General features: G+C 40.9%; 9 protein-coding genes across 9 annotated transcripts; 6 read left to right on the forward strand and 3 right to left on the reverse strand.

Moving 5' to 3' along the window:
• Positions 1-212,610: 212,610 nt before the first annotated feature.
• KATNBL1 (katanin regulatory subunit B1 like 1) lies at positions 212,611-234,325 on the forward strand. The gene is made up of 10 exons (XM_063117721.1): positions 212,611-212,755; positions 222,301-222,428; positions 224,801-224,841; positions 225,702-225,984; positions 228,346-228,464; positions 228,885-228,935; positions 229,019-229,108; positions 230,604-230,693; positions 231,349-231,442; positions 233,732-234,325. Exons 2-10 carry the CDS (start codon positions 222,315-222,317, stop codon positions 233,762-233,764), a joined length of 915 nt encoding a protein of 304 aa, XP_062973791.1. The 5' UTR covers positions 212,611-212,755; positions 222,301-222,314; the 3' UTR covers positions 233,765-234,325.
• A 10,571-nt stretch (positions 234,326-244,896) lies between these two features.
• Positions 244,897-263,909, forward strand: EMC7 (ER membrane protein complex subunit 7). The gene is made up of 5 exons (XM_063117722.1): positions 244,897-245,199; positions 250,661-250,780; positions 253,212-253,350; positions 260,684-260,764; positions 263,481-263,909. Exons 1-5 carry the CDS (start codon positions 244,958-244,960, stop codon positions 263,631-263,633), a joined length of 735 nt encoding a protein of 244 aa, XP_062973792.1. The 5' UTR covers positions 244,897-244,957; the 3' UTR covers positions 263,634-263,909.
• Positions 263,910-282,622: 18,713 nt separating this feature from the next.
• On the forward strand, positions 282,623-287,838 carry LOC134393783 (fibrinogen-like protein 1-like protein). Its single transcript, XM_063118880.1, has 2 exons — positions 282,623-282,801; positions 287,123-287,838. The coding sequence occupies exons 1-2, from the start codon at positions 282,654-282,656 to the stop codon at positions 287,818-287,820; spliced, it is 846 nt and encodes a 281-aa protein (XP_062974950.1). The 5' UTR covers positions 282,623-282,653; the 3' UTR covers positions 287,821-287,838.
• A 6,492-nt stretch (positions 287,839-294,330) lies between these two features.
• Positions 294,331-295,917, reverse strand: CHRM5 (cholinergic receptor muscarinic 5). Its single transcript, XM_063118881.1, has one exon. The coding sequence runs from the start codon at positions 295,915-295,917 to the stop codon at positions 294,331-294,333; it is 1,587 nt and encodes a 528-aa protein (XP_062974951.1).
• A 9,923-nt stretch (positions 295,918-305,840) lies between these two features.
• AVEN (apoptosis and caspase activation inhibitor) lies at positions 305,841-445,472 on the forward strand. The gene is made up of 6 exons (XM_063117734.1): positions 305,841-306,133; positions 343,318-343,483; positions 425,221-425,291; positions 430,010-430,105; positions 432,557-432,914; positions 444,229-445,472. The coding sequence occupies exons 1-6, from the start codon at positions 305,894-305,896 to the stop codon at positions 444,336-444,338; spliced, it is 1,041 nt and encodes a 346-aa protein (XP_062973804.1). The 5' UTR covers positions 305,841-305,893; the 3' UTR covers positions 444,339-445,472.
• A 15-nt stretch (positions 445,473-445,487) lies between these two features.
• Positions 445,488-847,138, reverse strand: RYR3 (ryanodine receptor 3). Its single transcript, XM_063117743.1, has 104 exons — positions 846,851-847,138; positions 789,990-790,109; positions 770,477-770,584; positions 742,234-742,308; positions 740,870-740,948; positions 737,781-737,893; positions 736,482-736,581; positions 725,955-726,048; positions 724,777-724,851; positions 724,141-724,297; positions 719,360-719,524; positions 717,811-717,932; positions 713,505-713,673; positions 711,107-711,242; positions 708,626-708,721; positions 704,836-704,954; positions 703,259-703,392; positions 702,109-702,350; positions 698,336-698,528; positions 690,569-690,785; positions 690,248-690,352; positions 687,492-687,595; positions 684,882-684,965; positions 683,418-683,577; positions 681,764-681,911; positions 680,608-680,813; positions 679,368-679,542; positions 677,295-677,503; positions 676,775-676,953; positions 676,179-676,215; positions 675,589-675,749; positions 672,139-672,304; positions 666,935-667,021; positions 665,327-665,553; positions 663,631-664,432; positions 662,599-662,799; positions 660,861-660,963; positions 658,494-658,631; positions 639,350-639,623; positions 638,297-638,411; positions 632,454-632,583; positions 629,494-629,597; positions 626,637-626,772; positions 622,821-623,001; positions 620,525-620,633; positions 619,108-619,228; positions 617,668-617,837; positions 613,820-614,040; positions 612,022-612,112; positions 605,724-605,864; positions 604,375-604,538; positions 603,787-603,865; positions 602,807-602,896; positions 601,300-601,446; positions 584,381-584,443; positions 581,546-581,621; positions 581,278-581,401; positions 579,632-579,747; positions 577,286-577,353; positions 575,176-575,297; positions 571,501-571,550; positions 569,481-569,541; positions 567,994-568,232; positions 566,397-566,478; positions 563,508-563,638; positions 560,868-561,188; positions 559,084-559,324; positions 556,351-556,438; positions 555,901-555,993; positions 546,134-546,148; positions 536,309-536,479; positions 530,760-530,819; positions 527,947-528,078; positions 525,430-525,542; positions 517,324-517,420; positions 514,188-514,294; positions 513,385-513,436; positions 511,117-511,182; positions 510,029-510,128; positions 508,351-508,430; positions 507,767-507,843; positions 504,206-504,279; positions 503,949-503,966; positions 503,400-503,480; positions 502,838-502,926; positions 501,624-501,752; positions 500,217-500,321; positions 498,753-498,834; positions 497,141-498,465; positions 495,414-495,472; positions 492,810-492,981; positions 492,456-492,542; positions 490,856-491,053; positions 489,544-489,674; positions 478,239-478,281; positions 473,420-473,547; positions 470,877-470,937; positions 468,976-469,122; positions 465,806-465,940; positions 463,872-464,028; positions 462,871-462,935; positions 462,653-462,753; positions 456,940-456,991; positions 445,488-445,735 (listed from the first exon to the last, which is right to left on the reverse strand). Exons 1-104 carry the CDS (start codon positions 846,899-846,901, stop codon positions 445,640-445,642), a joined length of 14,610 nt encoding a protein of 4,869 aa, XP_062973813.1. The 5' UTR covers positions 846,902-847,138; the 3' UTR covers positions 445,488-445,639.
• A 56,069-nt stretch (positions 847,139-903,207) lies between these two features.
• LOC134393438 (formin-1-like) lies at positions 903,208-923,817 on the forward strand. The gene is made up of 2 exons (XM_063118465.1): positions 903,208-903,286; positions 921,888-923,817. Exon 2 carries the CDS (start codon positions 922,012-922,014, stop codon positions 923,815-923,817), a length of 1,806 nt encoding a protein of 601 aa, XP_062974535.1. The 5' UTR covers positions 903,208-903,286; positions 921,888-922,011.
• Positions 923,818-961,840: 38,023 nt separating this feature from the next.
• On the forward strand, positions 961,841-1,107,763 carry FMN1 (formin 1). Its single transcript, XM_063117745.1, has 17 exons — positions 961,841-963,494; positions 964,136-964,253; positions 990,200-990,261; positions 1,018,757-1,019,475; positions 1,023,394-1,023,544; positions 1,029,609-1,029,696; positions 1,039,713-1,039,774; positions 1,044,515-1,044,603; positions 1,046,560-1,046,689; positions 1,048,255-1,048,401; positions 1,055,059-1,055,118; positions 1,058,194-1,058,314; positions 1,072,207-1,072,299; positions 1,095,194-1,095,245; positions 1,097,844-1,097,993; positions 1,106,028-1,106,112; positions 1,107,404-1,107,763. The coding sequence occupies exons 1-17, from the start codon at positions 961,923-961,925 to the stop codon at positions 1,107,446-1,107,448; spliced, it is 3,744 nt and encodes a 1,247-aa protein (XP_062973815.1). The 5' UTR covers positions 961,841-961,922; the 3' UTR covers positions 1,107,449-1,107,763.
• A 35,896-nt stretch (positions 1,107,764-1,143,659) lies between these two features.
• Positions 1,143,660-1,144,724, reverse strand: GREM1 (gremlin 1, DAN family BMP antagonist). Its single transcript, XM_063118882.1, has one exon. It carries the CDS (start codon positions 1,144,716-1,144,718, stop codon positions 1,144,131-1,144,133), a length of 588 nt encoding a protein of 195 aa, XP_062974952.1. The 5' UTR covers positions 1,144,719-1,144,724; the 3' UTR covers positions 1,143,660-1,144,130.
• Between the last annotated feature and the right edge of the window lie 8,709 nt (positions 1,144,725-1,153,433).

A 1,153,433-nucleotide genomic window follows, 5' to 3' on the forward strand; every position in this document is an offset into this window, starting at 1 on the left:
GGTTATATTCCCTAATAATTTAGACTTTAAAGAGAAATTGCCCACGTATTTTCAGATGTGTGGGTGGGTGGTTTAGGTGGGTGCTTGCAACTGGGAGAGCTAGGAAAATACTTTCAAAAAAGAAAATTAAAGTCTAATTTCTAAGATTCTATGTTAGCTAACTTATTCTATAGTGTGTAGAATGATCACTACTATGCATTGTCCTAAGTAGATATAGGTATATTATTTCCTCCCTCACTCTCTTCGCCTCTCTTTCAGGCAGCAAGCATCAGTGTCAAACTGGATGTAAGGTGAGAGATCCATGATTATATCTGCTGATGTCTTTTCTTTTGATTAAAAACAGCTGTCTGTGTTGGGGAGGGGGTCAGTTTGGATCTAGGCTGTGAAATATAGCATTTGGTTTGGGCTCCTCTGCTGGCAAAGTTGCACCAGCAGTGAGGATATGCCGATATAATGTTACCCCAACATCTGCTAGTGTAGAGTCCCCAGAGGTGGAGTAGAGTCCAAAATACACTGGCACAGAACCAACCTAAAAGTGTTCCAGCCAGTGTAGTCAGAGCATAAGACTGCACTATCAGAGTTTCTGCATGCTAGGTCACCAGTATTCATCATCATCATCATCATCATCATCATCATCATCATCATCATTTATTTTTTACCCACCTCTCCCTCTGGATCAAGGTGGGGAACAACATAAAATTCAAAAATGTCATAAAATACATAAAACTGATTAAAACTAATACATTGTTAAAATAACAGCCAGACTTCTTAACATTTGACTGGGTAGGCTAGCTGGAAGAGATCAGTCTTTATAGCTTTTTTTATATATTCAGAAAGACTGTTGAGTTGGCGAATCTCTACCAGCAAGCCATTCCACAATTTGGGAGTGGCAGAAGAAAAGGTCCTCTGGGTAAGAGTTGTTAATCTAAATTTGGCTGGCTGAAGTAAGTTCTTCCCAGAAGACCTGAGTGTGCGGGGTGGATTGTACAGGAGAAGGCAATCCCACAGGTAACCTGGACCCAAACCATGTAGGACTTTAAAGGTAATAACCAACACTTTATACTTCACCCAGAAACTAATTGGCAGCCAGTGAAGGGATTTTAAAACTGGTGTAATATGGTCACCAACCTGGCTTCCATATTTTGAACTAGTTGAAGTTTCCGGACTAGGCACAAAGGTAGCCCTATGTAGAATGCATTGCAGAAGTTGAGCCTCGAAGTTACCAGCGTGTGCATTATTTATTTATTTATTTATTTATTTATTTATTTAAAACATTTATATCCCACCCTATATCATTAAGATCTCAGAGCGGCATACAGATAAAAACATACAGTATAAAACAATAAATATGCACAGTTAAAAACAAATTAAACCATGATCCAAGTTAAAACAATATATAATTTAAAAGCAGTAAAAGCAGTTAAAACAGTTAAAACAATGTGCCAGTGAGTTAACCATCAAAGGCTTTGTTAAAAAGCCATGTTTTTACTTGGCATTGAAATGAAATCAATGTTGGCGCCAATTGGGCCTCCAAGGGGAGGGCATTCCACAGTCAGGGTGCCACAACAGAGAAAGCCCTTTCCCTTGTCCCATCATAGCATATATGTTGCATTGGTAGGATGCAGAGAATAAGGAGAGGGACTCTCTCAAGTATCGAGGTCCCAAGCCGTTTAGGGCTTTAGACGTCATTACCAACACCTTGAATTCCGACTGGAAGCGTATAGGCAGCCAGTGAAGTTCCTTTAAGACTGGTGTTATGTGGTCTCTATAAGATGTACCCTCTATAAGATGTACCCGATGTCTAGCTGCTGCATTTTGCACTAGCTGCAACTTCTGTGTCGTCTTCAAGGGCAGCCCCACATAGAGTGCATTGCAGTAGTCTAATCAGGAAGTTACCAGTGCATGTACTACTGAGGCTTGGTTGTCCCTGTCCAGGAAAGGCCGTAGCTGGCGGATCAGCCAAAGCTGACCCCAAGTACTCTGTGCCACAGAGTTAACCTGGGCATCCAGTGACAATGATGGATCTAGGAGTACTCCCAAGCTACGTACCTGCTCCTTCAGAGGGAGTGCCACCTCATCCAGAACAGGTCGCTTACCCAATTCCCAGACTTGGGAACCACCAATCCACAGAGCTTCTGTCTTATCAGGATTCAGCTTCAGTTTATTGTCCCTCATCCAGCCCATTACAGCCTCCAGGCACTGGTCCAGCACCTTCACAGCCCCAGCTGACTCCGACGACAAGAAGCAGTACAGCTATCATCTTTAGGTTTTCTAACTCTAGGAAGGGGCACAGCTGGCATATCAGCCGAAGCTGATAGTAGGCACTCCTGGCCATTGCATCTATCTGAGCTGTCATTTGGAGCAATAGATACAGGAGCACCCCCAAGCTGCGAATTCAGTCTTTCAGGGGGAGTGTAACCCCATCCAGAATTGGTTGACGTATCTCCAAACCCAGGTTGGGGCCTTTGACAGTAAGCACCTTCGTCTTGTCTGGATTCAGCTTCAGTTTGTTTTTCCTCATACAGCCCATTACCGCCTCCAAGCTTTCATTCAGAGGAGACACACTATCCTTAGCTGATGCTGTTGTTGAAGGCACAGAGAAGTATATTTGGGTGTTATCAGCATACTGATAGCACCCCACCCCATGCCTCCAGATGATCTCTCCCAATGTTAAACAGCATTGGAGATAGGATGGTGCCTTGTGGTACACCATATAACAGCTCCTTCTTTGAGGAGCAGCTATCCCCAAGCATCACCATCTGGAACCTTCCTGAGAGATAGGACTGGAATCACTGAAGCACAGTGCCCCCAATTCCTGAACCCCCCCAGGTGTTCCAGAAGGATACCATGGTCAATGGTATCTAAAGCCACTAAGAGGTCCCGAAGTACCAACAGGGACACACTCCCCCTGTCAATACTCAAGCATAGATCATCCAGTAAGGTGACCATAGCTGCCTCAACTCCATATCCTGCCCTGAAGCCAGTTTGAAATGGGTCTAGAAAATCTGTATCATCCAAGACTGCTTGTTCAAAAATGGAAGATTGGACACTGGTCTGTACTTTTTAAGGTCCAGGAAGGGCTTTTTTAAAGAAGCGGGTGTACCACCGCTTCTTTTAAACATGGTGGAAAACTCCCCTCCCTGAGAGATGCATTAATAATATATTGTAGTTGTAATCTAACTGCATCTTCTCCCTGGACAACCGGCCAAGAAGGACAGGGATTGAGAGGGTAAGTCATCGTCCTCACTCTTCCAAGCAGTTTGTGCACATCCTCAGTACTCACCAAGTGAAATTGATCCAATGTAATCCTACTCACAGAGTTGCTGGACACGCCATTGTCAGCTTTTGCTATAATGACGACGTCTAAGTCGGCTCTTATCTGAGAGATTTTATCTGTGAAATGATCGTTAAAGGCATCACAGCAAACTACTGAACGCTCTAAAATTGGGTTCGGGGGGAAGGTGCCTGAATTAGACCCCTCACCACCTTGAACAGTTCTGCTGGACACAAATTTGCAGACACAATGCATGCAGAAAAGAAAGCTTTCTTCGCTGCACGTATTGCCACCCCATAGGAACGAAGTTGTTCTATGTCATTTCTTGTCGTATAGAAGTCATGTTTTCCGCCATCAGTGCTCCAGTCATCCTTCCTGCTTCAACTCCTTGAGATTTTCTGTATGCCCGGTTAGACATTTCATGGACATATTCATTTCATGGAAGTCACTGAATCAATGCCAGTGACAGTGACCCTTTTAAACAAATTATATCCCAAAAATGCTGCCTAGGAGTGAAATACGGCTCCTCAACATTATGATTTTGACTGAAGCAGGATCAAAGTTTTTTTTTTACACACTTATAAAGTATCTATAAATACACACCATAAATATGGCAACATTTCCTTTTCTGTGACCTCAATCCATAGTTCCCAGGGAACCCTCACTGATTTCCATAAGGAACATACCAGGAAGAGTGTGGAAAAATATTTTCAGTGGTGTTATGAAAAACAGATGGTACTTTTTAAAGTAAAGAATGCATAAAACATAATTTCAACATTAAAACCTTGGCATTCATGCAATCCGGAATTTGTTATGACAGAAAGCATGCCATACAAAAAAAATCAAACAGCACACATATAATTGAAAACATTTTAAGTATTGAGATATTGGCCATAGGAAATGAATTCTAGAATGTATACCTCACACTAGGCCATGAACAATAAATAGATTATTCTCTACACTTAATGACTGAACAGGGATTTTAGCACAAGTCCCCTGTGCCTTCAATACTCAGTCTACTAGAACAAAACTAGCTCTCTTTATTTCCATTACGTTTTTAAACTATATTTTGCTCATGTAGTATGTTACGATTGGGCATTCTTGCTTTGCAGGCCTATGGGTAATATCCAATGCTGCCTGTGGTTCCACTGAGTAAGTTGTGCCAGTGGGACCTGCTACTGGTGTAACAGGAACCTAGGGCTTCCCAAGGGAAACCACAGAAACTGCTGAAATGCTCTTTTCATAATGGAACAGGGTTAACAGAGCCCATCTCTGCTGACCTATAGTGTGAAGGGAATATTGCAAGTTTGTCTGCAAGTTGCTGGAAAGCAGCAGTGTTGCAACTACTTAGTTCATGGGAATTTTAACCATAGTTAGTATTAGGATGTCTACATGGCGTCTTGTGATTTCTCCCTTTTGCACCTCCCCTTCCTCCCTGCCCTCTCCATTACTGGGAGCACATGTGTTTGCTTCCTTGCACCTGCCGGTGTAACGGAACACAAAGGGCTAATCTACACCAAGCAGGATATAGCACCATGAAAGTGGTATGAAAGCAGTATATAAAAAGCAGGAGTCACACTACTGCTTTATAGCAGTATTGAAGTGCACTGACAACTGTTGGGGCCCATTGACACATACCATAGACTGCTTTCATTGTGCTATATCCTGCTTGGTGTGGCTCCTGCCTCTTATATACTGCTTTCATACCGCTTTCATAGTGCTATATCCTGCTTGGTGTAGATTAGGCCAAAGTGGACTGAACAAACTCTTTTTGAAACTCTAAACTGTATCTGCATTTGCAATTTTATTTGTGAGTAAAGTTAGTTTACCTTTTCTTCACTAAAGAAGCACATGGTCTCCTTTTATTCTAAGATAGCCTTGTGTGCATGAGGGACTGGTAAACAGTCATTCTGTTTTGACTTTTCAGTGTCACCAGCAAATTTTAGGAGGAGACATTATTACAGGAATTTCTTCAGATATTTTTTATAACCCTTCAAAGAAGGCCTTAAAATAAAAATAGGTGGAAACACATTGGAATTTTTACAAATAAAATTCTAGCCTTTTGAGATGTTTCTCTTCTGTTTGTGTGTTTCTGGGGAGCCTGGCCAGCCCAATTGTCCCACTCTGAGGGATCCTTTGTGGGAGTGAGGCATTGACCATGAGGTAGCCTGGCAAATTTCCTGTGCTGCCCCAGGACAGGCGGTCTCCTGGGCACTTCCCTGCCTACGCCTCCCTCACAAGAAGGACCCCTCATAGATAGGTATTGAGAGGAAGGTGGGTTGAAGCTGCTGGCAGGTAAGAAGAGGGGAATGGAAAGGGGGGAGTGACAGCAGTACTTGCACTCCTCTTCCTAACCCTAGCAGCAAGAGGTATTGTGCCAACCATGCCTCCGGATGTGTTGGACCACAATTCCCATCATCCCACCTTGGGCTCTTTGTGAGCAAGTGTGGTGTAAATCAAATAAATAAAAGGCTCAGGTAGCATGGCCCATGCTAGTGAATGGGAGTTATAGTTCAACACATCTGGAGGCCAACAAGTTGGGGAAAGATGAGATTTATGTATTCCTCTTATTTAGCCCCATAAAAATGGAATGATGCTGTAAGATGTGCAGCAAAAAAAAAAAAAAAAGCCTCATGTGAGTGTTGCACTTTGTAATGCCCTGCATCATGAAGCTGTATATGACAAGTCACATAAATTAATTAAAAAGGGGGCATCTTGTTCAAATTCATGTATATCAACTTTAATTTTCCTATTTCATACATCCTCCAAGTTGACTTGATCTGGAAAAAGTTGTCCAGAGACCGAGGAAGTAGGGAACGGTGTCATTCCTCTTTTTTGCTTCGTTATATAATTGAAGTCTAAAGTCGTCGATTTCATGTTACCATCTCAGGATTGCTCCAAGTGTAAACCAGACTGAACATATAATTCCTGGTAAATCTCAAGAGAAATTCAGCATGTCCTGCTCTTCTCTCAATTCCAAATCCGAAATGTATTGTGTGGTATCTAAATGTATCATGGAGACATTCTTTTTAGTTTATGCATCAAGGGTTTTATTCAATAATGCAGAGTCAGATACTCTGATTCAGAGTTTTGTGGGCATTTTGAGGTCATCTATATGAAAAAGACCATCTGCCTAACCAAGCTTCTATGAACAACTGTTGCCCCCCCCCCGCCCCCAGTGGATTTCTATTCCTCAACTGTTACTTTGCTTGTGGAGTTGCAGCAGCTTATCTTTATTTAATGGGGAAAATGTCTGTTATCTGTCTCTGCGCTGTTCCCAGAAGCAAATTCAGAAATGCATGGTGGAAACAACACCTTCTCGTAACATCATGTTAATGAGTTAAGAAGTGTGGCTGGGTTATCTTATAGATTTTTTATGATTATGTGCTTTTAAAAAGGCATTCACATTGTAGTATAATAGAAGCAACTCCAATTTGCAGATTGTTTATGTGTCCCAGAGCATTCATAACTTGACTGCATTTAGCCAGGGTGAAGTGTTTAATTGCAGTCTGTCTGTTTTGTTAAAAAAAAACACCCGCCTGCCAACAGACTTTTGGCAGAGAAAAATATGGACTTCACTAAGGAAAATGGAGTTGTTCAGCAGCCGAGATAAGAGTATTCCTAGGGTTCTCTGACATGATCCACTCTCACACTTTGGACCACACCTATTAATTCTTCTTGGTCTGTAGAATGTTCACAATTGCATGCAAAACTTACCCTCTTCTGCTGTTGCTAAGAGCCTATGCAATTTCTATCCATGAACCCCGCGATTACATCATACCAATAGCTAGGCCAGAGAGAAAGTTGGACCAGTTGCTTTGTCTCTGTTCCCCCACCCCCAAAAGAAAACAGTAGCATTAGTGGTACTTAGGCCTGCCAAAGTGTATATTCATCAAATGCCAATGTCCAAATTTTATTCTCCTCTGGAGAAGAACACAAGATAATTGTTAGACGTGATTTGTAAACTAGGATTGGGCTTCATTTTACATGAGGCATGAGCCATAATGGAGAACTCACTGGTGCTGTGCTGATAGAGGTGTCCAAAATTATGCATGGTGTAGAGAACGTGGAAAGGGAGACATTTTTCTCCCTCTCTCAAAATATTAGAATCCAAAGGGGTCATCCCATGAAGCTGACTGGTGGGAGATTCAGGACAGATAAAAGGAAGTACTTCTTCCCACAGCGCATAGTTAAAGTATGGAATTCACTACCACAAGTTGTAGTGATGGCCACCAATTTGGATGGCTTTAAAGGGGGGTTGGATAAATTCCTGGAGGTGAAGGCTATCAATGGCTCCTAGTCTTGATGGTTGTGTGCTATCTCCAGTATTCGAGGCAGAAGCCTGTGTGCACCAGGTGCTGGGGAACATGGGGGGGAGGGTGTTATTGCACCATGTCCTGCTTTGTTGGTCCCTGGTCAACAGCTGGTTGGCCACTGTGTGAACAGAGTGCTAGACTAGATGGACCCTTGGTCTGATCCAGCATGTCAGTTCTTATGTTCTTATGAATGAGAAATAGCATTGCCCAGATCAAACTTGCAGCCGAGTCATACAGTTGCATACCAGCAGGTAACCATAGTCCGAACTAGTGCAGTACTTACACAGGATAATAATCAGGCTGCATGGCTTCAAGATGTTAGCAAGCTTTTAGAATGAATCATTATGAGAATCTCCACTTTTGCTCAAAACAAAGAACACACTTCTAGTCCTTACGGTTTCAAAGAAAAGGCTTTTATTTTACCAAAAAAAAAAAAAATTAAAAAAAATCTAATGACATCTCTCAGGAGCTAGATGATGGGATGCAACAGACTTCCAAGGTTGTGACAATATAATTTAGGAACACTCCCTTATTGTGCTTGGCAGTGGAGGCTGGTGGCTCCTATTTCATTGGGGCAGTGAATCTGCTCTGGGTTTCAATCACTGCCAGTCAGAACTCTAAAGGAGCTCTCCAAAGTGCTGAATCCTATCCCCAAAATGGGTTCAATGGCTTGGATAGATTTACCACCACACTGACATCGGAGCTACCAGCTTGCACTGGTGCTAGGGGAGATAAGAATTACAGGAGAAGCCCTGACTGAAAGTAAAATTAGCTAGTATCTCTTATCGTGTCCCTTTCCTTTTCACATCCATGTGTCTATCTTTGATACCAATCATTCTGACATCTTGGGATCACCAGGGGAGTCTTCTTCAGTACCCTAAGCAGCTTCTTGTTCCTCTACTATGACTACTTCTATGACCTTATCTCTGCTCCAATGACTATGTTACAATGTTAATCAATATGTGTTGTGTTTTCTTCTGTTCCATCATTATTAAAAAATGATGGAACAGATTAAAAAAATCAAAATTAGTTGAACTTTTAGACTTCATTTGCAAAATAAGTAAATTCATTTATTTCCCCTTTACAAAATTAGTCAGCCCTTCCCTGTGCCCCGGCTGTTCCTGTGCCCACTCCCACCACCATTTTTTGCAAATTATTATTATTATTATTATTATTATTATTATTATTATTATTATTATTATGCTTCTTTCAAAATACTGGAACTCAAGGCAGCTTTACAAAATTAAAACATATACAATTAAAACATAGAAATATACACAAATTAAAAATATAATTAAACTGTCAATAGTATTAAAACATTTAAACGATTAAAAGGGAAATGTCGAATAAAAATTCCAGCACATTAACCAAGGTCCAGACTATTCCCAAAAGCCTGCCAGAACAGATTTTCTTTTCTTCTTCTTCTTCTTCTTCTTCTTGCCTGCTTCTGAAAGTATAGCAATGAAGGAGCCAGTCTGATGAAAAGATCTGGAGATCTTAAAAGCTTGCACATTTGTGGTGACCTTTGAGACAGCCTAATAAAGGTATTATCCTACTATAGACTTTGAAATGTTTCTTATAGTCACCACAGTTACCTTTGCTTTTTGTGCAACCTGGAGAAGATTCTGTGTTTACAAAACAAATTACATTCATCACTGGAAATGCAGAATCCAAGCCACAGATGTGAAATTCATTTCTCATGCGCTGCAACGTTACAGTTGCAAGTTTTTTCACATCAATCATCGCAACAGCACAAACATTATTTCTACTAACGTAGTCTTAATATCACAAATGTGGCTTGGTGCATAGCAAAAATAGCTAAAAAAAGAGGCAGTATTCATTTTCTTTATATCGTTACTAAAATGTTTGAGATGTTCTACACCAAGCAATCTGAAACTCTGTTTTTAATATCCCTTTTCTATTTCTAGTTTATGGCTGTAATCCAGCAGTTGCATGCTTTCTTGGGTGTTTTGTCTGCCAGTGATAAGTTTAAAGTATTTGACATGTGACAGTGCCTCATAATCAGCTTGTACTGTGTGGTTGTGTTTATCAGTGTAGTGCTCAATTGGTAGGAAATTGTTTGTGGCAAGATCATCCCTCCTTCCTTCTTCATCTGTTGCTTTTCTTAATGCTTGTCTTATAATAACCCTCCCTGATGAACACACTGTGTGAAGTAGCCCTGCAGATAACTTCTGGAAGCTGCAATTGGCAGTTCTGGAAAACCCTGATAAGGACCAAAACAGCAGCCATAGCAGGATGACAACCACAAAACACATGAGCTAAACACATACATGTGTATATTTTTGTTAAGGAAGAAGGAGCAAAGAAAAGTTGCAGACTCTTCCTGGTTACATGTAAATAAAGATAAACATGCATTTTTCTTACCCTATTTTCAGTTATGGCGTACAATTTTCAGATTTCTGCTTCAGTACAAGGTATCAGCTCCAGTGCTGGCTCCAAGTTTTTGAAGGTTCATGGCCAAGACATCTTCCATAGGTCCCCTCCCTCAGTGAGATGATTTTCACACCACCATTATCACCAAGTGCTATTACTTTTCATCCCATTTCTCTGTTTGGTTGACAAGCAGAGAGCCAGGGAGCAAGTAGGTCATGGGTAAGGATATCAGAGAAGTCAGCAGCAGAATGAAATGAGTTTGAATCCGACCCATGAATTCTGCAGTGAACCAGCTTTCCCGAGTCACATAGATTCCTCAGACTTGAATACTAGGGTGTTGTTGTTGTTGTTGTTTTACTTTCCAGAATTTTAGGCAAATTTAGTCATAGAAAAAATGTGTAACTTTTTAAAGAAAACATTACCAGCTGAAAATGTGCATGTCCCCCATAGTCTAAAGCATGAAAATGTGCATTTTGGTGGTATGTGGCAGTTTTGTGGGGGGATTTGTGCATTTGCAGAAGTGTGAATTTGGCAAATGTGAATTTGCACTTATTTGGGAAATTGGAAGAAAAAAAATGATTCCATCAATGAGCGGATGATGGAATGAAAGACACCTGGGAATCTGCAAAATGCAGATGGAACGGATTTTACAAAACCTGTACATCTCGAGCTGTGGCATCTACTGCTCTGTCACTACCATTATCGGTGCCAAAGTGAGATGTTGAGAGAAGAGGAGCCACAAGTCTGGGGGGCTCTTATCAGTGGGCCCCTGCTGGAGTGTGGGCCCACTGGTAAGAGACAGGTATCCAAGCATGCCTACCCTTGATGCCAGACCTGGCTAACTCCGTGAATAACAATTGTCCTCCTGTCCCGCAGTCAAGCACCCAAGTCCATGTGCTGGCAAAATCCAGCTTCCCTCAGCAGGGGGAGGGTGGCTCACTTAAGGACTGTAGGTGAGAGATCATAGCTCAGTGGTAGGACAGATGTTTTGCATGAAGAAGATCCCAGGTTCTATCCCTGGCATTTACAGGTGTTGTTGGTTTTTAAAAGGATCATGTATCAGGTGCCAGTCCAAGCGCTCAATACTGGACTCAATGGACAAATAGTCTAGTTATATGACATCCTGTTCCTAAGTACCTGGATCAGAGAGCCAGCCAACAGTCTAAGATTGTGGTGTCTGCCTTCAGTTCATGCGTTGGAGCTTTCTATCAGGCAGTGACACAGCATTTGTTCTCCAGGAACACCTGATTCCAAGGAAGCCAGGAGGATTCTGGTCTGTGGTGCTGGTATTCCAGACTGAATCACCTGGACTTCCCTGTCCAACCAGTGGTGCAGGGAATAGGGAATTCGTCCCACATGCTATTATGCAGGATTCCTGGTTTGGTTCCTTAACACAATGATGGTTCCAAACACCTATGTGATCCTGAAGCATCTTCCTAAATCAAGATGCTTATAAATAGGTGTATCTTTCTTTTTTAATAATACAGTTTAAACAGGGGTGCATCTTGGGCTGGATTTGGGGCACAATGTTCAGGGGGGCAGCCTATCCCCCCCCCCAAGACCACCCAAAAAGCTGCAGGTGCAGAAGCACACTCTATTGTGGTCAAGAACCTGCTATGATGGAAGTGAGTTTAAAATCCAAAATTGCAGATGCTCAGAATATTTTTATTTTTATGAGGCTTGGCAGTTTTGTTATGATTGCCCTAACATACGAGGAACGTGGAAGCAATTTCAAAGCATAGAATGTCGTGTGTGTGTGTGTGAGAGAGAGAGAGAGACAGAGAGAGAGATGTTGTGTGCTTCAAAACTGAAGTAACACAGATGGGCATCTAAAGCCCCCACCCCCATAAGATCACTAAGTCCAGGGTCTAAAATTACCTATCTGCATCACTGAGTTTTTTTAAAAGAACAAAACACATATCTCAAGCTCTGTTTTGGGACCAAGGCAGAGTGCCATTCTTTTTCTTTTCTGCTGAGCAAAAGCAGATGGGTTTTGCTTAGCCCCCATTACTGAGGTGTGGAGATGTAAGCCTCTGATTCATACATCCGTGTCTTGTGAAAAGTAGACTGTGACTGACCAAGCCTCATCTTATCAGAATTCCTTTGCTGCTGAGGTAAGGCAGCGCCGTCTGGACTACTATGTTCCTGGAAGGTTCCTGTTCTTTGGATCCGGTTCACCAGCATCCTTTCTCTAAAGTGACAGGCCAGGCAGACACGGGCAGAGGCTGTGAAACCAAGAGTGTGGCTGGAATCGTATCTGCAGTGGAATGGTTCCACAAATCAGCGCTAGAAAGCTCTCTGCAGTAACGTTACACACAGCCCCAAACTACTGAACCTCTTCCTAGAGGCCTTAGTAATGGAAGCATTAAAAAAAACCACTGGAGTAGCTTCCAGTTTATAAACAACATAGCATCAGATAGCTGCTTCAAAAGCTACTAGTCATATATGCTAGAACGGAAAGTACCAAAACACTGCATGACTCAAAGGCCAGACAGTGCGAAACATTCTTACTTCACTCTAGGGATATCCTCAAATATTCCTCTGTCTTATTCTCCATTGTAACCAAACCAAAGAATGAGAATGAACTTTACGGTGTGTACGACTGGAAAAGCAACATATAGAACTCACCATCTGTTTATAGGCAGAACTTTCCACTAAAGCTGTGCTGTTTACTCAGGGCTTTTTTTTTTTTTTTAATAAATGGTCATTTTGGGAAATGTCAAAGTATTGGGGGAACATAAAGAATTTAGGATGCAAAGGGTCAAACTATGTGTTATACTGCAACCATGTATAACGTTAACCTGATGGCTCCTTCTTCATCGCAAAGCTCCTTTAAAGACACAGAGCAGGCGATTCACCCTTCTCTTACCAGCTGCTTTTATCCCTGTCAGTGGTCTGTGTCTCTTTACCTTTCGAAAATTGGTCTGGAACCTTATGTAGGGGAGTATCTTGCTTGAAAGACGGGAAATCATTGGCAGGGAAAGAGCAGGCATTCAAGTTGGATTGGGTGCTTCCAAATAAGGCTTTTATTGTGCCGTTGCCCTGTCTCATTCACAGAATTTTACAGCGGGTCTAGACAATGCCATCTTCATTTTGTAATTCTCTTGGATTTTCCCACCATTTCTTCTGTCTCATTTCTTAAGAGAAAAGAATGTGTTAAGGAGGAAAAGATGGGATAGCTGCACAATGCCTTTTGTTTGTTAACACTAGGAGTCCTCTGTCTGGAAGCACCTATAGAAATCAGAAGGCTACAGGCGGATAAGATTATAAAATTATGCACAGTGTATAGATGGCAGATAGAAAAATATTGTTTTCCCCTGTCCATACTAGAACTTGGGATCATCCAATTCAGACCATTTCGCACACAGTAAACATGTGTTAAAAACAAACAATAAATACATGAATCTTAAAACATGATACTAAATGTTAAAAAGTCTAAAACTGAGGTAATAAAATATTTTAAAAGACAAAAGTACCTATCGCCTTTTGATAAAATAAGTGTTTATGCTCCTATTAAGGTCCTACATGATTTAAAAGCTGTTACATGGCTCGTTTAATAGACATTTTTCCTTTTCCATGTCCGTTAAACTAGCCACCTTAACCACAAAAAGGACAATCCTCTGAATCAGAAATTGGTTAGATTCTCATAAGAAGAAATTCAGCTTTCCCTCAACCACCCCGTTTCTCATACACCCAAGAAATGGAGACAAATAATGTTCCCTACAACTGAAATATAACCAGCATTCCAGTAAATAGTTGGCCAGATCTTCCACTTCAGATGCAGCACATATACAAAGTCTGTGTTCTACTGGAATACCCCAGAATCTTCCTAGTTGCATCTTTGTGTCCATTTGCTTGAATCATAGATGGGTAAAGGCCATACGTTGACCCTTTTTCATTAGAAGAAGAGATATTTTTCTTCCTGAAATTGGGTTTTAGCCCTTGCTAACCAACCATTTCTTAGACCTTGCGTTTGACAGGGCAGGGATCATCCAGTGGCACTGATTGGCAGAAGATTTAGAACAGGCAAAGGCAAATACTTCTTAATGCCATAGTCAGTATATAAAATTCACTGCCACAAGCTGCAGATCGTTTCAAAAGGAGATTAAACAACATCCTGGATTATAGATCTGTCAATAGTTGATGATCATGGCTAAGTGGAACCTCGTGATCAGAGGCATTATTCCACTGAATGCCCATTGCTGCCAGACAAACAGAGACAATGGGCTATTTTCTTCACACCCTTATTGTGGGATCACCACATATGGTTGGGCCCAATGGGAATGAGGATGCTGGACTAGATGGGTCTTTGGTGTGATCCAAAGGCCCATCAAATCTACCCCTGTGTTCAAAGGCAGCCTTCCTCAATCTATGCCCTCCAAATATATTGGATTATGAATCTAATGGCCATGCTTGTTGCAGGTAATATCTGGACAACACCAGGTTGGCGAAGCCTGTTCGAAAGCAACCCCTCCAAAAGGTCCGATGTAACAAAAAAAGAACCATTGGATAAATGTTACATAGGGCAGTAGTGTTGTATGCTGTCTGGCTCTTAGTGCTGTAAAACAAACAACAGAGAGAAATCCTGCATTTGAGATAAGGTAGTTGGCCATTATGTGTCTGCCATCTCCCCATTCATGCATATGCCATAAAAGGGGGGGGGGGAGAAGGAATTAGTAGTAGTAGTACATTTCTAACCCACTTTTCCCCTCTTTTGCAAAGAACCCAAGGCAGCTACAGGGCTGTTGTCCTCCTTTCCATTTTTCCCTCACAACAGGCCCCTGAGATAGGTTAGGCTGTGAGTCAGTGAGTGGCCCAAAGCCACCCAGTAAGCTTCATGGCCAAGTGGGGACTAGAACCGGGATCTCATGAGTCACAGTCCAATATTCTAACCACTATACCACACTGGCATGTGCATGATCAGATGGTTGGATGGATGCCCCACATCACATGTTATATCATAAGTAAGAACTTAGGCAAAGATTTAGTGGACAGGGATTAGTAAGTATACTGTTTTTCATGTCATTAATGCTACATTTGTTATGACTCATTGCTAAATGTTATGTGCTCTGAAACCTTGAGGAATAGAGCAGGCTAGAAGTCTAGCTGTAACCCTATACTTTTCTACTCAGAAATACTATTGAGTTTAATGCAACTTTATCCAAATTAAGTGAATATAAGATATCACTTACCTGGGAGTAAGCCCTATTGAACTCAACAGTACTTCTGAGTATAAATGTATAAAACTGTGCCATTAGTCTTACTTGGAAGAATCCCCCATTGAAGTATCCATTGCCACCCATGTGCCAATGCAATGGGAAACTAGTGCTTCCTAAAGCAACCAGAAATGAGCCAAAACACTAGTTTCAACGAAGGTAGCAGAAGGAAGCTCCGTTGACCTGTCCCATTCCAGAAAAGAGTGCTTGGGTTCATTTCTGGGGTTGTAGCTTCCTGTTGTGCAGGTGGTGGCTCTCACTGGTGCAACATAACCAAAAGAGGCACATGGGCTACACTGGATACTGTCGCCAGTTTCACAACCTACAGCTGTAAATTCCAAAGGGGATTTTGAAGGCAGAATTTGGTTTCTGTGTTAAGAGAAGAGCTCCTTTGTTCCTATGAATGAACACACTTGCTAGCTGCTAATATTAATGCTAGTCAAGACTGGACAATTCCAGTTTTGGGCTGTTTGACTCCTTCTTCTACAGTCTAGATGCAGGTATGGGAAGCATCAATGCAGAATGTACACTTCCAAGAGTTGGTTCCAAGAGCTGGTTATTGGAAGCCAACTTATATAAAAATCAAAACCAAAAATGTTCATGTGAGCTACCTACTCACATGGGTAACTTGAGATGTGTAAGATCACCTGTTCCCAGCAAGATCACAAGTTGCCATTTCACAATTCACAACAGGTAAAAGAAAGCTCACATGAACTGGTTGCTCACAGAACACACTGCTAGTGCAAGTTGACCACTCATAAGAGCAATGCTTTTGTGGACATTATGGCTTTTTTGTATTCTGTCCCTAGAGGAAAGATTTTCACAGCCATCTGTTTTGCATACACTCAGCTGGCTTTTCCATTGATGTGAACATGGAAGCCCTTGTGAACAAGGAGGAAGAAGGTCAGGGTAATTATGGCAACTGCTGTGGATACAGTACTTGGAATAAGACACAGGTCCAGCTCCTGCTGAAGTTAATGGAAGAAAACCTTTTGATTACCATGGAATTTGAATGTAAAACTGTTTTTTTCCCCCATCTCCTATTGCTAGTAGCAGAAGAAAACAAACAAAATAACTACTAGTATATTTGCCAAACTGCCAGAGAATCAGCATGGCAGCACAAAAACTTGTATAAACTAACAGCTAGCAATAAAACCGCTTGATGAGAGCAATGATCACAGAGAGTATGTGTGTTCATTGGCATTACAAACTTTCCTTTACAATGAATCTAGCAATTAAACCATGGCCACTGCTCTTTTCCCCACCTGTCACTCTGAGTCACTCTGGGGTCCCGCCCCCATTATTTTCCTCCACTGGAGGCTGGGCTATTTTGGCAGGATTTTCTATGAAATATGTGTCCCAACCTATGAACGGCTGTGTTTTGCAATCTTTGTTGCAGCTCTTTTGTCTTGCTGTGGTCTGGTACAATTTGTTCTGAGCAGAAGCAAGAGAGACAGGTTAAAATTGAAGCACATATAATAGTAATTTGTTGATTTGGCATTCTATTGGTGATTCTATGGTTATCATTAAAACTACTAGTCGTAACACTTGGAAAAATTAAGGTATATAAGTTGCTACAAGTCAGTGTAAAAGAAATACCTGTCAGGAAAGTGGGTCATTAATACCAGATATCCAAGCATATTCTTAATTTAATCACATTTTGCCCATAATGTAGAACTGGGGCAAAAATCCACCTGGGCCTGCACGGGTAGTGGCCCCCATGGGCCCAGGCTTGGTGGATTTTCACCCCAACGCAAGGGCATAGGTCAAGGAAGAACTGTTCCCTATTAACAGGGCCTTTAAGGCCCCCATTGGCGGGGGGAATGCAATTTCCCCAAGGCTGGGGAAATAATGTATTTTTACCCTCCACTCTAATGGCTAGCCTTGGGGAAATTGCAGTCTGTCCATCCACCCCACCTCCCACACTAGTAGTGGCTTTTAAGGTCCTCTTAAACTTTGGATTAAGAGAGCCTTTAATGCCACAACTGGTGGGTGGATGGGAGGCAAAGCGCATTTTCTGGGCTTCCAGAAGGTGCACAATTCCCCAGGCATGCCTCCCCACACACACCAATTGGGGGCTTCAAGGCCCCAGAAAGTGCCCGTTGCTGAGCGCTCGTCAAAGCCAGCCCTCGGAACAGTGTCAGCCAAGCCGTGCTCAGTGAACTATTCAGGCCAACACCCTGGGAGTTCTCTAGTCCCTACCATAATGACATTAAATCTAGTAATCATATTTGTGCAATCTAGAAATAGCTAAATTTACCTAAAAGTGCAATCCCATACATGTCAACTCAGAAGTACATCCCACTCAATTCAATAGAACTTACACCCAGGTAAGTGTGCATAGGACTGCAACTTCAATGTTGCATATAGATAAAATGACTGAATAGAAAAATATTGGTGCACATATGGACATTCTATGCATGGCTGGCATGGTTGGGCACTTGCCAATGGCTCATTCCCTATTAGGGGCCCGCTGATAAGAGGCCCTGAACTTGCTTCTCCTCTTCAACATTCCAACCTGCTTGTTCACCTGCCTCTTGCACTGACTCGGACAATGGCAGTGGTGAGAAGGGGAAGCAGTAGGTGCCACTGCCAATTTGCTCACTGATTCTCTGCCTATCAAGCAAATGGTAGCAATGGTGAGACAGAATGGTGGTGAGAAGGTAGACTCACTGAGGAAGAGGGCCCATTGATGGCTTCTTGCCCAAGGGCCATGTGTTTAAAAATAAATGGTGAGTTACATCTGGTTGAAAGATGGCCCCAGCTTGTATATTTTATGTGGAGTGGAGGACTGAAGCAATAATCTTCCATGTGAACTGGGGCCTACAAATGTAAATGCAGCATGCAGCATGAGAAGGCCTTGTTCATCCAGCCCATCATCCATGAAAGAAAGGGCAGGCACATCATGTAAGATCAGCTCAAGTAGGTATATACTATTTGTATAACCATCATTCTATTTGTATACCCATCACTCACAGCCAGTATAGTCATTGGAGCTGCAGTCCAACACATCTGGAGGGCACCAGTTTGGGAAAGGCTGACCCATGACTATGTGTGTAACCTAGACACTGGGGCCATGTGTGAAGTGGAGCTCCATTGAAGCTTCTCCACTGGAACTATAGGGGTTTATTCATGTTACGCTTGAATGTATGGCCGGCCACTTCTTGTTCTGCACCAGGAGATGGGAAATGAGATTGACCTTCATTCTCAACCCAGAGTTTATTGACAGCTTAGGAGACAGGTGAGAAGGAGGAGGCTCCATTATGAAATTGAGGGTTTTACTTTGTGAGAAGAAGGGGGGAACTAAGCCAGCATTTGTGGATCACCCTGCCCCTCGTATTACACAGAAAGAAGGGTGTGCGTGATTGCCTTCTTCCTGCCCACACATTTGGCTGCTCTTGGGTGTTAATAGCATCTGAAACAGCTGCCACTGCTAAGGCAGCTGCCAAGTGTGGCACTTGAGATGGACATGAGTCAGACCCATGCACAGATAGGATTCCTCTTGTGCGTGTTCACGCGCCATGTGCCTGCTTTGCTTTTATCTCACCTCTCCCGTGCCTTACTGCACAAGTGCACACTTGAATGGTTCCTGCCTCATGTAGAGATAGTCACCTTCACAGTATGATTTGAATGTCTAGCCCTGCAGTTTCAAGACATACTTTAATGTATTGTCACTTACATTTGCTAGTTGATTCATAACATAGTTCTCTGACTGATGCATAACATTTTTAAAACAGGTTTTCATAGACATAAAATGCATATAATGCAATGAAAGTACAATCCACAGATTGTACAAGCACAGATACTGGGCAGATCATATATTAAGGGTGACTGTCATTAAAACATTTGTGCTTATGGTAGTCAGGAAGAAGAAGAAAAGTCCATCCCCTTCTCCTTCCCCTTTTATACTTATTTGATCATCTGCCCTTATTCTCCAGTCTCAAATGGATAAATAGATCTCCAAAGTAATCATGTGAGCCCCTGTCCATATTGGGACCAGCATGCATGAATAGGGCATTTGTTTTTCCTAAATTTGCTCCACACACCACACAGGTTCTAAAAACCGAAAGAAGCCTCATTGGTGCCAATGGAGATCCCCCTATGTGCGCATGGGGCAGGGGAGAAATTTCAGGAAACAGGTGGCTGGGGGCGGGGCACGAACTTCCTTCCTTATATGCAATTTGCCACTCCTCTGTCTCTGCCGCCTGATGCGGGTGTATGAGCCCACATAATGGTATGGCGAGCTCTATGTTAGCTTTAGATGTCATCACTCTCTGTCAAAGGTTCCCTACTGATATGGGATTATCTTTCACAGTCGTGTTTTATAAAGCTATCTAGAACATGAAACAAATCCTTGAACAATAATAGTTATTGTAATGTTAGTAAGTAGTCTTAGGTTCTTCCAATGACTATATATCCCTGTGATTCAAAAGACCAAGATGACAATGGTCTCCCAAAATGCCGTGACACAGAAAAATACTTCACATGTGGAACATCTGCACAGATCATACAGTTGTTGTACTATTATTATTTTTTAAAGGTCAGGCTATAAAAAAACACTGCTAAGACTGGGAAGTGATTTCTGAAGATTTTGCTAAACCTTTTTTGCCTTGGACTACATCACAATTGGTATTAGGAAACAATGACAAATATACAAATAATTAGAAGAATCTGGGCGTTCAGTCTGACTGAACTGCGATTAATACATCCCTTGATGCTATCTACTCTTCAGAAAAATAACAAGGTTCCTGGAAACACTCCTGTAAGTCTTAATATTAACAGTAAATATCGAAAAGGTATGCCACAGTTTTTCCTACTGAGGGTCAGGCTTTTCTGGAAAGCTGAGCCAGCACCAATTAGGGATTTGCTAACAAGTTCAGTTTCCATTAAATTAAATGTGGAGCTCTGCTGTGGAACAATGAATGTATGACCGTATTGATCAACATTCTATTTTTATTCAAGTTGATGGAAGAAAGCATCTTTTTTAACATAACATTCTGGTTCTGGAAAAAAATGGGCTGAAAAAGGTTTCCCACTCCTGATTTAGGGTATGGGGGCATTTTGTCCCTGGTATTGTTAAGAACATAAGAAGAGCCATGCTGGATCAGACCAAGGATCCATCTAGTCCAGCATTCTGTTCACACCACGGCCAACAAGCTGCCAATGGAAAACCCACAAGCAGGACACAAGTGCAACAGCCCCTTCCTGCCCAAGTCCCCCAGCAACTGGTGTACATAGGCGTATTGCCTCTGATACTGGAGGTAGCATAAAGCCATCAGGACTAGTAGCAAACCCCACCACCACCACCTCAGAGGCTCTTTTGTAGCCTCCAACTGCCCCAATTTCACTTGGGGTGCTTTGAGGCTAGACCGCCTTGCTTCGGAATAGAATCTGAAGTGATGTTCAGCTCCCCTGAGGAGGATCAGCCTTTGTGGGTTCTTGGGTTCCTGCCACACAGCTGCATGGCAGGCACCCAGGAAGCCAGGTGCATGGCTGACTGGGAGTTCATTTATACACCTCTCTGTCTTTCCTTACCCAGCAAAAGCATCCCTTGCCATAGCTGCCAGTTGAACATCCGGCACAGCGGTGCAGTCAGGGCAGGACTTTGGTGCAGGTGTCCACCCCCACTTCCCTACCACCCCAGTCAGAATGAACAGCAGGGTCCCCAAATGCAGCAGGGCTAGCTTGCCACATTAGAAAGTAAGTGAATTAATACTCATTACCATCTAAAGAGTGGGGACCCAAAAGACCATTAAGTCCAGAGTCTAGAATTACCCCCCTGCGCCACTGCCTCAGGAGCAAAACCAGGTCCAGGAGCACACTTAAATTGTACACCTGATCCTTCAATGTGAGTGCAACCCCATCCAGAACAAGGTGATTCCCTAACTCTGGACCAGAAGCAATTCTGTCTTGTCTGCATTAAGACACTTTTGCCTTTTAAAGAAAGATGAAAAGTTATTCAGCATAGTTTGCTTCTGCAAATTGGTGCCTAGTCACATTTTATTCCAGAAGTTGTTGTTGTTGTTGCTGTGTTTGTGGTGGTTGTTCTAACTGCTTAAATAACAACCCAGGAAATGATCTTGAGCTCGCAATGATATAATTGTACAGGTTTTTCTGACACCTCTTTTTGGAAGGCCAGTTTTTATATCACTGTCTTAATAAAGATCATACTTCGAGCATGATTCAGCCACAACTAAGCACTTTGAGGACCCATCAATTTTAGTGTGAGAGAGAAGAATTTCCTTAACTGTCATTTAAAATTGCTGAGACTTCAAAGTGCCTAACTTTGGCTGGATTATGTTCTTAGTACTGGCCACTAGGATGTACGCCTCTAATATTAAGAAGATTGCCCTTTTATGGCCACCATTTTATGCAACATAAATGTATGAAAAATTCAGAGCCCCGATCTTCTGTAAAAATGCCGGCTCACATCTAGGAGTGGGCAGTGGTGGAACGTAGCCGGACCACTCACTGAACCCTCCAGGGGCTTGCGCAATAGAGTGAGCAGAGACAAGGGGCAGCGACAGTTTGTCAGGCACCTGGTAGGTCCATCCATCCCTGAATGGAACTGTAATATTTGCTGCAAACTAGTTGATTGATGTGCCCCCCTTTTGTTTTGGTTTTTAACATTTGTGTTCGATGTGTGTTTTGTTTGCTTGTTTTTTGCTTTTTTGATATCTCTAACGCCACTTAGAGAAATTCCTCCAAAAATCAAGTGATTAAAACCCGAGAAAATGTAATACCTTGTAATGCAATAAGGGTGTTTGCTGAAAGAGGAAAAGCTCTTAAATGTGCGAGAACACGATAAATGTATGCAGTAACTATGTTTCTGGGTTTGTGCCATTTCTATAGTTCAAGCCCTGCTTGGCCTCTTTCCACTTCAACAGATGCTCGCAAACTCCCCTCTGGCAGCAGGGAATTGATGGATTTTTGCCACTTGTCCCATATTAGTTTGGGTGCTTACACTGTGAGCTGGCCCAACATTGAAACATATGAAGCCTTCATCTTTGCATCTTGGCAGCACTGACAAGAGTAAATTGTTGATTGTTCCTCAAATACGTTAATTTGGCATGGAAATTTGATTTGAATTTCCCAAGACATTTCCTATTTTAATTTGTTTCCAAGCTGTCCCACATTCCACGTGTTTTTCTTCAAACTCATGCAGTTCCAAAACTATGCTTCACTTTTAATTTAACGTTGCCATTCAAGCTATAGGCACACACTCGTGCCATTACAACCACCATGCATTAGGGACCAAAATCAGTGTGGAAAGGGATATTGCCCCAGAGACCCCTGGAAGGAAGAAGATGGCAGCCATAACAGGGATAAATCAAAGCCACAGGCTTATTGAATGCAAAGGAGTTTGCTGTCGCCCCCATTCATTCCACCACAATGCAGGTGGTGTTTCCCCCTTCTTTCAGGTCAGAGATTATATCTACCCTTTCTCTGGGTGATCTCACCCTGACTCGATCTTTAGGGGACAGCCCTTCATTCCTTCCAGGTCAGTGGAAATTGATGGCTCCGATGTTGGTGGGGCTCTGAATCCATTCCAGGTTTCAATCAGAACCAGACAGAACTCTAAAGAGGCTGTCCAGGGTACTGGAGCTATTTGGGCCCCTGTAAAAATCCACATTAGAGTCTTTCTCCTTTGTAAGCATGCACAGAGGGTTCCCTGTAAGTCTTAACCAGCCACTAAGTCCAGAGTCTAAAATTGCTCACGTGCACCATTGGTCCAGGAGCAAAACTGTGTCCAGGAGCGCACCTAAGCTGCACTCCTGAGCCTTCAGTGGGGTGCAACCCAATCCAGAACATGTTGCACACCTGACCCTGGATCAGTGATCCTACTGTCTACTGACCAAGAACACTACTCAACGGGGGGGATCCCCCTGGGGATCCCTCACCTGTAAACGCCGAGGGTTATACTTTCTGTGCTTAAGAAATGTGCTCAGATATTTGTCTCTTGCAGTGAGAATACAGTAATTCCCCCATCAATTGTAATGCGTCTCAAGGCCCATCAGAGTTCTGAAGTTATGGAATAAACATTGCATCTGCTTCATTCTATTCTAGCTGGCAACAACCAGCTATAAATGGTGTCCCTTAGAGTACAGTAGAAACAGCTGTCTGCTGATCTCAAATATGCTAGTGCTCAAGACAAAGGACATGTTAACATTGTATACATTTTTTTTGAAAAATGGAAAGGCAGTTCTTAAAACTATTTAATCTGTGTTTCCCCCACTCCCCCACCCCCAATTCCTTAAAAAAAGGGGGGAGAAGCAGATCCCCAGTGCATCTTTCTGTTACCACAACAGCTTCAATCCTGGACATGTCACTGAGAAGGTGTTAGTTGCTTTGGCACATCAACTGCATCTAAAAGTTGATGGGGACATTCTTCCCTGTTTCTGCTTTTAGACTTCTCCATAGCTTTTGATACTGTAATGGACCATGAGAACTTGTTACAGCTTCTGAGAAATTTAGTTGAATGTAGGGATGTCACAGAAATCCAGAAGGGATTCAAATGAGTTCGGATTTCTATTAATTGGACCTCCGGATTCCACAGGGTACTGGCTTTTTCTGAGTCCTGTGGGTTCCGCAGACTGTTTATTTCTTTGGGGCATGATATGCACTAATTTGCATTCGTGCAAATGTGCATTAGCACTAATGTGCACATGTGCTAATTCACATTAATGTGCATTTGCACTGATGCGAGTGAACTCTAATGCAAATTGGGCATGTAATAATAATAATAATAATAATAATAATAATAATAATAATAATAAAATCCAATTCTGTCAATGAGCAGTTGACGGAATGAAAGACAACTGCCAATTCGTGAAACCTGGAAGGAACTAATTTAACAAAATCTATACATCCCTAGATTATAAACACTCAGTGTAACATAATTTTAGTTCCCTGCCTCCATCTAGGAATGAACAGATCTGTTGATCTCACTCTTACCAAGGTTGTTGGTATTTAAGGTCAATCTTGTTCTGTCCCATTTTCCCATTTCCATATGAGTTGGCTATTTATTTACATTGTAGAAATCCATATGGAAATTATGCACATTTTTCATAATGCATTAATGTACACAGTTTTGTGTGCATTTTTAAACATACCCATTAAATGTATATGATAAGTGAGTAAAACATATGCAGAAGGTGTGAATTGGGTAAACCCATTAAAAAGAAAAAACCTGATACAGCTAATTTTTCACACATCCCTTTCCACATGCATGTGAAAAGCCCGTAGATGAGAATTTCTGGACTTGGCATTGGCTCTTGCTCTGAGCAAACTCCCTGTGCTGATTTTATACAGCAGTGAAGTGTTAATGCAACATGGTTATAGATCCCAGGAAGCCCCTGCTATTGTTTTAAATGCTTTTGTCAGGCAAGGGCATGAGTCCTAGGCAGAAGGCCTGCAGCACATCTTCATTCAGTCCTTTGTACCTCAGCCTGCCTCCAAGTGGTGTAACATACAGCAAGTCCTAGTGAGTTGATTCTATTCACATCTCTCTTCAGTTGTTCACAATCTTCATAACAGTTCCCAGAAGCCATCTGTTGAATTACTTCCTCCAGCTATGTGAACTGGGACTTTATGAGCTTCTTCAGACCGTGGGGTGGGGGTCACATTTCCCTCCCGTCACTTTGCCTCATGCTACTGTCCCAAAATAGGGACAAGCAGCTTCCTCTTCCTTCACACGCTGAAGAAAGAGGAAGTAAACAAAGACCACGTGGCCCATTAAAGGGGGTGTTTTTATTGCACTGCTCTCCTTGAACACAGCAGGAAATGGTAGCACATTTCACTCCAGGAGGAAAAATTGAATTTTCCGGGTTCTCTTTTTTTAACGGGAAAATGAACAGAAAGAGCAGGAGGCATGTGCAAGGCAGAAGGCACTGTGAAAAGTGTTGTCGACCGAATCAGCTCCCTGTGCGTAGCCACGCGTACAGACAATAGAAACACTCCAGGTGGTTTGAAAGAAAACTTTACTTAGCAGATCAGTGACCTGTAGCCTGAGTTCTGCTAACAAAAAGGACCTGTGAAAATCCATGAGTGCCCAGTAACGAGCATGCTATAAAATGCCTGTCTGATGATCCTCCATATCCAGTGATCATAATGGATTCAGGCTATCCAATGCCACTGCAGGAATCACCCATGTACTTTAACCAGCAAGATACAAATTTCTCCATCTTTTCTCCACACTTAATGATACTTTTCAGGCTATCAATAGCTTCAGTCAAGATGGCTATATATTACCTCCAGTATCAGGGGCAGTATTTCAGCCACTGGAAACACAAGCAGGAGGCTGTTATTGTACTCAGATCCTATTTCTATTCCTCCCATGGTCATCTGGTTGGCCACTGTAGGAACTCAGTGCTGGACTTGATAATCCTTTGGTACAATCCAGTAGAGCTCCTCTTCCATTCTTATGTCTTTCTTGCATTAGACATTTGATGTCATTAATATTAATGAGTCTTAAAATGCTGAATTTTAGCTGGATGATCTATTTATTTAGTCTGAATTGCTCTTAGAAGATAAAAGACATCGTAAACTACCAGCCTTGCAATGAGTCACTGCATAAGGAAAACTTTGGTCCAGGATACCATATGATAACTGAAATGACAGCAATCTTGTACAAGAACAGCTGTTCAAGCGGATCCTCTGATTTCATCTGTTTTGATCATTGTCTGTATTGTAATTGTTACTTTTTCTAAGTGAAATCATGCAATTTCAGTTAGGCTTATTGTTTACCTGATGCATTTTCCTTTTTGAATTTTGAAACAGACCGCTAGTTTTATCTAAAGTCATAAAAACAAAATCCAAATTCTCCTCAGCTTTCATGCTAGTTTTGTTATCTTTGATGCAATTCTGAGAAGTGAATCGTATTAAAATGTTCTAGAGATAATAAGCAGCCATCGTTTTCTTTCCATGAATAACAACTGTTGGCTAACGGCTCCCCTCAGAGGTAGCATAGAAAGTATGCACTCATCTAAAATTTGTGTTTTCCTATGTGCTTTGTACTAAGAAAATACTGTGACTTGTCTGAAGCTGTAGAAAGATCATACATCCCACTTTGCAAATCTTAATATACATGTGACTGTTGCTAAAGCATAACCCCAGTTCTTTGTGGAAACTTTTATTGGAGTTCAGAAAAGAAAGTCCAGAATCAGGGCTTAGTTTTCATTTTTCACAATACAAATATGGACTGATGTGTCATTGGGGGAGAGTGGGAGTTTGGAGGTCCCACCAAAATGGCAGGTGATCAATATTTATAAGAGTGGATGTCCAAATGTGTGTGTGTGTGTTGGTGGGAAGAGAGAAGAATCCAAACAGGAATGGCAATTGGAGACAGGGCTGTTTCAAGGCCACTGGAAGTGAAGGACCTTTTCTAAAAGAAGAAGGAAATATATGTAAGCACATGTTTTAATTAAATATTTTTAGCTAATTGGGCAGTTTAATCGTAAGCCACCAAGGGGATACTTCTAGATTAGGCAGGGTGGAAATAAAACAAACAAACAAGCTCTATGAAACCAAAATAAAGCTTAAAACAAAGCCTTAAATTCAACAAGGGGTTAATTGAACTAACAGATTCAATAAGAATATCATTGTTTGTGTTTATAGAGACTGAAATGCAAGATATATTACACTTTGAAAGGTTCCATATATGCCTCTTTTGTCCTTCTCTTCCTGAACAAATTGTGCTCCCCTACCCAATCCATCAAGGGAGATCTTATCTGGTGTGAAGGCATGGGATGCTGCAACCTTGATGAAGCTAAGCAGGTCTAGGCCTGGTCAGTTTCTGGAAAGGTGACTACATTGATTCCTGCACTGAGTAGGGGGTTGGACTCCATGGCCTTGTAGGCCTCTTCCAACTCTATGATTCTATGATCTCTGTGCACAGAAATAGGTTTTCCTGCATATATCCCTTTAGTTCATCAGAATCTGAATGGCGTACTGCATGCATGCATGCATAGATGCCATGCTAGATGTGTGCACTTTGAAACTTTGGATTGGAAAGTGTGTGTCCAGTGCTCAGTACACTGTGCTGAATCTGACAGTGCAGCTTTTATCAACTGTTTGGGAATGTTCTCCACTCCACCTTATACAGATAGGAAAGTATATCACCTTTCTCTGTATGAGAAGCCACTGCACATGATTATTTCTAATGCATAAATAGTCGTGTGTAAAAGGGTTTGTTGCATGCAACTATCACTGACTTGGAGCTCCTGCATTGAGCAAGAGATCAGCAAATGTTTTTTGTTTTTGTTGTACGGCTCAATTGGCCAGTTTTTCTTGAAGTTTTATAAGCTATTCAAGAACACTTTCAGGCCATCTTCTAAACATTTGAGTTTCCTTTTGCGATTATTCAAAGACAAAATGAGTGCAGAGGAATGTATTGTTTTGATTAGATCTTATTATAAGTTTCTGAATGCATAGCCTCTTAAGCGATACCATGGGAGAAAGAAGACATTCACAGTTTGGAGATATATTTTCTAGCACTGTGTAAAATTTTTCAATCTTTTTATTTTTGACTATTCGTTCAGTGTAGGCCTGAAAAGAAATTGCACCCCAAAATTGTGGGGAAGTTGTTGAGTGAATTGTTGTTGTTGTCGTCATCAATGAAGCAAAACCAAAAATGCCTCTCTCAGCTTGGCAGCAGCCCCAAAGGAGGGCTTCTTCACACAGCATGAAGTTAAACTATCAAATTCACGAACACAAGATGTAGTGATGGCCATTAGGCAGACGGCTTAAAAAGCGGGTTGGACTAGATGGACCCTTGGTCTGATCCAGCATGGCTCTTCTTACGTTCCACACTTTCGTGATCACCCCTCACGGGTCACATGCGACTGATCTGTGCCACAATTAGAGGAATGCCGTTGCGGGAGTATGTGTGCCCTGTTATGGCGGTTCCATGTGTGTATCAGTAGAAGTGGGCGGGGCTAGGCAGATGGCTATGGAGCACAGGATTTTTTTTAATGGATGCACAGAAGCGCAGACATGCAGCAACACATGGGGGGATAGCAAATCCATCTGTGCTCCTGTGCAGAGATAGAGTTGTATTTTTTAAAAAAACAGCAACACATGGTGTTAAAACACGCTGGTACCCATGCACACGCCCCTCACAGCTCATTGGCTTTTTGCCGAGCCTGGAACTCATGGTGAACAACAATGACCTCACAAAGGGGGGGGGGCACATCGCAAACGTTCTTCCCAATGGAAGTGAGAGTGCCAGAAAAAACATGACAAAAGCAGTCAGGGATATAACGGTTAAAGTGAGAAGTGGAGCAAGTGAACATCATACAGCCCGTTAGTGATGACTGCAGTGCAATCCTGTAATAAACAGATGGTGTAGTCTCCCCCTAAGTCCTCTAGGAGGCTTTCCAAGGGGCAGGGAATGGTAAAAGAAAGAACACCCCCTCCAACCACCCCCTTTCAGGAAGGTAAGCACTGAAACCATGCATCCAGAAAAATTTCTCTGAAATTCTCAAACATCCCAACAAAAGAGGCAGAAAACCGGCTGCTTCTTTCGCAGGGCAACAAAAAGGTTACAAAAGGACAAGTAGGGTTTTGGCATCACACTAATATTTTCATTTGTAGACCTATGAATTTACATTTGCTAAACATATACTGTCAAGTTATTTAGATATACTGATCTAAACCTATTGGTAAAGGTTAAACAATATAGCTTATCAATAAGTGAATCACTAAAACCATAGAGCAGAATTCAAAGAATATCAATGTACTCTGGAGACTCCTGGATGGGCCACTTCTGGAATTTTGTCTGACACTGAACATTCCATTGTGGAATCCCAACACTTGACTTGGTGCCTTTCCAAGTAGAAGCTTTTCCAAATGATGCTTGATATCTACAACCTCTATAGCGGCTGTGCTGATCCATGCATTACTATAGTCTGTGTTCTCCAGCAAGATCGGTATGGAAGCCAAACACAATTATAATACAAAGCCAGCAATGGTAGCTCCAAATCCCTGTACTCATTGGTACTTTTACCTTACCTCCTACTTTCTCCTATCATCAGCAGGGAAAGCAGCCATCTCCGAAATGTCCCTAGAAAACACACTTAATTTTCAGTCACCTCTCTCTAAATCCGGTACGTGGCCTCACATCTTACTCATTAATCTCCAATGGGCCACATCCTTGATCATAGAATCATAGAATAGCAGAGTTGGAAGGGGCCTACAACGCCATCGAGTCCAACCCCCTGCTCAATGCAGGAATCCACCCTAAAGCATCCCTGACAGGTGGTTGTCCAGCTGCCTCTTGAAGGCCTCTAGTGTGGGATGAGCCAAACCAGTGCCAGCTCCAGGTTTTTGGGAGCCCTTGGGCAAGGCACCTTCAAAGGACTCCGTCCCTCAGTGAGTCTACCCTCATCACCATTGTCACTAGCTCCTATTACTCCTCCTGCTGTTTCTCATCATCATCACTACTATCTGCTTGCTTGACAGATGGAGAGAGCCAGCGAGAAATTAGACAGAGGCATCTAATGCTCCTTCTTTTCATCACCACTGTTGTCTGGACCAGAGTGAAAGGCAGGTGAACAAGCAGGTTACAATGGTGAGGAGGAGGAGGAGCAAGTCCAGGGGGCTCTTATCATTGGGCCCTTGCAGAGTGTGGGCCCTCAGCAGGTGCCCAACCATACTAGCCCTGAGCCCAACATTCATAAACAAGTGAACAAGCAGAAGAATGTTAAAGACAGGTGGTGCTGAACCAGAGATGTATGCAGAAAGTTCCATGCTTGCAGCAAATATATCTCACCGTATTTCCCGGTGCTTGCTTTTTGTAGCTTGTTGAGACAGTATTGTAATTGGTGTCCCTACCCTAGAATAAAGTTTTGTGACAATTTATGTATTCCTTGGATTCTATGAGAGCTGTAGCATAACAGAGTGACTCCATTTGTTCATTTCTTTCTGTAAAATAGAACTTGGCTTTGGGATGATTGCTGGAGAAACTCCAGATATCATCCTCTTGAGTAATTTATGTAGTGCTAGCTAATATTCAGCAGCACGTAACAGATACAAAAAAATGCTTCCCAGAGAGTTCCAAAGAAAGCCATATTAAGTGAAATGTTCACAATGCAATCCACTTACTTTAAAGTTGGGTTAGAATTGGTTCCCCCGCCCTTTAGTATCACTGAGAATCAGTGCATATAAAATGGCCACCCTGTAGAGCCCACTCTAAATATCTCACCATGTGGCCTTCATATGCCAAGCTCTTCCTTGCCATGTAGAATGGATTTTCTCCACAGTGCTATGAACATGCTAAGGACACCACATGATTAAATCTTGAGCTTCGACAGACAGAAAAAGGCAATTTACCAGTGAAATATAGCAGATGGTTCCCCTCACAACCATTTCCCCCTCACTACAACCCTGTGAGATAGGTTAGGCTGAAAAACATTAACTGACCAAAGGGTCAACTCATAAGTTTCAAGGCTGAGTGGGGATTTGAACCCTGGTCTCCCTGCTCTTAGTCCAACATACCCTTCTCCAACATAGTGCCTTCCAGAAGTTTTCAACTTCAATTCCCATGGCTAAGAATGCAGAGAATTGTAGTTCAAAGTATCTGGAAGGAATCAGGCTAAAGAAGGCTGCTCTACCTGCTGCCATAGACACAACTTATATTTTTTTGTGTAATGCATACATCCTCTGCCTGATCCAACAGGGTGTGTACAGACTAGCTGTGTGATTGCATGTGTAGAACCTTAAAAACATTGGGTTGTTGTGACGTTCGCAATGGCACTGGACCCTTCTGGATCCCACCTGCTGCCACGACCTGTGAGGTCCACCCTCCACTGGGTTTACTTCTGGATCAATTTACTTCTTTATTGACTTGAAAGGACCCAGCTCAGGTGCACACGTCAGGGCTCAAGATGCCAACTCTGACTCTTTGGTGCGCCTACTTCTGCTTAGGCCCCACAGCAGCACAGATCAGCGCCTTTTGACCCAACTTTCTCCCTTCCGCTGCCACCATAAGATCACCTGTACCCTTCCCCAGGTACTCCAGTGTCCACACCAGGATAAAGTAAACGTTGTTTATTTAACAAGATGATTTTGCAGGTTCAAAGCTTATTGGTTTCTCTTAGTTACTAGCGTACGGTTTCAGAGCACAAAGCGTAATGGTTTCATAGGTTAATGCACTTTAATGTTACACAATATTTTACTTCTAGTACTCCTGCCTACTCCACCCCACTCTAAACTACTCTGTTCTCATTCCCACACTTTAATCCACCAAAACAACAAACACGCAGACGCTTCCTACCTCTAACCCAAAGCATTCAATACCTTTTCCCCTCAGAAGCAGCCTATTTATTCTCTACAGCCTTCCAAGACCTCCCCTTCTCACACAGCCAATCCAGGCACTCTACACAAACATCCAATCAGCACTCACCTTCCATCCAGCACTCATTAACCCTTTTATGACCCATACTCACCAATCTGCAACAAACACACAGTGAGTACTACCTTTTAACTCTGCAAACCTTAATTCTTTTAACCTCTGCTAACTCTAAACAACACAGGTATAAGCAGTAAAACATCACAGTTGTATCCAATGCTAATCGAAGTTAAGTCCCATTCATGTCAATGGGTCTACACTAAGTAGGGCTAACAACCCTCAATTCCCAACAATGGGCTGTTTGGAAGTTGAAGCAAGGGACTGGATTGTTCTCCTCCCAATTCCCTGAAGAACAGTTGATCACTAGGATTGAATCTCCCGGTCCCCCAAAAGGTTAACACGATACTTCACACACTGTTAGATCAGACACAACTGTAACACACATTTTCCAAAAAGTGTTCCGTAAATCATTAGCAATGTTTTGGCTATGGGACAAGCATAGGTCAAGATTTTCCAAATGGACAGCAGTGAGCAGAATGGAAACCTGTTGCTTTCCCAGTCAAATTACACATTACTGCACAGAAATGATCATCTGTACATCTTCAAGGAATGGGGAGGGGGTGGAGAAAGAGAGAATGTTTCCGACTATAAACAAGAGCAATCTCCCAATGTTGTCTGGCAGGCCTTGCAATCTGTTCACGCTGCTGAATCAAAACATATGCTCAGCTAGCATGCTGCAAAGATGAGCATCTCATTGTCACCAGGGGCTTCAAAATTCACTCTGAGCTAAGATGGTGCTTAAACATATCACCGTATGCTGCACAAGGCCTGCATGAAAACAAGGGCATTCAACAGCTGGAGTATGTTGCCATGCTTTGTCACAGTCACTCTGTATTACACTCGCTCTGACAGGAAGTACATATCAGGCAGGATCTACACTTATAATTTAAAACGTTAAGGAAGGGTTATGATTACTTACTGGGTCACATGACGCTACTTCTTTAACGTTTTATCTTCATTGTATTTCCCTTCCTTCTTTCATTGTATTTTTTCTTTTCTTACATTTTAAAAGTGTTGCACAACATCCTATGTGCCCCCTTACTTCGTTATTGTTTTGTCTCACTGATATTTCAAACATCGATGTTCAGCCAATCGCTTTCCTGGGGGCGTGCATACTTCTTTTCGGCGCCGAAAACAACAGCTTCCGGCATTTCTCCTCGTGTTAATAGGGGTGGGAGGGCGAAGGCAGGAGTACAGGAAGTGGGCGGATCACTGGAACAAATGACAAAAAGAAACTCCTTGTTAGAGCAACACAAGACACAGTGTGTCCTGCTCTAATGATTAACTAACATCAAAGCGAAAGGTAAGTAACGCTTTAATCCCTGAGTGTGCCCCGTGACATTTAAAAACGACCCTAATTATAATGTTTTCAGTAGTAGGAAAAAATGTTATAAGCACTAATGTAGATTGGCTCAGTCTGCTGAAATGTTCAGCTCCATCCCTTTTTTGCTGTGTGTTTCTTTTAAAACATTGCTTTAAAAATCAACAACACTGTTATTTGCCTAACAAGTTTCACTTGATAAAGGCTGCCAATGGACACAGCTGATGTATGAAAGATTTTGTTTCCCAAAACAAGACTTTTGTGTCTTCTGTCAGTGTCAGTTCCAGATTTTGAGGGCCTTTGAGCAAAGCACCCTCAATGCCCCCCTCTGCAATTCTACTGCTTCTCCTTCTTACTCGCCACCAGACCAAGAAGCAGGTGAACAAACAGGTTGTGATCGTGAAGAGCAACTCTTACCAATTAGCTGAGTTCACACCCTTACCATTCATTTTATTTATTTATTACATTTCTATACCACCCAATAGCTGGAGCTCTCTGGGCGGTTCATGCAGATTACTTAGTTTTTGATCCATTGTGACTAGTTTATTTTTATTTATTTATGGACAAATTCTAAGAGGATGAACGTTTCCAACCTTTATTAACGCTCTGAAGTATGTTGAGAATGTCACCTGGAAAGAGATTCCGCATACGCTTGATTTTTGAGTCCCTGAATTCAATCTACTGTTTTGCATGAAGGTAATCACTTTTTAAACCACACAGATTTGGGTTCCTCAAGTAAAGGTGAGTAAATCCCAGAAACTTCCAGGAGCATCTCAGCACCTTGCAACACCAATCCTGAACACTCTGTGAAGCTTTTGCTCAAAACTGCTTTCATATATTGCCAAGGTCAATTTGGATATATATTTGGGGATAATTGAATTATGTCCCGTGGTAGGATTTCCATAGGCTTCTGACTGGGCATTGTTGGAAGACCCTCTCACATTCTTAAGAAAACTGAATTTTGAGTTTTAATTGACCCCAGATCTATCTCTAGCTGAGAGCTCAAAGTTGTTTTTAAATGGATATTATCTTTGTATATTGTCTGTTTTTATGGTTTTATGATTTTAAATTTTTGTATATCAATTTTTAATGTTTAATGTTTTAATCTTTTGTAAACAGCACAGAAAGCTTCAGCTACGGGGTGGTATAAATGCAATAAATAAATAAAAAAATAGGCCAAGCATATATGCTGTTGTAGTTTATATTGTAGTTTTAAACTTTTATGTTGTATTTCATGATCCATATTTTATTGTCTTGTATTTTATTATTCTAATTTTTGTGACCCTACCCAGAAAGTTTTGGCTGTTGGGCAGTATAAAAATGTAATAAATAAAATAATAAGGTGTAGCAGTGCTGTACTGTTGCTATACTCTGCTACAGAATCAGAGTTAGTTCAATAATTAGAGTTCCGTTATAAAGCATTTCAAGGGATAAGTAAATAATGAAAGGGTTACTTTAGAAAACTGATCATTGATGGTTGAGGAGAGCCATGTTGACATCAGCGAGGGTGCTACACAAAGAGAAGAAAGATGACAAGGGCAGGAAACTGATGAGGTAGCCAGAGTAACCAAGCGATGATTCAGGCAGGAGTATATGTCCACAATCTGTATGCTAAAAAAGGCCCTGCCCAAGCACCGCATGTTTTAATTTTATATAATTTGGTCCAGACCTCCCCAAGATGATGCCTTCCAGATGTTTTGGATGGCAACTCCCATCAGCCCCACCAACATAGCCAATAGTCAGGGATGATGGGAGTTATAGTTGAAAACATCTGGAGAACACCATGTTGGGAGAGACTGACTACATCCAAGGGCCTGTTTGACTTCAGCTCAGCATTATTGTCCAAGAGAAGTTTTTCCCCACTTGATACTGCTGAGCATATGAATTGATCTCCTTCTCCTAACTGCAGCCTGCTTTGCGACTTGGCAAGCCTCAGTATGTAGGGGAGCACAGCTGGCAACCTTTGTGCCATTGTGAACAACTTACTGAATGACACCTGTCAGTGATTCAAGGATGGCAGTGGAGGCTGGTGGCTCCGATGGCAGTGTGCCTTGGATAGCTCTTTTAGAGTTCTTCTGACCAGTTCTGAATGAAACCCGGAACACATTCACAGCCTCACTGACATTGGAACCACCAGCCTCTACTGAAAGATGGTATTAATCTAAGAAAGAGAATTGTCTGTAAACTCCCAAATTAGATGTAGCTATATGTATATCTAATCTTTATATAACTAACGCGTTTACTGAGGAAGCAGCACCCTCTGAAATGTATCCTTTATCACATGTGGTATTATAAAAGTTACTAATGATTGAACCATATCTAATAACGACTAGTACTTATTTGTTTCATTAAAACCTATCTGAGAGATTGTATAACTCTCTGCACAGAGAAATCTTTCCCACATCCCTAATACTAATGAAATGACAAGCATAGCTTATATTACAAGGTTTGAAGGAGGCCAGGCTGTTCACTTTCCCTCAGGGTTGATAATGTTTGAAGATGTGCACGTTTCAGCATAGCATCCTGTGGAGCAATGAGTGTTATTTGTTAAACAAGGTTTCTCACAGCTGCCGCTCACGTAAACAACTCAGAATTGTCTATCAGAGGAACTAGAAGATAGCATTCTGAGCTCATCGAAATCTGTATTGCAGCACCTAATTTTGTAAACATTATATGAGTAAAGACTGATTAAATATTGGGATTGGGGTTTGCTTGCAAACGTTCATAGAGGGGTACTTAGTCTGAGTCCTGTGGCAACTTAAAGAGGTTTTCTACATAAGGCATTTATTGTATGCTCACCATTCCTTACTCATGGCTGTTTACAGGTTCTTTAGACAACGTCGTGACCCTCCAGTTTTGCTTCTATTTTTAAAAGCATATTCCCAAGGTTTTTTAGATTGGAAAAATGAGGAATTATTTCTGAAAGTGAAAGAAAATATATTTTCCTATTTGTGTAATTGAATTATTCTGCTATAGCACAGTGTCACCTATAGGTAATGTAGTGGGAAAACAAGAAAGGAAAATCTCTTTTTGTAGAGCTGGGATCTGCAATGAAACTGAAAGTAGATGCAATAGATTAACAAGGGCCGCAACTACACCAAGCAGGATAAAACATTTTGAAAATGTTTTAAAAACTGTATAAGGAGTGTGTCCTGGGCCCCAACAGTTGTCAGAACTGTTATAAACCTTTTTAAAGCAGAAGTGTAGATCCTGCCTTTGCATAGAAAAGCTCATGGAATAAGCCTTCATAGACTAAAGCCTCCCTGTTAGTTCAAAGCAATTACTTGCATATGTTTCAAGTGCATCAACTCATAATTATCAAAGGATCTTCACGTATTTTTGCTTTCATCAAATCAGTTTGATCCAATATAAAATCAATCTGATAGTTCCCAAGGATATGAAGTATAAGCCAAAGTATTAGTTGAATGTTGTGCAGGAGATGTTCAGTCCAGGAAAACCTGAACCACACATAATCATTTGATTTAGTGCTGTGTACAGCCCCACCCACCCTGACTTGCCTTGGAGGCTGTTTTGGAGCCTCTGAAATGGCCCCAATTCAGCTTGGGGCTGTCCAGGACAGGGACACCTTGCTTCAGAACTGAATCTGCAGTGAGGCTCACCCCCTCAAACAGGTCAGTCCTTGCGGGTTCCTGGGTGCCTGCTGCATGGGAGGCACCCAGGGAAGCTAGGTGCAAGGCTAACCAGGAGTCCATTAGATTTCCCCCTCCCTGCTCACCTGGAGCTGCTGCCCATGGGACTTACCTAGGGTGACCATATGAAAAGGAGGACAGGGCTCCTGTATCTTTAACGGTTGTATTGAAAAGGAAATTTCAGCAGGTATCATTGATATATATGGGGAACCTGGTGAATTTTCCTCTTCATCACAACAGTTAAAGTTGCAGGTGCCCTGCCCTCTTTTAAATCTGGTCACTAGTATAGCTCCTGCAGCTTTAACTGCTGTGATGAAGAGGGAATTTCACCAGGTTCCGCATATATACAAATGATACCTGCTGAAATTCCCTTTTCTATGCAACTGTTAAAGATACAGGAGCCCTGTCCTCCTTTTCATATGGTCACCCTAACTTACCTTTACCATCCATCCTCCCCCATTACAACTGCAATTGAAAAGTAAGACATGTGCTCTCTTATTTTCACAGATCTATGGTTGCAAAGCACGGAAATGGCCCTTTACGACTGATGTAGTTTGTGACTGTAGATCTATGAAACTTCAGAGCCCCTATTTTACAATTAAAACTCAGCTCTAATGGATGAAGATGGATGGCAACGGTAAGTCTTGCAGGTGGTGGGAGTGGCAGCTCCAGGTGGGGGTGAGCAGGGAGGGGGGAGCCCAATAGACTCATGGTCAGCCTCGCGCTGGCTTTCCCATGTGGGTGGAAAAGCGAGATGAGCGGCCCACTACTGCCCCGAATCAGCCCAAGGCCTTTGGACCCAATCTGACCTGATACCGCCTCATATTCAGCCTGAGGCAGATTCAAGAGTTCAACCTGAGGTGGTGCACAGACCTAATTTGACTGGTGTCTTGTTCCTTGTATACTTCTTTTGCATATTATAAGATCAGCCTTGGGAAATAGAGAAACAGGCACCCAGACACACCAATCCATCCAGACAATCTGTGATGTGTGAAAGTATAATTTGAAATCTGGATATGAGATTTTCAACTGATTGCCATTTTGTTCATTGGGGCAACTTCAGTTGAGGATTATTATATAAAAGAGAACTACCTTTGTTTGTGTGCATATGTGTGTTTCAGTGCAGTGGTGGGCAGAAGTTAGACTAGTCTACTGGAAGGCAACCAGCCAATTTCAGTTGGACCATATTGAGTACTGGTTGCTAACTATTTCAGGACATTTATGGACTAAATGGACCTGAGACTGATCCAGCAAGGCCCTTCTTGGGTTGGATTCAAAGGTGCCTTGCAAGGGACATGGATCTAGCAGAGCTTCCATGAACGGAAGTGTAGAAGAAGCCATCAAACTCTCCCACCCCCTGCACTGCAGTCCCAGAGCACCGCCCCGAAGCTCCACAATAGACTGTGGACTGTGGGAATGCTGTGGATGTCATATATCTTGACTTCAGCAAAGCTTTTGACAAAGTACCACATGACATTCTGATTAACAAACTAGCTAAAAGTGGGCTAGATGGAACAATTATTAGGTGGATCCACAGTTGGCTACAGAATCGGACTCAAAGAGTACTTATCAATGGAACCTTCTCAAACTGGGGAGAGGCAACAAGTGGGGTACCGCAGGGCTCAGTCCTGGGCCCAGTGCTCTTCAACATTTTTATTAATGATTTGGACAAGGAGGTGCAGGGAACGCTGATCAAATTTGCAGATGACACAAAATTGGGTGGGATAGCTAATACCCTGGAAGACAGAAACAAACTTCAAAGTGATCTTGATAGGCTGGAGTGCTGGGCTGAAAACAACAGAATGAAATTTAATAGGGATAAATGCCAAGTTCTACATTTAGGGAATAGAAACCAAATGCACAGTTACAAGATGGGGGACACTTGGCTCAGCAATATTACAAACGAGAAAGATCTTGGAATTGTTGTAGATCACAAGCTGAATATGAGCCAACAGTGCGATATGGCTGCAAGAAAGACAAATGCTATTTTGGGCTGCATTAATAGAAGTATAGCTTCCAAATCACGTGAGGTACTGGTTCCTCTCTATTCGGCCCTGGTTAGGCCTCATCTAGAGTATTGCGTCCAGTTCTGGGCTCCACAATTCAAGAAGGACGCAGACAAGCTGGAGCGTGTTCAGAAGAGGGCAACGAGGATGATCAGAGGTCTAGAAACAAAGCCCTATGAAGAGATACTGAAAGAACTGGGCATGTTTAGCCTGGAGAAGAGAAGATTGAGGGGAGACATGATAGCACTCTTCAAATACTTAAAAGGTTGTCACACAGAGGAGGGCCAGGATCTCTTCTCGATCCTCCCAGAGTGCAGGACACGGAATAACGGGCTCAAGTTAAAGGAAGCCAGATTCCGGCTGGACATCAGGAAAAACTTCCTGACTGTTAGAGCAGTGCGACGGTGGAATCAGCTACCTAGGGAGGTTGTGGGCTCTCCCACACTAGAGGCCTTCAAGAGGCAGCTGGACAACCATCTGTCAGGGATGCTTTAGGGTGGATTCCTGCATTGAGCAGGGGGTTGGACTCGATGGCCTTGTAGGCCCCTTCCAACTCTGCTATTCTATGATTCTATGATTCTATGAATATTTGACAGGGAGGAGTGGGAGACAAGGCTCAATAGTTACACACTCCATGAGCAGAACTACACTCACAGAACCCTGGCTCTGATGCTTTGTGCTTTTAAACATGAGTTCATATAGAAGATTACTTAACAAAAATTAGTTATGCCTTAGCACTAACAGATCCTAATATCCCCACATGCTTTCTAAATTTAAAATACATTGGTGGGCTATGGGCATTGAAGTATTTTTTTTAATCGAGTGGAGAGACTATGCAAGATGAAAGTAACCCTACCGCAGTTGAAGAGCTGTCCATTAAAAAGCAATCGTTATTTATTTTCTGGATGACATTCATTTTTATTAATGATGCTAGTGTTTGATAGCTAACTGAGAAGGACTAAATATTAATACCATATTTTCTGGATCATATATCCCACCCATTAGTGACTTTTCTTAGATGGAAATGGCTCTGGTAGATAGTCAATACTGATAAAAGTAAAATGATCAGAATGACTAAATGGAATTAAGATTTGCTCAAGCTGCATGGCTGAAAAAATAAGTCCCAGGATGCTTGCTTAAAGAAACTCAATCTTTTAGGTGAACGGTCCATGTGTTCTAGTGATTGGTCCCACGGGCACAACAGATGAAGCAGCAATATTGGATACTGCCCAATATAAGGATTTCTATAAGATTTTGCTATTTTCCATTTTTGGTCATTGCTCTTAGGAGACATGCCCTAGTTATGATTTTATCTATCATTTCTTTTATGAGGAAATATCACAGAGAGAGAGAGAGAGAGAGCGCAATCATCAGTCATTTATGTCAATAAAATACCAGCATTAAAAACAATTAAAATCAATGACACACATCACAAAACAAGAAGCACTATATACAGCTATTGTCACAGAGGTCTATGGTTCAAATGCCCAGTGGAAGGAAACCTTTTTATGGCATTTCTAATGGGGCCAACAGGACAAATCTCATCACTCTTCTTTGAGAGGGAATGTTATAATTGATGAACCTAGGAAGCTGCCTTATATAGACTGAGACTTTTGGTAGGGTGACCCTATGAAAAGGAGGACAGGGCTCCTGTATCTTTAACAGTTGTATTGAAAAGGGAATTTCTGCAGGTATCATTTGTATATATGGAGAACCTGGTGAAATTCTGTCTTTATCACAACAGTTAAAGTTGCAGGAGCTATACTAGAGTGACCAGATTTAAAAGAGTGCAAGGCACCTGCAGCTTTAACTGTTGTGATGAAGAGGAAATTTCCCCAGGTTCCCCACATATACAAATGACCCCTGCTGAAATTTCCTTTTCAATACAACTGTTAAAGATACAGGAGCCCTGTCCTCCTTTCCATATGGTCATCCTACTTTTGGTCCATTTAGTACGGTACTGTCTGACTGGCAGTGGTTCTCCAGGGCTTCAGAAAGGGGTCATCCCTAGCCACACATGGAGATGCTTAGGACTGGAGCTGAGATCTTTTGCATGCAAGGCATGTGCTCTATCACCAAAAAGAAAAAGAAAAAACCTTCGCTCTAAATTATCTTTAACTTGTTCTAGAGTCACCTCAACAAAAATGGATTCCAACTCCAGAATGCCTACATTGGCAGAGTGCACACAAGACATGGAAAGAGCCTACAATTCTGATTTAGGAACCACAACTTTCTGGCCATTTTGAAGGTATCCTAAAAATATATTGTGTCGGAAACCTAGAACTTTCAGTGGTACTTTTGATACATATCCAGGTGAATAGATATGAATGTTAGCATTTTGACATACAAAGATTCTGAAGAGTGGATGCAAAATATAATAAGGATGGGTGTTTGCATCATTACTTCCATCACAAGTGAAGGCAAGATTATTTAACTGCAGATGAAAAAGTTCTGGCTTCCATTTGTGCTAGTGGTTGGTCCCACTGGTAGAACAAGTAGAATAAGGCTGCAGTACTATGTCCACCTACCTAAGAATAAGCCCCATTGGTCTTGCTTCTGTAGACATGTATAGGATTGCTCTGTACGTGTATTTCTCTTGCGAACCTTTGCACTTTATGAAACATAGCCAAAGGAAGCACATTCTGCTGATACAAAAAGCTGTCTTCCTTTGTCTTGAGGCAACAACTGTCCCAGAAGTTGGCAAACAAAATTCTCACTGCAGCTTTCATCCAAGTCTCCATATGCCTCCCTACAGATCTGCACAATGAAATGTGATTGTTCCTCTCTGGTAGCTGCATTTTAGATGGTCTTTCCATACTCAGCATTTCATGGCCTAAACACTTGCATTTTGTGAATTTTTTTTTTTTAAAAAAACTGGACAAAAGAAATCCAGATGGGGAATCCCAACAGGCACTAAAGGCAGCATGATTACTGAATGTAAGTTGTGTCTCGCTGTATGAAAAAATTGACATTACACAGCAGAAACCTCCCTTTTGAGTTTACAAGCTTTGCCTTTCAAAGGAATAAGAAGGGAATTACACAATTCCTGTTAAGTCCCAGTTTTGCATCAAAACTGACATGAAAGACAGTGAGCTATGGCCACAGAGGAATAGTTCCCTAATGCCTTAAGCATTAGGAACAGGAAATAGAAAGGGGGGAAAACACCACCAAAATGGTTTCTGTAGCAGTATTCCACTAAAAGTGCTGTCAAAAAGTGAGACAGAGGAGAGAAACAGCTGCAGCACTCGCATCTGCTTCATTTGTAATTTCATCAGTAATTGGGTTGCTGTTCTTTTCTTTCTCTTTCCCTTTCTCTCTCTCTGTCTTCCTTACAATGAAAAAATGTGTAATGTGATCACCACCAGCGGTCATGAACATGTTCATGTTTTGTACGGGAATTTATTTTACTGGTGATTCATAATCAGGGCAACATGTAAATAAAACCACAGCTGGTTGCTAGAGGGGAGGAAAATACACACAACAGTAACCACAATCCCCAGAAATTACAACAATAAGGAGCCCTAACATTTAAATATTCAACTACACAGAGTTCATGTCTCAGCTGGATCTAATGAGGCCCAGCAAACTGAGACTGAATCCCAACAAGACAGAGACTCTGGGTGGGTGTTCTCAGGTGCAAGAATTGAGGAATTTGCCTCTAGAAGGGGTTGCACTCCCTCATAAAGAATGGGGACCTAGTTTGGGGGTACTCCTGGATTCGTCATTATCATTATAAGCCCTAGTGATAAGGAGCACCAACTTCCAGCTTCACTGTAGTCCATGTACGGTTAACCTCACATTTAGATTACTCGAATGCACTTTATGTGGGGCTATCCTTGTGCTTGGTCCAGAGACTGCAGCTGGTGAGGGATCCCGATTGTGTATTGGTTAAAGCAACTGCACTGGTTGCCTATTAGCTACCAAGCCAGGTTCAATGTTTTGTTGCTGGCTTATAAACCTAATAACTAGGGACCAGATGACCTGGTGGATCACCTTCCCTGATATAGACCTGTGTGATCACTATGATAAGTGGAGGAGGCCTTGGTTGTTGTACTGTGACCTGCAACTTGCCATCTTGGCAGCATCCCAGAAACCATAGTAGAACTCACTTTGTGGAATGTCTTAGTATGCAGGAGATGCCAAATGAAGCATGCTTCAGGCACCAATTAAAGACCACCTATCTTTTCACCCAGGCCTTCCTTGAATGGTTGTGCTGCTAAGTCTGTAGGTTGACAGTACTCTGATTTTAACTGCTTCACTTGAGGATGTTCCACCATCCTCAGAGATAGCTGTACATACATAGAAACGTATGTAAATCACTACCCAAATTCTACTTTACTGTATGAGGGTTTACATCTAGGGTATTTCGTTGATCTCTGTTAAAAAGATTGGTAATAGTCTGACTTAATGGAAGCAAAGAATCATGTTGATATGACCTTGATTTTATACTCCAGAATGTTCTATGTTGCATGTTGTGCTAGAATCCCTAACTTCAGGCCTATTGGCAAATCTGAATTTGATGTTGTGGAATGTACACGAGCCTAGTGTGGAGACAGTCCAGCTGTTATGGCTTTGGAAAGCCCAGCAAGCTCAGTCAATGGGGCTCAAACCCACAACAATGATATTAATGATGTTACCATATTGCAATCTAGTCCTCTGTCCTTCCTTGATATAACATGTTGCAAAGCTTCATTGAACTTTTCATTATCTCTTCTTCATTCAAGCGGGAAATCTTTTTCCTTTAAAATCTCAGTGGGATACATAAGCTCACTAAGAAGGGGGGAGGATATAACATACTGAGAAATAAGCCTGAGGCATTCTGATTAAGATAAATTCAATGGACGGCCCATTCTACAATTTATTTTGCAGATTTGCTGGTGATGAGTAGTTCACAGACAAGTAGACACATGCCAGAAAAACACCTGATTATTTTGCATTGTCAGTATGGCCAGAAATAAACAGTCTTGTTCGGAGACTCAGCCATAAGAATGTGAAGTATTTTCTAATGCAGAAGCTTAACAGAAACCTTGATTCTCATTTTGCAACATCGTTAGAATTTAGAGGAAGGGCTACAACACATAATCCCTTTTTCGTCCGTATGATCTTCCCTCTGATACACTCGAAAAAGGAATGTCGTGAATAAATCAGCATCTCTATAAATACAGCCAGAGCTCTGGGCCAGTAATTGCTGCAATCAACCATTTTTCAGCTGCTTCAATTATGGGAATTGTTCCCAAAACAATGTTGGACTTTCTGTAGGGAGCTCAATTTATATAAACTCCAGAATAATATCTCAGACATTAACATTTAAGGAAATAGATTATAATTAAGAAATGTAACCACATCATCACCAGAATTTATCACAGTTGGTTCACTGTATTTAAGCCAGGAAGGAGGAGAGAGGGAATTCTGCAATTTTGTGTCTTAGGTGCCAAAAATAGCTTGACCAGCCTTGAGTATGATGTATCTTGACTTGCAGGGGCATGGGGACAGTCACTGCTCTGCCTCAGGCAACAGAGAGTCTTGGGCCAGTGACTCTGATTGGGGGGGTATCTATAAACAAGTACAAGCCGGCCAGCTAAGACCTGTGAGAAGGATGTGTCATGGTTGATGATGAGCACTGATGATATGCTTGAATAGTTGGTTGATATGCTTGAATTGTTGGTGACAACACGAGGTGTTCTGTTGTTTTCTCTTCTGGGTCTGTAGTAGATTGTTCCTGGCTACTTTGATTATAAAACTGACCACGAGAAGTGGCTTTAGACACAGGCAAAATCTGGTAGACTGGAAATTCTATTTTCAGCCATTGCATTATTTAAAAATGCCGATGGGGTTTGTTTGTTTTCATACAAGTTCCCTCAAGTTTTATTCTAAATCAGAAATTTGGTTGTGATCTGAAATCATGGTTTTGGCTTCTGCAGTCATAATAGATGGTTGGAATCTCGTCACCCTGGTACATTTTTTAAATTTCTTTTGAAGGTCTGATCTGCTATGGGTTTTGTTTTTAAATATCCCCCTAGTGGTTTGTTTTTTTCCCCATCCACATCATCCGGAGTGCCTTCCCTTAGATTTAGTTCAGTTGGCAGCATGTAGTAGATGATTCTGGTTTTCCCACCCAAGTGGTACTTTCTATGCCAGATATTCATCCAAAATTGCACATGTACACTGAAAATGCATGTTTGGCTTGTTGAAACACTCCTAGGGAGGTCTATGAGTGAAAGGATATGAGGCATCAGGATCTGGCGCCAGGAAAACACTATCAGAGGAAAACATTTCTATTACTCTATTATTCTATCAGAGTCTCCAGGTATCTGTGTCAGATGTGAAAGGGGGGATGGGGAAAGAGGAATCAGCCATGTTGGATTTCAGGATATTAGGGAATTCAAGGTAGGGCTGATAACAGATGCCACAGGCATGAAACCAAGGCATTGGCTGTGAATCAAAGTGGAAAGTCGATAAAGAAAGAGAAGATTTAATATTTGGCCTTTGAAGGATGATTCTTTAGCGGTCTGATTTCTTAGCCCTCCAGAGATGATTAATAGGTGAAAATGCTGACTGCTAACAGAAGAGCCAATGTGATTACCCTTGAATGACAGATGGCAAGAGCTTCTCCAGGGACAAAATGCATTCCCAAGGTTTTATTGCACCCGTCAGAATCTAAGCTTCCATTTTAATGACAGTAATTCATGACTCTGAGTCGGAGGACTGCCCTATGCATGCATTTAGTCCAACCCATGAAGGGGACGTCAAGATTGTATCCATTCATTCCGGCCCGTTTTGTTGCATTTGCCACACCTTCAGCTGTCATGTTTGCCTAGAGAAGGGCTAGGCAACCTTGGGGGGGCCTCTCTGGGCATATTTGGCAATTTGAGAAACTGTCATTGGTACCAACACAAAATGACTACCATGGGAGTTGTGGCTAATGTAGTAGTAATTTATTAATGCTTAGGCCATAGGCCATTCGCATACAGAATAGATACACTATGAAGAAACAACAATATAAAAATATTACATATAATCACAAACAGATCATACATAATAAAAGAATAAAATTCAATACAATTAAAAGCATAATTTGAATATAAAATTTGTAGTTAAATAGGAGCATCTCCAGCACAGTCAACTGCAATCTCAGTGATAAATCTTGCCCGAATTTTCATTGCTGCCAGGGCAAAAAGAGATACTTTGTGTGTTACCCTAGAGTCAGTATCAGACAGGAGATAGAAAATCTTTTCTGAAGTGGTATTGAAGTGTAGTTGATACAGAATAGATTCCAAAAATTTGGTTCTTGGTTCAGAGTATAAAGAACAGAAGAGCAAATAATGAGGCAGATCGTCAATTTCTGGGGCCCCACAAATACACAGACGGAGGGCCAAAGGGGTGCGCTGATATCTGCCATCCATCACAGCTGTAGGCGTAATTTGAAAACGGAGGGCTGTAAATGCTTGCCTAAGCTTTGGGGATGTAAGCTTTACCAGGTAAACAGACCTTTGGTGGTCAAATTTATAAAGCCTATACCATTTTGAAAATTTGGAATTGTTAATAGCTTGTCTGTCCAGCCGAGCACCATAGTTAAAAATATATTCCCGAAGTTTCTCCCTCGAGTTCAAGACAGAAAAGTTGTCAAGAGCAGGATACAATTCAAGCAACTTGTAATATCTTGAACTCCAGCTTTTGCAGTTTGATAGCTGTTCAAAACATAGCTTGGAAAATCCTAACTGAGGAATCCGGTACAATTCTCCAATAGTTAAATAAAATAAAATGAATGTGAGATCTAATAGAGGGGAGATCTACTTCTGTCCGGACCAATGCTGCAGGAGTGCCTGGAGGAAGTCTTAACAGTTTTTTAAGAAATGTGTTCTGAAGTGCCTCCAGTTTAACCATTTGAGAGTCATCCCAGCCCCAGACAGCAGCACCATACAGGATCTGGACAATGACTTTACTTTGAAATACTTTCAGAGCTGGAACAACCAAGTGTCCTCCTGTAGTGTAATAAAATCTAAGGATTGCTCCAATAGATCTCAAAGCCACTGCTCTAGTAGCTTCTATATGTGGTTTCCAGGAGAGGTTCTCTGCAAAGTGAATGCCAAGGTACTTAAATTCCTGGCATTGTTCAATCTGATGACCATTGATAGACCATTGGAAATGAGAATGTCTTTTCCCAAACACCATCACCTTTGTCTTAGTATAATTAATGCTGTTGTGGCTAATGGCAAAGGGCAAGTAACCCGCCCCAAAGACTGAGGACAAATCAGAGGTGTGTGTGTGGGGGGGAGTCTGAGCCTCAATACACTAAAGAATTCCTTTGAACCCACACTTTTCACTGCCAACAGAAACCAGACGGCAAACTCTTTCTTTCCCCCGTCCCTCTGCCAGCCAATTCAGTACCCCCATCTCTTTTTCCCTCATTCTCTGATAGGGGTCCCTTCTTTCCCCCCTTCTTTTTCTTGATGGCTAAGCGCACTGTAGAGGAAAGCATTAGCCTGCAGCCACCCACCATCACCATTTCCTAAGAAATTAATTTGTTAATTTAAAAAAGTGGGAGTGGCAGGGTACCTTGTGGATGTCAAGAAAGGTGTCTGGGGGCACACCCCTGGCCTTGAGGTTACATCTATAGAGGCAAAAATGTGTAGGCCCCACCATGTAATTTTTTTAGTTTCCTTTTGCTGGCATCTCCAACATGGTGCCTGTAGGTGTCACTGCACCCATAAGACCATGTTGAAATGACCACGAAGGTCTTGCTGCCTCTTACTTTTTCTCTCCTATGCAAGTGAAAGGAGAAGTTCCTCCATCAACTTGCATTAGCAAAAGGGAAGTAGGGAAGCTGCACTGCCTCCCCCCCCAAAAAAAAGACTAGGGGATCAGCAAGCTCGGCTTCGTCCATTTTCTTCCGCTGCCCCTTACACCTGGAACGCTCTTCCAGAACATTTGAGAACTACAAGTTCAATCGCAGCTTTTAAAGCTCAGCTAAAAACTTTTCTTTTTCCTAAAGCTTTTAAAACTTGATTTTGTTCTGACTTTATACTACTAGTTTTACCCTACCCTGTGCCTGTTTGGTGCATTCTCTTCCCCTCCTTATTGTTTTATTATGATTTTATTAGAATGTAAGCCTATGCGGCAGGGTCTTGCTATTTACTGTTTTACTCTGTACAGCACCATGTACATTGATGGTGCTATATAAATAAATCATCATCATCATCATCATCATCATCATCATCATCATCCACCCAAAGGACCCTTGCGGCAACTGGACCCTTGGCAGAGTGGATGGTGGGCTTCCCCCTCCAGCTATTCCCCCCTCCAGATTCCCCTCCTCAACCCCAAATGTATATATTTCCAGAGAGATAGTGTTAGTCTGTAGAAGCAAAAACAACAGAGTCACAACACCTCAAAGACTAACAATTTTGCTGTGGTATAAGCTTTTGTGGAGTAGGGCCCTCTCCATCAGATGCATGAAGTATAATCCTCAGCCCACATCCATAGATGGGTGTGATGGGTGTAAAGCAGTGGTGAGGTATCTCTGACCCATCAGGCCTCCTCACAAGCCCACCAAGGCCCAGGAATGCTTCCCCTTGCTCCCTAAAGCCCCACCATGGAAGGTGGTTCCAGCAGGAGGCACTGCCTCAATGTTCCTGGTGTGCCTTAAAGTGGCCATTTCTGAACACTTCTCTTACCACCTCCTCTTCCCCGTTGTCACCTGCCTTGGAAACGAAGCCAAAAAAAAAAAAAAGTACACAAGGTACAAGGAACCGACAAGCATGCAATTAATCAATATATATTTAATTAAAAGAAGTAAGTCTGCAATAGTTTAAAGACAAGTCTGTAAACCAATAAGGCACAATCAATAGTACATACCAAATTACAGAGGAAGCCAAGAGTTCCAAAGTATATACATCCTAAGAAACATATCAACTTCATTTCAAGCATATCAGCCAATGGAACCCTGGCATATTACTGGCCTGGTTCAGATGACACTCTGGGCTTTGTGATTAGCTTAACCATGTTCAGCTGTGGTTAACACAAAACACATCTGGAATGCTTGCAGACATTTTGCAGACCCTTTTGTGGTTAAGTTTTCCTTAGTGAGCCTAACCACAATTGTGGTTAACAGGGCAGATGGTTAGAGAAAACATGTGTCAGTTGACACCGTAAACCATGGTTAAGCATTCTGTTAAGCATTTTGTGGTTAAGTAGCATGGTTTAGCGTGTTGTCTGAACAGGGTCACTAATTCAACAAAGGAACTGCATAGACCACACTTCTTAATTTTATAGGTAACACACTTTGAAAACAGATAACACAAGTAAGGGGGGAATCCACTTCCTATATAGTATAAATTCCCAGCGGTGTACTGGTCAATTGAATGAGGCCAGATGGCCAAATCTGCTATAGATTGTGAGCTGATTAATTCATCTTTGAAATTCTCACTTCTCCAAATTTTGCAAATTCAGAGCAAATCCTGCAAAATGGCTTACTTTTTTCCGGAGATGGAGAGAAAAAGAAAAACCCCAGACATTTTCTCAGAAAAATGTCTTCTGAGAAATGTCAGCTTAGCTAATTTTAACAGGGGAAAATATCTAAATGTAGGGATGGTCCCAGGTAAATAGGAATATTTGGAAGGTATGAAGCCTCTGCTTGTAGTACTATTCTTACAATGGCCTCCTGCGCCATGTAAGTAGGACAGAGCTCACTTATTAGTACATAGAAAGGGTAACTCTGGTTACAATGGGTCGTTTTCGCAAAACTGCATTGGGCTTAGCAGCTTGTGGCTGTCGCAACAGCCAGAAGGGGTTGGTGGTGGCCCTGCCTTCCACTCTGTGCCCTCCTTGCTATGGGATAAATAGCACTGTGTGTAATGTTCTTACACCACATAGGAGTGTTGCTGCCACAGCAGTAGCTATTACAGTCTTGGTGCAGGGGATGGAGCCAGCTCTTTGCACCGGAGCAAAGGGACAAAAGTTCCCCTTGTGCCAGCCCAGCCCTGGCTGCTTAGCGTCAGATCTCATGTTCTGCTGCCTCTGCCCAGCAGGGCATTAGACTGGCCTCTTCATCATCACTGAGGCAGCCGATGTCACAGACAAACATTTGATGCATTTTCATTAGATAAATACCCTAAAGTTAATTTGGTATCCATCTGACACAGAAACGTCTTTGAGCGGAAAGTTCTCATGGAAAAGATGGTTTAGCTATTTTTACAAGACGGTGACTGGTACGTCATTTCAGGGTGTGTTTTGCCACTTAGATGCTTGCCCTTGCTGAGGCTTGGGATGGAGCCACCCTGTTTATCACAACACATCTTTCCAGGGTTTAGCAGAGCTTCCCCAACCTTAAAATGAAACCATAGCCATCCCTGAAGCTTCCAAAACCCAGAATAACTCTGCAATAATAAGACACTTTTCACAAGTGCTTCTCCTTGGGGTTGTAATGTATAGCTTTCTAGATGTTCTGGCCTATAACTTTCAGTGTAATAATAATATCTGGAAGGACACAAGCTGCCCACCTGTGCTTTAATCCCTCTTCTTCTGTTAGGTGGCATGACCTTGTCAGGCCATGAAAGAATTCCAGGATAGTCATTGTCTGGATTGCCCTGTGGTGGGACGTAAACATATCAGCCAAATCCTGCTGAGTCAGACCAACCCGTTTTCATTCCAACAGCTGCCTATCATATACCTCTGGGAAGCTCACAAGGAGGGCATCGGGGCAACACCGCTGCCCTATGGTTCAAATTTGGATAAGTTGATTAATATGTGTGGATGCACTTTTTGAAATACTACAGTTTAGAAATACTATACCATAACAGGAAGACCAGTGTGACCAGTGTGCCTGCTCAGTCCACTGTCTAGGTGCTATCTGTGGATGGGCAACTTCAAGGCCCCCGCTGTTCTCCCTCTTTACGGTTCTTTATCTTTAAACCGGACTTGATCTGGTCAGCCCTTCAGACAGAACGGTTTCAAATGGAGTACTGTCCTCTGTAAAACAGCACACAGGTCTACCCCATGGTGCCTACATCCTTCCCTTTATATGCAAGCTAAGCCAAGGACACACTGTCCCTTGATAGAAGTGATCATTGATGTGGTGGAACTTAGTTTAGTAACCTCATGTGAACTTCATAGTGGTATTTCTCTGCCAGCTTTATTTAACTAGATTCCTTCACCTGTACATTATCTCTACACTGGAGCCATGAATTACTACATGGCTGAAGTAAGCCCCACTCTGTCTGCCTCATGAGTCTTTGGCATGTTAGTAAGGGGGAAATGAGGACATGCAATCAGAACCAAGACGTCTATTATAGCCTGTCTGTCCAAGTTAGGTGTGATATTGTTTATGAAGCAGCATGAGGATTCGCGTGTTCTGGCTTCTCCTTACCCTGTCTGGGCCTACGAAATTTGATCTAAATAACAGTAGACAAAAAATAGCCACACTTTGCATACCGTAAAGTGTGGCAAGGGGTGGGTGGGGAGATTAGTCACACTGTTTGCTATTTGTCAAGTATTTCCAAGTTTGAAGTGTGCTGAATAGCTGTTGTATTCCCACACACTAAATAATAACAAAAACTGAAATGTGAGGTGAACCACAGAAATGTAAATCACACTGAACTATTACGAAGGATTACATTCACAGCTGTAGGACCAATACTTCCTGAACCAGCCTGGTATTGCTTCAGACACAAAATATATTAAAAATTATTCTTTTCTGGGCAACCGGGAAAGCTAAGGTCAGAACGTCTGGTTAAGGAGTTCTTGTTAAGATTTTGTCCTAACATGGACATGAAAGGTAGAAGACTTCCTTAAGAGGCCAATAACAATTATTTTTTATAGTTATTTTTGTCTGCTCAGCTTCATTCTTAGAAATGGTTCAGAAGGTAGAGTTGATGAGTTCTGCAGGTACGCCTGCAGGCTGCCTGCACATGCCAGCCTGAACAGCAAATATAAATATTTTTCCTTTGCACATGAGCATTCCAAAACTTCCTTAACCACAACAACACGCATACACAGACGGAACGCATGAACCAGTCATTTTGTGACATGGTCAGCAGCAACTGGCCCAATCATGATTGCTGGAAAATGTGCTACTGCAATAATGATCACAAACAGCTTGTATGTTACATTTGTTCATCCACATATAGGAGGGGATAGCTGAGACAGCTTATGTGAAGAAAACTCTAATGTGGAACTTGGCCAAAGCCCGTTTTTATTGCATGTCATTGTACTGCCTCATAAAAGTAGAAGCAAGACTTCCTTTCAAAGGATATATGCATATCCATCAGGGCTGTGCTTCATCTTGGTCCCAAAGCCTGAATCTGAGGGCATGGTTAAACGAGGCGGGGTGGAGGGGTATGATCTCGTGATTTTATGATCGCGAGATCGTCCCCCTTGTCTACACATGGTGCGCAACATCCTAGGAGGAAAAGGACGTCACGCCCGGCATTTTGGATTTTTTTTTTTTATCAGAAAAGAGTGCGGGAGCGCTCCTACGAAACAGTAAGGTTTTTATTTATTTTTAAAAGACCCTGCTTCCTCCTCCCACCTGCAATGGGCACAGAACTCCTGAGGAGCTCTGTGCCTTGGGCCTGGGGCCTCATGGTTACTCGCGAGGACCCAGGGCAAAACTGTGATGGCGGGCCACACATCCCGCGTTCTTGGGATCATCCTGAGACCGCAGGAAAAATTGGAATGAAAGGGTTGGGCGTTATCCCAGGGCAAGGGAGGGATCCTCCCTTCCTGCTCCTGGGATGCCCTGTGCGTCATGTGGACACACAGGGACAATCCCAGGATGATCCCTGGGATATCACCCCATCTAGCCATGCCCTGAGTCGGTGGGTGGATTCAGCCTGCCCCAGCCTGAATCTGGTGTGAGACCAGATTGGGCAGCCTTGGCCTGAAGCCGCCTCGGACTGATTTGGCCCAATGGCCAGTCGCCGTCCCCACCCACTTGCTGGTCTGTGGGACTTACCTGAGGCCTCCACATGCGCCTCCGAGTCATCTGGCTTCCTCTCTAGACTGCCATAGATTTAGTGTTGTAAACTACAACAGCCAGAAATAGCCATTTCCTACCTGGACTGGGACCTCAAGAAGGCCAGATTGTGTATTTCTCCCCTACAAAACAATGAAAAAACAGAGAAGATACAGGGTGCTGCATTCTCACACTTTTTAATTCTCACCATGATGCTTGGAAGTCCCTCCCTTGTACAGATCATTGTGGGACTTGATCTTGTGAATGAATTGAAGACAAACGTCAACTGCCATCAAACCATTCTAGGTGCCATTGTGATGATGGTGCCTAGAAATCAATAGACTCTAAAATCCAGATTTGGGGGATAGTTTGATTTCCCCCCCAACATTTTCTATTAAAGCTTGTTTAATGGATATAATTAAAATGAATCTGTTCATGAAATTTGCTATAGGCTAATTTAAAGCTTTTCTTGAAATGGTAAGTCGTCAAACTAGGGTTTTCCCCCCCCCCAGTCCACAAATTATGCTGCTTGAGAGCGAACTCTGGAGAAGGTACTCAGTAATTCAACACGCAATGAATGTAGTTCTTTGTCATTCATTGCTGCAGTAAAAACATCTGGCAAGCTACACAGTACCTCCGGCAAACTGCTAGGCTGTATGGGCTAATCTCCTCCAGTGCTTCTTCAGTTGCTCAGTGTTTGTAAAAGAGCATAATGCCCTGTCTCACAATTTTCATTAGTTTTAACTCCAGCACTATCAACATTGGGGCTTTTGCTATTCCAAGGCTTAACGCATTAGCAGCCAAACATGGCAAACTATTTTTTAAGCGAAACGCCTAGGGACATCAAACAGAGTTTTGCCCAGTTTAGGACTCTGATCGAAATGATATTGGCTGAACTTTCAAAGAAGAAATGTTGAAGTGGATCTGCAAAAAAATGTATGTGCCAGATCCACTCACACCTGCACACAGCCACAAATGGCTATTCATCAGCACTGCTGACTGAATGCACAGCAGATGAATTTTATGTGTTCCTTTGCATGCAGAAGTAGATTTTTGCAGACACAGGAGCTGTGGCTACTTTCTCCCTGAGATTTTTTTTTAAAAAAGAATGTGTCGTGCTTATTGATGGTGCACCAGGGAACTGTCTAACAGCACAATGCTACACACACTTACCTGGGACTATGTCTTATTGGATTTAATGGAGTAGACCTGTACTGGTTTGCAGTGCACTCCTGTCATTTAGGTATATGGCCCTGCCACATTCAACAACCCTCATCCTAAGGAAGCTCATTGGTCAGCCCTAATATTGTGGGTAGAAGCACCTTGAGATGCATCTGCAGGTCAACTGAGCTTGTAACATTGCTGCCAGTCCCACTGAAAATGATAGATACACACAGACTGGATTATCCAACTTCGCAGGTCTATGCAGAAAAATTAGAAACACAAATATTTATTTATTTATTTATTTATTTAATATACCGCCCCATAGCTGAAGCTCTCTGGGCGGTTTACAAAAGTTAAAAACAATTAACATTAAAAAGTATACAAAATTTTAAACCATCAGAAATATAAAAATGACAGTATAAAACAACAGCATCCATTTAAACAACAATAGTTCTGGGGTCCATTAAAAACAAACAAACTTAGCATATGTTGTTAAATGCTGTTAAATGCCTGGGTGAAGAGAAAAGTCTTGACCTGGTGCCGAAAAGATAACAATGTTGGCGCCAGGCGAGCCCCATCAGAGAGATCATTCCATAATTGGGGGGCCACCACTGAAAAGGCACTCTCAATTGTTGCCATCCTCCGAGTTTCCCTCAGGCACTCAGAGGAGGATCTTAGATGTTGAGCGCAGTGTACGGGTAGGTTCATGTCGGGAGAGGCGTTCTGTCAGGTATTGTGGTCCCAAGCCACAATACCTTTGTTAAATATAATTCAAAATATTTTTGGTTTAACTATTTTTCTTTTCTTGAACTCACAGTCTGTGGAGTGACTCATGCATATGTTACAGTGAATGGTGGCTCTAATTGTGTTGTTCAATTTACAGAAGACATCTTCGATCCAATGGAAATTTCCATCAATGGAAGGGTTCAGGCACTTTTTGGCAGTTCCCAGTTCCCTGAGCAAACCCCTGTACCATTTTTCACACTGCTTCAGATTTGGGGGGCATAGGGAGAAGGGGGATTTGGTGAAAATCGCCTCCTGCCCCTTCCATAGAAGCTACTGCTGGGTCAAAGAAGCTTTCCATGAAAGGATACAATCCACAACCCCTTGAATTCTTTTGTGCATTAAATGTGCATTAAAGAGCATGTCCAAAACCTGAAGTTGGCATCCACATGTGTATATATTCCTCCACCTTTGGTGTATATAGCAAGCAGTAAATGTTGACAATCACATTTCAATGACATTTAATGTCAGTTTTACCAATGGAGAGAGTAGACATACATCTAAGACTTCTCATTGATAAGATCCTCAAAATCTCTGAACAAAGATAAATAAGGATCTGTATAAAAACATAGGCAATGTTTAAACTTATTCAAGAGATGCTTTGCTGGTGGATGGGCTTTTATAGTATCTTCAGAATAACTCAAGCTAAATTGGGAAAGGGCCAGCACAGGAATGCTGACTTAGGCCGTAGCTAGACCTAAGGTTTATCCCAGGATCATCCTGGGTTCATCCCTGCCTGAGCGCTGGATGCCCTGTGTGGCACCTAGATGAACAGGTTTGACCCCAGGACAATCCTGGGATAAACCTTAGGTCTAGCTACGGCCTTAATCAAGCCAGACACCAGACCTATTATGCACTGCCTAGTGACATGCTATACTGTTCCCAGCATGCTCCAGGAGTGACAGCTCAAGGGGCAGCCCAACTTTGCTGGACCCTAATCACACTTCCTGGTCAGAGGTAGGGAGGGGCGAACACATGCAAGGATTCTCCTAACGTCATCTCGCTGCTCTTCTTGGGCCCAATTCATGTTCACATTTGTGATTGCTGCTTACTTTGCACTATTGAGATATTTGCGCAAATCAAGCAGTAATCCAACAGAAGATCTGCAAGCTAACACATTCCCCAGTTCTTTTTTTCTCACATTCTGCATCACTACCCATATAGTCTCTCTCTCACCCTGACCCACCACCCATAGAATGTTCGTTCTCTCTCTCTCTCTCTCTCTCTCTCTCTCTCTCTCTCTCTCTCTCTCTCTCTCTCTCTCTCTCTCACACACACACACACACACACACACACACACACACACACACACACACACCCCATAAGAACGTCTCTGAGCCCCATGTGTGGCTCAGAAGCATTCATGGGAAATGAAGATAGAAGTAGCTAAAGGCCCCTGGGTATCAGGTTACCTACCTCTGCTCTACAGTATAAAGAAAAGATTAGCCTCAGCTACATGCTATGCAATTAATGTAATGTGTAGTTTGGCCCTAACATTTTTTTCAAGCCAAAGTAATGTTACAAATAGCCTGGTTAAATTGTAGCTCATTTGGGAGAGTTCAAATTCCTGTCTAAACCATTCGTATATAGTGCTAGGAGAAGAGAGCCCACCTTTTAAGTTTTTTCCTTGATCTTGGCAAATGTTTCAAGGGAGGCCTTTGATTGTGCAGTAAATTAACAGGGCAGTCTTTCCAGCATTACGCTCTCTGATTTAGAAAAGCATTTTTGTCCATGTTCCATGCTGAAGGTTAATGCCTGAGGTGTGGTACTCATGGAAATAGCTGCAAATTTGGCTCTAAGACAGGAAAACTAGCAGCCTGGACCTATGTGGAGTCAGGGGAACCAGAGAGCATTGATTGCAATGGGTGTATGCATGCCTGAAGCCACACAGGAGAGCGCTGTAAAAGAACCGTCAATCTGAATTACTGCAGGTGGTCAGGAGGCAATGAGAGCAAGGAACTAACGTGCAGAATGCAGCCCATCAGAGAAATGACAGATATAACTCAAGCTTTCATGGAGTTTTATTAGATAATAAAAGGTAGCTTAAGTTTCTGAGCACTAAGTGCCAAGCTACACATTACCACACATTCGCATGTAACTTTATTTGAATAGCCCCTTCTCCATAGGGAAAGGGTGCTATAAAATGGAGAAACTGCAGAGGGAGATGCAAACAAATTCTCACCTGAAACCTCTTTCCACTAAGCAGCCTTCATCCCCATCATGGTTCTAGATCTATGTTTTTTTCCTCCTAAATACGGACTGGAACCCCACCGAAAGAAAGCAACTCGGTGCAGGAAATACAAGGGGGAAATCAGCCTGCAGAGGGATGGTTGGGGTCAGCGCCCTCTCCCTGCACCTTCTGCACTGCAGAGAGCCTCTCCTAAGGGCACTTCTCCAAGGTTACATATCTGAGAGGTATCCACTCGCAAGTCGAGGCATTATAACACCTGTTCAAATGTTGATAACGTTAAGTCCTCAATCCATTGCATTATGGGAGGTGAGCATTTGTTCTTCCAACGTGATAATATAAGTCTTTTAGCTGTCATAAGGGCTCTGAAAATCCACTTGCGAGGACATGCACATTAGGAGGACATGCACATTGTTCCATATTAAAGATTGTTTCAGTACAAAGTTTATCCTTATTATAACCTCCTCTCAAAAGGGGGAAAGTACTGGGCATTGCCAAAACATATGAATTAAAGAAGCATTGGGTGCATTACATCTCCAACACTTATCTCCAGTATTCAAGGCAGTAACCCTGCGTGCACCAGTTGCTGGGGAAGGTGGGAGGGTGCTGTTGCACCATGTTCTGGCTTGTTTCCATGGCCTACAGCTGGTTGGCCACTGTGTGAACAGAGTGCTGGACTAGATGGCCCCTTCTCCTTTGCCTTTGACCCCACCCACCACAGGAATCCATATCTGGAGAGCTTCTCTGAAATTCTTGCGGAATTCATTCAAGTTAAAGGCACAGCAGTTGTTCTTTCACATAGCACAAAGGGAGAAATATCTTCAGGAGGGTGGAGCAAACTAACCACCTAAATCATTGAATAACATAGTTGTCACTGTCTGTACTTTCTGCACTTCATTTCCCTTGGAACTCACTGTTTATTTCCCCCACTACCATAATCAATCATGTGTGTTGCTCAGGATAACACTTCATGCATCTGATGAAGTAAACTCTAATCCATAAAAGCTTATGCCATAATATTTTGCTGTAATCTTTAGTGTGCCGCAAGGCTCTTTGTGTTTTCCTAAATAGCATGTCTTGGAAGCTTAACTCAGGGGCTATTATTATTATTATTATTATTATTATTATTATTATTATTATTATTATTTATATAGCACCATCATATTATATGATGGTCATCATATTAAAGAAAACACAAGAAAATCTTCACTGGACCTTCATACATTACAAAAATGAGAATCAGAATCCATTCACTGGCTGCTTCCCTGCAAGCAAATGAGAGAAAGGAACATCAGAAATAACCCTTGTCATCCAAGAGAGAGGGCCAATTTATGCATTTAAAAAACTGTGTTTGTCTGATGGGTGGGGTCTTCGAGCATATAAGAATGCATTACTTAAGCATCACTTATGGCGGAATTGGGAATTAGACATGGTAATTGAAACGGTATGTTGAATCCATTTTATAATGTTATTTCCCCATCCACTAGACAAATTATTGTTTCTGGCAACTCAAATGCTGCTTTTTCTCACACCATTCATGTTTCATTGTTAATGCTCAAGGCAGTTCTACAGGCTGGCTCAGCATGCCTGGAAGTCCTTCCACTGAGGACCTGCATCTTCTTATTTAAAATATGAATGCAATACTTCATAAAATAGATGGACAAACACTTCTGTACAATCTACTCTGTCTCTTATAGTTTCTTAATTAAATTTTCGTCTGCCATCCATAGAAAACAAGGCTGACAATTAAAAAAAAAATCAAGATGTAAAAGCTGACCCGAGGCACCTTTAAGTGCTAACATCCCATCAGCCTCACAGTTGACTTTCCCTCGATGGCATCCAAATTGCATAAGCCCAGCCTTGGCTTTGGCTAATCTACACCAAGCAGGATATAGCACTACGAAAGCACTATGAAAGAGGTATATAAAAGGCAGGAGCCAAACTACTGCTTTGTAGTGGTACTGAAGTGCACTGACAACTGTTGGGGCCCATTGACCCATACCATATACCACTTTCATAGTGCTATATCCTGCTTGATGTGGCTCCTGCCTTTTATTTACCGCTTTCATAGCACTTTCATAGTGCAATATCCTGCTTGGTGTAGATTAGGCCTTTGTATCCAATATAGTTCCTGTTGGAGTAGACCCATTGAAATGAATGGGACTTAACTTAGACTAATAACAAACAACCCATTGGATGTAACCCATAATAATATCACAAGAGACAGTAAATAAACATTCATATGAATGAGTGTACAGCACACTGGATATAAATTATAGATTGAGCTGATATTTCTCCCAAATCTTTTTGGTATGCCAATCATGCTTTTGTGCAAGCTGTAGGAGAAACATTCCTGTACTCTAAATGCTATGCGGCACCAAGTCAAGACTGAACAAAGAGCCAGTTTAGAAGCTCTCTGCTCTGGCGGGTGAACTGCCTGGAGGCTTCCTCATTTCCCCCCCTCCACAGGTGATTCTGTGAACCTACTCTCCTCCTGTGTCTTCTACCCCCTTGCTGGCAACACCATGAAGGACTTGTAACTTAGCAAAGGTCTGCCACATTCTCTGAGAGCTGATGGAAACTAGGCTTCAGGCTACCTTTTTGGCAGGTCTGTTGGAGAAACACATTTGGAAGCCTGGCTAAAAGAACATTTCTACAGTTAAAAAAACAACAACCCAAAACCATTTACATTACATATTTTCACAATCTCCCCCTGTAATTGTATTGCCATTTAAAGCAGAACCCAGCAAATTAGGATTTGCGAGTTTATTATGTAAGCAACACCCAAGGACAATTTCAAGGGCTTTGAAGCTGACACCAATTTTTTCCATTTATTTTTTTAAAAAAAACCACTTACCAAGGCACTAGATCGGGGCCCCACAATTGCACGAACATCTCCAAGGAGTTTTTCCCGAGGATGGCAAAAATGCTGCCCCCACCCCACCCCAATGGGCACAGAGCCCCCACACACAGCTCCATGCCCCTTTGAAGAGCACCATTTGAAGAGTGGGTCGTCCCAGGACCATGGAAAAAAATTGGGATAATTGCAGTCCCAGTATCCCGGGACAACTGAGAGGTCATCCTTGATTGACTCTGGGATCCCCTGTGTATCATTTGGATGCAGAGGGACAACCTTGAGCTGACCCTGGGATAAATAGCAGGTATAGTTTACGCCTAAATGAGCTATCCACCTTGGCGAGCGCCTTTAGAGTACTGACTGGTTCTGAATGAAACCTACAGCGGATTCAGCATCCCACTGAGCCATCAGCCTCCACTGCATTACATCCATAGCTGGCCTTCATACAGCTGGAGAAATGCATACATCGCTGAAAGGAGAGAAGGAGAATAAAAAGCAGGCTGAATGACTTCAGGTGTTCCTCCCCCTGTTCTGTTTTGCAGTGCCTCATGCAATTAAAGGAGATTTTACTATTGAAGGATGTATTGCCATATAATAGCAGACTACTAAAAACATTTCTGTTGTAACAAGTACTAGGTTGGCTAGTTTCATTTCGCTATTAGGAAGGCAGAGTACCGTTGCAATACTCCGAAGCTTGCTGTGAAGGAAATATGTCCCATTCCTTTGCAAATGTGGGGCTATGACTCATTACTTTTGTCCACAACCAGCAAAGCTCTAACCATGGTTAACAGTGCAATCCTATGAATGCCTACTCCCATTGATTTCCATAGGACATATTCTCATGGACATCCATATAGGATTGTAGGCTGGTCAAGGAATCCTGTGGTGGGCAGATCGGACAGTTCACAATGTTGCTTCTGCTCTTTGCTGAGCCCTGCCGGCTTGCTGTAGCCAAGGTGGGGTGGGGGGAAGCTGGCCTTTTCACTGTCTCTCCCCTTTAAAAAAGCATTTCCCCTCCCATTGACATCAACAGGGAAGGAAATTAACTAAGCCAGCTCCAGGGATGGCATAGTTTCTGGGCTGTTTCAGGGACATAGGGAGAAATGTGAGTACTTTGGACCCTGTAGATCCAAGGCCTCCCTGAGTCTGCCCTAACATGACCCGTTTCCATACCCCCACCTAGGGATGTGCAAATCAGCAAAACCTGAGTTTGCTGAAGTTCTCCGAATGCCATCTCAAAGCTCATTCTGACTCGAGTCCATATCCAATTGCAAGCTTTGCTTTTTTTTCCGCATGAAAAGCCGTGCATATTTTCGTGAGTATTTTTTTTTAAAATGCATGCCCCAGTTGTGTGCATCTTTGAAATGTATGCATGGTTCTCTCTTTGAGTAAAGCTGATTTATGTGTATTTTTCAAATGTACGCCTTTTTTTTTCATGAACATTTCTCAAATACAGAATCACTGGATCACACATTCCAGTCTGAAACCATTGCAACCTCAGAGAATCATGGGCAAGGACTGGTGTGAACTTTGCACCAATCTGTTTTTAAGAATAAAAATAAAACATATTCTCAGTTCAAAAGGAGATGAGTAATAGAGCCTATTTTGCCTCTCTCCCACCGGAAATAGCAAAGTGGTTTGCATACAAGTGTTTTGTGTGAAGTGCGTTCCTGAGGGAGTTGCCGTGTGAGCTTTGGCTTTGGAAGCTCTCCGGGAGTAAGCTCATAGGAGAAGGAATTGTTTAGGAGTTGATAGACTTAACAGAAAGGAGACCCAATTCAAAAAACACAACTCCTTGGAATATTTTCCTTTTCCTGATTTGGATGACGAAGTTTGAACCACCGAAGAAAACCAGAATGTAATATCGTCACACATGATTCTGGAAGCTCTCTTAGATGTCTGTCAAGGCTATATTTTTGTTTATTATGGTTTAGTTCCCTACAGTTTTAAGAATTAATTAAATGTTTATCCCATGTTCTCCACAAAGTGTCTACTGTATGATTTTGAATTCATTACTAGCTCTCTGTCCAGTGTATCCCAATCCTAGCATTGTTGTGTGTTTGGGCTTTTCTACATGAGTCATTTATCGGCCACAGTTTCCTCCTCTCAAAGGATCTGTGCTGTGAGGGATTTCATTGGCTGATTGCTGACGGAGCCATGAGATGCTTTTGCTTTCCAACGTAAAGTGTGTGCATTTGTTGTGTTCATATTCCAAAGAGTTCAGACCAATGTGCAGAAGCTTCTCAGGTGGTCTGCCATCCGGGCCTGGTTTAGGCACAAAGCAATTTTGCTCTACAAGAACCACCGGCATCTCCGCAGGCATGCTGCAGCCATGATTCTCTGGACTGAAGCCAATGTTTGTCCTTCTTTGGTACAAAGAAATAGAATCTAGGAATATTAATATCCAGATATTAGAAATGGATTACTTTGGCCTGTGTTCTCTTTTTAACATCAGAGTGAGAAATTCCTGCATGAGACAAGTCCTGATTAATTGCAGAATGCCTTACTCACATTCTCCCTCAGGTCTGTAGGTCTGCAATAAATTATCCATAATTTGAAGTCCAGATGTGAGCTTATCATCCTTTTTAAAAATAATCTCTTAGCCCAGTAGACTCCAATTCTTTGTATATGACAAGGTAAATTTGGAATATGTTTATTAAGATAACACTTTCAAAACTTTTTAAAAATGATGCCCATTCTGACTCAGATATTTTTAAATATTTACTCTGTTTATGATTTGCTAGGTAGGAGTTTTCTACATGAGGCATTTATCATGCACTCATCGTTCCTTGCTAATGGCTGTTTATGAGCTCTTCAGATGACCTTGTGACCTTTCAGTTTCACTTCTGTGTCTAATCAGTACTTTCAGCTAATTTTTCTTTTGAGCAAGGAAAATGCAACATTTAATTGTGAAAGCTAAAGAATGTGTGATTTCCTCATGTGTATTTGTGCTATCCTGCTATACCACAGTGCCACCTAGAGGTTATGTAGTGGAAAAGCAGGGGAGGAAATGTGCTCACGTGGTGCTCGGATCTCACTTCTGCAATGAAACCAAAAATAGATGCAGCAGATTAATGGCTAATTGACAGTTTTGTGTAGGAAAGCTCATAATCTAAGTTGCGCCCATCAACCCAGAGTATGATCACAGCAAGAACATTTGCAGCAAAGTCACCTCCCATTTTTACTGATCCAGCTATCCATGTATGTGCCCATATTTCTTTCTTACAATAGATAGGGATGAAGGCACTGAAATAGGACCACATTTTAAAGCCAAATTTCTCCCCTTTGTGCTAAAAGCCTTTTAAACAAACAAACAAACAAAGAGAACAAACTCAAGCAATTGGTAGTAAGTGACTGTGCATATTCAGCCTCTTCCCCGCCATATTTTGGACTTTGAAAATAACTGAAGACAGATGCTTTGTTTTGTAACATTGAGGGGCAGGCTGCTGAAGTATAGTTCACATTCATATTTCTGTGACATATTTGTTATATTCATTAGGATGAAGACTCTCCACTGAAGGGAGAGAAAAGAAGGGGAACTTAACTGAAAAAATGCATTCTGCTAGTGAAGTTAATCATAATGAGAGCTTAGGCTATTGGGCGGTATAGAAATGTGATGAATAAATAAATAAATAAATAAATAAATAACGTTCTATCATTGACAGTAAACCAGCTAAGTATGATTCCATTCATGTAAGCACACACAGGGCCTTGCTAGACCTACCTGCAAATCCTTGTGGGAGGAGGAGCCAGCCCGCGCTAAAAGTAGCGCAGGCCATTGCCCCTGTTTACACGTAAGACGTGACGGGCTGCAGGAAGTATCCGTCGCGTCTGCCATTTTTTTTAGTTTAAAGGGGACATGTGTGCAGGAGCACACCAACGATAAAGGTAGGCTTTTTTTAAAAAACAAAAACCTTCCCCACTCCCCCCTGCCCCTGATTTCTCTCCCCCCCCCCCCTGTGATCTCTCATAATTCTAGAATCCGGGGGTCATCCCATGAAGCTAAGTGGAGGGAGATTCAGGAAGGACAAAAGGAAGTACTTCTTCATACAGCACATGGTTAAACTATGGAATTTGCCACTACAAGATGTGGCAATGGCAATGAACTTAGATGACGTTTCAAGGGTTTGGACAAATTTAAGGAGGAGAAGGCTCTCCACCATGGAGGCTATATATTACTTCCAGGATCAGAGGCAACATGCCTCTGATTACCAATTGATGGAGATCAACAGTGGGAGAAGGCAACTGTCTTCATATCTTTCATGTGGACTTCCTGTAAGCATCTGGTTGGCTACTGTGGGGAAAAGGGTGTTGGATGAGAAAGACCTTTTATCTCATCCAGCAATGCTGCTTTTATGGTTTTCTGTAGTTTTTAGACAGTTCAAGAAGCTCAGATGTAAACGAAGACAGCTGCTATGCGGGGAGGCGGAGGTCTGTATTCAAAGGTGCTCAAAAGTCTGCTCTCACAGATGTGCAGTTTTCAAACTTCAAGACACTTGCAGTGAAAAGAAACGTTTTGTCCTCCTGCAATTTTAGCCTACAAACAGGGTCAAGAAGAAGGCAATAGCTACCAAAGGACTACTGGCTGCTGCTAGTTCATTCACTCAGAACTATGGGGAATATGCTTACATTTTTGTGGAATGTAAGCATACCCTTCCATTTGCTTTGTTCACTTAAGTAAAGAGTTTGTCTAATAAAAAAATCAAACTGATTCTTTCTTTATTCCCATGTTGAGCATCTCAAGGGGGAAGTAAGCCTCCACAGCTCCAATGTCCATTCCTGATCCCAGTCACAGATGAGATCCACAGCCACCCACGTTTGAACACACAAATTGTTCCTGAAGATTATCAGAACTATAATTCCAGTATAGAACTAAGGAGCCCATGGATACCAAATGCATGAAGGGGCTGTCCAGAACATGCAGGCTAGTTCCGCCACCTAGATGCCAGTACACACACTGCCCTGGTTGCAGCGATCTGAAGCAGGCCTATGCAGATATGATAGTAAGTGCATTGAGTTCCCCATTTAGGGGCAGGAACCATGGGGAGGCTGATGGCAAGCACGTATCATCCATGAGGAGGGGGAGATCCATTCATATGCATCACAACTGAATGTACAACAATGTATGCCTGTTTCAGCTCTGAATATATGGACATTGTAACAACAAATGAAGGAATACAGCACATTTATGATTTAGGGTTTTTGTTTTTGTTTCTTTTCGTTTCCTTTTTGTCTCCTGTTTTCTTTTTAACTTTTCTTTTTTTTAAAAAAAGAAAAAAATTATCATCCATGACGCATGGCCAGCCCAGGCCACATATTGGTGTCTGGGAGCAGGGCTAGCCCACATGTTCTGAGTTCATGTTCCTGGTATGCACAGTTATCCAATGCCTGAACACAGATAAGGTGGAGACAGAGCCCATGGCTAGACCAGGCCTATATCCCGGGATCATCCCAGGATCATCCCTGTGCATCCAATTGACACACAGGAGATCCCGGGAGCAGGCAGGGATGACCCCTCCATTTGCCTGGGATAATCCTTAGGTCTAGCTAATGCCAGAATATATGCCTAAGTGTGGTTTTCTGCATACATTTATTGCATCCTGAGGCATGTTTTCAGGGCAAAGTATGTATATATGTATAAACAAATTACACTACATTTTAGACTGTGTGGCTATTTTCACTTTTAGACCAAACTAAGACTGAGAGTGACTTTTTCACTGTTTAGGTGTTTATGAGCCAGTGGAGGCTGGTGGCTTCAGTGTCAGTGGGGCAGTAAATCTGTTCCAAGTTTCAGTCAGAACCAGTCAAAAGCACCTTGGATAACTCCTTTAGACTTCTTATATGAGCAGCCTTGTATAAATCCATGGACTTCCCCAGCCTGCTGCCTAGCATCCATGTAACCCAAGATGCCAGAGACTGTGGGCCTTGCTAGACCTACCTGCAAATCTGTGCAGGAGGAGGGGCCAGCCTATGCTAGAAGTAGCACGGACTGTCACTCCTTTCCACACATCACACGCGACGGGCTGCACGGAAGCCCTGTCGCGTCTGCCATTTTAGTTTAGTTTTTAAAGGGGACGGATGCGCAGGAGTGCACCAGCGATTAAGGTAAGGGTTGGTGTTTTTTTAAAAAAGGGTTCCGCACTCCCCCTGGCTCTGATTCCCCCCCTGGCTCTGATTTCTGTCCCCCCGGCTCCAATCTCTTCCCCCCATCTCTCTCCCAGTTCCGATCTCCCCACCCCAGCTGTGATTACTCCCCTCCCGATCCCCCCCCCCCAGCTCCGATGGGCCCAGTGCTCCTATGGAGCTCTGTGCCCCGTGCGCGGCTTCTCCTGGCTACAATGCACAAATCTACAAAGAGGACTTTGGTCTATAAAAGCTTAGGCCACAATGTGTTTGTTTGTTTCTTACAGTAGGAAGAAAAAAAATGGATGGTAATACCAGTGAATAGAGAAAACAGAAAAGCAAAGTACATGGCAGGTCCCAGGAAACAGTTTTTTCCTGGGTTGCTGTTCTTTTTAAATAACCTTATCTCACAGGCACTTAATTTATTAATGCCTGTCACTATATAAGGACAACAGTGACAGAAATGAATAAATTAAGTTGTCCTGAAAAGGAGATTTAACTCAAAACATTTTGGGCTACAGCATTTCCCCACCCCTTCTATAATAAACAGTTTCCTAGCATCTGCTGAGGTTTTCTCACTTCTTGATTCTTCTTTAGATTCTTTGTCACTATAACATTTCATATAACACGGTTTTGGATTATACTCATATAATGGCTCCTCCTTTTTTGAGATAAAAGAATATTGTGTTCATTTCAAAAAGATATTAAAAAAACCACAGAGACACAATAATAATTTTATATGAGCAGTTTATAGTTTATTGTTCTGTTCCACTTTGCTTACCAAAAGCAACTGAACTTTAGAAACCTAAACAGCCCACAATTCAGAGCTTAAGCTAGTAAATCTGTCAAATTTGTTTCCAGACTCTTGCAGTCATGGAGCCCTCACATTCCTAAAAACATTTAGTAAGAACTTTAAGATGTTTGAGTGAATAGGTTAGCTGGACAATTACTGGCAACCTGTGTGTCCCTACAAATGCTTCTTAGACACTAATCTCTTATTAAACCAGTTCTGCTGTTTAGTTCCTTTGATTTCAATGATGCTATGCCTGTTTCGTTTATCTGAATTAAATTTCCCAGAATGTTCAGCCAAACTGTCATGTTTATGACTTGTTTTTAGCTAATGGACAAGGTTATGTATTCATATATCAGAGCTCTTGAAAATGGTTTAGGAAATCACAGAGTGGTTACAACTGGAAGAAAGGATCACCTTTTCCCTTTCTTTTTTGCTCATCCCTGCTCTGTTATTTCTACAAGCTGTTATCATTTATTTTACTGGCATAAACAATTTGTGTTTCTTCCCCCTCTCTATTTTATTATTACTCTTAGCACTATGAAGCCAAAGCCACTCAAAATGTTCTCTCTCTCTCTTTCTCTCTCTCTCTCTCGGTCAATAAAGTTAAATACTGAATGTAGAAAGTTTTTCTTTGCTTTAAATGATGCAAGGCTCATCTCAATTTTTTCTTTTCTCTGAGACACCCTGGAGTGTTATTATTATTCTGAACTGTTCCCTAACTGGATCCACAAGATTCAAAGGGGTGGCCAGAATCAATCAATATACTGAAGGCCATAATGTGAGAATAGTCCATTTCTTCTATTTCCCGGTTTCCTTTCTGTTATACATACCGGGAAGCAGATACACAGCTCCATTTCAGTGTATATCTGGAAGAAGAGAAACCAGAGGCACATGCAGTGGCATTCTTCCATGGCATTTTACATGCCTTTCCTGAGTATAATTCCCTAAGAATGTCTTCTACACTCATCCTTTGGAATAGTGTTCTTGTACATTCTAACAGGCCCTATACAGGCAGACGTTCCATTAAATTTGCCCCACCTCAGAATAAGCGGCATGAGAATCAGTCCTGATTCAATGCAGGAAGAACACAACTTGATGGTGTAGTCCAATGTATGTTTGTTCAGCAGTAAATCCCATGGTGTTCAATGCGATGCTTGTCTACTTGGGGGTAAGTCTCAGTGTGTTCGATGACACTCCCAGAAAAGAGTGCATAGGATTTCTGCTTGAGTATGTGGATTTCTAAAAATGCAAGTAGTCATCCTGGGAATATTCAGATTGCAGCAGGCAGTGAGGGGAGTTTTGTCCTTTGCTCTCCTCCTGCAATTCTGATAACGTAAGATGATGATGTTGATGATGATGATGATGATGATTTCCCTTTTAATGTGAATTTAACAAAACAGAACAGATAACATAAGATCATAACAGCAGCCATGCTGAGTCAGATCATGGGTCCATCTAGTTCAGCTTTCTGTTCACACAGTGGCCAAACAGCTGATGACTAGCAACAGCATCCACCCATGTTCCCCAGCAACTGGTGTATATAGGCTTACTGCCTCTGCTACTGGAGGTAACACATAGCTATCAGGACTAGTAGCCATTGATAGCCTTCTACTCCCGGAATGTATCCAACCCACTTTTAAATACATCCAAATTGGTGGCCATCACTGCATCTTGTGGTAGTGAATTCAATAATTCAACTATTCATTGTGTGAAGAAGTATTTCCTTTTATCTGTCCTGAATCTCCCACAAATCAGCTTCGTGAGATGACCCTGATTCTAATATTTTGAGAAAAGGAGGAAAATGTCTCCCTATCCACATTCACCACACCATGCATAATTTTGTACACCCCTATCATGTCTCCTCTTAGCCTCCTTTAAAGAAGTGATAAGAACCACTCCTCTACAGCTACTATTTGCCTTTGGGAGAAAATCTCACCGTGGGTCTGCTATTTTAATTTGCATTAAAGGGAGAGAGAGAGAGATGCATTTACTTCTTTTAAAATCTATTTTAAAGTGTTTATTCTGTTTTTATTTTATTTTATCTTGTACACCACTCTGAAATTTTCAATGGGGAGCGGTATATAAATATTGTAAATAAATAAATAAATAAATAAGTATACAAATTTAACATCCTGTCTAGTTTACCCTGAATGTATCCACTTCTTCATCAATGTACTTATACTGACATTCATGCTACCATACATAGGGTTGAATTGAACTTCCTTATTGTGTCCGTAGAACAGACACAGCTGGCAGAACAGGACTTCCACATACTCTCCTCCCTCAGGAGCTACCCACACCCACTCCGTTGCTGTATTCAGGACCAGCTCCAAGCTTTTGTGTGCCCTTGGGCAACCAACTGGGCCATACTCCTAGTGGTTCCATGCGGACCTATGCCTCGATTGGAATCCACCAGAAAAAGAGCCAGCGTTGTGTTGCTTCCAATGCCTCCTGAAAAAATGTTATTTCAGGAAGCCTTTCTTGAGTGACCAGCTGTGGTTTTATCAGAATTTGGTTTCATCAGAACTCTGTCTCTTTTTTAAAATAGCAATTATTTTAATGTGGTGTTTTTATGCTCTCATTCTTTCTTCTGTTCACCGTTCCAAAATTTTGGGTGTGGAGCAGTATATAAATATTGTCAATAAAATAAATAAATAAATAAGTGGCAGTGGGCTCCTTGGAAATGAAGCACTTCGCTTATTGTTACACAAGGCCTACTTCTACTCCTCCATGTTCTTCTTCTTCTTCTTCCCCTGGCTCTTCTTTTTTTTCCCCTTCTTGTGACAATTTTTCTCTCACACACCCCAGCACTAGCTCTCTTTCCCTCTCTTCCCTCATAAATATAAAAAATCAGAGAGACATGCCTTAATTTACAATTTTTATACCTTTTAATAAACAAAAACCAAAAACCCAAGCCTATGCGGCAGGGTCTTGCTATTTACTGTTTTACTCTGTACAGCACCATGTACATTGATGGTGCTATATAAATAAATAATAATAATAATAATAAAAAAATCTCTGTTTGGACAGCAGGTGCACCCCACAAATACAGGAGTATGTGTGCTTTCGAAATTGAGTCTTACAGAGCAAATTCTATTTAGTTAGTTTTGAAAAGTGCAACGCATATGCATGAAGTCAATGAAGAGCAAGATTATTGCACGCCATTGGGCACTGGATTTGGCTAGGCAGGAGGTCTGAAGTCTCAGCATCCGCTCAAAATAGCTTAAAACTGTTTTAATACAACAGTAAAAAAAATCATCCTACCAACACCCCCAAAACCAGCAGAACAAAAAGACTGAGAATGAAAACTGCTACTGAAACCAATTTTATCCAGACAGCTTCCAGCAAGTGAAAGCAATTCATTAAAAGAGCTTAAAACACATATACCCCAAATGCCTGCCTAAAAAGGAAAGTTACATTGCAGAAGGCCAAGGGTCTGACTCAGTATCCGGCAGCTTCCTATGTTCCTGTCTTTACTGTGCGCCAAATTCTGCATACATCTGACTTGCAAAATATAGCTCTTCCTATATACATTGAAACTGCTGAATCTTTGAGCTGGAGGAAGTGGTGCTTGTGGAATCAATTTCATCACTTCCTCTAGCCTCCTAGCAACCCATGAAGATCTGCCATTGAGTTATTTACTCAGTTTAGTCAGTGTGTGGATTTCTGTTCATCTATAACCTGGCTTCCATCATCTGATGAAAAGAAAGCCAAAAGCAGGATGAAATAAAGGAACCACAAAGGAGCCAAGCACCTGCTGCGAGCAGCTGAGAGCTTTCAATTTGAATTAAATTTCCTGGAACCTGGAGAGCTCCATATCCACAAGACAGGATTGAAGGCCCCCTGGTAGCTCAAACCCATGCTAAAAAGAATCTTACAAGAAATGAGCAAGATAAGTTGAGATGGGCTCTAATGACCATGTAAATGTATATGAAATCTCCTCTTGGATAACCATAAGCTTTTTCCAGTCTGGTTTTTAAGGAGTTTCATGGGAAAATATACATTTGCTGTGGCATGTTTTACACTAATCAAAACCATATCACATAACAAACTGCAGCCCAAATATGTCACAACAACAAAAAGTAATTCCGTAAATAACATCATGCTTGAAGTATAGGAAAATATTGTATGAACAAATCTCAATGTGAGTGTACAGTGAATAGATTGTTTGTGGCTTTGGCAATTATTTATTTTGAATTTTGGGGGATCATTCCTCCACTCAGTGAGCGCTTGTGTGGTAATGTACAGTAAAAATATACATAAAAATACAAAAACTTAAAACATATTTTAAAACTCCGGATCAATGATAAAAACAGAGTAGCATTAACTAGTGAAAGCTCAGGAGAACAACATTGTCTTCACCCAGCAATCTCAAGGACACTTGAGGGAAGGTGGCTACCCTCACTAGCACTGTGCCAAATGTTTCTATCTATTTTTGACCATTCATTGGGGTGAAAAGAAATTGCATCCACAAATTTTGGGAAGGGTTGCACATTTTGGAGAAATTTCTCAGTGTGCAGAGTTTCAGTGCTTACCTCACTGGAGGTGGCCAGGAGGTTGGTGGTGTGTCTGCTTTTCCTTTTACAATTTCCCCCCATTCTGTCCTTGCAGCCTCTCTGGCTGCTTGTGCCTCTTCAAAAACATATGAACATAAAAAGAGCCATGGTGGATCAGACCAAAGGTCCATCTAGTCCAGCACTCTGTTCACACAGTGGCCATCAACCACGGACCCACAAGCAGGACACGGTGCAACAGCATGCTCCCACCCATGTTCCCCAGCAACTGACATATATAGTCTCCTTCTGATACTGGAGCTTATTGCCTCTTATACTGGAGGACTTAACCCCCTAGGGGACTTAACCAGATTTCCTTCCTTGGGGATTTCCAGTGCTGTGACCTGCTGAGTGCTTGCAGGCTGAGTGAGGAGCTCTTGTCCTTGTTATTAAAAGAACTTTGGACAACACAACAACAAAACCCAAACTGTCTTGCTTAGCGACTCTGTCACTATTCTGTTTTATTGTTATGGTATTGTGATATATTTTTTATTTAACATTTTATTTATATTATTATTTTCTTCTTTTTAAATTGCTGTGTTGCATTTCAATGTGAACAGTTTAGAAATTTTAATATATTAAGAGAGTAATGCTATTGTCCCTGGGAGAAAGTCCCCCCTCCCCCTCTGCTTTCTGATCCCCCTTCCCTTCCCTGATGTCAGAAAAGTGACCTTGGATGACCTTGTGAAGGCCCAAAGGGAGGTTTTCTGGGGTGCAGGGGGAAGGGAGGAGAGAGGAGAGGACCAGATCCACTGGATCATGTAGCCTCTGGCCCCAGCCCCACCCGGCAGCATGACCTCTTTAGACAGGCTCAGCACCCAATCTAGAAGAGGGAGAATTTAAAAAAAGGAGGACAGAGAGGTGAAAATGACCTCTGTCACTTCTCCTGTCCTGCCAGCAGCTGCCCAGCAGGGCACAAGATACACAGCAGCCTCCGAGGTTGGAGGCTTCCATTTAGAAGGCTAGGATCCCATAGGTTTGTACCCTAAGCAGTATGAAAGTATTATAAATAAAGATGAAATCCTATCCACCATTAATCCCATCCACTGAAATTTAGGTGTTCAGGTGAAATATGCTATCACAATAATTAATGGAAGAAAAAAATGCTCCCCTTTTTAAATAAGTATATTTTTGAAAAGTTTAACCAACAATCAAACAGGGTGTCACTTGGAAACAATGTATCAGCAAGGAGTATCAGCAAGGGCGCATTTGGACTCATAAACAGCTGCATGGGATAAACACTTCCTTATTTTGTGCAAACAGGAAATCACTGTTTTGTGCATCTAAGAAGATGAATAGAAAATGTAAACATAACTTTACTACTATATAAAGTACTGCTATTGAGTGAAAACAATTCAGATGTGGTGGTACAGTCCTCTCATGGGATTGTTTCATCTCAATGTACACATAGGTAAAGGTTGTTTGCAACTCCTCTTATGTTAAAATCTCTGTACCTGTGTATACCAAGATATGACGAGGAAAGCTTTTATTTGGCATATTGGCTTTCCATGTACAGTATGCTTTTAATATGTGGGCCTTTTCAAAGCAGCAATCCCTCAGGCCATTGGAATTTCCTGCCTCTTCTGCTTCTACTATTACTATTACTTTTACTGTTATTTTATTTTGCATCAACAGCATTCTCTCCAAGGAACACATCATGGTTGTGATATTCACAGTATTCAGAACACTGATAATGCAAAATAAAGTAAAGTACGAGATTATGAGGGTGATGATGACGATGAATATTTTCCGAATACATGTTTTTCATTACCATTTCAGCAACATGAAGGCAAACAAGGCATCTAAAGAAATAAACCTTTGGTTTACATATTTGGTGAAGTGCAGTATAAGATAGTCTTTTGAATCTGAATATATAGTGTGGACCTATCTTGCAAAATGAAGAACAGAATTAACCCTAACTCAAATGCCAGATGCATTACAGCAACCGATCAGATTCAAGAAACATTAAGGTTGTTTGCCCATCTAGTCTACACTGTACTTTGTCATTACTTTTTCTTTCTGCACTTGAAGCCTCCCGAGCCCTGAGCTGACTATTTGAATATAGAAGAGGTTTTGTGGGTTTTCCCAAGTAAAAAAAAATAAAAATGTATGCAACCATATGGCTGATCTCTTCAGTATGTTTTATAACACTCCCCCTCTCCCTTTGGTCACAGGTAAAGAGGATTTCTGTCCTACCAACATAATTTCTCCACTATAGCCAGTTGTGCAAACGTGTCATTGGCAAGCAAAACCAATGGAATGGAACAGGAGGTTAAACACACACACACACACACACACACACACACACACACACACACACACTTTTTTTCTCTTTTTAGCACTGTGAATTTATGGCTAACCCTTGAGAAATCACTTATATGTTGCTCACAGTTTATATACTATATATTTGGCTGATAGTGCTATAGTCATTTCCACCTTCATTTCTGTTCAAAACAAACAGAAACAAATCCCTTAATTTCAAATAGTGTACATTTCAAGTCTTTAGATATAGTTGGATGGACCAGAGCATGAAGTAAAACCAAGGATGCAAAATAAAGGAAGGAAAGGGTTCCATTATTGGCACCCTGTGAGTCAATAAAAACACAGGAAGGGATCAAGGGCCTCATCTAATCCAGCATTCTGTTCCCACGGTTGCTGTTCAACTATTGGACAGCCTTCATTGATAATTTGGTGGAATACGCCCTGCACATTTTCCTCCTTTATGTCTGCAAGTAAAAGAGGCAGAGACTTCTTCTTCTTCTTCTTCTTCTTCTTCTTCTTCTTCTTCTTCTTCTTCTTCTTCTTCTTCTTCTTCTTCTTCTTCTTCTATGAAAGCTGAAATTTCAGGGAGGGTCCTGGAACAGTGGCAACACCAAGATCTATTTTGCATTTAACTGTCCTAACATGTCTGGTGAGGTGAGGCAGCAGATAATCTGTAGTCACTGAGCAGTGACCAAGTAGGGGTGCGTGTGTCCCTACATTTTTACTAGCTGATATTGAGAAGCAGCCTCTGATGGAATTTCTATGCAACATGTAAAGATTTATTTGCCTTCTTGGAGCATTTAGAAAACCTACACTTTCCTACACAAAATGGTTGTATAAATCACACACACACACACACACACACACACACACAGTGAGAAACAATAAGTAGCATAGCTCCAAACGTTCTTCCATAAAGGACTGAGTGTGGAGTGTTTAATGATCCCAGAATCTTCACTCTGCACTATGGCAACATTGGTCTATTTATGGGTGCAATTAGTAGTATAAATTTACTGGAGGGGGAGTGAGCACACAGTAGTATTTCTTTATGGGTCTAGGCCCTGTACAAAAATATTTCCTTTAGATTTTATTTGAATAATGCTTTCTTCAGGTGAGCTCTGGCAAGCACCATTAAAATTGTAAATCTGGGAACCTAGGCTATATAGAAAAGGGAAGGAAATTACCTCAGTTTGGCATGAGGTACAATGTTACTTTCTTTAAATAAAATTTATCCTCTGTCCTTACTAACCCCATACAGGCTAATTTAACATTTCATTGTATTCTCTCACTTACCCTTACCCTTTTGCCAGACACACATGGCTGCTTATGTTTTAGTAGCTACTAGAGTTACAAAGAACCTATGTATCCAGTCCATACATTATTTCTTATTTCCTTTAAAATATTTGGTTGGCTGGCACCTTTTCGTTCAGTTATGAATACATTTTAACTGAAGGTCACAAAATTATGATGAATATTGAATTGTGCATGCATAATCTTGTGCAGTTAGGAATATTTGTCACCAAATTATTCCACTATCAAATATATTGCTTTTTATATCAACATTCCCTCAGCGCCTCCAGCAACCACCACCACTAAGTGTGGTGTTACCAACTGTTCAATGAGGACTTTGATGACTGCAACATAATTATTCAGGAATTTATTGCCATTACTTATATAAACCTCACTTTTTAAACAAAGTAACACAATGTCCTGTTTAAGGAAGAGAGCAGAAGACAGTAATGAAAATGATAGAATTAAGATACATTAAGTTGTGTAATTTGTTATCTTGTTGTATAGTGTAAATCACTTGAAGAAATTATAAATATTATAAATAAGTAAATTACTGTTAGGAGTAATATGGCCAAGATTACATTTCCCCCCCCCCCCAGTCTGTTTAGAGTCACCTTAGAGCTAGTGTGGTGTAGTGGTTAGAGTGTTGAACTAAGACTGAGGAGACCCCATTCAGCCATGAAGTTCACTGAATGACTTTGGGCCAGTTACTTACCAGCCCAACTCACAGGGTTGTTGTAAGGATAAAATGAAGAGGAGGAGGATCATGTATGCCACCTTGGGCTCCTTGGAGGAAAGGCGAGATATAAATGTAATAAATAAACAAACCATAGAATAGTGTTATTTGGCCTCAAATTCTGTACCAAGTGTGTGGGGGTGGGAAGCTGATCTTAGGGTCCATCCACCACCACTCCCTTTATTACATATAGTAGATAGTGGCTGGAGATGTTATAGTACTTATTTGGAGCCGCAATCACCCTGGTTCTCCCTAGGAGATAAACCCCGTAAGAAATTTGTCTATTCATTTATTCTATCCATGATGAACAAGCAAGGATGGAGTGCATGACTGGTGTCCAAGTCATGAGGCGATGAAGGAAAGAAAACTTCCCTTATCACACCAGAGCTGAAATTTTGAAAAAAGATGAATTTCAGCAAATAACAAACTTGATTCAATAGCCATAGTCATTGGGATTCTCTACACAAGGCTAAAATGCTGCACCCTTACCAGGGCTGCTGTTTCCGGATTCCTTGAGAGATTAAGACCTATTCCTTTACACATGTTTTTTCCCCAGGGGTTTTCTTTCTTGGCAAGCTCTATAGGTTTCATTTATACAGCCACTAGATGGTGCTGTGGTATAACCTTGATATAGCAGGATTCTGGAAGTTCACCAGCTATTGGAGCACTTCAAAGAGTGGTAAAAAAAAAATTCTTATCATACTTTCTTCATTTAGAACAAAGCCACGCTTTCTGGAGCCTCTGGAAAGTGCACAATGTCCACCGCTGCAGTAATGGCGCCATTTAGGGCTTTGTAGGTTAATAGCAGCACTCTGAATTGGGCCCAGAAATGGACGGGTATCCAATGAAGATAATGAAGAATTGGCATGATATGATCACAACAACTTCATGCTGTTGATAATCTCACTATATTATTTTGGACCAGCTGAAGTTTCCAAACCGTTTTCAAAAACAGCCCCATATTGGGCATTGGAAATTGCAGTACTCCTTCCTACCCCGCCAATGGCATCCCTGCCCCACCCTAAGACTCTCCCCACACCCATTGGTACCTTATTGTTAATGATTAACAATGGGCATAGGGGGAGGAGAACAGTTTTCCTGGTTGTTGCCAGTAGAGTATCAGGGAAAAGCACTTCTCCTCCTCGCCCCACCCCCCACACCCATCAAGGCCAGAAAGGGCCTCTTAACGCAAATGTTGAGGCCCTTTCAGGCACTGATGGGTCCGGTGTGGCAGGAAATAATTCTTTCCAGGCCTCTGGAATCTGCGCACTTTCTGGAGGCCCAGAAAATGTGCTTTCCCACGTCTCTCTGCCCTCTTCCCCCTTCTCCTCCCCCTCCACATCCATCGAGGCCTGAAAGGGCCTCTTAAACGCAAGTGTTAAGAGGCCCTTTCAGGCTCAGATGAGCACATGGGAAGGGAGGGAACATGCATGTCCAAGGCCTCCAGAAAGTGTGCAATTTCCTGGCACACTAATGGTGTGCCGTGGGAATTGTGCACTTTCTGGAGGCCTCAGAAGCATGCAATGCTGAGCACTTGTCTGGCCAGCTCGGCCAGAGGAGGGCCGGCCAGACAGCACTTGGTGAGCATGTGAGGTGAGCTCCGAGGGAGCTCACCATTCACTACACTCATCTGGGCAGAGGAAGTACCCCCTAACAGCACCTCCATCTTATGTGGATTGAATCTAAGTTTATCGGCCTTCATCCAGTCCATTGCTACACTCAGGCACTGATTCAGAACACCCACTGCCTTACCTGGGTTTGATGAAAAGGAGAGACAGAGTTGGGTGTCACCCACAGATCGGTGACATCTCAGTCTGTATCTTCAGATAACCTCCTCTGGCAGTTGGCACCTCCCACTTTCTCAAGAAGACTCACCCTGACATCCCCTCCCCACATGGCCTCGCCTCTTCCCCCCCCACACACACCACAGGTTGTTTGTTCAGTTTTTCCCTTCTGCTAAGGTTTAGTCACTGCCAGCAAGAGCCTTAAGCTATACTATGCTGGTATTATTATTATTTTTGTATTTTGGGGGCCTCCCCTTTGCCTTTGGCCCCACCCATTACCAGAATGCAGCCTCCAGGGCTTCCCCAAAATTGAATTTGGCCTTTGGGCTGAAAGGGGTTCCCCACCTCTGATCTAGAGGTTATAAATGCATTGAAACTGGCTTCGATGATTCAGCGCATGTATAGCTAGCAGTTGCTGTATACCTAGCAGGATGGAGAGTCATATGCAGACATTTGTGCTGTGCACAAAGTCTGTACACACGGTCAAGCAGCCGTGCACAGATAAACGGCAGTGCTGCTGATTGGCTATTTGGGACAGGAAGCTTGGAGTTGGCTCCCCTATTCCCCTCTATGCCAAATAGCTGGCCTAGGTTCATCCATCCCCAGCTGCTGCCGGCACACACGGTTGGACTGAGGCCAACGGCAACAACTGCACCCATTTCCTCTTGATCTTTGCCATGCCTAATGTCCTTAACAGTCCCAATCATTAAAGCCTCTGACAGGTTTTGTCAAAGCGGTTTCCCCCTCTCAGTCCCTGAGAGCGAAAGTAATCTCGAGCACCGTTCCAGATTGATCTAACCATAAAACAGTGATAAGTCCCAGATGTGATCTCTGTTTACTTTGTAGTGCGTCCTATTTGCCCCTCTGATGTGTTTGTTGTGCGGCCCATGCGCACGTGGACATGTTTTCATTTCCAATTCAGAGTAAATTGGCCTGACTTCTGGTCTCTGGCCCAGCGGCACGCTTCCTCTCAGCAACTGAAAGGTCCGTCTGGAAAACAAAACAACATTCTCCCGGGCAGGGTGTTTATACACTCCACATCAAAGGCATTTCAAAGGCATGCTCACCTGATGAAAGCATTAACTGTTTTAAGTTTACCTACTTGTCATGGAAGCAGCCAGCTCATTTGCTATGCCCAACCCAAGGAAGAAAATGTTACGCACAAGCAACTTTGTTTTTTTGTTTTTTTCAAAATACCCACGGTTCATCGACTTTCCTTCAGCGTTCCTCAAGGCTAGAATACAAAGGCAGCAGTGATAGAAATTCGTAGAGCCCAACGATGGCAAAATGAAAGCAAACGGCTGGGGTGGGGGGAATTCTGCCAAATATTTGGGGGAGAGAGAAATTAGATAAATGTAACCAAGGTATGTTAGATCGGCTGCAAGCTGAATATATAAACAACATTTTGGATGATATGAAAGCACTGACTGGCGGTTGATTGATTTCACCTTAATGTGGTGCTCTGGGCAGACTGGTGAAAAGCATTCCAACTAAATCTAATTTTACTTTATTCCTGAAAATAACATAACGTCCAGACCTTGCCTTTCATTATTATTTTTCTGATGGAAGATGTAGCTCAGAAGCTCCCCTTTAATCAGGAAAAGGTTTACAATCCAGCAGTCTCGTTGCCTGTCCTTTGGGGAAGATGATTTGTCATATATCAATGTCACTATTTTAAAGATAATGTTTGGATAGTTCTCCCAGATCCACAGATCCACAGAATGCAGAAGAATGGAATAAATTCTGGTGAGACTGAGCACATTTGTATGTGAGTGTCTCATGTTACTGTCATAATACTATCTAGAAGTAGGCATGTGCTCCGCTCCGATTAGAAGCGCAGAAGCAGGAGCGAATTGGCCTGCTCCGCCTTGCCCAGAGGCAGAGTAGAAGCGGACCACGGACCCCTAGAAGCAAGGCGAAGAGAAGTGCCCATTTTCGGAGCGCTTCTCTTTCCGCGGAGCGCTCCGATCGCCATCTTGAAAACATTTCGCCCATAGATAACTGGGTTGCTTTTGAAGCTATCGTTCTGAAAATTCTTGTGCTTAGACAGTCGTGGATGGGGGTCATTTTGAGACTACTCTCACCTCTCCACGTCGTGTGGGTCGCGTGCTATATTTTTTTAAAAATCGGGTAAACAAACATTACAAACAGGGACAGTGCGGGTCAAACGGCGGTTTTCGCCCATAGGATTGCATTGCAGAAAAGAATCGGGGATAACTGGGTTGTTTTTTAAGCTATCGTTCTGAAAATTCTTGTGCTCAGAGAGTCGTGGATGGGGGTCATTTTGAGACTACTCTCAGCTCTTTGTGTGGTGCGGGTCGCGCGCTAGAATTTTTTAAAAAGTAGGGTAAAGGAAGGAAAAAGATTACCTTTTCGTTTGCTATGGGGCAGAGTCAACTCCCGGTCATGATCACATGATCCCAAAGTTGGAGGAGGGGATAGGCAAAACGGGTAACTTGGGATTCTGGGAAATTTCTCTTTCTTAATCTGAACGGACTTTTCCCAGTGTTTTTTAAAACAGTAGCCCCACCAAATGCACAAACACAACCTGAAATCATATACTAAGCCAAGAATAAGAGATAGAAACACAGCACTGCTACCCACCCTAACTTTGGGGAACAACTGAAAAGATGTGGTGCAAGGGGATGAGCTCCCCTAGGGCATCTCATTGTGGACGTGCCCCCACTCTCTCCTGTACTTGGAAGGCCATCAGAGCCTTCCAAAGAGAGTAACCCAGTGGAGCAATACCTATCATGAGTTGAAGTGACAGTTCTACTTCTCTTAGTGGTGGAGCGATGCCTATCATGAGTTGAAGTGAGCGTTTTACTTCTTAGTGGTGGAGCAATGCCTTTCATGAGTTGAACTGACAGCGTTGCTTCTTAAAAGACTGGTCACTACTAGGACCAGTCAAATTGGCAGCTGCTTCCCCCTCCCCCGGGCACGTCCCCCTATTACTGGTAAAAGACAGATATAACCTTTTTTAAAAAGTTCTTCTTGTTGTTTATTCAGCAACACTGCTGCTTTTAATTCCACCCCTCCTTCGTTTATTTATTTATTTATTTATTTATTCCATTTTATATGCATTACTGGCTTATCCTTGGCTCACTTCCTTATGCCCCCAGAAATGTCTGCTGCCTGCCTGCCTGCCTTCCCTCTTTCCTCCCCTGCCCGCCTTGCAGGGATGTTGTGTGTGTCTGGCTTTGACTCAGGGGAGAAGTCCTTCCTGTGCTCACTTGGAGTTTTGGAAGTTCCAAATCCATTTTTCAAGTGTGGAAGAAAATTCATACTCCCCAATTCATGGCATGTTGGGATTTCCTTTGAAATGGCCCCATTGAGAGGTCTGCAGGTTTAAGCCCCGCCAAAAAACAGGGGATGATGGGACTGCCTTGAGTCTCGGCGTGCGGCGTATGTATCCCTGGATAAGCTGTCATGGTGGTGAGTTTGAGGGGTTTTTTAACGTGCAAATTGACGGAGCTATTGGAAAGGGGTGTGAATGGGTGTTGGATTTTCATAAATTCCCCCAAAATCAGGGGATGATGGGACGGCCTTGAGTCTTGGCGTGCATATGTATCCCTGGATAAGCTTTCATGGTGGCGAGTTTGAGGTTCCTAACGTGCAAATTGACGGAGCTATCGAAAGGGGTGTGAATGGGGTGCCCGATTTTCAAAAATTCCCCAAAAATCAGGGGATGATGGGATTTCCTTGAAACTTGGCATCCATGTGGACACGTGGATAAGCTATCATGGTGCCGAGTTTGAGGTTTCTAACATGCAAATTGACGGAGCTATCGAAAGGGGTGTGACTTAGGGTTATGGGTGGTGCGTTAGAGGTTAGAGCCCCGCCAAAAATCAGGGGATGATGGGACTGCCTTGAGTCTGGGCGTCCATGTGGACACATGGATAAGCTGTCATGGTGGCGAGTTTGAGGTTTCTAACATGCAAATTGACGGAGCTATGGAAAGGGGTCTGAATGGGGTGCCCGATTTTCATAAATTCCCCAAAAATCAGGGGATGATGGGATTCGCTTGAAACTTGGCGTGCGTGTGTATACCCCCATGAGGTGTCATGGTGCCAAACGTGAGGTTTCTAACTTGAACAGAAAAAAAGTTGTTTACTTTTTTAGCTTTCAATGCAACCCTATGGGGGGGAAAAACGGAGCTCCGATCCGGATCCAGAGCTCCGAGCGGAGTGGAGCAGAAATGGGCGGAGCGGGGGCGGGGCGAAGTGGCCCGATCCGAAAATCGCGGATCTGGAAGTGAAGCGGAGCGGGGGGTCCATGCACACCCCTATCTAGAAGCACAAGAGGCACATCTTTTATAAAGTACAAGATACCCATGTAAAGTGCAATAATAGATTGGACACTTTGCCATCGCCCATTTGTGCCATACACGTGAGCAAAGAGCCCAGTACAAATAGAAGAGCAAGTCATATATGCCATCGGGGGTGGGGTGGGGGGAGTGCAAGGTGGGTTTATTTGTTTTTTTAAAAACAACAACTCAGTTTCATTCGAGCACTTGTGCGCTCATTTTCCTTTTAAAAAAAAAAGGCGGGCGCCACATCCTCTTCCTCCTGGGACATCACGCGCCGCGTGTAGACAAAGGGGACGATCTCACGACCATAAAATTGCAAGATCATCCCCCTCAACCCCCCTCATCTAGCCATGCTCTCAGTTTCACTTTCTTTCTTTCTTTCTTTTCTTTTTTTATTTTATTTTATTTATTTAATTTCTATACCGCCCAATAGCCGAAGCTCTCTGGGCGGTTCACAAAAATTAAAACCATGAAGAGCATAATAAAACAACCAACAATTTAAAAACACAAATACAAAATACAATATAAAAAGCACGACCAGGATAAAACCACACAGCAAAAATTGATATAGGTTAAAATATGAAGTTAAAACAGCAGAGTTTAAATTTAAGTTAAATTAGGTGTTAAAATACTCTTCATATTTCTCCTAACCGATAAAGCAGCCATAGCAACACTTAGCAAAATTTAACTTAAAATTTAAGTTAAATTAGGTGTTAAAACAATCAAACATTTGATTGTTTTAAATCTCAAGTCATTGCCATCCTCTTCATGAAGAAAAATGCACATTTGGATTAGTTCATATATAAACAAAATTCTCACTAATCCATTGGTGGATTGAGGTAAAGGGCAAAAGATTTTGCCATCCTTGGCCACTTTTCACATTGGATTCCAATATACCACATTTTAAAAATTTGAATGTGGGAGAAAGAGGCTATACATACATCTGCTAGCTGCCATGTCTGCTCAAAGGGCATACAAGATTAGCAGAGGTGGACAGGAGGACCTTGATTTCGTACCAAAATGGTCTCTTTCCTGCTGTCGTGTACAACCAAACAGAGCAAGGTGAAGGAGGAACATTCAAGAATTTCATTTCGGTTCACAAATCATGGAAACATGTCCCTTTCACAATCCTGAATGCAAATATAAGCAGGATCAGTTCTTGCTTGCTTGCTTGCTTGCTTGCCTTCCTTCCTTCCTTCCTTCCTTCCTTCCTTCCTTCCTTCCTTCCTTCTTTCCTTTTTTTGGGGTGCAGGGGGGGACAAATGTTCAGAAATTCCTGAGTTATTGATCATGTTCAAATGCACTTTGAAATGCACTTTAAAAAAAAAAAAAAACTTCATTTCCATGCTTTGGTTAATGTGCACTTTTGAAAAATATGCACAGAAATTTGCACTTTTCCCATTTGAGCAAACTGAAAAACAAGTTGAAAACAAAAACAGGAGTGAGCCAAAACAACCATAGAAGTGAGTTTCAGAGAACTGAGGCAAGCCCAGAAATCACTGGTTCTTCCATACTTATTTCAGACAAGGAAGCAGGAGAAAGGATGGAGCAAGAGGGGGCGGGGCAGGTAATGCATTTGCTAAGTGTTGCTATGGCTGCTTTATCGGTTAGGAGAAATATGAAGAGTTTCTGTCAGGCCCGCTCCCCAAGAGGAATCCTCATGAGGGGATGATTCAGAGCCCCCTGAACTGGATGCTTCCCCCCAGGAAGAGGCCACTTCAGGGGACCTGGGTTTGAACAAGAAGATGCTAAGACCTTGGGTCCACGTCCTCAAGAGGTGGAGAGCTCCACTTCTGATTCGGACATGGGTGTGAAGCTACTGCCTAGCCCCAGGGATGTCACTGTCCAAAGCAACTGTTAAAGATTGCAGCCAAGCAAAGAATTCACTGCTTTCAAAAGAGAACTTCTTGTGAGTCAAGGGCATGTCGTGAGCAAGACTCTCATCATGAGTAGGGTACTTCCAGAGTACCTCTAATGCTCTGCAGCTGAGGCCTAGAAGGGGCTCAGGCTTGAAACCTTCCATTTCAGGCAGAGATTTGCTAGAAGAAAAGGATACAACAAAATATAGCCTCACTCAGTTCTCAAGTCAGCTCTGCCATCGCTTCGGCCTTAGCTAGACCTAAGGTTTATCCCGGGATCGTCCCGGGGTCATCCCTCTTCATGTAAATGACACACAGGGGATCCCGGGAGCAGGCAGGTACAACCCCGGGACGATCCTGGGATAAACCTTAGGTCTAGCTAAGGCCTTCCTGGTATATAAAATGTTTTTCCACCTCTGAAGTGGACATGGCAGACTTTGAAACCAGTTGACAATATGACAAGATTGAGTTCTTAGGAGTGTTGATCCTCAGAACAACAAATCACAATATTACAATGCCAAGGGGGGCAGATATGCCAGCACAAATATTTAGCAGCTTGGTGCCAGCGATCAATGCCAGATGCTTTTCCATACCTACATTTCCTATGACTCTCCATAAACAGGATTTTCAAATATGACCTTCCCCATCCTAGCCATAGCCAGGGTACAGAGTGGAAATGGAAACAAACCTGGGAGTTCTTCCCATGGTACATAAACAGCTTGATTCTTAAAATAAAATTATAGTTATTTAATCTTAACTTAAATATTGCATTTTGTTTTGAGAAATTAATGCCCTATGCAATAAACTTTATGCAGATACCTCAGCATGCGTCATTAGAAAACTATGATCATTTTTGAAAGATGAAGCTCCCAGATGCTATTGTTATTAAAAGTGGGGAAAGGATTGCATACGGGGGGGGGGGGAAACCTTTAAAAAAAATATTCAGTAATGCTAAATCAACAGTTACACCCTGAAGTTAAATATATTGCCTGAAAAGAATTTTTATTGCTTTTAGTGGAGCTTGCTTCCATGTGATGAGCTTAGGATTGAAGACAAGGCATTGCTTATAACATCTTCCATCCTCATGAAGTCTGTTGACAAGACCAATTCGATTATTAGTATTAATCTTACAGCATCAACAGGAACTGCCATTAGTTATTGAGGTTTGGTTTAAACTGGTGTTTTATTCTACTCATCTTAAAGAGATGATAATCATCTTATGAGAAAAATGCAGACTCATCTCTTCCTGGGGCCTGCCTTCACGGTGCTGAGTTGACCTCACTCTGCCACCAAACCTGCATTATTGCTGCTATGAGGTGGCGGTGAGTTATCTAGATGAAGTGAGGCAGCGCGGGGCTTCTGGTGGCCATTCAGCTCACCGGGTCTGCCCCCTCCCCCAGGTTCTGTTGACCAATGGGAGGTTGTCTTCTGCCTGGAATACCTCCTGGTGCAGCGCCAGAGCAAAGACAGATGGCAGAAGAGCCATGCTGACCTCACTTTGGCAGGAAAAGTCAGGTTAAGACTCCAACTTTTCCACTGTGCATCACCAACTCTTTGCCCTGCAGTGACAATGAATCGGTGGCTGCATCACATAACCAATGCAGCACTGATTCGGAGCCACTTTGGGGCAAAGATGACATTTAAAGCTCCATCCGATGAGCGATTTACTGCACGCTCATTACTGGGCACTCACGGACTGCTCACATGACGTCATCTGCCTCTCGCGCGTCTTCCACCCCTTCTGGCCTTCATTGCGCCGCAACCCCCCCCCAGAAAAAGTCTGGTTGCTGCTCTCTCCTACCGGACTGAATGGGCCTATTACTTCCTGTTTTCAGGAAGCGACGGTCGGAGCGACGACAGAGAAGTGACGGGAGCTGCGCGTTTTGACCTAGATGTGATGGGGCTTTTAGACAGCCTCCTGCTATTGATATTCTAAGCTCTATGTTGAATTTCATTGCCTATAGAAATACTTCCATTTTAAACTGGACCTATCAGTTTCAAATAAAGTCTAGTAGAAGGGGGGTGTTGTACCTCAAATATACCATGCAGGGGGATTAGCATCCACTGAGGCTGGATCTACACACATAACAAAAAACAACGTTTTTTGAGTCATTAAACGTATTGTTTTATTACGATTTTATATGTTCCCAGGCACATGTATTTATTAAAACGTTTCTTACCGTTGTGTTGTCCGTAGATATGCGCTGATCTGGGCCACACAATGTATTTTTAATAGGTTTTTTCCTCAAATCCCCTGTCTGCAGTTTGTTCCTCCCGCTTCCTGTTTTCTTCCATTGCCCCTCCTCAGAGAGGGAGGGAGGGAGGGACGGAGGGAGCCTCCAGCAGGGTTAGGGGATTTACTGTAAAGCAAATCCCATTGATTTCAACTGTTTACATCAAATGCTGGCTTCCCTTTGAGGAAAGCCCATTGAACAGAGAGAGTCTTACTTTGGAGTAAACACATATCGAACAATGCCCATACACATGCACGGAGCCTCCAGCAAGGTCAGGGGATTTACTGTAAAGCAAATCCCATTGATTTCAACTGTTTACATCACATGCAGATCATGGAAAGGGGAAGGGAAGTTGTGGCTGCAAAGAGGAACCCAAGGCAAGAAAGTTAAAATGGCTGCTACTTTGGGCGGGAAACACAGGAAACACGCCCGAGGAAGGTGATTGGCTAAGGGAAAGCATTTGAAAATAATGGAATGTTTCTTAACAACACAATCGGCCACATTACAGAAAATACAGCTACTTATACAGGTAAGATCAGAAAATATAACGACAGGAACAGTAAGTGATAAAACGATAAAAACCAAGCGTCATGTGGCAGGATAAGACGGAAAACGCAATTAAAAACGTTTATAAGAGGTTTATTCACTTATGTGTAGATCCACTCTGAGAGTGTTTAAAATTAAATTATGGGGAGTCTAGAAATTTAAAAAGTAAACGTTTGCACACAATCCTTCTCCAGTGCTAAAGAGTAGAATTGCAATGCCATGTTGGCTCCATGTTTGGGGAGTGTGTTAAGTAAGATGTCTTCAGAGGAACCTCTCCCGGAGTGCCCCTCCTCCTTGTCACTGCCGTTGCTCCTGCACATTTGCATGCTCCCAATCCATACCACTGCAGAGAAGGGGAGAGCAAGGCGAGTAGAAGCTGCTACTCCATCTTTTTACTCCTGTCACTGATCACTCTACTGGAGAGGAAAGGTAAACAGGTAACAATAGCAAGAAGCAAGGAAGTCAGCTAATTCTGTAAGTTGACTGTGGGTCCCCTGCTGAAGTGTGAGCCTCTACAGATGCCTGACAATGCCGACTCCTGATGCCGGCCCTGGTGCGACATTAGCCCTGTTCAAATAACACCCCGGCATTCACTGAATATGTGAAGCAGGATTATGCCCACTCCCAACCTTTGCATGTTCAACCAGAGTTCTGAACATGTAGGAAGCTTTTGTTCAGTTCACATTTTGATTTTAAAACTTAACAAATTGCACTTCCTGAATCAATATCCAGACCGGAATGTAGTTAACCTTCAATATTGGCACCCCTCAAAATTTTGCAATGCAGTTCTCCAAACAAACAATGTGAACAAAAATAAATATATTAGGTAAAAGTGTGCACAAAAAGATGTATTTTGTAAAATGACCTACAAAAAAGAAAGCCTCATATAAAGAAAACTGCTTGCAAAGAATACACATATTAGGCAAAAAGGCATACATACATTCGTATGTTAGGAGAAACGTGCATAAAGATGCATATGAATTTTTATGCAGTTGTTTTTTGAAGTCTCCAAGATGTGGAAATGAGATGGAATAATCTTAAATTTGAGAAATTGAGAGAAGCCAAATTGACAAATTGTCCATCTTGAGAACTACAAACTCAATCACAGCTTTTAAAACTCAGCTAAAAACTTTTCTTTTCCCTATAGCTTTTAAATATTGAGTTTGTTCTGACTCTATACTGTTAGCTTCACCCCACCCGGTGCCTATTTACACTTCCCTGTGCCTGTTTGCATTCTCTTTCCCTCCTCATTGTTTACTACAACTTTATTAGATTGTAAGCCTATGCGGCAGGGTCTTGCTTTTTACTGTGTTATCTCTGTACAGCACCATGTACATTGATGGTGCTATATAAATAAATAATAATAATAATAATCCCTGTATATATTGCTATACAACAGTAAGCACATATATATCCTCTGCATGTGGGATCAAGGGCCTTGTCTTCTGCAGAGTTCTCAATTGTATATGTGCAGAACTGGCTATTATTATTATTATTATTATTATTATTATTATTATTATTATTATTATTATTATTACATTTCTATACCACTCTGTGGGCAGTTTACAATTATTTTAAAAAATACAGCATAATAAAAATAGTCTAAATTTTTTAACATAGAAAAATTAAAACAATGTAAACAGCTAAAAACAAATAAACAATGTAGGCTGTTGTCATACCTTTCTCTGAATGGGTGGAGGACAATCCTGATTCCAGACACAAACACACAATGCATTCAGTAAATATTTATTTATTTAAATATTTATTTATTTAAATATTTATTTATATATCCTGCTTTTTCCCTCTTTAAGGAAACCAAGGCAGATGACATAATTATCCTCCTCTCCGTTTTATCCTCCCAACAACAACCCTGTGAGGTAGGTTGGGCTGAGAGTCTGTGACTGGCCCAAAGCCACCCAGTGAGCTTCCATGGTCAAGTGTGGTCTAGAACCCACAGCTCCCGATTCCCAGTCCAACACTCTAACCACTACACCACATTGGCTCTCCATGTGTGAAAAAAGCTACCCTGAACATATAACGTGCCAAGAATATGCTGAACTCTGGGCAGAGACCTTAGCTACACTCAATTCTCCATCCTTGCTCCATCTTGTTTCAGCGAGTCCTGGGGCATGTCTAGACGAGGCAATATCCCGGGGATCGCCCCAGGATCATCCCTGTGTGTTCGCCTTAAGCACAGGAGATCCCGGGGGCAGGGAGGGATGATCCCTCCCTTTCCCTGGGATAGCCGGGACAGCTTTAATCCCAGCTTTTCCATCGGTCTCGGGATCATTCAGAGACTGCGGGACATGGCATGGGGCACAGAGCTCTTCAGGAGCTCCATGCCCAACGGAAGTGGGGGGAGCGTGAGGCTTTTCGTTTGTTTGTTTTTAAAATTACCTTTCCGAAGGAGCGCTCCAGTGCTCATCTTCAATTTAAAAAGAAAATGGTGGCCACGACGCCACATGTACACTGAGGGGGAGGATGTCACGAACATCATATCGTGAGATCCTCCCCCCTCTGTCGGTAGGTCTAGCCATGCCCCTGGTTATTCTGCTTTAGCTTCTCTGGCCATCGACAGTAAAACCTCACACTCTCTCAAACTAAAAAGGGGCCCTATTAAAAATGCAGCTGGAGATAAGAATTCTACAACTTCCTCTTCTTTCATACTTAAGACTGTAAAATACCACTGCCAGTTTAGAAGTGCTGACTGACACAGTGAAGTTATTCATTAAATACAATTCTGTTGACATTAACAACAGTGCTGGCCTGTCAACTGTTTCCAAATAAGGCAGGAAGAAATAGTTCTTATAGCTATTTAATGAAGAGGGTAAGAACTTTGATGTAGGGACGTTCTTTTCCTGTGTTTGCACATTGCCTAACTCAATGTTGCCTAGTCTTGCTTGGAACCTTGTAGCTTGAGTCACACTACACATGATCAAGGGATATCGCCATGCATATTTTGGGAGGCCATCATGATGAAGGGAAAGAGTCGGGAAACCCTCACAGCCTATCTTTATAAAAACTATATCGTAGTGTTTAGCTGAAGACTACTTTGCTTCTTATGTTTTAAAATTTTATATATTTGTTTTTAATGTTTACTCTTTTTTACTTTTGTAACCGCCCAGAGAGCTTCGGCTATGGGGTGGTATATAAATGCAATAAATATTGGCACAACTTTGCAGAGAACTGTTTGAGAGCAATTGTGAGTCCTAGATGTACATAGCTGGAAAGAACCAAAGCTGTCGCACCACCCACTGATATAAGAGGCTGGTGACTCTGATGTCAATGGGACAGTTATTCCCCTTCAAGTTTTAGTCAGAACCAGTCAAAACTATGCTTCACACCTTGAATAGCTCCTTTAGAGTTCTGACGGGTTCTCACTGAAACCCCAGTGACATTGGAACCACCAGCCTCCACTGAAGGCTATATCCCAAATCTACACATTTACTCAGAAGTAAATCCCATTGGGTTCAGTGGTACTTACTCTCACTTAAGTGTGGATAGGATTGCAGACTTAAACAACAAAGGTACAAAGACAAAAGAGAATTATGCACATGCATGTTTGGTGTCAAACACTGCTAACATAATTGTCAGGGCATAGTTGTGGAAGAAGTAGATTCAAACACAGGAGCGCTATAAAAATAATGCAAGAATACACTATGGAAAGAAGTAACTTCATGATGAATCTTGCTACTGGATGTACACAAAGATGACACTTGAAAGGGTAAGTTCAGAATTGGCCTCAAGAGAAACGCCTTAACAAAAACACCTCAAAACACCTTTAAAAAGATATTGTGGAGCTGGAAAAAATGCAGAAAATGGCAACTAAAATGATCAAGGGGCTGGAGCATCTCACCTAGCAGGGAAGGTTACAACATCTGGGATTGTTTAGCTTGGAAAAAAAGAAGCTAAAGGGAAACATGATAGAGGTGTACAAAATTGTACGTGGTGAGGAGAAGGTGGATAGGGAGACATTTTTCTCCCTCTCACATAATACTAGATCCCAGGGGTCATCCCATGAAGCTGATTGGTAGGAGATTCAGGAGAATTAAAAGGAAGTACTTCTTCACTCAGCAAATAGTTAAACTATAGAGTTTGCTGCCACAAGATGAAGTGATGGCCACCAATTTGGATGGCTTTAAAGGGGGGTTGGATAAATTCCTGGAGCAGAAGGCTATCAATGGCTATTAGTCCTGATGGCTATGTGCTATCTCCAGTATCAGAGGCAGTATGTCTATATACACCAGTTGCTGGAGAACATGGGTGGGAGGGTGCTCTTGCACTATGTCCTTGTGGAACCCTGGTCGACAGCTGGTTGGCCACTGTGTGAAGAGACTGCTGAACTAGATGGACCCTTGGTCTGATCCAGCATGGCTCTTCTTATGTTCTTATGGAATATTCATGAAGCTACAGAAAGATATAAACCCCTTGAATGAGTTATTCCTCTAGTAAAATGGCTACATAACATCAACAGCCATTACACTTATTTCTGTTTTTCTCGTGGTCTACCATTGTACGTTCTGCTTTATTCTGTAATTGTTATTTTTGCATTTATCACCTTTGCTCTTCTATACCTTGCCAGTTTCTCATAGTGTCATCGTCATCTCAACATCTGCTATTTCACAACATCTGCTATGGATATTTAGTCCGCTTTTGTTGAAAGCTATTCATAATTCTCTCCCACCCACCCCTTTTTTTTTAATGGTATATCTGATGGGGGGAAATCATGACATTCCTATGTATGTAATGTTTGTTTGTTTTCTTTTTCATGATTTATTTTCTATTCTGTTTTGTTAAATTCACAATAAAATAAAAAATAAAATAACAACATCTGCTATGCTTACCCTACCCTGTACCTGTTTGCATTCTCTTCCCCTCCTTATTGTTTTACTATGATTTTATTAGATTGTAAGCTTATGCGGCAGGGTCTTGCTATTTACTGTTTTACTCTGTACAGCACCATGTACACTGATGGTGCTATATAAATAAATAATAATAATAATATCTCCTGCCCCATATCAGACTCTCAGTACTCCTCCTGTTCCATTATGATCATAAACAGCCTGATTCCAGTGAAGTCCGTGAGACCCACTTCCTGGATGTTTGCTTGGAATCTCTCAGCCTAATCAGCTCAGATTACTTTGTTGTCTATTTCTTTTACATCAAATTACAGAGGCTACCTCAGGTCACTGCCTAGTTACAGGGGCTGCTACCCTTTCCCCCATCTGGGTGCAAGACAGTATATGTTCAAGCCAGCACTTCTCAATGAATGGGAGCACACAAGGCCCAGGTTTCTGCAAAGGAGCTCAGAAAGACTGGCCTTCTTTAGGTCCAAATCTTCAGTAAACATCTCACCGTCCTTCTAAAAGTTTGGATTCTGCAAGAAATTTGGAATAACAGGAAAGAGAAATATACAGCCATTCAGGGCTTGAAATGGCAAATGTGTCATGTGGGTAAGAAAAGTATGTCTGGGAGTATCATATAGCTGCTAGCATGGATACAGAGGAGCTTTGTACGGTCAACTGTGGCATCTTGAGTAAGGCCAAAACACAGAGTTATAGCTTGAACAGAACTGGTTAAGTCTGACGGAGCAGAGAGTTTCAGTCAGCACAACAAGAGGCCCTTCTGCCCCCACCACCACCCACATCCCCCACCATGGATTTGTGATTCCAAAATCGCAACGCAGCTTTTTCTGTACAAAAATAGAATCCCAGACTCTTCCCCCCTCCTCCTTGACCTTGTCTCTCACTTCAGACTGAATATTTTGTGCAGTCAAGAAGCTCTTCATGACTCCAGTTCATGCAGTGGTCAAATCCATTTTCGCACGGAAAGCCATGGTCATTTGTTACACGCGCCGGTGTTGAGAAGTTCCATAGAAAGCATGAAAGAGATTCCTTTAGATGACGCCCCCTTTGTAATATATGTATTGTTGACAAATAAATGAGCAGAGTATAGAGTAGGGGAGGGGAAAGTCTTTCAGCTCAAGTGCCAAACTCAGTTTCAAAGAAACACTTGGGAGCTGCATTCTGGTAGTAGGCAGGATTAAAGGCAAAGGGGGTGGAGCCAAAAATTTTAAAAGGGAATGTATTTAAGTTTAGAGCTCTTACTGCGAGTAACTAAGCCATAGGAGAGGCATTTCAATCTATTAGAATGGGAGGATTATGGAGATATACACAAGAGAGAATGGTTTATTGGTAATTTTGAATTTTGCATTAGATATAGATATAGATATTATTTAAGAGATTCAGAGAAGGACTGTCTTGTTGATTGAGGTATATAATATGTATTGTATTCAGGATTATTATACTAGCAGAACAACAACTTAAAACAATAATAATAATAATGATAATGATAAAATAATAATAATATTTTTTTTAAATGTACAACAGCCAAGAGTAATTGGTGATTGGAAGAAAGGGGGCATGGCTAGGGGAAGGGGGTGTGGCCCTCTGGGAAACCCTGGAGGGTCAGATTTGGCCCCTGCGGCTGAGGTTCCCTACCCCTGGTATAGTGGAAGCAAAACCTATAAGCAGAAAGAAAGCTATAATTCATGCATCAAATTCCCAAGGAAAGCCCCAAGTGCCATATGAAATGTAAAAACTTCCAATCTTATTATCTGAGTATGCCTCTATGGATGTTGCAGTCCAACACATCTGGAAGGTACCAGGTTGGGGAAGGGCTGTTCTAAAAGAGAGTGTGAGAGAGAAGTAGGTGGCCCTAAGTTGTTCATCATCAGTTTCTCGCAACCCCACAGTCACCTCTGCATATCCTATTCCCCATCCTGTCCACATGGTTTATCTGCTTTAGGAGAAATATAATTTCACTTCCACCTTCTGCCTCCTTGGGGAGGATGTGGCTCACAATTTCCCTGTTTTTGGGTACTTGGTTGAAAACCTAACCTTAATGTGTGTGTGTGTGTGTGTGTGTGTGTGTGTGTGTGTGTGTGTGTAAACTGTAGTTTTTTTGTTTATAGAATTTCATGGATTTGTTTAGCAGAGGAATTCAACTGCAGATATTATTAAGTTGGCAACCAAGACACTCGCAGCCTGGACATTACACCATGTCAACATCTAATATAAATTCAAAGTAAGGGTTATGAGCTTAAACTCATATTCGAATTAAAAGGTCCCAGAAATTATGCTCTCTCTGATAATAATATGGCAAGGCTGAAGTCCTTTCCCCACTTCCTTGGGAGTATGCCCCATTGTACTCAGTAGGACTTACTTCTGAGTATACACACTATAAATATAAGTCCATTATAATTAATGGATTATTGTGTTTTTTAAAAGCATTTAGTAGTGACATGTACACCAATAAAATAAAATATTGATTATTAATTGATAAAGTAGTAAGACACAATCCTTTATGATTTATCATTCCATTTTACCTCCAAGTGAAGATCGTCTACACCTGTGCTTCCAATATCACTGCTTTCCAAAACTGCTAGCTTCCTTGAGCCTCTTTTTCATTTTTGCTGCAATCCTTCACCTAGGGAAGAACCACGCTACAGGTGGTTTCGGTTAGCGCGGTGCCAGGGCGGCTCGAGCCCTGGCTGAGGCCGGGATCCCCTGTGTGTCATTTGGACGCACAGGGACGAGCACGGGCCTTGCACCGCGCTAACCTGTGGTCTAGCAAGGCCCCTAGTTACCGGGGACTGAGCCTCATTGAACTCAATAGGACTTGCTTCTGATTCTGAGTAGGCATATATGGGTTTGCTTGGTTAATCTCATACCACAATCTCACACACACACTTGCCCACAAGCCGCTGTTTGGTAGTGGGATGCCTGAACCTGCTCAAAAACAGGTATGTGAGGAGAGTTCACCTCATGTGCCAGCCCACCAAATAACTCTTGGGTGGGGTAGGAGGGCTGAATCTGCTGGGAAACAGGCTGCGCTGGGCAAAGAATGCTGTTTCACGTTCTCATCCAGATTCTCAGCAATGTGAAACTGGGGGTCCATTTGTCACTTTTGAGGTTCAGGTGGAGAACTCTTGGGTAGATCTGAGAAACGTTCAGAGAGATCTTGAAGCTCAGTCATGCTTTCTGCCAGCATGTTTGCTTTTCCAAACTGCAGCTTGGCACATTCAGAGGCGCACTGTGGAGGGAAAATATGGCTGCCTCTTCAAAGAAAAAGAAAAGAAGCCAGTCCAACCGTCTTTTTCCTGGTGCCCTACTACTTCTGATCAAAAGATAGGCTGACAGTTTTTGAACTGGTTAGTTTGCATTTGCCTTAATTTCCCTTCTCCCAGGGGCTGCAAAATTCTTCAGACATTTGTAGTTACATTTCTCTTTTTAACTAATCAACACAATGGCTTGTCTTTACTTTTTAACTCTTCCCTGTCCCCTTCAACAACCAGGAAGTGTGGAGGGAAGAGACTGGTGGGAAGAGAAAGACTGGATGAAACTCTGTTAGTTCCCATGGCAACAAATGACTGGCTGTTGACATTTTTCTCAACTATTATTTGCTCCACCCTAAAAGTTTCCTTGTGCATCTTATGTGCCCATAGAGATGTAACAGACACGTGTTTTGTGGGAGGGGGGAGTTGCCTTTTTCTTTAAACTGTTTTTCTCCCTAAAAGGTTTACTAATTGTCCTGAAATGTTCAGGGTATGTACAATGAATTCCTCTCCCTGGCACCTGACAGTTTCAGAAATATTGGTCACACTGTTTCAATTTTATAAAGGTTAGAATGACCCACCCACCCCCAATTATCATTTTACATGGTATAATGCTCTCTTTTTAAAAAACTGATGGGCCTAAAAAAGGAAACACTAGTATGTCTCCTTTAATAAAGACGAAGATGAGAAAAGAGCTACTAGAAAAATATGGGCTAAAAGTCACTGACAAACTTGGGCTCCTGACACTGGTTAAGAAAGTGGAAGGGTGGAGGATCACACCTACAATCACTACCACATGTTCAACCAATGGTCAGAACAAAGCCTGTGTGTGTACAACTAGTATGCTCAAAGTCACATGGTCGGAGATTCCAAAACGTGCGTACAAAGCCTATGCATATGCAAGCTGTGTGCAAAACATTGATTTAGGCTTATTGGTGCAGTTCTGATCCCTCCTGCAAACATTCATTTTTTGCATGGTTTGGTTGTGTGAAAAGGACTTTAGAAAATTTGCTTTTTCAAAGGATACACCATAGTAGAATTCTGGTTCCAGCAGTACAAAGAATTACTTGACTGAAAGTCCTGGTATTTTAATAACTTCTCTTGCTAAACTGAAAGCAGCATTCACTCTCTTTAGCTGCATGACAACTTGGTAGAAATTATTATCAGGCTCAGCAGTAGCTAGGCCTTGTTAATGCTAGTTTCCAAAGAGAAATTTTTAACATGAAAAATAAAAGCTCAAACCAAAAGGAAACCAATACATGGTCTGTCCAACAAATGATTGGCATCACAGTCTATTGTGGTTGTGTATGTTTTATTGGTGATTAATTATGAACATATATTGCTATAAAGGACATTGTATGATAGAGAATGCCTTTCATTCTACTGCATATTTCATGTCAGTTTTGCTGCCTATTTACACTTAGGTCTTGCAGAAGCCTTTAGACAGGCTGCTTCAAAAAGCAGCCAAAAACCTGCTCTGAGAAATGTTAGAAAATTTATTAGCTGTTTTTCCTCCTGTCTCTGGTGCCTCTGCCAGTGGAAGCAAAATCCAGACATTTGCAGCTCAGCACCAGGAATGACAGGCTAATCTCATCAGTGGTGTCAAGATACAAGCCAGACATTTGACATACTGAGCCATGGTTGCCAGGTCCAATTCACTTTATTATGACACGTGAGGCCCACCAGATGTTGTTGGACTCCAATGCCCATCAGTCCCAGATAGCATAGCCAATGATGAGACTAGGATTATGGGAGTTGTAGTCCAACAACATCTGGAGATCCGCAGTTCCCCCAACACTGTTTTAGACTCTAGACCAGTTTTTCCCCACCTGGTGCCCTCCAGATGTTTTGGACTACAAGGTGCTCAGCTCAGGAACAGTTATGTCCACTCATAGTTTTTTCTTTTCTTTTCACAATTACCAAAGACTGTGAATAGTATAGGATGAACTGATTTGCATAGTATAGATATAAGACGCACAGTATGAGATGCACTGATAGGCAACTTTGAAAATGTCTAACAGGTGAGGTTGAAAACATCACTATCAAAATTGGCCTAAACTAGCCTGAAAATGTCCACCTCTATAGAAACATTCTTTTAAAAAAAAAGAAAAAAAAAGAAAACTTTGTTGGCAGACAGGGATGATCCCTCTCTTTCCCTGGGATAACCGGAACAGCTTTAATCCTGTGTTTTCCCATGGTCTTGGGATCGTGCTGAGACCACGGGATGTGTGCGCACGAGGCGCTGGGAACTGGGCACAGAGCTCCTCAGGCGCTCCATGCCCATCAGGGTTGGGGAGGGGAGCAGGAGCGGGGGTGGTGGGTTCCAGCTCTCCTTTCTTTTAAAAAAATGGCCACCACGATGGGCGTGATGCCTGGGATGTCACGCGGCCGCTTGTGCACTGAGGGGGAGGATCTTGCGATCAGACAATCGCGAGATCCTCCCCCTCCCTCCCGGAATGCCGGGAGGTCTAGACATGGCCCAAGTCAGTCTTCTCTACTATCGTGAGATGAGATGTATTGCATTTCTATTTAAGTTATAGCAATTATTTCTAAATTTGCATCAATATATAGAAAGTAGCACATGCAAATCTTATGCAAATTGGTATTCTCTTTTGTCTACTATTTTGGCGATGTATTTCCTCATTTTTGGCCTTGTGTATGTGACCACCCTGTTCTCCATTCCAGTCCACTACCATTCCATGCATCATAACTCCTTCTGTGTTCCTGACCTGTTTAAGCAAAAAACTAATCGAACAAAAACAAACCTGCTTTCAAACCCTGAATATATATCTCACACACACACTGAGCACAAGCAATTTCACATTTTAAACTCACTTAAGTCATAGCACCATCATGAGTACAGAAATAAAATGGAGTTTGCTCCTCCTGCCCTAAGGCTAAATACATTTACTTGAGCATAACCCAACTGTTGTTGTATAAAAGGAGGATATATTTTTGAAGCAAAAATATATTTAATCATACTATTTAATAGTAGTATTTATATTATTAATAGTATTAATAATCAGTGCCACCAGATTAATCTGTAATTCCTGTTATGCAACTTCTTTTATTAGGGGGTGTTTTTTAAGCCACAACATGCTGGCAAAACAATGTAAAAGCCACATGATAAAAATTCTGTTTTGGTTTTGTTACTAATGTCAAACTCATACTTTCCCAAGAGCAATGCAGCCAAGAGAACACAGAAAGCAATAGGAATGCACAGTAGTAACTCATGCCAAGCCAAAGCATCAGAAGCGCCATAGGACTGAAAATGCATTCAACTTTTATATGGGAGAGAATTTAACTAAAACCTAACCTCATATCAATGATCTCAGTACATTATAAGGAATGTAATATCTGCCTAATGGGATCAGACAAGGATAATCTCTTTGCATTCTATTTAAGAATTTGGATCAAAGTGTAGTTAGGGTTATGGAAGGATTGTCAATGGCAGAAGTCAAAGCAGACTATTTGTCCAGAGGTCATATATGGTGTGGACAGCTGAAGAGCAATCAGTCATTCTCTCCTTCGCCTACCAGCTGTTTTAGCCATCTTCCTAGAGGGTAGAAGTGACTAAGGCCTTAGCTAAACCTAAGGTTTATCCCAGTATCGTTCCAGGGTCATCCCTGCCTGCTCCCGGGATATCCTGTGTGTCATTTACATGAACAGGGATGACCCCGGGATGATCCCAGGATAAACCTTAGGCCTAGCTAAGGCCTAAGAATCCTCCGGAATAAGCATCTAGAAGAGGACCAAATTCAAGGCATTTTGACTGCCTTGGATCTACACATGACACACAATCCAGTGACAGTGAAGTGGTAGGATCGGTTGTATCATGTTAGATTGCAAGTGAGGGGTTACATTTCGGATGCTGCCCTTTTTTAAACAACAACAACAACAACAACAACAACAACAACAACACTTCTATGCAAGTACTAGAAACTGGCCAGGAAGAAAAGGCCTGGACTAGAATTTTTTCTTCCAGATGTGCTACTTTTCTGCTTGAAATCTGCACACAAACATCTACACGCATAGCCTTTCCTCCTGCAGACATCCATATGTCACACTCTGATCCAGAGCTAAACAGAATTAGCAGCAGCTCTCAGTATAGGATGCAGCAAAGACTCAAAGAGGCAAAGGATTCTTTGTAGGTTAAAACAAATCCTTTACTGACACTTGAATAATTTATAGCAGCACATACAAATATACTCACAGACGATTATTATACAGCAGCATACAGAAGAAGAAGCATCAAGATGGGGTAATGAAAAACATACAAAACACTTTGTAGGGTAGATCTGTACAATGATGAAATCACTAATTGATTAATTGCAAAAACACTTCCATCCAATAATTCAATAATTGTTCAGCTGAGACCTTGACATTTGAAGAATATATTTTCTGCTGACTTCTCCTTTTCTTCAGGTCTCCAGGTATTTGTAAAAACAGTGGAAAAAGAAAAACTAGATCCAATCCAGGATCCAACAATCCAGAGGTGTTATCAGAAATAACAAACACACAAGACACAACCCAAGCTAAATCCTAATATCTCCTCCAAAACACAGCTGCAGCACACAGAACTACGTCCTCTCTCCACTAAGACCAACCCCACAAAGAGACAGAATGGAAAAGGGTCTCAGGGTGGATCTGCCTTAGTCCCCCCTCCAACATTGGGATTGGAGGATGCTTCACATGAGGTGATCATTTCTCATCACGATTGGGAGTTGAATCTGCCTGTCATCGCTTAAAAAACCTCTTACCCCTCCCGCTTTTAACATTCTAAACAAATTAATAGCAAGCAAACCACACAATGAAAGAGTCTGAACATCTCCACAAATGACCCCCAACCACCACTCTCTAAGCACAGCGAGTTTCAGGGATGTAGGTTTCAAAACAAAAAAGTCATCCGCTAATCTTTTCTGCATTGCAATCCTATGAGAAAAATATCCAAAATGGCGGTGGAGCACTTCGCAAAAAGAGGATCGATTTGCTTGTGGCTGCTTCTCTTCGCCATGCTTCTCTAGCCACCCGATCCGCTTCTCCTCCGCCCGTAATGGAGGCAAAGCACCCTGATACGCTTCTGCTTCTGGGCTGATTACATGATGCTGTCAACCTCCAGTGCCTATCTTGTAATTTTCCAAGGATTTCTATGGCTTAATTCGAAACAGAAATAAGCTAGTAACAAAAAGATCCATTTTAGCATGAAAAGGGGAAATTGTGCTATAAGAAGAGGCAGACCACAGTGCCATCTTGTGGCTGTATAAATGAAATATATAGAACTCATGGTTATAGGGGGAAAGGGGGGGAAGGGAAGTGTGTGAAAAGGATTCATGTTGTAATCGTGGAATGAAAATGGAAACAGAAAGCCGTGATAATGTTGTGGGATTTTCCATGGTGTAAAAATGCTCTTAGCTCTGAATAAAGCTGCAAAGCATTGAACTTTTCACTTCTGAAGGATATATTGTAACTCTTTGCTGTGGGATGCTCATGGTACACTGGCAATGAGAAAAATAGATATTGGCAGGCAGGAAAAGAAACCTAGAATAATTTCTTTCTGGAATCTATCACATCATGGGGAGGAGGGGATCTTTCAAAATTATACATTTGGAAAATGACACATAGTGTGGTTGATTAAACTGAAATCTCTTAAAGTATGTGTGTTTTATTTCGTTTTTCAAGGAATTTTTTGAAAGAGGTAATTTTGTTCATGTCAAAGTTTTGCACATCTACCCTTGGGAGAAGCTGAAAAATTGTATTTATTACTGAATTGGTAAGAGAGAGAGAGAGAGAGAGAGAGAGAGAGAGAGAGAGAGAGAGAGAGAGAGAGGCCAGAATCATGAGTCATCCAGCATAACTGATTCCTTCCAAAACTGCCATTTAGCCAAATAACTTTTTTTGGCCTATTTATACTTGGAGGCACCAGCTTTCAGAGAAATCAGAATACTATACAAAAATGTATAGCTGGCCACACTCTGCATTGCAACCTTTAACCTCAAATCAGCTGGAAAAATATAATGTTTGCCCGTTTTCTCCAATGTAACGTCAAGGATAAATTTGGTTTCTATCTTAGTGCCTCTCAAACATATTCACAGCAGGTAACAAATGCAGGAATGTTAAAAACCCATTACCTGCTTAACTAGCATTACACTGACTACCACCACCCATTCTGAATGGAGATGTCTTCTTGAAACACTTCCCCCAAATATCTGGTCATTAATGAGCCTCTAGAGTGAATTAACTTCTCTTGTAGACATCCTGGTCATAAAGTCAAGAGGACACTTTAGTCTAGGGTAGGGATGTACAGATTTTCTTCAATCCAGGCCATCTGTGTTTTGCAGATTGACAGGCATCCTTCATTTCATTGCCTGGTCAGTGATGGAATCAGATATTTTTTAACCAAAATTTCATTCTACTTGCGCTAATTTGCATTTGCACTACTTGCAAAAACACACTCATGCACGTTAATTAATGCAAATTAATACTACTTTGCATTACCTAATGCGCATTGGAGCATTTGCAGAATTGCCCATTAGCACCAATTAGCTTTGGGTATTACAAAGGGCATTTAAATCATTGCTTTGTTTATGAATTCTCCAGAACATTGTTGTCGTTTAGACATTTCGTACAATATCCTCATATAATATTATTCACAGAATTCTGTTTTACTGGTCTGTGATAATTCTGACAATCTTATTTGAAAACATGGTTTATTTGGATCAATCTATCTAAGGTAATATTAGACTAAAAGGTTTGCTTTTCTTATTGTTCAATGAATGAGTTCAAACTATCTAAGTATAACCTAGTGGTCACCTGGAATATTTATGCTAGATGATCATTTTATGAGTGATCCACAAGTCACTTCTAGAACACCAATCAATTCATTACTATTTTGTTGAAATATTACTTATATTGGACCTTTTTTGGTATTGCACCCTCTGCAAAATTCAGGCTAAAAGCAACAACCCTCTTTGGTAGCTTGTATTTAAGGTAAGCCTGAAGTATGGAATACCCACATTTTGATGTTCTTGGCAATCACAAGAGCACTGCTTGTTTGGGATATGCATTGTTCTCTGATAAATAAAGGTAATTATTTCAGTGTGTTTTATAAAGGTGTAGTGTGTTCCTTTGAGCATCCACTTTCAAGGATATATTGTCCTTGGAATTTCCCCCTATTTTTGCTGCAAAACCAGTTTAAAGAAAACACAGGGGGAAAACGAAGTCTTCTCATTTTGATAACCAATGGGCAGTTGGCTAAGCACACAGCAATGATGTAGCTGCTTCAGTTTTTGGCAGCCATCTCCCTTTCAAAGACTTTATAGATTCATGCTGAGCGGTTATAGTCTATACCGGGTAGTTCTAATGGTACACTGCCTCATGTCCACTGGACACCTTCTGTTTTCTCATGGTCTATCTGTACAAATTCTTCAAGATTTAAGTTTTGAAAAAATGAACTGATTAAAAGCTATGGACTCTGCCACAGCCTATAAGCATCTGGTAAAACTGGGTAAAAGATTGTATACTTCACTGTTCTACCAAGAAAGACAACCTGTAGTTTAGACAGCTTCCTAAAATGATAGAAAACATAATTGTTTGTTCTCTATGTTTGTCTCTATGTCTGAAGAAGTAGAGCAGCATCAAGCAGATTTTGATATACAGGTACAGGCCACAATCCAACACAGAGTGAAGCATGCTTATGGCTGTTAAATCAACGTGCTTAACTCTGGGTTGCAGAATGCAGTTTACTTTTATTCTTTTTTGTTCATTTACTCAAGTAGGCTGGATTTGGGTTAGGTCCATGTTGGATCAATCAGCTGCTGTCTGGATTCTAGTATTGTGAGAGGGGGAGAAAAATGTCTCCCTATCCACATTTTCCACACCATGTATAATTGTGTACACCTCTATCATGTCTCCCCTTACCCCCTTTTTTCCAAGTTAAACAATCCCAGATGTTGTAACTTTCCCCCACAGTGGAGATGCTCCAGCCCTTTGATCACTTTAGATGCCTTTTACTGTCCTTTTTCCAGCTCTAAAATATCTGTTTTTTAGGTATGGTAACCAGAATTGTACATAGTATTCTAAGTGTGGTTGCACCATAGAATTGTATAAAGCCACACATTGGGTTGACATTTTCATCGAGCACCATCCCCACCCCACCCCACCCCACCCCAAGATCTCTTTCTTGGCTGGTCACTGCTAGCTCAGATTCCATCATGTTATACTTGAACTTGGGATTATTATTTGCCCCCGTATACAGCATTTTACATTTGCTTACATTGAACCACATTTGCCATATTGATGATCAATTTGAAGAGATCCTTTTGGAGCTCCTCACAATCCCTTTTTATTTTTGCCACCCTAAATAATTTGGTGTTAGCAAATTTGGCCACTTCACTGCTCATTCCTAATTCCAGAGCATTTATGAACAAGTTGAAAAGCATTGGTCCCAAAACAGAAACATGTGGGACCCCACTATTTACTTCCCTCCATTGGGAGAAATTATCATTTATTCATTCTCTCTGCTTTCTGTTGCTTAACCAGTTACTGATCCATAAGAGGGCCTTTCCTCTTCTTCCATGACTGCTATGTTTGCTCAGAAGTCTTCCATGATGGACTTTTTGTCAAAGAGGCCAGGTTATCTGAAGGATCATCTCCTCCCATATGTACCTCCCCAGACCATAAAATCCTTCTTTGGGAACTCCTCCAAAGGTAGTGACATGGGTAGCTACCAAGAAGAGTGCCTTTTCTGCTGTGGCACCCCAGTTGTAGAATGAGCTTCCCAGAGAGGCTCACCTGGTGCCTACATTTCGCTCTTTCTGGTGCCATGTGAATATGTTTTTATTTTCCTAGGCATTTTAAGATTTTTTTTTAACTCTGTTGTTTTAAATTTGTTATTGTATTTTAAATCCCTGCATTGCTGCTAGGCTTCATTCTGGTTTGTACTTCCATTTTATACTTTAGTTTTACACTTTCAATTCTCACGATGTATTTTATGCTTTATTTTGTGATTTTAATTCCTGCAAACTGCCCAGATAGCTTCAGCTATTGGGCGGTTCAGAAATGTAATAAAGAAATTAATAAATAATAAAGAAAGGTTCCATCTGTGGCCTTTGAGCTGCAATGGCTGGTTTACACATGCTACTAATTATGCCAGGCTGCAGTTATCAGGAGTCCCTTGCTCAAGGAGCCTTGGTTTTGGTTCTCAGCATTATAAGTACATGTACATGTTATAATGGATGTTGTGTCCTAGTTCTCTGTCACGTATTGTTTGGGATACGGCAAGTTTCCATCATTGTGGGTGATAAAAGAATTCAGGCTGGTACTAAAGTCCACAAATGGGTAGGCAGACAGATGGAAGTGTTTCAGTTAAAAGCTTCAGATGGGTGAACCAAGTAAAGGATCCGGAGGTCACTGAAAAAAGCAATCACACTGTTACTGCATTTAAAAACAGCTGTATGTTTGTGTAGTTCTCTGGAAAGGTGACAGCTGATGGCAGAAATGCCTGCATTATTATTGTCTATATGAGCTTCTAACAAAGAGGCACCCTTTTCTAACCACTAAGGGGATATATTTATTTACAACTGGAATGATAATGACATGTGTGGTTGATCTACACTGAAATTTAGTTACGCCTCTAACCTTAAAAAAGGGCAATCCTGCCACCAAATCTGTTATTACCAGTGCTGTTTCTTTTTCCTGCAACACATAGCTGACTGCCAGCTTGCCAACTCAGCAAAGCTGCAACAAGCACCTGTTTGACAAAGAAGAAGAGCATAGGAAAAGTCCTGCTGATTCAGGACAAGGGCTCATCATCTCATTGGCCATCCCGTTTCCCACAGAGTCTGGCTGGGTGCTTCCAGGCAGTGAAGGATGGTGTCTCCGACATCAGTGGGGTGGTAAATCCACGCCGGGTTTCAGTCAGAACCAGTCAGAACTCTAAAGGAGCTCTCCAAGGTGCAAAACACTGAGCCATTATTATTATTATTATTATTATTATTATTATTATTTATATAGCACCATTAATGTACATGGTGCTGTACAGAGCCATCTGATTTGCTTCACATCTTGGAGAGCTCCTTTAGAGTTCTGACTGGTTGTGACTGAAACCTGGAGCAGATTCACCACCCCATCGATGTCCGAATCATCATTCTCCACTGCTTCCAGGAAGACAACAGGTGGTGCATAAAGGCAACAGTCCTCCCTTATTTTTCGTCCTCCATCAATTGATATTCAGAGGTACACTGAAAAAGGAGGTAAGTTAGCTATCATGGTGAATAGTCATTGATAGACCTATCCTCTGTGCATTTTGTCTATTTCCCCTTTAAAACAGGAAGCAATTTGAGCTGCCAAAGCAATTTGTCCCCCTCTGGACCCTCCATAGCCCAGATGTCATCAATGGGCATGGCCATAATGCTCTGGCTATTGGGCGGTATAGAAATGTAAGAAATAAATAAAATAAATAAATAATCACCGACATCTTCATTCCACCCCCAGCCATTTTGACCATGCTGAGAGTTCCGTGACTCTCTCAACATGAAGAAAGGGACACAACCAGCACTGAGACATGGCCTGCTGCTCCTCCAAGTGCCACCTGAGTTCTGAGTTCCATGAAAAGACTTAGCTGATGCTGGGAAGAGTGGCCACTGCTCTCAGATTGGATCTCAGATTGGAGAGAACAGGGATTCTTTGAGGCCAGCCCTCCCCCCTGCAGGAACCCAAGGAGGCCCCATGAACCAAACTGGGAACCTCCATGAGCCAGATCAGGCCTGTGAACTAAGCCAATAGACATCAGGACAACTTGTTGCATCAAATTCTATACATTAACTTCACATTGTGTAAAAAAATAGTCATGAGTGGCATGTGTAAATGAGCCATCACAAATCTGTAATACCCTACTAAAAACAGTGATGGGGCCAATTCTCATAATTGGGGGTGGGGCAGTGAACCCAGAAATCCCCCCAAAACAGGCTCAGCTCATAACAGACTTTACTTGGTGCCACCCTTTTGTACCCTTCCAATTTAAGGATGGCTTTGGAGTGACCATATGGGAGTTCAGACCTCAGTATCAAGGAATCCACTGGCACCAGTAAGAGCCAATAGGAAATAAAAGCTAAGATCTGCAGGCTTCTTTGTGGCAAGGGAGGCCCTCATTTCTTCCTATGAGAATACAAATACCCTATTTCTTCGATTCTAAGACGCACTTTTTTCCCATATAAACATCTCTAAAAATGGGGTGCATCTTAAAATCGCAGGTGTGTCTTAGGTTTTTTTTTTCTGTTGATGGTGCTGAAATTAGTGTGCGTCTTACAATCGATGGCATCTTACAATTGAAGAAATACGGTAATAATGTTGGCATTTCTGCCATCAGTTGTCACCTTTCCAGAGAACTATAGAAACATACAACCTAGAAGCATCCATTGCCATAACTACTGATTATTCTACCCTCTCCCTGCAAATAAATTCGGGAACAAGGAAAATGGTAACAGCAGAGAATTGGCAGGGAGCTCCCTCGGTGTTGTCTTTTCTGGGTATTCTTGAAGGATTCTCTGAAAGCCTATGAGTTTTCTCCAAGTGTTCTCCAAGGAAGTTCAAAAAGATCAAGCTAATTGCAAATTCACCCACAGGAGTTTTACCTGTCACTAACTAAGGGAGCAACCCTAAACTCCTCTCAAGGCCTACTGAGGGGCTGCGAGTCCAGTCTGTCAGTGGGGGGGGGGGGTGTCCACTGGAGAGTCCCCAGCCCAGTGGCTCCCTGGTACGCCTGCAGAAAATGCCACAGGCATAGATGTACTGGGGAGGATGACACGAGTGGTGCAGCCCCAAAACAGAGCATTCTGTTGGAGCATGTGCCTAGATATGTGCTTGGATTCACAGCATCCAAAGACCCTTCCTTCTGACAGGCCCATAAATCAGTCTGAAAGCTACACCAGTCATGGAGATGGCATAGTTAATTTCCTTCTCATTCTGGTCAACAGCAGGGGGGAAATGGAACAAAAGTGTGAAAAGAAAAAGACATCCCATACCTTCCACTCTGGCAGGGCTATGGATGCATTGGATACTCTACTGCGGACCTCCCCACCTCCAAGAAGGCAGGATTGCTCTGCCCATCACTTCTTTATTTATTTTTATTGTTAACTGTCTTTATTGTTGTAATGCTCTTGATGTCGGCCTCCTTCTCCCTGTCTTTCTCCTGCAATTTCTTATGTGTAAGACCTTTATAGAACTCTCCCCCTTCGTTAAGGTATGGGTGAAGCATTAAGAGTTCACTCCCATTAGTGGAGCAATCAGGTTCCCTGTATCAAGGGATATACTTTAAAAATATGTCATGTGAAATAGACCTAAGGAGCAGAGGAAGAGCCAGCAAAGACAACTAGCACCTTCCACCTTGCAAGAATTTGCTCTGATCTGGTCCACAAACGATCAAGCAAATCAAAAGAAAACAGCTGGACGTATCATCAGGGTTTCCCTCCCCATCGCCACCAAATGTTCCTCTAGGCAAAGCTAGTACAAGAAGATCTATTATCAAACCACCATGACCATACGGCAGACAGTCAACAGTTCATAATGTAGATGTCGGGTTTGATTACCCCTGTTCTTTTAATTTTCAAGAGAGGTGCTTTCAATGATGCTGGTTTTGGTACAAAGAGAGCCACAGAGGAAACCTAACAAAAATCTCTTCTTGCAGCAGAGTTAACTGGAGATGATCACAGGGTACTGATCTGACTTTAAGAAATAAGGAAAACCACATATATACCATGAGCCAACTCAGAATCAAAATTAGAAGGAAGGACCTGCACATGTGTAATCCACTGCATTTTAGACTGCCTCAAATGGAAAACTTCCCCCAGCTTCACAAGGGTACAAATAAACAAGTCTATACCATGGCAGCACTTCCTAGGATAGGGGGACCGAATGCAGAAGCAAGGATGCTACTGGGTGTTTGCTGTAAGGAGCGTATTACACTACATTTGCAACACCTGCTCTGATTTCCAGTTTGTTCCCTGTCACAGTTGAAACTGATGGTGATTACCTTGAAAGCCCTAAGAGCCCAGGATACTTAATGGGGTGTCTTCTGCCATACCAACCTACCCACTTGGGAATCTGCTGGGGAAGCTCTCCCTTATGTCCTGCTAGGAGCCAAGATGCTCCAGGTTAAAACATGGCGAGAGCAGAACACCCCTGTGGCCTTGCCTAGAGTACGGAAGTATCTACCTCAGGAGGTCCATTTGGTTCCCTCATTTGGTTTCAGCGCTGGGCTAAAATTTTACTATTTGGACATACTTTTTACTTTCCAGGCTGTGGTTTCATTTTCATGCTAAATTTCTTTGGTTGTTTTATTATTATTATTATTATTATTATTATTATTATTATTATTATTGGTTTATCTTCTGTACCTGTCTCTGTTTTGAATACTCTTTATTTTATCATTGCTGATGGTTTGATTGAAACTGTGGGATAGTACTGTGTTGTTGTTTTAATTGTTGTAAGCTACCCTGAGTGTTTAAAATGCAATGGACTATAAATATTTCTAATGAATAATTAATAAATATGTTGATACATATCAAACGTCTCTGCATGGAGAAGGAGCACCCCCATTCCATCACAAAGGTAAGGTAAGGTGGGGGTGCTTTCAGAAGAGGTTTTGATTTTGCAATTGCAAGCACTCTGCCTCATTCACAGGACTGATGGGCTTCCTATGCAGAGTGGGAGGAACACGGGGCAATCTCCGCCTCCATGCTCCTCCCGCTCTGCATTTTTGCTAGACAGGCTTTTTCACCCATCTAGCTGGGCCTTTGCAAAGTGGGAAGGAAGACGTCTGGGGAGGCTGAAGGATTCCTTGTAATCCGGACTCCCCAGCCCCCTCATCTCCCCACCCACAGAACCACCCCTTTTCCCTCCTCTCCGGGGTTGCCTTTGCAACCTTGGAGAGGCAGCTGGTGCACTTCTTTCTGCATCAACTGCAAGGGAGAGGGGGTGCAGACTTTGGGGCCCAAGGTCAGAATGCTATGTCCAACCACGCAGCCAGGAATCTGAACTATCCTATTGCCCCCACCTCAAGATGTTATCTAGGGGCCATAGGGTTGCTCTCCCCAACATGAAGCCTAGCAACAAAAATAACAGCTATGTCTATGTAGTAGAATTTGTGATCATGTTTAATGGTAGATTACAAACATATTATTAACCTTAAATATCTCTGATATTTGCAGAGGCTGGTTGATTTTATTTAACAGTTTCCCCTCTCCCTTGGGCCCCCATAACCATGTCCACAAGTGAATTTCATCTCCCATGTATCATTCATCTGTGACTGAAGCTTAGGCAACTGATGCTGAGTCAACAACTCATTCCTTATTTGCTTGATATGTGTACATGTCATGCTGAACTACAGCAGTTCATTGTAGGCTGTATCCCAACTGGATGAGGAATTGTTTTCTGAGTTTTTGAGCTGTGTAATCAGTTATCCCATATACCAAAGTACAGTATAATTGGTGCACTGAATTCTCACTCTATTCTCCATACTTACTACTTCATTATCTTCCTTGAGACATGATATATATATATATATATATATATATATATATATATATATATATATATAACACTACCTCTCTCTTGTTCTGTTTAAATAGGGAACAGAAAAAATGGGGGAGGGGGATATTAGTGCTATATTATAGTTGGCATGGGGAACCACATTAATGTTTTTTAAATGGCTGTTATTCTTTGTATAAATACAAGATTCAAGATGATACTATATAAATATCAGGACCTACTAAAAGAATGGTACTTACCAATAAATATCAGGATCTACCAAAAGAATTGTCCTGCTGTTTGTCCCCAGGTATCATGCCTGCGTTAGCACCTTCTATTGTCTCTGCTACCTGTGTCTGGCAGTCTAGTGACTTATCTATTAGCATGGCTCAGTGGTAGAGCATCTGCTTTGCATACAAAAGGTCCCAGGTTTGATCCCGGGCATCTCCAGGTAGGAAAATGCTGGAGATCTCCCTGAAACCCTGTGGAGAGCTGCTGCCAGTCAGTGTCGACAGTACTGGGCTAGATGGACCAAGGGTCTGACTCAGTATAAGGCATCTTCCTATGTTCTTATTCTTCTCTGACCCCATTGTTGGTAGAAAATATTTGTGAATCATTGACCTGAGACTTCCATGACCATCATTATATGCACTAGGGTTACAACAAAATACATTATTTCTGGATCATTACAAAATTATGAAACTCACAATCTGGAAATGAGTAAATCAATGGAACAGAGTGAAATGAAACACTCTATTGCCAACTGAATTTATAAAAGAATCTGAGCACATCTTCAGCTGAATGCATGGAGGTTGGGGAGCACACACCTTTGCTCCATGCATACCCTGAATATGTAAAGAATCAATTTCTTTTGTCCAATTATTTTTTTCTAGCAGCCTCCCATGGCACTAGGACAAAAAAATAAATAAAAAAAATAGCAGATCATTGTTACACCCCAAAGAGAAAACCAAATATTACCAACACATTAGAATTCTGGAAGAAGCTCACATCAATATGGTATGTTGCTTCAGGGTGCAGAATTAGAGATAATATGGGTTCTTTTCTCTCTTTATATATTACGTTGTGAGATCAATATGCAACCTCAGGCATGTTAATAGCTTCCCCAAATAAGTCATCTAAAGAATGAAAGCCACTGGAATTAATGCAGATGAAATACTCATAAGCACACATGACTCCATCAATGCTCCAGGGACACGGAGTGGCTAAAACCTTAACTGCTGTTTCCAATCTGTTGCTCAACCATTTGAACAGATTAAAATGTGTTGCAGCTGTGTTTCTCCTGTGAGACTCTACGATAATTTCTGCTACCATGAGTCACACAGTCATACTCCATGAGTAGTATTACTATAATAAATGCCTGGAGCCTTTGGGGAAAAGATGCCAAGACTAATCAAACAATAACATGAAAAAGCTTATCTTTCCAATTTTGAACAAGGGCGCCGCAAATGTTTATTAATATCCACAGCCTGCCAAGTACCAGATAATACAACAGTGGAATTAGTGCTAAGGAATTTTAAGGATTGGTTGAAACACAATGGCCATGCCAGTGTTCTTGGTTGCCCTCTGAAGGATACTGATTCGTTCCCTGTGCACTGGAATCCTGACAGGGGCTCTAACCTGCCTCCTGCCAGCAACACTGTAAGCTGGCACTGTCTCTCCATCTGTTGTTAGGCCTTGGATCTCAAGTCTTTATCTTAACGCCTCACTAACGTTACATTTACGTCAAACATAGGTGACATGCAGACTCTGAGAAAGGCAGACAACATGACAGCAGATCGTAGGCAAACACACAGAGAAGCAGGGACTTATGGCCACCTTTTTCCATCTCTCCACTATTTCCTTTCTCTGTCCATCCACTATCTCTGCTTACCTTATCTCTTTTAGCGATTAATAATCCCTAATCTACAGTAGGTCAATACCTTTATTAGGAACCCCCCAAACAGTGACATTGTCCTAGCAGGCCTGGCCCAAGATATTTTGCTGCCTAAGGCAAAATTCTAGATGGTGCCCCCACATTTCATGTTCTGAAGCTAACTGGAGCGGCGGTTGTATCTTACTTCAGCACTGGCAATGGGACAGCATCTTCCATTGCATCTGAGGGCAACAGGTGAGCTTAGGTGGTGCACAGGCCATAATGGAACACACAGCTTTGACCTCCAACAACTCACCAGCATTTTCTGCCCCTTGGGATCTGCTCCCTGAGGTTGCAGCCTCACTCTGCCTAATGGTAGGGCCAGCACAGTATCCTAATCAAGTTATTGCCATAGTGTAAGTTTGGGGAGGGGTTCCCCTGTGGACCAGCATATACTTTTTAATTGACTTTAGGGATTGAAAAGTGGGAGGAGCAGGTATAATTAGCAGGTATGTCTTTTTATTAAGCTTTGAAGCTTACATAGACTGAACTTTGAGAGAACTACAATGCTCTGCTCCTTTTCTCTCCCTCTCCTATTGAAGGTGAATGTCTATCAAGCCAAAACTTTGTCCCAGCATTTGAGCAAAACAGCTTTTTTGCAAAAGCATAACAATTGGACTAGAGTGACTTGGTTTCTGACTCAAACTTGCCATTTTTTAATGTTAGAGCCTTATGTAACAAAGTAAATTAGAGTTTCAGGGGAAAGGGGGTCTAGCAAGCACTGGCCTCTAATGATCATGTGAGTCATCAGTCACCTCATAAAACACTGAGTTTTCTAGAGGTTTGGTCAGCCCCTACCCCATATGAAATATTTGAAGCAAACTAATTGTGCAATGTATTCTTTTGTAATTGTTGGCACAATTACTCTACATCCATCTGACAACTGAACATTGCCAGTATTCACAATAGGTAGTGTGCTCAAACTCTAAACAACCAGCTGTCTCTGGAAGAGAGAATCTGGTAGCTAGGGAGGTCCATGGTTGGGGTGTGGTGTTGCTAAAATAAGATGATGCAGAGAGGTGATTTTAGGACATTAGAATAACAAGGCATTTCTACACACACACACAGAGAGAGAGAGAGAGAGAGAGAGAGAGAGAGAGAGAGAGAGAGAGAGAGAGAGAGAGAATAACAAAGCATTGGTTAGTTAATTGTGAATGTTAGAGTTACGTTCCTAAGGTAAGGGTTTCCTTTGGATGCAAGCAGTTCAGTTACGCCATACCCTACAACTAGCCCTGAGATCTCTAACAACCAGTTGAAATAACAGACAATAACATATCCTGACCTAGCTGTTTGGGGGGGGTCCAAAAATTGATGCTGGTCAGCCATATTTGTGGTCCCCTCAATCCCTCCTCCCAACCCCAAGTCCTCTGGCATGCATAGAGGGCTCAAGACAAAGGGAAAGAGAGGACAAAGTCTTAGCTGATACCAAGATTTTGCGTATTCAAAGCATGGCATGGAGTGCATTCTTCTTCTTTTTAACTCCATTATTTTCTCACCATGCTTTGAAAAAAGGCATCCAGGGGCACCAAGGACTTTCACTGCTTCCAGGTGCCTACAAATCCCAACATGCCAGAGGACTTAGAAGGCACTAAGCAACACCCCCCTCCCCCGACAGTATGAAGAGAACTTGGGGGAGGGGAGAAGTCCTTTATGTCATCTGGAGTTGTGTAGGCGGTTGCAAAGAAACCATTCGTAGTTGCCAAACAGTGATTGGGCAGGATGGGCATATGTTCTCTTTTTTACAGAGGACAGCCCTCTATTTGAAGAGCTGCCAGAGGAATGTCCTCTATTTTGAAGATGCCCTCTTTGAAGTCCTTTTCTATCCAGGTCTGGTATAAAGATAAAGAACCATCAGATGGAAGAAATTGAGGGTCAACAGCACCTGGACAACCAGCAGAGGTCCACCTGGCCACAGTCTTCAATACTATGAGCCTTGCCAGACCTACCTGGTAATCCGGTGGGGAGTAGGGGTGACGCCGTGCTGCAGCTAGCGTGGGCCATCGCCCCTAGCTAGACATAACACGTGACGGGGTAAGGGAAAGCCCCGTCGTGTCAGCCTTTTTTAAAAAATTAAAGGGCCATGTGCGCAGGAGCACACCAAGAAGGTAAGGCTTTTTTTAAAAAAATAAAGGGTTCCCCGCTCCCCCTGTCCTGATTTCCCCCCAATGTCTGATGCCCCCCGCTCACCAGTCTGCTCCCTCCACTCACCCACTCGATTGCCTGTCTGCTCACCCCCCACTCACTCATCCACTCGCCCCCCCCGCTCACCCCCCCCCCCGGTCGCTCATCCACTCGCCCCCCGTTTGCCCGCTTGCTCACCCCCTTGCTTGCCTGCTCGCTTGCCCATTCACTCGCCCCCCTGCTTGCCCCCCCAGGCCCCCATCTCTCCCCCCCCCCGTGATTCCCTCGCCCCCGGCCTGATGGGCACAGCGCTCCATAGGTGATCTGTGGAACTTTAATAATGATCAGAGAATAAGTGACAAAGCACACATTTTTTTGCCATTGCAAGGTGGGGGGAATTGAAAATAGTCTTTCCCTTGCCAGTGATCACCACCCCACCATCACATTTGCAAGTACATGAAACCGTTGGGCGCGGTCATCCAGAGTTTTGGAGTGTGCTGTCATCAGTACGCTGATGACACGCAGCTCTACTGCGCCTTTTCATCCTCATCAGGTGTGGCTGTGGATGTGCTGAACTGGTGCTTGGCTGCGACAATGGACTGGATGAGGGCTAATAAACTGAAACTCAATCCAGACAAGACTGAGATGCTGCTGGTGGGTGGTTCCTCTGATTGGATGGGGGTGTTCAACCGGTTCTGGATGGGGTTGCACTCCCCCTGAAGGAGCAGGTTCGTAGCTTGGGGGTTCTCCTAGAACCATCTTTGTCACTTGAGGCTCAGGTGGCCTCGGTGGCACGGAGTGCTTCCTTTTAACTTCGGTTGGTGGCCCAGCTATGCCCCTATCTGGACAGGGATAACCTAGCTTCAGTTGTCCATACTTTGGTAACTTCCAAATTAGATTACTGTAATGCCCTCTACATGGGGCAGCCTTTGAAGATGGTCTGGAAGCTGCAGCTTATGCAAAATGCAGCGGCCAGATTGATAGCTGGAACAGGGAGGTTTGAGCATATAACACCAATTCTGGCCCGCTTGCATTGGCTGCCTATATGTTTCCGAGCCCAATTCAAGGTGCTGGTCTTAACCTATAAAGCCCTACATGGCTTGGGACCACAATACCACAATACCTGATGGAATGCCTCTCCCGACATGAACCTACCCATACACTGCGCTCAACATCTAAGGTCCTCCTCCGAATGCCTACTCCGAGGGAAGCTCGGAGGATGGCAACAAGGGAGAGGGCCTTCTCAGTGGTTGCCCCCCGACTGTGGAATGATCTTCCCGATGAGGCTCGCCTGGCACCAACATTGTTATCTTTTCAGCACCAGGTCAAGACTTTTCTCTTCTCCCAGGCATTTTAACAGCATTTAACAAAGTTAAGTTTGTTTTTAATGGACCCCAGAATTGTTGTTTTTAAATGGATACTGTTGTTTTTATACTGTTTTTATGTTTTTTAAATTTTTGTATACTTTTAATGTTTACTATTTTTAATTGTTGTGAACCGCCCAGAGAGCTTCAGTTGTGGGGCGGTATGTTTTATTTATTTTATATGTAATAAAATAAATAAAATAAATACATCATATTGTAAGTCTCTATGCCTCATTCCCAGTGGCTGCTGGGAATGGAAAGCAGGAATGTGGAGATTCAAACATGAGGTGGGAAAGTCATGTAGTAAGTACTTTTAAATATTATGCCCAGAATTGGAAATCTTACTAAGAGAAGGCAATTTTCAAGAATACCCTTGTGTTGAATGCATGTAGCAATATTCAGGAGTTTTAGGTCCTTCCACCAGTAAGCCATTTGCCCCATGTTACTGATGTGTGATCTCTCTTAAAATGCTTCTTTATATTTTAACATGTTAACGATATTTTAAAAAACACCATTTAGGATTATAGTCACCATGGTAATGAACTAGCAATTAATGGCACATATTCATAACCATGGAAACAGGGGAGAATCTGATGGAAACAGTGCCTGACATTATAATCCCAAATGTATCACCTAACTGTACCTTCAGATCCCCTTAGACGACGTCTGCATGACTCCAAATTTATCACCACCTACCACAGACTGCTTCTATCGCACTTTTCATATCAGGGTATCACAAAATAAGCAAACTATCAGATTAAAAACAAAGTTAAAAGTGCAAGGCTCTGGCTCCATAGCCATAGCCATCAAATGTTTAAAGCCAACTTCAGCTTACAACTACAATTCTTGTTTAAAATACATTGATGGGGAAGGGGGATTCTGAAGTATACATTTGGTAGATCTGGGTATACATTGGATTTGTGGGAGCTGTCAAAAACCTTTCCTCAGAAATCTTCAAGCACAGCCAAAAATATGAAGTGCCAGCCACATTCAGTTCTTGGGTAAATAAACTCAGGGGTATGAACTTTTCTCAGGAGCATGAATATAGGGGTCCAAAAAGGTGTGTCTCCTTCAAAAGAGAACTTGTTCTTAATGCCTCCCAGTCTTTTCTTCCCTCCTTGCCCTTCCTGGAAAAGAGGTGAGGAGGCAGCTTGATCACATGTTGCACTAATGTGCATAAGCAAGCCCCAATTCATTGTGAGTCAGTGCCCATTTGTGCCAAGGTTTCATTCCTATGCTAGAACCAGAATGTTCTGTCTCTAGGAGGTGTCTCTTAGCCAGCTGGCCTGAAACTTGTAGACCATGACGGGATCTTAATGATTTGAGAAAAGGTGTCGATCTGGCCTTGGTCTCAGTCCTGACACAATGGAGGGGTGCCTGGCTGTTATCTCCACCCTCCCCCTCTGATGGCCTCAGCAATGGCCACTGGTGGTTCCAGCAATATTCTCATTATATGCCCACACTCATGCCTTTGCATCTCTCTGACCATCTCTACCTGTGAAGAATCTGGCATTTTCTCTGAGCTGTGGCTTTCTAAAGACACAGACCATAAGCCCCAAACGCTCTATTTACTTAGCAAAATACTGTAGAGAACTATGGGGCCTACTTCCAATAATGTCTGAAGGATTAGGATATTGGTCGGGAGGCCAATTAAGCATTGCCAAAGAAGAGGAATTGCATCACTCCAAAAGAGGACACCAATTCCCATATGTAAATATGTAGGTATCACTGCAAATTTAGAAATAATAACTATAATTTAAATAGAAATACAATACATGTCACCCTAGTGGGGAAGACCATGACCAGGTGACTTGTGCGCATCCTCAGTGCATCCTCAGTCTGCTGTCCAAGTGTTGTTAATGGGCAACTTCAACTCCCCTGCCGCTCTTCCTTCTTATTGTCCTTTATCTTTAAACCAGACTTGGGCCTTAGCTAGACGGGGCGAAATCCCGGGGTGATCCTCAGGATCTTGCCCTATCCTTTGGGCCCGTTTTTTCCGTGGTTCTGGGCTGATCCCGAGACAGCGGAATGTGTGGCCGGGCGTTGCAGTTTGTCCCGGTTCCCCACAGTTACTTGCGAGGAGCCATGAACTGCACATGGGGCGCAGAGCTCCTCAGGATCGCTGCACCCATCGGGAGTGAGGTGGGGGGAGCAGGGATTTTTTTAAAAAAAAAACACCTTACCTTTTGCGCACGAGCGCTCGTGCGCATCTTCTCCTTTAAGGGAAAAAAAACAAAATGGCTGGCATGACGCCTCTCCCTCTGAGGTCATCGCGTGCCATGTGTGAACAGAGGGGGAGATCTCATGATAAAAATATCGCGAGATCTTCACCCCTCCATCCTGCTAGACAGGTAGGTCTAGTTAAGGCCCTGGACTGGACAGCCGTTCAAATAGAGGGCGTATTCAAATAGAGGACTGTCCTCTGCCAACTCTCCAAAATGGAGGACTCTCCACCATATAATAGATCAGTATACTGTGGAGGCAGACACTTATCCCAATAAGCTCCTGGTGGCCCGAGCAGCAGCCAGTCTTGGCTAAGTGAAGGTGTTGCAAACCTACCGTGCCTCCATTTCCATTTCCAGAAAGCCAATGTGTGCTCCTGGGACCATTCTGTTTGTTTTTCAACATTTCAAGCCCTGCTTCACAGACCTAGAAGCAAAGAATAAACTGGCCACAACAGCTGGTTTCCCTTTTGCATGTGTGCAACCGAGCAAAAATGATGAGGACAGGAGGTGGGAATCAAGCCTCTTCCCTTCATCCGTACTTTGCTTCCAAAAAGCCTTGTCTTTTACATAATTGATCAGGTTTATTTGAATTAGTGTGTTTGCACAGCTTTGGCAAGCAAATATATATATATATATATATATATGCTCGTCTCAGCCTGGAAGGAACCGTTTATTTTGAGAATTCAACAGCCGCAGAGCCCCTTGAGATGCACTACATCCTATAGCGATGGTATGCGCTCTGCTAAGCTTTAAACCATATACTGTGCTGGAAGCTCCCTCAGAGGAAACGGCAATGTAAACCACCTTACAGAATCTTTTCCTACCAGGACTGAAGAGCCAGTGTCCACAGGCACGGCCCCAGTGATTCCTGTAATTGGAAAAATTGCTACTGCTTGAAAGGATCAACGACAGGAAAAGAAATGAAATGAGTGGGTAATCCAAACACATGCCTGAAATTCCTTCATTAATAATGTAATTGGCACCAATGTTCCTGACAATGTACCTCTGTTCGTTACCTGCAGTGTTGCAGTTGGGATGGGGCTGGCCTACTTAAAACAACATTTCACCTTACCATAAAGCCCTGGAAATTCAATGCATGCTAATCATAACATGGGGTTGTAATTCCATATTTATTTTTCTGGTGATTTTGCACGCATGGAGAAGAAATCAACAATAACCAGGCTTGCATTAAGTCTGATTTTTAATGAACTTTGTGGAAAGAGGGAGTGCATGCTCAGCCCTGGGAAAGCCACCATGGGTTCAGGGACTGCCTCAAACATGCACAAGCAACAGGATGGGGAAAAGGTGGCTCTCTTGTTGCTGCTACTCTGGCAGGTCCTAATATTGGCTTCTCTTCCTCCTCCCTTGCTCATCCTCTACTTCTATATTGGAAGCCGTTAGCCCCACTGCCTTTCACAAACGTATCTGCAGGTCAGATGAAAGTTAGGCTTTAGCTAGATCTAAGGATTATCCCAGGCAAACGGAGGGGTCGTCCTTGCCTGCTCCCGAGATCCCCTGTGTGTCATTTGGATGCACAGGGATGATCCCGGGATATAGGCCTGGTCTAGCTAAGGCCTATGTTAGGGTCTCGGGTATGTTTGAGAGAAAAGGATGAGAGATGTCCGTATTTATTTATTTTCCCAAAACAGCCCTTCACAGTTTGATGTGAATTTATTTATTTATTTAGAGGGGGATTGCCTCACTTTTCCCCCTTCAAAAAAAGGAGTCACTCAATACAAAACACACAAAATGTTTTTTTTTTAAATTCTTAAAACACATCAACAAGGCAAAAGCAGCAGGAAACACACACACATACACAAATCAAAACATCAGTCAATAAATAGAATCAACGGCAGAGTCAACTGCTTGTTTAAAAATCATACTAACAAAATACAACTAAAGAGATGCCATTGTGGTGGCATTCTTCAAGCATGACCTGGCTACATCAGCTTTTTCATTTATTGTTTATGTTGCCTTATTTGAACCCCAGGCTCAAGAGTCAAAACCAGCCAACCAATCTCACCATCTGCCTTTAGCCTTTACATAGGGTGACCATATGAAAAGGAGGACAGGGCTCCTGTATCTTTAACAATTGGATAGAAAAGGGAATTTCAGCAGGTGTCATTTGTATATATGGAGAACCTGGTGAAATTCCCTCTTCATCACCACAGTTCAAGCTGCAGGAGCTAAACTAGAGTGACCAGATTTAAAAGAGGGCAGGGCACCTGCAGCTTTAACTGTGGTGATGAAGAGGAAATTTCACCAGGTTCTCCATATATACAAATGACACCTACTGAAATTCCCTTTTCAATACAACTGTTAAAGATACAGGAACTATGTCCTCGTTTTCAAATGGTCACCCTACTTTACAAGAAAATTTCCTATGGGCTTTTCCTATCCTTCTTCTGTGGGTTTTCTAGGGTTATGAGAGGGTTGTTTCACCACCACAAAAATCCCACCAGCCAGATTCCCACAACACAACAACCCAAGGTCAGGGGTTGAATATTTAGGATGGCACCAGTGGGCAATGCAGCCCACTGTGGCTTAAATTAACCATGCCGACATGGGATGGCATGTGAACAGCCCAAATTACTCACACTGCCTTCTTCAATAACAGAGGAATTTATTAAAAACACTGAAGAATTTGAAGTGTACATCCATTAATTGGGGAAATTTATTTGGTACAGTGTTCATCAAGCAAAATACACAAAGCACCAAACATATTTGAGGTGAATGGGGACATCTCTCAGTGGCTAAACCGAGGATTACACTGATTGAGTGAGGCTGCGGACATGTGTGGATAATCCAGCTGGACTGCACTGGGTTTTTGATGTGGAGGCAATGACGTCGGGGGTTAAGTCAATTGGAGTCCCTAACACTACTGGGAAAGGAAGGGTTTGGGGAGAGCTTAGAAGAGTGGGGAGGAGAAAAAGATTTTGAGGGGCTTTGTCCTAACATGGAGTGGTGAATCAGGCTAATCCCAATGCATGGCGAGAGTAGCAAAAGCAGCAGAGAGGAAAGAGGTTACCTAGGCTGAAACACACACCCTCTCATTTCCAGCACCTTGGGCAATATCCAGTACTGCCCATACGTTAGCAAGACCCACCGCCACCACAATAGGAAGCTAGCGCTTCGTAAGGCAACTGGAAAGAGCAAAAACTCTCATTTCCAGAATGGGTCAGGTCTGCGGAGTTCATGTCACCCCTATGAACTGGATGTTTTAGTCCCTTGGGGCAGAGTCCTCACTTGGAGGAAGAGCCAGAAGAAAAAGGAGGTTACTTGTTCTGCTAAGAAGCTGAATACTATAGAAGTGGTTAATAATTATGGGCTCTTATTACATTGTGTAAGGTAAATTGAACTGACATTTGTGCATAGCTGAATTGCAAGGGGAGGGGTTCATTTTTGTATCTCTGGTATTTGTTGTATTTGTATTGTTATTGCAGGGCTAAGACCTTGAAAACTGCCATTTATAAGCTGCCATTTGTGGTTGTCCTGTGGTACTTAAAGTACCTACAAAAAGACTACTGAAGTGTCAAGCTTCTTGTGGAACCAGAGAACCAGTGGGACTGGCTAACTGCACAGTTGCAAACAAGAATTCAATATTTCTGTTAGGACTCAAAAAGCCTATTTGTTGCATTGGTATGTGTTAGGCAATTGCTGTATGCTAGGATTTCTTACCTTACATGTTTGTTCAGTTATATTGTAACAAAGACCCTGTTCAGACAACACACTAAGCCATGGTTGTTAAGTATTTTGAGCTAAACATTATGGCTTAGAGTGTAATGTGAACCATTACTCTGACCTTAGTTAGACCTACCTGTTATTTCGCAACGGAGGGGTGAAGATCTCATGATGTTTTTTATCGCGAGATCCCCCCTCTGTTTACACACGGCACACAACGACCTCAGAGGGAGAGGTGTTGCACCCACCATTTTTTTATTTTTAAAGAGGCAGCAGCGCATGAGTGCTCATGCACAGAAGGTAGGCGCACAGAAGAGCTCTGCACCCCATGCACAGGTCCCAGCTCCTTGCGAGGAACCGCGAGCAGCTGAGACAAACCACAGCGCCCGGCCACTCAGCTCAGCCTAAGACCGCAGAAAAACTGGGCCTAAAGGGTAGGGCGAGATCCCAGGGCAAGGGAGAGATCATATTATGAGAGAGGGAGAAAAATGCCTCCCTATCCACATTTTCCACACCATGCATAATTTTGTACACCTCTCTCATGTCTCCCCTCAGCTTCCTCTCCTCCAAGCTAAATGAACATTTCTACTCATTTCTGGAGTTGCTTTTGGAAGCGCTAGTTCGTGTTGTGCTAGTGGTAAGTCCCACAGGCACTGTGTGAATACAATGCTGGACTAGATGGGCCTTGGTCTGATCCAGCATGGCATTTCTTATGAATTCTCTACCGTATTATGCCCTATTTTTTCTTAGGGAACCATCCCTGCTCTCACTCCATCCTCAGACTTTTGTACCAGTGCCCTCCCTCTGTTGTCGTACCCTTACCTCTTGTGCAGTGTTGTAGATACACACTGCCACATTCAGGTGAGGGTGTGGATCATGTGACTCCACTGGGCTTACCAATGGACAAAGCAGATTACTTCTGGCTTGCCAACTGCTAATGCATTTCAATTCTTACCACTTGCAAAAAAAAATCATTGAAGAGTGCAGTCACAGAGAACGGCATTTCCAGATTGTAATATGTAGCACAATATTAAGAAGATTCAATGACTAGAATACTAACTATTGTGTCCCATCTGTTTTTCCTTTTATCCTCTTCCTGTTTTCACAATAAGCTGGGGGAGTTGTTTCTAGTTTTCTGGTAACCTGCAGTGAATGCAATGTATCAGAATCTACATCAACATGAAGCTAATCACACAATGAAAAACAATGGGGTTTTTAATTTAAAAAACCCTTTGATGCCTTTAAGCAGTGTAAAAAGCATCAACTTTCATACTGGGAAACCTCCTTTTCTCTGCAAAGGTCATGAGAGCAGAACTTTCGTATAAGGACTGTCCCAGGCCATCGATCATATCTGTTGTTTTCCGCTGTAGAAATGACTGTCAAATGGTCAGGATGCTGCCAGATTCTTACTCAGTTTATCAGTCACGGAAGGTCACTGTGTCAAGTCTTTCAAAATAAGTTTGTTCTGAGCAGCCAAGTCACAGATTTGAGGAGGTTATCTCTGTTTAATAAGAATATTTTGCCTTGTTTATAACAGATTTTATTTTTTTATTTTTTTAAAAGGGTTGCATCACATGGTAAAACTGTTTCTGGCCTGCATCACTACATACAGCTGGTGGGGGAAATCACATTACTAAAATCTCTGTGCCCATAGACCCTGTTCAGACATGCTAAGCCACGGTGGTGTTTTGAGTTAAATATTATGGATTAGCATGTTGTGTGAACCATGACTTAGCGTGTTGTGCGAACCATTCCTAACCATGGTGACTACATAACCACAGTTTAAACACGCTCACTGACCATTTGCTGCAAAAGAGTTAGCGGCCTAACCGTGGCTTAACATGTTGTCTGAATTGGACCATAGAAAACTAGATAACAGAGTGAGGGATTTTTGCTTGACCTTTTTTCCTGATCTGCTAGTTTTCTGTGTGTAAGAATTTTTTCCCCTTCATGGGGGAGCACTCAATTTTGTATTCCCACTCCAGGAATCTGAAGCGGCATGGCCCAGGAACAGTTTGACCACACAAAATTTTGTTTGTTAAGAGAGCTCTGGGTGTCCACAATATTTCTTTCCCACATTGAAGGATATGTAAAGACTACTGGCCACATGGCCTTTCCTAATGGTACATTTACATGGCAGGTAAGTGGCAATTGCATAATGGATAAGCCATAACATGAGGAAGAACTGGGTGTGTAGAAAATGTTGCGTATACCTGGGATACCATGGAGCAAATGCAGAAGCTGCAGCAACTATGATGGTATTGATATATGTAAAGGGGATTTCATCATAACCGACCCCAAAGGGAAGATGTTGCACATTATTAAAAAATTAAGTATACTACGTTCAGGGCTAGCCAAACTGGAAAGTCTGTTACTGTAAAATGTGATGATGGCCTTCTGCTCTCATAGTTGTTTCTCTTACACAAGTGTTTTTCTACCAGAAAATGACTTTCAAATATACAGTTTGTATAGAGCCAGGCAGGCACCTTCAGCTCTTGTCAATATCCTTGTCAGTTTCATCCTCTCCACATTACTTCATTTAGCCCAGCAGGGCCATATTCAGTTCTTGCCAAACAGCTTGGTAATTACACACACACACACCACTTCCATCATACTCAGGCAAGTGTGCAATGGAAGCGAGCCACTCCCAAGTGCCAGTTCCGCACTTCAAACCCTGAGGATCAGGTTGCTAAGTGGGCAGCCTGCTCTCCTTTTCCCAAACTGGCAGTGGGTGATTTGGACACAGACAAAGAGGTTGCTTGCTCTCTTTCTCCATATTCAGATTACTAGTTTCTGTTTGGCACTGTGAGGAAGAGAGCCACTTTGCCACCACACAGTACACAAGTCGTGTGCATGCGTGTCTGTGCATGCATGTGCATAAGAGAGAGAGAGAGGCTACGGGGGGGGGGGTTGACTATGAGCATCTCTACATTAAGGGGCTGTTGTGCTTCCCCTCTCCCTCCCAGCAGAGGAAGTCTTGTTTTCCTAAGTTAACTTGTACTGTACTGTTTCCTTGCAGCCCCCAGGAAAGCCAGAACTTATTTCTGAGTAGATGTAAGATTGTGCTTTAAGTCTGCAACCCCTGGCACACCTAATTGAGAGTAAGCCCCAATGAACACAATGGCACATTCTTCTGAGTAGGCATAGGCCCTTTCTACACCTATGGGTGTAAAGGGAGGGAGAGGGAGTGATCCACCACTCTGCCGCTAAGATCATCTTCTTGGCTCGCCGCTCTGACCATGTTACTCCACTTCTGAAATCTCTTCATTGGCTTCCAATTCACTTCAGAATCCAATATAAACTTCTCCTGTTGACCTACAAAGCTTTTCACGGTCTAGCTCCTTCCTATCTCTCCTCTCTCATCTCACACTATTGCCCCACTCGTGCTCTTCGCTCCTCTGATGCCATGTTTCTCACCTGCCCAAGAGTCTTTACTTCCCTTGCTCGGCTTCGTCCATTTTCTTCTGCTGCCCCTTACGCCTGGAACGCTCTTCCAGAACATCTGAGATCCACAAGTTCAATCGCAGCTTTTAAAGCTCAGCTAAAAACTTTTCTTTTTCCTAAAGCTTTTAAAACTTGATGCTTTTTGGACTTTATACTGTTAGTTTTACCCTACCCTGTGCCTGTTTACCCTACCCAGTGCCTGTTTGCATTCTCTCCCCTCCTTATCGCTTTATTATGATTTTAATAGAATGTAAGCCTATGCGGCAGGGTCTTGCTATTTACTGTTTTACTCTGTACAGCACCATGTACATAGATGATGCTATATAAATAAATAAATAAATAAATAATAATAATAATAATAATAATAATAATACCGGACTTACCTGCTTCCGGGATTGTCGCCCTAAATTCACATGGGTTGCACGATGTCACGGGCATTGCAGCTGTCACAGCAGCCTTATTTTTTAAAACAGAGAAAAAGCTGGAGCTCACTTGCACTCCAGCAAAAATTAAGGTAAAAAACTACAACCAACCCCACCCCCCACCCCACCCCCGAGGACCCTGGGCTCCCCCCCATCCCAACTCCTTCCCTCTGATGACCCCTGCTACTCGTGGGAAAGAGGGAAGAAGCCAGGACAGGCGCCCACACCACTCGCGGTCCTCAGCATCATCCTGGGTCCACTGGTAAAACCAGGATAACTCAGGTCTCAGTTATCCTGGGGGAATGGAGGGATCATCCCTCCCTGCTCCTGGGATCCCCTGTGCATCATTTGGATGCACAGGGATGATCCCAGGATGATCCCTGGGGGGAAAGGCAGATGTAGAAATGGCCCAAGGATGCACAGGGATGATCCCTCGAAAAACAGATGGTGTAGAAAGGGCCATTGGATCACATTGTTAGTCTATAACCCTTAGCATACTTACTTGGGAGTAAGCCCCGATGAACTTAAAGGAATGCTCTGGGAGGGGTGGGGTGGGATCAGATCTTTGTTGCAGAGAGGCATTTTTCCCTCTTCTCCCTCAATTGCAGACACAGGAAAGTCCTTCTTCAGCAAGTTCATAGCGCAACCCCAGCTTCACACACTGCCGATTTCACACTGTTAGGGTTTATTCCAGCTTTTCGCTTATGTATTTTAAAACAAAATAAGACAGGAGACGTCCTGAATGATGGCAACATTATTAAAAGGGCACACAAACTTCTGTGAGTGGCCAGTCACGAGCGTGCTTTATTTTGCTCATGTGAAGAACCCAATATGTATGAGCCAGTGAGCTACTGGTATGTCTGTGTGCATTTCTAGTCCTTGTGTTTTGGGCTTTCAATTCGTAGGGTAGAGTGGGGTCCTTACTTATTTTTAAAAATCAATTTATGGGCTGTGGGGATTTTCATACTTTTCAAAACCAATTTTTGTAGTAGCTATCCTTGTATATTTTTCAAAAATTAAGAGCGGTAATAAATAAATAACAACACAACCACTCACACACAGCTGCTCTACATGACAGTACTACGGTGTCAGAAAGACATATGGGATACAGGAAAGGAGTGGGGAAAGGAGGAGGGAAATGAACAGGCCAAGAATTGAGAAAGCAAACTACAGTTTGTTTGGTTGTCTGCCAGACAACCCTGGGTAGGACAACAAAGCATGGGTTAGCACTATGTGTGAAACAGGTCTGTGTCTAACTAGCAGTTTTTGGGTTTTTTAAGCTCAGTAACAACATGAAAGCATATTTCAAAGTGGAAAATATGGTCATTTGAACTGCCCCACAGAGAATAATCTGTAAGGAAAAGGAAGTTTATACATATGTGTTTATTACAATCATTGTTACTGCAGTAACAACATTTGACACTGAAAAATAAGTTATTTCCCCCGGATAATTATGTCCGTCATTGGGCAAGTTTCCTGGAAATGTTGTGAATGAGCAATTTCCCAAATATTAGTTTTTGTTAATGAATTCCTGCTTTTGAATAATGCTGTTAAAGATCTTGCATCTTCAGAAGAGTGAAAACTGAAATGAGATACCCTCTGTCACTTTTCTGTTTATAAGGGAAGTAATTATGGTTAGCATCTGAAATCATGTGGGTTTGGGCATTGTGTTTGGAATGAGTATTACTGTGAGTAGTACTTACAGCCACAAGGTTATATAATACTAGCAAAGTGCAGTTTGTTGAAGATATTTATTTACGCATTCACTTTTAAGCATTTATATCCCTGCCTTATCTCTGGTGAGTTCTAGGTGACTTACAACCAAATCAGTCATTTAACAATTAAAAACATCCTATCTTACAACATAACATAAACACAAAAACAGCAGCAGAAGAAAATAATGCAAGAGAAATCAAAATATTTATAAAACATTCAAAAAAATCGAAACCAATTAAAACAGCAAATTAAAATTACAAAGTGAATGCCTGAAAAGGAAAGTCATCAACAGCTTCTGGAAGATTGTTGATGAGGAGGTGAGACAGGATTTCCTTGGAAGTGAATTCCAGAGCCTAGATACCCAAGAACAAAAGTTCAGACATTCCAAGGACAATTATTCCAGAAGGATTTTACTGTGAATAGAAGCCACAAAAAGGGGGTGGAAACTAGATCTGTCTTAAAACGGCTTGCCTGATGTGTGAAATGGAAGCTCCCCCACCCCAAGGATCAGTTCAATACTTCAAGCCCTGGGGATCACTTTGCTAAGGGGGTGATCTGCTCCCCTTTTCCTGAGCTCTCAGTGGATAATTTGCTCATGTTTGACACTGACAGCTGTCACCCACTGACAGCTCAGGAAAAGGGGAGCAGATCATCCACTTAGCAGCCTGATCTTTAGGATTTGAAGTGCTGAACTCACACTTGGGGTGTCCCACTTCCATTGCACGCTTGGCTATGTGCAGTGGAAGCAGTGGGTGGGTGTGGAATTGACACAGTGGCCAAACAGCTGTTTAACAAAACAGAATATGGCTCTGCTGGGCTAAATGAAGTAATGTGGCGAGGATGAAACTGGCAAGGATATTGACAAGAGGCAAGCATGCCTGCCTGGCTAAGAGCTTCACCCCACCTACCTGTTTCCCTCGAATTATCCCCTACAGCACTAAGGGCCTTGCTAGACCTACCTGATAATCCGGTGGGGAGTCGGGGCGAGGCTGCGCTGCAGCTAGCACAGGCCGTCGCCCCTAGCTAGACGTAACACGCAACGGGGTAAGGGAAAGCCTCATTGCGTGCTCCAGTTTTTTCCATCTTAAAGGGCCATGTGCGCAGGAGCGCACCAACAGAAAAGTAAGTAGTTTTTTTAAAAAAAAATAAAGGGTTCCCCGCTCCCCCTGGCCCTGATTCCCCCCCAATGTCTGATGCCCCCCCTGCCTGCTTGCTTGCCCGTCCTCGCCCCGCTCGCCATGCCCTGTCCCCATCCGCCATGCCCGTCCCCATTCTTCTTCCCCCCCCGCCATGCCCTGTCACCGTCCGCCATGCCCATCCCCGTTCTCCTTCCCCCCCTCCACCATGCCCTGTCCCCGTCCGCCATGCCCATCCCCGTTCTTCTTCCCCCCCTCTGCCATGCCCTGTCCCCGTCCGCCATGCCCATCCCCATTCTTCTCCCCCCATCTCTCCTACCGAGTCCGCTCTTTCCCCCGGCCCCCAGCTTCCCCCCCCCATGATTCTCCCCCCCTGGCCCAATGGGCACAGCACTCCTATGGAATGCTGTGCCCTGTGCGTGGCTTCTCCTGGCTACTCATGAGTAAGCGTGCAGCCGGGAAAAGCCATGGAAGTCGCTAGACTTTCTGCAGCCCCGGCCTCAGCCCGGAGCTGTGGAAAAGCTGGGCCATAAGTGGATCCGCTTATCCTGGGTCAAGGGAGGACTTAGCCTGGCCTGATCCCGGGATCCCCTGTGCATCATCTGGATGCACAGCAGGGAGACCAGGCCTCACACCGGGCTAAGTCCTCATATAGCAATGGCCTAAGCTGTCGCCATTGTTGTTGTTGTTGCTACCGGGCGGCTAGATCCTTTGCATAACAACAAATGGGTTTAAGGGGGGAAATGTAAAAAATCATTAAAAAATCAACGGATGACCCAATCTGATTCAAATTTGGTATGCTTAAAGTTCTCCTTAATATCTATTACTGTGCCAATTTTGATGTCTTTATCTTTAAAGCTTACACAGATGTAAGCATTTGTTTAATTTTTCTTCAAATCCTGCTCCTGCGCCCCAGTGGCTGCCGGAAAGCAACAAATGATATGCTCGAAAACTAGTAGCAAAATATTGCAATTCTTTTGGTTAAGAAGAGCAGTTAAAGCAGGATGCATGGGAGTACTTCACAATAAAAGCAGATGATAAGCTGGAAAACTTCAGAGTCCTTTGCACACAATTCACAGTGATTGCACAGTATAACACTGGTGTGATAAAGCTCTAAATAGCAGACACACCTGGACTTGTGATGCTGCACAGTTGCGCAAAAGCTGCATTTAGGAAAGAAAAGAAATATTTGCACACATTTGAAGACAGCAAAACAAAACCCTAAATTGCACAAATTTCTCCCGGGGGCGGGGAGATGTGCAAATTTTTCCTGGAGTCCAGAAAAACAATGATTTCGTCTGCCCCTGCTTACCAGATCAGACATGCTAAGGAAAACTTGAATGGAATGGATTTCCCAATGATGAACATCCCTACTGAAATCCTTAAGGATGGAGTAGTGCAAAGTGCTAGGTCTGGAGCCCCTCTTGATATGATTCTATAACAGTTGGTGCTTTTATTTATTCCACTTTATTTTTTAGGCTACCTTTAAGGGTAAAACCCTTTCTAGGTGATGAGAACTTTCCCAATTTATTATATTTAAATCTTGCCTTTCTTCCATCAAGGCATTTTTCATAGGGTTCCAAGACAGTCTCCCATCCAGGCATTGACCACACCCAGACCTGTGTAGTGTCAACAAAACTGCTGGATCACGTACCTTGAGACCACGGAAGCCAGATAAGGCTTTTAATGTGCAACTTCCCTGCCTCATTCATATAATTTTCGGGGGGGGGGGGGCAATCATCATCATCATCATCATTGTCATCATCATCACCCACTTGTAATTCTCCTCTGTTCTTCCATTTCTTTTTCTTACTATGGAAAACCTTTTAAGAAACAAAATATGGAACAACTGAAGAATGCCTTCCAATTATTAGGACACTGAACACAGCATGTCTGTTTTATGGAATAATAGACTTACATTACAGTATAGAAAATCAATAACGACCAATTTCTAGTTGCTTGTAGAGGAAAGGAAAGATGTTACCCCATAACCATATGGTCTGTGTATCTGTAGTTACTGTATTATACTTGAAGTTTTATAATAAATTATGTTTATCTGCAATTACAGTATTATGGCAAGAATGAGTACAGATGTTCAGTAATTTTGACACTTGCCAACATTTTCTATAAGAATAACAAAGTATATATACAGAATAATCTTTTAATGACTCATACTCCTGGAACGTGTTGTGTTCTCCAGTGGTTCAGCAAGAAAAGTATGTCAAACAATGCATTTTTAGATCATAGTCAGGAAATGCAGAACTGAAAACTATCATTATATTGGGGCTGCAAAACCTTGGAAATTAGGTTTGGGGAGGGAGAACTAGCTAGCCAGACTTGCTTTGTCGGTTGACAGTTGGACCAAATCACTGAAGCAAGGAGGGATTCTGCATAGTTCATTCAATCCTCGAATGAGCAAACATATACACTGAAAAAATGGGTATGCTTATGTGTGCTTTCCAAATACACTGAGAAGAGTTAGTGTGGGCCTTCTGCAATTTCTACATGCAGTTTAGAGCTCCATCAGACAAGCGTTCTATTGCACACTCATTGCTGGGCACATACAGAATTTTGCCGGTCCCTCTCATGTCGTCGTCTGCCTCCCGTGTGCCTCCCGCCCCTTCTAGCCTTCTTCACACGACAAAAAAACCACCCCAGTAAGTCCAACTTATTTTTTGAGGCGGAACTTGCTGCTATCTCCTGCTGTGTGCTGGAGAAGCAGCACAATCAAAATGGCACTGCACATTGTTTACTTCCTCTTTTGAAAGAGGAAGTAATGAGGGACAAATGTGCTGGCGTAGAAGCGACAGTAAGGAAACGTGATTTCCCCCATGTGATGACACTCTTAAAGATCACATGAGGGGGGGTGAGCAAGAATGAGCACACCAGCCCCACCCCATTCCATAGCCATTCTTGCTGCCCTCCAGTTCTAAAATGCATGGAGAGCCTCCACAGTGAGAAAAGGCTCTCCACTGCAGAAGTTCCCCCTCAAGACATGGTGGCTGATGGTAATGGCAACAGAGGGGGACAGAGCTGGCGTGCCCATCTTCTCTCTGCTTCCTTGCATGTTTTTTTAGATGTGAAACCTAAACTGAACACGAATCAACAGTCTTCCTAGCCGTTCCCTATTTGTTTTAGGGATACCTAAATAATAACCAGCCTCAGACACATAGTGCAGAACACATGAAACACTGTTTTTTGCTGCAGGTGTTGGGCACATTCTGGACATTAAGTAGATTTTGGGAGGCCTTGTGCCAAACAGAAGACAGCCCTCCATTTGAAGGGCTGCTAGAGGACCGCCCTCTATTTTAAAGCCACCTCTATGGAAGGGCTATCCAGGCCAAGACCAGCTGAAGGATAAAGAAGCCTGAGAAGGAGAAGCAGTAGGAAGTGGCCCAACCACAGCAGGCTGAGATAGGCACACAGAGCACTTCATCACAGTCATGTCTGTTTAAATCCCAGTAATTATTTCAAAATGTGTGTGCACGTATGTATGTATGTATGTATGTATCTATCTATCTATCTATCTATCTATCTGTCTATCTTATATTAATATATGCAAAATGTATGCAAATTTGTGTCCTTCCCCACTCTTTTTTGGTAATGCATTTCTTCTTTTTGACCAATGTGGAGGTAGTCACCTTAAGTTGATTCCTGTCCTTTCATGCTCCTGAGCATTCAGAAACAATGACTCCTCCACTTGAGCATTCAGTATCCTTACCTGTGGGGTATTCTCAAGGCCAAACCAGGCACCCGGCAGACTGAGAACTTGAGCTTTTGCCAAACATCTAATAACTTTGAAAAGTGGCAGAGGGAGGCACAATTTGAATAGGAGAAGTGTTAGGGGCAGAAGTGTTTAATGCTTCCTTGCATGCCACTTTTCTCATGCATTCCCCTCCTCCAGCCATTTTTCTTCCAAATACATAGTTGAGAACCTTTGGGGGGGAATCTACCATATTAGGCAGGAGAGAGGCAGTAAATGGGGGAAGGTTAAGGCCTCTCCTCCATCCAGTATCTCCTCCTCCTAATTGTGGCATAAGGAAAGACCCAAATCACCAGACCAGAGTGTTCTACCGAATATCTAGTTTGTTCCTCAGGGTGCTCTCTTGCCCAACAGTGACTAGCAATTCTAACTTCTTAGGGCTTAATTACATGAGGCTTTTATTGCATGCTCATGATTGCTCACTCATGGAAATTTACTGGCCCTTTACATGACATCGTTAACCTCCAGGGTGTCTTCTGTCCTGCTTTTGTCCTGCTTTCAAAAAGATTGGGGGGAAACCCAATAAGAAGACTTCAAAGTGCAGTTCTTTCGAGTGAAATTCTGGAGTTGCACTATATCCACAGCACCATCTAGTCGCTGTAAAATTAAACACATAGGAAAGTATTCCTTGAATCAAAGTACATATCTGCCCATGTAAAGGAGCTGATCTTATTGCCGCAAAGAATCTGGAAGCAGAAGCCCTGGTAAGGTTGCAATATTTGCACCTCAAGTGGTAAAATCCTTAGACATAGTTACCATGCACCAGGTTCACACAATCCATCAAACTTCTTTCTTAAATATAGCTAACAAGAAAAGGCTGCAAATGTCCAGCTTACTGAAGAAACAAAAATGGAATGCTCATGGACTAAGCAAGCCACATTAAAAAATGTCAGTATTTCTATGTGATAGCACCAGTTCACATATGTTAATAGTAGCCATGCGGAACCCTCTCTACATGACAGTATTTTCAACAGCAGCCACGCCATTATCATAATGAATGATATGGCCCTAATAGTGTAAGACCATGCCTGCCTACTCAGAAGTCCCCTTGAGTCCAATGGGGCTCACTTCCATAGACATGCATAGGACTTACACTCAGGTAAATGTGTATAGGATTGTATTTTAGTGTACTTAGATGGGATTCACAAATGTAGATTGTGTGTGTGTGTGTGCGTGTGTGCGTGCGTGCACGTGTGTGTAGCACCATATACACCATTAATTCACATGGAATTTACAGAGTACAAAAGGGAGGTCTCTGCCCTGAGGAGTTTACAATCTAAAATTCAACATGGGGAAACAACAGAAGAAGAGGAGGCAGAGATAAATAGGGAAATAATTAGGGATGTGCTCCGCTCCGATTAGGAGCGTAGAAGCAGTAGCGGATTGGCCTGCTCCGCCTTACCCAGAGGCGGAGTAGGAGCGGACCGCGGACCCCCTAGAAGCAAGGCGAAGAGAAGCGCCCATTTTTCGGAGCTCCGAGTTCAGGCGGAGCGCTCCGGTCGCCATCTTGAAAACATTTCGCCATAGGATTGCATTGCGGCAAATAATCACGCATAACTACGTTGTTTTTGAAGCTATCATTCTGGAAATTCTTGTGCACAGAGAGTCGTGGATGGGGGTCATTTTGAGACCACTCTCAACTTTCTGCGTTGTCTGGGTCGCGGGCTATATTTTTGTGAAAATCGGGTCAACCGCGCGGCTCAAACTGCGTTTTCGGCTTTTCGCCCATAGGATTGCATTGAGGGAAAGAATCGGGAATAACTGGGGGGGGGGTTTAAGCTCTCGTTCTGGAAATTCTTGTGCACAGAGAGTCGTGGATGGGGGTCATTTTGAGACCACTCTCAACTTTCTGCATCGTACGGGTCGCGGGCTATATTTTTGTGAAAATCGGGTCAACCGCGCGGCTCAAACGGCGTTTTCGGCTTTTCGCCCATAGGATTGCATTGAGGGAAAGAATCGGGGATAACTGGGGGGGGGGGGTTAAGCTATCGTTCTGAAAATTCTTGTGCACAGAGAGTCGTGGATGGGGGTCATTTTGAGACCACTCTCAACTTTCTGCATCGTACGGGTCGCGGGCTAGACGTTTTTAAAAAATCGGCGGGAAAAATACCTTTTTCAAAGGGCTGAGGGGCAGAGTCAGCTCCCGGTCATGATGATCCCAAAGTTGGAGGAGGGCATAGGCAAAACAGGTAACTTGGGATTCTGGGAAACTTCTCTTTCTTCATCTGAACGGGCTTTTCCCCGTGTTTTTTAACACAGTAGCCCCACCAAATGCACAAACACAACCTGAAATCATATACTAAGCCAAGAATAAGAGATAGAAACACAGCACTGCTCCCCACCCTAACCTTGGGGAACAACTGAATCGATGTGGTGCAAGGGGATGAGCTCCCCTAGGGCATCTCATCGTGGACGTGCCCCCACTCTCTCCTGCACTGGAAGGCCATTAGAGCCTTCCAAAGAGAGTAAAACGGTGGAGCAATGCCTATCATGAGTTGAAGTGAATGGTCACTTTTCAGTGGTGGAGCAATGCCTGTTCTGAGTCGAAGTGAGCGTTTTACTTCTTCTCAGAGCTGTGGCTGTCAGTGTCTTGAACTGGCAGCTACTTCCACCTCCCCCGGGCACGTCCCCCTATTGCTGGTAAAAGACAGATATAGCCTTTTAAAAAAAGTTCTTCTTGTTGTTTATTGAGCAACACTGCTGCTTTTAATTCCACCCCTCCTTTGTTTATTGATTGATTTATTCCATTTTATATGCATTACTGGCTTATCCTTGGCTCACTTCCTTATGCCCCCAGAAATGCCAGCTGCATGCCTGCCTGCCTTCCCTCCCTCCTCCCCTGCCCACCTCACAGGGATGTTGTGTGTGGGGTGCCCGATTTTCAAAAATTCGCCAAAAATCAGGGGATGATGGGATTGCTTTGAAACTTGGCATGCGTGTGTATATCCCCATGAGGTGTCATGGTGCCAAACATGAGGTTTCTAACTTGAACAGAAAAAAAGTTGTATAATTTTTTAGCTTTCAATGCAAGCCTATGGGGGGGGGGAAACGGAGCTCCGGATCCGGATCCGGAGCTCCGGGCGGAGCGGAGCGGAAGTGGGCGGAGCGGGGGCGGGGCGGAGCGGCCCGATCCGGAAAATGGCGGATCTGCAAGTGAAGCGGAGCGGGGGGTCTGTGCACACCCCTAGAAATAATATGTAGTTGCTTCAGTTCTTAGGCTTAGTTAGAACATATGAAGTAGGGTGTTGTGCCAAAAGGTATTTTGTTTGAAAGTAACACATTCAATGGAGCCACACAGACATTATTGAAAAATCTTCACGTCCTCTGGCAGATGCTTCTTCACAGAACATGTTTTGTTTAGTTTGGCTCCACTGTGCTCAGCCAACTTTGCCTATAAAACTGTTTAATCCTATTGGCTGTGGTGGTGACCTGGGTGATTTTGTTTATGAGTGGCTGTGACATCAATTTATCAGATGCAGCATCATGATCTTTTCAACAAACCTGCATAGTTTGCTGCTGCCAATCATATCAAATGGCAGAGTAGTAAGTGTGGTGAGAGCCAGTGTGGTATAGCGGCTAAAGTATTGGTCTGGGAATCCGGTGATATGAGTTTCAATCCCCATACAACCATGGAAACCTACTGGGTGACTTTGGGACAGTCACAAACTCTCAGCCCAACCCACCTCACAGGATTGTTGTGAGGATAAAATGGAGAGGAGAAGGATTATGTACACTGCCTTGGGTTCCTTAGAGGACAAAAGGCGGGATATAAATGCAATAAATAACATCAATAAATAATAAAATAAATAAATAAGTGAGGCTGAGCACAGTGAGGGCAAAGCACAAAAATGGGAATAAAGGGCAGAGATGTATTTGCCATAAATGCCAAAAAGTGCCAAAAAGAAGAGGCATTTTTCAGCATTCACAAAAACATAAGAGGAAAGTGTTTCCAGCTCAGCCCTGTGAGGCCTGCCTCTGTGGAAATGAAAGCTGATAAAGTTGCAACAGGCAGACGACTACTTAAAAACATTTCCCTGCTAAAATTGCTAACTGTATTCCTGAATTATAATACAAGAACAGGAAATCTCGTGAAAGGCTATGATTATGTGAAGGTTTTATGAAAACAAAAATATCTTCCTCTTTTACTCTTGTGGCTTATTATGATGTCATTAGAAACTCTCAGCGTGTTGTGGGTGTATATATAGCTCTTTAGTTTGAGACCTGTCATTTATTTTGTAAGTTAACATCTAGATTTTTTTTTAAACACACACACACATTGTAACCTGGTAGTTGTGAAATACCACAACTTCTAGCATGGTACTTATTGTAGCAACCACTGCAACTGCTTTTTGTATCTAAGAAAAAGAACACCAAAGCAAATAGTTTTTCAGAGTGGATCACTAAACTCAGTTCTCAAAAGAAAGCTGTCAAGCAAAGCCCAGCAATGCAGTACTGATGATTTGAATACACTGTGCTACCAACCTCACTGTGCTATTGTGGTTATTTTAATATTTTTCTAGAGTTGTCTCAGATTGCAACCAAATGCCTCTTACGCCACAGGGGGTTGGACTCAAAGGCCTTGTAGGCCCCTTCCACTCTACTATTCTATGATTCTATAAACACTTTCCTGTATCTATAAATGACTTCCATTAAGCCCAGGGTGCATAGGATGACCATATGTAAAGGAGGACAGGGGCCCTGTATCTTTAACAGTTGTATCAAAAAGGGAATTTCAGCAGGTGCCATTTGTATGCATGCAGCACCTGGTGAAATTCCCTCTTCATTACAACAGTTAAAGCTGCAGGAGCTATAGTAGAGTGACCAGATACAAAAGAGGGCAGGGGCTCCTGCAGCTTTAACTGTTGTGATGAAGAGGGAATTTCACCAGGTGCTGCATGCATACAAATGACACCTGCTGAAATTCCCTTTTCAATACAACTGTTAAAGATACAGGGGCCCTGTCCTCCTTTCCATATGGTCACCCTAAGGGTGCAGAACCTCTTTCCATTTGGAGGAGGCTCTTGGGGGCCACATTCCAGTGGTAGGTGGAGCTAAAGGCAAAAGGAGTGAGGGCAAAATGTCAAATATGCCAGCATATATTCGCTTAAAGCATTTAGGAGAAGGGCTGCAACCTTTTAGAATGAGGGGGGAAACTGCTCAAAATCCAGGAAGCAACCAACTAAAAGGTGGTCAGGTGATAGAGGGCGGGCCTGGGGTAGGGCACATGGCTTTCTGAGAATTCTGGAAGGTTGGACTGGGACACCCAGAGGGCTAAATTCACCTCTCCGGGCCTGAAGTTTTGCACTCCTGACTTAAGCTATTATCAGTGCAATCCTATATATATATATCTACTCTGGGCTCCTGTATCTTCAACAGCCCTGCCCCCTTTTGTATCTGGTCACTCTAGTATAGCTCCTGCAGCTTTAACTGTTGTAATGAAGAGGGAATTTCACCAGGTGCCGCATGCATGCAAATGACACCTGCTGAAATTCCCTTTTCTAGACAACTGTTAAAGATACAGGAGCCCTGTCCTCCTTTCTATAAGAAACATTGATTTAAGGATGTTAAAATCTTTGGCCAAATACTTGTGCTCAGCACTGAGGCCTTTAGAGGACACTCAAAATGACATATGTCAGGTGTGAGAGCCAAGTGTGAGATGACATCAGCACCACTGAGGAGTACAATGATCATTCATTTAATCAATTTCACATGTTTGTGCTTGGTTAGTCTGGGATGCTGTGAAAACATAATGTTTTTGGTCTGTTATTCAGCTCTTTTCTTTTCTTTTTAAAGACATTTAAAATTTCCTGCTTCATGGATTTTCCTTGAAGTGTGTCTCTGAAAATATATATATTAATTTACATTTTTCTGGAATGTAAAAAAACCCATTATTTTTTAAAACTTTTCCATGCATATACAGTTCTTCCCAGCACTTCTATGGAACATTACTTAAAATGGATGAAGTCACATATTGGACAGGGTGTGGGGGGGAGAGTTTAGGTTCCTGAACGTAGCCAAGTCAACACGTTCAAAATTAGAAATGTTTTGCTTTCCACGGCATGCTGGACCATGGAAACATCCCCACCAGTGGTGGTCAGTGGGTTGACATCCATATCATTATGGGGCACTACTAGCCATTCTCCAGCCCTGTGCCTGCAGGGTGCTGCACAAGCCGCCCCCTGCCTTGGCTCCCTCCAGTGTGTCACCTAACTCTCAGTTGCCATTCAACAGGAGTGGCCATTTCATTGCCCCTGCTCCTTTATCTAATTAGCCACTGCTAGTTCCCACCAGTAAAGGGCTCCCTATGGAAAATATACACTAAAAAAAACCCATCTAAGCTTAAATAAACAAGAATTTGAAATATCTTTCATTTAAACTGTGTGTTGATGCCACCTACTGGCTTATAGCAATACACTTTTTTGTCTCTATTCCAATTGTACCTTTTCAAGAGATCCTTTTTTACCTGGCTGAGATGCAGTTTCAAAAATATTTGGAAAAGGAGTGGTAACAAGGTTATCAAAAAAATTAAAAAATGAGTCTTTCATAGCCAATACCGTCATGGCTCAGGATAACTTAGGTACTTCTGTATCAGGAGAGTAGTAGTGCGACATCAAAGACCTGAAAAGTGAGGGGAACCAAAGGCACTGGAGGTACTATATAGCAATAGTGCAGCCATTGATGGACCTGTCCGCCACAAATTTGTCAAATCCTCTTTGAAGCCGTATTACGTATTGGCCATCATCATATATGGCCGGGTATAAATCAGTTCTGTGTTGTGTGATGACAGGCAACTTGCCTTTGCCATCATGCCAGACCCAGAGGTTGCAATAGGAGACACAAGCGCCTTAAAAGAATGCATGCTTCAGAAGCAAGGTGCCGTCTCTTCAACTTATTGCTGGCCTCCTCTAGGGAAACGGGAATATCTAGAACAGCTTTCCTCAATGTGGCGCCCTCCAGGCATTTTGAACTACAACTCCCATCACCCCCTTATTATTTGTCATGTTGGCTAAGGATGATGAGAGTTGTAGTTCAAACCACATGAGGTGCACCACATTGGGGTAGGCTGACCTAGAAGATGCACCTTCCTATAAGAGTATTTCAGTAGACTTTAGACTGGTGGTAGAACAATGCCCCAGGTTGCTGTTCTTTGAACGTGGTGGAGGAAAGATGGGATACACAATAAATAATCTTAAAAGCTCATTTACATGGAAGTAAGTCTCTTACAGATGGGCCCTTAATTGCCTATAAAATTATTTAGGAAATCACAATGAAGAAATTTGCAGCAGTTTTGAAGAATGTGAGCCTAAGTAAACTAAGAAGTGGTAGACCTCCACAAGCTAAGAAATGGGAGACTACCTTGACATCAATGGTATCTTGCTCAAGGAGAATGATATGGAACTTGCTGCCATGTATTTAATATTTGAGAGGAAGAAATGATGGGAGTTGTAGGGCTTTGTTCTGTCTAAACATACATAGGATTGTTACCTAAACTTGAACTGGGCAGTCCTTGAATCAGAGGACACCTCCTAATAAAAGACTGTGGAAGAGCACAGTTAAAGACTGATCTATTCCAGCAGGCCTATCCAGTGGAATTTTAGGATGTTTTTAGGATGTTTTAATAATGTATACAATGTTTTTAATTCAGATTTATGTATTTTATACTTATTGTTGTTCTCTACCACGATCCAAATGGAGATACAGGTAAGAAATTATTATTATTATTATTATTATTATTATTATTATTATTATTATTATTATTATTACATGCAGAAGGTTCCAGGATCAATTCCTGGCATCTTCAGTTTGGGCAGGGGGAAAACTGTCTGAAACCCTGGGGAACCACTGCCAGTGCAAGTCAGCGCCAACAAGACTAGGATATATGGACCCATCGTCTCACTCAGTATAAGGCAGCTCCCTATGTTCCTAGCCCTCTATAAAAAACAGCCACATGGACATCCTAAAATCTGAATTCATCATTCAAAGATTGCAGCATAAAAGAAAGACTTGTTGGAGTAAAACAGTGGTGTTTTACTCAGAGTAAGACTTTGGAGCAGATGTCCAGGGCTCCATCAGCAGAATGTTGATCCCCCAGACACAAGAATGCTGGCATACACATTTTGAAGTGAAGGAATACATATCACCATCTACAGAGCCCCACCTCCACCCCACAAGTCCAACTGAAATCAGTGAAGTAATACTACGCATTACCTTCTAAAAAGGAGTTCGTAAGACCCTTAATTGAGAGGAGCAGCTGTAAGACCCTTAAATAGGGGTGGTCAGCTTGGGCCACTCCAGATATTTTGGCCTACAACTTTCATCAGACCTATCCAGCCTTAGCCAGTGGTGAGGGATGACAGGAGTCAGTAGGCCAAAACATCTGGAAGGCCACAAGTTGCCCACCTAAGTACATGACTGATCACAGATCAAACTCCATAGACAGAGCTTTCATAACACCTCAAACATAGCGCTTTTTTATGGTGGCAGTTTGCATGCAGTGGAGAGAGAAGGCCTTTTCCCCTGGTCTCTCCGCACATTGGTTAAATGCTAGAGGGAGGATCAGACCACAACTCCTGGGCCCACCCTGACATCTCTGTGCTACCTGCCCTTGTCCCCAACATTTATTTATTTTATTTATTTATTTATTTATTACATTTTTATACCACCCAATAGCCGAAGCTCTCTGGGCGGTTCACAAAAATTAAAACCATCATAAAACAACCAACAAGTTAAAAACACAAATACAAAATACAATATAAAAAGCACAACCAGGATAAAACCACGCAGCAAAATTGATATAAGGTTAAAATACAGAGTTAAAACAGTATAATTTAAATTTAAGTTAAAATTAAGTGTTAAAATACTGAGTGAATAAAAAGGTCTTCAGCTGGCGACGAAAGGAGTACAGTGTATGCGCCAGGCGGACCTCTCTGGGGAGCTCATTCCACAACCGGGGTGCCACAGCGGAGAAAGCCCTCCTCCTAGTAGCCACCTGCCTCACTTCCTTTGGCAGGGGCTCACGGAGAAGGGCCCCTGTGGATGATCTTAAGGTCCGGGCAGGTACATATGGGAGGAGGCATTCCTTCAAATAACCTGTCCCCAAACCGTTTAGGGCTTTAAATGTCAATACCAGCACTTTGAATCAGGCCCGGACCTGGACTGGCAGCCAATGAAGTTGTAAAAGGACTGGCGTAATGTGATATCGCCAGCCAGTCCCTGTTAGTAAACATCTGCACGTCCTGTGGGATGTCTTCAAAGAAGGCCCAGGAAGATCCCCCTGGTTTCACAAAAATTAGGGCTGTGGGATAGTGGGACCTTTTGGAAGTGTGGGTGAAACTCAACTAGCTTCAAAAAGAAAGCAAAGAGAACAGAGAGAGAGAGGATCGCCAAGCTTCCTAGACTGTCCTCTAACCTGTGCTGACCTTCCTTCTATTGCTAGACTGGTATTCTTAAGGTTGATGGCCTCACTTCTTACTTCTTCATGCTCTTGCCTTTCAGAGAGAAGACATCTCTTTGGGTCTGTCTCCATTCTAGGTTGGGGATTCTCTTATCCAACATGTATTTCCTGCAATAAAATGCAAGCTTTCTTATTCCTTTGACCCGAAGTCTCCAGGGAAAAGCGTGCTCCTTCAGCCAGGATTTCACACAGCTCTACCTTGTCAGGTTCTTGCTGTTCTGCTAACAGCAGTAACATCTGGAGGACTGCAGGGTCCTCACTCCTGGCCTTGAGACATCTGGTGATGACGCATCAAGTTGTATTATTGGTGATAACAGTTGACTGTAGAGGTGGTGAGATCCTAGAACTACCATAATCCTGATGCTATAAGGTCAATTAGGAATGTGCATGAAAATGCATTTAAAAATCGAATGCCATTAGGTTTTGCTTTTCCTCTAAACATCCATTTGTGTCTACTTTCACTGAGTGCAATATATGGATGTGTGAAATCAGCCCTTTAAAAAGTAGTTTGGGAATCTGATTTAAGAACTCTTTAAAGTAAAAAGTGCTGCAAGTTTCCTGAGAGATTATTTTAATTTTCAGACTATTTCCATTTTATGAAGAGGAAAGACAAAATATCAAAATCCACGAATGCCAGAGACTCATGCCTTTGTTCATGTTGAATTTCTTGTATAAATATTGAATGGGGATTATTCTGCCAATTGTCATGGCTTCCAACCAAAGGGAAGGCTTTAGTGAAATGGATGCGATAAATGACATCCATTGACTTTAGTCACTTCCTTCCACAAGATACCCAAAGGGAGCTGGAGAGCCCTGTGTTTTTCCCCTAGATTCCTTATTTTATTTTTCTTTGGCTTTGATTGGCAAGGGAAAAAAATAGTTTAGAATGAATTTTACTACCGAGGGAAAAAAATGCATGAAGATTACATTGGAGATGTCGTTCATACCTCTAATAACATGTTATTCATTTACAAAAAAATATTTATTCAGCTGCTCTCTTCACAAAGCCACCACAGAGACACGTGCATGTGATAGCAAGGAAAACACTACTGGCCGGGACACGTGACAAGACAAGACAGGGAGTGAAATGTCAATGCTTGTTGGTTCTGGAAGAAATATCTAGCATATTTTCAGAAGATACAGAACTTGGTTTACTCCAGTCTTCTCCAACCGGTTGCCCTTCAGATGCTTTGGACTACAACTCCCATCCTACTTGACCATTGGCCATGATGGCTGGGGATGATGAGAGCTGCAATCCAAAACATCTAGAAAATGCCTGGTTGGGGGAAGCTGGTCTACTCCATTGTTTGTTTTCCAGGGAGGCAGTGCCCATGTGGTAAAGCATTACAAGACATATTTAAATATCATTTAGTTTGCTGTAGTCATTGGGCTTATGCAGATAATCACCTGAAGGCATGTCCATATGACATTTGTAATTTTTTGTAGAAGAGTTTTGAAGGTCCAAAGAATTGTAATGTATCTGCAGCTGCAGGTGGACAACTTGGAGATATCCATGCTGCTGTTCCAAAAGCTAGAAATTTCATGGGAGTTAAAACTGATCACAATCAAGGTAAAGAGAAACTAAACCTCTGGACGGTGAGGCCTGTTTGTACGAAACTGAAGAGGGGCTTTGCCACATCATGGTTTGAAACTCATTCATTCCATCTTCCTACTATGTTCCCCCATGTCAAGTTGGTCATTTCCCCCATATAAATAAAAGTCCTTCATTGATTATATTGTATACGTGCTTTTTAAAATTGTCTCTCTTATGCTTTCACCCTTCCCACATCATTCAAAAGTGACTTATGATAAACTAAGTCTTTTTTTTTTGCATCCATTGTGAAATGTCCTTAAAAAGAGTAACCTAGCATGTATGCATTATTACAAGTGCTGATGAAGAGCAGAGTGCATACATAATGCATAATTCATTTAAATAATAGTTCACTATCAAGTGAAATTAAGATAATGCATTGGGCTTGTATTTGCAGTTTGTTTTTCTGGTTTGCAGTGCTTATCTACAAGGATCTCTCTCACACTGACTGCAACATCAAGGACTATATTCAAGTGTGAATCAGCCTTTAAACAGTGTAAAACAGGGATGGGGACCCTCCAGTACAGGGGGCCTAATCCAGCCCATGGAGGATTCCCATCTGGTTTTCAGAGCCTCCTTGATTCCCTCTAGGGCCATTGCTACACCAGTTCCGAAAATCTGGGCTGGTCACGGCTGAGTACCTGTGCATTCAAATGACACACAGGGACTCCCAGGAGGAAGGAGGGATGAGAACAGGGTTTCCCAGGGATAAGTACTCCCTGGGAAAACCCGATTCTTCCCACAGTCTCGGGATTGTCCCGAGACCGCAAGAGGTATGGCCGCCCATCCCAGCTTCTTCACTCCTCCCCGTGAGTAGCGGGAAGGAACCAGGCCAAGAGGAATCGGGGGGGGGGGGAGTGGGGTCAGGCCTTTTAAACAAAAACAAAAAAAACCCTTACGTTTAGTTGGAGCGCTCATCTTCTTTTAAAAAAATTCCTCCTGAGATGTTGCACCCGCATGTGGACTAAGGGGAGGTTCTCAAGATCAGGATATCGTGAGATCCTCTCCGCTCCCTCCCTCTACAACAATATGGTGTAGAAAGGACCTAGGTGGAATCAACCTGGAGGAACCCCCACTGTTATTGCCAATCTCAGACCAGAAATAACAGCGTGACAAAATGGTAGTGAAAGGCAGAGCCAGTCATAAAATGGTGGCAGACGGAAGTCCTGTTTGGCATTAACAGCTGGCAATTATTCATATAATTTCATACTGATACATAATCCCTCTTTAGAAATGGCAAAATTCTTTGCCATAGCTATTACCTTATAGCAGGGAGTACCATAGTTCATCTTTCCTCAACAGAAGTACAGATATTGTCTTTTTCTTTTTTATTGTTTTCCTTCTCACTCTCCCACCTCCATACCTCTCAAAGTATTCTTAACCATCTCCTGTCATTTTGTCCACCTTCACCTTACATACTTAACTTGTACCCTATCTCCATCTGTCAGTTCCTTTCATCCCTCTGTCCTTCCTCCTAAGATAGATTTCCTCTCTTATCCCCTTCCTCGTTGTTGTTGTTGTTGTTGTTGTTGTTGTTGTTGTTGTTGTTGTTATTGCCCTCTAACCACTTCCCACTGCCTTACATAATACATACTTTGGTTTAGATGCCATTACATTGGAAGGGGGGGGGGGAAGCATGATTTAAATGAAGAGGGGAAATGTCTTGCAAAATGAAGGCATTTAAGCTCAAAACTAAAAGAGATTTATTTATTTTTAGAAAAACTGTACAGCCAAAATATAATTAGGTTCATGCAAGCCTGAAAAAAAAGGTTCTTAACTTGTCCTTGTACATTCTATACGAGGACAATTTATGTAATAATTGTTATTTTAATTTTTAAATCAGTTACAAAATATCAACTTTCTGCTAAGATTCTTTTGGTCGATATTATAAACTAAAAAAAGCCCCTCCAGATGTTTTGAATCCATCTTTCAGCTTCCACAGAGTGCTATTTAATCTAGATTTGTCCCTTAAGATGATTTTCTTATGGAGTACTTGTAGATGAAACAGCACTCTATGGAAGCTGGAGGGAAGGTGGATACTTTACTTAGGTCTATGCAGAGACCAGCTGTGAATGTGGAGTAGCAGTTAGCCCATTTTTTAACTTGTAGGATGAAGGATTTGTGCGAGGAGTATGCCCAGTGTAAAATATCAGCTGCAAAGTAGTGAATGTAAAATACTACAGTAGCATGACAACTTCTATTGTTAAGACTGGAAATGGCCTTTACAGCTTAATGAATCTTGTGGGAATAGAAGTAAATAAACACTACATGGGCACAGCACAAGTAGGACCAGCTGCATGGGACAAAACCAGAAATTACATCACTTTCCAGTGTGGAACTCGAAGACATCATAGAGGTATGGATTGGAACATGCAACAAAACTGAATATTAAAACTCTGCTTTTATTACAGGAAAGGAGACAGAAACATGTCTTGTTCCATTATAGTTTATTTGACAATCCTTTGGCCCATAGGAGGCATGAATCTGAACTAATACTCGTGTGATGGACAACTTGATGATAGCCTCACAGCTCAGATTACTATACCAAATGCCTCACCACCAGAGAAGAAGTCTGTGAGATGGCTCAAAGTCACCATTCAACCTTATGGGGTTCAATGTCTCCAGGACTGAGGGCAATAATGAATTCCTAGTAATGAGCAGTAGATCCCAAAACACTACACATACAAGATTACGTCTGCCATTTCAAGGGCCAAATACTAACACTTTTCCATTGTGAATGTGTTATCATAAGAACATAAGAGGGGCCATGCTGGACCAAGGGTCCACCAAGTCCAGCATTCTGTTCACACAGCGGCCAACCAGCTGCCCACAGGAAACCCACAAGCAGGACATGAGTGCAACAGCACCCCCTTGCCCCTGTTCCCCAATAGCTGGTGTACATAGACACACGGCCTCTGATACTGGAAGTAGCACATTGCCATCAGGACTACTAGCTATCAGCCTTATCGTCCATGAATTTTCATCATCTTTTTCGGCGCTCTTTACTATTACTGTCCCCATATTGCAGTGCCTGTGGGAATGCTGATATTGCAAGACAATAGCTTGCCTAATGCTTAGTAAATTCCTGGCTATGGTGACACTGAGGCCTAAGGTCTTCTAAGGTCACACCCTTAGACAGTTTGCTAAAGCAGTTTTGTTATATTATTTTAGCAGTAACATGCAAATGTAGCCCTGAGAAAGGGACAGGGCTGGCTCCAGAACCCAGAGGGCCCTCAGCCTAGTACTACCAACCAGCCCTCGTCTGCCCCAAACCATCCCACTGCTAAAGCCTCCTACCTGCTGCCACCAAAGCCCAAGCCACCACCACCCTACTCACCAGATGCTGCCCCCAGCCAGCCAACATCCCTTCCATTGTTGATTTTTTACAACATGGCAGTGGTGGTGGTGGTAGTGGCGGCGGCAGCCCGGCACCTCACTGGCAGAGTGCTGTGGGACCCAACCAGCCAAGTCTGCGGACCTAATGGAGCAAATTTTAAAACTAGTGTTGTTTTTTAAAGTTACATTTTGTGTAGCAGCTATCTGAACCAATCAGGTGCTGTCTTGGGGTGAGGGGAGACATTTTATTTATTTATTTATTATATTTTTTATACCGCCCAATAGCCGAAGCTCTCTGTAAAGACTGCTGTGTGCCCTCATTGGCCATGTCTCCCTCCCAAAGGCAGTGTCTAATTGGCTCAGGTTACTGCTACTCAAAGACTAGGTTCAGATAGAATGCCATGGCTTGGCGTGGGTTATTTCACTCATAGCAAACTGCAGCACCCATGGGTGCACATTAAATATACAAGCCTTGCTCAGGGGTTGTCATGTTGTGCAAACCCGATGAGTGATAGTTATGTGAGGGTTAAGCAAGGGAGTTGCATATTCAAAATGGTGGCCACATTGGAATATTGGAATTCGCTCATAAAGTGGAATCATGTGTCCTAGGGGCTGTCTAATCCCTTGGAAAGTCCCGGGGTGGGTGTGCAGTGGCATGGCAGCACTTATATGATGCCACTGCAATCATGCACCCACTCTGGAGCTTTCTGCCAAAGCTGCAGAGAGAAAAAGTCGGGGAGTTACCCTGACTTTTTTCTCCGGACTGAGGGGAGGATGTGCAAGATGGCATCAAGACAGCCCCAAAGCCTCGCTCCAGAATCTTTGCAGAGGTTTGGCCTGGTGGAAGGTGACCTGCAATTGGTTACCTTCTACCAGGAAGAGGATGGGGGTGGCTCTGGTCCCCGGATGGCTGCCCAAACCCCACGGTCCCTCCTCACCATCGGGATTACCCAATGCCACCCCAGGGGAGGGAAAGCGTGGGGGTTTTGAGGGAGTGCTGTAAAGACACACACCCCATTCTCATTCCACTTATGTCATGCTAAGGTTGTCATGTGGGAGTTCTCCTGTTGGGCCAGCATGTCATCCGAACAGGCCCAAAACATAATTTTAAAAAATGAATTAGAATGCAGTGCCTGAGGACCTGCAGTCTCGGCTCCAATCAATCAATCAATCAATCAAGTTTATTACGGTAAAATAACCAGCATAAGTCTCGACTCCAGTGCTTCCTTTTCCTTCCAGGTGGGCAAGAGAGGAGGAGGAGGAGGGGAGGAGGAGGATAGCAGCCCTGGCTGCAGTAGGCTCAGGGGCAAAGATCGGCAATTCTGAACTTCTGGGCCTTCACCTTCTGCCCGCCTATGCTGACCCCTGATGCCAGGTCTGGAAAGGGACATTTGTTTACTGCAATGAGAGTTCAGTACAACCAGAGCTCACAACTAATCGTGCATGGAATTCTCATTTTTCCAAAGCCACATTTGACACTAGCCTTTTCAGCTGACTGTGTAGTAATGGCAGGCATGTATTTCTATATTCCAGCATCTATTAAAAGCATGGACATGTTTGGAAATACAGCAGCAAATGATGCTATGGAGCAAATGAAGTATTCATATTGCCCTTCATGTTCTGAAGAACTCAAAACCACATCATACCAACCAAGCCTTGCTGGTATTTACAGATAAACAGTTACGCTTTCTAATTCTGATTTTGACCATTTAGACACACACACACACACACACACACACACACACACACACACACCAGCAACTCTTCTATAAAATTGAGCAAGGGCTTGTCTTTTTAAACACTTCTTCATCCTTATTTGTGCCAAAAAATGCCTGAGGTCTGCCTATCTGAATGTTTGCAAATTCAGTGAGTTTATTTGTTGGGGAGAGACTGAGAGAATTAGGAATGACTCCAGGACCACCAGAACTCCTTAGCATGAATCAAGTGAGTTAGTTTTTATTTTGTGTGGCTTACTTGGAAATTGAAGAAGCCTTCCCATGAACAAACATGGCTCATCTCACATTAATGTTCTTCTTTATTTGAAAGAATTACATACTAACGAACTTAAAAGTCTGGTGCACAGGCAAAACATTTCCAATCAGCAAACCATGATTAGTAGATTACAAATGTGCTGTGTTGTAGTGCTTGCAGACTCAGAGTGTCATCACATGGGGAAAATCACATTTCCTTAGGCCTAATCTACACCTGCCATTTATCCTGGGGTCAGCTCGAAGTCATCCCAGTGCATCCAAATGACACATAAGCCATAGCTAGACCAGGCCTATATCCCGGGATCATCCCTGTGCATCCAAATGACACACAGGGGATCCAGGGAGCAGGCAGGGATGACCCCTCCATTTGCCTGGGATAATCCTTAGGTCTAGCTAAGGCCTTAGTCAACTGGGGATGACTAAGTCTGGAATGGGCTCCTGGGTTCTCCCTTCTCCCCGTGAGCAGTGGAGCTCTTCAAACAAGCACAGAGCTGTGAGGGGGGGCTCAGTGCCCATCAAGGGTGAGGGGGAGCATTTTTGCCATCCCTGGGATGGCTCTCGGCATGTTGGGGCACCGAATTTTTCCTTTTTTAAAAAAAAGCTTACCAAGGTGCTGGATCAGGGCCCTGCAATTGCACAATTCTGCGAACGTCTCTTAGGGGGGAAAAAGCCATGCCAGGAATGTCCCTCTTGTCTTCCAGGACAATGCACTGGTGTTTAGATGAAGGGAGAAGATCCTGGAAGCAGGTAAGCCAGGGATCCTCCCCCCCCCCATCCCGGAAGGCCTCTTAGGTGTAGATGAGTCCATGTTGTCACTTCACCTGCACATTTGTCCCTCATTACTTCCTCTTTTGAAAGAGGAAGTAAACAACATGCATGTGGCCCATTCAGTGAGCCGTTTTAATCGGGTTGCTTCTCCTGCACACAGCAGGGGATAGCGGCAAGTTCTATCTCAAAAAATAAGTTGGACTTACTGGTTGCTTTTTTGTCATGCAAAAAAGGCTAGAAGGGGCAGGAGGTGAGCAGGAGGCAGACAACATCATGAGAGGGACTTGCAAAAATCCGTGAGTGCACAGTAACTAGCGTGCAATAAAACGCTCGTCTGATGGAGCTCTCACTCTGCTTTCTTCCTTTGCACTACTGCATGAATTCCCTGCCCAATTCTTTCCACAGTTCCCTTTAACCATGACAGAGCATTAAGTCTCACAGTGCTAACCATGTAGCATTGACAGAAGTGTACTCAAATTTCATATTTTGCGGTAAAATTCACATTCAAAATTTGAAGTCATATTCAAAAACTAAGTGGTGAAATTGGACATTTTGGTAAGTTTTGAATTTTTGTTTAAAAAATGTTATCAGCTCTGTTATTTTATAATATATAAAATATGTTAAAATTTCACTTTATTTTGAGCTGCAAAGATCCTTACCAAAGAACTACAGAATAACACAACGCTTTTAGAGCTTTATCTCACCAGCTTTATACTGTGCAATCACTATGAATTGCGTGCAAAGGACTCCGAAGTTTTCCAGCTATAATCTGCTTTTATTGTGAAGTACTCTGAAGTTTTCCAGTTTATAATCTGCTTTGACTGTGAAGTACTCCCATGGATCCTGTTTTAATTGTGCTATAAAGGGAAAAGAATCGAGGTATTTTGCTAGTAGTTTTTGAGCGAAACATTTGTTGTTTTCCGAGTGGCCACTGGGGACGCAGGAGCAGGATTTGATATGTTTAAACAAAATTAAACAAACGCTTACATCTGCGTAAGCTTTAAAGATAAAGACATCAAAATTGGCACAGTAATAGATATTAAGGAGAGCTTTAAGCATACCAAATTTGAATCGGATTGGGTCATCCGTTGATTTTTTTACATTTCCCCCCTTAAATCCTTTGCAAAGGATATTCAGAGCGCTGCCGCCCGGAGTGTGATTTAGCAACAACAACAACACCAGTTTAGCAGTGTAGGGGATAATTCGAGGGAAACAGGTATGTGGGATGAAGCTACTAGGATGCAAGTAATTTTAGCATCTCATTTGGATTACAGCTGGAGTCAATTCAAACATTCCAGAGGGCAAATGGTATCGCAGTTCATATGATTGTCCAAGTTCAGATTTCTAAACTGGCCTTTTTCCTGGTATGTAAAATTTCCACTATCAAGGAGATTTTGACAATGGGATACTTTCAAATGTGATACCCTGCAATCATTTCAAAGGTGACATACATAAGGGATTATATCTTCCTGCATATTAGATTTAGCCCTTAAAGAGGAATCAGATGTCTTATTCACATTCCATCTATGTCATGATAAGGTTGTCATGTGGGAGCTCTCTTTCCACTGATGGAATTATGAAATGATCTTTGCAGAAGACTCTATCATTTCAACTGGAGCATTTTTAACAAGAATCTCAAGAATTGACCTCGTTGGGCATCTTGTTTCAGGACTGGAGAACAGAACTGTGGGTCAGTTCAGAGAATGGCAAGAAATGTTTTGTGCACACAGTGGGTATCCCTGCTGATCCTGTGTGCTGTAATCCCCATCCACCCCAAAAAAGCTAATCCTGGTGGTCAGGGAACCCTTCTAAATACTGTGGGATGTGATATAGCTGACTGCTGATAGAAAGGATCATTGGCAGAAATTGGCTCCTACTGCACAAGCAGAAATGTCTTTCTGCTTATACAACGCACCTCAGGCTCCAACCCAGTAAACCTAGTAGGGAGGGACATATCAGAAAATGCTTAGCTGCTTAAGCATATTGAAAGAGCTGGTGCTGATAGCAAAGGAATGGGTGGAGGAGGGCCTGAAGAGATTCTGACCTGAAGGGCAAGTTGCTCTGCCAGATGTAGCCACTGTTTTCCCATCTTGCAGGCAGAAGAAAGCAGCACAATTGTAAGGCATCTTGACCTCCGAAACAGTTCATGGCAAAGCATGGAAATCCCTGCTGTAGGCCTACAACTGTAAAACCTCTTGGACAAACAATGAACACAGGTCAGTGTAGCTTGGTCTGCACTAGTGTATTTTGGAGCTGAGAGCTAGATTTATGATGGTCACAGGAACTGGGCGCGCTGTGACTCATAACTATCCTAAAACAGAAATAAAATATTTAATTTGGCACAGATTAGAAAAAGAATGTTCAAATGATATGTTGTGTCCTGTATTCTTACAACATTTAGCAATCATCTCATTCCTTTTTCTTAATCCTTTTCTTTGAAAAGATTTTCAATCATACAGAATTCCAGAAGTATGAAATAGAGACTGGAAAATAATTAGAGATTTGAAAACAATAACCCCTTGAATTAGCAACCTACTTATCTATATTTTGGGGAAACATAGAACATAAGAAGAGCCATGCTGAAACAGACCAAGAGCCCATCTACTGCAGCACTCTTTTCACACAGTGGCCAACCAGCTGTTGACCAAGGACCCACAAGCAGGACATGGTGCAACATCACCATCCCACCCATATTTCCCAGCAACTAGTGTATTTAGGCGTACTGCCTCTGATTCTGGAGGTTGCACATAGCCATCAGGATTCGTAGCCATTGATAGCCTTCTCCTCCAGGAATTTATACAACCCCCTGTTGGCCATCACTACATCTTGTGGTAGTGAATTCCATAGTTTAATTATATGCTGTGTGAAGGACTTCCTTTTATTTGTCCTGAATCTCCAACCAATCAGCTTTATGGGATGACCCTGGATTCTAGTATTATGAGAGAGGGAGAAAAATATCACCCTGTCCACCATGCATAATTTTGTACACCTCTATCACATCTCCCCTTACCCTCCTTTTCTCCAAGCTAAACAATCCCAGCTGTTGTAACCTTCCTTCATAAGAGAGATGTTCCAGCCCCTTAATAATTTTAGCTGCCCTTTTTCCAACTCTACAATACCTTTTCCTGAAATAAAAAAAATAGGCTGCAATTCTATGTACACACACAAAGAAGTAAGTCCTATTTAATTCAAAGGGACTTCTGGGTACATATGTACAAGATTGTACAGTTAAGGCAGTATCCTAGTCAACAGTAGCACTAATGTAAATTACATTGTGCTAGCATAAGCTTTCTCTAGTAGCAAGCCAACAATGCTTACTGGCTCAACAGGTTTTCCATGAAAACCTATCATGCCAGCAAATGCTATTGGCATTGCACTAGAGGTAGCTTATGCTAGCACAATGTAATTTGCAATGTAATTTCACTAGCATAATGTAATTTATGTTAGCCCTAGTGCCAAAGAGGACACTGTCCTTAAACCTTAGGAAATGAATCGTACTTTTAAATAAAGCTCTTTTTGAAGCATTTAAAACTCATCTGGACATCTCTCTGGATAAAATTATATGCAAATACTTCCCAGATTACTTTAAAAGGTAAGTTTATTAGGCACTGGTTAGGCCTCATCTTAAGTATTGTGTCCAGTTTTGGGCACCACACTTCAAGAAGGATGCAGACAAGCTGGAGGGGGTTCAGAGGAGGGCAACCAGGATGATCAGGGGTCTGGAAGCAAAGCCCTATGAAGAGAGACTGAAAGAACTGGGAATGTTTAGCCTGGAGAAGAGAAGACTGAGGGGAGACATGATAGCACTCTTCAAATACTTGAAAGGTTGTCACACAGAGGAGGGCCAAGATCTCTTCCCGATCATCTCAGAGGGCAGTGCAAGGACTAATGGGCTCAAGTTACAGGAAGCCAGACTGGGGCTGATCATCAGGAAAAACTTCCTGACTGTAAGAGCAGTATGACAATTTATTTATTATTTATTTATTTAAAACATTTATATCCCGCCCTATATCATTAAGATCTCAGAGCGGCGTACAGATAAAAGCATACAGTATAAAACAATAAATATGCACAGTTAAAAACAAATTAAACCATGATCCAAGTTAAAACAATATATAATTTAAAAGCAGTAAAAGCAGTTAAAACAGTTAAAACAATGTGCCAGTGAGTTTAACCATCAAAGGCTTTGTTAAAAAGCCATGTTTTTACTTGGCGTCGAAATGAAATCAATGTTGGCGCCAATCGAGCGTCCAGGGATTTGGAACCAATTACCTAGGGAGGTTGTGGTCTCTCCCACACTAGAAGCATTCAAGAGACAACCACCTATCAGGTATGCTTTAAGCATTGAGCAGGGGGTTGGACTCGATGGCCTTATTGGCCCCTTCCAACTCTACTCTTCTATGATTCTGATTCTATGATTACTTGAGTTTAAAAGAGTAATTGCTAAGCAGGTTTTTAAAACACTGGAGTTTGTTTGTAAACGACTAGTATTTAAATTTCCAGGATAACATGCAGCCGTATGTATTAGGGCGCTGTGCTAAAGCTGGCCAAAGATTGGCTCTGAGGCCATTAGATGCTGACTGAGATGGAGGCCACCAGTAAGATGGCACTTGCGCCACTAAAAACCTTATGGCACACTTGCGGAAAGCTCCACCATAGTACATGTTCCAGTAGTGGTCAATGGTGGAATGAAAACAGGGTGACTCAGGGGGTGTCAGACCTGCAAGGTCAACCCCCTCAAAAAAACACCCTTTCATTCTCCCAACACATATGCCAGAAGGAGCTGCTATAACCTCATATTAACCAAAATGGGAGGAGGGGAAAATGGACAAATATGGTAAGAAATAGACCTCCCCCTTCCCACCCTGGCTGTAGCATGCTGGTAGGGCTTAGGAAGTGGTTGTAACTCCACCATGGAATCTCCCTGGTACCACCACCATAGGATTCTTCTGTCTTTTTACTTTTTATATAGACACAGATCCTTATTTATTTATTTATTTATTTATTACATTTTAATACTGCCCAATAGCTGAAGCTCTCTGGGCGGTTCACAAAAATTAAAACCATCATAAAACAACCAACAGGTTAAAAGCACAAATACAAAATACAGTATAAAAAGCACAACCAGGCTAAAACCACGCAGCAGAAATTGATATAAGATTAAAATACAGAGTTAGAACAGTAAAATTTAAATTTAAGTTAAAATTAAGTGTTAAAATACTGAGAGAATAAAAAGGTCTTCAGCTGGTGACGAAAGGAGTACAGTGTAGGCGCCAGGCGGACCTCTCTGGGGAGCTCATTCCACAACCAGGGTGCCACAGCGGAGAAAGCCCTCCTCCTAGTAGCCACCTGGCTCACTTCCTTTGGCAGGGGCTCACAGAGAAGGGCCCCTGTAGATGATCTTAAGGTCCAGGCAGGTACATATGGGAGGAGGCGTTCCTTCAAATAACCTGTCCCCAAACTGTTTAGGGCTTTAAATGTCAATACCAGCACTTTGAATCGGGCCCAGATCTGGACTGGCAGCCAATGAAGTTGTAAAAGGACTGGCGTAATGTGATCTCGCCGACCAGTCCCTGTTAGTAAACGGGCTGCCCTGTTTTGTACCAGTTGAAGCTTCCGGACCGTTTTCAAAGGCAGTTCCACGTATAACGCATTGCAGTAATCCAAACGAGAGCATGGATAACTGTAGCTAGGCTATCTCTGTCCAGATAAGGGCGTAGTTGGTATATCAACCTAAGCTGATAAAAGGTGCTCTTTGCCACTGAGTTCACCTGTGCCTCAAGTGACAGTTCTGGATCCAAGAGCACCCCCAAACTACGGACCCAATCCTTTAGGGAGAGTGCAACCCCGTCCAGGACAGGGCAAACAGCTCCTTGCCGGACAGATGAACCACCCGCTAACGGTACCTCCGTCTTGTCTGGATTGAGTCTCAGTTTGTTAGCCCTCATCCAGTCCATTACCGTGCCCAGGCACTGGTTCAGAACAGTCACTGCCTCACTTGGGTTTGATGAAAAGGAAAGGTAGAGCTGGGTATCATCCGCATATTGATGACACCTCAGTCCATATCTCCGGATAACCTCCCCCAGCGGCTTCATGTATATATTAAACAGCATAGGGGATAAGATAGAATCCTTATGGATTCTGTTGTTTATAATAAAATTGTAATTTTCAAATAAAAACTTGGAAAACATAAAAGCGTAATGATCATATCATACAAAAAATCAAGGCACACCTCTATCACATGTACTCCATGATTGTCCATGTTGGAATTGCCATGAACAAAATCCTGTTCTGCTGACCTACCACTGGGAAGATTCAACACATGAAGGCGCATACTAGCTCTGCCCCTTCCACCATTGCGTTCTTCGCCTTCTTCTCATGGAGAATGACTTTCTGAAGAGGAAATCCTCCTGTATCAGTGGAGGATTGATTGAGAACGATGGGAAATTATTGTGTGGGTCAAAGATAGGCAATTTATTTTATTTTATTTATTATTGCATTTATATCCCACTTTTTTTCCTCCAAAGAACCCAAAGTGGCATACTTAATCCTCCTCCTCTCCATTCTATCCCCACAACAACCCTGTGAGGTAGGTTGGGCTGAGAGTCTGTGACTGGCCCAAAGTCACCCAGAGAGTTTCATGGCTGAGTCGGGTCTAGAACCTGGATCTTCCAACTCCCCATCCAACACTTAAGCCACTACACTACAGTGGCTCACTTATGGAACATAGTGTACAACTCCCATCATCTTTCACCATTGGCTATGCAGCATCTTAAACGCAGTTTATGTGGTCCAGGAGATGGATCATTGACCCATATATGCATCTGCTCTGCAATTTTAGAAGGGTCTAGGCAAGAGCAAAATTGGATTGTTCTAACATAGTTCCCAAGAGTAAAGTTCTACAAACCATCATGTCTGTTGTTTTTAATCTGGATAGTGGTCCTGCGGGGACCACGTCCCATAGAAATACCAACTGCACCATGGTATACAGCTATAGCAATACCTAGCCACAGCCCTTTGCACTGTTTATTTCTTATCGATTTCTTTCCTGCCCCATCTACAATGTGACCCAAAATCCTAAACAGAATTCCACGAAACACAAGAACTGATCTTTCGAAATTCAAAATCTCATTGGAAGCCTTGGAGACAAATAACATTTTCATAAATAATGTTTCAAACTAATTGCAGCAAGAGCATATTTATGAGTTTGGATCAGACAGTGTGGAATACAGCACATATGTACGCCAGCAAAACACAGTATTTCATGTGGTTTCTGGAGGATATCACGGAAATGGTGCAACATGTTATCTGCAGTATGCAAACTTATTTGTGTGCTTATAGGACAAATATGTTAGAGAAAGATTTTCCAGATGTACCAGGGCTTGCTCAAGGCTTCACTGCACAAATGCTTGTACCAGTATCTACCAATTGATCGATCAATCAATCAATCAATCAATTTCTTTCTTTCTCTCTTTTTGCAGATCCTTTCCTTTGGCTTTGGGCTTTTCCTCAGCACTTCTTGTCTATCCAAAGTATGTAGACAGTAAGCGTAAATCACTCATTTTGTTTATGTGGCAACAAGTTCAGAGTTCTGGCTGGGGGGGGAAATGTTCTTGGCCTAAGACAACTCAGGCCTGCAGATGCCTCCATCTGTTTTAAATATGCCACAAATTGTAGTATGGAAACCATTGCCCTCAAACAGTCGCCAATGTGCTATATTAAAAAAAATGCAAGGCTGATTCAATTGTGAGCTATTTTTCATGCTTGTATGTAGATTAGCTTCAAAGTCAATCAGTCCCTTTAAGGAAAACATTTCATATTTGTTTGAATACATCCTATAGATCAAAAAACATCTGTATAATAGAGACTAAATAATGATAGTGGTGGTGACCAAATAAAATAAATATTTTATAACGCATATTTGTGGATCAGGGGAGTATAATAGGCCAACAAAGATGCAGACTTATATTGCTTGAAAGTACTTGGCTGAGTTTTTGTTTTTGTTTTTTTGTAAGCCAAGCCTAATCACTTTTCCAGTTAATTCAACTACTTTTATGGATTGTGTGTATTTGCTTTTCGTGTTCTCCTTAGTGGGTAGCATAAACCATAACATTTCCTTTCATCTTTTGGACCATTTAAATATTTGACAGGTCTAGTGTAAATTCCTGCATTAACAGAATCATTACCATACTAGACTTTGACGCTTACACCCTTCATTATCACTTTTCCTGCCTTATTATTTCATATAGCAGGAGTGGGGGTTATTTTTGACCTTTTCCATCCTACCTTGTAATTTTTGACTCAGAGATTTCTTTCAACTGCACAACATCCATGGAGGATGAATCATCACCAGAAGTTTTTGCTGGCTCCATGCAAAAGTGGCACGTTGTATATTTTCCCAATTCGAATAATTAATAGGCCTCCGAGCCCATCTAATGTGCTCACTCTAGTGGGGGTGGGGCCTGAGAAGCCATTGGATCCAGCAGATCCACCACCTCTCCCCACTCCTCCTCACCCACTGTCCCACCCCAAGGACACCCACTTCCTCTTTTCCCAAGATTGGAGTCCTGACCTTTGCAGAGGGAGCAGCCAAGAGCTTTCCTTGGTGACAGGGAGGAGCTTGTGGAGGTCCACAGCCAGATCGCCTCCTCCAAGTCTGGGGCTCTGTCTGCAACCTTGCGGGGGAAGATCTAGTGCATCTGATGGCCTCTCAGACACTCTCACAGGATCGCTCTCTTAAGTATTAAACACTTAATAGGTGTCCCAAGAATTGCTAATATTTGAGGTACATTACGCTACTATTTAATGTTAAAGAAATCTGTACTTAATTTTAGCAGTTGACTCCAATTGCACCCTGGCAATGTATTAAAAGCAGAGATGCTGTTGCATGGTCTATTCACACTAATTTGTTTTCAGTTATAGGTTGCTGGAGTCAACGACTGGTGCTTCACTTCCACGTTGGGCTGTGGAAAAGCCGCTTCCACTTTAATTCAGAACTTACTTCCATGCCACGTTCCATGCAATATCTGATTCCACCGGCTGGCTGAGTAGTGAATCTGCAGCTGGGACCATTCCAGAATCCCACTTGAAACTTTCTAGAGCTGAAAGGAATGTTTGCAACCATTCAAAACATTCTCATGAGTAGAGGAGATTTATTATTATTATTATTATTATTATTATTATTATTATTATTATTATTATTACTATTATTATTATTATTATTATTATTATTATTATTATTATATAGCATCATTAAATTGTTCCAACTGCTTTATATACATTAACTCAAAAGAGCAGAGCCTTTTCTATTGTGCCCCCCCACCCCAGGTTATGGAACTCCCTCCCTAGAGAGGTTCTGTTGGGAAGCAGGGCATAAATGTTTAAAAATAAATAAATGATCATTACAGCAGCCATGTGGTTGTATAAATGCTGGGTTAAAATTAGATTGATACATAATGGCAAAGAGAATTTCAGGAGCTGAACAACTATTTCCATGTGAATTCAAGAAACATTCAAGAATTTCTAACTAGAAATTGCTCGATACAGCAGCAGGTTTGGTTTCAATGCTTGTGTTGCTGGTAGGAAACAGGATTAGTCTGCTAACTCTATCTAGTTTTAAACTATGTGTTAGGATATCATCCATATGTAGAGATGTCCCTGGATTATAAAACACTTCACTCACAATATATTGTTTGGCAGTAATGTGCCACTGTCTGTTCCCAGCCTACCTTCCCTATCCTCAACCACAACGCATAGGGTTGGCAACAAATGCCTGCAAAACTCTTTCCTTGTACACTCATCATGGGATAACAGCACAGCACTAACTTTCCATGAGCAGAAAATAATAGATGGTTATGACTTATTCCCATCTCTCATTGCTACAGTATAAATATGTGGAATGTTTGGAAATTGAGGCCAAGATTATAAAAAAAAAATGAGGGGAAATGATCAGGATTAAATCACAAGAGTTTTAAATCATACCTGAGCAGACTTCCACTCATGCAATAGGACTTCCCTTTGCTCTCCTTCCCCATGCAGCCCCCCCCCCATCTCCTCCAGAGGATCACCCAACTCTACAGAACAGATTTGGGGGCATGTAGGGGGGGAATTCCATGGGGGAGGGGAAATCTGTTCCACCAGCAGTTTCCACAAGCCTTTGTGTTTAACTCCATATTAACACTCAAAGCTCCATCACACAGGGGGTTAACACACTCCCTACATTCGCTTCTCCACCTGTGTTTTCGTTCCTCAGTTACTTCCTCTTTTCAAAAGAGGAAGTACACAGCAAGCACGAGGCCCATTAAGTCCGCTGCTCTAATGGCGCTGCTTCTCCTGCACACAGCAGGAGAGAGCAACAATTCCAAGTTTAAAAAAACATCGGACTTAATGAGGGATTTTTTTTTGTCGCACAAGGAAGGCCAGAAGGGGCAGACGACGTCATGTGAAGGACCTGAGCAAACTCCATGAGTGCCCAGTAATGAGTGTGCAATTAAATGCTCATCGGATGGAGCTTTCAGTATTCTAGTTACAGTTGTGCACGTATCGTGGACACGATCCGGCCACCATTAAGCAGTTTTAGTTCCTATTGATTTCAACAGGAAAATTAAGCATGTACTTAAAATTAAACATGTACTTCAACCCTCCACTTGCGAGGTGCTTGAAAATTATTATTGTTGTTGTTGTTGTTGTTGTTGTTGTAGTCCCAGGCAGTTAGAAAAAAGGGAGTTTACTAAGGCTTTCATGGGCTAGAACACAGAGTTGGTGAATTGTATTCAGTTTGGTGGACTACATGTTGTATGAGCTTACCCAACGTACTCACCAGCTTTTCTTTTGGAAATAAGTACATGTTTTTAGTTTGATGAAAATGGCAAATAGTCTGATTCATTTTGCTTCAGTTTGGCAAAGTCATTTGGCTCTGATAATATCACCTGAAAACTATCTGAGGCTAGGGAGGCTCAGGTTGCACTTATAAGGAGCTATAGTTTATCATCACTTCATTTGTAATAAAACGAGTTACCTTCAAAGCACTAGTGAAGTTTTTGTGAGCAAAATGAAAGTATGGCTGCAACCCTACACACTCTTATCTGAGAGGAAGCCCCCTGAACTCAATAGGGCTTGCTTCTGAGAAGACAGGTATAGCATTGCACTGTCAGTTAATTAAAATGTTTTGTCCCATTTTCTCTGAGCAAGTGCAGCTTATGCAAAGGTATTGAGCGCCATCAGACAAGCATTTTATAGCACGCCTGCTACTGGGCGCTCACAGATTTTTGCATCTCATGACGCCATCCGCCTCCTGCTGGTTTCCCGCTCCTTCTGACTTTTGGGTGGTGGTGGTGGTAGTAAAATAGTCCAAACAAAATGTGACTTTTCTGAGTTATAACAAAATTGGTCGCTTTTCTTGCTGTGTGCAGAGAAGTTTCACTATAAAATGTCCACTAGAAGGTGCTGTCCCACTACACTGACTGGGCCATGTGGTTGCAGCTTGTTTCCCCTTTCCCTCCTGAATGATTCTTCTTATCCCTATAATGGAAGAGCGGCAGGAAGCAAGAACGACAGTAAGGAAACGCGACTCCACCCCCCTGGTCTGATGACCCCCATTGGTTTCTACCCTAACGCATCTCACTTTATCAATAGCAAACTAGAATGCACGTAGCTTCTTGAAAGACTGAGAGCTTTATCACACCAGCGTTATACTGTGCAATCACTATGAATTGCATGCAAAGGACTCAGAAGTTTTCCACCTTATAATCTGCTTCGATTGTGAAGTACTCCCATGCATCCTGCCTTAATTGTGCTATAAAGCCAAAAGTTTCGCCATATTTAGCCCCTACTTTTTGAGCGTATCTTCCGAGCCACCACTGGGGCATAGGAGCAGGATTTTAAAGAAATGCTTACATCTGCGTAAGCTTTAAAGATAAAGACACCAAAACTGGCATATTAGGGAGAGCTTTAAGCATACCAAATTTGAATTGAATTGGGTCATCTGTTGATTTTTTATGATTTTTTTTACATTTCCCCCCTTAAACTCACTTCCTGATATGCAAAGGATCGCTGTTGCCCGGTAGCAAAAACAACAACAACCGCAAAAGCTTAGCACTACAGGGATAATCTGAGGGAAGCAGGTACATGGGATGAAGCTCTGACAAAATCCCAAATCTTAAGCCCGGCTCATATGTTTGCTTTACTGCATCAGGCTTCATGTGAGGGAGGACTGGGGAGAGGTTGTGCCAATGACGTGTGCCTGGGCCATTGCCTCAAGTACCAACAATCAGCCTTGAGGTGTGTTGGGAAGTAGAAACCGCAGCACTGTTCCTCCATCACAGCCTGCCACTGGCATGAATGTCGGAATCAAACCTAAATCACCAAACCTGCCAGGCACCCCACGTTGAATTTCCCCATCCCGTTACGCCTAGGTGAATGTGAATAACAGTTGACATCACCAGGGGCTAGCAGAATATACAATATAATTCCGTAACCTGCTTATGCTCTACTTAACTTTTCTCATCGGTTATGAAAAGAGTAATGATTAAACACATAAGCCCCTTTCATGCAGTCATCATGCAAAGGACACTTCCCAAGTAAAAACAGCAACAAGCAGAGCACACCGCTGGCCTTGCAAGCAACATCCATGCATTGAGGATAGACATCTGCAAAAGAGGTGTGTGTGTGTGTGTGTGTGTGTGTGTGTGTGTGTGTGTGTGTGTGTGTGTGTACCTAAAGCTTCCATGGGATTGGGAACCTTGTGCAATTGTGGTCCCCAATCCCATAGAAGCCTCCGCACAGAGGGTTCTATGTGTGTTGGCTTCCCTTTTGCAGACATCCACATTTAATGCATGGATGTTGGGGGCAGGACAATCCCACTGTCCCTTTGCATGATCAATGCATGAAAGCACCAACAGGCATGCAGAGCAGAGTTATTATGTAAACAACATGGCCACATTCAGGGACCAAATGGACCTTTGATCTGATTCAGCAAAGCCTTTCTTATGTGCTTCTGAACCCTCCATAGCTATATTAGGGGAGGGGCTGCAGCTCAATGGTAGAGCACATGCTTCACATGCAAAAGATTGCAGGTTCAGTCTCTGGCTTGTCCAGGCAGAGGTAGGACAGGATCCTGCCTGAAACACTGGGAGAGCCACTGCCAGTCAGTGTTGCACTACTGGGCTAGATGGACTAAGGGTCAGGCTCAGTATAAGGCAGCTTCCTATGTCCTAGGGCACATCTAGATGGGGTGAAATCCCGGGGAACATCCCTGTGCATCCACATGATGCACAGGGCATCCTGGGAGCAGGGATGGACGATCCCTCCCTTTCCCTGGGATATCGCCCTACCCTTTAGTTCTGATTTTTCCTGTGGTCTCAGGGTCATCTCGGTGGGACATGTGGCCCACCATCATAGTTTTGTCTCGGCGCCTCGTGAGAAACAGCAAGGACCTGGGACCTGGGCACAGGTCTCACTTTTTTATGATTGTGAGATCATCCCCCTCAGTCCACATGTGGCACATGATGTCCCAGGAGGAAGAGGACGTCACGGCTGCCTTTTTTTTTTAAGACACAGGAGCGCACCAGCGCAAAGGTTAGTCTTTTCTTTAAAAAAGCCCCGACCCACCCCCACCCTGATGGGCACGGAGCACAGAGTTCCATGCCCATCGGGGGTGGGGGGGAAGTCGGGTCGGGGCTTTTTTAAAAAAAAGACTAACCTTTGCGCTGGTGCACTTCAGCCCCTGCATCTTTAAAATAAATGGGTGTCGCAACGTCCTCTTCCTCCTGTGACATCGTGTGCCACATGTGGACGGAGGGGGATGATCTCGCGATCATAAAATCGTGAGATCATCCCCCTCAACCCCTCTTGCCTAGCCATGCCCCTAGAGTACTTAGTGAAATGATTCAAGCTAAATTCACAAACTTCTGGCAGTTCCTTCTCCCTATGTAATTTTCCCATCTTTAGAAAGAATTTTAAAAAACAGTGTCGGAACATTTAAACATGTCCTCCCCCAGCTGCATTGTGAAGTGATATAGTCCAGGAAAAGAGTATCATAGTTCAGGGGTAGGGGACAGGGAGGGGCAGTAGCTCAGTGGCAGAGCGCATGCTTAGCATGCAAAAGGTCCCAGGTTTCATCCCTGGCATCTCCAGGCAGGGCTGGGAAAAATCCTTCCTGAAACCCTGAAGAGCTAAGCTAACCAGTGTGTATAGGCCAGTGGTCTTCAACTGGTGGGTGGGTCACAACCCAAAAGTGGGTCGCAAGATCAGTCCAGATTGGTCACAGCAAAGCTGTTGCTGCCATGTTGGGCATGAAGAAAATTGTGAAAGTGGGTCCCATGCTGCAGGTTGGGAGTCCGAGGTGGGTCTCGGGTCTGGACCAGTTGAAAACTACTGGTGTAGGCAATACCAGTCTCAATGGATCAGTGCTCTGACTTGATATAATGCAGCTTCCTATGACCCACATTATTTTTCTTTACCTTCCTTAACCTTCAGTATCAGAGGCAGTATGCCAATGTTCACCAATTGCTGGGGAACATGGGTGGGAGGTTGCAGTTGCCTATGGATCTTTCATCAACAGCTGGTTGGCCACCGTGTGAAAAAAAAATGCTAGACTTGATGGATCCTTGGTCTGATCCGGCATGGCTCTCCTTATGGTCTTATGAATTCCATCTTTCTGAAATAAATTAGCTTGTGTTGTGATTGTCAGGATCCTACGGCATCTGGCATGCTGCTTGAACTATGTAATGTTAAATAGGTTTCAATAGACTCTTTCAGTATTTACAATGCTTCCTGGGGCACAGATAGGAGAAATTAGGGCTCTGGATAGCAGGAATCTCGCTTTGCCTCACAAGCACACACCACAGGTTGTTCTGTTTTTTTCCTCACAGACTCATTGTACTTTTTTAACACCCATATTGTCTCCCTTCACTCTATCTCCTCCACTTCCATTAAACATGCCAGATGGCAATGTTTGATTCTTACCCTTTTTTTAAAAAAAATGTATGTACCAGACACAACTGTCAGAGTTCGTGACTAAAAAACATTTGGCAAGTTAATAAAAGGCTCATGGCGACAGAAGTATTACAGTAACTTCTTGGATGCAATTTCATGAAAAAGTGCTATTTTCATTAGCAAAATATTTCCTTAAGACCATGAGGTTGGACCATTTGTCAAAATCTTTATTTCACTGGAGTGGTATTCTTGTGAATTCATAATTGCTTTCCTCTCTCACTCTGCTGTAATGTTGCTCCCGTCTGTCTCTCTCTCTCTCTCTCTCTCTCTCTCTCTCTCTCTCTCTCTCTCTCTCTCTCTCTCTCTCTCTCTCTGCATCAAGACGGGAATTCTTAAGTCTGTGATCAAAAGGATTGTTTGTAAAGTCAACTGGTAACTGGCAGGCCAACTTTTCATGATCACACAAATCCTACTAATACATCTGTTCCTTTTTCTCAACATCTCTTTCAAGAAGTTACCAAAAGGGCAAAATTACAAAATTTGCTTAAGTACTTCAAATCTCAGTAATGTCACAAAAGTCATAATAGAATCAAGACCTACTACTTTCTCCATCTCCTCCACCCACAGCACCCCAAAAATAATTGGTGGTTTTACAAAGAAGAGGACATTGTGGTGTAGTGGCTAAGGTGTTGGACTGGAAGTCGGGAGATCCAGGTTCCAGTCCCCACTCGGCCATGGAAACCCACTGGGTGACTTTGGGCCAGTCACAGACTCTCAGCCAAGCCTATCTCACAGGGTTATTTTTGTTGTTGTCAGGATAAAATGGAGAGGAGGAGGATTATGTATGCCACCTTGGGTTCCTTGGAGGAAAAAAGGCAAGATATAAATGTAATAAATAAATAAATTATAGTCACCACCCTTAATTGGATCCATATCCATATTTGGAACACGGGGTCAGCATCAGCAGCTGCAGCAGCCAGGCAAGGCCTATCACTGATACCAAACCTGTCAGAGTTTCTCTTACAGGTTTTTCCAGATGCGTCATTGCTGGAAATCTTAATGGCTGTTAACCCAGCCACCTGGTGCTACTTGGAGTGCTGCTCCCTACCACCAGGTTAGCCTGCCAGGGCCTGCTGATGAAGGAAGCAGCCTACCAAAGAGCATTTGGCCAAGGCCACACACACCTGGAGCCAGACCTATTGAAACCTGAATGAAGACTCTTCCTTGCACCTTTCCTCACTGGATTTGAGACAAGATTCACACCTGCAGTAAGCTGTTCATGTAAGGCAGCTTGCTATGCAATTTTAGTCATTTTTCACCATACCGGTACAAATCATACACACACAAATGTTATTGGCGGTGTGGTAAGTTGCATAGAGAAGTACTTAGCACAAACAGCTCAATGCATGGAGCAGACTCTGCCTGGTAGCATTTCAAGTGTCAATCACATCATGGTTTATGTACATGTGAATTGTGTCAATACCGTAGTTATTCGGATTTCTGAGTCTACTTTTTTTAGTTGCATTGAAATATATTGGATTAACCTAACCCTGTTCCTTAGCAGCTCTTAAATCAGTAAACACAGTAGCTAAGCAATTGTCCATTGTGTAACTCTTTGAATGGCCGTGGATCATCTGATGATCATTGCACACTGATCAGAGCTGAGTGCAGTTATTATTAACACATGGTTTCTGCTTTGGAAGAGACCTTTTGCCCAAAGCCTGTAGAAGGAAAGCATGAGATATTACCTGAGATTAAGGGACACAAGTTTATTTAAGGGTCTGCAGTGAGCAGCAACTTACTAGGCATATCTAACTTCACCCACCTGTACGGGCATGCTGCATACTTAAAGAGAGAGTGGAGATTTCTCACTGTCTATCTTGGTTGGGTGACTTCAGGCACCAAATCAATCCTGTGACTTTCTTCACCTGCTCATACTAAAGATATACTGAGGAGGCACCTGACTGCTTCATCTCACTGTAGCCATACAGCCTTAGGCCCTTTCTACACCTAAGGGCATAGAGGAATGCAGGGGAGACAATCCTGGGATTTCCAGCTTCCGGGATCATTGCCCTGCATCCAGACAGCCGCATGATGTCCCGGAAGTGAAGAGGGACATTGCGCCCATCGCGGCCACCATTTTTTTTTTTAAAGTAACAGTAAGTTACTTTAAACAGTAAGTTTTTTTAAAAAAAAAGCCCCGACCTTGCTGTCCCTGGACTGCCCCCAGCCTGGCTCCTTCCCTCTGCTGACCCCTGCTACTTGCGGGGAGAAGGGAAAAAGCTGGGGTGTGCACCCACACCACCCACAGTCCTCGGGATTGTCACGGGACCTCTGGAAGAATCAGGTTTTCCCAGGGACAACCCTGGGGGAAAAGGGCAGTGTAGCCTTCCCCTTTAATATGATGAATTCATCAAGACCAAAGGTAGCACCCTTCCTATATATCACTTCAAGCTGGATGGCAGTGAGAGGTAGGTTAGATAAGTAACCCTTCACTGTTACAATGTCTCAGAAGGCTCACCAGAGCAGCCCATCTTAAAATTAGAGGTGTGCAGCAGATTCAGCCAAATCCATAATCCAGTACAAAACTGGACTAAAGCAGAAGAATTCAGGAGATGTCCAAATCAAAAAGGGGACTGCCAAAGCAGACCAAATTGAATCTGAAGCCTCCCAAAGCTTTGTTAGCGATCTGGAGGGACACAAAGACACAGGCCCTGTTCAGATGACACACTAAGCTACCATTGATCGCTCAAAAATGCGACCCATGGTGGATTAGCATGTCATGTGGCAGGGGAAACCCCTCTCCATGGTGAGTCACTTACCCATGCCCATTCACTATCTTCTGCAAGATGGCTAGCGGGCATCCATGGTAGTCCTTATGTTGTCTGGCAGGAACGCTAGTCTATGGTCATTTTCATCAAAAAACAAATTTAAAAATGGCAGCTACCATAGAGTCTCCTGGCAAGAGTGACCGTCACTTCCGGTGAAGCTCTTGCTGCCGCAGACATTTTCTATGGTCTGTGGCCATTTTTCCCATTTCCTGAGCAGAGCAGCTGCCAGCCGTCTGTTCAGGGCACAGAGGACGCTGGGTTGCATGTTTAAACATGCAGAGATAAGCAATCTAACCACGGAGGGGGTGGTTAGGGGAACCATATAGCACAGCATGGTTCCTATTTGTGTGATGCCCTTCCCTTGCTGTGGTCAGTATCCCACTCAGTGCCACACCGTTCCCCTGCCCGCTCACCCTCTGAACAGGGCCACAGTGCATCTGCAAAAATTGATGCATTTCTCCCCATATGAGAAAAATGCCACGGTAGAGAGAGGGGGGAGTGTTGTTTTGTTACTGACATCTCTAGCTTCTAATCACAGGGAATAGTTTAACCAGGGATCTCCAATCACAGCACTTTGGGGGAGGATGTTTGTATTTTATTATCATGCAATGGCTCTGATCCACTCGTAGCTTTGCATTTTTTTCAGTATGAAGAAAATTACCTTATCCTGAGTCAAACTATTGTTCCATGTAGCCCAGTATTGCCAACACTGACTGGCAGCAGCTCTGTAAAGTTTACATGCAGGAGATTTTCCTGCCCTATCTGGGGATGCTTGGGATTGAACAGGGGACCTTGTGCACGCAAAGCAGGTGCTTTACCACTGAGCTATGCCCCCTCCCACAGTCGCATTGATTGCTATGAGCAATGTACTTAACTTTCTCCCTGGAATTTAAAAGTGCTTAAGTTTACCTGGATCATGCCCATTTTGTTTTATGGAAACTGAGTCAGTCATTGAATCCATCCTGAATTCTGGATGCTGAAAGCCCATAACATCCATCACCACCCTCAGGAAAAAAATCATGCCAGTCCTTCGAGATTACTACCAGAAGTGAGAAGAGGGAATAAGCCCAATGCTATTTTACATTTGCCTCTTAGATTATCATTGGTTGTCCCTTCTATTTCCTGGGAGACATGATGATCCTTCTCATGGGCATTTGCTGCTATATAAAATAGACTACAATACACACACACATCCATCCTGTGGGCTTTCTAATGTATAAACATCTATTAAACATGATTCCCTTCCAAGCACTCCGGAGAGTGTGTGTTTTCCTCTTCTCCTTTTTCTTCTGAGAACCGAATGAACAGAAGCTGTACTTCACATGAATTCTCCAGCCTCTGCTGTCTGGCTTGTATTAACGTTTCCATTACCAATGCTTTACAAGCTTTTTTCATAACAATGCCGTCTGCATCTGGAGGGAGGAGACTGGAGATTGTTTTTTTTTCCATGGGTGGCTTTAACCAGCTATGCAGCTACCAACCATCATGATGTGCTATCCTGGAAACAGCTTTTACTTCCAGCGCCAGCACAGAAGAATCATTAGGGATTTTCATGGGGGAAATTCCAGCTGGCGGCATGTTTGTGCTAGCAAATCTATGGCAAGCTTGCATGTTATTTATTCATCTGCTTCTGTGTTTATACTATAGAATGTTGATATATATATTATATATTGGGTGGGAGGAGCTACAGAAAGGATAATTTTGGTCCTTCTGCTAACCTTTGAAAGCTGAGTCAAGTAAAATCCAGCCCAAATCAATTAAATTTTGTCTTTAGGCTATATCGAACAATTAAAACAAATATACATATGCCTTGTTTTGCATCGCTTTCCAAATTGTACATTTCCAAATAATGTTTAGCAGTAAAGAGGTAACCAGAGATAGAGAAGAGTGCAGAGATTTAGAAAGGGTGAATAGAAGGCCCAGGGACGAGACAGTTCCAAGTGCCTGACCAATGAAAGCCCCACCCAGTTTTCTCCGCTTTCTGAACTTCAATTTGACATTGCACAGATCTTTCCAAGCTATTTTCTACACCCACCATGAGGGTTAGAAACTTGCTTTTCATAAAATGAAGCCAAGATTGTGAAGATACCAGCCTCTCTTCCAGCTTGCCAGCTCACATGATGAATCCGTGGTCAACCATCTGTCAGGGATGCTTTGAGGTAGATTCCTGCATTGAGCAGGGGGTTGGACTTGATGGCCTTATAGCCCCCTTCCAATTCTACTATTCTATGATATGCAAGTTGCATGTGGCCTCCATGCACTCTGACGTCACTGCCAAATGTCAATTATTACCTCCATGGACATGTGCACTAACTGGTACTTTGCTACCACTAAGCGTATCTGATTTTCCTGCCCTCTCTTTTCTAATACTTGTGAAGCCAAGAATCAGTCCACTCCTAAATTGTTCATCTAGTACTTTCAGCAAACATATTTCAGCAATGTGCTTTTGAAAGTATAGTTCTCCATGTGGTGGGGGAGAGGATTTCATTCAGGTATTTTCTACTTCAGATGTAAAAAAAGAAAAGAAAAGTCCAATCCCCGAGTTGTGAGTTTATAGTAGCAAATTTTGCAATGTGATTGACTAGTTGACCCTATATTTTAGATTTTTTTCAGCTAATGAAATCTGTGCACATTTCAACACATGGGAGTGATCAAAACAGCCTTGTTCATGTCAACTCTGACTTACATTAGCCACCGGCCATGTGCAGAATGTGGCTTTTTGAATTTCAGTGGAAACAATTATTTTTTTTTTCACATGGCAACTTTGCCGGGCAGGGAAGGTGATGAAAAGTGGATAGTTGGAGCACCAAGTAGAGAAAGTGGTGGCCCGTAGGTTGCTGGTCAGCTTGGCTAAAGACCATAGTGGTTTCAGAATGTGAAACCAGAAGCTTTACCAACAGAGGTGGAAAGGAACACATGGATCAAAGAGAGCAGGGGACTAGGAGTAAGGCAAGTACAGGGCTTTAAAGAGCTGAGGGAATGGAGGAAGGCCAGAAATGGAAATGTCAGTGGATATCAGTCACAGAATCATAGAATAGTAGAGTTGGAAGGGGCCTATAAGGCCATCGAGTCCAACCCCCTGCTCAATGCAGGAATCCATCCTAAAGCATCCCTAACAGATGGTTGTCCAGCTGTCTCTTGAAGGCCTCTAGTGTGGGAGAGCTCCAGACTCATTCTTCCATCTAAGAAGCTGAACTGGGAAGATGAGTCTTCTGTGTGTGGAGGGGGAGCAGTGGATCCTCATGATCACTTTGCCATTGAGTAGGCAGGGGTGTCAAATCTCAGGCCTGTGGGCCAAAGTCAGACTACTTGGGGTCCCAACCTGACTCTCCAAGGTTTCTCAAGCGGCCACACTCCCTTCCTCTGACCCCATCCCCCCTTCTGTGACTGCTGATCGTTTAGTGGCTTCCCAGCTTTCATGTGGTTTTCTCCCCGATAGTAAAAGGCTGGAATGCCTCCCCAAAGGCTTAGTTCCTGGCAGTAAGAGCTTTCCGCTAAAATATGCTGGCATTTTTGGTCCTGTCCCCTTTTGCCTTCAGCCCCAAGCAGTCCTGGGATGCAGCACTGGGAGCGTCTTCAAAATTGAATTTGGTCCTGCGGATGAAAGAGGTTAAAGACTCAATATGGGCAAAGCTCTAACTGGGGGCCACCATATGCTGAAGTAGTTGTGTGATCTTTTCAGTTAGAAGAAATAAATGGCCAAATGATCTAAATGGCCAAACGGGTACAGAAAGAGGAAATGCAAGCGTGCCCTTAGTAAATCCCAAGGCAGCATGGATTAAGCTTAAACCTTTAGCTGCAGACAGATGGCAAGATTAATTGCACGTGTTTCAACCACCTGAGACAGGAGGCGACTGTATATACTCCATAAACGGCTACTTCACATTTTTAACAAGCTGTTAAATTGCTACTGACCAGAGACCAGAAGAAGGCTCCGCAGGCTGCCAGCTTTGCAAAATAACTTCTGCTAGAATAATCAGACTGCAGACGATTCATTGAAAAGAGTTGTTTTCAGGTTCAAAAATATAACCCCAAATAAGGGCAGGACAGGTTAAACAGAGCATTTGTTGCACCAGACAAAAGATGATAAATTGGCTGGTGACTGCCTTGAAGGAAATTCTTGATGGTTTTGTACTTTCCTCTAAATGAAAGGACATCTGCTTGCAAAAGGACAAGTCCTTCTTGATCCTTCTAATAAGTGCGTTGAGAAGGCCTCGTGTCTGATATAATCACATCACCAGTGCTAATTTTAGTTTTATTTTCAAACCTTTGGTGTGTTTTGCTTACTAGGTCATATCATAGTTTTATAAATACATTTTCTAAAAATAAACCACTACAATTTCACCTCTCCTGTTCAAATATTGGCCCAGTTCGCACACAACAACGACGTGTGTGTGTTTCCCCTGGGGGAAGTAATCCAAGTGGTAGTCCAGTGCGTATGATCCAAAATATCCTGGGTCTTTACAAATCACCAGCCTATCAATTGCAACTGGAGTTGCATGGCTTGAGGGCCACAGAAACATCCAAATGAATGTCATTACTGTGCCATATAACAGCACCCTTGGAGTCTGAAACTTCTGCTCTTCTTTTTGTGGGTGTTACCAAGAAAGTGCTAAAATTCAGAATATTCCTTAAAAGGTAAATCCTGTCAAACAGGCTATTCTAGAGGGGCAGAGGTGGGTTTGTGCAACTCTCCACTTCCAATGTGACCTAGAAGTAGGGGGAAAAGAAATTCATGAGGCCTGAATGCAGAACTGCTAAATCTCTGTAAGGGTCATGCAAATTGACCCAACCCCTAATGTCCCCATGTGTACCAGACTGGGCTCCCTCAGTCCCTGATCTTGTCACGTTGTGCAGCAAGGTCATGCAGGACAGTCTTCTTGCATCTACTTGGGTCCACATGAATGCAAGTAGAACTCTCTGGGAGTTTGGAGGCCCTACTTTATCAGCACCCTGGATTATGTGGAGAATTCTACTCACATTCTAGCAAAAGCTAGCAGGACGCCCCTTCAGACCTTACTGGCTCAATACAACAATATTATTGGGGGCAGGATGTGTGACCCCAGCTCCTTACAGAGATTTAATCCTTATGCTTTCAGGTGAATGCCTGAACAGGGCTAGTCTCTCACCACTATTTATGGAATGTGTGAAACAGCCCTGAAAAACAGTTCCTAGGAATCATAGCCTGTACTGAGAAAGAGGTTTTGTAATGAAGTTGTTTCCATATTCACCGCTGTACCGGATATTTTGATGTACCGACATTTAGGATTATTAAAACATATTGCGGTTCATCCTTAAGAAAGCAATATTGCTTTCTTAAGAACAGCTGTCTCAAACCAAATCTGGGTTTGAGTTGTTCCATGAAGTATTCCCGGAATATTTTAGAAAGAGATGTACACAGCTTCGTTCTGTCTGTTTTCGCAAGAGACTTAAATTGGAGAGATCAAAATTCGTAATGGAAAATATCAGGCTTGATTCTGTCCACCTCATTGTTTTGATGGACTTGAGTTATGCACCTGTTGTACGCGAAGAGTTCAAGTAGCGCCATGAGAATTATTTGGATCAAAAAAATCTCTCTCATTTTAAGGGAATGTTGTTCAACTCCTTGTATTCTACTGAACATGTTATTCCATGTCCTAAACTGATATTTTGTCTCCTGTTCTGGTACTTTCAGAAACTGTTTTGCATTGCTGTTTTAGAATATATATATATATATATATATATATATATATATATATATACAACTAAGAAAAAATATACACATTGAAGGAATTATGCCCCCTTCAAAAAATGGTATTTATAGTCCATAAGATCTCCTGGATTCTGATGGAACTACATGTTATTTTATTAGATAAGAGCTGTCTCGGTCCAGTTCAGACATGGTTTATTGGACCAAGAACATGTCCATGTAATGCAAAACATCTGGAGTTAAGTTTACCATGACCAGATACTTTCTTTAGAATAATTTGCTTTGGGTGTTCTTTTTTCTTTATTTTTTTCTTTACCATATTTTAAAAAAATATGTCTAAGCAGTTTACAAGAAAATTTAAATTCATTAAATTCACACCTTTTTCCCCCTGGTTTGCCTCCGTGTTTTTTACCTCTGTTTCATAAATGCTGCAAGCAGTCCTTCCTTTCACAATTGTAACTATACTGGTGAATTCTCTTTTTACTTGTTTGCTCTCCTGCTGCTATTGCACCCACCCCATCCCTTCTTCTTCCCCCTCCAGTTCATTGGTTCTTGTCGTTGATGGACATTGTGATCCACATTGCAGCCTCCCCCCCCTCACTCATTGGAGCACCTATGGAAATTAACCAAAATGCTTATAGCTCCCTGATTTTTAAAAATAAAGAGATGAAACTTGTCGCAATGGTATTTCAGGAGTGCTTGAGCCATGCTAAGTTTGAATCAGATTGGTTCATCCCTTAATTTTCTAGGAATTTTTTAATATTTCCCCCTTAAACCATTTCCCTGATACTCCGCCAATGCGAAATTCCACCTGTTTGCATTTGTGGAGGATCTATTTTCCTTTACTTTGATGATGCGAAGCTTTGCATTTCCAGTTCACGGAATAGAAATCTGCTGGTTCCCTTACTCAAGAGTAAATCCTACTGATTTCAACTGCATTTACATCCAAGTCATACTAAAATCCAATGCATGCTTACTTTTGAGTAAACCCCATTGAACAGAGAGAGAGAGATTTCTGAGAAGACCTCAGAAGTAAATATAGGGTTGCAGAACACTTCTTTCCAGTTTGCTGTTTTAGAATTTTAAAAAAAGCTTCTGAGTGATCACACTAATAAAAGTCAGTTCTATATGTGTTTACTCAGAAGTAAGTATCTCTCTGTGGAGTTTCACATTGGTGGAGTATCAGGGAAATGGTTTGGGGGGAATTAAATCTTTCCTTTAAAATCAAGGGATGAACCAATCTGTTTAAACCTGGCATGCCTAAAGCTCTACTTAAAGCTCTCAAAGTCCCAAGTTTCATCTCTTTATCTTTAAAAATGAGGGAACTGCAGGCAAGGAGGGTGGGGTTGGTGCAGTAAAAAGTCCATTCATTCGAATGTTCAACATGGAGGGCAGGAGGAGAACTGCTCCGCCTTCCCCTTTCATCAGCAAGACTCCATTCAAAGCACACACACCCAACAAACAAAAAAGTGAAGGGACAGCACTACATGGAGGCTTAAGGGCACATTAAAGTCACTTGGGGAAAATAATCCAGACTTTCCCGCACTAAAACAATAGGCAAATCAGAGGAAAAGAGCTGAAATGGGTGCAGGACAGGGACGTCATGTGAGTCCCATGCCGCAAAACCAGATATGGCAAGAGTGCGTTAAACTGCCGGTGTGATTGAGCTAACTATGATTAAAGACACAATTAAAATACATAATGGGCTTGTTCAGACAAGACGCTAATCCATGGTTAGGCTGCTAAACCTTTTGCAGCAAATGGTTAATGAGCATATTTATTTATTTACAATATTTATAAACTGCTCCATATCTAAAATAGTTTAAACTGTGGTTATGTAGCCACCATGGTTAGGAATGGTTCACATGACACACTGAACCATGGTAACCACACAACACGGTGGTGTGGTTAAGCATTTTGTTTAGCTTAAAATGCTTAACCGCCGTGGCTTAGCATGTCATCTGAACCAGGTCAATAATTGCTAAAACATGGATATAAAACATTAATAAAAACATTAAAACCAACACAACACCATAATTACAAACAAAATGGGCAGCACACTCACTCAGGGAAGACCTGGGTAAAGAAATGGGTCTTTAATTGTCACCAAAAGCATGCTACAGTTGGTGCCTTCCAAATACCAGGTTAAAGTTAAATTAAGTTAGCCTTAGTTATGCATGGACTATTTATGTCCTGTCTTTTCTAATTTAATGTACTCTACTTGAGATTGCCTTTGAAGATGATTCAGAAAGTTCAGCAGATGCAGAACGTGGCCACTCATGTCCTCCTTGGGTCTAGACCAAGGGTGTTGAATCTCTTTCAGCTTGAAGGCTGAATTCCTTTTCAGGGAAGCTCTAGGTGACGGTGGAAACAAAAGCGGTGGGTATATTTTAACTTACTCTTAACTTAAACCAGACTATTTTAAGGCTAGAGCAATTAGTTCCAGTAACTAAACCTTAAGCAAGGCATTTCAACATTTTAGAAATTGGGAAAAAGCTGAAGAACCAGGACATCCACCAAACCATCGGTGATTGGGAGAAAGTGGTGGGTGAGATTCTGCACCCCTGGGATAGCCAATCGGATCACATCACACCAATTCTATAACAGCTGCACTGGTTGCCAATGCATTTCTGGGCCTAATTCAAAGTACTGGTGTTAACCTTTAAAACCTAATTAGTTTGGGTTGAGGTTATTTGAAGAACTGCTTGTGCCAGGAGATCCCAACACAGTGCCCATGGGTACCATGGCGCCCACAGGGACCTCCAATGGGGCCCATTAAGTTTTCCACTCCCTGCCCACTTTAAAAAAAATTAAGTAAATAAAAGTCTTGGAAACTGTTGGGGTGCTGTTTTTTCTCTCTCACATGTCTAGCCTTGCTCTTTCTCTTCTCCCTACCATTTTGCCTTGCTATTTCCCCCTCCCTGCCGCTCTCTAGCCTCACTACATCTCTCCCCGCCCAACCCTTCTTTAGCTCACTTTTGACTAGCCAGGCATCCACAGCAGCCATTATGTGACTAGCCACATCCTCTGTGGGAACCATTTTGTGGTGTTGCCTACAGCAGTTTCTCAAATTCCCAAATGTGCCCATGGGTCCAAAAAGGTTGGGGACCCTAGCCTACAGCCTTATGAACCTGCCCATGTATTAAAAAAATTGTCAGAGGCCCTACTTGCTGACGCACCATTAAGATTTGTAGTGTTGGCGGGCATTAGAGTTCTCTTGGCTATTTTAAACTGTTGTGTACTTTTATAGTTGTATGCTTTTCTATGGATGTATTTGTCATGGCCTTCGGCCAGCACAATAAACTGATGATTGATAGGGACTTCTCAGTGGTGGCCCCTACTCTGTGGAATGCCTTCCCAAGGGAAATATGGCTAGCTCCAGCTGCTATCAGCACTTCACAGAGAGAAGGAGGTCAATAAACAGCCTCCACATAGAAACGTAACTATCTTACAGCAAGCCCGAGCAGCAAATAGAACCTTACACTCATTCCATCATGCCCACACAAAGATGGAACAAACCAGAGCTACCCTCATTGGGATACACCTGGCAGAATCAGAAGAGAAACTGGACTGCTCCCTTACAGGCCCCTTTAGGATACATTCAATATACCACCTTTGGGAGAGGATCTGTGTGCCTCTTTAAATGGATGCAAAAGTATTGCTTAATTAAATGATAAATTAAAATGAAATATTTAGAGTAACTATTTACAGTAATAAAAAGGCCCTTATGGGTATTGACGCGTACCCAACTTAAATCTATGCACATTAGTCCTAGATATCCGTGCCAATAGGAGCATTCTTTCTGATGCCAATAGCAGTTGGCAAGCAGCGATCCGGATTGGGACTGTGACAGAAGGTAAAGGGTTAAAGATCACCCTCCCTGCTGCAGTCCCAATCCATGCCACCCCTGCTACTCATTTTTTTAAAAAAAACGTTCATGCAATTGCATGAATAAGTTCATATCAGGGCTAGATCTACACAAGCGTTTTTTTAAACAATATTGAAGTGCACTGATAACTTTTGGGGCACATTATATATTTCATATATTACTTTCCTAGCATTACTTCCTGTTTTTTATTCCATATTATCCAGTTGTCCTTGTGTGTGCTATGAAGTATACTGTAAATGTGCAAGAGGAATATAGCATCACCATAACACAAAATATCGAACTGGTTTTGATGCTATATTGAGCAAAGAGAGCCAATTTGGTGTAGTGGTTAGAGTGTTGGATTGGGAGTCGGATTTCTGGGTTTTAGTCCCCACCAGGCCATGGAAGCTCACTGGGTGATTTTGACCCAGTCACAGACTCTCAGCCCAACCTACCTCACAAGGTGGCTGTTGTGAGGATGGAATGGAGAGGAGATGGATTACGTACATATGCTACCTTGGGTTCATTAGAGGAAAAAAGGCAGGATATAAATGCAATAAATAAATAAAGTTATATAATAGGATGTAAATTTGTGACAATGGACCTATGAAGGGTAAAGATTGATTATCATTTGGTATAGAATTACCCCTACACCCACTGGTCAGAATTCTCCCTGATTTTCATAGGTCTGGTACATCCACAGTGGTTTACAATCCTCTCAAAATAGTCTAATAATACTTTGCACAGGGAATAAGGTCTTTATTTGGATAAATTCCCTTGCAGCTTCCAGCATCATGGAAGATCTCCAGCAAAAGCTGTGCACAGCCCCAACTATGCCAAAAATCACTCTGCAGTAATTTGGTATTGACTATCTCTATGGAATTTTCATAACTTCCCCTGCTTACCAGGGAAGCCAGGAATATCCCACAAGACTACAAAATATATCTATATCCAAAAGGTGTGTTAGTAAAGCTGGATTTTCCAGACCTCCTGGTGAAAATACTGCGGAACTGGTAGATTGAACTGGATACCTTGAATACACATATTACCTCATTCTTCAAAGCAGTCTGTGATTTTAAAACCCCTGCAGAATCTCTGATGGTTTTCTTTAGTCCTATAAAAGAATAGCAGGAGCTTTATTTCTCCTACCATTAGTCCATTGCTACAGAAATCATAATCTTCCTAGCAACTCGGTGTTGTAGTTTGAAATGTAGTATCTCAGGAACACTTGCACTAGTGGAGGAATGTTGTGCAGATTGTACGCAGCAAGAAACGACTGCATATTCCAGAATCAGGGAGGGAAACAGCTGGAAATGACCATGTTACTTATAAACTGTAGGAAGTGGCAGTAGCAGAGAAAAATTAAACCCTCGCTGTAACTCGACATCCTGCACTTCAGCAGAGGTTTCTGATAAGTTCTGATAGGTTTCCTCCCCTCCTTTAATATCCCCTATTACCTGGTACGCCAGGTCTACTGCAACAGAGCAGGTTGTTCAAGTTGACAGGTAGCTCATCGGTTTATCCTGTTTTGAACAGGGCAACACTGTCCCCAAGGGTCAGATTAATTAATTATATTTCTATTCCACCCAATAGCCAAAGGTTTATAGTCTGGAGTGCTGTTAGAGCCAGCAGAGGACTGTTCCCCATTTTGAAGGTGTCCTGTATTTGAATGGCTGTCCAGACCAAGTATGGATTAAAGTTAAAAAGGGGGAAAAAGCACCAGAAGGAAGAGCTGGGCCTTGAAGTTGTCCATCAGCAGCACCTGGACAGCAGACTGAGCAAGGCACACTGGTCACCTTGGCCAGATCTACACTAAGCAGGGTAAAACACTTTGAAAACATTTTGACAACTGTATACAGGGTGTGTCCTGGGCCCCAACAGTTGTCAATACCGTTATAAAACATTTCAAAGCAGTAGTGTAGATCCAGCCCTAGTCACAATCTTCCATATTATGCTAAGATGTACTGTATTCTTTAGCTAAATTATAAGAATTATTTCTAAATCTGCATCTATACCTATGGAATTTTAAGCAAATCACTGTCCTCCTTTGTCTTCTTTTTTGGTGATGCATGTCCTCTTTTTTGTCAATTCAAATGGAGCCACCCTAGTTAAGAGATCAGCAATTGTTGGTTAGGTTTTTTTTTAAGATCCACAGTTGGGCAATACCTTTATTAGGATCAACCAAAATTTCACAAAACTGTGCAAGGTTTCAAGTTCTCAGGCTTGGTGGTACAAAAGCAGAGGGTGGGAGAAGAAATTTGGCCCGATGTTGTGGCCCTGAGATAGACCCAGTCTCAAAATGGAAATGTACAGTCTGTTTTAATTAGTCAGTGGTAGGTGTTCCCTTACCATGGCACACCCCCTACCCCTACTGTACAGGCAATCTCCTGGGGCACTCCGCCTAGAGCCACGTGGCTGAAATGCCGGGCTCTGAGGAAAGACCACCACCTGGCACTGAGGAGGTCCTTCCTCAGAGCCAGGCATTTCAGCCAGCTGGCTCCCTGAAGAGCTCTGCCAGCTACTTCCTTGGCCAGACGGTGGTTGCCCTGGAGAGCCCCGCTAGCCACTCCATCTCTCACTGCAGCAAGTGCCATGGCAGGAGAGCAACTGGCAAGGTTCTCCAGGGTACACGCTGGAGGCTATGGTGGTGGGCCCTCCTGGTGGGGCAGAGGGGATTGGCACAATTCACTGTTCCTCCCACTCTGCCACCCAAGATGGGGGATTCACCCCGCTTCATGAGAGGTCTGGCCCTGGGACTCACTCCCAGGTAACTGCGTATAAGATTACAGCCTAAATCCTGTTCTATTTCTTTTGTTATTATGGCTTGATTAGAAATTAAATATAATGGAATAAATTAGATCATTAATCACATATATTGGAAATTAAAGCATGCCCTGGAGAAGAAACAAGTGAACAGCTAAAGCAAAAGGGTAATTGCTCTTCCTCGTGTTTATAACCCTCCTAAAGAATCATTTGGAATGGCAGTATTAAAGCAATGCACTGAAAGTAATCCACAGAAACAAGGAAATTAAAATTAATGCTGTAACTGCATCCTTTCTGCACTCTGCTAAATTAAACAGTATTCTTAGACCACCCAGAGCAAAATGGATCCTGAAAATCATAGGCTAACTGAAATATGTTATGAACCAAATTTATAATATGATCCTTATTATTTTGGTTACAGGTTTAATTTATATCAAGAACATAGCTTTCCCCTACCTTTATTAGATGTTATTAATAATGTCTAAAGAAACCTCTTTTTAAAAAGAACCTACCAGGGAAATTCAATGACTTTTGAATATTGTTAATGAGTAGGCTTTATTAATTAACAGACTTGTAGCTATCCACTTGGCTGGTATTCTAGTTTCAGGATGAAAAGCACAAACCTATGAAGAATAAACAAGTCTAGAATGCCATCAACTACTAGAGCTTCTCTACATTAAGCAAAAATTCTGCAGCCTTACCAGGGCTTTGTCTTCCAGCATCTTCACGGGATTACAATTGGCACAATACAGACACTCTTCCCCCCACCCAAATCTGCCGCCTTTGTTTGTACCAGTTCCTTCCCATGTGTTTCATTTATACCACCAGCAGAGTTAGAGTTATTACCGCATTTTCAGTGACTTCTTTTAAAAAATGGCAGAATCCCTCTTAAAAACGACGGGAGAAGCATCAAAGGTTGGCAACATCGTGAAAAGGACCCGTGAAGGAGGCTCTCTACATAGCTGCCTTAAAGCATATGTTAATATAGTGACCCCAGTCCAATAAGAGGGAAAGTGTTCAGAAAAGGAGACTGTCCATGCATGTCTCCAGGCTGAAAATCTGATCCAGGAGCATCTGGCCATCTATTCAACAAGAGAAAGGTGCTGGATTCAATTCCTCCCCTCTCTGTCTTCCCCACAAGCAGATGATCACTACTGAACACAAATTGATGACAGCAACGGGATGCAGGCTGTCAAGAGTCAACCCAAAGGAAAGTGATGCACAGACTCCTGTTTTTGTCCAGGTTTCCTCCAATTGGTTCAGGGCAAATATTTGTAAAACATTACCATCTATCTTTCATAACATTGTATTAGGGCTGGAGGATGTCTTTAATTTCTGAATGACACATCTGCATGGCTTATAATCAGTGTGTCTTATTTCAGATATCTCAGCAGAATTCGTTCTAATTTTGTAACATTGACCACAATTGTTTGTACCCTCTTCCCTGAAATAAGCATCAAAACATCTTAAAATATTTACTCTCTAAGAACTGCTGCGGGATGTTTCATTTGTACTATGTTTTACCATACTTCTATTTTCTAATCCAATGAACAACAACCCAGCTCCCTTTTACTTATTGCATAACACTGTTCATACACAAAATCCATTGTATTAAAAACAGTCAAGTAGCTGGTGGTTTCCTTTTAAATACTATTTTTCTTTCCTAAACGTGATTATAATAAAACCAAAGTATTTCAGTGATTTCTAACACCCATAGAAATAAGATCGTTACATGTTGTTTTCTGTTACTGAATAGAGGCATGTTCCAGTGGCAGGGCCAAGGAAATGCCACAGTAACCACTGAAGGCAAACCAGAAACTTTGCTCTCACATCGGGCAAAGAGCAAGATGTGTATTTGAAAATAATATTTTAAATAACAACATATGGTATTATTTTGAAATACCATGCACAGGTTCTGATAGAGTTGACAATCCAGTCTGTTTTGATTCCTCTTCATCTCTATGATGATGCTTTCTGCTAGATTCCATCTTAATGTTGAATTGCTGATTCTATATTTTCACTTGCAGGAGGAAGCTCAGAGCACTTGCATGAAGATAGTTCCTTCTGCAAAATTTACACAAACACTGAAGCTATTTTCTTCCTGATGAATGAGAGTCACATATACAACAAAAATGTAGAACAGACTAAAGTGCTGCAACGGTCAGACCTGAGGCCTAGCTCGCCACAGGCTGCTACAGAGTCTGGGGCTGATGCAGTGTCAGTGTGATGCCCTCTTGTTACAGCACAGGATCATTAAAGTCAGTCATCAGGCTTCTCTATATTAAGCAAAAATCCCACACTCTTACCGGCTTTCTTCTTGTGGAGTCTTTCCAGTATTACAGTGGGCACAATACATGTGCCTCCTCCCCCACCTTTTGGAGGGAGTGGTTTCCTTTGTGGGGAAGTTCCATATGTTCCATTTATACAGCCAGCAGATGGCGATGTAACATTACAACAATATCCCACTATCCCATTTATTACTGCATTTTCAGCAAGTTAAATCATGGCAGAAAAAAGCTAAAAAAACTGTGGGAGAGGCACCGAAGGATGATGACATCATGAAAAGGACCTGCAAACTTCAGTGAGTAACCAGTCTTGGTTACACTACATAAGCTCTGTGTGAAGAAGCCTTGAGTCCTTTAAGGATTTTAATTCCTACAGAGTGATGAAAGGCACAGGTCAGTAGTTGCAGGATCAGCATTATCTGGGGCTGAGTTTCTTGTAGAAGTGGGTAAGTCCTTTTGTGCCAGTTCATCCTTGTGTTTTTCTGGTCGCTCCTGCCTGAGCAGGGTTGTCTGGCTTATGCCATAACCAATAGTCCACCTCCCCCAGGCTGGAGCTATGGAATGGTTCCTGAAGGCAGGTGCGATGGCACCGACCTTATACAGAAGGCCTTGCCTAGCACACCCTTCTCAAGCCAAGCACTACCACTTGAACAACCTGAGGATAGGGTAAAACACAACCTTTTCCTCTTATGAGAGGGTAAAGGCTAGAATGTGGAAAGGTTTTACTGTGTATTGTATGTAATAAGCTGATATATATATATATATTGTTTATGAGAGTAACTGTAGAGCAGGTGATAAAGCCAAGCAGACACGTGGTTTGAGGTAACAAAACAAAATAAAATGTTTATTTTTGTTTAACAGATCTTAGTTACTTTAAATGCAAGTTAACCTGCTTAATCTATTAATTCTAATAAAAACAGTAATCTTAAGTCTCTTAAAATCTTATCTCCCTTCGCTCTCCACACTACTAAACACTCCAAACTAAACAAACCCTAACTCCCTCAACCTATTTATACTCCTCCCTCCCCCTCTCTCATCGCATCACTAGCCACACCCACTCAGTCAAACATTCCGCACTCACTAGAAATACAAACTCAGACATACCTACGGGACAGAAAGGTGGTATCACCACAGCAGGTCTGGCTGACAGGCTACTATGCTGTGTAGTAAACTGGGATTAATTCTCTGTTGGAGGCTTTTCTTCCCCCAGCTGACAGGCTCTCAAAGGCTTCTCCTCCTGCCCCTCACATCTGCTCATCTACTTCAGTGGGGGAGGGGGGAAGGCAGTGACCATAGAGTCTGCTGACAAGAGTGACTGCTACTTCCAGCAACACTCTTGCCACTGTGGACTTTCTCTATGGTTTTGGTCACTATGCGATGAATAAGTAGCCACTGCCGGTTTGCACCGCCAAAGACACTGGGATGCATGGTTAAACCATGTGAAGGATTGCCAAGTTGACTACGGAAGGGGTTAGGTACAGGAACCACCCAGCATCATGTGGTTCCCAGTCGTATGATGGGCTCGCTTGCAGTGGTTTTCAACCTGCTTCCTCTCTGTAGGTCCCGTACCTACCTACCTACCCACCTTCCTCATGCACGTGAACAGAGCTGTAGACTGGCTGGAGGGATAGGGCAAAGCATTGCTCAGATTACCAGGCTAGACTAGAGGGAAGGGCTTTATAAGGTTTGGTGCCTTTCCATTGGTTTGGGTGGTCAACTGACAGTCCTGAGGCTAACAATGTAACCTAGACATTGTAATGCATGTAGGAACTGAAGTGATTGTATTGGGGGGGGGGGGGGGGAATGGTTGTATGGAAGGAAATTAGTTCTGGGTGAGACCAGCAGAGAAAGGAAGCTAAGGAGCAGTTTAGTATGGAGTTGGGTAGGAGCCCACCACTAAGTCAAGTTTCTTCCTTATAATTCAGTCTCTGTGGTTCATTTTATAATCTTGCAAATACTACAGATGTCACCCATGCCCCATGGAGGCTAGCTTGACTGCCTGGTTAAAGTCCTGGAGCGCTGGGGGCACAGGAGTTAAGGCACCAAAGGCTTTCAGCTATTTGGCCCCAGTTCAAGACCCACTCAACTGCCTTGAGCCCAAGTGCCAGGGTGTGCAATAAATGAAATAACTTTAAAAATTAGACATTTTATAAGTTATGTTTATAAAGGCAAAAGATTATAAAAGCATGGATCAGCCAAGAGCAGAGGTAAAGCCAGTCACCTGTATTTTGAAGCCTAATATATCCTGGAATCTTCATAATAAAAAGAAAGTTAACTATAGACATTTGTAAATTCCACATTCAGAATGCACTTTTTCTCCTGCCAAAAGTAACTTAATGTCAAGATTTCAGTTCAGGAAGTTATTAGTCAGGTTTGAAATAAAACTGGCAGTCCCTAATCCTTCCTGGTGTGCGCCACTGAGAATGCCAGCGACTCTACTACCCTCTAATGTTTACTGACAACACCTTGAAGTCCTAATTCAACAATAGCCAGAACACACAAAATACGGTGAAATTGGCAACACTAATAGAACTTTCTGTATGCAGTGAGAAGTAAATATTCTGTCTGACTGTATTATTTTAAACACAATGCAGGGGAATCAAGCAGCTTTGTAAGTTGTTTTCTTCTAGGATGGAACTTGGCTGAAAAGCTCCCAAGTACCTGTCTGTTTTTCTGTTTCTGCTTAGCTGAGTTTCCTTAAAATTATGAAGAGGGATAGAAATATTTCCATTTCTGGTACCAGTTGGTAGGAATGGCTGTTGAGATACCCTCCATGTGCCTGTAGATGGATTTCCCTGCTATGACCTGCTATGACCACAGCATAGCTGTTACTTATTTCCCCATCCCCGCAGGTATGGTGTCCTCAGTTTATCTTCAGACCTGAGCCTACATCCTATCCCTCCGTGAGATGGAAGCCACACATGCCTGACCATCATTGCTTTCAGGAACCAACTGCTGATGACAGCCATGCTAGTCTCCAGCTTGGCCATTTCACCAGGTCACACAGAAGAAGGATCTATGAATCCCTTTGTCCAGCAAAATGGCAATTATAAGCTGTTGGTTCCTAAAAGCCATAGCCCTAAAGTGCATAAATGCCAAAATTTAGCTGCTTGGATACCTATTTCAGATAATACCCTGAAAAATTATCATAGGGTTCATCTACACCAAACAGGATATTCCACTATGAAAGTGGTATGAAAGCGGTATATAAAAGGCAGGAGCCACACTACTTTTATAGCGGTATTGAAGTGCACTGACAACTGTTGGGGCACATTGATGACATACTATATACTGCTTTCATACCAGTATATCCTGCTTGGTATGACTCCTGCCTTTTATATACCGCTTCCATACCGCTTTCATAGTGGAATATCCTGCTTGGTGTAGATGAGCCCATATTATGAGCCCATATGGGCCAAATTAACCACTTTTAATCAAATTGGTAATTAAAATGAGAAAATATAACAGCAATAGAACTGTATTTTAGTATGCTTCTGCCTTACTGAAAATATTGCACTGCCATCCAAAAGCCATTTGTACTTTTAAACTGTTATTTTGTGGCTGCACTAATAGTAGATTCAGCATAATGTTATATGTATTGTTGAAAGCCTTTGGACATGGGAATCCAATCTCCTGGAGACAACAGTTTTGCTACAGACATCTAGTGCGACCATAGCAAGGCCACAGAGCTTTTGGTCTGCCATTCTGGTGGCACAACAGTAATATTTTCAGGCTTCGGAAAATATTGGAAGAACTAAAATGTACAAAGGGCTTTAACTAGGGCTGCTGTGAATTTTCGAAGGCATCAGTTTTTATACTAGAATTTTGGGACGGTGTAAAAGCCGGAACGGAACGGAACAGGCCGGAACGGCCCCATTATATTAAAAAACCATACCAAAAACAGTGGCATGTATTAGCAACACGTGGGAACAATATTTTAGGACTAAAACCATGCCAATATTATATCACTATTAACCCCAGAACTCCCAAAACAATGTCCGGAACAGAATGGGATGGCCAGAACGGCCACTACTGAACGAGCGATATCAACCAAACTCACCAGTAATGCATAACTCCATGGCAGGGATGCAATAAGCCACAAAACGTGCAAAGAAACTGCGTTCCGATAACCGTTCCGCGCACAGCGCATATTGCGCAAAACGGGCAGGGACAGCAGCTTCCAAGTGAAGTATGTTAATCAAACTCACCAGACACACATTACTAGGTGAGCCTGATGTAATAAGCTCCAAAAATTGCCCCGAAACCACGTTCAGATACCCGTTCCAGGCAAAAACGCGTATTGCACAAGTAGGAGCAGCTAAAATTCTGTTATATGAGATGCTGCAAACTCATTTTGCCTATTATGGAAGATAGACATGTCTTTAAGCTCCATTCATAACATCACAGGGACCCTGTTCAGACAACACACACTAAGCCATGGTGGTTAAACATTTTGAGCTAAACATTATAGCTTAGCATGTCACTTAAACCATGACTTAGCATGTTGTTTGAACCATTCCTAACCATGGTGTCTACATAATCATGATTTAAACACGCTCACTAACCATTTGCTGCAAAAAAGTTGGCGGCCTAACCATGGCTTAGCAAGTTGTCTGAACAGGCCCAGTCTTTCATTCTTACTAGTACAATAACGTCACCCAAGCAATCAGCAGTGTGTGCTGAATGAGTGGGGGGAAACCTAACGCTTTCCCCTTCTTAGGGCCTTGCTAGACCCGGCTGGATAAGCCGGCCTGGAGGCGGGGCAACAGCGCGCTGACGTTAGCGCGCGCCGCCCCGGCTTCCACACGCGGGACGCGCAGGGACATCGGGATCCCTGCAGCGTCTGCCATTTTTTTTTTTAAGTTTAAAGGGGCCACGTGCAGCCCGAAGTCTCCGGACCAGGTAAGTCCGTTTTTTAAAAAAACTAAGCCCCCACTCCCTGTCCCCGGCCTTGCCCTGGCAGCGGCGCTTGCCTGCATGTTTGGGCGGCGCCTGGTGCTTGCCCGGGCGATGCCGCCCCCCCATGCCAGGCCTTGCCCTGGCAGCGCCGCTTGCCTGCATGCTTGGGCGGCATCGCCAGGCGCTTGTCCTGGCGATGCCACCCCCCCATGCCAGGCCTCGCCCGCTTGCTCGGGCGGCAGTGCCAGGTGCTCTCTCTCTCACCCGCCCTCCCCCCTTGCCATCCCCGATGCCTGCTCTCCCCCCACCCTCCTGCCAGGTCCAGCCTTCCCCCTGCCCCTCTCTTCCCCCCCCCCCGGGCCGATGGGCACAGCGCTCATATGAGCGCTGTGCCAAGTCCGTGGCTTTTTGCGGCTACTCGGGAGTAAGCGAGTAGCCGCAAAAAGCCACGGAAATCTCTAGACGTTCTGCAGCCCCGGCCTCAGGCCGGAGCTGCGGAAAAGGCGCGCCATAAGCGACTTTCCTTATGGCGCGTTAGAGGAGGCTTCAGTGCAGCCTGGGGCCGGATTCCCCTGTGCGTCATGTGGACGCACAGCAGGGAAACCGGCTCTCAAGGCGCGCTAAGGCCTCGTCTAGCAAGGCCCTTAGACCACTTTGTTGCAATCAGGTGATGTGACATATGAGGAACACATTACTGGCACCCTTTTTATAGAATGTACTCCCAAAAGAAGCCCGCCTGGCACCTACATTGGTACCATTTCTCCCAGGCATTTTAGAGACTGAGTTTTTAGATTTTGTGTCTGGTTATATACCCTGTACTGTTGTATTTTATTGTTTCTACTATTTATATGTATATTTTCTTTTAACTGTTCTAAACCATGCAAAGAACAGTTGTTATCAGGTGAATTAAAAATATAATAAATAAAATAATACAATTGCTACCTGTGACAGTAGGTGTTCTACCTCTGGATCCAGACATGAATGCATATTCACATCAAATAACCACAGGTAATACCACCTGCATGTTGTCCCCTTTTGCTGACAGGTCTGAGCCTGGTCTGAGCCTTTTGTCATGGATGACAGTTGCCAGTTGTTGCCTAACATGAGCAGAGCATGTCATAGGTAGCCTGCTCTGTTTTTATTTCTAAAATGAAACTAGCACAAAATTAAAGAAGGCAGTAGTTGATAAGAGTAATAGCAACCAACCAGTTGCTATTAAAATGAAACTAGTACATTATTTTTTGTTAAAGAGCCCACTACAAAACACAAATGGAGTCACTGCTCATTTCCCCAACCATTAATTCTAGTGCTAATCAGAATCAGCTATTTCAATCAGCTGTGGCACACGCAAACGGATCTTGGCAACAGCTGGAGGAAGGCAAGTTATATAACCAGGTTGCTTTTCCAAGCACTTACCAATTGCAAATCTAATTTGTCTCAATCACAGCCATGCAAAACAAGTTCCCTGAGAAAGCAGCCCTCAGAGATCGTCCCAGGGACCACAGAATCCTTGGAGTCCCTCTTCCAAAGCCGTAGACTATGGCCTCAGGAGTGGGTTTCTGAGTTCCGATCTCTCTCCCTCACAGCTGCCGCAGAAAGAACAGCACCGGCTGCTTTCCAAAGCTGCAAATGTGACCTCAGAGGGAGGGGAAAGGGGGCATTTCAGTGGGCAAGGAGGGAAGGGGAGAGACTGGGATACAAGAAATCCTATAGCCTCTCCAGCCCCAACCTAGCCTCCGGCAGGGCATCCTACCTAGACATTCTTCCTGTGCTGCCGGCAGTAGGCAGGAGATTGGAAATTTCCTTCTAAGTGGACTTCTAAAATAGTAAAGGCATAATATAACAGGGATGTAAACATTATTGTCTGGAACCTCCACCCAGGCAACTCCTAAAGCCAACAAATTCTAGGTAGTGGCAAGGGATATGTTTTAGTATGGGAACAGAGAGTAGCACTGCATATCTGCCTCTACTGTTTGGTCAACTAAGGGGCAATTTGATACCAGAAGACTATAAACAATTTTATATGCAAAACGAGATTGCTGTTTAGTCTACATAGCAGCTCAAATCTTAAGACTATTTTGCCACAGTATTTACAATGGCATCATACAATGCATTAATAAAGGAGTGGATAAAGACTGCCAGAAATAAAGAGACCAGGGACACAGGTTGTTACTGAACAGAACACGGTGCTTGACTGTAGCTATGAAAGGTTATTCTCTCTCTCTCTCTCTCTCTCTCTCTCTCTCTCTCTCTCTCTCTCTCTCTCTCTCTCACACACACACACACACACACACACACACACACACACACACACACACACACAGACCCTATTTACCTTCAATGTTATAATATTATAATTATTCAATATTATATTATAACATTCAATTACTTTTGCAGATGTCACATATGTGCAAATCAAGTGGGACTCGTTTGTCAGAAGAGAGTTAAACATATTCGAACTGCAGAGATGACACTTGCTGAAAATCTCCAATGACACTGGCTGCGGGATTCCTTTAGTATTGGTTCCCTCAGACAAATCCACTTGATTCCCAACTCCTGATGGCTACAGAAGTCAATGCATACCGAGAAAAAGCTATTGGCTTGAATCTATTCTTTGTCACTACCTCTAGTTAGCGCCTCTCAAAGGATAAAGTACAGCTCACCTATCCTGGGTTCTCATTGCACTGTAGGAAGAGGATGGGCTGCACAGTGTCAGGAGAATACTCCAGTTTTGCCCCCACCACAAAAATACATAAGAGTCATGCTGGATCAGACCAGGGGTCCATCTAGTACAACATTTTGTCAAGCTGCCCATGGGAAACTCACAAGCAGGAAATGAGTACAACAGCACCCCGCCCACTTACGTTCCCCAGCAACTGGTGTACAGACGCATACTGCCTCTGATATTGAAAGCACCATCTAGCCATCAGGACTAGTAGCCATTGATAGCTTTCTCCGCCCAAAATTTGTCCAATCCCCTTTTAAAGCTTTCCAAATTGATGACCATCACTGTGTCTTACGGTAGCAAATGTCATCGTTTAACTATGTGTTGTGTGAAGAAGCACTTCCTTTTATCTGTCCTGAATCTCCGACCAATCAGCAATCATGGGATGACCCCAGTTTTAGTATCATGAGAGAGGGAGAAAAATGTCTTCCTATCCACTTTCTCCACACCATGCATAATTTTGTTCACCTTTGTCATGTCAATCCCAGCTGTTGTAGCCTTTCTCATAGGAGAAATACCTTTAATACCGTGATAATTTTAATACCTTGATGATTTTAGTTATCCTTTGCTACACTTCTGTACTCCAGGCTTTTTTTCCAAGCAGGGACGCCCCCTAAAATTTAAAGGAGCAAAATTAAGAGCACAGCATTAAAATTCTGTACTTCTTTCAGGACTGATCCGTAATAGTGAAATAGGTTCCGTGGCAGAATTAGCCAAACCTTGCAGTTTCTTCTTAACTCATTATCTTCAGATAAATCTTTGCATTTTTCCCCTATTTAAAACAATTGATGGAGAAACATTCCAGTGCCCTTCCCTCAATAGATAGTTTAGCCAAATGTCATTACAAGTTTCAACATCTCTCCACTACCCACCACTGTTTTTGCCTTAAGCCAGTAGGGAGCTAACCAGCCATTAAGTTTAGCATTTAAGAAGTGCTTTGCATCTATAACACCAAGAGCCTGTGAGAAACACAGCTCCTGTCTAATTAACACATTATAAAACTAACTCCAACCAAAAGTTGTTGAAAGAATAGTGAGTTAATCCATTCCTTTGATTGTTTGCCAATGCCTTTTCTCTTAATTTACAATGAACTGATCTGCATCCCAGGAATAAACTTCAAAAATGTGCAGCCATTTATGACATTCTCCATTTTAAAAATTACCCTTTTCCAGTCCGGGAACAAACAACCGAAACTAAAGACTTGTCTTGGCATGATGAGGATTTCAGTCCTCCATCTACTTCCCAAAGGTTACGCACGCAGAGCTTTTCCAACCATGCGGGTCAGTGTTGAATAAGCATGGAACCCTTGTGCCTTTCACCTCGAGCTAAGGTCTTCCAACAACAGGAGAAGGATGTGTGGAGGAACAACTGTGCTGAGTCTCCAACTAAAATACATAAGAACCCACAAAAAGCATCACTTGGATTACTACACCTCAGAGCTACAACAATCTTCCATGGAGGTCCATCCAACTGCTCACCTATATCTCAAGCTAGCATGTCAAAATAGGATCAAGCACAGGTAAAGTAAGAACTGGTACTGCAATAACATCGCTAATATCCCCTTTTTAGAAAAGGTGCTTGAGTGTGTGGTGGCTGGGAAGCTTCAGGAGTTCATGGAGGAAACAGATTATCTGGATCCATTTCCGTCTGGTTTCAGGCCAGGGCACAGCACTGAAACAGCCTTGGTTGCTCTGACCAATGACCTACTCTGGGTGAAAGATGGGCAGGGGTGCTACCCTGTTGATCTTCCTGGATCTCTCAGTGGCTTTTGATACTATTGATCATGGTATCTTATTGGACTGGCTCTGCAAGATGGGAGTAGGAGGCACTGTGTTTGGTTCCGCTCCTACTTGCAAGGCCAATTCCAGAGAGTGGTATTGGGGGATTTCGGTTCCACCCCATGGCTATTAAGCTGTATTTATTTATTTATTTATTTATTTATTACATTTCTATACCACCCAATAGCCAAAACTCCCTGGGCGGTTCACAAAAATTAAAACCATAATAAAACAACCAACAGGTTAAAAACACAAATACAAAATACAGTATAAAAAGCACAACCAGGATAAAACCACATAGCAAAATTGATATAAGATTAAAATACAGAGTTAGAACAGTAAAATTTAAATTTAAGTTAAAATTAAATGTTAAAATACTGAGAGAATAAAAAGGTCTTCAGCTGGCGATGAAAAGAGTACAGTGCAGGCGCCAGATGGACCTCTCTGGGGAGCTCGTGCCACAGCAGAAAAAGCCCTCAGAGCATTTTTTTTCTATCCCCCATGCTGTTCAACATCTATATGAAGCCGTTAGGTGAGGTCATTAGGGGGTTGGGTGCCATCAGTATGCTGATGATACTCAGCTCTACTTCTCCTTGTCATCAGAGTCAGCTGGGGTGGTGAAGGTGCTGGACTAGTGCCTGGAGGATGTAATGGACTGAATGAGGGCTAATAAACTGAAGTGGAAGACGGATGCTCTGTGGATTGATGGCTAATCAGTTTAATAGAATGAGGGCTAATAAACTGATAAGATGGAAGCTCCGTGGATTGGTGGTTCCCGAGTCCAGGAATTGGGTAAACAACCTGTTCTGGATGGCGTTGCACTCCCTCTGAAGGAGCAGGTACATACCTTGGGAGTACTCCTAGATCCATCCTTGTCACTGGAGGTCCAGGTGGACACAACAAAATTAATGAGATAGAATGTATTTTCCTTTGTATGTGTTTTTGGAGAAATGTCAAAATCATATTTCTGTAAAGCTTTCCTGAAGGTTAAATTGCATTCACATATATGTCTGTGGGAGAAAATTCAGTTGCCCTACTCTGGACGCCATAGGCCAGATCTACACCAAACAGGATATAGCACTATGAAAGTGGAATATGGTATGTGTCAATGGGCCCCAACAGTTGTCAGTGCACTTCAATACCACCACAAAGTAGTAGTGTGGCTGCATCATATACTACAGATTAGAATAGGAAAAGGCATGGGGATGGATCCAGATTTAGACATGTACAACTAAGCTGATATGTGCGACAGAGCCTTCCCCCCATGGCAGCCCTTCCAGTTCCCCCCAAAATGCTACAGAGGGTGAGGGGAACACTGCTGAATGGAGTAGGCTGTGGTGTGGGATGAATCTGTTCACAAAAGGTCCCCCCACCCAGTTTTCAGGGATCCCCTCCTTTCTCATCAGCTCGTCCTATTCAGCAGTCCAGTTGCTCACACCTAAAATCTGCATCAAGATTACTGAAATTGTGTACCCTGTTCTTATTTTCAGTCCTTCTTCACTCATGCATTATTGGTGCAATCCTATGCACACTTACTTGAGAATAATATCCTATTAACATAGTGAGACTTACTTCTGTGAAAACATGCATAGGATTGTTCTACATATGCAGCTTTGAACTTGCATTACACCACCTTATCTTTTGATATCTTGACCATGCCTTGACCCTCAGCTTGATGCAAAACTTTGACCTGATTTGCTGACTTGACCATGATTTTGGCTTTAATTATAAACTAATTAGGATTCTATTTTGGGCCTTTCAGTTTATCATGCACCCTGAGTTTTTACTTTAACCTTGGCTGCAGCCATGTATGACTGACAGAATGGTCAAATATTTCCCTCAACTATAGTTTCTGGAATAAGGTAATTGGACACCTAGAAGTATAAATTTAATAATCCAATATTTATCCAACATGTTTGTTGAATGGAATGTGTGGGGAGGGTGGGACCAGCTGCTGTTTGCCCTAAACTAATCTCTAAGAGTGTGTGGAAATATGGGAAACAATTGCAAATGGTTAATTCACATAACTTGAAATAAAATGAGAATGATTATAAATTTAGAATTATGTCTTCTATAGGGCAATCCTATATAAAACCTATGGTCCTGTCATGCCAAGGGCTAGTAGCATCAGTGTAATGTAGTGAAGGACTTCATACGTTGGCAGCACATGTCATAGGGTTGGATCTCCCACTAGGGATGCATGCGCCACTGACACTCTATGTTGGCCATGTGTTTGGTGGTAATTTGAAGGAGCTATAAGCATGTACAGATAGAGGCAACCCTTTCATCTTTAGCTGCAGGAATGCCATATTTAGTGGTCAAGGAGATTCTGGTTGATTTGAGCTATTAGAAAGAGACAGTGAAATTACTTCATTAAATGCGCAATCCTAGGCATGTTTAGACGGAAATCAATCCTACAATTCTCAGCATTTCCTGGCAAGCAATGCTGGCCAGGGAATTCTGGGAGATATAGGACTTCTTTCTGTCTAAACGTGCCTAGAATTGCGCCCTGACCTACCAGAAAATGAAGGTTCTGTATAACTTTGGCCAGACAAATATCAAGGGCTCCTCTTTTCACAGAAAAGCATGTGGATTCCAAAAGCATGTTTTCCATAGTAAACGATAAATGCAGAAGAAGCAATCATAAAGAATTATATTGAAATAACCGTCAAAAGCCATGGACATGATAAAGAAAAGGCCTATTTATTCTTATTTTTATTTACTATAGTCACTGACCTGTTAAAATATAATACATCAAAAATCAAGTCAAAGTCTAGGCCTAGGCACTGAGTGGGATAAAAGTTGTTATTGTTATTATTATTTAATAAATTTCTATACCTTCCCATAGCCAAAGCTCTCTGGGTGGTTTAGAAAACATTAAAACATTAAACATTAAAAGTCGATATACAAAATTTAAAACCATAAAAACAGACAGCTTACAAAGACAACATCCATTTAAAAGCAGCTTTGAGCTCTCAGCCAGATCTAAAGATAGATCTGGGGTTGATTAAAAACTCAACATATGCTGTTAAATGCCTGGGAGAAGAGAAAGGTCTTCACCTGGTGTCGAAAAGATAACAACGTTGGTGCCAGCTAGGCCTCATCAGGGAGATCATTCCATAATTGGGAGGGGGGACGACCACGGTGTAAGCCCTCTAACTTGTTGCTGTTCTCTGAGCTTCTCTCAGAGTAGGTACCCAGAGGAGGACCTCAGATGTTGAGCATAGTGTAACAGGCAGGTTCATGTCAAGAGAGGAATAGCTGTATGGTGAATTAGAATCAGGGCTGCATGACCCACGTAATTTGCTGGCTGGTGGGAGCTGGGGCAGGGGTGGGGGAGGAGATATACTGTAAAAAGCTGCAATTGTGAAAACTTGACAGTAAAAATTCATTGACTACTCCACCCAGGATTGCATAAATGTTAAAATGAAAAGAAGCAAGAAGACGTACTTTTAAAAGAATTCTTTCTTGTTACCATTTTAGCAGTCCAGCGTGATTCATTTCTCAAATGAAGACGATAGCTCTTCAAAAGCAGGGGGTGGGTGGAAGGGGGAAGTATTTGAAGTATTTTGATTTAAAAAAAATAAATTAGAATTACAAAATTATACCTCTGTTACAAACATTTTAAAAAAATCCTACAGCTTGCTATTAGCAACCATACAACTTATTTCTTCTGCTCAAAACTGAAAAACTAAATGACAGGATCTGTTTTATTTCAGGGTTTTTCAAGTGACAGCTACTGAAACCCAAGATAACCACCATAATTATTTATCCCACAGAAATGTCTAAAATAGAATATTTTGCTCAATACGTGATTTATTTTATGTTTTTGTTTTTGGAGGGGCTGTTTGTTTTAGGTAAGAGAGATCCACATATCCTATAACCCTCAAAATAATTATCCTAAAGGCTTAGGATACAAAGGCCATTTCTACACCTGCCTTTTTTCCAGGGATCGTTCTGGGATCATCCCTGTGCATGCAAATGACACACAGGGTTCCCAGGAGTAGGCAGGGACGATCCTTCCATTTTCCTGGGATAATCCTTAGATGTAGAAAGAGCCTAAGTATCCATCTTTAATCTGGCATAAAGTAAGTGCTAAATGACTTCTGTTTTCCTTATACCGTGATACTTTTGTTTTTTATTTAGAAACCTTATTTACCCCTTCTCAACTATGGAAAGCTATGAACACTGTATTTCAGAAAATAAGTATTTTTTAATACCCAGAATACTCCCTGTCAATCCCATGAGCAAAATGAAGATGCCACGATATTCCTTAGATATCCTTGAACAGATTTTTGCTACTTGCCTTTACATAGGAAGGTTAAACAATGGCAAAGGGTTGCATGTTTGTTTATCTGAATTGCCTCTGGCTGGTATAAATGCCAGTTTAAATTAGGGTGACCATATGAAAAGGAGTATCTTTAGCAGTTGTATTGAAAGGGGGATTTCGGCAGGTGTCATTTGTATATATGGAGAACCTGGTGAAATTTCCTCTTCCTCACAACAGTTAAAGCTGCAGGTACCCTGCCCTCTTTTAAATCTGGTCACTCTAGTATAGCTCCTGCACCTTTAACTGTTGTGATGAAGAGGGAATTTCACCAGTTTCTTCATATATATAAATGACACCTGCTGAAATTCCCTTTTCTATGCAACAGTTAAAGATACAGGAGCTCTGTCCTCCTTTCCATATGGTCAGCCTAGTTTAAATAATCAAGAATAAATGCAAAAATTATGCTGTAAAGTTTTTTGTAAGTAGGAAACACTAGTCACACACTTAATATGAAGCAAAGTATCATAAGAAAAGTTTTTAAAAGGCAGTAAAGCTGATCCACTTTTCTATAGGTTTTCCCTATGGGTTTTGCAGTGACATCTGTTAGATTGTTAACAGCTGTTTTTGCTCCCTTATAGTATATTGAGTCGGGGTGTCTATGGCACGATAGGCTTATTATGATATGATGTATAAAACAGAAGGCAACACTTGAACTCGGTGATGCTTTCTAGAGTATTAGCAAGGGTATAATTGGAAACTGAAATGGAAAAAGAATGGAGAAAGTCGCAAGAGATTTAAGGCATTTTGACCAGACACATCTTGTTTAGAAAATAATTGACATCATAATACATTTCAGGTGATATGATGTCAAGCTTTTTTAAAAAAAGAAAGAAGGAAAGAATGTATGACTAGCAAATAGAGCAGGGTGAGAAACTTCAGGCCCAGGGGCCAAATCTGGCTGTCATGGGGTGGCCACATGGCCCCCAGGGGTTCTCTAGATTGCTCAACCCCATTCCCCTGCCCCCTTTCCCCCAGCCACTAATGTTTGGATGGTTACCTGGCTTTTGCCCAGTTCCCTGCCCCCATTCTAAAAGGTTGAAATGCCTCTCCTCCTAAGGCTTAGTTACTGGCAGTGAAAACGTTAAGCTACAATATGCTGGTATGTTTTAATTTTTTGGTTCTGCTTTTGCCTGTTTTATATATATGTAAGCTGCTCTGGGAGCCTTTCTGACTGGAAAGTGACTAGAAATTGTATAAATGAATAATAAACACATAAACAAAGAAAATTAACCTCCTATTTACATACAGTATATGGGCTTGAACCAACCAAAGTTAGGCACATTAAATAGGTTCTATAAGTTTCAAAAGAAAATAGTTCAGCTATAATCCTGAGCACCATTCCCAAAGAGTAGATCGCATGCTTGCACAAAAGTAAGTCTCGCCATGTCCAATGGATCATGCTCCCTGGTAAAATAGCCAAGGTCTACCAATTAAAGGTGCATAACTTTGGCTAATCATCAATATATTAATAAGGATTCGTATATGGCCACTGTGTGAACAGAGTGCTGGACTAGATGGACCCTTGGTCTGATCCAGCAGGGCACTTCTTAGGTTCTTAAGGAACTCAGGGTTTCTATGCTGACATATTCTTAAGGCAATGAATAATAGCGGACACCTAATATTAAAGTTTCTTTTAAAAGTGTACACCGTGTAGATTTTCTGATAAAAAAATAAAAGTTTTTTAAAAATAAGTTAAATGGTTGCCAAAACCATATGAAAATATCCACAGTGCGGCAGTTATTTAGCACCTGCTCAAGCGTCATTGCCATGGAATTCTGAAGAAACACATGAAGCCCAAAGTGCTGAAGAGCCAACCTACAACAAACATGTAAATAGAGCTGTGCTGGATCAGAACAAAGGCCTGTCTCAACCTTCCCCAACCAGATGTTTTGGACTACAATTCCCAGCATCCCTGGCCACTGTCTAAAACACTTGGGGGGTACCAAGTTGGGGAAGGCTGGCCTATCTAGCCTAGCATTCTATTCCTACAGTGACCAGCCAGATGCCCATGGGATTGGGAAGCTCCCAAGCAGCACATGACCACAAGAGCACCCAGCTGCTCATGTAGCCCAGCAAATGCCATTGGGAGGCATACAGTCTCTGATACTGGAGGGAACATATAGCCATCATGACAAAAAGCACACGTGGGCTTTAGTCTTCTTCTGTTTATGTTCTGGGGGCACACAGGGAGCCCAAAGCCCTGAAGAGCTGGAGCTCCACGAATGCCTAGATACCTTAGCCTCCTCTTTGCCAATGTTCTGTAGTTCCCTAAGTGCATTACTTTCCAATGAATCCTGGACTTCTAGTATTCCAGGCTCCCTTAACTATATCTTGAAGATCAGTTATTTTAGGACCTGATTCTGTCAAGCTGTCTGCTTCAATCAGATCCCCAAAAGTAGCTTCCTGTTAGCCTCAACTTTGACACTAAGCAAAAGAAAGAGTGGTTTTCATGCTGTTTTGCCACCCTTTCAACATTTTTATGGTCTTATCCTATTCCGGGTACTCTGTCTTCAATAAGTAGAAAATATGTTATGCATGGAGTTCGTCCAGATTTTTTGTGAAGGAAGAATTGTGCATCTGAACAAATTTAATATGCTGCTTTCGGTCTACAAAGAGAGAGAAAATACTTCTGAGGAATGCAGAAAGTATGCTTCTTGCAAAAATTTATTTTGCATCTTTAAGTAATATAATATGTATTGTTATTTGGCCTGCCATATCTGCTGTTTTTCCAGTCCCATATTTAATAATTACAACAAAATGTGGAACTAGATATCCATTCTGATATGTGTTTGCAATACATCTTGATAGTGAATTTGGTTCGCCTCGTCAATGTGTAGTAAACTGCGAACTGTTCATAAATATCCAGGTTAAACGGTAACAACCCTCCCTACTTTCATGATACTTTTCGTAATCTGTTGTAGAAATCATCACTGTTTTGAATTTGTTCAATCCTGACTGTAGAAGAGCAAGTTTCTGTGTTTGTTCTTTGCCAGTTCATACAATAGCAATCTGGCTGATCTCTTGAGAGGTCATGTTTCCTCTTTTCCAGAGGACTGTCCTCTATTTTGAAGTTCTCCTCTATTTGAAGGGCTTCTGGTCCAAGTCTGGTTTCAAGATAAAGAACCACCAGAAGGAAGAGCTGGGCCTTGAAGCTGCCCATCAGCAGGACCTGGACAGGGGACTGAGCACAGGTCACCTCTCCACCATCTTTCACACTATGGTGAAATGTACTGTATTTTTATTTAAATTGCAATGATTATTTCAAAAATGGCATCTATACATTTAAATTAGCATATGCAACTGTTACGCATCTAGGTGTCCTCTGTTGTCTTCTTTTTTGGCGATTCACAAGTACACACCTTACCCATTACATGTGACAGCACACCATACCCACATATCCATATTGGGATAGCACACCTGAATTATGCCACAATTCAGATTTGCCATCTGCACGGGGATGTGCAGGGAAAGTGGAAGTGGAGATGGCACACCAGATAGTGGGAGGAGAGCAGGCATCTTTGCACCCCAATTCCACACAATGGTTGCAGTTTATACAGTTGCATTTTTTTACTGTTGCCCACTTCTAAAGTTTTTTTTAAAAAATAATTTTTATTTTAATATAACCAACAAGTGATCAGTCCCCTAACAATTGATGACTAAACAACTGTTATATAAAATTAATTAATTCAATTTTAGGGGGGAAATGATACAAAGAAGGAAAGTAAAGAAGAAAAATAAAAGGACAAAATAATAATAATAATAATAACAACAACAACAACTTCTAAAGTATGCTGCCAGGCAGCTTCCATTGTTTGGGGGTTTAGGTAGCTAAAACAGTAACATTAAGGCCTGAGAGACTTGGCTGCTACAGTGCAATGAAGATTAGTACACTAAATATTCTGTTTTAGTTGTGCATTTATTTAGTGTTGGCCTTATTGTCTCAGCAAGGTACATTCATAGGTTATAATATAGATCAGTATCTAAATACCTGAGAGCAAAATTCTCTACTTCTGAATCCAATGTTCAATTAAAAAAATCATTTTAAAACCAAAAACTAGGGCACAATAAATATGTCATAAAATTCTACTTGATCTAATTAAGTGCGATAAACTAAAGAGTCATGAAGAAGAATACTCTCTACAAATAATGGCTCTAGCTAGCAAAAACATTTGTCTGAGTTTTGGATCACATAATAAAAACTAATAATACAGTTGGCCATAACATAATTCCTCTATGAATGGATTGATTCCTAGCCTTGTATTCAAATCAGTCAATCAGTAGATGGCAGTTTAATTTTGTCTAATCTGGATAAAAAATAAAACACTAATTAAAATTTATTTTAAGGAGCCAGATTATTAATTTTTTTTTAGGTTTTCCTATGATATGAGCTAGTGAACACTATGACTGGAATAATGTCAGCAATTTGCTTCATTTGGTTTTAATTTTTGTGAACCGCCAAGGGAGCTTCAGCTATTGGGCGGTATAAAAATGCAATAAGTAAATCAAGAAATTTTAATCTTAGAGATTTTTTTAAAAATCAAAGATTAAAAGGGTCCCTTTTTTGGTATATGTGGATGAAATATGGCATTTGAAACAACCTATGGGGAAATAAAACTTGCTATGCCTTAATATTACCCCCATTCTACTGCAGCTGCCAGGCACTTTTGGGTCTCCCCACCCCCTTCATGTTTGTCCCTTGTCTCCGCTCATCTCTGTTGTTAGCTGTCAGATATACATGTGGGGTTACAGAGCAGTTAGGGAGATTGGGAAAGGTACAAGAATTTCAAAGCAAAGCAGTTAGGGGGATTAATAAAGGTACACACATTTCAAAGCAGAACAGGGAGTGATGAGGATCAGTAAAAATATGAAAATTTCAAGGCAAAACAATAAAATGGAGGGGAAAATTACACACATTTCATAGCAGTGGACTTTCAAATGTCCGGACTTGGGCACAAGTCATGTGCGGGAATGACTGACGGAACGTTTTTTTGATGTGAAACAACTTTTTACTTTCATGAGCTTGAAAACCCAGATCACGAATGTGTGTTCCTATTACTTTTTCCTAAATGGTAGCTGTTTCTTTGGGTGTTAGATATCCTCCACTGCTGACTTTGGTTTTATTATTTGGCTGTATTAATTTGTTTTAGATTGTATGGTATGTTTCATTGTTCTTGCATTTTATGGTTTTGTCTCTACTTTGTGAGCTTCTCAGAAAGCTTCAGCTAGTGGGCAGTATAGAAATATAGTTAATAATTAAATAAATAATTTGACAGGTCAAAATGTTTTATAAATGGCATAGAGTTTTATTGCCCTTTCCACCCGTCCCATCAACAATTTATAGTATAAAATCATTTTTAAATTACCTCTATCAGGGGGATTGTTTGCTTTCCAGATTGGCTCAGTTTACACTAGTTAGCTGAATACCATTTTGAAAGTAAATAAAGATCTCCACAGAATATCCAGCAATAAAATAGAAATATCAGGCTCTTTCACTGAGAAGGCTTCTAGTAAGCAATGTAAAGGTATTAACGCAATGTCAACTTTCTTACTTTTTTAAAAAACATTTTCGAGGTAAACAGCTCTAAATCCTGGGAAGTGAACGTCTGGTCAGTATATGAATATGTGAGCAAAACAATAATAATTTAAAAAATGAAATAGGGGCAGAAAAAAGTGTAAACAAAGACTGGTGGTGGTGACTATTTGTAGTGATTTGTTAGTAAATGAAGCCATCTTGTGGAAGAAAGCAGAATAGCAAAGCAAGTTAAAATGTGTGCATATGTATTTATTTGTGTTAGAGTCAAAAGTCAACAAACGAATCAGTTCCAAATTGGTTCATATTTGGCACTAAAAGAAAAAAAAAGAAGGGGGAGGGAAGAGGAAAGAAACTTTAAATTATATCACACCATATAACCTCTGTGCCTTAATTGAAATTGTTTGGGTAATTTCACATTCCCAGTGACAACCATAGATTACTTTAATTGAGGCCCACTGAGTTGTGTACATTCAATAACTGCTACAGAGCAAAATGTCACAATGATGACCAGGAGGTGGACCGGAAATGATTCCCCCCTCCCCCCCCCCCGGCTAATTGTATACTGCCTCTGATACTGGAAGTAGTACATAGTCATCAGGACTAGTAGCCATCAATAGCCTTATCCTCCATGAATTTGTCCAATCCCCTTTAAAACTATCCAAACCAGTGGCCATCACTACATCTTCAGGAAGTGAATTCCATAGTTCAGCTATGCAGTGTGTGAAGAAGTGTTAAGGAAAGAGGTTGGAGTATTTTTCCACTAACATCGCACCACAGGTTGATTTTTTTTATGAATACAACAAATTTAGCATTACCAGATTTGCTTGCCCTAACTTATACCAGTCCAATACATACGTAACTATAACATATGCCTATTAATGTAAGTGTATGTGTTTGAATTGTTAAATGTAGGCAGCAGCATTAAGAATGACCAAATGTCTGGTTTTGCCCAGAGAGGTCCGGAAATCCTGCCCCCACCAACTGGGGTCCTGGGGGAGTTTTTAAACTCCTCCTCCCCAAACGTCCAGGAAAGTCCTGCTCCTGCCACCCCTTCCCATTGCCCATCTGGGACTTTTCTTGGCCAGTACAATGTTGCTGGACAAGAAAAGCCCCAAATCGCCACGCGGGGAGGGGCTGAAGGCCGCATTTCTGCACTTCCAGAAATGTGGTCGCCAGCCCCTCCCATTGCCCATCTGGGCCAATAAAAGGCCCAGATTGCCACGCAGGAAAGGGCTTGGACAGCACTTTCCCATACTTCTGGAAATGCGTCCTCCAGCTCCTCCCGCGCAGGCCCAGCCATAGCCCACCATCCCCAGCCTCATGGCGGCCACCGCACCTTCTCTTTTGCCATGGTGCCACTGCTACCACCCTGTCTACCTCTGCCGCCCCCACAGCAGCCCCTGCTGCCTCCCCTGGTCCAGCAGCAACAGCAGCAGACCCAGTACATCCAGTACCGCGCTGCTCCTGCAGCAGCAGCAGCAGCTGCTGGGCCACGAGCAGCAGCTGTCGCCCCAGCATTATAATAATCATTGGAAAAATATATGCCTTCTACATATATCGGGTAAGGGAAACATGTGCTCTTTAATTTCAACAAGTTAGTTGCTAAGAAGAAAACCTATTTAAGAAATTAACAGGAAAGTAGACGTTCTACATGCATTCAGCCCCAGCCCTTAGGGTTACCAGTGGTTTTTTTGGGGTGGGTGGGAGGTCCTTTCTTGTTCTGCTCTTGTGTCTTTTAAGATGAAGAAATCTAGCAAAAGACGTTGGAGAAATGTAACCAGCAAGGTTTATGTACCCATATGTAGTGGTCGTGTCTTGTCGTGTTACAGTTTTGGAACAAGATATTTTCAGAAATGGCAAACATTACACACCAAACTATATATGTCACATCAGCATTGGCTTGATTGATAGTATGGGAGGAACCAAATGCAAAAGTGACATTTAAGAAATTAATTGTTTTTGCTAGTAGTGGCAGCCCTCCGGGTGACAGCTAAAAGTTGGAAAACCGCAGAATTTCTCATGCTGAAATCTTGGTACATAAAACTGTGGTAAATAGCCATGGCAGAAAAATTGATGTACCAACTGAAATTAGGGGAGGGCAAAGGCAAATTATCTGATTTTCACAATATGGCATGTTTTTATTTGATATACAAACCAGGGACATATGCCTCTGTATTTGTCAAAGCCTGTCCACAAATTATGGAAAAGAGACTAAATATAATTTGTTCTTATGAAGTATAAAGAAAACTTCCATGCAGCTAATGGATTCCAACTGTATTTTTCTATTGAAAATTAAGGGTTGTGGGGTGAATGCAGGCCATTTTTCTGTCTAAACATGCATAGGATTGTGCCCTTAGTTGTCAGACAAGTTCTTCAGTCCTGGTGCAGAGAGGTGTAATTTTATATTTGATCTCCAGTATGTAGCACGCTGCAATCTGTTGGAGTAAACAGTCTGTGTGAGAAATATAATATATGAACTAGCAGCAAATTATTCTTGGTCACAGCGACTTCTGTAATTTTTCAATGTTACAGAATGTATGTTTTAGAATAATAGCACAGTGGCTATGTTTATTCCAGGGTTAGGGAATGTGTGGCCCTCCAGAGTTGCAGTCCAACAGCATCTTGAGGACCACATTTTCCCCACCCTAGAACTAATCAGATAGGTCATTTTTAAAGCTTGCTTGCTCAGTAACAGTAGACGGGGCAAAGATGCCCTGTTATAACATCCTTCTATAACCATACAAACAAACAAACAAACAAACAAACAAACAAACAAACCTGACTAGTCCTCCAAGTGCTCCTTTTTCCTTTCCTTATCTCTTATTCTAGTTATAGCTTCGTAACTACAATCCAATAATTGTTTTCTCAAAAATTATTATTTATTAACATTCTTCAGATGAAATGGGAAGGATAAAGGTATTCTTCTGCAAGACCCTTGTATAAGATACACAAGAAGTGAGAAGTGAGCAACATATGCTTTTCTAATCCTTTATTTGTCCCTTGGCTGAGCTACGTAACTTAAATGCATTTGCAAAGATTCTTCCCGAGACCTATTACTGAGAAAATTGTTTCAGACATTTTGCTGTTTTCAGCTAAGCACTGCACAAAGAGACCTGCTTTATTTCAGGGAGACAGCATCTATTTAACATATGATGGAAAAGGTGCTGTGGGGGGGAATCTGTTTCATATCCAAACATATAAGACTCTAATGGTTTGCAAATTATCTTGCTTTATTTTTATAAGGAGTCTCTTCTCCTAATTGTCTGTATGGGAATTAACTGTGTACTATTTCCTTTAGAACTTTTCTACACAAGGCATTACTCATGGATCATGTTGTTGTTGTTGTTGTTGTTGTTATTTGGTCACTGACTCATTAGAAACAACAACACTCATTGCTAAAACCATAAAAACACAATCATTAATTCATTATATAACAAGCTAAAAACAGTAATTAAAACATACACATATTAATATATATATATATATATGTGTGTGTGTGTGTGTGTGTGTGTGTGTGTGTGTGTGTGTAGTTAAAACACATGATACAAAAGATTTTTTAAAAATAGAATAGGAGTTACAATTAGGATGTAATAAATAATAATAATAATAAAAATAATAATAATAATAATAATAATAATAATAATAATAATAATAATAATAATAGAACCCCTATAAAATTCCATGAATAAGGCAGGGCAATTGCACAATAAAAGCCTCATCTAGAAGAACCCCAATACTACAACTACCTGGAAAAAGTATGTTTGCTGTATCCGCAGATGCATTAGCACTACCTTGTGGGTGGTTAAATAGATCAAAAGCATTGAAAAGGACAAGTGCACTCCATATAAATTTGAAAGCAAATTTTATTGTCATGGCTTCCTTCAGATCAATTGTGGTGTCTGAAAATTCTTTATTAGCAGCTCTTACTGTTCCCTAAAATGCTATGCTTTATGTAACAACCTTTTTTTTTTAAGTATGTGTATTATCGTTGCTGTTGTTCTTGTCAGAGCCATGACAGTTGACCAGATCTGCAACTTGTTATAAATTGTGGTGCAAGTTTGACACTGTTATGGATAAGATCTAATCTTGTGCTCAGCAGAGTTTTGCTGGTGATGGAGGAAGAGGGCTAGGGGTCAATGTTCTCAGATCCCACCCCACCACCACCACCCTCTTGTCTTTCCAGACCTTAGCACCACTTCCCATGATGATCTGGAAAGTTCACTTGGAAGCTACAAAGTTGGTTTCTACCTGCTGCAACAATACCACATAGGAGTAACCAAAGTTTTTAAACTAAAGCCCACCAAGGAAAGATTTCATATGACCAAAGATCTGAGACAGGCACACCTTATTCTCCCATCCTTTCCCAATTGCTGTTCAAAATCCCCACTTCTCTTCCTACCATAGTCTGTAATACCCCTCCAAACAAGCAAGAAATTGTGGTTTATTCCCTTTCTTTGCACCCTTAGATCATGCTACTGCTGGCATACCTATGATACATTTCTTAGAAAGAGATGAAGCCACAAATGCATCTATTCTATACTAAATATTTATCAAAAATGTATCTTTTCCAGCTATTAGTTATAGCCATCAACTAATCCTTTGTCATATCGAAGTCCTGCCTCGTGCACAAAATTTTATGGTAATTGTCTTTCCATGTTTTCCCACCACCTCCATCTTTTTGCTTACTACAGAAAACCTATTAAGGAGAGAAAGATGAAAAAGTTGCACTATGATTTTTGGTTGGTAGTAGTAGGAGCCCTCCATCAGGATACACTCAAGATGTCTATACTCACTGAATACTGGCAGATGGTATTCTTTGAAGGATAGGGTACATGAAAGTGCTTGGTCTCTACTACAAATACAAGCAAATACTCATAGAATCCAAATTAATCATCCTGTAAAGAGTTTATTAATAAAACTATCCAGCGTAAAATCTGGCATTTTTCTGTAAGTAAATATCACTTATTTAATAACTTCAAATAGTTCCGCAAAAGCTTCCTCCTATCTTCATTTAACAATATAGATGTTTAAAATTCTGTTTTATTAATTTGCAAAATTTACCAGCTTAATTAAATGGGCAGGAGGCAACCTTTCCATCCTCCCACCACCAATACTTCCCTATGGCCTCTCTACAAAGGCAGATAACTACTTTCACAAGCAAAGGGGTATGAAAAACAACAGACACGGTAAGGGATCAATTATTTCCTAAACATTAGCCATTTCATAACAAACTTTAAAAGTGAAACTGGATAGATTTTATAGAATGATGTCCATCAAAAATATAGCTTTATCAATTAATACTTTGTCCTTGTTCCATCTGTAAATAGCAGTAGACACCTGTCCATTGGGAACTGGAGCAGTACTCCAATTTATTCCACAAAGATCATTATACATATGACAGATGGTTAACATTCTGTTTCCGTTAATCTGGGCTAGAGTTCAATTGGCAATTTAGAGGTGAATGACTCTATCCTATTAGAAGTCTCTTGAGCCATCTTGTCTCCAACTGGCAAGCTAAAGATTATCAGATAAGCATGGTGGCTGTTACCATCCCCTTGGGAAACTAATTTATGCCACATTTCAAAGTACAGTTTGATCTAAACAGGAGCTCATTTGCATAGCTGCCAAGACATTTCATTTACTGGATCCCTTATCTCAGAAAGAATAGGAAAGGAAGTTGCGATGGAATGCTAGAAAACCAGTTGGCCTAGTAGTGCCTTGTGCAGATAATTAATGAAGGAAAATTGGCAAAGGCAAAATAAAAGGGGAAATGGGAAATGCAAACATTTGTGGTGGGGGAGCAATCTGGTAAGACAAAAAAAAAGTTTATTATGACCATATTATGAGATCTAAACATTGGAATTTTACATATATAATCTCATAGCAAAGTAAGAGATCAGAATAGTTTCATTGTTTCACATTGTCATAGAAGAGCATTTTACTTCCTGGTAAAATGTTCACGTTCTCCTTAATATTTTCCCTAATCAGGATGATACACACACACTCAGCACCAGCCGTACTGCACGTTTCTGTCTCTCTGGGCAACTTGAGTGGTGTGTCTGGCATGCTGTTATATGGGAGGAATTGTTACTTGTTTAGGCAAGTGAATAACTGCAAAGTTGTTGTATTAAAATCTTTATATTTTAGTCCATATCAGATTGAAGAAATGTGATGAATGAGTAGCATAGGAATCAGCAACCAAGCAGAGGGAGAGACACCAGCTTGGAGACCAAAGTGGTATGAGAAGTAAAATGCAACATCTGATGGAAACACGCAGAATTTGCATGTTGGAAACAGGAGGTCTACTTAGGCTTAAGTAGGGGTAAACCAAGCAAATTAAGAAATTTAGATGAATGGCTACTGCTGCAATTGGAACAAAGCAGGGGCCGATCTACACAAAGCAGGATATAACACTTTTAAAACAGTATGAAAACGGTATATGTAATGTGTCCTGGGCCTGAACAGTTGTCATAACTCTTATAAACCGTTATAAGTAGTAGTGTAGATCCTGCCCTAGAAGCTGGAATGAATCATCAGGATCCAGGATTAGTGAGAGGCAAGGAACACAGGGTGAAGCAATTAAACTAAACTCAGGAAACTGACACTGTTCAGTGATGTGGGCAAGGAATGTCACTGCCCTTGAGAGTTTACATACAAACCAAAGACCAACTGGAGTAAGGATAAGAAGTTAACAATCTGTATTAGAGCAAAACTGTATGTCACAATGGACCTCTAGGCACTGGTTTGGCTAGGCAGCACCATTCCTTTGATAGTTTTGCAGCCACTGAAGCCAGCCTCAATCTAGTCTTGTGATGCTTACCATTTTAAGATTCATATCATCCTTGTGGAGCCCTATACTATGGGGGTGAACAATCTGAAAGCCCATTAGTACACAGGTGCTAGAAAATATCCTCAAGGAAAATAGGCATAGACTGAACACAGAATTTGGGTGAAATTGATTTGTTAAATTACATGCAACCCAATGTCCCAGGATGGAATCTGCCCTTGTTATCATCAGTGTCTAGTCCATCATGACAATGATCAAGGGGTGACAGCAGTGTAGTACCAGTTTGTATATTTTGAGGTAGGTTTGGAGCATTCTAGGCAGCACACAGTGCTACTCTCTAGCTCCTAGACATTCTGGTCTAGTCAAAGAGCAGCTCAGCCCAGTAGCAATCATGTTGAGTTAAGTCAGGCAGTGCAGTTAGTCTTTGGATATTCCATGGAACTATGAGAAAGGTTCCAAAGTAAACACTAGAAAGCTGTGACTTTATCAATCCCAACACATTATTAATGGGCCTTTGGGACCCGTTCCAGAATGCCTCCTTGTAATTCCTAGGAAAGCTTCCTTCCTCCAGGCTGGAACACTGAGGAAAGGCCTACTAGGTCCAGTGGCTGGACAAGTCCTGACAGGAAGGGGATGTGAGACAATATAGAAGCGGGATTGACCAGTCAATGAAAATATCAGGGCATTTATTTTTAAATTTTTATACAACCATGAATCATTATGGTATTGTATTAAAGTGGCAATTTCTCTAGTTTCTTGTCAAAATATATTATTCCATTTTGCCTTATTTTCAGTCTGATCCAAAAACCAGGAAAATTGGAGAATTCAACTCTAAGATGTTGCAATTTGATTATAGTTCCCTAGAGTAAATTCATTTAAGTACTATTAATTGGTCTTCATTTCAGGCTGTTCATTATTTTAAAAATGTTGCTTCATCTTCATCATGATTATGTAAACCAGTGATTTCCCCTATTTTTCAGGCAAGAGCCACTTTGGCTCCAGGCTCACCACTGAGGCCACGAGGGCCTTTTCCAGGCTGGGGGGGCACTCTCCTCTCCCCTCTCCTAGTCAAGTGATAGTGTTGTGCATAGGATTCAGCTGGAGGGCTTTTGAGGCCTCCTCATTACCCAAGCAAGACCTCTCCAGTCAGCCACCAAGTCACCAGACACACAAATTCTCACAGGCTCACTTGGTCCTTCAATGAGGATTGGTCTTTTACTCATTATTGAGTGTTCTGCTGCAAAATCTCCCAGTGCAGTTCTCATTGCTCTCTCACCCACACATTTGATTTCTTCTCCACTTACAACACCTGCACAGTGTGCCACTGCAGCTGGCCAGTCATATTGCTCTTTCCCTGTTGGGCTCCTACCTCACCACAACTAATTGGCTGATTGCTCCTGTGTACTTCATTCCGCCTTCCTCCTCTTCCTTACTTCTGAGGAGCAGCAGGTCTCCAGACTCCCCAAACCTCTTCTGGTAACCTCGATCACAGCAGCTGGCCCATTGCTAAAGCAAACAACAAGGCAAAACTAGAGAATCATCAGCTACTGCTAAGAGAGAAAGTGAATGAGAGAGAGAAGAGGAGAGCTATACTTGAAGTAACTGGGAGACACCATCAGTATCTGGACCTTGCAGTGAAGAACACTGTGAAGAGTTAATGAATTTGCCACTTCTGATAAACTGTTGTGAAAAGAGCAGAAATAAATATTTTCTCCACGGTCTCCTATGTTAAATCTTTAAGTCCTTCAACAAATATTAAAATCTGAATTTGCAGAAGCTGGGTCCATTACAGCTCTTGACTTTGAAATTTTCTGTGTATTCTAATTTCAATTCTTCCATAATCAGAAGGCAGAATAAAGAACAGGATATACAAAGCATAGGTGACATTAGCATTATTGTCAAATGAATGAAAGATTAGACATGCAAAAAATAGGTAAAAATATTTTACTGTAAAATCTCTGTAAAATTCAGGGTGCAATATATGAGTTATATCCAAGCCACCATCTTGACAGCAGAACGACGGCAGCACAAGGCCTCAGGCTCCCGCATTGGCTCTCCTTCCTGGCATCTGCACGGTAAGGAGCACCAATGCGGAATTGTCGCTGGCACCAAGCCAAGCACTGGGGATGGGGGAAGAAAGGGGCAGCCGGCTCTCCTCCCTCTGGCTGACCCATTCCTCTCCCCCTCTTCATTTTTTAAAAAATTAATCTGTAGATCCAAACCTTCACATCTACACATTTTTTAAAAAATGGAATGGGGAGAGGAACAGGGCAGCCAGAGGGAGGTCAGAAGGAGGAGAGCGGTTTCGAGCACAGCTTGTCCCTCTCTTCCTCCCCCTCCGGCTGCCCCATTCCTTTCCCCCCACTCCTGTGTGTGTGTGTGTTTTACTGTAAGTTCGTATCTACAGATGGGGGGGAAATAAAAAAAATGTGAGGGGGAAGCAACGGGGCAGCTGGAGGGGGAGGAAGAGAAGGACGCGCAGCACCTGAACCAGCCCTCCTCCAGCTGATGGTGACCAAACAGAGGGTGCCATCGGCTGTGGCACTCCTCTGGTTTAAAGAAGTCCGGGTGCCTGACTTTTTTTAAGTGGAGTTTAGGGTATTTGCCCCTGGATGGCTTTGGGATGGCAGCTGCATCATGCCCTGCACCCCAGGGCAAACCCTTCATTAAGACAAGCCCCAAGTGATCCCTGCTGCAACACTACTTCATTAGCACCACTAAATTACTACAGCCCTAAGGGCGCAATTCTATCGGGATGGCCATGAGCCTCCAAAGTTGGAGGATTATGGCAGTCCAATGCAGAGCGGGAGGAGCAACACAGCGATCATTGCCTCCGTGCTCCTCCCACTCTGCATTTTGGCTAAACAGGATTTTTCACCTATCTAGCTTGGGGCTCTACATAGCAGGAGGAAGGAAGCTAGGGAAGCCTGGGAGTACAGCATATGCTGGCTTCCCCAGGCTCCTCCCCTCCCTGCCCACCATCACGCTCCCTTTCCCTCCTCTCCATGGTCGCTTTTGCGACCTCAGAGAGGCAACCAGTCCAGTTCTCTCCATGCTAGCTGTGTGGGAGAGGGGGAGGGACAGAGGCAGGGAGCTTGGATTCCTGGCTTCAAGATCGGAGTGCTGTCTCTGACCTTAGATCCAGGAATCTGAACTATCCTATGCCCCGCCCCTCCGCCCCCCACCCGCGAGGATGGGAAAGCCTCGTGATGCTTTTCTGTAGCTGAGTCCTCTCCCTGAACCATGAACTCAGGAGCCTCTTCTTCTGCAGATGAGGGGTCAGGATAGTTTGAGGATGAGGATTTAGGGGGCAGTATCCAAAGGTAGTCCCACCCAGACTAGGCTGATTCACTTCAATGAGTCTATTCTGTGTAGGAGTACCAATGGATAATGCCCAGGGTCCTGGACCATGACACCAAAGCAAAAACACACAATGCTCTTGCCCTATTGACACATACATGTTGATGAAAAGCTCGCTACTATACTTTTAGCATCTGATTACTAAAGCATATTAGGAGAAAAGTGTGTTAATTATACTAGCAATCCTGACTAAACAAACCAGTTCTACTCTACTACCCTGAAAACTAAATGCAAGGTCATGTAAACCTTTCTGCTAAAATAAAAACTTGCAAATCCTTGATTTATCTGCTAATTCTGAAGAATCATAGTACATAAAACTAGCAAACTGTACTTTAATGTTTTAATTGCTGCAAGTTTTCAAATTTTTGAATGTTAGAAATATAATAAAAAAATAAACACACAGTATTATTCTTTGCTTGCAGGCCAGATACATGGTTTCATTGCTACATTTTAAATAACCAAGCACAATATTTCATTCTGCTGCTGGGTCAGTTTATTTTTGCACCTGATGATGACTTCTAGTGATAAAGAGCAGCATATAAGATCAGATGAAATGTGAGGAGCCTCCTTGAATGGCAATATGTATATATGTGTGTCTGTGTTTGAACCAAGATAGAAGCAAAATCATAAAGTCATTGTTGAAGAGAACTTAGTAGTCAACTAGTCCAAGACTTAGAGACGTTGTCTAAAGGTGCAATCCTATGCATGTTTAGGGAGTTGTAGGACTTTTTTCCTGTCGAAACATGCATAGGATTGCACCTTAAGCCAGTGTTTCTCATACTGTGAATTGGAACCCACCAGTGGGTCTCAGCCCTTTCAGATGGGTCTCACTGCTGCAGATTGCTCAGTGCCTCTTCACTTGACTGCCCTATGCCATGGTGGCACCATACAAAGGGAGAAAAATGACAGGGGAATAGTTTGAAAGGCATGTGGTGGGAGGAGAAAAACCATATAAAATAAAGAGTTTTCTCCACTTAGAGCAGGGGTCCCTACCTTTTTGTGCCAGTGGGCATGTTTGGAATTTTGATAGAATAACATGGCCAGTCTCACAAAGTGGAATGGCTGCCATGGGGGGGGGGGGCAGCTTGCTCATGCAAAATAATAATAATGCCATGGTGGGCATGGCTGGTCACAAAATATTCCTATTCCAGAAGGGAAATTACTTGGACTAATAGCAAAGTAACTAGACCAAACACCTAAGTACAAAGCAAAGGTGGTGGTGTGGGGAGTCTGAGCTTCACAATACAAAACTAGTCCTTTGAACTCAAATAAGGGGGAGCACTTTGCTTGGCAGTATGGCAATCTCCCAGTTAAAAATAATTTAAAATAATCATAAGAAATAAAATTAAAATCAGGAGTGGCAAGGCGCCTGGTGGGCACCAAGAGAGGCATTCATAGGCACATTAGTTCCCATTGGCACCATGTTGGAAACCCAGGTAGCATGTTGGAAACCTCTGGATCAGCAAATTCTTTCCAAAATAGGGAGACTGAGCCCCCATCTTGACAGCGGCACTTTCGCGCTACGAGGCACCTTGCTCCCGCACATGCATTTGCATGGGAAGGAACACAAGTGTGAACTTCCCTGCTCTGCAAAAGTAAAAAAAAAAAAAACGGTAGCGGGGGAGAGAGGAAAGGGGGCGTTCCTCCCCCCTTTTTAATTTTATTGTCTGTATTTGCGCACTGTATCTTTACATACAAAAGAATGTAAAAAGAGTCCCGCTGAATCAGACCAAAGACCTATCTAGTCCAGTATTCTGTTCACACAGTGCCAACCAGCTGCCTGTGGAATCTTAACAGTGCTGAGTGAAACTTTCCTGTAGTTTCTAAGATCTTGGAAATGCCTCTTGTAATAATATACTATTTTTTCTTGCTTTCATATCTGGATGGCTATTTCCAGAAGGTGGTGGTGATGGGCAAATTTTTTCTTGACTCCACAGCGTTTATGCTTTCAGGTCCTACAGGGTTCCATCTTACACACACACACACACCACCACCACCATGCTGTTTAACATCTATATGAAACATAACTACAGTTGAGTCCCAAGCTCTACAAATTCCATAAAGGCAAACCATCTACAGGGCTCTGTACTAGTTTTAAATACCTGGATGATGTGTTGTTCATTCAGAAGAACCATAAATGAGCCTAGTTTTTGGGATGCTAAGTCACCAAATTGCTTCTGATCACAGCTGCTTAATCATCACTTCATGACACTGCCTAGTCACTTGTTAATATATATGTTACCTTACAAAATAGCATGTGTAAAATGCAACATCACAAGCCTGACACACACTTAGAACACAGCATCTGACATCTATAAATCATCATGATGTTTCTTGATTGATTAGAAGTACCCTCAAAAATGTCAGCGTGAGATATTTCCAAGTAAACATGCGCAGAATAAAGGTGTTTCATCAGGAAGGGATTGGTTTGTGCCTATGATAAACAGATTTCACTAAAACCAAGGGGATAAAAATAGGGAGATGTGCAGTACAGAAAAATATGAGACTCATGCAACTCCATAGGAGCTATTGAGAATACCTGGTGAGGTCAGGATAAAAGGTTTAACAAAAACTACCAATAAAACTAAAGTTGCTGCATCTGCTTTATAAAGTTTAATGGGTCTGTAATGCCTGGGCCCTGTTTAGACTTTGGGGGGGGAAAGCAGTATGCCTGGCAAATTCAGAGCAAAAGAGGACAGCAAATATTTAAACGCTGCGGTGTTATGAGACTGAAGGCAAGGTTGGGGAGGAACAAGCTATACTGGCAAAGTGAGGGGACTGATTGACAAGGACTTTGATTATGGAGCAGTCTGGCCTCGGGGTCGTCATACACGCTGAGGCGCCGTTTTTAATTCTCTCGACAGCCAAGCCGCTCACTTCAGGCTCCCACAGTTCGACACAGCGAAGCACCTGCTGATTAGAAAGTCGAGGAGGATCCAGAGGCGGCACTCGCCTTCAGCTAACAGAGAGGCCACTACTCTGAGGTACTGTAGGGACCCTGGAAGGAGGTGGTGTGAAGGGGAGCTGTATCCGTGTCTTAGAGAGGCCTCGGTGGCGCCGAGAGCGCCTCAGGGGCAAGACCTAAGCTGCCGTGTGTACACGCATGTGACTGGAGGGAGAGAGCGAGTGTGTGAGGAGTAGGAGAAGGGGGCGGAGGGAGACGGGGAAGAGAGAAGCCTCTGTGCCTCCCTCACAGTCCCGCCTGTCCGGATTCCCCAGTCCCAGCATGCAGCGCGGCGTAGTTTGAATGGCGCTGGCTCCGCGGAGTGGGCCCCGGCGCTAGGGCTCCACCGCCGCCCAATCCGGCGGCTTCCATTTGAGGCCTGGCCAGCACCAGTAGCACCAGCGGCGCTGGACCATGAGCAGCAGCAGGTGAGCGGCCGCCGGGTCTTCTTCAGTACTTCCTTCGCCAGCGGCCAGGCCGCTCCGTTCACACGTTTTACCTTTCTGTCTGCGGACAGGCCGGGGGCAGATTCTAGAGAGGTTGGTAGTCGGCTGGGGTCAGGGAGAAAGTGCCCCCCTATCAATCCCACTGTTTGTCCTTTTGGGGAGGGGGCGTCCCTGGTTGGGGAGGCCCCGCGAATCCTGCTCCTGTTGGGAGGAATGTTCATGGGTGGGGATGAAGTTGGCTAGTCTCTACCTGCCTGTGAACCACCTACTATCTGGTGCTTGTTGAGAAGGCTACACCTGTGTAGTGAAAGAAGAGATTCCCCCCTCCCTCCTTCCCTCCGTGGGTATTATCTCTTTAAAAATGCACCTTAAAAATGGTGGCACGCCTTATTTCAAACCACCAACGCCGTTCTTTCGACTCCCTAGTTCGGGAGAAGGACGTGGGATAGCTGCTTACACTTTTCTTTCGTGTTCCCTGCGCTTGTTCATTTACAAAAGCAACCGGACTTTGAATGTACAAAATGTTTAAGGCTATAACCTTACGCATATGTAGCAGGGAGTAAACCCTATTCGGTTGGGTGGGGGTTACTTCCGAGTAAACACGCTTATGATTGCATTAGTAAACCATTTTTTACATCGTATGGAACCCTAAACCAGAGTTCCTCTGCAGTTCAGAATTGTGTTATGGTAATATCCCTTCTAAATCTTGTGTGTGTGTTTAATAAAAACAACAACAATAAAACGAAAGCATATGTATCGTAAAACGTAGGTCTGGGTGCCTTATGTGGGAGGGGTGTCTAAATACTATGGTGGGACACTTTTGGGGTCCTAATATCTTTGGTGGTATTATGGCTGGAGGAAGAAAACCTTGACTAACGGGACTTTTTGAAGAAATATCTATATAGTTTAAGGGATGTCCCCATTTAAACAGAAAGGTAGCATCGCTGAGGCAGTGCACAAGATAAAGAATAGCTACTATTAGTGTTGTATTGTGCAAAATAGTAGTAATTATGACTGGTCCTTGTGGGTTTGTCTCATCTTTAGTAGGGAGGAGGTGTGTAGCACAAGAGGGAAGAGTGTAGTATGTTGGAAATAAAAAGTTGAAAATGCAAGTGGGTTGGGAACAATGGAGTCAGACATGTAGGGACCATAATATCTGAAGGGCCCTCATAAACCTGCCAATTAGTCACAGTCATCATGATTTGGTCTTGCTCTGTGTTCTGATTCCAAGGGAAGTGTGGTAAGAGACAGAGCCTTCTCTGTGACAGCATCCTGGTCATGGAATAGTTATCGTTTCTGTGTGGACAGTAGAGGCACTTTTATTTCACCAGACTTTTAATGGGTTTTAACTGTTGCTTTTATTTATTTAGATTTATATTGATTTTATTGTATCAGGGTCATTTTTATTGTTGTGAACTACCTTGGGAGCCCTGATGGGAGCCGAAAAGCAGTATATAAACTTTTCTATATATAAATGATTGTCCCCTAAGACTTTGGGCAATATCCAACAGGGCGCTGCACTCTTGCTTATTGTGTTCTGTGAACTCCTCTGACTTGTCCTGTTTCATAAATAAGTGTTTCTACTCATTTCACGTTGCTTTTAGAACCGCTAACTCCCCATTCCACTAGCAGTAGCTCTTGCTGGTGCACAGACACAATAGGATACTTCCCCTTATTAGCAATCTTGATTGAATATAAGGTGCCGTATTATTCTGCCACAGGTTCTTTGAAGATGGGACAGTGAATAAATAGCTAAGGGTGCTCCTTAAAACCACTTTCTATTAGAAGACTTGAATCTGTTTCATCACAATATATGTGTATGAGAGTGTGCATATATAAGACCATTGGACCCTTTAATATTGCTGCCCAGTCACTGAAGTCATCTTATAGAAGCCCTTTTGCTAGTGCCACATGCTCTTGATGTTTGCTTTATGGTTGCTCAGAACAGGGCTTTTAGTGTAGTAGCAGATTTTTCTTTCCATGGATGTAATGTGTGCCCCAATGAAATTGGCTTTTCAAAACTACTTCATTTATTCAAGCTGTCTCAGAGTTATGATTTTATCTAGGTATACTGCGAGCCACTGTATTGCACTGAGTTTATATTTTATTGTGTTTTAACCAATGTTTATTTAGTACACTGCTTAAGTGTTCTTAGGATGTTAGGTGGTTTATAAATGCTGAAACACACGCACAAGCTTCAAGACTAGATAAGAAAAAAGTTTTTCTACTGCAATTTTCAGAAACTGCAAGTAATGAACACTGCTTGCTTTGAGATGGTTTAGAGAGCCACCTGAACTACCTTATCATGCAAAGCCAGCTGTTGTTGTTTTTTCTGACATCCAGAATTTGCCTGCTTTACTGATTATCTTGACCTTCCTTCCTGTGTGGTTCTCCTACACATTATCTACCAAGGGGAGGGTGAATGGGGCTTCAGATGTGTGATACTGTTAGGAAAAAGAGATTTCATGGACATAGATTGCAAAAAATGGCTGAGGGTATAACTTAATTGCACCTTACACTGCATTTTCATAGTAATTCCCTGAAACCTTTCTTCTCAAGGTTGTTTATTTTGTTCCTTTTGTAACTCTTTGAAGATAACCTTGTCTGATCAATTTCTTTAAATGATTTGACTTTGCACATTGTACGTAGGCAGTCCTGTGGATAAGATCATACATCATCTTGTAACTAGAAACTCCACTTGTAGTGGCAAGTAAAGGGCTGTAACTATGATATTTTAGCTTTTTAAAATTGCCATATGCTTTGTTTCACATATTTAGCCTATGCGGCAGGGTCTTGCTATTTACTGTGTAATCTGTACAGCACCATGTACATTGATGGTGCTATATAAATAAATAATAATAATAATAATAATAATAATAATATTTAGCACATAAATGGCTCTCTTTGCACATATCACTAAGCCATAATTTAGCTGCTCCCTCCCTTCTCCTCCAGTTTGTTTGCAAGGAGGAGGTTGGAAGCATCTATTTCCAGTATCAACTAACTGTGATTTGTTATGTCCGAACCCAGACAAACTATAGTTAGTATTAACTGTGGATTACTGAAACATGCTAGAATCATTCATCATACTTTGAAGTTCACTTGTTCAATAAGCCATAGTTAACACTAACCAGAGTTTCTAGTTTGGACATGACAACAAGCAAGAATCCAGGTTTAGTTGAAAATGAAAGTAAATGCTTCCAGCCTAGTCCTTGTAACCATGCTGGGAATAGGTGTACTGAACTGCTGCATCGTATTACTTGTGAAACAGGCACCAACTTTATGCTATCCACAGCAATATGTTGGGGTAAAAATGAATGTGTTGTTTAAGAAAATCATAACTATTAAGACAGACCTATCGTTGTGTGCAAGGAAGGGAGTAAAGCATGCTTGTGAATAGTCACTTGTCTAAATTGCCTAATGGCAGGTAAGAACTTTCTCTAGTCTAGGTCTTGAAACAGGAAAAAGTATATAGACTGAATTACAGAGGTCATATTTGTCTTATTTTAAATTGTTAATATGTTGCAGTGGGGTGGAAATGTTTCCAAAGAAAATTTTCTGGTGCTTAATTTTTCTGTAGAAAACGTTCCATTTTATAAGTTCATTAATGACACTGAATGGATACCAATTGCAAATACAATATTAGGCAAGCTTGGCAGTTTCAAAGTTGTAGATGAGTGGCTGTCAGCATATCACAGTTCTTTGGGTTGCTAAAATTTATTAGTGTGTCAACAGTACTTTTCGGTTTTTCTTACATTTAAACAATGTAATGGAAGTACATGCTATTAATTAAAAAATTACAAGTATTCCAGTCTTTTAAAACTTACGTATTATAACATTTAAATTGCATTAAGAATTTCCCCCTCAAATATTTCTGGTCACATACTTTTGTACTGAGAATTTTTTTGGTTTATTTAAATACAAGTAAAATAAAAATGCTAAATTAAATTACACTAGAGCACCAGAATTTTTTCAGATGGAAACTGAATCTTTTCACTTGCAAATTACCTTATGCAGTGCAAAATGTTCCGCAAAACCCACATCACTAGTTACAAGCTACTAGAATAATGTTGTGGGCAGGTTCCTATGGGCTTGTAATTGTATGGTCTCTGTTTACCCTTGAGAAGACCACAAGGCCTGTTTGCTGTAATAAAAATTCCTACTTTGCCTCAGTCTTCTCCCAAAAGCGGGTCTATGACCCCCCTGGAAAAAGTGAAGCAGAAGTTGAGGGGGCAGGATTACAGTTTGAGATTGATAAACAAATGGTCAAAGAACACCTAATTTCCTTGAATGAGTTCAAATCTCCAGGGCCCGATGAACTGCATCCTAGAGTAATGAAGGAGCTAGTGGAAGAACTCTCAGAACCTTTGTCTATTATCTTTGCAAAATCATGGAAGACGGGTGAGGTGCCGGACGACTGGAGGAGGGCTAACGTTGTCCCTATCTTCAAAAAGGGCAAAAAGGAGGAACCTGGGAACTACAGACCAGTCAGTCTGACATCCATCCCTGGGAAAATTTCTGGAGCAGATTATAAAGAAGTCAGTCTGTAAACACCTTGAAATCAATGCGGTGATCACTAGAAGCCAACATGGATTTATCAAGAACAAGTCCTGTCAGACTAATTTGATCTCATTTTTTGATAAGGTAACCCCCCTTGTGGACTGTAGGAATGCTGTGGATGTCATATATTTTGACTTCAGCAAAGCTTTTGACAAAGTACATGACATTCTGATTAACAAACTAGCTAAAAGTGGGCTAGATGGAACAACTATTAGGTGGATTCACAGTTGGCTACAGAATCGGACTCAAAGAGTACTTATCAATGGAACCTTCTCAAACTGGGGAGAGGCAACGAGTGGGGTACCGCAGGGCTCAGTCCTGGGCCCAGTGCTCTTCAACATTTTTATTAATGATTTGGACGAGGAGATGCAGGGAACGCTTATCAAATTTGCAGATGACACAAAATTGGGTGGGATAGCTAATACCCTGGAAGACAGAAACAAACTTAAAAGTGATCTTGATAGGCTGGAGTGCTGGGCTGAAAACAACAGGATGAAATTTAATAGGGATAAATGCCAAGTTCTACATTTAGGAAATAGAAACCAAATGCACAGTTACAAGATGGGGGATACTTGGCTCAGCAATACTACAAACAAGAAGGATCTTGGAATTGTTGTAGATTGCAAGCTGAATATGAGCCAACAGTGCGATATGGCTGCAAGAAAGGCCAATGCTATTTTGGGCTGCATTAATAGAAGTATAGCTTCCAAATCACGTGAGGTACTGGTTCCTCTCTATTCGGCCCTGGTTAGGCCTCATCTAGAGTGTTGCGTCCAATTCTGGGCTCCACAATTCAAGAAGGACGCAGACATGCTGGAGCGTGTTCAGAGGAGGGCAACCAGGATGATCAGGGGTCTGGAAACAAAGCCCTATGAAGAGAAACTGAAAGAACTGGGCATGTTTAGCCTGGAGAAGAGAAGATTGAGGGGAGACATGATAGCACTCTTCAAATACTTAAAAGGTTGTCACACAGAGGAGGGCCAGGATCTCTTCTCGATCCTCCCAGAGTGCAGGACACGGAATAACGGGCTCAAGTTAAAGGAAGCCAGATTCCGGCTGGACATCAGGAAAAACTTCCTGACTGTTAGAGCAGTACGACAATGGAATCAGTTACCTAGCGAGGTTGTGGGCTGTCCCACACTAGAGGCATTCAAGAGGCAGCTGGACTACCATCTGTCAGGGATGCTTTAGGGTGGATTCCTGCATTGAGCAGGGGGTTGGATTCGATGGCCTTGTAGGACCCTTCCAACTCTGCTATTCTATGATTCTATGATAATAGATAAAAGAATATTATTGAAGTAACGTAGTGGGCTTCATGATCACTGTAGTGGAAGTGGTTAGTAGAAAGCATTGGCCCAGTGCAAATGTTAAGTGTTCCATCACCTAACCCTGGTGCCTTTTGATTTCCTCTCTTCCTTTCATTTTGGAGCTACCTATGGTTTCAAACCACAGTTAGAAACCATATTTAAAGAAGGGGTTGCAAACTACTGTTTCATGCAAACTATGGCTATATGTGGAATGCTCACCATTGTTAGCTCTGAAAGTGAAAGTTGGGAGGATCCACACAAGGAGGGGGAGCATGTGACCCTGCAGATCCTTCCCAATTGCTTAACTGTTATTAAAAGACTTAGTAGTCTATCATGACAGTTATGATTTTCAATATACATGACAAACTGGGATTGTTCCTCTAGTAACTGCAATCCGTAAGCCACTTATGTATGTTACTTAAGTGCAGCTTTTCACAGAGTGGTTTCAGAATTCCATCCCAGAGAACTAATTTAAGTTATTCAGATGTTACAAGGATGATTGGTTCTGCAATAGATTACTCATCTAATAACTGATTTCAGCTCAGCTAAGTAGCTTGGCTAGACAACTTTTAATCTGCTAATTAAGATGACTAGAATTTTTATTATGGAAATGACACATACTCAGAGATGAGAAGCTCTGAGTCTACCTTTGGCAGCAATCCTTTACACACCTATCTGGGTATAAGTCTAATTGAATTCATTGGGATTTACTTCTTAGTAAATATGTATAGGATTAAACTGTTAATGCATCTTTGTAAGATTTTCAGGCCATCGGCTCTTCAACTGAAAAAATGCCAATCACTCCATGACTCCGCTTGGATGACACAATAATCAGCAGTGGGTTATATATTCAACAGTTGGTTATTGTGTCGTCTGTCAGGACTTTTTCACAACGCGGTTGGTTATTCGGCCGAAATAACCAGCACAATTAACCAAAACTGTGCAGAGTTAATTATTTGAACAACCATTGGTTATCATGTCATGTGTCAGGCACCATTGACTGTTTTGTCACACACAGTTGTTTATTTTTAGTGACTACATAGTCCTGTGGTAAGAGTGACCATAGTTGCTGCACTTCAGTCCGGCTGGCAGAACTCACAATGGCTGATGAGATACCATTGGAAGGACTGAGGATAGGGAAGAAGGGGGATGTGTCAATCAAATGCACCATTGACTAATAGTCAACTCAGTGCTGGCTTTAATCCCCAACACAGTTGATTATAATCATGTTGTGTGGGGAGTACTCCCTTGATAATCAACTGTGGAGTTGATTATTAACCTGCCATTGACTATTTTGTTGTCCGAACACAGCTCATGTGTTTGACCACAATTTCCCCAAAATGTAGGCTTGATTCTCATTTCCACTGTAGAAGTGATACATTTACTACAATGCAACATTTTGGCCTTATGACACATTTTGCATTAACCTTTGAATACCTGCACCTCAGCCATATCCTGAGAATCACTATTGGTGATGAAAATGGACATTTTACTGGATTACAGAGGTATAACAAAGCACTCTTTATTGTAAAAATGATGGGGTAAATAATATCACCTCACGGGCACTTCCACATCAGAAGTTGTCATGAAAGCTGGTATGCAGGCTTAACGTTTAAACTGATTATTTGATTTCTTTAGCATGGAAACGAATGTAAATGCCCTGCGATGCAATAGCCTGATAAGCCCAAGCTACTATCTTTATAATTTTGCTTGTATTTAAATTTGCAATGTAACTATCACGCTTAGAATATATACATTGGAAGAATAAAATCACATTGCACTGTATGCTCTTGGGGTGCAGTTTGTTGAGCACCAGTTTCCAGTGTTCTAGATGACTGGGATCAGATTAGCATGTTTGACATATTTTGTAAACAAAACTAAAAAGTACACCATGTTTAATTTCAAGTGCTGTATAAATATGTCAAATGAGTTCCAATAGCCAAAAGTACTTGAACTGAAATATCTGATAATGAAAAATTATTGTTAAAATGCACTTGAGGCTTAAATGCTAATCCAAAGCTTTAAGTGGAAATTATTTTCTGGTAGTATTTTACAATATTTTTAAGACTAGACAATTCAGTAGCATACATTGGATTGGATTCAACGGTTGTGCAAAGGGAAATTGCTTGTGCAACTTGTTTATCCCTTCCCTGTGTCACTGAAAAGCCTTTCCAGGGGGTCAGAGAGCCTTCCTGAATGTGCTGTAGGAGTTGCTGGAGGTGGGGGTGGGGGGGAGGAATTGCCACAAATCAGGTGAATGACCTTCTCACAAGGTGCTTCTGCACTATAAGCTCAGTAATTCTTATTGCTGTATTAGGTCAATTTGATTGTACGTGCCTTAAACGTAGGTAAAAGCCCACCTTTCCTTCAAGGTTTTATGCCCAGACCATCATCAACATTGGGGCTCATACATAATCACACATACACAACAATAAATCAAAGTGCTATAAGCACTACATACCATTGCTTAAAAGGAAAGAGATTGATAGTACTGTATCTACAAATGCGTACAGAAAAGGCCAACTAAATGAAGGAAATTCTTCATAAAGAAATGTATTTTGAAACGTTTCTGGGCACGTTGTTTTAAGTTTTGCCCCAAGTATCTGGAATTCTTTTCTTTTTTTAAGCCAATCACGTTTCAGAGCTAGCTGCTTAGCCCCCAATCTGAGCAATAAGAGTTCAGTGAGAGGGAGAACTGCAGCTGGATGTGCAGCCAGGTGTGTAGTTGCCCTGGAGTGGTAAATCGAGGTTTCAAGTCCAGCTATGCACCAAGCTAAGTGTAGTGCTGTATGGGAGAAATACTTGTTGAAAGGGCCAATATGGGCTGTCCCCCACTCACCTTATATGCATCAAAAAAGGTAATGGTTTGTAACAGAATTTTTGTACAGGGCTTTGCACATGTGCAGTCCTCATCAGTATGGGGGTTTAGTCTTTGTAAACAAGCACATACTCTCTCTCTCTCTCTCTCTCTCTCTCTCAAGTGCCTCAAGTGCACTTTAACAACAATTTTTCATTATCAGATTTCAGTTCAAGTACTTTTGGCTATGGGAGCTCATTTGACATATTTATACAGCGCTTGAAATTAAACATGGTCTATCAAGTGGTATCTACATGGAGCCAAAACTTTTCAGCATCACCTATGTGCCCACATTCAGAAGTGCATAGGCCAAAATAGTAACAGTCAATTTCCTCAGTAAAATCCTGGTAATCAGCTATGCAAATTTTACATTGGACTCTATGCTGTTCATATATAGGCCATTGCATTTGATTCTGTGAAGATATGCTGGAATGTCCAAGACAACCAGGAATGGCCCTCCCATGCATGTGAGCTAAATCAGGGAGAGGTATTGTATAATCCAGCCCCCAGAGTATCCTTGTTGGATAGAAAGATGGGATAAGATTTTTAAACACATGTCATTCTAAGCAAATGTAGACATCTTTATTGGACTGTATCACAGATGGGAAATATTTTTTCACAGATATAATATTCTCAAGGCATGAAATTGAAAACTTCTTACACTGACAGAATTTTGTAGATATCCATGTGTAGTATATGCCCTCTATATTGTGTCTATGCTAATAAATGTTTTTTGTTAAAATTATTTATTGACAGATAATGTTAAGAATATAAATTAACCTTTTCTTTGTCTTGAAAATCAGGGATTTCGGTGATTATGGCATCTGAAGCCAAAAATGTTAGAAAACGAAACCTATTGTATATTGAGGGTCGTACTGTTGATCTCCCTAGAAAAAGGAGCTCTCGTTCCATTAATGAGAACATGAAGGAGGTAAGCTTTTTCAATTGCTTTTAGATGTTTATTTAAAAGTTTATCTTCAATGTTGCAACATTTGTTCTTAAAACAAACATTCTAAAATTGTAAGAACATGACACAAAACATGTAATGTTAAATAATTGATTCTACCAGTAAAGGGGGGATGTTTGGTGGTCTTTATATATCATGGTTTATAAAGAATGCTATTCTTGTGATTCACCAGCTGAAGTTTCTGTACTGATTGAGATGACAAGATTATAATGACTACACTGAGATAGATTGGCCATCTAGGTAGGCAAACATACCAAGATGAGGGTCTGTGACTCAGTGGTAGCGCCATGTACATTGATGGTGCTATATAAATAAATAAATAATAATAATAATAATAATAATAATAATAATAATAGCGCTTATGCTTTAATCCCTGGCTTTTCCAGGTAGCGTTAAGAAAGAATCCTGCCTGAAACCATGGGGAGCTGCTGCCAGTCAGTGTTGACAATACTGGGCCGGATGGACCAGTGCTCTTACTTAGTATAAGGAAGCTTCCTATGTTCCTAGAAGGTCAATTTGTTGGACTTTAGTAATAATTCAAAATTTTATGAAGGATGTTGTGGCTCAGTGGTAGAGCACATTCTTTGCATGCTGAAGGTCCCAGGTTCAATCTCTGGCATCTCAAAGTAGGGCAGGAAAGACTCCTAGGACTAGGTGGACCAATCATCTGGATGCCGTATAAGGCAACTTCCACATCCCTATGTACAGAAAATGGCAGCTGATTTATTTTTGTAAATCTTCCTGGATGCTACTGCGTCCTGTTAATAGGATATCTGGGATTTGTTTTATTCCAACAGTGAAGAGAAGGGAAACTATAGAACAGTTTAAAACATCCTCCAATGTTTGTAGTTGCCATAACATAAAACCTCTAATCTACTTCATACCTATCCCAGCACTGGGGAGAAATATTCTCACTAATCTGAACCTTCCATTAAGTCATACAATGTGAGTTGCTTCAATTCATGAAGCATGATTGTGTTCTATGCATTCAATTAAGAAGAAAGTTTTTCATTTTGGGGATTGGAATGTGAAGAGCTCAAAGGAGAGCCTAAATAAATGAAATACACCAAACCCAAAAGACCAGAGATGGAAGAAGGCAACTCTTGGACCTTTGGGTAATAGATTCAAAATGTTTGACAGCAGCAATGCTATTCAAAAATGAGAAATTGGCTTTCCCCAACATCGTACATTCACTATCCACAAAGATTACAAATGTAAATTGGCACATTTAATACCAAAGGTGGCAACAGAAATAATGTTTGTATTGATACCTGGGCATTTTTATTTTTATTTTAAAAAAAGGTTACCTGTGCATTAAGTTGTCATATGAGGAATCCAGATGGTAAGTCTGTACGCCGCCCTGAGATCTTAATGATATAGGGTGGGATACAAATGTTTTAAATAAATAAATGGCTTGGGACCTCGATACTAGAGAGAGCGCCTCTCCTTATATATGCCTGCCCGAGACCTTAGATCTGTTGGAGGAGCCCTTCTCCACATTCCACCAATGCAACATATACGCTATGATGGGACAAGGGAGAGGGCTTTCTCTGTGGTGGCACTCCGACTGTGGAATGCCCTCCCCTTGGAGGCCCGATTGGCGCCAACATTGATTGCATTTCGACGCCAAGTAAAAACATGGCTTTTTAACAAAGCCTTTGATGGTTAAACTCACTGGCACATTGTTTTAACTGCATCTATTGCCTTTAAATTATATATTGTTTTAACTTGGATTATGGTTTAATTTGTTTTTAACTGTGTGTATTTATTGTTTTATACTGTATGTTTTTATCTGTACGCCGCCCTGAGATCTTAGTGATATAGGGCAGGATATAAATATTTTAAATAAATAAATAAGTCAAACTATCAGATAGTAAAATATTCAAGTGCTGAGCTTGTAGATACATTAGTATCTAATGTAACAGTATATAGTAGCTAATTTGAAAAAAATAATCAACCACATGACTGGCATAGTTATCCAAGACACTGGCAATCTCCATGTTAAGAGAATTAGGTTTAAGTTCCCCTACCCTTTCATTAGTCAAGAAGAATGACATTATAGCACAAGTTTAAGTACAAAGTTTTCTCATATCTCTGATGTCATAATCCTACCTCTGCCATGGATGTCACAATATCTTGTCCATCAGCAAGATGGTCAGAGCAGGCCTTGGTGGTTTGCCATTCTACAGTAAAAACAGATTTTCTCCAGGTACCAATTGTTTACAGCAATTGAAACAAGGTGAAAATACATTTTTAAAACCCAGAAAATTAAGGAGTTACTACTCATTTTGGGGTGTGTTTTCATTCTCAGTAACATTTATGCTGTTTATTTCTAGGGTAAGAAATCTGCAAAACATTTGGCTTCTTCCATAAGCAGGTAAGGGGCGCTTTTGCTCATCTTGAGGAAAGAATTGTATAATATATTTACAGTTCTCGGTCTAGGAGAGAGATCCGTTTTCCTCTTTGTCTTAAATTATCAGAGAAGGCTATTGAAAGAAAGTATCTTTTGGTGTTATTTCTCAGAACTAAGTTTTAACAGCATCACTGGTATGCTAGCAAATGAGATGATACATTGTTTCTTCTCCACCCCACCCTCTGGTTCCCATCTCTACTCAGGATAATGAATGATGCATTAAAGATAGTTGCCTCAATGTTTCACAGAGGCCTGGTAAACTTCTGATCTACTATGTTGAATACAGTCCACCGGACATCTGTGAGGTGCTTGACAAACACCACCCTGCTCGCTTGTTTTTGTTGCTTGCCTCAAAAAAAGAGAAACTTTAAGTATGCACACACCCCACTGGCCACTATATGTGAGCTATATCCAGTTTAGTAGGTCATAAGTTTGAGCAACATGCCTTGCAGATGTTCATTGAGTAAGGGTGGTTGTGCTATCAGAATACTGTACTCATGATTTATTGTGCATCAGTTTCCATTTCCCCTCTACTAGAAAATGTACTGGGAAAGGTTGGCTATGTATGGGTGAAATCCAGAAAACAGTATCCCAAATGGGTTCAATTCTTGCCAGTCCTAAGGAAGTGATTGATGGAAGTGTTTCTCATGTAAGTCTAAGAGCAGACTTGAATTATGCCAGGGCAGTCTTTATTATGTAAAAGGATTCTAAAGGAAATGCCAGATGATGTTCTGGAAAAGAAATCTTATTGCAAAAAGTTGTAAAATACTATGTATATATGCACTATACATGATATATGCTAAGATACTGTCTTGTTATTGCAGAACAACAGTTGGACAAACTGTGACCAGCCCCCATCCTCTGTACAAAGTAGTATATTGCAGAAGAAAAGTTCACTATTATTCTCCAAAGCCTTGTTTCAGAAAGAAACAGCTCCCTAAAGTCAGGGGCCGTGACATGGCAAATAAGGAAAATGAACTGGCATGTGCAGGTAATCTGCCAGCAAAATTGCCTGCTGATGGACGTACATTCTTACTGAATTCCAATGATTCTAGCCGTTCTCAAACAGAGAGTCCTTCATCAAAATATAGTGGTTTTTTTTCAGAGGTAAGTTAAACTGGAATACTTCGTTTAAAAGCAACTGATGAAACGGAATGTCAAACCTGCTAGCAAGCTCCCTAGCAAACTCGGGTCTTACTGTGTTCCTGTAAACATTGCCTGCCTTTCTCAGATTTATGCTCTCTTAGGCAAAGCACTGGATGTCTGGAGTCCTGTCTTATCCAAAGAGACTGCTACACATCCATTTTAAACGAGCTGTGGTTTCCTGTATTTCTTTCTTTTTTTTCTTTTTTTTTTTGACTCCCCATAACTTCAGAAATAATAGAATATTTCATTCTTACATGACAAGAAATAAGGGCATGAGAGCTAGCCCTTGAATCAATTTTACCTGGCTGTTGGCAGCCCTATCACGCTTTAATAATGGATGTGGTTGTAAACCTTGGTCAGTTTCAGTTGTAAGAAAAAGAAGTGAAACTATGTATATTTCATGTAAATTCTATTGTATTGGCATCTCATGCACTTTTCTGGAAAGGACTACTACCTCACTCATCAGTTTCATTCATTAATTTATTTATATGCCACTTTTCCACAAGAGTATATCCATAGCAACTTGCAACATATCAAATTAATACTAAAAGGAATAAATATAACTGCTCAAAACAAAACATGATGTAAATAGTTTCAAATGTTAATACATAACAATATTGATACGACTAAAGGTACCATGCAATAAAACAATACAAATAAAACTAAATCTAATCCAGCATCCTCAAGCCGTACATAAAAATAAACTATGTACAAGACCAAATAGATCTCCATTCCATTTGAAACAGGCAGCATTGATATCTCTACAATTAACTTACATACACTGGCTAGCAGCTAGACCTCGTACTCATGGCAGCCTTCCTCCCAGCTCACACCTGGTTCTCCTCTCGCAGGCCTTAGCTAGACATAAGGATTATCCCAGGCAAATGGAGGGGTTGTTCCTGCCTGCTCCCGGGATCCCCTGAGTGTCATTTGGATGCACAGGGATGATCCTGGGATATAGGCCTGGCCTAGCTATGGCCTCAGACTCTTGCCAACTCTCACCTGAGGATGAATGTGAGGTCTCCTTCAAACCCCTCACATGCTCAGCCCCTTGGTGTTATTCATTCCTCTTCTAATACAGTCTTCAAGGAAGCAGCTTCTGATCAGGCCACTGGGACAGAAGTGTGGGACAAGACAAGTGAAAATGCTCAAGTCCTTGATTATTTATTTTATTGCATTTTTATACCACCCAATAGCTGAAGCTCTCTGGGTGGTAAAAAAATCTCTCTTCACGGTCTTTGTCTCTTTGTGGGGGAAGCACATTTGTTCCTCAGCCCCTCTAATTGGTGGCTTCATACCACTTGAGTGCACATGCTGAGCATCTGTTTTAATAATATTTTTTTCTGCAATTGTTACGGTTTTATTGTATTTCAGTGCATCATTTAATCAATTTTAATTGTTTCTGTAAGCTTCCCTGAGTGTCATTTTTTTTTTTTTTTGGTAGAATGGTAGGGTACAAAATAAATAAATACTCCATTCCTGCGTTATATTTATAACGTGTTTTTCTTCAAAATACGTAATGTGGTAGTACCAATTCTTATTAAGTGTGGGTTTTCAGAATTTCTACCAATTCTTAACAGGTACATAATTTAATGATTAGGGTCCTTATCCCACCTCCAGCACCCATATTTAATATTTTACCACCCCAGGAGATACCTGCTTTTATTCTAAGTGAATTATAATTTTCCTGTTACTGTTATCTCATAATGAAAATTCTTAATCTACTCATAGGAGAGGAGAGGAAGCCTGATTATCTATGAGGGAGGTCAAATTGTTTCATCTTCTGGAGAATAGTTGCCTCCCAGGATACAGACATTTGACCATCACTGGTCCTAGTGGCCTGGACATCTCCCCTAGCCTTCTGCTATAACTAAAAATTGTCTGTAGATGGAAGCACAAGAACCACAGCCCTCCTCTGGGTTTTTCTCAGCTAGAGAAACAATCAGCATGCTGCAATTGCACCCTGTCTTCCCTATCTCTGTAGAAAGGCAAAATGTGCATGTTGCTGTTGCTCTAGTGGAGAAATGCAGCAGTATACTATGGTCGCTCTCTCTTTCTCTCTGTGCAGAGGAAGTAAATGGTGCAAGATTGGGCAATGGACTTTTTGTATTATTTGTAGGGATAGTGCATCAAACTTGGACCTAGGGCACACTTTATAGAAATGTTTACTACCGATCATAACAGCTTAGATTCTGTAACCTTTCAAATGATCAAGTAACCTGTAAAGCGCTGTATATGGGAGCATTAATGAGACCCAACAGAATAGGAAAAGTATAGAATGACACTTAGTTCTTAATGTTTACATCTTTCCCATGTCTCTAGGTTTCTGAAGATCATGATACAATGGCACAAGTTCTCTTCAGTAGAAATCTCCGGCTGAATGTAGCTTTAACCTTCTGGAGAAGAAGAAGTATAAGTGAGCTCGTAGCTTATTTAGTGAGGTAAATATGGAAAAGGTTATGGGCACAATCCAGTCCACCAATGGCACAGCATTTGCATGTGAAGGATTCCCTCTCCCACCACACAGGGGATGGGGCGGATGTAGGAGGCATGTACAGACCTTCTATTCACCTTAATGATCCCAGTCCTGCTTTCACAAGTGCTCAAAGCCAAGGTTTGACGGGACAGCAGGACTCTATAGCATGTAGTAATCCTCCACAAGTTCTGTGTCTGTGGTGGTCTGAACTGTGCCCTAAGGGTGCTGTGATGTTTGTGTCCTATTTTTAAAGAAGCAATTTGTAGTCTACTATACTTAAATTTAAATGATTGTGCTTGCTCCTGAAATACTGAGCTTAAGTCTCAAGTATAGGAGAATTATGCAAGGCAGTGTCTGATGGTGTGTTTTTCTTTGATGTTTATAGGATACAAGATCTGGGTGTAGTGGTAGACTGCCTTCCTGTCCTTACCAGCAGGTAAAAAATTCTAAGGGAGTGAGTTTATAGCATTTAGATCCCAAAAGTATATGTTTATGCTTACTGACAGTACCTTGTTTCAGCTTACAGGAAGAAAAAACATATATTTCCGTCGGCTGCTGTGTAGACCTTCTCCCATTAGTAAAATTAATGCTCAAAAGCAAATTTGAAGAGTAAGTCTTAAAATGCAATTCTTTTGTGAATATTTAGATGATGATAAAATAAATCTTAATCTTTCCCCACTGGCTGTTGCAATTTATTAAACCTGATGCATTCTTAGAATTACATTGCTTGGGACTGCTGACGCTCTCTCTCGCTCTCTCTCTCTCTCGCTCGCTCTCTTGCTCTCAACCTTCCTCATCTTGATTGCATACTTTCTGCTAGTAACATGCAAAAAATAGTCATGTTGGATGTATCTACCCCAATTCAAAGCGTAGCTTGACCAAGCCATCTAAATAAATTCAGGACACAATCCTATGAGATCCGCCGTGGGTACTTCTAATCCTCCGAACACGGAGGCTTAAGAGTACGGGTGTGCTCTTCTCTGTTATGGATCCCCAGATCCGAAGCGGAGCATGCTGATCCGGACCTCCAAAGCCCGGTTCCGGAGTGAATCAGGGGAAGTCCAGATCGGCCTGAAGTAGTTCAGACCGTTCCGAAGCTTTGGAGCCAGGTAAGTGGGGAGGGGAGCTTACCTGGCTCCCCCGTTCGCCACCCCTGTAGGCCGTGCAGTGACAATGGCAGAGCCAGGTAAGGGGGTGGGGGGCTTGCTTGGCTCCATCATGGTCTGGGGAGGGGCCTTGTTCAGCCCCCATTTTGTCCCTCCTTCCCCCCCTTACCTGGCTCTGCCATCTGCTGCGGAGGCAAGTAAGTTGGGAAGGGGGGCAAAATGGGGGCCGAATATTGATCTGGACCTCCAGATCTTGTTCCGGAGTGGATCGGGGGAGGTTCGGATCAACCCGAACCGGTTCGGGCCCAATCCGGAAGGTCTGGATAGGGATCTGAAGCGGTTCGGCGAGGCCATGCACAGCCCTGTTTAAGAGTATCCAATGCAGAGTAGGAGGCACATTGCTCTTCCTGCTCTGCAGTTTAGCTAGATGGGGGTTATCCCCCCTCCCCATTTAGTGGAGGCTTCAGAGAGGGGTGGGTTGGAGGCTGGTGATAGCTTGTATCCCTGCATCCCCAGTCTCCTCCCCTCCCGACAATTGGCACACCTCTTTTCACCCATCTACAAGCTCAGAGAGGCAGCTGGCACAGTTCTCCTGGGACTGAGGTCAGAGCACTGTCTCCAGACTAGGATCCAGGGATCTGAAATACCCTATGTCCCTTTCTAGCAGCCATAGGGTTGCTCTCTCAGTTGCTTAATCAAATTCACATAAAAAGATACACAGAAAACTAAACCTTGGTTTGCTAGGCAAAGTGATCTGGAAGAAAATTAATTAATTAATTTATTTTAAGGAAACCCCCCGCCCATTTGCCTTCAAGAGAAAATTTCTTTGACACTGTAGTAAATGTAGTGGAAAAGTTCCTTCAGTACCAGCTCTCCCCATGCCACTTTTCTCCTGTTTCTCTGAAACAATTTCTTACCGATGAATTGTCTGAGCAGATTCTTCTTGGGTTTGAAATCCCGTTCAGCATCTTTTGTAGCAGTAAAACATTTTGTTTCAGATATGTAATCGTTGGTTTAAATTGGCTCCAGGCTGTGATTAAAAGATGGTGGTCAGAGCTCTCTTCCCATACAGAAAAGATAGAAGATGGGTAAGTGTTGCACTTTGTGACTCTCAAGATCTAGAGACTGCCTGAAACATTTTTTGCATCTTTTCTAATAATTAGAAATCAAAGATGCCCCTCTTATTCAAGGTAAGAACTAGTTTTTCTGGGTGAACTGCTTGAAGCAGCTCTGAAATCAATCAAGTTAAATAATATAATTTTAAAGAAAACATTCTATGCAAACTGTTTTCATTTTTTTTAACTGTTCGCAATACACCCAGAGAACATTAGTTATTGGGCAGATTAGAAATGTAATAAATGATAAATACATAATTGGCACACTTTTTCTTGAGAAAATATTAAATTTATGTAGGGAATCTAATATTTTAATACACCATTAAAAACACAAAGGGTTTCCAGGATCATGAAGCAGCAAATACTACAAAGTAACAATAAAGTTGAGACCTGCTCTAGTTCCAACCAGTTCACCATTTATGTCTGTTGTGGCCTCCTCAAAGTACAGCTGAAGTTTTTTCACTGTTTCTGTCAAGAAAATAAATAATTTATATCTAGATTTGCTAACTGTTTTTTCTAATGCCTGTTTGACCCTTATATAATTTGTGTCTGAAAAATTTGCTAAAACAGCTATTGCAGTACACTTCTAAGTGCGATATAATTCCATACCCGTACCTTTCTTTCATAGTAATATTCAGATTTTAAAGGAACAATTATGTGGATTGTGGAAACAAGAAAATCATCTTACATTGGTTCCAGGATATACGGGTAACATAGCAAAGGTAATAATACTTATAAATCTAACTTCATGCTATTAAATTTTGATAAAGAGTTAAATTATAGTGAATTGTCTGATTTCTTGGTGGTGTACTTGGAAATCTGAATTGGGTTTCCATATATCAATTAATTATTTTGCCCTGTGCTTTGATATGGCTATGGGCCTACAGATGTTGCATTAGCCTACCTTCTTATCTATCAACTTCTCCACCCTCCTCCTCTTTTGCCATCAAGTGACTAAAGGAAGTTGGGTTGAATGAGTCTGGCTTATTGCTCTATTGTATATCTGCTCTTCAGTCTCTGCTTCATATTCATTTCTCACTTCTTGGTTGTTTTGCCAGATCATCAGCCTGACCTTTGTTTTCCTTACTGTGCCTTCCTTAGTCAAAAGGGGGGGGGGGGGGAATCCTCAGAAGGAACAGATGAAAATTTGAAATAGAGGGGTAGGAGTAGTATTGTTGCTTAAATTAGGTGGTAGATAAGAAGGCATAATCCTAATAATACTTCACATTTATAGAGCAACTTAGCATTCAAAGGGATTCACATTATCTTGTTGCAAACCTTGCAATAACCCTGTAAGAAAGATTAGTAGTATTATCCCTATATTGTCGATAGGGGGCTGAGAGTCTGAGTGTGTGGCAGAGAGAGAATGGCATACTTAAGCAAGCTAGTTGAGTTCATGGCAGAGGTGAGATTCAAACCAGAGACTGCCTGATTCCTCTTAGGCCCTATGCTCCCATGGAGGGGCATGCATGGTTGAGGAGGGGAGAATCCTGTCCGTACCCAGATGTGAGTGGATCTCCTATTTGTATCATCCTCTTCCTGAAATGGCTATGAGCAAGAGGGTGTGAGGAATGCAGGAACAAAATATACTCTCTCTCAATCACTCTGACTCAAGGCCTTAATGCTGTTCTAGAAAGGCTAATAGGCATGTGCAGAAGAGGAGGAAATTCCCCTGCATGCATGCTTAGCATAGCATCTGTTGCTGGAAGAAGAAGAGGAAGGTGTGTGTGTATATAGGGGAACTATGCCTAGAGGTCCAACATTTCAACATTAAGCAACAATTCCAGTGTAACACTTCAAATGCTTGATGTAATTATTTTGTAGGTACCTACTAGGGGTGTGCAAAGTGGGTTTTCTCTGCCTTGAAATTCAATCTGGAGCTCTGTAGAGGTGATTCTTTGCCTCGATTTTGGAGCCCCTCCCCCTCTCTCCACCTCGTTGGATTACCCGTCGAAGAACCGTTCAGTATTCGGGTAACCGGTATTAACAAAAATGCTTACATCTGTGTAATTTTTATAGATAAAGAGATGAAACATGGCAAGGTGATAGCTCTTAAGGAGGGCTTTAGCCATGCCAAGTTTGAATCAGATCGGTTCATGCTTTAATTTTTTAGGATTTTTTTTTTTAAAAAAATTCCTCACTCCAGTCTTCTCCAACCTGGTGCCCTCCAGATCTATTGGACGGAGCCCCCACCACCACCACTGAAATAAAGACCCTGCTTGTGCCTGACTCAAATATATAAGCTTTCTCACTTACCAGCCAGCCTAGCAGCACTTTCACACTGTGGAAATGTGGATGATTGACTTCTATGAGTCCAAGCAGAAAAACACTCCCTCTCTCCCTCCCCTCCCCCCAGCCAGAATCAGCAGCTAGTGTTTCCCACTTCCCTGAACACTGCGGTCAGGAACACTGCTGTGGCTATTCCTAATTGGTTAGCCACAGAAGTCAATATCAGAGCTACCCCTCACCTTCTTACAAATATGGAGATATTCACTGTACACACACACACACACACACACACACACACACACACACACACACACACCAGGGTAATTCCAGAGATTTTAGAAGCTCTGATTGGGCACGTCTCTGCTTTGATATTAATCGATGGGTTTGGAAATGGCCAATCTCTGCTCTGGAAGATCAAATGCTCCACAGATGTTCGTGGTTACCAGGTAATTCTGGAACGGAGTGCACACCCCTAGTACCTACAGTGGGGCGGGAACTGTCTTATCTGTTTCGATTTCTAGGAAGGAATATTTATGAGTAAGATAAGAGATTCATATAGGAGGGAGTTCACTAAATCATCCTATAAATGTGAATGAACAATCTTGAAAAATGGTCTTCCTGTCTCGAAGCAAATGCTACTTGGAAGATCTGCTTAAGATGGCTGCAGAATGATTGCATCATTTCAAATAAGCAGTGATAGCCTCCCCTTGGATTTCTAGTCCTGCTGTGTGCTATGAATTGCTCTTTGAATTAATGTCTTCTTTCCTTACTGCTTTTTTTAGGATGTGGATGCTTATTTATTACAGCTGCACTGACGTTCCTGGAGGACAACGTATGTATGTGCGCATGTGAACACACATTAGTGTGTATTGGCTAAGAAAACCTTTCAAGTAAAGCTGAACTATAATTTCCAAAAGGACTTCTCTTCTGAAAACTGACTTTGGCAGAAGAGGACTAGACCGTTGGACTCTTTAATGCAACCACTAAAAATCCATCTGCTTCACATTGAAGTGGAAAAAAATCTAATAGGAGCAGCTTTTACTTCAATGAGGTGAAAGAGCACTATGAAAACTGTATGTATGCCTTTGCTGCATTTCGGGAGTTGTTCAATTATCTGGTGAAGTCGTGAAAGTGTTTCTACTACATAATTGTATAAAACGGCAAAACTTAATTGTGAAGACAGAATTGCAGAACTAGCTACTAGAAACCACGGGAGACCAGTCGCCATAAATATTTTTTAAACTTTGTTTTTCGTATGAACTGTAAAAATGTGTATATTTTCAAGATATGTTAAAAATTTGCAGTTTTGCTATATTGAAATTCTGAAATGTGTGTCTGCTATATTAATCAAGATATTAAAGACTATTTTTGTTGCACTACTGAGAAATTGTATATAGCAAGAGGCCTTAACTGCTAGTATTGCAAATAGCCAATATATCAAGATACCATATAGCCAATATATTAAGATACCATATAGACAGATGGAAACTCTTTATTAAAAAATAAATCAGGGTTTTTACACGAATTGTGTACAAATCATTTTGAAACATTTTGCACACTTAAATATATTTAAGTGGATATTTCCACTGACTGACTACTTAAATAACTGTATGACCTAATCGTACTAAAATTTAGGCATGGAGGAAAGTTAACTGCAAATATCAGAACAGTGAATCTGTACACCTAGCATTTTTAATACTTAAATTTTCTAATATATTCTGTATTGTTTAAATTACACACATTTGAGTTAACATACTAAATGTTAATACTGTTTTAATTACTTTCAGATGAATACCTGAGTGTCTTACCCCACTCAGAATCCTTTCTGCTGTACTTCAAATATTTATAACTCTTGCTCCTAGAAATGTTTACAGGCAGGGTAGGCCTGTGCTTTTCAGATTTAACAACGCATTTGCTACCTCCTCTAACAAATGTTGCTGCAGCTCTTGCAAATGTAGTTGCCATATGGCCATATTCCTAACTTAACATTTAAACTTAACTGGAACATGAATGCAATACATCCAGTGCAAAAGTTTACAGCTGTACTTTGTTTAACTGATTTGTGATATTTTAGTTCAACCTGCTGTGACTTACCAGCTATATTAAAAAGAAAAACAGAGCTTGATGGGTTTGTGGGATGGCACCTGTGTTTTATGTAACTAGTAAATATGTTTGTCCAAATAAAATTCTATGAAGTGCCAGCTGTGCACAAAAACAAACTAAAATGTATTTTTGCAGCCTATCAACCAAGTTGATCATTCAGTATAATTTTGATACTTAAATATGGCTTGGGATTATTCTTCAGCTGCTTCTGTGTACAACTGCAGCCTGTTAGAACGGATTTTTTTCATGTGTGTTTTTGTGTGTGTTTAATACAAGCCTGTTCAAAAGCAAGAGAGCAATATCTCTATATAGGCTTATTGTGAAGGCACTTTCCCCAAGTTTAACCAAGCTTCTGTGAATTAAGGAATTTGCAAAACCAAAACTAAGGCTAGTGTTTTTTTCTTTTTGATTTACAACACGTTGTAGCTGTGCTAAGACTGTGCAGAGTTGATGCAGGTTGCACCTAGGTCTTGTTGCTTCTGTTTAGTTCTTTAAAATTACTCTACTCTTCAGCTGAAAAAGGCTCTCAGAGCGGCTTTTGGACCAGGTATATATTAATATTTGGCAGTGTTCTAGGATAATAGGGAGCAAGGAGAAGCTTGTTAAACTCTCCTGAATTGCTCAATTCTACAAGAGTGCCTCAGCAGTCTGATCAAACCAACTTCAACCTGCCAGCAACACCATAGACCACAGTGAAGTACTAATATATACATTGTTGTTGTTACTATCATCATCATTTATATACCGCCCCATAGCCGAAGCTCTCTGGGTGGTTTACAAAAGTTAAGCTTGTTAGGCATATTCTATCCTATTCTAGTCATGGGCAGAAGACTGCCAAGAATTTAAGTGACAGTGCACAAAACCAGGGCTTTACTAGATTCTGGTTTTAGGTACTTACAGAGGGTTTTGCCTATGCAGTGGTACAGGTAATATTTTGTGGGTTACACACAGTGCATCTGGCTCCTACTCCTGTGCATATCTTGCACATAAATCCAGTTGAACATAAGTGTGAAGTATATAGTTAATGCCATCCATTTCAATGGAATGTAGGTGTGCCTGTCTCTAGCTGGCAGTTTATCTGATGGTGCCCCAGGAAAGCTCATAAGTAGGGTGAGATGTTAGTTTAGACTAGAACATCAACATCTAGACTTGAATGTATATAAGCAGAAAATTCATTTTTAGCTATTTTAGGTCAATCTATGTCTATTAGCTATCTCTGTACATTCACCTGTTCTGTAGAGCACCAGATAGTGCCAGTCACACTAGCCTTTAGCAACTGATTATCCATAGACTACTTGTGTCACAAAGTACGTTGTCCAGGAGCAAAGTAGGCTCCTGTTTTTTCTAACATAACACACAACTCTTCTATATATGTACATATAATTTTGAAATTATATGTACAGGTGCCCTTTCTGCAGCTTTTCAAGTTTTACAATTTCATTTCTTTAAGTATGGTGACCAGAACTGTACACCATCCAAGTGTGGTCACACCCAAGATTCGTATCAAAGCAGTACGACATTGACAGTTTTATTCTCAACTAGGTGATATACACAGGGTTGCTTCCCCTCCCCCCCAAGAGATGTCTGTGAGGTAATCATAAAATAGTACACTTTTAATCAAATTATATTTCTTTTTTCCTCTCTCACCCTCACAACAACACTGCAAGGTAAGCTGATACTAAGCCTGTGAGGTAACTTTAAACAAATTAAATTTGTTTCTTCTCTCTCTCTCTTCCCTGGCATGCCTTTCACCGCAATGCCTGACTTGCCCAATGGGAGTCCTGCCACTGAGACTCACGGGAAATGAAGTCTGGCCAAGCCCGTCCACTCTGCGCTGTGCAATCGGTGCCTGGAAATAGGTTGTGAGGGAGTCAGCTGGCTGACTGACTGATGATTAGCTTGGTTGTTGCCATTGGCAACAGGCCCGAAGGTGCGCCCTCCTGCTTCCGATGGAGCCTAGCGACCATGGCAGCTGGCCCCAGGCACTCTCCCTTTAAACCCAGGAGGACAAGTCAGTACCAGATCATGGCCACCAAAGTCCAATAAGCCTTCCTTCCCACCCAAGGCATGCTGAGAGTTATAGGCATAAGTCTAAGTCCCTGAACAATGTTAATTGTTGAACACCATCTGAGGTATGGTGAGAGACAACTAGAGAGTGGGCCTTCTTAGTTGTGGCAACCTGCTTATGGATTTCTTTTTCCCAGGCAGGCTGGCCTAGTGACTGCATTAATAGCTTTCCAGAGCCATATGATAATTTTATTTTTCCCCAAGGCCTTTTAACTGGATGAGATTTTTTATGCTGCGTTTTCCCCTATCATAACTAAACCCCAACATTCCAAGACAGATACAGGAATTACTGAATAAAGTTTTTGATTTTTATGTAAAAGCCTGACTATACCATTGACTATACCAGCTATTTCAGGAAAAATGTAGTTCAAATATCTTCTCAGCCATAAACTTTTTAGATAGCTTTAGGCAAGCCACCTGTCTCTTTGTTTCAGTCCTAAATCTATACTATGTTAATAATAATAATAATGGCTTAATGTACAGGGGCTATTGGCAGGATAATACATGTAAGTTGCTTTGAGCCCTTAGGAAAAGTATTGTATAAAAACTAAATACTAAGTTACCTTAATGTGTATATGTTTGGGGGCTTATTCCAATGTCATTTAGGTTTATTTTAATCCTTCTGTCACCTTTTCTTTCCTGTGCAGCAGCAAGGAAGGTTTGTGTAACATACTTCATCCATTTGACTTTCCTTAAGGCTTAATAACTATGCACATTCTTTCCACCCATAAGGTGCTACTCTACTTGAAAACATTTTGGGGCTGTTTTCCAAACCACTGAGTCCGCATTGTCCCAATTTAAAACGGAGGCATTTCTTTAAAATTGGCATAACTACACTTTACAAGGTAAAGCTTTAAATGTCCTATTATCTCAAGTAGATGGCTCCAACATAAAATTGTCTCAATGATGACATGCTGTACAAATCTTGAAGCCTGTACTTTATTTATGTAAGCAATAACACTTATAGCCAATATACAGCCATTTTATGTGTACCTCACATGTAGACCTTATAAATTAATAATACAGATATACATGGACTCAGTTTTGAACCTGAAAAATTATATGCAGCAGAGAGTAATTTTAATAATTTTCAGGTGTTCAAGTTAATTCACTCCTAAAAAGAGGATGAGTTAACAAAAATTCATGTGGAATGCCAGCATACACTTTGCGATGGAAAGCTGTGTTATGTAGCCTGCAATTAAAGTGCATACTTAAAAGCAAAAAGAGAAGATGTAATTACCAAAACGCCAGAGTTACAGAGTCACACGTGTAAGCCATACTAAATAATAAAGCAATATCCTAAACCAGCCTTCCCCAACCTAATACCCTTCAGTGGTGTTACAGTACAATTCCCAGCATCCCCCAGTCAGCTGCTGCTGAGAATTGTAATCCAACACATCTGGAGGGCACCAGGTTAGGGAAGACTATTCTAAACCCTATTATTATGAGGGACCCATCCTACTGTGCTGACTAACTTCTACCCTGGGATCTCTTTTATATCCCGTTCGACATTATGAACAATTTACTATACTTCTGCTCAGAGAACAGTGGTTAGATTAAAATTATGCTAATTGAAACCCATCATATATTAGCATGGGGACCTATGATGTGTTGTACTTCTCAGCTGTTTTGTAATTTGGGGGTCAAGTTGAAACATTGGGGGTAAGTTAAATGCAACAAAGTTTTTTTCATAATAGTAGGCTGACCATATGAAAAGGAGGACAGTGCATAATTCTTTTACTTACTTGGTTAAATAATAGAGCAATATCAAGTGCAATTGAGATAATGCATTGGGTTTGTGTTGTATTTGCAGTTTGTTTTTCTAGTTTGCAGTGTTTTTCTATAAGGATCACTCTCACTGACTGCAACATCAGGTTCTTTCACATGGCCCTGAACACTCTCAAGAACAGTTTACAATGAAAAGGACAATGATAAAAAGCTGTAAAAAGCTCTAAAAGCATAGTAATATTTAAGTAACAATACAACCAAATTCCTAACATTGTTATCTGTACAAATGCCCATTAAAATCTTTCTGCAAAAGGGAGTCCTTAAAAGGTCCTCTAAAGCCACCTCAAGTAGAGTGAAGCCAGGAGCCTTTGTGGGGCGAATTCCACAGAAAAACACTGAAGCTCTACTGGCATAGTTAAATAGCAGCAGGCTACAATTTATGCTATTAGATTGCTTTATTTAAGCAGACCAGAGCAATTCCTTATTCTGAAATTAAGAGGTCAGGACAGACTGATAGGAGTTTGATTTATAAGAAAATTGATGGTCAATAGCATTGTTAAAACAACACACCTGTCTGGTCTTTATTAGGACTTTCATTCTAGAAACCTATGGGCAGAGACATTAAAAACAAAGCCAAAATGGAATATACCTTTTGACCCAAAACCAATTAATTCTGATACAGAATTATCTGTAGAGCGTTATGCCAAGGGACTATAATGCAATATATGCAATAAAAATGCTAAATCGTTTCTTCTATTGTAAGCGATAGAATAGATGCACAAAATACCTTACAACCTCACACGCTATCAGGTCCCACACTATTGCTGAAACAATATATTTAGTCATCTTGCATGCCAGTTCAACAGAAACAGAAATGTAGCTAAGTTTATCTTAGTGGCCAAACAAAATGCTTGAAATAGAACCATTAGAAGACATTGCTTGTAGGGCCAGAGAATCAAAACAATGGCTTCACTTGCATCATTGGTTCCAGCCCTTATTTTTTCCCCAATCACCCAAAGTTTCTGTTTTGAGGTTGAAGCTATTTTGTGCCCCAATCTTGCAGGAGTTAATGAGAAGAGCCCAAACATCTGTCATAGGGCAATGGCTAATGGCCACTGACTCCAGTGTTTATTTTGAACTGAATGAGGCCAATTTCTCAGGATATGTACTTACCTGTTATAATTTCATAAGCAAACTAATTACTGGTTTAAAAATTAAAAGCCACCAGTCAGATGCAAGTTTTTGATTACAGTGTGTAGAGCATGTTGAATTATGTGCTAAACCCTCAGAAAGCAGGATTTGCCACTGAAGCAGCATGCATTTACCTAGCAGGAAATCCGTCTAAGTTTCCAGCTGCTGTGTCTAATTTTTGTAATGTACAAACACACGAGACAAACATACTCTTAGGCAAAGGGAGTGCATTTCTGAAGTGACTATAGCCATCAGCTTATTCTGCAGCTATAATAATTATTTGAGTGTTCATTGCCATTTTTTTTTAAATCAGGCCCAAATCTCCACATCAGCTTCCTTCTTAGAATGTTACAGTTCCACGCTACATTACTATGATTTTTTTTTAACATCCTGTGCCTTCTCTTCTTTGGGCTTAGTTGCCCTACAGATCTCTAATTGAAGCTGACTTTCCTTAAGCCTCCAGAGCTCTAATGATGTTTGGAACTATTTCTAGTGCGGATGTGGAGACACAAAAAGGGATTCCCTAGCCACAGCAGCAGTGGCACCAGAGGTTCCAATAAACTCTGTTGTTCCACTCTGAGAATTTAGAGGCAGTCAAAGAGCCAATGGAAATCTGGCAAAACATGTGGGAGAGACACTCAAGAGACAGTTTTCTAACTTGCAATTTGGCAGATGCATCTCTGTAAAACAGGCTTTAATATTCTGTAGTGCAGGGGTGCAGAAATTCTTGAGTCCCAGTACTGGCGAAAAGGCAGGATATTAGTTAATTGTTGGGGGAAAGGTGGTGGGAATATCAAAAGAACTTCAAAGGGCAGGATTGAAACCCCAAGTGGGCTAGATTTGGCCATCGGGCCTGAGATTCTACACCCCTGCTATAGTGGACCTCACTAAATATTTTGCAAGGTCATGGTTAACAACAGGTAAGGAATTTGTTTTGGATGCAAAAACATTACAGCACATCAAGTACAAATTTTGAGAGTTTCTAATGATGCATACTCTTGGAGCTCCATACGTGCATGTTTAAAAGGACAGTAAATTACCTTGTCATTAGCATAGTCATTACGTGATTGAACCACACACAGCCTTTGTTTGTATGAAAATATTTTTTCTTTATTTTCTTCATTTTCTTTAAACTCCTTCTATGCCACTTGATATCCTGAGATCTCTAAGACTTTTACATCACAAATACACATAATGTAATATAAAAACCAAGGACAAACAACTTAAAATAATGAATTCATTAAAATGTTACGAGAACAGGACAGAGCAGTGCAATTACTTTTCAGGAAAAGTTTGAGTAAACAGATATGACTTTAAGAGACATTTAAAGTTCACCACCACCTCCCCCTCTTGAACAGCATGTGGGAGAGTGTTCTAGAGGGTGGGTTTCATCGCTGAGAATGCTTACATACTATTTTGTCTGCATTTCCCTGTGGCAAGGAAATGTGTGCAATTTTTTAGAAAATGATATGGTTTTCCGCAGATGTGCACATCCACAACAGTGAGAAATGGAAGGATACAGGCTATCCTTGCCTGCACCCCTGTATGTTTGCCAAGTGGTACAGGGGTACAGGAGTAACCAGCCATTATCCTTTGGTTTCATGCTGTTGCGCACATGTACATCTGAAGAAAAATCAAGAAAACAACTAAATAAATATTTGTGCACATTCCCCATACCAGGGAAGTGCAAAAAAAGAAAAGAAATCCCTGTCCTGTTTTTGCACAAAATGGCCTGAGGGGAAAAAAATAAAAGAGCTTCCCCCATGATCAAGATCACGATCAGAGATGGGAAAGGGGGATCAGTAACGGTGAAGGCAGTGTGTGACAGCCCTCCAAGGTGCCAGACTGTAACTATCAAGGGGAAAAGAGCACAGGCGGCAGCTTGGCCGCAATCATGAATGGTGATCGTGGCCTTGCTTGGCAAGAGGGGCAGGTTTTTTCTGCTGTTCTTGCAGAGAAGATCGCTGCTGCCCTTTATCCACAATGGGTTGGCATGTCAGTGTTTGCATGATACACCAAGACATAGTGTCTAAAACAACTTCTACTGAAGATTGTTGGTTATCAGGTTAAGTTGTCCTGATAACAACAGTCCGGGTTTGCATGACATGCTAACTCATTGTGGGCAGTCACCCTGACTGGTCAGCATCTTATGTGAACCCAGTCAGAGTGTCAGTGAGGTAGCAACTAACGTGTTTGGAGAGAAGCAGCTCCATCTGTCTGTCTCAACATAAAGCATCCCAAAACAAACCACAAATGAATGGGACGTGGAGGAGAGTGAGAGAAAAAGAAGTCAGTGTGTGTGAGAGAAAGACAGAAAGAATCAAACGAAACATTTTTGTAATCAGCTTGGTTTATTTGCTCCAGAGTAAGCACACAGAGCCTCAATTTCGATCTGGACCACAGTACTCCAGGAAGGGAGGAGGTAAATGTCCTCACCCATCAATTTTTGTCCTGAGATTCCTTTGTGGGGTTAATAAGAGAGAGCTCCGGCTATTGGGCGGTATAGAAATGCAATAAACAAATAAATAGAGGGGGAAATCTCCATTGGAGTCAAAGGAGGCGTGTGTGTTTTTACACCCCCTTCCATCGGGGATGGAACTTTTAGTCCAAAAACATTATTTTTAAATTTATTAGTAATCTCAACACTAGAAAGCTAGAACTGGAAAAGCAGGATATCTCTCAACTTATTTCAGTTTTCAAAATGTTGTTAGTGATTTTTTTAGATCTTTGTACTCCTGTTGTCCTTTGCTATTTGTTTTACTTTGGTTTTCTTCTGTATCTCTTTAAAAAGTTTTAACATTATGTTTTATTATGTTCTTGTATTTTATGGTTTTAACCTCTTTGTGAACCACCCAAAGAGCTTCAGCAATTGAGTGAAATATAAATGTAATAAATAAATATTCCAAGGATATATTAAACTTAGCAAATAGTGATCAAATCACTTCTGTACCTGTAATAATTTGGCTTTAGTGGATACATATGGCAGTTTTATAACAGAAGTTCAGTGCATTCTAGGTGGAAATTTTTTTCTTTCCTTTGGGGGCAGAATTACAATGGACAGAACGATCTCTTAGGCAGTCAGTATTCCTTATCTCATATACTGGACTTTCCCTTACTAGTGCTCTCTTCTTTGGACTACAGTGTAATAATAGAGAGTATTAAGGACACAATCCCATGCATGTATGGCTTTTTTCTGTCCAAATGTGCATAAGTTGAATTTAGAAAGGGTGTTCATAAAAGTATGGATTAGTTCATTTGAGTTAGAGAGAACTGGGCTAGAGAACTGAGAGTGTTGCAAATTTGTTTCAGTTTATAAAATAATTTGTCTGTGGAACATATAAATTTGGGAAGTGGGGGAGGTAAGAATTAAAATGCTGTAGTCCACTGTTGGAAAAGAGCCCAGCAATGAACTAGAAAAACCTACAGCAGTTGCCATGCTTAGTTGCTAAAGAAATGTTGCAAACTGTCTAAGAGAAGCCATTTTTAAGATAACCAAAATCAAGTGAATGTTCTCTCAAAGAACAGTGAGTACAGTAGATGCTTGCCAAGAAAATGTATTTCCATGTATTTTCTTTTCAGCTAGAAATTTCCTGTTAGATGGTGCCTACGTATGCTGCACCAGAGAAGATGATGTATAAATACCTAGCTACTTCCCTTGCGAGGTAGGCACATGCTTTTCAGCAATTAGCTCCAGTGCCTCTTTATTCTGCAGAATAAACATTGTTTGACCCATACTTCATCTCCTTTCCTCCTTGTGTGCTGAATTGGAATTGGTACACCAGGGAATGAGCTATTTTTGCAACAACACCACAGGCATAAAGGATAGGGCAGGTTATACATTCAATTAATTACATGACTAAAAGTCTCAAATTAATCTGTTTAGATTTGTGTGATGTTGATTAATTGATCCAACAGTACAACCCCCTATTCAGTGGGCCTTCACTTAGTGGCAATGCACAGGATTTGCAAGCAAAAGGTCTTACATCCACTCTGCCCATCTTCAGATAGTATTTAGAAAAACTAATCTGAAACTCAGAGCGACCAGTGTCAGCATAAACCAGTGGTGGGTAACTTGCTGCAGCCTTAAGGCAAGTATGCAGCTGTAAGCCTAATTTAAAAAGCCCTCTGCATGCAATCAGCTCAGACCTCTAATGAGACATTTGTTCTGTTCTCTGACATGTTGCTGCATGGAAAGGAAGAGGAAGGGAGAGAGAGAGGAAGGGGTGTCTTATACCATCAAGCCTGATGAAAAGTTCTGTAGAACTCGAAAGGTTGCAGATCATAAAATTTTTGAACAGTTAAAAGTGCCAATACAATACACTACAGCCTTGTAGTATATTCCACTATTCCCATAGTAGGTTGGAGGTGAGGCTGGGCCTGGTTCCAGCAAAAAAATAAAATAAATCCCTAATATAAAACAGCTCTCACAAATTTTAGTCTAATAACATTGCTCCCTCAGAGTTCCTCAGAGCACCAATCTGGCACGTGCAGAAAACTCGTGCTCTACATGTAGATATAAAATACTTTAAACTTTTAAAACTTTTTTAAAAACACATTTTTCACAATGCCTTTACTCTTAACCAAAAAAAATTGGAAGGAGGTGAGTCACAGCTACTGCCGAATCACAGCTCCACTAAAATCCTGGCTTCTTCCATTGTTTTCTGTGGACAGCTCCCACTTCCGCTGAGAAACGGCTTTAAAAATGGCGGTACTAAGAACCCGGAAGTGAGGACCTAGCGATTGTGAACGCAGAGCCCGGAAACCTTCGCTTCCTTGATTGTCATGTGACCGCGGGCTCCTCTGGAGCGCCGAGTTTCGCGTCCTGCCGCTTGGCGCATGCGCCGTTGGAGGAGAGCGGCCCTTTCTTCTCCTTTGCCCCATTCCCCGCCGCCTCTTTCCCGGTACCTCACGCAACAGCTATGATGGCGGCCTGGCCCGGCGGCTTCCCTGGGACGATACTCCTGCTGTTGGCATCCCTGTTCTCCACCACCTCCTGGGCTTCGGACGTGACCGGGGGCGGCAGTGGCGGCGGGGAAACAGCCGGCGCCGGCGAGCGGTTCAAGATCGAAGGTCGCGCGGTGGTGCCGGGGGTGAAGCCCCAAGACTGGATTGCGGGGGGCCGAGTGCTCGTGGACGGGGAGGAGCATGTCGGCTTCCTCAAGTGAGTACCGGCCGAGGAGGCCCGTCGCCTACCGTCTTGCGCCGCTCTCCGGACCCCGCGTCGTGCACCGGCGGGGATGTCGGTGCGTGAGTGGGTGGCTGGGCAGGCCCTCGGCGTCCCCGGTTGCTCCCTGCGCGACGGATGTCAGCAGCGGAGCTTGCAGCCCTGCTCTGTGAGGGGAGGAACTAATACCGGTAGTTACTTATTTGCGCTTTTAGCCCGCCTTTCGTTCAGAGAGGTCAAGGCGGCTTTAAACCACGCGTTTGCACAGTAATAGCATCCCCTATGGACAAAGTCATGCCAGAGGCAGTGATCCAATAGTTCTGATTTCCTCTGCTTTAAAAATGTTCGTACCGAGAGAGTCGCCTTTTGAAACTTGACAAAGGCCAGGTGAGACTGTCTGCACCAGCCTTCCACAAACTGAAGCCCTCCAGATGTTTTGAACTACAACTCCCACCATCTCTAGCCAGAGCTACTAAGCCATGCTAGCTGGGTGTTATATATCTGGCACATCTGGAGGGCTCCAGGTTGGGGAAGGCTGATCCAAAGCAAATCTTTGGTTATGTTTGTTGTCACATTCAAAACTTAAAATGCAATAAATGTTGCCCATTTTTTGTGTAGATTCCAAACAACTTTTCCCGAGGGAGTGCATTTAAACAACAATATTGGAGATCCATTAAAAATGTGGATTCTGTTCATTGCTTTCACTAGGATATGCATTCAGATGTGCATCCACATTGTTAAACTGCTTGCTATCTTGTGCAATAATATGCACTAACTACTGATGGTATTTTTCCTTGCTGGCAAATCCAATACAATTAAACAGAAGATGGTTGAACATAATTATGTATATCAGCAGAACTTTATCAGTGTCAGAAATTGAATCTACTAGATTATTGTAGTATCCCTTTACAATATATTGCTGCAGAGACGCAATTCTTTTACCAGGTAACCGGTAATTGCTTTTTGGAAGACTTTCTGGAATGTAGTTGTACTAGTGTTTCTGGCAGCTAGTGTCTATTACATCAGTGATGACCAATCTTCCAACTCTCCTCTATTGTGCCTAGTGTTCGCATGCCCCAAAAAACTGTGATAGTGAGCAGAAACACATAGGTACACACATTGAGACTAGTTTATGAGTCTACTGCTCTTAGCAGCTTAAGTGCTCTCTGTTGCATATGTTTGAATATGCATTTTAAAAACAAAGTCCCCTAACAATTGATGTCTAAACAACTGTTATATAGAATTAATTAATACAATTTTAGGGGGGGAATAATACAAAGAAGGAAAGAAAAGAAGAAGAAAAAAAAGGGAGGACATGATCTTCATTTGTTGTTATAATGTCCATATGCTCAAAGCTGAAGTGGGCATATATTGTTGTAGATCCAGTTGTGATGTATGTTGAATAAATCTCCACCATATAGCATAAAAGGATAGTGGTTCTGTTTTTCCTTGGATTAGAAGCAAGTCATGAGTTATTTTTTTCTGATATTGCCACTGACCATATATTTCTGTACCATACCGATAAGTTCAAATTGTCCATTTTTTCCATTGCTGTGTAATTGTCTGGTGAGTGGCAGTTAATAAAAATAATAAATCTTTACATTTCAAATTTACATAAGATCCTTTTTATACTGATAGTAAAAATAATTCTGGATCATATACAATCTTTTCTCTAGTAATAGCATCAATTCTTTATGTACTAACATCCAGAATCGCTGTGTATGTGGATGTCCACCATAAATGAAAATATGTGTCTTTTACCTCGCAGCCTCTCCAATATAGGGGACTACATGTTGAAGTAATATGCGCTAGCTGTATTGCCGTCCGGTACCACCGGTATTTTCAGAGAAGTTTCTTGAATAGAAGCTGTTACTGATTTAAATGGTCTGTTATTCCATAATTTATTCCAGCTAGTGTCATCTCATTCTCTTAATGACACTGGATGACCCGTTCTAGTAGCATCATGGATAATATTTAAAACCCGTCGTATTGGGTCTGATATATATATAACCAGTCTGATCCACCTTAATTAGGTCCCCCAACACCAAATTCAGTCGTTGAACTAAAATAGATGAAAAGATTTTTTTGATCCTGATTAAGTAGTGTAATTGGAAGATAGGACCCCACCGTTGTATTGTCTCTTCCAGGTTTTGGTATTACTATTATCCTGGACATTTTCCAGGTGTCTGGGGGATTCTCGCCCTTTCAATTCTTAGAAAAAAGTTGAGCAAGTCTAGGAATCAATATATCTTTCAATTTTTTATAAAAAGAGCTTCCAAATCCATCTGGACTGGGAGCTTTATTGTGTTTCAGGTGTTTAATGGCTTGTTCAACCTGCCCCACAAATATATCTCCATTCAACATTTTTTGTTGGTTTTCATTAGCTAGGGTAATGCCACTTGTTTTCAAATATTTTTCTATAAAATCTACCCCTGGAGAAGTAGTATGATAAAGCTGCATGTAAAAATCTGCAAACAAAGAATTAATTTGTGATTGATCAAACGTTAAGATGCCGTCATTCCTATTTACTGAATGTTTTATGGATTTTGTTTGTTCTTTGTAAGCAATCTAGCCAACATTTTAGAATGTTTGTTACCAGAAAGGTAGTATTGTTGTTTTAAGTAGAAGAGGGATTTATCTATACTTTCCAATTCTTTTCTTTTGGCTTCTAGATCCCTGAGTACTTTTACAGACCCATTATGTTTATGCTTTAATTCCAGGGCTGCTATGTCATTTGATAAATCTCGTTTAAACAGGTCTATACATTTCTTTAATTTTGCACTTTCAGTAATACAGGCCTCTCGAATTGTAGCCTTCATGGCATCCCAGATTATTTTAGGAGCCATGCCTGGTATGTCATTTAACTCAAAATATTCTTCAATGACCTTCTTAATAGTTAAAGTAGGAAGTTGTTTGGTTAGGAGGTTAGAATCCAAGCGCCATATTGGGTGATCTGGCCTTTTTGTTTGTTTGGCTTTGTTCAGATATGCTTGCAGAAGAATTATCTCTCCTCCCCCGCCCCCCCCCCCCCCCGCAACCTATTTAACATACACATATATAAATATACATTGTTCATACATCAATTAATATGAGTTGCAGGGGGTCAATATTTTTTTAAAAAATCTTTTTTTTCGACAATGAGGAGGGTAGATTCTTATACTGATATCTATGTCACTTATTAGGTTTTTAATTGATCTAATATTGTTGCAGAATTGGCCCCAAGACATCTCGAGCCACAGAAGGGCGGGAACAGACACATCCTGTACGCAAGCTGTGGACTTTTTTTCTCCACAGTCATCAAGTTAGGCTCGGAAGGGAGGGGAGCAGCAGGAGAGGTGGCAGGGAGTAATTTTAAGTACATATTATTTTGTGCTGTTTACTTCATTTATATGTTAATTGCTACAAGAGTCAAGCTATTTATGTTCTATGTTGTAATGTCAAAGAGTTTTGGGCTTAACATTCAATCAAGTTATGAATATGACTGACTTATGGTTAATTACTCTTAACGTTTGGGGGTTGGGGATGTGGTTAAAAGGTGTAGGGTCTCTGACCACCTTCAGGCTCGAAAGCCCTCCATCATTTTTTTGCAAGAAACATTTAAGGCAGGAGAACTAGAGAAAAGGCTTTTACCTCATTGATATTTTGGTCCCCATTATGCAGTGATAGTGACCAGTCATGCCAGAAGAATTGCCATTGTTATAGCAACGCATGTGGACTTTAGCATAGATAAGATAAAAAAGGGACCCAGTGGGATGGTATTTATTCCTGGTGGGAAAATTATAAGGCCAACCTATTACACTAGCTTCAATATATGCACCTGCACCAATATTCTTTTTTGGTTAAGGTCTTTAAGAAACTAGCTCAGTTTGCAATTGGGGATCTAGTCATAGCGGACAATTTAAATGCTGTATGCAATTTAAACTTGGATAGAAAGCCTGGTTCCAAATTAGACAAATGTCAGGGAGGGAAGACCCTGGCTCCATTGTTGAAACGTTTTCATTTGTTTGATTCCTGGAGACATTTGAATCCGGGACTTAGGGACTTCTCTTATTTTCCCCCAAGGTTTCACACTTTCTCCAGGTTAGATTATATTCTGGTCCTTCTGTCATGGATCCCTAACCTCATTTCATCCAATATTCTCCCTAAAATATTGTCAGACCATGCTGCAATTAAAAACAAAGATATGTTTAGTTCAAGAGAGAAGATGAGTGCAGAACAGCTATCCTTCCTACACCAATTACTCCCTTCTGACTCATATATGGTCTGGATATTATCTTAGACTTAGAGCCTTTGAATAGAACCTTGAAACACTATGTTGTGGTAGAGTATGCTGGGAAAAGGTGATTAGGGTAAGTCAATCATGGTGAAAGCTGATTGTTTAAGAACATAAGAAGAGCCCTGTTGGATAAGACCAAAGGCTTGTCTAGTCCAGCATTCTGTTCTCACAGTGACCAACCAGATGCTTATGGGAAGCCCATTAGCAGTACATGAATGCAATAGTACCTTCCTGCTCATGTTTCCCAGCAACTGGTGTAAAGAGGCATATTGCCTATGATATTGGTGGTAATACATAGCCATCATGGCTAGTAGTCATGGGTAGTCTTATTCTCCATCTGCTTGTCTAGCTCCCTTTGAAATCATCCAAACTGATCATCACAATATCTTTTGGTAGCAAATTCTATAGGTTAGTGTGCGTTATGTGAAGAAGTACTTCCTTTTTCATTTTGAGTCTCCCATCATTTAACTTCGTTGGATGACTCCAGGTTATATATATGAGAGAGAGAGAGAGACTTCCCCCTATCTACTTTCTCCACACCATGCATCATTTTATATGTCTCTATCATGTTCCCTTTTACACACCATTTTTTTCTAAGCTAAAAAGCTTTGTACTTTGTGACTTTTTCTCAGAGTGGAGTTGTTCCAGCCCCTTGGTCATTTTGGTTACTCTTTTGTGTGCACTTTTCCCAGCTCTGCAATGTTCTTTTTGAGATGTAGTAACCTGAATTCTACACAGTATTCCAAGTGTGGGTGCACCGCAGATTTATGTAATGCAGGGGTGGGAAACAGAATTGCTCCCAGGGGGCATATTGCTGAGTCACCTGCTGGCTTCACCAGCCATTCCACATCCCATTCAGAGTGGCAAGTGGGAAGCAAAGGGTGGTTCTTCCAAGTGCCTTTCTCTTTGCGGGGTTGTCTGGGGTGGGGTGTGTGCCTGCTTGTGCACATCCTGCCCCCAGTTGAGTTGTAACCAGGTTGAATGCCTGCGTAGTACCTAGTTAAGCACTGCATTCTCTTACAAGACAGATACTGATGTTCTAATAATAGGCTGCTAGACGGCCCTTTGTTCTGATCCAGCAGTGCTTTCTATGTTATGATATTTAAAATGTCCATGGAATGCTTTAAAATATTGTATCTCTTCTCTGGTGGAGATAATCTATGATAACTTTCGTTATTTCAGGACAGATGGAAGCTTTGTGGTTCATGATATTCCTTCTGGATCATATGTAGTTGAAGTTATATCTCCAGCTTATAAATTTGAACCAGTGCGAGTGGACATCACTTCAAAAGGGAAAATGAGGTGAGTTTTTGAAAATCACATATTGAACCAAATTAATGTATTATGTAAGATAATGGTAGCAATAAAACAGGGCTGGTTGTTCTGTATTGGTAAGTCTTTAAATGTTAGCTTTGCACTAGTGGAATTGTTTTTTTGATGCTATATGTCCCTTTTAGTCGCTTTCCTCTGCAAGAAACAGAAACATAATTTCTCAATACATATGTGTATGTGTGCATTTGCACACACATAATCAACAAGCTTTGGGGCAGGGAGTAGCTTCTAAATAAACACTTTGTTCATTTTGATGATTGGAAAGGCTTGACCACTCATTGATCTTCCTTTATCTGGACTTCTGTCTATCCCAATTTGAAATTAATCAGATTCTGCCTTTAAAAAGTTGGCTTGTTACAGATGATTTGAAAAATGCAGCTTCAATTAAGAAATATTTATTTACTATAGGTACCACTGCAGATAATTTTTCCAAAAATCGTATGCCCTGCCGGACTGCTGTCAACTGGACATGAGGAGTGATGAAAGCAATTTCGCCTCCTGTTTCTCCTCCAAATTAAAAAAAAAAACCCAGCTAGATGGACCTCTGAGCCCATCTATCTCACTTAGCAATGGTGTGCAGGGATGGGCAATGGAGAAGCCATATGGTTCTGCGAATCCAGCCCTCTCCTCTCTCTTAGTCGCCCACTGGAATGCCCCCTTTTCGACCTCTCCGAGTTCACTGTTGTGACCTCGGAAAGCAGTCACAGTGGTTCTTTCCATGGTGGGTGCAAGTGGGCAGGAGGAGGGATCCGATGTCAGATTTCCCCTCTCGAGGTTATAGCAGTATGTATGACCTTGGGAGGGGGAATCTGAAATATACTATGGCCCCTCAAATGCTCCCCACATAGAATTGTCCCCTAACAATGTATTTTGAAAATCCCTTTCAAAATTACTTGGAAGTACGTGGAAGGGGGATATGTTGTTAAATATACTGAACTAATATATCTGAAAACAGAACTGCTGCCAGCCATGAAGTGAAATTTACCTAAAAGTTAACTTTTAAAAAATGCGTATAGTAATAAATATGAATGACGTTTCTATTACCATATGTTTTATCTGGTATTGATAAACCTATTGAAAAGAAAATTTGACTCATTTTGTCTTCTGTCTCTTATCAAATTGTTTAATTGAAAGCCATTTGGCAAAGCTGAGCTAAATCTCTGTTTGGTGCTCATGGCTTATAGAATGTATTTCAACTGACAACATAGTATGTTAAATTTTGTTTATTGTATTTTTAGTCCACCTAATAAAAGTTCTTTGGGTGGATTGCAAAACGAGAAGAATAACAACATAATACAAAATCAACGTAAAAGTTAAAAGCAGTTGTTAAATCTAAAATATTAAATCTAAATTATGTGGGTTTATATGAGTATCTGGAGAGTGAGTTTAAGGGATTTCTAATCCTTTAATCTTGGACATATTGGTGCAAGTTATTTACAGTGAATCACTTCTACTTTGATACATTTGTACTAAAATATTTCAAATTTAGCTTATGTAATACATGATTTTCAAAATCACTGATTTAATATTTTACAAAAAATGTTTTTAGGCTGCTGTTGTCTTTGGGCTAATACCCAATGCTGTTGCTGTCCAAGGGTGAAATGCAGTATTGCAGGCAAAATAAACCATTCTCAAGCCTATCTTGGAAAATAAAGTTGCACTATATAACCTAGTGTATGGGGATATTGGTATACAATATCCCCATACATTGGAATCTTGAATGAGCAGTGGCTAGGCCTACAATCCTACGAGCCATTATGGTATTTTAATCCTATTGAATTCAAATAAATTTAGGCTGAAAACCTAAACTCTCTTTCCTGGGTGTAAATTGTATTGAACATAATAGACTTACATCTGAGTAGACATCTATGGGATTGCACTGTTAAGCAACTTAGTGCACAATCCTGTAGGGTTGCATCTTTGTTAGATGGATACCCCCCTAGCTCAGAGGTATCCAAAGTCCTGCTGATATCACTGAAAGAGGTATGCCACACTACTAACAGCAGGGTGGGAGGAGTGATGGGGTGATTTTCATGTCTGTCCTCCTGTTGTTCCTTTTTCCTCTAAACAAGCCTCTAAGCCCATCTAGAGTTGGCACCCTGTGGGGCTGGAACTGGAGTGGCCATAGGATTTTTCATGATCTTCCTTCCCTCACCACCCCCTTTCTGATCTCTATGAAGTTGTTTTGACGCTAACTTTGCAGTTTTCCCCACAACGACGGTGAGCAGGAGGAGGGATCAGATTTTGGAGTTCCCCTTCTGAGGTTGTAGTAATGTCTATGGCCTAGAGAGGGGGACTCTGAAGAATCCTGTCATCTCTGGGACCCTTAGAAAACTGTATAATTTGTTGGGGTTTATGGATATACTGTATAGAAAAAATGCTTTTAAATCCCTTCCTTCAGAGCAAGATTTGTGAATTACATCAAAACATCAGAAGTGGTCAGACTACCATACCCTCTTCAAATGAAATCTTCTGGACCTCCTTCTTATTTCATAAAGAGAGAGTCTTGGGGATGGACAGACTTCTTAATGAACCCCATGGTATGTATGAAAATGTATATAAATCAACTAGTTTGCCACAAATTATGTATTTAATCTCAGCTTTGAAAGCTAATTCATGCCCCTGCTTGTACGAGTTGAAAGTAAACATTCAAAAGAGTGTTTATTAATTGTTATTTCTAGAGGGAGATAATGCATGAAGTAGACATGATAAAACAAGGCTTATTTTCAGGCAGGTATCTAAGAAATCTACAAGAGGCGTCTCTTGAGAGGTGAATGGTTACATCATTTTAACAGGGCTTTCTTGTAGTACACTCAACTGGGAGAAACCAGAATAGTTATGAAGCAATGTAGACAGAGTGCAATTCTATGCATGTCTACCCAGAAGTAAATCTCACTGAATTCAGTGGAATTTACTCACAGGTAAATGCACTTGGGATTGCAGCCTTTTTTTTTTTTTTTTTAATTTTTATTCATTTTCAACACTATATAAACATAGATAAACATTACCAAAATATAACTGAAACAAAACACAATAAGAAAAAAAAACATCAAATATCTGCTGCATACATATTGAATGATTGTTGAGTACAAATATCAAAAACTATTACATATACCTTATCATACTACAACATCTTCGTTCTTAACATAAAAGTGCACCCCCCACCTCGGGATCATTCTTGAGTCCAAAATCTAATCGTTTCTTCTGCTGGTGGTTTCCCACTTCCCTTAGTAAACACAAACACTAGGAACTGTTTCCAAATTCCTTCGAACTCATTTATTTTAGTTACGCCTTTTCTCCACTTAATATTACATGTCAGTTTATCATTAATGGCTATATCCCATACTTCTTTGTACCATTCCTCAATAGAATATTCCCCTTGGACCTTCCAGTTCCTAGCTACCATCAGTCGTGCTGCAACCAACAAATTCGATATCAGCTCTATAGTTCCTTTTCCACACTTTATATCTTCAAATAGTGACAGCAATGCTATTTTTGGTGTTTGTTCTATTTTCATTCCCACTATTTCTTCAATTTCTGAGAACACCATCTTCCATAATCTTTGTACATATTTGCATTGCCACCACATATGTAAATACGTTCCTTTTTCCCCACAACCTCTCCAACAATTTGCTGAATGTTGATCACTTATCTTATTCAATCTAACCGGGGTTAGGTACCACCTCCATAGGATTTTAAAATAATTCTCCTTTATTCTTACTGATAAACTTCTCAACACTCTTTGTTTCCATAGTCCCTCCCAGCTCTGTCGCCCTATTTGTATCTTCAAATCTGATTCCCAAACCATTTTCTCTGTATTCTCTCTAAACTCCTTCTCTAACAATATTTTATATATTTCACTCATTAATCCTTTTGAAACTATACTCCCTCCTTTCCCTTCCTCCTTACTTACTACTAATTCTTCAAACCTCGTCATCTTTCTGCACATTCTATTATCTTTAATCCACTTTTTATTCCATTGCTCTAATTGACCATATTCTAACCAAGATAGCTTCTTCTCCTTTAACAAATTTTCCATATCCTCTCTTGTTTTAATATCTCTTACCCAATCCTTTAATCTTATTTTATTTTTCTCTTTTAATATTTTACATAATCTACCCTTTAGATCCTCTGGGAAATTCTTTAACATTATTATCGGTGCTAAGGGAGAGTTGCTCGGAAGCAGCTTCCCTTTAAATTTACTCCAAATTTCCCATTGAGTCCTCAGGAGTGGATTATCTATACTTCCAACCCACTTTCTTCCTCCGTCTTTAAAAAAAACATTCTCCAAATTCATCTCTACCTTATTTATGGTTTTTTCTTCCATCCAATATAAATCTCCTACTCCCATAATTGCTTCTACAACATGTCTTAATCTATTTGCTACGTAGTATAATTTTATGTTTGGGAGACCCATTCCCCCCTTTTTTTGGCTTAGGTACCAATTATTTTTATTCACTCTTGCTCTCTTTTCTCCATTACAATATTTATTAATAATATTTTGCCAACTTTTTATCTCGGTTTCTGATATTTTTATAGGTAACATTCTAAATACAAAATTAATTTTAGCTAATATCTTCATTTTTATTAAGGCTATTCTTCCGAACCAAGATAAATTTAATCTTTTATATTTCTCCAATTTCTCTAATACCTCTTTCTTTAACCTCGTTAAATTTTCCTTTTCAAGATTCTCTACATTTTTTGTAATTTTAATTCCCAAATATTTAATCTCATTCTTAACTTTCAATTCCATTCCCTTAAATTCCCAATCCTTTTCTTCCTTCTTGGTATAGTTAAACAACATCATCTCTGATTTAGACCAATTTATTTTTAACCCTGTAATTTCCTCAAATTCCCTCAACTGATATTTAATTCTTTCTAATTTTCTTAATGGATTCTTAATGGTCAATAAAGTGTCATCCGCAAACATGTTTAACTTTGTTTCCCTTACCTCTCCAATTCCTTCTAACTCTTCATCCTCCCTTAGTGCCTTCGCCAAAACTTCCATAACCATTACAAACAGGACCGGCGAGAGCGGACATCCTTGTCTTGTTCCTCTGGCTAGTCGTATCTTTTCAGTAAGTCCGTCATTTACCACCACTACCGCCGTATTTTGGGAATATAGCTGTTCTATTACATTTTTAAATTTATTTCCAAATCCCAATTTATCTATAATACTCTTTAGTGCCTGCCAGCTCACACAATCAAAAGCTTTAAAAATATCTAATGCCATAATACCTGCCTTAATATTTGCTTTTTTTATTACATTTATTACATTTAAAACTCTACCCACTAAATTATGCATATGCCTTCCTACCACAAACCCACATTGATCTGCTCCTATATATTCTGCCAAAAATTTATTTAGCCGTTTGGCCATAATAGATGTAAAAATTTTAGCATCCTGATTTATTAAAGAAATAGGTCTATAAGAATCGGGATTAGTCAAATCTTTATCTGGTTTTGGGATCAGAATTATCACTGAATGTTCCCATGATTCAGGTATCTTCTCTCCTGATAATATCCTATTATAAAGTTCCATTAATTTTGGAACTAAACAGTCTTTGAAGACCTTATAATATTCTGGACCCAAACCATCTGCTCCCGGTGATTTACCCACTTTTAACTTATCAATAACCTCTTCAACTTCTCTTTGAGTTATTACTGACTCCATTAACTCCTTATATTCTAATTTTATTCCCTTCTTTATAAACCTTCCAATATACTCCTCCACCTTTTCTTGTTGAATTTCTTTACCCTTATACAATTCCTGATAGAATTCCTGAAAATTTTTTATTTTAGCTTTCATTGCATGACAATAATTCCCTCGGCTATCTTTCAACGTTTCTATCCCATTCCTCCCTTTTTCTTTTTGTGTGAGCTTGGCAAGCAACCTCGAGTTCTTATCACTGTTTTCAAAATATTCCCTTTTCATATACATTAAATTCTTTTGAATCTCTTCTATATTTAAATTTTCTAATTGTTTCTTCTTAGCTTGTATTTCCACTAATTTATATTTATCTTTAACTCGCCAATATCTTTCCTCCAAGTTTTTAATTTCTATCTCTAACTTTTCCTGTTCTGCACGTTGTTGTCTTTTTAAACTACATGTTTCTCTAATACAGATTCCTCTTGCTACAGCCTTCATGGTGTCCCAAATGACTGACCCAGCTGTTCCTCCTTTTTCATTAATTTCCCATGACTCCGACAGTTCCTTCCGAATTTTATCTACTATTTTATTATATTTCAATATCTTTGTATTCAGCTTCCATCTATATGCCTCTTTATAATCTTTCTTAACTGTAAATTCTAGACTTAACAAGGCATGATCAGTTACTTTTATTACCCCCATTTCCATTTTACAAATCCTCGTTGCAAAATCTTTTGAAACAAATATATAATCTATCCTGGAGTATGTATGATGAACTGGGGAAAAGTATGAAAATCCAGGCCTATTCCCGTTAAGTAAACGCCACGAATCTAAATAATCATTTTCTTTTACTAATTTATTCAATATAGTCATATTGTTCCTCTTTTCAACATTAGTGGGATTTGACCTGTCCCGTTTATTATCCATAACCATATTAAAATCCCCAGCTAATGTAGCATACCCCTCCTTAAATTCTTCTATTTCTTTAAACAACTTTATAAAAAACTCTCTATGCCTCTCATTTGGGGCATAAACATTAATCAAAGTATAGACCTTTCCCTCAATTTTACCTTTTAACATAAGATATCTGCCCTTATCATCCTTTTTTACTTCTTCTAATATAAACCCACTTTTTTTTGAAATCAAAGTGGCCACTCCATTTTTTTTCGATGTCCCTAATGACTTTTCATAATAGGCTAACCACTTTAATTTTATCATATTCGAATTCTCGGAGCCTTGGTGTGTCTCTTGGACCATTATAATATCTGATCCCTCTTTATTAAACATTTGTTCTATTCTCTTCCTTTTCACGACTGCCCCCAAACCTTTAACATTGAGTGTTGATACCTTTATCTTTTTATCCATAATCACCCTTTTGAAATCTCTTCCGATCCCTTGTGCTCAGCAATTCAAACTTGCTTACATAAAAAAACAAACTCCATACATAAAACCCCCACCCTCCTACCCCAATCCCTCCTCTCCTACCTTCCCCCCCTCCCCACCCCCCCGCTCTAATCCCCCCCCATATCCCCGTGAGTCTAGTACTCCAGCCATCTACTTTAAAGGGGGGGGGGAGGCAGTGCTGCGCCTGGCCGGCAGGTTTCTATATTAGCATTTCTATTTGCAATTATCTCCAAACATAATTAACAATTCTCTTACTCTCCAGATGTCCCAGCCTCATTCCCTCCCCCACCCACTCCAGCCCCATTTGCTTCCCCATCCAGACCCAGCCTCTTCAGCAATTCTTTACCTTGATCCAATGAGGTTACTCTGTGTTCCCTCCTCCCATATGTAAATCTTAAGAAAACCGGGTAACCCCATGCGTATGGAATTTTGTTCTGCATTAACATTCCAGTTATTGGTTTAATACTCCGTCTCCAATTTAATGTATGTTGAGAAAGATCATTATAAATTTGCACTGCTTTGCCTTTATATTGTAACTGGGTCAAAGATCTCAATTCTTTCATGATTTGCTCTTTTTTATAATAGTTACCAAATTTCACCAAAATATCTCTAGTCCCTTTGTAGTTTTGCCCCCCCACGCGGTGGACTCGGTCCAGATCCGATCCATCTATTGGTATGTCAGGCATCAGCTCTTTGAACCAGTTCAGAATGATTTCTCTAAGATCTTCTCCTTGTATCTGCTTCAGCTGCTTTATTCGAATCGAAGATCTACGAGATTGGTCTTCCAAGGCGATCAGACGTAATTCCCATTCCTTAAATTGAATATTTGTTGATTTTTCAAAGGCCTCTTGCTTCTTCTGGTCCAATTCCGCTTTTGCCTCTATCTCTTTGATCTTATCCGAGTTTTCTGCGGTCTTATCCGAAAGAACACGCATTTGCTGTCTAAATTCATTCATTTGCAGATCCATTTTTTTAAAAATGATGATATTATTCTCTACAATAACTGCCTTAATTTCTGCTAGGGAGGGAAAGTTGCTGTCCATTGCTTTTCCCCCTTCAGCCATATTCTTTTCTTTATTTGGTACTGTATCCAAAGAAACTGGGTCTATAACTTCGTCTTCCTGGTCTGTTCCAGGGGCTGTATCTTCCAGGTGGGAGAGGTGGGTTAAATTATGATTTGAAGGTTTCTTTTTTTGTCTATTCAACTTTTCCCACTTCTTAATCTTTTTTTTAATGTTGGACATAGGACCCTTCTGAGTAGGGCATAAATCTTAGAGCCCCCACTTCCTTAGCAACTTTTACTGGCTTCTCTTCTATGTGCCAAACACACCACCTTCTTCCCGAGGGGGAGGAAATATATTCAGTTCACAACAGCATTCACTAGAGGGGATCAGATCCAATCATTCACAGTTTCTCAAAATCCCACATCTCCCTCACAGAATGCTGTTTCTTCCCCTTCACCCCCCCCCTTCTCGGCACACCGCAAACAGCTTCCACTTTCCACTTTACAAAGATTACAGCAAACAACTTCAAAGCCAGTATTTCAATCTTTCCAACTTAAGATAAAGGATGAGAAGTGAGGATCGCTGTAAATCAGATCAACGTCTAACAAGCATAAGTTCTTTCTTTTCAAACTGCGACATCAATCATGTTACTTTCGGTTTCGCCTCTGCAGTTTATAAAGACATTCCGTCAAGCTCACCTCATCCCATCGGCTCTTCTCAACACTTTCCAGCTCCGATAGCTTTTATAATCATTTCCTGTCGTTTGCTCAAAGATTTATGCCCATTAAAAAAATAGATAATTGCTTTTTCCGGCAACGCCGCTCAGAGCCTCAGAAGAAACCTGCCACCGCCATGGCTGCCAAGCTCCGCCCCCTGGGATTGCAGCCTTAAGATGACATCCTTCCTGCCAGTTAGTTTGTTTGCAAAATTAGCAGACGTTATAATTTTATGGTAGAAAGTAAAATTGTAAATAGGTATTGTAATAGGTATCCTGCACTTGACATTTTAGTTAGTATTGGGAGGGAAAACATACGGGGAAAATATGGTAGCACGTGCTTGAGGTGAAGGTGCATGGAAGTATTGTATGGGATTTCTTCAAGGAAGGTTGATATTGACATACTCAAGTGTATAGTCATTGAGCCCCAACCTGAATTAGGTTTATCATTTTTCTCCTCTTTGGTGAGATTTCTGAGTGAGGGGCTGCTTTGGAGCTGCAGACAGACCTCCCATCCATTGGCTTTATTGACTCCTGCCCTGCTTTTATCCCAGACATGCCCTCTGGAGCAGTGGAACACATCTGCTTTGGACACAGTCCAGATTGTTGATGTCCTCCTTAAAATTTGGTACGCTGAACAGGAGGGGAGTTGTCTGCTTTGCTTTCATATCATCCACAATTTCAGTGGTTATCTGTGAGACATGTTGATTGTAGTTTAAACCTAGGCTTGCAACTTACGTTGGTCTTTGCCTTTCCTATTAGTCATAACGGTCCATAGTATTGGGATGCTCCTAGATCTATAGCTGTGCCTTGAACATTCCTAGTCTCCATTATTTGTTACAGAGGGATATATGGTTGTAGTTGTCATCAAATGATGTGCTGATCACTGGAAAGTTCCAGGCATATGTAAATAAGTTACAGTATGCTGAATTAGTACCAGTGACTTCAGTTTTGGCTGTTCATAGAACTACCACAGTAGTTTTGAAGTGTTGTCAATACTCTGCAAGAACTGTCACTCTTTTTTTTTTTGCTATCAGTTGAAGTCCTAACAAATTCTGAGAAATAAATAAATAATATCTTTTGAATTTTTACTGTTTAAGGTTATGATGATGATCCTTCCATTGCTGATATTTGTACTACTGCCTAAAGTTGTCAATACAAGTGATCCTGATATGAGACGGGTGAGTAAGCTTTGCAATAGTTAATACTGCAAATATTATATTTGACTAAACTAAACCAAATACATAACGCACACACAGGCCAAAAAGTGCCTGAGAAATAGACATTATTGTTTAAATTACTGCTTAGGTAGAAATACAGTTGTGAGCCAGAAAATATGAGCCCTCAGTAATTTCTTATAATTTAGAACTTGCTACAAGAAATTCAAAATCAAAGAGATATTGTATAGAATAAACCATGTGCAGTATATTTTTGTTAATGTATTTAATGTTTTATATCCAGTCAGGTATAAGGTGGAAAATGCTATGGTGAAAGAACAGAAATGTGGGCTTGAAGGGGATGGAGAAAGTGGTAATATGGTGAGATCAGAGAGATGCAAGCCAAATGTGATAGGAGTGAATGAACCTGTTGTGCCTGAAAGTTTGTGTGTGTTGGATAGTGTCCTTCCTTTCAGCAAGGCATTCAGCAACTTCCTGCTTCCACCCTCAGAAGGGACTTTGATCTGCTTTAAATGGTGCTATATAAATAAATAATAATAATAAACTCACAGGCCCATCTAGGAAGCAGTTGTGTGGGGAAATTCTTAACTGCCCTCTCTTGCCGTGACTGAGAAGTGATAGGGAGCTGTGCTTGGCAGGCAGATGACATTTCCAGCTGGGTTTTGGGAGCAGCAGCAGTTGTTGCAACACCTTGGATGTCAGCCAAAAGCACCCACTCTTTTCTTATTAGTAGAGGTAACAACTGCTTAAAGATTCCTTGCTGATGATGGTAGGAATAAGTGTGATCCCTGTGGGGTATGGGAGCTCTGGTGAGAAATGGTAATCCAGCAGAGCTACTGAGGACAAATAATTAGTATGACTTTGTGTTGAATGGTGAGTATAGGCACTTCTTTTCTATCATTTGATTTCTTGGGCTCTTCTGATGCCAGGTCAAGCGCCGTGCTATTGATCATGGTGGCAAAATATGTGTGAGTCATTCGTATGCCATGAAAACATTGTAACTCATCTTGGGTTATAGAAACACAGGATACCACTCTCTTCCCATATTGTTTAAATGTCCCCCAAGACTTCCTGCCACTTTTTATTGTCCTTTTCCCTACCATAATTAAAACAAGAATTCACGTTCTAGTCGCATTGTGCTGTGACAAATCCATGGTAGGAAATTTAAAGTATGATACTTATTAAATTATCCTAATTTATTGTCCTTTCACCATGCGTTATGCCGAATAGCGGAAGGCTAGAACAAAATGGAGATTCAAGGTGTTTACTAAATCTTTCTGTTTAGCAGTGTTTACTGTTTGTCTTTGGCTGCTGCTTTTGGAGGTTCCATTGGTATTTCCTTTTTCCCCGAATGACCACTGTCTTCAGTAGTTCTTTACAGGTTTCAGTTTATTTTCAAGTTATTCCTATTGCGCCAGTCTAGATCCTGAGATGGCTAATGATTCTGGTTTACCTCTGGTTGCACTCCCCTACACACTTATCGGGGGAAAGGCCCCATTGAAAACAGTGGGACTTCTGAGTAAGCTTGCATAAAATAGCACTGTAAATGTAGAGGCTACAAAGTGGAAGCCTTTGATATACTAAAATGGACTACATCCATTTGTTGCTGTGAACCAATATGTCGGCTGCTCTCTTGGCAATAAATTGATTGTCTAATGGATGGGTAGGCAACATTTGGCAATTTGAGAAGCTGTCCTGAACACCACCACAAAATGGCTGCCATGTGAGGCATGGCAAGTAACCTTCCCAAAAAACTGTTGAGGGCTGAGCATCAATACCACTAAACAATTCCTTTTAATTCAGTTTTCAGTGCCTATTTCATAGTAATCCCAATTCCATAGTAATCCCAATGTGTTAACATTGTTTTTGAGTGGGAGTGGTATGGCACTTTGGTGGTGCCAAGAAAGGTATCCAGGAATGCTTTGGTGCCCACCAGCTCCACAATGCCTACCTCTGGTGGGAAACTGCCTTGGTACACATCCTCTGAAGGACAGGTTGGAATAGAATTAAAATTTTCTGGTCCATTCTGAAAGGTTAGAATATATATATTCTACCCTGTATTTACTCTGTACAGCACCATGTACATTGATGGTGCTATATAAATAAATAAAATAATAATAATAATAATAATAATAATAATAATAATAATAATAATAATAATAATATAGATCTACAACATTAAGGCATAAGCCACAGTCAAATCAGCTTTCTCATACAGAAAAGGTAATTTGCAAGATACTATTTAAATAAGAGACCATTGTTTGAAAGAAATGATTTTGCCAGAAAATTGACTCTTTGGAAACCTATATTAGCATATTAGTTCAGTATGGTTAGTTCAGTAAAAAGCCATTCATAAAAGTTTATTTGAGCAATGATAGTTTAAGCGTTTTCGGATTTGAAACCAGGAGAGATTTCAACAATAAATGAGCTGATAAAACTTCTAGACAGTAAACTTTTGCCCTGTAAGGCTACTTTAGACATGGTTATTTAAGCTTTTTGCTTTTTTAGAACTTTCTTTTCATATTTATATATAATGTAACCATTTTCTTTTTAAGTTGTAGTCTAGGCTGTGGCTGTATAAAGGAGTCTGTAGTGGGGTGTATGCTAGAGAGCAGTTGCAACATAACTACTGAGAGAACATTAACCCACTGGATAGACATTTATGTATGATTTGGAAATTATTATACTTACACATTCTTCTTTTTTTATATATGTTTAGGAAATGGAGCAATCAATGAATATGTTGAATTCTAACCATGAGCTACCTGATGTGTCAGAATTCATGACAAGACTGTTCTCTTCAAAATCTTCTAGCAAGTCCAGTGGTGGTAGCAGTAAAACAGGGAAAAGTGGTGCAGGAAAAAGGAGGTAGTTCTATCTTCCCCTGGAACCACAATTTGCACAGCTCTGTTACGTGGTCTCATCTGCACGATCTGTGGAAGAACAGAAAGCCACTACTGTAATCTTAATCCAGTATGAAATTGGATATGATACAAGTGTTGTGTGTGGTGTAGCTTTTTAATCTATTTAAATATCTCGTTCTTTAAACACGTGGGGACATTTATGTTCTGTATCTTTGTAAAGTCAGTACTGATGATGAGTTAACGCCTTCGTAGAGAATGAATTAAAGAATTTAAATTATGGGAAATATATTGATGATTCTTTAATATCACTGTAAAGTATTGGATTTCAACAATTGACCCAGTTGCATGATTGCCCAAATAGCCATGGGTAATTCATGAATGCAAGCAAGCGTGCTGACTGATACCTGCTCGCCTGCTTCTGTCTTCTGAAATATTCGAGGAATTCTCCATTACTGGATTGTTGTCATTACTGGATTGTTGTCATGATGTTGGAACCCAGTACTCTGGGTTGTTAACAACCCAGGATTTGAATCCATTTGTTGGGTTAAAACTCTGAGTTGTTTAATCCTAAACAACCCATAGTGCTGGGTTCACATGTCACAACAACATTACAAGAATAGCATGTTCTTGGGTTGTGTCAGAAAGCAAATATAAAGCAGAAGCTACAAGCATATGAGAGTTAGCTCCTTCACTCCAGCACGGCCATGGCTATCTATGGGTTGTTTAATCCATAATTAGCCATGCAAACTCAGTCAGTGTCCTTGACTGCATTGTAAATGCGCAATATCTATCCTCTTAGTGTGCATTACTCAGAATTACTGACAGAAGTTCTGTCTGCAAGCTCTTTGGATTTATTTGAGTGGTAGACCTTAGGCTCCAGCATAAGTTTAGGTTGGTAGTCAAATTGTACTAGTTCCTAAATACACATGACAGTTTTTTATTAATTAGTTGGATTTTGTTTTACTATTGTCATTTTTCTAGTGAAAGCCATATGGAGTGCCCTCAAATTCCTATATTGATTTCTGTTTTCTTAAAAACTACAAGTTCTCTTGGCTACCCTCTGTCGCAAGAATATGTGAACAAATGCTTTGTTAATACAATCCTACAGTGATATAGCTTAAAATAATAAAAAAGATTAATGGCCAGTCCTGTGGTTGAGTCACAAAAGATTAGGACTTGTACTACTGCAAGGCAAGTTAATATCTTACTTTTTCAGTAAGTAAGATTGTCAGATGTTCAAACATAGAATACGCCACCAACTATAGCAACTGTGCACCAATTAATAGCAATATTATAAATGCAGAACTCTTTTATTTAATTTTTTATGAATCACATTAAAGAAAGTTTTAAGCACTACTGTACAAAAACAAGTCTTCATATAGAGGACAAGAGAAAAAGCTTTAAAGCTTTAACTCATTCTCCTCCACACAGTAGCCAGTAAAGCTGGCAGGCAAAGGCAACTGATCTCTAATCTACCACATTTTTATAGTCTAGGTTAGAGATTAAGAAGGATACATGAAGGACAAGAATGCCAGCTTTTCCTCTAGGCGAGAGGTTACATTCTACCCTTAGGTCTACTGCAAATTGCAATGCCAGTGCGGCACATATCCAGTAAGTATGGCCATCCATAGCTTCAGTTTGCAAGCATCCATGGCCACACTGGTCAGGAGCCACAGTCACTATAAGTCTAATGTCAATATGTACATCTTCTGTGTGATTCAGATGCTGGTGTCTGTAAACTTCTATGCCTGTTCAGTCACAATTGAAGGCTCTTTCATGCTTACTACAACAGCTAAATAAAGCAACAAGTTGAAGGTCTTGCTCTCTGGCCTGCAATAGGCAAATGGGGAAGGAATATTTAAAACATGTTTAGCTAGTAAACCGCTATATTTTGTCCATTAACCTGATGCGGAGGTGTCAGTTCGAGGATGTAAGAAGGCAGATAGTATAATAGTCAATGGTATTGAAGGGCCCAGAATTTTTTTCCACCAGCTATTCAAAACCTATTTGATTGATTTCATTTATATCCCACCTTTTTTCCTCCAAGGAACTCCATTTCTATCCTCACAACAACTCCGGGAGATAGGTTGGGCTGAGACTGACTGGCCCAAAGTCACCCAGTGAGTTTCCATGGCAGAGTGGGGACTAGAACCCGGATCTCCTGACTCCCAGTCCAGCACTCTAGCCACTACACCACATTATTGCCTGGAATCACATGATCTAGTACTATGCCAAAGCTGGAGTGGTGATGTCATCAGCATGTATATCAGCCTCAAAGCCTTTCCTCCCCAAATATCAAGCTAATCCCATGGTTTGGTCGTGGGATGGTTAAATGTTATGCCATATCTAGAGCAATTGGACCCTAAACTGATGAGTACAGAATTTACAATTCAGTCCAAAATGGATAATGAGATTTTAAGAGTTGTTTTGAGATCATTTCTACCCAGAGCTTAATTCTGTGTCTGGAATATTTTTATAGCGGTCTTCTGAGACTATGCAATTAGTGTTAGCTTTATGGAATTAATTGAACAACTACATCAACTGGAGTGTTCTTATAAGAGTCAGACTGAAAAAACCCTCACACATTCATAACAGTGAGGGAAAAGTTTAATCTCTACAATATAAAATAGAAAGCTCTGTTTTATACAAATCAAGTATATTACAAAAAGGTGAACAAGGCTCACTGCCTTTTATTATGATGGTCAGCACAGAAGTAAGCCATTCATCAAAGAAAAAACCGTGATTAAAACAATTGAAGATTATTACCTGCTACCTGTATATTTAGAATTCGTATAGATACTATATGTCTCAACTATGTTTCCTTGCTGTCGGATAAATGTAACGCATTCCTACATTGCCAGCATCTGATTTCAAAAATAATGATGCCTGGGCAGGCCACAGTGGACTTCACCAAGAACAGCTTTGCAGGATCTTTGCTCTAGTGGCTGGTGTTGGCAAATATGGTAGACTGGGGCCCGATCTACACTACTGCTTTAAAGCGCTTTATAACAGTTTTATAGTGCTTTAAAGCAGTTAAAGCGCTTTATAACTGTTATAAAGCGCTTTAAAGCAGTAGTGTAGATCCGGCCTGAGTCTTTGCTTGTATTTTATGGTGGGTGAAGGAAATGGGTGTGAGAGCAATCCTCACAGCTGCTTCTGCCATTGTCATGTTGCTCTGCCTTCAGCTACTTTCTGTGTCTTAACCTCAACGCAGCCTGTGGGAGGCAGTTATGGAGGAAGCATGCACATGTGCTCTGCAATCTCCTGCAGCAACATGTGATATACTGAGCTAGTTATCGGCTCCTTATTAAATCTGCATGGCTTTCAAAGGAAAACGTTAGTACAGATTACTGTTTTCAGAAACTTCTAGTGAACAACATTCCAAACTCATGAACCTGATGCTGCTAACAGTGACATAGATAGGTTCTATTTAGAACTCAGGAGTGACCTAGCACTTGCCCGATGTATGTTTATAAAATGAAAGAATTTGAAAGACGGATCCACTCTAGAATTATCAAATGGATAGAGAAGAGGGGAGGAAGCATTGCAAAGCAGATCACATTGTGCCACAACATTTATTTATTTATTACTTACAGCATTTATGTACCACTCCACATCAAAACATATTCCAGAGCAGTGAACAACAAAAGATAAAAAGAATAAAGCATATTTTAAAACATATAAAGAATAAAGCAATATATTAAAAGTTTTAAAAAACAATATGAATAGAAGGATGCAGACAAGCTGCAGGAGGTTTGGAGGAGGGCAACAAGGATGATCAAGGGTCTGGAAACAAAGCCCTGTGAGGAGAGACTGAAAGAACTGGGCATGTTTAGCCTGGAGAAGAGAAGGCTGAGGGAGATACGATAGCACTCTTCAAATATTTATTTATTTATTTATTTAATTACATTTATATACCGCCCCACAGCCGAAGCTCTCTGGGCGGTTTACAACATTAAAAATAGTAAACATTAAAGGTTGAAAGGTTGTCACACACAGGAGGACTAGGATCTCTTCTCGATCATCCCAGAATGCAGGACACACAATAATGGACTCAAGTTACAGAAAGCCAAATTCTGGCTGGACATCAGGAAGATGCAGTATGACAATGGAACTAATGACCTAGGGTGGTAGTGGGCTGTTCCACACTAGAGGCATTCAAGAGGCAGCTGGACAACCATCTGTCAGGTATAGATTCCTGCACTGAGCGGGAGTTTGGGCTTGATGGCCTTATAGGCCCGTTCCAATTATATACTATTCTATGAATAAAAAAACATGACTGGACAATCGAGGAAGGCTACTTGAAATAAAGATGTCTTCAACAGGTGCCAAAAACAACACAATGTTGGTGCCTGTCTTATCTCCAGTGGCAGGGTGTTCCACAGAAAGAGAGCCACCACACTGAAGGTTGTACTCGGAGTGGACATCAGTCGGGCCATAGGTCCAAGTGGAACCACCAGGAGCATCCCATCTAACAACCTCAGAGACTGCATATAGCATACAATGTACAAAGGTGGAATCCGTTTTATTGACTATGTTATTAGGGCTGTGTACGGACCCCCCAATCCACAACTTCCGGATCGGGTCCGCTCCACCTTCATGCCCAGTTGGAAGGAAATCCGAGCCTCCCCTGATTTGGGGGGAATTTTTGAAAATCTGACGCCCCATTTTCAGAAATGGGATTTACTCTGACATTTTTACAGATACAAATGTGGACGTGGGCACCCTCACAGATGCCATCTAGGTCCACATTCATGGCAAGTTTCAAGTAAATCCCATCATCCCCTGATTTTTGGCAGGTTTTTCCCCTTTTAACTTACCCCAATTCAAGTCCCATGTTAGAACTCTGTCAATTTTCACGTTACAAACCTCAAAATTGGCACCATAAGAGCTTATCCATGTATCCACCTTCATGCCCAGTTCGAAGTCAATCCGAGCCTCCACTGATTTTTGGGGAATATATGAAAAATCCCCCACCAAGGACAGTATGCCCATAAGGAAACCATACCTGCCCATAGGGATCCATTGCAAAGTGCTTGCCCATAGCAATCAATAGCACAGATGATTTGGGGGAATCAAGATTTTTTTTTCTAAATAAAGATCTTCATCTCAGGTGAAACACTTCCAAAAATGCACACACACACGCACAAACACACCCACCCACACACCTTTTATCACATGGAAGGATACCCTCTCTGAGTCAAAGCAAGACACACACAAACCATCCCTGTGAGCTGGGCACAGAGGAGGACAGGCAGCACTGGGAGCAAGCATGCCAGAGGCTTGTGGGGTTGAACCACAAAGCCCATCATCTAGTACATCTCCCAGGCACCAGGCGGGCAGAGAGGCAGGCAGAGATGCCATAGATCTATGGGGAAGTCAGTCCCAGCAGATGCCCCACCACAACAGCACCCAGGCGGAGGAGGGAAGGCAGGCATGCAGCAGACATTTCTGGGGGCACAAGGAAGTGAGCCAAGGATTGTTTCAAAGCCAGTAATGCGAACTGTCCCTGTGAGGCAGGAACAGCACAGAGAGATACCTTTTCTTTTGTATCCCATAACTAGGGGACTAGGAGGATAAGAGTAAAGCTTTGTGATCCTTGCTTCAGTGTTGATTGACTGCACTGTGATCACAGCCTTTAATAACATTAATAATAGCAGTACTAATATTAATAGTAATAACAACAACAACAACAACAACAACAACCACCACAACAATAAGGAGTTGAACCACAATGAAAGCCTGCCTGACTTCACTGAAGAGGGAAAGCCAGGAGAGCTTGGGCTATGGGGTGTATAATAAATGTAATAAATAAATAAATAAATAAACACAGGAGGGGTGGAATTAAAAGCAGCAGTGTTGCTGAATAAACAACAACAACAAGAATTTTTTTTTAAAAAAGGCTATGTCTGTCTTTTACCAGTAAGAGGAAAGTGGACGTGCCCGGGGGGAGGGGAAACTATGCCAATTTGACTGGCCCTGTCTAAGTACCAGTCTTTCAGAAGCTACCTTACACTTCAACTCATGACAGGCATAGTAGCTTCTTCCACTGGTTAATCTTTGGACGGGTCTGATGACCCTCCAAGGGCAGGAGTGTGCACTGGGCACATCCACATGCCCTAGGGGACCTCATCCCCTTGCACCACATCTATTCAGTTGTTCACCAAGGTTAGGGTGGGTAGCAGTGCTGTGTTTCCTATCTGTTATTTATTTGCTTAGTATATGATTTCAGATTGTGTTTGTGCGTTTGGTGGGGCTACTGTTTCAAAAAACCCTGGGAAAAGTCTATTCAGAGACTAAGAAAGAAAAGTTTCCCAGTATCCCAAGTTACTAAGTATCCCATTTTGCTTATCCCCCCCCCCCTCCAACTTTGGGATTGGAGGATGCTTCATCAGGTGATCATGATTGGGAGTTGAATCTGTCTCTCAGCGTTTCAAAAAAAGGTACCCCCTCCCGCTTTTTTTACCATATTTTTTTAAAAAATTATAGCAAGCAAACCGCAGCACGCAAAGTGCTGAAAATAGGCACAAATGTCCCCCACCCACCACCCTCTAAGCACAGCAAGTTTCAAGGAGGTAGCTTGAAAAACAAAAGCTATCCGCTAATCTTTTCCGCAATGCAATCCTATAGGGAAAAATATCCAAAATTGCAGGCGGAGTGCTTCGCGAAAAGAGGAGCGCTTCACTTGTGGTCGCTTCTCTTTGCTGTGCTCTGCTAGTCCCCCGATCCACTTCTCCTCCGCCTGTAACAGAGGCAGAGCACCCCGCTTCGCTATTGCTTCTCCGACCCAAAGAGAAGTGGATCACAGCCCTATATATTATTATTGTTATAATACAATCAGTGTACATAGCAATAGTAAGAAGGTGATGTTTATAATAGAGAACAATATGTTCTCTGGACATTTTGTTCCAACCATAGCAGGCATTCCCTTTTTAAACTCAATCTATAAACAGGGTAGAAACAGTTACCACAATAGCATTAATGTAAGATGGGTTGCATTAAGCTGTCTTACTAGAGTTCTTGTTTTCATCTCCTAGGTAACATTCTTCCTTATCAACAGTCCTTGGTAATAATTAATTGGCTCTTAGGGGGAAAAAAACTTTGGCTAATAGCATATACAAACAATCTGGGCCGGGTAAGTTGCTTGAAACTAGACATAGCATCATTTATTTTCTAATTTACTGCATTGTAACAGTGGTCTGGATCCAAAATGCCATGTACTATGTTCTGAACATACATGGGAAATCTTCAGCTTCCCCTTTCAGTGACCATCTCTTATAATTTGCAAAAAGTCCTCCAAAGTTCATACCCTCCAGGGCAGCACTCCATGAGGTGCAAGGATTGCTGCCAGAAGAAAAATTAATCTCTTGGACACATGGAAGAACTTTGCATGCATGTATGGACCTCTTTCAGTCCCAGCCAGGGGAATTTATTGTATTCTTTTCTGTTTTTCAATTAAAACATACAGGTCAAAGTTTGATTGATTAATTGTGTCATCAATGGGCATAGTGCTTTTACAATCTGAAATCTGGAAACAAGAAATGGAGGCAGGGGTAAACAGGTACTTGGGCTTAGTTGCAGCATGGCATGGTGACATTCCACTGTCCGGTAGAATGATTTATGCTTGTCCGTTTCATGAGAACGATATTTTTTCTGGATGAGTTTTAACAATTGAATTGCAAAATTTTACCACAAGATAATATGTGGTTGAAATACAACCACTATGTTTGTTTCTAATGGTTGAACACTGCATAGTTCTTTCTCAGTCTTACTACATGGTATGCATTATATGTATATAAAAAAGGAAGTATGACTGCAAAATAAAACTTGTGAATGTACCTTGTATCAACTGACTCTCAGTATCAGTTCATTGTTAAACAGTTAGCTAAAGTAAGGATGAAGAACTACCAGCCAAATCAGCCTCTGGCTCAACTCTTAAGGCTGCTATTAATTTTGGCACCACTTGTGCACTTTGACTTACCAAGACCCATCTCTGTAGGCTGAATGAAGTGTGTGAGTTGGTGAAAAGTGTGGATTACTGGTGCTCCGGGGAAAATAAGAGTCCTGTAGTAGCATATAGACACTCTGCACCCATCTGTACATATACATGCCCACTGGGAATAACACTTCATGCATCTGATAAAGTGGACTCTAGTCCATGAAAGGTTATGCCATGATGCATTTATTAGACTTCAAGGTGCTGCAGCAGATTTACACAGCTCACATCCTACCAAGATAGGAGGTTTGTGACGTTTCCCAGCCGGTTTAAACCTTAGAAAGGCCTGCATAACCCTTTCAGTTATATCTTTCATATCTTTCAGTTATGACTGTATGATGAATTTGCCAGCATTGAATCTGTTTTAGCTATCAGTAACATACATTTTTCACTGTAGGGTAAAAATTTTTTAAAACCAATATTGGTTACATCAAAACATAGGCTCAGAGCAACTGGCGCTAATGGAATACTCAACATCACTTTCAAGAACTAGAAACTTTGTTTCCCACTGTTCATGTCCCAGTACATCTCTCTTTTGGAAATATTTGTATCTGTCAATAATACATGAAATCTGCCTCCATCCAACTTTTTAAAGGTATGCTTACATCTATATATATAAAACGCTTCGGTATGTTTCCGTACAGGCTTCAGCTGATACAGGTTGCTAAGCAACAATATTACAATAACAATGTGCAACATCAGCTGATATAGGTTGCTAAGCCCCTCACCCGACTCCTATGGGCTTTCCAAGGTAATCCTACCCCCCTTTCTGCCTCTTTGCTTCCCCCCCCCCCCCCGCTGTGAGCCCAGGCCCCAGCCTAATCTCATGTGAGCTGGGGAGGCAGCCCAGGAACCCCGGGGAGTGGGGGACACCTGCTCCCCCTCCCCCCGACCTCCCTGGCCTCCAGGTCTGCCAGACGGCGCTGTATGGGTGGCCTCCAAGCAGTCTGCGCCCCCGCGATGATATTTAATTAATAAACTTTAAGATATGCTACAATGGTGTACAGCTAGTAACTTATAAAAAGTTCTCAAGGCTTTTAGATTTATTGTTTCCTTTTTTCTGTTTTTTTGGTAAGACTTGCAAAAACTAACTGTTCGTCCACCTTAAACTGACGTTTTGTCTATGTAAGTTTCTAGAGAACTGTACAAATCTTAGCATTTGTGCAGTACGCTGGTGTCCACTGAGGGTTGCTGGAAGGGAATAGGGTGAAGGAGCAAAAGAGAGCAAATTTACAAGAAATGGAAGAGGGCAGAGCAAAGGTTCTGGAACTCCCAGCTAAGGGAGATCACCGCTTTCTCTACTGTCCTTCCATGGGCAGGCAAAGACATTTTTATTCAGGTAGGCCTTTGCCATATAGGCTGATCTCTTGCTGAAGGGGATTATTTTAATTAGTTGGTGCTGCTTTATCTCCAGATTCTTGTGTTTGTAAATTATTTGTTTTTACACTATTTTCACTTCAAATCTTGTTTTAATTTGGTTTTTAAATGTTAGCCACCTTGAATGCCATTCTTTGGTAGAAAGGTGTGATATTTTACTGTTTGTCGCCAATGTTACGATGTAAGTATTTGCAATGTTTCACTGTTTATTGCTGTTTAAGATGTAAGTGCTGAGGACATCGGATGGTAAGTGATTGATGCTGTTTAGAGGGGAGCGAATGAGTAGAATGTGTGAGATGAATGCTGATTGGCTGGTGGTACAAGGGTTTGTATTGACAGTTAGCAGTTAGAGGGAGGAGTTAGGGTAGGAAGCAGTATTTGTGTGTGGAAAGTTAGAGTTTGGGTTTCGTCTGTGTAGGGTCTAGAGCAAGTGTAGGAATGTGTTTTATTATTTTGAGGGAGAAAGAGAGGAGAGAGTGTAGTCTAGGGGGTAGAGTAGGAAGGGTTGCATTTGAAACTGTACTGAAACAAACAAGTATTGAACTTGATGAAACCATATGCTTTGTACACTGCATAACCTTGCTTATTGTTTAATCAAAGTTGGTTGTAAGAGTGAATTGTGCCTTCAATTTTAATTCAGAAAATAAGTGTGCCTCAGCTCTCAGGATTTGGGAAACACTGGATAGTAAAATTGCATGGTTAGTTTTGCATGAGTGCACATACATATACTTCGTAGTTATCATCTCTCCTATTTCCTATCTTCAGGAGTGAGTGTCATTGTTGATGTAGCCAAAACAGCATTGTCCTTGCACAAGAGGAAGGTATCTGCATAGTTCAGGGAAAGCCCATGATTTGCAGAAGTATGGGGGGGGGGGAATAGGGGGAAACTCTTGGGGAGTACCCCCAAAAACCAGGCCAAGGAAGACTGAGTGTGCATATTGACTAGGGGGTGGGAAGGGAATACTGAGGCGGTGGGTGGGGGGAGGGAATTGGAATGTAATGCCCTGAACAGGAGCACTCCATGTTGCAACAGTTTGTGGCTGGTCCCACTTGTTTAGTTTGTTAAAATGAGAGATCTTTGAGAGACAAGTCATTTAACTGGTTAGAGACTGAGATTAAGAATTGCTCATAAACTGATGATTAAAATAGAACTCTACTCTCCCTCATCCTTCTAGCCAGAACTTCTGACGTAGGGTTTCCCCCCTTTCCATTCAGTAGGAGACCTATTTATCAAAATGCGAACAGGCTGGGGTTACAGGTCCCGCCTTCCCATGCAATCCATACGGCAGCTGCTCTTAGAACTGCATATTTGTAGCAATTATCTTGTCCTGCCAGCTTCTCTTGCAGCCGTTCCAGGCAGATCTATACTTACTAGGCTAGCTGTGACATGTCTAGCCTTTTTGCTTGGCACAAAGTACCCATAACCCTGGAGGAGCAGCACTCCGGTTTTGTGCCAAAGAAATGAACCACAGGGTCTCACTAGTACAAGGTGAACCTCTTTAATGGAACAGTGGCTGCTCTGAGGCTTCTTTCTGCTTATGACTAACATAACATAGCATTCACTGACAGCCAGCTGAACATGCGAGGTGGTCCCATGCGATCACCTTGTGAGTAAGTGGGGCTGTGTGGGTGATGGATATGCAGCTGCCACCTTTTCTGTTGTAGCAGCAGCATTTTTAGAGCTGGTACTTTTGCAGGAATTAAGGCAGCCACACATATTCCAGCCATGTGGAAGCATCAGTTGACACAACTGGTGCCTCCATTGAGCCTGGTCCAGCTGAAAAATTCATGGTGCACACACACACACACACACACACATGGCAGTCATATAGGTTAGGGATGGGGAACCTCATTCAGCCCAAGAGCTAATTCTGTTTTGGAGAACTTCTCGGGGGCTGCATTCCAGTGGTGGCTGGAACCAATGGGAAAGAAGGCAGGACCAAAGGCAAAAGGGGTGGGGCCAAAAATACAAAACATGCCAGCATATTGCAGCGTAAAAAAGCACTTACTGGCAGTAACTAAGCCTTCAGAGATGTGTTTCAAACCTTTTAGAATGAGGAACAAACTGCACAAAAGCTAGGAAATCACCAAAAAATAGATCCTTAGGGGCAAGGGGCACAACCAGACCTCTCCAAAATTGGAGCCTCTTGAGGATACTGTTCATTAAAAAAAAGAGAGAGAGAGAGAGAGACTGTGTTGGCTCTTCTTCGCATGGATTTACATGTAATATGTAGATTGCCTCTCATTCTCCTGCACCAGCACCTAATTTAGAATAAGATTCTATCATTGGCTTTGCAACAACAGAGAAGAAATAATACCCATCCTAAGATCTCCTCTGATAAAAATTAAATGTTTTGATATAAACTGACTAATTGCATATATTTAAATAGGACTATTCTAACCACACCCATTTTAGTTGGTTTGATGGTTGGGTTGCCCATGGCTTTATTTGTGTGTGACCTGGACATTTGTACATTATCTACCAGGGAATGTATTTTGAAGTCTATAATTATCTGTGTTGATTATTTGAAATAGTGAGTTGAAGGTTTAGTTCAATTGCAGTATTGGCTACTCATACTTCCTCGTACTTTGTGTTTCAAATACACACACACACACACACAGGGAGGAGAATCAATACATTTGGCAGTCCATTTAAGAATGTCAGGTGGCCTCATATTGACATGTGACTTTGCAACTTGTTAAAAAGAGAGCAGTGAAAAGCTACGGGAGCCAAGACAATGTCCTTCGACTTCCTTTTACGGGTAAATGTAACACTTCTCCCTCCTGTAGCCCTCATTAAAAATGAAAAGCAGCCAAAAGTTCTGCGTTTAGGAACCTGCTGCTAAAAAGGACAGCTTCATAGGCAGCCTGCAAATCATCTTTCCTACTGAGTCACATCTCACAAATATTTCTTTTCTGTGATGAACCACCCGTATCATAACCTTTGGAACTCATTTGGTGGCCCCACTACTACACCGATGCAATAAATCATTTTTGAGCCAGAACGCAGACATTTGCTTCCTTTCAGCTAAAATTTGGCCTTGCCCTGCCACTCTCCGATAAGACAAAATGATTGTTTGGAAAACAATTGCTTACAGGATTTCAACATTCTTTCCCCCCTTCTTTAAATGGGTTCATGCTGCTTGTGCCCTGTTGTATATTTAATGATTTTCTTCCAGTTTATGTCTGTACATCTTGAGTAATTTTTATATCAAGATAGGAGTTCATATAAGCTATCTAGGAATAGACATATTTCTACAATAATGGGGTACTTTTCTTGCAATATTAAAGTAGTATATCCAGCGCTGATGTAGGAAATTATTCCTCTTGCTCTTGCTACAGCTGGTGTACTTGTAAATCACAACCTATTTGCTCCTTTTATTCATACAAGAACAGAGCCAGAAGCTTAAAAACAAGCTGTTTTCCTGTGTGGTCCTTGAGCTCTTTAGCATCAGGAAACTGATGCTAAGCAACTGAAATATATCTTACAAAGTCTGGCAACTGTCAGACTTGACAGAGAAAGCCTGTGGTGATTATGTACCTGTGACCACCCTAGAGCTCTAGTAAATCCTTTGTAGACCTTCTTAGGGGGATACATCATGACTCACACCTAGTTCATGCACTGACCTATAAGATGGATCACCAACAGCAACACCATTTTATTTTATTTTTGCTCTATTTCAAGTGTGGTCTACACATCCAGTTGAATGAGGTAGTACAATGGACAGTACCACTTCATACTGCAGGCTGGGGATCATAGTTCTAATGGTCCACTTGGGTTAAAGAAAATCTTTGCAAGGAGAAATCTATCTTAGCAGATACAGGTCAGGCCAAGAGTCTTGCTCCCTGAGGATGTACTAATGTTTTCCTTGCTTTGAGTTTTTCTACACGGGGAAACATTCCCAGATGTCAACCTCCATTTGTCGTTTGAAGTGGTACAGCCCTCTCTACTACCTCAGGATTCTAAAAAATTCTCTCGAACATGTAGCCTAAACCTCAATTTTCTTAAGAGGAAACATCTTGAAAGATAGAGGGGGGGAGAGAGAGAGAGAGGAAAGGCATTTTTTAAACAAATCAAATGTAGGTCCCTTATTGTTTGGTGTTAAAAGTGGGATTGTAATGGTTGAAAGATATTAGACAAGAGGACAATTTGTGGTCTTCACAATAGACAAGATTAATAATCTCTATCAACAGGGAATTAAACCTGCTCATGAAGTTCAGGGAAGCAACGACTAGAACAGGAATTGTGGTGATATTAGGGCCAGTTCAGAAAGTCAGCAAACCCTACATGATTACCCCAGTAATATGTGAGGCCAGACAGCAGGGATTGTGTGGAAGTACTGATTGAATGTATACTTAAGTGCCTCGACATAGGCCTCTACACCCAGCTACCAGCTGGGTTTGAGGGATCTCACTGAGCCTTTAATCAGACAACAGAAGTATATGAATGCTATGCAGCCCCGCAAGAGTTTCTGGTACAGTGAAATGATTGCTCCTCTGGGAATTCGGGAAAGAACTGCAGCTGCCTCTTCTATTCAATCCTTAAACACAACTTCTGTTTTTCCAGCTAGAAAGAAGAAAGAAGGAAAGAAATGGTGAAGAACTGTGACATTAGAAGAAGGATTCGTGTAAATATAAATCTAAACTGAGAAAGGGGGAGGCATAAAGAAAGATGTCTTGCAAAGAACTAGTGTTCGCTAGTTTGGATTCACTATTGGCTGATTATAGGAAGTATTTCATGTAGGAATGTATGAAATTGTTTGAATCACTGGTGCATCTCAGAGCCAGACTAGACGGCCTAATCTACACCAAGCAGGATATTGCACTATGAAAGCGGTATGTAAAAGGCAGGAGCCACATCAAGAAGGATATGCTGGTATGAAAGTGGTATATGGAACGTGTCAATGGGCCCCAACAGTTATCAGTGCACTTCAATACCTCTATAAAGCAGTAGTGTGGCTCCTGCCTTTTATATACCGCTTTCATACCGCTTTCATAGTGCAATATCTTGCTTGGTGTAGATTAGGCTGACATGATGTGGCAGCCATTTGTGTTTATTTCTATGGCTGCACCATTCACATAAAGCAATGGGCATAGGGCCTATTTTTTACATAAGAAAAGAATGAGTGTGAGACAAGCTAAACACTCCACTGCCATATATATCACTGTACTCTTGCTGCTTAAACCATTTTCTCCTAGGCCAGCCCTGATACCAGAAGTGAACCAGGCTGATGAGAAGAGAGCTTGAAGCAACAGAATGCAGGGGGGCAGATGAGGAGGCAGAGTTTTGCTTCCCTCACCTCCAAGCTCCTTTTCATGTAAAGAATAGACCCAGCTCTTGCCTTATACATAAATGGGGCAGGCATGTAAATAAATTCATGTGGCCACCCCATCTAATTTGGCTCTCAGATGCTCACTGAGAAGATAATATTTTCCATTCTTTTCTACCCTGTCTTTACAGATGTGGTACTATAAAGTAATTGTATTAGTTTAGGAAGAGAATTGTATAAGTAAGATTTACTTCCCTGTACCAAAAACATTTTTTTCATGTTTAGAAACTGTGTGTGTTCAATTGGGGGGTGGGGCATTTGTTTGTCTGAGGCATTAATACAGTAATTCTTGATTTGTGTTTGTATTTTAGAAGGAATGCAGAAATCTAACATGCAGCCTAATCTTATGCATTTTTATGTAAAAGTAAGCCTGCTTTAAAGTGATATTAGTTGTGCCTGTGATGCTGCTCCTCCATGGCACTGTGAGCAAGCAGTATTTAGAACAGAGCTCACCCATTCACACATGTGAATTGTGTATGACCAGCTCTCCGATAAGAACATAAAAATGCTTTATTTATTTATTTATTTTATTTATTTAATTACATTTATATACCGCCCCACAGCCGAAGCTCTCTGGGCGGTTTACAACCCAGAGGGTGGATTCCTGCACTGGAATCCTTTAGGGTGGATTCCTGCACTGAGGAATGCTTCAGGGTGGATTCCTGCACAGACTCGATGGCCTTATAGGCCCCTTCCAACTCTACTATTCTATGATTCTACGATTCTATAAAAAGAGCCATACTGGGACAAACTAAAAGTGTGGCTAACCTATCTAGTTTAGCATTCCACTTTCCAGATGCCTCTGGGGTAGGGTGGCGGTGGCCATGTCTCCTATTTCACGGAAGACTATTTGAAGGCTTGTCAGAGGACAGTCCTTTTTTTGAAGGTATCCTCTGTTTGAAGAGCTGTCCAGTCCAAGCCCGGTATAAAAATAAATAAATAAGGGTGAGCATTAGGGACCCTAAAGTTGTCCATCAACAGTTAGACGATGGACAGGATACTTAATTAGCAGGCACATGGGTCACCTGGTCATAGTCTTGCCCACTATGGCGATATTGTATTTCTATTTAAATTACAGTAATTATTTCCAAAATTTGCATCTATATATAAATTTGCCTATGCAAATTTTATGCAAATCCCTGTCTTCTCTTGATTTCTATTTTGGTGATGTATTTCTTATTCTTTTTTGGCAATCAAAAGTAGTCACCCTACTCTGGGAAGCCCACAAACCAGGACCTGAGGGCAATACTCTTTCCTGTTATGGTTCTGCAGTGATCCAAAGTACTGATGACTCACAAATACATTTTTGTGCATGGCAAGGATGTGAGAGAAATTTTAAAAATGGATTTATCCAAATTTGCACCTCCCAGACCCAAATGCAGACCAGAATGTAATTTGAAATTTGAAATTCACACATTTCCGAGCTTGCAATGCATTCTGCAAAACAAAAAATGCATTTGACATGTATACATTTGAAAAATGTTCAAAGAAAAGTGCATGCATTTCGTTGTTCTTTAGCACCTGGGGTGCTTTCAGATAAGGATTCTGTTGTGCAAGCACCCTGCTTCATTCACAGAATTGTATTGGGGGGGAGGGGAGTGTTTCAGACATTATCCTCCATTTGTAGCCCTCCTGTGTTTTCCCGCCTCTTCTTCCATCTTTTTTCTCACCACCCAAAAAAAAATTAAGGGGGGGGGGAATGACAGAATATCTGCACAATACTAGAAGCCTTCCATCTGGAAGCACCCCAGTTAAAAACTATATATTCCACCAAACATTTGAACTTGAAGTTTTCATGTAGTAAAGCCTTATTTTAGTTGCTTTTACCTGCCACACTTGCCTCTGTTTTATCTATTTTATTGTTTTTTACTGTAAACAATATTGTTGTGAATGCATTAATGTGTTTGCTATTAGCCTCTCTGGGCAACATGAAATGCATTGAAAGAGTGAGAGAGAAATGTTCTAACCAATCAATAATAAATTGTCATAAAACATTAACAGAACAATTCAGTCTGTTTTCTACATGTGTAAATATGTATGAAGGGCAGGAAGTGACATCAAGGAGGAGGAGCAGGGCCAGAGGTTCCAGGGGGTGGCAACAGACCACAGCAGGTAACCAGTCAACAGTGCCAACCCCTGACTGCAGCCCTTGTAACTTTTCCTCCCATATCGATCCTGCTAGCCATTTTGGACAAGCAGTGATCAGAGCAGGTCTCATCCATCTGAAAATGGGAATTGAGGGCTACCAGCGTTATGCCCTCTTCCCTCCCGCCTGTAGACTCATGAAGCAGAAAAAATGTCAACAGTGATCACTTTCTTACGATGAATGGAACTTTGGCCTTTCAGGAAGCTAATTTGTGGATACAACATGTTGGAGTAAAGTCCACCACCCCATAGACAGACTAGAATTGTAAAGACTTGTGAAGACTGTGGCCACCTGTGTTTGAGATCGAGATCTCGGGCTGAGCTGTTCACCTGGACTTCAGCAGTAGGCAAAGTACATGTCCAAAGAATGATCCCATAGATCAATGTGCAGCTGCCAGTTATCAGTTTGAACGGGAAAGGTAAGCTTTCCTCTCTCATTATGTTGTCTTTATTTCTTATTCTTTTTCAGTTGCCTAATTCAACACTTCTTTCTAAATTTAATGAAGTACTTTTTAAAAATGTCATATACAGTAAAGAAGCCAGTTCATAGGTTCATTGTGAAGATTAAACATTGTGGGGAGGAAAAATGTTTGACTCCCTCTTTCAGCTCTTTATAAATCCAGGAGCCAGTTACTGATCCATTCTTAGCACTGCAATCCTGTATACACTTCCCTAGGAGGAAGCTCCATCACACCCAGTGGGTAGACTATAGGATTGTGGTATATGCTTCTTAAAATTAGGGAGAATTTGGATATTGGGTCAAATTTAGGGTGACTGTATAGAAAGGAGGATAGGGCTCCGGTTTCTTTAACAGTTGTATAGAAAGGGAATTTCAGCAGATGTCATTCGTATGCATGCAGCCCCTGATGAAATCCCCTCTTCATCACAAGTTAAAGCTGCAGGAGCCCTGCCCTCTTTTGTATCTGGTCAAGAGGGCAGGGCTCCTGCAGCTTTAACTGTTGTGATGAAGAGGGAATTTCATACAAATGACATCTGCTGAAATTCCCTTTTCTATACAACTGTTATACTGGAGATACTGGAGCCCTGACCTCCTTTCCATATGGTCGCCCTATAATACAGCTCAAGCTTAGACATGTCTACTCAAAAGTAGCTCCAATTGAGTTCAATGGTATTTACTGCATATAGGACAGCAAGTCACTGCATATAGGTCAGCAATCTTAGTAGTGGAACAACATGAGCTCATTTTGGGGTGACTGCTTATGCTTTACATGAAAAGAAAACTACCACCGTTAGCTGAGTTTTGCTTTCGGAAATATATTAATTAAGAGTAATGGCTGCATATGGGAAACCCTAACCCTTCCCAGTCTGATAGGAAATTGTATACCACTACTCAGTATTAAGTAAGTAGTTGAAAAGGAGATGGAATCAAGATACAGTAGGCTGACACTACAAGCGTACTCCAGTATAAGATACAGACCTGTTTACACTGATATAATGTTGTTGTTGTTGTTTTGCTGATTTAAAACAGGCATGTTTTAAAGCTTATGACATCTAAGAGTTTTTCTGAAGTTTTTTTCACTTGAAAGCTTGTACATAATGAGCAATAGAACATGAATCATGATGGGGCACTACTCTGCAAAGGACTGAAATAGATGCTTGAAATCACTGGCAATTATTTGGACTTTTGTGCTATGGGACAACTGCTGTCAGTGCAGACAGCTTACTTGGAGATGTGTTTTTTTTATTAATGGTTGCATTCTTCCTTTCTGTGCTACAGTTTCATTTCAGATGTGGTCCAGGGAATTCATAGCACATCAGTTTTGATATAGGTGAGATGTATTTTTAAAACTGAAAGCTTGACATGACATTATTTTCTGTCAGCTCTTATCATGCACACAAATGTGGTATATCACATTGGTTGATAAAATAATAACAAGATAAAATGTCTTCTATGTGACAGAAAAGTTCTACATGTCAAAGAAGTATTTTGTCACAATTAATGTACTGTGACATACTAAAAAAAACCACCCCAAAACCCACTTGATTTGCAAAAGAGAAAAGCAAAGCCATTTTTTGACTGATCCTGACTGCTGAAACCAGGTGTTTCAATTTCTCTTCAAGAATTTCTCTCTGTGGGCAATCAATCTTTTAATGCTAAATGCCACTCTCTCTTAGGTTTCCAGCATCCATCTGAGTGAAGGACTTATTCCAGAAAGAGAATGAATTTGAAAAATTCAGTGGGTTACATTCTACTGCTACTCTTTCAATGTGAACTATGGACAAGTGCAGAAAAGGTCTTCAAGCTTGCTAATTCTCACCTGCTTCCACCAGGAGGCTGTACAAGACTAATCAACATTAATGCAGAAGGTACTAAAAGTGTGACATCTTGTTCTCCTTTGGGTGGGGTATAGTTTAGGCAAAGGCAACCAAAATGATGAAGGGATTGGAGCATGTTTCATACATGAAAACACTAAAGTATTTGCGGCTTTTTAGTTCAGAAAAAGTGATGGCTATATTGGGTGGGGACAAAATTATGCATGGTGCAGGGAAAACTGAAAAAAAGCTTTTATCTTTCTCCCATAATACTAGAATGTGAATTTGAATGATTTGCTGTAAATTCAGGGTAATAGAAAGTCTTTCTTCAAGAAGTGGTTATAGCCATTCACTGAGTTGGCTTTAAAGGGGGAGTAGACAAATCCGTGGAGAACCGTTATATCCATGGCTATTATTTAGCTAAATGGAATCTTCATATACAAGATTGAAACAGAACACTACTTGTTGGTGTATGGGAGGGAGGCAGGGATATTCCCATTATGATCTGCGTTACACCTCCTGTGTTAGATGGGCCTGATCCAGCAGGTATCTTCACATATATGGGTATGGGGACAGGGAGGAAATATAGAATAATTTATCGACTTCACACTATGAGTATTTCATAGACTTCACACTATGAGTATTTTCAAATAGTGGTGCAGCACTAGTGTTAATGATGTTGTGTGGGTGCAAGCTAACACTGGCGCAAGGTCATTAATGTGTGCTAGTGCAAATGGGAAAAGTGGGGATTTGCTACCAAAATTTGGTGGTGCTGCCAAATTTTCAACAGCAAATCACTGTTTTTTCTCTTTGCTCAAGTAAGTGTGAATGACATTGTGTTAGCATTGATTTATGCTAGTGCAACATGATTCATGCTAGTGCTGTGCTACCATTGGAAACTACCCTATAGTTTTATTATGCTTCTAATCATTGAAGCAAGAGGTTTCCTGAACAGTATTTTGTAGTCCAAACATAAAATGATGATTAATTAACAATAAATATGCTAGTTTTCATTTTCAATTTGATGTTTATTATAAGGGGCTGGAACCAGACTAAGCAGTTGTTACAGAAGACCCATTGTAAATCATAGGACTTAAGTTAGTCATGATTTAATTAGGTCCCTTTGAAAATAATGGATCTACTCTATCTATGATTAAGTCTGGATCCAACCATAGATCTCTATGTATTTTGTAAAATTAGGTAAGTCACAGCTCCTTCCCCCCGCCCCACCCCACCCAATCATGGTGTTCAGTTATCTGGAATCTAAGGCTAAGGCAAATTCTCCATTATGATATTGTTACAAATAATGCGGTTGTATCCAGATCGAGTAATTCTTAGAATAGAACCACTAAAATCTATGGAGGTTAAGTTATTAATGACTAACTTGATCCTCATAGATTTCAATGGGTCTACTCTAAGTATGAGTAAGTCTGAATCCAACCTATTGTTGGGCTTTAGGAATTAATAATGAAATTGCTGACATTCTTTCTAAGAGGAAAGAGGAGTCCAGTCCAGTTCAAGGTACTTACCCTTGAAGGATAAAGGCAGTGCCAGACTATTATGGACTGCTTCATTTTTGAGGTTATTAGGAGTTTGACCTGAACTGAGAGACAAATAATTCTTGTTGGAGAGGAAATTCCTACTGTAAAAGACCCTTTTGGCTAAAAGGACTATCCATTATTTCTTTGTTAAGAGAGATGGATGAAGAGAAGTTTTTGTGCCATATACTCTGAATCCCTGATAATAGGTGTAGTGATCTCTTTCCCACTCCACTTACAGGGATGAAAAATTAGCTTGGAGCAACCATAACCTAATCATCCTCATGAGAGAGAGAGAGAGAAAGAGACTCAGGCCGTGTCTTAACAGCGTCACTTCTGCGCCCCGAGGCCTCAAACTCCCGCATTGGCACTCCTTCCCGTTATCTGCATGGGAGGGAGTGCAAGTGTGGGTTTTGTGTGACGGAGCTGCGGACATCCCCCAAGCCCGTGCATGCCGCGGGACATTGCATGGGTGCTCGGGGGGGGCAGCCTTTTTTGGTTCTTTTTTTAAGTCTGTAAATGCAAAGCTTCACATTTACAGATAAACAAAAAGAAAAAAAACAACAGTGGGGGGAGGAATGGGGTGCTCCGGCTCTGCACATCCACCTCAGTTTTATTTATTAATTATTTTAAACGATGGTCCGCAGAGGCGCAGAAGTGGTCCAGCAGCCATTTGATGTCCTGGGCCGCTCCTTCCCCAGTTCCCCTCTCCCTCAGTTATATTGTATTTTATATTATGGTTTTATACTGTTGTTTTATACTTTGAATGTTTTAAATTTTTGTGAACCGCCCAGAGAGCTCCAGCTATTGGGCGGTATAGAAATGTAATTAATAAATAAATAATAATAAATTTAATTTTTTTAACTTTAATTTTTTAGTTTATTTTTTTTTTTTAAGTGATGGTCTGCAGAGGCAGTCCAGCGACCATTCAGCTCGCTAGCCTGCCTCTCCCCTTGTCCCAGCTGGGCGACCAATCAGTGTGAGGCATTGGCCGGGACATGGCTCTGGCTCAATGCCGGGTGCGCATCTGCACCTTGCTTACAGGAAAAAGTCGTGGTAAGTAGCCAACCTTTTTAAAGCAAATCTTCGGGGTTTGCCTCTGGATGGCTTCGCAATGGTGGCTGCATCATATAGATGACCTGCCGCCACTGCAGATCCACCCCAGGGCAAACCTCTCATCAAGATGTACCCAGAGTCTTGTTTCATCTGTGTGTATAATAGATAAACTTAGACGCCATATGGTGCACACCATAACTGATCTTGAAGGGGCTTTCAACATTTTGTTGATGGAGGAATTTCATTGAATATATAACTGCATTCGTTTGACTAACGTATCTGTGAAGTACTGTTCACTTCAAGGCCGCTTTCTGTCCATATCAAAGCTATCATTAATTTCAGAATGCATCCATATCTAACCTGGTAGTATTAGGTAGACTTTAAACTACATAATATACCAATATGTAGGCAATGTGTTGCACATGATGCAGGACACCAAAACAATATAAATGACCACCAGTAGCACATTCAGTTTATAAATTTATAGATTTACACATTTTAAAATTTATAAATATTATATAAAAAATAAACAAATTTTAAAATGTGAAACATTTTGGTATAAAACGCTAACTTCAGTAACAAATAAGAGTATGCCACAATAGGACTGATTGGCTGGGTTCACACAACATGCTAACCAATCTAATGTAGGTTGTTGTTGAACCGTGAGTTATTGTGTTGTCTGAACACAGCACTTTTTCCTCAGTGTGGTTTATTTTTTCTTGATCAAGCCACCTTGAGAACCCATGGCTTGTTGTTGGGTCGTTCAGAGTGGTTAATAAGCCACATTGCATGGTTAACAAGCAACCTGGCAGAAAATGCACTGCATTCAGACAACACGGTGACCCATGGTGAGTTAGCGTGTTGTGTGAACTCAGTCATTGTGAGGTATACCAGAGGAGTGCCAATTTTGAAATTCCTATGTGTGACTGACAGATTTGTATGGGAAGCCTCAAAGATCCTTGATCGTCATAACATGAAGGCTAATGTTCTTTGTACTGCCCCATTAATATTGAAACAACATATTGTGAAGTCCCGGCTGTATGGCAACAAATGCTGGACATAGGAATGCTATATGTGTGTGGACAGTAAGAGAGTACAGTTAAGGGTACAGCTGTTTATAAAATTGAGTGTTTGGAATGCAATTCCTTTTACATTGGTGAAACTGGAAGACCTCTCCTAAAAAGATATGAGCATTTAGCTGAGAGTCAGCATAATAAAACATGTGCTAGACCTTTCTCTCTTTATATGAGGGGAAAACATAGTGGCAGAGCAACTTTAGTGAAGATCTCTTTGCTAGCAGTCGCATGGAGCCTCTAAAGGAGAAAGATTAAGGAGGTAATGTTTACAGATCAGCTAAAACCCAATATCAATGTAAAGGATGAGATGAAACAAGCCATGATGTTTATTAATGTGGCTTGATTGTCTGCTGTTGAATACACGCACTGACTGTTGAATAGAGGTGCTGATTGTTAATCTTTGTTCCCTCCCTGAGGTTTGGCCTGTTCCTGATTTGTTCTGGCTCAGCTTATCAGTGGTATTATAACAAACTCTTATTTGTGACTGAAGCTGCTTTTTTATACTGAAACGTTTATCTATATCACACAGAGTTTTAAATTGTTAAATCTATACATTTATATACTGGATGTGCTACTGGTGTTTATCTGTTTTCTTTTGGACTACATAATATTTCCGTTTCAATTCCTGGTGAAATAATACATTTCTTATATTTGAAGGTAAGCGTCCATTTGTATGCCAAACTTAAAACTCTTTTCTGTATGCAGAATATCCAAGGGATTGCAGTGAGATATTTAAGCAGCCTAAAGAAAACTCCGAAGATGGTCTTTATGTCATTCAGCCAATGAAGGAGCCTATTGGTGTGTACTGTAATATGCAAGATGGTGGCTGGACAGTAATTCAGCACATTACTGCCAACAGTACTGTAGACTTTGACAGGACCTGGCAGGACTACAAATATGGTTTTGGCTCAATTAATGAAAACCACTGGTTAGGGAATGAATATATGCACCAGTTAACTAGCTCTTCAAGACCATATACGCTTGGGATTAAACTTGTAGACCTGAATGCTCAAATCAAATGGGGAGAGTATGAGCCATTCCATATTGAAGACGAAGCATCTCAATACAGGATCAGGCTTGGTTTGTATAAAGGTAATGCTGTTGATGCCCTGTGTCAGGATACAGAAGCATATCTCCATGACAACCAGAAGTTCACCACAAAAGACAGAGATAATGATAACTATTTTCAAAACTGTGCCAAACTCGAGTACAATGGCATTCCTGGTGGTGGCTGGTGGTACGATGCTTGTGCTGGAGCAAATTTAAATCGCAGGAATGTTATCTATTGGCAACAGGACTGCAACAAAATACATATGTGCAAATATGCCTGGATGATGATCAAGCCGGCTGACCACTGCCAGGACTGCTCGAAGGCTTGTCCGTCTCAGAAAGACGAATTGTAAACAACACTACAAAATAAAATCCAGACAGAGAGTCACTCTTTCTTTAACTTGCATGTAAAAGAAACATCTTTTCCTTGGTTGTACATTCTTGCATATATGAATAAAATTAGGCCCAATACAAAAATAAGACTAAAACACAAGTTATGTATAATGAACACCCTAAGATTTATTGTTTCGATTCCAGTGGTAAACCCTGAGTGATGAGCTGACAGTGAGAAAATCCTAGATGATATTAATAGCCCTCCCTTGGTCTAGGAGAAGTGAGTAGAAAGCATGTTTATTAAATTCACAGTCTGTAGAATACTCCGAAGATTGTCAGGGGGTGGTGAACATGAAGAAACAACAGAGAAGAATCAGCGAGAAGAGAGAAATATTGAGGGAAGATAAACCTTTAAGAAACACAGTTGAATAAGTAAGAAATGAAAAGAGGGCATTACATGGGCTTAAAATGAAGGGGGATGCATTAGGGAACTAGAAAAACCACATGAAACTTGTAGCTGTGTCCCCTACCCTTTCCCAAAGTGTGAAAACACAATATTTTCCTACTTTTCTTTCAAACTCAAAAGCTCATATTAACAGTGATTTTGTAGCTGCTGCCATCTTCTAAGGAAGAAAAAAATGAAGTGCAATAAATTGAAAGTCACAAAGCTCCATGAACCCTTAGAAACAGTTTATTGTGGTATGAACTTCCTTAGATGCAAGAAGCGATGAAGTAGGCTCTTACCTGTAAAGGCTCACAGCACAACAAACCAATTAGTTTTAAGAGGCCACAACATTTTCTTATTAGTTTCTCCCCCTCCCGCCACAAAGTAGCATAGCTGCTTGTCTAAACAAAAATCGTGTTACTTCTCAGTAAAATTGCAACATTGGATGATTATGTGAATCATCTTCAAGTGAAATATTGCATAAAGATAGAAAAATGGTTACCAATAATTGATTTCTAAGAACTGTTAATTTCCAAAATAACCTTGAATGATTTCTAAAAACAGTTCCACTTCCTGAGCATTGAAGCACAATGGCTGTGCTAATATGCATATCTGAGAGATTCCATCCAACAGAGGGCAGTGATGTATGTGAATGTCAACAAGAATGTTGTGTTGCACACAGTTACTTCATTTTTTGTTTCATCTGAAAACTCAACAAGCTTAGTATTTGAGTTAAAATGTATTTTCTTGGATCTCATTATCACCTATATCTTCTGTGGTATAAGGCTAGACTTCTGCCTATCAACACTTTATAAAAAGCATTCCAGAATATAGAAGCACGCAAATACTGATCTTCAGCTGTGCCTGCATTTATGTAGCTGAATGGCACCACCCACACACAAAAGAGAGCCAGCAATGGAGAACTTAGGAGAATGCTGTGGTGTGTGTGTATATGTACACACACACACACACACACTCACACTCTAGGGCTGTGCGCTCCACTCCAAAAATCCGAAGATTTGACAAAGCTTCAAGTTTTTGGAGTGGAGAGGGGATGGCTTCAAAAACGTTGGATACCCGCAGAGGGGAGAGGAGCCCTGTTGAAGCTCTGCTCCGTTTTTCATTGTAGTCTATGGAAAGTAACAATATGCTTACATCTCTGTCAATTTTAAAGACAAAGAGATGAAACTTGGCACCATGATAGCTCTTAAGGAGGGTTTTAGCCATGCCAAGTTTGAATCAGATCTGTTCCTGCCTTGATTTTTAGGATTTTTTTTAAAAAAAGTTGGAATAACCACTCCATTGTAGTCTATGGAAATTAACAAAAATGCTTACATTTCTATACTTTTAAAAGATAAAGAGATGAAAAAGGCTCTTTCCCCTGAACTGTACCTCTCATGGTGGTGGTACATGAACCAGGACTTCTGATGACCTGAGTGGATGAACAGTCTCATATCAGAGGACATGGTCTAAGATAGTCTGTTGGTCAAGGCAACCATATCACCTATCTGTGATGCACTTGGAACTCCCTGCCTCTGGAGGTCAGGCAAGCACCAACTTAGTATTCCTTCCAGCACCTCCTGAAAACATCATCTTTCCAGGAAGCCTTTCCCTTAACGACCAGCTGCAGTTTATTTTGCACTTTCTTTTAAAAATATTTTTAATGTGTTTTTATTCTGCTTTATTCTATTTTAGCTGTTCACTGCTCCAAAAGTTTGAATGGGGAGTGGTATATAAATATTGTAAATAAATAAATATTTGCATTTTCCTTCAAATTCCTCTCCATTTTGGAAACTCTGACATATGATGATGTGTCATCACAGGATGTTGCACAATCCATGTCCCCTTGAAGAATTAATCTGTTTTTCCTGTATTTCCTGTATAAGTTAGCACTGCACTTAGTATATACTTCTAGCATGAGTCTCTTATTATTTATGTATTTATTATGATTGCATTTATATCCTGCCTTTTTTTCCACCAAGGAACGCAAGGCAGCATACATTATCCTCCTCTCCATTTTATCCTCACAACAACAACCCTGTGAGGTAGGCTGGGCTGAGAGTCTGTGACTGGCCCAAAGTCACCCAGAGGGTTTCCATGTCTGAGTGGGGACTAGAACCCTGATCTCCGGACTCCTAGTCCGACACTGTAACCATTACACCACACTGGCTCTCCAGTCTTTTTGCTTTGCTTCAGAGATAAACACCACTGCTATGGGAAGTAACCAGTTAATTCAGCTATCTCGGATCTACACTATTGCTTTAAAGCGCTTTATAACAGTTTTATAGCACTTTAAAGCAGTTAAAGTGCTTTATAACTGTTATAAAGCGCTTTAAAGCAGTAGTGTAGATCCGGCCTTAGATATTTCCTTCAAACATTGCGAGAGCACAGCAAAATCGAAGAAGCAGCTGTCATGCAACTCTAGCAACATATGGATTGGGCATTAAAGAATCGTTTAGAAAGCTTTGTCACTGCTCTCCCTGTTCCTTCAAAACTAAAAATAAAAGAAGCAATTTCTACATTGCTATTGGATAGCTCTGAGTCCATTTCCGCCACCAGTGCCAATTCTGCAAACATGATTTACAAGGAAGCAATCAACACACTGCATTTTTAATACAGTTCCAGATATTTACAAAGTATCCCAGAGTTTGGCAGTGTAATGTTTCAGTTTTTAGCAGCATAGGTTGAGCATATACTTAACAGTTACACTTAACTGATACTTTGGCATCCATCACTAGTCTTAAATATCTACTCAACGAACAAACCATAAACATTTATAAAACATTCCTGTTGAACAGAAACTCGTGACAAAAATAACTTCCCATTTAACTTCAGTAGTAGAAGGCAAAGCTTTTCTTTAGCAATAACATTGCAGCTAGCAGAAAACTTTTACAGTCTTACACATTTTTGCCATTATTACATAGCTTGTGTCATAGAAGTGCATGTCATTTGACTGAAACACACATATACACATATGTATGTTTGTTCAAATTAAAAAATAAGCCAGTATAACCCAACGCGTATACTATGCACAGAAAATGCTCTGATGGTGGACTGAAGAAAGTAACCAGAGGTCTCCAACTTTCCTTCAACAATTATATGCGGAAACATCAAAAACAATTATCAAAATACAAAATACTTAGAGTCAGTCATGTTGAATCCAGAATACACTTTTTCACATTATTATACAGCTACTTTAAATTATATCAAGTCCTCCTGCAAAAAAAATATGGGGAACTTTTGTAAATAACTCATATAATAGTGAACTTATTCACCAATGTTGCTTAATAGTTGTGTTTTTTCTTTCCCACTCTACCTATTAAAGTACATAGGGCCTTATTGGAAGCAATGATAAATATGTAATAATTCTCATAAAATTCACTGTGCCATCTCTAAACTGTGGAATATTACATTTCACAACCGAACTGTTACCATGCTAAGCTATAGATGAGGATGATGTGGTACAGGTATGTACCCTTACACCAAAACTTTGCACTTGTACCTTCTTTAATTCTAAATCAGGATATACATTTTTGTAAAAAACTCCATTTCAAAACTGGATCTGCAAACCATGAATGTCTATTGCATTGTCAGCTATAAAACTACAAAGAGCCATATGTAATCACTTGAAACTTTGAATCTTTACACTTCTATAGCCAGTAATGAAAACCTTTCTCCACGAGGTTTGCTGCGCTGTGTCTAATTAGTATTAGTTCGTATCCCAGAGCCCATGTGCATTCAAATAAATGTATGGATATCCTGCATGAATCACCTTCTCTGTTCAGTTTAGTGGAGGGAGCATATCCATATGAACATCCCATTGCATACATAGAGCTGACCACTCCAATGAAGTGGATGGATAAGCCCTTGTTGGTTGGGAATTCTGTGTGTGCATTGGATCGCCCACCGCTGTCAAGGAATGATTGGATCAGGGCACTGGAATAGAAATTCTAAGCCTTTTAAGATTTTAAATTTTGAGCTTTCTGTACCATTGAATAAATAGCACTTTGTTTCCATAGAGTTGGATCCAAATGCTGGCAGAAAAGAGTGGGTGGAAGGCAGTTTTCCTCCCCACTGGCAGCCCTCTGTAAATACTCTCCCAAGAGTTCAAGGACCCTGCTGAATGGGATAGGCTGTGGCACAGGGGATTGAGAGTCATAAAAGATCAGGCAGAGGTACCTTCCATGAATGAGAAGTCTACTCATGGAAGGTGCCTCTGCCCAACTGAAGTTATCCTAACGTAAGTTCCTACTTTAAATATGATGAAGTCTGGGGAGTTTCTACATTTTGACTTTCCTGTTGCTGATGTTCGCTTTCTCCCAGATCAGTTAATTTTGATAGCTGATATTAATTGTAATTTTCAGACCAGTTACTCTATAATTATTTCAGTTACTGACTTTATTTCATCAGATCCTTATCTTTAATAAAACAGTGATGTGTTGTAAGTACACATACCTAAAATAGCCATTATATGAAATATAGCTTCTTCTTATCCAGGAAGAAGGGACATATACTCAGCAACTTCCAGCTGACACCTGATTGTCTTCCTACTTGTGCTATGGGTTTAGACACTCTATTATTGCCACCAAAAATCCAAAGGATAGAGAGGCAGATGGTTTTACTCCTCTCTCTTTTTCAAACTGTTGTACTCCTTTCTGTTTCACTGATTCATGAAGGAATGGACTCAAATGAGTAATTGTTTGCACAACAGGGCCTGTTACATCTTTAGGCAATATCAATTCTATTTTAATATGGTTTTTGTAATCTGATTAGCAACTTTGTGAATTAATCTGAACGGATTTATTTCCCCCAAAAACGTGATTTAAGATCAGAGTGTAAAGTCCCAGATCTAAAACCAGTTACTTATGGATAAACGTAATATAATACATTGCAATAAACCTTACTCATCAAAGTTTCAGTTTATAACCAAAGGTTTCAATTCTGAACCCATTTACTTGAAATTCTTCAGAAGTCAAAGGGATCTGTAAGTTGCTTAGGCTGCAATCATATACTCACTTACCTGAGAGTTAACCCCATTGAACCCAATGGGACTTACTTCTGAGTATAGGATTTCAGTGTTAACGTGCTATAAAATACTAGACAGAAGGTAAGTTAGTGTGTAGGAGATAATATGAAACCTACGCATAGATTGCCATGCGTGAAGCAGCTCTTATTTCCAATAAAAATGTGTTTAAGATTGGGTGCTAAGATAGTTATTTGGGATGTTAATAAACAAAAAGTTGTTATTTTACTTTTTTCCTTAGAAGCCATGCATTGGATTGCAGGCAAGAGAAAGGTAGTGCATAAAATCAATTATGTTTTCCTCATTCAGACTAATACACAGGCTTTTTATAATAAAACACTTTCAGAGCCACTTAAAAATGAACAAATAACATTCAAAAGCCAAGTAACCACTACCCTTGTTTTCAGGTAATGTTAATTTCTCTGACCATTTTGGTGCTGTCATTGGCTTATTCATTTTCAAAGGACATCATACAGTCTGTTCCCTAGAAGCCATCTCTCAACCTCCCTAGGTATTCATAACTCAGATGGTATTCATAACCTCGCAACTAACTCCAAGAACACATTTGTCCATAAAGAACCAATTATTATTGTCCACTGATACTTGCCTTCCATTCGTTTCCATCCAGTTAAGAGACAATTTTGCATGAGAAGGGATGCAAGCCTCATTCTAATAGAGACCTACAACTAAACTTAACAAAAAAAAAAAATATGTGGGAAGGCATATGCTATTTTCCAAGCAGGTGGACTTGATGAATTTATGGGTCTATTCCATCACCAATCATTAAGGTCTTTTAACGTGCCGCTATTTGGCAGAAGCATGGAAAAAAACTTTCTGTGATATCAACATTAACAATGCCTTGTTGAGTAGTCACAATTGCAGAAATGTTCACTGTTGTGGCTGCTTCCTTCATAGCCGTAAGTATATATTTATCATCACACAAATTGTGCTTCTTTTGTCTCCAGACATGCTAAGCAACAAGTTTACAAAGAAAGACTTGCAGCCAATGTAATTTACAGTGCTTGGCCAAGGTTAATTATTTTTCAAACACTTTAATTTAAATTAAGGCAGCTTTGTATTACCCTGCCAGTATAATTTTTCTTCCATCTTTTTCTTCTTCCACTGACAAAAGAGCAACAACCTAAAGGTTTTTCTGAAGGTTTTGTTACAGAGAGCATAACAGATGGGGTTAACAGTACTATTCACATAGCACAACCAATAGCCAAGGTGCCACAATTTTGGAGGGATGCAATCTGAGCAGAACGTGGAGACCAAAACCATTATATTGTAGGGGGTCCAAGTGATGATGAAAGCTAGAAGAATGGCACTTAAAGTCTGGGCTGCTTTACGCTCCTTTATAAGAACCATCCTTTTCCTTTTAGTAATTTGATTATTTATATTTGGATCCATGTTTTTGATAGAAGTGTCCTTGGATAAAGTGGCTGAGCAAGGAGTTATCTTTACTTTTCGGCAGCCGTTGTTGGTTTCTGGAGCACCATCAGCTTTAACGACCAAGCGGAACTTATATGCCACACATTTATTACTTTTTTGAACATGGCCTTTGTTTGGCGTTAGAAAGTATTTCTGGGTCTCATAGTCGTTTTCTCTAGGATGGTCTTTGATAAAGGCTTCCTTTTTCTCCTCTTTATGCTCATCATCCTTCCCCTTTACTGGAGTCTCATAAGCTACTTGAAAGACAGGGTCAGAGGCACGTTTATCCTCCTCTTCTGATGATGCATAGCTGCTGCAGGTGGTTAACTGGTCTGCCTTAGACCAGTCTTGACAAGTATTTTGGATCTGGGATGCTTTTGCTGTAGCAGAAGTACTTCGGCTAGATGAAGACCACGAAGCCTGACATCTCTCCCGTTTGGCTAAATTTTGTTGCTTGCAACTAAAGCAGGACTTCAGCAGAGCTTTCTGAGGCTTTATCATTTCAAACTCAGCCACAGAACTGGAGCCTTGAAGTTCAGCCAGGTCCTTGGTGCGTTTTTCAGTCTCTTTATAAATACGGCAATACAAAATAGTCATCACCGAAACTGGGATATAGAAAGCAGCAATTGCGGTACCAAAGGTGATAATGGGTTGGTACAAAAATTGTATCTGGCATTCTCCAGGTGGGACAGTTCGTTCCCCTACAAAGTACTGCCAGCATAAGATTACAGGTGCCCACAGAATAAAAGAAATCAGCCAAGCTAGACCAATCATAATGCCAGCCCTTTTGGGTGTGCGTTTAGCCCTGTAGGTTAATGGCCGAGTAATAGAAAAATATCGGTCAAAGCTGATAACTAGCAAATTCATTACTGAGGCATTGCTAGCTACATAGTCCAGGGCTAGCCACAAGTCACATGCCAGACTTCCAAGAGACCAGTGTCCTATTAGTATGTAATATGTATAAAGATTCATAGAAAATATTCCAATGATTAGGTCTGCACACGCAAGACTGAGTAAATAGTAATTGTTCACTGTTTTTAGCTGGCTGTTGACTTTGAAGGATATCATTACAAGAACGTTCCCCACTATGGTTATTAGGCTTAAAATGGCTGTTACAGTAGCAATAGTAATTACTTCCCAAAGGTTATGGACTTCTAAAGGTTTATGGTTAGCAGTTGTACCATTAATGGTTGAATTGCTCTGTAACTTTTCTTCCATTCTTTTTCTTGGCGTATTAATATCAGCCTCTTTTAAGTTGCTCTAGCTTCTTCATCTGTACTTTGAAGACACCTTTTAATGACAAAGAAAGAGAAAGAAAGCTCATAAAATAATAATGAGCTCTTGCCAAATGCATTCAGCATACAAAAATTGTTAGACTATTGAACAGTTTCAATTATTAATTATCCTGAAGTTCAAAGATGTTTAAATATCATTAAATAAGTGTTCAGTTTACAGATATGAAACAAGCATGGCAATATCTTTCATCTACTCAATGTCTATTGCCAGAGTAGTATGTAGGCTTAAGACTTATATAGAACTCTTCATCAGGCAAGAGGCTGATTATTACTTGTACAATTAGTTTAAGAGTATCATGAGACCAGCAATTTATTGCACACTAATTACTGGGCACTCACAGATTTTCGCAGGTCCTATTTCTGACACCGTCTGTCTACTGGCCTTCTTTTCATCACAAGTCTGATTTATTTTTAGAAGTGAAACTTGCCATGAACTCCTGCTGTGTGCAGGAAAAGTGTCAAAATAAAAATGCTCATTGAATGAGCCACGTGGTCGTTTACTTCCTCTTTATTCTCCATGAAGAAAGAGGAAGTATTGTGCGACAGAAGCAGGAGTGGGGGAAAGCGATGGTAGGGAACCGTGATTTTTCCCCGTCTGATGATGCTCCGGGATGAATAATTAAGTATATACTGTATTATTTTCTCAAACTAACGTGATAATAACTGTATGTATCGGCTGGGTAAGTAAGAGCTGAACTAGACTTGGAACTAATTGTGTCATTAAAAACCACATCAGGGTAAAAAAAAAAATAGCAGTAATGGGTGGGGCAACGTTCATCAGGACCGCATCAAGATTTAAGCTTTCCCTTTCTGGCTGCAATCCTAATAAAAGTTGTTTCCCTTGTGTGGATCAGCCTTAGCAAACAAAAATGCTCTCGTTGGTATCAATAGAAACTATAGGGGGATATTCATTAGGATTACAGCTGGGAAAGGAAAGGTTAAACCACCCCTTCCTGTATGCTCCCCTTTTGGAGGAAATTAATCTACAAGTTTATCAGATTAGATTTCTTACATTTATATCCTGCCTTCCCTCCAAGGAGTGTAAGGCAGCATACACAATTCTCCTCTTCTCCATGTTATCCTCAAAACAAACCTGTGAGGTAAGTTGGGCCGAGTGCCAGTGACTTGACCAAAGTCACCCAGTGAACTTCATGGCAGAGTGGGGACTAGAACCGGATCTCCTTTGTCCTTACAAAGCACTCCTAACCACCACAGCCATTTTACATAAAGGGTGCAAAGCTTGCTCAACTCCAGATTTTGTCCAAAGATAAACAAACCTTTGGGGGGCATTTATGCAGGGCTGGTGCCATATTTGAGGGGGCCCTGGGCACAGTGGCTCCTTTGTTGGCAGGCTCTGCTTGACTAACCTGTCAGTGGCATGCAGCAACACTACTTCAAGCAGCTCAAGACATATCATTGTCTAATGGCCATTTTAATTTCCCACAATGCCCCAAATTCAAAGCAATATAGGGGAATTGTGGGAACCCCATCTACCTTGTGCTGCACAGGCCTCCAAGCAAGGGGAAAATATTGAAAAGGCGGTGGGGTGGGGAGGGGAATCAGGTGCTGGCAGTTGGCTCTGATTGGGAGCTGGCAGCCTTGGCAGCTGCCCAAGGCTTCTGGGTGCTGATGCTAGCCCAGCATTTGTGATTATTCATAGTGTGCAGCTATCAAGATGTTTTAAAATAGACTAAGAAGCTCAAGAATACATTAAAAGATGCACCGGAGTGTTGTGAGGCACTCAGATATGTAAAGGTCTGCAAACGGATGCAGGTATGGCTTAGATATTGTCCTGTCTTCATTACACTGCACTGTACATCAGAGTTAGCATGCTTCAAAAATGGCCTTATGGTTATATTGCAAACATAGCTGTGTTTTAGGGGCAGAGGTGGATTTTTATGAGTTGAGTGGGATTTCTGGAGAAAAAGCATTTAAGTGGATATGAAATCTTAAAAAGCAGAAGTAGAAACTGGGATGAGTAAACTAGTGGGACCAGAAGAGAACCTTGGGATTAGAGAAGAGTTGGGGGGGGGGGGGCAGAGGGAATTTGCAGTGGTGGGACAGACAAAAGAAGGTAGTGGGATAGTGGGGGGGGCGGAATGGAATGCTGTAATTTTCTAAAGAAGGATAAATTTGAAAGTATAAAAATGCAGTAAGACAAGAGTATTGGGATGTAATGGTTTGTGTCTTGGTAAAGAGAATCATGAAGTAGGTGCTATTCAGCAGCAGTAGTGCTCTTCTTTCAGGACCAGTTTTACAGCACAATTCTATACGTGTCTGCTTAGAAGTAAGTCCTTTTAAGTTCAATGGGGCTTACTCTCAGGTAAGTGGGTGTAGGATTGCACCCTTAATCATTTTGATATGTTGCCAGGTACCAAATATAGAAAATGTATTTCTTATTCTCTGTCTCTGTCTCTCTCTCACACACACACATACACACAAAATGGATGAAACCCAGCCCACTGCTCTCCTTTTATTTATTTATTTATTATTGCATTTATATCCTGCCTTTTTTCCTCCAAGGAGCCGAAGGCGGCGTACATAATCCTTCTCCTCCCCCTCCTCTCCATTTTATCCTCACAACAACAACCCTGTGAGGTGGGTTGGGCTGAGTGTGTGTGACCAGCCCAAAGTCACCCAGTGGGGTTCCATGGCTGAGTGGGGACTAGAACCTGGATCTTCTGACTCCTAGTCCAACACTTTAGCCACTACACCACACTGGCTCTCCCACACTTTCTTCCCATTGCAACTGGAATTCCTTGTCTGCTTTGCCGTTTCTCATCTCCCTATAACACAAAATCCCTTTCTTCAATTTTCTTCTTGTTGTTCTTCAGAAATACATATTTGAAAGTGCAACAACTTCTTTCTGCTGCAGACCTATACAGTGTTGTCATAAGTGGTCTAAAATCTCCTAATGGTAAGGCCAACCTAGGCCATCTCCCAGCATTAAAAAACAAAGTTGTAGAAAATAGTCCTAGCTGGAGAGGCACAGCAATGGGCTCAAAGGGCTGGAGGAGTGACTATTAATCGTGTTTGGCAGTTCAAATTTTAAATTGTCTTCTAGTTGCATCAATTCCAAATAATGATGGTACATGTGGATGGAGTTTGCCTTAGATTAGTAATTTCTGCTGATAGGTTTGTTGCAAATACAACAAAGATGTACAGCAAAATGTTAAATATCACTACAGCTTTTAAATTCTACAACATGATTTCCAATTAGCAATACACATGATCAAACTATTACAAAAAAAGCATATGCAAAGTCTCAGGATAACTATATGTAGTTTGGATTTGTATTGGGGATTAGTGCACTCTGTATAGTGCACTCTGTATCCTGGTTGTGCTTTTTATATTGTATTTTGTATTTGTATTTTTAACTTGTTGGTTGTTTTATGATGGTTTTAATTTTTGTGAACCGCCCAGAGAGCTTCGGCTATTGGGCGGTATAAAAATGTAATAAATAAATAAATAAATAATATTCAATTGAGCAGGCTATTTGTGACTAAATAGTCAATTTTTGCTCAAACAATATGGGATTCACTGATACCTGATATAAAATGTCTTAGGAAGGGCAGGATTGGTGGGGGGTGGGTGGGTGGGTGGGCCGGGCGGGGAGACAGATTCCTTGAAGTTGGGATATGCAAGACCATTTATGTTGACAGACATTGTGTATATAGTGTAATGCTTCGACTTATTCTAGGAAGCAGTGTGTTCTTTTGTTATGGATCATCTTCCCAGAGGATGCTTTATAAAAATATTAGGACATTTGCAAATGCGAAGCTTCAAATAGATTTCCTCACCCCTTAAATTGGTTTCTAATGCAAATCTTACATCTTATTGGCCATAATACATATTCAATTTTAACATGGCTTTCTCACCACACTAATTCTGAAGCAGATGTTAACATCTTTTATGCATGGAATGAATAGCGTAAGCGGCTTAGAGGATGTTTTTTAGAATCATGTGTGAAATGGTCCTTGGAAATAATATTGGGTCCACCCTTAGTTGAGTTTTTAATGTGTCATAAGAACTTCATATAGGGAACAAAGGCAATGATTACATTAATTTTACTTGACAAAATTTAAAGTGATGAACAATAAATGGAAAAGAATACAATAATGAATTAAATAAAATTAGCAGTAAATGGGTAACAAAATTAAAATAGTAAAAGAGTAACAAAAGTAACATGAGAATAATAATAATGTCCCAAAGATACAATTAATATAACAATGATTATTCAGCAATGACTAAGATCTTGATCCTTTGATCTGCTATGCAGGAGCCACAGAGCCCAGGATTGTACTCAAAGCTCTCAACTGCAGATCAAGGAGGCACTTGATCCCTTTGTATTACTGCAGAGCTTGGCTCAAGATTTTGTGGGTCCTCAGGTACCAGAGTACCCATGGAGTCCACTTTCCATTGTCCATCTAGTATCTGCAGCAGTGACACCCGCTGTGCCGCCTCCTTGCTGTTGCTTGCCATTCCATGGTGGGGTCTGGGCCCTGAGTGTGTGAGTAGGCACATGAGTGACAGGCAGTGGGGTGACTGCTGCAGAATCTGGGCTGGGTGAGGTGGTACACAGGAAGCTGCTTTATACTGAGTCAGACCAGGGCTCCATCTAGCCCATTATTGTCGACACTGACAGGCAGCAATGGCTCTCCAGGGTTTCAGGCAGGTTTTTTTCCAGCCCTGCCTGGAGATGCCGGAGATTGAACCTGGGACCTTCTGCATGCATGCAGATGCTCTATCCACTGAGCTCCAGCCCCTTCCTCCAGTGTCCTCCAGTGTTCAAAAATGTTGCTGTTGTCATGCCACATTCCCTTGTTCCTTACTGTCTTGAACACATGCTGTGTTTACGCATGCACAAGGTTTAACAAAGATGGTGGCAGTGTGTCCACTCAATGGTAGGTCCTCTACCAGTATGTGGGCCGCGGCAGGTGTCTAACTGTGGCATCTCCTGGTGTTGGGCTATGGTGTCAGTGCAGGGGAGACACCTCTATAAGGTGCATGAGCACTATGTAAGCTGCAAGGGGGCTTGGGGGACAGCATAAAATATTTCTCCTTTGATTTTACAGGCAAGTAGGGCAGATCTGTCTGATCACTTCGCCATGTACCCAGCTACTAATTAACATGTGGCATGGTGTGCTAAATACAGTAGCTGGATCTGTCGTGACACATTATTCACCATTGGTGGGTTTTTTAAACAATTTATCAGAAAAGTCATCACCAAATAGAAAAAATGTTCTAAAAATCTACATGCATCTTCAATGGTTACAGGAGGTCGTAACACAATGAACTATATACAGTATAATCCTAACTATATTACTCAGACGTAAGTCCCAATGTGTTGAGAGTAACTTATTCCAAAGTTAGTTAAGTAAACCATCCAGAGAGCTTCGGCTATGGGTGGTATAGAAATATAATAAATGAAATAAAATGAGAGTAGGGCTGTGTGCAAAGAATCAAGCCTTACTTTCTAAAGTGCCAGATAAACATACTTTCAGAAAGATGAAAACACCTTGTGTTCTTACTAGGGGTGCGCTCTGCTCTGTTACGGATCCCCGAATCCGAAGCGGAGCAGGCCGATCCTGACCTCCAAGATGCATAATACCAAAAGCCAGTCAAGTTATTTATGGACTCTAGTCCACGAAAGTTTATTATACCATAATAAATTTGTGAGTCTTCAAAATGCCACAAGACACTTTGTGAGTTTTGAACATAAAAGAGTAAGAGGTCCTTCTGCTTCTTCACATCTGTTCACCTTACTCTAGCAAGTGCAAGCCCCTCCTCTCAAGGAGAACTATGCACTCACCAGAACCTGGCCTTGTGGATCATGCAACCAGCAAGTGTTCTCCTGAAAGATGCTTTCAGAGCCTAAGAGATCCAGACACACTCAAAGAAGCCAAGCCAAGCCATGCTAAATGCTCACATATTATCTTGCTGCCTAGTCCAAACATTGCTACTCACATCCCTTTTTGGCAGTAAAACTACTTCTGTCCCCCTATTCCAGATAAGGGGCTTGGGCCAGCTTGGAAGACACAACAGGTGAGGAAGGCCTCTGTCACTCTATTGAATATGTCAGCAGCCATTGTACCTGCTCTCCCCCGTGCCAGGAGCTTCACTGCCTACAATGGCAAAATGCATTGTTTGGCTGCTCGGTACTTCTCTCTGCCCAGACAGGCACCTGCTTTCAATGGTGTTGTTAAGCAATTTTGGATGCTTGGACGTAATGGTCTTATAGCCTTCTTTATATCTTAAAATGTACCACTTTACTTCAGATGGCAGTCAGCTGGACAGCCATCTGTCAGGTATGAGCAGGGGGACAGACTTGATGGCCTTGTAGGCCCCTTCCAACTCTACTATGATTCTATACCTTTCACATTGCACAGCAGCTACATTCCTGATGCTTGAGCGATGATGATGATGATAATGGCAAACCTGTTAACTTTTTAAAAGATTCTGCGCATGTGCAGTTTCACATTTTTAACCTACTTATGGTGCAATCTCCTGCAAGTCCCAGCATGCTCCAGCCAGCCATACTGGCTAGGGATTCTGGGAGTTCTGGGATTTTTTTTGTCTAAATATGCAGAAGATTGTGCCTTTAACTCATCATGTCACAAAAATGTGACTACAAGAATAAAATAGGATTTCTTTTTTCGAGGTGGCTCCCCTTACTCTGCCCCGTTGGATTACCCATTGGAGAACCGCCCATTTTCAGATAACTGCTCCAGTTAATGGAGATTAATCAAATGCTTAACAGTTCCCTCATTTTTAAAGATAAAAAGATGAAACTTGACACAGTGATAGCTCTTAAGGAGGGCTTTAGCCATGCCAAGTTTGAATCAGATCCGTTCATGCTTTGATTTTTAGGAATTTTTAAATTTCCCCCCTCCCAAACATTATCCTCCTTAAACACACACAGAGACGTTAATCAACCCCTGCACTTTTATGGAGGGAGCTTTTACTCTTTACTTTGCTGATGCAGAGCTCCACTGCTGGTGGTGGAAGTTTCTACTCCAGCCTTCTCCAACCTCGTGCCCTCCAGATCTATTGGACAGAGCCCCCCCACACACACACACACCCCTGCACTGGGAGCCCAGCCAGCCAACAGGAGTAATAGTTTAACTGAAATAAAGAGCCTGCCTGTGCCTGACTCAGGTGTAGAAGCTTTCTTACTCACAATTCCAGCCAGCCCAGCAGCACTTTCACACTGTGGAAATGTGGATGATTGACTTCTACAAGTCTGAGCAGAAACACGCTCCCTCCCCCCCCCCCAGTCAGAATCAGCAGCTGGTTAGTGTTTCCCACTCCCCTGAATTTATTTATTTATTTATTTATTACATTTCTATATCGCCCAATAGCCGGAGCTCTCTGGGCGGTTCACAAAGACTGAAGACTGCAATTGGAGGAGAACACGGTCACAGACAACGCTGTGGCAATTCCTAATTGGTTAGCCACAAATGTCAATATCAAAGCTACCCCTTACCCCACTCAGCGTCTTCCAAATATGGAGATATTTAATAGACACACACACACACACACACACTCACACACACACCATTGACACCTGAAAAACAGTTGGATAATTTCAGAGACTTTAGAAGCTCCGATTGGGCATGTCTTTGTTCTGATATTAATCGATGGGTTTGGAAGCGGCCAATCTCTACTCTGGAAGATCAAATGCTCCACAGATGTTCACGGTTACCAGATAATTATGGGGCAGAGTGGACACCCCTAACTTATATTTTGCAAATTCTGTAGGTCCTGAAAGCCACTGAACATCCAGTCCTCCATTTTCTTTTCTTTTAAAAATGAATATATTTCTGCATATCTGGAATATCTTGTATGCAGAAATCACTATCTTGTCTATGAGTGCATCCATTTTGCTACCAAATAGCCTATAGGACCACCAAGTTCACTATTGATCAATACATATAGGGAAATCCCACCATCCAATCACAGAACACATCTGCCTCCATGGACTGAATCAGAAAAATCACAGATCCACCACTTGTGAGTGCCAGCACAGTGCAAAAACAGGGATCTGAAGCAGGGATCCTGATGATTTTTACCGAGTAAATCCCCCCGAACACTAGCATATTACAGAGCACATCTACCTCCACAGATTGTACCAGAAAAATCCAGTATCTGCCACTTGTGGGCATAGCCAGAGTGCAAAATGTGGATCTGAGGAAAGGATCATCAGGGATCCTCATGTTTTTTACATATGCCTCCACAGCTTGAACCATGAAAATCACAGTTTCACTACTTCAAGGCACAAGCACAATGCAAAAACATGGATCTGAGGCAGGGATCCTCTTAATTTCATGCAGAGCAAATCTCCTAAACCACTATCAAATCACTAATCACACAGCACAATGGCCTCCATGGACTGAAGGTGATTCGCCACTCATGAGTGCCGCCACAGTGCAAAAATGTTGATTCAAGACAGGGATCATGATTTTTACAGGAAAAATCCCCCAAACCACAATCCAAGCACAAAGCACACTTCTCTGCAGAGCGAACCACAAAATTCACAGTTCTGCCAATTATTGGTGATGCCATGGTGCAGAAACATGAATTTGAGGCACGGATCCTTGATTTTTACAGGGATATTCCCCCAAACCGCAATCTAATCACAGAGCACATATGCCTCCATGGCCTAAACCATGAAAATCATGGATTTACCACTTGTGGGTGCAGCTATGGTGCAAAAACATGGATCCTTTCCATCTGTTTGTCAGATGTTTGAGGTACTTTTCATGTAAAAATCATGAGGATCCCTGCTTCGAATTCACATTTCTGCACATGGAGTAGAAGACCCATAGTTTTTCTGTTTCAACCTGTGGAGGCAGATGTGCTCTGCGTAAGGCTAGAGTTTTGGGGGATTTGCTCTGTGAAAATCATGAGGGTTCCTAAGGATCCCTGCCTTAGATCCATGTTTTTGTGTTATGGTGGTGCTCACGAGTGGTGGATCTGTAATTTCTCAGATTCAGTCTGTGGAGGCAGATGTGCTCTGTGATTGGATGATGATGATGATTTACCGTATTACATTTATATAACACCCCATAGCCAAAGCTCTCTGAGTGGTTTACAAAAAGTTAAAAACAATGAACATTAAAAACAAATACACAAAATTTAAAACCATAAAAAGCATAAAATACAAACAAAAACAGACAATACATTAAAAACAACTATTCTGGGGTCAGTTAAAAAACTCAGCATATGCTATTAAATGCTTGGGAGAAGAGAATTGGATGGTGGTTTTGTGGGTGCCCTTATTAAAAATCATGAAATCATGAGGATCCCTCTTTGATTTTATGGATCCTTATTTTACCTTCTCTATAGAGCAACCAGACCTCAGTAACGGTTATTGTTTAGGAGTCATTTATGGCTGCCTTCTCAAGAGCTCAATCTAGTTATATTGATGTTTTATTTTTAAGTGTGTGTTGTGTAGGATGAAGTGACTATTTTAACTGCTTTGTGAAATACTTTGGTATGGGTTATTTCACGTGAAGGGGCTTGCAACCATGGAAATAAGGCTGGTTTCAATGGGATGCATGTTTAGGTCTGGGGACTAGCGCGCGACGCTATTCTTAAGAATTCACGCAATATAATTACTCCTAGAAACAACAGCCGAGCGCTGAGGTTACGCCAGCTCTACAGCGCCTGCATTTCCTTGTGCGTTTGCATTCGTTCTGGCCGCTTTGTATTTGGGTAGGTAACGCGTTGGGAGTGACTGGCGAGGCTCCCAGCGTCTCCCTCGTTAGGCCTAAGCCTGGCGCCCTCTCAAGTTTCAGTTCTTTGCGGCGAAGCAGCCCGTTTTCCGGCGGAGGCGGAGACCCGCGCCGGCCTAGGGAAATCCGGGCGAGAGAAGCGTGGCGAGTGGAGCGCCTGCAATGCAGCCTGAACGTGGCGGCAAGCCCCGAAGGGAAGGCGGCCGGCAAAGTCGGAGGCGGCCGAGCGGTAGAGAAAAGCAAGCGGAAGGCCCCGGAGGCCGTCGCGAAGACGGCCACAACCGAGGAAGCGGGAGCCGCGGCAGAGGCGGGGGAGCGGGAAGAGGCGGGGCGCGCGGCGGGCGAGACGCTCGTGGCAGAGGAGCCGCTGCGCCTTCCTCCGCTTCTCAGTGTTATGAGTCGGTAAGGATGAAGAAACGTTTTCCCCACCCCTCCAAGCTCCTCACGGAGCGAAGCCGAGGCGGAGCTAAAGTATATCCGGCTTCACCTTACGCCTCCTCAACTGGGAATGCTCCGTGGCTAGTGGCACACCTGAGGCTATGACACAGGGCTAAAGCATTTTTCATTTGACGCCCTGCTGAGGCAGTTACATCCCATTAACTGCCAGAGCCTTATACATTCTTGTAAATAAGCCTCACGGCGTTTAATGAGTTTCTATCTTTTGGAGGTTGCATCAAAAGTATTATCTTGAAGTGATATCTTTAATAGATGTATTACAGCATAGGCTTTCGTGGACTAGGGTCCACTGTCAGATGTATAAAGCAAACCATGGTAGCTGAGAAAGACGAGAATTGCAGTGCAAAGGGATGATAGGAGTTGCAGTGTAACATACCTGGAGAGCACCAGGTTGTCGCACGTTTGTGTAATCCTTAATTCTTAGATCATATATCTATAACCATAGGAAACACATATATTGTTAAAAAAAAGTGGGGTTAAGGGCTATGAAATGAAAGGATAACAGTGGGGCTGTTACATTTCTACCCATTTTCGTTTGATGACGAAAACTAAGGCTGCAATCCTAAACTCACCAGGGAGTAAGTTCCATTGAACACTGTAGGACTTACTTTTGAGTATACATGTAGACTCCTTTGTTTCATGTACATTCAAGTAGATAGAACTGTACAAGAAGTGAGTCCTAGTTTTGGATAATTAGATAAGTAACGCTGGCTGTTGTGAGCAGAAATTCTGGCATCTGTCCCTATTTGAATATGATGCTGTGGTGGGGCTTCACATGACTTTGTTTAAATTGGGATGTCAGTTCCTATATGTGCAGCATTAGCACACTAGTGTGTATCAGGCCCATGAATTCCTGGTGTACTAATACTGCACACCCAGCAACTGATGACCCATTTTAAATATGATGCCCACAGCAAACATCTCTGCATAAATAAGTTTGTTTTACACATCAGGTGTCATGTTTCAATTGGGCATCAGGCCGAGGAAAGAGGCTTTTCACAAAAGGATTTAAAGGCAAATTGTCTTTCCTTTGCTTCCTTGCTTGTTCACAGACTGTACAGGTGTACTTGTGGAATCTTGTTATCTGGTACCTCAGCTTGCTAAAGTGACAGTGGTCCTAAAGACACTGTAATATTGAGGGCTATATGAGTCCTATATGATAGAGACTCAATATGAGTTCTCTGAGTTTGCATGGTAGCTGGAAGATAAACACGTATGAATGCAATCTTCCCAAATGTACCCCATATAATAGCATTAGCTCAAAGTGACAGCACAGTGTGCATGCATTTTCCTTAACAGGATACAGTCTTGACAGCATGAACGTGTGTTACAGTGCAACCACTGACCACGTGTGACACATTAGTAAATATGAATGTGAAAGCAGTACACACACATACGCACACTTACAAATAGCAAACTGATAATAGTAATTGTAATAATAAACAGATTGGATTTTTTTCCTGATTTCACAGCCTTTAGTTCTGGCAATTGGCCAAGAAAATACAAGTCAGTGGCCCTGTTCAGACAACATGCTAAACCATGCTGCTTAACCACAAAATGGTTAATGGAATGCATTAAGGTTACTGCATTAAAATTCTGGCTAGATAGCAAACTGTTGCATGTTTTTGAGATTAGCTGGTTAACAGTTGCCTTGCTGAACACACTAAAGTCTATTTTGTGCAGGATTCTGTTAGGAGAGCCTCTGGGAGTTCACAAACGCATCATGATGGCCTTCCTTTGTTCTGTATTCTCCCTGTGAACATGGTGGTTCTATTCAACCATCTTGGGTAGTTGTTAATATATCTATTGACCTTTAATAGATCTATTGTCCTTTAATGTATCTAATCATAAAAGAACATAGGAAATATAGACTTTCCTTCAACCTATGAAGAATGATTGCATCAGAATTTGAGCATTACAGAGCAGCCACAGACTTCCCCTGAGTGGCTACTCTCATTTAAAAGAGAAGCTATGTTGTTATATTCAAGTGACATTAACTAATAGGGTACCTAAGCATAGGTTACAATAGGGGGATATTGAAGGGTGATGATAGTTGTCTTGAATTAAATAATGTATGCCTTGTTTGGAAAGCTACCATAAATATTGTATCTAAATTAAATAGATTAAAATATATTACACATATTTTTGAATTTTAAATAATTTTTATAACTCTTGTAAAGATTCAAAATAATTTATTTTATTTGTGTTTAACTTGTCGGAGAGTGATGTTATTTATAATATGGGTGTTTTGTTTCTTTTCCTTTGGGATTGTGGTAGTCTTTGGTTATAAACAGTATAATTATAACATAAATTAAGTAGGATTATCAACTATAATTTATTTTAGGGGGTATCCTTTATTCCAGAATATCACAATCATGTCCTTTTCCATACACTGATCTCAAGAATCCTTGATCTGTCAGTAAAACTGTCAAGCTAAGACTTTTACATACAGTTATATATGTCAATGCCACCAAACCATTTTGGTTGAGATTACTTGCATATTTTAAAATGATCAATCCATGAAAAGTTTCAAGGGGTCCTTAAATTATTGTTAAATCTTAGAGAGCCATAGTTGCAAAAAATAGGTCCTTGTCCCAAGAAGACTACAATCCAAATTTAGATTGGGGATAGAGAGACAATTGGAGGAGTTGGCAAGGAATTGGGGAGAGGCAAGGGTAAATTTTATTTTTAAAAAAGATACTGTGGTTTATGCTTGTCTAGAATTATACCATCTAACTTGGAAACCCTGTTCTTTACCTCTATAGTGTAGGAATAGGCTGCAGTTGCTCAGTGGTAACTGAGTGGTAAATCTTTATTGGCAGTTATATTCCATGTTTGAACTCAGCCACGAATAAAGCCCTGGTTTCAAGCCTCATTATGTGACATACTTGGAGCCACCACAAACTGTGTTGAATAAAAAGGGAGAACCAATGTATGCAAGATCTCTATTGTGTTTAAAATATGAATAATACAGAACTGGGCTGGAGTCTATAAGATTATAAGAACTCTTGGTATCACAGTGGGGAAACCAAGTAGAAAGAACAAAAAAGGAAATACAAGTTAAATGGTCAGTGCATCACTTAAAAGATAAATAATTTGTTTCCACGTATAAATATGAAAAAAATGGCCTTTTACTTGACTTTGCTCCAGTTCTGAAAGTTCAAAGTACATTATCTTAGTAACCTTACAATAGTATTTTAAGGTAGGCCACTATTATCTCCATATTGCACATAAGGAAGAGGGTGGCTTGTCTAAGAATATCCAAGAAGTTCCTGGTCAAGGTGGGATCAGGGCACTTACTGCCCACTGCACACAGCCTGTTCACTTAGAGAGCAGTCCTAAGCAAGAACTGCACCAGCTACCTTAGAGAGCAATCCTAAGAGAGAACTCTACCAGCTTCCTCTCCATAAGTGGAGATGAAGAAAAGGAGGCAGTCCTGGGGTGGGGGAGGGAGTGGAGGGGATAAGGGAAGCTGCCTAATGCAGTTTCCTATGCTTGTCCTAGCCTCCTTTCCTCCAAAGCACTGTGGCTAGATTAGCGAAATCACCTATTTAGCAAAAATTCAGGGCGCCCAGAGCACGGAAGCAAGGATTGCCTCCATGCTCAGGGCTCAGGATACTATCAACATAGGTTTGCACCCTTAACTACATTACTGTAAGTTGTCTATTAACAGTTTATAAAAGTCACAGTAACATTTCTCAGATCTGACTAGGGCATACTGGGCCATGTAAAATCCCTTATGCCAAAATATACTTCAGTCAGTTAAAAAAAAAACAGATTTGACAAGAGGAGTTTGCATATCCTACAAGGAAGTTTCTTTCATAATGACCCAGTTCAGATGATACGCTAAACCATGCGTGGTTCAGCATTTTGAGGTAAATATTATGGCTTAGCGTGTTTTGTGAACCATGACTTAGCATGTGGTATGAACCATTCCTAACCATGGTGGCTACATAACCATGGTTTAAACACTCTCACTAACCATTTACTGCAAAAGGGTTAGCTGCCTAACCAATTTAGTGATTCACCATTTGTTAAGAGCATAATGCATACATTTCCAGTGTGTGCACCACATCTTTACTTAAAGGCTCCCTTAGAACTATGTTGGCTGCTACCAAAAAGCAGCTCCAGTACTGGTCCTGTTGTGTTGGGAAAATACCACCACCAGGCCTGGGTCTGTGCCAGGTCATCTTACTGTTAAAAATTGCCCTTTTTGTTGTTTCAAGATTTCAGCATCTTCCCATGTCCTGGAGGACATTTTAGAACTAGTGGTTTTGTGGCTGGAACCACAGACCACACTAAGATCTCCTAGACAGAGCTCTCCTAGAAGATGCTCTCTAGTATCGGAAAGCCCTGTGGTCCCATCAGCTCCCTCTCTACCAATTCTCAGAGCTCCTCCTGTTGCTGTCAGGAGGTGCAGAGAAGCACAGCTTTTTAAACAGCCCTCAGGTAAGAGTAATAGGGAAAAATAGTGGGAGGAGGGGAGTGTGTGTAATGTAATTAAAAGTTTGAATGAAAAAGAAATGCCAACATCACTTAATTGGGAAAATGAAATTAAAGTGCTGGATTGTGGTGGAAAATGTTTAATTGCAAACTCTAAGGGGATATAGAGGAAATTAAGGTGCCTTATTGAGGGGAATTGTGGTGGGACATATTTTAATTATAAACATTATTAAGAGGGTTAATTATGCTTTCATGCCAGATTTGGCACTGGCCACACACCCTTTTGGTTCTGGCCACACCCATTTTCTGTACCTAGAAACACTCTGTGCCATTATCTAGGTGAAAGCAAGTAATGCTCTAAAATCTTTAGAGGATGATTTGCTCCAAGACAGGAAGGACCTTTGATCCTTCACCAAAGACTATTGAGCAAAGAGCAGTCATGGGATAAGAGAAGAGGCCCTCTTATGGATTGGTAACTAGTTAAAAAACAAAACAGTAAGTAGGAATAAATGGACAGTTCTTGCAGCGAAGGGATGTAAACAATAGGGTCCCACAGGACTCTGTATTGTGACCCATGTTTCTGAACTCATTGATAAATGGATCAGTAATTAGGAGGGAGCGAAGAGTTGGTCACGTTTGCTGACGACACAAAATGAAAAAAGGATTGAGAAATGCTCCGAAAGAATCTCTTCAAATTGGGTGAATGGCCACTAAAATGGCAAATGCAGTTTAATGTAAGCAAGTGTAATGTGATGCACATTGGGGCAAAACCATCCCAACTTTATGAATACATTGATTTGATCTGAGCTGATGGTGACTCACCATGAAAGAGATCTTTGGGTTGTGTCATAGCTCAATGAAAATGTTGACCCACTGCTGTGAAACAGCAGATACCGTGTTGGGAATAATTAGAAATGGAGTTGAAAATAAAATTGCCAATATCATACTACCCTTATACAAATCTATAATGTGACTATCACACTTGGAATACAGTGTACAGTTCTGGTCAAAACTCAAAAAGGATATGGTAGAGTTGGGAACGGTGCAGAAAAGGGCAACCACAGTGATCAAGGCGTTTGAGCAAGTCCCCTAGGAAAAAAGGTTATAACATGTGGGAGTCCTTAGCTTAGAAAAAAGGGCAAGTATGGGGGACATGATGTAGATGTACAGAATAAGCATGGTATTAAGAAAGTGGATAGGGAGATTTTTTTTCTTCCTCTCTCAGAATAGAAGGACCCAGGGACATAAAATAATGCTCATTTACTTCCATATGCCAGTTGCTGAGGAATATGTCCTGTTGTGGGCTTGCCACAAGCAGCTCACCCGCCACTATGTGAACAGAATACTGGAACTAGATAGGCCTTTGATCTATCCAGCATGGCTCTTATGGGATTGCTCTCATTTACACCTCTGGCCCACTTTGCAGGGTCTTTAGTAGATGCTTATTATTGGTTCTTCTGCCTATGAAAGGAATCTCAGGTGCCCCAAGAAAGGTTTATTATCCACCTGATTGACTAGGTCCTTACCCCTTTCCTTCCCGGGGAAAGGGCCATAGCTCAGTGGCAGAGCATGATTTCCATGCAGGAGGTCCCAAATTTAATCCCTGGCATCCCCAGGAAGGGTTTGAAAAAAAACCTGAAAAGCCACTGCCAGTTTAGTGGTGATAATACTGGGCTAGAAGGACCAGTGGTCCGATTCAGTGTAAGGCAAGTGCTTATGGACAGGAGCCAATGGAGGATTTCCATATTTGACCAGCTCCTCCAACCTTGGTGTGTGTGTGACCCCTACCACTGGTGGCCGCAATATAGTGCTTCCGGGAAAGTCCTGAAAAGAGCCTCTTCCAGAAATGACTGATTCCATTTGCTTTGGGGCTTGTCCTCAGAAGCTCTACATCATGGCTGCCAGTGCTACAAGCCACATGTGCACTGGGATTGGTGGGGGCTGGCCATGTGCGCTTGGACCCCATCCTGCCCAGTGTTCTTACGTTCTTCATCCTCGTTTTATCTTCAGAGATAAAAAGAATGAGTTTTCTCAATGCAAGTATTTTGAGTAATCAATTATATTTATTTAGAATAATCTGAACACAAACTCAGCAAACTTGTTGGTGTCTTTGGGAAATAAGAGCAAGTTTCTAACACATTGAGGAGAAAGCTATTGTGCTTGATATTTTAATCTCTTGTCCATGTTGGCATTCTGTCTCTAGTATTATGCTGCTCATGTATTATATGTCTGCAATAATGAGATAGCTTGGCTAAATCTATGAAGATTGTGTCAAATTAAATTAATGCCACATTTCTCTTATTGTGATTGGCTGGCCACATTGTCATGCAGATGAAAGATTAAATATAAAAACAATTGTCTTGTTGACAAAAGGCAGGGTATAAATATAATTACTGACAAACAGAAATGAATGAATGTTTCAGCATAATGTCATACAGTTTTATGAAAAAAATCTGCTCGTTAGAAAGGCATGCATTTGCTTTCTTGGCCAATTAGAATGCAGAAATTAATAATTTGTTGTGGCAGTAAGCCATTTATATTAGTTTGCCATGAAATGTAAAAGCTAAATCACAAAATTAAATGTTTTTGATGGCTTAGAGGAGAAAATGAACAACTCCAAATCACTGCATGCAATACGTATCTATATTCATTCTGGATTCATTGAAAACCATCGAACTGGGTAAAAACAAACAAACATTGTTAGTAGTATTCTCTGAAGAGTGAAGATATTGTAGGTTGGGGTAGGCAGCCCTTTTGGCCTGTGAGCACATTTGGCAATTTGAGAAATGGTTGTGGGCACCACTACGAAATGGCTGCCATGGGAGGTGTAATTAGTCACAACCAACAAGTAGCTGGCTAAATGACTGTCTACAAGGCAGAGGTGGCATCTGAGCCGCATCACACTAAATTACTCCTTTGAGCCCACAGTTTTGAGCACAAACAAAACTGTTTCACAGAAGGCAAATTCTGGGGGTGTTTGGATGATCATTAGGGAGAAGAAGCCATCATGGTGACCACCATTTGTATAATTCCCGGCAATGCAGCACAAGTTGACATGTCATCCAAACCCAGGGTGTGGCACAGTAGGGATGGCTCATACCAATGCTACAAACCCTACCTCTAGTCGTGGGGTGTAGGATGGGTACAAAGCCAGCCCTGTCATGCCAGGTTCAGACGACACACCAACCTGCACTGCATCATGGAGAATTATGCAAATGGCAGTTGCAGGGGTGGGAGGAGAAGCCACAATGGCTTCTTCTCCCTAATGATCATCCAAACACCCCCAGAATTTGCCTTCTGTGAAACAATTTTGTTTGTGCTCAAAACTGTGGGCTCAAAGGAGTAACCCAGTCTCTTTTTCTTTCCCCCTCCTCTGCCAGCCAATTCATTCTCCCGCCCCCCAGTCTCTTTCTCTTTCACTGAAGATCGTAACCTGAATCATGGGTTATTGTGTTGTGTGAACTTAACTATGCTAAAATCCCAAGATTTATTAACCATGAACAACCCATGATGAGAACCTGTGGTTTGTTTTGGGGTTATGAACTGTGGATTATTCATGTTTAACAAACTATGGTTTGTTAGTGTGGCTTGGTTCAATGACAACCCACACTCAACCCATACTCAACCTTGAGTATGGATTTGGGTTGTTGTGTTGTATGAATCCAGCCTCTGTCTGTCTGTCTGTCTGTCTGTCTGTCTGTCACTCTCACTCTCACTCTCACTCACACATACACATACACACACTTTAGTTTTAATTCCCTAATAATGTCTCTGAGGTCCATCATATAGCCCAGAGGCATTCATGGGATAAGAAGTTGGCAGTAGATGGAGGCATCTTGACAGGGTACATTGGTGTCTACAAGCACTTTGTTGCCCACCCTTTTTGTCAAGTGCAATGACGAGAGGAAGGGCTGGTTTACTGGCCAGTTTTCATGTTGTAAAAGAGCCACAAAACCTGAAACAGCTTATCTGTGTGGTGAAATGAAAGATACAGCACGCTAATTGCATTAATGTCATACTATTTTCATGTTGGTTTTAATATTTAAAGTTGTCTCTGAGCCTCCTTGAGGACATGGTATGTTTGAAACAGAGGACATAAAAAATAATAAGGTGAAAAATGGGTGTAGATTAATTTGCATCTTTTCCTTCAAAATTCTTTAACTCTCCTCCCTCTGAATTGTCATCCGTGCTGAAATTGGAACACCTTTTAGAAGTCCTGTCCAGCCTCCCTATTTAAGCTCACTTCAGTCTTTCTGATATTTAAATTACGAATGTATATATCCTTTTCTTTAAAGTATTACTTCCAACTCTAGGTCTTTAGAAATGGGGAAGAAGGGTGAGAATTAAAAGAAAAGCGCTACGAACAAATATGAGGTTACTATCCTAGCCACAAAGAAGATAAGAAAAAGAGAATGGTGTTCTTTATGAATTTGGATAGAAATATATCAGTCAGTATAGAGATCATAATGCGGATCAAGGCTCTAACAACATAGATTCAATCTGAAGTAATTGTTCACAGATTTACTTGCAATCTGTAGGATTACTTTTTATTACAATAAAACAAAAGTGTCCCGTGTTGCAGTAGTTTTCAACCTTTTCAGACCCGGGATGCATCTTTTAGCTCAAACATACATGGGGGGTGCTTCTTAATTTGTTTTACTATATATTTATTTGGTAATTGTGCCACAGGCTGTGACACAGTAGGGAGTCGCACCCTTTGAAGACCAATATCCTAATGTGTATTGAAATCCTTTTTGATGGACCTCTGTAGCATGAGCTAGTGTTGTTCTGAATACTGCTGCTGATGTATGTGAGCAGAAGGAAATTTAGTCTAACGAGGAGAAGCTGAGCTTCAATTTAAGAGCAACAGAACTCTGCCAGCTCAGGGAGTAACTTCATTCTCTCCTTTAGCAGCAGGAGACATTTGCCTTACTGCTGGGCGAGGTGGGCATAAGTGTGCAGAAGCAAGGTTTTTTTATGTGTATTCTTAGCTGGTTGAGGAATTGCGTGCAAATGGTTCTTTTGCTTGATATAGCAGGCATGTAACCCCCCTCCCCTTTCTTTACAAGCCACAATTCTATTGATCAGCCATTCAGGAAGGAGAGAAGGGAGCTAGATTCAGCCACCTCCATGGCTCTTTTCTCTCTTCCAAACAGCTGCTTGGGGTTTTGGCTCCAGCTGCTCTGCTCATGTTGTTTCGTTGGAACCTAGTGCCCTCTCACTTCCATGGTGTGTGTTTTGTGTTCTGCTGGCTCTTCAACAAGTCATGCTATTGGTAGAAATGGAAATAAAAGCAGTGGGACGGGAAGCTATTTATTAGGCAGTTGTGCTGTGTAAATTTCTGGTACAGGCTGGATCAAGATAAATGTTGGTGCTTAAAGGCTTACAAAACTTTTAAAAGCTACATTGCTGTTTTTTTAATCATGTGTTTGTGTATTTCAGATTTCTCTTACACCATATAAAGAAAGAAGTGTGATTTTTGAACAGCAGTTATTTATATGTAACTTTGTTCCCCCCCCCCTTTTTTGGGACCACACATTAGGGACTTGCCTCGCTCCCTGAACACACTATCTAAACAGTCTGTAGTAGGCTGTGTTCGAACGACACAATAGTCAATCCTGTGTTAATAGTCCACTCCATGGATGACTTTTAGCATGTCGCGTCCATCACGACATGGTAATAGTCAACTGTGGAGTAGACTGTTAACACAAGGTTTATTGCTGTTGTCCCCCCCCCCCTTTGCCCTCCCCACTGAATGACAGCACTGGTTCCTGCTTTCCATAGCGGGATGCCATGGAGAAAGTAGAGCTGCCTGTCCCTTCAGCACAAAGAATGTTCTTTGTGATGAAGGTGTGGGCGGGTGTCCTGCGTCTTTCTCAGCGTCCCACGTTGGAAATCGGGAACCAGCACCACTGCCATTCAGAGGGGGAGGGGGGAGGAAGACACAGGAAAGCCGCTGCCCAGCGTCCTCCTCCGCCATGCGTGCTTGGAGAAGGACGCTGTCAGAAGAACAGGAGATCCCTCCACCATGCACTCTTTACCCATTTGTGGATATGGAACAAATGGAGAAGGATGCTGTCAGAAGAGGGACAGCGTCCTGCATTGCATACTCCATACCCACAAATGGTGAACAGAGGGCATGGTGGAGGCAGATGCTCTCCTGACATGCTGTGCATCTTAGGACTGCATGAAGGAGAGAGTCTGGATCATGGGGCAGGGATGGCAAGGGATATGCATGACCCTGGGAACACATGTAGTCCCAGGGGCGGCAGGTGCACATCACTCGAAGCGTGTGGGGAGCGCTGATTACTGCGCCCCACCAAGGGACAGCATAATTGGTGGCTCCCCAAGTGCTTCCTGGGGCAGGATTATTTCACATGCTTATAGAGCCCCACTGGGCAAGAGCAGCAGGGGGTTCTGCCGCTCTTGCCTCGTGACTTTGTAGGCATGTAAAGTAGTCAACGAAGTCCAACGCACAATGCAATAATCAATGGTTGTGCAGTTAGTAAACTCTGCACACTGCTGATTATTTGTTACTTAGGGGAAATAACTAACCGTGGCGTGGGAAAAGCTTGAGAGATGACACAATAGTCAACGGTTGACTATTTGAGCAACGGGGGACTATTTAATCAACTGTTGACTATTGTGTCATCTGAACCCAGTAGTAGTCTCTTGGCTGTAGCCAAGTAAATGACAGCTAAAAGATGAGCAAGTGTGTTGCTCTATCCATCATCTCACTTCTAATTACCTGTCCGCTCTGATGGCAGGGGCACCAGGAAGGCAGAAACAGACAGCCTAAAGTTCAAAATTACACGTAAGTGCAGCAGACCTATATATTTAAACCCGAATCATTGTGTATATTCTGAGAATCCTGACTTTTACAGCAAAAGTGCAACCCAGGTGAGGTTTGTAAGAATCCTCTCTACAACAAGGCTTGCCTCCATGCATTCTGTCTTTTACCATGCACTTTTCTCTTCTGCTGAGTTGAAATAAGATTGTAGGTGTGAGTGGGGAGAGTACTTGTTGGGAGGTAAGTATCACCCATGGGGAACATTCAGCCTCCCTCAGCTGTGCACCCCTTTTGTTCTAAAAAATATTTGCTGCCATCCTCAATTTTATACATGATTGAGGCAGGCAAAATTTTTAACAAATGAGCCATTGCTACTGTCTTAAGTGTAACTTGAGCCTGAAAGCTCAATCCATGCTGAGCATGCACTTAACGTGCACTTTAAAAAAAATGTGTACATAGTTCTGGTGGCCCTGACTAGGATCAGGACTGCAGGGCGAGGAGAGGGGGGGTTTAATGAAAATCGCCTCCTCGAAGCTGCTATTTAAATCGGCAGGGAAGCCTCTGTAGATTAAATTAATTCCATTGGCCCTTATTGACACTTGTCCTGAACCAGTAGCTGCAATGCTAATGCAGCAGAGTGTTAGATGAGCTGCTGCTTCCTCCCCCAAGCTAACACAGTGGTGGTGAGAGGAAGGCACTTGGGTCTTGCTGCCAGAGTCCCCAGCTTGAGACACTGTAATGTCTTAGCTTAATGGCAAGACAAACCACAGCCCTGGACTGAGCACTTTATTTTTCTGAATCAGTGATGCTTGCCTGTTGGCCATTTGATCAGAAGGCACTCTTTTAGGGTGCTAAGGTTGTGGGAAGATCCAGGCCATGTGAGTGACATCCTTCTAATGGTGGCAATGCTCAAGCTTCTGGGAGGGTTGCTGCAGATGTGAGCAGCAGCAGACAATGCAACTCCAGCTTTCCTGCCCAGCATCCACCCCTCCTTTAATCTTCCCTCTTCCCTCACCATCTGCTATAGCAAACACACAGCACTACACCACATTTAAAAGATAATTTTAAGGAGAAGGAACATCTCTGATAGTACTGATTTAGACATTATAGTGCACAAATTCCTCCATAACCCCTGCACATTTTTTAAATGTACTGTTGCATATATATTGTTAGCTAGCAATCATTACATTTTGTTCCATACTACAATGTGAGGAAAAAATATCAGCAAAGTCTTCTTGTAAACGTGTTTCATTCAATCATCCTTGCAATTAGCTACTTGCCTAGGACAAATTGTTATTGCTTCCAAGTGAGCCTCTGAATGACAGGCGGCTGTAGTGACAGAGCTGTTGGAAATAGTGAGCTTCAGCCAAAAATTAAAGTTGGGTGTTGGGAGAGTACTGTGTGCAGCTACAATAGCACCATTTCTGTGTGAGTATGCCTTACTTCTTTCAGTAGGGCTGCTTGGCTGCACCCTGGAGGTTCTCTGTTTACCATTCAATTTTCTACACCATTGGGAGTTAAGGCAGCCACAGCTTCTTCCTCCTGTTTTTCACAAACACACACACACACCGGTCCTTTTAGCCTCCCCACTCCCCTGGTTTCCATAGAGAGCAGGATTCCAGGTGTGTGATGTAGGAAGTGCATACATGGTGTGGTGTGGTGTGGTGGAGAAGAGACAAAATATGGGGAAATGGGCAGTCCATTTGCTTTCTGTGTGGCAAACTAGGAGTTGTGCGTGTTACAGCAGGAAGTGAGCAGACAAACGGACTAGAGGAAAAACAATGGTCAAAGGCACATCTTGCATGTCTCCTAATTCATCTGGAGACTTCAAGGTGAAGGGATGCTTAGGCTGAAGTCTGGCAAACCAATTTAGTAATGGCTACAACAGTGTCTGCTTCTACCTGGCCCCTATCTACATATGTGATAGTGTTGTATTACTACCAATGCCCCTCTTGCCCTTGACAAGCACATGGGCAGTTTGTTTTAAGAACAATAGGCAAGTCTGGAGTAATGATATACTTTTCTGTTGATGTCTATTTTGGGATTCATTTTAGGCCTGCTGTGTAAATTCCATTTTTACTTGTTTTAGTGTATTTTGCACTCTGCATATTCTTGCATAGATTTCAGTATTGAAATGTAGGCAAGAATAAGCATGCACAGGCATGGTTATAAGCCCCTTTTCAGGGAAATAAAGTTGTGATTTTCTTTTCTCATATTAATCACAACTACATTTGTCTTCCTTTTGAGGTGGAGGAAAATGAGTTCCACATTTTCCTTATTTTCCTTATTCTTATTGGCCATCTTCATGAGAGCATATGAAGTCCCAAATTGGAGCTTTACTATACTGTTTGTTTAAAAGGTGTAAAATTGACATAAATTAGTATCTAATCTTAACCGCTCTGCCTCTGAGACACCCAAATTATACTGATTATTAAATTCTGTGCTACTTCCCATCACACCACACTGGCTATTAACACTTGCATCAAAAACCGAACTAAGGTAAGCCTAGATAGTCTGAGTCACATATGTACTACAGTTCCAAGCAATAGTCATCAGTACTAAAATCTATAAAAAACATAACACTAGATCTTCACTCAGCTCTTCCTGCAAATGTGCAGATTACATAAGCATCTAATCAAATACTATAAATATAGACATTTCTGCTAGTGTTTTCAGCTGAAAATGTAATGCACAAGACAAATTGTTACATCTATTCTGACTTTGCTCTCAAATTGCAACTCTTTGGCATTAAGTAGAAAGGTGGGTTTACTTGATAAATGTCTCTTTCAGTCATTCATTTTAGGTTCTGTTCTTCCTGTTTAGATCCTCCCAGAATATGTTGAGGAATGGCTCTCCAGTGGCTAAGCATATAGTCTTACAAAACTTGGAGTAAGGAAGTTCCAAGGCAGGAATCAAGGACAATTTGAATGTAGCAATAAATGAAACAACTTTTTCATAGAGTAGAACAGATCCCAAACCTCCAATAAGTATAATAAAACCTGGAACAAACTTTTGGAGTTATTTAAATAATAAACTGAAGCATTATATCACAATAAGCAGTATTGATTTGCTGTCCTGCTTGAGCTATATATACACTCCTCTCCTTTTCTTCCCCACCCCATTTGTTAATCTTTTTAATCTAGAGTTTCAAATTATTTTCACTGTGTTGTTGTTTAATGTTTTTAATTGCTTTATTAATGTGTTTATGGCTTTAAGGCTTTATTTTGGATGTATTGTATACCACCTCAGTGGCTTTTGGGCAGAAACAATGATATAGAAATATTAATAATAAAATGCAGTAATAAATAAATAAATAAAGGTTAATATCTTCTGTCTCTTGATTGGAGCCTAAATCTTCAAGCCTACCTTATAATTGCCTAACCATGCTTGGCTCCAGTAAAAACTGTATAGACTTTCATGAGTGATGCAATCTTTAAAAGCTTTCCATGGGATTGGAAAGCCAAGGTAATTAATCAGTTCCACAACAGTAATTATTCGTAATTGTATGATTAAGGGGTGTTTTTATCTATCTTCGTTAAAATATCCAACAAAGTGGTGGCAGTGATACCTGGAATTTGGTGTCAACTTTCACATGGGAGGAACCCTTTTCCACTTTGAAGTTTGTGGTGTAATCTATAGTCTTCAACATTTTCAGACTTAGGCCCCAGCTTTAGTTCAAAATGCTTTGGGGTACCCACTTAATTTATACTAAGGATTTGTATGGCAGTAGTGCTGCAGTTGTAACCCATCTTGGATCATTCTGCCACATAGTATTGGGTCTTGACCCACCAATTGAAAAACAGTGGTGTATTTGATTATCAGTGGTGAAGATCTCTCATAATACTGAAACTCAGGATCATCCCATGAAAGAGATTAGTGAGAGATTCAGGACAGTTAGAATGAAGTACTTCTTCATACAGCACATAGTTAAGTCATGAAATTCACTACCACATGATGTAGTGATGGCCATCAATTTGGATGGCTTTAAAAAGTAGGTTAGACCAATTTCTGGAGGAGTAGGCTATCAATGGCTACTAGTCCTGATGGCTAAGTGCAGCCTCCAATATAACTATGTACACTAGTTGCTCAGAACATGTGTGAAAGGGTGCTGTTCCATTCATGTCCTCTTTGTGGGTTACTTGTGGGCAGCTGGTTGGCCACTGTGAGCAGAATGCTTGACTAGATGAACCCTTAGTCTGATCCAGCATGGCTGTTCTTAAGGTGGAAAATGTAGGGGAGTAGTATATGTGTTTTAAACTGACTTTAGTAATTTCCACTTTCTGATGGCTTTAAAGTGATAGTGATGGAATGTATGAATGGGAATAGTTAACCCCCCTTGACCCATCCCCCCAGTCTGTTACCGTCCCTCGGTTCAATATCGTGTTGTTCAGAGATGCTGTATGTACAATTGGATAGTCTAAAGTGCTTTGTAAGTCTTCTGGGTTAGAAGAGAGAAAGAGCTCTGAAGTTGCTTAGCAACCTCTAAACATGCGTCAGAACCAGAAAGCAAGAAGGCCATGTTGTTGTCCCTTATTTTATTTTTTTTTGCTTTCTGAAAAAGCAAAATGATGGTACTACTGCAATTTATTGCTATGGAGGCAAATGTCAATAAGAGTCTTGCTTGGTCTCGTTAATTTTGTTTAAGGCTGCAAACCTATGCACTCGTTCACTGAAATAAGTCCCATTGAACTTGGGAAGACTTCTTCCAAATAATTTCTCTGGGCTGTAATGTCAAAGTGTTTAATGTATCGGTTTGGAATATTTATACTCCAGCTTGTAAGGGAAATTCTCAAGCAAGTTTACTATATGTTTAAAATACAACAAAATATACAGTCACAATATTAGTCTGTCACAGGGCAAGGCTTTCTTATCCAGGCTGCTCTTGATGTCACCCAGAGGTTCTGGCTCCTGGTGGCAGGTGCAAGTGAGACTGTGGTGGAGATGGATACAAAGCTGCTTACAAGCTTCCCCCAATTCTCAGATGTTCCAACACAATATTTTGGTTTGCTATGCTTATTTGTATTTGAAAAATCTACAAGAATTCTAGCTCAAGCAAAAATCCAGCGATTGGTAAAGAAATTTGAAGAAGAAAACATTTTTGAAATGTGCCAAGATCTATAGATTTGTGGTAGTGGTTAAACAAAGATGTTTGGTATTTGTTTGTCATTTATGTATTAGATTTGTTAGTTGCTTTATAAAATACAATTCTTTAAGTAATGTACAAGATCTCCAGCTACATTGATCATATTCTTTTGAAGCCACTAGAAAGGCTTGATTGCATTTAGGTGTGGAGATGCATATAAAATGATTCACTGGTATCAAAACCTAGTCTGAATAGTCAGGCTTTTTCTTTTGACAGCAAGGAGTTTCAACCTTGAACAAATTATTATTTCATGATGACGATACTGGTTCTGTTTTTCTCCTTCTTGCGCTTTTGGGGTAGGGTTGCCATTTTATCTATACTTGTATCAACAGTTGATGTTTCTTTTTCTGTTGTTAATGCAAACCCTAATAAAGGAATTGTGAATATGAAATCTTCATACTTGGGGGATAGGGTGGTTATGAAAGGCTTTACTTCAAGATTATCTCTCCCACACTAGAGGCCTTCAAGAGGCAGCTGGACAACCATCTGTCAGGGATGCTTTAGGGTGGATTCCTGCATTGAGCAGGGGGTTGGACTCAATGGCCTTCCAACTCTGCTATTCTGTGATTCTATGATTCTACTGTATACTTTTCTATCTGCATGTCTGCCTTCAAAGAAACTCCAAATTATTTATTATTTATTTATTTAAAATATTTATATCCCGCCCTATATCACTAAGATCTCAGGGCAGCATACAGATAAAAACATAGAGTATAAAACAATAAATATACACAGTTAAAAACAAATTAAACCATGATCCAAGTTAAAACAATATATAATTTAAAAGCAATAAAAGCAGTTAAAACAATGTGCCAGTGAATTTAACCATCAAAGGTTTTGTTAAAAATCCATGTTTTTACTTGGCGTCGAAATGAAATCAATATTGGTGCCAATCGGGCCTCCAAGGGGAGGCATTCCACAGTCGGGGTGCCACAACAGAGAAATTAGAGCCTTTTTATAAGTTATCTTTTGTAGGTAGGAATTAATTCCTGAGAACAGACTACTCATGAGCAATGGCATTTATGAATGGGGTAAAGATGTTCCAATGTGTGGCTTTCACTATCAAAATACATGCAAGCAAACATCTGATCAGGGCTGGCCCTGCTGTGCAGCAGGTGGCACCATGGAGTGTGTGTGGAATAGTTGAAGTCAGGACTTGATGTCTCAATGGTGCAGCAAATGTCTGAGGATTATTTGGATTCTGCTTCAGGCAGTACAAATTGTGTGCTGGTACTGCAATTCATTCTTTCTAGACAACCATTTGATTTGATTTTGCTGGCAAAATCAAGTCTTACATGCAAATGACATACATGAAAATGTGCTGGCTTGTTTGTGTTGTGTTGTTGGGACTTTGTTCCTGAGAACAAAAGGACTAGTATGAAGCAAACCTTGTGTGTGTGTGTGTTGGAATGGACTGAAGCAGGTATAGCCATGTGAACCAATGCACTGGAGGAACATTGTTAGCAGTTCCAGCTGGCTGTGAATGAAACAGTCAAAATGAGGTAACCACATGAACTTTAGCTGTTTTTATTAAAAAGAAAAAAGTAGTGTTGCCAAATTTCATAATTAGTTGACTTGTTGGACAAAACTCCTCCGTTTGTAATGCTGCCCTTTGTAGCAAACCTAGATCGATGTATTACAAATACATCGAAGCCTGGAATTGCTTGTGAGCTTTAGATCATATGAAGTCTGCATCTAACACATTTCTGTGCATACGTTTGAATGAGCTAGTGTGTCCATCTCTGCTTCCCTCATTGTTGTCGCTGCCATAGCAGCTCTGGTTCTGTAGGTCCATCTTTTTTCTCTGCCATATACTGGTGGTTGGTGGGTAAACACAGGTAGGTCCCGCAAAGACAACCAATCACTGAGGGGTATGTAACATGGTGACACATGCCATCATGCTGTACTACATGATTTCATACTACAGCTCCCAATATGAACTTTGATATTGCGTATGCACAAGGACACGTATACATAGAACAAGATTTCAGATTAAAAGAGAACTCTTGTCCAAGCTCACCTGTATTTGTTACTTTCTGAAGAAATAACGAATTCACTCTTGGTAAGTTCGCCCATCAGTAATAAAAACCATTTGTTTCTTTAGTGGCCATACGTTTTTACTTTTAGGTCACACAATGAAGATATGTGAAGCCAGTGTGGTGTAGTGGTTAGACTGTTGGACTGCAATTCGGGAGACCTGGGTTCTAGTTCCCAGCTCACTGGGTGAATTTGGGCCAGTCACAGACTCTCAGAGGAAGATAATTATGTACACCGCATTGGTTGCTTGGAGGAAAAAAGACCAGATATAAATGCTAATAATAATGCTAATAATAATAATGGGATCTGTGATCCAGCTAGCATCAAACCATTTCTCTTTAATTATCAAAGTGCTTTACTTAAAGATGAACCTTGATCATTTGCAAGTTTTTCTTTTCCCTTTTGTGACAAATTACTTTGCAAGTGAATAGCTGCAAGAACTGTAAGTATTAACAATTAGTCTGTAATAGCCTATATTTTAAAAGAATGCAAGGAATGATTAAAAGAATAATTAAGCCCTCTCTTTGGGATTGGGGATTTTTAACATATGCAAGCTCTATTATCCATTCTTGGTAGAACATAGATAGGATGACCAAGGATACAGCTGCAATTCAGTGAACCATCCCAGAATCTGGCTTCCTAGAAGTGCAAGCAAAGACTACTGAAGGCCAAGCCAAATTCATGCTTTTATTATTTGTATGGTGGCAAAAAATGTGATAATTTATTTTCACATGGGTGCAGAGCATATTTGTGCTGCATGTTTTTTCCCCTGGCATTGGTAACATTTCAGTTTTCAGATAGAGGCTGTGCTACACAAACAGCTTCCCATATAAAAATGATAGCAAGATTACAAAGTGAAGGTCTTCCAGTCTTGGAAGCTAAATAGCATCCTGTTCAGCCATTTCTCCAGGAGTTAACTAAATACTGGTGTGGTGTGTAGTGAGGTCCGAAAAAAGGAGAAACGAGTTCTCAGGATTCAGATATTTTATTTCACAAAGCCCGACATGTTTTGGCCAGTATTTTATTCAAAGGCCTTCCTCAGGGGGCTGTATCATTAATAATAATACATTAAAATGCTATTAAAATATTTTCGTTGTTCAAGTTAATTGGGCCCATGTTATCCCTACTGTATTTTAATGTATTATTATTTAAGTTACAGCCCCCTAGGGAAGGCTTTTGAATAAAATAAAGGCCAAAATGCATCGGGCTTCGTGAAATAAAATATCTGAATCCTGAGAACTCGTTTCTCCTTTTTTCGGACCTGGCTTGAATGCTCTCCTCCTTTTGTTTGTGGTTGTAGTGAGACCATGGCCCACCCTTATGTCTACACATTAAACGGGACTTGTAAAAAGTAGTGCCAATGCATGCACAACTATAGGCCTTCTAGATGATCAGGACCGTACAATCAGGACTTCCAAATACAATTGTACATATGTTGGTGTCCCTTTTTAAATGTTTGACTTGGCACATGGATGCTGGGGTGTGGCCACTGGTGCACTCTGACATTGGGTGGGGGAGGGCAAGTAAGGCACAGTTATGCTCTCTTCCACAAATGTTTCATGCATGTGTAGAGGAGGGCTGGTGATTGTGTTAACAACGTAGGCCAATTTCCCCCCTTCAACTGACCCTAAACGCCCATTATACATAAGCAGACAAGGTGGCAAGTTCTTAAATGCTTCTTGAAAACACACCTATTCATATAGGCTTTTCTTGACCTTTGACTCTGTTACGAACCTGCTGTTACTGCTTTAATACTGTAGTGTTTTGAAATGTTTTTAAAGTTTTAATTATTTGTTATTTTATCTGGGCTGTTACATTGTTATGTTGTATACTTATGTAAACTGCTTGGGGATTTTAATATACCAAGCAGTTTAGAAGTTTTTTAATAATTAAATAATGATGCCCTGTTACCATGGACCTTTCTACACCTAAGGATTATCCCAGGAAAATGGAGGGATCGTCCCTGCCTGCTCCCAGGATCCCCTGTGTGTCATTTGGGTGCACAGGGATGATCGCGGGACAATCCTGGGATAAATGGCTGGTGTAGACATGCCCCATGTGTCTGCCAGAAACAAACAACTCTCCATCCCCCCACATATAAATAAAACTTTTGAATGAGCATAATTTGCATGATTTAATTGTAAAATGTAGAAGGAGAACTTCCCCCATCTGATTCCACAGCATTGTTGCCAGCGGTGGGTTTCATTCTGCAACAGTCTTTCTCTTAGCTCTTATAAGCAAACTTATAAGAGGACAAAAAAGGCCTTCTTTTTCTATTTTTGTCACTTATAAGTTGAGTGCTAATGGCCTTATGTCCAGCATTGAAGATTTTTTGGGGGTGTAGTTTTATCATCTTCCATAAATTTTATTTTATTTTATTATTTATTACATTTCTATACCGCCCAATAGCCGGAGCTCTCTGGGCGGTTCACAAATGTAGATGGCATAGATTAAAAAGCAGTATGCCCAGTTCCTGGCTTTTTAGCTCCCCCCCCACCCGCCCCCAATTTAACATATTTTTTACCTTTGGTAGATCTGTCTAAAAGTCACAAATGGAGCAGCTAAATGAAGAGAATTATTCCTCAATGCATGTCTATATTTTTTTCTCCCAGATGCTTGTGCTGAATGAGAAGTGTAATATTACTGGTAGTATTTGGATGATTGAGGGGAAGTAGTAAATTATTGTAGTTACTGAAAAGCAGAATCTAGAGGACAGATATGTGAACGTTCTGTATGAAAGCAATATAAAGAAGATAAATAATGTATTATACCTTCCTCAGATTTGTTTTCGTCCCCACTGTCCAATGTTATAATTTTGACAATCTCTGTGGACTTACGTAATTTCAGCAGTAATGCTGTTTAAAACAGTTGTGTGTTAGCAACAGAAAGGCAGAAACAAATATTTTACAGCTAGTGAAAAGTCATGCTGTTTTGCCTCCAGACTATAATAGCCATCTTCAGGAAAATTCTGAAGAGAACAAAGTACAAATGCATGAAGAGTTCTAACACCTACTTTAACTTGTCTGTGATATTTAATAAAATTGCGGTTGAATTATTTTTACAAATGCTTACTTTCTAATGAATAGTTAATGGTTAATTGGAAGTAGAATGAGCTTATCTCTATGATGTGAAACAGGGAAAGCAGGAAGATAATAGAGGATGATTTAATTAATTTCAGTGAGACAGCAAACTAGATTGTTTGAGTTCTCATCTCACTGGTCTGCATGATCAAAATAACCCATGGGTTATTGGAGGGTTGTTTCCCCTGCAACAATCATGCTGCCTGGGTTCGGATGACACAACAAGCCACATCTAGGCAGAATTCTATAGTTTCAGCCAGAGAACTGATGCAGACTCCCCTCCTATAGGACAGCAATTGGCAAACTGTGGCTTCTCCCGGACAGGTATAGCTTGGCCACAGTGGTACACATGCTAGACTGGATTACTGCAACACGCTCTTTGTGAACCACCCAGAGAGCTCCGGCTATTGGGCGGTATAGAAATGTAATAAATAAATAAATGAATAAATATGTGGGACTGCTCCGGAGCTAATGCAAAATGCAGTGGCTTGATTGTTGTCAGGAGCTGCCCCTTTTCAACATGTAACTCATTTGCTGAGTGAACTCCACTGGCTGCTTATTCGCTATCAGTCCAGGTTAAAGGTTTTGGTACAAAGCAGTAAATATCTAGGAACCAGGATACCTGAGAGAGGGCCTTCTTCCTTACCAACATGCTTGGTCACTGAGGTCATTAGGGGACATGCTCCTGGTGGTTCCACATAGACCTATGGCCCAGTCAGAATCCAGCTGAAGAAGACCCTTTCGGCACCTCCTGAAAACAGAAAGCCTTTCTTAACTAACCTGCCATGGCTTTTATTGATATTCTATTTTTAAAAGAATAATTTTAATATTGAGTTTTATTCCTTTTATCTTTGCACTATTTTATCTCTTGTTCACCATTCCAAAATCTGCTTAGATATGGAGAGACATAAATGCTGAAAATTGTTGTTGTTGTTGTTGTTGTTGTTATCGTTATCCCATGTAGACATTAGCCACAATGGGTAGAGGTGAAGGCCCACAGTGGCAGTTGGTCGAAAGCCTACAAGTTATGGGGACAAAACAGAGAAGGGAGCTAATATTCTTCCATTTGAGATCCCATCCAGCATAAACAGTAGCGATGATGATGATGATGATGGTGATGATGATGATGGAGAAAGTGGAATTCCTATTCAGAGTATCTATGTACCCATTAATAGAATTCTGCACTTTTGCATACTCAGAATTCTATAGTTTCAGCCAGGGAACTGATGCAGACTCACTTCCTATAGGAAGTGGCAAATTGTGGCTCTTCAGATGTTTTAACCTATGGCTCAGTTCATATGCTCAAATTGAGCCACAGTGGCTTAAATAAGACACTGTGGCTTGTGGGCACCCATGGGCACCCATTCCATCCGATCTGTGCTTGTAGATTCTTGTGTCATCCGAACCAGGTGAGCATGGGTTGTTCGTATGGTTAACAAACCACCCACAGCCCTAAGACAGTCCATGGATTGTGAGTGGCTTGTTAACCACTCCAACCTATGCAGTGGGTTGTGGGTTAGGTTATGGAATAGGTGCCCTCAACCCACAGTGGCTTAATTATTTAAGCCACTGTGGATCAATTTGATCATGTGACTTGGATCTACAATTCCCATTATCCCTGACCATTGGCTGTGCTAGCTGGAACTGATGGGAGTTGCAGGCAGTCTCTGTGGAGGAACAGTTTTAGAGAATTGGCTCCAGTTGAGAGAGAACACTGGGATGTCAAAAGAAATGGCTATCCTGTAACTGAATATCAGAGACTGAAACAATGGCCTTGTTTTGTTAATGGAGTACTCTGCAATTGAGTGGAAACTTGTAAGGGAGAAGGGAAGATATTTATTGGTGGACGGAAGTAATTAGTTTGTAAATAGTTAACGATATATTATTCTCTATACTCTGATATTTTTGTTAGCCTGTATTTTCTTCAGGAATATTTCTTTAGCCCCTTAAGCTCTCTCAGTATAGTGGCCAAGGTGATTTTGAAAAGAGGGATGGTATTGTGATTTTGGTTGCCCTGTTATCTGTGAATGGGTCTATCACTATGATCTTCCTAAAGTGTCAACTAGTGGATAGCTGAGGACTCTAGAAAATAATCTTTATGGTTCTCAGTGCTTGTGCATGGTTTCCAGAACAGGCAATTCATCTACAGAGGTGGAATAGAGAGGAATCAAACCAAAGGTCTATCAAGTCCAGCATTCTGTTCACACAGTGGCAATCAGTGGCTACTAGTTGTGATGGTGATGTATTACTTCCAGTATTGGAGGCAGTATGCTTCTGCATGCCAGTTGCCGAGGAGCACAAGCAGGAGGGTGCTATTGCATTCATCTCCTTTTCTGAGCTTCCTATATTTTTGTTGGCCACTGTGTGATCAGAATGGTGTGGACTAGATAAACCTCTGGTCTGATCCAGCACCACTCTTCCTACATTCTTATAGATGGTCAGTGTAAAACAGCATGTCTGTTATTTTCAAGTATAGCAATGGCTTGAGACCAGCGCCTTGCAAGTGAAGTGTATCAGAAAAGAAGGCAGTTTGTTTTTTGAATATTGGCAGAGAGAGCATTCTGAGTTTAGCAGGACTGAGGCTATGCAACGTACTTTTCGGGAATCCAATGCAAGGATCAGGAGATTTGCTGCCTGCTATAAGAATGCCTATTCTTCCAAGATGCTCTGCTTATATATTTGTAAATATATTTGCAAATAAAGGAAAAATCACAAAGATACCATATATCTCCAGTGTTTTCATTAGCAAAAGAAATTAAACCCAGCAGCTTTGCCCCTGAAGCAGGTAACAGTATCCCACTCTTCTTCCAAGGAATGCAGCAGTGTACAAAGACATTTGAACATTTTATCTACATAATTTGCAAGGTTTGTTAGAGTGAGAAATAGTGACTGGCCCAAAGTCACTCAGTCATCTTTGTGATTCAGAACTGGATTTGAACAGAGGTCTCCCTGATCTAAATTGAATGCTTTGTCCATTAACCTACATTACCATTTGGTTTTCAGGGTCAGCTGGCTCTGCCTGTTCTTCCCCTGATTTTGCCCTGTTGAGCTGCAAGGCCTGAAGGGGCGTTATACTCATGTTCACTTGGACACAAAAAGAACACCTATTCAGACCGTGAGAACTTGAGGACTTGATTTGGGGAAGTTGGGGGCTGAGAGGGCAGGGACTAGCATGCACAGGAATGTAGGGATGGGGAGGTATGTGTGGCCCCATCCCTACCCAATTTAAGACCTCATGTGTTGAGGCAAATGCATGAATAGAGCTAACCTTTTTCTGATATTTCACAGTACAGCGTATGCTCCCTGTCCCTTTCCTCCCTGTATCCCAGCATGTCCACATTAGTGCAATAAATTTCCCATTCAAGAAATTTATGCAATGTTATGCAAATGGACCAGTACATTGCTTATTTGCCTTTGATAGGTAATTCGCCACTATTATTTCAATACGCAGAAAACCGTGTTTGGATTTTAATCCTTTGGTAAGTATGGTTGTGGGTAGACCCATCTGGTTGCTAGGGCAACCCTGGAATTTTCATTCAAAAGCTAGCAGCTTGGAGTGGGCGGAAAACCAGTAGAACTTGTCAGTTGCAAATGGCTCATTGGGGACAAAATACAAAGATCTTGGTGCTAGTGCTGGAAATCTACTCTAATGTGATTTTAAGGATAGGTCACTATTAAAATGGTAAGTGGTTTGGTTACAGTAGATTTTGAGTTTCCAATAATTAGTCTAAACTATAGCTTTAATTGACGTTTGTGGAAAGTTAGTACATTGATTTTTTCACTAGTGTTGCTAACAAAGCAACCCTATGCATCTACAGAGAAGTAAGTCTCATTCAGTTCAGTGCAACTGAATAAAGTAAAATAAGTAACTTCTGTTTATTGCTGTGCCTAAACATAGTCGCCAAGCTGTTTTTTCAATGATCACTCACAGAATAGGAGGAAATTCAACAAAGGAGCTAAAGTGTACTAGTGGGAATCGAATAGTATTGAGATGATGGTGGCATTGTAAGCGGAGTGCAATAGTTCCCTAATCAAGCTTCCTTTGCTGTGAACATTGGCAGAACAATACAGAAGTGTGTACATACCTGTTGGTCTGTTTGTCTCTCAGTTTGGCCTTTGCTAGACCTACCTGAAAATCCGGGACTGACGAGGGGAGAGCCCACGATGCAACTATCGCAGGCTCTCGCCGTAGTCTACACCTCAGGCGCGACGAGGTCAAGAAAATACCCAGTGCATCCGCCATTTTTGTTTCTTTTGAATAGGGCTGGATGTGCACGAATGTTCATGCGCGGAGGTGAGTTTTTTTTTTTAAAAAAAAGGTTTCCCTGCTCCCCCCTCCCTGCCCTTGATCTCCCCACCCTGCGTGGCTCCCGGCTACACGCGAGTAGCTGTTTCAAAGAGCTACATGCTTGTGGTCTCGGGTTCAGCCCGAGACCGTGAGAAAAACCGGGCCAAAAGCAGTGCCCACTATCCCAGGGCATGGGAGGGTTGATCCCTGCCTGAGCCCGGGATCCCCTGTGCGTCATCCTGGGTATCAGCCCAGGATAACCATTCGTCTAGCTAAGGCCTTTGTCTCAAACAGCAGTAGTTTAATTCAGTCCTCAAATGCCTCACTTCTGTACTGCACCATTCCTAACATAGGCCTTAGCTAGACCTAAGGATTATCCCAGGCAAATGGAGGGGTCATCCCTGCCTGCTCCCAGGATCCCCTGTGTGTCATTTGGATGCACAGGAATGATTCCAGGGCAATCCCTGGATATAGGCCTGGTCTAGCCATGGCCATAGTTTGCTTCCCTCCTGAATTAGTAGTATAAACAGTACAGACGTGTAAAACGCTTTACTTGTAGAGTAATCCCCTTTTTTCTGTGATTGTGAGAGAGCAAACTGGAAGTGCGCTAAAGGGAAAATGCTCAAACATAAGGTCTGCACCCTTCAATCCTGGTGGATCATGTCCTGGAGTTCAACTTTTTGTGAGTGAAGTATAGAGCTATCATAAATTTCCTTCGCTAAAGAAATGAATTGCTTTGATTTAGCCTTTTGGACAATTGGGCTAAACTTTATAGCTGTTCATGTCTTTTAGATTGTAAGCCTGTGGGCAGGGACTGTCAAGAAATACTTTTGTAAGCCGCCGTGAGAGCCTTTTTTGGCTGAATGGCAGCATAAAAATGCTTAAATAAAAATAAATAAATAAATAAATAAATCTTATTTAGTGATGAGGAACATGAACTGAACAAGAAGTGTCTAGTTCTAGTCTTATTTATACATTCATTAGGAGATTTAGACAAGCCACTGTTTTTTAGCTTCAGCCTTAGACTACTACAATGTGAGGATGCTATTGGCAATGGTGGTACAAGCATTATAGAGACAATTACTGAACTTTCCAAAAGTGCTAATTAAATGTTGAGTGATGTGTTAAAGACTGTGATTGCTAGTGGGATGAATTAAAAAGGTATGCATCCAGAAGCAGCATGTCATTGTTTTTATGTACGAGTAGCTTCAAAATATTTCTTGTTTTTTTTTTGTTTTCTGATATTTGGTAACATTAAAGATGTTGTTCAATTTGCTTCAAATTTAGAATGCTGGAATTAAAGGGTGGGATAACTGAGAAAGTACAATAATGTAGTGATAAATTTGAAGTGCAGGCACTCATCATGACTGTCCCCATTACCACGCCCACAAGGAGAGACCAAAAATTCCAGCAATTGCAACTGACAAGTTCTGCTGGTTTTCCGCCCACTCTAAGCTGCTAGCTTTTGAATGAACATTCCAGGGTTGACCTAGAAACCAGATGGTTCTACCCACAAATCCATTCTTATAATCTCCACCAGGAGCAAGTCTTTTGAAAAGCTAATGGGTCTTAATTGCCCAATTCAAGACCAAGCCACCCCCACAATACTTTGCATCACAACCTACCCCCAAATAAGCTCAGAAAGAACGGGATTCTGAGGGACATCAGCATTTCTCCAAATAATAAAAGAGCCTGCACTGTGTCCCTCCCCCGCCCCCTACATTCTCCTTTCATCTGCAGTTAATTTTTTAATTTTTTTCTTTATTTCTGCCAAATACAGCAGCCTGAAACTGCACAATTATGGTAAAACAACACACTATACTTTCCCCTAAGATCATATTAAACAAGCCCCAAGGAAGGGAGGCCATTTGTAGGAAGCTGGAGGGAGCCCATGGACTGAGACTGTTGCTGCCCTTTGGCTTGGGAAAGGTTTACAGGGGAGGAGGAGCAAAGGTTTGTTTTGCTCATTTCAAAGGGTGGGCAAATGATCAATCATTTTAACTAATTTATTTTGTGAAGGTGGCCAGGTCCCCTCCTTTGCTCCAAGGTATTATTATTATTATTATTATTATTATTTATTTATATAGCACCATCAATGTACATGGTGCTGTACAGAGTAAAACAGTAAATAGCAAGACCCTGCCGCATAGGCTTACAATCTAATAAAATCATAGTAAAACAATAAGGAGGGGAAGAGAATGCAAACAGGTACAGGGTAGGGTAAGCAGGCACAGGGTAGGGAAAAACTAACAGTAGAAAGTAACAGTAGAAGTCTGCACAACATCAAGTTTTAAAAGCTTTAGGAAAAAGAAAAGTTTTTAGTTGAGCTTTAAAAGCTGTGGTTGAACTTGTAGTTCTCAAATGTTCTGGAAGAGCGTTCCAGGCGTAAGGGGCAGCAGACGAAAATGGACGAAGCCGAGCAAGGGAAGTAGAGGCCCTTGGGCAGGCGAGAAACATGGCATCAGAGGAGCGAAGAGCACGAGCGGGGCAATAGTGTGAGATGAGAGAGGAGAGATAGGAAGGAGCTAGACCGTGAAAAGCTTTGAAGGTTAACAGGAGAAGTTTATATTGGATTCTGAAGTGAATTGGAAGCCAATGAAGAGATTTCAGAAGCGGAGTAACATGGTCGGAGCGGCGAGCCAAGAAGATGATCTTTGCGGCAGAGTGGTGAACAGAAACCAACAGACTGATGTGAGAAGAAGGAAGGCCAGAGAGAAGAAGGTTGCAGTAGTCCAACCGTGAAATAACCAGTGCATGAACAAGCGTCTTGGCAGAAGAGACAGACAAAAATGATCGAATCCTGGCAATATTATACAGGAAAAATCAACAAGATTTAGCTACTGCCTCAATATGAGGAATAAAGGAGAGCGAGGAGTCGAAGATAAAGCCAAGGCTACGAGCTTCCTTGACCGGAGTAAGCGTAACATCATTGACAGTAAGAGAGAATGAGAGATGAGGAGAAGGTTTAGGAGGAAAAACAAGCAATTCAGTCTTTGCCATGTTAAGCTTCAAGCGACGATGAAGCAGCCAAGCTGAGATATCTGAAAGACATGCCGAGATACGATCGTGAACATCAGGAGAAAGTTCCGGAGATGACAGATATAGTTGTGTATCATCGGCGTACAGATGATATTGGAGGCCATGAGATTGAATAAGCTTGCCCAAGGGCAACATGTATAAGGAAAACAACAACGGGCCAAGCACCGAGCCTTGCGGAACCCCTACTGAAAGGGGAAAGGAGGAAGACGAGCTGCCATTAGCCAACACGCTGAAAGAGCGACCCGCTAGATAGGAGGCAAACCAGTTATAGACAGAGCCACAAAATCCAAGGTCATGAAGGGAATCTAAGAGAAGATCATGATCAACCGTGTCAAAGGCTGCAGTTAGATCAAGGAGAATAAGAACGGAATAATGGCCTTTAGACTTGGCAGTAAGGAGATCATTGGTGATCTTAGTAAGGGCTGTTTCGGTGGAATGCAGAGGACGAAATCCAGATTGAAATGGATCCAAAGCAGAGTTACTAGAAAGAAAGTCAAGACAGCGAGAGTAGACCGCACGCTCCAGGATCTTTGAAACAAACGGCAACAAAGAGACAGGTCGGTAGTTAGATAGAGATAGCCTATCAAGAGTAGGTTTCTTGAGAATGGGAGAGACTGTAGCATGTTTAAAAGCAGAAGGAAATGAACCAGAGGACAGAGAAAGATTAATAATATGTAGCAAGGAAGGGAGGATAGCAGGAATAAGATTAATAAAGACGCGAGAAGGAATCGGATCACGAGAACAAGTGGAAGGCTTCGAAGAGCGCAGTATTGTAGACAGTTCATCCGCAGAGACCGAAGAAAACGCAGAGAAATTTGCAGGAGGAGCTGACAGATGAGGAACAGGAACTGGAAGAGGAGCAGAGCTGGCCAGATCAGAGCGGATAGTTTGGATTTTAGCATTGAAAAAAGAGGCAAAGTTATTAGCAGACAGAGAGGCGGGGAGAGATGGCGGATTAGGCTTCAGAAGAGAATTGAAGGACGCAAAGAGCCGCTGAGGATGCCTAGCATTTGATTGGATCAGCGTTGAGTAGTACTGCTGTTTGGCCAGTGAGATGGCAGAAGAGAAAGAGGAGAGTACAAATTTGTAATGGACAAAGTCTGCCCGGTCCCTGGTCTTACGCCAAAGGCGTTCAGCTGCCCGGGAACAAGAGCGAAGGTAGCGGAGGGAAGAGGTGAGCCACGGTTGGGGTTGAGAAGGGCGAGCTATCCGAGTTGTAGATGGAGCAAGATTATCAAGAGTTGAAGATAAGGAGGAATTAAAGAAGGAGACAGCTGAGTCCAAGGAGACAGCCGAACAGACAGAAGGAAGGGAGGAGGCTAGAGACTGGGAAAAAGCCTCATAATTGATAGATTGCAAGTCACGACAAGAGCGAGAAGCGGGACGTGAAGGAGGAGGATTATGAGTAATATTGAAAGAAACTAGGTGATGATCTGACAGCGGAAAGTGAGCAGTAGAAAAGTCCAACACAGAGCAATTCCGAGTGAGAACAAGATCCAGACAGTGTCCAAGGGAATGTGTGGGTGCATCAGACCAAAGCTTAAGATCATAAGAGGAAGATAATGAGCGAAATCGTAGAGCTGCAGCATCTTGAGGGTCATCCACATGAATGTTGAAATCACCCAGGATAAGAGTAGGACAGTTGTCAGAGAGGAAAAAGGACAGCCACGAATCAAAATCAGAGATAAATTTTGAGGACGAGCCTGGGGGGCGGTACAGAACTTCAACCCGCAGTCGCAGTGGAGCGAAGAGCCTCACCACATGTACCTCAAAGGAGGAGAAGCAATGTGAAGGTGGAATGGAAAGAGGCTGGAACTGGCACAAACTAGATAATAAAAGACCCACACCACCACCCCGACCCTCTGGGCGACTAGTGTGAGAGAAAGAGAGTCCTCCAAGAGAGAGGGCAGCAGAGATGGCAGTATCATGGGCAAAATGCTTACATCTGCATAGTTTTAAAGATAAAAAGATCAAGCTTGGCACAGTGATAGTTCTTAAGGAGGGCTTTAGCCATGCTAAGTTTAAATCAGATCAGTTCATCCTTTGATTTTTTAGGAATTTTTTACTTACCCCCCACAAACCCTTTTCGTGATAGTGTGAAAGTCCACCTGTTTGCAATTGTGAAGGATCTGGAGTGCGAAGTTGTGCATCTCCAGTTCATAAAATAGAGATCTGCTGTTCTCTTACTCAAGAGTAAATCCCATTGATTTCAACTGAATTTATATCCAAGTCATACTAAAATCCCATACATGCTTACCTTTGAATAAACCCCATTAAACCCCATTTTGTCAAATGCAATTGAATGCAAATCTGGTAGGCTGAAATGGTGTAATGATGCAATTTATTTATTATTAAATTTATTTATTTATTTGTTAAATTCATATACTGCCCTATAGCCGAAGCTCTCTGGGCAGTTTACAAAAGTTAAAAACAGTGAACATTAAAAAGTATACAAAATTTAAAACCATCAAAATATAAAACAGTATCCATTTAAACAACAACAGTGTACTTAAGTGGTTAGGGAATGCTTTCCCTAGGATCCTTATAAACCAAGTTGGAGGACTGAAAGTACAATGGGACTGATTCAGAGAACTACAGGGAAGGAGGAGCGAATGTGCACTGCAGCTCGGTACCAGGCGCACTGGTGCCTTGCTCCATTTCTAAAAAAAACCCCAAGTCTTTAACTGTGAAGCTTCGCAGTTCTAGGGAGGTGCGGGGGTGAACCACCACTACCCCTGTCCCGGTGCATTTTCCTCATTTCTTTTAAGGTAAAAATGTAGGGTTAAATGGGACCTCTCTCCCTCCCCCTTCATGGTTGAGCGGAGAACTGCCTTACCCTCTTCTTTTGTTAGCGAGACAGCCCTTAGACGCGCACTCCCCCAACAAAGAATGGGATAGTCGGGTAGAACGCAATGACAGCAATACACGGGAGGGAGGAGCGCATTTATTTCACATGGAGGGGGAAAAACCTGATTTTCTCTGCTCCAAAAAGAAACGAAATATGGAGGGGAAGAGGCTAAATGAGTGCAGGACAGGGACGACATCATGCAAGTACCGGGCTGCAAAATCTCATACCAGGCATAGCGAGTGTGTGACAAATCGCTGGTGTGATGGAGCTCGTAATGTAATAGGGGGGGGGAAATTTTTTTTTTCAAACCATAGGAAACAGAGTTGAACTCTTGATTAATTGCATGGCAGTAATTTTGTGTTGATATCTGTCTTTGAAGTTCCTTTGTTCAAGAATGGCCACTTTAACAAGACAGGCTGTCCTGGGAGGTTGAAATGTTCCCCTACTTTTTTTTTTAATATGTCAGTTCCCTCTGACCAGTTAATCCTTGACTGACAACACAATTCAGGTGAAGCTAAAGTGATCCATAATGGCTCTTGTTTAAGTGGGGTTGAGGAAGAATTTTAAGGAGTGGGAAAGCAAGTTGTAGAGAATGGGGGACTATTCTAGGGAAAGAGCAGCATATGGGAAGGTCTGAAAGCTGAGAAGGAAGCAGACAAGTAGATACTGTTATTCATTCAGAAAACTTGTAATGATGATGTTTCTTCCCGGTTACCATAAACTAAGGCTGCAATCTTAAACACAGTTGCTATGAAGTAAACCTCGTTGAGCACAGTGGAACTCACCTCTGAGTAAGCCTGAATATGATTATGCTGAATGCTTAGCTAAGTACGTTTTATAAACAAAGTGGAAAAATCTTAGCAGCTTTACTTTTTATTGCCTGGCTAAAATACTTTAAATTCTCCATATTTAAAACTGTAACTCCTTTCCTTGCAATTAACATCAAAAGGATTTTAGGACCATCATTTCTGTTCTTGACTATCTGTGTTTCAGTTTTAATTGCATGCGTTTATAATTGCTGTTAAACTGCTTTGAGGGGGGGACTTCATGCTGAAAAGCAGACTCGGAATATTAACATAAAGACAATTCTAAACTGAGCATTAGAAGTATACATGGATGTATTTGTATGAGAGCATTTTAAGTGTCATAATTCCAACTCATTTTATATGTAACTGAAAGTTTATTTTTGTAAGCATGTATCTAGTTCTAAAATATTTTTAGTCTGGTCTCCAGGTCTTGGAGTGCCCTTGGGCAAGATGCCCTGGGGTTTTGTGGGGAGGGGCTCCCTGAGCAGTCCCACTGCTCCGTTGTTGTTAAGGAGAGAATTTGGGATGGGGTGGGTGGGGAGCTGCACCTCCTTTTCCTGTCTCTGCCCATTAGTGAACTGGTGAAGACAAGATGATTCACAAAAATTAAAATTCTAAAATCCAACTTGATAAAACATAATATGAAACCTTTAGAAGTTTAAAACAGAATAAAACCAGAGTAAAAACCACAAGCAGAGAAAGATCTAAAACACAAGAACACACATTTAAAGATAAAACTGAAGGACTAAAAAACCTGAGAAAATAAAAAGGTCTTTATCTGGCAAGGCAATGACCACAATGTAAGCCCCAGACAAGCCTCTCTGCCGAGGGCATTCCGCTACTGGGATTTGACCACCAAAAAGTCCCTCCTTTTAGTATCCACATGCCTCATTTCATTTGGCAGGACACCTGAAGAATGGCTTTTGAGGCAGGCAGGTGTATACGGGAAGAGCCGATCCTTCAGGTAACTTGTCCCCAAGCAATTTAGGGCTTAAAAAGCTAATATCAGCACTTTGAATTGGGCTCAGAAAAAGAATAGAAGCCAGTGCAGATCATGGAAGACTGATGTAATAGGATCATACCAACCAGTCCTGTTAACAATCTTCTTGTCCTGTTTTGGACCTGCTGTAGTTTCTGGATCATTTTCAAAGGCAGCCCCATATATAACTCATTGCAGTAATCCAAATGAGAGGTTATCAGAGCAAAGATAACTCTAGCCAGGCTTTCTCTAGCTAGATAGGGTCGTAGTTGGTGTATCAGTCTAAGCTGATAAAAGGAGTCTAAACTGGGCTGATTTCTGATGCCAGTCCGGAATATTCTACATACAACCCATTCCTCTTTGGGCCCTATATGCATTAAAATAAATCATAAGCTGTTGCTGTTTTAAATACACGCTGTTTTATATAACTGGCGTCTCCAATGTGGTACCTGTGAGCACCAATCTGCTTTGTGCCTGTTACTGTCAGGTATAGCCCTTGTACCTAGTGGTTAGATTTATTAGGTAATACTTTGTGAATGTCAGATGTAGCTGGTTCACTCCTTTTCTTCGGCCTTGAAGTAGCTGGTTCTCTGGGAACTTCAGAGTGTTTTGGAAAAGGTGGGGGACACTCTTCGAAGTGGGTTGTAACATCATGCTCTCTTGGCACGTAGGCATGGTTTACAGGTCAGAGGACCTGTCTGTCAAGTGACTTTGAATAGGCCTTAAAGGCTGGTGCAAAACTGAAAAAGCTTTGCTAGGTTTCATCTCTCAATGCAACACTTGACCTCCCTCCTGCTTTGGATTCCATCTCCGCTTGGGACTTTAAAAGCAATCTGCCAATGGACGCTTTGCTAATTAGACTTTGGATAGCTAAGAACTGTGCCATGAAAAGTAGTGAGGCTTTTCATAGACTTGGACTTGCATATGCTGTAGATTCTGTGTTTGTGCCCAGACTCAGGTGGCAAGGAGTTCCCAGTCCTTAGCAGAAGGATGGGACTCCTGAGCCTGAAGCTTAACCTTTCCTGAAGTCATGGTAACGGTGTCAGTTCAGTAGTGGCAGGCTGAGAGTGACAAGTGTGTGACGGATCTTTCTGGCCAGCTCTGGTGGCTCAGAGCAACCTTCCCTGGGACTTTGTTTTAGGAGATTGGCCATGTCATTTTGAGGAGCCAGCGTATGCGGCGTATGCCCATCAGCCATTTTATGAATGGGCAAGCCCTGCCTTCATGGCAGCCATTTTGTGAGAATACCCATGACACTCTCAAAATTCCAAATGTGCTCACTGTCTCAAAAAGGCTGGATACTGTAGGAATGGCCTGCACTTGTGAAACCTAGTCCAGTCTTGCCAGGAAATAGCTGTCAGTTCATCCACCAACCAGCACCACACCAGTCTGCCACCTATCTGCATTTCCTTCTTTTCCTTATCTATGGTCTGTTCTTATAGGAAATGAAGAGCTGAAAGAAATATCTAAGTGCATATCTGCTTCCAGGCTAAGATTATAGGTAGCTATCTCGAGCATTTTCATCAGTTTTCCTGTTTACTATGTTTGTGATGGGGAAAGGGAGAAAGAAATGCATTCCCAAATTAAAGAGAATAAAGAAATTTAAGCTGCAAATTTATACCCACTTACCTGGAAGTAAGCCCCATTGAATTCAATGGTTCTTACTTCAGATTAGACATGTAGAGCTGTTAGGGTATCGGGCATATAGAGGCATGAGGCAGAATAATTGACTTATTGCCTATTCCATCCCAGCGAATTACCAACCACTTTTACAAGCTTATTCTCCCACTTCTCTTTTGCATGTATTTGTAAATAGATGGTTTTCCCCAGACATCATTATATATAACATTTCTCTTCAGTAGACTAGCCTTGTAATTTGCTTCTCTCCTGCTTGCCTGGAGCAGATAGCTATTGTTCCATGCAGCAATCACCTAACTGGCAACTTCACAGGCCTGTGGTAGCAATGTACGTGGCACATCTCCTTTTTCTCTCTTCTAGTCTGAAAGACCTGCTGGCATACTTAGCCAGTGATTAGTTCTGCTTTCCTTCCTATTTTTTTCTCCAGTACAGGCTTTTAAAAAAACAATCTTCACCATACAGCAAATAAATATCCTCAATAAAGTATGGCTTAATAAATATTTATAGTTAAAAGATTGATTTACAGCATGATCTGCTGGTCAGTACATGCTCTACAGCCCAGCGCTGGCACAAGCTGTCCCACCACCTGAGCCTCTCTGGAGCACCTGCTGGAGGTGGGCCCTCCTGTTGGGGACAGGAGTGGCGCAATTTACCACTCCTGCCACTGCCTCATGGGGGTGTGGTGTGTGTGCTGGACCGGCTACAGCCAATTTGTGGAGTCTGCTTTGAATTGCTCCATATGAACGGTAATGTGGCCCACTTAACACTGGCCCATATAGCAATACAAGTTTTCAATGTGTTGCCACACAGATAAATGTTATCTACGTTGCTGCAGATGTTTTTTGATGGGGCATATATTTGGGATGCAAAGCCATGTATTCTGCTGAGCCATGGCCCATCTTTATGACAACATAGAGAAAAATGCACAATCCATTTGGCTGTGATATATGAATGACTTGGTAAGGAGTGCCAGCAGCCATAAGAGTTGTAGTAGTGACATGTGAACTGCCCAGAGAGCTTCGGCTATGGGGCGGTATACAAATGCAATAAATAAATAAAATGTAAGTGTTCCGAGTGAGATTTAGTCATAACATTCAGGAAAGGAAAGGAACCTCTCGTGCAAGCAGAGTCATTACTGACTCTTGGAGGGTCAGCTTTCGCTGACGTTTTCTTGGCAGGCCTTATAGCAGGGTGGTTTGCCGTTGCCTTCCCTGGCCATTATTACTTTTCCCCCAGCTAACTGGGTACTCATTTTACTGACCTCCGGAGGATGGAAGGCTGAGTCGACCCGAGCCGGCTGCCTGAAACCAGCTTCCGCTGGGATCAAACTCAGGCCGTGAGGGGAGTTTCAGCTGCAGAAACTGCTGCTTTACCACTCTGCGCCACACAAGGCTCTCATAACACTCAAGACCAGTCCTATCTGTTACGTATGTTCAATATATATATATATATATATATATATATATATATATACACACACACACACACACACACACACACACACACAGAGAGAGAGAGAGAGAGAGAGACTTGCTGCTTTCAGTCACAGGCAGTAGTATAAGGAGAACAACTAACTTAATGTAACTTACATACAGATTGGAACAATTTTCCAGCCTTTCTTTATTTTTGTTACTGTGGTAACTACCTTGCTTTAACTCTTGATTGTAGTTCCCTTACATCTGAAAGGAAAGAGAAACCCGAAGTCTAAGGGGATTTGATAAACTCTGTTTACTGTTTCAATTTTTTTGAACCCGTCACAGCCAGTTCCAAGTCTGAAGAGAGGATAAATATGAATCCCCAAGACCAGCAGTTTATAATGACACCAGGCCACTCTTGCTATAATATTTTGTGTCACAGACCAACATAGTAATGCATTTGAGTGTCCAGGCTGGTAATCTAGGCATGCTTTCTAAATAAAATGTTATGTTAGGACATCGATTGATTCAAGGCAGGTATTTAGTCTTTCAGTAAGTCCAAATTATAAGAAGAGAAACTAATTTAATGCTCTTATTCAATCATCTTGCTGATACATGCTATAGGCTGTTGCTGATCTTGAATTACGAGAAGAGGGAAAAGAACAAGGAAGTTATTCAAGAAGAAAGGTAATTTCCAACTGGCATCGTTATGAAGACACTGAGAAAGAAATCCAGAATGACAGTGAATCTCAGCGTGGGACAGACTTCAGTGTTCTGCTTAGCTCAGCAGGTAAGAAAGAGAAATCACAAACAATTTTATATGTTACATGTTTGTCTCATAATAATGGCATTTGGAATGTCTCACTGTTGCTTCTGATAATGGAATACTCCTTGGAAGGTTACATTTATGTCTAACTAATGAAAAGCTCATGAAATTTCATAGGCACAAAGTGGTGCTTTTAGGAAGAAAGATAGGAACATAGGAAACAGCCTTATACTCAAGTTAGATTACTGGTGCATTTAGCTCAGTGTTCTGACTGTCAGCAGCTCTTGAGTATTTGGGAGAGAAGTCCTCCCCAGCCCTATTTGGAGAGGCTGAACCTGGGGCCTTTATTTCAAACAAGTGTTCTAGCATTGAGCTAGAGCACCTCTCCAATTATGTAAAATTATCTTCAGCTTCATTAGTATAAAATTGTCTAGTTATTTCTCTTTCTGTTTTCTCCCTACCAAGGAAACTGTGTGTTTCACCTAAGGATGGAGATGGTTTTTTGAGTATCAGCTGGATCTTGCATTTTCAAAAATGGAGTGATAAACCAATTCATTTTTTCCAACAACCATTGGAGTGGTGGGGCAGGTCCAAACTGAAATCATCTCAGAAACTGGTAGAGACTAATTTGAATGTCTGATGCCTCCTCCCATTTTCCAACTTAAGACTGCCACTAAATGCACATTGCATGGCTTGAAAGTCCAATGCTGGCCTCAGGAGTGGCAGAGCTGAGTGGTTGCCCTGGGCACTAAGCTAAGCTTATTGGCCCAGTGTTGTAGATTGATAAGTCTTAAGTTTAACTGAGAGTGTAAGTGAAGATGAAGAGTCAAATAAAGGCATACCAAAATGATATGTATGTATTTAAAAGTTCTTTATGAACATTTGGAAAGGGAACAAGAACAATTCTTGGGGAAAAACCCTTAGCGACCTTGATATGTTACAGTGAAACAATTTCTTGTATCATGTGAATGATTTTGTTCGACATGAACTTCATGTGCAGTTTTGCGCATGACAGGTAATTAAAAAACCTGAAAAAATCATTTTAGCATATTATGCCTTTACTTCCTCCCTTAAAACAATATAATTGTAGTACCGGCTACAAAATAGGAAGTTTTGCAGGTATGGGAAACTTGTCCCATGCCTATGCTTTGCAGCCATTGTACAAATGGCACTTGCAACCCTGAGCCAGTGTGGTGTAGTGGCTAAGGTGTTGGGAGATCCGGGTTCTAGTCCCCACTCGGCCATGGACACCCACTGGTTGACTTTCGGCTAGTCACAGACTCTCAGCCCAACCTACCTTACAAGGTTGTTGTTGTGAGGATAACATGGAGAGGAGGAGGATTATGTATGCTGCCTTGGGTTCCTTGGAGGAAAAAAGGTGGGATATAAATGTAATAAATAAATAAATAAATAATAAACTCAGGTGATAATAGTATGCTTCCACTACGTTTATCTATTTTTTTATGTTGCTATATTGGGCAAGTGTAGATGTAATGATGTAATGCTTCTCTATAGCTGATGTAATGCTTCTCTATGGTTAAGAGATCAAGAGTGAGCTACAGAAGCAAGTCCTTCTCATTAGGCTAGAAGAAAGATTTTCAAATTTGTACTTTCATTGGGGTGCTTGAAGTTATTTGAGGTGAATCATGCAAGTGTTTAGTATTTGCTGTTTTGGAAGCCTCTATGGACAAAGAATGCAGAGCAGAAGTATAATAAATAGTATTGTGTGGAAGAGAGTGAGGATTGATTCAACAACAACAACACAATTATTTCTTACCCACCTCTCCCTTTGGATTGAGGTGGGGAACAACATTAGTACAACAATACAATATAAATCAAATACATAAAATTAATTAAAAGAGCATAGAAAACCAACACAATATAAAAAAAACCAATGAAGACATCTTAAAATTCTTAGTTTAAAATTCATCTGGGTAGGCCTGCCAGAAAAGGCTAGTCGTTATAGCTGTGTTAAACTCGGGGAGAGAGTTACGTTGACGAATCTCCTCTGGCAGGCCATTCCACAGTCTGGGAGTGGCAGAAGAAAAAGTCCTCTGGGTAACAGTTGTCAACCTAGTTTTTGCTGACTGGAGTAAGTTCTCCCCAGAGGACCTGAGTGTGTGGGGCGGATTGTACGGGAAAAGGTGATCCTGCAGGTAACCAGGACCCAAACCAAGTAGGGCTTCAAGGTAATGACCGACACTTTGTACTTCGCCCGGAAACTAATTGGCAGCCAGTGGAGTGATTTTAATGTTGGGGTAATATGCTCATCCCTAGATGTACCAGTGACCAACCTGCCTGCCATATTTTGACCTAATTGAAGTTTCCAAACTAGGAACAATGGTATTTAGATTATGTTTTACATATTCTTAACTGATTTGTGCTAATTCTTGGGGCTTGACCCAATGTCATACGAATGGAAGTTCGCTCGTGCAATGGGACTTCCCTTTCCTCTCCTCCCCCTGCAGCTGTATACTACCCCAAATCTGCCCCAGTGGGTCATCCCACCCTCCAGAGCACATTTTCGGTTGCAGTGAGGAGGAGAAATACATTCCATCAGCCACGTTCCTTCTGCTGGTGACTTTCCTTCTGTTATTCTTGGTGGACTGTGGATAAGTTCAGATAGTTTATAAGCCTAGAAACAAGCCATGTTCCTGCGTGCATACTCATTCCTTCCCTCATCAGCCAGGATTCAGGGAATTTACTGTATTTTCTTAAAGCACAGATCCCAGTAACTTCCAAACAAGGAAACTGTGATTTAGAAACATACCTGGCTTGGAGGGAGCCTTAAAAAATAGGAAGCTGCCTTATACTGAGTCAGACTATTGGTTTGTCTAGCTCAATATTGTCAACACTTACAACACTTACCTCCAGTGGCCCTTGAGGGTTTCAAGCAGGATTCTTTCCTTGCCCTGCCTGGAGAAACCAGGGATCGAACCTGGGACCTTCTGCATAAAAAACACATGCTCGATCACACTGAACTATGGACCTGTAAAACTAGAGCTTCCCAGTTTGGATGTCATGTAAAACTAGTCTGAGAAACAAAGAAACATATGATTGCAGCATGCTGGTCATGTGCTGGATGAATTTCCCTAATTACCTTAGTTGGTGTGACTTTCTGTGTCATCCAAACAGATGGCATGGCTTTTTGAAGGATCAGCAACCCTCAAATAACCCTGGCCTGTTGTTGGATAATACAACTTGTACCTTGATTCAACTGGTGGTTGCTGATGGTGAATTCTTGTCATTCTCTATTTTGTGAGCTAAATATGATTTGCCAGCTAAAGCTAAATGGCAATACTTGCAATTGCATCATTTGTTAGTCTCTAGGTTTGCCATGCTGCTTTTACAGCTTCAGCGTCTTTCTTGTTATTGGAAACACTTATTGAGGCCAAGCAGGCAAATCAACCTATGACCCATGTCTATAAAAACTTATTATTGGTGAATAAATGTGGTATACAGGTCTTAAGCAGGAATGGAATAGGTAACTGTATTGTCCCATTTTGCCTAATTGATTGATCGCTGCTTTGGCTTCTATATCTAATATGTCTATGGATTTCACTTTGCATCTTGTTCAGCAAAAATGTTTGTTTCATATCTATTGGAAAGTGCAACATCTCTTTAATAAGGGTTTGTCTGAGTTGGTAATTGTTGGAGACGTAACACAGCAAATGCCTCTTTTGAACATATGTTTTAGCAATGCCCAGTAGTTGCTTGTTTTGGGGAGGACGTCATTATATAGATAATTTTGTATTGGAACATTCCTTGATATTAACTGATGTACATGCTCTGTTAAATTATCTATCTGCTTCCTGGAAGTTAACACATGGTAAATGAAAATGGATTCTCTGCATCTTTCTAACAGCTAAAAGACTGTCAGAAAGGATAAACACTCACCTCCTATAATGCAGTGAATTGAAGATATTACAATACTTTCAACATTTGACTGGGTGATGAATAGATGCCACCAGCTAATGATGCTTATTTGGATATTTATTGAAGTTTATGTGTAGTTCTTAGAAACCTGTCTATCTATCTATCTATCAATCATATGAAAGCATTGAAATTGATATATTCAAATTATGTAGCCATATATTTTCTTTCTTTTCCTTTGTCAACTTATTTTTATTGCTTTTTTTAAAAAAAAGGATTCCTAACAAGTGTGTGTATGTTCCATGATTATTCTTCATACAAATACAATCAGTTTTCAGGATTCTACCTGCTAGGGGGAATTCTCACTTCTCAGCATTCAGGCAGTTAAAAACAAAGCCAGGTTGATATGCCAGCCAAGCTGAAAATGAATTTTTTTTTTATCATTTAACAGGTTGTTAGAGATATGTGTTTAAACCTGAATCTAATTTGTACTATTTTTTCTTTTTTAAAATAAAGCATAGTAATGCTAAGATGTATTTCATACCTAATTTTGCCGCTGCTACAAAATCTTTGAAAGATGTCAGAATTTTAACTTGGATTATACTGACTCTATAGATGTAATTAAAACTTAATGAAAATATGAAACGTCAACATTTACTGCTTAATTCATTGAGGATTTGATATTAAAATTCCCTCTAGATTTACAGAGGTGTTAATGTTTATTAAAAATGGCTGCTTAAGAGATTACTTTTTAGGACTTGTAACATTTCCATTCAGGAAATTGAAGCAGAAAAAGTGCTATGGTTTTGTTTGTTTTTAGCAGTCATGAGTTAATTTTTTTTAATAGCATGTGGTTACTTGCATAGTATCATCAGTCTATTTTCAGTCATGTGCATAAGGCCATGTATTCTGCTAAACCATTCACTATAACCCCCTTTACTTGATTTTGATTACTTTTGACTAATTTCAAGATGGTAGCCTTTATGTTCTAAGAAAGGTACAGCTGCTTTCATTACAGGGAAAGACGGGAGTGTTTCCCTGTGTTATAGGCGATCAGTGAAAAGAGCATTCCACCATGTTAAGGCCGAAATTAGGGGTGGGTCATTCTGACATTCATAAAATGGAAAATGTTTCACCAATCTTTCTGAAATGGAGACCTGCCAGAAAGAAATGCTGGTTTTACATACCTGCGCATTTCAAGAAGATTGGTGAAATATTGAGGGCAGGATGGCAGTTCAAAGTACCAAAGTGGGAAAAGTCCCTCTGCTTCAAACTGACACAGATCTGCTTCCGGGTGGCGACGATTTTTTTGCTCCCTAAAAGCTCCGAATTGGGACCCTTACCCTTTAAACCAGTGGTGGGATCTTGTCCCCTGTCCTTCTAGTTGGTGGAATGGCTTTTCTTTTTTCAAAATTCGCTTCTGTTGATTTTTAATTAATATATTTCTTTGCCCCATTAAAGTGAATGGAAGGCCCGATAGAGCAGGAGCATGCTTAGTAGCGTCACTCTCTCCCCTCCCTTCTGTCTCAGATAGATTGGAATGTTGGAAATAAGATGGCCGCCTGGCTCATCTAGGAGCCATTTCCTTCTGCAGTTGAGCCAAGGCCCTCCCTGGCCCCTCTCCTTCCCCACAGTGCTGTGGAGGCCAGGGAGGGAGAGAGAAACAATCTGCCTTGCTTGGAGGGAGGCCCTTCCCTGGCCTCCAAGGAAAAAGAAAACCTGGCTGGCTCAGGTAGGGGTTTGATAGAGGGATTGACTTTGTTGTGTGTCTGTGATTGTGAAGAGGGAGGTATGTGTGTGTGTGTGTGTATTTGAGTTTGAAGTGTTGGTGCATCCTTCTTAATTCAAAGTAAAGAATATATGGCAAACTTTCCTTTGGGGTGGCAGTTCCTCACCAAAGCATTTTATAAAGTTTAAACTTTATGGAAAGAAATATTGAGTTGAGACTAGGAATGAGAGGAGGTTAACCCTGGCCTTTTAAAGGATGTTGATAAATAAACTTATACATTGTTCGTGAGTTGTGTCTGGGTCACACCTTGAACAGGCAAACTCATGGAAGATAAAGCTATCAGTAGTTACTAGTTATGATAGCCATAAATTATCTCCAGTATCAGAGGTGGTATGCCTCTCAATACCAGTTTCTGCGGTACACAAATGTGGTGCTATTGTGCTCATGTCCTGCTTGTGGGTTTGCATTCACTCTGATTTAGTATGGCTCTTCTTATGTTCTTATGAGACCTGGTTTTGAGCATTGCACTTAGTCATGACTGGTCACTTCAGCGAGACTTCTGTTTTAGTACAATGCTGAAGGACTTGCTTTAGTTTTCTGTATATTGTCCGCCTTGCAATACTATTTAATATTCTTTTCTAATTTATTTACATGTTGTTGTGGTGCTATTACTAATCTAATGTTTGTACTATTGAAATTCAGTGAAGTTTCATTTTAACGTATTAAATCTTTCATTTATGGCAAACATGAAATTTACCATCCGCTGAAATTTAATTACTTGTATAATCACATTTTCTTTCAATGTTTTGTATGCCTTATGACTCAAATATGAGATGTTGTTACATTTGAATGCTATGGTTCTTCAGTTCAGAATAATAATTAACTCAGTTCACAATACCACAAAATGGTGATTGAAATCAGAGAAGCAGCTTGAAAACAACACCTTTGTAGATAACATGGCCTCTCCATCCCTAGCCCTACCTAAGCTATGTCTGGTTCCTTTACCTTTGCCTTGCTATCTGATCCTAAAGATATACCTGGCAGTGATGCTCTAGTGACATCCTGAGAGGAGATCTTTATTGTTGTGCTGTACGTTAGTCCCAGTCCATATCATAATACATTAAGGCTTCCTTGAAAGACAAATTCTTTACAAATAGGCTTGTCTTTCAAGGAAGCATTGAGTGTATTCTGTTCTAGGACAAACACTAAGAGCATTAGCCTTCCCCACCCAGAAGTGATCCTTATAATCCATAACAGATCCCACCCCAGGAGGTATTCATGCAGTCAGTGTGCTAGGCCATTATGAGGAATGGAAACTGTGTACACATCCCATGTCCTGCAGGACTGCAGTTTGAGATTGATAAACAAATGGTCAAAGAACACCTAATTTCCTTGAATGAGATTAAATCTCCAGGGCCCAATGAACTGTATCCTAGAGTAATGAAGGAGCTAGCGGAAGAACCCTCAGAACCTTTGTCTATTATCTTTGCAAAATCATGGAAGACGGGTGAAGTGCCGGATGACTGGAGGAGGGCTAACGTTGTCCCTATCTTCAAAAAGGGCAAAAAGGAGGAACCTGGGAACTACAGACCAGTCAGTCTGACATCCATCCCTGGGAAAATTCTGGAGCAGATTATAAAGACGTCAATCTGTAAACACCTTGATTTCAATGCAGTGATTACTAGAAGCCAACATGGATTTGTCAGGAACAAATCCTGTCATACTAATTTGATCTCATTTTTTGATTGGGTAACCCCCTTGTGGACTGTGGGAATGCTGTGGACGTCATATATCTTGACTTCAGCAAAGCTTTCGACAAAGTGCCCCATGATATTCTGATTAACAAACTAGCTAAAAGTGGGCTAGATGGAACAACTATTAGGTGGATTCACAGTTGGCTACAGAATCGGACTCAAAGAGTACTTATCAGTGGAACCTTCTCAAACTGGGGAGAGGCAACGAGTGGGGTACCGCAGGGCTCAGGGTTCTTCAACATTTTTATTAATGATTTGGACGAGGAGGTGCAGGGAACGCTTATCAAATTTGCAGATGACACAAAATTGGGTGGGATAGCTAATACCCTGGAAGACAGAAACAAACTTCAAAATGATCTTGATAGACTGGAGTGCTGGGCTGAAAACAACAGGATGAAATTTAATAGGGATAAATGCCAAGTTCTACATTTAGGAAATAGAAACCAAATGCACAGTTACAAGATGGGGGATACTTGGCTCAGCAATACTACAAACGAGAAAGATCTTGGAATTGTTATAGATCGCAAGCCAAATATGAGCCAACAGTGCGATATGGCTGCAAGAAAGGCCAATGCTATTTTGGGCTGCATTAATAGAAGTATAGCTTCCAAATCACGTGAGGTACTGGTTCCTCTCTATTCGGCCCTGGTTAGGCCTCATCTAGAGTATTGCGTCCAATTCTGGGCTCCACAATTCAAGAAGGACGCAGACAAGCTGGAACGTGTTCAGAAGAGGGCAACCAGGATGATCAGGGGTCTGGAAACAAAGCCCTCTGAAGAGAGACTGAAAGAACTGGGCATGTTTAGACTGGAGAAGAGAAGATTGAGGGGAGACATGATAGCACTTTTCAAATACTTAAAAGGTTGTCACACAGAGGAGGGCCAGGATCTCTTCTCGATCCTCCCAGAGTGCAGGACACGGAATAACGGGCTCAAGTTAAAGGAAGCCAGATTCCAGCTGGACATCAGGAAAAACTTCCTGACTGTTAGAGCAGTACGACAATGGAATCAGTTGCCTGGTGAGGTTGTGGGCTCTCCCACACTAGAGGCATTCAAGAGGCATCTGGACAACCATCTGTCAGGGATGCTTTAGGGTGGATTCTTGCATTGAGCAGGAGGTTGGACTTGATGGCCTTGTAGGCCCCTTCCAACTCTATTCTATGATTCTATGATCTAGCTTGCCCCACTCCATTCTATCAAGAAAGACAGAACTGCTCTGATTATTGGAGGCACAATTGTGGCTCTAATAAATCAGTAGAATAAGGATTCCATGGAAATCGCGGATGGGTGGGTCATTCTAACTTTAATAAAATTGAAAAGATTTCATCAATCTTCCTGAAATATGCACATAACAGAAAAAAAGTCTTGTTTTACATAGCCTGAAAGTATCTGGAAGATTGGTTAAAGATTGAGTAAGAAAGGGTAATGAACAGGGGGGAAAAACCCTTAGTCATGCAAAAATATTCCTGAAAACATGTGTTGGCAACCTTCGGTGCTCATTATTTGTGGACAAAAACTAGGCTATATAGGGAAATTATATATGTTTTCCTGTTCCCTTTCTATTGTAGTTGGTGGAATGGAATTTCTTTTCTTTTTTTAATTCTATTTATTTTAAAAAACATTTTTTATTTGCTAATGAAACTCTATGGAGGTTCAAATGCGGCACCCAGAGTGTTCAGGGTGGTGGTGGAGAAGGGAATAACTGCTGTGTGGAGGGAAAGCAGGAGCAGCAGCAGCGAGTTTCTAGGTCCTCTGTGTGTGTGTGTGTGTACATGGACAAGCAATCCCTTCAGTATGACCAGACACCACCACTTCTGTTTACTGGTCTATGCTCCCACCCGTTCCCCTTCTTCCTTTGCACCCCCCTTCCAACCTGATTTGCTTGATTTTTAGCTTTTGCTTAACTCTGAACTTTTATTAGCAGATTTTGATTTGTTTTGAGAGCTTTTTGGGCCCTCCTTTTTGGGAGAAGAAGAGTCCTTTTTTCTCTTTTTGAACTATGAGACTATTTTGGGCTATATTTCCACAAGGCAAGGAGAGTCATAGCTCAGTGGTAGAGCATCTACTTTGTATGCAGGTTCGATCCCTGGCATCTCCAGGTAGGGCTGGAAAAACTCCTGCCTGAAACCCTGGAGAGCTGCTGCCAGTCAGTGTTGACTATACTGGGCGAGATAGACCAATGGTCTGACTCAGCATAAGGCAGCTTCCTATGTTCTTAGTTTAGTGTAGTTTTCGCCCTCTATTTTATTTTGCTCACTAGTGAAGCCTGGGCTTCACAATACTTTTCATTTTTTAAAAAATATCTTCACTCTCTACCTGGATTAATTTTTCCTGCCTGGACTTTGCTGAATTCTACACCCCATATTCTAGGAGAGGTCTCTTTCAAACTTCCTCTGGGTCCATGAAAGTCTGGTCTAAGCCTATGCGGCAGGGTCTTGCTATTTACTGTTTTACTCTGTACAGCACCATGTACATTGATGGTGCTATATAAATAAATAATAATAATAATTTTAATTATTATCATTCTCATTGATAATTATGGCTTGGGATGTTTTTGTGTATGTGTGTAAAAGAAGGGGGTTGCAAAGGTTCCTGCTGGCTTCCAAGGGATATAGTCACCGTTATCATTATTACATTCAAAGGAATGCCTATACTTTCTCCTGAGCGGTCCAGTCTATACCTTACTCCTTACAAGATATGCATAATCTGGAATTTTGTACTGTGCTGTTTTTGAGTAGGCCTGCTTTGATGGATGCTTTGCGATTGATTTTTGGATACTTTCAGAACTTGTTCTTATGTTCCAAAAGTTGCTTTTCTATGTGACTCTGAGAGTATCATAACTTATTTTAATTATTAGCATTGTTGTTGTTGAGTCGTGATTAGTCATGATGTTATGCAGTGTCATAAACTGAGCTTTGCTTACAATTTAAACTCCATGCACCCACGCTTTTCCTGGGCCTTTCAGTCCCAAATCCAGATTGGGAGGGAGGAGTGCCTGAGACCAGCAAAGATATAGACATTCTATTCAGTCTTTTCAAATGGTTTCTATTGAACTGTTAGAAATACTGGCTTAGCTTTGCTAGGTTATCATAAGATTAGTTGATTATGCAAAGCAACTAATTAGGTTTCTCAGTTTTAACTTCTGACCCAATAATTACAGCAGAAATATAGATTAGTTTCCATTGTTGACAGTTTTGTAATATAATTTTAATTTCTGTGTTTTCCATTTTATTATGGATTTTCAAGTGTTAATTTAGCTTCTTCCCTTCACAGCCCTATTTTTGGGTTTGTTTGTTTTTTAAAAACCAAACAGACAAAGTACTGATCAGTGGAGGTGAAATTCAGGTCTCTTGTTGAGCCTTCTGGGAATGAATCTTAAAACTACTAAAATCTCTGTTCAAGTGGAAGAAACGAAAGAAGTGGAAATAATTCTATAACTTGACTGGACTATAAGACTTTCTCTGTGTTTGAAAAGTTGCCCTTGGTCACTTATTGATCTATCTCTCTTAAGTATCCAAAAATAGATTTTTCACTTCAGTCTACAGCTTATTTAAGCTTGTGTTGGCTTGCTATAATCAAAGGCATGTACTGTCTTATTTTAACTGGATTTTGATTTTTACAAATTCTTACTGTTTTTGATGGAAACAACTTTTTTCTTAATCTTAATAGGTAATAAATGGAATATTAAATTATGTACTGTTTTGGGTCCAATGAATATAAACGTTTTATTTCACCTTGACTGCCTAGTCACCACTTCAAATCTTTAGTTATGTTAAGTCTGAATAAGAAAACTATCACCTTCTGGCATAATACTGAAAAATATATTTTAGAAAAATACAAAGGATTTTCTCACGTCTTTTGTGGGTGATTGAGGATCTAAGCTGGATGTTCATAATAGCTGTCATGTGGCTCTGCGCAATACAGTCAAAATCAACAATGAGAAGTAGGAAGGGATAGAAGAGGAATAAAAGGAACACAGTAACATCAAGGTTGGCAATTTCCTGGGGGTGGGGCAGTGGTAGTTTTGGCCGGAGTGTTTTTTAAATCAGATTTGTCCTGGTATTTTCTGGAAAAATTAGGAGAACTAAATTGTTAATATACTAAATAAAATTCTGGAATTATAGGTTGCCGTTTGGTAATAGTTTTGAAGTAGTATAGTCTGCTTACTTTAAATTAAACAAAAAAGTGCCACAAACTGAACCTGTGTGAAGCTTTATGTTCATTTCTGTCTAGCTGTGGGAGTACAAATGAACTCAGTGAGGAGTAACTTTCTGTCCAAGATTTTTATTTTCAACATGTGCAGAAGGAGAAGACCACTGGGCCCTCTTTTTGAGCTTTTGGAGATAGTTTAATATAAATGCAGGCAAAGTGAGAGTGGAAAGGCAGATAGATTGTATGAGGAAATATTTTGTCAAATTTGAGACTAGAACCACAAATTACTCCTAATAAAAGTGAATACTAAAGATAACCCTATAGATAAAACAGAGGTGCTTGCTGTCAAGGGCTCTGACCTAGGTTTGGAGGTGTGTCAGCCAGTTCTGGATGGGTTACACTCCCCCTGAAAGACTGTGTTCGCAGTTTGGGGGTGCTCCTGGATCCGTCGCTCCAAATGACAGCCCAGATAGATGCAACAGCCAGGAGTGCCTACTATCAGCTTCGGCTGATACGCCAGCTGCGCCCCTTCTTAGAGTCAGAAGACCTAAAGACAGTAGTGCACTCGCTGGTAACCTCAAGGCTTGACTTCTGCAATGTGCTCTACATAGGGCTACCATTGTACCTAGTTCGGAAACTTCAATTAGTTCAAAATATGGCAGCCAGGTTGGTCACCAGTACATCTAGGGGTGAGCATATTACCCCAACATTAAAATCACTCCACTGGCTGCCAATTAGTTTCCGGGCAAAGTACAAAGTGTTGGTCATTACCTTTAAAGCCCTAAATGGTTTGGTTCCAGGTTACCTGCAGGATCGCCTTCTCCCATATAGTCCGCCCCGCATACTCAGGTCCTCTGGGGTGAACTTACTTCAGTCAGCTAAAACTAGGCTGACATCAGTTTCCCAGAGGACCTTTTCTTCTGTCGCCCCCAGATTGTGGAATGGCCTGCTGGAGGAGATTCGTAAAATTAACTCTCTTAATTTTAAGGCAGCTTTAAAGACTAGCCTTTTCTGGCAGGCTTATCCAGATCAATGTAAAATCACGAATTTTTAAGATGTATTGATTCCTGTTCTAATGTTGTTCCCTGCCTTGATCCGAAGGGAGAGGCGGGTAAGAAATAAATAAATTATTATTATTATTACATATTTCAAAGAATGTTAATATCTCACTTATATCATGTTATCTGAACAAAGCCCATTTTCTGCAGGGGTGCTTGTTATCCATGCAGTGTGGTTTATTTTTCTTCAGAGCCCATGTTGTTGGGTTGTTCGGGGTGGTTAACAAGTCACATTGCATGATTAATGAGAAACCCTGCAGAAAATGCTCTGCGTTCAGACAATAACCTGATCTTTGAAAAAAGCACTGTTTACAGGCAACAGGATAACCTACGCTGCAGAAAATATGCTGCATTCAGAGAACATGATATTCCACTGTTCAACAACAACCCACACTAGGTGGGTTAGCATATAGTGTGAGCACAGCCACTGGCTGCATTCAGACAACATGATAACCAATGGTGGGGTAATAATCAACTCAACAGTTGTTTATCTAGGGGGTACTCCCCACACAACAAGATAATAATCAACCGTGTTGTGGATTAGGATCAGTGTTGAGTTGACTGTTAGGCTGAAAATTTATCCAGCCTGCTGGACTAGAGTGGCAGCCACCACTTTGACCACTCTTGCCTTGCGACTCTGTGGCTGACAAAATAACCTGACAAAATAACCAATGGTGGCTGAGGAAATAATCAGCGGTGCCCTCCACACAACATGACAACCAATGCTGAGTACAGTTTTATTCAAAGAGATACAGATTTATATTTTGGCCACTACATTTCAATTCTCAACATACGCTGCTGCATACCAAGTTTATTTATTTATTTATTTAGAATATTTATATACCGCTCCTCATTGAAAAAATTTCGGAGCGGTGTACAAGGTAAAATGAAAATAAAAACAGAATAAAACAGTTAAAACAAAATTTAAAAAGAAGCAAAACAACAACAACACAGTAATCCAAGGCTGCATGTTAAAGAAAGGCTTCTTGGAATAAAGATGTTTTCAGGAGGCGCCGAAAGGAGTACAAGGTTGGAGCCTGTCTGACCTCCAGAGGCAGGGAATTCCACAGGAGGGACTCCACCACGCTGAAGGCTCTTCCCCTGGTGGATTCCAATCGAATGATGGATCTAGGTGGAACCACCAGGAGCAGGCCCTCGGATGACCTCAGTGACCGGGCAGGTTGGTAAGGGAGAAGGCGCTCTCTCAGGTATCCTGGTCCCAAGTTGTTTAGGGCTTTGTACACAAGTACAAGAACCTTAAACCTGGCCCGGTAGCGAATAGGCAGCCAGTACAGTTCCCTCAGCAGAGGAGTTACATGCTGGAAAGGGGCAGCTCCAGACAACAGCCGAGCTGCAGCATTCTGCACTAGCTCCAGCTTCCGGAGCAGCTTCAAGGGCAGCCCCACATAGAGCGCATTGTAGTAATCCAATCTTGAGGTTACCAATGCCTGTACCACCTTGGTCAAGCTATCCCTGTCCAGGAGAGGCCGTAGTTGGCAAACCAACCGAAGATGGTAAAAGGCACTCCAAGCCGTGGCGGCTACTTGAGCCTCCAACGACAGAAACGGGTCTAAGAGTACCCCCAAACTACGAACCTGTTCTTTCAGAGGCAGAGCAACCCCATCCAGAACAGGCAATGAGCCTGTCTCCCGGACTCGGGAACCACTCACCCACAGGGCTTCCGTCTTGCCAGGATTTAGTCTCAGTTTATTGGCCCTCATCCAGCCCATTACTGAGTCTAGGCACTAGTCCAGGACTTGCACAGCCTCACCTGATTCAGTTGTCACAGGGAGATAGAGCTGCGTGTCATCAGCGTATTGATGGCATTTAGCTCCAAATCCCCTAAAGTTAATAAACACTAAAGGTTGTTGCATAAAGAAGAATCACAAGAAAATCAAAAGTCTGTTTATAATAAGATCAGATACCTATCTTTTATTCTGGGGATATTCTGAGAGTAAATTCTATCGTGAAGAGCTAATACAAGATGGACCATGATACTCGCAGTTAACCTAATCTCAATTTGATCAGAGCAATGCTGCAGAGTTAATGTACAGATGAGGGGAAAAGGTTTTCCACAATTCTCAAAAGTGTTAGAAGCTTTCTCTTTAATTTCAGGAATATATCTTGACATTTCCATTTTGTACTTAATGAATTGTGAAACACATGAAGAAAAGACCTTTTATGTATTATATACTTCAAAAATATTTTGCAAGTTTAAAATTAACCTAATTTGTGTTTTTTAACATGTTTGTGCATTTTCAGTGTTCTAATTAGATTAGATCATTGGAATTTTAGAATAACAGCTTCTCATAGAAATGGCAAGTTCTATGTGTATGTTTTAAAGAGACTTCTACTTATTGTGACTATAAATAAAATAAGAATAGCATTTTGAAAATTAGATCATTCATCGTGGCAGCCAGTAATGCTGTATAAACATCCAAACTGGTAATAATTGTGTACATTAGACCTGCTCGGAGCTAGAGAAATATTGACCGAGTTCACACAGTCTCTGCTGCCCACTGTGGCTTTTTTAAGCCACGGTGAGTTGCAGCATGTGCTACTGTGTCCCTGGTGTTTTTTTTAATATTCAAGCCGTGGTTTGTCATGTCGTTCAGATCTGTGGCCGTGGTTTATGTGAGGATTAAACGACCTTCGCATAACCCATGGTTTGTGGCTGAATATTAAAAATGGCTAACTGCATGCACTGCAGCCCACTGTAGCTTAAACAAGCCATAGTGGGCAGCATGAACATGCAAACTGAATCATTGATTTTGCTGTATATTTTTATCTGGACCTGAGAAGTAGAACTATGCATGTGAACCCATGTAGTGACACCTTATCCTATTAAATATGCTCAACATATAGGTGAGTAACATTTATTATGAATATAAGGTTTGTATTCTTGGGTCAGATCAAAGATCCATGTCGATCAACACTATCACTGATGGACAGCCAGTCAGCCAGATGCTGTTGGGAAAAGAATAGGGCCTGATAAACTGGTATTTGGTGGTATGCTACCTCTGAACACAGAGGCTGCATTAATAGATCGATCCTCCGTGGATTTGCCTAATCTCCTTTTTTGTATTATTTGTAAAAGTCCATCTAAGACAGTGGGTATCTAAGACAGTGGCTATCTCACAACTTCTGGCAACAAATTCCATAAATGTAATTATACAGTGTTGTATGTTTCTTGGCTTGCAATAATGGCATTTGTTTTGATAACAATGCCTAAGGAGATAAACTCCTCAAATGTTTAACAACCTTTGTGAATTTTATATAATCTGTCTTGCATAGCAAATAGAAGAGTTTGACTGGGTTGAGATGATTGCAGCAGGGAAACCTTTGGATCCAACCCTTTGTTTCTGGAAATTTCTGGACACGCATAGCCCAGCTGTATCCAACATAGGGAATTCATTCTATGAGTATAGATCCTTATATAACCAAAACTGCATCATCAGTGCCCAAGAGGGTGCTGTCAGCAGAGAATGTTTTCCACAAGTACAACACACACACACACACACACACACACACACACACACACACACACACACACACCCCCCTTCAGAAAAATAATCCTGGAGAAGCAGCTCCGTAAGTGGGCATGGGATGCTGACTGACTGTTGAGGTTTTCAGGGACGGGGAATGGAATATCCTGGAATAAGGAATAGCTGACTGGCTGGAATCCTGAGCCAGGAGCAGTCAACAATGCAGCTTTTGTTGCAGGTCTCACTTGTGCATTTTTATTTGAAAGGAAGTCTGAATTTGTTAGTGGAACTTAATGTGCATAGGATTGCAGCCTTTGCCTTCAATTAAATGATCTTGTGTAAATCCTCCCAAGTAGATAAATGGATGATAGATAGAACAGAAATGGTTGCAGCATATACTTTGATAGTGCAATTGAACAGCATGGCCAGATGCTTTGGATTATGCTTTTAGATTGTATAAACATTCTACTTCATTACAAGCTAATATGGCTTAATTGTTATAGTTTGTGGGGAATATTTGAATTTCAAAATAGGAAACATGGCTTAAATCATTGAATTAAATCAGTGCATCCTGACAAGCCATAATAAATTTGACCTCCTTGGGGGAAATGGATGTACTCTAAAACATTCTCTCACTCAGGACTCATCTACACTAAGCAGGATATTCCACTATGAAAGTGGTATGAAAGTGGTATATAAAAGGCAGGAGCCACACTACTGATTTATAGCAGTATTGAAGTGCAGTGACAATTGTGACACATACCATATATTGCTTTCATACCACTTTCATAGTGTTATATCCTGCTTGGTGTAGATGTGTCATGGCCCCCAACAGTTGTCAGTGCACTTCGTAAACTAGAAAGCAGTAGTGTAGATCCTGCAGTGCACTTCAATACTGCTGCAAAGCACTTCAATACTGCTGCCTTTTTATATGCCACGTTCAGAGTGGAATATCCTGCTTTGTGTACAGTAGATGAGCCCTCACTCACTATTTTTCAACCTGTCTGTTTCGGAAAGAAAAAAAATGATCATAAGGAGTCATTGTCACACTAGTAGCACCAACCCTCTGGAATACTTTCCCATGTGTGCTCGGAGGTGGCTTTCCCAGACATATAATTGCACTGTTCTGTGTTACAGTTTCTGTAATGTTTTTAATTTATTATTTTATACTCTTTTTATATATTTTTATATTTTTATGTAAACCTCTTAGATATTTTATGATATCAAGTGTAGGGATGTTGTGGGAATCTGAGAGGACGGTGGAATCTGACAAACTCTTCCCCACTCATTGAGCTACTGCCACTTACCGGACGCATTTGCACAAGCCGGTAATGTTGCATAAATGGCCCCTTTATGGCTGCTATTTACACAGCGTTACATTTCTTGACCCATCATTTTTACACAAAATAGCAGCTTGCTAAGGGGATGGACGGGCCCACTGCACTCATTGGGCCATCCAGCAGCTCGTGTAGCAGCTCATTAAGTCCATCCCTAATCAAATTGTATATTAGTAGTTTAAATAAATAAATATTAGTAGAAAATAAGAACTGCAAAATGGCTAAGATGATTACCATGGTCGGATGAAGGAAAACTTTGTGATATCAAAATAACTCAGAAATTAATCAGGCCCCTTTAAATATATACCAAGATATCAAAATCTTATTAAAATGCAGAAATTGGCAACAATGTAGGCTGGATTTCCATCTGTTCAACATTTCCTTTCTAAAAGTTTCCAACATTACATAATTTTTTTTCTTTATCGAACAAGCTGTCCCTTTTAATACATTTTTGAAGTGCTAAAAACAGGAAATGTCAGAATTTATTTTTCCAAGCACACAGAAATAAAATAAAGCTGGTACTTTAAAGTTCTGTGATTTCAAAGCATTCATATCTTTACTATTTTATTTTAATAGATCAGGCTGTTGTCTTTCTCTAAATGACATAAGCTGTTGGGTAAAAATACTAGGAAGTGAATTTTAAAACTTGCAATGAGCAATACTTGTACAGCAAGATATATGCTTACAGTTATTGATTAGTGCTTGTGTCTAGCATGAATATATTTTAACTTTCTGAATATTATAGGACAGGAGATATAGCAGGAATGATAAACGTAATTGTCCCGTTCACACAACAAACCATCCATTTTTTGACACTCAAACAACCCTTACTGCCTGGGTTTGGATTCCATGACATGGCAACTCCCCACTGGGGGCAGATAATCAAAATAGCACACCCCACAACCCACGTGGGCTGCAGACATGGGCTGCAGGGATTGTGTGAACCTGTTCTTTGTCATGTGGGATTAATGAATTGAAGGAAATGATCCTGCCTCTGGCACTTTAGTGTTTGTATTGAGAATGTTGAGGACATAATCCTATTATTTTGAAGTACATTTCAGTTAGTCATAGTTACATCCGTGCATTGTAGGTGGTCAGAAGGCACAGCAGGACAGCTAATATGTCAGCTAATTTATTTTTTTATTTAAGAGCTGTCTCATGATCGTAAGCACTCAGCATTAGCAAAAGTAGGGTCAACTCAGTGGTCTGAAATATAAGCAGAGCCTTTTCTGGAGCTAGAGGATAGTGGTGGTGAGGTCTGTCATTCTTTCCAACTTATTTCATAAGAACAGAAGAAGTGCCATGCTGGATCAGACCAAAGGTCAATCTAGTCCAACACTCTGTTCACATAATGGCCAACCAGCTGTCGACAAGGGACCCACAAGCAGGACACAGTGCAACAGAACTCTCCTACCCATGTTCCCCAACAACTGGTATATATAGGCTTACTTGTTCTGATACTGGAGGTAGTACATAGTCATCATGACCAGTAGCCATTGATATCCTTTTTCTCCAGGGATTTTTCCCAACCCCCTTTTAAAGCCATCCAAATTGGTGGCCATCATACATCTTGTGGCAGCGAATTCCATAGTTTAACTCTGCACTGCATGAAGTACTTTCTTTTACCTGTCCTGAATCTCCCACCTATTCCTTTAGAATTAGTATGTTTCTAGACTTCAAGCTCCTGTCTCCTCTTTTGTTAAGATTGTACTGTTAACTTCAAGTTGTGCAATTTCTGCCAATTCAGTTTTATCAGCATGTTAGAGTAAAACCAATAAAAGATCTGCTTATGACCTCTACGTGACTCACAATATTTGCTACACAGATATTATTTTGAATAATTCCTAATTACTTTGTTTAGTTGTTCTTGCACCTATATTGATTACTCCTGTTTTAGTTCCAGGAAACCTTAACAATTAATTATAACATGTTCAGTTGAAAAACATAGGTGCCCTTCAGACACAGAAGCTGCCATGTGGGAGCTGATTCTGCGAGAAAGAGGTGTTCTGTTAGCCTCACCCATGTGGTTTCATCATGAAGGTGCTGCTCGCCAACTACTTGGGATCCCCGCATAGAAAAACAGCTCCCACACAGCTGTTTTGGCTTTTACATCTGAAGGGTACTACATTTGTCAGTGAAAGCACATATGCCTCCCTTTTAGTCAAGACCTTGAGAATAAAGAATAGCTGTATCAGTTTCCCAATCTGAATTGTCTACAGCAGTTCTAGAAATACCACACTTTTCATGAGCTACAGTGTTGAGTGTACATTGCTAAGGGAAGGTCATCTGATTCACCTCCCAGTAAAGGTTGAAAATGAGTCAGTCAAATAAACCAGCCTCCTCTCTCTCCCGCTTGCCTTCTTTCTGAGAGAGCCTTCAGAAACTCTTGTTATGTACAATACAGTAACTTCTACCATCATTTTGCAATGAAATTGACTGTCTCCACTGCACCATTCTTAGAACAAACTTCAGAAAGGTCCTGCATTCTGCACTTCTTACTAAGAAAAAATGTCTCTTGGGAGGACACATATTTACTATATTCCTCGTTTGTTATATCTCCTTTACTTAGTCTCTCTCTTTTATACACATTAATTGTTTGATAAAACGACATCTTAGTAGTGCACCTAGCTTAGTGCCATCTTTCGTAAAGAAATAGGTGAGGGTGAGATTCATTCAAACTCCCGTTTCTAAGCACAGTGTTAAGCCTGCTGGTAATCCTACTTCTTTTAATGATTGCTGAGCTTCAAGCACATCCATGTCGCACAGTATGAACACAATGTGTTCCTAAAATGTCCATTCAGTTTTTGCTAACCAATATCAATACAAGTGTGAAGTACAGCTTCGTATCACTGTGGTTCCCACCTATACACCTGATGGATGGCCTCAACTACAGATAGACCTATGTAGTGTGCATAGCTGACATTATAAGAATATAACATAACGTAAGAGCATATCCTGCTTGTTGGTCCTTGGCCGATGGTTGGTTGCCCACTGTGTGAACAGAGTGCTGGACTAGATAGACCCTTGGTCTGATCCAGCATGGCACTTCTTATGTTCTTTTGAAGAGTCATGCTCGTTCAGACCAAGGGTCCATCTGGTCTAGCACTCTGTTCATACAGTGGCCAACCAGCTGTCAACCAGGGACCCACAAACAGGACACAGTGCAAAAGCACCATCCTACCCATGTTCCCCAGCAATTGGTGTATATAGGTTTACTATATACAATTGGCAAAGGAATGTACTGAAGATTCTGCAGGATCTGCCCAACAGCAAAGAGAAAGATGTCCCAAGTTTTGTAAATAAATATGAAAGAATCTCAATATGTTTGAGCCTCACTTTTTCCACAAGGGCACATTTTTTTATGCAAAGGCAGACCTGCTGTTTGGGGCATGTAAACAACAAAGAGCCAATTGCTGATGTAACAAACTGTGGATCACACACAACACCCTGCACATATATTGGGAAAATTCCACCACCACCCATGCAAAAACAAAACAATCACAATAACAGCTAGTTAAAAACAATTAACTAAAATTACTAAAAACAGCACTATCAACTTGGGGGAACAGGCAACATTATAGATGCCTCCTTAAAGGATTTCTTTTTTTAAAAAAAATTACAAATGTTTTGAGAGTTACGATGGAAAGGATCCAGACAGGCCTCCAGTCAGAGGGAATTCATAATAAGGCCATGCTGGAACAGATCAAGGGTCCATCTAACCTATCATGTTCACACAGTGGCCCAGCAGCTGCCCATAGGAAACTTAGAAACAGTACATGAGTGCAACATGAGTTCCCCAACAACTGGTGTACATAGGCATACTGCCTCTGATACTGAAAGTAGTATATGATCGTCTTATCCTTCATGAATTTGTCCAATCCCCTTTTAAAACCATCCAAAATTGGCGGCCATCACATTATGGTGTAGTGATGACCACCATAATTCCAGAGCCCTTTACTAAGAAGGCACTGTTTCCATCATTATCAGTCATATCTCAGATGGTGGTGGGATCCAGAGTCTCACCTTGCCTAAAGATCTTAATGGATGAACAAAATTGTATGGGAGCAGCTCTCCTTTAGATTCCTTGACCCCAAACCATGTAAGGCTTTGTAGGTGATAACCAGCAGTTTGAATTGAGCTTAGAAACACACCAGGAGTCTATCCAGATCAAATAATTGTTGATTCACAGCCTCCAAATAGCAGGCTACGATCTTCTCCAGACTATACATATCCAAATACTTCAACCTTATCAGGTTTGATCTCCAGGTCCCTCACCATCCTTGTTGCCCTCCTCTAGACACACTAGTTGATCGATTATCCTTTTTAACCTGTGGTGCCTAGAAATGGACACAGAACTGTAGGTGAGTGGTAGTAGTATTACTTCTCATGATCTGACACAGTATACTTCTGTTGACGCAGTCTAAAACTGCATTAGTCTTTTTAACTGCCACTTGCACTGCTCACCCATGTTTGCTTCTGGCCTATTAAAACTCCTAAATGCCTTTCACATGTACTGCTGCCAAACTAGGCGTTACCCAGCCTGCGTTTGTGCATCTGATTTCTCCAGCCTTAATACAGAAGTTGACCTTTATCTCTATTGAAATTCATTTTGTTATTTTTTACCTAGCTCTTCATCTTCTCAAGATTATCTTGAATCCTGTTTCTGTCTTCTAAGGTATTAGCTACCCCTCCTGGTCCAATGTCATTTGCAGATTTGATATGCATTCCCTCTGTTCTTTCATCCAAGTCATTTAATAAGGATGGTGAATAATGCTGGGCCCAGGACACAACTCAGTGCACTACTTCTGTCCAGGTTGATGACCCATTCATTTACACTTTTGGGGTATAGTCTATCAGCTAGCTTTGAATCCACACAACAGTAGCATCACCTTGCCCATATTTTACGAGCTTGTCAATAAGAATATAGTGGGGGACCTTGTTGAATGTTATGTCGACAGCGCTTCTCTGATCTACCAAGCTAGTTACTTTATCGGAATAGGAGATAACGCTAATTGACATAACTTGTTCTTGAGAATCTGTGCTGGTGCTTTGCAGTCACAGTATTTTCTCCCTAAATGCTCATAGTCCTATGCCTGGGAGTAGGATTAGTTAAACTAGTCTTATTCCCAGGCATAGGACTGTGAGCATTTAGGGGGAATAAGACTAGTTAAACTAGTTAAGCATTTTCGTATTGTTTAACAGTATGAACATATTCAGGTTTGTTTATTTATTTATTTATTTAAAACATTTATATCCCGCCCTATATCATTAAGATCTCAGGGTGGCATATGCTAGAAGTGTTTGCATAAGACCATTCTAGGGTTTGTGGCTTCAAGTCCTCACCACTTCCATGTCTACTAAAGCTAAATTCAAATGGCTTAGCCTTGTGTACATCAAGAAGGGAATTTTATTATTGTTTTATAAATCAGGAATCCCCAAACCTTTATGGTTGGTAGGCATATTTGGAATAAATTCTTTAGTTTTTTAAAATGGCTGCCATCGTGGGCATGGCCAGTTCACAAAACACTCATTTCCCAGAATACAAATTGGTGGGACTAAAAGAAAAGTAACTTACCCTGGAATCTAAGTACAAGACAGAGGTGGAGTCTAAGCCCCCAAACCACCCTTTTGGTCCCAAATAAAGAAGGTGCTGGTATGGCAGCCTTTTATTTTGCATCATACTGCCTCTTAATTGTTTTTTTTTAAAAAAAAAATATCTGAAGAAATAAAACAAAAATCAGGAGAGGCAAGGAGCCTGGCGGGTGCAAAGAGACATGTTTGTGAACACATTGGTGCCTATAGGCACTATATTGGAGACTCCAGGAATAAATGGCATGCAGCAGAAAGCACAAATCTGAAAAAATGTTCAGAATGGTTTTTGAAGTTGAGCTGAACAGTTTGTTGTGACCTGCTGCTACCAAAGTAACTGTGCCAGAGCAAGTACTAAACTAAAGCTTTCTGTACGTCTCTTCCATTGCGACTTTGTTCATATTGCCTATTTCTTTTCCCACCCACATTCTTCTCTCATTCATACCAGACTTCACATTAATTATCTGTTCCGTTTCCTCACTCTTTCATTTTGCCAACCTCCTCTTTATCTTTGTAACTTTTGAACATCACCGTGCTTTTTCATCATTTATGTCTGAATGTGAAGAGATAGGAAAAGTGAACAGCAGAGACTTCAGATGAGAGAACAATCAACAAAGGAAATTTAGCCATCAGTGTGATGTAAAATTAGCCAGTCTAAATATAACTTGATAACATTCACCTGTAAAAGTATAATTTGCATAGTTTAGCTTGACAGATTTATGTAAGTCATATTACAAGCCTCTGATATGGGCCAGCATGCTAAACTAGGAAAACGTCAGTACTTGCCTCAAGAGTTTATAGCTAAAGAAAAGGACAGAGACCATTCATTGAGGACTCTCAATAGAAAAGTCTGTTTTGATCTCTTTTATGGAACTTTGTTACTTGACAAGTGACTTAAGATGCTTGTCATACATAGGTCTTTGGGTATGATTTTCAGCGAGGCATCACCATGCTGGTTGGCTATAAAGCTTCATCACACCAGCGTTATACTGTGCAATCACTGCAAATTGCGTGCAAAGGACTCCAAAGTTTTCCAGTTTATAATCTGCTTTGACTGTGAAGCACTCCCATGCATCCTGCTTTAATTGTGCTTCTTAGCCAAAAGAACCAACATATTTTACTACCCCTTTAGGAGCGAACCTTTTGTTCTCTGAGCGGCCACTGGGGGTGGAGGAGGATGATTTGATAAGTTTAAAGTACAATTTAAACAAATGCTTACATCTCCATAAGTTTTAAAGATAAAGACATCAAAATTGGCACAGTAATAGTAAGGAGGGCTTTAAGCATACCAAATTTGAATCGGATTGGGTCATCTGTTGATTTTTAATGATTTTTTACATTTCTCCCCTTAAACCCTTTTCCTGGTATGCAAAGGATCTTAGCAACGCCCAGGGTGTGATTTAGCTAACAACAACAACAGCTTTATGCTATGGGGATAATTCGAGGGAAGCAGGTACGTGGGATGAAGTTCATAAACAAGCTCAGGTTACTCTATGATATAGGTAAGATGTACTACTGGACATTGGTGTGTAGGTGAGGTTACTTCTTGAGCATTCAGGGGTGTTGGGGACAGAGGGCTTATACAGGAGTTATAGAATTTTATTTATTTAAAATAAACGGGAATCGACTTTGGCCTGTCCTTCCTTGAAGGCAGAAAGTTTCTGCATCTTAGAGTCTGAGATGGAGCAAAATTATGCTGAAAAAGCTTGGTCAAGATATGAACAATAGATAGCCCTATAAGAAGTATAAGGTTTCTTATTCCATGCAGCTGGCAGCTCTATGAGCTTCGGGCATTTCCCAGTCCCTGATAAGGCTGGATGTACTCGAAAATGATCCCTGATATATACCAAAACAACGAGAATCAGTTTTGCAGTCCTGCAACTTGTAACTTTACTAATAGAGAACTGAATTTTTAGTGGGGCAAGTGGGGAGAAGGAAAAAAGCTAATCAAAAGGCAGGGAAATTTGAAGGTGTTCAGAGATCAAAATGCAACTGCATTGCATCTCAGTATTGTGGGACTCACTATTTCCCCTTAATTTTACTGTTTGTTTAGCTCCAATTTAGCTAGCATACTTTTGCTTGTTCTGGGGCCTTTTGGATCCCAGTTTGCCTTTTTGCCTTTTCTTTGAGAGAAGAATTGATTTCTTGGTTTTTCTTTGCCCCTAGATGCTTGGCTCATCTTTTTTTAATACATTCAGCTTTTGCAGAGTTTTAAAAATATAAAATATTTTATTTTATTTTTGTTCCCTTGTAAGTGTCAAAGTTCACAACTTTATTTTTAAAAGTTTTTTCTTTTATATTTGCCTGAATAATTTCCTTGTCTGGATTTTCCTAAATTTTATATGCTAGATCCTGGATCAATCTTCCTCAACTTTCATCTGAGCCCACATGTGACCATTTCCTCTAATTAGGATAGGTAGACATAATTTTCCTTTCCACCAGTCCCCCAGCTGCTTTTCTTTAATGGTTCATTTGGCATGACACAACAACCCAGTTGCTCCCACTCCAAGTGTGAGCTGCTAAAAACCCAGGTGTGCTCCCTCTGGCTTTTTTGCGGAAAGAGAAGCTAGAGTTTCTAGTCCACCTGTCACAGCAAACAAACAACCTAGGATGGATCAGGCTACATGCTGTGATGGGCCAAAATTTAGGCTAATCTGCTATATAGAGCAGGGAACTAAGTAAGCTTCAACTAATTTGGACTGGTGGAATTTTTGGTAGCTGTTTGATTATTTTAGTTAATTATTGTTGTGTAAATTGCTGCTACCTTTCTATCCCTATTTTACTGCCTTGTTCCTTAGATTAATTTTCTATTACTTTTGTATTTATAGTTTATTATATAGTCGTACATTTTCCACTTGATCATTATATCTATCTACTTTTTCATTTATAATCTGTTTCATATTTCATTACTGAGTCTGTATGTTTTTATCATTTGACACTGAATAAATGTTTCAAGATTATTTTCTAACTCTAATCCTGTCTGGTTACTACCACTAGCAGCTGAGCAGCTACACTTTACTGCATAACTTCTCAATTGTGAATAATTTCTATTAATTCCAAGCAAGGTACAATTGAAGTATTGACATAGCCCTACTCACTTTAATGAAAACCAAGAATGGTAAGACATTCTATCAAATATTGGTCTTCCTTTTGGGGCAAAAAAATAAAGCTTGAGTAATTTCTATAGAAGTGATTAATAAAACACATCTGTACTCATTGGTTTCATTTGTTTACTTTAAATTGGCTGATCTTTAGAAATGTGTTAATATTCCTGGGGCTGCTGACTGATTATTACTTTGGTAAGTTGATCACTGGCTCATAGCCCAGAATGATTGTTTGATGTTTCACTAATGGGAGCTAATGACAAGATAGTTGGGAATTTATCTTGAGTGTTTTGTATGAGCTGCAGATCAGAACACTTTGAGAACGAGAAACCCCTCCAAATGTGGGTAGGTGGGGAAAGATAGCCCCCCCAAAAACACCTGTATAATTTTAAATATGATAGTGAGTGAATAGCCCAGCTCACATGATCATATTTCCCCCGTCATGCCTGCTAGTCATGTGTGAAAGGGAGTAGCATAATTACCCTTGCCAGCACAGCTTCCCATGTCATGCAAACCCAGTGAGGGTGGCTTGTTGCTGTGATTAACAAGCCACACAAAAACCATAAGATGTTTTAGGGTTCTGGGGTAGCTTGTTAACCGTGGCAACAAGCCACCCATGCTGGGTTCCAATGAAGGTAATTATGCAAATCCCCCTCCCCCGCACACGCGCCAGGTGAAATAAGCTACCATGATTTATTTCCCCTGCCATATTTGTATGAACCAGATCACTACCCTGTGCCTGCTTACCCTACCCTGTGCCTGTTTGCATTCTCTTCCCCTCCTTATTGTTTCATTATGATTTTATTAGAATGTAAGCCTATGCGGCAGAGTCTTGCTATTTACTGTTTTACTCTGTACAGCACCATGTACATTGATGGTGCTATATAAATAAATAATAATAATAATAATAACTGTGTATTTCAGGCTGGAGATAGCTAAAATCAGGAGTGTAGCCTTGTGTGGCTGTCTATGTTGACCTCTGACAATCTGCTTTAGGAGTGCTTGTTTGCCTCCATTTATACTCTACACACTAGAGGCATTCAAGAGGCATCTGGACAACCATCTGTCAGGTATGCTTTAGGGTGGATTCCTGCATTGAGCAGGGGGTTGGACTTGATGGCCTTGTAGGCTCCTTCCAACTCTGTTATTCTATGATTCTATATTTGTAAATAATGGAAATATGACAAAGGCATTATACCTAAACCCTTTACCACTTGCCCTGGAACCACTCAAGTAAGTGGGTAGCACATAAAAATATTCATTGTAAAAGATTCATTGTTGTGTTTAATTTTATGTTTCAGTTTCTTCATTTGTTTTTCATGCTTTTAATAATACAGCGACCATTTACAAGATTTTGGTACTGCTTGTTCCTAAACTTGTGCACTTTAAGTCTTTTAATATACCATTTCCCTTCTGCTGCAGTGATTATAAAAGCTGTGTGCGTCAAATGTCAATTTTCCCTAAGGACAGAAAAGTGCAATCTGACTTAAGAAAAGTGGTTAGAAACCAGAGCCATATCAAGAACTAGGAATTTAGGTACAGCACTTTGGAAGCCATTGCCTTAATTTCAAACAAATCCTATATGTTTATGGAAACATTTATGGTATTTTGAAATAATACAAATCCAAATTAAGTGGGTGAAATAAGACATTTAAAATATAACAAAAAAACCAACCTTATAACTGTCTGCTACATTATTTTTTAGGGTGTGGGTTGACATCTGCTGAATATCCAAATATATCCATGAATAGTTAATGCGACTTCACCTCATCATGTGCCATGCCTTGCAGAGGGCTATAGTCCACGAAAGTATATGCCAAAATAAATAGGCTTTAAATTGCCAGAAGACTCTTTAGGAGCCTTGCGCACATGGCCCCTACCACTCCTGGAAAGTTGTGTCCTTCTAGAAACAAGCATTTCCACTGTTTTGGGGATGCAGCATCCGGAAATGCTGCATCGTGGCCGCAAGTGGTAGTGTCTACATATAGATCGTGGCCAGCAGGGCTGGCTGCGTATGCAAGGCCCCTATTGGATAATGCCCATTGAGACAGTCAGGAAAAAGCCAAACCGACCAAACAAACAAAATTATGAAGAACTGCAACAGGCAAGAGGGGCTTTGGTGCAAACATACCTTCTTATTTATACAGATTATAATTGATATCTGACAACAGGAGGAACTTTCTTACTGTTACTGTGATACCAACCCCTGTTCTACAACAGTAGTGAGTGGGAAAACATTGAACCATGAGGGGAAACCCTGTCTGTTCTTCTATACAAAGCAGAACAAGGAGATTGTGCTGGAGAGGAATATGATCACACGATTAAGTTTTATTTTTAAAATAATTAAATCTTCCTTAAACAGCAGGGCGAGTCACATTAAGGTTGATAATTCTCCACACCTTATCAGAATTGGGAAAACAATTCTATATCATTCATTCAAACTATACAATAATGGGGGAGGGCAGAAATTTTATCTTACTATCAGTGATATCATGGGCACTGTTCAACAGTTGCCAATGCTTATGATATTGAACAAAAATGTATATAACTTTGTCACAGGCTGTGCTTTTGAGTGGGGAAAAGCAGGGACCACTCTGAAAAAAAGGCTTGCCAGTGATTAAAATTCAGCCCTAAATATAAATGAGTACATAATTCACAAAATGTATATTATGTATCTGCACCTTTGATAATGTTGCATCTGCAAGATCCCAAAGTTAGTCTCTCTCTCTGCTTACTCTTTATCTCAGTGTAATTAGAATAAGTACATTTTATTCTAGAATGATATATGTGGCACACGAATTTTGATCACATTAACTCTTTTTAAATATATACACAGCTGGTAGAATAAATTATAGAACAGGATAAATACTTGAAATGTACTTCTGGAAATACAGTTGATGCTGCAACTCAATGATTTATAGTGAAAAAACATATCAATGCAATAGTAGCAGGATACAAGGCAACTTGAATATATTGATCGCTTTGGGTATGCAGCTGTACACAAAAGAACAAATAGTATGCAGCACAATGATATGCAGCTGTAGGTGACTTAACTTGCATTTTTCAGCACCAGTTAACTCTTTCACTTGACCTATGTCAGATATGCAAATCTTGCTCCTGTATATAGTTCATCACCAGTCCAGATCGTTAGTCCACTTTGGTTTTGAAGTTGTGAAAAGCGAAGACTTGTGGAAAAGATACATCTCCTGAGCTGATTCGATCAGGAAAAGGGGGAGAGGAATCAGTTCATTAAAACAAATACTTGTGGGAATCCACCTTTGAAGACACAGCCAAAATGTTTAACCGATCAGACAAATGTGGTAAATATTAAGAGCTCTGGTGAAAGACTGATGCTGGGGGAGTTCTCACATCATGCAAAGCCACCCTGTGAATAAGCCACCATGGTAGTGGTTTGCTGAACAACCCAAGGCATACCTGGGAGACCTCCCACCTTTTCCAGCACGTGTCCCAGGTGCATTTGCAGCAGAACTCCTTGTTCCTTGGGCCTTATGTCAGCACCTTTTGTGCAGTGGATCTGCTGGGATTGCTAGCTACTGAAGAAAACTCCCCCTCCCCCACATAATATTGCCAAATGGAATTAATTTTCAGAGCTTCAAATCCCTACCCCCCCCTAGGGTATTTTGCTGTTATGCAAGGGCACCTCTCAGATATTTAGACCAGCATACTGATATCCCTCTCTTGTCAATCCCCTTGACAATTTCATCCTGTATTTCAGGGCTTATCTTGCTAGCAAGCATCATTTTTGTTAAAGGCTACTTCTCATTACATGGAAATAAGAACACCTGCCTGTAAAGTGACTTCTCTCCTCCAGCTGCCACATGCTACTGACAAGCTCCCTCTCCCCCCACTGCTTCAGATCACAACAACAACAACAACAACAACAACAACAATAATAATAATAAATTAATAATTCTGAGCCATTATGAATGTGGCGAGATCACACAGTATGGCATAGTCTTGTGTGTGTGTGTGTGTGTGTGTGCTGCTTTTGCCATGCAGCACTGTAGCTGCTTGGGACATGCCACATTGTTAGGTTTGGACGTCATGACAAGCCACTTGAGAACAAGCTACCTTCAACAACCCTGCTACAAGCCATGGGTCATCAGGGTGGCTTGTTGGCAAAAAACAACCCAGGCTGAATTGTCCGTCCTGCGTTTGCACATCGCAGTATGTGACACTGACACTAACAAGGCTCCCATGCCACCTTGGCTTATCCTATCACGCAAACCCAGTCTCTGGCTTTAATAAATTTTGCATTTAGCCATCAGTGCTCCAAGGATCAGTTAAATCCCTTGGTTAAAATATTCCTGTGCTTAAGGGACTCGTTGTTTTTCTCCATTCTTTTTGTTTTTTAATTGTTGACAGATTGTCATGCCATTCTTGCAACAATTTTCATCTTGAAATATTTTAGTGCAAATGTAATTTGCAATACTATTTATTAGTAATCAACAGCAGATGTATTTACTGATTTTAATGCAAACATAAGTTCTCTTTGAAATTTTCATGGCAACTATTTGATAAAGCAGATTTTTTTATGACAAGCGCTTCATTTTAAATTGAAAAAATTGGAAAAAATATGGACAAAATGGCAAATTTATCATCAGGATTAGGCAAAAGAATGCAAAAACAACTGATCCATCTATTTCCTTTCTTTGTATTAGCCTCTGACTGACTCTGCTATAAGTTTTAGGTAGGAATCAAATTATTCAAAATGAATGCAACTTTTTATTGAACTGTAGTGGTAGTTTCTCTATCAGATGAGATTTTACAGAGTTATACATGAGGGATACCTTAATCTTAGTGCCCTGTATAAAGATATCTGATGTAAAGAAAATGTATGTGCTCAAATGGAGTAATACAATGGAGCAAAATTACAGAACTGTAATCCTTCATCTGCGTACTTTGGGTGAAGCTCAGGGGGCTGAATGGACCCTAGGCTACATTTCAATGGGAATAAACTTTCTGTTCAAAGAAGAAACCGTTCTTAGTTTGAAAAAGAAGCTATGTGAAATTAAGGGCTTCTTTAGATTAAAGGGAAATCATGTTTGCTTACCGATGCTTTGCTTCATGTTTCTCTTGCACAATTATAATGGGCTGAATTATATGGGAGGAGAGGGGTGACAACATGGGCCTTAATTGAAACTTGGTTGAATGGGACAACTCCTGCTAACGGGTGTTTTGTACCACAGCTTCAGCTGCACATGGTAGGAAATCCTGAAATATTTCACAAGACTTGGGATATCCAAAGTCTTTTTTAAAAAACGGAATAACAGGGGAAAGCGGTTGGAGACATGCAGAGGGTTTACAACATTGTCAAAATGACCCACAAACTTCCATGAGTGGCCAGTCACAAACGTGTTATAAATCACTTGTTCAGAGAAGCCCTCAGAATGCAGCTCTGCCCTTGGTTAGGTGTGCATGACATATTGTAAGGTTTTATTTTAAGTTCATGTCCAGTTACATTCCAGTTTATGTACAATCTAATGGACCATAGCAACAGAAGGTATGCCTTTTGTCATTTCTCTCTAAAACTGCTAATATTGATGCTTCTCAGGGTCATCACAGCCCCACCTCCAATGATAGGGCCTAACTTGCCCTACTCTGTGTATTGTAGGTGGGGAAAACTATTGTCAAACTTTTTGGGCTTATAGGCATGGGTGCTGTTAGAAAATGGCTGCCATGGGGGTTGCCCAGTCACAATGTCTGCAAAATACCCATTTCACAAACCTCCTCTTTGTTTCTCCCCATCCCTGATCAGTCACACCACAGGCCTCCCTAACCCCTCCCGTTGCTATCTGCAGTTTGCCCAGTCTTGCCATTTGCTCCTCCCAACATTGGGTTGTCTCCCACTACTGCCCAGCTCCAGTCTCCCTATTTCTTCCTCTTATGCCATTAGATGTCCTCCAGCCCAGTCTCCCTCCTTCCTTCTCCCATCCTGTTGGTGTTAATCTGTGGTGATGCTTGTCAGCTGGGATTAAATTGTTTGGATTAGCACTGGTTACCCACTGGGGTGTTTCGGACTCATTTGGTGTAGGTTCTGAGGTTAAAAAGGACCAAATTTACAGCACTGTCAGCTCTCCCATGGTCACCCCCATACCAAGCTATGGTAACAGGTCCATCCATCTCTTCTTTCCTTCTTTTCCAAGCAACTGGGAGCACTTCAAACAGAAGCTCTGGCCTCCAGACACCCACCATCTTCTTAGGAATGTCTCTGGGTTCACATGGGGCTCAGAGCAGTTGTGAGTAATAAAGGCCAACTGAAATGACTGTTAACATTTTTAAATTAAAATACATCATTTTAAAACTAAAATACACCATTTTAAAATACACCATTTTAAAATTAAATACACCAAACTATCAGCAGTCCACTGTGGACACAGGGGAAGTGTCGATGAACACCAATGTTGCCTACTTTTAATCTATTATATACATTGCAACATTGATGATAGAAATGCATTGACTTTCATTTCATCGCATGGCCTTCTTAAAGGCAAAAATACCATTTTGGATGGGGGCAGTTCTTCATTTTATTTACGGGTACTCTTCCGTCTAAAGGTAAACACAGCATGGAACTGCTTTCCTACTAGTAGGAATGGGTCCTTATGACTTCCCTATTTCTCCTGCACTTTGGAGAGAAAAAAAGTATATTTCTTCTGAATATACTTTTTCAAGTAAACTCTCCCATTGAGAAGAAGCTATGCCAGCTATGCCACCTTATATAGCAAGGATGATAGATGGTTTGTGGAAGGTCTAATTTTAGGATCCCTTTGGCTAAACTCTGGAGTTAAAATTTCTCCTGTTTTACATTTGCTGGGGCCACTGTTTTTTTAAATTTCTTAAATATGTCCCCTCCTTGTTGTTTACAGTATTTTTCTTTCCTTCTCCCCTTTTTTGCACCATCCTATTTCTTAAATTCTTCCACATGCCCCATATCTTTCATTTTTAAAATCATTTTCGCTGCACCAACATTATAGATATTAAAGAATTTGAATAGAAATGTTAAGTATAATAATGATAGCAGTCAGTATTCAAATGTCTTGCAACATAAATGCATTGGTGACACCACTGTATCTCTACCTATAAAATGGAAAGTATGTGTGTTTCACGTATGTCCTGAAATGTTTACCCACTTCCACATATGGTACTGCCTTAATGCTGTTCACCCAGACAGGTCTTCGTGTACATGGATCAGAAAAAATCTAAAAACATGAATTTGGGGTTTTTAAAGTATTTTTAAAGAATTTAATAAAAAACCCTAAGTTTATGCCTACAATTCCCAGCATGCCTTGGGTGGGAGGCTAGACTTATTGGCCTTTGGCGACCATTGTGATTCCTAAGCTCAGTCTCAAGCAGTCAACCCAATTCCACATAAAAGGAAACAACCCACATAAATGGGCTGTATCCATTTGCGGTGCCTCCTCCCACCTGTCATGTGTGGTTTTAAAATCATAATAACTAGATACAACAGCATGTCTTTGAGAGGCCGAATTCTGGACATGCTCAAAAGCACCCCATCCTGATATTGGTTTTCTTAGAAACTGAGGGAAGCATATGTGCAGCCTTCACCCTTAAGAGGGAGGGAGGAAAGGGAAGCACTCTGTGCATGCCCAGGAACAGGCTTGACAAAGGGGGCAAGTGCCCGGCCTGGTCCCGGCCCTTCAGTAGAGGCTCCTGATGGAGCACTTTTTGGGTGAAAAGTGTGCGCTGAGGCAGTCCCAGTGAGAGTTGTGCATGTGTCAAGGAGCAGCATCAGCCACAAGAGGAGGAAAGCACGTCTCAGAGTACATGGGCACCTGAGGGCCACCAAAGGTATGGTGGGACGTGTAGTACTGGCATCACTATCTCTCAGTCCTAACTCTGGCCTGACTAACTGACTTTCCCCAACTGCCACTAACTCCGCCCACTATTCCATTCTAGCCTTAGCTGTCAGTCATTCCTCCATTCACTCTTCTGCTTCAATAGCCTTGGCTGGGAGGGAAGATTTATCAGGCTGTGGCAGCTATCATCTGGAAGTGGCTTGCCATCCTGGGCCTGAAGGGGGAGTGCCTGGGTTGGCTGCCTCAGTTACTAGGTCTCATGTGGGGGGGCAGAAGGGAAGGCAAAAAGCATGCTGGGAGTTGTAGTTTTTGTTTTCTGTGGGGACAAGGAAAATCATGAGGGCAACTTCAAGATGGTCCTGGCCAGGCGTTGAGGGAGAGAGAAAAAGAAACGAATTTAATTTATTTTAAAGTTACCTCACAGGCCTAGGACAGGCCTACCTTGCAGGGTTGTCATGAGGGTTAGAGAGGAGGGAAAACGAATTTAATTTGTTTAAAGGTTAACTCACAGGCCTAGCACTGGCCTGCTACTTTAAGATGGTGGATCCGCTTCCCTACTATACGTTATTCAGATATCAAGGCAATGCTGGGTATATTTTGAAAATATATTTTTAGGTTTGCATCTTTTTTAGCTGGTAGAAAGGGTGTTGTGTGTCCTGATTGTTTTTGAAGTTCAGACGGTTGCTCCGGCAAAGGCATGATGAGAGGTGTAGGCTTTTCAGGTAAAAAAAAAAAAAAAGTGGTTTACCACGAAGCTCTAATTTAAAATACAGTTCTTATTAACACAATTTCCCATTTATTCTAACAAAACAATTTACTAACTCAACCAAACTAAAAAAAACCAACCAACCTAAAGATGAATAAGTTGCATAGAAATTTATTATATATCAAATAAATGTTATAAACATTATTCACCGACCTGAGCAACACTGGGCATGCCTGTTTGCATTCTCTTCCCCTCCTTATTGTTTTACTATGATTTTATTAGATTGTAAGCCTATGCGGCAGAGTCTTGCTATTTACTGTTTTACTCTGTACAGCACCATGTACTTTGATGGTGCTATATAAATAAATAAATAAATAAATAATAATAATAATAATAATAATAATAATAATAATAATAATCAGCTAGTAGTGGATAAACTACAAAGTGTTTCATCACGGAACATGGGATTAGAAGCATCAGAAAAATCTTTTTATATTTATATGGTAATGTATAAGAGAACACATCTGTTATGTTATTAGACTGAAAAAATGAGAGCAAAATCCTCTGGACCCTATTCCTGATCCTATCACTCGCTGAGCTAATGATCTTGAGCTAATGATCAGCTATTGCTGAGGTAATGATCAGCTAACTATTCTGTGTTTCTTCTGGATTAGCTTTTAAAATAAATAAAATAAATAAACCACAGTACCTTTTGATGATAGTGAAAAACCCCTTCAGTGAAAGATACTATTGAAATGCTTTTAGTTTAGACTTTATTGCAGTTATTTTGTTAAAACAGGGATGGGGAATGTTGTTGGACTGCAACTCCCATGATCTCTCGCTGTTGGCTCTGCTGGCTAGCGCTGATGGGAGTTGCAGTCCATCATCTGGAGAATCACACATTTCCAACCACTGTGTTTAATATTTCTATTCTTATTAAACAGTATCTTTAAAATTGGCTATTTAAATTGAGTTGGTTGTTACATACTCTGCCTTAATATTATTATTGAAAGACTTGTCTTCATTTTGTCTTTGCCAGAGGTCACAGCTTCATTGAACATAGCATGAAACAGGTAGTCTGCACTGTCAATGCTGAAAACCTCTGAGAATTGCTGTAGGCACCATTCAGAGTTGAATATTTATGATTCTATTTGTACTTATTAAAACGTTTCATCTAACTGTAGACTGATTTCTTAAAAAGGGTTAATCCTGCACTTGATAGATGTGGATTTGCTTGCTTGTATTCTGTCTTCTCTTATCTCCCCACCCCACCCCATCTTATTCATTGCACCTGAGATGAAAGGCCGTTGCTTTATCAGATCTGTGCTGTGCTGTGTTACTATAGCGTAAACAAGCCCTTAGTGATGAGCAGAAACTTTTATTTTTGAGTCCTTGAGCAATTACCTTCAGCAGCTGAGTATCCTAATCTATATTTAAGGGGTAAAGCCCCTTTTAAAGAAATCCCCTTGTCATATATATGTTGTTTTGTTTTTAAAACTGTTGAGAATATTTCTTTTTTGTTTTCTTTTAGAATAAGAAGTGTAAACTGGGACAAGATTTCTGACATGAGTAGAGTGTGGGTGTGGGTGTGTTTTTCAGGTTACTTGGATCTATGTATAGATGATCTGTATTTTCAAAGATTTAGTTCCAGAGTAGTCAGTCATTTTAACACTTTAACTTTTTAATATTTGATACTGCAAGCGGTTGACCTTTTCACCTTTTGCGAGTAGCAGCCTTTTGGAAAAGAGTCGGCTTATACATTTAGGTTTCTGGTGTATGTGGTGAACAGGGTGTTGTGTTTAAGTCTCCTGGAAATATTTCCACAGCAAATTGCTGCCCGTAGTTGAGCATACGACACTTTTACCATTGTGTTCGAAGCCCCAAACTGGAAAATTGTAGTCTCACATTCACATTAGCTAGGGTGACCATATGAAAAGGAGGACGGGTCTCCTGTATCTTTAACAGTTGCATAGAAAAGGGAATTTCAGCAGGTGTCATTTGTATATATGGAAAACCTGGTGAAATTCCCTCTTCATCGCAACAGTTAAAGCTGCAGGAGCTATACTAGAGTGACCAGGTTTAAAAGAGGGCAGGGCACGTGCAGCTTTAACTGGTGTGATGAAGAGGAAATTTTCCCAGGTTCCCCATATATACAAATAACACCTGCTGAAATTTCCCTTTCAGTACAAGTGTTAAAGATACAGGAGCTCTGTCCTCCTTTTCTTATGGTCACCCTACGCCAAGGCGCCCTGAGCAACAGAGAATGCTATTTGTAGCTGAAGAGAACCCTAAAATAAACAGCACTTGAAAGTAGAGTAGAGAAGCAAAAACATTGTGCCTTTCCAACCCTTATGCATGCTAGACATCTTAGAAGAGGAATAAAACCACCTTGTACCATATTAGTTGGATGATGGCAAAGGGGTTTGCAAAAAAAAAAAAAAAAAAAGTCAGAAATTCATATTGGAATAACAGTTGTTGACAGAAGGAATTTCATATCTATAGAGAAAATGCTAACTAGAATATAAAGAGTATATGAAGATTACTTGGTCTCAACATTCTCGTAGGGTTCCCAGTCCCTGATACAAAGGGTGATTTCTCCCCCTCCCCACCTTTGGCTATCACGCTTCTTCATGACTACTAAAAACTCCATAATTCTTTGAGTCTGTACTTGGTAAAGAAGAGGAACAAGCAGTTGAGATATGTGAAGAAAAGCGGTCTGAATAAATTGCAATATTATGAAAATACAAATGAGAGAAGAAAGCTAAGCATGACCATGCAACACACACACATACACACACACACACACACACACACACACACACAGAGCGCACACACTGACACATATATTTTGGGTTTTCTTTAAAAATTGAGAGAGAATAATTTTATCATTATTGTTACTTAGTGTATATCAAAATAGTGATCAAGTGTTTCACTTAAGTGATTTTTTGTAGGGTATTTAAGTATTTAAGAGCATTATCGGTCCAAATACCTCTTTACAAGAACCTTAGTACACTACCAGTATTTGGTATCTTGTCCAAGCATTACTGTGTTCTGCATTTGAACTATGAGGAGATATGCAGTGTTCATATTAGGTGCCACATTATAACCGTTTTAACAATGCACTTTGGCTCTCCATTATTTTCATTTTATTGTCTAATTTGGATTAAAATGTCTATAGTCAGCCCTCATTTGTAATGCTGCTGAACACTTATCTTCAACTTGCATTTTAATGGTATGTTAAGCATTCATTGCTTAACACTATGCTTTTACATCAGTTACTATAGTTTCACAGCTAACTATAATTGACACTTTAGGTCGCTTTCCCCTGTGAATTTTAAGCATGGGTTTTACTTTAATAACAATACACCTTTAAAAGGTGGTGCTGATATATTAAATTATTTGTTTTAATAGCTTGCATATACTAAAGTACAGTAAATATTACTTTGTAAATAGTAACTGTGGTATGGCTTTATATATGTGGGTATCATTTCTACATTTCCCAGCTTTAAATAAACAGCAGTTGAGCAATTTGAATCTTGGCAAACAATTCTAGACAAAGCTAGTGAGAGCAGTTTAATAAGGTAATTTTGAAAACACACACATATAAAATCATTTATTTGTACAGTGCAGGAAATGGAGCCAGAAAAATTATCTTAAAGGTTTCAAATGTACCCTCAGTCTGAATTCACTCAGATTATAACCACAAAATCAGAGCATTATTATTATAAGAAAGCTAAAATGTTTTATTTAAAATAAAAACTTACCTAGCAGATGACTGAAGACCATTTGTGGATGCTGTGTCTCCAAATACTGAAACACAGTCCCCAGGTAGGAAGCTTTCGGTATTAGAAATGCATTCTGCACACTAGCTTTGCAATTTATTTTTCTCTACTGTGTCTGTCTCATTTGGTGCTGCTGCTTCATTTTGTTGCTGCTTGCTTCCAGTTTACTCCCAGTTATTCCAGATCTTTGGCTTTGCTTTCTAAATGGTACTTTGGATTATTCTTCTCTTAATAGGCTACAAAAAGAGCTTTCATTGGACTTTGCATGTTCTCATATGAAAGAGGCAGATATATCAATTCTAGTTAACTCAAATGTTCAGTATTTATCAAATATTAATTGAAAGCTTCAGCACTCGGTAAATCCCATCTGCTTTTGTCACATGAATTCCAATACTGAAAACTTCATTCTGTTCCCAAAAATCCAGTATATTGAAGATATAATTTGTGTTGAAAGGTAGGAAGGGCAGGGTCACTGGACTCCAGGCTCTGCCTTAACTTTTCACCTGCACAGCCTGCTTTTGGAAGGGATGTTGAACAGTCTGCTCTGCTTCTGTCAAACACAGATGTGAAATGCTGCTTACGAACAGGGGAGAAACTCCCAAAGGGTGTAGTGTGTGTTGTGTCATATCTCAAGACAGGGAGTACGCATGGCATCAATGAGTTTCTTATATGAGCTATTCAGGTCAGGCACTGAACTGATAGAATGACGTTTTTCATACATAATCCACTGATTACTTCTGATGGACAGCAATGCTTATTGGTAGGAAGGAAACTCAAATACTTCTACAAGGTTTGATATGGTCTTCCTGTTTGAATGGTTTGTCACCCTGGAAAACCACCTATTAGTGAAAAGGGCAAACACTGATGTTTATGTATTAAGTGTTGGAAACTCTCCCCCCAACCCTACTCCCACGATTAGAACATTTTTGTAGCTATCTGGTATTAAGCATATCTGAAAAGTGTATCCACTTAAAATTTGCAAGTTGATTTTTTAAAAAAAATAAAATGAAATAGTTTGTTTATTTCAGAATATGTACTTCAATCCAAATCTTTCCCACCACCTTTAAAAAAAAAGACACTTTGCCATATTTACTTGAAAGTAAATTCCACTTATTTCTGTAATGTATAAGACTGCACTGTAAATAAAGATGTCCATTCAAATGTCCATATTCTCCCTTTCCCCCTCATTTAAAACATAATTTCTGATTTTAGAATACTTGTTGGATTGCATTTTTAAAGAGACATTCTTATTTTAATGCAGTGTGGATAATGTTTTTAGGTTAACATGTGTGGTTTAATTTAAATAGGAAATAGGATATTTGCACATTATTATTATTATTATTTATTTATATAGGGATAATATACTTCAAAGTTAGATTTAAACACCCTGTTACCAGATTACTTACATCTCTACACTATTTGTCCTATTAAGATATCTGAATTTTAAAAAATAATTTTATGAGAGTTGATTTCATTGTGGCAGTATCCAATGCGATACTACCACTAATACAAATTATGTTGTGCTAGTACAAGCAACTTCTAGCACAAATTGCATTTGTTGATGTGACCTTATACTAGCATAATGGAATTTATATTACCAGTAGTGCCACATTAGGTACTATCCACTATCACACACACACACTGTGAATGGGAAATACTGGCTTGGAACATAACGCTCCAGTGGGAGTATCCCCTCAGCAGAGTTCCTCTCACAGAGTAGGTTCAGACAACATGATTACCAATGGTGGCTTAAATAGTTGACAAATGGTTATTTAACCCATTGTAGGTTACCATGATGTGTGGCGGGAGTTTTTTAACCAACGATTGGTTATTTGGCCCAAATAACCAATGTTGTACAGAGTTGGCTATATCATAGAATCATACAATAGTAGAGTTCGAAGGGGCCTATAAGGCCATCAATTCCAACCCCCAGCTCAATGCAGGAATCCACCATAAAGCATACCTGACAGATGGTTGTCCAGCTGCCTCTTGAATGCCTCTAGTGTGGGAGAGCCCACAACCTCCCTAGGGCTCTCCCACACCATTGGTTATCGTGTCATGTGGAGGGCACGGTTGGTTATTTCCTCGGCCACCGTTGGTTATTTCATCAGCCACTGTTGCAAGGCAAGGATGGTCAAAGTGGCAGCTGCCGCTCTGGTCCAACTTCCAGGATAGATTTTCAGCAGCAATGGCTGATGGGATACTAGAGGGAGGACTGAAGCAGGGAGAGAGGGCAGGGGATGAGTGAGTCAACTCAGCGTGTACCAATAGTCAACTCAGTACTGATCCTAATCCACAATGCAGTTGATTATTATCATGTCATGTGGGGAGTACCCTCTAGACAAACAACTGTCGAGTTGAATATTACCTCACCGTTGACTATTGTGTTGTCCAAACTCAGCCACAGAGTGCTCCTGACTGTGGGAGAGGGGGAAGACATTTTCTGTTGATTCCCTCTACTCCTTTAGCCCCAAGCCCCGGAAAATCTGCTCTGGAAGGCTTGAGAACCTGCTGGAACAGTGTGAGGATACTGAGGGGAGGGGGAACTGATGAAAATTGCCTTCCCCGTTTTCTTCCTCCAGCAGAAGCCTCTGCTGAGCTCTTCATCTGTGGAGTATTAGAGCCCAAGCCATTGCTGGAAAATCATTACTTGGGAAGAAAGGTGAGGGAACAACAAAAAACGATATCAGTGATGTGTCCAAACTCTGGGAAAACATTCTGATGCATTACTGATAAATACCACTCTGTTAATTCTATTTACTAACCAGCTTACCTTCTTTTGCTTGGTTGGTTCATCCACAGAATTAATGGTGATTATTGATCTAACCCTATCCTCCATAGATCTTTTTGCCTGATTTATCTCAAGAGCCATAACCTCAAAGGCTCTTGAAATAAATCAGAGTACACTATATAGCTTTTGTCTAAGTGAGGCTGGGCTGGCTTGTGTAAATTCATGAAAACAAACACTTCTGCAGATTGTGTTATTCTGGCAAACACAGGATATGGCTGTGTGAGTGTGGTTGGGTTGGGTGGGTGGGTCCTGAAATAATGGAAAATCTTGGTGGCCATGTCACACGTGTATCAGCAGACAGTTTGCATAACCATAGAATAAAATGTCAGTGTGTGTTCATGTGTGTGCATGCACGCATGTAAATCTGGAGAAATCATGTGGAACTCTTGTTTAAGACCTGAAAAATCTGACACTTCAGAACTGATGATGTTTCCTGGCTATGACTTAAGAGAAGAAGTGAGGATGCTGTTAGAGTGCCTTGAACCTGGGTTTGGTCTCTGAACATCTGCCTTTTCTGATGCTGAACTGTGCTTTTGGCTTAGCTTTCTTCATCTACTGATTAGTTGGAATGGGTTATGCAGTAGTTTCAACTACAATGATAGCTTCCTAGATCCCATTGTCATTTAAGGCTAAACTACACACTGTGTTAAATACACAGCGTGCCACTGATCTTTGCTCTTTTATTTACTTCTGTGAAAGCATGTGGGGCCTTAATCTGAATTGGGACCACCACATGTAGGGAGACAAAGTTTAAACCTTCATACCCACCCTCTTTTTTCTTAGAAACACCCCTCCCCCTTAACAGCATGGGGTCTAAAAAAAATAAAGGAAAAAAGTGACTGGGCTTAAACCTGGGTGATTTTCACATGGGTGATTTTCTCCATCTAGATCAGGCCCTGCATCCTTATACAGAAGTAAATGAAAGAGTGAAGACCGGCTGTATGCTGTGTATTTAATGTAACATGCAGTTTAGGCCTCTGTCTAAACTGGCAGAATATCTGCTCCTGCCATGGAAAAGGACACCTTGCACAGAGGTGTCTGTTTTGTAAATTAACTTGCAAAAAAATGTTGGCACCCCAGTCTTAAAGAGACAAGTGTCTCTTTTAGCAGGAAACTGATTGTGTGTGTGTGTGTGTGTTTAATGAATCAATTCATAAAGTAAATCTAAAAGATTTGGTTTGTGAGAGATCTTTGGTAGGGAGAGTGACAATTAAAAAAAGGACGTGGGGTAGGGAGAAAATACAAAATGGCCTTATAGGTTTTTCTTTTTCTTTTTTCAGTGTTCCTTGAAACACTATATTGATTATAAACTACCAGTAATTGCTTTGTATTTTACTTCATTTATAACAGATGGTGTATTTCTCTCTCCCCCACCCCCAATGTGTGTCTGTTTGTGTGTAAGATGTGAATGGATGCAGAGAGGGGCAAGTGGCATGTTTGTGATTTAAATTTGATGGTGCTCATTGCTTCCTGAAGAAAATGTTTCAGTTCTTTTGTGAATAGTTACAGCTAAAATAAATAAAATAAACCTCTAACTCTTTTTTAAGTCCTTGTTTTGTGGATGGGGGGGGGGTATTGCTTCTATATGGTAATTATTCACTATTTCAGTTGCAGTAGTTCTACCCTATGAACTGAATACGTGATTATCGTTCAACTAAATTAATTCTGTCTTTAAAACTGTAATTTTAACAGTCAATTTAGTCTTCTGTACATTGTGTTCAGATATTTGTGTCTAAGGGAAATCAGTAAATGTTTATAAAAGCAAATGAAGCCTTCAGAGGTCAAGAGGTTTTTAAAATTAGATATTAAGGTAAATTTATTTTAGCTTAATTGTTTTGTGACAAAATCAGTCATCATTAACATTATTTTTGGAATATAATTCTGAATGAGAAAGTCTGTTCCAGTGTGATGTAGTGGATACAGTGTTGGACTGGGAGTTGGGAGTTCTGGGTTCTAGTCCTCGCTTGGCCATGAATGCTCACTGGGTGAGTTTGGGCCAGTCACAGACTCTGAGCCCAATGTACCTCACAGGGTTGCTGTTGTGAGGATAAAATGGAGAGGAGGAGGAGGATTATGCATGCCACCTTGAGTTCCTTGGAGGAAAAAAGACAGGATATAAATGTAATAACTAAATAAATAAAATTTTAAAACTGGAAGAATAATCCATGGTGAAATGGAACAAGAACATGGCTTCATAAAATAGAAAGAAAAATGGAGTAAACTAAACAGATTGGAAGAGGAGTATATACTGTAGCTGTAGATATTGTGTTAAAAAAAGCAGTCACATTCTTATAGTAGAAGAGCTGAACATTCAGTAATGGATTCTCTCTATAGCCACTTAAAATATTAAGGGCCACCGTCTTTCTAGGTTTTTTCTTGTTAGCATTCTTTGAATGTTCAGTTTGTCACTGTACATCCATTTTCAGCAAATATGCTAACTGCAGGCAACTTTAAATGAGTGGTTTTGTTTGGCAGAAGGTTACCTCTGGGGACTGTAGGAAAGAGTAAACCAGAACTACTGTCAGATGTTTTTTCTTCAGTTGTATAGTAAAGAGTCGGGTTGGAAGTAGAATGGAGCCATGAAGTGAGACTCTATGCCATACCAAATATATCCAGTTTGCTCTCTCATTTGAGGTAGGGCAGTTGACTAGGTAAGAAGAAGAACATAAATCTTTCACATGCTGCTTTTAACCTAGCTGGTGACATTTCCCATACAATGATGTAAGTGAGTAATTTTAGAATGTAAAGAGGCTCTAGCTTGGCCAGAAGTAGTACATGAGACTCACACACCACTCTGCTACAGAGGAATCTGGAGGGTACTCTAACTTTTTATGCTATCTTGCTCTGCTCTTCATAGTCTTGCCAGTGCTGATGAAGGAGTTGCATGGTTGCACCCATTAGGAACACAGAGCACTGGAGGCAGCTGGAAGACTAGAGTATATTTCTTAGCTGGCTTGAGGCTGAATTCCCTCTCTCCTGAACCCTGATTTAGAAATATCTGGACATTTTCTCCCTAGTGCGATGTGTTCAAAAATGTAGATTCATCAGATGGTCTATATTTAAGTAGTATCTCTTTCATCCGTAACACTGTTTATTTTTAGAACATACAACACTAGTCTGCAGTGTCTTTTAATCTTGAACATTTTTGTCTTGTAAGCATTAACAGTTGGTGGACCCAGAATTTAGCACTGAGGATTGGCGCTCTCCATTCCTGGCTTCCAGTGCTCTATGGTAACTTCAGAACTCTTTACATTTTCTGTCCCTTCCTCATCGTAAACCCTCTTTCAGCATCTTACACACTCAAGACTTCTTTTGTGTCCTACCCTACTCCACCACCACACCTTAGATTAAAAAGTTGCCAAGGCTCAGTGGTAGATCAGAATCATCTGAAGGTGCACTTTGCAGATCTAGATGTAAACAGTCTGAGAACCATATGCAGGCCAATCTTTGTCGCCCAAAACAAACAAAAAACCTTTGAATGCTATAAAATTCTAAATTGGAGAAGAAATAAATAAGGTCCCAGGTAGCTAGGTTAGGAAGCATCATGCACCCATATAGTATTGGGCTATATGGACCAGAGGTCTGACTTTATGTAAAGAAACCTTATACGGATCACAGTTTCCCATTCCTGTACCTTTCCAGGTTGAGCTGGCTCTGGTTCCTTTCCCTGCACTTCCAGAACATAGTATGTGGGCAAATTCAAACTTATCATGTGCAAGTTTACACCATTTTCTGGGCATATGCAATGCACATAGTTCACCACAGTTCATACAGTCTCATCAGATAAATATTCTGCTTAAACACCTTTCCTCCCCAGCAGTTCTCTCTTTCTTTCTACTTTTCTTAAAGAGAGAGATTGAGAAATGTGACTGGGATGAGTATGTGTCAGAGAAATAATAATTTGGGTAGTGCTCTCTTCTCTGTTGCTCTGTAGCATGTTCCTTTTTTGTGTGTTTTGTGTTTTTTTTGCCAGAATCTACCTGCCTCCTGCCTAAAATCTTAAAGTGTTTTGAAATACAATTGTTTCTTACATAGTTTTCTCATCTAAATTCATATTGTTCAAGATGCTCTTATGTTCAGTAAATCATGCGAATACTGCCACAGTGTAGATGTGGTCCTTTGCAGTGCCATGGGGAGTTTGCATAATTCAAATTGTATCGGAAGTGTAGGTAGTTGCTTTTTTTTCAGAAGGCAAGAGCAATGATAGCACTCATTTTTCAGCTCCTCCAACTCCTTCCTCCTTCTGTTCTGTAGAGGTATTTACCAACTATGCCTAGCAGATTACATTCACTGTGAAGTTTTTGCAGTTATAGGATCAAGACAGTTAGGACTACAAGGATTATTAAATCTTTTGTTATTTGGAAGTTGATCAATCCTATTGTCCACCAAGGCCCACTTGCCTATTTGGGCTCTAAATGATATCCATAAAAACAATAGAAAGATCACAAGCATTACAGTCTAGAATAGGACAGGTACTGCTATGTTCTGTCTGTATTTTGGTCTCTGTGTTACAATTTCTATCATTTGGGGTTAGATGATAGAAACTTGTAGCACTGTTAGAATCACTCACCACCCTTTCCAAAGGAGTCCTCCAAAATGCCTTGTTCATATGTGCCCACTATGATTCCTTTAGCCTCCTTTTTTACTGGAAAGCATTTGTCTTGCCAAGCAGATTAACACCTCAAGCAACAATGCTGACTGCAGATCAAAAAGCCATCACTCTTTGATGCATTGCATGCCAGGATGCATTGCGCTCTGCTTCATGCCCGACTAGCTGCCACAGTCATGAGTTTGTGTGTTCATCCCAGGATGTGTCCCTCCAGCTATAGATTCTTTGTACTTTTTCCCACTTCAGACTTATCAGTCCAGACTTCTCAAGATCGTGCTTGTAATACTAGCTGTACTGCATTGGTGGCAGCACCAGAAGAACCTCCTTCTGGGACTGTTCTCTAGCTCCAGCCTCTGGAAATGACTGCTAGCAGAGATGAATGAGGATCCCATTGCCAAACTCCGTCAACTGAGCATGGTTTCCAACAAAGCAAAAGATGCATATAAACTACTTTGATATAGACCGCCCATAAAACTCTACTACTTTCCCCCAATCTTTTAAGCAGGGCACATTTGCATAGCTCCAAACAACATGACCTGACCATATGGTCATCATGTGGTTTCTCAAACACTTTGCCACCTAGGAATTACTCTTTATGAGATTGCTCTTTTCCCTGTTGCCATACGTATCAGTGACTTACACAAATACCCTGTTCAGACGACACACTAAAACATGGTGGTTAAGCATTTTGAGCTAAACATTATGGCTTAGCATGTTGTATGAGCCATTCCTAACTATAGTGACTACATAACCATGGTTTGAACACACTCACTAACCGTTTGCTGCAAAAGGATTAGCGGCCTAACCATGACTTAGTGTGTTGTCTGAACAGGCCCAATTTTGCGCAGATGTTTCTGCAGGACAGGAGTGATGGCTTCGTCCTCTCCTACATTTCTGCTCTTTAGGATGATCATTACATAGACCTTTTTGCAACATTGATAAATGCCAAGTACAGACGTTTTTCTACAGAGGGGTCTGGATGTCACTCCTGGAGGACAATCTTTCACCACATTAGCAAATTAAATCTTAATGGCTGTGAGGATTCAGCTGTAATAGAAGCTTCTGGGGGGAAATGGGAAAGATAAAATCAGCTTCTTATATTTTGTAAACACATCTCATGTTTACCATAATTTTGTTGCATAAATGTTGGAGCCCAGTAGTTGTTTAGATCACTATTGCCAAAGTTTGAATTTAGGAAGTCCATAAAGACCAATCTTAAGAATCTCCCAGTCAATACAAGCCAAGCACAAACTCCATCCATCGAACTTTGGCCATGGTTCATAATGGAAACTGCGATGGTTCTACCTTGGAATATCATCACTGCCAACTATCGGCTCTTTCCTTTCCATCTTCTAAAATGTACATGTTGGCGGCAAGAGTCACCTAAAGCATGCCTGACAACTTTATTGAAGCACTGGGAGGAAAGGGGTAGCAGCTACAGTATATGTTCCAGGATTCCTTGCATTTGGGATGTTGCTCTTTTAGTGTTCTATACAATAAGGAATAACGGAAACTTCGCAGTAAGATTCCTGTGAGGTCTGTTTGTTGCCATTGCCTGTTAGATTTTGAGGTGAGAGAAGGGGCAGCGTTTAGGATGTTGTGGGGGTTGGGAGAGGTATTCAGGCTCTAACCTGCTCCAAGTGAAATTTTCTGGAAAGTGATTGGTTTTCAACTTCAGGATGGGCTTGGAAACAGTGCAAATTTATGCTCTTGGGGTTTTTTGTTTTTGTTTTAATAGAATGATGTGTGTTAGTGAAGTCCATTCTGAATTAAGGCCAGGGAAGTTCAATCATTGCTTGCTGAGATTCTAGTAGTAACGTCACTATACATCTCTAAAGATTAGTGTTTGGAATGTCAGTTTTTTAACGGATTTTAATAACAGGATTATGTTGTTGGCAGGATTACAACCATACATATTCTTTGTCTTTTTCGCTATCTGACAGTTCTAGTTGCCATAACAACTTGATTGTACCCTAGCATTTCCTGCTTGTAGTTAAGGTTCTCTCAGTACTGCTGTTAAGAGATATAATTTTTAGGAATTTATCATTTATACCCATATCCCCAGATACCAAGATGTTCCACTCCTTCTCATACTGAAATGGATGACCCTGTGTTGACTGGTATGGCAGAGAAATGGAGCCACCCATAGAGGCTCTGCATAACAGGTATGCAGGAAAGGAAAACATTGGTTTCTTTTTTAAAGGGAGAAAAGGGAATCCCTCAGTGTGCCAGGTGGCTGTTAGGCTGAAGTTGAAGAAGCAAGAGGCCTGTTGTTTTCTTCAAACTAGGAACTAATGGGGAGATGGCAGCATACACCCCCAATTCTACTCCCCCTGGGTTTTTGAAGCTGTTAGGAGGATCTGCCCCTTCTCAGTTTAAACAGTCTTTGGATTATGCTTTATAACGATGATTTACCCCACTTTTCTATTTGTGTAAATAAATACCCAAAGTGGCCTACAGAAACAATTCAATACAAAAAAAAAATACAACTAAAATAGTATAATTTCAGGACTAAAACAAGATATCTTTAAAAGATCCAAATTAACCCTTCCTCAGTACAGTTTAAGCTATGAAAGGACCCAACCAGCTTAAAAGGTTTTGTAGGTAGGAAATCGGTCAGAGATGTGCACTATTGGGAATGAATTCCCTTACTTGTGTCTTGCCTTGGGCCCTCATCCATGTGCTATGATGAAGCATTCAGGGATAACTGTTCTAACACATTTTCATTTTTGTGCAAGTTTCAAATTCGTACTTTGATTTCACTTGTGCAAGCCATAGCACAAGTGTTTTTATTTAAATATTTCTATGCTGCCTTTCAGGGCAAAAGCTCTCTCAAGGCAATTTACAGCATTAAAATTCATGTAATAAAAGACCAACACACTGTCTGGGTTCGGACATTACGATAATCTATGATGTGTTAAATAAGCCATGATAGTTTATTTAACCCATCATGGATTATTGCGTCATCTATCGGGAGTTGTTTTTTTTTAACCCATGTTGACTTATTTGGCAGAGCAGATTATATGGAGTTATAGCTGTCACCCCATTGTGCAGGGTTTTGGATGGTGCATCCTATGCCTTCCTACTAGGGGAGGCTGTGCATGAAGTTTGGTCCCAAACCTGCATACTTCCAGCGCTTTAGAGTTGCCACTCCTTGTCAGGGTGATGCTGGAAGCACTGAATTAACCTCTCCCATCTCATTGGGATATTGTGGAAGGTTAAAATAGGCTGCTGCGATGCTGTGAGTGGGTAAAACAGCGCCACTGCTGGGGTGGGAGGACTCAGATTACACACTGTAGCTTATTTGTCTGATTGTGTGGGGAATAACTCTATTATTTTCAAAATAAGCTGTTGTGAGTAGCTTATTAGCCCATCATGGCTTAAAGACACTAATAAGGCAGCAAACATTCATAAAATAACAGACACCAGCAACAAAACATTACTAAAACCCTACAGCATAATTGCAACTATAAAGCAGAACTGTCCAATAAAACATAGTCAGGGGAAGGCCAGAGTAAAGAAGTAGGTCTTCAGGGTCTTCCTTAAAGCCTACAGTGATGGAAGCTGACGTATCCCTGATGGCTATTCATTGCAGGTGTGTGGACCACTGCAGAAAAAGCGCTCTCTTGTGTATGTGCCCACCTAACTGTTCTCAAAGATGGGCAAGTGAGAAGGGTCTTTCATAACTCATTTCAACTTTGTTACATTAGGTTTTGCTTGTACTGGTTGTTCAGCTAGTGCTTGTGTAATTGTTAGCAGAACATGAAACCAGAAGAATGCCATCTCTTGTACTTTTGCCAGCAGCATTACATTGGATGCAATCTGCTATTTAAAGCTAAGCATTTTGAAGGAAAAAATAATCTGATTCTGATTCACTGTAACTTTAGTTTATTTGTCAGTTTTGTATCCTGCCTTTCCCTCAAGGGAGCACAGAGTGGCATATAGGATATTTATCGCCCCAACAACCCTTTTAGGTAGGTTAAGTTGAAAAGTACTGACTGGCCTAAGGTAATGCAGTCATTTCATGGTTGACTAGGGATTTGAATCAAGGTCTGCATGATTCTTCCAGCACTCTGTCCTATACAGCAGGGGTAGACAGATAACAGTTTGCAGAATCTATTTTGTTTTTTACTAGAATGCCAAGGTTTGCCGACCGGAATCAGACACAAAATTGTGTCTTGGGGCCATAGTCAATTATCTACTGCACCCATGAACTTTACACTGGCATATATAAAAATCTACATGTCAGTCACCATAGATCAGGAATTCCAACGCATCATTCTAAACTTGCTCAACAGAGTTGAAGAAACACTTGGTCAAAAGTAACCAATTAGTACACCTGTTTTACAGAGGAAGAAAACTCAGGCTGAGAGAGAATCAATTAGGGCAAGACCATCTATGGCAGAGACTTGCTGCTGTTTTTTCTCCTTGCTTCTATCAGTCAGAAATCCTTGGATCTCTACTGAGAACCACCCAGTGATATACCAATCGATTGTGATCTACATTCTGCTTAACCCTTCTATACAGCACACTGGTTTATTCTCTTTTTAAACAGCATACTGAATAAAGATAAATTCCAGGGAAGTAGCTGTGTTGGTCTGTTGCTGCAAAAACAGAGTATCTTGTGGCATCTTGAAGACCAATGAACTTGCTATGACATAAGCTTTTCTGTGTAAGAATCCATCTGATCTAGTCCAAAAAAAGTTCATGCCATAATAATTTGTTTGTCTTTACGGTAGTTGATTTTGAATTAAAATAAGGTGGTATTAGTAGTCGTCCCCCCTAATATTCTAGAGCTTTATCAAGAAACATGGTGAAGCAGTCACTCTGGTACACTGAAGAGGGAGTGCTATTCTGCCTTCATTCGTCATCTGCGACATTTAAAAAAATTAGGTACAGGTTTAATTTTGTCTTGAGGTGTAAAAATGTCTTTCAGACTGTATTGATTAAAACTAAACATTTTAACCAATTCATATCAGGTCATCCATCCCTTCTGAAGCCTCTCCTCAATGGCAGTGGCTCTCTTGGGTTTCAGTGAGAGGTCTTTCACATCACCTGCATCCTGGTCCTTTTTTTTAAACTGGAGATTCCAGTGATTGATTCTGGGACTTTCTACATGCAGAGTATATGCTCCTCCACAGAGCTATGGTCTCTTCCCTAATTGTTGAGGCTTGAGAAACTCCAGAAATCCCATTCAATCTGACCAGTTGTAATATGACTGCTTGATATTATTATAGTTTTATTAGGGCAATTATAAATTCTCTGGGGTCTCTTCTGTCAAAGGAATGAAGGATATAATGTTTAAGGCTAAAACAGTTTAATTTTTAAAAAAATGGAAAAGAAATTATCATGTAGAAAGAGTGTTTATTTACCAAAACTCTTAGTAAAATTAGAGTACCTATCACATTACTAAATTTAATCCATATTGCCTTTCAAGAACAAATGCAGTTTTATCATGTTAAAAAAGTTGACTTGGAACATTTAGATTCTGATTATGGATTTATATGGAAGTGGCAGTGAAAAATTCAAAACTGTATAATCTGATGTGTTTAAAAATTATCCATTTAGTGGGAATTTAATGACCTATCACAAATCCAAAAGGCTTGATCTGAATTCCTATTGTGAACAAAGGAAAAGTAATTTTAATCTTCTGTTGCTCTTTAAAGAATGAATTACAGTTTTAATTAGTGGAAGAATGGAATTCATAGTTAATATAATTCTTGTCTTTAGAATAAGAAGATTATAACAGAATGGTACAGAACAATAATCTTTAAAGGTATTTATCATCCATTTCAAAGTGAAATGTGCTTGTTCAAGTGCATTACGAAGTCCTGCTTCTAGAGAGCGCTACAAATTATGCTGTTGCGTTTTTTCTAATTTCCCTAACCTTCTGTTGCGACTTGACTTTCATATGGCATATTTGCTGTTTAACTTCTACTCATCAGGAGGAGTTCCTGTTACATGGATATAGAAGTATGTCCTTGAGCAGTCTAAGGGACTGTGCAACTGTGACACCATAGAGTTCCTTTCTTTATGGAAGATTAAATACAAATAGATATATACAGATAACAAAGATAAAACTTGTCAGCTTATTCAGAAAGTCGCATTTAAGAGAATTTTTACTGAAAAACTAGCATAAAAACAAATACATTAAAAATGCAGTTAAAACAATAAAAGAAAAAAACCCCAATTAAACCGGAAAAAACAATTTAAAAAACCTCAGCAACAGACCAGCTTATTTGCCCAAAGCCTGCCTGAATAAAAACATCTTTGCCTGCTGGCAGGAGGCCACAATAGGGTGGGGGGGATAGCACACAGGTGTATTTTTATAGGTATGTATTAGCATTATTTGAATGCATGTTACTTTGAATCCATGGAGGTAGGTAGATATTAATCAATAATCATATTGTTTTGTATGTTGTGTCTAAAATGTGATCCACATTCAGTTTTATATTGGAAGGCAAAGGTAAATATAAATCTTAAAATGAAAAAAAAAAATCTCTCCAACAGTGAAAAATTGTTGTTAATCGGAATCTTTTCTGCTTAAGTGAACAGAAGAGCTTTTTGTTTTGCTAATTAACAGTGACATTGATCTCTCCAGCATTTTAAGAGATGCTCTTATCTGTGCAAACACCTTGTTGTATAATCTTTTTTGAAGGTAGTCCAAATGAGGGCAGACTGCTAGAACAAAGTTTCTTGCACAGAACCATAGAAGCATCTCATCTGCTGGTTTGCTTCTTACAATGGTAAAATGTTGGCTTAGATGTGTAAATAGGACTGAAAATATTGGAAAGCGTTTACCAGGCAATGTAGATCTACCCACTTGCTTTCAAATGTGTACTTTTAATAATTCCAAAGGCCAAACTGACAGAAACAGCTCGTCCTTGAAGATTCAAATAAGATAGTGAATGTGGTGAAAAATAGTATTATAGAAAAACCTGGTGGTTTGAAATGGACTATTCCAAATATTTGGAACGATTTGGAACTACACCATTTAGTAGAAGCACACAGTGATTGGGTTTGGAGAACATGATTACCAACAGTGGCTTAAATAGTTCACAGTTGGTTATTTAACACACCATGGGTTTTCATGTTTTTGGTGGGAGTTTTTTCATCAATGGATGGTTATTTGGCCAAAATAACCAACACTGAGCAGAGTTGGCTATTTGAACCACTGTTGGATATTGTGTTGTGTGGAGGGCACCGTTGCTTATTTTGTCAGCCACAAAGTCACAAGACAAGTGGCAGCTGCCGCTGTAATTCAGCCAGCAGGATAGATTTTTGGCAGCAATGGCTGGTGGGATACTGGTGCTGAGAGGACTGAGGGGGCCAGAGGGGACAGGGGTTGAGTGAGTCAACTCAGCATGGACCAATAGTCAACTCAACACTGATCCTAATCCACACCACAGTTGATTATTATCATGTCATGTGGGGAGGACCCTCTAGATAAACAACTGTCAAGTTGATTATTACCCCAACATTGACTGTCGTGTTGTCTGAATGTAGCCAGTGTTTTGAAGGCCATTACAGATTCATTAATTTAACAATCCTTTATTTATTTTTTATTTTTGAAGGCACTTTGAAATGACAACAAATCAGACTTCTTGGCAATAAAGAGCCGTTCGTGTTATTTATTCAATTTATATTCTGCCTATATACATGATACCCTAGGTGGCATACAAAGTTAAAACAATTTAAACAAGATAAAACAATAAAACCATACAGCATAAAAACAATATGTAATGGTCATGTGTATTGGTGATTCACCCCCGCCCCTTGCACAGTTTGTTAAACCATAACCAATGAATGAAATAGTTCTCTTTTTTATAATCAACATAAGTCGCCAAAACGAAAGTGCACTAGAGTGAATGTAAAGAGGAAAAATATTTCCAGGGGTTTATATTGATGTATGTATTTTTAAGCACTTCTGTAATGCTGTATTAGGATTTTTTTGTTTTATATGGGGTTTGGTAACTCTTCTGAAGAAACCAGTCTACTCTGTTTTGTTTTTAAATGGTTAGGGATACTGATAAGATTATCATATTAAATTATTAGCTTTTGTTGTCAAAATACTAGAATAAACCAAATATGGAGAAGCCAATAATAGATAAGGTGTACAAAATCTGATTTGCACACAGGAATAAAATCTGAAATATTAGCCTAGGCACATTGAAATTAATTTTTAGGAGAGGTTAATGAGATCGTATTCATTCCTATTCCAACAAAACCTTTCTATTTGGTTAAACGTGTGATTCCTTCCTTCCAGGTTTGTGGGGAGGGATACCTAAAATCAAATCATCAAATATGTTTGAACCTTTGAGCGTCAAGAATAATACAGGCTCTTAAACACACGGTAAAGTATATGAGAAACAGAGTATTATTATTTATTTATTTATTTATTTATTTATTTATTTATATAGCACCATCAATGTACATGGTGCTGTACAGAGTAAAACAGTAAATAGCAAGACTCTGCCGCATAGGCTTACAATCTAATAAAATCATAGTAAAACAATAAGGAGGGGAAGAGAATGCAAACAGGCACAGGGTAGGGTAAGCAGGGTAGGGTAGGGTAGGGTAAGCAGGGTAGGGTAGGGTGAGCAGGGTAGGGTAAGTCATGCGTATAAAAGACAATATTATGATAATTTAATACTTTTCTGGCCTTTGCTGGAATGATACATCACTAATGAGTACAAATGATGGGGAAATATATGGAAATTTATTTGAAATTCTTAACTGATTTACTCACATTTGAACCAAGGTATTGATTAAGCTACATTTTAACAGGTAAATAAGGGGATAGTTACTGACTGGGATGTATTATTCCACAGTTAGTATGCTTGGCTTTGGAAATAAACACTTTGACACATTTAATCACATTTAGTATGTCACAAAGTAGGAAAAATCTGGATTTGTTAGGATTTTTGGTAACAAATCCGGTAAGGTGGGGGATTATGAAATTTGAAGAAAAAGAAAAATTGATACTGGCCAGATAAGCCTCAATCACCCCCAGCCTTCTTGCCAAACTTGCATATCACAGGGCCCATATTCCTGACCTCTGTCACTTACCACTCCAACAGGAAAGGCCCATCTTCTCCATTCCAAAACCCCTGACTGGGCAATTTACAGTTATCAGGGATCCACTCTGGTGCCTTTAGGGGCCTTGATGACCCTTATCAGGGAACAAAAAGTAACCCTGTTACCGGTTATTGCTGTTACCTTTGTGTAGAATAGTTTGATTTGCGACTTTTAGGGGAATGTAATCTGTCAAAGGGAGAGGGAGGGGGGAAGAGTGAGAGGCTTCAAAACGTCTTTGAATGTCTATAAGATTGCGTGGTGATGGCAGAGAGTTCGATCTTCAGCTTGCTGGATGCAGCTTTCTCCTATACTTGTCGTTTTCTGAATAAAAGCTTTTGTATTGGGACCTGCCTGGACTTTTTGCATTTTGTCTGAACCTAAACTGTGGTTAATGTTAACTATAGTTTGAAGCTGAAATGTGGTTAACCCATAGCTTGAAGTTGACTTTCTTCAGACAAACCATTGTTAAGACTAACTGCAGTTGGTTGGTTTGGATGAAACCATAATCTGTGGTTAAGCAGAATGGGAAGTGAAATCTTCTGAATGCCTTTTTGCACTAGAGACGGGAGTGGCGGGGAAGGGGGTGTGCAAGTCTGAGACTCTCTGCAGCTGATTCTCATTGGAAGTAGGCCCATTAGTCTCTTGTGTTCTCCCATCAAAAAAAAGAAAGTGCTGTAAAGCTGCCTCTGGACTTTATGACGAGGTAGTGATAATAAGGCCTATCTGAGTGGTTTGCATCCTGTTTTTGCTCTGGTCCCTCCTGTCTCCTGGGATCTGACACATTGAGAGAATTCTTCCATTTTATTGCCTAACAAGAGTTTTCCAAATATAGCTGGGCTCTAGTATCCTGCTTGGTGGCAAACAGATGAACAGAATTAATTTTAATATTTCAGCTGAATTAAATAATTTGTCATGTCAAACATAGTTAGCTGTTTGCAACTGCATATTCATATTAATGTAGTTGCCTGACATAAGCTGTCATGCATTTGTTTGTTATTATTTATAGTATTTCCTTTATTGTTAACTAGAAACCTTGTACTTGCTTGAAAATAAAAAAATTGTCTGTAGTAATGTTACTATTACAGTACTAAGTATACAATATTTATTTTTAGAGCAGTTCTTCTGTTGCCATCCTTTCATTAAATGTTTCTTCCTGTTAGAAACCTATAATGTAGTGAACATGTTTTAAATTGTACCCAAGAACTATAATGAATAGTTCAAATATGATAGTGATCAAATAAAATTAAATTAGTTACCAGGCTTGTAGATGACTGTGTAATTACAGTATGCTTTTTATTTCAATTATAGAACAGTAAAGATTTTTATTAGAAATAAACAGAATTCATTCTGGATCTTTTTTTAACTTTTCCAGTATGTGGTACGGACATCACTTTATAACTCTGCACATTTATTCACATGCACTTTTATATATATATATGCATGTTTCATATATGGGAGGTGGTTCTGCTAACAGTTGTTTCCCTAGAACTGTATTTTCCTGACTTTAAAACAGAGCCTCCAAGTCCCATCTCAGCAAAGTGGCCAAGAAGGATACCATGGTCGATGGTAGCAAACGCCGCTGAGAGGTCCAGAAGAACCAACAGGGACACTCCCCTTGTCCAGTTCCCGACGTAGGTCATCCACCAAGGTGACATTCAAAGTAATGTCAGTCCCTGGGTTTGTGCTGTTCTATTAGTATAGAAGAGTTAGTGCTCTTTCACAGGTGCATATGCATCGATTTCCCACCACTTTTGATTACTGAATACTTTGTGACTTAATGCTTGAATACAGAAGAGCATTATGCTGGAAGTGATGTGAAACAATATGAGTCTTGTTTACGGTGTTTATTCGCATTTGCTCAGGAAGGCTTCACTTGATGTTGCTGTCATCAAGTGATGAACATGTTAAGTGTGTATAATTTCCCTCCTTTTTAGTTGTAAGGGATTCTAAGCAATTATTCCATGAAATGCAATAGTGAGCCCCCTCCCTCCATTGCACCTTTATGGGTCCTTGCTTACTAGTCTTTGTGCCTGGATTCCAACATGGCACCTCTTTCTGATCAGGTTTAGCACTGACCCAGGGTGGCTTTTCAGCCCAGCAGGTTTGTTGCACTGCCAAATGTCTCTTTTGGAATAGACAGTAGCTCCCACGATCTCCCTTCTTTGAGGCTCTTTACCTGGATACACATCTTGCTGACTACTTTTCTCACCTTGGGATGGTCTTTCTAGGAAAAGAAAAATACAGGTACGAAGCACCTGTTAGCTGAGTGTAAGAGGGGTGTGTCTCCTCAGTTAAACATGTCTGTGCTATTGGCAATTGAACTCACTCACACCCTAGACTAATCCAGAAGAGGATAGGATGGAAAGAACCAGCCTGGGTCTCTAAATGGCAGTCATAGCAGACCAGAGCTCAAAAATGCACCATGCCTTGGTGCAGGATGAACAGGAGTTGGATATTGGCTTCTTCCACTTGGTAGGGGGGTGGGGTCAAAGCAAGGCTCATTTGAATTGGCTCAGCCTAGTTGAAGGAGCAATCCATTTAAGGATACATTTCTCTATTTAAGTAGAATAAATTTAGTAAAATAGTAGTAGAAAAGAGGATTTGTACATTAATCAGCCTTGGAGTGACCACAGTAAAACAAGCTGCAAAAGACATCTCTGTGAACTCTTTCGTAGCCTTCAACCAAGATTTTCCATTTGTAAGTGAAAGTCAACTAGAACTGCAAACATACTTCTCTTCTTTCTCAGGCTTGTTATCTATTGGTTGCCTAGCAACCATGACTTTGCATACATGCAAGACATTAACTACTGTTATATTGCCTCTGCTTTGTGTTTTTAAGCATGAAAACTGATAGAACATCTGAAGACTGGATATGTCTATGCTTATCAATAGTCAAATGGATTAAAATGACTTTAGAGATAAATATGCATAAGTTATTTGCATGAGAAGAAGAATAGAGTGCTAATATATATTCACTGTCTGAAATAAGAACAAGGTTTAATTATGAAATTATACTGAGCCATATAACACATTACTAATTTGACTTCAAGCTTCTAATTTAACTATTTGTGTAGTGTTTAAAAATAATGGCCAGGATCCTGTGCATTGCATTCTGCTCCTTTCCTGCTACAGCGCCTTGCATTCCCTGTCCCAGATATCTGTTCCTCTGAAGATCAGGAGACCCTCCATGGCAGTATGTAATGTGATGACTGGCAGGGATGGGAAACAAGGTTGGTTTCAGGGGCTGAATAGCCTCCTTGCACCAATCCAGAGGGCTGGATGACATTGGGATGAAACCCTCTTCGGAAGTCCCACCCCCTCCTCCTGAAGCTTCTGCTATCACCAGACTCATTCTCTGGCCAGTAGTGAGCAAAGGGACTCAGACAGTGCCTAGCCATGTCACTCCTCCAAGTTCAAGCTGAGTGCACACAGCAACTATGCCTGTCACTTATCTTTCTAATCAGGATAGGGAGCAGCAGCTCAAGGGACTCAGCTGGCTCCTGAGTCCTGAGCCAAATTCACTCCTCCTGGGCCATTGTCCCCTTCTCCATACAATCACTGGCCTTCTGGTGTGATCACCGGCTTCCTGGTGAGGGGAGGGGACAACGGCGGGGGCGACTACACGTATGCCCTCTGTTGCTGGGCCCCAGTAAGGCGAGGGAGGAATGAAGCAGAATCAGCTGGTGATTTGGGCTTCAGGGATGGGAAGGGGCCTTAATGGAGGCCTCTGCAGTCTGGGGGTTGAGGGCAGTGGTTCCTGCCATGGCTGGTCAAATTCAGCTTTTGGGCTAGAGGTTCCCATCTAAGGTATAGGCTGTGATGGTGGGAATGCCCATTCCCAATCACATGGATGTCCACTTGCATATGGGGCTCATGGACAAACATATGTTGCTTAAAATGTTCTCCATTTTTGGATAGTTTTGCATTGCAGTTAGTAATTATATACTTCCTTTAAGCTTACTGTAAAATTTTAAAATAAAATCTGATGTTTCCCATAATCGAATCATGACAGCCATAGGCCTCCATACAGCCTACAACTCTGAGCATGCACTTACCAGGGCCCAGGAACAGAGGGCATACATGTAGTTGCCCTGCCATCACCTCCTCCTCCGTGCAGTCGCTGGCTTCCTGGCACGATCGTCTGCTACTGCTGCAGTCGGAAAAACTCCATTGACCCTGTTATGTATGCCAGTAGCAGCGGAAAAAGATATAGGAAGAGGGATAAAAGGGAAACTTGTTTCCACTTCAAAATATCCCATGTGGTTGTAGCATTAAATAATTCTAAATGGACCATGGATGTGTAAAAGAATGGTTTTGTGTATGAGAGGGGAGAACTTATCTATGAGAAGGTGTATAAGAGAGAGTGGTTTTGGAGAGCACAGCAGCCATAGAATGGAGTTGGGCAGAGTGTAGGGTGGCAGATAGGTTTCACCATCAAAATTTGGAGTCTCAAGTTGATGTCACCTTAAAGAAGTAACATATATGCATGTGCATTCTTGATTTCTCTACACTTGATTACTGACAGCTGAATATGTGAAGTGAAAAGCAATACTGCAACAGTTTTCTTCACCATGCTTGTTTAATCAGTCTGGAGGTAAAAATGTAAGGTTCTCCTTCGTATGTAGGCTTGACCTCGCCTCATTTCAATTTGAAGTGTTTTCTCGTTATTGGAAGCAGGATGTACTCAAGAGAACTGTGTAAAGACTGCAGATGAATTAAATTAAGTGGAATTCAGTAAGAACACTGGGGAGAGAGGGGGGAATCAAAATTGTAGTATGTTAGAAATAATAATTAAATTTTCATTCAAAAGCTGCTCTCTTTCCTACTTGAAGAGATTTGAAAAGGTTGCCTCCAGTGGTTTTCCCTTGTGATTGATGGAGATTGCTGTGTATGGCAACGCACATTCAACATAGTGAAGATTAGCTGAAGGCAACGAGGACTATGCTAACAAGAGGGAATTTTTCTCGCAATCTTGTCTAAATTTATTGTTGACACCTGAGAAAAGATCTTACCCAAGCTTTCACATTTTATTCAATGTAGATTTAGAAACTGGCAGCTGACATTTTAATTACAGTATGAATTTCAATTCTCTCTCTTGGCTTATTTTCTAGTCAAGGAGAGAGCTTTTCTTATCTTCGATAATAGCTATGTTTACTAAATAATTACCTTGCTTTTATTTGGTATGCTTGTATAATGGTTTAGATCAGGTAGGTTTGATCCTGGTATGGGATGGATTAGGATTGTGCAGCTGTCACACTCAAATATATGTTATGAAGGGGGGAAAGACAAAGAATTGGAAATATTTAGAAGAAGTGTTGGTAAGTTTATTGAAAGGGATCAAATGAATTTGTTGGAAAGATATTGCTAATGAATTACCATTTAAGGAAGCAGTGAAATAATGGCTATACAACACTCATTTTCATTTTTAAAAATATTTTTCTAACAAGACATTATGTAATCCAGTAGTTAAATATACAGTATGATTTAATACAACAACAATATGTTTATTGCTCAATCCACAGATCATTGCAACACATACGAATTTGACATTTTATTATACTACATATGGTAAAAATTACATATTGTTAAAATTACAGCGCTATCAAGTACGTAACATGCATTACTGAAATGATAGTAAAATGGGATCACAGCAGACATACAGAAACCTTTAATTACTTCTCAATGACATTTCATTTATATTTCTGAATCTTTATAACAACTCACACCAACAGTATCTAAAAACTTTGCTCTACATCTATTAGCATTTACTGCAAGTAGTGCAACCCTTTGTATCACATATGGGTCGGTTGAATGTAATAAATAACTCAGTTTTTCCTTAGCACCCCTGTATTTCACTTTCTTTTAAAAAGGCTCCAAATAACTTTTCCTTATATCTGTATATAAGGGACAGTCAAATACATAATGTGCTATGTCCTCTGGAACTGGCTCTCCACAAACACACGTCCTGTCTTCTACTGGTATGCCGTGGAATCTCCCCCATTTCATCATAGTGTCCATTTGTTCAAACCTTAAACGTGTAAGGGCTTTCCGGTGTTCCATTTTCATGGGTACTGATAGGTATTTCTCAAACTGGTGCAGATGTTTTGTGCTAGCTAGCCATTTCGCTGTTCTTAAGGATGTGAGCGCTGTTATATCAATTTGCGCTTCTACGTCCAACACTCTTTGCTTAAAAATATTTCTGCTAGCTGTCAATGTTGGGTTGAGTGCCTGGTGAGAAAATCCAAAGTTTGGAAGGAGCTTGAAAAGTTTCTGCAGCCAAGAGTTCCCCTGCACAGTTGACTTTCGTTCCTCCAGACAAATCTTTGGGAGTCTTTCTTCAGTTAAGTTATTTGCTCTACACCAGTAGTTTACCATCCTTGCATATATCAACCCAGAGATCTTTTTCATACCCAATTCTGCTCTAGTTAAGTATGCTGGGATGGACTTAAAATGTACAGTATGGTTCAGATTCATTGGCTGTGCTGGGTAGGGTTTTTGTGAAAACCCTGGTTTTTGTGAACCGCCTTTTGTGAACCGTTTTTGTGAAAACCCTGGTTTTTGTGAACTGGTTTTTGTGAACCGCTCAGAGAGCTCCGGCTATTGGGCGGTATAGAAATGTAATAAATAAATAGGGCTGATGGGAGTTTTAGGCCAAACATCTGGAGGACCACAAGCCTATGCGGCAGGGTTTTGCTATTTACTGTGTTATCTGTACAGCACCATGTACATTGATGGTGCTATATAAATAAATAATAATAATAATAATAATGATATACTGGCAGATCTCTGAGTGATTCGCTGTAAATCTACAAGGGTTTTTGACTCATAGTATTTTAATTGGGGCAAATAAAATTGCAAGGAAAAAAGTCTCTTATATGGCTGGAATGATAAATGACCATTTAGTAATAACTTTTGTTTTACTTGGTTTTTGTTTGCTTATTTCCTGTAGGGAATACAATTTTTAAAAGTGCAGTAGCTATTAAGCTATTAATAGTTTTAGTTGCTATATAATTATTAATATCTATGAAGTGCAGTAGTTATTGTTTTCCTCTATAATTTTCATTTTAATGAATTCGTTAATAAAATTTCTCACCTGAAGCTGTACACTATGTAATTCCTATTTAGTAACCTCTATCCTCTCAGTGCTGGCAAAATAGGTTAGTACAGGACAATCACACTGTTCAGTAGCTGTACTATTGCTAGTTTGATTGTAGCCAAATATTTCCTCCTTGCAAGTCAAATGCTACAATGTAGATCATGCACTCTAATTTTTCTAATGTAACTGAAGCACTACAGTTTCATGGTGTACAAAAATTCTTAGCAGAGAGTCATGGGTGCCAAGTAGCTCAGTAGTGTTATGTCCAATTTACCCTTTCATTTTACTACTGTTGTCTCTTCCTATCATCTTCCACAATCAACAATTCAACCTTAATGTGAGTTTATGCAGTTCAGCTCCACATAGGTTTTGAGTTGTTTTTCTTATACTTTGTGATTTGCATGTGTCTCTTCAATTGTAAATAAACCTATATTTGGTGGGCAGGGGAAGGATTCTAACACAGTTTATTCAGAACGACCTCCTATGGTTAAACCTTTCTGTCTTTCCTTTGTCTTGTTTGTTTGCATTCATTTTATGGTATCTGATTAGAGAAATTTGACCTAGCCTAAAATGCCTGTAGGAGTTGTGGTTTTGTGCAGGACTGCTGATGAGATCAATCACCTGTGAGGGAAAAGGTATCTACTGAAAACTGATAAACGTACATGCACTATTTCTGAAGGCAAGTGAAGAAGGACACAGGGCAGAATAAACCCATAGAACAAGTAAGTGATAGGATACATCCTCTTATTCCTAGTTCTGTGTATTTTTTTTTCTCAATGGGTGTCTCTTCTATGAGGGCTTATACTGTTGCTGTGTCACTAGGTAATTCTGTGCACTGAAGCAAAGTGCACTATAATATCAGATGGATGATATTCTGGAGGTGACAGACTTGACCTTGGGGGAGCTAGGGGTGGCGACAGCTGACAGAAAGCTCTGACGTGGGCTGGTCCATGAAGTCATGAAGAGTCGGAAATGACTGAACGAATAAACAACAACAGTTACTGCAGCAACAAAATCAAGGGCAGGGCGGGGTGGTGGTGGAAACAACACTAATGTCTTCCTATCCAAAGAAGATTAATGTTTAAAATAGAGTTGACAGATTTTACTCCCAAACGCACACAAAATAAACTCACACATTAACAGGGGGAACTTACTCAAGTATTCCAAATATCTGAGCTTTTCTGAGAGAGAGGCAGCAACGAATGTCCTATTAATAAACTATCTAGAACCAAGCAGATGGTTGTAACTCCCTAGTGGAGTCAGATAGGATTGTAATAATTTAAATAGAACATAAAATCACTAAACAACTTTACAAGCTGCATTTACTACTGGTATGTGCAACTCCTATCAAGATAGGGTCCTTCTAGTGTTAAACACTGAGTTGCTCCTCTATTTATGTAAGAGGGTGGCTATTTCCTTCAACTCCTCCCTTCACCTGTAGCCTCTGCATTTCCATAGGTCCTCCAAGCCCCATGGACAGATTTTCTGAGAACATGAGGCTGCAGAAGGAAAGAGAAGGAAGGAGTACCTAATCCCATGTATATGAACTTTGTTCTGTTCAATGAAGGAAAGATAAAATCCAAGCCTGTATTAAAATGCTATAAGATGCTGGTGGAAATGTAGGGTCATGATCTTGATTTCAGTCAAGCTGTCTATGATAAAAAGAGGGTGAGAGATTCTAAAAGTGCAGGGTTTGAAGCTAATTCCCAGGGCTTTTTTAGTAGCCTTGCACTTAATATTTCATGTCGGTATACCATCGGAAGATGGGACCCCCAGGTCGGAAGATGGTCAAAATGCTACTGGGGAGGAACAGAGGATAAGTTCAACTAGCCCCAGATGTGATGACGCAGCTAGCTCAAAGCCGAAATGACGACTATCGGCTGACAGTGCTGGTGGTGAATGACGAATCCGATGTTCTAAAGATCAACACACCATAGGAACCTGGAATGTAAGATCTATGAACCAGGGCAAATTGGATGTGGTTATTGGTGAGATGTCAAGATTAAATATAGATATATTGGGTGTCAATGAACTGAAAGGGACTGGAATGGGCCACTTCACATCAGATCACCACCAGATCTACTACTGTGGACAAAGAGGATCACAGAAGAAATGGAGTAGCCTTCATAATTAATAATAATAACTCCACTTCTGAAATTTCTTCATTGGCTTCCAATTCACTTCAGAATCCAATATAAACTTCTCCTATTGACCTACAAAGCTTTTCACTATGTAGCTCCTTCCTATCTCTCCTCTCTCATCTCACACTATTGCCCCGCTCGTGCTCTTCGCTCCTCTGATGCCATGTTTCTCGCCTGCCCAAGGGTCTCTACTTCCCTTGCTCGGCTTCGTCCATTTTCTTCTGCTGCCCCTTATGCCTGGAACGCTCTTCCAGAACATTTGAGAACTACAAGTTCAACCGCAGCTTTTAAAGCTCAGCTAAAAACTTTTCTTGTTCCTAAAGCTTTTAAAACTTGATTTTGTTCTGACTTTATACTGTTAGTTTTACCCTACCCAGTGCCTGTTTACCCTACCCTGTGCCTGTTTGCTTTCTCTTCCCCTCCTTATTGTTTTATTATGGTTTTATTAGAATGTAAGCCTATGCGGCAGGGTCTTGCTATTTACTGTTTTACTCTGTACAGCACCATGTACATTGATGGTGCTATATAAATAATAATAATAATAATAATAATAATAATAATAATAATAATGTGGCTAAAGCAGTGCTTGGATACAATCCCAAAAATGATAGAATGATCTCAATTCGAATTCAGGGTAAGCCATTTAACATCACAGTGATCCAAATATATACCCCAACCACAGATGCTGAAGAAGCAGAAGTAGATCAGTTCTATGAGGATATGCAGCACCTACTGGATAATACACCAAAAAGAGATGTTACTTTCGTTACAGGAGACTGGAACGTTAAGGTGGGTAGTCAAATGACATCTGGAATTACAGGTAAGCATGGTCTAGGAGAACAAAATGAAGCGGGACATAGGCTGATAGAATCCTGCCAGGACAACTCACTGTGCATAACAAACACTCTCTTCCAACAACCGAAAAGTTGGCTTTATACATGGACTTCACCAGATGGCCGACACTGATATCAGATTGACTTCATCCTTTGCAGCCAAAGGTGGCGGACATCTATACAGACGGTAAAAACAAGACCTGGAGCTGACTGTAGTTCAGATCACGAACTTCTTATTGCACAATTTAGAATCAAACTAAAGAGAATAGGGAAGACCCACAGATCAGTTAGATATGAGCTCACTAATATTACTAATGAATATGCAGTGGAAGTGAAGAATAGATTTAAGGGACTAGATTTAGTAGATAGGGTCCCGGAAGAACTATGGACAGAAGTTTGCAACATTGTCCAAGAGGCGGCAACAAAAAACGTCCCAAAGAAAAAGAAAACCAAGAAGGCAAGATGGCTGTCTGCTGAGACACTGGAAGTAGCCCAAGAAAGAAGGAAAGCAAAAGGCAACAGTGATAGGGGGAGATATGCCCAATTAAATGCAAAATTCCAGAGGTTAGCCAGAAGAGATAAGGAATTATTTTTAAACAAGCAATGTACAGAAGTGGAAGAAGACAACAGAATAGGAAGGACAAGAGACCTATTATTATTATTAATAATAATAAAATAATAATATTTTAGATTGTAAGCCTGTGGGCAGGGACTGTCAAGAAATACTTTTGTAAGCCGCCGTGAGAGCCTTTTTTGGCTGAATGGCGGCATAAAAACCCTTAAATAAATAAATAAATAAATAATATCGGGGATAGCTCAGACGGTGTGGTCAGTGAGTTAGAGCCAGACATCCTGAAGAGTGAGGTTGAATGGGCCTTAAGAAGCATTGCTAATAACAAGGCAGCAGGAGACGACGGTATCCCAGCTGAACTGTTTAAAATATTGCAAGATGATGCTGTCAAGGTGATGCATGCCATATGCCAGCAAATTTGGAAAACACAAGAATGGCCATCAGACTGGAAAAAATCAACTTATATCCCCATACCAAAAAAGGGAAACACTAAAGAATGTTCCAACTATCGTACAGTGGCACTTATTTCACATGCCAGCAAGGTAATGCTCAAGATCCTGCAAGGGAGACTCCAGCAATTCATGGAGCGAGAATTGCCAGATGTACAAGCTGGGTTTAGAAAAGGCAGAGGAACTAGAGACCAAATTGCCAATATCCGCTGGATAATGGAGAAAGCCAGGGAGTTCCAGAAAAACATCTATTTCTGTTTTATTGACTATTCTAAAGCCTTTGACTGTGTGGATCATAACAAACTGTGGCAAGTTCTTGGTGGTATGGGGATACCAAGTCATCTTGTCTGCCTCCTGAGGAATCTGTAAAATGAACAAGTAGCAACGGTAAGAACAGACCACGGAACAACGGACTGGTTTAAAATTGGGAAAGGAGTATGGCAGGATTGTATACTCTCACCTTACCTATTCAACTTGTATGCAGAACACATCATGCGACGTGCTGGGCTTGACGAATCCAAGGCTGGAGTTAAAATCGCAGGAAGAAACATTAACAATCTCAGATATACAGATGACACCACTTTGATGGCTGAAAGCGAGGAGGAGCTGAGGAGCCTTATGACAAAGGTGAAAGAAGAAAGTGCAAAAGCTGGGTTGCAGTTAAACCTCAAAAAAACCAAGATTATGGCAACCAGCTTGATTGATAACTGGCAAATAGAAGGAGAAAACATGGAGGCAGTGACAGACTTTGTATTTCTGGGCGCAAAGATTACTGCAGACGCTGACTGCAGCCAGGAAATCAGAAGACTTCTTGGGAAGAGAGCAATGACAAATCCTGATAAAATAGTTAAGAGCAGAGACACCACACTGACAACAAAGGTCCACATAGTTAAAGCAATGGTATTTCCCGTAGTAACCTATGGCTGTGAGAGCTGGACCATAAGGAAAGCTGAGCAAAGGAAGATAGATGCTTTTGAACTGTGGTGTTGGAGGAAAATTCTCAGAGTGCCTTGGACTGCAAGAAGATCAAACTAGTGCATACTCCAGGAAATAAAGCCAGACTGCTCACTTGAGGGAATGGTATTAAAGGCAAAACTGAAGTACTTTGGCCACATAATCAGAAGACAGGATACCCTGGAGAAGAGGCTGATGCTAGGGAAAGTGGAAGGCAAAAGGAAGAGGGGCCAACCAAGGGCAAGATGGATGGATGATATTCTGGAGGTGACAGACTTGACCTTGGGGGAGCTAGGGGTGGCGACAGCCGACAGAAAGCTCTGGCGTGGGCTGGTCCATGAAGTCACAAAGAGTCGGAAGCGACTGAACGAATAAACACAAAAATTATGAGATGGTGTATTATGCACAGAAGTATGAGTGATGATAAAGAGAATTGATCCCTGACAGAGATCCTTGACCCTGAAAAATACAGGAAAAAACCCACTTACACAAAGGCCAACTAGACTATGTTTTGATCAATGCAGCAACAGAATTCATGAATAAAAACATATTTACAAGCTTAGCAAGAATTCTTATTTGTATGAAGGTGGCATAAATAACTTCCATTCTCAAATTTCTGCGTTGCCTCCCAGTCAACATTTTGAAGGGGCATATTGTTATTTCTTTTTTTAAAAAAAATCTTTTCAATAAATCTACCAAATAAATAAATAATGTTAAAACTCTTATAAAGATTTCATCTGTTAAACATGAGTGTATATATGTACTTTCCAGTGAAAATGCTTCTTGTTCCCTCCAAGCAGCTAACATTTTAGTCTAAATGTAGCAGATTAAAAAGAATTGCCAGATCATTTTTGACATCTATTGATCTGATTTCGACTTAACGCTAAACTATGATTTAGTGTTATGTGCATGACGCGCAGGCATTTCCCTCTTGTCTTCCACTGTGGCCATGAGGAATCAGAAGCTTGTACTTCCAATTTCCCATTAATCATGGTTTATTGTCATCTGAACCTGAAATGGTGGTTTAGGGAAACAAGCCAGGATGGTAAGTCACAAATTGGTTTGTTTCCCTAAACCATAGTTAAGACTAACCACACTTCATTTGAGTTCAGATAGTGCAAGAAACTGCAGTTAGCTTAAAACCAAACAAACATTTCTGGACTCCTCATAGATGCACCAGAGGATGAGAAGGGAGGGAGAAACTCACAATCCTTAGACTCGATCACATCACACTAAATTATAGTTCAGTGTTATGTCCGAACAAAATCACTGTTTAATTAATGGGAAAATATTCTATGAATTAAAGAGCTGTTTTTCTGACCATAAAGATTAGATTAAAAGTGGAGGTGGAAAAATAGATGGTATGCAACCCATGTACATATGAGATATATATATACTACTATACATTTGTTTTATAGCCAGGGCCAAGAATAACAAGTGTACATATTTGTTTACTTATTTGCACCCATTTATTACTCTTGGGGTGGGGGTGGGGACTTACACTCTCCAGTGGCACTAAAGGTCCTCTCGGCAGCCATCCCCTGGAAGCCATATTATTTTCCCAGGATACCCTTGATGTTGTCTTGTTCCAGGCATTTTGGGGTGGAGGGAGGGTTGCTACAAAAATTGGCAGTGGGGGTGTCATTTATTTGTGGCAGCTGCCATTTTATTTTCCCAAAATGCCCCAGAATGACCCCACGCGTTTGAAGCAATTTGCTGTTGGAGGTCCACCATACTCCGTCATTGCAGACTTTTGAGAAGGCCTTCTCTAGATATATATGCTGTGGTTCCTGTTATTGCCATTGTTGTTGCTGGTGCTGGTGGTTTTATTTCTGGCTTTTGCTGTTGTTTTATTGCTATTTTAGTGCATTTATGTTTTATCACTTTAATATTTTAACTGTTTTTATGTATTTTATTGCTTAAGTCGCCTTCTGCCATGAAAGGTGGCCAAGAAATGTTTTAAATAAAATAAAAATAAATCAAAATCCCTGCTTTAAAATACATTGAAGGTTTAAAATGTTGCTACCCCAGGAAATCTACACATGGAGTAAATAATGCCCTTTTGTCATCAGTTGTGCTGCTATATGGCAGATGTATTGAATTGGGCAGTCCCTGTATTTGGTAAGAATAAAGAACAGTGTTTCCCAACCTGCTGCCCTCCAGATGTTTGACATTACAAGTCGCAGCATTCCTGACCATGGTGTTAGCAAAAGTGACTCCATTTTAGAAAATGATTGCTGTGCATGATGGGTATGCCCTATTTGTAACCTTCTGCTGTTTAATAACATGTTTTTCTCTTAGCTGCATCTTTAAAGTAGTTAAAATCAGTTTGAACAGGATGTAGCCTAGTACCTTATCTGGAGCTGCTAACAAGCAAGCATTCCAAAGTTGTATTATATCAGAGACCATGTTATAGCAGTTAATCAATCCAATTAGTAAAATGCACCTAGCTCAAACCAACTCCAGCCCGCCTCTTGATGAAACAAAGAGGAGGAGTTGGGGGAGGGGGAGGAAGGGGGATACTAGCTAGAAGTATAAAAATGTTATGCTTTCTGTAAACAGGGTCCGAACTGTTTTTATTGCACTTCACACCAAAGTTGCAACTTTCAATAAATCTCTTATAACCTCCTTGGTGGTCTGTGCCTTTCTATGGGATCCACCCGTAGGAAGAACGAACAAGGCTATTTGCCTAACAGTGGGACATACTGACTTGCAATGATGGAAGTTGTAGTCCAATACCTTTGGAGGGCACTGGTTTGGGGAAGGGCTGCTCTAAAAAAAAGACAAGTAGGAGGCCCTAAATTGTTCGTCATCAGTTTTCAGGCTATGTAAAATAGGCATTTCTTTCTGGCACTTGTAAATTTCAGGAAGATTAGTGAAAACAAATCAATTTTATGAATGTTAGAATGACCAACCCCCAATTACTTCTTATAATCGTAGAATGCGTTTTTTCCTGTCAAGGAAAAGGATGCACGTCTGTGTTACCTTAAATATAAAGAAGGCAAAGGAATTTTCACATCTAAACATCCCCATATGTGGTTTTGCTTACCTTGCACTAGTCTTGTTGTCTATTGTGAAGGAAAATTTATGCCCGAGTTTTCACCGTGGGACTCGCCCATCTAGCTGAGGCATCAGAGAAGGGGGGGGGGAGAAGGAGACGTGGGAGGCCAGAGGATTCCTCATAAATCAGACTTCGCAGTCTCTTTCCTTCCCCACCTGTGGGAACACCCCATTACATTCCCTCCGAGATCCCTCCAGGAATCTGAACTATCCTATGGCCCCACCCCAGACACTGTCTATGCACAATAGGATTGTTCTCCCTGTGAACTATTTACCTAGTACATTGTGAAACATACTGTTGATTATTCTCTATTCCAAATTCTTAATGTTCTTCATCAGAGGCCCTGTTACATGTCTCACCTCCTGAAGAAGCGGGGTTGGTGCAGATCCATGACAGGGCCTTTGGTGTAGCAGCATCCAATTGTGGAGCCCGCTTCTCAGGGATGGCTAGTCATTCATTATTGGCCTTTAAATGGCTGGTAAAAACGTCCTATCATTTTAAAAGGTTTCCCTGTTTTAGTGTTACCTACTGTATCAGTTTAGTTTTACTTTTGGTTGGAACTGTTGTGTTTCATTGTGGTTTTGGTTGTATTGTAAATAATCTGAAGTGTTCATTGAATGGAAGGGTAATACAAAAATATTTTAAATAAAGATTGTGCCTCTAAAATACAGGAATCTTTAGTTTTCTTTACTGAGTAGAATAGAACTATCAAGTTTCAGTTAGTAGTTCTAATGTTTCTCTTGAATTTAAAAGTTTTGGAAGTAGTTCTGAGGTTGCATTATCTGGAGTGTCTAATCTCCAAGCTGTTTTTCCTTCCTCCATTCTTTGGATGTTTTACGCAAAGTTCTGAGTCACTCGTCAGTCCTGGACTTGCACTGGATTTAGCTTTTGCTCTGAGTCATAAGGAAACCGATGTATGTAAGGTGAATAATGCTGACAGGCTTGCTTTAAAAAAAACCTGCAGAGTAATGCATCTGAGTGAATTTAGACAGTCCAAAAAAATCTTGATTTAGTCTTTTCAGAAATTTCTTCATAATTAATACTTCTAAATAATATTGGGTTTTTTAAGTTATGCTTTTTTCAATGTTCCAAATCCTGCTAATTATATTTAAGTGTAGAACTTGTTTGTAGAACCTTTACTCAGTTTGATTGGCAAAGGGTAATTTGCCTTTTATATAAAAGCTCTACTAAATCAGACCACGGTTCATTTAGTCCAGCATATTGTTTCTACCAGTGTTTTCCAACACTCCTGGAAACAATTTTACTTTTTTGAGCTCTCTGTTTATAGTTCAGTCTAGGAGCATTTAGCTACCTGATATATGCCTTTGACAAGGCATGTTCTTACTCAAATTTTACTAATTAAACCTAAGTGCATACATTTTTGTAGACATCTGTATATCAAGGTGTTTAATGTTTTTACCTTATATAATATTTTTGCTCATTAATTAATAAACAAAAACTTTTAAATTCATTTTGACCCGAATAGGACTTTGTTGATTTATTTCCTGGCTTTTTTCCTCTTGCAAGGAACCCAAGGCAGCTTATAAGATCCTCCTCCTCTCCATTTTATCCTCACAACAACCCTGTGAGGTAGGTTAGGCTGAAAGTCAGTGACTGGCCCAAAGTCACCTAGTGAGCTTTATGGCCAAGTGGGGACTAGAACCCGTATCTCCTGAGTCCCAGTCCAACAATAACTACCACACCGCCTTGATGTTTCTCCGTCTCTCACATAACCCTTTTCATCTTAAGAGTAATTCAGCATTTTCTCTTTCGATATTATTCAAACTGCTTTGCACATTACATTTTGATAACTGTTACCTAAAGTTCATTGTGAATTCAGTTTGTATCTTCCCCATTAGTACCAGTTACCTTATTATTTATTTCATTCTCTGGATTACTTCTTGTGCAGCATGTTTAATTGTCTGGTTTTTGTAGTTCCAAGACAAGACCGCTTTTGCTTGTATGGGATGCGGAGGAATCCTCACATTCCTCAGTAATCATTTTGAGTACATTAAGGCCTCTGCCATGGCCTTTTGTGGGAGATCCGTGACAAAAGTCCCCAAGAAGGGCATGTAGGCAATAGCAACCCCTCCACCCCCATTGTGTGCCATGCAGTAAAACGTATTCTGTGTCATACAGCCTCTGGAGATTCTAGTTAGCTAACATAGTTGACAGACCTATTCTCTATGACTTTCCCTCATCCCTTTTTAAAGCTGTCTAAGCCAGTAGACATCACCACATCTTGTGGTAGTGAATTCCATAAGCTAATTATGAGATGATGATGATGATGATTTATTACAGTTATATATTGCCCCATAGCTGAAGCTCTCTGGAATAGTAGAATTATTCCATCTCAGTTTTTGATTTGGATACAGATTTTGCCTTTATGCTGTCTGAGCTCAGACTTTAATGATATCTCCAAAACTAAAATGCTTTTGTTTTGAATCAATAACTACTAATATAACAATCAGTAACAAAATTTGGGGTAGAAACCATTGTACCTAAAGTTTGAAATTCTTTGATAAGATAGGAGTTTGGTATCTTTTGTTCCTGACAAGACACAGTCTACACAATAATTTCTGTCCCCCATTAGAGCAAACTTAAAGGTTTCTCCATATCAAGGACCATGAAGGACATAGGGGATCTACGGTTACTGTCCAGTTTCAAAAGAATTGGCGTGGTTGGGGGTGGGGAATGGAGGTGATTATAATACATTTCTTTTATGTGTCTGTTGTCCAGTCATATAAAAATCTCTTGCAAATGAAGTTCCAAATTCAAATATGATTGTCCAATGAAATATCCAAAGACGAGAGGAATTGGGTTTTTGTTGTTGTTGCTATTTTCAAAACACTTTGTTGCATTAATTAAAGTGTGATGGGCTTAAAAATCGCGTTTGTAGTCCTTATGTTGTTTTTCTTGTTTGATAATGCTATAAACCTGAGATTTGCAGTATGGTGAAGCACAATATGTCTGATGTAGTGGAATGCCTTGTAAAATGCAGGGCAACGGAGCAGAAATGTGAAACATCAGATGCACAACATCAAACTACTCAGATATTTTTGGCCTACCCCTCAATTAATTATTCATAAAGAGTTTATATATAGGTCTGCAAGCACTGCTGATGCTATCAAGAAAAAAGTCTTTCGATGTGACTGAGATTGCTATAGAGAGACCAGGCTGATAGGTGACCCTTTAACTTACTAAAATCCCCTGTGATGTCACATTTGTGTCTTGAAATTAAACTGTAATGAGAAAAATTCACTGTGAACACAGAAATTATTTCCCTTGGAACTAGGTCTGTGCAGTACCAGGTAGCACAAATAAAGCCTAGCTTGTCATGAACTTCACCTTATTAGCTCCCTTGTGGTTTATTTCAGTCATATTTTTACTGCTCATCTTCCTTGAGTGGTATTTTGGTTATGGCATAGTCTCTTTGTGTTTTATTTGTTCCAGAGTGACTTGTTTAAATTTAATTCAAGAGTTCTAAGGACCCTGTTGTTGAAATTACTTGCATCTATAACTTTAGCTGTGGTGTGTGTGTGTTTTCCCTGTTGAATGTACGTTGAGTGGTCTTCACAGAAAAGTAACTGAAAATTAAGTGGCTCACACTGAGTGGAAACATGCAAGTTGCATGCATAGTTTTAGGCCTTGCAATTAGAGGCAGTAGCAAGAATGGCTGGCTGTGAAGTACTGACAAAGAAAAATATTATATGCAAAACTCCCTCTCCAAAGAGAATTAAATATTTATTTCAGTAACAGTATGTGAAACATTCTACGTGCCACTGGCCCTGTTCAGAAGACACCTTAAACCATGGCTTTAACCATGGTGAATAGGCTTTTTGCCTTATTCACTATGGTTAAAGCTGTGGTTTAAGGTGTCTTCTGAACACAGCCACTGTAAGGACAAGTGTGTGGGGAGGTTGGGAGTGGGGGAGGATGTGGCAACTTTTGAACTTCAGTGATTTCTCCTAACTTTATTGGATGCTTGTCTACAGTATCTATCTATCAAACTTAATATTCCATTTTTCTGCCCAAATGGATTTCCTGAGCAGCTTACAAAACATATAAAACAAAACAATAAAATCACTAAAAAATAATTTCACAGTCATCTGTGCAGTACTAGCCAAAGCTGTTCTATTTTAAATATACTGATGGAGCCTATTCAAACATCAGAATCATAGAGTTGGAAGAGGATGTTTAGGCCATTGAGTCCAACCCCCCTGCTCAGTGCAGGAATCCAGTTGAAAGCATCCCTGACAGATGGCTTCCCAGTCTTTGCTTGAATATCTCCAACAACAGAGAGCCCACCACCACTTCCCTAAATAGTTGGTTTCATTGTCTGACAGTTCTGACCATTGGGATGTCATCCCTGATACTCACATGAAATTTGCCTTTCTATAACTTAAGAAGAGATGTAAAATTTCCAGAAATTCTGGGGCCCTGGGGAAAAATTGTTTTTTTCCAGTTTGTTTCAGAAAAAAATGGAAATTTTGAGAAAAAAATAAAAATAAGCAATACTTACCTTTTTAGTGCTCTTTAACAGATCAAAAGTCACTTTGTTGTTGTAAGACAGCCTTTCCCAACCTGGTGCCCTGCAGATATTTTGCACTTCAGGTCCCATTAGACTCAGGCAGCATGGCCAATGGTCAGGAATGCTGGGCACTGTAGTCCAAAACAACCAGAGGGCACCAAGTTTGAGAAGGCTGCTTTAGGAACATTAGGTAGCCTTTCTGTTCCAGAAGTTAATTTATGTGTAACTTAGGGCGTTGCTAGACGAGGCCTTAGCGCGCCTTGAGAGCCGGTTTCCCTGCTGTGCTTCCACATGACGCACAGGGGAATCCGGCCCCAGGCCGCACTAAAGCCTCCTCTAACGCGCCATAAGCGAAGTTGCTTATGGCGCGCCTTTTCTGCAGCTCCGGCCTGAGGCCGAAGCTGCAGAACGGCTAGCTACTTCCGTGGCTTTTTTGCGGGTACTCTCTTACTCACGAGTAGCTGCAGAAAGCCGCGGACTGGCCACAGTGCTGAGCGCTGTGCCCATCGGCCGGGGGAGATCCCGGGAGGGAGAAGGAGGAGAGATGACACAGGACACACACACACACACACACACACACACACACACACGGAGGGAGAAAGAGGAGAGACAACACAGAACACACACACACACGGAGGGAGAAGGAGGAGAGACGACACAGGACACGGACACACACACACGGAGGGAGAAGGAGGAGAGAAGACACACGGGACACGGAGGGAGAGAAAGATCAGGAAAGGATCAGGAGCGGATGGGGGAGTTAACTAAAAAAAACGGCTTACCTTCTCCGGAGTCTTCGGGCCGCACGTAGCCCCTTTAAACTTTTTTTAAAAAATGGTGGACACTGCAGGGATCCCGATGTCCCTGCGCGTCCCGCGTCTGGAAGCCCGGGCAGCGCGCGCTAGTGTCAGCGCGCCGTCGCCCCGCCTCCCTGCCGGCTTATCCCAGCAGGTCTAGCAAGGCCCCTAGTTTGCTCATAAAATTAACATTAGACTTTACAACTTTTAAAAGTAAACTGAGTTAGTAAATTTGTTATTATTGACTGAATAGATTAGAACTACATTAAATGACTGCTACAGCATCAGAAACACATGACTCTATAGAATAAATTCCATAGTGTCCAAAATGAACATTTAATGTCAAGAATGCACAATGGTGACTCTACTCACATGTTGGGAAACTGAGCATAAATGTCTATCAGTAAAATATACTTTAGATCAATAATTTTAATAAAGAATTAAAGAAATAACTATGTTGGGAATCTTACAGAGAAGTTTAAAAAAACATTTCCCCCTATGGCTTCATTTTTTAAGACATTTTACATCTCTACTCTTTCTTTAAAGGGGTTCTTTTTACATAGTTTTTAGAAATCATTTTGGGTTGAGAAAAATCTGAGTAACAATATATAAATACTTTGTCTTAAATTCTAAAAGAAAATATTTCATAATTCAAAATTGTTCAATTTTTCCAGTTTTTCAGGGGGAAAATGCAAAAATCAGTCTATGGGGGGGGGGGAAACACAGGAAAAAAGTTTCCCCCATTAATTTTTCAGAGTTTTTTTCTGGGCCTTCACATCTCTAAACTTAAGCCTCATATTTTGTTGCTTCCTTCTTACAGTTTGTGGTTTACTTCTACTTCTTCCCCTGAACCTCTCTGCTTGGTGACTTTTGAAGTTGGTTTAAGGCAGGTGTTTGTCTTCCCTGCTGCCCACACCACACAAGAAAATAATATTTTGGAACATGTGACTGTTCAGTCTTTACCTTGTATGTGTGATGATGATGAGGAGAGAAAGAGCGTGCCAATCTGAGATCCATTCTTAATCTTACTGTATGTAAAGGTGCAGGAGGAGAAGTTTGAAGAGGCCACCAGAGTTAGGGGGAGTTCCTATTTGATAGGTATGATATGATGTGCATTTAACTCTTCTGTGTAATCCATCGAGAACTAAATTAGCTAGCTGTTCAGCCTATGGTGAGAAAGAGAGAAGGAGAGAGAGAGAGAGAGAGAGAGAGAGAGAGAGCGCACATACTAAAGAGGAGGGAGATATAAAAATGGGAAGCATAAATGTATCTCTTCTTAATTTCGGTTGGGGATGAGTTAAATGAGCAGAAATGTAGCTACCATTTAAAATAAAATGTACCCCCTTGAGAAATGTTCATCTCCGTACTGGATTTTCTGAGTGTTTCTTCAGAAACAATAAGAGCAACAAAAGTTATATTGAAAAACTGTCTTGCCATCTGGTTGATTGGCTATGTCTTATGAATATTGCATATCAGGTGGTTTGGGAGAAATTTTTCAAAAGATGTTTATTTTGTTTTGTACAGTATGGATAATAAGCACATTCATCACACGTCTAGTAATGATCAAACTGAGTGATTTAATCAAAATTATATATGTACGGTAAATATTGTCTTTTTTAGTGATAGTTAAATAACAAGGGAGAAGTAGAGGCAGCCGCCTGTTTGATGTTTATGAAGCTTACTAAAGAATAGCTGGGTCTTTGCTTTTTCATATGATTTTAATTTTAGCTGAGAGGCTCTATAAGGGAAACTGGGTACCTTCTTATCTACTCTTAGTTTCCCTTTCCCTTCTTTTGACTTGAAGATGAACAAGGAGAAGTACTTTATAGAATACTGGGTACAATTCTGGTCATGGCGAACCTTAAAAGGGATATTCTAAAGTTGGAGAAGGTGCAGAAAAGGACAACTGAAATGTTCAATAGTCTGGAGCTACTCCTCTATGAGGAAACATTTGGAGCTGTTTAGCTTAGAAAGAAAGTGAGTAAGGTGTGTGTAGAAGGGGACAAGAACATAATAGAGATGTATAAAATTATGCACAGTGCAGAGGAAGTGAATAGGGAGACATTTGGAGAAGGTGCAGAAAAGGACAACTGAGGCCTTTTCTACACCTAAGGATTATCCCAGGAAAATGGAGGGATCATCCCTGCCTGCTCCCGGGATCCCCTGTGTGTCATTTGCATGCACAGGGATGATCCCAGGGGAAAAGGCAGGCGTAGAAACGGCCTGAAATGATCAATGGGCTGGAGCTACTCCTCTATGAGGAAACATTTGGAGCTGTTTAGCTTAGGAAAAAAGTGAGTAAGGTGTGTGTAGAAGGAGACAAGAACATAATAGAGGTGTATAAAATTATGCACAGTGTAGAGAAAGTGTATAGGGAGACATTTTTCTCCCTCTCGCAGAATACTAGAACCCAGAGTCATCCAATGAACACGAACGGTGGGACATTCAGGACAGTACACATAGTACATAAATAAACTGTGGAATTCACTAGCACAAGCTTTAGTGATGGCCACCAACCTGGATGGCTTTAAAAGAAAATTAGACAAATTAATGGTTAAGGCTTTCAGTGGCTAGTGGTTATATTACGTCTGGTATGGGGGAAGGTATGCCTCTGAATATCAGTTGCTGGGGAACACAACCAGGAGGGTGCTATTATAGTCATGTCCTGCTTGTGTGCTCCCTCAGGCATCCGATTGGCCGCTGTGGGAAGAGAATGCTGGACTACATAGACCGTTGGACCGATCCAACAGGGTTCTCCTTATTTTCTTAAGTTTGATGTGCAGTTACCATTTCATCTACGTTTCCATCTTGAGCCTCCCTTACCTTGTTCCTCTAGCAACTGCTGAATATTCAAATGATCGCTGTTGCTTCAATTCCTAGCATCAGCTGTTTGTACTATAGCCCCTACATTATTATTAGCAGTAGTATTTATTGCATCTTTATACCGCCCAATAGCCAAAGCTCCCTGGGTGGTTCACAAAAACTAAAACCATTCAAAGTACAAAACAAGCAGTATAAAAACATGATATAAAATACACATTAAAAACTGATTAAAAACATATCATACATGATTAAAACGTCTTTAAAACATCCTGAAAACATTCTAAAAGTTCACTGGATAGGCCTGCTGGAATAGATCAGTCTTTATTGTTTTTTTAAAATTCTAAAAGACTGTCAAGTCTGTCCTCGCAATATTTATTATAGACTGGTTTTTTTATTCCGAGCCTTTGTGAAGTTTGTTGTATTTATATGAAAAAATATACAACCCTAGCATACAGTGCCACACTTAAGATATACATTGCAGTTATAACAAACAAAACAAAAATGTTGGGCTGGTTAGAGTGTTTGGACTTGGACCAAGAGACGGAAGTTCAAATCCCTGCTCAACTTGTTGAAACTTGTTGAATTATGTTTGGCCTGTCATACACACTGTGCTTAGCCTACCTCACAGGGTTGTTAAGATGAAATGGGGTAGCCTCCGTGTGTACTGCCCTGAGTTCCTAGGTGAAGGAGTGGAATATACATTATTTATATTAATTATTTAATCTCTGGTGTGAAAATTATCTATTGCGGGCTTCAGAAAAATAGTTTCTCTTTCCCTTTTAGTAACTTTGCATTTTTAATAGCTCTTACGTTTTATTCAGAGAGAGCAGAAGGAAATGTTCTGTTTACAAACGAATGCAAACACATTTAAGCCACATTGTCTTCCATTCCACTTAGTTTTGATTGGAATTATGATCTTGCTGTTTTTACATATGAAAGCATTCACAGTCATTGTCCAATAGTTTATTAGTATTCATGGCATAAAATGAATTATTTTCAGGCTAAGAGAATTTTTAAAAAGATAATTGGTTAGACCAACATTCTCATTAAACTAATTTGCATTAAATGTGCTTCTGTGAATTGTAGCTATTGCTTTGAGAAACTTGCAGTGTAATTTTAGCTGCTGTCCTCAAACCACTTTCCCAGGAGTATTCCTGCTGACTTTAGTGGTACCACTGTGGATTAAGAGGTTGGAGGACTACAAGCTTTCTGTATTTAAAAGGCACACAACAGGAGATAGTGGCACATCCCATTTTTTTAAAAAAAAATAGTCTGATGGGGGGGGGTCTATTTTGCAATGGAAAATTAGTGGGAGGCGTGTGGGAGGCTGACGTCATCTAAAGGACATCCGTAAGTGGACAGTAGCAAGTGTGCGATAAAACGCTTATCTGATAAACCTCATGATCACTTAAAAATGCAGATTTATTTATTTATTTATTTATTACATTTATATACTGCCCCACAGCCGAAGCTCTCTGGGCGGTTCACAAAAGTTAAAACAGTAAACATTAAAAAGTATTTCAAATTTCAAAACCATCAGAAACATAAAAACAACAGTATAAAAACAACAGATGCAAGTTTAACAGAAGATTAGATTTCCATAACTTAGCATACTTCATTTCTAACACTACCAAATCTACCATCAACAGTCTACTTTGAAACAATATTTTGTAGATCTACTGAGTTGCCAGTCGTAACTGACATCTGTTGCACTTTGTAGTTCTAAGTTGGGAGGGTTGTTTTTAAACAACCTTGTAAAGGCATCCAATATAGAAACACTTGCACCTATCTGAATTTGGCAGGCATAATCTACAGAGAAAGTGGGATGGAAAGGAGTGCAACCATGTTACTTCTCCTGGATCTCTTGACAGCTTTCAGTACCATCAAGCATGGTATTCTTCTGGACTGACTCTCTGGGTTGGGCTTGGAAGACACATTGTTAAGGTGGTTTCAGTCTTTCCTGGGAGATTGGTTTCAGTATGTGGTACTGGGAGACTGTTACTCTACCCCATGGCCATTAGCTTATGGGTTCTGCAAGGGTCTATCTTGTCCCTATGTGTTTTTATTATTCACATGAAATTACTAGTTATCTGGAGATTTGAGCTGAGGTGTCATCAGTATGTGGATGCCATCCAACTTTACCTTTCATTTCCATCTACTTCTCCCAGAGAAGCTGTGGACTTGTCTCTAGAGGCAGTTTTGGGTTAGATGAGGGAAACAAGCTGAAACTTAATTCATACAAAACAGAGGTACTCTGGATAGGGAAATCAACTACTCTGGATGGACTCTTGCAACTGTATTATATTGTATTTTGTATTTGTGTTTTTAGATTGTTGGTTGTTTTTATGCTCTTCATGATTTTAATTTTTGTGAACCACCCAGAGAGCTTCGGCTATTGGGCAGTATAAAAATGTAATAAATAAATAAATAAATAAATAAATAAACAAACTGGTTTTAGATGGGGTTGCTCTCCCGCTGAAGGACTAAACACACAGTTTGGGAGTTCTCCTACTCTTGGAGCTAATTGGAGAAGGTTAGTTGGAAACAGTCCAAGCCCAAATGAGACCACCTAGGGTCCAAACCAAAGCTTGTCTTCAGTGCACACACCTACTTGAGAACCTTTCTCAATGAAGATTCTCTGTGATTATTTTATACCAACTGTTGCTGGGCATTGCATAAATTATACAGCTTCCCATATGTTTTGTATATCTGACTATCACAGTGTGGGAGGCTATGTGAGAATAAGTCTCCCATGTCTCTGCGACGTGGGCTGTCTCATGCTTGAATCCGTACAGACACACACAGGTGGGAGGGAGAAATTCCTGAGATGAAAGCAGAGGCTGTGAGCCTGAGCATTATTATAGCTGGCTGCTTCTTATTCCTAGGTACTCCTTGTATTCTTTCTTCTCCTCGTTTATAATTATGTGATTACTACTTATTTTAGTAACAATAGAGCTATCCTAAATTGGTTGGGGTGGGGAACAGAAGTGCCAGATTGTCTGCTACTTTGAAAGTTGTTCGGTTTGTGCTGCCCAGGGCTCACGGTGGGTCTCAGGTTTTCCCCTCTCTAGCGCTCCCCCCTGTTGGTTTCAACCAGAGAGAAAATACCTGTGTCAGCTCAGCTCCAGGCTGGAATAGTTGAGGGCCTGATCCAAAACCCCTCAAGGGAAGATGGGCCCTTGAATCCAAGGGATCTAAGGCCACATCTGCCCTGCCCCAGAATCCCTCATTTCAGAGCCTACCACTGGTATAAACACTGTCAGCAGTGGATGTATTCCCACAGAGCTTTCCACGGGAGTATTGTGGGTCACCGGGATGGACGTGCCCCCCTCCACACCAGCAGAGCCCTTCGTTGGCTGTGGAAGGACACACCTCCCCACCCCCAGCTTCTAGCCAGTGAATGTTGGGATTAGCATTGCCTTCTAAAGGAAAATGCAGATTTATATTTATTTGACTGTTTGGGAGTTTCGGGTAGCCTTTTATTACGGTCTAGGCTTAGTTGTGCTTTCTAATGAAGTATATATTGAGATGTTGCTAACATATCTGCGAATTCTTGATTCTGTCCTGATAAATGAGATTTATTTGGGAAATCTATTAACATATGTGTCATTTTATTTCTAGGGGATTCCTTTACCCAGTTCAGATTCACTGAAGAAAAGGAGTGGACTGCAGAAAATCTTTGCCCAAAGCAGGTAATGAAGAACAATTGTTCTTGAAGAGTGTGTTTTATTTTGGTTGCTAAACTGCTCCATCCCCAGGGAAGGAAACTTTTTACCCGTCGCCTCATTTTTAAGAGGTGTCCTCTTTTGAAGTCAAATGTTACTGTCCTGGACTTCCTTGGTGTTTTTGCACTTACAGGAAAACTGCATTTTATAGCACTGTGACCAGTGTTTCCAAACACTTCAGCAGCTTTTACAACTTCCTTCCAAACAGCTCAGCATCTCTCACATCAGATCCTGGGCAGCATTACTTAGGATTAGACCTACAGTCATCCCTTCTCTGGTTGGTTCCATGACCAGTTCTTCTATAGCAGAGTAATTTAGGATATCTACAAATTTTATCTCTTTGTTGTGACTGAAAAATGCATGTATCCAGTTGTGTGAGGGGAACTGAAGTCACTCACTTTTTTCCTTCAGATGCCTCCTTGATTTCATTCTTCGTCACAAGATCACCCTGTGCATTTTGGTTTTGCGGGGGGGGGGTGTTTGATAGCATGTCCCCATTACTAAATTACTTGTGGGGCCTGGTATTGTCACCTTTAGAGATTCTGTGGAGGAGTCTCCCCTTTTGAGATTTCTGATTTGTTTGATACTATGCCATCTTTGACTAGAGAGTAGCACCACCCCTAATACTCCCATCCCTGTCCTTCCTATAGAGCTATACCTACAGATAACCATATCCCACTATTAGTTGTTCTTGGTTTTTGTGACTCACAGGTATGGGTTATGCACCTACACAGAATATTCTGAACATTCTAGAACTGAGCAGAATTGAAACAGGAATCCTGCCCACATCCTTTCCACACTCATTGGCCATGGCTCCCGCACGCCCCCATCCCCAATGTTTTTTTTCCAGCTGCCACAGCGTTCTAAGCCTAAAGGCATCACTAAAACCAAAAGAAAACACTAACAAGAGGCTGTCTGTCTGTCTGTCTTCCTTCCTTCTTTCCTCTCTGTTTTCTACCCTTTGGGGCACATGGCCTCTAAGGCCTTCTTCAAAAACTGTACCCACTGCTGTGGGAAAATATCCTTATCCATTGGACAATCCTACTATCTTCTCTGCCTTAGAGATGAGCACAGGGTGGGTTCCTGAGCCTAATGCCATGCGTTTACAGAATAAGCCAGGAGGAATAGAATGGCATGCCTTCATGTCCTCCTGTGAGATTCAGCTGCAGTGAATCGGTCTCTGCCTGCTGCTTCATCCTCCATTTTCAAGAAGCCAGCTCCATCTCTCTCAACTTATTACAGTGCCCCATCAATGGAAAGTGCTGTAGGGCAATTGTCCCCGTTATTGGAAGTACCAGCCTTTACAGTGTCCTTGACTTCTGCTGCAACTTTAGAGCAACTGGAAACCAAACCCTTGATAACGAAGCTTGAGACAAATAAGGGCAAGCCAATGAAGTCCTGAACAAGGACTAATCCCCAGGTACAAGATTGAAGGAAAAAAAGAAAAGACGATATGCAGGATTAAGTCAGATGACAAACCAGTGACTATGCATGCACCAAGACAAACACCTTCAGTCCTGGTGGTTTCACAATCTCCACTCCTGGCACCAACCCCAATTCTGAAAGAACAGCAATTTCTGTGGGATCACAACTCCCCTGATGATGATCAGTGTATCAGGTCGATATCAGAGGCCAATCCAGGAAGCGTTTCTCCCCAGTACTGTACCAGCCTACTCCTCAGGACCATTCCCCATGTAGGGCCAGATCCCTTAGATATTGAGAGACTTTCCCAGCTTCCTTCAGTTCTTCAGGAAGTTTTTCCCAGCATCATTATGATATGCCAATGGCTTTAATTCAGTAGATCTCCTTATTACCACAAAGACCATTCTCCACTGTGACAACACCACTCCTCCTTATGGTAGTTCTCTGACTATAGGGATAGAAACAATCACCATTACCACCCTCACTCCCCTCATGACAGCTGGAGGAACCTCCTACCTATATGCCACTGACTCACATGGTATTCTCAACCGCTTGTTATGCAGCTACCACAAACTGCCATGGTACTAAAATTTACTAGCTTACTACTTGCTCTCCGCCCTCCTTTTCCAGCCAACTTTTTCCAGGATGTAGTCCTACCAAAGGTCCCGGAACCAACGCTACCAGCTGCCATACCCCAACCATCTTCAAGAGCTCTGCAATCTAAACAGGAAACACCTGCCACTATGTGTTCCAAGGACTGCTCTCCAGAGCAGGATGACTAAAGCTTTGATTCATCCTCCCAGTCATTGATCTCCTCACTGGATGCTACTGTAGGAAACCTTCTCTCTCTCCATCAAATGAGGTCAGGCCATATGCAGACCAAATTTTGCAAATGACAAAATCCCTAGGGCTAAGTGGAGGATGTTCCCAGCCTTTCTCACCCCTACAGGATGGGATCCAGACTCTTATGGGCTCCCTCACATATTGGACTTTCTTCTCTCTTTGAAAACTAAGGGTCAGGCATTGTCATCCATTAAGGTTTACTTAGCTGCACTATTGGCTAATCATAACATGATAGAGGGCTACTCTCTTTATGTGCACCATGATATTAAACTTTTCCTTAAAGGACCTTCCAGCCTCTAGTTCCAGTATCAGAGGCAGTAAGCTATCTATACCAATTACTGGGGAACATGGGGAGGAGGGTGCCATTGCACTCATGTCCTGCTGGTGGGTTTGTCATTGACAGCTGGTTGGCCACTGTGTGAACAGAATGCTGGACATGGCTCTTCATATGTTCTTATCTACCAGTCTTTGCTGCACGGAGCCTGTCAGTGGTTCTTGCTTACCTGACAGCAAGACCCTTTGAGCCTATGGCAGCAGCTGAAGTAAGGCTTGTCACTTTGGTAATTCAAGTGAGTGAACTGTGTGCTCTTCATTCAGCATGATCAACCATTTCAGATGTAGAGCAGGATATGTCACAGTGCAATGACACCAGGTTGTTACAGATTTAGCCTTTGCTGAACTATTTACGAATTATAGTTTCAGTATTTAGGAAGCATTTGGCTGCCAGTTAACTACCCACTGCTAATCAATACAAACAAAGCATATAAGAGAAATTGTTTTAGGTAGATTTAATTTTGGTTTTGTTCTAACAAAAGGAAACAATCTTTTGATCTTTTTTTTAAAAATTTTATTAGAAATACAGCTTTGCCAAAGAGCTTTAGATTCTATACCTTAACAGAAGTTCTATACCTTAACAGGAAATAGAACTTCCTAAACATTTTTGTTCTTAGACTTCTAGTCCAAACAATTTAAAAAAGGAGAGATTTTGTTCTAAGTACCAAGTGCCCCAATCAGTACTGAATAAGCTAATTCAGCAGACAAAGCCTGATAAGCGTCTAATACCACGTTCCTGCCTTCTAAAATAAGCACATATTTATACCCTTTTTGTGTAGAAATTACGTACATCATAACTAATATTATCTACTGTCCCACAGTTTTAATCACCTTATTGTTACTAAACATTCTTGAAAATTTAGAACATTCAAAAAATGCTTGCACATTACAACTGTCAGTCTACATACAATCAGTTCTGAATTATATCTTTGAGAAGATAACTTCTTACTCAAAATATGGTACTTAAACCTGTCTATACATTTTTTAGGTATCTGTATATCAGGCTTTTTTATGTGTATACCTTATGCAATATTTTTTGCTCATTAATTGATAAGCAAAACCTTTAACTACATTTCTGACCTGGAATAATATAGTCTTACCCCAGTTTATTACTCCAATAACTCTTTGGCCCAAGTGATAGGGTTTAACTCAGCATTTTCTCTTTGGATACCATCCAGGTCTTGACAATTATATTTTTATGCCAATTACCCAGAATTCATTGTGAATCTGCTTGTGTCTTTGTGTATCTTCCCTTTAATGCGATTACTACTTTTTAAACTTATTTACATTTTAAATTCTTATTTATCATTAAACATTTGGCATTTTCATTTTATAATAAGACATCTTTTTTTAAAGAGCATTGGGTTGCGTTTTTTCAATATTCTTCCCAGCTAGTCCAATAAAGAAAAATCAGCAGTTTCCTAAAAGTCTAGGACAGGGTGTTATGTACTACTAGATATTTTTACCAGGAAGAGAGGGAGAGGGAGGCGCGGGACTGCTGTTTCCAAGAGCAGCTTGCCTCTACTGCAATATCTAGTTCCAGCCTTATGTTGAACATGAATTACAGTTTGGCTGTTGAGTGACTCCAGTGCTTCTTGTGAAGAATGTCACTTTGTTTCTTGCCTTTTCATAGAACTCTCTGTGTGTCAGAAAATTAATTAGTCAAGTCAAGTATGAACCCATTTGTGAGGGAATTAATATTTTGTGCTTCTCATACACCTGCATATCAGTGAAACACCTTTTTTCAGAGTTTTGACATAGTATTCAAATGAAAAGTATGCATTCTACTTTATTCTTTTCAAAAGCTTATTTCTCATATTAGACTATGTCCACAATAAGTTAAATACATTTATAACACAACAACAAGCCAAATACATTTATAACATTTATAACTGGGGTCACCAACATGGTGCATGACACCTTTCTTGGCACCCACCAGGCGCCCTTCTCCTCCTGATTTTTAAAGAGTTTAAAAAAATTGTTTAAGAACTCCTGGGAGGCTGGCAGAATTCTTAGAAAATAAAAGTGAGATCAATGCAGATTTAATTTAATTGGTGGGGAATGTGTTTTTCTTTACTGTTTTTTAGCTGTCTGGGTTGTATGTTGACTGCCAGTCATTGGTCCAGGCACTTGAGGAGCTGCCTCTACATCTCAAACTGAATGTGGCTGCTGAGCTCGTGCAGGTAACAGCTAAGATGCTCAGAAATATTTTAAGCCTTACTTAAGATGATTTTGACTTTGGATCAGTTTTCTGATTTACATGGTAAATATAAATTACCTACTATTGCTGAATGGCAATACTTGCAGTTGCAACACTTGCTGGAATCTAGGTTTGGTCTGGCCACTTATTGAACAGACACGTCGACCCATGACTCTATCTAAGCATTTAGTAGTAGTAAATAAATATGATGCCCATGGTTTAAGACAGGATTGGAATGGTGAATTGGAGTGTCCTATTTTGCCTAATAAATGGATTCTTGCTCTAGCATGTGTATCTGAAGCTTCTATGAACCTTAGGCTTGTTCAGCAAAACCTCTTGTTTCAGGTTTTTTGGACTCCACAACGTCTTTTCAATAAGGGCTTATCTAACTTACATAATTATTGGAGATGTAATGCACCTAATACGTCTTAATTCATATGTTTTGGCAATGCCCAGTAGTTGCCACCTTTTGGGAGGATGTTACAATAAGGATAATCTTTGTACTGAAACAATCTTTAATATAGAACAATGTGCATGTCCTCCTAAACTACCTACCGGCTTTTTGGAAGTTAACGCATGGTCAGCGCAAATGGGTTTTCAGAAGCCTTATGACAGTTAAATGACTTATATTATCAACTTGGAAGGATAAATTCTCACCTCCCATAATGCAATGGATTGAAAACTTAACAATGCTATAAACATTTGAATGGGTGTTATATAAGTACAACTTGCGACTGGATAAATACATGGCCATTTGGTCTGCTTTTCTTGAAACCTATGCATAACTCTCCCCCTTTTTTTAAAAAAAAAACCCAGTATAAATGAAGATATTCCTATATATGTAATGTTTCTTTTCTTTTCTTTGTCACAATTTATTTTTTTGTTCTGTGTTGTTAATATTCACATTAAAAAGGCACAAGACTCCCCCCAAAAGGCCTTAAATTAAGCCTGAGGCGCCTCATATTAGTTTAATGTAATTGACATGTGTTGTAATATACTACACATATTTGGCTCAAATCTGAAAGGGAGGAGGGCTATGAAATGGACCAACTGGCCATCAGCACTCGTTATGCTTCATTGCACTCTTTAACCAAAGCGTTTTGTGCATGGCCAGGTGCATCCCTGTCAAAGTCAGTATCCCCAAAGAGGTGCTTATTCTAATTTTGTTATTTCAGTTTTTTCCTCCACCTTCCTTTTTCTTTAGCATCATTGCAGAGAAAAAAGAGAACATTGTAAAAATTAATTGCATGATGCATTTATTTCTACATTTTAACTTTTCCTGATCTGTATAGGATTCTTTGCACTGGCATTGTCCACTAGTGTATCTAGTTCAGAATGGGAGTTGCCAAACAGTCATCTATAAGGCCATTGTTTATGCCCGGGGTTGATCACATTAGGTAGCAACATGAAAGCAAAATGGATTCTGCAGATGAAAAAAAAATCAGGTAGAGGGAAGAGAGCTAATGAAAGTTGTGATTTCAGCATAGCTGTTAGCTAAGATTACAGTTTATCAAATGCTAGAAAATCAATCTGCATTAGAAAGGGAAGGCTGCTAACTACTAAAACCAGTTTTGCTTTCCTGTGGGATTGCTTAAAGTGACTCAGACACTGACGTGGCTCACTTTTTTATTGTTCTAGCTCAAAGTAATTTCTGTGAATGTAGCAGAGAAATTTGCATTTCTTTTGCAAGTAAAAAGCAAAATAGCAAGACTGGATGTCATTCCTGTTCATACTCTTAATTCTACTAAGGAAGCGACTGGCCTTTTTGCACACCATTATGGGACATTCTGTTCCATAATGAAGTAATAGATTCTCCTGCAGTGCATGATTAGAGGCACCAGGTCAATGAACTGCAGGCTGTGGTGCTTTTTACATTTACTTGCCTTTTCTTTTTGCCACTGAATTGAATAATGTGCTGGCTTGGGTTATCCTAAGCTCATAATACCTAGGCAATCACTCAGGAAAGATCTGTGTTGTTTAGAAGGGTGAAGGCTTCCCATTTAATTGCTGTTGCTTTTCAAACTTCTTGTTGGATAAAATTAAAACGTAGACAAACTTTTAGAAAAGAATCTGACATTAATATTTTACACTCTAAGCTCTTCACCAGAGAAAGGGTTGCCAAGCTATTAGTTCCACTAGTTCACTTTTCCTGACCATTGTTTTTTTTAAATCTTTTATTAAAAGAATTATTAATATTGGGAATACTTTGAGTATATTCCAACTGCGGGTAAAATGGTGGCTGTATTGCTGTTTTGTTTTTCTCTATGGCCTGTATCTTCATACAGAATACATTTATTTTCAGTACTCCATGCTACATATTTCATTGTTTAATAATTATTTTATTCTAGCTGAGGCAAAACGTCCATTTGAGTTACTGAGAGGTTTGTTGGTAGCAGTCACCTTTGCAGAACTTTCTGTTCTCTCATTATCGTAGGCTGCGACACCTGTTGCACTCCCTCAGATTAAATTGAAAAGTAATGATGTTCCCAAGAAAAGCAGTGGTCCATTTCAGCCGCCCGTGGGGCAAAGTAGAGTTGTAGCAAGCCCTTCTCCTGCTGAAGATTCTACTGCCCATATGATGCTGCCAAATAAAGATGGACTTGGAATTTCTTCAGAGGCCCTCCAGAAAAGCCCTTCAGTTTCACACCAAAAACCAGATGACTTAGATGAAGACTTGGATCGACTTCTGAAGCTAGATGCCCCTGTTAATCCTGAAGATAATTTTGCGCTGGAAACAATGTCGCCGAATGCAACTTCTGAGGATGATTTGCAGATGCCACATGAAGAAAATGGTAAGCATTGCTTTCCCCCCTGTCATTTTTAATCTTGTATTTATTTATTTTGGGTTTAGGTTTTTTTTGCTGTGGTGCTGTTGTTTAGCGGGATTAGAACTTTGACCAACTGTCTTTACCTCCGCAACCATTTACTGGGATAATACCCTAGCACTTCAGACCAGTTAATGATAAGGTAATCTCATATGGCATATTCAATATGCCATTTTGCTTGGCATATTGAAAATCCATAACTTCCCTTTTTTTTTTTTTTGGCATGCTAATGCTCATGAGCCAAATTTTATGCATAAGCCTAGAATTTGAATATGGAACATTCAATTAAAGGAGGAAGGATACCTTCCCTCATTTGAAACTGGTCCATAATAACTTGGCAGAGGGGGTGGTTTTTCCTAAAGAGCTATTCTTCAGAATATGTACTCGTATCACAGCCAGTTTCAAGGAGCATGCTGCCACATGATACAGTGACCATTTTAAAATGAGGGAATAAAACATTCAGGGCTGGCCCTTGAGGGTCAGCGTTGACTGAAACTCCATAATTACTTCACATGAGAGAGCTAGTGTTGATTTCTGACCTGTCAGCACCAGGTGTGGAGGCTCTGTCTGCACCAGCAGTCTAGTCACAAATCACTTAAATAAGTTCCATTATTGTCTAGAAATTATCGTTGTGCACATTTCCTGTGTGCACATGCTTTTTTAATTGTCCTATTAGAATTGCATTGTCCAAGATATTTCTTTCCTCCTCCTCCTCCTCCTTCTAATTTCATGTGAATTTGCCTAATTTTCCCTGTGCATCCATACACATTCAATAAATTTGATAAAATATCCCACACTGATGGCAAGAGGGTATAAAGTAGTCATGATTTAAGTTCCAGTAGCAGACAAAATTTGCTAGGAAATGTTTGCTTAGACTGAAAGTATGATTGCTGTGAGAGGGCATATGCTTGTTTGCTACGCACAAATTGTTAGAATCTTGTCCTTTTTTTTAGTGGGGTAGGTAGCATTGTAGGAGAAAAGCAGCATAGAGTACATATGGAAACTACACTACTCACGCAAATATCAGAAGATAAAATGAAAAACTGGTGGTCTGGATGCATGTCACAATAATCTTTTAGTCTTTTAATTTGCCACCCAACATTTTTTGGTCATTTTTGTATTATAATAATTTTGTCTAAAGTGAAAAAAGCACTCAACAAAAACAGTTAATAATTTGGGAGAACCAGACTGGTTGCTTAAAAATGGAGCTTTAAGTGAATTGTACCAGCTTTTGTCAAATTTTATGTCAGCTGAACATTCCAGTGCCTTCACACATATGTTCAGTCTTCCATGTAAATGCTTGGATTCCTACAAATTCATAACAATGCCATCACACACTTTGTATATGCTTTCTTGCCATAACTGGGATTGCAGCCTTTAATCCTGTTTCATTTAGATCAACTAAATCTTCTGTACTTGAATTTGCCAGGTCTGTTTAGAATTGCTTGACTGCCAAGCTGAATTCCATTGTCCCAAATCTTCTCATCCAAATTCAAGTCCTCTGGTTCTACCACATACAGTCTTTCTCTACCACTCTCTGGGTTGAGAAACTTTATTCCAATTGTCATCCATAAATTTGTGACTTGTCTTTGGAAGTTTGCAGAAACCTGGTATTCGCCATCAGCCAGGTGAGAAATGCAATAGAATTCAACAATTTAGCAATTTTGAAGAATATTCAGAACCCCCTTCTAAAAGAGGTTCACGCTGTCCTTTGAAAGGGGAACACTGAACATGTTTCACCCTCTCGACATTTACTTAAGCTCTAGTTCTGTTATTTGTGACAGAGGCATCTATCTCATCCTGAGTTTCTGGTAGGGTCAACAAATTCTTCACTCACAGAAAGTTCCATATAATTTTGCTGGCAAGCATGTTATTCTTCTTGACAATAGGTACTTGGATTATAAGGATAGACTTCATTTACAGTTCTGTCCACGCACAACATTGGAAATTCCTTGCTTGGCCATAAGAAGCCATTGTTTTCAGTACATTTTCCTTTTGCCATTTCCACTGCTCTAAGGGGAACTTTATGGCTATGATAACTGCCTCATACATCACAGAGGTATAATCATTTCCCCTTCAATTGATGATTGGTCTTGCAGGGTCTTGCTATTTACTGTTTTACTTTGTACAGCACCATGTACATTGATGGTGCTATATAAATAAATAATAATAATAATAATAAATAATTGTGGCAAACCATAGATTTGCTCAACTTGCGACCACCTTAAGTCCCCTGACACATCTCAGACTCTCATCTCTGGCCATTCCTTTGTGCCATTCTGGACTCCTTAAGAAGTTGCGCCTACCGTCATTGATACATGGGTGATTCCACCATCTCCCTTATTCACACACCAAGCCACATTCCCCTTTAGCTGGCCCATACTATTCAATGCCTGTTTGAGCTCATGACCAAACAATGTTGAGGGTTCAGTTGGCCTCCCTTCAGATACCATCACTGTAGCTGGGTTTCATTTTGGTGATCACTCCACTTCAGGAAAGCCAGTTGGCACTGTTGCTGCTTTCTAAGTCACTTCTGCTGCCTCTGGACTCGTGGCCTCATCCTTGCTACTTGTTTAAAGGGGTACCATTCGCTCTGACCAAACCATTCACTAATAACAGCCACAATAAAACGTCCTTGTGAATTTAGGGGGACATTACCACTCTCAGTAACAGTGGGAGATAGTGGTCTCCCAAACAGGAGATCACATAAATTATCTAGAACAGGGGTAGGCAACCTGGTGCCCTCCAGATGTCTTGGACTACAACTCCCAAAATTCCTAATCATTTCCCATGCTAGCTTAGGTTTATGGGAATTGTAGTCCAAAACATCTAGAGAGTACAAGGTTGCTATCTCTGATCCAGAGTGATGTGATCAAAGTTCATCAAACAGTATCTATTCTGTATTTTCCTCCTTTGTGGTTGCGTAATACAGATTGCCACAGACAACAAACTACATGAACAAATAAGGGATCATGGGATTGTGTCGTTTCTGCTTCCCAGCTGGTTCCATCTGGGACTTTTGCATTGTCTACAACATCCATCCAGTGGCAAACCATCTTGCAGTGATGAGCTATGTCCTCACCAGGCTCATGCTGTGGTTTGGAAATAGAGCTTTCATGTACACTTATCTCCTCCTCCATCTTCAGGTTTCCTTGCACCAAAACTGGGGTTTCCTTGCACTGAATCTGTTTCCCACACTGAGAAATGCAAAGTTCCCATGTTCTGCAGCTCTGCAGTCAACTATTCTCTAGGGAATATGTTTCTGATCCCTTGGCATGGCACTGCTATTTTACCTGTTCTGTGCATTCCTTTTGATTCAGTGAATCCTCTACAGGAATTTTAGCACTACACAGACTGGCTGTTAATCACCCACTATTGGCGACAGTAGATCTGGTTTATGAAGACTGACAAACTTCTCTTCCAGGACATTGTTTTGGGATTCTCCACCACAACATCTATACTCACAACTTAACAGCTGAGAGTACTCTACCCCAATAAGGGCTTCTGATCCTTTACCCACTGTCCAATTACATTCTAGAAAACTGGCCGTCAGGAAATCCTATGGCACAAAGTGTGTGTCAGAGGGATCTCTATGGCGGTGAACATTTTACATGGCAGGTTATCATTGGTTAAATAACTCACAATGAGCCAGTATATATAGTTCCTCCCTACTTTAACCCAAAGTCTGGCTTACTGACATATCTGCATATCTACAGTAAAATAACAATACCTGTTTATATACAACAATGTATTTTTTAAAAAAAAAAAATCTTAGAGGAATATTATCTTCAACACTTTCCTGGAAGCAAAACACTGTAATCAAATAGTACATTGTTTCTCAAGTCACTTTTGATTGGACATTAACATTAGCATCGCTCTGTTAATCTGAATTGCTTTTAATCAGCCACAATTTGGAAAACAAACATTTAACATTGCATTTTGAAGAGTTGAGTTACAACCTAAATGTTACAGACATCTTAGGAAAAACAACATTCATTTAAATTTCCTATGCCCTGGGAAAGCTGTTTCATGTGTTTGCTATTTCCACTTTCTGATGAAATGGTAAAACTGCAAGACTTCACTTTTCAATCCATCACCCAAGTTTTCAGAATAAAAGGAGACGAAGTTGTTTACTGTTACTTCATATGCTTCCTAAATGGGATTGCATTCTGTGAGGAATTTAAAATGCTATCAGTTCTCATAGGACAACGTGCGTTTGTGAGGTGGTCAGTAATAACATGAAACATTTCAACTTCAAACATCTTTCCAAGCGAAAAGCAAGGTACAGCATGCAAGTTTTTATCAGGAATTTTCTTCTGTTGCACTCATTTTCTACCTACACTATAATCTTTTATTATCATTTCACTTCAGGTGTTTTCTTCATAGGTTTCATGTTTATTCCTTTGATCAGAAACAAACTCTAGAAGTGAAGGCATCAACTGACTTCCATGAAACAAGTCCAAGATTCTGGAATGCCACACAGCCTACCTCTGGGCAGTGAACCCTGGATACAGAGTCTCTCTCTCTCTCTCTCTCTCTCTCTCTCTCTCTCTCTTGTGCTTTTTGTGCACATGAGCACTAAATGGAACGTAAGAGCATAAGAAAGGCTGTGCTGGGTCAGACCAAGATGCATTAAGTCCAGCATTATAAAAAAATAAAATCAGTAGGCAAACCCTGCTGGAAAAGAATCACCACGGCCTCTGGAAAGGTAAATCATGTCTCACTAACCTTTTAGAATTCTTTGAGAGTGTCAATAAATATATAGACACTATTTACTTGAACTTCAAAAAGGCCTTTGATAACGTCCCCCACCAAAGACTCCTGAGCAAATTTAGCAGTCATAATAATGGTAAAATAAATGGTAAAATCTCCCAATGAGGGATGTAAATAGTGGTGTCCCACAGGGATCTGTATTGGGACCAATGCTTTTCAATTTGTTCACAACTGATCTGGAATTAGGAGTGAGCAGTGACGTGGCTATGTTTGCCAAAGAAACCAAATTATTTTGGGTGGTAAAAATAAAAACAGATTGTGAAGAACTCCAAAAGGATCTCTCCAAACTGGGAGAACAGGCATCTAAATGGTAAATGCAGTTCAGTGTAAGAAAGTGTAAATTGACCTACGTTGGGGCAAAAGATCCCAGATTCAAGTACAACCTCATGAGATGCGAGCTGGCGGTGACTGGCCAAGAAAGAGATCTTGAGGTTCTGGTGGACAGCTTGATGAAAATGTCAACCCTGTGTGCAGCTGCTGTAAAAAAAAAAAGACAACCTCCATGTTGGGATAATTAGGAAAGGAATTGAGAATAAAACTGCCAATATATAATTACATAATTGTATAATTACATGGTGCAACCACACTAAGAATACTGTGTATAGTTCTGGTCACCGCACCTAATATATAGATAGATAGATAGATAGATAGATAGATAGATAGATAGATAGATAGATATAGATATATATTAGAGCTGGAAAAAGTACAGAAAAGGGCAACTAAAATGATTGACGGGTTAGAGCAGCTCCCCTATGACAAAAGGTTACAATAGCTGAGATTGTTTATCTTGGAAAAAAGGCGAGTAAGGGGAGAAATGACAGAGGTGTACAAAATTATGCATGGTATGGAGACTGGTTAGGGAAACATTTGTCTCCCTCTTTCATAATACTAGAACCTGGGAGTATTAGAAATGAATATTGGGCAAAAGGCAGGATACAAATAATAATAATAATAATAATAATAATAATAAGAAGAAGAAGAAGAAGAAGAAGAAGAAGAAGAAGCAGAAGAAGAAGAAGAAGCAGCAGCAGCAGCAGCAGCGGCAAAATGGCTAAGTTTATGACTCCAAATCATTTAGGATTATTAAAACAGAAAGGGATTGTGAGGAACTCAAGAAGAATATTTCCAAACTGGGAGAATGGACATCCAAATGGCAAATGTAGTTCTATGTAATCAAGTGTAAAGTGATGAATATTGAGGCAAGAAATCCCAACTTCAAATATAACCAGATGGGATCTGAACTAGCAGTGACCAACGAAGAAAGAGATCTTGGGGTTGTAGTGGACAGCGCTATTGGAAGAATTTGCCTTTTATTCCTACTGTCTGCTTTCTATTTTTAACCAGTTACTGATCCATTAGAGGACCTCTCCTCTTATTCCATGACCACTAAGTTTTCTCAGGAGTGTTTGGTGAGGGACTTTGTCAAAAGACTTTTGGAATCCAAGTAAACAATGTCTATCAGATCACACGTTTACATGTTTATTGACACTCTCAAAAAACTCTAAAAGGTTAGTGAGAGAAGACGTACCTTTTCAGAAGCAATATTGATTCTTTCTTTTAGCAGAGCTTGTCTTTCTATATGCTTACTAATTTTATCTTTAATAATGCTTTAAACCAAGTTACCTCGAACAGATTCTAAGCCTGTAATTTCCCAGATCCCCCCTGGATCACATTTTTAAAAATGGTGTTACATTGGCCATGTTGCTTATTTTTATTAGAAGATCAACAATTTCATATTTGAGTTCTTTAAGAACTCTAGGATGGATACCATCTAGTCTCGGTGATTTATTTACTTTAAATTTCTCAATAAGATTGAGAACTTCATCTTTTGTTACCACTATTTGCCTCAGTTCCTCAGACCCTTCCTGAAAACATCAGTTGAGGCACAGGTATCTGTCCTATATCTTCTGCCATGAAGACAGATAAGAATTAATTCGGCTTCTCAGCAATCTCCTTATCCTCCTTTAGTACTCCTTTAATTCCATTGTCACTCAATAGTCCAACTGCCTCTCTGGCTCGCTCCTGCTTCTGATATATTTGAAGAATTCTTTATTGTTGGCCTTGATGTCCCCTTTTATTTTCATTTGGGCAAGATTTTCTGAAGGAACCATTTTCTCTAATAGCTTCCTTGACCCTGTTCGTTAAAGATGCAGGTGACCTGTTGGACTTGGTGCTACTTTTCTTAACCTGTGTTATACATATTAGCTGAGCTTCTATTATTGTGGTTTTGAGTAATTCCAAGCATTTTCAAGGGATTTAACCTTCTTGGCTTTCACTTTCAACTTCTTTTTCAGCAGTTCCCTTGTTTTAGAGAAGTTTCCTCTTTTGAAGTCAAATGTGACTGTTTCGGACTTCCTTGGCAATTTCCCACTTGAATATATATCAAATCTGATAACTGTGGTCAGTGTTTCCAGTTGGTTCAACAACATTTATATCTCATACTTGGTCCTGGGCAACAACAAGTAGGATTAAATCCGTGATCGCCTCCCCCCTGTTCGGTTCCAGTCATTTAGAGCAGTGGTTCCCAAAGTGGGCGGTACTGCCCCCTTGGGGGCGGTGGGATTGCATAGGGTGTGTTAAGAGGCAAGGGGGCGGCAGGGGGGCACTCGAGGTGGTCTTTTCCGAGAAGTGCCTCTCCAGAAGGTCTTAAAACTCAGGGACATTTTTATGAGAGAAGGTAGTTTGCTCCCAAGACATAGGGGAAGAATCCACACATGTATTTATACCGTTTAAGAAGAGTCCTTTTAATGGCGAATTGAAATGTTTCAAAAGCACCAAAATGCTAATGAAAAGACATACCCTGCTTGGTGTGCCCTGCCATGCTGGCTGCAAAACAGAGGCATTCGCTCTCTTTTCCCTCCCTCCCTCGGCAAGCCTGTGGCAGGTGATTCCCGTGCGCAGCACGGCCCCTTTTTCATTCTCAGCTGCTCAGCTCCTCTGCCTGGCTGCTGCTGCTCAGCCCAGGAGCCCAGACCAGCACGATCCAGAGGAGCATTAAGAATTTACAGATTAGTGAGGTACTCTACCCTAGTTACTAAATGTGATATCTAATATTCTTGCTAAATGACTATCAGACTTTGAAAAGATGATATCACTGGATCAAGTTCATCAATTATGTTTAATTGAATAAACTAAAAAAATGTAATTGGATTTTGAATAAATATTGAATTGTTACTGTTTTGAATTTTATTGTTATTATCTTCCTTAGTGGGTTGTTGAAAACCGCTATTCTTAATGTTTTTTATAGTATAGGGTAGGAGGCACTGGGCATGAGTTTGTGGAACCAAGGGGGCGGTTACCTGAAAAAGTTTGGGAACCACTGATTTAGAACATCAAGAAATTTAACCTCTTTGTCATGAACATGCATTCATCCATTATTAGAAACACTTCCTCATTTGGAGGCCTCCCTGATTTCATTTTCCATCTCAAGATCACCCCAAGCCTTCTGGTCTGAGGGATGATAGCACATTCCTAGTACTAAATTGGTGTGTTGAGGGAACACAGAAAGCTGCCTAATATCAGGTCAGACTATATTTGTCCATCTAGCCCATATTACCTGTTGTACTGGAAGTGGCTGTCCAGGGTCTCAGAAAAGGTATTTCCCACTGTTCTGCTACTTGATTCTTTTTAATTAGAAATGCCAGAGAGTGGATCAGGAATTTTCTCCAATGAAAGCATTTAGTCTACCACTGAGCTATGGTTCTTGTCCTCCATTATGCCTGACACAGCAAGGAGTTTGCCCAGCTGAGAGGTCTCCATGAACTCCTGTAGTAGAATACACTTAATCCATTTAATTCCGATATTGCAGTGTGGGGGCGCTCTCCAGTTCCATAAAATGGAGGCGCCCCTGAACAAAGGAATCTCACAGTATATATAAGCCCTGACTACAAGAGGGTGTTAGTCTCTTTCTAACCTTTCTATTGGTCAGTTCTGGATTAGCAAGTTAAGTTCCATTCAATTTACAAGTTAAGGTGCACAGTCTCAATGAGTCATCGGTTACATTCAATGCTCTTTTCCCTTTGTTTGCTAGGACATGATGTCCACCATTAAGGAATGCAAATCTGGCATGTAGCCACCTGTAACCACCCTTTGGCAGAGAAGCCATCTTTTAACCCTTGGCACATTACATTCATCAGAGAGATGAAATCTCTCCCTTGGGTTAACAATTTCGCTATAGTCTTAGCTAGACCTAAGGTTTATCCCAGGATCGTCCCGGGGTTGTCCCTGCCTGCTCTTGGGATATTTTGTGTGTCATTTACATGAACAGGGATGACCCCGGGACGATCCCGGGATAAACCTTAGGTCTAGCTAAGGCCTATAACTTTCAAGTGTTTCTTTGGGGCAGCATATTAAATTGGGTGGACTCTGACTCTCTCTCTCAATATAATTTCTTATAGCTCTTTTATCCCACCCGTTAGCCAAAAAAGGCTCTCAAGACAGCTTACAAAAATTTATTTATTTATTTATTTATTACATTTTTATACCGCCCAATAGCCGAAGCTCTCTGGGCGGTTCACAAAAATTAAAATCATCATAAAACAACCAACAAGTTAAAAATACAAATACAAAATACAATATAAAAAGCACAACCAGGATAAAACCACGCAGCAAAATTGATATAAGGTTAAAATACAGAGTTAAAACAGTATAATTTAAATTTAAGTTAAAATTAAGTGTTAAAATACTGAGTGAATAAAAAGGTCTTCAGCTGGCGACGAAAGGAGTACAGTGTAGGCGCCAGGCGGACCTCTCTGGGGAGCTCATTCCACAACCGGGGTGCCACAGCGGAGAAAGCCCTCCTCCTAGTAGCCACCTGCCTCACTTCCTTTGGCAGGGGCTCACGGAGAAGGGCCCCTGTAGATGATCTTAAGGTCCGGGTAGGTACATATGGGAGGAGGCGTTCCTTCAAATAACCTGGCCCCAAACCGTTTAGGGCTTTAAATGTCAATACCAGCACTTTGAATTGGGCCCGGACCTGGACTGGCAGCCAATGAAGTTGTAAAAGGACTGGCGTAATGTGATCTCGCCAGCCAGTCCCTGTTAGTAAACGGGCTGCCCTGTTTTGTACCAGCTGAAGCTTCCGGACCGTTTTCAAAGGCAGCCCCACGTATAACGCATTGCAGTAATCCAAATGAGAGGTTATCAGAGCATGGATAACTGTAGCTAGGCTATCACTGTCCAGATAAGGGCGCAGTTGGTATATCAGCCTAAGCTGATAAAAGGTGCTCTTTGCCACTGAGTTCACCTGTGCCTCAAGTGACAGTTCTGGATCGAAGAGCACCCCCAAACTACGGACCCGATCCTTTAGAGAGAGTGCAACCCCGTCCAGGACAGGGCAAACATCACCTCGCCGGACAAATGAACCACCCGCTAACAGTACCTCCGTCTTGTCTGGATTGAGTCTCAGTTTGTTAGCCCTCATCCAGTCCATTACCGTGCCCAGGCACTGGTTCAGAACAGCCACTGCCTCACCTGGGTTTGATGAAAAGGAAAGGTAGAGCTGGGTGTCATCCGCATATTGATGACACCTCAGTCCACATCTCCGGATAACCTCCCCCAGCGGCTTCATGTATATGTTAAACAGCATAGGGGATAAAATAGAGCCCTGCGGAACCCCATGGCTTAGGAGCCACGGCACAGAGCAATAATCCCCCAGCACCACCTTCTGGAATCGGCCATCCAAGTAGGAGCGGAACCACTGCAACGCAGTACCTCCAACTCCCAGCTCAGACAACCTATCCAGAAGGATACCATGGTCGATGGTATCGAAGGCCGCTGAGAGGTCCAGGAGAACCAACAGGGTCGCACTCCCCCTGTCTCTCTCCCGACAGAGGTCATCCCACAGGGCGACCAAGGCAGTTTCCGTTCCAAAACCAGGCCTGAAACCCGATTGAAATGGATCTAGATAATCCGTTTCATTCAAGAGTGCCTAATATATTTTTTAATATATTAAAAAATATTTCTTAAGACAGTCCCTGCCCACAAGCTTACAATCTAAAACAACATGACATAAAAGGAAAGGGGATTGGGAGGGGGGGAAAGCAAATTCAGACACTAGATTCATAGTTTCAAAGTTCAGCAGCTGCTTCCTTTCCCTCTCCCTCTAATAGCCTTATCCTGATCTTGCTCGATGGAGGGATGCCTGGCTGCCGCTTCCTTTCCCACTGATGGCCCCTGCAGCGACAGTTGGTAGCAGGAGGGAGGGGGCTCTCAGTTGGAGCTGGACCCAGGCACAATGGACAGGTGCCTGGCTGCTGCTTCCACCTTGCCTGGAGGGAGACCCAATTTTATTTTATTTTATTTCTCTTCTGGAAGATCCCTGCTCACAGCTTGTAACTGATCTTTTTGGAACTCAGCCATCCAATCCTCCCTCAGAGGCCAGAATTTAGGGAATCTGCTTCCTAAGGCTCTCTAGCATGTCAGTATTGGAGTTTGTCAGTTCTCCTTGCCTTTTCATCCCCAGAGGGGTTACTATTTCATTTTCTATTTTTATTTTCTGACTTTTTAGAACTGGATGGAACTGAAGAAATTTGCTCAGCATCTCAACAGCAGGAAGTTACATCCAAAAATATTACTGAGGAGGACCTTGAAGACTGGTTAGACAGCATGATCTCCTAAGGCCTGCTTTTCGGTTGTCATGCAAGTAACTAAAGATACATAAACATGACAGTAGCTCAGTATAACATATCTCTGTGTACAAGTATTTAATGGAACAACCCCTTCATCTTGATTTTTAATTGTTACATGTCTAACTTTGTTTGCATTGACAATTTGAAACAACAAATCTGAATACCCTCCAGATAAGACAGGTGATGCAGAGTTCTTTGCATCAGAATGTAATGTTTATTTGAATTTTTCTGTAGAAAATTTAAAATGTTTCAAAGGTGGTTTGGGCTGCAAAGCAATACAGACAATGTAACAGTTTTGAATTATGTTGCTCTAGAGCTTGTTGCAAAATAAATAATGTTAGTAAATGCATTTGTGTGTTTATGATATAAATTGTGATGTGACTTCTCGTAGGTTAACACAATGAAACACGGCAACATGAAGGTTTGTTTTTTAAATTCTTTATTGCAGTGGATACTTTTATTAGAAAGAAATATACATAAACATAGCAACTTTATCACTAGTTTACCATAAAGCATTATTTTTGTTTAGTTTAAAATTAAATTTTGTAAGGTTGTGAGACAGGTTTTTTTATTATTATTCAGCCGCATCTAATAAGCTGTTTGGGAACAAGTTTATGACTAACCTTCAAGTATTTCATACAATAAGACAGGAAAGCAACACAAGTAATTAACAAAAATGTCAATCTAAAAAGCCAACAGTTAAAAAAAAAGTTTGCATAGCTATGTCTGCAAAGATTTAAGGCACTTAATTAGGATTTTAGGGACAATACATTTTCAAAAGTTTTAAGTATTGAAGAATTCAAAACTTTCTACCTCCACCTTTCTCTAAGGAACGGCATGGGGGCTGTCAGTATTTCAAGGCTGTTTGAAATATTGTTTAATATCATAACATGAGTCAATAATTGAGGCATTGTCACCTGACATTCATGTTCTTAAGTTGCAGATGTTTTGTATGTAACAAAATATTATATAGCCCTTTCAACTACGCTATTTCCTATTCCATAAAGGGTTGGGTTAAACTCAACTAATATCTGAACTAGAATACTGAATTGAAATTTGTAAGCATTTTTTTGTCCTTTTCCAAAAATAAAACTGAAATTGAGACAATGTAAGGTTGTTTCCGCTAGGTGCAAAAAGCCCAGCTGAATCCTCAAAAAAATTAAGCAAACTATTTTATTGTATGGAGACGTTAAACATATGTAATATCTATATTATCCCATTAAATGATAAGAATTTGATTTTTATTTAGCTCTTGTAAGTTTGAGTGCAATAACTTCTTAGTTAATAAGGTTATCCAAGTTGATCTTCATACTGTTTACGAAAGCAGTCTCCAGCTGGGAAGAAATCCCAGCATCTTTCTTGATACATTTTCCATACATACGACTCCTGAAAATATGACACACACACATTTTTTCAAAAGTTTAACTGTAGAGAAAAGTCTGTTGCTTTGAAACTGTGTCAATTCCAAGGTCAACATGAGTATGTTCAGTTATTATTATTATTATTATTATTTATTTATATAGCACCATCAATGTACATGGTGCTGTACAGATAACACAGTAAATAGCAAGACCCTGCCGCATAGGCTTACAATCTAATAAGTTGTAGTAAACAATAAAGAGGGAAGGAGAATGCAAACAGGCACAGGGAAGTGTAAACAGGCACAGGGTAGGGCAAAACCAACAGTGTAAAGTCAGAACAAACTCAATATTTGAAGGCTATAGGGAAAAGAAAAGTTCTCATAAGCAACTCCTGTTAAATTTATTACAGCACGAATAGTGGATTCCCCACCCCAGAAAGTGTTTTTTCCAGTGGGTGGGAAGGGAAGAGGGGAGGGATAGAGATTCACAAGCATCTACATTCTCATCCTATTCCTGCCCCCCAAAAGCTAGTTAGACATGCCTCTAACGCCATGTATCTTAAAATGCATTCAAGGAGGATCAGAAAATGCAAGTTGCTTACCTGTAACTGTAGTTCTTCGAGTGGTCATCTGTGCAGTCACACATATGGGCTCTGCGCTTGCAGAGAAGACTTCTATAGCTGAGAGTAATTTTGGCGGGAACCCTCCCCCACTCCGTAGTGCGCATGCCCAGGAGAGTTCCCGCCCAATCCCCAGTTCTCCTGAGACAAAGCCTCATGACTGAGGAATAGTAAATTAATGGTGGGTGGGTTGTGTGACTACACAGATGACCACTCGAAGAACTACAGTTACAGGTAAGCAACTTGCATTTCTTCTTCGTGGTCTCTGTGCATCACACATCTGGGCGATTAACAAGCTGACTTGTTGTGGGTAGGTGGGTAGGTGTCAGTGTAGAATAAAAGAAAGGACAGCCCTTCCAAAGGCACAGTTGGCTCGGGAACGAGTGTCCAACCTGTAGTGCCTGATGAAGGTCGTAGATTTTGACCATGTGGCTGCCCAGCACAAATCAGGTAATGAGACTCCCCTCTCAAATGCAGATGACGACACCACAGCTCTTGTGGAATGTGCCTTAATGGTCTTAGGGGTTTCCAACCCTGCTAGCTCATATGCTAATATTATAGTTTGCACTATCCAAGATGATAGCCTTTGCTTTGAGACAGGAAGACCCTTCTTGGTCCCACCATAGCAAATGAACAAGCGCTGAGATTGTTGAATAGACTCTGTGCGTGATTTATAGAACGCCAGGGCTCGGCGTACATCCAGCATATGTAGGGATCGTTCAAGATCAGACGTAGGAGATGGAAAAAATGCTGGGAGTACTATGACTTGATTGACATGAAATGAAGATATAACCTTGGGCAAGAACTGCAGGTCTGGTCGAAGGACTGCTTTATCAAGATGAAAAACTAGGTACAGTTCATCCACTCTAAGAGCGGAGAGTTCACTAGCCCTTCTAGCCGTGGTGATAGCTATCAGAAAAACAACTTTGAGTGTTAATAATCATAGATCTGTAGTAGCCAGTGGTTCAAAGGGCTTTGAGAGTAATGCATGTAGTACGACAGACAGACAGACTCCATGTAGGGACAGGAGATTTCGTAGGAGGATGCAAGTTAAGGTAACCCTTTAAAAACTTTTTAACTGTGGGATGGGAGAAAACTGAAAATCCATCCACCTTGTTGTGACGTGCAGAAATTGCAGCCAAATAAACTTTGAGTGAAGAAAATTTCAAACCTTTATGTATTAAACTTAACATAAACAATAAAATAGTATCAATAGAACAATCAATTGGGTCTGAGTTGTTCTTTCTAACAAACTTTGAAAAGGTTCCATTTCCTTTTGTATGATATTTTAGTCGATGGTCTTAGTGCTGCATCCAGAACTGTCTAGATTTCAGGTAAGTAGGAGTCCTGGTTTACATTGGTATTAGTCTCCATGCCGTCAGATGCAGTGAGTCAAGGTCTGGGTGATGAACCCGTCCTTGACTGTGACACAACAGGTCCTGTCTGAGTGGCAGACGATAAAAGCGTCCTTGAGACCTGTCCAGAAGAGAGGTGAACCAGGTCTGCCTGGGCCACCAAGGAGCTATTAGGATGCAGTTCGTGTTGTCCCTTATCAATTTCCCTACTATCTTCGTGAGGAGAGGGAATGGCGGGAACAGATAAAGAAATTCTTGTATCCAATTGAACAGGAACTCATCTCCCATTGAATTTGCTCCTATCCCTGCTCTGCTTTAAAATTTTCTGCATACTGTGTTTTGGCTTGTTGCGAACTGGTCAATAGATGGGGTCCCCCATCGATGGAAGATACTGTTGATTACATGCAGATGTATTTGCCACTCGTGGGCAGTGGACATAGCCCTGCTCAGTTGATCTGCTAATTGGTTGTGCCCTCCTGCAATGTGTACTGCAGTTATGGTGATTCCTCTGGGATTTGGATTGTCAAATGTACAAGGAGCAAAGACCTGGTTCCTCCCTGCTTGTTCAGATGAAATACAACCGTGGTATTGTTTGAAGTTACTTGGACGTGTTGACCATGAAGTTGGGTCTGGAACGCTTTGAGTGCTTTTTGAACAGCTAACAGTTCTAAAAGGTTGATATGTTTGCATCTGTCCTTGCTTGACCAAAGACCTTGCACTTTTAGATGGAAAGCAAAAGGCAACAGTGATAGGGGGAGATATGCCCAATTAAATGCAAAATTCCAGAGGCTAGCCAGAAGAGATAAGGAATTATTTTTAAACAAGCAATGCGCGGAAGTGGAAGAAGACAATAGAATAGGAAGGACAAGAGACCTCTTCCAGAAAATTAGAAACATCAGAGGTAAATGCCAGGCAAAAATGGGTATGATCAAAAACAAAGATGGCAAGGATCTAACAGAAACTGAAGAGATCAAGAAAAGGTGGCAAGAATATACGGAAGATCTGTATAGGAAGGATAATAATAGTGAGGATAGGTCAGACGGTGTGGTCAGAGAGCCAGACATCCTGAAGAGTGAGGTTGAATGGGCCTTAAGAAGCATTGCTAATAACAAGGCAGCAGGAGACGACGGTATCCCTGCTGAACTGTTTAAAATCTTGCAAGATGATGCTGTCAAGGTGATGCATGCCATATGCCAGCAAATTTGGAAAACACAAGAATGGCCATCAGACTGGAAAAAATCAACTTGTATCCCAATACCAAAAAAGGGAAATGCTAAAGAATGTTCAAACTATCGGACAGTGGCACTTATTTCACATGCCAGCAAGGTAATGCTCAAGATCCTGCAAGATAGACTCCAGCAATTCATGGAGCGAGAATTGGCAGATGTACAAGCTGGGTTTAGAAAAGGCAGAGGAACTAGAGACCAAATTGCCAATATCTGCTGGATAATGGAGAAAGCCAGGGAGTTCCAGAAAAACATCTATTTCTGTTTTATTGACTATTCTAAAGCCTTTGACTGTGTGGATCATAACAAACTGTGGCAAGTTCTTGGTGGTATGGGGATACCAAGTCATCTTGTCTGCCTCCTGAGGAATCTGTATAACGAACAAGTAGCAACGGTAAGAACAGACCACGGAACAACGGACTGGTTTAAGATTGGGAAAGGAGTACGGCAGGGTTGTATACTCTCACCTTACCTATTCAACTTGTATGCAGAACACATCATGTGACGTGCTGGGCTTGACGAATCCAAGGCTGGAGTTAAAATCGCAGGAAGAAACATTAACAATCTCAGATATGCAGATGACACCACTTTGATGGCTGAAAGCGAGGAGGAACTGAGGAGCCTTATGACGAAGGTTAAAGAAGAAAGTGCAAAAGCTGGGTTGCAGTTAAACCTCAAAAAAACCAAGATTATGGCAACCAGCTTGATTGATAACTGGCAAATAGAGGGAGAAAACGTGGAGGCAGTGACAGACTTTGTATTTCTGGGCGCAAAGATTACTGCAGACGCTGACTGCAGACAGGAAATCAGAAGACGTTTACTTCTTGGGAGGAGAGCAATGACAAATCTCGCTAAAATAGTTAAGAGCAGAGACACCACACTGACAACAAAGGTCCGCAAAGTTAAAGCAATGGTATTCCCCATAGTAACCTATGGCTGCGAGAGCTGGACCATAAGGAAAGCTGAGCGAAGGAAGATAGATGCTTTTGAACTGTGGTGGTGGAGGAAAATTCTGAGAGTGCCTTGGACTGCAAGAAGATCAAACCAGTCCATACTCCAGGAAATAAAGCCAGACTGCTCACTTGAGGGAATGGTATTAAAGGCAAAACTGAAGTACTTTGGCCACATAATGAGAAGATAGGATACCCTGGAGAAGAGGCTGATGCTAGGGAAAGTGGAAGGCAAAAGGAAGAGGGGCCGACCAAGGGCAAGATGGATGGATGATATTCTGGAGGTGACAGACTTGACCTTGGGGAAGCTAGGGGTGGCGACAGCCGACAGAAAGCTCTGGCGTGGGCTGGTCCATGAAGTCACGAAGATTCGGAAACGACTGAACGAAACTAAAAAAGTGTGCTCCCCACCCTGTGGTGGATGCGTCTGTGGTGACAATTCCTGTAGGTGTTGATGGGAGAAAAGGAATACCTGTTCTTAGATTTCGAGGCAGAGTCCACCACAAGAGTGACCTGGTTACTTGTACAGGTACCTCGCGTTTCTTGTGGGATTGAAGGCTCTCGTAAACCAAAGTTGCATTGTTCTCATTTTTAACCGAGCAAAAGGCACAACCATGGTCGTGGCCGCCATGAGCCTTAACATCCATTGTATGGTGATAGCTTGCTGCGGCACATGATCTTGCGCGCCAGATGTATGATGGTGCCTTTTCTTTCTACAGGTAGGAAGGCCTTGGCACAATCTGCATCGAGGATGGCTCCTATGAATTTTATGGATTTCACTGGTGATAGCAAGATTTTTTGTTGTTCACATATAGGCCTAGATCCGTCAATAGACTCTGGATAACAGTCAAGTCCTTGGTATGACCCAGTCGTCTATGTACGGGTACACCTGAAACTTTTGTTGTCTTAGAAAGGCACACACGACAGCCATACATTTCGTGAAGACTGGTGGGGCTGTTGAGAGTCCAAAAGGAAGGACAGTGAATTGGAAAGCATGGTCGCCTTTGGCAAAGCGCAGATATTTCTGGCTGTGATAGTGTATATCGATGTGGAAATAGGTGTCCTTTAAATCAATTGAGGCAAACCAGGCTTGTTCTGTTAGAAGAGGGAGAATTGAAGCAAGGGATATCATTCGAATTTTTTTTGTAGTTATGAAAGAATTTACATCCCGAATGTCTAAAATGGGTCTGAGGCCGCCATCCTTCTTTGCTACTGTAAAATATTGGGAGTAGAACCCTTGATGTTGATGGGCCATTGGTACTGGTATGATGGCACCTTTGGCAAGAAGGGCACGGACCTCTTTGTTTAAAGGCATTGTTGGAGGTGTTATGTGCATGATGCCCGATGGAGGAGGTGCATCGAACTCTATGCGATAGCCTTGGACAATGATGGAAAGTACCCATGTGCCTGATGTTTTATGTTTCCAAGTGGGGAGAAACATTGAGAGTCGGTGACCGAATAATGTAGGGTTGATGTCGTGTGGAATGTAGTCACAGACGTCGTTTGTCATTGAAATCGGGCTTTCACCTTTGGTACCTAGGGCGAGAAGATGGAAATTGTCCCTTATTTTGCCTCTGTTGTTGACTAGGTACTCGGTTTTGTTGAAATCTAGGGCGATCATTCTGGTATCGTTGGTATTGTGAGTGTAGCTGGCGGTACCAGCGTCTAGGTTTAAATTGTTGAGGATTAACTCCAATTCCCATCTTTTTTGCTGTGACTTTGGCCTTCTCAACATTGTCCATCTCTTCATCCATTTTGGAGTTAAATAGGCCTAACCCATCAAAAGGCAAATCTTCTATGCGGGTCCTAGCTTCTTGGGACAAGCCTGCTGATTTTAGCCATGCATGGCGCCTAAGTGCCACTGCTCCAGCCATTACTTTTGCTCCGCAATCGGTTTGGTGTTTAGCAGTGTTTAATTCCTGCTTAGCCAGCTTTATAGCTTCATCAGAAAGTACTCGGGCAAGTTCTCGGTCATCAGTGAGGTTGGTGCATAATGACGCTATTTTCTCTAGCAAAAACACCTGATAGCTTGCCATTGTTGCCTGATAGTTAGAGACTTTCAAGCTCAAGGATGCTGAGGAATAAAAACGCCTTCCCATAAGGTCCAGTCTTCTGCCCTCTTTATCTACTGGTGCAGTATGAATACGTTGTGATCTGCTTTGGGTAGATTCCACAATTATAGAATTGGGTTGTGGGTGCGAGAATAAGAATCCTGCATCTTTTTCAAGGACCTTTGAGGTCGGAGGCATAGATGCTGGTGATTTCCATGATTGTTGGATCTTTTGCAGTAACATGGACGAGTAAGGTATGGCTATTGGAAGCGTTGTTTCCATGTGTAAAACATCAAAAATAGGATCTGAATTGGATTGGACAAGTTGAGAAGTCTGCAATCCCAGTTATTGAGCCATTCTTTGTATCTGGTCAGAGAAATTGGCCAAATCCTCAGAGGGGGAGATGGGCTCTTGTGACCCTACTGCTGCTTCTGGTGATGGAGTCGATGGGGCAATAGAAGATTGCGATGCACTGTCTGACTGGTAATCATCAGTCGGTGAAGGAGACGTTTAGATAACTATAGTCTCTGCCTGCGGTAACAAAGTTGGGTCTGGTTGTGGTAGAACCAACGGTCTAACTTGTGCTTGAGAAGCTATAGGCTGGTGCTGTCTTGAGGGGGAACATCGCGGAGCTGGTGGCTGTGGTGGAGGGAGAGCAAGCTCCTGTTTACGGTATGGAGCTGGAGATGGTATCGTGCGCTGTGGTGAACGCTGATAATTATGCCTATACTGATCTCGGTGGCGACAGCAATCTCCCCTATCTTGGGTACAGCCGGACAGTACCGACCAATTCAATCTCCTATCCCAGTCCGACATTGGGGATCTTGAACGGTGTCAAGAGCAATGGGAATGTGTGTACCAACGATCTCTTGAGTCCGTTCTGGAATTAATAGAATCTGGTGAGCTCCTTTGATACCGTGCTCTGTCCTTTGATGGCGCTATTTGTCCAGGTGATCCTATTACAGTAGTGACTATAGGATTTACATCCATACTCCCTTGATTTGGGGAGGAGTCTCGTATTTTGCCCTCCGAAATCGAGGGAGGTATGGCATCGACCCTCGGTATCAAGGAGCCTCTTCTGGATAGAGTTGGAGGCACATCTCGTCTCTGTATTGAGGAATCCCCTCCAGTTGACACATGCTATTCGGTACTGAGCGTCGGTAACGAGGACTCTCTCCTGGTTAGAGTAGGAGGTACGGCATCAAGCCTCGGTAATGAGGACTCTCTTCTAGCCGTGGGAAGAGGCACGGTGTTGACCCTCGATGTCGAGGGAAGCTGCCCACAAGGGAGAGATCTGGAAGAGCCTCTCGATGCCGAGGGCGGCGACAAACGTTTGAAATCTCCCTGCTTAGGAGAATGATGGTAATGGCTCGGTCTAGTTTTCTTTTTCTTTTTCAGGGCTTAGGGTGCCTTTGCCACGCGCACCTTTTTTGCTAGTCTCTTTGCTAGCAAGGCGGCCAATCCCTTCCCTGGTGTAACGGGAGTATCTCTCACCGCCGAAGATGAATGAGGTGGAGTATGGGCGCCAGTTTCTGCCCTTGATTCCTGACTTGCAGTGGTAGTTGTTGATTGCATTGTTGTTGCTTGCAGGGCCTTTCTCCAGAGCTCTGCTTTTAATCTATCGGCTCGGTTTTTTCTTGTTTGTCTGGAGAACGATTGGCAATATCGACAGGAATCAATTTTATGTCCCTCTCCAAGACACAATACACAGAGGGTATGCCCGTCTGAAGGGGGTAGCTTGCTACCACATTGGGTGCATTTGCGAAACGGGGCCCTCAAGGCCATACAAGCAATTTTTTAAAATTATTATTATTATTATTATTATTATTTAATTTTTTTGAACCCTTAAGTAAGAGAGAAAATAACTATATATAAAAGAAGAGAAAGTTGAGGAAACTTGAAGTAATATGTAGAAAGACTCAGCTGAATTTAGATTTTTTCCGTTAAGAGTAGAAATCCGATGATGTAGCCGTGAGGCGGTCGAAGGAGAACTGGGGATTGGGCGGGAACTCTCCTGGGCACGCGCACTACGGAGTGGGGGAGGGTTCCCGCCAAAATTACTCTCAGCTATAGAAGTCTTCCGACTTTAGCTCAGCGCAGGCACAGAGCCCATATGTGAGATGCACAGAGACCACGAATAAGAACTAAAAAGTCTCTTTCTCCTGCCCTGCCAGGCAAGGCTTAAAATAGATGGAGAGTTCTGAGGTTGGAGCCCTCCATCTATCTAGTGTCAAGTCTTGTTGGATGGCATTCTTAGTGTATGTTTAAGCCCATTCAGATGAATGTTGTTGAAAACAGCTATTATAAACCAGCTTCTTTTTATTTTGGTAACTTACACAGTCACGATAACTCACTTGAGTGCCACATCATCCACATGATAAAGAGTATGAAAGCAATTTGCATATTGCAGTTTTGGTAGGATTTAAAATGTCTGAGAAGTATGTTAAATTCCCATTTGACAACATAATTTTTAACTTAAAATCTTTTTCTGAGTGAAGGGCTTGATAAGAGACCAATCTGGCGTGGGGGTAGGGCAGTTTTCACATGAGTTGTACTGTGCACACTCCAGGCATGGCTCTTGCTTGCCCTTTTGGTTCTGAGTCCATCGCAGCAGAGTACATTGCAGCAGAAGAAAAAATAAAAAGTGATGCATCGAAGCAGGGAGTAGGATGGATTGTGTGAGTGCCCAGATGACCACTCTAAGTGCACAGATGACTACAATTACAGGTAAGCAACTGTCCTTTGTCATTTCTGTGACTCACACATATGGGTGATTAAAAAGCAGTAAGGTTTACCAGAGAAGGCAGATGTTATGCCAGGATTCATGAAAGAATTGCTGTGCCAAAAGGCCACAAACTCACCAGGCAACTGATTCCATTGTCGTACTGCTCTAACAGTCAGGAAGTTTTTCCTGATGTCCAGCTGGAATCTGGCTTCCTTTAACTTGAGCCCTTTATTCCGTGTCCTGGGAGGATCGAGAAAAGATCCTGGCCCTCCTCTGTGTGACAACCTTTTAAGTATTTGAAGAGTGCTATCATGTCTCCCCTCAATCTTCTCTTCTCCAGGCTAAACATGCCCAGTTCTTTCAGTCTCTCTTCATAGGGCTTTGTTTCCAGACCCCTGATCATCCTGGTTGCCCTCCTCTGAACACGCTCCAGCTTGTCTGCGTCCTTCTTGAATTGTGGAGCCCAGAACTGGACGCAATACTCTAGATGAGGCCTAACCAGGGCCGAATAGAGAGGAACCAGTACCTCACGTGATTTGGAAGCTATACTTGTATTAATGCATCCCAAAATAGCATTTGCCTTTCTTGCAGCCATATCGCACTGTTGGCTCATATTCAGCTTGCGATCTACAACAATTCCAAGATCCTTCTCGTTTGTAGTATTGCTGAGCCAAGATAGAGGACCCCTTGATGTTGCCACAACTGGCTGAGATTTCCATTAACCAGACTTTATAGATGATAGGGCTACACCCTTGGTTTTCAGAGAAAGGAGGAACTGTAGAATTATTGGTAGACCACAGGATGATAGGTCTTGTTGAGAAGGCACTAGGAAGGCCTTAAAACATTTCCACTTGGCGGCGTATGAAGCTTGGGTGGAGGGGTTTGCATGAGGCTGTCAGCACATTTAAGACAAGAGCCTGATCTACACCAAGTAGGATATAATACTTTGAAAGTGGTTTGAAAATGGTATATGGAATGTGTCATGGGCCCCAACAGTTGTCAATACTGTCATGAATTGTTATAAAGCAGTAGTGTAGATCTTGCCTTGGTCAGAGAACCAATAGGGAACATTATTTTCCAGGCTGTAAGATGCAGATATCTCAGGTCTTGGTGTCTGATTCTCCTGCTGTTCCTTGAGAGAAGATTTGGAAGAGAAGGGAGGCAAAGGAAGATGTGGTCAGATAGGAAGAGAAGCATTGCAAACCAGTCTTGTCTCAGCCACCAGGAGGTTATCAGGATGCAGTAAGCTTCATCAACTCGAATGTGGTTCACAAATCAAGTGATCAGAGGAAATGGGGGAAACATATAAGTTCCTCCCCATAGAAGAAGAAGAAGAAGAAGAAGAAGAAGAAGAAGAAGAAGAAGAAGAAGAAGAAGGGTGTCGTCCAGAGACTCTGGTGGTGTCCTGCTGTGCTGCAGAAGGAAGAGCAATTAGCTGTTGGAGCTATAGCGAACAGATCGATTGTGAGAGTACTCCATGATGAAGAATGTTCGAATAACTCTTGGAAAAAGCTCCCAGTCATGAGGAGAAGTCCCCAACCTGCTGAGGAAATTGGTGAGGATGTCTGATGGTCCCTGCCAAGTGTATGGTGATATGTTGGTGGAGGCACCAATCGCAAAAATTGAAGGTGAAATTTAGGAGGGCTAGGGATTTTGTCCCGCCTTATTTGTTTACATAGAAGTAGTGTTGTCCATTGCGACTTGGACGGAGTGTTCTACAAGAGTGGGTTCAAAACCCTTTAAGGCTTTGGCACTGCAAGGAGATCAATGTGGCTGATATGTAACGCTCAACCCTGAAAGGACCAGGTTCTTCTGATTGTGAGTGAATGGAAATGAGCTCCCCAGCCCTGGAGAGGTATGTCCATGGTGACTGTTACCAGGGGACTGGATATTTGAAAGTCCATTACTCTTAGGAGGTGTACTTGAATGTTCCACCAGTGAAGGGAACATTGCACTGAGTCAGAAGGACAGAAGAGGAAGTTTTTGGGGTCTGTGCCTGGATCGGAAGCCTGAAGAATCCAAATAACTCTAGAATATTCCAAATGACTGTTCTGCGCAGGCGCATAACCCATATGAGTGAGTCACAAAGATCATGAAGAAGAACTCATGGATCAAGACCAGACAATTTGCGCTGAGGATCAATTTCCCTTGTACTGAGATTTGCACACCACCACCACAGGCTAGCCCATCCTTATCTGTCTCCTAAATTTACCCCTATCTGGCTGGATGACTCCATTTTGCTGCCTTACTGATAGGCACAGTTCAAGCTCACTATTAGATAACAGTAATAATAGTATGCTTACCTGTCCAGTGTGCTCAGTTTCATCCTTATTAATGAGATACATCAGAAAGAACCTGGAACAAGAATATGAAACTACACATGGTGTTTTAACTGTAGAGTTCTGTTTCTGTTTCTTGAGAAAGCAAAAATGATTTCAGTGTAAGAATTTTTTTTTTGAAGTAGCTAAAAAGCAAATGTTCTGTGATTCTTTTGTTAGGGCCCTAAATTTGGTTCATTACTGAATTTCTCACCATCTTTTAATATTGGTAAAAGTACTTAAAGTATATTAGACATGTAGAAATGTAAAATTAGCAGGTCATGTCCACAGGCTTACATTCCAAATACAGTTGACATATCCAACAAAAAGCACAAGAGGAAAACAAACAATCCATGGGTACATGAAACAAACATATTGAACAAATATCCAAAGGCCTTCTAAGTTGCTGCAGCCAAGGCAGAGTAGTGATGGTTGTGGCGTTACACCCCTCAAGTCAGTTCCCTAATGCATGTCTACCATTGGTAAGTCTGGTGGGTTTAGAATGTTGACCTGAGTGGGTGGAGTTAGAATGTCTTGGGAGGGGGAGGAGTGATATATAAGGGAATGACTGAGAAGATTGTGAGTTCTCTGTGTGTTAGTTCTGTATGTTAGCTCTTGGTGTGTAGAGTACTTGGGTTCTGGAGAATCTGAGGTTCAGTGTAGAGACTGGTATCTTTTGAGGGTGGTATGCTGATAGTCAGTTGTGTATATTAATCAATACTGATAATAAAGAAAGTTCAAGAGTGAATGTGTGAGAGAAAAGAAAGTGTGTATGAGAAGAGTGAAAAGATTGGATGAGAGGTTTTAAAAAGTTTTTTTAAACTTTTTTATCATGAAACAAAGCTTGTGAACTTTTAAAATAAAATTTTAATCAGTTTGTTTTAACTACCACAAAAATCCCACGTGCCTGTTTGGCAATTATCATCTGCAGTTATTTACAGTTTACATCCACTCTGACAATAATTCACCTCAGTACATATAATTCACAGCACTTTAATTTATTACTGAAATCCTTCCAATTTAACCCCTTTTTCCACATAGTTTGGAGAAAGGCGGTGGTTGTCCCTCGCCTCAGGATCCTCAAGTGGTGGGGCTTAGCTTGAGCAGGGATTGTCCGCGGCTAGGCCTGTTGTTCAGAGACTGTGTCATGGCATATTAAATGGTGGCAGCGTCGGGATCCGAAGTAGACTCTGTTCATTTATAGTGACAGAAATCAAAAAGGATTTTATTTGTGAACAGGACTCTGGGTAATTACTGTGAAGCAACTCTGAGGTCCTTAGTTGTGAAGTTACATAATATCGAAGTCAGAGGTTGTGCTGATACAATTCTCTGACAGGATATTTTTTGTCTGTGGTGAGATACATATTATACAATATCAAGTTTAACACCCCGGACCTCAACTGAAAACTCCCAGTACCATTTTATTTATTAAGGTTAAGTCTCTGTCTGATAACCATGGAGGTTTTAGGGTTAAAGAAGGAGGCCCTGGCAGACAGATATAAAGGTTTAAATTTGCCAACTGAAGGAAAGTCAGTTGATGAAATGAAATGGGCTCTTATAGAATATTACAAAGTTCATGCTGCGGGTGAAACTGAGGTAAATCCTCTGAGGCAAGTGCCTGTAGAAAAGTCTCAATACATTGAGCAAGAAAGGGAGAAATTGAAACTAGAATTAGAAAAGCTTGAAAGCTTTAAGATCCAAGGCTGAAGCACAAGAAACCTCTTTTAGTGACACTCAGAGAGAGCAGGTTTTCTGGGACCGGGGACTCCTATGCCGAAAATGGTTGCCCATGAAGAAACAAGGAAGTTGGGGGCCGAAAAGCAGCTTGTAGTACCAAAATTGTATAGGGACCAGCTGCTAAAATTGGCTCACAACTCCTTTTTAGCAGGCCACATGGGGATAGGTAAAACCCGGAAAAGGTTGATGGCTAATTAATACTGGCCAAACATTTCTAGGGAGGTCACAGAGTTTTGCAAGTCCTGTGAAAGTTGCCAGAGGGTCGGGAAAAGTGGGGACAAGGTCAAGGCTCCCCTAAATACCCTACCACTTATCAACCAACGCTTTTTTGGGATAGGATTGGACCTAGATTAGACCTACACGGACTGGGAAAAGGTTTTATTGACCATTATAGACATTGCCACAAGGTTCCCAGATGCTGAAGCCCTTCGAAATGTTGATGCCTTGTCAGTAGCAGAAACCCTATTAAAAATCTTCTGTAGCTTGGGTTTCCCCCATGAAATTTTGAGTGATCAAGGCTCAGCTTTTCTCTCTGATGTAATGAGATGTTTGTGGAGGTGTTGCGGTGTCAAACATATAACATCTACTGCTTTCCACCCTCCAAAACTGGGCTAGTTGAAAAGCTTAATGGCAACATTAAGCTGATGGTTAAGACCTATGTGGCAGATTATCCCTTTGATTGGGACAAAAAATTGCCCGACTTTCTCTGCACTTTTTGTGAAATTCCCCAGGATTCCACCGAATTCCCCCCCCCCCTTTGAACTACTGCTGGGGAAGAATGTACGTGATCCCCTAAGTAATATGAGGAAAAGCTGGGAGGGGGAATTGAAACAAACAAACAAAAAGGATCTGTGGTGAATTATGTTTTGAACCCTCAGAATGACATGAGGGGGAGGTTATGGAACTGGCACACCCAAATTTGGCCAAAGCCCAAACCAAGCAGAAAACTTGGTATAACAAAAAGGCTAGAGCCAGGAACTTTGAAATAGGAGATAAAGTCATGGTCTTCTTACCCAAAAAGAATAATAAGTTTGAAGCTGGTTGAGAGGGTCCTTACATTATTCGGGATAAGACTGATCCCACTACTTATCAACTAGAAGTGCCAGGAGTGAAAAAATTGAAAGTTGTGCATATTAACATGTTGAAACCTTGTTATGAGCGCACCGTCCCAATTTATCAAATTTCACACACCTCCCCAGATGAAAATTTAAGTGAACCAGGTTTATTGATGGAGAGTAAAGAGGAAGGTGGCATTGAAAGCATTAAGTGGGACAGCGACACTTCTCCAGTGGTGAGGGAGGCCATTTGGGGAGTTTTTACAGCAATATTCCCACCTGTTCAGCTCCAGACCAGGGCGATGTTAGGAACTGTGAGGTATCTGATGATGAGGAGTCTGGGGATGAAGAGCCGCAGGCTGGACCCAGTACCAGCATGGCTGGGCAGCAGCCAGCAGAGGCTCCCTCCAGCTCAGCCTTAGAGGAAGAGCAAACAAACATCTTACCGGTGCCATCGTTCAAACAACAAAGGGCGGAGAAGGAGGCGTTACGCAGATCCAAACGTATTGCTACTAAACGCCAGATAAACAGGGAACCGCTGTGATTCTGGGCTTGGGTATTTAAGTAACAGTGCGCAGGCCAGGATCTTGTCAGACTTAATCTGGTTTGCCTGAGAAAGCTCTGGACCTTGAAACCTTGGCCTTGTCGTGTTTCTGCTATACCGGTTGAACTACGGACTTCTTGGACTCTGTGACTCTCTCCTGCCCTTTGGAACTCGGACTGGCTTTGTGGACTTTCGTGACCCTCTCTCCCGGACCCTTTATGACAACTGGATGGATTTATGGACTGGCTTTGACGTTGGCGTAAGCACAGAAAGACTGTTCTGTTTCTTTATGTTTTGAACTGTGTGAGAAATACAAATTAAGTGTTATCTCTTCATTTGGTGTGTTTGCTGGTACCTGGCGGTCTTCCCAGTCTGGGCACACAGCCCATGTAGATAAGTTAAAAAGTGGCTGGTTGCAAAGCCGCTTCCTCAGGACAGGCGAACAGACATTATAAAACATGTGATCAAGACTAAGACCCACCCCCCTATTAGGTCGTCTGCTTATAGAGAGAATGGGAGAGTTTTAGAAGCAGTCAAGAAGGAGTTTATTCTGGCCTCAGACGCTTTGGAGGTCAGTATTAGAGTGGTACTGTTGCAGACAGTAGACAATGTGAATCATCTCGTGGCCTATTTCAGCATAAAATGGACACACAGAGAGAAGAATTGTTATGCTGTCCAGAAAAAGTGTCTGGCCATCATTTGGGCTATGGACAGAGTCAAGCCATGCATGGGGGGACGGCAGTTCATCATGCGGTCATATCATTGGACGCTGTTGTGGCTGCCATCCATGAAAAGCCACAACCAACATTTGCAGCAGTGGTCGTGTCGGATCCAGGACTTCAACACGGAGATCCAGCATGTGGCAGGTCAAGAAGACATCATCACAGATGGACTGTCTCATCAAGAATCGTCCAATTCACCCCTAACATGAGACTTTGTTGTGGACATTATTGTGCTCCTGGACTTTACAATTGGAGCCAATAAGTGGATTAGAAAGAAATATTGTTCTTATAACTTGTTTTGGTTTTCAGGAAGTTTGTATGTATATATTGTTATTGCTATTAATTGTTATGTATAAATGTTTAACCATTTTATTTCCCAAACCCTATGTACAGGTCCAGGTATTAAACCAGCCCCATATTCGGGTTTTTTAAAAGAAGTGAAGGAATATGTGGCGTTACACCCCACAAGTCAGTTCCCTAATGCATGTCTAGCATTGGTAAGTCTGGTGGGTTTAGAATGTTGACCTGAGTGGGTGGAGTTAGAATGTTTTGGGAGAGGAAGGAGTGATATATAAGGGAATGACTGAGGAGATTGTGAGCTCTCTCTGTTAGCTCTGTATGTTAGCTCTTGGTGTGTAGAGTACTTGGGTTCTGGAGAATCTGAGGTTCAGTGTAGAGACTGGTGTCTTTTGAGGGTGGTATGCTGATAGTCAGTTGGTGTATATTAATCAATACTGATAATAAAGAAAGTTCAAGAGTGAATGTGTGAGAGAAAAGAAAGTGTGTATGAGAAGAGAAAGGATTGGATGAGAGGTTTTAAAAAGTTTTTTTTAACTGTTTTTTCATGAAACAAAGCTTGTGAACTTTTAAAATAAAATTTTAATCAGTTTGTTTTAACTACCACAAAAATCCGACGTGTCTGTTTGGCAATTATCATCTGCAGTTATTTACAGTTAACATCCACTCTGACAATAATTCACCTCAGTACATATAATTCACAGCGCTTTAATTTATTACTGAAATCCTTCCAATTTAACCCCTTTCTCCACATAGTTTGGAGAAAGGCGGTGGTTGTCCCTCGCCTCAGGCTCCTCAAGTGGTGGGGCTTAGCTTGAGCAGGGAGTGTCCACGGCCAGGCCTGTTGTTCAGAGACTGTGTTGTGCAATGGTTTTCTATTTTACCCCTTTCAGTTTTTTCTCTTCCCCCCCCCCCTCCCCACTGACTGTGATTTCAGATGGTGTAGTTTCAGGGGCTGTTTGGGGATATGTTGCAGGAACAAGGGGAAAATGGATCCTGCAGGTCTGTGGCCTCCCTTGACATGCCCTCCTTCAGTTCTACTGAAGGCAGAACACCAATGATGAGACAGTGACAGTGGTGGAACTTACTGCCACCACATCAGAGGAACTCCCATCAGTAGACATGACATCCCAATGGTGGGGTTCCTGACCTGCCCTTGTGGGATCATAAGACTGCTACCTAAAGTTGCTATCCTGTATGCACTTATGTGGGAATACGTCCCATTGAACTTAGTAGGATTTATATACATATGATTGCACTGCAAGACTGGACTAACCAAATCTCACTGCTATAGATCCTACAAGATACATTTTTATTACTGACATAGATGGGCATATACTCACAGGTAGTTGGCCAAGTTGTGCTCTTGTAAAGTATGCATTTCAAACCCATGGGGAGTCGTGTCAAAATAGTCATTACCAATTCCACAAATAAAGCATTTGGTCTAGAAACAAAATAGACATTTAAGTTAAATAAATCCTACATTGTGAATTAAACTAGATTCTTAACATTAATTCTAACATTTAGGAAAAAAATCAAATCAATATGAGCTTGTTAATACCTCCATATCTTCTTTGACTTGCTCTTGTTGGTCTCTTAATTCACCAAAGGCATCAATAATCAGACCTATTATTTGAGTGGAATGGAAGCATAAGTATAAAGAAATTGAACCCAAAAAAAACACTTAAAACCATTTATATTCTTCAATATTAGAAAGTATATTTTAAAGTACATATTTCCTCCTTCCTTTCAAATAGTGCATTTCTTAAAGGTGTATGAAGGAGGAGGGGCAAGGCTCATCATGTGGCTATGGGCTGAAATTGCTATGCACTGAGTCTGGGTATGGATACATAATGGATACATATATGCAGTGCTCTGTCCTATAAAAGGGTAGCTATAAAAGAATTTACTGATGGACAGCAGGAGAGGTTTTCAAAGAAGAAAAGAGGCTCAGATGGGCACAAGGAGCAATATGGAAAGAATATCGTAATTGATAGCACTTTCAGATCAGGATAGCATCACTTCTGTGGACATGATGGTGAGTAGGAGAGATGCAGAGGAATCCTGGTAACTCCACAACTTTCATCTTCACATCCATCCTTAGTGGCATTCATCACCTAGAATTTCCAGCAAGTCCTACCAACAGTATCCAGTGGCATAGTTTTGATCCTGTGTTGCAGCATGTTTTGACAAATTAATCTTTCTACTAGATTTAGATATCTGCTTTACATTTTTTTAAAAAATATTTTACTGAGGTATTGCAGAAAAAGGAAACAAAAGCAAATTATACTTTAAAATCATAATTTTATATAATTAGTGGGAATATTAATTTTCTGAGACGCATTATCTGCAACTCAGCAGTAAATCTACCGTATTGGCCACTGAGGGCAGGAATGTGCAGGTTTGTATTTTCTTGTTTACACACTGAACACAGCTTTCTGGCATGTTCCTTTTCTAATCTTATCAATTCTGCAATAAATGTTTTTATTATATTTAATATAAATAGCATGCCACCAGAAGAGAAAAATAAAAGCCAGGTACAATTAGTAAAAGTCAGCATACCTTGAATGATGGCCAGAAGGATGACAATGACAAAGAAGAAAAATGTGATATCAAAAACAATTCGATACATTTCATAAGGATCTCCTGCAGGGTCTTCAATTTCATCCCCGATGCCTCCACCTGCTCTTACACCCACATACATATGGAATAGGTAACACTAGAAAGAAGAATGTACTAAATTTCATGAAAGAGGACTTAACTGTTTTGAATTAGAAGAGTAAGAAATATCCTTTTTGTGCTGCCACTACATTTGATGAAATTGAAAACACATTGCATAAATGCTAAGGGCCCAATCCATTACAATGTTCCTGTAAAACTTGCATTTATTTCAATAGGACTTGAAACTGAAAACTTCCTAGTGGATTATGCTCAAAAATTCAGTTCTCATATTTTAGGGTACCCTTTTGGTTTTATGTGTGAGAATTACTTGTGAAAATGTTCTTTATCCCGGTTTCCAAAATAACCTATAAATACAACTGTAAAAGTGATGCTAGCACTAAAATATGCTTAAGGAATTGTTTACACATGGCATAATTGAATAGTGCTGATTTTATTGTGTTGGATCTAGATTTAATCATAATTAAAGTAAACCCACTGAAATAAATAGGACTTAAGTTAGACATGACTAATTCAAGTTCCATTGATTTCTGTGAGCCTATTCTAACTGACTAAAACTAGATCCAAAATTTTGGGTGAAATCCAAAGATGATGACGATGATGATTTATTGTATTTTTATACCGCCCAACAGCCGAAGCTCCCTGGGCGGTTCACAAAAACTAAAACCATTCAAAGTATAAAACAAACAATATAAAAACATGATATAAAATACACATTAAAAATTAATTAAAAACATACCATACATGATTAAAACATCTTTAAAACATTCTAAAATTTCACTGGATAGGCCTGCCGGAATAGATCAGTCTTTATTGCTTTTTTAAATTCTAAAAGACCATCAAGTTGACGAATTTCCTCCGGCAGGCCATTCCACAGGCTGGGAGCAGCAGAAGAGAAGGTCCTCTGGGTAACAGTTGTTAATCTAGTTTGTACTAGCTGAAGTAGATTCTTCCCAGAGGACCTGAGTGTGCGGGGCATATTGTACGGGAGAAGGTGATCCCACAGGTAGCTAGGACCCAAACCATGTAGGGCTTTAAAGGTGATAACCAACACTTCGTACTTCGCCCGGAAACTAATCGGCAGCCAATGAAGAGATTTTAAAACTGGTGTAATGTGGTCACCTCTAGGTGTACCAGTGATCAGCCTGGCTGCCATATTTTGGACTAATTGAAGTTTCCGGACTAGGCACAGAGGTAGCCCCATGTAGAGCGCATTGCAGAAGTCGAGCCTCTAAGTTAACAGTGCGTGCACTACCGTCTTTAGATCTTCCAACTCTAGGAAGGGGTGCAGCTGGCATACCAGCCAAAGCTGATGTTGGAGGGCATCCCCTTGCTATAATATATAATATATAATATATATTATATATTATATTATATATAATATTGTATTTTATATTATGGTTTTATACTGTTTTGTTTTGAATTGTCTTAATTTTGTAAACCGCCTAGAGAGCTTCGGCTATTGGGTGGTATAGAAATGCAATAAATAAATAAAAAAACAAAATATTATTTCCAATTGGAGATCACAGGGCAGGGGGATGAGGGGTGGTGCCACTTCTCCTTTGTGTACCCTACCCCTCCCTCATTATACTATAAATACCATATATTAATTTTCAAACTTAACAAAATGTTATAGTGCCATGTTTCGTTTAAAATGTCAATAGATTACAAATGAATATATGCAACATTCCTATTAATGCAGTTTAAAATATGTGTCTACAATATCAACATTCAGTAGCTACTATGTAACAGTCTTCTGTTTACACTCTTAGTGACATTTCTGATTTAAAATTTCAGAGTAATGTCTGAGAACTTACGGTCATCATGTCATCACACTTCATGTCTGGCTCATCCTCATCTTCACTCTTGTTATAAAATTTGCGGAAGAAGTTGAATGCTACAACTGTGTAAAGGTATACCACTACAGCCAACAGTCCAACAGTCAATACGAGCTATGCACATGCAAAATAAAATACAATTGGGGGTGAGGGGTGGATATTGCAATTAGACATTTCTTATTTACTTATTTGCAAGTATAAACTGCTTACATCTAAGATTTCAAAGCAATGAACACAATGCATAGAAACATAAAATGAAGACTAACACATAGAATATAATGTATCTACATAAGATGGTAGGCTACACATACAAGGAAAGCTTGAAATCTCTCTCGCTATGTATAAATGAACTAGAATCCCTAGACAATTACACTGTGAAAAATCATGATCTTTTAAAATAGTGAGACTGGACTATTTTGACTTCTATGGCATTCAAAATATAGTAAGACAAACAAGTTTGAGGTTACAGATTGCACCTGCTGCTTAGACTGGCCTTCAGACATTTTATTCTATATGTTTTAATTTGTTGTGTGTTTTGGCCATCATTTAGCAAGTCATTCATGCAGAGTGGTTCCCCACATGGGGCAGTTTTTTCTGCACAACAGACTAATAGTATCCCACTACTACCCCACAAGGGACTGAGCCTTTGCAAATGTGCAATTCAAAAGCTCACAAATACCCCATGTTTGCCATCTCTCCCTTCATCTATTCCAAGGTCCAGAAACCTACTTTGGGTCAGGGGAAGGTAGAGGCTGCTTCCAGAACCCTGGCAGAGTGCCATATACAAAGAATTACATATTATAAATATTCTATATTGAATAAACTGAAAGAAGTTCAATTCAGTGTGTTTACTAATCCACGGCAGACTACTTCTGCTAAATTCCACTTCTCCCTCACTGCTAATGGTGGTGTAACCACCTGCTCTGAAAACATATAAAACGTAACATTCACAGCCCATCAACCCAATGTCCTCAGAAGCAGAATGCCCAGACAGAGCCCAGAATCATGTCGCAGGAGATGGAAGCAGTTGTGCCAGGTCCTTAGAAAGACTTGTGGCAGTGGCATCCCAATGGTGGTGGTGCTGCTGCCACCACCATCTCCTCTTCCAGTTCTCCCAACTTAGGAGCCAGAATGTTTTTCTTCTGTTTGGTCCAAGCCTTGGGCACACTTAGTATCAGTCTTATGTTCAGTTATAACACTGAGGCCTGTGTCCAAAGTGAACCTAAAGAAGCCACCATGGTATTTGGAATCTGACTGTTGAGAGCAAGGTGGGTGGAGGTACAGAAACAGAGCACAAGGGCCTAGCAGGCAAGGATGGAGAGCCCACGTGGAAGATTTGTGCTTCCATAAAGTTGCACATTTACATTGCAGGCTTAGCCATTTGCTCCTTTACCTGCTTCATCACATACCATCCAGCAAAAGAAAAAAAAAGGGTGGGGGGGGGGAGACAAGGTAGCAACAAAGCTACCTTTGGTTGAAAAACTATCTTTGGTTGAAAAACAACTGTTGCCTTTGTGTACTAGTGTCTGTTCTACAATGCACTATGAAAATAGTAATGCTAATCCTTACACATCAAGGAGTCTGCTTGTTATATTTTTATGGAAATTTATAATTTTGACTGAAATGGTTTCATCTGGATAAAAAGATTGTGTGTTGATAAAATGAACCACTGATTGTAATTAAACACTGCTCTTTGACAAAGTGTGGGAGAGAAGCCAGAATTACATTCAAATTATCAATAGCCCCGCTCCTTCAGAATAAGAGAAAAATACTGATCTTTGGAAAGTTGTGATATAGACTCTGTCTGAAATTCTCTGCAGGATCTTTGGAAGAGAAAATAAAATAGTAGACAGATATGATTGCTAGGACTAAAGTTGTAGGTCAAACTTCCATTTTTCATTTAATATGAAAATGGTTTCTTTTTTTAGTGGGGAAGCATGTATCAAGCTTCAGAAGAGGACTGAAAAACAATGGATGCTGCTTCAATGGTAGAAATTCTTTAGGAATTTAATCACAAATTGAGGATTCCTAAATTCAGTCATGTAAATTGGTCATAGATCTGAGCTGGATGTTACAGCTAAGGCTAATTTTAAACATTCCAATGATGTTTTGTATCCATATCTATCTATCTATCTATCTATCTATCTATCTATCTATCTACAATCATTCTGATTCAGCTAAAGAGATCTGCATGCAGCTTCAGAGTTCTGCACAGCGTGAATCAAGTCTTATGTAGGCAGGATCAGGATCTATAGATATAAATCTGATGTGCATTCACATGTGGATGGCATCTATTTCCACTGCATTGTGCAGTGAAAACTGCATGTTTCCCAGGAAACAATAAATTTGTTGCCATCTCTTTTTATATCATATCTGTGAAAATATATCCCCCACACAAAATTATTACGAGATACCTAAAGTAATATTTGTTTAAGGGAACATTCAGTACCCCTCTCAGACATTTAAGATACAAAACAGGATCTGCAGCCCCACCTGATGAATCAGTTGTTGGACTGTACTACTGTAGACTGCTCTCTCTCATGTAAAACACACATCCAAAAGAAGTGAAAAAAGGGCTAGTTTAAACCTTTTTGTTTATATAGAGATTTTTATTTTATTATTTTTGGTAGGGAGCAATTCAAAATTAATTCTTCCACCTGCAGTCTGAAGTGGTGCCATCTACTGACACACATCTTGTCAGGCTGTTGATCATGTATAAGTGGCTCTCCCCAACCTGATGCCCTCCAAATGTTTTGGACTACAACTCCCAGGATTCCTCACCATTGTCCAGGCTGTCAGGGGCTGATGGGAAGTGAAGTCTAAAACATCTGGAGGGCATCAGGTTGGGGAGCTCTCTGGTGAACCGCCCAGAGAGCTCCGGCTATTAGGCGGTATAGAAATGTAATAAATAAATAAATAAATAAATCAGGTTGAGGAAGGCTGGTATATAGCATTCCTCAAACTTTACTATTATGTGCTTTTAAATTATAGTACCACATTTATTCACCAGGCTTTTAATATATTTAAAGACATTATTACTGTTGTTAGTTGTTGTTTAAGCAAATGGTTTTCCATGCTGATTAACAGTAGTAGCATTTTCTGAAGAGGAATTCGTTTTTAGGACATACATCATATAACCAGTAACTCACCTGTTTGCCATTGTGGGTTACAGAAGACAGAATGGTACGCAAAGTCTTAAAACCCATAGCAATATCCAGCAAGTGAGCAGCAAAGAAGAAGTTGTTGTAGTGGCCAAGGATGGACATGGTTGTATACCAAGCTAAGTACAAGAAGGACTAAAAAAAAAAAAAAAGTTCAAAGTCAGAGAGCAACTGCTACTATACTGATTTTGCAAGATGATGATGATGATGATGATGATGATTAAAATTTATTTATAAAATTCTTTCGAACCATAGTATTCAAGTGGAATATACAGTAACAGCTACACACAAATATATAATACCTGGGCTAAAACCTTAACTATGAAGTACGTCTAATTCTCCCTGGGTAGGTTAATTCTGTAACAAGTTCTTTGCAGCTTGCAGCCCTAGAGCGCTTGAGCATTGTACCCATAATCTCTTGTTGGTTTGGCTTCTGGGATGTACTAGTAGGAGACATTTTAGCAATGGTGCTCTTCTGTGAACTGTTGTGCAAGAGTCAGCAGAAGATATTGTGGAATGTTGTGTAAGATGTGCTAGCACACATCTTAAGTTGTGCAAGAGACTGTGCAATGCCTTGTGCGAACAGAAGCACACACCTGGATTACAGTTCTCCTTTCTTGCGCAAGGATCTTGTAGTAGGTCAGAAAAAGCCCTTCCACTTGTGGAAAAGGCCTTTCACTCACAGAAGTGTACCTCTGGATATAATACATTGTATTTAAATATATTTGTTATTTTCCTTCAACATACTCAGGTTTAGTTGCTGCTACCTTGAGTGGGGTGACCCCAAGCTGATTGATATCTCAGGGATGAAACAGCATTCAAAACAAATCTAAGGGAAATTATTTGCTGAAAGTTACAATGGACTGAATATTTTAAACTTAACACAGGGGCACTTAACATAATGAGAGGGTCTCAAGGTCAAGGAAATGCACCAGACAAGATTAAAAAAACCTCCAATACAGTTGATTTTATAAACAAGAATTGAGACATGAAATCAAATATCTATTCAACAGATATAAAATATGCAACAAATTTGCATACATTGACATGGGATTATCCGTTGCAATGCATCAATCATTCATTTGTCCTTAGATTCTTCATGATTTAATATTTCTCCAGTAAAATATTGCTATCTGTAGTAATACACGTAACTGACCTACCCCTCTCTTCTAGCTCCTTCCCTACTGTGTTCAAACATGCCACATCTCCCCTATTTTCCAAAAGAAAAGTTCCTGTGACCCATTCTCACCCTCTACCTAGTGGCCAACTCACTGCTTCCCTTGGCTTTCAAACTTCAGGAACACGCTGCATCCCCTGCATCACCTCTGCTATTGCCATATTCCAATCCATCTTTCATTCTCTGCAGTTCACTTTAAAAAGTCTCACTGCCAAATCTAAAGGTCATCTACTTTTTCCTTCTCCCTTCTCCCTGACTTCTCTCCTTTGATATGGATGAGTGTTGTTTCCGCCTTGAGTCTCTCCATGCCTTAAGCTTCTGTAACTCTTTTTGAATAGTGCTACTGCTCTGCAGAATTTGTGATAGATATGAAGTCTAGATGTGGGTTTAGGAGCAAAGAAGTCTATGGTGGATCTAGGATCAGGATCAGACTCACGTGCCACAGCCCCCATTAAAGGTGTTTATAACCTTTAATGTAAAATGGCTGCTTGCACAAACCACTATGATGAAAAGGTGGACAGAACTTGTGAGTAGGACCAACTTCTTAAAGTATTTATGCAAGTAGGCCCCAGCTTACATTAAAAGTTGTATACATGGCAAGAGAGGACACATAAATGCAAGGCATGTTCCCTACTTACCCCATGCCCTGTGTGAAGCAGACATAAGAATAAGGAAGCAGAGGAATTTTTCAAGACAAGTACTGTATACTTACATTATCAGTGAAAACTACACCAAGCTTCCAGATATGGTACTTGGCATCAATAGAACTTAACCTAATAGAGTACAAAATAATTTGAAATCAAATCAATATCATAATTCATTATTTAGTTACAGAATAAGCATCCTTTCTCACATTTATTTTTTATGTTAGTTCCCCCCCCCCAGCACTGATGTGTGATAAAATATTTTAAGATTTTTGCGGAGGTGTATTGGATATATTTTGAAGAAATATATTTCAGCTCTGAACATGAACATTTTACAGCTCTGAACATTTATTTATTTTGTTACATTTATATCCTACCTATCCCCCAAGGAGGTGTACATAATTGTTCTCCTCTCCATTTTATGGTCACAGCAACCTTGTGAGGTAAATTAGACTGAGGTTCAATGAATGGCCCGAAGTCACCCTTAGGAGAGTGGGGAATTCAGTCCTGCTCTGACCACTGCACCACACCAGCTCTCATATGATTACCAGCTGAACTTCAAATGAATGTTAACATTATATGTTTGAGAAATATATTCATATACGGTATACTACTAGTAGCGATCTCAATTCTCCGAGTGCTGGTCCTTAGGTAAACTAAATGGCACCACCAAGCACAAGAGGGAGGTATTAGCAGGCTTGAGGGAACCCCAAGGTTTGTGGAAGTACAACACATCTTTAGAAAACAACAAAGGGAGGAGCTCCACAAAACCAACCCAATGAGGACTGACCATGATCATTGGACATGGAATGCTAACTGTTGTGGGGGAGAGGAAGAGAAAAATGGGGTGTGTGTGTAATGGAGTTTCCAGGAAAAGGGGCATGGATGATTGGCTGGAACACTGAAAAGAAGCACACCACAATGCAATATTTTGTTGCAGGTCCCACTTGTACCTAATGTGTGTTGCTTTATATCTTCCATAAACTGATGCCATGTGTCAAAGCGACGATGCTGAAGAAACAAGCATCCTATTTGCCATTTTCATATTATGACCTAAGGTATCACTGTCTGTTATTGGGCTACCAACAATACAACTGCTGAATTCAAGTACCTGGTATTAAATATGGAAGAAAACACAGTGATGTTCACACTCACATGCGATGTATTTGTAGGGTTAGTGCAATGGGTTAGTCTGGCTCCCTACATTCCTTGGTCTGTTTTCCCCTAATGTTTCTCAGGGCAGCTTTGGATGTTAAAGGGAAATGGCCCTGAGATGATATAGGAATGAGTCACTCACAAATGGTGTCATGTTCAAAGCAGCAACCTGGCTGGGTGTCTCCCCAATGGCAAGATGTCAAAATTCCAGATGTTGAACTAATTGGTGCATCTCTCCATAGGAGAAAAGCACAAATTGCTACTTCAGGCATTACATTGTATGCACAAAACATAGATGCACAGTGATTTTGCATCCTCTCTGGTTGCTTCTTCCTAAGAGGTGAACCCCCTCTCAATCTGCTTTATTCATTGCATTTGGAGATTAGCAATGCTTTTCCTATGGTTGAAGATAACCAGGCATGTTAGCTGATGGGATAAGGAATTTTAGATATTTGCCCTGAGACTAAAGAGTCAAAGATAAATACATTCTGGCTTCTGCCATCAGCCAGGGGACAACAGGCCACCAGGAAGGAGTGTGTGCACCCCCTGCTTTCCAGGAATAACATCAATCCAAGGGGTGATCAGCCATCAGCCTTAGAAGAAGCAGTTGCAGGGAGCTCGCTTTCCCCTCCCTGCAAGAAAGAACACGCGGCTCCAAGTGCCTACAGCCCTGAGACCACAGGAGGAAAGGAAAGAACACTCCCATCCATTGGCCAAATAGCCACCAATTGTTATTGATGCAAAAACACCAGCAAGGGAAGGTCAGCCTGGCCTGAAGTGTATTTAAATGCCCAGTTATAGCTCACTGTTGTGTGAGTGAAGCATTATGAAATGGTAGTGCTGGGCTGCCGTGATGAACTGTAATGTAGCTCAGCATTTTCGCCCAGAGTAACAGTTACCACAACTAGATGAGCAGTTCACAGAACTTACCCAAGGGGGAAATTAGTTCCTGGTCAACATCCTAAAGGTATTTTGACAACAAATAATGAAACTCTTTGCACCCACTTTATGGCAGCAACACTTTAAACAACAGTATTGCTATTCATAGTCCCTTCCTGTTAGAACTCTAACAACTGGTATCAGTAGGATGCTATGTCAGTGTGCAAACCACTCAATACTGTCTCAAGTTCATGTTTATTCAGGACAGGGCTGTCAAGCCTATTTTTATTACAGATATAAAAGTAATAAGGGCATTTCTAGTAACAGAACTCTATGCATAAGTATCTATAACTAATGAGAGTTCTTTCTCTGTTGGGTGTATTTTCAAAATGAACATTGTTTAATTGTTTTACATCACTTTGAGCATACTGGTGATGGAAACAGAAAAACAAATCAAACTAATAAATAAATAAATAAATAAATAAATAAGCAAAATAATGGTTTTAAAAAATCTAATACTGCTTTATTTGTACTCTACTGTGGATATAAATTATTCTATTTAAAAAGTAAACCATACCATGAAAGAAGAGATGCTTCCTCTAGTTCAGTATGTTCGACTGGGCTGAAATCCAGAGCATTTTTGTCCAGACCTAAGAGTTCTGCAATACGTTCTGCTCCATATAAATCACCATACTTGTTGATTACCTTCAAGGGGAAAGATATGAGGTATCATCAACTTTGATATCGCCAATAGTTGTCAGAGTTTTAAAAATCTGAGCATTCCAGAGTTGTTACTCCTAAAACAATGACAGCTCAGATGGGGAAAAATGGCATTCAAAAATGGAAGAAGCATAAAAAGCCATTATCTGAAAGCATCTCTATAATTTAAAGTAATTTAAGATGGCATGTTTTTTCTCTCTTTTAGATAGATGTGCATCCTTAAGGCAGCAATGGCTGCTAATAAGACCTGTACATATGATAGACAGCAAAAATGTGTACAGCCTAGCAATGAAGCTGAAGTGTTCTGCCCCTCTCTGCTTGTACATCATATAGGCCATAGCTGATTGTTCCCAATATGAGTTGCTATGATTCAGTGTTTCACCAAACAAAATTCAAAAGGGTGCCCTTCTCTCTAAGGTGGCAGCTTATGGACGGAGGAAAGATGCTGCATTGCAGAGACAGAGATGCTGTGCAGGTAGGAAGTAAGACTGCTGCTGACTGAGAATGTAAATAGTGAAGGTCAGGGCATAATCCTAGGCATGGGGCCTTCTTAACTCCAAAAGCCTTCAACACCAAACTCACTGCCCCCTGCTCCACAAATACTAGCATATGCTACAGAGGGAGCAATCGTATGCCCCTAGACTTCATCTGAGACGATTTCAGCAGGGTGATTTAGAGATATGTGCCACGACACAGGCTCTGAACACCAAGCCTGGCCGCGGCTACTCCCTGCTCAAGCCAAGCACCACCGCTTGATACACTTGAGGCAAGGGATAAAAACCACCTTCCTCCAAACTATGTGGAGAAAGGGGTTTAAATGGAAAAGGATTTCAATATATAAAATAAAGCACTGAGTTATATGTGTTGAGGTGTTATATGTGTTCATCCAATCCTTTCACTCATTCACATACACGCTTTCCTTTCTCTCACACAATCACCCTTGAGCTTTCTTTATTATCTGTATTGATTAATATACATCAACAATGTGCACACCACACTCCAAAGACACCACTCTCTACCCTGAACCTCAGATTTCCCAGAACTTAAGTACTCTAATCACAGAGAGCACTAAAGACTCTAAGAGTACTTAAAAAGTCTCTCTCAATCCCCTCAGTCATTCCCTTATATATCACTCCTCCCTCTCCCAAGACATTCTAACTCCACCCACTCAGGCCAACATTCTAAACTCACCACAGACTTACAAACTGCAGACATACATTTGGGAACTGACTTGTGGGGTGTAACGCCACAATATGCCCCTCCCCCTTGCAGCCAGCATGAGAAGAACTGTGGCAGCTAGACCTCTGACATCAGAAAAGCAACCTCAGAGCAGGGGAAAGGGGATGTTTTGGTGGACGGGGTGGGTGGGAGGAAACTGGGACATTGATACTTACCAAGGAGGTTTGTTCTGGGTTGGTGTGTGGAAGGGGTCCTGCAAAGGGTTATCTCCCTCCTATCGCCAAGGAAAAGCAGGGACCACCATGACTAATACATTTAAATATTCTACTGGTCCCAGGCTCCTTCTTGCCAGTTCCATTCATGGCTATAGCTCAGAAGAAAACTAGGTCTATCTCCTAGTTGGAGTAAATGTTAGATACTCAGAGGAACAGAAATACACAGTGATTTCCCAGAAGAAAGAGGTCTGACCAGTGGATGAATGGTGACTAGTTAAGACGTTCAGTAAATGTAAGGGGTGCGGTTGGGATGCCTTCTGTACACCAACCCAGAAGGAACTTTCTTGGTAAGTATCAGTGTCCCATTCTCCAGGTTAGTGTGAGGAAGGCATTCCACAAAGGGATATGCTAAATCTATCTTCCAATTAGGGTGGGAGCATAATTTACAATAAACTTATCTATTATGGTTTAAGTACCTGCTGAAGAACTCTCTTTCCAAAGGAAGCATCCGCAAAGACAGATGTACTGATTTTATAATGTCTTGTGAAAGAATTTGGATTTGCCCAGGTTGCAGACCTGTGGATTTCTGCTAAGAGTGCATAGTGCTTAAGGCCACGAAGTGGCTGCTGACCTGATTGAGTGAGCTGTAACCCTTAAAGGTTTAGGAAGGTGTGAAGCCTCATATGCTGAGCAAATGCATGCTTTTAACCATGTAGCCAAGATGAACCTAGATACTTTCTTACCCATGGCTATAGAATGGAAGGATATAAACAGTGAATCTGTCTGAAAAACTGTGTTTTATATACATTTTTGACAAATGGAGAAATCTTTTTAAGTGAGGATGTGAGCTTAGTGGCGGTCATCCCAATTTGAAGAGTACCAATGATATGGCTGATGTTTTTCTGTGTAATAGGTCCAGAGTTAGTGGGTTAAATTGTTTCTGGATTTCTTTGAAGATTGCCAAGTGCAGGCTCCATTCCCCTGGATCTATCTATTGTTGACTCAGGAAATCCAGAGTGTGATTCAGTATTTCCTTTATGTGTTGTGCTGTGATAGAGGCAAAGTTCTGCTAGGCCCAAAGTAGCATGAGCTGGGCTTCTAGATGAAGAGAACATGAATTGGAACCTCTTTGATTATAATGTTCACCACGGCTGTGGTTTTGTCTGTCCATATAAGAACGTGGGACTGTTGTAGTTGATGAGAGAAATGTTTCAGGACCAGATATATTGTTCTCAGTTCTAGCCAGTTGATGCTGTGCCTTTTTTCCAATGTACGCCATTTTTGCCCTGAGTCACTTGGATGTTGCAGCCTTCAAGGCTGGCATCTGTTGTCAGCATGATTCTGGTTGGTTCCTGGAAAGGGGTGCCCTTCTGTAGGTTCTGAGGAGATCGTAACCAGCAGAGGGAAGTTTTGACATGGCAAGGCGGATGTACTGAGTAGTTGTCCTTTTTTGCAATCTGGGCTTGGAAGTTGGAATAATTGCAATGGGCAAGAATGCAAGCTGGCCCATGGGATGATAACTAGGCACAATATCATTAGGCCTAGTAGGATCCTGCTTCCATTAGACCTGTTTTTTTTTAACTTGGAGGTTCTTTGATAGGGTTTGGAGCTTGAGAATTCTTTCCAGGGAAAGGAATAGGTATTAGTTCTCCTAGGTGTAGAAGAGACTGAATGGGAGTCAGGACTTCTTTTTGTTTATTACATATCTGTGACTTTTGAGGCAGTTGATGGTCAGGTTCAGGGCCTGTAATGCTTTGTGACTGGAGGGGGGGTCTGAGAAGTAGGTTGTCCAGATGGAAGTAGATGTGTACTCCTTTGAGCTGAAGATGAGCTACCAGGAACACCAAGTACTTGGTAAAAACCCTGGGAGTTGAGCATAGGCCAAATGGCATTGTTTTATACTGAAAATAGTGGTTTTGATACCCAAAGCAAAGAAAACTTCTGTGATGAGGTGCTATTGGCCTCCGTCAGGTCAACTGATATCAGGAACCCTTCTTTGTGAAAGGCTTTCTGATGGTTTGCAGTGTTTCCATTAGAAATTGCCTGTACCTGACAAATGTGTTGAGACGTTTTAGGTCACTGTATATCTCCATCCTCCAGGAGAAGAGAGAAACATATATTTTTAAAAGGGGAAGGAATTGCTGAGGAAATTAAGATTTTAAGAGTTAAGTAAGATGAAAATTTAAAAGAGAGTTTCAAGACAGTAGATGTTTTGAGTAGGAGGAGACTAAAGTTAGCTCTGTCCTGAGTGAAAAAACAGAGACAAACGAGCAAGGAGGAATCTGGGACCAATAGACTGCTCAAAAGTTGTAGTTATATGATCCCTGCTTTTCCTGGGCGATAGGAAGGAGATAACCCATTGTGAGATGCCTTCTTCACACCATCCTGGAGAATGGAGAGGCCAGGATACAAGCTATCCTGAGGCCTCTCCAGTCTCCTTTCCTCTTCTGAAATGCCCCATCTAGATGGGGAAAAAACTGTCTAGCAAAAATGCAGGGTGGAGGACATAGAGATAAAGATCATCTACACTGCTCCTCCCACCCCCTGCATTGGATGATGTCCTGTTACATGTCCTGAGGCTGTAGCAGGTGAGTGGAATATAAACCAAATAAGTAAATAAAATGGAGGGAGACCTAACCATGGTCTTCAGATGGGTCAGGCTTGAGGACTCTCCACTAGGTATGGCTTTGGTATCCTAAGGAGAATCTTCAAAAGAGCTGATCTTGTTGCCAGCTGAAAGGAGGATGCTCCCTGCCTGGAATGACTCCTTACAACGACTAGCCTAGCTATGCTCCTTTTTGCAGCCTGGTTTTCTTCTCCAGGTTAGAGAGCTGGCCTCTCTCCCTGCCTGGGATGCTTGCGCCCCCTTGTCCAAAACTCCAGAAGGAATGCTCCTCTCTCTGGCCACCTCTGGTTCTCTCCTCTAAAGAGCATACTGCAGATATGTAGTATAAATTACCTCACCACGGTCATACACTCTCAGGAAAACCAACACTGAATCCTGCTGCTAGCTGGAGCGGTGTGAAAGACATGTTGCTTTGAAGCAGGCAGGACTGGAAGTGAGTCAAGTGTTTCCCGCTGAAGGCAACCAAGCACAAAGTCATTTGCATATCCTGAACTATGAAGCAAGTGGAAGGAGGAACCAATTCATGGATAAATATCACCACAGAGGTCAGGGAAGGGCTCCTCTACAAACTGCCCTTTTGGGCTTAGCAGTTGCTAAGGTTCTGCAATAAAACTGGCCTCATACTATATATATTGACAAGTGTTTAAAGAACTTACCTTTCGTTTTACAAACTTGTCCCAGTAATTATTTGGGAAAGATCTGCATAGAGAAATAAGAATCAAAATTAATTAGGCAAAATCCATAAAAAGTACATTACATCAGATGATGATGATGATGATGATGATTATAGTTTGCACTGGGCAGATATTACAGGATCTGTTAGCAGAATTTTATATCATGTAAATGGAATAAATCTCTATAGCTCTGAAGAAATAATAATTCACATAACAGTGGTTGCCCCATCATTCGTAAAGTGCCATCTAGTAAGAGATACTATTGTTTTTTAAATCCATAATTAAATAGTATAATGTGTACTTTAAAATTATTCTCTTTAGTATTTAATTAGTTTACAAATTTTGTACTGGTCCTGCAAGGTGTGAGGGAAAATAAACAGCCTCCTTTCTGCAACATATTTATTAACCTTTTAAAGCACTAATTTTATTACACTTGTCTGGATTTTACTTCTATCGCAGGTCCATTAGCAAGTGGAGAAAATGTATTTTGTGAGAAAATGTTACAACTAAGTGGATCAAAAATGCAGGTTGCTTACCTGTAACTGTAGTTCTTCGAGTGGTCATCTATGCATTCACACATATGGGCTTTGCGCCTGCGCAGAGACCAGACCGGAACCTTCTATAGCTGAGTGGAACGTTTTTGGCGGGAACCCCTCCCCCACGCTACTGCGCATGTCCATGGGGTTCCCGCCCTTCCCTCAGTTTACAGGAGTCCGACATTGTGCCCCCATAAACCTGAGTGTAATTTTAATAAAGTACATTCCACACATAACTGTGTCATTTGTAAGTTTCACACCACCAAGTGGGGATGGTGGGTGGGTTGTGTGAATGCATAGATGACCACTCGAAGAACTACAGTTACAGGTAAGCAACCTGCATTTCTTCTTCGTGGTCTCTATGCATCACACATATGGGCGAGTAGCAAGCTGACATACCTTTGGAGGTGGGTTGGTGCATCATCTGAAGATCTCGGAGAGCACTGTCCTCCCAAACGAGCAGTCCTGCCTCGCACGGGTGTCCAAACTGTAGTGCTTGACAAACGTGGATGGAGTGGACCACGTTGCAGCTCTACAGACTTCAGTCAGTGGAACACCTCTGGTGAAGGCCACCGAAGTTGAAACAGCTCTGGTGGAATGAGCTGTCACAGGTTTCACTAACTCTATTTTAGAAATAGAGTAGGCCAATTCAATTGCCTCCACTATCCAACGTGACAGTCGTTGGCAGGAGACAGGGAGTCCCTTAGAAGGCTCCCCATAACAAATAAACAACTGTTTTGTCTTTCTAAAATTGTCCGTTCTGTCCTTGTAAAAAGCAAGAGCCCTTCTTACATCGAGAGTATGCAAGGAAGACTCAAGAGGTGTAGATGGATTAGGAAAGAAAGCAGGCAAAGTAATGTGCTGGGACAGATGAAAAGTTGACACTACCTTAGGTAGGAAGGCTGGGTCCGTGCGTAGCACAACCTTGTCCTTATGAAAAATAGTATACGGGACATCTATCCTAAGAGCTTTAAGCTCACTTGCACGTCTTGCCGATGTGATGGCTACTAAAAAGACAGTCTTTAAAGTAAGCAGCCTAAGGTCTGTCGAAGCCATGGGCTCGAAGGGCTTGCGTGTCAATGCTTGCAGCACAACTGACAGGCTCCAAGGCGGCACGATAGTCTTCACAGTCGGTATCGTGTTCTTCAGACCTTTCAGAAATTTCTTGGTTGTTGGATGGGTAAAAGGTGTAAAACCATCCACACCCCGATGAAAAGATGTAATCGCAGCAAGGTGAACCCTGATGGATGCGAGCTTAAGTCCCTGCTGGAAAAGTGTCAATAAATAATTGAGGATGAAGGATAAGTGGCAAGATTCTGGTATTTTGTCCTTTTCCGATGCAAAATTCTGAAATCTCTGCCACTTTGCTGCATAAGATTTTCTTGTGGAAGGCTTTAGTGCTGCCAATATAATGTGGTCCACAGTCAAAACTCTGGTTCCAGAGGAGGAGTGGTTGCTATCCTCCATGCAGTCATCTTGAGGGTCGACAGATCTGAGTGTCGAACCCTGCCCTGATGTCGAGACAGGAGCTTCGGTATCGACGGAAGCCTGATGTAATCCCCTCTCGATAACCGAAGAGCGTGGGAGAACCACGTCTGTCGAGGCCACCACGGCGTGATCAGGATGCAATCGGAGTTGTCCATCTGGATCTTGGCTATCACTCTTGTCAAAAGTGGAAAGGGAGGAAACATGTACAGGAGATTTCCTCTCCAAGTCCTGGTGAAAGCGTCTCCTAGAGAGCGCTTTCCTTTTCCTGCCCTGCTGCAAAACTTGGCGCAGACTGCGTTGTCCTCGGTAGCGAAGACATCGACAACAGGGCGGCCCCAGTACCGAAAAAGGCTTTCCCGCACTTCGACGTCGAGCTCCCACTCGTGGTCGACATGGAAGGATCTGCTGAGAGAGTCCGCAATGACGTTTTCCTTGCCGGCTACATGGATCGCAGTCAGGTAAGTCCTTCTCTTTATGCACCAGTTCCATATCCTGAGTGCAGAACGGTTCAGAGGGTGTGATCTTGTTCCACCCTGCCTGTTGATGTATGCCACTACAGTAGTATTGTCTGTCGCGATCAAGACATTCTTGCCCTTGATCATCTGTGCAAATGCTTTTACTGCATTTTCTACTGCCAGGAGTTCGAGATGGTTGATGTGATGCTCCCTCTGTGATCGAGACCAACGACCCTGAGAGGTTAAGGAGCTGCAATGGGCTCCCCATCCTTCTAAGGATGCATCCGTCGTGATCGTTACCGAAGGCGCCTGTTGTTGGAATGGACCGCCTTCGAGAAGAGTCGACATCGAGAACCACCATTTCAGCGATGCCCTGACTTGCTTCGGTAACGAAAGGTAAGTTCGTCGAGCATTGAGCCTGAGATCGAAAGTTCTTAAAAACCAGGCCTGCAATACCCTCATTCTGAGTCTTGCAAACCTGATGATTGCCGTAGTGGCTGCCATCAGGCCTAATAGTCTCTGGACTGTCCAAGCCGATACTTTCCGCCGGCTCTCGATGTCGATGGCTAACTGCTGCAAGGTGTTTGCCCTGGTTGAAGGTAAGTATGCTCTCCCGTCTCGAGAGGATAGGGTTACCCCTATGAAGTCCAATCTCTGCTGTGGAGTCAAAATGGACTTTTCGTGGTTGACCCACAGCCCCAACGAGTCCAACAGGTTGAGGGTGGTTAGTATATCCGACTGGAGCGCCTCGCTGCTGTCCGCTACGAGAAGCCAATCGTCCAGGTACGGATAAACATAAATGCCTTTCTGCCTTAGGTGGGCGCATACCACCGCCATGACCTTCGTGAAGACCCTCGGTGCCGTGGCCAACCCGAACGGAAGAACGGTGAACTGGTACTGGGATGCACCGATCGAAAACCGCAGGTAAGCTTGATGCGACTTCCTGATGGAGATATGGAAGTACGCATCCTTCAGATCCACCACTGCGAACCAAACTCCTTTTTGTAGAAGCTGCAAAATTGAAGTAACCGTTGTCATACGGAACTTCTTCGGGGTGATGAACTTGTTCAGTTGTCTTAAGTCCATGATCGGTCGAAGACCTCCATCTTTCTTCGGGACCGTGAAGTAACGGGAGAAAAAACCTTGGTTGATTTCCTCTGTAGGTACGGGAGAGATGGCTCCTTTCGATAGCAAGGTCTGTACCTCGAGTAGCAGAGGAGGGGATGGAGTCGTTACTTTCACGCCGGAAAAAGGAGGAAGGGCATCGAGCTCGATGGCATAGCCCGAGTTGATGATAGTGAGCACCCAGGAGTCTGATGTTATCGACTCCCATTGATGGTAATGGGGTGCTAGGCGGTTCGCAAAAGGGAGTGGATCTGGGGCCGAAGAGTCAAACCCGCTGCTTCTTAGAGAAGTCGGGCTGACGTTTTTCCTGTTGGAAACGACTCTGATAAGGCCGTTTCCTTTGAAGTTGTTGCTGCTGCTGCCTTGGTTGCTGGTATTGAGGCCGCTGCTGGTATTGTTGTTGTGGGGGAGGCCTTGTCCATCTTCTAGGTTTGTATTGTACAGGAGGGGCAGAAAAACCCATCTTTTTAGCAGTCGTACGAGCCTTATAGATGGAATCCAAGGTCTCGTCAGTTTTTGAATTAAACAACCCTTCGCCATCGAAGGGCATGCTTTCGATTCTGGCTTTTGTCTCGGTAGGGAGGTTGGCTGATCGTAGCCAGGCATGCCTCCTCAAAGAAATGGCCCCCATCATATTCTTTGAATGGCAATCGACTTGATGCCTCGCAGTTGACAATTGCTGCCTCGCAATCGCCGAAGCCTCCGTTTGGAAGACCCTCGCTAAGTCCCTTTTATCCTCTGGGAGGTAGTCACATAGTGACCCCACTTTCTCCCAGAGGAAGAGCTGGTACCGTGCCATTGTTGCTTCGTACGTTGAAGCTTTGATACCGAGGGAGGATGCCGCGTAGATCTTTCTGCCTGCCAAATCCAACTTCCTACCCTCCTTGTCAACGGGAGCAGCATGAGCTCTTTGAGAATGACCCTGGGCTGATTCAACCACGATGGAATTCGGTTTTGGGTGCTTAATTAAAAATCCAGCATCCCGTTCTTGAATCCTATAAAGAGATTCTAATCTCTTTGAAGCTGGTTGTGTTACCGATGGTGTCTCCCATGCGAGTTGTGCTGTCTGTTTGAGTGCCGGTGGAAAAGGGATTGCAATTGACAGACTAGTCTTTGTTTGAAAGACATCGTAGATGGGATCGACCTCCGGTTCAACCGCTTGTTCCAGGTCTAAGCCGAGTGCACGGGCCATCCTTAACATATGGTCCGAAAACCTCACCATATCATCCGAAGGTGATGAGGGGTCCTCTCCATGTACGTCATCATTAGGTGACGGTACCGATGCTGCTACAGTGTGTATTGAGTCCGAATCAGATGGGTAGTCACCCTCTGGGGATGATACGGTAACCAGTTGCATAGGATCCTGCTCCGTCGGTACCGTGGCAGCTGCAGCAGCTGGTGTCGAAGGGTGGCTTCGACGTCGAGATGGAGATTGATATGCTGATGGAGGCCGTAGCGGCAATTGGCAGACCCTAGTGGTAGGAGGAGGTTGAGGAAAACATTCCTCCTGCGGATAATGATAGGCTTGATCTGTATCATAGTATCTTTGGGTCCGGTATCGATCCCAATCATAGAAACTCTGCCTGTCTTGGGGCTCAGAATATCGGGAGACTCTGTCCCAATCACGCCTCGGTGTTCGTCTAGGCGACACCTGCAGAGGGATTACATTCTGGGATGTTTGAGGTCTTGTAGGCTCCCGAGCCGAAGCTGCTGATGCGGAGTCTCGTAACTCACCCTCTGATAGACTAGGAGGGTGTGTCGGTACCGTCTTCCTCGGTATCGACTGAGGTCTCGGGGTCGAGACATGCCTCGATACCGTAACAGCGGTAGGAGGAGTTGTTTGCCCTCGAGGGGGCTCAGATAGTCTGGGAGAGCCATGAGAGGTTTTCTCCGCAGATTTCTTCTTCTTTTTCTTTTTCTTTTCCATTTCAATGGAAGATTTTGGCGTTCTGGCCTTTTTAGCAATCTTTTTGGCTGCAGAACTTGCCAAAGACCGGCCAGGCGTCAGGGGTATCTGTGCCCTATCAATTGCTCTGGCTTGCACATTCGTCCCTGTGCTTCGGTCAGAAACGGACTTATCAGTTGCCGTTTTATCCATTGGAGCTTCTGTAGCTCTGAGGGCTTTCTCCCAAAGTATCGAGCGAAGGCGGTCTGCCCTGTTCTTTCTGGTCTGCTTCGTAAAGGACATGCAATGGTGGCACGCCTGTACAATATGGCCTTCGCCCAAACAAAGGACACAGAGGGAGTGTCCGTCTGTAGGAGGTAGTTTGGCTCCGCACTTGACACACTTGCGGAACGGGGCCTTTACTGCCATGCGGCAGTCGCGACCGTAGTCGCTAAGATAAACTATCTACAAGAATATAATAATTTTTTTTTTTTTTTTTTTATAGATGAAAAGAGAAAAAGGGCGAAAAAGAAGAAAGTTGAAGAAAGCTGAAGAAAAAGGTAAGTAGAAAATATTTTTAAACAGATTTAAGCAGAGAAACGCTAGAGGTTCAGTCTTTTGGTCTAGGCACGATGGCGGACGACGAAGAACTGAGGGAAGGGCGGGAACCCCATGGACATGCGCAGTAGCGTGGGGGAGGGGTTCCCGCCAAAAACGTTCCACTCAGCTATAGAAGGTTCCGGTCTGGTCTCTGCGCAGGCGCAAAGCCCATATGTGTGATGCATAGAGACCACGAAGAAGAACTATTCTTTCTTCATTTCAGTTAAGTTTGGATTTTTCAATACACAATCCTAATAGGTTATCAGACTCTCCCAAAATTTTAGGCAACACAATATATGTGATTATGTGAGCGGCCAACAGTGCATCATCCAGTGGTACTCCGCTAATCCTTCACTAATCAAAATAGTGCTAAGCTGGTATTAACATGTCTGCCAAACTTTGGTAATTGGCAATACATATATCACAGAATCATAGAGTTGGGAGGGGCCTACAAGGCCATCAAGTCCAACCTCCTCCTCAATGCAGGAATCTACCTTAAAGCATCCCTGACAGATGGCTGTCCAACTGTCTCTTCAATGCCTCCAGTGTGGGAGAGCCCACAATCTTCCTAAGTAATTGGTTCCATTGTCGTACTGCTCTTACAAGTCAGGAAGTTTTTCCTGATGTCCAGCCAGAATCTGGCTTCCTGTAACTTGAGCCCATTATTCTGTGTCCTGCACTCTGGGAGGATCAAGAAGAGATCCTGGCCCTACTCTGTATGACAACCATTCAAGTATTTGAAGAGTGCTATCAAGTCTCCCCTCAGCCTTCTCTTTTTCAGGCTAAACATGCCCAGTTCTTTCAGTCTCTCCTCATAGGGCTTTGTTTCCAGACCCTTGATCATCCTCGTTACCCCACTCTGAAATCCTCTCCAGCTTGTCTGCATCCTTCTTGAAGTGTGGTGCCCAGAACTGGACACAATACTCAAGATGAGGCCTAACCAGTGCTGGATAGAGGGGAATCAGTACTTCGCGCGATTTGGAAGCTATACTTCTATTAATGCAGCCCAAAATAGCATTTGCCTTTCTTGCAGCCATATCGCACTGTTGGCTCATATTCAGCTTGCGATCTACAACAATTCCAAGATCCTTCTCGTTTGTAGTATTGTTGAGCCAAGTATCCCCCATCTTGTAACTGTTCATTTGATTACTTGTTCCTAGGTGTAGAACTTGGCATTTATCCCTATTAAATTTCATTCAGTTGTTTACAGCCCAGCACTCCAGCCTATCAAGATCACTTTGACGTTTGCTTCTGTCTTCCAGGGTATTAATTATCCCACCCAATTTTTTGTCATTTGCAAAGCTGATAAACATTCCCTGCACCTCCTCATCCAAGTCATTAACAAAAATGTTGAAGAGTAGTGGGCCCAGGACTGAGCCCTGTGGTACCCTGCTTGTTACCTCCCTTCAGTTTGAGAAGGTACCATTGATTAGCACTCTTTGAGTCCAATTCTGTAGCCAACTGTGCATCTACTATTAGTTGTTCCATCTAGCCCACTTTTAACTAGTTTGCTGATCAGAATGCCATGTGGTACTTTGTCAAAAGCGTTGCTGAAGTCAAGATATATTGACTTCAGCATTATATCTTGACTGCATTCCCACAGTCCACAAGGGAGGTTAGCTGATCAAAGAATGAGGATCAGATTAGTCTGGCAGGAATTGTTCTTGCCAAATCCATGCTGGCTTCTTGTAATCACTGCATTGTTTTGAAGGTGCTTACAGATTGACTTCTTTATAATCTGCTCCAAAATTTTCCCAGAGATTGATGTCAGACTAAGTTGGCTATAGTTCCCATGTGGTTACAGCAGCATCACTAGAGCCAGCAATATTGATGTGGGAAGTACTATCATCCCTCATACATAGTCTCCCATTGAATATGTTAGCAGAGTAGTGTGAAAAGCAGCCATGGTGAAACAGCAACCACAATGCCAAAATAAAACAGAAATGGGGTCTAATTTTGAAAACTGGAAGCAGTTGGTGTTGGGCTTCTGTAGCTAAACAGCTGCTTGATATCCAAATGTTCCTGCTTTCAAAATCACTCTGTTTAGCAGCAAACTCAGGTAGTTGAGTGCCAATGGGATTGAAGTCAAGACAAGGCTACTGAGAACCCACTGAGAAAAAACAACCAGGGGGCGGGACTGGTGGAACCTTATAGAGGAGCACTTGTGTTAGATACACTACAATGTTTTGTTACAGGTTCTACTTACAAAAGGGTATGCATTTCAATGAAAATAGTGTTAATTGTACTTTTGCTAGTTTAAGTTAATTTAAAAACACATCAAAACTCCTTCCCCCTGCAGATCTAAACTAAGGTAAGAGGTGTGAAGGGCTGGGGGTGGGGACAAGAGGTCTGCTAAATACAGATACTTGAGAGTAGAACATATGCACTGTGAAGCATGAGCTCTTGAATTAACTTCACAGGTCCAATCCAGCTGGCATAAGGAGCCAACTGAGAAGCTTCCATTGGCAACCACAATAGCAGACTTCGGCTTAAGTAAATTTAAGTTTTTCCCCAATGCAAGGGCTTTTGATTTTATTAAACTGGCACCAGCTTGACACACTTGATTAGCTAGTCTATGAATCTAATACATCAGGGATAAATTGGATTTATTTCGTTTTATATCTGGCCCATTTGTCAGCATACAGTCTCAGCTTTTCTCAGCCTAGTGCTCTCCAATTTTTGTGGACTAAAACTCCCACCATTCCTGACCATTGGCCATGCTGTCTGCGGCTAATGCGAGTAGAAGTTTAAAACATCTGCAAGGCATCAGATTGAGGCAGCCTGGTTGAAACAGTTATTCATGCAATCTGGGACAGTAAGCAGGCACACTTGGGGGAGATCTACACTAAGCTGGATATACCGCTTATAAACTTTTTTATTGTGTATTGAGTCTTATCTCGCCACATTGACGCTTGTCTTGTAACGTATCGCTTACCCTTTCTGTCGTTCTATTTTCTGATCTTATCCATACAAGTCGTTGTATTTTCTCTTATGTGGCCGACTGCATCATAAGAAACCTTCCTTTTTTTCCATATGCTTTTCCTTAGCCAATCACCTTCCTCGGGGCGTGTTTCCGCCCAAGCCGTTTTTCCTCTTTCTTGCCTCATGTTCCTCTTTGCAGCCACAACCTCCCTCCCCCTTCCATGATCTGCATGTGAATGGGCATTGTTCTATATGTGTTTACTCAGAAGTAAGAGTCTCTCTGTTCAATGGGCTTTCCTCAAAGGTAAGCCAGCATGTGATGTTAGCAGTTGAAATCAATGGGATTTACTTTTGAGTAAAGTAAATCCCCTAACCCTGCCTGGAGGCTCCCTCCCTCCCTCCATGGCTCCTGCTTAGGAAAAGCTCCCAAGTGTGGAAAGAGGGGAAATCTTTCCACCACCACCCTTCACCAGTTCTCTCGGAGGAGGGACAAAGGAAGAAAAGAGGAAGTGGGAGGAACAATAAGCAGATGGGAATTGAAAAAACACACACGTTACAACATACATTGTGTGGCCCAGAGTGCTGCATTCCTACCAGAGAGGAAAACGGTAAGAAATGTCTTAATACTCACATGTGCCCAGCGACGTTTTAAATCGGTATAACATATTACGTTTACTGACTGACAAAACGACGTTATGTATACCAGTGTAGATCTCCCCCTGGTGATTAGGGGCTGGATCCAGATTTCGGCATGCGCAATTAGACTGGCTGAAGTGGACTTTCCTGCCCATTCTTGCCATGGGAGTTTCCCCAACCCCCTGAAAATATTACACAGAAGGACAAGGGTTCCTGCTAAATGCGGTTAGGTGTGGTGCAGTGGGAGGGGGGTCCCAAAAATTGAGTGAAGGCACATTTCATGAGCAGAGCCCTTCTGCCAACAGAAGACAGATCCTGGGTCTGTGCACCCTGGGAAAGCAGTTTCTCCCATCTTCCCATGAGGCAGACCTGGCATTGGAAGAAACTCACAGAAGCAGTGACGATTTAAAGTACAAAGATCTGTAATGTTTAATATACATTGAAGAATCAAAGGAAAATGAGACTAAGAAACAAAGATGGACCCAACACATCTATTAAAAAGTTGTACAGGATACAGGAAGATTGGGGTAGATTTCCTGCTTAAGGATAGTTTACACTGAAAACTAACTATTAATCATTCCATTATCCTTTCCCCAGAAAGATAGTCATATCTTGAGAATATTGATGATTATCATATTTTTTTCTAGGTGGGCAAAAGCAGAATCCCACGCCTTCTCTTCCAGCTTCCTGTTCAGCTATTACAGACACCCCATGTAATATCTATTCCCGAAAGATCTGGGGCATGTCTACACCCAAGGGTGTAGAGGGACTGAGGGGGGAGGATTGTGGACTTACTTGCTTCCGCAATCCTCCCCCAGCATCTAGAGGGCCGCGTGACATCCCAGAAAGGAAGAGGGATGTTGCGGCTGCCCTTTTTTCTTTTCTTTTTTTGAAGAGGAGCTACATGTGTGCAGCGAAACACTAATTAAAAAAATCAAAACCCGCCAAACTCCATCCAACGCCCCCCCATCCCAGGGATGGTGAAATTGCTGCACACACACACACACACACACACACACACGAGCACAGAACTTTCCTGTGCAGCTCTGTGCCCGTCCCTGCTATTCACGAGGAAGAAGGGATGACCCAGGAGCGGCGGCCCCACTGCCCATGCTCCTCGAGATGGCCCCAGGACCGCAGAAATATCGGGAAATCCACAGTCCCTGATATCCCAGGGAAAGTTGCTGGTCTTCCCGGGTTACCCCCAGGATCCCGTGTGTCATATGGACACACAGGGACAACCTGGAGACAACCCCAGGATATCTGGCAGGTGTAGACATGCCCCTATTGGCACAGAAATCACAAGAGTTGTAATTATGGCAATGGCCGTGCCTTTAGTGAAGATACAAACATATAAAACTGCCTTATCCATTTTTCAGCATTCCGGCTTGCGCGGAGAGCCTCCATGGTTACAGCAGGCTTTCTCTTCAGAAAGCCCCTCTGCATGAGTAGAGGGAGACAAATGCAACAACGTAGAAGGGCGGGGTTTGTCAAAAGTTTGCTCTATTCAGGTACAGAATGCCTGAACAGCACTATATATTTATGATGGGGAAAGTAACAAAAAAAACTATTATTTTGGATAGACCATCAAGGAAAGATTAGTGAAGACCTACTGGAATACCTCAGTGCAAAATACTCACGAAGTGTTTATGACCAGACGATCCCATTGTCCTTTAATGTCATCTTCAGAAGGCTGTTCGGTAATGTACAGACCGTCAAATTCCAGTTTCCTTGCAATGTCCTTTTCCCGCTTGAATACAACCAGGGGAACCTTTTGGAAAAAATATATATAGGTTTTTTTTTTAATTGTTTAATATCTCCACGTTAAGCTAAATGTTTTCAATTGTCTTGGAAATAGTTCCAAATATAACATTTTGCAGTATTTTTTGAAACAATGCTGAAATTACACTGACTATATGTGATAGATATACAAGACTCTTGAGAGTTAAGATTGTGTAACTATTATATGCTACTTGATTTGGACAATTTGTACTGTGGGAAACAACAACATCTTTAATAATGGAAGAACTCTTCTCCTGGGTAAATTAAACTGGGTAATGAAATCCCATCCCATCTGCATATCTTAATAAAGGCTCCTGGCACATAGGTTATATAAATGTCCTGATCTGTCCTTGCTCCACCCACCAAGGCTAGCCATTGCCTCCTCCCAGGCAGGAAGGTGTATAAATGACTTTCTTAGCAAGGTCTACCTTAGTTCTAGTGTGTTATGTGTTTGCAGTCTTCCTCTTGATACTTACTTGGTTCCATTAGAATACCTAAGATCCAGACTAAGATTACGCCTCTGCAACGCTGGTGAGATTGAGACTACTTTTCACGCGTTGTTCTGCTGTGGTTTCTTATAAAGGGCTAGGGAACCATTGTTGCCTCCTCTTTTAGTGTTATTTCCCGGAAACTCTGATGGACCTCTGCTTGCTTTTTGTTTGGATAACTCTAATGCCAAGGTAACATTAGGAGGTGCTATATTTTTGAACATTTCTATTGACATCAGATCTCTAATGATGGCAAACTAAGCTGTACTTTTGTTTTTTGTCAGTTGTCTAATAAATATGACGATGACTCCTAGCTTGTTTTCTGGGTCATCCTTGGATCCTGATTGCTGTTTAGTCCTGGTTTCCAGTTCCTGACTCTCTCTATGCTGTTGCCCACAGCCCAGCCCTGACAAATAGTCAGTATATAGAGCTGAAAACAATATTTATCAAATTTATATCCCAGCTATCTGTACAGGGTTGCCAAGACAACTAGCAACACAAATCCACATAACAAAGCAATAATATAAAATATATTGAAGTACATGAAATTAAAACAAGATCTGATAAAAAGCAACCCATAGAATCAATAAAACAATGACCAGCAAAAACGTACTGGACGTAAGCTGTAGACAAATCAGATTTTTATTACTGGGTAATTTAGGGTGAAAATAAAATTACTAACCTTTAAACAATAGTATCCAATAACACATACAAAAGAAATGATTGTATGAATAACAGCTAGAGCTCTGAGTGTTGGTGCCATGTAACCTGTACTTTCTTGTAATACAAAGAACACAACTCCTCCTTCATCCTCATCCTCATCTAAAGAATGCCATAAATCAGAATCTTCTTCCATTTCTTCAAACGGCTCTTCTGTCACCTGAAATTGATATAAATGCACACACAGTTTGTGTATACAGATGTTTTAAATACAAATTATGAAAAGAGCCACATGGAGGCATTTTTCCAACATTTTGTACATAACTGTACAAAATGTTACTAACATGTTTTCATAACTGAATTTACATATGAGAGAAAGATTATCCTACTGAAAAAAACACCTGTTCTCTTGCAGATGAAACAAAGAAGCAATTCAACCTCCAATACTTGGCACTCCTCACAGACTCAGGCTCCTGGATTATACTTCTTGGACTCATGTAAGCATGATGCAGGTGGGACACATGTTTGCTTGCACATATCCTCATTTTTAAATTTTGTATACTTTTTAAAGGTTTACTGTTTTAAACTTTTTGTAAACCGCCCAGAGAGCTTCGGCTATGGGGCAGTATATAAATGCAATAAATAAATAAATAAATTCAACTAGTATGGACATGGATGTGAAAGCTTTTGCATAGCCCTTGCTAAATCAGGAAAATGTGTTTAGGATTGTGGTATTATTTATTGGGGTGGGAGGGGAGAGTTGGAATCTAAGTTCCGTATCTCAGAATGGTAACCGAGACAAATATTCATTATGGCTTGATGGAAGTATTTATTTTGCAAATGTGGTATGCTGAACCTTGCAATATTATGCTGGTGTTGTGCAATGGCTAAGAGACTGAGCTATGAATCAGTTCAAATTTTGCCTCTGCCATGAACTCACCAGGAAGTGTTAGGCAAGCCAACCTCAACTGACTCATCTGCATTACAGGGGCAATAATATTGGCCTACCTCACCACATTGTTGTAAGCATTACAACAAAGATAATATATGTGATGCACTTTGAACACTCTCAGTGGCTAAATATTAATGCAATGCTTAAGAAATGGAAGATTAAAAAGTAACTGCAAAACCAATATGTTATAATCATTGTTTGAACTGAATAAGCATTTTTTTCACCCTTTGGAAGTTTAATTGAATAAAGCACTCATGGGGCTGGATCCAGACTTTCCCTCATCAGAGTTCTACTGAAAGCTGAAGGAGGGAGTTGCACTGTGATTTTCTCCAGTTCTTTCTTCCTTCCTTTCCGCTTAGGACCCCAGCACCATCTCTCACACTGTCCCAGAAAGTTGGTGAACTCTCTGGAATAACTTGGATGGTGCTGCTGGGGCTGTAGGGTGAAAGAGTTGCCACTCCCTTCCTCCAAACAGAAATCTCCACCAGATCTCAGTTCTCTCTGCAAATGGAAGGAGGGCAAGTCTGGATTCAACCTGTGATGTTTATGATGGTAGCATTAATTTTAATTAGCTGATGTTGTTTACTGTAATAGCTGTCTAGTTTTTCATGATAACACATGTCATTCTGTATTCATTTTTGCCTGATGCCTTGATTTTCAATGACATTACCTTGTAGAAGAGCAGAATGAAGTTGATGGCGAATGCAACAAAAAGTGCAAGAAATCTTAAATTGTAGAAATTTCTAGCCAAATAGTGCTGAAAACGCAAAGAATGTTGCCAGTTACTAAAGCAAGAATCAGACCTCAAGGAAAAACAAGATTAAATCCAAATAATGCTTCAAATTGCAGATATAACATCAATTAAATTTCATTTTAGTTTTTTTCTGTCCCTTTTCAGACCAGTTTACAAAAGCCCCAGTATAACTCAGTTATTACTTCAAGATGCAAAAAAGAAAAGAAAAAAAAGTCATCATTTGATTTTGTTAAAATCACTGGCTAAAGATGAGAAAGAAGGTAAACATACCAGCATTTTTGTCTGATAAACTTCCAGTACTTTAAAAAAGTTAGCCATAACTGCATCGGGTTTCTCTATTTTTTGTCCATGCCTTCGTTTCCTTTTCCTGGGTTCTTCAACTTCCAGAGGTTCAGAATACATATCATCCTTTATTTTATCTTGTTTCTCACCATCTTCCATGCTACAGGAAATGCCATCAACTATTAAACAGGGTCTAATTTCCAGATTGCCCACAAGTAAGACAAGAGTAGTCTTAAATAAAAAGCTTAATTTTGACCATTAAAGGCCAAATACATACAAATAAAATATCATGTGTGATCAGCACCATGCACATGGATTCCAAAAAGACAGAGTGAGTGACACAAAATGGCAAATTAGTTTCAGATCCGTGATGTAATAAAATCCTAACCTCACATATGGGGTTTGAATTGGTGGTGACTTAACATGGAAAGAAAGCCATGTGTACATATCAATTTTGCGCATTTTTAAAATATTTTTTTTTCTCCTGTTGAATAAAGTGTGTTCTGCATATTTTTCAAATGTATGCATTTATTGTACACTTTTTGTTGTTGTTGTTAAGCAAACTACCTTGCAATTTCAGGAATGTATGGAATACAGGCAGCAGGTTCCAGGAGGTGTGAATTGGTTAAATCCTAGTCAAACACGAACTGAAATGAATTTCTTACCCATACCTACTGCACGCTTGAGTGGCTCATAACATGGTAAGAACTGCTATATCGAGCTAATGAAAGCAGCCTCTATGAGATGTCCATAACATGTTCACTTAAAAGCTCCCATTATGTAACATTCAATTACCCGGTTTAATTCACCTGGAATCACCACTAAAGCTTAATTTCAAAGCAATTATTTCATGTGTTTTGTACCATAATTCTAAGGTTTGTATATTCCAGTCAGAAAACAGCTGGCACTCCAGGTTAGGTTTTACCCAGTTCCTCCTCTACAATTGACCTCTTAGTGCTCAGAGAAAAGTGAGGAAGAACAAGAGTCATACTTTGAACTCCATTCCAGGAACTACTCATGAGTTGAAAGTCAAGTATAAGTACAACAATGATTATTCAAGGCCATAGCTCTGTAAATGTCTTTTATATTATTGGGGACAAAGCTTCGTATCCTTAGTCTCTAGCTTAGTCAGAAATGTGGAAGTGAGCAATATTGGGTGATGGTTGTCAGTTTTCTCTCTCTTGGGAAACTTGAATCTTTAAGGGCACAAGCTTATGCATGTTTAGACAGAAAAAAAGTCCTACAACTCCCAGCATTTCCCAGCCAGCCATGCTAAAAGCCTCAATCAAATGTTTGTAGCTTCTAGTACATTGCTTTCCCATGTTCTATGTACTACAATTCCAGAGGCAGTAATTATAAGGGGAATAGGAATTTCTCTAAATGCAGCAAAAATGTTAATGCTATGGAAATGACAGTTTTATAGATCAAAAACATTGATGATGATCAGCAACAATGAACAAATATATATAGAAAACATTGGTTCTTAAACTTATGTACAAACTGATCAGATCTTATCCTCTCCTTACCAATGAAACTTTGGTACTAAATACTTCCAAACTTGGCAATGAAAACTTCAATATTCAAAAAGATTGTAATCCCGTTTTTTCTCAACTGTAAACCATTTTTTAAAAGAAGATTGTATGTTACTTTAGGGCAGCTTTCCCCACCCTGGTGCTCTCCAGAGATGTGTTGGACTCCAACTCCCATCAGACCTAGCCAGCACAGCAAGTGATCAAGAATTTTGAGAGTTGTAGTCCAAAACATTTGGAGGGCAACAAGTTAGGGAAGTCTACTTTAGGACTTTGGGAAAGGGTTTTATAGCTACATAAGAAAACTGTACTCCTCTAGGTTTGCTAGACAAACAAACGCAAAGTGTGTTTAAGATCTGCCTGAATTTCACTCACCTATGTATAATTAAAACAATCATTCCAAGCTTATTTCTTTCCAAAGTCATTTACCTTGTTCTTTAGCAAGTGCAGCACACCTGCTACTCTGCTTGCCTAGAGCTACTATTCTTGGAAAGTCCATCGCTTCCTTGTCTTAGTACATTCCTGTGCAGTTGACTGAGACAGGAAGTGAGGTAGGGCGAGGAACGCTCTGCCTTACGGCAAAACATAGGCTTGTTCCAGCTGTCCCACACTTGCACAGGATTTGGATTGCCACTGCATGAGTGCGAGTCCATGCTGGGTACCTCCTTAGTCTTATCTGTTTTAATGTAGAGGAGGCAGAGTCTGTGCAGAGCAGAACAGATCCACCTACCTTTTTTTTCTTGCTCACAAGATGGTGGCTACCTATGTTGCCTGGAGCTTCACATACAGTTTTTAAGAAGGAAAAAAATCCTGTGTGCCTGGAAAGGGAAAGGTTTGGGTGGCTGGGTGGCAGCAGGCTGGAGCAATGTGGTTGGGAGGGCTTATCAGGTTTGCGTGTGTGCATGTGCTTAGAGTTCATGTGCCCCTGACTTCTCTTTCTGTGGCATGGGTTGCTGGGGATTCAAAAGACTACTGCTGACCCCTCTGCTTGGATCAACCCCACCTGACCTAGTGGACACCAGCCACCACCTGTTCCAAGAACTCATAGTGAAATATAGCTTACTCAGCCTTCTCAGATTCTGTCCTTGTTTCCGATTCATCATCCTTTGCAATTTCAGGAATCTGAAAAAATTGAAAGTGCATTGTATTATAATTTGATAGAATAAAATAAAACACATATTTCAAAAGTGCAAAATGCTTACAAATATCACAATAAAATAAATGTTTATAATAATCTAGTATTAGTATTGATTAATCTACTAGTGCAATAATCTAATTCTATGAGTGATGAATTACAATATATCCAAACCATGTTTCAACCTTAGAGAAGATTTGAGTCCCTTTCCAACTGTCTGTGAAACAGCAATACATTGGAAAGGACATACCCTCTACATGGCCACAATTTATTCATTAAAAGAGGATATCCATTTTTCCCTCACCCGCACTTGATAGCCTTCTTTATATAAGAGATTATACAAAAACATCAGCAATGATTAGTAAAACTAACAGACAAAACACAGATTAAAGCTGCAATCTTATACACACTTACTTGGGAGTAAGCCCCCTTCAATTTTGTGGGATTTACTTCTGAGTAAACATGCACAGGATTGCACTGTAAGAGAGTAGCACCATTATAACTAAAAAGCTAATGAAATTAAGTTGATATTATCTCAATGTCTAAAAGCTAATAAACAAGCAGCAAGGTTGATTTGTCTGGGGAGGGAATTCCACAGCCAGTGCATCATAGGAACATTGCAAGCTGCCTTATATTGAGTCAGACCCTTGGTCCATCTAGCCCAGTATTGCTGACACTAACTGGCAGTGGCTTTCCAGGGTTTCAGGCAGGATTCTTTCCTTGCCCTACCTGGAGAAGCCAGGGGTCAAACCTGGGACCTTCTGCCTGCAAAACATGTGCTCTGTCACACTGAGCTATGGTCCCTCCCATGGAAGGTCCCTGCCACAGTTGGCCCTATCTTTGGTAGTAATACTCTAACCTCCAGGATAGGGGCACCTGGAGATATCAAGGGCCTCCAATGATGGACAGGTTCATATATTATAGGAGGATATGAGACTATCTAGTTATAGATATGTTATTAGAATGTTATATTATAGTATATATTCATCTAGCAGACATCATTCAACCTGCTGCAATGGAGAAATAGGAAGCAGAGCCCACTCCACTGGCTCTACTGAGAGACTGCGGACCTGAGTTCCTCCTCTCCCTGAACTGTTTCCATTTCAGCTGATCATTATAAGAACTTAAATTTGCATCCAGATCAACACAAACCTATCAGACTGGTGGAAGGTGACTTCCGGGCTGCAAGCAGTCACTATCACAGCCCTCCAAAAATGTTCCTCTGAAGGTCAGAGGACGCTGCAAAACAGTATAGGCTTTGGGACCGGAGACCGAGAAGGAACATGAGACTGGGAGTTCCACTAGCGAAATACACCTCTGTTCTAATTATATTGGATCAGCAATGTCCCTAGAATGCCAAGGATCCACCCAAGACTGGCACCAGTCCTGTCACGTCAAGTATAAAGGAAATATTGCTCTGTTGTCTTTATTGACATGAAGAGATATTGTTTCTATACAATGGATTTTACAGGCTTCTAAAATACAGTTCAATGTAGTCTTTAGAGTGGTCTTTAAATCAGCCCGATGTAACAAATTAACTTATATCACAAGCATGAATATACAATTTAATAAATTCCCTCATATTCTCATTGTCAATCAATCAATAAAAAAGAAGAATAAAAATGTATTAAGTTATACACAGTAAATTTATCTACCTGTATCTTTTTCTTCTTGCGAACTGCACTTTCCAAAGGAGGAGAAGTTTCTGATCCAACAATATCAGCAATGTCCCCTAGACCAATATCATGACCATGTTTTGATCCACTTTCTTTCTGTGTAGGAATGCCAAAAATATCTGACAAAATGTCAGTTTCTCCCTTTTCATTTTTCACAAATTGCACAATTTCAGCTGGAATGCCATGTTCTGTAAGTTCAGCTTTCTCTGCTTCAAGGACATCATCATGGATCCCAAACTGTGTTGGATCCGGCATGTCTCCTAGAATTTTGGTAACTCTTATATTTTTGGCTCCTTCTACCAGGCCACCCCCAAACACAGTGCTCCAAAGAATCTGAAAAATACCCCACACTATAGTGAGAAATGTTTGGAAAAATCCTACAAATAGCATCCAGAAAAAGGAAAATGACACTTTTACCAATTCTTTTACAGTCATCTTTCTCACTTTTCTGTATTGTTTCCTTAAGTTTTTCAGTCTAATCATTTTTAAAATGGTGGCACCATTTTTCTTCACTGCAACGCATGCTATTGCAAACGCTGAAGCTGATTCAAGCGATTGTTCTTCTTTCTCATCTTCTCCAACTTCCCTCACATAGCAGAGCTCATCCTCCTCTGCCTCCTCAAGTCTGTCAACTGCATCTGATTCTGAGATCTCAGATGCCAATTGCATTTCAAAAATTGTATCCTCACAGAAGTTTACAAAAAGCTCCATTTTCTCTTGTTCTCCACCCTCATTTACAACATCAAAAATAAATTGCCTTTTTGATTCTTTCACTTGAGGCTTTTCCCACTGTGTCCTGCTGGATTCACTGATCTCAAAATAAACCCGTTCTATCTTCTTGGCACCACCCATTATCTCAATGCGCCCCAGATAAGGTTCAAAATAATTAAGGACACTTTCTGCTGGATCTAATAAAGTCTGAAGTCGTGAATCATTTGGCATATGCTCTGAAAGGTTTGTTAAGAGCACTGCCACATTAAATCCAATATCTTTGGCTGGCTCGTGAAATCGTTCAACAAAATCAACATAGTTAAACATGTCATTTTCATCCGTTTCTGCACAGGACAACAGAAAGTCAATCTCTGATTGTGTATATTGCTTCTGACCTTCCATGGCTTTCTGGAATTCCTTCTTTGAGATTATGCCTTTACTTTCTGGGTCATATTCTTTGAAGGCTTCTGAGCTTGTTAGATCTTTCAACTTGAGAAACATGTCAAAGAACTTCAAGATCATTTCAACATTGCTAGATGATTCAACCAGAGTGTCCACCATCTGCTTTCCAATTGTGCCATTTACCACATTACCTATATTGTAAATTTAAACATTGTTATTTAATTTATTCTATGCTCATCTTTAGAAATGATGAGAATTTGTCTTCAGGCTTATGATTTACTTTTAAATGTGATTTTAGTTTAATACCTTTAACATTATTATACATCTTAACTTATTTTGCCTCTTATTTAAAATCATCAAGTAGAATTATTATAGTAGGTTTAAAATACATAAACAAAATATAATTTCTATATATATATACAATTGTGTTTGATGATGTTTGAATTCCATAGCAATGGAAGCAAGAAAAAGATTCAACCTTCAAGTAGTGACAAGAGCATCACCACCATATCCTTCAAAAGATCCAATAGCTCTTTCAGCAATTCAATCTGACTGGAATCCTAGAATATAAACAGAACAAACACTTTTTAAAAAACTAAACGAGGACCGTAGTCACAATACACAACTGTAAACTTGCAATAGTCTACAAGAAAAGCCAGTCTGGGATCCAACAGTCAGGGTAGGAATTATTTTGTAAGTAACAGAGCATGTGGTCTATTACTGAGCTATGGTTCCTCCCCAAAGGACATGTAGAATGAATATAGAAAGACAGTAATTTGTTACATTGGATCCAAAGATCTGACGACCAGGATTCTGGTCATGGAGCTCCTGATCATGGACGGTGGGGAGACTATTTTCGCTGATTCCTCCTTGCTTCTGACTGCCTTCAGTGGGCATATACATGTGATGGTATACATAACTTTATAGAAATTGCAGTAACTGTATTAGACAAATGAGAGTCCATAACAAAATGTTCTGTGGATTAAAGAGTTCAGTGGCCCCACACAACCCTACATTTCTGTGTCTCTTGCTTCCCTTCCCCGTGTGCCAATCCTCTTCCTCTTTCCCTGCTGTGTCTCCCATTTTGCACCTCTCCTTTCCCACCCTCTTCTCTGTTCTGTCAATTGTTCTGCAATTTCCCCCTCTTGTCACTGTTCCTACCCAGCCCCCAGCCCATCACCTTTTCTTTTCAGTTTGGCCTCTGACACCTCTCTTCTATCTCCTGCTTTCACACTTCCAGCTGCATCTTCTCCTTCCATCTTGCTTGTTTGGCTTCTCCCATCCCCCATTCTAGTTTCTATTTTTGTCATCCCTCCTCCATATTTGCTCCAGCCCTCCCTATTATGTATCCTTTGTGCAACTCTTTCCTTACACACACACAGAGCAACTTCCTTCTCCAAGCGCTTTTCGCCAGGAGTCTATGCAATGGCTTCTATAACTGTGCTGGCCTTCCCAGAGACCTTGGTTCCAGTGGATTTTTATGTGAATGGATCTGGGTGAGCCCTTTCTAACTCTGTCACTCTATGTGGATGCTATTGGTTGCCAATTGGGTGCTTATAATGTAGAAAGGTAGCTTCAGCTGCATAGATGCCATCTGTCTACTCTGGCCAACAGACAAATCTGGGACTTAGGCCCACCACTCTGCCACTGTCAGCCATCCAGCTCCAAGGTAGTGGAGAAACTAGAACGAATCACAGCATATTGCCTAAATAACACATCTGTTAAGGGTGTGGCTGTAATTTCCTGGTACTTTGGAGCTCAAGTGAGCATAGAAAGCCTGTAACACAGCATAAACCGAAAGGTGTTTTGTTAACTGAATATCTGTAACTAACTGATGCAATTGATTACACAGCTCATGCCACAGTTTTATGTTTTTAGTGTATTTCTTACTCTGTTTTATGTTTATAAAACATATTAAGCAAAGATGCCCCATAAAATTTACCTGAGAAAGTTTCATTTGCATGTTAGCAAAAACATGAAGAAAGCCAACAACTGCATCCCATAGTCTGCTGTGAGCCAGGCTTTGCTGGTTTCCAATGCAAGGACCCTAAAATTAAGGGGAAATGTGTTAAATTTAAGTTTCAGTCATCTATTCTAGTAATAAAAAAAACAAAAACCTGCAAACTTTCATTAAATGCATGTGCAATAAAGAATTGACCTTTATACAATTATGGATTCTAAACTAAAAAGAAATAATATTCTCTATTCAATGAAGTTTGGAGAAGTACAATGAATGCTGGACAAAATGAAGGGGGATACAAGTGTGGCGAGGTCTGAGGATCAGTGATGCAGCTATATAACTATAGACCCTGGACTTAATGGTCTTATGCCACCACCACCCTTTAGATCACCATGTATATATTATTTCAGTTGTGAAGCACACAATTAACATTTGTCTCCCCTCCACATGAACATACCATTCCTGATATGTTAAGAGATTAAGAACAACCTTGTTTATCAATCAGATTTTTTTTTTTAAAAAAACCCAGAAACCTATGAGCATTCAGAGTTCCACATTTTAAACTCACTTAAATTACAGCACCATCATGACTTCGGAAATAAAATGGAGTTTGGTTCTGTTGCCCTGATGCTAAACAAATTTAATTGGGAATAACCACCATTTTGTTGTAGAAAAGGAATATATACATATGCGTCTGTAATCATGCACCTGCCCAGCTGGAAGAAAGGCTGTTTCTGTCACCAACATCAGCCCCTGTGGGCCCATGCCAGCCCAGGTGCTGATGTTGGGCCTGACTACCACTGAGGCCATCCCCTACCACTCTCTGAATGGCCATTTCAAAAGTCCCAGGGTTGTGAGGCCCTGGACCTCAGCCCAGAGGTCTATCTCCAACTGCATCACTCGTGAAGATAAACAGCATAATCGGGTAACGGAAACCATCGCTCAGGAAACACATTGGAGGGATGCCCCATGAGGAAGACTATAACCTTTCTGAATGTAAGCCCTGTGTATAGTGGTTGGAGTACTCATTTTAGAAGAGACTGTTTTTCACTATAACTGGGCAGCAAGGATGGATTCTTCCTACATCTGTGATCTAAGCTACTAGTCAGAAAGGACAGTGTTTCTGCAAAGGGAAGAAAAAGAAGGGAAGTAAAGTCTAAGTGTCCCTTCTTTCTCCTTACCCCCATGCCGGGGAAGCCCAATAGTTACAATCCTGCACTGATTCTAGAAATATCATCCCCCCCTTATCACATCTACAGCTGCTGGTGATGATGAAATTCTACTGAAAGCAGTCAGTGCTGACCTGTTGCCTTAAGAATCCATGCATCTCTTGCACATATGCATTCATGTACACAAAGTATAAAATGTAGAAAAACAAGTGCTACTTACTTGGATATATTCAGTAAGTGAATTAAAAATTTGCTTGGTCACAGCCAATGCTTTAGAGAAGTTACGTTGCCCAGATTCATCAATTATATCTTTCCCAGAGTAGTACCAATAGAAGTCACTGATTGATTCCTAAGAATAAATAAGAGGCTTTTTCTCTATTTTTTTAAGTAGTAATCAAACCATATCAAATAAGGAATGTTTAGACACGGGATGGCATTTTTATATGAATTATAAAATGCAGCTTGTAAGCAGTCTAGGGTTGTCTGAATGTCCTACAGAGATCAAATGTAAGATAATGATCCCATGAGGAAGATGCTTAAATAAGGATTTCGGAGAATCTCTTGCAACCATAGATGTACCACCATAGTGATGAAGTTTTTAATCCCTCATTGAAGGGGTTAATTTGTTGGTTAGTAGACCCTCTGCTGAGAGGACAGGGATCCTTCCAGACATTAGGAGGATGGCTAAAAGCAATAAGGGCTGTTTGTGGTGGCAACCCAACTGCAGGTCTTCCATTCCAGATGCATTGGCCTTGTGGTGAAATCATTCATGTTTTGGAGCCACACAAAAAACTCCCCTGTTCTCACTTTTGCTCAAAAATTACAGCAACAGGTCTGAGTCTCCTCAATGATCAGAATGTCATAATTAACCTTCAAGGGTTGTTTGCTATTTTTTAATTTTGTCTAGCTGACTTGGGCTGGTGTACAAGGTGCCTTCATAGGAGGCAGGCAGGACAAAAAAAACTGGAGAGGCTTGATTCAAATAAAAGTTTGAAGCCTCTATACATCTGACCACCACTGGTGGATGGGCAGAATCACCCATCACTGATGTATTCCTCCCTATGAGTTTTTTTGTTTTATTTTGAAAATAAAACAAAAACTGTATGCTGCAGTTTTTGTCCAAACAAAAACCGCCCAGAGAGCTTCGGCTATTGGGCGGTATAAAAATGTAATAAATAAATAAATAAATAAACAAACAGGCCACTATGTTGCATATAATAAAATCACTAAAATATAGTTGAAATAATCAACATAATTAAAACCATGAAAGATAGGCAGGAGACATAAGAGTACACAGGCCATGGAAGTTCTAAGAAGAGAGGGGAATAGAACCACTAACAGTGGTAAAAGCCACAATTCTATAACAATGTGGAAACTTTCCAAAGTAAGTGGTGAGGTAATGGAATGAAATAAAAAAAATACTTTGCACTTTACCTGAAGACGCAAAAGATAATCAACTGTGCTAATAATAATATTCACTGTTGTGGTATTGCCCATCTGAGTGCGTAAGTAGTTCTGAAAATCTGAAATATAAAATAATTTAAGAAATTAGTAAATGAAAAATACAAAATATTCACAATTATTTTTATATTTGTGTTCATAAAGAAAATGAAAAATATGAATAGTTTTATTATTTTGAAGGGAATGTTATCTTTTTAAAAATAGCCTATGGATGCCACACAGTAACATGCTTAATAATATGACAAATGGCAATATTTCTTAAGCAGGAGCTATAAGAAATAGTATTTGCGCAACATCTCGCAAAACTTATTTTGTCAATTATTATGAGCATCATTTATAAAATGGCAATTTAATTTCTAGCTAGAAATTACTACATGTTAAAAATATTTTTGAGAATTCTGTGAAACTATTTAATTCTTCCTGCAAAAGAACTGAAAATAAATTTAAATAGAAAAGATACTGAATTGATAATTCCCTCCAAAGAAGCATTTAAATGGAACAGTAAATTACTGAAAACATATTACAGCCCACTTACCATTGTTATGACCTTCACACAGCAGTTGTAAAAATCTAAACAGATCTTTAGTAAACTCATCATTCTGTAGTACTTTCTCACCTTGAAAATATACAGTACAATGAATTACGCAATCATAGTTCCTTTTTTAAAACATGCAAAACAAATAGTCTTCCAACAGCATCCTTCATACTAAGTGATTTTAATAAAAAGCAAATACTGTAAACTGAATTACAGTAATTTTTAAAAGAAATGTATTGGAGAGAATGATAAAAACAAACTATGAAACAGAAAAAGCAAAGCCAAAATATTTAGCACTCCAAAGCATTCATGATCAAAACTACAGGACTAAAGATCTAATTGGAAATGGTTAGTCTTTATCAAACCATGCCTTAAATATGAAAGACACTTCTTTAATTAAGCATCAAATTGTTTCTCCAAGCTCAACACGCAACTGGCTGCAGACCATGAAACTAAACCTAAAAGATGTCTGGAAAGATGCAATTAAAGAAGATTTCTTTCTGTATTTGCAACACACAATAGCATCAAAAGCTGTAAACCCAAACGTACCACGCTCACGTACGATGACTGTGGATCAAAGAAAAATAATAAGAATATAGGATAAGCAAGTTATAAGTTACATGATACCTTTTGTTTAAAGTTTCTCTTGGAAACTAAACTAAAATATAATAGCTTAATACTATATTATTTTAAGGAGACTATCAATAAAAAACCCTTAAAAGACTGGGCCGTTTTGGTGTTAAAAAGAAAAAAAAATGTAATGCAAACCTTAGGTGAATTAGAAGTATTGAATATATTATACTTACGTGTTCCTTCTTCTGTGACCATTCCAAGGCCTTCTGCTTTATTTTGTCTCTCAAAGGCATTCAAGTCAAGAACACTTTTAACAAAAAGAGACAATTGAGAAAGGATTGCTGTATCTAATAGCAACAGAGACCCTGAACTGCTGGCATTCGGTTACAATAAACAAAAACAACCCAACAGTAAAAGCTGAGTTGTAAAGTTTTAAAATTTTGAAAAATGAAACCTTAGCTCTACTGAAGTCAGTGGCAAACATCTCACTGATCTCTAAAGCCTCAAGGTTTCCACATAAATTCTAGTCTGCTTTACAATATTCCTTCTGCTGATATAAGTGCAAGTGATGTGTGAATATATTGAGATGAAAGTTAACCTAAAACACATTCAGAACATAGAATTGTGCTGGATCCAGACTTAGTCATACTTAGAGTAGGCACATTGAAATAAATGGGACAAAAGTTAATGACTAACTTAAGTCCCACTGATTTCAATATGTCTACTCCACCTGTGACTAAGTCTGGACCCATTCTCAAGTTTCCTCTTCTCTCCCCCAACTCGCCATTTCAGTTGAGAGCTTTTCAGTTTTCAATTTCTACCATTTGCTCAAAACATAACAGCCTTGCAAAACCCAAAAACTTTTCAATTAATTATTTACTATAACTAAGGCTTATTTATTTGGAATTATGATGTATTGCGTAAGTGTTAGTGTGTCAGGTCTTGAAAATACAGAATTTTAATTTATTGTGTTGTTTAAATGTAGGTTAATAAGACACATGAATAACAGTTGTGAATATACAAAATATGCAATAAGACCTTCTATTTATTTTTAGAACAATCTACAGCATGTTTATCCAAACAGATTTGATAGAACAACTCTGCCCTGAATGCAAATGGAAACAACCTTTCCACTATTATTATAGCCCCCTTCAGGCATTTAAAAAGTGTGTAGTCTCTACATGCTAGAAGGGAGAGTGAGGATGAGCATGCTAGATCTGCCCCCAGTTCCACTGGTGTCCTCATCACCCTCCACATGTAAAGCACGGACAGCAGCAGGAAGCCTCCTCTATCCATGGAGACGCTGCACAATTTACAACACTGTGCTTGCTATAATTTGAGCTCTGTGTCAAATATTTGCACCACCCCTACCAATAGCCAAAGCTAACAAGAAGCTGATGACACTACAGGAACTTCACTGCTCTTTAAGTTCCTCTGTGTTTAAAAAGCTGTTTGGGGATTTGTCATGAGAGCATTTTAAAGTTGGTCAGAGGGGGAAAGCGTGCATACACCAGCACCAAACCACTCAGAACTTTTCAGTGTATGGAATTTAAAGAGCATCCTGGCATCCTGTGGAGGTGCTTTCTGAGAAAAATGCAGGTGTACACACACGGCCTGGATTACTTCAATATATTGCCAAGGAAAGGTCAGTAGATAAAGTAGTGATGTTATGGTGCAGATGCATGTAGGCCATACTGTACCATATATTAGATAAAACCTTCTTGGAGCAGCTGGTTACCAAAAGAAATCCTACACTTGGGCCAAGTTGCATAGGTGCTCATTTCATGACTATTCTCCATCAAAGAGCTATTCTAATTCTTTTACCCTGTTTCAAAACTTACTCTGACCATTCCAGCCTTTTAGCAATGTGTGTTGCATGAAGATCCATGTGGGCAATGGTTGAGTAAGTCCTATACATATTGCAGACCAGATATATATTAATCAGGTCAGTGACATTAAGCAACCATTATTAATTCAAAGTGGTATTACTCTACAATCACAATTCAAAGCATATTTACTTGAAAGTACTGTTGAAACAAATTAGACAAATATCTAACAAACATTGCTAAAATGTGTGGGCAGGGAGAATTTGCTGTCTAGCTAGTACAAGATTATCCTCCAATATTCCATATCTGAAACATTAATCAAAACATTGGCTGCATTTGGACATCATGAAAAGGCATTTTTTATCATCACAGAAAATAGCCACAGCAAGCCTCGGGCTCTAGTGTTCCACATTCCCTCTCTTCTGGCCCAGCTGCAAGGGAACTGAAAGCGTTCGTTTCTGCTTTTGATTAATCACAGTTGTTGTTGTTATTGTTGTTGTTGTTGTTGTTGTTGTTGTTGTTATTATTATTATTTGTATCCCACCTTTTGCCCAATGCTGGGCCTCAAAGCGGCCTTACAAAGTTTAAAATATACATGGGGGTGGGGAGGGAAACAAAACTATAAACAATTTAAAAATACACAACAAAATTATAAGACATTAACATAGATGGAGGGCTGGATTATTCTCCAAAGGCCTGCTTGAACAAAAAAGTTTTAGCCTGCTTCCGAAAGCCCATCAAGGAGGGAGCCAGCCTAGCTTCCCCAGGAAGAGAGTTCCAGAGCACCGGAGCAGCCACCGAGAAGGCCCTCTCCCATGTTCCCACCAAGCGTGCCTGTGAAGAAGGTAGGACTGAAAGAAGGGCTTCTCCAGAAGATCTCAAAGCACAGGCAGGCTCATAAGGGAGAATATGTTCTTTCAAATAACCTGGACCCGAACCATATAGAGCTTTATAGGTCATAACCAGCACTTTGAATTGTGCCCGGAAACAGACTGGAAGCCAGTGGAGCTGTTTTAACAGGGGAGTTGTATGCTCCCTGTAACCAGCCCCGGTCAACAATCTGGCTGCAGCTCTTTGAACCAGCTGGAGTTTCCGAACACTCTTCAAAGGCAGCCCCACGTAGAGCGCGTTACAGTAATCCAATCGGGATGTAACTAAGGCATGTGTCACCGTGGCCAGGTCCGACATCTCTAGGAACGGGCGCAGCTGGCGCACTAGCTTTAACTGTGCAAATGAACTCCTGGCCACCGCCGAAACGTGGGCATCCAGGCTCAGGGCTGAATCCAGAAGTACACCCAAGCTAAGAATTATCTCTTGAATTTGATTTCAAGTTGACTTGTTTCAAATAAGCCATAGGTAAAATTAATCACAGTTTGCTGGGTTCAGATAAAATGACATGCTGTTTTTAATAAAGAATCAAAGCAACAACTACCTAACTCCTCCTTGCGACCACACCAACGAAGAATAGGAGAGAGCAGAGGGCACAAGTACATTGGCTCACTCCCATCAGAATAAACTGTGGTTTACCATGACAACCGAATGCAGTCACTCTGATAAAGTTAACACATATATTAAAATACCATTGTAAAATAATTCTTAGAGCATGTGGCAATTTAAGCCATCAACTGTATGTTTAGAACTGGTTATCACATAAAAGCTGGTTGAGTTTTTCTCTGCACAATATTTCCAACCATCCCCATGTGTAGGATCATGTGGAACCAGGGTATTCTTGCATACAGCTATCAGTAATTTATTTGATCACAATGGAGATAAATATTGCCAGAATTACAGAAATTGCTGCTGACTACAACGGCTTAGGTTCTGACTAGAACGGCTTAGGTTTCATACTGGCACCTGCATGCTAATACTGACGTAGATTCAAGTTGGAAAGATTACATGTCCAACTGGTACTTGTAAATGGGCACCTAGACACAGTTAAAAGTATAACACTATAGTTTTTGTATTTACCTGCAAGATTGCATTAAACCAGAGAGAGACTGAAAAAATCCAGCATCTTTTTTCTCCTTCAGGTAATCCAACATTTTCTGAAAAAGAACAATTGAAGAAATCATATATTAAAATTGGCCAGAGCTTTTTATGACAAAACTGTCCAAGAATACATTGGGGGGGCGGGGCGGGTGTGTGTGTTTAGAATTTGTACTGTTTTACTACCTTGACACATGCTGAAAGAACCAATATTGCTACACATATTTATTCAGGGCACTATCCATGTTGATATGAACACTAACATAAATTATTTTGTGCTAGAATAAGGAACTTCTAGTGCAAGTGTTAGCTGGTGCAATGGGTTTTCTGGGTAATCCCGTAATGCCAGCTAATGCTATTGGAATTACACTAGAGGTCCATTGCACTAGCACAATGTAATTAGGTTAGTGCTTATGACCACTTGGACACTGCCTCACTCTCCTAAAATAACCATGTTTTTCTTATCAATAATTCTCAATTTATCAAAGTTTCTAACAGTAAAACATCGACACTGTCAAAATAATATGCATACAAAGAAAAGATAAATAGTCATAAAATGTTGTTACCTGTTGAACAACTGAGTTACCTCCATTTAGAACAGCAATACCAAGTTTCAAGGTTTCAACTACCATGGGGCCCATTTCACCTGCCAATCAAGAACATAATAATTAAATTATAGTCAAAAGAACATAGTCATTGAGGTGATGATCCTAAACAGTGTCTGAGGGGCCATAGTACAGTGAAGAGACAGAGCTCTGACTTCGGAGCAGGGAATCGGAACTCAGCTCTCTGTGCCCCACAGCTGGCATGAAAGAACTGTGTTGGTTACTCTCCACGGTTGGGAACTCAACCTTGGAGAATAAGGGAAGGGCTGTTTCAGTGATGGGAGATAAGGAGACTGGAAAGGCCAGGATATTCTGAGGTCTCTCCAGCCTTCTTCCCTCCCCCTTCAAAACCTGTCAGGAGGGGGGGGGCATCTAGCAAAAAATCAGTGTGAGAGGAAGAGCAACCATGAAGATCATAGAATAGTAGAGTTGGAAGGGGCCTATAAGGCCATCGAGTCCAACCCCCTGCTCAATGCAGGAATCCACCCTAAAGCATCCCTGACAGATGCTTGTCCAGCTGCCTCTTGCATGTCTCTAGTATGGGAGAGCCTGCAACCTCCCTAAGTAATTGGTTTCATCAGCTCTGCTGCTCTTCCCACCCTGCATAGAATGACTGTAAATCTTCAAGGTCAGAGGCTTACAGTCATAGCCCTAGGACTGCGCCCCAAAGGAACATCACCTTAGTCTATGTCCCAAGCTGCTTTCTAATTTTAAAAGCAATGTTTAAAAGCAATGTAGTGTGCCTTTCTTGTTTTGCAAATTAATAATAATAATAATAATGATGATGATAAAGGTTTAAAACTCACTGTATATACACAAGCCTGTAATATCTTTTAGGCTGCATGCTAGATTGGCACTATTTGTTTATATTTGTAATTTGACAGTTGATTGCTTGAATTGCCAAATGTTCTAAGAATAGTTTTACAACTATATTTTTTTAAATTATTTTGTTAACTTAATTGGAGTGGCTGCATTTAGTCATCACAGTAAACCATGGCTTATTCAGAGAAGAATGCCATAGCAAACCTTATACTTGTTCGCTTCCCCCTTCCAAGGCGGAGAAGACACAAATAGTGGCAATCTGTCAGTCAAAGTTTGCTCCCACAATAGGTACACTTCCGAAAGAAAGCCACCTCTTGAGACACAGGCTCATGAGGTGGCAAAAGGAATGTCAAAGATTCATTAAATTACGCCCCCCCCACTCACACACCTAAAAAAAAAAAAAACTACAAAGAAATGCTAAGTACACAGAAGCGGCAAAATAAAATAATTAACTTTTTAAAGTATTGTTTGTTTTTGCTCCTTTCTAGTTGCACAGAGTGAAGTTTCTTGCAGTGCCATCGCTGTGGCAGTTGAAAAAAGAACTGAATGGGAAGGCGGGAAGCAGCTTCCTTGAATGTGAAAGTGGGGCACTTGACCAAACTCTAGCCTCTGGTTTCCCAAACGGAGGTCTGTGCAGGTACAGAATCCACAGAGAGGAACATATTTTGTACTTCTTCTTTTTTTAGTCTGTTTAATGAGCGATTATCAACTTTTCTGTATCCTTGAGACGGAATGGAAGATATACAGCCAATGAAGCAAATAAATTAATATGTTTCAATCAATCAATTCTTCATTATTATTTTTTACAGAACATTACCTTTACTGGCGCTAATCATCTGTAATACCATCTCAGCAGCTCCACGTTCATGGAGTCGGGATTGCTGATAAAGTGTTTTCTGCTTTTCCATTTCTTTTTCCTGAATGTGCAAATACAGATTCATAAATATTTGTGTTGCCTTAACATACAATGTTATTAACTTATTAGTAGCTAAAAGCTAGGTGAGATTTAAAAATAATAAACTGACTATTTCAGAGATTCACCTAAGCTCCATTAACTCACAGAGCTTTTCTACACAAGTCTTATATTGTTCTATCATCATTCCTTACTCATGGTTGTTTACAGGTGCTTTAGACGATATTGTGATCCTCCAGTTTCACTCCTGTTTTTTAAGAGAACTTCCATGGGTTTTTTTTGGGGGGGAGCAGGGAAAATGCAATATTTTTTTCACCCCAAAACAAAGTGCAGGTCCCCACTAGTGTAATTTTGATATTCTGCTATACTAGGGCACCACCCTAGAGGTCATGTAGCAGAAAGTATGGGAAGTCAGGAAAAGAAAAGCTCTTTGAGTAAAGATCCAATCTGAATTCTGTGACAAAACCAAAAATAGATACAGTCCCATCTAGAAAAGCTCATAATCAATTGGGCTAAAATAGCTCTGAACTGAATAGTCACCGTAATATAGTAACATCTGATAAGTGTTTATTGTTATAATAGATTTCCATAACGAGGTTTCACTCAGAACCGGAGTAATAAACTGCATGGAATAAATGCTCTGAGAGGAATAATTTGAATTTAAAAAGAACAATAAGCAGCTTTTCCAGGTGTATGGAACAAAAGCCAGGAAAAAATGAAGTGAAGAAGGAAATGCGATATGAACAAACTAACAATGACGAAAAGTGTAGACAGGAAGAAGCTAAGGCTGTTTGCAATAACTGAAAATCTAAACATAATGATGTACATATCCATATAACTGGATGAATACTTTTCAGAGAGAGTTTAAGTAGAATGTGTAACTTGTCTCAAGGTAACTATTATTGCTGCATTATCTCTAGTATGCTGGAATAAAATATTGCTCTAGTTCTATACATTATAAACTTAAAGAATTATCCTTTAATAAAACACACCTCAAATGTTTTCTCCTTTTCCTCATCTTCTTCTTCCCCTTCATCATCATTTTCACTCTGACAGCTCTTTTTCCCATGAGAAAGAAATAGGCTAAGATTGCATTAAACTGTGGTTTTACTTTCGATTGGTTATAATGAATAAGCAGAAGTCAAAGAACCTTTTAAATCATAACCTACAAGCAGAGACCTGGATATTTCTTAAAGGTGTTTATTTTTATACAAGCAGAGCACTCAGTCAATTCATACATAACATTAAGCATATTCATTCTCTCTGGATCTCCCGCTCATACAGACAATATTCTACTGCAACATTCACTACAAATGCAAGTAATTTTATCTGATTTATGGGAAGAAAAAAGAAATTGCTGCAATTCCTAGCAAGTATGCAAACAGGGGAACAAATTCCTACTAACAGGCATCCAGAAGAGGAATGAAACCTCTTGCTAATTTCCACTCTCCAGCAAACCTTGCCAAAATTTCAGGAATCTTCTCTCTCATCCTAGTCAATGGCTGCAGAGTACAAGTGCACTACCAGGTGGGCGAGGTAAACCAAGACAAGTGGACAGTGGAAGGAGATGCTCTCTGGGTAAGGTGTTCATCTGGGTAAGATGTTCAGGGTAAGGGAGAGCAGGAGCACTGGGGAGGGCTACAACTTTTCTTCTCACCATCATGAATCCCTTTCCCATACCCTCACATGCTCTACCTAGAGTTATAAACATTGGAAAGTTTAGACCAAGTCCCTCAAGCCATGCCAACAAACTTCCACAGCTTCCATAGCTGCTGGTGCCAGGTCTTCCTGAAAGTCTGCCCCTTTGTGTTGCTCAATTTACAAGTACTATTTCAGTTTCCAATTTGTGAATTAATTTCCGGTAAATCCCCCTTTTATTTTCATGCCAGATTAGTTAAAATCTCTAACCAGTTCGAAGTGAGAATCCCAACAGTTTTCAAAGCCAACTGTATCTTCCAACCAAACCTCATTCAGGGTTCTGTTTCAGTTTGCCTCTCTCTCAGTGTTCTCTTATCTCCATGGCAATAGCCATTCATAGGATTAATTCCATCTGGGTGTGTACATTAGTATCTGATACCATAGTGCGAACAAGACTTGATTTTGTTCTGACTTTATACTGTTAGTTTTACCCTACCCAGTGCCTGTTTACCCTACCCTGTGCCTGTTTACCCTACCCTGTGCCTGTTTGCATTCTCTTCCCCTCCTTATTGTTTTATTATGATTTTATTTATTTATTTATTTATTTATTACATTTTTATACCGCCCAATAGCCGAAGCTCTCTGGGCGGTTACATTCTTATTAGAATGTAAGCCTATGCGGCAGGGTCTTGCTATTTACTGTTTTACTCTGTACAGCACCATGTACATTGATGGTGCTATATAAATAAATAATAATAATAATAATAATAATAATAATAATAATAATAATAATATTTTTTTTAAAGTATTTCCTTTGATTGGGCATTGTTTAGTCAATTGTCTAGGTTCATTTCAAGTCCTTTGGCTATAAATAAATAAATAATGCAACTTTCTTACCCAGAAGAAGTACTTCATTTGATTATAAAATTACAGGCATGTTGCCAATAAATATATGATGGACAGCAGGGGCTCAATCCAGTCTCCTGAGGTCAGAATGCTCACATTTAAAAGGATCCCAATAAAGCAGAAGAAAGCTCTATTTTCCCCACCACCCATGAAACCATGCTAGGCCATTCTGGGGAATGAGAAATCCATGAGTATCTTCAGGGCTAATCTAGCTTCCGCCCCTCTGCTCAGTCAAGATCATGAAGATCACTCATATGTTCCTTGACCAAATAGATGAGCTAAGGATGGAAGAATATATACCTGGGTGGTACGAGTAGGAGGGGGAAAGTAGGCTCTTTTAAGCTGTATGGCGATCCCTCTACATATGGGTGCTGTACCCAAGGCAAACTGGATCAAGGTTCAGATTAACTGCTACCAGAACAAGTGTAACTTCACTTTCTGGTTATGACAAAATAGGAGTGTTACATATAGAAAATACCATTTTTGTTATTTCAGTTTCATAGTCATGATTCTAACAGTAGCACTTGAAACAGCTTACATAACATTAGAAGGCATCTATTAATGGACCAAGCCCTATATTGCATTTAAATGTTGTGTAATACTAAGTTCAAGCAGCTCAAGTATCAAAGGCTAAAACCTTTACAGAGATACATGAATAAACTGATGGCAAACTAGATGTATCTATTTTAGGGTAGATGTTTGAATTAGAGACTCACCTTTGCCATCATTGCTGAATATGCAGTGTACAAAGGGTCATTTTCCAATTTGCTGTAAGAAGGTGGAAATATTATTCAAACTTTTTCTGAAGAGGTCTTAAAAGTTAGTGAATTGCAGTTCCAGTAATCACTAAAGAAGAGAAACTTTCATCTTTGCAACCCCATGATACCATCTTACAAGCTTATAAGGCTAGGAGCTATGTCAGATTCTTTGTTAAAACACCTATTTACCATGTGCATTCAAACAGAATAATGTATCTGTCTGCTTCACAAGAGAGGAATTTATTTGTCTCTATTGTGCCCACAAGCAGCCAGAAATTCAAGCCACCTATTTTCTATAGCACTGATGATTATCTGTAATCATATCAGGCCCAAAATCTGTTTCCTACACTAACTGAAAATTCTGGTTAATTATAAATGTTTCTTCATTCTTCTGTTGAGAGGATTTTGAGAAGATGGCAATCTCACTCTTATAGGTATATTTCTTAAAGTTTTAACACCTTCTTGCTTTTTATTATTTAATCTTGTTAAGATAAATGCCTAATAGAAATGGCACAAAAACACCCATGCCTATCAGCAAAATCTTCCAAAAACACTACTAAAAATACCACAACAAAATTTCAATTTATAGAGATCTTTGCTGTCATCTAGAGCACTACCCATGGGCTAACTTTCTGTGAAATGTAAACACATGTAGCAGATCCCTAAGAACCCTGGTTTTTTAAACAAGAAGGGCTGCTTCAAGAGGAATTGAGTACATAAGTAATGGTGGGTCTATAATGCTTTGAGTAAAATCCAGTTACCTCCTTTCAGTGAGAGCATTCCGACTGAAATGAAGAATAATCTGATGAAGAGGATCAGGATGTTTTTCAATCTCTTCCTCTTCCTCCTCACCTTTTCTGGGGGGAGTCTATGCAGGAATTATATTGAAATATTTTATAAGTAAAGAGTAAAAAAGAAAAGAAACAAAATGTAACTCAGTAAACATTTCACATTTTTAATGTTAGATTCGAAGTTATTTTCTCAATAGTCATATGCTCAAGACCTTAAAACAGAGAACACATCACCTTAATACGTATTCATAGTACCCAATTTTGTAACTTTCCATTAGATTTATACGAGTATAATCAACAGTTAAATATGTTGAATGTTGATTAAATGTTTTTTAATTAAGTATATAGATAAAACTAGTAATGAGCAAATACTGATTCTGATTAGAAATTAATTTGAGTTTACTAGACCATTTCTTTAGAGAGCTGCTTGCTATTTACTTAAGAACATATCAGAAGAGCCAGGTTGGATCAGACCAAGGGTCCATCTAATCCAGTACTCTCTTCACACAGTGGCCAACCAGCTGTCGACCAGGGACCCTCATGCAGGACATGGTGCAACAGCACCCTCCCACCCGTGTTCCCCAGCAACTGGTGCACAAAGGCTTACAGCCTCAGATACTGAGTAGTACATAACTATCAGGACTAGTAGCCATTGCTAGCCTTCTCCTCCAGGAATTTATGCAACCCCCTTTTAAGCCATCCAAATTAGTGGTCCTCACTACATCTTGTGGTAGTGAGTTCCATAATTTAACGATGCACTGTGTGAAGAAGTACTTCCTTTTATTTGTCCTGAATCTCCCACCAATCAGCTTCATGGGATGACCCCAGGCTCTAGTATTATGGAAGAGGGAGAAAAATGTCTTCCTATCCACATTCTCTATACCATGCATAATTTTATACACCTCTATCATGTCTCCCCTTAGCCTCCTTTTTTTCCAAGCTAAACAATCCCAGCTGTTGTAATCTTCCCTCATAGGGAAGATGTTCCAGTTACTTTATTATTCTGGAGTCTGATTTGTTCTGTCTGGCGCTCTAGATTTTTCTAGAGCAGACTTCCCTGATCTGGTGCTCTCTACAAGTTTTGGACTACAATTCCCAGGATTCCCAACCAGTGGCCATGCTGACCTGGGCTAGCAGGAGTTAAAGTCCAAAACATCTGGAGGACACCAGATTGGAAAAGGATGCTCTAGAGCCTGACATATGCTGAAAAGTAATAAATTGGCAATGACCAAAAATATTTTTTTCTTTTAAAAAAAAAAACATTTAGTGCTATAGCATTTCCCCATGTAAACAGTATTTTGCTAATATTTTAGAAAAACTGGATGGAAGTATATTATTATTATTATTATTATTATTATTATTATTATTATTATTATTACCATCAATGTACATGGTGCTGTACATAGTAAAAGAATAAAATAGCAACACCCTGCCACATAGGCTTACATTCTAATAGTGTGGTATAGTGTTAAATGGTGGAGGGGAGACATAATAAAATGGCAGTGGCCAGAAAAGTTTTTCTCTTTTATTTTCATCTGCTCCCTTCATCACGTCAAAACCTTGCCTTTTTAAAAAGATGGAAGAGCAACACCAAGGACATCTACATCTGTGGAAATCAGGCTATTCTTCTATCCATTAAAAAAGTTGAACTTTCTGCAGTAAGAAAAAACACAGCAGGACCAGTGGGAAAACACAGATGGTTGTATCTGTCTGTGCTATTCTGCTAACAGAAGCAGTTCTGTCAGCAGAACCAGGGGAAGAGTCAATTCCCCCCCCCTCCCGGCACCTCCTGCACATCCACAAAATCTGGTCCAGATGGTTGGAAAACCCTCTGAAGCAGATTTTTTGGTAATGGAGAGGGCTGCAGTGTGGAGCAGAGGGAGAAAGTCCAGTCATAATAGCAGGGCAGGTTCATACAATTAGAGAGAAAATAAGCCATGGTAGCTCATTTTCCCACCTCGGGCATACCAGTTGCAAACTGCCTAATTAGCATAATTATCCTCAGCAAGCACAGGTTTTCATGACATCCGAACCCTGCAAGGATAGGTAGCTTTACAAACAACCCTGAAAACCTAGAACTACCACAACATTGGATTTAACCCAGAAGGATTACCTGTGGATAATGTTGTGTGGACCCCCATAAAATGTGAATGAATTGCACATAGCGATTCCACACTAAACACCTAGCTTAGAAGCAGCCCGTATCAGTGACAATTGAAATACTGCATCATTCTTATATTTGCATTTTAAGAGAAAAAGAGTCTTATAGCACCACTTCACACAACCACTGTTGAAACCTATCACTTCATTTCTCTTTGCTGATGGCCACTGCTTTCACAGAATGGGAAGCTTTGTTAATGACATCTGGGGTAAACTAATAATTTCACACATACAGAGAAATCAAACAATAATCATAATCCTCTAAATCAATCCTTAATTAAAAAGAAGACATGTAAAAATTGTCTTTTATAGAGTCTAATTCTGATTAAGAAAAGCATTTTTTCTAAATTGGCAATGGATTTTTTTATGTTTTAAGCAGATTACAAACATAAATAATTCCCCCAATTCTAATATATAGGAGCACAGATCTGATGCTGAATACTGTCATACATGTTTACAATTCATTAGAATACCACTCTATTAGCATATTAAGGAAAATGCAACATTAACTTCTATAAAAGCTTAGAATGTTGAAATAAAAGGCAGGGTTGTGCAATAACCAAAATTCAAAAACACAAAGAAGCATTAATTGTGTTAATCCTTCAAATAAATGTTCATAAAAATATAAGAATTGCCAAACTGAACAAAACCAAATAATGATCAATTTTAGTTCAATCCTATCTCTAAGAAAAGGTAAGACGCATACTTCAGATAATGGCATAAGCCATAGCTGTGCCATGCACATAGTAGATGTAACGGTGTTATATTGTACAGTTTGGATTTATTTTTCTGAGAACAGCAAATGAACAATTTATGCTTTATAAATTTAAGAACATTAAGTGTGGCACAGAAAAAGTGATACATATTTTACAATATATCTGTCTATATATAAGTCATGTAGTATTGATTAATGGGGGCTTTTGAGCTCAATTATATCTATACTTACAGCCAAATCCTGAACTAGTTTCTCCTCAAAGGAATATTCCTCTGTTTCTATCCAAAATTTCTGATAACCATGGAGGAACAGGTTAATAGAACGGTGCCTGGGAGGGGGGGGGGTGAAAGTGAGATCAAGAGGGATAAACGGAATACAGTATAAAAGCTTAGGTGGTTAATGATTAGTAAGCATATGGATTTTGTACAATTTTGTTCCTCTGATTGGTCAGTAAATATTAAATAAAACATATTCAGTTTTCCCCAATGAACATCCATTGTTATAAAAACTTGGCAGAATAAAACAGTTATATAGGGTATGAAAAAAGCCTTCACACTCTCACATTCAATTGCATATTCTATTACACATATTCTGTTGCATTTTCTATTACACATAGAACGGGATCCAAACAATTCCAGAGGCACTCCCTTGCTTTCCTATTCTCTTCCACAAGGAAAGAAACTTCCTACATGGAGAGGATCCTGCTGATAGTTGCACTTATAAAGGATTCCCAAGCTGGCCTTACCACAACTCAACATTGGAAGAGTAGAAATTGGAAAGACACTCATTTTGCATTTCTTGAATTTAAAAAGAGAGAGGAAATTTAAGATCCTGATCCTTCATGGGAGATCTGAACTCTAAACTGGGGTTAATCTTAACTATTATTAGTGGAAATATGCCAGCTCCATAGACCATGGTTTGAAATTTCCATTAAGCATAGTTAACACAAAGCACAGATGAGAGAGCAAGTTGTTCTTAGCAAACTAGAAGCAAAATATTCTAAACTCAGTTGTGCTGGAGGAGGAAGGGGTAGTGTGTGAGCCTGAACCCCACTGTGGATCATCTTATTAATGTAAAACCATAGTTTAGCAGTGTTTCATATAGACAGGCACATCACTACTACTCAAAACTATAAAGTGCTGTAACTAAATTGTTTGTGTTACACCAGGGGTGGTCAACAGATGGCCTGTGGGCCACATACAACCCTACCCATTGCAGCCCGCTGTCATCCCTCACGGAGAAAAAAATGTGCCCCCCCCCGCAAAAAAAATTGGAAGCGATAGTTACTACAAAGCACACGTGTCCAAATTTAGCTTGTTTGCGAGCTACGTTTGGCAATTTTGGCACTCTCTAACCATTAAGGAGCACCAAAAGTGTTAAATCTAACTTGAAAACATACACCAAATTTAGCCTCGTAGCACTCTGTAGCCTACTGCTGCACTAAGCCTTTGTTCAGCATTACCTGCAAACTGGGCATTTCATGGGAATGAGGTGAAAATGGCCTCCCCCAAAGACTGAATCAATATATCAATATATATATATATATATATATATATATATATATATATATGCAATTATAAAATAGTATCAGAGTAATATTATAGAAAAAGAAAATACTGTGAATTCTGAACTTATACCTTTTAGCACCCTTACATTTCCTATATCTTAATTTTGCGCATTAATAAATATAGATTTATTACATCTTGGACTTCTGTCATTCCAGTATGAAATAAATAAACTCCACCTCTCTATGAACCTATTGTCTTGCTATTGTCTAATTTTTCCAGTTATAAGAGATAGTCATATAGGCTGCTGTAAGTTAACATAGCAAAATAAAATCTTCACTGGATCAAGTGGTATATCACAGCCTGTTATATATTTATACTTTTAGAACTGAAATCCAGTAACTTTTCGTATATGTCTGCTTTCACCAAACTACATCTCAAACATTTATCATGAACTTCTGGATAAATTTTCTTCAGTCTTGCAGGTGTTAAGTACCATCTAAAATCCAACATGTAAAAAATTCTCTTTAAAATTTGAACATAATATCATAGAAGATATGGTTTCCCAGACCCACTTCCATACTTCTAGTGTTGTGGGGGCAGGAGGGGGGGCATTAAATGAAAAATCCAATTCCCATTTCATTTGATAGTGATTACTTGGTGTCTCCATTCCTACAATCATATAAATACAGCTTAATAACCCCTTTGATCTATTAGAGATAATTATTATCTCAAAGTGTGAGCAACCTCTCAGAGAGCCATTTTACATAGCAGTCGATTTATTTGAAGATATTGAAACAAAGGTAATTGAGCAACCCTCATAGCCCGTCTGATGTGGCTCTAAAGTTTCATTAATCCTTTTTGCTGTATCTTTTTGAATTCCAGAAAACCAGCCTTCTCCTATAAAACCCAATCTCGCAATTGACTTTCATCTCTTCATTATATTTTATAGCTGTTATGGGGAAAGCCCAGGACTTAATTTGCCAATTCTGAAATAAATTCACAATGGCCATGTCTTTCTAAAGAATGCTTTCTACAGTTGTTGATACATCTCCTTGCTCAAAGTTTGTTAAACTATCCACCTTTAAATGTTGCAACACCATTTTATAAAAGGGAATGCTTCTACTTTCTGATATAATGTTTTGACTGCAATTCTTGATTCTTCTTCCCACTGAACACAATGAGCTCCATCATACCAGTGATTTATCGCACACTCGCCATGCCTGGTATGTGGTTTTGCAGTGCAGTACTCACATGACGTCATCTCTGTCCTGCACTCATTTCGCCTTTTCCCCTCCATTTTTTGTTTCATTTTGGAGCTTTTAAAATAAATATGAATAAAACTCAGGGAAGCACATTTATTTTTAGTATTGAAATTTGCCCCATTCAAGTGATCTTCAAGAAGGTTGCTCCTGCTCTCCTCATTGGCTTTTCTTCTATCCCGCCAGCACTTTGCCAGCAAGCGGGATGGCCAGCGGAGGGAGTCATCACCATTGCTGCCATTGCCCAGCAATTCAAAACAAAAACAAAAAGCAAGGGAATGTTGGCTGGCTGGCCATCTATGGGGGGGGGGGGAGTTTCAGCAGCCGGTGGGCAGGAGGGTGGCTTGGGCAGCTGGCAGGTAGGCTTTTATAGTAATGGTAGTGGCGGAAAGTGGGGAGATATTTGACCCAGCCAGTGTGGTGTAGTGGCTAAAATGTTGGACTGGGAGTCAGGAGATCTGGGTTCTAGTCCCCACTCAGCCAGTCACAGACTCTCAGCCCAACCTACCTCACAGGGTTGTTGTGAGAATAAAATGGAGAGAAGGAGGATTATGTATGCCACCTTGGATTCCTTGGAGGAAAAAGGCGGGATACAAATGCAATAAATAAATAAATAAATAGTAAATAAATATTTACATTCTCCTGGGGAATGCCTATCACTTCTATTGAAGAACATTAAAGGAATTACAATTGAGTACATAACTGAGAAAGAAGCAAAATCTGACCCTTCCCTAACTAGTGGTGATCTGAGTGCCTGGGAAAGAGAAAGCAAACTTTCTCTTTATATCACATCTTCCTAGTTCCAAGGTAAACTTTTATTATACAAGTCTCTAGGAGACTTTGACTTCTATAGGAGAAAGAAAACATATGGCAAAAGCCAGGCTGTTTGTACCTCTGATACTGAAATCTCCCTCTCTCTCCTATCTCAGCTTGCTGAGTTGTGTTTGATAGGATGAAGGGCTGAGGGTGAGCAGTAGCAGAACTGGGTATCTGGTGGGGTGTTGTGAGACTTGTGAGGAACTCTGCAGGGCTTGAGAAGGCAATACACCTGTGTGCTTCACACAAACATATCAATTGTCCCCTCCCCCCTTAGCTGCAAAATCATTGCCATGCTGAACTTTTTGTGAGCACATGCCCCTAAAAGGAAGTAAAGTTGCACCTTGAATGATAAGTGAAAAATGTTCAGAATTGGCAGATCTTTTACAATATGCAACACAGGATCAATGCTTTTAAACAACACCTGGATAGTGGGTGTTCAACCTGTTCTGGATGGGGTTGCACTCCCTCTGAAGGAGCAGGTTCATAGCTTGGGGGATTCTCTTAGAACCACCTCTGTCACTTGAGGCTCAGGTGGCCTCAGTGGCACAGAGTGCCTTCTACCAACTTCAGTTGGTGGCCCAGCTATGCCCCTATCTGGACAGGAATAACCTAGCCTCAGTTGTCTATGCTCTGGTAACCTCCAAATTAGATTACTGCAATGTGCTCTACGTGGGGCTGCCTTTGAAGACAGTTCAGAAGCTGCAGCTTGTGCAAAGTGCAGCTGGGAGATTGATAACTGGAACCAGAAGGTTCAAGCATATAAGACCAACTCCGGCCCACTTGCATTGGCTGCCTGTACATTTCCAAACCCGATTCAAGGTGCTGGTTTTAACCTATAAAGCCTTATATGGCTTGAAACCACAATACCTGAAGGAACACCTCTCCTGACATGAACCTACCCATACACTACGCTCAACATCTAAGATCCTCCTTTGGGTGCCTACTCCCAGGGAAGCTCGGATGATGACAACAAGGGAGAGGGCCTTTTCAGTGGTGACCCCTCAATTATGGTATGATTTCCCCGAAGAGGCTCACCTGGTACCAACATTGTCATCGTTTCAGAATTATGCACAAATTATGAACAATGCAGACTCTTTCCTCAAGCTTATAATCTAAAGATTGTAATAATACATTTAAATGCCACTATTACAGCAAATACAACCTAAGCACATTTTTAAGGAAAAACGTAACAATCAATTATGAAGTCTTAATTCGTTATGAGAAATTATTTTTTAATCCATTTCTTATATTTCATTACCAGCATTTGTACTGTTTTTCACGCTTGTTTTGAAGACTGACCAATCAGAATCCCTCATAAAATTGTACAAACTCATTGTATGATATCATATCATGGCTGGGAAGGAGTAAGTGTGCGCATAAGGAAGAGGCTCTCCATTACATTACCGTTAATGTGAGTATGAGCCTGTCATATTGAGTTTTTTCATGTACTTTTTCCAGCCATACACGTTGGAAGGTGCTCAGGAAGAAATTGCTAATTTTGTGTCTGAAGAAAAGCATATAGGTTTTAACTAACAATAAATATACAATTTAATTTTAATAAAGCAATAAGACCAAAGGTTTTCTAAACTTGCAAGTTATGCTAAAATCATCATCACATGCTATCCGGTTGTGGCCAAAACAATAAAAATGTAAATAAAACAATCCTAATTAGATTTTTTAAATATTAAAATATTTATTTATATTCAATTCCCCCCGTCTCACACGCACACACATAATATTCATACCATACAAAATACAGTGTGCAATCTACCAAAGCTTTATCATAGACACAAGGAGGGATCTCCCATTGTCATGAAGAGTATTCACAAAGACTTCCATATATCATGGATAGCAAGGAAAATCCCGTAAGTGCATGGAGTCTTGTTTCTTGTCCTTGTTATTACTTCAGTGGTGTTCCTCATTTTAAAAATATTATGTGTTAATATAAATTAGAGAGCAAGGCTACAACCATGCACTTCCTTACATCTAGACAATAGCTTGGATCCTAAGGTAAGTGAACTTAACGAAGTTCAAGGAACAAACATTTCCTCCCCCCACTCCCCTTGCTCCTGGAAGGGCCTTCTGAACAACGCACAGGGGGCTGCTTGGGCGGGGGAGGGGAATCTTGCCTTCCATGAACTCCCTTAAGTTAACTTCTCCTAGGATCCAAGCCTGATTTGGGGTGATTCCCCCCTGGCCAGCAGCCCCCATCCCACATTGTTCAGGATGTTTGGGGGGGGGGCTGCAGATAGCAACAGTGAATGGGGAGGAAGGGGCAGGAAATTGAACTCCCATTCAATTCATTACGTTCATGCATCTTAGGATGCAAGCCAATAAGCTTACATATGCACAATTAGGTACACAATTACAACCCTTCATATTTTAAGAATGAATCTTACACATATTTATTGGGACGTTTTCTAAATTAATTGTGACTGACTCTTTAGGAAAATTTCTGTATTGATATTCATTTATCTGGAGTTGACAGTATGTGGAATAAAATAAACATGTTCATATAGGGAAAAGGACATGCAAGTACATCTTGATGGACTGAGAAAAAAAAAGATAAGTGGGCTGCAGTAGCATTAAGAACTGATGAAATATATTGTGTTAAACAATTTTGTAGCTGTTCCCCCCACAATGAATTCTCAATATTTAATTTTCAGTTGTCCCAAGGTAACCTAAAACCTAAAATAAGCAAAATGCTAGAAGAATTACACCCGCACGTAAGGCAAAACATTGGCAATTGTGGTTAAAAGAGAACTGATTGCATAGCACTTGTAGATCATCAGGATTATTTCAAATAAATTGTCCAGAGATCTCTTGATCTTGGGCACAATCCATCTTTACGGAGCTGCAAGTGTGGAAGAGGATTCTCATAGAGCAGTTCTAGGCCACTTTCACTCCCTTGTCCTCCACTATCCTGCTACTAGGTACATATCTACACACCCCACCATTATCTGCAATGGGAGATCTGGGCATTGCTCCCATAGAAGGACCCAGTGGCATTGCTCCTCTCCATACATAGGATAACTTCTAGCTTGGCATATGCAGCCATAGGAAGCCCTTTGATGGGAATCATGCATGAGGTTTCCTCGTCAAGTTAAGGCATTGATGATACAAATTTCCACCTGAGGGCTAGCAGGGAAGGGGGAAGGATTTGTGTAGGAAGGGATGGAGCATGCCAAAACTCAGTGTAAACTATATATGTGTATATGTAAAACTTTAAAGTATTCAGTTTATGTATGCTATAAAATAAGTCAGGAAACCAACAAATACACTTGAGCTAGGACCTTAAAACATCACACTCAAATAAATTATCATTCTATGTCATTATCATTGATATTTTCAAAATTAAAGCCCCTCTTCCATGTGCTCATTCTAGTAAGAAGGGGGCTAGCTTCCTCTTTATATTGGAGATATAGAGTGATCTCCCATAGGGATGGAAGAAGCAGGGACGCCTGAGCTCACCAAGATTCTCCAAACTCCACTTGGAAGCTCAGTTTGCTTTGCTCTCCTTTCCATTTGCAACCTGTTTTTCTCTTCATTTGAATGGGGAAAGTATGCACTCCTCCCATTGACTAAAGCGTGAAAATGCATTTTTTTAGATTTCATTTCAAAATGCCCATATATATATATATATATATATATATATATATATATATATATATATACATACACATATACACACACACACACACACACACACACACACACACACACATTTTCAAACATGATTCCACGTTTGGAAATGTATGAGCTCCCCCCCAAATGGGTTTCATTCAGGTTTGGGGTTTCAATCAGATCAGGTTCTGATGATTTGTGAGCTGAAACAAAATTCTTGTACATCCTGCGCAACAGGAAATAACTGGTGCACTGAGGTGCAACCTGACACCAACTTGAGGCCTAATGGAGAAGGAGAAGGAAGGATTGTCCCTAAACAATTTAAAGTAGCTGGAGGCTGTCCAATAGTATTTTAATTAAATATTATATCACCTTACCAAAGACCAAATTAAAACTTACATTTACAAGCTGTACAAAACATTTCAATATTCAGACAGGTAATCAAAGGTAATGAAATAGAATAGAAATTTATTTTTGCAGAGCTACATGAAGACAATAGAGTGAATTCTGGATGCCGCTGTGCAAGTATTTCAATACTATTAATGAAGAACTAGACTACTTCACACAAAAAATTCTGCAGGTTATGCATGCCATCTACTTCCATTTGAAACAGAAGAAGGAGCATCTACTATTACAAATCATATGATGCTCTTCAAATATGGCCATGCAGATTGCTTTAAGGATTGGACTGAACTTTCAATAGTGTTTCACAGAAAACATGATAGGATAAGAATTTACATAAGAAGAGTCATGCTGGATCAGACCAAGGGTCCATCTAGTCCACCACAAGCAGGACATGGTGCAACAGCACCCTCCTACCCATGTTCCCCAGCAACTGATGTATATAGGGTTACTGCCTCCAATACTGGAGATAGCACATAGCCATCAGGACTAGTAGCCATAGAGAAACAAAGGCTATGCTGATTGAGAATTATGGAAACAGAAGAACATAAGAAGAGCCATGCTGGATCAGACCACGGGTTCATCTAGTCCAGCACTCTGTTCATTCAGTAGCCAACTAGCTGTCAACCAGGAACCCACAAGCAGGATACAGTGCTCTAAACTCCACTGCTCTAAATCTCAATAGTAAGAATCTAATGTAAAAAAACACATTTAAAAGATTGTACCTTGGCAGATTGTATAATGGTGCCATCCTGAAACAAGCAACGACAGCTCTTTTACGTTGTTTTGACAAGAGTTTGTGCCAAACTGCTTTCTTTGACCTTAATGGTTGCTCAACCTATGGAAAAATACCATTGTGGATGAGGACTCTGGTAAAGCTATGATGGTAGCAAAGGCAAGAATTTGTAGATAGATTTATTTGTTTATATATACCCCTTTCTTTTGACACCCCCCGATGGCTCATGAGTTATAAAAAAAGATTACAATGAACTATAAAAATAATAGAAACAGCATTAAAAACAGCATTATTTTTAGACATTGTGTATCCATAATTTATTTCAATTAAAATCTTGAGTCTGTCATCTTTTACACTGGCCATGGTCTACTCTCTGACCCCCTGAGTTGCAAAGGTGCACATTCGAACTCAGATTAAACCACCAAATTAACAGTTCAGGACTTCATAACAACTATGGGACTATCCAACATGTCATCGGCTCAACAGATGTAGATGTAGCAGAACATATTCTTGATTTAGTTCTCTCAACTGAGCAAGAGGATAGTGATCTGAATGTGGGGAAATTACCATCTATTCCCTTGTCAGTGTCAGATCACTTCCTTTTAAGATTTAGACTTTTAGCAGATTTTCCCTTTTGCAATCCTGTGGGGCATAATAAAATGTTCTGAACCCAGAACCAATTTCTGGGGGCAGATTCTAATGGATTAGAGACAGATTTTCCCTGTGATATGGCTGGCACTTCTGCTGATGCTCTAGTCACACTATGGAAGCTCTAGTCACTGTTCAGGTAGATGACATGATTGTACCCAAGCGTCTTCTCCTTCTGAGCAGAGCCTGGGCAGCTCCTTAGCCTACATCTCAGCTGATGGCAATGAGCACATCTGCAACAATGCAAGTAGAGAAATACTCATGCGAAGTCTAACGGAACATAAGTTAGAGCTCGTTATTGAGCCTATTTGTAGTGGTGATGGTGGTAGACAGAGTTCTATGACAAGTGTGACAAGCCCTGTAGGACATGCTTGTGACACACTTTAAAGATAAAGTCAGCCACAACTGTGACAACATGGGCTCTACAGTTAATGCAGGGAGAAGTTATCCAGAGTTATGGACTCTTTTATAGGGTGAGCAGCATGTTAAGTGATTTGCCCAATCTGTATTCTCCCAAATGGGGGAAGGCATGGAGCACACGTACCTACCCCAACCGAGGCACCGGCTGGAGGAACACTCTTCTAGCCAGGACCTCAACTGAGTACTAGATGACATCAAGGGTTATCCATGTCCCTTGACATTATCCAACCCATGGAATTCTCAATGGTGGAGGTCATCCAGCCCTTCAACATTTCCCCACCCCAGCCCTAAAAGATCAGTTTCATAGTTTGGGAGATGAGAAGGGATCCAACATCCTTGCTAGAGGCACCAGCTATATTGGCAGTGCAGAGCACCCTTTATCATCTTATGCTGATGCACCAACTATGTCAACTCTATCTGGACACAATTATCTACAAAATTTGCTACAGTTATCCACACTCCGGTAACCTCTCATTTGGATTATTGCAATGTATTATACATGGGTGAATCTGCCCTTGAAACCAGTCTGGAAACCTCAGCAGGTACAAAACAGAACAGCAAAATTGTTAGCTGAGACTAGTCAATACTATCATATTATGCCAGTGTTTTGAGTTCTGGATTCCAGTCCATTTTTTAGTCCAAATCAAAATGGTGGTATTAACTTTTAAAGCCCTAAATGGCTTGGGGCCAGGTTACCCAAAGCATTGTCTCCTCGCATACAGACGTGCCTGGATCCTAAACCACCTTCTGAGGCCCTTCTCTGCAAATCCCACCAAATCAGGTGAAGTAGGTGTCTACTAAAGAGTGGATCTTTTCAGTGGTGACACCCTAGCTGTGGAATGCCCTCTCCAGAGAGGCTTGCTTGGCATCTACACTTTGCTTTCTTTTTTTGCACTAGGTGAAGACCTTTTCATTTCTACAGATTTTTCAATTACAAAAAAACATGTTTTACTGCTATTTAAAATCTTGTTTTATTGTGTTGCTGTTTTAAGTTGTTTTTAATGTTATGTTTGTTTTGTATTTTTATATTTTATAGTTTTAGTTTTTTGTACAATGGCCAGATATCATATTATTAATGGACAGTATATGTTCTAGATAAATAAATAAGTCTTTGGACCACCTCATACTGAATTGGTAAGTACTGTTTCCTCCTCTTTCCCAAGTGGCCATCTCCCCCTCCCTTCCTGATCTTCAGGATGTCTTTGCCCCCAGAAAGATCCATGAAAGCCACAGAATCCCCCCTGGGTGGAATGCTGCTCGGTTTAACCCTGCTATATTGCAGATGAGGAGTGGGGCTAGAAGCTGAAACTGGGAGAGAGTTCATGGCAGAGTTATGTTTCAAACTGGAGAGTTGTGTTTATGCTAAGATATATGTGCTTAGAAAACACCTCATCTTTTACTTTTAAAACATATAGCTTATAGGTGTGATCATTTTCACCTGTTCCAGATGAAAGACAGCTGCTGAGATCCTTTGCACACGTTCCACCGTTTTCTCCGGATCAGCAGGTTCATCGGTTTTCAAGACATCTTTGTACAGATTCAGCTGCCATTTCACAGCTGGATCATCTGACTACAAATCAATACATTTGATGTTGTATTATAAATTTTTAAAAGAATAAAACAGACTTATTTAAATAAAAGATAGAAAACAAGACAGACATAAGACATAAGACAGAAAACAAGACAGACAATTTCTCATTTTTACAGAGGAATCCTTCACATCAATTACAATTCAGGGGAACTGGTTTCTTTGGGTGGGTGGGAAGAGACGCTGCTGCTAAGTTGGAGGAATGGCTACTGTATCCTATACTCACTGAGTAGTACCTTAGCAAGCCTCATGCTTCTCCTTTCATCTCTCCCTGTTTACAGCCGTAGTTCATCATTCCTTCCCCTCCTTATTTGTTCATCTCTCTGCTGCCAACTAACTGCTTCATACACCCTGGCAGCACCCCTAAGCTCATCAAACTGCCTGCGTGCAGATCCCATCCTGAAGCCAGCTGATGCCAGAGTGTGGAAAAAGGATCCCATAGAATAGGAAGGACAAGAGACCTCTTCCAGAAAATTAGAAACATCGGAGGTAAATGCCAGGCAAAAATGGGTATGATCAAAAACAAAGATGGCAAGGACCTAACAGAAACAGAAGAGATCAAGAAAAGGTGGTAAGAATATACGGAAGATCTGTATAGGAAGGATAATAATATCGGGGATAGCTCAGATGGTGTGGTCAGTGAGTTAGAGCCAGACATCCTGAAGAGTGAGGTTGAGAAGCATTGCTAATAACAAGGAAGCAGGAGACGACGGTACCCCAGCTGAACTGTTTAAAATCTTGCAATATGATGCTGTCAAGGTGATGCATGCCATATGCCAGCAAATTTGGAAAACACAAGAATGGCCATCAGACTGGAAAAAATCAACTTATATCCCAATACCAAAAAAGGGAAACACTAAAGAATGTTCAAACTATCGGACAGTGGCACTTATTTCACATGCCAGCAAGGTAATGCTCAAGATCCTGCAAGGGAGACTCCAGCATTCATGGAGCGAGAATTGCCAGATGTACAAACTGGGTTTAGAAAAGGCAGAGGAACTAGAGACCAAATTGCCAATATCCGCTGGATAATGGAGAAAGCCAGGGAGTTCCAGAAAAACATCTATTTCTGTTTTATTGACTATTCTAAAGCCTTTGACTGTGTGGATCATAACAAACTGTGGCAAGTTCTTGGTGGTATGGGGATACCAAGTCATCTTGTCTGCCTCCTGAGGAATCTGTATAATGACCAAGTAGCAACGGTAAGAACAGACCACGGAACAACAGACTGGTTTAAGATTGGGAAAGGAGTACGGCAGGGTTGTATACTCTCACCTTACCTATTCAATTTGTATGCAGAACACATCGTGCGACGTGCTGGGCTTGACGAATCCAAGGCTGGAGTTAAAATCGCAGGAAGAAACATTAACAATCTCAGATATGCAGATGACACCACTTTGAAGGCTGAAAGTGAGGTGGAGCTGAGGAGCCTTATGATGAAGGTGAAAGAAGAAAGTGCAAAAGCTGAGTTGCAGTTAAACCTCAAAAAAACTAAGATTATGGCAACCAGCTTGATTGATAACTGGCAAATAGAGGGAGAAAACGTGGAGGCAGTGACAGACTTTGTATTTCTGAGCGCAAAGATTACTGCAGACGCTGACTGCAGCCAGGAAATCAGAAGACGTTTACTTCTTGGGAGGAGAGCAATGACAAATCTTGATAAAATAGTTAAGAGCAGAGACACCACACTGACAACAAAGGTCCGCATAGTTAAAGCAATGGTATTCCCCGTAGTAACCTATGGCTGAGAGAGCTGGATCATAAAGAAAACTGAGCGAAGGAAGATAGATGCTTTTGAACTGTGGTGTTGGAGGAAAATTCTGAGAGTGCCTTGGACTGCAAGAAGATCAAACCAGTCCATACTCCAGGAAATAAAGCCAGACTGCTCACTTGAGGGAATGATATTAAAGGCAAAACTGAAGTACTTTGGCCACATAATGAGAAGACAGGATACCCTGGAGAAGAGGCTGATGCTAGGGAAAGTGGAAGGCAAAAGGAAGAGGGGCTGACCAAGGGCAAGATGGATGGATGATATTCTGGAGGTGACAGACTTGACCTTGGGGGAGCTAGGGGTGGCGACAGCCAACAGATAGCTCTGGTGTGGGCTGGTCCATGAAGTCACGAAGAGTCGGAAGCGACTGAACAAATAAACAACAACAACATCTACAATTCGCTAGTAGCAATATATATATATATATATATATATATATATATATATATATCATAGCTTTTATTTCACAGCAGCTGAGATGGAGTGGATCTTGAAAGGAAAAAGATGCATGAGTTCAATCCAGTCATCCCAGCAGGACTTCTGTGGCTTAGACAAAAGCCTGCAAGTTGTCAGCCCCATGGAGGAAAAACCAAGTCCAGGGTTGGTGTATGGCTGTGTTCTGGAGGAATTTAGAATATATACCATATGTATGCTCTTGACCTGCCCACAACACTGCGTGTTTAAGCCATTCTGCCAGTATATCTTTGCCAATGGAGCAGCTACCCTGGCTAAGTGTTCCACTGATGTATCTGGTGCTCCACCAGCATATCTCTCATGGCAGCGATATATCTTGTGTTCTGCCAGGGTAGCAGTGCTGCCATCAAATCCTATAGCCCTTCAGCCAGTGTAACTCAAGTATATTTATATATTTACTGCATTTTCTTAACATTACCTTCTCCTGCAAATGCAAGTTATTGCGTAAATGCTCTTTGACCTCTTCTTCTGTGTCTTTCTGTAGACAAATGTAAACATATATTAATATGTTCCATAATAAAATTTGAACTAATATATCAAAAGTATTCTGGTGAGGAGATAGACTCGCAACCATCTTTAACTGGGTTGCAAGGTTTCGCCAATTAAATAATTAGAATAACCCAATAAACATCTTTTGATTAGTTAATAAAGTACCCAATTAATCAGTCAGCAATTAATCAGTCAACAGATTTTTACACATATATAAGTATATAGAAATCCTGCCTCTTCTGGGATAGTATCTGCTGTGACACATGCAGGCATCACCTAAAAACAAAGAAAGAGTGCTGTTTCCCGGCATATCAGAATTAATTTTATTGATATGCATATTTTGTTGTTTTAATCAGTTAATCAATCAAACACATGTGATTAAATCAAGTCATCAACTAATGTTTCATGAGTGATAGCTCTAATTTTTAATATATTACACTGCATAAATAGGCCACAAGCCAACACAACATTGTGCATTGCTTTCAAGTGCTCCTAATACTGTATTGAGTTTTGGCTAAAAGTTGTTAACACAAAATATGGCTAAATTCTTGAACTGATAAAGTGTTTGATACAAATTACAGTCTGAACCGATATACCGTAGAATTACACATGGGGAAAATATGTGAATAAAACCATTTATGCTTTAAAGAAATCATGTCCATTTCTGGACAACACTTTTTCCTCTAGAGGGGCTGTTGTTAGACTACTATAGCAAACACAAGGAAGAGCTATGTAGCTCCTGAAAGACATTTCCTTTGGGCACATAACTGGGCTCAATGTTTCCCATTTTTTCTTTATACCCAAATGTATACAGCCCTATGCAGGCATTCAGACCCATGGGAGGGGAGAGGGGGTTACCCTGCCCCCACTGTTACATCCCTGCTGCCTGCCCCCTTCTGCCCTCCCTATGCTGGAGGTTAAAGTTCTGCAGCAGAAAGATTCTTGTACTCATGTAGGATACCTGTGCAGTTTAGAATCCTGCCTGATCAGAGTTCTAAACTGTGCAGGGACCTAAATGAGTAGAGGAGGTAGGCTCCCTGCTGCAGACCTTCAACTTCCAAAACATGGAGGGCAATGGAGATGGCTAACAGGGACACAACAGAAGGGTTGAGGCCAGTGAATGTGCCCCTGCTCTCCTCATCATATGAGGACAATTGAATAGGTCTTCTTTATATACCTACCGAGGACAACATTTTCTACATCTTATGAAGTAGACTCTGGGCCATGAGAGTTTTTGCACAATAATTTGATAATATATAAAGTGCCAAAGGGCTCTTTTCTGTCTGACTACTCATACAAACTTTGGGCAGTATCCAATAGGGCTGTTTTGCAAGCAGCCCCTCTCAATGCTTGTCCAACTGAGTTTTAATGCTTCCAATATGAAGTGCCTCCAGCAAAGGAGATTGTTACCTTGTCATGGTGCTGGAGCTTGAGCACCTCAAGGATGCCATGAGCTAAACAGTGAAGGGACACCCAAGACGGGAAGGTCATGGTAGAGAGGTCAGACTAAATACGATCCCTGGGGAAGGTAACGGCAACCCACCCCAGTATTCTTGCCGTGAAAACTAAATGGATCAGTACAACCAGAGATATGTCGGTATACCATTGGAAGATGAGACTCCCAGGTCGGAAGATGGTCAAAATGCTACTGGGGAGGAACAGAGGATAAGTTCAACTAGCCCCAGATGTGATGACGCAGCTAGCTCAAAGCCAAAAGGACGGCTAGCAGCCGACGGTGCTGGTGGTGAACGACGAATCTGATGTTTTAAAGATCAACACACCATAGGAACCTGGAATGTAAGATCTATGAGCCAGGGCAAATTGGATGTGGTTATTGGTGAGATGTCAAGATTAAATATAGATATATTGGGTGTCAGTGAACTGAAATGGATTGGAATGGGCCACATCACATCAGATCACCACCAGATCTACTACTGTGGACAAGAGGATCACAGAAGAAATGGAGTAGCCTTCATAATTAATAATAAAGTGGCTAAAGTAGTGCTTGGATACAATCCAAAAAACAATAGAATGATCTCAATTCGAATTCAGGGTAAGCCATTTAACATCACAGTGATCCAAATATATGCCCCAACCACAGATGCTGAAGAAGCAGAAGTAGATCAGTTCTATGAGGATTTGCAGCACCTACTGGATAATACACCAAAAAGAGATGTTATTTTCATTATAGGAGACTGGAATGCTAAGGTGGGTCGTCAAATGACATCTAGAATTACAGGTAAACATGGTCTAGGAGAACAAAATGAAGCAGGACATAGGCTGATAGAATTTTGCCAGGACAACTCACTGTGCATAACAAACAATCTCTTCCAACAACCGAAAAGACGGCTTTATACATGGACTTCACCAGATGGTTGACACCGAAATCAGATTGACTACATCCTTTGCAGCCAAAGGTGGCGGACATCTATACAGACGGTAAAAACAAGACCTGGAGCTGACTGTAGTTCAGATCACGAACTTCTTATTGCACAATTTAAAATCAAACTAAAGAGAATAGGGAAGACCCACAGATCAGTTAGATATGAGCTCACTAATATTCCTAATGAATATGCAGTGGAAGTGAAGAATAGATTTAAGGGACTAGATTTAGTAGATAGGGTCCCGGAAGAACTATGGACAGACGTTCGCAACATTGTCCAAGAGGCGGCAGCAAAAAACGTCCCAAAGAAAAAGAAAACCAAGAAGGCAAGGTGGCTGTCTGCTGAGACACTGGAAGTAGCCCAAGAAAGAAGGAAAGCAAAAGGCAACAGTGATAGGGGGAGATATGCCAATTAAATGCAAAATTCCAGAGGTTAGCCAGAAGAGATAAGGAATTATTTTTAAACAAGCAATGCGTGGAAGTGGAAGAAGACAATAGAATAGGAAGGACAAGAGACCTCTTCCAGAAAATTAGAAACATCGGAGGTAAATGCCAGGCAAAAATGGGTATGATCAAAAACAAAGATGGCAAGGACCTAACAGAAACAGAAGAGATCAAGAAAAGGTGGCAAGAATATACGGAAGATCTGTATAGGAAGGATAATAATATCGGGGATAGCTCAGACGGTGTGGTCAGTGAGTTAGAGCCAGACATCCTGAAGAGTGAGGTTGAATGGGCCTTAAAAAGCATTGCTAATAACAAGGCAGCAGGAGACGACGGTATCCCAGCTGTTTAAAATCTTGCAAGATGATGCTGTCAAGGTGATGCATACCATATGCCAGCAAATTTGGAAAACACAAGAATGGCCATCAGATTTGAAAAAATCAACTTATATCCCAATACCAAAAAAGGGAAACACTAAAGAATGTTCAAACTATCAGACAGTGGCACTTATTTCACATGCCAGCAAGGTAATGCTCAAGATCCTGCAAGGGAGACTCCAGCAATTCATGGAGCGAGAATTGCCAGATGTACAAGCTGGGTTTAGAAAAGGCAGAGGAACTAGAGACCAAATTGCCAATATCCGCTGGATAATGGAGAAAGCCAGGGAGTTCCAGAAAAACATCTATTTCTGTTTTATTGACTATTCTAAAGCCTTTGACTGTGTGGATCATAACAAACTGTGGCAAGTTCTTGGTGGTATGGGGATACCAAGTCATCTTGTCTGCCTCCTGAGGAATCTGTATAATGACCAAGTAGCAACGGTAAGAACAGACCATGGAACAACGGACTGGTTTAAGATTGGGAAAAGAGTACGGCAGGGTTGTATACTTTCACCCTACCTATTCAACTTGTATGCAGAACACATCATGCAACGTGCTGGGCTTGACAAATCCAAGGCTGGAGTTAAAATTGCAGGAAGAAACATTAACAATCTCAGATATGCAGATGATACCACTTTGATGGCTGAAAGCGAAGAGGAGCTGAGGAGCCTTATGACGAAGGTTAAAGAAGAAAGAGCAAAAGCTGGGTTGCAATTAAATTTAAAAAAAAACAAAATTATGGCAACCAGCTTGATTGATAACTGGCAAATAGAGGGAGAAAACGTGGAGGCAGTGACAGACTTTGTATTTCTGGGCGCAAAGATTACTGCAGACGCTGACTGCAGACAGGAAATCAGAAGACGTTTACTTCTTGGGAGGAGAGCAATGACAAATCTTGATAAAATAGTTAAGAGCAGAGACATCACACTGACAACAAAGGTCCGCATACTTAAAGCAAAGGTTTTCTCCGTAGTAACCTATGGCTGCGAGAGCTGGACCATAAGGAAGGCTGAGCGAAGGAAGAGAGATGCTTTTGAACTGTTGTGTTGGAGGAAAATTCTGAGAGTGCCGTGGACTGCAAGAAGATCAAACCAGTCCATACTCCAGGAAATAAACCAAGACTGCTCACTTGAGGGAATGGTATTAAAGGCAAAACTGAAGTACTTTGGCCACATAATGAGAAGACAGGATACCCTGGAGAAGAGGCTGATGCTAGGGAAAGTGGAAGGCAAAAGGAAGAGGGTCCGACCAAGGGCAAGATGGATGGATGATATTCTGGAGGTGACAGACTTGACCTTGGGGGAGCTAGGGGTGGCAACGGCCGACAGAAAGCTCTGGCATGAGCTGGTCCATGAAGTCACGAAGAGTCGGAAACGACTGAACGAATAAACAACATTGGAAGTGCAAAAATTAGTTTAAACACTCCTTTCTGGATCAAGACAGGCCAGCAGAGCTTGAGCAGTGTTGAACTGCCCTTTCCAGAAATGAGCATTTTCACTTGTTTCTGGTTGCTCCAAGAAGCAGTAAACCCCTGTTGCGCAAATGGTGGGAATGGAATTAGCAAGGGCACAACAGAACCTGTGGAGGTGTAGTGCCCTGTTGGATATTGCCCAGTGAATGTTTATATTGTTTTGTTTTGAATTGTTTTCGAAATGCTTTGTGAGCTATCTTGAATACCTAGCAGACCGAGAAAGACAGGATAAAGAAGGTTTACAAATAAACAAATAGTCCTATTTGGGGCATACCTTCACACACATAATGACCTGCTTCACACATAACACTAACCCATGGTTGTTGAATTCTGGATTGTCATGATATGTGAACCTAGCCATGCTAACAAACCATAGTTGTTAACCACGAACAACCCTGAAAGAGAACCCATGATTTATTGTTGGATTGTGAACTCTGTGTTTTTTAAACTTTGGGTTCTTGTTCTGCGTGAATCCAGAACCGTGGTTGTTCGTAGATTGCCTTGTCAATCTGCAAAGGCAGTGGGGAAGAGTGGTAAAAACCCCTAAGCCACTTTAGATGCCAGTACTACAGCACCACGAAGGGATTTGGGGATACAAAGAGGGAACAAGTGGAGGGAAAAAACAATCTAAGGCTTGAAAAAACAAAACACAATTTGTTCAAACTGTCTGCAAGACAAACCCTGGGTATGGGATAATAAACTATGGGTTAACATTATATGCAAACCAGGTTGAGTGTGAGGACATAGACTGAGGTGGGTGGGTTTTGTTTTTTTAGAAACAGAGTAAAATCTCAACTTACAAAGCTGTATCTAGACTTAGCAAGAGAAATCAGTTCCTGATCTCCAGGAGTACACATATTCAGTCCAATGGGAAGCATCTTTTTAAGTGCAGCTACAATCAGAGAAGTCTGTATTGAGTATAAATCCCCTCTACGTTTTGATTTCTTTCGTTCTTGATCATGACCTCCAGACTACAAGGGGGAGATATATAGGAAATACATTGTGTAGTTATTTATTTCATACACAAAAACAGTTACCCTTCCTAAATATTCAACCAGAAATTTATATTAAAAGTTTAATATTTTGAATGGTTAAACTTGGTAAGATAGGTGTGAACAAAAGAAATGCTGTGGAAAATATGTAAATAGTTTTAGAAGAACGTCATAATTTTTGTGATTTTTAACAATCTACACATTTCTAGAAACACATACATACACGTATGAATAACATTTGAAATGGAAAAAGTATGACAAACTTTGTATTTATTAGAAGACAAGTAATTGTTTCTAGTATCTGAGTCTTATATAAAATAGATCTGCAATGTTGCTTTTTTTAAAAAAAATCTGATCTTCAAAATATGACTTCAACAAAACCATACACTTGTAAGTATATGCACTAGAAAACTACTTTGCTTAGCTCTATTGTTGATTTAGAAATATTGTAAATGTAAATATTGTAAAGACTACACTGTCAACAGCTTCAGCCACCCAAAGTATGAGGAGAATGATCCCTAGGAAAGAGACAGTAAACAGGTTGCACATCAACGCAACATCTATCCTACTCTATCTAAAACAGACACTGCACAATTTCATTTAAAATAAAACTTTTTATTTAAGGCAGCAAATCAAAGCTCTGAGCAACAGCACTGCTTCTTATCATTAACAAAATCATACAATGAACAAACTTATATTAAACAGCCACAAAAATGTCCCCTTTCTGAATTCCATGTGTAGAAGAGACACCCATTGACCCTAATGAGAATCAGACTACACATATGAATTCAGGATTGGGTTCATAGCATATAACCACTACAAACAGCAGATGCTTGCTATCAACCCTCCACATCTTTTTGTCTTGGAAAATGGAATTTTAAGGCCCAGAGCAAGTATTTATACTGTACAAACTGTACAGTAGCAGTCATTAATACTGATAATTTGCAAACAATTACCACACAATTTCTCTTCTAAGAAGCAGAGAAAATTCTGATAGTGCACATACATTTGGTAAATTGTTGCAAAGCTCTCCTTTAAATGGAAACTACCAAAGCATATAATTATTCCTACATGTTTGGCAGTTTAAAGTACACAAAAACATGATGTGGTGGTTTTCTTCAGGGACTGACAATTGCAAAACTACTTTGCCTCAAAGCTTTGCTTGTGGAAATGCCTTAGAAAAAGTTTTCTACAGTAGCAATGAGTTAATGGCTCTATATTTAATGACATTAATTTGTACTCTATTTTGATAGCAGACAAACAAATGCCACAATGTATCACGGGGACCCAGTGGCGTCACTAGTCTCTTAACCAGGGGAGGTAACTGATATAACAGGGGAGGTAAGTCAGCTCTAGCTTTAATTTCTTCTATTCCTTGGAGGACAGGTTTCTCCATAAAGGATTTCTCATATTCACTTCCGTTTGGGTGGACAATAATGTTAACATAATAATAAATAAAAACAATACATTTTAAATGTGAAGAAATGCTCCATTCTGTCTCTGCCACCAAATTTCATCCTTTCTAAATGGCTACTCAGGAAATCTCTATTGGCAGTTATAAAACCAGAGCTACACCTAACTATGTACTCTGTTGATGAAAGTAAATCAATGGCTTGTTCCTTAAAGATATTTGCACATATTTATTATATACTATCAAGGGTACTAGTCTTTTTCTCTACTCTCTACCCTAAGTAACCAAACAAAGAGTAGCCTGTACTTCACTCTCTGCAATGGTATGATGGTTATAATTAAGTATGGGAGGAACAAAATGTGGGGATGGAGGATTATTCTTCCTTCACTCACAGTCCTCCTATCCATCACTGAAGCAATTACTCTGTTCCCCTAAAATAAGCATGGCCTCAAGGCTTTGAGAAAGAGATGAAGAATATTTGTCCCCTCCCAAACAGAAGTTGTATTCCCTCCTTTCATTATGGAATCCAGCTCCTGTTTGCAGGGGTGGGAAGAATTAGAGAGAGAAACATCAGAAGCATACTGCCCTTTACGTACAAACCCCAGAAGTTCACTACCTCCTTCAATGGCCTTCTTGGTGGTCGCTGGACCACAGTGTGCTGTGGGCATGTTTGATTCTACTGCCAAATGTTGAGAAATTGGCTATTTTATTGATAGATTCACATTGCGATCAAGAATGATGTAAAACGGAACATTGGTACTTACCGAGAAGGTTCCTTCTGGGTTGGTGTGCGGAAGGCATCCCACAATGGGTTAACTCCCCCTATCGCCCAGGAAAAGCAGGGACTCACATGACTGAGTTTTAAGCCCTCTATTGGTCTGAAGCTCCTCCTAGCCAGTTCCGTCCATGGCTAAAGCTCGGAAATTGAGAAAGGAAGCATCTCTTTGTATCACAGGTAAGGAAGAACCACAGAGGAACAGATAACTTATTAGTAAGTACTTAGAAATCAATCTGAGAGTACAAACTTTGAGGATCCTTAGGAAAAGGTCTGGCCGGCTAAATGCAGAGACAAGTGGCCTGATAGACTCGGTGGAGTTTCAGGGTGTGGTTGGGATGCCTTCCGCACACCAACCCAGAAGGAACCTTCTCGGTAAGTACCAATGTTCCGTTCTCCAGGTTGGTGTGAGGAAGGCATCCCACAATGGGATATGCAAAAGCTAAAAAACCCTTATCTGGGTGGGAAAATCTTAAGCCGAGTCTATTGTAGTCCTACAACCTGCTGGAGGACTCTCCTGCCAAAGGAGGCATCCGCTGAGGCATATGTGTCTATTTTGTAATGTCTTATGAAGGAATTAGGACTTGTCCAGGTGGCCGCCTTGCAGATTTCTGCCAGAGGGGCATTAGTACTTAAGGCGGCTGATGTGGCTGCTGCTCTAGTGGAGTGAGCTGTGACTCCTAATGGCTTGGGGAGGCATGAGGCCTCATAGGCCGAAAAAATACATGCTTTTAACCACCTAGCTAGGGTAGATCTGGTAACCTTCTTGCCCATAGCCACAGGGTGAAAGGAAACAAACAGTGAATCAGATTTTCGAAAGGACTCTGTCCTTTTTAAGTAAACTTTAATGGCTCTGCGGACATCCAGCTTGTGCCAGGCCTTCTCCTGTGGATGAGAAGGGTTAGGACAGAAAGATGGCAGAATAAGCTCCTGTGACCTATGGAATAGCGTGTTGACCTTAGGGATAAAGGTCGGGTCTGTTCGAAGGACGACAGAATCCTTATGGAAGGTGATGAGGCCTTTTCTGATTGAAATGGCAGATAACTCTGAGATTCTGCGAGCAGATGTTATGGCCACAAGGAAAAGAACTTTTTGTGACAAAATGCGTAGTGGGATAGAGGCAATTGGTTCGAAGGGAGGTTTAGTCAATGCAGAAAGTACAACATGTAGGCTCCAGGAAGGAAACCTATGGACAATGGGAGGACTCTTGAGTGCGGCTCCACGGAGGAATCTTTTGATGTGAGGGTGTGAACTTAGTGGCTGCCTACCAGGCCTGGAAAGGACTGATGACAGGGCTGACGTTTGCCTGCGCAGGGTACCCGGTTTTAAACCCATCTGAAGGCCTTGTTGGAGAAAGGCTAGGAGTTCCTTGACACCTGTTGCCCGTGGAATAAGCTTCTCCCTTTCACTCCACCTGCAGAAGGACTTCCAGGTTGTTTCGTAAATTCTGGTGGTGGAGTCCTTGTGGGATGCCAGCAGGGTGGATATGACCTCCTCAGAATAACCCAGAGTTAAGTAGATGGACCTCTCAGCAGCCAGGCGGCTAGTTTGAGCCAATTTGGGTCTGGGTGCAGTACTGGTCCCTGAGACAAGAGATCTGAGATCTGGGGCAGGAACCATGGACCTTGCACTGCTAGGGCTAGAATCTCGGAGAACCAGGGGCGTCGGGGCCAGAAGGGGGCTACTAGGACTACAGTGGCTTGTTCCTTTCTGATTTTTTGTAGAACTCTGGCTAAGAGGGGGATTGGAGGGAATGCGTAGAGCCTCTCTTTCGGCCAGTTGATATATAGTGCATCTATCCCTTCGGCTCCGTAAGACTGGAATCTGGAGAGAAATCTTGGCAGCTTGTGGTTTTGCCTGGATGCAAACAGGTCCAGCGTTAGTGGGCCGAAATGGTGTATGATTCTCTGGAAGACTGCTGGATGTAGGCTCCATTCCCCTGGGTCTATTTGTTGCCGACTCAGATAGTCTGCTGTATGGTTCAGGGTCCCTTTGATGTGTTGGGCTGATATGGAGGCTAAGTTCTGTTCGGCCCATAATAGCATGCTCTGGGCCTCCAGGTGTAAGGAGAGGGATTTGGAACCCCCTTGACGTGTTATGTGGGCTCGTGTTGTTGTGTTGTCCGTTCTGACTAGGACATGAGAATGTTGCAGATGGCGTGAGAATGCTTTTAGACCCAGGTGTACTGCCCTGAGCTCCAGCCAGTTGATGCTGTGGCATTTTTCCTCTGCATTCCATTTTCCTTGGGCCAGGAGAGAGTTGCAGTGGGCTCCCCACCCTTCGAGGCTGGCATCTGTTGTCAGTAAGATCCTCTGAGGCTCCTGGAAGGGGCTGCCCACCTGCAGATTTTGGAGGTCTTGCCACCACATGAGGGAGTCTCTGACGTGCAGAGGGAGAAGTATTGGGAGGCGATCCCTCCTTGCTATTTGAGCTTGGAAGGGCAATAGGAACCACTGAAGGGGGCGAGAATGCAGCCTGGCCCATGGGAGAATGCCGAGGCATGAGATCATTAAACCCAGAAGATGCGCAGCATCCATTAAGTTGGTTATTCTTTGCCGATGAATTGCCTTTGAGCGGTCCTGAAGCTTGACTATTCTCTCTGGGGAGAGGAATATTAAACCCTTGGAGGTGTCGATGAGTGCTCCTAGATGAGGGAGGACCTGGGTGGGTGTGAGATGGCTCTTTTTTCTGTTTATGACAAAGCCGTGTCTTTCTAGGCACTCGACAGTTGTCTGTAGATCCTGTGAGGCTTTCTGACTGGAAACAGAACGGATAAGAAGGTCGTCCAAATATGGATAAATATGCACGCCCTTTAGCCGGAGATGAGCTATTACTGTCACCATGATCTTGGTGAAGATGCGGGGTGCCGAGGATAGGCCAAATGGAAGTGCTTTGTACTGGTAATGATAGTTCTGGTACGTGAAGCGTAGGAATTTTCTGTGAGGTAGTGAGATGGGAATATGCAGATATGCCTCTGTGAGGTCTATGGAAGTCAAATATTCTGCTTTGTGAAGGGCTTCTTTGATGGTTTGCAATGTCTCCATACGGAATTTTCGATATTTGACAAACCTGTTCAGATGCTTGAGGTCCAGAATTGGTTTCCAGCCTTTGCCCTTTTTGGCTACTAGAAATAAGATGGAATAAATACCTTCGTATTTTTCTATGGATGGTACTGGTTCTATCGCTCCTATTTGAAGTAGACGCTGTATGGCGGTAGATAGGATGTGATTCTTGGTGGCGGATTGTGATGTGGGGGATGGGGTGAACCGAGGGGGAGGTTGTTTCCAAAACTCTATGAGATAACCATGGGAGATGGTGTCCAGGACCCAGCGATCGTCTGTGGATTGTTCCCATGCTGGGAGGAAATGTTGAAGTCTCCCCCCGATGAAGGGTTCCCTGGCGTCAGAACTGCTGTCGTCCAGACCTTGAGGCCTGGAAAGTAGAAGGGGGTTTGGCAGAAGCGCTAGAGGAGTTGGCGCTTCTGGACTGAAAGCGGGATCTGGACCATGCTGGTTTAGGAAACCTGTAGCTTTTGGATCGAAAGGAAGATTGGTTAGTGGTCCGGAATGGGCGAAAGGATGTATAAGACCGGATGAGTTTTTTATCTTCTCGCCGGAAGGATGAAGGCATAACTTTTTTCTTATCCTTAGTCTCTATGAGGACATCTTTTAAGGCCTCTTCTCCAAAAAGGTGTGCACCTGTGAAAGGTACAGTCGCAAGATTTCCCCTTGAGGGAAGATCAACATTCCAGTGCTTAAGCCAAATGGAACGTCTGGCCACATTAGCAGCTGCTATGGAGCGGGCTGAAAACTGAAGCGCATCTTGTGTAGCATCAGCCAGGAAGGCAAAAGATTTAGAGAGTTTGAGCAGTCCTCTGTATAAAGTAGGCTGATCTAATTCCTTATTGTTTATTATGTCTTCCACCCATAAGATGGAAGCTCTAGCGAAAAAAGATGATACTGCTGAGGCCCTTAAAGCTAATGCTGAAGCTTCATGCGCCTTTTTTAAAGCTGTATCTGATCTTCTTTCCCCGTGGTCTTTTAGGGGAAAGTCACCGTCTTTTGGCAATACAGCACCTGAGAGCAAGGCCGCCACAGGGGCATCTACTAATGGAATTTTTAATTCTTCCATCACATTGTGAGGAAGAGTATAAAACCTCTGCGCTGTACTGACTCCCTTTTTCCCCTGGAGGGGAGATTTCCACTCCTCCTTCATTAATTTATTAAAGGAATTGGGAAAAGGTACCTCTCTGGTGGTTGGCTTGGGTTCTGGAAACATCGCTGCCCCTCTAGATAAAGATTGCTGTTTGTCGGGTTGTACTGGCTCACTAGCTAGAGAGACAATTGCTTTGGACAATAAAGGTAAAAAATCCTCTTTGTTAAAGAATCGATCAGCCGAGATATGGTCTGTAATTTCTATGTCTGACCATCCACCCTCCTCTCCTTCTGAAAAGAACTCCTGCAGTGACATTATGGAGGAATCACTGTCATGGTGGGGCTCAGCCAAGGGGGTCTTGGATTTGTTAGAGCGACCTTTGGCTATGGAGTGTGGGTCTGGAGAGTCGTCCCCAGAGCCTGCTGATGAGTGCAGACTATGGGAAGAATTGGGCTGTTTTGACCTGAAAGCCTTATTTTTGTTTTTTGTTTTATCATTGTTTTTATTTTTGTTTTCTAATTGTGGAGGAGGAGAGGAGGAAGACTCAGAAGTGTGCAAGCCTCTGGTGCGTTTTGCAGAACGGCTTGATCTCAAGGTTTGCTTGTCTAACAAATGCTCAGACAGATTATCCAGTACTGCCTTAGTGATCTGTGCTAAAACAGATTTATCTATTTGAGCCATGCTTAGGATAGGCGTTGGGGCTATCTCATTATTCTGTGGCTGAGCAATGGAGGAGGTGGAAGGAGGAGGGGCTTCCCTTTGCAAGTTGGAATCAAAACTGCAACTCAAAATGGCCGCCCGCTTTGTTTGGCGGGAAACATCCACGTGGGGGAGAAAGAATGGATTTGATCTCACCCTTGATGCTGTTGGAGCATCCAGCTGCTCCGTTGCTTCCTCCTCTTGTTCTGAGTGGAGAGGGTGGCGTGCTGAGCCCCCGACTCCCTCAGTCTCGGCCGCATCTTTTGAGGCCGGGATCGCACCGTTCCTGGTGTGTAAGAGACTCAGCGAGGGGCCTTGGCCTCCGGGCTGGTGATCTCTTTGATCCTCCGCGGCTGGGAGACTCAGTAGGCAGCCGAAGCCGGCAAACTGGTTATCTCCTTGACCTTTCTGGCAGGTCATCCTTTTGTCTGCTGATGGCTTCCTAACGACTCTCACATGAGTCGTTTTTCTTTTTCTTTTGAGGCTTCGAAATGGTTTTCTTTGCCGGAGGGGTCATAGAGAATGATAGGCAAGCGGCAGAGAAAAGGAAGCAGAAAAGGGTTTTTGTTTGTTTGTTTGTTTGTTTTTGGTAAGAGAAAGAAAGTCAAAGAGGTAAGAAGTTTAAAAAGTGTTAGAAATAGAGATAAGTATAGGCTTGAGATAGGAGGAGATGAGAAGTAGCTCTGTCCTGGGCGAAAAGCAGGGACGAACTGGCTAGGAGGAGCTTCAGACCAATAGAGGGCTTAAAACTCAGTCATGTGAGTCCCTGCTTTTCCTGGGCGATAGGGGGAGTTAACCCATTGTGGGATGCCTTCCTCACACCAACCTGGAGAACAGCAGTGCTTTCACTATCCTGGTTTGAACATAATGTTAATTATGGGTTATTTATTTTTGGGAATATTTGTATCCTGCCTACTTACAATCAAAGTTCTCAAGGCAGTTTACAATATATTTTAAATACTGTAAAATACCCAAGAGTTACGGGGGAGGGGCAAAGATGAATAGAAGTCAAGTGTGTGTGTCCCCAACCCACCCACCCTGCGATTCAGCAGATTTTCCAACTCTAGTGAGTCTTTTAGCTGTAAAGGGTCTCAGAGGAAATATTAGTATAAAGTATCGGAATGTGGCAGTTTGTAGGACAATTGCCAACAGTGCCATAAGCTTGTTCCGCAGAAATCAGTATTTTAACATTCAAAGCAAAATTCAAGCTGCATTTCTCAAATTATGCCACAAGCAACTAGTATTCCTAAAAGAAATGTAATGACATTGTAAGATTAGGTGTATCGGTACCATGGAGAGCTGCAGCTGCGGGTGGAAATACACAGCTGCTAAAGGGTGCTAAATGGGGTCTAATTGTGTGAAGAGACAATTATATGTAGCCTCTGGGGATGTGCATTCTCTTTCATTCTCTTTCCCTTAGATGTCTGTGAAGTTGGGGATAGGTGGTAATCCAGGGCTCACTATGTTGCTGGAAACTACAAGCAACTGCTTCCTTATGAGGTTAAAACCACAATATGGCAAGTTTTTAAGTTGCTAACATGTAGTTAGTTTTATTTATTTTTTCTTTCAGTCCTCAGTCTACAGGATGGTGGTGAAAGTAAAAACTATGGGTGACAGCCAATGTCATGCAAGTGCACTTAGAATTGCACAACAGGACTTCCCCTTTCCACCTCTTCCCTGACCCCCTCACACCCCAAAACTGCTCCAGAGAATCCTCCAACCCTCTGGAGCAGATTTGGGTATGCACAGAGAGTTGGAGGGAATCAATTCAGCTAGCAGGCACACCTGGAAACAACACTGTACCTTTAAAATTAGGGGTGGATGTGGTGTAGAATGACCTTGAAGTTTTGGCTAGAAGGTGTGCAGATGTTGGAGGATTGTAACAACAATCAGGATGTTTTGCTGTGTAGACGTCATAGTTTAGTTGTATGTTTAGATGCATTTGATGTTAAAAAGATCTGCATATTTGCAACTATGGAAACCCAGCCTTACAAAGTAAGCTACAGTATTATGGCTTATATTTTAATTCTTTGACACTATTTTCTTTCATCATTGAATCATTCCATCATTATCTTACAACCAATGAGTTTAACATCTATTTGTGCTAGTAGCTGAACCTGTAATTTAATTTCAAGGAGGAGTTAGGGCAGAGATGAAGGATAAACTAATTTGTTGAAAATATCTAGTTATTCTAATGGGCAATATCAGAAGTGACAAGCATGCTACTTCATTATTCTTTCCTTGGTTTCAATAGTTAAAGATCCAGTGCATCCATTGCTCACTAAAAAGATACTAAGATAAAATAGTTTGTATAAAATGAGGATGGTAACAGAGGCAGAAGAGAGACCTTGCTGGACCTTTTCTCCCTCCCTCCATATGAAATCAGTACCCAGGCCTGTATGGAAGAGGTGTGGAGGAGTATAAAAACAGATGTTCTGGCAAAATCTGCCTAACTTTCCAATAGGATTTATATTGGGCAGAACATGTACCTTCCCTTTGTGACGCCACTGCTGTGATCAATGGAAAGAATGCTGAGAGCCTGGTCATCTCTAAAACTAAAACATAAAGACACATCATGCACTTTGACCTGTACCTTTACTTGCATGGCCTGTATGAAAGAAAAAATACAAGAAAAAAAGTAAGTAAAGTTGATGATTGATGGAAATTTTACAAGTTAATTAGAAACAGTATCTTCTTTCTCAATAGAGAATGGGACTTACTACTGATATCTTGGTTTTATAATGAACCATTATTCATTAAGCCAAAACATGTAATTACATGCTTCCTTAATTAAAAAATGTTTTAATGTATCAATTAGTTTCTTCTATTGAATTCATTGAAGGCTATTTCTGAAAATAAAAATATACCAAGGAATTACTAATGCTCACTATAGATAGTCAGCATACCACAATGCTGCTGTTTTAGTTTAGCATAAAAGGTAACCAATTATACCACAACATAAACATTATGTCTGCCATCTTTATAATATTTTAATATTGATCTTTAATAAAGTTACTTGAACTTAAAACCAATTGATGTTTAACAACATACACTTACCATTTTTTTTTAAAAAAGCCTTGTATCTGCCAACAAACAACATTCACAAGAAATGCAACAAAACACGTGCTTTTGCTTTAACACGAGAAACTAATGTTACAGAAAACTTTGTGCAGGTTACAGAAAGTCTGATTCTGTAATTAATTGTAGACACTTCTCTCCTTTGGCCTTGATAGAGATTTATCAAGGCCAATAATTTAAAGTTGGGCGTTCAGGATTGAGGTCTAAATCACATCTACTTCCCCCTACCACCACCAATATATTTGAAATAGCAGAAAATAAATTTGAGTACTTCTAGACCATGGATTTTAAGAATTAAGCTCTTGCTAAGTTTTGCTTGCCTTTCCTAAGGAGGCCTGCCAGGTATTAGGCACTACACCATACTTTGGCTCTTCTGAGTAGCATTTGAACTAGACTGAATGTGAGATTTTTATTCCTGGTTTGATTTCTGTTTTCTGCTTTGACTGCACTATGGATTTTTTAAATACTGTTTCTTTTAAATGCTGGGTATTTTCTTGTTATTTTGGTTGCTTTTGTTTAAATGTATATGTTTGCCTTAGGTTATTTCTACACTATAGAGTATACAAGTTTGCAAATACATTTTACAACGGAACTTAGAAATGCTTAATTCAGACTTTATTCTGAATTTACTCTTTGTCCACCAGATTGCTATGAACATCAAAGAGGAGCGTCAGTGTGCACATAGTATCAAAAGAGAAACGACTGAGAGTGTATATCTATTGCTGCTCTTGACTAAAGAGCACAATAAACATGTTAACTGTGTGAAGGCCTCTGTGTGGGGGTGTGGGTATGGGGGTGTTTTAATATCATTAGTAGCTGTAGGAAAGCTGGGTGGATTTTCATCAGGATCACAGCAGTTAAGTTCGCCCTCCCCATCACTGTAGTCAGAAGTTGCTTGGGCTCCCACCCACGCACTATTTACATTTTTTAAAAAATGGACAGGTCAATTACCTTCATACAATTAATGTCACATCTCTAGTTTTGTCCTAATATCTTATACTCAAATATCTACCTAAAGATGTTATGTAAAAAAGTTTATCTTGGTCCTGAAAAGTAAATTAATAAGATATATGTTTAATTCAATCCACTGTTATTAATCAACATTAAAATAGTATGCTTGGCAACCAAACAGGTCTGCAAGGGGGCTACAGCAGCACAGAGTAACAACTCTTGCTACTTAAGTTGTGCGCGTCTTATAAGTTCTTTTTTCATGTTCCTCAAAAAGTAACGTTTGAAATGAGTGAGATTCTCTCTCATATACACCATTTAGCCCATGAAACACATTTTAGATCAAGGACATTTGGGGGGACTGCTTATTTGCTAGATAAATAGTAAAACCTAGCAGTTATAACATGAATTAAGAATGCATCTGGATTCATTCTTCAGTGCACTTGCAACAGGACTGGGCAGAAAGTAGATCTCCAGATTTGGACTTCAACTCCCAGCATTTCTGGTTTCTTGACCCAACACATGTGGTTGTGCATGTAATTTTGGATTGGAATATACATGGTACAACATGCAAATCATTACTGTTGCTGGATTTGTCAGCATGGATCATTTATTTGGGAGGGAGGGAAAGGTGGATGGCGGCTGTATCAAGGCTGCCCATGCTCTCCCTCTAAGCCTGCTTCCAAACGATTCTCTGCAGATCAGAGCTTGAACCTTTTTTATTCTAAAAATATAGCATGATTTTCAGGATATAATTTTGGATGAAATTTATCTAATTATATAAGAAGCTGTTCAAATAAGTTGGAGGATTCAAAATGGAAAATACATTTTTTTAAAATAACAAAACCCAACTGCCATCTCATGTCTGGAAAACAGAAAACCATATATCCTGAAAATCATGGCATGTATTTCATCTATACTTTTAACATACAGTTGTATTCATTCCTTCATAATGCCCTGTGACACTGAAGGAATGGCACAGCTACTTGCACACAGTAACATGGTAATTTTAGCATTGATGGAGTGCCAATTTGTGCATAGTATAAAAGTTTTTCATGGAACTGCACATGCTCTGTGCTAAAAACAAAAAACACACACCCTAAAATGAAATCAAAATTCTGTAAAAAGAAAAGCTGAGTTCAATTAACTAAATAATGTGAGCAAATTAAGAAAAAATGCCTGATTTTGCACAATTATTCTGCAGTTTCTGATATTTCCCACAATATATTCTGCTTCTGTTACTCATATGGAAGAGCAGAGAGCAAAGTGGCTCTTGTCCCTCTCACACCTGAAAATCTTATTCAACCATTCCTCTGGATTCAAATTCCACCAGCCGTTGCCAACTAACTTTCAAGCATATTTTCCTAACCATAAGAACTAGAAAATTGTGCCCCAATCCAGCAGGATTTATTTATTCCTATAAACACCCTTCCACATGTGTTGTTAGTCAATAGAGTTGCACAACTGAGCAACTGACAAGTTGCTTCTATTGATAAGAAAGATGATGCACATCTGCATCATGGGCCACCAGTTGTTAAATCTTACTTGCCTGTGAACACAGATCAACTAAGGCCTTGTTGTTTTAAAATAATAATCTGAGAGTTTTAGGAAGCTGAATTCTGTGACGAATGCAAAACTTTTCACTTTTCCTGCTTTTTTGTAGAACTGTGATATAGCTCAATCCTGTTTTTGCACACTGGTTGTCAAAGCAAGTTCTATGTCACTCACTTCAAAATAGCCTAGAGCTTGACTATGGAGCAGGGCATAAATGTTTGTTTTGCTCTTTCAGTGTAAGGCTTCAGCCTGAATTCCCTTGACTAAGGTTGGAGCAGGTGAGTCATCCTAAACACCTATGAACAAATATTATTTTAAGTTGAAAATCTGTCCTAAATGCAATACAATGATAGGTATGTTTACACAAATATTTACACAAATATAGTTGTGATATAAATTACAATAAGAAATTATTATATCTGTATGTCTCCTTCTTAAAAACACCTACACAAAGTTAAAAAAAACAGATTAATGGAGTAGAATGTGTGTTTCAGTAGCCTATTTGAAAAAATCTGTTATTTCAGCACAGCCCAAATAACCCATCTTTCTCAGACTAAATGTTCACTAACTTACCATTCCCCTTCGAGCAATCTGCTGCCATATTATCAGAAAAGAAAAGTTTTTAAAAACTTGCTCAGCTTTAAATAAATTCAGTTTAACAAAAGTTACTAAATGATGTTACATTTTTTAAAAAAAAGAGCATTCTGCTCTATTAGGTTTAGAACTGTGACTCAATGTAATCATGAGACAAGTGATATTAATTATATTCATCTTCTGCATACAATAGCAAAGCTAGTATACCATACCATGACACACATATTTCTTACCATGCACATATGTAATTTTTAATTTTCATTGTGTTAGATCCAGCTTCTTTTTTTGCCAGCAGGAGCATTATCTGAGTGGAGTTCCACTCAGAATGTTCTTGCCAGTGGAACAAAGGGGAGATTATCATTTCCGAATCTTTGCCACTGTTCCAAGAGTCCCCCAACCTCCAAAGTGGATTTTCAGAGGGGTAGAGGGAACTGCCAGAGAAAGTGGAATGAATGAATGAATGTTCTACCAGAGGATCCAAGCCAAAAGGTATTTTAAGTGCTCAGCTAATAATATTAAGCCAACACAGGGGAATTTTGGTGACACAGAATGGTAATTTGACAACCTTTTAGTCACTACTAAGAAGATTCTGATTATGGCCACCACTCACCTAACCTCTGAAGGCAGGGAAAGGTTTGGACACTCAGTTAAGGGCTTCTAATGCAAAGCTTAGAGATCAGGCAAGTTCATATAGGAGAAGGGTGTCCTTCAAATGTCCTGGTCCCAAGCAATTTAGAACTTATTTGTACCCCAAAATAAACTGTGGGGAATAGATTTGAAATAAACACACGACAAAGGAAAAACAATATGACTCAACTGCTAAAGAATGGAGTACAATGAGTTCCAGTAATAAAATCTAGCCTTTAAGGATTGCTTTTGGAAATCTCACTATGGCCTTAGCTAGACCTAGCGGTCTAGCAGGATGGAAGGGTGAAGATCCCGCGATATTTTCATCACGAGATCTCCCCTTCAATTCACACGTGGCACGCGATGACCTCAGACAGAGGCGTCACACCCACCATTATCATTTTTTTAGTTAAAGGGCCAGCAGCACACAAATGCTCGTGTGCAAAGGTGAGTTATTTTTAAAAAAATACTTTCCCTGCTCACCCCACCCCACCCCCGATGGGCGCAGTGCTCCTGAGGAGCGCTGCGACCCTTGAGCGACTCCCGGCTCCTCACGAGGAATCGCGAGGAGCCAGGACAAACTGTGGCAACCGGCCACATGTTCTGCGGTTTCAGGCTCAGCCTGAGACTGCAGAAAAACTGGGCCTAAAGGGGAGGGCGAGATCCTGGGGCAAGGGAGGGATCATCCCTCCCTGATCCCGGGATCCTCTGTGTATCACGTGGATGCACAGGGACAATCCTGGGGATCACCCCAGGATTTCGCCCCATCTAGCTATGGCCTCTGACTGGCTACACAAGAGACAACAGTGAAATGCTGCTAATGCTTTACAAGGAGAATGAGAGTGGTTTCATCTTGCAATTTCAACTGATAATGCCACCCCACCCTGTTTTTAAATAGTAGTAGTAGTAGTAGTAGTAATAATAATAATAATAATAATAATAATAATAATAATAATTTTATTTCTTACCCGCCTCTCCCTTTGGATAGTTGTCAAATGTGTAACAGTCCTGGCCAGGAGGTGGCTTCCCCAATCATACTAACAGACAGAGGCCTGTTTCGCACAACACAACTCTGGGTTTGTTTTTAAAAATGACCCAGGTTTGTTATGCAGGAGTGTCTAAACAAGCATTGTGTCTTAACCTGGATTACCCTAACAAGCCAGACAAATAATCAAACAATAGACTGTGGATTATTTATCTGGCTTGTCAGGGGAAAGACAAGCCAGAGGTCCAGGTTTGAACACAGCGGTAAACAACCCAGTAATAGAGCATCCCTGGTTTGTTTAGCCTTGAGCTCTCCAACATGGTGGCCATGGACACCAATGTGCCCACAGACATCTTTCTTGGTGTTCACCAGGCTCCCTGCCTCTCCTGATTTTTATTTTTTAAATATGTATATATTAGGAGAATGACATACTGCAAAGCAAAGGGCTGCCCTTCTGCACCATACTTATTTGGGTAGAGGTTTTGTGTTTTGGAGCTCTGAACACACCTCTGTATTGTACTTAAGTTCTTGGGCAGGTTACTTTTCTTTTCGTCACACCAGTTTGTATTCTGGGAAATGAGTGTTCTGGTCCTGCCCACCATGGTAGCCATTTTATGAAAGGAGAATCCCCCCAATGGCAGCAATTTTGTGAGAACATCCATGACACTCTCAGAAAATTCCAAAACTGCCATTGACCCAAAAAGTTTGGGGAACCCTGCACTACTCCCACTTGCAGTGCGCGTGGGAGTAGTGCAGGGAGTAGTGCAGGGAGTAGTGCTAAGGCACACTAAAGGGGCAGTGCGCATCAGCACACCATGAGGACCTGGAGAGAAATGAACTCTGTCCCAAGCTGGAGCTGGAGCAGTCTGTGCAGGCTCCTGTGGTGTTGAGAGCGAGCCAGAGAGCTGTGCAGCATTTCTAGCTGGAGCAGGCATAGAAAGGGTTAAGAGTTGAGAATGAACCAAGGCACCCTTAGCAAGATCAGCTAATAAAGCTTCCTTTAAGTGCTGCAGTAGCAAGGGTGGAATTTCTAGAGAAGCCTACTCCCCCTGCTGGCTGCCTAGCTATTGGGGAATCGCATGGTTTTGGCAGGAAACCACAACAGGCATGGAGCATGATGCCCCTGTTCCTACTGAGTGGTCTGTGAACCCCTGGAACTCCCCTCAGGGGAAGACTGTGCTGAAAACAAATCCCCCAAATTTCCAGCCATGTCTGCTTCTTCCTCATAAAGAGAATTCTTCATCTGCCCTAAAGTTCCTTCTGGCTAGCCGCCTGGGACACAATGTCGCAAAAACTGGGCTCCTGTTTTTAAACCCAGAGGATACACGACCACTTCAGTGAGGCAAAATTGCAAAACTGAGTTATAAAGGCGGGAAGGACTTTAAAATTGGAGCAGTGATTTTGCCTTGACCACTAGGTGGCGCCTAAGACCCACCTGAAGTACTGTTTACATGCACAAGAGAAATGATGCAAGGCCTCCCATGGGACAGCCTATCCTATTTTGCTCTTTGAAGGGGAATTCTGAAGCTGAAAGCCTTAGTGTGTTCTGCTCTATATATGTATTGAAGTTGCTTAATTTATTCTATTGTTTCTAATTATATTTTTAAAAACCTGCATCAAAACATCTCTATGTAAATCTAGGTATCCATGCATATACACATCAATGATGATTTTTAACCTGAATATATTAGGTGGGCACATATGAAATCTTAAATTAAAACTTGATGATTCTCTGGATTTTTAGTTCTGGAGTACTTGCAGTGATCAATAAGTCAGTCCTACTATTAAACAAGATAGGGCAGTTGGCCTCAAGTGGAAGTTATTAGCTATTTAACCTGCAGTTTGATACATACTTACTTCCCTGGGGGGAAATCCCATTGAATTCATTGGGGCTTATTTTTGAGTAGACATGCACAGGATTATGAGGTTAGTTTATTATGATGTTTTTATTGGCACAAAGGCACTATTTGGATTTTCTGCTTCAGGCACCAAATTTTCTCATGCTGTTTCTGCCAATCAAAGCCCCGCTATTCATTTTCATAGAATCATAGAATCATAGAATAGCAGAGTTGGAAGAGGCCTACAAGGCCATCGAGTCCAACCCCGTGCTCAATGTAGACACCCTTCACTTCTAAGGTCAGTTAACACTATCCAACCAGGTATGTATTTTAAACATATTATAAATTACTAATTTTCAGGCATCTTCATATTTGGATTTTTTACCAAAATTAATAAATAACAGATTAATACTGTTGATGGAAAGCAGTAAGATAATATATCCATAAAACTGCTAAATGAAGCTTGCATTCTACTAGAATAGGCTCAAATTCCAACCTGTTACCTGGAGGGAATCTACATGTCGTACTGAAGGCGCTTGCATGCGCCCCCAGTACACCCCCAAAACGATGGTGTAGATTCTGCCTACCTGCAGCCCAGAAGACACGGAGGAGGAGGCAGCTGGGGAATCCGGCCGCGTCCTTGCCGCTGCCTCCTCCCCGCCGGCCTCCTGCTGCCGGGGTAAAAGCGACCCGGGTCGGAGAGCTCGGCGGAAGCGAAAGCCGAGCTCTCTGACCCGGGTCGCTCTTACCCTGGCAGCAGGAGGCCGGCGGGGAGGCGGCGGCTGCAAGGACGCGGCCGGATTCCCCAGCCGCTGCCTCCTCCGTCTCTTCTGGGCTGCAGGTAGGCAGAATCTACACCATCGTTTTGGGGGCGTATTGGAGGCGCATGCAAGCGCCTTCAGTACGACGTGTAGATTCCCTCCAGAAGTCTACCCTCCCCCAAATCAAACCAGATTCAATTCTGTGAAGCAGGGACAGAATTTACACAGCCCACTTGTTATCCTAACTGTAGCATGGTGTATTCTGTGCTTGAGTGCTGGCCTCTGTTATGACGTAAATCTATTGTGAGCCCTAATCCAACTAAAGTGTAAGACAACATAGGCTGCAATCCTATGCATATTTACTTGAAGTAACCCCAATTAATACAACTAAATAACTGCATTGATTTCAATGGGAATTGTAGCACAATCCTATCTATGTTTACTTGGGAGTAAGTTTTAGTGATTTCAGTGGATTGTACTCCCTAGGAAACGTGTACAGGATTGCAGTCATGTAGCCCAATCCCAAGCATGACTTACTTGTAAATCCCACTATGTTCATTGGAGCTTACTTCTGAGTAAGTGTAAACAGAAATAAAGCTTTAGTCACAACTAATTTTAGCTGGACCAAGACCAATGTCTAAAGCCTTCAACCTTAGCTGTAAATATTTCAGTTTGTATACTTTTCTTGTAATCAGTACATTTTGGACTGGGGCTGTATTGAAATAATGTTGAAATGTACTTATCTGGGGTTCATTACATGTTTCTCATTTCAAGTGAGAAACCGTAGAGAACAATAGTACCCCCAAATGAATGCATATCCTGGAATTTAGTATTACAGCCCAGAATATCAAATCAAATTGATCTTAAGATGCCCAAAATTGGCTAACAAAAGACCAGATTCCAAAGACCTGGGCATATTCACCCATACTCTGCTCTCAAAAGAGAAATTCTAGATTACTAAAACATAGGTATGGTTCTCAGAACTGCTTATTTGAGACAGCCGTAAAAGACTTAATGTACCAGCATCCAAGAAAGGAAAACTACATTCCTGTCAGAGGCTCCAAGGCAACCATTTCAAATGTGTTCTATATAAGCTCTGCCCCCTGCATTTCAATATTTATCATCTTTCTTATCCTCATTCTTTCAGCCCTTTCCTATGAATTATTTATGTAAGCCTTTTCCCAATAAATATCCATGACTATCTCAGTAAGAATGGACTTAAAAATTTTCTCACATGTAACCTTCAACTTAACAAAAGGAAAAGTTTAACATCTGCAATTATTTTAGAAAAATATTATATTTTTCAGATTTTTCAAGGGATCACGCTATCTTGGGCTATCTGTGCACCACATTTCATCTTTCTAGGTCAATAATTTTGATATGAATTGTTGAGTTCCCAGCTTCTTTATATAAATATACTGTTATAAACAGGAGTAAATGGAAGTGCTATGCTCACCTTGTTTCACTACAGTGAAAATAAAGACAAGACAAATTTGTATTGTAATATTTTCCCCGCAGTACTGTATCTGCATTATGAAAAATATACTTAAACTTCTAAAATCTTACAATATAATATTTTGTGCTTTTTTGCAAAAGCTGCAGTGACATATTAAATCAGAACATTTACATCATAAAATGTGGTAAGTAGAACAGATTTTCACTTTAAGAAGCAACTGCTTCTCTGCTATGAAATATGGCTCAATATGGTTAGTAGTGTTGTTAGAAAGTATAATTTATTTATTACATTTCTATACCGCCCAATAGCCAGAGCTCTCTGGGTGGTTATAACACATTGGCCTGGTTCAGACAACACGCTAAACTATGCTACTTAACCACAAAATGGTTAAGGGAAATGAATTAAGGTTAATGAATTTCCTTAACCATTTTGTGGTTAAGCAACATGGTTTAGCGTGTTGTCTGAACCAGGCCATTGAATATAATACATTTGGAGCAATCTAAATACTTTTTCACTTACTTTTGAAATCTTACTCTTGTTGTCTCCTGTCAGAAATGCCAAATTGTTGATTTCATTCTGAATCACAAAATTTTGTTCTTCTCTCTTGAAATTCTGAAAGAAATACCAAGTTAAAATATGGTTGTTGAGCATTTATGTAAAATGTTGATGATATTCCTATCTGTGAATTCGCATATTTAAAAAGTGAAATGTGTAACCTTAAGAAAAGAACAGCATAAGGATAGCCATACTGGATCAGACCAAGGATCCATCTAGCCCAGAGACAGGATACTCACAAGCAGGCCATAAGTGCAACAGCACCCTCCCACAAATGTGCCCCAGCAAGTAGAGTACATAAGCATACTGCCTCTGATGCTGGAGATAATATAAACTAGTAGCCATTTCCTAATTATGCCTAACATGGAGTTTGCTTCTTTTTCTTTTTTAACAGCAGCTGGACACTTATCTTACATGTGATTTACACCAGAGGATGAAAACCTCAGCTACCATTCGGAAAAGTTCGTCAGAATCTGCATCTGGTTTTTTAAGCCAGTTTGATCTAAATAGAAAAAACAAAATAAGTTTATTAGACTAACATATTATTAATATGTGTTCTATACTATATCATTCCTGCTACTCCCTTGCTTTGTTTCTGATAAGCACAATAGCAGCAGCTCACTGCAATGTAAAAAGTGTGTATTTCTCTATCAACCTGTGTAGGAGAGAAGCTCTTTACTCCTCTTACTGCTGGGCTGCATGAATTTAACAGTGCAATCCTATATATGTGTACTCAGAAGTAAATCTCACTGATGAACCTGGAAGTTAAGTCCCACTAAACTCAATGGGGCCTACTGGGCCATCATGTCATGCATAGGATTCCACTGTAAGATGCTAGCACAGAACATATGTTTTATCACAAAATAATTAATTTCTCCATAAAGCCACATGATCTTAACACTACCCTATGTGATACAAGTAGAATTAGTGAAGCAATGGAATTTATAGATTCCTTTTCACCAAAACCAATAAAGACTTCAGAAATACTTAATTTACACTTTTTCAGGGTCTAGAGACCATTTTGAAAGATGCATGGTCGAGGAAGTTTCTAATTCTAGAATGATATACTTTCTCTAAAATACAAATTGCTTAAGAATATGATTCCTTTTAATATGTTCCTTTTAATTGATGCTAGCAAATGATTGGCCTAAACTGCCTTGGGGCATTTAGATGCAAGCTTTCAAGGTCAGAGAATGATTTTCTACTTAAATGAGCATTGCTGATTTTTCCTATTAAACAATTTTAGACATTTACAAGGGTTTCATAACATTAAAATATTCTGAATTGTAATATTTAAAAGGTAAGCTGCATTAGAAGGCTGAGGACTGTAGGACTGAATTAAATTGCTTCTGCAGCTGTTTCCTCTATATGGTCTCATCATGTATCTGAAAATCCTGAACTCTTCTGTTTATACAGCGCTTCACAGAATTAAGGCTGATGTTGAGGCAATCATTCACATGCTCCTTTCCCTTCCTAACCTAAATTTAGTGAAGCTTGATAATGTTCTCTTTGCCCTATTCTTTATTGATTTTTTAAAGAAAGCACTCTATTCTTCCTTGTGTCAAGTGTCAAAGCTATCAAAGTTTCCACTTGATGCCTTTAGTTAACACTGTTTGTTGATCCATAAAGTGACCTTGACTTGCATGGCCTAGACAGGCAGTATTTGCTTGTCTATTGCTCCAAAGATAAGGGGGCTCTACTAACTGAATTACACATAACCTGAATCCTGATTTTGCAACACAGTTATGGTAAGCTAATATTTCACAGATGCAAATGACGCTTTAAATGAAAAATAGATTTTTGTTTGTATTTTAAAGTGAGGTAAGAAAATATTTTACCTTTTCTTAAAGGTGAATCATAGTTTGGCAATTTTGGGAGTGGGAGACAAAAAACCAGCATTTTTGAAGAGGTGAGGAAATGGTGTGTGTGTGTGTGTGTTGCTTTCCAAGTGGGAGCACTACAGTCTGCCTCCCTTTTTTTCTCCCCCTTGGACTCAGTGACCTGGTTTGGATGACATGACATGTTAATTAACCCTTCGGTGCTGCAGTGTGTGCTCTCTGCCATCATGAATATGCAAGCCGTGGCTGGGAGTTGCTGTGGTTTATCGAGTCATACGAACCCAGGTGATGGAGGTTGACAGTTAAAAACCCTTAAAAACAGTGGCTTGTTGCAGTAGGGGTTGAGGATGTACCCCCACTGTGTGGTGTAGCAGTTTTGGATGACATGGCAACCCACACTGCATCATGGGTAATTATGCAAATTGGGTCATGTGTGCAGCACGCATGGGGCCAGGGCTAGAATCCATGATGGGTTCTTTTGCTCCTATAATCATCCAAACACAGACAGCCTTTTTTAGAATTATGTGAAGGTTGTTTAATCCTCAAATAAACCCCACTGCCTGGGTTAGTAGAACACGACGAGCTGCGGAAGCACCTGACCGGGCTTGCATATTCATAATGGCAGCTGGAATGCATTGCCCCTCCTGATGGGTAAATTAACCCATGATGGGCTGTTGTGTCATGTGAACAGGCCTAGTGTTTGTGCTACAGCAAATGCTGGCATCTCAAAAAGTGGTCTGGCCTCCCCTCAAAAATGTCACTGACATGATGTTGTGAGAATAGAACTACAAAAGTGGGGGGTATTTTCAGCTCAAATTTAATTTTTCATATTACCTTCCAAACAGTGTATTTATTTGCTATTAACAACTTTCATGTGCTCAGAATGTAAAGATTATTAAACTTTTGATACATTTCAGACTGCTATAATGGAAGGAAATCTAACTCAATCACAACATTACTGCATGTACAACAGTACCATTTTAGGTTAATGGGATTTGAAAAAGATGATGGAGATAAACATTATTGAAGGAATGTTCTAGAGGTTAGAGTAGGTGAATATAATATGGCTGCTGCAAGCCATTCCTTTAATAGGTGGATTGGTGTTAATGGCCCAAAGTAGATGGCTGATGGGAGTTAATGATTAGAAGATAGCTGGAGATCTTTGTTGTGTATTAGTCATCAGAGCTTTGAGGAGATTACATCCCAAACTAAGGAGTGTGTATGTGTGAAGGAACAAATGAAACAGTTTGGGACAGACAGAGACAGGGCAAATAAATAAATCTATTTAATATCTTTCATATTCACCTACCTGTTGTTGTCTACATAACGGATCAACATAGGATAGAAAGCATAAAGGTCTCGACAAAGAACTGCAAATTCATCTAGAATGAGGAGCTCTGCTTCTTGGGTATCAGTTTTACTGTCTGCTTTCAGTTGTTCCTCCTCCATCACTATCTTTATGGCTTTCTTCTTTAGTTTTTCCAGTGTTGGAATAAAATGACTTTTCAACAGATCTGGCCTGGCTTTGCTAATAATTGGCTGAGCATATACTATATACAAAAAATACATACAAAAAATAATTTAAAACATATTTTGTTACAGTGCAATTATATACCCAAATACATTCTTTCAAGTTCTAATTTTATGAGTACACAGAACTGTGTCTCTAGGCCTGAACTGTGATGTAACAATATGTGCATGAGCTGACTTGACCCTTAAAATTGTGCACACACCCTTCCTTTTGTGCACAAAGGGAAGAGTTTTAAAGAGAGCTTCAGAGAAGAAAGCTACGGCTAATAGAGAAGAGAACTTTGGCAAATGGGCAGTATAGAAATGTAATAAATAAATGATTTAACTGCTCCTGTTCAGTGTTTGAACTCAGTTTGTCAGGTGCAGCTCGGGAGTTCATGGCATCCATGACAAACATGGGCCTATCCCAATTGGTCTCTGGACCCACACATTCAACAGGTCACACCCTTGATGCTGTTTTCAGTTCCGAACAGATGGATCTGTGGGCAGAGGTGTTAAACACCTCTGTGTTGTCACGGACAGATCATTTTCTGGTCAGGGTTAATATCATGGCTACTATCCATCCCTGCAAGGGTGGCGGACCTATTAAGATGATTCACCCTTGAAGGCTGATGAATCTTCTTGAATTCCAGAAAGCCTTAGAATGTTCTATGGCTGGTATCGTTGATGATCCTGTAGAAGCCCTGGTCAATAGATGGAATCAAGAACTGACTAGGGCTATCAAAAAGATCGCCCCCAAACATCCTCTCTGACCCGCTTCTAACTGGGCACCCTGGTATATAGAAGATCTCAGGGAATTGAAGAGGGAAGGACGATGACTGGAGTGTTGATGGCAGAAAACTTGACTCATATCTGACAAGACACGACATAGAGAACATCTTCGTTCCTATGGGGTGGCAATACGTGCAGTGAAGAAAGCTTTCTTCTCTGCATGCATTGTCTGTGAACTGTTCAGGGTGGGGAGGGATCTAACTCAGACACCTTCTCCCCTGAACCCGATCTTAGAGCCTCTGGTAGTTCGCTGTGATGCCTTTAATGATAATTTCACAGATAAAATCTCTCGGATTTAATATATTTTATAGTTCTACAGTTTCATATATTTTATAGTATTTTTATATTTGATGTTGTTCCCCGCCTCGATCCAGAGGGAGAGGCAGGTAAGAAATGAATATATTATTATTATTATTATTATTATTATTATTATTATTATCTAGCTCAATTGCTTTTTAAAAGTAAGCTGACTGCCATGGAAAGAAGAGTCATTTTATACAATCACACCCACACCCACATTTTTTTAATAGGAAATTAATTGTCATCATTTTTTCCTATCTTTCTCTGACAGCTAGGTTTTCCACACAAAGGAAGCCATACATTGTCTGATTTTAATTTAACTAACAAAACTAATTACAAAAATTACATTGCTTGTTAAATGTATATCTGACTGTGTGAGAGAGACACCTTTCATAAAGAAAGTTCATCCATGAGAGAATTAATGTTTTCTTGGTGCTGACAAATATAACAGGTATAGTAATTAATTCTTTGAATTAAATTTGCCTTAGGTACCTGCAATTCTCTTCATCCAAGTTGCTTCATCTATCCCCAGGTTATTATTGATGATTTTCAAAATGTTTCCCAGTATGATGCTGAGATGTTCAGAGGTTACCATTGTGCAGCAGGGCCCAGCGCTTTCAGAAATGTTTTCAGGCCCTTTTCCCCACCAGTATGATAGGTAGTTGCACAGCATGGGCAAAATCACCTCAATCACATGTGGCATTTCAGTATATCTGGCTCCAGATTCTGCCAAGCTGTTTATTTCTTTCATTAAACCATCCAAGTGAGGGATTTCTGGACACATTTCCTCCACTGTTTCAGGCATCCCTAAAACTTCATATTGTGATACATAACAATAATTTTGTGGAGGTTACTTAATGCATTAAACAGCTGAAACACAATTTATCTAATTTTATTTCCACCACAACACTGACACAAAGGGATATGTTCTATCCCTTCCTCTTTTGGAGAAGACTAGACAGGTTCTCCATGGCTACAAACATGATTCATGTATGTGAACCACCCAGAGAGCTTTGGCTATGGGGCAGTGTACAAATGCAATAAATAAATAAATTCATTATTTCCATCTACTGTTCAATAGCGATGGGGGGGTTAGCTTGTATACATTCATAGAACTAGATAATTAGCAGTTAACAGCTAACAATGAACCCCTTCAGTCTACAGGTGGGAGATCATGTGACTGAATGCTGTACAATACAAAAAATATGGTATATATGATTGCCACAAGATTATATGCTGGAGAAACAGTAAAACGCTTTAAAAAAACTATTGTTGCTGTGGCTTCATTTGCATGGAGAACATAAAAGTGTGACCTGGGCAATCCACAGAGACAGACGTAACTTCCTGGCAATGATTCCTGTAACTGTGGCAGGAGATTTTCAGCCATTGCAATAATTAGGAATCAGAGCACAAATGCAATAAAATGTATGAACTTGCCCAGAGACATATTCCAGAAGTATATCTGATACAGATCTGTTTTTACCATATTATGGCCATTCTATGAACTCTCCACATCAGAATGTCTCCACATGAACCCCGCCCCCCCGTGAGCTTTAGAGACACCTGGAGATTTGAAACACTGAGGCCAAGCTGTGACATGGGAGGTCTATAATCAGAATCACCCATATCGTGAGGAGCTATGTGTGCAGCAACTCCATGTGAGGGAACCATCAAACTGCAGGTGGTACCTTTTCAACAAACTAACTTCAGGCCGTGAACTGACTTCATCCACCCAGGCTGGCCACTGGATCCTCCAGGGCAGGCAGAAGTTTAAAGGTCTTCCAGCTCCAGTTGAACCTTGTTTGAGCAACATGGTCTTTCCGAGCTCTGCAGTGTTCCTATTTCCTAGGTTATTCTTTAGTCCTAATTAAAGTAACTAATAACTAGGTTATTCTTTAGTCCAATCCTGACCTCTGGCTTATCCCAAAGCTTCCAGTTCCCAGCTCACCTCAAACTATTGCCTACAGCCTAGCCCTGACATAGTAGCATGGAGACCCTAATCAGACTGGGCCACACCACTGTGGAAGGTCTAATTCTTCCCACCTGCATAATTTCCTGTGTTAAAATCACAACCAATGCAGCTGTTTATGTTCTTCACCATGAAGCAAATAGCAACTTTTGGAAGGGGTGGTTTCATTCAGGAAAATGGTGCAGGGAGAAAGGTTTCTACTTCCCAACCCCAGAGCTGTGGTCGTGATAAAATAATTCCCCCCTCCCTTGACACACCACAGGTGATCCTGATCACAGATTTCCAGTGTCACATCTAATTTGGCCTTCCAATTTATTTATGTAATCTGGATGCATGACTCTGGGATGAATTATTGCAACTTCATAATTTAACAAAATACACTTAATTGGGAACACAGATAAAAAGTATGACAGACTGGCTACTGTTAGATCAGGGGCGGGGAACCTCTTCCAGCCTGAGGACAGAATTCAATTTTGGAGACACTCTTGGGGACCACATTCTAGTGGTGGGTGTGGCTGAAGGCAAACAGGGTGGAGCAAAGGCAAAACAGGTGGGTCCAAAATATGAGCAGCTTGTCTTAAAGCTCTTACTGTTAGTAACTAAGCCTTTTGAGAAGTGTTTCAACTCTTTAGAATGGGAAAACGGTATAAAAGCCAGGAAACTACCAAACAATTGATGGTTAGGTGAAAGGGCCAGAGAAAGGGGGCATCTGAGGAACACTGGAAGGCCAGACTGGGACCCCAAGAGGGCCAGATTTAGCCTAAGGGCCTGAGGTTCCTTGCTTCCTGTGTTCGACTATATGCATGGTGAATGAATGTGATATCAACCTATCAGTTCAGTTTTGTAGCCATGGATCTAACCAACATTTTTCATTACCACAGGCAAGAAAATAAAATTAAAACTTACAAAATAAAATTTAAGTTGTCAACTTATTTCAATACATTATAGACTTTTATCATGAAGAAACCCACAGACTAATGGATCTTTGCATACAAGTGCAATTCCATAAGAACGTCAATCAAATATTTCTGTTAAAGCGGGTAAGGGGAAATATATGAGCGTATTTCAAGTGAAATGCAGGAAAAGGTCTAAAAATGGACAAGAAAGATGCAGTTTCACTTTAAATCCAAAGGACCTTATATGTTCCGAAGCAGAGTACTTACTAGCTCTCTCTCTAGCAGTTTTTGTGTTGAAGACAGAGAGGGTATTGTAAAGATTGAGAGAAGGTTCAAGAAATGATACTGGAATTGCTGCTGCAAGTGAAGCTAAGCACTCACCAAGAGCTGGTCGTTGCCTGTAAATGCCAGAATTAAAACATTATAAATGAGGGGGGGGGGGTCTACAATGTACTGGAAATTCCAAGACATGTAGCTATTTTTCTAATCAAATTCACAGAATAAGGGTTGAATCCAACACAGCACTTGCAAAGATCTGCCAGTGCAATAGGGCCTTCTCTCCACCTCCCCCACCTATGACAGCCCTCTGCACCACCCTAAAATCAGCGTCAGAGAGTTTCCCCCTGGAGCAGATTTTGAAGATGTGCAGGGGGCTGCAGGGGGGAAGATAGAGTCACACACACCATCTCAGTTCCACTGAAGGAACAACATTCGACCTAACCTAAGTTAATTTTAATCAGCAGTAAGATTTGGCTTCCAATGTTTCCTCAGTTGGCTTTCTATAAAGGAAACGTTTCCAAATGGGGCTGCAAATATCTTTTAATCTAGAAGGCAATGTCATGTTAAACCATTCTTTGTGAATAATCAAAAGTTACAGCTCAAGAAATTGCTCTCCTCGTGCTGCTGCAGAATTTTTCATGACTCATAGGTGAAAACACTCTCTCAGGGACCAAACCTCAACAGAATTCATTATCTCTGTTGGCACAGGCATATTTATTTCTGTACCTTGCAATATTAAGTAGTACTAACAGTAACCTTGTAGAATATATAAATTGAATTATTTTTATTAAAACGTATGTTTTCTGGAGGAAATTGAATAAATGGGTAATTAATTGTTGATTTTTGTGTACTTATTTCTATAGAAAGTGGGAAAGAGTGCAGTCAAGGGTGGATCATCACTGAGTTCTCTTCCCAGTGAGTCATCCAATGTGGCTTTTCAATGCTTGGGAGAGGCAGGTGACCTCCACACTGTGAATTTTCGCTTGCAACTTAATATTGATAAAATTCAATCATTAAGCTGTTCTGCCTATCTCATTTCAGTGGAAATTTATTTAAACTGAACATGTATGATCCTTTTTCAATTTTTTCCAATGTATATATACAGACTGAAGATTAACTAGTGTTTAAGAATTACCAATATTAGCAGTGAAAAGAAAACTATATGCTGAGAAAATACTTGCATTTAAACCTGAGAAAATAGAAGAATAATCTTCAGTGGAACCCTCTCCCTTCTTGGAAAAATGATGATGTGAATTTACACTTTATAACTAGGATGATTTAACAACAGAAGAATAATCATGCTATTTGCACCAAAACATCACTGAAATATACAATTCTAGCTCCTGTAAACCATGAAGGATGGACTGGGAAGCAGACTCAGGCTGTGCGTCTCAGCATTAAGTATATTTGTACAGTACTGTGATCAGTACCAGGTTCCTACATAACCATGGCTAGGAAGGGGCTGTAGCTCAGTGGTAGAGCAGGCTTAATCCCCACACCCAGCTTCTCCTGCCTAAAATCCTGCCTAAAACTAACAGCCAATGTTGACAGTACTGGGCTAGATGGACCAATGGTCTGACTCACTATAAGGCAGCTTCCTAGGTAACCCACTTTCAACTTCCCTTCCACACGCAGGGTTGAATTTGCTCTTGGACATCTGCATTTTGAACCCAATAGAAGGAAAAATCCAGTTGGGGAGAATTTTGAACTATAAAATGGGTAGGCAAAAAAAGGGTTAAACCTCCCCCCTGCTGCTTCCCCACTTTAATAGCATCTTCTGAACCTGCTTTCCTAAAAACAAAGTAACAAACAAAACATAACCAACATGAGATGTGTAATTAGCTCCTCTATTGCTGGTTTAAGAGAGAAACTAACCATGATTTGCACTGTTGCACACATAATAATATGCTATCATGGTATGAAGGGAAGAAAGGGCAGAAGAATTGTTCAGGAGAGGGGACTAGCACAAGATGTAGTGATGGCCACCGATTTGGATGGCTTTAAAAGGGGGTTGGATAAATTCCTGGCAAGAAAGGTTATCAATGGCTACTGGTGCTGATGGTTGTGTGCTATCTCCAGTATTCAAGGCACTAAGCCTGTATACACCAGTTGCTTGGAACATGGGTGGGAGGGTGCTGTTGCACCCTCTCCTGCTTTGTTGGTTCCTAGCAAATGGCTGGTTGGCCACTGTGTGAACAGAGTGCTGGACTAGATGGACCTTGGTCTGATCCAGCATGGCATATTCCAATCACTCTTGGAAATATTAAGAGGTACATATTTCCAAGAGTGATTCCTAGCTTGCAAACCATGGTTTGCAAGTAGCCAGTCTGTCCACACTAGATGCTGAATTTCTGCCTGCCACACGAGAGGCTACTCCCAGAGAAAGCAGGTAGGCAATTCTAGGATTTGTGGAACACTGAACATTCAATTGTGAAACATCCAATGATCTCAGTAATGCAAGGATTTTGCCGAGTATGTGGATGTATTCAAAATTAAGCTAAATTCTAAATTAAATTGAATCAACATTAAAATCACAATTAAATACTTTATAGAGTTTTAGTAACCTCTCTAAAGAATGTGTTAATCCATGGTAGGCTCTCAAAAGAATCTTATCCCTGTGGCATTATTGGAAATATATTTTCTTTCAATAATTATGACCTTACTGACAAAAATGTAATAGTAAACTAGAAGGGCCTTTGGATTAATAAAAAAGAAGAAATCAATCTGTACATCCTGAATACAAGACATTGTACAACTCCTAAAGGAAATGCTTTAGCTGCTAGAGTTTGCTGTTGCATTTGGGGCTGCAGTCAATCTTAAGTTAGTTATATACTAAGAAGATTTGTTTTAGTATATCCAGTTCTTTCTATTAAGTACCTTTCAACATAAATGTTCTTTCCAGTTCCAAGAGAGTACAGGCTACAAAGAATTCTGTAACATGAAACTTGAACATCACCTACTGAAAGAAAGTAGAAGTAAATGTTATTGCGTTCAAGCTAATATATCCTTTTAAATCAAATAATTTAGACTCTTTATAGGTTTTATCCAAATGATAGCTGGTTGTTTTATATAATAACTAATGGATAATGGATGTTTTATTAAATTTAATTAAATAATTAATGGATGCTTTATTAAATGTTAATTAACTTTCTATCCATTGTTGTCATTGGGTTTGCCTACTTAAGCAGAGTTCCGCTCATAGAAAAAGTATTCCCAGGGCACAGCTAGACCTAAGGTTTATCCTGGGATCATCCAGGGTTCGCCCCTGCCTGAGCATTGGATCCCCTGTGTGTCACCTAGATGAACAAGTTTGACCCCTGGACGATCCAGGGATAAACCTTAGGTCTAGCTATGGCATAAGTCTCCATTCATGGGAAGGAAAGAGACTATTTTCACCTATTCTCCCTTTTCCCTGGAGCCCCCTGAAAATCTGCTCCAGAGGGTTGGTTTTGTAGACCAGGTTGGGATGCAATGTAGGGGGTTGCAGAGAGTAAAGTGAACTGATGAAAATTGCCTGCCCTCTTTTCCACAAACAGAAGTGCACCTTTGAACCCATTTAGTTACTGTGAACCTGATATAAAACACTTTCCAATCAGTGTGTGGCTTTTAATTAACTTCAAAGAGTTTTAGACCATGGTCACTGATTTTTAGTCCTCTGCATTATTCAAGGAGTCAAGTAAAGAAAGGAGGTCCTAAACCACTTGCCCCTTCCACAACTCCCAGCTGTCCCACATGAGGAAACCTTTAACTAAGAAAGTTGAAGTTGGGGGACAAGTAGACTAAATTAAAATGAAAAAGTCGCAAGCAGTAAGTGATGGGCTGAAGAGAGCCCATGTAGACCCTGCTTCCTAATCATGAGGTAGAGCCAGTCTGGAAAGTTGAAAGCTCCTCCCACAGCAGAGGAGTCAAAGTTGCAAGCCAGTCCTGCCTCCTGAAGGGCAACCTGGGGCAATCTGAAAGATCTTTGAATGTCCTTCTTACTCTGCCAGAGAACTGAGCTTTCACAGGCAGACTTCAATGAGAGAGTTGGTCAACCTTTTTCTCTGCATTTAGAAGCTGAATATCAGGCAAAATGTCAAGGAGGAAAATTCCCACATGTCACTGCATCTCACCCTGGGAAAAAGCTATACCACTAGAATTTCTGCCTATCATGCACCTGATAAACCATATGAATTCTGTCAAACAAAATATAATCCTATTTTCTCCCGTAAATAAAAAGATATTCTGAGCAATCAGACTGGAAATCATTCCCTGCTCTGTCCCAGATATGTTGCTAGTCCCGTGGAGGCAAGGGAATGTGGAGGTGGAGGAGTTGGAGTGTGCTTTGTGAACATCCTCCAAGTTTTTTTTTTTTGAATGTTTAAACAAAAGACTTGCAAAACATTTGAGCCTCTGCAAGTCCTTGATTCTCTTGCATTTCTACTGAAAACTGAAAACATCGTCCAAAACCAAATATAAAAATGAGTACACTTACAAAGCAAGTCGGTGCCAAAATGATGCTGAGCAACATGTTCAAAAATTGATGTTAAAATAGGCAACAATGCGACTGTCGTGTAGTTGATATTCTGTGAGACACCTTTAATTTGTGTTCGGGAATGGGTAAATTTCCCAAGTTTAAGATTTTCTGATGTCTTCTCAAGATCTTCAGCTGCATTTTCAAAGAAGGCACGCAATCCTGCTTTAACCATCTCTGAACCAGATTTCATGACAGTTCTACAAGATAATTTTTAAAATGTCACTTGAAAATCAAATCCTAGACACAGATGTTATAAATTAAGTCTTACTCAATTAATGTTTTTTTTTTAGCATAATGGTGTTTATGTTAACTACATATACATCATTATTTAGAACTGGGGGAAAACCTTTAGATTCTCAAATTGTATACATAATAATAATAGTAATAATAATATTGTTGAACAGTGTAATTTCAAATTCAGATTTCTGATATTAAAATGTAAGACTGAATGTTAGGTTTTGCTAAGATTTTGTGATTAGTCCACTAACCATAATCAGCTTCGTGATTAGTCTACTGTCTATAATCAGATGTATGTCTCAATTAGGGGCTTTGCTAGACCTGCCGGGATAAGCCGGCAGGGAGGCGGGGCCAAGGCGCGCTAACGTTAGCGCATGCCGCCTCAGCTTCCAGACGCCGGACGCGCAGGGACGACGCAAGCCCTGCAGCGTCTGCCTTTTTTTTTTTTAGTTTAAAGGGGCCACGTGTGGCCCGAAGACTCCGGAGAAGGTAAGGGTTTTATTTTAGTTAACCCCCCCATCCGTCCTCCCTCGCCATCTCCTGTTCGTCGCCCTCCGTCCCCCCTCGCCATCTCCTGTTCGTCGCCCCCCCCGCCCTCCCTCGCCATCTCCTGTTCGTCGCCCTCCGCCATCCCCTCTCCTGCCGGTCCGGCCTTCCCTCCCCCATCTCCCCCCCGGATCACCCCCCCGGCACGATGGGCACAGCGCTCGTATGAGCGCTGTGCCAGGTCCGTGGCTTTTCGTGGCTACTCGCGAGTAAGCGAGTAGCCGCAAAAAGCCACGGACCTTCCTAGACGTTTCGCAGCTCCGGCCTGAGGCCGGGGCTGTGAAAAAGGCGCGCCATAAGCGACTTCGCTTATGGCGCGTTAGAGGAAGCCTCAGTGTGGCCTGGCGCCGGATTCCCCTGTGAGTCATCTGGATGCACAGCAGGGAAACCGGCCCACAAAGCGCGCTAAGGCCTCGTCTAGCAAGGCCCTTGGTCTATCACACACAAGCCCAGCAGAAACTGTGTAGGCTGTACCACTTCATGCTGCAGGTGGAGACTCACATGACTGAATGTTCCTCCATAGAATATAAACCTCCCCATAATGGTAGAAGGAGGTTTCAGGCCTAGCCACTCCTTATATCTAGTTCAGGGGAAAATTGCTTTGGATAATATCTTATTTACAGGTAAGAATGGAACACAGGTGTATATACCAGCAAACTTACCTTGTATCTAGTGTCTGAGCTAAGATGTGTAGGCAGCTAACCATTGTTGCAGCATCACTACCTATGAAAAATTAAGGGAAATAATATGTTGCTTTTTAAAATTTTCTTTAACACAAGGAAATGTAAAAATCAATATATCTCGGAAATGTATTTATGCTGGGGAGAACTAATATCTCATTCTGCTAATGAAAGTTGGAATTATTTTCATTTTCTTCTTATTTTCCCTCCCTAATTATTGTTATTTATAACATTTATTACATTTTTAACTGACCCCAGAATAGTTGTTTTAAATGGATATTGTCTGTTTTTGTTTGTATTTTATGCTTTTTATGGTTTTAAATTTTGTTTATTTGTTTCTAATTTTCACTGTTTTTAACTTTTGTAAACTGCCCAGAGAGCTTCAGCTATGGGGTGGTATATTATTATTATTATTATTATTATTATTATTATTATTATTATTATTAATAATAATGATAATAATAATTGACAGCATGCAGATTCCACACTAAAATCTGCGATTTCTGCTTGGCTTTTATATATCCTTCCCATCCAGAGTTTACTTTGATTTCTTTATTTAGAGAGTTGCCAATAGAGAAATTTTCTGGAATATCCAGGGGAACCCCAAAACCCACAAGATTAAAAGATGTGCAGCAGCGGGGGATGTACAGCCCTTTAGATTCCCTTTCTTAACCACTCCAACCAGGAATCAAAGATGTCGGGAGGGACAGAGACTGGATTTTGTCCATACTCCTTCTTGGCTCTGGGCTTCCTCTGGCTTAGGAGAAAGCTTTAGAGGTCCTTCCTTAGCATCCTCTTCTGCCACTTCAAGGTGCTCTCCCATTTCCCCCTCTCCTTCAAACATAGACTTAGTTCCTTGCTGAAGAAAGTGCTGACAACAATATCCTCCCATTCTCTAGGATTGGCTTTCTGAAAGATACAGCCATCTCTTGTGTTCACAGTTGGGTTGCTGCTTTTTCCATTGTTCACCTCACTTCTCCTTCACCCTTTCCCCCATCCATTGATCCTGTTCTTGCATCCTGGGGCTTCAGTAAGATGAGGGTAACTCCCAGCCCAAGATCATAAAATAAAGTCTTCATAGGAGAATTACTACTTTATTTATTTTTATGCATAATTTATTCTATACTTTTATTATGACACCATTTTCAGTTGCTGACAACTATTTGAAATGAATTGTCTTCTAGGAATAGTCCTTGTGGCAGCAAATACGTGGATAAAATATACTAACTGCTGAATCACAACATCATTGCAAAGCATTGTGCTATTGTCAATGCTGCAGGGATGTTGCAATGACCTTTCAGGAAGGTTCTGTGAGCAAAATTTGAGGATATTGTACATTTAATAATGGGCCAACTGCCTTTTCTATATTAACTGAAGAAAACATTTCTTGGGGGGTGGCGGAATTGAACTTTATTCACACAGATGGTAGGTTAAATAGTTTTTGTAGTAACTTGGGTTATGTAAAGATTTTAAAAATTGTTTAATTTTTCAAGAATATGTTTTAATTATCAAGTTTCTGTCTTACAGTCCCATCCCATGGACCTACTTTAGCACTATAGTCTAGTTGTTACCATAGCAGCATCTTGTACTTATCAACAGAAGTAGAAATGTTCTGTTCTTCCTGTTTGCTTAAGTCTGTACACAGTTACCTGGAAGTAGGTGCCATTGATATCAGTGGGGTTTATTTCTGAAGGATTGTGCTATAAATGTATTACTGACAACACAATCAACAAGAAACAATAAGAAAGATCTTACTATAGAAGCAGTAAATGGGAGTGGTAGAAGATTTTGCAAGATGAGCCACAAAAGTACAATGGGAGCAGAAAATGAAAGGCGTAGAACGGGACAGTTTGAAGGATTCTTCATTGTTAAAAATGCCACAGCGAAAAATTAGTCCACATTTTCTCACAAACTCAGAAAGGGTCCAGACAATCCATATATACTTGAAAACATTAAAAGAGTCTGTGTTTATAACTTAATCAATTTTTTTTCCTTAACTTACCGAAAAGTGAAATCCTATGTCTAACAAGAGCAGCAAGTTTGCAGAAAAGGCTAAAGCAGAAAAGAATACAAAACAGCAGGAAAAATACACAGAGATTAAAGATTTGTTAGGATAATAAAGTAATAAAATAGTTGTAAGGAACTGTGAGAATGGCAGATGTGAAACAAAGTTACAAAGTTACTTTGAATTAAATTGTGAGTCCGAAAGTAACTACAGTTAGAAATAGTTAAAGTGTATGTTTTAACATCCAGATAAAAACCTGATTATTCTAAAAACATAATGATTTTATTTGACTAATATACTTTGTGCTCACTATGTTTTACATCACGAAATAATTATATAGTGTAATCATTGTTTCTTTTTTAAGATGCAAAATAAAATAACAGGGTTGAAAAATTATTTAATTATAATTTAGCTAATTTTATATAGAAATGGAGCACAAATAAGTGTTTTGCTCTGTTAAAACTTTTGTAAATAAAATTCAAACAAATACCAGTGGAAAGAAATAGTCCATTCACTTGCTTCTTCATTATTTCTATGCTTAGAAACCAAATAGTGACCCACAAATAATGAAAATGGGAATATAAACTCATCAGAAGTCAATGGAAAGGACAACTTCCCTTGATAGCTCACTTCTCCCATACATTTCAAGAAGACAGAACTTCCACAGGCTTCTGACATCTCTCCTAGGAGGAACCCGCTCAGTTTTGGAAGCTTCCACAACAAAAAATTAACTAACCAGAAAAAAAATATACCTTAGAATTTAATAATACTGCTTCAACTTTAGTAACTCTAAGAGAACTGGAGGTTGTCCCAAGTGCAGACTAAGTGCAGGCCCTGCTCTGGATGGGTCAAGATGGGCTGTCTTTTCCTGACCAGAAAGTACCTTCATGAGAAGTCCAGTATGCAAGGACATACTTCAAGGAGATGTGAAACGTTAGAACCTATCACCACATGAAAGCTAACTGCTATATTCCCTACACTACCTGCAGTCGGACCCTGACCCGAATGATGCTTCAAGGTTTCTATCCATTAGTGCCAGATGAAGGTAGGTGGGGTGCGCCATATAACTGTTCATCAGATATGAGGTAGTAGTGCATTAGTAGTCAGTGTAACTAAGAGGGCTGCCCCTCTCCTTTAGTTTGCTAGTATCCCTTTTGGTGGCTTGGTGCCCTGTGATTAGTACACTAGTGTTATACAGTCCTTAATTCATGTACTCATGGGTTGATCTGGAAATCTTCCCTCCCCCCCCCCCAAGGAAACAAACAAGGAATAAATAAATAATACCTACTCTTCCCTGTAAATACATATTAAGTATTCTACATGTATCAAAGGTGACTGCCCCTCTTTGGGGTGAAATGATTTAAGGCAAAAACAGGGGAGGATCAGTTCCTGCAACTATGGTACACGGAATACATTTTAGGAGTTGATGAAGATCTTTATTAGCTTTTCCAGGAATTGTGATACTGAAGGACATGACACAGTCCTCTAAATAAGAGGTGCAGAACTTATGGCCCACAAGATTATGTTGGACACCAACTCTCATCAGCACCAGCCAGCAGGGCCAATGGTAAGGGATAATGGGAGTAGTAGTCCAGCAACATCGGGGGCTATAAGTTGCCCAACCTTATTCTAAAGTATAGTCACTAAAATAATAGCAGGTGGAATGTAACCCATAGGTAGAACAGGCATGCTTGCAGTGATCCCTCACTGTCCCTTGGTGTTCGAACTAGAAAGAAAGCACCAAGCTCTCACCCACCTAACTAGCTAAGCCAATAAAGTAGGGATTGGAGCAGCAACAACAACAACAACAACCCCCAATAACAACCCATGCCTAGGAGAGCAGTGAAAACCCTGCTACCTTACATTTGGGGAAGGTCAACATTTGATATAGCTCTCTCTTCCTGCAGTTGTTCCAGAAGCCTCTGGAACTCCTGTTCCCTTGAAATGGATGTGAGGAGTCACCTACTGAAGGATGTCCTTCTTCAATGAGCAAAAAAATCACGAGCGATAAATTGCATAACAGTCTAAAGAATAAATCTTATGAGGCAAGCTTGATTAGCATTTTAATGGGCTCACAAACAGAAAGTGTGCATGAGAAATTAAAAGCAATATATTTGCATCTTAGAAAAGCATTTGATGTCCTTCAATATCGAATATCAAATTAAATCAAAATGTCTTGCATGAAAGAACATTAGATATAATTTGGACATTAGATAAAAATATATACAAAGTCAGTGAAAGTCAGTAGTACAGAAAATACTTATTTCATATCTTAATTATTTATATGGAATACATTAGAGTTGAAAGATACAGTGGGGAGACTTGTAAGAAGTAATCTGGCTACAGGAATAAAGCAAAAGAAAAATAAATAGGAAATTATGTTTACAAAAAGAAATGTATAGTAAGTGGAACTACCAGTCCAATTTTCAGTTCTGTAGTTAATAATTAAAAGAATAAGAATATAAGAAGAGCCATGCTGGATTAGACCAAATTCTATCCAGTTCAACATTCTTTTCCTACAGTGGCCAACCAGATGCCTATGTCCACTCATGTCCACAAGCGGGACATGATTTCAGCAGCACTCTCCCCTCATCTTCCCCAACAACTTTTACACAGAGGCAGAGTGCCCTTGATGCTGGAGGTAGTATATAGACATCATTACTAGCAGCCATTGATAGGCTTAGACTCCAAGGTGACAAGATGCCCAAGTCACATGATGCCCTGAATAGTTTGGTCAATGGACACACTGAATGGCTGGATGGCCCACAATATGTCAAGTCAAAAGGCAGCAACGCTATTTAGAACAACAACAACAACAACAACCTATACACCCAGGGAGAATAACTTGAGATAGGAAAAGAAACATGGGAATATAGAGAAAGATCCTAGAAATGGGTCCAACATTTCTTTCAAGGAGTCTGTCTAACAAGAGAGTCCTAAAGGAGTGCTAAAGGAGAAAGGTAGGATATATATGCAAAAATAGTTATAAATATTGATTTTGATTTTAGATGCCGGAGTGGAATTTTGATTATTACCCTGGAAGGACTGCTGAAGGCTGAAATGTACACATGATCACATGATGAATGGATGGATAGATAGATAGAATTATTAGACTAGTTTAGATCAGGGCGGAGAACTTTTCCCCATGAACTGCTGTTACTCACAGAGTCAGTCAATGAGGGGCTGCAGCTGATGATGGTAGAGCCAGAGCCCAAAGCGGGCAGAGCATTACAGCACTGCAGGGTTGCATAGCTCTCCCTCCCTCTGCGTGTGCCACCCCACCCTTCTCTACCTCTCATGCATACAAACAAAGCAAAGCAACTTCCAAAGATGTGGTCTGGAACACCAGAATGGGACCACAGCATTTAAAGATAATAATATAATAAAAATACGGAAAGTTGTCATCTTATATATTAAGTGATATAATCTTACTTAATCAAATAAATAATTTATTAAACTAATGTAAGAACTATAGTTTACCTGAAATATTAATTCTGGGTAGACAAAAGGTTTTATTTTGAAATAAAGTCCTATGTTAATTTGTTAAGAAATGCATGGTTTTCCATGATATGGATGCATTGACAAGACTTATATGGATAAGAAACAAACATTTTCAAAGGTGCTACTTCATCATAACATTAAATTTACAGTGTCATAGAATTTACTACATACCTTGCTACCATTTCTTTTTCTTTATTTGAAGCATATCCACTACTGCTGAGTGGCTTTGTAGGGGACGAGAGGAAGTACAAGCAATGATTGGTAAAGTACTGGTCAACTAATGGTAGCAGAACCTAGAGAAGATAATAAACAATGTATATAAACTACAAGCATGACCAAGAAAAACAAATAGAATGTGTGTCAGAGGAGGGTTATGCTGATTGAGATAGCAGTTTCACCAAGTTCACTGCTGGATCTGGAAAAGCCTCTGCAAACTTCCCTTTCTTGCCAATAGAAGAAGATTGGCTCAAAGATTGTTGCAAGTGACAAAGGCAGTAGACAAGAAAAGGCTTTTCCTGGATGGACCTGGGTCTTCTTGCCTTGCTTCTTATGAGAGCAGCAGATGCAAAGGAAGAAGCCATTTCCAGAGAGGAGCAAGGGGTGGGAATGCCCTGATAACAGCGGCAAAAGAAACGAAACAGAGGGCTCCTTACTAAAGTATAACCTGCCTTCCCCAACCCAGCCTGTAACTTTTTGCCAATTAAGTGCATGAAGCCAGTTCACCCCTATGTCAGGAAGCAAGCTGCTGTTCTCCAGGACACCACTGTGACTACTATTGTCTAGAGGAGTACATTTTATCTTTATCCCACCTGAATCCCTGAATTATTTCTTCCATGGAAGTGAAGAGGAACCAAGCAGTTCTATGAAACAAACTAAATGGTATATAATTGTGGACACAGTTGAGGGTGAGCAAAATGGCATCTCCTCAAACACTGGAGTCATCTTTGTTAAGCATGTGAAGTTCAGATTTCTCCCCTTCAGCCATGCCCCTAAATTATAGCAGATTTACTCTCTTCCTCCACTATCATAATTAAGTAGGCAATACCATAAGCACTATGATAGAGAACTTCACAATTCTAATTTTAGTCATTTTTACAGGCCAAGTTCAAGACACTGGATATTCCTATAAACTTCAGTGTATAAAATATACTGAACAAGACATTTGCAGCTAAAGAACTGACTAGGTAATTTTAGTCTATTGCCTACTTCAAGTGTGGGCAGAAAGTAACTCTCCAGATGCTTTGGACTTCAACTCAGAGCACTGTAGCGTAATGGTTGGACTGGGACTTGGGAGATCTGGGTTATACTCCACACTTCACCATGAAGCTCACTGGATGGTTTTGAGCCAGTCACTGACTCTCAGTCTAACCTACCTCACAGGGCTGTTGTGAGTAAAATGGAGAAGGGGGGCTAAGTATGCTGCACTAGGTTCCTTGCAAGAGAAAAAAAAGGTGGCATATAAAATCCTCCTCATCCTCATCCCAGCATTCCTGACCATTGACCCTGCAGTCAGAGGCTTTGGGGGTTGAACATCTTCTGCTCACACCTAGCCCTACTTTGTACCCTTCCTTCAACGTCATTACATTTCTATTCTCTGCCTCTTATCTTTCATTCTGGGAACTCTTCCCAGTCCTTACTCCGTTCCTGTGTGAGGTTTTGTTTCCAGCTAAACTGACAACTTTTCTTCACAGAAGCTAGACTACAAACTATTTAGATACAGTTATGACACCACAAAACAGCTAATCAGTATCAAAGACTTCACCATATCAAGTGCAATACAATACGCATTGCAATAAAAATAATGGAACCCAACACCAACTAAGCTCAACAGCAGTCAATTGCCCTGCTTCCGCCTATATCTGTTGACTATTTAGATCTACAGGCACTGAAGAATAATGCACAGAAATACTGATACAAATAAAACAATCGGTAAAAACAAGTTACTGATTTGTAATGTAATTTCAGTAATCTTCAAGAGACCAGACAGGTGAAATGAATCAAGTACTCCATAAAAATACTACTAAATTCTATCCAACCTAAATTAATTACTTTGCCTTTTAATTTCAAATCTACAACACTTACTATGTATAAAAATAATTTCACAAATTGTGCCTCAAGGCGGTATTTTGGAACATTTAATTTGCACTACAGATTTCATTCCCCACTTCCTGCAATGGGAATCAGATGTTCCATTATATGCACAGTTCTCAATATTAGCTCACACTACCCTCATGAATTAGTATGGAAGTTAAAGAAGTTTATCTGAAATAATGTCACTTACTTTGGCAAAGAATTTTATTTCTTGGTCATGTGGGGATTTCTCAGTTTTTCCGCTGGTGACACTGGCTTCTGAGGAGAAGCAATGGAAAAATAAATAATACTGGACAAGACTATCATTTTATATCATCCACAGGTTTTTGAAATATTCTAACCAACTTAAAATTTCAGGGGGCACCAACAATGTGTTCTATAAGAACCAGAGAAGCAATCCTGTGGTCCTGTTCAGGTATCGTCTCCACTTTAACCAAACATAGTAAATGATAAGGCTTGTGCAAATAAAAACAGAATGAGAAGGATCCATTTGTGAATATCAAGCTCCTCTTTCTGAAGTTTTTTCCTGAAAACTAGTGCGCATCCAGACAAGGATTTTGATGTACAATCGCACTGCCTCACTCGTGCAATTTTATGGGGGTCCAGACTAGATAACCATCCTTCCTATCTCCATGCTTCTTCTAGTCTGAAATAGAAAATTTCCAGCCAACTACTGCAATCCATGGGAAGATGTACTTGTGTCTGACGTGAGAGTATCTTGTGCATATTCCCAGACTTCTGCAGTGGATTTAATACTAGAAGAACTGGCAAGTAGTTTTAGTGAGCTGCTATGGATGTGTCCTATACAGTTTCCTAAATGCATAGAGACTTGTATCGCCTAACACAGTCAGCAAATTTTAGCAAGCTTTAGCTAATGAGAGAAGGGTGTAGTGTCTTATCTCACCCATGAGCTGGGAGACTCTCTCCTAAGCTGGAATGTTGAGGCCTCTCTCTTGCAGGAAAGGCAATTAATTTCCCAGATTCATTTGCTTCGAGATCTTTCAAGAATATGAGAGACAGGGAGGCAGGGGGATATAAGCTGAGGACAAAGCAAACTTATTTTTCTCACTCCAAGGGGAAATCCCATGCTGCTATCCTAGAGAACATTTGCTAGTCCTGAGGGGAATGTCTTGTATAATTTCGAGACGCAGATATACAACCAGCTGTGGCAAAGGTGCCTGCTTTGTCAACTGAAGGGATATCAGCTTTCTTTGTATATTATTTCTGCCTCCATATATCATCTTTGTGTAATCAATAAACTATTTGCGATTTGTCTCACTTTAGCACTACAAATTTGATTCAATTGAGACCCAAGTCAATCAGGATCCCAATATATCAATAATTCAATATAACTTCTACTTAGGGATAGGCGAACAAGTGATGTTCACATTCACCCAGGTTCTTTGAGCATCAACTCGATACACATCACTCCTTTGATTTCCACAAGCATTGTGATTGCTGTCCACTGTGCATGAATGGGAAAAATTGTGCAAATCAAATGTGATTAAACAGGGAAACTGCACAAAAAATTGAGTATTTTTCAAAGTTACTGATTCTATCCCATAGACTAAAGTGTGAAATTGCACATTTTAAAAATTTGGGTCTAGTAAACAGCTATTTTTCCTGCCCCGACCCCCTAAAGGAAAATAGTTTGGTTCATTCTGAGCAAAATTATGAATGAAAACCAGCTCGCATTGTGTTCCTGCCCCTAAATTTCCTTCCCCAAACTCTGTCAGCAGGTAGCAGGAGTGGTTACTCCAGTGAAAACAAAAGGAGAGATGGTTTTCCATCTCAATACATGACGCCCGGAATGCTAATGTGGCAGCAACACAGGTGGCCAGAAATTCCCATGTGTTCCAAATATATGCATGCAAATCTCTTGAAGGTTCTTAAGCAGCACCTGCAGCCATGACCCTTTCGCTTGCTCCTTCCTCTGCCCTGCTCAGGCAGAAGTGGGGGAGGCAGAGGCAGCACTTGCAGGTGCTCTCAGTACTACTGGTTCTCTGGGAAGCATCCCACCCATAGAGGGAAATTACTGCTAAGAGTGCCATTCCTGCCAAGGGAGAATGTTTCAGATGCCTTTCCCCTCAGCAGGAAACAATCTTTTCCCATTGTTGACTCTACTTGAACAGCCTGTATACTGGACCCAATAATTAAGTGCCTATGTAAAGAGAATGGTACTCTCAGCACCCCTTTTCCTCTAGAGAAAGGAAATTGAGACAGACGTTTCCCAGGGGAAAGGGCTATTGAGTGTGCCTTCACAACCCACCTCAACCTCCCCTTACTTCTTCCCAGAAAAGTGTGGTGGGCCTATTACTGTGGGGTGGGGGCACTCAATGTGCAGAATGAGCATGTCCTGTTCTTCGCATGCTCACAACAATGAGGATCAGAGCTCTGCTGTACTCCCTTGTAAGGAAATGAATAAGAGATCTTGCAATAATAATGGTAATTATAATAATGGTAATGATAGTAACCAACAGTGCAAACAGTTAACTCATTTTTTGAATAATTGCCTACAAGCACAAGAGAAACTTACCTAAATGTGCAATAAATTCTTGAGCAGAGTCAACATATTTTAGTATCTTCTTCAGAAATTTATAGGCAAACCTTTTTTCCATTGATGAAGCATCCAACTCCATGTCATTTAAGCCTCTATTAGAATAAAAGTTTGAAACAGCACACTTAATGTAACTTTAAAATTTTATTACTTTGTTGATTATTACAATGTATATGCTTTTTTCCAAACATTTCTTTTTATACTAGCAGCTTCTAAATGGAAAAAAAATCATTTTCATTTTTCAAATTTTATTTTCACAGGGTATAATTTGCTATTGAGAGCTCACTTCTTTGGCCAAATGCTACCAGAGCATATGGAGAATATAATCTGCTGGTTGAACTAGGGCAAGGGTTGTCATGATCTGAGATGCTGATCTTCAAAATATTTGACTCCAGCTGGCACTTTATAACGAAGAGAACAAAGTAAATGTAACATAACTTTTTTTCTTTTTTTTGTAACCAACATGAAAAAATACATATCTTCTTCAATCACAAGTCTAAGAGTTTTAGTACTTAATACCTCCACATGTCATTGAGAGTGGCTTAGAGGCAACTGACCAGTATGACTTTTGTGGAATTATACTTTGATATCTTATAAATTGGAAATATGGGTAGGGAGAACAAAGGCAATCATAATATGATATTTTGAGTGGAATTTTCTACTATATAAATAGGAACCCAAAGGGGAACTCTACTCTATATACCCTTATAAAGATTCACAAACCCTGTTAGGACATCATGGCAGTGTGTGGCGGTAATTTATGGATAAATTAATAATTAATAATAGTTACAGGTTGCTTGCCTGTAACTGTGGTTCTTCGAGTGGTCATCTGTGCATTCACACATATGAGCTCTGCAATTCGGGAAACCTCAATTTGGGAAACTTCTATTCCCTCAGTTCATATGAGACTGCCATTGTGGTCTCAGAACTGAGAAATCTAACTGACAACTCTGCTATGAGACTAAAATGTGTGGGGCTGGTCTGTTGTGGTTCTGCACTTCCATAAAAGTGGTCAGCAGTCATATTATCTCCTCTGGCAATTTTCTGCGGAGTCTTCTAGAGCAGGAGTGGGGAGCTTTAGTTCTATCAAGAGTCCTATTCCCTCAAGAATAATATGTTGGGATCCAGCAGTGGGCAGGACCACTTTCTCTCTCTCTCTTTTCCCACACAGCAGGCTGCTGGAGCAGATCACCTTGCTAGAAGCCTGAACTGATCACCTGCAGAGGGAGGTTGAAATTATGCTGAGGGCTGCTTGTGGCCTTAGGCCCATAGGTTGCCCACCCCTGCTGAAGGGGTTTACATAGAATGTCCTTCTGAAACTGGATGAGAATTATGCACACGTTATAATAAGTTGACTTCAGCATGCCAAAGTGTGGGAAGGAGAAATTATTCTTATTTAGTATATCTAATTTTAAATAGCAGTTTAATTCGTTCTGATCTGCTTGTTTAAGGTAGTGATTTGAAGTGAGCATTTTAGTACGTGATGCTTATATGTAACATATAAAAACGACTTTAATTTCATCAAAGCTAACTTGGAGCACTTGAAGGATTCATGTCAAAACAATGCAAAAACACAGCAGAATACTAGGCAGAGAAAGTTATTCATATAGTGATGCATAACTTACCTAGATATGGCAATGCCATTCACTAGAAGAAACTTGAACAATTCTTGTGCTTTCTCCCTGTCCCGAGACTTTTCTTTGGCTGTCAAAGTGTCATACGGTACCAATAAAGGATGACTACCACCACCTATGGCAAGATGAGGGAATTGTTAATGTTTATTACTGAAGCAATAGTTCCAAACTGTTAACAGGCTGTTCTTATAATGTCTTCTGTATTTTCAGATATTCCTCTGCTGAATCTCAGGTGTTGCACAAAGCATTTCAGTCTTACCTTTACTTTCCAATTCAATTTTCTTCTTTTTAGCCCAAATATTATGATAGTTTTCTGCCACTACTTCAACCATTCCCTGTATCACCATCAAATCGAGAAAGAATAATCAAGGTCAAAAGAAGACTGGATCATACAATTCCGCAGAAATATTATACATGTTAAGCAGAGAAGGACATTGCCTGGGGGAGAAGTTTTGTCCATTTTGCCTCTCCCAGTGATTTGTTACTCTGAGGGAACCAGACAGAGGATTGCCCTGAGGATAAGGATGCCGTTTCTTCACTCAGGTCTTGGGATCCCAATGAGAGAGGATTTTATTTCAGATGTTGGAGGGTGGATTGTTTAAATGCCTTATGGTTATGCTGCCTTTTCTTTTGTGGCTAGAGTTGTCCGCAGCTGCCCCTTTCCAGCATGTTACTCCTCTGCTGAGGGAACTGCACTGTCTGCCTATTTGCTACTGGACCAGGTTTAAGGTTCTTGTACTAGTGTACAAAGCCCTAAAAAACTTGGGATCAGGATACCTGAGAGAACGCCTTCTCTCCTATCAATCTGCACGGTCACTGAGGTCATTCAAGGGCATCTCCTGGGGGTTCCACGTAGACTTATCATGTGACTGGAGTCCACCGGGGAAGAGCCTTCAGTGTGGTGGCCCCTTCCTATGGAATTCCCTGCCACTGGAGGTCAGGCAGGTGTCAACTTTGTATTCCTTCCGGTGCCTTCTGAAAACGTTGTTCCAAGATGCCTTACCTTAACGACCAGGTGCGGTTTATTTTGCACTTTGTTTCTTTTAAAATGTACTTTTAATGTGTTTTTATTCTATTTTATTTTGTCCACCACTCTGAAATTCTGAATGGGGAGTGGTATATAAATATTGTAAATAAATAAATAAATAATAAAAATCCTGATGATAGGGGTGGCAGGAATATCATCTGGGACAAAAGTGGGGCTTCTAGCCGGATATGTTGGCTGTGTTTGTGGAGGTATAATGTTATATTGTAATACTAATGTATTCTGGCCATAGTGGTTAGTGTCATTGGTTATGTGTGGTGCTATTGAGCTTTCTACATGAGCCTGTTAATCCACTGCAATCTACTTTCAGTTTTATCACAGAATCGAGATCCAAGCATTGCAAAGGAACATTTCTATTCCTGCTTTTCCATTATATAGCCTCTATGTAGCACTGTGCTTTAGCAGAATTACACAATTAGGGAAAAACATTTTATTTCGCTTTCACAAATAATACTCAATTTTTCCTGCTCTAAACCTCCTGCTAAAGTGTTGCTTAAAAACAGAAGTGAAACTGGATGGTCACAACGTTGTCTAAAGAACCTGTGAACAACCACTGAGTAAGGAAAGTAAGTGTACTCCAAATGCCTCATGAAGAAAAGTTCATTATTTTAAGATGGTTGTTACTTTATTATCTGTGTACTACTTTGAGGAAACTGGCTTACATCCTGAGGTATCATGAATGGAACTCTCCCCACCGGATACTCCTGCTAGTGAAAGAGAGAGGAGGCTTAAGCTTCACAAAGCCAGGGAATTGAAAGCTATGACTGATGCTTTAAAATACATGCCCTGTGATCAATAATGTTGTTGTGCAGTGTTTTGCTTGCTCCGTGCAGCCATACTTTTCTTTGGTCTTTCAAGCCCAAATCCAAATGGGGAGGATGGAGTTGTCCTGGTCCTAGATTTCAATCTGAACCTCACTGTTTTGCTAGAGGAATTCATCAGTGATCTGTCATTTAGTGAGAGTGATTCCCTCAATCTTCAAAATTACCTCTCCCTTATCTCAGTTGGCAGTTTCTTGCTGCCCTTCCCCAGCTGTCAGAATGCTGACAGAAAGAGTGGATTTCAAAACATTGGAGTACCAGCAGCATTCTAGCCTCAGAAGAAACTGAGCATGCCTAACATAACTTTGTCAGAAGTTGCTGCCACAGGCTTTAATGGGGCAAGACAAATATTGATAACTTTAAACCACTGCTTTGAATTTCACCACACTGTTGAAAGGCAAACCTCCTCAACAAGCCTAAATGAAGTACATCAGGAGTTTTGCCCAGAATTTGAAATAAATATATGCTATGCCTAGCTGCAGCTTGGAGTAAAATGGACAAATGTGTAAATTTCAGCATTTTTAAACTTACTATACCTGTGGCGATTTGTACGGGATCAGTTTGACATTTTGCACAATTGTAGATATCAACAGGTACATTATGGATGCTAAGTTTCACATTATTAGCTCAATAGTGCCATTTTTATAAGTGGTAGTTTGAGGCTTTTAATGGCAGAAACCTTTTTGCAACTCATCTTAACTAAAGGGACACTCCTATGCCCCTTTAATATTATACAGACGGTTAAGGTGAGGCTAAATGTTATTTGAAACACAGTGATTCATTTTCAAAGCATGATAATTCTGAAAAATGCCAGCTGAATTTTCTGCATAAAATGCGCCACTATCAGATATGCAGACACAAATATGCAGAAAACCATGGTTTTGTTATTTAGAATGAATAACTATAGATACAAAGGCTCCTCCTCAAGTTATACAGTGATGTAGAAATCACAGCAGCAGAAGAAGGTAGGGGACACGGGGTAGGAGCTCATTCTGTGGTTGATCCCTACACTGCTGGTTCTTCCAGATCCTCGAGTAATGCTGGTGTGGGCAGAAAACACAGCATGGGTTGCTTCCATGTGCCTCCTGGTTTCCCATTTACACTGGCAGCACAGGAAGGAGTAGCACCACCAGGGTTCCACACCACCCTCTTACTTGCCATGGTTGATTTTACTTAAAAATCATAGAAATTTTTATACCATATTACTTTGAATATTTTTTATACAAACCTGGAATTCTCTGGAGAGCACAACATTTGAAAGATCTAGTGGCGTTGGGCTATATCCATTCCCCTATTGGGGAGGAAAAAAGAATTACTGGCTGTTTTGCATATTTAGATGATTCACATATTAATTCATTTCTGATTGAAGACATTTTAAGGCATGCAAAATGCTTGAAGTTAAATTTGTATTCAGTCTGAAATAGACTAAATATTAAGTATTAAATAAGTTGCACCTACTCCTATTTTCACAGTTTTAGACAATGGTAGGTGCTGAAGGGCACCAGCATAGCAATGATAACCAAAAGAAACACTGGGGTCACTTTCCAGTGTCTGAACCTTTCAGTGTCATTCTAGATGCTCTGGCAAAATGCAAGATCATAAGATTAAAATGCACGATTTCAAAGATAATGATAGTCAATAACATTTTTAAAAATTTAAATGGGTTTCTAAATAAAATAACTTTTTAATGCAAAAAAGCTAAGTGTTTCCAGACTTTTCAAGAAGACTTTTGTTGTAAATGCAGGCACATTTTGCTCTGACACATGCTCATTCTTTTCAGCCTCTGCAACCTTTGTTCTTTCCTTTTAAAAAAGTTCATTAGCTTTTAGTTATAGTGAATCAATTCCACAATGTATTCAGTATTTTTTACTAACTCTTAGGTTTCAGTATCAGTCCTGTAATTGCATTCAATAGGTAGAGGAGCAAGAATAGTTACTGTAGATGTTACAGTTTTCAAGAATATGCACTTTTATGTTACCATAGCAACAGTAGAGATTGAAAATGGTACTCATTGCTGACAGAATTACATCATTGCTGTTTCCCCAGCTACAGCTGAGAACGTTTGCAACTATTCTACTGGGGTTTCACGCTGTTTCCTGCCTTTTTTTTTTTTTTTAAAGCAGGTTGCTTACCTGTAACTGTAGTTCTTCGAGTGGTCATCTATGCATTCACACATATGGGCTCTGCGCCCACGCTGAGACCTGAACCGGAATCTCAAATAGCCTGGTATAACGTTTTTAGGCAGGAACCATCCCCCAGCGCTACTGCGCATGTGCACGCAGTTCCTGCCTATACCTCAGTTTACAGGAGTCCGACATTGTGGCCCCATAAACATACATATAAAAAACATACAGTAAAAGCAGTACACCACCAAGAGGGGATGGTGGGTGGGTTGTGTGAATGCACAGATGAACTACAGTTACAGGTAAGCAACCTGCATTTCTTCTTCGTGGTCTCTATGCATCACACATATGGGCGAGTAACAAGCTAACATACCTTGGAGGTGGGTTGGTGTTTTATCTTAACACTTCCGACAGGACCGCTCTTCCAAAGGAACAGTCTTGTCTGACTCGAACATCCATACTGTAATGTCTTATAAACATGGACGGGGTAGACCACATCGCCGCTTTGCGCACATCTTCTACGAAAAGCCACAGATGTGGCCATTGCTCTAGTGGAATGAGCAGTCACTGATTCAGACAATCGAAGATCAGACAAAGAATAGGCTAATTCAATCGTCTGTGTTGTCCAGAGTGACAGGCGTTGGCATGACTCATGGAAACCCTTCCTAGGCACACCGTAGCACACGAATAATTGTTGTGTTTTCCTGAATGCTTCAGTACTCGACTTGTAGAATGCAAGCGCCCTTCTGACATCCAGCATGTGCAGAAAGGACTCTAATGGTGTGATTGGGTTAGGAAAAAAGGCAGGCAACACAATGTCCTGGGTATTGTGAAAAGTTGACACTACCTTGGGCAGAAAAGCCATGTCAGTACAAAGCACAACCTTTTCTTTATGAAAGGCAAGGTAAGGTGCATCTACCCTTAGAGCCCTGAGTTCACCAGCACGACGTGCTGTAGTTACTGCCACAAGGAATGCGACCTTGAGGGACAATAACATGAGGTCCATAGTAGCTAAAGGCTCAAAGGGCTTCTTTGTAAGTGCTTGTAGCACCACCGATAGACTCCAGGTTGGAATTACGTGTCTGACTGTCAGTATCGTGTTCCTTGTTGTTGTTTATTCTTTCAATCGTTTCCGACTCTTCGTGACTTCATGGACCAGCCCACGCCAGAGCTTTCTGTCGGCTGTCGCCACCCCTAGCTCCCCCAAGGTCAAGTCTGTCACCTCCAGAATATCATCCATCCATCTTGCCCTTGGTCGGCCCCTCTTCCTTTTGCCTTCCACTTTCCCTAGCATCAGCCTCTTCTCCAGGGTATCCTGTCTTCTCATTATGTGGCCAAAGTATTTCAGTTTTGCCTTTAATACCATTCCCTCAAGTGAGCAGTCTGGCTTTATTTCCTGGAGTATGGACTGGTTTGATCTTCTTGCAGTCCAAGGCACTCTCAGAATTTTCCTCCAACACCACAGTTCAAAAGCATCTATCTTCCTTCGCTCAGCTTTCCTTATGGTCCAGCTCTCGACCCCATAAAAATGTTTTCATCAGGAGGTGGGAGAAGGATGACACTCCATCAAAACCCCGATGAGAGGCAGAAATGGCTGCAACATGGACCCTGATGGATGACAGTTTCAATCCTTGTTGATACAGAGAGAGTAGGTACTGAAGTATGTCGTATAGGGTGCAACTGTCAGGTTTAAACTGCTCCTTTAGTGCAAATAGTGTAAACCTTTTCCACTTGAACGCATATGATCTTCTAGTCTATGGTTCACGGGATGCCAAAGGATTCGATCGATCGACAGGTTAGAATTTATTGAAGGCTGTGAGGGATTATCCTCCATGCAATCAGTTTCAGTGTTTTCAGTTGAACAAGGTGAGAAGCACAGTGCGCTCCCCATCCCATCAGGGAGGCATCTGTAGTGATTGTCCTTGATGATGTTGGGACATGGAATGGTACCCCTGCAAGGGTATTCCTGCTGGACAGCCACCAAAGAAGAGATGACCGTACCGAGCAGGGCAGAGCCAGCCGGAACCGTTGAGCATTGGTACGGAGGTCGAATGTCTTGAGAAACCAGCCTTGAAGGATTCTCATCCATAGGCGTGCAAACTTGATGCAAACGGTACGGCGTGGACCATCCGTCTTTGGATGGTCCACGCCATAACAGATATATAGAATTAGGTCCTTTAAAACTGCCACTTTCGCTACCTGGAGGTAAGCTCGACTGTCCACTGACAATAGGGTTACCCCTATAAAGTCTATCACCCTCCGCGGTATTAGTGTAGATTTCTCGAGATTGACCCACAGGCCTAATCTGTTGAGGAGCTGTAATGTGAAATGTATGTTCCTTTCCAAGGTAAGACCGTCATCTGCCACCAGGAGCCAGTTGTCGTTGTACGGATATACTGTGACAGCATGCTGTCGAAGGTTGGCGCAGACCACCGACATGCATTTCGTGAAGACTTGAGGGGCGGTAGCTAGACCAAAGGGCAGAACCGTGAACTGAAACTGTTGGTCTCCGAGGGAAAAACAAAGAAAACGCTGGCAGGATGGCCTGATTGAAATGTGAAAGTAGGCATCCTTTAAATCTATAACTGCAAACCAAACAATTTTGCAGAGCAACTGTAGAACAGACGCAACAGTGGTCATATGGAACTTTTGGGGGGTGATGAAGCTATTGACTTGCCTCAGGTCCAATATCGATCGAAGACCTGCATCCTTCTTCGGTACCATAAAGTACGGGGAATAAAAACCCTGATTCGCCTGAAGCGTAGGAACTGGGCAGATGGCTCCTTTCTCTAGGAGAGTGTTTATCTCTTGAATAAGAGGGGGCGAGGGTGATGTTATTTTTATTCCCGAGAAGGGTGGAAGGCTGTCAAATTCGATGTGGTATCCATTGTTCACAATGGCAAGAACCCAAGAGTCTGTAGTTATCATAGAATCATAGAATCATAGAATAGCAGAGTTGGAAGGGGGTCTACAAGGCCATCGAGTCCAACCCCCTGCTCAATGCAGGAATCCACCCTAAAGCATCCTTGACAGATGGTTGTCCTGCTGCCTCTTGAAGGCCTCTAGTGTGGGAGAGCCCACAACCTCCCTAGGTAACTGATTCCACCGTCGCACTGCTCTAACAGTCAGGAAGTTTTTCCTGATGTCCAGCTGGAATCTGGCTTCCTTTAACTTGAGCCCGTTATTCCGTGTCCTGCACTCTGGGAGGATCGAGAAGAGATCCTGGTCCTCCTCTGTGTGACAACCTTTTAAGTATTTGAAGAGTGCTATCATGTCTCCCCTCAAACTTCTCTTCTCCAGGCTAAACATGCCCAGTTCTTTCAGTCTCTCTTCATAGGGCTTTGTTTCTAGACCTCTGATCATCCTGGTTGCCCTCTTCTGAACACGCTCCAGCTTGTCTGCATCCTTCTTGAATTGTGGAGCCCAGAACTGGACACAATACTCTAGATGAGGCCTAACCAGGGCCGAATAGAGAGGAACCAGTACCTCACGTGATTTGGAAGCTATACTTCTATTAATGCAGCCCAAAATAGCATTTGCCTTTCTTGCAGCCATATTGCACTGTTAGCTCATATTCAGCTTGCGATCTGCAACAATTCCAAGATCTTTCTCGTTTGTAGTATTGCTGAGCCCAGTGTCCCCCATCTTGTAACTGTGCATTTGGTTTCTATTCCCTAAATGTAGAACTTGGCATTAAATTTCATTCTGTTGTTTTCAGCCCAGCACTCCAGCCTATCAAGATCACTTTGAAGTTTGTTTCTGTCTTCCAGGGTATTAGCTATCCCACCCAATGTTGTGCCATCTGCAAATTTGATCAGCATTCCCTGCACCTCCTCATCCAAATCATTAATAAAAATGTTGAAGAGCACTGGGCTCAGGACTGAGCCCTGCGGCACCCCACTCGTTGCCTCTCCCCAGTTTGAGAAGGTTCCATTGATAAGTACTCTTTGAGTCCGATTCTGTAGCCAACTGTGGATCCACCTAATAGTTGTTCCATCTAGCCCACTTTTAGCTAGTTTGTTAATCAGAATGTCATGTGGTACTTTGTCAAAAGCTTTGCTGAAGTCAAGATATATGACATCCACAGCATTCCCACAGTCCACAAGGGAAGTTATCCTATCAAAAAATGAGATCAAATTAGTCTGACAGGATTTGTTCCTGACAAATCCATGTTGGCTTCTAGTAATCACTACATTGATTTCAAGGTGTTTACAGATTGACTTCTTTATAATCTGCTCCAGAATTTTCCCAGGGATGGATGTCAGACTGCCTGGTCTGTAGTTCCCAGGTTCCTCCTTTTTGCCCTTTTTGAAGATAGGGACAACGTTAGCCCTCCTCCAGTCGTCTGGCACCTCACCCGTCTTCCATGATTTTGCAAAGACAATAGACAAAGCTTGTGAGAGTTCTTCCGCTAGCTCCTTCATTACTCTAGGATGCAGTTCATCGGGCCCTGGAGATTTAAACTCATTCAAGGAATGCGCTCCCATTCTCGAAGGAAGGGCTGTAGCCTTCTTTTGAACAGCCGTCGGTACAGTAGAAGGGAGACAAAGCCGCTGCTTTTTTCCAAAGTCAGGTGGATACCGTGCAGGTTGGTATCTCGGGGATATGATCTCTTCCCCTGTAACTGCTGTTGTTGTTGCTGAGGTGGTCTATTGTACCGAGGACGTTGCTGCTGGGTGAAGGGCTGCTTAGTCCACCAACATGGCTTGTATTGGATGGGTGGCGTCAAAAACCCTATCTTCCTCGCTGTTGTACGCGCTTTTTGGATGGAGTCCATAGCGTCATCGATACTAGCATTAAACAGGCCTTCCCCATCGAAAGGTAAGTTTTCAATGCGTGTCTTAGTCTCTTGGCTGAGTCCTGCTGAACGAAGCCATGCATGCCTACGTAAAGCGATGGCTCTCATCATAGCTTTTGAGTCACAGTCCATCTGGTGTTTAGCTGTACAGAGCTGTTGTCGAGCAATTGCTACTGCTTCTACTTGGAAAACCCTAGCAAGCTCCCTTTTGTAGTCTGGTAGGTAGTCACAAAGGGACCCTATTTTATCCCACAAGAATAGCTGGCAACGGACTATGGTAGCTTGGTAAGCATCTGCCCGAAGACCTAATGATGCAGAGGCATAGACCTTGCGGCCCATAAAATCCAACCTTCTCCCTTCTCTATTCACAGGTGCCGAGTGAATATGTTGCGACTTTCCCTGGGAGGACTCGACTATGATAGAGTTGGGCTTCGGATATTGAAAGAGGAAGCCAGCGTCCTTCTCTTGGATTTTGTACATCGACTCGAGGAATTTGGATGTTGGTGCCATCGAGTAAGGAGTTTTCCAGGATATTTGTGCCATTTGAAGTAAGGTAGGTGGAAATAGGATCGCTACCAAGGCATTTGCATCGGTATGGAAGACATCATAGATTGGGTCGACAAGTTTCTCCGTATGTTGCTGAGTTTCCAACCCTAAGGACTGGACCATCCTCAGGATGTGCTCTGAAAATCGACCCATGTCATCTGACGGGGATGATGGGTCCTGCGATGCAACTGCATCCTCTGGTGAAGGTATAGAGGATGTAACTGAGACTGAGGAGGTGGAATCAGATTGGTAATCGCCTTCTGGGGATAAAGACTGTTGAACTGGAGCAGGTGATGGGAGCCTAGATTGGAAAGACTGGTCTGACCGTAGCGGTATTATTGCCAGGACTGCCGCAGCACTCGGTACCGTACTGGATTGTTCCTGGTTCCGATGTGGACTCGATGGTTGCAGGGGTCTTCTTGATGCGGGATTTATGGGCTCAGGGAAATTTCTCAACACTGGGGGAGGCTGGGCAAAGTGGTCTCCCGACTGCTGTCGGTATCGATGTCGGTAATCATCACTGGGAAGATATGCCCTTGGGCGATAGTATTCCCAGTCAGAATATTCACAGTGTCTCCGGTGTGAGCCCGACCACTCTGAGCCTCTATCCCATTCAGATTGTGGTGACCGAGAACGCTCCCTATAGGCCGGTGGGCGTGGGGATCGAAACCTGATGGGAGATGGTAATACACGACCCCGATTTTCGCTTGGCCGAATTGGGCTCTGCGGAACTGGTATGGCTCCCTGTCGCTCGGAGGCAGGTGGAGTGGAATCCCTGATCTCACCCTCCGAGATTGACTCCATAAGTCCCAGTCTCGGTATGGAGGGTGTTGGTGGTCTCAATACGGAGTGCGTCGCAAGTCTCGGTACCGAGGGCATTAGCGGTGTCGGCTGATTCAGTACAGAGACGGTCGGTACCGATAGCAGTTGTGGAGAAGAAGGCTTTTTTTAATCCTTCCTCTTCTTCTTATGGGCATCAGATGACTTTGGCGTGCGGGCTTTTTTAGATATCTTCTTAGCTGCAGTCGCCACCAAAGATCGACCAGGCGTAAGGGGTATCAAAGCCCTATCATCTGCCATGGTCTCCTCGGAGATAACAAAAGACTGAATGTCAGAGCTCTGATCTTCTGGAGGCTTCCCCAGGCTATGAATTTCGGCCTGTGAAGTAGCATTATCCATCTTTTTTCGACGAATCTCTTTTTGTATGGGAGTATCAGTGGCTTTGAGAGTCTTCTCCTACAAAATGGCCCTTAGGCGATTGGCCCTGTTTTTGCGGGTTTGCTTCGTAAATGACATGCAATGATGGCACGTTTCTACCTTGTGTCCTTTGCCTAGGCAGAGCACACAGAGCGAGTGCCCGTCTGTTGGTGGAAGCTTGCTGTGGCAGCTGACGCACTTCCTAAATGGTGCCTTAATGGCCATACGGACGCTGATGGCGACCGAGAGATCGCTCTGAGAGAACTAAAACTATTCTATTTGTTTATATATAGAGAAAAGAAGGAAAAGAGAAAGAACAGGACTAAAGAGGTGAAAATGTAAGTATTCTAAGCACTAGTACAAGAAAGACGCTAAGAGGTTGGTTCGTACGGTCTAGCCACAATGGCGGACGACGAAGAACTGAGGTATAGGCGGGAACCGCGTGCACATGCGGGGGGATGGTTCCCGCCTAAAAACATTATACTAAGCTATTTGAGGTTCTGGTTCAGGTCTCAGCGCAGGCACAGAGCCCATATGTGTGATGCATAGAGACCACGAAGAAGAATCTATCAGACCACAAAATCCAGTCAAGCTGTCCAGCTGCTGTTACCGAGATGGACTTTGCCATGTTTGATTTCTGCTTTTTCTGATCATAGAATGATAGAATCATAGAATAGCAGAGTTGGAAGGGGCCTACAAGGCCATCGAGTCCAACCCCCTGCTCAATGCAGGAATTGATCAATTGACTTTCATTTCTTTTTAGGGTACATAAGGCTCCCCTTGACCCAGCAGCCTTTACAAGAGTTTCTATATGCTGGGCCTTCCCGTTTCCATTTCTAGTTCCGGCTGCTCATGTTGCACTGGAGGCCACTCCAGAGGTTCTTCTATCTTGGGAGAGTATGTAACAGAGGTGTGTAACAGAGAAGCTTGGCCGTGGCAATACATTTTGTATACGTGTACCTTGAGTTTCATATTTTATTAACAGCACAAATAAAGTATCTTTGGTGAAAGAATCCAATTTGTTCTGAGAAAGGCAGCAAATGCATGAGGCCTGAAGGCTGCCAGGAATGAAAGAGCTCCAGATGGAAGCAGTGGGACTAATGCCGAATTGTCTAAGAACATTCTCTACTAATTAAATTAGAAGTAGCTGGTCTCATGGAACTCTGGATACTTCGAAATGCCTACTAACTATGAAGTTGTTACCCCAGCCAAACAAGCCATAAAAACAGGTTGCTTATCTGTAACTGTGGTTCTTCGAGTGGTCATCTGTGCAGTCACACATATGGGCTCTGCGCCTGCGTGAAGCCCCTCTTCGGGAAATTTCTATAGCTAAGAGACATTTTGGGCGGGAACCCTCCCGTCTCCATTGTGCATGTGCAGGAGGGTTCCCGCCCAGATCCCCAGTTCTTCTGAGACCTAAAGGCCTCGTCTGAGGAATATCAACACCTGTAGGTGTATCTGAAAATCTTTCTAACATTAATGTTAATAATAACAGTAAGAATCACATTAGATAGACACCAAGTGGGGAGTATGGTGGGCGGGTTGTGTGACTGCACAGATGACCACTCGAAGAACCACAGTTACAGGTAAGCAACCTGTCCTTCTTCTTCGTGGTCACTGTGCATCACACATATGGGCGATTAGCAAGCTTTACTCACCGGAGGAGGGTTGGTGTCCTTATGTGAGGATAGACGACAACACTGCTCTGCCAAATGAACAGTCGGATCTAGACCTGACATTGAGTTTGTAATGAGATACAAATGTCATTGGTCGAGCCCATGTTGCTGCCTTCCATATCTCTGGCACTGACGCTCCACGATGAAAAGCTGATGAAGTGTCCACAGCCCTTGTGGAATGACCCTTGATTGATGTTGGGGGTTCCAGCTTTTGCAATTGATAGGCTAGAGTAATGTATTGAATCAGCCAATTCGAAGGTCTCTGAGATGACACCGGCATACCCCTGTTATGCTGGCCATGGCATAAAAATAAGCGCTGCGATTGGCGGAAAGCAGCAGTGTGGTCCTTATAGAAGGCCAAAGCCCTCCTGACATCCAAAAGGTGAAGTGTCTTCTCCAAAGGGGAAGAGGGGGAAGGAAAAAATGTTGGTAAGACAATGTCCTGATTAACATGAAAACTAGAAACAACTTTAGGCAAAAATTGAACATCTGGCCGAAGAACTACCTTGTCTAGATGGAAGACAAGATATGGCTCATCTATTCTTAGTGCACACAGCTCACTAGCGCGCCTTGCTGATGTGATCGCCACAAGAAACACTACCTTTAGGGTAAGCAGTCTTAGGTCAGTGGTTGCTAGTGGTTCGAAAGGTTTTGCTGAAAGTGCATGCAGAACTACAGATAAACTCCAGGTCGGTGAAAAATTCCTCACTGGTGGATTTAAGTTTAATAAGCCCTTTAGAAACTGTTTAACCGTAGGGTGTGAAAAAACTTTACAACCTTCAATGCAGTTGTGGAAATATGAGATAGCTGCTAAGTACACTTTTAGTGAAGAAACTCTAAGTCCCCTATCCATCAAAACTAGTAGAAAAGACAGGATTTGCTCAACTGAGCAGCTTGATGGTAAAAAACCCTGTTGAGTTGCAAAAGCAGTAAAAGCAGCCCATTTCCTGTCATAACTGTTTTGTGTTGATGGCTTTAAGGCTGCATTCAGAACTGCCTGAATTTTAACCGCCCAGTCCCCTGTCACTACTGTGGATACAGCCTCCACGCTGTCATATGTAGTGTGTCGAGGTCTGGATGATATATCTGGCCCTGACCTTGGAACAGTAGGTCTCGCCTCATGGGGTGTTTGACAAACTGACCCTGCTACCTGTTTAGCAGGGTTGCAAACCAGTTCTGTCTGGGCCACCATGGGGTCAGAATTATACAATTCACCCTGTCATTGATAATCTTGGCTAACACCTTGGTTATCAGGGGAAAGGGGGGGGAAGTACATTAGGTGATTGCTCCAGTTGTGGAGGAAGGCATCCCCCATGGATCCTTGCCCCACTCCTGCTCTGCTGCAGAATAGATGGCAAACCTTGTTGTCTCTCGTTGAGAACAGGTCTATCTCCAGGGTCCCCCAGAGGTGAAAGACATCCTCGATGACACGTGGGTGTATCCTCCACTCATGCACTATGGAAGATTGTCTGCTGAAGCTGTCTGCCAATGCATTGGAGATCCCTGCTATGTGTACTGCTGTAAGGGAGATTCGATGTCGGACGCACCACTCCCAAATGTGTATGGTAAGAGCGGCCAGGGGTAAGGACTTTGTCCCCCCTTGCTTGTTGATATAGAACACGACTGTCGTGTTGTCTGATGTTACTTGTATATGTCGGTTGCAGATCTCGATGTTGAAAGCTTTGAGCGCTTTCTGGACTGCGAGGAGTTCGAGGTAGTTTATGGGCGCTCTTTTCTCCTTGGTTGTCCAAATGCCTTGCACCCTTAGTGTATCGAGATGGGCTCCCCATCCTGTGCATGATGCAGCTGTCGTAATCACTTTCGATGGGTGAGATAGGTTGAATGGCACCCCCCGCACAAGGTTGTGCTGGTTGATCCACCACTTTAGGGATTTGGCTACTCTCGGTGGCAACGAAAGAGAAACGCGTCTGGCATTTCTCAGTGGGTTGAACGTTCTGTTGAACCATAACTGCGGTCGCCTAATTTTGAGTCTTGCCAGGGGAACGACCATCGTGGTCGATGCCATCAGCCCCAGCAATCTTTGTACAGTGTGAGCAATGGTTCTCTGTTGTCTTATGAGGACCCTCGCTAAGTTCTCGATGGCGAGAGCTCTGTCAACTGGAAGATAGGCTGTGGTGATGTTTGAATCCAAAACTGCACCTATGAATTTTATAGTTTTTGAGGGATGAAGGTTTGTTTTTTCTGTGTTTATTATAAGACCCAGATCCTCCAATAGAGACTGCACATAGCCGAGGTGCTTCTATAAAGTTGCCTTTGATTCTGCGACTAAGAGCCAGTCGTCGATGTAGGGGTGTATTTGTATCCCTCGGCTCCTGAGGTGTACGCAGACCACCGCGATGCATTTGGTAAACACCCTGGGTGCTGTTGACAGTCCGAATGGCAGCACGTGGAATTGGAAAGGTTGATGTCCTATGGTGAAGCGTAAGAATTGTTGACTGTGGTGGTGAATCGCTATGTGAAAATAAGCGTCCTTGAGATCTATGGAGGTGAACCAGGAGTCTTTTGTGAGCAGTGGGAGAATTCCAGATAGGGAAACCATGCAGAATTTCTTTGGTGTAATAAATGTATTTACATCTCATAGGTCTAATATCGGGCAGATGCCTCCATCCGATTTGGGAACGGTGAAATATCGGGAATAAAATCCTCTTGATATTTGATCTTTGGGTACTGGAATTATTGCCCCCTTCTCCAGAAGAGACCAGACCTCTTGACGGAGCGGCGCTGATGTTGCAGTCGTCCTCAAGACTCCCAAGTGGGGTAAGGAATCGAACTCTATTTTGTAGCCTCTTTCGATGATCGAAAGTACCCATTTGTCTGAGGTAAGGTGATTCCATATCTCCCTCGACGTCGACAGGAGAAGGGGGTGACTGCGATGTTTTGGCGGGAAAGTCAAAGGCGCCGATTCTGCGAATAGCCCGGCTTGCAGCACTGGAATCTTGGTTTGGATGGAAACTGTTTCTTCCCTGTTGGAGAAGGGAAGGCTGCGTAAAAGATTATCTATCTTGTTGGTATCTTGTCAGGTTAAAACCCAGTTGCCTGTACCACTTTCTAGGTTTAAATTGTTGTTGGTTAGAAACTAATCCCATCTTTCTTGCTGTAATTCTGGCCTTCTGAACAGTGTCCATGGCCTGATCTGTTGTTGAATTGAAAAGGCCTGTGCCCTCAAATGGAAGGCTTTCAATCCGAGATTTTGCCTCCTGAGGTAGCCCCGTCGACCTCAGCCATGTGTGTCTTCTAAGAGCTACAGTTCCTACCATCGTCTTGGCACCGCAATCCTCTTGGTGTTTTGCAGTTGCTATCTGCTGGCGCGCCATTCTAGTTGCTTCCGAGTGGAAGACTCTCGCCACCTATGATCATTGCTCAAATTATCACATACTGACATCATTTTATCCCATAAAAATAATTGATATCTCGCCATTGTTGCTTGAAAATTGGAAACTTTTAAGCTTAGTGATGCCTTTGAATAAAAGCAACGGCCCATTAAGTCCAAACGCCTGCCCTCCTTATCTACAGGTGCAGTATGTATCCTCTGCAACCGGCTTTGTGCTGACTCCACTATGATGGAGTTTGGCTGCGGGTGCATAAACAAAAACTCTGCGTCTTTCTCTAGGACCCTGTACATATTATCGAGACGTCTCGATGATGGAAGTAATGCTGCAGGGTCTTTCCACGTTTCCTTTACCGCTCGTGTTAATGTCGGTAAGAATGGTATGGCAACTGGTGATGTAGCTTCAGTATGTATTGCATCAAAGACTGGGTCGACCAGCTCTTCTATGGTCTGCCTTGTTTCTATGCCCAGAGATTGAGCCATTTGTTGTATAAGGTCTGCAAAGTGTGCCAGGCCTTCTGATCGTGATACTGATCCTTGTGCCTCGACTACCGCATCTGATGATGGTATCAAAGGGGCAGCTGAGGAACAAGAGGCTGTGTCCGAGCAGTAATCTTCAACAGATTGAGGGGATGAAGGTAGTTGTATGGCCTGGATCAAGTCTGTTTGCTGATCACTCGGGGCCACTGTTGTTTCTTGGCGTCGAACGGTCCTCGATGGGTTGTCTACCTCTATAATCGCTAGTGGTGCCAGGTCAACATCAATGACCTGATCCGGACTTGAGGCCGATGCCGAAGGTGGTTGTCGATGTCGAGGGGGCGACGATCGATGATCGTCATAATGATAGCGTTCTTGAATATCCTGCCAGTCTCTGTAATAGTAAGTGTGCCTAGGTGGAAGGGACCACTCTGATTGTCTTTCCCATTCTCTTACAGGTGATCGAGAGCGATGCTGTCTAGAGTAGTAATAGTGCTCCCTTTCTCTATATCGGCTGTCGACAGATCTGACCGAGCCTGGTGAACGTCGATAGTCTGATCTGTGATAGAGAGGAGTAGGTGACCTCCGATAACTTTGTCTACCCTCGGTGGAAACAGGTAAGTTTCTGACAGGGGTTGAGCGCCTGCTTGAGGCCAGTTCTGAGCGTTGCCGGCTCGTCCTTTGAAGAGATGCATTATCTCTTATTTCGCCTTCCGACAGCCAGGCAGCCAGTAGTGGTTTGGCCGTCGATGTCGATGGGGTGATTACCACCGCTGTTTGCGGTGTCGGTGGTCGAGGAGGGGCGGGCGTCATAGGTTTCATCGATGTCGAAGTTTGGGCTTGTGGCCATATTTATGTGCCAATTTTTCTTTCTTCTTCTTTGAGAGTTCTGTTGATTTTGGAGTTCTCGCTTTCTTTGATAGCTTTTTTGCCGCGGAGGCAGCTAAGGAGCGCCCCGGTGTAACATGGGGGGGTGTCCTGGCGGGGTCTGTCTGCTCGGGTTGATGACGGCAGAAGTTGTGGCCGTCTGACGGCAGTAATTTTGTACCGCAGCGGGCACACTTCTTAAAAGGGGCCTTGGGGCCCATGCGGTCCAGATAGTAATAGAAAGAGAGAATGAGATATATAAAAGATTGAGAGAGATTTTTTTAAAAAAATTATAGTTAAGAATGAAGAGAAAAAGTGGAAAGAGAGGAGAGTTGAGAGAAAAGGCAAGTCTTAGCTATTTTAATGATTTTTTGAACAGAGAAGGTTCCCGACGAGGCAGTCACGAAGACGGTCGAAGAAGAACTGGGGATCTGGGCGGGAACCCTCCTGCGCATGTGCAATGGAGACGGGAGGGTTCCCGCCCAAAATGGCTCTTAGGTATAGAAATTTCCCGAAGTGGGGCTTCACGCAGGCGCAGAGCCCATATGTGTGATGCACAGAGACCACGAAGAAGAAGTGTACTTCGTGCATCTGTGGCATGGGAAAAGTAAGCCAGGAGAGTGGAATTTTGACAATGGGAGAGTCATGGCAAGAGTTTCTAGGGGAAATGGAAAATGGGGAGGAGATCTGTTAAAAAAGTGAGGGAGTGGGAAATTATATGAAATTGAAAAACATTTTGTTGATATATTGTTTGTCTGAATCCTTAAATTCAGATCTTTATTTAAACGGACCCGTGGCCCCAGCTGCCACAAACCCAGTGCTATTTCTTGTAATTTGTGACTCACCATGGTCAGACTTGTTGTCACACAGCTCCATGATTAGCCTGGAGTTTGGGAAAGTAGGAACTGAAAGCTCTCATGTGTCTGAAATTGCCAGTGTTTGCTCACCTTTACACAAGATGTGACCCCAACTAGGGGAAGAGTTGATTGGCATTTATACTGTAACTGAAAACTAATAAAGAAATGAAGGAAAGGCCTCTGGAAAGTGTTGGTCTAAACTATAGGCTCTCAGTGATTATCTGATTATTCATCATAATTGTTGGGAAATAATTGTCGTAATTCCTCATTGAATGACAAATGGAGTTATTTATACTTCTCTATACTGCGTCTTATAAGCCAGTCTCTTGTGCCACCGGGGGGTGGGGGGGAGGTGCGTCCAAGTTTCTTTAAATACTGACAAGCTAGACCTCAGCACCACAGATGAAAGGAAGCTTGGCAAGCCCAAACAAGTGCTAACATGACAGACCACTGAATCACAAAGTGTGACAGGAATAGGGGTGGGAACTTGATGAACTCACATTTTCAGACTCCTCAACCACAAAGCAGAAACATAGCTTCATGGGGTCATGTTTTGAATCTTTGTGTTCTAACATGAGATATCCCTGTGCAAGATGGTAGGTGGAGCTTGATGCTTTGGATTCTGCTGATTTAATGACTGCCTCCATAATGAAAGCAGTAAAGGACAGATGAGTAGATGTTCAAAAAAGGAACCCCAGAGGGGGTAAAATTCTCACAAAAAGAGGCTGGTACATTTATGTTACACCCCCCTACTGGTCTGCTAAGGGAGGGAGTCCTAACACCTCCTTAGTAACTGCAAGACTACTGAGTTCAGAGGAAAGAATCAGACTTGTATTAATGAAGAGGATGGCAACTGGGGCTGCTCCAAAGATCCGGGACCTATGCCCAAGGAGGTCTCCCTAAAAATGGCCATGCTGAGGAGTCAATCCCCCCAAGAGACCTTTTCTAGAGACAAGCACTCCTTCACACAGGAACCCTACTAGCTTGTCACTTGAGGCAATGACACTCCTGTGAATCAGGGGGTTGCTCAGCCTCTGCCTCAGAGACAGAGTCCCTTGCTCTTGACAAGGATGGACCTACAACCATCTCCTCTGAGGCCTCAGGCTCCTGTGGATCTGGTGCAGTCCTCGGTCTGGGGTGCCCAGGGCTTCTGGGGCCTCTAGCTCTTCCTCTGAGGGCTCCTCCAGTGGGGGCATGACACTTGCTGGAACAGTATGCAGATTGTACCACAGTTATACTTGCGATTGCATACTTTGAATTTTGTGATGCACCTTGCAGTTCAGAAATTTTATCCAATACCGATATTAAGGAAAGTTGCATTCAAAAATGCATGTTAGGTGAAATTGTGTACAAAAATAAATATGAACTTTCATGCTTGCTTTTTTTAAAAAGTGAATTGATGCAGAGATTGGATGGGACCGACTTATGATTAAACACATGAAAAACTATCATGAACTGGATAATAGACTAATTTGCCCATCCCTAGGTGTAGCTCCCCTACAGTTGTTTGCTCTGTGTTGTCTCAGAGTATCCGGAGACAATCAAGCATTTTGTAAAAGAATAAAAGGATATCTTGCTCATTGCTTTGACACAGTGAATACCCTCTATTGAAGGCAGACAAAGAACTAGGTTGTAAGTATGGGATGTCCCTAAGCAAAGCCTTCAGTCTTTGATACATCCTGCCTCCTAACAATGCATGGATCACGACTTACAATGGAGCAATAAATAGGACATAGAATCATAGAATCATAGGATAGTAGAGTTGGAAGGGGCCTACAAGCCATCGAGCCCAACCCTCAGCTCTTTGCAAGAATCTAACATAAAGCATACCTGACAGATCCACTAACGTCATCCTTAGAAACGACTTTCTATTAATAATAGTTATTGTATTGTAAATCATTCCTCACAAATACTGATTCACATGTCCATTTATAATATGAAAAGATCACTGCAAACTTACTCGTGAAATATTTTAGCATGGGGGGGGGAACTGATTTTGTGAATGCTCCAACATGTGATGAGATTTCAGCTCACCACCTCCTTCAGGGCCACCCCACCTGTTAAAGATTTTCTGTGGAGCTAAGGCCACAACATATTTCAGACAATTCATAAGACTGGCTCACAATGCCAGAATCCCCCCCCCCTTTACACATTTCTAAAGTGGCCATAGGAATTACCCAGAATACAGTAATAGGATTAGTATTGATGAAACAGGAACCTCTATTTTACTCTGTTTTTAAACAGAGTTTTGGCTTACTTGGCTGGACTGTGATATGCTGCGGAGCTTTTCATTTTCACGTTGTTGTACAATTGATTCTCCTTCTTTGGTTCTTTCTAGACTCCATCCCATCGCTAACATGGTTTTAAGGGATTCTCTGGCAGGCCATCGATAGATTTCCTTTTCCTGTAAAAAAATTCATACAAATTTTGTAAGTTTTCACCAAGAAAAATTCTAAAGAGAAATTGTTCACAATGACAGATGCAAGTTCTGAAATAAATTAATGCTAAAAAGATGTACCTATCCATGGTATTCAACTTTTTATTACCAGTAATATTAATTATATTTGTATTACTTCCATATTATTCTGGACACTATTTTGCTAAGGTAAATATACCATTAGAATTCTAATTAAAAAATAAGACTGAAATGTATTTTTCACAGCTATTTGGAAACCTGTTGTTGACCACTTAACTAAATTGTTGCATTTAATTTGGGGTCCTACAGTACCACTGACTCCATAATATTACTGTAAATCCCCTGCTGCCCAGTAAGGTGGGGGGTCACCAATCACTAGGGTGATGCTGGAGGGGTTCTGCTGAGAAGGGCCCATCAGGGCATCCTTCCCAGGGCCTCTTCAAATCTGACATCTGCTTTGAGCAGCCTGTAAAATATTTTGTCACTAAATTTTAGTGGGTGCTCTATATGGAGTCCGTGCAGGGACAGGCATCAGCTTTTTTTTTTAACACCTTTTCATGGCCTGGCACTAATAGAAGAAGCACTAAGCAGTATGACTGCTGGCATAACTTTATCCCCACCCCAACCCCCACTTTAATTCCTCTGGGCTCTAACATAGCATGAAGACATCAGGGCCAGAGCCAGCGTCAGGGTGAAGCAAAAATGGTGGCAGCAGGACTCAGTGCTTCTTCTATCAGTGCTGGGCTGTCAAAATAATTTAAACATGCACACACATTGCAACCCAGATACCAAAATATCACAATGTTATATATTCTGTGCCTAGAAATCATATCTGCACAATGAAATTAATATTTATTTTTTAAGGATGGAAGTGCTGCACATAGGTGATTGTAAAATAGCTAAGATAATGTCATGTCAGCTATCAGAAGTCAGTTACCTTTAAATTCTTTCCATTTTTCTGAAAATCTGTGATTTTCCTCATCAGGGAGTGGCTTGGATTTGCCACAAGAGATGTTCATTAATGTCACATTTCAGCTCAGAGTTAAGTATGACTAAGCATACTATAAATATACCTGCGTAGTGGACCACTTCCTAAATACATTTAGATTTTTCCTGGGATGTCTGTTGGAAGAACTAACATGTGATTCGAACTTTCTTTTTAGAAAGTCATTGAGACTTGGCTTCACATTCTAAACTAGAGTCTCTTCCTAGCTAAACTAAGTAGCACGGGTTTACATCTTCTCACATTTTCATTTCATATTACATCATCAATATTGATAGATCAACAAGAGCTGCACATGCAACCTGTTATTTCACTAAATAAAATGTTTAACTTTTCCTTCATTACCTTTTCAGTCAATGTTTTAAAAGGCCTTATTAAAGGATGTGTTTTCATATTGTCATCAAGTGAAGCAGCATACTTCCATCCACCATTACTCTGAAAACAGATTGCATAATTCACACAATGCATAATTAGACTGTTGAACTAATTGCCTGGGATCGTCATGACGGCCTTTTTAAAAGAAAATGGACTAGATAAATTGGTCTATAAAATGTCAAGAAACAAGAAGAAAAAATTCCATGTTCACATACATATAAGACACTACCAGATTTCCCGTGACAACCCCTCCCCCAAGTGGTGAGATAGTCCTGTGTGAATTGGAAGTACCTGTATATAGGATTTCTGCAATTTCTACAACCTCAATAGCACTTCCTGAAGCTGCTGAGATCAAGCAAAATTCAATCCTATAGCCCTATTCAGGTATTCTTACAGTAAAATGTGGGTGGGTGGGAGAGGACTCAGTGCTTCTTCTATCAGTGCTGGTCTGATACACTTGCTGGCCTTGTGCAAAACGCCTGAAAATTCCACAAAGTGACCCGACTGGCTGCAGATTGAGTCAGGTGCTGCAGCCAGAACTGGAATGAAGTCCGGGGGAGAAGGGACGAATCTAGGAAAACTCATCAAACCCCACCCCCCAAACAGATTTCTCTGACATCCGTAGGTACTTGTATAACTGCTTAATATAATGAAATCTCTAAGCGTTTCACATACAGTTATAAATAATCACTACAAATAAAACCTACATGCTCTGATACAATGAGAATAATTTTTACTAGGCTTAGAAACTGCCAGAATATCGATAGCCTCACGAGAGAGAAAAAACATATTGAGAGACATTGCCAGACTGTGTTGCTATGGTAGGACAGTCTAGGACTCCGAAAGGCAAATTTGTCATGGAGATAAATTGGGCAGATTTCTAACATTCAACTTTCATTGTTCTTCAGTTGTCCTTTTCTGACAACTGTCAGATTTATAATAATCCATACCTTGTCACACGCCCATTTGTCATGTGTATGTTCAGCATACTTGTTGACAATGTACTCCAACTTTTCAGGTAGTGTAAAACTGAAAAGGCAAAAGAGCAATATATTTTATGCATAATTTGCTCCAATCAGGCATATCATGGATTTATATTAATTTATAATATTTATATGAAAAAACAGAGTGGTTAGAAGCTTAAAAATCACACTGTTCTTTCTTACAAGAACCAATGTTTTAGCATTACAATTCTGTTTACATGGAATAACCAACCACATATACAATGCTGCTGCTGACAGACTTGTAATAAGGGGCTGGAGGGAAAGCAAGGAATTATTATACCTCCATGTTGTTGTGAACACTCCATTCCATACCATAGCACTGTCCCCATGACTTGACAGTCATCACCACAAAGAAACCATTATCATCACCCATCAATAGAAGAAGAGAATGACATCTACTGGGAAAATTAGTGTTTACAGAATACATTTATCTTTTATAATACCACACTCTGTTAAAGAGAAAGCAAGGTCCTTACGGCAAGTTCGAATAAGAATCACAGATGAGTTATAAACAGTAAGGTCATTGTGACTCACTTCACTGTGTTGATAGGTTTGGGATCAAAGTTCCCTTCAGCATCCACTGACGTCTGCTTTTCTAAAACTGAGGTAATTCGGGTGTCTAAATAATCTGGTGGCAAAGCCCCAGCTATTGCACTTAAACAGGGCAAGGCCATTCGGAAAAGCTCTGGATCATACTTCTGCAGAAGAGATAGGAACTGGTTGGAAAGTCCAATAAAAAAACATGCAAAATGTTAGTTAAAACAACACAGCCATATTGAAGCAGCATTAGTAAATGCTGATAAATGAGGAAGTGATTTTTTTAAAAAAATGCACATAGCATAATGGACCAAATGTACACATTGTTTAAATTGTTTAAATAATCGATTGCTCAGTGGCTGCATAACTTGCGTATATGAAGAAGCATCAAAATTAGGGTGAATATTTCCAACATTGCAAACACCCACACACACCCAACATCTTTCATTGTGTGTGTGTGTGCACGCGCGCATGGTTGTTGCAAAAGAGCTCAACAGCATTTGCTAGTTCAGGAAGCATTGCCCCCATTCTGCATTTTTGTTTCTCTCTCTACATTTACTAGCATTTTATGGATGTTACAAACCCTTAAATTGAGTTTTTATTTATTTATACCATTTCACACAAGTTGTCAAATGCTCACTAGGACTAGGAAGAGAATGAATGTCCTTGTGTTGTGTCACGTTGTATCAATATCAGTAGGGGGGGGGGAGATGGTATTTCAGGAACCCATTTTGTGTTTTTTACGTGCTATAATGAACAAAATCGTGCTCAGCCCACCAAAGTAGTAATTTTCTGGCTTAATTAAAGGCAAAACTGCCAAGTAATATCATGCAAAGTCTATACCTGCTAGCCAGATCTGGACTTCTTTGGACTGAATTGAATCATACCTCCCTGCCCCATCCACCTAATCCAGCCCATTGTAGGGAGGGAAGAAGTATGTCTACCCTACCTATTCATCAAGCCTAAACTAACTGTGGGATGAAACACACCAATTTCCCCCTCCTCACAAAAATTCAAGGGGTGGCGGTATTGTCCAATGCAGTGCTGTGTTCGCTAAAACTAGTAAGACTCAATGAGGTGTATCAGTTTACCTGATAATGTAAAAAAAAATGTTCCAAATCTAAGGTTTATTTCCCTACTAATCAAGTTCCTATGGATCTGGTTCTCTGAATAGTGACTATAGGGATTAAGCGAGAGATTTCACTTTAGCCCTTGGTGCACTTATTTTCACCCTGTATGGGATTAAGTGGTAGCAAACTTAAAACAATCAATCTGTGCAGTGTAAACCAGCCTAGGTATGCACCACAGTTTCTCTTGCAAATCTTTTTCTGGATTACTACCTTTACCTTATGAGAGAGGGAATCAAATATTCCCCAGAAAAGTTTTTCAGTTAAATGTAGCTCTTCTTCAGCTGCAATTCCATAGCTTCCCCATCCAGAAGGCAAACAGTAATATTTCCAGCATTGCTCGTAGTGATTTGTTAGAAGCTATGAAGGCAGAAAAAATATATATTAAAGGAAGAATACTACAAGAAACTAACTTCTCTAAAAAAATAATAATAATAAGGTCAAACTGAAGATTTTCTATAGTTTAAATTATGACAATTTATTTTATTTTTTATAGAACAGAACACTGGACACTCGCCATGAAGGTTCCTTCCAGTTCATAGCAAAGGAGGCATCTACTATGGAAACACATGGCCAAACTTTTAGCCTAATCCTTCTAATTGGCTCCTCCTCTCCAGTTCATTTGTGACCAAGCAACAGGTAAAGTAGCTCTAGGAAGCACAAACATGAATGATACATGTAGAAAGGAGGAAAAAAACTGCTGTACTTCCTGAGGAGACAGGCTCAAGTTCAACTGGATGTGTATAGGAGCCGTGATAACCAATTTATGATTGTGACTCAGTCTTCAAAAATTTTGGATGCTGTGTAGATACCTCTTTTGCTACAAACAGGAAAGAACCTTCATGGTGAATTCTGTTCCCTGTTCTAGCAAGGAGGCACCTACTATGGGATGTGGACAAGCCAAACAGAATTTCAAGGGAGGGAAGAGGCTGAGTCTTGTGGTTTTGGTACTACCTGCTGCAACACTTTCCACCTGATTGAGACTTCCATTGAGTTGTATGTTTCCTCTTACAAAGTGTTGATGGTGTGTGTGACCCTAGAAGAGTCTTTCCGTGGCATGATAGTATGGATTTTAAAGCTGAGGCCTGCATAGGCTGTTAGCCTGAGGCCAAGTGTGAAACCTGCTTGTAGAAAACCAAAGGTGGTCCCAAAAGTCTGCTTTTTTGTAGTTAATTCTTTTTCATTTGCACCATCTGTGGAGGTCATGCCAGGTTGATTCATAAATGCATTTAGTAGATGCACGTCCAGAAGAGAATCAAGTATTAACCAGTTCATGCACTGGTTATTTCTCGGTTGGACTACTGCAACCTTCCTCTCACTGGCCTTCCTTCTTCTCACATCAGTCCGTTGGTCTCGGTCCACCACTCTGCCGCTAAGATCATCTTCTTGGCTCGCCGCTCTGATCATGTTACTCCACTTCTGAAATCTCTTCATTGGCTTCCAATTCACTTCAGAATCCAATATAAACTTCTTCTGTTGACCTTCAAAGCTTTTCACGGTCTAGCTCCTTCCTATCTCTCCTCTCTCATCTCACACTATTGCCCCGCTTGTGCTCTTCGTTCCTCTGATGCCATGTTTCTCACCTGCCCAAGGGTCTCTACTTCCCTTGCTTGGCTTCGTCCATTTTCTTCTGCTGCCCCTTACGCCTGGAACGCTCTTCCAGAACATCTGAGATCCACAAGTTCAATCGCAGCTTTTAAAGCTCAGCTAAAAACTTTTCTTTTTCCTAAAGCTTTTAAAACCTGATGTTGTTTGGACTCTATACTGTTAGTTTTACCCTACCGTGCCTGTTTGCATTCTCTTCCCCTCCTTATTGCTTTACTATGATTTTATTAGAATATAAGCCTATGCGGCAGGGTCTTGCTATTTACTGTTTTACTCTGTACAGCACCATGTACATTGATGGTGCTATATAAATAAATTGATCGTCTTTTTTATATGTATTGCAGGCTTCTATGTTCATATGAGCAAGACCTCAGGAGCAGAGTAGAAGATGATGATAGAAGAACAGAAGGTAAATATATAAATAGGAAAGAAGACAGAAGACAGAAACCTAGTAGAAAAAAGGGGAGAGAAGCAGGTTGAGAAGCAGCAGGTTGAGAGAGAAAATGAGGCAAGCTCTGTCCTGTGAGAAGGCAGGGAACGAATTGGAGAGGAGGAGCCAATCAGAGGGACTGGGCTAAAAGTCTGTGATCCCTGTCTTGCCTTGGGTGGTTGTGGGACCACTTGGGTGGTCCTGCATTGAGCAGGGGGTTGGACTAGATGGCCTTGTAGGACCCTTCCAACTCTGCTATTCTATGATTCTATGGGGTATAACCCATAGTAGAAGCCTTCTTGCTAGATCAGGGAAACATCTAGTATGCTTTTAGACAAACAGTATTCTTATTACTAAATTTATATTGAGCTAACAAGTCAGAATGTTACTTTTCAATGTACTTCCTAATGCTTAAAGGAGTTTCATAATTTTATGAATATTATAGATGTCAATGCTTTTTGTGTCAGGAGCATTTGACTTTAATCCTGTTGTTACTTTAAAAAATCCAATTAAATATACCCACTATGAACAACATGGGGACATTTGGAGCTTTTAGATTGTGTGAGCAACTTTGGGGGGTCTGGGGCCATTTTTCTCCCATGAGTCCTGAATTATTATTTTTTCCCAAAAGTGTCCTCTGTTGCACAACAGAACACCAAAAAAGTCCGAATTAATTTGTTTGCAAACTAAATTTGACAGTTTGGCATTCTGAAGCCACTATGGATGGCATTTCTTTTATTGACTGAATTTGAGGGGCAGTGGGGGTGGAAACACAGCATGGGGAAGTGGGGGCCACATGATGCCCACAGGGTGATTCTTGCCCACCCTTATTTTAGATGCCCATGACTTTGTGCTAAAGCACACACACACTTTATCTAAATAAAATGTAGTGTATGTAGTGATATCTTTGCTTTAACAGAAAGCAATTTGCAACAACGCTCCCTACCTTCTACAGCCCTCCACACTATATCCCATACTGTTATGGAGGTCCCCGAAACGTCAAGAGCAGCTTTTCCGAAGCTGTGCCTGGCTCCATATATATATATACTAGGGATGTGCTCCGCTTCTAATTGGACCGGCGAATTAGAAGCGGAGCGGGGGGCTTCGCTTGCCCTTAAGGCGGAGGCGAAGAGGATTGGGGGGCCGGCGGAGCGTGGCGAAGAGGATCGAGGTGAAGGCGGATCCTTCGCCTCGATCCGGAGCTCCGCCGGAAAGGTAAGTGGGGTTTACCTGGTCCTGCCGCTGTCGCTGTCGCCCATGCAGCGACAGTGGCCCGGCCTGGTAAACCCCCCCTCCTCTCCCTTACCTGCCTCCATCCGCGGTCCGTCGGCTTCTTCAATTGAGCCCGCGGTTCAACCAGGAAGTCTAGGCCGCACTTGCGGCCCAGACTTCCTGGTTGAACCGCGGGCTCTATTGAAGAAGCCAACAGACCGCGGACAGAGGCAGGTAAGGCCCCCCTCTCCCTTGGTCCCTTATCAGGCTCTGCCGCCGTCACCGCACGGGCGGCGATGGTGGCAGGGCCCGGTAACACCCCCGCCCTCCTCTCCCTTACCTGCCTCCATCCGCGGTCCGTTGGCTTCTTCAATTGAGCCCGCGGTTCAACCAGGAAGTCTGGGCCACACTTGCGGCCCAGACTTACTGGTTGAACCACGGGCTCAATTGAAGAAGCCGGTGGACCGCAGACGGAGGCAGGTAAGGCCCCCCTCCCCCAAGGTCCCTTACCGGGCTCTGCCGCTGTCGCCGCATGGGTGGCGACGGTGGCAGGGCCCGGTAACCCCCCCCTGCCCTCCTCTCCCAGCCTTACCTGGCACCACTCCCCTCCACTGCGGAGCTCTGATTCGGAGCCGGAGCTCCACGGTGAAGAGGAGCGGAGTATGGGCGGAGCGGCGCGGAGCGGGCCGATCCGAAATTTTTGGATCGGCCCGTGGGGCAGAGCGGGGGGTCCATGCACACCCCTAATATATACACATACACATACACACACACACACACACACACCTTGAGTGAGCAGAAGTACTTTCCGCTAGGGCAAAGCCACCATTGGAAAACCTACAATTGAATATGTTCATCTTTTTTAAAGGGGGGAAATAAGGAATGAAAATCTAGTCTAAGACAATCCCATTGTAATCAGTTGGATTGAAAAGTGCTTATATTTGGCAAGATCATGCTCTTTATCTTATTTCCCCTTTTCTCTATCAAAATTACCTTCCATTCCCTTTTATAGTTCCCTTGGCCAAAATTATGAATGCCTGGTGTGTCTTTCCTTGGACTAAGCAGTATATATAAAAGAGAAATCATCTCCAAGTAACACATGATGATAAGGACAATTTACATTTTCATTGCAGCTTTTCCCCAAGGAGACCAGGAAAGCAAACATGGATTTCCCAGAGTGTGACTGGCCTAACCACCCAATGAGCAGCATAGTTGAGGACATCTGGATAATGCAATCCTGGTCCAACATGCTAACCTAATATCCATTCACTTTTTCTATTTTATTCTCTACACTGAAGAGTAACTATCACAAAGATCCCATTTTTGAAGACAGTTCTGTAAATTATGGTGATTCTGTCTTGGAGTCTGGCATATTATCTGGATATTTATTGAAGGCTATTTAAAAAGGTTACTGGAAGTTATTTAAAGTTTAATAAATAACCTTATATTTTATCTCCTATTATAATCTTTGCAAAGCTTCTTTGTTCATTGACATCTTGAACTGCAGATATTTTTTTTAAATGTCGTCTTTAAGAGATTCCCAGAGAGCTCACTGATTTCCTCAATTATAGTTAAAGTCATTGCTTCCCCTTGTCCTATTGTAAGGTTTCTTCCTTTTTCTTCTTTTTTTTTTTACTCTTAGTAGATCTACAAGCTGCCGTCAATGACGTATCAGAACCTAAATCATGTTCTTTCATATCTGCCTATATTCTGTAAAAAGACAACTGTAAGCAATTTCTACAGCTTTAGTTTTTATTGTGAACAGGCCATACACAATGGAAAGTTTTTCCTTTTCACATTATCTTAATTGGGCCCTGGTTTAAAATGCAATAAATAAATAAAAATAAAAAACCTTTTATCTCCAAGGACCAGTACCCACCCCTTTTTTTAAAAAATAAAATGTTTTAAGTGTTTTAAATGTTTTTTAAAAATGTTTTAAATGTTTTTAAAGAAAATGTTTTAATCATGGAAGACGGGTGAGGTGCCGGACAACTGGAGGAGGGCTAATGTTGTCCCTATCTTCAAAAAGGGCAAAAAGGAGGAACCTGGGAACTACAGAACAGTCAGTCTGACATCCATCCCTGGGAAAATTCTGGAGCAGATTATAAAGAAGTCAATCTGTAAACACCTTGAATAGTGATCAATGCAGTGATTACTAGAAGCCAACATGGATTTGTCAGGAACAAATCCTGTCAGACTAATTTGATCTCATTTTTTGACCGGGTAACCTCCCTTGTGGACTGTGGGAATGCTGTGGATGTAATGTATCTTGACTTCAGCAAAGCTTTTGACAAAGTGCCCCATGATATTCTGATTAACAAACTAGCTAAAAGTGGGCTAAATGGAACAACTATTAGGTGAATTCACAGTTGGCTACAGAATCGGACTCAAAGAGTACTTATCAATGGAACCTTCTCAAACTGGGGAGAGGCAACGAGTGGGATACCGCAGGGCTCAGTCCTGGGCCCAGTGCTCTTCAACATTTTTATTAATGATTTGGATGAGGAGGTGCAGGGAAAGCTTATCAAATTTGCAGATGACACAAAATTGGGTGGGATAGCTAATACCCTGGAAGACAGAAACAAACTTCAAAGTGATCTTGATAGGCAGGAGTGCTGGGCTGAAAACAAAAGAATGAAATTTAATAGGGATAAATGCCAAGTTCTACATTTAGGGAATAGAAACCAAATGCACAGTTACAAGATGGGGGACACTTGGCTCAGCAATACTACAAACGAGAAAGATCTTGGAATTGTTGTAGATCGCAAGCTGAATATGAGCCAACAGTGCGATATGGCTGCAAGAAAGGCCAATGCTATTTTGGGCTGCATTAATAGAAGTATAGCTTCCAAATCACGTGAGGTACTGGTTCCTCTCTATTCGGCCCTGGTTAGGCCTCATCTAGATTATTGCGTCCAGTTCTGGGCTCCACAATTCAAGAAGGATGCAGACAAGCTGGAGCGTGTTCAGAGGAGGGCAACCAGGATGATCAGGGGTCTAGAAACAAAGCCCTATTGATGGCCTTGTAGGCCCCTTCCAACTCTACTATTCTATGATTATATGATTCTACTATAGTTTATAATAGTTTATATATACACATTTAAGGTTTAAAGTAAACTGCCTTGGCTAATGAAGTGACCATGTAATGGTGAACATGTAATCACTGGAGTGGGATATCAACAGCCTCCCAAACTTTTTTGAACAAAAAGGAAAAACAGCCCTCACGTTAGTGAAACATTTAATGCCATTAATAGAAATGGAAATATTTACCTTAAGTGGCATTTTACAGTATTCATTAAGTAAAGGTACATCAAAAACTAGCCGTCGCAAAAGCTGTTGCAGCATAGAAGGCCGTAAATGACTGTAATTGACAAAGAAATTCATAATTAGTAATCAGCATATATTTTGATGGAGCTGCAAGGCAATTACAGACATGATTGGAATGCAAGGCACTCAGTGCAAGTGTTCTGTAAAACAGATTACCTAAAAGGAAAACAGGAGAGTGATTAGAATCCACTCAGTCATGTACAATGCAAACATCCTGGAGGAGAGGGGAGAAAATCACTATTCTTGAGTAGAAATCATATATAATCAGGAAATTTTTCATTACTGATGTATAAGAACAGGAGTAAGGAAGAAGTAAATACATTTACAGTGCTATCCAACTTTTATTAAAGCTCACAATTTAACAAAAAGACAGGATTCATATTGGCGTGTATTTGATGGTACAGAAGAGGCAAATAATTCTCTATAAATTCTTAATTAACTGAACCCCATCCCCACATAATCTAAACATGACTTTTCCAACCATTCCATCCTGAATAATTTTGCATTTACAGTCTAAAGCAGTGATTAGTGGTGAAATTCTTGGAAGATATAAAACAAAATAACAGGAATAGGTTCTGGAATTTTGCCTCTTTTCCAAATGCATAGCTTTGCTCTGAAAAGTTTCAGGAAGAGATAGTCAAATAAGTAATGTTGCTCTCTTATCAAATACAGACCATGAATTTAAGCCTATGAACTTCTAAAGAGGTATGGGAAGCATTACAGGGTCTCCTTTCACTCCAAACTAACACCTCCTGCAGTCAAAAGAAATTTCTTTGTACATGATTTAAGTTACAAAATGTATATTTAAGGAACAAATTTAATGATTTAAAGGCTCTTTATGTTACACTCTGTGTGCTGTGTTGCAGTCAGGCACATTAACTTGGGTTGTTCCTTTAAGTCGGGGTGGGCAACATCTGCGCCCCCCTCAAGTGTTGCTCCCACCATACTACCAAAATTTGCAGCAGTGCCCAGAACACTGGTGGTTTGCTGCCAAATTCGGCAGCAAAGCACTACAGAGGGTTAAAAAGGGCAGATTTCGCTTGCAAACAAGCTAAATTAGTCAATTTCAACTGTCCATAGCACTTTGCCACTGAAATTCAGCAGCAAATAGCTGGGTGTTTGGTTTTTGTTGTTGTTGTTGTTGAGAAAAAGGGAGAGACGTACACTGGTGCTATGTAGAGCGTGTATCTTTAATGATGAATCTTAAAAAGCTCAAGGTTTCAGATATACAATCCTTCTTCAGGAGCTGGATTTGATACATGTTGTTGTGATTCAAAAGGAAGAATGACGATAGTAATTAGAAAATCGTAGTCTTTTTTGGCGTTCCTGTTGAGAACTATGTTTGCTCTAAGAATTTCTCTCTGAATTTCTCCAACAATTTCTCTCTTTTGTCACCGCTCAATTTAGCAGTGTGCTGGTACTGAGACTGTAGTCTGTAGGGAAGGTCTGGGGCGGTGAAAGTGGCCCCCAGCCTCCACCACCTAAGCTTCCCACCCAGCCAGAAGTACATTCAGCATTCTCTGTCTCTGTTTTCACTCAGAGAATCATGCCGCAGCACTTTGTTTAGAGCCTGAGCAGAGAAGTGAATATAACCGTGTTAAATAAACCTTCTACATTACTAATACCTGCATGGAGTCAGGATCAGTAGTCAGGGTTCAACAAACAGATCATATATGATAAATATTAGTGATCAGACAGTGTTTTTATATGAAACAGAGAATGAGCAAATATACATACTTACTGGCAAATAGCAAGCAAGCATTCTTCTATTGTGTCTCTTTGTGCTTTTGTAAGGGACCGTCCTTTGGATAATCGATATATTATATGAAGCATGGAGTCAATCAGAGTGACAAAATGCTCAGTTCCCGAAAAGAGAGAAGCGCATCGAGTGAGTAATGGAAACACAGCTGTGCAAATATATCTGTTTAGAGCAAGAGCTGTCTCTGTGGTACTCAAAGAAACCTGCAAAACAGATATATGCAAGTATTAAATATATTTTATGAAGTAAGAACGTTGTAAATACTGAAGGTGTTTAAAAAGCCTTTTAGGTGAGAGAACATTACTGCCCAATCAATATGGATTCTATTTCAATATTAAGGGCTTTGTACCTAAGCCTTCACTGGAGGCCTGCACAACATACTACCAAACACAGCCCACCAGTCATGTGTGAGCTTACTAGAAGCTGGACAAAGCTACTGTCCTTGCCTGCATAGACTGGAAAAAGGGGGAATTGTCAAGCATCTGCTAGAAGGCAGATCAGGTCAGAAGCTTAGCAGGTCAGAAGCTGTGCAGGCCTACATTATTTGAACTGGAAACATCTCGACTCTTCATCAGTCTTTTCTATTTTATTTGACAAAATGCTCTGGATAACCTAAAACGTTTCAGGCTCTTACATTAATAGAAATGGTACCCATATTTCTTTATACAGCTCTTCAGTGCTTTTATATATTACACTAGCTATTCACAGACCCGGCATTGCTCAGATCTGTGAATAATGTTTATAACATTTATTTGATAAATAATAAATATCTCTGCAACTTATTCATCTTAGGTTGGGTTTTTTTTTAGTTTGGTTGAGTTAGTAAATTGTTTTGTTAGAATAAATGGAAAACTGTGTTAATAAGAAATGTATTTTAAATTAAAACTTCGTGATAAACCACATTTTTTGTTTTACCTGAAAAGCCTACACCTCCCATCATGCCTTGGCTGGAGCAACTGTTGAAACTTCAAAAACAATCAGGACACACAACACCCTTTCTACCAGCTAAAAAAGATACAAACCTAAGAATATGTTTTCAAAATATACTCAGCATTGCCCAGATAGCTGAATAACATATAGTAGGGAAGCGGATCTAGTGGACATGGAGAATTGTTGTATGCATGTGCTCTGAAGCTATTATTATGGAAAAAAAGGAAAGCATACAGAACACAGAATACTTTATTGGAATAATTTACTATATTTTCAATATCTCCTGCTGAAGAAATTTTATTTATGGAATGTCATGAAGGAATAATAGCAATTTGTACTGGTCATGACCATGAGTCATAGTTTGGTGGCAAGAGAAGACTCTTGGGAGTTCCACTCAAGGCATGCTGGGAGTTGTAGGCATAGGCCTCATATTTTATTAAATTCTTTAAAAATATTTTAAATCCAAATGTTTTTAGATTTTTCAGGTACATTGTACAGCCAGATCTATCAGTGTGCCAAATTTCAAGTTTCTACTCAGCCCCCTAAGATATATGTCTGTAAGGTAATCATCTTAAAGTAGCAGGGCCTGTGAGTTAACCTTTAATCAAATTAAATTCATTTCTTTTTTCCCTCTCTTACCCTCATGACAACCCTGTAAGGTAGGCCGGTTCTAGGCCTGTGAGGTAACTTTAAAACAAATTAAATTAGTTTCTTTTCTCTCTCTAGGCACTCTCCCTTCAGGCCCACGATGGTGAATCACTTCTAGATGATGGCTGCCAAAGTCTGATAAATCTTCCTTCCCACCCAAGGCATGCTGGGAGTTGTAGGCCTAGTTCCCTGAACAATATGTTAATCTTTGAACACCGTCTGAGGTGTGGTGAGAAAAAAATGGCGAGCAGGCCATCTTAGTTGTGGCACCCTGTTTATGGATTTCTTTTTCCCAGGCAGGCTTGCCTAGTGACTGCATTAACGGATTTTAAGAGCCAAGTAATATTAATATATATATTCCAAGGCCTTTTAACTTGACGAGATTTTTTATGCAGTGTTTCCCCCTGTTTTAACTAAAACACAACATTCCAAAACAGATGCAAGAATTACTGAAAAAGGTTTATGATTTTCATGTAAAAACCTGACTACTATTGAAACAGAAGAGTGAATGGAGGAATAACTGATAGCTGAGGCTAGAATAGAATGGTAGGTAAGATTAGTGGCAGTTGGAGAAAGTCAGGTAGAAGGAGAACCAAGACAGTTAGTGAGAGGTCAGGAAAGTGGGAGCCGAGTTAGGATTGAGAGATAGTGAACTCGTTTGCTCACCCATACTGTATTTTAAATCAGTCACTCTACATGCCAGTACTACACCTCCCAGCATGCCTTTTGCAGTCAGGTGCATCCTCTGAGACCTCCTCTTGTTACCAATGCTGCTCCTCGATAAAGTGTCGAGGAGTAGCATCACTGAGGAGGAGAGTTAAATGGCTGTTAGTAGCAGTTGAAGCAAGTCAGTTAGAAGGAAAACTACTACACCTCCTAGCATGCCTTTGGCAGCCCTCAGGTGCCCATGTCCTCTGAGAGGCGCTTTCCTCCACTCATTGCCAATGCTGCTCCTTGACATCGCCAAGGAGGAGAAGTAAGCGGCTGTCAGTGGATGGGCCCAGCTCTGGCCAATCCAGCCTGGACTGCCTTGGCCTGTGCTTCTCACCCACCAAGTGCTCCATCGGGAGCCTGTACTGAAGGGCTGGGGCTGGGGCAGGAACTCCCCCCCACTTTGTCAGGTCTGTTTCTGGGCATGTGCAGTGCCTCCCCTTCCTCCCTCCTTCTTAAGGGTGAAGGCTGTGCGTGTGCTTCCCTCAGTTTCTGAGAAAACAGTGATATCAGGACAGGGTGCCTTTGAACATGTCCAGAGTTCGGCCTCTCAAAGACATGTTGTTGCATGTAGTTATGATTTTTAAACCACACATGGCAGATGGAAGGAGGCACTGCAAATGGATGCAGCCCATTTATGTGGGCTGTCTCCTTTTATGTGGAATTGGGTTGACTGCTCGAGACTGACCTTAGAAATCACAATGGCTGGTAAGTCTGGCCTCCCACTCAAGACATGCTGGGAGTTCTGCCCAAGGCATGCTGGGAGTTGTAGGCGTAAACCTAGGTTTTTATTAAATTATTTAAAAATACCTAAACCCCCAAAATTCATGTTTTTAGATTTTGGTTGAACAGTATTAACGCAGTACCATATGTGAACAGTATTAAGGCAGTACCATATGTGAAAGTGGGTAAACATTACTGGGTGAACCGTATTAAGGCAGTACCATATGTGAAAGTGGGTAAACATTTCAGGACTTAAGTGAGACACACATTCTGCTTTATAGGTAGAGATTTTCCACGTCTTCTGGGTCCCTAATTGTAAGATCTAGATATTTATGTTAGGTTTGGCCTTTTCTTTCCATTTCCTTTTAACAGCTAATGCTGCTTTTCTGATCCATTTTCTTGAAATGTAAGCCTCATTCACATGTTCCTCATATGTAGCTCCCTTCTACTAGCTCCACTGCCCTGTTCCATTCTGGAAATGAGGATTTCAACTAATTTCCGGTTGCTTTAAGAAGCACTAGCTTCCTGCTGTGCCAGCGGCACATCCCTATAGTGCACAGCCAGCATTGGATACTGTCCTCAGACACTCAGCAAATAAAATTATACCAGTTCTTTTTTATAGTGTCTTTTATTAGACCAACTTCTATTGATAAAGTTGCATGACAGCTTCTGAATTACATTAATTTTGTATCACGCAGAATAAGACATATTATCTTATATATTTTATACCCTAACATTGCTAGTACTTTAAGCAAGAAATCTTAATTTGTAGACCACCCTGAAAACTTCTGAAGAATAAGATTAAAAAAAAAACTTACTGTATCCAATGAGGCACATGCCCTTAAATCTGGTAAAAATCCAACCTCCAGGAGGTGGAGAAGGAAGCTTTGGTCCTTTATACCATAGACTCGATCTAGAAAAAGCACCATGGGTGCCTTATGGTCAGGGCAGAAACTTGCAGACATGTCTGGCTCAGTGACTGTTCCATCTGAAAAGAAATCCAATTATCCTGGTACAAGTTCTTTCTCATACAAATTCAGTTTATCTTTATATAACTGCTATCCACAAATTTTTTAAAATGGAGTTCTTGCCTTGGATTGAAACTGATTCAAGGTTAACATTATCCCAGAGTTGATAACTTTGCATTCACAGAAGCCAATGGAACTAGATCACCCTAAATCCAAGAAACTTCCAACTCCACTGGGTTTCATGGCCACACTATAAGATGCTTAAAATGAAATAGGACACAATTTGAATTACTTGGAAATTGTCTAGCCCTTGAAATTTGAAGAAACACATTGGAAGTCTGTGAAGCTTCATAAGTGGTGGAAATAAATAGTTGGTAGGCCTTCTGATATCTCCCTTTTGTGCTTGGGTGGTGCTATTTGGCTACATAAATAACAACCCCCACCCTATGAAGTTGGGAATAGGAATGATAGTGGTCAAAGACATCAACTACTTGAGTGACTAAGATGATGACTGGGTTCGCACAGTCACTGCAGCCAATTTAAGTCATGGTGGGTTGTGGCATTTGCCAGGCGAAGTTTAAATATTCAAGCCGTGATTGCAGCTTGTCATGTCATTTGAACCTGGTGAGCATAGATTGTTGGCATGGTTAACAAACCACCCAAAACCATGGACTGTTTGGACAACACAACAAGCCATGATTGCAACTTAAATATTCAAAATGGCTCCCTGCACCCAGTCCAGCAGTTTAAGTGGACTGCTGGATCTTGCAACCTGGCCCAACATTTATTTATTTCTCCAGTTCTCTAAAACCATGAACAACTGTGCTTGGAAATCAAGAGAAGAGGTTAAAGTATAAGATACTCAAAGGATTATTCAGACTAGCTGTTACTTACTACCTAAGGTTATGTAAAATCATAATGCAGATTCCAACACAGAATCTCAAGTTTCGCACTGTCTATTGTTCAACTTAGTTGCATTATTTTCTACCATAGGGCTAGCTCCAAGATTGGTATTTTTTTTAACCCAGCTGCTCTAAGCACTCCTCCACCGGGAGAGAGGTGCTCCATCAACAGGAGGATGCATCTACCGTAGAGGCCCCCATTACACCCATGGAGAACTCCACAGGTGAAAATTTCCCTGAAATTGGGGATTCCAAGGACATGTCAGAGGCAGCTTTAAATCCATGGGATGCAAAGCCCCTGTATACCCCCAAGTAAACCTGGCCTTATCCTCCCAGTCTGCCACTATATTCCCTGCCCAACCCCAGTTAGGATTGTTCTCACAGTTACCTTTGTTTACTGTTGGTAATTTTAGTGGTATGCTTATAATCCCAACCAAATCTTCTGTTGGCACCAGGGAACGTAGGATTGACCGGATTCTAATAGCTTCACCTTTTCCAGTTTGGATAAGCTGTTAAAACATGACCCATTAAACACTGACTTATTTTTACAAAATATTAAATTTGCAGAGGTGAAAGTAGTTAAACTATTCTGCCTGTCTCTTTTGTTTTGTAAATGCAAATCATTGCACCATTATTATTCTGTCTTTAAGCATATGAACTCACATTGGTATTGATATTGGCACCAAGTAGTAGAACAATCTGTGCGATTGGAAACCCTGATTAAGGCAGGGCCTGCAATCACATGGAAAGTTCTATTCATGTTTAAGTGAACGCAAACAGAACCCCCTTTCACACCTTGCCAATTCAACATGGCAAGATCTGAACTAAGGGAGCTGATGCCAGTGCGCCTAGAGGCACTGTGGGTAGGGCCAGCATGCATGGCCCCAACCTTCCACCCACTTCCTCATATGTTCAGGTGAATGCCTGAACAGGGCTAGTGCAAGTCAAAGAAGCCTGGGAGCTCCTTGTCTCGTTGGTGACATCAACAAGCCTTACATTTCTATATTCTGGCAAAGCAGTGAAGAGCTATTTTTTTTTATTTATTTATTTATTTATTTATATAGCACCATCAATGTACATGGTGCTGTACAGAGTAAAACAGTAAATAGCAAGACCCTGCCGCATAGGCACAGCTGCTCCCTTGAGGGTAGGGAGAGAAATGGACTAATGCTTTTCTGGGGATACACAGGAGGGATTTCTCCTGAGCAAACAGATACTTTTCTGATCTTCCATTTTTAGATATTAAACGGATAGCCCTACTGAAGACCACCATCCATTCCAGCAGGCTGAGTTGAGGGAGAGCAGGGCCATTCCACCAACCCTGCTGTAGTCCTCCCTCATGAAGGCTCCTCCTCCCTCAGTTGTCACCACCACCAGCCATCCCAACAGGCTGTAACAGAGGGAGGTGAGAGGAGGAAGTGGGGCCATTTCAGCAGCCCTGCTGAAAGACTAAATCCTTCCCCATCTTCCCTCATTATAACTTTTTCCTTGTGTGAAGTGTCTTTTAGATTGTAAGCAGGGACAATCTTCTTTTATTGATTATTTGTAATTTGGGCTGAGGAGCAGGATAAAAATAAATAATAGTTTCCTCTTATTTGAAATTGTCATTCTAGCAAAAATGAATTATTTAATGGATACTAAAAATAAACCACAAGATTTAAATGGAGAAACCATAAACCATAAGATTTAAATGGAGAAACTATAAAGCAGCTCATACATTGCCTACCAGAAATATTTCAAAGTAATTTAGGAAAGTATTTCATGTGATTTTTTACTTTTTCTGCACAAAGGTGGAAACCACTTACATGCATTTCTGGTGCACAGCGCCCAAGCAAATCTATAAGAGCTGAGTAGAAAGACATAATTGCATTGCCCATGTGCACTATCTCTTCTTCTTCCTCATCATCTTCAAGGCTACTAAAAAGAAATCAAGCAGACATAATTACTTTTTGAGCTCATTCGGACAATTCAAATTCATTTGGAAACTAGCACCATACTAATAAAGAAATGTTTAGGGAATCATTGAATCATAGAAAAGCAGAGTTGGAAGGGGCCTATAAGGCCATCGAGTCCAACCCCATGCTCAATGCAGGAATCCACTTTAAAGCATCCCTGACAGATGGCTGTCCAGCTGCCCCTTGAATGCCTCCAGTGTGGGAAAGCTCACTACCTTCCTAGGTAATTGGTTCCATTGTCATACTACTCTAACAGTCAGGAAGTTTTTCCTGATGCCCAGATGGAATCCTGCTTCCTGTAACTTGAGCCCATTATTCCGTGTCCTTCACTCTGAGAGGATCGAGAAGAGATCCTAGCCCTCCTCTGTGTGACAACCTTTCAAGTATTTGGGGAGTGCTCTCATGTTTCCCCTCAGCCTTCTCTTCTCAAGGCTAAACATGTCCATTTCTTTCACTCTCCTCTCACAGGGCTTTGTTTCCAGACCCCTGATCATCCTCATTGCCCTTCTCTGAACCCCCTCCAGCTTTTCTGCATCCTTCTTGAAGTGTGGTGCCCAGAACTGGACACAATACTCTAGATGAGGCCTAACCAGGGCCGAATAGATGGGAACCAGTACCTCGTGCAATTTGGAAGCCATACTTCTATTAATGCAGCCCAAAATAGCATTTGCTTTTTTCGCAGCCATATCACACTGTTGGCTCATATTCAGCTTGTGATCTACAACAATTCCAAGATCCTTTTCTCTTGTAGTATTGCTGAGCCAAGTGTCCCCATCTTGTAACTGTGCATTTTGTTCCTTTTTCCTAAGAGTAGAACTTGGCATTTATCCCTATTAAATTTCATTCTGTTGTTTTCAGCCCAGCGCTGACTTGTTCTGTACTTTTCAAAACAATCTCTCCTACTGTTAATCCTATAGCAAGCTGAGAGAAAGGCAGGGTGTTGAAACTGAACTGATTCCCTTCCTTCCTTCCTTGTTAGAGCTTTCACCAAAATAAAAAGAAATCCAACTGAAATTCCTGTGAATCTTCCCTGTGACAATGTATGTAGTGGTGAGCACCCAGGATGGGACACACGGTAGTTCAGTAGGGTGGTAAGTAAACATGCTTACTAAATATGAGAGCCTAACTAAGTGTTACATGCAAATGCATGTGTTGAAATCCCAACAACCTTAAAAGAGAGAGAATGCTGTGGGAGGAAGTGATTTAGAATGAAGAAGCAGTGGAATAATGCAATGCTATCTTCAAGTTCAATGCTCTGAACACTACACCGCACTTGTTCCCAATGAGGACCAAAAAACTGCAGTAACACCAGGGTGGGAGCTGAGGAGGCATGGAAAAGTGAGAAGAAGCCTCCCCCATACCTTTCTCCCCATCCTGAAAAAGGAATTGGGAAGGGGGAGAAGAGGACAGACAATAATACAGAAACGGGCATACGTCAGGGAAAAATAGAAAAATCAAGCCGAAGTTAGAAGAATGCAGAGAGGCAGATACATGCCCACTTCAGTGAGTCAAAATCGCAAAACTGAGGTACAAAGGCGGGAAGGACAGTTAAAAACTTTAATTGGAGCAGCGATTTTGCCTCGACCACTAGATGGCACCTAAGCCCCACCTGATGTACTGTTTACATGTACAAGAGAAATCCGTTTGCCTTCTGACCTTATTCATTACTGTTAATAAGTAACATCTACGACCAAATAACTTCCTGGAATGATCAGTTCAGTGGTACTGTGCCTGACAACAAGATGTATTACAGTTTACAAAAGAGAAATGAGACTTCTAGGTTGATTAATCCAGACAACAGTTTTTTTAAAAAAAAATCTGATTATTCATCAATTTTAGAATCCAGAATTACAAAAGTGATCAGTGGAGGAGCACCTACTTTGCATGGAAAAGATCCATGTTCAATCTATAGCACTTCCAAATAGGACTGGGAAAGACTCCTGGTTCAAATCCTGGAGAGCTATTGCCATTCAATATATGGATAACTCAGAACTAAATGCACAGTCTCATTCTGTATAAGGCAGAGTCCTATTTTCCTAAACTGATAATGTTCTTTACTACAGAATGATATTATTTTGCAATTGACAGTCAGACATTTGAACAGCATCATCCAAAATGGCGGGAAGTATTGTTTATATGCACTTACAGTTCCCTCTTATACCCCTGAGAGGGAAGATCTAGAGCTGGGTTCGCAGATATTTTAATTGCTCCTTGCATAGCAGCCAACAACCCATTTCCTCCTTCTCCTCTAAGAGCTGGACCAAAACATTCTGGCCTTCGAATAAGAAGCTTGACAACCACACTGGCATTTTCCTCAACACTTTCACCTAGAAACCAAAAAAAGAAAGAAAAAAAAAGGAGGAAATTTAAAACCAAACAAGCTGAATGAACTCTATACATTAAAATGTAAAAACATTAAACCCAAATTCTGTGCATAGAATGAAGTATCTTTGAGATCTCTGCATATATTTGATGCAGATGTTTGCTTGTTTTTCTTTCTGATATCTAGATTCTCTGAGAAAGGACTCAGTGGGAAAGACTATGAAGAGAAATTAGGAATGCAAATTAGGATCAAAAAGCCACATTCCCAACAAGTAGAAGCACTCTCAGAGGTTATCATTAAAGCCTCCCCACAGAGCTCTCCACTATCTGACTGGGTAGCGACTGGGGAGAGGGCATTCTTGGTTGTGACACTCCACATCTGGAATATTCTCCCAGGGAGGTTCATCTGGCTCCCACTCTGATTGGTGCTAAAAAGACACCACTTCTTTAAAATAAATAAATTCTGCAGCCTTTTTAAATTATTTTATTTTTGTGTGTTTATTGGCTACTCTTAATTTTATCATTGTTTTTATTCTTATGAGGGTTAGCTGTTCCAGAAATATCATCACTGAAGGGCAAGGCAGAAGTTTATATAACCAAAATGAAATAAATGAAGGGGTTGATTCTATCCCGTGTTGTTACACATCTACATGAAACTGCTGTATGGGAACATCTGGAGTTTTGGGGTCCATTGCCAACAATATGCTGGTGACAAGCAACTCTACTTCTCCTTTTCTCAGGCAGGTGTGGTGGTGGATGTGCCGAACCAATGTCTGGCCTTGGATGAGAGCCAATAAATTGAAGCTTAATGCAAACAAGACTGAGACTGCTGATGGGTGGTTCCTCACCCATCAGCAACTGGCTCTGGATGGGATCACACTCTCCCTGGAGGAGCAGGTGTGCAGCTTGGGGGTATTCCATCTTTGGAGGCTCAGGTGGCCTTCATGGCGTGGAGTGTCTTCTACCAGCTCTGGATGGTAGCACAGTTGTGACCCTATATGATTGAGGACAGCATAGCATCAGTGGTCTATGCTCTGATAAATTCTAGGATAGTTTACTGCAATGTACTCTGTACAGCACCATGTACATTGATGGTGCTATATAAATAAATAATAATAATAATAATAATGTGTTGTACATTGGGGTGCTTTTGAAGACAGTATGGAAACTAAAGCTAGTGCAGAATGCAGGAGCCAGGTTGTTGAGTGGGACCAGTTGTTGAGTGGGACCAGGCAATGCGAACAGATAAGGACAGTTGTTGCTTGCCTGCACTAGTTCAGCACCTAGGTTAATTAACCACATTTCTTTATTCTTTATTCTTAATTTATTACATTTATATCCCGCCTTTTTTCCCCTCCAAGGAACCCAAGGCAGCATACATAATCCTCCTCCTCTTCTCCATTTTATCCTCACAGCAACAACCCTGTGAGGTAGATTGGGCTGAGAGTCTGTGACTGGCCTAAAGTCATCCAGTGGGTAGCTGAGTGGGGACTAGAACCCGGCTCTACCGACTCCCAGTCCAACACTCTAGCCACTACACCACACTGACTCTCCCCAAGGAAGCTTGTCTGGCACTGACACTGGGGTTCTCTAAATGAGCTATTTATAGCACGTTCTTTTCCCTGGTCAATTAAACAATGCTCTAAACAAATAGGACATCTCCTGTGCCCTCCCCAATTCGATTGTAAAATAGATCAGAGAAAAGCTGGGATAAACCCTTAATGGCACAAAATCAGCAGCATGTAAAGCTGGCATTGCGCTATGAAGTTGCCGAGAAAGGATTTTAAACAGAGGGAAAAGAGGATAAAATGCCTCCCTGCAACAAAGGGAGGCAAATCTAATCTCCATGTGTCTAATCAGAAGTAAGCCCCTATGTGTTCAATGGGGCTTACTCCCAAGTAAGTTTGACAACGGTTGTAAGCTTACAGCACAATCCTACTCAGAAGTAAGTCCTGGCTTTCTTGGGGACTGCAAGGAAACAGACGGAAACGATACTTCCCCCTCCTTTGCACACATGCCAGGGAGGGAGCGAGGCACTCCCTCCATTTAACCAATCATGTCTGTCATTTAAAGGAGATCCAGGAAGCCAAAGGATCTTCTGCCTTGTCACTCCTCTCCTCCCATGTAATCCAACCATATCAATCACGTCAAAGAACAAAACAGTGCTGGGTAAACAATGGGATTTCCCTTAAGGTAGAGATGCTCACTGTCATCCCTTTGGCCCAGGTAAAGATGTACTTATTTTCCCAGAACTCTGGACATTAGTTACGGCCTGATTATTGTGAACTGCATTTGTGATGTTTATTCTACACTGTGAGTGGGGGGAGATGTGTGTCTGTGGATGGACACTTTTCGTATTGTATTGTTTTTAGATTATGTCCTATTTAATTTTATTTGTATTATTGTTCTGATGATGGTTTACATTGATCTCTACACCGTTATGCTAATCATGGATTTCTGTATTGTGTAAGTCACTTCGCGACTGCTTTTTGCAGTGAGAAGTAATGTTATTATTAATATTTATTTATAAAGCGCCATCAATTTTCATGGCACTGCACAGATGCATAAATTTAATAAATAAATAAATAAGCCTATGCGGCAGGGTCTTGCTATTTATTGTTTTACTCTGTACAGCACCATGTACATTGATGGTGCTATATAAATAAATAAATAAATAAATAATAATAATAATAAAAAGTTGAGATGGGGTGGCTTTGTTACTATGTTGCAGCAAAATCAATGAAGAATCTTGTGATAACTTAAAGAGTAACAAATGTATTATAGCAGCGGTTCTCAACCTGTGGGTCGGGACCCCTTTGGGGGTCGAATGACCCTTTCACAGGGGTCGCCTAAGACCATCGGAAAACACATATTTCCGATGGTTTAGAAACTGTATTGACTGAACTCTGTCATGTGTCATCTTTTGTATTATTAAAGCTATTGTTATGTATTATTTTCATTAGCAAACCATCCCATGACAATGGATCGTGTAGAGAAGAACGAAAATAATTTTATGGTTGGGGGTCACCACAACATGAGGAACTGTATTAAAGGGTCGCAGCATTAAGAAGGTTGAGAACCACTGTATTATAGCATTGGCATTCATGAACCAGAGCCCACCTCATCAGATGCATGGAATGCCATCCTGGGTTGCTAGATGTTTATCAACACGAATTATAGTGAATGGTCACTATAATTATTTGATATACAACTAAGTTCTAATATAATTATCAGTTTGTATTTCTTGCATTTCATTCTCTCTGATCTCACTTCTAACATGTTTTTTCTTGTTCTCCATTTACTCATATATCTACAATCTCAGGTTGACATTCCATGCATCTGATGAAGTGGGATCTGATCCATGAAAACTTATGCTATAATAAAAGTGTTAGTCCTTAAAGTGCCACAAGACTCTTTGTAGTTTATATAAATCCAGTTCTCTTCGTATGTGGACATTTACCACACATTTTCAAGCTTGTCTATGCAAATGTGATGGATAGATACTATTAAAAATAATTTGAGCTACAATTCTTGTGAATTATGGCTGTGATTTGCTGTGCAGGGAAAGCAATTCATAAAATCCAGTCATAGCAAAATATTAATTTTTCCACATAATTTTCAATCCAATATTTAAACTTACCATTAACAAAAACAGCAAATCTTAAGAATGACAGATATCGTTCACCCTCTATTGGATTCCAACCAATGTCAGGATATCCTGCTGCTAAAAGCATTGGGCAGCTCTGAAGACCACAACCTGCCAAGTAGGTTACAACCTGTCCAATACAAACATATCATGGACTGTAGTGATGGTTCCAAGGAACCAAAAGCAATTTAGGAAAGCAATTAAGGGGGGGAAATCTTAGCTACCTTTGAAGACTGTGGTCTACCCAAGGCGGCTTACAGTATCCAATGCTGCCTATGTACCTCTCCACTCATTCTGTTGTGTCTGCAGGACAAACCACAAGTGCAACAGGAAGCCAGTGCTTCCTAAAGCAACCCCAGAAACAAGCCGAAATGCTTGTTTCTGGAACAGAACAGGTCAGCGGAGTTCCCTTTTGTGACCTTCCCCATTCCCGAAATTAGTATGTTGGCTCATTTCCTTTATTTATTATTAAAACATTTGTATCCTTCCCTATATCATTGGAATCTCAGGGCAGCATACAGATAAAATCAATTCAAGCAATATAAAACAATAATTTGCACAGCTAAAAAATATCAAACCATTAACAAGCTAATACCAGTAAACATTTAAAGTAAAAACTAATTAAAACTATGTGCAACTTTAGGCAAATTTAGCCCTCAGAGGTTTTGGAAAAAGCCACATTTTAACTTGGTGCTGTAATGAAGCCAGCATCTGCGCCAATTGGGCCTCCAAAGGGAGGGCATTCCACAACCAGGGTGCCACAACAGAGAAGGCCTTCTCCTACATTCCACCATAATGTATGTCTCACACTGGTGGGATGCAGAGGAGGACGCCTTCGACAAATCTCAGATCTCGGACAGGCATATATAGGGAGAGGTGGTCCTTTATTAGCTTCCCATTGTGTTGGCAGTTGTTTCTGCAAGTGCACAGACAGCATTGGTTACTGCCCAAGTTATGAAAGCACCTTAAAATGTAAACAGTTTTAAAATAAGTTTGTTAATAAAATATAACTTCAAATATTAAAAAGCAGCAAATACCATAAAGTCTTTTCAATTAAAAGCCAGAGAGAACAGATATATTAATTAAAGCACTTACAGACAGAGCCAGCTGTATCTCTCGTGGGATTCTATAGGGTAAAGGTTAGGAGGCATTCTCTCTAGAAGCTACCAACTTTACTATTCTTAGAGGTGGGCCAGTAAGTATGACCTCCAAACATGATCTTAAAGCATGGGCAGGTTCACACAGGTGTAGGCAGTGCTTCAAATAAGCTGGGCCCAAATCACTTATGGCTTTAAAGTTCAACATCACTTTGAATTGGGCTCAAAAATTGGGCAAAAGAAACCAGTGTAGCTGGTACAGCATTTGTGTAATATGATCCAACCATCTGGCCGCAATAAGGTCATGAGCAGCCACATTCTGTACCAGATGGACTTTCCAAGTCATATTGAAAGTTAGCCTGACACAGAGTGCATTAAAGTTGTCTAGTCTAAAGTAACTACGACATGCGCAACTGAGGCCAAGTCCACTTTCTCTAGACAGGATTGCAGCTGATGTACCAACAAAAGTAGGTAAAAGTTGGCCTTGATGTCTGGGAGTAACCATATCGATGGTCTGAACCACCCCTTCATTCCAAGCAGTGACCAGCGCCTCAGCAGACTGCCAGCTAAAACTGCAGGAAACTGCTCCAGAGAGGACAGAAAACCATCTGGATTCATCAGTCCTCAGGGATGGACTTTACAAACTGTCACTCTTGCAGAGGTTTCAACCAGCCTGAAGATCTAGCTTGATCTGTTCATGTCAATGGAGTCATCACTTGTTCCTGCACCCACAGATTGTTTCCCACTATTCCATTACGGAACACCAGATCCAGTGTGTGCCCTATGATATGTGTTGAGCCTGATATAAATCGAGGGAAAGCAATGGTTGTTACTTAAACTCAACGTTGAGGTACCCCAAGATCATTAGCGGGGGTGGGCAATACAGCAACAGAATCGCTATCCTGTCTCAGGTTCCCAACATTGGGTACAGGCACTTAAAACTGGCTGACTGCTGGACATTTTACCTAACTAGGAGATGGAATCACTAAGGACCATGTGCAAACATCTAAGCTACAAGAAGAGTACAAGGAATGGAAGATTTAATTTCACTGGACATAATCACTCCAGTCCAGAAATAAAAATCTGCTTGCAGAAATAAATTAATTTCCATACATGGAACTTTTCTAACAGGCACAATCATGGTTATTGCCAGGAGGAAGGGGGGAACCTTATAGCAAGAACTCAGAGAGGCACATGTGGTGCACTTCTGTTGTCAAAACTCAGAGATCAACACTGACAACCCTAGGCACTCCATGAGAGGGGCTGGGGAGAGACCGAGTCCAGGCAAAACATTTTTTCTCCCCAAAAGTAGTGATCAGCACTGACTGAATGATGGATGCCTCGACCATTCATTCGATGGCACTCACAAACACAAATGCCCCTGGTCAAAAGCTTGAGAGCATAGCTATGTCTAACTCAACCCTGGTCACAGGCTGTTCTCAACCTGGTCCTGTGAGCTCTCTCCCCAACATCAGCCTTCCCCTGCCTCAAGGCTTCCTGGAAACATACCTTTGGGCGGGTGAAGGTTATTTACTTTGAAATGTATCCTTCGTATGTTTAATATACTTATAACCACCAATACATTTAGAAAAAAGCATGAGAATCATAACATTTTCTACTACTTAAGAGTAAGTAGACTGTGGTGACATCATAAAAAACAGTAATATGCCTAGTGAAAATTAAACCTCAATAAGTAAAACAAGATATGATTGAAGATAAAACAGACACAGAGGAAAAATAAAGAAAGCAGTTACTTTTTCTAGGTCTGGCTCCTCCAGCGCAAGTGCAAGCTCATTATTGTCCATAACAGAGGCAGCTGCTACATCTAGAGGAGTGGAACCCCTCATAGAAGGTGAAGCTGGAGAAAGACATGATAATTAAAGTAAGTTTGCAGTTATGCTTCTTATACAGCAGAGGGCAGCAGTTACACTGCAGTTTATATAAAAAGAAACCATGAATGCTTGAATTTAATGTTCCCTGGTTCAGTAAGTTATGTCTTAGCTTAAGAAGAGGAACCCAAAACATTTATTTATTTATTTATTTATTTATTACCCATTCTCATTTATTATAATTTATTTGCATTAGTTTTAGAGGCAAGTCATACTGTACTTTTCAAACTTCCGTATAAAAATATGCCACTTTATTATTATTATTATTATTTATTTATATAGCACCATCAATGTACATGGTGCTGTACAGAGTAAAACAGTAAATAGCAAGACTCTGCCGCATAGGCTTACAATCTAATAAAATCATAGTAAAACAATAAGGAGGGGAAGAGAATGCCAACAGGTACAGGGTAGGGTAAGCAGGCACTGGGTAGGGAAAAACTAACAGTAGAAAGTAACAGTAGAAGTCTGCACAACATCAAGTTTTAAAAGCTTTAGGAAAAAGAAAAGTTTTTAGTTGTGCTTTAAAAGCTGTGGTTGAACTTGTAGTTCTCATTGTACTATCATCTGTGAATTGCTGAATGCACACGTTGATTTCCCTGCAATAAAAAATGGAAGTCAGACCTCCTCCTTTCCCAATCAACATATCTATACTTCAGGGAAACCTAGACAAATAGGTGCATGCAATTCCAAATTGACAGTACTGCATGTATATTTTGGTTTTTAAACAGATTTTTTTTGCCTAATTTTTTAAAAATAAAATACAGTCTGCACTTAAGCATATCCATTAATAAAGTACATGAGCGTCTTGACCAGCACTTTCTCCAATTGTTGTCCAAACAGCTTGGCTCCCTTGAAGGAGAGTTTGCAAGGTGTCCTTACAACCCCTGGTGAACAACCCAGTTTCTCAGTCAAATATGCCTGCAGGTCAGGGTATTGAGGGCCAAGGTCCTGGTGTTCAGCTAAATAGCCTTTATCACAGAATCCACTAGAAAGGCAGTTGTGAGTTTAATTTTCTTCAGCCCATTCTTGATGGCTTTGGGGGTAGATTCCGCAGCCACCAGATCACCTGCCTAGAGACAGATAGGTCTGGAAAAGAATTGATTGCAATTCCTCTGAAACCCGCAGCTGAGGCCTCAAACTCTTTGTGAAGGGCTGGCTCAACTTTCTTCTCACATGGGTTTTTGGGGGCCCTCCCCTTCCAAAGACTGCTATGGATGTGAGGGCAGCTACTGGGCATCCGTAGCCAGAACCTTCAGTAGCTTCATGGCCTTATAAGGAGGAACATACAACGTATTAACCAGTTTACGCACTGACTATTTTTCTGATAGGTTGGCCCATTCTGACTTTTAGACTTATAATAAGTCTAAAAGGACTCTGGGAGGGAGATTGGCATAGACCTGGGTGGCCTCAGAGGGAAGGCTGCATTGTCCCATTTTAGTGCAGCATCTTAATTCCTCTGGGCTTGGCTGCTGCTCAGGGAGCTTCACTTCCCTACATGCCTTTGCCAGCAGTGCTGGAAAGAACTCAGGAGAGAATAATCTGCCCTAGCTAGGAGAAGTTTCTCTCCTCATCACTAAGGTCAGATACTTTAAGTCCCCCTGTTGAGGTTTTAAGCACTTGATCAGAGTGCTATTTTCTAAGGAAGAACTGTGGATTTGCTTATTCCCCAACTTGGGGATTGAAGCCCTGATGGGCGAGATCTGGACACTTGTGAACCCATGCTGTCCAGGTGTGGTGGTGGAATTTTGCTTAGAGAGAGGAGTGAGACACCCTGGAGTCTTGAGAACTGGAAGGGATGAACCTAGAATGGAATCCGGCTTTATGTTTGCTTTTAGATAGATGGGCCCCCTTTTTGGTGGTGTTCTTTTCATGAGAAGTATGGGGTTGGAGCCTAGAGCTGGGCCAAAATCTCCTCAATGACCCTGGATCCATGTGGTGAATTTGGAAAGGCCCTCTCCCCCAGAAGCTAGGTACTGAGGGGAGGAGGAGGTGATTACTCACCCCATCCACTGAGGCTTGTTGGAGAGGCTGGGTCCCAGAAGCCTCATGAGAGCTTGGACCGGGCATTTCCATTACAGGATCCTGGATTCTCACAACTGCCTGCTGGCATGATGGGATAAGCCACTACTGCTCTCAGCTGTGGCTGTTATAATGCAGGCCCACCCAGGCTGTGGATTTAAGTGTCAATCAAATCCTCACCTCTCCCGATCTAAATAAAAATGCCCCCCACTCCAATCTGGAATGTGTTGGGGTGGGAGGGAGGGAACAAAAAAGAGAGCAACTGAGTTGTGCTTTAAGGGCAGCAACTCCACCCAACATATGGCTCTCTAGGAAGAGCTGATCAGGGAGATATAAGTAGCCCCTCCCCCCAAAGAGCAATTTTTTGGCCCAGCCTACTAGTTCCAGGGAGTTTCTTGAGAATCAGGCTATTTGATCTCTAAATCCCAGTTATAATTACATCAAAGGGAAGCAATGTCAAGAAACAAGTATTGTTTCTTCTAAGACAGCAATCCTGTACATATTACCTGGGAACATCCCATTGAATTCTGTGGAATTTAGTTCAGAAGAGACATGCAAAGAATTGTGCTGTAAGTCTTTCACAGTATTTAAATAATAATTTTAGTTCATTTAAAGTTCTTTAAGTTCAGAATTTACTTTCTAGAATCTAGAATTTTAATGCAACTAAAGAGAATAATATCAATTCTATCAAACCATCATCATCATCAAATCAATATCATCTTAGAATTGAATGCTAAATGATCATAAGCTAAACTTTTGCTATGGTAAATTTAGTAAATAACAGTAAAAATAATACTACATACCAAGTCCCACACTGCTATTTTCAAGTAAATAACTTAGGTGCTCAAACATGGCCTTTTGGTTTTGGCGACTGATTCGACAGAAATAGCATAGGAAGCGACAACAACTTGCCACCATTTTAGGAAAAGCAATCTGTGGGAGAAAAACATTGTCAAATAATAGGAAGTATTAATTTCTGCTCAAGTTCCTAATAATGTATAAACAATTCACACAACTAAAGGCATCCCCATGGCACATGCAGACTTTCCTTTGATGGGAAATTATATTCAAGAACTTGGGATTGGAGACAATTGTTTGGATCCCTACTTGTCCTTCCACAAACAGAAGGGGTATTTTTGTTCAAGGAACAAGGAAGAGACTCTGATTGAGCATAGCATCTTGTGGGTAGAAGGGGGGGAGGTGATCTGTGCAGATACCCCCATTCCTTTCAGCTCTCAGCCCCACTATCTACACAATACCCTTCAGAGCAGCTTTTCAGAGGACTACTGGGAAACGGAAACAGCAAAAAGCCGAGTTCTGCTCAAAGGAACTTAGGATTTCAGTCAGTGCATTTTTGTTCCATTTCAGCTGAAACTCTCCCCACGGCCTGAGTTCGATCCCAGCGGAAGCTGGTTTCAGGCAGCCGGCTCAGGTCAACTCAGCCTTCCATCCTCCAGAGGTCGGTAAAATGAGTACCCAGTTAGCTGGGGGAAAGGTAATAACGGCCGGGGAAGGCAACAGCAAACCACCCCGCTATAAGGCCTGCCAAGAAAACGTCAGCGAAAGCTGGCGTCCTTCCAAGAGTCAGTAATGACTCAGTGCTTGCATGAGAGAACTTATTTTATGCATGAGCTCAAGAGAATCCCACTTTTAACAAGGGCTGTACACCGCCTCGGGCTGAATCCCTGAAACCAAAGCGAGGCAGACCCCGAGGCTGAAGCAGATTGGTACCAAAGCTTCAGGGCGCCTCAGGGCACTTCATAGCGGCACAGGCCCACCCTGCCGCCATCCCAGGGAACTGGAGCAAGGCCGGCTGTGAGTCCATTGGACTCACCTCCTTCTCCCCACTCTCCCCATTCACCTACTGTCACATCACCGCTGCATTGCTGCCGCATTGCCGCTGCCAGCCAGACCACATATTTTGTATATCTATTCCTGCAAACTATGGCAGCCATAAAGGGAAAATGGCCCTTCATGGCCACTGTAGTTTGCCCTCATATCTTAAAATTGCAACCTGGCTCTCAGGAGGATGCTGCGTTTCCAGGTTGTGGTGGCAATGAGGTGATGGTGACAGCGCTGAGGCGATGGCAGTGATGTGGCAGCAGTGCAGCCACAGCACGGCAGTAGCAGATGAGCAGGTAAATCCTAGCGGCAGCAACTCTGGGTTGGGGGGTGAGGGGATGGCAAGGGAGCAGCGAGGGAAGGAGCAGGGAATCGGGAGTCCAATGGACTCCTGCCCAGCCTTAGTCCCAGCTTTCCGGGGTGCCAGTTGTGCAGCTGGCACCCAGGGACCTGCAAGGCTGAGTCGCCTCGGGGGTGGGGGACTCACTTCAGCTTCAGCGCTTAGGCAAGAAAACCCCAAAGCACTGTGAGGCGGATTGGGGGGATTGTGCACAGCCCTGCTTTTAACAATAATGGATTAACCACTCACTTTAAAGTGTGCACCCTCATCTTGCTGTTCTGGTTCTAGACCAGCTGATCAACTACTCCCACTGCACTAAACAATCCGCCGCTGGGTTGTTTACCATGACATTTGAACCCAGAACTCTGGGTTGTTGGGGGAGAGACAACCTAGGGCATGTCTATACCTGGGTGGGGAGGGGGAGGATCTCGCGATACGGTGATCACGAGATCGTCCCCCTCAGTCCACACGCAGTGTGCGACATTGCACCCGCCATTTTTTTTATTGAAGATGAGTGCACAAGCACTTCAATAATAAAGGTTAGGGTTTTTTTTAAAAAAAAAGGTCCTGCTCCCCGTTCCACCCCGATGGGCACGGAGCTCCTGAAGAGCTCCATGCCCCATACCTGGTTCCCCGCATTTACTCGCGAGGAGCCAGGACAAAACTGGGATGGCCACCCATACCTCCCGCGGTCTCAGGTTGATCCCGAGACCACAGGAAAAACTGGGCTAGAAGCTGTCCCAGTAATCCCGGGGAAAGGGAGGGATCATCCCTCCCTGCTCTCAGGATCCCCTGTGCATCATGTGGACGCACAGGGATGATCCCAGGGCGATCCTCAGGATAAGCCATCATCTAGACATGCCCCTAGAGTCTGAACCTATGGTTTAGATGTCACAATATTTAAACAAGCCAGGGATGGAGTGACCCTGGATTATTTATTGCATTGGGAGCAGCCAGTAATCAGCACACTTGCTCAGTTCTTGCTTCCTTTTCAACTACTGATTGGTGGGAAACAGAGGATTGCTGATGACATGCAAACTGGGTCTATGAGTTAAATTCCAGTTCAATGGAGCAATTCCAGTCAGTAACTACACACGAGCTGTATATCGAATTCAAAAAAGTTCAGAGTACTGCTTGAGTGTTCTAGAAAGATAGATTCTGAAAAGGCATCTCAGAGGGAAAAATCATACATGTGCACCCATCTGTACTATAGCCAGTGCAATTATATTTTCCTTTCATCATCATCATCATCATCATCATCATAATAATAATAATAATAATTTGCAGATCGAATAACAATAAATAATTAGACATTTTATGTATTGTAATAAATAGTTGCCGTTTGCTTAGCCTCTAAGCCTTAGAGGGGTAGGGTGTGCTCTCTACATTGGAAGGGGGCATGCAATTTCAAAAGGATAATCACCAAGCTAGTGAAGATTAGTGCACCAGGTAAAAATAAAAGTAAGATTCAGAAAACTTCACATATGAAAGTATAATGAAGACTAGATTAATTTACTGAAACAAAAATGTTAGTGTGTGTGTGTGTGTGTGTGAATCTATCTGTGAAGAAATGTCATTAGAATTATTATTTTTATTCATTCATCCAAAGGCAACATAGTGATGCATATCCCACAATACAGATCAAGTTCTATCCTAAAACTAAAGATCCAATTTAGTTACGCTGATATAAATAGTTTTTTGCACCATCAAAGGTAAGGAAGTACCCTGTGGGCTTGTTCTGTGCCCTGTAAGTACAACTCCCTCCCGCTATTCTATTTATTACAGGGAAAGCATGTGCAGTGTTTTGTGGGGTTTTCTATTATCTACCAGCTAAAAGGCCCCTATAATAAAATGGCAATTTTACAAGCATCTTTAATGTAGATGAGAAACTCATACGTATTTCGATGTTATCATGCATGTACTAAGAGGAGAGAAATCCAGTAATTGCTGTCTAACAGTAAAAGCATTAGAATTGTACATCTCAGCCATTTGCATCATAGAGGGCCTGTCTGGGTCAATACGCAAAACCATTAGCGATTTTCTTCTGTCATCTTAAAACATCTGTCACATATTTTTGTCAGCATAAGTAAAAACTTACAACCATTCAAGTGACAAATAGCAGAGTGCCAATAATTGTTCAGCCTCCTAAAATATCACCAATAAAGTAACCTTAGAATTCTGTAGCTTAAACACTGATAAATGCTATTCTATTGAAACAACTCCACCTGGCACAATCCTACTATTTTCTGAGGGTTTTTTTTTACCCACCTTAACACCAGAGCATCTAAGTACCTTACAATAATAATAATAATAATAATAATAATAATAATAATAATAATAATCATGTGCATTTATTTTTTTCTCATATTTTCTCAATAAATGAGACAGAATAATTTTTCATTATCAATCTTACATTAAAATTGTTTTCATAGTCATATATTGGAGGTATTGGTGCCATTCAGCCTACAATCTTAAATCTTTGTTGTTTGTTGTGCAACTCAATTGGAATATATGTTACAAAAATTTATTTATTTATTTTATTGCGTTTATATACCGCCCCATAGCTGAAGCTCTCTGGGCAGTTTAGAATATATTAGAAATCCTACAACCTTACTAGTCTTTTCAGATAAATTATTTCCTAGTGGAAGAGATATAAAAACAGCCATATAAAACACTCATATAAATTTAAAATATCAATATCAGAGACAAAAATAATAACTCTGGATCTTCTCCTAACATGGTCCAAATGAGGCACAGATGGTTGCAATGCCTAGATGCATTAATATAGACTGAGAGATCACACCAACCCAGAGAGTGTTCATCCCATCCTTCCAGGCCTAAGTATAAGGGCTAATTTACAGAGAAAGCCGATCATGTGGTACAACCTTCCAGGCAACGTTACCGCCTAAGAATGAAGATGGTCTTGCATTCAAACAGAACATTTCTCCCATATGCAGTGAAGTGGTACAGTTCCCTTTAAGATTGCACCTCCTCTGTAACCTTTATTTAAAGAACACACATAATGTAACATCATGTATCTTCCTAATGTATTTATAATGTCTAGTTTAGGTACAGGAGATCAAGTTCATTCAATAATGTTTCAAATGCATCACATTGCACTCCCTCTGCAGCATACAGCCAATGAGATGAGGCAGGGACAGGGTAAGAGACAGGCATAGCACAAATGTCATGCATTGCTTTTACCAAAGTACACCTGTCTAACATGACAAATGCAGACCACCAACCACATCCAGTGTTCAACCTGGTACTTTGTAAGCTTCCTGTTTTTGTTGGCTGCCTGGGACTGCAAAAAGGTGATTGTTAAGGAGGACCACTTCCTGGCTTATTTGCTTGGGGCAGTATCCAATGGAGCCCTTGCATGGGTGGCCCAAGGCCACCGACCAAGGTGCGTGCACAACCGGCCCCATTGGCAGCAGTGCACACACACACACACAGCCCCTACCATCGGCAGCCGTGATGTAGTGCTTCTGGGGGGAAGTGCTGCAATGAGTGTGAAGGCTCATTTCTGGAAGGGATGAGACCTGCCCCTTCCAGAAATGAGCTTTTCTACTCATTGTGCCGCTTCCCTCCAGAAGTGCTACATTGTGGCCACCGAGAGGGGATCTGCACGTCGCTCCCAGAGCGCTTCTATGCGACCCCAGTGCAGCCTGAAAACGATAGTCTGGCTTCCCTGTAAAAGAAACGACAAAGAGCCGTACATGCTGCCGCCGCCGCCGCCGAGGAGAGCTCTCCGCCAGCGAGGAGAGCTCGGCAAAAGAAGGTGGGGTAGAGAGCTTCTTCCACTCTTCACCCCGCCTTCTTTTGCCGAGCTCTCCTCGCCGGCAGAGAGCTCTCCTCAGCGGCGGCGGCATGGACAGCTCTTCGTCGTTTCTTTTACAGGGAAGTCAGACTATTGTTTTCGGGGTGCACTGGGGTCGCATAGAAGCGCTCTGGGAGCGACGTGCGGATCCCCCCAATGGTAGGGGCCATGAACATGCTGCAGCAGCAGGGCCAGCTGCATGCACACTGGGACCAGCAGGCTTAGGCTGCCTGCACAAGGGCTATGTTGGATACCCATGGTTTGTTAGTTGACATTAAAAAGAGTTCCCCAGTGCATACATAACAGGAAACTCTGACTTTATACAAGCCAGGATATTGCACAAATAGTTTGAAGTATTTTTATTCTCAATTTTCAACTTCTTTTGTATTTGTGATCTTTATAGTCCTTCTCTAATGCATGGGATATTGTCTATACAAACCCCGTAATGAATGGAGCTGACAGCTCATATTCTGTCTTGTTTGTGCTAAATACACTATCCTTCTTTACCTGTACTTTCTTCCAACTGCAGATGACATGCTTCACAAGACCTTGAGCACTTTTTTTTTTTTTTTTGGTAGAAAGGCAAGGTACAAATCCAACAAATAAATAGGTAAATAATAATAATAAAATACTTGTGAGATTACCTGAGATTTGTCTCCTCCAAGTACATTTACCATAACTTCCATAACTGTCTCATGCATACCCAGGACTCTCATTAAATTGGGATGTTGATAAAATACTTTGTTGTTCATTATATCTCTAAATGAGAGAAGAAGAAACAAAATAAGTCTTATTTTTCACAGGATCTATGTTCCATCAATAGCATGAAAGTGTGTTGTGTGTGTTTTAGTTTCATAATTCAAGATCAATTACAAAGATATGAATATTTATATTCTAATTCATAGATTATAACATGCATTACAAGGTTGCTATCATGAACAAAACAGCATTTTTCCTTGCCTAGTGGTAAGCACATGATTTGCATGGAGAATGTCCAAGATTCAATCCCTGTAGTCTCTAGAGAAAGAAAAAGATCTCAGGGAAGAGCAGAGCTGGGAATTACTGCCTGAGCAACTGCCAGAGGCAGAGTAGATAGTATTGGGATAGATGGACAGATGGACTGACTCAGTATAAGACATGTCCATATGGTCCTTTATGTATGTTCACATGTGCTAAAGAAAGAAAAACCATAGCATTTAAATGGGGTGAGTACAGAGCTAATTCACTAAATATAATTGACCCAAAACAATCTTGTAGCAAAATTACAGTCAGATATGATAGTGGGCTTAAGCTACTACTATAATCAAAAGTCATAAGTAAAGGCTTAATATTTATTTATTTATTTATTTATTACATTTATATACCCATAGCTGAAGCTCTCTGGGCGGTTTACAAAAGTTAAAAACAGTAAACATTAAAAAAGTATACAAAATTTTAAACCATCAAAAACATAAAAACAACAGTATAAAAACAACACTATCCATTTAAAAACAAAAGTTCTTGGGTCTGTTAAAAAACAAATGTAGCATTTTTAAATGTTGTTAAAATGTCTGGGAGAAGAGAAAAGTCTTGACCTGGCGTCTGAAGGATAACCGTGTTGGCGCCAGTGAGCCGCATCAGGGAGGCTGGTGCCAACATTTTTACATTCTTACATTTTAATTTCAGGCTTAAAAAGAAAACGATGGTTATTGTCATACCCTAGGCCATTAATCATAAGCAGTTCTTCTTCTTTTCCCATTCTGACACTGAGAAGGGAGCGAATTTGACCCAGTGCTGCTAATAAGTTGATTGTGTCTTGCACAGAGGCAGCACTTATAGTGTAGGACTTCCTCAGAGCCTGCAGCAGTTCACCAATGCTATCATACTGTCTTCGAAGAAGGTTAAACATAATACGAACTAATTCTGGATCTTGGATCTGATCTTCTTGAGCCCAGCGAACCATCGTTTGAGATATCAACTCCTTCAGTGTAGCTGCAATGGAAGGTGCAAAAGGGGGTGGGGGAGAAAACTATTATCTACTGAGAAGTTGGCATTTCAAAGGATTTCTGGAAGTAAATAACCTCAAAACTCAGTAGCAAACATTACCTAACAAATTTAGAAAAGACCAACTATAGGGAGAAAAACTCTGGCAGTTGCTGTTTCCTGAAGCCCCTATGACAACGCTATGATGCTGTAGCATATCTCTGAGCGGGCTTCTGGGTAGAACATGGTGGCGGCAGGAGGGTCCATTTCCCCCACAAACCCACATCCAGATGTCTTTCAGAACAATGCTGTGTCACTCCAAGTATTTTCAGAAAGGTGAAATGGTAGAATGAGGAGGAATGAACTGAGATAATTGTTGCTTAAAAGCAGGTGGGTTTTTGTATCTATCTCCTCTTGTTTAGTGAAGTACCAATTGCAGATAAAGGCTAAGTTTTATCTAGATTCAGTTATGAATAATGATACTCATTTTTAAAATAGTCGTGCCTTCTTTTGAGAATTAAAATGCATATATAGGAGTATGTTTGTTTGTTTTTAACCAATCATTTTTGTTGATTTACATAATCAATACTTCTAAATTACTTGAATTTATCATTGGCTTGCCTATCTGTTTTCTTTGTTCAGTTACATTCTCCAGCGTTAAAAAGGATTGTTTTATTGGTTCTAATTACCTTTGGACAGACAATTTAAAGAATTCCTTCTAAGGGGAACGTTGTACATACATCCTTAGAACATGCCCTTATTGCCAGAATTCTAATATTTAATAAAGAATTATAATGTACTAGCAAGATCACAAGGTGCCTCAACATGATGTCTTCTCTCAGACTGTTCTGGCTATACTTCCTAGAGCTTTTTAATGAAGTAATGATTATTTCAATTGTAGTTGAAGTGGGTTTCCTTTTGGGGGGGGAAAACAAAAACCCAGCAGGTTCAACTTTATGTGCCATGACAATTGAAGTATCTTCTTAAAATGTAAGAGCTCAGGAATATTTCAGAGATTTATTAAGTGGTTCATGTGAATGAACACTTATCACTGGATACATTTATGGGATTGTTAACAATTACAAATGTTTTATTTATCCCATTTTAATGGGTTTATATTTGAAGAGTAAATCATACCACCTCTTTAGCAGGGTGACATTTACAGGTGTGTTTTTTCACATTATTACGACATTCTGATGAGAGAAAGTGAACACGTGTCACTTCCGTTTTCCTCAGATCCTTTAAAGGAGGGGTAGACAACATTTTGGGGCCTGTGAGCACATTTAGAAATTGGAGAAACTGTCCTGGGCACCACCACAAAATGAAGGCATAGCTAGTCATAAAGGACAAATAACCTGCCCAAAAGACTGAGTACAAGGCAGAACACCAACATACAAAATGATCCCTTTGAACACATAGTTTTCTTCACCAACAAAAACCTAATTCACAGAAAGCAAATTCTTTCTTTCCACTCCCCGCCCCACCAACAAACACAATACCCCCATCTATTTTTCTCTCTCATTCTGAATCTCCGCCCATACACTCTGTCTCACCCTGGATTATCAGACTCTCTATATAAAGCAACATTTCTCCAGCTCCTCTCACTCTCACACAGCCAATCCAATCACTCCCCCTCTACCATCCAATCAGCACTCAGGCATTCAACCCCCCTCTTCTACTTTCATGCTCAGCCTGTGCATAGAAATTATAAGTACATTGAGGCCTACTTACTTCCTGGAACTTTATGCATAATATAAACCATTAACTTTGCATATATTTACTTTTAATGCATATTAAGGCAGTTGAACATCACAGGCTCTATAGCTGTTCCCAGCAACCCATGATGAAATCACTCTCCCAGGTTTAGATAACACAACAACCCACTACGGGTATGAACAACCCGACAACAAGCCATACGTTTTCAGGGTAGCTTGTTCATGAAAATGAAGCCACTGGGTTTGACAACACAATAACCCACCTTGGCTGGCTGCCCATGGTGTATTGTTGTGTTGTGTGAACTCCACTTCTCATGCACAAGCCTGTAGTAAAAGGCATTTCCCACTTCTACTGTTAACCACTTTGTCTTCAGTCATTGAAACAAAACGTAACAGTGAAACATTAAATTTTTACTTCACAAAATGTCAGTTTCTTCACAACATATATTCGATATACCCCATTTGATATACCCAATTAAAAATGCAGCCAATTTGGGAAACAGATAAATGCAGAGCACATACATTTTACTTCTCCTTTTTTAAAAAAGGGAAAATGTAGTCCTCTTGAAAACCCATTCTTTTTGGTACCAAAAATGTTTTCCCTTGAACATTTTGCTGACCTCTACACTACAATGGCATATTGATTCTATATTCATTTAATTGTTCATGGCTTCCCAAAGAAAGAATTCTGGGAATTGTAGTTTGGTAAAGATGCTAAAGATACCTACTGTATTTTCCTTCTCCACAGAAACATATATAGTTTCTAGTGTTTTATTGGGGAAAGGAATGGCAATTAAATAGGGTGACCATCTTTTAGAAACCAAAAAGAAGGACAATATGGCCACCCTCAAGGAGGCATGCCCACCCCAACATGCCAAGCCTTAGAAATTCCTTAGAAACAAAATAAAACCTCTTAGTGCAATTGGCCTACCTTAAAGGGCTGTTGTGTTGCTAAAACAGTTTGACTAAATGCTCATCATCATCATCTAGTAACCACTTTCCACAGATAAGCATGCACAATTTAGGGAGGATGGCGAGAAGAAAGGAAAGACCAACCTCAAAGCCCTACTTTCTTGCCACTTGTGACTATTTATTATTATTGCATTTATATCCTGTCTTTTTTCCTCCAAGGAGCCTGAGGTAGCATACATAATCTTCCTCCTCTCCATTTTATCCTCACAAAAACAACCCTGTAAGGTAGGTTGGGCTGAGAGTCTGTGACTGGCCCAAAGTCACCCAGTGGGTTTCCATGGCTGAGTGGGGACTAGAACCCCAATCTCCCAATCCAACACTTTAGCCACAGCACCACACTGGCTCTCTTTAAATGATTATAACTCATAAGCACCTATATCTCTAGCCAGCTTCACTAGTTCTACACAGCCTTCTTCAGCCTGGTGCCCTCCAGGTGTATTAGACTACACCTCCCAGAATTCTCAACCAGCATTCTGGCTGGGAATTATGGGAGCTTCAGTCCAACACATCTGGAAGGCATCAGGTTAGGAGGAGGCTGATAGACAGGAATGGCTATGAGAAACAATTAAATACGCTTATGGGCCAGCAGAGATTTATGCTAAAGGCAATAAAATAAAATAAATCCTTGCTTCAAAAGTAAGTAAGTAGGTGAGTGGTACTGAGTTGATAACATTATTATAGTCATATGATATAAAAAGAAAATGATCTCAACAAATGCTCTTAAAATACCAAGCAATTTTGCAAATTAAGCCTTGAATGTATTCAAGAGTAGGCATTACCATTCTTCAGCTGAAAACTGAATAGCTCAGAAAGCTTCAACACAAGCAAACAAGACCAAACTCTGCTTTTTCTTTCAACACTAGTGCATATTAATCTCTCAAAACAACAACAAAAACAACAACAGCCAAGTCAAAAGGTGGCACCTCAATAAGATCACAACCTCCTGCTCTATTTCTATTATTCCAATATTTAGGAAGTTATTTATTTGTAACAATTTACAGTCAGTATTATATTACGATCTCTGCTTTACCCTTGAACATACACTGAAAAAATGAAGGAAAATCCATCTTTAGGTCTTTCTTAAACCACCCTAAAAACAAGTTCAGCACCTAAGAGGTGTTAAGTTGTAAAATCCAAAATTCATAATCACTAAAATCGATTAAAAGTATCATGGTACCAGTAAACTGTTGCATTCTGTATTATGCCATGGCTCTGTTATGTGTGTAATGTCTTCTAGAGCCACACAAGACAACATAGACTTTAACATTGTTATAATTTTAATCCAGATGACAAAGTATAAAAGTATTTAAAGTGGCTTGAGAGGTGATGTGTAACCATCCTGCACCTGTGGGCTCTAGACACGTGCCATCCCCATGACATAAAAAGAGCCCCTGAAAAAGGCACCACAAGAGCATCTGGTCCAATACTCTGCCAGGGACGAGTACCCATCTACGCCAATGTTCTTAATGAAAGAAAGAAATATCAGCAGTCCTATTTGTTTGTGCAGCACAAAAGTAGAGACTGAAAGGAAGGAAGGAAGGAACTCTAGGTCTCTCCCTCCCCACACCCCAAATAAAATGCAAGATACAAAAATGACACAAATCAGATCCCAGACAAAAACACTTTTCAGGGGGTCATCCTCGCCTCATCCCTACCTTAAGGAGGGATCTATCCCCTCAACATATCCAGACTTGTGAATCTTGCCATGTGGAGTGTCCTGAATTCAACTGGGAACCAAGATGAAGCCTCAGGAAAGCCCCTTCCTGCTGACTCCACCTCTTTCATGCCATCTCTTCTCATATTAGCTCATGAATGGGAGCTCTGGAGCCCTTCGTGCTGCCGCAGGTGGGTGGCTGCTCCGGCTGTGGCTGGTCTTCCTCTGAGCTCCATGGCAGCTGGCCAGCCATCATTCTTCTTGGAGCACACATGTGCCCCATGCTTCTCCCAATACCCACAATCCCCTTTCAATTTGTGTGAGGTGGGGAGGGCGCGCGCGCGCCTTCTATTTCTCTAGGAACTGCTCAGATCAGCTACGCTTAATGGCATAGCACCTATGCTATTTGCGTAGCTGATATGAGCACCTCCGACCATCCAGCAATTTATCCGGACATTTAAGAGGATTTTAAAATCTCCCCTTGGATCCCGCTTGGGGGTAGGATTTCTGGACATGTCCGGGCAAATCCGGGCGTATGGTCAGCCTATTTAAACTGGTTTAAGTCTGTGACTGTGGTATGCCCCTTCATCTAAAGTTAATAATAAAACTGTTGGGGTCTGTTTAGGTTAATGTAAGTGGGGGGACACTTGCCTAAAGTTAAATTAACAGTTCATATGATCAAAAGCAGCTACTTGTCCTTGAAGGAACAATTTTTCCAAATAGCAGAAAATTAAACGTATTCTCAGTAAGTATGAATACTGGACCATATCAGACCTGTGAAGGGTTACTCCTGTATAAACTTCGCTCTTTTGAGAATAAATTTCAAAGAAACATTTATTCCATTTTCAGTTATGCCATATATATGTCCCTGCTGAATATATTTTCAAATCAAAAGAATGACTTGCATGCTATTTTAGATTTGCTTTTACACAGGCGTAACTAAAATAAATGAGTTTGAAGGAATCTGGAAACAGTTCCTAATATTTGTGTTTACTAAGGGAAGTGGGAAACCGCCAGCAGAAGAAACTATCAGATTTTGGACTCAGGAATAGATCCCGAGGTGGGGGGTGCACTTTTATGTTAAGAATGATTATGTTGTAGTATGATAATGTATAGGTAATACTTATTCAACATATATGTACTCAACATTTATTCAATATGTATGTAGCAGTTGTTTGATGTTTCTTTTTTTATTATTATTATTATTGTAATGTTGTATGTTTATATAGTGTAGAAAACAAATAAAAATTATTAAAAAAAAAAGATTTGCTTTTACACAATATGGAATACAAAGCTGAAAAAGTAGAAAGGATTTTAATAGATAGTGCCTATATAGTACAAACCTCTGTGAAAAGTGTAAAAGCATTAGTGGTGTACATATACAGGGTTATGTTTTCCCTAAGTAGAGGGGGGCGGGGTTCAGATAGCATAGCTAAAATGGTTTTACAAACTCTGCTTAATGGCTATTGTTAGCTGCATTCTAGCAGTGACCTAAAATTCTTAATGTCCTGGATACTTGGATACTTCATTATTATTATTATTATTATTATTATTATTATTATTATTATTTATATAGCACCATGAATGTACATGGTGCTGTACAGAGTAAAACAATAAATAGCAAGACCCTGCCGCATAGGCTTACATTCTAATAAAATCATAATAAAGCAATATATATATATATATATATATATATATATATATATATATATGCTTTTCATTTTTAATGGTTGACTGGATGAACCACTGGAGCATCAACTCTATGCATCGTTTACAAGGCAACTTCTGTGAATCCCAGCTGTTTTATTTTATTGTAAATGATGCGTTTAGTAGCATGGCAAAAATTTCATACAATAAATCTTGTCAACTTTTTTTATATAGCTGTCTATGGAAGAGGACTTCAGCTAAATAACTGTGGCATATTAATGGTCAGATGTTTCATATTCAAACATTTAAGCTATAGCAACCAGAACTAGCTGGTCAAACAGTAGCAAAGATTTAATACTTGGGGAGGCAAGCATCAAGCAGATCGTTAGAAGTAGCTGTACGTTGACCATATGTTATGCTTTGCTGTTATTGTTTATCTTTTCTAAAGCGGATAGATGATACAGCGAGTAATTGAGGAGCATATGTAAATAGTCTAACTGGGAATAAAAAGCCTCTGAGGTTGATAGGACTCCTTTTTCCTTTTTCTTTTTTGTATTTTAGCCCCAGGATAGCAATTTGTTTTGGTAACATCTGCCCACTTTTAGACATCTTCCCATCACATGTTGAGGAATTTCATTCAAAGGAGGACACTTATTTTATGTGGCAATGAAAGACCAGTGGCAATGAAAGCAGGGGAAAGATGAGAGCATAAGGCTGCAATCCTTTACCCACTTATCTGAAAGTAAGTTTCATTGAACTCAATGGGACTTACTTCTGAGAGCATATGTACAGCATTGTGCTGGAAAAATAGTACAATTATGTCTAGTTAAATTGGATGCATTGGAACATCCCATAGTATACTAAGCGGAAAGGCACCCTGTAATTTTGAACCGCCCAGAGAGCTCCGGCTATTGGGCAGTACAGAAATGTAATAAATAAATAAATAAATAAATAATTCAAGGAAAATTCAAGGAAGGGTCAATAAAGATGAAAACACCTGAAGGTGGGGGGAACACAACAATAAAGAGTAATTGGGCATGAAAAGAAAAATTATGCAGGAGCCACTGTGTGGTCAGTTTCCACATAAGAAACCCAGGTTCAGATCTCTGCTCAGCCATGACTGAGTAGCCTTAGAAAAATAACTAACTCTAGGCTAGTCTTCATCACAGGGTTGTTGTGAAGCTAAAATACCACTTCTTTGTATTTGGAAGAAGAGTGAAACACAAGTGTAGGGAATACACAAAGATGAAAGCAATTAAGAGAGCAATCCTATCTGGGTAAGTCATAGGATAGTTCGGATTTCTGGATCTGAGGTTGGACACAGCGCTGATTGGGCAATAGGGAAGAGAACTCCATGGTGGCTTACACTGCATAATATGTACCTGCTCATTTGAGACCCTCCTCTGGGTGCCGTCCATCAAAGGAAGTAGCTTACAAGAGAGAGGACCAACTCAGTTGTGGTGCCCCATTTATGGAATGCCCTCCGCAAAGAGGCTTGTCTGGCACCTACAGTGTGATTATTTTCAGTGCCAGGCAAAGACCTTTCTTTTCTCCCAGGCACTTTAGACTTTAGGTTTTATGGCTGTTTTTATATATTGTTTTTCTTGTACTGATTGTAGTTTTTTGTATTATGTTTTATTATTTTAGCTTTAAGTAATCTTCCCAGAGAACACTTATTACAAGGTGGATTAAAATCTAATAAATAATAAATAAACAAGAGTAAGAAATTAGGCATTGGCTTATTTGGAAGGCCAAATGTGCACTGAGCATCCTGGCGCTATACTGCAACAAAAAAATCCCCCTTGGTCAATTGTTCAATGTATTAAAAACTCAGTGGAATAAATTCGACTATTGCTTTTGATTTTAAGTGCTTTCAGTCTGTCTTGGAAATAGCAGCCAAGAAGACTTTTCTTTTCTTTGGAGCAAGCTGAAAAGTATGTAAAGGGAATTCCTCCTCTAATTATTAACTGATAAATTTGGCCCTGCCTCCTGACAATCACAGAAGCACAACCCATCAGACTGCCTTACCCACTCTGGAAGAGAATATTGTATCTCTAATTATTTTATGAGCCATTTGAGTGCCTGACAGGGAATAAGATACAGATTGATTTTACAAACGCAGTTGTCACTTTGTAAAGAGTTTTGAGTGCCATTTTATCACAGACGTAAGAAACAGGGTGAGGTGTTTTGTTTACTGATTAAGTATGCCCATTTTTCAACAATTGTTATTTTGTATTCAAATTAAAAAAAAGTTCATGGCTAAGTATAGGAACTGTATTACTCTATCCTCCATAATGGCTGTGGTGTGGTGTTCTATTATCAAAGGATATGTGAAAATTCAAGAAAAGCTTTGGTGGTGATGGGGGGAATAATTCATTATCGGCTTTCCCATCAAGGCAAACTGTCAAGTGTATGGCTAAGTATATGGTAGAAGGAAGCTTAAGCAGGACGTGCTTCTCCTTAGAGAAGCAAGTGGCCCTTCAAAAAGAAGAATTCTCAGTCTTATTGAGATTGCCTGTTATTTAGAATGATTTTATGAGAGCAATTATGACCATATTGAGTTATTAACAGTGTGATCCTGTACATATCTACTCAGAAATAAGCTCACTTGAGTACAACCTGTTGCAATCTTTTACCTACTTATTGGGAGTGAGCCTTATTGAATTCTACTTCTGTATAGATATAGATATATAGGATTGTGCCCTCATTTTCCTATATCTACTACAAAATATGAATAACTTACAGCAATTTTTGGGAAGCTGATTTGATGAGAGACTGCCTTGAATTATTTCATGGCTATACAAATTTCTCTTAGTTTGTCATTTAATCTTCATTTCATTCATTCGTTTTATCTATATAAATAAAAATGTAAATGTCCGTTCGAAACAGACGTTATATCTCCGAAAGTTCTTCACCGATTGCTTTGAAATTTTGACACAACGTTGCATTCGAATATGCGAGCATTGTTATGTAACTATGTTCTATATGGGGACAAAAGTTTGTCTTAAAATCTAAGAAATAGGCCTCCTCAAAACCAGTCCTGCTGATCATTGTGACATCGCCAACCAGTAGGCCAATCCACTGCCTCTGCCTTCTCTCTTATTTGCATGTTCTCTCACAATTGGCTGAGTGAATATAGATGTCACACCTGTGACAGTTACACGTTCTGAAGAAAGGTAACTGCCAGGAGTTTCCGCTAACCTCCTCACCGTAAAAACATCCTTTTTTTAAAACCAAACAATTTGCTTTACTTCATCCAAATAATGCCTCACAGAAGATCACACTTAGGTCGTCGTACTCGCAGAGCGGAAGCACTGTGACGAGAAATTGCAAATCAGACTGAGGAAGAACGGGCATCAGCAAACGAGAAAAAAAGAAAAAGAATGCCTCAGATACGTGCCAAGGAACCAGGCAAGCAACGTTCAGCCAGACTTGAGGATGCACGATTGCGAGCACGGCAATCGCGTTCTACAGCTTCAGATCGAGTCGACGGACAACCTGCCATATTCAAAGAAACAACGATAGGCAGACTGTACACCATGCATCCCAATCAAGATGAATGCTTTTTTCTTCGCATGCTGTTGGTAAATGTGCCCGGTCCACCGTCTTTCCATCAATTGAGAATTGTCAACGGCGTTACACATGCCACTTTCCGCAGTGCATGTCAAGCTCTGAATTTATTGCAGAACGACCGACACTGGGATGTATGCATTAATGATGCGTGCAACACGTCACATCCAAATCAAATTCGTGCATTGTTTGCAATCATATTGACCACCTGCTCTCCTTCATCTCCAACAGAGTTATGGGAGAAATATAAATCGGACATGGCTGAAGATATTCTCCATTGAATACGCAAAGAAAATTCAAATATAAACATGGATTTCACACCAGAAATCTACAACGAAGCGTTGATAATGATTGAAGATTTCTGCTTAGAAATCTCAAACAAAGTTCTCAATCAATTGGGAATGCCATCACCGAATCGAATTGTTGCTGCTTCGTTCGATGTAGAATTGTGTCGTGAACAAAATTACAACACAGATGATCTTTTGTTGTATGTGCAATCAAATATTCCTAAGCTAACGCTTGAGCAAAAACACATTTACGATCAAATAATGAAAACCATCAATAACGGGATTGGAGAAATCTTCTTCTTAGATGTGCCAGGAGGAACTGGTAAAACGTTCCTAATTAGATTGATTCTGGCAGCAATTCGATCCCAAAATGACATAGCCTTAGCTCTTGCGTCGTCCGGAATAGCTGCGACATTGCTACCTGGTGGAAGAACTGCTCATTCCGCTTTGAAATTGCCATTAAACATACAATTCATTGAAACTCCCACGTGCAACATTTCCAAAGCATCCGGCATGGGAAAAATATTACAAAAATGCAAACTTATTGTTTGGGATGAATGCACAATGGCACACAAAAAATCACTCGAGGCTCTTGGTAGATCATTGCAAGATTTGCGTGGAAACATCAGACCATTTGGGAACACATTAATATTGCTTGCAGCAGATTTCAGGCAAACATTATCTGTAATTCCTCGATCGACACCAGCGGACGAAATAAATGCTTGCCTGAAATACTCTACTTTGTGGTGACACATAAAGACGTTAAAATTAAGTACAAATATGCGTGTCCAGCTGCAAAACGATCGATCAGCTGAGATATTCTCACGTCAATTGCTGGAAATTGGGAACGGAAAGGTGCCGGTTGATCTGACCTCAGGATGAATTTTATTACCTCATAACTTCTGTAATTTAGTGCCGTCAAAAGAAGAATTGGTTGAAAAAGTATTTCCAAATATTCAAACCAATTATAAGAATCACGATTGGCTGAGTGAACGAGCTATTCTTGCGGCCAAGAACAAAAACGTCTATGAACTTTACAATATTATTCAATCTAACATTCAAAGCGAGGCAGTCACATACAAGTCCATCGACACTGTTGTGGAACCAGATGAAGCGGTTAATTATCCAACAGAATTTTTGAATTCACTCGATCTGCCAGGGATGCCACCGCACGTACTGCAATTGAAAATCGGCATGCCAATTATCATGTTGCGAAATATCAACCAGCCAAAACTTTGCAATGGCTTGCAGTAAAAAAATTACTGAGCAACGTCATAGAAGGAACAATCCTGACAGGGCCTTTCAAAGGTGAAGATGTCCTCATTCCTCACATTCCTATGATTACAATAGATACGCCATTTCAATTTAAGAGATTGCAATTCCCAATTCGATTGGTGTTTGCAATCAACAAAGCTCAGGACCAATCTTTAGAATTGTGCGGTTTAGATCTAGACACAGATTGCTTCTCACATGGACAATTATATGTTGCGTGTTCTAGAGTTGGCAAACCAGACAATCTCTATATCTACACAGACATTGGAACAACTAAAAATATTGTATATCCACAAGCATTGTGAAATTAAACATATTTAGAAACATCCGCTTTGTCTTTTCTTTCTTTTCAATTTAACCAGACTGAGCCACAGCAACGCATGGCAGGGTACAGCTAGTTTATTATATTTCTATACCGCCCTGTAGCCAATGCTCTCTGGGCAGTTCGCAGGACTTCAACCTGCTGGATTTCAAGTTCACCAGTTTTTGGTATGCAGTTAAGGCCATGTCAATGGGATCTCAGTAGCCTGTGCAGCGTTCGAAATATTTAGTACCTTTCTGGAATGGCCACCATCAGATCATTCATTACCTAGATGACTTCCTATTCACAGGACCTGCCAACTTGTGTGGTTGCCAGGTTCTTACAGTCTTTTCAGAACCTCATCAAGAGTTAGGGATTCCACTGGTGCAAGAAAAAAATGAAGGACCAGGTGGACTCACAAGTCAGTACTTCTCGCCTGCCACCAGACAAGCTAGTTGCCCTGTGGTGCATGTTCGAGCTATTGCTTCAGTGCCAAAAATGCACTTTGAGGGAAATTTATTTATTTATTTATTTTATTGCATTTATATCCTGCCTTTTTTCCTCTAAGGAACCCAATGTAGTGTACATAATAATCCTCCTTTCCATATTATCCTCACAAAGGAATCCTGTGAGGTACGTTGGGCTGAGAATCTGTGACTGGCCCAAAGTCACCCAGTGGGTTTCCATGGCCGAGTGGAAACTAGAACCAGGATCTCCCAACTCCCAGTCCAACACTTTAGCCACTACATCACAATGGTTCTCAGTTTCACATGTGGAGTAATTCTCTGGACAGAGCTTTCTGCACTTGCCTGGCAAGGTCAACAATCAGAATTCCATCCCCACACCACTAACTTAGAATAACAAAAAGCATGAAAGAGGATTTAAGGATACCAGTGAGCTTCCTGTCTGAATATATTGGCAGGATCATCTTCTAGCTGCTGCAGTTACAAATTCAATCAGATGCTTCAGGGAGCTTGGGTTTCAGGATCTTCTTCCAAAGTTAATGCAAAAAGATGGGCTGCTTACTAGCATGATTCAGGCATCACGTATGATTTCACTTCCATGGAATTATTTCCCATCCTGGTACTATTATATATCTGGAGAAAAAGATTTAAGGACAAGCAGGTGCAACCACCAAGCTGTAGTTAGAATCATTACCAGCCAGACATCTTGCTCAGGCAGAGTTATGCAGCTAGTCATGAAATTTGTGTTGACATGTTTGTTGGCCAATATCCTGTTTTCAGCTTGACATGTCCTGGTTGTGGATAATAGGACTGCAGAAGCTTTGTCTCAGTTCCAGGAGGAGAGATTCTGGTCCTTGGCACCAGAGTCGAGAATCAGTCTGGACCATTCCCGGAAGAGTTCTGGGTACTTGGAAGCCAGCAATAATACAGGGAGTATTTAACTCAGTCTCAAAATCCACATTGTGCTCATACATGTCAGCAGCTAACACGTTTAGCTCTTCTTTCATTAAGTGACATCTGCCCCCATCCGAAACAATTGTCCTACAATATCTGGCATTCCTATGGGTCTGTCAGGGCCCAGCTTCAGCACTGCAGTGAGCCTTGTGGGTAATAACCAAGATTTGATTAGACCTAGTCTGAAAGGGTTTGGGTCTATTCAGCCTCTGGAATGTCAGAATCTGTGTGAGCTTATCTCTGTCAGTGTTTTCAGAGCAGAGCCAGGGAGAGTCAGCCTACTCTCCATCCAGCTGCTGGCTCAGCCTTGGTAAGGAAGCTCTCTGTAAGAACCTTATAAAGATGGGGTGGAGTTTGCAGAAGGGTGACCAAGGTTGAAGTGTCAGTGCTAGAGGGCCGAACAGAGCTGCCCTGTTTGGACAGGGGCCTTGATGAAAGGCCCAAAGCCCTGGTCTGTCAAGGGGTCTGGAGGAATGTCTTATAGCCACACTTCCCTCCTTTAAGCTGATCTAAAGGTAAGAAGCCTTTGCTAGGAACATCTTTTCTTTATCTGCACATGGACTCTCTGTCATACTGGAACTTTGAATTGCCAAGGACTTGCCATGAAATTACTGTGATGCTTTTCATAGCCTGTGAACTCTTGTTTGCTATGGATTGTCTGTCTTGTTATCAGCCCAGAGTGCTGTCAGGCTATATTTGATCTTGACTCTTAGATTTTTCTCTTTCTGCAGCAGGGAGTTACCAAGGAGAAAGGTATGGCATGGAACTCTTTGCTTTTGTGGGTTTACCCTTGGATTTGATAGACCTCAACCACATAGCCTAGAGTTTCCACCAAAAGATTCAAAGTTGGTGTCAGAGTTGATAGTCCTCTCTCTTTGCAATCAACAACACAGAGACTGAAAGATCCAAGCACACAATAAATGCTAGGGCTGTGCAAGGACCCCCCGATTTGGCTCGGAGGCTGATTTGGAGCCCCCAAAACAGCCTCGATCTGCCTCAGGGTGCTTCGGGGGTTGCCCGCCTTGGTGCCGAAGCGAGACTTGGGCCCTCCAAGGCAACTCGGCCTTTTCCCACTCTCTCTGCTTACCTGCTGTTATTGCTGCCGCTGCCTCACTCCTGCTGCCATCAACACCGCCACCGCTGAGAAGAACCAGGCCGCGATTTTAAGCTTAGTACCTCTATGGCCACCGTAGTTTGTGGCCATAGAGGTACTAAATCTCTATGCCCACAAACTACGGTGGCTATAGAGGTACTAAGCTTAAAATCACAGCCTGGTTCTTCTCGTTGGCATCAATGACGACAGCCGGCAGGAGCGAAGAGGAGGAGGCGGCAATGGCAGCAGGTAAGTGGCCCAGTGCCGCTCTGAGGCGGCCCAAGGCAATCCAGAGCTTCAGAGCCAATCAGCTTCGGCTTCAGGGTGCCTTGGGCTGAAACAAAACCACCTCAGAACTGAGGCGAGGCGAGCCGAATCAGCCCGTGTCGCCTCAGATTCGAACATTCGTCAGAGGCGCTGCACAGCTCTAATAAATGCCTTGTGTAGAAAGACATAGAGTAGGAAACTCAAAGGTACTTCTTGTCCTCAAAACATCTTAATTATATCAAGAACTGTCATATTCGTTCCTTTAGTATAATTTATGGATATGATCAGAATGAATTCAGATATCAATCATTATACTCAGTTTTTCTTGTCTTCTTTGTCATGCTTGGCTGAGTATTGAGGATAGAATGAGGAATATTTATTATCAGGGCCTAAATATCCCTCTTTTGGGTCTTAAAAACTGCAAGTATGCAAAAAAAACTGCAACCCTATTCAATGAGATTTAAATACCTATTCAAGAATGCTAATATGTTATAGTTCAGGTGCAGTAAAACACTTAGATACATACACTACTGTTCATAGAATCATAGAATAGTAGTGTTGGAAGGGGCCTATAAGGCCATCGAGTTCAACCCCCTGCTCTATGCAGGAATCCACCTTAAAGCATCCCTGACAGATGGCTGTCTAGCTGCCTCTTGAATGCCTCTAGTGTGGGAGAGCCAACCACCTCCCTAGGTAATTGGTTCCATTGTTGTACTGCTCTAACAGTCAGGAAGTTTTTCCTGATGCCCAGCCAGAATCTGGTTTCCTGTAACTTGAGCCCATTATTCTGTAACTTGAGCCCATTATTCTGTCTCCCCTCAGTCTTCCCTTCTCAAGGCTAAACATGCCCATTTCTTTCAGTCTTTTCTCATAGGGCTTTGTTTCCAGACCCCTGATCATCCTCGTTGCCCTCCTTTGAACACGCTTCAGCTTGTCTGCATCCTTCTTGAAGTGTGGTGCCCAGAACTGGACGCAATACTCTAGATGAGGCCTAACCAGGGTCGAATAGAGAGGAAGCAGGACCTCGTGCAATTTGGAAGCTATACTTCTATTAATGCAGCCCAAAATAGCATTTGCTTTTTTTGCAACTACATCACAGTGTTGGCTCATATTCAGCTTGTGATCTACAACAATTCCAAGATCCTTTTCATTTGTAGTATTGCTAAGCTAAGTATCCCCCATCTTGTAACTGTTCATTTTGTTTCTTTTTCCTAGATGTAGAACTTGGCATTTATCCCTATTAAATTGCATTCTGTTGTTCTCGGCCCAGCACTCCAACCTATCAAGATCACTTTGAGGTTTGTTTCTGTCTTCCAGGATATTAGCTATCCCACCCAATTTTGTGTCATCTGCAAATTTGATAAGCGTTCCCTGCACCTCCTTGTCCAAATCATTAATAAAAATGTTGAAGAGCACTGGGCCCAGGACTGAGCCCTGCAGTACCCCAGATGCAGTAAAGTTTATCTTTATTTATATAATTGAGACTTGTAAAAAGTTCTCGATCGATAGGTTCTGCAAAATATAGAGGTCCTACAGGTGAACTTGCCAGATTGAAGCAAAACATATAGAGCATAAACCACCTTAGTATTCTGCAAAGAGCTGATTAGTTAATAAATAAGCTAACTTAAAGTGTTTTGGGTTGACACAGCAATTTTTGCTATTGGACAACCTTAACTGCCAATAATATTAATTAGAACATTTCTATTAATGTGAAATTATCTAAAAGAAAGTTGAGAGTTCCAGCAGGGTAGGGAGACTAGTCTTAAAACGGGTATTGAGTAGTATGTGTAGATCAGCCATTCCCAACTGGGTGCCCTCCAGGTGTTTTGGACTACAACTCCCATCACCCCATGTTAGCTAGGTTTAGAGGCCACCATGTTGGGGGAAGCTAGCATATATTATGATGCTTGAAATATTGGACCTTAATAAAATTCACAAGCCACACCCAACTTCACCAATTTGAGTCATGTAACACCTCCTGCAGGCTTCTAAAAACTATTATTAAGGTGGTGAGGCCCTTCCTTGGCCCCCTATAACTCAAGCCAAAAGAATTATACAAGCTAACTATATCTGTTGCTAGTACTTAGTTGGAATAATAGACCAATAGCCCAGAAGTAACAATAACTGAAAATATCTGAAATTGTATTTTATGATTTGCAAACTGAACTTGCATGTATGAGAAGACTAACATGAGCAACTATATATTCTAATGCATCAGAACATATCTGTCCTGAAATTGCAGCAATATGACAGTCATTTTATATCAGGCACAGTTAGGGATATCAGACCAAATTACTAAAAAAAATACATGATTCTTCAGATCTGCAAAATCTGTTGTACAGAATACTAGGGAATAGAACCATTCTGTTATGTCCCACGGGTCTGCCACTTTATGCTGATCCTTAAAAAAGGAGATACTTGGTAACCCTAGATTCCTAATCTTGTCACCAAAGTTAGGTTCAAGAATGTCTCTCCACAAAATATTGTCTTCATCTTACACATTAAATGATATGGAAGTTCTAGTTTCACATTGCTTTAAGATTACTGATGCAGTTCCAGTAGTAGTGTGTAGTATTTTTATCATCTTGTTATCTAAGCATGCTTGGAGAACCAAGTTAAATAATTCAGTGAAATATAATCTAGATTTGCTTCCAGTATTATCACAGCTTCAGTGGAGGTAGTTTAATGAAAAAATACATCTGCAAAGTGATCAGGGACAGACTCCCATGTATTCCTATCCATTTTTCCCCATTCATAATTATTCTGTTCATTAAGAATTGTGGGGGATATTGTATGCCATACTAATTACCTCTAAGCGATTGAAGACTGGCTTTAACAATTTCAATAAAAGCTAAAGGGAAAAATACTGGTGGATGTATTCAGCAGTTTATATTACTGGTCATTTGAAATATAACCTACATTTAAATGTACTATAAATGAAAACCTAATCAACATTACACTATTCCTACAAAACATATACTTCTTGTAATTTCATGGATACGCCTCATTGGATAGTTTTGGGTAATCATATTTTGGCTTAATCAAGCCGAGATTTGCACACGCCTTTTCTCTACACGGGCAGCCCCTTCATTCCTCTATTTGCGCAAACCAGGCAGTCTCTAACCTGGAGTCAGCTCTGGAAGGAAACTCTCAGTAATTACATTCTGAAAAGTACTTCGAATGTATTTTAAAACAGAACATGAAGATACTTAACATTTCATAGTATTTAGATATATTTATGATACTTTCCCTCAGGGAATACATACTATTCACTTTTAATGAATAGTGATTGTTCTTTTCCACCTCCTGTATATCTAATAAAATAAAAGGTCAATAGGGAAAGGAGAAGCAGACAGATTGATGAACTATGGACCAAAGTTTTCAGACAAACCGATTATATCTAGACGGTATTTTGCTCAGCACTCTGCTTTCAGAGTCATGTGTTACAGATTTATAGAAGCGTTGTGAAAGATGAAGGTCTAGTATATGAATAATGGTACCTTCTCCTACCCTAGGCCAAAGATATATACCTAACATTGCTACTGAAATGTAAACTCATTTTAGACAATATCTCTGAAAACAACATTGCTGCTTTACTATCCCAATACATAAAGAGCAGATTACTAAAGAGATACTGGCACAACCCCTGGTTTCCAGATCACTTCATGGCTTTAAAAAAAAAAAGGCTCCATGAAAATTTGAATAGATCTTCTGTCCATTTCTACTTATGTACATTTTTGTACACAGTTTTGCCTGATAAATGCATTTGCAAGCACTTTTCACTTAGATAATGTTTTGTTGTACTTTCCCCCACAAAAATATACATTTTTGTGTACACATTCCTGTAAATTATACATTTCAATATGCATTTTTTGGTTTAGAGAAATGCATTGCATAATTCTGAGAAGTGTTGATACTGAAAGATAACTGTGCTCTGGTTCACATATTAGTTCAAAAAGGGAAACTTGTTCATATCAAAATATGAACTGAATGAAATTCTCCCTCATCTCTACCCAAAACATGCTTGAGGTCTGTACCTGAGTTATCAATCAGAAAGCCCATGCTATTAGGGGTTACTGTTGCTATCACTACAAAAGCTTCGGCTATTGGGCGGTATAAAAATGTAATAAATAAATAAATGGAGCATGAAATACTTACCCATAGCATAGTCCTAGATTGGATTGTTTTCCAGTCTCCTAATTAAGAATCGAGTATTTGACATTTGGACTTTAATTTCAACATATAATATATATATCAGGGTATGCTTCTCAGTCCAAGGGCTGAATTTCAATCTGGGAAATGTCAGGTGGGGGGGGTATATCCCATCTATGTGTGGGACCAAAGGCAAAACCTTTCCAATTTTAATCCTGCTCAGAAGTAAGCAAGAAAAGTCTCTGCATGTCTACTTCAAAGTAAACAGGACTGAAACACTCAGCAGTATTTTCAAGTAGCATCCCAAATGCCAAGCCTCTGCATGTCTACTCAGAAGTAAGTAGAAGCTGATTAATTCTAGAGCTTTCTTCCCAAGCCCCACCCTTTCTCCCTTGCAGTGAAAAGCTCTTATCAACTGCTGATATATTCATACTTCCCAGCTCACATTTCAACAGTTTTCAAATACACTGTGTTTTCCTCTAAGAAATAAAAATAATCTGCATCAGTATGGAGAAGATTTTAAACTCTTACTAGGACATCTTTCTTCTTCCTCTGTAGGCTCTCTTTTTTCTGTTTTGGGGGCCCCTTTTAATTTATATATCAATGAACGTAGTTTGCCAGTCCATGAGATATCTTCCTCTTCTTCCTCTTCTGCATCTAGTGGAATGCCTAAAGAGTAATAAACTTAATTTGAAACAAAGTGGAGACAAGAGGTTGCCAGAACCGCCCAGAGAGCTTCGGCTGTGGGGCGGTATAAAAATGTAATAAAATAAATAAATAAATAAATAAATAAAATTAAACTGATGCTCCAGACTTAAATGAACAACCACCACCACCACAATAATACTTCAGGGGGCACCCATGCCCACTTCATGTACATGATTAGGTATGCAAAGCCAGCCCACAATTGAAACTCTCTGTCAAGGGAGGGCTGCCAATGAGAAATGACAGATTTGGTATGGGGAGCTCTTATGCACAAAGCTACAGGCACAGAGCTCAAAGTGTTTGCTCAATGACACAACAATTCTGAACTGTAGGTCAGTATTACTTTTTCAGTTTTGGGGAAGAGGATAGGGGCTCAGGCTAAGACTAAGCTAATAACTGACAGATGAGGAATGAAGATAATGACTGCAGCTGAAGTGTTTTATTGGAGTTCCATAACGTTCTGCCAGGCTTCTGCCTGTACATTTACGTCTGCTTCATCACTAAACAATCTTCATCACTAAACAATTACTATTGATCTAAATTAAGAATCTCAGAACTATTTGAGTATCATGAAAATACTGAATATCAATCATTCAAGCTTTAATTTTCTTAAATAATTTAAACATACTTACACAAACTCTGTTTAATGATGTAAAACACCTGCTGGTGAATTTTTTTTGTATGGAATTGGAGTGTAGATATTTTTACTTATTAATATATGATCTGAATTTGAGAAATACAAATACATCGGCTTCTGTTCTGTGTATGGAATGGGATGCCTCTGCCTTCCCCTCCCTGTTGCAAGCCCCTGTGCCCCCTGAAGTCTGTTTCTGAGGGTTGAGGGACCCTCTGGAATAAATTTGCATATGGCACAGGGCAGTGGGAGGCTGCAGCCCTACGTGGGGCAGGATAGCTGGAAATTATGGACGCCTGGTTGCTTGAATGGTAGAACCTTTTGCTTGCACAGCACCACCTTTGGGGCCAAGCTACATATCAGGAATGTAGAACGAATTTCATTTGATAGAATTGTTTGAGATGAGAGATTGACTTTTTATTCACTCAGTATTTTAACACTTAATTTTAACTTAAATTTAAATTTTACTGTTTTAACTCTGTATTTTAATCTTATATCAACTTTGCTGTGTAGTTTATCCTGGTTGCGCTTTTTATATTGTATTTCATAATTGTGTTTTAACCTGTTGGGTGTTTTACTGTGGTTTTAATTTTTGTGAACCGCCCAGAGAGCTTCGGCTATTGGGCGGTATAAAAATGTAATAAATAAATAAATAAATAAATAAGCACACTTTCCCAATTAAATGTGATTCTCTAATATGACAAACTCACAGCTAAGAATATTACAAATACATATAAATAAAAGTAAATTGCTTTTTTTTATTCTTTTGGCCTATATAATTACAGAGGATCTGAGTACATAGCAAAGTATTTTAAAAACTCATACAATTGTAAAATTAGCAGATCAAAATACATGAAGTATTACAAACCAGCCCTCACAATACTATTTCACCAATCCCTTTGAGCCACGTTTATAACCAAAACCTCAAACCCCCAAACATCAAATACTTGTGATAAAATTGTAAAACGGAGAAATACAGATTATGATAACTCGTGGGGAGGGAGGAAGGCAAACAGGACGAGGTCCTGTATATATTGTGGGGAACTCTCGGTGAGATACACTCAGAGTACAAGATACCTCTGTAGGTTCCCAGTAGGTTCCTCTTAGAGAAGGTTAGGACACCTTACAGTATATCAATGATGCAGGGGGATGTGCTGCCCTCATCACTAACATTTCCAGAAATACATCGTATTATTCTTCCCACAGGAATGAATAGCTATTATTCACTTACATGAGAGAATGTAGAACAGCTTACTAAATTTACATGTTTGCTCTGGAAGAAAAGATATTTCAGAAACTAGTTATGTGAGAGCCACTGCCACAAAAACATTTTTGATTGTAAATATGTGTGCTTTGCTAGGTGTTAATGAACATTTAGATGATAATTCTGATTAACTTTTATGTTTTCTTTTTCATCTTGGTAGTTTTCTGTTATAATTCATCAATACAGGTTTGCCAAGAAAATCCCCTAACAACAAATCACCAGCAGGAAGTAATCTTTCACAGACAATCAAATTCCCAGCAACAATATGCACTGCCCAATAAACACAGTCACTTACCACAATGGATTAGGAGATCATCATGAAACTCATATAGCTCTTCCTGAATCTCTTCTGGACAAGGGCAATCCTCCCCCAGTTGAAAATTTAACAACATATTAATCTGAAATTAGAATATTAAACTAATTTAATATTCAAAGAAACATCTTTGAAGCATAGTTACATCCATTACACTATGGCCACTGCAGGCAATCTATTTAGGCTGCACTCCTGTTATATGCATTCCTACGAGTAATTCTTATTGCACCCAATAGAATGCAGATAATCTATAGTAATCCTTATGATATTGACTATGTAGTGAGTATGGGCAAACTACACATTATAGGCAAATGCATGTAACAAAGCCCCAATGGCCATTTTCTTTGCAAAGGGAACCAGCTTTGGATAGGAGAATTTTGAATAGTGGAGTGCTTAATACTTTCCTCACTAGTGACATGGCCAGATAAACCCATCGGCTGCAACCCCTAGCCCACCATTATAGTAGGCCCACTAGCTACCCCAGATTCTCAGCTTTCAATCAGAATGAATCACTAGCACTTATAGAACCTAAACTATGAGACAAAATGTTCAAGCAGTATTCTGTCCAATTGTTTTGTGAGACATGTTACTACCTCTCAGTATGTTTAGCCAATGAGTGAAGTCATAGTTATGACTGACATTTCTGGAGCAGCACAAGTCATATAGATAAGCGTAGCGTGACCACTTGTGTGTAAAAGGGACTTCCTGGTTTATTTCAAACTTCCTTTTTGTTTTTAATTTACCCTCATGGAGCACTGATTACTGCCCATAGAAAAAAATAGAGAAGCCCGGTGTACCTGTGATTGGGCAGTAGTATATCTAACGAAAAGCAAGTTAGTAGCAGCTACAGGAATTCATGCTCTTTCTAGCTCAAGTCTTATTTCATTCATGCACACACAAAAATGTTTTCTTTTTTTCCTTTTTTTGAGATAGCATTTTACTGAAACAGCTGGGCATTTTACATAATACGGTAGCTTATCCTGCACTATTAATAACACAGTGTAAGTCAATTATGTTTTAAAGTATATCTGTTTCTTACTTTATTTTCATTTATATTCTATCTTTCCTCCAGAACTAAAGGTCCCCCCCATTTTTATTAAAAAAATATTTTTGCATTGTTGTACACAAAATAGCTAGCTCTCTCTCTCTTGCTCTCTCTCTCTCTCTCTCTCTGTGTGTGTGTATGCACAAATCTGTGTGAGTTTAGTGTTTGGAACAGAGTAGGGAGTAGGAAGCCTGCTCATCCCAGGGCCCAATATGGCCTTGATCCAGTCCTGACTGGCCATTTTTGCATTCAAAATGGCATATAGTTACTTTGGCCTCTTTGGTCCTGCAGTTGTGTTTGTGAAGATAAACATATCTGGAACAGTTGGTGGCAAAGCACTCATCCGCTGAGTTGCTAACAATGGCCTCTTCCTGAAGATGCATTTCTTTCCAAAAGAAAATATTCTCTGTGTGAAATGTGTTAAGCTACTCTTTGATACCTAAGATATTCTAGTCAGCGGATTATATAAACAGTATCTGATTGCAATCTGTGCTTTCCATGCCCAAATAAGTAATTCTTCTACAGCATTTCTAAGCCAAATGATATCCAAGTATTTGTTATTTATTGTTTATGAGATTTTTTTTAACAATATAAGAATCTCCTCTTTGTAATTCTACAGTTGATGATACAAGACATACAAAAACAAACCCCCATATCCCAGGGTTCTGCTTTTACCTGTTCTTGAGGTGGAGAACGAAATTCCTTTGTCTTTCTGGCAGTTAAAGCAGCAGACATATTCAAGGCTTGCATGAGTTCATTATATCTGTATTTCTGATTATACTGCAACTTTGAGACATAAGTATCTGCAAATGATACAATGGCTTCCACTCTGTGTTTCAGCTCACAGTCGCAGAAATAATTAAGCAGCTCACACATCTAGCAAGAAATAATAGGTGGGTGCATTATATAGCTGAAGTACAATACAGTTATAAGTGAAAGAACTACAGTAGATCTTTCTATATTATTGACAATTGAAATTCAGTTTTGTGGTCAACGACAAGGAGAGTGGGTTAGATCCAAAAGGGGCCCTTTCACATGTGGAAGGAGTCTTCCACTTGAATGAACTGTTTTTACACCTTAAAGACAAAAATCTCCATTGGTTTTACTTCAATAGACTAACATGCCTACCCCGTGAAAAGAAATCCACCGTGTTTTTTCTGCTTTTACAAGAGTTTGCAGAACCTCTTGCAGAAGCACGAGAATCTCAATAGAACCTACCTATTATAACACTGTAGGAACTCTTGTGCAAGCTCTTGCACAATGATTTGCAGAACTGCACTAGTGGCTACTTTCCTTCTCCACATAGTTTTTTTGGATCCAACCCAATGTTTCTTGTTTGCTTGTTAACCTATATGCAATAATTACAGTAGAGGGGACAAAACCATTGTACAAATTTAATATGAATAGAATTTCTTTCTACATCTGTGTGTTTTCCAATTCTGCACCCTTAATGTGCTTTAGAAATGTTCATCTCTTATATCAAGAGCATGTGATGTAGCATTTTACCAATTTTGCCTTTAGTGGAACAGTAACATAGGAAGACAAAAGCAATTTAATCCTAGTCAAATATGAATACTAATGGAAAAATTATGATAAAACTTTTTCAAGAATTCGGATTGTCAGGGTCTTTGCTGAGGTTACTGGAGAACACTATAAAATTTGTTTTAACAATATTAAACACTTCCGCATTTACTTTAAGGTTGTCACCTGGAGTTTAACAGATTCAGGTAATCTTGTTTGCAGCAAGCCTTTTACTGGAGTTTTAGTTTCCTTGATTGCCTTTTCCCCAGCCTCTACAGCTTTTTCTTCTACCTGTGTAACATCCTCTTTCTCTGCTTTCTCCATTGCTTCTTCCTTGGGCTCACCAAACACACATGGATCGATGAGGAGTAAAATCTGCTTAACATCATGATTATCAAAAACTCCCATTATGAGCAAAGTTCCTATTAGTTTCAGGACAGGAACAAACTGGAACTCAACTTTCCCTCCAACAGGGTCTCGTATGTGAGTTCCACTGCAGTAGACTGATTCTGTTAGCATGCTTATGGCCCTGGACTTAAGCATCTCAAGCGGTATCTCTGGACTAGGTTTTTGATGATCCTCATGAGACAAAACGAAACAAGGGGTAGAAAACTTAAAATTGGGTTTCAAGCAGGTGCTAAGCCCAACTCCAGGCAAACCATGTCTCTTTGATTCATCTGGGAATAATTTGATTTTTCTGGTTTCATCTGTAATAGGAATGATAAATTCATTGTTCATCATGAGTTTAGCTTCCTTGGAGTATTCTAAATGAATGCTGATAAGCAAGTCATAGAATCCAAACCGTAAAAATCCAGGCAAATATTGATTATCTATTGTAAAAAATAATTGGGAAATATCCACATGGCTGCAAAGTGCATAAGCTACTCTGTTATTACCCAGTGCACAAACGGAACTATATAGTTTTAAAGTATGGTAGTGGAACCTCATCAAATCTTCTTGTTCACATAGCTCCAAAATATCAATACACCTGAAATGAAAAAACCAAAAACAAACATTTCATAAGCGAGTTCTTTTTACTAAATATATTTTAGTAAGTATATTTCTTTTATTAAGTATTAGGTCCTTCATGAGGAGGAAAGAAGGAGGGATTGCATAAAGTAGATGTACACTTGGGAATTGGACTCCCTTCTGCTTCAACAGAAAAGGCATGATGCTAAATAAATAAATAAATAGAGAGACCTTAAATGAAAACAATCTCACTGAAGATGATAAAATACAAACTATGATTTTTCAAGCTGTGTAATATTTACCATTTTCAACAAGATTAAGAACATAGAAAGTCTAGGAGGAAATGAGGTATATTGCTTGATTGGGGAGTACATCTCAATTAATATTTATATGTAGTCAGTGGAGGCTGGAGTCTCAGATTTCGTTGGGGCTGTGAATCCATTCTGGGTTTCAGCCAGAACTCAAAAAGAAGAAGAAGCTATCCAAGGTTCTGAACCCTATCCCCAAAATAGGTTAAGCACCTTTGATAGATCTTCTTTAGAGTTCTGTCTGGTTCTGACTGAAGGCAAGAATGGATTCACAGCCCTATGGAAATCTGAGCCACCAGCCTCCACTGTACTCATTAAACGGCAACTTTCTGAAAATATTTGTGAAACCAAGCTGTGAATAAAAAATGAGCAACCATGGTTTATTTTCAGGGTGGCTTAACATGCTGTGTGGACTCGGCCAGTATATTGTACATTTCTATTTGTCATTGCAAACAAAGCAAAAGTGCTATATTTGCAAGTTTTAAATAAAAAAGTGGGAAAATAACTGGGGGGGGGGAAGGAAGATTTTCTCTTAGACACAATATGTATAAAACTGCAGAGAGATATAAAGCTTCTTAAGGAAACAAATGTTGTTTGAAATCTACCTGCTTTCTTCTGGAATATGAAGGGCCATCATCTGCAAAGGTTCCAGGCATTGCACCAACCACCCATGACGGTCACTGACTCGGTCAGCCTCTACTTTTAGAAAACTGTTTGGCATTCTGCTCCACACAACAGGTGTGATTGTTTGAACATCTAGTCGAGGAGGACACTGTGGAATAGGGTTTCTTTCTTCACTTTTAAAAATTGCTGCTGATAATGGCATGGTGTTCTGTAAAAACATACATGGAGAATTTTTAAAAACCGAATTTTAAATTAATGCTGTAATATATATTGAAATGCAGGTTGCGTTTTAAAAGTATGAATATATGCATGCTTGCCAAATGGATGCTGGGACCGATTCCAGCTCCCCAGAGATGAACCAGAGGAAAGTAGTTGCTCTGCAACTTTTTCCTGGGCTCAAAGCGCACACCAGCAACACTGTGTGATGCCAGTTAATGTGAATGAGGCCCAGCCCACAGAGCATTCTGGGAGACATTTTCTCACATTCCATTTTAACATAGTATAATTTGTTATTTATTGTTATCTTAATTTGGGGTTATTTCACTAATAATTCATGGGATGATAAAGGCCCCGTTCAGAAGACACCTTAAACCACTGCTTTAACCATGGTGGTTAAGCCAGAAAGCCAGGCCATGTTCAGAAGACACCTTAAACCACGGTTTTAACCATAGTGAGTCAGGCAAAAAGCCTATTCACTGTGGTTAAAGCCATGGTTTAAGGTGTCTTCTGAACGGGGCCATTGTGAGCTTCCACTGACTAATTGCTATAGTGTATGTGATGTTTTGCTGTTCAATGCCTGTTCTAGATGTAAGTATGCGTAAATGTTTTTAAGAATGTTTATTGTTTAAAGCTGTACTTACTGTGTTTATAGTAGAACCAGGATGGTAAGTGTTAAATGCTAGATGGAGGGGGAGGGAGTGACTAGGATGTGAGGAGAGTGCTGATTGGCTGGTGTGTTGACGGTCTGGATTGGCTGCTGGCAAGAGCATGGGAGGAATTAGATGAGAGGGTCTGTGTGTGAAGTGCTGGATGAGAGAGAGTTAGGTTTTGGGTCTGTCAGAGATAGAAAGGGTCTAGGGTAGGATCTACATGAGTTGTTGTTTTGGGGAGTAGATAGAGGTAGGAGTGATAGTGTGGCCTAGAGGGTAGAATAGGCAGGGTTGAAACTGAAGCATTTTTGAAACCGTTTTGAAACTGTACTGAACCCATTACGCTTTGTGCCTGAGGAAACCATTATGCTTTTACAACTGCAATACCTGCAATTTACAACTGCAATTTACTTGTTAATAAATCTTCTTTTGTTTCACTCTGGTATGGTTTGTCAGGTACCTAAGTTGAGGTACAGGTTCATGGTGGCAGCGGAAGGGAAGGTGAGAGGACAGGGGGCTGAGCTGGGCTGCTGTGAGGCGAGATAAGGGTGGCGAGTCACGGAGTCAGAGTGCAGCGTTCTGAGGAACCACCCCAGGGTTGGGATCCTTTGATTTATAGGAGAAATAAAGGAGTCTCAAGGGGGTGGACCTCACAGTGTGCATTCCTGAATTTATTTTAAAACCCAAGTTATCTAGTCATAGTAATTGCATTACAAATACCTTTAATTTACCCAGTTCAAACTGTATCAGGTTTGTGCTTGTAGGCTGTAAAAAAACTGCTGGAAATAATTTTGTGTTTGGTTCAACCTGAAAAATATATGTATCACAGTTAAAATAATTGCACAAGCCTATTATCAACTTATGCTAATGATACTGCGATGACACATTTACTAAGGCTGCAATCCTATACTTGGGAGTAAGTCCCAAAATAAGGCTTATCTCTGAGTAGACATGTAATCATTGTAAAGGTAGCACAAACAGTCAAGCAAAGAAATATTCCCATAAATAGTTACAAGATAATATAAACAGGGAAGAGAAGCATTATTTTGGTCTGTGGGTTACGTTGTCATGTTAAATTGGACCATTTCCTTCAAAGCAAAATGCACGAGAGTGAAAATATACACTCTCTCACACACATCCACAAGCACACAGTAATTTGTGTGTTTATATGCTTCTTATTTCTAAGTCATATGCACATTTATATGCACATGGATAGTCATTCAGATATTTGTGTGCATACACTCACAAAGGCAGTTATCCTTTCAACTTACATACACAGGCAAATAGCAAGTTTTTTTTATTTCAACTCAACAAACACAGAGGAAAGGATTAAAAAACCCTCCCCCATACCATGTTCCTGATTGGAATCCTCTCCCCACCAGCATGGGTCTGTTTTCATTTTTAAACACCACTGAACATTGCAAAGGATCTAATGACACATTTCCCATGTCTTAGGTTGGTCCTGTATGCCCTGCTTACAATAGCCTGCTCCTGTGCAGCTTTGATGCTTCTGGCACAGTGTAACGGAGATCAACCATGAGTCTCCCCCATCAGTGCCCACAGCTGGATTAAGGGCCAGACTACAACCTGATCTGCATCTTCCTGGCAATGTGTAGTTCAGGCAGAACCCATCCCCCTCATATGACATCATCTCTTCAGTGATCTTCCCCAATACTCCAAGTGAAGTGAGGCTAGGAAACATTAGCGGTATGAAGTAACACCATATTTATTTTCAACAAATTGTTATCAGGAAGATGTGGGTTGATAGTGCCAATATCTCGCTCCACAATGTGTAACTTGGGCCTAAGGGCCAAACTACAGGTTCTGCTAATCATGCATAATGAAACTATGCATGATAGTTTTCTGTAAGCACACGTAACCCTGATTTAAATTGGGACCATGGCGCTCTGGGAGGTGGAGTTAAACCCCTCCTCTATCCACCCCTCCATATACCAAAAAAAAGAGTCTCCATTGGAGTCAGTTGAGCCCTTACACAAGAGTAAGAAAAATGATCATGTATAGTATAGTATCATATATAGTATATGATATCATATATAGCATAGTATATACACTATACGTGATTAGCAGAATGTTTATTTTGGCCCTTAGACAATAAGAGTCATATAAAGCAATGCTAATAAAAAATACTTCAGGACTGAAATGTTTTAAAATATATATTCTACCTAAAGTTGTATTTGTGAGAAAACAAATACTGTTTTATTTATTTTGAGTTTTATATATTGCTTTCTTGCCGTCAAGATAGCAAATGAGCAATAAAAGTAAGCAATAATACAATAAAACAGCAATAAGCCGGAGATAAAAACCAAAACAAAAATCAACAATTTCATATAAATCTGGGTCTTTAGTGGGAATGCCAGAACTGGTTGAATACCAGTTCCCTAGATTGAAAAGCTAACAGCTCTTCTGTCAGTTAGTCCTTATCTACCCCATTACTGAGTCCAGGCACCTGTTCAGGATGTCTACTCCTATAGGAGAAATAGAACTGTGCCTGACGACTTTTCCCAATGGTTTCATATAGATTTTTAATGGGAAGTTTAACAGGATAGGCCAGCCATATAAGCATCACTGCAACATAAGAGTCCCCATGACAGACTGGTGATCCAGAAAGAAACCATTGTTGATGGTATCAAACATCACTGAAAGGTCTAGAAAGTTCTTGGTACAGATCATCCAACAAGGAGACCAAGACCATTTCAGTTCCCAAATCAGCTTTCTCCAACCTGATATCCTCTAGACATATTGCGGTACAATTCTCATAATCTCCAGCAATGGTTATTCTGGCTTGAGGTGGTGGGAGTTGTAGTCTAACACATCAAGCAGGTACTAGATGTACCTAGGAACTAGAAATCAGTTTAATCAAAGTTGATGTAAAATAAATGCATATACAACAAATGCACATTTTATTATCTAGAGCCTATTCAGATGTTAATTAACCCATGAATGGTTTGTCTCTGGACACACTGTGGCATCCAAACGTGGCCCAAGTTTATAAATATGAAAGCTGGAATAACAATACTTTATATTTGAAGTGGAGGAGAGATAAATAATGGATAGTTAAGTTTTAAAAAATACAAGCATCATATTTTAAGCTGAATTAGAAATATATTTCCACAAACCTCTCAGTTCTATTAAAGATTATAAGACAAATTCTTAAACTATAGTAATTGCCTTTTGTTTCCTACTATTGATTTATGGACAAGATATTGCTGCTGCAGCAGAATATAAATATGCGTTAGCATTCATAAATCTAAAGCAGATTATATATCTATATATCTATATCTATATCTATATCTATATATCTTATGTTATTTTTCTACTCAGAGAAGAACAAGAAAAACCACAAAATCAAATGAACCCCCCTCATTTTAATAATTTTGTTCAGACCTTTGTGAATGGAGATTCTGCATACAAATAGTGTTCTCCACTGTACTTTAGGTGATTGAAAAATGAAAATAGATACTGCATTGAAATAACAATTAGGTAGTAGTCTTTGTCCATACTCAGTGTGGAATATATCCTGCTAATCCCAATAGTGTAGAAAAGTATGCTTACAAAAACACAATTCTTTATTTGTATTTCAGGGTTTTTCCTCCATCCACCCCACAAAAAGATAAATAATTATTTTTAAATCAGAATGATGAGAAAATAAAATAAACAATAGGTTGATATGCAAAACTAAAGTAAAATAAAACTTGAAATTGTAAGCAGTTTTTTCTTCAACTTCCCCATAAAGCAAGAGTAAGCTGTGTGCAGACAGATTTCCACATTAGTTTATATTCAATAGTATTTGTCATTCGTTTTATACAGGAATCCCAAATACTGCACTATTTAAGCCTCTAACTGAACTACAACCCAGGAGCAATGGCCACGTGGTATGCACTCCTTGGGATGGTCCCAGATATCCTGGGGAAAGTCCCTGGTTGTCCCCAGGATCCCCTGTGCATCCCCCTGCATAGGGACGATCCAGGGACTACCCCAGGATATAGGACTGGTGTAGGGAATGTTATAGACATTCCCTATAACAGACTTAAAAACAGCTGTGGGGGAAAATGCAGTAGTCTATACATATAGGAGCAACGTTGGAGGAATGACATTGGCAGCAATGGAAATTCACTAATGATGGTAAATAAACATTCTTTTAAAAATGAAAGTCTTAAAAATAGATCATACTGAATTCAATGCTTGCACGTTCTTTTTCAAATACCACCTCTTTTTTTCAGCCCACAAGATAAATGTTGGCTTAATGTTCAAATATTTTGTCTTCATAAAGATCATACAATAATCTTTATCTTCATAATTATAGTTTCATCCTATGTTTATTTTGTATCCATCACACACTGTGCTAAAGATAGAATGATTAATTTCCTTGCCAGCTTTCCTATGAAACTCCTGACTGAAGTTGAAAATAGTGTCACAGGGAGAATCATCATAATTTAACTAGGAGATGACAACCTTTGTCTCACATACGGGGACAAGGGATTTCAGCAAAAACTACACAGATTTTAAGTACAGGGTTGATATATGCTGCAGCCTATTGTGATTAGCATCACGATGAATTTTAATTCTCAGACATGTCTCTATGTAGATTTGATGTAAGACCCAGACAGAGAACATAAATGATTTTGTGATGCAATTTCATTTGTGATCTCAAAACGCCATCCCAGACTATAATTTTTAAGTGCAGTTGTTAATTGTGTTTTACAGTCCAGAAGAATTTCTCTAAGAAAATAGGGATATTGTATTTTTCCAGCACTCAGACTGTAATATTTTGTTCTTGGCAAAATGAGATGTCCCCTCCCCTCTCCTCCCCAACCACTGTTTCTAATGAAATAATGTGTGTAGAATGTGATTGCACAATAGGCACATGTTAGATAGATACTGTCCATTAAAGCAAAAAGCTCCACCACCAACGCGATTTTGTGAATATTTTTAAAAACGTATTTGAAACCACTAAAAGGGGTGGATAGATCCCCTGTGTGGGGGTACATTCATGTAGGCCCCATTTCACATTGAAGACTATGTGCACTGTCCAGGAGAGTGCACAAAGACAAGTCACATATTTTCTGCAGCCACTTTGCTCAGCACTTGTCTGATTGTCAGGCTGAGCCTCCATCTGCAACCTGTCCACCTCCCCCATAAGCTTACCAGGCCAGCTATGGGGATGCGCAGCATTTAAGCCCGGTGCAAACCAAAGAAGATTAAGTGAAGCAGCTGCCATTTTTATTACCTCAGAATGCCTCTGGCCCCATGTAATTTGGGGCCCAGAAGAAGCATTCTGGGATAATAAAAGTGGTTGTAGTTGCTGCAGCTGCTTCAACCAATGCTTCTCTGGTGACCTGCTGCCAAAGTTTGTTGGGGGTTTTTTTGTTTTGTTTTAATGTTAAAAAATGAGATGACAGCATTAGCCCCTATGGGCCCCGGAATTTGCCTCACCATGCTGGGTGCTGATGCTCGACTTAATATGAATCAACCTTAAATTATAGAAGCATTCCTGAGAATACAAATTCAGCATGACCCTACTCAAAATAGGCTGCAGTCTATATCAAACCATATTAAAATCCAAGCCGTTTTTGGTGAAGTTTCTTCAACCTGTATATGACACAAAGGCTTTTCAGGGAGGGGAGAGCAAGTACAGAAATTAACCACTCCCCTGAATGGGTGGTCAGTGATGTACAAACTGACAGCAACGTGCCATGCACATTTGTGCAGATCGTTGGTCACAATTGAGTGAGTACAGTCGACTACTCTTCATAAGGATATCTGGATCAAGGCCCTGTAATATATGTTAAAAACCTATATTGTCACACTATAGCATGAATATCAAACACTCATCATATGTTATCAATTGTATTTTGATAAAATATATAAAGTTGAATTTTCTGGGGAGAAAACAACGTTGATACCTGGTAGAAAGTTCCCAGCTCTTTTCCATTGGCTGTGAATGACAACATTCCGGTAGCCAATTCAACAAGACATCCAATTTCTAAATCAACATTACCACGACCTGATCTTTGTGAATTAACAGATGTTTCTCCTCCCCAGACCAGGTAACAATTGCTACGTTTTACGCTGAAACGAAACAATCAAAAGTTATAAGAACAATCAGAGGTTAATGAAAATGCAGATTTCTTCAAATGTATATTTATTAGGATCTGTCCTATCGCATTACAGCAACAAAATACAACAAATGTTCCATTATAACTTAAACTGAATTAAAAACTAAACTGAAATCACATTCTCATATTAGTTTAGTAAACAAGCCAGCCAGGCCAGCCAAAACAGAGAAGAGTTTTTGAGTGTTTCTAAAAGAGTCTCCAATTTGGTATTTGAAGATTCTCCAGCTGAAGTAAGTTCTATAAATGTGAGGTCACAGAGAGCACCCATTTGCCCATCTCTCCTGAATATGGCATGCGTGGATAGAACCACAAAAAGGGTATTTTTGGTGGCCAAGCCATTTAGGGCTTTAGAGGTTAATACCAAGGAGGTGCTTTGGATTCAGCTCAATGCCAAACCAAATCAGGCTGATTCAGAAGATATATGAATTGAAGCGAGGCTCCCCCAAAGCAGACTGGATCTGAAAATCTCCAAAAACTTTGTTAGTGATTTGGAGTGACACAGAGATAGTGGGCCAATTTGCATGACACAGCCACACCATTGAGTATTTCAATGTGCAATGTTCTTAATTAGTTCTCTCTCCAAACAGCAAGAATATTTTTTTGTGGAGTTTGCAGGACCAGGGAGAATGTAGCATTGGGTGGTTGCGTGAAAAATGCTGGATGTTCAAGTTCTTTTGCCTCTGCCACTTTATGTTCCACATACTATTTCTTCGATTCTAAGACACACTTTTTCCCCCCAATATAAACATTTCTAAAAATGGGGTGCATCTTAGAATCGCGGGTGTGTCCTAGGGTTTTTTTTTTCTGTTGGTGGTACTGAAATTAGTGTGCGTCTTACAATCGATGGCGTCTTACAATCAAAGAAATACGGTATATCATCCACCTCCGTCCTATTGTACTTTCTGGAATTTTGGCTCCAATTGAGCAAAAAACAAATAAGCCTTAAACTGTTTTCCATTTATCATAATGCCCTAGCCTGCAACCTATCCTTCTGATATTTTGTAGGTTTTCTACCCATGAAAATTCCTACAATATACCTTTTTTCATTTGAACTGCCAACCCCCCCCCCCCCAAAAAAACCCATGACTGGGGGAGAGGGGAGAATCAAGCCACTCTCCAAATTTGAAGGTTATCTTCCAGAGAAAGTACTGCACCTATCCTTCCAAAAGTTTTCAGGTTTCTTAATTGCAGCCAACTTTTCTGTATGCCATTTTCATAATAATTGTCTGCAAAGAATGTAGATGGATAACTACATCCTTTTTTGGGGGAGGGGGACCCGAAGGTGTAAAGGCTGCTCTTGCACAAAAATATCCCTGAACCTATTTATCTGAACCTTATTAGGCTAAATCCCGTCAGAAGGGGCAAATGTGTTTGCAATTTTCACTCCCTCACGAGGGACTACTATGGCAGAAATTGTCATCTAAACAGCAAAAAGGCTTTACTTGTTTGTTGATTTCCAATGATAGTCAATGGGAGGCACTACTGTCAGATTCCTGCATTGAGATTCAAATTTTGCCCTGAGTCGAATTGGGCAACTCTGAATCCATCTGAGGATAATCAGGCTGTTTTCTAAACTATCAAATAAGCTTCTATTTGATGCACAAAACTAGCACTCTGAATTGTACCCGGAAAACCATGGTGAGCCAGTGCTGACACTGAAGTATTTGTGTAATGGGTGAGTTTCAGCGATCCTCATCTACTGGAAGTTCCAACCTGGGATTGCAAGATTGTAGATTATACTTGCTATCATGATGACCTTCTCATCAGCTGGTGATGGCAACCTTTATTCCCTGTCTTTAATGCAATCTAAAGATCCATGCGTAACAAATAATCAAGGAGGTCCTCAAGGTTGAGAATCCAGAATCCTCACAAAGGGAGAAAGTGTGTGTGTGTGTGAACTGTCATGTAATCATGTAATTACCCCTCCTCTCCTCCAGTCCAAACCTTCTGTTAACAAAGTGGCTTCCTTTGAAGAAGCAGTCGTCAAAGTTTAAATACACGGGTTTGCATGTAACCCATTTATTTTTAGTTGTTTACATTATTTTAATTTTTCTGTGTTAAGATTTTTAGACTAATTTTATTATGGCATATTTTAATCAATTGTTTTAAACCACCCAGAGATCTTTGGCTGTGGGGTGGTATAGAATTGAATTAATTAATAATAATCTGTAGTTTGGCTCTAAGCAAGCAGAGAGAATTTAAGGAGCAAAATTGATTAACACTGAACTACAGTTCTTCAGATAGCCTAAACCAATTACCTCAGACTCACGGATTATTATTATTATTAGTTTCTGCAGCACTCCACAAGGGAGGTACTGTAGCTATGAGAAAACAGTGGATAATAACAACTAATATTCAGAAAGTTACTAGGAAGTAGGTTTCAGGCATTTAAAACTTATTTTGCTTTTCAGCCAGTATTCTCATGCAAGGATTAGTATTCACATGAAAGATCTTTTCAAATGTTTCTTTTCTTTTCTTACAAGTACAATGTAATCACAACTGTCTTATTGTTCTGTCACTCAGCTATTTGCATGATATTAACAAATAGAAATGTTACTGCAGCAAAGTTATACTGAATTTAGAGAGTCATCAGATGGGGGTGATTGCATTTCCTACCATTGCTTTGGCCTCCCGCCGCTGTCCCACAGTAGTGACGAAAAGCTTCTTCTTTCTTCACATGGGGAAGAAAGAGGAAGCAAGCAACGACCACATGGCCCCATTCAGTGGGTGTTTTTATTGCACTGCTTCTCCTGCACAAAGCAAGAAATGGTGGCAAGTTTCGCTATAGCCCAAAAAAACCAGATTTCTTCTGTCTTATTTTATGATGGAAAAAAGACCAGAAGAAGCAGGAGGCGGACGACATTGGCAAAAAAACTCGTGAAAACCTGTGAGTGGTTAGTAATGAGCATGCAATAAAATGCTTGTCTGATGACACTTTTATAACCAATGTTTTCACATTTGAAGCAAAGCATACATCTAAACGATCATCAAAGTTAGAACCACAGGACTGTGAAATCTGAGGAAGTTGCGGAAGAATTGCAAAGTTATGATAAACTCTCAAATATTAGTAAATTATGACATTAAATACTTGCAAACAGCTTATTTTTAAGTTAAAATATCACTTACCAAGTTTATTTTCATTATATTTGGGGGTTATAAACATTAAAATACAAAGGAAATACAGAAAAATAATAATTTAAACCTGATTAATTCAATAGGGAATTTCTAAGTCCAAACCTTTCATGAACTCTGCCTCTTTCATCTCCCAATGTAACTGTTACTGTGCTGTTCTTATTTAGGTCAAAATGTTCACTGTAAAAGTGGTAGTCAGGAGTTACCCAACCAATCCAGACTGAAGATGGGTCTTGACCAGCAAAGATCCGCACTGAGTAGAAGTACTGAAATAAGCAAAAATCAGTATACATATCAGAAGTAGGAAATTGAAATAATTAAAATTATATTTTAAAAAAATTCTTAAATGGAAACAAACTCAAAACTTTGTCAGAGAGAATTTCATTTCTCATTTTCTTCCCCACTCTCACTTGCTGTGCTTGAGCTGCAACAGCAGTAGCTGTGGGGTAAGTCCTGAGAGGGAACAGGGATTGAAGGATCACTGGGGACTATTTGGGATGGGAGAAAGAGTTTGGAAGTGAGATAGGGATCAGACCCCAGCATGTCCATAATCAGGGGCACAATGGATCTGGATTAGCTTGGATTAAGCAGAGCTATTTCCTGATTTGGGGGGAAATTACCCAGCTTTATCTGAACCAATTCAATTCAACTAGCCTATTACTTAAAAAAACAAAACCCCATGGCTATATACTTACTGTTGTGGCATGAACAAGTAACTCTTGGCTTTGTTTTCTGGAAATAAATTAAGATTATCAGTATTTATATAACTCTGTATATATATATATATATGATACAATACCGAAAAAGAGTTTTTATGGATTGGCTTTTATTTAGCATGTATGAACTACAGCACTTATGAAAGGAAAATGATGCATGAATTTTATCTGTCAGTTAAAAGAGGATGTAAAATCAGACAGCCCCAGAATGTCCTTCTGTATTTGACTGCTTTAAATAAAAGTAGGCATGTGCTAAAGAGAAGGGCTCCCAGGAGCATATAAATTCATAAAGACAGCATGAGTACAGGATTTTGAAACAAAATCTTGAGTGACACAGAGTGTCTCCCAGTACATTCCATTTCAACTGAAATCATTCATGCTCAGTACCCCAGAATAATCAGACATCTAGCTACAGGATAAATACATGTCTTGTTTTTTGACAAAAGATTTGTGCACCATAAAATCCAAAACTGTAAAATTACAGTGTAAGTGGAAAGAATTAAAAATTCCATCATTATAAAATGTTGTTTTAAAGCATAGCTTTAAGCTAAGGTAAGATTAAATTTATATCTAACCTTTTTTGGAAACCATCAACAAGTTCCAAACCAGCGCTGTAGTTAAAAGATGAGTGGAATTCAACTGGCATGCTCAAGCGACAATATATCATGTCTGCATTACTATTCTGTGTTCCAAATGTCTTATGGGTAACTTTTAGACGTGGCGGGCTGTCAATGTTTCCATCAATTCTTGTTACCTAAAAACAAAGATCATCCAAAATTTGGTTATGAAACATAATAAAAGGAGCAATCCTATTAATTCATGATAGTCTGGAGAGTGATTGCCAAAATGGACCCGCCAACAAAGGCAGAATTCAGAAAGAGGCTGATAGAATGATAAAGGTAGCATCCACAATATTGTTCTTAGGGTGCATTCCTCTGCAAGTTTAGACAGAAAAAAGTCCATCTACCATCGCTCCAGACCACCATGCTGCCTGAGCCTTCCTGGGAATTGTAGGACTCTTTTCTGTCTAAATGTGTATAAGATTGCACCCCTAACGAGATAAACTGTGAATGAAGATGTGACATCTCTTCTTACCTCTATATGCGGGTGGCTTTTTGGTACATTGACAAACGTTGGTAAGCGTTTGCTAAACCACATAGCCACTTCCCTGTTCATGTTGACAGCAAAAGGTTCAAAGCCTTCTTGAAGACCGCACATTGTATAATACTTGAAGGTGCTAGCATCTCTTCCAAAATTCATTCGGCCAATCTGAGACAGACCCAATGAGCAAATAGGGACAAAACCTGAATAAATGAGAAATGAAAATAGAGTTAGGGACATTTATACATAGAGATTCTTAGAGCTGACTTCGCTAACATTAGGCTAATAGCATTCACACTCACACTTTGGGATCCCTCTTCATTGAAGTTATAAACTGACTGATTTATGATTTAATTTTTTTTTAAAAAAAAGTTCAAAAAAAGCTGTCCAAAAAAGCCCCCACAAGAATTTTATTGACTGTAATACTTTATTATAATAATCAACCATCACATAACTAACTTTATAGAAAGCCTTATGAAAAAAAATAGTAACCTAATATTCTCCCATATAATCAGTTTCTTAATGCAGTCAACATTTATTGCAGGTTTAAAGGACCAACAGTTGGCTGCTCCTGAACCACAGGAAAGCCATCACATAAAAACGTTTTATGAGGCTAAATGCCTGAAGGCTTCCATAAGAAACATGAGAGACATTAAAATCACCAACAAAAACATTAGACAGGTGCAGATTGGCTGACCGGGAGGCAGAGAACCAAAGGGGACACAATCATGTTAGGTTTGCAGCAGTTGGTGATACAAAATAAAACTCCAAAACTGAATGTGTCAAGTGGGAAAGTCATCCAAATAATGGAAAAAGTGAATGCTCAAAGAGTGTTTCTTTTGCTTTGTTTTTAAATAATGATAATGCAATGGGTACTCTGAAAGATTGTTTTGAGGAGGAGCCAAGGAAGCAAGAAAAGAAGGCAGTTTTCGCACAGTTAAATGTCACTGATTAACTAATCTACTTGCAATAGAAAGCAGCAAGCCTAATCCTAATCCTGAAGAATTTGGCTTTGTTAGGAAGAATGAATGTGTTTTTCTTTTTACAAAGGTGACAGGACAACAGATATGGCACCCTGGTATTTAGTAATGTTCAAAGGTACTCAGAAAAAAATGCAAGTAACACTCGTTGCAAAATAGTACTAGCGTATTGTATAAACTAACTGTTTTAGTTGAGATATTTTAGGAAATCAGCACGAGCTTTTGTGGGTTACAACCCACTTCATCAGATGCTACAAGTGGAACTGGAGGCTTTCAGTCTGAAAGGGCAGTTAGGCGGGTAGATCTGCAGCAAGCACTTCATTCTCTTAAACTGCAGCATCGACAAAAACTCTTTATAAAGTGGATACAAATCATAGTCCCAATTGAGTCTCTGATTAACACAAACACATTTCTTTATCATCCCTTGTTCTGCAATCTCACGTTCCAGCCAGTTCTCCCCTCCAAAACTTCCAGCCCGCTCTCTTGGTGCCCTCTGCAGCCTCTTCCCCACCCACCCCTTTTTTTTCCTTTTCACCAACTTCAGTCAGTTTAACCAACTGACTGTCCCAACTGCCACTCCAAGATTCTGTACTCACATAGAGTATAGACAGAACGTTCAGGCCTTACATATAGCCTGAAGATTTGAAGATAAAAAATTAAAACTAATCCTGACATGTACCTTTAAATAAAAATAATAAAAAGATTCAAACATCACAAGTTACTATTTTCAAGAAACGTATTTCAAGGGTTTTATTGGGTTTCACCCAACAAACCAGAATGCTCCAGAATAATTTCCAAAGCTGGATACAAATGGATTTGAGTTTCTACTTAGAAAGGATCTTGTACAGATCTTAGGGCGACTTGCCAGCAACCCTCTGCTACACTAAATATGGCGGGGGGCGGGGACTTGTACTCTCCAGAGGTTTTGGCTTACAACTCCCATCATCCCTCACTAATCTGGCTAAGGCTGATGGAAAAGTGTAGGCCAAAACATTCTAGAGCCACAATTTGAAACTTGTAGCAAGATATAACGTTCTCAGTATTGCTTTGCAATTAGAAGCATTATATAAACAAAGAATCAGCTTACCATTATCTATTTCAAAGTCAGCAAAAGCCAGTTCTGAACCTTTATTGGTTATAAGTAACTCTCCATTCAGTGTAAATATCATTGATTTATCATCTAGATTGATCATACAGCCCACAACATCTCCTGGTTGCCAATTTCGTCCAAAGAATCCACTGCCCTGGTGCCAACGTTGCCCCTGAAAAATGTTTAAATGCGTACATTAGAAAACGTCACTGCAGGGAGATTTAAAAGACCAGTAAAGAAGCTGTTATTGTCCAGACAGTAGCAGAATTAACTACTAATTTAGCAGAGAATGATACATTCAAGCCTCCCCAGAAGTCATATGTGGTATGGTATATGCACATGTGTAAATGTCAGCTAGTAATCTGAGATACTTTCTGAGGGTAAACAAGTAACTTAGACTGCAATCCTATGCATACTTAGGATTGTACTGTTGGGCTTTATTTGCTTTTAGCTGGTTAAATCTGCAGTCTGAACAGACATTACACAAGAAATAACCCTGTCTCTGTTTGCTGCTGTACTCTTATAAATGAGAGCATGACTCCTGTATCCATCCCCAAGGAGAGCCAGGAATGAGTGAGAACTCAACCACTGTGCTTACATTCAGTAAACAAACATAAATGTAAACCTGATATATTTATTTTTTTCAAAATTCAAGAAAATGTAAGTTTTCCAATCTGGAAAAGGCCTATTTTGATTCTAACATCCTATCATTGTGAAGTGTAATTACTGTAATCTTTAGATCTGGCAAAAAAGAAGAAGTTCCCAATTAAACAAAAAAAGAGGATTTTGAGAGATTAAGCACAGTATATAGGCACGGAACAACATACAAATTTAGGGTGCACTCATATATATTTAAATAGTCAATCATATCAGGACATTACAGATTAATTGACCCTTTCCACCTCAAGCAAGTACCTTCAAGTGGGAATCACTTCAGACAACCATTTTCAAAGTGCAGCAGTCATCCCAAAGATACATTTCCCAAAATACTGATTTAATATCATGACCTCAATACACTAATTTTCTAGCATTCTAAGCATAAGCACATACAAACCACTAAGGAGCTGGTTACTTTCTGCTTTGGCACATGGGAGATCTTTCATAAAACTAGCTATGTTAGCAGTTTCACACAGTTAATTTAACAAATGCAAACTATTTCCCCCATAGTAGTAGTTTAGTTTAGCCACAGCTAGTCTTATAGTTCCACATTAATGAATTTTTAATTAAATGCACTAACTTTGCTGCCTTCGAACACAAATGCTTGGTCATCAGCTCCTAGTTCTATGTCAGGCCGACAGCCTGGCCTCGCCCACCCAACACGCATATCTCCTCCTGTTACAGCTTCAAATTCAAAATACCACTTTCCAGTCTTAACTGCATAAGACCGCTCTACTCTGAAGAAGCGTATCTTGTCAATGCTCACTTTTTCCACTGTTTGGTCAGCTATGAAAAATAGAAACAAACAAAAAAAGGAAGTTAGCTATAACTGAATGTTCCAAGGTATTGCGGACTCAGACGGAAAACTGGAGTGTTGACACAAACACAGAGTAATTGCTTAGTTACATTGTTTTGGCATAGTAACTATCTGTACATATGAATATGGCAGAGTATTCACATGTAGGGATGAAGTGATTATTCAAACCGAAAATGCTTGAATATGCAAGTACCCCTGTTCAACTTAGAGTGATCACACTTTGACGTGGATTCCCTGAGTAGTCCCTTCTTGAATTGTGGTTGAACTCCACCTGTGCACTCCCTGTACTCCTGCCACCTTCTTTCCCCTTCTGCAAGAATAAAAGCCTTACATTGGGGAAGGCAGATCTGATATGAGGCAGCGGATAGCACTTTCAACACAAGAGAGGTCCCACAGGGCCCCTTCTCAGCAGCAACTGACATCTGAAGTGTCTTTTCCTGTACAGAAACTCAGCAGGAAATGATGCTTCACACTGTTTTAATGTTTTTAATCTTTGTAAACTATCCAGAGAGCTTCGGCTATGGGGCAGTATAGAAATACAATAAATACTAACAAAGAAACAAACATCGAAGTGGCATTTTTAATGTGTTTCTCTCACTCAAGTATCCCCTTCAAGAGTTGAGTAATCAACATGTAGGCTTGGAAGTGCCAAATTCTGATAGTTGAGTTTGAACAATATCCCTGTACACATGAATGGTTAGCAAACAGGTATTTATCATTTCTGACTGCTAAGTATGGCAGAGGAATAAGAGAGTGCATGAGTCAGGTTTTCAATTTCTACTTCTCACTGTACGTAGCTGAAATATTAGAATACTTCAGAGATCTACCTTACAGGGCTTTTGTGATTATAAAATTGATAGCAAAGCATGTTAGAAGTACCATAGTGGTTAGGAGTTAATAATAAAATATTAACACATGCCTAGTTCTTGATCCGGTGGCTCAATGTTATATCCATAACCAGCAAAGGTTCGAACAGCTTCACGAAGGCTGTCTCTGTTTGATTTCTTAGTACGTTCATCTAATAATGTATACGGCACCAGTCGAGGATTTCGTTTGTTTTTGAGATCCTAAGAAGAGTACACGTAAGAAATGTAGTATTCAAGTTATATAGAGATGTGCGGGATTATACAAAAGGGGGTCCGTTTCTATTTTTTTTACTCTGAAAAATCCAATATAGGCACTAACAATAAATAAAAAGCATGAAAGCACAAAGAAACAAGAAGACCATGTTCTACAGAACACATATTTGGGTAAGGAGCTGAACATAAAGCAACAAATTATCTTACTTTAGGATATACACACACAGGCAGTGCAAAGGCAATTCAAGCCATCAAAGTCTTTGGGCATTTTTACATGAAGCTTTCATTGCACACTCCTGACTGGTGGGTCCTTTACACAACATCATCAACCTCCAGAACATCACCTGCACTTTCTGATCTTTATCACAGTTTTAAAAAGTTCAGGGATAATGCACTGATAAATTTTAATCTGTTTTAATGGTAGTATGTAATTGCATTATACAACAGTGCCATCTAGTGACTGTATAATGAAACATGTAGAATTTGCAGACAAAGAAAGTCACAAGAAAACGTATTCCACGTCAGTCTGTAAGAAACCAATCTTAATCCCGCAAATAATTCAGAATCAGAAGCCCTGGTATGTTGTGGGGCAAAAAGCCTGGTGTGGGGAAGCCCTTTGTGTGAATATTATAATTGTCATGCAATAGCTTTGTTGATACTCATAGTTCAGTTATCATGGGCTTTCCAGATAAAGTTTATAATAATAATTAAATGTATCACCCAATAGTACAAATTCAGCTAAGCATGGCTCTTACCCTAACGTCACCCAAACATTCTTGAATTTTTTTGTTTTGTTTTTTGTTTTCAATTATAGAGTTTATTTTTATTAGTTACATTACATTAAATAAAACAACAGTGCACCCATCACCAGGACCAACTACACCTTCATCCCTTTTCCCAAAATTTTAATATTTCTTGTACAGGTGTACATCCTTTCCCTCTTAACAAAACAAACTCCAAAAACGGTTTCCATATAATATCAAATTCATTATAATTACACCTTCCTTTTTCTATTTTAATATTACATGTTAATTTATCATTGATAGCTATATCCCATAATTCTTTATACCATTCCTCAATCTGATATTCACTTTGTATCTTCCATTTCCTAGCTATTATTAATCTTGCTGCTGTTAATAAGTTCGTAATCAAATCCTTAATAGGTTGTATGCAGTTCACCCCATCATATATTGACAACAGTGCTACTCTTGGGGATAACTCTAAACTTATTCCAGTTATCTCTTTTATCTCTTTATACACCGATTGCCAGAATTTTTGTACACATTTACATGCCCACCACATATGAACATAAGTGCCCACCTCCTGACATCCTCTCCAACGTAATATTGAATATTTCTTCTCGATTTGATTTAGTTTAACTGGTGTTAGGTACCACCGCCATACCAATTTATAAAAAAATTCTTTTATCCTTACTGATAAGGTTTTCAAATTCCGTGATTTCCATTGAAAAATATTTCTTAACATTTTTATTACCTGCTGAATGCCGTAGGTCCAACCTTGTTTTATTCTGTCTTTTGCCCAGACATTATGTGCGTTCTCTGCAAGTTTATCAACCAATACTTCTTGTGATGGTGACAATTTCACTTCAGAAAGATCTAGAGGAGCTGGTTTATAGCCATTTGACATCATGTAACTGTAAACCAGCAAAAATTTAGTAGTTAAATCAATTGCATTTAGCAGCTCTACTGTATACAAAGCTGTTGAAAGTTTCCATCTGAATGTAATAATTTAAACAAAGTTGTAATTTTAGAACCCAGTATACAAACAGTATACAGAACAGAGAAAAGAAAAATCAATGTGAGCATCACAGCAAATAATATAACTTCAAGGAATAATATTGGTTTATATGCCAAAGTGTGTTCAGGTATATATATCTTGAATGTATCCCACACCTAGACTTGATCAAGTGTGCCAAATACCCAAATCAGCAATCATAAGAAGCTACAGAAAGAAAAGCTTGCACCAAAGTTGTAGAACATGACAAAGAGCAACCGCTATGAGGGAAACTGTTAGATGCAATAGATTGCAAGATTCTTCCTTTTCCTACATACAATTAAATTTATATATTACTTGGAATGCTCCATATCACTGAGGCACCTAAGTGCACACAAGTATGGCGACAGGGCAGAATCAAAATATCACGTGCAGTTGCCTTTTGCAACATTCCATTTACTTCACATCCTAGTCCCTGTCCAGTCACAGGATTCATCTTTTTTTTCAGAAATCTCTGTCAGCGTTATATGTAAACACTGACCCCTGAAGAAGGGCCAAATTGAGGGCCAAAACAATTACTTCTTGGAATAAAACCACATATATTTGTCAACATCCTGAGATTTCATCTCTTCATTCTATTTGGTGATTATGGATGTTTTCCAATTTTGTTTTACCTTTATAACAGTCTGCCACCCCGTCCCACCCCACCCAAACGTTGCCACTTTCATAAGACCATTAAAGACTGTTGGAAGGGGGTTACAAAAGCTTCTGAAAAAAGTATCTCCCTTTTCAGGTCAGCTCTAGAATGGAGTACTGTAACATTATGGAATTCTAGAAAATCATTCCACCCATATTCATCACTGTGCACAAGGCAAACATGCTATCTACTTTAATCACTCATGGGCATATTAAGGAACTGATCTATCTATCCCATTCCCCATCTTCATCTAATGAAAATAATATTTAAATACAAATAAGTACTGGACAGAGAAGGGAAAAATAACTTTTTGTGGTAGCTATCATCGATAAATAACACTGTCCACACACCACTTCCTCAACTCAAACTCCTCAGAGTAAGAACAAGAAGCTCTTCAATAAATCTGAGATTTATGAACCTTTATTGAAAAAAGCTATAAAGGAATTTCAACCAGCAATTCACATAGAATTATTACACATCACCACATGAAATCAATGCACAATCATTATTGTTATAAATGTGCTCACTTTTTGGGCAACTTGATTTTCTTAAGATCTTCCTCTGCTCCTGGATTTACATGAATAACGTGACACCCAAGGGCCAAAAGGGTTCTACAAAAATAAATAGTCAGTTGTAAAAATATCATACAAATATGACATCCATCAGATGTTATAGAGAAAGTTTCTTCCTTTGCCCATATGACTTTGATTTCCTCCATTTATCAAAGCTGCAGTAAATGGGGACAAGGATATAGGATGACATGAGGATGTGTCTGAAAAGATCTTTGTTACCGTATGATGATTCCATGGATGGGGTTTACTCACACTCAGAGTCTGTCGGGTTGCTATAAATGGGCTGTTGGGGGAGTTCTCAGGTCAGAGTGGCAAGTGGGTTTTTTGCCATTCCCTGCAGCCCATGGCTTAGCCTGCTTGTCTAATTCATCTCACATTACTGACTCTCCGAGACCTCTTTTCAATAATATCTGCTTATGGAAAACTGTAGTTAGGATTATTTCAGGCTGATTACTGTATGTGTAAATGATGAACCTATATGTGTAGATCCAAAGAAGTTTTTGGTCTCTTCCAACGATTTCTCTTTATGCTTCTTTGAAAAGACATCTCTTTACATCAGTCCTAGAATGTGACACATGTCCATGCTCAACCAAATTTGGAAGATTCACATTCATAAAAAATAGTTTTTAAAAATGGCTGCACCAATGCAATAATCCCCCAGATATTTGCTATTTGTTCTTATAGTTGCTCCTTTTTTCTGGAGTTCTAATTATTTCTTTCTGTTCTAAATTCATACTTCAAGCCCTGAATATAGCCTTGACATCATATTTTAACCTTGTTTATTAGCCCACTGACTTCAATAGGACTTGCATTTAAATGAGTATGCTTAGGATTGCAGCATTACTATCGTTGTTATTTATTCAAATGCAATCCTGTGCATATCTACTAGAAATAAGTCCCACTGAATTCAACAGAAATTACTTACAAGTAAATATGTATGAGACTATAATCTTAGTTTCATTTCATGTTTATCTTGAAAATGTATTCCAATCGTTTATAACTTATTTTAGGGGGGAAATCATATTCCTGGTTACTACAATGTCCATGAATCAACAGTAAAAAAAGTTCTTCTTTTATGGTGTCCTAACATTCTTGCTTCAATAATTAATGGGTATCATTAGATCTTATATTATATGCTTCTGCTGTCCATTAAAATATTAATAATATGTAAATTAAAAATGGTGAATTGTTTTATAGCATAGTAAAAAAAATCTTTTTAAATTCACATTTTATTAATATTTTAGAGATACTTTTCTCCGAGTTAATTGGAATTCAACCATCTAGAAAAACTCGAAGCTCAACTGCTGAGGCAGAGTACAGGAAAGGAAAATGCACTCCCTGGAAGAAACAGAATTCTAGGGAGGAAAACTGTAACATAAGGGATGTATAAACAGAAATTTTTGCTTTGCCAATCATTAAAAAAAATCCCAAAAGGGACTGAATGTATTGCTCACTTTTACATTTGTATCAAGAATGAAAGGACAGGAATCTGTCATGAGAATTGACTACCCACTCCACCAATTGAGGTATATACTTGTCCTTTATTTCGGTGCAATACCCAATTCAATGGGTCTTACTTCTGGTAAGAATTCCACTGCCAATGTATATTGTTATGCACAGTTTCTGAAACAATGGGTTAGATACAAACTTATTCCTGCTTAGAGTATACCCACTGAAATCAATGAGGTAAATTAGTCATGACTAACAAGCCCCATTAATTTTAGTGGGTCTACTCTAAGCATGACTCAGTCTGGATCCAACCCAATTAAAAATGGTTACATAAAACAGGCTCTGAGCAACAGACCCGGCCGCAGCTACTCCCTGCTCAAGCCAAGCACCACCGCTTGATACGCCTGAGGCAAGGGATAAAAACCACCTTCCTCCAAACTATGTGGAGAAAGGGGTTAAAATGGAGAAGGATTTTAATATATATAATAAAACACTGTGAGTTATACCTGCTGAGGTGAATTATTGTCAGAGTGGGTGCTAAATGTGTAAACCTCCAATGATAAATGCCAAACAGACACGCGGGATTTTTGTGGTAGTTAAAAACAAAATAATTAAAATTTATTCTTAAAAGTTCACAAGTTTTGTTTCAAATAAAACATTTAAAAACCTTTTTGAAACCTTTCATCCAATCCTTTCACTCATTCACATACGCACTTTCCTTTTTCTCACACAATCAATCTTGAACTTTCTTTATTATCAGTATTGATTAATATATATCAACTACGTGCACACCACACTCCAAAGACACCACTCTCTACATTGACCCTCAATTTCCCCAGAACTTAAGTACCCTAAACACAGAGAGCACTAAAGACTCTAAGAGTACCTAACAAGTCCCCCACAATCCCTTCAGTCATTCCCTTATATATCACTCCTCCCTCCTCCTCAGACATTCTAACTCCACCCACTCAGGCCAACATTCTAAAAACCACAGACTTACAAACTGCAGACATACATTTGGGTACTGACTTGTGGGGTGTAACGCCACAAAAATGCTCTATTGTAGAATTAAATTATGATAATATTTTATTTTTATTCTTCCATTTTACAACTTACTTTAAAGTTTCTGTTGACATTTGCAGATTATAGTTCTTCTCGGTTTCAGGTAGTTTTGAAAATTCCACTAGACAAGGGTGTTGTCTTTTATTATCATCTCGTATCTATAATATGATTTATAAAAGAGACTGTAATTAATCTTAAATGAACATCAGGCTAACAACAACAAAAATGTTTCTTTCACAGGTAAAATTTGGGAGCAAGGCCATCCATTATAGGTCTCAATAGGGCTGAAGCATCTCCCGTATGAGGGAAGATTACAACAGCTGGGATTGTTTAGTTTGGAAAAGTGGAGGCTATGGGGAGACCTGAGAGAGGTGTCCAAAATTATGCATGGTGTGGAGAATGTGGATAGGGAGCCATAATACTAGAACCCAGGATCATTCCATGAAGCTAATTGGTGGGAGATCTGGGATAGATAAAAGGAAGTGCTTCTTCACACAGTGCATAGTTAAACTATGGAATTTGCTAACACAAAATGTAGTGATGGCCACCAATTTGAATGGCTTTAAAAAGAGAAGACAGCTATCAACGGCTACTAGTCCTGATGGCTATGTGCTACCTCCAAAATCAGAGGCAGTAAGCCTATATACACCAGCTGCTGGAGAACATGGGCGGGATGGTACTGTTGCACCCACGTCCTGCTTGTGAGTTCCTGGCTGATAGCTGGTTGGCCATGATGCTCTTCTTATGTTCTTAACTAGAATATACACAAAAATCTGAACTACCGATAACCTCTGAAATATAGGAAATTGTCCCAGGAAACTTGGATATATTTGGGGTTTGGAGTCTGCATGGTCCAGGTATTGCATCACTTCTGTTGTCATGGCTGTGACTGGCTAGAACAATTACAATAGCTTCAGGGAATTAGGTACAACCAGCTTGTGCCTCTTGCCAGGGCTGCTGTAACTGTTCCTACCAACAACAGCTGTGCTACTGCAGAACTGGGTCATGAAACTTAGTATGACTTTTTCTAGGATTCAGTTCAGCGCCTCACAGTACTGCAAAAGTGCAGCAGAGATTTGTGCTGGTACCATAGTTATATGCATTAGTTCAGGTTTCTATTCAAAATCATGTAAACAACCTTAAAACAGTTACTAAGTAGTATTAGATAGGGATGAAAACATTAAAAAAAACACTTAGGAATCAGTCAAGTATTCTAGGAGCCAGCTTTGAAGGAGTAATGGAAACCTAAATATGCTAGTGAGAGGAGCAGGGGGGCAGATATTGCAGGTGCAGAAAACTGATATGTTCTGGTCTTTCTCTCTCTTTTGGTCCTCATATGCTTAGTTAAATGATATCAGGGCTTTGCCTCCTTGGAAGCTGTAGTCTCTCACTTGGGAACTCTTCTTCACTGCTTGTTGTGATGACCAATTGCTGAGGGAAAGGTATGATCACAGTCAGTCTTCTTAATTACAACTATTGCTACTACTACATTGAAAGGGGCTCTAGAGCGGTGTCCTAAAATTAAGTCTTGCTTCTAGCGAAGGCTATTGCAGAAAGGGAAGAAAGAGGTGTATCTGATAAATGGCAACTACCCATCGTCTGTTTCTTCATTGTCTATGACAGAGTCTACACTACTGCTTTATAACGTCAATGAAGTGCACTGACAACTGTTGGGGCCCATGACACATTCCATATTCCATTTTCAAACCATTTTCAAAGTATTATTTATTTATTTATTTTATTTATTTATTTATTTATTGCATTTATATACCGCTCTCATAGCCAGGGCTCTCTGGGCGGTTTACAGAAATTCTAAAATTGAGGTAAAAACAAGTATACAAAATTTAAAACTCTAAAACACAGAACACACACACATAAAACATTAAAAACCAATTAAAAACTAAACATGTGGGTAATTAGGATATTTATTTATTTATTACATTTTAATACATTGTTACATTACATTATCATTATTATATCATTATCATTATTATACATTATTATTACATTATTATATCCTGCTTGGTGTAGATCTGACCTATGAAGAAAACATGTGAAGAATATGTTCCTCCAATATGCAGAGCAAGAGGATTGGACTTAAAAGACAAAGATAAAGCGTAGGTGTGTGGAGGCTACGTTATATCATATGTAAACCACTCTTGAAGCTTTTCAAGTCAAGAGTGTGGTAAAAAAAAAAGCTTGAAAGAAAGAAAGAAAGAAAGAAAGAAAGAAAGAAAGAAAGAAAGAAAGAAGAAAGAGACCATATGTAGTTCAAATTACTTCCCACTGCTTACATGGTGTGGAAATGAAGCTACAATTTCCATGATTTTGGACTATTTTTAAATTTCTCTTAAACTGAAGGATTTTTGATCCCCCAAAACATGGATGGGCAGAAGGTAGATCTCCAGATATTTGAGATTTCAACTCCCAGAAGCCCCTGCCAGCATGGCCAATGATCAGGAATGCTGGGAGTTGAAGTCCAGAACATCCGGAGATCTACTTTCTCTCCATCCCTGGCAAAATGTATCATTAGTGTTTTTCATATATGAACATTGCAAACAATGGAGTGCCATATTCTGGAAAGGAAGTAAACTGTACAACTGTAGCTTTCTGTTACTCTTTACTCAATTCCAGTTAATATCGCTACCAGTAATTCCATACAATGTGTATATAAACTTCTGTTCCCCAAGACTTTGTTTTAAATTATGATTTTAGTACATAAAATCATAATTTTATAAATACTGATTGTGATTTTTAAAAACTTCTCCAGAAAACTCATTTTTCTTCACAGTATTTCTCTTAAACTGTACCTTGCCGTAGGTCCAGCCGAGTTCTATTTTATTCATTCCCCAGAGTTCATGAATATTTTCAGCAAGCTTGTCTCTGATCTTCTCAAGATGGAAAGGCAAAACAATCTATGAAGATAATACATGAAGAAATTACCTGAAGTTCATCAAGATAAAAAAATTCACAGCAATAGGCTCTGTGTGTTTTATTAATGATCAAATAACATATTAAAACACAATTGGGAAAATACATTTTATTATAAGAGTGGTTATTACTAAGTAATGGTGTCCTGATAAGTTAAATTTTCAATTGTTTTATGTATTATTATTTTTGATTAGACATACCTGGCTGGTGTCAATTGGAAAAGGAATAAAATTAGCTTGGGAGAGAAATTGTGTGGTACCAAGCAAATCTCTAACTCCATCTGAATCTCTCTTATATTCTTTTACTGGCTCCAGTTTCATCTTCTCTTTTGGAAGCAAAGCTTCATAGCAAGGCGCATAGCTGGTAGGTGGTAGAAACTTGAACTCTCCATGGCGGCCACCCATTAAGAAACGCACTCTACAAAATTGTAAATGGGAAAAAGTATAATATTTAAGGAGAGTGATATTTTTAAAAAGGTCATATATCTTATCTGATAAAATAAAAACTACCTTTAATGTGCTAACTTAATTTATAATTTCCCATCCACCCCAAAATTAATTAAGCTGCAATTTTATTAAAGAACACCATCTTTCATTATTTTTTAATTTTCCCTTTTGAAAAAAAAAAGCAAATTATTTTCCACAGCTCTTCTGCCATATGTCATGGCCAATTTTTAATTACCAACTCATCAAGATTTCATGAAACCTCCGCATCAGTTGATTCATATATTCTACTTATGACATTTATTTACATTGAACATGAACAAAGAATATCAATTTTTCTGTGCAAGGACCTTAATATAAAAAATGTGTTACAGTAAAATCACTTAGGCTTCATTGGAAAATATTTCCAGTGCATTTATCTTTTATTTCTTCTCATTGAGTGAGTATGGGGTGTAATCTCCAGTTATGTAAAAGAGCCATACTATTTTGTCTAGACCAAAATTATTGAACCTATTATTGCTGATTTAAGTATTTAACCCTTTAGTTTTGAAGTCAGATTATAATCTATGTGGGAGTATGAGTCATGATGCCCCCAAAAAGAAAGTATAGTCTCTTTCTGAATTGTATATAATTCTCCAGAGTCCATAATCCCACAGTCTTCTCTAACTGTGTAGTTATCTTTTGCTGTTTTGTTTCCTATTTTCACTTCTGTCTATGGTCGAGTTCATCACTTTATTTACATCTCCACCTATTATCAAAGATCTTCTTTAAAGCCATCTCATAGCTGTAGTGTTTCTTTCAGAAAGGGAGTTTGATTTAAATTTGGGCTATACATACAGCCTAGTGTGTGTGTTTTTATCTCTAAGTTTACCTTTAGCAAATAAATATCAATCAGTAGCATCACCCTTGATTTTGAATTTCCTTCTGCAGCATAAATATCATTCATCTAAATAAAAGTTCTTTTTGGTTCTGTGCCATATCTGGGCATTCTTCTTCTTTTTTATTGTTAAACCTTGTACCCACCTATGTTTTATTGGGGACCTCATCCCTTTCACATTTATGAGGAGGAGGAGAAGGAAGGGCATGACTTCACAGATGCAGGAACCCTCCTTTGCTCAAAGAGGACTGACCTTATAAGAAAAGTGAGATGCTCTGCCAGGTTAGTCATCAACAGAGAGAGGACCCACCCTGAAGGGTTTAGATAGCCTTTTCATTTCTGTACGTAGCCTATTGTCAGTTTACTGGCAACTCTCTTACTCACTACTAGCTAATTAGGCCAGGAGCAGTCTTTGGGTTTCTACTGAATCTGTTTGTTTGAAAGACTGTTGTTAGCATAATAAAGGAGTATTGGCAAGAAGATCAAGTTGAGTTTGCTGCTTGTCTATTGCCCAGCAGAAGGGCCCTTAGTTCATTTCTGTGGTGATTTGTTTTCTGTCCCATGTTGAATCTGTACAGAAATTTAGTGAAACCCAGCTTTAAGCAACTAAATAACATTATAATAAATAATCTTAACTTTAACCATGAACCAGTTCCCTTTCTGTTTATTTATTTATTTATTTATTACATTTCTATACCGCCCAATAGCCGGAGCTCTCTGTTGTGCGCAGGGCCTACTAAATTCAATGTCTTGTGCCTCATCTATTTCAACTTAGAGAAAATTAAATTGGGGTGGGGCTGCCTCTGTCATCTGGCGCAGTATATAGATGTACATACTAAACGATCTATTATATTCTAATTACCTACCAAATTTGATATATAGTGATATTGTCTTGAGTCTCATATGTTTGTCTTAATGTCTGACCCTTGGTTGTTTCATTCTTAGTCAGTCTTTGTTATTCCTCCTCTCCCTCTTCTCCCCTCCCATACATCTAAAAGTTTCTGCTTGCTGTCTTTAGGCATTCAAGGTGAGTGCAGTATTTTTTTTTCTTCACCAGAAGGTGAGCTCAAATGATCTCTCTATACGATATTTCCAAATCTGGGAAAGTAGTAGCTACTCAGTCTGATAAGCACCTTTCCACTAGCACTTCCCGTATTTTAACTTTTATTTTAAAAAAATCTCAGAGAAATACATTTTCATGATGGAGATTTCTAGGTAAAACATTGATTTAATTTCATTTAGTTGTTTTCTAAAATTATTTCTTTGTTTCATTATTTGATTCCAAATAAAGTAACAGATGTATGCTGAGCAGAGGTTTTAACACTGACTTATCCTTATCATCTAACAGTTATTTATAGAAGAACAAGACTGCTGAGTCAACATTTATTCAAATACACAATATTTAGATAATATAGAACACCAGTTCAGTACTAGAACTGACACGAATGATCATAACAATCATTTGAACATATTTTGTTAGGCCTGTTCCCCAACTGCCTGAGCAGCAGTGATGGCATCTCTAGCCATTTTACATAATTTTCCTAGGATGAGTTTCAGGAATATGTCAAATACCTAATATTTTTTCCATGACACTCTGTGAGCTTCAGATACAGGCAGCCCTGCAGCAGCATTATTTAGCATACCACCTGTTCAGTTACAAAAAGCACCATACATTTATCTCAATAATGTTGATTTTTCATGTCAACACATCTGGACCCTTGAGTTTTCTAAATCCTCTTAGCAAGTGAGATAAACGAGAAATTCTTTCACATTATTTCTCAGCAGTCAATGTATAATATACACACACAGAGAGAGAGAGAGAGAGAGAGAGAGAGAGAAACAATTTTCTCAAGAAATATATGCTTGTTAAGGACCCTCCTTGATTATCCATGCCACATAACAGTATATAAGGAAGCTGATCATACCTTTACCATGGTATACTTTATTTATTTAGGACATTCTTTTGCTGCCTATCAAGCAAATCCTCTGGATGATTTACAAAATTTACAAATCAATAAAATAAAAATAAAATCAAACCACAACAAAAACTGATTTAAAATAATGGGCAGCATTTAATGCAGCCAGTCTGATGTAATGCTAGCATAAGCGACTTGTAGCACAATGCCAATAGTGTATACGGAGAAATTCTATTATATTCAGTGGTATATAAATGTTACAAATAAATAAATAAAAAGTAAAAAACAACAAGTTTCCCTGGAAAGCCCATTGCAATAGCATACAGCATTGGTGTTGCACTAGAGGTTGCTTACGCTAGTGCTATGTCAATGGCATAAGCGAAGCGGCAGCGTTGGATACTGCCCAATATCAATAGAACCAACACAAATCCCAGAATAAAGTCAGCAGAAGATCAGCAAAAAAGAATGCAAAGTACTTGGAAGTTAAATAAATAATTTATCCCCTTTTAATACACTTTCAGCAGATTCAATATACAACTGATTGATCATAACTTTTTTTTAAAAGGGATTTATAACTGAGAAAAGGCTTTTAAGATTGTTAGAATGATGTTTCACTTTAGGAAGTAAGGGTGAAATATACTTTAAGTCATTTATAGATCTACCAAAGAGAATGAACATCTGTACCATTCATTTCCAAGTCTTCCTACTAACCTTTTCCAGGAATATTTACAACATATTGGGTTAGATCCAGAAAAGGAGACTGACAGAAGCTGGCTCAGGGGGAAGCCCTGAAAATCTGTCAGAGGCATCTCCCATGCTCATAGAAGGTGCCTCCACCAGCCTCCCACACAACCGCAGACTGTCCCCCTATCCTTGAGAGAGGCATTTCAGGGAGCTGGGGGAAGACGGGAGCAAGAAATTCAGCTTCTGACAGCCACCTTTCATGGGCTTTTCTCTAGATTCAACTCACAGACCATTTTTTTGAACTTTCAAACTGTTTGCTAACATATTTCAAATACAGATCTGTAGCTTATTTAAAGCAACTAGAAAGTAATCCCCATTGAACACAGTAGGATTTCATTCTGAGTAAAAATGTTTAGGATTAGTTTTCATGTTAACCTTTTAGGTAGCCTCACAAATAAGCCCACAAATATTAAGAGCCTGCTAAAACATTTTAGTAACTTTCAATTACCATAATAAATATAATAAAAATCCTTGTGTGTTTACTTGGAGCCACTTTTTACCTGCCACAAACAAACTGCTGTTTATAAGCCTTTTTAAATGTCTGATTTAATTCAAGGAATACATACATTCAATAATTGTTTGACCATACCATTGCAAGCCCTCTTTTTTAGTCACTTATCATGCTATGGTTAAAATGGCTAAACAGCAGCAGAAAAGTGCTTTGATTAACTGCTTGGCACATTAAGCTGTAGTTGGACTTCAAGTAGCCACCCACATGGCTACTTGAACATATTAATCAAGCACCACAAATTTATTTTCGAAATGTGCAGTCTACCAGTAGCAAAAGCAACAAAAAGACTTGTGGCTTAAAAATTTACAAATTTATTTCGCATTAGTTTTCATGGATTAGACTCCACTTCATCAGATACATGAAGTGTTATCTCAGTCTAGTCCATAAAAGTTTATGCCATAATAAATTTGTCAGTCTTTACAGAGCTATTAAGACTGATGTTTAAGCTCCAATACAGACTACTACAGCTATCCCTTTGGAAAATGTTATAATAGTCTACAAGTACAAACTCATTTTTCATGTAGGAAGCCACTTGTTTGAAATAACTCCCATGTGAATATCTCACCAGAGTAGGTTTGATTTGAAGGAAAATGTTGGAGCTTTTCATATAGGGGTTATTTCAGACCAATGGCTTTCTATGTGGAAATGATGTGGCAGAATGACTGACTTCACTGACTCAGAAATAAATGCATGAATCAGCCCCAAGGATTCTTTTATTACAGGAAGTCATAGACAGTCTGCCTAACTGTTTAGAGCCAAAACAAACAGGTCCTGCTCCCCAATACCCCTGAGAATCAGTTCCTTCTAAGTCTACATGAAAGATCATCTACAAAGGTAGGCAGCCTTCTGAAATATTTTGTCTCTCTTTTTTAAAAATAGGAACCTTCCCATTTAATAATGTTTCCAAGCTGGTAAGTATTAGGCAGGTTTTTAAAACCTTTGAATACATTTTCGAGATTCCTTTTCATTTAGACCTGGGTGAGCAACATGTGTCCATCAGCAGCCCTCCAGTATAGCCACCACTGCTCCCCTTTGCCCCTTCCTCCACCCAGAAAAAAATGATGAAGAAGTCATGATTTGTTGCTGAAATTCGTTTGGGAGAAAGTGTTCCTTCAGGTACCTAGGTTCCAACATGTTTAGGTCTTTAAAAACCAAGACCAGCAATTTCAATTGGGTCTGGAAACAATGAAGTTAATGAAGTTGGAACAATATGGGCTCCTGATAATAGGGATTGACTAGTCTGCCAGTTTCTGTTTCTGGACTTTTCTGGACACTTTTCAAAAGACAGTCCCATGTACAGCGTGTTCCAGTAGTCCAACCTGAAAGAAAGCAAGGCATACACAACTGTGGCAAGATCTGCCTTGACCCGGTATACCTGCAGTTGGCACACCAACTAAGTTCTGTAAAAGAACTGCAGGGCAGTCACCATCTGTTTATCTAGTCAAATGCCAGCTCCGGAACACTCTCAAATTAAGAATCTGCTCCTTAAAAGGGGGATACGATCCAATCCAGAAATGACTGAAAGCCCATTCCTGGACTGGCCAAATGTCCAACTAACAGATCCTTCATGTTGCCTTATTTAATAGATCTTTCTTTCAAATTAGAATTCAAGCTTGAAAAAATATGTACAATGCTTGCTACTATGCCTCAATATTTCTTTTCAAATATAACTGCCACAACAGTTTCCTACGGTTTACAGAAGCATGAGCACTCATGCAACAGGATTTTCCAGCCTTTTCTCCCATGCTACAGCATATTTGGTCCCAAATAGCTACTTCTGAGTGTCCGGATGTCATAGACCTAGCCTTGAGCAAAAGCCAAGGCTCATTGCTGGATGAGGATGAGCTGAGCTGCAGTTTAGGCTGCTATACTGCCAACTGAAGGGAAAAAACTGGTTTCCTGATACTGAATGTAAGGATGTTGCAGTCACAGAATAGTTACAGACATTCCCCCTTAAGCCTGACCCGAGGAACGAAGCACTCTCTGCTCCACAACTCCTGATCATGGAAGTGAGGTGAAACTTTCACTTTCTAACCAGAAGGTTGTTCCTTTAAGAAGCTCTATCCTAGGAGTCTAGGAGGGGTAATCTGGACCAAGGCAGTTATAAGGCCTCCATCAACCTCCCACTTTTGTTGGTGCACTGAGAGTGGTCTTAAAAAAGAGCTGGTGTTCTAGAAGTGATAGTGTCAGGATAAGACCCAGTCTCTCTCTGGTGTGGATCCCAAATCAAACTTGGAGCTTGAAAATCAGCCAAGACAGGAAGCAGGGGAAGAAATTCCCCAAGACTCTCCAGGAGTCAAAGAGGAATGCTCCCAGGAGCTTAGGAGGCTCAGTCTTAATCCTTTTCCCCTTCTTCCCCTCCTGGGGAGCTCAATCTTTCCTGGAGGGAGAGGGAGCATCAGGATTGAGAGATCCCAGAATCTGCCACAGTGCCAAGTGGGCAGTGTGGAGAGGAGGTGGGAAGTGGTCCACTAGACTAGCCACTTGCCAGAAGTAACAGCTTGAAGACCCTCCCTGAAAGAGGGGTCTGGAAAAAGCCTGTAGGGTACAGTGGGAAACTGCCTATTCAGTTGATAAGCAACTGCCTTACTTTGTTAGGCTAATTAAGCTTAAGAGGATAGCTCTGAGCATTCACCCGCCCTTCAGGTGTGAAGAGATGCCTATTTACTGAATAAAGCTTTGTGGATTGCAAGGCAAAGCTCTTTATTGTCTCAGATCTCGTTGGGAGGGCTTGGAGTTATGACCAATAGTAAAACTAATTTTAATCACTTGAGTATCAGAGGTTAGGGCAGGATCCAACACAAGTCAGCAGTTCTAAGCCCTCAGTGATTTTTTGGAGGGAGAGTCAGGCATGTTTTAAAGATTGCTTAACTTCTGCTAAGATTGTGCCCTTACTTACTAAAATAATATCTTAGAGAAGACGAGCCAGAATAATGTTTTAAATGCATCACAATTTTTAAAATTACATTAGAGCTTGAAAAAGCTACCAAATTAACACAGCTGAACCTCAAAAGCCATATTTGTATTATTTTATGGAACTGAGAAGTGAAGCATAAGCCATTCCAATTCATCACTGTTCCTTAAATCCTTTTATGTGAGAAGAGAGTTTGACCTCTTGTTGATGCTGCCAAGAAAGATCTCAGTTAGTGCCAGATATGGTGCTATGTGTCCATTGATAAATGACAGAGACCTAAATCATTTCACATAGCTCATGAAAAAAATCATTAAATAATAGTGACTTCACTCAGTGCCAACCTGGGAATAATTTGAACCAAAGACAAGAGGTGTCAAAGATTCTATATTTCGTTGTCCATTATCTATGACTCAGGGTTTCAACATAAAATTGTTTTTCTTTTCATGACTGACAGCTACAAACTACTTCAAATGTAGGATGTAGTGACCATGTTTGGCAGTGTTCAATACAATAGTTTGGCAGAATAGATCAAACTATTAATCTGAAAGAAGGAACGACTTACTTGACACCTGCCGAGAAGCTCACCACCGGAAAATAAAGTCCATCGGTGTTGAAGTTCTCAAACATTCCTTGCACAGGCTGCCCATTAATGCGGAAAGAAATGCTGGGTGCCCCTAAATCCAAGCAACAGCTGACCACGTCATCAGATGCTAGCAAATGCTGATTGACAGATGCGACTGCTCTGGGTACTCGACCTAATAAGCAGGCAGGCACAGAAAGATTTCTTTTTTACTTTGAAAGCAAAGAGAATTAACTGTGTTTGCAAAGAATTATGAGATTTTTTATGGCATTTGAAATCACATTTCTTTTAAACTAAAAATATGACCTTGCCCTTTTCTTTCTCTTGCAAATGCTTCTAGTTGAAGAATCGAGCAAATGAGATATATTTAGAGATGCTCGAGGATTTTGTTAGGTCCAAATTTTAAACAGAATAACCAACTTTACACTTCTATGTGTATCAGGACTTGCATCTCTGAATTTTGTGATGCAGTTGTCAGCTCAAAAATGTGTACAAAAATGTGGGTTTTTTTAAAAAAAAATTACAGTATGATACAGAAATTAGATTGCTTGGAGTTATGATTGAACACTTGTGAACCTAACATGGACTGGAAGCAGATTGATCCATGCATTCCTACTTATATTATCCATGCTGATAATCTTAGCTATGTAGATTCCTGTAATCTGCCCTATCAATCATACCTCAGATTACAACTACTATAAGAAAGGAGCAATAGAAGTATTTCAGTAATATGTTAAACATCCTCACATGCATAAACAGTATTTCTATTCTCACATAAAATTCAAACCTTCAGTATACCATTCACTTTGTATTGTCTACATTTGTCAAGAAACAGAACAATTCTCCATTTTTAAATTTAGTTTAATTTAAGAGGTTTATGGGGTTAAATCTTTTTTGTGTAACCAAAAGCTTAATAGAGGTCAAAAGGTTAGCTAGAAGGTAGAGGTCAGGAAGTTGTGCTCAAGGGAGCAGGAGATTGTAAAGACAGAGAAAGACTGTGCTCTTAGCTAGACCTAAGGTTTATCCTTGGATTGTCCCGGGGTCATCCCTGTTCATGTAAATGACACACAGGATATCCCAGGAGCAGGCAGGGACAATCCCGGAATAAACCTTAGGTCTAGCTAAGGCCAGAGACAAAAGTTTTAACTCAGGAAATAGAAACTCAGGGCTCATCTACACCAAGCAGGATATTGCACTATGAAAGTGGTATGAAAGCGGTATATAAAAGGCAGGAGCCACACTACTGCTTTATTGCGGTATTGAAGTTGGGGCCCATTGACACATACTATATACTGCTTTCATACCGCTTTCATAGTGTTATATCCTGCTTGGGGTAGATGTGTCATGGGCCCCAACAGTTGTCAGTGCACTTCAGTACCACTACAAAGCAGTAGTGTAGATCCTGCAGTGCACTTTCATACTGCTATAAAGCAGTAGTATGGCCCCTGCTTTTTATATAACACTTTCATACCACTTTCATAGTGGAATATTCTGCTTGGTGGAGATGCACCCTCAGTTTGCAAAAAATGAACCCCTCCTGATTGGCTGGACTTGGGAAGAGAGAGAAAACTAATTTTAGAAGACATAAGAGAAGCAGAGAGAAAGAGAAATAAGAGAGAGAATGAGAGAAGGAAGGAAAGAAAGAAAGAAGCCCAGAGCATTAGAGAAAAGGAACAGTCAGAGTTGCTACAACTTGAGAAATGATTGAGAGACAAATGATAATACAATATTACTTAGATAAGAGACCTCAATAAATAGGAACACCATCTAATTGTGTTTGCTGGGTGTGTGTTTTCTTGGTTATTTATTTACTGTATTTTTATCCAGCTTTAGAGACTCGTAGTTTTTTTGGGTGCATGTGCGTGTATCCTTTCAGATTTTAAAACCTTTTCTTATTGACATTTTCTCTTCAGTAAAATGTAAGCTTTGGTATTTGGAATATTGTGGTCCCTTTCTTTGGTTTTCTCACCACACATCTATTAGCCAATCTGCACACTACCTGAGACCAAGTAAGTTTTAAGGCTGGTTTGGTGGAGGTAGCCAAAGGAAAAAAAGACTTCCACCTAGTGCTAGTGGAAAAGGCTATAGGAAAGGAAATGCAAAAAAGAGTATTGACACACTATTTTGCCTGTTTTCCTTCTACGAATTGCCAGTCCATAACATTATCTCCTAATGTTCTATAGGCATTTTAAAAATCTATTTTAATTGAGTATATATATATCAAATATATTGCAAGAAAGTCAGTAATTAAAGACATAGCAAAATATTTTAAAATTATGGATTGAAGTGCAAAGTTTGATACAAAGAAAACTCATTATGTTCTTTCCTGTTATTCGGTTTCAAATAGCATGCACTTCTAAAATGCTCAATTTTCCATTTGATTTAACTCAACAAAGGAGTTGTCTACAACTCACATGAATTTAAATTGGGTTTGCATGGGAGTAACATTCAGTGGTTTGTAACCAAAGCTTTTGGTTACAAACCACATTTTAAAGGTTCAATGGAAAATAAATGTATTTGAGAGCTGGGGGGAGGATTCCTATAGCCGCTAGACAGTGTCGTGGGTGGGTGAGAAAAGGATAGTTTGGATTCCTGAATACAAGGTGGAAGACAGTGTTCCAACCTTGGACCCAGGAATCTGAGCACCACTCCCCTTACCCCTTGCAGCCAGTGCGGAGAGAACCACGTCCACTGCCTCAACAAGATCGCAAAAGTGACCTTGGAGAGGAGGGAAAGGGGGTAGTTCTGTGTGCAGGGAGGGGACTGGGGAGGCCAAGTTATGAAGAATCCTCTGGCTTCCATAGTCTCCTTCCCTCCCCCTCTCCTCAGAGTGCTAGCTAAATGGGCAAAAATGCCCATTTAGCAAAAATGCAGAGTGGGAGAAGCGCAGAGGCAAAGATCACCTCCATGTCTCATGATCAGGCCTGCTCCCCTTAGTGTTGGGGCAGGAGCTTCAGGCTATCAATCAGAATCAGATTCTGAACCAGAAGAAACAGGACTAGAAATGTACCAGCCAACACAGGAAATGAGGGAGGAGAGTCTCCCAGGATCTGCAGGAGCCAGGGATGAATCTTCATCAGTCTTTATCAGAGAAAATGCTAACAACTCAGAGTGTGGGAACTCAGCTTTCCTCAGAGGGGGAAGGGACTTCAGAGCTGACCGATCCCAGAGTCCACCGCAGACTCAAACATGCGCAGCTAAAAGAAGTCAAAAAGTGATCAGCTCTGCTAGCTTCTTGCCAAAGCCTTCTTCAGAATAACCTCCCTGAAGTAAAATGGTTCAGGGGGGAAAACTTTCCCTTTTGTTGAAAGGACATTTGTCTTGCTTAGCCAGCCAAGTTTTAGCCTAAAGGAAAGTTCCTAGTCTTTACACTCTCTTCGGATGCAAAGAGATGATTATTTTCTGGATAAAGTTTTGTGGATTACTTGGCAGACCTCTTTATTGCCTCACACCACAGTGGGAGGGCTTGTAAACACAACACCATGCTTCTCCCACTCTGAATAGGAGCCTATCAGCCTCCAAGTTTGTAGGCTGATGCCCATTTGGATAAGATTGCACCCAACTGTTTTATACCTGCCCCTCACTTACTGTCAGCAATAATCTAAGAATACATGCACAGAATATTTACCCATGAACACTTGGGGGAGGGTAAAGGGTGTGCTTTCGAAGAGGCCAAAGGGTTCCTTTAAAAAAAAGCCTACTTTGAGAATGTTCACATTGTTTGCTCCTGTTCACAGTTTTAAGTCAGTTCTCACCAGACCATAGATGAAGTCCATCAAAGCCATATGAGTATAGGTCATCACCAACACCATTGCCTCCCCATCCTTCCCCACCTCCAGGATAAGGAGCGTAGCCTGATGTGGAGGCCCAGCCAACCCGTAGATGTGTAGGTTCTGCCGTCAAAAATGGGTCTACTTGATCAATTATTAGTTCAAAGTACCATTTCCTATATTGTGCTGAGCCCTCAGCGATTCCAAGAAATATGTTTGGCCTCATACTAAAAGAGAACAGAGAATAAGTAGTGTATAAAATGCACTGTATTGCTATATGCATGAGTCTGTCTAGCATTACACTTTGAAACATGATTTACTGTGTGAAAAACATAATTATAAACATGAATATGATTAATATATTGACCCAGATTAAGATAAAATTAGTAAACAAAACATATTACAAAATATTACTTTGTAACTACTTAATAGATAAAGGCTCAAGCAATAGTAAAATGAAATTTTCAGAGTCAGATCTAATGTTACAATACTTTGTTTTCAGGGTATCCAACAATTTTGTTCTCAGGGTACTCAATTATGAGTCATTTACTGAGAAATGAAAATGTCAAGGTGGTGCAAATAATATAATACTGGTTCTAGATTTGCAATCCCAGTAATAAATTCCTGGCCAGCCATGAAGTTCACTGAATGGCAAGTCACAATCTGTAATTTAGAAAAAAAATCTAATTCTGCTGCAGCAAACTTAACAGTAAGTTCCATTGATCTCAATTAGGCTCTGAGTAAACATGCTTAAGATCTTACTGCACATCAAACAAGCAAATCTATCCTACTCTCACCAGCCGTGGTCTATGGATGAGCAAGGGGCACCACAACCTGTCACGTTAATTTTTAAAATATTTGTTCGGCTGTTCCAACACCACTTTCTAGCAACTGTAAATTTCTAGTCTCGACAGGCATTCAATATTGGGAAAGTGACATGTTTAATTTGTTCAATAAACATAGGTCCACATGGATCTCTACAACGCAGAGATCCAGTTGGAAGAAACAACTATAAGGCCCTGAACAAGAAGAATTGTGTAGACTGATATTACTAGTCATTCCCTGTTACAGTGATCTCATTAAATGACATCTAATAAATAAAACAAAATCTATGTAACTGATATATGCATGATACCTTGTCACATCATTCACCAGACGTGTTTGCAAGAGTAGATCTCTTCGAGGAAGAAGATTGTCACAGATTAAGTTCTGATTAGCACGCACTGCTACTCCGTTACAGAGACACAGAGAGCAAAGCACATCAAGAACCTAGAAGAAATTATTAGATGTTGGTCCTATAAGCATCCAGCACATAACACAATACTGGTTCTAAGGAGAACTATACCCCTATTCAGGCATTCAATAGAATACACAAGGACAAACAGTGGAGAGGGGGAGAGGCCACATACTGAAGCCACATTGCAACGTCCCTGCACATGTGGGCTCCTCTTCAGATGTTTGTGTGTGCAGTGCAAAGGTCTGAAAACGCTTTCTAAGTGAGGCCCTTTCTACCCCTAAGGGTTATCCCAGGAAAATGGAGGGATCGTCCCTGCCTGCTCCCGGGATCCCATGTGCGTCATTTGGATGCACAGGAACGAACCAGGGATGATCCCGGGGAAAAAGGCAGATGTAGAAACGTTCTGAGTTTGGTTGAATGTGCTGTGAAGCCATAGCATGATCGGGAAGTCTGATAGAACAGGCTTCCCAATTGTGGATGCTTCAGGGCATTAAGCTGAACACATTTAGAGACCCTCCACAGTAGTTTGCACTAAATGTGCAAAGGCCTGAAGAAAAGCTCCATGTGTAGGGAAGTTGGAGGCAGAGCTTGGGCTCAGGAAAATACCTGAATAGGATTTATCTGAAATAGTGTTTCAGCCCAGAACTTCCAGATGTCCAGGAAGTTGTTAGCCTGAGCTTCATTGCCTCATTCTATTCCCAGTGCAAATAATTCTGTAAAATGTGTCTACTGCTTCAAAGAGGAGCTTGCTCCAGAGTTATTCACTGCATACCTTCATCCATATGCTTTGCCATTCAGGCTAAAATCCTATATCCATTTACCTGTGGGAAATCCCTACTGAACTCAATAAGAAGACATGTATAAAATTACACTGACAGTTCCCTATAATTATATAACCTATCATATAACAGCCAGTGCAGATGTAACTGTTTATAAAAAAAAATCCATTTACAAATCATGTGCCAGACCAAGAAATAAATATACTCTTTTCACAGCATTCCTCAACTTAAGGTCCTTCTCTCCCCAACTGTAGGTAAGCAGTTTGTTGCCACAGACATTAACTAGAGTTAAAACTGACCAGTATTTGAAACTGTGGTTTGAAGTGGATTTCAGATCCTTGGCTTACGTTTTTCATAAACCCCTTGTCCGCTATAAAGGTAAGGAGGATTTGTTCCAGGGAAAGATCATATATTCCTGAGTCTGGGTCTCAATTAGCAAAATGTTACATCTGCACAGTCTGCTTATAGCACACTGGAAAATAATTACTTCTGAGGACTTAGATTTAGCATAAACAAATGAAAAAAAATCTGTATTTAGAATTCACACTTGTCTTTGTTGTTTGCAAAGAAACAGATTTTCATTATGTGCTTACTTCCTTTTGAAACACAATATACAGGTGTATTATAAAAGACTCAATGGCTTTGTCTGTAATTTCTTCTGCAGTTAATGACACATCGTGGATTTGCCAAGCATACCTTATGGTTGCGTCCATGCTTATCCAGCAATGAGATGATGGATTTGATATGGCCTTCTTCTACCAAATTTAAAGCCTCTGGGCTTTCAATCAGGATGCAGTGCAACACTTCCAAAATACCTGTATGAATGCCACAGGCACAGATATCATTTTGACATTAAAGAATAGACTGTACTGAACATAATTCAAAAACTGAAGAAAATAACATCCTAAGGGGAAAGGAAGAAAATGCCTCCACATTCTAATCTGTAAAGAATTGCATTGTTTGAAACATGTTTGAAACATGCTTTAGGGCTTCAAAGGAAAGTTATTTAACTTAGGTCTGGTTTTTTAAAAAAGATCTATTAAAATGCAAGTAAAATATAATTATTTTTCTCCAAATATACTTCTGCAATGCCTTCATTCAAGGCCAGCAAAGAAAGTCATCAACAAAGAATCAGGCTCAAATGGGAGGGGGGCACTTTTGGAAAGAGTGAGCCCTTAGCCTTGGAAGGCATTCCATATGGGGCATCTTTTCCAATTTAGACAGAATATTAACCTGACCACAATAATCTTGTGATTTAAATATTTTTTAATGAGTATGTAGTCATCTTTTCTCATCTTGTCTATATAAATATATGAATAAAATCATGAAGATTTAGTATAAATTAACTCCACCCTCTTTCATGTAGTCAGATAATTGTCAAAAGGCTATCAGAATAACCCATTGATAAGTCACAGGGAGATAGCTATCTCCAGAAATGAATACAGAGCAGCTGCTGCCAAAGATGCAGGGGTGAAAAATCAACCTAATTTAGAATAGGGTGGTGGTGTAACTTTCTTAGTTTCAAAGCAAAATGTGTTTGATTAGCAGTGACCACCCTGTCAGTCCAGTCTTATTCACTAGGGCTGTGCTCCGCTTCTCTTCAGTTCGGAGAAGCAGTAGCGAGGCGGCCTGATTCGCCTCCAGAAAAGGCGGAGGCGAAGAGAGTCGGGGGGGGGGGCTGCGGATCTAGGTGAAGAGGATCGCCTCAATCTGGAGCTCCAGACGCAGGTAAATGGGGGGGAGAGGGACTCATCTGGCACTGCCGCCGCCGCTGCAGTCCCTGCAGCGACAGCGATGGAGCCAGGTAAGGAGGCAGGGAGAAGGGAGGCTTACCTGCGTCTGTTGTGGTCTTCAATTGAGGCCCTAGTTGAAGCCGGAAGTGAAGGCCGAGGCCTCTTCCAGCTTCAAGCTGGGGCCTCAATTGAAGTCCGCAATGGACGCAGGTAAGGGGACAGGGGGGTTGGTCTACCTGGCGCCGCCAGCGCTGCCGTCAATGTGGCGGCACCATGTAGGGGGGCAGAGAGGAGGGATGCTTACCTGCGTCCGTCGCTGTCTGTCACGGGCTTCAATTGAGGCCCCGGTTGAAGCCGGAAGTGAAGGCCGAGGCCTCTTCCGGCTTCAAGTCAGGGCCTCAATTGAAGCCCACGACGACGGACACAGGTAAGGGGGTTGGGGGTGGCTTACCTGGCGCCGCTGGCACCACCGTTCATGTGGTGATGGTGGCGAAGCCAGATCTCGCTCCGTGGAGGATGGGTGGATCAGCCTGAAGAGGATCAGGCCCGATCTGGATTTTCCGGCTCAGGTCACGAAGCGGATCGGGGGTCCGTGCACAGCCCTATTATTCACCAGTCTCTCCAGCACAACTGTCTTAATTATCTCAAAACACAACTGTCCTAACTATCTCCGGGGCCAGCGCGTCCATATAGGTGACTAAAGCAGCTGCCTAGAGCGGCAGATCTCAGAGGGGAGCTGTGTGTGTGCGCTCACGCCTCCATGGGACCAGCGGGAGCCTCATCAGCCTGGCCCCCTTCACACGCACCGCCCGGCAGGAGAGAGGGTCTCACGGGGCAGACGCTCTGCTGGCTGGCTGGCTGCACGGCTCCGCCTCCTCGGGAGGGAGGGGAACTCACTGGACCCGCGTAAGGCACCGTGCATGCAAGATACAGGATGGGGGGACGACACTTGCCATCTACGCTGGTCTCCTCGAAAGCAAGGGCCATCCAGGTCTGGGGGGCTTGCTCCTGAGGAACCCCCCCCCGGAGATTGGAAGCAAAGGGCCTGGTGCAGCCTAAGAGGGGGCCTCGCAGGCGGACGCTCGGCTGGCCGAACGGCGCCGCCTCCGCCTCCTCGGGAGGGAGGGGAGCTCATTGGACCCAATCTGAGGAGGAGGAGGAGGAGGAGGAGGAAGAGGAGAGATGCACATAAGGCACCGCCCCCGCGCATGTAAGAAACAGGATGGCAGGGGACACTTGCCCTCTACGCCTAGGCTGGTCTCCTTGGGAGCAGGGGCTGTCCAGGTCTGGGGGACTTGCTCCTGAGGAAACACCCCCCCTTCGGAGATCGAAAGCAAAGGGACTGGCACTGCCCGACACCCCATGCCCTTGTCGGTCTCCCTGGGAGCAAGACTTTGAGGAGTTAGATTCTTTTCTTGGGAGTGAGGGAAAGTCACCGTGACTCTTTCTGTTTTTAAGGAGGGGGATGGGGTAGGATTGGAAATGTAGAGCCCCCCCTTTCCCTTCTAAGGTGTTCAAGGAGAGGCAGGCACCACTAAGAAAATGCCTGCTCCCCTGGCATTTTTCCTGCCAAAAGTGCAGAGAAGGGCAACTAAAATGATTAAGGGTCTGGAGCATCTCCCCTACAAAGGAAGGTTACATCAACTAGGATTGTTTAGCTTGGAAAAAAAGGAAGCTAAGGGGAGACATGATAGAGGTATACAAAATGATCCATGGTATGGAGAATGTGGACAGGGAGACATTTTTCTCCCTCTCTCAAAATACTAGAATCCCGGGTCATCCCATGAAACTGATTGGTGGGAGATCCAGGACTAATAAAAGGAAGTCCTTCTTCATATAGCACATAGTTAAATTATGGAATTCACTACCACAAGATGTACTGATGGCCACCAATCTGGATGGCTTCAAAAGCGGGTTGGATAAATTCTTGGAGGTAAAGGATATATCAATGGCTACTAGCCCTGATGGTTGTGTGCTATCTTTAGTATTCAAGGCAAGAAGCCTGTGTGCACCAGTTGCTGGGGAACATGGGTGGGAGGGTGCTGTTGCACCATGTCCTACTTGTTCATCCCCGGCTGATGGCTGGTTGGCCACTGTGTGAACAGAGTGCTGCTAGATGGGCCTTTGGTCTGATCCAGCATGGCTCTTCTTATGTTCTTATGTTTCAATTTTTGTGCTTTTTATTTTTTCTACAAAACATCTGTTCTTAAAAATCAAAGTTGCCAATGGGGGGGGGGGGTTGCCAGTAGCTCGCCTTGCCTAGGGCGCAAAATAGTCTGGCACCGGCCCTGACTCTCTCAGCAGAGAATCTATGCAAATGAGGACACTGCCACAGTACTTCTAAAAGCTCTGCTATTACAGAACTACCAATTAGAAGTTTGACCAATGGAATTACACCCACCATCAAGGGGTTTATGTTTAGCTTGTGAATGTCTCTAAATTTAGTATGGCTTTTCTGAATACTGTTTCTCAGAAGATGTATTTTATTATACAGTTTTAGTTTTCTTGTTAAGTGAAGAAATATGTGCAACTGTGTTATCCCCAAGCAGTAAACAACCACCAGTTTTTAATTTTGAAACATAGCAGCATCTTAACAGTGACACTGGGTTTCACCAAAATGCATGAAATTGTTCTAATTCACTGGACAACCTTGAAGTGTCTGAGGTCTGGAAGAACAAGCGGGGGTAGTCTTTTTATGTGAAGTAACAAAACTAGCACTAGCAGCCGCATTTATATTAAGTAAAAAATCTCACCTGAAGAAGATTCTAGTCTGTCCAATTTACTAATTAACCAATCAAGATTATTAGAAAACTGGGCACAATTGTTTCTGTTACCACAAATGAGAGCAGCTGAAAGAAAGATTTGAGATGAAGAGGTATTTTAGTAAAATGCCAAGAAATAAGATTCTGTTTGTGTCTCTAGCAAATACATGCTGATATTCACTGTCTAACCACTTATGACCTACATGGATAAGAAATTAATTATGGTTTATTAGACTATTCCACTGTGGTTGATTATTACAGCCCCAGTAGGCAAAAGTTACTGACACTAGATAACCATTTCATATCACTAAGCCATCTTTTCTGGATCTGATAGCATTTCTAATAGTAAATGTACTCTTAAAAATCCCCTATCTACATTGTCCCAATGGTCTACTATGAACATTTTTTCATACACATCTGTAACAACTGAAAATACAGTAAAATCTTCTAATCAATTAATGAAGAAAAGACTTTTTAGTAAAAGGAAATTGGGCCGCAGTGGTGATCCAGTACTGCTTTTTCTTCACAGTTGTATATTATAGCCTTCTGGACATTGTTTATTACATAAATACAACTAAATATACTTGAAATAAAGCCAAGATCTTATATATGAGGGGGAGACTACACTTTTAAAGCCGTCTCCAACATTTAAACATTTCCGGGTAGAAGGATTCCACACAGCTGCAAGAGGCTCACAGCATGGTGAGCAGTGGCCCTTAAGTCCACCTACTAAATTGAAGGCTTTTAGAAGACATAATTATTATTCTTCAGCAGCATCAGAATCACTAACATGGATGAAAGTGGAAGTTTCAGTAGTCTTGAGCAGGCTGAGATAAAAGCAGGCATCTTAATCACTGCTCTACAGTAGCCTACTATTTACTACAGCTATTAATTGATACAGAATGTCAATGTAAAGATGATGACAGTACTGTCAAGGAAAATATCACAAGAATGAATGCAGAAACAGGGCACAAATTAACATCCCCCAGTATGGCTTCGCATCTTTCTAGTTTGTGAGCACAGGCCTTCAAATTCTCCATCTTTCTTCCTGGTCTCTCCTCAATATACACACAAATAATTTCTGGATCTTAAAAAGAAAGAAAACCACATTTTTTTTCAAGGCCTATATCAGCTTAATAAAAAGTAGTCATAGTCAAGTGATAGGTGGATCAGACACCCAAATTTCACAGACTGAATTCACATGATCACTACAACCAAATATGGGTTATTCAAGACATGGTGGTTTGCCGTGCATGCCTGTCTCCATTTTAAATATGCAAGCAGTGGCAGGCAGATGTCGCAGCTTGACGCGTCGTGCGAAACCAGACATAATGAGTTATGCGAAGGTTGAACAACCATCATCTGTTGTAGGGTTATTCAAGAACGGTTCAAACCTCACATAACCCACGTTTGCATGATACGACAAGCCACGATGTGCACCCACTGCACCTTGCATATTCAAAATCGCGGCCAGCACATATCATGAAGACTTATGGGTTAATTAACTTAGCATTATGAGTGGATAGGCCCACTGTACAATAAGTTACTTATATTACATATTAGAATTGGTATCTGGAAAACAGGTGGATTATTTCTGGATGGCATAAAGAATTTGAAAAAGGCCAGTCTATATATTGTTCAAAAATAAAATTCAGAAAGACAAATCAGTTTGCTATTCCTTTGAAATTTGTATACTGTATTAAGATCTGTTTCATTTTAACTTACTTCCCATAATCATGAATAAATATAATGCAAGGCCTACATATCGCGCTGAATGTATTTTTATCAAACTACCGTATTTCTTCGATTCTAAGACGCCATCGATTCTAAGACGCACCCCATTTTTAGAGATGTTTATTTGAGAAAAAAGGGCATCTTAGAATCAAAGAAATACTTCCCTCACCGCCCAGCCAACCTCCCCCCCTCCGCGCTTTCTTCTAATGGTTGCGTCCTTTTCTTTTTTCCCTCTGTGAGAGAAGAAACTGCCGTTTGCGCGGGAAGAAGGGGGGGCATTGAAACAAAGAGTAAACTTAACTCTCCAGTCCCGCTCTTTACTTGTCTGCGCACCAGGGGACGACGACACGCGAGTAAGTCCCATGGAAATCGATGGGACTTACGAATAAATTTGCCTAACAAAAAACCAGGCGCTTACCCAACCAGCTCCTCGCTCGCATGGCTCGAGGCTGCTGCAGGAGCTTCCTCTTTTCCTCTTACCGTATTGCTTCGATTCTAAGACGCCATCAATTCTAAGACGCAGTCCATTTTTAGAGCTCTTTATTTAGGGAAAAAAGTGCGTCTCAGAATCGAAGAAATACAGGATTATTAGATTACCTCTGAACCTTCAGAATATACATAAACATGAAAAAAAATGGGAAAAGTATATTTTAATAATATTTTAGCTCATTGGTAGAGTATGCTTTAATAGGTCATTTGTTACCAGGGGAAATTATCCAATCCTGTGATTTAACTCACCTAGTAATTTGTAAAGAAGATTCAGAATTTCTTTCCATGCTGTACCATTTTGTTCTCTACCAACACCTGTAAAATGAGCAGTACTATAGTAGACATTTAAGCGATCAATGCAGTTCAAAACCAGTGCCAGCATCCCCTGTAAAGACATCATAAATAAATAAAAAGTTTACACATACCTCAATGAATTCCTTCACATTTTAAGTATTAAGATAAATGTTTTAAATGCATTTCAAATATTGAGCTTTAAAATACTGAGTATGAACCATTCCCTGCCCAAAATAATGTATCCAGCTATTATCTAGCATTGGTGTGCATCAAGAGCCAAACTAGAGATTATATTTATTACGTTGCTTAAGGCAGCCATGGAGACTGATTTTGAATGGAGCCACAGCATGGGGAAGAGGGGAATTAAAACCCTTTCCCTAGCTCCATTTCCTTGATTTTAAATCATATTGTCTCAATTAGCAGCAAGGATGGAGTGGGGAGGCATGCATCCATACCATTATTCCTATAAACAGCCAATAGTAGTTTGGGCCTGGTGTATGTGTGGAGGGTTAAATAAGGGAAATAGTACAGGGGAAGGATTAATCTCCTTTCCCCAGTGTCACACTGGGGAAATCATGATCCAAATCATGGCTGCTTTTAAACAACAACAAAAAAGACATCAGATGATGTGATCACAGATCACACAAGCCAAGTCTCAGCTGGCCCCCAGTGACCAGTGCCATACAGCAGCCCAGCTTTGAAATGAGTAGCCTGAACATGTCGATATAGATGGCTTGACTGCTCAATGGGAGGCAAGTATGGTTCTCCCACTCCAAGTACTGGGCAGGAGTATTCTTAGCACTAGATGTGCACATTCAGAGGCTTCAAAGGAAGGGGGAGTTAGAAGCAAAGAATAGTATAGTTGGAAGGGGCCTATAAGGCCATCGAGTCCAACCCCCTGCTCAATGCATGCCTGACAGATGGTTGTCCACCTGCCTCTTAAAAGTTTCTAGTGTGGGTTAGCCCACAACCTCCCTAGGTAACTGGTTCCATTGTCATACTGCTCTAACAGTCAGGAAGTTTTTCATGATGTCCAGACGGAATCTGGCTTCCTGTAACTTGAGGCCATTATTCAGTGTCCTGCACTCTGGGATGATCAAGAAGAGATCCTGGCCCTCCTCTGTGTGACAGAGTGGCTCTGGGTGAGTTAAAAGAGAACAATTGAACTCTATAGCCCTATGGGGACACTTCCCCACATGCATAGTTGCATACCCAAGAGGTGATGGAGCAATCATTTTTCCGATTTTCTATATTAATTAATCTAAGCTATGTGTTTATTAAGATAAGTAAATCTGAGTTAGCAATTGCTAATAACTATTTAGCATCAATATGTTGTATGTTGTCTTCAAAATATTTTCAGACACAAAATTCGCATACTGCACAGTATTTGTTCACTGAAATTTTAAACATCTCAGACAGTTAAAGAGTGGTGCAGATTAGAATTAATGATAAACAAACACTTTAGGTATCATTAATATAAAACTTCTATATATTATTTGCGTAGAGCATTTAAGAACATTAATAAATGAAAAATTCTTTGAACTTCCGTGGGCATAATGGTGGAATATTGTGCCATGTTGTTTAGAAAACTGTATTCTTAACATTTTGCCACCAGAAATGTTACATTGTTATTCATATAACTAGCCTATTAATGGTTGAAAACAAAGCCCTGCTGAACTTTTTTTTTAATGCACTTTCCTTCTCCCATTGTACTCGGAGCGAGATTGGTAGTTGGCTTTAGGTTTGTGTGTTCCCTTCTGTACTTTCTCCTGATCCTTCCCCCATTCTTTCAGTGGTGGGAAGTGATTGACCCAACTGGTGAATTCAACATTTGTTTAAATTCAGCAGAAGATAAAGGCACTTCCTAGTGGTCTTAGTCCTGAAAAGTCAGTAAGACCCCACCTTCAAACCAGTGTGTGGTGCCCTGCTTTGGTTTTGTCCTCCTCACAAATGTTAGGTATCATGGTTTTGTCCTCCCTGTAATAAGGAAAGCAGGGGAAAGGGACAAAAAGAAGAGCTCTGCTATCAGACCAAAGGTCTAGCTAGTCCAACATTCTGTTTTAAAATGGCCAAACAGATGCTAATGGGAAATTCACAAGCAGGACACAAGCGCAACAGCAATCTCTCAGGGTCCACTCTTGATCTTTCCTTGGGTACATAGTGTATGCTGGGGAGGGGGATAACGTCTTAAGAGAGCTTATGCCCCTAAGGCTCCATGCACTTTATAGAGAGGGTATAACTAGAACAAAAGTGCATGTTAAAAACCTTTCCACAAGGTAAATCACAACTGCACTTAGCTATTGACAAATTCCCATCTTTTACACAAACAAAAACATCCTGAAGACTTTCTAACCTCTTCTTTGAATAGGTTTTGTCTGTTCTTGAGTGAACGAAGTTTGTTTTGCTTATCCTCATGTTCTAGGTCTTCTTCTGGAGGTAGAAAATATGTAATCAGATCTTGCAGTGTCTGAAGTACCTCTTCGATGGGAAGGGTGATGGGAGTTGAGGTTCTATTGTTTCCACTAAGAATCAACAGAAAGACAAAGAAAGCAATTGTCAACGTAAGTATTATTATTATTATTATTATTTATTTATAAATCTAAAACAGTTTCCCTTTTAAAATACAGCTCTTTTTATACACAGTTTACTTAGTTCAAAAATGGACAGTCTATAAAGATATATTATGATTTTAATATAGATGGGCAGGATGGACAATCCCAGCTATTAGAGGGGCACCTTCACACCCTCCAAATAATAGTCATCAGGGAAGAACTACTAACTTCAGAGTAAAACTCGGGTGTGATGAAATGGGCAAATCTCTCCAATTGCGTGGTGAGAAGAAAGATCCCTCAAACACAATTCATCTCAATGGAGAAAGGAATTATTAATTTATCTAAAGCACCTCTCCTTCAAATGAACTCTACGTACTTCAGATCTATGGAGAGAGGAGATGTTGAAATTTCCAATCTTGGAGGGGGATCACAATTTGATGATCTGTACAGTACTATCACTGTACATCATACTTTAAAAAATGAGGAAAAAGGTAAATCTCTCCCTCCAGAATCCTAAAATCTAATGTTTGACAGTGGGAAAAGAATGAAGGAGTAATGCAGGAATATATGAAGATATAAGGCTAGAAAGATAAGGTAAAGCAATGCCACAGAGAGCTTTGAAAAGGACAAATTTCATGACTGTTAGGTTGACAAGGAAATCTGAAAATGTCCCTGTTGAAGCCCCTCATTTTAATGTGAATAAAAGCACACAAGCACGAACACTCACTTTCTGGCCCCCACCTTGTGCCTATAACAATAAAGAGACACCGAAGCGCATCGTCTTGGTTTCCCTCTCAAGGTTACCCTAAACCCTTTGCCCACTCATCCGCCCTGCTAATCTGACATAAGGGTAAGGTTACAGTTCCTAAAACATATAAGAAAGAAAGACTTCAGGCCGGAAACAAGTTTCCATATCCTGCAGACACAGAGGCATCTTCATGTATTATCAACTAAACCCCCCTCCAAGTGTGCATCAGAAAGTGGCTCGCAGCTGGCTGGAGACACTTTCGATTGACCTCGGTGAGGGTCTTATCAAAGTACAAGGAGTTACATACACTGGACACAGTTATCACAATATAGGGCATTGTTTTAAGTAGAAGAGCCACGTTTATGGAAAATGCAGGAATATGTAATCAATAGGAGATGGGACGAGGGATTCTTGTGGTTTCATGTGTAGGGGCTTGGAAAGTTATAGAAGTATGCTGATGTGAATGATGGGTAGGAGAGCTTCGCCATCAGTTTGTATGAGGTGAGCTGTCCTCCTACACACGTAGTAAAATAAAGAGCCTCTGTGTCTGGACCGGTTGTTGGAATTGTTCCTTCCCCATTGGGTTAGGGGAATTTCCCTAACAAGGTGTATAACACACATTTATGATGGCAGCTGATGGAACAAACAAATGTCCGTGTCATCATCTTGCCCATTTTTTAAAATAAACTGTCCTATAAGGACCTGACTGAGGTGTAAACTAGATGCAGTACCGTGCATCTTTCTTCAGCTTCAGGAGACTATGAATTAAAGGGGAAAGGGGTGACTTTTGACTGAAAAGTCAATCTGTGCAGAGTTCTGTAAATGGTAACCACCTCAGCATATAGCACCTTGGCTAAGGTCTGTTTCCAAATAGAATTTAAAGTGCTGGTTACAACCTATAAAGCCCTATATGGCCTGGGATCAGGTTACATGAAAGACCGCCTTCGCTCATACAACCATGCCCAGGTCTTAAGATCTTTAGGAGAGGCCCTTCTTTTGATACCACCACCTTCAGAGATAAGTTTGGTGGTAAATAACAACAACAACAACAACAACAACCAGAACAATAAATTTATTTCTTACCTGCCTCTCCCTCTGGATCGAGGCAGGAAACAACATAGAATACAAAAATATTATAAAATACATAAAACTGTGCGGACTTTATACTGTTAGCTTTACCCTACCCTGTGCCTGCTTACCCTACCCTGTGTCTGTTGGCATTCTCTTCCCCTCCATATTGTTTTACTATGATTTTATTAGATTGTAAGCCTATGCGGCAGGGCCTTGCTATTTACTGTTTTACTCTGTACAGCACCATGTACATTGATGGTGCTATATAAATAAATAAATAAATAAATAAATAATAATAATAATAATAATAATAATAATAATAATAATAATATAGTTTTTTTATATTCAGAAAGACTGTCGAGTTGGCGAATCTCTCCCGGCAGGCCATTCCACAGTCTGGGAGCAGCACTAGAGAAGGTCCTCTGGGTAATAGTTGTCAATCTAGTTTTAGCTGACTGAAGTAATCTCTTCCCAGAGGACCTGCGTGTGTGGGGCGGATTGTACAGGAGAAGACGATCCTGCACATAACCTGGACCCAAAGCATGTAGGGCTTTATACTTTGCACTTTATACTTTGCCCGGAAACGAATTGGCTTTCTTGGTGGCCAATCCCAGGCTGTGGAATCTCTGCAGAGGGACGCTAGATTTGTTCCCTCTTCGCAGTCTTTCCACTGGCAGGCACCATTTTTGTTCAAGCATGTCTTTGGTGTGTAAGTGGCTTTGTTGGTTGGATGCTATTTTTATTCTGTTATTGCTGTGTTTTTAACTGTGTTTAATGCATTTGTTTTAGTATTGTTTAATCAAGATTTACTTATGGCTGTATGCCATCTTGAGCGTTATTTCTCTTGGTAGAAAGGTAGGGTACAAATCAAATAAACAAATAAGGTTAGCATATGGGATGAGAGGAGTAATGAGAGAGACCCTGGATTTATATTAGATTCTAGTCCTGTACTTGACTAAAATGCTGACGGCTCCTATTTGTCAGCAAATTTGCCATTTTTCAATGTAGTGCATTCTTTTCAAGGTATTTGAAGCATGCTGTTAGAACCAAGATATGGATTTGAAATGTCAATACATCATTAACTTCTACCAATGTGGTGTGTTGACTGATTGTAGGAAGGGCTATGCTGAGAAGTATGGGTTGCATTCTAGAGTCATTCCACTAGCACAAATGACCTTGCACTAGCAAAGGGGTGAAGAACTAAAATAGGGTGGAGCATATGATAACCCACCCAGCCTTCCGCGGGCCATATGATATCGTGTAGGCATGGTAACAACCCATGACATCAGAGGACATGACCATGGCCATATGACATCATTTGCTCCCTGGCTAAAGTTTGAGCCAGAGATTAGGTTCAAGGTAGTGCCACATGCCAGCTGAGCCTCCCCTTCACTCCTACGATGGAGGAGTGAAGGCACGTGGCTGGCTTCATCCATTGTACTCCTTCCCTTATCAGAGAATAGGCAAGGCAGACCACACCAACCCATCCAAGTCCCTGTCGCTCCTGCATCAGAGGAGCAAAGGGGACTCAGTCGACTTGCCTTCACTGCATGCAAGTCTTCTCTGACAGAGAAAGCCCTTGTGCGGTGAATCAGCAGCACAGAGGAACCCCCACTGTTCTCTCTGATCTGTGATTGGAGATAACAGCAGGGATTCCTTTTGCTCCCCCCAGGGATTTCCATGCATGCTGTTTCCCTTTACATTGGAAGATTACAGCACTGATTCCTCTCCCCACCTCCTCCCAACCCCTGTAGGGGCAGGGCTTGTGGAGGGGCCAGGGGGTTTGGGGTCAAGGGGCACAAGTCTCTGCAAGCTGGAAATAGAGCCTCCAAGGAACAGATTAGGCCCATAGGCTAGAGGTTCTGCATTCCTGCACTTGTGGAAAACAAGTCCCGGACTATGCACAAGGTGAGAATCCAACTAAAATTCCCCTTGCACAACTACTTGCAGGCCTTAGTTTTACAAATGGTCTGCTAGCACTTGTGCAACTGGAAAAAGCAGCGTAGATCTGCTGGTATAGCAATTTCTTCCCTTAACAGTAAGTTGGATTTAGGCCTTTTTTCCTCCCCCCACCCCCTCCCCAAACTTTAGTTTATTATACAAGGATTAGAAGATTTTAACTGAAAAAACTTTGTAGAGAAAATTCTTCAAAAGAATAAAAGTAAGACTGCAATCCTTAATTAAGGGAATTTTCTTCCATGTAAACACCATTAGGCTCAGACTGTAAATGTTCTTTTATATGAGAATGGAATAATCCAAACAATATGAAGCTAGCTGGTATACGACACCTTATAAATTGACTAAATAATCTTGTTGTGTTGAGAATGATTCTAGCAGCTTGGGATTCTTCATGTTGACACCGTTGCAACGTGAGGCCATCATCCATGTGCCCTTCTTGGTGTAATATAACCTATAAACAATGGCCAAAATAATGCTTTAGAAATATTTTGTTATTTTTGCTCTCACGGGAAGCATTGTGCCAAAGGGATGCTATATTGATGTTATGAGGGTGAAGGGGGTGGAGAGGAAGTTGTATCAATCCTAAATGCTTAATACAGAATACCTTTTATTCAGATGATACATTCAGACTGAACAGCTCATAACAGTGAAGTGGTAAGTTGAGAAGAATTACAAGTGTCAGTTGTTGCATTCAGATGTCACATTCTCCATGGTTTGGAAAAGGAGAAACAAATCTGCCTTCCATCCTCCCTTTGTGCACTTGGATTAATAGAATACTTCCTGGTCTGTCAAACTTTTTGCTATTCTTTCTGAACCAGCAAACTACGTGCTGAACAATCCGTCCAAACCAGGATTGCAAACCAAGATCAAATTGTGGTTTACAATCGTGGTTTGAACAGATCACTCAAATGACTCCTGTTTTAGGTAACACAACAAACTGTGGTTTGACAAACCAGGAAGTGTTATATTACGCTATGCATGCCAGGGAGAGAGGTAAGTGAATGAGAAGGAAAGTCCACACTTGCACACAGCTTGCTCCTAATACTCCAAACCATGATCAGAAAAGGTGACTTCTGAATATAACTAAAGAGTTATAGAAGTGAGATCTTGTCCCTAGTCCATTATATTTTTCATTGCAAGATTTATACCAATTTAAGAAGAAATGCAGTTATACATATTCAATAGAATAAGTAATGCTGTACTGTTGTGCCTCAGAAGTCAGAATAAAGTCATTCTCATTCTCAACAAGATATTTAAAAATATAATGCCCCTGGTTAAAAATAAAAAAGAAAGAGTGGGAGATCTAAATGCACAGCTTAAAAAGGATCTTGCAATGCTGAAGGAGATGGGGCAGCTGCTGTTCATGAAATGTTTAAAAAAGCTCAGCTGTGTACATACAATCCGTTGAACATTTGTAAAGAGTTTCAACATTCAGGAGCCAATAGGTGCAAACTGATGCAGAGAGGCACGTACATAAATTCCATTGAAATCAAAGGGGTTGATCTTGCCTTCATCCCACTAACATACAGAAGACACGAGACACTGCATAGATTTAAGCACACCTGGGGCCAAGTGAACCCAGCTTCCTAAAGCCCCACATGTAAAAGCATCTACTGTGCAATAGCTGCAAAGTGCCTCGTTCTTTGCCGCAGAGCAACACAAAGACCCCTGCACCTCACAGCTGGGCATCCAGTGGTATGAGCTCCTGTGCATCCATGCACACAGGCTACTCACTGAAGCATTGTATATGCATTCAGTGCATCTTAAAGGGAAATACTCTCTCAAATCTGTATTTTCAGGGCATTATTACATTATTCAACTTTTACATATCTGTTTTGGATGAGTGTGGACAACGAGAAATTGAAATATTTTGTTTACCTTTCTTTTCAGCGGTCCTAAGCGTGTTGTTTTAGCATCCTGTGCTTTATATGTGAGCCACAAAGTGCTGGCTACATGCTGCACAAAACAAACAGAATCGCCATACTTTATTTCAGGAACTCCCATGCCCTCTATATCACGTTTGTGACCAGAGTCCAGTTTTTCCTTTATGCCATAGAAGAAGAAAAGGAAATTAATATTTGTGAAATATCAGTAGTGCAAACGTATCCTTTAAGAACATAAGAAGAGCCATGCTGGATCAGACCAAGGGTCGATCTAGTCCAGCAATCTGTTCACATAGTGGCCAACCAGCTGTTGACTAGGGACCCACAAGCAGGGCACAGGTGCAACTGGTGTATATAGGTTTACTGCCTCTGATAATGGAGGTAGCATAGAGCCACCAGGACTAGGAGCCATTGAAAGCCTTCTCTTCCAGGAATTTATCCAACCACCCATCCAAATTGGTGGCCATCACCACATCTTGTGGTAGTGAAGCCTTTTAAAATCCAACAGAGAGTATTCCACAAACAAATAGCACAAGAGGCAAACAGCACTTTTATCACTACTTACTACATAAACTACATTATCTCTACTTACTACATGTTTACTACATACTAGGTAAGCACTTCAAAATCAGATGTGAAATGAAGCAAGAAGGAAAGAAGATATGCGGTTTTTGCAAGGTTTTCTGAAACCAACTTGTTCTTTCACTTGTGTTGTCTGTGTTGCTCAGACATAGGCCTTTGCTAGACCAGCCTATATCCTGGGGTGTTACCCGGGATCGTCCCTGTGCATCCAGATGACGCACAGGGGATCTCGGGCTCAGGCAGAGATCAACCCTCCCTGGCTCTGGGATATAAGCCTACCCTTTGGCCCTCCTTTTTCCCACAGTCTCGGGCTGAGCCCGGGACCACAAGCATGTGGCCCGTTTCCGCGGCTTTTCCGGGCTCCACGCAATTACCATCGGGGCTCGTCCTCTTGTGCGCAGACAGCCCTTTAAAAGTTTTTTTAAAAAACTGTCTTCTTGTGCTCGTCGCGCCTCGCGTGTAAACGAGGGCAAGATCTTGCGTTATTCATAACGCGAGGTCTCCCTTCCTCTTCCCTGGATTTTCACTTAGGTCTAGCAAAGGCCATAGTCTGAGGGCAGTGCAGATGAAGAGAAACAAATGTTATTTAACATGCAGAGATTGGATACAGAATTGTCCAGGCAGATGTACCCTCTGAGTGAACTATGCTGATTGCTTCTGAAACATGCAGATTTTATTTAAAGCCACTTAATACTAGTACCATAGAATTTAACAGTGGGGAAACAAGAGTGGTTTCCCCACACACACACACTTCTTAGTACATAATTCATTTTTAAGAACAGCAGTTCCTTCATAGAACTTTTTTTCTACTTTGGGCATTTTAGAAAAAGAACGTTATGCCCAGATCCCATTGAAATCAATGGGATGTAAGTACTTTTGTGTGAGCTAAATATTATTGGATTAATTTATGGCTACCTTCACAGGATTAGGGTGACCATATGAAAAGGAGGACAGGGCTCCTGTATCTTTAACAGTTGCCTAGAAAAGGGAATTTCAGCAGGTGTCATTTGTATATATGGAGAACCTGGGGAAATTCTCTCATCGTCACAACAGTTAAAGCTGCAGTAGCTATACTAGAGTGACCAGATTTAAAAGAGGGCAGGGCACCTGCAGCTTTAACTGGTGTGATGAATAGGAAATTTCACCAGGTTCTCCATGTATACAAATGACACCTGCAGAAATTCCCTTTTCAATACAACTGTTAAAGATACAGGAGCCCTGTCCTCCTTTTCATATGGTCACCCTATTCACAGGATGGCACCCAAAGCCATTTACAGCAAAGTCAATTGTGTGATTAAGAAAAGGGGGATTAAGATTTCCTTTAAAAAGCAACGTGCTACAGAAGAAGTAAATTTAATCATTGTTGCCTTAACTATTTTAATTCCCTTTTTACTCTAGTGGATTACAGCTGTCACATTTCAATGTCAATTAAGTCTAAATAGATAACGCTGTCAAGATAAAATGAAATGAAATTTCAATGTAGTCTTTGGGGATGCCGTTAGTGTCAAGACCACACAAAAATTATGTCATATCAATCTGATGGAGATTGCTGTGTGAAATTAAATATATTCAGTGAATATTAGCAGTGAAGACAAAACTATTAAGTATACTTGCAAATATGTATCTCAAGTGAAGTGGAATATTTTTAATGTCACATATAGAAAATTAATTGATAAATGGTTTTTTCCATGCACTCAGCAGAAAGTGCAATTATATCGGTTCCTCATTGCAGAGATTATTAAACATATTTTAAAACAAAGTAAATCCATTTTAAGAAGCAGATATAATGATGCAAGACCAAAGCTGTCAATAACCAATCAGAAAACTAAAAATGGAAAATGCAGTTAAGGCTTTAATGTTGTTTGTTTGTTACTGCTAAGTTGAACTGGTGTAAGGGGAAAAACAAAAGCCTTACATTCATTTATCATAGATAGCATAACCTCAATCTAAAAAAAGTATTTAGGAAGAGAAGGAGCTTTTCATACACACAGCTAAGACCGAAGCTGATGCATATCCACATTACAAGATTTAGAGCAGATGTGGGCAACTTGTATCCCTCCAGAAGTTTTAGCCTACAACTTTCATCAACCCCAGCCAACAAAGGAGATCATAGGAGTTGTAAGCCAAAACACTGGGAGGGCACAAGTTTAGAGCCACAGATTTAGAACCACATGATTTAGAGCCACAGAATCTGGCATAGCCAGATTAACCGCAGGGCTAGGGGGGGGGGGTGTAGCCCTCAGCTCATACCCCATTAGCTAGCCCATATCCCCAGGTTTCCATTTAAAAGACAAAACAAAAACCCAACACAAGTATCCAGCCTGTGTAGAATCTAAGGTAGGAACCAAAACGTTCAGACATATTCCAACCATTTTGAAAGAAACTGATGTGTTTTATCCCTACTGCACATGCACATAAATGAGTGCACCCAGTAATACAATGCACTGGTGGTCATTTTACATGCTAGGGAGGTTTATTAGGAACATAGTGTCAGAGAAAACTATGTTTTTCTAGTATAGAATTATTTACTATTTTAAATTATATTTATGTTTTGTCTTTCCTCCAGAAACTAAAGATCTCCCCCTTTTTACCCTCACAACAATCCTGTGGGGTAGATTAGGTTGAGAGGTAGTGACTGGCTCAGATGCAAAACAGGAGGCATTTGCGACTACTCTTCAGGCAGCAAGGTGTCCTCAACCAGCATTTACAGCTGACATTTACACAACATTTCGTTTATGGAAAAGTACGAGTTGCCATCTTGCGGAGAAATGGCAGCTCATTGAAAGAATGGGTGGCCGGTTGCCACTCACCTGCAGGAACCTGCAGACCATGCAGCGGTTCGTGCTGCATGGCAAACAGGAGTGGGCAGCCAACAGAAGATTGACAAGTGGGGTGTGAGGTGGGCATGGATAAATTCGTTCGTGTGTGCGTGTGCATGTAGTGTGTCAGAGAGAGATGGAAAGAGAAACAGAACTTTGATATGTGTTTATGTTTTCTGTGTTTGTATGCTGTATATTGTAAAAAGCAGAGCTTGTGAGTGTATTTGAGTTTTCTGCTATGGAAGAGATAGTAGTCTTTTGCTTTCAGAGAAGCATGGAAGATGATACCACTCAAATATGTAGTGAAAAGTGTTTTGATTATTCTATATTGCTAACTGTGTGGGTATGCACAAATGTCATCTTTGAGTTCAGTAATGGAGGCAGAGTAGGTCCTCAATGCATGTATGAGATTTTCGTTTCATTTCAAGAATGCCAGTTCAGAATTCTGAATGGGGTTACATTTCCTCTTAAAATGTGTACTTGAAAAATGCACAACTTTCTCAAAATGCAAACTTTTTCAAAATGCACAAACTTTCTCAAGCTGTGAAAAATGCACAACTTTTTTGAACTACACAACTTTCTTGAACTGCACAACTTTTAAATCATCCATGCTTTAGTCTATGGGGAAAATTTGTGCAACTTTGAAAATCTGCACAAATTTGAGAATTTTTTGCACGACTTTCCTGTTTCATAGATGCAAAACAAATAGAGCAAAACAAACAGTGATTGCAAATGTGAGTACAAATTGAAGAGACAAGCAGCGAGTAAAGGCTCAAAGAATACTGACGAGCTCAAACAACTCCTGTTCGCCCATCCATAGTCTTGATCTGGCCCTAGATCTGAAATGCTGCACTTCCCCATTGGTGGCCAACAGTTTATTTATTTATTCATTTATTTATTGCATTTCTATACCGCCCAATAGCCGAAGCTCTCTGGGAGGTTTACAGTTGTTGCAAATGGTGCATTGTGAATGATTACAGACAACTCCAGGTGTCTAAGTAGTGTTTTGTTTTCCAATTTTTTGTCAGCTCTTATTGTTGTATTATATTTGGTAAGAACACCATGAACTGAGGACCAAAATCAAAGTGGCAGTGGTACAAATGGGTCTCTTCAAATGCTGGCCAATCCCAATCATTTTAAGGATGTGGGTGTGGGGTTCCAACTGAAAGAGCAGGAAAGCCTGTATGAGAGGTGCTAAACGTTTCCCCTGCCTAAGACTTTCTTTCCTACCATCACTGATTTTTGACCACTGGCAATTATTTCTCTTTTTATTAAAGAAATGTGGTAAAATGTATTTAGAGACAACAGTTGTATATTTTCATGTCCAATTTTTTTTACATTTTTAATATTTATTTGAAGTATAAAAATGACTTACCTTGGACACTCTAAAACAAAAGGAAGTTGATTTTGTGTCAGCCTTTTCTCTGTCTAACAAGACAAGACCCAAGTCTTCTGTCAGGGCCAAAAATTGTCCTGTTGTAATGTGGCGAAGACGAAAGGGCTGTCCCCAGCGGATGTTACTTCCACTCCAGCTTAAAAATTGATTGAAAGTGTTACGCTTATGGTTTAGATGGGGCAAATTGAATATATTTACGCCATGATCTTGCTGAAACTAAGAAGTCTTAGGACCCACCGATTGCCATGGGATCAAACTTGATGCATGCTTAACTCATCCATTAAAATCAAACTCCCAAAATGTTTAATTCTAGTTGGATCTTATCTCATTTCAAACTGAGATTTTCCTCAGTGGAATTCCTGAACAACAAATTTCACTCTGCCAATTAATTCAAATTCCATTTTTGTTGTGCACCTAGAGATCTCCTTCCTTCCATTTCGCCACAGTTAGTATCTCACCATGTTTCTTTCCTGTATCTTAATTCAAAAATTCACCATATTGTTTACTATTTATCGCCTTTCAGCCTCCTAATATTACCGATTTCATTTATTATATAAATTTAGTAAGCAATTGTAAAGCTCTATTTCAAATCATTTGGGAAGAAGATCAGAATACCTTATTCGAAGGGGTTCTACTCTCCACAGCGACCTTGCACGGACACCAGCTCCCCCTGCTTCATAAAATAGGCGCCTGCAAATAGATTTTTATTGATAAAAAATAGATTTTACAAATAGCCCTGTTTAGTTATGTACATCTAAATTACAATTATTATGAAATAAGTGAGCCTTTGGTTTCAATTTAGAATTGGACTTGGCTAATTGAGCTCTTTTCCTACAAAGAAAGAAAAAAGCTCAGTTGTTTCCAAGCCCAGTTTGGCCCCTTTCGTGTTCCTGATGATGTCATGGGGACTGTGATGGGCTCTGAATCAATCTTCCAACTCAGGATCTTACAATCTGACCCGCACACTCAGGTCTTCTGGGAAGAATTTACTTCAGCCAGCAAAAACTAGATGGACAATTTTTACCCAGAGGACCTTCTTTTCTGCTGCTCCCAGATTGTGGAATGGGCTGACGGGAGAGGTTTGCTAACTCAACAGTCTTTCTGAATATAAAAAAAGCTATAAAGACTGGTCTCTTCCAGCAGGCCTATGCAGTCGAATTTTAAGAAGTCTGGCTGTTATTTTAACAATGTATTGGTTTTATATGTTTTAATCACTTTTATGTATTTTATAATATTTTTGTATTCTATGTTGTTCCCTGCCTCGATCCGGAGGGAGAGGCGGGTAAATTATTATTATTATTATTATTATTATTATTATTATTATTATTATTATTATTATATTGGAAGTGGGACCACTGCTGGGAAGTATCTAACTATACTGATCTGTGGCATTGGTATAATACCAGTGATAACAGCCAGAGATAGAACAAGATTCTTACTTCAGGGGGAAAATATGGAATTTACTGCTGAGTGCTTGTGAACATTTTCATATTCTTAAATGCAACTTATTTCTGAACAAAGTCATAGCATAACTTGTTTCCCACAGGTTGTAAATATGTTGAAGACAGTTCTTCCATTTCCATTACTTCCAACAAGAATCATATTGGATGGATACAAATGTGGTGAGAGTCTGGCCCACAGGCAAAAGCAGAAGGCATTCTGAAAAGTTGTCATATGATAACACAAATGCAACCCTCTCTCTTCTCTCTTTGAATTAAGGTTCTTTGGGGTTTTCAGCAACAAAACATTGTGACATAAAAAATGGAAAGTACATAATATACATCACTACTTACTTGTGCGGTGAATCGTTCTGTTCTGTAGATGGGATGGTCAAACACTCATCATGGCCATGAAATAAACGCAATACATGTCCACCAAGTAGGTATCCTAGAGAAGAAGTTTATTCGTAATTAATGTTGGGGGAAATTTTAGAAATAATTATCTGGAATTTTTATCATCTGAAAGTATACATCTAAATCTATAGTTAGTAGCTGAGAGACTGAGCTGGGAATTTCCTCTTAGGTATGAATGCACTAGAATGCCTTAAGAAAGCCACTGGTTTTATTTGGGTGTCATTAGAAACTATGGTTTATTGAGATGCGAACAAGACACAGTGAGCTTGAAGCTCATGTGCTCCCTGTCCAACTTTCTTACTTCAGCAGAATTAAAAACCTTTTGCTTCCATTTTTAATTAACCGCAGCTTCTTTCATCCACCCGAGCCAACTGTAGTTAATCTTAACTGTAGTTCATAATATGAGTTATGAAACTGGCTTGTTTCCAAGAAACCATAATTAAGATCAAGCATAGTTGAGGGTATGATTAATAAAAAATGGAAGCGAAACCTTCCAATCTCCTCCTTAAGGCTGCACTGGTGGAGAGGGAAGAGGAAGTACATGACTGAAAGCTCACTGTGGCTTTTTCCTATGACTACTATATGATTTATTGTGATGTCCAAACACACACTCTCATCCCCTTACATCAGACAATACTTATGTGCTTTATAGTATTGTTGTTATGATTACTGACATAATGTACATAAAAAAAAATATTTGAACACTCTAAAGTGCTATATGTGATGATGCTGATTACTTCTACTACTATTAGAGTATATACACGCATAGAACAGATGGCCACTAACTAGGAAAGAGAGCTTGGAGTTGTGGTATATAGCTAGGGTGACCATATGAAAAGGAGGACAGGGCTCCTGTATCTTTAACAGTTGTATTGAAAAGGGAATTTCAGCAGGTGTCATTTGTATACATGGAGAACCTGGTGAAATTTCCTACTCATCACACCAGTTAAAGCTGCAGGTACCCTGCCCTCTTTTAAATCTGGTCACTCTAGTATAGCTGCTGCAGCTTCAACTGTTGTGATGATGAGAGAATTTCCCCAGGTTCTCCATATATACAAATGACACCTGTTGAAATTCCCTTTTCTAGGCAACTGTGAAAGATACAGGAGCCCTGTCCTCCTTTTCATATGGTCACCCTAATATAGCTCAATGAAAAAGAATTGTTAGAGTGTCCTGCAGCTGTGGTGCGGGGTGGGAAGCAAATGCCATTCTAGGGATCATTAGGTAAGGGAATGAAAATAAAACTGTCACTGTTGTCATGTCCATATACATATCTATGGTGCAGTCACGTTTGTATTATGTGGCCCTGGAGGATGACAACATTGTCCCTGGAGGACCTGCAAACTGCTGGAAGGAATCACAAGCACACAATAAAAGCCTCATGTAGAAAGGCTCTCAGAAGCGGTATGACAATGAATAACAGCTGATGGGGAGCAACCTTTGAAGTGATCTCTTATCTTATTGTCCTGTTTGTGGACTAATTGGAGGCATTTAGTTTGCTGGTGTGAGAAGCAGGATCCAGCAGCGGTCTTCTTATACTATTTTTTAGCAACAATAGATGGCCAAATAAGAAAGGGCCTTTATGGCTAGTGTGGGCAACTTTGAATAGTCTGGAGGCCAATTCTCCCCACTGGAACCACTGGGGGGCACACTTTAACAACTGCCATACACACACAAAAGTTTTTTTAACAGTTGTCGCTTGCTGGCAAAATTCGGCAGCAAATTGCTACATAGGCTTGGAATGGACCAATTTAACATGAAAGCAAGATAAAGGCTCAGTTCAGAACACATTTCTTAGGAGTGGTTTTAGAACTCCACAGTGAGGTTTTTACACTACTGTTGAGAAATGTGTTGTCTGGCAGGAACACTCCACACTGAATATCCACGCCGTGCAGAGGAGAGTTCCTGCCCATCCATTGTGTTGTGTGGAGGGCTCCGTAGAGTTTGCATTGAGTTGACTTTTCCCACTGGCTACAGAGTTCCCTGGCAAGAGTGGCAAAAGGAGAGAGTGCAGCTCTAGGAAAGCTTCCTGGATTGTTTTTTTGCAGCAATGGCTGATAGGATACCACTGGAATTGTCAATCAAACATCGCGATGGATTTTACTCATCCCCATGGTAGCCCACAGTCACACAATGGTGGAGTTAGAACATGTTTTGCCTCCTAAAAACTCAACTGTTGAGTGGAGTTTTCACACTGCGTTGACTAACATGTTGTCTGAACTGAGCCAAACTGAGCTATTCCAATGCTCTGTGGCAGTATACCATCAAACTACGGCAACAAATCATGATTTTAATTAACATTCTGCCTAGTTAAAAAAATCCAAATACCCCAAAACCCAGCACATTGGGGTGACCACACTGGAGGGCAGGATGTTGCCCACCTGTGCTTTATGTGCATATTAAAAAAGGGATTTTCACAGGAGAATTTTAAAACTTGGAGAATTTCAAAAGCAGCTCGGAAATGAGTGTGAGGTCCAGGTATTCAGTAAAAAAAATTAAACAAAATTCCTGCAGCAAATTTCGATGCCTCATGCTTCTCTTGAAGGGGGCTACAGAGCAGAATGGGAGACAAACTTAATTTTTTGTAGTGAGTAAAGTGGATCTCTGAGATATGCTGATGAAAACTAAAACATCTAGAACTACACTTACTGCAGAGTTCAAACCCTGAAAAAAATAAAAGTTGCGTATACAGTTGCAACATAGTTCTAAATTGTCAATTATCCAAATTATTGAAATGTAAGTGTCAATGGAAGTGTGATTGATACATGAAGCCATTCCCCCTTTCACAGAATTAATCATTTGTATAAAAATCAATTCTGCACAGTGGTAACAGGTGATTGGGAAAGGGTAAACAACTTGCCTGTTCTATAGATTTACATTTTAATGGAAAGCAACTTTCCAACCCATTTAACACAGAGAGACCAGGACAAATGAAGGCAGTTTGTCTCCCAGCAAAAAAAAAGGAAGAAGAAAAGGAGGGGGGGGATGATTCATCAGCATCTCACTGTGAACTGTTCTAAATTCACCTGCGGAATAATCATCAAATTAATAATTACTTGAAGACAAATATTACAAAGGAAATAGCAATCTAAATATTGGGCATTTGCATATAATGGTGCCATGACAAAATAGCTCAGATAATTCAGGATACAAGTCTAGCACTTAGAACAACCAACAAAAGAGTTTGAACTGCCAAAAGTTGATGGCTTCTCCCAGCAGCTCTTCCCAGCTCATAGCTGTGGGTGCTTTAGCCAGATTCCTCTAAGCAGGCAAAAAGCCCAAGTTGGGTTCACTAGAAAAGTTCTATAGAGGGATATGAAAGCAATACCTGTATTAAGATCAGCCAAATATCACAAAGTAGTGTGCAAGCTTTTGAGTTCGCAAGAAATCTTCTTCAGGCTTTATGTTAAGCAAAAATGAAGACAAAAAAAGAGGGGTGGGGAGAGAGAAAAACATGTTGCTGGACATGATGAAAGCCCCAGTGTTAAGATGGAACAGATGAGGCACTTTGTCAACAGAATCCGGTTATATTGGGCCTGATGCAAAAAGTTCTCTGGGGGGAATCCACACGTCGTACTGAGGCTGCTTCCATGCGGCCCCAGTTCACCCCGAAAACGATCGTGTAGCTTGCCTGTAAAAGAGGAAGAGGCGTACTTGCCGGCGCCGGCGCCACCCACCTCCCTCCTCGCCGGCTGGCTCGGAGAGCTCGGCGGAAGAAGGCGGGGTGGAGCTCTCCACCCCGCCTTCTTCCGCCGAGCTCTCCTCGCCGACCGGTGAGGAGGGAGGTGGGTGGCGCCAGCAAGGACGCCTCTTCCTTGTCTCTTTTACAGGCAAGCTACACGATCGTTTTCGGGGTGCACTGGGGCCGCATGGAAGCAGCCTCAGTACGACGTGTGGATTCCCTTCAGGTTTCAGTGAAACATACTGGAACAATGGGCCCCTCTCCCTTGAAAATATAAAAACCAGGATTTGTAGGAATCAGATTCCCCTCGGTTTTTCCAACTATTAACCACTACATGAGAAGATCAGGCAGGCGTATAGTGGCTCTTGTGTGAGCATGGCAATGGAGTAGAAGAAGCTGATGCACTTGAAAAACAAAACAGTAAGGACTCATCTATGTGGATGCACAAAGACAGCAGAATGGAAAAACTGCAGTTGGGGAGCATTTTGATTGTATTGATAAAACCTAATGGCAGGATTTGTGTTTTTTAATGGGTATGTTCAATAGGGAACCTGTCATATATGCATGCCCATTTATTTATTTATTTATTTATTTATTTATCATATTTATACCCTGCTCCTCAGCCAAAAAAGGCTCTCAGAGTGGCTTACACTTAGCAAAAAAGACAGTAAAAAAAAAAAGTTTTAAATGAATGGAAGTCTTGATGGAGATCTCCCCATCTAGTTTTTGCACATCTCCTGGTTTCTTCCCCTGCTTCCTCCTGGTGCTTTTCTCCTATTATCAGACCCAGAGGCCTTTTCAAGGGTTTTCTAAATCGATGATTTAAGAATACTTGTGGCGCTTTTTTTGAGCCAGCTTAGAAGTGTTTCAAAGGCAGATTTGTCCTGAAATATTCTAGTCGGCACAATCATGCTCCATTATTTCCACTTCCCTGCCTACAGCTCTCTGATAAAAAAAGGTTCTGGTGGGTTATTCTTTGTGCTACCTGCCTAACAGGGTATGAAGGCTTGTTAAACTTCTGTACTAAAATAATTATGACATTATTGAAGTATTGTAGCTGAATAATGATACCTTCTGTGAAACCTGTCTGCATTTCTTTTCCCTGTCATTCTTCTTCCCTGTTTTCATTCATTGATTTCAAAAGTGTTATTTAAATGCCAGATGTTGTCATGCAACGTGCAAATACAATTGTGCACTACCTATATACTTTCCCACTGATCGCTAGTTATTGGTTCACTCAGATGTGCAGAGAATCTACACACACACACACACACACACACACACACAAATGCAATTTATATTTAAAATGGTACAGACGTGAAAAATGGCTCAGGCAAGGGGCAGCAGGGTGTGCGGTAGGCTTAAGTCAAAATGGGACTTTGGTTTGCCAAAGGCAAAGGGTAATACCAAAATTACCACCATATTTTAGCTCTTACTGCCAGTAACTAAGCCTTCGGAGATGCATTTAACTCTTTTAGAGTGGTAAAAACTGAACAGAGACCTGGGAAATCACCAAACAACTGGCAGTTGGGGAAAAGAGGTGGGAATGTCAAAGGGGCCCTTGTTGGGCCAGATTTGGCCTGTGGGCCTGAGGTTCTGCATCCCTTCTATACAAGCCGATCAGAGATAAAAAATGATGAGGGATCAAAAACTTGGAACACTTTTATAACCCTTTCACAGCAATACCCATGCCAAAATGCAAAAAGTAGCCTCTTTTGTTTCTGGTTTTTAAAACAAAAAACAAAATAGGATCTCACTTTCATCTGAGATCTACCAGGAAATATACATTTTACTTCCTCCATTCTGGACCACTAGGCCAATGTGTATCACATCTACTAACAGGGGCTGGAAAGATACATGCACAGCCTGCCACCCCTGCCCCACCGCTGCAGGTCAAGAAACAGGAATTCCTAGAGGACAGAAGCACTGTGCCAGAATGGGGATTACCTAGGAAACCATAGGTACCAATATCCACTGGTATTAGAATTCGAAGAACAATATTTCTAGCCATGGAAATTATTAGGGATGTGCTCCGCTCCGATTAGGAGCGTAGAAGCAGTAGCGGATTGGCCTGCTCCGCCTTACCCAGAGGCGGAGTAGGAGCGGACCGCGGACCCCCTAGAAGCAAGGCGAAGAGAAGCGACCATTTTTCGGAGCTCCGAGTTCAGTCGGAGCGCTCCGGTCGCCATCTTGAAAACATTTCGCCATAGGATTGCATTGCGGCAAATAATCGCGCATAACTACGTTGTTTTTGAAGCTATCGTTCTGGAAATTCTTGTGCACAGAGAGTCGTGGATGGGGGTCATTTTGAGACCACTCTCACCTCTCTGCGTGCTGTGGTTCACGTGCAATATTTTTTTAAAAATCGGGTCAACCGCGGGGCTCAAACTGCGTTTCGGCTTTTCGCCCATAGGATTGCATTGAGGGAAAGAATCGGGGATAACTGGGGGGGGGGTTTAAGCTATCGTTCTGAAAATTCTTGTGCACAGAGAGTCGTGGATGGGGGTCATTTTGAGACCACTCTCAACTTTCTGCATCGTACGGGTCGCGGGCTAGAAGTTTTTTAAAAATAGGGTCAACCGCGGGGCTCCGTTTCGGCTTTTCGCCCATAGGATTGCATTGAGGGAAAGAATCGGGGATAACTGGGGGGGGGTTTAAGCTATCGTTCTGAAAATTCTTGTGCACAGAGAGTCGTGGATGGGGGTCATTTTGAGACCACTCTCAACTTTCTGCGTGCTGTGGTTCACGTGCAATATTTTTTTAAAAATCGGGGTTTGGGTTTTTTTTATTTTTTTATTTTTATTTTTTTGGAAGCGATGACAGGCACATTCAACTCCCAATCCTGATGAGAATTGATCTCCTCAGAAAGCATCCTCCTCCAATCCCAGCGTTGGAGGGGGGACTAAGGCAGACCCACCCTGAGAACTTTCTGTTTTGTGTCTCTTTGTGGGTTGGCGTTCGTGGAGGGAACACTTAGTTAGTTAGTGCTCCTGCTTTGGACTTTGGAGATAGATTAGGATAGGTTTAGTTTGGCGTGTGTGTGTGTTTGTTTGCTTCTTTCTGACTTGTAGCTTAGTTTGCCCTGTGTTTTCCCCTTACTTTGATTTAATATAAACTTTATTTTTGAATTTTGGAGTGTGTGTTTGGGTTGGTTGGGTTGGTTGCCCCCCCCCCTTCCCTGTATTAAAGCCTGACTGTTCTGCTTTTGTGAAAGCTTTCTTTTGAAAGCATACACACACTTTTTGTCCCATTTCCCTACATTTATATTCTTAAACATATTTTATTATATTCTTTCACATAGTCCATTAGTATATATTCTCATACATATTATATTAGTATTCATATTTTGTTCTTCTTATAGTAGTGGTTGGTTCTTTTTCCCCCTCCCCTCTCTTAAATCCTGATTGTGTTTCCTTCTATCTTCTATATACCAAATATACCAAAAAAATTGGATTCTCTTTTTCTTCTCTGTGTAACTTCGACGGAGTGGGCTGCTTTTGTCAAGTTCAACAGGCAGCCACAGATTGAGCATTTTGGGGAAAGCATACGCACACCATTTCCCTATTCTTAAACATATTATTATTATATTCTTTGACATAGTCTTAGTAGTCTATTAGTATACATTCTCATACATATTAGTAGTAGTATTCATATTTTGTTCTTCTTATAGTAGTGGTTGTCCCATTTCTTGTCCCATTTCCCTACATTTATTAGTAATATTCTAAAACATATTATTATATTCTTGTAGATATTCTTAGTAGTATATTCTCATACATATTAGTAGTAGTATATTTTATTGTTCTTGTCCCATTTCCCTACATTTAAACATATTATATTCTTCTTATACATATTCTTAGTAGTACCTTATACATAGTATTAGTAGTATTAATATTTTGTTAGTCATCATGAAAAGAGAAAGCAGGCGTGCTGAAAGCAGCAAGGCTCAGTCTGCCAGCAGGGCTTCCTCTCCTCCTGTGAAACTCAAACGGGCAACTCCTTGGCTGACTGCTCCAAAACAGAAGCAGGACAAGCAGCAGGCAGAGCCACTCTCTTCTGCAACTTGTGCCCGGCGTTCTCTTTTTGAGGGTGGGAATGGGAAAAGTGCCCGTTTGCAAGAGGCACGTGGCAGCAGTGCCATTAGAGGAGGAGGAGTATCCCCAACTCCTTCATTCTCCTTTCAGCCCACGAGCCCGCTGATGGACCTAGACGAGGTCCTCAGCACAGTGGAGGGGGGGGAGGAGGAGGAGGCGGTGGGCCTCCAGGATGTGGGGGCTGAGGAGGAGCAGCAGCAGGCCGAGGCTCTCTCCCCAGTCTCATCCCACACCCCTGTTTCTGTGGCAACACCAGAGAGCTCAGGCGGGCAATTGGTGGTGTCACCACAGAAACGAAAGACAAGCATCGTGTGGGACCACTTTGAGTTGGGAGCGGATCCCCGCTTTGCTGTCTGTCGCCACTGCAAACTCAGCCTAAGCAGGGGTTCATCGACAGGGCATTATGGAACCAGCAGCATGAAGATGCATCTTCATAGGCAGCACCAGGCGATCTTGCTGGGGAAAGAGGCGGGCAAGGCGACTGGTTCCAGGGGAAAGCCGAAGGCTGCTGCTGGCACTGCCACTCTAAGCTCTCCATCTCCCATCCCCACAAGGGTTAGGCAGGCAACCCTGCAGGACATGGGGTGGGGGAAGTATTGACCCACAAGATGGCGTTTTCCAATGCCCACCCAGGGTGCTACTGTGTTGGGGCATCTGCCGGGACTGACTCCTCCCCAATACTAGATCTATGACATGTCACTCTGCCTGCCCCTCTGCTAGCCTGTCCTCCTCGGTGACCGACTCGCTGGGATGGTTTGCGTTTGCAATGCGTGACTAACTGCAATGCTGGCTTAGAAACCAGCCATCACTTCCTTGTGCCCCCAGAAATGCCCGCAGCCTGCCTGCCTGCCTGCCCGCCTCCCCCGGGGTGCTGCTGTGGTGGGGCATCTGCCAGGACTGACTCCTCGCCTACTCTGCCTGCCTCTCTGCCCGCCTGGTGCCTGGTTTGCTCCCAATCGTCCTCCTCTGTGCCCCTCAAGGCGTAACTGCTGGCTTAGAAAGAAACAACCAGCCATCTTTGCCTCACTTTGCGCCCACTTATGGGTTGGTTTGCTATGCGTTAGTGCTCAAGCCATCCTTGCGGCACTACAATGCATGCTGCCTGCCTGCTTTCCATTGATGGTGCTATATAAATAAATAATAATAATAATAATAATTCTCCCCTTCCCGCCTTGCAGCGATGGTGTATGTGTCTTGCTTTGACTAAGGGGAGAAGTCCTTCCTGCGCTCACTTAGACTTTATCAAATTCAATAATCCCTTTTTCAAATGTGCCAGAAGATTTAGGGTTATCTCGTGGCATGTTGGGATTGCCTTGGAACTGGCCCCATTGAGCTGTCTGCAATTGCAACTTTAAATCCCTGACATACTGGAGTGTTCAAATTTCAAAAGTTCCCCTAACATCAGGGGATGATGGGATTGCCTTGAAACTTGGTGTCCATGGGGACACATGGGTAAGCTGTCATGGGACCAAAGGATAGGTTTCTAACGTGCAAATTGACGTAGTTGTAGAATGGGACTTGATTTGGGGTGAGTTAAAAAGTTTAAGCCGCGCCAAAAATCAGGGGATGATGGGATTTGCTTGCAACTTGGCGTGCATGTGGACACATGGATAAGCTCTCCTGGTGCCGAGTTTGAGGTTTCTAACATGCAAATTGACGGAGCTATCCCAAGGGGTGTGAATGGGGTGCCCGATTTTCATAAATTCCCCAAAAATCAGGGGATGATGGGATTGCCTTGAAACTTGGCGTGCATGTGGACACGTGGATAAGCTATCATGGTGCTGAGTTTGAGGTTTCTAACGTGCAAATTGACGTAGTTGTAGAATGGGACAATTTGGGGTGAGTTAAGCCATGCCAAAAATCAGGGGATGATGGGATTTGCTTGCAACTTGGCGTGCATGTGGACACATGGATAAGCTCTCCTGGTGCCGAGTTTGAGGTTTCTAACATGCAAATTGACGGAGCTATCCCAAGGGGTGTGAATGGGGTGCCCGATTTTCATAAATTCCCCAAAAATCAGGGGATGATGGGATTGCCTTGAAACTTGGCGTGCATGTGGACACGTGGATAAGCTATCATGGTGCTGAGTTTGAGGTTTCTAACATGCAAATTGACGGAGCTATCTAAAGGGGTGTGAATTAGGGTTATGGGAGGTGCGTTAGAGGGTAGAGCCGCGCCAAAAATCAGGGGATGATGGGATTTGCTTGCAACTTGGCGTGCATGTGGACACATGGATAAGCTGCCCTGGTGCCGAGTTTGAGGTTTGTAACATGCAAATTGACGGAGCTATCCCAAGGGGTGTGAATGGGGTGCCCGATTTTCAAAAATTCGCCAAAAATCAGGGGATGATGGGATTGCCTTGAAACTTGGCGTGTGTGTGTATACGCCCATGAGGTGTCATGGTGCCAAACGTGAGGTTTCTAACTTCAACGGAAAAAAAGTTGTTTACTTTTTTAGCTTTCAATGCAAGCCTATGGGGGGGCAAAAACGGAGCTCCGGATCCGATCCGGAGCTCCGGGCGGAGCGGAGCGGAAGTGGGCGGAGCGGGGGCGGGGCGGAGCGACCCGCTCCGAAAAATGGCGGATCTGCAAGTGAAGCGGAGCGGGGGGTCCGTGCACACCCCTAGAAATTATTATACAAAGTTACAAATTAAAAAGTAATATTAACTAGCAGCATAACTATAATTTAACAAACCTTCTTCAATGCTACTTCCTGAACAAGTAGGGTGTACATTCCACAGTGTTTGCATAAAGGAAGCATCCACCTGTATGTTTCCATATGTTGCGGAGAGATGCTGAAAACGAAAGACAGATTCACAGAGAATGCAATGAAAACAAAATGTCTGAAATAAAACACAATTTCTCAAAGGAAGTACTCAGGCTTCCTTTCACTAATTTATTTATTTATTTATTACATTTTTATACCACCCAATAGCCGAAGCTCTCTGGGCGGTTCACAAAAATTAAAACCATAATAAAACAACCAACAGTCTAAAAACACAAATACAAAATTTAGTATAAAAAGCACAACCAGGATAAAACCACGCAGCAGAAATTGATATAAGATTAAAATACAGAATTAGAACAGTAAAATTTAAATTTAAGTTAAAAATTAAGTGTTAAAATACTGAAAGAATAAAAAGGTCTTCAGCTGGCGACAAAAGGAGTACAGTGTAGGTGCCAGGCAAACTTCTCTGGGGAGCTCATTCCACAGACGGGGTGCCACAGTGGAGAAAGCCCTCCTCCTAGTAGCCACCTGCCTCACTTCCTTTGGCAGGGGCTCATGGAGAAGGGCCCCTGTGGATGATCTTACGGTCTGGGCAGGTACATATGGGAGGAGGCGTTCTTCCAAATAACCTGGCCCCAAATCATTTAGGGCTTTGAATGTTAATACCAGCACTTTGAATCAGGTCTGCACTTGGACTAATTAATCTTGCAAAAAATATTAATCACTTTAGATACATTTTTTTAAAGATAAAACTGTTCCTGTATGTAAGTAGCACTTCCTTCCATTTTTCCCCAAGCTAACTTTTGTACCTCACTGAATACATACAAATCATGTCATAATTGGCCTGAATAGGAATCTTGAAGTAGCTGTTTTTCTTCCTAGCCACATTTTCACTGCTCCTCCTTCATTATTGGAAACTTTTCCTTTCTTAAATTATTTTTAAGTTAACACTGGCTGTTAATTTCCTTTACCAGTTTCTTGCAGCAGAAGCCAGGCTACTCACAATCCCACCCCAAGCATCACCTCGCCTCACCTCCCCACCCCACCCCACCCCACCACCCATTCTTCCAGCATTCTTCAAATGTACAAGGGCATGAACAGAAAATTTTGCAAATTCAGTTTTATCTCAGGAGAACAAAACTGACAACAGTTCAGGTAAGGAAACATGCAGTTTATAACTGGAAAACAGGGGAATAAAACTGGCATTGACCAAAATGACAAGATTGATGCATATTAATGTTATCATGAAGATTACTAGATCCTTACCAAGTATCTTTCAGAGGAAACGCTAACCAGGATAAGATCATCTCCAATCCGTACCTTTTCTCCTTCAGATCTCTGTTTAGAAGCAGGATGTATGGTCCACCAGCATGCTTCACCTACATTATGCACAGGTGCCTACATTAGCTCTCACATGTGCAATAAACAACATAAATTCCTCAGATCAATTTATAACAGCTGTCATAGGATAGTTACAAAAACAAAGGACAAAACTGATACATATTGCATAGAATTTCATTTTTCTTGAAGATATCTACTAATGACTTCAGTTCCATCATGTGCACTTGTTTTTATGTTGATTGGGGGGGGGGGCAGTTGCAATGGCTCTGAGGCTAGTCAGGAGAAATTTCCTCTCTCTTTCTCTCTCTTTCATCATATGTGCTTACTTGTTGCCATCACAATGCTTGCTTTATTTGTTTTGTGATTATTTAACAGTGTTTAAATAGGTGCAAAACTAGTAATTACTGGAACTCACCCCTCTTGACTTGGAACATCCTGGGTCTTTCAAAGGCTTTCCCAAGAATTCTCCAAAACTTGGGAAAACGCAGTCCATGGAACTCTTCCACCAGCCCCTTTCTCTGCCTGTTTATCTCCTCCACCCCTTTCCTACAATTCTACAACTTGCAGGCAATGGGGATGGGAAAGAGGGCAGCCAAAAAGGTTTGCAAAAGCCTTTCCCTAAAGCCTCTCTGCGATGGAAGCATCTATGTATTTATTTATTTATTATTTATTTATTAATTACATTTCTATACCGCCCAATAGCCGGAGCTCTCTGTTCATTACCAATGGGGAATCTAGGCTTAATTTGTGCAACCCAAATTGATTTGGACCCCATTGTAGGATGAATGAGGACATGATGAGGTCCAGTCCCTATCCCCTTCGGCCACTTATCAGCACTCCTGGCAAGAATCCTGAAGAAAATATATATCCTAGTGGTCCTATAACATGGATTGCTGCCTTAGGTCCAAACACCAGGCACTGGCACGAGAGAGAGAGAGAGAGAGAGAGAGGGCCTTGCTAGACGAGGCCTTAGTGCGCTTTGAGACCCGGTTTCCCTGCTGTGCGTCCAGATGACGCACAGGGGAATCCAGGCCCTGGCCTCACTGAAGCCTGCCTTTATGCGCCATAAGCGACGGCTAGCAAGGTCCGTGGCTTTTTGCGGCTACTCGCTTACTTGTGAGTAGCTGGGAAAAGCCATGGACTGGGCACAGCGCTCTGCGCTGTGCCCATCGGGCCGGGGGGATCCCAGGGGGGGGGAGATGGGGGGAAGGTCGGACCGGCAGGAGAGGGAGATGGCGCAGGACAACACGGGACAGGGAGGGAGATGGTGGAGGACGACACGGGACAGGGAGGGAGATGGGGGAGGATGACACGGGACAGGGAGGGAGATGGGGGAGGATGACACGGGACAGGGAGGGAGATGGTGGAGGACGACAAGGGACAGGGAGGGAGATGGCGGAGGACGACACGGGACAGGGAGGGAGATGGCGGAGGACGACACGGGACAGGGAGGGAGATGGCGGAGGACGACACGGGACAGGGAGGGAGATGGCGGAGGACGACACGGGACAGGGAGGGAGAGGGAGGACGAGCGACACGGGACAGGGAGGGAGATGGCGGAGGACGACACGGGACAGGGAGGGAGATGGCGGAGGATGACAGGGGACAGGGAGGGAGAGGGAGGACGGGCGACACGGGACAGGGGGGGAGATGACGGAGGACGGGCGACACAGGACAGGGAGGGAGATGACGGAGGACAACACAGGACAGGGAGGGAGAGGGAGGATGGGCGACAGGGGACAGGGAGGGAGATGGCGGAGGACGACATGGGACAGGGAGGGAGATGACGGAGGACGACACGGGACAGGGAGGGAGAGGGAGGATGGGCGACATGGGACAGGGAGGGAGATGGCGGAGGACGACACGGGACAGGGAGGGAGAGGGAGGACGGGCGACACGGGGGATGGTGTAGGGCGACACGGGGTACGGGGATGGGGAGGTGGGATGGGGAAAGAGTGGACAGGAGGCATGGGAAGGGATCAGGACCGGATGGGGGGGTTTAAGTAAAAAAAAAACCTTACCATGTCCGGAGACTTTGGGGCGCATGTGGCCCCTTTAAAAAAAATGGCCGACGCTGCAGGACTTCTGTAGTCCCTGCGCGTCAGCCATCTAGGAGGCTGGGCGGCACGCGCTAAAGTTAGCGCGCCGTCGCCCCACCTCCCTGCCGGCTTATCCGGCCGGGTCTAGCAAGGCCCAGAGAGAGAGAGAGATACCCGCTCTTCCTAGCCACTTGCGGCTCTGTGCTGTGCCCTGACAGAGTACTCAAAGAAAGTGGTTGTAAGTAAATCTCAGGACCGAAAGCTGCTACACTCACTCAGAGACTGCTCTGTTTAGGGTTCCCAGGTGAACCAGGTCTTTGTCTTCAACTTTAAACACTTCAAATTGTGAGCCACTGACTTTAACGTATATCCTACAAGAGCTGAAAAGTTGTATTTTGGACTAAACTCTACTTATGGTTGAATGCTTTTACTGCATGGGAATGACACATATTTAAAATGGTGATAATTACACTTCCATACACAGTAGGTTTTTGTTTTCTTTAATGCTTTCTCTGCATGCAGCAGTACCTAATGAAAGTGATATTTTTTCTTTATGGAGAAAGGCAAGTTCAAAGGCTTCCAGTATTATTAATATTCATGCTCACCTATTTTTTCTTTCTTTCAACAACTACAATTCATAGCTTCTAATGAAGAACAATGCTTAATAAAGAAATGAGAGGTTTTTGAGCATGCATAGAATCATTTGCTTCCCACAGAGCAGGCCTGCATCATGCTGAATGCGGCTCACCAACCGTGTACTGTAGCTGCCCAGAACAAATAAACAATTTGTTTTTCCAGTCCCAGGCAGGCAATCAAAACCAGGAGTTATATCAACCTCTTGTAGGACACTATGCATGACTGGTGGGCAACTATGTTGGTTTGCTGCGCTACATGTTTTGCAGACCTGCTACAAAAGCAATCTGAGATTATATTATGTCTGAGATTAGCAGGGCTAGTCTTCCACAGCATACATACCTGCTGCATTTTCTTGAAGCCCCACATCGAATGCAAGCTTATCTGTCTGAGATCTTGATGTTGTCAAGCATGTCAAATACTGAAAAACATGCTGAAGTTATTAGGAACATTGAAATCCATAAATTTAAGTCATTGTACTATTACCTTTCATCTGAATTCAAATGCATTGTGCTTCTAGTTATTCACAAGGGAATTCAGTCTTTTCTTACATATTCTTTTGTTGATGTAAATCAGATTACTTTTTCACTGAAATGAACAGGGATCTTTTCAGGGGTCAGTAGTTCCATACTTATTAGACATCACTTGAAGAGACAATGTAGTGCAATGGTAAGAGTGTTGGACTGGGACTCAGGAGATCTAAGTTCTAGTCCCCACTCAACCATGAAACCCACTGGGCCTGTTCAGACAACACGCTAAGCCATGGTTAGGCTGCTAACTCTTTTGCAGCATTTAGCTAGTGAGCGTGTTAAAACCATGATTATGTAGTCACCAGGGTTAGGAATGCTTCACACAACACGCTAAGTCCTGGTTCACACAACATGCTAATCCACCATGTTTAGCTCAAAATGCTTAACCACCATGGCTTAATGTGTCATCTGAATAGGGTCACAGTGTGACTTTGGTCTAATCACGGACTCTCAGCATAATCTACCTCACAGGGTTATCATGAGGATGAAATGGAGAGGAGGAGGATCATTTAAGTCACCTTGTGTTTCTTGGAGGAAAAAGGCAGGATACAAATAAAATAAGGGAAATTTGAGATCTAGGCATAGTTTTTCAAAATTCCATTACCTTTTTAAATCATAGTAGCATTGTTGGGAGGGGAGATCTTAGAATTCAAATAAAATTAATTTCGAAGCTTCAATTTTACAGCACAGCTTCTTTTAAAAACAGGTTTTCAGAAGGGAATGAAGCCTGCAAAATGCTACACAGCAAATACTGTTGCTGTGAACTTACAATCTATCTAAACTATCAAATGGCTCACCAACACGTCACTTGTCAGCTATAGAGGTGGCATGGTTTACAAGGAAAGGCAGAGAAGGCAAGCAAGGAATGGGGTTGGTGCCAGTTCCCCAAGTCCAGCATTGCACCTCCTTGGCCAAGCAATATTGTCTTTGGCAAAGATGCTGGGGGTGGGGAGAATGGGAAGATCAGGAAAAAGTAACACAAGGTTAGAGAGGAAGGAGAAGAGCTGAGTCATTTCCTACTTCAGGAAACAGAAAATGTGGAGCAGACGAGAGTGTGTGTGCGAGAAGGCACTTGTTATCCCATCTCTCTTGTTCATCCTCCTTGGCAAGCCACGGGCAGTCTTACCCACCCCCATAGGGACAGGCACTTGGCTAATAGTCAATAAACCATCTTACCATTCCACTGAATGAATGACGAAGCAGTATAGCATGGCCGTACAGCAGTGTTCTATGACCACCACCTTGAGCTGCCTGTAGAATATTGTAAAGAAATCTTAGTACTCACAAGAATTGGAACCAAAAAGACTCAGGCAGCAGTCCTAATACCCACTTACCAGGGAATAAGCCCCACTGAACTCAATGGGATTTATTCTGAGTAGACCTGTATAAGGCTTTCAATTACCTTAACGGCTAAAAAATATGCAGTTTTTAAAGTAAGCTATTAAGGACACAATCCTATATGCATGTTTAAACAGAAAAAAGTCGTACAACTCCCAGCATTTCCCAGCCGGTCACGTTTGCGGCCTAAAACAGAATTGGACTGAGATGTTCTGGTGAGGGGCAGAGAAGTGGGATTGTGCACTCCCTCTCTCCCAGCCCCTCTCCTTTTACTTTCTGCATCAGCTCTGGTTTATATTTGCATGCCTATGACTTAAAATGTTACCTTTAATGATAAAGTTGGAACTTAAAGTTTTTAAAGGTACTTCTTACCTTTCTTATAAACTTTCCAGAAGCATTAAAAAACAAACAAAACAGATTATAAGAACATAGTTCTAAATCATCATTGCAGATGACCAATATGCTGCTGATGGGATTGGAATTTACTAAATGTCATTTAAACTGTATTATTTTATCTTAAGAGCCATATTGTATTTGCAATTTACCATCATACATTGGTGCTACCTGTATGGCATGACCTTACACAGAAAACTGACAAACAAAACAACAAAAACAGAGGCTTTACAGTTCTACACCATTGCCCTTAACTAGCGACTGATAATTATTATTATTATTATTTTACTGCTTTGCTAATATTACTCATAAGAAAATTGCTTTAAGTGCTTTCAAATAGCAGGTGGATAACAAGTTGCTGTGTCCAAAGATATTGATTTATGCCCTCCTCTTCAGACATAATTAAAATGTTTAATCTTTTGAGCTACAACAAGAATGCCCAACCTGCGGACCGCAGCCACTTCCAGTGCATCCTGTGGACCATGGAGACCCTGCTGGCGATAGACAGGGAAAGCCTGTGGTTTCCCTTACCTTCGATCTCTTCTGAGAGATTGGCAATAAGGTTTTCCTTTGCCAGAATTAGCAAGAGAAACTCTTCCCTCACCTCCAATCTTTCCAGAAAGCACTGTCAGTGTGTGTGTGGGGGGGGGGGCATGTATGGGGGAGGATGACAATGAGTGTACGTGTGCGTGTTGTGTGTGCATGAGAGAGCATATGAGTGTGAATGCATATTTGTGAGGGTATTTGTGTATCTGAGGCAGGATCTACACTACTGCTTTATAACAGTTTATAACAGTATTGACAACTGTTGGGCCTAGTGACACATTCCAAATACTGTTTTCAAACAGGCGTCCACAAAGTATTCCAATCAGTGCCTGCCTGATTCACAATGGAAAGCTGAGGTGAGAATGTGCTTTAAGCGAGTTGGCATCTGTTTATAGAACAGTTATAATGTTGAAAGTGAACTCTTAGTTAGCTTACCAATACTCTTTACAAGTGAGAAAGTAAAGAAAAAGTTACACAGGCCTGCAAACACTCAATTTAAAAAAGCAAAATATAAAATCTCTTATAGACATCTGTTAGACAACATTCAAGTGTAACATCAAACCATAATTTGGCATAATGTGCACAAAGAGCAGCAAGCCTCAGAGTCACACATGCTGTGGTTTCTAAACTGGGTTCTTGGCAAAGCATCGAAACATAGCAAAACAAGCCCACAAACCACTCTGGAATCAAATCATCCTCAGTGCACAGAATGGAAGAGGAGTGTGCACTGCCAGCTTTTTATTTTATCACATTTATATTACACCTTTTTTCCTCTTGCAAGGAACCCAAGGCAGTTTACATAATTGTTCTCCTCTCCATTTTATTCTCACAACAACCCTGTGAGGTAGATTAGGCTGAGCATGCATCAGTGACTGGCCCAAAGCGACCCAGTGAGCATCATTGCCAAGTGGGGACTAGAGTCCCAGTCCAACACTCTAACCACTACACCATATTGGCTCACAACGTTGCAGTCTAAAGCATCTGGATTGGCTAGGGCTGATATAAATAGTAAAAGCCTGGCCTTCTGCCTTGCCTGCTCAACAGAAGACCACCTTCCACGCCCAGCTTTTCCAGCTCCAGGCTTTAGCAATTAAACTCATGAGCCTTGAGCACCCTCTCCATATCTAGATAGGCTACAGCTCTCCTAGCCTGGTCCTGAAACCACATGCCTCATGTGCTACGAAGAAAAATATGCTGCTGGGGTTGTAAAAAGGGGGTCAAGAAAGGCAGAGAAACCATTAGAACAAACCAAACAAAAAAGTATCTGCAGCACCATTAACTGATTAAGTATGACAGCTTCAAAATATTCAAAGATGCCCATGTTTCCTCTCTCAGGAAACATGGGAGAGATGCAGTAGTGCAAAACATAGCTAGAATTGCTGCTGCTTCTGGAGCTCTGTACAGTTCCTATTTTCCTTTAAGTATATGAAGAAAATAATTCTCTTTTACCCAATATTCATGTGCATATAGTGGGCAGAAACCCTCAAAATCAAATGCATTTATGATTTGATTTCTCTGTCCATTACTGATTTCCAGATTATTTCATTTTTATGTATTATAATAAACTACATCATACTTCCTGAATAGCAAGTATGATGTTAACGCAGTAGAAAACTAATAACACATGCAAATTAACACATGCAAATTCAGAATTAATGACTACAGCATCAAGTGAACTATCACTGATCAAACACCACAGTCAGAACTTTAATATCATTTACCACATAGCCCTTTTCAACACTTCACAAATTCAGTTCCAGTGTCCAAGAGCCAATTCCCACATTACAGGAGTGGAATCACTGCTACTACCGCAAGGTGGCTTCCCACACTACTCTGATAACAAGACATCGATGGGAAGGCACAATATTGTTATGCCCAATACGAGTATAAAACACAGGGAAGTCCCCATACTGTTGACCCTTCCTACATACTTTTTCAGGTTCACATTACTGGAGCAACATAGGAAGTGACCACATAGGAGAGGGAACTACAATACTCTTACAATGTAAGAATCAGCCCCAAATGAAAAGCCCATTGATGCACTTGCATGGGCCAAAAAATTCGACCATTCTATTTTTGGCATTTCATGGTTGGGGATGAGGAATGAAAACTAATGCAAGAGGCTGAGAAAGGAGAGCATTTCAGAGAATGTTCTCCTTGGGGAAAGGACAGGGTTTCCACATATCTTTTTGAATGTAGCCAGTTGTTGAGGGGGTTTCTTTCTTTTCTTTCTTTCTTTTTTGAAACACCCCCAGCACTTGCAGGAGCCCAATAGTTCTTCCTGAGTGCTTATTGAAGAGGCTGAGTGCTTATTGGAGAGGTCACATGGTCTCACACAGCATTCACTTAGAATTGCTGGGCTCCTCCAAAGGCCGAGTTAAGCCGGGATGGTTTGTTTTTGAAAAACTAAAAATATAAGAAGCCCCCTCAGCAACCAGCTACACTTTTTAAAAGTATGTTGAATCTGTGGCCCTCTCCTCAAGGAGAAAGTTCTCAGAATCCCCCACCCCCCACCCTGCGAAAGAGGCAGAAAAAACAATGCCTCTTTCACAGGGAGAAAGTTCCCGAAAATAGGGGGCAGGATTCGGCCCAGCACTAGTATGAACTGTCCCCAGGCAGCAAGCACTCTCAGCATATTTAAGGGTATTCTAATACTAGCATTTCATGATATAACAGAGGAGTATAACAGCTGTTAGCAGGAAAAAAAATGGCTTGTAAATAGTTCCCTATCAATATCTGGATTTGGGAACCTCTCTTTAAAAAAATATTTTTCACAAAGCAGATTAATAAGAAATCTTGGCTAGGGAAAGGCTTTGGAAATGAGAGGTTACAGCATTTTTTTTCTATTAGATTTTTTTTGCCAAGATTAAAAATCCAACTGGCTATCTAAGGGCACAATAATTTCCACAATTCCGATGCATCAGAGGTGCCTGATGATCAAATATAAAATGAGTTAACAACCCACGCAGTGATTTGACTCTTATTGCAATGTATTAATTGGCTCCTTTGATATTGTTGGACTCCTTTCAATCGAAATGGAAAAAGTATTTGGGTAAGGAGTTATCTCTATTGGGATTTTCTCCCAAAGCTTTAATAGCTTTAGGCCAGTGGTTCTCAACCTTCCTAATGCCGCGACCCTTTAATACAGTTCCTCATGTTGTGGTGACCCCCAACCATAAAATTATTTTCGTTGCTACTTCATAACTGTAATTTTGCTACTGTTATGAATCGTAATGTAAATATCTGATATGCAGGATGTATTTTCATTGTTACAAATTGAACATAATTAAAGCATAGTGATTAATCACAAAAACAATATGCAATTATATATTGTGAAATATTTATTTCTAATTACAAATAAATGACCATCGGAAATATGTGTTTTCCGATGGTCTTAGGCGTCCCCTGTGAAAGGGTCGTTCGACCCCCAAAGGGGTCGCGACCCACAGGTTGAGAACCGCTGCTTTAGGCTATTCAAATGCCAAGGCAACTGTCAAACAGAGAATCTGGGATATTGTATTGCAAGAGCATGTTAGCTCATTGCCTTATGCCAGTCCCTTAAGAAATAAGACCTTTGAGTCAAGTGCTTATCTGACTTATCTGACTTACCCTAATTATAGAAAAGCTTTTACTTTGGCCAGATTCGATGTTCTGCCCTCCAAGTTTTTGGAGGGGAAATTCCAGGGAATACCATTCCAAGACCGTCTATGCCCCTGTAATAACGGGGATGTTGAAATGGTGAGTCATGTATTTTTATACTATTCTTTTTATCGGGATCTTAGGAATGATCTTATTCTACCTATTTTATATAAATATCCGGGTTGAACTACAAAATTTTATATTTCCTTATTACTCTCGGATAAGATTCCTTATATTACTAATAAAGTAGCTAAATTTTGTGCAATTGCAATAACATGCCATACCTTTTTAGCGCCTGAGTGTAATCTGTAATTTTGGATGGATTTGTTGATATAACTGTTATGAACTCTGACTCTCTAGAAGTTGGTAGTTTTAATGTGTTAACGTATTTTGTATAGAGTGTTTGTTAAATGTACTGTTGGTATTGGTCAATGACCGTAATAAAATATATTCATTCAATGTATTAATCCACCTAAGTGAGGTGGCCAGGTCCATGATATTCTGCAGTTTTGTCCCTCTGAGTGCATTTGCTCAGCAGGCAGCAAGGGAAGTCATAGTGACCCAGGTTGCCAGCCTAACACTATAATATAGGGGTGAAACAATTTTATATAGTTCTCCTCAGGCCATCTCTCACTTCAGTGCATAGCACTGACTCGCTACAAAGCTAGAAAAACACACACATTATAAGGAGGATCTGTTGCTCTTCTTCCTCAGACAGGTAAACATCAGCTAAGAGCTGTTAACAAGTGAATGCAGATCAAATCAGACATGACCCTGGGGGATCCTCCCACATTCTTTATTTTACTAATTAGCAACCCATGGGTCTACTTTGAGGATCAGGGAAGTGCTGTTCTGGTATTCTTTCCTCCCATGTTCTTTCCACAGTGTAAATCCTCCCTCCAACAGCTGGTGTTGGCTCCTGCAAGGGAAGTGGAAGGAGAAGAGGAATAGGATCTCCTACATCAAATCTAGTTCATCTTCAGGGCAGAACTAGTGGCAGGCTCATGTCTGAATCAAGGTCACTGGAGAATAGCTAAAAAGAGGGAGGATGTCATTTTGAACAGAGAAGCAATGGAGTTTTAAACTCTTTCTCTCCTGCTACATCTCCTTCCACAGTTGCTTTCCCCCTTAGGCAGGATTCTCTCAGAAACATGTTTGACATGGCTTGAAGAAAGAGAGCTACCCTCCCTTTATAGCTGCATTTCAACTGTGCCCCTAAAATGTTCAGCTGTGCCCCTAAAATGTTTACTCTTAGGGCCTTGCTAGACGAGGTCTTAGCGCGCTGTGAGGCCCGGTTTCCCTGCTGTGCATCCAGATAACGCACAGGGGAATTCGGGGTCAGGCCGTGCTGAGACCTCCCTTAACGCGCCATAAGCGAATTCGCTTATGGTGAGCCTTTTCCGCAGCCTCGGCCTCAGGAACATCTAGCAGGGTCCATGGCTTTTTGTGGCTACTCGCTTACTCGCGAGTAGCCAGGGGAAAGCCACGGACTGGGCACAGCGCTCATACGATGTGTATGAGAGGGGGGAGAGAGGGGCAGGGGGAAGGCCGGACCTGCCAGGAGAGAGGGGGGAAAGCCGGACATCGGGGATGGCATGGGGGGGCGAGGGACGGACATTGGGGATGGCACAGGGGGCAAGGGACAGACAGCCGGGGACGGGATGGGGGCGAGGGAAGGACAGCCGGGGACGGGATGGGGAGAGGGAAGGACAGCCGGGGACGGGATGGGGAGAGGGAAGGACAGCCAGGGGCGGGATGGGGGTGAGGAAAGGACAGCTGGGGACGGGATGGGGGCGAGGGAAGGACAGCCGGGGATGGGATGGGGGAGAGGGAAGGACAGCCGGGGACGGGATGGGGCGAGGGAAGGATTTTTTTTTTTTAAAAAAAACACTTACCTTGTCCGGAGTCTTCGGGGCGCACGTGGCCCCTTTAACAACAACAAAAAATGGCCAACGCTGCAGGGCTTCCGGAGTCCCTGCACGTCGTGCGTGTAGGAGGCGGGGCGGCGCGCGCTAAAGTTAGTGCGCCGTCGCCCCACTTCCCTGCCGGCTTATCCGGCATGGTCTAGCAAGGCCCTTAGTTTGACTTAATAACATGGCTGTATTCGTATAGAAATCATAAACTTGACATTCCTCCTGGCATATGGGAAAGGTGACCAAATGTGCCTGTTTAAGAGGGAGTTTGACTAGCATAGATTTCTGAGTGGTGGTGATTGTGAGAAACAACCCTCAAAATCACATGACTGACCTGGTTCACATGACATGACAGCCTACCGTAGCTTAATATACCTGCAGGGACTGTCACATTGTGCCAGGCGCCTGTGGGAACCATTTTTGCATGGTGCCCTGCAAAAATGCCATGTCAAGCAAACCCAGGTGGCAGGGATTGTTTGAGGGCTAGACAATCCTCAAATAACCTATGGCTACCTCATGTTTGCATTGCTGCTGTTTTTACCTGGTTGAGCTTTTATATTGTATTTTATATTATGGTTTTATACTGTTGTTTCATACTTTGAATGTTTTTAATTTTTGTGAACCGCCCAGAGAGCTCCAGCTATTGGGCGGTATAGAAATGTAATAAATAAATAAATAAATGTTGGCTCAGGCTCCGCAAGGCCATGAGATTGGAAGCTTAGGTTGAAGCCTAAACAGATGAGCCCTGAGATCAGTAATGATGTTGTGCAACATCACAAATTGTGTTTGCTTACAAGCAACAAACAGGCGTGGGTTTACTCACAGCAGGATTCCTCTATTAATACAATAAGGTTCAAATGCTCCATAAAGCAATACAGAACCAGAACAATGTGTGGTATCTTTGTTGGTCCCAGCACTCCATCCTCCCCATCTAGATTTGGGCCTGAAAGACCAAGAAAAAGTGTGAGTGGACAGAGTGTAAGTTGTAAGCAAGTACAATGTGTGACACTGCTCATCATCATTACTGATCAGGGGGGCATGTCTGTTAAGGCATCAGCCTAAGCTTGCAATTTCCTGGCTTTGTGGAGCCTGAGCTAACATGAGATATTCTTAACTCCAGTCTTAAACCAGCAGGGTTTTTTTTAAATTATCATTGAATATAATTAATAGTTATCAGAGAGGAATGCATAATGCAGTTGAAATTACTTAAAACACATTTGTTATAGTTCTTTGATGTTTTAGGCCAAAAACAGACATTAGTGGTCAATTCTTATCCAATAATTGTGCAATAACAAATAGGACCACACTTGGAATACTGTATACAGTTCTGGATATTGTAGAGATAGAAAAGGTGCAGAAAGTATCTAAAATGATCACAGAGCCGTAGCAACTTCCTTATGAGGAAAGGTTACTTTAAGGGCTTTTGGGGAAGTGCATACAAAGAAGTTTTTCTTTCATAATAATGGAACACGGAGTCATCCAATGAAGGTGAATGGTGGGAGCTTCAGAACGGAGAAAAGGAAGTACTTCTGCACACAGCACATAAACAATGGAACTCACTGCCACAAGGTGTGGTGATTGGGTCTAGCTTAGATCACTTTAAACAGAAGATTCATATTCAGAGAGAATAGGCGATCAATGACTGCTAATCAGGGTGACTTTATGCTGCCCTCAAGAATCAGAGAGAGCAGGCCTCCAAATACCAATTGCTAAGGAACAACAGCATGAGAAAATCCTGTTGCCTCCATGGGAAACAGAATGCTGGACGTGTAGGCCTTTAGTTTGATCCAGCAGCGCTCTTCTTATCTTCTTAGAATCAAAGATTTTGCTCCCACTCATCTGTGTAAAGGCATCAGTGATGTTAGCTCCAGCTATTGGGCGGTATAGAAATGTAATAAATAAATAAATAAATAAATAAATAAATAAATAAATAAATAGCACAGGAGAGGGTTGTTAAACAAGCAAACCAAGCTGCCTTGTAGAAGTACTTGACTGTATAGCTTTACACTGCCTAATACAATATGGGCAGGATTAGAACAACCTCAGGGAGTTGGTGTAAGCATGACACTAGTGACTGCTGAACCATAGTGAAGCAATCAGCAACTGGCCACAAGATCTCATACTTCCTCCCCACCCACTCCTTTCGGGAATGCACGTTCACCGCTGGCCTAATTGAGGCTAACCACTACATTGTCTATACTGTTAATTGCAGAGGGGGATAATCAGAGGTCCCACTTAATCAAGGAGCTGAAACCATGGGTTGCAATTGCCATTATAACTGTTAACTATGACTAAGCTTAGTGCAGAGCTGGAGGGTGTGTGTGTTTCTGCTCCAGATGAGAGAAGTTGAGGAGAGGGCGTGAGTCATCCCACACAGTGACTGGCAGCACTACTGCTGCATCAGCCCAGGTGGTAAAGTGTTTTTCAGGCTTTGATGCCATATAGATTAGCTCAATCTCAGCTGCTGTGAACATATGTAAAAGCACATTAATATGATTTCTTGTAAATAATAAATCAAGGTGGGATTTCTGAATGATTGTTCAAAGTTTATTAAGAGTATTTATGTTGTTTATTTTTAAAAAAGTAAAGATTTTTTTTAAAAAATGCAATCTACTACCTCTACCCTTTATTTTTTACAACTGAAGTTTAAGCTATTGGTTGATCACGACAAAATTGCCCTTAATTATTTCATGGTTCTGATATTCAAACTGTTCCACCACAGCAGATAGCATTCACTATAATAAGACTTGAAGCTGTGCAGTGCATGGAGTACTGGGCTGACAATTATTAAATGAACACCCCACCTCACCCCATAATTATGAAGAGAAGGCACCACAATCTTGCTCCAAGCTGCATAGCTATTTTTGTGTGTATGATCCTGCTGCTACCACATTTATGACTGCAGCAATATAAGAGAAACAGATATCTAAACATAGCATAAAAATGAAGATATACCCCCCACCCCTTAAGGATCAGTATCAGGAGAAGATGACCCCATAGCCAGCCTCCCCCCTCTGAAGGTTTATAAAAAATGTATAATTGGAAAGAATGTTTCAGCCTTCTGTCTCTACACAGAGAAGGGTGTCCACCACCTCACTGCAGTGATTGAAAATTCTTCCACCATCGTCCTTCCAATCAATGATGGTGGAGTGTGGAAAGGGCATGTCAGAGGTGGAAAGCTGATAGGAGGGGGGGAATTTTAAAAGAACTAGGGTGTATGCGATTCCATATGAATTCACTCAATTTAAGATTAAATGGTTGCATGACCATTTAAAAACAAATGTACACATGTTCCTACATGTATTGGTAGTTCAAATTGAACATTATTTTATTTTTATCCTTCATAGTTTTTCTGCTACAGCCATTTTGGCAAAATGTTGGCCATCAATTTTTGGAAATGTTCATGTTCATGCAAACATCAGTATCTCAGAGCCTATTTCAGCTAGAGACTTGGTTAAAATAAAAACCATCACATAGCTCTCAATATGAGCTTTGTTTCATCTCATATAACATTGCCTATGTTATCTTCTTATACCTGAAATTTGACTTGAAAATATATCAGGTTTTGAGCTAAAAAAGTTAATGTAGGGAAAGAATCAGGCCTGACTGTTTGCCCCTTCATTGTAGTCTATATGGACAATATACTCATGAAGTTTCAGGTCTGATTAAGCGCGCGCACACACACACACACACACACCAGCTTTTTTAAAATAATAATAATAATGAAGATGGTGTCTTGGTCAAAATTGGCTATTTTTAGGGCTTAATTTCTCCAGTGTGGGAGCTCCTAAAAATCATTGGTAAGTTCAGGTTGTGAATGGGGAGTGAGTGAGTTGTGATAATGATGATGATGATTTTAGAACATGGAAAACCTGCCTTCTAGTCTACTAACAAACCTTAGAAAAGGCCTTAGAAATGGTGTTTGCACAATGATTTTATTACACTGTGGAACTTCTTTATGCTTTTTTTTAAAAAGTTACATTCTTCCCAGCAGAGTCCCTTTCTCCATGCCTTTCTCAACAAAAGAAAAACTAAAATAGACAGAGCAGATAGTATCAGTGGGCTATACCCACTGATCACCTGTCCCATTGAGGGTCTGGTGGTGGGCAATCCGGACTCCCACTAGAAATATGTTCTGCCTCAGTGAGTTATATAACACTCAAATATTCAATCAGCTACACATGCAACACATCCTGCTCTTCAGTCAAAAAAGGTTCCCGAAGTGGCTTACAATCCATCAGCAATTCCAGCATGCTTCATTATTTGAAAATGATCATTATGAATAAGTTCACATATGGTTTACATTTGAGATCCCAGAGCATGATCTGAATGCACAGGAGGCATCCAACTTGCTGAAGCTAAGGAGTTCTGGGACTGGTCAGTGTTTGGAGGGGAGACCACCTGGGATTCCCATGTAACCACCTTGATTTCCATGATGGAAGAAAGGAGAGATAAGTTTGGTGCTTTTCTGAAAAAGTGCATGATTGTGAAAAGTTGAGCTATGCAGCCGTAGTAATGTTGGAATCACATAGACTGTTGTAATTAATTTCCATATTATTTCCTGCAGTGCAAAGACAGAATTCTTCATCAAGGAAATATATATTTTTTAACAAAATACTTTCCATAATATAATAAAAAAATTGTTCAAAGTTCACCTTTTCAGTATTGAGCTTTTATATTGCATTTTATATTATGGTTTTATACTGTTGTTTTATACTTTGAATGGCTTTAATTTTTGTGACCCACCCAGAGAGCTCCAGCTATTGGGCAGTATAGAAATGTAGTAAATAAATAAATAGATAAAATTCTCATTCTGACTATTCTAAATAATCAGACAGAGATACCTGAGAGTGCCTAAGCCTCCTTCAGCATGATTGTGGTCTAATGGGCCAACCTAACCACATGTTGTTTAAACTCACCATAAAAGGTGTACCACTTTTAAATTTAGCTCCGGACCTCTGTAGTCTGCACTGTGATGTGACTGGCCAGTGCAATACAAGTAAAGGAGAAAAAGAAAGGAATTGTAATGCCTTCTGCAAAGAAACCTGGAAGCAATTAAGTAATACAAGTACAGTTCCCATCTGTGTTCACACACACACCACAACCTTCTATCTCATCAAACCCTAGTAACGTCTACATGTTACATGCATGAGTATAGAAAGGGCCAGTGCCCACAATACAAACAGCAGTCACATTATTTTTAAAGATGAAAGAAAAGTGCTTGACTTTGCTCTTGTACTGGCCTCAATTGTTGAATGCAAGCATGGCACCGCATGTGTGAAACAGGCCACTGTCTCAGGGATTCAGTGTAAAATTCCTTGCACACACAGCATATATGCCCTTCAAGCACCAATTTATTTTGCCTACCTTAACCATTCCATTGCATTCTGCCTGTGACTTGGGCTGAGCCGCCCAACATGGTTAAGAGGTATATTTTGCAATTGCTAGGCAACCACACAACATTTCCCCTCTCTTGCCTCCAGAAATTACAAATGATTATCTGACCAGGACTGAAGTGTAGCAGGGTTGAGGAGGCCTGACAGCTACCCACATAGCCTTCAAAAGGAAAGTGAATGTCAGGGCAGCTTCATCTTTTATGAAAAATACGAAGGAGTAGATGGATGAGTGACTTTTGCCCCTGCTTGCTACATTCCTGGTGTAACATACAAAAAGAAACTCACATGTCTTGCTATAGTGAGATATGATTTCTATATGTGGGGGCAAGCTCATTCATCTCCAGCAGGAATTAGACATTACCAGAAAAGACGGGGCTGCTGACAATAATGTCAGCATAATGCCGGGGGATATTCAAGATGTGACAGGACATCATTGTGATGCTAGTTTCTCCTGTTTCCACAAGTCACAGCCAATGAAGTGGAGCAGGGGAGGAAAGTTTGCAGCGCAGTGACATCCCATCACGTATGGAGTATCACTACATGCTGTACAGAGATGATAGGAAAAGGAAAAATGGAACTGCCTTTTTTGTTTTATTATATTATTTTTTAATCAACACGATAAACAAATATAACACATTGATTATATTAACAAAGAACACATTGATTATATTAAAGCAAATGGCCTATATCTATTAATGTCCACATGAAACAGAGCTGTCATTTTCAGTGGCAGCTTCATTTCTCTTATAATATTCAGTTCCTGGCTCCTGGTTGTGTGTGTGTGCACAAATTCCTCATTTACAGTGGGAGCAGAAATAGCAGATTCACAAACCATTTTTATACCTTGTTCTTTTTTCATAATATGCAAAATAATTCTCAATGTTGCTTCTAACATCTATCCAGGGTGCTAAAATATTTAAGACTGGTCCTTAAGAAGAGTGGTATTAGAATATGTTATTTTTTATATCAATCTGTGTAATTGGGTCTTTTTTGAGTACCAATAATCTCGACCCAAATTCACTCAGCCCAACTTGCCAAATTCACTCAGCCCAACTTGATCTGCTTTCTGCTGACACAATAAATACATGACAAGAAATATGACAAACAGATCAGGCCACAAACTTTGCATGAAAGACATTTTAGAAACCCTGGAAAATTATTTCCTGAACATGCATGCACACTCATGACAATCTGAGAGACCAACAATGCGAAGAAAAAAGTAGCCTATGAGCTTTCTTATGACATTTCCCCCCGCATTGGGGTACTAGCATAGGTCCATTCTTATCTACATTGTATCTCCTGTTGTGGAAATCTCCCATGTGCTAGAGGCATAGAAAACCACAGTGTCTTGTGAAGAAACTTAAATTGTTAAATTCCAGAACATAAGTCTCATTGAACATAGTAGTACTTTTTAAATAAAGAGGTGTAAGGCCATTTCCACATACACCAGCCTTTTTCCCTGGGATCATCCCTGTGCATCCAAATGACACACAGGGGATCCCTGGAGCAGGCAGGGACGATTCCTCCTGGGATAATCCTTAGGTGTAGAAAAGGCCTAAGGTTTCAGTTGCCCCAACACGAAGGCAGGGTCTACACTACTGCTTTAAAACAGTTTATAACAGTAGTGACAACTGTTGGGGCCCAAGAAACACTCCATATATAGTTTTCAAACTGTTTTCAAAATGTCATATCCTGCTTGGTGTCTGACTACAGTCCTATACCCACTTATCTGGAAATCCACGGGACTCACTTCTGAGTAGGCATGTATAGGATTGTGCTGTCAATTGGAAATAAGCCCCATTGGGAACAAGCTGCATGAAGCATAAGAATAATTAAACTGAACAAGGATTTACTGGCCGAGTCTGGATGTAACAAAAGAAGTATAGTTTAACATTAGAGGAATGATCCATGGAGAGCCTCAGGCTTGTCTTCTCCCTGATCCTTTCTTTTTCTCTTGTGCAGCCATGAGGAGTTTCGAAGCTTTCACACTGTTTTTTAATTACCCATAGTTTATTTTTATGTCTGAATCCAGCCAAATGCTGGATAATTTTAAATGAAACATTCCAACTTCAGTTTTGAAGCTACTTTGTTTCAACAAACTATAGTTAAGATTAACCAGTTTCATCTGCACCAGAAACCCAAGACTGCAGCCCAGTGGAGCTTTTCAGAGTCGTCTGGGGGCTTTTACATGCCAGCCCCAAGGACATGGCAGAACCGTCTGAGGCGTGCTGTAATATATTTGCTAGGCACTTCCAGAATGAAATCTTTGGCATCTGCCAGGACATAGGGCTTTGCTAGACCTGCCGGCTTATCCCGACAGGGAGGCGGGGCAGCAGCGTGCTGACGTTAGCGCGCGCCGCCACAGCTTCCAGACGCCGGACGCGCAGGGACGTCGGATCCCTGCAGCGTCCGCCATTTTTTTTTTTTTTTTTAGTTTAAAGGGGCCTTGTGCAGCCCGAAGACTCCGGACTGGTAAGTCATTTTTTTAGAAATGTGGGGGGGGGAAGGATGGCAAGGGGGGATGGCAAGGGGGGAGGGCGGGGGAGAGAGCGCCGCACGCCGCCGCCCGAGCAAGCAGGCGAGCGGCGCTTGCCCGGGCAATGCCGCCCCATGCCAGGCCTTGCCCGGGCAAGCGCCGCTCGCCTGCTTGCCTGGGCGGCGGTGTGCAGCGCTCTCTCCCCTGCCCTCCCCCCTTGCCATCCCCCCTTGCCATCCTTCCCCCTGCCCCTCTCTTTCCCCCCCTGGGCCGATGGGCACAGCGCTCGTATAAGCGCTGTGCCAGGTCCGTGGCTTTTCACGGCTACTCGCGAGTAAGCGAGTAGCCGCGAAAAGCCGCGGGCCTTCCTAGACATTTCGCAGCTCCGGCCTGAGGCCGGGGCTGCGAAAAAGGCACGCCATAAGTGACTTTGCTTATGGCGCGTTGGAGGAGGCCTCAGTGCGGCCTGTGAACACACAGCAGGGAAACCGGGTCTCAAGGCGCGCTAAGGCCTCGTCTAGCAAGGCCCTTAGACTCATGTTATAGCAGGTGAATCAAACGAGGTATCCAGAGCACAGCCTTTTCCTGTTTTCTTGGATGAGTTTCAGTTGGTACAGCTTGAGGACGTTGACAAGGTGCTTGGACAGGTCCATGTAACTACCTCTGTATTGGATCCTTGCCCCTCTTGGCTAATAAAAGCTAGCAGGGATGGAACAGCCGGCTTGGCCAGGGAAGAGATTAACGTCTCTCTGTGAGAACATATAAGACCGACTCTAGCCTGCTTGCATTGCTTGACTGTACATTTCCGAGCCCGATTCAAGGTGTTGGTTTTAACCTATAAAGCCTTACATGGCTTGGGACCACAATACCTGACAGAATGCCTCTCTGACATGAACCTACCCATACACTACGCTCAACATCTAACGTCCTCCTCCAGGTGCCTACTCTGAGGGAAGCTCAGACAACAGCAACAAGGAAGGGGGCCTTTTCTGTGGTGTCCCCCAGTTATGGAATGATCTCCCCACCTGACGCCAACATTGTTATCTTTTTGGCACAAGGTCAAGACTTTTCTTTTCTCCCAGGCATTTAACACCATATGCTGAGTTTTAACTGACTCGAAAACTAGCTTTGGCTTGGCTGAGTGTTTAAAAATTGTTTTAAATGTTAGCTGTTTTTGTTTTTATGTTTTTAAATTTTGTATATTGAATTTTAATGTTCAGTCTTTTAATCTTTGTAAACCGCCCTGAGAGCTTCAGCTATGGGGTGGTACATAAATGTAATAAATAAATAAAGACTTGCAGCAGATCATTTCTGAAACGATAAACCATAGTTTATGGTTATGTCTCAACACAGTCATGGAATAAGTTCACCAAGAATAAAGAGCCAAACCTGGAGCATTCACAGTGGGTCATCCCCTGAGTACTGAAAAATCACAGCCAGTTGCACTGCATCTGGCATTAAAGCTAAAAGCTTCCAAAGTGAAGGTTTAGACATTAAATGTTTTGCTCCACAATCATTTCCTTACAATTTAGCTGTGGCAAACAAAGCAACCCAACCCACAGCAAGAGCAGGTGTAGGCGAGTGTAAGCGTGCGGGGGTGCTTTTCTGTAAGCTGTAAGGAATAGGAAGAAGGCAGTTCAACGGAAAAGTATATATATTTTTAATTAAAATGCCCAGCTGAAAACTCAGCTGAAAACAAGTTGTGGGCCTGCTTTTTTTTTGGCTTCAAGAATTTGAATTTCACTTACGCTGACATCTGCCTCCTTGGAGATTTCGTTTTTTAAGTAACCACTAATTTCCCAGAGGATTGGGAAGATAAAATTAACACAGTGTGATAATTTAGTACTGCGCAAAAAACTGAGCTGACTGTTCTGGTGACCGGCACATTTTTTCAAACTATGGGTAGGATTTATGAGAACAGTAATCAACAAATACAAAAGAAGCAACAGCCACGAAGTGTCCTACACTATGCTAGGATTCTTCATATAAATCACCAGTCCCCAAACATAATGTTTGGAGGCCCAATATTATTATTATTATTATTTATTTATATAGCACCATCAATGTAGATGGTGCTGTACAGAGTAAAACAGTAAAACAGTAAAGAGCAAGACCCTGCCGCTTAGGCTTACATTCTAATTAAATCATGGTAAAAAAATAAGGAGGGGAAGAGAATGCCAACAGGCACAGGGTTGGGTAAGCAGGCACAGGGTAGGGTAAAACTAACAGTATAAAGTTTGCGCAACATCAAGTTTTAAAAGCTTTAGGAAAGAGAAAGGTTTTTAGCTGAGCTTTAAAAGCTGCGATTGAACTTGTAGATCTCAAATGTTCTGGAAGAGTGTTCCAGGCGTAGGGGGCAGCAGAAGAAAATGGACGAAGCCGAGCAAGGGAAGTAGACGCCCTTGGGCAGGCGAGAAACATGGCATCAGAGGAGCGAAGAGCACGAGCGGGGCAATAGTGTGAGATGAGAGAAGAGAGATAGGAAGGAGCTAGACCGTGAAAAGCTTTGAAGGTCAACAGGAGAAGTTTATATTGGATTCTGAAGTGAATTGGAAGCCAGTGAAGAGATTTCAGAAGTGGAGTAACATGGTCAGAGCGGCGAGCCAGGAAGATGATCTTAGCGGCAGAATGGTGGACAGAAACCAGCGGACTGATGTGAGAGGAAGGAAGGCCAGAGAGAAGAAGGTTGCAGTAGTCCAGCCGAGAAATAACCAGTGCATGAACAAGCGTCTTGGCAGAAGAGACAGACAAAAATGATCGAATCCTGGCAATATTATACAGGAAAAAATGGCAGGATTTAGCTACTGCCTCAATATGAGGAATAAAGGAGAGCGAGGAATCAAATATAAAGCCAAGACTACGAGCTTCCTTGACTGGAGTAAGCGTAACATCATTGACAGTAAGAGAGAATGAGAGATGAGGAGAAGGTTTAGGAGGAAAAATAAGCAATTCAGTCTTTGCCATATTAAGTTTCAAACGACGATGCAGCAGCCAAGCTGAGATATCTGAAAGACATGCCGAGATACGATCGTAAACATCAGGAGAAAGTTCCGGAGATGAAAGATATAATTGTGTATACAGATCGGCATACAGATGATATTGGGGGCCATGAGATTGAATAAGATTGCCCAAGGGCAACATGTATAAAGAAAACAACAACGGGCCAAGCACCGAGCCTTGCGGAACCCCTACTGAAAGGGGAAAAGAGGAAGATGAACTGCCATTAGCCAACACGCTGAAAGAGCGACCCGCTAGATAGGAGGCAAACCAGTTATAGACAGAGCCGCAAAGTCCAAGGTCATGAAGGGAATCTAAGAGAAGATCATGATCAACCGTGTCAAAGGCTGCAGTTAGATCAAGGAGAATAAGAACGGAATAAAGGCCTTTAGACTTGGCAGTAAGAAGATCATCGGTGATCTTAGTAAGGGCTGTTTCAGTGGAATGCAAAGGACGGAATCCAGATTGAAAAGGATCCAGAGCAGAGTTACTAGAAAGAAAGTCAAGACAACGAGAGTAGACCACACGCTCCAGGATCTTTGAAACAAAAGGCAACAAAGAGACAGGTCGGTAGTTAGACAGAGCTAGCCTATCAAGAGTAGGTTTCTTGAGAATAGGAGAGACTGTAGCATGTTTAAAAGCAGAAGGAAATGAACCAGAGGACAGAGAAAGATTAATAATATGAAGCAAGGAAGGGAGGATAGCGGGAGTAAGATTAATAAAGACGCGGGAAGGAATCGGATCACGAGAACAAGTGGAAGGCTTCAAGGAGCGCAGTATTGTAGACAGTTCATCAGCTGAGACCGAAGGAAACGTAGAGAAATTTGCAGGAGGAACTGACAGATGAGGAACAGGAACTGGAAGAGGAGCAGAGCTGGCCAGATCAGAGCGAATAGTTTGGATTTTAGCATTGAAAAAACAGGCAAAGTTATTAGCAGACAGAGAGGCGGGAAGAGATGGTGGATTAGGCTTCAGAAGAGAATTGAAGGATGCATAGCATTTGACTGGATCAACGTTGAGTAATATTGCTGTTTGGCCAGTGAAATAGCAGAAGAGAAAGAGGAGAGTACAAATTTGTAATGGACAAAGTCCGCCCAGTCCCTGGTCTTACGCCAAAGGCGCTCATAGACTTCCTCCCACACAATATCATGATTCCATCCCATAGATACAATTTCATGAGTCATGAAAGAAAAGTTTCTACTTGAATACAGAAATTACATTTTCTACATTTCTGAGATTATATCTTGGCTCCACTGGGGGTTTGCTATTTTTCTTTAACATAATACACAACCAGAAGGTGTTAAATTGTCAACATTTTGATTTTTAATTCTAATGGATCAACACAACTGCAAATATTTTATAAATACACAAATTCACTTTAAAGAGGCCTTTTTCATTGCAAAATCATGTATTATTTCCCCTTATAGCCAGACATAGCAATATTGTGGGTATGTATGAGTATGAGTATGAACACTAGACATCTCCCCCCACCCATAGCACCAGGACCAATATCTTTGGTTGTTGTTGTTGCTATTTATTTCATTTCTATACCACTCCATAGCTGAAACTCTCTGGGTAGTTTCTAATATAGAAAAATTAAAGCTATGTAAACAGCTAAAATAATTCTGGTGCTTCTGGATTGATAGCTTTTGAGCAAGCAGGCCAGTTCACATGACCGACAGCCCATCATGGGTTAAGAGAGACTATGGGTTATCTGAGGGTTGCTTAAGCCTCAAATAATCCCCACACAACAAGCCATGGCAAACCCATGCCAGGGCTTCCATATTCATAAAGGTGGATGGCATGCACCACGGCGGCACCCCAAAGGTAGATTAACTTTGTCGAGGACCAGATCAGCATGTCACACAGGGAAGCACACACCTCTCTGTCTCTCAAACTAAAAATCACAGTTTAACCACACAAGCACACTCTCGCTGTTCTATTTTTTGTTGTTGTTTTTTGTTTTTGCACGTCAGGACCGCTATAGACCTCCACCTCTCTCGCTGTTCTAGAGAAGGTCCCAGAGCAGCAATTCATTCTTCAGAATATTGGAGTTTCTGTTCTAACCCTGCGTCTGATTGGTTCTGAAAAATGTCATAACAGCTGGTCAATGGGTACATAGATACAGGAAAACAGGTTTGCATAAATATCCTCAAGCATGACCTATCATTTAATCACATATTTTCCTTTATGGTAATGAGGTTGCAGCCTATGCAGAGACCCCAGTAAAGGGACCCCCTCCCCATATGTATTACCCATGTGAATCACCACAACAGCTAATAGGTAGACAATATCAGTCGCATGATGGTGCATCTAAACTCCCAACAGCTACAAGCTACCATTGCTTATTTAATACAATTGGTATAATTTGGCCTCTTCCTGCCAGAACTGGGGTTACTAGGGCAAATTCACATAACCAATAGGAATGGCTGTGAGAGCACCACAGAATCCACGTTATGTAAGGTTAGCTTGTTGCCTTTGAATGGAAGAATCTTGGATGGAAGAACAATATGCTTAGTTCAATTATTAGGGTTGCCAACAGGCCAGAAGTTTTATTTGCCTAGGAAGAAAGTACACTGCACATGCTCAGAACCACTCAGCATAAGGTGCAGGACTTTTTGAACGTATAACAGTTAGAACCATCTCTCTGACAGCATCACCATGTCCCTAGTTCCATGCTGCAATGCCAAATGGGGAGTGTAGGTAGCTGCCATGCACACACAACCTAATTAGAACACATTTCTTCATAAAGTTTTTGTTCTTTTCACCTATTCTTCAGTTGTACACAGTAGATAATAACTCAAATTCAGCAGCAAGCAAATTGAATTGCATGAGATATATTGCACAAATTTGGCAATTTTTTCATATATGTGGTCATTTTGCACAAACTATATTTTCTTCCGTTAGTTCGAGACAGGAGCATAAAGCTACACAGTGGCTGTGGCTTAGTGGTAGAGCACATAGTTTGCATGCAGAAGGTCCGAGGTTCAATCCCCAGCATCCCCAGGTAGGCCTGGAAAAAATCCTGCTTGAAATCCTGAAGAGCTGTTGCTAGTCAGTGTCGACAATACTGGAGTAGATGAGGCAGTGGTCTAACTCAATATAAGACAGCTTCCAAATGCTGAAATTCCCTCTTCTATATAACTTTTAAAGGTGCAGGAGCCCTTTCTTCTTTTGCATCTGGCCACACTACTTACTCTTGCTTCTGCAATTCCACGAATGCCTTCAAAAGTAACTTCAAAGCATTAAGGCCAAAAACATGCTTTAAAATTAAGCTGAGATTTTTAGCAGAATAGGAAAATGCTCATTATACTTCAACGTAATTATCACTTCCTCTAATAGCGATCTGAGGTAGTGAGTGCCGGCAGACATAGAACCAAAATGTGGCCATTGAGAAACAAGGAGCATGCTTGGGAGAACCCTGAGGTTTGCAAAAGTACAAACAAACCTCTCTCTCTCTCTCTCGCTTTAATTAAGGGGGCAAAAATAGAAAGAAAAAAGCAAACCAACCCAATGATGATTGAGCATGCTCAGTAGCCATGGAATGTTGGGTCAGGCAACAATGTCCCACTTGAGCTCCTTATTGGAGTACCATAGAAGAGGGCATGGCTGACTGGTAAGAACCTAGAACAGGAGCACTCCTGATAGCATGGGAGGGTATTTCATTGCAGGCCCCACTTAATTTCAAATGAGTTATAAGAGTCTCCAAAGATTTGATGCCATATTTTCAATCCTCTATTTTAGGCTGCAATTCTATACACACTTACTAGGCTGTACATCCATTGAAATAAGTCGGATTTACTTCTTGGTAAACATGCTTAGAATCGCACGGCACGTCAGTTATATATAAAAGCTTTCAAATACTTTAAAATGTCAAACATCTTTTATTAATAGATTCAAACACCAATTAGTGTACCGAACAAAAGAAAGTTCAGCAAAGACCAATATTTTATGGCTGATCATTAGTCCTGAGGTTTTATGGCCACAACAAAAACCACATGAAACAACTAGCATACAGAATGAATCCATTGAGAACAGCAACAAGCGAGAGGCTTAATTTATCACAAGTACAAATGGATTGAGTTTCATGCAGTGGCTGAAGATCAGACAAATGAATGAAGAACATACCCATTCGGAGAGATCTCTAGGCTAGGAAAGTTAAAAACAAAATGGTAAATGAAAATTTAGTCTTCTACATGATTTGTGTGGGTTTGTGAATGTGTCTGTGTGCATGTTAAACAGTTACATAAAAGACAAATTCAAACAATATTTAGGCAAATACATATATACTTAAGTGGTGGTAAGGGAATATACAATTCTATACTCACTTTCCTGGGAGTAAGCCCCATAGAACTCAATAGGACTTACTTTTCAGTAGACATATATAGGACACACTGTTAAATCTTTACCCGAAGCAAACAATAATGATGTGTGCAATCCATCAGGAATATCTCCTGCACAAGCCCTACCCTACCCCAACCCGGAAATAAAAGGGAACTGGGTAAAATCCTCGCAATGGGGCTTGCACAAGTAGATTGTGTCCACAATATTTAACATTCATCGTCTTTGAATTCTGATAGTCTATAGAAACTGACTAGCATGCAGCAAGCTAAATATATAATTGAGCTGCAGGGAATAATAAATTACTGCCATAGTACTGCAGCAGCTTTATATAATCACATTTATGAGACCAAAGGAAGTGGTCAGCATGTATGTTAGCTGCTCTTGCTTTTACCAAGAAACCCCATTGGGATACTTTAACTGGTACATTTACTGTTTTTCTTTTAGTAGATTTCTTTCACAAAGATGGTCTTTAGGTGAATTCTTTCTCTCTCTTTTTCTTACCAACAATGTAAAAAAAAACTGCATTAATGAACAATCTGAAACTGGTGTTTTGTATGACAATCAGTTTCATAAATTAAGCATACTAACCAGGACTCCAATTTACAATAATAAACAGAAGTTCATATAAATGTCAGACACGCACACCAATGCAGACAACACACCTCCGGCACGGGATCCAATCCAAACAACCTCATACAAGCCGCAGTTGCATGCCCCTGCCCATTCACACCTGCCAAGCGGACGGTCACTCCTGACAGCTTTCACACAGCTGATCACCTGGAGGGGTGGGGGAGGTTGGCTTTGATCTTTAAAACCCTGGCAATTCTGACGTGGAACTCTCAGCACCTTCCCTCACAGATAGATCTGCCACATCTATCCAATATCGGGGCATCTTTTATTAATTTAAATAATTTTATCCCACCTTTCCACACAGTGTGCTTAAGACAGTTTACAATTAACAGTATAACAGAATACATGCAAAAACAAAACAATTAATAATTAAGAAGCAGAACCCAAAGCAGAACAAACCAAAAGAATATAATGTCATACATTAACCAAAGGCTCGCGTGTTTTTCTTTTTTAAAAAATCATTACCTGGTACCTGCATGATAAAAGGATAAGAACTATGTAAAACATTTGGGCCGAGAGTGTGTGTTCCACATTAATAGGAACATCACCAAATAGAAGTCCCTGTCCCTGATTGCCACCCAGCAAATCTTGCAAGGCAGAGGGACTTTCAAAGAGGGACTGAGATGATTTAAGTAACCAGTCAAGTTCAGATAGGAACAGATTACCCTTCCCTATCTCTCCACAGGAAGAAGTGAGACAATTGCACTTTCTTTTTTATCACTTAAATCAGAATATTGAAGCTGATGTTAGTTTTATTGTATTGAGATAATCTCTAATATGAATAAAGAGGTACACAATTATGCATAATGTGAAGAAAGTAGGTAGGGAGAAACAGTCCTGATAATAACCCAATGTCATCCAATGAAACTAAATGGAGATTCAAGGCAGATAAAGGGAATAGTGAATAGTTAAAGCTCTGAAATTCACTTCTGAAGGATGTAGCGATGGCTGTCAATTTGGACAGCTTTAAAGGGGAAATAGACCAGGGGTCCCAAACATTTTGTTATGCTGGGCACCCTGGAAGTGTCATGGGTGCTCTTACAAAATGGGTGCCATGGGGGGCTTGCCCATTCATAAAATGCTTGCCATAGTGGGCATGTCTGTTCACACACAAAAAAAAACACTTCTTACAATTCAAACTGCTGAGATTAAATGAAAGCAACTTGCCCAAGAACCTAAGTGCAAGATTCTGAGCTCCAAAACATAAAACACACTCTTGAACCCAAAACCCAAATATAATAATTATTCCAGATAAATGCTCAATATGCAAAAGCAACTTCCATGCAATGCAGTGTAATGTATAGCAGCCACAGTAAATCGGTTGTTCTTGTGCAACCACTCATGTAACAGGAGCTGTCTATTTATGTCTTTTGGGAAGTAAGTTCCGCCGAATTCAGTTGGGATTTGTATCCCAGGTAAGTGTGTATTGGATTGAAACCAAATCTTTGTCATATAAATCTTAAAACAAATAAATAAAAGTATATGAGTATTTAGTTTAAAGGGAAGTGGGACTTGAATGAGAGTCTCTTTGCTTGCATGCTGCGCCAAGCTCCTTGCAGGAAGGATGGGATACCAAGAAAGAAAGAAAAATCTTCCGCTCGTGGCTATTTTTTCAAATCACACAATTTTTAGCACTCAAAAATTGCACCATTTCATACCACATATTATTCAGACAAGCCTGCTTTTCTTATAGTCATTTCCCATCGTAAGTAAATAGTATACAACCCAAATAGGCCACTGTCAACCAATTACTACTCTCCTGTTTAAAAATAATTCCCTCTGGACTTTCTCACCCAAAGGAACCCTTATGGTCTACTTGTTATTTCGTATACAGTTTCTGGCCCATCAATGCACTATATTTATGTTGAAAGAAAGAGGAAAACACTGAAAGTATATTTAAATAATAATAAGCCTAGAGAAGCATGAAAATTCCCAGTCAACGGAAGTTTCTTCTTCTTCTTCTTCTTCTTCTTCTTCTTCTTCTTCTTCTTCTTCTTCTTTTTTTTTAATCATAAAGCAAGATTGGAATAATTTATCATTTATTCAAAAAGAAAATTTCTGCCAGCATTTATATTTATGCATTCTATGTTCCTACTTCTGAGAACTCGTTCCAATGCAGATTTTATCCATCACAACTCCACTTTTCCCTAGCATTGATTTTGACAGGTGCCTTCTAGATGCCCTGCAAGGGGAAAACTGTAGGGACAATTATCTGTAGGAAAGATTATTTGCATAATTATAGCTTCTTTTCATGTTGCTGCAATAGTCAGAGTTTCTTCATGCTCTGTTTGCAGGAACATGCATCAAAATTTATTCCATGATTAAATATAAAAATAAAAATACCAAACAGCTTCTGCAAAGGGGAAAATCCAGCTGCCTGGATAGTAATTGGCCAGCTCTTAAGACACAGAGGCTGGCTCGACAGCCAGTGCAGACAGAAATGAGGAGGAACATTTTGTGTTTTAATTTGTTCTGGCCCTCATGTCAAAGACTCCAGACCATCTTTTTGATCGTGTGTTTATGGACACACAAAATATTTTATCCCAGGGTAGTTACCAAGAGGAACAACTATGTACCTCATTACCACGAGATGTTGTGATGGCCACCAATTTGGATGGCTTTAAAAGGGGTTGGATAAATTCCTGGAGGCAAAAGCTATCAATGGCTACTAGCCCTGATGGTTGTGTGCTATCTCCAGTGTTCAAGGAAGTAAGCCTGTGTGCACCAGTTGCTGGGGAGCATGGGTAGGCGGGTGCTGTTGCACCATGGCCTGCTTGTTCATCACTGGCCACTGTGTGAACAGAGTGCTGGACTAGATGGACCCTTGGTCTGATCCAGCATAGCTCTTCTGATGTTCTTATGTGCACATACATCCATTGCACTGGATAGCTGCAGCCAATGTAGCAGTGAACAGGGAAACTGGAGCTTTCAAGTGGGGTAGTTTACTCTAGTGTCCTGCAAGGGTCATGTTAATGTTTATGGGACACATCTAACTCAGTATCCAAAGTGCATGCATTTACTGGGGGTCAGGGGGGAATCATGCTTCTAGTCTTCATGGGCTATATTCGCTGTTGTGATCATGGAAAAACACAAGACTTAGCGTTTTTCCGCCTGTGGTTGCCCAACTGCTAGCAAAACAATTAGAACTAGTTGAAGCAACACCTATCCTAATGAAGTCATAAGGAGTTGTGCAGCACCTTCTAAAATGATTTGCACAAGTGGAATCAAAGTACTGGATTTGATACTTGTGCAAGGGTGAAAACTGGGTTTCCACAAGAGTTACAAACTTTGTACTGGATACAACCTAGTCTTAAAATACAGAGAAAATACCTTAACTTTTAAATGTTCTGAGACTAGGGTGAATACGAGAGAGTACAAAACGTGTTTACTCTCCCATCTCTCCTGCCTTTACTTATCCCTTGCATTTATTCCTCTTTCCCTTATTATTGCCCTATTTTGCAAGTGTCTAGCCTAAGCTGAATGACATTGGCTCTGATATTGCTGATTCTGAAAGGGGCTTTGTTGTATTAACGACCAAACTGGATCAACATAATAGGCTAAGCAGTCAAGGAACTTTTGCACATTTTTGTCATATGTTTACTATATCCTGTTTGCAAATTTGACTATAAACTTGAAAGCTTATGTGCTTTAAAGAAAAATTCATGCATATAGGTAAATATATTGCTTGAATTCTTTATAAAGAAACTGAGGGATGAAACTATAGATCTTTTAAGTAGATTTCTCTAATGCTCTAGCTATCTTACAACTTTGTGGAAAAGTGCAAAAGAAAACTCTTATTGTCTCTTCATTTCTTTCATGCTAGAGTTTATGCTGCTGTGTCTTTATCTTTCATATATCCATACGACAAAGTGCAGAAGACCTCATTACTAATCAGGCAATTTATGGGAGAAAAACCACTTCTTTATATCAAACCAGTGACTTTAAAAAAATTAAGATGTTTATATATGAAGTATAAAACTCTGAAAGAAAGCTATTCACACAGGTAAAATGGAATTAAAGTGCTTAACTGGGAAGTTGTGCTATTCTCTGATTTACAACCAGCAACTGTAATTAATAATAATAAAAAAATGAGCATGTATAACGGTCCAGGTTTTTTCCGGTGCAGCACTCACACAGTAGCTCACAGAATGGGGCAATAACATTAGCATAAGGCACTGCTGGTCCCCAAATCTACTGCCAGCTCTTCAGAATCCACTGCCAACACTATGCCAGGAGTTGCTCCCTGCCCTTGCTGCAGCAAGCTGGGTCACAAACGACCTTACACAGATCTGACAGGACCAACCATGACGAAGTGCAGGCAGAGTTCCTTTTAGCCCAGCGAAGTTTTTGAGGTCCTAGCAGCCATGGAAATTGCCAGCCATTCATTTAGCAAGTCCTTAAGTTGGTGTAGGGTTGCCTTGGTAGCACTGGATACCTTGTGCCTTTGTACTATTGTGTAAAAGGTAGAAAAACAGGATCAGGCAACCAATTCCACTGAAACGAATAGGACTTTGAGCCCTCTTCACATGCAAAGCTTTCAAAGGGCTCATCTACACCAAGCAGGATATTCCGCTATGAAAGTGGTATGAAAGTGGTATATAAAAGGCAGGATCCACACTTCTGCTTTATAGTGGTATTGCACTGGCAACTGTTGGGGCTCATTGACACATTCCATATAACCCTTTCGTGCCACTTTCATCGTGTTATATCCTGTTTGGTATAGATGTGTCATGGGCCCCAACAGTTGTCAGTGCAGTTCAGTACCAGTATAGAGCAGTAATGTAGATCCTGCAGTGCACTTCAATACCACTATAAAGCAGTAGTGTGGCTCCTGTCTTTTATACACCACTTTCTTACCACTTTCATAGTGGAATATCCTGCTTGGTGTACATGAGCCCAAAATGGGCGTTGCTTCTACATGGAAGGATTCCACACTGGAAGAATATATGATAAATAATCTGATCTCATGGGCAGACCAATTGTGTGGGTATTTTCTACACGATTAGTAACCCTTTACCAATGCTGCCAATGTGTGGAAAAGGTCCATGCAATCAACCCCTCCCATACAGTGCATCAGTTTTACACCACAGAGCTCCCACATTGCTGGCTCTATGTGTGAAGGAGACCTTTAGCACACGTCATGCTAATTAACTAGTTTGTTTCATGTCTTTAAATACTTAGCAATTATATTGGAAAACTGTTTTTAAACTAAGATGGGTGGGGTGTGGAACACAGAATAATATAACTCTAAATATCTTCTCATTTGAGTGCAAAGTGTTGAACAAAAGGATTTTATTCTCCTATTCCGCTCCAGTGATTCCTAATAGAAAAGTAATGCTACCCTGCGCATGACCTAAATTCAAAGCAACTTGACTCTTAAACACCTTGGTTGGCAAAAGCTAGCTGTATCTCAAAGGATGTTCTTCTCACAGCAACCATTTTCATTCTGGTAGTATAATAATTGGTCTCTGAAGAAGTGAGTATGTCTTTTATATTATTGTTTATTTTGAAGCTGCCAAGTAAATTAAATCCAACTGGAATTTCTTAAAGTGGTTGGGATTTTGAAAACACTGTGAGAGTAAAAGACTCACAAATAAAATTTAAAAAGCAAGATTAAAGGTATTATTGACCCCGTTCTGAATAGCCCCTCTTTTGAAGGCTCCTGGATCCTGACAGTAAGACGAGAAGCTGTTTAATCTTGGATGATTGGCATCCTATAATGCCAAAAAGAAAATCATTTTACTTACCCCTTCACTGGAATTGTCTCCTGTATTGGCAAGCATTTCCTGGAGGGCTCTGACAGATAAAGACTGCTCCAGTACAAAGTTACAGATGCAAAGGTCAGGAGGGACATACTGTAAAAATAAAACAAGCAACGACGATCAATGCTTCATCTGACATAGGGAGCTCTTTCCCACATAACCTTGTGCTACACCATATTTGTTACTCCTTAAGGTGCTTCAGACTTTTGGGTCTGAAGCACTGGATTTCCAGATTTACACTGGACCAACTACACTAATGAAGTGGCCTTCTCCAAGCCCTACTTCTCATGGCAGCCCCTCCAACTTCTGAAAGTGCCTAGGGGCCAGATCTACACCAAGCAGGATATAACACTTTGAAAACGTTTTGAAAACTGTATATGTAGTGTGTCCTGGGCCTAAACAGTTGTCACTGCTGTTATAAACCATTATAAAGCAGTAGTGTAGATCCTGCCAGAGAGTCAAGAGAACCTGCTGAATTGAGTGAGCTGTGCTACGGGGGTAAGGTTTTTTTTTTGGGGGGGGGGTTTCCCAAAAATCAGGCAGAGGGACCTTCACAACCTGAGCCCTTCCTCTCACAGAATGTCCCTTCCCTGGTGGAAGGCAGAGCCTGGATCTGAGTCACTGTTGTTGTTTTGCTGGGGGAGAGGGGAAGGTTTACATGGCTACCCCTCTGAAAAGATTAGTGGAAAACTGCAAATCAGACTGAACAGAACACACAACATTGTATACTTCAATGGTTCCCAAACATTTTGCATGCCATGAAATAAATGCATACTTCTGTTTTGCACACTGCAGCTACACTGGGGTTACATACCTCCTAAAAGCATTGCGTGTAAAGCAAAACCAAATAAGAAGTGCATAAATCAAGGTTAAGAGAAAAGAACCACCATTTTATTTATTTTTAATTTCCAGGTTAATTCCTACCCTGAGGCAATGCACAAGCAAATCAATAAGAGACATTTAAAACACAATCAAAATAAGACAAAAACAGACAGCAGAACAGTAAGAAAATAATACCTCCAAAAAATCAGTTAGTCTGCAGCCTCAAAAGGAAGATACGTCTCCTCCTCTGCTTCCTCCCCTCAATCACCTTTTGAAATCCCTGGCACATATGGCTTAGGTTATGTAGGGGAATGCTCCCAAAAGTGCATTCAAGAATAATATTAAAGATATTGTCTTGAATAGCACTATCCTGGTGGTGAAAATGATCTGAATAGTCTTCTTATCAACAATTCCCCCCCCCCAATTTTTTTCTTGTTCTTTAATGGTAAACATAGAGATAATGATGATATTAATAATTAATAAAATAGTGGTTGGTCTTGTTTAGACAGGGAGAAGTGTCCCCGCCAAGACTTCTCAACATTTTCATGGAAACAATTCAACTTCAGTTGCTTAAGTACTCATAAATCATAATATGGTGCCAGATTTCTGGTTGTTATAAAATGTTAACTTGAACTTTTATTCTATAAGAAAACTAGAAATTATTAATAGGATAATATTTTAAAGCCTATGCTAGAATTTTCTTGCTGACAGAATCACTACTTTACTAGTAACAGACAGAATCGTACTTTACTGAAACATGAGAACCTTTCAACGTGACTGGCTAGTAACGGACTTGCATTTTGGAGATTGTTGCCACTGAACATATTAATACATAAACATACATTTGTGCTTGTAATATATGAGCTGTCATTGGTCATTATTTGTTACACTATTGAGCAACAAAAAGCTATGTTAAATATTCAGTGCATGCACAGTCATACTCTCTCGTTGAATTAACGGTGTCACCAGTATCTTCAGTGTCAACAACACAGAACTCAGCAGAAAGCCCCTTCAGAGGAAAGCAGATTGCATAATACAAACCTAGCTGTTGCTCTGTGAAGGTCATGAGCTTAAAACTGATCTTTGATTTTAAATATATCAAAACATAGTATTATAACATCCATGGCAGTTAATTCTTCTTAATTATCAATATAAGACAAACAGAGGACAAAAGCTTTGAGCAACACACCCCTGTTTTCATATCCATAGCCAAGGGATTTGCTAGGCTAATTAGATGACATAAGAGGAAAGAAAAATTCCCTGTGGCTAATTTGATTATAATGTCTATAACTCTGGTTTTCATGATTCTTTAATTATGGGTACATAGATCAAGGTCTTTTCAACTTGAATATAACCCTATGAGCACTTATTGCTACCAATATACTTTCTGTCCTACTGCCACTTGATCCATTGTCCCTCCACCCACCTCTCCTGTCCCACTCTTCATGGTGAAATCTTGTCTGAATTCTTTCCTGTACTCCAGAAACAGTCCATAAAGCTAAATGCATAAAAACGCACATGACATATTGTTAGAAAGGAAATAATTCACAGTGTGGTAGAGATAACATCCTGCTTAAACAAGAACTGGACAAAACCATAGACTAGGATCCAAAACGTGGCAAGCAAACAGGCAGAAGGAACCTTGAGATCAACTTTATTTTAGGAGCCATGAGGAACCTCAAGATCATTTTTTTAAAACAAAAGTTAGGCAGCAGCTAGCATAAATCAACATTCAATCTGGTGAAAACCTGAGAGAAAATTCTCCATACTGACTGATTCAGGAAGATCACAAACACTAATGAAGCCTCAGAAACATCAGTAAGATGTCTCACTGTGTCAAGGGTGCAAGTGTGCAGTGGGGCAACCTCACGGAGCACAGAAAACAGATAGACATTATTAAGGCGGGTCAAGGAGGCTCAAATTTAAATTAGACAATACATTCAAAAGGGATCCCAATTGTAAAAACACAGAAAAGACACAGCTCAGGAACATTATAGGATGATAGCAAGACTAGAAGCTAGCGAGTGAAGGGGATAAAGGCCATCCCTCACCCTCAATCTAAACTATGACTCCTTTCCTTCCCGACATTAGCTTTCAGTTCAGCTGCTCCCTCCACAGCCAAGCTCTGCTCCCAAGGCACCGCAAGCAAAGCAGTGCAGTCAGTTGCTGGGTCCTAGAAGGTGGGCTTCCTCTTCATCAGTTATCCCATTCTACAGCAGCAGTCTTTTGGGCCTAGTTATCTTGGGGGCAGAAGGAAGGTTCTGCTCCCCTGGCCAATCTTAGAAGGGCTCTAGCCACCTCTCTCTCTCTTTCTCTCTCTCTCTCTCTCTCTCTCACACACACACACACACACTTTGAGTCTCTGGTGCAAGGGTATGATTGCTTTTCATGTCACGTATGAAAAACAACTTCTAAATAATATAGACATCGGGCTTTGCTAGACCTACCGGGTGTTCCGTCGTTGAGGAGCGGTGAAAGTGGCTTTTCCCGTTTAGCCGTGACGCCTCATCATCCACACCTGCCTTCGATTTGTGGCGGAAGTTTGCGCCGGTTGTGCTGCTGCCGCCGCGAGCACGGTTGCGCAGCCACACCGGCCTGATTACCGCGGCTTTTTTTTTCGCTCGGCGCACGGTTTGCGCAAGTCCGAAAGACCGCAAACTTGCGCAGCTGTCAGCGATGCCGCCGCCGGCCCCGGCGGCGGTGGAGCCGGCGGCGGCGGCGGCGGCAGCAGTGCCAGTGCCAGCTGAAGTGCTGCTGGTGCTTTTGAGGGTCAACATTGATGCGGTCACTTCCTGATGGGGGTCGTGGCGGGTGTAATATGACCCGAGGTCAATCGTCTGCATGGGCACTCTGTGCCTACATCTCCCATCATGCCTCTGAGGTGTCAGCGCCGATGACCGCCTCTGTGCCCTCTGTCCCATCCCAAGGAGCCAACCCACATCTGGCCGTAGCCATGGCAGCAGCCCACAAACAGCTCTGCCCTCTGCCAGCCTGGTACGCCCACTGCGAGGAGTCACCAACTCCCCATGAAGGCGGACTGTGGGATGCCCGGCTTTCCGAAAACTGACCCATGCAGAGGTTGCAGTAGAAAAAACAGGCGCACATGCCCCAGCAGCGCACCAGCCACTTTTCCGGTCCTCCGGTCCTGCGCAAATTGTCACTGTGGAAATAAAAAAAAAAGCCGCTCCGCCGCGCTGCCCCAGCTGGCGGGCTGGGCGCAAATGGCGGAGGCGGCTTGACCGAAGTCGCTGGCCACTCCCCTTAGCACGCCTTTTCCTGACCAGTGCGGACCGCAGTGACCTCACATCCTCCCACACGTACTCTGAATTAGCGCGGGCCGCCAGGAAAAGGCGCACTAGAACTCACTTTTTTAAAGTCGGGAGAAAGAGGCTTCACCGCAGGATAACGACGGATCCTGGTGAACGTCATCTGGAAGCCTCGACACGACTGCGGAAGGTAACGCGCACTACAGCCTCGTCTAGTAACGCCCATCGTTTCTGGCAAATGGCTTAAAATACTTCAATATGCAATCGGGATAGAACTGTTGATCTAACAATCTCAAATGCCTTAAAAATAACAATTGACTCAGTTTTGTAAAGCTCCTGCTAGATACAACAGGCTGGTGTGAATCAGATGAGAATCTGTTTCATTTAAGCACTTCAATAAGCAAAGATAATGAAATGGTAAGTGGATAATGTTAATTAGCCACCCAGGATCCTGAATGCAAAACCCTTGCAGACGATTGTGAAATAGCTTCCAAGTAATTTCGTCCTTTTAAATTTTATCACCAGTTTGGGGAATGATCATTGAAAGGATTATCCACATCTATATTGTGCTATGGATTGGGCCGTTTATTTCTCAGCTTTAAGTCAGCTTCTCTCATTTCTTTATCAGCTGTATTCTGCCAACGTCATTACTTTCCTTGGAAGACATAGTAAACAGCTTGACAGTTCAGAAAATAAAGTGAAAGCCATTTTTTGGCTTTATTGTGGAGGGGCTGCTATTAAGATGACTAGTGTTCCAGTTTTTAATATAATCAGCTTTGATGTCAATAGGTTATCTCAAGTTCAAGCTTCCTAGGACTATTTGATGTAAAAGAGACTGCTGGCTATGTAAACCTAATATTCATATATAACACACCTGGGAAAACCCACTGCTCCCAAGGCCTCTCATGCACCCAGGCTTTTGTATTGTTCCACCGCATGGTGCTAGAGGGAAGAGTGTGTGTCTGGTAGTGGGAGTCTGGGTCTTTTAAATACAAAGTAAATAAAAACACCTTGGAGGTCAAGAGCATGGTGGAGGAAAGAATTAACTTGGGGGCGCTGGGTTGCCTCCAACTTAACCAAAACACCACACTTTCTCTGCAGTGGGGTGGCAGTGGGGAGGGCATGGGGTTTCTGGCAATCATGCAGTTTGCAGGCCCACCCCCTGCCCAGGCTTCCGACGACGAAACAGGGGCCACCTTCCGCCTGGGAACACCTCTATATCACACTGGAGTGAGGTTAGACGGAAGAAGAGCCACGTTCACCTTGCTCCAGCCTAAAAAGTCGGGTTAAGTCCCTGACTTTTTAAAAACAGAATTTCACAGGAAAGTCCTGTGGTGGCTTCGAGATAGCTGTTGCATCATATAACTGATGCAGTTCTACCATGCACCTACCGCAGAACATTTGGAGCATACAGGCAGCCATTCCTTGAATCCATCGCCAAATTCCTAGCTCTTAATAAACAGGCAACCCTAAGGGCCAATAGGAAAGTATTTACTGGAATGGGAGAGCCAATCAAATGGCAAGCAAGCAGCTCTGTGTCCATTCTTCCTGTATGTGAGAGGCAGAAAGGCCTTAGTTGTGAGTTTGAGTTGGGAGATTATTAAGGCTGGTGTCCCATACCCACTTACCTGGAAGTAAGCCCTATGGAACTCAGTGGGACTTACCCTTGAGTAGACATGTATAGGATCTCATTGTAACCCAGTACCCTAGAAGATAGGTTTTTGTATAATGCCAAATGTTACAAAAATACAAAAAGGAAGCATACAGAAATCCAACACATTGCTGCATATTAACAAATCTTTCTTCTTTTTGCCAAGTATAATTCAGCTACTGCAGTTGCTACAACCATTATTTAAGAAAAAGATGTTTTGTAATGAAATGATACGCCTCAAAGAAAGCCAGGAATACCTGCTCAAAATGAGGACAAACCACTTATCCCAACAAGAATTAGAATCACAACATCAATATATATCAAAAGTTGAGTAACACTGTTGTACAAAAGAGGTAACAAATGAAAAAGGGGTCTCTTACTATCAAGGCATAAGGTCTCTTACTATCAAGGCATTTTGTGAGCTTTATAAAATAAATAAATCCAATTCAATCCAAATTTAAGTGTAATTACTTGAGGCTGTTAAGAATGGGGGAAATGTGTATGTTAGTAAAACTGCCAAGAATACATATAGGAAGCAAAAAAGAAGTCCTCAAAGAAGGGGACTGTTCCTATTGCTAGTGGTTTAAAGAGCTGGTGAAGAAGAAAAACATTTCAGAAATCTGGACTTTTTTGGTAAAATGTAATTGCTATATTTCTTTAAGTCACAGTTAATGCTAATATATAATATTTGTTTATTGTTTAATTTGCATTTTTACAAAAGCTGCCCCCCCCCATGCAACCTGTTTTAAAACAGCAATGGCTGCCATGGAGTTAACCTGTAGTAAAAGATGGGAGGAAGCCTCTAAACCGTTTCCTCTCCAGCCCATTTACGCTAGAGATTGCTCCCAGCTGTTTCCCCCCTTCCCCTAGGGAATATGTAGTTTGACCTTGGCCTTGCTTGATTTAAGCAAAGCATATTTTTAAACAGCTCTTCTATAAAATAATATATAGATGGGCAACATAGCTGAATAATCTTTGGGTTAGAATACTGGGTCATCAATCCAAACCTTTCCAAAATCAGCATTGTAGCTTCTAGCTTCATGGAATTCATTTGAGCATTGTATGACTTTAAAAAATCAGTCTGGAGTTCTGATTAATTGCATTTTGCTTTCCTAGTCTTTAATATACCCGGCTTTCCTAATTTGTTCACAATTCCCTTGTTATTGCCACTGTTGGTAGAACATAATTGCGTGCAAAGCTTGGAAAATTACCTCCACACACATATCCCCTTCACATACATTGAAGTATTCTGATACACACACACACACACACACACACACACACACACACACACACTCCTGCTTTCTTCACAATGGTATCTGCACACATTTCAAATGTACAGGTTATATTATGTTTGCATGCTTTTTTTGCTTAGGCTTGCGCCTCCATTTCATTGCAACTTTTGCCAGATTTCCAGTGCAGAACTCTGATATTTATTGATAGCCTGCTCTGCAAGCAAGCTGTAAATCACATGAGATAACCAACATCAGCCTCCAATTTGCCTCCAAAACTTGGGGCTATGCCCATTCCCACCATCCTTTCCCCCAATGCAAGAACAGTAAGTCCTGATTACAAGAAAAGCTACAGTGGCTTAACACAGCTTGTGTCTGCTAATGCTATTTACAAGCCCACTTTGGTTAAAAGCCAAACTAGACACAACATTATTCACATTGTTTGGCCTTGCATACATAGGTTGCTTTGGGGAGGAGATATAAATACCTGACACATCGGAAAGGGGGAGACAGTGTGACTGTGGCATGGGGACTTTGCCCCACCACAGTCCCAATCTGAACTCGAGCCCCCTACCTCTACAATTTGCTATGGGAAGAATGCTCCCATTGTGCATAGCAGGCACAAGGGGCGGGGGGGGGGGGCTCCTACCACAGTCCCAATGATGCTCATCTCCCTGCGCCAACTACTTGTTAAAAACAACCACACCAAATGACATGAATGTTAGACAGAACTAACATAGGAGTACACATTTTCCCTTGCCATGGTAATGGCAGCTTCCATTAGCATAGCTGGGGGGATTGCACACTTTCCAGAAGCTCAAATTGGGGCTTTAAAGGCCCTCTTAATGTAAGGCAGCCTTGCATTAAGAGGACCTTTAAGGCCCTGATTGGATCAGTGGGGGGAAAGCAAGGAGGGGAAAGCGCGCTTTCTGGAGCCTCCAAAAAGTGCCCACTTCCCCAGCCAGGCTAATGGGCAGCTGCCATTAGTGTGCTCAGGGGACGTGCACATTTCCCAAAGCCTCTGGAAAGAGCGCTTTTCCAGAGTGCACCCATGCCTGAGCACTTGCGGGCACTCGTAAGCGCTCAGATGCTGGTCTGCCCTCACGCTGGGCGTCTCTGTCTGAGTCCATGAGGGCCGGACACAAGGGATCTGTCCCCCTCACCGATCCAGCCGGACGTTTGCCCCATCCCTAAGATTTATGAACTTAATTTCAAATTCAGGTTTGATACCCAGAGAACAGCTTAGGAAATGGAGTAGACTCCACTTTGGTACCAATATCTTCAGATACAACTTTTCATTCTCTACAAAGAATTAAATGAAACAGCTTTGAAAAACGAGGAGTTTTTTATGACATTTGTGGAGTTTTTGAGTTTTAAAGGTATATTTTATTATGAAATCATTTCACAAATAAACATAAACATCTAAGTTAATATGAACAAGGGATTTAGGTTTGCCTATTGAGATAAAGTTTGGCAGAAGATCTTTGATCAAAAAAAAATCTCTGTATGAAATTGAAAGATACCCAGAAAAGGGTTATTTTTCTCTAGTATACGTCACCATGTACATGAAATAGAATATATCAAACCACGCATTTTGCTGTAAATGTGGAGAATTGGATGCTGGTTTATTACATGTTTTTGGAGGGCAATTATATTGGAGAAACATTTTCTATAAGGTAGAACAAATGACAGGGTTTAATTTGGCTGTGAATGTTTTATTAATGTTGCTTAATTATTATTATTATTATTATTATTATTATTATTATTATTATTATTTATTTATATAGCACCATCAATGTACATGGTGCTGTACAGAGTAAAACAACTGATGTCCCTTTGGTGGCTGCAAAGGTTGTGTTGACAAAATATTGGAAATCAGCAACTATTCCAAGTACTAAGGAAATGGTTATTTAAAGTCATATGTGCAAATTGACAGAGATAATCCATAAAAGAAATGGGCTAATGCCTCAAACAGGACGTGGATCTCCCGACTCCCAGTCCAACATCCTAACCACTACACCACTCTGGCTCTCGAGTGTTATACTTTAAAAGTGTTAGTTTTTTTTAATTCTGTGCAACAGTGAGATTGTTACCACGAAACTGCTGTCCCCAATAGAGTAATGAAGAAAACAGTTTACATTCATCAACTTGTGAAATGTAGAACACATTCTAATTGCAGTGATATAGTTCTCCCATTAATCCTTTTGGATAGATGAAGCAACAAAGTAACACATACCATACAAAATGCAGCATTACAGTTGTTTTTCAGAAAGTCAAATATTCAGGACTGGATCAAGACCATGGTGGGCCCCGGGGCTAGCAGGCTATAGTGTCCCCCCAACTCTGCCCCCAACACTAAACCCACACACAACATTTATGCACACACATACACACTCACACACATCAAAGAAAGAAATTTTATGTACAACCACCATGCATTTTTTGTTTTGTTTTAGTACATATATTACTGGAAATATCATCATGCTTTCATAATATCTAGCCCAAATGCAAATACAGACACAAGATCCCTGTTACAGCATACAACACACAGAGAAACACTTGCATAAATACATATGTTCCAGAAAGACACTGACTCATTCAGATGATTCAGGACATGACAGGAGAAAGGGGAGAAAGAGAGAGAGTGGAGAGTGAGGCTGGCCTAAGGTATTTTGCTGCCTGAAATGGACCAGTTGAGGGCTCCATCACACCAGCGTTTTATCGCACTCTCGTCATGCCTGGTTTGCCTTTTTGCAGCATGGCACTCAGATGACGTTGCACCTGTCCTGCAAACACCCTGCCTCTTCCCCTCCCCTTTTCATGTTTTCCTAGAGCAGGGAAAGTCTGGATTATTTCTCCCAAACAGAATTAAAGCGCCCTTCAGCCCCCAAGTAGTGCCGTCCTCTCACTATTTCCTTTGTTGTGTGTGTGTGCTTTGAAGGAAGAGCTTGCTAACAAAAGGGGAGGGTGAGGCGGTTCTCCTCCTCCAGCACCATGTCAAACCAACAGACCTGTGCTGAGTCAGTTGAATGGATTTTTACTGCTCCAACCCCACTCTCATTGCCTGCAGAAATGGAGCCCAGACAATGAAACGTTAAATCAGTAAATCGCTAGACAACAAAGCCAAAGCGAGGGGGAGGGAAGGAGCCCATGCTCATCACAATGTTACAACCAATGAACTAGAGGCAGAAGGAGAAGGGGCGGGGTGGAGTGGAAGAGCAAACAAGCGAAAGAGAGGTTTCATCTGTATAGCATGATACCACAAACCCATGTGAAAGGGGGCGTTAGCTTGATGCGCTAATGAAACAGAGCTAGAAATCATGGAGACAAACCAGGGGGAAAACATGGGTGTGATGGAACCCTAAATGACCTTGAGCCAATCACTACCTCTCACCCTAATCTATCTCCTAGGTCTTGAAAGGATAAAAATAGGAAGACCTTTAGCTGCTGTAGAAAGTACAGAATACAAATGGAATAAAATCAAGTTTTTAAAAAATAAATAGACTTGAAAGAAATATAATTGTCTTGCTTTACTGTGTTCACAAATTTACATGCATGTGTACTAGTTACTAGATGCATCCAGTAACTTAGAAACTTTTCTTTATATTGGGACCCTGGGAAAGGAGCTAAATCCAATTCATATTAAAAAATCCAATTTGAAAAACACATCATCTGACCTTATTTGCCCCACACCTATGTCTCTATCTTCTGAAGATAATCAACTCAAAGAAACTTTATTAACAGTGCTATTGTATACTTGTCCAGTTAGCAGTAACTACCACTTCATTCAATGTGACTTACTCCCAGGTAAATGTGTATAGGAGTGTCTATTTAGAAAAAAAAAATCCATTGTCTTCAATAAGACTGACAGGTAAGTATGCATAGATTTTCATTCTCTTAAATCTTTCTTCTTCACTCACCCTTCCTTCCTTCCAATTGTTGGATAGCCCTTATCTTCAAAGCCTCCAGCCTCAACTGCATTTCCCAAAAAAACGCAATATACCGGCAGATAGGTTAATGATGTTAGACTACAGGGATATCATACACTACTCTCTCATACTCCCCACAATATGTGTATAACAACAATGGGCTACTTTGCAATGCCGATGATTAGCCACAGTGCAACTCCTGCATGCACGCACTTACACACACACACACACACACACACACACACACACACACACACTATGGGTATAATTGAATACTTTATTTGCATTATCAAAGCAATTTAAAAAAAATTACAATCTCAATGAAAAAATCAAATGGGAGCATGAAATGACTTGAACTACAAACAGCATGAACTCCTGTTGTTATTGCTACTGGTTGTTTTTGGCTGGATATGCTACAACCCAGCCAAAGCTGCACTAAATTACAGATTTTTCAATTGTTCTCTATGCTCAGGAGTAAACTAAAAATGGGTTCAAAATGAACTAGGAATCCCTTCAGAAGACAAATTATCATTCTAAATACCACATCTGTTACTAGCAGTGCTCCTGAAATGTCAATCATACCTCTGACTTTATGCATTGGCCGCTAAACTCACTGAAAGGCAGTAGTATTTATCACAAAACAATTGGACAGAATAGTGACTCAACATTTAAAGCATCACTCATTATTGGCCACTCACAGTTTTTTGCAGGTCCTTTTGGCGATGACGAACACCTCCCGCATGTCCCCCACGCCTTCTGGTCTTCTTTTCCATGACAAAATAAGACCCCAGTAAATCTGATATATATATTTTTGGAAGTGAAACGTGCCGCCATTTCCTGCTGTGTGCAGGAAAAGCAGCACAATAAAAACATCCACTGAATGGGCCATGTGGTCATTGTTTATTTCCACTTCATTCCCCATGTGAAGAAAGAAGTATTGTGGGACAGAAGCAGGGGGGAAGCAACAGTAGGGAAATGCAATCCCCCCCATCTGATGATGCTTTTAATCTCATATTTTGGGTTCTACAACAGCTAGATACTTGCTCTTTTTAAATTTGAAATCTGGGCTAAATAGTGGAGATGATGGGATGAGGAATTGCAGCCCCGTTAGTCCATGGGTTAATCTGGCCATGAAAATATCCAGTTGTTTCGGTATAGTGAAATTTGGAAACAATAAAAATTGTATCCACATCTTAACTCCATCACTCAAATGAGAATGAAGAACAAAATAGCATATGTACTTTGTAGGTTCAGAAAATGGAACAATGGATACACTGCAAAGTACAATGAATGCATAGTAATTATTCTTAAAACCACAGTCAAGTTGTGAACAAACATTATGAAGACACTGCATTTTGGCAGATTAATGAGAAGAAAGATTAAAACTACTGTAAAAACATAGGCAAGATCCAACTAAACACTTTTAGGTCCTATTGATTTTAGCAAAAAAGAGTTAAGTGTACAGTTGAGTACAGTTGTACTAAGTTTTGATTTCTTATTATTACCTTAACTAGGATTTCATTTGCATTTTCTACATCATTCTTAGACTGTAAGAAGAGACAAAGGTTTTCTGCAGCATTCAAAACATAAGACAAGTATGCACCACACTGCAGGATTTTATTTTTGTAAACCATTTTCCTTTATCTTATTCTGACACCTTGAGGGGCTACAATATGAGAGAGGCATATAAACGTGAAACAATGAAATAATTATAGCCTGTAGATTTGGGCTATGATAAAGCATAACCATTTTTTTCTTCAGACTTCTATATTTACTTATTTATTCCTTGTTTCAACCATCATGGTCATACCAACTTTACAAATGCAATACAGGTAAGCACACAAAAACTCTACAATGCAAAGAAGTAAAATACAAAAGGATACTAAAAAGGTTTTCATTAGAAGGTGACCACAAATATGAAAAAGTTCATTGTAATACAAAGTATTAAAATAAGAATCACTAAGAATTTACATTAAAAAGTCCATAAATGTATAAAAATTAATACTACGGATATAGTGAAACTTCATGTTAAATTTCATCATTAAACAGGCCACAGCTTTCTTCATTTTAAATATATAAAACTGGTTAACAATAGCAGGCCAGCAATGAGGAAAGCTACTGTATTTCTTCGATTGTAAGACGCCATCGATTGTAAGACACACACTAATTTCAGTACCACCAACAGAAAAAAAGCTTTGATTCTAAGAATAATAATCGCACCCGCTATTCTAAGACACACCCCGTTTTTAGAGATGTTTATATGGGAAACATCCCATATAAACATCTGCCTTTGGGGCTGCCTTTGAAAATGGTCCGGAAACTTCAACTGGTACAAAACAGGGCAGCACGATTACTAACAGGGACTGGCCGACGAGACCACATCACGCCATTCCTTTTCCAGCTTCATTGGCTGCCAGTCCAGATCCGGGCCTGATTCAAAGTGCTGGTATTAACATTTAAAGACCTAAACGGCTTGGGGCCAGGCTATCTGAAGGAACGCCTCTTCCCATATGTACCTGCCCTGACCCTAAGGTCATCCTCAGGGGTCCTTCTCCGTGAGCCCCTGCCAAAGGAAGTGAGGCAGGCGGCTACCAGGAGGAGGGCCTTCTCTGCTGTGGCACCCCGGCTGTGGAATGAGCTCCTAAGGAGGTTCGCTTGGCACCTACATTATATGCTTTTAGACGCCAGGTGAAGACCTTTTATTCTCCCAGCATTTTAACAGTCTATATATAAATTTTAACTTGGTGTTTTAAATTTGTAATTTTGCATTGCTGCTGTTTTTATCTGGTTGAGCTTTTATATTGTATTTTATAGTATGATTTTATACTGTTGTTTTATACCTTGAATGTTTTTAATTCAGAGAGCTCCGGCTATTGGGCGGTATAGAAATGTAATAAATAAATAAATAAATAAATAAGTGCATCTTAGAATCAAAGAACTATGGTACTTCTGATGTCCCTGTGTCAAGGTAGATTGACCTGGCTATTCTGCTACAGATGTTCTACTAAGCTTGTCAGCTCAACTCAGAACTGATTATCATGGGCAGGTGGACAGAGTGTCACATAAATAGCAGCTCCTCGGATTGCTACCATTTGTCTACCGCTGTCACCACTAGATGGAGATCATACGTCTGCTGTCTAAACTGCTCTAATGAATTGTGCCTCTCCCTGATTTGCTCTCTGATGGTTATCCTCCATATCATTAAGCCAAACAGCTAAATAAATAAACCTCCAAAGTAGCAATCAGCCAAACAAATAAAAACATACTCAAACCCAGCCACTTGGGTGGTTATGAAAACATTCCTTCCCAGCTCCCATAAAGGTCAACTAGCTCATTCACAGATCCATATAAAGAGGATGAGTGGGTGGGACATGTTGCCTGCCTAGCCCACATGTATTGTCAAGGATGATGACAGGCTAAGCGCCACCATCACTTGCTTGTGGCCTAAACCTAAACCCCAATAATATAATGGGGTTTACTATGCTGAGGGCATGTATTTTACTTTAGATACATGATTCATGAATGTACTTGGCTATGGCTTTCAATAAATACCAACTAGCTAAGGCAGAATGTTGTCACAGTTAGGTCCTTGGGAAAAGAGGGGATTTCCTGATGGGCTTGACAAAATGAATCTGATCAGGACAGTGTGCCTTGCCTTGCCAAAACAAAAACAAGCAAGGAACGACTGAATTATATGGTTTGTGTTCTTCCTTTAGTAAAGGCCCCTTTCTCCATCCTTCCAGCTACAAAACATACTGATAGGCTAGCATTGGACTATTTTCTTGGATAGTCTCAAATGATTTGTCATGTATGTAGCCAAGGTTAGAACATATTCTCCACTATTTTTTTTTAAAAAAACCTATTGCTCCCTTTTGGGGAAAGTGTATTGCTTTTCTCTTAGCATGTTTTTTCTTTGTTCGAATAGCCCCCTTCCTTGGGCTCTCATTCAAGTAAACAAAGCGTAAAGCTTGGTCTTCCATAATTACTTCTCATCTGTGATTCTTGTCAGTATTGGGGCTGGTTCACACAGTCATCATTTGATGACTTAAACATCAATTGACAACTTGTATTGTGGATGAGCTATAGAAATCTCCCCAAAATTTATAAAGCACTAATGTATTTAGATTATGCCATGCAAGCAACACCTCAGACTACAAGTCTAATTATTTGGCTGCATTCAGACAACATGATAGTCAATGGTGGGTAAATAATTGACTTGACAGTTGTTTATTTATGGGGTCCTCCCCACACAACATGATAATAATCAATTATGGTGTGGATTAGGATCAGCATTGAATTGACTATTAGTCCATGCTGAATTGACTCACTTATCTCCTGCTCTCTCTCCCCCCTCAATCCTCCCGCTAGCATCCCAACAGCCATTGCTGCCAAAAATCTATCCTACCGGCTAGACTACAGCAGCAGCCCTTGCTTTGACTACTCTTGCCTTGCGACTCTGTGGCTGATGAAATAACCAACAGTGGCTGAGGAAATAACCAACAGTGCCCTCCACACAACACAATAACCAATGGTGGTTCAAATTTATGTATTTATTTATTTATTTATTTATTATTTATTACATTTCTATACCGCCCAATAGCCGAAGCTCTCTGGGCGGTTCACAAAAATTAAAACCATAGCAAAACAACCAACAGGTTAAAAGCACAAATACAAAATACAGTATAAAAAGCACAACCAGGATAATCAGCGTTGGTTATTTGCGTTGGTTGTTTTGGCTTATTTTGGTTAAAAAACTCCCGCCACTCAACAAGATAACCCATGGTGGGTTAAATAACCAACTGTCGACTATTTAAACCACCATGGGTTATCATGTTGTTGGAACCCAGTCTTTGACTTAAGGTAGAATTTATGCATTGCTTTTATTTTTTTAACCAAGCCAAAGGCACTGTTTAATTCTATAAAAAGCACTGTCACAAAATCGGTGCAGAGCAGATATATTGATTCACTTGGTTAATACATGACAGAATGACCTAAAATCTATTAATTTTTACTTTCGGGTTTGAGATCTTAATCTATGTAACTCGATTCTATAAAATAATACATTCTGATATAAAAAGCAAATGTTGGTTTATGGCAAAGTTTCCCTTTTAGAAGGATTTTTTCCTTAAGAATTTTTTTTATATTCTTGATCAAATCAGAAAATTGTGGTTCCATGCCATTTTACAGAGAGGAAGAGGGCAATTACAGTAAGAGCAAGTTGGATATTTTAATTAAAATGATGTGTTTTTACTATCCGTATTCCAGACTATTGATCCCACTTCTACCGAACATATTTTTATCAGTACACCGCCCTGAGATCCCAGTGATAATAGGGTGGGATACAAATGTTTTAATAAATAAATGTTCATACAACTTGAAATACCAAAATGTTATAGATGCAATTTCTGTTGGTCTGCTATGGATCAACCAAGCAAGCAACTTGAGGTAAAAAGAAAAAGAAATTATTTTCCAGTAAACAGCATTAAGTATGTAGCCATTCAGTCCAACATCTACTGAACTGTTAGTTGCCATACAGATACCAAATTTCTCTAAGCTAGACGAACAGTACAATTAATTATTAAAATTAATTTCAGTCACACAGAATTCCAGAACAAATCTATCATTCAGGAATATGAATGACTATTCAGGTTATGCCACAGTCTGTCAGTTTCTTTTGGAGTATGTAGCTTTGCCTTTTTCATGGAGGTGGAGTAACTGACTCTTATAATTTTAATAATGACTCACAGGTGCCAACTTCTTAATGGCTATTTCTATAATGTGGAATTTTCCATTTCAACAGGTAGGCGAACAAATTTTCCATTTCAATGAGGGGTGCCTGCCACATCATGGCAGAATAAGCATACCCTATTGTCATGACCCAGTCCTGCATCTCCTTGGACAGTGACTTTGAGGTGTCTTTGCAGTCCTGTGTTATGGCATAACTGAGGGAGAATTGCAGTTTTTTCTAAGCAGGAAGGTTGGATGCCTGACTCTGAACTCGACTGTCAACTGCTGTTCTCGAGTAAGGAGGCTTTCCTTTATTCAGTATTGTTATGTTTGTATATGAAAACAAATTATAATTTAATTAAAATACATTAAAGAAGAAGAAGGCACCTCTTCTGCAGCAAAACATCACTCACCCAAGACTTCTTATTCCCCCGTAACTGCAGATGTACCTAGAGGCCTCTCAAAGGCATCAAAGTGCAAGACTCCAAGCCACAGTTTTGCTCTTTTAAAATCCTTGCAGCTTACCACCAAAGGACAGGGCTTGGTCAGTCATGAAATGTGCACCAGTATGTAAAGGCTTAAGCTTTCATTCTGGTCAAAAACATGGCTCCCAGGCCCAGAAAAACCTGCTGTTGGATCACCACCGTCTGCTGCTAATGATTACTTCCATTCTGGATCCTTGGCCAGCATCTGTGGAGGCTTCAGCTAGACTAGCACAAAACAACCAAAGCTCTTAAAGCCATAAACAGTGGGGGGGGGGGGGAGAGGCCCTCCAGCTGTTATTGAACTTCATCTCCCATCAGCCCTGATCATTGGCCATGTTAGTTAGGGCTGATGGGAGGTGAAGCCCAACAACATCTGGAGGATCACAGGTTCGCCATCCCTGGCATAGAAGCATCACATCCAATTGGGAGTTGGCAAGTTGCACAACTCATTTGACTTCATTAGTGTAGCTGTTGCTTGCACTAGCTGTGCTAATTCTGCATTGAGCAGGGGGGTTGGACTCGATGGCCTTATAGGTCCCTTCCAACTCTACTATTGTATGATTCTATGATAGTGATCGTGCAACAATGTCAATTCTTGTAATTGTTATGCTCTATATAACCCTATAATTCCTTAGCATCTAACGAAACCATTATATCCTATATGCCAAAAACTTATATGGCAGTCCTACAACTAATTACTGAGTCAGTAATCAGTCACTGCTTGCTCTAGTTGCCCATCTGTCTTTTTCTGCCTCCCCCTACCCCATCTGCCTGCTGTCACTGCCACCTTTCTTTGGCCTCGTAGACTCATAGGTCCAAAGGAAGTGGTTGCTGGGAATTTAATTATTTTGCTATCCTCATTCTTTCTCTCCTCCACTCTCTTGGGGCTATAGGATTTCCATTAATTCTCCCATACCTTTTTGTTGTTGTTGCAAGTTTTAAACTCAGCCCCTTCAACTTCTCAGTTTCTTATTCACTGCCTTAGACGCCTTCAATTAGACTGCTGCATTACTTATTCACTGACTCAGCCTTCACTGAAACTACACTTTATGTCAATGACTAAAAGGAGATGGTATTTCTACAAAAGCAGTTCAGTGGAATAGAAAGCTAAATGCCAAAATAATAATAAAAAGTTTGTTAGAAAACTTTCATTAATAGCACGTTTATGAAGAATAGTTATTAAACTGAACCATATACTTTAAAAAAAATTAAAGAGAGAGAGATATCTTTTGGATAGATCATTGTTCTGGGTTTGGAAAACTGTATCCACATTCTTTTTTAGTCAAACTGACTGAGTTTGACTCAGATAAACCACCATTTCCCTGTAAAATGGAAACAACAGACATATGCCTCATAGGAATGTCATGATGTGATTATTTCTTTCCATCAGTTGGTATCAGCTTCAAAATAATAAAGATGACATATTGTAGAATTCTTTGTTTATACTGGCTTTTTCTGACTTGTAACGGATTATGACACTGCTCTGTTTTATGATTGTTTTGTTGTCATATTTTTAATTATGTATTGTGTTATAGTCATGTTTTTAGATTGGTTTTAGACTGTATATTATATTTATTGTGAATCACTTAGAGATTTTAGGATATTAAGCAGTATAAAATAGTATGTATGGACAGATAGACGATGGATAGAAAGAAAACTGTATTCATTGAACTTATTTGCTTAAGTTCTTGCAAATATTCAGTGATACTTTTGATGTATCACAAACTGCAATTTGAACTACCCTCAGTTCCAAGAGTAGTTTGCTATGCAGATTAATATTTCTTTATTTAAATTATTTGTATCCTGCTTGATATTCTAAAATCTCTAAGCAGTTTATATAAAGGTACATATAGAACAATATAAAATAATAAATACGTTAAAAGCATAATAAGAAAAACAGTAGAACAGAACAGTGACATAGCCAATTACATGTCAGAGAAAGCCTGAGTAAACAGATATAGTGGCTTTTAAAGGTCGGCCCAGTTTTCATCTCTTGAACCTCACATGGGAGAGCATTCCAGAGGATGGATGCCACTACTGAGAAGACCTACTTACATGTTATTACCTGGTGATACACTGTTGGTCATGAAACAACCAGTAAGGCCTCCTCAAAGGATCTTGTGGTTGATTTGGTAAATATAGAGGCAGACAGTTGGCTAAGTGGATTTTCTAACCTTGAATTGCAAAGTTGCTGGCAGCAAAAGCTTTAACTTGAGAATATTCAATTCAGCAAAACTCAGTGGATTGGAAAATAAACAATTTTATATTTTGCATTTTATATATAACATATATTACATCAAGCACAATTCATTTTTTAAAATAACCATTTGTAGATTAATGACTATCAATTATCCTAACTAAAAATGCTTGCAGAAGGGATTCTTACTTTAGCTTCTGAAGTCGGTTCCAAAAAGCAAAGGCGGTTCCCAAGGCCTTCAGCTGCCAGGCAGAACTTCCGTTGTTCTTTGTGAATGTTGGCAACACACTGAAGCACAACTTCATCATCCTGTCAGAAGACATGAGAGCCATGTGAGAAAATATAAAATATCTGCAAGGTTTAACTCAGTGATAGATTGGTCCCAAATAATTATTATTATTATTATTATTATTATTATTATTATTATTTATTTATTTATTTATTTATTTATTTATTTATATAGCACCATCAATGTACATGGTGCTGTACAGATAACACAGTAAATAGCAAGACCCTGCCGCATAGGCTTACAATCTAATAAGTTGTAGTAAACAATAAAGAGGGAAGGAGAATGCAAACAGGCCCAGGGAAGTGTAAACAGGCACCGGGTAGGGAGAAGCTAACAGTATAGAGTCAGAACAAACTCAATATTTGAAGGCTATAGGGAAAAGAAAAGTTTTTAGCTGAGTTTTAAAAGCAGTGATTGAGTTTGTAGTTCTCAAGTGTTCTGGAAGAGCGTTCCAGGCGTAAGGGGCAACAGAAGAAAAAGGACGAAGCCGAGTAAGGGAAGTGGAGGTCCTAGGGCAGGCGAGAAGCATGGCATCAGAGGAGCGGAGAGCACGAGCGGGGCGATAGTGTGAGATGAGAGAGGAGAGATAGGCAGGAGCTAGACCATGAAGAGCTTTGAAGGTCAGCAGGTGAAGTTTATATTGGATTCTGGAGTGAATTGGAAGCCAATGAAGAGATTTCAGAAGTGGAGTGACATGGTCAGAGCGGCGGGCCAAGAAGATGATCTTAGCGGCAGAGTGGTGGACAGAGACCAGCGGACTGATGTGAGACGAAGGAAGGCCAGAGAGAAGAAGGTTGCAGTAGTCCAACCGAGAGATAACCAGTGCGTGAACGAGAGTCATACAAGTCCCAAAACAACACATTTGTTTAAAGATGGTAACATCCATACATTTTTCATGTAAAGAATGAAAAGGCTGGAACTTTCAGTTATACATTGTTTCCTGTTAAATTCATACAGTTGCAGGCAATGTTAGAGGAGGTTCATGTGTAACACCAAACTGTGGCTTGGAATTATATTACCTAGTCTTGGATTCACGTGCTCTCTCTCTCTCTCCACACACACTTCTCCTTTTCAAGCAAACCATAGGTTGCTGCTACATCCCAACCAGCAATCTATGGCTTGCACTTACCCTAATCAAGCTGTGGTTTGCATTTCTTGTTTGGAGGAAGTGTAGTTTGCCAGTTTTGATGTAAGGCAACTATATTTTGCTGTACAAAAGGGAAGGGAATCAGAGCATGTCAGGAGAGGAAGGGTGAGTGGGACAGGAAGAAGCACATGAACCTAAGGCCCAATCATGTAATGCCCAAACATGTGAACCAAATCAACCAGTCAGATCATTTTGTGATAGTTTGAAAGGGGATTGAGGTCATTTTGGCTACTTACGTGTTTCAAAATAAGTAGCAATCATGACCGTGAGTCAGAGCTTCTCCGGAGAACCATCCTGGCTGCTTGTCACAGCAGGAGAGCAGCCAGTGGGGCTCTTTGGCACACCCGACGTAGTACTGCCTCACTGAAATGAGGCAACAGCAAGGGGCGCCTCTTGGCAGGGGAAGAGCATGCAATCTGCCACTCCTCCCATTCTGCCACATTCACCCCACCTCATGGCGGGCAAGCCCTGTAAATATCTAAAGCCAGCCATTCCTCAGAACTTGACCATTTCTGTACTAATTGTTGAATGGATTAAGATTCTTTCAGTACAATTTCAGCTGGGAACTCAAATCAATTAAACTTCTAGGAGATTGGGCTGCCTGTTGATCTTGAAAATGAACAAAAAAATTGGCAAATACCTGGTTGTAGGCAGCTCTTGATTTATTCCCAAAGTTAAAAGCTTACTTTTTAGTACTGATAGCTGATGCAAAATAGCATCATGTAGAAAGGCTGCATAAGAACTCAAGAGGTTTTCTTCTGAGGGCTCCAAAGAATAATCAATTACTGAAGCTGAAATGTTTCTCAACCTTAACCTGCCCAGAATTTGAGCCTGCAATAAATTCTAATGGACACAGAGTCAACGGATTAACAGTTGGAGTACCCCCAATTAATTAAATGCTCTGAAATACCACTTTCTCCCCTAGCAGATAGTTTAACTCTTCAGTTCTTGATACAAGCTCCTCTGAAATAATTACTTCTTCCAGTATTTAACAAAGGTTTCTTTACAGTATCATAAAATATTCTAGATGCAGTCAAGCCATAGTTAATTATTTCTCTAAAAATAAAAGTTGGAAGCCTTGATGTTTTAAATATTAGGTGATATCTCTTTACTGAAGCACTACTTTGCAAACTTTATTTTAGAAAGACTTATTTCTCTCTTTGGTTATGCAAGGAGGTAGCTTAGATGCTGACTTGCCAATCTCCTTGAACCCCATTGCCCTTAAAAGGAAGGATGGCAAAAAATAAAAATAAAAATTTAGAGGGATGCAATACTAAATTATTCTGGGAGTTAGTAATTACCTACTCCATCTGTTTAGATCTCTCAGGTTTGCCTGATTGATATATTGTAACATATATTCTTTTCTCCAGGGGTTTCAACATTACAATCAAATTCTCAAGTTCCTCCTCTATTTGATTTAGTTGGTGGGAATTTTTTTGGACCGTTCGAGCAATTAATGTGGTTTGCTCTGCATAAAGGGAATCCCTTATCTGTTGCCTTTCTCCAAAAATTCCCAACTTAGAAGATGAATTTGCAAACTTAAGGCTGCTCTGTATATTTGGCACATAGGGGCTGTAACATCAGTCTCTATCACCCACCCTCCAAACCACCCCAAATACTATCCATCCTACTCTATACTGGCATGGGCAAAAGACTGCAGTCTCCAAGTCTACTTACATTTTTAAATGAATGAATGAATGAATAAATAAATAACACTTTCAACAATAAAACTAAAAATACACATATCAACTAATTATACAACTGAACATCAACATAATCCAATACAGTCAACATAATCCAATACAATCTAGAATAATTAACTATTTCATGCAAATTAGAATTACTATATTTATTACTCCTCCATAGGTAACCAAATGAGTGATGCACTTTGGCACTGCCCTTCTGTAAATTAAATAGCATGCTAGATCGTGCCTCTTAAGAGCTACTCAGGTGGCCACTGTTACTGCTCACAGACAGACAGGTAGGTGCTCCAGCAGGTAAATATGGCCTGCCCAGTCCCTCCTTTTATATTTATCACACTATAGATTTTTCTGAATGTTAATGTATCTTTAGCATGGGTTCATTTGGTGTAGTATGGCAGAACTGGGAGTAATTGATATGAGCCAAACAGTAATTATGGGTGAAATCCACCAGTGTCTTGTCAGCCAACAGAGCAGACACCATTGATGGAATAGATTTCCCCTCTCTGCCTGCAGTCCCCCCTGCACTCCCCAAATATGCTCCAACAGGTTTTGCGGTACAGGGGGAAAGTGGAACATGAAGTCTGCTTGCACAATGTTGATTCCCCCCCCCCCTTATATATGCCTATCTTGAAAAAAGTTGAGAACAGGTGCCAGACAAGTGAACAGTTTGAAGTCATTGTTGTTAATAGTGCCATGGTATGAATGTTGATGGTCTGACGGCACCATGAAACACAAAAGAGGTGAGTCTTCTCTGCTCAGACATAGAACAGGGATATAATCATATGCTTCTGAGGCTGATGGGAATACTGGGAGGATAAAAGCCCCAGTAAGACATGGGATTTTTCCTGTGTGTAGAGAAACTCTAAAACAGCACAGGCAGAGCAATCTTACCATTGAAGACTCTAAAGTTGGAGCACTTGACATATCCAAAAAAAAACCTGCTGGACTTCTGCGAACAGGATGGAATGTGGAAGGAGCAGCATTCACAGCCTTTCCTCCATTTTTTAGAGGGATTTTTGTGTGTGAACTTTTTGAGAAGACAATGTGAGTTGTTCCCTTCTCAGAAAGGCCCCTTTGTGTTTTAATGAAGCAGCACCATCTTGGATCCTGCAATATCCAAATAATGCCACAGTATCTGGTTTTTTGTTTCTTTTAAAAAGGCACAGTTTCCAGGGTATAGCGTAGGAGATGGACTGGGTATTGATGATGTCATGTAATGAACCCACAAACATCCATGAGTGGCCAATCATGAGGGTGCTATAAATCTCTCATTTAGAGCTCTTGATATGATACTTAATATGCTACCACACTAATATGATACTTTATTACAATGTTTTACACTGAGAACACTATTGTTTGTGCAATTCTCAGTAATTTGATGAAAACCACAACACTCCAAGAAACCCTTTCAGAATATTTCCATACGTTAAAAAAAAAGTTACACCATTTCTCTCTAAATGGACCTTCTTTCAAAGTACACTTATGGAGGCAAAGCTGATGACAAAGAAGACAGGTAACATGTTAACTAAAATGTTATCTTTGACAAGGGCAACAGCATTACACCTTCTGAAGTGTAGTAATCTATGAGGATCATGCACTAACAGGAATGCATGTGCTTGTTTGAATTACTGATTGAAGGCACTGGTGGAGAAAGGCACTGGTGGAGAAAGCTGTAGAATATCTCAGAGACTATATGAAACATTTTGGAAATATATTTATTGCCCATTCAAGTAAAATTTAATCCACATTGCCCTTTTAAAAATTTGACATTGTAGACTGAAGCACTGTCAAGAAAGTGCTAGACTCAATATTTCAGGAGATGCCTGCTGAACAGCACTCAAAGTTCCAGGCGGAAGTGGAATCTGACCAGAAAGGAGATTGCCTTTCAAGCCCACATCCTAGGCCTGTGAGAAGTGGGATGGAGCTTGAGGGGGAATTTGCTTAAATTTGGTAAGTGATAGAAACTGGGGCTTCTAACACAATGTAATGTGTTATGTAACACAATGTAATGTATAGAAACCTGTTTAAAAGTAGTGACAACATTCTTAGAATAATAGGCTTCCTTGTTTTCTTTTTAATAAAATACTATATATCTTTGTTTACTTTTCTGATACCTCTGATCTGTTTTGTTTTATGCCTAACGACCAGCTACCTTAAGTGAAAAAATGTATGTTAAATAAAAGCAAATATTCATAGAATCATAGAATAGTAGAGTTGGAAGGGGCCAATAAGGCCATCCAGCCCTAGTGTACAGGCCCCCACCCCAAGACACAAGTTCTCCTCAAGCACATTTGTGGAAACTTCTGAATCCCAAACGAGTTTCCACTCCCATGTAAATTATGACACATGCATGTCCCTTGCCTTTAATCCAATCAAGAGACTATACCAGATCTTGCAGATTGCAGAGCAAGTGGAATGGATATCCATTCTGCTATTGCTGAGATTACAGTAGGTGATATCAGGTTCTCAACCTGATTGGCTAAAGTATACAAACAAGTCCAGATGCCTGCAGTAAGATTTGTACTAATCATAGGCATGCTGTCACCTACAGTAGTCTTGTATTGCTCATACACTAACGTAGCAGAAGGAAGACTTGACTGCTCCCACTGACAGAACTGCTTGCATCTGAACAGGGAGGAGTGAATCCCCTCTGCAGACCCCATGTGCCCTCAAAATCTGCTCATGGGGTGTGTGGGATCCTCTGGAATAGATTTTCAGGGAGTGCAGGGGTCTGTAGAGGAGAGAAGGAGAAAGTCTCATCACACAAATGGACTTCTCACAAAGTGCTGGACTTCAGCCCAGACCTATACACTCAAAGTTGTCCCCTCTGATAGGAAATAGGTAAGCCCTTGCATACAATAAAACACTATGTGCTAGAACACTATGTGCGCATGAGAGTACTCACAAATGCAAGAAGCCTCTGGAGTAGGGTGGAACTGTTCTGGTGCCAACTACAATTAGGGATGGATCAGTCTATTTCTGGCCCATGTCAGTTTAACATATGTTTATTCATAAGTCAATTCCATCCTGTTTCTGTATTAAACTATGATAGATATATAGATATATATGAAGAATTGTGTTGAAATATATATTTCATATACATATTTTCTCACAAAATACAAATTTCTAAATGTAATTCTCCAAAAAGACACATTTTATATGTATATGATTGTGTTTTTTTGAACTGAGAACTGTATCGCAAAATTCAGAGAAGTGTGAAATCCAAAGGGTTACTGCATTCTGAACCACACATTAGTCTGGAAAGTGCAGATCAGGCTAGTTCACTATAAATGTGGAACGAAACAAAATTTTCAAGCATCCCTATCTGTGCTAAAGATGTATGAAAATATGCAGCGCCCCCTCCCTCTCCCATAATACTAGAATTTGGGTTCACCAAAAGAAATTGATTTGCAGGGGAAAAAACAAACCAATTACTCCTTCACACAGTACATAATTCTTTTATGGAGTCACTCCGACGAGATTTGGTGATGACCACTGTATTAGTTTAGAAGGCTTTAAATGGGGATTAAACAGATTCATGGGGAATAGTTCTATCAATGGTTATTAGACATGATTACTAAATGGAACCTCTGGGTTCAGAGACTTTAAAAAGGTAGCCAGTAGATTAGAAGTGTAGCCATCTTAGTCTGTCACAGCAAAACAGCAGCATTGTGGCACCTAAGACTAACATTTATTGCGGCATAAATTTTCATGGATTAGAAACTATTTCATGACTATGGAAGGCAGCTTTTGCCATATATCTATGTGCTCTAATTACATTAAAGATTCCCTTTCAAGTTGGAGCAGGTGGAATGGCATGTCCCTTAACCATTCACACAGTACTCCTCTTACCTTAGCCAAAGACAAGTAAATAACATTTTAGTAATGAAAGGTGTGTGGCCACATAAAGTTAAGAAAGCTTCTCTGGTTTTTTTTAAAAATAATCTTTCCCATCTTGAAATATAACCAAGTCAGCTCAAAATTAAGTGACACACACTCTTTCTATATAAAGAACATTATTGATTTAGAAAGTCCCATTTTCTCCTGCAGCTGCAAGTAATTGTTGTTTCAATCTATTCAATAAAGGAGAAGTAATGTTGCAATCTAAGTAACGATATATACCAGGAGACAGCCAACAAAGTCGCAAATCAAACAGAAGACCTGAACAATGGAACACCTGAGAAGATTTTTTCCTTCAGTCTACATTCCTTTCTCATCATTAAGTTAATTTAACTCGTTTTGTGAAAGTATGTCATGTTTGTGTAAACCCCCTCTCCCCACACAGATATAATAATGCATTTATCTTCATCTCAGAAAATCTGAGAAATAAATTAGAACTGAAGAAAACTAGAAAATTAGAACTATTGTTGGAGCAAGATTCATAGACCGTTACTAAGCTATGGTCAATGGCACTTTTATAGAATTATCAGTGCAATACTATACAGGAGTAAAAGCGCAATCCTATGACAAATGTGCCTGATGCTCATAAACCTCCAAACTTGGAGGCTTATGAGCATCCAGTGCAGAGCAGGAGGAGCAATCGAGGCAAACATCACCTCCGTCGCTCTTCCAGGGCCGGGCAAAGCTGGTCATAGGCCCGGGCCAGGTAGGAAATGTAAGCCCTATTTCAAACTGCTCATTAAGTATTTTTTAATCAGTTCTAAATACATATGAACTAGAACGATTTATAAAAATGGTAGTGGCAAGCACTTTTATTCAAGATGTATATAAGACAACACTTCTTCACATTCATCAACAACAGAAAAATCAAGCAACTTTGCCCAAGGGGACTTGGAGTAGGGCCCCTCAAAATCGTAGGCCCATGCCAACTGGCCCCACTGCCACCCCCCTGCCCAGCCCTGCACTCCTCCTACTCTGCATTTTAGGTAGATGGGCTTTTTCATCAGCCGAGCTGGGGTACTGCAGAGGGGGAGGAAATCATGCTGGAGAGACCTGGAGATGGAATGTAATCCAGACCCTCCTCTCCTACCCACAGGATCACCCCTTTATTCCCTTTCTGAGATCGCTTTTATGACCTCAGAGATGCAGTCAATGCAGTTGTCTCCTTGTTAATTGTGAAGATTGCTTAGGTGAAAGCACTGTCTCTGACCTTGGATCTTGGAATCTGAACTATTCTATGGCTTTCCTGAGGATTGCTCCCTCCACCTGCATAGGAGTGAAGCCTAAGTCTTCCTGTCTTCTCATAGGAAGTTGGATAGTTCTTGAGGTAGATTCTGTTTGTTTAAAACAAACAAACACACACAGGAAAATGAGTGGAAAATGTAAGCATGATGCTAGCTAATCATATCACTAACTTTGTCCATGTTTATATAAACCAACCACTGCATTGCAGTAATTGAAACTGTCATCTGGCAAAAGATGTTGCTTGCTGAAGTCATCAGTACATTTGTATGTTATTGTATGGCAATATCGAAAAAATGTAAAAAAAAAATTACTAGAGGTATATTATAGCCTCTACATCTTTTCTCGCTACCTAAAAATTGCACAACCAGATTATTTCAAAGTTCTTCAATTTTACGCTTTCCATTTTGCTACCAACACAAGCCACTGAAATAGCTCATGTAGCTGCTACAGTAAGTGCATGTGCAGAACTCTTGAGCCACCACATCGCTTAGGGTTGGGAAGGAATCTAACCTTAACATTTTTCATCAAGGATACTTGATCTCAGACCTCTCCAGCTGAACCCCCTTATTTCCTATTTCCTCATCTCACTAGGATGCAGGGAAGTCTCTCTTTCACACACACACACACACACACACACACACACACACACAGAGAGAGAGAGATGTCTGTCACTAACAAATGCAATCAGCTTTAAACACACTAACAACATAGAAGCATGTCATTTGATTCTGTTACCAAGGATACATAGTGGACATCAATGAAGAGAACTGTGTATAAATTCCCCTTACTCTTTTACAAGTGAAGTCCTCAAACCATTTTGGTCCAGAGTGAGCTTGCAGGATAAATTATATTGAAACAGGCGGCAGGATAGAATTAAACAAACTAGTCAGATTCCCCCCCCCCTCCACATGACATCCCGTTTCTTTTTCTGTGGATGATAAATGACTTAGTTCCAGACCAATTTCACACCCTTTGGCATTAGGCTAACACCATATAAAATTCTGTGACCCATATATCCTTGGGTTTTGCAACATTAAAGAAGGAAATTGGCCAAGGGTGACTCAAGCCAGTGACTATTGAAGTTCCACAGATTAAGGATGTAAAAAAATATCTGAAGTCCAGGGTGTATTCCAGGTGAGCTTATGATTTCTGCAGTTTCAGTACTATAAATACTAAAATGTATCCAAGCACCGTTCCAAGAAGACATCTATACTTTACTTCACCTACATTATTCCACTTTTACCTAATAGTTACTATTTGACTAGAGTAGTATGAAATTATATTAAACCAAATAATTAAGGGACTGGAATAAAACAATGACTTGACATAACATAAAACCAAAAAATATGAGTTATACAAGATGACGGAAAGAGCCTCCTTCAAAAGCTGAATTTTATATATCACACGTTCTTGTTTCACAGTTCCTCACACATATGAATTTGCTCCCTGTGCTCAACTTTATTGATAGAAAAACCTTTTATTAAATAACATGACCTTGAATTGGATAATAGGAAGTCAGTGACTCCAGTCTGTCTGCCTCCCATCTCCCCATGTTTTGCTGGTTCCTTGGAGAGGATGGCATGGTAGTCATAATAAGTCTGGTTTTGGACATTGCTAAAAAAATAGTTTTCAATATCCTGCAGTGGAGAAAAAAAATGAAAAATGTAATATTAAATTAATATTTAATTTTAATTAAATACGTTTAATTTTAATATTAATTTCCCCCATTATTGCAGGGGTATCCCATGATATTCATTATTTAAAATATTTTTATACTTCCTTTTGAGGTAAAGTTTCAAGGCAGTTTGCAAGGTAAAATTGTAAAACTATAAAATATAATGAACTAAAACCTCATCATGAGACAATTAAATTTATAAAATATAAATGGGCATCTATAAATTCAAAAGCAGAATGGAACACTCAGGTATTTAAACCCTGTTTTAAAAAAAAGAGTCAGGAAGGGAGCCACACGCACATTCCACATTAGGGCATTCCACAAGGAATGCTTTCCAGAGGTGAAAATAGGCATAACAACTGTTTTATAATTAATTTTTAGGTGTAAAAAGAAAGTAAATGCAAAAGTCACCTATCAACTCCAAGTACTCTTGAATGAAACTCCCCCTGCCTAGATCCATTTTAATCAAGCTTTAGCCTGCTTTTGTGACAGAAACTGTCTTGGTTGTTGTGTGGCTGAGAGAGGGATAAGGGAGTACAAGCTTGTTTGTTTAATTAATCTTAAAACCAACTTTCAGGGTATATTATCCTCCCAAAGTAGTTTTACAATTGTCAATAAAATATCCAAATAAAATTATACAAAAGCAGCATTACTAAAACATAATATGAACACACAGAAGAAATCACAACAGCACATCTTCTATTTTATATAAATAAAACAAAGTGTTTGTTTGTATGTCCTTGATGGACTCAAAAACCATACATCTGATTGTTATGAATTTTTTTTAGGATTTGTTCTACCTCTATCTGGGATGGTTTTAGGCAAAGTGTAAATTTCGACCACCATCTTGAACCAAAAAGGCAGCAAATCAAAATTCTTAAAGATATACTTTGATTGATTTCAAGCAAACTTCACATCATAATTCAGCACTGTGGTGAGCAGACTTTAACTATACAAAATTTCTGGGTTTTAGACATTAAAAAAGGCCCAAATATGGGGAGGGGGGAAGAATGGGGACATGTTAAGGTATGAAAAAAGAACAAGTACAGTTTGGGGCCAAGGAAAATAAGTAGGTCTTGTTATAAGAACGCCCCCTCTCCTCTGCTGAGGGGCAGCTCCATCTTAGGGGGATAGAGTGGACAGACCCCCTCCCTCAGAGGGCTGTAGGGGTGGACCATGGCAGGTGCTGTGCTTAGGGGTCCCAGCAGGCATGCCTTCACTCAGGTGGGGTGGGCTCAATGTATCCAGCTGTGACAGCTGTGTAAGTTTGTTTGAATGTTATCAACCTAAAGGCAATTCCAGCCCATGTGAAGCTGGGTCCGTTTGCTAGTAAATAACTAAATCAGATAAAACATCAATTAAAAAATAACAGCAGCAAATAAAAACAGTGTTAAAAGAGTAGCTGTTCATTCTCTTGGACTTCTCAGTGGCTTTTCATACATTTGACCATATCAATGGTATCGATAATAAATAAACTGTCTGGATTAGGGCTTGCAGCTACTGTATTGCAATGGTTTTGCTCGTACTTGGTCAGTCCAGAAAGTGCTGCCAGTGGATTAATACTCTGATCTGTGACAGTTATACTATGGGGTTCCACAGGGTTCTGTTTTATCCCCAATGCTGTTTGACATCTCCATGAAACTACTGGGTGAGGGCATCCATAGATGTGAACTGGGGTGTCATCAATATGCAGACACCCAGCTCTATCTTCCTAGTCATCCAATCTACACGAGGCAATAGATGTTCTAAACTAGTACCCAGGCACGATAATGAATTGGATGAGGGGCAATATACTGAGTTCAGTTCAGACAAGATGAAGGTAGGAAGTTGTTCATCTGGCCAGCTGGGTGGTATTCAATCTGTTCTGGAGGGGGTTGCGCTACCCTAAAGAATAAGGTTTAAAGTTTGGGAGTGCTTTTGGCTCCAGAATTATCTTTGAAGGCATAAATGGCCTCTGTCTAAGAGCACTTTTCAAGCAGCTTAAGCAGTTACACTTACTTGGACCCTGTCTCAGAGGTGGGCAACATAGGGCCCCTATAATCCCCTGGTGTGGCCCCCGCAGCTCTACATTCTGTTAACCTCCCTGTTGGACTACTGCAATGCCTTGACCAAGACTCTCTCTTTGAAAATTGCCCACAAACTTCTGCGAGCCCAAAATAGGGGAGATAGGCAATTAATTGTAACTGGGATTGGTCTATACAGTTGTATAATGCCAGTGCTTTGTGCTCTGCACTGGCTTCCAGACCCAGATCAAATGCTGGTATTAACCATGCTGGTAATTCTGTGAATGAAGCAAGGCAATGTCTCAATAAAAGGCTTCATTGGAAGCACCCAATGTTTCACTTTCATGCATTATATTTTCATGCACTACAGCAAGTGTGTGCTGCTCTAACCTTACGTTATGTGATTAAATCACAGGTATCTACAAAACAGAAAGTACGGCTCATCAATCATCTAATCTCTAGCCTTTTCATGTATTTTGTTCCAAAAAGAGATAGAATCTGCACATGCACACCTTCTGAAATATAACAAGAGCTTATGAAAGAGAAATATGTGCATAAACACAAGTAATTATATTACAATCAGCTTAGTAATTTTAACTGGCTAGATCTGAAAGATTTTGTTACTAGGTTTCAATAATGTTTCAACTAAGGAACTCTAGATTTTAGCTTAGCAATAAAATTATCCTCTGTCTGTCTGTCTGTCTGTCTAAACAAAATCCAGTGAGATTCTTTCCTTCCAGAAACTGTTCCAAAGGTAATCATCTGGAACTTGACAGCTATAATACTTCAAACATTTCTAATTTTCCATCAAAAAATGTAATACTCAAAGAACAGGAACATAGAATTGGAATGCAGATACCAGAGAGAGAGACTTCTCTCTTACCAACCTGCCCAGTCACTGAGGTCATCTGGGGACATATTCTTGGTGGTTCCAAATGGACCTATGGTCTAATTGGAGACCACCAGGAGAGGAGCCTTCAGTGTGGTGGCCTCCCTGCTATGGAATTCCCTGCCTTTAGAGGTCAGGCAGGCACCAACGTTGTATTGCTTCCAGCACCTCCTGAAAATGTTGTTGTTGTTCTATTTATTCACTGCTCAAAAATCTTTGGAAAGGGAGAAAAATATATATATTGTAAATAAAATAAATAGAAAGGTAACTTATAATGGGCCTGTTCAGACAACATGCTAAGCCATAGTTAGGCAGCTAACCCTTTTGCAGCAAATGATTAATGAACGTGTTTAAACCATGGTTATATAGCCACTATGGTTAGGAATGGTTCACACAACATGTTAATCATGGTTCACATAACATGCTAAACCATAATATTTAGCTCAGAATGCTTAACCACCATGGCGTTGCATGTCATTTGAACAGGGTCACTGAATCAGATCAGTGGTCCATCTAGCCCAGTTTTGTTGACACTGACTTGCAGTGGCTCTCCAGGCTTTCAGGGAGGGATTTTGCCAGCACTGCCTAGAAATGCCAGGAATTGAACCTAGGACCTTCTACATGCAAATCATGTGCTCTACCACTAAGCTATGGCACATCCCAACAGTCATAGCCAATAGCCATAGGAACCAAGTTCCCCAATTGGTTTTGTAGTTCACATTAGCTTTGATATTTTCCTCCTCTCCAGCTAACAAATCTTTTTACTATTAGTTGCCAAATGTTTGATGTTATACTTTGCATCACTTAATTTTAGTTCATTTCTGTTACTCTACTTTGCCCCACCAAAAGTAACCCCACCAAAAGTAGCCCTTCTAAGCCTTTTATTTTAGAATGAGGAAAAAAACTACAGAAAAGCCGGGAAAGCACCAAATGCTTGGTGTGGTTAGTGGAAATAGAGTGGGGCTTGGGGAAGGGGATATGGCCTTCCGAGGAAACCAAGAGGGCCAGATTGGACTGCAGGAGGGCTGGATAGGGACCCTGGGCCTGAAAAGGAGCCCCACTGAAAAAGTGTCAAGGCAAAAAGAAGTGAAGCACAGACTGACCATGCTGGTCTGGTCCAGCATGGCTCATTTTATTTTCTTCGCCAAATTACAGACAGCCAAGTCACTTTGTATACTCCAGTTGCACATAGAGAGAAAATGACATAGATTTGAAAAGGAAAACATGTGTGTCTCCTAGATAGCATTACTACTATGACCACGACATTTGTATTCAAATTGCACCTTTGTAATAGATTCAGGATTATCTATATTATATACATTTTATACATTTTCAATCATCTAATTTTCCCTCTTAAAGGGTTTATTTCCCCCCATTTTTGCTTTTATTTTTTGCAGATAATGTTTCAGTCCTATTTGTTGTAGCTTCAGCAGCGTGAGTCACATCTTGCAACACTGTGGCTACAGCAGAATCTAAATGTTGGTGAGCAGAGCAGAGCAGTGTGTCAGAACAAATCATTTTAATGCAGCTGATACAACTTTCCTAGGTCTGACACTCTCAAATATTTTTGTAAGAGGAGGGAAAGAGGACCAATTACAGTCACTCTAAGACAAATTAGGTAGTATTTCTTCCATTTCTACATGTTATAAAATCAGCCTACATAGAGGCAAGTTTTTTTTAGCTGCTCTATTATAGTGTTCTGCTCTAACACTCTTGTTCTCTCTTGTCACCTATAATAAAAAATGTTCCTACCATTTAATTCAAACTATTTCATACCTAATTATAACAACTTCTTTTTGTCTCATTGAGTAGTTTTATTTTTTTATGTCAAATGAATTTCTAAAAGTAGGGGTACTAATCTGCTACAGGGGCATGTTATCTTCCAAAAGGTTCTGAAGGGTAACTTGGTTCTCTAGCAATGATTTAAGGAAGGGGAGATAATGTCACCCAGGGCTTACTCTTGTGCAAAGGCTCCTGTGCATTTTGGTAAGGAAGACCCTTCTATGCTCATTGTTCATATTCAGTAAGCAGAGCAGGGTATACACCAAGCAGAATATAACTCTTGAAAGCAGTTTGAAAACAGTATATGGAAAGTGTCATGCCTCCCCCCCCCCCCAGACAGTTGTCAATACTGTTATAAACCAGTAGTGTAGATCCTGTCCTGTTTTTGCAACAGCCCTTGGAAGAGTAACTTCCGTCTAGACAAGGCCAGAAGTATGGGCATTCCTGAAGCTTGATCATGAGTGGTCTGAATTCTGGAAGAAGTAAAGACTGGCTCTCCTCTACCCTACCTAATGGATATTATTCATCAGACAGAAACCTATTCCTACCTTTATAGTGCAATCTTATGCATGTCTACTCAGAAGCAAGCCCCGTTTAATCCAATAGAGTTTCCTCCCTGGTAAGTGTGTGTAGGTTTGCGGACTTAGTGAATTCAGACAACAGACATGTTACATTTTAACTTCTTTTTTACTTAAAAAACAACCTATCCTACTTTATCTTCAAAGGAAAACTCAAAGCTGCTAATAGTAAAAGCAGCAATTGAAACAATCACAGCTATCAAAAGAAAAGTCATACGGAATGGCCAGAGCAGCAGATAAAAAGAACAATAAATTAGAAAGGCAAAGCCTGGTCGAAGCAAGAGAAATCAATAAAAGAAGTCATAATCCCATCATCACTGGCAAATTAACAAAACTAGAATTCAACCAACCCCAAAGGTTTCCTGTGAACCCTCCACCCCCAGTCTTTGTTGGCATTGGAAGGCACTCAGTGATAGGGCCAGATGGGCTCCACTGAGGAGGACATTCCTTAAGGTAGCACCTATTGCACTGTTGTTGTGACAATGCTGTCTCCCTCTCTCAAATACCATTCTTCCGCATCATTCTTCATGATGAGAGGCTCTTCTTTTAGAGCTACCATAGCCCACATCTATTCTAGATGATTCCCATTCTTCCCAGCACAAAGACCACTGCAACTATGATTGAGAGATAATAATTTAAGTAATATCTGTTGTTACGAATGTTGAAAGTTCGTAAAAAACTAATCTCCTGAAGAGTTCAAGCTTACACATACACTTTTGAATAGAGGTTGGTACACTCAATTGCTGCACCTACACTGCTGTATTTTATGGGCTGGGTAATTCATACTTACCAAAAACAGCACAGCAGCCACTTTCCATTCCACTCTGGAATTTATGAATGGAAGAACTACAGCAGCAGGTCAATGACATGTTTCCTTCCTATGCATGCAAACATTAACCCTATTCAGGCATTCAGCTGAACATGAGGGCACAAAGCACATTTAGTGGGACACACTGGGAATTTACTTTCAGACCTTTGTATAAAGGTCAAGAATAGAGGCGATGGTGTGTGCAGAAGACACTGAGAGTGGGGTTTACAGTAGTACAGTCCAGGAAGGTCTTTAGTCTTTGCTATTTCTACATATTTGAATTGGCCCTAATTCTATCACTCAATGCCTACTTTTTGAAAAGAGACAGAAGATTAATCCTGCCTAGAATTCACACTCATTGACTTTCAAGTCCTTCTTTAAGAAAAATGAGTTATGTAACAGGCACTCTGCATATGGTGAAAGATATTCCTTATGTATGTTTTCTTACTCGAGCTAGAGTGCAGGCGGGCTTTCTAGAGCTGGTCACGCCAAAATGCCTGGCTCTGAGGGGAGGGGAATTCCTCAGTGCCTGGAACGCTCTTCCAGAACATTTGAGAACTACAAGTTCAATCGCAGCTTTTAAAGCTCAGCTAAAAACTTTTCTTTTTCCTAAAGCTTTTAAAACTTGATTTTGTTCTGACTTTTATACTGTTAGTTTTACTCTACCCTGTGCCTGTTTGGTGCATTCTCTTCCCCTCCTTATTGTTTTATTATGATTTTATTAGAATGTAAGCCTATGCGGCAGGGTCTTGCTATTTTATTGTTTTACTCTGTACAGCACCATGTACATTGATGGCGCTATATAAATAAATAATAACAATAATAATAATAATGCCAGGCATTGTGGGAGAAATGGCTCTTGAGACACCCCTCCACAATGTTTGGCTCTGAGATTCTAGAAACACCTATCTGTTTACATGGTGTACACCATACACATTTATATAATGTAATACACATCTTTTCATTTCTATTCTCTGCCAACTCAGCTTATAGTTTATACATTACTTAGGATAATTTTCCAAGTTACTCTGTTAGGACATAAGCAGTAACAGACAGTAACTGAAGTTTCATCAACTCCTTTTCTTTTTCCGTAGCAAGACCATTGAAAATCCAAAAGATCCAACTAATCATTCATTTCCTACAGAGGAGTCTGTGTACTTAGCAATATCAAAGTTGGTATAAAAACATTCTCTAGTACAGGATTGAATCCTTTTCATTTTATGTGCATTATCCTATCTTCAAAACTGCAAAGGTTTCAGTGCTATGCTTCCAATATTTTCAATGCATAGATCCTAATTAAAATGTGTCTATTTTGTAATTTCCCCAAAGTGTGATAAATATAGTATTTAAGTGATTGTGTTAGCTGGATGCCAGTAATCAAAGCACAGGCTGTTTAAAAGGAAGCAGGGGATTAAAACTGATTTTGCAGTTTACCTGTTTTTTGGGGGGAGTTGTTTGGTTTTTTGTTTGTTTTTTGGTGGGGATACTTAAAATTTGGTTAAGCAGCTGTGGTGATTTAAGTGCCCCTTTTAATTCTCGGAAATCACTTGAATTCAGCTTTGGGAGGAGTATAACTTGTTGATCTTGTGAAAAAGTTTATGGTATTCCTGTGGATTTCCCTACAGATCTTCTTCTATAGTTTTTCTTTGCTACGTGGGATTAAAAAAACCACCTGCTTTCTAGGTGCAGTGCATACATTTGTTTATAGCTATACATTCAACTTATATTAGGTCTGATGGTTTCCAATGTAGCCAATATTGTCTGCCCTGTCTGGCAGCAGCTCTTTGGGGGTCGCATAATAACATGCAACGTCATCCTTTTACCTGGAGTGGTCAAGAGTTGAATTGGAAACATTCTGCCTGTAAAACATGTGCTCTGTCACTGAGCTAAGGACACTTCTCCCAAAGCTATTAAAGCAATTGTTCTCATAACAGCAGAATAATAGAATATAAAAAATATAAAAGCATTAAAAGGTTATTAAAAAGAACATTAACAAAAAAATTAAAATTAAAAGGGCAGCAGCACCATCTAGGACTAAGTAACTCCAAAGAAGAAAACCCCATGTCTTAGGAACATTGAATTGCAGCACAGTTTCTAACAAAGAAATTCTGATGAATGACCCTGCAGTACATTACTGAAATATTCTGAGCCACTGTTGGAGCTCCAAGCATATGGAAAATCAACAACCAATTGGCTAATATATTTCCCACAGCTGGGACAGCAGTGTCAAAGTACTCTGCTTATTTTACCTGACATAAACGTTAGCAGGTACTTTCAGTTTTGTTCAGGCTGATTACTAGGGCTGTGCACTGCCTCAGGCGGAATCCCTGAAACCTGAGGCACCCGAGGCCGAAGCAGATTGGTACCGAAGCCTCAGGGCCACTTCGGAGTGGCACTGAGCCCTCCGTCCCACCCTCCTGGGAAAGCCTGTGCTAGGCCAGCTGACCTGTCTCCTTCCAGAAATGAGCATTCCCATTCATTTTGGGCTTTCCTTAGGAAGTGCTAAATCTTCCTTGAGTAGCAGTGCAATGGAAAGACATTGGTGGGGTGGAAAGGAATCAGTGGGGACATAAGTGATCTGTTGGATTCTGCCCATTGTTTTTATCTTGTGAACTGTCTGAAAGGTGACCTAAAAGATATGTTAAATCAATAAAATTCCATTATCCTATCAGGGATGTTGTAGTAGTGGATTTCCTACATCAACGGGGGGTTGAACTAGTTGACTTTTAAGGCCCCTTCCAACTCTGTGATTTCTAGTGCTGTTCGTATGTATGTACATACGTATTTGGTTTATACCCTGCCTTTCTACTAAAAATGGCACTTAAAAAGACAATTAAAATTGGTTTAAGTATTAAAACAATTAATTAAAATACAATAAAAATATAATTACAGAATAAAAACAGCAGCCAATACAGTGGACCGATTTACAAACCAAAGGCCTTCTTGAATAAAGTGCTCATTGCTAGCAGAAAAGCAGTGATCCTACCCTCCCTTGGGAATCCCACAGCCTGGGAGCAGTCACCAAAAAGGCCCTTCTTCTTCTATATAATTTAACTTCTACAAAATGATTGTTAGTAAAATTCATCTTCACAGGGTCAACCCTGCCCTGTAGCTCAGGTGGTCAACCATATTCCCAATCTGCTTCCTGCAGGACTGCCCATTGCCCACCAGCCCCCTGTAGACCACTGTCATGATTTTACAGGAAATAACTTTAAAATTTGCCATGACAAATACTATTAAAACAAACAGCATTTACCAACATTGTAGCAAAGTGGCAGGGCGGACAGTCATCAAGGCAATCTCACCCACAATACCTCACTCTGAGGCAGGACACTTTAGTTGGAGCATGGTACTGAGGAGTGAGATGGCCCTGGAAATCCCAAGATTGCCAACAGTGCTGCTGCTAATGTGACAGCCAAAAAGCAAAAGCAAAAAGGAGGAACACTCACTGAAAGAATGAAAAGAAAGGGAAAGGATCCACCAACACTCCTGAAGTTAAGTGCACTATGTCTGGGAAGCCCAGTGTGTTGTACACATACCAAAAGCCTCAATATGATTTATGCAAGTCAGCAATCGTATAATAAATATTAATAGACATTTGGCAAACATTTAATAAACATATAGCAGAGTTACTGGTGATTAACAAGTACAAAAACATGTCATAAACATGAGAGAATATAAACAAGGGAAAACATATAAATGTAGTATTAAACGATGATTGCGGATTGTATACACCGTTTCCTCCTTTGTCAGTAACACACATTTTCAATTTACAAAAGTTAAGAATTCACCATAACATAGACATATAGGCTTGGCATAATGGCTGCGAGTTCTAACCCCCGTGGTAGACTGTTTGCTGAAATACAAACAAACAAATGGATGTTGGTAAACATTAAGCTCCACTATAATTCCTATGGGATTTACCCTTTATAAAAGTGATAAGCAAACCCTAAGGAAGGAATGAAAATCATTACCTTCCTGAAGAAAAATGTTGGACTTTATGTCCAAAAGTATATGGAGTGGATTTCTAATCTGCAGGAATAAAAATAATAGATTCAGAATCACTGCTCACATTTTATATCAGGGTCTGACAAACTGTACAATTCAGTAGGATGTAAATACCTGCAATCAACAGCTTCTAGAGATAGTGTAAGGCTAAACTGACGAGGAGACAGCAGCAAAACAATCAAAGGCAACATGGAGGGGGAGGTGAAGGGTCCATCCACCTCAGGAGGAGCAATGTCTCACATTGGCCTCACATCTTCAGAATCAATTGTTTTTAAGAAGAGGATTTGTTTAAAGCATAATTTAATGAACTTGCTATGTGATGAACTTTTTAGATCAATTATTTCTTCCTCATATTAGCTAGCTGGCTTTACAAAGTGCTGGCAAAATATGCCAAATGCTGAATTTATGTCCATTTCAATTTTTAACATCCAAAGCTTCTGGCCATTTGTGATTATAATTATTACTGCCAGCAAGAACTGGTGTCTGTCTCTACAAGGGCAAAGACTGTTGTTGTCATCTTCCACACAGTGCTGTGACACACTATTTATCCAGGACATGCAACGTTCTGAAAAATAAGTCCCCAAACTGCATAAATCAGAACATTAAATAGTTCTTGATTTGTATAATTTATAACAAAAGCAAAGACATTTTCAGAGATGTATTGGTACAGAGGAAAGAGTGAGGGTATAACAATGTTGGTAGAGAAGCTTTGGGCCCTGGATAGAGGCCATGCAAACTGTAGATCTCCGGTCTCCCTTGGGCTTTAACAGACATACAGATTATACATTTCAAGTTTTCATTAACAGCCAGTTGAGGCTGGTGACTACGATTTCGGTGAGGTTCTGCATCCATTCTGGGTTTCAGAACCAGCCACAATTCTAAGAGAGCTATCCAAGGTGCTAAACTCTATCCCCACAGTGGAGAATCAACAATTTGGATCGCTCCTTTAGAGTTCTGGCTGGTTCTGCCTAAAACCCAGAATGGATGCAGAGCCCCACCGAAATTGGAGCCACCAGCCTCTACTGTCAAAAGTTTATTAAAAAACATCAACTGGGATTGAGATTATTTAGGGTCCTGAAAATACTAGAAAACACCTTTACATAACTCATAGCACAACCATAGCAAGGCAATTTCAATGGTGCTTTAAGTAACTTTTCAGAAAACACTCATGAAATCTATATATAGAAGAAGTAGCAACTTCCAAAGAATTGCAGGAGAGTAAAGCAAGAGGAGGAATGGAAGGAAGAACATTCTTTTGTCCTTCCCCCAGGATTGGCTCCTGTTCTCCACTAGTCCCCATTTCTTCCCAAATCCCTCTTCATTACCTCCCAACTAGGGATGGGGTAAATTTGTTTGGTTCACTTTTTAAGCCAAACTGATGCCCACTTCCTGAACTAATATGTGAACTGGACTGCAATTATTCTTCAGTTTTCATACATCTCTGAATTTTGTGATGCAGTTCCCTATTCAAAAAATGTGTACATTCAGGAAATTGTGCAAAAAAAATGCATGATGCATACAAAAATGCAGACATCAAGGGAAATGCATACAAAAATAGAAACATTGGAAGAAATGTGTACTGAAATGTGTATAATTTTTCCTGGGGACTTTTTTATTTAGAAAAATGGCAAACAAATGGGACAGAGCAATCTTGTGCTTCTAAAAGCTCAGAAGTTGTAGAAACCAAAAGAGATTCATCCACCGCTACTACCAACACCTGCTTGAGTGCTGCTTCAAATGCATTTCCATGCTCAATCCATGTTAAAAGTGGCTAACATGAAAGGTCGCCACCTGGTTTTTTTGTCCCAACATCCTTCAAAATCCAGCCACTTGATTCTGCCAGTCCCAATTGAGCAAATGAAAGGTGGTGGTGGGAGTCCTCTTACACAGAAGCAGAATGGCAAAAAGAAGTACACAGTAGATAGTGAGCTGACAGGCAGGAGAACAGGTAGGACAGGCATTTGTGGAAAAGTGCCTGGGAAAAACAAATAGGGCTTAGAGGAAACCTTCACACAGAGCATAAATGTTTGTGGGAACTGTGCTACTATCAGAAAGGGAATGCACCAGCCTGAGAGTTTGGGAAGCGAATGGGGGGGGGGGTGATGACTGTGGGCTATGGAGGCAAAAGTTAAGAGGACAAAAGAAGCACTCAAGAGAATGGATTGAATTTTACACATTGATTTGAATTACCCAGCCAAATGTTTTGCTGAAGGACAGGCACATAATAATCTATCCTAAGCAGAGATTCTCCAGTCAGCAAATACAAGCAAACAATTGGTTACTAAAGGCTCTGCTGACATTTAGCCATTTCACTCCCCTGTTTGTTGTTGCAGTACAACAATCTTTCATGGATAATTAGCATGGCACATGGCAGATGATCTGTACATGGCTTAGATTTTATAGGCACAAGACTTGAATACATCACTTCATTTTGTGGTATTTTACAGAGCATGAGATATCTGTTTTCACAGAAAGATATTCAATTCTTACTGCACCATTCCTCCTCCCTTGCCCAGAACTTAGCATCTCAACAGTCTGCTAAATGACCTAGTTGACCATATATCTTCACCTCTTGCTGGGCATATTTAATGCTTCACCAGCACCAATTTAGGGGAAGGGAAGGGGAGATAGCTTTGAGGATGAGAGGTCAATAGAGATGAGTGGTGAGGGGGAAGCTGGGTTGGGGAAGAAATGTGGACCTTGCAAAGGCCATCTCTCATTTTGAGGTGGTCTTTATGAGCTCCTAAGTTCATTTCCAAGCCTGGATTGGAAGAACTGCACTTCTCCTTACAAGGCTGAGCGGGAAATCCTAGGGTCCAATGTCCCTCTGGCATCCCACACCCTACTTGCTACTATTAGATAAATAACTTCAGAAGTTAGGCTACATGAAGTGGAGGGGTGGTGAATAACAAGTTGTTGAGGGGAAAGTCTAGTTCCTAACTCTACCACTTTAAGTCCCCATAATTATAGCAGCAGTGTCTTGAAGGAAAAAACTCACACAAATAACTGCTACTAGACCCAGACTTCTCTGGGGGCAGAATTGGACAGAGATACCAGACTCGGAGGCTTTTCTCCTTGCTCCAACTTTTACAGCAGATGAGGGAAACAATCTTCATATTATTTGGTTTTGTTTATCATCCTTCCATCGCTTTCTCACCATTTAAACTTCTTTCTGCTATGAAAGGTAAGAGAGGTCAAAACCGCTGCCACCGCTCTCCTTTAGCCAGTTTCCATGATCTGCCTAACAACTGATTGTGTTTGCAGCCAACCCCCCTCCTAACCCTTCCCCCAGCGGTGCGCTCTGCAACCACCCCATGTATCAAACACCATCTGAGTGGGGTGGTGGGAGCTACACAAGCTTGTCATTTCCCCTGTGTGCTTCTTTGTCAGGCAATGCTGTGCAAGAATGGGGGATAGAGAACTTGCAGGGCGCTCGCCCCACGGGTTTGCCAAGCACTGCTCAGCTGGCCCTCTTCCAGGAGCCAACCTGGCTGAGTGCTCAACAAAACATACTTTCCAAGGCCTCCCAAAAATGTGAAATTCCCCAGAAAGTGTGCTTTGCCTGCCTCCCTCCCCATCCCACTCCAGTTGTGGACTTAAAGGTCCCCTTAATCCAAAGTTTTAAGAGGGTCTTTAAGGCCATGATCAGCATGGGAGGGGGCACGATTTCCCCAAGGCTAGGGAAATAGTGTATTCCCCCCCTCCACTCTAATGGCGGCCGCTCAGGTCCGCCACCATTAGAGTGGAGGGGAAAAATGAATGATTTCCCCAGCCTTGAGGAAATCGCGTTTCTCCCCCTCCACACCAGTGGGGGCCTTAAAGGCCCCCATTAGGTGTGTGTGTGGGAGAAATTGTGTATTTCCCCCCTGCTGCATTAATGGAGGGGGGGAGGATCAATGAGTTCCACCCAGACCTGCACCCCCTTTGTCCTTTAGCAGTGATGGGGCGAAAATCTGCTGGGCATGTCCATCAGGGCCCTTGAGGACCAGACGCAGGAGCATCCACTGCCCTTGCAGGCCCAGGCAGATTTTCACCCCATCGCTATATATGAAGTTTGGTCCTGCTCCTGCAAATTTCCATGGAGTTATAGCTCCTTACTTTTAGTGAAAAAGTGCTTTCACTCACATGGCTTTGTCAGCAGGCAGGGTTTTCACTGGGCCTCGTGTGCATACCTGCTAGGGGACACTGTGTACGAAATTCGGTTCTGAGACTGCAAACTGTGAAGCATTTATTTGTGCCACCCGTTTTTGGTGAAGATGGGGTTTTCGCTCCTTTTGTGTATGATCACACAGGGTTTTGATGGTGCATTAGGTGCCTCCTGACTAGGGGAGGCTGTGTATGAAGTGTAGTCCCCATCCTGCATACTTCCAGTGCTTTAGAGCTACCACCCGCTTGCGCTGAATTAACTTCTTTCTTGTCATTGGAATATTGTGAAAGGTTAGAACAGGCTGCTGTCAATGGGTGAAACAGTGCTAGTGCTGGGTCTGGAGGACTACAGCAGGACAGGGGGAAGGAGGAATGGGTCAGATTACGCACAGTATCTTAATAAGCTGTGCAAAGTAGCTTATTTGTCGGTTTGTGTGTGGGATAACAGTAGCGTATTTAATAAGCAACTTTGACTAGTTTATTAAAGTGTTGTTTGAATGTAGTGATGTGTGAACGTAGCCTATAGGATTCAATAAATGTCATATAGACTCTTTTTAAAAGAATGGTGTATATTCATACAGATACAAAGAAAGTTGAAAAATAAATAAGAATAAAAACCCATGCAAATAAATGTTGTGGGCAAGCTATATATTAACAGTTCAGGATTGTCGTGGAATAAGCTATATTACATACATGCAAACAAAGGAATCCGTCATCACCATTTTAAAATAAATGTGGGGTTTACAGTAAAGCTCAATGGGAAGGAACATAAAAGTGCAGCCTGTAACACTACAGAAAAAATAATAGGCTTGCTAAGAAAATCTAGCATTTACAGAATGCAGAAAACTGTTCCGTGTAATACTTTCCATTTAGAATACCTTTTCACATTCTTCCACTCATTGGTTATGCAAAGAAACAATGTAGATGCTATGTAACATACAGCTTTCTACTACATTATAGTCATGTAATCTAGAGTAAAAGATGCACAGAGACAATAAACCTGATGGTTCTAAGCCTCTATTTTCCTGCCTTGTCAAAACCTTGTCAAATTCCTGAGAATACAAGTGGTAGCTTTATAACTAATCCTTACTTGGGAGTAAGCCCCACTGAACTCAGTGAGGCATGCTTCTAAGTAGACATGTTTTGGATCGCCCTGTAAGTATGTTGTGACAACCAAAGATGCAGGTGTATGGAAACAACAGGTGCATGGAGGTAAATCAAATGTTTACATACTAAACATATATATGCAGATAATAGTAGTTCATAAATGTTTGCACCATTAAAAGTCCAAATGGCTTAACAGTAAAGCATAGTTTGTTGATAATTTAACATACACCAAATCATAGTGGATGATGTGATTTTTATCCTTGGCTATATGACTGAAATGTTCTAACTCTCTGCTCAGTATCCTCCACATATCATGTAAATAGGAGGAGGGGCCCCTCAGTACATTCTCATTTACATTGCAAGCGTTGCTGGGATACATGTTAGCCAATAATAAATCAGAATAGCAAATTTCACATGAGTCACCAAAAGAAGTGAACAAATTCTCGTTATCATAGGCCTATATTAAAAAGAAACAATAGTATGGCTATTACTGGGTTAATATGTATTCACAAATATATCAACAGACAGACTACATGCTGAATCTGCAGCATACAAAGAAGTGGAAATATGTAATAATACCACAAAAATAAGCTATTAAAAATAAGCAATTAAAAGCAACAATGTTGCTCTTAGTGACTCAAATATGATAAATAATTCCATTCAGCTGTAACATTGCACTTATTTATCACATAGAAATAATATAAAAGTCATTATTATTTTTGTTCTAAATATTTAGATACTTATTCCCAGTAGTTTAAGGAATATGTCATCTAACTAAATTGCAAGCTAATTTTACTAAATCAATTCTATATTATGGAGAAGGAAATTATTTACGTGATCTATCAGGGATACCCAGATAGCATTTGTTTCATTCGCTGATCATTTTTGCAAAACTCAAAACTTTTACTCTCTGCAGTGAGTGCTATGTAGTAGTAGTTCCCCCCAGTAATTAGCTGGACCCTCTTTTGCATTTATTTTTATTTAAAAGATTTATTAACAATGAAAAACCCAGTAAAACTAATAAAGGAACAAGCATAATCAATAGATCTACAATCCACTGTTGTCAGGTATAGGTTTCAGCAAGGCCATTGAGGCCTTGCAGGTTGTAATTAAATTTAATTAGAACTAGTTTGGAATGTCAGAATCTGTGCAAGCTTATCTCTATCAGGATTCTCAGGGAAAGAGTTGAAGGGAGTAATTTCACCCCTCCCCACACACCTCGACCTTGAGGCTGTAAGATGTCTCTGGGAGATGGATAAAGTGTTTAGAAAGGGAGGGCCTTTGCTGAATGACTTATTCAGATTGTAGCATCATCTTGGTGGGCTAAGCAGTGCCACCCTGTTTGGACATGGGCATGGCTTATGGGCCAGAGCCCTTATCTGTTAAGTGCTTTGAAAGAGGCCCACATATCCCTTTATAAGCTGGAGCAAAGGTGAGAAAACTTTGCTAGAATTGTGTTTTGACTCATGGCCCCAAATCCCTCTCTGTTTGGATCCATCACCGTTTGGGACTTTGAAAGCACTCTGCACATGGACTATCTTCTATTTGTTGTTTGGTTTACTAACGACTGTGCCATGAAAAGTTCTGTGAGGCTTTTCATAGACTTGGACTTTTGGATTGTGTTTGTTTGTTCATCAATATATGGTCAATATATTGCTCAATATATGGGTAGACTGGGGTTGATTTTTATTGTTGGACCTTTTCTCTGCAGACTCAGGTGGCAGGGAGTTCCCTGTACTAAAGCAGCAGCATTGGACTTCTTGTGCCTGAGATTTTTACCTTCCCTGTGATCTTTAAGCTGTGGCCATGTTCCCTGAGTTACCAACAAATGATCTACATTTGGACTAACTCTCTAGGCATGGTTGGTTAAGCCTTTCAAGACTTTCCCATTGTGATTGCCTGAAGAATTGTATCAGAAATCTTTCCTCTCCCTTGGTCGGGTTGGGAACCCGTTTTAGGAACTGTTGAGATGCCATATGGCTCAGGTCCAGGTTATTTGAAAGAATGTATTCTCCCTTATGAGCCTGCCCGTGCTTCAAGATCTTCTGGAGAAGGCCTTCTTTAAGTCCCACCATCTTCACAGGCGCGCTTGGTGGGAACATGGGAGAGGGCTTTCTCGGTGGCTGCTCCAGTGCTTTGGAACTCTCTTCCTGGGGAAGCTAGGCTGGCTCCCTCCTTGATGGGCTTTCGGAAGCAGGCTAAAACTTTTTTGTTCCAGCAGGCCTTTGGAGAATAATCTGGCCCTCCATCCATGTTAATGTCTTATAATCTTGTTGTGTATTTTAAACGTTTATGGTTTTGTTTGCCCCCCCTCAATGTATGTTTTAAACTTTTAAGGCCACCTTGAGGCCCAGCATTGGGCAAAAGGCAGGATACAAATAAATATAATATAATATAATAATAATAATAATAATAATAATAATAATAATAATAATAATACCATTTTGACTGTACGTTATCTTGGAGCCTAAAGCTTTCTGACCAACAATCAGATTTAAGTATTTTTGAAGTGTGTAACCATTAAGCTTTACACTGTAAGATTTTCCTCAATAAAAGAAGTCTCACTGAGTTAGATGTCCTGTGTCAGTTTGCTAGAATGTGTGAATGCCAGAGGGAATGGGAAACATGACACCCAGTAATTTCCACTTATAAAGCGGAAAGTATGTGACCGGAAATGTTTACCCACTTCCAGATGAGTTAGAATCTTGACATTTGGCATGCTGATAGGTCTGGTTGTACAATGTACCAGAAAAATCTAAAAACAAAGAATTTTGGGTTTTAAGTATTTGTAAAGAAGTTAATAAAAACCAAGGCTTATGCCTACAACTAGCAGCATGCCTTGGGCGGAACTCCCAACATGCCTTGGACAGGAGGCCAGACTTACCAAACTTTGGCAGCCATTGTGAGTGCACAGTTGGCTGTCCGCTGCATGTCTTTCACAACCTCGACTCCTAAGGTGGTCTCAAGCAATCAACCTAGTTTCACATAAAAGGAAACAACCCACATAAATGGGCTGCATCCATTTGCTGTACCTCCTTCCTCCCTCTGTGTGGTTTTAAAATTGTAACTAGATACAACAGTGTGACTTTGAGGGGCCAAACATGCTCAAGGCACTCCATCCTGATATTGCTGTTTTCTCAGAATCTGGGGGAAGCAAGCGCACAGCCTTCACCCTTAAGAGGAAGGAGGAATGGGAGGCACTCTGCGCATGCCCAGAAACAGACCCAACAAGGGGGGAAGTGCCCAGCCCAGCCCAGCCCCGGCCCTTCAGTACAGGTTCCTGATGGAGCACTTGGATGAAAAGCGGAGCTGACACAGTTCCAGCAGGACTTGATCGGAGCTGGGCACATCCACTGACAGCTGCTTACCTCCCCTCCTTGATGATGCTATTCCTCGACGCTCTATCAAGGAGCAGCATCGGCAACAAGAGGATGGCTCAGAGGAAGTGGGCACCTGCAGGCTGCCAAAGGCATGCTGGGAGGTGTAGTACTGGCATATAGAATGGCTGATTTTAAATAAAGCATGGGTGAGCAAACCAGGTCACTATCTCTCAGTCCTAATTCAGCCCCCACTTCTCTGGCCTCTTGCTTACTGTCTTTGTTCTCCTTCTACCTGACTTTCTCCAACTGCCACTCACCACACCCACCATTCCATTCTAGCCTCAGCTGTCAGTCATTCCTCCATTCACTCTACTGCTTCAATGATATAGTCAGGCTTTTACATGATATTCATAAACTTTATTCAGTAATTCCTGCATCTGTCTTAGAATGTTGTGGTTTAGTTATAACAAGGGGGAAATCACAGCATAAAAAATCTCATCAAATTAAAAGGCCTTGGAAAATGAAAATAATTCCAAATACCACTTGGCACTGGAAAGCCATTAATGCAGTCACTAGGCAAACCTGCCTGGGAAAAAGAAATCCATAAGCAGGGTGCCACAACCAAGAAGGCCCACTCTCCAGTTGTCTCTCACCACACATCAGACGGTGTTCAAAGATTAATATGTTACTCAGGGACCTAGGCTTATGCCTGCAACTCCTAGCATGTCTTGGGCAGAAGGGAAGACTTTGGGCTTTGGCGGCCATCATCTGGAAGAGGCTTGCCATCCTGGGCCTGAAGGAAGAGTGCATGGGGCCAGCTGCCTCAGTTGCTAAGCGCCATTGGGAGTGGGAGGGAAGGAGACTGCGGCTTTGGGCCCATCGCCAATGGCAACAACCGAGCTAACTATCTCTCAGTCAATCAGCTGGCTCTCTCACAGCCTATGTACAGGCACCACTTGCACAGTGCAGCATGGACCACTCAGCCAGACTACACTTCCCATGAGCCTTGACAGCAGGACTTCCATTGGGCAAGTTGGGCACCATGGTGAAAGGCATGCCAGGAGTTGTAGTTTTCATTTTCTGTGGGGACAAGGAAAATTATGGTGGCTTCTTCCTCAGGCCTGAGCAGGCCCTACAACAAAGGCGGCAAGTGCTCAGGCCAGCCCTGGTGCTTCAGTATAGCCTCCTGCTGGAGCACTTGGTGGGCGAGAAACACAGGCCGAGGTTGGCACAAGTCTTTGACCCAGCTGCCCTTGGAGGCTTCCCGGCGCCTGCCAAGAGCCCTGAGCAGAAGATGGTCAAGCAGGCCATGGAGAGCTGGGCCTGGCCTGCATTCTGGGTGAGAGACAGAGAAAACTAATTTAATTCATTTAAAAGTTAACTCACAGGCCTAGCACTGGACTGCTACTTTAAGATGATTACCTCAGTGACATATCTTAGGGGGGGCTGAGCAATGCTGGGTATATCAGCTAGAAGAATAAACACAACCAATCTTTGGCCTTAGGGCCAAAGCAGAAGTGGTGTGGAAGATGAATGAACAGGATCTCCTGTGTGTGTGAGAGAGATGATCATGGGAGGGGAATGTCAGGAGCATTGAGGAAAGGGTTTTTCCTCTGCTTCACTTTCCTGATTAAAACCACCCACTTAAGACTGTGTTTTCACCCAAGGTTTAACCTGTAGGGCAAATGATTAGTTTGTTATTATTTCGAGGGAGAGGTGATTTCCATGGAGAAAATGGAGCTGGAGCAGGGTTAACCCAATACAAACCACACTGGCCCCATTCAGAAGACACCTTAAACCATGGCTTTAACCACAGTGGTTAAGCCAGAAAGCCGGGCTGTGTTCAGAAGGCACTTTAAACCATGGCTTTAACCATGGTGAATAAAGCAAGAATGTGTAGTTACAGGGAAGAAAAGCACCACTAGATGGAAAAAGAACGAGAGGCAAGCTCTGGTGCTGCTGAAAACAGTTAAAATCTTTAACGGTTCTTTTTTGTAAAAGGCTCGACGTTTCGGATTTAACAAAATCCTTCCTCAGGAGCTGACGCTAGAACTTTTCTTCTAGGCATTCTATTGACGAACTGCATTTTGCCAGAGAGTTCTTACTCGCAATGACAAGTCTAGCTATCAAGGAGAAGCATTATGAGTAAAAACTCTCCGGCAAAACGCAGTTCATCAATAGAACGCCTAGAAGAAAGAAAAGTTCAAGATTTTTCAACATACACAGGTTGTTTTTTAGCAGCCTGTATCGTCAGCTCCTGAGGAAGAATTTTGTTAAATCCAAAACGTCGAGCCTTTTACAAAAAAGAACCATTAAAGATTTTAACTGTTTTCAGCAGCACCAGAGCTTGCCTCCTGTTCCTTTTCCAAATAACGCAAGAAGCCTTATTCACCATGGTTAAAGCCGTGGTTTAAGATGTCTTCTGAACACGGCCTGGCTTTCTGGCTTAACTACTGTGGTTAAAAGCCATGGTTTAAGGTGTCTTCTAAACGGGCCCACTGTGTCTGCTATGGTCTTTTAAAAGAAACCATGGAAGAGTCTGTTCATAGGTCTCCCTCATTACAACTTGTTTGGCCCTCAAAAAATGTGTTTTCATCATCTGGCAGATGTTGGTATTGTATGGTAATTTAAGGGGGAGTTATCCTCTGAACTATGGATGAAATGCCCTGTTTCACACAGTAATAAATTATACTCCCATATGAGATGGCTTTCGAAGCAAGATAGAAGAGAATAAAAATGGCATATAACATATAGTTAGACTGCCATTGTAGTCTCATAGTTCTTCACAGGCTTACTGTGAGGAACCAAGGAATTATGTCAATAACTCATCAATACACTTGCCATGACTGCATTATACCTGCAGTCCAATGGAAAATAGTTATTTATTCAAGCAGAACACTATGCCATCTTGTTCTTTAGAGATCTGATTCTGCTTTTTCCCACCATTGGGATGATTACTGTCAAAAAGATTCTAGGCAACAGGCCAAGATGTAACTTCTGGAAATTCCCAAAAGATTTCCCCCTTTTATTTTCAATCATTAGCTGTGACGAGGAGATTGCAAGAATATGCTTCCTTAGATGCCAACTTAGAGCCTGTTACCAGCTGCCAATAAATAGTTTTGGCAACTAGCCTGTTGCTCAGTGTTTACTGCTAAACACCCATATGAGGCACCAGTTCATTTTATGATAAATAGAATCTACCATATTTTGGTATTGGCTCTGAAAAGCTTGCAGGCAGAAATCAAAACCAATAAATTCCTGCATAGTTTTAAACCTTAGAAATCACTATTTTCCTTTCTCCACCTTGATCTCAAAGAATAAATGAAAGCTGCCACTTGGCAATGCTATCCATGTACCAATTCTAACTTATTACTGACAGCGCATCTCCCAGTATGAACCCATCTATACCGTATGATCAACATCTGTATCCTTCCTTCAACTGCCTTCTCTCAAGGAGGTTCAGAGGATGGCAACATGGGAAAGGCCCCTCTTGGTGGTGCCCCCCTTTATGAAATGCTCTCCCCAGCAAGGCCCACCTGGCACTAACACTGACATCTTTTCCATGACAGGTTAAGACTTTCCTCTATTCCCAGGCATTTGATGACATATGATGAGCTGTTTAATGCATCAGTCGGATTACTTATGGTTATCACGAATGTTTTAGGGCACTATTCTATCAATTGCACCCTCAGTGATAGGAAGCTCCCAAACTCAGGCAGAGGAATCCAATCGTCCAATGTAGGACCGGAGCAGCGATGAAGGTGATCTTTGCTTCCCCATCTTCCTGCCCTGCAGATTTAGCTAGATGGGCCATTTTTAGCCCATCTAGCAAGGACACTTCGGAAGAGGAAGGAAGGAGTTTGGAAGAGTCACAGGATAACTTGTATCCTAGATTCTCCAGTCTACTTCCTTTCCCATCCACTGGAATGCCTCCTTTCCTCCTCATCTAAGGTAACTTTTGTGCTGCAAGTACAGTTCTTTTGGCATTGGCAGAGAAGGGATTTGGTGTGATCTCCAACTCCTCTTTCCAAGGTCAGATCGCTGTCTCCGACCTCAGAAGGAGGAATCCTATAATGCGGAAGGGTGGCAGAGCATCCTCCTGCACCATAGTGACAACAGGATTCCAGGATGAGAGGTAACATTACTGGCCACTTCCTTTTCTTTGGTAAAGCAGCAATGATTCTGATGGTGGAGGAAGAAGAGAAATGAGTATTTGAAAAGAATGGCAGCTGCTTGTTGTATTGTGGGGGTGGGGAGAGCAATATATTGGCAGCAGTTCAGCAGCACCCAGACCCTTGCGAAGACTACAGGAAAGGCCTGGAAAGCTGGGGCTGTGGGCAGGGAGGGGGCAGACATGTTGCATGCCCCTGGTATAGTTCTTTTTTTAAAAAGCAAAAAAACCACAAAACATTTTTACGCTTTACAATTACATTAATTACCAAATAAGGATTGTACATTGGTTATAATCACAAATAAGAACTGAGATCATGATATTTACTTCAAGGCAAAATACCTTTTAAAACCAATGGAATTTACTGCCACAAAAACATAATTAGCATTGATGTGCTAGGCATCTGTTCTTTGTGCGACAGAAACTAATTTCAATATAAAGAGAATATTACAATGGCTCAGAGAAGTTGTTAAAAGAGTTTCATTATAATGATTTCATATAATAATGCACAGATGTATGAAGGACTTCAATAGCTCTTCAATTTGCTAAAAAGATAAGCAGAATCAACAATTATAACTGATCAGCTAGCAGATGCAGAAGGAAGAAAAGGCAGATAGAATAAACGATAACGTATGTTCTGAATTTTATGAAGGTAACAACGGGTAGAATGTGACCTTCATGAGAAAAGACCTGGATGAGTTAATTATTCTCAGAACTGGATCAATGGAGGTGAATACCAGAGACTAAGCCAATCCTCAATATGTTAACTTTGTGGAAATAAATTCCACAAATAATACCTTATTGTTGAAAATATTATTTGTGGAAATAAATTCCACAAATAATACCTTATTGTTGAAAATATGTTTAGGGTTGTAGCTTTTGTTAAGATATGGTTTTTGTAAACCAGCTTTCCACATCAGCCTTCCTCAACCTGGTGCCCTCAAAATGTGGACTGCAACTCCCATCATTCCCAGCGAGCATGGCCAATGGGAGTTATAGTTCAACACATCTGAGGGCACCAATTTGAGTAATGCTGGTCTGTGATAACCATGCATATTTTTGTGTTATTTGTATGAATATCTGACACTTATTCTCCCCCCTGATCCTGACAAGTAGACGATCTACTTGTTTGCTTCTGCTAGTATGATCCAGTAGATTGAGATTTGGACTATAGTATGAGATCCACATATACTAATATGCAAAAACCAACTTTCATATCTCATCCATCTTTCTTGTAACCTGCGAAGTAGTCCTCCACCTAAATTACAATAAGAGGGAGGCTTACCTTGCAAGGTGTTTTAAAGGAAGATTGAATCAATGTGCCATGTTTGGTGTTCTATAACTGCACAGGGGCTTTTATTCTTATTATTTTCCTTCTGACAGCAGTCCCACACAGTCCTGATACACATAACCTCACACCACAGTAAGGCACCCTCCTGAGTCACATCCCATGCAGTATAAGGGCTTGTTGGTGGAACTCGTCATCTCCTTGCCTGTACACATGGAACAATTTTGAAGGCACAAAGACCTCTCTGGATCCCATCCAAAAAAGATTGTGATGCATCTTGCAGATAATATGAAAATGATAAATGACATCTCTTACCATCAAGAGGTAAGAGAATTCTTACTTATTATTACATTTATATCCTGCCTTTTTTCCTCCAAGGATCCCAAGGTGGCATACACAATCCTCCTCCTCTCCTTTTTTATCCTCACAACAACAACCCGGTGAGGTAGGTTGAGCTGAGAGTCTGTGACTGGCCAAAGTCACCCAGTGGGTTTCCATGGTCGAGTGGGGACTAAATCCCAGATCTCCGACTCCCAGTCCAACACTTTAGCCACTACACCATAGTTGTCTTCCCTATTCAGTGATGAACCTTTTATGGTGCTGGTTTGGTTTCCCTCGCATAAGTATATCTAAAGGTGAATTCATCACTTGACAGCTGCAATTTCAAACTCAGAGAGCTTTCATATCATTCACATAATACTTTTCAATTATGGCAGTTCAGTCATTCAGCTGTGTGTTGAATGTTAAGACAGCATATGTTTGTGCAATTCAGCCATAAGATAAGGCTGTAAAATGTTCTTATGGTGAATGCTTTAAAAAACTTGTTTGAAGAAAAGAGGAGTGCTGGCTTCTAAGAGCTGAATCATACAAGTCATTTTGCCATAAAAATTGCCAACCAAATCAGCCTGCTATACATCACTTGCAACTTTGCATGCCCCACAGCGCTCTGATTGGGAAGGCAAAAGGATTTTATGCTTTTCCAATAGCTCTACTCCAGAGTGGCAGCTGGTGAGTCTGAGGGCAGGACAGCTAATTGTAGATGGAGCAATGTGTAGGCGGAGCCAGTGTTCACAATTGGCAGAGGAATAGCAGACAGAGTACTTTCAAGATCAAGGCAGGATCTACACTACTGCTTTATAATGGTTTATTGACAACTGTTGGGGCCCAGGACACCCTCCATATACCATTTTCAAAGCTCTTTCAATGTGTTATATCCTGCTTGGTATAGATCTGGCCTATCATGAGTGCAAAGGAGAGGATTGGGGATGTGTGTTTCTGAATTTTTTCAAGAACACAACAGCATACCTTTGAACGGTTAATTTTCTGCCCCAGCAGTAGCCCATTGCATTAAAAAGGCAAACTTGAAGCAAGTAACTTCAAGATCATGAGTGCAAAACATTTTTCTGTTCTAATAGCAATCCCTTGAACTCTTTTCCCAAACAACAGTTGTTCTCTCCTCTGTCAGCAACAAACACAGGCAGGGAGCGGGGGAAGTCTTGTTATTTGTCACTTGAAGGCTGTGTGAACAGCCACAACATTTTCTAGTAGTTCTAACATACTAGAATCTGGGCCACTTCCAACTGCAGATTTTACTCATCATACAAGCCATTTTCAGACATTTTTATGCATATAAAATACCTTGGATCTAGAGTTTCCTGTGTACGAACAGAAAATCTCCTGCTGGTAATTTTTACCAATCCTGTCCTACAGAGCGTCTCCCACACTGTTCCGAAATCTCCCCCGCCCCAACCTTCCAGAGCAGATTGGGGCGGGGGATAAGTGGCTGCAGGGAAAAGGGGGAATTGGCAAAAATCTGCCCCCACTTCTGTCAGCAGGATCATCTGCTCATGGAACTCCACCCACAGGATCTCTGGCCCAATCCAATTAATGTGCTTGTGTGTGTTAGTGGGTGGGGTATTTGGGCAGCAAGCTCAGACACTGATGTGTGCATGTTCCCTGTACTGACCACGTGTACAGCTGCATGTGAAGCGGGCTCTTCTCTGTGCAGCTAAAAATTGTTTCCAAATGCATGGAGAAGAGCTACCCTGCAGACATTTTTTTATTGTTACTTTACAACTATATTTCCGTCTTCTCAGATGTGAGTCTTGCTCATCTTTGTTAAATGCAGTGTCATCATTACAATTTATTCTGTTTAGTAATACACCAATCAAAGAATAATGAATGCAGTCTGATTGCTGATCTTAGCATGGTTTGGTCCTCATTAAATTTCTCTGTACTGGATCAAGAATGATGACAATTCAATTCAAAAATAGTTGTGGTAAGCCAAAACAAACAAAACCCCTGGATCAGATAACTACAGTATATATTAATCTACAAGATCTTTGTTTCAACGGTAAGTGATGTGACACCATTTTAGGGTAAGTGGGTGGGTTCTTTTGCAGTGAAAAAAATTCTTGAAGTCAAGCTGGATTATGTTTCCATGGAGGCAAGACTCCCACAGGAAATAAATACAGCATTTTAAAGCACTTGTTTGGAGGCTCCAGGGCAGCCAAATAAATGACATTACATCCAATGCAGGCTTTATTAGGTCACTTAAATCTTTACCTGCAAAGTGGTAGCTCAAGGGGATTTTTTCCCCCTGTTCTTTTAGCATCCCCCCCCCAAATCAAAAGCCCTGTTTTATCATTGACTGGAAAGATAAGTTTGCTGATCTGTAATGAAACGTCTTGTAGAATTCAAACCTTATCTATAGTAGAATCATCATCTATTCTTGGTAACAAGTACAGTATAAACAGCCCTAACATTAGTTTGTTTATCTCCATCTATAGAGCACACACCCTTCAACAATGACTTTTGTACCTAATAACCTTGAAGAACACTTCTGATAAGAATTTCCCTCTTCTGCTCCCTAGGTGCTGCAGCTATACTCAAATGCGGAGAATGAAACTGATACTAATACGGCTTTTAGAATGATGACTGAACTAACCTTTTGCTTAGATGTATTTTCTGCTTAAGTTCCTAGCTAGTGAATGTTCATTCAAATAAGGGTTGACTTCTTGTCCCCTGCTTTGGCTTACTAAACCATAAAGACAAGAGCATAGGAGTAGACAACCTGCTGCCCTCCAGATATTTTGGACTACAATTGCCATAAGCCCCAGCAAGCATGGCCAGTGGTCAGGGACTGTGGGAGATGTAATCTAAAATGTCTAGAGGGCACGAGGTTACCTGCCTTCTATTGGCACACATGGTTTTAAGGAAGCTCTCATGCAGTGGCTGCCTTTAAAGGGAAGAAGCAGAAGTCTCTCTGGCTATGTGAGGGTGTATCTGGACGAGCAGATAGAAGGATTGACGAGTCTTTCACTGCAGTTTTTATACGGACTGGGTCCAACTGACTTCCTCCAGTCACAGTTAAATTTCTGAAAGGGTGAAATTCTATGAAGTGTTAAATCTAGGTCTAGGAACAGAGAGGGTTATTTTTGAAGGGGAAGAAAATAAGGTTCATAGAGAAGCAGAGTTCAGATAGGTATATCCTCTAGAAAACTAAACACATGGTATTCTTTCTCGGGCTTGTACTAATTGAATTCAATTTGCAAATAAATATTACACATTAGAAAACAAGCTAACATGTGTAGACATTCCTCACATGTCTAAGCACACCAGAGCCAGGCAAGAACAATTATGCATGGCACCATGACATGGACATGCCTCACTGTGATCAGTCTTTCAAGGCAAAGACTTTTTACCCTAGCCAGGTAGTCAGCAGCCATTGAGCCTGTGCAAACGTATCTCTTCCTCCTGAAAACATGGGAAGCTGCCTTATACTGAGGCCTTAGCTAGACCTAAGGATTATCCCAGGCAAATGGAGGGTTCGTCCCTGCCTGCTCCCGGTATCCCCTGTGTGTCATTTGGATGTACAGGGATGATCCCAGGATAGAGGCCTGGTCTAGCCATGGCCAGAGTCAGACCCTTGGTCCATCTAGCCAAGTATTGTCAACACTGACTGGCAACAGCTTTCCAGGGTTTCAGGTGAATTCTTTCCTTGCCTTACCTGGAGAAGCTGGGGGGTTGAACCTGGGACCTTCTGTACACAAGCACGTGCTCTATGACACTAACATATGCATGTTTTGTTGCACATCCACAAAACAGAAGCCATATTTTTAAAAACTCAGACACTAGCAAATGCTAAATTATTTGTTGGGGAAAAAATGACCGAAAGAGCAGTTTATTTAAATGCAAACTATATTTTACAGCTACAGGATACTGGTTCAAATCCCCTGTATGGAAGGAGACTATACGTTAAGAATAAAGTGGCTTCTGGGGGCGTTACTAGATGGGGCTCTAGCGCGCGTTACCTTCCGCAGTCACGTCGAGTCTTCCAGATGACGTTCACGAGGATCCGCCGTTATCCTGCAGTGAAGCCTCTTTCTCCCGACTTTAAAAAAGTGAGTTCTAGTGCGCCTTTTCCTGCCGTCCTGCGGTAATTCGGAGTACGTGTGGGAGGATGTGAGGTCACTGCGGTCCACACTGGGCAGGAAAAGGCATGCTAAGGGGGAGTGGTCAGCGGCTTCGGTCAAGCCGCCTCCGCCATTTGCGCCCAGTCCGCCAGCTGGGGCAGCGCGGCGGAGCGGCTTTTTTTTTTATTCCCCCAGTGACAGTTTGCGCAGAAACGGAGGACCGGAAAAGTGGCTGGTGACTCCTTGCGGTGGGCAGCTACCGTGGCCGCATAATGGCGGTGCTGTACGCTGCCTGTTAGTGTGGGTACCAGGCTGGCAGAGGGCAGAGCTGTTTGTGGGCTGCTGCCATGGCTACGGCCAGATGTGGGTTGGCTCCTTGGGATTGGGCACAGAGGCGGTCATCGCCGCCGACACCTCAGAGGCATGATGGGAGATGTAGGCACAGAGTGCCCATGCAGACGATTGACCTCGGGTCATATTACACCCACCACGACCCCCATCAGGAAGTGAGCGCATCAATGCCCTCAACAGCACCAGCAGCACTTAAGCTGGCACTGGCACTGCCACCGCCGCCGCCACCACTGGGGCCGGCGGCGGGCAACCGTGCTCGCGGCAGCAGCAGCACAACTGGCGCAAACTTCCGCCACAAATCGAAGGCAGGTGTGGATCATGAGGCGTCACGGCTGAACGGGAAAATCCGCTTTCACCGCTCCTCAACGACGGAACACCTGGTAGGTCTAGCAAAGCCCTGGGTTTTTATGAGCTCCTGGGGCATGGAAGGATTAGAAATTCCATAATGTCTTTAAGGGTGCAATGCTATAAAAGTTTGGCATGAAAAAGGGCCTACAACTCACTGGCTGGGGCATGGAAGGAGTTGTAGGCCTTTTTTTATTTCTAAATATGCAAAGGTGATTGCACCTTTATAGTCATACTTGCATCTAAGCTAAACATGCATTTAAGAAGCACTCTCAGGACTCCACTACTTGTATTTAAAACACCACGATCATAGGCTTGTTTTAGATTCATAACATCTGGGCCCAAACAATTACTACAAGCTAAAATTACACACTTTTTTTTTTAAATAGTAGTTCCCCCTGCCCACCCCAAATCAGAATTATTATTCTTTTCTGCCATTGGGTGAAATTACATTACAATTTCTGGCAATGTAAAATGTTCTCTGCTTTATTCATTTACATATCACTGGATTCTGTTTAAATATCTTTCAACATTTTAACCCAATTCACTAAATTTGCTAATCTGGACTGAAGGCCATTATTGGAACCATATTCTCTTTTAAGCAGCATTTTTAAGCAGCTGTTAACCAGATGTATGGGTTAAATATTTCAAATGTTAAGAAATGGACTTTTGAGGCACTGTTATCTCATTTTGTTACTGCTCCTATGAATTCTTTTTCTTTCCTGTCATGAGCAACTTCTACTTGTTTATTTGCACGTAACCTCTGACTTGAACCATTTCTAAGAGAATGCCTGCTTTAAGCGGACAAAAATAGAGGGAAAATGAGGCCGTAAAACCTGTGAAAATGCTTTATCATCTCTTCTGATATATAATTTGTAGAAGGTCTTAGCACCATTTTATTCTTCTCCATTACTCTTACGATATTTAACTCCACAATTATTTTCTCTACTGAAGTCTGATGATATCAGGATATCATTTTCCTTTTGCCAGAAAAATAATAAGATATTGGCTTGAAATATTGCAAGCTTTTCTAACTATGCTTGTGTTCCCATTGAGATGATTTATCACCTTTGGGTGACTTATAATATACCAGTGTACAAAATCTTGGCATAAGGTGGATGAAATATATAGGAGTTTAATACTGATCTGTGTAGCTTTGACTGGCACCACTGTGGGTTTGTGTTGCCACAGATACAGTTACATTCTATGCCTGTCAAGCTCCTAGTACAAGAGGAGGAATGAAAGACAAGACTGAATGATGTGCTACTGCAAGTTGAAAGAAAATGTGCTACTATGGCAGAAGAGGAAAGGAGGATATGATGTTCATACCAACAGTTTTTCAATTTGGGCAGTGACCACAGATTGAAGCAGGATAGATTTGAGTAGTGACAGAAATATATGAAAGTGTCAGCAAGTGTTTCAAGCCAGAGAATCAATAAAGCTGTGGGTGACTACAGATAACCAATGGTAACATTGAGAGGAGAGCTGTCTACCCTGTAGAGAGGTGAATTTCTTCACCACTTCTCCACCTTGCCTACATTTCTGCTTCTTCCTTTCACTTGTGGTCTTAGTTGTCTGCAACACTGCCGCCTTGTTAGGGCAGTGCTAATACAAGACAGGTGTGCCTGGGAAGTAATGGAATACCTGTCAGGTATTAGTGTTGCATAATCACCCAGAAGCTAGTATCTTAACTTTAAGATTAATTATAGCCTCTTGCAGTGAGTTGGCTTAGTGGCAGACCACTGGCTCCATCACAGAAATATTGCATTATAGTTCTGTGAGCAGTCCATGGACTTTTTGTTTCTTAAGAGATCCCTCTCATCTCCTAAAACAGTGGGCAATTTCTGTTTGCCATTTGAAATGTTTACTATAACAGTATTAGCCTTAGGGCATGTCTACACCACAAGGGTGTAGGGGGAGGATCACGGACTTACCGGCTTCCGTGATCCTCCCTGGGTGTCTCGATGGCCGCACGATGTCCTGGAAGAATGTCATGGCCGCATTTTTTAAAAACAACAACAACAAGAGGAGCGCACTTGCGCTCCACTGCAAAAGGTAAAAAAAACAAAAAAAACCCGACCCCACTCACAACCCCCAGTGGGCATAGACTGCTGCAATGCAGCTCTGTGCCAATTTCATGTGTCCTGCTACTTCCAGTGAGGACAGGACAACCCAGGAGCAGTCGGGTTTTCCGCAGTGTCTGATATCCTAGGGTAAGCCCTTGCTTGTCCCGGGTTGCCCCCAGGATCCCCTGTGCATCATGTGGACACACAGGGACGATCCAAGGACTACCCTGCGATATAGGCATGGTTTAGACATGCCCTTAGCCAAAGTTTCAGTTTCCCAACAAATGAACTAGATTAGGCTCCCTATTTCAAAAAAGTTTGCGCTGACTGCTTCAAGAGTTCCTTCCCACAACCCTTGGCTCAGAACTATGATGAGGTTTGTGCTTTTAATAATTGCCCACTAAAGCGAGATTCACTTTATTTGCTTCATTTGGAATGGTGGCTGACAATAAGAAGAAGAACTGAGCCCATTAATCCATGCAGGGCCAATTTAACCTTTCAGGGTAAGATTGAAAATTAAATCAATTTAATTACCAATCTTCCTGGGTAATGACCATGAAAATCTACTGTTATATTTTTAGTGAGGACTGTTTGAGCTAGTCCTGCTTTCTCCACTGATCTTTACTGTATTTGGTATTCAAGCAAGTAAATTAGAAATGTTAAAAACTCTTACTGGGATTCTAATAAATCAAATGCTCCAACTGATTTTCCTTATTTTACAAGTATAATGCTGAAGTTTCTCTTGTTATCTTTCTCTGCTGTGTTTCTGGACTGGATGCAGAAGAGGGTATTTTTAATTTTCATGTAAACCATTTAAAAATGACCTTGAAATGTTGTTTAAAGTTTTCTGTCTCACAATCTTTCTCTGTCTCACATATTTCTGTCTCACATGCTTTTAAGAAAGTTATCAATTTTTCCACAGGCAGGAGTGGACAACATGGAATGGGCTTCTCATCATATGCTGACTAAAAATAAAAATAAAAACTGGTTTGGCAAATAGCTAAGTTAAAAATAAAAGGCTTTGTATCTGCTTTCTTTAAAAGAATCCACTGTAAAGACCCAAAGCAGTTTCTTTTAATTCTAAGTTAATACATGTATGACATGTTACTATAGTATTGACATTATAGCTATTTGTTTCTTGCTAACTAGAACCACAATTCCCCAGATGATGGCCAAACATCCTACTGTAAAAGCAATTAGCATAAAGGTGAAGGAAAGGACTCTCTGATATGGCTTGGATGTAACATTAACCTCCCCCTTCGTGTTCTATTAACTCTTTTCGATTAACCATAGTTTATTGTTATGTCCAAATCCAAAAATGTAGTTAATTTAAAATACGGTTAATAGAATCAAGCCAGCTTCAGTAAAGCATGGTTTGAATTTGGCTTGTTTCCATAAATCATAGTTTATCTGGGTTAGGTCATAATCCTGAACTCTGGTTAGTTAAAAGCAGAAACAAAAGCTTCCAACATTAAACTCAACATTAAAATCCTAATGCGCTCGCTGCAAAATAGCTGAATATTCTGTTCATCACTGAAATATATTGCTACCTATGTAAACAATATTATTTAAAAATAGAAATGAGGGTTATGCCTTAAAACTGAATTAAACCAGGATATGACAGGATAGTCCTGCACTTACTCAGATGATGGTTGGATAATGTGGCTTTCTTTTTAGAATATGTAAGTTAGTAAGACAAGATAAAATACAAGTTGATGGAACTGTGACAGATCACCCACCACCACCACAGCATATTCAACAATATTCCACCATAAAAGCCAAAGTAATTTTATGCAAATAAAAGGGACGGTCATACTGAATAACAGTAAGATGCAGGAGAGAAAGAGAGCGAGAGCGAGCAAGCTTTGGCTTTTTGAAGTTTTAAACATGAGTTTAAAAAATTATGAATGAATCGTAGACGCTATTCTAAAAGCTTCATATAAAGTAAAATTTAAAATGTATTACATTTAATACTTTCTACAGTGATTAAATGCAAAGTGACAATAATATTCAATTTATTAAAATTGTGTGTGTTTGTATAAAGTTCCTACTAAAACTTTTCCCATCAAAGAAAAAAAAGTCTAATAACCCAAGCTCTCATAATAAAGGTGATTATGCTTGTCTTTTTCAGAAGACATAAGTGCAATTAAAATAATTCTCAGGTGACTACTTTGTTTGCAATGTTAGTGTCAGTGTTGGTATGTTAGGTATATTAATAGAGGGAAGACAACATGCCGACAAAAGGGATTTCATTTAAGAGCCATGTGGTGTTGTAGGGACTTTGAGCTAACATAACTGTTCAGGCATGATGAGATCAAGCCAGTCCATGTGGCTTAGCAATGATCAGAACTAACATTTGGTTTGCAGGTAATTGAAGGACCAATTTAGAGGGCCAATTTTTTATCACTTAGAAATTTAGAAGCAAATGCCTATTTTATGGCAAAAAAGGGGGGGAACCAACCAATCATTTAAAGGTTGTTATTCTTTCTTGCACTTGAATTTGCAGAAGCTGAGCCATGGAACTCTAAAAACATGCATACAACAAATCCGATACTTCTGTTCTTTGGGCAGTATCCAACACTATCTGTGTGTCAACAGAACTCTCTGCCAATGCAACAGGAAGCTCACACTTCCTAAAGCAACTGAGAACAAGCTGGAACACTCTTTGCCGGAACAGAACAGGCCAGTGGAACTCGCAGAAGGGAGCTCTGCTGACCTGTCCCATTCCAAAAATTAGCATTTCAGCTTGTTTTCAGGGTTGCTCAGAAGGCAGTAGCCAGTGTGTAGTGGCTAAAGTGTTGGACTGGGAGTCGGGAGACCCAGATTCTAGTCCCCACTTGGCCATGGAAACACACTGGGTGACTTTGGGCCAGTCACAGACTCTCAGCCCAACCTACCTCACAGGGTTGTTGTTGTGAGGATAAAATGGAGAGGAGGAGGATTATGTATCCCACCTTGGGTTCCTTGGAAGAAAAAAGGCAGGATAAAAATGCAATTATTTATTTATTTATTTATTACATTTTTATACCGCCCAATAGCCGAAGCTATAAGTAAATAAAAATAAAATAAATGCATATGTTACAGTTAATGTCCCAAAACTGGTGCATATTAACATTCACAAGCAAATGTTGTAAATTCACAACATTCATAAACTTTTGGGAAATACACCAAGGAATGACAGCAAACATTTAAGGTGACTTTCTTCACTCATTTTGAACATTCATAACATTTATATGGGATTGTCAACATTTATTTATTTCTTTATTTATTACATTTTTATACCACCCAATAGCCGAAGCTCTCTGGGTGGTTCACAAAACTTCACATAAGATAGCTTCAGCTATCGGGATGTATAGAAATGAAATAAATAAATAAGCAAGAGAGCACTGTAATCCATGTGGCATTTCTTCTGGAGAATTAAGTTTTCTCTCTTTATGGACTTTCAGATATTGTATTAGCACAAGCTGTAAAGTTAAATTATCAGCAGGAAATATAAGTCAGAGGAACTGGGAGTTCTAAGCAAACAAGGATTGTCAGAGCACTCTTTCAAACTGAGCCACGATAGAAAGAGGTATGGCAAGATACCAGTGTGCAGTGAATTCTACAGTTAGATATTGGTTGAATGCATTAATTTTTGTTCAACAGATTAATGTGAATCATACAGTAAGAACTGTAAACAGAAACCAGATGCTCATGTAGGACTGATAAGACCCTGCAAAATAAAATGTAACTATCAATGTTTTTTAATAAAGCTTACCAAATAGTGATAAACATCTTATTTCCAACTACCCCAAAATCGCCATGATTGGTGACATTAATTTAGTAGAAATATTACAAAAACCTTGTTTGGTACATGGCATCAGACCAGGCAGTCATGGCTCCATCATTACAATAATTGCCCTAACCACCATTTTTATCACGCTTGAGTTAGTGTTCTCAACTACTATTAAAGTAGTTTTAGGCACTGGAAGTACTAATGAGAATACCAGAAAGGAGCCAAATATTAGAGGAGGAGGAGGAGGAGGAGAAGTGGGGAGGAGGAGGAGGAGAAGTAGTAGTCAAAGGCCCCGTTCAGACAACACGCTAAACCAGCAGCATGGTTTAGCGTGTTGTCTGAACGGGGCCATTTTCAGTCCCTGGAATCTCCAAGTAGGGCTGGAAAAGATTCCAGCCTGAAACGCTGGGTTGCTGCACACCAGTCAGTGTGCAGAGAATCATGAGCTAGATAGACCAATGGTCTGATTTAGTATAAAGTGGCTTCCTATGTTCCTACATAGTAATAATTGTTTGTCAGATTTATTCAATGGACATGAATCTTTGGGAACTGATACCACTTAATAAATGGTGTTAGAATTCTGTGCCTAAGAGAAAGAAATAGCCATTAATAAGATGTGTAAAATCTTTTTGTGAACCTCCCAGGGATCTTCGGCTATTGGGCGGTATAAAAATGCAATAAATAAATAAATAGAATCTTCACCATTTACTTATCCCCCCTTTTTATATATACATCCTACTGCATAGACTAAAAAACTGCAGGCAAAAAATTTCAAAAGGGCTGCTCACTTCTTGGCCACAGGCATGTTATATCTCTGCTCAAGGCATGATACTCTGTATTCCAGACATGAGGCATTTGCATCGTATTTTTCTATCATTTTAATGTTTGTTGCAGCTATTTCTTAGCACAATATCCAGTCAAATCCCTGGTCGTTTCAAATGTGCTCTGCTAACTTGTGGTGTTCTGAGGGTTTGAGTGACAATGCTGACATTATGATGTTTTCAAAGCATTATATTATTTTTAAAAATCACATATATTTCTGTGGGGAAGGGAAAATCAGTATAGTTTTATAGAATTATAACCAATTTTCTATTCATCCCCCTCCACAAACTATTACTATTTTACTGAATAGTGATATTAAATATGTAAGAATAGTGATTCTGTAAAGTTTTTTAAAGAGCCATCTGGAGACAACTTTGCCTTTCACACAGCATGATTCACGGGCCTTTTATGTTTAACTGTTGTGAAATAAAATGTCAGTGGCTATTTTTGTAAAGTATTTTAAAAAAGAATAAGTGAAATGATTTCATAACAACATTTAACATAAACCTCTCTGAAGTCAGTACCAAAGCTATTCTACTGTCTCTATTGGGGATGGTTATGATGTAATGTTTTCTCCTAATATTAAAAGTTATTTATCTTTAGTGAATGGCAGATTGCTAAGAAACGTGGCACATTTGCTCAAGAACTAAAACAATTGAGCATTATTCAGAAGCTCAACATTAAGAAATTATGTTTCTATTTAAATTCATATGAGACCCATCTTGCATAAAGAAACTAATGCAGATTTGCTTTCAGTACCTATGATAGCTTCCACTCCTAAATTGCTTCAGAAGTCATTAACTTTCCCACAAGAAACATTTGACATTCTCAGAAAAAATACAAAACAAAAACACAAACCGTTGCATTTGAACAGTTAACATTTTTAAATGCCCCCACCTCCACCTTTTAACATCAAGATGGTACCAGGCTCATTTGTGACCAGACTATAGCAGTGTCAGACCAGATTGTTATCAAGAAGGACATAAGAAAAAAGATTCCAAGGGCAGGTGCGGGTGTAGGATGTAAGCAATTTACTAACAGAAGATATTACCTACTAATAGAACATATCAGCAATGCCACAGCAGGGCAGAATAAACAGTGATGCACAGAGGCAATGATAAGGCTTCAGGTTTGGAATAAAGCCTTGAGGGCCTGTGCACTTAAACCAAGGCAGCGGTGGAAGAAGTGCAGTTTTGAAGTGAAATAAACCATAAGTGGTTGGTTAGGCTCTGTACATCTTAACTAGAATCCTGATGGCGCAGTGAGCAAGGAGAATACATTCTGGTAAACCAGCAGAACAGTGTTTGAATCAGATGATTCCAGACAGTGATGATAATAATAAGCATTGCACCTGAAAATAACCTGCCACATCATTTCACAGTTCTGTATAGATCATTAGCACTTGCTTCACCAACAAGCCCCAAACAGATGGGCATGAAACAGGTAGCATAAACCTTAATAGGAATCTGAACTCTGCATCCTTGAACCTTATGCAATTAGTGCAATACAGCATGTGGGGACACAAACAGAATTCCTGAATATTAGTGAAGTTGGCACCATGTAAGTTGATCATCAGGTATTATCCTAGCCTGCAAGCAGCATGGTAAATCTGTTGTTTTCCAGCAAAAGGATCTGAGGCTGCTCAACCTATCCGTACTAGGTGGGTGACATTTGAATGCCCTTAGTATAAATACAGCACTCTCCAGGTTAACAGCCCAGTTAGACTGCTGAACTGAAATGCAGAGATACTGATGGAGGATAATAAAAAAATAATAAAAAAAATTGGGGGGGGGGGGAAGCTTGAACTACCCAGCACCTATTTTGCTCCAGTCTTTTCAAAACTGGAGGGGCTGTAATAAGAGATTTAGCAATAGCCCTGAAGAAAAACGAAAGGGGGTTGAGGTTAAAGAATACATTTGAAAGAACAGTTAGTAAACCGAGAGATCAGATGATTATCACCCATAGATCCTAGACTACTTTCAACAAACATCAGCATTATAGCATCATCACATACTGAATATTAGCACGTTACAGAGCACATCCAGCACAACACAGTTTCTCAAGAGAATCTAAGTTACAGAAACTGAAAATTATAGAGGCTAGATGACATGGTACTGCAAAAACAGACAGTGTCAGTACAGTGGTTGCTACACAACAGACATTTCTGAGTGGATGGTTGGTAGATTACATTATTTATAGCCATTAACTGAAAAACAGCACAGACATATATTCTGGGCAAATCCTTATCTCCCAGGACTAATGAGGGATGCAAGACAGAAGCTGGGATGACCCTGGTCTGCTACTCTTTGAGGACAGGTGTGACTGACTTTGTAGTCAAAAAGATGCTCATCTGAGGAGCTCCACAGTTAATCTGGAGATACCCCATACTCTCTACTCATTTAGCATTACAAGTATAAACCTATCTCCTCTTCGACCTGTGCACTTTCCATCCCCTGTTTTTCAGTGGAGCAGCTGCAAAGAGGAGATTGGAAGCTTTCACTTCCATTCTAGATCAACCACCGTTTAGCATGTCTTCCAGACCTACACTGTGATTAATCTTAGTTATGGTTAATAAAAACAAGCCAGCTTCATAAACTATGGTTTGAAGTTGGCTCATTTCCGGTAAACACAGTTAAGAAGATTAACCACACTTTTTCTGGGTTCAAATGATACAGCCTCCAGTATTATGTGTTGGTCATGTGCTCTCAGTGTAACCTTGCATGTTCCCTAGCCTAGTACTGCTAAGAATTGTAAGAAGAAACTAGAATAATATTTCCCAGTGACTGATATTTCCTGTTGAAGGTTTCTTGTGTCACTCTTCACAAAAATAAATGCTTGTAGTTTAGGATGGGCATAACTGAAGACTATTTCTATGGACTTCCTTCTTTCCCCTCCTCCAAGTCTGTCCCTTGCCAGTTCTGTGTGGATAGCCTCTCCCTTTGGTCCTGACTCCTAGCTTGTCCTCTGATCCTGCCTTTAGGTTTATCTCCTGAACTTGACTATTCAGCAACCTAGACTCCTGGCTCACTCCAGACTGCTTCCAATAGCCCAAGCCTGACAACTTTTCAAGTGCACTTGAGCCCTTTTCAGGTGTTCTACCTTTCATGTGCTGAGTGCAGAGCAGAGTTATGCTTGCTAGTCTCTCACACGCCATCATGTTCCAATCACCTGGCAGCAGTCTGCAGCAGGGAGCCTGTAGAACAGGTGTAAGCTACCAGCATCATCTAAAACCTAGACTGCACAGGGTTTTAAATCATATGGAGAACTTCCATGTCTACAGCCTTCATGTGTAGATCTTTATCCTACAACACATGGAGGTCATCAAGACTGGGAGACAGGGATGTTATAGAGGGGGAAAGGCCAGCTAGCATGCCCCTACTCTCTCCTCTCACATGATTCTGTTTTGCATGAGGGTAGAACACCTGAGCAGGCTTGGAAGTTCCCTCTTCAATATACTAGCACTGTACTTCCTTTCTAGGAGCAGTCTGCAGAATCACCTGTTTTGAAGCATTTCCTCTGGAATCCAGGCCTATAAGATGCATTCAGCCCCCTTCCTCCATAGAAATAGGAGTGCCTTCTAGAGTTGGCAACAAATACTGTGGATTGATAAGGTGGATGATGGTGCAAAGTTAAACGTGTCATCACCCCTGGCACCATAATTAGGACCCACAATTTGCTTCATGAGTGGTGATGCTTATTGACATTACTTGGTTTCATGCCACCCTGAGCTGGAACAACCTACTTGGTCCTCCTAATTAGGAAGCCCAGACACAAAACCATCATTGTAGAGGAGATGACATTTCATCAAATGCATTAAAACTACGCTGACAATATTCCTGCATCTACAAATTAAGATATAGAATTATTTACCTCTAATTATCCTCTTCTTACTCTCCCTGTGTGTTTTGTTTGTTTTGCAAGGGGCTTGTTTTTAGTATGCATGCATGAGAGATGTGGGAGCATCCTCTCTCTCTCTCTCTCTCTCTCTCTCTCTCTCTCTCTCTCTCTCTCTTGCTGACTCAGACTTCCATGTTGTATGTATGTCTGAGGTAATTGGTGTCTGTGTCATTGGTGTGCATGAGCAGAAAGGCTGTTTTACCAGTGGACCTTCCATACAGTTTTAAGTTCACTTCTTTGCCGCTGTGTTCCTAGAGGACCAATCCGTTACCAAGTGCTCAAAGCCCATTACGATGTTGGAACTGAACTGGGAGGAAAAGGACCAATTTTGCCCCAGAAAAAGACACAAGAACAAGTTTGCCCTTCCAAAGCTTCCAGTTTGTCATGTCCTTCTGAGATATGTGACGTGATCACCTTTGCACCACTTTCAATTGAGTTCTTGTGCCTCCTGGACTGAACCCCATCTTCTTCCTTACCTTAGCACCTGTTAAAAGTTGTAATGTGCTTTAGACACCCACCAAGGGAGTGTTGGATCTGGAATGAATTCAGCGAATCCAACCTTTTCCCCTCCTAGTGAAACTTGGGGTGCTTCCATTTAGAGGATTACTAGCACTACCAATAGAAGGCATTGTGCAGTAATTCAGTATTTTTTTTCTTTAACAGATTTTCTGCTGTAAGAAAAAAATGGTGCAAAAAGAAAAAGGGGGAAAAGCCTTGTCTGCAACCAACCCCAGTTATTATTGCTATGAAGCTAGTGTTCTCTGCAACCAACAAAATTTAAAAGCTTTTAGCAGCTTTATCTCAAGAGGGATGAGACCCTGGGAATGAGGAAATTCTCAGTCTCTTTTTTTAATTATTAAATCTAGCAGTAGGGATAAAAGGTGCAACTAAGCACTAGGAATCTTATATTCCCAAAAGGAGCCTTAATGATTGCTTCTAGAGAACGTTTGTTCCCTCTCTCTCTCTCTCTCTCTCTCTCTCTCTCTCTCTCTCTGTGTGTGTGTGTGTGTGTGTGTGTGTAGGAGCTGCCAAATTTGAGCAGTCCACAAGCAAAATGCCTTCTTCCATCCCCTTCCCCTCATTTTTTTTTCAACTGGGGGGCACCGGGGCTGATCAGCTTGCTTGCTCCCTTTCCTCCACACCTTTTTTTGCTTTGTTGTTGTTTCTCAAAAATCTTCACTGGCTCCCACGCTTCAAACACAAGCTCTGCAGATAAGGACAGGTATTCTATAGGATCTAACTGCTATCCTTTTCCCCTGTGGGCTCATCAACCAGCTGGAACTCCATTTTTCTAAGATCCTGCTAGAAATCTTTGCTCTTTCACATATCCCGCCTTACTGTGACTCATCTCCTTGCATCCCTGAATTCCTCTCCACCTTTATGTTTCCCCCTTTAACCTGTAGTCTTTTGCACACTGAAACCTGTGGCTTATTTTGCCACACATACAAATTTAGTACCCCTTTATTTGCAAAATGTCCACCTTAACCCAACCAAATGAATTGCTCCTCTATCTATCCTCTCCCCTTCCCATATTTGGACACATTGCTCTGGCTAGGAAATACATACAGTTTTGTTGATGTTGTTGTTTTACTACCCTATTTGTTCAATTCTAAGACACACTTTTTCCCCATATAAACATCTCTAAAAATGGGGTGCGTCTTAGAATCGTGGGTGTGTCTTAGGTGGGTTTTTTTTTCTGTTCGTGGTACTGAAATTAGTGTGCGTCTTACATTCGAAGAAATACAGTAGTTACAGGTTTTACCTTATATTTTCTAGGACAGGGGTGGGCAATTTGTGGGCCAAAACATCTGGAAGACCACAACTTCATGATCCCTCACCCTTAGCTATGCTGGCTAAGGCTAATAGGGATTGTAAGCCAAAACATCTGGAGGTCCACAGCTTCCCCCCCCCACTGCCTAATATCACTAACATCTATGGTTGTTCTACACCACTGTTGACCCTAAAAATGCTGATTCTTTAATGCTTTGAAAGCAAACTGCTTAGATTTCCCTATCTCTTAATCTTAATAATGCATGTTAGCTGGATCATGTGTCAATTCTTTGTTGAACTGGTTCTTCCAAGAAGGGGTTTCAGCTAGGTGTTTTTTTTATCATGCTTTCCCAAAATTTCCACCCTCATAACCTGGGAGAATTGCATGCATCCCTTCCATTTAAACTGATGCAGGATTTTGAAGATTTAACAAAGGAGAGTTTAGTTTCCTCATATCCTTACATATGCTGCAATGCAATACTGGTGCAAGGGAGAAATGGGCATGAAATGTGAAAGTAATCACTGTTTGCACTAAGTTATGCGAACTTAAATGGTGTGGATTGGATAATGATGTCTTACAGATATTGGTTCTCAAGCAGGTTTTATACATTTAAGCATTTAATAGATATTTTATGTTCATCATGCAACCTTTTGCTCAGCACAGCAGACCATGGGAGTCACATTTCACAGCGCCAAATGATGTCACAATTGTTTCCTAAAATTGTTACTAGGTTTCCAAAACAGCAAACAGCATCCTTTCTTCAACAGTGGCCAATAAGATGTCCCAAGTAAGATCACAAGTTGAACAAAATGAAAATGTCTGCAGTAGAGGTTGGTGGCTCCAATCTCAGCAGGGGTGGGAATCCATTCTGCGTTTCAGTCTAAACCAGCCAGAATTCTAAATGAGCTATCCAAGGTGCTGAAACTATTTGGGGGAAGTGGGATCAGCACCCTGGATAAGTCCTTTAGAGTTCTGACTGAAACTCAGGATGTATTCACAACCCCACTGAAATCAGAGCCACCAGCCCCTACTGAATGTCTGTATTCTCTTCTTCATTCCCAGTAGTCAGAGATAGTGTCTCTGTATATGGAACTTCAGCTTCTAGCTATCATCACAAATCATCTTGTTGCAGACAACACCTTTTTTCAAGACTTATATTTTTAACAGCTACGTAATGCTCAGAAAATTAGCCAGTGAAGTTTTTCTAATCACATGCAAAAATGAAAAAGAATAGAAAAGCTTCAAAAAAGTCAAAGAAAAAAATGGCAACTCTACACACACAGACACACAGACCCATTCTATGCTAAATCTATTTGCCGCCTGTTTGTATCTCAACAGTGAACATTAGAAATTGTTTTGGTCAATCACAGCATTGCAAGCCTTTGGTATTTGGTACCATAGACTATATACACATATAGTACATTATAATTCAGCCAAGATTTCATATTTGGAAAATATTCTGTCACATTTCACATTAATTGTGGATGCATTCATTTTCACTTTGTTTCCTGTATAAAGCCTCTTACAATATAATTACACTATATTGCTTTGTTGTTACTACTGTGCTATATACATGCTCTCTGATCCAAGTAATTATTTCCTGTTTGGAAGAGATGCAGAAAATCCTGTACACTGAATGAAAAGGGCCAAATGAAATAAAGAGTTTGACAGACATATGATCCTAAACTCAACTGTCTGGAAGCAACCCACAGATGTTCTCACGGGCCCCCTGAACCTTAGCAAGCTAACCCTTACCTTTGCAACTTCTGCTCCTTATTGAAAATTCCACATTTCCCCAATAATTTAAGTCACAGTGGACACAAATCTGAATGCTATCTTATCCTAAACTTGCTACATATAATCCAGAAATTCAGCCCTGCTTAGGAAATTCAACCCATGTGCCTAGTCAACATGGCAGGGCACCGGGGAAGTTTAAAGCACTGGGAATGTGCAGCCTTATTTATAAGTAAATTTAATTGATTTTAATTAGAATTCTACACCATATACTCAGGATTTAAACCTGAGAGAGGCGTGTAAACAGTAGCTGAGCTGTACAGAGGGCTTAATTCAAACCAGGATTCATGACTTAGCTCTGGAGCCTTTTTAAAATCACTTTTGTAGTAGAGTGACCAAAACTCTACAGCTGCAATTCTATATATACTTATCTTGGAGTATCCTATACACAATCCTATACACTTGCTCTATCAAGCTCGATGGGACTTACTTCTAAGTAGATAGGATTGCACTATGACTGTGAACCAGGATGTCTCCATTTTAAACCTTGTCTTTTCCAGAGCAACCTCTTGTCCAATGCCCCATCTGCGATAGGAAGGCAATAATACTGACCTACCTTGCAGGCTTTGTGTAAGGACTATTGAGATAACCTTTGTGAAGTGCTGTGAACTCTCTAATGTGCTGTATAAATTACTATTATATTTTCAGTGTCGCAACCCCAGACCTTGTGAAGTACTAATAAGATGCCACCTTGTTAGTCACAACCTCACACTTTTAGAACTGGAGCCAAGGACTGGAGATAATATCACCTTGTTAGTCACAACCTCACACATTTAGAACTGGAAATAAGGACTTCAGGGCAGAGAAATGACTGCCTTGACTATGCATGTTAGGCAAGTAACAAACAGTGGTGCCAACGAAGAAGCATGTGATCCAAGGTATGAGGGTCTCTTGCAATGTCATAGCATAGGAATGGGCAGAAGGTAGATCATGATCAGTGCTGGACCACTCACTGGAAAACTTCCAGTGGACTACTGAGTATACAATGGTTGCTGCTGTTATTATTGTAAAAAAAAATTTTTTTGAACTAAATGGACCTTGATCTGATCCTGCAAAGCACTTTTATATTCTTGAGCTAGAGTTTACTCAGGAGGATCACATAGCACAGGTTAGTTATACCTTCACTGATAATCTGTGTCAAGCAATTCTTAATATACACTCTTGCTTTGCAATTTAAAACACCTAGATTTTGTATGTGTATTTTAAAGGTAGGCTGAAAAATGTCTTAGGTATTTTGCTGTGACAGAGCACATGATTTTTACCAGGCTGATTTGAATCCTGGCATTTTCATTCTCTTTAGACAGGGTACGTCAGAACTATAACAATCTAGTGAAAACTACCTCTGAATTCTTAGTTAATAAAAATTGAATAAGTCCCAAGTAGACATCTGTATGCCTTCAACAATGAAATCCAAAACATGTAGCTGAAGCAGCTTTAGAAATACAAAACGTAAGTAGTACTGCATTGGTTACTAAAACATAGCCACTTCTAAGGTAGAAGGCAGCTGCTTTAAAATGACTCACTAAAATTCAGATGTGTGAGTGGGGTGGGGGTGGACTCAGATTGTCTTCCTTGACTTGATTTACAGAGATTTTGCCAGTAGATCAGAATATAGACTTGCTAATAAAAAAGCATGAGATCAAGCAGCAGCTGTCTCACACATTCTGAGTGGCATTCTTTGTGGGAAAATCCTGTTATGTATTTCCAATAGTTAACATGTAGAAGGGAGCACTTGATAAGGCTACTACTGTGAAGTCTGCCCCCCTGTCACATTTGTAATGTATGCAATCGCATCTGCCAATCTAAGATGGGGTTATATGTGAGAAACTATTTTTAAGAATAGGAGAAACTATTGTTAAGAAAACAAACAAGAAACTAACGCCCTGCAAATAAATGTCTTTTAAGATTGAGGATTTCAGTTAGTAGCTCTTCTAAGAGACAATCTAATCTCAAAGCAAAAGTGCTTCATATTGTGTGTATGGCTTAGTATACTGCTCATGTTTCAAAGTGTGCAATTAATCTTGAGTATTTATGGCCACAATCAAAGTAGCATGCTACTGGCTAATTAATAATACCAGTCGCCTTGGCATGAAGAATTAAGGGCAAGGTTTAGCAGCTGATATACCTCTCTCTGAATGGGAAATTGTCTAGAAAAGAGGGGACACCTGCATTTTGTGCTTTATGATGTGAACTGGAGCTGCAAAGAAGAAGCAAAAAGTATGGCCAAATGAGAAACAGCAGCCCTATCACTGTGCGCTATTCAGTGGTGCCAAGAAAAAAGAAGCCTCTTTTTAAAACAACAACAACAACAACCCAGCATAGCTTTACAACATATCCTGAGAGATAAGTGTGGATTCAGTCAAAGATGGAAAGAGTTTCTATCACTCTGTGTAAGGAATGCAGGTTGCGGTCTAATCAGAGGCTACTTCATGTCAGGGAAGGGGGGAAAGGTTTTCACTTTCTTACCATGTGAGGATATGAAATGAAGCATCCTAGCCATTGGGAAGGGTGTTGTGTCAAAGACATACTTTGGAAGGTACAGGGCTAGTGCTATTGCAAAATATCAGCTGCTGCTGCCCAAGTTCTATGTTTAGGTGCTTTCGAATGGAAAATGTAATTAAATTGCTCTTCATTGAAATTATCTCTCCCCACATGAGGTTTTGAGAAGCAAGTGAGTGCCAATGACACTTTAACACAAACAGCATTTTTCAGAAGCTGCACCAGGCACCTCTTCTCACATCCTCTTTCATCCCCCCTAACCCTAACTGGCAATGATGTGTGCTTATTTTTGGATTATTATCATATCTGTTTTAGGAACCCATCTTTTTAAAAGTTACATTCTAAAATACAGAGACTCTTGTTCCTGACATGGTTTTCCCACAATGAAGGTGAGAGATGGTGACGGTTTAGCAGAAGGAAAGTGTATTTGAAGGATTGTTCCTCAAGCAGCTTCAACTACATATCAACATATAGGATTTTCACAAGGAAATGAAGAAAAGATCTCTCCCAGTTAATGTGTGAAGAGTCGAAAATCAGAATGGACCATTAAGCTAATTTCTATAAACACTTATGGAAGAATGGTATAAAAGATCTTTATGGAACATTATGAGAGGTGCACTCATCTACACCCCCAGTCAGAAAAAGACTCGGTATCCATTTAAATTAAGCCCCCTTTTAAGCACAGAATACATATCCGTTTACTTCTGAAGCACAACTGCTCATAGAAACACATTCCATATGTCTGTGTTTCTCCTATAAAGGTATGGGAGGGGGAACTGCAGAGGTCTCAAAGACACCCCCTTCCTGGTTTATTCCTAATTTTTTACCTTCTTGCACCTGCAAAGCTTCTCTTGAAAATCAGCGAAACCTCACCTAGAGAAGTTTCAGAGGTCAGGTACCTGGCATGTAGCATTTAGAAACACAAGTACAAAGTTGACAAGGATGCTTCAGAGAAACAAGGAATCTCAGAGCCAACCGCTCGCTTTCAGTACCAAACTCGTACCGAGATGGCTATTAAGGAAATTTAAAGGGAGAGGGCAGGGAAGATGTGCGGGGCTTGTCTGTTTCAGCTGGTATCCTTGCATTATTTTTACACTTCCCCAAACAATCATTCCTGGCTAACCGAACACGAGCAGAAAGAGAGAGAGGGAGAGAGAGAGAAAAGGGAAGAGATGCTATTTTGTAATCCAGCAGGAACAATCAAGGAGACAAAGGAAAACGAACCTGGTTCTTGACCTAGAAAAACAGATACTTACAGTTCGTAGGAACTGTATTTCATCTTCCCCTCCTTCACCCCCTTCAGCCATGGCTCCGGAGGAGGTAGCACGGCTCAGCCTCTGATTGCCTCCACTGGCGGCAGCTCGCTGGGTTCAGAACAGCGCCTTTCCTCCTTCTCTGTATTAGCATATAGCTAATCCATAGCCATATAGGGAGCCCAGCTAACTCCACTGCACTGCAGACTGTCAGTCAACCCCCTCACTGCCAGAACCAGCTGAGCTGCTTTCCCAAATCCACAGCAAGCTACCCCCCCCCAGTCCTACCCACCCACCCCTCTCTAGGGAGAAACCTATCGTAAAGAAACCTCTCGTAAAGGCATTGCAGGGAGCTCTCCGTGCATCGCTACGCTCTCTCTCTCTCTCTCTCTCTGTCTCTCTCTCCCTCTTTTAAACGACTCTCGACAGCACAATAATGGAGAAATCCTAATGAAACCAAAGCTCTCGTTCCCGTTTTGCTAGATTAGTTTCTTCCCTCAGATAGACAGATAGTTTGCATGGAAAGATCTTTCACAATCAGCAAGTCTTCACTTATTGATGAGTATGTCAAAGGATGGGAGTACGGACTCTCATCAGCATCCCAGTGTGATGATTTTAACAGCCCATTTTAAGCAACTGCAAATTATTTACTGCCTTCCTGCATAAGCAGCAGCGATTCTTGCTGGCAAGACCGTTTAGTCGTATAAGGGAACTATGTGTAATCGCTAATGAGATGCTGCCATTTCCCAGAATCAGTCACACTGAGCTTACAGTAGGAAAAAGTTTGCACCTGCAATATGATAAAAGGTAAGCAGAACACTAGCCATCTACTTTGAATCCACAACGCTTAAGCAAACAATGGTGGATATTAACTTGGATCCTCAATTCCCATCCATCCATGCATGTATACTAGGAAGCAACTTCTGCTGAAATTAGTGAATTTACTTCAGAGTAAACCTGTTTAAGATCAGACTGCAAGCGACTATCTCCTCCCAAGAGTCCCACTACAGCCTGTTAAATGAATTATGTTGGTACTGTTTTGAAATTGGGTAGCTATTTGGCAGCTATTACAGCACCTTCCCTGCAAGTCATCAAAGCCCATATTAGACACAATCCACCAGGAGATTCTCCTCTGTAAACCCCCTATGGAATGGTTGGGAGCAGCTTTTGCCACTTTCAGAAGCACTGTAACACTTTGTCACCGACTTGTCCTTTGTCATCTCTAAAAACTCAATAAACTGAAAGCTGTTCCCATTGCTGTCCCAAGGATGGGGCAGGCTAGAAATCTAAATTAAGAGTGCAATTAATTTGCATTGTTAATTTAGATGTCTACATGTTAATTTACATGTTTACTCAGAAGTCCCATTGATATCAATTAGGCTTACTCCCAGGTAAGAAAGTATAGGATTGCAGCCTAAATATCTGAATATGCTGCTTTGAGGATCATATTGCATAACTGGAAATTGAGCCATAGATAGTTTAAAAAGAATCTGGAAGAACAGAAACAGTCAATTACGAGCTCTAATCCTGCAACTGTGTGATATACAGTAGTGGCTACAGTGTGGGACTGGGAGTTGGGAGATCTGGGTTCTTGTATACACTTGGACATGGAAGCTCACTGGGTAACTTTGGACCAGTCACAGACTCTCAGCCAACCTACCTCACACGGTTGTTGTTGGGAGGATGAAATGGATAGGAGGAGGGTTATGTATGCCACCTTGGGTTCCTTGGAGGAAAAAAGGCAGGATATAAATGTAATAAATAAATAAACTTATCCCACCCTCTGTACTTACCAGGGGATGGGGCAGACTGTTATATTTTATTTATTTATTTATTTATTACATTTCTATACCGCCCAATAGCCGAAGCTCTCTGGGCGGTTACTACAGTATCCATCCATGAAGTGTCCTTGCAGCCAGAGGTGAAAGTCAGCATCTCAGGAGGGATGAGAAGGCAACGCACATTGATATGAAGACCGAGAGGGAATCTACACGTCGTTTTGAGGGCGCTTGCATGCGCCCCCAGAACGCCCCCAAAATGACTGTGTAGATCGTGCCTAGATCGTGCCCTGAAGAGATGGAGGAAGAGGCGGAGGAGGAGGAGGCTGGGGAATCCGGCCGCGTCCTGCCGCCGCCGCCGCCCACCTCCCCGCCGGCCTCCTGCTGCCGGCGGAAGAGCCAGCCGGGTCGGAGAGCTTCTTCCGCTCTCCGCCCGCCTTCTTCCGCTGAGCTCTCCGACCCGGCCGGCGGGGAGGTGGGTGGCGGCGGCAGCAAGGACGCGGCCGGATTCCCCAGCCGCCTCCTCCTCCTCCGCCTCCTCCTCTGTTTCTTCAGCGCCGGCCGGGTCAGAGAGCTCGGCAGAAGAAGGCGGGGGGGGGAGAGTGGAAGAAGCTCTCCGACCCAGCTGGCTCTTTCGCCGGCAGTGGGAGGCCAGCGGGGAGGTGGGCGGCGGCAAGGACGCGGCCGGATTCCCCAGCCACCTCCTCCTCCGCCTCTTCCTCCGTCTCTTCAGGGCACGATCTACACAGTCGTTTGGGGGGCGCACTGGGGGCGCATGCAAGCTCCCTCACAATGACGTGTAGATTCCCTCCCAGTGTTGAACCTCCGAGAGAACAGTACCCTGGGGGTCTGCAGCCTGGGAGCACTCCAACCTACTCTGGGGCTCCATAGTCCCAAAGCAAAAGGAGACTGTAGTTCAGCAATGTCCATACCAGAAAGAGAGAACAGAGGTGAAGAAATCACTTCCTCACTACTGTTTGGTTTCGGTATATCTTTTTCCTGGGCAGAGCACTGTAACTCTACTCTAGCTAATTTTACCTTATTGTCTGCTGCTGTAGTCTGAAACAGATTGGTAAGCAGGGTCCTGACACTGCCCGAATTTAGAAGGTTGATGCCACCCCTGCCAGATGGGACCCCTCCAGCTAAAGTTGTACAGGAACTCCTTGATTCCTCTGTAGATGCCTGCTCCTGAGGCAAGTTTCAGGAGCCCTGGTACATACCTGCTAACATGCTCAATGTGGAGATGTTTGGAGGCAGTGGAACATATGACAACAGGGCCAGTAGACACTTCCCACCACCCCCACTACATGTATGGAGGGAGTGTGTGAAGGGTATTTCAAGAGCTGCTTCCTCCTTTGTTCTACTACTGAGGCTTTCCTTCATATACCTACACTGTCAGAAGTATAATGGGTGTCCACCAAAGGGCTGTATAGGCTGTGGTGGCCAGATATGAGAATAGCTCCCTTAGAGAGGTATGCCCTAATCCCAGCACTGTCCATTCTCATAAGGGCAGTAACAATAGACAGTGTTATTTCAGCCAGCCTTTTAGGTTGTGTCTTTGGAATGTTTGTTTTTATCCTGCATCTCTATTGTTATTGGTTTTATTAAGTACCACTGTTTCCCCCCGCTTTTTATTGTAAGCCCTGCTGAATGAACCTTATACAAGTAGGCAGAATATAGGCAGAAAGGTGAGGAAATGCATACAATAAATAACCTAACAAAATTAAACAATAGGTGAGATCCTACCAGCATCCCCATGAGTGAGGAGAAAGCATTTAGACTTGTACACAGTGGAAGAGCAATATTTTAGCATTAGTCCTGGTACCACAATGCTGCTGCTCTGGAGAGCCTCCAACCTTGGGGAAGGGTCTGTTTTTGAAAGGGTGGCTAAAAATCCCTGAGCATGAGACCAAGACCAAGATTGGATGCTCTCCAGAGCAGCACCATTGAGGTACCAGGATGAATGCCAACATATTGCTCTTCCACAGTGTTTGAGATCTTATATGTTCAGTGTTTCTCATATTTTCTTAAAAGTATAACAACATTTTTCATGGTGTAATCTATAACCTATGTAAATGCAGTCACTCATATAAAAGAAAACGTTAGAGAATCTTCATATAAAATATCCAACTAGACTTTTTTTAATCAACAAGTAAATATATTCAAATATAAGCCCATGTATTTAATGATTGGGGGTGGGTGGGAGACCCTTAATGAAACCCACAAGACCCAACCCCTGACCCCCCACAATTTTATGCAGATCATGGCCTCCATTAGCCTTCTAGTCTGGGCCCTCTTGTCCCTTGTAATTTGACCATTAAATGTAAAACTGAGCTTTTTGTGATGTAAACTTCCATCAATAGTGGGAATAACTCCATGCTTAGAAATTTCTTTTCTCATTTTTTCTTTCTTTTTGAATGCCAGAATGTGAAATCTTGTATGAAATTATTCAGGTCCTATCAAAGAACTGCAGAACTCTCCTTTGGCAACTTGCCTTAGAAGAATCTCTTGCTGTTTACCTCAGAAAGTACAATGTACTGGATATATGCCACTCAAGCCCACTTCCTCCTCCATTCTCAAAGGCATAAAGGACATAATGGGTGAGGTCATAGCTCAGTGCGAGAGCATTTGCTTTGCATGCAGCATGCAAGAGGCTGGCTTCTGGTGGGGCTAGGGAAAATTCTTGCCTGAAACCCTGGAAGGCTGCTGCCAGTCAGTCAACTGAGATAGTTGGAGCAAATGTCTGACTCACAGCGTCATCAGATGAGCATTTTATTGCACGCTCATTACTGGCCACTCACTGTTTTCCATAAGTCCTTTTGATGACAACGTCTGCCTCCTGCGTGTGTCCTACCCCTTGTGCTCATTTTCCCATTGCAAAAAAAGACCCAGAAAATCCAACGTTTTTGGCTGTAACAAAATGTGCCACCATTTCCTGCTGTGTGCAGGAGAAGCAGCGAGATAAAAACGCCCACTGAAAGGGCCATGTGTTCACTGTTTACTTTCTATTTCCCCGTGTAAAGAAAGAGGAAGTATTGTGGGACAGAAGCGGGTGGGAGGAGGGAAAGTAGGGAAACCCAATCACCCTGTCTGATGATGCTCTCAGTATAAGGCAGCTTCCTATGTTCATTTGGCATGTAGGTTAAAAGGAAGCAGAGAGAACAAAATGCGCCCCTAAACACAACAGAGCACTACCTTCTCTTCAATGTTCAAATTATGAGAGAAAAGTCTATAACTCCTTGACATCCCGCATTAGTTATATCATGCCCCCAAAGCCTTCTGACAATAACAGGTAAGGAAAGTCTCACAAAAGGTAAGGGGATGGTCCCCTTTGGTCACCCCCAGTAATTCAAACACAACTTCTCTTTTTCTTTCTACTTTGTTACTCAGAGCCAAGAATCCATGATCAGATCTCTCTCTCTCTCTCTCTCTCTCTCTCTCTCTTTTATTTTTTCTTTAAAAATCCTACTTTAAACTATTTTAGGGTGCTCCAATTTTAATTGGAGCAGCAGAACTGGTGGTGAGCATAGTTTCAATCCTCCCCACCTGCTTCATTTCAACAGTCAAAATTGTCCCTGAAATGGCTAGGGTTTATTTCAAATGACATTCTTGCTTTTCTTGCTTTCTTTTTCCTGTTTTTAAGATGCCCAGTGCAACCAATAACACAAAAGAAGTTTTTAAAACAATCATATAATTTATTGAAACTACAAATCACACAGTCAAAACATACCATTGATTTTTAAAACAAAAATATATTAAAGCAGTGTTCCCAAAGTGGGAGGTGGGATTGCATAGGGGGGCGTTAAGAGGCAAGGGGGCGGCAGGGGGGTGCTCAAGGTGGTCTTTTCCGAGAAGCGCCTCTCCAGAAGGTCTTAAAACCTAGGGACATTTTTATGGGAGAAGGTAGTTTGGTCCCAAGACATATAGCGGAAGAATCCACACATGTATTAATACCGTTTCAGAAGAGTCCTTTTAACGGTAATTGAAATGTTTCAAAAGCACCAAAACGCTAATGAAGAGACATACCCTGCTGGGTGTGCCCTGCCCTGCCGGCTGCAAAACAGAGGCGTTTGCTCTCTTTTCCCTCCCTCCCTCGGCAAGCCTGTGGTGGGTGCTTACCATTTAAAGGGGCTGCACACAGGGGGCACTGGGCATGGGTTTGTGGAACCAAGGGGGTGGTTACCTGAAAAAGTTTGGGAACCACTGTATTAAAGCCACAGAGATAGCAATCCACATGCTAGCTGGATGAAAAGCCTGTTACAGTAGAGTTTATCACTCAACATTGGATCAGACAACTATCCCAGGCCACAAGGTTTCAGAGCTTGGGTGCTACATCAGAAAGGGTCCTCTCCCACATATCTCAAATAGTGGTGGAATACAGAACAGAGCCTCTGTGTGTGTGTGTGTGTGTGTGTGTGTGTGTGTGTGTGTGTGAGAGAGAGAGAGAGAGAGAGAGAGAGAGAGAGAGAGAGAGAGAGAGAGAGAGAGAGAGAGAGAGAGAGAGCTGGTGTATAGTCACTCATATGAAAAGAGACAATGGGGAGGGGGAGGCATGATACCCAGTACCTTCAATGCCTCCGAGCATTGTGGCTTTGCTGAAAATCAAAGAGACACATGTGGCTACACTAAAATTAAAAGTAACTAAAGTCATAAGATCAGATTGTGGAAATTCCACAACATGTCCATTTTTGCCCTGAGAAAATGTTTCTGACCAGATCATGATCAGTAACACATAAAGTAGTATATGTTACTGTCCTCAAACTGGAAAACTGATCAGTCACCTGTCCATTAATGTTAGTAGCAAAGACATGACAGACATCATCTAAAATATTCATAAATCAAACCCTTTTTCCATTCCCCCTTCTATTCCTTTTCCAACCACAAATGCTACAATTAGAGCCCAAACAAATATTACACCTTACACAGGTCTCAGGATGTAATTCTATGTGGATTAAAGAGAGGTGAGGAAAAACCTGAGGAAAAAGAGGAAGATTGCCCAGAGGAAATATCTGAATGCAAACCGGTACATCCCCCTCATGAATTACAGCAGCAGGTGGGGAGGATGGTGTATTGCATGCTCCCATCTGTACTTTTACACTGATTATGAAGCTTGGCACATTCCAACAGGAATTTTTCAATCACCAAGCCAGGATTTCTATGAGATTTATTTTACCTGTCATGATGTTAGTAATAAGAAAAAATGAAAAGCATCTACAATAAGATCTTTTGTTCTTTGTGTTCTATACTTTGAAACAATCTCTCTCTCTCTCTCTCTCTCTCTCTCTCTCTCTCTCTCTCTCTCTCTCTCTCTCTCTCTATATATATATATATATATATAAGCTGAAAATATGTGTGTGGGTTTGTATGTCCAGAAATGTTTACCCACTTCCACATGAGGTACGAGCTTGAAATTTGGCACGCTGATGGGTCTTTTTTCTGTACAATGTACCTGAAAAATCTTAAAACCTGAATTTTGGAGGGTTAAGTATTTTTAAAGAATTTAATAAAAAATCATAGGCTTATGCCTATAACTCTCAGCATGCCTTGGGCAGGAGTATAGAGTTACCACCAGGCTTTGGCAGCCATTGTGAGTGTGCAGCCAGGTGGGTGCTGCGTGCCTTTCACAAGCCAGTCTCCTAAGGTCAGTCTCGAGCAGTCAACCCAATTCCACATCAAAGGCACCCCATCCTGATATTGCTGTTTTCTCAAAATCTGCTTCCAACCCAAAGAGGGAAGCGTGCGTGCAGCCTTGACCCTTAAGAGGGAGGGGAGGAATTCTGTGTATGCCCAGAAACACCCCATCTGCTGTGGCAGAACAGCATTTAAAAATGGCCACCTGCAGCACCCCCTCCCTCTGTCACCAAGGCAACAGGCACTGGGGTCTGTGCTTCTGGACACATGCCGCTGATGTTGTCACCAGTCTGAGGGAGTCCATGGTGGAGAATGGGGGCTAGTCGGGAGGACGAGCAGCTGCTGCAGCTGCAGGAGAACAAGAGCAGTGAGGAGGACAAGGATGAGCAGCAGCTGACAAGGGGCCAACGTGCCACAGTGAGAGGCAGGTTGGTTGTTGGAATACCATGGAGGGATACTCCGGCGCTCTTTCTTCCCCACCTGTCCCCTCTTTAAAGATAAATAAGTCATAGAGGTATTTCTTATTTATCAAATAAATGTGATAAACGTTATTCAGGGATCCAAGCAACGCTGGGTATATCAGTATACCATATATATATATATGAGAAAGGGTAACCAGTCTGACCCTTTCCGCACTGAAACACAGAATTTGATTTTTAAAGATTTACACTGTAATAATAATAATAAGTTATAATAAGTTATTATTACGGGTAAGAAATAATAAATTTATTTCTCACCCACCTCTCCATTTTGATCGAAGGAGTTTACTCCAGGGAAGTGTCCAAAGGATCATGGCCATGCAGCACAATCCTGCACATGTTTACTTATAAGTAAGTCTCATTGGGTTGAAACCAGAGTTAGTCATGCTTTGAGTAGACCCACTGAAATAAACAGAACTAAAGTTAGTCATTAAATCATATTGATTTCAATAGGTCTTCTCTAAATATAACTAAATATCACTACATATTTTTAAAGCTTCACATAAATATGTGCCTCCCCTTTCTAATAACATTTGCATAAGAAAATAAATGTGATCAAACTCAATTGGCAGCCTGTAGCTTGATCCTATATGTTTACTCAGAAGTAAGTATCAATGAACTAACTATGAATTGGTCCAAAGTAAGTTGCTTAGAACTGCAGCCTTAAATTCTAAGCACTAAATTAGATTACACTTGTCCACATGTGTATTCTTAGTTCCGGGCAAGCATTGGCATGCATTAAATTAATTTACATTTGAATTGAACATAAATGGATTTCTCTCTTGAAAACTGATATTACTACTCAGTTTACTTTACCACTAGCACTGTGGAATAAAACATATTGATGGTGCTATATAAATAATAATAATAATAATAATAATAATAATAATAATATTAGCTGGACATTCTATGGAAATTAATGGGATATATGCTCCTGCTATGCATTTGTTTAGAACTGATGCGTTAGCTACATCTAGCAATTCAGTTAGTGCTACACAAATAAGAACAACCATGGCAAAATGCTGACTAAACCAAGTTTACAGTCACCCCTATATTTTATTTATTTGCTACCCAAGGCCTGGCTTATTTGAGTTTGCATTATGTTCTCTACCCAGTACTGTACAGGGTATTTTGGGAAAACAATTTCCTGCCCCAATAAGCAAAATATTTTGGTTTGATTTCATATATCTAACACTGACAAGTGAACTGCAATATCATTTTACTGTACTTGTATCCATTAGAGTTGTGTTCTACTTTGTATTATGGCTACATGTTTAATGAGACAGAGAGATTCTGGTGCTATGGAATAATGACGGTCTTCTTAAGGAGACAAAGCTGTCAGGGATTTCCACCCCAGGCTTTTCCAAGACTGAGATTCCCTGTACATCGTCTTCCACCCATTCAAGAGCTGTTGATGGATCAGCAGCTTCCACATGGCTAGAAGAACCTTGAAAGACCCCTGAGATCTTGGTGTTTAGAGGGATACATGGATTTTCCTCAGAATAAACACAACACCTTTGTATAACAATTTTACTGGATTTTTTTTTTTTTAACTCGGAGGCAGCTGGAGATGCAAAACATCAGCAACCCAGTATCAGACCAGGGTATCATTTAGGGAAGGCAGGAGAAGGGGGAATGGGTATCTCTCTCTCCCTACACCCCCAGGCAGGTGCATGACATTTTACTTTCCACCATGGCTCAGTGGTAGAACACCTGCTTTGCATGCAGAAGTTCCCAGGTTCAATTCCCAGCATCTCCAGGTAGGACTGGAAAAATTCCTGCCTGAAACCCTGGAGAGCCAATGCCAGTCAGTGTTGATAATACTGAACTTGATGGACCGATGGTCTGACTCTATAAGGCAGCTTCCTATGTTCTTATGTACTGCCTGGGGGGAGTAGCAAATGGTGCCGTTCACCTACCACCCACAAAGGACCCCAACCCAGGCAACTTGGTTTGGCACACTTGAGTTTAGAAAATCCCACAGCATCACTACTTATTCCTGGCAATCAAAATAGAAAAATACAAGAATACAAGAATTATATAGCTAACAATTTTCTTCTCATTTAAATTTGCTGACTGAGGCAGCTGCCTCACTCTGCATAATAGTAGGGTTGGCCCTGCTCTCTGTCTCTTTCACACACACACACACACACACACACACTTCAGATAATACGTGGTTATTCACATGGAGCATTTATTGCACTGATTGTTCTTGTGCCTTGCCAAGAATCTCCAAAACCACACCTAGCTTACTCCTCCCCAACCCTTGCTGTTGGTTTTGTCACAACAGTATTCCTCCAGGTAGCAGTAGTGTTCCTCTGGAGAGAGCATCACATCTGTATGGGAATTAAAAATTGAGATTGCAATCTAGAGGAGTGCTATCACCAATGGTACAGAACTCAGATTTCACTCCACTCAAATCACCAAAATGGCTCCCACACATGCAATTGGGACTACAAAATTGTGTGTGTGTGTGTTGGTGGGGCATTTAATCTAAATACACCTAAATGCATCTATTGTGTTGGTGGGCATTTCAGCTAAGTCCTAAAACTATGGTTCTACATGGCACTTAACATAGTGCCATAATGGCAGCAGGCAGGGCAGGCTGTGTGGCACAGAGTTCTCTCTTCCCAACACCTTGCTGCAGCCTCCCAGGATTTGCCGCCTGAGGCAACTGCCTCCCTCTGCCTGATGCTAGGCCTGGCTATGAGCCCTTACATGCTAATAAAGAGAAATCCCAAACAGCTCTAAAGACTCTGTTTGCTACACTTTGGTACCTAAATACTGTTGTTGTTGTTGTTGTTGTTGTTGTTAATTCTTCTCACAATTTTAATTTGCATATTTAGTGAAATGGTTACTAGAAATTATTTACATCAGTTCACTATGCTTTTAAATAATTCAAAAACAACTAAGATTTGAGCAAAACAACTAAGATTTGAGAAAAAAAGTAGGTGGAATTAGGGAACATGCTTTAAGGGAAATATAAGTTTTTGAATGAGGAATCAAAAATATTTTCATTTAAAAAACTGGTCTGGCTTCTGTTCTCACATCTTTGTAAATCAATGAGTAATTCTGCTGAGCTCCGCTGTGAAATTTACCTTACTACTGGGGATTATAGCCAATTGTATTTTCATCTCACAGGTATATCCATTCTTGTTAGTGCTTGGCTATTTTTAAACACTACCAAGAATGGATACATCTGTGAGGAGGTTAAACCAGAAAGACGTTTATCTAAACCCCCTTCCTTTTGCTTTTATCATGGGAAAACACACTTCTCTGCTTCAAATCCAAAGCACAGATGCTCTACTCTCATACTGAGGGATTTGGGATGGTTCTTCACATGAGACCTTGCTTCTAGCTTGTCTTTTGGCAGATTTTTCAATGGTTACTGCCAACCAATAAGTCAAAATTTTTGCAGGGGCAACAGCATGGCAGGAAGAAGCAACAGCATGATGAGTTTGTCAACAGGAAACAAAGATCTATGGCGTTGCCACTGAGAAAGGTTTCAGTCACATGTTTGTATCAGGTTTCTAAAAGGTTTACTTTCTGTACTTGTTCGAAAGACCTTTGACAGATTTTGGTGTTTTACAAATGCATAGCCAATATCACTTGTTTGGTACAATATTTTTACCTAAAGGCTGGGGTGCTGTAATGGTAAATCAAAATCCCATTTTGGATAAATGTATTAGCTCTTACGGTCACTGTGTAAAAAAAGGGGGGGGCACCCTGGAAAGCTCTTGTACACACAAGACCCAATCCAGCAAGGTATTGTACATGTCTGGATTTATCAAATCATTCCCCCCCACCCCCTCCTTTGGCTCAGATGAGGAACCTGTAAACATCTTTGTGAACTCTAAGGAGTGTAAAAATCTGGTAAGGGGATCCCTCCGGGATATCTTGTGGAGACCCTATAACGTTGGTTTTAAAATCCTTACACTGGCTGCCAATTCATTTCCAGGCAAAATATAAAGTGCTGTTTCTGACCTTTAAAGTCCAACATGGACTAGGTCTAAGGTACTGTACTTAGAGAGCGCCTCCTTCCCTATGTTCCCAGGCACTGCGTAAGGTCCTCAGAGGGTCATCTGCTGTGACTGCCTAATATGAGATTGGCAGTCACATGCCAAAAGATGTTTTCCTTTGCCACTCCTAACATAAATGTTCGTTTGTTTTTTAAAAATAAGCTTTTAAAGGGTACAATCATATGCATGTTTAGACAGAAAAAAAACCTACAAGTCCCAGCATTCTCCAGCTAGGCTGGCTGGGGAATGCTAGGAGTTGTAGGACCTTTTTCTGGCTAAATATGCATAGGATTGCCCTTTAATGTGTGATGTTAAAGGTGCTCAATCTGCTGCCCAGGTGCTAATTATTGATGGACAACATCAAGGCCTCTGTTGTCCCATCTTCTGGTTCTTTATGTTTAAACTGGACTTGGACTGGACAGCCCATCAAATAGAGGATGCCTTCAAACACAGGAATGTCCTTAGACAGCCTTTCAAATAAAGGACTGTACTCTGTAAAGTAGGACACATGGACACACTAGTTGGGAAGTGTGTCAGCCTGCTGTGAGAGAAGCCTGAGAACAGCACTGCCTTTTTACTGGCCACCACCACAACTTCCCTTGGGCCTCTCTCCCTGTCCCCCTTCCCCAGTATAGCAATGTGAAGACTCCCCAAAGGTCTCAGGCATCCTCTCATTTTGCATAGAATACCTGCTGAGTGAGAAATAGCTCCCTGGGTGCTGCAAAATGAATGGAATTCCCTCCCTCTTCCCAGAACTTGTCTTGTGGTCTTTAAGCAAATGCTAATTTTTTTTTCTGCCAAGCTTTTCATTGGTCTTATTGCTGGCCTGATATATGTAATTTTATTTGATGGGTTTTTTTTTTATTAAGCTATTTGTTCCATTGCTTTCAACATTTTTACTGTAAGCCTGAAAGGCTTGCCCTCAAAGGTGGAGTAGAAATAAATAATATGAGACACCACTTCTGACCTGATGGGCACACTGTGCAAATGCTCCTGTCATTTAGTGCAGAGTGTTCACTGAGATAGCAATGCTTTTTGTAATGATTTGTAGTGCACAAAATATTGTCATGTTCTCTGGCCTCAGTTCCTCCTCTGGCTCAGTAGAGAACTCAAGAGGGGAGGAAGATTCATCCAGTAATACATCATCTGCTACTCTGGGACCTTATAGGCTGGAGGATTTTTTATTATTATTATTATTATTATTATTATTATTATTATTATTATTATTATTATTATTCCTCCTTCTCTCACCTTGCAGGGAACACAAGGCAGCTTACATGGTTGTCCTTTTACTCTCCGTTTTATCCTCATAACAATCCTGTGAAGTAGGTTAGTCTGACAATCAGTGGCTGGCCCAAAGTCACCCAGTGAGCTTTCCAACCGAGTGGTGACTAGAACCTAGATTTTCCGAATCCCAGTCCAGAAAGAACCCATCTGATGCAGACCCCACCACCTCTATGCCATAAGAGCCATTGGCTGCAGAATTGGGCAGTGGCCCTTTAAGATGTAAACAACTGCCCAGACAGAGCAGAGTTAACAGCATGTATAGACCTGCCAACCTTCATAAGGCCTCTGCATGTTGCTGAGACATCAGCTATTCCTGAGTGGGCCTCAATCAGCATAGATCTGTCCAGTGTTCTTAAATACCTTGGTTTGCCATTTCTGCTTCACCCCACCATTTAATAGATACAACTGCTTAAGAATGGTTCCCCTGGGAACCTTGAGCCAAGTTCAACAAGACAGATATTGCTTTTCACCTAGCAGGCAAGTGCCATGAGTAAAATGAAAAGATGCACAAGAGAGCTGTGCCACAGATGCCTCTGGGGCTCCACAGATGAGGCTGTGATGCAGGTCTGAGGGTCAAACTAAACATTACTTTAAAGACTCAGCTTTCTCTTTTCCTACATTTCCCTATTCCCACCCTTATCCTAGAATTCGGACCTTTGTGTGAGGCTGGGGCCTTTAGCCTGTGCCCACCATGCAGTGCCAACCCATATTGGGGCCCACACCTAAAATCTGCATTGCCTCCCAAATTCCATTTCAACAAACGGATCCTTCTTTGGCAATATGATTTGCGGGTGCACCCGATCCCCCAGCCCTGATCTAGTGGGAGTGGGGAGGGAGTTTTAAAGCCCCCTATCTTCCCCCATCTTGCATGGGTCCTGATCCACATTGTGTACCCTGTGCTTACTTTTGAATAAGTGCAGGGGTGGGGACATAGTTGCTCACTACTTTACATGCTGTTTAATTATGAGAGCTGTATTGGCCAAACAAAGGCAGAATTGTTAGTCAGATATAAGGGCTTTTTTACATGAGGCATGTATTGGGTGCTCATCATTCCCTACTCACAGTTGTTTATGGGTTCTTTAAAAACGTTGTGACCCTCTAGTTTCATTTCTGTGTCTTACTAGCATTTTCAGTGAAGTTTTTTTTAGAGCAGGGGAAATGTGGCATTTAATTGTGAAAACGGAAGAAAGTGCTATTTTCTCTTAGGTATTTGCACTATTCTGCTATACCACTGTGCCACCTAGAAGTTATGTGACAGAAAAGCAGAGAGGGAATGCTCCTCCTGGGGGGGGATCTACACTACTGCTTTAAAGCGCTTTATAACAGTTTTGACAACTGTTGGGGCCCAGGACACACTGCATATAAAGGTTTCAAAACGTTTTCAAAGCGCTTTAAAGTGCTTTAAAAGCAGTAGTGTAGATCCCCCCCTGTAGTGCTTGGATCTCAGTTCTGCAATGAAACCAAAAGTAGATACAATGGATTAACAGCCAATTAATAGCCTTCTGTAGGAAGCTCTAAGACTTTGAGGCCTTAGCTAGACCTACCAGTTAGCGCGCAATGGAGGAGGGAAGTTTTCGTGTTGTGTATAACGCGAGATCCCTCCTCTGTTTACACGCGAGGCATGAAGACCTCAGAAGGAGAGGCGTCGCACCCGCCATTTTAAAAATTTATTAAAGGGCCAGCAGCGCATGAACACTCGTGAGCATAAGGTAAGTGTTTTTTAAAATTTAAATTAGTTTCCCCGCTCCCCCATCCTACCCCCACCCTTCCACACTCCCCCAACCTACCCCGTGCTCGGCTCCTCATGAGGAATCGCGTGGAGCTGGGTCAACCCATGGCGCTCAGCCACACGTTCCACGGTCTCGGGCTCAGCCCAGGACCGTGGAAAAACTGGGACCAAAGGGGAGGGCGAGATCCCAGGGCAAGGGAGGGATCATCCCTCCCTGATCCCGGGATCCCCTGTGCATCATGTGGATGCACAGGGACGATCCCAGGGATCACCCCGGGATTTCGCCCCATCTTGCTATGGCCTAAGACTCTCAGGCTGTCCTCCTGGTGGGTCAGCAACCCACTCAGGTGAGGTGGGGCAGGAGGAAAGTAGGGCAGAGCCGGAGATTAAATCCAGCTCATAGCATTCCAGTTGATCATCACTGACTTAAAGGGAATGGGAAGGATCCAACAGTGTCCGTCTGGTAGCACTCTGTGTTGCGTAAGCACAACATAAGTACTGTTAGCATTAGGACACTGAGGGATCCTTCCCAATATGTGGATAGTATGGTTATATGGTTTGGTCTCTAGATGGCACTGAACCTAAGAGAATGGGTGGAGCCAGGATTTTTCAGGGCTGTTCTGTTCTTGCTTGAGAGAGACAATAAAGTTCTTGCCTGACTTCCCGAGTGGACTGATCTGTCCTCTAAGCTTTCCATTACATGGAAGCTCACCTCTCTTGAAGTTACATCATTTTTTTCACAAACGTTTTTATTGATTTTCAATATTAAAACAATTTTACAAACAACTTTAATACAACTTCATGGGTAAATATATCAAACCGTACATGACATTTTGTTATGATGTTCTTTAACTCTTGAAGTTACACCTAACCCCTTTAAGCACCTGCAAAACCCAAAGTGAGTCAAAAATATATACCAGTCATTTGCTTCAAAAGAATTTGTAATCAATATTGTGTTTTACTTGTCTAAAAAGTGTGTGTGTGTATGTGTGTGTGTGTGTGTTTCAAGCTCATTCCAGGGATCATAGTAATCATCAAGAGCAATTGAATACAATTAGTATTCTTCATTCAAATGAAACAAACAAACGAAAATAAACAAAATAACCAATAATGTTGTTGGAGGGTACTAATTAATTTAGTGTTATAGTTGGTTTTTATTTCACCTGCATAAAGTCATGTAAATTTATTTTATTTTGAAATAAAATTAAAAACACAAGCAAAAGAATACATATAACAATATAACAAGATCATTAAAGAAATAGAGAAGCTCATGTTTGTGCTTGTGTTTTTTACTAGAGCAAAATAGCCTAATATGAAGCTCACTAAAATTTAGCATATATAAGGGTGTCAGAAAAATAGCGACAACTCTACCTGATTGGAATTCAACCAGGAGTTTGGAGGGCTCCCGCAAAGGAAATAAATGGAAACCATGGTGGCATAAATTAGAATTCCTTGCTTGCTGCACTTGCTGATTTTGTAGACATAATCATTGTCTACAAAATCTGTAAGTTTGTGCTTTTTACAGATGATGTTAATGGGCTGTATCCAATGGCGGCTGTCTGTCAGCAGAATGGGAATTGCTGGTGGAATGGATTTTCCCTTCCCAGCATTGGTTGAGACCCAAGACAAGGTATAAATCTTACAGCGGAGAGTGGATGTGTCTTTAGTGCACATGCATGTAAATCAACACAACACAAGTGCTGACATTGAGCAGCAGTCTATGCATGCAAGCCTATGTACTTAAGCAATACATTCACAAGCTCCACCTGACACTACCTACAAGGAACAGTCCCGACTTTCTGATATTTGCCCCTGACAAATCACTGTCCGTACGTTTGCTTTTTGGAGTTGCCTTTTGGGTCAATAACATTATAATGCTTCAGAATTTGGGACAATGTGCCTCTGTGCTGCCCCGAGGTGCACTGATTCAATGTTCCTTCTGTAGCCCACTGACCTTCTGGAACAGATTTTTGGGGGTGCAAGGTGCTGTATAAGGAAGAAGGGATCAGGGGAAATTGCCTCTTTAGTGAGCATGTATGTAAATCTACACAACGCAACAGCTGATAACCTTCTGCTAGTGGGAACAACCTATCACCAGAGGAGAAGCTCTCACAAATGGAACATTAGTTGGGATCCAAGACAAAGCTGAACAAAGTTAAATCTCAGAGTAGAGAGTGGATGCATCTTTAGTGGACATGTGTGTAAATCAACAGAACACAACTGCTGATAAACTATTTTAAGAAAATAATGCCTTCCTATGACATCTTTAACTAAGGGCACAATCCTATGCATGTTTACACAGCAAGTATTTTTGTTTGTTTAAAACATTTGTATCCCGCCCTATATCATTAGGATCTCAGGGTGGCATACAGATAAAATTATACAATATAAAACAATACACAGCTAAAAACAAATTAAACAATCAAGTTAAAACCAGTATATAATTTAAAAGCAGTAAAAAACCAATTGAAACAGTTAAAACAGGTAGTCCTACAGCTCTCAGCATTCCCCAGCCAGCTTAGGTATCCATACCTGTACCAGGCTGGGATGTTGCATGATATTGTGTCTTCTCTAACCTGATGCCATATCTGAACATCCTTCTACTTTCTGTTGTAGGCCTTCACTAAATGGCTAAACCAGGGGAACCTCAGGCTGAGGGGCTAAATCTGACCCCTTGAGATGTCCCCTTCTCCTGGCAACATATCCTTCCCTCCATTCACCAATGGTTTGGTGATTTCCTGGCTTTGGTGCAGTTTTTCCCCATTCTAAAAGGTTGAAATGTCTCTCCTAAGGCTTAGTTACTGGCACTAACAGCTTTAAACTGTAATAAGCTGGTTTGGTGGTTTGTTTACGTTGTATTTTGTCACAAACCCTCTTGCCTTCAGTCCCACCCACCATTGGAATGTAGCCCCAAAGAGCTTTGCAGAAACTGACTTCAGCCTTCATGTTGAAAGAGGTTCCCCATCCCTGGATTAAACATATCAGATCAAAGTAACTGTACCATCTTTTTTATTATTTTTATTATTGAATTTATATCCCACCTTTTATCTTACAAGGAACTCATGGTGGCATACATAATCCTCCTCCTCTCCATTTTATCCTCACAACAACAACCCTGTGCGGTGGGTTGGGCTGAGAGTCTGTGACTGGCCCGAAGTCACCCAGTGGGTTTCCATGGCCAAGTGGGGACTAGAACCCAGATCTCCCGACTCCCACTCTGACATTTTAGCCACTACACCATCTGGGTAGGACTTTGAGGTAGACATCTAGGTCCCCACTCAGCAGAATGAACAGAAGGGCCCCCAAACGCAGCACGGCTGGCTTGTCACATTTTTAAGTTATTGAAGAAATATACATTGCCACTGCCAGATAAAGAGAAACAAAACTTGTTAAAACAAAACTTGTGAAAACTGAGGAAGGAAAACATCAGACATGACCCTTTAAGAGATTCAAGGGCACAAACACTTCTTGGCAAATTCACTGAGTTGCTCTAAAGCAGAGCTCACTCTAGCTGCTTTTCAAACCAGTGAAATTTCTGCTTTTACCTCCTCCATTCCAGCTCCTCCCACACCTGCCTGTGATGTCATATAAGGGCTTCTTTAGGGAGTCTTAGGGGATTTGGTAAAGAACACAGTGAATCATTCCAAAGCAAATGGTTTTGGTTTTTAATAAAGCCTCATATTATTTTAAACCTCAACATTTGTCTTCCTAAATTGAAAATGTCAAAATGATTAGAGTTCCATTTTCTTGTCTCTGTGCCTGCAGGTCTAGCATCACAAATCTTTAAGACCCACTGTTCAGACCAAACCACTATCTCCAGGCTCTGTGCCAGCAAGGCATATGTCTTAACTCTCAGACATTCATATGTTTCGAGACTGCTGTACAAATGTATTAACCATCTAATATTATCTTTCCATTAAACATTTTGCATTTATATTACAAGCCTATTAACATTGGGATTTTTGAAATTTGAGAGGTTTCTATTTTGTTAATACATTGCCTTTGGTAAAGATTTTAGGGATGGATTCTAAACATCTACACATGCACTACAATTGTCATTCTCTTCTGCAGCCAACAGCAGAAAGAATGAATAAATACTTCTTTTTGAACCCCCTTTTGTTTTATATATAAAGTGACCTACGATTTGAATAAAAATAATATTTATTTTATAACTAGTTATAAAAATGCAGGCAAACAAAACCCTATCAAGAGCATGACTGCATTAAGAAATTTCAGAAATAGTCTTAGCTGAATGTATGAACTGCAGCACTTACTAAAGTTTATACTTTAGTAGAAGTAACGAAGGCAGGATCTACACTACTGCTTTATAACAGTATTGACAACTGTTGGGGCTCATGACACATTCCATATAACATTTTCAAATTGCTTTCAAAGTGTTATATCCTGCTTGGTGTGGCCATCCCTGCCCTTGTTAAAGTCAACCAGGAACTTTGATGAGCCAGGTGCTTAACTACTGTGAACCATGTGCTCTCCCTAAGTACCTTTCAGCAGCCAGTTTGAAACAGAAACAGAGAAACTGACAGCAATGTTATATTTAGAACAGAAGCACCTGCAGGCATTGGGGCTGGGCTCTTAGAGCCAGAAGAAAATGGAGGTCTGGAAACAACTTAAAAGGTTGTCACACAGAGGAGGGCCAGGATCTCTTCTTGATCCTCCCAGAGTGCAGGACACGGAATAACGTGCTCAAGTTAAAGGAAGCCAGATTCCAGCTGGACATCAGGAAAAACTTCCTGACTGTTAGAGCAGTATGACAATGGAATCAGTTACCTAGGGAGGTTGTGGGCTCTTCCACACTAGAGGCATTCAAGAGGCACCTGGACAACCATCTATCAGGGATGCTTTAGGGTGGATTCCTGCATTGAGCAGGGGATTGGACTCGATGGCCTTGTAGGCCCCTTTTAACTCTGCTATTCTATGATTCTATGAGGTGGAGCAAAAGAGTCTGCAGGGTTCTAAAGGTTGAAAATCAATGTCTCTGATACTTCTGGAGAACTTGCTCATATATTTTCAGATTTTCTCCACAACCACGAGGCCTAAAATGATGGGATGGGCCTGACAAGTTGCACAGGACTATTTTATCTTTATTTTATTTAGTACTGTACTTGTATAGCCACCTCGTAACAGTAGTTCTCTAAATAGCTCACAAAGGAAAAGGATACAGTAGGAAACTATAAAACTAACAAAATTAAAAACACAATTAAAACCCAGCGTTTTAAACCAAGAGGCGCAGAAAAACAAACTATGGGCAGTATCCCATTGGAGGACCAAAGCAAGCAGAAACAAGCATGAGCAGAAACTTGGGTCCCATTTGGAATGCCTGTTTCCAGGGTTTCTTTTGGAAGTACTAGTTCTTGTTGCACTTGTGTTGGGTCCCGTGAGCACAACAGAATCTACGCATAGGCAGGTGGAAAGCTGTGTGAGTTGGATTTCCTGCCAATAGTAACAGGTGGGAAGTCCCCAAATGGGAAATTCTGGGATAGTTCCAGGGGGTGGGAAGAAGCCTGCTTCGAACCTGTTGGATCCAAAGCCACTCTATTTTCCCAGATGGGCCCAGTCTGGCATAAACTGGCAGGGCTGTTGATAAGGCAGGAGGTCTGCTTCATTGCTCTCCATCCCACACCCCACCCCGGCTGGCACACTTAGGATTGCTCTGCATTCCATTCCACAGCTTAAAGGTTTTTTTATTTTTTAAAAAAGGTAAGCCATATATAAACCTATTAAATGAATAAAATAAATATGATGCATTTAGACCTATATAGCGGATGGCTGACCAGGGTGAAATTCAAATTTCTTACTTCTGCATACTTATTTGGGCTTCCATCAACAACAGAAATATTGAAATAAACCTTAGGAATAAAGTGAAATGCCAAACGTTCCAAGCTAGGGGGTTGGGGAGAGGGATATTCTTCTTTCCCCTTCAATCTTTCCTCTCTCTTTTTTTAAATTAAAAAACAAACAAATGAATATCTATAGTTTGTGTTAGGTTGCCATCTGGTGGCACTGCTGAAAAAAAGTAGTTATCACATCTGTTGCAGGACAAAAGAGACATGGCCCTCGAGTTCTGTGATTGGATACACTGGCTTAAAAATAAAATAATAAAGTATCAGCAGGGTTGGAGAGCAGTGTTTAACCGTTTCCCCATGTTGTTTTTGCAATTTAAATACCACTACTGCCACCAGCAGCTACTATTTCTAAGGTAAACATGCAGGGATGTTACAAGTACAGGGATTTTATTCCCCTGACAAGTTTGGATTGGGGGAATTTACAGAGGGAAACATTGTAGGGAGAAAGGTCAAATTCCCTCATCCAATACAACTGTTCTGATCAAATTCAGAGTACCTCGCAGCAGAAGTTTTAAAATGTGGGAAGATCTTACTAAAGATATCCCCACATTAAGGACTGACCTTACCAATAGGCAGAGGAACGCTTGCTGCTCTGCCTCAGGCAACGAAATGACTTGGGCTGACCCTGCCCACATGACATCCATTTTGATCTTTAAAGATTATTTTATATGTAGAAGAGCTTGAAGAATCCCTTGAAACTATCACATCTGAAACAATGGATTTTTAAAATTACATTAAGAGCATCATCACACAGGGGAAAATCAGGTAGCTTCTTCGCCCGTGCATTTGTCCCTCATTACTTCCTCTTTTGAAAGAGGATGTAAACAACGTGAATGTGGCCCATTCAGTGGGCCATTTTGATTCCGCTGCTTCTTCTGCACACAGCAGGAGATAGCAGTATCCATCTTTAAAACCAAGTCAGACTTGCTGGGGTGTTTTTTTGTCGTGCAAAGCAGGCTTGAAGGGGCAGGAGGCGCACGGGAGCCAGACAATGTCATGAGAGGGACCTGTGAAAATCTGTGGGTGCCCAGTAACTAGCAGGCAATAAAATGCTCGTCTGATGGAGCTCTATGTCTGCTAAAACAATGCCACCTTCTGACACCAAACAGGGTCACCGGGGTGACAGTGTTGGAACCCAACTTCACCCCCATCAGTGAAGGCAACTATCAATGTTGGTATTTTCCCTCAACCTTGGGCAGCATATCTGTTCCAGATAACTCCAGTAGGTTTTCTAATCTCCTGGAGGAGCTAAGATGATGCAAGAGCCTGTAGTGGAAACAGGTCGGGAAAACACCTATTGCATACATGAGCCTAAGCATTTTTCCTTCAGATCCAATAAAAGCAATAAGACAATTTTTTTAAAGGTTCAAAGTGGTTTTGATAAAGCAAAAACAAACAAAAAACAGCACCAAATTAGTCTCCCATAAAGTTTGGCAAAACAACAGGCTGTTCCAAGGCATTTTGCTGCCTGAGGCAGAGCAGCAAAAGTCAAAGTACATAGTACCCTAGACCAGCCAATTTATTTTGGCACCTGAAGCAGAAAATCTCAAATAGGGATGTGCTCCGCTTCTAATCGGACCGGAGTAGCAGGAACGGAGCGGGGGGCTTCGCCTGCCCTTAAGGCGGAGGCAAAGAGGATTGGGGGGCCGGCGGAGCATGGCGAAGAGGATCGAGGTGAAGGCGGATCCTTCGCCTCAATCCGGAGCTCCGCCGGAAAGGTAAGTGGGGTTTACCGGGCCCTGCCGCTGTCGCCCATACGGCAACAACGGCAGGGCCTGGAAACCCCCCTCCCCGCCCTCCTCTCCCTTACCTGCCTCCATCCGCGGTCCGTCGGCGTCTTCAATTGAGCCCACGGTTCCACCAGGAAGCCTGGGCCGCTTGCAGCCCAGACTTCCTGGTGGAACCGCGGGCTCAATTGAAGACGGCAACGGACCACGGACGGAGGCAGGTAAGGCCCCCCTCTCCCTTGGTCCCTTACCGGGATCTGCCGCCGTCGCCGCATGGGTGGCGAGGGCAGCAGGGCCCGGTAAACCCCCCCCCGCCCTCCTCTCCCTTACCTGCCTCCGTCCGCAGTCCGTCAGCATCTTCAATTGAGCCCGCGGTTCCACCAGGAAGTCTGGGCCGCTTGCAGCCCAGACTTCCTGGTGGAACCGCGGGCTCAATTGAAGACGGCAACGGACCACGGACGGAGGCAGGTAAGGCCCCCCTCTCCCTTGGTCCTTTACCGGGCTCTGCTGCTGGGACTGCCTTGAGTCTTGGCGTGCATATGTATCCCTGGACAAGCTATCATGGTGGCGAGTTTGAGGTTTCTAAAGTGCAAATTGACGGAGCTATGGAAAGGGGTGTGAATGGGGTGCCTGGTTTTCATAAATTCCACAAAAATCAGGGGATGATGGGACTGCCTTGAGTCTCGGCGTGCGTGTGCACCCCTGGATAAGCTTTCATGGTGGCAAGTTTGAGATTTTTAACGTGCAAATTGACGGAGCTATGGAAAGGGGTGTGAATGGGGTGCCCGGTTTTCATAAATTCCCCAAAAATCAGGGGATGATGGGACTGCTTTGAGTCTTGGCATGCGTATGTATCCCTGGACAAGCTATCATGGTGGTGAGTTTGAGATTTTTCACGTGCAAATTGACGGAGCTATGGAAAGGGGTGTGAATGGGGTGCCTGGTTTTCATAAATTCCCCAAAAATCAGGGGATGATGGGACTGCCTTGACTCTCAGCATGCGTATGTATCCCTGGACAAGCTATCATGGTGGCAAGTTTGAGATTTTTCACATGCAAATTGACGGAGCTATGGAAAGGGGTGTGAATGGGGTGCCCGGTTTTCATAAATTCTCCAAAAATCAGGGGATGATGGGACTGCCTTGAGTCTCAGCATGCGTATGTATCCCTGAACAAGCTATCATGGTGGCGGGTTTGAGATTTTTAACATGCAAATTGACGGAGCTATGGAAAGGGGTGTGAATGGGGTGCCCGGTTTTCATAAATTCCCAAAAAATCAGGGGATGATGGGACTGCCTTGAGTCTCAGCGTGCATATGTATCCCTGGACAATCTATCATGGTGGTGAGTTTGAGATTTTTAACATGCAAATTGACGGAGCTATGGAAAGGGGTGTGAATGGGGTGCCCGGTTTTCATAAATTCCAAAAAAATCAGGGGATGATGGGATTGCCTTGAGTCTTGGCGTGTGTGTGTATACCTCCATGAGGTGTCATGGTGCCAAACTTGAGGTTTCTAACTTTAACAGAAAAAAAGTTGTATACTTTTTTAGATTAATGCAAGCCTATGGGGGGGGGGAAACGGAGCTCCGATCCGGATCCGGAGCTCCGAGCGGAGCGGAGTGGACATAGGTGGAGTGGGGGCGGGGCAGAGTGGCCTGATCTGCAAATCGCAGATCTGGAAGTGAAGCGGAGCGGGGGGTCCATGCACACCCCTAATCTCAAACATGCCTCTCCCGACTCTTGGCAGTGAAAATATAATCACAATAAATTAAGTAACAATGTTCTGCCCTATAAAAAATCCACTTTATTCTGCCTAATGGTAGGGCTGGCCCTGATAAACAATGATATTTAGAGAAAGGGCAATAACTAGCTTATAAATGGCCTCCAAGATCTGATGTTTTGTTTTTCTTTTGCAGGAGACAGACAATGGCTGATTTGAGGTTCTCTGGTGTCCTGCTTTCCTTTGTGAGGTATTAGTAACCCAAACCTGCAAAGGGCTATGCGTAATATTTGTGGTAGGTCCGTTCTTTGAGACAGGCCAAGATTTCTGAAGGCCCTGGCCTAAGCACAGTTCACCCTATGATTTATACTAGACTCTCAAGGGACAATCTGCCCATGGCTATATGCAAAGAAGGAACAGTAAAATAAAATCTACATTTTCTAAGCTTTATGTAAATCCAGATTCTTACTTCCAATTGTCCCAGGCCTCTGGGCATAACACACTTTCCTGACTGGCTTTTGCCATCTAGAATGCACAATAGGCAACTCATATAACCTCAGTGACACCATTCACGGCCACAGGTGTTCATCCAAAACTGACAGAACAAATCTGCTTCTGAACTTCAAACTCCAACATTATGTTTACATAGCAGCCCCTAAGTCAAACCAAATGCTATCAATTGTGTCTGGTAAAATTAGGTGGTAAACTCACCAGAAAGGGTATATGTTAGACTAGATCAAGTTTAGTAGTAACCTACATTTTGGCATCCACACTGAAGAATCACTTTTGTCTTTTGGCCGCTGGGCGGCCTGCAACAATATAAACCTATTACACAGTTCTGTTCCCAGGTGCATATCTGTTGCATCATAGGGAAACTTGGTGACAGGGGTGGGAGTGTTCCCTCAAGGAAAACAATAAAACAATAAATAACTTATGTAACAAAACTGCTGGATTTGGCCAAGATGGGGTCTGCTTCCTGGAAGGTGCCAGGAAGTAGTTGAGAGCAAAACCCGCTGCTTCTGGCCTGATGAGAGAAGCTACAGCCTGAAAGAGGACAGGGTTCCTGTATCTTTAAGAGTTGTATTGAAAGGGAAATTTCAGCAGGTGTCATTTGAATATATGGGGAACCTGGGGAAAATTCCTTTTCATCACAATAAAAGAGGTGCCCTGCCCTCTTTTAAATCTGGTCACTCTAGTATAGCTCCTGCAGCTTTAACTGTTGTGATGAAGAGGGAATTTCACCAGGTTCATATATATATGAGACACCTCCTGAAATTCCCTTTTCTATGCAACTGTTAAAGATACAGGAGCCCTGTCCTCCGTTCCATATGGTCACCCTACTGTAGAAGGAACTTTGTTTAAATAAAACTTGGAGGTTTGTTTATAAAGCAGAGTCTAGTTCTGTGGGGTGCAATCCACCAGCTCTGAAACAGATTTTAGCATCTCGTCTTACTACTTCTCCACTGCAGCTGTGCCTTCCTCTTTTCTCCTTTGCAGCTGTTTGGCAGAGACTAGTTCCTCGAGCCCCTCCCAGGGCAGATCTGGCCTTCTCTTTGACTGGTGCAATTGTGCCAGTCAAGTATAAGACCTAGATGGCCTAGAAGGACGCATTCCCAGACTTCTGGGAATGTGTCCTCCACCCCTCCCAGTGCCGAACTGGCCTTCTGTTTCGCAGGTGTGATTGCGCTGGCCAAGGTGAAGACTGGATCGGCCGGGGGGACGAGGTGGAGGACGAAGGAAGAAGCAAGAGGAAGAAACAAGAGAAGAAGAAGCAAGAAACAAAGCAAGTAGGAAGTAAGACTGAGGTGTGTGTGAGTGTGAGTGTATGGGGTGCATGGGGTGCCTGGTTGTTTGAGTAAATGGATGTGTGAGTGATCCTAAGTGTGTGTGTGTGTGTGTGCGCGTGCGCACGCGCATGCTGGCAGTGTGTGAGTGTACTGATGTGATAATGTCTGAATGGGATGCCTGGTTGTTTGACTATAAATGGATACATGTGCATGTTTGCAGTGGGGGGGGAGGCCTGTAGTTTTCTGTGTGTAAGGTGGGGGATGATTTGGGGGTGATATTCCTATGAAAATGCATTTTGACCCATAGACCTTCCTCTCCATTTTGTTTGAAACAATTGGCTTTTGTATCCAGTCAAGAGGGCAGGGCTTCTGCAGATTTAACTTGTGATGAAGAGGGAATTTCACCAGGTACTGCATGCATACAAATGACACCTGCTGAAATTCCCTTTTCTATGCAACTGTTAAAGATACAGGAGCCCTGTCCTCCTTTTCATATGGTCACGCTAAGCAGCTCCATTTCAAACAGGGATATCTTTCCCAGCCCCACTGGAAAATAGCAAGGACTGAACCTGGGATTTTCTGCATGCAAAGCGTGTATGTGTAAAGCTGCTCTTAGAGAAGATAGTTAGAGCTTGGATGGAGAAATATAGGAGGGGGCACAATGATAGGGAGGAAAGCAAAACGTAAAAGGTAGCCATTATAGGAGACAGAGCAGGAAAACAAGTTCCAGCATTCAGACAGGTAAACTAACACTACTAAACAGTGGGGGGTTCTTATTACCACTTAAGAATTAGTGGTTTGCAGCTTGAATTACTATCTGAAACAGGTAACATCCATGGCAACCCATGCTGAGCCACCTGAAATTTATGCAAATTGTAATTCAGCCAACCAGTCGACAGGGAATTGCACTAATTCATTTTTCGTGGCAATAAAAGCATGCCTAATCATTTTACCTACTGGCTAAGGCCAAAATAAAAGCCAGAGTAGCAACACTGAGCAAGCAGCTGTCTTCCCTGCATTAAGCAATGGCATAAATTAAGTACAGAGTAATCAGTGAAGAGCATGACAGTATTATAAGAGTTAACATGTAATTAGAATTGTTTTCTCCGGAATCCATTTCTATGTAGCTTAAAATATTACCGCATTAAATGCAAGGGGGTAGATTAACTGCAGAACAAGAGCTGAGAGAATAATTTCACAATGAATAATTTATCTGACAAACGTAGCCTTGTTATTGTTACTAAGTATCTACAAGTATGATGCAATCTCCTCAAATTTGTTACTTAATCTGTCTCCCCATCCCAATACTCTACAGATGGAAATAGTCTGTGTGTAATTGAATATTTTACACAAAAGAACTAGTCTCATTGAACATACAATACATATGGGATCATCACTCAGGCATTCTAGTTAAAAAGAATCTGATTCCAGAGAGGACAGATTTCATGCACAACTAAAATAAAATGAACATGTTTTGCTTATTAATGAAAAATGTGCAAGATAATATTAGGACTCATGATGGCATGCATATTATGGCCAGTTGTATCTCTGCTATAGAGAACCCATCACTCAAATTACGATTTAGTCTTGCTGATTAATTGCATTCATGCCCTTACTATCACAACCATTGCTCCTGAGATCCTTCCCATCAGTGACAGAGGTGCCTATTGGACAATACCTATAACATCACTAATAGCAAGACATGCCATCCTCCCTTCCCCCTGACAAAATCTGTGCCTGCTAGTGTATTTTTTAAAGTGTTATTTTTATACCTTGCTAAGGGGTTTCAATAGAAGTATTCCCCCTCCCCCACCAAATAGAGTACTGCTGAGTTATATATGCACAAATATAAGATGAGAAAAACCATACAACAAAATATAACAAAAGATTTATCAGGTTTTAAAAAAATGATACATGGTGTCAATGAAAAACATCTTAGATGCTGCTTAGGAAGGAGGGAAAGGCTGTCAATTAAAACTGAGTGGACTGTTCTGCGTGGATAAACATGTTCTTGCTTGGAGTAATAGAATCCTGAACAAGTGCTGACAAGCATGACTCCAAACCATGACTGTTGACAGATAAAGAATAGATGGATAATCATAAAAGAGTATAAATAATAGACTTACTCAGTAGTAAAAATGTTTATTAATTACCAAATGAAAATTCATAGGATTGCCATCTATAACTTTTACCCAGGAAGTCTCCCAATGAAGAGACAGTAAATAGTGGGCTCAGAGAGATCAACTGAACACCATTTTCCCAAATTATTTTCTAATTGATGATGATGATATGGACTTTCTTTACATCCCCCTGCTCTTTAAATTGCAGATCACATGACGAAAGTCTGCCTTTCAGCCTTCCTTCAGGGTAGGAACCCAACTTAAATGAATGGATATTGCAAAACAGTAGGTTCCAGCTTGATTCCACTCTGCTTCCAAAGGGTTGTGCTGGCTCTTTACAACACTGATGAAATGCCACATTAACAGTATTGATATTGGAAAAGCTTTGAGAGACACCTCTAATTAATTAACGAATTAAAGGCTTCTTGGCACCCAAGAAAGATCCATCTATAGGGCAGGCTACTATTATTTATTTAGAGTATTTTTATCCCACACCTCAACCAAAAAGGCTCCTGGAGCAGCTTACAATAAATCAGTAAAGAAGACAGTCCCTGCCCTCAGGCTTACATTCTAAAAAAAAAAGACACGACACACGAGGAAAAGGGGATGGGGGAAAGGAAAAGAAATTAAGGAGACTGTTTAGCAGGACTGATAGGAAGGCACTGGTACCCCTCTTATCTCCCAATGGAGGGCAGACCAACAGCTCCTTCTTCTTCCCCGCAGGGTCAAGATGACCATTAGCCCTGTGGGTGTGTCCAACTGAAGCAGGCCCTATTGACATCTCTGGATCTCTCAACAGGTCTAACTCTGGTTCCCTTGCAATCAGCTTCTACTGGGGATGTACCATTCTGCCCTGCTTCTGCATCCAGTCCAATCCAATCCAGAGAAACATCAGAATGCCCAGAGAGGCATTTTGTTACACTGCACATAAGTCATTGCTTTGGGCTTCCACTCTGGTGAAAGAGTGAGCAGGCAGAAACAGAGATGGACCTCTCTGAGACAGCTTCATTCAATCTTGCAGTTATGGACTTTATACATGATCGCCCTTTTCAAGCATAAGTGAGAAGTGTGCCTCAGCTTTATGGGGAGAATTCTTTCCTATGTAATTATGTGGCAGTGCACCATGGATATTTAAACATCACAAAAAAAGAGGCACTGAGAGTGAGTTGTGTTTCCTTATTTGTACCACCTGGATAACACTTCTGCAAACTCCAAATTTGGAGACACCTCAGGATCCCTCTTCTGGCACACAGCCCCATGAAGAGAGACTGAAACAACTGGGCATGTTTAGCCTGGAGAAGAGAAGATTGAGGGGAGACATGATAGCACTCTTCAAATACTTAAAAGGTTGTCACACAGAGGAGGGCCAGGATCTCTTCTCGATCCTCTCAGAGTGCAAGACACAGAATAACGGGCTCAAGTTACAGGAAGCCAGATTCCGGTTGGACATCAGGAAAAACTTCCTGACTTTTAGAGCTGTATGACAATGGAATCAGTTACCTAGGGAGGTTGTGGGCTCTCCCACACTAGAGGCCTTCAAGAGGCAGCTGGACAACCATCTGTCAGGGATGCTTTAGGGTGGATTCCTGCATTGAGCAGGGGGTTAAACTCGATGGCCTTATAGGCCCCTTCCAACTCTACTATTCTATGATTCTATATGGGCAAAGCAATCCTATCCTGACATTATGTCAGGACTGGAGATATGCCAGTTGTAGGCAGAGACATGTTAGCAATGTGGTCAAGTTCTTCATAGTTTCTCAGTTCCCCTTCGTAATTTCTCAGTGTGCAGAACATGAAGCCAGAGAGATGTAGCCCCATTCCATATGCCCTTTCAATGGAGTTATGGTTTCCCTGTGAGAGGTTTATATACTGGTGTTTGGGAATGTCATGATTGGGTGCTACTCCAATAAATCCTATGCCAGTAGTGGGTAACCTCCAATTTGACTCATAAAGTCTTGGGCTCCCTCCATGTCCCCCATGCACTCCCCTCCCTAAGCTCCATCCCTGCTCTGGAGAGCAAGGCAATGACATCACTGGGCATGGCCACACCCATTGAAATAATCTGGCCCACAGAGGGCCCAGTGTGAGACAATTCAGCCCCCAACCCAAAATTTGTTTTCTATGCCCCTCCTAGGCTATATTGTGGTGATGTGAACAGGATGATTATAACAATGGGGGCAGCTATTTTTTAATGTTACTCCTCTCACTGAAAGCAATGGTATGGGCATTTCTTGCACCAGATCTGGGAGGTGGAACATTGTGCCATTGATGGGTTGTATGCCCACGACTTGAAGGGTTATAAGATCTGCTGCACTGCCCATTGCTTCATCATGTGTCAGCCATTGTACTGCTGTATTTTCACTGATGGAATGTTCTGCTGGAGTATCTGAGGTGTTCTGCTGCTATATCTATCATGGTGGTGGCATATCTGACGTTCCACAAGTATAGCAAGGCTTTTGCCAAATCAGATAACAGATCTACAGTATGGGATTGTACCCTAAGAAGCCTCTATTGCCCATGGTCCATACATGCTCACTGCAGGAACATGCATCTGTCTTTAACACCATATATGTTTGAACTCTGTAGTAATTCTCTTGTAGCTGGAGTAAACATGATTGACTCACAGTGTGAAGTGTGAAGCATAAGAACATAAGAAGAGCACTGCTGGATCAGACCAAAGGCCTGTTGAGGCCAGCATTCTGTTCATACATGGCCAATCAGATGCCTATGGGAAAGCCACAAGAGAACGTGAGTGCAATAGCACACTTGTGTTCTCCAGCAACTGGTATACAGAGGAAACCTCTGAAGCCTTTATGACTACCCATTGACAGCCTTCTCCTCCATGAATTGTCTAATCCACTTTAAAGACTCCCATGTTGGTGGCCATCATTACATTTTTTAAAATATTGAATTCCATAGTTTAACTACGTGCTGTGTGAAGAAGTATTTCCTTTTATCTGTTCTCAGTCTTCCACCATTCATTTCACTAGATTACCCCAAGCTCTAGTATTACAGGAAAGGGAGAGAAAAAACTTTGTTCACTTTCTCCACACTATGCAGCTTCATTCTAGCCCCATACATGAGCTCTATACAGACCATTAGATAAACATGCAGGTAAGCTCTGTATCAGCAATCAGTAGTGTGTAGTAGAGCCAAGGCTCACAGTGCTGAAGTGCTGGGACTTTTTGATAACAGGGATGATGATGTCATCTGCCTCCCCACTCAGGCTTCCCTATTCCCTTTGAGATTAGCTGCAAATAGGGTTTAAATCAAGCATTCATTTAGATATGCTTAGGGTGACCATATGAAAAGGAGGACAGGGTTCCTGTATCTTTAATAGTTGCATAAAAAAGGGAATTTCAGCAGGTGTCATTTGTATATATGGAGAACCTGATGAAATTCCCTCTTCATCACAACAGTTAAAGTGCAGGAGCTATACTAGAGTGACCAGATTTAAAAGACGTCAGGGCACCTGCAGCTTTAACTGCTGTGATGAAGAGGGAATTTCACCAGGTTCTCCATATATACAAATGACACCTGCTGAAATCTCCTTTTCAATATAATTGTTAAAGATACAGGAGCCTAGTCCTCCTTTTCATATGGTCACCCTAGATATGCTAACTGAGAGCCTATGGGATATCAGTCACCACCACCATTACCCCACACTTCGCTAAAAATAAACTTTGTGAACCTGAAAACTACATAAACTCTACAGCAAATTTTGGTCTAATAATAAGTGTGTGTGTGTGTGTGTGTGTGTGTGTGTGTGTGTATATATATATATATATATATATATATATATATATATCCTTTCCCTTATAATATTTTCATTGTACCAATATATCAATAAAAAGGCCTAATCCTAACCTTAGTATGCAATTTTCTCTTTGGGAACATTTCCTTCTGTTGTTTTATTTAAACCAATGGATTCTTTATTAACTTGCTTTCTGCAAGTCCTTTGAGGACTTGGATGTAACATAGCCATGAAACAAAAAGTTTTTTAAAAATATCCAAAATATCCATTTTGCAGTGTCACATGCAGTCATCTTTAGGTTGCCAGTTTTAGAGCTGCTATTCCATCTCTTCTTACATTTCAAACCTAAACTTTTGCAGTAGTATATACACCTGCATTGCTGATATGATGTTTCTGCAATCTGCAATGCTGGGAAAATGCTGGCACAGTAGTCTATATGCTACATCCTAAGCAATTATTTGCTGCTACAGCAGTTTTATTATTAGGCTATTAGCTATTCTTCATTGATGATAAATATAAAAGAGATAACACACAGTTAATTCCCTTTATGTGGCTATTAGTATTTTTAACTCTAGGGAAAGCATATGGTAATATTTATTACTGTTGGTATTGGTCAATGACCATAATAAAATATATTCATTCATTCATGGTAATATTTACAGATTATCAATTGCAATTAACTCTTCAAAATATTCCCCGAGTACAGGTATGAAAATCAGAAACAATGATGCTCATGAATACATGAAATGGTAGAAAGATTTTTGAATTATTTTTTTTAAAAAAATTACAATTAGTATACAGAAGCCCTGCTGTGTTGTTGCAACTAAGGACCAATCAGCATATCCAAAGAAATGATAATGAGCCATTTTAATTCATAGACTACAGAGATTTATCTTGGCATAATATTTTAATTAATGAAAAGTTGTGCCTGTGAAAGGAAGGAAGACCGCCTTATTTTTAACAGATTTATTTTGCTCTCTTCTAACATTCAAAAATCTTGGAAAGACAGTGGTTGGAATGCTGCTTCATAATTACAGGGAAACACAGCAGTAAAATGATCAGTAAAAACAGCATTCCACCATGTTAAAAGGCGTTATTGGGGGGTGGGTCATTCTAGTATCCTAAAATGGAAAATATTTCACCAATCTTTCTGAAACGGAGTCCTGCCAGAAAGAAATGCTGATTTTACATACCCTGCACGTTTCAAGAAGATTGGTGAGATATTGAGGGCAAGATGTCACTTTAAATGACAAAAGTGGGTGAAGCCTCTCTGTTTCAAACTGAAACAGAAATGCTTCCGGGGTGGTGACCATTTTTTGTGCACTAAAAGCTCCGAATTGGGAGCCTTACCATGCAATCCATTAGTAGGATTGCGTTGCCCTATCCTCCCCATTGATGGAATGGCCTTTCTTTTTTCAAAAGTCCATTCCATCAATTCTTAATTATTTTTTAAAGAACCCTATGTTTCCAAATGGGGAATCTGATAAGGCAACGCATGCACCTCAGATCAGATTCCCTGGAGGGAGGGGGGAGAAGAAGGGAGAGTGCAGCCCGCACCCAGCCGCGACACATCAGGTAAGTGGGGGGGGGGCTTGCTTGGAACCACTGCTGCAGTTCGTGCAGTGGCGGTGGTGGGGCCAGGTAAAGGGTGAGGCGGGAGGGGGGGGTACTTACCTGCTCTGTCGTGGCCAGGCCCGGGGTTGAACTGAGCGCCCTGGTCCACCCAGGCCTGGGCGATTCAAGCCCGGGCCCGGCCATGATGGAGAAGGTAAGTGAAGTGGGGTGCATGGGAGTGCGTGGGGCTTGCCTGGAGCTGCCATCGCTGCTGCAGTTCATGCAGTGGCGGCGGCGGGTCCAGGTAAGGGGCCAGGCGGGAGGGGGGGTCTTACCTGCTCCATCGGTGCCAGGCCCAGGTTTGAATTGAGCCCCCGGCTCCACCCGGAAGCAAGGCCGCAGGTGTGCCGGTTGGGCCAGAGCGCTCAGTTGAAACCCAGGCCCGGCACCGACGGAGCAGGTAAGTGAAGTGGGGTGGGTGGGCTTGCTTGGAGCCACCACTGCTGCACTTTGTGCAGTGGCGGCGGCGGGGCCAGGGGGGCCTTACCTGCTCCGTCAGTGCTGGGCCCGGGTTTGAATTGAGCCCCTGGCTCCACCCAGAAGCAAGGCTGCAGGTGCACCGGTTGGGCCAGAGCACTCAGTTGAAACCTCAGTCAGCGCTGGGCCCGGACTTGAACTGAGCGCCCTTGCCCAACCGGAAGCAAGGCTGCACCTGTGGCCTTGCTTCCTGGTGGAGCCGGGGGCTCAATTCAAACCAGGGCCCGGCGCTGACGGAGCAGGTAAGTGAAGTGGGGGGTGGGTGGGCTTGCCTGGAGCCACCGCCACAGTTTGTGCAGCAGCGGCGGTGGGCCCAGGCGGGACTGGGGGGGGCCTTACCTGCTCCGTCAGCACCAGGCCCGGGTTTGAATTGAACCGCCGGCTCCACCAGGAAGCAAGGCCGCACATGCAGCCTTGCTTCTGGTTGGGCCAGGGGGCTCAGTTCAAGCCCTGGCCCGGCGCCAACGGAGCAGGTAAGTGAAAGGGGGCTTGTCTGGATCTGCCGCTGCTGCAGTCTTTGTGGCGGCTGCAGAGCCAGGTAAGGGGACAGGCTGGGGGGAGGGTCTTACCTGCTCTGTGGAGGCCGGGCGTGAGCTTAAGTCGAGTCCCTGGGTCAAACCAGAAGCAAGGCCGCCCCTGTGGCCTTGGTTCCTGGTTGACCAGGGGTCTCATTTCAAATCCGGGCTCGGCAGCAATGGAGCAGGTAAGTGGGGTGGGGTGGGGGCTTACCTGGGTCCGCCGCCACCACCACCACAGACTGTGAAGCAGTGGAGGAGCCAGGTAAGGGGACAGGCCAGGGGGAGGGTCTAACCTGTCCCTTGGAGGCCAGGCGCGCACTTAAATTGAGCCCCCTGGTCAAACTGGAAGGAAGGACGCACCTGCGGCCTTGCTTCCTGGTTGACCAGGGCGTTCAGTTCAAGCCTGGGCCCAACAGCGACGGAGCAGGTAAGTGGAGTGGGGGCTTGCCTGGGTCCGCCGCCACTGCCACAGTCTGTGAGGCAGCGGCGGAGCCAGGTAAGTGGACATGCCGGGGTGAGGGTCTTACCTGCTCCATGGCAGCCAGGCGTGGGCTTAAATCGAGCCTTCTGGTTGACCAGGGGGCTCAGTTCAAGCCTGGGCCCGTCCGCCACAGAGCAGGTAAGTGTGTGGGGGTCTTACTGCTGATTGTGTAAAATTGTTTTATATCTTTGTATGTGAATAGTTTTAGATCATGCAACCATATTATATTTTTATGTTTTTAATATTTGTAAACCACTCAGAAAGCTTTGGATATTGGGCAGTATAGAAAGATAATAAATTAAAAAAAATGAAATTAATTCAATATTTAGCATTACCTGTAAAGCAGACCAGGGCTTTTGGAAGATTAAAGAATTAGAATTTGGAACTAAAATCAATCTAGAAGAGACAGCTGCAATGTTTCTTGCCTAGATAATGCACAATAGATCAACAGCTGTTCATGAATCCCTTCCCCATGAAAACTATCAGCAGTGAGCAAGTACTACATGCATCATCCTTTCATATTCCAGCTTGAGTTTGCATAACCAAATAAATATCTGTGCTGATAAGGCAGTGACTTGCAAAATCTACAGCAGTTGTTATTCTGCTTTTAGGCTCTGATCCTGTAAACAACACACAGGATTATTTCCAGAGAGAAAAGGGATTCTGGTGTCTACAACTTTGTGTAATGTCATTGATGTACAACAGCTTATATAAAATGTACAAAATTACATTTGGAGATGGGAAGGGCATTAGTCCAAGCAGGATCTACACTACTGCTTTATAATGGTATTGAAGTACACTGACAAATGTTGAGGCCCATGACACATTTCATATACCATTTTCAACTGCTTTCAAAGGTTTTATTCTGCTTGGTGTAGATCTGGCCCCAGTTTTATGTTCCTGTATTCTGTCAGGCAGAGCACAAGGCTACCTTGAACAGTGAGGTTTTATGAAAGAGTCTTTCAACATGTGTATACACTGATCTGCAGTATTTTTTATGAGACCTCTACCGAAAGAAAAAGTGCTTAAACAATCCTGTTTTTACATTTGGATCCAAAGATTTTTTTAATTCGTTTCAGTTTTCCTGATGTGCCAGAATTATACAAATTGGTAAATAATTGCTGTTTTACTATTTGGTTTGCTTTTCTGTGTATTGTTACACACATATACCCCATTTCCAAGCAGGGAGAGGTTTCAAGGGTCCCATTGCGTACCAGAAGTTCAGTTAGAAGCAGGTCCCTGGAGACTTATCATGTTTCTGTGAGATAAACTTTATCTACACATAAATATAGCTTGGGTTTATGGCATTAACAGCCCAAAAGATTCCTGTTCCCCATCAGATTTGGAGGGCAACTCATAGTGCCATAGGATTTCCTGCAGAGAGCATAAGAAGAGCCATGCTAGATCACTCCAAGGGTCCATCTAGTCTAATTCACACCGTGGCCAACCATATGCCCACAGGAACCCCACAAGCAGGACATGAATAGAATCATAGAATCATAGAATAGCAGAGTTGGAAGGGGCCTACAAGGCCATCAAATACAATAGTACCCTCCTGCCCATGTTTCCTGGCAGCTGGTGTACATAGGCATATAGTCTCTAATACTGGAGGTAGCATGTAGCCATAAGGATTAGTAGCCATTGATAGCCTTAGCCTTCATGAATTTCTCTAATCCTCTTTTGTCTCCACAAATTTGTCTAATCCAGAGTAAAGTCAGCGCTCTGCCTCAGACACAATTCCAGCACACAAACTGACTCGCTGCCACACACAGATCTCCCTTTTCCCCTCCCCTTGTCTACTGGGGAAGTAAGTCATATCTGCTCATGGCCTATGCCTTCTTCTGCCATCCTAGTTCCCATTGAAACATCATCAGAATGTAACTGGCTATCAACTGTCCTTGGTCAGATCTTAAGAGGCATTGCTTCAGGGCACTCACACTGAGAGTGCTTCCAGATGAGGCTGTTATTGTGCAATTGCACTGCCCCATTCATGGAATTTTACAAGGCGTCCAGATACACATACTCTGGATTTTGGGGAAGCTGATTTTAATAAACTCAGAACTATGATAAGACAGGTTCCATGGCAAGTGGCCCTAATGAAAAACAGGAGTCCAAGATGGGTTGGAGTTTTTAAGAAAGGAAATTTTAAAGGCACAATTACAAACAATTCCAACAAGGAAAAAAGATAGAAGACAACAGAAGGAACCAATGTGGCTGCACAAAAAGCTTAGAGAAGATCTGATAACAAAAAAGGACACAGATAGGAAGTGGAAGGAAGGCCAGGCTACAAAAGAAGAGTACAGCAAGTAGGTGATGGCATCCTTATGGAGCACCTCTTCCCCTATGTTCCAGCTTGCCATTTAAGGTCGTCAGAGGGTCATCTGCTGTGACTGCCTAATGTGAGATTGGCAGTCACATGCCAAAGGACCTTTTCCTTTGCTGTCCTTCAGCTGCAGAATGACCTGCTGCTTCAAACACACTTGCTGACTTCTCTGAATGTCATTAAGCAGGCATTGAAGACTGTTATTCTGGCAGGCCTTCCTTTTTTAGACGTTTATTAATGATCATTATATATTGTTTTTATGCTGTATGGTTTTATTGTATTAACTTTTAAAATTGTTTTTAATATTTTTATGCTACCTATGGTATTTTATTGATAGTTTTTTATCTTGTTTAAATTGTTTTAACTTTGTATTTCAGCTAGGGTATTTTGTAGATAGGTGGGGTATAAATTGAATAAATCATCATGAATAAATCATCTCCTGCTTCTCCTTCTCACCACCACTGTTGCCTGGGCCAGAGCAAGGAGCAGGTGACCAAGCAATGGTAGGGTGACCATATGAAAAGGAGGACAGGGCTCCTGTATCTTTAACAGTTGTATTGAAAAGGGAATTTCAGCAGGTGTCATTTGTATATATGGAGAACTTGGTGAAATTCTCTCTTCATCACAACAGTTAAAGCTGCAGGTGCCCTACCCTCTTTTAAATCTGGTCACTCTAGTATAGCTCCTGCAGCTTTAACTGTTGTGATGAAGAGAGAATTTCACCAAGTTCTCCATATATACAAATGACACCTGCTGAAATTCCCTTTTATGTGCAACTGTTAAAGATGCAAGAGCCCTGTCCTCCTTTTCATATGGTCACTCTAAATGGTGAAGAGGAGGAGCAATTCTTGTGGTTTCTTGTCAGTGGTCTAAAGCTTTTAAAACTTGATTTTGTTCTGACTTTATACTGTTAGTTTTACCCTACCCAGTGCCTGTTTAGTTTACCCTACCCTGTGCCTGTTTGCATTCTCTTCCCCTCCTTATTGTTTTATTATGATTTTATTAGAATGTAAGCCTATGTGGCAGGGTCTCGCTATTTACTGTTTTACTCTGTACAGCACCATGTACATTGATGGTGCTATATAAATAAATAATAATAATAATAATGGTCCCTCAACAGGTGCATGACCATGTGATGAAACAGCTTGTTTCACTACATCTCTGTGTCAGGCATCAGCTGAGGGTCCACACCCAGCAAGGGCCCTTGATGTCAACCCTGCCCAAACTGTAACAGTATTCCATTTCATTCCTGTCAGGATCGGCAGTTTCCCCCTCCAAACTGCTTCTGCTCCTGCTTTCACAGGAAATGTAGCCAAATAAGCTTTTTCAGTACTTACTAACAAGCCAGGGAGAAGTTTGCCTGCTTCATTTCTGCAGGCAGCAGTAGAAATCAACTGATTCCAACTGGTAGAAGCGATAAAACCTTCCCAGCCTCGTGTATCTGTCTTGATGGCATTCTGAGATCAGATAAAGCAAGCTGAGTGGTGGCTAAGCTAGATCTGAATTCTGTGTTAAGGATGCGGTCAGTGCATTTCTACTGCTGCCTATTTGGTGTTGTGTTATAACAAGCTGACTGGCAGAGGATGTTGGTTAGAATCATTTTTCAGTTACAACGTTTTTGCCAGTTCACAGTATTTTATCTACTCTGTTCTCCTGTTACTGTTTCTGTTTTTCCTTTCCACCCTTGGCATTGATGTTGAATGCTGATGAAGCAATTTTGTGGGCCAAGTCTCTTCTCTCCAGTCACCAGGGACAATGCATCAGACCTTAGAATGTTTTCTTTTAGTGTTCAGAAAGCAGTAATTGGTGTATATTCTATAAGAACACTCCTCTATGATTTTTTCTTTATATGTCAAATTCTTTATATTTTACATAATGGAAGAAGAATGATCCCCCTCCCTACCAACCTCTCATTCTAGAAATGAGAACATGCTATATTCAATCAACTTCAAATCCCATTATATTTTTCTTCTAATGCTCAGTGTTTTAAATAGCTTTTAAAATACTGACTGGGTGATGGCAGTAGTTGGCCTTTGTCATCCATCTCCCCTGAGGTCTTTCTTGGCTGTACATCCTAAGTAACTGGGTGGTTATTCATCAGTACATTTAAGAGAGCAAAAGAGGGAGAAAGAAAGCTTTGCCTTGAGATTTGACCTGGACACATTCAAGAACGTAGCACTATTGGTTGAGAGCTGCAAGAGACAAGATCTTAGGAGTTACAATCAGCTTACTGTGCATTGTTTGAGCAGCCAGTGTTAACTCTGTGGAATAATAATCAAATGGGTCAATCCTCAAAGCAGTGAGTCGGCAGACTGTGAGGTGGTGGAGGCTTCCTTAGTGATAGTGAAACAGTCCAAGAGATACTATCGGACAGCTGTAGGAGGGTCGAAGCATTGTTGTGAAGTGGCTAGAGTTGGACTTGGGTGGGGGATACTACTGCTGTGCATTCTTGTTCATACGGATATGTAACTTCCATGTATACACATGTAATGACCAACGTCAAGCCTGCATAGCCTGGCTGATTTAGCTGGGATGCAACTATTTTCCCACCAGGGCTGTTGACTGGTTAATTCAAAGGTGCCTTTGTGGATTAGTTAGCTGGATGGTAGCATGGCAGTCAGCCAGGCATTTGCACATTTTCCCCAGTGACAGGAAACAAGCTTCTTTAATTTAACTAAGGAGGAAACATGTTCATTCTATGGCTCCTTTGCCTCTGCAGCTGCAGCTCTCAGGCTTTGCTTTTCTGAGCAAAATGGATTCTTGAGCCAAGGCATCAGGGTAATGCCAATTAAATCCATAGTGCACACTACACATGCTGGGGTGCCTCCATGTCTGGTGCTCCTCTGTAACAAGACCAAGGTTAAAAACCTCACCTGGCTCTGGATCAACCTAGCCTGCTTCTCTGAGTTGCTGTGAGCATAAAATGAAATGACTGACTAAGCCCTCTGGCATAACAGCAGAATACAAATGTGATGATAATATGGGGAAGCCACTTGAAATAGCCTCCACGTGGTGGTTACTCTGCACAATGAGCATTTATATGTTAGTTACATAGATCAACCTAAGTGCTTTTGCACTCTCGTGTTCAAATGACAGTGGGAGCTGCCCCCCTGAGTGACTGGTTCTAGATGGCTACCAAGGACATTATTTCACCACAGTGAAATCGGTGATGGCACTGACTTTATGGAATGATCTTCCTCTGGTATTTGGGAGGTACCTACTGTATCATGCTTTAGGTGCTAGTTGAAGAGCCATTTCTTTACCCAAGCCTTCCCTGAATGAATATGCCACCTAGTTTGTTTTTTAACTGATGTTAATGTTTTTATATTAATGTTTTAGCAATTTGTGTATATTTAATTGTATTTTAATGGATACTGTAGTATACTTTGTGAACTCCTTACTGATACTTTTAAATATGTTCAGTGGTACATAAATCTATTAAAGAAAATAAATAAAATTAGGAGGAGTTGGGAATGACTTCTGGATTTAATTAAGGAACCCTCTTCATCCCTCTCCAGTAATTTAAGCACTGGCATGCTCCTATCAGCTGTGAAATATTTCTTACGGAGGTATATGGGCATAAGCAAAACCACAGAAAACATCCACAAAACATACAACCATGAAGTGGAGACCAATCTACCTGGCAAGCTGGTCTGCATGAAACAACTTGCTACACCGTACAACTAATACATGGAGGCAGTTTCAAATGGCTTTAATGAAGCAGCCATATCATGCAAAGAATTATCACTAAAAAAGTTCAGATTACTTACACCAGCTAGTTTGGTGTCGGTAACTTATGTATATCATTTATTCCAGCTACTGAATAATGCTCTATATGGGGCTGTTCTTGATCTCTCATCAGAGACAATAACTTTTGCACAATGTCACAGCCTGCCCTGCTGCTAAGGGTGAATAATGTGTTAAGAATACAATAAATGCAGCAACTTCAAGCAATGAACAAATGGTGGGAACTAGATGTAATAGCTGTTCTGCCATTATAGAGTTTCCTTCGCTGGCTGGGCCAATAAAGTGAAAAATCTTCTGAAGCAACACAAGAATAAGATATTTTGTCTAGGAGCTAAGGATAAGAACATTTTCACTCACCACAGGTGGCTTCAGACATTCACTAAGCATCTGCTGCTCTGTATGTGTGATGACTGACCACCCCAGCATACATACTGAATTGTATGCTGGCTTGCCTCTAAGTCTCACTTCAGCATCCTTGCAAAGCTTGCTGACACCAACCTAGCTGGTGTAGATAATTTGGATTTTTAGAGATAAATATGCATTTTCTACCTGAGGCATTTATTGTGATTCCTTAGTCATAGTTGTTTACGGGTTCCTTAGACAACATTGTGATTCTCTATTTTTTAAGAACACTTTTCAAGCTTTTTTTAGAGCAGGAAATATGGGCTACACTTTCTGAAAATGAAAGAAAAGGTATTTTTCCTACATCTGTCATTGCAGTGTTCTGCAATAGCACAGTGCCACCTAGAGGTTGTGTAGTGGAAAAGTAGGAACAGAAAAGTTCTTTGTGTAAAACTCAGATCTCAAGCAGATACAGCAAATAACTACGCAAGGCTGTTATTATCAATTTATTATGTATGTTTGTAACACTTGATTTCATAACACTCTGCCTGTAGCATATCGTTCTCTCTGGCTCATGTGAATAATGTATTTTGTATTTTTCTGCCTTGGTTTATTACAATTACTGAATGCTTGGACTATTGCACATAGGGGAGTGGGTGAAGGATTTTTTTTATTAATTTTCTAAAATTTCAAAATAAAATAATAATAAAAAGAAAAGAAAGAAAAAAGAAAAGCTCTTTATGACCACAATTTAAATCTGCAGTGGTGTAATATCTGGGGAAAGTTCAGATTAGATAACCTGTTAACAAATTATTAACACTATTTATAAATTAATATAGGTCACTGTGGCATCACCAGCCTCTGTGACATCTACTTAAACCTCTCCTTCGATGCCACCACCCTATTCTTTATACTCAAAAAGAATGAGGAAACTATAAACCTTCTTTTAAGTAATTATTAACGTGTAAGTGTGAATGAGTGTGTAGTGTCCAACTGAAATAACACATAAGACTGAGCAGAAGTGGTTGAAATAACAAAATAAGAATACACTTTATTCATAAAGTAAAAGTTTTTAAAAGACACTTTAAGTTTGTTTCTATGTTGTACAAATAAATCTACCTCCCTCCACCTCCCAGGGGAATACTAACCACCTCCAAATCCTATAACCCCACTTTCCTAATCCTATCCTGATGCAAGCCTCTCCTAAACCGCATTCACTCCAACCCTCACTAACTCCCTCAAACTCTCTAAGGGCCTTGCTAGACCTGGTGGAAAATCCGGGGGAGAGGAGGGGAGACGTCGCGTTATGAATAACGCAAGATCTCGCCCTTATTCACACACAAGCCGCCTCTGGAGGACAGCTGTCATGGCCACCATTCTTTTTTATTTTTAAAGCGGCAGCAGCAGCGCAGGAGGCAGGAAAGTTAAGTAGAGGTTTTTTTAAATTCTCCTTTTCCCCCCATCCACGATCTCCCCCCCGTCCCCATTCTTCTTCCCTCCATCCACCCCCCCCACCCGCGATGTCCGATCCCCCGCCTGCCCCCCGGCCCCGTTCTCCTTCTCCCATCAGCCCCCCCGCCCGTGATGTCTGATCCCCCCCGCCCCCCCAGCCCCATTCTCCTTCCCCCGCCCCTGTTCTTCCCCCGCCCAATGTCCCCCACCCACCATTCTCCCCCAATGTCCCCTGGGCCGCGATGTCCGATCCCCCGCCCGCAATTCCCCCCAATCTCCCTGGCCTCCATTTCCTCCCCCCCCATGTCCCCACCATAGACCTGATGGCCACAGCACTCCCGTGAAGCGCTGCAGCCCGTCCACCGCTTTTCTCGGCTACTCGGGAGTAAATCCGTTAACCGGGAAAAGTGGCGGACCTGGCTACATGCCTGTGGTCTCGGGCTCAGCCCGAGACTGCAGGAAAAACCGGGCCTCAAGCTGTGCCGGTTACACAAGGCCCAGGGAGGGTTCACCCCTGCCTGAGCCCGGGATACCCTGTGCGTCATCTGGATGCACAGGGGTGAGCCCGGGGCTCGCACCGGGTTAAAGCCCCATCTAGGAAGGCCCTAACTGCCTAACTGACACTTCACTCCCCACTCTCCCCATTTCAAATCAACCAACCAATCAATCAGATGACACCATTTACACAGCTCACCATTCTAACTCCCCCCTCCCACTTACCATTTCCTGAAAAAGAAAACAGCAAATCCAACCCTGAACCAAACACTTCAACATATACATATAAACAATGGCCTGGTTCAGACAACACACTAAACCATGCTGCTTAACCACAAAATGGTTAATGCCTTCCCTTAACCATTTTGTGGTTAAGCAGCATGGTTTAGTGTGTTGTCTGAACCAGGCTAATAACATATAATTATTAAACCATGGTTCCTCAATCAGTGTGAGTAAGGAATCGTAGTAAATGGCTTGTATAGAAAATGCATATTTAAACAGGACTTTCTCCCAGTCTAGGTAGTGAAATGCAGAAGGGTCTTTTCATACATTTAATGTGTAAGTTCACCACAAGAAATGGAATGTTTAGTTTCCATTCATGACTAAACAGAATGTCTTTTGATTGGTAATGCTAAGAGCTGTTTGCCTGGAAGTACCCATTCAGTGTGATTTATGTCTGGGCCTGGGTGTGGGGAGGGGAGCAATGTGTGTCATCAGCATTGGCCATTCTCGGCTATTGGGTCCAGGATGGCTGAGCAGAGGAATTCTAAATTCTAATTCTAATAATTATAAATTCTTCCAAATATGTTATTTATATATTTATTACATTTTTATACCACCCAATAGCCGAAGCTCTCTGGGCAGTTCACAAAAATTAAAACCATAATAAAACAACCAACAGGTTAAAAGCACAAATACAAAATGCAGTATAAAAAGCACAACCAGGATAAAATGTACTTAATAAAGTTGAAATCAATAGTGTTGTGCAAAAAGGAAGCATATAGTTTCATGGTTTCCCATCCTTTGACATGGTGCAAAAAACAAATGTATTTATTTTTCAACGAAGGTCTCTTCATTTAATCGTCCCACTTCAGATTTGGTCCAGAATTGCCAGCAATTCTTCTCCCTCTCCCCAATGATTGCAGAAGACTGAATGGAACATATCTGTGAGTACATGTGGGTATATGTCTGTGTGTGATCTTTACATGGAAGAACTGGAAGGCCATGAGAAGATTTTGGTATGAGTGCTGTAAACCAGTGGGTAGGAACTTGTGGCCTTCCAGATGATGTTAGACTACAGTCCCCATAATCTCTGACCATTGGCGATGCTGACAAGGGCTGATGGAACCTGGAGTCAAACAAACACCCCACCATTGAAAACAGATCAGCCACTGCATGGAATAACTTAATGGAATAGTAGAGATTTTGACAGATAGTTTTGACAGATATTTTCTCATTCGGGATATTCTGAGGCTTTAACCCTAAACATACTTACTTGGGAGTAGATTTCACTCATGTAAATGCTTCTTATGCCTGAGTAAGGATAGGATAGCGTAGGATAGCACTACATTATGCGTAGGATAGCACTACATTACTGTCCTTTTATGCACCTAAAGTTTTATAAATAGTTCTTTTGAAACAGATAAAGCACACTATGTACACACAACCAGAGGATGCATAAGAAATTCCCGTAGCCTGGAAACTAATATCTGGCTTAGGTTTCATCTTTAATATTTATTTTACGAATATGACTATTTTATCACAACAAAGTTATTCTTCTTACCAAACAACAAATTATGTTTTAAAAGATTTGCTCATAAAAGCAAACTAATTTATACTCTTTCTCTTTTCTTTCTCTTTGTCCACTGACTTGTCACTAAATTTTCCAGGAAAATGTAAATATAAAAAAGACTCTCTCTCTCTCTTTCTCTCTCTCTCTCTCTCTCTCTCTCTCTCTCTCTCTCTCTCTCTCTCTCTCTGTGTATGTGTGAGTGTGTATGTGTGGATAGTTTATCTTTTTCTTTTTTTATGGCAAAAGCCAGTTAATATTGCTGAAAAGGTTCATAATGTCATATGAGTTAAGAGCTTATTTTTAGTAGCTCTCCTACATGAAACTGCTGTTTTAAATTGCATAAGTGTTCTATTTGGCACAGCTTTGAAGCTAAACTCATATGATCACTTCCACTGGGTGGCAATAATGGGCAGATCATATGATTCAATCATGTCTTCAGTCCCCCCCCCCTCCACTTAATCCTAACCATCCAGAACATTTTCAGTTCCATTCTCCTGAAAAATGTGAGGTGCACTGAGGTAAGAGTTAGCTAGCTAATGCAGTATAGTCATAGAGGTTTATTATATGGTTTTGATGTGAAACATGGTTTTATTTCATGGAGTCAGCCTTCCTATCGAAATTTTGCATATTTCTGAAGATCTTGGAAGCAATTATCTGTTTGCTAGGACATTTGTATGACACTGAATGCTGTATGTTGTGCCTAGGAGTTCTACAGTGTAATTCTAGACACAAGTTCCAAAGAGGTTGCATGGTTTGGAATATGAATGTGTCTTGCTAAAATGTGTCATAAATTGAGTGTTAATCCCTATAATTTTTTCTGCTTCAGAGATAAGATCCTGCATATATGCGGTCAGGCTGATCAGGCTGCTTTGTAAAGCACATGGGTGTACGTTCTTTACTGTCAACCCCTTACACTTGACGAACCTTTTCTTGATTTATTGATTGCTGTGAACTATGTGACCAGATCACCCAACCTTTCGTCTGGTGAATATAATATCTCTATTTGGGATCATTTATCTTAATTGTTTCTTGCAAATGTTTTCTATGGTTGTGGTCCCCCTTATAGGTCTAAACCTTCTGCTTTTGTGTTCATTTGGAGTGAGATGAAGGTAAAAACACCACTGGGAAGAGAGCCACCTGAACTGGGCATGTTTAGTCTGGAGAAGAGAAGACTGAGGGGAGACACGATAGCACTCTTCAAGTACTTGAAAGGTTTATTTATTTATTTATTACATTTATATACCGCCCCATAGCCGAAGCTCTCTGGGTGGTTTACAACGGTTGTCACACAGAGGAAGGCCAGGATTTCTTCTTGAACATCCCAAAGTGCAGGACAAGTTACAGGAAGCCTGATTCCAGCTGGACGTTAGGAAAAACTTCCTGACTGTTAGAGCAGTACAACAATGGAATCAACTACCTACGCAGGTAGTGGGCTCTCCCACACTAGAGGCATTCAAGAGGCAGCTGGATAGCCATCTGTCTGGTATGCTTTAAGGTGGATCCTTGCATTGAGCAGGGGGTTAGACTTGATGGCCTTATAGGCCCCCTCCAACTCTATGATTCTATGGTTCTATGATTCATGGAAGCCACAGCCAGAAGGTGTGATGATGGCCACCAGCTTAGCTGGGTGTGTGTGTGTATGCTTTTTAAGGATTTGACAAATTTAAGGAGGATAGGTCTGTCACCAGTTATTGCTCATAATAACTAAATGGAGGCTTCATGTTCTGAGGCTATATACCTCTGAATACCAGGTGCTGGAACAGGTAACTGGATAAGCCTGCTGCTTTCATATGCTCTTTGTAAGCTGTCAGGCATTTGTCCACTGTTGGGGAGACCATGTTGGTCTAGAGGGATGTTTGGTCGAATCCCTTTGTTAAAGAGTGGGACAAGAAGGTGGCACCATCATGGAAGAAATGTGGTTCCCACAATTCACTGATTGTGTGCCTATGATGTAAGGTGTGTGTTGGAATTTACCAGGCAAAACATTGGCTTCAGGCCTCTCCTGATTCTAGCTGCTGTGTGCTGAGCACATGTTTCATTTGCAAGTCCTAACATAGGTTTTCATGGAAATGTACAACCTGTAATTTAATGTGTCTTAATAGACTTGAGGTCTACACCCAAAGTTTTCCCTGTAAATTCTAATGCATATACTAGTTCTGGCAATACTTCACAGCCTCAATTGCAATGCAATAGAAGATTATCGATCATTTTACATTGCACAGTGTAGTCAGAGAGAAATGGAGTTTGGAAGAAAAAAATTGCAATTTGCAAAACCAAGTTAACAAACACCAGCAAGTTAATTGAAAAAGAGATAATCTAACTAAAGATCAATAAATAAGAAAATTAATTAAAGTGAACCCCTGACACTACCATCCCTGTGCTGTTGATCAAGAACCCTTCACCATGCCATATTATTTTCTTCTGGATTTTCTACCTGCTGACAGAGAGCATGAGAAGCCCAATGGTGCAGTTAGGTAATGTTAGAGACTTAACTTCAAAGTCTTATGGTGACACACATCCCTTTAAACACCTATGTGTAGTACCTCAGTTGTGAAGCATATAACTAATATTTCTGTTCACGTCCCTCCTGGCCGTTAATCCATGCTTTACCATTTTTTCTGGATTCCTGATACCTTAGGGGAAAAACTGAACGAAACTGTCTGCCAACACCAACACCGATTGGAAACCCACCCACCCCCACCATTCTGTGCATCTGCAATTTCACATTTAACCCTGCTGCCAAACATTTACACTTCTTGATGTTAAATTGTTACTTGGGAATAAACATCATTCTGTTGTAGAAAAGGATAGTGTATATCTAAAGTAAAAAAATAAAATAAAATGAGAGATGTTGCAAGTGAGCAGTGTTGCCCCATGTTGGCCCAGGTGCTGATGTTGGGCCTGTCTGTCATTGCCCCCATCAAGTGCCACCTTCTGGATGACACTTTACGAACAAAAGAAGAGTCCTGCTGTATCCGTCTCCAAACCTATCTAGTCCAGCATTCGGAAGGAACATGCCTCTAAAACTATTGTCATTTTCAGTTATTCATATTTTTTCTTCTTCTTACCATACTACTACATTACAAGGGATATAAACTGGGAAGTCATAAGAAAACAAATACCACCAGATCTATGACAACAGCTTCAAAACAAATACACAGTTATAATTTACCATGAAACCCCTTCCCCAACCCTGCCCCCTATGTATTGAGTTATTTGTAAGATTTGTACATTGCTGCTCAGCAAAGCTTCCAGCTCTGAGTTGTGTGAATCTCCATTAAATGCCTTCATGATTGCTGGGCTCTCCCTAAAAATCGTATTCCTAAAATGAAGTGGGTGCATATAAAGACTCCTAAAGCTGAAATCATTAGGGATGTGCTCCACTTCTAATCGGACCGGTGAATTAGAAGCAGAACGGGGTGCTTCGCCTCCCCTTAAGGCGGAGGCGAAGAGGATTGGGGGGCCGGCAGAGCGTGGCGAAGAGGATCGAGGTGAAGGTGGATCCTTCGCCTCGATCCGGAGCTCCGCCGGAAAGGTAAGTGGGGTTTACCGGGCCCTGCCGCTGTCACTGTCGCCCATGCGGCGACAGCGGCAAGTACTGGTAAACCCCCCCTCCTCTCCCTTACCTGCCCCCGTCCGCAGTCCCTCGTCTTCTTTAATTGAGCCCGCGGTTCAACCAGGAAGTCTAGGCCGCACTTGCGGCCCAGACTTCCTGGTTGAACCGCGGGCTCAATTGAAGAAGCCGACGGACCGCAGACAGAGGCAGGTAAGGCCCCCCTCCCCTTTGGTCCCTTACCGGGCTCTGCCGCCTTCGCCGCTCAGGCGGAGAAGGCGGCAGGGCCCGGTAACCCCCCCGCCCTCCTCTCCTGGCCTTACCTGGCACCACTCCCCTCCACTGCGGAGCTCCGATTCGGAGCCGGAGCTCCGCGGTGAAGGGGAGCGGAGTATGGGCGGAGCGGCGCGGAGCGGAGCGGGCCGATCCAAAATTTTTGGATCAGCCCGCAGGGCGGAGCGGGGAGTCCGTGCACACCCCTAGAAATCATATTAAAGAATTGTGTTAGAAATATAGCTGCAATCACATTTACCAGGAGGAAAAAACCACCCTGAGCCATTATTGCTGCAATCTTAAGGATCCTTCTGGGGGTGGGGGGTGTGTGGAGAATATCATAGCTAAATATATCAGCAGATATATTATGTATTTGTTGATATTTTATTTGGCAAAGGATGCTGAGACGATGTACCATAAACTAATGCCAAGTCTTAATTTGACAAATCAAAATGAATAAACTCTTAAACTTTCAAGGCAATTATAATTTACTTCTTATTTGTGACTGGGAGGCATTACATGGACAGCTTCTTTCAAGCTCGATAAATTTCAAGCTGAAGTGAGCATATATACATGAGTAAAATTTCTTTAATTTAATCCCATTGACTTTAATGGGATTTGCCTAGCTAGTAATCCCCTTCCAGGTAAATCTCTGAATATTTGGAGTGAATGCATAGTCTCAAACTTGCCAGTCTAAAAATGATAATTGAATCTAAGCCCCATGTATAATCAAGCTCTGTTAACTTCTGTATATTATTATACAGATCCACGGTTTTGGCTGGCCTTTCCGTAAATTCTTGGTCTGCTGATTTTATTAATAACTTCTGTTTTTATTAAATTGTAATCCCTGTTTTATTGAACCTTTAATATGTATTTATTAAATTCAATTGAATCTATGGCAATGGTGTGTGTTTTTAATCTTATATGTCACCCTGAGAGAGATTTACCCTTATTTAAGCCATAGTGGGTTGTGGTGTCACTCTTTGGAATATTCAAGCGGCGGTAGGCAGTCATTGCCACTTATTAGCATGCGAACTTGGTAAGGGTGGCTTATGTAAGGGTTAAACAACCCTTGCCTAACCCTAAAACAGCCTGTGGGTTAGGCGAGGGTTGCTTAACCTTCACATAAGCCACCTTCATGTGTTCGCACAACATGATAAGCCATGACGACCAGCCACCATGACTTGAATGGCCATCAGCATGTACCACAACTCCCCCAGCTTAAATAAGCCATGGTGGGTGCAGCAATCATGCAAATTTACCCTTTCTCTTGGGCCAGGTCCCACCTCCTATGGGCCTCTTTCTGAAGGGAAGCAATATCCTATTTGCTTCCCTTCAATGACCTGAAGCAGCTCCAGCCAGCCCCCCTTAGAACACACATCTGATAATGGATATAAGAGTCTGGTATTATTTTTTGAATAATATACACATAACACAGTCGGAGCTAGTGGCTCCAATTTCTGTTTAGCTGTAACTCCTTTCTTGTTTTAATCATAACCAGCCAGAAGTCTAAAAGGAGCTATCCAAGGTGCTGAACACCTTAGATAGCTCCTTTAGAGTTCTGGCTGGTTCTGACTGAAACCCAGAATAGATTTAGAACCCCACTGAAATGGGAGCCACCAGCCTCCACTGACTTATTATTATTATTATTATTATTATTATTATTATTATTATTATCATTTACATTTGTATGCCACCCCATAGCCGAGGCTCTCTGGGTGGTTTACATAGGATAAAAACACTTAAAAACAATATAAAAAAATTAAAATCACAAAAACATACAATTTAAAATGACAAAAACATAGAAAAACAAACCTAGGCTAATTACATATTTCTAAATGCCTGGGAGAAGAGAAAAGTCTTGACCTGGCGCAGAAAAGATAACAATGTTGGCACCAGGCGGGCCTTATCAGGGAGATTGTTCCACAATTGGGGGCCACCACAGAAAAAGCCCTCTCTCTTGATGCTGATTAACTATCTCTTTAAGTACTCAGCACATTTCTTATGTAAAGTGCATTCATTCTCTATCTTATAATAATCTTCAATACTGCCAGAAGAGAATGGAGCACAAGTCAAAGTGGATCTCTGAGTAGTGGTGCTGTCATGGTAGAATTTGGGGGCAGAGGTACACAGGAGCAGAAGGGTCCCCAAATGCAGCAGGGCTGGTTTATCACATCTGAAGTAAGCATAGTGATACCCATTGCCATCTGGTGAGCCCCCCACCCCAAAGACCATTCAGTCTAGTGTTTAAGATGTCTTACTGCACCATTAGATCTGAGTGGCTTTATCAGCAAAGAATTTAGTAAAATTGTCACAATTGTCTGCTGATCTATCCCATTCTGAGAACACCTCCTTGGGTCACAGGAGGCTTGACACTACCTGGAACAGCTCAGCTGGACATAATTCTGTAAATGAAGTTATGCCAGAAAAGAGAGTGCTCACATGAATGAATGCTAATTCAGGAGCCCACAAATGGGCTCTATGGCATGTTTTGTAAGACTCAGCCCAAGTTCTTTCCATTACTTGTGCTGCATCTGCCTCCCTACCTGTCTTCGGCTCCTCTGTATACTGCTGTGACAACAACTGCAAGAGTTGGATCTCCAGGGAAAAGAAGCAGAAAGATCATGCCTTGCCCAAGGCCACACTGTAAACTAGAAATGAATTAGGAGATGAACTAAATTGGTTGTCATTAAGTGTTCAAAACTTTAGATCTGAACCTGATAACGCATGAAAAATACTGCAACATGGAATAGGTCAATTCCTAATATAAGCTATGGCCTGTAACTTCAAGAGTCTTACTTGCATGCCTGAGATTTCTACTCTGTTTTCTGAGCTGAATAAATATGTAATGAACTTCTGTAGAGATCATAGAAACATAGGCCATGGCTAGACCAGGCCTATATCCCGGGATCATCCCAGGATCATCCCTGTACAGCCAAATGACACACAGGGGATCCCAGGAGCAGGCAGGGATGACCCCTCCATTTGCCTGGGATAATCCTTAGGTCTAGCTAAGGCCATAGAATAGTAGAGTTGGAAGTGGCCTATAAGGCCATCGAGTCCAATCCTGCTCAATGCAGGAATCCACCCTAAAGCATCCCTGACATCCCTGTCCAGCTGCCTTTTGAATGCTTCTAGTGTGGGAGAGCCCACTACCTCCCTTAGTAATTGGTTCCATTGTCGTACTGCTCTAACAGGATTTTTTTCCTGATGTCCAGCTGAAATCTGGCTTCCTGTAACTTGAGCCCATTATTCTGTGTCCTGCACTCTGGGGTGATCAAGAAGAGATCCTGGCCCTCCTCTGTGTGACTACCATTCAAGTATTTGAAGAGTGCTATCATGTCTCCCCTCAATCTTCTCTTCTCCAGGCTAAACATGCCCAGTTCTTTCAGTCTCTCTTCATAGGGCTTTGTTTCCTGACCCCTGATCATCCTCATTGCCCTCCTCAGAACCCCTCCAGCTTGTCTGCATCCTTCTTGAAGGGTGGTGCCAGAACTGGACACAATACTTAAGATGAGGTCTATTATCTATTAATAACATTGAGTGGAATCCAATGTTGTGAGTCTCCCAATTTCTTCAGCCCCCACCCCCACCCTCGTGTCTACAAACTCTGCTCTGGGGATTTGAGAGGACCTCTAGATCAGTCTGGAGGTTTGCACAGGGAGAAGGAGGAGGGGAAATCCCATTGCATGAGTGGAAGTCTGCTTTGTTATTTTTGGATGTCATCCATTGCATGAATTGGATAGTGCTTATTTTTGTTCTCCTGGTAATTTTGTTAGATTTTTACTGCTGTTTTTATTGTTTTAATGCTGTTTCTTATATTGTGTTTAATTGTATATCGTGATTTTAAAAAAACGAACTATTGTGATTTTATATTTATACGATAAAAGCTGCTTTATGAGCATTTGGCCCTATGCACCAGCTTATAAATAATTTTTAAAAATAGTATTTGCAATAATTTGTGCATCAGAGAACTACAGTTGTTCTGGATAGTCATCCCACAATTATGCATCTGCCTCTGTTTATCAAGAAACAAGAGTTTTCAGACATTATGAAATTATTTCAAAGGCACCACTTCATTTCAACTGATGTTAGGATATTGAAGATGGTGTGTTGAAAATATGAGAGCCAATGAAGAGGTTTAAATGCATCAAGATATAACTATAGGTATTTTCTTAAGATGTCATGGTCCTCTTCTCACCAAATTCCCACCCTGAAAACCAGGGCAGGATCTACACTACTGCTTTAAAGTGCTTTATAACAGTTTTGACAACTGTTGGGGCCCAGGACACACTCCAGAAACAGTAGTCAAAACTGTTATAAAGCACTTTAAAGCAGTAATGTAGATCGGGCTCAGGTGGAAGTAGAAAAGTTCTTGTCTGGAACATGTGCTCAGTGCATACAATGTATGCATGCATGCATACATTATGCAAATATTTACAGTTTTAAAAGGGCAGCTGATTGCAAATTGTTGAAATCCTGCTCTAATTCATGAAAAAATGTAAGTCCTGGCAGCATGACTGAGCACAACATTTAATTTTACGTGTGTAGAAAATATTTTCCGAAATTAGAATGTGTAGCTAGCTTCTATAAATCCCTCTGATTACTAAATTTAGTGATGTACACTCTTGCAATCTCTCTCTCTCTCTAACACACACACACACACACACACACACACACACACACACACACACTTCAGGATAACTTATAGTAGACTTTCAGCAGAATTGCTATCTGAATTTTATTCCCTGTCCTGGCACATCTCTGCCATCCCCACAGTGCTATTTTAAATGGGGAAAAGTGTTAGTTGTAGAACATAAGACTCTTCTGTAAATGACATTTCTCTGAGGCATGAGCTTGCACTTCGTTACTTTTTTTTTGAGAAAACTTTATATTTTTTGTGAGAGGGGTTTGTGTGCAAACAGTAAATTCATTTTCATTAGCCTAACTATAGAATGTACTACAGTGAATCAACCTCATTCAACCCTATTCAATTCAATTCATTGTACTTTTTTTCCTGAATATTCAGAATCAAAGATTGTTTATAGAATTCCTCTTCATCAATACTATTGCTGTCCTCCATGGACCCACATGTCATTTGCCTATCATTTAGGCAATTAATTATCTTGCCCCTAGAAGCTAAAAGATAACAACACTTTACTTGGGCTGCAATCCTTCTCACACTCTCTTCAGAGTAAGCTGCCACTGAACTCTCTGGGACTTACTTCTGAGTAAATGTATACCAAGGACTGGGCTGTTAGGCAATAGATTCCCTGGTATATGGAATTAAAGGATTTTACACTTTGCATATTCCGGAACTTTTGAAGCAGGAAACATTGTAGCGTTGTGGGACACTTTTTGGGAAAGTAAGGCGATACAATTTCATTCAAACTCTCTGGTTGTTTGATTCATACAAATCTACCAAAGCTCTCTATATAGGGTAAATGAAGCAGCAGGCAGGTTGTATTTATCCTATGTTGAGATGAAAAGCTGATTATGTAGCTGAGTGCAGATGAAGGGGAAACCTCTCAGAGATTAGGTTCTGCTCTCCTTGTGCCCTACATTGCTGATTGACATAATCATTTCATGGTGGTTACTTTACACACAGCTATTCCTCCTCTTTATAGGAACAAATGTATGTCCTTTGCTTCTTTGGAAAATAATACCTTACAGGAGGGTTCCTCTTGCTCACAGAGATGTAGGGAATCCAGCAGTAATATTGCAGCAAAGTTTTTTTTAAAAGCTTTCCAGCATGTGGGCTCATATCTGCACCCAAGAAGCTATGGCAACTATCCAAACAGTACTGCTATTTGTTTTGCAGATGTATATCCTGACCTTTGAATCACAAATTTCCAGGTGGCTAGGAGCCTTTGTACGTGATACCTTTATTGTGCACTTACGCTTTCTCTCTCACATAGTTTGCAGGTCCTTGTCAACCAGAGCCTCTCCCATGTTTTGCAACCATTATCATGTGTTTTCCCTAACAAGAAAAGTCTAGTATTTCTTCTCAATGGTGTTATAGAACTCATAGAATTGCACAATTTTACTATACCACAGCACCACCTAGTAGTGTGTAATTGAACATATAGAAAGGCAGAGAGAAAGAGAGAGAGAAGGGGGGGACCAGGAGAAAAATTAGTAAAGGAGCTGATTTTAATTCTCCAAAGAATCCGGAAACAGAAGATTTGGTGCAGATTAAAAGCCTTATATGGAAATGCCATAGAACAACAATGGCATTACTTGCTCTTGAACAGCACCCAGTGGTTCTGTATCACAAAGTCTTTGAATGCACCACATTTCAGAAGTAATGCCACATGTAATGGCAAACAATATTCCAACTGACCTTCTGTCTGACTCAATGGACTTCAGTTGCCCACACGAAAATGGGAATGACGATAATGTACTTCATAGAACTGTTGCGAGAATGAATAAGGATTGCAAAGCATTGAGCATACAGCACTGAGCACATGGGGGGACGGACTTCTATTTTGAATAGCAAAAGTAGTTTACATAGAAGTACCACAGTCCTGAGAATGTTTGTTAATATTGCAAATTTCCTCAAAGTACTTCTTTTACCCTAAAAATTGAAGGTTCTATGTCTGCAGCCCTGTGCATACTTACCTGGGAGTGAGTCCCATTAAACATTGGAACTTACTTCTGAGTAAACATACTCAGGATTGTACCACACGCTACTTTGAGCAGGAGCCTGATTGCTTTTTGTAAAGCATCTAACAAACTCTTTATGCACCATATAATAAATAAAAAAATCAGTGAAAGCTATACATTTTAAATTGATGCTCTTTGTGAGGGCAATTCTATTCAACAAAATTAAAGACATCAATAAAATAAAAATAATCCATGTCACTGAAGATCAACCACTGAAAGAAGTGTCCCTCACCCATTTTCTTTCTAACACAACTGCAAAATCAAAGCTTTAAATATTTATTTATGGGTTAATATCTTGGCATGACACACACACACATACAAAAGAAAAAACCGCCTGAGATAAGGAAGAAGGTGAGCCGGGGTTCAGTGGCTCACTCATATACCCTCATACTGAAATGCCCATAGGTGCCTGACTCTCCTCAGGGGTCGGTCATCCCCCTGCAGCCTTCCTTCATTGGTTTGGCTGGCGCCCTCTGATGCTGTGCTATTGGTTTTTCAATCAAGCCGGGAGCCTGCGAAGGCTTCAGATTGGTCAGTGGTCCTGTCAGTCCCCCCCCCCCCTCTCTCTCTCAAGCTGCCGCACACCCGCACAGGCTTTCTGTTTGTGAATGAGCCTAGAAGGCGAGAGTGTTTTATGGGGCAGAGGGGTTTAAACAGGAGGCGGTAGCAGCGGCCGCAGCAGCAGCATCGCCTGCCTGGAAGGGGGAAGAGGGGTGAGCAGAAGGCACCGATACCCGACTGGGCATCCTCTCTTTTCCTGCGCACCTGCAGCGGCAATAGCTGAGCCCACGGCGGGCTGTACTTCTCACAAGGTAAATAAGAGTCCTCGATTTGTCTGTCAGTGGGGAACTCTATCAAGTTCCCCGCAGTGTCGCTTCTTTCCAAGATAAGGCTCTTTATTCTCTTGCGGGAAGCAAAAGATATTTATTCTCTTGAGGGAAGCAAACTTCTCTCCACCACCCCCACCCCCACTTTCCCCATCAACACCATGATCAGCCCTTTCAGGTCGGCCACTTCAGTTACACGGAAAAGATGAAATCCCCCCCCCCCCCGGCTCCTCCACGGACGGCGCCTTCTGCCGTCGTCTTTCCCCTCCCCTCGCACGCTGTCTTGTCGCCCCAATTAGCCGCATTTGCATACGTATTGGCATATTCCCGTTCGCTAAAGAAATCGAACCCACCCCCACCACCCCACCCTCGTTCGTTGCCATTGTAGTCTGGTATGATGCGAGAGAGCCCGAACACGTTTGAGGGTAGGAGGGGTTGCATTTTGTCCTTCGAGCGGCTTCAAAGGGCTGCAGAACCCCTTCGTGCCCTCGGTGGGTAGCTGAGCAGAAAAAAGCACATGATTAATGTTTACAGTCTTCCAGCAGTCTGTTAACACTCGAAGCGCTAGAGCCGCGGCACTGGGAACGCGGGAGCTGCCCGGCCCTGCTTTGAATGGCGAATATTTGCATGTCCCTGAGGATCATATTGCAACAAAACTATAGTATCTTAACTTAGCAAGCTGATGAAAATAAACGCCTGCGGTGTGTAGACACGAGATTTTTTTGGCGGGTGGGCGGCAGGGGTTGCTTTCCTGTTTTCCAGTCTAATCAGCTCCAAAGGGCTTGCTAGAATGCAGGTAACACAAAAAGAGAAACTCTGTAGGAATACAGTAAGGTCTAGTGGGATGCGAATCAATTTAAGACCCAGAAATGCTTGCAGTACTCAGCCTCCGCCTTGCTGTCTAGAGCTCTCATGTTTAGTTAGCTTGGATCTACTTTGCCAACTGTCAAAGAACATCTGAAAACTGGGGATGATGTAGCATATGGCCATAGCCATAGCTGAAGGTAGAGCATCTTTAGAGAGGGAGAGATGGGCCTCATTACATAAAGCATCCTAAAATTATTGTAGAGAATCAGATGTTTTATTTCTTATTTTCAGTAGCTAGAGGAAGATAGAGGCTAACTGTACGTTACGCAAAAAAGCACATATTGGAGCCCCAATGACTTAATTTTATTTATTTATTTTAAAGTAACTTTGGGAGGAGAGACTTTGGAATGGAGAACGGGGTGGTGGTGGTGGGTAAACTATTTCTTTCCCCTGTAACTTCTCTTCTCTGCTTATTCCCCAAGGGACTTGGAAGGCAAGCAAAACACACACTGAGGAAAAGTAGCTGGGGTTGGTTTTGGAGTGGAGAAGGTTTGGGCTAGAAAAGAGTTCAGCACTGCCCTCTCCTTATGCTTCTCCACTCCAAATTCACCTCCCTCTCCCCAAGAAACTTTCTAAAATTAACAAAAGCCCCTCAGTGACAGGGCTTGTGAGTTTAGCCCACTGGTCTAATTGGGTCTTTATGTCACTTGAACAAATGTAATATTGCTACCCATTTCAATTGCTGCTAATGCTTTGGGATGTTTCAAAGGGCCATTCACCATCTTTAGATCGTATAGTGTACTATGTAGCACTGTGAACATGCTGTGGATGTTTGACCTACAGGTTAAAGAAAATGCATCAGATTTAGCAAACTGGAATTGGGGTGGGGGTGGGAAACATGCTGTAGAACCTGGAACATGGTTGGTAGTTTTGTAACAAAGTACATTTACTGCTGTCCACACATACTCACACTTCCACAGACTTCATGGTAGATTTGTTTTACCTCACTTCAGCACCAGTGACACTAAATCAATTTTCCCACACTTTATTTGAAATCCGTGTTAAAGACAAACCCTGGCCAGGCTTCCTCTAGTATGTCCATCTCTGCCTTTGAGATCTTTGGAGGGGTACCTACTTGCAGTCCCACCTATTGGCAATGTCTGAGGAGTGGTGACCCAACTGAGGGCCTTCTTGGTTGTAGCTCCTTCATTATGGAACTCACTGTTTTTGAAAATATGCTGCTGGGCATCTCCAGGAATTCAGTTCACTAAGGCCTTAGCTAGACTTACCTTTTATCCCAGAACAGAGTAAGGAAGATAACGCGATGTCTTTATTGTGAGATCCCTCCTCCTTCTACACGTGACACACAATGACCTCAGCAGGAGAGGTGTCGCGTCCGCCATTTATTTTTTATTTTTTAAAGGGACAGGAGCGCACGAATGCACAAGATAAGTGGGGTGGTTTTTTTTACTTAACTTATTTCCCCCGCTCCCCACATCCTACCTCCGATGGGCGCAGCACTCCTGAGGCGTGCTGTGTCCTGTGTGTGGCTCCCGGCGAGGAATCTTGCAGAGCTGGGTCAACCCACGGCAACAGGGCACACGTTCCGTGGTCTCGGAATCAGCTTGGGACCGTGGAAAAACTGGGGCCACAGACGAGGGCTCTATCCCAGGGCAAGGGAGGGATGATCCCTCCCTGATCCCGGGATCCCCTGTGTGTCATGTGGATGCACAGGGATGATCCCGAGGTTCGCCCAAGGATAAAGCCCTGTCTAGCTATGGCCTGAGTCTTGTAGACACATTTCTTCAGCTAGGCCTTTGGTTTCTTTTAATAAGACATTAATAAGCCTTTTGTTTGCTGATCAGCTTTTCATATTCTCACTGCTGATTTGATTTGATAGATTTTTAGTATTTTAATAGTATTGTTTTATTATAGCTTGTGTTTTGTTTTGTTACTTTATTTGTAAACCACTTTATGTTTTGTTATGAAGAGTGGAATATAACTTTAATAAATAAATAATTTGTTCTGATCTTAATGAGTTCCTATGATCCTGAAAAATGGATAGCAACTAGGGATATGCTCTGCTTCTAATCGGACCAGCGAATTAGAAGCGGAGCGGGGTGCTTCGCCTGCCCTTAAGGCGGAGGCAAAGAGGATCGAGGTGAAGGCGGATCCTTCGCCTCAATCCGGAGCTCCGCCGGAAAGGTAAGTGGGGTTTACCAGGCCCTGCCCCCTCCTCTCCCTTACCTGCGTCCGTCCACGGTCCCTCGGCTTCTTCAATTGAGCCCGCGGTTCAACCAGGAAGTCTAGGCCGCACTTGCGGCCCAGACTTCCTGGTTGAACCGCGGGCTCAATTGAAGAAGCTGACAGACCGTGGACGGAGGCAGGTAAGGCCCCCCTCCCCCTTGGTCCCTTACCGGGCTCTGCTGCCGTCGCCGCACGGGCGGCGACGGCGGCAGGGCCCGGTAAACCCCCCCACCTTCCTCTCCTGGACTTACCTGGCACCATTCCCCTCCACTGCGGAGCTCCGATTCGGAGCCGGAGCTCCACGGCGAAGAGGAGCGGAGTATGGGTGGAGCGGCGCAGAGCGGAGTGGGCCGATCCGAAATTTTTGGATCGGCCCGCGGGGCGGAGCGGGGGGTCCGTGCACACCCCTAATAGCAACTAACAGCTGCTAGGTCTTGCCAACTCAGAGGTGAAAGAGGATTGTGGAAAGAGCCATGGTAGTTGAAAGCAGAGCACTTTGGAGGGTGTTTAAGATGATGCACGCAAGGCACTACTCTCTGATACCCAGCAGAAAGTAATGTGTGGGTGCAGACCTTTGTGAGGAAGTAAAAATCTCAGTGATTGACAGTTTAGGAGGGGGAGGAGTCCCCTGATCTCTCCCCCATTTCCCACAATACAGCTGACTGTATTTTAAAAGGATTCTAGGCATGAGCAGCCCAAGCTGCCTCTTACATACTCCAGTGAATTAGGCCAAATAAGTCATGTATTGTATTATTGTGAGCTTCCTACAGGACCCGACAATTCATCGCAGGTATTGGAAAACTGGAAATGCCTTCCAGTATCTCAGCAGCAGCATCCACTGAACTCACATAGCTGACATTAATTACTACTTTTCTGTTTTCCCAGTTCTGATTTCCAAGTTCATTTCTCAAATTATGAAAATTTATTACTGTTAAACAAAATTGCATGATTTACTTTCCATTTCATTGAGAAACAGTATTTTACTCAGCCTTTGTTTCTTTAAAGTTCTGGGCCCTTTTACAGCCCAGTCCTAAGCTTGGAATTTACTTCCAAAAATTATGCATAGCCTTTGAGTAATCCAGGAATACAGAGAGAGTCAAATTGAAATCTGTCTCTAGTCTCTAAGCAGATATGATTCTGTGGTACAAAAAAAATACACCATATAGGCATTAATAACCAAAGGTTTTAGATGATGCTCCTCAATTGTAGAATGGTTATATTCAATTGAAAACCAGCATGTTTTAATTGATATAGAAACTGTTAGAAGACATGCTAAAAGAAGACCTAATTTGACCACTCCTGAAGAAATCCAAATTGCATTAACAATTATAGGCCAGTGGCTTCTATTTCCTCCTTGGGAAAGATGATTAAGAAAGTGGTGGCCAGGCCACCACTGTAGGATAAAATTGATTGTCTAAATCCATTTTGTGTTTCAGGCCTAGTTTTGGTTTTCCTGTGAAATGACTTTTGTCAAGAGAAAAATAGGGAGTTCGGTGACCCTGTTAATTCTCCTGGTCCTCTCAGCAACTTTCAATACCATCTCCCATGGGTTGGTTGTGGAAGGCACTGTTTGGCAGGGTTTTTTTCTCCTACTTGGATGGTCATTACCAGAATGTGGTGCTGGGGGATTATTTTTCAGATTTGGGGCATTCCATATTTTGGTGTTCTGCAGGGTTTTGTTCTGTTCTTCTATACCGTCTAACATCTATACAACTGCTGGGTGAGGGAGATTTAGTCTGGAGATTTAGTCTGAGGTGTCACCACTATGAGGATGACCTACAGCTTTATCTCTTTTTCATCAGACACAGGTGTTCTGTAGTACTGAACTTTAGTTTGGGTGTAGTAATAGGCTGAATGAGGGTGAAAAGACTGAGAGTTAATCCAGATGCAACAGAGGAATTGTCAGGGCTCCATCTCATCCAGGATTCTGTTCACACAGTGGCCAACCAGCTGCTTATGGGAAGCCCACCAGTAGGACATGAGTGCAATAGCTCACTTCCTATTGTGTTCCCTGGCAACTGGTGTACATAGGAATAATGCCCCTGCCAAATGAAGTGAGGCAGGTGGCTGCCAAAGGGAGGGCCTTTTTGGTAGTTAACTACCTTGAACTCTAATTTTAGTGAAAAGCTGGGATAGAAATGTAATAAATAATAGTGAAACTGGTTGTGTAACAGCCTACCCAGGGAGGTTTGCCTGGTACCATCCTTATATTTTAGTGCCAGATGAGATCTTTTTGTTCACTCTAAACGAACTAAACCTCTCACATTTAAAATCTGTGTTTTTAATTCCAGGTTTTTGTTTTCTGTCTTATATTTCTGCTGTTTTGATTGTATAGTGTTTTACCTGGTATTTAAATTTTTATACTTATTTATTTTAAGCTGCCCAGAAAACTTTACATTATGGGGTGGCTTACAAATGCCATAAATGATAAGTAGCTAAATGCCACCAGAACAACATTGGTACCAAGGCTTGGAGACCAGGAGAATTACCACGATGGGAAGGATCAACATGGCTGCCACTTCCTTGCTGCCAGAGTAATGCTAGAATATAACGTGAAAGGCCTTTCTTGCTACCTTTCCTTTAACTTTGGTTCTTATAGACAGATTCATGAAGAATGTGTTTCATGATAGCTATATGTGTATCCTCCTGGTTCAGAGGCAGTATGGTATTGCATGACAGCTTTATTTATTTATTTATTTATTTTATTACATATTTATATTACACAACAGCCAAAGCTCTCTGGGCAGTTTACAATTAAAACCATAATATACAAAAATCAATATTTAAAAGTTTTGGGGAGGAGAGGGCTATTGCCTTCACATCCTGCTTGTTGGCTTCACAAAGTCATCTGGTTAGCCAATGTGGGAAACAGGGTGTTGGGCCAGTAGACCATCAGAGTTCTTCACACATTCTTATGACAATGCTAAGGATTGAACAAGGGGTCTTAATTCAGCTAATGAGTTATTGATGCTCCTTCTCATCTGTCAGCACTAATTGGTTTTTAAGATTATATCCTAAACTTGGTAATGGGAAGAGGTTTCAGAGCCTGTGAGCTTAGCAAATGGTGTGAACCTACTTCTGTAGAAGGCAGTGGTTATTTTTCAAACAACCCTCCTAATGTAGGAGTGAGGTTTTTCCCCCTCCAGAACAGGGCCTGCATTCCCAAGGAGCCATCTAGGAGTTACAGAGGATGTCCCTCCTGCAAAACATGGTCATCCTCACCATCACTCTCGCACACAAATCCATATATCTGCATTTATACGTTTGCATACATAAAGCAGACACACACACACGCACATAACATGCACACTGATACATATGCAAATTCACGCTATAGGTAGGCTCTCTAACTGCAATTAGATATTGGTGAGAAAATCTTTCATTGAAAGCAATGGAAGATTTTTTCAGCCTAATTGCTGCTGGGGTGGTAGTGGTGTAGGAGTGGGATGGGGCAAGGCAGGGAGGGTCCCGTTCACATGATGGAGTCTCCCTACTCATGTTTTAGGGTTCTTCTTTTACAATCTAGTAATGCATTCTGACCTATAGCCCACCACATCACTCACTGAGGTAACAGGCCACTGCCCACAAGAATTTTTGGTGTCCTAGTTCAAATCTCGCCACACACATTTCATGTAGCATAGACACCTCACAACACAGAGAGAGACCGAGTGCTACCTGTTTATTCCAGTTCCTCTGCCACCTATGGGACACCAAGGTAAACTCTGCCCACCACATTGCAGTTTGCAGGCCATATGCAGATAGTCTAATGAGAATTCTGCTTCTTGCCGACACTCCCAAGCCTTCCCAATTGTTCCATGGTGATTTGGACCATTCTGTTCTCTACCATTTCCCTCTCTTAGCCACCGTTCACCAGTATCCTCCTTCACAGTGTGGTTGAATATGAGGGAGAAGATAGAACCAGTAGAACCCTGGGACAGCCAGATATTCTATCCCACTGCCCCATGAAATATAGGTCTTCAAATGTATAAGCACCTGGTATGTACTTACGTTGGGTTTTTTATTTGATTATATGGCTATGTATATTAATGTAGTTTGATTAACTATGGCATGGATAATGATTTGCTATTATATTTAATTATTATGAAACAAAGCAGAAGAAAATGTTCAAAAAATAAATGAAGCTCCATTAGCATGGCAATTTTGATAAGGAAACACTAATTTATTCATGAAATTAAAAGAATGTTGATGCATTTATTATATCTAAATATGCATATTGTTTGCCACAACATGGTCTAGCTATCCCTGTGTCTTAATTCCACACCAAATTATCTGTATACCTACTGGAAACAATTTACACTTATTTATTTATTACATTTTTATATCGCCCAATAGCCGAAGCTCTCTGGGCGGTTCACAAAAATTAAAACCATAATAAAACTACCAACAGGTTAAAAACACAAATACAAAATACAATATAAAAAGCACAACCAGGATAAAACCACGCAGCAAAATTGATATAAGATTAAAATACAGTGTTAGAACTGTAAAATTTAAATTTAAGTTAAAATTAAGTGTTAAAATACTGAGAAAAGAAAAAGGTCTTCAGCTGGCGACGAAAAGAGTACAGTGTAGGTGCCAAGCGGACCTCTCTGGGGAGCTCATTCCACAGCCGGGGTGCCACAGTGGAGAAAGCCCTCCTCCTAGTAACCACCACTTCCTGAAATGTTTCTTAATTGGTTTTAAAATCTTTACAACAGGCAGCTGGACAACCATCTGTCAGGGGTGCTTTAGGGTGGATTCCTGCATTGAGCAGGGGGTTGGACTCGATGGCCTTGTAGGCCCCTTCCAACTATTCTATGATTCTATGCCAATTCCTTTCCGGGCAAAATATAAGAGAGGGAAATGGCAGTCACACACCAGAAGACCTTTTCCGTTGCCCCCCACCCCACCCCCAGCTGTGGAATGACCTGCCAGTTGAAATGTACCTGCTGATTTCTTTGAAAGTCTTTCAGCAGGCATTAAAGACTGGCAGACCTTCCCTTTTTAAAATCTTATTGCTGACAGTTATATATTGTTTTTTTATGCTGTATGGTTTAATTGTTTTATGTTTTTAAATTATTTGTAACATTTTTATGCTGCCTATGGTATTGTTTTATTGATAGTTTTATCTTGTTTAAATTGTTTTAACTTTGTATGCTGCCTGGGGTATTCTGTATATAGGATATAAATTGATCAGGGAAGCTCGAAGGATGGCAACAAGGGAGAAGAGGGCCTTTTCAGTGGTTGCCCCCCGACTGTGCAACGATCTTCCCAATGAGGCTCGCCTGGCGCCAACATTGTTATCTTTTCGGCGCTAGGTCAAGACTTTTCTCTTCTCCCAGGCATTTTAACAGCATTTAACAACGTTAAGTTTGTTTTTAATGGACCCCAGAATTGTTGTTTTTAAATGGATACTGTTTTTATACTGTTTTTATGTTTTTTAAAATTTTGTATACTTTTAATGTTTACTATTTTTAATTGTTGTAAACCGCCCAGAGAGCTTCGGCTGTGGGGTGGTATATAAATGTAATAAAATAAATAAATAAATAATCCACATTCAAAAAGAGGCCTGTGCAAATGGTGACTTGCCAAGTATTAACTTGCCAATGTCCATGTATTGTGGTCTGCTAGGTGCTTCACAATCCCTCCTGCTTTTGCAATACTAAGCAAGAGCACATTTTGCTTTAGTTTAGTTTTGTTTTGAGTTCCTGGAGGCTGGGTTCAGCTTTGTGGTTCACAAGTTGAACAGGCCCCTTGAAATCAGGCTAGTTATCCTCTAGCTTCTCAAGCTGACTTAAGATCTTAGAATTTTTTTTGCAGTTACTGCTGCAATCAAATTAGCTGTGGAGTCCAGTAGGATTTTTGTTTTTTTTAGAGTGCCCAATTTACCTTTACTTTGAAGCTATTTGTTTTACCATAATATTGTTTGCTGGTTATTACCTTTAGGATACACAATCCATAATCCCTGATGATGTAGAGTTATTGGCTTTAGGCTTCTTGCTAATTGCATTTACAGGCCACAATAGTTTGCTTAGATCTGTGTAAAAAAAATCAATAGTAAACACTAGTATTCTCTTCAGCACAAGCATGGTGCATTGCTTTAGGATAACTTTCACAGATGTGTTAGCATTATTGCATGTTAATATTAATAAATCCTATATCATATCAACTCTCCTGGTATTGTTAATTCCAGAGCTGCTTCATGATTAAACTGTATTTCTTGGCTTAGGATGTATATTTTTCGCAATTAAAATAAATGTCAATATCTCCCTTGCCCAACTAGAACATAAAAGAAAATGGGATAAGTTCAATAACTGATATATTAGAATTTTTTTAAAAAATAAACTATGCTGAGTTGTTTCATTGTTTAATTCAGAAATACAGAGCATGAATACAGAGCATGATTATCTAATTAAATGAATTTATTCATTTGAATTTTTATTTTTCAATATATCAAATGCTGAGAGCAGGTTACCAATATTTAACTCAAAGGATGAAGAAGTTAATGCAAACAAAAGTCACAACTGATGTATTGTCCTCTTCCAATGCAATCTTGAATGTTGACAAAACCTTGAGGACAAGAAACCACTGAGAATGCTTCTTTATACCCTTGTGAGAAATGGCTTGGAGCTGGCAGAGTGTAAAGGATAGCCTCAGTTGAGCTTGATGTGTAGTGTAAACTGTTGGACTAAGACCAAGGAATCCTGGGTTTAAATCCTCAACCATTAAGCTTGCTGGGTGATCTCAGGCCAATCACTATCTCTCAGCCTAATTCACAGGACAGTTTGGAAATAAAATATAGAGGGGAAGAGAACCATAGTTGTATTCAATGCTAGTGTAGCCTGCCCCATTCATTTGAATGGGTCCACATCATATACAACCCTATGTGTGCACCTCTGAACTTCTTGGAGGAGGAACAGGAGAAAGGTGTCATAAATAAGTGATGGTGGGATACAGAGAAGAAGCTAGAAGATTGCTAAACTGTGTAAAGTTTGAGAGATTAACAGGGCAACCCTACCTGCCATTGTGGGAGATCTTGAGGTCAGAGCCTCAGACAAAACCAAAGCCTGCTGGGTTTATAAAGGCAGGTCTATGGAAGAGAGGGGAAGAGTGTCATTTCCACCTTTTTCCTTCTCCCCAGCATTAAGTTTCCCCCCTTTCTTAACAAATCCCCCCCCACTGAAAGCAATGGAAAAGAACTGATCCATGCCAGCTCCAGGGCTGGCATAGACCAGGAATGGGCAGACTTCAGGGACATGGGATATTACTTTGTATTTTAGTAGAACTCAGATCCACCAACCAGAGCCAGGTGAAAAAGGCATACACTTTGAAAGAATTCTGAGCCCATGAATTTGTTTTGAGGAATGAACTTACAGTCCTTCCATTCAAAAATCCACCCCTGGTCATGCCTCCACTGTTCAAAGCACAGCAGGACCTTTCTGGTATGGTCCTGAGGAATTTGCATTGAAAAACTCCCTCAGCTTTGTGCAGCATTGAAAACTCCCTCAGCTTTGTGCAATGTGCAGGACAAAGAAGGAGTTCTCATCAGAGGGGGAAGGTGCAGTTGCCATTGGTGACCAGGTGAATTGTGGAACCCTAGATACAGGCCCAACATCAGCATGCAGCATTGTTGGGCAGCTGTTAGGAACTTGGCCGGGCTCACCATTCACAGAGGCCTACCCCTACCCCCTTCTGCAAACTAGAAGGTTTCTGGTGCTGGGCAGCTCAGTCAGTAGCCATCATTTAAATCCCAGAATGCCCCCAACATACTGTTGCTCTACCACACATAGGACATTGTGGAACTCCTATTGGGGGTCGTTATTGCTAACTTAGTGTTGCTGTGTGTTTTGGATTGTTTAGGGGAGGGAGAGAGAACTTTTCCCATTTTGCAGATATGATGGTGTACACTATACAGTAAAGGAAAGGATATTCATCTAGTAAAGATGTTTCGGAATAAATCCAAAAGTCATTTGAAATGCCCCTTTCCCTGGCCCCGCCCCTTCCCCCAACCAACTGTCACTTGGTGGTTGCCCAGTTTTTGTGCAATTTATTCCTTACTTCCAAAAGGCTTAGTTCCTGGCAGTAGGTGTTGTGCCTCAGCTTGGGATAGGAGGAACAGCTGAGCCTGGGAGTGTGTGGCAGAGGCCTTTCACAGGAACACGCAGAAGCCAGCTGCAGGCCAACGCAGCTGACAGCAATTCCTAATCACTACTATCTCAATATAAGACATGCCACAACCCCTGAGCAGTGCCGGAAGCAATTGTTGTACTTCTGTACCTTTGCCCTCGCATACTAGCTCCTGAAACGTGCCTGAACATAACCTGATCTTGGACTGGACTCTGACTACTGTTTGGCCCTCTCTTGCTATAGTGTATTTATTTATTTACAATATTTATATACCACTCCCTATCTGAAGATTTTGGAATAGTAAACAAATTGGATAAAATAATTGCTATCAGCTGTGTTGGCCTGCAGCTGGCTTCTGCCTGTTCCTGTGAAGAGCCGTTCCCCACACACTCCCAGGCTTCCTGCTCTTCCTGCTCTATCCCAAGTTGAGGCACAACAGTAGGAGCTTTAAGCTATTATATGCTGGTATTTGGGGGGGTGTCCACCTCTTGCTTTTGGCCCTACCCACCAATAGAATGCAGACTGCAAGAACTTCTCCACAATGAAACTGGCTCTTGGGCTAAAAGAGGTTCTGTCCCTCACCCCACAGGTGAGGTTACACATCAGTGTAACCTTTCTGATGACACCTGCTTCCTTCTTTCATTTTCAGCAAACTTTTGCTGAGGGAAACTGCCAGGCTGTCCATTTGTTCCATCAGCTTTCAGCTAGTGTTTCATCTAAAAACAACATTTATCCTGGTATAAGCTTTCATGACTATAGCCCATTTCACTATAGTCCACAAAAGCTTATTCCAACTAGTGCTCAAGCACTAGTTTAAAACAAAAATGAGTAAAATTGGTCTGATAGATCTCTAGTAATGAGACGTACACTATTATATTCTTATATAAATCAGATATTTGTGTTGTATTTTTATTTTTTTGATTGTGAGCCAGTACAAATCCTGATGTTGGGGAATAAGTTTTAGGAAGAACAACCAAGCTATAATCACCCTCCTCATTATAGCAAAGTTTAACAACCATATAGTAGCTCCGATTTTTTCAAAAGGGATTCATGTTACTTTTGACTTCCTTGAAGCAATAATCTAGTCTTAAAAAGAAAAGCTGACTCAGTAATGTTGCTTTTCCAAAACACAATTGGTTTTATACCAGCAATTTCAGCTCATTACTATGTGGTGTGACTGCTAATCTACTGTTACAAACATCCTTCATGTTCAACTACCAGACAAGGAGGGGGCCATAGAAACATAGAACTTCTTTGTCCAAAATCTGAGGGTTGAAATTCCGTTGAAACTTTACTTTTTTGACATCCTGTATTTATTTTAATAAATACAGAGGAAGAAGATGAGAGTTTTTCATCTGCTTATGTGGATTTGAACAAACTAATTTTATTTTCTGTATGGCAGAATTTACCATTTTTGTACTGGCTAGAAAATACAGTATTTTGATTAAAAACCCAACTGGTTTCAATCATTACATTGACTTACTTTGATTGTTTGTCTTCCTCTTTGATTCCATTTTGCTTCTATATTTAAAAACCATCCTATCTCATATGAGATGCTACCCAAATTCATTGTAGCTTATCTTGGTGATCTCCAACCTTATGCTCTGAGTCATCCCTTGCTGCTTTGTATAAACTGGGCAAGGTTCATAAATCAACTTGACTGCTTTTCTCATGTGGGGAGAATATAATATTTTGCATCCATAAAGCTCAATTTTGATCTCTGTGAGAGGCTGCTAAGTTTTTTTTCCCCTTGTTGAAAAGGGGCAGCTATTGACTGCTGCATTCTGCACTAGCTCTAGCTTTCAGAGCAGCTTTAAGGGCAGCCTCACATAGAATGCATTGTAATAATCCACTCTTGAGGTTACTAGCACCTGTACCACCGTGGCCAAGCTATCCCTGTCTAGGAGAGGCTATGTCTGGTTCAAAGATGGTAAAAGGCACTCCAAGTCACCATGGCCATTTGGGCTTCCAGCGACAGTGATGAATCTAAGAGTACCCCCATGCTACAAACCCGAACTTTCAGAAGGACTGCAACCCCATCCAGAGCAGACAATGAGCCTGTCTCCAGGACTCTGGAACCACTCATCCAGAGGGCTTTTGCCTTGCCAGGATTCAACTTCAGCCCATCACAGAGTCTATACACAGATCCAGGACTTGCACAGCCTCACCTGAATCAGATGTCACAGGGAGATAGAGCTGTGTGTCATCAACATACTGATGGCATTTGGCTCCAAATCCCCTAATAACTGCTCCCAGCAGCTTCATATAGATATTGAACAACATTGGGGAAAGATGGTACCCTGTGGAACCCCATAGCTCAATTGCCTAGGGGCTGAGGGTTACTTTCTGAAATCAGCCCTGTAAGTAAGTACTAGAATCTCTGTAATACATGCCTCCAATGCCCATCCCACAGAGTTGATCCAGGAGGATACCATGGTCATTGGAATCAAAAGCCAATGAGAGACTGAGCAGAATTAACAGGGTTACACACACCCCTCTCAAAAGATCATCCATCAGGGTGATGAAGGCAGATTCGATACCATGACCAGCTAGAAGAAGAGGCATTGGGGAAGCAAAGAGGAGTGGTAAAAGGGAAGCTTGTCTCACCAGCACACTTATTTGCCATCTGCTCCACTGAATGGTGGATAGCTGGGGCTAAGATATCAGATTCGTTGTGACCAGGGATTCTTCCACACTACTTGTTTAGTCTGGAATAGCCACACTTTGTTCATTCTCTTTTTACAGGGCATCTACACAGTTTTTCCCTGAGCTTCCACCATTTTTTCAAAACTACATTAAAAGATGTTGGAAAGAATGAAACTGTAGCACAAACTCTGCAAGTATAGTCTTCCTTTGTGCTGCTCTTCTGTCTTTTTAAAAATGCATGGTTTTGACATGTGCAGTGATGCATTGGATAGCTAAACTTATCTCCATGCAGCTAAACTTCAGCACATCTTCACTACTACCTTTCTGCTTGGTACCATTTTGTCAGCATATTCGTTTTTTCTTTTTTTACTTTTTCCACATTTGCTCCAGAGGGTCTGCAAAGAGCTGCATAGGGGAGGGGGAAACTGTTTCTTCAGCTTTTTCCATTCTTTTGGCAGATGGTCAAGGTTGGATACAATTCTATATCATCATCATCATCATCATCAATAATATAACAACTACACAAAAGCATTTGAAAAAAATGTTTTAGCAGAAATTTAAACATTAAAGAAAATCTGCTGTCCCGGTGCTGTTTTAGCATTGCTTTTATTTCTCCCTCAGTCTTCTAAATTCTTGCTGAAAAATTTAATTGTACAGTACAGCCTAAATAAAAAATTATATTAGCATACGTTTAAACCTTGATCAAAATATGATTGTAAACATGGCATGCTCTGATGAATTAGTCCCTTCCCTGCCTTCATAGCTATGACACACAAGCTGGGTTCAGACAACACTATAACCAATGCTGGTTTAAATAGCCAGTGGTTGGTTATTTAACCCACCATGGGTTATCGTGTTGTGTGGAGGGAGTTTTTTTTCACTATGGTTGGTTAATTGGCCAAAATAACCAACGCAAATAACTAACGCTGTGTAGAGTTGGCTATTTGAACTACCATTGGTTATCATGTGTGGAGGGCACCGTTGCTTATTTTCTCAGCCACCATTGGTTATTTCATCAGCCACAGAGTCACAAAGTAAGAGTAGTCAAAATGGTGGCTGCCACTCTAGTCCAGCAGCAGTGGCTGATGGGATACTAGTGGGAGGACTGTGGGGGAAGAGAGGGCGGGGGATGAGTGAGTCATCTCATCATGGACTCAGTGTTGATCCTAATCCACACCACAGTTGATTATCATCATGTTGTGTGGGGAATACCCCCTAGTTAAACTGTTGAGTTGATTATTAACCCACCATTGACTACTGTGTTGTCTGAATGCAGCCACACACTAGTGTGGTCAGAACAAAATAAAAAGTGCTATAATTCTTTATGTGTGTTGGATAGCATTAGGAGGTGCCTGTCTGGAAGTACACCAGTATTTGGGCAATTTCTCTCTTGTTCTCCCCAATGTACCCTGAAACTATTTTGAGGTTTGGATGCTTGATCATAGGATCACAACAAAATTATTGTGTGTGTATGTGCAAAGAATTTTCTCCAGCTTACAGTACTGAAGAGGTGTGAATCGACTCTTGAAGAAAGTACTGTGTACTATCTTATTGCTTCCCACAACAATTTTGTAGCCTTGATTGGCTGTTACTCCAAAGCATTAAGAATCAGCCAGATGACAAATCACTGGTTAAGGAGTAGTTTCTTTTCAGTACATTTCCACAGACTGTGGAATCATCTTGTATATCTGTGATTTAGTCAAACTTATGCACAGGCTCACATCACTATGTAGTAGAAAATGTTTGTAGCAAAAATCATTATAAATTGTGTATTAAGATTTACATTTTTATGACACATCCTTTAATTTTGAATATTATCCTACAGAATACAATTGCAAAACATGTGACTAAATTTTTAGACTTTAATCATTCTTTTAAGATCAACACTAATTTCTGTGGAGATTGTGCAATATATGTTAAGTGCTCACACATGAGGAAACATAAATTATTCCTTCAGCATACACAATTAATCACTGTTTCATGAGAGCCTTTAGCTTTTAAGGTTCAATGGTAAGGTTATATATCCTGGATGTGTGGAATTTAAAGAAAATTAGATAAGGCAAGTAGATTTTCCTATATTTCCCTGTGCTGACCCTCTCTTTGCCCTCTTCAAAGTCACTTTCGCAGAATAGTAGTCATGAAGGTCTGTTACACCTCTTGTCATTGCACGCTACTAAGTGTAGCCTACTAATACACATTTTAGGTGCAGGATTGTACCAATACTGCTCCTCTGATATGCACACAAGTCATTGTTGTATCTCTGGTGTCATAAACTCCAGCCCTCAGACCTTCCAGTGTGCAGCTGAGGAATCTGTTAAGGACAAGCCATAGTCTACTTCCTCAAGGGTGCCTTATTCAGGGCCGTCCTGGCCAGCGCTTCCATCATCCTCTCAATCAGAGGAGGCATTCCCAGCAGAAATGCCATCTCCCCAGCCTTGCAGATGTCTTAGGCTACAAAATCAGGCAAGTGCTTTTTAATACCCCTGTCAGCAAATTTAGGGAGGGTTTGATCAGTCTATATAAAGAAAGCTTCAGTTGGCTTTAGCATTGCTACCAACTTCCTTTGCATGCCTCAAGGAACCACAGAATGGGACAACTGGCCCATTTGAGCAACATAACAACCTAGCACTACACAGGTCTTGGACTGAGCAAGGGCATGAGGGCATGAACTGTTCAAGTGGTGTAGGTTTCTGCCTGCCTCTTTGTATGAGCAACTAGTAGGTGTGTCCCCTTCACTTTCATACAGTTAGAGAATCATCTAAAGAATTATGCGAGAGCTTTCGGGGGGGTTGCGGGGGGGGTTGCTAGAAAGTTGGTAGTAGTTACAATTATAGGAAATGGAAAGCCATGGCCTTTACATCACTTATTTGGAGAAATCCTGTTGAGATGTATGATTTTGTCAGATCTTTCATAAACACATACTGAGAGCAATTGTCTGTCACTTTTTATGTAAGTGGTGTGAAAGTAGCAGCACATTCAAAAGAAAGCAGTGTACTCCAAAATAAAGTAAAACCAGAATGGAACATATAATGCATGTCACTTTGAGAAATTAAATTAGAATGAAGCATAACGTAATTACTGTGTCTCTAGCATCCGCAGCGCTGTTAGCACGTGCTCATACATCATACTTTATCAATAATATGTCTAACCAAATACGAAAACAAACAAGAAATAAATGGTCTGGTTGAACTCACATTTAGAATGGAAATGTTTTTGTGTGTGCTAAAAGAAATAAAATCCACCTTAAAAGCTTTTTCACTCATACTAATTTTAAGCAAACCATTTTTGTCATTGTTCAATTTTGTTTTTCTGCAGCATGTTTGTTCTGTTTCTGCATGACGTATTGGCCAATGACTATTGCAATGGAACTCAATTAATTTTTAGGCAACCACAATAATGATTCTGGATTGTTTAGATTTATGCAAAAAGTTTCAGAGAAAACTATACAACTTCTGAGAATAGCTCTGTGTGTGTGTGTGTGTGTGTGTGTGATGTATGAATGTCAGATTTCACATGGCACTGGTCTCTGAAAGTCAACTTTGGGACTATCATGGATTATGTTGTAATCTGCCTAGTAGATTCATACGTTTGATAGTTTTAGTAGAGGTAGACCAGGTGGGAAAATATGCTTTCCATTGGCCCTTCTTCCTCTTCATGGTGTGCACAACAGATGTTAACTAGAAACATCTCAATTAGGGCAAACTTTCAAAACATTGGCATTGCTTTCAGACAAGTTTTTTTTAAAAAAAAAATCATACAATTGCCCTGCCTATTTCATGGAGGAGATCTCTTCGTTTAAGAGGAGATCCAGACATCATCATCTTCCACTTGAAAACCCCAGCCAATGCTGCTTATCATAGAATCATAGAATCACAGAGTTGGAAGGGGCCTACAAGGCCATCGAGTCCAACCCCCTGCTCAATGCAGGAATCCACCCTAAAGCATCCCTGACAGATGGTTGTCCAGCTGCCTCTTGAATGACTCTAGCTTTGTTCTTTCCACACAAAAACTCTTAAAAGGAAAAGTTATAATAGCTGCACAATATGTTTTGATTGGTAGTGCTAAAAGCTGCCTGTTTGAGACAAATATGCCTGCGTGCTTAAGTTAGTGAAGTGTCAGAGCACAGGACTAAGCATGTTTCCATACTTTCTTCCCCTATTTGTATAAGCTATAATTAAAACAGAGGCTGCAGTGATCTTATAAGTTATGAATGTAGAGGTGAAGGATGTATGACCCAAGGGAGATTGTGCTGCAGTACCACATAGCTAATTTCCCCTTTTTACATAGGCAGCATATGTGCCTGGGTATGTCTGAGGTGACCCTCTGAAAGTGGGAAAAGGTTCAGTTTATGAACTATTCCTGAACTAGTCCAGCTATTCATCATTTACCTGCATATGCACTAATTATATTTTACAGCAATGGAAGCTTCTGAATCATCTAATGGCAGCCCCAGATATAATGCCTTGTAATCCAACTAGAAGGTTACCACATCATGTACATAGTCCTTGTGTAGCGATTAAGCGCATGAGCTATAATGTAAAATCTCTGGTTCAAATATCAGCCCAGCTATGAACTCATTGGGTGGCCTTAGGCAGGCTGTGTCTCTAAGCCCCCATCCATAGCATGGAGATAAGAATATCAGATTTCTTCACAGCTTGTTTTAAGAATAACTGAGAAAGTATGTGTTGTTTTTACTTTTGGGAGCTGGGAATAGCTAGAATTTATTTTTTTGACAAACTTCTCTTTTTCTTTTTAACAGGAAATGTTACTGTAGAAGATTAGTCAGATGCCTCCTCTACTTTCCTTGCATCACATGGCATGGCATGCAAGGTTAGGAATATTGACTTAATTAATTTAAATGCATGAATAATTAGGCAAACACAATGGAAGGCACTCATACTGTCCTCCAGTTGTACAGACCCGCTATGGAGCTTTGCTACGTCAGTTTCTATCTCCCAAAGGGAAAAGTCAGAGGATTTACATACAAGGGTTGTGTAACTCTAGACAAATCCAATAAACGTTTTCATAATTGCTATCAAGTGAGGGAAGGCTCTGAAGAAGCAGGATCAAGAGGACAGACCTGTGAAAACATTGGAGACATCTTTTTCAAACAAACGACGACTAAGGATATTCTTACTGAGCTCTATAAACTAAATGCCGAAAAAGAAAGGCTCTTGGCTACTCTGCTTAGTTCAACCCACATTCTAGGTGTTAAAATGGGAAATCAGGATGGAAAGCTGCAAGAAGTTTCTGAAAGCCAGAAATATAAAAATGATGACCACCTGGATCACCAAGAGTCTCTTTCAGGATCCATGGAGAAAAAGAAAAATAAAAAAGCAAGGAAACCTAGCAAACGGAGAGAGAGCATTGAGGACTTCATAAACAAAAAAATGAAAAGAAAGAGTCCTGCAATTTTGGAATCTTCAGCAGTGAACCGCAAAGAAATATTGTTGGGAAATGACAAATTACTTTCCGCCAAATATCCTGCTGATGTCTCTTCCAGTTTTTTCACATGTTCTTATCAAGAGAAGGTGGAAGGCAAAGATGATTCATCATCAGATGTGAATAAACTACCAGAAAGATCAAGGAGAGAGTGGTATTTACTTGAGAACAGTCAGGCTATGGGTTCCGATACAGATCTCTCTGTTTCTTTCTCAGAGTATGATAATGATGTGTTTGGACATTGTTTTGCACATCCCAGCCATAGTCTGTTAGATGATGTAGAGGATACCCTTAAAGTGATTCAGGTGCAGCAGCACAACCCATTGCTAAACCGTTTTCAAGAAACTTCCATCAAAAAACCCAAGGTGTTTGATAAGACTGTAGCACCTGAAGTGATGCATGGGTATAACCTTATTGCAGGGAACGGCAAAAGCAAATCTGAAGACAGAGAGGTTTCTAAAGCACAAGTTGGAAGTGCCTCTGTAGAATATGGTCAAATATCTTATACCACCAGTAAGAAGAGCAAAGAACCAACTGGTTCTGATTTTGGCACCGCAATGCAGGTGAAAGCATACGAAGGCTATATCCAGCAAAGTAAAGAAGAACAAGATCATGTTATTGATGAATCATGTAGTCTAGTGGGAGCAGTCAATAAAACCTTACTGAAAGTTATTCAGACTGATAGGTTAGATGAAACTGCAGAGTGGAAGAGATTACAACATATATCAAGCCCAACAGGCTTGGTATATGAAAAAAGAGAAAAAAGAACTCCGGTACCCCAAGAGAACAAACATTTGTCTTTACACCTGCCAATACATTTGAATCCTGATATTTGTCAGACGAGGACTAATGTTAAACAGGAAGATAAAAGGCCGCTGTCTCCATCTTTAGTAGCGGTTAGCAATGTTTTTAATACTTCATATCCACCATCCAATACACACAAACAGATGTCGCCTCTTCCTTCTCCTTTATCCTCAAGTCTGCCTAGCCCACAGCTTCACCACAGAATACTTCCATTGCCCACGCTTGACACTGAAGAATCTGTGTTTAGTGACTATGACAGTTCAAGTCATTCTACTACAAATTTCCCATTGGGTAAAGACTTGGAAGTACAGTTGCATCTCAAGTTTTCTGAATTTGGACATCCTGGACTTTCTCTGAGACAACCAGGCCTATATCAAGGTGGTAATGTGGACCCTTTAGAAAAAAACAGCATTCAACTACAGCCTCGACTGAATTCAGGTTAGTCATATTTTAAATATTTTTTTTAAAATGCCAAGATGAGGTATATTCTGTTGGGAACTTCTTTTGTGCAAGTTACATTGATATTTATGAGATTTGTGAAAGATAAGCTCCTGGAGAACAGCATAACGTGTGGTTTTTAAAAGTGCCTTGCGAGTTATGCCTATTTCTAATTCTTGGGAGAACTTATTTGAAATGAAAATAATATGATAGATATTAGCCTAAGCTTTTTATAGATAAGTCAAATAAAAGATTAAAAGTTCTTACTACATTTAGCAATTCAGCTTAGTTATATAGGTTATGAAAATTAAACTATATAAAGATCATAGTCATATTTTACATTAACCTTTTTATTTCTTCCATTAAACATGCTGCCTATTTATGAAGACTTTTATTCGTTTTTGTATATTGAACTAACAAATTGTGTGTTGAACTATATTCATTTGCTCTAGCTGATACATTTGGAGTAGAATCTGCCACACAGAACTTCTTATCTATGAATACTAACATAACAAAGCTAAAAAACAATATTGTTTCTAATAACGTGCTGCATTAAGTTTACTGAATTTGAGTGTGTACTAAATGTATATGGATATGTCCTTCAAACTGTTGTTTAACATTTTTATTTTAAGAATATATACCATTCTTCTACCTACCTACCACTGACGCTCAGTTTTTCTTTGATCTATTTTCTGAAAATATAGTATTGAATGGTAGTTTCAGTCAAGGGGTCTTTATTATGGGGTTTTGCAACTGTGGATGTTGCATGGAGATATATATATAAATATCTGATCTGATCTTTCCTAACTCACATATGTAAGATATGTTTTTGTGGTAATGAAAACAAAATAGCCAATGAAAATCTTCACTGGAATGGTTAGCGACAAAGAACTGGAAAAATGTCCCTAAATTGGTATGTAGCTGTGGCCATCTTTAGAATCTTTCTCTTTTAAGGAAAAGTAGAAGGGGAAATAATGTCTGAACAAACCTTAATGTGGTTTAAACATTCACATTAAAAAAAAAACAGCTGTAAAATCACATAGGGCCTGTTCAAAAGACACCTTAAACCATGGCTTTAACCACAGTGAATAAGACTTTTTGCTTTTTTTATCATGGTTAAAGCCATGGTTTAAGGTGACTTCTGAACACAGCTCAGCTTTCCGGCTTAACCACTGTGGTTAAAGCCATGGTTTAAGGTGTCTTCTGAACGGGGCCATAGAGGAAATGGAATGAGCTCTACCCGTTAAACAAAATCTTGATCAAACTTCCAATGGTAGTGTGCACAATTCGCAAATCAGTTAGGGACAGACATTGTAGAGGTGATCGTCTAACTATTAAGTACAGCGTTGTACTTAAACATATTTTTTCTGCAGATCATTTTGAGGTTTATTACATTTTTATACTTATCACCAAACTATCCAAACACTGAATTTAGGAGAGCTATAAGGTGTTTTGTTTAGTTGTTTTGCATTCACTACTGTTCAATCAGGTATGTTGATAACCCCCCCGCCCCCACTTGCTAACAATGATGATCTGAAATACGTTTAAGGTGCCATTAAAATAGGGTATTTGTTAAAACTGCTTTGTGATTTGCATCATCCTTCCTTTGTGAAAAGTTAATTTTAAATTTTGGGCTGCCACTACTGGCACAACCAAATCTTCTCTCAATTGTTTTAAATAATGTTTTTGAAGTACATTAAAGATAAATGGTTTCCAAACTCATGATAATTTGTTTTTACGAAACAGAGGGGGGAAATCTGAATTTTAAAAATGTGTTTGAGTGGAATATAATACAGCTCCATAGAGAAAATGTATCATGTAAGTTTTTAACTAAAATCACAAGGCAAGAATAGCTGGTGAGTCAGATGGTTGCATTATGATGAATTAACTTGCCTGAATAATTACTGTCACTTTCATTCCCACTCTGAAGCCTCAGGACTGCTTAAAATCAATACAGCAATCAGAAATTGAAATGACTGGACAAAAATAGAAGCTAGACGTTGCATGGATAACAGTTTCATTATTTGGCAGTAACAATTTTGGATGTTTCTATAGGTTCGGGTATCCTTTTCAGGAGAAGCCCCCCTTTACTTAAGTGAGTTTGTATGTTAATCGCATTACTAAATGCAGGTACTGATATGGTCATTATGATTATATGTAAAACTGTTTTTACAATATATCTGCAACTTTGCCTACATACTTGGATGTAAATTCTACTGAAATCAAGGGGCTTCTGAATAAACATGGTTGGTCAGTATATTGGGATATCATTATTTTCAGCCTCTTCACCTGCACCCTGTGTTCTGTTGTGGTAAGCTACTTGAGAGTCCACAGTGAAGGAAGAAGGGACAGTGTATCAACCAGTATATCTAGCTTAGCTCTATACCTCACATAGCTCACCCCTTTTGATATGACCTTGCCAGCCAAACAACCTTCCTAGTCTTGCTCTGGATGTGTTTGTTATTTGCATTTTACCCTACTTTTCTATAAATTATTACCAAAGCAGCTTACAAAACAATAAAACAAGAAATATTTTTTTAAAATATATATATATTAAAATATAAGGAATGACAACAGAGGATCAGACAGGTATTGCTGCCTATGAGCCGGTTTGTTCCCCTCCCAGTCTTCTTGCTTCCCTCCCAGTCTGCCAGCTGCCCTGTCTAGTTTCTGCTACAATTCCCTGCTTGCTTGCATCCTCATTCCAGCATCTCCCTCCTCTTTAGATGGGCTACTTGGTTCAGACCCTGTCCCAACCCTTTCCCTTGTCTTTGGATTGATTGTCCTGTCGATCTGCCCCACTTGTCCTATTGAGACTGGCAGCTCAGCTTCCTGCATTGCTTGGCTGACTAAGACATGGTGCTGCTAGCCAGGTACAAAACAGCAACGTCTGGAAGTGGTCACTACATTAATGGTCTCATAAATTAACTGGATGGCGACTATGTTTTGAAAAAGAATGCTTCATAAAATACTGGACATTATTGGTACAGGAAGCGCTGATACTTGAATGATCAAAGATGTATTTAAAAGCTTGAGCGGAAATGTTGCCATGCTGCCTGAGGCTGTGCCCTGTTGCCCACCCCCCCACCTTAGCCCAGTGAACACTCTACCCCTCTAGCAGTTGTTTGAACAAGAAAGTGGATCTTTGATCTAAAAAGAAACAAGCATGCTTAATAAGAGGAAAGTCTTGTGATCAGCGGTTACGTGATGCTTTGGGAAGATTCAGTTTATAAAACAAAAAAGCCCTTTTACAGGCTCCTTGAAAAGAAGACAGCTGATATGCTGTGTGTTGATTTGTTCTGGTGAGAAAATGTCTCCAGTTTTAGCTTCACAAGACAAGCTTAAGCAACATTTGTTATGGTTGTTTCTATATAAATGTGACTTCCCAGGAAAAGACAATCACTGAAGGGTAGCAAAGTGAATTAAACAGGACTGAAAACCCAGAAGCAGCTTAATGTTTCGTGCTGGTAATAGATTAACAATTCAGTATTTTGTCGGATAAAAGGACAGTACCATTTTCCTGTTTGTACCATGACATGATGTTAAAAGGCTTACCATCAAGTAAACCAATATATGAAGGATTTCTAAGAAACTTGGAGGCCTACATACGGTAGAAAAGGGAGATGAAAGTATTTTATACAAATAACAATATAAAGGACAAAATTCAGAACTGGCCTCTGAATAATAGGAGTTATTTTCTGATGGCAACATGTTGTAAAATAACATACGACAGTTGACCTCTTTCAGGATCGAGCTGAAGAGTGTTTTAGCATTTTGTATTTATTAAAAACATTTATTCACCACTAATCTAAGGCTCAAGGCATTTTACACACATTAGATTACAAACAACACCTTGAACCCCCACCCCCCTGTGCCAATTAAAAAACAACTACCTGTCCATCCCAAAAGCTAAGTGGAAGAGGTGTGTTTTACATATGCAATCTGAGGTGAATTTACACATCCCTAAAATAAAAAGGGGAAGCTTTTTCTAATGCTTTTTCTTCATGCTAAGAAAAGATTTACCTGCTTTATTTCTTTATATTAGGATGCTGCTAAAGCAAAGAAGCAACAAAGCAAAAATGGTCCTTAACAATACCGTATTTCCTCGATTGTAAGACGCCATTGATTGTAAGACGCACACTAATTTCAGTACCACCAACAGGAAAAAAAACCTAAGACACACCCGTGATTCTAAGACGCACCCCATTTTTAGAGATGTTTATATGGGAAAAAAGTGCATCTTAGAATTGAAGAAATACGATATATACACTTCACAAAATCCTGAATTAAGGGACATGAATATTACACAATCAAATAGAGTACAAATGTTAAAAACATAACAAAGACATATGTTGTTGTTTATTCGTTCAGTCGCTTCCGACTCTTTGTGACTTCATGGACCAGCCCACGCCAGAGCTTTCTGTCAGCTGTCGCCACCCCTAGCTCCCCCAAGGTCAAGTCTGTCACCTCCAGAATATCATCCATCCATCTTGCCCTTGGTCGGCCCCTCTTCCTTTTGCCTTCCACTTTCCCTAGCATCAGCCTCTTCTCCAGGGTATCCTTTCTTCTCATTATGTGGCCAAAGTACTTCAGTTTTGCCTTTAATACCATTCCCTCAAGTGAGCAGTCTGGCTTTATTTCCTGGAGTATGGACTGGTTTGATCTTCTTGCAGTCCAAGGCACTCTCAGAATTTTCCTCCAACACCACAGTTCAAAAGCATCTATCTTCCTTCGCTCAGCTTTCCTTATGGTCCAGCTCTCGCAGCCATAGGTTACTACGGGAAATACCATTGCTTTAACTATGCGGACCTTTGTTGTCAGTGTGGTGTCTCTGCTCTTAACTATTTTATCAAGATTTGTCATTGCTCTCCTCCCAAGAAGTAAACGTCTTCTGATTTCCTGGCTGCAGTCAGCGTCTGCAGTAATCTTTGCGCCCAGAAATACAAAGTCTATCACTGCCTCCACATTTTCTCCCTCTATTTGCCAGTTATCAATCAAGCTGGTTGCCATAATCTTGGTTTTTTTGAGGTTTAACTGCAACCCAGCTTTTGCACTTTCTTCTTTCACCTTTGTCATAAGGCTCCTCAGCTCCTCCTTGCTTTCAGCTATCAATGTGGTGTCATCTGCATAGCTGAGATTGTTAATGTTTCTTCCTGCGATTTTAACTCCAGCCTTGGATTCCTCAAGCCCAGCACGTCGCACGATGTGTTCTGCATACAAATTGAATAGGTAAGGTGAGAGTATACAATCCTGCCATACTCCTTTCCCAATCTTAAACCAGTCCGTTGTTCTGGGGTCTGTTCTTACCGTTGCTACTTGTTCGTTATACAGATTCCTCAGGAGGCAGACAAGATGACTTGGTATCCCCATACCACCAAGAACTTGCCACAGTTTGTTATGATCCACACAGTCAAAGGCTTTAGAATAGTCAATAAAACAGAAATACATGTTTTTCTGGAACTCCCTGGCTTTCTCCATTATCCAGTGGATATTGGCAATTTGGTCTCTAGTTCCTCTGCCTTTTCTAAACCCAGCTTGTACATCTGGCAATTCTCGCTCCATGAATTGCTGGAGTCTACCTTGCACGATCTTGAGCATTACCTTGCTGGCATGTGAAATAAGTGCCACTGTCCGATAGTTGGAACATTCTTTAGTGTTTCCCTTTTTTGGTATGGGGATATAAGTTGATTTTTTCCAGTCTGATGGCCATTCTTGTGTTTTCCAAATTTGCTGGCATATGGTATGCATCACCTTGACAGCATCATCTTGCAGTATTTTAAACAGTTCAGCTGGGATACCGTCGTCTCCTGCTGCCTTGTTATTAGCAATGCTTCTTAAGGCCCATTCAACCTCACTCTTCAGGATGTCTGGCTCTAATTCACTGACCACACCGTCTGAGCTATCCCCGATATTATTATCCTTCCTATACTGATCTTCCGTATATTCTTGCCACCTTTTCTTGATCTCTTCTGTTTCTGTTAGGTCCTTGCCATCTTTGTTTTTGATCATACCCATTTTTGCCTGGAATTTACCTCCGATGTTTCTATTTTCTGGAAGAGGTCTCTTGTCCTTCCTATTCTATTGTCTTCTTCCACTTCCGTGCATTGCTTGTTTAAAAATAATTCCTTATCTCTTCTGGCTAACCTTTGGAATTTTGCATTTAATTGAGCATATCACCCCCTATCACTGTTGCCTTTTGCTTTCCTTCTTTCTTGGGCTACTTCTAGTGTCTCAGCAGACAGCCATCTTGCCTTCTTGGTTTTCTTTTTCTTTGGGACGTTTTTTGTTGCCACCTCTTGGACAATGTTGCGAACTTCTGTCCATAGTTCTTCCGGGACCCTATCTACTAAATCTAGTCCCTTAAATCTATTGTTCACTTCCACTGCATATTCATTAGGAATATTAGTGAGCTCATATCTAACTGATCTGTGGGTCTTCCCTATTCTCTTTAGTTTGATTCTAAATTGTGCAATAAGAAGTTCGTGATCTGAACTACAGTCAGCTCCAGGTCTTGTTTTTACCGTCTGTATAGATGTCCGCCACCTTTGGCTGCAAAGGATGTAGTCAATCTGATTTCGGTGTCGGCCATCTGGTGAAGTCCATGTATAAAGCCGTCTTTTCGGTTGTTGGAAGAGAGTGTTTGTTATGCACAGTGGGTTGTCCTGGCAGAATTCTATCAGCCTATGTCCCGCTTCATTTTGTTCTCCTAGACCATGCTTACCTGCAATTCCAGATGTCATTTGACTACCCACCTTGGCGTTCCAGTCTCCTGTAATGAAAATAACATCTCTTTTTGGTGTTTTATCCAGTAGGTGCTGCAGATCCTCATAGAACTGATCTACTTCTACTTCTTCAGCATCTATGGTTGGGGCATATATTTGGATGACTGTGATGTTAAATGGCTTACCCTGAATTCGAATTGAGATCATTCTATCATTTTTTGGATTGTATCCAAGCAATGCTTTAGCCACTTTATTATTAATTATGAAGGCTACTCCATTTCTTCTGTGATCCTCTTGTCCATAGTAGTAGATCTGGTGGAGATCTGATGTGAAGTGGCCCATTCCAGTCCATTTCAGTTCACTGATACCCAATATATCTATATTTAATCTTGACATCTCACCAATAACCACATCCAATTTGCCCTGGCTCATAGATCTTACATTCCAGGTTCCTATGGTATGTTGATCTTTAGAACATCGGTTTTGTCGTTCACCACCAGCACCGTCGACCGCTAGCCGTCCTTTCGGCTTTGAGCTAGCTGCGTCATGAGTATCAGCTAACTTTTCGAATGACTATCTTTTTTGACATATTGGCATTGCTGGTTTTGATTTGTTATATTTTTACTTTGTAGTCTCTTGTTGGCCCATTTGTAGTTTTTAAGATTTTAATACTCTGGTTTTATATGTTTTTATGTTTTTCTTTGTATATTGCTACAACATTTTAGCATTATAGCATTTAGGTTTTATACATGAAAGTTTTGATTTGTATATTGTGACACATGCTTGTTTGTCTTAAAGGTTTTAATATTTGTATTGGTGGACCAGAGCTCCAAGCGGTCAGGTAACTTTAGAACAGGGATGGCAGCTTATGCCCCCTAGATGTTTTGGCTTACAACTCCCATCAGCCCTAGCAAACATAGGCAATAGTGAGAGATCATGGGAGTTGCCCATGCCTGCTTGAGAACATGCTTAAAATGAGCCAATCAAGAGCCTAATGTGGAAACCCTAAGGAAGCAACAAGGCCCAACAGGCAGTGAGGGAAGATTGGAAGGCAAAACCTTGGCCAGGCCAAGCCAGAATTGCTAAGGTTCTCTTCTACTGATCAAAGCCATTGTTTAGATGACCAGAAATGAGCCACAGCAAGCTTCAGACTAGCATTCTCCCTCTATGCTCCTTTGAATGTGAGAGGAGGAAAATGAAAGCTTTCATTTCAAGTTTTGACTAACCACAGTTGTCCATTACTTATGAACTTACATAACTGTAGTTTATTGCAATTCTAAATAGAACAAACCAAGACCAAACCATGGTTTAGATCAGGGCTGGGCAATTTCCAGGGGACTTTGGTCTGCTTTTGACTCCCTGGATCCCCCATGGGCCACACTCCTCCTGGTGCCATGCTGCTGAATTCAGCAGCAAACAACCAAACCAACAGCGTGCCACCAAATTCTGGTGGCAAATCTCTACAGACGGGAGAAGAGGACAAATTTAGCTTGTTCTCAGGCTATATTTGCCCTTTTTACACCTCTGAATTGGTTTGCTACAGAAATTTAGTGGTGAACTGCTAATGTTTTGCTGCCATGAATTTTGGCAATGCTATGGGGGCCACATGTAGCCCACTGCCCGCATGTTGCACACCTCTGGTTTAGATGAACATCTGAACCAGGTCAAAATGATTGATGAATTATTCTTCTTAACTAAAATAAAGTTTCGAGGGGACCATTTTCTTAAAACTGGCAAAGTGCTGTATCCACTTAAAACAGTTGCAATGAGTGGTATCTGAATAATTACTTAAGTAAGTAGTAATTGTTGATTTTTAAAAAATAAAATAAAATGTGTGTCTCATAATTAATCACCCACATACTTGCTTTATCTGGGTCTCTTTTGAATAACAAGATGTGACATACTGAAAAGAAGCAATTTAAGTCTGTATGCTAGTGCCACTAAATCTAGTTAACTTTCAACTTAAGAAGTTAATAGACTGTGTAAAGATTTTCTGAAAAATGTCTTCAACTGTGCTTGTTCTTTTGGAGCACTTTGCTCTTTTATCTTGATAGAAAATGTGATGAAGTGCAACTAATTGGCCACTTTTGATGGAAGGAAAAAATATAGCCCAGAAGATCTTTTGACTTTACTCATGAATGAATCAGGGAGTGTGGGTAAATGTTTGACAAACATGCTTCTACAAGGAGAAAGAAAAATCGATTGTAACAGAGACAAAGAAACTTTGTAAGATTATTACATTGCCTTTCAGTATATGAATAAAGATAACAACAACAACAACAACAACATATTTCTTACCCACCTCTTCACTTGGATCGAGGCAGGGAACAACAGTGAATATAAAACAAATTAAAAACTGATTAAAAACATAGCATACATGATTAAAAATAAAATAGTAGTGTAGTCCTCTCATATCATTTCACAAGTAAGCACCATTAAGTTCCTGGGAATGAAGACTCTTGCCCAGGGAGGGGGAGGGGGAGTTGGTAGTGCTGCCTCTTTCCAAACCTTCTCCTGCTCTAATGCAACTACTTGGGCCACTCCCAGTGCTGCAGTGATGAAGGCCAGTGTCCTGCAAATGCGGAGAGCTGGAATGCTGCATTGCTCTTGGCCATTGTCCTCTTGCACTGCTGTGGGCGACTCAATGGTCATTTTGGAGCCAGGAGATGGGTTGGAGTCTAAGGGCAGCAGCAAAAACTCTTGAAGGAGATGGAGGAGGGGGCGGGCCAGGACAAAGGTCATCTCGGGCCATGCTCCTGAGTGGAGTGAGAGAGTAGCTTTCTCTGCTGTGGCACCCCGGCTGTGGAACGAGCTCCCCAGAGAGGTTCACTTGGCACCTACAGTGTATTCCTTTCGTCACCAGTTGAAGACCCTTTTTATTTTCTCAGTATTTTAATACCTAATTTAGCTTAAATTTAAACTTTGCTGTTTTAATTCCATATTTTAAACCTATATCAATTTTTGCTGTGTGGTTTTATCCTGGTTGTGCTTTTTATATTGTATTTTGTATTTGTGTTTTTAGATTGTTGGTTGTTTTTATGCTCTTCCTGATTTTAATTTTTGTGAACCTCCCAGAGAGCTTCGGCTATTGGGCAGTATAAAAATGTAATAAATAAATAGCGTGATAGCCTGAGCTAGGGAATGGGAATGATAGTCAAATGCCAGCTGGCTAAGCTGCCTGTCACTCAGCCTCACTAAATGCCAGCTGGCTAAGCTGCCTGCCACTCAGCTTCTTCCCATGGGAGGAGAAGGGAGTGCTCCCTTGCTATAGGGATGGTCAGGGGAGATACTGAGAACTGTCAAACAAGATACCCTTAAAATGAGGTTTCAGAGCATGAGAGAGAGGGGAACTGAATGGTTAGAGCTCATCATGTGCATCTGGAGCTTCTGTATTTCAGGCAGGGAGGTTTCAAAGGAGGAGTCTTTTAAGTTATCGTACACATTTAATTTTCTTTAATATTTGTTAAATATTATTTGATATCTTAGCTTAAGTCATGGTTCAAGTTGTATTTCTCAGCAGCCAGTCAGACAGCTTTGTGCCTTTCTCAGTAAGGGCAGAGTTGCGCCTTAGCTAGACCTAAGGTTTATCCCGGGATTGTCCCAGGGTCATCCCTGCCTGCTCCCGGGATCTCCTATGTGTCATTTACATGAACAGGGGTGACCCCGGGACGATCCCGGGATAAACCTTAGGTCTAGCTCAGGCCTAGAACAAAGTTTTATTTCCCAAGCGGAGCAGCTGCCCAGCAGCCAGTAACCTTTGGGCCATTCTCAGTTTGGGCACTGTATTTTGAAGACTAGATTGAGTTTTTATGTGGCACATTTTTCAGTCCACATTGGATTTCATTAATTACTTGGACGTTTTAAAATGTCTACTTCCATTTGAGTTTTATTTCCTAACACGTTTTGGGTGGTTGTTCTGCTCTTTGTTCGGGGTACATTAGTCTGTGGATTGTGCCAGTGGCATTCTCTCTCCTGCTGCATTATTTTGGCTTTGTTCTCTCAGTTCGGAGTACATTATAGTGATTCTGGGACACTGTCCAGGGAGCTTTTCATCACTGGAATAATATTTTAAAATTCCTGTTCCACCTTTATGTTTTTTAGCATGGATAAGTTTTAATAAAACATGGTCCTCGACATGTACCTTTTCTTCTCTGTTGCATAGTCCAAGACCTGTATGGGTGGCAGATGGTCAATCGGCAAATCAGGTTCATAGGAAAAATGTTTCCAAGTTGTTGTTTGTTGTTTGCTTATAAAGTATTTATTTAGAAGAACAGCTTTAAAATGCCGCATAACTAAAGGGGGGAAGACAACTAGAGACTATAGTTAGCACATATTTACAGATGCGGGTTCCATCCATTTCAACATTACTGCATATGTTTAACTTCAGCCTGCAATGCCATGCAGTTCATGGATGTTATTGCACTGTTCCAATATGCTGTGACTCAGTTTCATGTTGCTAGCAAGTAGCTAGAAGGCCCAACATAGAAATAACAGCCATATTGTTGAGAAGCCCTTGATGGCTCACAGTATTTGGATCACATGCAACAGGAATCGGGAGATCCGGGTTCTTGTCCCCACTCAGCTATGGAAACCCACTGGGTGACTTTGGGCCAGTCACAGGGCCCACAGGGTTGGCTTTGAAGCCAACCTACTTCACAGGGTTGTTGTGAAGATAAAATGGAGAGGAGGATATTCTGCTGGGCTTGATTCCCTTTATTGTATTTGTAGTTGTTGGCACCATTTAGTGGAAGGCCATGATACAAATTTAACTATTTACATTAATAATAGTGATAGAATAATATTATCACTGATATGCAGTGGCTGCAGATGCCATTTTTCCTCTGACCCCTGAGATCATCCTGTGATCCTGTGAATTGTAAGCTTGTGTCAGAGCTCTCCTGTCAGACTTCCACCTCCTGTTTTTACCTGTGATGTTGATTTTGTTTTGTTGTGGTGCAATTAACTTTTGTATGTGCAGCAATAGTGGTTACAAAGATGATGTTTCACTTTCTCAACATGATTCCTATAGAGGGTGATATATTAAAGAACCTAATTGTTTTTATATGTTCCAGGGATTTATTCAAGATTCTTAAGGGCAAAGAAGAATTTTCTGGGCAGGAAGCCATGGTTACCTTGCCAGTTAATCCATTTGGAAATTGTTAGCCTTCTGATCTTCTTCAGAAGCTGGAGCGCTATCCACATTTCATAATTAGCGATGTTCATTGCTCTTTATTTTTCTAGCTTCCATGGTTTAAAAAAATGTGGGAAAAGAGGAGCACAAGTAGGTTGCATTTAGAATATTTTGAGATTCTGTTCTGTTGCGTTTTATGTATTTACTGGCTTGTTTAGAGTTGGAAATGGGAGGAGGGACTTCCTACTGATGTTAAAGGCAACATAAATGGGCATTTATGTTGTTGCCGGAGGAAGGAGGGAAATAGCCCAGCTCACTCTGAATTAAATCAGACCTTGTCACATCCTCAGTTGGGGGCACAATGAGATCTGATCCCTCCCCCAACCCCCTCTGTGTACCTGCAACTCTTTGTTTTGTGGCTGTTGCAGCTCTGACAGTGCAAGGAAGGGAAGGAGGTTTCTTTGCCCCTTTCTTTTGAATGCAGTGCTGGCCTCAGCAAGCCAGGCACCAGGAACACTGGTAAACGTAGCTATCTCTCGGGAGTACTAACAGAATGATAGTTTCCAACCTTTCTGGCATCTGTCTCACTGCTATAGTAGCACAAGAGGAAGAGGTCAACACGGTAAGTGCTCAGAAACGGGGTTGGAGGACAGTGGGTGGACAGAAGAGTCCTTGGTTGCAATCCTGCACAGAGGCTGCTTGAAACTCATTGAAGTCAATGGGTTTTAGGCTGCTTGACTATGCACAAGGCGGAGGGATGTGAATTAGTTTCATATAAATCAAAGCTGGAGCAGTAGGGATGACTGGTTTATGTATTTCAGTGGTTCCCAAACTTTTTCAGGTAACCGCCCCCTTGGTTCCACAAACTCATGCCCAGTGCCGCCTACCCTACCGTATAAAAATCATTATTCAGAATAGCGCTTTTCAATGACCCGCTAAGGAAGATAATAACAAGAAAATTTAAAACAGTAACAATTAATTGAATATTTACTCAAAATCCAATTACATTTTTTTAGTTTATTCAATTAAACATAATTGATGAACTTGATCCAGTGATATCATCTTTTCAAAGTCTGATAGTCATTTAGCAAGAATATTAGATATCACATTTTAGATATCTAGAATGTGATTTAGATATCACATTAGGTATCACATTTAGTCAAAAGCACCAAAACGCGAATAAAGAGACATACCCTGCTTGATGTGCCCCACCACACCGGCTGCAAACAGAAGCGTTCACTCTCTTTTCCCTCCCTCCCTCGGCAAGCCTGGGGCGGGTGCTTCCCATTTAAAGGGGCCATGCTCCTCTGGATCCTGCTGGTCTGGGCGTCCGGGCTGAGCAGCGGCGGGTGGGCGGAGGAACTGAGAATGAAAAAGGGGCAGTGCTGTGCATGGCCCCTTTAAATGGGAAGCTCCCACCACAGGCTTTCTGAGGGAGGGAGGGAAAAGAAAGTGAACGCCTCTGTTTTGCAGCTGGTGTGGCAGGGCACACCAAGCAAGGTATGTCTCTTCATTAGCATTTTGGTGCTTTTGAAACATTTCAATTCACCATTAAAAGGACTCTTCTTAAACAGTATTAATACATGTGTGGATTCTTCCCCTTATATGTCTTGGGACCAAACTACATTCTCCCATAAAAATGTCCCTGCGTTTTAAGACTTTCTAGAGAGGTGCTTCTTGGAAGAGACCACCTCGAGTGCCCCCCTGCCGCCCTTTTGCCTCTTAGCGCCCCCCTGCCGCCCCCTTGCCTCTTAACGCCCCTATGCAATCCCACCGCCCCAAGGGGGCAATACTGCCCACTTTGGGAACCACTGATGTATCTGTATGGCTACCAATAGCAGAAACTCTTGAGGCTGTTCACAACAATTAAAACAATAAAATACAACATGAAAATACAATATAAAAGCTCTAAACTACAGAATAACATAAAAATAAAACCTAGAAGCAATCTAAAAATTTAAAATATAGTAAATACAGTAACAGATTTAAAACAACAGAAACAGAAAGACTAAATTCCTGGGAATATAAGCTCTTCACCTGGTGCCAAAAAGAATACAACGTAAAGTGCCAGACAACCTCTTTGTGAAGCTCATTCCACAACTTGGGTGCCACACAAAAAAGGCCCTCTTCTTAGTAGCCATCCACTTCATTTCCTTTGTCAGGGACTCCTGGAGAAGGATCACTGAAGACATCAGGTAACCTGGCTCCAAGCTATTTAGGGCTTTGAATTGGGCCCAGAAATGGATTGGCAGCCAGTCCTGGAGGAATATGATCACACTGGCAAATTCCCTGTTAACAATCTTGCTGCCCTAGTTTGGACTAATTGAAGTTTCCAGACTATTTTCAAAGGTGTAACACATTGCAGTAGTCCAGACAAGAGATTATCAGAGCATGGATAACTGTAGCTAGGCTATCTCGGTCCAGGTAATGACAGAGGCCCTTTCTACACCTAAGGATTATCCCAGGAAAATGGAGGGATCGTCCCTGCCTGTTCCCGGGATCCCCTGTGTGGCATTTCCAGGGCCGGTGCCAGGCTATTTTGTGCCCTAGGCAAGGCGAGCTACTTGCACCCCCTCCCCCCACCACTGATTCAGAACAGCCACTGCCTCACCTGGATTTGGTGATGACGTATATTGATGACACCTCAGGTCACGCCTCTTGATAATCTTCCCCAGTATTTTCATGTAGATGTTGAACAGCATGAGGAATCTAGAGCCCTGTGGAACTCCTAGAATAGCTGCCAAGGCCACAACACCGTCTTCTGGAATCTGCCATCCGAGTAGGAATGGAATCACTGCAATGCAGTACCCCCAACTTTCAACTCAGGCATCCCATGCAGAAGGATATCAATACATCAAGAGAAACTGACATTGCAGATCAATCACCACAGAATTTTCATATCACTTGATGTTACGTCAAACATTATACTTTTCAATGGGTAGATTCCACATAGTCAGCAAGTGTGTGATCCTTAATGTGTTTTGGATTAGAAAGTAGGTGACACATTCAAGGAATTATTGATTGTCCTGTCATTCAGTTTCTGCAGTTGGGTTCTGAAAGGAAGTATAGTATATTGAGAGCTTAGAAAACAAACAAATTCATATATAATGATAGAAATAGACAGTATTCCTGAAATTACAATGCATGCAAAGTTTGTAAATTGACTTGAGCTGGAGCTTGGCAGTAGCAAAGGTAGATGCATTGTGTATGCAAGTTCCTGTTCTACGGCAATCCATTCACTGCTGCAAGTGTGTAATGAATGGACCAGTAGTTCTTCAAGTTTATAAAGTGAAACATACCTGCGTACTGGTAGGCAGTGTAAATCACAACAATGTCCTTGGGATTTAAGCTGTTTAAATGCATGCAGGTTTGCAGTCTACAACCATCTAATTCAGCATAGGGCAGTTACATGCCATTGTAGTGCAAACTAACAAGCAGGGCATGAGAGGACTCCCTTTCCTCTGATATTTGGCCCAAACAATGATCTACCTGAGTTATACAGCTTCTGAGTATGGATGTTCCACTTTTAGTTATCATGGCCACTGATAGAGCTGTATTTCATTTATTTAACTATTAATATATGCCAGTTGTTCAAGCAAAATAAAGTAATATTGGGAAACCTAGTGCTACTGATAAGTAGTATTTGAGAATCAAAGAGACACAATATGTTTCCAAGCCTTCATTCTCCCTTTCAAAGCTGCAATGAAAGTAACCTATCTGGAGAAAGGAAGCTGCTTCCTGCACCAGTTCTTAAAGTTTCTACAAAAACCTCAAAGGATAGCCAGTGGAGAGAGTTTTGAGGAGGTCCATCCAAAGGCATGAATATGAAGGCATTCATATCAAATATGAATCACACCCATGGACACTTAGATGATCCAGTGGTAGTCTGCTAGATGTGGAAAACCTGTGTTCAAATCAAGCTTAGTCATGGAGTTACTGATGCACTTGGCAATTCCCTAAGGCCTATATCTCTGACTCTGTCCATTGGGAATAATAATGCCCGGCATTATTATTCCCAATGGACAGTGGTCATGATTGCTGGGAAGATTAATGGTACAAGAGAATGCTAACACCCATCATAAAATGAGCTGTGAATCTAAATAAATACATAATGCTAAGTACTTTTAATATTATTAGCCACAGCTGGCTTTCCCAAAACTTTATTGGGTTGTCATAGAGAAATGAAGAGCTATTTCAATATAAGCATGTATTTGAGACTAAAGGTTAGGAAACAATAGCTATAAAGACTTGGGTGGTGACTTGGTTAGGGGTTTTGCATATTGGAGTGAGGAATCAGTATTGAGTTCCATAAGACGAGTGAGGAGAGCAGAATGTGTTGGTACCTACAGTCGTAATAATATCTTTTTTAAAAAAAATCAAATTAGTGAAAACAGATTATCTTGAAGAGAGATGAGTTCTTTCCCAAGCTGCTACCTTTCAAAAGAGGGAGAACAGCTTAAAACATGTTTGCAATGGAGAAAGAGCCGTTCCAGCTTGCGACAAAATGGCACATGTTACTGCACTGTCATCAAGAATCCAGGATTCCACAAAGGTAAACCTTATATTAGGAGTTAAGCAGCTCTTGCTGAGTATAATTGAAAGAGCTGGCTTGCTAACCTTTTAACATAATAAGTGTTGGGATTTCTAGTGTATGAAGCAATGGGAAAGAAGAGGTACACACAGAAGCAGATTGTGGGGAATGGAAATAATGCAGTGCTCTCTCTGATCCAGATTATTTTGTTCTGTAAACTGGGGAAATCTAAGCAGGGAGTGTATCTTTTCTGCTCTGAGGTTGCTTGCATGCCCATCATACTGAATTCTCAAGCAATTCAGCAAAAGGCAGTTGCAGAGATGCAATGCCTCTGCTACTCTCTCTAGCGAAATGATTTCCCAATGCACGTGGAAGTAATCAGGCACAGATATATCAAGTATCTGTGTTAAATAGAATTAACAGAATGGATTCTATGCCTTCCAATTTGGAAATAGAAGAGCCTCTTCCCAACTTCCCCTTCTGTACACACTTTAGCACAGAGGTATGAAGCTGAATATGCCTTGAATATCAGTGATGAAACGGAATGATGTCCCTCCTCCCCAAATTCCCACAATATTTTGCTGATATTGCAAGGTCACTGGAGATATTGGTTAGGACCATCTTTCTATTCTCAAACTACTTTTACTATTCATTACACTTAGACCCCCCTGCCCCCCAGTGTTCTGTTGCCTACGCAGTACACAAGGCATATCCATGGTTATAACTATTTCAAATTCTAAAACAATCAAATTCATTTTGAAATCAATATTAGACATATAGGTGTAGGAAAAGAAAAATGCCAAAGCCACCGGAAAATCTCAAAAGCTCCAGGAATTAAATTTAAAAGATCTGCTGGCTGGAAGGGGTTAAGATGGGGGTGTTTTAGCTGACAGTAGAGCCCAAAGCAATGAATGGGTTGCAGATGGCCTTGGATTTACAGGTGTAGGCAATTTCCTTCCCATTGAAACCAATGGGGGAGGGATTGAAAGGTTAGGGGGGGGGAATAGCTGCCAGACAACTCTTGAGGGGGAAACTCCCCCTGAAGCTCCTGCCCTGAACAGCACATGGTGGCAGGTTGTCTACCTGTTCACTTCCCCCACCGCACTCCATCTAGGTTTGCTGAATATAGATTTGGATTCATAGATGTTCAGGCACATAGGGGTCTTCAAACAAATGATTCTGCTATTTCATGGTTAAGACTGGAGTCCTTGTACACTTACATAGGTGGAAGTTCCATTGAATACACTGGGACTTACTTTTGCGTAAACATGCCTATGATTGCACTGTAAAAATCTGGGGCAGTACTTAATGTTAGCTGTGTTACTTGGTTTTGTATTTGGCACTCAGATATTTTAATCCCTGTCTCATTTATCCCATTTGAGCTGAGGAAAAATAGCCCACTACACATAGAAGCAAATGTGAAAAATTGGGGGGGCGGGGGCATGAAATCTATCATAGTAAAATATTTTGACCTAAAATTTCCCAGACCATTGCATTACATCTTATTTGAAAACCGGTAGAACCTGTTTTAAGAAATGGTAAGTTATTTGTATAATTTTTGAGATTGTGAAGAATCATTAGAAAGAGACTATTAGTACTATAAATATTTTTAAATGAATATTCAGCTGCACAATTTGCAAGATACCACTCCTCAGTGGGAAACTGGATAAAAGTGTAATGCAAAGGAAGGAATTCTTTCATTAGCTATATAATCATCTTTTTGAATATATCTAACTACGCCTTGGACATATTTCAGAGGATGGCTCACTTTTAGATGATAGCTTATTTTCTGGTTGGCTAGCTACTCTTTAAATAGTGCATTGAGCTAACCTATATATTTGCACAGTAATTACACAATACCCTTTTGTTTTACTGGCCTTTATAAATGGCTTTGTTTCTTGTAAGTAGCGTCTGAGTGAATGTTTATAGCTGGTACCAGTAAAACAGGTTTTGCAAGGTTGGGTGTTGTTGTTTTTTACATTTTAAATAAGGACAGGTTTGTCAAAACTGTTTTGATTCAAAACCTTCAATTTCATTAATATCAACAGGGGAGGCAGAAACATGCTCATTCCAACCTAAACAATCCTTCTCACAGTATTCATTGACATGGAAAAGTCATTGCATTATGGCTTTAACATCATTTTCATGTGGTTGGTATTCCATTTGTTCATGCTTATGCCCTTGCTCTATCCTATCCACACATATAGGGAGATATTTGAACTAGTTCTAACAATAACTCAGCTGCCTCACTTGTCCAAATATTTGTTTATATGTTGTCTACTCTACCTATGTGAGTGGTGTGATATCAAAACAGCCATTCTATGAAAGGTCATTCATCGAATTTGTGTACAGGAAAATGTGTATTCAGTTCCCCTAGTGCTGTGGGGCTCTTAAAACTCAAAAGCTAAGCAGATGGAATAGAAGACAGCCACTCATAACATTTTCAGTGCAAGATATTTACAATAACCAGTCTATGAAAGAAAGAAAGAAATTACATGGACTAGCCCTTTGTTTCCCCCCCTCCCCAGACCTTTCAGTTAATCCATGTCCTCAGATGCCTTTTTTACTTTAGCACTCAGCTTCATGTCACTCTCCTTTCAGTATCTAACCTGATCCTATGATCTGGCAGAATAGAAAAAGAGATAATATTCCATTTACAGTTTTCATGTGACTGTTTCCTGGATAAATATGATTTGCTGCTGTTGCTGCACAGTGAACTCTTTGTCATGCAATTTGTTTCCAGTGAAAACATGAAATGTGCCCCTTAGAGCTTCATCACACCAGCATTATACTGTGCATTCACTGCAAAGTGCATGCAAAGGACTCCAATGTTTTCTACTTTATAATCTGCTTTGATTGTGAAGTACTTTGATAAATCCTGCTTTGATTGCGCTCCTTCCCCAAAAGAAGCAAAATATTTTGGTGCGCAGAAAGTACGGTTCTTCCGGTCATGCATCGCTCAAATGTCAACATGTGTTTCAATCCATCATTTTCAATGCGGTGTACTCTGGGCGTGTTTTCAAGGGGCAGTATTACTGACGAAGGAGAGGGGTGTGCCAATTCAAATCATTCCCTCCTCCTGCTTCCAAACTCCCCGGCTCCCTCCTGGCAGGGAAACACAAGTGGCTAATCCCTGAGTTGAACAAGCAAAAAGCAGCAGCAACAACCCTCACCCACAAATTTACAAATCATAGAATCATAGAATAGCAGAGTTGGAAGGGCCTACAAGGCCATTGAGTCCAACCCCCTGCTCAATGCAGGAATCCACCCTAAAGCATCCCTGACAGATGGTTGTCCAGCTGCCTCTTGAATGCCTCTAGTGTGGGAGAGCCCACAAGCTCCCTAGGTAACTGACTCAAGTGAGACAGGACAGTGAGGGAGGAAAGGAAGGTGGGGGGATAGACTCTTTATCTCTGTGTGTGTTTTTAACTGAGCTTTTGCTTCAAAGCATATGGAAGTCACAGTAGGCAGCACACACACACACACACACACACACACACACAAAATGTACAAAAACCCAACTGGCTGGTTTCTGGAATCTTAAACCATTTTGCACAGCAGGCAGCTCAGGCGCAAGCAGTCACATGCATCCAAGGGGGGAAGCCACAAAGGTTTCCCTTCATGCATACCCTACTGGCTCCCAATCATTCTTTGTATTGTTTTTTTGCCTGTTTGGGGAGTCCAGTGCTATGCATGCCACTCAACTCTTTTTCATCATCTTCAACACAAATTCTCTTTTGCAATCCCAGAGAATGAGCCCAGGTTGTATTAACAATGGAAGAACTGCTTCCTCCTGAGTAGGCATTTTCAGCTTAAAAGAAATGTGGAAAATGCACCCCCCCCCTTGCCAGCAGCACCCTCATTTTCAAAGCTAAAGAGATCCAAATTGGCACAGTGGCAGGTCTTAAGTAGATCTTTCACATACCAAATTTTAATCAGATTGGGTCATCCGTTGATTTGTTATGATTTTTTAAATTTCCTCCCTCAAGTATTTTATCCTGCGCGAGAGACAGCAGCCTAGGTAAACAGAAATGCACAGCGGGACAGGCTAGATCCCTTGCTTGGTTTCCGAGAAATCGCAAGGAGCCAGCAGGGATCAGGAAGGCTTGGGGCGAACAGAGGCATTTAGCCAGAAGTGCTGCTGCTGCTGCTTCTCTGAGCTTTATCACACCATTGCATGCAGTTCATGGAAGGGCGAGGTAGGCTCGTCGCCTCATTCTCCCCCCCTCCCAACTGCAAAGGTCCTCCCATGGTCAGTCAAGCTGAATGTGGAGTAGGGCATCAGTATCTATAGTGTTTAATAAATAAATGAATAAAAATAATGTCCTTTATTATTGAGTATTCAATAAATGTTCACCTTTAAAAAAAAATCCCAAGGTGCACATCCTAATGAAATGTGCTGCTCACACCTATGGCAAAACGGTCTGACTTCCCCAACCTGGTGTTCTCCAGATGTTTTGGTCTACAACTCTCAACATTCCTGACTGCTGGCCATGCTGGCTAAGGCTGATGGGAGTTGAAAACAAAACATCTGGAGGGTACCAGGTTGGGGAAGGCTGCTCTTGCCAACAGACTTAATTAGTAATACAGGATTTGATAGATATGGAATTATCGAGTTGTTGATCCCATAGCTGGTCATATAAATATTGTTGTTGAAATGGCACACAAGTGGGAAAGTCGAACCAAGGATAGACCCTTGAGAAAACTTTGCCATGACTGGGAGTGATAGAGGAGAATAGCTCAAGAAGGCCCGATGGAGCTGGTCTAAGTAAAACCAAGAAAGGGCAGTACTGCAAAATTGCAAGGGAAAGAAGGTAGCAAGGGGGGGGGGTGGACTAGATGATGGGTAGTGTTGGATGCCAAAACATATTATCATGAGTAATTTGAAAACAAGCCTATAAATTTAGCCAGGAAAATGTTATTGGGTAATAATAGTAATTTTAGTGGAGTGACATAATCTGACTTTTTTTTTTTAAGTTCCATAGTTTTACTTTTTCTGTTTTAAGCTTACTAATAATAACTGGAAAATATTATGTAGCTTTGTTGAAACATGCCCAGACCAAAGCCAATGGCAAATCTTTTTGCCCAGTGAATGAAAGTCTGGAAAAACTCTCCCAACAAAACACCAAAAGCTAGAATGGAAATCTGAACTGCATCCAATTTTACGGCTCCTGCTGTGATGAACTACCCTTTAGTTTACCTTGTCTAGTAACTTTAACAAATCATTTGTACCATGAAATGAATGTTATGCCTACTTATGAATTGCTGCCTACTTATTGGATATCAACATCTTCTTGCTGACTCAGGGTTGGATCCAGACTTAGTCATTCTTGGAGTAGATCCATTGAAATAATTTATTTTACTGAGCTTACTGTAAGTATAACTAAGGCCTTAGCTAGACCAGGCGAAATCCCAGGGCGAACCCCAGGATCGTCCCTGTGCGTCCACATGATGCACGGGGGATCCCAGGATCAGGGATGGATCATCCCTCCCTTGCCCCTTTGGTCCCAGTTTTTCCACGGTCCTGGGCTGAGTCTGAGACCACGGAACGTGTAGCCTGTTGCCGCGGTTTGACCCGGCTCTGCACGAGGAGCACAGCCCTCCTCAGGAGCGCTGCGCCCATCGGGTATGGTGGGGGGAGCAGGAAAAGCAATTAAAATTTTCAAAAAGCACCTACCTTTGCGCACAAGCATTTGTGCGCTCCTGTTGCTTTAAAAATAAAAAAAATGGTGGGCGCAACGCCTCTCCTCCTGAGGTTATCACGCCTTACTTGTAAACGGAGGTGGGATCTTGCGATAATCACATTATGGGATCTTCCCTCTTCTGGTGTAGGTTAAAAGGTAGATGTAGCTAAGCAATCCAACTTGCTTTTCTTGAGTTTTCAGGGTTTTCTTGACAAGGGACATCAAGCTAAGCACTTCTAGCCTAAAAATGGGACTTACTTCTAAGTAGACATGTATAGGATTGTGATGTTAGGACATATGATCAGATGGGTTAGGTCACAAGATTAGATTTGGGGGGGGCATGAGGGCTGCAGGGGGAAGGGAAATCCATTCCCAAAGCTGTTCCATTGAAATTCAGACTATATAGGTTCAATTTATACAAGATATTGAGCTTTAATAAAAGACCTTTAGCCAGCTTAAATGCAACCACTAGGTTTTAATTATAAATGAAAATAATCTGACAAAGAAGTGAATTAGGAATCCCATCAAACAAAAGGAAAGATGTATCCAGCCCCTGCTTAATTTCACCTCCCACCCCATTCTCCAACTTCTTATGTCCCAATCTGTCACAACTGTAAAACTTGAAAGCCTTGTTATCGCCTCATTTGGTTACCAGAGCAAGTAAAGTCCATCAATTACTCTGGTGTTCTCACAGAAGATGTCATTGCTCCTGCTTTGAAAAAATTCCCTACCTGTATTCCCCTGTATTTCTCCTCCACTAATCCTCTGATGTGTAGGTTGGCCCTAAACCACAACATCCTGCTAAAATTTCTGATTCTTACTGAAAACAAACAAGTGTCTAGTCCTTATTGAAAACAAATTTGTATTTATTAACATTTTTCTTACATAGTTTCATGTTAAATAAAATAATAGTCATGATCCAGCAAAAGCTAAGTATTTTTAAGGTTGAAGTTCTATACACATTTACCTAATAATAATGGTGGTAAGCCCTACTTCTGAGAGAGCATGTATAGGAGGAATGTACTGCATGTGGCCTTGATTTCAACAGGAAGCATAAACCTGTGTTTCATTTTAAATTAAAGGGATGTAAAAGTACTTGTCTTCACCAGGAATCATGCCCATTTTTAAAAATAAAGCTTATGTGTGGTGCCTAATGAATTACGGCGTTATAGATTATGCTACTGAACTTGATCTTTTTCCCATTCAAGCAGAAATATTTCACAAAATGAGTTGCATTTATTCTATTACACAATCCTCCTCCCCTGTCAAATTTATAAAAGCCCACGTTGCCCCATCTGTTTCTTCTCTTATGACATTGCAACTTGAATTAATGTTCTTCGTACATTGCAGTTACATGATTTTATGCATGAAATTGTTGCAATTTTCAAACTCTAGAGGGCACCAGATCTTGTCTAATTTTAAGAAATAAGGGCTAGCTTGACTTTTGTTTTCATTCGTTCTTTAGATGCACTGTGTTTAACTGCACTTCTGTTCATCAGGGAAAACAGCATTAGAAATCCTAGAGAGAGTTATTCAGGAAGGGCCCTGTAATATTTGTTAGCGTACACAAAATCCTGGAGTTAATCCCTGGCATCTCTTGTTAAGACTCTCAGGTTCTCTTGGCTCTACTTTGTAGTGAAGAAGTGTTTCTTTACAGTGTGAACAGTCTGGAAACAGGATTATGCACTAGTCCTTACTTCTTCTCTACCTTCACTTGAACTCCACTTTCAGGTGCTTTTATTTATATAAAAACGTACGAAAAGCCCTGTTGATCAAAGGCCTATTTTGTCCAGCATGCTGTTCCTCAGGTGGCCAACCTGATGCCACAAGCAGGTCATGAAGGCAATAGCCTTCTACTGCTGGCCACCACAGATTTTTATTTTTTAAAAAAATCAGTCCATGCTGACCTTCACTCACTCAACTGGGGGCAAAACAGACTGTACCTCTAAATTTGTGACTAGCAGCTCCATCCCCCCCCCACATTTTTACTCTACAGTAGGTGCAGGGAAGGGGGGGGGAGTTAAAGATCCAGTTCAGGGGTCTTGCACCTACTCTAGAGTAAAAATGAAAAGGAGACATAACTGCTAGACACACATTTAAAGTAATTTTTGTTTCAGCATTTGATGAGCAAGTCGTGTTCTGATTGGGTAGTTTACCAGAAGTGGTCACAACTGAATGTAAAAATCAGACTAATTCAGCCTGTGATGTTGATAGTCACATGTGAGCAGACCTTTTGTGAAAACAGTACAGGAATTTACAGTGAGTTAAGGGCTTGTTTAAACTGGAGTTCCTGTTCATGTGAACATGGCCTAAATAGGGATTTTGAAGCATTTACTAATGTAATGGATAGTGGGAGCTATTTTTTCCTCACGAACTTATTTTAATGCCCATTTAGATTACTATATTGTATGCTAATGATTCAACAAGTACTTGGATTTCATCAGTATTCCTCCAGTATTTGTTACTTTCACTATGTATCAAAATTTGGGTTTTGTTTTGTTTTTTGTTTTGTCAACAGACCTACAATATGAACAATTTCTGGCCTCTACACTGTTTAAGATCAGTTGCTGCCACTGCACTGAAATATCCAAGCAGGACAAAGATTGGTCATGAGGAATGACACTTGGAAAATTGCATTTGCCATTGTACAGTCCTTAAAATATGACTGCATTATACAATCAGGTTAACAATAATCTTCAATGGCTTTAAAACATTTAAAACATACCACATTTTCTGCCTCCCAAACCTTCAACAAGCAGGCCCACCTTTGAAATATTTTGTGGCAATAGGTGTTGGTCACAGAACGACCGGCAAGGCCTGCTGGGTATATATAAGGGAAGATGGTGTGCTAGGTATCCTGGTGTCAATTCTTCATTGTACATGCCATGCTGACTGAATAGGGCAAATTCAGTGGCCCCCCGACTGTGGAATGATCTCCCCGATGAGGCTTGCCTGGCGCCAACATTGTTATCTTTTTGGCGCCAGGTCAAGACTTTTCTCTTCTCCCAGGCATTTTTAACAGCTTTTTAACAGCATTTAACAACGTTAAGTTTGTTTTTAATGGACCCCACAATTGTTGTTTTTAAATGGATACTGTTGTTTTTATACTGTTTTTATGTGTGTGTGTGTGTGTGTTTTTAAATTGTATACTTTTAATGTTTACTATTTTTAAATGTTGTAAACCGCCCAGAGAGCTTCGGCTGTGGGGCGGTATATAAATGTAATTAAATAAATAAATAAATAAATGTTTACAAAGTGATTTTATCAAAATTCTGATGAAGCAAGTACATTTTACAAAATGTCTTCAGGAACGAATTGAGCATCTGATGCAGTACTGATGGATTGTTGGTATTTATTGACCTCCTTACAGTATTTTAAATTTTATATGTAGTGCTTTATGTGTTCTAATCAATTAGTATTAGATAATTTCTGAGCTGTATCATTAAGGCAAGACAAACAGTTTATATCTGCCACTTTTGGAAAGCATCCATTTATATCCCACCCATTCTGCAAGGCATTCCAAGTACTGCTGTATTGAGCAGGGGGTTGGACTTGAAGGCCTTACAGGCCCCTTCCAACTCTACTATTCTGTGATTCTATGACTTTGTGGCACAACAATCCAGTGAAGTAATTTATGATGAAAGATATTGCTTGTTCACATCCTGGTTTATTAAGCTATAATTGTTAGCTTAACGTGAAGTGTGAACATGATCAGTGACTTCTGCAACGCCACCTTTTGAGTTGCATAACCAATTAGAGATTTGAACATGCATCAAACCCCAACACTCCTTGGCAATTGATTTTTAATTGATTTCCTTGTTTTCAGTTGAACAAGGGCTGAAGAGCTGCCAGTGTTGGCTCCACTCACTCACTCCCACAGAAACTAAGGCACAAGCAAAGTTCTTTGACCCATTCTTTCCTAGGCCAAAGGTTCCACTTCCACCACTCATTTTAAAGGATTTTTTTTAAAAAAAATCAGCTGATGTGCATAAGAAAGAAGATGACTTCATACTTCAGGGCTATTCTGGAGCCAAATGAGAAGTCCCTGGAGCAGGGGTGTGTAACACGTGGGCCCTGGCTGTGCTGCTCAGCTGCTGCACCACCAATATTTGATGGCATAACAATAACAGAGGGGGGGGGGAGAAATCAGCAAATTTCGATGCAAATAGCTACAAATATTTACTATGGACAAATTTAGCTTGAAAACAAATTTAGCTTGAATTTCGGAGTGAAGCACCGATTTTTAATGCCTTTTTTTTTTTACGCGACTGTATCTCCAAATATCAGTGATGTGCTGGCAATGGCAAGCACGCATCATTCGGCAGGGCAGGCAGCAACTGGCCCCAGACCGTCTGAAGTTGTCCACCCCTGCCCTGAAGCCTGGAATGAGACTCTGGGCCACAGTTGCATATCTCTATGCAGCATATACTACATCGCTATTTAGACTCAACTATTCTGTCTCTAGACACTTGTCTATCAAAGTGTCAGATAACAAAAGCAAACTTTACAAACCTTCTTCCGCACCACAATAATGTATAGAAGACATTTATTTTGAAAAGGGAAATTAATTTTATTTATTTATTTATTTATTTATTACATTTTTATACCGCCCAATAGCCGAAGCTCTCTGGGCGGTTCACAAAAATTAAAACCATAATAAAACAACCAACAGGTTAAAAGCACAAATACAAAATACAGTATAAAAAGCACAACCAGGATAAAACCACGCAGCAAAATTGATATAAGATTAAAATACAGAGTTAAAACAGTAAAATTTAAATTTAAGTTAAAATTAAGTGTTAAAATACTGAGTGAATAAAAAGGTCTTCAGCTGGCGACGAAAGGAGTACAGTGTAGGTGCCAGGCGGACCTCTCTGGGGAGCTCATTCCACAACCGGGGTGCCACAGCAGAGAAGGCCCTCCTCCTGGTAGCCACCTGCCTCACTTTCTTTGGCAGGAGCTCATGGAGAAGGGCCCCTGTAGATGATCTTAAGGTCTGGGCAGGTACATATGGGAGGAGGCGTTCCTTCAAATAACCTGGCCCCAAACCATTTAGGGCTTTAAATGTCAATACCAGCACTTTGAATCGGGCCCGGACCTGGACTGGCAGCCAATGAAGCTGGAAAAGGACTGGCATAATGTGATCTCGCCGACCAGTCCGTTAGTAAACGGGCTGCCCTGTTTTGTACCAGCTGAAGCTTCCGGACCGTTTTCAAAGGCAGCCCCACGTATAACACATTGCAGTAATCCAAACGAGAGGTTATCAGAGCATGGATTACTGTAGCTAGGCTATCTCTGTCCAGATAAGGGCGTAGTTGGTATATCAACCTAAGTTGATAAAAGGTGCTCTTTGCCACTGAGTTCACCTGTGCCTCAAGTGACAGTTCTGGATCCAAGAGCACCCCCAAACTATGGACCCGATCCTTTAGGGAGAGTGCAACCCCGTCCAGGACATGGCAAACATCACCTCGCCAGACAGATGAACCACCCGCTAACAGTACCTCCGTCTTGTCTGGATTGAGTCTCAGTTTGTTAGCCCTTATCCAGTCCATTACCGTGTCCACAATTAAAATGATGTGTGGGAGTCACTTCACATAAGGCCTGCCTTTTTCATTATGACTATTAATCTGTTGCTGATCAGGAATATTACCATGAGTAATAAGGAACAAATCATGTGAAAAGAAAAGGATGTTAACTTACAGTCTAATGCAATTTTTGCACTGGATCACATTAAAGGTAAAGTGAATGAAGTTGGTTTCTACAGAAGGATCTAGTGTTTGAGATGACTGTGTGTGGGGGATATACAGAAGCATCCGCCCTCAGATATTTCTCTCCGCTTGGGTCCATCTTTCCTTCTATGTGGCTCCATCCTCCCTAGCAGTATCCCCCTCCCTTAGATATAGGGCTGTCTAGCCAAACACATCTCCCATGCTTACTCAATCTTGTGTTGCTTTCATTCCATGCTATTGTTTAATGGGCCTAGCCACCATATTGTTTCTTCAATAGTATCACTGGTTTCCACTGCTGCTTTCACACAGCCCCATCACTCTCCTTCTCAAAGACTGCAGTAACCCTCCAAATATGAAGTTTTCCTTTCGCTCTCCCTCACCCATTTCAAACACCCTTATGGCATCATGCTTGTTGTAAACTGGTTGCGACAAGCCCCTCTGGCATATAGAAATGTATACAAAAAGCCAGTTCCTGGTTTCTGAGTCTTTGGCCTTAGCTAGACCTAAGGTTTATCCAGGGATCGTCCTGGGGTCATCCCTGTTCATGTAAATGACACACAGGATATCCTGGGAGCAGGCAGGGACGACCCCAGGATAAACCTTAGTTCTAGCTAAGGCCATACTCACACTTTCTTCATTCATACACTGAAAGTGGCAGTGGAACTGTGTCACTGTTCACACTCTCAGTGTCACGCAGTTTCCTTGGCCTTTAAACATTTGAGCAGTGAAAGCCTATGCATCCATGGGTGCTGGAACCCTGAGCAATTGGGGTTCTAGTTCCCATGAAAGTTTATGTGCATAGCCTTCCTCTGCTAGGACATCCACACCTAATGTGTGGACATCGGTGGTTAGGGCAAGAGAACCTGTGTGATGTTAGCACAGCAAAGTGTCTCTTACAATATGTGGACTCTCTGCCCCCACCCCCGCCTATCCTATTGGCAGCTATTTTGCTAGGTCTCTAGTCCAATGAAGCTACTGCCGAGTAGCTTAGGCCTTAGCTAGACAAGGCTTTATCATGGGGCGAACCCCGGGATCGTCCCTGTGCATCCACATGACGCACAGGGGATTCCAGGATCAGGGAGGGATCATCCCTCCCTTGCCCCAGGATAGAGCCCTCCACTTTGGGCCCGGTTTTTCTGCGGTCTCAGGCTCAGCCTGAGGCCGCGGAATGTGTGGCCCGTTGCTGCAGGTCAATCTGGCTCTGCGCGTTTCCTTGCATGGAGCTGGGAGCCACGCACGGGGCGCAGTGCTCCTCAGGAACGCTGCGCCCATCGGGGGTAGGGTGGGGGAGCGGGAAAATTAATTTAATTTTAAAAAACACCTTTTGGCGCTCGGGCACTCCCGCTGCTTTAAAAACCAAAAAAATGGCAGGCGCCACGCCTCTCCTCCTGAAGTCGTTGCGCCTCACGTGTAAACGGAGGAGGGATCTTGCGTTAAACACAACGTGAGATCTTCCCTCCTCCGTCCTGGATTAAAAGGTAGGTCTAGCTAAGGCCTTAGTTACATTCTGGGATTATCTGTGAATAGGGTGTATTTATGAACCTGTTGTTGGTGTAGAGGAAGGCAGTCTTTGCAAAGAAACTATGAACTTCAGGTTAAATTGGAGGATGTAACACATTTTTGTCTAAATAAGATCCAAGAGGGACTACTGAAATATTTTCCAGCTGAGAGAAAACAAAATGTTTAGTACCGTTTTATGATTTGATACTGTAAAGCCTCAAGTGGTATAATAGTGTATTGGAGTTTTAAAATTCTCATAGTTGGGGATAATTGTCTTCTTTTTTGTTAAAATCATATAGGTATTACAGCAGAAGCTGCTTTGAAGAATGACTTTTCAGAACAGGCAGCTAATATACATGTCACAAGTAGACATGACGAGGCCTGGGTTTTAGGTTGCAGGTTGGGACAATCTGATTCACCGACCTATTTCAGTGATTCTGAAAAACCTGACAGAAACGTCCTACACCTAGACCTAAATGTAAGTAATTCCGTAAATTATTTGAGCAACTGATGTTTATTTAGACTATTTTGTGAAATTATTTATTAGACTGATTGATTCACACCCACAGGCAATAAGGTCTTTAAATATGTTTATATCCTGCTCCAACAAAGGACTCTTATCCAGGGGTTGGATCAGCAGTATTACAACCGCAGCTGTTCCAGGACCATTCACTGGGGCCACAGCTAGACCTAAGGTTTATCCTGGGATTATCCAGGGTTCGCCCCTGCCTGAGCACTGGATCCCCTGTGTGTCACCTAGATGAACAGGTTTGACCCCTGGACGATCCAAAGATAAACCTTAGGTCTAGCTATGGCCTGGGTCTCAGGCAAAAGAGTCTTGACTCTGATACTGTGAAGTCAACTTCATACAATCATGCCATGATTTTCAATCAAATTATCAACAACACGCGAAGAGATGCATGATATTGAACCAATTAATTTTTATGAACCACCCAGATAGCTTCTGCTTTTGAGCAGCATAGAAATGAAACAAAAAAAAACAAAACAAAAATGTGCATAACGCTAATATCTATTGTCAGGAGAAACAGGAATAGGCTTGGAATAAATCACATTGTTGCTTCCTGTTATTTTATCTTTTTAATTCTAAGTTCTTGCCTATTTTATTTGCTTGATAAATTAGAGTCCATATATTGAAGTTTGGGCAGTGAATCTATAGAATATTGTTTAAGATAGTATTTTAATGCATGAGTATAACAATAACTAGTGCCTGCAATGGATGTTCTTTTATTATTGGCTATTCCTAATCTTGTGATTAGCTGCTGTAGTTAAATAAAATAAATGCAAATTCCAAAACAATGAATGCAATACCTAATTTGCAATTTGTTCTGCCTGATATGAAACAGGAGGCATTAGAAATAACTAAAACTCTTCATAGTTTCTTGTTTTGGTGGCTTTTGCCAAATAATTTTTTCTCATGCACCTCTACCTACACAGTCTTCACATTTGAAGTCCTTGTATTTTAATGTGGAGTTATTGTACTTTAAAATGTACTTTGCAAAATTGTGCAAGAGAATTTACTATCCTCTTAATTCTAGTGTATTTTTGAGCCTCTCATTCATATTGAACACCCTTCCTGTTGCATTAAAAAGAATTAGGGGTTGTTACCTCTGGCTCATATGTTACCTTTCCTAGTCACAATGTATAACAAAGAGATGAGCCTGAAGGAAAAGGAATAATATTCAAGTTCTTGTAAAGCATGATTAGCAAAGTGTCTTTGAAAGAGGGAAATTACAGTGAGTGTGCAATAAATGCAACATTTTTCTCCAGTACTATCACTGTGCAGATCCATAAGATCACAGATAATTAAAAACATCATATACTTTTTAAAAAATCATATACTTAAAAAAGAAGACGGCACTGCATCTGTAGAAATGCCTTATGAACTATTCTCTGGCCTAACCAGTATGATTTTATCATCATATTCTGAAAGCTGTGAGTTGACAATATTTGATTATACATTTCAGAAACTATGAACAATACAGTACAATACTAAGCAATGTGCCCTCCTTTTTAAGCTGCTAACAATGTTCCAAAAGATTGTAATTTCATCTGTTTATTAATGTGTATGTTTTGACCTTTCTAAGCAATAAATTATGCTTGACTAAAAGGTTTTGTGTTTGTGTGTGTTTGGAATGGCCATGTCTATACTTCTGCATATCCAAGGAGACTCCCAAGTATATAGGAAGCACTCTCTTATTTTTGGGTTGCCCTCTTTTACTGCCCAGTAGATAGGCACTTGACCACATGAGCTCTCTATTAGATAGAATTCTAGACATTTAATTGAACAGTAAACTATCTTGAGTCTTTTATACAGGATGCATTTAACTATAATTTAACTATAGTTATTTCCTAGGCTTTGATGCCTAAAGTATTCAACAGTTATGACATAGAAATGGGAATACTTCACCAATTTGGGTCACAATTCCTTTACGAGATGAGGTGGTGAACATATCTTTGTATTGCCATATTGTCTGTGCAGGAAATAATCCACCATATGTACTATCAATTTCTTACTTAAGTCTGTGCCAAAGTTATCCTTGACTTTTGAGCTGGAATTTCTCCATATATATGGTTTAGTTATTGTAAGCACTGTTGCATGGGAAAATTTGAGCTATTACAACTTCTTTCTTTTACACTGAGGAAGAGCAAAGCCTTAGGCCAGGATCAAATCCAACCCTCTTGGATTCTCCGGATGGCCAAATGTGATGTTTCAAGTTTCTATAACTAGGATGAGGAAGGGCAGGTTGCAATCACTGCAGAGGCAAAGAAGGCGATATTTAACACTATTTACTTTACCTAAGAATGTTTGGTGAATAATAACATGAAGAAAACAATTAAAAGAACCATGAACCAAATATTTTCAACTCCCTTTTCAACCCACAGTTCACTGTGAAGAGCAGTGTTATTATTGCTGGACCAACAACAGTTGTTTATCCCATTAGTCCTTGGTTGCCTGTGCGGAGGTGCTCTTCATTGACTGTGTCCTTCTCTTCACCACGCTGCTTGTTTCTCTGTCCTTTCTTCTCTCTTCTCCTTCTTCACTCCCTTTCTGCCCCTTCCACTTTCTCTTCCTCTTCTCTCCAAGTCCCTTCCCTTTTCAACGGATGTTTTGCTCTCCTTGCACTCCATTCCATGCCCCTCCCAATTTCCTCAGCCAAATTTCCATGGCCCTTAGAGACACGCATTACACCTCTTTTTCCTGACCACCAATCGTTTCCTGGCTTTTTTCCAGGTTCCTCCCACCCCACTCGAAAAGGTTCAAATGCCTTTCCTGAGGCTTAGTTACTGGCAGTAAGAGCTTTAAACTCAAATATGCTGGTATTTTGGCGAGGCCCCTTTTGCCTTCGGCTAGACCTACCAATAGAATGAGCTCCCTAAGAGCTACTGAAAAATGGGATTGGGTTTAAAGAGGTACAACAGCCCTCCTTTAGAACAACTGAGACTCAATTTATTTATTTATTGCATTTCTATACTGCTGAAGCTCTCTGGGTGGTTCACAAAAATCAATCCAGACATGACAGAGGTACTGTTAGCGGGTGGTTTGCCTGTCCGGCTAGGTGATGTTCACCCTGTTCTGGATGGGGTTGCACTCTCCCTTCATGGATCAGGTTCATAGTTTGGGGGTGCTCTTGGATCCAGAACTATCACTTGAAGCACAGGTGAACTCAGTGGCAAAGAGCACCTTTTATCGGCTTAGGCTGATATACCAACTGGACAGAGATAGCCTAGCTACAGTTATCCATGCTCTCATAATCTCTCATTTGGATTACTGCAATGCATTATATGTGGGGCTGCCTTTGAAAATGGTCCAGAAACTTCAACTGGTACAAAACAGGGCAGCACGTTTATTAACAGTGACTGACGAACGAGACCACATCACGCCAGTCCTTTCCCAACATCACTGGCTGCCAGTCCAAGTCTGGGGCCAATTCAGAGTTGCTGGTATTAACATTAAAAGCCCTAAACAGCTTGGGGCCAGGCTATCTGAAGGAACGCCTCCTCCCGTATGTACCTGCCTGGACCCTAAGGTCATCCTCAGGTGTCCTTCTCCGTGAGCCTCTGCCAAAGGAAGTAAGGCAGGTGGCTACCAGGAGGAGGGCCTTCTCTGCTGTGGCACCCCGGCTGTGAAATGAGCTCCCTAAGGAGGTTCGCCTGGCATCTGCACTATATTCTTTCAGATGCCAAGTGAAGACCTTTTTATTCTCTCAGCATTTTAGCAGTCTATAAATTTAATTTTAACTTTGCTGTTTTAAATTTGTATTTTAAATTTGTATTTCTGCACTGCTGCTGATTTTATCCTGGTTATGCTTTTATATTTTATTTTATATCATGTTTTTATAGTGTTTGTTTTGTACTTTGAATGGTTTTAATTTTTGTGAACCGCCCAGGGAGCTTCGGCTACTGCGCGGTATAAAAATGCAATAAATAAATAAAATAAATACTTTTTCAGTAACAGAATTGGAGACAGCTATATTTTCTTTCAATCATTTTCATATCTGTAATTTAGCTATGCAGTGGAATCTTGTGTTCTTTCATATAACAGACTCCTAAAAGAGCCTAATTACAATTGTTTAAAGATTAATATAGGACTCATAGTCAGTGATGATTTTCTGTACTATGTATCATAAGGCTGTAAAAGTCATTGTGAGAACTCCATTTTAAACTAGTAGATATTTTGTGAGTTTCACGAAGTAGATTTAAGGTGCAATCCTGTGCATGTTTAGACAGAAAAAAAGGCTGAGGCATGCTGGGACTCGTAGGCTTTTTTTCTGTCTAAACATGCATAAGAGTGTGCTCTTAATTATTTAATGGAAAAAAGCTGCGGCCTGCTTAGTCAAAAGAACTGAAGTCTAATTACCCTCTTCCCGGATATTCTATTTAAGCCATCAGGGCACTGTTTTAAGTATCAATGGTTACTAGGGTTATAATTAAAATATAATTTTCCATATTTTGGATGGTACAATATGTCCATCAAGGTGAACTGACCATGATTCAGATCAATGAAGTCACCACAAAGTGGCAATGCAAAGTCATTGCAATTTAAGTAGCATAAGAAATTGTTTTGCGTGTGCACAGTATAATACTAAAAAAAGTAAGAAGATCCACATTCAAAGATAGTAGAAATTTTGGAAACAAGGGATCATTTAATACTTGCCTAAGCTTCTGAGACACCACATCCTTTGGGATTTCGTCAAAATGGGGTTCTACAATGTAATGCAGTAGTGAATACAAATAAGTGATGAGCTCATGTGGACACACTGATTTGCATGAGCCAGCAGCTTTTTGCACAAATACTCTGGTTCCCATGATAGCAGCAGTTCAAAAAGATGCCATGGTACTCCAGGATGTTCGCAAGGAAGTGCCTGTTCATAGAAATGACACATCATGTGAGCTGGTATGGCTTTGAATCTGACAGTAAGAAGCCCAACTCTATATGCACATGGGATGTGTATGTATAGGCCAGCAAATGTCTGAACAAGTTCTAAAACAGTGTGGATAGATAGATAGATAGATAGATAGATAGATAGATAGATAGATGTAGATAGATGTTTCAGTTAAGTCATAAGTTGCCATAGAATTATCTCAAATGTACATCCACTGAACCAAGATAACAAGATCTGTGTCCAAATCTTAAATATAAATCACTATAGTATTCCATGCTCCATAAGGCTGTCAGAAATTAAGTGTTTGAATTAAATCCCACCTTAAGTCTGTAAGTGTGCCTATTAAGAACAGGATATACTTTAATAAGCTAAATGTTTCACTTTCTGTATCTATTCAACAGTGGCTTGGTTCAAACATCACAACAACCCAAGTTGGAGAAGCTAAACAGTCCAAAGATGTTCCATCTCTGGGGTGTTTAGCATTGGGCCTGTTCACATGATCTATGAGAGAGAAACAAGCCATGGTGAGCTTCAGCTATTGGGCAGTATAGAAATGCAGTAAGCAAGTAAATAAATAAATAATTTCCCCTGATGGTGGTGTGTGAACCTGGTGAGGGTGGCTTGTTGCCATGACTAACAAATCACCACAGGCATGTGCAGCGGGAAAAGTAAGCCACTCTGACTTATTTCCCCCTTTATGATCGTGTGAACCCAGTCAACTGTCGGTCAACCAGGAACTCTAAATGAACCACCCAGAGAGCTTTGGCTATTGGGTGGTATAGATATGAATAAATAATCTAAGTTGCTGGGGGAAAGACAACCCAGAGTTGGGACCCAAAACTAATGGGACATCCTAAGCAGGTTAGTTCCTGAACAGATCCAGGGCCAGTAAGTAAAATTGACTGGCAAAGGCACATGACAAAGAAAAGGAAGCACTTCACTTAGTACTCAAACAACTTATGCAATTCAGTGACACAGCATGTTTTATTTATTTATTTCAGAAGATTTTTATCCTACCTGTCCATTGTGTGCACAGAGCTCAGGGCACGTTGCAAACATTTTAAAATGAAGAAATGCAAACAGGTAAAGAAAGAAAAAAGGATTAAAAAACTAAAAAGTTAAAAACAATAAAAGGTGCAGCAGATAAAACAATCCAATGTTCAGCGGAAAAGGTAATCGAAATGACAGCCATGAAAAGCCTGAACCTAGCAGGTAAAATGAATTAAAAAATAAAAATAAAAGCCTTGGCTAGGCAGCAGAAGGCAAAGAGAAAGGTCGCTAAGCGGGCCTCTCAAGCGTTCCATAATTTAGGTGCAGTCTTGCCTCAGTGACAGTTGTGACAAACATGCACTGATCATCCCTAATATAAACATTGTTTTTTTAAAATAATAATAAAGGGAATTAACAGGTCTACCATAATTCATTTAATTTAATAAATAGCTAAAAATTGAACTTCCATATTAAAGGGCATTGATTTTTCTGTTCTCCTCTTCTATTTCCTGGACACGGGCACAAGTGGCGTATTTACACGATCTCTGATGCTGTTGAAAACAATTTCCCTCAAATTGCTTGGAGTAGGAGGGAAATAGTTTTTAAAGAACTGATAAGGAAGTGAGGGGGGAACCCACCCACCCCAGTTATGACAGGACTTCTGGAAGGCACTGATGTCTGCGCTCTTTACAGCAGCAGATGACAGGATTGCTCTGCCCATGCAATATTCTTCAGAATCCCAGATATGGAGGGAAAACGTAAGACTTATCGTCTTCATTATATCCTGTTTGTGAGCTTCCAAGGAGCAATTGCTGGCCAGTGACCACCACTGGAGACAGTGGCTTGGATCCTAAATTGCTGGTCTGTTCCCATAAGCGGTGGTGGGGTAATTTCCTCCCAAATCCTACCTCCATTTGCAATTTGTCCCTGCACCATATCCCACACCAACCTCAAAGAGCAGATTTTCAGTAGACTGACGCGTGAACTCTGTTCTATTCATCGAAGGAAAGTTAGGATCCAAGCCACTGTGCTGGAAAAGTTAGATTTCTGGTGTAATCTAGCAAGGTTATTTTAAAACTCTTGAAATTTCAGATGTCTATGTATCAGAAGAGGAATTAGTGGGGAAACATTAGACCACTTACTTGAAACCTCACTGCTCCTTGACTGGCTTTGCACTTTAATGTTTTGCTGATCCTAAGACTTTTTATATATATTAGCTCTGCTTGCTGTTTTGTTGCTCTGTCCTGGCCTCTTCATTTGCTGCAACAAACTTCTGAAACTTGTTCATGTGTGCTTTCGTTTTGTTTTTCCTGGAATGAGAAAATAAGATGAATGAAAGATCCAAACGGCAAAGAAATTAAGAGATTAAGAACCTCTCCTGCCCCCTTACTAGTATATATCAAAGACCTATTTTATGAAGATAGACAGTGGAGATGCACATTTCCACCTCTCCTGTTCTTTGCAGAGCTAATGACTGAATTCTGGGTTGTGGCTGTTTACCTTGCCCTCCCATCTAGTTACTAATCCGTGGGTGTGGTGAAATTGTCTGATAAGTACCTGTTTATAGTCCACGGGAATAGCTGTGCAGAGTTTAAGGCTCAGTAATATGAAACCAGTCTTGTTGGTTGGTGTTCACTGGCTGAATCTGCATTCCAGACTAAACCTGCAGCAAAGCGGAAGCGTGAATTTTTTTTATTCAGCTTCAAGGGCACTACATTAACTGGAGCTTTTCAGCAGTCGGAACTCTAAAGAAATTTAAAAGAACACATGCTTTTAGTGAAGATTTTGAAACATTTTTCGTCTGTCAGGATTTTCCAGCTTTCTAGTAGTTCTCCCCCCCCTTGAGGATTTTGCTAAAACCGGCTTTTGACCACAGTGGGGAAGCTTACAAGAAACTTTCAGGAGTTTTCTGCTGACGTTTTTTGGTGAATCCCGGGCCGGCATAAGGAAGTAGCAAACTGCAAGTACCAGCTGTTCAGTACTAAAAAAACCAAACGCCTCTGTTGTCTGTTAACTGTACTTTCTAGTAAGTAAAAGGCTTCATGGAGCAGCAGGAACAGTAGGAATTAGTGCACCAGTCGGTCATGTTTTCAGCTGATTAGTTTGCAGCAGATTTGCCTTGACAAAAAAGGCCCTTTGTGTAAAGGATAAGTAGTGTGGCTGCTGAGAAAATTTTATGGTATGAAACGAAATGCAAAAACTTCCCGTTTTGCCTGTGTTCAAGTTGTAAACTTCAGCAGAAATTTGCATGTTGGACTACTGCACTGTGGGAATAAGAGCTGTGTGTGATCTGGAGCAACTGCCGGCCCCCCATGATGATTTGAGGTAATTGACTGAAAGATGTTGCCAGGGAGTAATCATACAGACATGAACTAGTATCTGTTCCGAGAATATTAGTGTCACTGTGACTTGTGCAATATGGAAGCAAATCAAACTTCTGACTGCAAGGAGGTCTCTGATCTAGGGAGGGCAACAGAGGGTGACCCAGACCAGGCTCTCTTCCCTAAATTTTCCATGAAAACACTTTTTGGATTTACAGCTAAATTGGAATCAGGAACTTCAACAGAACAAGCAGTTCTTAAAGGATTTCAAAATATCAATGGTCATTTTAGCAGCCACGTTGACAATCTGGAAGAGAGGTGCAGTATCAGTGGAGATGATGATCCAGGTATACTTCCAGACATGCTGCAAACTGAAAGCACAAGCAATGTTCACACTACTCCAGAGGCTGTTACTGGCAACATGTTTGCTCTGGAGGCTGATGCCCCTTCCCCAGGTGTCTTAGGTGTGGTTGACTGTGCTCCTAATGACTCAGAAGCTGTTGCTGGTGCCTCAGGAAACTGGAAGACGGATGCTGGCATCCCTGTTGACTCCAAAGTCAATATGAACACTGAAGCCATCGCCAGTGTCCCAGGTGGGGCTGGTGCTTTGGAACTGCAGGGAATGGAACAGAATGAACCATTTCTTTCCAATTCAGATTCTCCATACTCTCCTTTGTCTGAATTCAGCAAACAAGTCGACAAGGATTCCATTATTGTTCAGAGTGCATTGATTCATACAACAAGTGACACAGAGTCGGACAATGAGACTACAGACCCAGACAGTAATGAAAATGTAGCAAACAAATCTGTGTCAAATAGTGCTGTGTCTTTGGATGATAATGACCAAAATACAGAGGAGCAGGAAACAGGAGCAAGATATCAAGAAAATGAAGGTACTCTAAGTGGAGGTAAAACAGAGCAAATTCTACCAAGTTCTAAATTGCCTTCAATAGACATGGATGATATACAACAGGAAATATGTTCAAATGCCAAAAACATTACACTAAACAGTGAGGACAGCAGTAGCCCACCTTCTGCAGGAGAAGATGCTCAAGAGCCTGGAGAAGAGCAGGGATCTCTTGCAAGCAATTCCAGTACTGAATCTCCTCCAAAACCAGCTTCAAGTGAAAAGACTTTTCAGCTTCCTGCGTTCTTTAGCGGGTTACGTGTACGGAAGAAAGGCACAGAGCTGGATGAAACGGTTACCGAAATCAAGCAGAAGGACAGTGACTTGGCTGTGCTTAAATTAAGACAGCCTGTTAAGAAGGCCAATATTACACCTGAACGGATATCTAAAAGGAAACCAGGGGAGCCTAAAAATACTCCCACTTTCCTTGAACAACTCTCTCAACTCTTAGGGCCTAAAACTGAGGATAAAGATTCTGGTGAGGTAATATGTGAATCAGGGGGCAGTGAGGATGTCCAAGGAAGGAAATCTTCGAGTGGGGAACCCTCTTGCCCCTCTGAAGAGGTAAAACCAAGTCCTGCTGAGTCTGCGTTGGATGCATTTAAAGCTTTATTCACACGCCCTCCCAAAAAAGAGACAACTGCTGACACTTCAGAGCTGGAAGCGATAAAACGCAAAATGAGACACGAAAAAGAATCGTTGATGGCAGTATTTGAAAGGTCTAAATCAAAATCTGGTGATGGAGCGACTGATGCAAAACTAGTAGGTTGATTAACTCTCATGTATGCCAGGTCGGAAGTTTAGATATGTTTTTGATTATATGGTGGGTGTGTGGGTGTTAAAATAACCATGGCAAATTCTGTAGGATGATGGAACTGTGGCATCACAAAACTGAAACTGGGATAGTGCTCAGCATCACAACACTAAATTGTATTGGTGAACACGTTGTGTTAACAGCAGTATTATGTAGAGTGGGAAAAAGCAATTGAAGATGGTGGAAATACTATATGGACTATAATGTAGATTATTTGTAATCTACGTTATATCCCTATAGTGCAAAGTGTTCTGCATAATTTGGGTTGTCTATCCCTATAACAACACTGTGAAATAAGTTTCTAAAATGAACTGAAATTGAGAGATCTGTCTACAGCTATGTGAGTCTGTGGTTGAACTATGGATGGTCTTTATTAGAACCAACTAAAAGATTTCAAGGCGCTGAGCAAGCTTTCAAGTTCCCAATAATTCTTAGTCAGGTTCGACGTAAAGCCCCCCCCCAAAAAAAGGGGGGGAGGAAAAGGGGGGAGTGGAGAGAGAAAAAAGTATATGAACAAAAGTTGTTAAACGTTATAATGTTTTTGTGTTTTGATATATCCTAAATGACTATTTTGGTTTTGCTTCATTAGACAGATGTAATCTCCTCAGAACAGGATGACAAGACTCCAGGAAGACTCCAAACTGTCTGGCCGCCACCCAAAACAAAAGATGAAGAAGAAAAAGTAGGATTAAAATATACTGAAGCAGGTAATACAAAATGGTGAAATTTCTATAACTAATTTGAGGTAGTCATGTTAGGATTCTTGCACGAGCTCTTACACAATCCTTATATTATGCTTGAAAAGTAAAGTTATGTGTATTATTTCTGGTGCTGTAATTAATTTTCTGACAAGTAAAAGGCTGACAAGTAGGAATTTTGTTATATGCCATTCTCTTTGTTTATTCCATGCGAAATGAATACTTGAAATAAGTTTGAAAAGGGAATAAAAATGAGTTGCTTGTAGTTTTTGTACTAAAGCGTAAACCTATTCATGATATGACTGTTATAGTCAGTGAAGATACACCAAAATCAACACACTAACTCGTTGAGAATTTCTGTGCAACTTTCTTATTTTGAATATTGATTCGTCTATATATTTGCGTCTAAGAATGTCTGTTTTTCAAGCCCATGGATGGAGAAATACAACATAGCTTAATTAAATTCTTTGCTTAGGAGCACGTGAAAACTAGGGAATCAAGTTGCTTTGTTCTGTTGTTGTTGTTGTTGTTGTTAGAGGATTGCAGAATAATCAGCCGTAGCTGCTCAAAGATGGACCATTAAGTCGTATGTCATAGTTGGTAGTATGTCTTCAAGAAATGCTACATTTATCCGTTGAAGGGTGACTTTATTGCCTTTCTAACATAACTTGTCACTTACCTTGTATTTGTAGCTTGGTGCATTGTTTTAAAAAGCAAAATTATGCTAAGTTTCCAAAGAGCTGTGTATGCTCATGCAAGTAGTTCTATGTGCACTCTGTGGCATCCTGTTTTGTTTCCAGCTATAGCTCCTTGCATTGCATTTGAGGCTGCTCACAAAGTTTTATTGAGTCATGTAAGAAAGGGGGATACTTTTGAAACAGGACACTCCCCCTGAAGTCCTGCTACGCCTACACTGAAGCCTCCAGAGTAGTATGGAGTAACCCTGCGGGGAAGCCTCTCTAGCTCAGGCCCTGAACTGAGTCGAATCCAGCTTCTCTTCCACTGGAGGGAGCGTTCCCTGAACAGAGATCCACTTAGAACACTCCAGCTGGTGGAAAGTGGGTGGGGAGCTGAGCATCACTGATTCCCTCCTTCCTCTGCAGCCCCCAACACTCCTTCCCCGCTCCTTCAGAAACTTACCCAACAATAGAGGGAATAGAGGACTGCAGGGGAATGGAAATCAGTGAAGCTTGTCTCTTTCTCCATTGCAGCAGAGGGATTCCTCTGCTGGATCAGAAGCCTTCCACAAATGGAAGAAGCTCTTCTGTCTGCAGGAGGGGTGTTCTGGATCTAAGCCAATGTGTAGCTGTGCATAGCCTGGTAAATCCAGATTGCCACTAACTAATCTACATCTGTGTGGTGTTTTTCCAACTCATATACTCATGGCTGGTGTTTGCTGTCATCTAAGTTTCATCTTTTATTAGTGATCTGAGGAAAATGGCAGGAGTATACTGATGATGTCCCAGACAGCATCCATCCAAGAAACTTTGTGAATATACTTAGAAAATGATCCAGAATTAATTGGATGACCTCACGAACTGAAACAATAATAGCAATACATCTGAACCTGTAATCCATGGTTTGTGTTTATCCTACAAATCAGAATTGCAGGCCACTGTATGATCCTGCTTTGCAGTTCTGGGTAAGAGAACAAGCATTAACCCTAGAATGCTGGTTTGGATGTAAAGCCGAACTATGTTTTGCATTAAACAAAAAGTAACCAATTAAATCTGAAGCAGCACATAGAGGCTTTCCTGATTCATTTCAGTCATCTTCATCAGCCCCAGAATAACCCAGTTCTACCTCTTGTGATGCCTAGAGTTGTAGAAGAGCTACTTCCAGGGGAAGACAGGGACTCATGGTGAGAGAAGCAATGGGCACAGAGTATGTGTCTTAAGAAAATGTTTCCATGCTGAAGACTACCATGACTGGGCTGCCTTCATATCTCTGCTGCATGGTGTTTTTTTTAATTAAGGCATTTTATTTCTTTTCTTTTTTTAAAAAAAACCTTTTCATATTATAACAGTAGTAAGAAAATCTAGATGATGATTCATTGGAATGTTGCTAGAAAAGAGGTAGACCTATACCAGAACTTGTGTATAACATTGTTGACTGTTGTTACAATGCTTTGAGTGGCAATCATTAATTAGCAAATGTATTCTAATTCATTTGGAGCTTGGATTCTGACGTGGTATCATTACACATACAGTGACTGAAAGAGATGGGAATTTAGCAGTGACTCAAACCAAACAAGACAGAAATACTGTATTTAGAGGAGTTAGGCAGAAGGTATAGCCATCTGTACAGGGTATACATCTTACTTGTAAGCCACTTTGCAAGGGCCTCTACTCTGAAAGGTGGCCAAGAAATATTTTAAATAAATAAATAAAACTTCCATGCCATTTATACAAGAGATCTTGCCATCTCTGTTCACTATGGTACAGTTGCTCTTAAAGCCGATGTAGAAGATCCTGCTGTGCTGATCTAGCCACACATACCTGCATTATTTTCTTGTTTATTTCATTGTGTTACGGCTTAAGTTAGGGATGCTTGAGGAATCTGCACAGCACAAAATTCTTTCTAAAGAGCGATATCTAATGGTGTCATTCTACAAACTCCAATAGCACTAGCAGAGCTAAACTAAATCATTCCATTATGCATACACTTACACATTGTGCTTGCACAACCGGTTGCACAACTGTTGCACTTGCGCCAATGTAGCTCTTTATGTGGATTTTCCTCCTGCGCATAATTCAAATCCTAGTTTCTTCTAGTACACTGTCATTTGCATGGTGGAATGACACAGATGCTGCTCAAAATGTATATCCCTCCTATATCCATACTAATCTGAGCAATTAACAGGTCTGCATGTCTTTCTCTCAAGTTTATATGCCAGTCCAGATCTGAAAAGGCAGGTTTCTCTGTGGTCAACCTGTATACACATGTAAGAACATAACAATAATGCATGTAATTATTTGCGCATACAGTATGTATGTGTTTGCACGTATGTAAAGAAAGTATATTTTCAGTGCTTAGGTTAGACCTGGCACAATCCAATTAAAACCATAGAGAAAGCTGGTACCACATCTGGCCAGGGACAGAAAAACGAGCTGTAGATGCACAAAAATATTTAAGGGATGCTGAAAAAAAGAAGAGAGAATTAAGTTAGATTGTAAGGGAGAAGCCAAATTGAGTCAAGAAACGAGACTAGGATGCAAAAAATATATATTGAAAATGTGTACAAATAAAGATGTGTTAATATATGGCACAGGGGTAGTGTAAATACTTTAAATACATCTAAGGTAAATTTATATATGTAATTTTGTTAACTGATTCATAGAGTTTGTAGCAATCAGAATTATAGAAATGGAATGGAATTTAACAGGAAAACTGCAAAATGCTGATGGAACTAAAAAATGGAGATCCATCCATTTCTAGTTTAACTGAAAACCAAGAGTTGCCAAATAGCTCATTCCTGTCACTGTGCGAAAGTGGATTTGCTTACTTTCACTGCCTGTACTTAAGACCGCTTAGTGGTACATTTTCTCTTCATGTAGAATATATTTCTCCTGGTCATAGTAGGGATGTACTGAAATTTGTTTCAGTGAGCAAATCATTTGAACTTGCCTAGCTCACAATCCTGAATATGAATGGAAATGTGTTGGGTTTTTTAAGTTTACAAATTCCTGACTGTATTCGAAAACAGCACATTTTGAAGAATGCGCACTTTTAAATGTGATTATTATTATTTTTAAAATGAACATTTTCATGTTGTAGTAAATGGGGGGAGGGGAATTGTGCACTTTTTCCTATTCAAACTACATACTTTCCCCATTTGAACGAAAAGAAAAGCCAGTCACAAACAAGATTGGGAGCAAGACAAACTGAGCTACGAATTGTAGCTCAGAGAATCTTGGCAAACCCAAGCATCCCATTCAAAATGCCCACTTTTCCTGTTCAAGCAAAAGAAAAGTAGGTCACAAACAAGAATGGGAACGAAATGAACGAACTTCATCTCTTAAAATCACATCTTACTTTTTTAAATATAACATTAAATACGAAAGCTACAAAATGCAGTTCAGAGACTCTCATCAAATTCAGGCATTCCTAGTTCCCTCATCTCTAGGCTATAGCAATACCCAAATCTAACAGATAATATACTACTTTATCATTCTCCTTCAGTTCATTGTCCAGTAAGTAACACAATACATAAGCAGCTATGGCCATGCCATTTTGGTGTGGTGATGGTGTCTTTCTTTCGGCTAAAGTAGATCCATTCCACGTGTTAGGTTTTGGCCTAACTCTGAGATGGCATGGGTCCAGTTCAGGTGCAGATGGATGGTGATCAGAAGGGTAATGACATGATCACAAATGAGTGAGGTCAGGATCTGCTCAGGAAAATGAGAATCAAAGTGCCAGAGGCAAGTATGGAGTTAGAAGGCAGAATCGAATGGGGCACTTACACCCCTGCCAATTCTCTTGCATCCTGCAGATTCTGTTGCACAAGTGGTGGGTCCTGCCAATTCCACTGCGCAAGCAGGACCAACTGCTTAAGCAATAGATATTTAGTGCTTCCCAGAGGAAGCCCTGAAAGGTGTGGAAACACCCATTTCTCACTTGGGACAGGTTGCCACAGCTCCCTTATATAAGCTCCATTGAACTGCCCCATTCTAGAAATAAGCATTTTTGCTCCTTAGAGGGGTGTTGAGCTCTGACATATGGAGAGCTCCTTTTTTTACTCTCCTTCTGAAGTGCCATAGATTTTTACATTTTCTTAGGTTGTGAGCAGCAACATGCTACTTTCCTAAACTATTCCAGGATTCAGTTCCTATGTCTTTTATATTATACTTCCCAGTGGTAGACATCTTAGTAGAATAGAGTTTGTGTTGTTTTTGTGGTCTTTTCTGCATTTGATTTCCAAATGGTCTTGTGGCAGTGGCAAGCTTCGTGGAAGACACCAGATAGGATGGAGGTTCATGTGTGTGGCCCCTCCTAACACAATAAATAAGCACCTCTTTTGATGAAGTGAGCTTGAAAATCTACCTCCTTCTTGTACTTCATCTTTAAAAATCTATTCAATGGCATATTAAACACAGTAATATGGGATTGTGAGAACTGAAGTTGGTTCATTTCATTTATTCAGTTGTTCATTTCTTATATTTATATTCCACCTTTTCTCCAAGGATCTCGGGGTGGCATATATGTTTCTACACCCTGCCCCACCAATTTTATCAGTACAATTTATTATCCAGTTATGCCTGTGTGTCTAATTTGTTCTCATCCCTTCGCAACTGGACCCAATAAGCGCTGCTCTCGCAATGCATTATTTGATTTCAGGAGCATTTCAGTGTTTATGTTTCCCAGTGCTTAATTACATCGTTATTTGTTGCATTACATGTATGATAACTGTCAGCTCCTGCTTCTAAAGGACTGTAATTCTGTGTTTATTAGAATCTTCATATCTTTATTTCATTTTCCTTTGCTATGACTCTTATTCTCCCCCAGCCTCTCCTGCATTAGAGAGACAACCATCTAGATTAGCATAAAATTTGCTAAATATAAAAACATGTTCCATTCTGGGAGGCTATTGAGGTGCTGTGGCTTTGCATCTTTGCTGATAAGTTGGTAGAAGACCACATTCCTCATTACCTGCTCTACTACATACCATCATACAGCTTCTTTAGCTTCTGCAGTGATATTATTCCCATAACAATGTGTAGATGAAGATGTGGTGGACTGCCAAAGGACAATGAGGTGTTGCATATTTGTACTGCCTGATCTTTTTTATTATGTTACTTGCCAGTAGATAAATATTGAATATTTTATGTCTCATTTCTGACCAACTAGTTTTGAAAATTAATTACAATAATATTATAAAGTTCATGGCTTTTAAAATACTTTCAGATCCAATATTTATTAGAAAAATGACAATGTTTCTTGCTATAAAAGCAGAGGTTGTAATTTGCAAAATCTTCTGATAAAAAACTAATGGTAAAAAACAAAAAGCAATTACTGTTGGCTAGATGCTATTGTTGGAAATAATCACACTGAGAATTCATTTCACTTTTGTTGTTTTATGTAGCATTTTTCTAGTTAATCTGTACTTTTGCCTGTTTATAAACCTCTGCTCCTTCATTTTTAAGTTACTTCATCCTGCAGCAAGGTCATGCTGTCTCTATGGCACCTCAATTTCCATGGGAACAGACTTTGACGCTATAAACACTATTTTTATTTCGGTGTGTGTGAGAAAGAAGGCTGTGAGTGAGAAACCCCTTATTAAAACAAGCAAAAAATTGTTAAATATTGAGAATAAAACTGTATGTCACAAAAAAGTGGGGGAAGGATTTCAACAGTAATGTAAATTGTCTCGTAGGAACTTGCAATGTATTTTAATTAAAACAAGCTTGTTTTTCATTAAGAGATACATGAACTGACATTTTGAATGCAGGCTTAGAAATCATAACATCATGAATGTATTTTTTGTCCTTTATAAATGGAGAATTGTGAAGCTTCAGCCCACTACCTCTTTGATTGCAGATTATATACAACCCAAAGGAACATTTGATCCTTTTAATTATCCTCTAATTTCTGAGGAACTGATGTTTTTAATGGGCAATAAATGCTTGGAGGATTATTTATTCAGATGTTTCTATTCATTTGGCTTGACTGCAAAATAGCAGTCAGCCCTATATGTTTTACTTGTTTGGTCAAGTCAGGTCAAAATAACATTTAGAAAATACAGTTTTCTAGACAAAGGAAATGCAGTAAATCTAATCTCTTTGAATTTTAGCTAAGTGGTTGATTGATTCAGTATTGTAGAAGACTTGCTAAGTAAAGTGAGAAGATCAACACCCACACTTTTAAGATGGATAAGGGATGCGCTACACATTACATGCAAATTCATGGAATCCTGCCAGCCCTTTAAATTGGGAAGGCCACTTGAGTGAAGGGTGAAAGGGTTACGTGTCCATTTACTCTGCAGTGCCAATGGGTGCCTTCTGAAGCAGCTTTATCCAGTTTAAAAAAGGCCCACCAGAATGCTATTCCGTGATAATATTTGCAGTGTAGTTTGGTTCCAGTTAGGCACTGGTTCAAGGGAAGAAGTCAAGGGATTTTGCTAAAAGATAAACTTTTAGGTAGAGTTCCTCAGATTCAGTCTAAGAAGCTATATGTTGTTCACTATTTTTATTAGTGATCTAGGAAGGTGATAAGGAACCATTGTGAATATACTTACAAAATTATACAGAATTAATGGGGTGACCTCAAAAACTGAAATAATAATAGCAATACATGTGAAGCAGTAATGTGTGGTTTGCATGTGGTTACCAGAATTGAAAACCCATGTTTGATGCTGCTCTACAATTCTTGCTAGGAGTACAAGTGTAAGTCATCACTTGCTGGATTGATAGCAATACCAGGGAGTAGCAAGTTGAATTCTGAACGCAAAGGAATGGAGGGAGTATTGAAACTATGGCATGTTTTCAATTCTCCAAACTCTGGGTAATCCTGAATTGACCCTGTGATGCTTAGGATCATGCTGTATGATGCAAAGCAAGTATCCCTTTATTATCGCTTCTCTGTTTCGAATGGGCAACAGGAGTGTGAAACGTGTAAATGGCATGCCTATTTAACCTTGTTAAATGTTTACCAGCTGGGTGGTAATTATTTGCTGTATTGTAATCTTGAACATTTGGCACTATAACAGGATAATTACTCAACTTACCATGTGATCTGGCAGCTGAGTAATTTTTCTGTAAACAGTGAGACAGCAAGGTGTTGACTAAGACAGAAATTGGGATGCTGCTGCCCAGCAGTGTTGCTTTCATTCCTGTCTTACTAAGGCCTTAGCTAGACGGGGCGAAAACCCGGAGCGATCCCTGGGATCATCAATGGGCGTTCACATGACGCAAAGTGGATCCCGAGAACAGGGAGGAATCATCCTCCCTTGCCCCGGGATCTCGCCCTACCCTTTAAGCCCGGTTTTTCCACAACCCCGGGCTGAGCCCGAGACCGCAGAATGTGTGGCCGGGCGTTGCGTTTTGTCCCAGTTCCTCGCAAGGAGCCGGGACCTGCGCACGGGGCGCAGAGCTCCTCAGGAGCACTGTGCCCATTGGGAGTGGGGTGAGTGGGGAAAATAGTTTTTTTTAAAAAAAAAGCTTATCTTTTGCGCACAAGCACTTGTGTACATCTTCCCCTTTAAGAAAAAAACCCAAAATGTCGGGCATTACACCTCTTCCTCTGAGGTTGTCACGCGCCGCTTGTAAACAGAGGGGGGATCTCGCGATAAAAACATTGCGAGAACTTCACCCCTCCATTGCGCGATAACAGGTAGGTCTAGCTAAGGCCTAAGAAGACATGAGTTGGGGTGGGACAGGGAGTGTGTGTGAATGCAGCTTGAAAAATAAATGAGTTGTAGATGTAGCCTCACCGGTTGCTGGCATACAAAGATCAACTAGGTAGTTACTCAGGTGACTGTTTAACACTCCTACATTTATACAAAAGTAACTTTGCATCTTTTCTGTGCAAGTTCCCAATGTCTGTTGAAATCAATCTTACCTGTTTTGTCTTGGTTTTCTAGTAGCTTTAGCAAGGTGCTAATATCTATAATAACATACATTGAACAAATCCTGCTCCCATCCGTTAAATGTTGTAGGCATTGGATTATTGTAACCCAGACATTAGAAAATTTAAGAAATGCAGCATAAGTTGCAATATACACAATTACCAACAATTGCATCTTAACTCTTCTTCTTATGTTGTTCGGGTGAATCATGTTGTTGTGTTTTAGAGCTCCATCAGATGGGGTAGGGTGACCATATGACAGGAAAAACCCAGATTTGTTAGGATTTTTGGTAACAAATCCATGAAGGGGGGAATTATGAAATTTGAAGGAAAATCCAGATTTTTCCCATCCTCCCCACCAAAAGGGCAGCTCTACTTTAATGAGAATTAACAAAAATGCTTACAGCTCTGCCAATTTTAAAGATAAAGAGATGAAACTTGGCGCCATGATAGCTGTTAGGTAGGGCTTTAGCCATGCCAAGTTTGAAACAGATCTGTTCATCCTTCAATTTTTAGGAATATTTTAAAGTTTGAGTTTTTAAAATTAAGTTTGTCAAACATCCTCTTTGGAGTATTTCACATTGAGAAATTTCAGCCTTTGGCATCAAGGGGATCTCCAGTTCTTAGTTAAGAAGTGCTGGGTGGGCAAGGCAGCTTTCCTATAATAGATTTTGTGGTCAGTCGGGCACCTGCACCTCAGCAGGGGCGAGGCATCCACAGATCAAAATGTGAGAAAGGAGAGGTCAGTCAAAGCATTCCACAGGACAAAACAGAACAGAACAGAGGCCTTTTTCTCAGAGTTCTACATCATGGGTGATGAAGGGTCATCCTTAGAGAAACTCTCACGACCAATAGTGAGGTGCCAAATGAAAGAGAGGCTCTCATCTTTACAGATGCCCTGTTGCTGCGGATGTTGGAACCTGGCATGTCATTGCTTTACTTCGCAACCCTTTCCATTCCACTTCACTTTGTTCACTTGTAAGCTAGGCTATGTCTGCACTGCTGGCACGCAATGCAGAATGTTTGAAGTGTGTGTCAGAGAAAAATAGATTTGAGGCTTTGCCAGGCTGGCATATCTCTTAGCTGACAGAGTTAGACTGAAGACACAACTCAGAGATGGCTGTTGCTGAGCCCTGAGAGGCTGGCATGCCTTTTAAGAGCATCTCAGAGTCCAGTGTTGGTGCAAATGGAGGTGGCTGGTGGGGGAGTTATTTTAAAACTAGAGTCACCAGAAGTGACCAAGCTATAAGCTAGCACCCTACCCCCGGCCACATGGTACAACTGCACAGCCTGGCTGGACTGTTCAGAGACTTTGGCAGAGAGAGGGGGGATTGTTTGAGACTGGAAGCTGAAGATGTTGGCTGGCTGGCATAAGGCAGAGAGGCTGAAGGCAACCCAGATGCACCTGTAGCTTGGCCCTGAGAGGCTGGCTTGCCACACGAAGTGTTTCAAGAGTGCATCACAGTCAAGTGTTTCTGCGGGAGGAGAGGAGGTGGAGGCGGCTGGTGCTGGAGGTTTTTAAAGTAAGAGTCACCAGATGTGACCAAGCAATAAGTAATACCCCCGGCCACAAGTGTGCAGCTTGGCTGGACCGTCAGGAGACTTTGACAGGGGGAGGGAGGAGATTGTTTGAGGCTGGAGGTTTTGGTTTGGCTGCAGTGATTTAGAGAAAGAGGCAACAGAGGCTGCCCAGACTACCCAGAGACAACTGTTGTAACGTAGCCCCATGGTGCTGGCATGCAACGCAGGGCATTAGAAAGAGGGTCTCAGAGTCACGTGATTGTGCAGAAAGTAGACAAGAGTTCAAAGCCTGGATGTGCAAAGATGGTGCCCACTCATGAGCCTTGAGAAGCTAATGTATATAAGTGAGAAGTGTGAATGGGTGAAGTAGTGTCCACCATCCACAGCACCCACCCTAATGTTTGAGTAAAGAAACTTGTGACAATCATACACAAGTTTCAAAACAAAATTGAAATTTAAAAATAAAAAAGTGAGGCAAGCCCTGTTAACAGCAACTGCAGCTTGCAGCAGAGTAAGGATACAGTCAGAAAAGATATTTGAGGGAAAGGGAGAATGTATAACAAAGAGTATAGCAAAAGCCTCAAAGTACAGCAAAAGCTACAAAAGTAGGAGTAAGTGAAGTCAATTTCAGATGCATTGAATGTCTCACTTGTTCTTTATTTCAGTGATTTTAACATTAAGATGTTATGTAGAACAGATTTGTCTTAATTGTGTGCTGTAAAATCAGATATGTGACCAAGGGTATGTTCAGGTGGGCACACACCCCCTTGGTGCTGGACACGCCCCCTGGGGCTGGACATGTTGGTGGGTATGCCCCCTTGGGGGCTGACCATGTTGTCCTCCATTTTGGTTTCCAAAATATGGTCACCCTAGATGGGGGGAAATCATGATTGCCTACTGTCACTTCTCTGTCCCCACTTTTGTTGCTTGATACTTCCTCTTTCTCTCAGGGAGAGAAAAGAGGAAGTTAAAAAGTGCATGTGGTCCATTCAGGGGCTGACTTTATAGCACCACACAGCAGGAGATAGCGGAAACTTTCATCTTTAAAAATAATACGGAGGAACTGGGTTGGGTTTTTTTGTTGCATGAAGAAGAGTAGACGGGGCGGGAGGCAAATGACATCGTGAGAGAGACCCGCAAAAATCCGTGAGTGCCCAGTAACGAGCATGCAATAAAACGCTCGTCTGATGATGCCCTTAGTTTGTCTGAAACATTGGCTTCAGGTATTTTCCTATTATTATTTTTAAAAAAAGAATAAAAGTTTTCATTGGCTGGTTACTTCTGTTCTATAATGCATTGTACATAGAGCTGTCCATGAAATCAGGATGGAAACTTCAGCGGATCCAGGGACTTATTGTTATCTGCAATTAGCTGCATGGAATGTGTTATACCAGTTCTAAAAGTATTTAATAGGGTTACCAGTCAGTGTTTGGGCTAAACTGAAGGTGTTGATGTTGACCTTTAAAACCCTTATATGACATTGATACAGGATGCCTTAGGGACATCTTCACCCCATATGCCTCTCTACGTGACTTAAGATAAAAGTCGTCCTTCAGTTGCTGCCCCCTTCTATAGTTGGACAGAGGCATTTTTGGTGGTGGCACGTCAGTCAAATAATTCCCTCTTGAAAGATTACTGCCTAATCTATTTTACTGGCTCATTTCAAAGAGCTGTTAGAACATACTTTTTTTTGGTCAAGCCTTCATATTCTAAGCTGTTGGGTTGGTGTTTATGCTCGGTTCTGATGTTGATATGATTTACTGGGGTTGGATTTAATGTTTTTAATGTTTGCTCTTATTTTTTTTAATTATGCAATTAACAACTGCCTTTTTATATGCATCCCACTGGGTTTTTTTATTTTGTTTTGTTTTGTTTTGTTTTTAAGAGCATGGGTTATTTTTGTGGTTCTGTTGTATGGTGTGGAAGTATTCCACTGGTTGTATGAGGTGGCGGCAGATTGGTTTACTGTTTATTTATTTATTTATTTATATTTATTTTTTAATTTATTTCTTACATTTATATACCGCCCCACAGCCGAAGCTCTCTGGGCTGTTTACAACAATTAAAAATAGTAAACATTAAAAGTATACAAAAATTTAAAAAACATAAAAACAGTATAAAAACAATTTTATCGGTTTTGTTCTGCTGCACACCGCGCCTATGTTGGCTGGGGCATTCTGGGATTTGTAGATCTCTTTTCCCCATCTAAACTTACATAGGATTGTGCCCTAACTGTCTTAACATGTACTGCCTGATGCTGTTAAGGTTTTATAAGACTGAATATAACTTTTTTTATAGGAATACTTCTGTTCTATATATAATTTTATATTTTCTGATTGTAAGCTATCATGAGCATTTGAATGGTTTGATTTGGTCTGGTGGATCGTTGTAATAAAATAAAATAAAGTATGCAGTCTTGGGCTGCTTCTAGATCGATTAGAAGCACCTTTTTTCATTTGAGTCTGTAACCTGTCACTCAGTTATAAACCTTTCCACTGCTCTTCAGGTTGGTTGTTGTGGTTTTCCGATTTCAGGTTAACAATCTTACAGTGTTGCAACTTAATTCCACATCCAAAAGATTAAAAAAATCCACGCAGCACAACAAACCGGTAAAACAGTACACCAAATCTGCCACCATCCAGTTCTGGACCAGAAACATGAGTATATATGAAGCTGATGGAGCCCCTTGGTCTCTCTAACCCAATATTGCCTACTGAGCCTGACAATGGCTTTCAAAGATCAGGCCAGAGTGCTTTCCCAGCTCTGCCACCTGAGATTAACTGGAGGGAAAAGGGATTTTTTTTAGTGTCCCATTCTCTGTCTTGAAGGCCATGGGCCATGTAATGCAAGAGTCTCCTGCGGCGTAGGAGACTCCGCCCCCTACTGTCACAGCAGCCTTGCAACACAGTGAGGCAAAAGTGCTTTTATTGACCTCTGGCAGCATCACAGTCCTTGGGCCTTGCGTTGCAGAGATTTGACAGACACTGACATAAAATCAGTGGAGGCTGGTGGTTCAGATTTCTGTGGGGTTGTAAATCCATTCTTGGTTTTAGTAAGTACCAGCTAGAACTCTAAAGGAGCTATCCAAGGTGCTGAACCTACCCCTAAAGTGGGTGCAGCATGTTGGATACTTCCTTTAGAGTTCTGGCTGGTTTTGACTAAAATCCAGAATGGATTTATTGCCCCACTGAAATCGGAGCCATTGGCCTTCATGCATGAAATCACTTTACCGAAATTTCAGAGTGGCTAGCAGAAGCTGGAATACTTTCTGCAGTTCACTCTAGGTGTGTGTAAAAAGGCTGAGCCAATCTGTGCCTGTTGAATACTCTCTGGTACTGTATTTTCTCACTGCATTGCAGACCTTCCATTCTGGAACTGGTAGTAAAACTACCCTGACTGTTTATTTTTCTAAAACTCATTCCAAATATCACAGAATGTACTTCACAAAACCTACCAGATTCCTATGTTTTAAATGATAAAAGAATATCAATCTACTGTCATTTTTAAGTACCTATATAGTTTTAAATTTATTTCTGTAAATGCATGGAAAAGCATTCATAAGTGTAATTATTTTATGCATGTCTCCTTGAGTACACTTAAATCTAGTTTGCATAACTTTAATTTCATAGGTTAGAAAACAAAAACAAATGTAGTTGTTTCAAAGAGGCTGGACAGTCTGCCATGTTCCGTTCACCATTGCTGATGTTTAATTTGCAAAATAGAACTCAACCAGGACATGAATACAAATGCTGTATTTTTCGTGGTTAATGCTATTGTGTTGCAGTAAATTGAAGTTGTGCTACTGACATCTAGTGGTTAAAGCAGAAAATTGCATGGAGGAGATAAAAAAAAACTGCAAGGGTGAGGGAAAAGAGTGGGGGGAAAGGCAAAATGAGACATAAGGGAAATGCAGATGCAGGAAGCTGCACCTTTCTTCTACCAAGGATTTCACACTTGGAATTCCCAGGTAGTCTCCCATCCAGGCACGGACCAGACATAGTCCTCCTTAACTTCCGCAAGGTTGTAACACGTACCTTCAGACCATGCCCTGGGTTCAAATGATGAGACAACTCCCAAATGTTAAGACATTTGCTTGCTGTGCTCAGGAGCATAAACTGCTGGGGAATGACTCAAGCCCCCTTTGGGATTTTCCAGAGGGGGCAATGCCCAACCACATAACATAGCAAGGTCACAGCCTGGCTGGCAGCAGTGCGTATCCTGAATGTATTTCTTCTCCTTGGTGCATTGTTTAGTTATCTATCCTTCAGTGCTCCCTCTTGGTTAGCTATAATAAATTCGTTTTAATTCATAAAAAGAGTTTGTTGGTTTTTATCTTGGGCTTCAACCTGGGTGATATATTGTATAGGACTATGGATGGTGGGGTAATGTGTAAACTATCATAATATTATAATTAAAAAGTAATATTTTTGTTGACTACTGGCTATTTTAATATTTATTTATTTATTTATTGCATTTGCATACTGCCCCATAATTGAAGCTCCCCGGGCGGTTTTAAACACCCTCGGATCCATTGATGAAGGGTGGTGTTTTGTAAACCACCCAGAGAGCTATTTATTGCATAGAAATGCAATAAATAAATAAATTTCAGCAATATAAATAGAAATAGATGCATAAATATAAACAAATAAGCCTAGTCCTCTTTCCCAGGTTCAGCCTCATGCCCCCCTCCCCCAAAATTGAGAAGTCTATGTTCCTCGCTGTGCGGTTTAGTTTACAGAGAACAATTTCACCAGCCAAAATGGATACCCACATTCAATAAAAGTCCCCACCAGTTCTCCCCCACCCCCTGCTATCACTTGTTGAGTCTTCACAACATGTGGATTTCATGAATTTGTGGTGGGGAGGATAATTTAGGCTGCTCAATCGGCTGCCTCTAGTTGTAACTTCTGACCACAAGATTTCCAGCCTACAGCTTCCCTTCTACTGCAGTTTTCAGATTTGTAGAACTCCTTTCCTCGCCCCTGTTTTCTGTGCTTCTACTAAATGGTACATTCCATTTAATAGTTGATGGAGGCAATAAACAAAGATGGCTTGTCAATCTGAAAGCTCCACAGCCATTGCTATTGGTTGAACAGGGTGTGATTTCAGTTTATGAGAGCACTGGCCCAGAACCTATTTTCAGTGATAGGGCTCAGACCATCAACATGTGAAACTGTCTGGAAAAAGTGCTGAGTATGTGTGGAGTGTCTGATTCAGGGTAATTGCATCCAGGACAGAGGGTGAAGTCAAGGCAGATTTGAACCATCACTACATCTCATTTTACAATGTCATTGATATGAAGATAAAAGTGAAGGGGAGGTATATGAAAGAGATGATAGGGAGATGCAGGACAGTGCAGAAAAGAAGGTGGGAGGGAAGAATGGTGAAAGAAGCAGGGTGTATGTGGACGTGTGGGCTGGGGAAGAAAGGAGGAAGGAACAGTGGCAGCCCCTTTTCTTCCCAGACAGTGGCTTCCCACCTATACTCCCTCCCTGGCACACACATACATTAAGGGGAGACATGATAGCACTCTTCAAATATTTAAAAGGTTGTCACACAGAGGAGGGCCAGGATCTCTTCTCGATCATCCCAGAGTGCAGGACACGGAATAATGGGCTTAAGTTGCAGGAGGCCAGATTCCGGCTAGACATCAGGAAAAACTTCCTGACTGTTAGAGCAGTATGACAGTGGAACCAATTATCTTGGGAGGTTGTTGGCTCTCCCACACTAGAGGCCTTCAAGAGGCAGCTGGACAGCCATCTGTCGGGGATGCTTTAGGGTGGATTCCTGCATTGAGCAGGGAGTTGGACTTGATGGCCCTGTAGGCCCCTTCCAACTCTACTATTCTATGATTCTATGATATCAACCTATGGGGAATCCTCTCTTCATGGTGCTGTTCCAGCTGTGGTCTTGGTGTAGAAAGCATAACTATATATCCTATGGGCTTTTCCCATATCCCGGAACGTTTTGAAAGCAAAAAGTCATAGAGGCTGAAAACTGGTTGGAAAAAGGGAGAGGAGCCAAGGAAGGTAATCCGTGAGGGCAGCTGCGGCTCAGTATCCTGAGGGAAAGCTAAGCAGAGCTCTATTAGCAAGAGTGCCTGTACATATGTCCACACCAGCGGGATAAGTGAAGAGAAGGTATGAGGAGTGAGTTTATTCATTATTTATGACATTTGTATTCCAAAAGTCCTGCCTTGAGGTCTGAGCAGCATCCATAGGATATTCTACCTTTTTCTTCACAGCAACCATGTCACTGAGGCTCATGGCTGAATAGAAATTTGAATCTAGGTCTCCCCAGGCCAAATTCAACATTCTGCCACTAGATCAGCACATTTTAAGGGCTCCCACTTGAGATGGATATATCATTTAATAGATTCATATACCACTTGATATATCTAAAAAAAATTCTGGGCAGTTTTCAAGGAAATATTAAAATACATTAAAATACATCATAATAAATACAAAACTATATAAAACATTTGTAAAAACATTAACACCAAATGCTCAAAATGCCATAATTAGCAACAGACTAAGCAGCACAATCAGGGGAGGTCTGGGTAAAGAGGTGGGCGTTTAACAGGTGCCTAAAACATGCCACAATTAGTGTCCTGAGAATACCAGTAGGGGAGGGCATTCCATAAGATGGGTGCCACCACAGAGAAGGCCTGCTTGGTTGCCACCAGATTTCACTGCAGGTTGCAGTACAAACAAGAAAGCCTCCACCTCCTCTTAGTGTTCTTATGGGTCTGCATCAGGTAAAACAATTCGCCAGATAACCCGATTCCAAGGTATTCTGGGCTTTATATGTCAACAGCAAGACCTTGAGCTTGGCTCTGGAGCGAATGGGTAGCAAGTGCAGTTGCTTCAACACTAGTAAAATATGTGTGCAGCCAGGCATCCCCGCTCAGCATCCTGGCTGCCACATTCTGCATCAGATGGAGCCTCCAGTCCAAGCTCTTCATGAAGTGCATTACAGTAATCTGAACTGTGAGGTTACCATTGCATGGACTACGGTGGCCAGGCTATCCCTGTCCCGGAAAGGACATAGCTGACATACATACCAGAGCTGGTAGGTGCTCCTTGCGACAGAAGGCACTTGGGCCTCTAATTACCATGATGACTCCAGGTGCACCTGACTCTTTGTCCCCAGGGATAGTGCTGATGTAATGGGGGGGGGGGAGAGACATTCTCCCCCTGCACATGACAGTAAATGCCTAAATCGAACTAAAATGAGCTGAGCAGCTAGCAGGGAACTAGCCAGGCTTTCTGTTAGTATTGTTTCTTTGTTCTCCTTATACTTTTATCCTCAGGTCCCCAAATAGAGTTAGATCATAGAATAGTAGAGTTTGGAAGAGGCCTATAAGGCCATCAAGTCCAGCCCCCTGTTCAATGCAGGAATCCACCTTAAAGCATCATGACCAGTTGCATCTTCAATGCCTCTAGTGTAGGAGAGCCCACTGCCTCCCTAGGTAATCGGTTCCATTGTCATACTGCTGCCTTGGGTCTGAAGCATATACTTAACAATAAGAAAGATGATCCATTGCCTACAGAATTTTAGTGTTCTGTCTCTTTCTGCTTTACAGTATAACGTATTTCAGATGGAACAGCCAAAATTGTTCACAATATTGCACTATTTTCATTTCCAATCCTTTGCCTAATATAGCATTTGGCTCTTGCATCACCAACACCACAATTTGCCTGATAACTGCAACATTTCTTTCTGGAATTGTTGCAGCCAATTCAGAGCTATATATGGATTGTTAGATTTATAACATAATATCCTTTTTCATTTCTCTTCATGTTTAATTTTTACTGACTTTAGTCTAATAGCCTTATGCGTTGTCCACTCACCAAGCTGAGAGATCTTTCTGGAATTCTTCACAGCCTGCTCTGAGTTGTATAATCCTGAATAATATGTTTGTCAACAGCAAATATTTGAGATCTGCTAGCAGTTTCCTAGTTTGCTGAAGGTACATAAGCATAACTGTGTATAACTGTTATTTAATGTGCAAGAGATGCTATGCTTCTGTTGTTCCTTTTAACCAAATATGTGCTATGTATCATAACTTGGATTAAGAAGACACTTTTGCCATATGACACAGTTTGAACGATACTGAATTCCCTGATTTAATATGTTGTTGTAAAACTTTAAAAGGAGGGTGTGCCATTCAGAAGAGATGCCATCAGTAAAGGCAGCACAACTTGTGACCAGCCTAGTTGAACACAGTCCAACATCCATGTATTCTGGCCTTCCAGATACTTAATGGTAATCCAATTTTTGCAGCCCCGGGCAAACAGCAAAACCAGGACTGCTGTTAGGCTCATTTTGGCCTGATGGTAACAAGTTGCTAAGACCTATCATTGAGGCAGGGTCGAGATTGAAGCATACACACTCACCCTGCCCCCATAAAATGCCTTCTGGAGCACTCCCTTGAATATCAGTGCTCTCCCTGTCAGGCTTACCTGCTAGCTATGGGCAACAGCAGCACCTCAATTTGTGCCAAGAAATTGTGAGCCACCTGCCATTTTAATTACTCACAATGACTTGGCATAGCACTATGCCAGGGCATTGTGGGTAATTAAAATAGATGGCCTCTTCCAGATCCAACCACTGCACAAGGGGCCTAGTGCTGGCATGTTCAGTAGGCCATTCTGTGGAACTGGACCTCTTACAGTTGTCCAAAGATGTCAGGTGCTTTTATGCCACACTATTAGGTGCTTCTATGCCACACTGTTAATTGCCTAGGTTCCATGTCTCCATGGTGGCTAAATGTAAGATATATTTTGAAGATGAAAGGAAAAGACTAGGAGGATTTTCAACTTTTTATTTTATTTTCTGGTACTTAATACAATTGGGAGATTAATCGATTAACAATCACTTAATAGACCAGTTTTTGATTGCAATGATAACCCAGATATCTGCCCGATTGCTTCCATTGCAAGTGGGAGTGGCTGAACAAACTATGGACCTTCTGTTCATAGTTTGGTTAGCGTTTTGTGTAGATTAGGCAATCTGGCCTGTCTCTCCCTCAACAAGCTTATTTCTCTAGCTTGTTGAGGGAGAGAGAAACCAGAGTTTCTGGTTCACATATAACTAACCAGACCATGGATAGAACATCCGGAATTTGTTTAGCTGCTCCTGCTTGCAGCAAAAATAGTCAGGTAGACACCAATATGCTGGATAACTCTGTTATTCAGAATTCAGGGCTTCCATGGCCAAGTCAACTTGTTCTGAATAACATAGATTTTTTAAAAAATCATCTGAATTATCATTGCACGCAAACCAGGCCAATAATTTTACCTGAGAAACAAGAATTTTCATTACCAAACAAAAATGTCCATTTTAAACAAGAATCAGTAATCTCTAGTTTAATAGATATAAAAATGTATTGATTGAGGGAGGCTAAACTATTTATTTTTTTACTTATGCTTTTACCTCTGTAGCTCACTTGATATCTTTTGAGGAGGCACAGACAGGTGGGTAGAAGGTGTAATCCACTGTTGTCTGTCAAGTTGGTGTTTTCTGTGTCTCGTAAAGGCAGTGTCTGTCTGGTGTAAGATCCATGTGCATGTGATGCATGAAGGATTTACAAGCTCTAATAGAGTTCTAAATTTTAAGTCAGAATGTTTACTTGGCAATATAGAAAAGCTAGATAGTCTGGTAAGAGAGAAGCTTGCAAGTTGAGTATAATATAAAAAATCATATCAGGGAGAAAGAAAACACTAAATAAAACCAAATGCATTCTGGGCCACAATTAGCACTACATCAGAAGAACTTTGTGTGGAGTGCCTTGAACAATAGTAACATTTGTAGCCTGGAATAATTCTTTCTGTGAAGCTATTTTTTTATTTATTTATTTATTTATTTATTTAATTTATATCACACCAAGGTGGTGTATATAATTCTCCTCCTCTCCATTTTATCTTCACAGTAGCAGCCCTGTGTAGTAGATTAGGCTGAGAGTCTGTGACTGGTCTAAAGTCATCTACTGAGCTTCCATTGCCTAGTTAAATGAAGATGAGAGTTTGGATCTTCCAACTCCAGTCCAGCACTCTAACCACTACACCACACTGCCACAATGGTCTAATGATGATTTGTATTACTTCCTGGAAATAATGATAGTGGACATGTATAAGTAGAGTGAGAAGGCAAGTCAGAAGTTTGGGGAAAATGAAGCAATTTCTGCCAGAATAGTTGGATGGCCATTCCTAGGCATAGCCTACATCAGTGGTTCCCAAACTTTTTCAGGTCACCGCCCCCTTGGTTCCACAAACTCATGCCCAGTGCCCCCCTACCCTACACTATAAAAATCATTATTCAGAATAGTGGTTTTCAACGACCCACCAAGGAAGATAATAACAATAAAATTCAAAACAGTAACAATTAATTGAATACTTTATTCAAAATCCAATTGGTGTGCCTTGCCACTCTGGCTGCAAACAGAGGCGTTCACTCTCTTTTCCCTCCTTCCCTCGGCAAGCCTGGGGCGGGTGCTTCCCATTTAGAGGGGATTCTAGGAGTTGAAGGACTTTTTTCTGTCTAAACATGCATAAAATTGTGCCTTTAACTTATCATGTCACACTAGCATGAATACAGGAATCAAATAGGATTTCCTTCTTCAGTGGAACACACTTACTTAGGAGTAAGCACCATTTTGTTATAGAAAAGGATAATGTATTTTAATTAAAATTTTAAAATAATTATCTGCCACCTGGTACAGAGTTTTCCTATGGAAAATCTGGCTGGGACTGAAGTAGAGGGGCACTAATTTTACTGTACTTATTATCTTTAAATATGGTTAAATATCCCACAGTTACCTTGCTATTCTATTTCTACAATTCATTTTCTCCTGTCTTTTCTTCACCCTCTCTTCATTTTCAGGCTGAATCCTATGCACATTTACCTCAGAGTAAGTTCTACTGATCTCAGCGGGGCTTACTTCTGAGTAGACATACTTAAGATTGTGCTGCAGCTCTGTTTTAAAGTGACACAAGATACACACATACCATGTTTACCAAAAGAACGCTTGAAAAAAGGGGGTTGGACACCCTGAAATAAGCAAGGGCAGATAGGAATGGTTTCAGCAAGCATTCAGGAAAAAGGTGCTGCTGAATCTTCTTTAGCCAGGAAGGACCTGGGGAATTGCAATTCTCTCTCCCTCCCCCTTTTCTTTTCTCTCCCAATCCTGTTGTAGTCCAGATTTTTTGGGGTGGGTGGGAGCACACACACAGAAGCTCTCTCTCTCTCTCTCTCTCTCTCTCTCTCTCTCTCCAACCCCCTCTCCCCCCAAGCCTCACAGTAGCTGCTGGGCTGATTAGGACAGGAGGGCAGCAGCTCAGAGGGGAGATGGCCCCAATCTGCAACTCCTGACAGGGGAAGGGAGCCTGGTGATGCCTTGCAGCAGCACAAGCAGTCCTGCTCCCCACCCAGCCTGTCGGCTGACTGCTATTCTTGGCAGCTGCTTTGCCGCCCTCCACATGCTCCTTCCTCTCTGCCACAGGGCTGCTGCTCCCGCCTTGTGCAGCAACTATCGCGAGAGGTCTGCTGGGGCAGCTTGTAGGAGCGAGCAGGCGGCGGTGGCTCCAGCACGAAAGAAGCCCTGGGCCCTCATAGGCAGAAGAAGAGTGGGCAGAGCAGCTGAATTCGCCGCTGTTTCCTGCTCTGCTGCCTCCTGTGGGCGCTTCCCCCACCCCCTACTTCTGGTGGGGCCGCTGTGGGCTTGAGGTAGGAGGAGAGAGCGGCTGCGTGAGTGAGAAAGTCCTTCCTGAGCAGGGGCGGTGTGGGGAGAGCAGCTGTATTTGCCGCTCTTTCCTGCTCGGTCCCTGGGCTTTAGGACCTTCTGGAGAGACCACCTCGAGCGCCCCCCCTGCTGCCCCTTTGCCTCTTAACGCCCCCTATGCAATCCCACCGCCCCCAAGGGGGCAGTACCGCCCACTTTGGGAACCACTGACCTACATCAATGATACAATTGTTTACTAAAGAAAGTTCTTAAATCAATTCCAATAATAAATGAGGAAATGGTCTTGAAAATGCTAACAGATAAAAACAACAAACTTCACCCATGCCTCATGAGTGTACACTGTGCCATTTTGTGCAGTATACATATAATGTATTCACACTTCCAGGAAATGTCTTGCGTTTTTTGCCATTTTTGTGCTTTTCTGTTTGCCATCAGAAGTTGGCGTTACAAAGCATGTTGTGTTGCCTACTTGTTGCCTATACTCTTTTATATTACCTATTTTGTTTGTTTAATAAATACCAGTAAAATAAGGGGTTTTAACTATCCTTTAAACACTGCATTTCTACTAATATAGGATAGTTAAATGTGAGGCCAAATATTTTATACTTCCATTTTTTAAAATTGCTGTTATAGATGCATTAGTCTTATCATGTTGTTGATTTATTTTTCTTTATGCAAACTTTTCTATATGAAAAATGCCTGTAGCCAAAGATAGATTTTGTTTTAACGGTTTTATTCTGTTTTTATTTTCATTTTATCTTGTACACCGCTCCAAAAATTTTCAATGGGGAGCAGTATATAAATATTCTAAATAAATAAATAAATAAATAATAGACCGCTGGCCCCCTACTGAATGAAAATATTTATTTGTTTATTTACAATATTTATATATCACTCCCCATTGAAAATTTCAGAGTGGTGTACAAGATAAAATAAAATAAAAACAGAATAAAACACTTTAAAGTAGATTTTAAAAGAAGCAAAATATACAGTGAACCATGGCTGATCATTAGGAAAGGCTTCCTGGAATAATGACGTTTTCAGGAGGTGCCGAAAGGAATACAAATTTGGTGCCTGCCTAACCTCCAGAGACAGGGAATTCCATAGGCTACCACGCTGAAGGCTCTTCCCCTGGTGGACTCCAATTGGAGCATGGGTCTATGTGGAACCACCAGGAGCATGCCCTCGGATGACCTCAGTGATCAGGCAGGTTGGTAGGGCAGAAGTATCCTGGTCCCAAAGTATCCTGGTCCCATGTTGTGAAGTCCCTCCTAGAATTTTTATCCTGAATTTTGGGGTGTCAACCTGACTGCTAAATGATACTGATCCTCTGGGTCTGTAGAAAATTAGGGTCTGGTCTATTGCTATGTCAGTTGCTTGGATCCAGGAATATGTCCAATAGATCCATAGACTTTGAAAAGAACAAAGAACGATAGATAACACTGCCATACATCCTCTTTCTCTGCAAGCCATTTTTGGATGTGAATTATCAAGTGGACTCATAGTAGATTCTGCTTCACTTCGTAATGGAAGTAAGGGATGAGTATAATGGCGAAGTGGATCATGATTCAAGCTGTCATTCTTGCCCTCTCTTCTGCCCCTTCTATCACCATGTGGAGAAAGTTAACACTTAGCCAGGTGCTTGACACAGAAGATTGGTACTTTGGCCTCAGGCACCTGAATACAGGAATCCAATATAAACTTCTCCTGTTAACCTTCAAAGCTTTTCACAGTCTAGCTCCTTCCTATCTCTCCTCTCTCATCTCACACTATTGCCCCGCTCGTGCTCTTCGCTCCTCTGATGCCATGTTTCTCGCCTGCCCAAGGGCCTCTACTTCCCTTGCTCGGCTCCGTCCATTTTCTTCTGCTGCCCCTTACGCCTGGAACGCTCTTCCAGAATATTTGAGAACTACAAGTTCAATCGCAGCTTTTAAAGCTCAACTAAAAACTTTTCTTTTTCCTAAAGCTTTTAAAACTTGATGTTGTGCAGTTTTACCCTACCCTGTGCCTGCTTACCCTACCCTGTGCCTGTTTGCATTCTCTTCCCCTCCTTATTGTTTCATTATGATTTTATTAGAATGTAAGCCTATGCGGCAGAGTCTTGCTATTTACTGTTTTACTCTGTACAGCACCATGTACATTGATGGTGCTATATAAATAAATAATAATAAATAATAAATAATAACTTGCTGGTTGCTTGAGCCAGGAGAGGAGAAAACAGCTGCAGCGGCAACAAATGAGGAAAGCAGTGGTTGGATAATGTAGCATGAATTAGTGCTCTGTTCATTTTGGGCTCACGGTGTAGCATCATGAATCTTTTCTTCTATTTCATCTGTCTTATCCTTTGTACAGTTGTGTGTGGAGAATTCTGAAGATGATGTCACTTCCTGTGCTATAGGAATGTTGTAGGCAAAAGGGCTCCACACTGTGAGTCTAAAGTTGTAGGTAAAAGGGCTCCATAGTTTTTATCTTACATAGGGGTTTTTAATTTCCCCCCCGCTTATTTCTTTTATTGTTGTGTTTTAATTAATTGGTTGGTGCTGTTTATTTCTTTTAATGTTGTGTTTTTAATTTATTTGTTTTATGCTATGTTTAATTAAGGTTTTGTTAATCTGGATTTTATTGTTAGCCACCTTGAGTAACCTATTTTATTGTTGTTGTTGTTGTTATTTGGCAGAAAGGTGGGATGTAGCATGCTGCAGGCGTAAGTGGAAATTGATAAAAAAAAAAAATCCTTCACCCCATTTCCCCAGTGGGAGTCCCTGCTAGATTGCAGTCCATTCAATAAACAGAAGGGCCGTTCCATTTGCAAAATAGCCTCCCAGGATCTAATCCCTAATAGGCTGAAAACAAATTTTGCAAGGGAGAAAAATATGTGGTTTACTTACCTCCTATGTGCAGATAGGTGCTGTTAAACTTGTGGGGTTTAAAAAAAGAAAAGAAAAAAGAGAACTTCCATTGTCCCTCCCAACATGGGTGGAGGTCACATGTAGGACAAGATGTGTTTGTTGATCAATGTGGTTTTAACTTGACCTCCTTTGAGACAATGTGTACAAATCTGGGTTGGGAAGAACACGCCTTTTTAAATAAAACATTTTAAAATGTGCCCTGCAGTGTATGATGCTCAAGTTGTTAAATAGCAAAGAAGAGACGTGATAACATTTCGCTGTCCTTTCTGAACCCAGCAGTAGTAAAAATAAAGATTGAGGGGTGTTTTGTGGTTTAATATTGTTGTGTCTTTTAAAAGGACAAATACAACCTCTTAGCCTTTACTCTTGGGAAAATACTGCAATAGTTGATCTTCTCTAGCTCTCTAATACCCTCCTTAACATAGGATGCTCAGAGCTTTACACAATGGCGTAAATGTAGAAGTGCTGTTGATTTACATAATAGCATTATGATACTTGTGTTGGGTGGCTGGTGTGTGTAAAGAGCCCAGTCCACATGTATATGCAATGTGTGGAGCAGGAAGTGGAGCCCGCCTATCAGCCCGTTCCTGATATCCACATGCCTCTTAGCTCCACTGCCAGTGCATGTTGCCAGCAGGGCCTGGACGCATGCACCTGCACAAATGTAGATCAACGTTCTGCTCAATGTGCAGACATCAGGCCTATAAGCACAGTCCCATCTTTCACTTCCTGCATTGCATATACACACACCAGCCACCCAACACATACAAATACACATGCCTGCATACTGCTCACCCTGCCCCATTATACTCACAACACTCCCACATGAACGCCACTCACCTAGTCATCACATTCTTACAGGGAGATTATTTGATAATTGCTGAGCAAGGGAGGGGAGACCTTGTATCCACTATCGGCACATATGAGTTTATTAAAATATATAAATATGAATTTATGGAGAAGATGAAAATATTTGTTTGTGCAACTATGGAAGTCAAGAATACAAAATAAAAGGTTAGAGCAATTAATAAGCAGTAATAAATGGGAACATTTTATTGACCTGATCCAATCTTTAGGCTTCAGGATACTGACACAAGCACAACTTGACTGTTAGTTTCCACTTCTTTGGCAAAATCCTGTGACGTCAGATAGGGTGGTGTTATCAGACATTCAGTAATTTTAGTACCATTGATCTGACATGCTGTTTTTTTTCTTTACAGAATACCATGCTGCTATATTGCAGTTAAAGAGGGAGCACAAAGATGAAGTTGAAAAGTTGAAGGTAAATATTTCTGGTTATTCAAATCTATCAAAAGGGGTTTTCTTCTTCTTCTTCAGAATGTTATACAAATTAGTATAATGCTGTATGTAGTTGTTATACATACTTTCTATTAAAATACTCTTTTAATCTTCAAAATTTGTCAGATATAGTTCTGGTTAATCATGCTGATACAGTTAATAATTCTTATACACGAAACTCTGTTACTTGAAAGAGGTGACAAGGGAGAATGCAGATCCACTTTGACATTCTTCTGTCCTTGTGGAGTGGCTCATTCTATTGAAATTAATGAGACAATCCACATGCATAAAATTAGGGGAATATGAATTTGCATTCACTATATTACTGTCTTTGAGTAAGTTTCACTTGGCTAACAGTTCAGTTCATCTTAGTTTGGAGAAAGAACATTTCAGTTTCTTCCCTGAGAATTGAAACTGGAATGAAATAGTCATCATCGTGTTCTCACTGATCCAACTATCATCCCTAGTCAACCAGTTTTTGTAGTGCTCAGGGAACTTGCACACTTGTTTGATCAGAGAAGACAATGGCTTAGGACTCAGTTCTGTGAAAAATAGCAGAACCCATGTGGTGTTTTTTCATATCCATGTTAGAATATGCATTATAACCTAAACTGTTTGCAGTACTTCTTCACATTGTCCATTTCCTGATTGTAGTTAAATATTTCCACCATATCATGATGCAAAAGCCAGTATCTGTGTGCATCTTTTTCACACCTGTCTGTGAGCATCATCACATGGGAAGAAATCACATTTCCTTACCGTCGCTTCTCTGCCCCCCGCTTTTGTCCCTCATTACTTCTTCTTTCTTCCCTGAGGGGAAAGAAGAAGTAAACAAAGATCACGTGGCCCATTCAGGGGGCATTTTTATTGTGGCACTTTTCTTGCACACAGCAGGAGATCGCAGCACATTCTGTATTTTTTTAAAAAAGATAAAAAGGGGTCTATTTTGCATCTGAAAAAGGCGCAGAAGGTGGACATCGTCTAAATGATGCGCACACATCTGTAAGTGGTCAGTAGCAAGTGTGTGATAAAACGCTCATCTGATGAACTTTTGTATGTCCATATCCAGCAGTATTCCACATGTTCAGTGCTAGATCATTCCCTTTGGATGAAGGACTGGACAGTACACCTCATTTTAGATATACTACAGAATTTGGAAGGCCAGATCTTTCATTCCATGCAACTCCATCATCCCTGACCATTGGCCATGCTGGCTGAGGCTCATAGACATTGGAGTCCAACAGCATGATATATATAACTTTCTCACAGAAATGTGTTTTCTCTATTCCCCACTAGAGGTCAGTTTAGTATCTCTTTTTCCCCCATGATGAAAAAATGTACCTTGCACTGTTGCTTCATACTTAATTTTATTTGAATGCACACACATACATATACGTTACAGTGAAAACAATTGTGCATATTGCTCATGCAATTTAACTGTAGCTGCCTTGTCCTGTATCCAGGCCCATAGCCAGAATATTTTTGTTGTGGAGGCACTAAAGGAAGGGGGCAGAGCATCAGTGCAGACTATCCAGGATCTAGACTGGCTGAAGAATGCTCGAAGTTGTAAGACTTTGTTCTGTCTAAACATGGAGAGGATTGTACCCCGAATTGTATTAAATATTAATAAAATAAAACATTTTTAAAAAGAATGGCTCATTAATAATTATCCCAGTGTCTTTCTGGATGCTAGGAGAAAGTTTTCTACTTGGTGAACATTTGGGTAGAATATTGCCAGCACACTTCCCCTTACATTTCCACAAGTAACAGGGGTTGTTGTTGTTGTTGTTATTTTAATGAAAACTGAAAATTCAGAGAAGGGGTGGGGCTCTCCCCAAGCTCCCCCGTTCTTATTGCATAGCTTACATCTATAAAGGATGTCTCTTTTAATTGCTGTAATTCGATGGAGTTGGGCGCAAAAGGGTTCCAGTTTGACACAAATGGTATTTCAATTAGAATGGCTCTATTTTCATATAAATGGTATTTAAGTGGGCTTATAAGATGAAAGTCAGCACAGCAAAATTCAAAGCAGCCTGTGAAGAAATCTAAGTGGATATGGGCGGAGAATGGGAGCTGTGAATCAATGTTAACATGTACAAACACTGAAGAATTAAAAACATTCATCTTTGCTCCATACATATATGAATGGGTTCTGAATTGCCAAACTGTACTTTTGGGCTCATAGCATGGCACTCACTGAGGCTGTAAATCTATAATTGACAAAGTATTGTGGTACGTTCAATACTACCAAATTCATTATGGAATGATCTCCCTGATGAGGATCGCTTGGCGCCAACATTGTTATCTTTCAGGCGCCAGCTCAAGACTTCCCTCTTCTCCCAGGCATTTAAAGGCATTGAACGCGAAGTTTGTTTTTTAATGGACCCCAGAACTGTTGTTTTAAATGGATGCTGCTGTTTTTATACTGTTGTTTTTATGTTTCTGATGGTTTTTAAATTTTGTATATTTTTAATGTTTACTGTTTTTAGCTTTTGTGAACGGCCCAGAGAGCTTCAGCTGTGGGGCGGTATATAAACGTAATTAAATAAATAAATAAATAAATTATTGCCGAAGCTTTCATGGCTACCCCTCTGGAAACCTAGGCAACTTACTCCTATGAACTCACAGAGGCTTACTTCAGAGTAGGCATGCCCAGGATGGGTCTGTGAAAATCCTATGGTGAGTTTACATATATATTTTTTCCACAAGACACTTTCCACATTTTAGTGGTTTATGTGATTATTTTATTGTGGAATAAAAGGAATTAAAAGGAAACAAAGTAAAATCACACCTTTTTTTCTTCCATTGGAAAAGTTATCAGCTCTTTATAGAAAGAATTCCAAAAATGAAAAGGGAGTGAGGGAGGGGAATTGTGTAAATTCATTTGTAAATGCAGCGATAGGAGTCAAGGATGTGCATTGGATTCAGCTGAAGCCCAAACTGAATTAGGTCCCTTTGAACCATTTCTGGTGCTTCCAGAGGCAAAGTGGACTTCCTGCTGAAGCAACCAGAACCTAAGCTGGAACCTGCATGAGGGTTTTATTCACAATTCAGCTTTGGAAAGGCAGACAGTCTGTCTCCAAATATAGTGTCTTTGGCTTTCTTTCTCTAAATGCAGAGTGGGAGGGAATGGATGGGTGAGAGGTTGAATGATTTACAGTTCCACCTTCTAATCATAGGGCAGAATTTACCAGGGGTTCTTAATCAGAGCTTTTTGGTGTGAGATAGTTAAGCTTTAAACTGTTTTCCAGTCATCATAACTCCCTAGTCCTTATATCTATCCTTCTGGAAATTTTCTTGCTTGGTGTCAGACACTCAGCTTTCTTTGCAGTCAAACAACCAAGTAGTATTTCCAGTCAATTACTTTTATTATGTAAACTACATGCAATTGGCATTGCCTCAGATAGTATCCTCATGCATCTATTACAGACAGGCATTTCTAAGAGGCTTTGCATAATACAGGATCATGTAGACTTCAGATAGTCACCTGGGTTAAGGCACCATGAATGAGAGTTGCTGTGAAACTGCCATTGGCTACTAAAGGCTTCACTTCTCAACTTGAGTGGGCTATTAAACCCCAATCTGAAGGTGGCCTTTCCAAGGGGTTGCCTCCCTGCCTATCAGTCTCTTGGAGCATCTCATGACCCTCCATTGCCCCTCTTTTTCAACTGGTATCTAACCCTTATTCCTATCACCCCCTCCTTATCTTTAGGAGCCTGTGTTCCCATGGATTCACAAGCCCTGTCCTGGCTGTGATCAAAACGATTAGGCTGCAGCTGGGCTTCCTCTTCTCTGACAGTGATATTCTCATTGGCCTCCTGCAATGTTGGTTGCTCAAGAATGTCTTTCACCTCTGCCTCCCCATCTGACCCAGAATCTGTTCCCATGTCTTCTTGGGGTTCATCTGCAAAGGTGCTGGGCCTAATCCCTACACCTGGAGACACCTCTGTGATGTGTGCCATATTTATACAAATTTCAAAAAATTATAATAATGGGGGAGGGAAGGGGAAAGGAATCACTCACCCCCTCCCCAGGACAACCTGAGGACTCTCCTTCCTGCACCTATTCTTCTGAAACTTTGCAGTTTTCTTATGTACAACCGCCTTTATCCTATCTATAAGGAATAAAGGGGAATAAGCCCATCATGCTTTTGGATGGCCTCAAAACCTAAAGGTTGCTCTTGCACAAAACTTCCTGTGGCGATTCATCCAAAATGTGGCAGGGTTGAGAGCTTCAGAAGGAACAAATTCCATCCAGGTCTTCCAAGAAATTTTTTAAAAAAACCTTATTGACAATTCCATTTTTGAAAAATCAAAATGAAAAAGTGGGCAGCACAAAACCACTGCGCCTATTTTTCTGATATTTAGCGACTGTAATATCCCTGTAAGGCATTCCTGTGCCTGCATATTTCATCTGCTTCTGACACATAGACAAAAGGTTATAGCCATTTTTTTATTTCCCATGATAGACAATGGGAGGCATGACGCCACAAATTTCCGAATCTTGAGTTGGATTCGGTACCTGAGTCGAAGTTGATAGTCGCCAAATTGGTCTGAGGAAAATTCACCTGTATTCCACCAAATGGGGTGGAGGAGTTGAATCTTCTGATCAGTGAACTCCTGTGATATGAGTTATTGGGAAACTGGCAGTCTGTTCTGACAGAGATTTACTTGGAAATATGTCCAGCTGGGTTCAGTGGAACATATTTCTGAGAAACATGGATGGGATTGCGTATAATATATTTTAAAGTATTCAGGGTGGGGGAATACTAACTGCCTATTTTAAAAACAAAATAGCAAAGCTGAATAAAGAACATGAAATACTACTAAAATCATGGGGTAGATAATCTTGCTTACAAATAAAGGATTCAACTGCTGGTGCTTTTTCGCTTAGAAGTAAGATTCAAAGACTGCAATTCTAAGCACATTTACGAGCTAGTAAGAGCTGTTTTGCTCAGTGGAAATTACTTCTGAGTAAACATGCAAAGTATTGCACTGTAAATGGGGAAGGCTTCTGATTCTTTTGGTGAATCAAGTTTGGTTTCATTTATGGTTTGTATGTAACCAGTTTCATCTTTGGTTCTTAAATAATGATATATTTTTTTACCTTGGAGATAGTGAATATGGTTATTGTTATAGTTATTGCCTAGTTATTGTTTTCCCCTGAGGTTTGGATTTTGCCAGATGGCATCATGCTTCCAGAAGCATTAGAGAATACTGTAAATGCGTTCTGCTTTCTACCTTGATTTTTTTAAAAAAAAAATCTAGAAAAATAGTATCAGAGAGAGACAGATTTTGGCTAGTTCATTGTATTTTAATGTTGGTTTTGCTTTGTGAGCCATCTCTTGTGAGGTGGCTATATACACCCATCATTCACTCATTCATCATTACTCGTTCTTGGTAGCCATTCTACACATGGTGATCCTTGTTGAAACTACACAGTACCATCAGTTTCTCTTATAGCATGGCCATAACATTCTATGATAATAATTGATGAATTTTACAACACTTCTATTTTACTATCCACCTTTAGTACAGACCTTTTTTAAAAAAAAATGTTGAGAAGTTAGTATGTTACGGTGGACTAAAAAAAGAAACCAACCCAAACCCAATGATCTGTGAAGTATGTTTATTTTGAAGAAAGGCCCACCCAAGCAAACATTTGTTCATGGCCATAATGGGAGGTTATCTTGGATTCTCTCACAGTATTTTCCCTAGCTACTCCCAAATTGCTGGCCAGTTAACTAGAGAGGCTGTTAATTTATGTTTGTCCAAAAGATAAACCATGGACTAAGCCACTTTTCATTAGCAGAAAGATGCTTGTAAAATGCCAAACATTTCAGTTTTCATTTAAAAGAAAAAATGGAGTTAGTCATACCTTCCAACTGTTCTTGTTTACCAGATACAATTTCTTTGCCTGCCTAGTAAATCAGTCTCTATTTTGTGCTCAGTTTGGGGTGATGATGGGGATGATTTCTAGACACACACACACACACACACACACACACACACACACACAGTTTAACGTCTGAAATGAGTGGAAGGTGGAGAAGGGATAATATATGTACACCATCTTACAAGTTCTCTGGATGCCTCACCAAGCAAAACCAACATTAAAATACAATAAAAACAATAACACTACAACATGATTAAAGCACAGATTATAAACTGAGATGCCCAGATTATAAAATATGTATTATTTAAAAGGACTGGGCAATGGAGGCTGGTGACTCCAATGTCAATGGGGTGGTGAATCCACTCTGGGTTTCAGTCAGAAGCAGCCAAAATGCTAAAGGAGCTTCTGCACCTTGGATAGCTCCCTTAGAATTCTGATTGAAACCTGGAGTGGATTTACTGCACCACTGACATTGGAGCCACCAGCCTCCACTGGGCCTGGGTAAATAAAAGTTTTCATCTGGTACTGTAAAGATCATAAAGATGACTCCAGACAAACTTCATGGAGAAGGCTGTTCAATACCCAGGGTGCCACTAGCAAAATGGTCCTCTCCCTGGTGGGGACCCACCTCAACTCATTAGGTAGGGTCTCTTGGAGCAGAATCTCTGAAGTAGGGCTTAAGGTTCCTCGTGTATGGAACTTGTGCATATGCATAGAAATGCATTCACATAAAGCGAAATGCAAGTGTTGTGCTTTACAGAGACAAAGCTCTAGGGTGGCCAGATGCAAAAGAGGACCTTTAGAAGTTGTGTCAAAGAGGAAATTTCAGCAAATGTATCTTGCATGATGAGCTACACGTGGTGAAATTCCCTCATCTGCAAAAGTATTAAAGGTGCAAGAATCCTGTCTTCCTTTGTATTTGGCCACCCTATGCAAAAGGGGCGAGCTAATAAAAGTTGCTGATTGTGGGAATGTGAAGTGTGGGAAATAACGAGGCGGACACAAAGTTGGGATTTAAACAGGGGCACATTTATTAATAGATCTGCAGAAAGGGTAAAGCTAAGCAGGCAACTTCTCTAATCCGGCCTCATGCCATTGTTTTATCACGCGAGTGTGGCACCTCAACATTTGCCATCTCCCAGGCTTCCCCTTTTGGGGTACGGAGGCCTTCCGTGTCACCCCCCTTGTATCGTGGGGCTCCGAGTGGGTGAGGAAGGTTGGCCTCAAAGGTAACCTTTATCACCGCCAGCTGGGCCACAGGGCTCGCAGCTGGGGAGCCTCAGGCATTACCGATCACCGCAACAGTGCCTCTGAATGCTCACCAACCCTAACCCGCTCAAGATGCCTGCACATACCTGCCACAGGGAGTGACAGAATGTGTGTGAACTGCAATGGTTAATAGGTGCAAAGCAATCCATTATAAGATTAAACATTCTATAAACTTGGTATTTATTAATTTATTTTAAAAACTGGTTATATTCAGTTTACTAGTACACCCTGCTTCAGAAGCCAGTGCAATATAGGCTTTTGCAGAGTAATTGAATATAATACTCAGCAATAAAAGAAGAACCTTTTACAGTCTGTGTGGGTTATGTGGGCTCAGGCAATTATCTTTGGTATCACAAGCAACAAAGCAATGAAGAGTGAAATTTTTGGAGGTTATGCATATCCATCTGGTTTATTTAAGTAGCACTTACATCTGGGTAGAGATATACAACCCAAGGCACACAACTTGCTCTTAGATGCCAACTTCAGTTGTTATGCCAGCGGTGTCCTTACTGGAAAAAATTAGACCTGGACATAGTCACTCATGTTTTATCACCACCAGGGTGGGTTACTGTAATGCCCTTTACATGTGTCTGCCCTTGAAGATAGCCTGGAAACTTCAGTTGATCCAGGATGCTTAGTGTGGGATCAGTTCCTATTAAGCCAATGTTGTGGTTATGCTCTTTTGCTTTTAAGCACCCTAATTTCTAGTTATAATTAAATCAGTATAATTTGGCCTTGTGGGATACATGCTTCCCTACGTCAAGAAAAAAATTGGTTAACGTGAGCTTTGTTCAAGGACAGGACAGAACCTGAGTAAAACAGCTGGCTTGGTATTTCTTATAGCTGATGAGGCCCCAGGATGTATGTTGATTTCAGAACCCTTGATATATGGTAAAGAAAATAAAAGGATGCAAGGCAGCGAACCTGGCTGTTTGGCAGAGTTTGGAAACAAGTTGGTGAATGGTTTTACGCAGCACTTGTCCCAGCAAAATGGGTTGGAGGCATTGGAGAGTAGTTTATGGGTTTTAGCAACTGTCCATGGCTTACTAGTAAGGTCGGATCTAACTGTGGTGCTCCACTGTACTATCAGATTCTGACAGTAGTAACAGTAGAGAATCTCCCCTTTTAAAAAAATGTCCAGGATCCAGACTTCATGCAAAGCTGCTCCCCAAATATTAAGCATTCTGTACAAACAACACCTTCTACCTCTAGGCTGCTAACACGGAGCTGGTATTTTGGTTCGAAACACATCTTTGTCTGGTGTGCGTAATCAGAACTCATTAGTTACCTTCTTGATAAGTTAACAGCCTGATTGCATGTATGTTTATTTAGAAGTAAATCCTCCTGTATTCAGTGGGGCTTACACTGAGGTGAATGTGCATGCAGTTGTAGCCTAAGTTATACAGACTGGTGTTAATGTATTACGGCTGCAATCCTTATTACCAGTGCAAGTCTTCTGGAATATTATCCACTACTTTTTAATTTGTTTAGAAATGCATTTTCTTTATTTAAAAACATGCCAAGCAGCCTCATTTATCCACATTCCATACCACTTTTTTTTTTAAAAAAAAAAAATCCAAGGGACGTCACCAGGCAATTTTATCTCTAGTTATTTAAAAAATTAAAACCCAGATTTCCCATGCGTGCAACTATTTCATTATTAATACAAATATGCAGTGTGCGTGTGGTTGTTTTGGGTATTTCGTTAAACGTGTCCAGCTGGTGAAGACAGCTACATTTCCCCATTTCTTGAGACGGAAAGGGTTAGACCCAGGGCAGATCTACACCAAGAAGGATATAACCCTATGAAAGCGATTTGAAAATGGCATGTGGAATGTTTCATGGGCCCCAAAAGTTGTCAATACTGTTATAAAGCAGCAGTGTAAATCCTGCAGTGATGCCCTGTCAAGAATGGAAGAGTCTTGGACCCAAAAGAGACTTCTGTGAATGAAAGTGTAGGTAGGTGGTGAAGGGTGGAGTGGGAATTTTTGCCAGTTCCCCTTTCCTGCTCCCTTTCCAGCTACTCATATACTGTTGTGGAAAGCCCCCAATACTCTTGGAGAAAATTGGAGGCAGGAGGCTGCATGGGAAAGGGAAGCTGAGATCCAAGATCACCCAGTTCCATGATCAGACTGTGTTCACAGAACTCTGGATCCAAATCAGTTTCTATACATCAGAAATAATGGGTAGAGTTTAGTAATTAATAATAATAATTATTATTATAATAATTCTTTATAACATTCTCTTCTACTAAATCTACCCATACAGGGATAATCATAAAGTTATACAATATAACAATAAAAAGACAATTTAACAAACAATTTCTAAAAGCAATAACGAATAATATATCATACAACCAACACTAAAATAATAATAATAAATAAAAAATCCAAAATCCATATTAGGACAATATCTTTAGGGCAATACCAACCAAAATGTCACAAACTAGTGTGCACGAATTTGATTTTTCAAGAATTCTTCAGGCCAGGTGGTAAATAACTCAACGGCAGGGGTGGGGGAGGTATAAAGCTGGCTTTTGAAGCTATGGAGTCGTCTTAAGATGGGACGAGGTAGGAACCAGCAAACATTAAAACTGGGATCTACTTAGAGCTACGATGGTTTCAGATTGCAGCTAGGCCTGTAACAAGGACAGCTGGGATGAAGAAATATGCAGTGGTTTTGAAAATGTAACATCTTGCTGTTGCCCAGATGGAGGACAAGGTTATCCATGGCTTGTAGTCCTTATCACTATATACTACCTCTGAACACTAGTTGCTGGGAAACATGACCAGGAGAGTGCTTATCATGCTCATGTCCTGATTGTGGGTTTCCATAGGCATCTGGATGGCTACAGTGTGAACAGAATGCTGGGCTAAAAAGTCTTTGATCAGATCCAGTATGGCTCTTGTTATGTTTTTATATAAAGTACAAGCTATACTATATGCAGAAAAGTTTTATTTTGTGTATGTGCTAATCATACTTTACAGGAAATGTGATGACCAGCTTAGGGCACAATCCTATTGGATCCACCCTTGATACTCGTAAGCCTCTCAACTCAGAGTCTTATGAGGATCCAGGGCAGAGTGGGAGGCAAGGCAGAAGCAATCTTCACCTCTGCCCATTTCCTGCTCTGATTTAGCTAGATCGGCTTTTTCACCCATCTAGCAGAGGCATCAGGGAAGGGGGAAGAAAGGAGGCTGACGAGGTGGGGAAGGTGGCTGACAAAGCTTGGGGATATGGCATAAGCTGTTCCCTCTTCTCCCTTCCTCTAGGAATGTCCTCTTTCCCTTCCTTTCGAGGTCAGAAAAAAAACTTCAGAGAGGCATCTAGTGTGGTTCTCTTCCCGCAGGCGGGAAGGGGTCAGAGAGCTCAGACCCCTGGGTATGATGTCAGAGCATTGTCTTTTACTTTGGATCCAAGAATCCGAAGTATCCTATCCTCCCCCCCCCCATTTCTGTCTAGGGCCCATAGAATTGCTCTTAATACCTGGATTCTTTTCAGTGTTTTAGTCTACTATTTTAGTTATTCAAAAGTAATGATAGGGTATTTTTGAAATATTTAAGATTTTTTAGTTGGGATATTATAAGGTATCCAACTTTCCCTACTACTTTTCAGTATACTGAAATGCTCCAGCTGGTTTGCCTTTTTGTAAGCCAAGCAAATTGTTTGTAATAATGTTTTTGGCAATAGAGTTTGATATGTATAATCAACATGTAAAACAGAATTAGAACTAGTTTAGAAAAGCAGTAATCCCTAACCAATGCAGAATTTTAAAGATATCAAAACAGCATTTATTTGAAGTATTTAAGGGATTCAGCCATGTCTGAAATTTGACCTCAGTGCAAAAGCTTAGTGTTTGTTGTTAATGCACATAGGATAAGTTGTACAAAACAGACGCATTTTCTAGGAAGGTAATGATGAGACCACATTCTAATGTGCATGAAGACAGCTTGTGCATGAATGCAGAATTCTTAAATTAGCTTATGGTGTTTCTTGAAATGTGGTTGCCTGGCTACTATAAAACTTCCACCATAAAAATTCTTTGAAAAATCTGAATGGCACAGTTACAGCAGAACCCTGTATACGGGCAGTGCCGTTCTGCAAACTCAAATAACTCTAGCTGAGCTCCATCAAATCATTCAGTTGTGCAAGTGACTGCCCATTACAGCTTGGGGCCAGTTTACCTGAAGAATTGTCTCCTCCTTCCATATGTATCTGTCTGGACCCTAAGATCATCTTCAGTGGTCTTTCTCCCAGAATCCCTGCCAAAGTAAGTGAGGTGGGTGGCTACCAAGAAGATAGTCTTTTCTTCTGTGGCACACCAGTTGTGGAACGAACTTCCCAGAGAGACACCTGGTGCCTACATTGTGCTCTTTCCAGCACCAGGTGAAGACCTTTTTATTTTCCCAATCATTTTAGTTCTTTAGTTATGTTATTTTAAAACTGTTATTGCATTTCAAATCTCTGCCTTGCTGCTAGGTTTTATTCTGGTTTTTATTTTTGTTTTATACTGTAGTTTTAAACTTATAAATTTTTAGAATGTATTATATGCTGTAATTTGTGGTTTTAATTGTTGTTGTCCGCCCAGAGAGCTTCGCTATTGGGCAGGATAGAAATTAAATAAAATAAATCAATATATAAAACAAGATAGACAGAAGTTAACTCGTTGCACAACAGGTTGTGCAAGTGTAACACACAACTGCTTGCACCACCCTGTTTATACAAACATAACTTTAGTTGGATTCTCTTTTTGAGCATAGTTAGGAACCTAGTTTCTCCTAGCACAACATCATTTGTGCTAATGGTATTTATTTATTTAGCTATCAACTGCATTTCTAAAATGCCCAATAGCCAAAGCTCTCTGGGCGGTTCACAAAAATTAAAACCATAAAGTACAGCTTAAGTATAAAACTTAAACCACAATGGTGGGAAGACGACAACAGAGTAATCATGAAGTGGGAAGTGAACCACGCTGCATCACAAGGTTCCTGGTCATGTGACAGGCGTGTGTGTTGTGGTTTAGTTAATTCTCTCCACTCCGTAGTTACCCTAACCACCCTTCCCCTGGTCACATGTGAATAGGCCCATTGAGTTAAGTAGTGCTTACTTCCAGATAAATATGCATAGAACTGCAGCCTTTGAAACACTTAGCTGAATATTGTAGTCTTTTATTTTTCTCAGTGAGTTACTCTTCAAAATTGCTTGATCATTTTCTAGATTTTCATAGGAATTATCCCTTTGGAATTCTTAATAAAAGCCCTGAAAAGAGCACACTTAATTGCCTCTCTCTTTTTTTAAATCTGAAACTTGAAAGAAAGCTTGCTTATACCATTTACATCTTAAACATCTAAGAAACATCTTTTGTTTTGCAGAGGGGATGATTATATGCACAATACAAAGTTAGGCCCTACAACAGTACACTGTTTATTAGCCTTGAAGAAATGTACCTAATGGCAGTGTAGTTTAATAGTACTTATCCATGCTGAGTATGTTGCTTTTTGTCCTTTAATAAGAGGAAATTCAGAACGAAATCTCACCAGTTGCACTGCATGTTCCAGGTTAAGTTTCTATTGAGCTCAGCATGCACATGTTGAAGGAAACTTGTACTGTGTATGGTCAGTGGAACGCAATGGCAGTCCAGAGCTGCAGCTGAGGTCACCAAGGGTTTATTACTTAATTTTACCTAATGAGCTGTTGCACCTTTTCCAGTGCTTCATGTGTTGTTGCTGATGAAGGTCTCTCAGCTTGTGGTTCATCATAAATTCCACTCTTGCTTGAAAAGTATCAGCCCATGGTTTCATTTGCATGTACATGCTTACACATCTTGCAACCAGCACACAAAGATCTGAACCTTACACCTGATGAAAATATTCACAGTACTTCTCTTAATGCTAGTTCAGCATATTTCTGTGAAATATAAGGCTGGTTCACACAAAGAAGCCACTACAGCTAGTCAAGACGTCAGCTAGTCTTCAGGATGTTTGCTGTTCTAGTATCCCATGAATGTTAATTAGCATAGCTAAGTTAGGAAGACTGTATTGCCAATTACTGCTGTTGAGAATGGTTGCTCTGCTTTTCTACATTTGAGCTTTGTGCACAAGCAGCACTGTTTTGTTGTATTTTGTCCCTACTTTTTTACCATATTTTTCTCTGTGCCCATGTATATATATTTAATCTGCCTGCTGGGGATAACACTTCAGGCTACTGATGAAGTGGGTTGCAGTTTGCAAAAGTTTATGCCATAATAAATCTGCTGGCCATTAAGGGGCCACAAGGCTATTGTTTTTGATATAACAGAGTAGCCTTACTCAGACATTTGATGCTGAATGTCTGAGGGAGCTAGAATGCGTAGGCTAACTCTGCCCCCTATATGACATGCGTGCTAGCTATGTCCCCTCACCAATATGTCATCACTAGTTTGAAGAGGCCTACATGCGTATGGAGGTCCATGTGTAAGGCTAACTCCACAGGAGTGGGAACTCAGGTTGATCAGTGTTCCCATCCCCATAGAGGGAACCTTAAATGTCTACATCTGCATACTCGTAGGCCCCCTTCAGGCACCAGGCACACATCGGCTGGGAAGTGGAGCTGGCACATCCCTTAGTGTTTGTGTAGACAAATGCACAGGAAGAGATATCTCTCTGGTGTTTCTTCTCATTCTCTCCCTCCTAAAGTCCTGTGCTAGTAGGAAGTTGCATTCTAGGCCTGCTCCCTCATCTCCCATCTGTTCTGGGAATTGTGGAAGCGCTTGTTGGCACATCTGTGAAGAAACCATAGCAGGCCAGATGTGACCCTGAAGCTGTGAATTATTGGAATAGAGGGATCAATTTGGATTATTGGTGCAGCAGCTAGAGAGAGAAAGAGAGTCCTTTATTTGCATCAGCCACAGGCCTTCGCATTTAAAATGAAATGTACAAAGTATAAAAGCAAGATTATACTTGACCAAAGTTACCCACGTTGCGTTCTGAAAATTTACATCAAGTACAAATGCCAAGATTAATACACAGTCATTTTCACATGAAAATAAATATATTAATAAACTCCTGTTTAAAAGAAAGAATTGTGTGAAATTAAGACTGAAAAAATGGTAGAACTTATTTTAATAGCACCTGCTAAAAATGTTGCAACATAATCGCTCCAGGTTATTTTGATCCGCAAGAAGAAAAGACATGGAAACAATAACTGACTGCCCTGGAATAGATAACAGTAGTGGAGTAATCACCTCTTTCCTCAAATCTCGGTGGAAAGTGCAAAATAAAAATACATGAACTACTGTTTCAATTCTCCACATGGGCATATGTGGTTTTCCAATGGATTCTTTTAAATCAGTTCTGGAGTGCAGCTGATGGCAGTATGTGTAAGTGAAAGCTCATCTATATTTTAAAACTGTTAAGTTTTGCAAATAAAGCACCGATGTGTCAAAAAGAAAAGATGGAAAGTGATCATACCATAGACAGGATTTTCATTTAGCAATCTGAGAGGCTTTTTCCACCACGTATTTCTGGTGGGCTGGCCATGACCCTGTTGATTAAAAAAACACATCCAGGTATTTGAAAACTAACTTGTTTAATTAACTGTTTATCTACGGGGCCTGTATTGTCTAGAGAACTCCACAACCTTAGTTTTGTTATAATTCACACCTAGGTATTCTTTTTGGCAGTATTCAGAAAATGCCCTCAACAGTCTTTTTAAGCCCAGTTTTGCTTGAGGAAGAAGTACAGTATCATCTGCATACAGTAAGATGGAAATGTCTTTTGTAACTAGTTTAGGGGTGTAAAAGGCTGGAGATGTTAGATTCTTGACAACATCTTTTACAAATTAAACAATACAGGGCTAAAGTACAGCCTTGCTTACCTCCTTTTGTGGCTAACACAGACCCTGTAAGCTGTACATTTGTGGAACATCACACCTTCAGCCAGGTATTATTATATAAATGTTTAATTTTTAAAAAGAAGTGTTTTATATACAGTTGAGGAATTCAATTTGTCCCAAAGCCTTGTGCGAGAGATTGAGTCAAATGCAGCTTTCAAATCAATAAACGCTGCATATAGCACGTTGCCTGGTTTTGTAGCATATTTATCAATTAAATGGGCTAGTACAAACCAATGGTTTGTGGTGGATCTGCCTTGTCTAAACCTGCTTGCTCATCAGCCAGAATAGCTTTCTTAGTTATCCAGTCAATTAGCTTGTTGTAAAGATGGTTTGCATACAATTTGTTAATTACATATAACAAACTAATTGGGTGATAATTTGCTGGATCAGATGTGAAGGCCTTTTTCTGAATATAGGGACAACTACCACTGTGCCCCCTAACTCTGGGCAATAGCCCCGTAGAATCAATAAATGAAAATACTACCCTAGAAGAGAAGCCCACCATTAGTTTTCAGAAATACTGGGGGTAAAAAGTTTATGCCTGATGGTTTGTTAATTTTTAGCTGAAGAATAAGAATTTTAACCTCAGTTTAAGATACTGGCGGGCAGCACAGCAGCCCCCAGCTCATGGAGAAAATAGCCACTATGGAAAGAAATATTGGACTTTGTAGGCAGTGCTTCTCAAATATTTTAAAGTAAAACACAGTTTCAGACTTATTCAAACTTTTGAAACCCACTTTAAACTAACTCTACCTTTCAAGCCTTACAAGTTTATACTCTGTATTTCATTTTGCATTTTTAGTCTCTGGGCCTGCTCAGACAACATGCTAAGCCATGGTTAGTGGGCACTAACCCTTTTGCACCAAATGGTTAGTGAGCGTGTTTACACTGTTGTTATGTGTCCACCATGGTTAGGAATGGTTCACATGACACACTAAGTCGTGGTTCACGTGACATGCTAAGCCATAATGTTTAGTTCGAAATGATTAACCACCATGTTTTAGCGCATGTTGTCTGAACAGGGTCTGTGTGTGTGTGAGAGAGAGATTAATGATGTACGAGCAGCCAATCTTAATGATATGGATAAAATTATTTACCTACTTACAAATTCGTCTACATCTATTCTATTAAGCATAGCTAGGTTTGCAGTTAAAGCAGCTCAGCTTAATTTATTGCTTGACTAATTAATACTCTGTTTTATATTATACCTTGAGGTGTCTATTGTTAATGTTGATGATGTTGGCTAAAACCTATTTTGGTTGCTTAATAAAGATTTGGATTTTGTGTATTTCTGGTCTCATGACAGAAAAGAAGACCTGGAAATGAAAAGAAAGAGAAAAGTCCTTATGCTACCCATTGTGAAACATGTTGGGATCCAGTTTGGGAACATTGTCCTAGAGTGTAAATCCCATTGAACAAAATGGGACTTACTTTGAAAGAAAATTGCATAGAGGATTGGCTGTCAGGTCTTTAAAAAAGTAAAAAGAAACATGCCAAATGAAAAATGCTGGTGTGTGTCCACAGTATAGCTAGCTACTCTTGTTGCACTATCATTACAGGGAAACACAGGAGTGTTTCCCTGTGTTATAGGCGATCAGTGAAAAGAGCATTCCACCATGTTAAGGCTGAAATTGGGGGTGGGTCATTCTGACGTTCATAAAATGGAAAATGTTTCACCAGTCTTTCTGAAACGGAGACCTGCCAGAAAGAAATGCTGGTTTTACATACCCTGCGTGTTTCAAGAAGATTGGTGAAATATTGAGGGCAGTATGGCAGTTCAAAGTACCAAAGTGGGAAAAACCTCTCTGGCTCAAAATGGCTCTTTTGTACTTCCGGGTGGCGATGATTTTTTTGTGCACTAAAAGCTCCGAATTAGGACCCTTACCCTTTAAACCAGTGGTGGGATCTTGTCCCCCTGTCCTCCTAGTTGGTGGAATGGCTTTTCTTTTTACAAAATTCGCTTCCATTGCTTTTTAATGAATATTTCTTTGCCTCATTAAAGTGAATACAGACGCATAACTCCTAAATGGAACATGCTCAGTAGCGTTGCTCTCCCCCCTCCCTCCTGTCTCAAATATATTGGAGCTATACTAGAGTGACCAGATTTAAAAGAGGGCAGGGTACCTGCAGCTTTTACTGTGGTGATGAAGAGGAAATTTCCCCAGGTTCCCCATATATACAAATGACACCTGCTGAAATTTCCTTTTCAATACAACTGTTAAAGATACAGGAGCCCTGTCCTCCTTTTCATATGGTCACCCTAGGTTTGATGATAGAGGGACTGACTTTGTTGTGTGTCTGTGATTGTGAAGAGGGAGGGGTTGCATGTGTGTGTTTGAAGTGCTGGTGCATCATTCTTAATTCAAAGTAAAGAATATATAGCAAACTTTCCTTTGGGGTGGCAGTTCCTCACCCAAGCCTCTTAAAGTTTAAACTTTATGGAAAGAAATATTTTGAGACTAGGAATGAGAGGAGGTTAACCCTGGCCTATCTACCATGAGTTTAAACTTCTTATTGCACAATTTAGAATCAAACTAAAGAGAACAGGGAAGATCCACAGGAGCAGTTTGCGTTCGAAACGCGTAGGCGGCACCTTGGCACTGTAAATAAACTTTTGTAAATATTTCGTTTTGAAGATTGCCTGGTTCACCTTTGCCATTATTTTTTTTTACTCCCCCACGGGGAATGCTGTGACCACAGAGGATTTTTCTTACATGTTCAGCAGTGTGAGATCAAAGGCAGAGCTACCACCTAATAGATTCATGTGTAAGGAAGGATTATTTTAAAAACTATTGATGAAAATGATTTTTGTCCTCACCATAACATGGGAGTTGCAGCGCAGCACATCTGGAGAGTACCAGGCTGGAGAAGGATGGTTTATACTTGGATCCTATACATGTCTTCTCAGAAGCCAGTGCGACTGAGTTTACTAGGGCTTCCCCCCAAGTAGTATAGGGTTGCAAACTAATCTCATCTGAAAGGAGTTCAAGACACCCAAACTAATCTTTTTCTTTTCCGCTGTCACTCTGATGAGATGATGTATTGTGGAGGGATTGTAGGGAGTGAACAGTATATTTTGTATGAACACATTTTAAGAAAAAATATTGGTTCTTTGAAGGGCAGGGTATTTACCAAAAGCTGAAAGTGCCAGCCCTTGCTCTGGTTCTACATCTACAACAAATAGTGCCCCTTCTATTATCAATTGTGCTGTTCTATGCAAGATGTGTGTGAGAAAAAAATATTGCGCACCCCCTGTATTTGGTAAGGATATAGAACAGCATTCCCTATTCTGCTGTCCCAGCTTTCCTGACCATGGGACATACTTACTTGCAATGATGGGAGTTGTAGTCCAACACCTTTGGAGGGCACCAGGTTGGGGAAGGGCTGCTCTAAACAAAAAGAGAGAAATAGGTGGCCCTAAGTTGTTCGTCATCAGTTTTCCACAACCCCACAGTCACCTCTGCATATCCTATTCTCCATCCTGTCCTCATGGTTTATATCTGCTTTGGGAGAATGAGAACTTCACTGGCACTTTCTGCCTCCTTAGGGAGGATGTGGTGTTATAGGCCTGTGAGCCTTAACTCCCAATTTCCCTGCTTTTTGAAGTTTGGTTGAAACTGCAGAGCCTTTAACGTTGTTTTGTAAACTGTAGGTTTTTTGTTTAATGAATTGCTTTTAATGAGAACTGTGAGCATGTACATATTAAACTGCCATATATCCAGTCAAACCTTCAGTCCATCTCGCTCAGTAATTGTGCTGAGATTCTAAGCTGTATGAAAAATTCCTGGTTTTGTGTACAATCACTGATCATTTGGTTTCTTATAGCTGTTTAAAATTACAGGGTTTCCTAAGAATGGTAAGGAAACTAGGACAAAAAAGGTTGTCCTTATAAAATGTTTAAACTATTAAATGATGTAATCCATCATGTAATTACTACAGCCCTATAATGTCCCAGTCAGTCACATGTAAGCAGCCATAGTTTGTGTGGTATATTATATCTTGCAGCATATTTTTAATGCTTGAAAAATAAAGTTTCAGTACAAATCTCATCATTATCAAAGCGGAAAGCTGAACTGCTTGCGTGACTAGACTTCTGGTATATTTACTTGCCATGGAAGGCATATACTAAACATCTTGATATTATTATGAACTTAGGAAGCATAACTGTTCTTATACAAAGTATTGGCTCTTCTTCCAGTTCATGTTTGAATAAGTGGAAGAAATGTGGTATGCTCCAAGATGTAGAGGATGTCTTCAGAAGGTTTACATGATTCTCTTACTCCTTTGATGCTCAGAGGAAATTGTTCCTTAAAAATTTGGAAGTAGAATCTCAAGCATTCCCTCCCACCCCCCTCGCTGCAGGGGAGAAAATAATGTCTGATCCAGGCTGTACTGAGTTTATTTGAATGCAGTAATTCCCTGGCTCCCTTCTTTTTCCAAACTGATGTATTTGTTTTTAGCATCAGGGAGATACCATAATCAAATAAACGTGGAAGAGGCTGGATTAGACATTACTTTCTTCCCACAATCAGAGGGCATAGCAGGTTTTTTGCACCCAAAATTCTAAAGAGCTGAGATATTACCATAGATAGTAATATCTGAATAACCCTCTTGTCTTTGCAAACAAGCAGATGAACAACAGAAGAACAGCAAAGAGCACAATGACTCATAAGACAGACAAGATGCCCAATAAGGGATGCCCGTGACATCAACAGAAAGTCTCTTAGCTTCCTCTGTAAGAGCTTCTTCTTCTTCTTCTTCTTCTTCTTCTTCTTATTATTATTATTATTATTATTATTATTATTATTATTATCATCATCATCATCATCATCATCTTATAAACTGCTTTGTAGATATGACTGGAGCAGTTTTTAGAACTTTACAGGCAATAATAATAATAATAATAATAATAATAAATTTATTTCTTACCCACTCTCCATTCTGATCGAGGCGGTAACAGCAGCAAATATAAAATACATAAAACTGAATTAAAACATAATATACATTGTTAAAACATCCTAAAAACATTCTAAAATTCCACTGAATAGGCCTTCTGGAAGAGATCAGTCTTAATTGCTTTCTTAAATAGTATATAATAGTATATAGAGCCAGTATAGTATAGTAGCTAGTGTTGGACTGGGACTCAGGAGATCTGGGTTCTAGTCCTCATTCAGTCGTGAAACTTCTTGGGTGACATTGGGCCAGTCTCAGTCTAACTTACCTCACAGGGTGTTGTGAAGGTAAACTGCAGAGGAGGAGGAGGACCATGTAAGCCACCTTATGTTTCTTGCAAGAGGGAAAAAGGAGAGCTATAAATTCTGTGCTATGACTATTATGACTATTACTACTACTAATAATAATAATGATAACAGAAAGAAAGAAAGTCCTTGGCCTTCTCTAAGGCCGTTGCTAGATGAGGCGTTAGCGCGGTGTGAGGCCCGGTCTCCCTCCTGTGCATCCAGATGACGCACAGGGGATTCTGGGGTCAGGCCGGGCTAAGACCTCCCTTAACCCGGGATAAGTGGATTTGCCTGAGGCTGGGGCTGCGGAAGGTCTAGCAGGGTCCGTGGCTTTTCCTGGCTGCTCTCTTACTCGTGAGTAGCCGGGAGAAGCCATGGACTGGGCACAGCATTTCATAGGAGTGCTGTGCCCATCAGGCTGGGGGGGGGAATTACGGGGGGGGAGATGGGGGTCAGGGTAAAGAGCCGACCCGGCAGGAGAGATGGGGGGAAGAGCAGAGCCAGGGCATGGCGAGTGGGCATGGCGAGCGGGCATGGGCGAACGATCAGGGGACAAGGCATGGCAAGCGGGCACAGGGGAGAAGAACAGGGACGGGGGACAAGGCATGGCAGAGGTGGTGGGGAGAAGAATGGGGACGGGGGACAAGGCATGGCAGAGGGGGTGGGGAGAAGAACGGGGACGGGACAAGGCATGGCAGACAGGGGGAGGACGGGTGAGCGAGTGGGCAGGGGGGCATCAGACATTGTGTGGGGGGGAAATCAGGGGCAGGGGGAGTGGGGAACCCTTTATTTTTTAAAAAAAGACTTACCTGTTTCGGCGGTGTGCTCCTGCGCACATGGCCCTTTAAGGGGGGGAAACGCGGAGCACGCAACGGGGCTTTCCCTTGCCCCGTCGCGTGTTGACGTCTGGAAAAGGGCAACGGCGCGCGCTAGCTGTAGCGCGCCGTCACCCCTCCTCCCAGACGGATTATCCGGTAGGTCTAGCAAGACCCTTAGTGTTGCTTCTGTTACTTCCCGTTACCAACTTACTTTGGCAAATCTTCATATAGATATACATAAGCCAGGGAAGTAATATCAAAAGCATGGAAATGGTTATGGATTAACATACCCCAGCAACATTAAGAATGAATCTCAAAAAATGCTTTTACGACCTGGCTTGTAGATGGTACTTCATCCCTTTAAAATTGAGGAGAATATATGTTGGAGCAAGCAATAAGTGTTGGCACTTTGGGGCAGCAAAGGTTGACATTTACCATGTCTTTTGGTTCTTTTGAAACATTTCAATTCATCGTTAAAAGGACTCTTCTTAAACAGTATTAATACATGTGTGGATTCTTCCCCATATGGCTTGGGACCAAACTACCTTCTCCCAAAATGTTGCTGGGTTTTAAGAACTTTAGGAGAGGAACTTCTCAGAAAAGACCACCTCAAGCGCCCCGCTGCCGCCTCTTTGCCTCTTAGCGCCCCCTGCCGCCCCTTTGCCTCTTAGCACCCCCTGCCGCCTCTTTGCCTCTTAGCGCCCCCTGCCGCCTCTTTGCCTCTTAGCACCCCCTGCCGCCCCTTTGCCTCTTAGCACCCCCTGCCGCCCCTTTGACTCTTAGCGCCCCCTGCCGCCTCTTTGCCTCTTAGCACCCCCTGCCGCCCCTTTGCCTCTTAGCACCCCCTGCCGCCTCTTTGCCTCTTAGCACCCCCTGCCGCCCCTTTGCCTCTTAGCGCCCCCTGCCACCCCTTTGCCTCTTGGCGCCCCCTATGCAATCCCACCACCCCCAAGGGGCAGTACCGCCCACTTTGGGAACCACTGTTCTAGACCCTCTGACAATAGAAATGGTTATACATATGCTAACAGCAGCCTATATATCCCACAAAATAACAACAGATGGAGCCAGCCAAATATCTCTTGGGAGGAGCTTCCATAGGGCAGGGACCACCACAGAGAAGGCCTACTAACCTTACAGACCTTAATGATGGGCTAGCAAGGAGGGATCCAGTAATGTATTTAATGCATACGTTCATACAGGTGTAGGCAGTCCTTCAGAAAACTGGTCCCAAACTGTTTAAGGCTTTAAAGGTCAAAATCAGCATGTTGAATTGAACCCCAAATGCATCAGCAACCAATGCAGCTGGTACAGAGTTGGTATAATATAATTCATCTATCTAGTCCCAACAAGCACTAGCTGAAGTTTCCAAATTGTTTTCAAAGGCATAGAGTGCTTCACTGTAATCCTGTCTGGATGTAACTAATGCTTGCATATCCGAGACTAGAAACCAGAATGAGCCTAGGAGAAAGTGACAGAGGAGGAGGAGGAGGAGGAGGAGGATAAGAATAAGAATAAGAATAAGAATAAGAATAATAGAAGAAGAAGAAGAAGAAGAAGAAGAAGAAGAAGAAGAAGAAGAAGAAGAAGAAGAAGAAGTGTCTTTTCTGGAAATGCCATAATTTTCATTTTTTTTCATTAAAAAACCCCTTTTTTATTGTTGACCAACAGTTAAGGAAATGGTGCTAATGCTATACTTTCCTTAGTCAATAAAGGCTTCCATGTTTCAAATGTTTGCTGATATTCTTAATATGTATTGCTGTGCTTTCAGATACATAGAAATTTTACAGAAAGCATATGGTCTTTTGTGCTTAGCTTAGGAAACCAAGGTGACCTAGAACTAAAAACTGAACATAACATCGTTGTTTTGTAAACTGGAAAAAGAATTACGGCCATTTTTTTAAAAGTCCGTGTTGGATGCAAACAAGAACAGAAAACTCATATATTTTTAAGGCTAGTGGCTCAGTACAAGGAGATGACTGAAAACATTTGAGAGACTACTCAGCCTTTTGGCTGAGATCAAGTGATTGATGGTTCATGAGCTGGTCACAACCGTGAATACATAAAACTAATATCTGAGAGAATTTATATATATGTTGAGTTTGTCCAGGCGTTTGTACTCTGCCTGTAGGGAACAGGAAAGAGAAATGTTCCTTGAAGAATGCAACCCAGTGTAGCATACTGTGAAGATGAACAGCCTGGGGGAAGAACATGGCATTTCTGTGCATTGCCTTCCTGATGCTGTTGTGGTCTGCCACTCTCCATAGCTGTGAATGCTGTGACTGAATAGGCATACTGTCTATTACAAATTCATATTATAGATGTATTGCATCTGTGATGCGTGAGACTGATCAGAGGGCAGCAATTTCTTAATGTCCAAGCACAGAATTAGATGGTGGCTCCAAGATGCAAGATGAAGAGAATACTGTATGGATGCGGATGGTGTGTTAGTACACAATCCTATGCAAATTTAGATGGAAATAAGTCCCACAACTTCTAGCATTCCCCAGCCAGCATTTACTGGACAATTATTGGTTTGAACTGGAATCAAACTGGATGGTTTTTAGTTAGAGCTGAACCAGGGGGGAAAAGTTTGATTTCCTGGTTCTCAGAGTTGTTTTCTACACATATTTTTGGCTCACCAAACATTGACTTAAAGTAAGGTGAATAAAAGCATATTTGTCTTGCTTTTCTCTGGAATGCCAGCTTTTAAAATGATAGCTTAATCCATGAGTCAGCATGCCAGTTTGTCTTTCTTTCTTTTTTGGATCACAGAAAATAGCAATGTGGTTTCATGTACAAAAACCTGGATGGAAAGAATTGGGAGGTAGAATCATGGTCGCCTTACGAGTATGGCAACTTCACAAGTCTGGCATCAGCCACACTAATAAAATCCAATCCAATGCTGTTTTATGACCTTGAATTTATGTGACTACAGAGGATCAAAGGATTTCTGTCCCACTGGACTACAAGGTCTATAGTTCATGGCAAAAAAACCACCCCTCATCAAAAAGAACATTTTAGTTGTGAGGCTTTTCATTTTAATCAGCTACAGCAATAAAAGAGCTGCTAGGTGTCCAAAAACATTCTCCAAGATCAGAGACAATCACCCTTTCGTACTCCCTGTGTTCTTATTAGATCCATACAATGCCTCTGGTTTGACCATGCAATTGAACCTTCTCCTGCTGCAACTTGTTTTGGCCATATCTTCCCACCCGCCCCTTAGTTTTCTCTCCATTTTAAACACAAAACTTGTCAGGCCGCAGAAAGATTAATGATGCAAAACGCTTGCTCATTAATACTAAGGTGCTACAATTTTCTCAAGATATAACTTCATTGTAATTGATAGCTGAAATAAAGCTGAACATTCCAGAGTATTGATTGTCTTTCCCCCCACCCCATGAAAATGTTTAATGCAGCAGAACTGTATCTCATTAATTGGAATAAATAGCCATATCTGTAGCTTACTATGATGAATGATTAAAAGCCACAGTGGTTACCTTGTACCAACAGAGCAGAAGCCTTGATGGCATTACTATAGTTTTTGCTTTTTGTGGGTCTTCTTTATAAGGCACTGATATGAGAAGAACTGGGGTTTCGGGCAACCAATAGCAACTTGGAAAAACTGCTGTTTTAGTTTCCATGGAAATATTTATAATAGGCATGACCATATAAGTCTGCCCTGAGGCTTCCAAAGTGTGCAGAAGTCCCCAATCCTTTTTGGGTCATTGGGCACATTTGGAATTGAGAGTGTTATGGGCGTTCTCAGAAAATAGCTGCCATATAGGTGCCTTGCGCATTCATAATATTGCTTCCATGGTGGGTATGTCCTATCACAAAACAATAATTTCCCAGAAGGCAAATTGGTGAGACTAACAGAAAAGTAACTTGCCCAAGAACCTAGATACTAAACAGAGATGGAATTTGAGCTCAGAAATGCAAAACTACTCTTCGGAAACCAAATAAAAATGGCACTGGAGGATGGCACTTCACTTTGCCAGCCTCCCAGTTAAAATAATAGTAGTGGAAGAACCCTTAAGAAAAGAAATAAAAACAAGGAGGGGCAGGAAGCTTGATGGGCACTGAGAGATGGTACTGATTCAGGCTGCAAAGGGGAGTCCCATTTTAATACCCTGAATATTAAAAAGAAACTTTCAAAACCAGCACCAACACTGTCATCTTTTTAGCTCCAGTTTAAGACTGTCTTCTATTCCCAGGCATTTGATGGCATATGATAGGGCATTTTTGTCAGTTGTTTTATCAACTGTTTTAGTTGTATATATTGTTTTAAATTTTGTATTTCACAGTTTTTATATTGTTTTATGATCTTGCATTGGAGTAGGTATTTCTGTGAATTGCCCAGAGAGCTTCAGCTATTGGGTGGTATAGAAATGAAATGAAATAGAATAAAACGAAATACATAAATCAGATTGTAGTCTAGTCAAATTGGCCGTGCTTGCTGGGAACAATGTGAGTTGTAGTCATTTATTATTATTATTATTTATTTATATAGCACCATTAATGTACATGGTGCTGTACAGATAACACAGTAAATAGCAAGACCCTGCCGCATAGGCTTACAATCTAGTCCAACACATTTGGAGGGGCCCAGGTTGGGGGAGGCTGTCTTATAAAATATAATTAAAATTCATTATTCTTTACAGCCATAATTGGCTATCCTAAGTAAGATGGTTACTCATTCTGATTGGTCAGTCATCCTTCTAGAACCCTAGTGTTACACTGAAGGTGTATTTTAAAATAAGACAAAATAGAGAGGAGTTGTTGGGGAGGGTTAACGGTAACCTCGGACCTTAGATGTTCCAGCCGTTACTCTACTTCTGTATCTCTGGGCTATGGCAGATCTTAGAGGAAATGGTTGCTGCAGTAGCCAGATGTTAGTCACTCACAGGTCTAGGCTTTCCAGGGCGACAACTGCTGATGTCTCTCACAGTTGCCCCCCCCCCCCAATCTTCAAATGTTCCCACTGCCACAAGGGCAAAAGAGAATATCATGATTTTGGGACCATGTACATAATTCTCTTACTCCCATTTAAATAATTCTATGACTAATACTATTTCAGTAAATTTACACTTTCTGTTGCCACAACTTTTCCATGTGGTTGTATCTATCGTTCACTCACATATACATTTGGGTTGCATAGACACCTCTTAAACAACAAAAATATTTTAGTGTCCTGGGAATTTTTATATGTGTCATGTCTTGAATTATTTTATTCTCAGTCATTGCACTGGGAATAAACCTAAGTGCTTGTCCTTGAAAACAACATTAATGCAGCATATGAAACAGATTATGATGGCTGAGGTGTCTGAAGAAAATAATTGATTTTTAAGTAAATATAGCATTTTTTTCATCCAAATGTCCTTTGAATGTTAAGCCCCTGATTGTAATTGGCAAAATTTAAAACAAATGTATTCTCTGTTCAAGGGTAATCTTTTTCTTAGAAAACACACACCAAAAACCTTTTGTTGCATATGCACATTGTTGTTTTTTGTTTGGTAATGCGAAATGCTTTACAGACCAAGGGAAAAAATATCCTTTCTTCCTTTAAATAATTTCCACCCTGGTCTTCAGCCAAAAAGGTGTCCAGAATGACTTACATCAGGCTTACAATCTAAAAGACCCCATCTTTGGCCCAGTGTCTTAAAGCCCACCATTTCTGCATTGAAACTAATTTTCTAATCTGAAACATAGATATTTATCACAAGATGGGACACATTTATCTTTTAGATCATTGGGTATTTTATACCAGTACATCCTCTAGTAGTTAGTTAAGAATATGGACATCTTTCTGTTAATAGGACTGAGTTGTAATGAGGATCATGTTTTGTGAAATCATTTATCTCCTACTAGGCTGTTAAATACCACCAAGTGGATGGGTGGTGGGAGGTGAAAAACAAGGTGAGGACACAAAACATTGTCAAATAACCCCATCTGGATACATCATATGGCCCGTGTGTTCACTTATTGGCTGGGATCCCCTGAGCAAAAAGCCCTTGTTCTTGCTGTTTTCTTGTTTTTTAAAGCACTGGAGCTGTAAGTTGGGGAAAGAAGTAGATAGGAAAAGATGCGAAATGGCATGCAAAAAGATTAAGCTAGGAGGGTTTGTGAGCTTTCCCTTTCATCCCAATCATTTATGGAGGTGAACATTTGGTGTGGTCCTAGATATTTATTTTCAAGTAATTATGCAATATAGGTGGTATTGGGCAGTGAACACACATGAATAATATCTGTGTCTGAACTCGCTGCCATTCATTTATGAATCAAACTTAAAAACTGACTACTACACATAGTCCAAATTGACATGTCCAAGACCCTGGGATGACAACATGTCTGCTAATTAGTTTTGCAGAGTTTGTTTTGGTTTTGATAGTCAGCATAACTGTTATTGGATGCACGTGTACTCTTAACATCTGAATACTCATGCATACGGTGGAATGGGCTGATCCTGATTACCGAGGCAAATAGTAGTTCTCAATCAACAGTATAAACTTCATAGTCTTCCAGAAAAATAGGTTTGCATTTCTCCAAATATTTCCCCAAATAGCTAGCATGTAAGTGCTTGCCTCAAGCTGCTTGCCTAACATGAGTGATTAGGGAGAGGGTTAGCTGTGTTTTCTTCGTCCCATCCTCAAGCCTCGTCAATGGTGAAGGAAGACATAGAAAATTGCTGTTATCGCTCTCCTGAAACAGAAGGGAATCGAGTCAATGGCAGCAATGACTTTTCTGCCCCTTCTGTATAGTGGCTCTATGATCATATTGGGCCTGTTCAGAAGACACACTAAGCCATGGTTAGGCCGCTAACCCTTTTACAGCAAATGGTTAGTGAGCGTGTTTAAACCATAGTTATGTAGTCACGATTGTTAGGAATGGCTTACATGACACACTAAGTCATGGTTCACACAACACACTAAGCCATAATGTTTAGCTCAAAATGCTTAAGCACCGAGTAAGTGATTCCTTTAGACCAATGCTGTTCCAACATTTCTACACCCAAGTGGTGATGGCTGCTTCCTTCCACATCTTTTGTTAATTATTTTGCATCCCCACTTGTTAACTCGTGCAATGGAAGTAATAAATGATATGAATAACTGTACAGAGATGGGGGGGGGGAAAGAGAAACTGAAAATGCACAATAATGTATTTAATAGAGTATCTACATTTTCACATATCTTATGTATAACTTTTTTACATTCCCATGATGTGTGTCTGACCTAATTAATCTCTGAACTCATTAGACAGAGGCTACCTGTTACTCTGACTACTGTGAGTATTCATAGACCTTGTGCACAATAAATAAGACAATTAAAGATTCACAGCAATTGTAATTATACTTCATATATAGTGACTTCTCATTATTTCTTCACAGTCTGAGTTTGAACTCAAAGTCTTCCATGTTCGAGGGGAGCATGCTTCATCGGTAGCAAAACTTGAGGAAGAAATTACAAATTTAAGAAATGAACTGGAAAATAAGTTCTACAAGAGAAGCGAGGAAGCAAAGGATGCCTGTGTATCCACTGAAGATGATCACCCACCAAAGACGTACAGAAATGTATGCATACAGACAGACAGAGAAACCTTTATAAAGCCAAGTGAAGATGAAAACCGGACAGTCAAGAGTAACCAAATAATACCTAAGAAGCTTACTATACCATTTTTGAATAGTAGTATTTCTGCCTCAACTGATCATAAGGAAACATGCAGTTATAGCCATGCCTCAGGGAGTGTTGTATCCCAGCAAGATCAAAGGTTGCCATTGCCACCACCACCACCACCACCACCACCTCCTCTTCCACCTTCACTGTCTGGTTCAATCCCACTACCACCAACCTTACCAGGCTTGGTAAGCGCCCATCCACCTCCACCACCTCCACTTCCTGCTGCTTTTGGGCCTCATCAGTTAATACCGCCTCCCCCGCCTCCCCCACCAGGGCCACCTCCATTAGGAGCAGGACCTCCTCCTCCACCACCACCTCTTGGATCAAATTTCTTTTTATCATCAAGTCAAGGTCCTCGAAAACCTGCAATCGAGCCCTCCTGTCCCATGAAACCACTGTATTGGAACAGAATACAAATAAAAGATAGCAGGTACGTGTATGCCTTTTATTTTGATACATATCATAGAAATCTGTGTGCAGTGTTCCAAGATAAAATAAAAAATCAAATTGCAAAGACATGAGAAATATCCAAGCCAGGTTTTTCCCCCCAAGAAAGAGTGTGAAAATGCAGGAAAATGTTTTATTTCAGATGGTTCATTGTTATGGAGTACTCTTTTTCAAAAATCCTATCATCTGTCCTAATATTTTGCTTTAGAATTTACCCTGTGGCTTACACAAAAAGAGTAATCTGATTTGACATGAAATATTCTTAGTATGGCTTGAGGCACAAGTTACAAGGAGTCTGATCCTGCGAGACACTCTGCCATCAGATTAGCTCATATGATCACCCTTAAGGGCTCCAGACATAGCAGGGGGAATCTGGCATTTCAGTACCCTATAGCGCTGCTTCCAGAAGCTCACATGCTGTTGCTGCTATTTTAAATAGATGCAACTTAGTGGTACACATAAAAGAATGAGTGGTAGTGGGGAGTTCATAACCTATGGCCAGCTTTTGTATGAGCCACATTGGAGGCCTGACATGGGTGCAGTGGCAGCAAATGTCCCCCTCACCCTACAAATGGGGAGTGTGACAAGTGCCAGCCACTATGTCAAGCCATGCCCTCCTATCACCCCTTGGTACCCTTGGTTCCAGCTCTTGCAGTTCTCTTTTTAGAAAGAGAATTATTGTGGTTTGTTAGTATAGAGTGGAGTGGTACAGCTATCCCAATTCCCTGATAATGGATTTAGTCTTAGCAAAACCATCATAAGTCAGTGCCATACAGCACAATCTGCTGCATATCTGCTCAGAAGTAAGCTCCATTGAGTTCAATGGGACTTACTTACAGGTAAGTAATAAGTCGCTTAGGGCACAATCCTGGGCATGGTTAGACAGGAAAAAGTGCTACAACTCCCAGCATCCCCCAAACATGAGTAAGATTGTGCCCGTAGTAACTAAGTCTGCAAATGTACTTACTTATTTACAGGTAAGTAAGCATATGATTATAGATTTAGTTACTAAGCAACTGATTTTATTGGCTTGGAAATCCAGCCCTTTCAGTGAGGTAACGAAATTCCTAGAACTGGCATCCCAGGAATGTGCGATGTTTATACGAACAAATACATTATATAAATTTAATGGCACATAGGCCACATTTATGGAGTGTTTTGATGACAACTAAATTGCCACAAAGGTTGTCACATAATATCTGCCCACTTTCCCAGTTGACATAAGACTCCCCTCCTCTTCTTTCCTCTTGCTCTCTTTTTCTCCTCTTGCTCCTCCCTATTCTGGATAAAGACAAAAGATTCAACTATAAATTCACAGAAATCAAATCGCTAATAAGGAGGATACAATTTAATTATTTGGAGCATCTTTTCTTCCTGGATAATTGTGTGCCAAGCAAATAGATAGTCTATTTGCACTTCTGAATTTCAAGTTTATTTAAAAATGTCTCTCTATTAAAGATAATGGATTTTCCCCCTCAAGAAACTGCTGATAAAAATAAATAAGTCACTGCCTGCAGCAAAGAAAATGAAACACAATTGGACCATCCATTAGCTTTTCCATTGTTTCTAAGAATAAGGTCAAAGATCCTTTGGTTTCTAGTCTTAAAATATATCAGTCTTTCATTTTGTGTAAAATCATTTGGGATTAAAAAAATCGCAAATCTGTTTGGGAATTTTCTCTGGGTGCCATTGCCCACAGTGGTGTGACAGGTGGCTACCAGCCAAGACTTTTCTCTGCTGTGGCCCACTATATTTTGAATGTCCTTCCCAGGGAGATCTACCTGGCATTTTCACTGCATATGTTTTTTTGTGATAGGTTAAGACTGTTGTCTTCCAGCAGGCATTTAATTTCTAAGCTGATGCTATGATGATTATTTATTTATTTATTACATTTCTATACCGCTCAATAGCCGAAGCTCTCTGGGCGGTTCACAATCTATAATGTTTGTCCCATCTGTGCTCTGTTTGGTCAAGTGCAGCATCATAGACTTGGGGGTGATAAACCCTAGTTTATCAGCTTGAAGAAGAAACATGTGCCTATGCACACTTCTCACTTCTTCCCTTCCTTTCCCCCTCTCACATAACCAGCTTTTGTACTTCTATCCTGGCATGCTAAACCATAATTTTCTATGACATTCAAGCTGAAAACTGTTGTTTAATCATTCTATATATCAATGTGGTACATTGTTAAAACTAGCTGTTTTTCACACCTGTTTGCTAGAGCCTGTTTACATTGTTGAAGACATTCCCAAACCTGATATTTTATTTTCTGAATATTGCTTATTCTATATTTCTTGGGATTTTTTTAAAAATGAGATTTCATCAAGGAATAGAAGTTTGACTATCTCAGGTCAGGAAAAAGACTGGGAACTTGATGTGTAAAGCAAGGCAGGAATAAAATGTTATGTGAGTGACACCTGCTGGAAGAAAAATACCAGTTGCTAGTAATAATGACTGGAGCTCATTTTCTTTCTAAATATGTGCAGCTTCCAAAGAAAAGCAATCTAATCCTGAAGCCCTCTTTTGCTGAAATAGTCCTTTATATCCGAAACTGAGGGTGCTAATATTAGGGATAGAGTGTGGAAGATATAGCAAGTACTCAGCTAGGCTATGCTTACTATTGCCTATAATACCTCCCCTCCATTCTGTATACATTCATAGTGCTGGAAAGTAGGGGTGTGCATCCACTTCTGGCAAAGCCCAAATCCAGAACCAACATGGGCTAGTTTGGAGGAATTCAGACTTGACCAAGGTGAAGCACGGTTTCTCTGAAGCAGCTTGAAGTAGATTGGGCTTCTTGCGAAATTTCTAGCCCACCTCTAAGTTTCAGAGGACGCAGACGGTCTCAGGCTGTCTGGTAAAGATGATTATATTTTCACACCCAAGTTCTCCATAAAAAGAAAAATGTCAATGAGGGAGTCTAGGGGCTATAGTTTTGTGAATGAAGCTCTAGCTTCCATCTAGAGAATAAATGTTTTTACTTCCAAACTCAATGCTTTGGGGAGCGATATAGAAGGAACTAATCAGTTGGTGTCAGTTGAGCAGAAAACAAAAGCAGAGACTCAAGTTGTTGTTCATTCACCATAACTCCCTTATTCCTGCACCTATCTTTCTGATATTTTATGGTTTACTAGACAGGGGGTGCCTTTACAATGTGTGTTATTTTCATATGAATTTCAAAAGATTCCCCCCCAAAAATCACCTGGGAGGAGATGAGCATGGAAATCCATTTCCCCAAAATTTGCACTTACCAGACTGAAATATGGCAGGCATTGTCCACTTAGAAGGGGAACTTCTGCAAAGAAATGAAGTTATAGGCATTACCTTTAAAAAGAGAGTCAAATTATAAAGGCACCTATTTATGCAAAATTTGCAGGCTTCATCCATTTGGAAAAGGCTACTGTGACTGTAAACTGCATCCTGTCAAGAAATAAAAATGCTATAGCTGGTTTTTAATTTTCCCATGTAAGTTTATGGAAAGACATAAGAAGCTTCGGAGTTTTTGAAGAAAGGCTCTACTTTGGACCCAGGATGAATGTAGGTCATGCCCAAAACAATCTGAGTGAAATTGGCCTGCTTTTGAAGTTGCTGAAGCAGGGTCCAAGCTGCACTTTGCCTTTGGTATATGCTTCTACTAGTCAGACACACCAAAGAAAAAAGAAAATCTTGTAGCCTGTGTAGATATCTTAAAATGATCTAAAACTCATGCGTGTATTCTATGTGATAGCAGCAATGAAAAAAGCTGTTGAGCAGTATACAGTTTTTGATATGGAAAATTTCCCTAACAGTAATCCACTGCAGATGTATCGAATATTGATGGGATTTTAAATATGCAGTAAGGTAAAACTGTCATCTAAAGAGATAATTTCTGAAAAAATGTTTTGTGTTTTTCTAATTTTAGTTCAAATTCAGCACCAACTCTATGGGACTCATTAGAAGAACCCAACATATGTGATACCAGTGAATTTGAATATTTATTCTCCAAAGAAAATGCTCAGGAAAAGAAAAAGCCATTAGCAGAGACTTATGAAAAGAAAACAAAAGCCAAAAAGGTATTTCTGTCTTCCAGTCTTTTTTAAACCTATAATTTTATGGGTTTAACTTTTATGGGGTAAACTTTAATTTAACTTGTTTTCACCTCAGTATTTCATTTCAACATTGAAATCCAAAAGAATCTACAAACAGTGTTTATGAAAAGTGAGCCCAAGTAATCCATCACTGTTTAGGCTGATAATTTCTTTATAGGTGCCCACACCTGGGATTGAATTCTCCTCAGAATTGTTTCAGGCTGCTAATTAGCTCTTTGAAAATAGAGCTAAGAAAATAGGACATCCTTTTTCTGAAATCCGTATGCGAGTTAAAAGTTGACTATCTATTTTTGATTAATGGCCTTGATTTAGCTCTTTGAAAATACATAACTTTACATAACTATAGCCTAAGACTAAGACCTAGTTCAGATATTTAGCTGGGGCAGTGCTGAAAGAACATAGTGACACAGTGGGGCTAGCTTGTCTTTTCCACCGTGTTGAACTGGGCATCAACATGAACATAAAGACCTGTTTTGTTATTCATTCCTGCTTTCTCACTCTCTCTTACACCCGCCCCACACACACCATGTTCTTTCAGCTTTGCCTCAAGCCCTTAGTTTTAGCATGAATCAAGCAACACCTTATTCATAATAATTGTAGTACTGCATAAACTTTTATAGTTTACAGCTGACAATTTTAGATAGATAAGATTAGGAATTGTACACTTCAAAATAAAACAATTGTTCTTTTGCTGTGGACTACTAGCATTTCACACAGCATGCACATGAAGTGTGACCAATAGGTATACAATTGTAAACACTCATATAACGTGTTGTGGGTGCTGGTGTATGCTAATAGATGCTGAAGGAAAAAATTGTGGAGTGAAAACTGGAAAGGTAGCCTGGATAGTAGGATTTTAAAATCTTAACCCTCACATATGTATACTAATGATTCTTATGGATGCTAACATTCACCAACCTGATGCCATTATATTTTCCTCCTACAAAGAAAAGGGGGTAAATGTGAGATAATTTGTGTCATCTGCATGTTCTAAATAAGACTCAATCAATCATTTTTGGCTCTTTCCTACAATGATTATCATATCAAAGACAGAAAGTAACATTGAAGATAATGGCTTTTCTGTTGTCCATTATCTCTAACTGGTTTCATATAATTCTTAACACATGTTTTCATTTACGCTGAGTGTCAATACCTTGAATGAGGAACATTTAAAAAGAAAGAAAGAAAAGAGGATATATCTGTCATTACGGTTGTTGTTGTTTTTGCCAATTTTGTAATTGTGAAATACTGATAATAAACATTTTAAGCATTTTGAAAAGATGGTTTCACAATTCTGAGTCAGAGTGATGTCCCCAATCCTAAATATATTTACATATCAGCATAGGCCACTTGATTGATAATATCATTTTATTAGCTTCCGTGGAATTTACCATTAAGAATCATTGCCAAATATCACTGAACTTTAAAATATACCGTTATCATCATTATTATTTATTATTTTGTACACTCCCTTTCCTAAAGCACTTGAAAGGTAGATTCATTGGTTTCAGTGGAACTTGTCATAGGCAATTTATATAATGTGCATACTTCTGACAAGCCACCTTTTCAGTCCTGTCTCAAAATACACTAATTGGGCCAGTTCTCACGATTGAACATCCCACCATGGTTTCTTTAAGCCACGCTGCGCTGCAGTGCAGATGGGTGGCCGTCTGCCTCAGTGCCACAGGTGGTTGTGTCAATTGAACCAGGGGCAATGGATTATGTGAGGGTTAAACATCCTTTCATAATCCATGGTCCCTAGATTTGAGGTTCTTTAACCCTCACATAACTCACAGTCCCTGGATTCGCACAACATGATGAGTTGTGATTAGGTGTTGAATATGTAAATCTCTCCCAGCATGTGCTGCAGCCAACTATGACTTAAACTGCCCATGGTGGGCTGTTTTGATCAAGCAAATCAGGTCAGTGAAGCCTTCATATGAGTTGTTTGCTAATGGTACAGACCATGAGCCGGTATCATCTTTTGTCCTTGGTAATTACACCTATACATGGGACATTATTCTCTGCTGACAGCATAGTATGAGGTTGTTCATTTATGTGTTTTTCTTTGTTTTGTGTGAATGCCACAACCCAACTAACATTAGAGTTGAAAAATCATGACCTTTAGTTCTAGCAAATTACTTGTTCTGAGCTCAGGTTGTCAATCAGACTTATATACAAAAGCAAGGGTTGCATGAATTGTCCTTTACTTACAAATAAGAGCATTTCCACGTGGATAGTTTCTGAACGTCAGACATGCTGAGCTGGTTCCCACAAGCCACAATTGGGCTTTGCTCAAGACTTGCCTTGTGAAGTAAGATGAAGCTTGTGCTTCACGTGGAGGTGCACCATGTCTCCAATTACATCCCCCATAAGCTTCAACCTGAAGTATGGATGGGAAACCTCTGGTCTGAAGGCTGAATCTGGCCCACTATGCCTCCATATCCAGAGGCCTCCAGAGAGTCACCTCTCCCTCCCTGAAGCCACATCCTCCCCAAAGCCAACCCACCCACCTCCAGAAGGGAGAGGAGACAAGGGTGCATCTCCCAACTGAGTCTCGTGCTTTATTCCACCCTCATCTCAGGAAAGGTGAAGGCCAGAGGAAGCCAGGCCCTGACTGAACAAGCTTTGAGGAGTTGCTCCTTGCTCATCTTGAGTGGGAAGGCAGAGGGGCAGGCAGAGCTAATTGAGTATGTGTCTGTATATTAGTGAATGGTCTGAGAATGGCCTGTGTGAGTCTGTGGTGTGTGTATGTGTGTGCATGGGGCCATATGCCAACCATAGGGGTGGGACTGCTCCCTGCTAGCATGTATCCCCAATATGCTTGGCCAGCGCCAATTTGGCCTCAGGCTGAAAAAAAATTCCCTGCTCTTGGTTTACAGTATTGGTAGGAAAGAGGAAGCGCTACTTGGAATTTTTTACTTTGAACACTGAAATGTCTAAGAATAGCAGTGGCTGAGATGTTTTGCATGTTCGCACCAGGGAAAAAGAAAATATGGGTAGCAACATTTACATTCTTGTCTCAGAATCTGGAAATACTGCAGCCATTTCAGTAGTATATTTAGAAACCAGAGAAGAGACAGACAGTTGGCTGCCATCTCAGTTGCTTAGACATTCTCTGCCAGCTGGCATATCATTATCAACTGGCAATAGCTAGGAAGTCAGCTGCTTACATATTACTGTCATCTGTGCACAAAATGCATATTTCTAGGAGCACAAAACATCTTTCACTACTTGGGGCCAAATGGAACAATCCTTTCTTGGCCAACTTAATTTCATGTGTACCTGCTCAATTTGTGTCCCACTAGGCTAGCTGCAGCCTGTCGACCATATATTAGGACATATAAGGTGCTTGACAGCTCAGCTCTTTTTCCAGTTCCAGGCATCAGGCCACAAAACAAGGAGATTTATCAGGCTCCTGGTTGACCGCTACACATGGGTGGTGGACTGCATTCATTTTAGTAGTCACAAAGGCCAGATTGAGGGCACAATCCTATGCATGTTTAGACAGAAAAAAAATATCCCACATCTCTCTGGATTCCCAAACAAGCCATGTCTAAACATGCATAGAATTATTTCCCTAGTGAACTTATATGAGTTGTGTAACTTGAGGGGTAAAGTGTGCCATAGAAGTTTTCCAAAATTGTCAAAGGACTTTTCGATGTCGGGTTCAGTGAGGTCAAAGTGAAGCCCTTTTTGATTCTTAAATATCATTGTTATCAGTGGGAGAGAGTTATTCCTCCCATTAATGTTCCTACTGAAATCAATAAGACTTGGGGCCAAACTACAGATTGCAATAAACCTGCTTTCTAAAAAGTGTGCTTAAATAAACCTCTTTTATTTTGCAGAAAAAGCAGCTGCAGGACCTCTGTCTGGGACTTGTTCATGATCTAGATTGGGGCCTGCACAAGTTTCTTGGCAAAAAACCCCCCCACCCCTCCGGCTGCTATTTGCCTCTGAAGGTGTTGTTTCAGCAGGACCTTAGCGGGAGAATAGCATCCGGGGGATAGGGCTGTTATGTGATTTTCAAGAAGTTGTATCCATGTTTTCTTCCTCCTCTCACTACACCTTTAAAACTATCACCTAAGAAGGTGAAAAGATTTTCTTTTTCTAACTGTTTTTTAGAAGTTTCCATTTTCCAATTTAACTGCTTTTGTATATGTGATTTGATCAATCATATAGCATTAATGCTTATGAGTGTTACTACCATTAGGCCATAAAGTGTTGGCAAAAGAGGGAGATACCTGACATAGTTCAGGGGATAGGCAATGAGAAACCTTTCTTGCACCCACCAAAGTGCCCTACTTCTCCCACTTAAAAAAGAAGAAGCACATTTTCTTACTGGCTACTGGGATCATTGTGAAATATGTTTTGTTGGCAATGGAAACTGTGGGTTCAAAGTTCTCAGCCCCCACCTCTGCCTTGTACTTATTCTTTTGGACAGGTTGCTTGTCCTTTGCCACACCTCCCATGGCAGCCATTTTGTGGTGGTGTCCAGGACATTTTTTTTTCAAATTGTGAAATGTGCCCACAGACTCAAAAAGATTGCCTCCCTCTAGTTTAAGCTAATAATCTCCCTTATGACTCTGGTAATTCCATCTTTGTTTTTGTTGAATTGCCAGTGTGTCCTAAGTGGGTCTTGAATCTTGCTTCTAACAACCATTTTGGTATCCACTGTGAAAAATACTAATCATACAGGAATTTTGATCATTTTGCTCTGGCTATTTCAGGTAGCCTGAGCTATCTAGGTTGGTCATTCCTAATTCTGACCATATGTACTTCTTCCCATAAAAGCCTATAAATATAAAGCTTGTTTTGTTCTGAAGTGAACCTCTATTATTTTTAAATTATGTAATATTAAAGGTATTTGCAGTTTAAAATAAGATACTAGAGGGGCAATTGTTGTGTGAGCTAAACCTGATCATATCTTTGGAGCATGCCTACAATTTGCAGAGGAATTACAATGCAGTAGTTTCAAATGTCATATTGCCTTTATGAGGTATAGTCTGGAAAGATTTTACCTCAAACTAGGCATGGCTAATGGGGTTTATGACAGCCTATGAATTTTCCTGTGTAAAGGGTCAGTCTGGAGGTCAGTGAATGCTATACAAATTGCATTCTACTTAAGCGTATAATTACCCCTATTAGATGTTAATCTGCTGCTAAGTTAATCAAATAACAAGTATAACTTCAGAAATGTCTATGATAAACTTTCTGTTTAACTATAATTTACTCTGTGGTAACTTTTTCCTAACCTGTATTTTTTTTATATAAAACAAAATCCATAAAACATCCTAATTATTCTTAGAACATCAACTGTGCTTTTATTCTACGAATTCTAGTTAAAATTGGGCACTTCACAGTCCACTAAATTCAGTGAAAAAATTAAACATTAGATTAACTCTCTCTCTCTCTCTCTCTCTCTCTCTCTCTCTCTCTTTGACTTTAGTGGAAGTTAAAAGTTCTTTATTTTTGTTGGGTAATACAAATATATTTTATTTTTCTATTCTGGCAGCTTGGAAATATATTGAAAATCATTCCTGGTTACAATTATTACCTGGAAAGTTTCTATTGTATTTTTGGAATACTGTTATACTTATTGCTGTTTGATGTATTATAAATTGTAGTTGTAGTTCATTTCTTATATTTTGAGCTGCTTTTGGCACACTTTTGTGGGAAAGCAGATTACAAATGAATAGATGATTATGATAATGATGAATTTCCATACTATATTACAAAGACATTAATGTAAAATTGTATTGAGACACTCTTTACTGAGTTGTCAAATCCTTTTTGTGAGCGTATTGGATTTATAGAACAGTTGTAGAGGATTTCCCAGGAGATGTGGCTTCTAATATTATCCACTATTCCCAGGGTGGCATATACCAATAATTTTAAAACTTGAAAGATAAAGGAAAATGGAAGTCATGACAATTGGCATTTAATTTGGAATGTTTAATTTGAGCTTTGTTTCACTATTGACATATATTTGGACTTGTCAGATTGACCAAATATTTTTTATTTCTAGATTATCAAACTGCTGGATGGAAAGAGATCTCAAGCTGTAGGAATTTTGATATCTAGTTTACATTTAGAGATGAAGGACATACAACAAGGTGAGTGCTGCTTGTATCTTGATAGCAACCTTGTGCATGGAGATGTTTTCACAAGTTAATATGATGTCTGTAGGCAATATCCATTCTGGAGGTAGCATTTAGCCACCAGGACTAGTAGCCATTGATAGCCTTCTCCTCCAGGAATTTCTCTAACCCTTTAAAGCATAAAGTAGCTCTGCCAAGCTGCCCCATCCCTAAAATGAGTGATTTCACTTGTGCAACAGAATTGGCAGGGCTGGCTGCTCATGGAATGGAAGCGGTGCGCCCCACTCTAGGATGGGTAATACCCCGAAATAATTAAATCAAATATCTTTAGATATATGTTTTATATCTCACATTATAGCTACCTCAAACTTTTCTTTTCAACACTTATTATTAAGAGTCATTCCACATTTTTCATCTTCTTAATACAGGAAAGAGGTCTGCTAGACCAGACCTACTCTCTGGTCCAAAGTTGACAGCTGGATGCTTCTGGCAAACTCATATTTTTGCCACTGCCAGTGCCAATTCCACACATGCAGTTGGAATTTAGAGGCACACTGAACTGGAAGTTCCATTTAGCTGTCCTTGCTTATTATAGCTGTTGATTGATCCTATCTACCATTAACTCCCCTTATCCTCTTTTAAAGCCATGTAAGCTAGTGATCATAACACATCCTGTAAAATGGATTTCATAAAACAGTGGCATCCAGTGGGTCTCTAATTTACTTCACAGTTTTAAAAACCTAATTTTACAGTACAGAGTTAAAGCAGCTGTAGTGCAACTGAGTGTAGGAACTGCTCAGTTTTACATTTCATTGTGATGGGGCATTTCAACTGCTCAAGCCCTGAATCTCAACCCCCACTGAATAATTGCAACAGAGTGGAATTTTCATGGCATATGTTGAAAGGATGCACAGGGACAACCTGGAGACAACAGTGTTGGTGCCAGGTGTTCCTCTGTGGGGAGCTCATGCCATAGTCGCATGGCCCATCTAATCTAGCTCATTATTGCAGAGGCTGGCAGCAACTTTCCAGAGTTTAAATACAGGGTCTTTCCCAGTCCCACATGGAGTTACCACCATGGATTGAAGATCTTCTGCATGCAAAGCAAATGCTCTTCCACTGAGCTACAGCTCCCTCCATCAGCACCACCACTTAGCCGTTACAATAATGCCAATGTGTACCTGGGTGGTTGACAAAAAATAAATACAATTAAAACAGAGTGTCTGAAGAAATTATTTTTAAACAACCTCTAAGGTTACCTTAAGGTTTTACAGCTGGTGCTCTGAAAACCTACCACATCTACTGTTGCCCATTAAGGCTAAGAAGAAGCAATAAGAAGAAAATGTAATGCTTCTTAAGGGTGATGTAGGTTTTTTGCCCTCAGAGATTTCCACCTTTAGGCATCTCTAAGCCCAGTAACTGGCATATTTCACAATTTTCATATTGTCGAGCAGTGGTAGTATATGCGGTTCAGTACATCTGGCACACAGATGTTTCAGTTTGCATTTGATTACTAGCCAACAAATTGAGGACTGCCACATTTGTGAGAGGAATCATCCACAGATGTTTCTGAGGAGAGGGTGACATTTGTTATTGCAGAAAAAGGTGGATCAGTGCTATCTTTGTTGACCAAAAGCCAACAGTACTAGGTAGTTGCTTTAGTTGTTTAAATAAGGTGGCATAGGGTAAATCATCCATCAAAGAGAACATGTCTTCTCTTACAGCCTTTTTTGAGTTTGTTAACGCTGCAGTTCATAGAGGGAATGGAGATTTGAGAAACTCTTTTTAAAGTTAAATACAGGTTCCTTAAAGTTAAAGGTATGCATAATAACTAGAAAATAATGCCCTTCTACAAACCCTTTAGATCCTACTTTCTAACTACCGCCATTCATCTTTGATCTTCCTTAGTCTAAATAATTCAGTAAACTTTTTATTGTGAGACACTGTAAGAAGCATTTCCAAGCCTGCCTTGGAAAAATGATATAATTGGTAAAACTATATTTCTGAATATTAAACACTACCTTTTACTGATCATCAGCAATGATCTATTCAATCCAACCTTATCAATTCTGTCAGAAACTTGCCATGATTTCAAGAAAAGTCCATTAATTGGAGACCAAGCCTGGAGAATTGATTGTGAGAGAGTCTTCATTCAAAGCATGCACTTCACTGCCTAGCCACCCCTAGGAACGTTATAAATAATATTAAGTATTTCACTCTACCACTAAATTACTTATGTTTTCCTAAAATTAGGGAGATCATTTGCTTAATATTTTTTGGGGAAGACAACTATAAAAGACCTCTCAAGCTTCATACAAAGAATTTATTCTTTGATTAATGTTGAATAGCCACCCAATGACAAGGAGACTGGGCACACTTCATAGGATTACTCCCTAAAAACAGGTATTATAACATAAAACAAATAACATAGCTAGGAGACCTGCCCAAAGACTTAAACAAAGGCAGTCAATTAATACTCCCATTTTACTGATGAGGAATACTGAGGCTGAGGCCTTTGCTAGACCAGGCTATATCCTGGGCTGATACCCGGGATTGCCCCTATGCATCCAGATGACACACAGGGGATCCCAGGCTTAGGGAGGGATCAACCGACCCTGGCCCCGGGATATAGCTTACCCCTTTAAGCCTGATTTTTCCCACAGTCTCGGGTTGACCCGAGACCGCGAGTGTGTAGCCCGTTCTGTGGCTTTTCCTGGCTCCGCGCAATTAGTCACGTGTAGCCGGGAGAAGCTGCGCCCATCGGGGGCAGGGTGGGGGGAGCGAGGAAATGTTTTTTTTAAAAAACTTACCTTTCATCGTTCGTGCGCCCCTGCATAGCCGGCCCTTTAAATTTTTTTAAAAATGGTGGACGCAACGGGTCTTTCCTTTAGCTCATTGCGCCTGACGTGTAGACTAGGGCAACAGCCCATGATAGTTGCATCGTGGACTCTCCCCTCCTCTCACCCGGATTTTAAGGTAAGTCTAGCAAAGGCCTAAGAGATAAACAATTAGTATGAGGCTAGCCATGCAAAGGTTTTTTTTAAAAAAAAAAACACTTTCCATTTTACTTGTGATTGTTAAACTATTGAGAGTCATAAATTCCTGAGAAATTTAACAGTAGATCCCAATCTACCTTCAACCTACCCCTGGACTAGAGATTATGACTCAGTTCTGTGTTGTATAGGCAAAGCATTGGATGAATTCTGCACTGAGATTCTCCTCCTGGATATAGCAAAGAAGTTTGGTGAATTTGTAATTCTAGATAGACATTGGAGAAATTAATGTAACAACTGCCTTGAATATGATTTATTAGAAATTTCAGCAAAGGAACTTCTGATTTTACTAACATATTGCTGTATGAAGAAGTTAAAAGCTGTTACTTTAATATACTGTATAACTTTCCTGAAAGTAAGTGTGTGTGTGTGTGTGTGTGTGTGCGTGTGTTCGTGCGTGCTGCTATCCATGTAATATGGGGCAAGGTCTAATACACAACTCAGAAGTTGGGAAACAATTTCCTTTAAACGTTATTTCCTTTGTTCTGGATAATTTGCAACATATGGTTTTTGTGAATCTGCCTACGGGCACCAAGCCTGATGCGGTTAGGTTAACATGAGTTGCTTGAGTCTTTTGCTCATGACTTCATGCAGCATTGAGCTTTCCTAACCTTCTAAGCCCATATTTATATCCAGGTTGCTTTTCTGCCCCATAAATCTTATAGCATTTTTACCTGACAGTCAAATAGTAGAAGAGGTTTTTAGAGGAACTGCATATCGGTTCAACATATCTGAAAAAAACTGGCTAGATATGTTAAAAAGCTTTGCCAATGCAAGATTGGTCATTAACCAATTAAACATTTGACTGATTGGATTGGTGGCACAGATTTAATTTAAAAGGAAAACCAACTGGCAGTGTTGCCCTTTAATACCAAATTGTACTGCTATCCCAGTGTGTAAAATAAGATAATCTTCATTAACATAATTCTGTTGGAAATGCTACTTGGATTAATTGCCATTTCAGCTGCTTGGAAGCTGCAGGTAATGTTATTTTACACACACACACACACACACAAATCTTTTATGAAATTTGTGCTAGTTAAATCCAACCTAATTTAGGGGAAACTTCAGAGTGACAAGCTAACAAAGGCCACCAGATTTGTGTACTTTCAAAATAAGTACAACTAGTAAGTTGCCTTAAATCTTGTTCAGTCCTTCCTTTGTCCACATTATTTGAATGAAAAAAAGTGGAGGGTATGGAAAAAATGATGAAAGTTTGGAGATAAAGAATCACTTTATTTATTTAGACCATTGCTTTTAAATCAATGCTAAGTGAAAGTTTACTCATTTCATGCAGTGCTGCATACTTGTGTAATGTAGTTGGCAAGTATTTTTATGTGTACCACTTAGTTTGAATGCATGATGCTGATCTGTTTTTTGTCCTTGCTGACGGTTATTATATCCTAATGGGCGCAACACTGTGCTAATTATCCTTATGTATATAAATTCTTCTTGTTGTGAGCAGACACCATAGGGTCACATAAAAATGTTTGCCTCAATTTCCCTACAAAAAAGGAGTTCAGAAACCAGACTTGTCCCAGTAACAGATTTTTAAAGGTAGAGGAACCCAATAAAATTACCAGCTTCTCACAGCATGTGTCTATTTCCTTTTGACATATTGTGAGGTGTAGCTGAGATATTCTAACCAAACTGACAGTGTAAGGAGGACGGCTCACCGCGATTAAATGAAAAAATGAGATTGCAGTAACTGTTTTGGAATCCAACTTCTATATGCATTCAGTTTCACCCTTCGAATTCCACCTTAGCAAATCCTAGTATAAAGTTATTTAAACTTTATTAGGAAGATCTTTTCCTCAAATTTGTGGTTTTTATTTGCAACTTGGCAAAAAACCCATATCCGTCTGCATCATTTTCCATTAAAAAATACAGAAAACCAAGCCAAAGTTCTCAGTTCCAGGAACAGCTAAGCAGACCCTAGGATATTTCAAGTAAAACTGCTTCAGAATAACTGGGTCACATCCCACTAAAGATGTGAGGATACCAGTTTTTTTCTTCATGGTGATGTTGAAATGCACAAGACTGTTCCTATGAGTTGCTGTATCAGTACAGCAATGTACAAAATCACTCTAAAATATTATTCTTAATATGGATAATTTTAGCTGAAAGATAGTGGATGTGAATGTGTTTAGCAGTGTATGAGATTTCATTCTTCATATTCTAACAATTTATAGGTTTGTTTCTGTTTATTTATATACCTCTAATTTTCATACATGTTAACCTATTAAACATACCTGAAAAACATAGCGAGTGAAATCCAATGAAGAAGTTCCACTGACAAACTGTTTCTGTCAGTGGAACTGGGAGGGAGCGAGCCCACTTTCCCCTGCAGCCATCTTCACACCATCAAAATATGTGTCATAGGGTTGTGGGGGACCCTCCAGAGCAGATTTGGGGGAGGGGCTGCAGGGGGGAGGAGAGAGGGAGAAAGTCCTGTCACATGAGCAGACATCATGCAATGCTGATTCTTCCCATAGATTTTAACATCTTAGTGATGTCAGTTAAATAAATAACTTTGGGTTATATCCATCATCCTATGTATGCACAGGCTACTTCTGCTCAAAGTGCAAATAATCTGTATTTCTGGATCTGGAGAGGAACAAAATAGCTAGTTTGACATTTAGAAGGTGCATATGAGCAAATAATGGCCAGATAATGAGCAGATAATGGCCAGGCGCAGTTTCTCTTTTGGAATTCCCTCCAAAGATACACTGATATTTCAAAGAAAACATGTAAATAGACCTTTAAAAAAAAGATGCATCGCACAGCTGACCACTAATTAATCTGTTCCCTTTCATTGTAGAGTGCTTAAATTTCTTTCTGTAGTTACTGTCCATCAGGTAGACAGCATCCCCGCCAGTAAAGAAAAACAATACTTTTCAGAACTTCACTTATTACCTCATAACCTCAACAAGTGAAGTGTCAGCATCAGTCAGGAAACAATGAGTTGGATGCCCATGGAAGGGTGTGGGTAGAAGACAATGTTTCTGACCTGTCCTCATCCTGGCAGTCTCCTGAGCACCTCCAAAATCCTCACCCAAGGACTGGGGTTTCTTGTTGAAGTGGGTGTGCTGTTCCACTGGGTGACAAGGACAAGGAGGAGATCACCTTCTATGAGGAAGCTTGCAGGAAATTGTTTTTTTAAAAAAAGTGCTGAAGAAATGCTTGATCAACTTTTATACTGTTTTTTATGTTTTTGATGGTTTTTAAATTTTGTATACTTTTAATGTTTACCATTTTTAATTGTTGTAAACCGCCCAGAGAGCTTCGGCTGTGGGGCGTTATATAAATGTAAATAAATAATTAAATAAATAAATAAACAAACATGCAAGGTGCTGGGGAGGGGGGATATACAGCCCACTGAGAACATGCACAGTTGGGCAATGAGTAAAGAGGAAGAACAAAGGTGTAGGAGGAATCAGGCCATATCCTGTAGCAGGCAAGCCCACATTTGCTCTGTCTAACCTTAGCCTAGACTCAGTTCTTTGCGTAAATTCAAACATTTTAACCGGCTTTCTAAATACCACAAAAGTGTTTTATTTTTGCCTTTGGGACATCATTTAACACATTAAACATATTTCTCCATTTACTATGAGAAGCAGTGATGTACTCCCTAGTTCTGTCTCTACAAGCATGGTGTGGGAAGTCAACAATATGGATAGCTTTAAAAAGGGATTATACAAATTCATGAAGGATAATGCTATCAATGGTTACTAGTCATGATGATTCCATATTAGGCACCCAAGATCTGGCCTTCGTATGCCAGTTGCTGAGGGACAGAAGTGGGAGAGTCATTATTATTATTATTATTATTATTATTATTATTTATATAGCACCATCAATGTACATGGTGCTGTACAGAGTAAAACAATAAAATAGCAAAACCCTGCCGCATAGGCTTACATTCTAATAAAATCATAATAAAACAATAAGAAGGGGAAGAGAATGCACCAAACAGGCACAGGGTAGAGTAAAACTAACAGTATAAAAGTCAGAACAAAATCAAGTTTTAAAAGCTTTAGAAAAAAAGAAAAGTTTTTAGCTGAGCTTTAAAAGCTGCGATTGAACTTGTAGATCTCAAATGTTCTGGAAGAGCGTTCCAGGCGTAAGGAGCAGCAGAAGAAAATGGACGAAGCCGAGCAAGGGAAGTAGAGACCCTTGGGCATTCATGTCTTGCTTGTGGTTTTCCTATAGATGTTGTCCCTTTGTTATAGGCCTTTGGTCAGCATGGCTCTTCTTATGTTCTCTTGTGTATGTGCAGAGATGTTCTTTCCCTAAGCTCTTCTTTATTCAAAAAGGCAACTTACTTGAAAAAAAAGATGCACGAGCAATGCTGATCCCTCCACTGAAGTAAATGGAAAGTCTGTTCGGATGGGCATTGTATGTGTAGTGTAGAGCTTCCACACAGCCCTGGATTTGAAAGCGTTGTACTTTTTTTAGTAGCAGCCATGATCAGATATTTCCCCTTAATCGTTGAATTTTATTTTACTTTATTTTATTTGCTATTCATAGTATTCACTTCTTTTCAACTACCTTCACTTCCAAATAAGGAACAGAATCAGAACTGACAGTCAAAATTTTAAAGCATTCTAAATGTCACTGGACCTTCGAATAGAATTAATTAGCCTGCCACAGAGAAAATTTACTAGCCTGCTGGTTAATTTCACAATGTAAAATCATGGGGTTAGAGGTAGAAGGGGGAAAAACCTTATTACTTTTAAATAATTATTTAAAGATGTGTGCCTTGCCTCTTTCAAACACCATTGGGGGGGACACCCTCAGTGAGAGCTTTTAAAATCTTAAATTGTGAGTGGTCATGTCCTTTTATAGTTAAAGATATCAACACAGCTGAAATTAAAAGATATCATATAGCAGCTATTAAGCATTCAAGTGGACACTCAAGAATTGGTGGGACCGTAACTGGGTGTTGCTGTTATTAATATTCTTATTCCCCTTTTAATTTAAACAAACAATTTATATTTAAGATACAAGGGTGAATGGAAATTGTATGCCAGCCAAATGTACTTTTGTGAATCCTGATAAAATAACATTTTGTTTTCAGAAGAAATGAAAGCCTGTTCATGAATTTCTGCAGCATTTCATACAAAATGTCATTATTTATTAATAATAGTAATTTGTTTCAGAGTAATTTGTTTTGGAGTTCCACTATAAATGATTTTTTCAAAATAATACAAATGCATTAACTAAATTCAATTGTGTACAGTATAATTAAATAATTTAAATTGTAAAATCAGGTTCATAGTAGGAAGTAATTTGTCAATGGCATTTTTGAAGAAAAACTAGTGAAAGAGTGAAATACCAGGTGAATGGAATGCTGACATGGGTTCTCACAAGGGTTCTTACCCTTACATGTTTCTGAGTTTCTTCTTCTTCTTCTTCTTATTATTATTATTATATTATTATTTATTTATATAGCACCATCAGTGTACATGGTGCTGTACAGAGTAAAACAGTAAATAGCAAGACCCTGCCGCATAGGCTTACAATCTAATAAAATCATAGTAAAACAATAAGGAGGGGAAGAGAATGCAAACAGGTACAGGGTAGGGTAAGCAGGCACAGGGTAGGGTAAAACTAACAGTAGAAAGTAACAGTGCAGACCTGTGCAGACCTGTTTATATAAGGATAATTGCTTAAATCAGACTGGTCCCGATCAGTTTGAGGGCTGTACATCCACATATGACTAAGGCTACACTTACTGGGGAGTAAATCCCATGAGCTCTGTGGGACTAACTTATAAGTAAATATGTTTACGATTGCATGACACATATATCCATACATTTCATGTAAACAACAAGAAAATGTAGAAAATGCAGAGGTGGGGGGAATGAATAACTGGGCCCTCCTGATCCACTAACAGAAGCTTCTGCTGGATGAAAGCACCTTCCATCAGCAGAGAGAGAGCAGTTTTATAGAACCTATTAACTTGGCTTATCCAGGTTTTAGTCCCACTCAGTGATAAAACTCACTGGGTGACTTTGGGCCATTCATTGATTTTCAACCTAACCTACCTCACAAGGTTGTTGTGAGGATAAAACGGAGAGGAGGGGGATTATTATTATTATTTTATTATTTATTGCATTTTTATACCGCCCAACAGCCGAAGCTCCCTGGGCGGTTCACAAAAACTAAAACCATTCAAAGGATAAAACAAACAGTATAAAAACATGATATAAAATACACATTAAAAATTGATTAAAAACATACCATACATGATTAAAACATCTTTAAAACATTAGGGCATGTTTAATACATTCTAAAATTTCACATGTACACTACCTTGGGCTCATCAGAAGGTAGGATATAAATGTAAGAAATGAATATCACTTGGCTTCCTGTAAATGGCACTAGTCTAATCTAAACTCTTGCCTACAAAAATTCAAAAGCTGGTTAGGGTAGCAAAGCAGTTTTTGTCATTTTGCATGATTCATGTTAGCTGTTACACCATGAATAATCTAATCTCCTCTCCTTGCACATATGTTGGTAATCCAAGCTCCAAAGCAAAATATTCTCCCTACAGAGGATAGTATCTGCCTTCCTACAGTAGGGCAGTTTGCACAACACAACAACCCACCACGGGTGAAACTGCGGTGCATGCAGCCACCATTTTGAATATGTAACTCTCTTTTGGGAGTTGCCATGTTATGTGAACCTAGCAAGCGTTGGTTATGTGTTAGGGTTATGTGATGGCTATTTAATTCTCACATAACCCACATAGAATGACAGCCCCTGAGTGGGGCAACCTGGCACTTGCAGATGCTGCAGCTTGTTCAAACCCAGTCGCTGGCTCACTCTGAGTCATGAGATTGTCATTATATAAAAGAAACATTCACGTGAAAAAAGAAGATGTCCCCCGGGTTTTCCATCGAAGCTGATTAGGCAGAACACTCATTTAATACACGTTGTTTACCAACTAACATTATTTTATCTTTTCTCCAGCTATACTGAATGTGGATGATTCAATAGTCGACCTAGAAACACTTGAAGCACTGTACGAAAATGTAAGTATAAAAAGTGGGATGTGGCTACATACATGCTCTTTATTTCGTCCTTCCCACAGTATAGCTGAAATAACATGAAAGGAAGTAACATAAGTACAAAATACAGACAAATGTTTTTAGCAGTTCACTTAGGACTAAAACCTCTTCTTTTGGCACAAGCATTGGGATGATATAATCAGCACTCACCATTGTTAAAGCCTTCTGCAGGGGCACCATGGTACAAGTTGGAGTCTTCTATCAGTGCAAACTGCACCTCATAACCTTACAGTGGCAATGGGGAGGCCAAATTTCTGCTGCTTAGGTTGCATCCTGCTCAGGGACTCTAAGGCCGTTGCTAGACCAGGCGTTAGTGCGGTGTGAGGCCCGGTTTCCCTCCTGTGCATCCAGATGACGCACAGGGGATTCTGGGGTCAGGCCGCGCTAAAACCGAGGATGGCAAGGGGGAAGAACAGCGGGCATCGGGGATGGCAAGGGGGAAGAACAGCGGGCATCGGGGATGGCAAGGGGGGAAGAACAGCGGGCATCAGGGATGGCAAGGGGGAAGAACAGTGGGCATCGGGGATGGCAAGGGGGAAGAACAGCGGGCATCAGGGATGGCAAGAGGGAAGAACAGCGGGCATCGGGGATGGCAAGAGGGAAGAACAGCGGGCATCGGGGATGGCAAGGGGGAAGAACAGCGGGCATCGGGGATGGCAAGGGGGAAGAACAGCGGGCATCGGGGATGGCAAGAGGGAAGAACAGCGGGCATCGGGGATGGCAAGGGGGAAGAACAGCGGGCATCGGGGATGGCAAGGAGGAAGAACAGCGGGCATCGGGGATGGCAAGGGGGAAGAACAGCGGGCATCGGGGATGGCAAGGGGGAAGAACAGCGGGCATCGGGGATGGCAAGAGGGAAGAACAGCGGGCATCGGGGATGGCAAGGGGGAAGAACAGCGGGCATCGGGGATGGCAAGGAGGAAGAACAGCGGGCATCGGGGATGGCAAGGGGGAAGAACAGCGGGCATCGGGGATGGCAAGGGGGAAGAACAGCGGGCATCGGGGATGGCAAGGGGGAAGAACAGCGGACATCGGGGATGGCAAGGGGGATGGCAAGGGGGAAGAACAGCGGGCATCGGGGATGGCAAGGGGGAAGAACAGCGGGCATTGGGGATGGCAAGGGGGAAGAACAGCGGGCATTGGGGATGGCAAGGGGGGAAGAACAACAGGCATCGGGGATGGCAAGGGGGAAGAACAGCGGGCATCGGGGATGGCAAGGGGGAAGAACAACGGGCAATGGGGATGGCAAGGGGGGAAGAACAGCGGGCAAGGGGATGGCAAGGGGGAAGAACAGCGGGCAAGGGGGATGGCAAGGGGAAGAACAGCGGGCATTGGGGATGGCAAGGGGGAAGAACAGCGGGCAAGGGGGATGGCAAGGGGGGAAGAACAGCGGGCATCGGGGATGGCAAGGGGGAAGAACAGCGGGCATCGGGGATGGCAAGGGGGAAGAACAGCGGACATCGGGGATGGCAAGGGGGATGGCAAGGGGGAAGAACAGCGGGCATCGGGGATGGCAAGGGGGAAGAACAGCGGGCATTGGGGATGGCAAGGGGGAAGAACAGCGGGCATTGGGGATGGCAAGGGGGGAAGAACAACAGGCATCGGGGATGGCAAGGGGGAAGAACAGCGGGCATCGGGGATGGCAAGGGGGAAGAACAACGGGCAATGGGGATGGCAAGGGGGGAAGAACAGCGGGCAAGGGGATGGCAAGGGGGAAGAACAGCGGGCAAGGGGGATGGCAAGGGGAAGAACAGCGGGCATTGGGGATGGCAAGGGGGAAGAACAGCGGGCAAGGGGGATGGCAAGGGGGGAAGAACAGCGGGCATCGGGGATGGCAAGGGGGAAGAACAGCGGGCATTGGGGATGGCAAGGGGGAAGAACAGCGGGCATCGGGGATGGCAAGGGGGAAGAACAGCGGGCATCGGGGATGGCAAGAGGGAAGAACAGCGGGCATCGGGGATGGCAAGGGGGAAGAACAGCGGGCATCGGGGATGGCAAGGAGGAAGAACAGCGGGCATCGGGGATGGCAAGGGGGAAGAACAGCGGGCATCGGGGATGGCAAGGGGGAAGAACAGCGGGCATCGGGGATGGCAAGGGGGAAGAACAGCGGACATCGGGGATGGCAAGGGGGATGGCAAGGGGGAAGAACAGCGGGCATCGGGGATGGCAAGGGGGAAGAACAGCGGGCATTGGGGATGGCAAGGGGGAAGAACAGCGGGCATTGGGGATGGCAAGGGGGGAAGAACAACAGGCATCGGGGATGGCAAGGGGGAAGAACAGCGGGCATCGGGGATGGCAAGGGGGAAGAACAACGGGCAATGGGGATGGCAAGGGGGGAAGAACAGCGGGCAAGGGGATGGCAAGGGGGAAGAACAGCGGGCAAGGGGGATGGCAAGGGGAAGAACAGCGGGCATTGGGGATGGCAAGGGGGAAGAACAGCGGGCAAGGGGGATGGCAAGGGGGGAAGAACAGCGGGCATCGGGGATGGCAAGGGGGAAGAACAGCGGGCATCGGGGATGGCAAGGGGGAAGAACAGCGGACATCGGGGATGGCAAGGGGGATGGCAAGGGGGAAGAACAGCGGGCATCGGGGATGGCAAGGGGGAAGAACAGCGGGCATTGGGGATGGCAAGGGGGAAGAACAGCGGGCATTGGGGATGGCAAGGGGGGAAGAACAACAGGCATCGGGGATGGCAAGGGGGAAGAACAGCGGGCATCGGGGATGGCAAGGGGGAAGAACAACGGGCAATGGGGATGGCAAGGGGGGAAGAACAGCGGGCAAGGGGATGGCAAGGGGGAAGAACAGCGGGCAAGGGGGATGGCAAGGGGAAGAACAGCGGGCATTGGGGATGGCAAGGGGGAAGAACAGCGGGCAAGGGGGATGGCAAGGGGGGAAGAACAGCGGGCATCGGGGATGGCAAGAGGGAAGAACAGCGGGCATTGGGGATGGCAAGGGGGAAGAACAGCGGGCATCGGGGATGGCAAGAGGGAAGAACAGCGGACATCGGGGATGGCAAGGGGGAAGAACAGCGGGCATTGGGGATGGCAAGGGGGAAGAGCAGCGGGCAACGGGGATGGCAAGGGGGGAGAATAGCGGGCATCGGGATGGCAAGGGGGCTGGCAGGGGAAGAAGGACGGGGACAGGGCATCGGGCATGGGGGGAGGACGGGCGAGCAAGCGGGCAGGGGGGCATCAGGAATTGGGGGGGATCAGGGGCAGGTGGAGCAGGGGGCCCTTTATTTTTTTTAAAAAAAAAAACCCACTTACCTTCTCTGGCGGTGCTCCAGCGCACATGGCCCCTTTAAGCTCCCAACCAAAATGGCCGATGCGACGGGACTTCCCCTTGCCCCGTCGCGTGTTATGTCTGGAAGAGGGCGACGGTGCGCGCTAGCTGTAGCGCGCCATCGCCCCGACTCCCAGACAGATTATAAGGTAGGTCTAGCAAGGCCCTTAATCTAGACTGGAGAATCTGCAGCCCTTGGCCTAATTTCATATAGCCTTCAACATCATCCAGATACTGCAGTCTCACTATTGCTCTCTAAACTCGCACCCATCCATTCATCACCATCCCTAGGAATCGATTTCACGGTGTTTGTGTGAGTGTGTAAAAGGTAGAGAAGGGATAGGATGGCACAGAGGAAAAGAGATATGCAATGCTGCCAACTCTGCCCTCTTTGGGCTCCAGCTGTACACCCATCAGATCTGGTTTTGCCCACCATTGGCCCTGATCGACTACACCAGTGGGTCAATTTCCTTCATAGGAAAAAGATTCCCCAGCCCTTCTCTACATGTTTCCATATGTGATTTTACAGTTGTACTGCATCATGAGAAATGTAATTCACATGGGACAGTGTGATTCAATCACACATACTTGTGCAAAAGCTACAACTTCTCGGGAAGCTGTAGGCTTCATAACACAGATTTGGCCTCAATTGTATGTTTCATAAAAATGTGTCTTAGTTGATGCACAATTAGGTAAACAAGCCCAATGAAAAGGTAATAGCTATATTAATCAGTCCAAATCTAATTATCAATGTTGTACATCTATATTGAAATATTTAATTAGACAAAAAAAATCCTGATCAACTCTTAGAAGAGAAAAAAGAAAACATTTTAGAATCATGTTTTTGCAAGAACTGAAAGCAATTTTAACTCATTTAACCATTAACAGAGCTATGGTGGTTGTCTGTTTGTATACCTTCACAGCAAACTCATCAATACACTGACATTTAAAATGTAAAGGTATTAGGATACAGATATACATTTTTCATATTTATGATAATGAATTAGAGGCAGTTGTATGAGCAAACCATGTTACGTACTTTTTGTAACCCTGTAAGTTCTTTTCGTTGCTCTTTTTTCTGTATGTATGGTGCATCCTCAGTGGTATGTGTGGTATGTGTGTGTGTGTTTTAAAAAGAGCACAATTGCCTCAGTGTGCACAGAAACTGGTTTTCTCTTCTAGATCAGGAAATGCACATGTAAATGGGTGTTGAATGCATAGTTCCTTTGGTTTCTGTTTGTGCATGGGGCCACATGAGGTGCACCAGTCCTGTTTGATGGAGTTGAATCGCTAGATCAAACCTGCTCCTGCTGCCACCAGGTGATTGGCAGGCACTTCCAAAGCTCAGGGTGTTGAAACCCATTTTTTCAGGGCGCTAAGAAAGAAAATCTCATTGCTGTTTTTTTTTTAATGTATTTGCAGCGAGCACAAAAGGATGAACTGGAGAGAATAAAGCAGCATTATGACACTTCAAAAGAGGAAGAAGTAAAACTTTTGGACAAACCAGAACAGTAAGAGCGGGAAGAGGGGAGAGATGTTCCCATAATTCAAAGGAATCTTTGAAAAGCAGAATGGTTGGCATAGCATTGTGACTCGAATACAATCGTTTGAAGGAACTCCTGTTTGCCACATTGTGAAATATCCATCCAAATACTAGATAGCGTATACCCAAGCTGATTCTGCTTAGGCTTTTGTTGAAAATCTCAAAAGGAAGAGATTCCAGCAAATTAGGTGGCTTATTCCATTGCTGAATTTTTCTTATAGGAGAATTTTCTTAATTAACCTAAATTAACCGTTCTATAATTTTAAACCCCCCACTTCTTTTCTTGACCTCAGATACAGTAAACGAATGTTCTGACTCTTCTAGCCATATTCCCTGAATGTAGGAAATATAGATTTAAAAATAAATATAGATTTAAAAATAAAAGGTATCATTCTTGAGCTAATTCAAAATATTCTTTTACTTTTAAGCTGAAGCTAGCAGCTACATCTTCTGTTTTTCCTTACTCAAAAGTGAGCACTCAGGATCCATACTAGATTAGAATCCTTGGCAGGGGGTGGGAATAGGAGGACCTTAACCCTTTGTCCCCTGCTGCAGTCCTGATCTGGATTGGGAACCATGTGCCCAAAAATTGCAGTGGTGACTGGTGGTTCCGATTTTGGTGGGGTTGTGATTCTATTCTGGATTGCAGTCAGGAATAAACAACAAAGCTCATCATCTTTCCCCCAGATGCTTTTCCTCAGTGTGGGAGATGATATGGAAACCTCAGCTCTCTGTGGCAGCCTCCCAAGGCTGTTTTTCATTCAACAGGAGATTGTTTCATGGATCTGTATGTAACATCTGGTTTGGCCTTCAGTGCTAGTGAAAGGAACTACTCCTAGGCCGGGAGAGACAGGTTTATTCTGGCCATAGTGTTGACTCCATCACCACTTAGCATTCAAATAAAGTTGTAGCCAAACATCTAAACCTTATAAGGCAGAGCATGTAATAAGATTCTCAGAAGGATTAGTCCTCATATAGACACTGAGCTCAAGGCTTAACAAGCAAAGCGGAGGCAGCCCTGAAATGGAGCCAGCATTCCAGTTCATTTGAACTTATGCACACAACTGATAAAAAGTTGATATCTTTTGTCTCAGTAGATGCCTTTATGATTCGTAACATTCAATCTGGCAACGCCTTGAATCAGCCAATTTGGAATAACTGTTAAATTATTGCAAGACTGCAACAAGCAGATAATCACTAGGAAAGCAAAAGCCTAGAAATGGTCAGCACTGAAGATTCAGGTTTGGGAATATGAGCCTAAGCACTGGTTTAGAGGATCTAAACATCTAGCTTTTAATATAAGTTTAAGGCTGCAATCTTATGCCCATTTACCTGGAAGTAAGCCTGTTGAACTCAGTAAGACTTTCTTTTGACTACATTGTAGTCTGTGTTTCTTTCATCTTACAAGAATCCTGCATTAGGTCTGCTAGAACAGTATTAACACCCATGCTTTCCAGATTAGTAACTGAGACTAACAGCACAATTACATCCCACTGAGTTCGATATGATTCCTTTCCTACTAAATGTGTTAGGATTGCAGCATTAGAATTACTAATTTGTCATAGTTACTCACTTGAGTAACTATTCAAACTGTTCATGTTCAAACGTGACAACAATCTAGCTCTCCACAGTTGGGACAGAGAAAAATGAGTTTATAGATTTGTTTCTATCCAGCAGAGGGCAGTATCTCTCTCTCACACTCTGTTCTGTGTTGTATATGGAAACTATTGGATGAATTTTGCACTGAGATTCTTGTCCTTCGATAGAGGTTTGGTCATAGTGAGATGCATAATTTAAATCATACAAGAGACTCATTTTATGACTGAGATGTTTTACAATACTCCCTGGCTATATTGCATTAGTTGAATGTAAAATAAGGTAAATGGGAAACTTTAATGTTACATTTTTGTCCCTGTTTTTACAGATTTTTATATGAGTTATCCCAGATATCCAATTTTGCAGAACGTTCCCAATGTATAATCTTTCAGTCTGTCTTCAGTGAAGGAATCACTGCAGTGCACCGTAAAGTTGATAACATTAATCGTGTTTCTAAGGTAAGTGAGTCAAAACTGATGACGAATTAAGGGAACAATCCTATGCATGGTTAGACAGGAAAAAGGCCTATAACTCCCAGCATGCCCCAGCCAGCCATGCTGCAGATTTAGGAAAACAGAGTTGAGTGCCGTACTATATAATTGATGTAAAACTGATTTAGTGATTTGCATAAATTGTTTAAATTAAATCATAAGTGACAAGGTCAGTATGAATTCAAAAAGTGTTCAAAATTGTTGCAGTTTCCACAGGAGTAGCTATGTTAGTCTGTTAGAGCAAAAACTAATCCACAAAAAATTATCGCAGAATAAATTTGTTAATATTTATGGTAAATCCAGAAATGAGAACGGGGCTGTAGGGGTGGACAACTATAATCAATACCCAGATTTTGTCTCTGGAAAATGTATTTATATATTTACATACAGAGCAATCCTATGTACTGATGTCTCACAGTGGCTGGGTTCAGGGCAGAGTGGAACAGTTTTTCCCCCCATTTTTCTCCTGATGGTTCTTTTTTAGTTTTTGTTTCTCATTGAATTCAAGAGGAGAGTGAATACCTATGCCACTTCAATGCTAACATAGATGAGGAACCCTGTCTAGGGGTCTGTCTAAGGGGGGTTGGATCCAGTGGAATCAAGGCTACCATGAAGCCACCACCGCCGAATGCCCGGTTTCAGTGCTTCCTGCTGGCAGAAACACCACCGGTGGCACTCCTACACCTGTGGAGCTTTCCATGTGCGCCCAGGGAAAACATGATATTCAGGAATGGGAGAACCGGGATGCTTGAACTTGCTGAGATTCTCCAAATTCTACTTCCAAGTTCAGTTCACCTCTTGTTTTTTGTTTGCCACCTATTTCCTCTTCATTTGAAAGAGAAAAAAGTGCTCATTTCCATGTGCATTTCTCAAAGGGTGACCTTTCCCTCCATTGACTAAAGCATGAATATGCAGTTTTTGAGGAAATGCATTTAAAAAAATTAAAAAATTGACATTTTAAAATGCACATTTTTCAAAAAAATATGCGTTTTCAGAATATGATTGCAAGTTTGTGAATGCACAAGCGTCTTTGGGAAAATGCATTTTGCATTTGATGTTGCAAATGTGAACTGAAACAAAATTTCCATGCTTCCCTATAATTCCTCCCTGCTGGCAGAACTCCTCTCTGCCAATGGAGGGGCACTTCTGCCCATCGTAACCTCACTAAGCCATCTGCCCAAAGGGGTTCTGATTGCTCTGTTACTTATTTGCCATCTGGAATCCCCTTTTCCTAACAATTTCAAAACAGCTATCTAATAGGCAGCTAACAACTGGAAACAGCAAAAAAAATAAATTTAAAATGTTACAATAACAGCACCAAAATAATTTGATTTTGATAACATTCAGAAATATTCACAGTTCTGTGTTCAAACTCAAACTTCAGAAACAGAAGTTAAAAAGTCACCACTGAAAGATTTCAGTATAATTCATGCTTCACCAGAGTAGTATTTTGTGTGAACAGAAGCTAACATTAAAATATTTGCATACTTTTCTCTTCTTGCTGGTATTACAAATTAGCTTTCATCTTCCAGGGGCTGCTGGATATGAAGAGTGTGAAAGAAGTTTTAGGTTTGATTCTGGCTTTTGGAAATTACATGAATGGAGGGAATAGGACACGTGGTCAAGCAGATGGATTTGGTTTGGAAATACTTCCCAAATTAAAGGATGTTAAAAGTAAGGTAAGTACTTAATTTTAACTAGGATTTTGTGAAATTGGCACTTTAATGAATGGGCAATGTGCTGTGAAATGTTTCTCACTTCCTACTGTATAATAATAATATTAATAATATTATTAATAATAATATTTCTTACCCGCCTCTCCACTTTGATCGAGGTGGGGAACAACAATAAATGATAAAATACTCAATTAAAACATAATATACATTGTTAAAAAACATCCTAAAAACATTTTGAAAACATCTTAAAATTCCACTGGATAGGCCTGCCAGAAGAGATCAGTTTTTATAGCTTTCTTGAATGCTAGTAGACTGTTAAGTTGACGAGTCTCCTCTGGTTGTTTTGACAACCAGGTACATGAGACATATACCACAGGGGCATTATTCTTCTCCATAGTTGTTGATGTGTGTCTGTTATTGTTACATAGCAGCCCCACAACAGGTAATAGCAAATGAGTGCCACCTGGGGCTTTGCTAGTTTAGGCTATATAATCTCTTGAGCTCATATATTCTTTTCTCCAGTAGCCAGCAGGAGAAATTAGATTTCCAATGTGGGGATATTAGGTCATCCCTACAAAGATCCATGGGAAAATGTAGATTGTAACATGCATGAGATTCATGAGTCATTGTGCTGGGGGTGGGGATGGATATGTACAGCTTATAAAAGCAAAGGTTATATCAGACCCACTGAAGAAGCCTAGCTTCTTCTTTTTCATGTCTGGCTAAACTGCATGCTAAGCCAGAGTTTGCTTGTGGCCTAGTCTGAGAGGGCATAAGGTCACCTTGGTGTGGAAAAAGAGAACAGCTAGACAGAAGTGACCACAAGGAACAAATTGAGAAATTTGTGGGTTTCGCAAGACGGACTGGTAAACTAGTTTTGACACTAGACACATAGACAAGAAGACAGCACATTGCTTTCAAGGAAGGGTCTCTGAGGAAGCTAGGCTGCCCCGATCACCAAGCTTAAAGCCTTCGAGTTTCCATTTCTGGCAATGGGCACAGAAGCTGGCAAAGTGCTATGGTATAAAAGAAAGCCCCAACCATAGTACTGGGTTTTGCTTTTACTTGGCGTTGCCTAGAGTCTTCTTTGGCTCCATTCAGGAGATCCTCGGGAGGAAGCAGAGCTTTTGCCACCAACTACCGTAAGCTTAACTTTATTTTTCTTCTATTGCTGTACTAAGGTTGAGTGGTGTGGGTGTGAAATTGTCTTTCTGATCAATAAAAGCAATCTTCTCTCTTTCTAAACTGTGGTTTCTGTGACTTACTAACCTGGCCATGCGATCATTGCAGCACACCATGGTTTATTAGCCAAGCTGGCTCCTGGTTCCCATTCCACCACCACCACCATGGCTTCCAATTATGTTTAAACTCAGCAAGGGTGGGTTGTTGGGGTAATTGACAAGCCATACAGAACCATGACCATTTTAGGATTGTAGGTGTTTTGTCAACCACCACAACAACTCACCTCATCAGGTCATCCTCAAAGCTTAGACAAACATTTACAGCCCTCCATTTTCAAACTATGCCTACAGCTGTGACTGATGGCAGATATCATATCCCGTTGGCCCTCTGCTTGTGGGAAATTGAAGATTTGCCTCATTTATTATTTTTTTTGTTCTTTATATTCTGAACCAAGAACCAAATTCTTGGAATCTGTCTTATATCAATAACATCCCAATACCATTTCAGAAAAGATTTTCTATCTCCTGTCTGACACTGACTCAAGGGTAACCCACAAGGTATCTCTTTTTGCCCTGGCAGCAATGAAAATTTGAGCAAGACTTATTTCTGAGATCGCAGTTGACTATTCTGGAGATGCTCTTATTTAACTACAAGTTTTTTTCCTAATTTTTGTGAACTGCCTAGAGAGCTTCGGCTATTGAGCAGTATAAAAACAAAATAATAAATAAATAAATAAATAAATAAATAAATGTAATCTATGTTTTTAATTGTATTGAATTTTATCCTTTTATTATGTAAGACCTATATGTGATTATATGTAGTATTTTAATATTGCTGTCCCTTCATACTGTATTTATTTGGTATGCGAATGGCCTAAGCATTAATAAATTACTACTACTACCTCATCAGGTTCACATGAAACAAGAAGCTACAGCACACTCTTGCCACACCCTAAATATTCAAAATGGTGGCCACAACAAGAGACCCCATGGGGAAATTCACCCTTGTGGCTTCTCATTACATGTGAACTGGGCCAATATATCCTAGCATCAAGACAGTCCACATCTCTAAATCCAAGCCAAAGTTAACAGACAAGTAATAAGGGCCTGTCACCAGTGAGGTGAGCAAATAAAATGGATACGTGTTGTTGATTTTTTTTAAAAAACTTACAATTCCTTCAGATCTTTTTAGATTTGGGATTTCAGAAGCATGGCTGATTTGCTGTTCTGCAATTTTGCTTTTGTGTAACATGCAATTTGTCCATTGGAATTTGTACACAGTACATTATTTACTAAGCAGTGGCTTGAATCCAAAGTTGCTATTCTGCCCTTGGAAGGTAACTTCTGCTCTTGCTCAATTTCTTAGCTATAGGAACTACATATTATACTACTTCATGAACTGTTACACAAGGTCTTGCGTCTTGTGGAAACATTTATAGATGAGTGCTATCAGCTACTTTTCTTTTGCTCATTGTTCTTCGGGTTCATATATTTTACTATTTTTTTAAAAAAACTGGCAATTAGCATGGCTACTATGAATAATGACTAGGATCTTGAGTTTGCTCCTGCTGGCAGAAGCATCATCTGAACAAAGTTCTGCTCAGAGGATGCTTCCAGCAGAAGAAGCAGACAGAAGCATCTTTCACTGGTTCCGCTAGCAGCTCTTTGACCTTCCAAAAATCTGCTCCAGAGGCTTGTTAGGACCGGACCATTGGAAACAGTGGGTGGGGTGGGAGATGCAGAGAGAGGGGGAATAAACAAAAATGGTCTCTTCCCTCCTTTTCTTCCAGTAGAATCCTCTGTTGGAACTCTGTCCCACTTGTGAATGGAAGGAGCACTTTCATTCATAGGTGGATCTAGTTTGGTTCAAGGGAATAATTGCAGCAGCAAATATAGAAAGCCTAGACATTTGTGAAAGGTGGTTATTTTTTGAAAAGATAAGCCCACTCAGCTTTGAGGGCTTGTAATGGCACCATTACTTTAATAATAATACAAACACCCAACCAACATATATTAGTGAGGTTTACTGCAAAAGAAGTGCTAAATAATAAATTAAGAGCACAGTCCTCTACTATTCAAAAGTAAGTCCTGTTGAGTTCAATGGAAATTAATCTGAGGTAAGTGTGTAGTAGACTGAAGCCTATGAGTTTGATTTTTTAAAAATCCATTTTAGGCAGCTAGTCCAATTACCATGGGGGATTGTTTTTGTTTTTTGTAATGATGGCATGTACATATAGTTAGCAATTTTGCTGCTACACAGTGTCAATAAAGTTCAAATTGAAATGTGTTCATGGACTCTGAATTTAATACATTTTCTTGATGTATGTTGCATAGCTAAATCCTCTCCTGGTAACTTTTGGTATGCTGCTCAAGAGCAAATGCACACTTCAAAGGCATTCCACATATAATACACTTCAATGTCTTTTTCTTTTTGCTATTTAATAATTTCCTGTAACAAGTGATTTCATACCTAAAGCACGGTTTAAGCTTGACTAAACTGATTCAGTAACCCACATAGTGGGCCAACATCAAATAGTGCAAGATTATGAACAATGTATTTTATATCATAGAAAATGCTTGCTTTTTACTGCAATCTGTGTTAGTTAAATAACCTAAATGACTGTATAAAATGCTTAGAAGAACACTGTCCATCTCTATTTGTAATTATCACATAGGATGGCTCACTATTTCATCTATCTAGGTCGTAGACAGCATAGGGTCGGCAGACCCTATAGAGTTCTTTTCCAGTAAAGTGTTTATTCCCTCACTCCTCTCCTCTTCTAGTGAATTCCAATTTCACTTTTGAAACTAATGCACCCTTCCACACCCCAGTGCTGGTAAATGTTTTGGACTTCAACTTCCCTTAGCCAGCATAGCCAATTATCAGGATTTCTGGGAGTTGTAGTCCAAATTTGTTGTGAACCGCCCAGATAGCTTTGGCTTTTGGGCGGTATAATGAATAAAATATTTGGAGGGGACCAGGCTGGAGGAAGCTGAGCTAATGCATTATGAACTGGAGACAAGAGTGCTGATGGTTTCTCCCACACTATTTCTACTTCAAGCAAACTAGTTGCTATTTTTGTCTTTTGTGACTAGGGTGTCTAAGAACTTCAGGACTGGATCATAGACTCAGGCCGTTGCTCTTCATCCTGTAGGGAGGATTGGGGCTTCGGTGCTACCACAAAGCCATCCGCTTCTGAAATCTCTTCATTGGCTTCCAATTCACTTCAGAATCCAATATAAACTTCTCCTGTTAACCTTCAAAGCTTTTCACGGTCTAGCTCCTTCCTATCTCTCCTCTCTCATCTCACACTATTGCCCCGCTCGTGCTCTTCGCTCCTCTGATGCCATGTTTCTCGCCTGCCCAAGGGCCTCTACTTCCCTTGCTCGGCTTCGTCCATTTTCGTCTGCTGCCCCTTACGCCTGGAACGCTCTTCCAGAACATTTGAGAACTACAAGTTCAACCACAGCTTTTAAAGCTCAACTAAAAACTTTTCTTTTTCCTAAAGCTTTTAAAACTTGATGTTGTGCAGACTTCTACTGTTACTTTCTACTGTTAGTTTTTCCCTACCCTGTGCCTGCTTACCCTTCCCTGTACCTGTTGGCATTCTCTTCCCCTCCTTATTGTTTTACTATGATTTTATTAGATTGTAAGCCTATGCGGCAGAGTCTTGCTATTTACTGTTTTACTCTGTACAGCACCATGTACATTGATGGTGCTATATAAATAAATAATAATAATAATAATTTGCACATGATCAACTCCCATGTCCCATTGATGATATGTAAATAAACTGGTATAGTATAGGAGCCTACCATTAGGTGTCCAGTCCTGGCAAGGATGAATTCACAATGGATTATGGAGGAAGTGGGTCATATAGGCATTTGGAGCATGTAACTGGATCAGGAGTCTGACAGGGAAAGAGCTTGTACCCATTCACTTAGTGGCCACTGATCAGAAAGTAAGTCTGGAATGACCCCTGGACTGCATCCTTCAGTACCCTGGACAGGTCCACAGAAAGAGACAACTTTGTTCTGACAACTGCTGGTTGCAGACAGAGCTCTTATATTTATCTGGAGTGAGGGGCCTTTGGCTTGTGGGTCAGCTCTGGCTGGTGAGGCCTGCCCATCCAGCCCTTGGCCTCTTTTCCTGGCCCAACCGCCACACAACAACCCTAATTGCGGCATGAGAGAGATTTCTTAGGGGGTGCAGGGAGCTTTGAAAAGCCTACTTTCCGCACAGAGGAGATGATTTTTGGAAGAGTGGGGACAGGCTTAACCTTCTCCTCCCTGCATACTGAGATCTCCATAAAGGTCATCCTCTTCCACATGGCAGTTGAGCAGGCTAAAAGCCTCTTATTGGCTCCAATGGCTAAAAGCCTCTTATTGGCTCCAATGGCTAAAAGCCTCTTATTGGCTCCAATTCCTGCATTGAGCAGGGGGTTGGACTCGATGGCCTTTAGGCCCCTTCCAACTCTGCTATTCTATGATTCTATGATTGCTACAGGGTGGGGGTGTGGGGGGGGGTGAGAGAGAGAGAGAGAGAGAGAGAGAGAGAACTGGTTCATGTTGTGTGTGTGATAATGGATATATTATATGAATGTTATATGTGAATGGACACCAGAAGGTTAGCTATGAGTGAATACAGCCCCTCAGGCTGAAAAAGGTTCCCCATCCCTGTCTTATATAGTCCTTCAGTGTGACTTCCCCTCGCAGGCTCCACCCTGTTGCTGGAAAATGGACATCCTTAAAGGGGCAGAACAGCCTACAGCCTGGCATTCTGTTATGTCTCCATCACCAGGCACATGGTGAACACATCTGCTGAGTAGATTTGAGGCACAATGCTTTTGGGGGCAAGGATCCTGGTTTCTTGGTAGGATTCTGGCTTGGAGTCTCAGTTCCTGGTGGTCCTTTGTTGCTGGACCTGTACTCAGTACCAGGGTCCAGATCTGGCATTTCTGTGGGTGGTGCTACTGATGCAGTTAGCTCCTCTTCCTCTGAGTCAGTGTCCAAGTCATTCTTGCTAGTCAGGAGGCAGTTTTATGGTGATAAGAAGTCATTTTAATATAGATTCATTTATGATTCTATATTCACTATTTTAAGAGGCAATTGTTGTTTTTGTGAGTTTATTACACATCCTGCATTCATGGAGACAGGATAGATTGTAAATATAGTAAAACCGCAAATTGCTAGTCAGTGTTGAATGGACAGTGTTATGCTTGCATAATTCTCACAACTTTTATTTTATTAATATGATTTGGTAAGTGTGAATTGCAAACTGCCTTGAGAGGGCTTTTGCCCTGAAAGGTGGTCTAGAAATAGTTTAAATAATTTTAAATAATAATGATATCATCTATAAACGGAAACAATGTTTGCATATTTGTTTTAAACTGTGTTACTTTCTTTTAAATATTTTCATTGCCTCCCTCATGATATTTTTCAATCCTGTTTGGCATTTTTCTCTCACCCACCCCTTTAGGGTACTGGTATCAGTCTTGTGGATTATGTTGTGATATATTACCTACGCCATTGTGACAAGGTAAGTCATTTTGTTGCATTGCCTGTTGTACTGTGTACAATGCTAGTTAAGTATTTAAAGAAATTATTACCTATGGTCCAAGGAATCTGTGGAGTTCTTTTCACAGATAGCTTCCCATTTCCAATAAGGAAAAATAATGGGACGTACACGAGGCAACAAACCAGCATATTGTTTGCTTATTGTTAACATTAATATACCACCTTATCTGCTAAAAAGACATCAAAGTGTTGTACAACAATTTAAAATAATAAAACAATAAAAAATAGGAACATTAAAAACATCAAAATATTAAAACTACACATTTTGAAAGGCTGAATTGAAAAGAGACATCTTTATACCCTTTCTAAAGACCAAGAGAGTGGAGGCTAATCGTAGTTCTTGAGAGAGCACATTCCATAGTTTGGTGGTAGCACAGGAGAAAGCCCTTTCATGCATGCCCGACATTTAATTGAGAACATCTAAGCCCATCGAAAACAATGGATTTAAGTGGATTTAACTCTACGGTGGATTGTGCTTGTTAAGGTTTTGCTTTTCACAGAAGAGAATGAGAAACTCATGCATGCTAAGTTATGGATCATAGGAAAAATATTTGAAATAAGTTAATAAACATACAATAATAGTTGGAACATAGACCATCAATCATAATTACTCTTCTCTCTTTTCAACTTTGACCTTTGAATACTCTCCTGGATTACTGCTCAGCCTTAAAATCATAACCGTGTGTTTCCTTCAGTTAGGGTTCTCCTGGCAGCAATCTATGTATTCTGCTATTACTTTTAGGTATTCCATAAATGAATGTTTTCCCCTTGTTCTGTTTTATCTTCCTGAAATCTAAAGATGGTACTTTCTTCCCAGAGGGTTAAACTTGAAAATCATTTGGGCTGTTATCCTCCACAACCCCAGATATTAAAACACCATTTGCACATCACATAGTCTTTCCTTTGAGCTTTTTTTTGGGGGGGGGGTGGCTGTATTATCTTGGAACAAATGTTAAGACATCAGCTGCATCTGTCAGCAATAATTTATTTTTCCTCTTAACTATTCAAGAAAGGGGAGGAAGTTGGTGTGTAATCTGCAATCTGCCACTTGGATGAATGCTGCTGTTAATTGACACTCTCTGCTTTCAAATGTGGTTTTTACTGGTCTGATTAGGAATTATTTTATGGTGCTTTTTCAAGTTACATGTTTTTAGATATTAGTTTAAAATGGTTTTTATGATATATTTTAATAGATAGGGCCCAATAATGAAGTTCTTAGTTGTAAGCTACCTTGAGAAAACTTTTGTTTTGAAAGGTGGCATACAAATTCTGGTTTGGGGTAGGATTTTGCACCTTGGATAGCTTTGCTAAATGGAATAAAAGTCTGTAGAAGAGTGCAAATACATATTTATTAAGAAATCAGTGAAAGATGTCATGTTTTAAGATCCAGATGGCCCTTTATCAGGAGAATTGTGTTAATCAACGGAACTGGATATATTTGGATCCCAGTGGTGACTAGGAAGTAATTGACAATTGTGCCACTCACATGCTGAAAATTAACCTGAAATTCTTGAGAGTTCCTCTCAATTAGGAGTTGGGGGTGGACTGAGAGGTGGTGATAGACATAGTTTGGAATGTTAGCAGCTGGCTGCAACCTCATGGAGGCTGGTCATCTCCATAGCATGTTAAAAAAAATTGATTCTTTTGTCCAAAGATTTTACCTTGTAGGTAAAACATCCCTTGATGACAGGAGCACCATTTAGGGAGAGAGGCGGATGCAGTATGATTGTCAGATGGCATCTGATTATACCTCAGGAGAACCTAAACATGGCTTTATACTGTGGCTTGTATCCAGACTTAGACGTACTTAGAATAGATGTATTGAAATCAATGGAGCTTAAGTTAGTCACTCAAGTTAAGTCCCATTGATTGATAGGTCTTCTCTAAATAATTAAGTCTGCATGCCAGTGACCCATGTGCCTTTCCCTAAAAAAGGGGGCTTATTTTTTAAATTTTATTTATTGATCACATTACCATAGTTCTTGTGCCATTTGTATTGTATTGTATTGTATTTTTAAAAACAAAAACAAACAACCCACCATGACCTTTGTTTTAAAACACACATAAATTATTTATTTATTTATTACATTTCTATACCGCCCAATAGCTGGAGCTCTCTGGGCGGTTCACAAAAATTAAAAACATTCAAAGTATAAAACAACAGTATAAAACCATACTATAAAATACAATATAAAAGCTCAACCAGATAAAAACAGCAGCAATGCAAAATTACAAATTTAAAACACCAAGTTAAAATTTATTTATAGACTGTTAAAATGCTGGGAGAATAAAAAGGTCTTCACGTGGCGTCTAAAAGCATATAATGTAGGTGCCAAGCGAACCTCCTTAGGGAGCTCATTCCACAGCCGGGGTGCCACAGCAGAGAAGGCCCTTTTGCCTTTTGTTGTTAAGATTGATATCCTATACATGTACGGACTAAAGTAAAACCTGATGCAAGTGTGCAGCCTCAGTCTTGAATATATCCTGGCAAAGGCCTTAAAACTTTCTCCTAATCACCCCCCCCATTGTTATCAGAAATGGTACCTCTGCTTATAATGGACCATGCGTAGTTTAAAATCTGTTGGTTTTTTGTTTATTTCTAAATATCTATGGACTCTCTTTGTACTGTACTAATTTGGGGAATTTCTCTTGTGTTGGACTACCAAGTAATATTTTTAAGATGGGTAATATTTTTAAGATAGCATGAATCTTATAACTAATGTTGCTTTTATATATTTCCATTTTAAGTGTTTTAACTATTCTTAATCCTTGGGATAGAATGGTACAACAAATATAAATAAGTAATAAATAAACAATATTTATAAAATACAATTATTGTTCATGTGATTCATATTGCCTGGATCCCTGATGGAAATGACAAGTGTTACACTAGGTCATTCCGTTGGATAACCCTTTGGAAGAAATACATTTGTGATCTTGTATTTTTTATTAATAGTTATAGTTGAGGGAACATTAATTTGTTTTGGTGGGAAATCTGGCACTTTTAAAGTTACTGGTTTTAACCTGTCTTGTTTAGGAAGCAGGAACAGACAAGAGTGTGTTTCCACTACCAGAACCACAGGATTTCTTCCAGGCTTCACAAGTTAAGTTTGAAGACATAATAAAAGACTTAAGAAAACTGAAGAGAGATCTAGAAGGTAAATAAGAATGGGTCTCCGTTTTAAAATCTTCTTTTAAGGCTTTGAGCAGCCATATCCTCTGCATGTTTAACTGTGTGTAACTCCTCATGAATTCTTTGTAGCTTCCTTTCAAGTAAATGGGTTTCAGATTGCATTCTCATTGCTTAAGTTAGTACATTTGTCCTGATCCTGTCAACAAAGTCAAAGGTATTTCTGTTTAGAAAGATTAAAACAAATTCAGCCACAAATATGTATCTTAATATGAACTTCAGTTCTACAGTGCCAAAGTAAATCTTCAGGAAATGTCTGTGAGTTCTGAGAAAATTTCTTCTATTTTTTCTGGGACGCTGTGTTCATCTTTGCAAATGGGCGAGGCCAGTGACGTATATATTTGTCTCTATATTTTTGTAACACTAGTTAAAGAAATCTGACAAGAACTTTGTAGGTTAATTGTAATTTAGAATAAAACAAGCATTTTTGCCACACACAAAATAAAGAAAGTGCTTGTAGATCAGAGGGAAAATCCATTCCCAAAGAGCTAAGCTTCCTTTTAAACTGGCTTGACCCTTTGGCAAAACTACTTCAGAAAAAACTTCAACAGACGCATCAGCTGCATGTGCAGGGCCCTTACTTGTAGATCAAATAAGTTGTATCACATCATTTTCCAACAAAGGAAATGAGAATTTTAGATCTAGATGTTTTTCTGCTATGATGAATGGAGCCACTCAAAACTAAAGTTTTCACTGATATTTCAAATATCAGATCAGCAAAATTTAATGAATTTAACCAGTCATAAAATGGTTAAAAATACAGCTTTAAGAATGAAGAATAATAACTCTATAACAGTCACTGGTCTTTCTGTCCTTTCTAAAAGAGAACTTTTCTTTTATATTCAGAGTTGAATAAGATGGTTCTTTTCAGGGTAAACAATTAAAGTCATCACAAAATAATTTATTCTTACAGTTAGATATGGATGAATTAGCTTGTAGTCACCTTAAAGAAAGTTTCAAAGGTCAACAGTGGTAAGGAAGTATCAGTTGTTATTTATTCAGCCTTGGCATATATGAATGCTCTATCTCCTCTCATCTCCTGGCTTTGTAAAACCCTTGGCCTGCCCTGTCTTGTGCTAGTTTGTGCTGAAATGTGATCTGTGTTTGATCTTCTATTTTTCAAATGTATAGTCCTGGTGCCATACATTTAATTCTTGCTGGCTGTGCGTCAAGACTCTGACATGCTTATGATTTCAATGATAGTTCCAAAATGGAGACATAAAAATGTAGAACAGTTTTTACTGTAGTTCAGATTTAATTTTATTTTTTTAAAAAAACGTGATACTGACTAGTTTGTACAGTTTTCTTTTTCTTTCAACTGATTATTTCACAGAATATTGAGGGGGGGTTCTGCAAACATTCCTCTAGAATTCAAGTTATTTCGCTTTGCATAGAACATAAATTTCTCATACCTTTATTGTGTTCATCCTACAAAATACTTCATGCTGTAATATGAAGTATTGGGGTAGGGAGCAGGTCACCATCCCTAGAGGAACTAGTCACAGATAAGTCCACAAGTCTAAGCACAGTAGCAGCTCAATAGGTGCAGGAGGGATTGATCATCTTCATCTAGCAGCAGCTCTTCTAGAAAGACTTAAATGGTTTCTACTCTTGCCGAGATTCCCAGGCAACTATAGTCCAGTTCAGGCATTAGATATAATGAGGCAAGTCACTCACAGTCCCTGTGCATTACATAATTGTCTCAGTTTGGGAATGGCTGCTTATGTAGGCTTTCCAAAACGGAATCTTGATCAATCTTCAGTCAATACCTCCTCATGGCAGCATCTTGGATCACCTCCAGCACTTCAGCCACAAGTGGGGAGAATCCATCACAGACTCCTAACTGTTGTAGACAATCTCAATGGGATGGGCCTTGGCAATGAGAGGAAACAGGACAAAGATTCATCAGAAACCTGACAATGTTGGAAGCCATCGGTTGGGTACTGAAAAGATAGAACCTGTTTCAGATTCCCAGTTGGTATGGTTATTCTTTTCAAAGACTGAGGATTTGAATTCTGAAAGAGGCTCATTAAATATATTGTAAGATATTAGTACACTGTACTTTTGACAGCTTTAAGTCATTCATTAGAAATATCTGGAGAGAAGCTGATTAAAACCTGAAAGGTTGAAAAACAACAGATAGCGATCCCTCTAACTGCTAGAGTCATGTAGAATGGATGTGGACCCCAACAATTATTTGGAAGGTCACACAAGGAAATAAAGTATGTTCTACAGTTATCCTTGACTGGGCGTTCTGACATATTTAGTCCACATACAAAATTTGAAGAACCTCAGGAAGGCCTTGTGTCTAAAATATATAAAATAGTCCCTGAGTTTCAAACATACAGTATAATGACAATATTAGCAGAAGAGGGGCAACTGTTTCATGTTAGTATGAATTATTGTCAGTAGAATTTAATTTGTGTAGAGGGGTGTTGATATTCAATAGATATTGCAGCAACAGAATTTTTAAATAAATTATATAACTGGTACACAAACAAGACTACCAAAGATGTATGGAACTAAACAAGTGAATTGATAGAGGTATAGTAAGAATGGCAGGGATTTTAAGCACATTTTGAGGCCAAGTGTTAATACAGTATACTTCTGGAAAGAGGTTATATAAGATATTAAAGAAATAACTGTATGTGAACTTCCTCTGGATCCAATTGCTACATTATTAGGGAATGTTAAGGATGTTATACGAAGGAAACAAGATTGTAAAACTGTAGGAAATACATTACTCACTTTATATATATTGGTTGCTAGTTAATGTTACTAGAAACAGCAAGAGTTAATTTTTGTGAACCGCCCAGAGAGCTTCAGCTATTGGGCAGTATAAAAATGCAATAAATAAATAAATAAATAAATAAATAAATAAATAAGAACTTCCAACAACAGAGGAATGGAGACAGGAGATCGTGCTCAGGTTATTTTGCACAAATGGACATATCACAAATAAATGTGGGTAGTTTAGATCTGGTAGGAACCCTTTAAAATGTTGGGAGCTATTTATTCAGGCCTGGAATAGTACTAAGCTATAGAAAATTTAGACAGAAGGTTTTGCATGTTGCATAATAATACACTATACAACCTTGGGTGTTTTTATTGACTCAGGAGAATGTTGCCTAAGCAGACTTTTGGGGCTTTTCTAGATCCATAGAACAGTCACATAGGTGTCAGGGCCAAACTACCTGTGCCTTTAATCATATAGCCCTGCCCTGAAGTGCAGTGTTGATTTTCACAAATTGTTGGTGTGGCTTCCCTGCTCCAGATTAGGGATTTAGGGAGAGGATAGGGGCTTTAACCTTTTGTTCTCCACTGTGGTCCCAATGCTCTGCACCTGCAATTGGCATTGCCAAAAGGGTCTTTTGTACGGGACTTTTGTATGGCAATACAGATTGCAGGTGTGCCCGCCACTCCATCTGGATCAGGACCACAGTGGTAGGCCCTTATCCCCTGTTAGGGTTCTTATCCAGATCAGGATCTCCCCACCCCCTCTTGCTGGCAATTTGTCGGAAAACAAGGCTACACATTTGTGGAGGTGGTATATGGGAGAAGGATGTGTCAGGAAGTATTGACACCTTGAGGTACAGCCATAAACTGTAAAGGCCTACACAGGAGGATGATACTTCATTTATACAACTTAGAGCTGAAGTCTGCCCTCTGACCACCTCAAAAAGATAGGGGAAATTTTCACTTAGCAAAAATTCCTGTTCTTGCATGTGGCCGCAGAGCAGTTTACCAATGTGACTGAGGGCTTTTTTAGATACCGCAGCTTTGCTGCCTGCTTCTCTTATGCAGTTGTATTGGACTGCATTACAAGGGAAGAAGGGGGTGACCATGTGGTCTATAATTGAAAACTTCTCCACCTGTCGGTGCTCATGGAACAGCCCCCTCTTAGTGGGTGCTTTGTAATGCAATTTTGGCTGCATACATAAGAAATCCTGCAATATTTCAGAAGTATCAGGATATCCAGGGTTGTTGCTTTTTTAGAATAATATTATTGGGGGAAGGCACAGGAGACATGCAGGTTGATAACATCATCAAAAGGAGACACAAACTTCCCTGAGTGGCCAGTCACAAGCGTGCCTTATTTCGCCTGTCTTTTGGTTTAGATGCACTTTTAAGTATGTGTGGGAGAAATAGTCTCTTCTGTGAAGGGTTCACTGGAATGAGCTGTTCTCTTCACTATGTTCTATCATGTTACCATAGCTCTTTCATAGCTTTTCCCAGGTTCCTTTTGGGATGGTTCCCCGCCTCGATCCAAGTGGAGAGGCGGGTAAGAAATATATTATTACTATTATGGCAGGATACTTCTCCACCTGGTGAAGTCAGAAATTGACCCTGCCTTCCACCACGAGAGGCCACTATCTTGGAGTTGAAGACTGTTCTCTGGTCACCTCTGAGAATGGCAATTCGTAGTAAATTGGAAGTCTTTTTGCTTCAAATATGTCTTTTTTGGAATAACATTACAGACGATTCGACATTAAATGTTTTAATTGAAGAGGATATTGTTTTAGTACATACACAAAAGATCTGATGAGCCTCTGTAGTTTATGGTAGCCATTAAAAAGCTGTGGCTGCTGGCAAAATACAAGTGAAAGCCTAAAGCTGAAACAGATGTGATTTTAAAAAATAGTGTTGCGAAAAGCATAAGGGCAGTGATCCAGGCAAGGACAGCCTTTCATATATGCATGATTTTGACAGTGTTAATTTGTGTTGCTTGTGTTACAGATATATAAATACAATATGATAGCGCTGTGAAGGTGGTTGTTTTTAGTTTTAATAACGTTTAAGAGTTTACCATTTTTTCATATTATTATTTGGATATTAATTTGGTGGTCCTGTTCAGAAGACTCCTTAAACCTTGCTGGTTAAGGCTTTTGACTAAGCAGCAGAGTTTATGGTGTCTTGTGAAATGTATTGTTCTAAACCCTGGTCACTTTCTAACCCCAGTCAGACCATCTGCAGCAGGGTTAGTGGCTCTAATCATGGCTTAAAGTGTTGTTTGCGACAGCATGGCTTGTGGTTAGTACTAACCCCAGAGAACCACAGTTTCACTAACCACAGTCCCTGAAGTGTCATCTGAACAGGCCCATTAAATGCTATTTGGGAGCATTTGAAAATATTTGAAACTGTCCTTATCCATTACCGTGGATATTCAAATAAGTATTGATCTTTTAAATGGTAGAGGTAGTTTCGGTGACCAGGGAAAACAAATATCCATGCATGACATGAGACAATGCTTTTAAAATGGTTGATGTTCTCATATTCCAGTAAGGAAATACAGTTATTTCTTCTAATGGCTTTTTCACATCAGTTAAGCAAACACAAAAATTATGACAGAAAGCCACTGGTGCAGCCAACTCTCAGATATACTCAGAATGATGTTTTTAAGATATTATTTTTCTTTTAGATAAAACAAAAGGTATAAGCTAAGAATCCAAATCAACTCTTCATGCCAGAGTTAAATGACTCTGTGCTCTAAGTCTCCAGTTTTAAATTCCTAGACTCTACGGAACCAAGAGTTCAAACATGGTCAGGACTGCTGATATTTTCATCCTTTTGACAGAGACATATCACGTTCCATTCACTTTACTTGGATTCTTTCACTTGGGATTTTAAACATCTAGTGTCAACTAAACTTTTTAAAAAGATTATATGCCAGGTGAAATTATTTTAAAATGTTTAGATCACATTGTAAAGTTTGAAGAACTTGTATAGTCAAGAACTTTATACATTAGTGGCAAATGAACCAGAACAGGCCATCCTTCAGGAAATTAATCTGAAAGCACCCTTGCTTTCCTGAAAGTGAGCCACTGGAGTAGCAAACTACAAAAGAAAGCTCTAAGGCTGTTAAGGGTCTACGGCAGAGGTGAACAACTTGTGGCTCTCCATATGTTTTTGCCTCCATCCCCTATCATCCCTCACAAGCTAGCTGATGGGAGTTGTAGGCCAAAGCATCTGGAGGATCACAGGTTGCTCACCCCTGTGATAAGGAATTCCTAACAACCTAAGCAAACAGACATCATCATCATCATCACCCGCCTCTCCCTCTGGATTGAGGCGGGGCACAACACAAATGCAAACATCATAAAACTAATTAAAACATTTAAAACCAATACATCACTAAAAGCAGCACATCATTAAAAGGCAAATTTAAAATTCAAGTGGGTAGGCCTGCCGGAAGAGATCAGTCTTTATGGCTTTCTTAAATTCCGGAAGACTATTAAGTTGATGAATCTCTCCTGGCAAGCCATTCCACAAACTGGGAGCGGCAGAAGAAAAGGTCCTTTGAGTAATAGTTGTCAGCCTTGTTTTTGTTGGCTGGAGTAAATTCTTCCCGGGGAAGACCTGAGTGTGCGGGGCGGATTGTACGGGAGAAGGCGATCCTGCAGGTAGCTTGGACCCAAACCATGTAGGGCTTTAAAGTGATAACAAACACATTCATTTCACAACACTATATTTTAAAAAATAATTACAGAATTTGACACTCAAAACTAATAACACGTTGAGATGCCATTGTTTAAGGGTTCTTGTAACTGTAGTGTTGGAGTTTGTGTCAGAGCGCCCTGTTTAATCAATTGGACACAAGATTTAATGGTAACACTTTTTAGGTGCAAAGCAAAAAAAGTTGGGTGTACCCATATCCCATCGTAATAAGTGGAATTAAAGGTACACCATTAAATGCTTAAATTTGAATCGATTAAGTCTCATTTTTTTCTAATTATCATCCTTGGATATTCATTTGAATGAGTGTTGAAGACCTATATAGTCTTAATTTTCATTAGTAGACATCTGACTACCTACCTGAAGGTATGGTAATAGGTAAGTTTAACATGAAGATTTATAGAGCAAAAAGGGAGGGGGACAGGTCAAAGCATCATTTTTCCAACAATAGATGTATTCCCACAAGACCCTATAAACTGTAGCACCCACATGGATTAGATCAGAAGCATTTGCTTCTATTTTCAATTTTTTTTTTATCGATCCGAGTCCAGACAAACTGTGATTGGTTTTAACTATAGTTTGTCCAAACAATCTACCTTCAAACCATGATCAATGATCCTGGCTTGTTTGTACTATGTAACCATAGTAAATATTAACCTCAGTTCCTGTTTTCAACATAACGACAAACTGCAGTTACTTGAAAAATTGAATGTTTCTGATGTCCTTGTGGCTGGCAAAGAAGAGGTGGGAGAGAGCACACGTCTGAGACTCATGCATGTAACAATAAACTGTGGCTTATCGTTACATCAGTGTCTTGTAAGGAAATCGAAAAGTGAATGAGAGGTTTTCTAAATTCCCAGCTCCTACTTTTACTCAGAGAGAAGCAATGACTTGAAACAGGAAGGGCTTAGTGGGAAAGCTTCCTATGACAGTATGTAACAACGTCAGTGCTGGAAAAATACAGAAAGGAGTGGGGGGGATAGAGCACCAAGGAGAAATGGAATAGGGTCAAGAGGATGATGATGTAAATTTCATCTCTAATTATAGACACTGTTCCTAGACCAGTACATTGGTAAGGATTTTTCTAGTTAATATTAAACTATGAATGACTTAAGTAAAGGACTCCTTACTGGTAGTTTAGTTTATAATTGCTATGTTATCCATTTCTCCCTGCAACATTTGCTAAATCTAAACAACAGTTTTAAATCTAATACACTGTCCAGAATGTTAGATGAGTTGCTATGGTATAAAAAATATTTAACTTTTCTAGCGGTTTTGCTTTGTTTTGTTGTGCTTACTTCCAGTTTGATTTATTTTGGGGAAGCTTCAGTGTATGACGGTTTAAGGTGGTTTGTAAAACTGTAGATGTCAAATTGCTTTGTCTGTTTCTCTAAGACAAAGCTCCTTATTTTACGCTTTTTTTTCTTTTACTTTACTTTGAACCCTTAATGGATCAAATGAAAGACCCATCTACTCTACCATCTCCTTCCCCATCTTTTTCCTGTGCTTATGTACATGAAGGCCTTCATGCATGTCTGCATCATAACTTTTGTTCAGGGCAATTGTGTATTACTTCTAGGTATTTTTAAAACATTTGCACAAATTCATAAAACTTAGAATTTTAATCCAATTAATTCTAGTAATCATAGTGTAAGTTGTTGCCCATTTTTTTCTTGTCCCTAAACTTCAATCTGAATTTTTTAGAAAATAATTCAAAAATTTCTTTTCGTTTTAAAATTATATTAAATTTTAAGGAGGAGGCACATGGTTTCAAATGGACTATGAAATAAGCATGTCTTTATTGGCCCTGTGATGATAGTATCTGTCAGACTCTGAGCAGACATTAGGAGATACACAAACAGCAGTGCCTGTTAGAAACTTTCACTGGAGTATATTTCATGAGGGATAGTATCAGTGACAGGTTTACTGGGGTCCATGCTGTTAAATACTTGGGTTCACTGTCAGGATGATTCCCATAAGGGCTACTGGTAGGTCCTAGTATTTGTTCAGCAATTCACTCTTATCAACAGTGAACTATTTCTAGTTTTACATTTACTTTAAAAATGATGCTTAAGAATACCAACTCCTGCCTGATTGACATTGCAGCACTCCTTACATGAAGGTTTGTTTATATGTAATGATTCTTTGGACAGATTTACAAGTGTCTGTGGAGTTTTAAAAGGCTATTGCCCAACAGCCATTTAGGGAGAGACACTCAGCTTTGTAAATATTTTAGTTTGTTTGGGATTTTTTTTTCTTTTAAAAAAAGAAGTTGAGCCAAATACTGCATTAACTCTGTAGAGAGTGACAAACTGTTAATCAGCAGTTGCAGCTATGCTTAATGTTTGCTAATGATTTCTAAGCTTTGCCATGGTAACCATAATATACACCTAAAAACATGTACAGGAATTTTAAATAATGCTCCTTGGCATATTCCACCCACATTTCAGTATGTAGGTAATTTGCATACTAGTTTTACAATGGATGCACCATATGGTATACAACCAGAAAATATATTTTAAAATGTGTTGCAGTAAATAATTATATAAAGTGGCTTTATATATGCTAGTTATTTTCTTTATACTAACTCCGAAGAAAGCTTGTTCTTCTACTGAAAAGGTTTACAGACAGCCCCTGCCCACAGGCTTACAATCTAAACATCATATCACAAAGGGAAACAGGAATGGGGAGGGAAGAGGAAAACAAAGAAATTTAGGCACCAGTCCTTAAGGTTACAAAATAGCTTCTATAATGACAGGGTGGAATAATAATAACAACAACAACAACATGATTTATTTCTTACCCGCCTCTCTGTTTAGATCCAGGCGGGGAACAACAGCAAGCATAAAATACATAAAATCCTACTTAAAAACATAGCATACACTATTAAAAAACATTCTAAAAGCATACTAAAAGTATCCTAAAATTCTACTGGATAGGCTTGCCGGAAGAGATCAGTCTTGATAGCTTTCTTGAATGCTGAAGGATTGTCAAGCAGATGAGTCTCCTCCGGCAGGCTATGAGGGGGCGGTTGTTAAGTATTTCAGTGCTTAAAGGATTGCTGTCCACTAAATAGGACTCTCAGGCCTAAACTACACCAAGTAGGATATTGCACTATGAAAGTGGTATATAAAAGGCAGGAGCCACACCAAGCAGGATATAGCAGTATGAAAGTGGTAGATGGTACGTGTCAATCGGCCCATAGCAGTAGTGTGGCTCCTGCCTTTTATATACCACTTTCCTACCACTTTCATAGTGCAATATCCTTGCTTGGTGTAGATTAGGCCTCAGTTTCCATTTCAGTTTGACTTGAATTTCCTGTAGTTTTATGCTCTTCTCAAGGTTATTAGGCCATGCAGTATTGAGTGAGCCTTAAAAGAGCACACCAATTGACAGTATCATTTTTTTTCATTAGATAGATAAACCAGTGTTCAAGATATTTAATATGTTTATCCTGAATGAACCAGAATTCCATACTAGTGTAGCAGGCAGCCCCTTGATACAAACAGCAATTTCAGTCTCCCATTTATATCACTGTCTTGGTCATCAGCTCTTTGTTGATATTCTTTGGCTACTGTCTAGATACATTGTTTGCCCTATTAAAGTCATTTGAACCTCTCCAGAGGAAATGCATTGCATCTCCAAGTTGGATTCTTAATCCTTACGTCTGCCCTTCGCCATAATTCTTTAGCCACTGTTCCAGTGTGGTCACAGGATGAGAAATGACTGTTTACTACAGTACATTTCATTATCAAGGGAGAAGACTGGAAGGTGCATGAAGAGTCATTACTGGAAATGGTGTGTTTCTTCCAGACCTCTCTAGGAGTCCATTGAGGAAGTCATTTTGTGTCTGTCTTCAGAATTTTTTTAAGAATCCAGGCTCCTTTAGAACCTTACTTATCTGTAGTTTAAACAAAACAATCAGCCCTCTTCTCCATAAAACTGACTAGGACGAGTATGAGCATGCAGTTTTACATTGAACATGTGTGTCGTTTTCACTCGCTGAATTACAGCCTACTGCTGCCCCCTGTTTTACCTGCTGTGGCCCTCACTGAGGCCGGAGCAGCAGACTCTACAAGGCAGATGGGACAAATTCTTGCATCTCTGCCCCACTCCTGTGCTGCCATGATATGCCTGTGCAAACTTGCACCAGCACTAAATTATATTCCATTATATAAGATAATATTATGTGAACTGCCAAGAGAGACTTGGCTATTGGGTGGTATGGAAATACAGTTTGAAGGTAAACACATGGAGGGCGCTAGATTAGAAAGCCCCACTGGCAGTTGGATACAGTCTTAGAGGCCCTATGCAGTATTTCTTCCCTTTCCAGCAGTGGCAGCATCAGGGGGCAGTGAGCAGTAGTGGTGGTGGGGAACACAGAAGGGAAAACTATGTCTCTGTCCCACGTGTTGAATTTTTGAAAGAGAAATAAAGGAATATTTTACATTAACACTTCCATCCTAAACATATTTTCTCTCAAGTAAGTCTATTGGGAAGGATCCAATGGCATCTGGCCGCTGGTGCTATTGACATTGTGCTGGTGGAAAGCAATGCTTGTGCAATGTTAATTGTGCTTGCCTAGTTTGACAGGTTTCTCAGAGATCTATTGCACCAGCAAACACTGTTGACATCACATAAGCGCTTAGTTTCCAGCAGCAAAACACAAATAGCGCTACTGGATGGCCACTGTTGGATTCTTCTCATTGATTTGATAGGATTAACTTCCAAGTAAGCACGCTTAGGATTACAGCCTTAGTTTAATTTCCAGTTCATGATTCAGTGACATTCCCTCAAGTACTAACAGGGCCACACATGGTGATCTTTGCAAGACTACTTTTATTTAACTGGTGTAAGACCCTTTTTTCCCTTTTGCTACTGTGAACTTTGTTTTGTCCTTGCTGTCCATATTTTTCAGTGGTACTCTCATTTCAGGGTGGGGGAGGGAGAGAGAACTTAATATTAGTACATCTTTCCCTTAAGGCTTAAAGACATTCACATGACACTCTCTGTCTAAGTTGGGACTTATCAGTGTGGGAGAATTTTTGGGGGGTTTGTGAGATCTAAAACTTAAATATCAGCTCCACTTCAAATTTTTACTAAATATTTATATTGTTTTTGCCATTATATAATAATTTATTATTGCCACTATAAAGAGTACATGAAGTAGCAGGGTTGTTTTTTAAAAAAATGCAGTAAAATTTGGACTAAACATCCCATGGGTAGGTGTTATTAAATCTCCTGATCCACAAAACTGTGCATAATCCCCTCTATTTTCAAAAATAGCTACACATATTGGAACTGTAGTATTCCCCTAGGTAATTATAGGTAGTAATGCAAATGGGGAGTTGTTAACTGAAAATCATAGCCAGTACTCTGAAATATATTAAGTTACACAAATTTAAAGCTCTTATCTAGACACTTATCACTCTCTGAGTTCTTTCTCACATTACTACCTATGAACCAATGATAAGTGCCTATCTGCCATTTATCTCTAGGTACTTTTCAAATGCATTAGAACTAATTAAAATAAATATTAACTGGATTATCAGTGACTCACCAAACACTACCCCATTGTAGGCATTCCTTCAATTTATTTTCAGCACATGGTGCTGCATTTGATTTACAGTATGGTATGAAAGCATTCTCACTGAAATGCAAATAAGGATCATTACATCATTACAAATCACCCATATCATTATTGCCTAGTCAGCTGGCCTCCTTTTAAAATTATTTTTCATAAAAACTCCCCACCTCCCCACCCCTTCTTGCCATTTTTCAAATATTATTATATTGACATAATGATATACAATGATCCAGTGTCACAAACTGCAAATCAATTAATCTTCCAGTATCTCTTCAGGTGTGCATCTATTCCTGGTTTGTAATGTTAAAAATGTTTAAGACACAATCCTGAGCATGTCCCGCTGGGAAATGCTGGGAATTGTAGGCCTTTTTTCTGTCTAAGTATGCATAGGATTGTGCCCCCAGTTTAGGAGGAACATCCATGTAAATCAACAAGACTGATTTCCAAGTATATGAGCATGGGATCAGGATGTTAGACTATAAATTGCATACCTGTCTGTTTATAAATGATTTAAAGACATTTACTCAGTGCACCACTGAGTTCATTGAAGCTAAGTATACATGCATAGGATTGCAGCCAAGATCTTGATAATCACAGAAGCCATATAATCATAACTCCAAAATGCTTCAGGATGCCTTCTCAGAATTGCTTGAGCCATCTGGATTGTTTTACAAAACTGTTCTTTGAATCATCCAGACACCTCTAAAAGAAGGTGCATTGTTGAGTCTTGTAATGTCTTACAGTAGTGGGTTATGACAACAAATTTCAGGGTGGTTAATGTGTAGAGAATCCTATTTCACGGCATGAGATCAGACTGTAATTGTGAAGCTAAACATAATCCAGGATATTCCCTGTTGGGGGAAGGCATTTTATTTTAAAAGATATTTTAATGACTAGTCTTTTCGTTAAGAATGCACTTGATATGGGTCAGCAAAATCACCAACCTTAAAGACCCTTTTCCCCTAAGAATTCAAAATAAATACAATACCTGTAGATCACAAGCTGAATATGAGCCAACAGTGCGATATGGCTGCAAGAAAGGCAAATGCTATTTTGGGCTGCATTAATAGAAGTATAGCTTCCAAATCACGTGAGGTACTGGTTCCTCTCTATTCGGCCCTGGTTAGGCCTCATCTAGAGTATTGCGTCCAGTTCTGGGCTCCACAATTCAAGAAGGACGCAGACAAGCTGGAGCGTGTTCAGAAGAGGGCAACCAGGATGATCAGAGGTCTAGAAACAAAGCCCTATGAAGAGAGACTGAAAGAACTGGGCATGTTTAGCCTGGAGAAGAGAAGATTGAGGGGAGACATGATAGCAGTCTTCAAATACTTAAAAGGTTGTCACACAGAGGAGGGCCAGGATCTCTTCTCGATCCTCCCAGAGTGCAGGACACGGAATAACGGGCTCAAGTTAAAGGAAGCCAGATTCCAGCTGGACATCAGGAAAAACTTCCTGACTGTTAGAGCAGTGCGACAATGGCATCAGCTACCTAGGGAGGTTGTGGGCTCTCCCACACTAGAGGCATTCAAGAGGCAGCTGGACAACCATCTGTCAGGGATGCTTTAGGGTGGATTCCTGCATTGAGCAGGGGGTTGGACTCGATGGCCTTGTAGGCCCCTTCCAACTCTGCTATTCTATGATTCTATACCTATACTGTTCTGATGAGAGACAATTCTTGTATTCGTACCCTTGTTTGTTTCTACCAGAAAAGATGCCATGCAAAATATCCATTACTTGCGAATGTTTGAATTTTATTTTAGTATCTATCTATCTATATAAAATATTTTACAAAAATTTAACACTCAACTTGTCCTTGGCAGTTTGTGAAAAACAGATGAAAGTGGTTTTGAGAGACTCACCTGAAGAACATCTCCAGCCCTTTAAGGATAAATTGGAAGATTTTCACCTGAAAGGTATGTGCTTTCCAGTGTTGTTTGTTTGTATGTATTGAGCAGTACGACAATGGAATCAGTTGCCTGGTGAGGTTCTGGCCTCTCCCACACTAGAGGCCTTCAAGAGGCAGCTGGACAAGCATCTGTCAGGGATGCTTTAGGGTGGATTCCTGCATTGAGCAGGGGGTTGGACTCGATGGCCTTGTAGGGCCCTTCCAACTCTGCTATTCTATGATTCTCATGTTTTGCTCAGTTCTGTGTGGGCCTGCTCTTCATAATGTCTCATCTCTTAACATGGATGGAAAAGGGAAACTTTTTTAGCTGGTACTGCAGCAATTAAATTGCTAATCTCTGGGACCATTTCAACATTGGCAAGTACATGAGGGAAAACATGTCCTCCAGGTACTCGAGCTTCATAAGGCTTTAAAGATAAGCAGCAGCACATTGAATTGTGCTTGGAAACAGAATGGCTTTCAGTTGAATTGCTAAGACTAGTAGGGCATGTTCCTTTGGGCTGATTACGGTTAATAGCCTAGCAACTGTATTTTGGAGTAGCTGAAGTTTCCAAGAAGTGTCCAAAGGTAGCTCCATGAATAACTCATTGCATTGATCAAGTCTGGAGGTTTCCACAGCATGGATGTAGCCAGGCTATCTCTAAGAGGGCCTGTGCTGGTGGATCAATTAACACCCCTTAAAGTGTAAGGCTGATTGTTAAGGGAAGAGTGTAGCCCATCTGGAACAGTGAACACTACCACTGTACGAACTACCAACCAGAAGCACCTCCATCTTGTTAGTATTGAGCTTCAGCTTATTAGCCCTCATCCAGTCCATTACTTACGCCAAACACTAATTCAGCAATTCTACAACCTCAACTGAATTGAATTAAAAGGAGTAGTTGAACTGAGCGTTATCAGCAAATCAATAGCGCTTCACTCCAAATCTTTGGATGACCTTACTCAATGGCTTCATGTAGATATCAGATAGCCGAGGGGATAAAATCAACCCCTGTAGGATTGATACTATGAAAGAAGTTGAAGTTCGCTATAAACACTTCCTGCCAACCATAAATAATTGTATAAAGCTCTCCTATTTTAGTAGTCTGTTTTTTTCCAAACTAAATCCCGTAAACACTTTAGCCTTTCCTCATAGAAAATGTGCTCCAATTTCATTATTTCGATTGCTGTTTTCTGCACTTTTTCCAGCTCTGTGATATCTTTGAGATGTGGTCACTAGCACTGCAATTGCAACCATACTATAGATTATTTAAAGATACTAGCTGTTTTATTTTCAGTCCTTTTCCTAGTAATCCCAAGCACTGAAGTTTGCTTCTTTCTCTCTCTCTCTCTCTCTCTCTCTTTGTTGTTGCACCTTGAGGTTTTCAATGAGCTGTCAACCATGATCTGGTTAGTCAAAATCAGTTAGGACCCCATCAGTTTATACGTGAGGCTAGAACTCTCTGCTCCAATGAGTACTTATTTTCCACTTAGCTACATTAACTGGGTATGAATGACACATCTCAACTCGTTGTGGGCTATTTATTGTCATGTTCTGCAAATCTGGCGAAAGTTAAACAACCCTCGCGTAACTCTGAATCAGACCATGGGTTATGTGAGGATTGTTTAACCTTCGCATAACCCCTGTTCACTGGGTTTTCACGACGTGGCACCACCTGAGGGGCTGTATATTCAAAATGGCGGCTGTTCACACCCTGCACATGCTGCAGCCTGTCATGCAAATAGCCCCATTATATCTCATTGTATCTCACCTCCATCTTGTTAGCATTGAACTTCAGCTTATTAGCCCTCATCCAGTCCATTACTTACCCCAAACGTCAATTCAGCAATTCTACTACCTCAACTGAATTGAATTAATTCAGAAACAATCCCTTCATCCAGAAACAATCAAATTAGGTCCTATTTGGTTCTGTTGAAGTCAACATGATTTATACATGCTCAGCATTTTCTAGATTGTACTTTTGGGTATCACAAATTATAGTTAGGAATACAAATCTAGTATTGTCACAGCAGTTATATGAGACTCTTCAAAGGGATAGCAGAGACAATTGTAGCTGTTGTGGTGCCTCTACAAGGAAACTGATATTCCCAAGTGGGCAATATCCCTAAAAACAACTTCAGTAATTTAGTACTAAATGTCTGAGAAAGCATATACATGGCGACACAGTTTGATTATGTGAGTTGCTATACTTATAATTTCATTTTTCTTCTGTAAACATGGCTGTTTGCCACACCAAAGTGAAGGAAATGTCCAGCTTCAGCTTTATCGTCTTCCCAAATTTGAATAATTTGAAACTTATTTTTCTATCTAGAAATGGGGCTTGGTCTGCTTCGATAGTGCATTTGTAAAACAATATGTGGTAGGTTATGTTTAGCATTTCCTAATAGATGTTTGGAGTTTGGTTTTATTATTCTTTTTTTTTAATCCTCATAACCTAAAGCATAATGCTATGTGTGTTTACCCCAAGTACATCCCACTGTGTTCAGTAAGGTTTACTCACATGTAAATGAGCATAAAATTGCAACCCAGGACTATAAACGTCTCAACATAGATCCCAGCAACTCACTAATGATACGTTTCTAGAAAATGTAATATGTGTATTAAGCCTTCCCATAAACTTAGCAGGGTTCCTGCAAGAAAAGGCCTCTGCAGTAGGACTGTTTGAGTCAAGGTATGTCTGTTCTGGTGGTCTTTTCATCTCATTTAATTAGCAGTTTATATTTATGGCTCCAGCAGTAAGTGAGCTTGAGAAAGCGCTGGGAATATGTGCACATTAACACCAGCAGTCTCCCACACTTTGATAATATAGCCTTCCACCAAACTCTCCATGCCAGCCTTCTGTTCAAATTAAGCAACCCTAACTAATCAGCAAAAACCTATAGAAAAGAAACCTAGCTCCATTTGCTATTATTTCCCCAACACTAAACATCAACAATTCCCCTTTTCCCAGTGTATTTTATGATATTTATGTTTTGATAGTAAGGATAGGAACTGCTGTGCTGAATTAGTTTTGGTGACCAGGGGCCAAAGTAGACGTGACACTACTCATGCCGGCAGAGGAGTTTTTAACCTCATGGCATCACCCGTCCCTAATCCTAATCTCACTCATCAGGATACTATAAGGGACTTTCATTGGGCTGTGTTTGTTTGTTTGATTGATTGATTTACAAACAAATATTTTTCTCCAAGTTTGATGAGTCCCCATAGTAGTTAGACACTCCAAGTTTGTCTGTTGGTGCTCCTCTTTTTCTTTTTCTCCTTCAAATCCCTCCTGCAAACCCATCTCTCTTCTACTCATGCAGAATGCGTGATTGTATTCTCTATTCCTCTGCAAATGCATGTGGTTCAGGTCAGGGCCATGGTGCTTCAGAAAGGAGGGCTGCTTCCCCACCCCATTTTTGTCATGTAATTCCACCCACCTTCATGGAGGGAGTAAAAAAAAAACTTTCAAAAGTGGGGCTGGGAGAATACAAGCTGCTGTTTGTCAGTTTGTGCTTAAGGGATTCATAGAGAGGGAGTACCTCAACATCTGTCTGTCCACAAGCAGTGGCAGCTCATTCCCAAAGTCCTGTGTTTTTATTTATTTTTATTTTTTTATTAGGTAACGTACAACCTTTTTTACAAAGGCAACTCGCATTCAACCAATACAGTGTAAGATAAAATAAACATGTTTGCTGTGGATCCATAGTATGCTAGTTGCACAACTGGACTTCAGTCCAATTCAAATCAATTTATCCTATCAGGCATTTTAAAAATCCATTAAAGAAATTAAAATAAAAGATGGTAGACCAAACCTAATCCCCAGATATGCTGGCTAGAGAGGATCAGGATAGAACAGACAAGCTCTCCCCCACCAGCAGAGAGGAATTCCTCAGTTATGTCTGCAGAGAGCTCAACTGGCATAAATTTACAAGTGGCGATGCACCTTCCAGCGATAGACCCCCAAAATGGTGCTTTCTTGGGGAGAAGCTAGACAGGATGGAAGTGTCTTTGGATCCTCCGGATTCAAAGACCCTCTGTTCCAGTGAGGGTCCTGAGGATTGGACCCCTCGGGCCAGCCTGGAGGTGGCATGAATTAAACTTACTGTGGGGAGGTTTAAAGACTCCCTCCCCCCACTTCCTACCCTGGCCAGGGTATGACTTTGAAAGCTGGTAGGCCTTTGAAAATGACAGACAATCCACCACTTCAAGCCCCCTTCTTACCCATTGAAATCAATGGGGCATAAGTGTAACTAGCTTGCAGTGCAATCCTAGCCCCTGATGTTGCTTTTTGTAATGGGTTACAGTGTGGCAGTGTTTAGTGGTTGGAAAGCTTCCAGCTTCCTCTGGCATTTTCTTGCTGGTAGTTGGTGGTGGCCCCCAAACAGAGCCTTCCAGAGGTGGGGCATGGGTGGGGAGAGGCAGCTTTGTATCCACTGGATCCAAACCTGCTCTGTTCTCCCAAGATGGGCCCAATTTGTGCTACGCCAGCTTGGAACTGACATAGCTAATTTTATCCACATTGCTTTCAGTGGTGGTGGTGGTGGTGGAGAAGAACTACAATGATCCATTGGGCTGAAAACTAACCATCCAAACATTATTGGGCTTGGGATGCAGCAGTAGCTCTGTCACTCTGCTTCTCCCTGCCCCACTTGGGATGGTGCTGCCTGTCTCTATGTTGTGATGTATGTCCTCCGCCTGGTCCCTGCCCACAATCTGAGAAACTTGGATTAGCTTTAGGTAAATAATGCCTGTTTGGTGGATATTTTAGTTTAGTCCTTTGCAAACAGGATTGCCAATTTGTGATTGTAAAAAGAGACGGCCCTTGGAGAGGGCCAGGAGCAGGGTAAAGAGGCAGGTTTTGGATCAGGGGAGAAGCCTGTTGTGGGGAAATTACTGTATCTGAAATCTCTGGCTTATTCTAGAAATTATCTGATACGTATACCAAGGCCAAATTACTAAATGCTTAGGTAACATACCTGCTGGATAGCCAACCCTATTGAAAGGAATGATTCAAGTCTGATCAGCCTACAAGGGCCTTAATTCTCTCAGCAAAGCTCCCTTCCCTCCCTAGTGCTTTTAAAAAACTATCTTTTTAATAATATAATGGCCTGCATAATTATGTTTGTATGTTTAGCTTGCCAATGTACACGCTCTTGGTGGTTGTCCTCATTCAAATTAGGGTTCTACTTTGTAAATGATACTTTTTTTCTTTTTTGCTTTTAATGCTTTCTTTTTCTCCTGATTAGTCATGGCAGTATTGTTGTGCATATTTTTTTTATATCTGAAACCATAAAAACAAGGGAAAAACAGAATAACTCTTCTATGTTTTTATGACTTTCCATTGAGTTGCATCCAAGCAGCTTCCTCCCACCCCCATGCTACAATTTCTTTACCTAAAATGAATCAGAACATCCCTTTTAATAGTTAAATATATGCTCAGTCCTTTTGTATGTAACTTTTACTGGAATGGTCTATTGACTGCAATAAAATTGTTGTTGTATTTGAATCAGAACATGCAATCAGAAATGCTGATAAATGGGAAGCGATTGATTTCAGTGGAGAAATTGAAAACAGCATCTCTTGCTTAACCAAGGAAAAAAGTGTGATTCTTTACGTTTTTGTTTTGGCAAGAAGTAATTCATTTTAAAAATCTGAACTATTTGGCAGTTTTGATTTTCTTCATTGTTTCCAAGTTTAATTAAATATGTGTCGATGTTGTATTGATTAAAGATTATTAATTTTATTGATTTTTGCCCTGATGAATAATGATAATTTTCTCTAATGAAAGCATCCTGAAAATGTGGTAGAGACTTGCATGTAGTAATGGAAAATCTTAATTCCTCAGGATATTAAGAGATGCTAAATTAGACATAGTTTATTTTTCAAAAAGGGTCTGCAAGCCAGACTTCTATTTCGATTTCCAGTTTAGCTACTAGATTTCTAGAGAATGCATGGGAAATGCAAGTGCATAAAAGGATGAATAGAAAGATTCATAAATGATCAGTATGTCTGCATACATGGATTTATGGCATCTGCTGATCATAGAATCATAGAATCATAGAATAGCAGAGTTGGAAGGGGCCTACAAGGCCATCGAGTCCAACCCCCTGCTCAATCAAAAGCAGTGCCTTCAAGAAATGGAAGGAAGGGTGGGTTATACGAGATAACATGAACAGAGAATTGACAAGATAAAAACAAATTATGGTTATCAAAGAATGTAGAAAATAATAATGTATTCCATGTATAAGTGAAAACTGAAACAAATTGTATCTCTCCTGCATAGCAAATACAAGATTTCAGAGTTGGTAAAAAGAGCCATGAAAGAACAGAGATCAAAACGAATATGGAATGAGAGATGCCTGGATTCAGTCTGAATCCAAACCATTGCACTTGTTTGGATGAATTTTTTAAAATAAGAATTTTTAAAAAAATCCAGACCTTTCCCTTAACACTTACGCAAGCTCTGTTATCTTGGCAGTAGCTCAATATCCTATCTGCACAGAATAGAAGAGGTTTGCTGCCTATTCAGGTGGTAGGGAGAAAAGCCTTTGCTCCCCGAAAAGGGGAACATATTTCTAGGAGTATATTTTAAAACTAATGGAAAACACTGCAGTGATCACTTTTTTAGCTCTAGTTTTACTTCTTGGACTCTGGCTGCAATTGTACACGCATTCACCTCGGAGAAAGTGCCACTAAACTCAGTTGAGTTTATTTCTGAGCAGACACGCATACGAATGCATTGTGGGTGTTTCTATTCTCTCCTTTATTGTACAAGCAAAGGATCACTCACAAAGCCTTTTAAAATGTGGCAAAACCCAGTAAGTCTATCCCTTCTTCCTATAAAGTGTGCTCTGCCATTCGATGAACTTTGGTTCTTTAACTATATGCCCTCCTTCTGGTATGGAGTTTACATCTTCCTGTGTGTGTATGTATGTGACAAACAGGAATGAAGCATTACCTAAAAATGGATCTCTGTCTTAAACTTTCTCACGCAATAATACATCTGATCCACTAAGATCTGTTTCACACACGACATTCACACCTAACCTCCATGGAGGAAATAAAGTAAAATTGCTTTATACAATGTGTTACAAAGCTTCATCCCACGTTCCTGTTTCCCTCGAATTATCCCCTACAGCACTAAGCTGTCGCTGTTGTTATTGCTACCTGGCGGCTAGATCCTTTGCATACCAGGAAATGGGTTTAAGGGGGGGAATGTAAAAAAAATCATTAAAAATCCATGGATGACCCAATCCAATTCAAATTTGCTATGCTTAAAGCTCTCCTTAATATCTATTACTGTGCCAATTTTGATGTCTTTACCTTTAAAGCTTACACAGATGTAAGCATTTGTTTAATTTTTCTTCAAATCCTGCTCCTGCTCCCCAGCGGCCACTCGAAAAACAACAAATGATACGCTTGAAAACTAGTAGCAAAATATTGCACATCTTTTGGTTAAGAAGCGCAATTAAAGCAGGATGCATGGGAGTATTTCACAATTAAAGCAGATTATAAGCTGGAAAACTTCGGAGTCCTTTGCACGCAATTCGCAGTGATTGCATAGTATAACGCTGGTGTGATAAAGCTCACAGAAGAGACAACATGCTAGCACATCTAAAGTCAGCTGTTCCCACTTGTAAAGGACTGATCTAGGAAGAAACTCCTGGACAGTTGTTAGCCAAAGTATGATATGCCACATTACTATTTTTAATCAGTGGATATTTTTAATTAGGGGTAAAAACCTAGTAAAATTGTCATTTAAAATAATCAGATGTGTGCTTCACAGTTTATAATTTTTTTCATCTGTGGTATAAGTTTTAGCAATACAGAATGGTTAAATAATCATAATTTCATATTTTTAAAATTCCATTTGTTACTAAACATTTATTGCAGTCCTGATTTTCATTGGCTCAGTTCAGACAGCACATTTCTCAATGATGGTTTTAGAACTCCACAGTGGAGTTTTTACACCACCATTGAGAAATATGTTGTCTGGAGAGAAAACTCCACCCCACGGTGGACTCTTTTCTTTTCTAGAAACCACTCCACAGTGAATATCCATGCTGTGCAGAGGAGAGCTCCTGCACAACCATTGTGTAGTGTGTTATGTGGAGGGCTCCGTGGAGTTTTCCATTGCATTGAGTTGTCTTTTCCCACTGGCTACAGAGTTCCCTGGCAAGACTGGCAAAAGGAGCAAGTAGCACTCTAGGAAAGCTGCTGGGATTGTGTTTTTTTGCAGCAATGCCTGATGGGATACCATCAGGAGGTCTGGGGGGAGGAACTGTCAATCAAGGGCTGTGTTGCCTTTTACTCAACTCCATGGGAGCCCACAGTCATACAACAGTGGAGTTAGAACATGTTGTGTGGTGAGTACCTCCTAAAAATTCAACTGTTAAGTGCAGTTTTCACACTACATAGAGAAATGTGTTGTCTGAACTGAGCCATTGCCTCATTTTTATTTTTATTTCCATGAATTGCAACAGCTGCCAGAAACTGGAAAAATATTAAAAGTGCCAGGGATAGGACAGGGATAGGAGATGACCGGCTGCTCTTAACAGCAATATTATGAATATTAGAATTAGATAGTACTGAGACATCCTTTTCAATGGGAATGCTTATTTGCCCACGTAATTGTTGTCTGAAGTTGGAGAAAGAGGCTCACTATATATTCTAGTACATGGCCCAAAGCATTGCTGACAGGTAATGAGTTTCCAGTCCTATGACTAACAGATCCCAGTGCTCCAACTGGCGGGGGGAGGGGGAGGGAATCCTCTTCATTTCTTCAGTAAGATAGAACAGTCAAGCCAACAGAGGAAAGTAGGCAGCTCCTAACTTGAGAATTGCACCCTCATCAGCATCACACAGCTAGCAACTGTTAAGCATGTGAATAGGTACCTGCTTGCTTGGTGAGAAGCCACATATAGATATATAGCTTCATCACACCAGCGTTATACTGTGCAATCACTGTGAATTGCATGCAAAGGACTTCGAAGTTTTCCATCTTATAATCTGCATTGACTGCGAAGCACTCCCATGCATCCTGCTTTAATTGTGCTTTTTAGCCAAAAGAACCAACGTATTTTACTACCCCTTTAGGAGGGAATCTTTTGTTGTTCTCCGAGCGGCCACTGGGGGCGCAAGAGGATGTTCTGATATGTTTAAAGTACAAATTAAACAAATGCTTACATCTGCGTAAGTTTTAAAGGTAAAGACATCAAAATTGGCACAGTAATAGATATTAAGAAGGGCTTTAAGCATACCAAATTTGAATCGGATTGGGTCATCTGTTGATTTTTTATTATTTTTTTTACATTTCTCCCCCTTAAACCCTTTTCCTGGTATGCAAAGGATCATAGGAGTGCTGCCGCCCGGGGTGTGATTTAGCTAGCAACAACAACAGCTTTATGCAATGGGGATAATTTGAGGGAAACAGGTAAGTCGGATGAAGCTAATAGATAACGTAAAATGAATCTTCTCTTTTGAAACAATACTATACTATTGTAATTGGTGTCTTACAAACAAATAAAAGAAAGCTGTTGTAATAATTAGTTAAGTCTTCATGCATGCACGGATCAAATTCATACGAGTAATTCATTTAAAGTATCTGGTTTGCAATTAACAGTTATTCTTAACCACTAAGTAACATTAGTACAACTTAAAATGCTGCTGTTTTAAATCTGCTGTAGCATTTTAAATCCTTGCGCTTTTATACTGTAGTTTTAAGCTATTACACTTCATATTGTATTTTATGCTGTATTTTGTGGTTTAAATTTTTGTGAACTGCCCAGAGATCTTTGGCTATTGGGCAGTATAGAAATGTAATTAAATAAATAAAATTTTCAGGATAGAAGAAATCACAGGGATTGTCCATTGTTATTATGTACACAATTCTATCCATAATTAATGTAATAATTGAGACTTATTTTTAATGTAATATTCATGTCCATAAGCATATTTTTAATCCACATTTAATGAAGGCTTCTTCATGTACAGCAACATAATTGTGCATGAATATTGGGCCTAAATTGTTTGTGAAGCTGTAAAAGCTGGTATGTGAGATTCTAAGGTCTGAGTCAGCAATTTAGAAGACTCCTTAGAGAATAGAAGTAAGGGGTGGAGAACGAAGTTTGTTATCACTTTCCACTCAAAGGCACTTGTTGGCAAGTACTACCGCTACAGACATCAATCCCTTAACATACCTTTTTTTGTCTCTCGATCAATATTTCATTGGACAGATGCTTCCAGTTATGTGTTTTTTAGGCCAGTCCTAACCCTAGCACCTCTGCATCCATTTCCTCCACCACTGTTCACATGAATGGTCTAGTTCTGAATGAGAAGGAGGAAAGTAGGAAAGTGAATGATTATATAGTAGTCACCGCTCTTCAGTAGTTTCAGACCCTGTCAGAGTATCAGCAGATGGAAGGGATGGAGGGGCAGGGGGACAAAGAAAGTGTTTCTTAAGGGCATACTTGACAAGTACATATTAATTATGTGACCTGCACTTCAACATTTCTTTCAGTGACCTCAGTTACAGTTTTATTGTTCATAACCCAAGACCATAACAATGGTGACTTATGTCTTTAACAGTCTTTTCCTCATTTGCCTGGTGATCTGATCATCTCAGTAAATATCACTTGATATTACTATCAATTATGAATTTCATGCAAATTAAACATGGGGGTACTTCCGTAACTTTTTGTATCCAAGGGGTGAAATCAAGCATATACAAATGCTCTATGGGAAGAAAACGTGTAAGGAGACTTATATTATTTTTTCAATTGCTCGGCTAGACAGTTTTCTCTTCCATATAGGTGTAGTTTATGAGAGGCATCTACCATTAAAAGTGCCCTAAAACTCTTTTTTAAAAAAGAAAATATTTAAAATGAAATAGTCTGAACTAAACAACAGCAACCCTATCCAGCACAGATTTGAATCCACCCACCCCTCAATCTAACGAAATTCTTTCCCCAGATCAGTTTCAGATCGTTGGATTTTTAATCTGTAGATTTTGAAAGAATCCTCTCCCAAATAAGAACCTGGTTCATCACCCATTCCTTCAATATGACCAGAGTTTGTGCTATCTCTAGTGTTTTCCAATTATGAACTATACAGCTGGGGGTTCCTAGCCACAATGTGTGGGTGTTTTATTTTTGATAATGGAATTCAGTAATGGGGGGGGGGCAATGGAAAGGTGGAATGACAGCATATTTGGATGAAGAGAATTCCTGTCTTTTGAATGAAATTGTAACATTTCCCACCCCCTTTTATGAATAGACCCACGTTTATTGTATTAATGGCATTACATAGAACTAACAAGAAAATTATCTGTCAATGGCCTGGTTTTGTACATTAAGCTGCAATTCACAGTCTGACGACTTTATTGGTATTAAACCTGCTACAAACCATTTCTAACCACGGATGTTTTCTCAGATGCAGCTTCCACCCTTCTTTCTGACTGTTAAAATGAAAAGGTGTCAAAAGGCATTCATTCTTCCAAGCAGTGTGTGTGTGTGTGTGTGTTAAAAAAACCATGTATCATTCTTTTGTTGCTATTATATACTTTCATGCTTTTAATCTATTCACTGTGTTAGTATATGTAAGTAAAGAAACAGATGTGCTCCATATAAAATATGCTATAAATCTTGTCTCACAACTTCTTTGGTCCAAACTCTCTGTTAGAAACTGTCAAATACCCAATTTTCGTTCTGGTATAAAATGTTCATTTTCTGACATGGCGCCAACCACCATATGCCAGAATAAAGTCAGTAACCAGCAATAAAAAGGCAACATAAGCACCTTTGAAATGGTACAAGGCAATTAACAGTGAGGAAAAAAGTCTATATAAATCTATGGAGAATTAATCTCAGCTTTGCCACTATCCTGCTGTGCATTTACAATGCGCCTCTGCTCCTGACCACCAGAAGTGGCTTACTTTGTAAAAAGAGAATGCCCTAATGAGGGAGGGAAAAATATATGAAAATGAAAGCAGTAGTTCTTTATACTCTTGCCTCCCTCTAAGTGTTCTAAAAAAAAAACCTTAGTTTGACTGTGCTTCTGACCGGTGAGACTGCTACGCATCTTGCATGCCTAGATTTTTACCTGATCATGTGAAACCAATCTTAACAAAGCTCAATGCTGAGAAATAAATGTAGCTTCATAAATCATTATTAGCATCCCACAGGAGGAAGTAATGTGGTGGTTTTTATCTTCTAAAACATTTCAAGCCGCCACTTTCATAACCTTTTCTAAAATTAGGTTCATTCTATCCCTACACTCACAGACACAATTACCCATTCTTTACAAATCAAGGCTGGTATATTATCCAATTTACTTGTTAGTTGGATATTTACTACGAGCTTGTGTTTTAGAGAAGACTTGTTTCCTATTCTTGTTGACCATCACACATCATACTTTTGAAAAGATTATCCCCTTGTTAAGAACGTGCTTTATATTTTTGCCTTAATTCTTACAGTAGAAGATTATAACTATATTAAATCTGCCTGGTTTATTTTCCAAATGCAGAACATATTGGTGTAAAACGTACTCTGTTTAAAAAGGATTAAAACTAATTTTCCAGTTTCGTAAACTGTTTGGGTATGTTTAGCGATCTTAGAAAGATTAATCAACAATGTTCTATTTGGAATACAAGCAAATGAAAAGCAGACATTTCTGTTATGTTAAGTAATAATGCATTTCAAAAGTTACTATCTTTAACTAGAAAAGTTGGGGGAAGGAATGATTGATTAATGTCATTGTAAATTCATGTGAGCCATACAATTTTAATCCATTTGCATAAGAATCATATTGCAAAAATTGTTTTTTCAGGGGCTGTTTAGAAAAATCGTGAATTTTGAGAAATGCAGTGTCTACTGCTAGATCCAGTATGTTTAATAGTGTGTTACTAAAGAAGATATTAATTGAAAACAAAATTGAGAACATCTTTCATCTTCTGAGCCTAAGGTTCCCTTAAGTAAAACAATTGCTCATTCAAAAGCTTCTCTTTATTTGGACGATTGCTGTTTATATTCAAAGATATCCAAGAAAAAAAGAAAGAAAAATTGATATATAATATCGGGTTTAGCTGGCTTCACTGTCAGGATTGTCTAGTAAACTAACCTTCAACACTATTTTGACAAATTTATAGGCAACATTATCCATTTTTAAACAAAGCATAATTTCTAAGTTTCCTTGTATCACCTCTGATAATAAACAGTTGAATTTGTTCTGTGGGTGGAATGTATAAATATAATCAGTATTTTCTGTTACTGTTAAGAATACTTGAGCTTTTTATACTGTTTTCTAGCATGTTAAGACCTTCCACAATCCCACAAAACTTACATAGACAGCTAGTTATTTCACATATATTTGTTAAAGAAAACAAAGCTACACTGGTTTGAAAATGGATTATTCACCGTGTCCTCTGTACCATGTCCTGCTTCATTGTTCCCTGGCCAACAGCTGGTTGACAACTGTGTGAACAGTGTGCCGGACTAGATGGACCCTCAGTTTGATCCAGCAGGGCACTTCTTATGTGGTAGTACTGTACATCTAAAATATTGCATTATAGGTTGTATCCAGATATGTACTCACAGAAGGATTGTAGCAATAGTGCAGTTCCTCAGAAATGTTGCACAAGTAGTAAGCAGTACATAGGGTGACCACATGAAAAGGAGGACAGGGCTCCTGTATCTTTAACAGTTGTATTGGAAGGGGAATTTCAGCAGGTGTCATTTGTATATATGGAGAACCTGGTGAAATTCTTTCTTCATCACAACAGTTAAAGCTGCAGGAGCCCTGCCCTCTTTTGTATCTGGCCAGTCTAGTATAGCTCCTGCACCTCTAACTGAAGGAACCCTCCCTGGATGCTGCCATCTTGGTTAACTATTGGCTTATATCAAATATGCCATTCTTGTGCAAGGTGCTAATAGAGACCCAATTCAAGGCATTCCTGGATGAGGCTAATTATCTTGATCCATTTCAATCTGGCTTCTGATCTGGTTTTGTGACTAAGACTGCCCTGGGCTCCTGGACTTATTTTTGCTCCTGGATGTTTAGGTGGGCACAGCAGATCTGGCCACTGTCACCAAGGGGTCTGGTTACAGAGCATAACTTTAACAATGGCTGGTTTGTTAGGTGTTGCTTTATAACTTTCCAAAAGGCCTCCTGTTTTGCATCCCAGTACCATTCATTTTCTGTTCAAGAAGCTTCCAAACGGGTTGCGGTTGGTAACATAGAATCATAGAATAGTAGAGTTGGAAGGGGCCTATAAGGCCATTGAGTCCACCCCCCTAATCACTGCAAGAATCCACCTTAAATCATCCCTGACAGATGGTTGTCCAGCTGCCTCTTGAATGCTTCTACTGTGAGAGCCCACAACAAATTAGAAATAAATTGTTCATCAACCAAAATTGCTGAACATCCTTCTTTGATTGTGGACATGGCATCATGTTTATAGCCATTATTTTCTTCATGTCTGATTTCACACTTTCAGCAGAAATAATGTCTGCCACAAATGTCAGTTCTGTAACACTAAAAAAGCATTTCTTCCTGTTCATTTTCAGATTTGCAGCTGTAGTAGCTGTCAGGACTTGCCAAAGTTGTTGATTAAGCTCTTCTTTAGTTGAACCTCAAATTATGATGCCATCCATGGAGGTGTCCACCCCACTGATATGTTCATAGAGAATATGTATGGTTTTATGATAGACTTCAGGGTCAGATACAATACTGAATACTAGACACAAAAATATATAATGTTTGAATTGTACACAGTTCCAAGCTTCCCTCTGTTATGTTGGGTTATTGTCAGAACTTTTCTCCTTCTGGAACTCTGTTTGTGCTCAGAAAACAAACACACATCATGCAGGTCTTACACAGCAGAGCTGGTTTATTTCCTTCAGGCTTCTGTGCAGTTCAGTTCAGATCAGCACACTGAGGCATACACAGAGAGCAGTGATCAGAGAGCAGTGATCAGTGATCTGTTCCATTTTACCCAAGTGAGAAACTATATACACATCTTACACAATTCTTATCTACATTACATACAGCTGTGATGAGGCTAACTTAGAATCTTGGCAAGGTTCCCAGAACAGCCTCTATCTCAAGGTAATTGCCCACAGATAGACTTTTTCTGTTTAACCCTGAGATAGCCATACACACACAATTTTAATGACTAAGCAAGTATTTCTTTTCATATACTTAACAGTCCTCCTCTTGCGCATGTTGTTTAAATTGTGTTACAATCTGAGACCCAGCTTTAAAATCATCTCTTTGTGTTTTACCATTGATACTGGTTTTGTGAATAAATCAGCCAACATCATTTCAGATGGACAATATTCAAGCTTAATCCAGCCCTTCTGAATTATATCTTTCACATGAGAATAACAAACATCCACATGTTTAGTTCTTGGTTTACACTTTTCAGATGTAGCCATACTAATACATGCCTGATTATCCTCAAATATGGTTACTGGTGTCTCAATTTCCAACCTTAGATCAGCAAATAATTGTTTATACCACTCAATCTCATTACAAGCCAGAGATAAGCTGATATATTCTGCTTCTGCACTAGAGGTTGCTACACAATTTTGTTTTCTTGTATACCAATCAATCAAGGATTGATTGTAAAAGAATGCTGCTCCACTGGTAGACTTTCTATCAATTGCGTTAGCCCAGTCAGCATCTGCATAAACACAGAAATTTCCATCTTTGTGTGTAGATATTTCCAATTTGTAATTGATTGTACCTTTTAGATATCTCAATACACGTTTTACAGCTGTCCAATCAGTTACAGAAGGTTTTGTCATTTTTCTGCTTAAAAGATTTACAGCAAATGTAATATCTGGTCTACTTAGGTTTGCTAGATAAAGTAAACTTCCAATCACACTCTGATATTTCTGTATGTCTTCCATTTCAGTACTGTCTGTCTGATTTTGAAAATCAGTGACCATAGGAGTGGCAACAATTTTACAATTCTCCATGCTGTGTTCTTCCAGCAATTTTTTAATTTTGCCACTTTGTTCAATCAGAAATGACCCTGTGTTAGAATCTTTTGAAATTTGCATTCCCAAATAACTTTTCACTGAACCAAGGTCTTTTAACTCAAAATGTCTTTGCAGCTGGTTTACAAATGTGTTTTTCTGTTCTTCTTCATTAAAAACCAGTAACAAATCATCTACATAAATCAGCAAATACACTACATTTGAACCATCCTGTTTTGTGTACAAACAATGATCAGCTTTGCTTTGTTTAAAACCCATTTTGATCAATACATTGTCCAGTTTCTTATTCCAACACCTTGCTGCTTGCCTCAAACCATATATGGATTTTTTCAATTTACAAACTAACCCTGGATTTTTAACAAAACCTTTTGGTTGAGTCATGTAAATTTCCTCAGTTAAATCTCCATATAAGAAAGCTGTTTTGATGTCAAAATGAAATACATTCAATTGTTTTTCTGCTGCAATTTTTAACAAAAGTTTTACACTTGAGTATTTTGTTGTAGGTGCATAAACTTCTTCAAAATCTATTAGATATTTTTGAGCAAATCCTCTTGCTACCAATCTTGCTCTGTAACGTTCCACCTGTCCTTTCTCATTTTGTTTTACTTTGAATACCCATTTACAGGTAATGGCTTTACGACCTTCAGGTAAAGGTACTAGCTCCCACGTTTCATTTTTTTCCATTGCTCTGATTTCCTCTGACATTGCTTCATGCCAGCCCTGAGCTTCTGTAGGTTCCATTTCCTGAATTTCCTCAAATGAAGTAGGTTCATAGGCTATTAGTAAAGCTCTATGAGAAACCTGTTTGCTTTGGTATTCATCTGAGTAACGAATTGGAGCTTTGCGTTCCCTTTCTGATCGTCTTGGCATAGTTACAGGCATAGTTTCCTCCTCTACAGTTTCTTCCCCCTCCCTCTCTTGCTGAGATTGTTCAGGAATTTCTTCTGTTTCTACAGCTTTCTGTTCTACAGGCAAACTTACATACTGTTTTGTTTCCTGCATTTGTTCATGAAAAACTACATCTCTGCTTACAATTACACTTTTGTGATATGGAGACCACAAACGATAGCCTTTTGTTTGTGTATCATATCCCAACAGTTTACATTCCAAACCTCTTTGAGCTAGCTTTCCTGGTCTGTTTTCTTTCTGAACATGAGCAAAACATTTACTTCCAAAAACCCTTATATGTGACACTCTAGGTTTTCTTTTGTAAAACATTTCATATGGAGTTTTTTCATGTACAGAGTGGTAAAGCCTGTTTAACAAATAATTTGAGGTGGACAAAGCTTCTGCCCAGAACAGGTTAGACAATCCTGACTCTTTCAATAGAGCTCTTAACATGTTCTGCAAGGTTCTGTTTCTGATACTGCACCGTTCCCACCAAGTTCTGGTTCTTCTGCCTGGGTTAGGCTGGCGTAGACTTGCCTGGACTGGGCTGGGCCCATAACCTTTGTTGGGTTATTGTCAGAACTTTTCTCCTTCTGGAACTCTGTTTGTGCTCAGAAAACAAACACACATCATGCAGGTCTTACACAGCAGAGCTGGTTTATTTCCTTCAGGCTTCTGTGCAGTTCAGTTCAGATCAGCACACTGAGGCATACACAGAGAGCAGTGATCAGAGAGCAGTGATCAGTGATCTGTTCCATTTTACCCAAGTGAGAAACTATATACACATCTTACACAATTCTTATCTACATTACATACAGCTGTGATGAGGCTAACTTAGAATCTTGGCAAGGTTCCCAGAACAGCCTCTATCTCAAGGTAATTGCCCACAGATAGACTTTTTCTGTTTAACCCTGAGATAGCCATACACACACAATTTTAATGACTAAGCAAGTATTTCTTTTCATATACTTAACATGTTAACCATTTTCCAGAACCCTGGAGAAGCACTTGGTTTGCTTTAAAAACAAAAAAAGGTATCCATTTACAAATTGAGCAATTTGAAGTTTTGTTGCCTTGTTGAAATCCCTTGGATCTAAACATATGACCATTCTATTTTTCTACCAGTACCTATGAGCTTACCCAGTGAGTGGGTTCATCTATTTCTTTAATTACTTATAAGACAATCATCTTGACTAGCTCAGTTTGTAGTTTATCCCAAAGAGCAAATGGCACTTTTCTGCATGGGATAATAACTGGATAGGAGAATAACCTTATTAGTCTGAATTGATTGTTCACCTGGCAAACAGCCCATCCTTACAGACAAGTCCATGTATTCCTCAATGAGTGACACATACACTTATTCAGTATGTGTCTGTAATGCAAATATGTGTTTCATCAGTTTTAATTTTTCACATGCAGCTAGAACCAGGAAGGGTGTCACATTCTTGGGTACAATAAGGAACAGATGCTTATATATGGCATCTTTGTACCTGACACTAGCAATACATCTCCCCAATACTGGGATATGTGTTCCTTTATAACCTGTAACTTTGATATTTGTTGATCCCACTTTTGGTCTTATTAACAGACTTTTATAACCCTTTTCAAATAAAATATTAACTTTAGTACCACTGCCCAGTTTAAATGGGATAAATGTCTTATTTACCTCCACTGAGAAGATCCAGTCCCTTTCAACAGTCTTTCTTGGTTCTGCTACATCAATATTAAGTCCTGATCTAAAGTATCATCTACAGTGTGCACCTGACTTCTTTGTGCTTTGACTTGGCAACATCTTGAAAAATGATAATGCTTCTCACAGTTAAAACAGAGTTTTCCCGAATGTACTACACTGTTTAGGACCATGTGACATTCCACAGTTTTCGCATGCTTGTCTCTTTTGTATTACTCTTCTCACATCTGCTTGGGAAGAATGTATTTCCACTTTAAATGGGCTTTCTTACACTGTATTCCTTCACAATCAAAGCATGGAGAACACCTTCAGCTGAATTCAGATCTTTGGCTTGTGCTTTCAAAGTTTCTGAGGCCCTGCAGATCTGAAGAGCTTTGTCCAGGAACAAATCTTCACCATGTAGCAACTTCTCTCTAACAACTTTATCTCTGATACCACAGATAATTCTGTCCCTGATCTGAAACTCTTTCAAGTCACCAAAACCACAATTCTTACTCAGCTCCATTGCACCAACTTTTTAAATCTGGTTTTCATCCATGGTTTCCCCCTCCATTTCCTTAGCAAGTTGAACACTTTCACATCTGTGCATTGTTGCACTCCTTCAGCTCATGTATCTTTTCACTTGGAGCACTACTCTGTCCATGAAATCTCCTGCCTCCCCCGCCCCCCCCCCATGTTCTCCTTTCCCCTGCAGTTAATTTTTTTATTTTAAAAAAATATTTCTTTACTTCTGCCAAATAAAACAACATATTATACTTTCCCCTAAGATTATATTAAACAGACTCCAAAGAAGGAAGGCCGTTTGTAGGAAGCAGGAGGGAGTGCATGGGCCAAGACTGTTGCTGTCCCTTGGCTTGGGAAAGGTTTACTGGGGAGCAGGAGTGAAGTTTGTTTTGCTCATTTCAAAGGGTGGGCAGATGAAACAATCATTTTAACTAATTTCTTTTGTAAAGGTGGTCAGGTCCCCTCCTTTGCTCCAAGGTAACCAAAATGCTTGCATCTGCATACTTTTTAAAGATAGAAATCAAACTTGGCATGGTGATAGCTGTTAAGGAGGGCTTTAGCCATGCCAAGTTTGAATCAGATCTATTCATATCTTGATTTTAAGGAATTTTTAAAATGGAAATTAACAAAAATGCTTGCATCTGCATACTTTTTAAAGATAGAAATCAAACTTGGCATGGTGATAGCTGTTAAGGAGGGCTTTAGCCATGCCAAGTTTGAATCAGATCTATTCATATCTTGATTTTAAGGAATTTTTAAAATGGAAATTAACAAAAATGCTTGCATCTGCATACTTTTTAAAGATAGAAATCAAACTTGGCATGGTGATAGCTATTAAGGAGGGCTTTAGCCATGCCAAGTTTGAATCAGATCAGTTCATTTCTTGATTTTTTAGGAATTTTAATTTTTTCCTCCTTAAACCCGTTTCCTGATAGTCCACCAGTGCAAAAGTCCACCTGTTTGCAATTGTGAAGGATCAATTTTCATTTACTTTGATCATGCGAAGCTGTGCATCTCCAGTTCATAAAATAGAGATCTGCTGTTCCCTTACTCAAGAGTAAATCCCACTGATTTCAAATGCAGTTACATCCAAGTCATACTAAAATCCGATGCATGCTTACCTTTGAGTAAACCCCATTGAACCGAGAGAGACTTACTTCTGAGTAAACAGAAGTAAGACTTCATAAGTAAGCATAGGGTTGCAGACCAGTTCTTTCCAGTTTACTGTTTTAGACTTTAAAAAAAGCTTCTGAGTGACCACACTAGTAAAAGTTAGTTCTGTATGTGTTTACTCAGAAGTAAGTCTCTCTCTTTGTCTAAACCTTTCCCAAAGATCTTAGGACCTGGGCAGGCTTGAATGGGTTTAATGGTTATTTTGAAGGTTTAGGATATATTTTCAGTCCTGTTAATAAAATGGAAAGATCCAAAATATGCAAAAATCTAGAGGGAAAGAAGGTAGAACAAAGCAAACAAAAACTTACTTGAGCCATAAAGATACATGATTGCTATTAATAATAGTTAACAAGATATTAGAATGAAAATTTGCTAAATCTTAGTGCATTTATCTAAATGAAATCAGTTTAAATATAGTGGGCTGGATGTGGAGATTGGCAAGTGGAACTTGACTCACATAACAGGGCTTTCCTGGCTCTTCCCCACAACTACAGCCCACTGTCCTCTCCCAAAAGCCACTCCTGAGGTTCAAGGAACCATCTGTAATGGTGTGTGATATTGAAGAGGACTTAATGTGGTGAGCCACTGTGGCGTAGCGGCTAGAGTTTTGGACTGGGAGTTGGGAGATCCAGATTCTAGTCCCCACTCAGCTGTGGAAACCCACTGAGTGCCTTTGGACCAGTCACAGACTCTTAGCCCAACCTACCTCACAGGGTTGCTGTTGTGAGGATAAAATGGAGAGGAGGAGGAGAATTATGTATGCTGCCTTGGTTCCTTGGAGGAAAAAAAAGGCGGAATATAAATTCAAAAATAAATAAATAAATAAAATGTGATGGGGAAATTGGGAGAATTCAACAGGGCTACTTTGCACAAGCATAAGCCTTTCTGCTTATGCAATATATATTTGGATCCAAGCCTATCTTATTTGTGCACTACGGAGTTTATTTTCTGCTTAATTAAGGTTCCCTAAAGTTGTTTTTATCAGCTTGTATAATTAAAAGTTATTTTGCATGCACTATGTCCCTATGTGCACATGGAGCTCACAAGCATCCAATAGCTTCACAGTTGTGGGAATGTGTGCCAAGTGAGACATGAACAGAACTGCTTCCCCACTTTGAAGAGAATCCCTCATTTTAAAGGGTACCATTCAATAAATGGTTTATGCATTTATTTCAGTCAAATTAATATATTCAATTAATTTGTCAAGTCTTTAAGATGCCACCTGTCTCGTCTGTTTTTGTTGCAACTGATTAATATCGCTAATATGGAATGTGTATTCAGTCATTTTCTATCTAAACAAAGTATTATTAGTATTATCAATACAAACATAGTTTTTCCTCTTAAAATCATTTGTGTGTGACTTTTCATTTTGTGTGATGGCTACATAATTGTCAGTAATGTGATATGGATAAAACTCAAAAAAAATTATAACAGCTTCCACTCTCATGCGCTAATAATTCTTTAACTAAGTTGTATTAATAACATACATTCCATGCAAAAGAAATGCTTTTTAAGATTCAATTACGACTTCCTATAACCCCCTCCTATCCACTCTGGAGGGTATATTATGTTAAAAGTTCCAGAAGAGATTTCCCTGTGTGTGTGTGTGTGTGTGTGTGTGTATGCGCGCTTTTGGCTAGAGTGGATAAGAGAGCAGAACTTTCTCTCCTGGTCGGATGCCAGACTGTCTGGAGAGATGGGTTATGTCCCTTGTCAGGAACTGATGGATCTTTGTATGATACCACTGGTCCTGGGAAATATCTCTGTTGCATCAGCATATTTGTCCATTCTAGCATGAGAAGAGCAGCATCTTGAAATTCCATTGGGAACCATAGTTTTGGCCTTTTAAAACAGCCCCACATTGGGCTTACAGTGGAAAATAAATGTCTTCCTTTCCAGGATTCCTGAAGATCAGATCCTAAATTCAGGTTCTATGCTTCTTAAAGGAACTGGAATTCTTGGGTTTAGGAAAAAAGTAGAGCATCTATAATGAAGGGAAGACTTATACACTGGTTTGGAAATGGGGCAGACATGCATTAAGCAACAGTGACTCTATGTCATACTGTGTCATACTAACCTATCCTCCTGTTCACATCACATATAGTAACATGTGTAGGACAAGCATTCAGTCCACACAGCAGGAAACCATGAGGAGCTCACAAGAAGGTACCTGTTTTGCTGTCTTGGTGTGCTGTTTTTTTTCAGCATGCAGTTGCTAAATCGAGAGCAGGGAAATAGATGACCATGCATGTCCTCAGTGTAAATGAGATGCTTTTGCAACGCAGCTGGAATAATAGTTTTCTGTTTCCTATATAGCACCCCTTCTCACAAGTAGTACCCATCCTGAGAGCTGCATGTGCTTCCAGTTGAGTTTAGAGTTCATGGAATGTTTGTACAAACATTTCTTGGGTGAAGTTCTACCCCAGTTCCACAATTCCAGCACATTTTCAGAACACTGATCTGGAGTGAGAGTATCAGCTCTTCTCCCTATGGTGACCACAAGTTCTGCATAATTACACAGTGTACATTTTGTGTATTTTATATTGCAATACACAAATAAGCCCACTAAAATAGTGCACTTCAGTATGAGAAATGTAAAATGTAAAAACAAAACAGAACCTTGAAATGCATTTCTAAAATACATTTTAATGTTGTTTATTTGTAGCTGTAGAAGAACATAAGATGGAGGAAAGTCATTTAGAGAATATACAGAAGGGGTAAGCTTTCCTATTTCATTAACATTGTGTATTATAATTATCAAAAGATCCTATTTCATCTTTAAATGTATTTAAATAAGTTAAATGTTGTTAAATAAAATAGGATTCTTTATGTCATATACATACTCATGCTTCCAACATTTTCAAATAATTATCCTGGATTTTCATAAACAAGCTTTCAAATGCAGTCTCTCTAAACCAAACAGCTCATTATGTAGTAAAACTGTTCTTATTTATTTATTTATTACATTTCTATACCGCCCAATAGCTGGAGCTCATAGTGTTCTACTTCAGAATCCAGAATTCTGGATTCTGGATTCTGGTGGTGGTGTTGCATGTTTGATTAAAAATATAATCAAACACACAGAATGCTGGGATTTTAGGAAAGTTAGACTTGGAGTATTTCTCTTTAACACCTATCTTTCTGTGAGCAAGGAGGGGTGGTGTTTATGGGTCTTTTTTAACAGGGTGGAGCAATCAGTCATGCAATCACTCACCTGCACTCGGAATGGCATGGTCCAGGAACCATTTTACCACATGACTAGCAATTTCTTTCTACAAAAGGGCTTCTGATTAAATTTTGTAGTTCCATTTTAGACTAAAAAGTCACAATCTATCAAGGAAGTTACAAGGTTAGGATGTGCCACATTGTTCTTAGATCTAATTTAAAAATGAAAACGATAACTTGGTTCCAGTGAACTACTCGGATATGCCCAGTGGGATTTATTTTTACTTTGAATAGATGACCACCATGCCATTCCAAATGGCTTCTGAAATTATTCAGTTTCAAAAGTGATTTGCTTATATAGCATGAAATGCTGCAGTTTAAGAAACATAACCCCTCAAACCCTTTGGATTTTTGTATACCAGGACATATAACTTAACTGCTGTTAAGTTAAGGAATGACAGGTTATTTATTCAAACATCAGTTCAAACACCAATTCTTCTTCACAGATGTGTGTGCACTCAGATTTCAGATGCATAGATGATAACATATTTTAACATTATAGTTTCATCGTTCTCTATTTTATTGAGAAACCCTCTATAATATATTTCAAGAATGCTTTAGTCTATAGTATGGAACTGGTATTTTTCAGTACTGGCAAGAACACCACCTGATTGTAGCTGCTGTTATTAATTTACTTAGACCCGGAGACAGAATCAGTGCTAACTCCTGGTTTTGATGGCCTTTGGGCAAGATGCACTCTGTGGATCCCCTACCTCAGTGGCCCTACCTCTTCCTTGCTGCTGTTGTCACTTGCTCTCTCCCTTTGGAGCGCAGTCCCTACAGCCGCCCAGAGGAAGATGGCACCTTATCCACATCCCTGTTACTTGCTTATAAGACACAGGTGAACACAGAGTAACAGCAAAGAGAAGGATCAGAGGACTCCAAGTGTTCGCAGCTGGATTCCTGTTGGGTCCTGGGTCTTGGCAGGTGCCCAGCCATGCCAACTCTTGGTGCCAGCCCCGAATAGAACAATTTATTTTCAGGGTATTATACTGCAAATTTGCTATTAGATATTAACTGTGGTGATGTTGCCATTGCTTTGAATGAACAGATTCAGCCTATAATATAGAAATGGGCAAGAGAGCTGTCTGGTCTAGTAGTCTGAGCATTATAGACTCTGAAGTGGAAACTGAGAATCATAGCTGTCATTAGAACAAAGATTGGGTGTGGGGGGTGTCATATACTCTCACACACATCATTTTTTTCTAAAATAAATAAATAAATTCAAAGTGACAAAGGCTACTTAAAAATAGAAACCAAAACTAGGATAAAATGGCACCACAATAAAATAAATTGAAATCACAAAAATAAACATAGAAAATGCAAATAACAATAACCATAGAGTCAGCCTAAGAACACATTTAAAATATAACATAGATTTATCATAAAATGCATCCATTGGACAATTGCATAACTGGGATGCCAACTGAAATTAAAAGGTCTCAAGAAGACAGTGACATTGGAGAAGGAGGAGGGTTGAGTGAACCTCTGTAGGGAACGAATTCTATACCATATACAGGACCTGGGTCATAAGTGTATTTGGGGCTTCCAAGTATTGGAAATTCTAGTAATAAGACTAGTTCAGTAGGATTCTGCTAAATAACAGTTGCATGAAAACCAGGATTTTTCTAAAATGTCTTTTCCTCACCCCAGCATTTTATTTATTTATTTATTTATTTATTACATTTTTATACCGCCCAATAGCCGAAGCTCTCTGGGCGGTTCACAAAAATTAAAACCACAGTAAAACACCCAACAGTTTAAAACACAATTACGAAATACAGTATAAAAAGCGCAACCAGGATAAAACCACACAGCAAAGTTGATATAGGATTAAAAGTTGATATAGCATGTGCGTTCATATTGTGTCTACCAAGAGAGAAACATTATTTTTTTCATGCCAAAAAAAAAAGAAACATTTTGGAAGTGCTGCATTATATTTCCATTTATTGCTAGTAGAGTTTCCAAGTTGCAGCAGATCTGTGTTAATGGCCACCGTGGGTTACTCAGTCAGAAATCTGCCCTGAAGGAACCTGAACATCCACAGTGGTTTTGTGTGTTGACAGTCTTTTCCTTCCCCAACACTGTAGCTTTGAAGAAATGGTGGCGTATTTTGGGATAAAGCCAAAGCCTGGTGAGAAGGAGACCACACCAAACTATGTTTTCACGGTATGGTACGAGTTCTGCAGTGACTTTAAGTCCATTTGGAAACGAGAGAGCAAAAACATTTCCAAAGAAAGGTAAGGTTCTAATAAAGTCATTAATACCATTTTTAGAAGTCTGGGAAACTGTTCCTTTTCAAACTCAACAAATTATACTCCCATATTTCACAGGCGTCATTGTTTTCTTTCAGATCAAATGGACATCAAGGAAAGATTATTCCCTCAGGGTGCCTAGGAAAATTCACCAAAGGGATGCTGTCCCCACAAAAAGATAAACACATATAATCTGATAAATTACACTTTCTTAACCCCTTCCAATTACTAGCTAGTAAAATGAAAGGGGAGCTGTGCTAATTTGTAACAGATTGCTTCTCTTTGCATTTTCATGTTGGACTACCCTAAATGAGGCGATATTGCTGTTGCAGACAGGACAGACAAATAAAAGTGAATGCTTTTTCCAGTTAATATACTACACTTGCATCAAAGGGAAGCCTATGAGATTCAGGCCACACTTAGCACAGTGTCGAAGTCCCACACTGAATTTACAGCACCGCTTCTTGGGTATCCCACTGTGGACATCAAACTCCATGCCGCGGCATCTCCCACCGTCTCCTGATTTTATTAGGTTTAGTTAAAGCCTTTTTTTAAAGGCCTCACCTCTGAGCTTGGTTTAAAAATGTAAAGAAATGTTGGGCTCATTATTTAATAAACAGCTTTTTTTACTGTACGCCAAAGCTCTGTTACAGCATTCTATTATTAAAAAAAAAGTGAATTGCACTCTAGGTATTTCCAGTCCAGCACTCTTGTTCTGTTTCATTTCATTTTTGTTTTCTATCACACTCAATTCTCTGAGTGCCACTCTTAACATATCAAAAATAGCACCATCCACGCACAAGAGGAAGATGTTATCAGGCTCATGAGACTCTAAAGTTTGCTATGGTGGAGGGAAAAGTGCACCCCCAGAAAAAGAAAACTTTAGTGGGGAAAAATCCTGAGGGTGGGCCACTTCCAAAATAGCCAGTGTATGTTCATTGACCACAGAATATTGGCTGACTGTTGCAGGAGGGAACAGAGAACTAGGTGGGAGGGGAAATGGAATAAGGGAGAGAGTATGGTGGAACCCTGAACAAGAGCACTGCAGTATTTTGTTGTAGATCTACTTGTCCAGAACTAAAATGTGCCTTTCTGATGCATACATGGTTCTATCTCTGCCCATTGCAGGGTCGTGGTTCTCTCTTTCTCTTTTACTCTTTCTCCTTCCTCCTGCATTGAGCAGGGGGTTGGACTCAATGGCCTTATAGGCCCCTTCCAACTCTACTATTCCATGATTCTATGAATGTTGAATATGATCAGTCACACATATATAATCAAAATCAGTTTTATACAAACTTCATATAGCTCTTCATCAAGGAGATGAAAGAGAACTGGATGTTTAGATGTTTTTGACTAGAATGGCAATTCTATTCCACATGAGGGAATGTGAGTGCAGAGATTGGAGGTGGTGAGGAATTCCAGATTAATTGATCCAGAATAAAGAAGGTGATTGTGTGTATGCAACACCAAGTCTGGAATAGTGCTTTTCGGTAGAATGAGGCTTGCAGACCTTAGGAGTGGGATGCCATGAATTTTATTTTCATATACAAATCATTCTGCTGAGAATTGTATTTAATTACTAATGATGTTTTAATTTTAGTTTACTTTCGATTCAAAATGTATATGATTCATCAAGTCAATGAGTTGCTGATGTCAAGTATCTAACAGTTCACCAATCGTATTTCCAGGAAGCAATACATTTAGAAAACTAAGAAACAATCACACTGTCTTGAAAAGCAGTTCTTTTCCTTAGGGGATTTTAGTGTAATCATATATTGTTTAATAACCTCAGTGTACTAGGAAAAAGAACAGTTTATACACTGAGCATAACCAAGCTGTAAAGTTTACTGATTGCGCCATTTCTTCCTTCTGGGGTAAAAGAGGAAGGTTTACAATTGCTTTCTGCCCCTCTTGCCAGAAATATTCTCTACACATAGAAAAAGTGTGTGTCAAGAAGAAAGTTCCAGTGCATCTTTTTCTGGACATATTACATTTCCTTTTGCAATAGAAAGCTTAATATTTTTTTTAAAAAAAAATACATACAAGTTGAACAGAGAGACACTTGTACAAATAATCTGTTCAGATCAGTTTGATTAATTAGAAAAACTTAAATCCATCTCTATTAAAATAGCTCATCATTTTTGTTCTTTTCTTTACAGCAGGGGTAGGCAACTTTTGGCACCATGAGCCCAAAACATTTGAGAAACTATACTGGGCACCACCACAAAACACCTGCCATGGGAAGTGTGGCTCATCACAGAAGACAATTAGCCTTGCCAAAAGACTGAGAACAAAGCAATATCAATAATTAATATTGACATTGATATTAATATTCATGCACTCTCACGGGCCAGTACAATATCTTTTGAGACATTAACATTTACATTTTACTCTAATAGACTATTCTGAGGTTATTTAAAGGACAGTGAAACATCTCTTAACAGACTTAGAAAAATAGGGCTTTAATGGTGCTTTAACCAAGTAATAGGCTCTGTGGCAAGAGTTTGTTTTGTCTGAAAACTACTTGACTTCTAATGTAAGAAAAGTGTAGAAATCTAATTAGATTTTTATCAGACATTTTAGAAGAGGAAACACTTTAACCATGCTGCCCTACACTTAACCTACCATGAAAATAAATTAGCTGCCTGTGTAATATAGCTGATTTTCCCCTCCAGAGAAAATCTGCGTTGCATATAGGAATCTGCGGGTACACAAAGATATAAACATTACATGTGACTAATAAACACATTTAGCATTCAAACCACAACCCAATTCAGATGAATTTCCTGGATCACCCCAGTGACATAAATATATGAAAAGGATGTAGAAGAAGCATATTATTTGTACCCAATAGTGAATAGTTTTAATTCCATTTTCAAAATAACGTGGCTATTTTGCTCAGCTGGATAACAGTTTTGAATGAAGCAGTTCTTATCTTATTCGCAGTGCCACTAAGTATTCTCAGTACCTCAGGGATGTGACACCATACTAGGGTCAATTTACACAACCACTTTATGGGCCTATTTTTAATCTGTAGTGACTTTTATTCAACCCTTATTTCAGTACGGACATAGTCAAGCAGCCATCAGATCAAGGAGGGCTTTTCCACATCAGATTTCTTGCATGATAAATGCCCATTTCTTACTCAGCTCTTGTGGAGGAATCAGCTGTCTTCCTTAAATATTCAAGAATGTAACATGCAGTATTTTGGACATTTTATTTATTTATGTATTAAATATATATACTGCCCAACTGGCAGATGGTCTCATAGCAGTTTACAATCATTCAAAACAAAACAATAAAATAACAACCAGAGCAATAAAGACAACCATGAAAATATCAAAATGTTAAATTATTAAAACATTGCCATGAAGTTAATAATCAGAGCAAGATTATAATTTAATAATAAGAAGAAGAAGAAGAAGAAGAATGTTTTGTCCTGGCATCTTAGAGCATCATCATTCAGGGGGAAATTGCGTTTGCTTACCGTCACTTCTTCGCCCATGTGTTTGTCCCTCATTACTTCCTCTTTTGAAAGAGGAAGTAAACAACATGCACATGGCCCTTTTAGTGGGCCCTTTTGATCCCACTGCCTCTCCTGCACACAGCAGGAGATAGCGGCAACTTCTGTCTTTAAAAATAAATCAGACTTACTGGGGTATTGTTTTGCTGCGCAAAGAAGGTAGAAGGGGCGGGAGGCACACGACATCATGAGAGGGACCCACGAAAATCTGTGAGTGTCCAGTAACGAGCATGCAATAAAACACTTGTCTGATGGAGCTCTTCGTGTATACAATGAGGTCGCCAGGCAGACCTCCCTGGGAAGGGTATCCCATTGACTGGAGAGCCACAACAGAGAAGGCTCTTTCCCTCGTAACCACCCCACCGCAAAATAAAAATCCCCCAGAATAATATATCGGAAACCATTCAAAGCAAGCATTAGGGTGGTAACATAACTAACCACTGTTAATTGCAGCTTAACTATCCATACATCTATAATTATTGAAATACACAAGCTCGGCAAAATAGTAACACTCATGAAAATAACATAGCACAAAACGTTCTATAGAGAGAACCCACAAATTCAGACTGCCACCACAGAATGTAATAAGTGGTGAGTATATAGTGCCAGCAAGCGCTTAATAGCCCTTGTTGATTTAAGACCCGTTCTGCTGGTTGCTAGGCCAGCAAGGAAGCCGTCTGTGGCTAGTAATCAGTTTCTGGATATCAAATCGCTTCATGCCTTAATTCCTATTCTTTCCTCTCTCTGTGCTGAGAATGAAAAGAGGCCATGGGGTTAAGTAAGCAGTGGTGGGTTTCCCCCCCCCCATTTTAACCCTTGCTTAGGTGAAAATTATGCATGTAAAGGTGAAAATTACTATTTTGCTTAATAAAGGCAAAGGTGGGTTGTTGTTGTTTTAAAAAAACTGATTATAACTTCTATATTGAATTGGTATACTTAAGAAATATTAGTATTTTTCCAAAATTGCTGTGGTTCTTGCATTCAGTTTCATCTACCTGTTTATGTATGGTAGGGTCTATTGATCTTCATTTCACAATGTACCAGAAACTCAATTAGTTGTTCTTCTGTAGTAAATAATCAGGAATCATTTATACATTTTAAAATACAACAGCCTATTTGTTTCTGTTGGTTTAACTATTTTGAGATTTTCCATATTGTGTGGCAATGCACAACAGTTCAAAAGCTTTCTAATATTATTGCTGACACCAGCAGCCTTTCCTTTCTATCCTGTAGTGTATTTTGACCTTCTTTGCACCATGATGAGTGATCCTAATTCTTCTTTTGAAAGTTTCCCATTGCATATGTTCAGATTTCATGGTTTAAATGAACTGCATTCCTAAAGATTCATACCCTCCTGCCTCCTCCATTCCAACTGAAGATACAAAAATTATTAATGGCTAATGTCTTGAATGGAAAGTAGCTACCAGCTGTGTCACTCACAGTTTTATGAAACTCAGGTTTCACAGTACCTTCCCAAACGTTCATAAAAAGGTAGGCAGCATATGACTTAAGAAGGAATAGTCTTCTGTGGATTGAACAGGATCTAAAGTGTAGATATAAAAGGCCAAACAGGAGCTAAAGTGTAGATATAAAAGGCCAATAAGGAATGGAGTGTTCCTAGAAGATGAGCAGATGGTACTAAATCATTAAAGACAACAAGTTGGATTCAGACTTAGTTATGCTCAGAGTGGGCCCATTGAGATCACAGAGTCTTAACCAAGTCATCACTAACTTGTAAATAGGTATACTCTAAACATGACTTAGTTTGGATCCAGCCCTATTAAATCTAAATAAGACTGGAGTTTGAAAACAGTTTTTGATTAAAACAAAATCTTTCACAAAGGCGATAGTAACCTCAGTTATACTTACATGTCATTGAGTATTGATTTATCTATTATGCAACTCTGTTTGGAGTATTCATAAAACATGCAGTGTGGCTTCTTTTTCTTGAACATGCCACCTTGAGAACCCATGGTATGTTGTTGAGTTGTCCAGGGTGGTTAACAAGCCACCCTGCAGAAGATGTCCTGGGTTTAAATGACACATTAAGCCACGGCTCAACAAACATCCCATGATTCAACAACAACCCAAACTTAACCACCAAATATGGGCTAGCATGTTGTGTGAACAGCCCCATGGTTTGTTGTTGGGTTGTTCAGGAAGGATGGCTAACAAGCCACACTACATGGTTAACAAGCCACCCTGTTGAAAATGTCCTGGATTCAGACAGCACACTGCATGGTTCAATATCTCACTGAGTATGGGTTAGCGTGTTGTGTGAACAGCCCCATTGTATCTGTAGCTGTGCTGCTTCCCAAGATGGTAACAACACTTTTTCAAGCACAGGAACATAGGAAGCTCCCTTATACTCAGCCAGACCATTAGTCCTTATAGTTCAGTATTGTCCATACTGACTGACAGGGGTTCTCCAGGTTTTCAGGAGGATTCTTTCCTATCCCTACCAGTGGAGATTTATTTGACTTATTTTATTTATTTATTTATTTATTTATTTATTTATTTATTCCATTTCTATACCGCCCAGTAGCCGAAGCTCTCTGGGCGGTTCACAGAAATTTACCTGGATCAGCTGGGAATTGAACTTGGAACCTCTGCCACTGAGCTACATCCCTTCCCTAGTATCTCTCAGTGTATGAACAATGTGATGCAGCTCAATTCACAACACTAAGAGCCTTATGTGCTCCAGAAGTGATATTGTGGAACTGTAGGTTGTCACATGCTGATACAGTGGCCTGAGGCATCTACATTTGGCGCTGTTGATGGCAGGATTCTGGATAAATCATAGGCCTCACTAGGTCTGTCGCTGCTATTTTTTCCTTATAACATTTTCAAATTGTGCTGAGTGAAGTCAATTGACAGGAATTTTGAATGTGATTCCTAAGACAATTCAATTTTTTTTATTCTTTTGAGTGTGTATGTGTCTGTATGTTTCATTAATTGGAATCTATACATTGTTTTCATGTTTGAGGTTTTAGAAATTCAGTGGCAAAAGTGATAACACTTGGAGTGGGAAGGAATTCAGGCCTTCACCAGGTGGTTAGTGATTTATGCACTGTCAATTTTTACAACCATTCTTTGAGCCTGGTGTCATAACAATGGGAAATGGGAAATAGGAACAGTCAAGAACAACAAAGTGAAAAAACCTCTTGCTTTACCCTGCTGATTCATCTCTCTGCATGCTTTTCTAGTTTGCATTGGTAAGCAATGCTTAGGGTACTCCCCTGATGGAAATATCAATAAATGCTTTGAATGAAGTTGGGGGGGAGGTAGGAATCTGATAATCACAGGGTTCCTTGTGACTACTTTAACATGGTAATATGTATTTATAGTAAAATGCTTAGCTTGTTTTTCCCCTCCAGCAGTGGCTAACAAAACATAAGAAGCGAAACAAAGCAAAACAGAAGAGTGATAATCCAATCATTAAAAATAAATGGGTACATAACAATAATGCACTAAAATAACATTAAAAACACAGACCAAGAGAGACAGAATGAACACATGCCGTGAAGGCTGGTAGCTCCAATATCAGTGGAGCTGTGAATCCATTCTGGGTTTAAGTCAGGACTAGTCAGAACTCTAAAGGGGTTATCCAAGGCACTGAACCTATTTTAGGGATTGGGTTCAACACCTTTGATAGGTCATTTTGAGTTTTGACTGGTTCTGACTGAAACTCAGAGCAGATTCATAGCCCCATTGAAATCATAGACACCAGTCTCCACTGAACACATAACAACTTAAACAACAGTAAAAATAAAGGTTTGTTGAAGAACACAGATCTTCAGGTGCCAGTGAAGTTACACATAGATGATCTAACCCAGCCTTCCCCAATGTGGTGTCCTCCAGATGTTTTGGACTTCAGATCCCATCAGTCCCAGCCAGCATGGCCAAGGTCAGGAATGCTGGGAGTTGACACCACATCTGGAGGATACCAGGTTGGGGAAAAGGCTGATCTAATGCCTTCAGACAGAGAACCTCCACATACAGGCCAGGAAGAAGAGGTCTTAAAAGAATGCCAAGATTCACATGGGAGGATTCACAGGGGAGATTCACATGCCCTTCAAGCAGCTTGGACCCAAGCAGTTTAGATTTTCAGAAGTGATAACCAGCATCTAGTGCAGCTGATTAAGGAGTCATGTGATCCCAACATTTGGCATGGATCAAGTTGTTAATGGCAGCATTCTGCAGAAATGGAAGCTTTGGGTTGTTTTCAATGGCAGTCTTATATAGAAGACATTACAATGGTTTATGTACAATCCTAATTGGATTGTACTACTATTTATTCACTTATTTATTTATTACATTTCTTTACAGCTGAATAGCCTAAGCACCTTTCAGAGTTGGTTCAGATTTTTGTTTTTCCACTTGCTTTGTAATTTATACATGTTCACAAACACAAAGTTCTGGGAAGCAGCTTTCATATGCAAAACATATACCATTCCTTGGCTGTAATAAGACTTCTTGTGTGCATTTTCTTTCAGACTTAAAGTGGCTCAAGAATCAGTGAGCAAATTAACAGCAGAAAAGAAAGTGGAAACCAAGAAAATCAATCCCACTGCCAGTCTGGTATGATGTACTCTCGGATAACTCTGATTTCTAGTTCTTTTTGAAATATAGCTAGTAGCATGCATATTTAGTCTATTCAAAAGCAATTAACTATTATATCTTTTCTGACCTCAGAACACATATCTTCAAATCCTTTTGTTGTTGTTGCAGTAGAGTAGTGACTGTAGGCCACAAAGGTTTTGTGGTGCTAAGTTTAATATGTCCCTGCAAACACCTGCACTAGGAAAAATAAGCTGCATGAAAATGAATCCTCAAAAGCTGTCTCGGTTTTGTCGCTGCTCTCTGACTCATTGGTGTCCCATTTTCCTGTTGCATTCTGTACACCAAAGAGTCCGAGGCACTGTTTTTACTGTATTGTGTTCCTAAAGATCCCCTCACTTTGTGAAATGGGAAGGAGCAGTTTGGAAACGCAGCTAATAGCACATTATCTCAGCATTTCCCTGCACTTGTTTATCTACGAACAAGCCTGGCTTGCTGGATTCTGTCCAGTATGGCTGCTATCTTTTTTGTGCATAGACAAATGGAAAATTCTTTTCCCGTATTTGGATGCAACCAACACTGGCTAGCCAAATTAAGGTGGATCTAATTTAGCAGCAATAAATGTAAAAGTTGTGCATATATCATGCTACAATCAGGTGTAAAGTGTTGAGCATACAGGTGAAACTGGAAGAGAGCTTGGCATTTATCAGTTTGGTTTAAATTATGTGTTAGAAGAGCATAAAGCAATTGATGTATGGATATCTGGATGATATTGGCTTCAGCCCACAATTCAAGTGTGCATGCAGCTCTCTACCGAAGCATGGCCTTTTCCATTCTCTTTTGTTATCAAGGGAACTCTTGGCATGGACAGTGAAAAATATCCATTGTATTGCCCCACTTTGTACGAAGGGAAATGCCAAGCCCCTGCCCATAGCCAGTTTCAGATTCTGCCTCTAGTTTTTTTCTACTGCTGCAACTACATACATTTCCCCCTCCCCAAACATTTTTCTTTGCATTCACATCGAAATGGAATATTTACTAATCTTAATTTGAAAGTTCTTCTTGAACCCAATAGACATATCTTTAGGAATAAGATTCTAAACATGCTTGTAGTAAAACTTACCATTCCTGTCTTGGTATGGCACTTCAGGAATTAATTTTCTGAAGGAAAACAAAAGAAGCTTATGTTTACACTGGTTTCGGACTGCTCCATTCTTCAAGTCTACTAGACCACATACTCTCTGCAATTTGAGAACAGATGGAAAATTAAAGAAAAGAATGATAATAAAGTTCCTTTTTTCTTAAACAACAGAAAGAAAGACTGCGTCAGAAAGAAGCCAGTGTGACCACCAACTGAAAGAAGACACATGAAAATAATGACAGTGTGACTTAATACCTTGCATGATGCCTCATTCTGCCCATTCCCTAGGGAGCACCTTATTTTAGATGTTATGAAGTTTTGCTTTGCTCTTCTCTTCCTCAGACAATCCACAAAAGACTTCTCAATCCCTTGGCTTGTACAGAAGAGGGAATACTAAGAAGTTTGTTTACATGGGAATTGCGAAGGGTTTTATAATAACTCTTCCTTCTGTGGCTTTAATGCAGTTATTTTCTTAAAAGTTATTTGAAGTACTCTATGCAAAATGCACTAACGTAGAAAAGCGCAAAGTCAGGATTGTGTAGCTCTATGTTAGCTGCAACAGAAGTGGAATGGTTCATATAAGCTTAAAGCACTTTCTGTTGGTAGACTGCAAGGTTTACTGAGTAAATGCCTGTTTAAAATGATTGTGATGGTATCCAAAGGATTAACTACCTTCTCAAAAAATAGTGGCGATTAAGCATATTCTGTATTTTATTACAATTATTTTTATTGGAACTCAGTCAATGCCATAGGAGTAGAAATATTGTTTTGCACATGTAGAGAGATAAATAATAACAAAATATTTTATTCTGGCTAAGTTATAGATACATTATAGATAATGTGAATGGTACATTCATTCAAGTTTTGGCTTTTGTTCGATCTATACTTCACTTTGTCTAATGGCAAAATGAAGACTTTATGAATCAACATGAGATCGACTTAGCAATTATCAAGAATGTTTTATTTATAGTCAATCATCTAGCTGCAAAACATATATCTCCATTATTTATCATTGATCTATGCCAAAGCCTATATTCTTTCATTTCCGTTTAATTGGTTTTTAGAACATGTTTACATCAGTGTGTGTGTGTGACAGAAAGAGAGGAAATAGAAACACATGCACACACACAATATGTTACACATATACTCACTAGTATATAGACTTTGAATAGAAAGACATCATTGGTCTCCCATTGTAGTACTGTAGTAACTCATGTGAAGTGTCATTTAGAATCTCTATCTAGTATGTCAAAGTGTCTCCTCTCAAAGCTGTTTGGTTAAAAGAATAAAAGGAATCACAGAATCAGGCCCTTAAAATTAAAAAGCAATCCTTGCAATGGAAAAATGATAAGGTAAAATAAAATGCTGAATGTTCAAACAACAAATGGTTGAGTCAACAACTAAAGAAGGTGTGTACCTAATAGGAGATGACATGGGTTCAGTGCGCCCTAGATGAGGAACATTGCTGTCCAGCACTCCCCTATCACAAAATGTTATCTTCCTGAATCTTCTCCCAACAAATATTTCCTCTGCAATCAGATATATTTTGTGTGTTTATAGGCATGATGTCTTCATGGCAAGTGTCTATACTCCTTATACAGATTTATTGTGCACAATCAGAAGCCCAAGCAAGTGTTCCTAGAGATGGCAGAGACCTGTTCCTCAGAATACTCTCACCCTTGAGAGATAACAAGGGGAAAATACACAACCTCCATTTCTCCTGAATTAGAGTATATGCCAACAAGCTCTGATGATGTTAATAAAACCACAGTGAATTAAATCATGGAAAGGAATCTAAAATAAAGGAAAATGTGTCACCTACTGGGTAAATAAAGAACAGTCAGATTTAGCAAGAGACCTAGGCTTCATGTAGTTGTTAAATATAACTTCTATTTTCTATTAAAAGAAGTTAATGTAGTTGTAAGAATAACCTGTTTGAAAGATTTAATAGTAAACTTCCTGTTTATCTTTTCCCAGAGTAATTAAAGAGAAAGGTTCTAGGATAACCTGCCATTCATATGTGAAAGTTGTAGAACATAAATTCAGTTGTTCTGAATATGGAAGGATTGTAGATATTACAGTGCAGTCAATGAAGTTCTAATTATTTCCCTCTTCGTATAGAAATTTGAGATATGCCATCATATTGCAAATGGTTGTTAAAGGAAAGCAAATTCTAAAAATTGAAACTGTTTGCATTAAGGCACAAGAACAGGAGAAGTAAAGCATCATTAGAAATGCAGAATTGATTAGCAATAAGGTCTAGAATTGCCAAAGAGTAGTCAAACCAATGGAGATAATACTCTGACAAAGTCCTGCAGAGATTTAGTAACGTGCATGTGACTAAGAGAAAACAGGAGAAAATCCTCTGGAATTATATAGTAGCAATGTACATATCTTAGACATATTGGACATAACCCTCAATTTATTTATTTTTTATTAGCAGTCATACTGACTGACTATTAGATAAACTGAAAAGAATCTGGGCCAGCTGACCTATTCCAGCTTTCACCAAACTGGTACCCTCCAGAAGTTTTGGACTACAGCTCCCATCATCTTTAACCATTGGCCATGCTTGGACTATTGAGAACTGTAAATAACTTCTGGAGGGCAGCAGGTTGAGGAAAGCTGTTCTGTTATTTCAGAAGGGATATAATGCCAATACCCACAAGAGACTTGACTAGAGACCATAAGTGTTGCTGATATTGGCTGATCTTAAAGTTACATGCTAGGAGAAAGAAGATGATTATTAACATTGGCTAGTATTGTATTGTGTTATGGATTTCATGGGAACTGAACCAGTGAAATTTAGTGACTGAACGTTACTGTGGATCAGTATGCAGTAGTTTACCATAGGGTGTTGAAAGAGCTTTATTGTATAAAGATTACATACAAATAAGAGAAAGTAAAATAGAGGCTTTGGCGCTTGTTTCACAGTCCAGATCCTGGAGATCTCTGTACTATGGGAGCAACAAGGCCAGTATTAAGCACTTTTAAATCTCACTGATTTCAACTGCAGAGATTTAAGACATGCTTAATTCACACACTTAAAATAATGGGGCTTAAAGCTGAACTTGTCCTCTGAGATATGTGAGTATTACTTACTCACATCTTTAAGATATGTGTAGGGAAGCACAGAGAAAATGGCTGAAGCTGGTAGACTTTGAAGGAATAACCATGACTATTTGCCAACTACATATAACCACTTGGGAAGTTGGTCTATATTGTCCTGCCAAGTGTTGAGGAGACCCTTATTACAGTTCTACAACTCATCCAAAGCCCAAAGAAGCAGTGGGGGTGGGGGTGGAAGATTGTAGGACCGGACAGATGGGCAGCTATCAAGTACTTCCACTGTGATAAGTTTACCATGAGGTAAATTGCTGTCTATATTCACCCTGTCAGATCAGTTGGTTGTGAGTTTACAAAAGTAGCAGAGCTCCTTGAAGCTTATCTGCCAGTTGCAAGTTTTAGCCTTGCAATTCCAAAATTATAAAGGTGGGGAGGGGGCAGGAAGGCTATGTATTTTTATTTTTATTTCTTATTGTGTCTTAAAAGGCATGCATTGGGAAAAGTAATAAAATTGTAATTTATGCTAAAAAAAAAGACTGGTATCCAGTAGTAAAATTATACATTAAATGCAATTACTTTTTACTGTGGATATATATCCATGTATATGTATGTGTGTGTACACACATGGATATCCATGTTTGCTCCAACATTTTAATTAAGAAAGGTACTACCAGAGAAATACAGGCACCACAGTACATGTGTTTATATTTTGTAACAGAAAGGGGAAACCCTATATTGTTACTTTGTAATGCTGTCAGAATGGAACGGTTTATTTTGCATACCTTAAGAGATATTTTAATACTCTAAATATATGGGCTTGAATCCAAAGAACCCACTGCACAAGGAAAGGCACTTGTTCATGCAAGGGGAATGAATAATGATTTACACACACACGTGAACTATCTCCTATACTTCCTGAAAATTGTCCGTAGAGGATCAGGGGACCCTCCAGAGATGTGTTTCAGGCACACAGAGGCCTCAGCCAGTGCAGTCTGATGGCTCCAGTGTCAGATGGGCAGTGAATCCACTCTTGGTTTCAGTCAGAACCAGTCATCTGCACAGCTCCTTTAGAATTCTGACTGGAACCCGAAGTGGAATTACCGCCTCACTGACATTGGAGTCACCAGCCTCCCACTGCCTTTAACAGTTGGGGGTCAAGAATTAGTGACTCATGACCTCCTTCCTCTATGTGAGTAGACATCTTCTGCTTAGGCAGCAGGATTTTTGCATCCAAGCCATTGTATTTTATTCTTCTAATGAATTTCTGAAATATTGCTTTGCCATGGTAAACCTGTCATTTTATACTGTACTTCAGAGAGGCTGAATTTATAGTCTTAATGATATTATAGTATACTTATAGAATTTGGAAATGGTCTGTCTGAAGCAATGTGACAGAGGTATAAACCTATGAAACAATGAATGTAGAAATTTAAATATATTGAAAATGTCGGGATACCAAAAGTAGCAAAAACAACAATAATAAAAAATGTACCTTTGATTCATTGTTGAGTAAAATATCTACAAAATAGTCTTAAAACTACTTACATTTAAAATATTCACCCTGAAGGGGGTTGTGGAAACAATGGGATTCTGCATGTCATCCGTTCTTTCTTCTATGAGGACTTGGATCCAGAGTTGGACCCTCCTTCTGTTCTAGATCCAACATCTTTGGCATTTTTTTTATTGCAATGAGCACTATAGCAGAAATTTCCCATAGACGCACCCATGTCCAGAAAGTCATGAGTGGTCTCTTGCTCATACATTTCAGTAGAGGGAGCCATGCAGCATGCACACATATGAAGCTGCAAATGTGCATTCTCCATTTAGATGAATAAGAAAGCCATTCCAAGTAGAAGTGCTCCATGTTTGCTGTGAAGCCTTTGTATTTGACACAGTTTGAGCCATTGGAGGTAATTTTGAAGATCATCTAATGGAGTCATCTCCATTGATGAAAACCCATTGAACTGAAACTATTTAGACCCTAAATATCTCTGACAAACTTGTTAGGAATCAATTTCTCAGATACCTGCCCTGCTGCTGTTTTCCGGGTGCTGATGAATAGTTTTTTCTCTTCTTTATAACAGCCTTTTAGATATTTGAAATGTGCTCTGACCTCAATCACTATTTTTTCTGTGGGTCAGCTAAAGATGAATAGCAGTAACACAAGAAGTTAAGTGCAAACCTACTCTTGTCCACCAAGAGGCAACTTATCTGTGCCTTCTTGTGAAGAAAACACCACTCCTTCTTTGCTATAAACTATGGATGGTGCAGAGGCAGGTAGAGACTGTGCACTATGCAAGACCAATTGCAATATGCAACTATGGCCATGGCTAGACCAGGGCCTGGAGGAGGGAGGATCTCATGATATGGTGGTCCCAGGAGGATGGAGGACGTCGCGCCTGCCATTTGTTTTTTTTATTCAAGATGAGTGCTCCAGCGCAATCAGTGTGTTTAAAAACACACACCTCCCACCCCCAATGGGCATGGAGCTCCGTGCCCAGCTCCTCATGGTTACTTGCAGGGAGCCCACACGTCCCGAGATCACAGGAAAAACCAGGACAAAAGTGTTGCCCATTATCCTGGGGCATGGGAGGGATCAACCCTCCCTGCCCCCGGGATCCCCTGTGCACTGGACGCACAGGGATGATCCCAGGGCGATGTTGCACAAAGGCTAGGAAAGCATCCATGCCATACCATTAAAAGCAGCTGTTGGGCTGGAGTAACCCACTTATATTTGTACCAGGAGCAGCATATTTCCTTCCAAATCTTTAATCAGCACTGTTGCTCTCATCTTTATCTGAATCTCTTCTTCTTCTTCTTCTTCTTCTTCTTCTTCTTCTTCTTCTTCTTCTTCTTCTTCTTCTTCTTCAAACAACCATCTTAACATGGGTTGCATAAGATGCAGCTGAAGCCCAAACAATGCTTCAGTGAAATAACCACTGCTAATTCTGTTTATGTTTGGGAGGTCCTTAGCCTTGATTGTTTTTCAATTTCAAATTATAGCTCCCTGCTGTAATCCCACTCAAACCTCTTTCCATTTCCTAGCCTTTGTGCAACACTGCTGTATCTACTGCAGCAGATTGTGGGTAGGGTAGTGATACCTTTAATGTGACTCCCAGCTTCATTGAATGCAAGTAGTCTAACTGCGTAATCCTGTACATATCTACTCAGACATAAGTCCCCTGGAGTTCATTGGGTCTAACTCTGAAGAAAATATGTATAAGATTGCAGCCTAAGATAGTCTTGTTGGAACAACCAATTTTGAATGAATATGGAGGCCATAAATGGGAAATTGCACAACTCTGGGCCAAAATTATATGGAATGTATATTAATAGGTTTCCACTACGTTACTTTTCCTTTTATAGTATTGCTATAGCTCTTGTTTGGCTACTTCTGATAATTCTGTTTAGCCTAAGAAGAATCTTTTGTCCCAAGTCCACTAACATTTTACAGTTATTCAGAGCCCATTTCTGGATTGTTTTATTTATTTAAAGTTTACTGACAGTAGCACTGGAAATGGATCTGAATGGCGCATAAACAACTGGTAGCTTCTTCTCATGGCCTGCATTTTTGTATTCTAATACTTAAGTACTCTATTAAGGACGGGGGGGGATCCTTACATTCTAGTTTCTTGTTGGATTTTAACAATTTTATTGTTTTCTACAAAGGAATAGAAAAAAAGACAAGCAAAGAAAGAAAACAACAAAACATCACACACTTAACTAACAATACAATACAATACATCTAATAAAAACACATATGCAAAACATATAAGGCCATATTCCATTTGAGGCAATCTTCATGTCAGACATACAGGCTATCAGTTACTTCACTTTAGCCAGCCCAGTGTTATGTATTAAGACCACAGATTATATGTAAAAACCACAGACAAATACATCATTCTTTTTCAACTCTTGTATATACTCTATCAGAGGTTTCCAGTCCAATACGAATGAGGTTGTTGATTTTTCTCTTACTAGTACTGTAAGTTTGGCCATCTCCGCCATCTCCAAAACCTTAAACAGCCATTTCTCCATCGATGGTACTTGTGTATTTTTCCAGTATTGCTCATAGAGTAGTCTGGCAGCTGTTGTCATGTACAAAAACAACGCTCCTCCTTTCTGATCATCCATAAGTTCCAACAATTTACATTCTAGTTTCTGATATAAAATTGACAAGAAGGAAGATTAAAAGTGCTACTGAACCTTGGGGTGTAGGGTCATTCACACAGCAAACTAGTGTGTTACAATGTGAGTTAAAGGGGTTAATGCACAGTATGCCACATGGTGAAAGCAGTTATTTGATAGCTTCACCACACAGCCACATAACAGCTTCATCCACATTCACTCCACCACTGTCCAACCCACTTTTGGTAATGCTGTGGTAAATGTGGGTTGAATTGCAAGCTGGATAAGTGGCAAACTCTATATGTTACATATACCCAACCAAACAGACACATCCTCAACATACCAATTTTGTGATATGCATTTGTTAGCTAGATTGTTAGATCATCACGTGCCTGCCAGAGTTACTGTTCTACTCCTTCTCTCTGACACAGATTGATACAACTACTCTACTGGAAAACAGGCAAGATTGCAGCAGTTACTACTGATTACATCAGTTATTACTGGTGAAAATGTATGCCAGATTTCAAGCTAACACAGAACCCAGATAGAACAGGTAGCTAGTTCAGGACAAATGTGAAGTGTAAGATCATATGCAAAGATAGCTTGACAAGATATGCTGGTTGCTTTGGGCATTGCAACAGTATAGCCTCTCTTGTGCCTCTGAAAATGACTGTGTTAATAATTATTATTTTATGATTAGGCCACTAGAGCATACTATTCTTACAGCTCTGTGTAACTGTTAAATAGAAATAGTAGAATATTGAAAAGGCATATGCCATTTGTGTAACTGAAAAAGGCTGATTTTTTTTATGAATGTAGACTTAAATAATATGTATTACTTCTTAAATAAGAAGTAAATAGTGCATAATTAGCTTGAAAGCTTGCATTCTCTTCAACAAGGGGATCTACACTACTGCTTTTAAAGCACTTTGAAAACGTTTTGAAAACTGTATATGCAGTGTGTCCTGGGCCCCAACAGTTGTCAAAACTGTTATAAAGCGCTTTAAAGCAGTAGTGTAGATCCCCCTCCCCCCGGTTTAATAAGAGGTGTTTTTTTTTTAATTTAAACTACAAGACCAAAACAATTCACCAATTAAGAAGAGTTTGAACTTATATTGCTTTTGCAATAACTAGTGCATCTCTGTCCTGTTCATTATAGTAGTTCTTTTTCCTGGTCTTATACAGTTTTTTCTCCCCGGCTGCATTTTTAAGATAATCTCAACTCATTTTTGTGGTTTGATTTCTTTTGAAAGCTCTGACCATCTCCTTTGTTCTAAAAAAATAGTAGACTCAGCCAGGTTACATTTCCTTTTTATTCTGAACAAAGCCTGCCATAGAACATGTAATAGAACATTTTCTTCCAATATTTTTTCCCATTACAGTTCCATCAAAAATTAGTTACTCTAGTAATCAATGGCCCAGTTCACACATTACAATAAGCTAGGGTTCCAGACAACCCTGGCTTGTTGTTTACAAGCAGCACATTCATGCACACTGAAGCAGCTAAACAAACACAGACTTTCTGCCCAGGTTTGTTAAGTTTAGTGTTATATCCAACCAGGAACTTCCCCCCAACAAGCCAAAGTAATAAGCCATGGTTTGTTGTTGGCTAATGACTCTGGCTTTTGGAGGAGAGACAAGCCAGAGTCCCCGGTTCTCACATAATGATAAACCATGGGCAGAAAGTCTGTGTTTGTTTAGTCTCTTCCACTTGCAGAAAGAGCGGACAGGCAGCATGCAGGAGCAACACTGCTTATAAACAATAAGCCAGAGTTTCCCCACCTGGTTTATCATTATATGTGAACTAGACCAATTCTTTGGTAGGCAAGGAAGAAGAAAGAATTGTTTGTCTCTGTAAACCTAGCTGCTCTGGGTTTCACAATCAGAAGTCTTCAGGTGGACCTACACATTGTGTGGAATATTTAGCATAAGCTGGGGGTACTAGCGGCATTCGTTTTGAATAAGAGAAATTTGAACTTTCCCGGATGGGATTCTCTGCCCATACTGAACACAAAATTAAAATAAAAAAAATACGGTATGTATTTTGAACTGCAAAATAAATGGCTTTTTAGGTATATTTAATTTACAGTTCAGTTTTGATTTCGGGGGTGGGGGGAAATCCCAAACAAGTCTAAACCATCCAGAGGAGAGAGTCAAGTATGTAGCTATTTTTCTCAATGCAGAACAATGTTACCTTTCCCCCCTTTCATTACTACTACATATGAGATCATAAGTAAATAATGTCATTTTGTCCAGAGAGATTTCTGATTAAATTCCTTTCATACTTCTGTCATCTAAGACACTTCGTTAGAGACTTAGAATGCGGTAGCTAAAGATTTATACTAGAGGATCCAATTGTGCAAAATGTGTCCCGTTTTCTTGCATAAAGAGCCTTGTTGGCTCAGAACCCTTAAAGTGGTTTTACCAGGAGCCAGGGCAGCGGAGACATTGCTGCAACTATGGTTAGCAGCACAACCCCATGCATATTTACTCAAAATTAAGTCACATTGTGTTCAATGGGGCTTACTTCCTAGTAAGTGTTTTTAAGATTACAGCCTCAATAACTTTCCCATACAGAAGAAAATGCCAGTGCTTCTTGGGCAAGTAGCTGGTTATATCTGTTTTGAATGGTGGTTGTACAGAGTCTAAACTATAAAATTAATTGGTCTGATGGCTATAAACTTCTGTGGTTCATGATTGTTAGTTGCCCTGAACTGCCAAGAAAGGCAAGTTATAATTTTGTTAAATAAATAAGGAAGGTTCCTAACAAATTTTGGATTCCCATTTGTCTCAAAAAGAGAAAGCACATCTTTAAATCTCCCTCATTTAAATCAATGGGATGTGAATGCTCTTGATTGTTATTTTTGGCTAGATCGTACAAAACAAACCATAATGTTGGGCATAAAAGCATAATGCTGGTATACAAACAGAACAAATCCCAACGTCTGAGAAGTTTGGTTCATGTGAGCCATCTTGTCTGTTTTCAGCACTAATTTTAAGTAAATTGCCATTTACTTTGAGCTTCTTTGTCCCCAAACTGTTTCCCTGATCCAGGGAAACTGTGAGCACAACAAAAGACTGTCCACTCTCTGCTACACTTCCTGCTGCAGGTGTTTTCCTCCAGTGTTGGATGTGGAGATCTGTGCCCGCTTTTTTGCTCTAGCGAGTCTGTGTGCAGATTGCTGTTGTTGGATTGGGGTGATCCGTGCCTGCCCCCATCTCTCCACTCTTATACCTCAATGTGTCTTTGCATGTGATCGTTGCTCATCAAGTTGTCCAAAGGCCTCCTGCTCCTTCAAATGCCTTTGCCCTTTATCCCTTACTTCTCTTTAGACCTGGAACCGCCTCCTAGAATGTCTCTGAGGCCACTTCTATTTCTTCTAAATCCACCTTTTCCACGAAGCCTTCGGCACAACAACATAGTCCCTATATCCTACTGTACCTAAGTCCATGTAACTTCAATATTCTTCCCATTTGTCCTTGCACCCATTTCTCTCCTTTTTCCTCTGTTGTCCCCCTAATGATGATTTTGTCTGTAAGCTCTTCAGGGCAGGGATCTGTTCTCTCATAATTTTGAAATGTGCCATGTGCATGAATGGCAATAAATAAATAAATGCATCATATTTTGAAGTTTCACAAGTTCTCCCATTTCTAACTCTTTTGACAAGAATTTAAATGTGTGCGTCTTTCTGGAGCATGGATGAGTAAAGAAGTAAACCTTCCCATGCTGACCCTTGATATATGGAAGTGATCTGCTTTCATTTAAGATCCTGAACTGAGTTTTTCTCTTGGGATCTGTAGCCCTTTCTGTTTGTTAGTTGCACCAAGGAGGCTCTTGATACAGATTCCAAAATAATGTAAAGTCTGTGTAACAAAATCACACATACTGGTTATCTTTAAACTCCTTACTGCAAAGAGTCCTGCTGAATGCAGGTGCATGAACTCAAAAGTCTTCATTCTATTGGACAGAAAATCCACACGTCCTTACAGTGACCCAATTTACTCTAATGACACAATGCAGCTAGGTTTAGTGTCAATCATTTGAACAACTCTATGGAAAATGATAAAATGCTTTAAGAATGTGTCATACAAGGACTTTTATCAAGCCTTTCTGCAATTTGATAGTAACTCATTAGTGAATGCAAATAGATTTCTTCCTTACCAACATCTGCAAATTAGATCAAAATATTCAGCTGTATTAAATCATCCTCTTTGGCATGCAATAAACACATTCCTTTGTGCTTGAATAAATACACATCATAAGCAACACTTCCCCATTTGCATGTTACAGAAACCACAGAAACTATAAGAAGGTCAAGAGAATATTGATATTTCCCCTTGTGGGGATCCTCAGCAATGAACAAACAACTGTCATTTAACAAATAGCATACAATCATCTCTACATTAAAGGGGGGGGGGGGAACACTTCATTCTTACCAGACTTTTTTCTCTTGAGTCTTTCCACGTTCTCTATGGGCTTCTTTAGACGGCAAGTTTTGGCAATGCTCCAGAAAGTTCAATGAAACAGGGCCATCTAGTGGCAGAATTAATCCCGCAATTATTTTAAATATTGCATTATTTCAGCTGTTGTTTTTTAAAGCAAGATTACTGGGGAAAAGCACGAGAGACATCTTGGAGGTTGATGGCATCATGTAAAGGACCCACAAACTTTTATGAGTGGCTGATCATGAGCATGCAATAAGTTGTTCATGTAGAAATGCGCTATATGTCTTAGGACATGAGTGGCCAGCATGGATTGGAACAGAAATGCATTGTGAGGTTGAGGATGGCAGTGAAGTGGCCTGTCTTATACTGACCAAGTCACTCATAGGATTGGATATGGGAATCCCAGCACTGGTACAAGAGCATAGCTCGCAAACCTCATGCCAGCACTTGGCTTTGACCTTAGCCCTACTGCCAGAAGAAAAAGAACCTTTGGTGCTACTATAGAAGCAGCAAACCCTGCCCTTGCCTCAGCATAACTGTGCCATTAAAGAGTTATGCAGCTTGCAAAAGGATTCTCCAATCCTCTTCCACATTATCCTGTTGGCCAGGGTGGGCAACTTGTGGTCCTCCAGATGTTTTGGCCTATGACTCCCATCAGACCTCACCACTGGCTATGTTGGCTAAAGATTATAGGAGTTGCAAGACAAAACATCTGGAGGGCCACAAGTTGCCCACTCTGCTGTAGGCTGCTCAGGAGCCAAAAGGGCTCCCAAACAAAAACTCAGGTGCTATATAGAACAGAGCAGAACCAAGTGCTTGATTTCACATTAGCCATGCTGGGACAGTAAAACATATGACAGGCTTTTAAAGCTGAATGTTTATTATTTGATGAGCAAATTATACAGTGGTGACTTGTGGGAATGTATAATCAATCATTAAATACCACAGATAGATTATGAGAGGGGCAAAGGAAAGGTTGAAGCAGGTTTTCCCTTGCCATTCCTCTTCTCAGCCTTCTGGGATGACTGCCTTTCAGGGGAGAGAAGAGGATAAAGATTCACACAACTGCTAGTTCGGACTGAGTTGTTTGGACTGAGTTGGTTAATCAAAGGCAGATTTTAGATATTTGAGGTTCAATACAGTGTCATTCCATAGAGCTTGGTTTCATGAGAACTCATCTCTTGAGGCCCATTCCTGAGGTTTCAGAGGCAGGTTGGCAATGCTTGTGTAATGATGTAATCCAGTCCATTGCACTGAGAATAGACACATCTGTGATACTGACATATCTGAGCTTATACCAGTATCTGAGTCTTGACAGTGCTTTTTTTTATAAATACTTTCAGTAGACATAAAATTTTAGACAGAAAGAGACCAATATACCTGACTAGTCTTCTAAATATAACAGGAGTTGTGTACTATAGTTAAGAGCGAGGCATGTGAGTTAGGAACGCACTAGCACAATTCTCATCTTCACCATAAACTTACTGGGAGGCCTTAGGTAAGCTCATGGTCTTTGCCTATTTCCGTCTGATTACCCACTCTGCCATCTATGTTATTAATAATTCTGACCCAGCCTGACAGGACTGTTGTAATGATTAGTGAGGCAAAATTTATGAGGTGCTTGGGGAATATAGAGCTCTATAGAGATATTAGGAATTATTATCATTAAAGAAATCAAAAGGATGTACAAATGTTTTGCTAAAGCAACAATAGGTGTAATCCTAGGCAGATTTAGACAGAAATAAGTTCTACAGCTTCCAGCATCCCCAGTCAGCTGATGCAATGGATGTTTATTTCTGCCTAAACATGCATAGGATTTCACCCTAACTGAGGAGGAAGCTACAGAGTCATTGGGGCGTTTCCACATTGGATATGTTTCCCCCATTTGTGATTCAAAGCTTTGGCCCAAATGTGAATGTGCAAGAACACATTAAGCAAAAGAGAAAAATGCATGATGTATCACAAGGGGTTGTGTTTCAACATTGCTCTGCTCCCTGTGTGCTATGGAGTCTTTGTGCCCAGACCACAAATAACAACATCTGTGACACAGCTGAGTGGTCAGCACTGGTCAGAAGGCAGGTGCTGTATGACTTCTAGCGATCAGGTAGAGCCCATAAATATATACAAAGCCTTAGGGAAGGGGTGGTGGAAAACTGTGTTGCAATTTGAAACCTCCTAAGAAGTGACGCTTATAAAATGTGCTGCCACCATCAATAAGTATCTAGGATATAAGAACATAAGAAGAGCCATGGGTCCACCTAGTCCAACATTCTGTTCTCACAGTGGCCGAACAGCTATTGGGCCCGTTCAGAAGACATCTTAAACCCTGGCTTTAACCATGGTGGTTAAGCCAGAAAGCCAGGCCGTGTTCAGAAGACACCTTAAAACACGGCTTTAACCACGGTGAATAAGGCTTTTTGCTTTATTCTCCTTGGTTAAAGCCATGGTTTAAAGTGTCTTCTGAGCACAACCCGGCTTTCTGGCTTAACTGTGGTTAAAGCCATGGTTTAAGGTGTCTTCTGAACGGGGCCACTGATGGAAAACCCTCAAGCAGGACATTGGTGCAACAGCACCCTGCCGGCCATGTTTCCCAGCAATTGGTGTACATAGGCATATTGCCTTTGATAATGGAGGTAGCCTAGAGGCATCAGGACTAGTAGCCATTGATAGTACTAATATTTTCATCAGTACAATATTGCAGGTTGTGATGCTACAGTGATATAATAAGTGACTGATTCCTAGATGCAAATTCCTTAGAAATTCAGATTTCTCCCAAATATTAGAAAGGCTTGTTCTGAGTTTTTCTTTTCAAAGATTTACCATATGTTCCTTTTAAGGATTTGAAAATCGAATTTTATTGGAAATTTCAAGCTGAGATTTAAAAAAATGAAAAAAATGTTTTTATTTTTCAAACAAAGAGCTATGGGACCATTGGTTGTAAATGACAGAATATATTTTCCATAATAATATTGCTATGTATTTTTGTATGCTAAATAATTAGCTTTAATCATATATATTTGTGTATTCTGTATTCAAATAACTGTATCTAGAGACTATGTTTTCCTAAACCTGATGCAGTGCAACTGTATTTATTTAAAATAATGAAATATGTATTTAGTTTCTGTGCAGAAACTAAATATATAGCATAAAATATATACATTTCCAGATATTTTAATAACTTCTGGTTTCATTAATGGGCTGTCTGCTTTTCTTTTTCTTATCCACTTTTCCTTTTTATAAGCCACAATTCTATGCATTGGTAGACATGCTTTGACCATGTTGATTGTAGCTTTTTAACTTGATAACTCTCCTAATCAACACAATACTTTTCAAAACATGTAATTTAAATTTCTCCTTTATAAAACATTCATAAATCAAGTATTAAACAGAAATTTAAAACGTTGCTGTGCTAGCTTTGTCTTGCAATATTTTTTATCTTTTTGCAATGCTAGCATGTATTTAACAGTATACACAAGTGGTTTTTTAAGGTGTGATGCACTGCAAGTGAATTTTACTAATTTATTAATAACTTTCTTGAGTGCTTATGAGAATTAGGTATCTATAATGATCAAACAAAAACAAGGTTCCCAGCTGCTCTCTTATGTTCTAGGAAATTCCATTTAAAATGAAATCACACTATCTGTTTTATTTATTTATTTTATTTCATTTCATTTCATTTCTATACCGCCCAATAGCCGAAGCTCTCTGGGTGGTTCACAAAAATTAAAACCATGAAGAGCATAATAAAACAACCAACAATTTTAAAACACAAATACAAAATACAATATAAAAATTGCAAAGTACCTTGAGTTGTGCGGACATGAAAGAAGAGACATGTGGGAGAATGAAAGTTTTATTCTTTTTTTTCTGAGAACAAACTTCAAAACCTATCAGCCCAGTCACTTTCCATATAATAATTGTTTCCCTGAAGTTTTTCACTTGATGTCACCCAAATGTAATTATTTTGTTCAGACCTGTTGGTGAGTAAGGTGTGGCCAAAATATACTTCATTACAGAAACAACTATGGTTAATTCCAAGGATGGTTTGATGTCGTTGCTATTTTTTTGTTTTAAGGTCTGCATTATGTTTTGAAAAGTGAGTTCTGCTGCCACCCTGTACCCACTTACATGTAAATAAGACCCACTGAACCCAATAGGGCTTATGTTTGAGTAGACATGTATATGATTGGAGTGTTAATGTCTTGGGAACCATTCCACTGTCTAACATTAGATCATTGCAGGGCTGAACTCTTTCTGGAAGTTCTAACCTACTTTGCCTCTAATGCAACCTAATTGTATGCTGATTTACTTTGAAGCAAATCCTACTGAACTTACTTCCAAGGAAGTGTGCATAGTATTGCGGCCCTTGTCCTGGAGCCAAACACCAGAACATTACAGACCACACCTTGACAAGTTGAATACAATTTCAAGCTTCTCAACAAGTTATCAAATCATTTTTGAACTGTAACCAGAACACATTTGAGTGTTTGGTTACAGCTATAGTTGTGGTTAATAAGATTCCATTTAGATGAAAATAGATCTGCTTTAAAAAGAAAAGAAAAGAAAGATTGATTCCTGGATTCTATTCCAGTTTCTTCATCGTATAGGTCTTATGGTATGAGTTAACAATGTGTTCCCCAGTTCCCATGTGCATTGTTTTTCTAGTGTTTGTTTGGGGAGGAAAAGCGAATGTATGGTTCACGCCATAACCTTGTCAAGTTCTGACCCTCACCAGCTCAGGCTGACACCATACAAATGCTGAAAGGAAAGGCCACAGCCAAAATTAATCATAAACATTAAGCATAAAATATTACTGTTGACCTCGCCAAGTGGCAGACCTCTAGGAATAACATCCTGCTTCTTAAGAAAATAACATCCCTCTCCAACTGAGAAGAGCAGACGGTCTCGCCTATGCGTGACGGACGTGCTGACCTTTTGCCTCAGGGAGCAACATCCAAATCTAACCGAAAGGGTAAGAGGCACTCTGGGTTTCAAGTGACTGATGTTCTCCCCCCGAAACATGTCCTTGTTTAATCTTCGGTTGCACTTCCTTCCAGGGTCAGCCCTGCCCTTGGACACAGTGGACCACAGCTTAATGGGAGCCCCAGGTAACCAGGTACTCGGCAGGGATCTTGGCAGAAGCCATTCAGATCAAACGCACATATTTCATATTTCTAACTCCAGCTTCAAGGAAATTCACACATACAGACCTTCAAACATTAGGTCAGCCGACCCTTCCCATTCTTGTGCACTATTCAGGGTGTGGACACGTTGCCATCTTTCTTCTAAGAGCATAGCGTGACTTATTTTCCATCTTTTTTATTTATTTATTTATTTATTTCAATATTCTGTGTCCACTGTCCAACCAAAGTGCATGTCCATCCAAAAAGACTTCCAGAGTGACTTGCAACACTAAAAAAAAAATACAGCATTCCAGTAAAATCCATACAAAATCATTAAAACCAGCAACATAAAAATAGCCTCAGCCTTCTCAGGAGAAACATTGTATAACAGGGCACCGTCACAGAGAAAGCTCTCAGCATTTCAGGAAGGCCGGCCCAAGACATCCATGCTGCTTGAGGCAGAATAGCAAATAGCAACCTCTCCCCAAAATCAAGGGGCATGGTACAGAAAACAGCCCACCTGAGGCAGAAGAACCCACAAGCACCTGTCCCTCAGAGTAAAAATACAACAATAAATAAATAAATAACCATTTGCTGCTCTCTCATGACTCCTAACAGCAGCTGCTTGAGATGGCCACCTCACTCTGCTTAATGGTGTAAGGCTGGCTCCACAGGCAGGGGAGACGCTGAGAAGGGCCTCCAAATGTGACTGCGATGCAAGGGTAAATTCATGTGGGAGCAGGCAGGCCTTCATATTTCAAGCCATTGAGAACCCTTTGAATCATTCGTTCATTCATTATATTTCTGTATCGCCCAATAGCTAAAGCTCTCTGGGTGGTTTACAAAGATTAAAAACTTTAAAATACATTATAAAAACCATTTACATATAAATGGACAGCACACACAGACTCACATGTCTCTAAATTGTGCTTGGAAATGGACGAGTGTGCTTGTTTCAAGACTGGTGAAATGAGTTCCCTTTGATCAACCCAATCAGTAAAACTGCCCCTGTATTTTCTGAATAGTCTTCAAGAGCAGCCCTACATATGATCTAAATGACATGTTGCCAAATTGTGGAGAACTGTGGCCAAGCCTCTATCTAGGAAAGGTGCAACAGCTGTAGCTAGTGAAAGGTTTTTCATGTTACAGAAACTACTTGGGCCTACAGAGAAAATTTCAACTCTATATGCACCTTTAAGCTGTAAGGCCTTAAACTGCAAGGCCTTACAGCTTAAAGGAGAGTGACACCACTTCCCAGGTCAGACCAACGGCATATATCAAGAGGACTTCCATCTTGGCTGAACTGAGTTTGAGTAAATTGATCATCGATGCAATGCATGCCAAAGGTCCCATGTTCAATCCCTGCAATCTCCAGCTAGCATGGGGAAAAACACCTGTCTGAAACCTTGGACAGCTGCTGCAAGTCAATGTATTTAAACAATATTGAGCTAAATGGTCTGACTCTGTATAAGGCAGCTTCCTATGTTCTGACTCCTGACACCAATTCAAGCACTGCCCCCGGCCTGCTCTACATCTGATCAAAAAGAGAAGTAGAACAGGAGATCATTGACGACACCATATCTTCCTTGGTGTCTCCTCATTCAGTGGTTTCATGTAGGTCTTGAACAGCATGGAGGCATGCTATAGCATCACTGCCATGGGTGGAGCAACAGTCCCCCAGCACCACCTCCTCCTGAAATGTCTATTGATATAGGAATGATGAAACCACCAGAATACGTGCCCCTTATCCAAGAGAGCCAGACCAGAAGGACTCCATGGTCAATGGTATCAAGAATAACTGAGACTACCATGAGAAATTGCAGGATCACACTCCCCTGTCCTTGCATAGGTTAGGGAGACCAAGGTTTCAGTGCCAAACCTGGGCCTGAAACCAAATTGAAATGTCATCCAAGAATGTCTGCAGTTTCTTGGCAATCACCCGCTCCACACTTCATTCCAAGATTTATTTGCAACTGGCCAATCGTTTGCCCGGTCCTCAGGTTTGGGAGAATTTTTCTTTAAGGACTGGCCCCAACACTGCTTCCTCTAAGATGAATGGGGCCACTCCTTCTTGCAAGAAGGCATTTATCCTGGACCTAGCTGGGCAACCTTCACCTGCTAGATATTATAAGCCAGGAGGGGCAAAGTTTGAGCAAACATGTTAGGCTGCGCTCATCCAATCACTTTGTTCATGTTCTCAAGTCACAAAATTTAAAATTAATCCAATACAATCTCACTGGATAATGTTCTGGACACAATGACTGACAGTACCATAGACATACCCCGGTCACCATGGATACCAGTGATTTTATCCTCATGGTGCTTAACAATTTCAAATAAGTCAAATAGGCCTCTGACGGATCTTACATCCCTTTTTCAGCCAAATTGAAGAAGGCCCCGAACCATATGGAAATGTTCCACAGAGCACTGAGAGGATGGAATGCTGTTTCTGCCACCGTCACTGCTGAAGAGGAGCAGGGCTCACCCAAGACACCTCGCTGCCTGAGACAAAGGAAAAGATGCCCCACCCCCCAGTTCCACATACGATGACAGTTGAATCTTCCTTCAACACTTGCTTAGGGGGCACAGGGCAAGCCATGTCGTACATATAGTTCTGTCCTCCAACAGAAGTATATTGCTAGGAACAGCTGGGAGGCTGAAGCCACTGCTCTCTCACCATTACCACCTGCCAGCATCCTCGGCCTGAGGCAGCTGCCTCACTCTACCTAACGGCAGGGATGGGCAACTTGTGGCTTTTTGATGTTTTGGCCTGCAACTCCCATCACCTGTCATCATTGGCTATGCTGGCAGGTGCTGAGGGGAGCTGTAGGCCAAAACGTAAGTTGCTCACCCCTGCTCTAAGATTTTTCACCATCTGCATTCCAGCTGTCACCTCCATTATTTATTTATTTATTTATTTATTTATTTATATAGCACCATCAATGTACATGGTGCTGTACAGAGTAAAACAGTAAATAGCAAGACCCTGCCGCATAGGCTTACATTCTAATAAAATCATAATAAAACAATGAGGGGAAGAGAATGCACCAAACAGGCACAGGGTAGGGTAAAACTAGCAGTATAAAGTCAGAACAAAATCAAGTTTTAAAAGCTTTAGGAAAAAGAAAGGTTTTTAGCTGAGCTTTAAAAGCTACGATTGAACTTGTAGTTCTCAAATGTTCTGGAAGAGCGTTCCAGGCGTAAGGGGCAGCCGAAGAAAATGGACAAAGCCGAGCAAGGGAAGTAGAGACCCTTGGGCAGGTGAGAAACATGGCATCAGAGGAGCGAAGAGCACGAGTGGGGCAATAGTGTGAGATGAGAGAGGAAAGATAGGAAGGAGCTAGACAGTGAAAAGCTTTTTAGGTCAACAGGAGAAGTTTATATTGGATTCTGAAGTGAATTGGAAGCCAATGAAGAGATTTCAGAAGTGGAGTAACATGGTCAGAGCGGCGAGCCAAGAAAATGATCTTAGCAGCAGAGTGGTGAACAGAAACCAACAGACTGATGTGAGCTCCTTCATTGCTCATTTCCTGGTTAAGCCAAGGTCTTGTCTGTTTCATTCATGATGGTTCATTCAGTAACTTGTACTACCATTGGTAATAGGGTGACCATATGAAAGGAGGACATGGGTCCTGTACCTTTAACAGTTGTATTGAAAGGGGAAATTCAGCAGGTGTCATTTGTATGCATGCAGCACCTGCGGAAATTCCCTCTTCATCACAACAGTTAAAGCAGGAGCCCTGCCCTCTTTTGTATTTGGTCACTCTATGATTGCTCCTGCAGCATTAACTGCTGTGATGAAGAGGGAATTCCCTTTTCTATACAACTGTTAAAGATACAGGAGACCTGTCCTCCTTTTCATATGGTCACCCTAATTAGTAATGTAATATCTGAATCATGACAAGCAGGACAAAGCAGGCTCTAGGCCTCTACCAGTGGAGTTTTTACGGCTATTCTTTCTTCCAGTCAAGAGAAGTGTAAAGCTGACTGGTGTTCCTTCGTCTTTTGGCTGCTAGGATCCCAAGTAGCAAGGTCATCCTTGGATGTACCAATAGCACATGACAGTTGTATCCAAAGAGAGGCAGAGTAAAAATATAAATCCTTTATTTAAAGCATCCATTGCAAGGCTAGCAGTATGCCTGACTAAGCCTCCCAATTACTACCCCCCAATTTCCTCCAATAGGCTGGGTATAATGCCAAGTCTCTTAAAGATACAATGCCTATACAATCACCACATTTCTCCCCCTCTTAAGAAACCTCCGTAGTCCCACAACCCAACACTACATAACATAATCCTTAGTCCAAGCAGGTGGTTGTCTGACATAGGCTGGCCGTCTTTCTGGTTCACTTCCCAGTTGGTCAGGCCCAGCTGCTGGCATAGGCATAGGCCGTTTCTACACCTGCCTTTTCTCCTCAGGATCATCCCTGGATCATCCCTGTGCATCCAAGTGACACACAGGGGATCCTAGGAGCAGACAGGGATGATCCCTCCATTTTCCTGGGATAACCCTTAGGTGTAGAAAGGGCCATAGTCTCTAGCATGGGTGAGAAAGGCAAATCCTCTAACACAAAATGGGTATCTTCGTCATCTTTGCAGTCTACTGGAGTAAGATAAGAAACATTCCACACATGTCTAGCAGAAAGTTTAGAAGTATAAGGCCCTACAATATCAATTGCAACCTTTTCCCACACAGCATCTGGAAGTGAGACTGGCTGTAATGGTGAGACACGTGTTATTGTGCAATCACCACAATGACACAAGTAATGTTGAACATCAGAGCAAGGCAGGGGGAAGCATAGCTATGACTGAGCTGATGGCAATGGCTGCACCAGCATGAGCAGCAGTTCAAGCACCAGTCACTGGAGCCAGTCACCCTTATACAATAACGTATATATTTTGCAAATAGAGGGCAAATGGTGAAATATGGTTTCCAAGCATGGGCCGATTCTCACAAGTGTTTCCAATTGCAACTATTGCATGTATAAATATTTTTGCAGGAAACTCACATGTGATTTGCAGTCCAATATCACACGGCTGTGTATTGCAACTAAAGTTTCCAGAGCATCCTATTAATGAAATATGTGCAGCACTCACTATACTTTTCTACATATTTCTCATCATGGCATTTGTTCACTGTGGGACAGAGCAAATTGTATGGCATGGGTTGGCTGTAACAATGATAACACCACAGAAATGTGTTAAACAATGTGTTACCGTGAAGATAAAAGATCTACAACAGCTGATACTTCCAAATGAAGGGAATCAATTAATGCATCTTTCAACTCCTGTCCCTTAGTATTATTTTAATATATCGTTATAGCTTCCAATAATTTTAATGCAAGATGAAAGGTTTATAAGAAGCTGTGCTACAGATGCTACAAATATCTTCATGTGTACCACAATAAGCTTTTTTATTATTTGAAGAAAATTGATGATTGCCTGCACAAGAACTCATTTACTTATAATGCACGGAAACATGAATGGGGTTCTAATCATGACCTTTTCAGAAGGGGGCTTAATGATTTGACACTTTTGATGCCACCTCAGTTGCCAATATTTGGAAATCTGTCTTTTGTAAAGACCGTTAAAAGCATTAGAATGTAGAAATCAAAGAGACAATAAATTTTAAACCAATCTTATTGTCTCCAGCCTAAAGTGTTATTAAGATCAAAGTGGGGAAAACATCTGGCATTTGCTCCACTGCAAAAAATCAGACCCAATCATCTACCATTGCCATCTTGCGATCCAGTTGCCAAGTTCTCTCCATCGTAAGTGCAGCTTGATCTTTCTTTTTTCTTTGACAGCTTTAATTTTGCAAAGTCTACCTTTTTCATACATCTGGGCTGAAAACAAATAAAAATCAAGAGATAGAGATTTCAGCTTTCATCTCTCTTTTTCACGGTTCCTTCAAAATCATTTCATTCCCAAACAGAAGTTTAGGCTGTAATCCTATACCTTCTTACCTCGAAGTAAGTCCCATTGAATTGCACTTATTCCTGATATGTATAGGATTGCATTGTTAACTAACGAAATTTTGAAAGTGGAAGTGTGCAGACTGTACTGAATGTACATGGCACTTAAGGATGCAATCAGTCAGACCCATTGAACACTGTGGGACTTACTTCCAAGAAAATATGCATAGGATTGCACTGTAAATATCAGTATCCAGAACCTGAACATGAATACATTAATCTATTACATCAAAATATTTAACATCCCATTTAATCATTCTTGAATCTATAGGCTCAGATCCTGTGTGGCTGGTTGAACATGGTAGCCCCCTGCCAGTTACATGGTAGAAAGTAACATGAGAAATAACTTATTGCTATTCTACAAATGTGAAATGTGTATTTCAGAGAAAGAAATAAGTTAGTTCAGCATGTGACTACAGTACAGTAACTCCCTCTGTCCATCAGCCTTTAAATGCCAAATCACCCACCATGCTCCTCTGAACGGATCAGCCACAACAACCCTGGGCAAGACTTCACATGGACTGCATTGGCTCATGGTGAAGAAAATTATCTTAATCCTATCATGCACATTCCTAGTAAACTGAAGCTCACATAATATTTGTGTTTGGACAACACAATAGCAATGGTGGGTTAATAGTCAACTCCATGGTTGATTAGAGGGGGGTACTCCCCACACAACATGTTTCTACACAACTGTAGAGTGGTTAGGGCTGGTATTGAGTGGACTAATAGTAAGCCTGGCATTTGACTGACACAGCCCCTGCCCCTCTTCCTGCCCTCCCTCCTCCGTCAGTCCTCCCAGTGCTATCCCAGCAGCCTCTGTGAGTTGTGTTGGCTGCAGCAGAGCAGCCAGCGTTTCTTGCCCAGGAACTCTGCAGCCAGCCAAGATAGTCAACCCTGCAAAATAGTCCACTGAGCCCGACAGACAACAGGCTAACCAACAGTTGTGCGAATAGTCAACTCTGCAGACCGTTGGTTATCTCTGTTGGTTATTTTGAGGAAATAGTCAACCACGGGGTGGTTTTTGCCCAATAGGTAGCACAATAACCAACTGTTGACTATTTAACCAACCGTTGACTACTTAAAGCACCATTGATTAGCATGTTGTCCGAACTGAGCCAATGTCTCCTCTATAAATGAAACTACCATTGATATTTTTTCCATTTTAATTACCAGAGATGGTGGTAAATGGTAATGGTGGGCCATCTCTCAGAGGCTGAAGCTGCTTTTAGCAGAAGATTGGACTAGATGACCCCCAAGGCACCCACCAACACTATGTCAAGCAAGCAAATGGTAGCAATAATGAGAAAGAAGTTGTGGAGCAATAACAGCTGGTGACAATGGCAATGAGAAAGTACATTCACTGAGGGAGGGCCCCCTCAAAGGCACCTTGCCCATGGGCCCTCAACATTGTTGTTGTTGTTATTGTTAAAATGTATAAACCTCTCTACATCCACAGGACCCCAAGATGGTGTACAGAACATGAAAAAACTGGATCTAGTACTGGATCTAATTTTACATGGGTAATGCACCGTTAGACCTTCTTCCTTGTTTTTGGAATCTAGTGCAATCTCATTCCATGCACTCTAAAGATCAGAGATATGTTCTGGGACACGGAAATCCTATCAGCAGTTCCTACTAGGATCTCAGTGCCCCTGAAGATTATGTAACATTCCAAAATCCACTGTCAGACATTTTTATTAGTACCAAGCAAAATATTACAAAATAGTGAGCCAGGTTTGGACTTCACCAGAACTCTTCATCACGCTGGATGTCAAACAAAGGAGGGGGCAGGGGGAGACTGGCTTGGGGTTGTAGCCATAAAATCTGCATTGGCCACAGCCTTAAAATGGGGTGTAGAAAGAGGTGGCAGTCTTAATGTGATTAGGGCTATGCAGGTTTCAGATTACATCTAGGATGCTGGGACAAAGAAACACATAATGGCTTATTTCTCCTACTTGAAAAATTCATAGTTACCCAGATCGGGCTTCAGCCTTAAGCGAAACACTTTATTCTGTAGTAAAAAAGTAAAGATATTACTTGTTATGTTAAGAAATCTGGACTTAATCAAGATAAACAAGTCAATGGGAGCCAAACTAGAAAGCTTTATATAGTGGCTGGAGTGATCATATCATCAGGTGGTAGAAAAGCCTCTTCCTTTTAGGATCCCACTTTTGAATGGTTAAATTTGGTATCCTTCAAGAAACACAAAAAGCAAATATTGGTCCATAAGAAAATATATATCTAAAATCCATATTCTGGCAATATCTTTATTAGAACCAACCAAAATGCCTCCTGATTATTATGGTGTATGGCCCACCTTCCTGCTACCAGTCAGTTGCCATGCAGTTGGCTCCGCCTGTCTTGTTTTTAGGGAAAGATCGGTGGGCAGTGTGATATATGTGACTGTGTCTTAAGAAGCCCACTTCCTATCTCCCCTGAATCTCTCTCCTCACCCCCACCCCTCTCTCTCTCTCTCTCTCTCTCACACACACACACACACACACACACTTCCTCTCTGCACAATTCTATGTTTTTGTGAGATGCTGAAAACCTCCGTGGGTTGGATCCAGATTTATGCTGGATCAACCCCACTGACCGAAGTAGACTTCCCTGCCCTCTTCTTCTCACAGCAGCCCCTCCAACCCCCTGAAAATGCTATGCAGAGAATGAGGAGGTCTTGCTGAACAGGGTGAGCTGTGGTGTGTGTGTTGAGGGAAAATCAGGCAGAGGGACCTTAGGCAAGCAGAACCCTTCCTCTTGCAGATCCCTGAAGGCAGATCCTGGAACCAACCCACATCTGTATCAATAGATACATTGAAAAAGAAGCACTGTGTGTGAATCATCTTTCGTGCATGACAGCAGCCCCCTCCCCTTGAAAGTACATGTGAGAGGGATCACAAAGCTGTACAGGCTATCCTGGCCTCTCATTGTTGATGCTTACAGTGGCCAAACACAAACCACTATCAGATGGTTCCGACAACGTGTGAAGGGCCTACAGCTACATGCTGGCATTTACATGCCAGTGATGAGGGGCAGGGCTAGATCACATGGCCTTTTGAGCCCCTCCCCCACAAACACATTCTTTCAAGGGGGTTATCTGAGCCACACCCACCCCAGTAAGTTATTTCTATTCTGTACAAAAGCCTGGCACCAGACACTCTGCATTGTAAACCTGAACTGATCAGTCCCCCTTTGCCTCAGCTACACCAATCCATGGCACCTGGCTGACTCTTTGTTGCTTGCCATGACACTGTCAGCATATATCTGCTTTTGAATGTATAATTTAAGAAATAGAAGGGTGCTTGTTAGAAACCACTGGAAATGTTCTGTTAGATCTGATTCATTCCCAAATGATGCGACTTGCATCTGTATCACACAAAAGATGAAAGAGACGTGCCTTATTGCCTCTTAGAAATGTTTCTGTTTTACTCCTTAATCAAACCATTCTCCTTTTATGTCAGTATATTTGTCTTTCACATCTTCTTACAATTACTTAAAAGGGACATGGTATAAATATTGTTTCCAATAAGATGGGGAAATAATGAAAGCACAATCAAGCAGCAATTAAAAAGGCATTGCTTCCCCCCTCTCCCCACCACTGTCAAAGCTGAGCGAAGAATTCAGTCTTAAGTCACATGTGGTATTATATGGAGCCTTAACGAAGTCATCAGATCTTCTTAGTCAGCAAACCCAACTAACTGGACATCAAATCCTACTGTGAATATTCATGATGAATCCTGGCTTTTTTACATGGATTTGGTGCAGATGGGGTGAACACAGATTACTATTTCCCAAGCTGAAAATTGTGTGTGTGTGTGTGTGTGTGTGTGTGTGTGTGTGTGTGTAGCTACGTGGCAAGCTGATTGTTTGAGCCCATATAGATAACCAAGGACTAGTTTTCTTGCCCAGAGGTAGCTTAGTTGCCTGTAATTCTATTCAGACTTTTGATACCTATGGTATCAAACACATGAAAGGGCTCTCTAGAACACACAGGCTAGCCTACCTCTTTGACACTGATGTATGCACAGGCCATGCCCCCTTGACAGTGTGTAATAGGCATCAGTCTGAAGGGGCCAATGCATGTAGATACATGCATGTAGGCCTCCATCCACAGGAACCGGAATCTATCGACCAGAGTTCCCATTCCTGTGGAGGGAGACCAGTGTATGGATAGGTATACATCAAGGAAAGCTAGATGACATCAGGGGGCATGGCGTCACTCCTGATGTGGCCATGCTTCCTTGCAGCAAAAGGGACATGGCCACACCAATGGAGCTCATTCAATTCCCATCAGGCGCATCAGGAGGAGGATCCTCCTGATCCATCTGCTGGGAACCAATCTTGCTGGATGCAAGATTTCTACCATTGGAGAATATTTCCACCCAACGAAGCCACTTCAACTACTATGTGCTCCCCTGGATCCCATGGGGGGAGGATGTGGCATAGGTGAAGCCACCTGGCCAAGCTGGTGGCTGGAGAAGCGGTCCTCCAGCCTTTCTGCTCAATCCCATGCAGTGATTTCCCCAATAGAAAGTCTAATTCACACAGGCAAGTCTGTGATTGAAGATAACAGCAAGGATTCATCACCTTCCAGGATTCCTCCTCCCTGGGAGAATCCTGAAAGGTGACAGGATGGTTGGGCAGCCTTTGTGGGTCTTTCCCTGGTACACGTGCACAGCCCCAATCATGTGTTGGGGGGCACCAGCGCAACCTAGAGTCCATCAGAGCCCACTCCCATTTCCCCAGGTCAGGAAATGGGAGTGGGCTCTGCAATAAAAACTCTCTTCACTTCCTTAACAGGACATGAGCTTAAATATATGATTAGAAAAATAACCGTTTTTTTGCTGGGATGTATCATTTTAAACAAGTGAGGCAATCACATCTTTGAAAACGTATCCATATACATCTGCAAATAGAAAATTAGCTTATCAGAGAGAAGGCTCAGTTAAAAAAAGTTTCCTGATCTCTAATAATAATAATAATAATAATAATAATAATAATAATAATAATATTTCTTGCCCGCCTCTCCATTTTGATCGAGGTGGGGTAGAACAATAAACGATAAAATACATAATACTCAATTAAAACATAATATATATTGTTAAAAACATCCTTTTAAAAACATTTTTAAAAATCTTAAAATTCCACTGGATAGGCCTGCTGGAAAAGATCAGTCTTTATAGCTTTCTTGAATGCTAGTAGACTGTTAAGTTGACAAGTCTCCTCCGGCAGGCCATTCCACAGTCTGGGAGCAGCAGAAGAGAAGGTCCTCTGGGTAACTTCTGGGTTCTTACTAGCTGAAGTAGATTTTTCCCAGAAGACCTGAGTGTGCAGAGTGGATTGTACGGGAGAAGCAATCCCGCAAGTAGCCTGGACCCAAACCATGTAGGGCTTTAAAGGTGATAACCAACACTTTATACTTTGCTCGGAAACTAATTGCAGCCAGTGAAGAGATTTTAAAACTGGTGTAATGTGGTCACCCCTAGGTGTACCGGTGACCAGCCCAGCTGCCATATTTTGAACTAGTTGACGTTTCCAGACTAGGCACAAAGGTAGCCCTCTGTAGAGCACATTGCAGAAGTCAAGCCATGAAGTTACCAGCGTGTGCACTACTGTCTTTAGGACTTCTAAAGGGCGTAGCTGGCCGTCGCATCTATCTGGGCTATCATTTGGAGCGACGGATCCAGAAGCACCCCCAAGCTGCGAACACAGTCTTTCAGGGGGAGTGTAACTCCATCCAGAACCGGTTGACACACCTCCAAACCCAGGTTGTGGCCTTTGACAGTGAGCACCTCCGTCTTGTCTGGATTCAGCTTCAGTTTTTTTCCCCTCATCCAGCGCATCCTAGGTGCAAATGTCATATGGGGTGGACTTGGCAACTTTACTGACCCTTGTCTCACAATCCTAGCTTCTAAAAATCCCCCTGGCTGTCAACTCCTGCCCTGACCCTTCTCCCTGGGTTTCTCTAAGCCTAGATTCTGTGTGGAGAACTTTCACTCTCCCCAGCTTGAATTAGGATCTTTTTTCTTCACCATCCCTCATTTTCTCAGGTATCACCTTGACTTATTTTACTGATTATATATGTAAGCTGCTTCAGGCATATTTTGGCTAAGGAGCGGGATAAAAATACTTTAAATGAATAAAATAATAAATCATTTTCAACTCTCTGTATAATTTTTCCTGTATCCTTCTATAGGGCTGTTCCTAGTCATTTTGCTGCCTGAAGTAGAGCAGTAAAAGGTATCCCTGTAGCTGAGGGTAGATTGGTTGTTTTGGCGCTGGAGGTATGTTTCAAGTGGTGATTACAACCACTAAAGAATCAGGCAGGAATTATGTAAAATAAACTTCTTTATTTAACAAATGATGCTTCCAGCTCCTCATGCTCTGCCTCCCACATGCTCTGTCTCTGTTCTGCTATGCTGAGTCACTTCCTGATAGCTTTGCCCTCTGTAAATGCCTTCCCTCTGCATCACCCAGCTGTTGCTCCTGTCTGCACTACCCCAGCTCCCCTACCTAGTTCTACAGAAAATCTCAGAAGTTACTCTTCCCCTCCCTGGCAGTAAAACTACAGTAACGATGGATTAAATAACTTTCATGACACCCCAAAACAGCTGCCTGAGACAGCCATCTCACTCTCCCTAATGGTAAGGCCAGCCCTGTCAGCTCCCCTGGATCCCAGTGACCTTTCTTTGCTGTGCAGTGAAGGTTTTTTTTCTTGGATTGCAATTTTACTGAATATGTGTAAGGGAGGGGTTATAAGGGCTTGTTAGCATAGCATAGGGGGGAAAGCTTTTGAGGCATAGAAGGGGTTATGGGGTGTCTGTGTGGTTAGAGCCTAGTTGGGGGAGCAATGGGGCATGTAGGAAATCAATATACAGAGGTGGTGGTATTATTATTATTATTATTATTATTATTATTATTATTATTATTATTATTATTATTATTCCACCTTTTTCCCAAAACTGGGACTCAAGGTGGCTTTACAAATTAAAACATGTACAGTTAAAATAAACAGAGATATACAAAAATTAAAACAATAATTAAACAACCTACAGAGGTCCAGACTACTCCCCAAAGTCCAACTGGAACAAAAAAAGTTTTAGCCTGCCTCCAGAAACACACCAGGGAGGGAGCCAGTCTAGCTTCCCTGGGAAGGATGTTCCAGAGGCCCAGGGCAGCCACCAAGAAGGCCCTCTCCCACGTTCCCACCAGGTGTGCCTGTGATGGTGGTGGGACGGAGAGAAGAGCCTCCTTTAGATGCTTGAGGTATGGGAAGCTTTAAGGTATGGAAGATTGTTACTTGGGGTGGGGAAAGTATGATTTACTGTATTAGTCATAATTGTCCTGCACTTGTTCAAACTGTATGTATTCCTTATAAGAAATTAGGTGACTTGTCAAAGAGTTATCAAAAGGCATTGTTGTGGTTTAGGCCATGGCTAGACCAGGCCTATATCCCGGGATTGTCCTGGGATCATCCCTGTGCATCCAAATGACACACAGGGGATCCCAGGAGCAGGCAGGGATGACACCTTCATTTGCCTGGGATAATCCTTAGGTCTAGCTAAGACCTTAGAAAATCCCTGTGTCTTGAGAAAAGAGAAGTAAACTAGGCAGTTGACCACATGAAAAGCAGAAGTGGTGTCCAGTTTAGCGACGAACAAGTACATCAGAAAGGATGAGACATTTTGGGAAGAGGATGCCTATGTCAACCAATAGACTTAAATGTTTTAAAATAAATTAATATGTATTAGGAGGTAGGTCTCTGATTTTGAGAAGGGCTTTTAAGTCTGAACACAGAGGAGGAGATGTCTTTCCTCTGATGAAAGGTTGGTGATTGTGTGAAACTTTGTCTTTTCTTTAATAAAATACATTTAATTTTAAAGTTTGAGTAGATGTTTTAAGTTCTAAGTGTAATTTGGGTGAATGCAAACATTCTGTCTTGAATCCCCAAGCATATCTGCACCTCTGACACTTAGGCTAAACTGAGGCTATTTGAGATGGATGTGCCTGTGTATTTAATACCGGGAACCCTCAAATTTTAGCCTTTTAGTTTTCCCCCCTACAGTAGCACTCTTTATCATATCCTCCAAGGCTCTTACTACCAACAATTAACACATTTTAGACTTGTGCCTTCTTCACAATTGCAGCCTGCTTGTTCAGCTTCCTCTCAGTCTGGCCCAGACAACGGTGGTAGTGGTGGTGTGAAGGTGAGCAGCTAGAGCAGCTGGTGACCATGGTGGTCAGAAGACAGAGCCATTCAGTAGGGGGGGGGGTGTCCACTGAAAGTGCCTGGCCCAAGGGCCCTCAAAAAGCTAGACTCAGCACTCATGCATTGGTTTCTAGTGGAAGTTGGGTAAATGGCAAACACTTATAGGCTGAGCCCATGTTGTTGTTGTTATATTTATATCCCGCCTTTTCCCCAGTACTGGGACTCAAGGCTGTTTACAAGATTAAAACATGTACAATTAAAACATATAAATATAAATTTACAAAAGTTAAAATAGAATTAAGCCTGCAGTAAAATTAAACACATTTTTTAAAAATTAAAAACAGTAACTGGTTAAAAAAAAACCCAATACATTAACACAGGTCTAGAGTAGTTCCAAAAGCCTGCCAGAACAAAAAAGTTTTTGCCTGCCTCTGAAAGTGTAGCACAGAGGGAGCCAGCCTAGCCTCCCTGGGGAGGGAGTTCCATTGCTTTGAAGCAGCCACCCAGAAGGCCCTCTCCCCATACCCATCAGGTGTGCCTGGGATGTTGGTGGGACTGAGAGAAAGGCCTCCCCAGAAGATCTCACAGCACAGACAGGCTCATATGGGAGAATACAGTCTTTCAGATAACCTGGACCCGAGCCGTATAGGGCTTTAAAGGTGATAACCAGCGCTTTGAATTGTACCCAGAAACAGACTGGAAGCATGGACTTCAATGAGAGCTGGAACCCTGCACAGTTGGAGTCCTAGGTCCCCTGGAAGGCTACACACAGAGACCCATGCATGTAGGCATCTTTGGATTGGGTCTCCACACTCAATACATAGACACTGGGGCAAGAACCAGAAAGCTGCATGTCATCAGGGGTGGGCATAGTAGCAGGGTCCCTCTGCCCCTTTGAACATCTGGACCCCATCACCCACGTGGGACACTTAGCTTTTGTTCAATTGTGCCCATTGTGTAATACCTTCTATAAATTGAACTGTTTATTAATGCAATTATTGGAAGACACTTTACATTTAGGCAATTATTTAAAAGCACAGTGCTGCTAGTCACATGGAATTTAGGCCTCACAAATTCCTAGCACAAAATAAGAGGACTTGGATGCTAATAAATATTTTTACTATCTCCCAGGCCACAGCAGCAACAAGTGACAAGAGAGCCTCTGGAGTACTTACTGATGAGGAGAGGTTTCTGAGCTGAAAAGGCGACAGTTGAGTCCCAAATGCACTTTCTTGCAAACTAACTGATATCAATTGAGCTTGAGGGCTGTCATGAGATGCGCATGGTTTTAACTTTTGTGAACCACCCAGAGAGCTTCGGCTATTGGGCAGTATAAAAATGTAATAAATAAATAAATAAATAAATAAATAAATAAATAAATATTTTCCTTTCATGACAGCAACCCATGGCTTAACAAGAGCTAAGCATCTGCAATGGCTTTCTAAAATTCCCCAGACCTAATGGAATATGCTGGTTTTGATCTGTAAATCCTTAAGGCAGGTATGCAAAACTTGCATAAGCCATGACCCCACCCCCGTTTTGCACCCCCCAAGGCTGCCTTGAACTCACCCCCCACCCCAGCCACCAAATTCCCTTCCCCAGCAATCTGTATTTACCTGTTTTAATTCAGATGCTAACAGATGCAATTTCTTTTAAATCTATAGCTGCCATCCTAGGCACCAGAAGGGTATCTAGACAGCATCACTTTACCTTCTGATTACCACCCCCAACCCATCAGTGCTTCAAAGCGGCATGGGCTCTGTTACATGGCAGGAGTGAGAGTGAGATATCCAGCCTGGAAAATTCAAAGTGCCATTGTCACACAGCAATAATGGGCAGCAAATATCGAGAGAGAGAGAGAGAGAGAGAGAGAAAACCACCAAAACCATTTTTTGTTTGTTTGTTTTCTGGCAATTCTGCACAACATTGTAACTCTGAAAATCTGTAGCTGCTCATCTGCATTGCTACAATTCATTGAATTTGTGTGTTATACATAACTGTCCTTACTTTCATGCCAGAATTAGACTTTCATGTCGCCATGGTGGCCATTACTAAATACTGACCTAAAGAGCCCGCCCCCTGCCCTGTATTGCCGCACCTATCATGCACTGGGATCCACACCCTAACTTCGCCCACTCTCTTAATCCGAACTGAAGCCACCACTGAAATCCACACAAACAACCGTGGTGACCTCAGAACAATGTAAAAGCTTGCAGTACAATGACACATCGGAAGTGTGCAGTTTCGCAGGGAATAGCATGAAGAGGCTGTGAGCTGGCGGTTGCGCCATATAAACAGAGTGCAACTGCGAAGCCATGATGGAGCATATACAACATATACACAATCCCAAGGATGAGCGAAACAGAGGTAGGCTGAAAGATTTTTTTACTTATTAGATAAAAGTACATGGACATACAAACTGTTGAGAAGTACATAATGTCACATAACATTATGAAAAAGCAGAACCGCTTTGTTGTTGTTGTTGTTTAAAGAAAAGTCAGATTTAAATACATATGGTTTGATTTGAAATTCCCTGAAAGACAGATGGGCTGGTATTTTTCTTTTGAGAAAACCATTCATAAAAAGGCCTTTATATAAAATCTACATTTTCTTTGGTCTGAAGGTTCTTCTATGATTTTTGCATTGATAAACCACTTCCTCCTTATTATGTACCTTAAATACTTTACAAGTCTTGCTCCCAAAATGACCTGTATGGGAAGTTAAATTGCTTTGTGTGCTGTGTATCAAATACAGGAAGGGAAACAAGAACCAGTATAAAGTTCCCAACAGTTCAAAAAGAAAAGGAAGGTTTTTTTCCCTAAATACTTGTCAGAAATAGTTAGAGGAAACCATTCGGATCCTATGAAAATGACAATACCATTAAATATCTTTCTACTTAACTATTCACATTCCACACAGTGGAAATTATCTCCTGTAACTTAGAAATCAGACTTTTAAAAACAACCTACAAAGAAAAGAAGTCTGAGAACACCTAGATAAAATGAGTGACCTTGACGATATGAATAGACAAATTTGCGATCTGTTACTGAAGTGAGCAGAAAATACATTCACCCCAATCCTGCAAGGGAGACTTATACACAGAAGTCTTTAGAACTTCTATATGCATCATATATTATGCATATAGTATATATGCATATGCATTATGATGCATATGCATCATAATGCTTGTCCTGGCCCCAAATAGCTAGTTGGATAGGGCTTTTTATAAAAAGCAAAGACGTATCCCCTTGTTATTTTGTTTGGGACCACTGAACAGAAAGTAGCAGCAGGATACTCTTGTTTGATAGCTGTGGCCTCTAAACAAGAGTGGACCCTATATGTGTGTTTATTAAACCAAAATGGTATGTAGTAGTCTCCTTTTTTAATGGACTAGGTTTTCAGAGTACAGATAAATTAGTTTTATTACTATAATAGAAGCATTTCTGTATTGGGAGCATATTTGTATTCTCCTTGAAGGATAAGCCAGAAATGATCAACAGTATACAGAAACATTGTGACAGGGTTCACACAACACCACAAACCACACTCAGTGGTTGAGTGTGGGTTTTCATTGAACTGTGGGTTATTGTGTTGTTTGAACCCAGCTGCACTAACAAACCATGGCTTGTTAACCATGAACATCCCACACTCTACAACCCAACAAGAAACTAGGTGCTCTAAGGGCATCTTATTCAAGAAAAATAAGCTACCCCGCCGAAAACACGCTGGGTTCAGGCGACACAATAACCCACAGTTCAACAATAATCTATACTTCAACGACAACCCACACTTAACCCATACTCAACCACTAAGTGCGGTTTATTGTCTTGTGTGAACCCAGTCAACCTCTTGAAAATATCACACCTGCATGCACAAACAGGCAGTGGTCCATGGGCTTCAACAATGGAATAAAGCAAAATGTTACGAGATAACTTCCACACAAGCTGTGCAGTTGTTAGAGATTTGCCATAGGCTGGCCACTTGTTTGCAGCCAGTGTTTACAACCAACAACGGGGTAAGTAGTTGTCCATTCAAAATCCAACCACCCACCCCCAGAGCATGGAAAAAAGAGAGTTAGAGAATGGCTACCTTAATATGTATAAAACATAAGGGAGTCATGAGCCGCAGCATTCTACAAGAGGGTTAAACCACTCAGAGTGAAGCCTACATGTGAAATAAAGCTCATCTTGCTTATACTAAAACAACATGCATTGTTCATGTGAGTTAATAGTACCCATCCTCCACGCCAGAGGTAGAGAACCTGTGGCCCTCTAGAGGTTGCTGGCTTTCTACCCCCATCTGGCCACGCTGGCTGGGGAGAATGGGGCCTGTAATTCAACAACATGTGAAAGGTTACAGGCTCTTCACTCCTACTCTACACCATGCTCAAACGTTGTCTGAAATTTGCATGCTATGCGGAACACATTTTTCCATCACCGATGCTACACTCTCTGGGCTGTACAAAAGGCTAGGGCAGCACTAATGGATGCTATACCCTTGCTTCTAGAAGCCACTTGGCTCTCCTAAAATCTTCCACGTGGTTAATTCCAACAAAAGACAAAATTTGCAATGTGCTGGCTTTACAGAATTTGTACTTGGATGGACTATTTAAAGGGGTGTTAAAGCCAACCTCCCCCCAAGTTTACTGAATGCAAGTTGGGGGAAGTGGATATGTGCCCCCATCACTCCCATGCTGACTGCACACCCAAGCGGCCATGGGCTCTATGTTAGCAAGAAGCCCGATTGTATGTGAATAGGGCCCCTTTTCTGATTAACGTGGGACGTGTGAACACCGGGGAGTATGGCAAGGCAAGGCATCAGATGTGAGGAGGTCTGTTTTAACACCCCTTTAGCCATATACTCCCTGAAAAGTATCTATTATCTTAATTTACTGCAAATCCAGATCTCTAATAATGAAGGAGTTGGGGAAATGGATGAGCATTCACAAGGTTGTATATCTCCCCCCTCACCCCTCCACCTACAGAGAAAGACTGCATGCCTGTTGCATTTGGAATCACAAATGCATGTTTAAATGTTTTGCTTTGGACAGCTTGTACAGACATACAAAGGGTGTATATATACTGTATATACGTTCACAGACATATTGGTCAGTTACAAGTATTACAGATGTAGGACATAAGCCACCCTTAAAAGCATAATGATATAATTAGGAACTATAGTTAGTTCAAAAACCATACCATTCTAAGATAGATGTTGTTTCTTCAGAAATACCTTCCCTATATCCTATTAGTTCTTCCTTTCTTTGACCTCCTCTTCTTCTCCCCTCTTGCTTGCTTCCTTTTTAAATCCCTCTTCCTACGGCTGTGTTTTCCATCCGAATAAAGTTTGTCTTGTTTAAGCTTTCTTCCACTCAGTAATACTACACCATTGACTGAGTATTACCTTCAATGGATGTTTCTATAAATCCCTTTTAAACATTTCCTTTAAAACAGCCTCTCCCAACCTGGCAGCTTCCAGATGTGTTTGGACTACAAATACCATCCTCCCCAGCCATCTAACACATCTGAAGAGCACTATGTTGGGGAAGGCTGCTTTAGAAAGTACTTCTAAATCTCTAACACATTAATGCCCCCAATTGCAGCAGATATTGAAAATCGTGAGTCAACGGCGTAGATTCTGTTGAAAGATGGAAGTCACAAGTGCAGGAACCCCAGCACACAGGTGAATTAGTGAGATACTGAACCTAGGAACAGGATTACAGGTATAAGTGACAAGTTGCATTCCAAGTGGTAGTGTGACCTCCCCCCCCCCCCCCCACACACACAAATGCATGCTTTCATAGTTGCCATTCACCCTTCCAGACAGATAACATATGTTGCTTGCTTTGATTCTGTTTGGTTTATGTCCCACTCAGATGTATATAAACAGGTTTAGACACCTGTACTCAAGGTGGCAATGACAGCAGATGGCTATTCATCCACAGCACCTTCTAGTCCAAGTCTATGGATATACAGCGACATTCTTTAACTCGCTTGATCCTCTTTTTCTTCCTTGGGGGCTGAAGCTCTGGGCAGGTTAGTGTAATTGACACGGTGGTGAATTTCTTAGGCTTGCAGAAGGAACAGGATTGGAAGGAGCCTTCCTCTCTGCGGAAGTGCCTGGGGATGTAGAAGGAATTGCACTGGCCGTAACAGAACCTGTTGATAATGGTTTGGCTGTTGCAGCCTTCCTCGTGGATGGTTTGCTTGAGCGGCTGCGTTTTACACCAGTCCCGTTTCAGGTACTTTCGCTCTGTGACATGCAGGGCCTCTTGGCTCGACTCCAGCACCTCTTCAGCAGAGGGAGGTTTGCCTTTCTGCTTGCCACGGGGTCTGGAGCCTGGCGGCGGTGGAGGTACCGGTGGCGTCTGCGTCTGTTCCGAATCATTGGGCTGATCCTTGGCAGGAGGCGGGATGGCTCCTTGCGACCCACGATTCCTCTTACTCCCCTCTGCTGTGGGTAGCAGAAGTCCAAACAGAAGAAGCACGCCCACTGTAGAAACCGTGCAAGCCATCCTGGGAAGTGTGGAAAGGAACATGGTCAATTTCACATGCTATCAGCCAAATATTAAACCCCAGAGCTCCCTAGCATTTCTCCTGCTAGGCTTTTACCCAAACTTCTGTTCAGAAGCTAGACCAAGATCTGGTCTACACATGCAGTAGAATGAAGTGGTAGAATACTACAGCTGTAGAGAGAACTGTACCATTTGGGATCATAGCAGGAGCAAAGGATTAGAACCCCTCGCCCCATGTCCCACACACACTAGAGTCCCAGACCAGCTTAGGCCTCCACATGTTTGCTTTTCTTTACATAGGGCAGAATCCAATGGGATGCTTATGCTACCACCAAGTCTCTAAAGTCCTGCCAATTGTGTTGTGCAAGCAGCCCCCACCACTTGATTTCGTGCTTCTGGGGCAACCCAAAATGAATGGAAACTCCCAAAGGAGGCAGGTCGGCAGACCTCACATAAGGGAGCTCCGCTGACCTGCCTCCTTTCCAGAAATGAGGGCTTCCACTCGCTTGTGGACTTCTTGAGAGCACTAAATCTCCCTTGCATCACCAGTGGGTTCCATTTGCACAACAGAATTGGTGGGACCCACCACTTACAGAAGGGAATCGGCAGGGCAGAAAGAAATCAGTGAGGCAGAAAGGAATCAGTGGGGGCATAAGTGCCTCATTGGATTTTGCCCATATCTTGACTTCACAGTTTAGGAAAGACGTGGACAGAAAACGAGGTTTGTTGTTTGAGCAGATGGGCTACCTGAGAACAAACAGATTCTGAACCATTGTGAACACCAAGCAGTTCTTAAAGATGGCAGGCCTGCCATAGCAATGGAGTTGGGTCAACTGTGCTGATGGAAGTGGACTTTCCCATGCCCTCCTTCCCTCAGCAGCCCTTTGTGCCCCCTGAAAGTGCTACAGTGACAGGAGGTCCTGCCAAATGAGGTGATTTGTGGTGTGGGGCAGAAGTCAGAGGTCCCTTCCTCTCACAGAAGTCAGATTCCGAATCCAAACCATGATGTCTCCAGAACTACATGTTGATGCCCTATTTAAATATCAATTAAAAACAACAACAAAGTGTTGAGAAATTCAGATGAAAGAACAACACTAAAACTCATTCAAGTGTTACTGTTTTTGCATTTCTTGGTTTATGCTACCATCTTCATATTAGTTCAACCTGTTTCTTTTTAAATGTAATTTCCTTGTTTTGTCTGTTTTAGTCCTATTTCAAAGCAGGGCTTATTTTCTCAAAATATCAGCATGGATCAAAGATGGTCACTTGGGTGGATAGACACACAAGTGTAGTTGGGAAGCAATGTTTGAAGTGTTGGTTTACATCAATATTGGAATTCCTAAAAAAAGAAGTCACCAGCAGAGATGGTTTAATTAGTCCTTAGTGTACTCACAGAATAACCAAACATGACCTGGTCTGACAGTTACTGCTTCATTATCCAATTCCAAAACCATTACAAAGCCTAGTCCTACAAAGATGCTATTAATTCTGGTTCTATTTATGTCAATGGCACATGGCTGAGATCTCAGTGAAAGGTGAATGGAATGTAAAAGACTAATCTCAAGGAAACACAATTTCAATTCTTAAAGCCAACAGACATAGACGTTTGCTGCTATATCATCAAGTCCTCCTGGGCTATGGAGAAAATAAAGTGCTCTGGCTTCTATAAGTCTGTATTTGGCAACAATTTCCCATGCCTTAGACTACTGCTATACAATCTACGTGGGTCTTCCTGAACGGCATCCAGACAAGTCAACTAGTGCAAAATGCAGCAGTTAGGTTGTTAACCGGTACGTAGTATCAGGATCCTTTTACCCAATGTTGAAAGATCTGCAGTGGTTGCCAGTTGTTTTCCAGACTGAATTCAAGGTGTTGATTTTAACCTTTAACACCCTAAACGCACACTCCTTTGCACGTTTAGACTGAAAAAGTGTCTTACAACTCCCAGCATTCCCTAGCCGGCCATACTATTGTAGGACAAGGCTAGCTGGGGAATGCTGGGAGTTGTAGGATGTTTTTCTGTCAAAACATGCATAGGATTGCGCCCTAACAGGACCATCTAACCAAGGGACCATCTGTCTTATTATCAACCTGTCCAATTATTAAGATCCACAGAGAGGCCATTATTATTCATTGTTGGGTTTTCTTTTATCATGTTGTTTATTTTGTTGTATTATTCTCATCTGTTCACTGTGCCTCAGAGAGTTTTTAAAAAATAAAAAGGCAGTATAGTACAGCTGTGGTAGGGAGTCTGTTTGGATGAAGGATGATGCTTGGACACATCCTAGGCCCTTGGCCTAGCAGCCATGGGCCTAATACAAGGCACAATGAAGTGCATTTAACCCATTAGGGCTCTGTGTGTGTGTGTGTGTGTGTGTGTGTGTGTGTGTGTGTGTGTTTGTAGGGAGTTCTAATTTATAACTTTTTTGTTTGTATTCTATGCTCTGAAATTGGTTTCTACCAGATCAACTGACCTTACCTCAGCTGGAAGCTGACATACATTAAGAATGTAAGCAAAGTCATTAGTCGATCCCAGCCAAAGGATTCCAGAAGAGGCATTTCTAATACATTCTAGTGAGAAATAGGTACAGCAAAGGTACAGTAAGTCCTTGGTTGGAACACACTTACCAACACACTCCGGGAAAGGGACTCCAGGACAAATACATTCCTAAAGTGCTGCTTTGGGTCACAGAACACTTTTCACAGAAAACCTTCACAGTCAAACTTTGATATGAGAAAGCATTATCCTTTTATTTGCATTAATGATATTCACAAATGAGTGAATAAAGCGTTTTTTAAATTCATCAATTTGTTTTTCTCTACGCAACTAATACTCCATACTAACACTTCATTGACATACATTTATGTTCACAATATTTCTTCTTGTAGACTTGGATTTTCATTTTTAATATATAATAGTTCTGAAGAATTAATTGAAGCTAATCTTTACTAGCTATCCAAACAATTATAACTATCATGTGAATGTAAAATTATCCTGTAAAAACACAATACATTTTTACATTCATAACTAGTGTTGGTATATATTCACTATTTGATCTGTTTATGCCTTGCTGTGTTACATCAATTTGCACCAACCCATTGGGCAGTATCCAACTCTGTGATTCAGCAAACTCAAAAAGAGTTAGCTGAGCTCTGCCAAATCTTTCCATTGCAAAAGCAGTTGTGCATTTACTTGCGATGCGCAACTGCGCTTGCACAAATGTAACCTTACCTGGATTCTCTTCTTACGCATAGATTGGAACCTAGGCCACAGCTAGACCTAAGGTTTATCCTGGGATCATCCAGGGTTTGCCCCTGCCTGAGCACTGGATCCCCTGTGTGTCACCTAGATGAACGGGTTTTACCCCTGGACAATTCAGGGATAAACCTTAGGTCTAGCTATGGCCGTAGTCTCCGCTAGCATGTCGTTTGTGCTAACAGAATGACACAGTTGGATACTGCCTTATTTATTTATTTATTTATTACATTTTTATACCGCCCAATAGCCAAAGCTCTCTGGGCGGTTCACAAAAATTAAAACCATAATAAAACAACCAACAGGTTTAAAAGCACAAATACAAAATACAGTATAAAAAGCACAACCAGGATAAAACCACGCCTTAGGCATATGTGCTATTAATTTGCCACCTGTATACTAATTGTGAGCCTTTTCATTACATATTACTTTCCTACATTTGTAATTGGCCTTTTTCCTTTCTTTTCTGCTTGTCTATAAGAGGCCCATCTTTTCTTCTTTTGTTGTTGAAAAAGCAGCATCTTTGTCCTGCTTCTCCAGAAGCAAGGCCTAGTCCAAGAGTAGCCCCCAAGCTCTAGGGACAGAAGGGCAGGATAACTCCTTTAATAAAACAAAGGCACAATCCTCTGCATGTTTAGACAATTTTGTGTCTAAACATGCATAGGACTGCGCCCTAAGATGCATTTTTAGTTTGCTGTTATCTCACAGCAATACTCAGTTCTTTAGATGAAATGGTACCTGCTACATTCTAGATTCTGAGCTGATGTGCTTGGTGACTAAAGACTAAAGAATTAAGAGTTGTTACAGTATGAGGGATGTGCTGAATGTTCTGATTTAGTGTCAGAAGGGGTCTTTTAAAACACGAGCGATGACTAATGATTGCATTATGTAAGCAGATGAGGCTCATTTCCATATTTTCAGGTAATACATACATTGCACCCAATCAGGACACAGCGACATTCTTGTCTGAACATTCAGTGATGCACTCATTTGTGATGCCAGAGTAGAAAATGTAACTGGAAGCCCACGCTAGGCCTGTTCAGACAACCTGCTAAGCCATAGTTAGGCCGCTAACCCGTTTGTAGCAAATGGTTAATGAGCGTGCTTAAACCATGGTTGTGTAGCCACCATGGTTGGAATGGTTCAGACAATATACTAAGTCAAGATTCACACAACATTTAACCACGATGTTTAGCTCAAAATGCTTAACCACCATGGTTTAGCATATTGTCTGAACACAATCAATAGGAATATCCTTACTTCAGGATGAATTGAAATGCAAAGCACACATTTTTAGGGGGAGGAACCCCACAAATAACCCTCAAACAACCCATGGGTTAGCTGAGCATCATTTAACCCTCAAACAACCCCTGCCACCTGGGTTCAGATGACACAACAGCCCATGGCAAGCTGGGTGCCCATCATGCAAAAATGTTGTGACAGCCCCCATGGATAATTTAACCCATGGTGGGCTATCGTGTCGTGCTAACCAGGTCACTGTGTTCACTAGGACTCACTCCCACATAAGTGTGCACAGGATTGCAGATCCAGAATACTAATGATGTTGCTATTGTAAGAGACCTAAAAGATAAGCTTGTGTTGGTGAAGGAGAGCATCGCAAGACTGAAAGAACAGTTATTAACTCCTGTTAAAAATAAAGTGTGGAGTCATGAGAATTTCTATACTCTATTATCTACATTTAAATTACTTTTGAGCACTCAGCTAATAGAAAAGATTAAAGGTGAAGGACTGATCACTCACTGCATTATCTGACAAATCATCTAACTGCAACTTAAAACTCTAAGGGTGTTAGAAAGTCTTTTGATAGCACAGATTTAAAAGTTGGGAAAAGTCTTCAATTTCCAAATAGGGTCAAGCTGCACACTTACAGCAATGCAGGGTTAGATACTTAAATGCACTGAAATTAATGAGTTGAAGTATACCTAACTCTGCAGATGTTTGGACAGATAGTGATGGTGATCTCGCAAGGGAACTGTATAAATGATCTGAAATACAAGATCAATAATTTCAATCCAGCCATTATTGTTGGAAAGAATTAGACTTTTAATTTTGCTCTTGTACGTGTTTCACCACCACCATCCTAAAAAGTTAAAATGCTTCTCCTAAGGCTTGGTTATTTATTTATTTACTGCATTTTTATACCGTCCAATAGTCGAAGCTCCCTGTTGGCAGTAAGAGCTTAATAATAATAATAATAATTTTATTTATTACCTGCCTTTCCCTCTGGATCAAAGCAGGGAACAACATGGAATAAAAATATTATAAAACACATAAAACAGATTAAAACATATAAAAACTAATAAAATAACAGCCAGCCAGACGTCTTAAAATTCGACTGGATAGGCCTGCTGGAAGAGATCAGTCTTTATTGCTTTTTAATATTCAGAAAGACTATGGAGTGGGTGGATCTCTCCCAGCAGGCCATTCCACAGTCTGGGAGCAGCAGAGAAGGCCCTCTGGGTAACAGTTGTTAATCTAGTGTTGGTGTTTTTCCTGGTATTTTTAATAGTTTTAACCGCCCTCCTTTTGCTTTTGGTGCTGTGCACACTGGAATGTAGCCACCCAAAATGTATCTGAAATGGAATTTGGCCATCAGGATGAAAGAGGTTCTGCACAGCTGCTATAGATGATACACAGAGTTATATCCAGATTTATGCTGGATATACTGCACTGACAAAACTGGACTTCCTCGCTCCCTCCTTTCCACAGCCACCCTTGCAGGCCCCTAAAAATGCTACACATTGGGCCGGTTTGCGAGACATGACAGCCCATTGTGAATTAAATAAAACAGACGGTGGGTTATGCGGGGGTTGTTTAACCCTCAAATAACCCTTGTATCATCTGGGTCCAGATGATACAAGCCATCACAAGCCCTGATTGGGGGCTGCATATTTCCAATAACAGCCAGCATATGCACAGCTCCTTGCAGGTAACTTTACCCATGAGGAGTTGCCGTGTCGTGTGAGCCTGGTCAGGGAGTCAAAGAGAACCTGTTGAACAGAGCAAGTTGTGGTATGTGAGGAGATCCAAAAAAATTAGGCAGAGGGACCTTTCATGAGTGGAGCTCTCTCTACTGCAGAAAGCAGATCATGGATGCAACCCGTTATCTGAATATTATTTGAAAAGTTTGTAAGTAGGTTCCGCAAATGCATTTAAATCAGCATGGATTCAAGTACATGATCTTAATGATGTACTTGAATCCATGCCAATTTCAATGTATTTGCGGAACCCACTTACATATTACAACCACACATTTCTTACTGTACCCTTTCCTTTATTTCTTCTCCTTTTATTGTCTCTACCACACCCAGCCAACATTTAAGTTCAGCACAGAAGGCCTTGCTGGTCTTCATTCCGAAACTAACAGAATGTCATCCTGTAACACCTTAATAGCGGGCCTGCTCTGTAGCAGCCGCCACCCTTTGGAAAACTTTCCCTCATGCATTTAGAGAGCCAGAAAACATGGCATGTTTTAAAGGCCTCCTGAAAACACACTTGTTCACCGAGGCTTTCCCTGGTTTGCAATTAACTAAATTGTGCTGCTCCATCCTACAGCTCATTGTATTGCTCTGTACTGTTATTGTTTTTAGTACTGTGTTTTAAATGTGATTTTTATATTTATATGTGAACCACTCAGGGATGTTATTATATTTAAGCAGTATAGAAGTATCACAAATAAATAAATACAAGTAAACAGCAGCAGTTGTCTCTTCTATAATTTGTTTCAAAAGAACTCATGTCCCCATTTGTGAGGATCTTCGCATTTGGGCGCTTCCAGATGAGATTTTGTATTGTGCGATTACCCTGCCTCATTCATGGAATTTTACTCGGGGTGGTGGTGGTGCTGGACAACATTGTCTTCCATCTGTAACCCTCCCATGCTTTTCCACCACTTTTTCCTTTCCACAAAAAGATCTCTTAGGGAGGAAAAGATGCAATAAAATGGCAGGGACTGATATAGGCCTAATTCCAAACTTTTCCTGCTTCTTTAAGCAGGAGTCCTTTCTCGCTTGCTGACCTTTACGCCTGAATCTGCTTTCCAGAACACCTGGGCGAATGCCATCTTCAAAAGATACAGAACTACAGAGGCGTTTCGCGCATCCTGTGAAAACTGGCACAACCACGGCCTCAAAACTGGCACAACCTCAAACTTATCGGAGGTTGCAACAGAACAGACCTGTCTGCGTAGGCCTGGCCACTTTGGATTTTGCTCCTATCGGCAGAATGTTTGAAAAGATACCGCTCACGGAGGCCCAGACGGTCGGAGAAGCGCTCCGTGGGATTCCTCCTACCGCAAGAGAGGAAAACACCGTAAGTCCAAGCTTGCCGAAAGAAAAGGCCTTCCCCCCTGGATTTCCCAGTTTGGTGAGCGATCATCGCTCACCATCGCCTTTGCTGGCTACAACTGATGGGAATTATCGCCCCCAAAATCTGGTAGGCCACAAGTTACCCACCCCTGGGAATGGGATGGGCAGTCGAAACGCGGGATCACACAGCCGCCACCCCCAGCTCGCAGAAGCTCCGCCGCTGAATGTTAGCCCTGCCCGAGCCCCGCCCTTGCCATGCCTCGGGGCGACTGCAGGACTGAATGGATCGCCAGCGGAATCGCGGCGTCGAAGGCTGCTGATCCGCGCCGAGGATCGCCGCGCGTTGCGGGGCGGCTACATTCAACACGCAGCGAGCCAACTGCAGGTTTTGGCTGCCCCGGTGGTCCGGGGAGAACCCTTTCAGGCTTCACCTAACACACTGCAGGTTGTCGTTCTACAGACTTACTCCGAGGTAAATATGGCTACTGTTTTCGTCTGACTTGCACCAGGCATAAATCTACTGATCTCAATGCCTTATTACTCCAAAACAAGTATGCCCGCCCGAAACCACTCCCGGAGTAGTCTCTTGGACCCTAATAATTGGAACTACACCGGAGTACATCCTAAGCGTTTCTGAAGCGGGTGCCTCGCCCCCGGACTAGGGCCAATACTTTTAAAGAGTTTTGCTACACTAATCACTGCCTTCATCTGCCCCCCCCCACCTCCCAAAACGCCGCTTGAGGCTACACCCTGCTGTAAACAATTTTACGCGCCCTACATTAGACATTGATTGATTAATTAGCCGGCCGGATCACAGCGTACTGAAAACAAAAAACTCGCATTAGAGCTGCACAGAAGGACGCAAAAGAAAGTGAGATTTGAAACGGCCGTAGAGTTAAACCGACGTAGCGTTTGCGGTCGGCTGTACTGTCGCATTAAGAGGCGCAGGAAAGCAAAGCGCAAAGACGCATGCTCACTGGGGGGGAAAGGAGGACTCGTATAGAGAGTAAAATCCAACATAAGTCTTATTTAGAGTAGACCCATTGAAACGAATGGGGCTTAAGTTAGTCCCATTCATTTCAATGGGTCTATATGTAGTTAGCCTTCTGTTGGTTTTTTACCCCGAGTTGGGAGCAAGCCCAAACAGAATTCTGT

Source organism: Elgaria multicarinata, chromosome 2, assembly GCF_023053635.1.
Source record: "Elgaria multicarinata webbii isolate HBS135686 ecotype San Diego chromosome 2, rElgMul1.1.pri, whole genome shotgun sequence".
Lineage (NCBI taxonomy): Eukaryota > Metazoa > Chordata > Lepidosauria > Squamata > Anguidae > Elgaria > Elgaria multicarinata.

Coding starts and splice junctions, on each gene's coding strand:
- EMC7 (XM_063117722.1), top strand. CDS start 244,958: ATGATGGCGGCCTGGCCCGGCGGCTTCCCTGGGACGATACTCCTGCTG. Junction 253,351..260,683: donor ACTTCTTAATGAACCCCATG/GTATGTATGAAA, acceptor TTACTGTTTAAG/GTTATGATGATGATCCTTCC. Junction 260,765..263,480: donor GTGATCCTGATATGAGACGG/GTGAGTAAGCTT, acceptor ATATATGTTTAG/GAAATGGAGCAATCAATGAA.
- RYR3 (XM_063117743.1), bottom strand. CDS start 846,901: ATGGCTGAAGGGGGTGAAGGAGGGGAAGATGAAATACAGTTCCTACGA. Junction 667,022..672,138: donor AGCTGGGAACTTTCTACCAG/GTATCAACGTTG, acceptor TATATTTTTCAG/GTTGAACCAAACACAAAATT. Junction 665,554..666,934: donor TTGAACTGGGTAAATTAAAG/GTATTTGTAATG, acceptor ATGTTTTTACAG/AACACCATGCCATTATCAGC.
- LOC134393783 (XM_063118880.1), top strand. CDS start 282,654: ATGAATTTGAAAAATTCAGTGGGTTACATTCTACTGCTACTCTTTCAA. Junction 282,802..287,122: donor AATCAACATTAATGCAGAAG/GTACTAAAAGTG, acceptor TTCTGTATGCAG/AATATCCAAGGGATTGCAGT.
- CHRM5 (XM_063118881.1), bottom strand. CDS start 295,917: ATGGAAGAAAAGTTACAGAGCAATTCAACCATTAATGGTACAACTGCT.
- LOC134393438 (XM_063118465.1), top strand. CDS start 922,012: ATGGAAGGCACTCATACTGTCCTCCAGTTGTACAGACCCGCTATGGAG.
- GREM1 (XM_063118882.1), bottom strand. CDS start 1,144,718: ATGTTCCTTTCCACACTTCCCAGGATGGCTTGCACGGTTTCTACAGTG.
- KATNBL1 (XM_063117721.1), top strand. CDS start 222,315: ATGGCATCTGAAGCCAAAAATGTTAGAAAACGAAACCTATTGTATATT. Junction 228,465..228,884: donor CTCGTAGCTTATTTAGTGAG/GTAAATATGGAA, acceptor TGATGTTTATAG/GATACAAGATCTGGGTGTAG. Junction 230,694..231,348: donor ACAGAAAAGATAGAAGATGG/GTAAGTGTTGCA, acceptor TTTCTTTCATAG/TAATATTCAGATTTTAAAGG.
- AVEN (XM_063117734.1), top strand. CDS start 305,894: ATGCAGCCTGAACGTGGCGGCAAGCCCCGAAGGGAAGGCGGCCGGCAA. Junction 425,292..430,009: donor AAAATCTTTGCCCAAAGCAG/GTAATGAAGAAC, acceptor ACTGTTTTTTAG/CTGTCTGGGTTGTATGTTGA. Junction 432,915..444,228: donor GATGCCACATGAAGAAAATG/GTAAGCATTGCT, acceptor CTGACTTTTTAG/AACTGGATGGAACTGAAGAA.
- FMN1 (XM_063117745.1), top strand. CDS start 961,923: ATGGAAGCAAATCAAACTTCTGACTGCAAGGAGGTCTCTGATCTAGGG. Junction 1,095,246..1,097,843: donor TTAGAGAATATACAGAAGGG/GTAAGCTTTCCT, acceptor CCAACACTGTAG/CTTTGAAGAAATGGTGGCGT. Junction 1,097,994..1,106,027: donor AAAAACATTTCCAAAGAAAG/GTAAGGTTCTAA, acceptor ATTTTCTTTCAG/ACTTAAAGTGGCTCAAGAAT.